Here is a 1,153,433-nt window from a genome sequence, read left to right as displayed (position 1 = left end):
TTCTCATTTTGGGTTCTTCCAGGGAAGCTTGGTAAACCACTGTATTGTATTATACCTGCTGTAGGTAACATGCCTGGACTTGCCCCTGCTGGCTCCGCCTGTGGCTCCTCCCCTCGGGCTCAGGTATAAAGGTGGCCAACCTCCGGCCCTGCCTTCAGTCTGGGGCCGGCTGCCAGCAGGTACCTTTAAGCTAATTAAAGCCACAGTTTCACTCTCAACTCATCTTCTGTCGTTACTGATGGTACATCACTTGGTTCCAGACCTCATTACAGCCTTGGTTTAAACATGGACAGATGAATTGAATTCCAGAGGTGAGGCGAGAGTAACTGCCCTTGACATCAAGGCAGCATTTGACAGAGTATGACATCAAGGAGCAAAAGCTAGCAAAACTGGAGTTAATGGGAATCAGGGGGAACGACCCAAATCCCTGGTTGCCTAAATTCCCCAAGTTGGTTTTTCCTGTAATGCTGTTGGCACAGGTGTATTGGGTGACAAGTGTCTGTGTTATGGCTTCCAATTGGAACTGTAAGTACCTCTTCAGGAGACACCAATAAAATAGAAAAGCCTTGTGTCAATGGCAGCTGAGCTGCATAGAATCTATAGACTCCCCACAGTGCAGGAGGCGGCCATTTGGCCCATCGAGTCTGCACCAACCCTCTGAAGGAGCACCCCACCCAGACCCACACCCAGCCCTATTCCCGTAACTCCACCTAACTTTGTTTGGACACTAAGGGGCAATTTAGCTTGGCCAATCCACTTAACTTGCATATCTTTGGACTGTGGGAGGAAACTCGCGCAGACACAGGGAGAAAGTGCAAACTGCACACAGACGGTCACCCAAGGCCGGAATTGAACCCAGGTCCCTGACACTGTGAGGCAGCAGTGCGAACCACTTTGCCAGTGTGCCGTCAGGAAGTAACATTAACAGAGTCAATATTGCACATTTGTCAACTTGTTGCAACAGACGTATAAGACGTTTGTGGATGTATGAAGAGGATTATATTAGCCCTGGTCCTCCAAGAATCCTCTGGCCTTCCCAAGCACCTCACTCAACATTTTCAGGCACATGCAAGTCCTGGGGAGTTGATTGTATTGCGTGCAAGGTCCAAACGGCATATAGGCTATTCCCTGGATTGGCTCTACCAACAGCTGCTGGGTCCCACAGAGCGTACAAGAATTAGGAGCAAGAAAAGGCCATTTGGCCCCTCGGGCCTGCTACACGTATCAATAAGATCTTGGCTGATCAGATTCAGGCATCAATTCCACTTTCCTTCTGTCCCCTATAGCTCTTGGCTCCCTTGTCAATCAAAAATCTGTTATATTCAGCCTTCAGTATATTCAATGACTCAGCCGTCACTACTCTCTGGGAAGAGAATTCCACAGAGTAACCACCAAGGGAAAATAAATGTCTTGTTCCCTCCCCCTCCCTTCTTCTCTGTCACGTCCACCCAGAATCTTATGTAGTGAGGAAGATTTAAACTAGGTTGGGAGGGAATAGGAATGCAAGGAGAAAAACAGGCAGCGGGAAGTAGAGGAGTATTAACTGAGAAGGAGGATACATCTGACAGTACTATCAAGGTAAATGAAATACTTGAAGAATTTGATAGAATTCTAGTAGTCAATAGTAAGTCATTAGATTGGGTCAGAATAAGGTGGAAGTAAAAAAGCCAAAAGCAGGGTTAATGTGCATATATGGGAATGTACATGGTATGGTTAATAAGATCGATGAACTAGAGGCACGGGTTGCCAAATGGAAAGGAATGATATTAGGTAAAGTCGCCATAGTGCCAGATGACCACAGGCTGCTTTCCCCTTTGAGAGGGGAGAGCTGACTGGTGGTGATTTAACCTGAGGATCACCACACACCTCAGGCGGGGGGAATAAGTTGAGATGGCAGGCCTTCGTGAATAACCTGGAATAATTATGTTATTCCTATAATGGAGACATGGCTTAAAGAAGGACAGGACTGGGTGTTAAATATTCCTGGATACAGGGTGTTTATGAGAGACAGGAAAGGAGAAAAAGGGATGGGGAATGGCAGTATTGATTAAAGATGGCATTGCAGTACTGGGCAGAGAGAGTGTTCCAAAATGGTCAAAGATGAATCTATTTAAAGGGAAGGAATTAAAAAGATGCAATAACTTAATGCTAGGCTGATCATTGACCACCAACTAAGGGAAGATATGTAGAGAAACAAATTTGTAAAGAAATTACAGAGAGGTGCAATTATCCAAATAAACTGGGATAGGAATAGTGCAAAGTGACAAGGAGGGGTGAGAGTTCCTGGAATGTATTCAAAATAGTTTTCTGCAGCAGGATGTTTCCAGTCCAACGAGTGGGCAGGCGCTGTTGGACCTGGTTCTGGGGATTGAGTTGACCCAAGTGGATCAAATCTTAGTGTGCGAGCATTGAAGGTTCTGTGACCATTGTATCATAAGGTTTAGGTTGGCCATGGAAAATGGATGTTCAAAAGGCATTTGATACAGTGCCATGCAACAGAGCTGTGAACAAAATTCTAGATCATGGAATAAAAGGGAAAGTAGGCACTTGGATAAGAAACTGGTTGAGTGACAGAAAAGAGTAGAGTAGTGATAAATGCTTGTTTTCCAGATTTGAGGGAGGTTTGTAGTGGAGTTCCCCAGGGGTCAGTTTTGGGACCCTTGTTCTTCCTGATATATATTAATGACCTAGACTGTGGTGTTAAAGACATATTTTCAAAATTTCCAGATGATACAAAGATTGGAAACATTGTTAAATGAGATTAGTCTTGAACTTCAGAAGGACATCAACCTGTTTTCGGATTGGGCGGACAAGTGGCAAATGCAGTTCAATGTAGAGAAGTGCAAGGTGGTTCATTTTGGCAGGAAGAATATGGAGAAACTCCAGAGGTGCAGGAACAGCGGGACCTTGGTGCATATGTACATAAATTATTGAAGATGGTAAAAGCAGGTTAAGAGCAGTTCATAATGCAAATAATATCTTACGACTTTATTAACAGGGGCATTGAGTACAAGACTACATGTTGAACTTGTATAAGACACTAGTTAGGCCTCATTTGGAGTACTGCATCCAGGGGCGGCACGCAGTGGTTAGCACTGGGTCTACAGTGCTGCGGACCCGGGTTCGAATCCTGGCTCTGGGTCACTGTCCGTGTGAAGTTTGCACATTCTCCCTGTGTCTGCAGGGGTTTCACCCCCACAACCCAAAGATGTGTAGGTTAGGTGGATTGGCCATGCTAAATTCCCCCTTAATTGGGAAAAAAAAAATTGGGTACTCTAAATGTATTTATTTATTTATTTTAAAAAGTACCGCATCCAGTTCTGGGCACCATACTTGAAGAAGGATGTGAAGGAATTGGAATACCACAAGGACTGTTGAAAGATCCATTTCCTTAGCAAGCCAGCAGCCGATATGCTTTAGAGCAGCTGCTGGAATCCCACAGCACAAGCCTTCTCTTTCCATATTATCATCACACTGCAACTTTGCTGTGATCATTAGGATTCCCTACCTCTTGTGGGTGCCTGATCTCTGGCCTTATTTCATCACTTTACAATTTAAAGGGGCATGAATGAGATCAGGTGTTACACACACCTGGTCAGCCCACAACAATGGCTAAGACATTGTTACTCATTTTAAAACTGTGCAGAAAGATTGATTTGTTCCAGGTGTGAGAATGTAAGAAATAGGACTTGGTTATTTTATAAACAAAAAAAATAAATAATAATATTTAAACATTTACTTCACAGTTCTAACACTAACAAATAACATGCAGTTCCTTAACATTAACACAGTCGGTTCCCATTAAACACCATTCTAAATAACACAGCGCTCTTTCCACTTATATAGACAGGCAAAGATGATTCTTGCATTTAGGAAGCAATCTTTCTTCTGTTGGGACAGCTTTCAGAATCCTTTTTCTCTGTTGCAGTTTTCAGAGCCTCGTCCATGGCTGCTTGCATCCTTCCCTCTGGCACAGATTTCAGTACCCTTTTCATGGCTGCTCATAGCTCCTTCCCGGTCTGTTCCAAATTGATTCTCTCTCTCTCTAAGGTCCACCCTGCAATTCAAACAAAGGTCCTCTTCTGGGATGTCCAGACTGGAACTCAACTGTAATGTGGGCTTGATTGCCCACTCCTGTTTACACAAAAGACCAGAGCTATTCCATTCATATGCACCTAGCCTTGCACTGATGGACAAATGAGTCATCAGACTCTATAATGGGATAATAGCTTGTCAAACAAGGTTGTCCCAAATGACAATGGATCTCAAGTGAATCACCTTATGCATTCCCTAAGGAGTTCAATTCTGACTGGCATCATGTGACTCAGCAAGGTGAGGGTGTATCTATTTGATTCTGCTGCCAGCAGTCTCCTCCCCCTCCCCCCCCCCACCCCACCCCCATCCCCAGTCTGTTTTAACCCCTAAATTGCCGGTTACATCTTGAACCTATTTCTGGACCCAATTTCCTAATATCTCCCTATCATGACACAGGTTTCCCAATCATTGCATTTAAACTTCCTATGCTGATTAAATTTTAATTCACCTTTCATACAAAATGCTGCTTTCAGTAAAATCGACCATAAAGTAGCTGGATTGTTGTCAACAGAGATACTATTGCCCTCGCTTGCTCCTGGCCTATATGTGACTGTCCAATGTGATTGTTATATGAAGTGGCCCAGAAAACCATTCAGCCAAGGCAGCAAAGGATTGATATTAAATGCTGGTCTTACACCCACAGCCCAGGAATTAAAATAAAGATAGGGCTCTCTGTGAGCTACCAGTTGTGATCTTGTCAGTTTTCGCAATGTAATTGTTAGCTGTCATGAGAGTCGGATCAACTTGGTTGTGATGCCTTCAATGGAAACTCAGGCTTCTGACATTACTGGCTGATCAGGCTCACAGGTGGAGGCTGGTCACTTAAGGAACCATATTTCAGCCTGTGTCAGTGCCTTGAGGAGAGTAAAATTGAAGAAAATGTACACCAACTATAACAAAAGCAGGCATCAAAAGGTCAAGATCAAAACGTTTACACACAACTATCCTTAAGGACCCATGCTAGTGAGGGGGATAGATTTCTGTGGGATTGTCAACTGTGTGATTGATTGGACAGCCAGTTCCACAGGTGGACTTCACAACTGGTTCTTAAGGCTCAAGATGAAAAATGTTCCTGACTGACCCACCTTCCAATGTCAAACACCCAGCTTCATGCGAGTGAATCCCAGATAAAGGAATGATTGTGGTAGGAGAAAAAGAATGTAATCCATACTTTCTGCATTTAATTCTGTTTCAAAGTTATTCATTTATTAAAAATTGTGAATTTTCAAAATTTACAACCCAAATTACAGCCTTCCGTCACATCTCATTCTGATGTTCATGGACCTTCCTGGGTAATAAGCGACAGCTGCATAAAACCATTTACATTTAGAAATATTAGGGAAAATATTAAAGGTACTATATAAATTCAGGTTACGAATACAAGTAATTCAAATTGTTAACCGTTGGGAAAATTCTCAGTGTGATAGGAAACCACAAAAATGGATTGCCGGCAAAATGACCTGATTGTAACTGAAAGCTATCTTAGATACAATTTTCCTATCATGCTTACCTGTGCCAATGTGGCCAAGCTTCTTCATTAAACATAACACAAATGAGGACAAGGGCAGAATCAGAGAAGCTCCCAATCTGTGGACAGAAGTCCTGCCTACTGTTAGTTCGGACTATATTAATTGGCATGAAACTCTGGAGGAGAGAGAGTTTCCAAAGGCGTCAGAGGTTTTGTTTGGTCTATTGCATGGCTTTTTAGGCAGGTTTAAGGCACAATTATGTCAAACATCTCGATGTAGTTGGAAAGTAGCTGACCATTAACTCCAAATTCATCCTATTATTAAATTAAACTTGATCCCTGGGTTTCTGGCCTCGTCAGGTTTTCAGGCCCATTTCAGCTTGCCCTTCTTTCTTCCTCCCTCCTCTTAGATTGAGATCCATGGTCCCTGGTCTTTGTGAAGCATTTCCTCTTGTGAATGTGATACATTCAATCCGTCAGTCTAGTATATCACAGGCTGTTTAGTTCCGACTTTTATAGTTACTACTCAATTTGGTAAAACATAACTAAAATCACTGCTGAAATTGAAGCAATGTATCCCAAATGATAAACTGAAATTAAATTGCTCAGGGAAATGTCAGCACAAAGTATGTGACATATGACGGCTTTTGCACTATGTTTATAGTTTCATGTCCATTGTTTATGGTGTTGTTATAATACCAAAAAAAGCCCTCAATAAAATGTTTATTAAAAAAAAGAAATAAAATGACAAAGAAGGACCAATAATGTCCTTATAAACCAATGGCATCCCTATGAATCTGCTTGGATTCACCAGTTAAGTATAGAACTGTTTTGTTTTTTAAAAAATATGTTTATACAAATTTTCCAACAACATTTTTAACAGACCCCCCCGCAATTACAAAAAGAAAGAAACACAAACACAACAGTCAAGAATTATACAAAACTTTTACATTGGGTTTCCCCATGTACAGTAACCCCCCCATATGGCATTCAAAGGTACCCGTAGGGAAGCCCCCCCCCCCTCGGGTTGCTGCTGCTGCTGACCTCCTCCTAACGCTCCGCGAGATAGTCTAGGAACGGTTGCCACCGCCTGAAGAACCCCTGCACAGACCCTCATAAGGCAAACTTTATCCTCTCCAGCTTAATGAACCCTGCCATGTCATTTATCCAGGCTTCCACACTGGGGGGCTTATTATCCTTCCATAATAGCAAGATCCTCCGCCGGGCTACCAGGGATGCAAAGGCCAGGATACCGGCCTCTTTCGCCTCCTGCACTCCCGGCTCGTCCGTTACCCCAAATAATGCCAACCCCCAACTCGGCCTGACCTGGACTTTCACCACCTTGGACATAGTCCTCACGAAACCCCTCCAAAACTCATCCAGTGCCGGGCACGACCAGAACATGTGGACATGATTCACCGGGCTTCCCGAGCACCTCCCACATCTATCCTCCACCCCAAAGAACCTGCTCAACCTCGTCCCTGGCATGTGCGCTCTGTGAATAACCTTGAATTGTATTAGGCCGAGCCTGGCGCAAGAGGAGGAAGAATTAACCCTACTCAGGGCATCAGCCCACAGACCCTCATCTATCTCCTCCCCAAGCTCCTCCTCCCACTTGCCCTTTAACTCCTCTACCGAGGCCTCCTCCTCTTCTTTGAGCTCCTGGTAGATCACCAAAACCCTGCCTTCTCCAACCCATACACCCGAAATCACCCTGTCCTGAGTCCCCTGTGCCGGGAGCAGCGGGAATTCCCTCACCTGCCGCCTCACAAACGCCCTCACTTGCATATACCTGAAAGCATTTCCCGGGGGTAACCCAAACTTCTCCTCCAGCGCCCCCAGGCTCGCAAACGTCCCATCTATAAACAGGTCCCCCATTCTTCTAATCCCTGCCCGATGCCAGCTCCGAAATCCCCCATCCATCCTTCCCGGGACGAACCGATGGTTCTCCCGAATCGGGGACCAAACCGAGGCTCCCACCTCGCCCCTGTGTCATCTCCACTGCCCCCAGATCTTCAACGTCGCCGCCACCACCGGACTCGTGGTATACCTTGTCGGTGAGAGCGGCAACGGTGCCGTCGCCAGCGCCCTCAGGCTCGTGCCCACACAGGACGCCATCTCCAACCTCTTCCATGTCGCCCCGTCTCCCTCTCCCTCCATTACCCGCTTACGAATCATCGCCACATTGGCAGCCCAATAATAGTCGCACAAATTCAGCAGAGCCAGCCCTCTGTCCCTGCTACGCTCCAGAAACACCCTCTTTACCCTCGGGGTCTTATTTGCCCACACGAAACCCATGATACCCCTACCTACCTGTTTGAAAAAGGCCTTGGGAATCATAATGGGAAGGCACTGGAACACAAAGAGAAACCTCGGGAGGACCATCATTTTAACCGACTGCACCCTGCCCGCTAGTGAGAGTGGCAGCACATCCCATCTTTTGAAATCCTCCTCCATCTGCTCCACCAACAACGTCAAATTGAGCCTGTGCAGGGCCCCCCCAACTCCCAGCCACCTGGATCCCTAAGTACCGAAAGCTCCTTTCCGCCCTCTTCAACGGCAGGTCGTCTATCCCCTTTCCCTGGTCCCCTGGATGCACCACAAAGAGCTCACTTTTCCCTACATTGAGCTTATACCCTGAGAAGTCCCCAAACTCCTTTAGGATCCGCATGACCTCCGCCATCCCCTCCACTGGATCTGCCACATACAGCAACAGGTCGTCCGCATACAGCGACACCCGATGTTCCTCTCCCCCTCGGACCAGTCCCCTCCATTTCCTGGACTCCCTTAGTGCCATGGCCAGAGGCTCAATTGCCAGTGCAAACAGCAAGGGGGACAGGGTGCACCCCTGCCTCGTCCCTCGGTACAGCCGAAAGTACTCCGACCTCCGCCAATTCGTAGCCACACCCGCCACCGGGACTCTATTTAGCAATCTGACCCAGCTGATGAACCCCTCCCCGAACCCAAACCTCCGCAGCACTTCCCAAAGATACTCCCACTCCACCCGGTCGAAGGCCTTCTCCGCGTCCATAGCTGCCACTACCTCCGCTTCCCCCTCCACCGAGGGCATCATAATCACATTGAGTGTTTAGCTGCCTGCTCTTTACAAATCCCATCTGGTCCTCATGAATCACCCCCGGGACACAGTCCTCAATTCTCGTGGCCAGTACTTTTGCCAGCAACTTAGATCCACATTGAAGAGCGAGATTGGTCTATACGACCAACACTGCAGTGGGTCCTTGCCCCGCTTCAGGATCAGAGAGATCATTGCCCCGGACATTGTCGGGGGCAAGGTCCCCCCCTCCCTTGCCTTATTGAAAGTCCTCACTAGCAACGGTCCTAGCAGGTCCACGTATTTCCTGTAAAACCCGACCAGGAACCCATCTGGCCCCGGGGCCATCCCCGCCTGCATGCTCCCCAATCCTTTAACGAGCTCCTCCAGCCCAATTGGCGCCCCTAAACCAGCCATCTCCTGCTCCGCCACCCTCAGGAACCTCAGCTGATCCAAAAATCGTCGCATCCCCTCTTCCCCCGCCTGGGGCTCAGATCTGTACAGATCCCCATAGAAGTCCCTGTAGCACCATCGATTACACACGAGGCGAGACATAAAGAACTTCAATCGAGGCTTTATTGAGCAGACTTGTTCAGACTCGTTCCCCAGCAGCTCAGTCACAGAATGCAGCTGCGGGGATTAACCCAGGTTCTTATACCCCGCCTATCTGGGTGGAGCCCAGTAGGCGGCGGATCCAATCGGGATCCAGCATGTGTCCTCCAATGGCTCCTCGGCATTCATGGTGTACCGTATTACCCTTAATACATACCACCACATTCTCCCCTTGTTAAAAAAGAACACGGCGGGGTGGTGAGTGGTACAGTGGTAGGGGGCTACAGGGTCGGTGCCTTAACTATTGAACTATATACAATCATGCCGCTTTTACTGGGCCACCGAATTAGTCACATTTTACCCAATTTGTAGTGTTAACTATTTACAACAATGCCGCTTTACTGGGCCACTGAATTATACACATTAAGTCGATTCGATGAGTCGAGATGGTGCTCTGGTCGCCCTTTCCGATCGTCTCAGCCCGGGTGGTGGTGGTGGTGGTGGCTCGGGTCCGGTCGACTCTGGGAGCATCGCGCTGTCCCCCTCTGTTTCCTCACCCCTGGATGGGCCTGGGAGGAGAACTGATCCCCCCGGGAAGGGGGTGGCTGTGGGGTGCACCGGCGGGAGTGAGGAGGAGGTGATTTGTGTTGGGGGGGGGGGGGGGGGGGGAGCTCCGGCGGGCGTCAGGTCCCGCAGAGAGACCGTGTCCTGTCGGCCGTCTGGGTACGCCACATAGGCGTACTGCGGGTTTGCGTGGAGTAGGTGTACCTTCTCCACCAGTGGGTCTGATTTGTGCGCCCGCACATGTTTCCGGAGCAGGATGGGTCCCGGGGCTGCCAGCCAGGTCGGAAGTGACGTTCCAGAAGCGGACCTCCTAGAGAAGACAAGGAGGCGGTCGTGAGGCGTTTGGTTAGTGGTGGTACACAGCAGGGACCGGATAGAATGAAGGGCATCCGGGAGTACTTCCTGCCAGCGGGAAGTTGGGAGACTCCTAGACCATAGGGCCAGTAGGACGGTCTTCCAGACCATTCCGTTCTCCCTCTCTACCTGCCCTTTCCCCCAGGGGTTGTAGCTGGTCGTCCTGCTCGAGGCTATGCCCTTACTGAGCAGGAATTGACGCAGCTCGTCACTCATGAAGGAGGACCCCCTGTCGCTATGGATGTAGGCGGGGAAACCGAACAGGGTAAAGATGGTGCCGAGGGCTTTAATGACCGTGGCCACGGTCATGTCGGGGCAGGGGATGGCGAAGGGGAAGCGGGAGTATGCGTCAACGACGTTAAGAAAGTACGTGTTGCGATCGGTGGAGGGGAGGGGGCCTTTGAAGCCCAAACTGAGGCGTTCAAAGGGACGGGAAGCCTTTATCAGGTGCGCTCTATCTGGCCTGAAAAATGCAGTTTGCATTCTGCGCAGATTTGGCAGTGCCTGGTGACTGTTCGGACGTCCTCGACGGAGTAAGGGAGGTTGCGGGCCTTTATGAAGTGGTAGAAACGAGTGACCCCCGGGTGGCAGAGGTCCTCGTGGAGGGCTTGGAGACGGTCCACTTGTGCATTGGCACAAGTGCCGCGAGATAGGGCATCAGACGGCTCATTCAGCTTTCCGGGACGGTACAAGATCTCATAATTGTAGGTGGAGAGTTTGATCCTCCACCGCAGGATCTTGTCGTTTGTTATCTTGCCCCGCTGTGCACTATCGAACATGAAGGCTACCGACCGTTGGTCAGTGAGGAGAGTGAATCTCCTACCGGCCAGGTAATGCCTCCAATGTCGCACAGCTTCCACTGTGGCTTGGGCCTCCTTTTCTACTGAGGAGTGGCGAATTTCTGAGGCGTGGAGGGTCCGGGAGACAAAGGCCACGGGTCTGCCCGCTTGGTTGAGCGTGGCCGCCAGAGCTACGTCGGACGCGTCGCTCTCGACTTGGAAGGGGAGGGACTCGTCGATGGCGTGCATCGTGGCCTTTGCAATATCCGCTTTGAAGCGGCTGAAGGCCTGGCGGGCCTCTGTCTACAGGGGAAAAGTAGTGGACTGGATTAGCGGGCGGGCCTTGTCTGCGTACTGGGGGACCCACTGGGTGTAATAAGAAAAGAAGCCCAGGCAGCGTTTCAGGGCTTTGGTACAGTGGGGGAGAGGGAACTCCATGAGGGGGCGCATGCGTTCGGGGTCAGGGCCTATCACTCCATTACGCACTACGTAGCCAAGGATGGCTAGACGGTCGGTGCTAAACACGCATTTTTCCTCGTTGTAGGGGAGGTTGAGGGCGTTAGCGGTCTGGAGGAATTTGCAGAGGTTGGCGTCGTGGTCCTGCTGGTCGTGGCCGCAGATGGTGACGTTGTCGAGGTACGGGAACGTGGCCCGTAAACCGTGCTGGTCGACCATTCAGTCCATCTCCCGTTGGAAGACCGAGACTCCGTTCGTGACGCCGAATGGAACCCTTAAGAAGTGGTATAGTCGCCCGTCTGCTTCGAAGGCAGTGTACTTGCGGTCACCGGGGCGAATGGGGAGCTGGTGGTAGGCGGACTTAAGGTCCACGGTGGAGAAGACCTTGTACTGTGCAATCCGATTGACCATGTCGGATATGCGGGGAAGAGGGTACGCATCTAGCTGTGTGTACCTGTTGATGGTCTGACTGTAGTCTACGACCATCCTTTGCTTCTCCCCTGTCTTCACTACTACCACCTGGGCTCTCCAGGGACTATTGCTGGCCTGGATTATGCCTTCCTTCAGCAGCCGCTGGACTTCGGACCTGATAAACGTCCGGTCCTGGGTGCTGTACCGTCTGCTCCTAGTGACGACGGGTTTGCAATCCGGGGTGAGGTTCGCAAACAGAGAGGGCGGTTCGACCTTGAGTGTCGCGAGGCCGCAGATCGTCAGTGGGGGTATAGGGCCGCCAAATCTGAATGTTAAGCTCTGGAGGTTGCATTGGAAGTCCAACCCCAGGAGGGTGGGAGCGCAGAGGTGGGGAAGGACATACAGCCAGTAATTTTTGAACTCTCTCCCCTGCACCGGTAGGTTTGCGATGCAGAACCCATTGATTTCAACGGAGTGGGACCCCGCCGCCAGGAAAATTGTTTGGGTGCTTGGCCGAATTACAAGGGAACAGCGTCTTACCGTGTCCGGGTGAATAAAACTCTCCGTGCTCCCCGAGTCGATCAAACACGGCGTCTCGTGCCCGTTCACCAGCACCTTTGTCGTTGTCGTCTGGAGCGTCCGGGGCCGCGACTGGTCGAGGGTCACCGATGCCAAACGTGGTTGGTGTATCAGATTGTTGTCTTCAGGCAGTGTGGAGCCGTCCACGCTGGGGTCCTTGCCTGTCAGCCAAGATGGCGGCGTCCATGGATCGCACGCGGTCGGGGGTGGGCAAAATGGCCGCTCCCATGAGTCGCACGCGGCCGGGGATGGACAAAATGGCCGCTCCCATGGATCGCACGCGGCCCATGGGTAGGAAGATGGCAGCGCCCGTCCCCCCCCTCGTGGTGTCCGGGGTCCAAAATGGTGGCGCCCGTTGGCCGCCCGTTGGTCGCTGGGGGGGGTTGAGCCCGTGGTCCCATTTGTTCCCCGGAGATAGCGGCGACCCCACGGGACTGGCACACCGTGGGGTCTGCGTAGTGCCCCTTTTTACCGCAGCTTTTGCAGGTGGCCGAGCGGGCCGGGCAGCGCTGGCGGGGGTGTTTTGGCTGCCTGCAAATACAGCAGCGGGGCCCCCCCGGGTGGTCTGGGATTCTGGCTGCGCACGTGTGTGGAGGGGTGGGGGTTGCCGGGGGGTCGGTCGCGGTGGGGGTCCACGGAGCCCAAGGGGCTGCAGCGCGGTCGGGGGCATAGGCGCGGGCGTTTTGGGAGGCCACGTCGAGGGAGGCTGCAAGGGCCCTTGCCTCTGTGAGTCCGAGAAGGTCTTTCTCTAAAAGTCTCTGGCGAATTTGCGACGATGCCAAACCTACTATGTAAGCGTCTCTGATCAGGAGGTCCGTATGTTCGTTCGCCGTAACCGCTGGGCAGTTGCAGTTTTGTCCCAGGATCGTTAGAGCATTGAAGAAATCGTCGAGCGATTCCCCGGGGATTTGTTGTCTCGTCGCGAGCTGGTAGCGTGCGTAGACCTGGTTGACGGGCTTTATGTAGATCTCCTTCAGCAAGTTGAGCGCCGCTGGGAATTCTTCCGCATCCTCGATGAGTGAGTAGATTTCGGGACTCACCCTGGAATGCAGGACCTGCATCTTCTGGTCTTCTGTTGGTCTGCCGGGGGCCGTTCGGAGGTATCCCTGTGGTGGTATGTATTAGGGGTCATGTGGGACTGTGAAGCCGTGATGCTATTGGCTGACAGATCCCAGGTCCTGGTTGGCTGTTGACTCCTGGCTCCGCCCTGAAGGCGGAGTATAAGAACCTGAGCTTCTCCCCGCCGCTTCATTCTGTTGCTGAACTGCTGGGGACAAGTCTCGCTTAATAAAGCCTCATCGACTTCATCACTACTCGTCTCTCTCGTAAGTCATTGTGCGCTACAATTTATTAAGCAAGCTTAAAGGACTATGGAGCTCCGGATCGCCCCGGAATGCCTGCGGATCAGCCCCCACGCAGCGAACTCGGCAGCAGTTTTTAAACACTGGCAAGCATGTTTTGAAGGCTACCTCCAAACGGCCCCCGGCCGGATCACAGAAGACCAGAAAATGCAGGTCCTGCATTCGAGGGTAAGCCCGGAAATTTACCCTCTCATAGAAGACGCAGAGGATTTCCCGACGGCGCTCGCATTACTGAAGAGCATCTACGTTCGCCCCCGTGAACCAGGTCTATGCGGGCTACCAACTCGCAATGAGACGGCAAAGTCCCGGAGAATCGCTTGAAGAATTCTACGCCGCGCTGCTAATTTTGGGAAGGGGCTGCAGCTGCCCGCCGGTGAACGCGATTGAACACACGGACATGCTAATTCGCGATGCTTTTGTGGCAGGTATGAACTCTCCCCAAATCCGCCAAAGACTTTTAGAAAGAGAGTGGTTAGGACTCTCAGAGGCACGGGCCATTGCAGCTTCCCTAGATGTGGCCTCGCAAAACGCCTGTGCCTACGGCCCCGACCGCGCGGCAGCCCCTTGGGCTCCGTGGACCCCCGTCGCGACAAAAACCCCCCCTCACAGGCTTGCGATGTTAAAGCGCCAGACCATCCCGGGGGGGCCCGCTGCTATTTCTGCGGGCAAGCGAAACACCCCCGGCAGCGCTGCCCGGCCCGCGCAGCTATTTGTAAAAGCTGCGGCAAGAAGGGCCATTACGAGCCCAGCATAGCCCAAACGCTCCCCAACCCCCCCAGCGCCCCATGTGCGACCCACGGGCGCCGCCATTTTAGGTCCCGGGCACCACGAGGGGAGGATGGGCACCGCCATCTTGTGACCCCCAGCCACGTGCGATTCATGGGGGCGGCCATTTTGTCCACCCCCGACCACGTGCGATCCATGGGGGCGGCCATTTTGTCCACCCCCGGCCACGTGCGATTCATGGACGCCGCCATCTTGGATGACAACAAAGGACCCCAGCATCGACGGCTCCACGGGGTCCGAAGAAGACGCCGCGACACTACGACCACGACTGGCTTCGGTGACTCTGGATCAATCACGGCCCCGGACGCTCCAGACGACGACAACAATGGTGCTGATCAATGGACACGAGACATCATGCTTAATCGACTCCGGGAGCACCGAAAGTTTCATTCACCCAGACACGGTAAGACGCTGTTTTCTGACCATCCATCCAAGTACGCAAAAGATTTCCCTAGCTGCAGGATCCCACTCCGTAGAGATCAAAGGGTTCTGCATTGCGAACCTAACGGTGCAAGGGAGGGAGTTTAAAAACTACAGGCTCTACATCCTCCCCCAACTCTGCGCGCCCACATTACTGGGATTAGATTTCCAGTGTAACCTGCAGAGCCTAACATTTCAATTCGGCGGCCCAATACCCCCACTCACTATCTGCGGCCTCGCAACTCTCAAGGTTGAACCGCCGTCCTTGTTTGCAAACCTCACCCCGGATTGCAAACCCATCGCCACTAGGAGCAGACGGTACAGCGCCCAGGACCGGATATTTATTCGGTCTGAAGTCCAGCGGTTGCTGAAGGAAGGCATAATCCAGGCCAGCAATAGTCCCTGGAGAGCCCAGGTGGTAGTAGTAAAGACCGGGGAGAAGCAAAGGATGGTCATAGACTATAGCCAGACCATTAACAGGTACACCCAGCTAGATGCGTACCCTCTCCCCCGCATATCCGACATGGTAAATCGGATTGCCCAGTATTAGGTTTTCTCCACCGTGGACCTCAAGTCCGCCTACCACCAGCTCCCCATCCGCCCAGGTGACCGCTAGTACACAGCCTTCGAGGCAGACGGGCGTCTATACCACTTCCTAAGGGTCCCATTTGGTGTCACGAACGGGGTCTCGGTCTTCCAACGGGAGATGGACCGAATGGTTGACCAGCACGGGTTGCAGGCCACGTTCCCGTATCTCGACAACGTAACCATCTGCGGCCACGATCAGCAGGACCACGACGCCAACCTCCAAAAATTCCTCCAGACCGCTAACGCCTTGAACCTCACATACAACGAGGAAAAGTGCGTTTTTAGCACAAACCGGTTGGCCATCCTGGGATACGTAGTGCGCAATGGGATAATAGGCCCCGACCCCGAACGCATGCGGCCCCTTATGGAATTTCCCCTCCCCCACTGCTCCAAAGCCCTGAAATGTTGCCTGGGGTTCTTTTCATATTACGCCCAGTGGGTCCCCCAGTATGCAGACAAGGCCCGCCCGCTAATACAGACCACTACCTTCCACCTGTCGACAGAGGCTCGCCAGGCCTTCAGCCGCATCAAAGCGGATATCGCAAAGGCCACGATGCGCGCCATCGACGAGTCCCTCCCCTTCCAGGTCGAGAGCGACGCATCCGACGTAGCTCTGGCGGCCACCCTTAACCAAGCGGGCAGACCAGTGGCCTTTTTCTCCAGAACCCTCCACGCCTCAGAAATCCGCCACTCCTCAGTGGAAAAGGAAGCCCAAGCCATAGTGGAAGCTGTGCGACATTGGAGGCATTACCTGGCCAGCAGGAGATTCACTCTCCTCACCGACCAACGGTCGGTTGTCTTCATGTTCGATAATGCACAGCGGGGCAAAATTAAAAATGACAAGATCTTAAGGTGGAGGATCGAGCTCTCCACCTTCAACTACGAGACCTTGTACCGTCCCGGAGAGTTGAACGAGCCGTCCGATGCCCTATCCCGCGGCACATGTGCCAACGCACAAATAGACCGCCTCCAAGCCCTCCACGAGGACCTCTGCCACCCGGGGGTCACTCGAATCTACCATTTCGTAAAGTCCCGCAACCTCCCCTACTCTGTGGAGGAGGTCCGTACAGTCACCAGGAACTGCCACATCTGTGCAGAGTGCAAACCGCACTTTTTCAGGCCGGATAGAGCGCACCTGATCAAGGCTTCCCGCCCCTTTGAACGCCTCAGTTTGGATTTCAAAGGGCCCCTCCCCTCCACCGACCCCAACGCATACTTCCTGAACATGGTGGACGAGTACTCTCGTTTCCCCTTCGCCATCCCCTGCCCCGACATGACAGCGGCCACAGTCATTAAAGCCCTTGGCACCATATTCACACTGTTCGGTTGCCCCGCATATATCCATAGCGACAGGGGGTCCTCTTTCATGAGTGATGAGCTGCGCCAGTTCCTGCTCAGCAAGGGCATAGCCTCGAGCAGGACGACCAGCTACAACCCCCGGGGGAACGGGCAGGTAGAGAGGGAGAACGGCACGGTCTGGAAGACTGTCCTGCTGGCCCTATGGTCCAGGGATCTCCCAGTTTCCCGGTGGCAGGAGGTACTCCCGGATGCTCTCCACTCCATCCAGTCGCTGCTGTGTACCACCACTAACCAAATGCCGCATGAGCGCCTCCTTGTCTTCCCCAGGAAGTCCTCCTCCGGAATGTCGCTGCCGACCTGGCTGGCGGCCCCAGGACCCATCTTGCTCCGGAAACATGTGCGGGCGCACAAGTCGGACCCGTTGGTCGAGAGGGTTCACCTTCTCCACGCGAACCCGCAGTACGCCTACGTGGCGTACCCCGACGGCCGACAGGACACGGCCTCCCTGCGAGACCTGGCGCACGCCGGCAACACACACACACCCCCCCGACACCGATCATCCCCTCCCTACCACCGGCGCACCCTGCGACCGCCCCCTTCCCGGGAGGATCGGTCCTCCTCCCGTGCCCGCCCAGGAGTGAAACAGGAACAAACACCGAAACGCTCCCGGAGACGACAACGCCTGAACAAGCACCTGCACCACCACCGGGGCTGAGGCGATCGACGAGGAAGACCAGACCGCCCGCTCGACTCGTGGCATCGGCGTGACACCAAGAATGTTGTTGGATTGTAACAAAAAACAATTTTTTTCTCTTACTAATATTGTAAATAGTTTCACAAACTTTGTACATAGCCCAGTGTAGGGCTAAAACTGTAGTAACATGCCCGCAATTTTCCTCCCAGGACCAGCCTTGTAAACCCCTACCAACATGCGAACCACCACCCCGCCGGGTTCCTTTTTAACAAGGGGTGAATGTGGTGGTATGTATTAGGGGTCATGTGGGACTGTGAAGCTGTGATGCTATTGGCTGACAGATCCCGGGTCCTGGTTGGCTGTTGACTCCTGGCTCCGCCCTGAAGGCGGAGTATAAGAACCTGAGCTTCTCCCCGCCGCTTCATTCTGTTGCTGAACTGCTGGGGACAAGTCTCGCTGAATAAAGCCTCATCGACTTCATCACTACTCGTCTCTCTCGTAAGTCATTGTGCGCTACAATCCCTCAAAGCATGCCAGCCAGTGCTTAAACGCCGATTTTGCGTTAGCTGCTTGGGGGCCGATTCGCAAGCACTCCGGGGCGATCCGGAGCTCCATATTCCTTTTTAAGTCTGCTCACTAAATTGTAGCACCATCGATTACACATGAGGCGAGACGTAAAGAACTTCAATCGAGGCTTTATTGAGCAGACTTGTTCAGACTCATTCCCCAGCAGCTCAGTCACAGAATGCAGCTGCGGGGATTAACCCAGGTTCTTATACCCCGCCTATCTGGGTGGAGCCCAGTAGGCGGCGGATCCAATCGGGATCCAGCATCTGTCCTCCAATGGCTCCTCGGCATTCATGGTGTACCGTATTACCCTTAATACATACCACCACCACAGTCCCTAAATACCTTGTTTATTCTCACCGCACTCTGCACCGCATTCCCCCCCGCTATCCTTAACTCCACCTATCTCCCTCGCTGCCTCCCTCTTACGAAGCTGGTGTGCCAGCATCCGGCCCGCCTTCTCCCCATACTCATACGTCGCCCCCTGTGCTTTCCTCCACTGTGCCTCTGCTTTCCCCGTGGTCAACAGGTCGAACTCCATCTGGAGGTTCCGCCACTCCCTGAGTAGTCCCTCCTCGGGGGCCCCGACATATCTCCTGTCCACCCTTAAGATCTCCCCCACCCTGCTCTCTCTCTTCTCCGTGGGCCCTGATGGAGATTAACTCTCCCCTGACCACCGACTTCAGCGCCTCACAGACTACACCCACCTGCACCTCCCCGTTGTCATTGGCCTCCAAATATCTTTCAATGCACCCCCGCACCTGCCGACACACCTCCTCATCCGCCAATAATCCCACATCTAGATGCCACAGCGGGCGCTGGTCCCTCTCCTCTCAACTCCAGCTCCACCCAGTGTGGGGCGTGGTCGGAGATGGCTATGGCCGAATACTCCGTTCCCTCCACTTTCGGGATTAGTGCCCTACTCAAAATTTTAAAATCTATCCGGGAGTAGGCTCTATGGACGTGGGGCCTGACAAACCTCCATGGACCCACTCCCCCCATCTGGTCCATAAACCCCCGAAGCACCTTGGCAGCAGCCGGCCTCTTACCCGTCCTGGACCTAGAGCGATCCAGTGCTGGGTCCAGCACCGTGTTGAAATCCCCCCCCCATTATCAAGCTTCCTACCTCCAGGTCCGGAATCCAATCCAGCATGCGTTTCATAAATCCGGCATCATCCCAGTTCGGGGCATATGCCTTTACCAGTACCACCCGCACACCGTGCAACCTACCGCTCACCATCACATATCGACCTCCATTATCCACTACAATATTCATTGCCTCAAACGACACCCGCTTCCCCACCAGTATTGCAGCCCCTCTGTTCTTCGCATCCAGCCCTATATGGAATACCTGTCCTACCCATCCCTTTCTCAGCCTAACCTGATCTGCCACCTTCAAATGTGTCTCCTGAAGCATGACCACGTCTGCCTTCAGTCCCTTTAAGTGCGCGAACACCCGGGCCCTCTTTACCGGCCCGTTCAGGCCCCTCACATTCCAAGTTATCAGCCGGATTGGGAGGCTGCTCTCCCCCCCCCCCTCCCCCGCCGACTAGCCATCTCCTTTTCTAGGCCAGCCACGTGCCCGCGCCTCCCGCACCCTCCAGTCCCCCAGACGGCAGACCCCCGCCCCGACCACCTCTCCTACTTCCAGCTCCCCTTTGGCCAATGCAGCAGCAACCCTATACCCCCCTCTTCCCCCGTTCCCCCCGCTAGATCCACATCTAGCCCTTTTGCTCCCCCATAACATTCCCGTAAGTCAGCTGACTCCTGCTGACCTCGGCCTCTCCTGCCATTCCATCGACCCCCTCCAGTGTGAGAATCCCCCCTCCCCCTCCCTGGCAGTCAGTGTGTGCTCCTCTCCAGCACCGCCCCCCCCCCCCGCCCCCCACCCCCATCCTTCCCCAGCGCGGGAAAAAGCCCGCGCTTTCCTGAGCCGGCCCCGCCCCCTCTGGCGCAGCTCCTTTTGCGACCTTACCTCAATTCCCCATCCCCGGGCCTCCACTCCCCCTCTTCCTTCATGGGGGTCTGCCCCTCCAACACCGACGCCCACACTCTCCCCATCAAATCCCTTCACCCATCCCCATCCAGCACCCAAACCAGAGGAACAGTCCCTAAACGTAATAAACACCATACACACAGCAAACATCCCCCCACAACAGACCCTCAGTTTGAGTCCAACTTTTCAGTTTGTATAAAGTTCCATGCCTCATCAGGCGTTTCGAAATAGTGGTGCCGATCCTGGAACGTGACCCACAATCGCGCTCGCTGCAGCATACTGAACTTCACCCCCTTCCGATGGAGCACCGCCTTAGCCCGATTGAAACCGGTTCTCTTCTTAGTCACCTCCGCACTCCAGTCCTGGTAGATTCAGATCTCCGTGTTCTCCCACCTGCTGCTCCGCTCTTTCTTGGCCCATCTCAGAACACACTCTCTGTCCATAAAGTGGTAAAACCTTACCACTACCGCCCTTGGTGGCTCGTTGGCCTTGGGTCTCCTTGCTAGGACCCGGCGAGCCCCATCTAGCTCCAGAGGCCCCGGGAAGGCTCCCGTGCCCATCAGCGAATTGAGCATCGTGCTCACATATGCCCCAGGATCGGGCCCCTCCACTCCTTCGGGGAGACCCAGTATCCAAAGATTCTTCCTCCTCGACCTATTCTCCAGGTCCACAAATCTTTCCGCCCACCTCTTGTGCAGCGCCTCATGCGCCTCCACCTTCACCGCCAGACCCAAGATCTCGTCCTCGTTCTCAGAGGCTTTTTGCCGCACCTCCCGGCTCGCCACCCCTTGGGCCTTCTGGGTTTCCACTAGCTTCTCAATTGCCACCTTCATTGGCGCCAGCATTCCGGTTTTCAGCTCCTCAAAGCAGCGTCTAAGAAACCCCTGCTGCTCCTGCGACCACTGCGCCTATGCTGCTTGGTCTCCACCCGCCGCCATCTTGTTTTTTCTCCCGCTCACTTTTTGCTGCTCCAAGATCACTTTTTTCACCCCTCCACTCCTGGTCCAATCCATATAATGTCGGGGGGGGGACCTTGCTGTCACCTTCCCACACTGGAAGCCGTCGAACAATTGCCATTGGGGCCCCTCTAGAGATTCCAAAAGTCAGTTCCCGGCGGGAGCTGCCGAACGTGCGGCCTACCTAGGCATAGCCGCAACCGGAAGTCCAAGTAGAGAACTGTTGATGGTCTTTCTGTGCTGCACGCCGCTTAGCTGGGAGACAAGTCGTCCCTTTGCTGCTGAATATCTATCTGCCATTTTGGTGAACCTGGAGCCGTGAATCCAGCTTCTCTGTCTTTTCACTTCATCTTTTTTATTCATTTCATCCACAGACTAGGACAAATGTAGACTAAAAGACAGGAATTGAATCGTTTTGGGGACTATTTAGCTCAACTTTATTTTCTGACGCTGAAAAAGCATTTTGTGAATCAATCCTGACAACATGCTCTTCAGCTTGTGGCTTTCACAAATGATTAAATCCAATTGTGTTTGATATTAGTGCAATATATTGCTTTCATTTCCCAAACATATTTTGTTACTGGACAAACAATTGCTATACTTTTGTACATTTTCACTTTTTTTTTTAAAAAGCACATTTTGCACCATACATGATTGAAAGGAAAATCGAGATAACATTTGGAATTTAGCTTGTTTCTGTACATTTTTTGCATAGAATTACATATAAACTGCAATTTGCAACAAATTATTCCACCTAACCAAGCTGTTTGGTCTTTATCTGTCCTTATCCCATATATCCACGCTGTTCCAATATTTCTTTATCCCTTTTCTGATCAACCACCTATCTAGCCTATTCCTACTCTTAAACAGTGACATGGGGCTGGTGTTTCCAGCAAGTCTCGGAACCCCAACGAGAGGGGTCCCAAGCCCACCCATGTCAGCGTACCCACTGGGTAACCCTCCAGGAGGAAACCTCCTCATTGAGCGCCTCTGCATTCACCATCCTATTAGGTCACTGGGAGGAATAATGAGGTTGGATGCCCAATTAAAGAGTTTTAGGAATGTGAAGCTAGCAGCCTGACTGGGAGAGTTTGTGCAGCTGGGATAGGTAGGCGAGCAAGAGGGTGGAGGAGGCAAACTTGGTTGTCTTCAAAAAAAAGTCGTCAAACAATTCATCAAACAAAGAGGCACGAATCTTGGTGGGCCGTCAAGATGGGTGTCGAATCAATCTGCGGGAGCAGTGGATGGACAGGACTGTGGCCTTTGATCTTGCCCTGTATCACAGCATTGAGCTGCTGGCTCAGATGGCAGCAAAACCGGTCGCCAGGAAATCACCTTGCTTAAGGGGAACGTACTAGCGCCCTCACAAAATGGGCCTTAATTACTCTAATTGGCTTCCCACCTCTGTGGAGCACTTAGCCGTCCCTAGTGGGGAGGTCTTGTGGCGAGTGGGTAGCGTCCCTGCCTCAGAGTTAGAAGCTCCGGGTTCAGGAATTGATGGCAAAGAAAGGTGCATTCATAATATGGCCAACAGGTTGAGTATCAACCTGCAAGATCTGTCGAACATATGCCAATGGCAGGTGGTAAGAGCAGGAGATATTCCTGGTAGGCCATGCTCGATGAGTGGCGCTCCTCAAGCCTCTGGTGACAGACTAGCAAGGAAAGGATTTACGGTGAGAATAGATGGAAATCACGAGGTGCAGGAAGAGAAACAGCTACCCCTAGTCTCAGACTACCCCTGGGAAAGTTCCCAAGAGACCAGAATATGTTGAAAAGCTGTCTCGACACAGCATCTTCCTTCTTTCCCCACTCCCCCTTGCCTCCAACCCGGTCACCACAGGCCAGGAAAAAAAAGTTCACCCCATGGTCTCTGCCGTAATCATTTGGTCTGGTGGTGTATTCCACAGAAGTTTTTTTAAAATAAATAGATTTTACAGCGCAGAAGGAGGCCATTTGGCCCATTGAGTCTGCAGCGACCCTTGAAAAGAGCACCCTACTTCATGCTTTTGTATCTCGGTTCATGCTTTTGTATCTCGGTTTTTGTGTGTTTTTTGTCTTTTTTCTCTTCATGTCTCTTTTTCGCTTGTGCGTTCGAGTTTTGTTGGAAAAAGAGAATGTTAGAATGGTTCGGATATGGGGGTGTTTTTCGGGGAATTTTTGCGATCTCTTTCTGCGTTCAGATAGGAATGGTTGACAGTGCCTGCTGTTCCTGTTTCGTTTTGTATGACTTAAATTGCACTATTGTTGTGGTTAGGGGTAAGCTCGAGGGGGAGAGAGTAGTCCTGGTCAATGTATATGCCCCTAATTGGGATGACGTAGATTTTGTTAAGAGGTTGCTGGGGAAGGTCCCCGACTTGGACTCATGCAAACTGATCATGGGTTCTTGATCCTGGCCTGGACCAGGATCAAGAAAAGAGCACCCTACTTAAGCCCACACCTCCACTCTATCTCCGTAACCCCACCTAACCTTTTTTAGACACTGAAGGGCAATTTAGCATGGCCAATCCACCTAACCTGCACACCATAATAATAATAATCTTTTTATTGTCACAAGTAGGCTTATATTAACACTGCAACATCTTTGGACTGTGGGAGGAAACCCACGCCGACACGGGGAGAACATGCAGACCCCGCACAGACAGTGACCCAAGCCATGAATCGAACCTGGGACCCTGGAGCTGTGAAGGAACAGTGCTAACCACTGTGCTACCATGTTTCTCCTTTGTTCTGTCCTAGATACCTCACATTCAATTGTGTTCTGTATCTATGGTCCCTCAATCTGGATTCTTCAACCACTGGAGACAAAGAGCCTCGATTTTACCCCTCGTTTTCTGGATTACCAATCGACATAAGCAGCCGAAAGGCAAAATATCATGACAGACATAACCATAGTTAACATGTTACCATACCAAACAAAGTACAAAACTATGACAATAATTATGAAAAAATGAAGGAGGCTCACTAACCTCAAAACGCAAGGGAGATCAAAATGCAGTTCACAGATTTCTTTGCACAATATAGAGTTGCAGGCTATGTCGTAGCATTCTTCCAAACCAGCCTTCTCCTGACTCTTCCAAAAAGGTATGGTTGGCAAGCAGAATGGGTAACGTCCAACGGAACCTGGAGCTTACACAGCATTAAATCCGAGGACTTTTAAAATCCCCAATAAAACATGCTCTTTGACAATTAAAAGCACTTTGGCCTAACCCAAAGATATGAAAGACACCTATAAGATGCAAGTTCTTAATTTTATTTCTTTAATCTATCTATCTATCTCTCTATATATACACACACACTCACTCGTACAACTAAGCTGCCCCACAGAACAAGAACAATTGGAAAAAGAAAAGAAAAGCTTGCATTTATAAAGCACTTTTCATTGTTTCAGGGTGTCCCAAAACACTTTGCAGCCAACAAGATATTTTTGAACTGTAGCACAGCTGACAATGGTTTCAACTGGAAGCAGAGACAAACTGGGGAGATTATTTTCTGTTCAACCCGATTGTGAAAACCCACATTTGAGACACCTGCTGTGCAGGTCGGACCCTGGAAATCTCTCCGACTCAACTGAACCCGAATTAAACTGACCTCAGAGCATGCAGTTCCCAGCTTACTCGTAACTGTACCAACAACTTCAATGCGTCCTGAAAGTACAGTGCAGCAATTTCACAAAGGTACGCACGCAATTTTCAAAACTTTTCAATAATGAACTGACGCCACACGACTATCTTTCACTGGGCAGGAACCCAATCTCCTAAATCATTAGATTTATTATTCGGCAAATACTTGCCCGTTTGGCAGATCAATGAAGATACAAGTATGAGTTTCCATATGGATGCCTCATTATTAGACCTCTTCAGATATGCTACCTCACCATTATAATCAACAAAACATGAGAAATAAAAACACTTCATATCCATCTCCTTCCCAATGTGTGCTAAATTGAAAACAAACTCTGAATGGCTTGATGTTAAGTAGTCGTTCAATATTTGCCTTTTTGGGGGTGGCAAGTTACATTCCAAATACCAGCCTCCAATACAAAGGGAAAACTTCAGTGGAAAAGGCATTCTTCAACATATTTCACTGTTTATTCTCAAACTTCAGAACCCAGTTTGTTTGCTATGCATGTGAAGTCAAATACAATCTCCAGTGTGCAGATACACTACCGTTCGGAGTTCATCAGGCCTGTCCTGCAGGAGTAAAATGATGAAGTGAAAGATTTACACCTTATGCACCATGTTCTTTGAACTCCTTAGCTTTGAACATGATTTATCCCTGCCATATTAGGTTATCAAATGAATGGGCAGACAATCATTTGTCTTCTGTCTTTCACTTATTTAGCATGAAAGACATGACAGCAAATGATCTAACATAAAACCTGTCCTTAAACAAGAAAGTGGACAGTTCTTGGCATATTAGAAAACTCAACTTGAATAATTAGACCTCAAAAGAAAGTAAAAGGTTTAATCCTATTTGCTAGTGTAGCCACAGGCTGTTTATTTTCATTTCAAAGCAATGGCCTGGAATTTCGATTTTGAGGGCTCCCGTCTGGGGGAATCAGGGTTGGAGCCCCCTGAAAATGGTAAGGCAGGACTCACCGCCTCAATCCTACCGAGAGTGTGGTTGACACTTTGAAGTCAATTGTAACTCCAACTAACTTACTGATCGAGAAATTCAACGGATTGCGTTCAACACTAGTTTTACACCCCATCCAATATTACTCTCTAATGGGCAGGCTAGATTAATATTGCTCTCTCTCTAATCCCAAGGGTCCACCACTGGGCAGTAGAATTGCCTGCCTAAGTTGGGCGATAAGCTTTTAAAGATGGTGACATACATTCAAACCCAATTGTCATTTTAGGACTTACTTGATGGAGTAAGAAATGGTGTTCTCACTATACTTGCTGTTTGGCAAGCCGTTTACTTAAAGAATAACAGATTTCCAAGAGTGACTACATCACAGAAACCTGATTTCACAGTCCCAGTAATGGAGAGCACGATTTTCACGCATTGCAGAATATTAATAAATGAATGGTGTTATAGTTTCATAAAACAACTTTATTAAAAAGCAATTTCTTGACAGTTGAGTGAACTTACACAATCAATAATCAGTACAGAATGAGATTTTCATTCCCTCTGTACCAAGTCACCACACAGTCAGTATAGAATGAAAAGCACTTAACAGATTTCAGGAGTGACATATGATCAATTTCCCTTTGAGTTACAAAGTGCACAATCTCTACACCTCAATTACTAAATGTTGGGGGGCACAGCGACACAGTGGCTAGCACTGTTGCTTCAAAGCGCCAGGGACCCGGGTTTGATTCCCGGCTTGGGTCATTGTCTGTGCAGAGTCTGCATGTTCTCTTCGTGTCTGCGTGGGTTTCCGCCGTGTGCTCCGGTTTCCTCCCACAAGTTCCGAATGACGTGCTTGTTAGGTGAATTGACATTCTGAATTCTCCCTCAGTGTACCTGGACAGGTGCTGGAGTCTGGTGACTCCGGGATTTTCACAGTAACTTCATTGCAGTGTTAATGTAAGCCTACTTGTGACACGAATAAAGATTATTGTGTATATATTTATAAATAAGAGATAAATTAGATGGATGTTCACAAGTATGTTCACAAGGGTTCCCTGTAATTCAGAAGAACAATGCATTAGCTCAACAGATCTATCATGTGAATTGAGCAGAAACCTAGTACACAATAGGCAAAGACTAGTAAGAGTTCAATATATAGTTATACCAGACCAGCCCCCAACTTTTGTTAGGATACTGGATGGGAACCCCAAGCAATTTGTTTAATTTGTAAAACTGAGGAAAGGATACTTTACCCCAGGAGTGATGACTCTGACCAATAGGTATCTTTTATGTTCAAACAAACTTTAACTTAAACAGAATTAAGCACATTATCAAAGAAATAGCTTTATAATTGACAGTTAAACAGTTCTAAAAATAAAGGAAAACTTACTATCGACACCCACCACTAATTCCAATTAAGCAACCAATACAGTTCAAATGCCACTAATAAAGTTAATAAAACAGGTCAGGGGCAGTTCGATGGCACAGTGGTTAGCACTGCTGCCTCACAGCACCAAGGACCCAGGTTCGACCCCGGCCCACTGTCCATGTGGAGTTTGCACATTCTCCCAGTGTTTGCGTGGGTTTAGCCCCTACAACGCAAAGATGTGCCAGGTAGGTGGATTGGCCACACTAAATTGCCCCTTAATTGGAAAAAATGAATTGGGTACTCTAAATTTGTTTAAAAACAGGTTACTTGCTATCTGAGCAGATCTTTGCAGAGAGAAATCCTTTTCAAGGAACAATCTGAAAATACTCTTAGCTTGTCAGACACTTCTGCTTAAACTAACAGCATTTAGCAAAACTGCAAACGAACCTGGCTCTTCCCATCAATTACATCATCTGTATCCCACTAAATTCCATGACCTGCTCAGCTAGGACTAAACACTACTCCCTCATAAATTATCTACTTTCCAGGGAAGCTCCAGCAAGCATAACAATATCCCATTAGCCACCTCTCTGTAAACCACTTCTTTGTAAACAAGTAAACGGTTTGAAGCAACGGTGACTTCAATTTTATGACACCTTGATTAGAGCTTTAGTAGGGACACCGCATTTGAAACCAGGGTTTTTAATAACTTTACTGCCACAAACAGACCTTAACCCAGGCTTTTAATAACATTACTGCAACAGATATAAAATACAATACATATAACAATTTATTACATTCATCACAATCTGTACATTGTGTAATAAATTACCTGCTCTCCCTTTTCACAAGAATAGAATTAATATACCAGATCTGATAGGTGGCCTTTTCCAAGTTGCTGATGCTGAAAATGTGCTTGTATGATAATGGCGCAAGGCAGATAAGAACAGGACGAGGCTGTGCTGTCATCAAGTATTCCATTGATGATCAATATCTAGGCTTAAATATGGTCACATTGTAAAAAAATGTAGTGCGTATGGGTTGACATTCATGGGTCCACAGCCCAACAAGGAAGAAATACTGGCAGGAAAAAAGTTAGAAAACGAAAACAAGAAAGTAAAATAACTTTGCCTACCAAAGGAAACCATTGCAAGAAATCGAGCATACAACATTGGTTCTATTGCATCCATTACAAAATAATGGAAGAATCTTTGCAAATGTGTTGATACTAAAGGATAAAAATAGGGAAATACTGGATGATATAGTGATTTAAGTTAATGTTCTTTCATTTCTGATCTGGATTCAAATCCAGTTGAGACTGATGCGCATTTTCCTCTGTGGAGTGCTTGATATGGACAGTGGGGAAAAATATTCAGTTCTTAGTTGTTCATTATTCATAGAATCATATTGAACAGAAGGAAGTCAATCAATCCATCACTCGTGCGGCGACACTTTGAAAAAAAGTCAGCCAGTTAGTTCCTATGCCCTGCTCTTTCCCCATATCTCTGCAATATTTTCCCTTTTCAATATCCATGGAATTTTTACTATGGAATTTTTTGGCAGATGATAATAACTCACCTCCTAATAAGATTTCCCTTCACTTCCCCTCCAATACTTTTGCCAATTCTTCTCAATTTTTTGTTCTCCCAATATTGTCCTAATAATATGCATAGCTTCTGGCAGAGAAGATGCTAGCACCAAATATGAACAGGATGAAGACAGCTCAGTTGTGGCTTCCCTCCAATTTCCCAACTGTTTTCAGTCACCGTGGAACAGTGATTAGCATTGCTGCCTCACCGTGCTACAGACCCGGGTTCAATTCCGGCCTTAGGCGTCTTGTGTGGACAGCCTTGGATGCCTATGTGGAGTTTGCACATTCTACCCGCGTTTGCGTGGGTTTGCTCCAGTTCCCACAGTCGAAAGATATGCATATTAAGTGGGGGTTGCAAGGATTGGGTGGGTGAAGTGGGCCCAGGTAGGGTGCTCTTTTGGAAGGCCAGTGCACACTTGATGGGCCAAATGGCCTCCTTTTACACTGTCGGGATGTTATGATTGGTTCATGGTTGCTCATTGAAGCTGGGACCAAAGTGGAGCAAAATCAACTCGCCAAAAAAGCTTGTATGAAATAAAAAGCTCATACAATAAAGATTGATAAAGAAAACCCTATTCTCAGTATATCCCTTTCTTCCTGACAGTATGCTTTCTTGCTGGGCATACAAATCAACCCACTGACTCTTTGTTGCAAGTACCCAACTATCATACGGGAGGAGATAATGCAGCTGCAACCAATCCATCTTCACCCAACTTTCCCACATGCTCACAATTCAGCAGGAGTCATCAGATTGCAATATCAGGAGAGGAAAGCCAGACCAATTCATCATCTCCTTAGCCCAGGGGTGTTGATATAGTCAAGAGATCCAGGTCCAGCTTGAAACTGGGCAGTGTATTTGACACTGAACCATCTGGAAGTTAATTATAATTATTTTTAATAGATTCACATCCATCATTTCTTTTACATCACACTCACTATTATCAGACTGCAATTTTGCTTGTGGTAACTCCATTTGTCACTATTCCACTGCTGTTTTAGCTCTCGCAATCTGTGATGAAAGTAATTCGGTCACTGTGCATATTGCCCAACTGCAGAATCTTTTAAGATAAATCAGTGTGCATGAGTAACTGATTGATGATTCTTTACTTGCATCATGAGTTTTTATTATCTACCAACAGTTGTTAAATCTTTCCTCACCTACTGTTGGATACCTCAGACTTTCTTGTTACCAGACACCCTGACAGTTCTCTGGGATAAGGTTTCTCTTTCTGCAGATGATGGTGTAGGAGGAAAAAAAAGGCAATATAGAAATGAAGTAAAGCAGTGAATTTTCCTCAGCTTGCTAATTTTGTCTCGAACGAGAGGTCATAGCCTTAGGTTTTAGGTAGCAAATTTTAAAAACGGAGGAGGAGGAGAAAGTACTTCTCCCAAAGGGTTGAGTCTGTGGAATTCGCTACCCCAGAGGGCGGTGGATGCTGGGGCAGTGAGTAAATTTAAAGAGGAGTTACACAGATTTTTAATTGGTAATGGATGGATTGAAGAGTTATAGAGACTGAGCAGGACGGTGGAGATAAGACCATAATGAGATCAGCTATGATCGAATGGTGGAGCAGACTCGATTGGCCAAATGGACTAATCCTACTTCTATATCTTATGACTTATGAACTTACATAGGGGCTGCAATTTCACATGCGCATCTACGTTTTTTGCAAGATTTATTAGAGGAAAATATATTGCATGTGATGCAATGGGACAAAAACAGAGTCCCGTTTCGTAGGTGTTGAGTGTAATGTTTCTCGGCGCTAGACCCCGCTATGCTACGGCACTTTACCGTTTTTTTTTGGGCCTCTGTTGGGAATGCACCAGAGGCCGTACTTGCATGCGCCCCAATCTTCACCCCCCCCCCCCCCCCACACCCCCACCCCCACTGCAGCTAACTTACCTCTTCCGTGGTCCTCCAGCCCCCTCATCCCACCTCTTATGGGGAAGACACCCCTGGCCCGACCCCAGGCACGGTCAAGTGTGGCATATCAAGGGTGCCCAGGTAGCAGTGCCAAGGTGCCAGGATGGCAGTGGAAATACCGAGAGCCCGATCACTCGGGGTCTCTAATGGCCTGGGGGACCCCCTGGGGCTAGGGGGCTCCCCGCCGGTGCCATTACACCTGGTACCTTGGCACTGCCACATTTGTGTGGGCCAGTACTAAATGGTGCCCTGCGAAGGTCTCCCAGACGCGGCTCTTATGTCCTGGGCGCCGGAAGAATCAGGCGCATCCCAGTGAGGGCTAGATATAGCTCGCAATATCTCAAGATTCCAATGAATCTCACGAGACATTGAGAGCCACGAATCTCATGAGATTCAACGGCCTCGTCGCATCACCAAGTCAGGTCCGACGAGGCCGGTAAATCACAGCCATTACAAGATCTAAAGATGCAACAAACAAACATACAATAGCACAGCAATAGCACAGTATGGTAGAGATTCTCCATGTGGTGAATTGCTGATCACAGCTAAACCATGGAGATTAGGTACATGATGGAAGAACAGAGGGTCACTCAAACTGGGATAGTTCCCACATTGTGCACCTTCCATCTAAACATTAGATTTGGTGAAGATGTCGGAGTAGATCACAATGTCCTTCAATTTCATATAGCTATTCGAGCCCTTCCATTTCACTTCATTCTCTGCTACAAAGGAAGATGCAATTCAGTTGTGCAACTTTACATTGAGATATTTATATATTTGCATAATCTATAAAAGATGTTTGAACAAGTATACTTGTGTTATTTAAGAACTTACAGACAAGAACAAGATGGACAAGGTTTAACAAAAGCACCTTGGGCTTAGAGTGTGGCATGTGAGGGAGAGGTCACTTATTAGGTAGCTCCAACCAGGATCCCTGATTTTTAGGTCTTTTTGCCTAATATTCAGGAGATTTTTGCAGGAAAGCACTCTGGATCCATACTACAGGGTTCCCCACAAAACACATGGCAAAAATGAAGGGGAAAGGAAGCAAGAAACCAACAGTTCTTTGGGGCAGCACGGTAGCAGTGGTTAGCACAGTTGTTTCACATCTCCAGGGTCCCAGGTTCGATTCCCACTTGTGTCACAGTCTGTGCGGCGTCTGCACGTTCTCCCCATGCCTGCGTGGGTTTCCTCCGGGTGCTCCGGTTCCCTCCCACAGTCTAAAGATGTGCAGGTTAGGTGGATTGGCCATGATAAATTGCAGTCAGTGTCCAAAAAAATAAAAGGATAGGTGGGGTTACTGGGATAGGTTGGAGGTGTGGTCTTGGAGGTGTGGGCTTAAGTGGGGTGCTCTTTCCAAGGGCTGGTACAGACTTGATGGGCCAAATGGCCTCCTTCTGCACTGTAAATTCTACGATTTGGAGACTTTGCGCAGTTCCACAGCAGAGAAAATGGTGACAGCAGCATTGCCCACAACAGCCGCCCCGATAACAGCAGACATACTGTGGAAGTTGATGTCGGAGAGCCTGCGAAATTGATCGAGGAAGGGCTGGAACCATCCGGGTGAAACTTGATAAGACCATCGAGGCAGTAAAGAAGCATGGCGAGGAACTAGAGGGTGTCGAGAAGGCACTGACGATGCAAGGTGAGCAGCTTGCGCCCTGTTTCCGCCTCCCCGACCCCCACCCCCGATTCAGACGCTTGGAAGTGAGGGCTTAAGTGGGTCGGTGCAGACCCGATGGGCCAAATGGCCTCCTTCTGCACTGTATGTTCTATGCTTCAGCAGAAGCCTTGGATAACTGAGCCACCTCGGGCGATCATCATTCAGTTCCACAGCTTTGGGTAGAAGGAGAGGGTCCTAAAATCGGTAGGAAGGAAACTAGTGGACATAAGCAGGTTTGGAATGTTGTCCACTCCCCTTCTCCAGCCCCCAAACCAAAGGTAATTATACTTATGGATGCCAAGAAAGCATTCAGCAGGGTGAAGTGGGGGTACTTTTTTGAGGTGCTTGGGAGAGTTGGATTTGGGATTGGCTGCTGTATAAACCCCCGAAGGCCCGAGGTGTATACACTAATGTGTTGAGTTCAGGGTATTTTCCACTGAATAGGAGTACAAGGCATGGGTGCTCATTGTCGCTGCTCCTACTAACAATAGAACCTTTAGCTATAGCGCTGAGGCAAATGGAGGAGGGAGAGAGCAAAGGGTGTCTCAACATGCAGATGACCAGCTCTTGTACATTACGGATCCAGTCTCCTTTACGGACAAAATAATGAAACTACTGCAGAGCTTTGTCTCCTTTTCGGGCTGAACGCAGAGAAATGTGAGAGTATTTTCTAGTTAAACATAGAACATAGAACATAGAAAATACAGCACAGAACAGGCCCTTCGGCCCACGATGTTGTGCCGAACGTTTGTCCTAGATTAATCATAGATTATCATTGAATTTACAGTGCAGAAGGAGGCCATTCGGCCCTTCGAGTCTGCACCGGTCCTCGGAAAGAGCACCCCACCCAAACTCAACACCTTCACCCAACACCAAGGGCAATTTGGACATTAAGGGCAATTTATCATTGGCCAATTCACCTAACCCGCACATCTTTGGATTGTGGGAGGAAACCGGAGCACCCGGAGGAAACCCACGCAGACACGGGGAGGACGTGCAGACTCCGCACAGTCAGTGACCCAAGCCGGAATCGAACCTGGCACCCTGGAGCTGTGAAGCAATTGTGCTATCCACAATGCTACCGTGCTGCCTTTGAGAGGGGAGCCAATCTGGGGGCACTGCCTTTTTGTCTTGACAGAGATAGCTTCTGGTACCTGGGTATCCAAGTGACCCATAACTGGTCCATGCTTCATAGATTAAATTGTACAAGTCTAGCAAGTAGGATGAGGTCCGGTTAACAGAGGTGGGATGTCCTTCTGCAGTTCCTGATGAACAGGGTCCAAACGATTAAGATGAATATTCTACCCAGGTTCCTATTTCTGTTCCAATGACTCCCCGTTTTCTTTGTCCAGCCCATTTTGCCACGGTGAACAAGTTGGTGACTTCTTTTAAGGTCACCAAAAATTTGTATGGTGTACTTTCAGATGGACCAGCAGTCTGGGCACCTGTCGTTACCCTATTTTCTCCTTTATTATTGGGCAGCCAATGTTGAGAAGGTGCTGGGGGAGTCAGACTCCATATGGCAGGGAATGGAGACAAGTTCGTGTAAGGGTTTGAGTTTCCGGGTTTTGGTTACGGATTCGCTCCAGTTCTCCCCAGCATTGTATTCCTGGAACCTAGTAGTTCTCTACTTTAAGGATATGGAGGCAGTTTAGGCAGCATTACAAGCTGAACACCATGGCATTGCTGGGCTCCATATGCGGTGACCATTGGTTTGTGTTGTCGGGTTGGATGCGACGTTGAAGTCATGGGAAAGGGCGTCATGTGGCACAATGGTTAGCACTGGGACTGCAGCGCTGAGGACCAGGGTTTGAATCCTGGCCCTGGGTTACTGTCCTTGGGGAGTTTGCACATTCTCCCCATGTCTGCGTGGGTTTCACCCCCATAACCCAAAGATGTGCAGGTTAGGTGGATTGGCCACGCTAAATTGCTCCTTAATTGGAAAACAAATAATAATAATTGGGTCCTCTTTAAAAAAAATTTTTAGAAATTAGGCTGGGATGTGTGGATTCTTTTGATGAAATGGAGCACAGGTGTATGCGGTGCTCTTGTGGGCCTGCTAATCACACCTGCATGTTCTAGTCGTGTCCAATGATGGTAAGCTTTTGGGTCTCCTTCAGCACCATGTCAGCGATTCTTAACATTGATCTGGAGCCTTGTCCATTGGTGGCCATTTTCGGGATGTTTGACTCACCAGGGACACAGACTGGGGTGAAGGCAGATGTTCTTGCCTTTGCCTCATTGATAGCCTGGAGGGGAGTTCTGGTGGTATGGAGATCTTCCGTAATTTTTGTTGGACTGGTGGGAGTTAAGATCAGTTGGGTTTTTAAAAAAAATATTATGACACTATGTCAGAACTACTTTCTGCGCTGTTTGAAGTTGGTGTGTTTGTTATCAATGAAATTTTTAAAATAAAAATATATATTTTAAAAAGCACATTACTAATTTATTTTAAAATTGGCACAAGTCTTTGAAACAGGTGCATTCTTATTTACTGAAGGGGGACTTTGGAAAAGCATAAATTTAATTACTTGGACTCAAGTTATGTAGCCAAAAGGAACCTTTGAACCTACAAAGAGGCAGCATTAATCACATATCATTCTAAATTGGTTGTAAATGACTAGTGCCTCTGGGTCTCTAGTGTGCCATTTTTCCTTTGGTGCAATGAATTTGACGCAGAAATGGCTTCATTTGTTCTTTGATTGTGGAAAATACATCAAGATAAATGACCTTGCCTGATGCTTAGGCACAAAGTTGTGATTGTCTTAATTAGTGCAGAGCTGCTGAAAATAGCAGGTTTACACAATATTGCAAAATTAAGTATTAGGAAATGGATCGACTGTCTACAACACATTGATGGATCAGTTTGAAATAAGAGTTTATAGAGCTCTGAAGTGCACCAGATGTTGCTGTTAATCCATATAGCACAAAGTCCGCATTAATCCTTACCTAAAGAGCTTCAAATGATGTACAACAGAGATATGTAGCCAAAGGCCACAGTCCATTTTCATTATGCTACGGGGGCACTGCCTTCATGTTTGACACATTTCTTCTTGTTTGGGAAAAAGGAAAATCCTCTGTATAAGAAAATGTATTCACTGTATACATGGATTTACAAGTAGAAATATCTCCAGAATACTGCAGGTCTCGATTATCAACCTCAATTCAGTGTGAGAAACAACCCTTGATTCAGAGTCTCAGTTCTTACAAGTCTCAGTTCTTACAATCTAATTTGCTACCTTTTCTAGAAGAGCGTCGTGCAGTACTTTGTTAAAGGTTTTCTGAATGTCCAAGAATGCTGCATTGATTGCATTTACCAGCCCCTGCTGAAGGAATACCATCAGGTTTCCTTAAGCACCTTCTTCCTTTCTGAAATCTGCGTTGCCAGTCTCTATCTACTTTCTTTTCATCTGGATATTTTCAAACATAATCTTTGATTAAATATTCCAGCATTTGTACTCCCACACATGAAGATTAACTAACCTGTATTTATCTAGATTAGCTTCCCCCCTCCTTTTAATAAATATGTATTGCTTTGGTCTCCCTCCCAGACCTGTCACACACAGCCCCTCTCCATATAACCCCAAAAGAGAATTTGTAAAAAAAAACATTAGCTTTAGACACCTCTCCTCACAGGGACCCCACCTCCTTTAATCATTCTATTTGTAAAATACATCACTGATCTTTGATATTCTCTTCTTTTTTTTCCTTGCGTTCTGCTCGAGTTGCGTGAGGAAGGACATCTTTTATGTATTCCAATCCCTACTCTGTCACAATCAATGTTGAAATAATTAAAATCTCTGAAATGTATTTTCTTATTCCTAATTTGTCGCCTTATCTGTCTAGAGATGTTGTATTCCATTTACCTCCCATAATACAACACCATTAATATATTAATCCCAGTTTTACTTTGGATCTTTAACCAATGTATTCTACAGCATGTATTCTTTTTACTAAAACTGCTCCACTTCCTCATTTCTTTCCTGTTCCCTTCCTCTCGGCCTGAAGAGGGTGTTGGTGACCATGGGCTGCCATTGGATTGGTTCACGATTACACTTAGTACACGTACTGCAGTGGTTTACTGTTGCCTTATGTCGTTACCACCTGCCATCATGTGTACTGCAAGGATTTACAGGCTGCTAATCAATCTCATGGCAATGTTATGAATGCACATTCTGTGAACATCAAGTCCTGGAGTGGGACTTCCCAGAGCTTCTTTTTTTTTGTTAAATCCATTTGGCTTCCTTTTTTTAAAAAAATTATTTACGGGATGTAGGTTTAGCTGGTTAGGCCAGCAGTATCTGCTGCTCGTCATTCTAGATGGTTGTGGGTTTGGAAGGTGTTGCCTAAGGAACCTTGGCGAGTTCCTGCAGTGCATCTTGTAAATGGTGCACACAAAGCTGGTGTTCTTGCGGATCAGATGGCGAGTTACTCGCCGTAGGATTCCTAGCCTTTGACCTGCTCTGTTAGCCACAGTTAATATATGGCTAGTCCAGTTCAGTTTCTGATCAATAGTAACCCACCAGGATGTTGATAGTGGGGAATTCAGCGATGGTAATGCCATTGGATGTCCAGGGGCAATGGTTAGATCCTCTCTTGTAGGAGATGGTCATTGTCAGGAACTTGTGTAGCACAATGTTATTTGCCACTTCTCAGCCCAAGCCTGGATATTGTCCAGGTCTTACTGCATTTGGACATGGACTGCTTCATTATCTGAGGAACTGCAAATGCTGCATGCATCCCCAATTCTGACCTTATTGTTGAAGCAGCTGAAGATGGTTGGACCTTGGACACTAACCAGAGGAACTCCTGCAGTGATGTCCTGGAGCCGAGATGATTAACCTCCAACCACCACAGCCATCTTCCTTTGTACCAGGTACGACTCCAACCAGCAGAGAGTTTTTCCCCCGATTCCCATTGACCTGAGGCCCTCTTGATGCCATACTCGGTCAAATACTGCCTTGATATTAAGGGCAGTCACCCTCACTGGCATTCAGCTCTTTTGTCCATGTTTGAGCCAAGGCTGTAATGAGGTCCGGAGCCAAGTGACCCTGGCAGAACCCAAACTGGGCATCCGTGAGCAGGTTATTACTGAGTAAGTGCCACTTGATAGCACTGTTGTGACTTCTTCCATCACTTTGCTGATGGAGAGTAGACAGTTAGGGTGGTAATTGGCTGGGTTGGATTTGTTCACTTGAGAGTCAACCACATTGCTGTGGGTACGGAGTCCCATGTAGGCCAGACCAGGTAAAGATGTCTGGTTTCGTTCCCTAAAAGGACATCAGTGAACCAGATGGGTTTTTATGACAGTTGACAATGGTTCCATGGTCATCATTAGACTTTTAGTTTCAGATATTTTATTGAGTTAAATTCCACCACCTACTGTGGTGGGATTCAAACACAGGTCTCCAGACCATTACCCTGGGTCACTGGATTACTCGTCCAGCAACAATACCACTACTCCACTGCCTCCCCTCCAGCCCAGATGTAGGGACACTACCACTGTGCCACCAGACCTCCACTCCTATTCCGTCTTCCTTACAATATAACCCAATGTTTATTTTCCACTCCTGAACAACCTGCAGACACTTCAACTACCATCAGTTTGTGTGTCATCACCTCCAATATGCCTACTCAGGAAGAGTATTTGAGGACCTGGATCTCAAACCAGAAATTAAGGGAATGGCTTATTGGACAGCAGTGATCTCTGCACTCCTATATACTTTGCAGACTTGTACAGCCTACAGCAGGCAACTGAAAAGTACCACAAACAATGCTTTTGCAACTTCCTCAAAATCCAGTGGCAGGTAAGGCAGTCCAACAGCAGCATCCCAAGCTAATATGCCTGGCATTGAGTCGCTAATCACTTACTATGAGTTCTGCTGGAAGGGCATGTCATTTGTGTGGCTAAGACCCGACTCCTGAAGCAACTGCTCTGCTGGGAACTTGGTCACCAGGAGATTCCCAGGATGACAATAGAAACGGTTTATGAATGTCCTCAAACCACTTAAAATATCCCCTCTGACTCGTCAGAATCCCTGTCCATTAGGTTAGGCCAGATAGACTTTAGATTCAATATCAGAAAAATAAAATCACAAAGTTTAGTTTATCTGTATTTTCATAAATCATGTAAACACATATCTCCAGTGAAAATCAGTTTAGTTACTGATATGAATTAAACCTCAGGATTGAATCTCAGAATCCGCAAAGAAAATCATGGAGGAGAGAATACTGATCGCCGTAAACAATAATCTATAAGCAGCTCAGTACTGCATTACACTGCCCCGTGACCTGCGACTAGAACAGCAGCAAACCTGCGATGGGCAATACTTGAATAAGATTGCTTTGTTTCTTTGAATTTATTATTCATTAACCTGACTTTACATCAGGCCAGTTTGTTAATTCAATTAAAAGATGCTCCCTGTGGTGAAAATGTTTGTTACCTCCGCTGCTGGAGGTGGGCAGAGAATGTTTTTGCTCCTCTTTGTTAATTTGTTTGTCTGTAAACAGTAGATCTCAAAAACGAATGGATAATTTTAAAATGAAACTTTGTACTCAGTAGTGCATGACCCAAAAAGGACAGATTAGCTTTTGGCCAAGAAAGGGATCCAGATTTTCTTTCCCAATGGATCCCTCTAATTAGGGGATAGGGCAAAGTGACTTGTGGATTGTTTTGGTTAGAATGTTGCTTGTAGATGAAATTTGTCACTGCTTTCAAAGTGTGAGCAGAATTTTCTGAGCAGGTTGCAGGCTGTGGATCAGCCTGAAGACGCCATGTGAGATGGAAGCTCGGAATGACAAGATTTATTTTTTCAGTGTTCTTGCAGACCATCAACCAGACAGGGAAAAATCTCAAGAGCTGCATATTGTAATAATGTAGAGTTAGCACAGCATGGATGGGGGGGGGGGGGGGGGGGGGGGGGCTGCCCTCTTCATTTGTCCCAGGTGAAATTATTTGTATATTTGATCTGAAAATTAGTTTAGTAACTCATTGAATGGACCTGAAAAATGTTAGCAACCAGTATACTGTCTTTAATTCCAAACCATTCGTGTACGTATTGTCACAATGTTGTGTTAACTCAGATTGCACAAAATACTGTTTCATTCAATGAAAGAGAGAAAATCAGTTACTTCCAAGAAGTTATAATTTTACTGCATGCAGAGTGAAAGTGAGCCTGAGAGAAGAGCTTAGGGGTTCTTTTGCAAACTAGGGTCTGAACAGATTGGAAAGAATAACAAAATGTATGGCTTAGCCACTGATAGGAAACAGGGCTTCACATGGAGAAAGTAACAAAGCTTCTGAAACCAATACAAATACGGTAGTAATAAGAAGAGGGCACCCAGTGGAGCATATACCTTCCCCGTGCCGCGTTAACTCTGTTATTACAATTACGTAGCTCCCCCTGGAGGCTTTTCCCTTCCTGGTTGATGCTCTGTAACTACAAAGTTGAAAAAAGAAAACTTTTTATTAAGAGCTTCCATCTCACCGAGGAGACTTCAGGCCAATCCATATCCAACAACCTGTGCTGAAAACTCTGCTCACATTTTGAGGTTGTGTCAAATATCAACACTGCAGCTGAGACAATCAACAACATTCTAATTAAAATAACCCATAACATCCTAAAGAAAAGTAAATGTGTTTAATCTCCCAATGTTAGTGGATCTTTTAAAAAGAATCTTCACAAAAATCAGATCTTTCTCAGGCCATACCCAGTGTACCAAGTTGTTGAAATCCATCGATTAATTTTCGAGATATTTACAGATCAGCCTCAAAGTTCAATCTCCTTCCCTGCAGTACCAACACTTGAAATGCAAAGAGGAGAGTGGGAGACACTGGAAAATCTTTATAACAAGTTGTATTTACATCACGCCTTTAACCAGGTTAAAAAGTCCCAAGATGCTTTGCATAGCAGGAATGTGAAGCACAAATAAAAGACACTCAAAGTCATAGAATCCCTACAATGCAGAAGGAGGCCAATCGACCCATTGAGTCTGCACCAACCCTTTGAATGAGCACTATGCTCGTTTACAAGTGTCCACCCCACCCTATCCCCGTAATCCTATAACCTAACCTGCACAGCCTTGGAAGGGGCAATTTAACACGGCCAATCCATCTACCCTGCACATCTTTGGCCTGTGGGAGGAAACCGAAGCACCCGGAGAAAACCCATGCAGGCACAGGGAGAAAGTGGAACTCAACACTGGCAGTCACCCAAGGCCGGAATTGAACCTGGGTTCCTGGCTCTGCGAAGCTGCAGTGCTAACCACTGTCACTCCAAGGCCTTCAATTTGAAATCAGAATCATATCCCAAAGTTGTACTTTTCTGGGCATTTTCGAGAGCAACCACTGCCAGTCTGAAAATTGTGTCCCTTTAATAAATAAATAATCTTTTTTGTCACAAGTAGGTTTACATTAACACTGCAATGAAGTTACTGTGAAAAGTCACCACATTCCGGCGCCTCTTCGGGTACACCGAGGGAGAATTCAGAATTCTCAGCTGGTACAGGAATTGAACCCGCGCTGCTGGCCTAGTTCTGCATTACAAACCAGCTGTTTAACCCACTGAGCTAAACCAGCCCTCACTCAAGTGCTTAACACTCAACAAAAACTGGCCATAGCACGTTTCACAGAAGCACCTCGAGGTTAAAGGGGGGGGGGGGGGGGAAAGAGTGAGTAGTAGAGTGCCGTAGAATTAGGGACTGATATGTTTTCATTACATTAGAAAAATGAATTTCTGGCAGCATCAGTTCTTCCTCAAACAAACCCTCATGGAATAGAAACGTCACTTTCAATTGGCTTTAGACTTCCACATCATATGCATTGTCCCATCACAGATATTACTTTTAGGAGTGGCAGGGTTTTTTGTGTACCTTTCAGTGCCGAGTAATTCTATCCTACTTTTTAGAAGATGTCAACATATTTGCAATGCCCTGCTTTCAATGGGGAGCTATTGTCTGTGATACATTGAGCTTATTCCAAAAATATTATAGTAAAAGATATTGCCTCGGGTCATAATTTGAAAGATAAAACAGCACAGCTGGGGGGGTTCCTGTAAGGTGCGTTTGTTGCATTAAAGAGATGAGCTTTTGTGGTGTGTGCAGTCTGAACTTTATCAGCAATCATAGTTACATCATGCTTTTGCGTTACTTGGATTGATTACCATTTTAGGAAGGCAAATAGAACAAGATTCGCTGGTTTGGGCTCTATTTTGTTTTAAATTGTTCGCATGATTTTATTGCAATTGCGAAAAATCTCATTCATGTCATAGTGGTATTTTAGTCAATCCACATGGATTTATTAAAACTACACATCCATACAAGGCCAGCATCATCACATGATACATTCATCAGCTAACCCACTGAACTGGAACAAAATGAAACAAGCCAACCCGTCCCACCAGAATGCAATAGCCAATCAAACACACACTCTGCCACAACCACCCAGCAGTTGTTGAGACCGGAATCCTGTTCAAGTACCCTAGACCACAACTTGTGTGCACATACAATTTTATTGTAACTAAAGCGGCACTTCATCGAAAGATATATTAGGATAGCGAGAAACTAGAATACACAACAAAATATTGCTTAGAATTGTATTCTGGGGCAGCACAGTGGCTCAGTGGTTAAAATTGAATTCAACCCACTGGCACGTGTTTTACACTACACGTGAAGACCTTTAGTTAATTACCTTAGTTTATTGAGTAACTGGTGATTGTATTTACAGATTTTTTTTTGGGGGGGGGGGGGATTTATGAAGTCTATGAAAAAGCCCGCAGCACACGTGCATCTACTCAGTGGAGATGTGGATTGAAGTCTCCACGATTTCCGCTCAGGGTTGTGCAATCTCATTAAGCTGCATTGAATGAGAAGGTGTGCATAAATTATAGGTTCGTTTGTGCCCGGCTTGGTTGGAGTTCAAATTGAAAAAGGAAGCCTGCACTGTGTTGAAGTGCATTAAACACCAATTAATCCACACACTGGCCATTCGCTGCATGAATAATACTGTCGAAAGTCTGACTGCAATTGAAGATTAATAATTGTGGCATGTACATGCGTCTCACAACATCATCACTCCGCGCTATTCAGGATCGCCTTGTAACCGAGGTGTTAATGTTCCTATTAAAGTAGTTTCTTGTCTCGATTGGTGCTACACGATTAATTTGACGAAAACAATGATGGAACATGTCTGCTGGAGCGACTGACTTTCCAGTGTTTATAAATGTCCCGTCATCTGCAGCTAGATACATGTCATTCCAATGGCTTAGATATAATGGATTGATCTAGAGAGATATGGCGACGTGATAATGCCGCAGAGTGTAAATCTGTTATAATGTTGTACTCTCAGCACAGAGCTTTGAATAGGAGTGCATAATAGAAATACAGGAATAGGGAGCGGGTGGGGGGTAGTACGGATTTGAATCCCAAATTCCCAACCTGACTTCCTATTGCACGAAACTCTTCACCAGGAGTACTAATTTTTAAAAACCTATTCCCAAATTGACAGAGCACTGTTTGGTTCATCGAGCTGGTGTAATTCATATCCATCCCACTACATTCTCTGTTTACATAACACACTTATGTGATTAACGTTTGCACTTTCATTTCAAATATAATGTTATTGGTACACTCACTCCACAGTCATTTTTGATGTTTAGGTTTCTGATCGATCGTTCACCTTTTCACCCCAATGTTTTTTTTTTGCAGGTTTCTGCCTCATGTCTGCACTTTTGAAATCATATTCGCTTTCCACGTGACTTAGTCTAGCCTTCCTCCTAACTCTAAAGTTACAGGGCATCAGGGTTAGTTTAGTTAATCTGGGTTGGTTTTGTTAATCTGGGTATTTCTATGACCATTATCTTAACCCCCTGTGTTTTACAAAGTGTGGATTACGGTTGAACGAAAGATGCAATTATCTGATTGGCTCTACCGTTGATTACTGCTTAATTAGTTGATCCAGAGCATCGGCTCTCTTTTTTGCCTTGGTCAGATGATTTTTCTCTTTCAGTGCAACATAATCCAATGGAGCTGACGATAAAACGGAATTGGCCTGTAGTATATGAACAAAGATGACGTTAAAGTGGCACCTACCTGATGGTCTGGAGATTCTTCCATTGTGTCTTTTACCCACTTTCTGGTAAAGCACAGGGGAATTCCTCACAGTGCCCACGGAGTGATTTAATTGAATGCACGTTTTTATGTTGTGAATCAATGCCGTTAAACTCAAGGTTAAAATTGTCCAGATTCATTTCAGTTTGTATTATTAAAGGCGGCAGCAGCAAATAAGGCTTCAATCTGACACGTGTCCCAATTCCATATATTTAAAAACAATAGATGGAATATCTTCATCCCCCCCCCCGCGGTGTTTATGTCACGTACTAATTGCAGTTGTGTGGGGATAGGCAGCTTTCCTTGTCTTACAACAAAACTACTCCAAGCCCACCATCAGGGACGTAAGAATGGCCAGAAGATTCTGCAATTTCCCCCACCCTCTATGGGGTAGTGTGAAGCAGAATCTAAGCATCTCTCCACAGCAGGAACGCCGCTTCAGCGTCTCCCAAGTAGAATATTCGAACTCTAATATGCAATTTCCTGTATTCTTAATTAGGGCAGAAGAAATCTCAAAGTATGATACTCCAAGTGTGACCAACATGCCAGTTTACATGAAGATGTGAGATAATCCATTCTGTTCTGCACGCCGCGCCATGCCGTTCAATCAAAAGGGGTGGAGTAGAGGCTAAATTAATTAGAATGTACTGTTTATGGCCATGGATGGAATATACTGTTCACTCCTCCTCGCTACTCTCTAGCCTCCTTAAACTTCACTGGTCAGAGCTGGTATATAATCCATTCTTTCAGTAGTTTAGCCTCAGAGGCTCTCTCAACAGGACTAATCGTTGCCATAGCACTCTAGCACTGAGCAGGACTGTATCCCCACAGCTTTAGTTTGCTTAGAAAATTCCAAGGTGATTGTTTCTTGCAGCACAGTGCATGCCACACCTGTTGCCGTCTAGTCAATGTGCTAACTGGAGGCCCACTGCTTTCTGTCATTGAGTTCTTGCATCAGCTTTCTCACATTTAATAACCTTCGTCCGCCACAATGTGACAATTCATTCTGCAGCATCTTTTATTGATGTGCTCTTTAACATCTTATTTTATTGCAAAGTTAAAAATTGATCCAGCTTGTAAAATATTGCTGCACAAAATTGTGCAATAATCTAAAGAACTGGGAAGTGTAATTAGCACTAATATTAATTCCCTGGAACAGTGAGAAATACCGACAAGGGGGAAAAAAAACGTCAATAGTTCCATCTCTTGGCCCCTTATCCGGATTCTCTGGGCGACGGTGTCGATTAATACCAACAACATGCCAAGGTTATGCCAGATAATTTTTTTTTTTTGGGGGGGGGGGGATGAATGTTCGAGCTTTAACATTCAGAAACACGAACTTTAACCCGCGAATGTCTGGGTGATGAAAATAAAACGGACATCGTAAATGTTCTGCCTGGACTCCTGACAGGAAAAACAAACAAAGCTTCTTCGTACAAGAATGCTGTCTGGGTGACTGACTGAAACCTCCACAGAGTCTGAAACCTAATCCTTCTGCCTATCTTTCCTCAGACTGTTTATTTTGATTTTTTTTTGAAACATCTATAAATTATTAGCTCTTATTATGTGCCTTCCTGTATTTGAGAAAATATCTGAATCACCAAAGTTGACAAAAAGTACCATAAGTGTTTGCTTAAATGCATCAGGTGTGTACTTTCTGGGGAATTTAAAATTGCAGAGAACAGCCAGGATCGTTTTCAATTCGTTTATGTTTGATAATACCTTTATTAGTGGTACCGGCCTTTCAGTGGAAATTGATAGTAGTGAAGGTACAATATTTCCCATTTTGTCATAACGTATGCTGAATTAGGTGGTCTTTCCTGGATTAGCTCTGCTTCATGGTCCAAGACAATGAATTTCCCAACAGGGATTTCATTACATGGCAAGGAACAGCGGAAATCCCTGGGCCTCCGGATGAAGGGATAAACCATGATGTAGATGTATCCATTGCCTAGTTATCTGCTGCTGTAAGTCCGTGACCTTGTGGTGCTTTACGTGGTTTGTTGTGACTGGCATCTGCTGGCTGATTCTCCCTTTATCTTCCATCTGCTGTTTCCCCACCACTGTCCCGTGTCACTTCCAATTTAGCTACATTAATTTCACATCAAGACTAGTGAGCAAAGTCCATTACAAATTTTCAAGGTACTTATAGAAGACTAAGTTACATCAACACTGTCAAGACTTGAATTTTTAGCTCTGGTGCATATTAAGCTAACAGGCTGTGGAGAAAAATGTGTGATAAAGAATAACATGCAAGAGGAGTAACAGAGAACTGAAGTGACGCTTAATCATTCTTACCAGCCCGGTGAGGAGTTTCAGCCAATTTTCACTGTCCAACAAATTGAAACTGTGTTTGTTGCATCATGCCAACTTCATGACTGGAGTTCACACTACAACTTAGTGGCAGCATTGCACTTATCCTCCTTCCTGGGCCAATGTGCTTGTATCCATGCGTCATTCAGTCTGGAAAATTAAGTTAATACTCCAGAAGAATTCCTGTATAATTCCTCTGTTTCAAATGAAATATCAAACTCTGTTAGCTTTCCAATCTGGAATGCTCGGAACCATGTCATTTCTGGATTTTGCAATGATGCTAGAATACCTAACTGCAAATGTGTGAACTGGAAAACATTACAGGAATAAACATTTATTGAACCTAATACAGTGATAAAACATCATAAAGTGATAATACAAACTATTGCGTATTCATGTTTGTTCCTAGTTGGAACAAGGTCACTTTAAGAGTCTGATCATGTGACGTTTTGAATATATCATTTGCGGTTTGCATGGGCAAGTTTATCCTACAGCTTGTAGAGTAAACACTTTTCCAATAAAGCTCTTATAAAGCTGGCAGACTCCTGGAGAAGTAAAACAAAATATAGAAAAATTGTTGATCCATACACGGACATCTGAAAAGAATTAAAAAGCTAAAAACTTTGCTGCACTAAAGCTGGTGACGGAGGTGTGCCAAACATCAGTGGTAGCCATCGAAGGAATCAAAATTTAAATATAGATTTGAGAGGAAATAACTTAAGAGGAAGCTTGCCACGTGCTCTGCCCAGAAAGATCTGGAACAGTACAGGGAGCACTGTGAGTAGCAAGTACCCTGCAACAATATTTTCAAACTTGGGGTGTTCAAAAGCTCGGAAGGAAACAGGCTGAGCTCAGGGGTACTTTGTTTGAAAAAGGAAGCAAAGTAGTGGTAAAGATCTAATGGCACATTGTGCTTATGCAAGCCCCTTCCATTGTACAAATGGCGGGAATTTGTTGTGCCATGGGAATCAAGTGAATATAAAACTGTGCCAGATATTATAGTCCCAACTTTCCTGAGTACAATGTGTGGGGGTGTGGGGGTGGGGGGTGGGGGTGGGGGGGGGGGGGGGCATTCAACCTCCTGTGATGCCTGGTGCAGTCAGAAATAACAGGCTCAAAAACCTTCATAAGATTGTGGATGTATCGCAGGGCCACTTCTCATCTTGGTCATTGCCAAGAGGTTCAGGTTCCATAATCGTAACCAACAAGGGAAATCAAACACACAGTTTGTAGCTACTTTGAAGAAATTAGCTGAATACTGTGAATTTGGTGATGTCTTGAGCGACACTACTAGAGACAGACTAGTGTGTGGGTTAAGAAGCGAAGCTCTCCAAAAAAGGCTGTTAACAGAAAGAAACCGAAACCTAAAGAGAGCTTTAGAAATTGCGATCTCTATGGTATTAGCAGCTAAGGAAGCCCAATAATTAAGTTCAAACACTAGAATCCATAAAATGTCATCTGAGACCTGAACACAGACACAGGTTCGAAATTGCCACTGATGTGCAAAAACTGGGCATGCAGCAACAGACTGCTGGTGCAAAGATAGAAAATGCAGGAATTGTCGTAAAAAGGAGCACATCGAACGTGCATTTTAGGGAAAGACAACAACTGTAAAAAGCAAGAACCAAGTGTATCAAATGGAAAACCAAATAGAGGGGAAAGGATCCATATGTTAGACGTTTTAATTGCTGTGAAATGAAGAGTCTAAAGTTCTTGTTCCTTTTCACTAAACACCATTTATTTCACTTCCACAGCCTCTGCACAAAACTCTTAACAACACACCACCTGACAAAGGCCACCTGAAGCCCCTTTACATATCAGTGTCAATTAATGGATACTTAACATAAATGAGACAACTAATTGCAATGTCTCTTAACCCATTACTTAACAGTCCCCCCTTCCTTGGAGAAAAAAAAACAATTAGGTGAAAACAACATTTCAAGAAACTCAAAAACACACACATGATGTCCCCCCCTTTTGTTTTTTTTTGTTTGGACGAGAAAGAAAAAAAAAACAGTCACAGAAACAAGCGCCCTTCATTAACAATATCCAAAAGTTTCTGTGAACTCGCCCCCCTCTTCGTAAAACAGTCTGACAGTTGATAGCTCCTGTCAACCCATTTAATTTTTATTTCCCCTCTGTCCAACATCTGCTTCAAACTTGCGATGTCTATCCGTAACCTCTTTTCATTGACACTTTTTGTAGAGTGCACATTTTCCCACAGGGATTTATTGTCAATGAGACAGTCAATAGGTATATTACCCAAATCCCCTAACCCCAAAATTTCTGTCAATATCATACTTATAAAAAGCCATATCCACTGCCTCTACAAGGCATAACGTCTCAGCAGCCAAAGTGCTTTTTACCACTCTCCTTATTGTCTTTGTTTCCCATACAAGTGGGCAACATTTACCATTGTTCCCCAAAAGGAAAATTATAAAACCTCCTGCGCTTGAAACCCCATCACATAAATTTGCGTAGGACTCATTACTATAAACTATGAGTTTCAAGTGCTTAAGGTCATCTAAAACCGGGAACTTCAAAACACACTCCTGCATTTTTAGTTTGGCCAATGCTTTATTTGCTCTTATTATGTCTTCCACTTTGGGATCATTCATTTTTGTACTCAACTCTAAGACATTAAAACTCACGTCCGGTCTAGTCTGTCGACCTAACCAGTTCAGTTGCCCAATTAAACTTCGCAGCTGCTCTTTTTCTATCTTTGAAAACATTACGTCTTTTTGTGAAACTCGGCCACGACTAATTGTTATTGGGGTGATGCTTTCCAAATAAGATTGCTGACGTAAAGTTGCCCCTAACTTAGTCTGTCCAATTTCCAGTCCAATATATTTAAATGCACCCGGAAGCCTGACTTCCAACCCTGAATTCTTTCCTCAAACCAGAGATTACAATAGCTTCAAAATCACTAGTCCCACCCCACAAAAAATCATCGACATGCATCATAAAAATGCCAGAAAGAATTTCTTTATAGTGCCAGTAAAACATTGCAGGATCTGCTTTCAACTGGCAACAGCCTAACTTTTAACAAAACTGACCTTACCGAAAAATACCAGACTCTAGATGCATCATTTAATCCATATACACATTTGTTCAACTTCCAGAGTACCCCTTCTGTGTTAGCTGCTTCTTTAGGAGGACGGAGAAAAATGTCTCTCTGGAGCTGATGCCCCTGCAAAAAGGCAGCTTTTATATCTATAGATTTGCATTCCCATGCCTTTGTGGCTAATAGAGCCAAAAAGATCTTTAAAATAACCTTTCCTGCTGTAGGTGAATCTACCCTTAAATCCTGATCTTCTAAGTTTTCTTCAAATCACCTTGCCACGAGCCTGGCCTTTGCCTTATAAGTTCCATCCGGAAGAACCTTTTCCGTGCAAATCCATCTGTGGGATAGAGCTCTTTGTCCCCTATCCGGTACTTCCGTGTATACCCCAAATTCACTCCAACTATGCAATTCTTGCTGTTTAGCTTCTTTAATAACTTTTTCATCTAATTTATTTGAAGCCACCAAAATCTCACGTGCATGTGGGCTTCTACTCCTATTAGTATTCGTACTCTTACTCATGTTCCGCGATCTTGACAAACTACGTCCCCAATCATATCAACCAATGTTTATACTTTCCAGTGGCCTTCCCTGCTCTACTAATAACAGTTGCATCCTTCCATTGACTAGACACTTCAGGCAAGTATGTGACTTTTGTACCAACTTTTGGCAGTTGCCCTTTCGGAAAAATGGCCTGTTTTAATTCACCAGAAGTGTTGTGTTCCTCCACAGAAACCCTGTCTATATCAGTTAATTGGTCCTCATAGTTCTGTAACACATGTGTACCAGATGACTCTGGTTCCTCGTCATGTCTGTCTGCGCTGTCCAAATTAGAACATTTGTAATCTGTACCCATTATCCTTGATGAATGGACCCTAACAGTTTGATTACCATGTTGCAAAATAATTGTTTTGCCATCTATGCCTATGATCTTCCCTGGGCCTTTCCATTCATTAGAATTGTCTCTCTTATAGTATACCATGTCTCCTTGCTGAAAAACGGCATCTGATGGCCATACGGTATGTCTTAAAGCTCTGCGAATTCTTTCAGAGACTTATGCTTCCAAAAAACCTTTTCTACTGTTATGTAATGCATTTAAATGTTCAGCAAAACCAGAGCTAATTGTAGACCCCTCCCAAGCTGGAGGCTTGTCATCCAAAATGGTCGGAATTTTAGGATTTCTACCAAACACTAATTGATAAGGACTACAGCCCCCAACCATCTGCAATGAATTCTTTGCATGTACTGCCCATGCTACAGCTGAATTTAGCCTGCAATTTGGTCGATCTGCCAAAATCTTCCGAAGCATGTCATCGATGACAGCATGATTTCTTTCACAGACACCATTACTAAATGGGCTTTTTGCAGCCGTATTCATGTTTTCACACATATCCCTAAACTCATCATTAGCAAATTCTCCCCCATTGTCCGTAAGGAATTTTGCCGGGGGACCCATTCCTGTCCCTATCCATTTTTTCACGTTTTGATCCAGAATTACTCTCTTCCTTACTTCGTACAATTGTTGATTGACTAAATCTGGTTGCTAAATCTACAAAATGCAAAATAAATATATTATTTGCTTTATCCCAGATCTTAAGGTCCATGGCCACAATGTCGTTAAAATCCCTGGCCAAAGGTAGGGTTACTATCGGTCGTGCTGGTGTCCTTCTGTACTTCCTACAAACTTCACAGCAGTCACTAACCTGTTCTATCAGTTTAGTATAGTCGTCATCCCTTACCCCTGCATCCTTTAATAAATTTTTCAGCCTCCGAGGAGACGGATGTGCAAATTGCCTATGCAGTTTTAATACCACAAGCTTTTTATCAGCTAAAGTCCCATTTTCAACAGCCATTAACACATCCTTAACCACTCTACTTGAAAAATTATTTGTCAGTAATGGAATAGAATAGTGCCCCGACTGTGTAAATTGTAAGTCCACCGTCTTTCCAAAAACTGTTGCCTTATCCTGTTCCATATCCAGTTTCATGTGTGCTTTCTTCATCGATGGTCTGCTCAGAAGCAAAGGTATCTCACTTGATACAACATCTGTGCTAATGAAATGATTCACTCCGGCAATATTGCAAGGGATCACCACTCTTTTCAGCGACTTCAGAGTATTATCATTCCCAAACCTGAAACTTGTGGAACTTTCAAATTCCTTAACCTTGTTACGATTTTCAGCATTCAAAGAGTCCAGGTAACATTTTAACCAGTCAATTCCACACACAGTAGATGTGCAGCCACTGTCCAATACAGCACAGTTGAAGGATTCTGCAACCAACACCCTCATTACCGGCATAAAACTACTTGTCAATAGGACAATGCCTTCTTTCTGGTCACTATCTTTTTCCTCTTCTGACTCTTCCGTGTCATGTGTCGCTTCAAACACTCTATCATAATGAGTTGGACAGTTGAAATCATAATGGTATTGAGAGTCACATCGATTTATCATGCCCCGTGCATTTCTGGGGTTCATCTTCCTATTGTAAGTTCTAACTGGGTTTCTGTCTTCATAATTTCCTTGTCTCGGTCTCCGTCTATAGTCTTGAGCCCTGTTCGTAGCTATACGATTTTGCCATCCTGTTACTAGTGTATCTTCCATATTCTGCCTTATTGCAGGCTGACCTGTTTGGGTCATCAGAGCCATCGGAATCGAATGGTCCCCCAGAAACTTTTGTAAAGCTTTTGTCATCTGTTCGAATAAGGTATCCTTATCAGTAAACTGAACTCCTGTCAAAACCAGGAGTCTATCCATGTTGCTCACTCTAGCACAGTCAAGTAATTTAAAGGCCAACACAGACTGTGGAAATTCCAGATTGTGTTTCTGCAGCCTTTTATATAGTCTGCCAAATTCCATTATATAGTCTTCCATGGAGAAATCCTCCATTTTTCGGAACTTATCAAAATCCGACCATGCTTCATACGCACTTAACAAGTCATCTTTCTTATAAATCTTATCCATATAATGTAATAAAGTCTCCAGACCTTCTTCTGAGTCTAACTCTTCAATTCCAGCTCAGAAAGCACTTTGTTTCGGATTTTACTGCCATATGGTAGAGAAAGAGCCAATGCCATACCTTGTTTGCTCTTTCCTAAAACAGTTACTTTAGTCCACATAACCACTGCACTTCTCCATTGGTCGTACGATTCCCTTTCAGAAAATAAGGGAGGATAGTCATATCCAGCCATCTTTATCCTGGGTTCAGCAATGTATCTTTTTTTTTTTCCTTCTCACTTACTCCTTGGTTTGATCAGGAAAAGTTGTATCTTTCAAACCTGCATATTTGCACAGCAACCATCCTCTGCTACCATTGTTAGACATTTTAGTTGCTGTGAAATGAAGAGTCTAAAGTTCTTGTTCCTTTTCACCAGACACCATTTATTTCACTTCCACGGCCTCTGCACAAAACTCTGAACAACACACCACCTGACAGAGGCCACCTGAAGCCCCTTTACATATCAGTGTCAATTAATGGATACTTAACATAAATGAGACAACTAATTATAATGTCTCTTAACCCATTACTTAACACCACATAATACAAAAAGGGCATGAAAAAGGACCAGAGTCACAGTCTGATGATGAACTGTCATTAAACACACTGCCCATTGTCGGGCGTAACAAAGTATTACTGGATCACTTCTTTACTGGACGGACAACTGTGAAAATGGAGGTGGACACTGGAGCAGCAGTTTTGTTGGTGCCAGAAACTATTTACCAAGAGAAACTATGACATATTGCCTTAACACCCTCAAAGATTAACACTGTTGCTTCACAGCTCGAGACCCAGATTCAATTCCCGGCTTGGGTCACTATCTGTGCGGAGTCTGCACATTCTCCCGTGTCTGCATGGGTTACCTCCAGGTGCTCCAGTTTCCTCCCACAAATTCTGAAAGACGTGCCTGTTAGGTGAATTGGACATTCTGAATTATCCCTCTGTGTACCCGAACGGGCGCTGTAGTGTTGCGATGAGGGGATTTTCACAGTAACTTCATTGTAATGTTAATGTAAGCCTACTTGTGACACTAATAAAGATTAAATGAAAAGATCATTCTAAAAACCTATGCTGGGAAAGTGGTTCAGTTGAGGGGATGTATTGATGTAAATGTGCAGCTAAACAGACAGGCCACAGACTTGTCCCTGCACTTGTCCAGCCCTAATAGGGAGAAACTGGCTAGAGAAAATCAAGCTAAACTGGGCTGAGGTGAATCTCATGTCAGAGTCAGAAGCAGTCTACCGAAGATTTGAAAGAAATATGCCATTGTCTTTAATGGAGAGCTGGGAAACATGAAAGAAATCTCAGTCAAGCTGAAGATTAAGGACAAAAGCCAAGGAAGGTGTTTAAAAGCTAGGTCAGTGCCATACATCATCAGGTCCTTGAACCTGTTAATGTACGTGGTTGGGCCATGCTGATAGTACCCGGGATGAGGAATGACAATTCAGTGCAAATATGTGGCGATTTAATTTGTTGTGAAACTAGATCCCATTTATCTGGAGATAAGCTCATAAAGGTCATCAAGATCCTTGAACAAAGCAAAAATGAACTATGCACAAATACAGAAGAAAACTCTAGGCATCATTTTTGGAATAATTATTTTTTACCAATACCTATATTGAAGGAAATTTACTTTACTAATGGATTATCAACCACTGACAATGATACTTGGGCCGCACACCGGTATTTCATCTCTAGCAGTGAGCCGGATGCAGAGATGGACATTACTGTTGTCTGCACATAAGTGATAAAATACTGTTCATCAAATCTCCATGGGAACACTGATGGCTTCTCCCGATTATTTTTGTCTATTGAGTCATCAATTAATAATTCGAGTGGTGGTATTTTCTATTTAGAAGAAGTTGATAAAACTCCTGCAACCACAGGACAAGTTAAGAAGTGTACCAGAAAGGATCCACTCTTGTCAGAAGTTATGGACATGGTACTTTGTGGCAAGAGAGCGGGAGCAAACCCGGAGTTGAAGCCATATGTTACCTGAAGACTCTAACTATCCGCACAGGCTGGTTGTCTCCTCTGGGCAATGAGAGTCACCATTGCACCATTGTTAAGAAAACTTGTCATAAACCAACTTCATGAAGGTCATTGTGGGATAGTAAGAATGAAGGAGATAGCCAGTAGCTACTTTTGGTGGCCAGGGCTTGTTAGTGAAATCAAGGAGAAGGTTGGTCTGTGTTCGACTTGCGTAAAAGTTCGAAACCTGCCACCACTAGTGCCATTACACCCATGCGAATGGCCAGAAAGGCCTTGGAAAAGAGTTCATGTAGTTATGCCAGACCATTCGAAGAATGAATGTTTTTCATTGTGATAGACATGCATTCAAAATGGCCTTACGTCACCATTATGAAGAATACGTCCTCCGAGAGAACAATGGAAAGACTGGGTGAGCTTTTTGCAAGATTCGGTTATCCTGAACAACACGTTAATGGGCTCCAGTTCATTTTGCAAGAATTCACAAATTATCCAAAGGAGAACAGAATCCAACACATCCAATCTGCTCCTTATCAACCTGCCACAAATGGGCTGGCTGAAAGGTTTGTTCTAACAATGAAGCATCCATTGAAGGTAATCCGTGAGCAAGGATTATTGTCAAAATTACCAAGCTAATTCCTGATGACAGGAATATAAAAAATTCGACAACCCAAAGTTCTCCGGCATTACTCACGGTAAAACATCAGTTATGCACAGCATTTGATTTGCTGAAGCCAGCTAAGACGAGAGAAATTGTTGAAAGGAAACAGCAAAGTCGGTTTTGCAACATGAGAACAGAGCTAAATGCTGTATTTTTCAGAAAGGTCAGGAAGCATTCACAAGGAACAAGTGAGAAATGGATACCTGCAATCATCTTGGCACAGCCAAGAGCGGTCTCCAACACAGTTCAAACTGGGAACGATGTAATGTGGAGGAAACATGCTGACCAACTTTTCGCAACTAGAACTAGTTTGCTAGAGACACAGTCAACCGACAGTCTGCAACCTCCGAACATTATGTCAGTTCCGGTTGAAACTGTTACGGACGACATACTAACTAAACCATAAACACCAGAGGTTGGAGACATAGTGAAAAAGCAAACACTTGAGCTTTGATGGCAACCACACAGAAATCAACATCCTCCAAAACGTAATTTATTGTTTAAACAGGCAGTCTATCCTAACAGCCAGTGGAGTAAACACCTTTCCAATAAAGCTCTTGTTTATTTTTACCTTTGTGGTCTGGAAGCCTACCCTTTAAAAATACCACACAAATTGCTTTACCTATCCAGATAGTCCAAATGTCCTGTACTATTGATATTGAGGGTCTTCTCAAAATAATTTGTACACCACTTGATGTTACTGAACAATAGATTTCTAACTGGCGAGGTTACATGATAACAATGAGGCCCTGACAATTGGAATGTTTTGCTTTATAGATACATAGATACATAGAAGATAGGAGCAAGAGGAGGCCTTTTGGCCCTTCGAGCCTGCTCCGCCATTCGTCACGATCATGGCTGATCATCCAACTCAATAGCCTAATCCTGCTTTCTCCCCATAGCCTTTGATCCCATTCTCCCCAAGTGCTATATCTAGCCACCTCTTGAATATATTCAAAGTTTTAGCATCAACTACTTCCTGTGGTAATGAATTCCACAGGCTCACCACTCTTTGTGTGAAGAAATGTCTCCTTATCTCTGTCCGAAATGGTTTACCCTGAATCCTCAGAACCTCTGGTTCTGGAAACACCCATCATTGGTAACATCTTCCCTGCATCTACCCTGTCTAGTCCTGTTAGAATGTTATAAGTCTCTCTGAGATCCCCCCTCATTCTTCTGAACTCCAGCGAGAACAATCCCAACCTAGTCAATCTCTCCTCATATGACAATCCCCCCATCCCTGGAATCAGTCTGGTAAACCTTCGCTGCACTCCCTCGAGAACAAGAACATCCTTCCTCAGAGAAGGAGACCAAAACTGCACATAATACTCCAAGTGTGGCCTCACCAAGGCACTGTACAATTGCAGCAACACATCCTTCCTTCTATACTCAAAACCTCTTGCAATGAAGGCCAACATACCATTTGCCTTCTTTACCGCCTGCTGCACTTGCATGCTTACCTTCAGTGACTGGTGCACAAGGACACCCAGGTCCCGCTGCATACTCCCCCCTCCCAATTTACAACCATTCATGTAGTAATCTGCCTTCCTGTTTTTGCTTCCAAAATGAATAACCTCACACTTATCCAAATTATATTGCATCTGCCATTGGTTTGCCCACTCGCCCAACCTGTCCAGACCTTGCTGTAGGATCCCTGCATCCTCGTCACAATTCACCCTTCCACTTAATTTGGTATCATCTGCAAACTTTGAGATGTCACATTTTGTTCCCTCGTCCAAATCATTAATATATATTGTGAATAGCTGGGATCCCTGTGTTACCCCAATGGTTACTGACTGCCAATTTGAAAAGGACCCATTAATCCCTACTCTTTGTTTCCTCTCTGCCAACCAGTTTTTGCACAATAAGCTCTTATGATGGACTTTGTCAAACGCCTTCTGAAAGTCTAAATATACCACATTGACTGGCTCCCTCTTGTCGATTGTACTGGTTACCTCTTCAAAGAATTCCAACAGATTTGTCAAGCATGATTTTCCCTTCATAAATCCATGCTGACTCTGACTGATCCTGCCACTGCTTTCTAAATGTTCCGCTATAAAGTCCTTGATAATGGATTCAAGCATTTTCCCCACGACCGATGTTAGGTTTACTGGTCTATAATTCCCTGCTTTCTCTCTACCTCCCTTTTTGAATATCGGAGTGACGTGAGCTACCCTCCAATCTGCAGGGACAAAAGGACAAAGAACAAAGAAATGTACAGCACAGGAACAGGCCCTTCGGCCCTCCAAGCCCGTGCCGACCATGCTGCCCGACTAAACTACAATCTTCTACACTTCCTGGGTCCGTATCCTTCTATTCCCATCCTATTAATATATTTGTCAAGATGCCCCTTAAATGTCCCTATCGTCCCTGCTTCCACTACCTCCTCCGGTAGCGAGTTCCAGGCACCCACTACCCTCTGCATAAAAAACTTGCCTCGTACATCTACTAAAGAGTTCCAGAGTCTATAGAATCCTGGAAGATGACCACCAATGCATCCACTATTTCCAGAGCAACCTCCTTAAGCACTGTGGGATGCAGATTCTCAGGCCCTGGTGATTTATCTGCCATCAATCCCATCAGTTTTCCCAGCACCATTTCTCTACTAATGTTGATCTCCCTCAGCTCTTCCCAAGTTCTTTCTTGGGGATAAATACGTTTGATATTAATTAATTTGTGTAAAATAAATTAATAATGTGCACTATTTATTTCTGCACTGACAGAATACTTAAAATAAGCAAAATATTCTTCATTCTAATCTATTATGTTTTTAACATCCATCATTCAAGGTGGTATTCAGAGTTGAGAGCTACATAGAGTCTTCAAAACAGGACATTAGAAAAGTACTGACAGGTAGAAAAGTCCTAGAAAAACAGTACATCACCACTTCCCCAATGCCTATCTGTATTTTTCCCAGAGAAAAACATGGGGGGCGCGATTCTACGAGCCTCATGCCGGGCCGGAGAATCGCCGCAATTGCGCCACGGTGCCCCAACGCCGGCGGGTGATTCTCCGAAGTGCGGGGAATCGGCGGCATTTGCGCCGGCTTACTGGTGTCGGAGCGGCTGCAGGCTGCCAGAATTGGCGGGGCCGCCGATTCTCCAGCCCAGATGGGCCGAGCGGCCGCTCTGACACGACAGAGTCCCGCCAGCGCCGTTCGCGCTGGTCGCTACAGGCGGGAACTCTGCGGGAACGCTCGGGGGGCGGCCTGTGGGGGGGAGGCTCGTTCACCGGGGGGTGGCCTCCGATGGGGTCTGGCCCACGATCGGGGCCCACCGATCGGCAGGCCGGCCTCTCCCCCCCGGGCCTATTTCCTGGCATGGCCGGCCCCTGAACACTGACCCCATGTTGGGTCGGGGCCGGCGCGCGTAAGACGTTCCCCACGCATGCGCAGGATGGGGCGGCCCAACTGCACATGCGCGTGTTGGCGCGGCGCCCATGTGGCACCACGTAAGGTGGCTGGAGCCGTGCTGGCTCCCTGTTGGGGCCAGAATAGGTTGTGCCCGGGCCCTGCCTATTGCCACTTGGCCTCAATATCGGAGAATCGCGCCCGGGATCTTTTACGACATCCAGCTTAGGCAGCAGACAAGACTTTAGTTCAACATTTCATCTGAGAGATGCCACATCCAAAACTGCAGCATTTCCTCAATATTGCACTGGGTGTCAATTTAGATTTTTTTTTTACACTCAAAGCCTCTGTCATAGGACTTCAACGCATAACCTTCTGACTCAGCAGTAAGAGTTCCACCAATTGGGGCATGCCAAACAATGCTTCAACGCAAGCTCCTGTGCAGGATAATTTATACTGATATGGTGTAAACTGAGAAACTAAGATGAAGGAGCACAAGACTGAGAACGGAGTGCTAGCTTGGGGTTTGGAGCACCTGAGGTGACGTCAGGATTCAAAGATGATGTGGAGCAAGTTGAAGCAGCTGATTGGGTGAGTACGGTTGGCAAATTGTTACTACCTTTATCACTTATAGTTTGTAAGGTCTATATTTTGTGGTTTATACTTTGTAAGGATTATGCTCCGCAGTAACAAGGACAAGGGATGAAGAGCCCAAGGGTAATTGATAATATGTGATATTAAGTATTTTTAAAAATGTTTAATTTAAAGAGGTAATTTATGGAGAGCTTAAAGCCGTAGGGTGCTCTTCCTGCACTATGTGGGAAGCAGGGAGCATGCCCAGTACACAGGGCCAGCATGTGTGCAAGAAGTGTCTCAGCTGCAGCTCATGGAAGGCCGACTTTCATAGCTGGAGCGGTGGCAGTGGAGCATCCGTGAGGTGGAGTGTATCATGGCTAACGCATATAGAGAGATAGTCACTCCGCAGGCCAAGACTCCACAGGCAGGAAGGGAATGGGTGACCACTAGGCAGAGCAGGAGGACTAGGCAGGGAGTGCAGGAATCGCCTACGGCCATTCCTCTGAAAAACAGATACACCGCTTTGGATACTGTCGGGGGAACGGCCTCTCAGAGGAAAGCAGCAACAGGCAAATTTGTTGCACAACTGTTGGCACTGCTGCACAGGGGAAGGGAAAAATGTGGAAATGCAGTAGTGAGAGGATATTCAAATGTACGGAGAATAGATAAGCATTTCTGTGGCTGCAAACAAGACTTCAGGATGGTATGTTGCCTCCCTCGGGTCAAGGATGTTTCAGAGCAGCTACAGGACATTCTGGAGGTGGAGGGTGAACAGCCAATGGTTGTGGTATACATTGGTATAAACAACATGGGTAAAAAGAGGATGAGGTCCTGAAAGCAGAATATAGGGAGATAGAATTAAGTTCAAAAGTAGGACCTCAAAGGTAGCGATCTCAGCATTACTACCAGTGCCATGTGCTGGTCAGAGCAGAAATAACAGGATATATCAGATGAATATGTGGCTGGAGAGATGGTGCATGGGAAGGGTTTTAGATTATGGGACATTGGGGCCAGTTCTGGGGGAGTTAGGACCACTACAAACTGGATGGTTTACATCTGGGCATGACCAGGACTGATGTCCGAGGAGGATTGTTTGTTAGAGTGTTTGGGGAGGGTTTAAACCAAAATGGCCATGGAATGGGAACCTATGGAAGGAGTCAGAGGAGGGGGACACATACACCAGAAAAAAAGACAAAAAGGGGAATAGGAAAAGTGACAGGCAGAGAAATCAAGAGCCAAAATCAAAAAGGACCATTGTGGAAATTAATGATAACAGGACAAGGAATGCTAAAAAGACAAGCCTCAAGGTTTTGTATCTTAATTCGAGGAGCATTTGCAATAAAATGGATGAATTAATCGTGCAAAAAATTGTTAATTGTGATGATATAGTCAGGATTATGGAGACATGTTGCAGGGTGACCAGGGATTGGAAATTTTTGTGAGGGCCACGAAGAATCCAGCACGAGTTTTAAGGATACAAAGAAATAACATTTATTTACAACAACATATATATACAGCAGCAGCAACTTCGCTTGCTGCTCACTCCTTCCTGCTGGTTCCAAACTGGCCAGCTTTATTGATACAGGGAGTCTGCTAATGTTTTCTCCACCCCCCTCATTGGGGAGCTCATACTCCCACAGGATTGTGGGATTGTCATTAGTCCCCAGCCAATGGTATGCAGGCAGGTTATACCATCCCTCCCCCCCCCAAAGTCCAAGGAATCCACCGAAGACCCTGGCGAAGATGGGCGTCGGACTCATTTTTCCGCAGGCCGGACACCATTTGCACAAGGTGCTGGATCGGACGGCGTGTAACGAGACGGAGACCGGCGCTTCCGTGATGAATGGCGTAACGGTTGTACATCCATGGCCCGTGGGCCCGAGGATTCCCCCTCTGATGCGTCCTGTGTCTCCATCTCGGAGTCAGAGTCTGCTGCCTCCGTCATCTCAGCGTCTCTATCTCCACGCGGTTCTGTAACGACCTGCGCAGGCTTCGAGTGAGGCACCAGTGGAAGATTGTGAGGACTACTTTCCATTGTCTCTGGTCTCTGTGGCTGTAGAAATGGGTTCCGGGGGCGGGGAATCTTTGGAAGGGATAGTCTTCTGGACCGAACGTGGTCTACATGTTTGTGCTGGAGATGACCCTGGGCTTGCACCTGGTAAGATATAGGGCCCGTTTGGCGAAAGATTACACCAGGAACCCATTGGGCACCACCAGCAAAATTCCGAACGTACACTGGGTCACCGGGCGCAAACTGCTGAATCGGCCGATGCCGAGAAAAACCCTGTCCCTGCCGTTCTTGTGTGCGGCGTACTTTTGCGCCAATGTCCGGGAAAACCATGCTAAGGTGAGTGCGAAGTCTCCAGCCCATTAGGAGCTACCCCAGTCACCGCATGGGGGGTGGTCCTATACGAAAACAAAAAGTGAGCCAGTCTCGTGTCCATCGACCCGGAAGACTGCTTCTTTAGGCCCTGTTTGAATGTCTGCACATCACGCTCCGCCAACCCATTTGAAGCCGGGTGGTAAGGGGCAGTGCGGATATGACGTATGCCGTTCATCTTCATGAACCTCGCAAACTCCTCACTTGTGAATGGAGTGCCGTTATCCGTGACCAGTACCTCGGGGAGGCTATGCGTACTAAAAGACAAACACATCTTCTCAATTGTTGCGCAGGACGTTGTGCCTAGCATCTTATGCACCTCCAGCCATTTAGACTGGGCGTCGATTAATAAAAGGAACGTGGATCCTTGAAAAGGGCCTGCGAAATCCACATGCAAGCACGCCCAAGGCCGCCCTGGCCATTCCCAGTGATATAGGGGCGCGGCCGGCAGAAACTTCTAATGCTCCTGGCAAATGGAGCAGTTTTGGGCCACCTTCTCAATGTCGGTGTCAAGGCCTGACCATCAGACATAACTCCGGGCCAACATTTTCATTTTGGTCACAGCTGGATGCCCATTGTGCAAGTCTCTTAGTATCAGCTCCTGTCCTTTTTCCGGGACAATCACACGCGCCCCCCACAAGAGGATGCCGTCTTCCACGCTGAATTCTGACAGCTTGGAGGAAAATGTCTGCAACTCGCCTGGGAGCTGTCTATGCTGCCCACCATACAGGACTATGTGCCGAACCTTTGACAGGACTGGCTCCGTCTGGGTCCACTCACGGATCTGTGATGCCATGACAGGCAAGGTGTCCATAAAATATAGGGTTGCAACCACCTCACCAGTCGTGGGGGTCGAATGGGGCCAGTCGATAAAGGCAATCGGCTCAGTGCGTCAGCATTTGCTATCTGAGTTCCTGGTTTGTGCTCCAGAGAATATTCTTATGCAGCGAGCAACAAAGCCCAGCGCTGGATCCGTGTGGAAGCAATTGGCGGTATTGGCTTATCCTCTCTGAAAAGTCCCAGCAGAGGCTTATGATCAGTCACGATAGTGAAGTGGCGGCCATACACGTACTGGTGGAAACGTTTCACCGCAAGACCACCGCCAGGCCCTCCTTCTCGATCTGCGCGTACTTTTTTTCCGCTGCAGTCAATGTGCGGGAGGCGAAAGCTATCGGCCGCTCGGCCCCGTTCTCCATCTTGTGGGACAGGACGGCCCCAATACCATACGGGGGTGCATCACATGTGACGAGCAAAGGCTTTCCAGGATCATAGTGGGTTAGTAACCCAGACATCGACAATTGTTGTTTTACCCGCCGGAAAGCGATTTCTTGCAGCTGACCCCAAACCCAGGTGTGATTTTTCTTTAGCAGAAGGTGCACGGGGCCAGCGTAGTTGCCAGATTGGGGAGGAACTTCCCGTAATAGTTTACGAGGCCGAGAAAAGAACGAAGATGCGAAGTGTCAGTCGGGGCGGGGGCCTGTTGAATCGCGCGCACCTTCTCTGCGAAGGGGTGCAAACCTTCGCGGTCCACCCGATAACCCAGGTAGACTACTTCCTTCGCCTGAAAAACGCACTTTGTGCGACGTAAACGGACTCCAGCCTCCGAAAAGTGTCTAAGGACAGCCTCTAGTTTTTCCAAATGTTCCTGCTCCGATGTCCCTGTGTGGTGATACACCACTGTACCTCCCTACCATTGTACATAGTATATAATAGTTGTGCGTAACGTGGCCCTGTAATACTGTGTATTGTACTGTAACTCTGCAGAGGTTCGGTCACTGGTAGGTAACCCGACCTGGCCACGGAGAGCTCCGCCTTAGCCACTCCCCCGGGAGTCAGTATAAGAACCTCTTCTGGGACAGGCCCCATTCTGTCTGGGGTCGTCTGTGTCGGGTAAGCCTCCCATGTAGTATATTAAAGCCTGAGTTAAAGTCTCACATGTCTTTGTGGTTCTTGACGCTTAGCGCATCACCCTGTGATCAAAACGTCATCTAAGTAGACAGCGACACGCGGTAAACCTCTCAAAATGCCCTCCATAATGCGTTGAAAAATAGCGCAGGCAGAGGATACTCCAAAGGGCAAACATGTATATTCATACAGGCCCCGGTGTGTATTAATCGTTACATATGGTCGGGAGGCAGGGTCCAGCTCCAACTGTAGGTAGGCGTGACTCATATCTAATTTTGTGAATGCGAGTCCGCCTGCAAGCTTCGTGTAGAGATCCTCTATGCGAGGCATTGGATATCGGTCGACTCGGGAAGCCCATATTCACTGTAAGTTTATAGTCGCCGCACAATCGAACTGTGGCATCTGGCTTCATTACAGGTACAATTGGTGCTGCCCAGTCAGCAAAACGGACAGGCCTGATAATACCCGAAGTCTCCAAACGAGTAAGCTCCCCTTCTACCTTCTCGAGCAAGGCGTAAGGCACCGGGCGCGCCCGGAAATAGCGCAGCGTGGCTCCTGGTTCGACTTGGATACAGGCTCTGGCCCCTTTTATTTTCCCCAAACCGGGATGGAATACATCTGGGTATCGTCCGAGCACCTCAGTCAACCCTCGAGAAACTGTTTGGTGGATGTGCTGCCACTGCAACCGCAAATGGCGCAACCAGTCCCAACCCAACAGGCTGGGCCCATGGTCGCGCACCACGATAAGTGGGAAACGCCCCTCCTGGCGTTCATAAACAACAGGGGTCATCATAGTTCCTGCAATGTCCAATGGTTCCCCCGTGTAGGTGGCCAACCTGGCCTGTGTGTCGGTTAATTTAAGGGTCTGTATACCCTGCTTGATGCGGCCGAATGTCCTCTGGGCGATCACGGAGACCGCTGCGCCAGTGTCCAACTCCATCTCAAGCGGGTGACCATTGACCCGTACTGTCACCTTAATGGGGGCCACACGGGGAGCTGCCACACAATGCAGCTGCATGCAGTCGTCCTCCGTCTCCACGTCCTCAGGAGTAGTCACCGCAGGTTCATCCACACGGAAGGTACGGCCCCTGGGCTGGTCCCAGTTTCGGTCGGAACAACGGCACCTCTGGCGCCCCCAGGACCGGCGTCCGCGACGGGGTCAGCGCCTACAAGTCTGACACGGACATGGCTCCTCATCCATTTGTTCTGGAGAAGGCTCCCTTCGGGGAGGAATATCCGACGGCCACTGGCGTCGATCCAGAAGTCGCCTCGCCCAAGGTACCCGCAGGAGTGCGGGGGGATGTTTTCGGACGGAAGGGGTTGCACCCCAAGGTATGCACCTCCATTCCCTGTAGCTCCTGCTCTCCTCGTTCTGCGCTCTCGCGGAACAATACTATTTGAATAGCCTGGATAGAAAGTCGGCAAGGGATTCTCCTGGGGTCCTCTCAGTGGTATTAAACCGGTAACATTGGACTATCGTGGACGGGGTTGGGTTAAAATGTTGCCCCACTAAATTCACAAGTTCATCAAACGTTTTGGTGTCCGGTGCAGCTGGGTACATAAGGCTCCTAATAACCCCAAACATATGCGGGCCGCAGTAGGTGAGCAATATGATCACCTGGCACTCGTTTTCGGTGATATTGTTTGCCCGGAAATAGTAACGCATCCGTTTTCCGTACTGGTTCCAGCTTTCCAGCGCAGCATCAAAAACATCCAAACGTCTGTACAGAGGCATGGTATAACAGAAAACAACTTCCAATCTATATCCAACAAAAATCCAGGGAGGTGGCTTCAGCAGTGTAGACAGCTATTCACTTTAACCCTCGTCGCCAGTTTTGTGAGGGCCACGAAGAAGCCAGCACGAGTTTTAAGGATACAAAGAAAAAATATTTATTTACAATAACATATGTATACAGCAGCAGCAACTTCACTTGCTGCTCACTCCTTCCTGCTGGTTCCAAACTGGCCAGCTTTATTTATACAGGGAGTTTGCTAATGATTTCTCCACCCCCCTCATTGGGGAAGCTCATACTCCCACAGGGTTGTGGGATTGTCATTAGTCCCCAGCCAATGGTTAGCAGGCAGGTTATAACAGAAATGAACACCCAGGTTTGGGTGTATTCAGCATTAAGGAACGACCGATGACAAGGAGAAGGCGGTGGAGTTGCATTGCTGGTTAAAGAGGAAACTAGCGCAATAGTAAGGAAGGATATTAGCCTCAACAATATGGAATCTGTATGGGTAGAGCTGAGAAACATCAAGGAGCAAAGACCATTAGTGGGGGTTGTATATAGACCCCTAAATTGCAGTATTTATGTTGGAAAAGGCATTAAACATGAAATTAGAGAAGCGTGCAATAAAGAAACATTAGTAATTTAATTTGCATATAGATTGGGCAAATAATTAGTAACAATACTGTGGAGAAGGAATATCTGGAGTGTATACAAGATGGTTTTCTGGACCAATACGTTGAGGAATCAATTAGAGCACAAGCCATCATTGGCAATCTAGTTGTGGGAGGCCCTTTGGGGATGAACGACCATAATATGATAGAATTATCATCAAGGTGTAGAGTGACATAGGGTGTGATTTAACCAAAACATTTCTGAGTGTGATTTTGGGCGCATTTGTCAGAGTGTTTCTCGACGACTGCAATGGCAGGATCGCAGCCTATGTTTAATGGCACTTAGCGCTGGAAATGAGCCCCCATGAGCATCTCGCCATTACTGGCTGTCACGCAGTCTAATTCACAAGACTTGCGCCTCACTGTTCAGAGGGAGCTGCTTTTAAACGTTCCCTCACCACTCACTCCCAGTCAGCACACAAGCATAGCAGTGCACAGACCTGCCCATTGCTTTGGGGATGTCGGCCTGGCCAGGCTACTCGCTGCCATCGATGCGAGGGGGTAGGAGAATCAGCAGCAGGGTTACCAGTACCGCCTGGGAGGCAGTGGCAGCGGCTGTCAGTGCGGGCAGCATGACCAGGAGGACCACCGTACAATATCAGAAGAAGATCAATGATATCCACCGAGCTGCAAGGGTAAGTTACCACCTCTCTCCTGGTGTCAGTTCTGCCTGCCACCCCTCAAATTCTGATCCCCCTCCCCCGCACACCCCCCCCCCCCCCACCCCCCACCCCCCTGCAAATCACTGGCTGACATCTCACACCCTCCCCACATCCGATCTTCGTGCTTGCTCCTCAGAACCCACCGGCACCCACCAGCACAACCCCTTCCTGTCTATGTGCGGTGCCCACACATGGCACCTATTGTAGACCCCCCTTGACCCATCAAGAGTGCGGCTCACAAAGCCCTCTCTTTGTCCCCGCAGGGGAAGATAGCCCAGAGTAAGCGACAATGAGCCAAGAATGGGGGTCGAGTAGCACCGACTGAGGGTCGGGTACCAGAGATCCGAGTCCTTACACACCATGAGGAATGGGCCCTGGAAATCGCAGGGTTGACCGTGGAGAGAACAATCACCAGCAGAGAGGTTGGCCTGTGCTGCAGAGGTCAGGATCCACTACCCCTTCACCTAGATGACCTGTCTCAAGTGAGCCAAAATGATCAGTCTCATGTCAGACAAAATGATCCTACCCTCTCACTGACCACATGTCCATTGTCTCGCAGGATCTCCACCTGATGGGGCCGGGTCATCCAAAGTTATTCCCCCTTCCTACCACCCATGAGACCACCTCGGACGAGAACTCTGAGGAGATCACCATTGAGGCATCACAGCTACCACCCTCACCCTCCACCAGCACAGAGACACACATCTCGGTGGGTGACATTAGTGGACAGGTTTCTGGGGCACAATCTGGTGAGCACCACACGGTTGCTGATGCACATCAGGTGGAGGCAGGAACATACAAGGGAGTCAGCAGTCAGAGGCCTGCTGGATCCCAGACCTCAACTGGGTCCCTGTCATATGCCGAGCCTCTGGACCAGGTTCTCGCAGAGCTGATGCATATGATAGGAAACAGCCAGGACATTCAGGAGGGGATGTCAGCGACATTCCAGTGAGTCCAAAAGGCTACTGGTGCAGGTGATGATGCTGACAATGTGTGACACAAAGATTAACATTGCTAGAGTGGTGCCCGCAGTGGAAAACCTGGAGCATGACATCCGCATCTTGAGTGGTAGTGTCCAAGGGATGACTCTGTCTGTGATGACCATGGCTGAGGGCCTCGACATCATGTCCCAGTCATCGAGGGGCATTTCCCAGATGTAGGGGGGACATTGCCGAGGCACTGCAGAGCGAGGTCCAGTCCCTGTGGAGCATCGCTGAGGGTGTCGAAACCGTGGTGCAGACATTAGGGAGCCACCAAGAGTGGCAGAACCAGAAGACTCTGAGGCCTCTGGAGTTCATTCCAGCTGATCCTCCATCCCAAAGAGATCCCCAGGGCCCCATGGGCACCATCAGGGAGGAGGAAGCGCTGGAAGCCAATCCAGAACCTGCCACCAAGGAGACAACGGCAGTCTCCAATTCTACTGAAACCCCCCCCCACCTCCTGATACTGGCGCATCTCAAGAGGATCAGGCAGAACAGGATGGCATGGCAATGTTAGTGCCACCGGTACGTCAGCTGGGGCCTCCCGGCTCCAGAGGACGTCCGCCAAGGGCATCAAAGGCCACAGAGCGCAGAAAGCAGCAAGCTACCACCACCTCTGATGTGCATCCTGCGGACACACTTAGATGTAGCAGTAAACCATGGAAGCCCAAAATGAGGATCACTGAGTGGGCACTGGGGTTGGGGCACTATCTGTAGCCAGAGGGAATGGCAAACATGTTACACCGGATACATGTAAAGTCTCTGTCAAGTTAATCTTCACAGCGGGCCTGCCTGCACCCCCATCCCCAGTCTCCCTACCCCCCTGCAAAACACATTGGTTCAAGATCAAATGCCCAGTGCCCTTGAGCTGCATGCTGGGTAGTGGAAATGGCTGCTGACCTCCTCACTTCCCCTCAGCAGCCATTGCGCCAGCTTCATGTGTTTAAAAAGGAGTAATAAATACCGCCCATTGGGTGTCGCTTAATTCCTCGGAGGCCGTTGCATTTGACTCAATCTCGCTAATGATATATAAATAAATACAAATGAGGGTTAATATTCTCGCCATATTTGGACATGATCCAGAACTCGCCATCGGGACCGGGTTGGTTAGATAGTAAACTGATTTGCGCTCGGCGCAAATCTCGATTTTGGCCTTTCCCGCCATTTAACTGGCGCGCCAAGATCCCTGTCAGGTGCAATGCGGTGGTTAAATCGCACCTGTATTTGGTTTTGAGGCTAGGGTCCTGAATCTAAATAAGGAAATGACAATGGTATGAGGCATGAGTTGGCTATAATGGATTGGGGAACATAGGGCTTACTCCTCCTCCTATTTTCTATGTTTCTGTGAATGGCTAAAGCTCATCAGAGCAATGGCAAAACAATTGAGTGGAGATTATTATGTCATTGGATTGTAAGAACGGCTAAAGAGGGTTTAGAGAGGATTTATGAGGATGTTGCCAAGAAAAGGGAATTTTAGCTATGAGGAAAATTAGATTGACTGTGGTTATTTTCTTTGGAACAAAGGAAACCTTGGAAGATTTACTCGCGATGAAGAAAATTCAGTGGCCTAGGTAGAGTGGGTAGATGGGGCCGATTTTCCTCAGCAGAAAACTAACCAAGAGGCATCATTTAAGTCAGTGACTGAATGATTAGAGGGAGTGGAGGAGAATTTATGTTCACCCATAGGTTGGTGGGATCTGAATTCCATTGCTGTCTGGGTGATAGAGGCAGAAACCCTCATTGCATTTAAAACCAATTGGATTATGGATTTGAAGTGCTGTAATCCCCAGGGCTCTGGGCCAAGATCTGGAAAGTGAAATTCGGCGAGCTAGCTCTCTGCCAGCTGGCACAGATTGAGTGGGCTGAATGGCCTCCTGCTGTGCCATGGATCTTCTGTACCTAAGAACAGTTCTGGAATCCAGGCTACAAATTGATTTGATGCATTCAGATTGATGCACGATCAATTGCACAAAGACTAAAGTTGGGTACAACTGCGGCTTTATTACAGTCAGATGCGTGGCCTCCTGCTGCAGCTGGCGAAATGGCAGGGCACTGGAGGTCACGCATATTTATACAGTTCTCCTTGGGTGGAGCCAGCCGGCAGGAGCTACCGGCGAACCTGTAGTGCAGGTCCTACCTGACATCTCCTATTACAGTGGATCACCACATTCACCCCCTGTTAAAAATGAGTCCGGCGGGGGTGACGTGAAACTATATACAATTAGTGGAATTATGTACAGTGGTAAGGAAAGAAAAGTCCATATTGACGGTCCGGAGCCTGTCAAAGATTCAGCCGGTCCGGTGCTTTGGTGCTTCGTTGGGATTGGCGTAATGGTGGCGGCGAAGTCGGTGCTGGCGGTGGAGCCGATGGCGGTAGTGGCAGTGATGATGCTGGCCAGTCATCGGGGAACTCCGGGAGTGTGCAGAAGTCCTCTTCGTCCTCTTGTGCGGAAAAGGGGAGGGGGGTCGGTGGTCTGGTGGGGTCAATATTGGCGGCGCGGTGGGAGGTGGGGGGGGGGGCGCATTGGTGGGGGTGTGTGTTGGGGTGGAACCTGACGGTGCCAGGTCCCTGAGTGAGACAGTATCTTGGCGGCCGTCGGGGAACTCAACGTAGGCATATTGAGGGTTGGCGTGGAGCAGGTGAACCCTGTCCACCAAGGGGTCCGCCTTGTGGAGTCGGATGTGCCTACGGAGAAGGACCGGTCCTGGAGCAGCGAGCCAAGTCGGGAGTGACACACCGGATGTGGACTTCCTGGGGAAGGTAAAAACACGTTCATGGGGTGTGTTATTAGTGGCGGTGCACAATAGTGACCGGATGGAGTGCAGAGCATCAGGGAGGACCTCCTGCCAGCGAGAGGCTAGGAGGTTCCTGGACCGTAGGGCCAGCTGGACGGACCTCCAAACCGTCCCATTCTCCCGCTCTACTTGCCCGTTTCCCCGGGGGTTGTAGCTGGTCGTCCTGCTGGAGGCTATACCCCTGCTGAGCAGGAACTGACGCAGCTCATCGCTCATGAATGAGGATCCCCTGACACTGTGGATGTAGGCGGGGAAACTGAACAGAGCGAAGATGGTGCTGAGGGCCTTGATGACGGTGGCAGACGTCATATCGGGGCATGGGATGGAGAAGGGGAATCTGGAGTACTCATCGACCACACTGAGAATATGCGTGTTACGGTCGGTGGAGGGGTGGAGCCCTTTGAAATCCACGCTGAGGCGTTCTAAGGGGCGGGAGTCCTCCACCAGGCGCGCACGGTCTGGCCGGTAGAAGTGCGGCTTGTACTCCGCACAGACCTGGCAGTCCCTGGTGACTGTCCTTCCTTCCTCGACGGAGTGGGGCAGATTGCGAGCTTTGACCAGATGGTACAATCGGGTGACCCCCGGGTGACAAAGGCTATCCTGTAGGGCCCGGAGTTGGTCCACTTGTGCGCTGGCACATGTACCTCGGGAGAGGGCGTCTGGGGGCTCGTTGAGTTTACCGGGGCAATACAAGATCTCGTAATTATAGGTGGACAGCTCGATTCTCCACCGCGAGGTTTTATCATTTTTGATCTTGCCCCGCTGTGTGTTATTGAACATGAAGGCTACCGACCATTGGTCCATAAGGAGAGTGAATCTCTTATCGACTAGGTAATGCCTCCAATGCCACACAGCTTCAACGATAGCTTGAGCCTCCTTCTCGACTGATGAGTGTTGAACTTCAGAGGCATGAAGGGTGCGGGAAAAGAATGCCACGGGTCTGCCTGCCTGGTTTAGGGTGGCGGCAAGGGCGACGTCTGAAGTGTCGCTTTCTACTTGGAAAGGCAGTGACTCGTCCACTGCGCGCATCCTGGCCTTGGCGATGTCTGCTCTGATGCGGGCGAAAGCATGTTGTGCCTCGGCCGCTAGGGGGAATTGGGTGGACTGAATGAGTGGGCGTGCCTTGTCGCATGGTTTGGGACCCACTGAGCGTAGTAGGAAAAGAACCCCAGGCAGTGTTTGAGGGCCTTTGGGCAGTGGGGGAGGGGGAAGGTCCATGAGGGGGGCGCATGCGCTCGGGGTCGGGCCCTCCCCTTCCAAGTCGAGAGCGACGCGTCCGACGTAGCTCTGGCGGCCACTGTAGCACCATCGATCACACACGAGGCGAGACGTAAAGAACTTCAATCGAGGCTTTATTGAGCAGACTTGTTCAGACTCGTTCTGGATTAAACCCAGGTTCTTATACCCCGCCTATCTGGGTGGAGCCCAGTAGGCGGCGGATCCAATCGGGATCCAGCATCTGTCCTCCAATAGCTCCTCGGCATTCATGGTGTACCGTATTACCCCTAATACATACCACCACATTCTCCCCTTGTTAAAAAAGAACCTGGCGGGGTGGTGGATGGTATGGTGGTGGGGTTTACAGGGTCGGTACCTTAACCATTGAACTATATACAATCATGCCGCTTTTACTGGGCCACCGAATTATTCACATTTTACCCGATTTGCAGCGTTAACTATTTACAACAATGCCGCTTTACTGGGCCACTGAATTATATACATCTTAAGTCGATTCGATGAGTCGAGATGGTGCTCTGGTCGCCCTTTCCGATCGTCTCAGCCCGGGTGGTGGTGGTGGTGCTGGCTCAGGTCCGGTCGACTCTGGGAGCATCGCACTGTCCCCTTCTGTTTCCTTACTCCTGGAGGGCCTGGGAGGAGGACCGATCCCCCCGGGAAGGGGGTGGCTGTGGGGTGCACCGGCGGGAGTGAGGGCAAGATGATTTGTGTTGGGGGGGGGGTGTGGGGAGCTCAGGCGGGCGCCAGGTCCCGCAGAGAGACCGTGTCCTGTCGGCCGTCTGAGTACGCCACGTAGGCGTACTGCGGGTTTGCGTGGAGTAGATGTACCTTTTCCACCAGCGGGTCTGATTTGTGCGCCCGCACATGTTTCCGGAGCAGGATGGGTCGCGGGGCCGCCAGCCAGGTCGGAAGTGACGTTCCAGAAGCGGACCTCCTCGAGAAGACAAGGAGGCGGTCGTGGGGCGTTTGGTTAGTGGTGGTACACAGCAGGGACCGGATAGAGTGAAGGGCATCCGGGAGGACTTCCTTCCAGCGGGAAGTTGGTAGACTCCTAGACCGTCGGGCCAGTAGGACGGTCTTCCAGACCATTCCGTTCTCCCTCTCTACCTGCCCGTTCCCCCGGGGGTTGTAGCTGGTCGTCCTGCTCGAGGCTATGCCCTTGCTGAGCAGGAATTGACGCAGCTCGTCACTCATGAAGGAGGACTCCCTGTCGCTATGGATGTAGGCGGGGAAACCGAACAGGGTAAAGATGGTGTCGAGGGCTTTAATGACCGTGGCCGCGGTCATGTCGGGGCAGGGGATGGCGAAGGGGAAGCGGGAGTATTCGTCAATGACGTTAAGAAAGTACGTGTTGCGATCGGTGGAGGGGAGGGGGCCTTTGAAATCCAAACTGAGGCATTCAAAGGGACGGGAAGCCTTTATCAGGTGCGCTCTATCTGGCCTGAAAAAATGCGGTTTGCATTCTGCGCAGATTTGGCAGTTACTGGTGACTGTTCGGACGTCCTCGACGGAGTAAGGGAGGTTGCGGGCCTTTATGAAGTGGTAGAAACGAGTGACCCCCGGGTGGCAGAGGTCCTCGTGGAGGGCTTGGAGATGGTCCACTTGTGCGTTGGCACAAGTGCCGCGAGATAGGGCATCGGACGGCTCGTTCAGCTTTCCGGGACGGTACAACATCTCATAATTGTGGAGAGTTCGATCCTCCACCGCAGGATCTTGTCGTTTTTTATCTTGCCCCGCTGTGCACTATCGAACATGAAGGCTACCGACCGTTGGTCAGTGAGGAGGGTGAATCTCCTACAGGCCAGGTAATGCCCCCAATGTCGCACAGCTTCCACTATGGCTTGGGCCTCCTTTTCTACTGAGGAGTGGCAAATTTCTGAAGCGTGTAGGGTCCGGGAGAAAAAGGCCACGGGTCTGCCTGCTTGGTTGAGCGTGGCCGCCAGAGCTACGTCGGACGCGTCGTTCTTGACTTGGAAGGGGAGGGACTCATCGATGGCGCGCATCGTGGCCTTTGCGATATCCGTTTTGATGCGGCTGAAGGCCTGGCGGGCCTCTGTCGACAGGGGAAAAGTAGTGGACTGGATTAGTGGGCGGGCCTTGTCTGCGTACTGGGGGACCCACTGGGCGTAATAAGAAAAGAAGCCCAGGCAGCGTTTCAGGGCTTTGGTACAGTGGGGGAGAGGGAACTCCATGAGGGGGCGGATGAGTTCGGGGTTGGGGCCTATCACTCCATTACGCACTACGTAGCCAAGGATGGCTAGACGGTCGGTGCTAAACACGCATTTTTCCTCGTTGTAGGTGAGGTTGAGGGCGTTAGCGGTCTGGAGGAATTTGCGGAGGTTGGCGTTGTGGTCCTGCTGGTCGTGGCCGCAGATGGTGACGTTGTCGAGGTACGGGAACGTGGCCCGTAAACCGTGCTGGTCGACCATTCGGTCCATCTCTCGTTGGAAGACCGAGACTCCGTTCGTGTCGCCGAATGGAACCCTTAAGAAGTGGTATAGCCGCCCGTCTGCTTCGAAGGCAGTGTACTTGCGGTCACCGGGGCGAATGGGGAGCTGGTGGTAGGCGGACTTAAGGTCCACGGTGGAGAAGACCTTGTACTATGCAATCCGATTGACCATGTCGGATATGCGGGGAAGAGGGTACGCATCTAGCTGTGTGTACCTGTTAATGGTCTGACTGTAGTCTACGACCATCCTTTGCTTCTCCCCTGTCTTCACTACTACCACCTGGGCTCTCCAGGGACTATTGCTGGCCTGGATTATGCCTTCCTTCAGCAGCTGCTGGACTTCGGACCTGATAAACGTCCGGTCCTGGGTGCTGTACCGTCTGCTCCTAGTGGCGACGGGTTTGCAATCCGGGGTGAGGTTCGCAAACAGAGAGGGCGGTTCGACCTTGAGTGTCGCGAGGCCGCAGATAGTCAGTGGGGGTATAGGGCCGCCAAATTTGAATGTTAAGCTCTGGAGGTTGCATTGGAAGTCCAACCCCAGGAGGGTGGGAGCGCAGAGGTGGGGAAGGACGTACAGCTGGTAATTTTTGAACTCTCTCCCCTGCACCGTTAGGCTTGCGATGCAGAACCCTTTGATTTCAACGGAGTGGGACCCTGCTGCCAGGAAAATTTTTTGGGTGCTTGGCCGAATTACAAGGGAACAGCGTCTTACCATGTCCGGGTGAATAAAACTCTCCGTGCTCCCCGAGTCGATCAAACACGGCGTCTCGTGGCCGTTCACCAGCACCTTTGTCGTCGTCTGGAGCGTCCGAGGCCGCGACTGGTCGAGGGTCACCGATGCCAAACGTGGTTGGTGTATCAGATCGTTGTCTTCAGGCAGTGTGGAGCCGTCCACGCTGGGGTCCTTGCCTGTCAGCCAAGATGGCGGCGTCCATGGATCGCACGCGGTCGGGGGTGGACAAAATGGCCGCTCCCATGAGTCGCACGTGGCCGGGGGTGGACAAAATGGCTGCTCCCATGGATCGCACGCGGCCTGTGGGTAGGAAGATGGCGGCGCCCGTCCCCCCCTCGTGGTGTCCGGGGTCCAAAATGGCAGCGCCCGTTGGCCGCCCGTGGGTCGCTGGGGGGGTTGAGTCCGTGGTCCCATTTGTTCCCCGGAGATAGCGGCGACCCCACGGGACTGGCACACCGCTGTGTAGTGCCCCTTTTTACCGCAGCTTTTGCAGGTGGCCGAGCGGGCCGGGCAGCGCTGGCGGGGGTGTTTTGACTGCCCGCAAAAGTAGCAGCGAGGGCCCCCCGGGTGGTCTGGGATTCTGGCTGCACACATTTGTGGAGGGGTTGGGGTTGCCGGGGGGTCGGTCGCGGCGGGGGTCCACGGAGCCCAAGGGGCTGCAGCGCGGTCGGGGGCATAGGCGCGGGCGTTTTGGGAGGCCACGTCGAGGGAGGCTGCAAGGGCCCGTACCTCTGTGAGTCCGAGAGAGTCTTTCTCTAAAAGTCTCTGGTGAATTTGCGACGATGCCATACCTGCTACGTAAGCGTCTCTGATCAGGAGGTCCGTATGTTCGTTCGCCGTAACCGCTGGGCAGTTGCAGTTTCGTCCCAGGATCGTTAGAGCATTGAAGAAATCGTCTAGTGATTCCCCGGGGATTTGTCATCTCGTCGTGAGCTGGTAGCGTGCGTAGATCTGATGACGGGCTTAATGTAGATCTCCTTCAGCAAGTTGAGCGCCGCTGGGAATTCTTCCGTGTCCTCGATGAGTGAGTAAATTTCGGGACTCACCCTGGAATGCAGGACCTGCATCTTCTGGTCTTCTGTTGGTCTGCCGGGGGCTGTTCAGACGTATCCCTCAAAGCACACCAGCCAGTGTTTAAACGCCGATGTTGCGTTAGCTGCTTGGGGGCCGATTCGCAGGCACTCCGGGGCGATCCAGAACTCCATATTCCTTTTTACGTCTGCTCAATAAATTGTAGCACCATCAATCACACACGAGGCGAGACGTAAAGAACTTAAATCGAGGCTTTATTGAGCAGACTTGTTCAGACTCGTTCCCCCAGCAGCTCAGTCACAGAATGTAGCTGCGGGGATTAAACCCAGGTTCTTATACCCCGCCTATCTGGGTGGAGCCCAGTAGGCGGTGGATCCAATCGGGATCCAGCATCTGTCCTCCAATAGCTCCTCGGCATTCATGGTGTACCGTATGACCCTTAATACATACCACCACAGACTACATAGCCGAGAATGGCTAACCGGGTCGTGCTGAACACACACTTCTCTTTGTTGTAGGTCAGGTTGAGAAGGGTGGCAGTGCAGAGGAATTTATCGAGGTTGGCATCGTGGTCCTGCTGGTCATGGCCGCAGATGGTGATATTATCTAAGTACGGAAAGGTGGCCCGCAAACCATACTGGTCGACCATTCGGTCCATCTCTTTTTGGAAGACTGAGACCCCATCTGTGACACCGAAAGGGACCCTAAGGAAGTGGTAGAGGCGACCGTCCGCCTCGAAGGCAGTGTATGGCCGGTCCGACTTCTGGATGGGGAGCTGGTGGTAGGCGGATTTCAGGTCAATTGTTGAGAAGACCTGGTACTGCGCAATCTGATTGACCATATCAGATATGCGTGGGAGGGGGTACGCGTCGAGCTGCGGGTAGCCATCGGATGTTTCGGGTGGCGAGCGGGTGCGGTTCCGATGTCGAGATGTTCAGGGACCCTCTGGGGAACAAGATGGCGGTGCCCATGGTGCGCTTATTGCGGGGTCGGGACAAGATGGTGGTGCCCATGGTGCGCACATTGCGGGGTCGGGACAAGATGGCGGCGCCCATGGTGCGTACATTGCGGGGTCGGGACAAGATGGTCCATTGGTCGCACATGGACCTGGGAGGAGAAGATGGCGGCTCCCATTGTGCATCTGGTGTGGGGGAGGGGGCGATAGCGGGTGCGATCGCAGCGACTGCACGGGCCTGGCACAGAGCCGCGAAGTGGCCCTTTTTACTGCAGGCTTTACAAACTGCAGTGCGGGCCGGGCAGTGTTGGCGGGGGTCATTCTGCTGACTGCACTAGTAGCAGCGGGGACCCCCGGGGTGCGCGGATCGACGTGCGGCGCAGGCGTATTGCGAAGGCAGGGCCCCGGCTGAGGAGGTCGTCGGCAAGGTCCAGGAGAGGTAGGAAGGGGTAGAAGGGTGGGCAGCGCGGCGGGAGAAGTACGATTGTACGTTATGGAGAGCGCCAAGGTTTTTGTCTCCGCCAGTTCGAGCGTGGCCCCTTCGTTCTCGGATGCGGTCCGACGCAATCCCAGTCACGAAGGCATCGCGCATGAGGAGATTCGAGTGTTCGGTGGCCGTGACGGCCTGACAGTCACAGTCCCGGACAAGTGGAATTAGGGCCCGCCAGAAGTCTTCGATGGACTCACCAGGTAGTTGCGAGTGGGTGGCAAGTACATGCCTGGCGAAGAGCATGTTCGCCTTCTGTGGGTAGTGTTCTTTGAGGAGTTCCATTGCTTTTGTGTAAGTCGTGGCATCTTGGATCAACGGGAACACGCTGGAGCTCAGTCTGGAGTACAGGACGTTTATCTTCTGAGCCTCCGTTGGCGCGGGGTCCGCCGCGTTGATGTAAGCCTCGAAACATGCTAGCCAGTGAGCAAGGTCTTTCCTTGCGTCGGGCGAGTGAGGATCCAGCTGCAGGCAATCGGGCTTAATTCGGATACCCATTCTGGGGAAAATCTGACTGTAATAAATTGATGCACGATCAATTGCACAAAGACTAAGGTTGGGTACAACTGTGGCTTTATTACAGTCAGATGTGTGGCCTCCTGCTGCAGCTTGCAAAATGGCAGGGCACTGGAGGTCATGCATATTTATGCAGTTCTACCTGGACGGAGCCAGCTGGCAGGAGCTACCGGCGAACCTGTAGTGCAGGTCCTACCTTACATCTCCTATTACAGTGGATCACCACACAGATATTAAAAGTAATGATTGTAATTAATAACTACTGGACACACATGCTCTTCCACCTCTGCCATTTTCCCCACAGATGGCTGCTCACTTGCTCTCTGTAATCCAAGTAGATACTTTGCATATGTGCATATAAGAGCTTGCGTTTACATAGCACCTTTCACAACCTCTAGACTTCACAAAGCATTTCACAGCCAATGAAGAACAGTCACTGTTTAGTATGCAAAAAATGTGCAGCAAGATCCAACATAAAGCAAATGGAGATTACCCATTATATTGATGGCAATTGAAGGAAAATGTTAGTCAGGATATGGGATACCTCTGCATGAACAGAATGTAGGGCCTCAGACTGAAAACTCATCTGAAAGATGCCACCATCAATAATGTGGTACTCCTTCAGGATTGTAGTGTAGTATCAGCCTAGATTTCAACTCATGGTGTGAGGCTTGACCATGTAGCCTTCTGAGTAATAGACAAGAGTGCTACTATTGGGCCAAGCTGACATATATATATATATTTTTCTCACAAAATCACAAGTATTATTACATTATAATTTACTATAATTAGCAGTTACTAATGTTACAGCACCATTCTCCCCGTGTTTGCGTGGGTTTCATCCCCACAACCCAAAAAATAATTGGGTCCACTAAATTTTTTTTAAAAACTATTGTTACAGCACATTCTGCATTTTAAAGTACATTCAGCATAAATATTGTACCGGATTAATTACAAATCGAGCAAAGTATTAGAGCAACATATTGGGAAGCATCAAACATTTGTCTAGATGGACCTAGAGTGACAATGTTGCACCCCTAACAATGTAACCCATACACATTGATGCCATTCCTGTTTGTAATTAATATGCAATAGCATATTTCACTATGTTTAATGTTGTATGAAAACTGAGAATCATACTAACGTTAACACAGCTGACAGAACTCTCAAACCATTTCCCAGTAAGTAAATGGTAATAGATATTATCAGACACCAGATATTATCTAATTATAGCCTCACCAGTAGACTTGAATCTGGATTAGGAAATCAGCAACCTTGTAAGGAAATAAGGGGAGATTGTTATGCCACTTTAATTGTGATTTTGATGAAGGAAAAGAATGTCCTTGAACCCAGACCTCTAATTGAATTGATGCATTCAGAAGTTAAAAGCAGCGAGCACAATGATTGGTGTTTCAGTGATACCCATCTACGCACAATGAATTCTATGGTAGAAAGCAGTTTTACATCCTACAACTCCCTACACAGTTTCCCAGTTTCTGCTGGGCCATCTGCAGAGTCACATAGAGGAGTCAAGGTAATTCTCTAAAGAGAGGAAGAGAAAACTAACTGTGTTTCTCTGGTTTCCCCACACGTTCTTCTTGTGCGCCTCCTAGGCGTGGTGTGGACAGACTGTAACACTACCAGCAAATTGGATCGCCTGTGAGTAGATTACTTCCCAAATACCAGTTTTATTTTCAGAGTAATCACGCCTCCGATGATATTTTTGGATAATGTCAGCTCTTCTGCTTAACTTAATGAATGGAGGGACAGCACGGTGGCACAGTGGTTAGCACTGCTGTCTTACGGCACCGAGGTCCCAGGTTCGATCCCGGCTCTAGGTCACTGTCCGAGTGGAGTTTGCACATTCTCCCCGTGTTTGTGTGGGTCTCACACCCACAACCCAAAGATGTGCAGGGTAGGTGGATTGGCCACGCTAAATTGCCCCTTAATTGGAAAAAATGAATTGGGTACTCTAAATTTATTTTTTTTAAACTTATCGAATGGAGACAAATGAGGTTCCACAGTGGAGCATTGAAACGCAATTATTTTAACCGTGGCATTTAAAGAAACTACATGGGGTTGACGTTTAGTAGAGACTTAACTTTCATTGCACTTACTCTGAAAGTTCCATTTTAAAATTATGGACCAGAGAACCTGCTTGGCAGGCAACATCATTAACTCTAACCTATTTCTGGATAAGTGTGAAGTTGCTTGAAATGCTGGAATTTTCTCTTACTATTAACTAGAATAAGAATCACAAAATATTCCACCATTTTCAACAGTGAGTTCACAAAACCCTGAACTGCGAGACACAAGTTGATTAATTTCATTGTTAAAGAGTGCATTAGGGCATAAAGACACTAATAGCAAAGTTGACAAATACTTTCAGGCAAGTGGAGTGCTGGTTTTAATAGGACATTGTGCATTGACATGATTAATTAGATGTCTTTTTTTAACCTTCTTGTTATAGAATAAAGGGGGCTTTCTTTTTTATTATTTGGTTTTGTTTAACGTGTTTGGGGAGGGCACAAGTTCTGTGTGACTTAAAAGTATTTTGTGATCTTATCTGTCTTAACTAAATAAAGTTGGCTTTACATTCTGAGGTGGCTGCATTTCAAATTAGCATTCATCAATTTGCTTTGCTGTCAGTATAAACAGCAGGTTTTACTCTGATTATTTATTTATGTTATATGGCCTTCTAATGCTTTCTACGTAACTTGTGAACTTTTGAAGTCATTTCCAAAACCAAGGTTGTTGATGGTGCCATGACTACTTGCTTGAGAGTGCAATTGTGCAAGTATTTGCAGGGTGTGTGAGGCGGAAAACAAACCAAAGCTTCATTGTGTGCACACTGTTAGGCCATTCTGATTCAGTCTCTAACAAATTCCTATCTATATTTTTATAATACTAAGATACGGCTATTTAGCCAAATCTATGCAGTGCACAAAATGAAAACTAAACTTTACATGATTCCATGTGAGTTAATGCACAAGTCATATTCACCTTTCATTTGGAGTTGGCAATATATATCTTGGATATGGCTGTTGGGATGTGAGATTTTAACTAAATGTGTATTTTTTTTTCGAAAATATTTTATTGTGGCCTTTATAATTTTAACACTTTTCAACAATAAATTCCAACAGAGCACACAGCGAAATAACCATCATTCTCCCCAAACACAAACCTCAACCAACATGGCTTATAAAAACACACCACCAGCCCTTCCTGTCCCTCCAGCCACTAGTTTTCCTATCCTTATTCGTCACTTCCATGCCTCCCCTTTTCCCCCCATTCCCCCCATCCCCTCCCCCCTCCCCCTGCTAACAGACTAATTTTTCTCGAAGAAGTCAATGAACGGCTGCCACCTCCAAAATCCCCCAGAAATCCCGCCATGTCACTAACACAAACCCCCGACTTCGGGGGCTCCGAGTCCCTCCATCCCAGTAGAATACGTCTCCGGGCCGCCAGCGAAGCAAAGGCCAAAAGGTCTGCATCTCTCTCCCCCCCCCCCCCCGCCCTCCCAGGCTCCCAGGTTTTCCGATACTCCAAAGATCGCCACCACTGGACTCGGAGCCACCCTCCCTTGCAGGACCTCTGACATGATGTCCGCAAATCCCTGCCATAAGCCTGTCAGCTTTGGACACTCCCAGAATATGTGTATATGATTCACAGGACGTCCCCAACATCGCCCACACCTGTCCTCCACCTCCTCAAAGAACCTGCTCATCCGGGCCACAGTCATATGAGCCCTGTGGACCACCTTGAATTGGATCAGGCTGAGCCTGGCACACGACGAGTACTCATTAACTCTCCGCAGGGCCTCCTCCCATAACCCAGCCTCCAACTCCCCCCCAACTCTTCTTCCCACTTTCTCTTCACCTCCCCTATTGGGGCTCCCTTCCACTACATCAGCTCCTTATAAATCTCCGATACCTTCCCCTCCCCAACTCCTGTTCTCGACATCGTCTTAAACTGTAGCCCCCTTTGCGGGAGGCTTAGACAGCTCAAGACCTGCCTGGGAACAAAATCTCTCACTTGCAGGTGCCGGAACCCATTCCCACCTGGCAACCCAACCTCCTCCTCCAGCTCCTCCAAACTCAGAAAACGCTCAACAATAAATTGATCCCCAAATCTCTAAATCCCTGCCCGCTCGGAACCCTCCCCCCACCCCCAGCCCCCACCCCCCAGCCACCCACCCCCATAGCGAACCAATGATTATCGCATATCGGTACCCACACCGATGCCCTCTCCAAACCCTGTGCTGCCGCCATTGCCCCCACACCCTCAGGGCTGCCACTACTATCGGGCTTGTGGAGTACCAAGCCGGCGAGAACCGCAGAGGTGCCATTAACAATGCCTTCAAACGCGTGCCCTTACAGGATACCGCCTCCACTCACTCCCAGACGGACCCCTCCACCACTACCCACTTCCTGACCATCAATATATTCGCCGCCCAGTAATAGTTACTGAAGTTCGGAAGAGCCAGCCTCCACTCCCCATGCTCCCGCTCCAGCAGCAACTTCCTCACCCATGGGATTTTTAAATTAGTATGTTTTGACCGAAAGGGCAGCACGGTAGCATAGTGGTTAGCACAGATGCATCACAGCTCCAGGGTACCAGGTTCGATTCCCGGCTAGGTCACTGTGCGGAGTCTGCATGTTCACCCCATGTCTGCGTGGGTTTCCTCCGGGTGTTCCGGTTTCCTCCCACAGTCCAAAGATGTGCTGGTTAGGTGGATTGGCCATGCTAAATTGCCCTGAGTGTCAAAAAGGTTAAGTGGGGGTTACTGGGTTATGGGATAGGGTGAATACATGGGCTTGAGCAGGGTGTTCTTTGCAAGGGCCGGTGCAGACTCGATGGACCGAATGGCCTCCTTCTGCACTGTAAATTCTATGATTCTATGACTCCACATGTAGCCAGACAGACAAAATACAACAAGGTTTATTCCACTACTCCACAATACAATACTCTCTCCCTCTCCAGTCCCCCTCAGGGTCTTCTATATCCTGCTGGGGCTCCTCCAATTTGGAGGAAGCTCCACCCCCGAATCACCTGGGGAGTTCATATTGCAAGGTGTAGGAAGGGAATCTCATACAATGAAGTTCAAGCTCCTTGGGGGTCGTAACAGAATACAAACTTTATCATTACTCTTTTGCAGCATGGTGGCACTGTTGCTAATTGTGTTCTCCCTCAATTTGGCTCTGTTTAGTTACGTTTGCTCAAGAGTCGGCAGGTATCTTTCGATACCGCCACAAGGTTCAAAACCGAATACTGCTCAAAGACTCGATACACCAGTTAGTAAGTTCAAAAGCAATGCTCATTTATTTACACACAGTCAAATATACTCATGCATAAAACTCTACAAACTAAACTATCACTACTGCTAAAGCCTATACTTAGCTTCGGGTGCCCACTCAGTCAGAGGATCAATGGCCTTTGCTCGGTTCTGAGGCTGCTGGGTTAAGCTGTTTACAGGATAGCAATTAGGAGCATCTATCTCGTAGCGTGCATTGACTTGGAACTTACTTGGTCTGGAGCAGCTTTGGCAGGTCTCTCCTTGCTGAGAGCCAAGGCCAAGAGAGCGATTCTCTCTTGGGGAATCCTTTTTATACCCAAAAGGGCTTCGCGTGCTTTTGGGTGGGCCTTGAACTTGGCCCCAATTAATTGGGCCGTTTCCCAATCGTTCTTATCGATTTTCCTCCAATAGAGGGGTGGGTTCCCTGGGCGTGTCCTAGGTGGCCGTTGGTCTGCTTTGTTTTAGTCTCCTCTGGCGCGGGGTGTCTGTCTTAGCATTGTTTACCTAAATGTTACCCTTTTGTCCCCGGAGATGGCTCATTAGTATGTAGATGATTCTGCAGTCTTGGCCTTGTCTGGGAGCTATAGCTCCGATCAACAGACAAACCTTGCACCTGCTTGCTTTCTTAGTATTGTCTATTTTCCCTGCATTCTTTGCAAAGTGTCCATTTTGTAATCGGGACGTGGCCATCCCAGATGGCTACAGCTCAGTGGTTAGCACCGCTGCCTCTCAGCACTGGGGACCCAGGTTCAATTCTGACCTTGGGTGACTGTCTGTGTGGAGTTTGCATGTTCTCCTCATCTGTGGATTTCCTCCGGGTGCTCCGGTTTCTTCCCACAATCCAAAGATGTGTAGGTTAGGTGGTTTGGCCACTCTGAATTACCTCTTACTGTCTAAAGGTTAAGTGGGGTTATGGGAATAGGGCGGGGCAGTGGGCCTAGGAAGGATGCTCTTTCAGAGGGTAACATAGTAACATAGAACATACAGTGCAGAAGGAGGCCATTCGGCCAATCGAGTCTGCACCGACCCACTTAAGCTCTCACTATCCCCGTAACCCACTAACATCTCCGAACCTTTTTGGTCACTAAGGGCAATAACCCACCTAACCTGCACATCTTTGGACTGTGGGAAGAAACCGGAGCACCCGGAGGAAACCCAGGCAGGCACTGGGAGAACGTGCAGACTCCGCACAGACAGTGACCCAGCAGGGATTCGAACCTGGGACCCTGGCACAGTGAAGCCACAGCGCTATCCACATGTGCTGCCGTAGATGCAGACTAGATGTGCCCAATGGCCTCCTTCTGCACTGTAGGGATTCTATGATTACAATTGTGGTCTTCCCCATTTCAAAGTCTCAAAATATTAAAAGATGTGCTGGTTAGGTGGATTGGCTATGCTAAATTGCCCTTAGTGCCCCAAAAGGTTAGGTGGGGTTACTGGGTTACAGGGATAGCGTGGAGGTGTGGGTTTTAGTAGGGTGCTCTTTCAAGGGGCTGGGTGCAGACCCGATGGGCCGAATGGCCTCTTTCTGCTCTGTAAATTCTATAATTCTATTATTCTATCAGCTGCTCCACTAATATGTACATAGGAATTAATAATGACTTCTTGAACATGTATAGGGCCTGGTACGAATGAGTTATTTTTAAAAAAAAACAATTTAGGGTAACCAATTAATTTTTTCCAATTAAGGGGCAATTTAGTTTGGCCAATCCACCTAACCTGCACATAAGACCATAAGACCATACGACATAGGAGCGGAAGTAAGGCCATTCGGCCCATCGAGTCCACTCCGCCATTCAATCATGGCTGATTTAAACTCCATTTACCCGCTCTCTCTCCATAGCCCTTAATTCCTCGAGAAATCAAGAATTTATCAACTTCTGTCTGAAAGACACTCAACGTCCCGGCCTCCACCGCCCTCTGTGGCAATGAATTCCACAGACCCACCACTCTCTGGCTGAAGAAATTTCTCCTCATCTCTGTTCTAACGTGACTCCCTTTTATTCTAAGGCTGTGCCCCCGGGTCCTAGTCTCCCCTGCTAATGGAAACAACTTCCCTACATCCACCCTATCTAAGCCATTCATTATCTTGTAAGTTTCTATTAGATCTCCCCTCAACCTCCTAAACTCCAATGAATATAATCCCAGGATCCTCAGACGTTCATCGTATGTTAGGCCTACCATTCCTGGGATCATCCGTGTGAATCTCCGCTGGACCCGCTCCAGTGCCAGTATGTCCTTCCTGAGGTGTGGGGCCCAAAATTGCTCACAGTATTCTAAATGGGGCCTAACTAATGCTTTATAATGCTTCAGAAGTACATCCCTGCTTTTATATTCCAAGCCTCTTGAGATGAATGACAACATTGCATTTGCTTTCTTAATTACGGACTCAACCTGCAAGTTTACCTTTAGAGAATCCTGGACTAGGACTCCCAAGTCCCTTTGCACTTCAGCATTATGAATTTTGTCACCGTTTAGAAAATAGTCCATGCCTCTATTCTTTTTTCCAAAGTGCAAGACCTCGCACTTGCCCATGTTGAATTTCATCAGCCATTTCTTGGACCACTCTCCTAAACTGTCTAAATCTTTCTGCAGCCTCCCCACCTCCTCCATACTACCAGCCCCTCCACCTATCTTTGTATCATCGGCAAACTTAGCCAGAATGCCCCCAGTCCCGTCATCTAGATCGTTAATATATATAAAGAGAACAGCTGTGGCCCCAACACTGAACCCTGCGGGACACCACTCGTCACCGGTTGCCATTCCGAAAAAGAACCTTTTATCCCAACTCTCTGCCTTCTGCCTGACAGCCAATCATCAATCCATGTTAGTACCTTGCCTCGAATACCATGGGCCCTTATTTTACTCAGCAGTCTCCCGTGAGGCACCTTATCAAAGGCCTTTTGGAAGTCAAGATAGATAACATCCATTGGCTCTCCTTGGTCTAACCTATTTGTTATCTCTTCAAAGAACTCTAACAGGTTTGTCAGGCACGACCTCCCCTTACTAAATCCATGCTGACTTGTCCTAATCTGACCCTGCACTTCCAAGAATTTAGAAATCTCATCCTTAACAATGGATTCTAGAATCTTGCCAACAACCGAGGTTCGGCTAATTGGCCTATAATTTTCCATTTTTTTCCTTGTTCCCTTCTTGAACAGGGGGGTTACAACAGCGATTTTCCAATCCTCTGGGACTTTCCCGGACTCCAGTGACTTTTGAAAGATCATAACTAACGCCTCCACTATTTCTTCAGCTTTCTCCTTTAGAACTCTAGGATGTAGTCCATCTGGGCCCGGAGATTTATCAATTTTTAGACCTTTTAGTTTCTCTAGCACTTTCTCCTTTGTGATGGCTACCATATTCAACTCTGCCCCCTGACTCTCCGGAATTGGTGGGATATTACTCATGTCTTCTACTGTGAAGACTGACGCAAAGTACTTATTTAGTTCCTCAGCTATTTCCTTGTCTCCCATCACAAAATTACCAGCGTCATTTTGGAGCGGCCCAATGTCAACTTTTGCCTCCCGTTTATTTTTAATGTATTTAAAGAAACTTTTACTAACATTCCTAATGTTACTGGCTAGCCTACCTTCATATTTGATCCTCTCTTTTCTTATTTCTCTCTTTGTTATCCTTTGTTTGTTTTTGTAGCCTTCCCAATCTTCTGACTTCCCACTACTCTTTGCCACATTATAGGCTTTCTCTTTTGCTTTGATGCATTCCCTAACTTTCTTTGTCAGCCATGGCTGCCTAATCCCCCCTCTGATAGCCTTTCTTTTCTTTGGGATGAACCTCTGCACTGTGTCCTCAATTACTCCCAGAAACTCCTGCCATTGCTGTTCTACTGTCTTTCCCACTAGGCTCTGCTCCCAGTCGATTTTCGTCAGTTCCTCCCTCATGCCCCTGTAGTTACCTTTATTTAACTGTAACATCTTTACATCTGATTCTACCTTCTTTCTTTCAAATTGGAGATTGAATTCTACCATATTATGATCACTGCCTCCTAAGTGCTCCCTTACTTTAAGATCTTTAATCAAGTCTGGCTCATTACATAACACTAAGTCCAGAATGGCCTGTTCCCTCGTGGGCTCCATCACAAGCTGTTCCAAAAAGCCCTCCTGTAAACATTCAATGAATTCCCTTTCCTTGGGTCCACTGGCAGCATTATTTACCCAGTCCACCTGCATATTGAAGTCCCCCATGATCACTGTGACCTTGCCTTTCTGACATGCACTTTCTATTTCGTGGTGCATTTTGTGCCCCCGGTCCTGACCACTGTTAGGAGGCCTGTACATAACTCCCATTATGGTTTTTTTGCCTTTGTGGTTCCTCAACTCTACCCACACAGACTCCACATCATCTGACCCTATGTCATTTAGTGCTATTGATTTAATTTCATTCCTAATTAACAAGGCAACCCCGCCCCCTCTGCCCACCTCCCTGTCTTTTCGATAGGTTGTGAATCCCTGGATGTTTAAATGCCAGTCCTGAACCCCCTGCAACCATGTCTCTGTGATGCCTACCACATCAGACCTGCCAGTCACAATCTGGGCCACAAGCTCATCTACCTTGTTCCGTACACTGCGCGCATTTAAATATAGCACCTTTAATTCTCTATTGACCGTCCCTTTTTGTTTTCTTAGTGTGGTGGACCTTGGTTTACTGAGCCTTTCCATACACTGTGTCATATTTTGTGGGATGGGGCCTATCGTAACCTCTCCTGAGTTTTGTCTTTTCGTGCTTTTTTGTATTCCTAAGCAGCTACGCTTCCCACTGATTACTTCACCTCTTGGTTCCCTGACTTTCCCTTCCCCCCCAATCTTTAGTTTAAAGTCCTATTGACCACCCTATTTATTCTTTTCGCCAGAATACTGGTCCCAGCTCGGTTCAGGTGGAGACCATCCCAACGGTATAGGTCCCCCCTGTCCCAAAACTGATGCCAGTGTCCCATGAAAAGGAACCCCTCTTTCCCACACCACTCTTTCAGCCACGTGTTAACTTCCCTTATTCTTGCCTCCCTATGCCAATTTGCACGTGGCTCGGGCAGTAATCCGGAGATTATGACCCTTGAGGACCTGTTTTTTAATTTGAATCCAGTATCCTTTCAAGCCGGTCAGAGATGTGCCGCACCCTAGCACCAGGCAGGCAACATACCATGCGGGACTCTTTATCCTGCTCACAAAGGATACTATCTATCTCCTTGATAATAGACTCCCCTACAACTATAACTTGCCTATTTACTCCCTCCCCTTGAATGGCCTGCTGAACCATGGTGCCTTGGTCAGCTGACTCATCCTTCCTGCAGCCCTGTTCGCCATCCACACAGGGAGCAAGTGCCTCATACCTGTTGGACAGAGTCAAGGGCTGAGGCTCCTGAGTTCCTGACTGCTGGTTCCCTTTACCTGCCTGACTTGCAGTCACACCCTGCTGTCCCTGGCCACTGGCAGGATTTAAACTACTTACTCTGACAGGTGTGACTGCCTCCTGAAACACAGTGTCCAGGTAAGTCTCCCCCTCCCGGATGTGCCTCAGTGTTTGAAGCTCAGACTCCAGCTCATCAACTCTGAGCCGGAGCTCTTCGAGCAGCCAACGCTTACTGCAGATGTGGTCGCTGCAGCTCGCAATGGGATCTGCCAGCTCCCACATCAAGCAGCTCAAGCACATCACCTGACCAGCCATCACTAATTAATTAATTAGTTTAATTTAAGTTTATGAGTTTAGCTGTGTTTTTTTTTAAATTTGGGGCAGATTTGCTATCAACCACTCAGATCACAGCTTCCCTCTGACGTCACTTTTGGGGAAAAAACTGGAAAACAGGAAGTTTCCGTTAGGTTTTTATACTCACAGAGACTGCTCCTCCTCCTCCGAACGGCTCCCGAAAGAAAGAGAGAGAACAAAACAGTAGGGAAAAAGCACCTTCTCCCACTCTTCACTGAATTACCTGACTGCACCAAATTACCAAATTCTCACTCGGTCTGTATCTCTCTCACTCAGGCTGTGTCTCCTTGACCTGCGCAATGCTTACTAATGTGCGCTTTCTGTCTGTCTTTTATACAGACTTTAGGATTACTCACACTAAAACTTTAAAGAGAAGAAAACAATGTGTACCTTTGTGCCCCTTAACAGGCCTCAGGTGACTGCCAGATAACTGCCTCTCAGCAATTAGGGTGGGGGCAGCTTCAGCCAATCAGACACTAATCTACACTGCACTTTTAACTGAAAAACAGCAAAATTAGATAGACCACTTACCTTTCCTGGTTACCTCACTGCACCAAATTACCAAATTCTCACTCGGTCTGTATCTCTCTCACTCAGGCTGTGTGTCCTTGACCTGCGAAACCCACGCAAACACGGGGAGAATGTGCAAACTCCACACGGACAGTGACCCAGAGCTGGGATCGAACCTGGGACCTTGGCGCCGTGAGGGAACAGGGCTAACCCACTGCGCCACCATGCTGCCCTACAAATGAGTTATTAACTTTTACATTCTATACACTGAAAATTCGCTTCAATTAAATAATCAGCAGATATTTATGCAATCAATTTAGAAGGCTGTAAACCAATGAAAGAGTCATAAACCACAAGAACTAAGGTTAGGTGGATTCTGAATGCTGATTGAAGCTCAAAGTAGTTCCTCTGTTAGAGTTGATCATGACATTGCATCTGAAGGATAACCGCTTTGTGTTGCATGCATGCACTTTCGTCAGCAACTTGGTCAGTTCACTTGTCATTCTTACCAGTTGAAATTAAGAGAATTAATTGACAACTGATAAGTTAAACAACTAGTGGATGATTCACCCCCAGATACTTTCAGACTCAAAGGTGGCTCTAGGTGCCCAAGATGATCCTTGAATTTACACTGGAACACACAAAATGGGAGCAGGGGTAGACCATACACCCTCTCTAGCCTGCCACACCATTCACTCAGATCATAAACTTTTACATTAACTTGACTTTCCCACCCTGTTGATTATCTGTTGATTCCTTCAGTGGTCAAAAAGCAATTAAGCTGACTTCCGGGTGCGGCGATGACCAGCTAAGTCGCACGTTTCGGCAATTAGGAGCCCCAACGGCAATTTTAACGGCTAAAAACGCTGTGCGGTAAACCAGAAGGGAATTCCCCCTGGATACGGATGGAAAAAGGAGGGGAAAGTGGCCGGATTGCAGTGGATCCCTTAGAGCAGCGGCAAGGAAGGCAAGCAAAAACCAAGATGGCGTCGGAAGGTGGCAGTTTAACATGGGGCCCTGGACAACAAGAGTTCTTGAAATGCTGTGTGGAAGAACTCAAAAAGGAAATGAAGAAAGAGCTGTTGGCCCCGATATTACAGGCGATCGAAGGGCTAAAGGATGAGCAAAAGACCCAGGAGCGGGAGCTTCGGGTCGTGAAGGCAAAGGCTGCCGAGAATGAGGACGACATACAGGGCCTGGTGGTGAAGACGGAGATGCACGAGGCACACCATAAACGATGTGTGGAAAGACTGGAGGTGCTGGAGAACAACGCGAGGAGGAATAACTTAAGGATTCTTGGTCTTCCTGAAGGTGCGGAGGGAGCGGACGTCGGGGCATATGTGAGCACGATGCTGCACTCGTTAATGGGAGCGGAGGCCCCGGCGGGCCCGCTGGAGGTGGAGGGAGCATACCGAGTGATGGCGCGAGGACCGAGAGCAGGAGAAATTCCTAGAGCCATAGTGGTGAGATTCCTCCGTTTTAAGGACAGAGAGATGGTCCTTAGATGGGCAAAAAAAACTCGGAGCAGTAAGTGGGAGAACGCGGTGATCTGCGTATACCAAGACTGGAGTGCGGAGGTGGCGAGAAGGAGGGCGAGCTTTAATCGGGCCAAGGCGGTGCTTCACAAAAAGAAGATAAAATTCGGAATGCTGCAACCGGCAAGACTGTGGGTCACATACCAAGGGAGGCACCACAACTTTGAGACGGCGGATGAGGCGTGGACTTTTATTGTGGAAGAAAAATTGGAATGATCGGGTTATTAAAAAGAACCTTTGAAACAAAGTGGTGGGGCGAGTATGGGGGGCGAAGAGGGGGTAAAAAGGGGGGAAAGAGGAGTTTTATGTTATTAATCCTGCGATGTGGTAACTTTTCTCTCTTCCACAGGTGGTGGTGGGGGGAGGAAAGGAGGTGGAGGAGATGGGGCGTTGGCCATTGGGGCGGGGCCAAGGGGGAAGCACGGGCTTGGTTCCCGCGCTATGATAATCATGGCGGGAATAGGGAAGCAGGAAGGAGGGGGCGTCGCACGGTGCGAGCCGAGGTCACAGGGAGAAGCCGAGGTCGGCCAGAGTTTGCTGACTTCTGGGAGCAACATGGGGGGTGTAACTACGCTAGTGGGGGGTCTAGCGGGGGGGGGGGGGAGGGGGGAATTATTGGGTTGCTGCTGCTGGGGAGAGGGGGGAGCTGGTATGGGGTGGGGTGGGCGGGGGGGCACCGCCTGGGGGGGACACAGCTGCGTGGGAACCGGGGGAGGAGCTGGAAAAAGGGGATGGCTAATCGACAAGGGGGGGGTAAAAAGCCCCCCAACCCGGCTGATCACGTGGAATGTGAGAGGGCTGAACGGGCCGATAAAAAGGGCAAGGGTACTCGCACACCTTAAGAAACTTAAGGCAGACGTGGTTATGTTACAGGAGACGCACTTGAAACTGATAGACCAGGTTAGACTACGCAAAGGATGGGTGGGGCAGGTGTTTCATTCGGGGCTAGATGCGAAAAACAGGGGGGTGGCTATATTAGTGGGGAAGCGGGTAATGTTTGAGGCAAAGACTATAGTGGCGGATAGCGGGGGCAGATACGTGATGGTGAGTGGCAAATTACAGGGGGAGACGGTGGTTTTGGTAAACGTATATGCCCCGAACTGGGATGATGCCAATTTTATGAGGCGTATGCTAGGACGCATCCCGGACCTAGAGGTGGGAAAGTTGGTAATGGGGGGAGATTTCAATACGGTGTTGGAACCAGGGCTGGACAGGTCGAGGTCCAGGACTGGAAGGAGGCCGGCAGCAGCCAAGGTGCTTAAAGATTTTATGGAGCAGATGGGAGGAGTAGACCCGTGGAGATTTAGCAGACCTAGGAGTAAGGAGTTTTCGTTTTTCTCCTATATCCACAAAGTCTATTCGCGAATAGACTTTTTCGTTTTGGGAAGGGCGTTGATCCCGAAGGTGAGGGGAACGGAGTATACGGCTATAGCCATTTCGGATCACGCTCCACACTGGGTGGACTTGGAGATAGGGGAGGAAACAGAAGGGCGCCCACCCTGGAGAATGGACATGGGACTAATGGCAGATGAGGGTGTGTGTCTAAGGGTGAGGGGGTGCATTGAAAAGTACTTGGAACTCAATGATAATGGGGAGGTCCAGGTGGGAGTGGTCTGGGAGGCGCTGAAGGCAGTGGTTAGAGGGGAGCTGATATCAATAAGGGCACATAAAGGAAAGCAGGAGAGTAGGGAACGGGAGGGGTTGCTGCAAGAACTTCTGAGGGTGGACAGGCAATATGCGGAGGCACCGGAGGAGGGACTGTACAGGGAGAGGCAAAGGCTTCATGTAGAATTTGACTTGCTGACAACGGGTACTGCAGAGGCACAGTGGAGGAATGCACAGGGGGTACAGTACGAATATGGGGAGAAGACGAGCAGGTTACTGGCCCACCAATTGAGGAATAGGGGAGCAGCGAGGGAAATAGGGGGAGTGAGGGATGAGGAAGGAGAGATGGAGCGGGGAGCAGAGAGAGTGAATGGAGTGTTCAAGGCATTTTATAAAAGATTATACGAAGCTCAACCCCCGGATGGGAGGGAGAGAATGATGGGCTTTCTGGACCAGCTGGAATTTCCTAAGGTGGAGGAGCAGGAGAGGGTGGGACTGGGAGCACAGATCGAAATAGAGCAAGTAGTGAAAGGAATTAGGAGCATGCAGGCGGGGAAGGCTCCGGGACCGGATGGATTTCCAGTTGAATTTTATAGGAAATATGTGGACTTGCTCGCCCCGCTACTGATGAGGACCTTTAATGAGGCAAAGGAAAGGGGACAGCTGCCCCCGACTATGTCTGAGGCAACGATATCGCTTCTCCTAAAGAAGGAAAAGGACCCACTGCAATGCGGGTCCTATAGACCTATTTCCCTCCTAAATGTAGACGCTAAGATTCTGGCCAAGGTAATGGCAATGAGGATAGAGGACTGTGTCCCGGGGGTGGTCCACGAGGACCAAACTGGGTTTGTGAAGGGGAGACAGCTGAATACGAATATACGGAGGCTGCTAGGGGTAATGATGATGCCCCCACCAGAGGGGGAAGCGGAGATAGTGGTGGCGATGGATGCCGAGAAAGCATTTGATAGAGTGGAGTGGGATTATTTGTGGGAGGTGCTGAGGAGATTTGGTTTTGGAGATGAGTATGTTAGATGGGTACAGCTGTTGTATAGGGCCCCGATGGCGAGTGTGGTCACGAATGGATGGGGATCTGCATACTTTCGGCTCCATAGAGGGACAAGGCAGGGATGCCCTCTGTCCCCATTATTGTTTGCACTGGCGATTGAGCCCCTGGCAATAGCATTGAGGGGTTACAGGAAGTGGAGGGGAGTATTCAGAGGAGGAGAAGAACACCGGATATCTCTGTATGCGGATGATTTGTTGTTATATGTAGCGGACCCGGCGGAGGGGATGCCAGAGACACTTCGGGAGTTTGGAGAATTTTCAGGATATAAACTGAACATGGGGAAAAGTGAATTGTTTGTGGTGCATCCAGGGGAGCAGAGCAGAGAAATAGAGGATTTACCGTTGAGGAAGATAACGAGGGACTTTCGTTACTTGAGGATCCAGATAGCCAAGAATTGGGGTACATTGCATAGGTTAAATTTAACGGTTGGTGGAACAAATGGAGGAGGACTTCAAGAGATGGGACATGGTGTCCCTGTCATTGGCAGGGAGGGTGCAGGCGGTTAAAATGGTAGTCCTCCCGAGATTCCTCTTTGTGTTTCAGTGCCTCCCGGTGGTGATCACGAAGGCTTTTTTCAAAAGGATTGAAAAGAGTATCATGAGTTTTGTGTGGGCCGGGAAGACCCCGAGAGTGAGGAAGGGATTTTTACAGCGTAGTAGGGATAGGGGGGGGGGGGGCTGGCACTACCGAGCCTAAGTGAGTACTACTGGGCCGCCAATATCTCAATGGTGAGTAAGTGGATGGGAGAAGAGGAGGGTGCGGCGTGGAAGAGACTGGAGAGGGGGTCCTGTAGGGGGACTAGCCTACAAGCTATGGTGACGGCCCCATTGCCGTTCTCACCGAAGAAATACACCACAAGCCTGGTGGTGGTGGCTACTTTGAAAATTTGGGGACAGTGGAGACGGCATAGGGGAAAGACGGGAGCCTTGGTGGGGTCCCCGATAAGAAATAATCATAGGTTTGCCCCGGGGAGAATGGATGGGGGATTTGGAATATGGCAAAGAGCAGGAGTAACACAATTGAAAGATCTGTTTGTGGATGAGAAGTTTGCAAGTCTGGGAGCGCTGACCGAGAAATATGGGTTGCCCCAAGGGAATGCATTCCGGTATATGCAACTAAGGGCTTTTGCGAGGCAACAGGTGAGGGAATTCCCACAGCTCCCGACGCAGGAGGTGCAGGACAGAGTGATCTCAAAGACATGGGTGGGGGACGGTAAGGTGTCAGATATATATAGGGAAATGAGGGACGAGGGGGAGATTATGGTGGATGAGCTGAAAGGGAAATGGGAAGAAGAGCTGGGGGAGGAGATTGAGGAGGGGCTGTGGGCGGATGCCCTAAGTAGGGTAAACTCATCGTCCTCGTGTGCCAGGCTAAGCCTGATACAATTTAAGGTGTTACACAGGGCGCATATGACTGGAGCACGGCTCAGTAAATTTTTGGGGGTGGAAGATAGGTGTGCGAGATGCTCGAGAAGCCGAGCAAATCACACCCACATGTTCTGGTTATGTCCGGCACTACAGGGGTTTTGGGTGGGGGTGACAAAGGTGCTTTCGAAAGTAGTGGGGGTCCGGGTCGAACCAAGCTGGGGGTTGGCTATATTTGGGGTTGCAGAAGAGCCGGGAGTGCAGGAGGCGAGAGAGGCTGATGTTTTGGCCTTTGCGTCCCTAGTAGCCCGGCGCAGGATACTGTTGATGTGGAAGGAAGCCAAGCCCCCGGGGGTGGAGACCTGGATAAATGACATGGCAGGGTTTATAAAGCTGGAACGGATTAAGTTCGTCCTAAGGGGATCGGCTCAAGGGTTCACCAGGCGGTGGCAACCGTTCGTTGAATACCTCACAGAAAGATAGAGGGAATGGAAAAGAAGAAGGCAGCAGCAGCAGCCCGGGGGGGGGGGGGGGGGGGGGGCGGGGGGAGGAACCAGAAGGACTCTCAGGTCCGTTAATATATTTAATATATATGTATAATCTGTATAGGTTGTTGCTATAGTTAATTGTATATTGGACTGTCAAATCATATTTTTGGAGAGTGTTTATCTGAGACAAGGCAGTTGCCATTTAGAGTTAGTTTTCGTTTTTTGTTAGATATTATTTATTTTTTGTTTATGAAACAGGCCATTGTTATTTATACTGTTATATTACTGTGTAAAGGATACATAATGTACTGTGATGGTTGGCCAAAAATTTTCAATAAAATTATTTTTTAAAAAAAAGCAATTAAGCTGACTTCTGGTAGCGGCCAAGACCTGCTAGGTCACGCGAACGGCAGCTCCCGCCGGGATCAGTGTTTCGGGCCGCTAAAGGAGTGCCGGCAGCAGTTAACAGGAGGGACCGGCGTGGGAACAGACGTGGGAGAGCCCCCCACCCCGCTGGTGGATGGAGAGGATCAGGAGCGGAGCCGGCAGACGCGCGACCCCGGGGAAGAAGGTCGAGAAGGTCCAGGAGGACAAAATGGCGGCCGGAGAGGATCGGGAGGTGTGGACCCAGTGGGCCAGAGAGCAGCAGGAGCGCCTGAAAAACTGCTTCATGGAGCTGAAAACGGATGCTGGCCTCCATGGAGAGAATTGTGGTGACCCAGAAGGCGCAGGAGGAGATCAAGGAGGTGAGGAGGAAGGTGGCGGCGAACGAGGACGAGGTCTTGGGCCTGCCTGGCGGTGAAAGTGGAGGCGCACGAGGCGCTCCATAAGAGATGGCAGGAGAGGCTGGATGACCTTGAGTACAGGTCTCGGAGCCACAATCTGCAGATCCTGGGCCTTCCTGAAGGAGCGGACGCGAGCACGTACGTGGCCACAATGTTGGGGACGCTGATGGGTGCGGGGGCCTTTCCGCGGCCTTTGGAGCTGGATGGGACGCACAGGGTCCTCGCCTGAAAGCCGAGGGTAAACGAGCCACCGAGGGCGATGGTGATACGGTTTCAGCGCTTGGCAGACCGGGAATGAGTCCTGCAGTGGGCGAAGAAAGGGCAGAGCAGTAAGTGGGAGAACGGCAAGATCCGAATTTACCAAGACCTGGGAACTGAGCTGGCGAGGAGGCGTGCAGGTTTTAACCAGGCAAAGGCGGTCCTCCACGGTAAAGGGGTGAAGTTTGGGCTCCTGCACCCGGCGAGACTGTGGGTAACATACCAGGACAGGCACCACTATTTTTATACCCCAGACGAGGCGTGGTCATTCATCAGGCAGGAGGAGCTGGACCTGAACTAAGGGACTGTTGTATGGTGGTGAAATGTGCCGGTGGGGAGGGATCAAGGGGAGGACGGCGGGTAAAGCATAAGTTTATGGGCATGTCTGCCCTAGTTTGGTTGGGGGTTCTGTTGTTTTGCTTGTTTTCCAGGTGTTTTGTTTTCCAGGTGTGCGGTGCTAGGGGGTGGGAAATGCCCGGGACGGGCAGTCCGACGACGGGGAGGCCCCAGGTGGCACTTGCCCCTCTACCCTGCGGGGGAGGGGGGTAGGGTGGCCCGAAGGAGGCAACAAGTTAAGGGTTGGTACATAGAGGCGGGAGCGGCCAAGGTCAGCATGGGTGAGCTGACTCACGGAAGCACAATGGGGGGGAAACCAGAGCTAAGCAGATGCTTGGCAGGGGAGGAGGGGGGGTTTGAGGGGGGGGGGATGGGGTGCTGCTTTGCTGACCAGGGGAGCCAGGTGAGGGGTATGGATGGAGAGTCGGGTGAGGGGGCCGCCGTGGGGAGAGCTGAAGGAGGGAGGCGGGGGCACGCGGTTGGCCGAAAAAGGGAGAAGGCTTGTCGGCAGGATGGGGGTTGGTTACCCCCCCGACCAGGCTGATCACGTGGAACGTGAGGGACCTGAATGGGCCGGTCAAGCGGTCCCGCGTGTTCTCGCTTTTAAAGGGGTTGAAGGCGGACGTGGCCATGTTGCAAGAGACGCACTTAAAGCTCGAGGACCAGATGAGGCTAAGGGAAGGATGGGTGGGACAGGTGTTTCACTCAGGGTTAGACTCAAAGGTCAGAGGAGTGGCTATTTTGGTCAGTAAACGAGTGGGATTTCAGGCGGGGAGCATCGTGGCAGATAAGGGGGGCAGGTATATAATGGTGAGTGGCAAGCTGCAGGGGGCCCGGGTGGTGTTAGTGAATGTATATGCCCCGAACTGGGACGATGCGGACTATATGAGGCGCGTGTTGGGTAGGATCCCGGACTTGGAGATAAGTCACCTGATTATGGGATGGGACTTTAATACGGTCTTGGATCCGAGCTTGGATCGTTCCAAGTCTGTTGCTAACTTTCTCCTTGGTTCAATTGCTCTGTTTTATTACCTTTGCTCTTGAGTCGCCAGATATCTTTATGATACCGCCACGAGGTTCAAGTCCGAGTAATGATCAATAACCCAATACACCGATTAGTAAGATTCAAATCAAAGCACATTTATTAGACACAGTAATCGCTACTCATGCACAAATTCTACGTCTAAGCTACTTCTACAACTAACAGGCCTATACTTAACTTCGGACTGGCCCACCAGGTTGAAGTGTTGGGTACTCTGAGACACAGATGAACATGGCTACGAATGGTACAACGCAGTTTTATTTCATTTAACTATTGACATAGTAAACTCTGGTACTCAGCACATGGTGACTGTTTGTGTGGCTGGCAATGAGGTCTGTGCCCTGAGCCGTCTCCTGCTGGACTGCCCAGGAAGTGTCGTGTTCCTTGTTTTGTACTGTGTATGAAATGAAATGAAAAATTAATGAAATGAAATGAAAATTGCTTATTGTCACAAGTAGGCTTCAAATGAAGTTACTGTGAAAAGCCCCTAGTCGACACATTCCGGCGCCTGTTCGGGGAGGCTGTTACGGGAATTGAACTGTGCTGCAGGCCTGCCTTGGTCTGCTTTCAAAGCCATCTATCTGACAGGATAACAGAAAGGAAGAGCTCAGTCATGTGCTTCTATCTAGGGGTCCTCCATTACTCTGGACAAGGATCTGGAGGAGGAGATGAGGCCCAGCAGAGAAAGATGGGCAGGAAAATGAAGAGGACTCTCAGCAGGAGAATCTATCCACCCAGGCCCTTCAGAGAGCACAGGTCTTAAACCCATGCTGCCGTGAGAACCCCTCATTTAAATTCAAAAGTGTTTGGGAACAGGAAGGGATTCTATTTCCTCAATGTGCAGCTCATGTGTGACTATTGTCGTGTTGGATGTTCTACTATACAGACGAACCAACACGGTTGCAGATGGTACAACTGTTTTATTACTATCAATAACAACATCTGTAAACATATGACTGTGGTTCATTCTTTACCCTTTAACTTGTGGACCCAGCCCTAACACTATCTTAGAGAGGCACTCAGCACATGGTGTATGTCTGAGTGGCTTGCTGTGAGCTCTGTGCCCTGAGCTGTCTCCTGCTGGAATCAGCGGGAACTGTGGTGTTCCCTGTTTTATAGTGTGTGTGCTCTTGCTTGTGATTGGCTGTGATGTTGCGTGTGTGTTGATTGGTCCGTTGATCTGTCCATCAGTGTGTATGTGTGTTTGCACCATGATGTTTATCTGAATATCATGACAACTATAAGCTCATAAGGCGTAGGAGCAGAAGTAGGCCATTTGAACGATTGTGTCTGCTCTGCAATTCAATGAGATCTTGACTGGTCTGATATGATAATCCTCAACTTCACTTTCCTACCTTATCCCCGTAACCCATGGTGATTAAAAGTCTTTCCATCTCAGCCTTGAATACATGACCAAGCCGCTACAGCACTCTGCAGTAAAGAATTCCACAGATACCCTGCCCTCTGAGAGAAGAAATTCCTCCTTATCTGGCCACATATGCGGATGAATATCTGCTACCAGGGAACTGCTACCATGTGTTTACAACGAGGCATCGTCTGTCCCACAGATCTTTGAGTCCCAGTGCAGTGTGGCTATTAGGTGACAAGGGTTATCCTCAATTTCAAGATTCATGACTCCTCTAAGAAAGCTTTGGACATCAGCTTAGCGCTCGTTTTGTGAGAGCCATTCAGCCGCCAGAAAGGTAATTGAGCAGGCAATTGGGGTCCTCCATCAGAAGTTTGGATGCCTTGACCAGTCAGGAGATGCCCTGCAACACTCAGCCAAGGTGATGTGTCCAGACTTATGGTGACTTTCTGCATGCTCCACAATATGATGTCAGTGAGAGATCAGCCATTAGCACCAGCGAATGTTGCAGAAAGAAGAGGATGAGGAGGACGGAGACAAAGGAAATACCAGGAGTTTCCAGATTAGCCTGTGTCTGGATGCTCATCACCATTTATTGGAAGGGAATTGTGGGAGACATCTGCCATATGCCTTACTTTCCACAAGTGAGGATGCATCAGGAAATCTGTTTTCTGCACTATATGCTTTTCAACCCTTCCTCATGAAGAACGCACAAAAAAAGGCCACTTCCACCACTTCTCAACGACCATAATCACTCTTTATCTGCACTAAAAGCAAACAATGGCGACATCACACAACTAAGAAATATTAATCTATTGCCCCTTAGTGGCTATACAAAAAGTGTTGTTGCCTACTTTAGTGCTTTGATGAAGAGTAACACCAGTGCAGTAGCAGGCGAGGTGGATAACTGCTGCAGTATGGTAGTTCTTTCTTGGCTTCCATTTCCTCTGAGAACAAGGTGGATTTTGCTGCTGGGACATAGCTGGAAGGGTTAGTGCATGCGATTAGTACAAGTAGGGCGGCACAGTAGCACAGTGGTTAGCACAGTTGCTTCACAGCTCCAGGGGTCCCAGGTTCGATTCCCGGCTTGGATCACTATCTGTGCGGAGTTTGCATGTTCTCCCCGTGCCTGCGTGGGTTTCCTCCGGGTGCTCCGGTTTCCTCCCACAGTCCAAAACTGTGCAGGTTAGGTGGATTGGCCACGCTAAATTGTCCTTAGGTTAGATGGGATTACCGGGTTACCGGGGATAGGGTTGACGTGTGGGCTTAAGTAGGGTGCTCTTTCCAGGAGCCAGTGCAGACTCGATGGGCCGACTGGCCTCCTTCTGCACTGTAAATTCTATGATTCTACGAAGAGAATGTGTGGGACAAGACCGTACGAAGTTTGTCAATGATGATAATGTGGAGAGATTAAGAATCAGGAACAGGGAAACAGGAGTGGCCACATACCTCTTGCAAATATTCCCCCTGCTCTGTCCTGGGCCACAGCATCTCCCTCTCCCCCTCCTTATCACAGCCGCCGTGCCTCCTCTAGGAGAGTGATATCATGCAGGCATGCTTCTCCTCCTGTCGTGTTATTCACCCTGGGGTAACACGGACTGCAACAGGATGCAGATGAACGGTAAAGCATACACCAAACGTAGGCATTGGTTCAATACGATTTATTGAACTTCTGTAACAATGCACACAGCTGGCTGTGGGTTGACACTCTACTACTCTAAGTGTACTAACTCTAACTTACTAGACCAGGCTAGCTCTGATCCACGTGTAAAAGATGCTGACTGATATATACACCCTGACTGTCACTACAGTTGTCACCAGTGGAAAGAGGGGGAGTGCTGATGCCTTGCGTGTTTTATAGTTGGAAGCTCCCCTTTGGTGTTCTGTCTGGTGATTGGTTGTGTTCTGTCCTGTATGTTGATTGGCTAACTTGGGTGCCTGTCACTGCCTGTCTTTACCTCATGATGTGCATGGGTGCATATTATGACATTCCCCCCTTTTTAAAAATATTTGTCGGTTGCTTAGAGCATATACAACATATTTACAGAGATAACTATTTACAGCAAATGGCGAGTGAATGCATATGTACATGTAAGGTGTCTAGCGTGCAGAAAAAGAACAATATGTACAAAGGAAATATTTATAAGTCCAATCTCTGGGGCTGGCGTCGGATCCCTTTCGACCGCCTGAGAGGTGGAGGTGGGGACGACGGCGCCTTGACAGGCGGGATTGCAGCCAGATTGGTGGCCTCGTGGAGCGAGGTGTCCAGAAAAGGCATAACGACAGCTGGGAACATGAGATCTGGTGGTGGGCAGGCAAGTTTGTGCAGTGCCCTTCTGTTGCACCTGACAATGGATCCACCAGCCATGTGAACAATGAACGACCTGGGAGCAGTCTGTCGAACAACAATAGCTGGAGCTAGTGAGTCGCACATTTGGTGGCTCTCACTCCGGCTGGCTTTTTGGACTTGGTTTCCCGACTTTTCGGAACTTTTGAGCGCTAGAAAGGACGGCCACAAAGTTGCTGATTGAAATGTGCGGAGCTGTATAGAAACAAAGAAGAGCAGAAAGCAGCGAAAGCAGGAAAAGAAGGGGCAGAGACAAAGTGGTGTGGGAGCTGACCGAGGACCAAAGATGGCTGACGTACGGACCGCGGACCAGACGATCCAAGCAGTGCTGGACAATATGCTGCAGGTCATAAAAGGAAGTTTTGAAGATATGAAGCAGGATAACTTAGAACCGCTGCAGAAAGCAGTGGAGCAAGTGAACCAAAGGCTACAGGCCCAGGATAAAAAGGTCAAGGAGCTGGAGCAAGCGGTGGAGGAACAGGCGGACACACAAACGATCGCGGCAAGAGAGATAGATGGGTTGAAGGAACGACAGAGAAGGCTGCTTGACAGAATTGAAGACCTGGAAAACAGCCCGCAGACAAAATTTGAGAATTAGTGGCCTCCCAGAGAGGGCCGAAGGAGCGGACGCCACGACGTTTGTGGCAGACCTGTTGCAGCAGCTGATGGGGGCTAACTCCTTTCCGCGACCGCAGGAGCTGGACGGGGCACACAGGGTGCATGTGAGGCAGCCGCGACTGGGGGGCCCCCGCCGACCAGTGGTGGTCAGGTTCCACAGGTTCACAGACAAGGAGCAGATCCTTCAGTGGGCAAAGAGTACAAAGAGCTGTACATGGAACAACATGGTCCTGCGCATTTACCAAGACCTAAGTCAGGAGGTGGCCAGGCGGCGAGTAGCCTTTAAAAGAATTAAAGAGATTTTGTTCAAAAAGCACGTGAAATTCGGTCTGCTTTTCCTGGCGATGCGTTGGGTAACGCACCAGAGCCAGCATTCCCACTTTATGGACCCCGATGAGGCGATGGAGTTCGCAAAGGATCAGGGACTGGTGCCGAACTGAGGGCCCACGGACCAAAGTCAGAGTCTGAGTATTATTGTCTGTGGGACTTCTAGTTTTCTTGGACGTACTTTATATTTTTTGTTGCTTCACAGGTACTTTGTAGTTGCTTTTTTCCATTTTTGCTGCCTATGGGTACAATGGACGAGGGGGGGACGGGTGCCCCCTCTCTCTTTTGGGTTGTTTTTTTGCTTTTTCTTTTGTTTTTCTCATTTTGGAGCTTCCAACGTAACAGAAATTTGGCCGGGAAGCAATGGGGGTTAAAGGTATTGGATGTAGGGGGGGGTGACGCGTGTTTTTATTATTGATGCGCAGAGAGGGGTGATCGGTATCACTCATCTGTTTACACAACTGGAACAGCATTACAGCTGGAGCGGTCTTGGGTCTTTGTTTGATTGTCCTTGTTTTTTTGTTTGAACTCCCTTACTGCAGGGAGACTGCTCGAGCAGGACACATCAGGGGTTGTGGGTGTGATAGGTGGGGGGGATGAGCTTGGGGAACAATGGGAGCGAGACAAGTGGGCGCCAGAGAGATGAGTCACCGGGATAGCGGGAAGCTAGTCAAGGGAGTCAGGTGGGGGGGGGGGGTGCATACAGCCAGTATATGGCAGGGGTTGGGTTACAGAGGGGTGTTGTTGCGAGGGGGGGGGAGCAGAGTGGCAGCCCTGCAGATCTGGGGCCAGTGGAGGAAGCAGGTAGGGGAGGTGGGAGCATCGGTCCGGTCTCCAATATGCGACAACCACCGATTCGCCCCTGGGAGTATGGACGGTGGATTCCGAGCGTGGCGGCGGGCAGAGGTGGGAAGGATGGGCGATATGTTCTTCGGGGGGAGCTTCTCCAGCATGAGGGCCTTGGAGGAGAAATTCGGACTAGTCCGAGGGAATGACTTTCGGTCCTTGCAAGCGCGTGACTTCATACGTAGACAGGTCCCATCCTTCCCACGCCTCCCACCAAACGTGATCCAGGACAGAGTAGTGTCTAGGGGAGAGGTAAGAGAGGGAAAGTCTCGGATATTTACTGTGAACTTATGAAAGGGGAGGAGTCCCAGACAGAGGAACTGAAGCTCAAGTGGGAGGAGGAACTCGGCGAGGAGATGGAGGAAGGGGTATGGGCGGAAGCCCTGAATAGGGTAAATTCAACTGCAACATGTGCTAGGTTCAGCCTGATTTAGTTCAAGGTCGTCCACCGGGCCCACATGACGGTGGCCCAGATGAGTACATTTTTTGGGGTGGAAGATAAATGCACTAGGTGTGCGGGAGGGCCAGCGAATCACGTTCACATGTTCTGGGCATGCCCAAAACTTAGGAGATACTGGGAGGGATTTGCGGACGTCATGTCCCAGGTACTGAAAACTAGGGTGGTGGCAATTCTTGGGGTCTCGGAAGACCCAGGAGGAGAGGAAGGCAGACGTCTTGGCCTTTGCTTCCCTGGTAGCCCGCCGACGTGTACTGCTGGCATGGAGGGGCTCAAAGCCCCCAAAGACCGAAGCATGGCTCTCGGACATGTTGAGCTTTTTAGGGCTGGAAAAAATTAAGTTCACCTTAAGAGGATCTGTATTAGGGTTCACCCGAAGGTGGCAATCATTCATCGACTTCTTCGCGGGGAATTAAATGTCAGCAAGGGTGGGGGGGGGCGGGTAGGGGGGTAGATTAGAGTAGAATATGAGGGATAAATAGGCGGGTACTGTTTATGAGAGAGGAGTGGTCTTTTGCACCATGTTTCTGCTTTGTGTTGGTATTTGCACAGTACTGTACTGTAACTGTTTACAATGCCAAAAATACCTCAATAAAATTGTTTATTTAAAAAAAACAATAGCTGGAGCTGACCAGCCTCCACCAGGCAACTTGATGCGAACAGCATCTTCCGGAGATAGCACAGGCAAATCAGCAGCATGAGCATCGTATGTCAGCTTTTGCCGGTTTCTGAGTTGCTGCACCTTTTGCAGCACTGGGAGGTGATCCAGGTCAGGTAAATGAATGGCCGGAACAGTCGTCCGCAGGTCACGATTCACAAGGAGTTGTGCCGGAGACATACCGGTGGACAGAGGGGTTGCCCTGTACGCCAGGAGCGCAAGGTTAAAGTCAGAAGCTGAGTCCGCAGCCTTGCAGAGCAGTTGCTTCACGATCTGGATCCCTTTTTCGGCCTTCCCATTAGATTGCGGGTAATGCGAGCTCGAGGTAATGTGCTTGAACTGGTATAGCTTCGTGAAGTTGGACCACTCTTGGCTGTAGAAGCAGGGACCGTTGTCGCTCATGACCGTGAGCGGAATGCCATGCCTGGCAAATGTCACCTTGCAGGCCTTGATGACAGTCCTTGATGTGAGGTCGCACAGTTTCACCACTTCGGGGTAACCCAAGAAGTAGTCAATTATAAGCACGAAGCCCATTGGCGTGAAAAAGGTTGATTTCCACCTTAGACCACGAAGAGGTCGCAATCTCTTGTTGCTGGAGTGTTTCTTTGGGCTAAGCAGGCTGGAAACACTGGCAAGTCGGACAATTGAGGACCATGTTGGATATGTCCTCGTTGGTGCCTGCCCTGCGTCTGGATTTCTCGATACCTCATGGATCTGTTTGAGCACTGTTAAGATCTAGAGGCTGCGAGGAATAACGATACGCTCCAGCTTGAGAAGGATCCCTTCGACAACAGTTAGGTCATCCTTAACATTAAAGAACTGGGGGCATTGCCCTTTCTGCCAACCATTTGCAAGGTGATGTATGACCCACTGCAGAAGAGGGTCCATGGCGGTCTCTTCTCGAATGTTGATGACTCTTTCGTCTGAGGCCGGGAGGTTGCTGGCACACAGTTGCACCTGTGCCTCAATTTGGCGGATGAAGTTGACCTGTTCACAGGGCGAGGTGATGGCGCGAGACAGGGCATCCGCAATGATTAGCTCCTTGCCCGGTGTGTAAACCAATTCGAAATCATACCTGCGGAGTCAAAGGAGAATGCGCTGAAGCCTGGGTGTCATGTCATTCAAGTCCTTGTGAATGATATGGACTAGGGGTCTGTGGTCAGTCTCTACTGTGAAGGTTGGTAGACCGTAGACGTAATCATGGAACTTTACAATACCGGTGAGGAGGCCCAGGCACTCTTGAGCATACACTATCTGAGCATACCTCTGCTCAGTGGGAGTCATGGCCCTGGATGCATAGGCCACTGGAGCCCAGGATGAGGAGTCATCCTCTGGAGGAACACCGCACCAATGCCGTCCTGGCTGGCGTCTGTGGAGATTTGTGTCTCCCGCTCTGGGTCAAAAAACGCGAGTACCGGAGCAGTGGTGAGCTTTGCCTTTAACTCGAGCCACTCTGCTTGATGTGTGGGTAGCCACTGAAAGACAATGGACTTCTTCACCAGATGCCTGAGAGCCGTGGTGTGTGATGCGAGGTTAGGAATGAACTTTCCCAAGCAGTTAACCATACCCAGGAAGCGGAGTACCGCCTTTTTGTCTTCCGGGGTCTTCATGGTGTTGATGGCCTTGACTTTGTCCGAGTCCAGTTGCACGCCCTGCTGGGATATTTGATCACCCAAAAACTTGATTGATGACATGCCAAAGGAGCATTTGGCCTTGTTCAACTTGAGGCCGTTGGCATGTATGCGTCTAAAGACTTGTTGGAGATGAGATATGTGTTCCTCTGGGGTCGTGGACCATAAAATGACGTCATCAACATAAACCCGCACACCCTCAATGCCATCCAGCATCTGTTCCATGATCCTGTGAAAGATTTCAGAGGCTGAAACAATACCAAACGGCATGCAGTTGTAACAGTACCTTCCGAAAGGTGTATTACATGTGCAGAGCTTCCTGCTGGACTCGTCCAGTTGTATCTGCCAGAAGCCACGCGATGCATCTAGCTTAGTGAAGGATTTGGTGTGTGCCATCTCACTGGTTAGCTCCTCCCGCTTCGGGATCGGGTAGTGTTCCCGCATTATGTTTTGGTTAAGATCCTTGGGATCTATACATATGCGCAGTTCTCCAGAGGGTTCCTTCACACAGACCATCGAGCTAACCCAGTCAGTCAGTTCCGTCACTTTAGAGATTATACCCTGGCCTTGGAGCTCCAGCAACTGTGCCTTTAAACGTTCCTTCAGAGGAGCCAGCACCCAGTGTGGTGCGTGGATCACAGGCGTGGCATCAGGCCGGAGTAAGATTTTATAGCGGTACGGCAGCGTGCCCATCCCACTGAACACAACCGGGTATTGTGACAGGATTTTGTCAATGTCAGCCTGAAGATTCATATTGGCAGTGGACATGGCATGTATGCACTGGACGAGATTAAGAAGCTTGCACGCATGGGCAATGTTGGTCTCTTTCGTTGGCTCTGAATATGGCGGTCAATATGGTCGCCTTCCTTAATTCTAATTACATTTGCTCTAGAGTCGCCAGGTATCTTTCGATACCACCACAAGGTTCAAACCAAATACTGATCAAAGACTCGATACACCAGTTAGTTAGTTCAAAGTCAATGCTTATTTATTTACACACACAGTTAAATATAATCATGCACAAAACTCTACAGCCTAAACTATCACTACTGCTAAAGCCTATACTTAGCTTTGGGCGCCCACTCAGTCAGAGGAACAATGACCGTTGTTCGGTTCTGAAGCTGCTGGGGTCGAACTGGTAAAGGGGAACAGCTAAGGTCGTCTGTCTGGTAGCGTGCGTTGACCTTGGACTTACTTGCTTCTGGTGCAGCTGGTGGACAGGTCTCTCCTCGGTGAGAGCCGGAGCCAAGAGAACGATTCTCTCTTGGGGGCTCCTTCTTATACCCAAAGGGGCTTTGCGCTCTTTTGGGCGGGCCTTGAACTTGGCCCCAATCAATTGGGCCGTTTCTTGATCATTCATATTGATCTCATCCAATAAAGGGGTGGGTGCCCTGATGGCTGGGCGTGTCCTAGGTGGCCGTTGGCCTGCTTTGTTTTAGAATCATAGAATCATAGAATTTACAGTGCAGAAGGAGGCCATTCGGCCCATCGAGTCTTCACCGGCTCTTGGAAAGAGCACCCTACCCAAGGTCAACACCTCCACCCTAACCCCATAACCCAGTAACCCCACCCAACACTAAGGGCAATTTTTGGACACTATGGGCAATTTAGCATGGCCAATCCACCTAACCTGCACATCTTTGGACTGTGGGAGGAAACTGGAGCACCCGGAGGAAACCCACGCACACACGGGGAGGATGTGCAGACTCCGCACAGACAGTGACCCAAGCCGGAATCGAACCTGGGACCCTGGAGCTATGAAGCATTTGTGCTATCCACAATGCTACCGTGCCGCCCAAAAATGATAATCGCTTAATGTCACAAGTAGGCTTCAATGAAGTTACTGTGAAAAGCCCATGGTCACCACATTCCGGCACCTGTTCGTGAGGCCGGTACGGGAATTGAACCTGCGCTGCTGGCCTTGTTCTGCATTACAAACCAGCTGTTTAGCCCACTGTGCTAAACCAGTCCCAGTTCTCAACAGTTTTGGAGACCCAGTTTTGGTCTCCTCTGGCGCCGGGGTGTCTGCCTTAGTATCGGTTACTCAAATGTTACTCTTTTGTTCCCGGAGATGACCATTACTATGCTAATGGGCCTACAGTTTTGGTCTTGTCTGGGAGCTGCGGCTCCAATATACAGACAAACCCTGAACCTGCTTGTTTTCTCAGTATTGTCCATTTTCCCTGCAATCTTTGCAAAGTGTCCATTTTGTAATCGGGAAGTGTCATCCCAGATGGCTACTTACCCTCCTTGTGATCCTCAACGTGAAGCGTGAAGGATCACATTACCGCGTCGTCTTCATTCTCTGACCAAGCTGGACACCCATAAGCACTTTGCGGGCTCTACACTGCCCAATCCGATGAATCGCAATTTTTTACCTAAAATCATTTTACATACATACATCATTATAAAACTCTACGGGGCGCTATGACATTCAGGCATGCATTACAAAATAAAAAACTGGAACCTCTAACTATCCTCAATGAACTATCCTCACTCAAATAATCCAAAATAATCTACAACATTTTAAACTGTACAAATAGCAGCAACACACGTTCTCTGGCTTGGCAGTCAAGCACAGAGGTTTACATTTCTTTATTGAACAAACAAAACACACACAAAAAAAACGGATGCACTTTAATTCACTTAAGGGGGTTGGGGGGTTTGTTGGAGTCCGAAGATAGGGGATCTAAATGTGTATACCGGAGTGCGAGAGCGGGAGACTCTCCTTCGTCATTTTCTGAGTCTAAATGTCCACTGCAGAGTATCGCCAGTACTAAGAGTGCTTCTTGGATGTAAGATAGTGAATACCAGGTAATAAACTTGTCACACCAGGGCGGGGTGTCGGTAACTGTCTCGAGGTTAACTATCTCGGGGTACAGTGTATGGCAGGGGTGGGAATCATTCACGGCCTGTGTGGTAGGGGTCAGGGGGGTAGCATCCATGCGCAACTGAAGGGATCCCGCTAAGATCCAGGTGAAAAGCATGAAGGGTGTCTTCATCTTTCCTTTGGTCGGTCTTCTTCTTTTTCTTCCTCTGGGGTTCCTGAGGTTCCTGAATTCTATGGATACAAGCATAATATCTGTTATTATCTTGCTTAAGATCTTGTATGTCTGTCTGTCTGTCCTTTGTTGTCAATTACCCATTATGATTGGTCACCATCTGTGACTCCCTCATTTTCTTTTTAAAACCGAATATTTGGACAAGACATCCGAGAAAAATACTGACACAGTGCGAGCCATCTCGCAGCCTATGTGATCTGCCATCCCAGTGTTTGAGGATGTAAAAAGCATACGGAAGCAACCTAAGGGTCGCCAGAAACAAACAAAAGAATTTCGAACTGAAAGTGCCAAAATGGGGTGTGTATGGGCCACGGTGGGTAAGAAATGGGTGGAATCCCTGGGTAGGACGGTGATCAGTGCCGTTTGTGCTCTACCCGAGCGTAGCTGACTAGAGGGGGGTCCTCAGGCAGGGCGGGAACCAGTGCCATTTCTCCACTGCCTGAGCGACCGGCAAAAAAGGGTAAGAATGTGGTCGTCGTGGGGGCTGCCTCTCGTGATTACCTTCAAATCAGGGGACTAGTTATGATTGGTGTCTGCCGACAAACTAGTTCCTCTGAACGGTTGTCTGTCGACAAACTTGTTCCATTAACAGCCATTGGGCATGAAAGGGTAGTGCTGCCTGCATCAAGACGTGTCGTGGGGCCATGAAACTTTTAAATTCACAAACAACATTTAACATGTATATTAAACGAACAAACATACGACAAACATGGTGAAGGTTCCATCAGAAAGGACACCGTATCTCTCCATCGGTTCCTTTTTACCATCATCTGGACACCTCATTGCTCAGCAGTGAACAGAGTCGCAAAGGGATTTGTTTGGTGGGAGTCAGACTCTATGTCATCATCTTCTCCCGGCTGCCATACTCTTGACTGGAGTAGTTTGGCTAAAGCTGCTTGGGGCGAATTGGGGTCCATCTCATCATACAGGATGAGCCTGACTGAATTGTCTCGGTGCCAGAATCGTGTGTCGAGGTTGGAGCTACTAGGTTTTAATCGGTAATCGTCGGGCGGTGGGTCTGGGTCAGGGGCTTTGATGTACGTGATTTTGAAGGGGTCACTGGAACCATGCTCGGATTCGCTGGGAGTGGGGCCTGGTGCAGGGGTGTAATCATAACGTGGTGTGCTGTGGCAGTCGTCATTGCCATCGCTATCACTGTTGCTGTCGCTGCTGGTTGAAGGAAGGGAGAGGAGGAGTCGTGCCTCTGGGGGTGGAGTTGAAGATGTGTCTGAGGACGGGCTGGACTGGCTGGGGGAGGGTAGGAATGCATCATCTCTGGGCGGGGCGTGCTCGTCTGCTGCTGCGAGCGAGATGTGGTGTGCATGGTTGTTTTGCGAGCCACAAGCCATAAGCTGGTTTATGTGAAACCACGCAGACTTGCCGTTGGGATATGTGATCTTGTATACCGAGGGGCTGACTTTGTCCGAAATGGAGTACGGTCCGGAAAGTTTGGGGAAAAGGAATGAACTGGGGTTGTATAGGGAAAGCATCACTTGCTGCCCTACCACAAACTCGGTGGCGTGTACCGTTTTATCGAAACAAGCTTTGCTTTGTTTCCTCCTGGTCCCAAGTCTCACAGCTGCTGCGAGCTGGGCTGCCTTTATATTCTCAATAAGCTGCTGTACAGCATTTTCATGCATGACTGCGGGGCTGGCTAAATCCAGTCCTAATAAAAACTCTGTCCCTTTCATGGGGCGTCCAGTCATGAGGGTGTGGGGGGTGTATCCTGTGGACATGGATACCGTGTTTCTTATGAACATCAGTGCAAAGGGGAGAACTGAGTCCCAGGTGCTGTTGTTCTGTTGCATCATTTTCCTGAGAGTGGCTTTTAGAGTTCTGTTCATCCTCTCTACAATGCCGCTTGACTGGGGGTGATATGCTATGTGAAAATTCTGCCTAATTCCGAAAATTGTGAGGACGTTTTTCATTACCCGTCCTGTAAAACGGGAGCCTTGATCGGACTCTATACTGCGTGGGAGGCCCCATCTTGTGAAGATGTGCTGTGTTAGGATTTTAGCTGTTGTTTTGGCTGTATTCGTTCTGGATGGAAAAGCTTCCACACATTTTGTGAAGGTGTCGATGACCACCAACACATACTTAAAACCATTTCTGCAGGAGGGTAGGGGTCCTATGTAATCTATCTGCAAATTCGTCCAGGGGCCGTTAACGGGGTGGGTGTGACTAAGCTGAGCCTTTCTTGCATATCTGTCCGGATTGTTCTGGGCACAGATCAAGCAATTTTCAATGTAATGGGTTACATCGGCTTTTAAATCAGGCCACCAGCAGAGAGGTCTGAGGTGGCTCAAGGTGGGCTCAATGCCTTGGTGTCCATGATTGTCAGGTAACTGACAAATAATCTAGTTCCCGTCCTGGCTGGGAACTACATAAATGCCGTCTTTCAAAATCACACCGTCATGTGTGGTTGTTGCGTTCTTAAACTTATCGTCCAGGGCTGGGAAGGGTCCTTTTAAAACTTCCCTGAGCTTTTCATCTTCCTTTTGGGCTTTCGCTAGATCCTGAATGTTGGTCTGTGAGACCTGAACCGCGTGTGCTGGGGTGCTCTCACGGAGGGGGGGGGGGGGGGGGTTCCAAAAGTAACCATGTCTGGACCCTGCCTTCGCTAGGGCGTCTGCTTTAATGTTACCAGGGGGGGAAGAATGGTGATGACTGCAAACTTTAATAATGCCGTATTTCCTGGGCGAGATTCTCCACTCCCACGCCGGTTGGGAGAATCGCCTGGGCCGCCAAAATTTCCCGGGACGCCGGCCTGACGCCCTCCCGCGATTCTCTCAAGCAGCGGGTACGGCCCGGTCGAGTTCCGCGGGCCGGAGAATCGCCGGAGACACCCAAAATGGCGATTCTCCGGCACCCCCGCTATTCTCAGGCCCGGATGGGCCAAGCGGCCAGGTCAAAACGGCGGGTTCCCCCCGGCGCCGTCCACACCTGGTCGCTGCCGTCGGGAACAGCGCGTGAACGCTGGGGGGGGGTGGCCTGTGGGCGTGCGAGGGGGGATCCTGCACCGGGGGGTACCTCAAATGTGGGGTGGCCCGCGATCGGTGCCCACCGATCGTCGGGCCGTCCTCTCTGAAGGACCTCCTTCCTTCCGCGGCCCTGCAAGATCCGTCCGCCATCTTCTTGGGGGGCAGACTTAGAGAGGACGGCAACCACGCATGCGCGGGTGATGCCAGTTATGCGGCGCCGCCTTTACGCGGCGACAAGGCCTGGCGCGTGTAGATGACGCGACCCCGATCCTAGCCCATTGTCGGGGCCTGAATTGTTCGGGATCGGGGCCGTTTCGCGCCGTTGTGAACCTCGACAGCGTTCACGACGGCGTGGGCAGTTCGGCGCGGGAGTGGAGAATCCCGCCCCCTATCTTTAGCTGTCTCTAGGATATGCTGGAGTAATGGGGCTGAGGGTAGGGGCTTTCCGTCTGTGGAAACGAATCCTCTAGTTTCCCACAGGGGTAGGAATTCCGTTAAACTGTTACAGACATATAAACTGTCCAAATACTGTCTGCTGGGGTCGGAAACGAGTCAGGGTGGTCTACAATATGCGCTATGGCTGCCAGTTCTGCTGCCTGCGAGCCTAGATGTCCTGGCAACTTTAATGAAATCTCATCTATTTCATGGTTCCTGCCATTCCCAAGCTGCCTGTTTCTTGAGAAGGTCGATAGGGGCGCTGCTTTTGTGGCAAAACTGTCAATGTGGTTTCTGCAGTAGCCAACCAGTCCTAATAATGACCGGAGGGCTGTTACATTATGGGGAAGGGGCAATTTGACGATCGAGTCAATTCTCTTTTGCTCGATCTCGCGTTTACCATGTGTGATTACTGTACCCAAGTAAATCACTTTTTCCTGCAAAATCTGGGCCTTCTTGGGGTTGACTTTACATCCAATCTGTTTTAACAGTCCTAGGGGTTCGGCGTGAAGTGAAATGTGCTCTCCCTTTGTGTCTGTCTGTAGTAGCAAGTCATCTACAAACTGGACCAATCGGGTTGGGAAAATTTTGCTAGTCCATTTGCCAGCTGTCGGTGAAAAATGGGGGGGGGGGGGGAGTTGTGGAAGCCTTGTGGAAGGCACGTCCACGTGTATTGTTGTCCTTGGAATATAAATGCTAATTTGTATTGACACACTTTATCCAATGGAATGGACCAAAAGCCGTTGCTAATGTCCAAAACCGAAAAGAATTTTGACCTCGGGACACGTGGCTACGGTGGGGGCTGCTACTGGGGTTACTTTGTTCAGTTCCCGGTAATCAATGGTCAGTCGCCATGATCCATCGGGTTTCCTGACGGGCCAAATTGGTGCGTTATTCGTGGAGGCTACTGATCGGAGTATGCCTTGATCAAGCAGACTCTCTATTTCTTTGGAGATCTCTCCCTCTGCTTCTTGGGGAAAACCGTAATGCTTTTGGAGTCTGGGGTCGAGACCTGTAATGTTCACTCAGCCAGCGATCTTGCCACAGTGGTGCTTGTGCTGTGCAAATGCTGCTTTGTGTTGCTGCAGGACTTCCCTAACCTGTTTGTCCTGACTAATGGCTCGAGGGTCGAACCAGAAGTCTCCTACTGCGCTGATTCTGTTTGCATACTTTCCAACTGTGAGCGTGGCTGCCTTTGCCATTCTCCGTATAAATTTATTTACCGGATCAAATGAGAGGTTGTGGGAGCTCATAAAGTCGATTCCTAGGATGTGTTCAGCTGTCTGGGGTAGATCGACCAAAACTACGGGGTGTTTAGTCGTAATGTTCCCCATTTGTATCGCTACAGGGGCTGTGATGTGTCCTTGTTGTAAATGACCTGTAAAGCCGCTGAGTGTGATGGTGTCTGTTGTGGGCCACGTGTCTCGTTGAAACAGCGTGGAGGAATTGTGCGTGGTGCGGGACCCTCCTGTGTCCCAAAGAAATTCTACGGGGTGTCCCCAGACTTTGCCTGCTACTACCGGTCTACCGGACTTGTCCCAAAGGGTGTCGCAGACCCAAGTTGGGGAGCCCGAACACCGTCAGTTGGTGCCGTTCATGTCTGCGTTTTCTGAACGGGCGCTAACGCTATGGATTGGCTTTGCCCTGTTCTTATTTAGGGTGCCCGTCTGTTGGTTTCTCAGCTGCTTTTGGGGCGTGTTGCACTCTCGTGCATAGTGTCCTAATTGTCCACAATTGTAGCATTCCTGGGATTTAGGTTGTGGTGGGCTGTTCCTGCCCTCATTTACCCATGCGGGGTTCTGGTGCTTCCTAACTGGATGCATGTCTGCCTGCTCTTCCTCTGGTTTTGCAAATGCGGTTTTGCCTTGGACGGATTGTTCCCACGCGCGGAGCAATCTTTTCAAAACCCATTTCTTGTTGTGGGCCTCGTCTGAGGGGTCGTAATTTGCGCAAGCTCTCTGTCCTGCCTCTGTCGCTTGAGAGTCTAGGATTCAAGTCCATTTGGCCATATTATCCACGGACAAATGGGCGCGGGCTAACTCTCCAAATACTGCTGTGAAATGTATCCACAAGCATCCAGCAAACGCTGTGGGGTGCTCTGTTTTCTTTTGCCTACACTTGTTTAGGCCTTCTACGGGGTCTCCTCTGTTATAGCCGATCGCATCCAGGATCTCTGTGTGTATTTCTTGGAGTGTGCCTCCTCCTACATTCTGTGGGTCGGGAAGGGCTGCCACGACTGAAGGGTCGAGGCTTAATACTGTGAGCTTCACTTGCTCCTTTTCCTCCAGGCTGTACATGGTAGCCTGCTGTTTAACTCTAGCGAAAAACTGGTGGGGGTCTGATGTGGGAAGGAACGGTGTAATTTTCCCACATGCGTCCCGTAATTGGGTCACGGTTAACGGGGTTGTATATAGGAAATCTGCGTTTCCTTCTGCTGCGGCCCTGCGGTGTGTGGTCACAGGATTCATGGGGGTGTGTTCTGCCTGTTCAGTCAGGGGTTGGGGTGCTTTCCTTTTCTGGGGTTTTTCCTGTGTACATGTCCCATGTACATATCTATGGGCAGTCTTGTTCAATTCCTGCCAATCGGGGCCGTTTTCCTGGTCTAACTGGGGTCCAAACGTACTTTGAAACCCATTCTGGACAGAAAGCAGAGATTGCAATTCTGCGATTTGCTTCCGGCGTGATCTACGGAGCCCTGCCTTTGTTCCGTCGTGAAAGTGTGGAGCGCTCGTAGGGCTGCTTTTAAATCATTGCACTGTTTCTGCAATTGCTCTACCTGTTGCTCGGTTTCTTGTCTTACCAACACCGTGCGTTGCGTGTCCTGGTAGGCCTTATCGTACTGGGTCTGAAAACTACCCAAATGGGCGCGACAAAACTGGTGTGCCCCCTTGGCATCATCCACCTCTCTGTCCCTCGCTGCTAAGGGTTCTCTTAACTCCTTATTCTCCTTCTCAAATTCGCTCACATCTCCCTCACTATTTCTGTCTCTCTCCTCAATCTCTCTACAGAGCGTCCTAACGACCTCCTCTGTGCCTCGCAATTGTGCCAAGCAGGACACGATTGCCACCGGCTTGCGAGCTTTCCCCAAGCTCTTCTTATGAATCTCTGACAGGTTCTCCCACCAAGTATGTCCTGCACTCCCATGTCCTACACTACAATGACTGTTTCGTCATTGGCGCAGAATTCACTCCAAAGAATTCCTTTCTTTTTGAGATTTTTCCTGATCTCTTCTTCCCATACGGGACACTGTCGTACTCTACTGGTCGCTGCAACCTCGAATTCTTGGGGGTTCATAAGGCGTTCCATTGCCTTCATTGCCATTTTCTTTCTATCTCTGGAGTCTCTACTGAATTTGGAACAGGGGGTTGATAAAGTGGTGATGTAAACACGGGTACGGCTTACGCTATTTTCCGGCCTACAAATCTCCCGACAGTTTTACGCAACAAAATCTCTCAGGTTTACCTTATATCCCTGTTAGTACGCATGCATTAACACACTTCCGAATCTCGGAGGTTTGATCAGTATCATTCTCACACTTGTGGTTTTTCGGTTTCCAATTGGATTCCAATTCAAATTTGGGTTCTGTCGGAGTGACTAGGCCACTTCTAGGTCGAGTCCCACCAGTATCGCCAATAAATGTTGCTCTCTTTCGTTGGCTCTGAATATGACGGTCAATATGGTCGCCTTCCTTAATTCTAATTACGTTTGCTCTAGAGTCGCCAGGTATCTTTCGATACCGCCACAAGGTTCGAAACCGAATACTGTTCAAAGACTCGATACACTAGTTAGTTAGTTCAAAGTCAATGCTTATTTATTTACACACACAGTTAAATATAATCATGCACAGAACTCTACAGACTAAACTATCACTACTGCTAAAGCCATTTAGCTTTGGGCGCCCACTCAGTCAGAGGAACAATGGCCGTTGTTCGGTTCTGAGGCTGCTGGGGTCGAACTGGTAAAGGGGAACAGCTAAGGTCGTCTGTCTGGTAGCGTGCGTTGACCTTGGACTTACTTGCTTCTGGTGCAGCTGGTGGACAGGTCTCTCCTCGGTGAGAGCCAGGTCCAAGAGAACGATTCTCTCTTGGGGGCTCCTTCTTATACCCAAGGGGCTTTGCGCTCTTTTGGGCGGGCCTTGAACTTAGCCCCATCAATTGGGCCGTTTCTTGATCATTCATATTGATCTCGTCCAATAAAGGGGTGGGTGCCCTGATAGCTGGGCATGTCCTAGGTGGCCGTTGGCCTGCTTTGTTTCGGTCTCCTCTGGCGTCGGGGTGTCTGCCTTAGTATCGGTTACTCAAATGTTACTCTTTTGTTCCCGGAGATGGTCCATTAGTATGCTAATGGGCCTACAGTTTTGGTCTTGTCTGCGAGCTGCGGCTCCAACATACAGACAAACCCTGAACCTGCTTGTTTTCTCAGTATTGTCCATTTTCCCTGCAATCTTTGCAAAGTGTCCATTTTGTAATCGGGAAGTGACCATCCCAGAGGGTTACAGCACCAAGCAGGGAAGCCTTGTCAGGCTTGACGATTTCGAATCACAGTGTGGCTTTGATGGCCTTGTTGGAGACATGCAGGTGACAAGACCCTAACGCAGTAATGGCATTGCCATTATAATCAAGCAGCTGGCAGGCCGGCGGAAGAATTTTTGGCTGCCTTTGGATGCAAGCATGATCTGCTTGAGATATGAGATTGGCTGGATCACCAGTGTCCAGCTTGAACCGGATGCTGCATTGGTTGACTTGTACGACAGCACGCTATTCGTCCGCAGAATTCATGCTGAGGATGGGTAGGCGCGTTGCTGAATTTGAGGAGGCCTTGTCATACGTGGTAATGTTGCCCACACGATACGGGGACTCCAGGCAGTCATCCTCTGAATCCGTGGTGTTACCAGGTTCCGAATCCAGCAGCCCTTGCTGCACACTTCGAACTTGTTTGCGTTGGAACTGGGATCGCTGGCCCTCGATCGGAGGTGCAGACCTGCACAAGGCTGCATAATGGCTAGGCATCCCACAATTTAAACATCGCCTGCCTCTTGCAGGGCATTGGTGCTTTAAGTGGGCGGTGCAGCAGTTCGGGCACGTCATGATGTTGACGTCGTAACGCTCCATGCGCCGTCGCACATGCGCAGTGCGGTCAGCCGCCGCTCGCACCTATGCAGTGTGGTCTTCGGCCGCTTCGTTCTCCCGTCTGTGGTGCGCATGCGTGGGACCCTGGAAAAAGCACGCGAAATGGTCGCCTTCATCGATGCTAAGGCGTTGCATTCGGGCGATGGTCCCTCTGCCTCATGGGAAACAAGTTGGTCCTGTTCTGCCGATTTAAGGCGGGAGTAGCGACTTTTCGCCTGTTATTGCACTTTACACGTCTCGATGGCTACTGGCAGGGTCATGTTTTTTATTTTCAGGAGCTGCTCCCGCAGGGCGTGGAGTGGACCCCAAACACGATCTGATCCCTGATGAGGGAATCAGTGGTGTCACTGTAGTTGCAGGATTGCGCTAATATGCGGAGATGAGTTAGAAAGGATTGGAAAGGACTTCCGGGTGCGGCGATGACCAGCTAAGTCGCACGTTTCGGCACCTCTCGTTGAAACGGACTTTTGGGCTCTTATTAAGAGCCCCAACGGCAATTTTTAACGGCCAAAATCATTGTGCGGTGAAATAGGAGGGAATCCCCCCGTATAAATATGGATAAAGGAGAGGATAGCGGCCGGACTGCAGTGGATCCACTGGAGCAGCGGCAAGGAAGGGAAGCTCAAAGCAAGATGGCGTTGGAAGGTGGCTGTTCGGTATGGGGCCCGGAGCAACAAGAGTTCCTGCGGCGCTGTGTGGAAGAGCTGAAGAAGGAGGTGTTGGCCCCGATGCTACAGGCGATTGAAGGGCTAAAGGAGGCACAGAGGACCCAGGAGTTGGAGCTTCGGGTCGTGAAGGCAAAGGCTGCGGAGAATGAGAATGAAATACAGGGCCTGGTGGTAAAGACAGAGACGCACGAGGCACAGCACAAAAGCTGTGTGGAGAGGTTGGAAGCCTTGGAGAATAACTCGAGGAGGAAGAATTTAAGAGTCTTGGGTCTTCCCGAAGGCATAGAGGGGGTGGACGTCAGGGCATATGTGAGCACGATGCTTCACTCGCTAATGGGATCGGAGGCCCCGACGTGCCCTTTGGAGGTGGAGGGAGCTTACCGAGTTCTGGCGCGAAGACCAAAGGCAGGAGAAATACCTCGAGCCATAGTGGTGAGGTTTTACCGCTACAATGACAGAGAGATGGTTCTAAGATGGGTGAAGAAAACTCGGAGCTGCAGGTGGGAGAACGCGGTGATCCGCGTGTACCAGGATTGGAGTGCGGAGGTGGCGAGAAGGAGGGCAAGTTTCAACCGGGCCAAGGCGGTGCTCCACAAAAAGGTTAAATTTGGAATGTTGCAGCCGGCGAGACTGTGGGTCACACACCAAGGGAAGCACCACTACTTTGAGACGGCAGAAGAGGCGTGGACATTCATTGTGGACGAGAAGCTGGAATAGTCTGGCGAGAGAAAAGAAAGGATTGGAAAGGCTCATCCTTACTCTGAAGGTGTTGCAGGAAGACAGAGCGCTCAAAGCTCTCGTTCGTTTCGACTTCACAGTGACTGTCGAATTTGGCTAACACGGTCTGGAACTTGGTCTTGTCCTCGCCGTCGGCAAAAGTGAGCGGATTGAAGATTTGGATGGCCTGGTCCCCCGCAGTCGATAGGAGCAGCATGATTTTCCTGGCATCAGATGCATCCTCGAGGCCCGAGGCCTCAATGTATAGATTGAATTTCTGCTTGAAGACCCGCCAGTTGGCGCTGAGACTTCTGGAGGTCCGGAGCTGTGGAGGGGCCTGGATCTTCTCCATGCTGCTGGAAGGCACTTGCTGGTCGTCACTGAACCACCCAAGGTAAATTACTTAGATGAAGTAGACTCCTGGTATCATGTTGTGTTATTCACCCTGGGGTAACACGGACTGCAACAGGATGCAGATAAACTGTAAAGCATACACTAAACGTAGGCGTTGGTTCAATACGATTTATTGAACTTCTGAAACAATGCACACAGCTGGCTGTGGGCTGACACTCTACTACTCTAAGTGTACTAACTCTAACTTACCAGACCAGGCTAGCTCTGATCCACGTGTAGAAGGTGCTGACTGATATATACACCCTGACTGTCACTACAGTTGTCACCAGTGGAAAGAGGCGGAGTGCTGATGCCTCGTATGTTTTATTGTTGGAAAACCCCCTCTGGTGTTCTGTCTGGTGATTGTTTGTGTTCTGTCCTGTATGTTGATTGGCTAACCTGGGTGTCTGTCGCTGTCTGTTTTTACCTCATGATGTGAATGGGTGCAAATTATGACACCTCCGAGAGTCACGTCCTGTTGTCTGTTAAATGCTATATCCTCCTTGAAGGGAAAGTGCGGTGATTGTGAATAAATGTATTGGCAGGTGTGGCAGAGCTTCACGTACGCCTCCTTCAAACTGGTTTATTACATTCGCTGCTCCCAACGTGGTCTACTCTACATTGGAGAGACTAAACACAGACTGAGTGACCACTTTGCTGAATTTTTGGTCAGTCCGCAAGCAGGACCCAGACCTTCCTGTTGCTTGCCATTTTAACTCACCGCCCTGCTCTCATGTCTACATGTCTGCTGCAGTGTTCCAGTGAAGCCCAACAAAATCTGGAGGAACAACACATCCTCTTCCGATTAGGCACGTTGCAGCCTCCTGGACTTAACATTGAGTTCAACAAATTCAGATTGTGAACTCCCTCCATATTCATGCCATTTTTATTTCTATCAATTTAGTTTAATTTCTTCCATCGATCTGTTTTTCCCTCACCATTGACTCCCCTTCCCCCAACCCCACTTGGGCCATCTGTTCCCTGTTCCAAGTTGTCTTTTGGCACACTGCCATTAACACTTTCTGATCCCTTAATGTGCCATCAGCACCCTTCTTAGTCATTATCACCAATTTACATACCCTTTATCTTTTTGTCCATGACATCTTTGTCACGGCACGGTAGCACAGAGGATAGCACTGTTGCTTCATAGCACCAGTGTCCCAGTTTAATTCCCGCTTGGTCACTGTCTGTGTGGAGTCTGCACGTTCTCCCTGTGTCTGCATGGGTTTCTCAGGGTGCTCCGGTTTCCTCCCACAAGTCCCGAAAGACGTGCTATTAGGTGAATTGAACATTCTGAATTCTCCCTCTGTGTACCTGAACAGGCGCCGGAATGTGGCGACTAGGGGCTTTTCACAGTAACTTCATTGCAGTGTTAATGTAAGCCTACTTGTGACAATAATAAAGATTATTATTATTCTCCACCTGTCGCTGGCACTCTATCCAGCCCCACTTCTTCAAGCCACCACCACCCCCCTTCCCCACAACAGTATAAATCTCATCCTATTCCCAGTTCTCTCTAGCTTTGACAAAGAGCTGTCCAGACTCTCTCTACAGATGCGGTCAGACCTGTTGAGATTGTCCAGCATTTTTTGTTTTTGTTTCAGATTCCAGCAACTCAGCAACTTTCCTTTATCATATTGTATTGGCAGTTATGTTTATGCATTTGTACATATTTGAAGTCTCACGGTTGAAGATGTGAATGGTACCCATGAAGGTGTGGGGTGTAGGAATATCAATGTATGGTTAGATGGTGAGTGAAATGTATTGAGGTTGTGATACTGGTGGTGGTGTAGTTAATTGAAATGTGTGTGATGGGATCTTACCTTGCCGACTCATGTTGCGTCATTACATTTCTTGCAAGGATAGAGTCATGTCCTGGTGCCAGGGCTCCTGGCTGTTAGCTCCCAGCAATATCCTCCCACATTAGCCATCTCTGAGGCCTCCTTCCTCCAGTGGGACCCTTTGGACATTCTACGCCAAGGCCTCCAATGCTGTATTCAAGAACTTGGATGCTCACAGAAGCAGAACAGACACAAGGGGACTGAAAAACCTGGCCAAGACCAATAAACCCAAATATTCCGATCTTGAGTGCTGACAAAGATTCTCCAGCATGTCTTCTAGATCGGCCCAAAGTGGTGTTGCTTGAATGTATTTTAGGTCATGACATTGTATGCTCACAAACCAACAAAAAAAAAACTTTTCAAGAGAATACTCCTTTGAAAATACTGCTTAATGGTCTTGTCCTAAACTTCAGCATTGGCACCACCAAAGGCTAATTCTTGTAATAAATATAAAAGCTCAACGTACCAAGGTAAGACATGTTCTTGTCCGTAACAATTCTATGATTTGTTTTTAATAGATCCTGTAGAATAATATTTTGGTTCCATTGCTGGAGGATCTTTCACACATTTAACTTTTCCATGTATAATCGCCACCCTAGCTTGAGATTATGTTGCCTTTCCTTCACCATCACTGGTTCGAAAGCCTGGAATCCTCTTCTCACAACACTGTGGGTGTACTTGCACCAGATGGACCGTGGCAGTTGAAGAAGACAGTTCATGAGCACCTTCACAAAGGGCAATTAGGAATGGGCAATAAATGATGGCCTAGCCACTGAGGCTCCAATCCCTTGAAAGAATGAGAAAATAAATAAATAATGCTGTGAGTTTCATCGTAAGTCTGTTTATAGTGTAATAATCTTGTTTGGTGGCCTGTGAGCTTTTCATTACGGTCCTGGTTGATAAATCAACTAAATGAAACCCGTCCAAATGTGGGAATGGTCGCACAGGTGTTACTCATTAGTCAGCCCAATACATATAGTGTGTTCATTTTTTTTATGTTCCACAGAGCGGAATGATAGGATATAAGGTCGCAACTTCCGATGTGTTAAGCTTCCCATCTCACTTGAGTCATTTGTGAATGTGCTTCCCCACAGAATGGAAAATTCTAGGGAGGGGAGATAAATCTTGGGCAATCTTGCGTACTTTCAAGCTGCAGGGGATTGACAAGGATTAAGAACAACTGACATGCTGACCACATCCTGGACAAGTTGTGTGATGCAAATGGATCTAAAGCAGAAGAAAATGTCTAAAATGGGGTTTGGAGATGAAGAAAAGAAGGGTTTTCTGGTACTCCTTAGGACAACTTTAGTTTTGAACGAATCTTTCCTGTACAATCATTTTGAAACTGAAAGATCAGCACAGAATATGAGTGGCGTTTGCAAATATATGAAAGAGCGCAAAGTTCAGTCTTACTTGTAGTTATGAGGCATAGATATTCCACACCTTGTGTTATGTAGTTTTGATGGTTCATAATTCATTACTGTAACATTAAAATGATGGCCGTGTTTCCTGAATTTTCAATTTAATAATTCACAAATTATGTCCGACAATATTTTTTGAAGGTGAAGTAAAATTAGAGTTACATAAAGCCTCATTTTATTAGACTGAATTTTAATGATGCTGCACAGATCATAGAAAGATGAGTATGGAAGAGACAGGCTGCAAGATCAGGGCTCATTTCTGCCAATCAAGCGCATTCAATCTGTCTATTACCATATCTGTCTTTTCATGGATCTGTGGAATTTATAATTATCTCAGGAGCTTTACAACAGGAAAAGGGTTGTGGCTAAAAACAAACTAAATGCTGAGGGGTTCTACATTCAGCAGCGATGGGAATGGGAAACTAAAGAGTAGTAGTTTCTGCTTGTTGTCCTGTCTCAATAGAAAATGTTGCATCCATAGACCACACCAAAATCCTTTCTTCCCTTTTTCCTTTCTTTGAAATCTTTTGCTGAACACTGTCTGAAAGGAGGACAAGCATGTAAATTATGCCAGACATTTTGTGAGCTCACATTTTCAGTACTGGAGGTGCACACATCACTGACTGACTAAAAAGGAACGAAGGGGTAAGAAAAAGGAAACCTAGCAAGGTCAGTAATCTTTCTGAAGAGAGCCAGATTGCTTCAAAGCCAGATTTGCTGGCTGCGATTTTTGTTTTTTTGTCTGTTAGCTGGGCCAGACGTGGTGGGCAGGGAATGCTCACACATCAGTGAGTAGCTGAGAAATATTGGAGAGAACAAAGTGCTTCTAACAGCAGTCGTCATGAAAATGAAATCAAAGAACGTGTTTTGATCGTGATTTGTTCTAAAAGGTTCTTTACTTACCAACAAAAAGACCTAGTATCTACAAATCCCATTACCTCTACGCAGTGTTGTGATTTCTCTGACCAATGGCTAAAATAGCCAATTTGCATAGTGTGTAAATGTTAGTTGGTATTATTGCTAAAATAATGCTTCCTGCACATCTCATTGCAACTATTATCCCCATCAAAAATAAACACTTTTCAGTGCGTCAGTTGATGCTTAGTTTTACAGTATTTCTTTGCATTAGCATTGTTTACATGACATGCACGTAGGGCAATTGTAAATATATGTGTTAGACATCAAGAGATACACTTATAACAAAATATGTGTTAAAGTGCAGGGAGATGTACAGTCTTTGATGCTGACCTGCTTCTTCTGGAGTCCTGCAGTTTGGGGTCAGTACGCATGAGTTTTCAGCTGCTTCTATTTTTCTTTATTAATCACTTCAAGTTTTAAATTAGTTTTTTTTTCTGATGTCATAGCTCTTTATTACCTGTTTAAAATTACGTTTATTGTAATTATCATTGGAGCATTAGAAACCACTGCCAGGATTAATAGTCTTCCGGACATTTCAGTGAAAATTTGTAAAGTTGCACTTCCATTTTACATTAGCACATATTGTCCCATCGACCTCAATTAAAAGTGACAAACAGAGAATGTCAGTATCAATGAATGTTTACACTTTGACATTTTCCTTGCCTTTTTCCATAAGTTGCATTTTTGAGGCATTTGCTTCTTTCTTTCTGTTCTGAAACTCCCTCCCGCCTCCTGTATCCGTACACAATTAACATTTGCAAAATATATAATATATATGTTAAAGTGAACTATTAATTTGGACTGACAGCTCAAAGCCCTTCAGAGTAAGAAAGTACATGGAGAAACAATTTAACCCATCATAAAAACATCATAACATAATCCTTTATGAGCTACCCATGATGTTATGCCAAACGTTCAGAACATGTGCCAAAAGCAGTACTGTGAGATTATTTTAATTCAAATGAAATGCTTCTTCATTGCATAATTATTTGTATTGCTTCCTTAATAGCCTAGAGGATGCTTTTGCGGGGCAAACTATCATAAAATAAGAACTAAATAAATGAGATTTTTTTAATGACTTCCTTAGGTGCTGTTTGAGTGCTTTCCAGTAGCACCACAGGACTTCTTTCTACAGCGTTGGACCTTTGCCAGTATGACAATCAGCAACTGAACAGACTCTTCTGTTGGAGATTATTTCTAGAGTTTCTTTTTTATTAGGGAACGGGGGTTATTTCTAAACTGAAACAGGATGTCCTGCTGATGTCTCAGGCTGTGAAAGGCTCCATTTTTTTTCAGCTGTGCCGGCTCTGTAAAATGGCTTAGTTTAATCCTGCGTACGAGTACACCGCAGCCGCAGATTTCTTTTATAACGTAGATGAATGCAGCCTGGCATTATGGATGAGCTTTTGTAGCTGAACTCCGAGCCACTTACAGCAATAACTTCATGCTCCTTCGGAAAGAATAACTTCACTGGCTCCAAGTGGCCACTGAGCCTCCAGGGGAAACATTTATTCCGCGATGGTGAATGTCTCGTCTGCCCTCTTATCACGGCTACAAAAAAAAACATTTTATGTGAAATGAATAGGCAAAGATGAGTTGCTGTTTGGTTTCTCCGGAGCTGGAGATAGTGAATTGAGAAAGGGGGGGTGTATGTGGTGGAGGCTAACGTCTCATTAAGTCATTGCATTGTAGAGTTCCTCAGACAGACGAACTACTTTTAACCCCACAATGTCGGCATGCAGCTGTAAAGGTGAGACCCATGCAGGCGATAGACTTCTCCCTGACTGCCGCCAAACATCACTTGTGATTGAGGAGCTGTCGGGAGGCCGACTTGCTGCAGGGGGCGCCTGACATGCAATTGTACTTTTTGCACAGTGCTTTGGGGCGAGTGACCGAGCTGAGAACTGATGCAGCTCTCTGCAGTTTGCAAACAATGGGGTGGACGTGAGTGACAAGCAGCCCCAGGACCCGACTCTGTCAGTGTCTGCGTTACTGACGGCAGTACTGTAGTGGACTGACCCATACAGAATCTCATCATCATTGGAATCCAAACTCTGACACTTCTTCAGAGACCGCTTATTTTATGACGTGCTTTGAGCCAAGAAAGGGAACGCTACCACTAAAAGTCCGGAAAGTTCGCCCGAGCACAGTTTGGGTTAATAAGTCTACAACAGCAGTGGCTCTGTACAAATTATGTGAATATACAGTGGATGGCTTCTTGCTTTCAACCCCCTCACCCAATCTGCCTTCCCCAACTGCTAATGTACAGAATGTGCCGATGAACATAACGGGGGTGTCATCTGTTTAGGAGTGTGTTCAATAAATCAAAATCCTAGTATCCTGCATACATGATTTCCTTCCCAATACGCCCTTACCTTCCTCTGCCTTCACGACCTGAGTATTTTCTCCCGCCTGCTGTATTGGTGGTGGTGGGGTGCAAACAAATCAGCGAACCAACTTTCAGAGAAACACCCCAACGCCCAAGTGGCTTTTCTAAACACAGCCCAGTGGATGGCATTAGTACAGGGGGCAAATGTTAGGAGGAGGCGGATAGACCATTAGTGGCCTAATGTCTCATCAGTCAGCAGTCTATAGTCACACAGTGCAACTCAACATCAACAGCAGGTGACTCCACGCACAAGGTCATGGAAGGTGTAAAAAAGAGCTCGATGTAAAAAGGTCGTCTGTATATAGCCAAAAATTAGTAACATTTTATCTGGCATTCAGAACATATCAGGGTTCTGCTGAAAGTGCCAGTCTCTTAGTCATCACATTTAAAATTACAATGATATAGCAATCCCAGGGAAACTGTGACAGTTTATTTTGGTACCATTTATAGTTCTTTCTCTGTACATCAACATGAAAACATATTTAGCTGTAATTCAGATGTATATTGAGATCACACACTAGCCACTACATGATCAGAGTGACATTGCTGCCTTGAGGCCCAGTGCTGCAAGAATCCACGTGATTTATACTCTTTTTAACAAATTGCGCTGCGTCTACTATTTTTAATAATACGATATGAATTCTCGCCCAGGATCACCTCAGTAGTTCAAGATGTGCTACATACAGTAACACTGATCAAATAAAGCAGTGACCAGCTTGCTAGCCAGGCTGAACTAGGCTCAGATGGAGGTACGCCTACTCCTGATTGTTAAGATTGCGAGTTCAAGGACCGAAACACATATAGGCTTATCCCCCAGTGCAGTACTGAGGGAGCACTGTATTGCAGTGTAGGAGGTATTTGTATTTTGGAAGAAATATTAAACTAAGGCCCCTATTTGGGTGGACAGAAGGACTTCCATCACTATTTGATGAATAGGCAGTTGTCCTGGACAAGATTCATATGAAAAACTGCCTGTATATAAATTTTAAAAATAGAGAAAAATAATAGCTTATTGTCACAAGTAGGCGTCAATGAAGTTACTGTGAAAAGCCCCTAGTCGCCATATTCCAGCGCCTGTTCGGGGAGGCCAGTACGGGAATTGAACACGCGCTGCTGGCATTGTTCTGCATTACAAGCCAGCTGTTTAGCCCACTGTCCTAAACCAGCCCCTGTATGAGAATAACTACACTTCAAAAAGTAATTCATAGGCAGTGAAGGGCATTCTGAATCAGTGAAAAATACTATATAAATGCATAATGCTCTTTGAGGAGCTGGAACAGACTCAATGGGCCGAACAGCTTCCTTCTGTGCTGTACTAGTCTACGATTAGTCTACGATTTGGGGCAGCACGGTAGCATTGTGGATAGCACAATTGCTTCACAGCTCCAGGGTCCCAGGTTCGATTCTGGCTTGGGTCACTGTCTGTGCGGAGTCTGCACGTCCTCCCCGTGTGTGCGTGGGTTTCCTCCGGGTGCTCCGGTTTCCTCCCACAGTCCAAAGATGTGCAGGTTAGGTGGATTGGCCGTGATGAATTGCTCTTAGTGTCCAAAATTGCCCTTAGTGTTGGGTGGGGTTGCTGGGTTGTGGGGATAGGGTGTAGGTGTTTGACCTTGGGTAGGGTGCTCTTTCCAGGAGCCAGTGCAGACTCGATGGGCCGGGTGGCCTCCTTCTGCACTGTAAATTCTATGATAATCTATGATTCAGTCGTTTCTTTCAAGCTGCTGTTATCTGTTAGGCTGTTCAAAAATGTTCAAATTCATAAAAACTATAGACACCACTGCATGCAACTTTGAATATACCAGCACTGCATTTGACATGTCTGGGCCAGAGGATCTGAACTTCCCTCTCTAAACTGTCTCCATCGCCTGCTCTCAGACACTCCTTAAAACCAAGGTCTCCTGCCCTAATATCTCTTTATGTGGTTCACTATCCCATTTTGACAGTGAATGTTGGACGTTTTACAATATTAATAGTGTTATATAAATGCAATCTTTTGCTGTTAATAGTATAATGCTCAATTCTATGGCATGACTGTATTATGTCATCCACTAGCATGTGATTTACTGAATGTAACACACTCCTATCTGCATTTTAATCTATATGGTTAATTTTCATAACGCACCCTCTTTGTGCGACATCTTGGCAGATGACTACATATATAAAATGAGGGGAAGCATGTTTACAATTTCCTGATATGCATGGCCAGGTGGGCGAGGTTCCCCACTTCTAGCAAGCACTTGGAAAAGTGATCTGTTTGTAAAACACAGCATTTTCTACTCATCCTGCATCTTGGAGAGAAAAAAAACAAAACAAGGATAAGTAACAATTAATGGAAAAATTTCACATTTTGCAAGGTCACTGTTCATGTCTATTGGGAGGTGCTGAAAAGGATCCCGAATTTAAGCACACTTATTTAGACAGCCTTTTGGAAAGTAAATTCATGATTATGTATTGTCTTTCATGACCTCTGCACATTCCAAACACTTTACAGCTAATGACGTTCTTCTGAAGTGTAGCCACTGTTGTGATGTAGGAACCAAGGCAATCTTTCTGCACACAGGTCCCACACACAGCGATGTGACAATGACCAACACTGTGTCAGGGCGTCAACCTAGATTTTTGTGTTGAAGCTTTTTATCTGGGACATTTCCAAGATCCCTGCATGGCGGCTGATTTAGAGCCACTCGTTGTGATCCAATCGCTAGCTAGAGTGTTGCAATATTTTAAAGCACTTATTGGTCATTTATAAAAGCACTTTAAGAAAGTTTTACTCACATGTTCATGCTTATTTACAAAACCTCTCCAAGATGTCTGGTCCGCCTCAAGGTTAATCTAAAGAAAAAAAATGTTGCACTGTTTTAGTCTCGTTTGAAAAATGGGAAAACATATTGGTGACAATCTACATCCTTTAGACATCATAGCGGTAATGCCGGGCTCTTCATATGCACACTGTTCGATATAATATATTCCGCAATCAGGTTTGGTTTACCTTCGGAATAGCAGGAGGCATTAAGCAGAGACTGACGGCGGCCGTGTCCCACTACTCTCTTGAAAGAAGTCAGGAAGAAAATTTAAAAGGGATTAACTTTCCGCGAGTAAATCTATAAATCCAAACTGTGGGTTAATGCTGGACATAAATTCATACATTACATTATGACACAGTTTCAAATTTGGAATGTTGGACAGGCGTGCTAAACCCGATTATAACCGCATGTCATTCCTGGCACCACATTGGCACATCTGCTGCTCGCTAGTCAACAGGACAGCTGTTACCTTTCTCCATTTCAAACTGTTTTGGAAAAAAAACTTCAGTCCTGAGATGAAAGTCCACCAGCTTTACGGATTGCGTTCTCGGCGTATTACATTTGACAATTTTCTATTACTGATGAATAAATCTACTGATGTGTTGGCTGACAGACAACTGCATGCAGCTATTTGCATTGGTTTATGTCCTGGCTCACAAGAAATGCCCCGTTTAGCTTGGCTGTCTGTTGTAAGAGACAAATAAACTCCTTCAATTTGATCACGCCCCAAAGTAAAAAAGGGTGCTCATCTATCACAGTTTACAGCACATTTAAATCTGTTCAGCGTCAAACCTTCCTGGCCTGTTAAAAGCAGCAGAATGTTGCCTGGAACCATTCTGATTAAGTTTGAAATGACAGCCACTTGTATAATAAGTTATTGAAAGCAAAGTTACTTTGCAGACAGGACAGCTGTGTCACTGCCTATCAGCATGGACATTTCCAGCAGTGCCGATTAACGTGTGTTCAGTACTTCTGCTCTGCACTTAGTTTCAATGCAATTGGAAGGATTTCGCTCAACATCCTTCAACATATAGCTTTAGACCCATTCCAGTTTTAGCAGTCGAAAAACATCTCGGTGACCAAGCATGTCCAGGTCACTGTACATCGGTATAACATGGTGGAATGTAGTTTGTGCAGGGGAATTGGGATTGGAGGAGACACCTGCTGCAATTGTCCAAAACATCATATACATGCCGCACAGCTAAGGGGGCAATTGTTACGCGAGTGCACCAGCTTTACATTCCACATATAGGATCTAAATTGTACAGCCCTCAAAACTGAGTGCAGGGTGTGTGATCCATGATTACTTCATTCCTAGTTGACGTAATGTAAACAGCACAGCATCTTTCCATTAACTGCTCATTAATATGGATTTCATGTGCAGCCACCACCAACTGTGCTATTGGTTAGCTGTACACCACCAAGGCAGGCCTAAAATCAATACTTTCCAGCACTATTTAAAGCTAGTTTGCACTGCTTAATGCCAGCCTCCACAACATAACTTGTAGTTGCAGCAGGTGCTGGGAAACCTTTGTGAACTGAGTTTGACCTTGGAAAGAAGAATGGCCTACCATGGGAGACATTGGGCACTCAGAGTGGTGTTAGATCCTGCGACACGGGTCCCCTCCCTCACCTGTGTTGTGCAGGAAGCCCTGTGTCGCTTCCGTCTGATTAAGGTCCCTAACCCCACCCTTGCGGCCCAATCAGAGGCCGCAACTCTCCAATGCTGGCAGCAACAGCTGTTGTCAGTAATGCACTGTGGCTTACCCAGACGGCCAGTGCTGGATCCTCGGACACAGGCGAGTGGATGGGATGGGTGCAGCGATATGGTCGCTGTCAAGGGGTTGGAAGGAAATTGGATAATAACAATAATCATCATCTTTATTGTCACAAGTAAGCTTACATTAATACTCCAATGAAGTTACTGTGAAAAGCCCCTAATCGCCACACTCCGGCGTCTGTTCAGTTACACAGGGAGAATTCATAATGTCCAAATTACCTCACAGCACGTCTTTCGGGACTTGTGGGAGGAAACCGGAGGACCTGGAGGAAACCCATGCAGACACAGGGAGAATGTGCAGACTCCGCACAGACAGTGGCCCAAGCCGGGAATCGAACCTGGGACCCTGGCGCGGTGAAGCAACTGTGCTAACCAATGTGCTACCATGCTGTCCATAGATGCAAGAGCACGGGGTGACATTCAGGAGCCCTCCCCGTTCCTGAAACTGGCTCCCTCACTCGGGTATTAGATGCCTTTCAATGAGGGACACCCATACGAGGCCACAGTCAAATCAGGGATGCTGGATGGCATTCAGAAGTCATGAGTGACTCGTGTAAGTCCCATTGAATCCCTGAGTTATCACTAAATTCCCGTGGGCTCAGGAAAAATTGCCTTTATTGACATCCCACCACAAATGGGCAGCATTCTCGTGTCGGGCCCTTCCCACCTACAATTAAAATTGAGGACAGTTTTCCTGACACTGGGAATTGTCGGAGTATACTCCTGCCTGGTTCCTCTGGCACCCCTGCCATCATGCCTGCTCTGGCAGTCTCCATTAAATTCAGCCCCCACTTCTTTTCAAGGCTTCCCCTTGGTAGAGGGTCAGGCAGTAGAGGACGACCAAGAAAACAATGAAGATGAAGACACACTGTCACTTGATTTCACACTTGGAACCACCAGTTCAGATACTGCGCAGATCTTACAGGATAGCACAGAGGCAGGATTTGCACACAATGAAACACCGATGTACTGCATGGGGAAAAGGTAGCACAGGTTCCAGTTCACCAGAGGGTGAGATCACACACGAGTTGCATTTCAGAGGACTCAGATGAGGAATTGGATGGGCCAGGCGACAGAAAAAAAAATAATGCAGAGTTTTAAGACCCACGTCAGCTAACACTGCAGAACAAGTAGCTGCCACCAAAGGTCTAAGTACAGCAATGGAAACTCAGGCTAAGTCACAAAAGTTCAGTTTGCTGTGGTGCAAGCTTAAACTTCTGTCATCATTGCTGTAGATACCAGTATTCCAGCAATCTATGCTCCAACAGGTGATAAGGATCACTGAGTTTGCTGCATCAGGATAGTAGCATTGGTTTCATGGAACGTAAAGCTGCTATGCTTTTACAAAATAAAACATTCCTACGCTCATCCCTGCCACTCCACCAGTGCCCCTGCTATTACCGGTCAGTCATTCAGCCCGAACTGGGTCGGCCCATACTAAGCTGGTGCAGTCTAGATCCACAGCTGCTTGAGTGAGTCCTTTCAGTCCATCTGCAGTCTGTAAATCTTCTGTAAATCATCAACCTTCCACAAACCATGCTGCAGCCATTGGGGTAGCCATGTGTAGGAGCAGCACAAACTCTGGTAAAAGGAACATGAAAGTGAGGCACGAAGGGAATGCACAAGGATGAGTTTAAGTTTGTACACAATATGGCCTGATTTAATTTCTACATTTGGTTTGGAATGTTTATTTTGTGTGGAATTTTCCTTTTGTATTGTGGCTAAGTGAAGAATGTGCTGCTTAGCGACAGTGGGGAGGTATCACAACATGGGGGATTGGCGGGGTTCATGTCCCTGCTGTTCAATTCAGCAGATCTAACAGCATCTGTGGAGAGAGAAGGGAGCTAACATTTCGAGTCTGGATGACTTTGACAAAGAGCCATCCAGACTCAAAATGTTAGCTCTCTTCTCTCTCAACGCAGCAGGTGCCTAAGTAACTGCCTCCCTTCCACAGCCTCCTTTCCTCTGTTCCTTCTCCTCAGCTTCTCGACTGCTAGGTGGTGGCAAGGAGAGTTCCCTCCTGATGGCAAAGTGTTGTAGCATCCAGTAAACCACCACACATCTTTTTTTTTTTTTAGAAAATATTTTATTGAAGCATTTGTAATTTTCACAATTTAACATATTGACATATCTAAAACAACCGCGCGCGCTGACGCACAAATAAATCCCCCTGGAAGAACAAACAATAAGCCACATCCCCCACTTCTCCCGCCCTGTCCCCAATTTCCCATATACCAAGTTCAGTGTCCTTATCTAACATTGCCATGCCTCCTGTTTCTTTCCTTCCCCCCCCCCGCTTTTCCCCCTTCCCCGCCATACTGCTGACATTCAATTTTTGTTGAAGAAATCGATGAAAGGCTGCCGACTCTGGGCGAATCCCAGAATTGATCCTCTCAGAGCAAACTTGATTTTTTTTCTCCAGACTGAGAAACCCTACCATATCGCTGACCCACACTCCTAACTTCGGGGCTCCGAATCCCTCCATCTCAGCAAGATCTGTCTCCGGGCCACCAGGGAGGAGGCGGCCAGGATATCGGCCTCCCTCCCCCCTTTTGCTCCCGGATCATCCGACACCCAAATATTGCCAGTTCTGGACTCGGAGTTACCCTACCTTCCAGGACTTCTGACATAATATCTGCAAATCCCTGCCAGAATTCCCTCAGTTTCAGACATGCACAAAACAGATGAACATAGTTGGTCGGGCTACCCCCACACCGCCCACATCTGTCCTTCACCTACTCGAAGAACCTACTCATCCGGGCTACCGTCATGTGGGCCCTGTGGACCACCTTGAACTGAATCAAGCTGAGTCTAGCACAGGACGAGGATGCATTTACCCTTTTCAATGCTTTTTCCCACAGTTCAGTTTCCAGCTCCCCTCCTAGCTCCTCTTCCCACTTCCTCTTCACCTCTCTGATAGGGGCGCCTTCCCACTCTATCAATTCCCTGTATATCTCCGAAACCTTCCCACCTCCAACTCCTGTTTTTGACAGCACTTTATCCTGTCGTCCCCTCAGGGGCGGCGAGGAAAGCTTGGGCCCTGTCTCCGTACAAAGTCCTGCACTTGAAGGTGTCAAAACCCATTCCCACCCGGCAAATCAAACTCCTCTTCTAATGTCTCCAAGGTCGGAAAGCTCTTCTGGATGAATAGAACCCCAAACCTCTCAATCCTTGCCTGCTGCCATACCTTAAAGCCCCCATCCAGCCCACACATCTTGAGACCTGTCTGTGAGTACCCCAAGGCTCCTCCTGAGTGATAAAGTGGCAAAATAGTTGCCTCAGCACACCAAAGATGTTTTTTCACATTTCACAGTGCAGCGCGGTTCCTGGTGCATGTCTGCTGTGCACGTGTGCATGTAGGGCACACTGGAGTCACAAGCCATGTTGTCAGCATACAGCTCTTGCCACCCAGTCGCCAATCCTTTAGTTAGCTGTGGTGGTTAAAAGCAGCTGGCATAGTGGGCTGCCTGCTGCCTGGATGCCTTTGGTAATGATTGGCCGCATGCTCTGGAAATTAAATACCTTTTGGTTCTGGTACACAGCATAGTTGACAAGTGATGCATGTGAAGCAATGTGCACATAGTCAGTACACCCTGAATCATGGGGAAGCCTGAAATCCTTGCAAATTCTTGGGTTTGCTGCCCCTGCTTGTCTCTGCGAAGCAAGAATGAAACATAGTTATCCATCCATCATATGAGCCTCACTGTCTTCCCTTATACAACCCTGAAAGGTAAAGTGCGAGATGTTACTAATATCTCCAACATCAGCCTTGAAGGAACCAGACACATAAAAGTCCATTGCACAATCACCTTCACACTGACAGGCATGCCCTTTTCAGAGGTTGAAGCTGTGACTGCAGCAGCTGGCAGATTGCAGTGACAGCATCCTTAGTGAAGCCTGGATGAGTTAAATATTGGTTGTCACTGAGGCTAAAGTATGAGAATGGCTCCTTGAACACCTGGGTGGATATGGCCTCATCCTGAGAGGCTCTCTACCTCCTCCCTCTTCCAGTAGTACAATCTACTATCCAGTCATGCTCAATACCAAGGGGTGTCGAAGAATCCAGCCAAATTTGGGAGCAATCAGTTTGTACAGAAACCCTAAAGTCGAGAAAATATACTTCCACACCTGTCACACAACCATGGAAATCAACAAAGCAAGCATAATTATAGCAACAAATCATCCAGAAACAAACCTGGAACCAATTGATGACCCCTTTAAATGGTACCTCTGGTAGGGTGCTAGGGCTGAGGGCATTGACTGCAGCGTGGAGCTACAAAATGGCAGTACTGGTGTCAAATCAGTGTATCTGCTCATTGGCATCATGATCTGCCCGATCTGCATATGTCTTGGGGCCATTCACTATGCACTTGTTAATGCCTCTACCAATATGGTTTGCAGTGTGCTTCCCATCAGAAATGAGAGCATGTGCCGCATACACCATTTTTCTCTTTCACAATGCATTGCATTGTGTATCTTACGCATGATTTTATACATTTCTGCAGCCTTCAAGTGAGTGGGTTGATTTCAAGGCAGTAGATCAATACCAGGCATGAACATACAAATTAGGTGCAGGAGTAGGCCAGTCAGCCCCTCAAATAAAAATACAAAATACGGTGTTAAGTAATGGGTTAAGAGACATTGCAATCAGTTGTCTCATTTATGTTAAGTATCCATTAATTGACACTGATATGTAAAGGGACTTCAGGTGGCCTCTGTCAGGTGATGTATAGTTGGAGTTTTGTGCAAAGGCTGTTGGAATGAAATAAATGTGGGTTTGTGAAAAAGGAACAGAACTTTAGACTCTTCATATCACAGCAACTAAAACGTCTAACATATTGGACAATCTCAGCAGGCTTGACAGCATCTATGGAGAGAGAACGGAGCTAATGTTTCGATCTGGATGACTCTGTCAAAGAGTCAGCCTCTCGAGCCTGGTTCAGTATTTGATAAGGTCATGGCTGTACTGATTTTGGTCTCTACCTTCCCACCTATCACCTTTGATTCTCTTGTCTGTCAAGAATCTATCTGACTCAGCCTTGAACATATTCAATGGCCCTGCCATGATCTTATTGAATGGTGGTGCAATTTCAAGGAGCGAATGGCCTACTCCTGCTTCTATTTCTTATGCTCTTATCTTATGCCTCCACTGTTCTCTGAGGAAGACAATTTCACAGGCTAAGGACTCTCCAAGAGAAAACCTTTCTCCTCATCTCTGTCTTAAATGAGAGACCACTTATTTTTGAACTGTGTCTCCTGGTGCTAGTCTATCCAAAAGGGGGAAACATCCTTTTAAAATCCGCCTTGTCAAGTCGCCTCTTGCTCTGATATGGTTAAATAATATCACCTCTCATTCTGCTACTTCAATGGATTCAGGCTCAATCTGTCCAACATTTCCTGATCGGGCAACCACTTCATCCCAGGAATCAGTCAAGTGAATCTTTTCTGCACTGCTTTCAGGCAAGTATGTCCTTTCTCATAATAAGGAGACCAAAGTTGTACACTGTGCTCTAGGAAAGGTTTCACCGACCGAAAGAGAAATCATCTTGATTCTTCCTGCCAAAGTGGATCAGTTTACATTTTGCCACATTATACTCCATCTGACAAGAACATGCACATTTTGGTTGAAAGCCTCATCTTGCCACACCATAAAATGTTATCCTGAATGCTGCAACTACAATTTTATTGCTGCAGCTGAATTTGCACCAAGTGCTATTCTGGTAGAATGCCATTTTGGGTATACCATGGGTGGAATTTTACCTTTTTCTTTGCAGCGTGGCAGCAGGCAGCAAAAGCTGTGTTGGGGCCAACAGCTTTCTCCAGCATATTGTCAGGAATATAGTGCAAAAAGTTTAAAAGGGTCAGGTCCCATGACATAATGCTGGCGGCTCTGCCATCGAGTTATTTTTTTAAAGATGGGGAGCCATTTAAAAGGCCACCCCAGCGCACAGAAGTTAAAATGGACCCCGCCCAACATCTCCACCACACAATTCAGGGGCAGTGGTCTCTCATGACCCTCTCCTCCATGAGTGATGCAACCACCTGAGGCTCCTCCAGTCTGCCTACCAGGTGCCCGTCGTGGGAGACCAGTCGTAATTCACGCCATCATGCCCTCACGCTGATGCGAATGGATTTATCTATTTAGTCATTCATTTTCACAAGAGGGTGTAGACACCGGATAATGACATTCAAATATCTTGTAATGGGGTTCCCGATATTGAACATCAGGATTCCCGTTACATCGCTAACAGGGGGGGCGGGGGGGGGGGGGGATCGCGGCAAGACCTCCCACCGCGTAATATGCGATTTGGACTTCCCATGAGATTTTCCGCTCCCGTCACCAAACTCATCCCAGAAGAACGGGACTGGAAAATCTCGGCCTACGTTTTTTCGGGCATTATGCATTATGAAAACTATTTTTCTGTAATGGCACACTAATGATTAAGGAGAAGCATTTAAAATAATACCATTTAACCAATCTTCCAATTTATCATACATTTTACAAAGTTTTTTTTGAAAAGTTCTCCAGAGGATGAGGAAATCGTTGAAATGCACAGAGATAAGAAATAATCTGAACCAAATCTGCCTTTACACGGTTCGTGAAAATTAATGACCCATCTCAATGGGAGCATTGCAGTATTACTGGCTGTCAATGTCAAAACAATTAAGCAGAGAAATTTCAAGACATGCGTCAAAATGATAAATCTGTTACTTAACTGAATAGAATTTTACATCTCTCTGAACCTTTTTATTGTTTACTTTGCAATAACATTTTATTGCTTTTTGATATATTAAATATAAAGGCAAAACAGATGTGGAGCGAAACTAGAAGACTGAAGATGTATACAATGCTGCATAAGCTGCAAACCAGTTCTTGCAGACCTTAGGTTTTACCTAATCCCTCTATTTGTGGATAACTTATTTAAACAGTAATGTTACAGTTTTAAGAAATGATATTTAGCCCTGCAGCAGAACCTGAAATGTAGACACTCTTGACAAGATTAAGGTTATGGAAGAAAACAGAAAGAGCATAATCAAAGATCGATTTAAAATATTTGTCATTAGGATTTTTTGCAACAGTGGACTGCCGCAGCTTTTAAATGAATACGACTTCATTGTTTCTTTTAAATGAATGAAGAATGAAGATTTCCAGAAGTTATTTTTAACAAAGTGTATTCTGGATAATATGTGAGATGTATTAGTAAAGATGTAGATTTGGTAACAACCGACCAATGGACATTTTCTATTTACCATTTATAACACTACCGATATCTAGGAAAGTGTAATAATGTCCAATTCTTGTAGTTTTTTTACTCTGACTGTTTATACTATACTGTCAGGTTGTGAGACCCTGAAAGTACTTTGATAAACGGCACCATTTTTGAAATAGATTCGTAAAAGTTTTATTACCTAATTTGTAAGTTTCTATATATTTCTTCATTATACCTCCTGCTGTTTCCTCTCAGGACACCTAGGTAGACACAGTGAATGATTCAAAAACTCCTGTCAAAACTATTAGTGTTAAATCAATTCTTTCAGAAGTCAAATTAAACAAAGGGTTTGCTTTGATTCTAAGGTTGTGGGGCTAGGCTGCCATCAACTCTCTCAAATACGTTTTCCTAACCTACTTGGCGTCTTGCACTAGGCCAATGCACGAAACTGCAGAGAAACTACCAATGCAAAATAAATCTCTCACCATCTGGCACATTTACTGTTGACAATCTTTGCATCTTCCCTGAGCTTGCACCAATCTAATTGACCCTTCAGGCATTTAGGGGAGCAGATGGAAAAGCTGATCCAATTCCAATAGTATAGAACAGAGTTTCTCAAACATTTCGAGCCACGGAACCCCTGGTGACCTTCCCGAGACCATCAGAGAACCTCAAACATTCTCGTAATGTTGACGCCCTTTTTTTGCCACGTAATAGGTGTGAATACAGAAATCAAATGTAAACAAGTCTTTTCTAGCTACATCTACACATATATTAGGAATTGGGAAGAGGCACACAGTCACAAATACATTCGCTAGCTCATAATAACCCCTGACCAAACCACCCTCCCATGGTCCCTTAACATTAACCCTTGGAAGTTGTACCCACTTTATGAGTGGGTAATATGGTCATAATTTAAAAGTTCTATAATCGAAAAAATACTTAAGATTTCCCTTTTGTAATTTAGTGAAGCTGAAAAGCTGATTTTCACAACAAACACATACTCACACTCATCTCGGTCCCTCTCACACACACTCACATCTCCCACATACACACACACCTCTCTCACACACACTCACTCCCCTCTGCCTCATATGCACACTAACCCCCTTCTCTCACACACACACACACACACTCTTCCCCCCTCTCTTTCACACACATATGCACCTCCGCCTCTGCTCTCTCACACGCACCCACTAGAGGCCCAAAGCCCCCACCCCACACTCTCATACATTCCTCTCCGAGGCTTGGAACCACATCCCCTCTCACGCATGCCTCTCGGAGGCCCTGAACAATCTCCCCCCCCCCCCCCCTCCCCCCCCCACCGCTCCCTCTTAATGCCCCCCCTCGTGCCTCTCTGAGGCCCAGAGTCCCCCACCACACTCTCTCTGATGAGCCCCTCCGAGGCCAGGAAGCACCGCCCCTGCCTCCTGATCTCTCACATCTCTCACCACAGGCTCCATTCTCAGGATCAATCCTTGCTGTTGGCCATGAACTTTTCTGTCTACAAACAGCAAGATGAAATAAATCAAATGGACCAATCAGAGAAATGCCTCTTGCATCAAGAGATGCTGACGCAGCCAGTGGATCAAGAAGCCTTGCTCTGATTGGCATATTTCGTTGCTGTAATTATTTTTGAAATTGGTCAGTTTCTCCTTTCAAACTAGCATTTGCCAGTCACATGGCAGCTTCCAGCTGCACAGACCCCCTGGGGACCCTTCATGGACGTCAACCCAGGAGCCCCTGGTATAGAATAATTGCAGCATAAAAGATTTCAAAGTCAGGAAATATTTGTAAAATGTTTTACTCTGGAGTCAAGTTCAAATTTACTCTAAAGCATGAATATGTTACATTTCATGTCATTGGTGATACATCAGACTAGGCAAATGGGAGTTATAAAATTGTCCAAAGATCCATATCACCTCTTCCAGCCCATTTCGCAGTGTTTGTTCCGTGGCTGATCGTTTACGTTGGCCTAATGTGCTCCCACATAAAATGTGTAAGAAATTCATTTTAATATTAAAGGTAAGGTAAATTCGCCATTGTCCGAGATGACCATAGGCTGTTTTCCCCTTTGAGGGGGAGAGCGGACTGGTGGTGATTTAACTTGAGGATCATCACACCTCAGGCTAGGGGCAAGGTCGAAAAGGTCGGTACAGAAATTGAACCCGTGTGCTGCTGGCCTTGCTCTGCATCACCAACCAGCTATCGAGCCAAGTGAGCTAAACTGCCCCAAATTTGAATATTATACAGTAATACAAGTGCAAGTAAAATTTCCCTATCTTCAGGTGGGAAATATGCTGTGTGAATAATAAAGATCAGACAAAATCAGAAATCAATAGTTTCAAAGAGGACCAGCTGGACTCCCAAAGTCCGGAAGATTTCTGAGAGTTCCACAGTCACTGCTACACCTTTTCAGGATGTTTACTGCAGTTCCTCACAACAACAAAAAGTGTTGGTGCTCAGACATGTGAATCTCAAGGTTCTGCAACTGAGGAAGCATGCCAGCTACTCTACTAGCCAGAAGGTTTCTGCTTCTCCCCTTTCACCACCACATGTTTCTGCTCACTTGTATTATATGACCCACTCAATGCACTCTCATCGCATGATGAACCCAAATCTCCATGACAGATATTGCTGTGTTGCCCCTGGCTGCGGGTGAAATAGTTGACAAAGGTCCTGTGAGCTACAGGGTAAATTGTGTTGTTCCTGACACTATTTCAGACAATGCTAATTTAGCTAGAGTGTGTCATGTCATTGTGCAGGAATGAATGAATGAATCATGCACAATTGAATAAGTGAATGAACAAGTGGAGAAAGAATAAAGGCCAACTTCAGGTAGTTTCATCCTGGCCCAGTACCTTTCTGTTTTAAACTGTCTCGGGATAGCAGCTTCACTCATAGAAATTGAATCTAAGATGAACTTAATGTAATTGTTCAAGATTATAATTGACTAGTGATGGTACCAAGCCAATTGATTTGACTACAAACATCTTGTTAGATTTGTTCAAATATATGTTTGATTGACAACTTTCTTTTCATTTTAACAGAACACTATTTAAATCTGTCACTTGGATTGGGGACATTCTCAAGTTACTTATCAACATATCTCAGTTAAATTGGCGATTTTATCTGAATTGTGTAAAAAAAAAGGATAATCAGATCAAGTAACTGCCAGAGACTGAAAGAAAAAAAAAAATAACTGCACTGTCAGAATCCACCTTGTATCACAGCAGTTGTGATCCTGAATTATTTTTCTGATGCATGGGGATATTGAAATAGAAATAGCTAATGTCAATTACCAGTTAGTAAATGTGTTTGGCAGCTAAAGCATGGCAAGGTTTAGTGTCTTCAGAAGACAGCAGATTACAAGTAGGATTTTATTGAAGCTTGGGATAAAATTACCAGCTGAAACAAACTGGCCAGGATTCCCTGTTAGTTCTTTGGGCAAACTACAAACCTACCTTGATGTCTGTGATCTAAAATATTCTTTCCAGGGTATAGTGAGCAATTGCACCGATAAAAGAGATACCGAATTAAAACATATGTACAGTAAAAAAAAAGTTAATAGTCATGAAAATGAGACTGTGGGACATGTTTTGCATGTTTCATCACAACATCTTCTGATCAGTTGAAAAATGGTTCCAGCTTTTTTCTCAGTTGAAATAAAATGGAGGTCTGGTTAATGTGTTTGCTTCACTTGTATAACCAGCTCAAATTCTCTCCCAACTTCAGCAGCAAATCTGAAATTAATGTCTCCTTCCAGGACTCTCATATATTCTAGGATGGCACTTCTGTCAGTAGTGACAGAGTGAAAGGTTTGCACGGGCAGTTTGAATGCGGATGTTGAAATGATAATGAAATTAGGAAGTGAATGTATGACTTTAGAATGGAAGCAAAATAAGTCTGCATCATCTGGTCCAAATAATCCCCGCTTCCAAACACATTTCACCAGCAAATTATACTTGGCCTTGATTCCCCTTGTGCAACACCACAGGAACATGACATTTCTATTACTTACCTGTTGATATTGGATAGTTCCACTGACCACATCATGGGTTCACTCTTAGGTATGTCTTATATAGTCACAAAAGGTTGCTGGTAGATATGTGGATGAGGAGAATCACAGAATCCCTACCATGCAGAAGAATGCTATTCAGCCCATTGAGTCTGCACCAACCCTCTGAAAGAACACCCAATCTAAGCCCACTCCCTCATCCTATCCATGTAACCCCACCTAACCCATACATCTTTGGACACTAAGGGGAATTGAACACAGCCAATCCACCTAACCTGCACATCGTTGGACTGTGGGAGGAAATGCACGCAGACACAGGGAGATCCTGCAAACTCCACACAGCCAGCCACCCAAGATCAGAATCGAACCCGGGTCCCTGGCGCTGTGAGGCAGCGGCGCTAACCATTGTGCCACCATGCCATTAGGAAGTTAGAAAGAAAGTTAGGAAGAAATTACCTTGCATTTAGGGTGCAGTTATAGTGCAATTTGCATGCCTTAAATAAAGTGGTCTTAGTTTCTTTGAGGGGATATGTCACTTAATTTGAAGTTTATACTGGTTGCTGTTTAATTCCAGTCTGGTGTGAAGCTGAATTTCAAAGAGATCCAAGGCTGTCTGCTGGCATACTTCAGAACCTTTAAAATTGTGAACAATTTTGTTTTGTTAAGGGGGAACAGATGCTGCTACCCTTGTCTCTTAACATTTAAAAAAATAGCCACAGAGAGAGATGTCAAATGATGGACATGCAGAGTTCTTCTGTAATAGTCAGTAGGATTCAGATCACACTCTGATAAAACAGCCCGGAAGGCTGGTTGGTTAGGCATAATCACCTAATGCATTAAATGTAGAATTAAATGAAATTTTGGGAAAGAGGCAAACTGATTCCTCATTCAACTGTGTATGGTAAGTTGTAAAGCAAGAGAAAAATATATTCTGACTAGGTCCTGTATGAAAAATTCTGATAGATTCTCCATACAAATCAAAATGACAAAGAAAGCTCGGTACATTTAATGGGCTTTTCCCATCTTAAATTCTTATATTGTCAGATAACTCTTGACATTCATTGGATCAATCCACAGGAAATGAGAATGCAATTTCTGAAATATCTAATTTTCAATAAAATATTAACTCTTGAACACTGGATTTTACTGAAGGACCCGAGCTCTCAACATTCCCAAAGGTCAGGGGCTTGAAGGACATAGAAAAAACAACAAAAGCATTAAGTTTATGATTGTTCTCAGGGCAATGGGAGAAACACTAACCCTGTCAAGGTAAGTGAGCCTGTGCAGTAATGGTTCTTTTATGATTTAAAGGTTTAGCACAACTAAAATAAAAGCTTTTGCCACAAAAAGGGTAGAAACAAAAATCTGTTTCATGCATTTTGGAATTTCAGTAACATTCAGAAGTCTGCTAATAGCATCTTTCTCTAATTCTCCAAGACTAAGCCATCTTGCTGCACTTACCACTCTTGAGACCACCCACACTGATGTACATACAAAAACCACATGTGTAAGGAATGTCTGCTGTTAATGGAAATCAATATCAGCATTACAACCCTATTATACGCACAGGCTGGCTCTCAGACAAGATCACTTGTTTCATCTTTTGGGTACCTTTGCTTAGTTTTATGTGGTTGCATATAAACACAATTTACTGTGCTGGTTTACTTATCAGATGTAGCTTGATTCCAACAAAGAATAATGTCTGTTTGAAACCTAATATCAATTATTTGTCAATTCATTTAACTACTTTCTGACATATTGATTGTAGATGAGAATATACTATACCGTGTAATCTAATACATCTAATTTATGAGAAGGTACAGACAACACAAACACAATGATAATATACCAGAAAGTTCTCTTACTTGTCCTCGACTTGGTTACATTAATATTTAGGTTGCTATCCTTCCTTATAAAGTGAAGTCAACAATTATCTGCCACAGTAACGTGTTCTCACTTCAAGAAACAAACCTGGATTTACCTCAGAAATTTTGTTTCAAATATTGGTCAAAATTCTCCAAAACAACGACTGAGGATACGATTTAACCAATTGGGAACAAAGTCCAATAGGGAGCGAGTTTATACGCGTGTTTCCCGACGCTCGCAGAGCCGAGAAACACAAGACTATACAGCACGACTCACATTGTATAAGGGGCCTCAGTGGGGAATGCCTGGCCGGGGGCGCACATAACCCATTTAGTGCACTGAGGAGCTCTGCTTGCAGGATCTCCCCAGTGTAGCAAGAGATTGGAACACCATTTTTAAATGGCAGCTTGATCTCAGAGGCCTCTGAATTGATTCCCGACAGCACCCCCCCCCCCCCCCCCCCCCCCCAGCCCAATCACGCATGTGCAAAAATTACCAGCTTGGCATAGCCAACCTGGCACCCTTGACAGCTGGCAACCAGGTGGCACTGCCAGGGTGCCTAGGTGGCATCAGCAGCACCACGGCACCATCTTGGCCAAAGGGCATTGGTGGGGGCCTCCAATCCCCTGGGAGACCCCTACGAGTGCCGTTCCGTCTGGTCTCCGAGGCGAAAGAGATGAATTTCAAAGCCTCAGGTACTTCAGGAATCTGATCATTAGAGTGAGACGAGGTCTCGCTCTAATATGCAGTTTTGCCAAAAGGTGATCCCGTCCACAATGGGCGGGATTTACATCACAGCGTAGGATCTTGCGATGTGTTGTGCGCCGGGTAGATCCTGGGTGCGGTGTCTCCCGGCTTTTATTGGCCACAATGCACCATGGTGAGCTGCTTTTTGGGCACAGCATGGCCCTTGCATCGGGCCCCAAGTGTCATTTGGCTGAGAAATTAGGCGCAAATCATGTCGGTCGTTCTGATGTGATTCACATTTTGATTTTCCCACATTTGGAGGGGGCTGATTTGCACCAGCACTGAGAGGGGTGGGGCTTAAACACACCAACAACCCAGTTTCACAGAGAAAGTGCACCCTGGTCTCAAAGTGATAGATCAAGCCCCCCTTTCCCCTCCATCACTGGCATCAGGGCTTCAGTCCCCTCACCAGATATTCTCGCCAGCATCAATCCATCCAAGGATCACTTGGGGCCCTTCCAATGGGTCTCCCTTCATGGCCCCCACTGGTATTAGTGGCCAGCCCAATTCTCCCAGGTGAGCGATACCCCATGGGGTCATCAAATGCCCCCCTATTCAGACCCCACCCCCTTTCAGCCCCCCAGCAGTGCTAACCTGACACTGTGCCATGGAACCGTAGCAGCGCCAACCTGACACCCTGGCAGTGCGAATTTTGGACTGCCAATTCGGCAGTCAGGTTGGCACTGCAATGCCATGTCCCCAAACCCCCCCAGTGTAGTCATCACATCTGGTCTCTGGTGGTGGGGACAGGCAGTGATTTCTGCCGGCCTCATGCTGCATGGGCCTGTGGGAGAATACCGGTAGCCGTCAGAATCCGATTTGAAACTGACCCAGCATATTTAAATATGTGAATCTGATTTACGCCCAGCGAGTGTATGAACCAAATTACGTCTGCTGCAGTGGGCCAGAAGCACTGCGCATTGATTGGCGCCTGGCACAAACTCCGGTTAGGGGCTCTCCTGCTACTCTCCCGCCATTAACAGGACTTGCGCAGTGTGCAACACGGCTGTTGAATCGCCCCCATTAAGTAATGCAGGCCAACTACTTCCTTCAAATAAGTTACAATTTTGGTTTTATAATGAAACTGAAGGGTATTTATTATATCCTTTTTTGCCCTCCAACTTGCATCAGGACTCGGAGTGCCTGCAGAACTATGTTCAGTGTGGAACATTGTGGTGTTTCTGGTCCTCAGGTCAATGTGGATCTTTCAATCCTCATCATGCAGGCTAGGGACAAGAGTAGCACATTGATGTTTCTCTCTCCCCACTACTGTCACTGCTACCAGGAGATGGGTGAAATAAGCCAAAAACTCATGTAAACCTTTATATTCTGCTGACACTGACATGATACAGAGAAGAAACCCATGGCAGAGTTGTGATTTAAGCTGGAAATGGACGAAGGGTTTACAATGGTAAATTGGTTCCAGAGTAAAGTCTGTTCCATATTTTTTGTGGTGTAAATATATATGCCATATATTTCCATTGTGACTACTTGCAGGATCTGAATCTAATGCTATTTTAATATTTAGAAATAGGATCAAACCAAAAAATTACTCCAAGTCCATTACTCAAAACATGTAGCATGTCATGATGATTAATGCTTTTAAATTGTAAACAGGACCACCCTTGGGAGCTGGTTTAATGCCAGGTTCACTAACTTAGCAGTAGAATTTCTATTAATCCCCTCTGTTAAATATTCAATGCTAGTCTTGTATTTAATTCATTCCCCTTGCTACTCCTTATTGTCTCTGACCTTCTTAACAACGCAATTATTATTTGAACAGTGAGGAATTGTTATGCAATATGAATAGTTACTGCATTTGTACACATCTGTACAATAGAAACAGTAGATTAGGACTGTGAAAAAACCTTTCTAGATGTCAATTTTGCTGTGGTAGAAGTCTCAGTTTTTAAACAAGTGTAGTTTCAAAATCATTTTCCTTCCCATTGGTTAAGTTTGTTCTCTCTCAATCTTCATTTTGTAATTCATCAGGGTTTTGACTGTCAAAGCCGAGCACACGAACAATTGTAAACATCTCCAGGATTGCTGCCAATGCCATACTGCATCGACAGAAGAGGGTGCTCAAGTACAATTCCTAAGGAACCCTAACTGATCTTCCCTTTTGCTTGGTGCTGTGTCCAACCACTCAATGTGGGCAGTCTTACCATCCAGTAGCAGCCAAAATATTGAGCCTAGTACACATCTGGAGCACCAGGCATCGATGCCACACAATATCATACCATCCAACCACCGAAAACTGCAAACATTTTGAAAAACAACTTGTAGAAGATGTACATTAATTTGCAAATGATGGCTATTGACAACATTCATTCAGTTCAATAAACACATCTCTGGAAACAATTTGTGGAATTTCTGCATGTGCCCATGTACAATGGTTTATATTTAAAAACATCTCAAAATAAATAGTTTCAGAGTGCTTAACTCTAAAAGTATTTCAAATTTTATTCCTATTTAATCATACTAGAGGCAACTTATTTTCCGGTTTAGTAACATTTTTTTGGGGGGGTTTGGGGACATTAGCAATAAATATAATGTGGGTTTTGCCCATCAGCTGCTGTAACATTAGCAGATAAATCATGGCAAACCCTGCACATCACTACAACAGGAAACATTGGATGCATTTTTATACTAGGTTTACACCAATGGATCTAAAACAAGACTAAGATGTAGGAGAAGTAGGCCATTCAGCCCAGCGTGTCTGCTCTGCCATTCAATGAGATAATGACTGATTTGATATTATCCTTGACTCCACTTTCTCGCCTTACTCCCTTGTCTTCTAAACCCCAATGAGTACAGGCTCATGTTCCTGGAATGTATTCAGTACTGTAAATGCCTCCACCTTCCATGAATAATGTAAGAAATGGTCATATATTATATTTTTTGCAGTAATGTTAATCAAACCTGGGTTAAGTGCACACAAACATTATGCATGCTAAAGCTGTGATTAAGGCATTGTAAAAGTGAGGTAATCATTGATTCTGCAGGTGAAGTTTCCTGATAATGGAGTATTATTTACATTTAAAGGACAATTAGGGTGTAGATAATTTATGTGGGGCATTGCATTTGGCTCTGGCTAAACAGGTCATGGGAAACAGATGGGAGGAGACAGAAGAATATCTTATGATTTGGGTACACATGATGTAATTAAGGGGGGAGCCAGTTCTGTCTGAAAGAGCTAGTTTTCCCGAGAATTTAAATCTGAACAGAGGTATTTCTGTTTTGGTCCTGAAAGATTCTCTCTCCAAAGATTCTGTACAGAGAGAAGCAACTAGGAACCTGTTTGTTAACTTAATTCATGAGTAATACTTGGGCTGTATTGGTTTGATTAATTAGAATATAGTGGTAGGTTTAGGAAGTAAGTTGAAGTTGCACTTTTACTTAAGTAATGTTGTAACTGCAAACTGTAATGCTATTTCACAGTTGGTGATATGGTTAATCCGTGTTTAAATTCAAGTTTGTTCCAACATAAAATATACCAATGGGTCAGTGTCATCATTCCTGTGGTACACTAATATTTTCTCACAGTTTTAAAAATTGCAAATAGTTGGGTTCTCGTCTGTGATCCCATCACTTCATCATACTGTTGCTAACTTTGGTTGGCTCTTAATTTGTTGCTCGTTGTGTCTTTACTTAATTTGCTCTGTTTCTATAACCTTTGCTCTAGAGTCACCAGGTATATTTATGATACCGCCACGAGGTTCAAGTTCAAGTGCTGATCAATAACTCAATACACCAATTAGTAAGATTCAAATCAAAACATTTATTATACACAGTCAATCACTACTCATGCATAAAACTCTACTGACTAGACTATCTCTAACACTAAAAGGCCTATACTTAGTTTTGTAAGGGCCACGAAGAATCCAGCACGAGTTTTAAGGATACAAAGTAATAACATTTATTTACTATAACATATATACATAACAGTAACTTCCCTTGCTACATACTCCTTCCTGCTGGTTCCTGAACTGGCCAGCTTTATTTATACTAGGAGTTTACTGGTGGTTTCTCCGCCCCCCTCATTGGGGAAGCTCATATTCCCACAGGATTGTGGGATAGTTATTAGTCCCCAGCCAATGGTAAGTAGGCAGGTTATAACATCCCTCCCCCCCAAGATCCAAGGAATCCACCGAAGACCCTGGCGAAGGAGGGCGTCGGACTCGTTTGGCCGCAGGCCGGACACCATTTGCACGCGGCGCTGGATCAGGCGGCGTGTAACGAGACGGAGACCGGCGCTTTCGTGATGAACTGCGCAACGGTTGTACATCCACGGCCCGTGGACCTGAGGATTCCCCCTCTGATGCATCCTGTGTCTCCATCTCGGAGTCAGAGTCTGCTGCCTCCATCATGTCAGCGTCTCTGTCTCCATTTGGTCCCGTAACGACCTGCGCAGGCTTCGAGTAAGGCACCAGTGGAAGATTGTGAGGACTACCTTCCCTTGTCTCTGTGAAATGTCAGTCGGGGCGGGGGCATGTTGAATTGTTTTCACCTTCTCTGCGACGGGGTGCAGACCCTCGCGGTCCACCCAATAACCTAGGTAGGCTACTTCCTTTGCCTGAAATACGCACTTTGTGCGACGTAAATGGACTCCAGCCTCCGAAAGGCGTCTAAGGACAGCCTCCAGATTTTCCAAATGTTCCTGCTCCGACGTGCCTGTAATCAAAACGTCATCTAGGTAGACAGCCACACGTGGTAAACCTCTCAAAATGCCCTCCATAACACGTTGTAAAATTGCGCAGGCAGAGGATACTCCAAAGGGCAACCGTGTATATTCATACAGGCCCCGGTGTGTATTAATCGTTGCATATGGTCGGGAGGCAGGGTCCAGCTCCAACTGCAGGTAGGCGTGACTCATATCTAATTTTGTGAACGAGAGTCCACCTGCGAGTTTCGCGTAGAGATCCTCTATGCGAGGCATTGGATATCGGTCGAGTCGGGAAACCGTATTCACTGTAAGTTTATAGTCGCCACACAAGCGAACTGTGGCATCTGGCTTCATTACAGGTACAATTGGTGCTGCCCAGTCAGCAAAACGGACGGCCTGATAATACCCAAACTCTCCAAACGAGTGAGCTCCCCTTCTACCTTCTCGAGCAAGGCGTAGGGCACTGGGCGCGCCCGGAAATAGCGCGGCGTGGCTCCTGGTTCAACTTGGATACGGGCTACGGCCCCTTTTATTTTCCCCAAACCAGGCTGGAATACATCTGGGTATTGTCCTTGCACCTCAGTCAACCCTTCAGAAACTGTTTGGAGGATGTGCTGCCATTGCAACCGCAAATGGCGCAACCAGTCCCGACCAAACAGGCTGGGCCCATGGCCGCGCACCACGATAAGTGGGAAACGCCCCTCCTGGCGTCCATAGACAACAGGGGTCATTGTAGTTCCTGCAATGTCCAGTGGTTCCCCCATGTAGGTGGCCAACCTGGCCTGTGAGTCGGTTAATGTAAGCGTCTGTATACCCTGCTTGATGCGGTCAAATGTCCTCTGGGCGATCACGGAGACCGCTGCGCCAGTATCCAACTCCATCTCAAGCGGGTGGCCATTGACCCGTACTGTCACCTTAATGGGGGCCACACGGGGAGCTGCCACACAATGCAGCTGCAGGCAGTCGTCCTCCGTCTCCACGTCCTCAGGAGTAGTCGCCGCAGGTTCATCCACATGGAAGGTACGGCCTCTGGGCTGGTCTCAGTTCCGGCCCCTGGGCTGGCCCCAGTTTCGGTCGGAACGACGACGCCTCTGGCATCCCCAGGACCGCCGTCCGCGATGGGGTCGGCGCCTACAAGTCTGACACGGACATGGCTCCTCATCCATTGGCTCTGGAGAAGGCTCCCTTCGGGGAGGAATGTCCAACGGCCACTGGCGTCGGTCCGGACGTTGCCGCGCCCAAGGTACCGCAGGAGTGCGGTGGGACGTTTTCGGACGGAATGGGTTGCGCCCCAAGGCATGCACTTCCATTCCCTGTAGCTCCTGTACTCCTCGCTCTGCGCTCTCTCGGGACAATACTATTTGAATGGCCTGTTGAAAAGTCAATGTTGGCTCCGCTAACAACTTTCTCTGGGTGGCCGCATTGTTAATACCGCAAACCAAACGGTCGCGTAACATTTCTGACAAGGTCTCACCATAGTCACAGTACTCCGCAATCCTGCGTAGCCTGGATAGAAAATCGACAAGAGATTCTCCAGGGGTCCTCTCAGCGGTATTAAACCGGTAACGCTGGACTATCGTGGACGGGGTTGGGTTAAAGTGTTGCCCCACTATCTTCACAAGTTCATCAAACGTTTTGGTGTCCGGCGCAGCTGGGCCCCTAATCACCCCAAACGTATGCGGGCCACAGGCGGTGAGCAATATGACCACCTGGCGCTCGTTTTCGGTGATATTGTTTGCCCGGAAATAGTAACGCATCCGTTGTGTGTACTGGTTCCAGCTTTCCAGCGCAGCATCAAAAACATCCAAACATCCGTACAGAGGCATGGTATAATAGAAAACAACTTCCAACCTGTATCCAACAAAAATCCAGTGAGGTGGCTTCAGCAGTGTAGACAGCTATTCACTTTTACCCTCGTCGCCAGTTTTGTAAGGGCCCCGAAGAATCCAGCACGAGTTTTCAGGATACAAAGTAATAACATTTATTTACTATAACATATATACATAACAGTAGCAGTAACTTACCTTGCTACATACACCTTCCTGTTGGTTCCTGAACTGGCCAGCTTTATTTATACTAGGAGTTCACTGGTGGTTTCTCCGCCCCCCTCATTGGCGAAGCTCATACTCCCACAGGATTGTGGGACAGTCATTAGTCCCCAGCCAATGGTAAGTAGGCAGGTTATAACACTTAGCTTGGAATTGGCCCACCAGGTCAGGGGAACAAATGTCCTTACGCTCGATTCTGAGTCTGCAGATTCAAAAGCTGGTATGGACTGGTAGCTAGCAGCGCCCATCTCGTAGCGAGCATTGACTGGAGACTTGGTTGATGCGGCAGCTAGGCAGGTCGCTGTCAAGGGTTGTTTCGAGCTGCTGAGTGACCCTGCCAAGAAGGACGAATTAAACTTGGGGACTCTACTTTATAGTCCCCAGGGGCTTCGCGCCGTTCGGGGCGGACCCCATATCTGGTTCCAAGTGATTGGACTAGGTTCCGATCACTTGGATCGATTTCTCCAATACTGGAGCTGTTCCCTGATCGCTGGGCGGTCCCTGAGTGTCTGTTGGCCTTCCTTTGTCTTGGCTCCTGCTGGCGCCGAGGAGTCTGGCTTGACCATATTTACCTTAAATGTTTCAATTGTTCCCGGGGATCGCTCATTAATATGCAGATTGCTGTTGGTTTCAGTGCTGTCTGGGTTTCTGCAAGTTCTGATGCACAGGAAACTTTGCACCTGCTAGTTTTTCCTGGCTTGACTGAATTTCCCTGCATTCTTTGCGTATCTCCATTTTAAGTCGGGAAGTGGCCAACCCAGGTGGCTACACACCCTCCTTGTGATCCCTAATGCGAAGCGTAAAGGATCACATAACTGCGTCGTCTTCACTTCCTGACCCAGCGAGCACTCTTCCATGGCCTCTACACTGACCATAACTATGTAAGAAATTTTTAACTGACAATTCTAAGTGGCGCTATGTTACAACAGGGACATGCATTACAACATAAAAAACAGAACCTCTAACTATCTTCCATAAACTACTCTCACTTAAACATCCAATCATACTAACTTCCTAACAATACAAAAATAATGGCAGCATTCACATTTTCCTCTTGCTTGGCAGTCAAGCTCAGAGTTGTACAATCTCTCAGTTGTCTTTATTCACAAAATGACGCCGAACGAATGTCCTTTATTGTAGATCAAGGGGTTCGGGGGCCTGGTGAAAACCGAAAATAGGGGATCTCATCCTGTATACCGGGGTGCGAGAGCGGTAGGCTCTCCTTCGCCATTTTCTCATGCGGATAGTCTGCACGATGCTGCAGAATATCGCCAATGCTAAAAGGGATTCAATTACGTATGAAAGGGAGTACCATGTTATAAACGTATCACACCATGGTGGTGCGTTGTTACTTGTCACTGGGTTCTGGGTGCTATGGGGAAGTGAATCATTGACGGCCGGGGGGTTTGGGGGCAGGGGGTTCGCATTCACGCGTAACCGAATAAAAATTACAATAACGAAAAACACGTATGACGTCTTCATTGTTCTCTTCTTTCTTCTCTTCTCTTCCTTTTCATCTCTTCTCTCTTCCTGGAGCTTCTGGAATTCTGCGGATCAAGCATAGTTTCTGTTACTATCTTGTTTAATATCTTTGTACATTAGCATGTCTGTCTTTTAGTGCCAATTGCCCTTTATAATTGGTCACCATGTGTGCCTCACTCAATTAAAAAAAAAAAGAATATTTGGACTAGACATCTAGGAGAATACTTCCGTACTGCGAGCCGTCTCGCAGCCTGCGTGATTTACCATCCCAGTGTTTGAGGATGTAAATAGCATAGGGAAGCAACCATAGGTTGCCAAAGCCAAACAAAAGAATTTTGAACGTAATCGAGCCAAAATGGGGTGCGTATGGGCCGCGGCGGGTAAGATTTGGATGGAATCCCCGGGGAGGACGGTGATCAATGCCGTATGTGCTCTACCCGAGCGTAGTTGACCAGAGGGGGGACCTCAGGCAGGGCGGGGATCAATGCCGTTTCTCCACTGCCTGAGCAACCGGCAAGAACGGGTAAGAATGAGGTCGTCGTGGGGGCTGCCTCTCGAATTAGGAGAGCAACTATGAGTCGTTTTTTGTCGACAGACTAGTTCCTCTGAATTGTTGTCTGGGGACAAACTTGTTCCATTAACCGCCAGGGTGCGTTAAAGGAGTGGTGACGTGGGTCGGTGAAAACATTTCAAGTTTACACACAACACTTAACATTGACACTGACGAACAAACATACAACAAACATGGTGCACGTTCCATCAGAATACAGGACATCGTAAATCACATTTGGACTGGGATGTAACTAGCATATGGAGGCAGTTTAGTGTGCCCGAAGAAGAGAGGAAGGAGGAGCGAAACAAAAATGAAGTGGCATTGCTGAGATATCGCTGCCATGAGAAGTGGTGGGTAAGCACTCACAGTTTGCATGGGGCAGCTGGGACGTTGTAGCTGCTGTGGGTGGTGTTCTCTTTCATATCTGGGGGTGAGTCTAGCTGGTGGTGGGGGTCTCCTGCAATCTCGGGCGAAGTGCCCTGGCTGCCGATAGTTGTAACATGACCCCTGGGGCACGTAAGGTGGAGCAGGCTCTCTGGGGTATTGCTCCCTTGGGTATGGTTCCCTGGGTGGGGGGTCGGGGCTGTTGGTGCCGTTGCTGGTTCGGGGGGCATTGGTGGGCTGATTCCGTTGCTGTTTCAGGGGAGCTTGACATTCTCGTGCGTAATGTCCTAGCTGTCTACAATTGTAACACTCTTGTGGTTTCTGTGGGGGGTTGTTCATGCCTTCGTTCACCCATGCAGGGCTCTGGTGCGCTTTAACTGCTTGAATATCTGCCTCTGCCTGCTGTTCTTCGGGTTTTCTAATCGCGGGTTTGTTTTGGACAGATTGCTCCCAGGTGCGGGACAACCTTTCTAAAACCCACTTTTCATTGTGCGCTTCTTCTGAGGCGTCATAATTGGTACAAGCTTTTTGTCCTGCCTCTGTGGTATGGGAGATAAGGGTGCGGGTCCATTTGGCCATGGGCTAACTCTCCGAAAACTGCTGTAAAATGGATCCACAGGCGTCCAGCAAACGCTGTGGGGTGTTCTGTTTACTTCTGCCTGCACTTATTCAGGCCTTCTACTGGGTCACCTCTGTTATAACCAATCGCGTCTAGGATCGCCGTGTGCATCTCTGCAAGGGTGCCTCCTCCTACATTCTGCGGGTCGGGAAGGTTTGCTACGTCAGAAGGGTCCAAGCTTAAAACTGTGAGCTTCACTTCCTCACGCTCATCCAGGCTGTACATGGTCGCCTGCTGCTTCACTCTAGCAAAGAAGTGGTGGAGGTCTGAGGTGGGGAGGAACGGTGTGATCTTTTTGCACGCGTCCCGTAATTGGGTCACGGTTAAGGGGGTGGTGTAAAGGAATTCCGCATCTCCTTCCGATTGACTGTACGGTGGGTGGTTACTGGATTCATGAGTGCCTGATCTATCTGCTCTGTGGGGGGTTGGGGTGCTTTTCTCCTTTGGGGCTTTCCTTGCGCACATGTTCCCTGTACATATCTATGTGCGGTTTTGTTTAGTTCTTGCCAATCAGGGCCGTCTTCTTCATCTAATTGCGATCCAAAGGTGCTTTGAAACCCATTTTGCACTGAAAGCAAAGACTGCAGTTCCGCAATCTGTTTCCGGCATTTTGCGTGATCCACTGAGCTTTGTCTGTGCTCCGTGGTGACAGCATGGAGTGTTCTTAACGCTGCTTTTAGATCACAGCACTGCCTTTGCAATGCCTCTACCTGTTTCTCTGTCTCTTCTCTTACCAGGACTGCATGTTGCGTGTCTTGATGGCCTTATCGTATTGGGTTTGGAAGCTGCTCAGATGCGCTAGACAAGACTTGTGTGCCCGCTTGGCATCATCCACCTCTCCGTCATTTGCTGCCACCTTCCTTCTTAAATCTATATTCTCTCTCTCAATCTCACTAACATCGACCTTGCTCATTCAATGTCTCTCTTCTATCTCTTTGCAGAGCGTCCAAATGACCTCCTCTGTGCCTCGCAATTGTGCCAGACAGGACACAATTGCCATCGGCTTGCGAGCTTTCCCTAAGCTTTTCTTATGGATCTCTGACAGGTTCTCCCACCAAGTATGTCCTATACTCCCGGGACCTGTTTCCTCATTATCACAGAATTCACTCCAAAGGGGCTATCCTTTCCCTTTGAGATATTTTCTGATCTCTTCTTCCCAAACGGGAGACTGTCCTGCTCTGCTGCTGGTCGCTTCGACCTCAAATTCCTGGGGTTTCATAAGGCGTTCCATTGCCTTCATTGCCATTTTCCTATCGGAATGCTGATTTAAAATTTGGAACGAGGGGTACTAAGGCGGTGCTGTAAACATGGGTACGGCGTTCGCTATTTTCCGGAATACAAACTCCCGACAGTTTTTCGCAACAAAAATCTATCAATTTTACCTTGTAGCCCTGTTAGTTACGCATGCATTAACACACTTCCGAATTATGAGGATTGATCAGAACTGCTTGAACACTTGTAGTTTTTCTGTTCCCAATTGGATTCTCAATTCAAATTTTGGGTTCTCCTGGAGTGGTTAGGCCACTACTAAATCGGTTCCCATCAGGATGTCGCCAGTAAAGGTTGCTAAATTTGCTTGGCTCTTAATTTGTTGCTCGTTGTGTCTTTACTTAATGTGCTCTGTTTCTATAACATTTGCTCTAGAGTCGCCAGGTATCTTTATGATACCGCCACGAGGTTCAAGTTCAAGTGCTGATCAATAACTCAATGCACCAGTTAGTAAGTTTCAAATCAAAACACATTTATTATACACAGTCAATCACTACTCATGCATAAAACTCTACTTACTAGGCTATCTCTAACACTAAAAGGCCTATACTTAGCTTCGGAACTGGCCCACCAGGTCAGGGGAACAAATGGCCTTTCGTTCGATTCGGAGTCTGCAGGATTCAAAAGCTGGCATAGACTGGTAGCTAGGAGCGCCTGTTTCGTAGCATGCGTTGACTGGAGACTTACTTGGTTGATGCGGCAGCTAGGCAGGTCACTGTCAAGGGTTGATTCGAGTTGCTGAGTGACCCTGCCAAGAAGGATGAATTGAACTTGGGGACTCTACTTTATAGTCCCCAGGGGCTTCGCGCCGTTCGGGGCGGACTCCGTATCTGGACCGATTTCTCCAATACTGGAGTTGTTCTCTGATTGCTGAGCGGTCCCTGAGTGTCCGTTGACCTTCCTTTGTCTTGGCTCCTGCTGGCGCCGAGGAGTCTGGCTTCGCCTTATTTACCTTAAAAATGTTTCAATTGTTCCCGGGGATCGCTCATTAATATGCAGATGGCTTTTGGTTTCCGTACTGTCTGGGTTTCTGCAAGTTCTAATACACAAGAAACTTTGCACCTGCTAGTTTTTCCTGGTTTGACTGAATTTCCCTGCATTCTTTGCGGATCTCCATTTTAAGACAGGAAGTGGCCAATCCAGGTGGCTACAATACCCACTTCTGGCCATTGATTTTACACTTTCATCGATTACCAAAGTTATGATCTAATGTTTGGAACTTGGGTTTTAAATTCCATTCAAATTATTGAATGAAAGGATTCAACCTGATACAAGTTGGGATACTTTCAACCTAGTTTGCAGTAAACATGGGTCCATAGCAATAATTCAGCATTTCATTGTCATCAAAATAGGAATCATACTCAGAAAGACCATAGGATGGTTAGTGTGGGGAATGGAAAGCTGAAGCAATTGTGCTGTATCAAATGCTGGGGCAGAGAAAAGAAGTTTCATTCTGCCTGTTACAAATGGTGATACAGGGCACCTAAATTTGAAAGTGTTCCATTATCCAGCTTTGAAAGTCCTCACCCTCACAAAAACCCCTTTCAAGCGCAAGCAGATTTGTACATAGTTGGAAGATTTTGATGGCGTAACTACAGTAAAATCCTAATGAGTTGAATCCCAGGGGATCCACCCATAAATTTGTGTTAAGCGAAACATTGTGAAAGTCGAGGAGGCCCAATTCCTGCATGAATGCATCATTGTGTAACCCAATGTTGTCTAGCTCAAAAACAAAAGATTCAAATGGCAAATGAAAACATGGCAAAACAGTAATTGTGTGGAAAAAGTCTTTATTCAATTTGTTCACACCTTGCCATGGCCTGCCTTTGAAAAAGGAGTGGGCCGGAGACAAGAACATTCTCTGCTCAGGTGGTCTTGAACCACATAAGCAGCGCTTCTTCAAAGTCAGGACAGTCAGCTCTCATCCTCGGCCTTCCTGAAGAGAATGCCTGCTTGTCAAACTGTTCCAAGATGTTCGCCTTGGATGGTGGAATCTCCCACTCATTCGAGATGTCCACTTACCATTTTATATCACGGTATTCCCCTTGCTGCATCACCTTCACTTTCTCTCTGATCGACACTTTTAACTTTCTCACATGGGTTGGCTACATTTGAAGGTTTTGCGCATCCTTTCATAGGAAGTTGTGATGTCAAATGATGACTTTCCCAGCATTCCATGGTCTCACACTGTGTGGTCTAGCTCTGCTCTGATTGATTGGTACAGTCATATGACAAGCCTAGACAAATATGGTTAACCAAGAGTTAGCAGTGTGGGATTTTGGCTTATGGGCTTTGTATTCTCCAAGTGAGATTTGGAACATTAGGCCATTTAGCCTTTCGAGTCTGCTCTGCCATTCAATACGATCATGGCTGATCTGGTTGACGTCTGAACTCCACTTTCCTAACTGCCCCCTTATAACCTTTGACTCCCCTGTCTCTCAAAAATCTGTCTAACTCAGCTTTGAATAAGTTCAGTGACCCAGCCTTTGTTACGTTCTGGGGAAGACAATTCCACATACTAAGAACCCTCAAGAGAAAACATTTCTCCCCATCTCAGCCTTAAAGGGGAAAGACCTCTTATTAAACTATGTCCCCGAGTTCTAGTTACCCCACAAGTGGACACATCCTCCCGTTACCTACCCTATCAAATCCCCTCAGGATCTTACGTGTTTCAGTAAGTTCACCTCTCATTCTTCTAAACTCCAATGAGTATAGGGCTAAACTTTCTTCAGGCAGGTGAATCTTCTCTGAATTGCTTCAATGCAATTGCAGTTTCCACCCCCTCCCCCCAAATAACGAGACCAAAACACTGCTCAGTATTCAAGATGTGGTTTGAGCAATCACCCACACAGCTGCAGCTTAATGGTTGACTGCTTTGACATAACTGTAAATTAGCGTAATCCGAGTTTGACTCATTGTGATTTTACTATATTTGCAGTTTTTGGGAAACTGGGAATCAACAATCCACTGTTTTAAGCGCGAGGGAATTGCTAAAGCTAAACGTGAAATTCCTGGTTTATTGACAGGGCGAACACAGAGGATCGTTATTGGCACCTTGGCCAAAACTTCAATAAGAGTCTGATTCTGTGTCTGCCTCTGATCAGACAGAAAACTACCCAATTACCTACATACATTGAAAAGACTCAGATTTCTGATCCATGGTGTAAAAGGAATCCTTGCAGAGAGCAGTGAAGAGAACCTGTGCAGAAGCCATGCCCCCTTTTTGCAGAACCTGCTGCTATATTCTGGTAAGTGTTTTAATGTCCCCAAACTATGAGCAGACATGTGAGCGAATGGTGAGTTTACATTTGTATAGGGTGGTAGGTGTGCAGCTGGGTGAGTGGGTAGGTTGGGGGTTATTTGGGTTGAGAAGGGTTGTCAGGTTGCAGCTTGTGTTATGGATGCCTGCTCAGTTCTCAACAGTGGCTAAGAGACAGGGGTGTCCCCTGTCCCCGTTGTTGTTTGCCCTGGCAATTGAGCCATTGGCCTTTGCGCTCAGGACTTTGGTTGATTGGAGGGGGCTGGTGCGCAGACGGGAGGAGCACCAGGTCTCTCTCTACGCGGATGACCTGCGGTTGTATATTTCGGACCCTCTAGAGGGGATGGGGGAGGTCATGCGGATCCTGGGGGACTTCGGGATTTTCCCGGGGTATAAATTGAACGTGGGGAAGAGTGAGCTGTTCGTGGTCCACGGTAGGGGCCAGGAGGAGAGACTGAGGGAGCTCCCGCTCAGGATAGTGGAGAGGAGCTTTCGGTACTTGGGGATACAAGTGGCCAGGAACTGGGATGCCCTGCACAGGCTCAACTTAACGTGGGCAGTGGAGCAGATGGAGGGAGAGTTTAAAAGGTGGGATATGCTCCCACTTTCCTTGGTGGGACAGGTGCAGACTGTGAAGATGACGGTTCTCCCCAGGTTCCTCTCCATATTTCAGTGCCTTCCCATTTTCATCCCCAATACCAAGGCTGGTATAGGGCAGGTATTAGGAGGATGGGGGACCTGTTTATAGACAGGACATTCCCTAGCATGCAGGTGCTGGAGGAGAAGTTCGGTCAACCCCCGGGGAATGCGTTCAGGTACCTCCAGGTTCGGGACTTTCTTAGAAAACAGGTGGGGCCATTTCCGCTGCTGCCCCCGCGTAGGATCCAGGACAGGGTGTTGTCCGGCATCTGGGTAGGGGAGGGGAAGGTGTCGGACATATATCAGGAGCTGCAGGAGGTGGAGGAAGCCTCAGTGGAGGAGTTGAAGGGCAAGTGGGAGGAGGAGCTGGGTGAGGGCCTGTGGGCCGACGCCCTGGGCAGGGTGAACTGCTCCTCATCATGTGCCAGGCTCAGTTTAATTCAGTTTAAGGTGGTGCATCGGGCGCATATAAAGGCAGCAAGAATGAGTACGGTTTTTGGGGTGGAGGACAGGTGCCCGAGATGTGCAGGGAGTCTGGCGAACCATGCCCATATGTTTTGGGCATGCCTGGCGCTTAAAGAATTCTAGCAGGGGTTTGCGAGGGTGATGTCTAGGATTTTGGACACTCTGGTGAAGGCGAGTCCAACAGTAGCGGTATTTGGAGTGTCAGAGGATCCGGGAGTGCAGAAAGCGAAAGAGGCCGAGGTACTGGCCTTTGCCTCCCTGGTAGCCCGGATCCGGACAGATCTTGCTAATGTGGAGGGACTCGAAACCCCCGAGCGTGGAGACCTGGGTTAGTGATATGGGGGGGTTTATCCGCCTCGAGCGAATAAAGTTCGCCTCGAGAGGGTCCTTGATGGGGTTCTCCCAGCGGTGGCAACCTTTCCTTGACTTTCTAGGGGAGCAGTAAGTGTCAGCAGCAGCAGCATCCTGGGGGAGGGGGGGGGTGTTCAGGTGGGGGTACTGTTGATATAATGTGAGTTAGGCATGGAGACAAAACGCACCTTGTTCTGTTTTTAAAAAAAATTCTTTTGTGTAAGTAGTTTCACTGTAAGCTTTGGGATATGTTTGTTATTTTTTATTACTATCTGTATTTCTATTTTTGTTATGTAAAAACGCTCATTGGAAAAACATTAATAAAACATTTATTTTTAAAAAAGCAGTGGCTAAGAGACCAGAAATAAGTTAAGGCGGTGTGAAAAGATTGATTTGTTCCAGAAGTGATCATATGGAATATGGATTGGTCATTTTAGAAACAAACTTTATCAAAACAAAAAGAATATTTGAATTTTTAAATTTCAACCCTACCAATAACAGATTACATGTAGTTTCTTAACCGTAATACATGAGTTCCCATTAAACATCACTTCAAATGAACATACAGTTCTCATTCCACGTACAGCGGCAGGCAAAGATGATGCTTGCTCGAAGCAATTTTCTTCTGTTGGACCCGTTCCTTTAGAAGCCTTTTTGAAAGCCCGTCTCTCGGACAGGTTTTCATGACACATCTCGGTGGCTTTTCAAATCCTTCTGCTCTCCTGTTCAAAACAGGCTTCTTTCTCTCTCTCACTGAGCTCCTCCCAACCCCTCAAACAAAGATTATCTCCCAGGGTGCCCAGGCTTGAACCCATTACTGTTATCTTGGCTGTTTGATTTCCCACTCCTGTTTATACAAAAGACCAGAGTCATGCTAACCTCCCATGGCCATCAGACTCTGTAATGGGCTAACAGCTGGTGAGACAGGAGTGTCCCGAAGGACAATGGATTGCAACCGAACCACCCTTGCTGAACAGGGGCATCCTGTGTATTCCCATTAATGAGTTTAAGTTTGAATGGGACAATGTAACTTAGGTCAGGTGTGGGCATATCCCTCTGACTCCATGCTAGCAATTTTTCTCTCAGTCTGTTTTACACACCTAAATTGCCTGCTACATACTCAATCCCATTTCTGGACCCAATTTTCAAACATCTCCTTCTTGTTCTTTTGTAATTTTAAGAGTACCCAATTCATTTTATCCAATTAAGGGGCAATTTAGCGTGTTCAATCCACCTGCCTTGCAAATGTTTGTGTTGTGGGGCCGAAACTCATGCAAACTCCACATGGACAGTGACCCAGAGCCGGGATCGAACCTGGGACCTCGGCGCCGTGAGCCTGCAGTGCTAACCACTGAGCCACTGTGCTGCCCTAACATCTCCCTCTTGTAATAAACAAAGAACAAAACAGCACAGGAACAGGCCCTTCGGCCCTCCAAGCTGGCACCGATCATGTGTCCTATCTAGACCAACCGCCTGTATCCTTCTGTACCCCATCTGTTCATGTGCCTATCCAGATAAGTCTTAAAGGTCGCTAACATATCTGCTCAACCACCTCACTTGGCAGTGCACTCCAGGCCACCACCACCCTCTGTGTAAAAACCTTCCCCCGCACATCTCCACTGAACCTTTCCCCCCCCTCACCTTGAACTTGTGCCCCCTTGTAATTGTCATTTCTGCGCTGGGGAAAAGTCTCCAACTGTTCACCCTATCCATACCCCTAATAACTTTATAAACTTCTATCAGGTCGCCCCTCAGCCTCCGTCTCTCTAGGGAGAACAATCCCAGTTTATTCAATCTCTCCTCATAGCTAATACCCTCCATACCAGGCAACATCCTGGTAAACCTTTTCTGTACTCTCTCCAAAGCCTCCATGTCCTTCTGGTAGTGCAGTGACCAGAACTGGACACAGTAGTCCAAATGTGACCTAACCAACGTTCTATATAATTGTAGCATAATTTTCGAGCTTTTATACTCGATACCTCGTCCTATGAAGGCAAGCATGTCATATGCTTTCTTTACCACCATTTTCACCGGTGCTGCCACTTTTAAGGATCTGTGGACCTGCACGCCCAGATCTCTGTGTCTCTATGCTCCTGATGGTTCTGCCATTTGTTTTATAGCTCTCACCTGAATTGGATCTACCAAAATGCATTTGCCCGGGTTAAATTCCATCTTCCATTTCTCTGCCCAAGTTTGCTGCCTATCTATACCCTGTTGTATTCTCTGACATTCACTATCTGCAACTCCTGCAGTCTTAGTATCATCCGCAAACTTGCTAATCAGATCCACTACGTTTTTTTCCAAGTCATTTATATATATTACAAAGAGCAGAGGTCCCAGAACTGATCCCTGCAGAACACTACTAGTTACAGACCTCCATTCAGAAAAACATTCTTCCACTGCTACCTCTGTCTTCTAAGGCCAAGCCCGTTCTGGATCCATCCAGATAGTTCACCCCTGACCCCATGTGATCTAATCTTTTGCACAGGCCTGCCATGAGGGACCTTATCAAATGCTTTACTAAAGTCCATATAGACAACATCCACAGCCTTTCCCTCGTCAATCATTTTTGTCACCTCCTCAAAAAACACAATCAAATTAGTGAGACATGACCTCGTACAAAACTATGCGGTCTATCGCTAATAAGACCATTCACTTCCAAATCTGCACAGATCCTATCTTCGAGAATCTTTTCCAACAACTTCACTATCACTGACGTCAAGCCCACCCACTGGCCTATAATTACCTGGATTATCCTTGAAACCGTTCTTAAATAACGTTACAACATTGGCTATCCTCCAATCCTGTGGGATCTCACCTGTGGCCAATGAGGATACAAAGATTTCTGTCAGAGTCCTCGTGATTTCATCTCTTGCCTCCCTCAGTAATCTGGGATAGATCTATCTGACCCTGGGGATTTGTCAACCTTAATGCTTTTTAACACACCTAACACGTCCTCCCTCGTAATAACAACCTTTTCTAAAGTTTACACATCCATCGGAGACACCACCAATCAGTATGTCCCTCCCCTTTGTGAAAACCGATGCAAATACTCAGGAAGAAACTCACCTACTTCCTCTGGTTCTATACACAATTTCCCTCCTTTTTCCTTGAGTGGGCCAACTCCTTCTCTAGCTACCCTCTTGTTCCTAGTAAAAACGCCTTGGGATTCTCCTTCATCCTGTCTTCTAAGGAAATTTGTGACACCTTTTTGCCCCCCTAACTCCTTGCTTGTGCTCTTTTCTACTTTCCTTGTATCCCTCTAGTGTTTTATATGTTTTTAGTTGTCTGTACCTCACATATGCATCTTTTTTGTTTTTGACAATATTCTCAATTTCCCTGGTTCCCGAATCCTGCCCTTCCTGTCCTTCCTTTTTACTGGCACATGTGTGTCCTGCACTCCCATCGACTGTTCCTTAAAAGACTCCCACATGCCAAATGTGGAATTACCCTGAAACACCCTCTCCCAAATAACAGCCTCCAAATCCTGCCTAATCTGGTCGTAGTTAGCCTTCCACTAGTTTAGCACCTTAACCCTAGGACAACACTCATCCTTGTCCATGAGTATCCGAAAGCTTACGGAATTGTGGCCACATGTTCTCTCACTATAACGCCAGACTCATTCCCTAGTACTAGGTCCAATATTGCATTCCCTCCAGTCGGACTATCCACATATTGTTCCAACAAATCTTCCTGGACACACTTAACAAATTCCTCATTATCCAGACCCCTAGCCCCAAGGGGTTTCCAGTCAATATGAGGAAAATTAAAGTCTCCCACTACAACAACCCTATTATTTCTACATCCATCTAGAATCTGCTTAAATATCTGTTCCTCTACTTCCCCTGGGCTGCTAGGAGGCCTGCAGAACACCTCCATCATAGTGACTGCCCCCTTCCTGTTTCTGAGCTCTGCCCACAGTGCCTCGTTACTTGATTTTTCCATGGTGTCCGCCCTCTGTACAGCTGTAATTTGTTCCCTAACCAGTATTGCAATGCCCCCACCTCTTTTACCTTCCTCACTGTCTCGTCTAAAACACCTATATCCTGGAATATTTAGCTCCCAGTCCTGTCCCTTTTTTAACCAAGTCTCCATTACAGCAACCACATCCAAGTTCCGTGTGTGAATCAAGGCTTTAAGTTCATCTGTCTTACCTTTTACGCTCCGTGCATTGAAGCAGAGACATTCCGGACCTCCAGTCCCACTGAATTCAACCTCCCCAACCTACCCTTCATCTTAGCGAGCCTGACCCTGGTACAATGCTCATCCCCAGTCTCTACACTTGCTGGCTTACTGTTCTGATTCCCACCCCCATGTCAAATTAGTTTATACCCACCCGAACTATATGAGCAAACCTCTCAGCCAGGATATTGGTGCCCCTCCAAGTTAAGGTTTAACCCATCCTTCTTGTACAGGCCCCATCTTCCCTGGAAGACATCCCAGTGATCCAAAAAACTGAAGCCCTCCCCCCTTCAGCAGTTCTTTAGCCATGTGTTCAACTGCACCATATCCCTGTTGCTAGCTTCGCTAGAACGTGGAGCGGGGAGCAATCCTGAGATTACTACCCTAGAGGTCCTGCTTTTAATTTTCTGCCTAGCTCCTTAAATTACCATTGCAGGACCTCGCTACTCTTTCTACCTGTGGCATTCGTACCAATGTGGACGATGACCACTGTCTGATTTCCCTGCCGTTTTAGGATGCTTTGTACCCGCTCAGAGACATCCAGGACCCTGGAACCAGGGAGGCAAACTGCCATCCTGGAGTCCTTTTTGCGGCCACAGAAGCACCTACCTGTATCCCTGACTATTGAATCCCCTACCATTATTGCTTTTCTACGTTTTGTACCCCTCGTCTGTGCAGTAGGGCATGTCATGGTGCCTTCGCTCTGGCCACTGCTGCTGCTGTCTCCTGATGGACACTGAAACTATTTCCTTAGTAATTTTATATTGTCTGTCTTTCTTGCAGGATTGTAGACTATCAAAGCAAAATATTGAGGATCTGACACTGAAATACAAACATAACATGCTAGAAATACTCAGCAAGGTCTGATGACACCTATGGCGAGAGGAAGTGTTTTAAAAAAATTCTTTCATGGTGTTTAGGCATTGCTGGCTGGGCTAGCATTTATTGCCCATCCCGAATTGCCTTGAACAGAGTGGCTTGTGAAACCATTTCAGAATTTAAGAATCAACCACCACATTGCTGTGGATCTGGAGTCATATGTAGGCCAGACCAGGTTAAGACAGCAGATTTCAAGGGCATTAATGAACCAGATGGGTTTTTACGACAATCGACATTGGTTTCATGGCCACCCTTAGATTTCAAAATTTTTATTGAATTCAAATGGCACCATCTGCTAGGGTGGAATTTAAACCTGGGTCTGTGGATTATTGGTCCAATTACAATACCATTACACCACTACCTCCCAACATGTCAAACCTGTGGTCTCAATTGGTTCTGATGAAAGGTCACAGGCCTGAAATGTTAACTCTTTCTTCCAAGGCAGATATTGGCATCAAATGGCATGGCACCATCTGAGATCTGGCCATTGGCACCAACTGGATCGAACAACCACCAGAAGAGACATTCACTCTGGTGGTGCTCTTCACACCTACATCTATCATACTGCGGATTGCAATGCTGATCACTCACTTGGCCGTAGCTGGCTAAGAACAAAGAAATGTACAGCACAGGAACAGGCCCTTCGGCCCTCCAAGCCCGTGCCGACCATGCTGCCCGACTAAACTACAATCTTCTACACTTCCTGGGTCCATATCCCTCTATTCCCATCCTATTCATGTATTTGTCAAGATGCCCCTTAAATGTCACTATCGTCCCTGCTTCCACCACCTCCTCCGGTAGCGAGTTCCAGGCACCCACTACCCTCTGCGTAAAAAACTTGCCTCATACATCTACTCTAAACCTTGCCCCTCTCACCTTAAACCTATGCCCCCTAGTAATTGACCCCTCTACCCTGGGAAAAAGCCTCTGACTATCCACTCTGTCTATGCCCCTCATAATTTTGTAGACCTCTATCAGGTCTCCCCTCAACCTCCTTCGTTCCAGTGAGAACAAACCGAGTTTATTCAACCGCTCCTCATTGCTAATGCCTTCCATACCAGGCAACATTCTGGTAAATCTCTTCTGCACCCTCTCTAAAGCCTCCACATCCTTCTGGTAGTGTGGCAACCAGAATTGAACACTATACTCCAAGTGTGGCCTAACTAAGGTTCTATACAGCTGCAACATGACTTGCCAATTCTTATACTCAATGCCCCGGCCAATGAAGGCAAGCATGCCGTATGCCTTCTTGACTACCTTCTCCACCTGTGTTGCCCCTTTCAATGACCTGTGGACCTGTACTCCTAGATCTCTTTGACTTTCAATACTCTTGAGGGTTCTACCATTCACTATATTCCCTACCTGCATTAGACCTTCCAAAATGCATTACCTCACATTTGTCCGGATTAAACTCCATCTGCCATCTCTCCGCCCAATTGCTGCTCCAACCGAACCATGTGGTCTGTGAGGAGCTCCAGTTGGGTGCACTTTCTGCAGATGAAGCCATCCGGGAGGCTGGAAGCCTCCCGGACCTGCCACATCTCACAGTCAGAGCACTGCACCCCTCTAACTGACATTGCGTCAATTAATTAAAATTAAAATTAAAAAACAATAAAAACATTTTTTAATATATATATTTTATTTAATTTCAAAGTTACTGTTAACTATATGTTTCCTAGCACTAGATTTCTAATAGAAATGCGAAAGCTAAATATAGTACTCTCCGATCTCTGGCTTAGATACCTCTCTAAATTATAATTATCCTAAGGTGCAACCATGAAAAATACTCCGAACACATGGGGATGCGATCTTCCACCCTTGTTACACTCATGCTCAAGCGAAAGGGTGAATAGCAGGAGGGGCCAAAAACGGGAACCGTGCCAGGCGGCAAACAGTTTGTGATGCAATCGGCCCACTCCCCTAGGCGGGAGCGTGGCAAGCAACCAATTATCACCATTTAAGCCCCATTTCTGCACAATTAACGAGAGCCACCCCATATCCAACAGCCTCCCATCATTCAGCAGCCTCCCCAGCAAGTACTCACGCTGGCACTGATTAGTGTTCCTTTTTAATACTGTGAACCTGCCAGAAGGGCTTCTGTGGGGAGCCGAGGAGGTGAGTAGTCATCTTTGCTCACAGGCAAAGAGCCCGGGGCTGCTAAGCTTGCTGCCCCTGTGCTCGGTGGGGGATGGGAGAACCTCAGTTGGGGGTGGGGGAACAATCCGAGTGGTGGGCCACCATGGCAGGGTGGGCGACTGGAGGGCAACCGCTAGGTGCACCAACATGCTGGTGGTGGAGGGTGGGGATGACAGCTGTGCCGCCATTATAACAGTAGCACCTTCGGAGTTCCCTCAGACGTGTCCTCCTCGGAATCGGAGGGTGCCACCCGGAATTTGGGCCGGCGCCGCTGCCTGGTGGACCTGCAGGAGTATGGCCATGTGGTCAGTGGGAGAGATGGGTCAGTCAGTAAGACAATCACTACTCACGTTTGACAGGTTCTCCGGGTGGATCCTCACCTCTACAGCGTCTGCTAGCCTCCGTGCTGGTGACCGCCCTGTCCGCAGCCACACCAGTCACCTCCAGGGCCAGCTCCTCGAAGGAGGCGAGGATTCTCAAGTCCGGCACACCACTGCCGGTCTGGGCCTTCTCTCGCCGATAATGAGACAGCTTTTCCTGAGGAGGCACAGAGAGGGCATCACTAGCCACACGCGTGGTTCACAGTTGTGGGGGGTGGGGGTGCGAAGAGAGGGTTGGGGTGGAGGGAGTGCTGAAGGGGGAGGGGGGTTGAGAGTCGCCCACGGGTGGGATGCTCCCTTGGAAGGGGGGGGGGGGGTGGACATTGGTGTCTACTCATTCATGCTGCCCGGTGTAGGTTGTTGACCTTCGCCCGACTCTGGAGGCCAGTCCTCCTGGTCACACTGCCAAAGTTGACTGTCGCCGCTACCTCACCCCAGGTAGCGCTGGCTGCCCTTGGCTCACCCTCCGGGTCCCTCAGGGGAACAGGACATCTCTCCTGGCCTCCACCGTGTCCAGAAGCCTCCCCAGATCAGCATACCCGAACCTTGGGACTGCGTTCCTCGGCGCCATTGTTTTTTAAAAATAAATTTAGAGTACCCAATTCATTCTTTCCAATTAAGGGGCAATTTAGCATGGCCAATCCACCTAGCCTGCACTTCTTTGGGTGGTGGGGGTGAAATCCACGCAAACACGGGGAGAATGTGCAAACCCCACACGGCCAGTGACCCACGGCCGGGATTGAACCTGGGACCTCGGCGCCATGAGGCAACAGGGCTAACCCACTGCGCCACCGTGCTGCCCCTCGGCACCATTGTTGCGAGCTGGCTAAGCAAGTGCAGCTTAAGTGCTGCTCGACGTTGTTAGCGGGGGGCTGGCGAGTCCGGTCCCAGCGAATCTGCTAGCGAGCCGGCATTCGGGGCAAGAAGCCTTTGAGGCCTCATTAAGTGGACTAATTAACGTTGAATAGCATTGCCAGCGTCGCTGGGCAGGATGCTGGGAAACCCGCGGACAATTCCCCATCGCTAGCACGCTTAGAAATGTTTCTGGAGAATGGTACCCAAGGTATTCCATACATCAACATTCTAGACATGAGGGATGATAACAAATGTCAGGCATTCCCAAAAGCCCTGGGGCGTACCCTTCCACCGGAGGGCTCATCAGATAAAGCTGATAAGCACAGAAACCTCTGCGATCAATCAGCTGCAAAGCTGTGGTAACTACGTTCGGCCAAAGAAGAAAAAAGGAACAAAGATTGATTTCAGACTCACTTTGCAGAAAGTACTGCTGTCATTGAATCTAAGGTTGCAGTTCACCTGGCTTACAACCTGTAAGCATGTGACAAGCTCGCACTGGGCAAGGACGTTGTGCAGAAGACAAGGTGCTGTGCGAACAAGTATTCTATCCATTTATGTGAAAAATGCAAACTGTTAAAATCAATGGCAACCATCACGCTATGTATGAAGAATTATGTAAAATATTACTTTAGAACTTCATTGGCTCGACATATGTATTAAACATTTTGAAAAGAACACAAAGGACGCTGCTGATACAACACTGCTGCTGTCAGCCAAAGGACACAAGTTGCTTATGTAGAGCTCGGATCCAGCTTTTGGGTTAAAAAAAGATCCTGGATTATTGGGGAGAGAGCGGAGAGAGAGCGAGAGCACATGAGCAACATCCTTACCCACCATCTCTGAAACCTCTCTCAAAGTTGAGCTGTTTTGTGATTTGAAAGACCCACCAGAAGACCTCATTGTTGTAAACCAAGAGTTCTTAAAAGGAGAATTTTGAGTAAACACCACGGTTTTCATCAAGAAACGCCCAAAACCAGCAGCTACTGTGGATGGGTCCCTTCAGCTGTTATCAAGCCTCCGACACTGTGAATATATTTTTTCCATGACTTTACATGTAGCTTGGTTGAGTTTTTAAGAATTCTGATATTCTGCAGCATTTTATTTCTTTGCCATACCTGGAGAAGGAGGGCGAGTTATTGCCTAACATCCCAATCAGACCGTGATGCCTGGACACTGTGGGAAGCAAGACCATGGATGCAGCAGCAACAGTTAACAGCCAGGGACTGGGAGGTGAGGCAATAACATCCAAACACCTGTCGAGGAGTGCCGAACATCAACAGGAAGGGGTTTCATTCCCTGAACGTCCAGCTCATGTGCGACGACCACATGAAGATCATGCGCCGCATGTGCACGCTTCCCGGGAAGTGTGCATGACAGCTACATCTTGGGACAGTCGGACATCCCCAGCCTATTAGAGGTCCATCCCAGAATTACCAGCTGGCTCTTGGGGAATAAGCGGTACCCGCTGAGGATCTGGCCAATGACTCCAATCCGGAGGTCGGACCGATGCAAAGACCTGGTACAACGAGGCCCATGCAGCCACCCAGCTGTCATTGAGCAATGCATCAGACTCCTCAAAACGCAGCCCCGTGCCTCAGCCGCTCTGGTGGTGCACTGCGATACCCCCCTCAGACGGTTGCCCGCTTTGTGGTGGTCTCCTGCACCCTCCACAACCTGGCACAGCAATGTGCTGGGGTGATGTGCTGGAGTTGGGAGGAGGGAAACATGCGACTACCTGAGAGGAGGCGACGATGAGGCGCTGGACCAGGAGGGGCTCGAAGATTAGCTCAGGGAGGACCCACGGGACCAGCCAGCGGATAGAGGACAGGTGACAGGCGTCAACGGAGAGAGTCCGGCAAGCCCGAAGAGGAGGCCCTCATCCTGACCTGCTTCACATAGGACGTGGCTCTGCCCCCCACCACCCTGTTCCACCCTCCCAGGGTCTGTGTGACATCACCCAAGGGTGACGTGACTGCATCGGCATCGTCAACGGTGGGGTGGGAGGGGGGTGGTGATGATAACCCGCTGAGAGCGGAGCACCGGTGCTCCTCAATCTATGCTTTAGTCTGGTTCCTGGCTGGGCTAGGAGATTCAGGGTCAGCTTGCTTTGCAGAAGTGCCAGAGGCATCATATTTCTTGGGTGCAACGATTTTTAATGCTGTATATTTGTGTTCCCAACTGCCCCTAGCCCCTGATGGTGCTGGCCCACTCTTCCCACTCCTCCCGACACCCCCAGTGCCCTCTCTGTGATCCTCGGACTGCTTAGCCTTCTGTGCTCAACCGCTGCATCTAGGAGTGTCCCCAGGATGCACAGAGCTGGAGGCAGCCTGTCGCTTACCATGTCCCGTGACCTTCGATGCCCCTGCTTGACGTCGCCTGGGGGCCCTGGGGCTGGAGGACCATGGCCCACTTGCCAGCGGCACATGTTTTGCCGTTGCCACTCCATAGAGTGGCTCCACGTTGGCACTGAGCACCCCTCCTCCCGGTCAGCACCCATAGGGTTCTGGGGGTTACCTCGGGATGGAGGGGCAGCCAGATTGAGCCCCAGCTGCACCATGTTACCATGATGTTGATGCCCTTGGTGATGCTCCTCAGTGACTGGGACAGGCTCTGGAGCGCCTCGGCAATGCCCACCCGTGACTGGACATGCTCCACAGAACTTCAGAAAGGTCCACCTTGGACTGGGACATGTGAATTGGACATGCTACCGAAGCCCTCAGCTATGGCTGTTGCTGATTGAGCCAAGCCTTGAAGACCATCACTCATGCTGCTGATGCTGTGCACCAGGCTCTCCACTGCAGTCGCTACCCGAGCAGTGTTGGCCTTGGTTCCATGCATTGCCAGCGCTATTTCCTGCGCTCATAGCCGATTGGAGGAGTCCCAGAGGCTATGGACCTGCTGGAGTGTCGCTGACATCCCCCTCCGAATATCACGTCCTCACTCAATCGACTGCATCAGCTCCGGTTGACCTGGTCTAGAGGCTCAGCATTCGACTGGGACCCAGCTGGGTCCTGGGGTCCAACAGACCTCCCGACTGCTGTCTCACCTGGGTATTCGTGCCTCCACCTAATGTACATCAACAGCAGTGTGGTGCTCACCAGAATGTGCCCAGAAGTCTGACCAGGATTGTCACCCACCGAGGTGTGTATCGCTGCGCTGGTGGTCATTTACGGCATGAAGCCCATGGGGCCTCGTTAAGTGGACCAATTAACGTTTGATACTGGAGATGGCCTCGCCGGGTCGAGCTTCGGAAAGCCTGTGGCAGTTCCCGCTCACTACTACACTTAGAAATGTTTCCATTAATTTGGGGGCAATGGAGATGGCATAGGGGAAAGACGGGAGCCTCGGTGTGGTCCCCGATAAGAAATAACCATAGGTTTGCTCCGGGGAGAATGGATGGTGGATTTGGAACATGGCAAAGAGCAGGAGTAACACAATTGAGAGATCTGTTTGTAGATGGGACGTTTGCAAGTCTGGGAGCACTGACCGAAAAATATGGGTTGCCCCAAGGGAACGCATTCCGGTATATGCAACTGAGGGCTTTTACGAGGCAACAGGTGAGGGAATTCCCGCAGCTCCCGACGCAGGAGGTGCAGGACAGAGTGATCTCAAAGACATGGGTGGGGGACGGTAAGGTGTCAGACATATATAGGGAGATGAGAGACGAGGGGGAGATTATGGTAGACGAGCTGAAAGGGAAATGGGAAGAAGAGCTGGGGGAGGAGATTGAGGAGGGGCTGTGGGCTGATGCCCTAAGTAGGGTAAACTCATCGTCCTCGTGTGCCAGGCTAAGCCTGATACAATTTAAGGTGTTACACAGGGCGCATATGACTGGAACACGGATTAGCAAATTTTTTGGAGTAGAGGATAGGTGTGCAAGATGCTCGAAAAGCCCAGCGAATCACACCCACACGTTCTGGTCATGTCCGGCACTACAGGGGTTTTGGGTGGGGGTGACAAAGGTGCTTTCGAAGGTAGTGGGGGTCCAGGTCGAACCAAGCTGGGGGTTGGCTATATTTGGGGTTGCAGAAGAGCCAGGAGTGCAGGAGGCGAGAGAGGCTGATGCTTTGGCCTTTGCGTCCCTAGTAGCCCGGCGCAGGATACTGTTGATGTGGAAGGAAGCCAAGCCCCCGGGGGTGGAGACCTGGATAAATGACATGGCAGGGTTTATAAAGCTGGAACGGATTAAGTTCGTCCTAAGGGGATCGGCTCAAGGGTTCACCAGGCGGTGGCAACCGTTCGTCGAATACCTCACAGAAAGATAGAGGGAATGGAAAAGAAGAAGACAGCAGCAGCAGCCCGAGGGGGGGGGGGGGGGGGGGGGGAGGGGGTGGCAGGAACCAGAGGGATTCTCAGGGATGTTAATATATAAGTATAATATGTATAGGTTGTTGTTATAGATAATTGTATATTGGACTGTTAAATATTCTCCAAAAATATGTTTTATCTGGGACAAGGCAGTTGCCATTTAGTTTTGTTTATATATTATTTATTTCTTGTTTATAAAACTGGCCATTGTTATTTATATTGTTATATTACTGTGTAAAGGCTACACAATGTACTGTGATGATTGGCCAAAAATTTTCAATAAAATATTTTTTTTAAAAAAGAAATGTTTCCATTAAATCGTGTCCTTAGTCATTTTTTGGGGGGCCTTGAGGAATTTCTCACCAGTCCTGCCCACACAGAACTTTTTTCCTCGGTGGGGAGCTGAACCTGCTGGTGAGACCGGCTCCGTAGAGATCAAGGCGCCATTTTGAAAAGCGAGCTGGAGGTTACCCATTTCTCCCCACCCATGGACAATGCCACCATTTCCACCCCCACCCCCACCCTTTAGGATGCCCCTTCACACACCCAGCTCTTTCAAGTGTATGTACCCACTCCGACCCTCATTAGTGCCAGCCAGGCAGTGGCCCTGACACCTGGGCAGCACCGGATTGACTGCCATGGCTCCTGGGTACTGCCCTACCCTTAACCACCCGGGAGGCTGCAATGGCCGGAGACCCCAGAATGGACATCTCATCAAGCCTCCGCTTGTGGAGCCCAGTACTTATTGGTGCCAGGTCGAAGCCTCCCAGTGCAGCCAGTGACTCCCGGGCCCAAAGAGGGCATGATTCCTGTTGCACCAGCCGCCGCGGGTCGGATGACTCCGATTTGGGCCTCTCCCGCAATGCTCCCAGTGCAACAAGGTCGGTGCTGTGTGCAACACTTCGGAAAAATAGCTCCTATGATCTTTTCCCATGTCAGCTTTGAGAAAAGTGCAGCAAGCAACTCAGAAAAGCATTTCATACTGAGCAGGACTGGCCAGATATTGTAGAACAGGCCATCCTCCTAAAATTCCCCATCTCATACATCCTTGGATGGTAAACATGCACAGCACCATTCCATTTGATGGCTCCTCCTCTGACAATTTTGAAATCAAGGAGGCGGTGAAACATGGCTGCATCTTATCCCTTGTTCTATTTTGGTTTTGTTCCCCCTCTATCCCACTGATCAATATTTTTCCTGCAAACATGGGAGGAACATACCTCCACACAATAAAACTGGAAACTCCACCACACAAGAAAACTGGAAGCTCCTCATTAGGGGCTGGTTTAGCATAGTGGGCCAAACAGCTGACTTGTACTACAGAACAATGCCAGCAACACGGGTTCAATTCCTGTACCAGCCTCCCCGAACAGGCGCCGGAATTTAGCGACTAGAGGCTTTTCAAAGTAACTTCATTGAAGCCTACTTGTGACAATAAGCAATTATTATTATCCTATCAAGACTGAAAACCAAGATAGAAATGCGGCATGTTGTGATCAGGGGACTCCTACATGCTGATGATGCTGCACTAGTGTCCAGACAGAAGACCAGCCTTTCGTGGAGCCTGGTCCCAAACTTGTGTTATATTCTCCCTCACTACCAGTGTCAAGAAAACTGTTGTTACGGGACATCATGAGTCTGTGTTCAGATTGAACAACACACAACTGGACGTCAGAACATTCTGCTACCTTGGATGTATAGCAACAGGCAACAGTCACTTGACCAAGAACTCGGCCCATGCATTGGAAAGACACAAACAAAACTTGGCTGCCTTACAAAACAGGCACAGACTCACAGGACCAAGGTGGTCATCTCAGGCACGCGTCCTCGGCACATTGCTGTATGGCAGTGAAGCCTGGTCAATTGACACCTACCAAGGAATAAGGCTTAATAATAAAACCTCAGTCACTAGTCTTTGGAACTCTCTTCCGCTGTGGAAGCAGAGTCATTGTACATTTTTAAGGCAAAGTTCAATAGGGTTATCGATAAGGAAGTGGGTGAAAGGTTATCAAGGCGTGAATGTTGAGTTGAAGTTACAATCTGATCAGTCATGATAACATTGCAGCACAAGATTGAGCGGTTGGGTGGCATACGCCTGCTCATTTGTCTGTTCCTAACTACAATGTCCAGTGTCTACGATGCATCTGTGGCATCATATGGAAGTCACCAATGAAGCAGACCTTTTGAAAGCAAACATACCAAGCAAATGCAACTAAAAAAGGCTTCACTGGCTTGAGCACATGCGCAGAATGGAAGATGGCTGCATCCCCAAGGAAATGCTGAAGGGGGATCTAGCCTGTAACAAAAGACCAGCAAAGAACCCAAAACATCAAATATCAATCAAAATATCGATCAAAACTCCAATTCAAGGATGATGTCAGAAACACACAGGAAAGCCCTCAACATCAAACATGATCAGTGGGAAACTATAGCTGATGATTGTTGTGAATGACCTCATAAGCTGTGGGGAGGGATTTGTCACCACAACATGTGGTTGCAGATGTTTTGTTACCTGTCTGGTAGGTAACATGTGCTACTCAAACCTTGGTTAGTGGTGAGGTAGTCTGAATCCCAATGAAGAAGATTCAAACTCTTCCAGTAGTAACAAAAGGTTTATTGAGTAACTACAACAATATTTACACGAGTTCTTTACTTTAACTTTGATACTTACTATGGTAACTATACGTAACTCCATTGGCCATCTAAACTAGTCTGTTGTTGCTATGATCACCGTGCACCCAAGAAAGAAAGAGAGACACAATGTAGCTGCCTTTTATACCCGTTGGTCCGGCCCTCTAAGTGATCATGTGGTACTACTGATTACACATTAACCCCTTGTGTACATGCACACAGAGATCACTACAGCAGAAGCTCCAAAGCTGATGCTAGTCCTGCAAACCTGGACCAGGGCCAGCACCCTGGACCCCACCAGACGCAACCACCTACCTTCCACAAGGTCAGACTTCTCCCATCGGATCACAAGATCCAGCCGCAGCCGCCGACCGAGGAAGCGAGGAAAACGTGGTGGTCTGCAGGTTAGACTGAAGCAACGCGGTTTCAAGACCCCTCTCCCAAACTCCCCAGCATGCTCCTGGCAAATGTCCAAGCAATCAAAAACAAGCTGGATTAACTTAACGCAGACTTCCCTCTCAGAGGGAAGTAAGAGACTGTGTGCTCTGTTTCAGAGACATGGCTCACCCCCGCCTCACCAAACTGTGCCATACAACCTGAAGGCTTCTCAATTCACCGGGCGGACCGCACCGCGTCATCAACTCCACCTGGTGCTTGGATGTGGCGACCTTGGCGACCTACTGCTCCCCGGACCTGGAATACCTGACCGTGAAGTGCCGCCCATATTATCTTCCACGTGAGTTCACTTCATCCATTATCACAGCGGTCTACATCCCACCCCAGGCAGAAGCGAGGAAGGCGCTAGACGAACTGTACGCAGTTATATACAACTACGAAACAGAACACCCTGAGACCGTGTTCAACATGGCCGGAGACTTCAACAAGGCCAACCTCAAGAGTGTACTGCCAAAATTCTACCAGCACATCTCCTGTCCCACCAGGGGTGACAACACTCTTGACCACTGCTACTCAAAATTCAAGGGCGCCTACCGTTCCATCCCCCGCCCGCACTTTGGGAAATCAGACCATAAGACAGTGCTCCTTCTCCCGGCATACAAACAGAAACTCAAGTGGGAGAATCCAGCAGAGAAGGTTGTGCAGTGCTGGTCCGAGGAAACAGAAGGAGTTACGTGACTGCTTAGAGACAGTGGACTGGTCCATATTTAAGAACTCAGCGACCAACTTAAATGAGTATGCCTCCACCGTCACAGACTTCATCAGCAAATGTGTGGATGACTGCGTGCCAAAGCAGTACGTACGTTCCCCAACCGGAAACCATGGCTCAATCGCGAGATTGACTCCCTACTGAAGGACAGATCTGAGGCGTTCAAGTCAGACGATCCTGACCTATACAAGAAATCCAGGTACGACCTCCGCAAAGCCATCCGAGATGCCAAGAGAGAATATCAAACCAAGCTAGTCACAGACAGACTCTCGGCAGTTGTGGCAAGGACTAAACAACATAACGGGCTACAAAGCGAAGTCGAGCAGTGTCTCCGGCAGCAGCGCACCCCTCCCCGAAGAACTCAATGCCTATTATGCTCGGTTCGAGCAGGTAACCAACAATCTACTGTCGAGTGCCCCAGCAGCCCATAACTCAGACATACCCACCATCACAGCTTCCGAAGTCAGATCGGCCTTCCAGAAAGTGAACCCTCGGAAGGCGACAGGCCCGGACAGGATCCCTGGTCGTGCACTCAGAGCCTGCACGGACCAGCTGGCAGAGATGTTCGCGGACATCTTTAACCTGTCCCTACTCCACTCCGAGGTCCCCACCTGCTTCAAGAAGACCACCATCATACCGGTGCCAAAGAAGAACCAGGCAACGTGCCTCAATGATACCATCCGGTGGCCCTGACTTCAGTCGTAATGAAGTGCTTCGAGAGGTTGATCATGAAACGTATCACGTTCATACTCCCAGAACGTCTTGATCCACTGCAATTCGCATACTGTCGCAACCAGTCCATAGCAGACGCCATTTCCCTGGCCCTACACTCGTCCCTAGAGCATCTCGACACCAAGGACTCTTACATCAGACTTCTTTTTTATGGACTACAGCTCCGCCTTCAACACCATAATCCCAGCCAAGCTCATATCAAAGCTCCAGAACCTAGGACTTGGCTCCCCACTCTGCAAATGGTATCCTCTATTTTCTGGCCAACAGACCACAACCAGTAAGAATGAACAACAACACCTCCTCCACAATAGTCCTCAATACCAGGGCCCCACAAGGCTGCGTACATAGTCCCTACTCTACTCCCTGTACACACACGACTGCGTGGCAAAATTTGGTTCCAACTTAATCTATAAGTTTGCTGACGATACGACCATAGTGGGCCGGATCTCGAATAACGACGAATCAGAATACAGGAGTGAGATTGAGAACCTTGTGGAGTGGTGCAGCGATAACAATCTCTCCCTCAATGCCAGCAAAACTTAAGAACTGGTAATTGACTTCAGGAAGCAAAGTACTGTACACACCCCTGTCAGCATCAACGGGGCCGAGGTGGAGATGGTTCGCAGTTTCAAATTCCTAGGGGTGCACATCTCCAAAAATCTGTCCTGGTGCACCCACGTCGACACGACCACCAAGAAAGCACAACAGCGCCTATACTTCCTCAGGAAACTAAGGGAATTCGGCATGTCCACATGAACTCTTACCAACTTTTACAGCTGCACCATAGAAAACATCCTATCTGGCTACATCACAGCCTGGTATAGCAACTGCTCAGCCCAGGACCGCAAGAAACTTCAGAGTCGTGAACACCGCCCAGTCCATCACACGAACCTGCCTCCCATCCATTGACTCCATCTACACCTCCCGCTGCTTGGGGAAAGTGGGCAGCATAATCAAAGACCCCTCGCACCCGGCTTACTCACTCGTCCAACTTCTTCCATCGGGCAGGAGATACAGAAGTCGGAGAACACGCACGGACAGACTCAAAAACAGCTTCTTCCCCACTGTTACCAGATTCCTAAATGACCCACTTATGGACTGACCTCATTAACACCTGTATGCTTAATCCGATGCCGGTCCTTATATAGTTACATTGCATATCTTGTGTTGCCCTATTATGTATTTTCTTTAAATCCCTTTTCTTCTCATGCACTTAATGATCTGTTGAGCTGCTCGCAGAAAAATACTTTTTTACTGTACCTCGGTACACGTGACAATAAACAAAATCCAGACATGGTGTCAAGCAGAGATCATCCCACAACACCAGCAAGGAACAACTTTGTGTGGCACTTGTGGCAGACTTTGCCTTTCCAGAATCAATTAGCTCAGCCACCAAAAGAAGCGAAGCAGATGATCTCATCTGACCTCACCAGAGATCTGAGGCTACATTCCCACCATTTCACAGATGGAAGGATGTCAAATCAATCTGGGAGTGGAATTTTAACCCACAATCTTTTGACTCAAAGCCAAGACCGCTTCCAAATGAGTCATGGCAGACACACAAAGAACTAAAAGCAAATTACCGCGGATGCTGGAATCTGAAACAAACACAGAAAATACTGGACAATCTCAATGTCTGACAGCGTCTGGGGAGAGAGAAGCTAGACTCGAAACGTTAGCTCCCTTTTTGTTCCACAGATGCAGTCAGACCTGCTGAGATTGTCCAGTATTTTCTGTTTGTGACAAAGAATTATCCCAGGCACCACCTGTGGTTTGAGGAGGAGAAATTATCTGTGGCTGAGCGTCAGGGCAGTGTTGGTCTCCCAGTTCCAGCGTCAAGAAAATCTCTCCTTGTGGTCGCAGAGGAACTTAGGAGTGGGAGGGAAAAGTCCAGTTGTCATGGTGTCCTTGGATAGCAACAACATAGGTAAGACTAAGAAAGAGGTTTTGCTTTAGACGTGTGAGCAGCTGGGGTGAAATTAAGCAGAACCACAAAAGGTATTAATCGCTGGATCATTACCTGAGCTACAAGCAAATTCTTAGAAGGGAAAAGTCATCTTCAGCTGCCCTTTTATTTGAGGATGCATGTACTCAGGGTTGTGAATTTCTGCCACGGGTCTTTATGGGACTTAACAGGCAGACTCGATCCACAGATCCTTTTTTTGTTTAAAAAAAGTATTTTTATACAAATTTTAACATTTGAAAAACATTACAACACAAAATAAACCCAATCCACCTCCCCTCCCCGCACCCTAACAGTCTACAGTAGCTAGTTAGCCAAAACGCAGAATAAACAAACCTCATCTCTTGTGGAACCCTCATTCGCCCCCATAGGGCAAATTCCATCTTCTCTAAATGCAGGAACTCCATTAGATCCCCCAGCCACACAAAGGCACAGGGTGGATTTGACCCACAGATAGTTGGGCACATGGAGCAGGATGTCCCATGAGGCAGTGGGACTGGAGTGCAGGATTTGCTTCCTTTTCCTTCCTTCTTTGCTGCTACTCCATCTCATCATTAAGTCATTTGGACTCAAAAGCATGAAGCAGCTCGATAGACTCGGTCTCCTTCCAGCGATCTCCTTTCAGTTATCAATGTTAATATTGCTGTGCTTCAAGGAAGTTTCTTTGCCCTCTATTTGAACAGTGGCCATTTGAGAGTTGGGAAAACAGGATCTGAAAGGTGGTTTCCAACCACCCAGTGTCTCGTCTGTCAGAATTGATTTTGCAGGAAATTTGCCTGAATGCTATGGGGGCTCCATATCAGAGGTTTAGAAATTTAATGAGAAAGGACAAAAGAGGAAGAATAAAGGGAATGACAACCAGAGTATAATACAGAAAAACAAAACATCCAAATAAGAGTGCACCAGCAAAAAGGGTCAGAGTAGGGAAAATGGTAAAAAGACAAAAGTAAAGGCTCTTTATCTGAATGCAGGCAGCATTGGTAGCAAGATGGGATGGATTTATAGGACACACAGAAATAATGAGAATTATACAATAGCCCATTGCAGTGAAATAATTGCGAAGTGGCGATGGTTGGGAACTGAGTATTCAAAAGGTATTCGGAAGGATAAGGAGAAAATAAAAAGGAGGTCGGGTAACTCTGGAGGAGATCAGCACAGTAGAGAGAAATGATCTTGCCTTGGAAGATCAAGATATAGAGAAATAATATGGATTGAGCCAAGAAATAGCAAGGGGAAGTTGTCACCGGTAGGAGTAGCTGCACTGTAGGACACAGTATACATCAAGAAATGTTGGTAACTTGTAAGAAAGCTCCTGTAATTGTGTTTCACTTCATAGCGTATGAATGCAATTGGCAAAGGTAGCTGTGGGGATGAGCCCATAGGGTGCACACAGGTTTTTTTTAAAACAACAATACATTCTGGAACCAACAAGCGAGCAGACTATTTTCATGTGTAAGGAGACAAGATGAAATCAGGGTTTCACAGTAAAGGATCCTCCAGGCAAGAGTGATCATAACATGAACTTGGGTCTGAAACTAATGTTTTAAATTTAAATAAAGGCAATTGCAAAGGTATGACAATAGCGTTGGCTACAGTGGACTGGGGAACTGGGTTAAAAAGGTAAGGCAGTATATAAGCATACATTTAAGGAGATATTTCATAACGCAAAAAGACATTTTCCATGAAGAAAGACTACATGCAGAATGTGCCACCCGTGGATAACTAAGTTATGATATCAAATTGAAAGAAAAGGCATACAATGCTGTGAAGATTAGTGTTGGCCCAAAGACTTGGAATTTTATTTTTAGTCTCCCTCTGCTACTTTCTAAAAAGTGAAATTAGAATGTGAGAGAGTGAACTAGTAAGAAAAACAAACAGTAAGAGCTTCTACTAGTACATGAAAAAAAAAGTGTGTCGCTCAACTGAACAGTGGTCCCTAGTCACTGGCATTTCCCTGTTTGCCATCATTAATTCCCCAGTCTCATCCTCTTTGGTGAAGTATTTTGTATCTATTTTCATGGTGGAATACACAAAGGTATCACAAGAATAGTAGAACATCAAGGAGCAAAAGGGAGGGAGGAACTTAAAATAATCATCACTGGAGAAAATCAAATGAGGTTAAAGGGTGACAAGTCCCTGGATCTAATGTGGTCTCTTCCTGCATTAAAAAGAAAAAAAGGTATGCAATAATTACCTAATGCTGAGAGCTGCAAAAGACTGGAATGAGCCTGTACATGGATATCTAAATGGATTTGCTTTCGATTTCACACAAGATAATGCATTCCCAGCTCATAAATACTCCCTGCTGCTAAAATGGGCTGGTCATTGCCACAAAATAGAAATCAGTAATCAATTAAACATGTTGCTGAAAATTGGTATTGATTTTATATGTGGAGGTTTGGCATTTGCACACATACAGTTCCTCAATAATTCCCAAGCACAACGACATTTACGGTTATGAACATTTCCCAAATGCAGGGGGAGTTGAAGGGGCAGGTGTGCCATGGGTAAGACCTGTCCAGACCATTAAAGATTAAAAAGTGCATGGTTGTTTCTGGTGGATGAACAACTCACCCTCGGGAAGAATCTAAATAGTAAATCAAATGCAAGTGCTCATATCGGCTCCCATTTACTTTTGCTGGTTGACTCCAGAGCCATAAAATTAATCTGCTTTATTGGAAGAGTTTCAGAGTCTGATACAATGGTGTTTGCATTGTAGAAATGATACTCAAATTCAGAAAATGAAGTTGAAATACTCTGTTGGAGTAATTGGCAGGAATCCAGTAATTCTTACTAATTGTAACAGAAACATTATTGCCACATGTCTAAGGATGGCTCCAACTTTTAATTCAGGTCTCAGTCCATTACAGCGACTTGTTGAAAGGCTGAGTTGCAGAGCTACCACAAAGAAATTACTCGCAGATTTAGAAGAAAACTTTGGCACGATCCTTGTAAAACTGTTGCATCTCTTCCTCGGTATACAAGCATCCATCGTGTCCAGAGTAATAATCTAAAGCTGGCAAGATATAAAGTGAGATCCAGAAAGTAACGTAATACTATGTCTGCTGTGAGGGTCACAACATGAGTTAACAGGCCTTGTAACAGTTTCAGTATCATTCATTAAACCGAGCAATAGCATGGTCTTTCACTCATGATCACAGTGCCTAAACTGCAAACAATTATAAAGGGCTTCCTGACTCGCCATATTGTGGGTGCTATTTTATGAATAGACCGGAAAAAGTGTTGGATGCAGCACATGTGGAATTTTACATTTAATATTTGAAAATACACTGTATGCAGCTACTTTAAGGGAAAATGTCATAACCTAATAGCCCCAGGCATAACTGTCATGTTATCTAAACAAAGATACCACCAAGAAACAGTACTGTAAGAATATTAGAAAAGTACACAGGTGTTAATTATTTAAAAAAGGATTTATTTTGTTCTCGAATACAAAAGGTTGATGGAAAAGCTAATGCAAAGAAAAATGTTGTAGGAGTGTGACACACTTGTTCTAATTAAATATTGTGGCATACTCAACATTGCAGCAAATTGGGATTCAAGCTCAAAAAGCTAGGTCAAACTTTATATACATGGCTTATGCAACAAAAAATATTAGACTGGTGTCCCATGTTTATACAATACAATGGATGGTTATATATGGATTTATTACCATCTTTGTTTTATTACAAAATAACACTTGGTGATTTAAACCATAAATTTCCACTACCGTGTATTTTTCCTTCAAAGTAGTACAATCAGAAAAAAATCTTTATTTCCTAATCCATGGAGTATAGAATCTTGCGAAAATACCAACAGCTTTCACTGCATTGTACTTTTCAACATCTTATTGTATGAACTATATGCAAATGAAGAATGACTAGATGAATCACAAGGCAGATTCTCTTTCAAATTTAATAAAATATTTTGGAAAGTTTTGAGTTGTACCACAAAATTTAGCCACAACAATCAAAATGGATCAAGCAACTACATTAAATTAAAGGGACTCAAAGTACCAAGTTAAACTTCTGAAGACTGCTGGAGCATATTTTCCTAGAACGAACAGTCTTGGTTTCACCACTGACACGACCAAATGAAAGAGTAATGGCAATTGAAAACAAACACATCACGTACATGAAATGAAACAATTTTCTTTTCCCTCAAAAAAAAAGTCTGATTTTTCTGATATGAATTGCACATTAAAAGTATACAACAAGGTAACATTTCAAGTAATGGACACAATGACTTATCTGAACCTCGTTATCAATGGAAAGTACACTTGTTCTGCTGGAAGCAGTTTCAGAACCTTCAGTAATAAAAAAAGTATTAAAATTCATCCCATCTTTGGACTGAAAGTAATAGTCAAGGTCTCCTGGAAAAAGATGCCATCGAAACATGATTTTACTGCAACATACTTGCGAAAGATAGATCTATTTTTAAGAAATATAACTTTACTATCCAAAGGTTGGACCGATAAGCACGCACATTTTGCCAGATGGTAAAGGTGGCAAAAAACCGATTTGGCAGTGAAGGGTTTATTTCAAATAAATAATTAATCCCAAATTAAGAATTTTCTACAACAAACTTACAGAAAATTGGGAACAGAATATTTTAGACAATCTCACTTTTTAAAAAATTAAATAAGTTTGATATGCCATAAACCTTAAACTAGTGATCAACCAACCTAGCATATATCAGTTTTCTCTGCACTTTGCCAGCGAGTTCTGAATCTTCAGATGTATTTACCCTTCAACAAGTCCATAGAGGTGAGCAACTTGGAGGTGCACACCGGTTTATATCAGGAAACCGAATAAGAACACAAGAATCTGAAGGAAGGCCAATGTAGGTAAAAACATATTTATGTCTGCGCCTGTAGGCAACTAGCATTGTATTTAACAAAAATAAAGCTGTGGAATACTTTAAAAGGGCAAGAAAAATTACACCACAAATCCTTTGTTCCCTGTAAAAGGTTTGAATCAAATCTGAAAGAAACAAAAAATCTCTGCTTAATAGCATGATTGTGCAGACAACATTCCTCCCAGTACAAGTACAGATCTGATAATTTGCATTGGTCGATCACTAATTAAAACACATCAAAGCTGGTAATGTTTCTGAGAACAGTGCACAGTAATAGATTTTAAACACTACAGTTCAATTACTAAGGCTAGAACATTTGTGTAGTTACATAGTGTCCCTATGATCGCAGCTAGTTTACAAAGGAAATCAAAAAACTGGAGATGAATTCACCAGATATCTGGTGACCGATTCCTACTGCATTCGTAAGCCTTGGTCATAAACGTGACCAGAGTGCTCAATGTCTGGTAGTGTTCCAAAGATCCAAGTTATTTTTCATGAATGGACTTTTTCAATAAATAGATAGATCAGTTACATACTAAGGCAGTGTTGCACATGCATCATTCGCCATGTGGACGTGGACACCACAAAGATACACATTACCACAGAGATTCATAAAGAGCAAATATCCAGGGGGTGGGAGGTAAAGGAGGTGATGAATCTCACAGGTCCAACACTTCCAGAACATTCCTCAGGCTGATAAGGATCTGTTGAATCTCTTGGCAATTTCCCCCAGCAACACGTTCAGGGGAGAGAAGCTTGACTGGCTGTAAAAGAACTGCTGTAAGTAGCTTTATAGGGCTTGATGTAATGGTTGCATCGCTAAAAGTTCAATTCTCCAGCTCGTAGCCGGGGATCAGTGTCCTCATGATGTTCCTGAAGTCTCCAGATAACTCTGTAGTTTTCGGACTGTGGTTTTATCCAGTGAGCAAAGGTCAAAGTCAAATGTTGTATTTGTGATATGAAAATGTCCAGTTTCTTCTATTAGGTTAACAATCTGAAGACAGAGAAGCAACAAATTAGCTGACTATGTATTATTTATTTATGATATAGCTGCAAATGTCAGCTTCAATCAAGGAACCTTTGGTATCAATAGTACATCTGCATGTAGACACAATACTATTACTTCTTTGCTCGTTCTGAGCACAACCAGAAACCAATCTAACTTTACTTCCAAAACTGCCCCCGTGGGGTTTGCATATTCTCCCAGTGTCTGCGCGGGTCTTACCCCCATAACCCAAAAAGATGTGCAGAGTAGGTCACGCTAAATTGACCCTTTATTGGAAATAAAGGAATTGTATACATCAAAAAACTTTACTTCCAAAATTGTTTTTTCTCATTATTTCTCCTAAATTTAAGCATTTTCTTTCTTCGGTTGTATTGTTCGTCTCGACATCCCAAATACTTGTTTAACGTCCACTTTGTCCATTTATTCACTTGCATGGACAGTATGTCAATACAAATTACCATGAGAGGATCGATACCAAGCCCTCCCTTGCCTCACCCACTGTTGCCATTTTTAAAAAAAATAATCAGATGGGAACACAATGTTTACATCAGTATGTTATTGGCTAGGATCCCTTGAAAGTGAAATCTAAATTGGTGCAAAATTGAATCTGCACAAAATGATGTTTAATACAATGCTATTCTGTTCACAGTCAGCACACTCTTAGCCACTATCTAGTGACTAAACAGCTAGCCATACACTGACTACATAGAACTTAAACTTACAGCCAAAAACTGGCCTTTGAGCTTGACAAGCATTCTCTCACTATGTGCTTCATCACTCCCAAACAAATCCTTCTATTCCGTTCACCCTCGTGCACTTATCGAGCTTCTCCCACATCTATTCCAGGTGGTAGCCATTTCCAACATAGCAGAAGGCAAGACTTTAATCAATCTTCACAATTTTGGAACAGATTCATATGATACAAGGGCTAACTATATAAATGCCCAGTATAATGGGGAGCAGAGTTATAATAGCTCATTGGTAAATCACAATTTTGCCTGATTACACACAATTTTCTATTCAACGTCATTCCTACAATCATCCCCACTAAACTGTGGCACCCTGGAAGGTCCCTACAACTACAACCTGCATCTTCTGGTTTATGGACTTCCTATCTAGAGGAATAAGCATTCTGATGTCTGTTGGACTGTCCAATCGATATTGTTAATCAACAGTGGGTATATCACATTCGGCCCATCGAGTCTGCACTGGCCCTTTGAAAGAGCACCCTACCGAACCCCACACCTCCACCCTATCCCCACAACTCCACCCTATCCCTGTAACCCCACCTTACCTTATTTGGACACTTTAGGGCAATTTAGCACAACCAATCCACCTACTCTGTACATCTTTGGACTGTGGGAGGAAACCGGAGCACCCGGAGGAAACCCACGCAGACACGGGGAGAACGTGCAGACTCCGCACAGACAGTGACCCAAGCCGGGATTCTAACCTGGGACCCTGGAGCTGTGAAGCCACAGTGCTAACCACTGTGCTGCCATGCTGCCCTTAACTCGTTTCTTTAAATCAGAAATATATCTGCCTCCTTCTAGAAACCATTTAATGACTCAGACTCCACCACTATGGAGCAGCGAGTTCCACAAATTCACCACCCTCTGCGAGAAGTAGTGCCTCCTCATCTCAGTTCTAAATCTACCGCCTCTCAACCTATAGGGACATGGGATAGTGTGTGGGAAGATGGAGATAGATCAGGTGCGATCTTAATGAATGCCGGATAGTCTCGAGGGGCCTAATGGCCTATTCCTGCTCCTGTTTTTTATATTGACAGAAAAATGGGACTAAATGTTGTGACAACAGGAAGTGCAGGGACGTCCGGTGGGGTGGGCGAGCAGGGCGGCCGCAAAAAAAAAGAGCTCCCGCGATTCGTGGCGATTTCGGGGAAATCCCAGAGTCTTCACGCGCCCCGACTGTCGTCGGCCTTTGGGGCCGCCACGAGCAGCCAGCGAGGCCGGTTTAAAAACCGGCGAAGAACCCCGCGCGGGTGTCGGGCGGCGGGGGCTGAGGCGCCGGGCCCCGCAGGTCAGAGCACTGGGGGCGGAGCTACGAGGAGGTCGAGATGGCAGGCCCGAGGCCAGGGCATCATGTAGGGAGGGTGCTCCACGTCGGATGGCTCCCACCTAGGAAGAAGAAAGAAGGTTGAAGCCTGGTCCCAGGTGAATGCAGAGGAGAAAGAAAAAAAAGAATTTAAGGAAGTTTGGTAAAAGCTTTTTTTTCAAAAAGGAATGCCAGATTGATGAAGGGCAGGAGGGTGAAGGGGGAGAGAGGAGAAAGGAAAGAAGATGAAAAAATAAAAAAACAATAAGCCGCTAAAGGATGCGAAAAGCAGCGTCGAAGAAAGGAGGAAACGCGGGTTCGCCGCCAAAGGAGAAGACGAGCAAAAGTGTTGACAGGATGGCGGAAGCCAAACTGCAAGGCGGGGCCGCACTACTTACGGTGGAGAGGAGACCGAGGTGATGGTGGTGGAGCTGGAAAAACATTTGGTGAGGCACATGGAGGTCCTGAGGAAAGAGATGGCGGTTGCGTTGAGGTCATTGTTGGAGGAGGCAATCGGCCCGATGAGGGTGGAGGTGGCAAAGGTATCGGCCGAGGTGAGATGGCAGGGCGAGAAGATGAAGGAGGTGGAGGAGGCCGTGACACGACACAGCGACCAGGTCACCTCGATGGGGGACGAGCTGCGGAGGCTGGTGGAGGTTAACAGAGGACTCCGAGCAAAGCTGGAAGACTTGGAAAAGCGCTCAAGGCGGCACAATTTGAGAATTGTGGGCTTGCCCGAAGGGACAGAGGGCCCAAGGCCAACGCAATACTTCGCTAAGGAGTTGGCGGAGCTGATGGGGGAGGGTGAAAGCCCCACCCTGTACGAGCTAGACCGAGCTCATCGGTCATTAAGGCCGAAGCCCAAAGTGAACGAGCTGTCAAGGGCAGTAATTATTTGCTTCCATAAGTTTTGCATGAAGGAGAAAGTATTAAGCTGGGCGAAACAGGAGCGTGAGGTGCTGTGGGATGGTACTGCGGTTCGGATCTACCAGGACTGGACGGTGGAGTTGGCAAAAAGACGAGTGGCGTTTGGGCGAGTGATGGCGGCTTTGTACAAGAATGGGGTGCGATTTGGTGTGGTGTACCCGGCAAAGTTGAGAGTAACATATAACGCCAAAGACTTTTATTTTGAGAAAGCGGAGGCGGCTGAGGCGTTCGTGAGGGCAGAAGGCTTAGGACAGACGTGAAGAGCGGAACTGGAAGAGAGACTGTGGACTGTGTTTGAGCGGCTGGACAATGTACAAATGTTACAACTTTCTTTTTACTGATTTGTATTGAAATTTACTTCTCTTTGCATTGTTACAGAGTTCAAGTTAATGGCGTTCTGTGTTGCGATGGTTAAATGTTATGTTAGTGAATTGTAGGGGTTGGATTGTTGGGTTTGTTTTGGTGTTTCTTTCTCTGGGACTGGGTGGAAGGGGGCCAAGGTCTTGGCGGGGGGAGCCACCCGCGCTAGCTAACTAAAGTCAGTTAGTGAACGGGGGTGAGGTGAGAGGAGGACTGCGGACGTTGGAGCCTGGATAGCAGGCTTCAATGGGCCTACGAGGCGAGCAAGAGGGGGTGGAGGGATGGATGTTGGGGGATGTTTTTGTAGGGGGGCTTCTTGGGAGGGGGGGTGGGGTTCGATGTTAACAATGGACAGGGGCGGGTCAGGCTTATGGGGCAGGGTCCCGGGGGTATGATGATGGTGGATAAGAAAGGTGGGGGGGGGGGTGAGAGACCCCCAGTAAGGATAATCACGTGGAACATGAGGGCGCTAGGAGGTCCGGTCAAGAGGTCAAGGGTGCTTGCACATCTTAAAAGTTTGAAAGCCGATGTAGCAATGCTGCAGGAGACTCACTTGAGGGTGAAGGACTAGGTGAAACTTAAAAGGGGCTGGGTTAGCCAAGTATTTCACTCTGGATTTGATGGAAGGGCTCGAGGGGTAGCTGTGCTGGTCAGCAAAAGGGCACGCTTCCAGATGGAGAAGGTGGTGGCAGATCAGGGGGGTAGATATGTGATTGTGACAGGGGCACTGGAAGGGAGATTAGTGGCGCTGTTAAGTGTATACGGCCCCAATTGGGACGATGTGGGATTCGCGAGGAAGGTGTTTGGGGCTATCCCCGATTTGGACACGCATGAGCTGATTGTGGGGGGGGGGGGACTGGAACTTGGTGCAGGAGCCAAGGTTGGACAGATCACGGCTGCGCTCGCTGGTCCCATCAAGTGGGGGGGGGGCGCGAAGGCGCTGGCTGGGCTAATGGTGGAAATGGAAGGGGTGGACCCTTGGTGATTCCTGCACCCAAGGGAACAGGAGTATTCGTTTTTCTCAGCGATCCACAAGGTATACTCGCGGATCGATTTTTTTGTGGTGGGGAAGGCTGGAGTCAAGGGGTCGGAATACTCTGCAATTGCAGTGTCAGATCACGCTCCACATTGGGTGGATATGGTGCTGGAGAAGGGGGCAGCGCAGTGACCGGGGTGGAAACTGGAAGTGGGGCTTTTGGGGAACCAAGTGTTCTGTGAGAAAATTGAAAAGATAATCAAGGAATATGTAGGTTCAATTGTACGGGTGAGGTGTCGAAGTCAGTCGTCTGGGAGGCTCTAAAGGCGGTGGTGAGAGGGGAGGTAATTTTGTTTAAGGCCAGGGTGGATAAAGAGGAGAGGTTGGAGCGGCAGAGGGTAATAGATGAGATGTTGGAGGTAGATAGGAGGTATGCAGAGGATGGGGACCTGGCGAAGCTGGAAATGAGGAAGGAACTACAGACGAGCTTCGATCAACTGTCCACCAGGAAGGCGGTGCGCCAACTGAGGCGAGCAAGGGGTGCAGTTTATGAACATGGAGTATGTTAGCAGGTCAGCTCCAGAGGGAGGCAGCGGCAAGGGAAATTCTTCAGGTGAAGGATAGGGCAGGGAAGTTGGTGGTGGCCCCAGTGCTGATTAACAAGGTTTTGAGGAGTTTTATGAGAGATTGTACAAGTCAGAGCCACTCGGGGGAGACCGTGAGATGCAGGAATTTCTAGATGGGTTGGAGTACCCGAGGCTAGGGGAGGGGGACAGGGCTACATTAGAAGGAGCAATAGTGGAGCAGGAGATAAAGGATGCGATTGGGAGGATGCAGTCAGGGAAGGTGACAGGGCCGGATGGGTTTCCGGTGGAATATTATTAAAAAATTCAGGGATAGGTTGGCACCCCTGATGGTGGGGATGTTTGAAGAGGCAATAGGGAAGGGGGTGTTGCCGCAAACCTTGGGGCAGGCATCGATTTCCCTGTTACTAAAAAAAGATAAGGATCCGACGGAGTGTGGGTCGTATCGGCCCATATCACTTCTGAATGTGGACGTAAATGTGTTGGCGAAGGTACTGGCGGGTAGGCTGGAGGAGTGCCTTCCGAAGGTGATAGGGGAGGATCAGACGGGGTTCGTGAAAGGGAGGCAACTGTTTTTAAACATTAGGAGGGTTTTGAACGTTGTTATGGCACCGGCGGAAAGAAAGGAAACAGAGGTAGTTGTGGCATTGGATGCCGAGAAGGCGTTTGATCGGGTAGAATGGGGGTACCTGATGGCAGTGCTGGAGCGGTTTGGCATTGGACCAAGGTTTGTGAACTGGGTAAAGCTGTTATATAAGGAACCGAAGGCGAGTGTCCGCACAAATAATATCAGTTCGAGATACCTTTCTCTCCACCGTGGGATGAGACAGGGATGTCCTATGTCCCCCCTACTGTTTGCATTTGTGATTGAGCTGTTGGCCATCGCATTGAGAAGTTTGGGAGCATGGAAAGGAATAGTGCGGGGGTATAGAGCATAGGGTGTCCTTATATGCCGATGACTTGCTGCTGTACGTGTCGGAACCGAGTGCGTCGATAGGATGAATATTGGAGCTACTGCGGGTATTTGGGTCTTTCTCGGGGTACAAGTTGAACCTGGACAAGAGTGAGTACTTTGTGGTGTCTCGGCCGGGGGTGGGGGCAGGGGTGGGGGGGGCTGCCATTCCGTAGAGCAGGGACTCATTTTAGGTATCTGGGGGTGCAGGTTGCCCGGGAGTGGGGGAGGCTTTGCAGGTACAACATCACTAGTTTGGTGGGGAGAGTGAAAGCCGATCTGGCAAGGTGGGATGGCCTTCCTCTGTCACTGGCGGGTCGGGTACAGGCGGTTAAAATGAACGTGTTGCCGCAATTCCGGTTTATCTTTCAATGCCTACCGATTTTCCTGCCAAAGTCTTTTTTCAGGGAGATTGAGGGAAGGATTACCTCATTCATATGGGGAGGGAAGGTGGCCAGAGTGAGAAAAGTGCTGCTACAGAGGGGAAGGCAGGCAGGGGGTTTGGGTCTCCCGAACCTGTTGTACTACTACTGGGCGGCGAACGTGGAGAAAGTGCGGAGCAGAGTCAGAGGGGTTGATTCTCAGTGGGTCAGAATGGAGGAGAGTTTGTGTAGGGGGTCGGGGCTGAAGGAACTTGCGCCGCTCCCGATAGCTCTGGGGAAATATTCAGTGAGTCCGGTAATAATAGCTTCATTGAAAACCTGCAGGCAGTTTCGCCAACACTTCGGGTTGGGTTTAGGGTCAAGGGAAATGCCAATTCGGGGGAACCACAGATTTAAGCCAGGGAGGTGGGATGGAAATTTTCGGAAATGGGAAGAGAAGGGGATTAAGACGCTAAAAGATTTGTTTCTTCGGGGTCAGTTTGCAGGATTGAGGGAGCTGGAAGCGAAGTATGGGCTAGAGCAGGGAGAAGAGTTTAGGGACATGCAGGTTCAGGATTTTGCAAGGAAGGAGATACAGAGCTTCCCAGAGGAACCGGCCTCCACATTGCTGAAGGAGGTGTTGACAACAAGGGGACTGGAAAAGGGGGTAGTGTCAGCTTTGTACGGAGCTATTTTGGAAGAGGATAAGGCACCATTGGAAGGGATCAAAGCAAAGTGGGAGGAAGAGCTGGGAGCGGTTATAGAGGAGGGGGTCTGGTATGAGGTGCTCCGGAGAGTGAATGCCTCCACCTCATGTGCGAGGTTGGGACTGATACAGCTGAAGGTGGTATATAGAGCGCGCCTCACTAGGGCAAGGATGAGCCGATTTTTTGAACCTGTTGGAATACTTGACCCTTGGGAAGGTCAAGTTCGAACTGAGGGGAAGCTCGGAGGGGTTCTACAAGTCATGGGCACTATTTATTATGCACTTTCAAGAATTGGATAACATCGAACATTAGTTGGGGGTGGGGGCTGTGTAGATTAAGGGTGACTACGGGTAATCCCTGATTCCTTTTTGTCATTTGTTTATGTAAACATGCGGGCTGATGTTTGGGGGTTGGTGGGTGGATGGGATCGTTTTTATTATGGGGATTGACATATCTTGCTGATTATTGTTTATTGTTGATGGGTGTAAATGTGGGAGAAAATGTGAAAAAGGAGAATAAAAATATTTTAAAAAACAAAACAAAACAGGAAGTGCAGCTTAAAGACAGGAAGTGTCTACACCAGACGCTTAATAATAGGAAAGTGACATTGGTTTCCTCAGGTCTCGACTGCGGAAGACAATGGGATCCTCCTCTACAACGGAGACAATGACCACATAGCAGTTGAACTCTATCAGGGTCTCGTGCGGGTCAGCTACGACCCAGGGAGTTACCCAAGCTCCGCTATCTACAGGTAATGGGAAGCAGGGCCCCACGGTTTTGGTCTAACCTGCCGTCGACCGGGACCATTCAATCTGCTCCTTTTTTTCTCCAGTAACCTCGCTCCCATTCTCTCCATCTCTCCCTCGCTAGCTGTCCTTTCCGCATCGTAATCTAGTGTCCGTTCTGCGTGGGTGAGGCCGGGCAGTGAGCACTGGAGGTCAGGAGAGGCGTCCCGGTTCCTCCCCGCCAGCTGCTGATTCACTGCTGCCTTCAGAAGGAAGGTCCCACATTGCACAGCAAAGATGGCGGATGGAGAGTTGCTGAAGGCACTTTCCACACCCTCTCCATGTCCCAAAACACTTTACAGCCGAGTTCTTTATAACGTGCAAATACTGATGTAAAGTAGGAAACTGAGTGGCCAATTTACACACAGCAAGCTCTTTGGAATGTTAGCTAAAGGATGCGGGTCTTGGGGTACAGTAGGGAACGCCCCTCCCTCTGAATCAGAAGCTCTGGATTCAAGTCGCACTCTGGACTGGTTGTCCATGGACAGTGTGTCCATAATGTGGCCGAATCTTTCCATTATGTCCATGGCCCCTTGTAAGAACAGGAAGTTTCTTGATCAGCCAGAACAGGACCACAGATAGGCAGAGTCACCAACACCCTCATGACGAGAGAGAATTAAAGGATAAATATTGGCCACACCTCTGACAGTCTAGCATTCCCTCAGCGAGCACCTCTGACAGTCTAGCACTCCCTCAGTGATATGTACCACTTGGACTGGGTGTTGGAACTAAAATGTTCCAGCTTCAATTCCAATAAGGGAAATAGTGAGGCCTCAGTGCCTGAGATGCAACTGGAGAATATTCCATACTATTTGCTCAAGATTTGTACCTTGAACAGCTCAGGAGGAATTATCTGCCACAACTTCGTACAGAAAATGAGATAGGTTAGGTTTAGAATTCTGTTACAGATCACAGTCTTTTGTTGTTACCTTCTCAGCTTTAATGGCTTCAAAGTCAGTCACTCACACTTTAGTTATAACACCGGCACCTTACTTTTATGAGAATTGACTCATTATTTTGTATCTATTTATAAAAAAAAGCACAACTCAAAGACAGTCATTCCGTGCGATCTGGACTCAATAACAGTGTCTGTTCAAACTAACAGCTGGTAAGTTACCAACAGGTGAAGCAAGATTTCGTGCTAATTGCCGAGAAGTTTTATTTCATAGTTGGTGAATATAAAAAGCAACAATTATTAACAGATTTACTTGGTTTAAATTGGTAAAACTGATCTTGATCTAATGAGAGAACATTAGCATGAAATGAAAATGAAAATCGCTTATTGTCACAAGTAGGCTTCAAATGAAGTTGCTGTGAAAAGCCCCTTGTCGCCACATTCCGGCGCCTGTTCGGGGAGGCTGGTACGGGAATTGAACCGTGTTGCTGGCCTGCCTTGGTCTGCTTTCAAAGCCAGCGATTTAGCCCTGTGCTAAACAGCCCCGAGCCTGGGTAGTATTGTTACGGAACTAGCGATCCAGAGGCCTGAACTAATATTCCAGATGCACAAAATCTGGGGGAATTCAAAATCAATTGATTCGTAATGCTGGAATAAAAAGCTAGTTTTAGTAATAATAATGAAGTAATAGGATTGTTGTAAAAATCCATTTGGTTTATTCAGAGAAGGAAATCTGCCTTCCTTACACATGTCTGGAGGCATGCAGCAAAGTGGTTGACTCTTAACTGCCTTCTGAAATGGCCTAGCACAACGCTCAGTTGTACCAGCAATGTCAAAGAAGAATAAAGAAGAACAAACAACCCTTCATTGACCTTGATACCAGAAACAACAAAGGCCCACCCAACCCAGTCAGCTCTGCAAAGTTCTCATCACTAACATCTGGGGACTTAGTGCCAAACTTGGGAAAGATGTTACCCAGGACTAGTCAAGCAACAGCCCACCCTAGTCATACTCCTCAAATAATACTGAAAACCCAATGTCCTCCATCTCTATACCTGGGTATGCATTGTCTCACTGGCAGAACAGACCCACCAGTGGGTGGTGGCACAGTGGTATACAGTAAAGTTTTCACCATTGACTGCAGATCCCATGAAGTTACATAGAAGCAGGCCAGACCATGAACAAGAAAACCTCCTGCTGCTTATCTATTTGGGCAGCACGGTAACATAGTGGCTAGCACAGTTGCTTCACAGCTCCAGGGTCCCAGGTTTGATTCCCAGATTGGGTCACTGTCATGCAGAGTCTGCATGTTCATCTCGTGCCTGCGTGGGTTTCCTCCAGGTTCTCTGGTTTCCTCCCACAGTCCAAAGATCTGCGAGTTAGGTGGACTGGTCATGCTAAATTGCCCTTAGTGTCCAAAAAGGTTAAGTTGGGTTACAGGGATAGGGTGGAGGTGTGGGCTTTAGTAGGGTGCTCTTTCCAAGGGCCGGTGCAGACTCGATGGACCGAATGGCTTCCTTCTGCACTGTAAATTCTATGATTCCATGAAACTGCTCACCTTCAGCTGATGAATCAAACCACTACAGAAAAGATGGATAAAATGCAGGGACTACCTGACATCAATTTAGGCATCAAAGCAACAAAGCCACACACTTCCCAGTGGCCTGAGCAAAGTTCTCCATGTTGAACACCACCTGGAAGAACTACTGAAGATAGCAAGGGCATAAAATTAATTCTCTTACTCGGAGTACAATGTCCATCACTAAGTCTGGCTCAGTAGGACCATTACTGACTGTGGTGGCTGAGGCCTGAAGGAACTGATAATCAGTCTGGGCCTGTGACAGGTGATGAGAACACGAAAGAGAACAAAACTACTTGATCTCGCCCTCAATTTATTGATTCACAACAGTATTGGTGGGAATGACCATTGCATGGCCCTGTGGAGACAAAGTCCTGATTTCACATGGAGGATACCCTCTATTTTGTCGTGTGGCACTACTACCACACTAAACAAGATAGATTCAGACAGAAATAAAAACAGAAAATGCTGGATAAGCAGGTCTGGCAGCATCAGTGGAGAGAGAAATAGAGTTAATGTTTCGAGCTTATGGGACTTCTTCAGAGCTCCGAGTCGGGGGCTAGCATTGCTGCCTCACAGCGTCAGGGACACAAGTTCAATTCTGGCCTAGAGTGACACAGTCTGTGTGGAGTTTGTGATGTTCTCCATGTGTCTGCTGGTTTCCTCCTAGGGTTCTGGTTTCCTTCCACAGTCCAAAGATGTGCAGGTCAGGTGGATTGGCCATGCTAAATTGTCCCCGAGTGTCCAAAGATGTGTATGTATGGTGGGGTTATGGGAATAGGAGGAGGGAGTGGCCTAAGTAGGGTGCTCTCAGAGAGGGTCGGTGCAGACTCTATAGGCCGAAGGCTCCCTCCTGCACTGTAGGAATTCGAAACATTTCAATCCATCAATGATGGCAGAACCCAGAAGTTAAGTGTAAAAGATGAGGTTGCAGTAGTTGCAACCATGCTCAGCAGAAGTGCTGAGTAAAATATCCATCTTAGCTCCTCCTGAGGTTCCCAACACAGATGCCAGTTTTCAGCCAATTCAATTCACTCCACCATTGTCAAGAAATGGCAGAACACACTGGATGCAATAAAGACTACCGACCTGACTAGAAAGAGTGAAGAGATTTACGAGGATGCTACCAGGACTTGATGGTCTGAGTTATAAGGAGAGGCTGGATAGGCTGGGATTTTATTTCCCCGGAGCGTAGGAGGCTTAGGGGTGATCTTATGGAGGTCTATAAAATAATGAGGAGCATAGATAAGGTAGAGAGTCAACATCATTTTCCAAAGGTAGAGTCGTCTAGAACTAGAGGGCACAGGTTTAAGGTGAGAGGGGAGATATACAAGAGACCAGAGAGGAAATTTCTTCACACAGAAGATGGTGAACATCTGGAACAGGCTGCCAGAGGCAGTGGCAAAGACGGGTACAATTTTGTCCTTTAAAAAGCAGTTAGACAGTTACATGGGCAGGGTGGGTATAGAGGGATATGGGCCAAATGCTGGCAAGTGGGACTAGCTTAGTGATAGAAATTGGGCGGCATGGACCAGCTGGTCCGAAGGCCCTGTTTCCATGCTGTAAACATTTATGACTCTTATCTATGACAGCATCCAGGATCCACCCTCTGAAAGAGAGTCACAACTGCAAACAGCTTAGTTGCAATTAATACTTCACTGGTTAGGGGATTCCTACAGTTTAACCTTCGTGTTTGCATGTCTACAGCCATGATTCAGGGAAAAGCATCAGTAAATGCTTCAATTCAGTTGGTATAAAAACCTGGCAAGCCACTAATAATTAATCAAGTCAAACGGAGTTGCTGGAATGAAATCATTAGGAAATCGCAACTTGAAAATAAGACATAGTATTCCACTGAAGAAAATACTTTCCTTTTTAAAATAAAATATCTACGCACTGTACAAGACAGTTCGAATGTACAATTTACATGTTCCCCTTTCGTCAGCTTTCCCCCATGCCCTTGCCCCCCCATCCCAACCCTTTTTTGTTGTTCGCCGTCAATCTTGGGCCCTTTCTTCTGTCGTAAATGCTGTAGGCTCTCTTTCATTTTGTATTTGTTACTGTTGCCCCACTTTGTTCCTATCTGTTCTGTGTAATCCTGTCAGCCCTCATTGGCCCCATCACCCCCTTCCCTTCCTATGCACAATTGGCCTCGAAGAGATCTTGGAACAGGCTGATGAATAGCACTCACGCTTTGTGGAAGCCCTCGTCCGACCCTCGGGTGGTGTATTTGATCTTCTCCAGTTGGAGAAATTCCGACAGGTGTGCCAGTCAGTCTGCAGCTGTGGGTGGTGCTGCTGATCGCCAGCCGAGCAGGAATCTCCGGTGTGCAATTAAGGAAGCAAGAGCATCGGCCCTCTTCCCCAACCCCAAAGACTACCATTCTCGGGCATGGCTCTAGCCTCATCCCCACAACCTTGGACATCACCTCGAAGGCGGTTGTCCAGACCCGACAAGCCTGGAGCAGGCCCAGAACATGTGGGCGTGGTTGGCAGGGCCTCCCTGGCACCGTTGACCGTTGTCCTCCACCTCCGGGTAGAACCTGCTCATTCAGGTTCTTAGGTGTGCTCTGCGCACCACTTTGAACTGCAATAAGCTTAGCCTTGCGCAGGAGGTGGTGGCCCTGCTCAGTGCTTTGCGCCAAAGTCCCCATCCTACTTCCGTCCATCCTACTTCCGTCCCTAGTTCATTTTCCCATTTGTGTCTTGCTGGGTGTTCTCGCCCTTTCTAACAGTCGTCCGTAAAGGTCCCCACAGTTCCCCTTCTCCACACTGTTCGTGTCCAGCAGTTCCTCCAGCAGTGAAAAATACTTTCCTTTTCACCCACTGTAGCTCCATCGCATTTAGAGAAGTAATACAAGAAGGAAATGGATATAACATTAGAAGAACAGAAAGCAACGAGGCTGGAAAAGGAAAGACAGGTTGTGAGATACAAGATTTGAGACACAACTGTTCTTTGTAATGTTCCTCATTAAACTCTCAGTTGGAATTCCAGGAATGCAAAAAGAATTTTTAGAATCAGTAATATTCATACATGGGATAAAGATAATGTGCTAATCAGTCAAAAACCTGACTAAAAAAAATATTCTTACCTGTTGGAGTATGTGCCTTTCACGAAGTGTCATTAGCCTTCTATGAAGCTCAACCAACTCATCCAGATATGCCTAAAGATAGATGGCCATATGCAAAATTACTATTGTGTTAACTTAAAAAAAAAAATGCATAACCTTATTTAAATATAAAATATTGCTCAAGAACTTTGAAAACATGGTCTTGCATGCCAGTTACACTCATGAGAGATTAACATTTGGTGAAAGTTCATATTTGATATACAAAAGTATTTTACATTAGCTGCAATGTTACTAATGGCCATCATTTTGTGATCTACGTATATAAAAGTGATTAAGATTTTTTTTCTTAGAATTATAGAATCCCTATAGTGCAGAAGGCGGCCATTTGGACCATGAAGTCTGCATCGACCTTCCAAAAGAGCACCCTACCTCGCTCTATCCCTGTAACCCCACATAACTGTTGGACACCAAGGGGCAATTTAGCATGGCCAATCCACTTAACTTGCACATCTTTGGATTGTGGGAGGAAACCGGAGCACCCGGAGAAAACCCAAGAAAAAGAAGTGGTGCACCTTTTGTCAACTTAAGTTCCCCTGCATCACATGTGCATTTGGCTTTTCGTTTTCTGCTTTTGTCCCGGTTGTCTGTGGGGTTGCTTATTGGCAAAGCTGGTCAGATCTGTGATTTGTGACTCTATAATCACCCAACTGTTCCATTGCAGGGGTGATAATAGAACATGTGAAAGATAAACATTATTTTTAAAATTACATTTTTCCTACCAATTCATGGATATTTTCATATTGGTGAATCAACAAAAGTGAATAATCTCTCAAAAGCTTTTCTACAATCAGAATTTTCCATTTCTTTGCACCAAAATGAGTCCAGCACAATGCACGCTGACACCACTGCAGCAATTCCTATTAATTTGCCACATCTGATTTTCAGCGCAAAAAATCCCAGAGAATTCATGTTATTTCCACCTCTTCTAATTTTAAATTCCGGTGCAAGCTATGTCACGTCTGCCGCATTTTCCAGAGGGGGCTGGAAGCAATGCAATAGTTCGGTTCAGCTTCACCGCGACTCATACAGAATCTCAAATGTCACGTTCATCAACCAAGCAATGCGAGTCCCTGCTTGATTTCTTCTGAAATAGCGATATTTCATACAAATTATGATTTTTAACAATTGGTTTCTTTGAGAAATTAATAATCCAAGTGGACTGTGGGAAACCTTGGACTCTATGAACCTTGATTTCAGAGTTCCACAGAAAAGTAGTTGCTGTTTTGTATAAATCCTGGGAAACATGAAGAAACTGGCTCAAGGGTAGAAAATGACGAATGCAATGCCTCAAGGGTCGGTGCTGGGACATGATACCATTTTAAATTTACATCAGATTACTTGGATTCAGAAACTACACGTCAAGGAATCGAATACTAAAATCTACAAGGGAATTGAAATTGTAAGAGACCACTCAATCAGAAATTTCAGAATTATTTGGACAAATGGGCAGACAAGGTTTAATGCATGCATTTGTGAAGTGCTTTGCGCAAGAAAAAAAAATTAATAAAATGAGCACTTTATTGAAAAAGCCAAGAATGAAGTAGAAAATGGCCGAGGAATCTGGATAGCTCCAACAGTAACTATGTCCAACCAATGCTCGGGTAGCATTCACATCATCAAAGAGTGACCAATTCATAAAGAGGAAGTGCTCTGGTCAGATTGCAGCTTCCAAACTGCACATAGTTCTGATCAAGGTGCAATGGAAGAAAGAGCGACCGGATGATTCTGTGTTCACGGTCTGAATTCTGTGGAAATACTGGAGGAATAGAAAACTATTAGGGATAGAGAAAACGTTAAACTGGAATATCATGTTAAATTAACTGACTGGGTAAAGCAAGACGATAATAGTACAAACTAGTAAAAGGGGAATTTTTGCATTGACTCTCAGAAACTTCTACAGATGTGCCATAGAGAGCATCCTATCCAGCTGCATCACAGCTTGGTATGTCAACTGCTCGGCCTAAGATCGCAAGAAACTGCAGTGTGGGGTGAACTCAGCCCAACGCATGACACAAGCTTGCCACCCTCACACTGATTCTGTCTACACTTCTCGCTGCCTCAGGAAGGCAGACAGCATTATCAGAGACCCCTCCCACCCAGGCTTTGCCTTCTTCCAGACCTTCCATCAGGCAGAAGTCTGAAGACCCGCACATCCAGACATAGGAACAGTTTCTTCCCCACAGCTAATCGACTCCTCAACAACTCCCCCTCGGACTGATCTGTTCCCTGTAAGAACACTAGTCACAATGCCCTATGCTGCTCTTGCTCATGTATTTGCTTTGTTTGGCCCCTTGTTCCGCACTGTAACCAAACACAGTTTGTCGATGAACCATTTGTCAATGTACTCTGTCGATTATTCTTTTTTACTATGTACATACGGTGTACATTCCCTCGGCCGCAGAAAAATACTTTTCTCTGTACTTCAGTACATGTGACAATAAATCAAATCAAATTTTAAGACAATTAGAAAGAATTGTTCTGCACACAAAGAATGATAGAACATGCAAAATAGACAACTGATGGAGTCGTGAAAGCAAGCATCATGGAATCATTAAACAAAGGTGGACATTATAATAGAGAGAAGTGCCAAGATCACTTCAAAATGATCACTCAAGTAAAGCCAAGTAATCTTCATCCCTTAAAATCTTCTAGTCAAGTTTTTCTCCTCCTATACGTTCCCTTCAGTAATTAGTTTGTTTATTTATGCTAAAACTAGAACATGAACAACAGGTTTTAAATAAAATAAATGTAAAACACTATACTGAAAGTAGATCTTTCATTCATATTTGTTTAGCAACACTTTAGCAAGGGTGGTACAGTCCTGGCAACTAACTGGATAAGTCAACTTTGATCGGATGTCAAAGTACATCCCAAGAACTGTGTGTTATTCACCCTGGGGTAACATGGACTGCAACAGGATGCAGATGAACTGTAAAGCATACACCAAATGTAGGCGTTGGTTCAATACGATTTATTGGACTTCTGTAACAATGCATACAGCTGGCTGTGGGTTGACACTCTACTACTCTAAGGAAACTAACTCTAACTTACTAGACCAGGCTAGCTCTGATCCACGCGTAGAAGGTGCTGACTGATATATACACCCTGACTGTCACTACAGTTGTCACCAGTGGAAAGAGGCGGAGTGCTGATGCCTCGTATGTTTTATTGTTGGAAGCCCCCCTCTGGTGTTCTGTCTGGTGATTGGTTGTGTTCTGTCCTGTATGTTGATTGGCTAACCTGGGTGTCTGTCACTGCCTGTTTTTACCTCATGATGTGCATGGGTGCATATCATGACCTCCCCTCTTTATTAAAAAAATTTGTCGGTTGCTTAGAGCATATGACATATTTACAGATATAACTATTTACAGCAAATGGCGAGTGAATGCATATGTACATGTAAGGTGTCTAGCGTGCAGATACAGAGCAATATGTACAAAGGAAATATTTATAAGTCCAATCTCTGGGGCTGGCGTTGGATCCCTTTCGACCGCCTGAGAGGTGGAGGTGGGGACAACGGCGCCTTGACAGGCGAGATTGCAGCCAGATTGGTGGCCTCGTGGAGCGAGGTGTCCGGAAAAGGCATAACGACAGCTGGGAAAGTGAGATCCGGTGGTGGGCAGGCAAGTTTGCGTAGTACCCTTCTGTTGCACCTGACAATGGATCCATCAGCCATGCGAACCACGAACGACCTGGGAGCAGCCTGTCGAACAACAACAGCTGGAGCTGACCAACCTCCACCAAGCAACTTGATGCGAACAGCATCTTCCGGAGAGAGCACAGGAAAATCAGTAGCATGAGCATCGTATGTCAGCTTTTGCCGGTTTCGGAGTTGCTGCACCTTTTGCAGCACTGGGAGGTGATCCAGGTCAGGTAAATGAATGGCCGGAACAGTCGCCCGCAGGTCACGATTCACAAGGAGTTGTGCCGGAGACATACCGGTGGACAGAGGGGTTGCCCTGTACGCCAGGAGCGCAAGGTTAAAGTCAGAAGCTGAGTCCGCAGCCTTGCAGAGCAGTTGCTTCACGATCTGGATCCCTTTTTCGGCCTTCCCATTAGATTGCGGGTAATGCGGGCTCGAGGTAATGTGCTTGAACTGGTATAGCTTCGCGAAGTTGGACCACTCTTGGCTGTAGAAGCAGGGGCCGTTGTCGCTCATGACCGTGAGCGGAATGCCATGTCTGGCAAATGTCACCTTGCAGGCCTTGATGACAGTCCTTGACGTGAGGTTGGACAGTTGCACCACTTCGGGGTAACTCGAGAAGTAGTCAATTATAAGCATGTAGTCACGCCCATTGGCGTGAAAAAGGTCGATTCCCACCTTAGACCACGGAGAGGTCACGATCTCATGTTGCTGGAGTGTTTCTTTTGCCGAGCAGGCTGAAAACACTGGCAAATTGCACAATTGAGGACCATGTTGGATATGTCCTCGTTGATGCCAGGCTAATAGACAGCCTGCCGGGCCCTGCGCCTGCATTTCCCGATACCGAGGTGTCCCTCGTGGATCTGTTTGAGGACTCATCTCTGGAGGCTGTGAGGAATAACGATACGATCCATCTCGAGGAGGATCCCCTCGACAATGTCATCCTTGACATGAAAGAACTGGGGGCATTGCCCTTTCTGCCAACCAGTTGCAAGGTGATGTATGACCAACTGCAAAAGAGGGTCTTTGGCAGTCTCTTCTCGAATGTTGACGGCTCGCTCGTCTGAGGCCGGGAGGTTGCTGGCACGCAGATGCACCTGTGCCTCAATTTGGCGGATGAAGTTGACCTGTTCACAGGGCGAGGTGATGGCACAAGACAGGGCATCCGCAATGATTAGCTCCTTGCCCGGTGTGTAAACCAATTCGAAATCATACCTGCGGAGTCAAAGGAGAATGCGCTGAAGCCTGGGTGTCATGTCATTCAAGTCCTTGTGAATGATATGGACTAGGGGTCTGTGGTCAGTCGCTACTGTGAAGGTTGGTAGACCGTAGACGTAATCATGGAACTTTACAATACCGGTAAGGAAGCCCAGGCACTCTTTCTCGATCTGAGCATACCTCTGCTCAGTGGGAGTCATGGCCCTGGACACTGTAGCCACCTGGGTTGGCCACTTCCCGACTTAAAATGGAGATCCGCAAAGACTACAGGGAAATTCAGCCAAGCCAGGAAAAACTAGCAAGTGTAAAGTCTCCTGTGTATTAGTACTTGCAGAAGCCCAGACAGCACTGAAACTCTCAGCCATCTGCATACTAATGAGCGATCCCTGGGAACAATTGAAACATGTAAGGTGAATAAGCCTCGGCGCCAGCAGGAGCCAAGATAAAGGAAGGCCAACGGACACCTAGGGACCGCCCAGCGATCAGGGAACGGCTCCAGTATTGGAGAAATCGATCCAAGTGATCGGAACGTAGTCCAATCACTTGGAACCAGGTACGGGGTCCACCCAAAGGGGCGGGAGGCCCCTGGGGACTATAAAATAGAGCCCCCAAGTTCAAATCGTCCTTCTTGGCAGGGTCACTTAGCAGCGAACCAACCCTCGACAGTGAACTGCCTAAGCTGCCGCATCAACCAATAAGTCTCCAGTCAACGCACGCTACGAGATAGGCGCTCCTAGCTACCAGTCCATACCAGCTTTTGAATCCTGCAGGCTCAGAATCGAACGAAAGGCCATTTGTTCCCCTGACCTGGTGGGCCAGTTCCAAGCTAAGTATAGGCATTTTAGTGTTAGAGATAGTCTAGTAAGTAGAGTTTTATGCATGAGTAGTGATTGACTGTGTATAATAAATGTGTTTTGATTTGAATCTTACTAATTGGTGTGTCGAGTTATTGATCAGTACTTGAACTTGAACCTCGTGGCGGTATCATAAAGATACCTGGCGACTCTAGAGCAAAGGTTATAGAAACAGAGCAAATTAAGCAAAGATACAATGGGCAACATTTAAGAGTCAACCAAAAGTTAGCAACAACACATAGGCCACTGGAGCCCAGGACGAGGAGTCATCCTTCTGGAGGAGCACCGCACCAATGCCGTCCTGGCTGGCGTCCGTGGAGATTTTTGTCTCCCGCTCTGGGTCAAAAAACGCTAGTACCGGAGCAGTGGTGAGCTTTGCCTTTATTTAGCTCGAGCCACTCTGCTTGATGTGTGGGTAGCCACTGAAAGGCAGTGGACTTCTACACTAGATGCCTGAGAGCCGTAGTGTGTGATGAGAGGTTGGGAATGAACTTTCCCAAGAAGTTAACCATAACCAGGAAGTGGAGTACCGCCTTTTTGTCTTCCGGGGTCTTCATGGTGTTGATGGCCTTGACTTTGTCCGAGTTCGGTTGCACGCCCTGCTGGGATATTTGATCACCCAAAAACTTGATTGATGACATGCCAAAGGAGCATTTGGCCTTGTTCACCTCGAGGCTGTTGGCATGTATGCGTCTAAAGACTTGTTGGAGATGAGATGGGTGTTCCTCTGGGGTCGTGGACCATAAAATGACGTCATCAACATAAACCCGCACATCCTCAATGCCATCCAGCATCTGTTCCATAATCCTGTGAAAGATTTCAGAGGCTGAAACCAAACGGCATGCGGTTGAAACAGCACCTTCCAAAAGGTGTATTAAACGTGCAGAGCTTCCTGCTGGACTTGTCCAGTTGTATCTGCCAGAAGCCACGCGATGCATCTAGCTTAGTGAAGAATTTGGCATATGCCATCTCACTGGTTAGCTCCTCCCGCTTCGAGATCGCGTAGTGTTCCCGCATTATGTTTCGGTTAAGATCCTTGGGATCTATACAAATGCGCAGTTCTCCAGAGGGCTTCTTTACACAGACCATAGAGCTGACCCAATCAGTCGGTTCCGTCACTTTAGAGATTATACCCTGGCCTTGGAGCTACAGCAACTGTGCCTTTAAACGGTCCTTCAGAGGAGCCAGCACCCAGCGTGGTGCATGGATCACAGGTGTGGCATCAGGCCGGAGTAAGATTTTATAGTGGTACGGCAGCGTGCCCATCCCACTGAACACATCCGGGTATTGTGACAGGATTTTGTCAATGTCAGCCTGAAGATTCATATTGGCAGTGGACATGGCATGTATGCACTGGACGAGATTGAGTAGCTTACATGCATGGGCAACAAGCAGGGAAGCCTTGTCGGGCTTGACAATTTCGAATCTTAGTGTGGCTTGGATGGCCTTGTTGGAGGCATGCAGCTGACAAGACCCGAACTCAGTAATGGCATTGCCATTATAATCAAGCAGCTGGCAGGCCGGCAGAAGAATTTTTGGCTGCCTTTGGATGCGAGCAAGATCTGCTTCAGATACGAGATTGGCTGAAGCACCAGTGTCCAGCTTGAACCGGACGCTGCATTGGTTGACTTGTACGACAGCACGCCATTTGTCCTCAGAATCCACGTTGAGGATGGGTAGGAGTGTTGCTGAATTTGAGGAGGCCTTGTCAGACATGGTAATGATGCTCACATGATATGGGGACTCCAGGCAGTCGTCCTCTGGATCCGTGGTGTTACCAGGTTCCGAATCCAGCAGCCCTTGCTGCACACTTCAAACGCGTTTGCGTTGGAACTGGGATCGCTGGCCCACGATCGGAGGTGCAGACCTGCACAAGGCTGCATAATGGCCAGGCTTCCCACAATTTAAACATTGCCTGCCTCTTGCAGGGCATTGCCGCTTTAATTGGGCGGTACCACAGTTCGGGCACGTCACGACGTTGCCGTCCTAACGCTCCGTGTGTCGTTGCACATGCGCAGTGCGGTCAGCCGCCGCTCGCACCTGTGCAGTGTGGTCTTCGGCCGCTTCGTTCTCCCCTCTGTGGTGCGCATGCGTGGGACCCCAGGAAAAGTGCGCAAAATGGCCGCCTTCATCTATGCTAAGGCGCCGCATTCGGGCGATGGCCTCTCTGCCTCATGGGAAGCAAGTTGGTCCTGTTCTGCCGATTTAAGGCGGGAGTAGCGACTTTTCGCCTGTTCATGCACTTTACACGTCTCGATGGCTACTGGTAGGGTTGTGTTTTTTTATTTTTAGGAGTTGCTCCCGCAGTGCGTCGGAGTGGACCCCCAAACACAATCTGATCACTGATGAGGGAATCAGCAGTGTCACCATAGTTGCAGGATTGCGCTAATATGCAGAGATAAGTTAGAAAGGATTGGAAAGGCTCATCGTTACCCTGAAGGCGTTGCTGGAAGACATAGCGCTCAAAGCTCTCGTTCCTTTCGACTTCACGGTGACTGTCGAATTTGGCTAACACGGTCTGGAACTTGGTCTTGTCCTCGTCGTCTGCAAAAGTGAGCGAATTGAAGAATTGGATGGCCTGGTGCCCCGCAGTCGATAGGAGCAGCATGATTTTTCTGGCATCAGACGCATCCTCGAGGCCCGAGGCCTCAACGTATAGACTGAATTTCTGCTTGAAGACCCGCCAGTTGGCGCCGAGATTTCCGGAGATCCGGAGCTGTGGAGGGGCCTGGATCTTCTCCATGCCGCTGGACGGCACTTGCTGGTCGTCACTGAACCACCCAAGGTAAATTACTTAGATGAAGTAGACTCATGGTATCATGTTGTGTTATTCACCCTGGGGTAACACGGACTGCAGCAGGGTGCAGATGAACGGTAAAGCATACACCAAATGTAGGCGTTGGTTCAATCCAATTTATTGAACTTCTGTAACAATGCACACAGCTGGCTGTGGGTTGACACTCTACTACTCTAAGGAAACTAACTCTAACTTAGTAGACCAGGCTAGCTCTGATCTACATGTAGAAGGTGCTGACTGATATATACACCCGAACTGTCACTACAGTTGTCAACAATGGAAAGAGGCGGAGTGCTGATGCCTCGTGTGTTTTATAGTTGGAAGCCCCCCTCTGGTGTTCTGTCTGGTGATTGGTTGTGTTCTGTCACTGCCTGTTTTTACCTCATGATGTGCATGGGTGCATATTATGACAAGAACCACTGCCAACTTACATTTGTAAAATTCATGATGCATGATAGTTGGGCCTCAAAGTTGTCCAGGAGGGAGCATTGGCATCGGTAGAAACATGCTGCAAAGAAGGAGTCTAAAAGAGGCTTTTAAAGATCAGAAGTCATTTATTAAGGAACAAGGATTTTATAGCCTGGTCCAGAATGTGGGGGTGAAATAGTTTGATGTCCTGCTACTAAAGGTATAGTTGACGGGAAGATGGAGGAGTGGAGGAACAAAATATAATCGACCGCAGCTGGAAGAGTACAGCGTGTGGACAATGATGGAGCACTTACTGGAGGTGATTCAAGGGTGAGGAAGAGGAGAACTCTTATGTCAGTGCACAGAGGTAGACAGCCAAAACAATTATATAGATAGAGTGACAGAGATAGACAGCCAAAACAATTATATAGATAGAGAGATAGACGGAGGTAGACAGTCAAAATTATTATATAGACAGAGAGAGAGATAGCCAAAACAATTATAGAGATAGACAGCCAAAACAGTTATATAGGTAGAGATAGGCAGCCAAAACAATAATATAGAGAGATAGGCAGCCAAAACAATTATATAGATAGGGAGATAGACAGGGAGGTAGACAGTCAAAACTATTATATAGACAGAGAGAGAGATAGCCAAAACAATTATAGAGATAGACAGCCAAAACAATTATATAGGTCGAGATAGGCAGCAAAAATAATTATATAGATAGAGTGATAGACAACCAAAACAATCATGTAGATAGAGAGACAGACAGTCAAAACAATTATATAGATAGGGAGATAGACAGGGAGGTAGACAGTCAAAACTATTATATAGACAGAGAGATAGCCAAAACAATTATAGAGATAGACAGCCAAAACAATTATATAGGTAAAGATAGGCAGCAAAAATAATTACATAGATAGAGAGATAGACAACCAAAAACTTTGATAGATAGGATGCAAATTGCTCACTTTCTGTAACTATTGATGTTGGTCCAATACACTTTTCTTGATGGCCATCAACCGCCGAGTACAAATAAATATAATTTCTTCACTCAGTCCAGCAATAAATTTACTTGATATGGCATCCTCAAGTTGATATACCAACTGAAACAACCAACCAGTTAGATTATGTATAGGGCTATGCGTACGAGAATCTCAATAATTTACAAGACTGTGAGGGAAGACGACTAAACCACAGGAGTGATAACATTGACCAAGTATCTTTTATGCTGAAACAAATTTTAATTTAAACACAGAATCAACCACATTAGCAACACAGTAATGGCCTTACAATTAACAGTTAAAACAGTTCTTAAATAAAAGGGGGGAAAAAGAACTTTAACTATCTACACCGGCCACTGATAAATGAAGTTATCAATCAAAGTTACTTGCTCCACTGTGAAGGCCTTCGACCCTTCAGGAACAGTCTGAAAGTCTTTCTTGTCAGACTCAAATTCGATGGCAAACTGCAAAACTATAGCCAGACCTGGCTCCTCCCATTAATTTCATCATCTACATCCCAAGCACAAGGCCTTCTGGAGTCTCCTCCCTCTACAATGTCCAAAGACCTGCTGAGCTAGGACTAGTCTCCTCCCTTTATGATGTCCAAAGACCTGCTACTAGTCTCCTCCCTCTATGATGTCCCAAGGCCTGCTTAGCGAGGACTAAATACAATCCCTCAAATTATTTACACCCCAGGGAACCTGCTACAACAATACCACATTAGCTATCGAGATGTAAGCAGATAAATGGTTAAAATGAATGATTATCTCACCTTTATGGCCCCTTAATCATAGCTTTAGCAGACATACTGCATGTATTTGTACCCAGGGTTTCTAATAACACTACTGCAACAAAATATAAAATACATAGAACAATTTCCTCCATTCACACGGTTACAAAGCTACAATATAGTGGGCCTCAAAAATTAAAACTATAGAAGAATGTGCATACTGTATCTCTTGTACCTCAAGAAAAATGCAACTCAAATTGACTGATTGGGTAGTACAGTTAATCAAGTACATGGTACTTGAACCTAGGTTCCAGATGTTGAAATGAAGCCCAGCCATTTGCAACGAGGGTATAAAGTAGATGTCTCCAGTGACATAACCATTAAGCATGGCGTCGTTTTGCTTGAACAACATTTTCAAAATTCAACAATTGAGAAACATCGGAGTGGTCAGGAAATTATACTTTTATTGGTTCAGTGGCACAACTTCTTGCTCATGCAGATTGATCTTAGCATACAACAGTAGTTGGAATGGATGAGCATATATAAGACCTTCTTTGTCAGATGAGTGAAAGGTGTCAAAGCAAAAGGTTAAGATTCCCTCAATTGTCAGCTATCTTCCCATGGCTGTTAGTCTAAACATAATCTAAAGCAGTGTTCTATGGAATCAAATCTGTTCTTAAAATTCCACACACTTGGGACTTCCGGTGGTGACATGGAGAAGACTAGTTGCACACGAGGTGGCTCCCACCTGATAACATGTATTTAAGCCCTTGTCGCCTGATCTTTAACGATTCTGTCTGGGGGGCAGGTTGCCGGCCACATTGGCGCAGACATCGATTTATTTGATTTTAAAGAAAGATAAGGATCCAACAGAGTGTGGGTCGTATCATCCTATTTCTTACTGAATGCAGCTGCGAAGTTGCTGGCGAAGGTTTTGGCAATGAGCTCGGAGCCCTACCTTCCAGAGGTTATAATTGAAGAACAGACTGGGTTTGTCAAGGGCAAGCAGCTGTCGGCCAATATTTGGCAACTGTTGAATGTTATTTTGACTTCGTCTCCAGCCAGAGGTAATTATTTCAGTGGATGCTGAAAAGGCGTTTGATAGGGATGGGTGGGATATCAATTTGAGATCCTTGGAAGGTTTGGTTTTGGAACTAGATTCATATCTTGGATCCAGATTTTATAAAGCGCCCCTACTGCGAGTGTTCATATGAGTCCCTTGAGTTAGAAATATTCTCAGCCTAAGAGAGGTATGAGGCAGGGTGTGTCCATTGTTCCCGCTATTGTTTGCCTTGGCAGTTGATCCTTTGGCCATAGCATTGAGGTCATCTATGAGGTGGAGGGGGATAGAGTGGGGGACGGGGAGAAGAAGGCGGGTAGGGTCTCTCTGTACACGGATGATTTGTTGTTGCTCTATGTGACAGACCCCGGACCTGCTCTCCCGTGTAGAGGAGATAATGAAGCTGCTTAAGAGTTTTGGCTTCTTCTCGGGATATAAATGGAACCTGAGAAAAAGATAATGCTTTCAGGTGAATTTCCCAGGGAGGAGAGCTGATCTGTGGAGGTTGCCTTTTCGCCTGGCCAGGTCCAGCTTCAGTTATCTGGGAATCCAAGTGGCCAATGATTGGGCCTTGCTACAGAAACTAAATTTTGCAGGCTTGGTATATGGGGTGAAGTGGAAGTGGGATCACCTCCCACTGTCCCTGGCAGACAGGGTCCAGTCAGTAAAGATGAATACTCTCCCAAGGTTTCTATTTTTGTTTCAGTGTCTCCCAGTTTTCCTTCCCCAATCTTCCTTTGAGAAAGTCAATAAAACAATATATTTTGTTTGGGTGGGCAAGACCCCACAGATTTTCAGAGTGTTTTTGCAGAGGGTAAACAAGGGATTTAGCGTACTCCAAAGAGGGGGTCTAGTGTAGTCCAATCTGTTATTTTATTGTTGGCCAGTGACTATTGAGACGGTGCGAGGGCGGTTTAAGGGTACTGAGTCCATGTGAGGGTGGGTGGAGAGGAGTACCTGTAGAGGCACTAGTTTGACGGCCTTGGTTACAGTTCCTCTTCAGTTTTCCCCTGCAAAGGGGACTTCAAGTCCTGTTGCTGTGGCCACTCAAAATATGAAGATAGTTTAGACAATATTTCAAGCTGGGTGCTATGTCACTGTTAGCCCCATTCTGTGATAACCATCTCTTGTTTCAGTGGCCTTGGACTCCTCGTTTTGGATGTTTTTGGGGGGTGGAGGAGAGATTGGAGCGGTTCAGGGACATGTTTATACTGCTCCTTTTTCACATTTTCTCCCAAATTTACACCCAATAAACAATAATCAATAACGAATGTAATGTCAATCCCCATAACAACGATCCCATCCTACCACCAAACCCCAGACGTTAGCCCGCATTTTAACATAAACAAATGACAAAAAGGAATCAGGAATCGCCCATAGTCACCATTAACACATACAACAGCACTTCCCCCCCCCCGCAAATAATGTTCGATGTGATCCAATTCTCGAAAGTGCAGAATGAATAATGCCCATGAATTGTAGAACTCCTCCCTCCTTCCCTTCAGTTCAAATTTGACCTTTTCAAACGTCAAGAATTCCAGCAGGTCCCCCCGACACGTCAGGGCACCTCTCCACCCTAACAGGATCCGCCTTCAGGCGATCAACGAGGTGAAGGCTACATCTGCCTCCGCGCCAGTTTCCAACCCCGGCTGGTCCGACACCCTGAACATGGCCTCCCGAGGGCCCGGGTCCAGTTTCACGTGCACCATTTTAGAGATTACCCTACGCACCTCCTTCCAGTAATCCTCCAGCTTTGGACAGGACCAAAACATATGAACGTGGTTTGCGGGGCACCCCCCCCCGCAACATTCACACACATCTTCTACCCCCTCAAAGAGCCGGCTCATCCTCACCCTTGTAAGGTGCACTCTATACATCACCTTCAGCTGCATCAGCCCCAACCTCGCACATGAGGTGGAGGCGTTCACCCTCCAGAGCACCTCACCCTAGAACCCCTCCTCCATCCCCTCCCCCAACTCTTCCTCCCACTTTGCCTTGATCCCTTCTAGCAGTGCGTTCTCCTCCTCCAAAATAGCTTATAAACGGAATTTATACAATTTCTGATCTTTGGTGAAGCCAAGAAGGAAGCTATTATTGAGAACTAAATTAGCATGCAACATTCCTTTGCTCTGCATTTCTGCGCTGCACTATGCCAACTCTCTAGCCCCTATTCCCAAATAAAGGCGATTGCACAGTATCCAAATCCTGAATTCTGGGAAGATAGTAAAATTGAATGCCATTCACTTTAACCCACCAAAAAAAGTATTTCTCAGAATATAAAATAGAATTAGATATGCTTGCATCCAAAGCATAATTGTCAGCGATTGCACCAATAAGGCCACTGCAGCTCACCCCTAGGTAGAATGGAAAAAGGTCATCTTTTGAAATCAAGCTTATGATGTACCACAGGGAAGGTGTAAAAGGAAAGAAAAGAAAATCCCATGGAGATGAGGAACTCCAGAAACTCCACAAGTCTGCCACAAGTGCCAGGTATGAAACTTCCCGTGCAAGGAGATCGGTTTCTTCCCTTCGTGCCCCCCTCCCTCATTGGTGGACGAAGTTCTTTCAGCAGCAAGTGTAGGGAAGAGAGGGAGGGGTGTCATAGATCTATGGTCAGCTGATGTCGACTATCAGGCCCTGTTGGATGAAATTAAAAGTGGGAGGAGGATTTGGGGCAGGAACTTGAGAATGGGGAGTGGGGACTTCCGGGTGCGGCGATGACCAGCTAAGTCGCACGTTTCGGCAGCTCCCGGTGGAACGGACTTTTGGGCTCTTGACAGGAGCCCCAACGGCAATTTTAACGGCAAAAAACACCGTGCGGTAAACCAGAAGGGAATTCCCCCTGGACACGGATGGAAAAAGGAGAGGAAAGTGGCCGGATTGCAGCGGATCCTTTGGAACAGCGGCAAGGAAGGCAAGCTAAAACCAAGATGGCGTCGGAAGGTGGCAGTTTCATATGGGGCCCTGAACAACAAGAGTTCTTGAAATGCTGCGTGGAGGAGATAAAAAAGGAAATGAAGAAAGAACTGTTGGCCCCGATACTACACGCGATCGATGGGCTAAAGGAGGAACAAAAGACCCAGGAGCAGGAGCTTCGGGTCGTGAAGGCGAAAGCAGCCGAGAATGAGGACGATATACAGGGCCTGGTGGTGAAGACGGAGATACAGGAGGCACATCAGAAACGATGTGTGGAGAGGTTGGAGGCACTGGAAAACAACGCAAGGAGGAACAACCTGAGGATTCTTGGTCTTCCTGAAGGTGTGGAGGGGGCGGACGTCGGGGCATATGTGAGCACGATGCTGCACTCGTTAATGGGAGCGGAGGCCCCGACGGGTCCGTTGGAGGTGGAGGGAGCGTACCGAGTTATGGCGCGAGGATCGAGAGCAGGAGAAACTCCCAGAGCCATAGTGGTGAGATTCCTCCGTTTCAAGGATAGAGAAATGGTCCTTAGATGGGCGAAGAAAACTCGGTGCAGAAAATGGGAGAACGCGGTGATCCGCGTTTATCAAGACTGGAGTGCGGAGGTGGCGAGAAGGAGGGCGAGCTTTAATCGGGCCAAGGCGGTGCTTCATAAAAGGAAGATAAAATTTGGAATGCTGCAACCGGCAAGACTGTGGGTCACATATCAAGGGAGGCACCACTACTTTGAGACGGCGGATGAAGCGTGGACTTTTATTGTAGAAGAAAAACTGGAATGAGTGGATTATTAAAAAGAACGTTTGGACAAAGTGGTGGGACGAATGTGGGGGGCGAAGAGGGGTTTTATGTTCTAATCCTGCGGTATGGTAACTTTTCTCTCTCCCACAGGTGGTGATGGGGGGAGGTGGGGAGGAAGAGGAGATGGGGCGTTGGCCATGGGGGGGCGGGGCCAAGGGAGAAGCGCGGGCTTGGTTCCCGCGCTATGATAATTATGGCGGGAATAGAGAAGCAGGAAGGAGGGGGCGTCGCACGGTGCGAGCCGTGGTCACGGGGGGAAGCCGAGGTCAGCCAGAGTTTGCTGACTTCTGGGAGCAACATGGGGGGAGTAATTACGCTAGCGGGGGGTCTAGCGGGGGGGGGGGGGGGGACGGGAGAGGATGGGCGGGGGGGCACCGCCTGGTGGAGATACAGCTGCGTGGGAACTGGGTGAGAAGCTGGAAAAAGATGATGGCTAATCGGCAAGGGGGGGGGGGGGGGGTGGGAAGCCCCCCAACTCGGCTGATCACGTGGAACGTGAGAGGGCTCAACGGGCCGATAAAGAGGGCACGGGTACTCGCACACCTTAAGAAACTTAAAGCAGATGTGGTTATGTTACAGGAAACGCACCTGAAACTGATAGACCAGGTTAGGCTGCGCAAAGGATGGGTGGGGCAGGTGTTCCATTCGGGGCTGGATGCGAAAAACAGGGGGGTGGCTATATTAGTGGGGAAGCGGGTAATGTTCGAGGCAAAGACTATAGTGGCGGATAACGGGGCAGATACGTGATGGTGAGTGGCAAACTACAGGGAGAGATGGTGGTTTTGGTAAACGTGTATGCCCCGAACTGGGATGATGCCAATTTTATGAGGCGAATGCTAGGACGCATTCCGGACCTAGAGACGGGAAAGCTGATAATGGGGGGAGACTTTAACACGGTGTTGGAACCAGGGCTGGATAGGTCGAAGTCCAGGACTGGTAGGAGGCCGGCAGCAGCTAAGGTGCTTAAAGATTTTATGGAGCAGATGGGAGGGGTGGACCCGTGGAGATTCAGTAGACCTAGGAGTAAGGAGTTCTCGTTTTTCTCCTATGTCCATAAAGTCTATTCGCGCATAGACTTTTTTGTGCTGGGTAGGGCATTGATCCCGAAGGTGAGGGGAACGGAATATACGGCTATAGCCATTTCGGATCATGCCCCACACTGGGTGGACTTGGAGATAGGGGAGGAAGCAGGAGGGCGCCCACCCTGGAGAATGGACATGGGACTAATGGCGGATGAGGGGGTGTGTCTAAGGGTGAGGGGATGTATTGAAAAATATTTGGAACTCAATGACAATGGGGAGGTCCAGGTGGGAGTGGTCTGGGAGGCGTTGAAGGCGGTGGTTAGGGGGGAGCTGATATCAATAAGGGCACATAAAGGGAAGCAGGAGAGTAAGGAACGGGAGCGGTTGCTGCAAGAACTTTTGAGGGTGGACAGACAATATGCGGAAGCACCGGAGGAGGGATTGTACAGGGAAAGGCAAAGGCTGCATGTGGAATTTGACTTGCTGACTACAGGCACTGCAGAGGCACAATGGAGGAAGGCGCAGGGTGTACAGTATGAATATGGGGAGAAGGCGAGCAGATTGCTGGCACACCAATTGAGGAAAAGGGGAGCAGCGAGGGAAATAGGGGGAGTGAGGGACGAGGAAGGAGAGATGGAGCGGGGAGCGGAGAGAGTGAATGAAGTGTTCAAGACATTTTATAAAAAATTATATGAAGCTCAACCCCCGGATGGGAGGGAGAGAATGATGGACTTTTTGGATCGGCTGGAAATTCCCAAGGTGAAAGAGCAGGAAAGGGTGGGACTGGGAGCACAGATCGAGGTAGAAGAAGTGGTGAAAGGAATTAGGAATATGCAGACGGGAAAGGCCCCGGGACCGGACGGATTCCCAGTTGAATTCTACAGAAAATATTTGGACTTGCTCGCCCCGGTACTGACGAGGACCTTTAACGAGGCAAAGGAAAGGGGACAACTGCCCCCGACTATGTCTGAAGCAACAATATCGCTTCTCTTAAAGAAGGAAAAGGACCCGCTACAATGCGGGTCCTACAGACCAATTTCCCTCCTAAATGTGGATGCCAAGGTCCTGGCCAAGGTAATGGCAATGAGAATAGAGGAATGTGTCCCGGGGGTGGTTCACGAGGACCAAACTGGGTTTGTGAAGGGGAGACAGCTGAACACGAATATACGGAGGCTGTTAGGGGTAATGATGATGGCCCCACCAGAGGGTGAAACGGAGATAGTAGTGGCGATGGATGCCGAGAAAGCATTCGATAGAGTGGAATGGGATTATTTGTGGGAGGTGTTGAGGAGATTTGGTTTTGGAGAGGGGTATGTTAGATGGGTGCAGCTATTGTATAGGGCCCCAGTGGCGAGTGTGGTCATGAATGGACGGGGATCGGCATATTTTCGGCTCCATAGAGGGACAAGGCAGGGATGTCCTCTGTCCCCATTACTGTTTGCACTGGCGATTGAGCCCCTGGCGATAGCGCTGAGGGGTTCCAAGAGATGGAGGGGAGTACTTAGGGGAGGAGAGGAACACCGGGTATCTTTGTATGCGGATGATTTGCTACTATATGTGGCGGATCCGGCGGAGGGGATGCCAGAAATAATGCGGATACTTGGGGAGTTTGGGGATTTCTCAGGGTATAAATTGAACATGGGGAAGAGTGAGCTGTTTGTGGTGCATCCAGGGGAGCAGAGTAGAGAAATAGAGGACCTACCGTTGAGGAAGGTAACAAGAGACTTTCGTTACCTGGGGAATCCAGATAGCTAAGAATTGGGGCACATTGCACAGGCTAAATTTAACGCGGTTGGTGGAACAGATGGAGGGTGATTTCAAGAGATGGGATATGGTAGCCCTGTCAATGGCAGGGAGGGTGCAGGCGGTTAAGATGGTGGTCCTCCCGAGATTCCTCTTTGTGTTTCAGTGCCTCCCGGTGGTGATCACGAAGGCTTTTTTTTAAAAAAAGGATAGAAAAGAGCATCATGGGTTTTGTTTGGGCCGGGAAGACTCCGAGAGTGAGGAAGGGATTCTTACAGCGCAGTAGGGATAGGGGGGGGCTGGCACTACCGAGCCTAAGTGAGTACTATTGGGCCACTAATATTTCAATGGTGAGTAAGTGGATGGGAGAGGAGGAGGGAGCGGCGTGGAAGAGATTAGAGAGGGCGTCCTGTAGGGGGACTAGCCTGCAGGCTATGGTGACAGCCCCATTGCCGTTCTCACCGAGGAACTACACCACAAGCCCGGTGGTGATAGCTACACTGAAGATTTGGGGACAGTGGAGATGACATAGGGGAAAGACTGGAGCATTGGGGGGGTCCCCGATAAGAAACAACCATAGGTTTGCCCCGGGGGGAATGGATGGGGGATATGGAATGTGGCAAAGAGCAGGAATAACGCAACTGAAAGATCTATTTGTGGATGGGAAGTTCGCGAGTCTGGGAGCGCTGACCGATAAATACGGGTTGCCCCAAGGGAATGCATTCAGGTATATGCAATTGAGGGCTTTTGCGAGGCAACAGGTGAGGGAATTTCCGCAGCTCCCGACACAAGAGGTGCAGGACAGAGTGATCTCAAAGAAATGGGTGGGGGATGGTAAGGTGTCAGATATATATAGGGAAATGAGGGACGAAGGGGAGACTATAGTGGATGAACTAAAAGGGAAATGGGAAGAAGAGCTAGGGGAGGAGATCGAGGAGGGGCTGTGGGCAGATGCCCTAAGCAGGGTAAACTCGTCGTCCTCGTGTGCCAGGCTAAGCCTAATTCAGTTTAAGGTATTACACAGGGCACATATGACTGGAACACGGATCAGTAAATTTTTTGGGGTGGAGGATAGGTGTGCGAGGTGCGCGAAGCCCAGCGAATCATACCCATATGTTTTGGTCATGCCCGGCACTACAGGGGTTTTGGATGGGGGTGACACAGGCGCTTTCAAAAGTAGTAGGAGTCCGGGTCGAACCAAGCTGGGGGTTGGCTATATTTAGGGTTGCACAAGAGCCGGGAGTGCAGGAGGCGAGAGAGGCCGATGTTTTGGCCTTTGCGTCCCTAGTAGCCCGGCGCAGGATATTGTTAATGTGGAAAGAAGCCAAGCCCCCGGGGGTGGAGACCTGGATAAATGACATGGCGGGGTTCATAAAGCTAGAGCGGATTAAGTTCGTCCTAAGGGGGTCGGCTCAAGGGTTCACCAGGCGGTGGCAACCGTTCGTCGAATATCTTGCGGATAGATAGATGGGGGGAAAAAAGAAGGCAGCAGCAGCAGCCCAGGATTTGGGGATGGGGGGGGGGGGGGGGGGTGTAGCTTGTGACAAGGCAGTTGCCAATTAGGGCTAGTTTTCATTTTTGTTATTTAATATTTATTTATTTCTTGTTTTTTGTTTATATAAAATAGGTCATTGTTATCTGTGTTGTTATAATGTTGTGTAAAGGACGCACAATGTACTGTGTTGGTCGACCAAAAATTTTCAATAAAATATTTATTTAAAAAAAGAGAATGGGGAGTGGAACGTGACTCTATATACAGTCAACTCTACCTCTTTGTGCGTGAGACTCAGCTTGAGACAATTCAAGGTGGTGCATAGGGCGCATTTGACCAGGGCCTGAATGTGTGTTTTTTGAAGGTGTAGGGGATAGGTGCGAGTGGTACTCTGTCCATCACACATACATTCTGGTCCTGCCCTAGGCTCATGAACTTTTGGGTCTCCTTCTTCATCATCACGTCAGAAATTCTTGGGGTTGACTTGGAGCCATGCCCTTTGGGGCTATTTTTGGGATCTCAAACTTGCTGGAGTTAGACAGGGGCGAAGGCAGATGCTCTTGCCTTTGCTTCCTTATATCCTGCAGGCGAATCTTGTTTGGCTGGAGGTTGTCGTCCCTGCCTAGTGCAGCAGCCTGGCTCGACAGCCTGATGGGATTTTTACACTTTGCAAAAATCAAGTACCTAATAAGGTCAGCTGAAAGGTTCTACCTCGGATGGCAACCCTTTATTTCCTTTTTCAGAGAGTTGGTCACCATCAAATTCAATTTTTTTTTAAAAACACGCTACATCCCAAATTCCCAGTCAAGAGGCTCCCTGATTCCATGTTAACATCGTGAATGACGCTTTTGGCCATGTACGGTTCTAACCTTGGTTCTATTAGAATGTCCAGGACATTGTTTGAACCAGCAATGTGGGTCAAGGCACCTGCAACTCCATAAAATGTATTTCTCTGCCGGGTCAAAGAACCTGCAACTCCATAAAATGTATTTCTCTGCAAGCAAATGCCTTTCTTACATGGTATAAGTCAGATATATTTTAGAAAAATATTGTTCCCTTATTCTGGGGTAGGCGTTGAAACATATACACTTACACAAGAGCCTACTGAATACCAGCTCGAGCAGATCTCTTTGGGCAAGAGCATGCCTTGACCAATGCTACTAAAGCAGTCCTTCTGTGGTGGTGAACTGCAGGTTTTGACTGCTAACTGGATGCTGAAGAATAACTTTCAGCAAGTGAAATTATTTTGCATAAAATCATCATTTTCAGCTTTTGCTACAAGGTGAGGGTGACTGGCATGGGCCTGTTGAGGCAAGTGGTCTGTTTCTGTGTTGTAAGTTGTCTTTATGTAACTATGTCAACAGAAATAGCAAGAAACTTCAGAAACGTCAGAACAAAGATGGCTTCAGAGGCACTAACTGTCTCATTCGGAAATTCAAGAATTTTCCATTGGTACAACAGCTGCTGTCAACGGAAAGAAAGGAGAGATGGGGCTGATCCACAGGTGGAACTTGTGAGCTTGGATAGAAAATCTTGACACAAGAAATTTGAAAATGTTTTAAACTCCTAGACTGTTTCTCCCTCAGTGACTTTTCCCCACTGGACGTTTTGAGGTACTTGCATGATGAAGAAATAAGGCAGGACAAACGTACCAGTATCAGAACTTGCCCATGCTCTATAGCTCTACTTTGAGTGGCACACAATAGAACATATGTACACATACACTACGCTGATGGAACTTCTGTAATATGCTGCTGTATGAAAGAACTTCAAGAAAGCATGAAACACAGCTTACCTGGTCATATTCACCATTCTTTATTGTTTTCTCAGGTTTGCTTTGCTTTAATGGGCTTTTGACTTCTAACACCTGTTATAACAGAGGCGTAAAGACTTCAGCTACAAAGATCCTCAGTGCTATTCACTTTTGTCTGTACTCGGGTTCAGTAAAAATGGCTATATTAGAAAGTACTGGTCTTAAGATTTCCACCCACCCCAACTTTGAGTAACTTCCAGAAATTCCCCATCCCATTCCTACACTTTCCTCTTTATGGGGATCATCATCCAAGACTTTTCCATATCTCCATCTATGCTGTCAACAAGACCCTATTAAGCTCCCTCTTCCCAGAAATGGGCCACTTCATTTTTTAGTTTCTCTTCCAATTGCTTGGCTACGAACCAACATATTTTACAGTTTCAATGTCAATTTAAGACATTGATGTGATTGGGATCACTGGCTAGTTCTCTGCATAGAAGGTAAAATATGCAATTGCTATAGTTACAGGAGGACGTCCCAATTTTATTCAATATCTAAAATTTCAGACATGGGTAGAAACCTTAAATTACCTGGAAGTATTTTCTGGACTTGACCATGCTTGAATTTAATGAAAAGTATTGCCCGATGAAAAATATTGCCTGATGTAATGTTATGTGTGTTATCTGTCAATATTCAGTCTTTTCTAATGAACCATTAGGAAATGCACTGTAAAGATTCAGTCCAGTCAAAAATATTATGTAAAAGATCATACATTATTACTTAAAAATCTGTTGGTTTTCATTGTGCAAGTGGAACACCAGCCAAGAGAACTTTAGAAATTGTATCAATGTCTTTTAAGATTTACTTCTTGCTCATCAATGGTTCAAACATTTGCCTAAATAAATAAACTTACTGACAAAGGGGAAAAGTGCAGTTGCTGCTCTGTCCTATAGACAGAAGTTACTTTTGTGCTAATGCATGTGGGGCACAGTGGTTAACCCACTGTTAGCATCGTCGACAAATAGATGCAGACAAGGCCAAACAAAACCTAACCTTCCACGAGCACTACTACCAACATTTAGAAGTTAAAGGTCATTCAGTTACACAAGCCCACGAGTCTACCATTCTTTCCCCCTTTTTAGAAAAGCTTACTTTGGAAGAAACAAGACTGGACGACTATTACCCTGGAGCTTACTACCTGAATTCAACAGAGAAATGGACATCTTCTACCAGAAATATACCCTTTACCAAGAACCAATTCATGGAAATATTGCTTACATAGTCCAGCAGAAATCATTTTTCGGTTTCACAATGGTTTTCTGTACAGAGTCAGAATCAGTTAAAAATGAAAGGGGGAGGCAGGAAATTTAAAGTTATCTGCTGTAGAAAATGCCAAAATAGCTATAATATTGCTCTTATAAATATTAATTGGGCCCCACATGTATTCATTAAAATTTAGATCATTCATCACAGGTCATAGAAGATGGCTTACATAATCTCAGAAGTGTGTTCAGAATATGCAATAGTGGCTATAGTTGAAAGCACCCATCTTAAATGCTATCATTTTGCAAATAAACACCATCCTAGGTAGTGCATTGAATCTAAACATGCTGAGGGCACAAGGTGACTCAACAAAATTATTGAATCTAGGTATTATCTGCAATGTTCAATGTAGATATTATCATGGTGCACCCAATTTGTCTTATTTGAGCACATTTACCGGGATCAGCTTTTCGAGACCAAGAAGTTAACAGAAGAGCTCAACAGGCCAGGTTATGGTAAGGCTTGAAAATAATTTCTAGTTCAAAGACCACTTGTCTTTTCCTGCAATCAGCTCGCAGTGAGGCAACTCGTATTTATAAGTTCAGCTCTGAATTCCGACATTTAATGCCAAACGACGCAACCAAACTATTACACTAGTTTACCAAGTGAAACATTTCCCTTGAATTTCATAACTGTATAGTTTGATTTTCATTGTTCATTCTTATTTGGATTTAGTATATACAATAGAATACTTGACTGCATTTCAAAATGAAGCATAGAAAAGTGTTGAACCATGAGAAGACAGCTTTCGAGTGATCAAAAGCAAAAGAATTTCACATAAAAAACCGCAAACGTGTTAAGATACTCGCACAGCAAGACAGTTCGAAGGGACAAGTTAGTTCTAAAAACCATTCCGGAACTGAATTCGCTCAAACAAAATCAATTTGGAACATAGGAAGATAGGAACAGGAGTAGGCTATTCACCCCATTGAGCCATTTAATATGATGAAATGAAAATGAAATGAAAATCGCTTATCGTCACAAGTAGGCTTCAATTAAGTTACTGTGAAAAGCCCCTAGTCGCCACATTCCGGTGCCTGTTCGGGGTGGCTGTTACGGGAATTGAACCGTGCTGCTGGCCTGCCTTGGGCTGCTTTCAAAGCTAGTGATTTAGCCCTGTGCTAAAAAGCCCATGGCTAATCAGGCACTTCAATGCCTTCTACCCACACGATCCCCATAACCCTTCACGTTATTGTTAATCAGAAATCCATCAATCTCTACCTTAAACATACTCAATGACTGAGTTTCTACAGTCCTCCAAAGATTCACAGGCTTCCGTGTAAAGAAATTTTGCCCCATCTCGGTCCTAATTGGATTCCCCCTTATTCTGAAATCGCAATGGCAGGCTGTGGCTAATGGGGCACTGCAAGTCCCTAGTCTGGCACCTGTTCGCGGAGGCCGGTACGGGAATTGAACCCGCACTGCTGGCCTCGTCTGCATTACAAGCCAGCTGTTTAGCCCACTGTGCTAAACCAGCCCTATCTGCCATGCTCCTGCCCATTCACCAAGTCTGTTTGGATCTTCCTGTAGCTGCTTTACATCTTCCTCACAATACACATTGCTGCAGAACTTGGAAATATTACATTTGGTTCCCACATTCAAATCATTGATCTATATTGTGAACAGCTGAGGTTCAACTGCTGATCCTTGAGGTGCCCCATTAACCACAGCCTGCCAATGCGAAAACATCACCTTTTATTCCTATCCTGTTTTCTGCTCGTTAGTCAATCCTTAATCCATGCCATTATAGTGCTTCTATCCCATATGCTTTTATTTTGCTACTCAACCTATTGTGGAGGACTTTATCAAAAGCCTTCTGAAACTCCAAACACTGTCCATTGATGCTCCTTTATCAATTTTGTTCGTAACACCCCTACACACTCCAACAAGTTTGTCAAACATCATTTCCCATTTGTAAATCCATGCTGACTATGTCCAATCAGATCATGATTATCCAAGTATCCATTTATCACATCCTTTATGATAAATTCTAGCATGGAATATAACTTCATGGATGCAAATGGCAAGTCATCACACCAACTAAAAACAGAGGTACAGGCTAATGAACAAGTTAAGATTGAAATATGACTGGCAGGGGTGGTGGACTGGACGATCACAATCTCAGATCATGCTCCGCACCGAGTTGACCTGCAGGTTAGTAAAGACAGTAACCAGCGCCCGCACTGGAGGTTAGATATGGGACTTTTGGCTGATGAAGGGGTGTGCGAGCGGCTGAGGAAATGTATTCAGAACTACCTGCAGGTCAACGACACGGGGGAAATTTCAGCAGCGATGGTCTGGGAAGCACTGAAGGCGGTGGTCAGAGGGGAGCTGATCTCGATACGGGCCCATAGGGAGAAGGTGGACAGGGCAGAGACAGACCGACTGGTTAAGGAGATACTACAGGTCGACAGGAGGTATGCAGAGACCCCAAAGGCAGGGCTTTTAAGGGAACGGCGGAGGCTGGTTTGTTAACCACAGGGAGGGCGGTGGAGCAGCTGAGAAAGGCGAGGGGCGCGATCTGTGAGCATGGAGAGTAGGCCAGCAGAACGCTTGCACAGCAGCTTAGAAAGAGGGAGGCAGCCACGGAGATAGGGAAAGTAAACGATGGAGATGGGAACCTGGTTGGAGATTCAGCAGGGATGAATAAGGAGTTTAGGGATTGCTACAGTAGGCTGTATAGGTCGGAACCCCCTACGGGGCCGGAGGGGATTAGGCACCTCTTGGGGGGACTGAATTTCCCAAAGGTGGACGGGGAGCTGGTAGAAGGGCTGGGGGCTCCTGATCGGGTTGGAAGAGATAGTGGAGGGTCTGAAGGCCTTACAGGCGGGTAAAGCCCCGAGGCTGGATGGGTACCCAGTAGAGTTTATATTAAAAGTTCTCTGGGATATTGGGGCCGGTGTTGATGAGGATGTTCAATGAGGCAAGGGAAAGAGGGGTGCTGCCCCCGACGATGTCACAGGCCACGATTTCGCTGATTCTGAAGTGGGACAAGAACCCGGAGCTGTGTGGATCCTACAGGCCGATATCCCTGTTGAATGTGGATGCCAAACTGATGGCCAAAGTTTTGTCCTCCAGGATTGAGGATTGTGTTCTGGACGTTATTAGGGAGGACGAGATGGGGTTTGTTAAGGATAGGCAGTTGGTGGCCAATGTAAGAAGGTTGTTAAATGTGATCATGATGCCCTCAGAAGGTAGGGGTGTGGAGGTAGTGATCGCAATGGATGCAGAAAAGGCTTTAGATCGGGTAGAATGGGATTATCTGTGTGAGGTACTGGGATGGTTCGGATTTGGGCGGGGCTTTATTGACTGGGTCAGGTTGCTGTATCAGGCTCCTGTGGCAAGTGTACAGAAGAATAGGACAACATCGGACTATTTTAGGCTGCATCGGGGGACGAGACAGGGATGCCCCCTCTCCCCAGTGTTGTTCGCGCTAGCTATAGAGGCGTTGGCAATTGCTCGGAGAGTCTCAAGGAGCTGGAAGGAGCCGGTCCCCGGGAGGAGGGGGGGGGGGTTATGTAGACAACCTGCTTCTGTATGTATCGGACCCATCAGAGGGGATGGAAGAAATCATGAGAATTCTAGGGGAATTTGGCCGGTTTTCGGGGTATAAGCTAAATATGGGGAAAAGTGAGATGATTGCGGTACAGGAGAGGCGATTGGGGGAGCTGCCATATAGATTAGTAGGCGCGGGAATGGGACCGGCTGCATAAATTAACTCTGGCCTGGCTAGTAGACCAAATGAAGGACGATTTTTGGAGATGAGACGCGCTCCCGTTGTCATTAGCTGGGAGGGTGCAAACGGTGAAGATGATGGTCCTACTGAGATTCCGGTTCGTGTTTCAATGTCTCCCCATCTTTATTCCACGGTCCTTTTTTAAACGGGTCAACAAAGTGATCTCTGGCTTTGTTTGGGCGGGCAAGACTCCACGGGTAAGGAAGGTAATGCTTGAGCGGAGTCGGGGAGAGGGCGGGCTGGTGCTGCCAAATTTTAGTAACTATTAGTGGGCGGCTAATATAGCCATGATCAGGAAGTGGGTGGTGGGGGAGGGGGTCGGCATGGGAGCATATGGAGGCGGCTTCATGCAAGGGCACCAGTTTGGGGGCGTTGGTAATTGCACCTCTGCCATTCCCGCCGGCACGGTACTCTACCAGTCCAGTGGTGGTGGCGACCCCGAGAGTCTGGGGGCAATGGAGGAGACATGTGGGAGCAGAGGGAGCATCGGTCTGGTCCCCAATCTGTAATAATCACCGGTTTGCACCGGGATGTATGGATGGGGGGTTCCGGATATGGCGGAGAGCAGGGATTGAGAGGATGGGGGATATGTTTATAGAGGGGAGCTCTCCGAGTATGAGGGCGCTGGAGGAGAAGTTTGGATTGGCGAGGGGAAACAAATTCAGTTATCTGCAGGTGCGGGACTTCCTATGTAAACAGGTGTCAACCTTCCCGCTCCTACCGCTAAGGGAGATTCAGGACAGGGTAGTTTCCAGAGGGTCGGTAGGAGAAGGGAGAGTCTCGGACATTTACAAGGAAGTTATGGGGTCAGAGGAGACGCAGACCGAGGAGCTGAAGCGCAAGTGGGAGGAGGAGCTGGGAGGAGAGATAGAGGATGGTCTATGGGCGGACGCTTTGAGTAGAGTCAACGCATCCGCAACATGTGCCAGGCGCAGCCTGATACAATTTAAGGTTGTTCACCGGGCTCACATGACACTGGCCTGGATGAGCAGATTCTTTGGAGTGGAAGACAGGTGCACAAAATGTGCGGGAGGACCAGCGAACCATGTCCACATGTTCTGGGCATGTCCGAAGCTTAGGGGATTTTGGCAGGGGTTTGCAGATGTCATGTCCACGGTGTTAATAACAAGGGTGGCGCTGAGTCCAGAGGTGGCGATTTTTGGAGTGTCGGAAGACCCGGGAATCCAGGAGGAGAAAGAAGCAGACGTTCTGGCCTTTGCTTCCCTGGTAGCCCGGAGACGGATACTATTAGCATGGAAGGACTCAAAGCCTCCGAAGTTGGAGACCTGGCTATCGGACATGGCTAGATTTCGCTGTTTGGAGAAAATCAAGTTTGCCTCGAGAGGGTCACTGTTTGGATTCGCCTGGAGGTAGCAACCGTTCGTCGACTTCTTCGCGGAAAATTAATCATCAGCAGAAGGGGGAGGGTGGGGGTTTAGTTTAGCTTCGAGTAGGGGGTTAATAAAGGTGGGACATGTAAGGGAGGGAGACGGCTTTTGCACTATGTTTATAGTTTCATGTACAATGTTTATTGTGTTGTTATAATACAAAAAATATCTCAATAAACTGTTTATTAAAAAAAAAAGATTGAAATATGAAGAATATATTTAGAGATGGCACCCTCCATGATCCAAATGGATAGGACAAAAATATTTTCTCACTCCTGCTCACAACCATCTTGTTCGGACCAAGGAGAAGATATTTCTTTGCAAGGAGAGGGAGAAGAAGAATAACCACACAATGAGTCATCACAATCTCCGAGGAGCCTATTGTAGAGAAGTCATTGCTGCCAATCTGGGACAGGTGTTATTTTTATGTCAAATCTACAACTTGAATTTATATAGCTCCTTTAAAGTAGGAAAACACCCCCCGAGGTGTTTGACAGACACACTCCAATAAAAACAACCTCACAGTCAAAGGGTGACTAAAAACCTGTCCAGAAGAGTTGGGTTTCAAAGAAGTTCAGAAGTGGAAAGGAAAGAGATGGAGCAGCTTAAAGAGAGAAATCCATAGCAGGAACACAGACTGGTACAGGCATAACAACCAATATTGGGATGAAGGATGGAGAAATATGCAAAAGGTAGAGTCAGGCGAAGAAAGTTATCGGAGGGAGATTCCAGGGTTGGACATATAGAAAAGCAAGATCACAAAAATGATTTTAACTTTTGCAGATGAGAATTTTAAAACTGCGCACTGAGGGACCTGGAACCAATGTCAGTCAGCAAGCACAGGGCAGGTAGGTGAACAGGCTTAGGGGCAGAATATGTCATGGCAGCAGACTTTTCAATGAGCTGAAGTTTTTAGAGCATGAGATTGGAAGCTATCTAGGCAAGTGAGTGCTTTTGGCAAAAGAGTGCAAGGTCCATCAGTGCTTGATATAGTCCAGTCTGATAGCTGGCTAAGCGTGTTGTGTGCCTGATAATGCTCAAATCTGCATCCTTGAACTTGAGCAAGACAAGGACTATTCCAGTGACACGTGCAAGTACAAAGAGAGTAAAACGTTTCACTATGCCATCCAAGTAAAAGAGAAGGGGTGATTGAGCAGACCAACAGCAACAAGGAGGCCACAAAGGTTAGGTAGTAGATAATTTAAAAGTGTAATTGTAAGTGACTTGGGCGGGAACATGTTTCCATTTGCCGATGTAGAATCAACTGGAGTTAGAGGGTGGGGATGTGGGTGGTGAGGGGGAGAGAGGCCACATGAGATGGCTGTGAAAAAGAGTGAACACAAAAAGACTTTGAGAGAGAACGGGAATTTTAAAAATTGGGGCAGGGAGAAGGCGAGAGAGATTAAGATTGAAATCGCAGGGATAAGTCACTGCTTAGTACAGAGGCTGGAGGAGGAAATTTCAAGGAGAAACCTCGGATGGAACAAAGGAGCATTTTTAAACAAGGTGAAAACACGTGAGATTCTAGAAAGTGCCAAAGTAGTGGGAAAGGGAAAAAGAATTTGGAATTTGATACGAATCATACCACCAAGACAGTTCAGACAAGTTCGGTCGGCAGTTGAAAGTATAACCAGGCTTCAGCAAGGTGGTTAGCACTACTGCCTCACAGCGCCAGGGACCCGGATTCAATTCCGGTCTTGGGTGACTGTGTGGAGTTTGCACTTTCTCTATGTGGATTTCCTCGGGGAGCTCCGGTTTCCTCCCACAGTCCAAAGATGTGCAGGTTAGGTGGATTGGCCATGATAAATTGCCACTTAGTGCCTAAAGATGTATAGGTTAGGTGAGGTTAAGTGGGGCTACGGGGATACGGTGGGGGAATGGGCCTAGGTAGGGTCCGAGGTCGGTACAGACTCAATGGGCCTTCTGCACTGCAGAGATTCTAACCGGCATTATAAATATTAATTTACTCACAGGATGACCAACAGTACTGAATAAGATACAAATTGATGAATTAATGCAGTATGAACTGATAAATGATCAGAATGCAATGACTTAGATTGATAGCATGTCAAGAGGAATATAATTTAACAATATGAAATTTCAGAGACCTTGATTTTAACAGAGGTTTTAGGTTAGGTTTTCTTGAAATGACTTGCGCATAAATGCCTGCAGTTCATTGCATTGCTTTCTCTTATACCTGGTTATTGCTGTTGTTGGCTTTTAGTATTGGAGGTGCTTCACTTCTGGGTGGGGTAGAACTGCTACTGTTCTCACTGTCACTTCCATCACTCAAACTCATTCTGTAATAAAGAAAAGCACAAAGTTTAGGCACAAATAAAAGGTTGGGGCAGGAAAATCTCATAGCAAGTGGTCACGCGGGCACTGGTTAGTACTCCTTTTTAAAAACATGAAGCTGGCGGAAGGGCTGCTGCGGTGACCCGAGGAGGTGAATAGCCATCTTCGATCCTGGGCAATGAGCCTGGGGGAGATGGGTGGCTCAGCGTCCGCGGGTCCACCATGCCAACCGCTGGATTGTGTCGATCCCAGCCCCAGCCTGTCTGCCTACCAACCACCCATAACTCCCACTGACCACGGAGGCTTCTTGGTCCTGCAGCTGAATGCTATTGCTAATATGGAATTGGCAATTGTAGTTAAGTGAGCACTTCACCCATCCCAAATCTCCCATGGGTAGGCGTGCCATGTAGCATGTGGGGGTTATGGCTTAGCAACTCAATCAAACCTGGAGACCGGGACACTATGCCTGAACACTGTGGGAGGCAACATCTGAACACCCAGGGGCTGGGTCCCAGCACCAGGGAGGGGACCAGTGGCCATTCCAGGTAACATTACGTGTGGGAGTCTGGGGTAGTGGTCCAGTGACTTTGCGGCCTGGGGTGCGTGGGCAGGGCGTGCTGGGTGGGGGGGACGGGACGGGACTGGAGGGTTTCAGGGTGGAAGACACCATTGGTTTTTAGTCCCTCACCCTCTCCAATTCCTTAGTTATTAAATGGTATGGATGATATCTTGGACCCTGCAAAAGCTGCCCTGTGGTGCTGGCAGGCTAGGTGGCCATATGCTGGAGCAACAGGACTGGAAAAAACAAGTTATAATAAGGATTAAGGAGGCAGCTGGTCAGGACATTATTTGGAATCATTGTTTAATTCACTGTGAGGCATTACGGGGATAGGGTGGAGGCGGGGCTTAAGTAGGGTGCATTTTCCAAGCACCGGTGCAGATTCTATGGGCCGAATGGCCTCCTTCTGCACTATAAATTCTATGATTCTATGAAGGCTGGGACAGCAGTGTCGACAGAGGCTCGAGGCGGTGGCCCATGTGTAGAGGCCCGTACCATAACCCGAGGACCCGGCCGACCATCAGGCCAGGGAGGAACCCAGAGATGGAGGCCTGCGATGGCCCAGGGTGTACAGGTGCTGGGCGTTCAAACAGAAGACGGATAGCGTGTGCCGGAGGAAGCTCCGTCTCGACAAGGAAGCAGTGCGGTACCTGTGCCATGTCCTCACAGACCTGGCACCACGTGGAAGAGGCAGATACCCGCACCTGATGGCTGTCAAGTTCACCACAGCTCTGAACATCTACGCCTCCGGATAATTCCAGAGCTCGAGCGGGGACCTGTGTGACATCTCAAGCTACAGTCCACCAAGTGCATCCGTGAGGTCAGGGATGCCCTGTTTGCCCAGGCAGTGAACTATATAAACATCGACATGGATCGGGCCCAAAAGGATGCTCGGGCAGCAGGGTTCTCCGCCAGACGGATGCCCCATGTAGGGGTAATAGATGGCACACGTCACCTTGTGCTCACCGGGAGGTCTGGGAGCGCCCGACATCAAGAGGAAGGGTTTCCACTCCCTGAACACCTCAACTATTGTGCGACCATATGACGATCATGCACATGTGCACGCTTCCCAGGGAGTGTGCATAACAGCTACATTTTGGGGCAGTCAGACAGCAGCAGCCTCGTGGAGGACCACCGCAGGATGGCCGTTTGACTCTTGGGGGGATAAGGGGTACCCGTTGAGGACCTGGCTAATGACTCCAGTATGGAGGCTGGTGACCGATGCAGAGACCCGCTACAATGAGGCCCATGCAGCCATCCGAGCTGTCACTGAGCGGAGATAAGGAAAGGACAGGAGGAAAGAAGAAAAGCAGGAAAGGAAGCAAGGAAAGAAAGGAGGAAGGAGAGAGAGAGAGAGAGAGAGAGAGAGAGAGAGAGAGAGAGAGAGAGAGAGAGAGAGAGAGAGAGAGAGAGAGAGAGAGAGAGAGAGAGAGAGAGAGAGAGAGAGAGAGAGAGAGAGAGGGAGGAAGTCAATGATTTTTATTAATTAACATGTGCCCTCCAACTGCCCAATCCTCTGATGACGTTTTCCCTCTTCCCCACCCCTCCCAGACTCTCTCCCCCGTGCCCTCAACCGTGCGTCCCCAGGATGTACATCAGCGATGGAGGCAGCCTGCTGCCTACCACAACCTGTGGCCTTCAATGCCCCTGGTGGACGTCCTTTGGGGCCGGAGGGCCCCAGCGCACTTGATGGCAGCACATGCCCCGCCGTCCCACCCTGTACCGGGTGCTGATCCAAGATGTGCCATTGTCAGTGGGGTGGGTATTGGGAGAGCAGGTGGCTGCTGTCGCCAGGGTGGCTCCATGTTGGCACCAAGCACACCCTCCTCCCGGTCGGTGCCCATAGGGTCCTGGGGATCACCCCGGGACAGAGGGGCAACTAGATCGAGCCTCAGCTGCCGCTGTGTCATTGGGTTCTGACAGCCCTGGCGGCTCCCCAACGTTTGCAGCACAATGTTGATATCCTTGCGATGCTGCTCAGTGACTAGGACGTGCTCTGGAGGGCCCTGGCAATGCCCACTTGCGACTGGGACACATCTCCCAGTGACCGGTACATGCTCTGCAGCGCCTCGGCTATGCCCATCCGAAACTAGACATGCCTCGCATCGCCTCTTCAAAGTCCGTCTAGTACTGGGTCACATCCCCCAGCGACTGGCACACACTGTCAAAGCACTCAAGTCATGGTGGTCACCAACTGAGCCACACCTTGGGCACCTCCACTCATGCCGCCGATGGCGTGCACCAGGCTTTCCACTGTGGTTGCCACCCTAGCAGTGTTGGCCTTGATGCCATGCATTGCAGTCGCCATCTCCTGTGCCTGTAGCCTCTGGGACTCCTCCAATAGGTTATGGACCCGCTGGAGGGTCGCTGACATCCCCCTCGGAATGTCACACCCACACCCTATCGTCCGCATCAGCTTCGGGTAAACCTGGTTCAGAGGCTGAGCATCTAACTGGGACCCAGCTGGATCCAACAGACCTCCGACTGCTGTCTCACCTGGACATTCCTGTCTCCACTTGATGTGCAACTGCAACTTTGTGGTGCTCACCAGAATGTGCCACAGAAGCTTGTCCACTATTGTTGCCCATCAAGGTGTGCTTCTCTGTGCTGGTGGAGGGTGGGGGGGGGGGATGACCCATCTACGGTGGCTCTCCCCCGAGATGTTCTCATGGGAGACGGGAACCACCCCGGATGGGCCAACGCCTATTGGATGGAGATCCTGCTGGAGAATGAACATGCGGCCAATGGTAGGGCTGGGTCAGTCAGTATGGCATTAATTAGTCACGTGTGACAGGTCATCCGAGTGGGATCCGTGGATCCTCAACTCTGCGCCGTACGCCAACTTCTACATTGGTGACAGATTTGTACTCGGTCACTCTCGTAACCTCCAGGGTCTGGTCCTCTTACGGGGTGAGGACTCTGATGTCCGGTGCCCTACCGCCTGTCTGGGACCTCTCCCGTCTGCTGTGGGTCAACTTCTCTTGCAGGGTCACAGGGGACATCGTTGGCTGCACGTATCGTTCATCGCAGGGGTGGGGGCTGAGGAGTTGGCCAGTATGAGTGAGACCCCAGGGGGTAACAGGGCATCCCCTTTGGCCTCGACTGCGTCCAATAATCTGTCCAGGTTGGCATCCCCGAATCATAGGGTTGGTCTTCTCGGAGGCATGGCTGCGAGCGGAGTGGGGTTGGCTGTGCAGGATCAGTTTAAGTGTTGCTCTCCCCCAGTGCAGGGCTGGCGAGCGCAGTCCCGAGAATCAGCCAGCGAGACCGTCATTTGCGGCATGAAGCCAGAGGGGCCTCGTTAGGTGGACCAATTAACGCAGTTCCTGCTCACTATCACACTTAGAAATGTTTTGGTTAAATCGTGCCCCTTTGGAATCAAACGCTTCAAGTATTTTCTCATCTTGAATTAAAGGGCTTTAGGATCATGTGAGCAGACTCACTCATCAACCTTCCATCTTTTCAGAAAACAGACTGCTTTTTTGGCCTGTAGCTCTTCGGTGGCCATTCAAGTTTGACAACTAAGCCCACACTGTGCAATAGTATTGAAGTCATCTCAAAAAGTGAAGCAAAGAAATTTTCAGTATGAAAGAACTTTCTAAATGAAAGAAAGACAGAATATTCCAGAATGCTGGAAATCGGAAATTAAAAATTAGAACATGCTGCAAGGTGGTCTGGCAGCATTTGTGGAGAGAAATAGAGTTAATGTGCTGGGTCACAATGACCCTTCAGTTCTGATGAACCTGAAACATTAACTCCTGTTTCTATCCGCAGATGCTGTTTGACTTTGTTTGAATTGGATCTAATCCAATTTGCAGAATCACAGAACTGTTACGGCGCAGAAGTAGCCATTTGGCCCATCGTGTCTGCACCGGCTCTCCAAATGAGCATCATGGATTAGTACCATTCTTCTGCCATTCCCCATACACTGCGCATTGTTTCTGTTCAACTAAACATCAATGCCCTCCCGAATGCCTCGATTGAACTTGCCTCCACCACACTTGCAGGCAATGCATTCCAGACCCGAACTACTCATTATTGTGAAAAAGATTTTTCTCACATTTATTTCTTTTGCAAATCGCTTTACATTTGTGTCCTCCCGTTCCTGGTCCTTTTACAAACGCAAAGTATCTCATCTACTCTGTCTAGCCCTCTTCATGATTTTGAACATCACTATCAAATCTCCTCAGCCCTTTTCGCTCCAAAGGGAACCGTTCGCAACCTCTCTCCTATCTATCCTCATAACTGAAGTTTCTCATCCCTGGAATCATTCTTGTAAACCTTTCCTGCGTTCTCTCAACGCGTTCACATCCTTCCTATAGTGTGCCGCCCAGAACTGTACACAATACTCCAGCTGAGGTCTACCTAGGGTCTTGTACAAATTCAGCATAATCTCCTCTGGGAGGGAGGCAACAAATAATACACACATATGCATAAGTTAATAGAGCACTTGAAATGTAAATAGTAACATATGCCTAAATGCAACAGGTTTTACACCAAAACTAGCAGTCTAGGATTGTTCAATCGAAATTTAGCCACATGGGAAAGCTTGAGTAAATGCAACAAGAGGTTAACAGATTAGACAAAAATCTATTCAGGCAGAGAAAAGTTAGATGCAGCAATGTGACTAAGAATTGTATTGTCTATTCCGTCTATATTTATGTAGCAATTTTATTAACAGGGGACCTTGTTAGGTGGACCAATTAACGTTTTATTAACAAACCTACAAACGATACCCCATAGTTCTCCTTTGAGATTTTCCTATTTTCTATTCATGTACTTTAAGCTAACTCTCTTGGAATCATCCTCATTGATAGCTCCTCAGAAGAAAATGCAGAATTAACAGGCTTTGCTGTCTGGTACTGTAGTTGCCCATTTCGGAGCAGTCAATGGCAACCTTACAAACGACTAGTTCTACATTTAGTTTTCGGGGTAATTATGAAAAGGTCTATACTCGATATTTACGTATATGGACACCACAGTAAAAAGAATTATAATCAAACGTTTTAAACATTATTGCATCACTCCAAGTGTTGAAAAGTTATTTCAGTCACCTCTCAAGCTACAATGTAGAAAAGAACATGACAGCAAACAATGTGGAGACTCCATGTCTTTTACACGAGCAGAACTTAATGCAATAGCAGCATATACTAAAAATCTAGCTTCTGATTATTTTATTTGGATAAGAAATTCTATGAACCTGCCTTCATCTCACAGTATATGCATGGAATAGAATACAACCACACATGTAATACTGCCGTATCATTTTATAACTGGTATTAAAAAAGCCAAGTTCAAGAACATTCTTGCAAGCTCGCCATCCTGACTTGGAAATGTGTCACCGTTCCTTCACTGTCAAAATGTTTGAACTCCCTCTCTAACAGCACTGTAGGTGTACCACACCACATGGACTGCAACGGTCCAAGGTCGAAGCTCCCAACCACCTCTCAAGGGCAATTAGGGATGGGCAACAATTGCTGGTCTAGCCAGCGCCGTCCACATCTCGTAAACATTAATTTTAAAATAGCGAAAAAGTGTTAAACAAACACAACCCATGGAGCAATAATACGCAGCACCACTCACCACACTTTGCACATGTTCTTTAATTAAACACCTGGATCAGGCTTTCTTTAAACTAAAACATGTATAGATATTCACTTTGACAGTTACCACTGAACAAAATAATAAAATGCACTCGGCTTAATTACTAGAAATAATTAACTTTTAAGCAACATTGAAGTTTCACAAGACACTTACGAGCACGATCTACCCGAATGTTCCAGTTCCGTAGCGAGCACATTTAGACGGGTGTTTCCGCGTGTTCAAAGTGCCGAGAAACACCACACTATCGAACACCCAATTGGTAACTATGGGGCCTCAGTGGGGATAATTCCAACAAGGCCGCACTTAGTCCTGTTTTCTGCACTGAGGAGCTCCAGGTGCCAGGGTGGCAGTGCCAAGGTTCTCGGGCTGCCCAGAGTGCAAGAGCCTGGGGACCGCTGATCCCCTGGGAGACCCCCCCCAATGAGTGCTGTTCTGTGTGCACCCCATTTGTGGAGACCAGGACTGAGCGGCACTCACCCATGATCTCCAAGGCAAGGGGTGTTAGATCCCATTGCCTTCGATAGATTATGGATGTGCATATTAGAATGAGACTAGATGTCTCACTCCAATATGCAGATTTGCTAAAAAGTGATTCACACCGTTAATTTTCTCAATAACTCATGCACAAAACATAATTAAAGCTTTCAGCACAAATTAACATATGAACACAGTTGATGCAAGAAAATTAGATATTTATTTATTTGCTTTTAATTAGCTCATTGCAATACTAACCTTCTTCCGCAATGAGTATTTAATGATCTCTCTACATCAGACAGGGTTCTGTTCTCATCTTCATCTGACTCATTGCCTTCAGAATGGAGGTCTTCCATTATAGATCTCAATGGACCTGTTCAAAAACAAAGGCAAGGAACTTCACAGAATTGTTACAACGCAAGGAGCCATTTGGATGCTGGCAGTTGGACTCCAGGAGAAGCCGAGACTATTTTACGATAGGAGGTATTACATTACAATCATATTCAGTCCTTACACATTCCCACATATACATTTTCCACAGGGTCAACCTTTCGAAATTAAGAACAGAGATGTTGGTCAATTTGTTCTTCCTTTTTTTTGTTATTTATTCTTCCATGGGATTTGGACATCACTGGTAAGGCCAGCATTTGTTACCCATCCTTAATTGCTCTTGAACTGCATGGCCTACCGCATCACTTTGAAGGATAGTTAAGAGTGAACCACATTGCTGTGGATCTGGAGTCACCTGTAGGCCAGGTAAGGATGGCAGATTTCCTTCCCTAAAGGGCATTAGTGAATCAGATGAGTTTTTATGACAATTGACAATGGTTCCATGGTCAATATTATTGAGACTAGCTTTACAATTAATTGAATTTAAATTCCACCAGCTACCATGGTGGGATTTGACCCCTCACCCCCAGAGCACTGGTCTGGGCCCCTGGATTACCAGTCTGGTGACATTACCAGAACACCATCTTCCCCCTTCCTCTACCATGGTTCATCAAGCCAAGAGGCACAAATACACCTGCAGCCCTTATTCCAGTTAATTCAGCACAGAGTGGGGAATTGAACATGGTTTTAACCTTTGCACTGCACTTGGAAACACTTAACCCATGAGTGAAACCTGGAAATTTGAAAAAAAATGAAACTACAACGATAATTCTCAAGTTTACTGCATGACTGGGCAGCATGGTGGCACAGTGAGTAGCACTGCTGCCTCACGGTGCCGAGGTCCCAGGTTCGATCCCGGCTCTGGGTCACTGTCCGTGTGGAGTTTGCACAGTCTCCCCGTGTTTGCGTGGGTTTCACCCCCACAACCCAAAGATGTGCAAGATAGGTGGATTGGCTACACTAAATTGCCCCTTAATTAGAAAAAAATAATTGGGTACTCTAAATTTATATTAAAAAAAGGTTTACTGCATGACACATCATACAATTAATCGCTTAGATACACAACATGAATTTGTTCCATACCAGCTATTCCTTTCAGATAGAATTTTAAAAAGTCAGCCTGATTGTGATTAACCGATAAACAAATATATGAAAATTTGGAATTCTTGAAATAATTAGTAATTTTATGCACATTCACTGCAGTTCAAGCAACAAAACATCATGATCAATTTCAGTGCCCAATGAGTTGTTTTGTTTCTTTTCTCATCTCTTCCCAGCAGTAGTGGAGGATTAAGGCGGCTAAACAACAGGACAGATTTGCACAGGCCCATCTCTAGGCACAGAAGATAAATTTGGTTAGAAGAGAGTTTAGAATGGAATCCAAATATTAACAGACAACAAGAATTTTTGATTCACATCTTGTTTCAATTCTGAGTTACATTGATCATACTGGTAGCACGCAGAGTCAAACACTGTTGATTTAACATATATAAGCAATTGAACAGGTACTACAGGCAAGTTTACAAAAATGTTGCACTGGGATAGTAGTCTATGGTGACATCCTTCAGATGAGGCATTAATGGCCATCACAGGTTCCTTGGCACTATTCAGAAACAGGGAGATCTCAGTCCTGGCCTAAACAACCAAAATAGACCACCTTATTAATGAGAGTGTGTGTTTTCAAATGGGAATATTTCCAAATGAAGCTCATCATAAAAAGAGTGCAAACATTGGGAAATAGGTGCAGAGGGAGATGGAAGCACTGTTTATTTTCCCTTTAAACTTGTAGCGGTTCATAAAAGTTCACGGCAATGCACACTGAATATATTGGGCAGTGTTTTGGTGCATAGCGCAAGTCAATGTGCAAAAAAAACTGAGCTAAAAAAAATGTCAAAAGTATCAACTTGGGAGAAGCAGAGGTCTACCTAGACTGCATGTGGAAGTTTGTGGACAGCAAAATTGTCCCGAACAAACATGGTAGATGTCTCCATTTATAATCTCACCAGCTCAGTGTCAGAGCTGGAGTGCAAGTTGGATGCTCTGACAGAAAGGAGAAGTATCTGCCCAATTTGTTCCAGACCTTTGTCACACCTTAGAGAGATGCAGGATAAAAATTAGATAAGAGTGTGCAGAGAAAGAAAAGCCTAGGTGGATAGGAAACAAGGCTCCAAAGAAACTGATCCTAACCAACAGTACAATGTTCTTGGTATCTTGAGGATAAAGGTTAAAATTATAGGAACAAGTATAACATGGACTACGACACCCTGAAGCTTTGCTAACTTGGTCGATGTTTAATGTGGCATTTGTAGGGGATTCAAAAATTAGGGGACAAATTACATCTTCTGTCAGCATATTTGAGAGCTTCACATTGTATGGTGACTACGTTGTGCCAACAGGTAGAAACAATGTAGGCAAGGACTGTTGTTCTTGCATAAACAGCAGTTACAAAGTAATTCTTCATATGTAAAGCAATTTAAGGTATTTTGCAACATAAAACGGCATATAAATAAATGCTAATTTTAAAACCAAATCTCCTAGTGGCTGATAAACAGATATTCAAATAAGCCACAATTGCGCATTTACATTAAAAATGCCCAGTTTAATAAAAACTGGGAGCAGCTGGTGTTACTCCTTCCCTCATGCGCCATATATTATGCCTAATTTACTATATGCCATTACTGCGACTGTTCACCGACTGTTAAATATTGGCATAACTTAAATTTAAAAGTGAAATAACATTTTACCTCAAACAATGCAATGTAGTGAGGAAGGACATATATCATTTGCTAATTTTGTATAGAACCTGGAGAATGACACCTGGTTACAGAACAAGTGACTCTCACGAAGTTCAAGTATGATTGAACCCAACTTGTCCAATTCATTTTGTTACAATTCTATTCTGCCATGCGCTCCTCTTATCCACCTAATTTCCCTGTAAAATTCCATGCAGAGCAGCCCAAGTTGTACTGCCCAAACACTTTCCCCTTATTCCGTGAAGTCTTCTTTCATAGACTTTAAACTATTTGCCTGTGTGGGCCACCGTAACCAGATACTTATTAAAATTTAAACATTCTGTGCAATCGTTGAAGGAGAATTCATAAAAAAATTGAAACTGTCAAGTGGAGCCAAACTAATGTGAAAACGGTGCCTCCTTAAAGAGTGGGGAATCAGCTCAGCAGTAGGACACTTGCTTTAATTGAGAGATTTAAGATTCACTCCATAGCGCATGTAAATAGGGACATTCAGTTAGTATCACAGGAGCACATGATCACTGCCACCAGCTTTCTGATGAGATGTGCTGAATTTTAAAAAAACATTGAAGAGTGAGAAGTCCTTCTGATAAGCTGGCCAGTATTCATCTCAACCAATAACCAGCAAAGAAAATCAGAACAATTGGCCATTTTTGTCATTTGCTTCTTGCTCAACGGATATCTGCAAATTGGTTCCCACATTTGACAAGGATTAGTGAAGTTTTGAAAAACAGCTAAAGAACTGCCCAATTTAGTCCTAAGCGCTAGCCTTTTTCCCCATAACTGCAAATTCTCAAGGACACATCCAATTGTCCTGTAAATTTCTGAAGGAATTTGATTCCACTATCCTTTTATCAATTGTTCAATATTATGTCAAACATCTGAAAAAAAATAGAACATAGAACATACAGTGCAGAAGGAGGCCATTCGGCCCATCGAGTCTGCACCGACCCACTTAAGCCCTCACCTTCCACCCTATCCCCGTAACCCAATAACCCCTCCTAACCTTTTTGGTCACTCAGGGCAATTTATCATGGCCAATCCACCTAACCTGCACGTCTTTGGACTGGGGGAGGAAACCGGAGCACCCAGAGGAAACCCACGCAGACACGGGGAGAACGTGCAGACTCCGCACAGACAGTGACCCAGCTGGGAATCGAACTTGGGACCCTGGCGCTGTGAAGCCACAGTGCTAGCCACTTGTGCTACCGTGCTTCCCAATTCTCTCCCATTTCCCCCTCATACTTTTTCCAATTAATTTGAATGTGATGTACGACTACCTACCCACTTGGCAGAGAACAGTTTCTCCATACTTGTTCTAACAAAACCTCTCAATATTGAATATCTCCATTAGGTCTCTCTTTTACATGCTCTCATATTTTTAAAAATAAATTTATGTACCCAATTCATTTTCCCCCCCACAATTAAGGGGCAATTTAGCGTGACCAATCCACCTAGCCTGCACATCTTTGGGTTGTAGGGGCAAAACCCATGCAAACACGGGGAGAATGTGCAAACTCCACATGGACAGTGACCCAGAGCCGAGATCGAACCTGGGACCTTGGCGCCGTGAGGCTAACCCACTGCGCCACACTCACATGCTCTCATTTAAAGAGAACTATTTCATTTTCTCAAATCTCTCCACAACTCTGGTATAATTCTGGCAGATTCCTCTGTACACTCTTCAAGGCCTGGTCATTCTCCTGATGTGTAATGTCGAGAAACACAATATTCCAGCTGAGGCCTTTTCAGTGATTTGTGTAGGTTTAGCACAAATTTGTCTCAATTATTTGCAAAGCACTTCAGGTAATGCAGATGTAAAATTCAGTATAGAAGCAAAAAACCTTAATTCCAGGACAGAAAAAGACTAGTACATGATTTACTGGCTGCATCGAAGCAAAGCATTAATGTGTGAGGAATACTACAGTTAAGAATGATTTAAATGCAATAAGCTGGGGTTGGCAAAAGGGGAAATGAGGAGGAAAACTAGACCCAGATCAAAAAGTGGAAGACATGCAACAGGCAGGTACAAATATTGAAGAGGTACACAAGACGGGAAATGAGGAGACTAAATGAGCCAAATACAAAAAAAATGGTGACAAACACTTTGGGACACACCAAGAACACGAAAGGCATAGAGGCACGAGAAGAAAGATGCCCAAAACGAAAACTGCTGTGGTAATACGGACATATGGCTGATCCTAGAGAATGGCAACGTAAACAACGAGCAGTACAGTGCTCAGGAAAAAGAAGAGTAAGGAGCGAAAGAGGTGCTTTGGGCACTTTTAAACTCTGGTACTCTTGAAAAAGGATCCTGGAAGTTACAGAATTAACCACATTTTCTGGACATCCTCAGTGCTAAAAAGACAAATTGATATTCACGCCATGCCTCGACTTGCTCCAGAGGTGTCTCTTTGACAATGGAATCAGGGAAAATATAAAATGCTTCAACAAAATATGAAAGCGACAGAACAATGACAGATGAAATTGCTAAGTACCATACACAGATCACACTGAGCACAGTGTTCAGTTCTGGTAATACACTGAAGCCCTGGTGCCAACCGAACGACCAAGACTGTTGTCCCTTTATTTAAGAAGGGTAGCAAGGATAATCCAGGGAACTACAGGCCAGTGAGTCTTACGTCAGTGGTAGGGAAATTACTGGAGAGAATTCTTCGAGAAAGGATCTACTCACATTTGGAAGCAAATGGACATATTAGCGAGAGGCAGCATGTTTTTGTGAAGGGGAGGTTGTGTCTCACTAACTTGTAGAGTTTTTCAAAGAGGTCACAAAGATGATTGATGCAGGTAGGGCAGTGGATGTTGTCTATATGGACTTCAGTAAGGCCTTTGACAAGGTCCCTCATGGTAGACTAGTACAAAAGGTGAAGTCACACAGGATCAGGGGTGAGCTGGCAAGGTGGATACAGAACTGGCTAGGTCATAGAAGGCAGAGAGTAGCAATGGAAGGATGCTTTTCTAATTGGAGGGCTGTGACTAGTGGTGTTCTGCAGGGATCAGTGCTGGGACCTTTGCTGTTCGTAGTATGTATAAATGATTTGGGGGAAAATGTAACTGGTCTGAATAGTAAGTTTGCAGACGACACAAAGGTTAATGGAATTGCAGATAGCAGGACTGTCAAGAGGATACAGCAGGATTTAGATAGTTTTGAGACTTGGGCGGAGAGATGGCAGATGGAGTTTAATCCAGACAAATGTGAGGTAATGCATTTTGGAAGGTCTAATGCAGGTAGGGAATATACAGTGAATGGTAGAAGCCTCAAGAGTATTGACAGTCAGAGAGATCTAGGTGTACAGGTCCACAGGTCGCTGAAAGGGGCAACACAGGTGGAGAAGGTAGTCAAGAAGGCATACAGCATGCTTGCCTTCATTGGCCGGGGCATTGAGTATAAGAATTAGCAAGCCATGTTGTAGCTGTATAGAACCTTAGTTAGGCCACACTTGGGAGTATAGTGTTCAATTCTGGTCGCCATACAATCAGAAGGATGTGGAGGCTTTAGAGAGGGTGCAGAAGAGATTTACCAGGATGTTGCCTGGTATGGAGGGCATTAGCGATGAGGAGCGGTTGAATAAACTCGGTTTGTTCTCACTGGAACGAAGGAGGTTGAGGGGAGACCTGATAGAGGTCTACAAAACTATGAGGGGCATAGACAGAGTGGATAGTTAGAGGCTTTTCTCCAGGGTAGAGGGGTCAATTACTAGGGGGCATAGGTTTAAGGTGCGAGGGGCAAGGTTTAGAGGAGATGTACGAGGCATGTTTTCTACACAGAGGGTAGTGGGTGCCTGGAACTCGCTGCCGGAGGAGGGGGTGGAAGCAGGGACAATAGTGACATTTAAGGGGCATCTTGACAAATACATGAATAGGATGGGAATAGAGGGATATGGACGCAGGATGTGCAGAAGTTTTTAGTTTAGACAGGCAGCATGGTCGGCACAGGCTTAGAGGGCCGAAAGGCCTGTTCCTGTGCTGTACTTTTCTTTGTTCTTTGACTAACTTACTGCATTAGAGGACTTGAGGACGGAGGGGAAAACTGTGAAAGTGAATTTTTTGCTCTCGAGTTAACATTAAAAAAAAAAAATTCTTTATTCTCCTCCTTTTTCACATCTTCTCCCAAATTTACACCCACCAACAATAAACAATAATCATTAACAAATATGTCAATACCCATATCAATAACAACGATCCCATCCTCCCACCAAACCCAAAACATTCACCCACATGTTCACATAAACAAATGACAAAATGGAATCAGGAATCACCCATAGCCACTATTAACACACACAGCCCCCTCCCCCCAACCCTCCCACCCACCCCCCAACTAATGTTCGATGTTATCCAGTTCTTGAAAGCGCATAATGAATAATGCCCATGAATTTAGAACCCTTCTATCCTTCCCCTCAGTTCAAAACTTAACCTCCTCAAGAGTCAAGAATTCCAACAGATCCCCCCCGCCACGCCAGGGCACAGGGTGGAGAGGTTGCTCTCCAACCCATCAGGATCTGTCTTCGGGTGATCAACGAGGTGAAGGCTACAACATCTGCCTCCGCACCCGTTTCCAACCCTGGCTGGTCCGACACCCCGAATATGGCCTCCAGGGGGCCGGGGTCCAGTTTCACGTGCACCACTTTAGAAATGATCCGAAAAACCTCCTTCCAGTAATCCTCTAGCTTTGGACAGGACCAAAACATATGAACGTGATTAGCAGGGCCACCCCCGGCAACGTTCTCACACATCTTCTACTCTTTCAAAGAATCGGCTCATCCTCACCCTCGAGGTGTGCTCTGTATACCACCTTCAGCTGGATCAGCCCCAATCTTGCGCACGAGGTGGAGGCATTCACTCTCCGGAGCACCTCACACCAGAACCCCTCCTCCATATCCTCTCCCAACTCTTACTCCCACTTTGCTTTGATCCCTTCCAGTGGTGCCCTCTCCTCTTCCAAAATTGCTCCGTAAACCGCTGACAGTACCCCCTTCTCCAGTCCCCCTGTCGTCAGCACCTCCTCCAGCAATGTGGAGGCTGGCTCCTCCGGGAAGCTCTGGATCTCCTTCCTGGCAAAATCTCGAACCTGCATGCATCTAAACATTTCCCCCTGCTCCAGCCCATACTTCGCTTCCAGCTCCTTCAATCCTGCAAACTGACCCCTAAGAAACAACTCTTTCAGTGTCTTAATCCCCTTCTCCTCCCATTTCCGAAAATTTCCATCCCACCTCCCTGGCTTAAATCTGTGGTTCCCCCGAATCTGCATTTCCCTTGACCCTGCCCCCAACCCAAAATGTTGGCGAAACTGCGTCCAACTTCTCAATGAAGCCATTATTACCGGACTCCCCGAGTACTTCCCTGGGGCTATCGGGAGCGGCGCTGTTACTCGTGCTTTCAATCCCGACCCCCTGCACAAACTCTCCTCCATTCTGACCCACTGGGAATCAACCCCTCTTACCCAGTTCCGCACCTTCTCCACATTCGCCGCCCAGTAGTAATACATCAGGTTCGGAAGACCCAAACCCCCTGCCTGCCTTCCCCTCTGTAGTAGCACCTTTCTAACTCAGGCCACCTTCTCTCCCCATACGAATGACGTAATCCTTCCCTCAATCTATCGGAAAAAAGCATTAGGCAGGAAAATCGGCTGGCATTGAAAAATAACAGAAATCGTGGCAACACGTTCATTTTAACTGCCTGTACCTGACCCGCCACTGACAGAGGGAGACTATCCCACCTTGCCAGTTCCGCTTTCACTCTCCCCACCAAACTAGAAATGTTGTACCTGCGGAGACCCCCCCCTCCCCACTCCCGGGCAACCGGCACCCCCAGGTACCTGAAGCGAGTCCCTGCCCTGCGGAATGGCATCCCTGCCCCCACACCCGGCCGAGATACCACAAAATACTCACTCTCGTCTAGATTCAGCTTGTACCCAGAGAAAGACCCAAATACTCGAAGCAGCTCCAATATTCCCCCTATCGACACACTCGGCTCTGACAGGTATAACAGCAAGTCATCGGCATATAACGACACCCTATTCTCTACCCCCCCCCCCCCCCCCCCCCCCCACCGCACTATTCCTTTCCATACCCCCGAACTTCTTAATGGGATGGCCAACGGCTCAATCGCGAGTGCAAACAGCAGGGGGGGACATGGGACATCCCTGCCTAGTCCCACGGTGGAGAGAAAAGTATCTCGAGCTGATGTTGTTTGTGCGGACACTCGCCCTCGGCACCTTGTATAGTAGCTTTACCCAATTCACAAATTTTGGTCCAATCCCAAACCGCTCAAGAACTGCCATCAAGTATCACCATTCTACCCGGTCGAACGACTTCTCAGCGTCCAGTGCCACAACCACCTCTGTTTCCTTCCCCTCTGCCGGTGTCATAACGACGTTCAATACCGTTCTAATGTTTGAAAAGAGCTGCCTCCCTCTCACAAACCTTGCTGATCTTCACCTATCAGCTTCGGGAGGCACTCCTCCAGCCTACCCGCCAGTACCTTCGCCAATACTTTTGTGTCCACATTCAGAAGCGATATAGGCCTATACGACCCACACTCCGTCGGATCCTCATCTTTTTTTAGCAACAGGGAAATCGATGCCTGCCCCAAAGTTTGTGCCAACACCCCCTTCCCTATCGCCTCTTCAAACATCCCCACCATCAGGGGTGCCAACCTATCCCTGAATTTTTTATAATATTCCACCGGAAACCCATCCGGCCCTGCCACCTTCCCCGACTGCATCCTCCCAATCGCATCCTTTATCTCCTGCTCCACTATTGCTCCTTCTAATGTAGCCCTGTCCCCCTCCCCTAACCTCGGTACTCCAACCCATCTAGAAATTCCTGCATCTCACAATCTCCCCCAGGTGGCTCTGACCTGTACAACCTCTCAAAATTCCTCAAAAACCTTGTTAATCAGATCTGGAGCCGCCACCAAATTCCCTGCCCTATCCCTCACCTGAACAATTTTCCTTGCCGCTGCTTCCCTCTGGAGCTAACCTGCTAACATACTTATCTCCATGTTCGTAAACTGCACCCCTTGCTCGTCTCAGTTGGCGCACCGCCTTCCTGGTAGATAGTTGGTCAAAGTTGTTCCTTCCTCTTTTCCAGCTTTGTTGGGTCCCCATCTTTTGCATAATTCCTATCTACCTCCAACATCCCATCTATTACTCTCTGCCGCTCCAACCTCTCCTCTTTGTCCACCCTGGCCTTAAACAAAATCACCTCCCTCCTCACCAGTGCCTTTAGAGCCTCCCAGACGACTGCCTTCGACACCTCACCCATACAGTTGAAACCTACATATTCCTTAATTATCTTTTCAATTTTCTCACAGAACACTTGGTCCCCCAAAAGTCCCACATCTAACTTCCACCCCGGCCTCTGCGCTACCCCCTTCCCCAGCACCATATCCACCCAATGCGGAGCATGATCTGACACTACAATTGCACAGTATTCCGACCCCTTAACCACAGCCAGCAAAGCCTTCCCCACCACGAAAAAGTCGATCAGCGAATATACTTTTTGGACTGCTGAGAAAAACGAATACTCCCGTTCCCTCGGGTGCAGAAATCTCCAAGGGTCCACCCCTCCCATTTCCACCATTAGCCCAGCCAACGCCTTCGCCCCCCAATGGGACCAGCGAGCGTGGCCGTGACCTGTCCAACCTTGGCTCCTGCACCAAGTTCCAGTCCCCCCCCCCATTGTCAGTTTGTGTGTGTCCAAGTCGGGAATGGCCCCAAACACGTACTTTGTGAATCTCACATCGTCCCAATTGGGGCCGTATACACTTAACAGCACCATTACCCTCCCCTTCAGCACCCTTGTCACAATCACATATCTACCCTCCTGATCTGCCACCACCTTCGCCCTTGAATCAACATAAGTGACATCAGGAGGCATAGATGATATATACATTGACTATTTTAAATCTTTTTACCTTGTCTGTTGTTCTGAGATGGAGTAAAACTTGAATTGGAATTTGAACTGGAACTGGAACCAGCAGGACTTGGCTGTTGAGACTTTAACAACATAAAAATAAGGCAGAGTTAATGTTGTTGCAGTAGCTACCTAAACATTTAGTCAAAATAGCTACCAATTAAAGCTATCCTGAAAACAGATTTGTCTGCCGGAAATGCCAGCGTGTACATTATTTTTCAGGTTCCATATGTTAAAACATTTGCAAAACTAAGCTAAATCTGTTCAGATTTCTCTCTCTCAATTTAAAACATGAGGCAGCAAAACATCAAGTTCCGGAGCTGAGAGATAATAGGCAGAGAGTTTAGAGTTTAGAATCAAGTTCTGACTTAATGGATGTGAATATCTTTGTACCTAGGAATACTTAAGAGCAATTTTGTCATGGTTTATATTCCAGGTAGAAATCTTAAGTCAGCTGTCCATTCCAATTATTAACCAGTCTCTTCATTTTTCATGTACTTCCTGCACTTGTCTAGTCTCATTTTGTATTTCAGAAGTTTATAATTTATTGCTTTTCCCATTTAGTTTTTGTGAAGTCTTTACTCCAGCAGTTAACAATTGCTGCCAGAATCCCAAAAATAAGATTAAACAACTTTGGTCACTCAATGTGGTTCTACATTGCTCTTTTGCTTTGCCAATTGTAAGTATCGATTAAAATCAATAACCGAATTCTGCATGCAATTCATTCTTGATAAATTAATTTAATTGTCATTAGTACAGGATGATCTTTGTATAAGCCTTTAAAAGTAACCCATTTAGAAATAATGGTTATAATAACAATGTAACAGAAAACAAATTAAATACATAGAGATCTTGGGGAGGGAAAAAAGCCTTCTGAAAAAGAAATACAAGAATTCTCCAACTTAGTGCATCAGATCCTGGGACTACTCTCGTGTTTCCCTGACCTTCACTGAAAGCAACTTCCTGACCCTTGTCACTGTACATGTCAATTTGTACCCACAGACATTTTGTTTTTGAACACAGTATCAGGTATTCCCAGCAGTTCTCCCTCTGTTACCGAGGTCAGTCTTGGAAATACCACTATGAAAACTGGACGATTAGATAAGCTCTGTTCCAGGAGGAAGAAAATTACTCTGCATGGATAACTGAGTCACGTTAAAAATGTGAGTTTTATGGCATTGAAACCAAAGCCGTGATCCAAAACCACTTGCGTGCAAGACATCTTTGCTGAGCTTAACAGTTGCTTCTGCTCATAAATCAAGCAATTGTACCATCCTAATGAGGAACGTGATTTACAACCTGTAATTGCTTCACCCCCACAAGCCACCCACCCCCCACCAGAAACAAATCAGCCAAGTCTGCTAGGGTAATAAGGATGGCTGGGAAAAGGAGTGGGGGGGGGGGGGGGGAAACAGACGGAAGAAAGGCAAAACATGTCAAGACAAACATTTTCACTGCTCATAAGCAGCAAGAGCACTAAATATAGGAACCATGCAATAGCAACTTTTCAAATTGCACATAATTCCAAGTAATTTGTCACTTTCAAAATAACAGTCAAGAGCAAATAAGTGAATTTTTGGAAATATGTTGGCTTTGGGTGAAGAGTATATGACCCATAACTGGCCACTTAACCATAGAGATGAGTTTTCTCCTTACTCCACTGGCCTTTTCCGTAGTATCAACTGGCCATAGCAAATGGTGAATATGGCACAAGAAAACATACTTGTCGTCGACCATTGACACCGTGGAAACTCCCAAATCCCTTTTACTTGGTACGCACATTATTGGAGTAGGCAGAGCAGCCGAAATGCATAATGCGAGAAAACTCTCAAACGCATTCAGTTTTTGGTAATTCAAGAGGGTCAAGATGGAATGCAAAATCTTTCATAACAATAATCTTAATTGTCACAAGTAGGCTTACATTAACACTGCAATGAAGTTACTATGAAAATCACCTAGTCGCCACACTCCGGCACTTGTTCGGGTACAGAGGGAGAATTCAGAATGTCCAATTCACCTAACAAGCATATCTTTCTGGACTTGTGGGAGGAAACCGGAGCACCCAGAGGAAACCCACGCAGACACGGGGAGAACGTGCAAGACTCCGCACAGACAGTGGCCCAAACCGAGAATCGAACATGGGTCCCTGGCGCTGTGAAGCAACAGTACTAATCACTGTGATACCTTGCCGACCCTTGCATTGATCTCAATTAATCCTCTGTTCACTTGACATTTGTGCCTTAATTGCATTGCTGAGAGCTCTCGTGCCTCTTCTGCTTTCTTCCTCCAAGAAATGTGTTTTTCTCCAGGAATCTCCTTGATCTATACATGGAAGTCAATGTGCCCACCTTTTGGTTCATGTTAATGTATAAATTGTCCTTTTAGCCTCACTGCCATTACCATTGTGTACATCTCCATATTTGTTCCAAATGCCCCTTTGCTCTGCTTTCTCCAGGGGTCTCCTTACTGCACATCGAGACTGTTAGTCTCTAAATCATTGCATCCTTAATGTTCTGATTTTTTTCCTCTATTGGTTAACCAGTTTCTCTTTTTGTCTCTCTAACTTCATTGTTCCCATAGTTTGTCACTCAACTTCTTTCTGTGCCCATGATTTCTCTCAACAGCTTGCATCTTTAGAGTCTTTAAGAACAATTGAATCTGGAGGTGGACAAATGCATTTATCAGGGATTCAGCAGAGATGGCTGAGGTATGGGCAGAGGCTGCCAATGTTAACAGTGGAAGTCCGCAGTCTGCATGCGATTAAGTCAAAACCTTAGGACGAAATTCTCCCCATTTTGGAACCAAGTCCTGTGGTGGGGTGCAGGAATTTGGAGCCTTTCTCCAATGTGCAGGCCTGCAGGAAAACATGGCAAATCCTCTGGCGAGATCTCATTAATTATGCGCCTGGATGTTTTGAATCGTATTCCATGGTGGGGCAGACCTGATGGCTGCCATCCTATCCTGAAGCCATTTTGAAATGGCACCAACATCACTGATCCATTGTTGAAAAAATAAATGGACCTCCTGAGAAAGAAGATGGTTCTCTAGGAACATTGAGACTGTACCATCTCCAGGACAACAAATCCGGACTGTCTATTTGCAGGTGTTGCCCCGACTAACTGCTGTGGTGTCCCAGGGTCCAATTTTGCAGGCAGCCTCCCTCCCAAACTCTGGAAACAGCCACAGGTATTATTCAGGCGAGTCCAGACATCTGCATGCCACATTCTTCCCCCAAAGTGTTTTGCAGTGATCTATTTTCTGCTGGCATCATGGGAGAATCTGGTATGGTAAACCTGGGTGCCTTTAGCATACACATAGAAGTTGCCCATATGTCTTTACAGGATGTTGTCAAGGGACAACACGCCCATTAAGACAAGGAGGCTACAGGGAGATCCTTCAAAACTTGAGCTAATGGCGAGGGAAGGAGGAAAAGTCATTACTGGATTACACCAACAAACAGATAAAAACGGAATCACACAGCAGCATCCACAATGATCCAAACCAAACAGAAGAGGATGATTTGCTGCTCTATGTTTAAGGCTGCAGGCCATCACAGCTATAGTCAAAAATGTCTACATGACTTTGGTCAGGAGCATTCTGGTCAGTGAGAGGAGTGGAGTCAAGAAATTCAAATAGAAATTAGTGAGAACTATGGGCATGGATTTGGGAGGTGACAACACACTTAAAGACTTGAGGAAAGGAAGGTTGGAAATGGTGGAGGTGTGTAAGGGTAGGAAAGTAGATGTTCAGTTTAAAAGATGATGATTACGTTGCAAAGAGGGAAATGCCTGGTGGGAAGGTACCATTTTTAATAATCAGCTGGCATAGGGGTCAGAAAGAGAAATTGCAGTTTCATGAGAATGGAGTCAAGGGGCGAGTTGCTCAGTCACCTGGGCAAAATGGGTTCAGAGAAGAAGGTGGGAACGAAACTCGACTAATGGGATTCATGACATGGTAGCAGACGGTGGCCTGGCGACCAGATGGGCGAGTTCAAGGTGGTCAAAACCAACCCTTGGCCCCATCTCCAAACTACCTTTCCTCTCACATTTTGTCACCTCCCCTCCTGGGATTCCACCATTACAGTTTGGAAATGGCTCTTATCCAAGGTCACATATGACATCCTGTGTGACTATAACAAACATAGACTTTCTGGACCTGGTCTTCTGGACCGGTCTGCAGCCTTTGACATTGGTGCCATCGCCCTCCACCAACATCCAGCTGGGGGAGTCTGCAACTCGAATGGTCCCATTCTTATGTATCTATCATAGCCAGAGAACTGGCAATGCCCTCCCTTCCTAGTCCTGCAGTTGAGTCTGGCATCCAAGGATCTATTCTTGGATGCCTCTTATTTCTCATTTACATATTGTGCTCCAGCATCATCATTGAAAAGCACTTTGGTTTTTGCATCTATGCTGATGACACCCAGCTCTAACTCACTCTTGCTGTCTCTAATTTGTCAGACTGCTTATTTGACATTCAGTAATGGATGAGCAGAAATGTAATTGAAGACTGAAGCCATTGCCTGTGGTCCTCGCCACAAACTCCACACATTCATCATGGATTGCATTACTGGTCCTGACAAACGTTTGAGGCTGAACCAAACAATGTCATATTTGACCATGAGATGAACACTCAACCACAAACCTGCACTAAGTCTGCCCAGTCCCATCTTTGTAACATCACCCCTTTATGACCCGCTTCTGCTCACTTGTTGAAGAAATTCTCATCCACTCCTTTGTTATGTAAAGACTGGACTCTTCTAACACACACTTGGCCAAGATCATGTTCCTCATTCTCATGCCTTCTCCCCATACCAGTTTATTGACCAAGAATCCCCTATTAATCTAGAATGCCAGATTTGTGCTCGAGGTGCTGTTACTTAGAGCTACAGACCAAGAGCTGGACAGTGGACTCACATTAAATACCCCAAGTACTCACACTAAGTACCCTGAGTCACATTAAATACCATCCAGTCATCACCCATGCTGACTAACCATCAGTGGCTCCTGGTCAAACATAACTTTGTGTGTGTGTGTGTGTGTGTGTGTGTGTGTGTGTGTGTGTGTGTGGGGGGGGGGGAAGAAGAAAGTGATCCGGCCGGTCCCACCATGACGAACCCCACTCCCAGTATTCCGGTGGCAGTGAGTGTATTTAATGGGAAATCCCCATAATCAGAAGATCCAGCTGCTGGCCAACGACAGACCACCTACCCCTGCCGAGAAACACACAACTGGGAGGGTGCTGCAAACACCCCCCCCCCCCCCAACTTTGTTTCCAAATCCCTCCCTCGCCTTGTCCCTCCCTATCACTCTCCTCTAGTCTCACATGCTTCGGAGGATATCTGTGATTCTTTAATCCCTCCCCAAATCTCTCCGCCTCTCCACCATTTGAGTCATGCATTGGACTTCTCAGCCATGCCAGAACCCACTGAATCAGAGTCGAAGCAGGTCATTCTCGATCCTGAGGGACTACCTATAAAAAGGCACACAAGTCTGTGTCACTTAATCCTTAAGTGATGTTGGGGTTGCTTTACTGGGAATGATAAGCTGATAATTAAAGGATTCATCCTAGGCAACTTCAAATATACTAGTAACAAAAAGTCTGGTGTGTTGGATTTAGAAAATACTCTATGATTACTAAACAATAATCCAATTTGGGACTCAGACAATGAACAGCAATAAAAATCTAAACCTTTGGATACAAAGACTCTCTAATTCTGCAAAGTGATGTGAGCCTCATGGAATAACTGCTCTTTTGGATTTTCATTAAATAAAATTATAACTCTTACTGTAACAAAACGCAGTGCTTGGAAATTGAAAATGGTTCATTATATAGTATTATAGATGTTACTGGGTATATAGTAAGTTACATAAATTCAGTAAAAGTTAGTATTGGAAAAGTGTAATAAAGTTAAGGCATCAAGTTAAGGTAGTCAATTAAAAATGTACTTCATCCTAAAGTCATCCAGTAACTATCACTCATGTCACTTGCTTGCAAAAATCCAAATCGTCAGTGCCCGTCTTTTGTCAAACCCACTTTGAACAGCTGGAAAATGGAATGTCTATTAACCTCAAAAATACACTTATTTGGTAGTAATTGGTATAAATTGGGAGAAGTGGTATTAAATCAATTTTATGTATAAATAACCAATTTAGATCCAGTAAGGTATGCCCAAAGGAGGGAGAATGACAAAATAAGCAAGCAACTATTTTGGTTGCAGTTAGCAAATCATGGTTGAAGTCTCCAAGATGGAGTAATTTTGGCCAATTTACTTAAATAAAATGAAAATGAAAAACCTAGATGGATGGATCAGATCTTTCTCTCATTAATGTTTCTTATTTCCTGCTCAATGAAATTAAATCACCTATACCAATTATCATTAAGGACAGGTCATATTCCCAATGGAGAGATTTTTTAAAAAGTATCAGTGAAAGCAACTCTTGTGCCAAACATACACCAAAAATGATAAACGGTGCATAACAGCAAAATGTTGCCTGCTAGGAGTTCAGAAGGCATTCTGTTCAGGAGTACAAAGCTGTCCTGTTAGTCCTAGATGTTAAAAAAAGATGGCCATTCTACTGGCTTTGACACCTCTAGAAAGCAGAGGCAATCTTCAGCACTAAATGTGTTTCTTGACAGTTTTACAATCTGTTATCTCAAAGACTGTGGTATTTATGGCATCATTCAGTTGGGGCATTTGACCACTTACCCTGTGGTCACTAATCACAGAGTGGATAGTTCATGGACCAGAATTAGCGTGAAGGCATCCTGCAACAAAGAAGGGCTCATTTCCCTCCCCCAAAAATAAATAAACGTTAGGATAGACCCTTGACAGCGGAAACGGTGTCTTCTTCCTGTTTTACTGATTTTCTGGTCCCAGACAAACTAATGAGACTTGCAGCGAGATGTACTCATTTATGCACAGGCCCACTGGAAGATTTATAGCTTTGCAAGGCATTCTTTTTCCTATTGCTCTCCTGCTGATTCAAAGGAAACCATGCTTCATCTTCATATCCACTTTACAAAGTCTTTTATGTGTAGGGATCACAGCATATTACTGCTGCACGGTTGCCACAATTCCAAAAATATTAAGAAAAAGGAAGCAAACATTTTATGTAACGTCATGCTTCATAATGTACACACAAGAAAATCTAGCCAACTATATGAACATTTTAAAATATTAATACACCAGTTCCTCCATTTATTATTTTTTCAGTTTTTCTTTAGGACTAACTAGTGGACTTATATTCATTTGGTTGTGATCAGCAGTTTACAAACTTGGTTTTCCTTTTGAAAAACATTTGAGCAATCGGGAAGGGGAATGAGTGTGGGGTGGTAGAGGAGAAGGCGGCGGGAGGGGATAATTTATGCCACACCTGTAAATGCCAATGTCTTCTCGCTAAACCAGTTGAAAGATCTTTCATTTTATAACCATACAGCTTTTGACATCAAGGGTGGATTGTGCCCTTGGGATGATCAAAAGCTACCACAAAGCACAATAGTGCTAAAGCTAGACCATTACAAGCATCTGACCATTGTGAAAGGATGAGGATACTTACTGAAGCCTAAAAAAACCAACTAGGGTGGTAAACCATTGTTAAGTCTATGGACTTCTGGGAGAATGGGATGTACTTTGATGTCTTTTTAATGCAATTTACAGGCTGTTTGTCTGTCTGGGTGTCCAGCTGACAGTAAACACATGGTCAAGCATCTTCAATAAATCACAGTCCTCGAACACATGCTCTGGCTAGCCAGTCACCACTAAGAAACTCATAAAAGCAGAACCCAACACGTACACTCTTCTTGGATCTCATTTCTTTAAAAGAAATTTAAAGAGAGTTTGGTCTTGCTTTTACTTTTCTTTCATTTTAAAACCCACAAAAGCATTGCATCAATGGACACAGTTTCAATTGTATTGATATTAATATTAATACACCTTAATATAATTAAGTAGGTCCAAGTTTATCAAGACTAGACATTTCCCAGCAATACATCTAAATTAACATGACTATTCAAAAACTCCAAGATACCTATATAGTAATCTTGTTATGTGAACAACAATGATGATATTGGGACTTTGGGCTTCATGTTAAAATGCAACCATCAGAACAGTGACAATTCTGGCCAGTAATTCTGTCCTAATTGCTCTGGTCAAATGACTTTCTTACATCTCTGCATCTTACAGGATACAAAGTCAAAATTAACAAACCTCGAGAGATGTGGATAGAAATAATCAATTTCCCTCATCATAAAGTAGCAAATAATATGGAACAGACACCAGTGAAGGCTGCTCAGCTCAAATCAATAGCTCCCTTCAGAGGAAATAAAATGGTGAAATATATGGCCAGGAACAGGAAACAATAGGAACATAATTATTTCCTATGCTGCTGCTTAGTGGTGGGGGTGGGGAAGAGAGTGGAAAACAACAGGAAGATATGCTTATTATTGGCAGGTCAGAATAGAAGAGGGGAAACATGAAGATAAATGAATACTTTAGCCTTGCTCAATAATAATCCAAACCACTAGAAATTGTTTATGTACAACTTTACTTCCAAGAGAACCTTGAGATCCATCTCATGAACGAGTAGATGTATCCCATAAACGGACTTATGAGCCAAACTGCCTGTACATGTTCAATGTCCTAATCTTTCATATCTCAAGGCTATTTTTAAACACCTTTAAGTTGTACACAGATAATCTTGTGTTAAAAAGTTAGGGCAGTAAAAGCTGTGCAACAAAAGAAAATGGGGGAGAAAGGCCATAAAACTCTAGGATTGGAGAGGCTGTGACGAGTGGTGTTCCGCAGGGATCAGTGCTAGGACCTTTGCTGTTCGTAGTATGTATAATGAAAAAAGAAAATCGCTTATTGTCACAAGTAGGCTTCAAATGAAGTTACTGTGAAAAGCTCCTAGTCGCCACATTCCGGCGCCTGTTCGGGGAGGCTGGTACGTGAATTGATCCCGCGCTGCTGGCCTGCCATGGTCTGCTTTCAAAGCCAGCTATTTAGCCCTGATTTGGAGGAAAATGTAACTGGTATGATTAGTAAGTTTGCGGACGACACAAAGGTTGGTGGAATTGCAGACAGCGATGAGGACGGTCAGAGGATACAGCAGGATTTAGATCATTTGGAGACTTGGGTGGAGAGATGGCAGATGGAGTTTAATCAGGACAAATGTGAGGTAATGCATTTTCAAAGGTCTAATACAGGTAGGGAATATACAGTGAATGCTAGAACCCGCAAGAGTATTGACAGTCAGAGATCTAGGTGTACAGGTCCACAGGCCACTGAAAGGGGCAACACAGATGGAGAAGGTAGTCAAGAAGGCATACGGCTTGCTTGCCTTCATTGGTCGGGGCATTGAGTATAAAAATTAGCAAGTCATGTTGCAGCTTAGTTAGGCCACACTTGGGAGTATAGTGTTCAATTCTGGTTGCCACACTATCAGAAGGATGTGGAGGCTTTAGAACGGGTGCAGAAGAGATTTACCAGGATGTTTCCTGGTATGGAGGGCAATAGCTATGAGGAGAGGTTGAATAAACTCGGTTTGTTCTCGCTGGAATGAAGGAGGTGGAGGGGCGACCTGATAGAAGTCTACAAAATTGAGGGGCATAGACAGAGTGGATAATCAGAGGCGTTTTCCCAGGGTTGAGGGGTCAATTACTAGGGGGCATAGGTTTAAGGTGCGAGGGGCAATGTTTAGAGGAGAGGTACGAGGCAAGTTTTTTTTAATACACAGAGGGTAGTGGGTGACTGGAAGTCGCTACCGGAGGAGGAGGTGGAAGCAGGGGTAATAGTGACATTTAAGGGGCATCTTGACAAACACATGAATAGAGGGATCCGGACCCCGGAAGTGTAGAAGATTTTAGTTTAGACCGGCAGCATGGTTGGCGCAGGCCTGGAGGGCCGAAGGGCCTGTTCCTGTGCTGTACTTTTCTTTGTTCTTTGATTCTCAATTGTCATATTTAGTGAGATTAGAGGTTGAAACAGCAATTGAAAAGATGATTAGGATTCTCCAGTGAATATAAAAACAATGAAATAGAAATTACAATTTTAAAATGAGTAATTTTCTAGTCATAGATCAAATATTGCATTTAATGCTAGATGACCCTTATAAGCAAGGATGTTAAGAGTCATGGAAAGAATACAACTGAGAGTCACAAGAACAATATCAGGACGATAGGTTGCTCCATAGACCCAGAGAATAGTGATTGTCCATGGGAACAGCGAAGATTTAAATGTTGTAAGCACCGTTCAATAGTAAAAAATAATTTTTTGCCAGTTGAAGAAACAAGGCGGCAAATGTTCACGATTAAATAAAAGAATGAGGAAAATTAGAAAGTTATTTTTCAACAGAGTTATTAGATCATGAATTGCTTTAAAATATTGAGCTATTGAAGCAAAGACTAAGGGATTAAACATGTACAATAGTGCTGGGAAAGGGTGCGAAAAATGATCTGACTGGATCATTCTAGTCAAGAGCGAACAGTGGCAGACAATAGTCAACTCTATGCAGTTACTCCTATGGGCAGAAATTTCAATGTCAGCGGGAATGTGAAACAGATTGTAATGGTTTTCAACTATTATATACCCTGTCCTATTTTCCCTTCCATTAACTTTGACACGCTATCATCCAACCTTCAACCAAAGTTGAAAGTTTAACCGTATGATTCCATATTGACCATCAACATCGATCCCAAGAATTCCAAAGCTACCCACCAGCTCAGTAAATTAAGCAAAAACAATGACCACCCTCACAAATCCACTCAAACGAGTGTAACGCACAAAAATTAAGATTCTAAATAGAATGTACATTTCCTCCATAGAAACATTAACCTTCAAATTAACGTTGCTGAATCATGCAACTTATTACAGATAGTACACATTCACTTTCATATGAGGGTTTGAACCCCCCCAGTCACACAGGCGAAAAGATGTGGGGAACATAGGCCTTTGAGTCAAAGCTTCTCCAAATCAAGTTATTAGGTATACAACAGTTGTGCAGCGATAATTCTCCCCATCTTGAAGGGGAAGTTGGCAACATTTGCCATGTGGAATTTATCTGTTACGTTCTTAGACAAATTGGGCAGAAATCTTACTTGCATTTAATCTGTTACTAACCAATAGAGTTCACCTACTTGAATTAGAAAAAAAAAAAGTTTTGACATTTAAAATATATTTTCAATGAACAGATCACACGATTCTGGAACCAAAATGCAAAACTGTTACTACAATAAGTTTTATTTTGCCCAGTTATATCAAGCTTAAGGACTGAACTTTCTCAGCACATAGATCATTAGAAGTTTCTTATTAAAAAAATATATATTTATTCAAATTTTTCAACAGATTTTCAACAAACCCCCCCCGCCCCAACAAAAAAAAAAGAACACAACAATCAAAAATTATACATTGGATTTCCCCCATATACAATAACCCCCATATGACATTTAAAAGCACCAATAGGGAAGCCCCCCCCCCCCAAACGCCCCCCCAAAAGAACCCCCCCCCTCCCCCCACCCCGGAGCTGCTGCTGCTGACCTCCTCCTAACGCTCCGCGAGATAGTCTAGGAACGGTTGCCACCGGCCGAGGAACCCCTGCACAGACCCTCGCAAGGCAAACTTTATCCTCTCCAGCTTGATGAACCCTGCCATGTCACTGATCCAAACTTCCACACTAGGGGGCTTCGCATCTTTCCATAAAAGCAATATCCTCCGCCGGGCTACCAGGGACGCAAAGGCCAGAATACCGGCCTCTTTAGTCCTCGCAAAACCCTTCCAAAACCCATCCAGTGCCGGGCACGACCAGAACATATGGACGTGATTTGCCGGGCTTCCCAAGCACCTCCCACATCTGTCCTCCACCCCAAAGAACCTACTCAACCTCACCCCTGTCATATGCGCTCTGTGAGTAACTTTGAACTGTATTAGGCGGAGGCTGGCGCAAGAGGAGGAAGAATTAACCCAACTCAGGGCATCAGCCCACAGACCCTCATCTATCTCCTCCCCCAGCTCCTCCTCCCACTTGCCCTTTAGCTCCTCTACCGAAACCTCCTCTTCCTTCAGCTCCTGGTAAATAGTCGAAACTTTGCCTTCTCCAACCCATACACCCAAAACCACCGTCCTGAATCCCCTGTGCCGGGAGCAGCGGGAATTCCCTCACCTGCCGCCTCACAAACGCCCTCACTTGCATGTACCTTAAAGCGTTTCCCAGGGGTAACCCAAAAGTCTCCTCCAGCGCCCCTAGGCTCGCAAACGTCCCATCCATGAACAGGTCCCCCATTCTTCTAATCCCTGCCCGATGCCAGCTCCGAAACCCCCCCATCCATCCTTCCCGGGACAAACTGATGATTCTCCCGAATCGGGGACCAAACCGAGGCTCCCACCTCGCCTGTGTTGCCTCCACTGCCCCCAGATCTTCAACGTTGCCGCCATCACCGTCCTCGTGGTGTACCTTGTCGGCGAGAGCGGCAGCGTTGCCGTCACCAGCACCCTCAGGCTCATGCCCACACAGGACGCCATCTCTAACCTCTTCCACGCCGCCCCCTCTCCCTCCATTACCCACTTACAGATCATCGCTACATTGGCTGCCCAATAATAGCCGCACAAATTCGGCAGCGCCAGCCCCCCCCCCTGTCCCTGCTACGCTCCAGAAACCTACCCTTCACCCTCGGGGTCTTATTCGCCCACACAAAACCCATGATGCTCCTACTTACCCGTTTGAAAAAGGCCTTGGGGATCATAATGGGAAGGCACTGGAACACAAAGAGAAACCTCGGGAGGACCGTCATTTTGACCGACTGCACCCTACCTGCTAGTGAGTGGCAGCATATCCCATCTTTTAAAATCCTCCTCCATCTGGTCCACCAACCGCGTCAATTTGAGCATATGCAGGGACCCCCAGCTCCTAGGATCCCTAGGTACCGAAAGCTCCTTTCCGCCCTCTTCAGCGGTAGCTCATCTATCCCCCTTCCTTGGTCCCCTGAATGCACCACAAAGTGCTCACTCTTCCCTACGATGAGTTTATACCCCGAAAAGTCCCCAAACTCCCTGAGGATCCGCATGACCTCCGCCATCCCCTCCACTGGATCTGCCACATACAGCAACAGGTCGTCAGCATACAATGACACCCGGTGTTCCTCTCTCACACCCCCCCCCCCCCCCCCCCCCCCCCCCGGAGCAGTCCCCTCCATTTCCTGGACTCCCTTAGTGCCATGGCCAAAGGCTCGATTGCCAATGCAAACACGGGGGACAGGGGGCACCCCGCCTCGTCCCTCGGTACAGCCGAAAGTACTCCGACCGCCGCCGATTCGTATCCACACTCACCACCGGGGCTCTATATAGCAATCTGACCCAGCTGATGAACCCCTCCCCGAACCCAAACCTCCGCAACACTTCCCAAAGACAAAGGCCTTCTCCGCGTCCATAGCTGCCACTAACTCCGCTTCCCCCCTCCACCGGGGGCATCATAATCACATTGGAGGAGCCTCCGCACATTTGTATTTAATTGCTTACCCTTCACAAATCCCGTCTGGTCCTCATGAATCACCTCCGGGACACAGTCCTCAATTCTCGTACCCAGCAACTTAGCATCAACATTGAGGAGCGAGATCGGTCTATACGACCCACATTGCAGTGGATCCTTGTCCCGCTTCAGGATCAAAGAAATCAGCGCCCTAGACATTGTCGGGGGCAAGGTCCCCCCCCCCTCCCTCGCCTTAATCATTAGAAATTTCTCACCCACTGAAAATATTTTCTGCTCAATTTTGTAATGCAACATTAAAAATGTTTGACAGTAGGAAGCATTATATGAATAAGATGAATTATACTTTTAAAACATGGACACAATAAAGTAATCAAAAAACAAAGTCGGTATCTGCAGCCTGAGGGGCTGGGTTGTTCAGGGAGGGAGTGGAGAAAAGAAAGGAGGAAAAAGCAGTGATTTTGGTTTTCACACAGACTGCACTATTATTCTACTTGCACCATAAAGCTATAAATCTGCAGCAACTTCTACTAATAAAACTGTCACCGTCCTGTGTGAAGGTTTTTCTTGCTGAACTTTATAATGTGTGTGCATTTGTTAGGAAATCCAGATTTTGTAATTGAAATCATTCTTGAATCTAGTCAGGCTTCACCCACAGTTAAGAGTTAATAGAATTCGACTGTAAGCTTGGAGCAGACATTTTAGGCCAAGTAGGTTTTCAGTATTACCACCCCCACCTTGGTACATAGATTGCTCATGTCAGCAGGAACATAAACAGGAAATAATCAGAACCCTGCAATTATCAATTTCCTGAAACAAACAAAAGGAAAACAAAAGGGCACAATAAACATGGCACTCTGGTGGCCGTGTGAGTTTCCTGCCGACAAAAGGCACATTAATCGCTAACTGGATCATAAAAGTTTGCACCTGCAGGACACTGTTTGAAGTCAGTAAAAATACAAGCTTCATTCATCATGACAAAAAAAAGTTACTTTTCTTAAAAGAACTTTTAAGCAGCAATATGGTTGTTGAATCAATACATTTTATAAATTTGTTTTTCAAATAAACTTATCACAACTCAAACCAGCACCGATTTGAGCACTTCCAATTCATCTTGGGTGCCATCCTTCACATGTGCATCCATTACAAAAAGGTATTGGGCCCATTACATACCACAAATTGAATGCAAGGGGAATCGTCAAACAAAACACAGCCAACTAATTTGGTTTTGAAAGGCAGAGTAAAGGATACACAAGAACGATGTATCTTTTGGGATATGCTGAGCCCAGCCAAGTTGCCAACTCTGCATCACTCTGGTCATGCAACACAATTGCCAACGTGTGTGTGTGTGACTGGCTCAGCAGCATCCAAATATCAATTTGCGTATTTAATATCGCAAAGAGCCAGATGAGATGGTAACATCAGCAAAGAGCCAGATGAGATAGTTTGCCAGATAGATTGCCAAGCTAATTCAGATTGAAAGTTGGAAATGGAATTAATTCAACTATAAACAAGTAATCAACATGAATCATGTTTGGTTACAAATGCTCGACAAAAAGGAACACCGATATTAAAGACCATTGGCAGTGTCAGCACAAGAATTTTGCGATGAACATTTCTTAATTGTTACTATTTCCTTAGAAACGCCAAAAATGGAGTAAAAGTGGTTCAGTGACACAAATCCTTACACAATGGTATATAGTTCACAACCAGTGTCTGCTCAGGGCTTTTGTTTTAGGATGTACAACGCTTCATTAAGTATGCAGCAAGAGTCCTATAATCAGTTCGCAAACAGGCAACATAATTTTGAGTTGATAGTTATCGAGCTTTCATGGCAATTAAGAACTGTTGCACTAAAACATTAAAATGAAGAACACATAGAAAGATTTGCAATGTCAATTTCTTTCACTTTACTCCGATAAGATTATAGTGCTTGGTTATGTTGCTTGGTTGGAAATAAATTTCAAGAAGTCAAAACATAGAAATTGAAATTAGAGCATATTAAATGGCTCTATTTAATATGTTAAATGGATATTTAGAATTTCACATGACTTGTATACAAATTACTTCCAATTTAATTGAATCAGAAGATTTTAATTCTGATCAAACACTTGTAATTTCTCCTATGTAATAATTTTCTCAACTAGTGAAATAGGACTGAGGAAAGTAAGCTTGCAAAAGGGAAATTTAATAATACTTTGCAATACCACTTAGAATGGTGTTCTTAGGTCAACGTAAATGCTTAAGTGCATGTCTAATAAATCCAAAGTAAGGAATATAAATGGTGTACAAATTAAATCAAAGCATGGGTTTTTGAAATGAAAATTTAGGTATTTCCACATCCTAGATTCATAGGTGCTATTTCACATTCTGAGAGTTCGACAATGCACAACTGGAAAATATTGCACAAGATGTTTTAGAAATAAAGCAAATGTTAAGATTAGTCTGTGCAGTCTTCTCCTCTTGCCAACCGGATCAGAGAATCAAACACAGGAGGTAGTCATTCTACCCATCGAGTCCATCTCAGCTCTTTCAAAGAGCAATTCAGTTAGTCTCACTCTCCTGCTCTCTCCCATATCCTTGCATAGTTTCTCCCTTCAACCATTTATCCAACACCCCGTTGAATCTGTATCAACCACCCTACCAGGCAGAGCATTACAAATCCTAACCACCTGTTGCATAAAATGTGTTTCCTCACATCACCTGCCACCTTTGCCAATCACCTTAAATCTGTGTACTCTGGTTACCAACACCTTCAACCACTGGATGCAGGTTGCTCAATTTACTTGTGTAAATCTTTCATGATTTTAAACGTTTCTATCAAACCTCTAGCAAAGTTTATTGCTGCTGAAATGACGTTACATCCTGTAGCAAGTTGACTTCATTCCTACCAAAGAAATACAACAAATTCCTGCTGTTCAATACATTTTTGTTCCTGTTCAATCAAATATTACCAGAAAGCACATCAATTTACATAGAACATTGCTTTTAAAATGCATCCATTTACCTGAGAGCATTGTTGTATGTAAGCCATTCAAAATTGTTTGTCAATTGATTCTACCAGAACATACGAGTGTCAATAGATTTAAAGGATAAAATAGATCAATGCTCACTTGTAAGATGTTAACAGCATTGAAATATACGTCTCCCTTCAACATTTCCAACTTTATGAGATTGGCAACTTGGAAGTACAAGACAGTCATTTGAAAATTTTGAATGCTGCCAGAAGACCCGCTTAATTTTCTCTGGTGCACAACTATCAGAAAGGACCCAAAAAAGAGTGCTTACTTTAGGAGTTTTAATATCAAAAAGAACTTAAGCTATAAAATTAAATGAGATTGAATAGAAAGACCAATTACTTATGTAAGTTTCCTTTCATAAACATCATAAATGTCACCCATACATGAGTAATTTAGAAAATGTAAGCTCTTGGCAATAGCAAACATAGCACTGGGGTAAATCGGTGAAGTCAATCAGCAACTGTCTGCTGCAAAGCTAGAACACCCATTTTCTTCAGAACGAATATTAGAAAATCTCAATTTATTCATCAACTGGCTGCAGAAGATTAGTTAAAGAGTTAAAGAATCAGAAGTGTTTCAGGCATTCACAATGTTGGAAGCCCAACCACAGCCTTAAAATGCTGCATTCCTGCCTTCACAGCTGCTGTAAATTAAATATCCTGCAGACTTAACAGCACTAAAATTGTTGTTTCCATGTAGTCAGCGATGTAAAGATGTGACATTGTAGTTTATTCCCCTTAATTCAAGTGATCGGAATTACTTTAAGAATCAAATTTTCACCTCTATGCTATGTTGCTCAACTGTTCAAAATTTTCGTACTCAAAAATGATTGAAGCACCAAGAGCAGACTACTACTACTCTTGTCTTTCAAGCTAACTTTATTGCAAGAAACATGGGCAGTCCTGCTGTAAAAAGAATGTTTTCCTTCCAAAAGATCTAGGGGGTGATGGGGGAGGGGAGGGGCGCAGAGCGGATTCTGCTTGCTGTTGTTAACAGCAAGGGCAATAAAGCTGGTAGAATACTGGGAGATTAGATGAAGCCACCAGTTCTTTTTCTTACATTATATCCCATTTTCTATTTTCAAACTTTTCTGTCCAAGAAGAAAGCAGTAGCTTCTGACAAATTAAAGTACCGTATGTGCAAGAGGCAACTGTCTTTCTGGAGGGAAAGCGATCAGGCAAGAATGAGTTCACTTGCCAAGTTGAATCTAAAGAAACGATAGAACTGCTAAACGTTTTTACACAATACTAGTTTAGCATGGATTCGGCTGCAAATGTTACATTAATTGGTTGCTAGAATTGGTGGGCGAGGATTATCTAGGAGCACCATGCGCCACAAAGTACCCCCAACTCCCCCAAAAGGACTGACAATCAGAGCTTCTGAGACAAGTTAATTGTGCTGATCTCACTGGCACTTAACAGCAATGTACTCACAGGCTTTTTAAACAAAGGATCAGTACACTACTTAGTCATCTATTTCCTCCTCCTGGGAAATTGAAAGATGAGTTTGTATGTAGATGGTTCCTTTTACAAAAAGGAATTTTTAAACGTGCAGGTTTTGAAATGCAGAATTAAACAAATTTGTGGCTGTGTCTTGATTTCAGATTTCAAAACTCAACAAATTATTCGGTTCGAATGCCACAGCTCTGAATGAGATTTTCTAAATGCAAAAATGGCCATATGTATTACATTGTATAAACTAACTGTTGTGGTTAATTTCCTACAGTTTTCCCACTCGCCAAAGCTGGATAAATGTCTTCAGCTATTGTTTGATGAGTTGAAATGACTAATTCATGAGGCATGCCAGATTAACATTATTATAGGCCACTGCAGATTGGCCAGATTCCCAGCAGCAAGGCTTTTTACAGAATTAAAATCAACAAGCATATAACAAATAATTAGTGTTAAATATCTGTCGACTTTAAAAGCAAAAGCAGCACTGACCCACTGAACAACCACTGAAGCCTTGATCACCTCAAATACGGGGAAGTTTCTTCAACACCGCTCACACATGTGGAAATATAGGAAAATAGTCACTTCACTTTTAATCTCAAAATGGTTTTGTCCTTGCTATGTATAACGCTCATGAAAACATTTCATTATTGCTGCTTTAAACTCCTTTTCTATGTAATCAATACATTGAGAGAATCAGTGATTGCAGTGTCTTTCTCCAATTTACTCTCTCAGGACCTCCTTCATCCCTTTCCTTCTGTAACCTTCATGTATTCATAACTCAAACATGACAATTAAATCACAATGTCCTTTAATTTCTTTGATCTTTTATGTCTTTTCAACCGTGGCAGTATCCTGCATTAAGAGTCTTGGTTCCTCACCTTGGCTTCTTAATGAAAGAAAACATTATTTTCGTAACAAGTTACTTGCTGAGGAAAATTATGGCAAGGCTTCCATTTTAGGTTTCACGTATTATCTGCATTCTGTACAAACCTTGCGTACAAGCATATTTAGCTGAGCGCAGGATTAGGGTTTTATAGATAAAATGTTAAAAACTAAACTCCAAGTTCTGAAAATAAGTCACAAAGTGTGGTTAGAATCCAACTTGCAGGTATGACAAAATTAATTCTCATTAAAGCAAACAGATGTGAAAATAATTCCCAGTTCAATGCATCAAAAATGCACAATCCCCATCAAAAGGAATGATTCAGAGGAGAGAAATTGTCTCAAATCTGATGCTTTTTTTAAACCACATGATTACGGAGGTGACAAATTAATTTGACACATACTGACTATCCATAGGACTGTGCTTCGGACCACATGCTTAACAGTCCTGTTTTGAATAGGGATGAAAATCAATCAAGTTTGGTGCCAACACAAAAGTGAATACACCACTGCTTACAGAGGTCCAAATGGCATACATGGTTAGATCTCGGTGTCCCAATCTTTGAAAAGAACACAATGTTTAATACGTGGACAGTCAACATCTGGAAAAAAATATTTTTTTTATTTCTCCATTTGGAGGTGGAACTTGACTGGGGGATGGAAGAGAAATGCAAAGAAATCCAAATCTCAAAGAGGTCAAATTTCTAGCAGAAACAAGCTTCAGCATTATCCTATTCAGGCATTCAGGAAAATTGCGATTCACCATCAAGTTAGTTATCTATGAATTAAAAAGTGTTTAAAAAAATTTTTTTTAAGAACAATTCATAATAATTTGGCTTAAAAATTGCAGTTCAAAGTGTTCCTGCCAACCATGCAAGGGTCAACTAGAATTCAAAATATGAGAAAATGCAGACATATTTAGTATTTGAACATCTGAACTATAACCATGTACAATTGCATACTGTACACAGAAACCCCATCTTTGTAGTCCCCTGCTGGTTACAACATTCATCTTAGACAGTGTGTAGTATTGTTAAATTGTGACACCAGAGAAGAGAAACTAGTATTACATGAATATCATTCATGATCGTATGCAGGGAAAACCTGCACCATTCTCTTAAGAAACCCCCTAAAAGAAATTCACAAGTGTGCGCGCACACACATCTGAAATAAACTATAAACTACAGTAATAACAAGTCAGCCATAAACTGGCTATAACAAATCAGCCATGAGAAATTAAAGGGCTGAGAGGGGTAGAAAAGCATAAAGGTTTAGATATTAGAATTTGCATTAGAATATAACACAATATGAATATGATGGACAGAGTTAGATGATGCAGAAAAGCATTACACAAAACAAAATGTTCTTCAAAACATTGATGTTGGAAACAAGTTAATGAAATTATACAGTGGTTAGGTTTTTCCAGCCCCCTCCTCTCTTCTCTGGCAGCGGAGGTAGCTCGTCATTGGCTGCTGCTGGGATCTTCCGGTTTCACCGAAGTCGATGGCAATTTGTGCTGCTTGCTGACAGGAAATCGTCCGCGCGCAGGGGGAGTGGGGAACCCCGTCAGTGAGTTTAACCAATTTAAGCACAAAATTCAATTTTTAAATGGGACAATTGGTGTAACTTTACAAAAGCCTTGCCACAAACAAATAAACTGGCTAATTACTAAAAATAATTCAAACTACTCTAACCCAGGCTAGTGCAAGTTAGTCCAAGCCAAGTAGAGTAGTAACTGTTGATCAGAAACAAAATGTACTCATGGCATTTTGTTCTTGCTGCAACGTCCCATTAACAGAGGACACACAGTACTTCAACAAATGCACAGTGCTTTTGAAATTTACTATGCCAGTTACAGGAAGTATACAGCAATTCCAGGACTCTCCTAAACCTGGCTTGAATACTTAGTCTGGCCTGTTACAGAAACTCTCATTCTAATTGCAAAGAACATCAGCTAACTGTGCCCTGGTAAGATGTTACAAAGCTTTAACGACCAACCCAAACTATCATATAACCTAAAAATATTAGCCCAAAGATTGCAGCCAGCAGCAAAGTTTAAGGAAAAGTTTTGCTACAGAGTTTAAGGAAAACATTGTTGAGGCGAGAACTTCATTCCCTCTTGAGGTACAGTGGATTGCAGCATTCATCAATGAGGATTCTCTGCATAGAACTGTCCAAGCAGTAAATCACATTAAAGAATCGCCAACAGTCAACCAGGAAGTGAAAAGCACCAAAATCAAATTGCCTCTCCAAATCGATTGATTGATTTATTGTCACATGTACCGAAGTAGTGAAAAATATGTTTCTGCGGCCAAGGGAACGTACACAGTAGACAAAAAACTATAATCGACAAATAGTGATTGGCTACAGTGCAGAACAAGGGCCAAACAAAGCAAATACATGAGCAAGAGCAGCATAGGCTGTTGTGAATAGTGTTCTTACAGGGAACAGATCAGTCAAAGGGAAAGTTGTTGAGGAGTCTAGTAGCTGTGGGGCAAAATAAAGATTGGGACTTGCAAATGAGTTGAAGATAGATGTGGAGGCTTCAATTTTTAAAAAAAGCATAATTGAGACCACTTCACAGATATAAAATCATTCTTGCAGAGCCAGATCATTGCTGAGCAACAACTATTACTGAGATCGCTGTTAAAATTCTAGTTACGCCTATTGAAATAAACAAACTGTTTCTGGAATATCAACTGATTTCACCAATTGCTAGCTTTGGGACGAGGATGGAGGACTTGTGAATGCAGCAGTGAGAGACAGGCGGCAATATCAAATCTGTGCTCCAGAAGCTGTGGTCACTGTCAAGAGGGGTAAATAAATGCTAAGAGTTTGTTGTCAAAGTTGCCACATAACCCGGGCCAATACAATCAGCCTGGAAGACCTCCATTCACTCAAACACAAGATGCCAAGAGGGTCCCAAAAATCAACATCAGTTTTACTTTTCCTAATGACTATGCAAAAACCTCAGCACCGCTCTGTAGAGGCAATCATAAATTTTTGTTACATTCTGTAAACGCAGAGTGAAAACAGAAGCAAGCTCAGCTGGAACTGATATTTATTATCCATGAACAACAGGACCACTTACACGAGTCACCAAAAGATAGAATGGGTGGCCAGTCAAGTTTCACATTGACAATGGAAACTGGCCACCCATCTCTCAGGTCATAGGCTATGAATGTAGAAGATAATGGTAAGAGTAGCAGATGGAAGGCAGAGGTAGAAGAAATTGAAAAAAAGTTAGTTAAAGATAGAAAGACAACAGTTGTGCTGTTGAAAAACCCTGCATCACAGATGGAACTTGGTGCCCCAAATCTGATACTTAAAACACTTGGTTCTTATTTGTAGATAACTTTTGAAGTTAATGTTATTCCATGAACAGGCTGAATTTTGAGACCATCTGTCAATGCGGTCTGAAGGAACAAATGCAGTCAAGGGAAATAATAATTTTGAAGTTTTTTCCCATGGCACGGAATCACACATCACTCGTGCACAACTTAACTCTGGCATGATATTACCAGTTGTTCAATCTCAAGACCAATTTAGCATGTTCACACCATCCACTTCTTCCTGGCTTTCAGAAGCTGAACATCTGGATCTGCATTCAAAATCATTTTAGCAGATGTTGTAACATATTACTATATTGACTTACCAAATATTAAGATTAATGATTAAGCAAGTTTATTCATTTGGCATAAATGCAACCTAGAAAATATTTGTTTAGTGACATCAAGAAAGTTTGAGAAATGTTATTTCTTTATATCTCCTCATATTTTATTTTTCTTTGCCCTTTTTAGATCCTCCTTGCCACACTTCCAACTACAGGTAGAAAAAAAGACAGGCTTTGGTGCCAGAAATGTGAAGAAAGTAGTCGAATTTGATTTTTCCCCCCCCATTTAAAAAATAATTCAATGGCTCCCCAGTGACTCAGCTAAAAGCAGACATTCACCTGATGAAAAGGGCAATGTCCCTGGTAAATATTTTTGTTTGTGCACAGCCTGTTCATTCGAAGGTGCTACCTTTGAATTATTTTTCATAGCTTCTTAAAGGGGACAACTAGGGAGCAGTCTGCATGATGCCTTCCAGGTTGCTATGCAGTCCTGCAGCTTACAAAGAACTGAGAGGTGGGGACTAAGGACTAAGTGGTGCGGGTGGGGACAACGTGTGAAATAGTGGGCAAGCTCTACAAATCCAGGGAACAATGCAACACCCAAAAGGCACTGGTTTGGTGCACCCATTTTGGACAACTGGAAAAATATGCAACAACAGAATTGACATCTTAAACCTGCCCCACTTCATTGCATCATAAATGACGAAGATTCATGGTTGCATCAAAAAGGAACAAAATTCTGAATACGAAAAGCATTCAGTGTGAAGTAATTCATGGATTTGCATAAATTTTCAGTTTTCAAAATATCAAACTGCACTAGATTGTAGCCTTCGCACGTGTGCAAATTTACACTTGGTAAACAATTTCTGTGCAAGTTTCGAGAAGCAAACACTTGAGTTAGCAGTACTAGATCATATTTTCTCAAAATAAAAATTATACTCCTGTGTTTTTCTTCTAAAACAAAATTTCAAAAATTGTTAGCACTTGGCAGATATAATTATATTTGTACTCTGTTGCTCTCCAAGTAGCCTAGTTCTTCCTTTTGCTTTTCACATGTGTAGCTTGTTTATTTTCGCAGCACACACGAGAATGTCAATTTGTGGGATATGGCTTATTCATTTCAACACTACCTTCATTCGCTGCACTGAAAAGTAAACGTAGACTTTCAGTTCAGGTTAGCACTCCTTATGGCCCACAAGCTGTGCTCTTCAAAATGCACTTACCTATGGGTCCTGTTACTCCTGCCTTCCTTCGGCTACTGCATTCTGAGATCTGGGAATCCATTTTCCCAGTACTAAATTCAAATGACCATCAGTATCTGAGGAAATGAAGCCTCATTTAAAAATTACAGGCCATGGTCTCCACATCGAGTTACTCTGATGCCTCTAACCTTAAAGGAGCAGGCACATTCACAATGGGCTGTGGCCAGGTTTTCAGATAATTAACTATTTTGCCGCACTTCCAATCATCAACCCCGCCAAGCCCCCTGTGGAAAGGAGGAGCGGGATAAGGCAGGGTTAGCCATCTCCCTCCCATCCAATGTTTTGAGCAGGGAGTTGGGGGGGCAGGGCATGAGGGGGAAATTAAACTCTTTGTTACCCCCCCCGCCCCCAAAAGGTGATTGGTTACTTTGGAGAGCTGCAGAGTTCGATGTTGAGTCGAATAGGACTCTTCTTGAGGACAGTTGCTGTCAGTCCTGCTGAATATTTACAGCACGTTTTTTATTTGAGACTTCCAGCATCCACAAAATAGTGCCTTTCTGTTTGATTACTTTGCTCTATGTGCACGATCTTCACTTCACAGCATGGATTGACAATTCATTATAATATGTGGGTTAATACTTTGGTCAACAAAAGAACACAATGTTCCTGAATTCAATTAATGGAAATGTACAGTTGCTGAACAGATAAAATATTTCACCCACTGACTTTTATCCAGGCACCATGCCACTTTGGCAAGTGACTATTATAATAGACAAGGGTTGCGAGGATTGGAGTTGCACGGTTTGTCAGAGAAACGTTACTGAAATTTGTCCATCAGCAAGATATCAATATCCAACCTTATATTCAGAAACAGTGCAAAAATCACGTGCAACATACTTCTTTAGATCATTTAGTACTTTCTGGCTTTAGATCTGGTAATTTGCTGAAAATGCAACTCTACTAGCAATGCACAAAGCTTGTACAACTCCCTTAATGAGAATGAAGGCATGATAGGTAGGCTAAGTTTTACAGAACAGAAGGTAGAACATCTTTTGATCCTTCTCAAATATCAAAGTGTAACATCACATTGCATGGTTTTAACTCCCTCCATCTGAAGCAGGTCTTGCATTTCTCAACATTCAGACAAATCCAGTCGCTTGCTTTTTCCCTCCTACTTTCCAGTCATTTCATCCGTATGGTTGATAAATTTGGGGTGGCAGACAGCTCCCTAGGCAACAGGGCCCACAACATATTTCATAGAATCCCTATAGTGAAGTAGGAGGCCATTCAGTTCATCGAGTCCAAACCGATCCAACAAACGAGGGTCCCACTCCCCCGTCCTATCCCCGCAGCCTAACCTGCACATCCCTGGACACGAACGGGCAATTTTGCATGGCCAATCCAATTAACGTACACATCTTTGGACTGTGGGAGGAAACCAGAGCATCCAATTAATAAAATTCAACAAAGGTAAAGAAAAACTGAAGGATACAATGTTCAAAATACACTGGGGCAGAGGATGAATCTGTCCTCCAAAGCCCCCCCAAATGCCCAGGAAAATTCTATCACAGGGGTAATCAGGGAAAAGAGACCCCTGTATGTGGAAGTGACAGAACCAGTGAGGTGCTACTCAATCTGGTTCTATTCCACGCTTGCTCACTCTTGAGCTTATCAGCAACAACCTCAGGAAAGAAAATAGTGGAGGAGCAGTAGGAAGATGAGTGGTGGTGACGCAGCCAGAGGCCTCATACCCGGCAGTGAGAAAGGCTGCAAGGGAGCGCTTGCTGCCGTGGGGCAGGCTGACTACCTGCCGGGGCCAGGGAAGAGAGGCTACAAGGGAACGGTTGCATTCACGGGTGGGGTAGTCACAGAACACTTTCTCCATTTCCAGATGTAGTGAGTAGGTCTCAGCACTGCTGAGAATGGGCGGAAATATTCCACATCTCGACATGTCTATTTCCATTGATGACTAAGCCTCAATCCGTTAACTTTGATTGGAGTTGTGGATCACTCATGTAATGCCAGGAAAGGTTTTTCTTGTCTGTCACATTTGCCAGGTAAACTAAATAAGGACATGTATTATGTTATGTAAAGCAGCTAAATATCTTCTTTATGGAATCTGTATTATTTTCCTTTTCTCTACATAATGAATGATTTCCATTTTTAGAATGGCTTTTAGGGTCTTGACTCTACAGTCAATGAAATACTTTGGTAGTGATGAAGGAAATGTAAGGAGTAAATTACCCATTCATTTAAGGGAGTCGAGGACCAGGGAACATAATCTAAAAATTAGAACCAGGGGCGAAATTCTCCGGAAACGGCGCGATGTCCACCGACTGGCGCCCAAAACGGCGCAAATCAGACGGGCATCGCGCCGCCCCAAAGGTGCGGAATGCTCCGCATCTTTGGGGGCCGAGCCCCAACCTTGAGGGGCTAGGTCGGCGCCGGACGAATTTCCGCCCCGCCAGCTGGCGGAAAAGGCCTTTGGTGCCCCGCCAGCTGGCGCGGAAATGACATCTCCAGGCGGCGCATGCGCGGGAGCATCAGCGGCCACTGACGGCATTCCCGCGCATGCGCTATGGAGTCTCTTCCGCCTCCGCCGTGGTGGAGACCGTGGCGAAGGCGGAAGGGAAAGAGTGTCCCCACGGCACAGGCCCGCCCGCGGATCGGTGGGCCCCGATCGCGGGCCAGGCCACCGTGGGGGCACCCCCCGGGGCTAGATCATCCCGCTCCCCCCCCAGGACCCCGGAGCCCGCCCGCGCCACCTTGTCCCGCCGGTAAGGTAGGTGGTTTAATTTACGCCGGCGGGACAGGCATTTTAGCGGCGGGACTTCGGCCCACCTGGGCCGGAGAATCGAGCGGGGGGGGGGGGGGGCGCCAACCAGCGCGGCGTGATTCCCGCCCCGCCGAATATCCGGTGCCAGAGACTTTGGCAACCGGCGGGGGCGGGATTCACGCCAGCCCCCGGCGATTCTCCAACCCGGCGGGGGGTCGGAGAATCTCGCCCCAGATCTTTCAGGAGTGAGGTGGCATAAGTTTGGAACTCTCTTCTGTTGATCTACTGATGCTAAGTAAGTATGAATGCCACATCAATTGTTGAATTTAAAACAGAGATTGAGATTGGAGGTGCACTAAATAGGATAGTAACTGCCTGGTTAAAATCTTCCAACTTTCTGGATATGAAAAGGCATTCACTGTGATCTTATCAGTCTGTGGAAGACATGCTTCGGCTGGTTTGTGCATGTGCGCATACAGAAGCGTGTCAGCTATTTTGAGAAAAACCTTTATTGTTAGCTTATGCCTGTTGACTTCTTGTCCAATTTAAATACAAGGGGCGGGATTATCCCGCAAATCGGCAGGGCGGGCCATACCGGCGCCAAAGAGTGCCGTGAACCACTACGGCGTCATGCCGCCCAGAAGTTGCAGAATCCTCCGCACTTCCGGGGGCGAGGCCGGCGCTGGAGTGGTTGACGCTGCGCAGAACCGCTGGCGTGATTCCTGCGCATGTGTAGGGGGTTTCGTCTCCGCGCCGGCCATCGCGTAGCCTTACAGAGGCCGGCGCGGAGGGAAATAGGGCCCCCACGGCACAAACCCGCCCGCAGATCGGTGACCCGCCCGCAGATCGGTGTCACGTCCCCACCCCCCCTACTCTCCCCCCCCTCCTCCTCCTCCTTCCCCCCCCCCTCTCCTTCTCCTTCCCCCCCCCTTCCTCCTTTCTCTCCCCCCTTCCCTTTTCTCCCCCCCTCTCCTCCTCCTTTCTTTCCCCCCTCCTCTCCTCCTCCCCCCCCCTCCTCCTCCTTTCTCCCCCCCCCCTCTCCTCCTCCTTTCTTCCCCCCCCCCTCCTCCTTTCTCCCCCCCCCCTCTCCTCCTCCTTTCTCCCCCCCCCCCTCTCCTCCTCCTTTCTCCCCCCCCCCCCAGTGGCCGATCTCTCTCTCTCTTCCTTTTCCTTCCTTCCCAGAGGACCCACTAGCTGCCCTTCTAGCCAGGTCCCGCTGGTATGGACCTTGTCTAAGCCACGCCGCAAACGGGTGGCCGCTCGGCCCATTGGGGCCCGGAGAATCGCCAGGGGTGCCGCTGCCAACGGCCCCCGACGAGCGCTGCGCATTCCCCATCCACGCCCAACAAAATGGCGCCGGAGAATCCAGCAGCCGGCGTCGGAACGGCAGGTTACACGCCTCCCCCCGCCGATTCTCCGACCCGGCCCCCGGGGGGGGGGGGGGGTGTCGGAGGATCCCAACCAAGGTGTCTAGGAAAATAAATACTTTCCTTGTGCATTCCAGCTTTAAGTTCAAAGAAGAGGTGATGAATCATAGAATTCAGACCAATCACAAAATTGTTATGGCGGAGAAGGCGGCCATTTGGCCCATTGAAGATACTGTTGCATTGTTCTATTCTGCTTCTGTGCAAGTCTAACACAACACAAATACAGATGGCAATGTTACTATGTGATGGCATCACCTAATTAACAGTAGAAATACTCCAAATTAAAAAGTGGAAACTTGAATCATGTGACTTCCTTCAGGCACAGGTGATGCAAGGAGCCTGTAACTGGCCAGGATAACAATAGTATAATTCAAGAAACTCCAAGTACAGCCCTTAAATTATTTTCAACCCTAAAAGGAAATTGCTGCCAATTTTCTGGCACTACACTGAAAATATTTGTTTGGCAGTAGAGTTAAAAGTACTGCTGAAAGACACATGCTGTCGAAGATTTTCATCTTGCATTCATCAGAACAATTCACAAGAATATGAAATTGTAAAAGGTACAACAATTTCTACTGCACAAGAAGAGTGTGCGTTGATTGGTTAGCAATTGTACTCCAACTGGCAGTGTTGCCATGGAGAATGCCCCAGAGAAACTATTGACAATTAACCGCAAAGCTTTGTTTAAATTCCAACTAGGAAAGTTGACTTGAAATGGTCAAATGAACCAGCGATATTATCTATATGGATTCCAATAAAGCCTTTGATAAGGTGTGACATGGCAGACTGCCAGAAAAGTGTGATCTTATGGGACACAGGGAAAGGTGGCAGATTGGATCCAAAGTTGGTTCAATGGCAGGAAACAAAGGGTAATGATTGATGGATGATTTTTGCAAATGGTAAACATTTTCCAGTGGTGTTCCACAGGGCTCAGTGTTGGGGCATTGCTGTTGATCATGTATATTAATGATTTAGAATTAAATGTGAGTGGGAAATTTGCAGATGACGGGGAAATTAGCCATGTAGTTGATAGTCAAGAAGATAACTGTCGACTCCAGAAATATATTGAGTGAGTAGAGAAGTGGCAAATGGAATTCAATATGGAAAAAAAGTGTTGAGGTATGCATTTAGGGAGGGCATAAAATGCAAGGGAATACTCAATACGGAAGATATTGAGAGGGGTTGAGGAAATTTGAGGCATGAGAGTACATGTCCACAGCTCTTTTAAGGTGGACAAGGTGGTCAAGAAAGCATATGGAATACTTTCCTTTAATGGGTGAGGTACGGAATATAAAAGTCAGGATATAATGACGCAACTGTATAAAACGCTGGTTAGGACACATCTGGAGTTGAGTCTTTGGAACTCTCTTCCCCAGATAGCAGTGGAGGCAGCGTCAGTGAACATTTTTAAGGCAGAATTAGATATTCTTGACAAACAAGGGAGTCAATGGTTATTGGGGGGAGGTGGGAAAATGGCATTGAGGCTGCAATCAGATCAGACATGACCTTACTTAATGGCAGAACAGGCTCGAGGGGTTGAATGGTCTACTCCTGCAGTAAATTCGTTATGTTTGCAAAATGTAATATTTTGAGTGAAACATACCCTTCTCTCAAATATGAATTGACCTGTACATCTTCAGTATTTTCAGTTTTCATTTCACAGCAAAAAGGGTCTTATTTCTCACAGCCATGGAGACAGAGGAGACCGAGACACAAACAATCACCAATTTAATTTGACGTGGTTGGTGGAGCAGATGGAGGAGGATTTCAAAAGATGGGATGTGCTGCCACTCTCTCTAGCGGGCAGGGTACAGTCGGTTAAAATGATGGTCCTCCCGAGGTTTCTCTTTGTGTTCCAGTGCCTTCCCATTGTGATTACCAAGACCTTTTTCAAACTGGTAAGTAGGAGCATCATGGGTTTCGTGTGGGCAAACAAGGCCCCCGAGGGTAAAGAGGGTGTTTCTGGAGCATAGCAGGGACAGGGAGGGCTGGCGCTGCTGAATCTGTGTGGCTACTATTGGGCAGCCAACTTGGCGATGATCCGTAAGTGAGTGATAGAGGGAGAGGGGGCGGCGTGGAAGAGGTTGGAGATGGCGTCCTGCAGGGGCACGAGCCTGAGGGCGTTGGTGACGGCACCGCTGCCGCTCTCGCCGACAAGGTACACCACGAGTCCGGTGGTGGCGGCAACGTTGAAGATCTGGGGGCAGTGGAGACGGCATAGGGGCGAGATGGGAGCCTCGGTTTGGTCCCCGATTTCGGGAGAATCATCAGTGCGTCCCGGGAGGGATGGATGGGGGGTTTCAGAGCTGGCATCAAGCAGGGATCAGAAGAACGGGGGACCTGTTTATAGATGGGACGTTTGCGAGCCTAGGGGCGCTGGAGGAGAAGTTTGGGTTACCCCCGGGAAATGCGTTCAGATATATGCAAGTGAGGGCGCTTTGTGAGATGGCAGGTGAGGGAATTCCCGTTGCTCCCGGCACAGAGGATTCAGGACAGGGTGATTTCGGGTGTATGGGTCGGAGAGGGAAAGGTCTCGGCGATCTATCAAGAGAGGAAAGAAGAGGAGGTTTCGGTAGAGGAGCTAAAGGGCAAGTGGGAGGAGGAGCTTGGGGAGGAGATTGATGAGGGTCTGTGGGCTGATGCCCTGAGTAGGGTTAATTCTTCCTCCTCGTGCGTCAGGCTCAGCCTAATACAATTCAAGGTTGTTCACAGAGCGCATATGACAGGGGCAAGGATGAGTAGGTTCTTTGGGGTGGAGAACAGATGTGGGAGGTGCTCGGGGAGTCCGGCAAATCACGTCCACATGTTCTGGTCGTGCCCGACACTGGAGGGGTTTTGGAGGGGTCTTGCGAAGACTATGTCCAAGGTGGTGAAAGTCCTGGTCAAGCTGAGTTGGGGGTTGGCATTATTTGGGGTAACGGACGAGCCAGGAGGCGAAAGAGGCCGGTATCCTGGCCTTTGCATCCCTGGTAGCCCGGCGGAGGATCTTGTTATTATGGAAGGACGCGAAGCCCCCCAGTGTGGAAGACTGGATAAATGACATGGCAGAGTTCATTAAGCTGGAGAGGATAAAGTCTCTTTCGGGGGGGGGGGGTATTTGGGCGGTTGGGGGTGTTCCCCAAGGGTACTCTTGAATGTCATATGGGGGGGGGGGGTGAATATATGCAGGAGAAAGCCAATGTATAAGTAGTTTATTATTTTTGATTGTTGTGTGTGTGTTCTTTCTTCTTTTTGTTATGGGGGGGGGGGGGGGGGTGGCTTGTTTGTTAAAAAAAAATTTGAATAAGCATTTTTTAAAAAACAAACAATCACCAATTTGACTGAGAATGTTAGCAACAAATTTTTAAAAACCCAAAATGTTTGCTCCAGTTCATGCAGTTCCAACAGCTAGTCAGCAAATTTTACATGACCAGAAAATGACTCATTTCATGGCATTATGTACACACATGGAAGCAGCAGGGGCGAGAGATGAGAAAGAGCCACAAAATTACATTGCTAGTCACTTGCTGTGAATGTGATCATGTATAACGTCCAATTTTGTTAAATTCTGAACTCAAAAATTTGCCAATTAATCTTTCTGCATTTTTGACAAATCCTTTTATATTTAATTGAAAGGTAATAAAATTCATTTTATTGAAGGAAAGGTAAAGTGAACATTTTGACTTTGAAGAAGGAAGCAAAATAGAGACTGCAACTAAACACCTTGTATAGGATCATGCACATGAACTTCAGTTTTCCTTCTCTCCCATAAACGTTGAAGGAGTTGGATTAATAGGGATTTAGGAACGGTCCAAGTTCAATGATGTATCAATTCGTATATATGATCTTTACTGTAATTGCAGTGCCCTTTGAAGATTGTAGTCACTGTCTCAAAATCAGCTTAGATTTCAAGGAATAAAATTTCTTATGTCACCATTTTAAGAGAGAAAATCTCTGCCTTATATCGCACACCCCAGCACCATTGTTAAAATTACGTTTTAGTATTTCCACTTACCTCAGATTTAGGAGACATATCATCTAATGCAGAGTCATTTGGGTCTACAAAGTCTTCAAATGGTGGTAAACTAGGCTTCTTTTTCTCTATCACCTCATTTTCCACTTTGACCTTTCCTGCCTTAGCATGCGATTTGTCCTTAATTGGTTTCTTTTCAGAAGGGGAAGCACTGGAAATGCTTTTGAACAAAAATTCAGAGCTGCTTTTCTTTTTTTTCTTAACTACAAGTTCATCAGAGTCCACATTCGGAGGCCTCTTAGTCGGAGCCTTAACGTCCTGTTGAATGCCTCCCGGCCCACTTACTGTGTTGTTTTCCAATGATTTTGGCTCTTTTGACATGGGTTTTGGTTCCTTAAATGCTGTCTTAGGAACAGTTTTCTCATCTTTTAGTGGCTTGTTTTCTTTGGGTTTCTTCGAGAACTCTTTGGAAGTTTTATTGTGTTCCCTGGAAGGTTCTTTGAAGGCACTTTTGTGCTCTTTCGAGTCTTTAGGTGGTTTGTCTTTGTGCTCTTTCGTGGATTTGTGGGGCTTGGAGGAGCTGTTACTGTTGCTGCTCTTATTTGGGTCCTGGAAGATTGGGGTGAGGGGGTGGGGGGGGGGGGGGTGAAAGGGGAGGAGAGAGGGGGGAAAAACAGCATTATAAACCTAAATATGACAATGCTTCTTGTGGAACATATGCATACAGTATATGAATAGCAGGACAGAAACAAGGGTAACACACTGCTGCAGTACGTACGAGGCAAAAAATTATAATTTTGTTCACACTTGCTGTCAAATGTTGCACATAAATAATGGTCACTTGGGAAAGGTAGTGAAGGATGCTTAGCATCCATAGAATAGTGCCCCATTAGATGTGTCTTCAGGTGTACAGAGGCACTTAACAGGAGAACCCCGCCCCCGCATTGATTTAGTCAATTTTCCAGCATTTTTAACAATTTCTATTCAGATACATTCTTCACATTTCAGTTTTAAAAGTGACATTAATGCAATTGTGTAGCACTGCTAAAGTGGACCAGCTGAACTGTTTGTCCAAAGGTTGATCATATGGAGAATCAGGAAAAGAATGGGGAAAGGTTCCCTTTTCAATTTAAGGTTTGCTCCTTTTTTATGCCTGCTGTACGAAAGGAAGCTTAACGTTTAATTAGGTTAACACCAACATGCACCATATATTAAAATATTTAGAAATAAAATTAAATTTGTTGCTGTAACTGATTGGATGCTAGACCATCTAATACTCTTCTCATAAAAAAAGTGTGGCCGAAATTCACATCTGTTCAAAAAACATTTTTTAATCTAGTTTCCCAGGAACACCATACCACCACCCTGCCTCAAATTCTAAAGCTTCTAAATGTTGGTGACACCAATGAATAGTAACCTCTGGCAATAAACCACCAGACTTCAGACCACACACATGGAAATGCAGTTTTTGTACAGGGCTAGTATTTCTAATAAAAAAATCAAAGGCTGCAATTACATCATATTAATGGATTTTTAAAAATGTTATTGAAACGAATGTGCCAAAATATATTTTAAACATATTTTTAAGAATATAACTGGATAGAAAAGCTTTAATAAAAAAAAGACAAGCAGTCACTTCAAACCCTTGTGGTTTGAAAAGGCTTGATTTTTGAAGAAGTTAAGAGTTTTCCATTACACTGATTTTCTGCAATATTGAAGCATACATTTTGAATGAAAGGGCACAGAACAAATTGCAAACACATGAAGTACCACCTTAAAATGTGGTCACATTTAAATGGGGAAAGAAAACCTGTTCCAAGTATTTTGTAGACCAAGTCTATACTTCTGTACTATTATTTGCAAGATTTTCCTGGAAACTGGCAAACGGCAGGTGGGGAAAGCGGTGCTGAGCCCACCGAAGGCAATATGGCACTTAGTAGTGCCAAAGAGTTTCATCCATGGGCTATATGTCGTATCACTGCCAGGAAAAAAAATTAAAATTATTCTAGTAGTTATGTTGCAGTAAGTGATTGGATGCTGATTTGCCCACCCTGCCATCATCTCAGCGCTACAATCATCAGAGACTCCACATTTAAAGGTTGCCCCAGCCACACTTTGTAGGTCGCCAGGAGGTGATGGCTGTCAAGAAATCCACCCCAGAGTTTTCAGACAGCTCCCTGGAGAGACACTCGGATGCAATAGAGGCCTGATGTGATGTCCTTTACCTATACACAGGAGGGATTTTTAAAAAATCAACTAGCAAGGTCACCAGCCAGCATTGGGCTGAGTGGCTGCAGCAGTGGTTAGCGCTAACGCCTTGCAGAGGGGGACAGGCATCCAGTGCAGGATGAGGATGAATGATCCCCTCCATTCTGCCAGGGTAAGTCATTCTTTACATCATTCTCAAATCACACAGACAGACCCATCACACATGCACAGGTATCTCACTCACTGCCAGCTCAAGGGATACCACCATTCACTCATCTTTCATTCCCCTGTGGGTCGTGTTCTTAACACCTCACTGCTCCGGCTCACCTTCCACAGATGCCAGGCATTCTCATCTACCCTGGCACATGTCCTGCTTACACTCTCTCCATCTATATTCACACAATAAAGGTTGGCACACAAGAGATTGATCCCAGATGGACAGAGGGCTGCCAGAACGGAAGGTCCTCACTGACTTAGAGGACAGAGCCATCCAGCTTGCTGGGGAGGATGCCCACCCCTCTTGTGCTGATGGTCGAGGTCAGCAGCAATAAATCAAATGAGGATCAAGGACTGCATCAACCATCAGACAACAATGCTGAGAGTCATCTCCTGTTTCTAAAGGCCACTGCCGTGCACCAATGACCTCTCCTTATCTGTCGCAGTCACATCTGGGAATCAGCCCAGAACCAACCAGCCATGTCCTCGATTCCAGCCGAGAGCAGTGCAGGGAGGAATTCACAGACCCCCAACACTGAACACAGCGTTCACCCACACCCTCCACTAGAGAGACACACCTCAGTGGGACTAAGATTTAGAGCAGCCTCAGGGTCAGTGATCATATCACATTTCCAGCTCCATAGCAGGTAGAGTCGGGGATATTGCAGGGTGCCAGCAAAGATGATTGCTGGAGGCCAGAAATCTGCAGAGTTCCAGTCTGATGATGAGCCTCTGCGCTTGGTCATGCCTCAGTTGCTGGAGCTCCAAAGGCAAACCCAGGAAAATCAGGATGGGATGTCTGGTAAACTCCTTGGATTGAAAAGCTGCATGGAGGAGTCCGTCTGCCGGATGTTGGAGGTGATTGTGCTGATACTCCAATGCAACAATGTCAACACAGCTAGAAGTGGCAGCTGCCATGGAGACTTTGGCCACGACTGTGCCCTGCACTGCTGCAGGTCATGCACTTGCTGGTATCCACGAGTGCCACTGCCAGAGATCAGCAGGGCTTCTTAAGTTCACTCCTGCTGCCATTCTATTCCAAGGAAGAAACCAGGGGCCCCTAAACACCTTGGGAGTGCATAGCCCAGGGACTTCCACCCAGGAAACTCGGACTATCCATCCCATCTGACGCCTCTCTTCCCGTGACCAACAGCTCCAAACACACAGGCAATGTACAGGATATGGAGAAGTGGGGATGAGGGGTTCAGGGGTTTGTTTGTGGAAGGTAGGTTTGCGAGTCTATAGGAAATGGAGGAGAAATTTCAACTCCCGAGGGCGAGCGCATTCAGGTATTTGCACATGAGGAACTTTATTCGTAAAGTGTTGTCCTCGTTCCCCATTTGCAGAGACCCACACTGATAGATCGGGGCTGCGATGGGGCAAGGGAAGATCTCCGATATATAGGAGTGTTTGCTGGAGATGGGGAAATTATCAATGGAAGAGGTGAGGGGGAAAGTGGGTTTAGAGCTGGGCCTAGGGCTAGAGGGAGGGGTGTGGAGTAAGATCCTGCATAGGGCGAACGTTACCTCCTGCTGCACTAGGTTGAGCATGATACAAGTTAAAGTGGTACATAGTGTGCACTTAGCGAAGGCGCGTGTGGGTGGATTCTTCCCCGAGGTAGAGGACAGGTGTGAGCGTTGTTCAGGGGGGGGGGGGGGGGGGGGGGGGGAGACTACAAAGGACTCGCATATGTTCTGGCCCTGCCCCAGGTTAGTTGGGTTCTGGATCTCATATTTTGAAATCATGTCGGAGATTGTTGGGATCAAACTAGAGCCATGTCCACTGATGGCGATCTTTGGGGTGTCAGACTCCCCGGAGCATCTGGAGGTGGGGGAAGAGAGGTTGACGTCTTTGCCTCCTTGGTGGCTCGGAGACGAGTCCTGTTTGGACGGAGGTCGACGGTGCCACCCAAGGCCTCGCCATGGTTGAGTGACCTGGTAGAATTCCAGCCATTGGAAAATATTAAATATACCCAGAGAGGGTCGGAAGAATGGTTCGATTCCAGGTGGATGCCGTTTATCACTTTCTTTAAGGACCAGTTCGTGGCCAACAGTTTGGGGGGGATGGGTCGGGAGGGTTAGATGGGGAGGGGATAAGAGAGGGGGAATAGTGGGGCTGAGGGGGGATAGTAGATTTAGGGTTATTGCTGTTACTTCGTTAAAATAAAACTGAAAGTTGATATGATATAGTTAAGAGTTTGTATGTAAGAATTTGATAATGTTTGGAATAAAATATATTTAAAAACAAAACAAAGTTCCTTTTGAAAAGCTCTCCTCTTTTCCCCTTCCTTTTCTGGCATTTATAATTCTTTTATTTGTAACTGAATTTTAGCTAATTCAATTGTCTTTTCTCAGAGAACGTGGTCAATCTGACAACCTTTACAGAGATTGTGGTCATTCTGACAAGCCGTCCGGAGAACGGGGTCAATCCAACCCTTGCAGAGAACGGGGTCAAATCAGACAACCCTTGTGGAGAAGGTGGTCATTCTGCCAACCCTTGCGGAGAACATGGTCATTCTTACAACCCTTGCAGAGAACGTGGTCTATCTGACAACCCTTGCGGAGAACGTGATCTATCGGACAACTTTGCGCTGTACGTGGTCTATCTTTTTTTTAATAAACACTTTATGGAGGTATTTTTGGTACAGTAACAACAACAAAATAAAAAATATACATGAAACCATAAACATTGTGCAAAAGCCATTTACCTCTCGTACAGGTCCCTCCCTTATTGACCCCCTATTCTAATTTAAACTCCCCCCCCCCCCCCACCCAGTCTGCTGACGATTAATTTCCCGCAAAGAAGTTGACAAATGGCCGCCACCTCCGGGTGAACCCTAACAGTGACCCTCTGAAGGCGAACTTGATTTTCTCCAAACAGAGAAAGCTACGCAAGCCCGATAGCCAGGTCTCTGACTTTGGGGGCTTTGAGTCCCTCCATGCTAATAGTATCCGTCTCCGGGCTACCAGGGAAGCAAAGGCCAGATCGTCCGCCTCTTTCTCCTCCTGGATTCCCGGGTCTTCTGACACCCTGAAAATTCCCACATCTGGACTCAGCACCACCCTTGTTTTTCACACCGTGGACATGACGTCCGCAAACCCCTGCCAAACTCCCCTAAGCTTTGGACATGTCCAAAACATGTGGACATGGTTCGCCGGTCCTCCCGCACATTTTGCACACCTGTCCTCCACCCCAAAGAATCTGCTCATCTGGGCCACTGTCATGTGAGCCCAGTGAACGACCTTAAATTGTATCAGGCTGAGCCTGGCACATGTTGCGGACGCGTTGACTCTACTCAAAGCGTCCACCCATAGACCATCCTTTATCTCTCCTCCCAGCTCCTCCTCCCACTTGCGCTTCAGCTCCTCGGTCTGCGTCTCCTCTGACCCTATAAGCTCCTTATAAATGTCCGAGAAGCTCCCTTCTCCTACCCACCCTCTGGAAACTACCCTGTCCTGAATCCTCCGGAGTGGTTGAAGCGGAAGGTTGACACCGGTTTACGAAGGAAGTCCCGCACCTGCAGATACCCGAATTGGTTTCCCCTCGCCAACCCAAACTTTTCCTCCAACGCCCTCATACTTGGAAAGCTCCCCTCTTATGAACATATCCCCCATCCTCTCAATCCTCGCTCTCCGCCATAACCGGAACCCCCCCATCCATACTCCCGGGGCAAACAGGTGATTATCACAGATTAGGGCTCAGACCGATGCTCCCACTGCTCCCACATGCCGCCTCCACTGGCCCCAAACTCTCAGGGCCGCCAGAATGTGGTCTATCTGACAACCCTTGCGGAGAACGTGGTCTATCTAACAACCCTTGCGGAGAACGGGGTCGATCAGACAACCCTTGCGAAGAACGTGGCCATTCTGACAACCCTTGTGGAGAACGTAGTCTATCGGACAACCCTTGCGGAGAACGTGGTCTATCAGACAACCCTTGTGGAGACCGTGTGTCTATTTGACAACCCTTGTGGAGAACGCAGTCTATTTGACAACCCTTGCGGAGAACGTGGTCTATCGGACAACCCTTGTGGAGAACGCAGTCAATCAGACAACCCTTGCGGAGAACGTGGTCTATCGGACAACCCTTGTGGAGAACGTGGTCTATCGGACAACCCTTGCGGAGAACGTGGTCTGTTTGACAATCCTTGTGGAGACCTTGGTCTATTTGACAACCATTGCGGAGAACGTGGTCTATCGGACAACCCTTGCAATTTTAGTGTTTTGCTATACTTTCAATGGTCTCAGCTTTCCTTACCTCTGCAGGTACTGCCAGTTTCAATTTATCTCCCAATTCAGTTAACTGCAGCACGGTAGCCTTGTGGATAGCACAATTGCTTCACAGCTCCAGGGTCCCAGGTTCGATTCTGGCTTGGGTCACTGTCTGTGCGGAGTCTGCACATCCTCCCAGTGTGTGCGTGGCTTTCCTCCGGGTGCTCCGGTTTCCTCCCACAGTCCAAAGATGTGCGGGTTAGGTGGATTGGCCATGATAAATTGCCCTTAGTGTCCAAAATTGCCCTTAGTGTTGGGTGGGGTTACTGGGTTACAGGGATAGGGTGGCGGTGTTGACCTTGGGTAGGGTGCTCTTTCCAAGAGCCGGTGCAGACTCGATGGGCTGAATGGCCTCCTTCTGCTCTGTAAATTCTATGATAATCTATGAAACTGACTTTTGGTTACTTTCTGTAACCAGTCAAAGTTGCATCTTCCATCCTTCGGAAAGTCTGAACAATTTCCAACACCACTTTGGATTCTAATCTGTACAATATACCTCACAGTAACTCTAATTAATTTGCGCAGTACCTCAGTACCCCACTTACTCATCTAAAATTATAGAATTCCTACAGTACAGAAGGAGGCAATTTGACCCATCGACTTTGCACCAACGACTTTGCACCCTACCTAGGCCCTCTCCCCCAACCTATTCCTATAACCCAATAACCTCACGTAACCTTTTGGACACAAAGGGGCAATTTATCATGGCCAATCCACCTAACCTGCACAACTTTGGAGCACCCGGGTTGAGATGCATGCAGACATGGAGAACATAGAAACTCCACACAGACAATCACCCAAGGCCGAATCGAACCTGGGTCTCTGGTGCTGTGAGGCAGCAGTGCTAACCACAGTGCCTCCTCGCCATCCAAAGGATTCACAGATCTGGGATTTCACAACAAATCCCAGAACTAAGCTTTACTATTCAGCATCCAGTAACTTGCTTTCCATGTTTCATAACATCCCAACAAATTATTACTAATCGGCATCCCATAAATCTTCCTCCACGTTTTGAAATTCCACCTCAAAAGATTCCAATTGATGTTACAACTAGATGGGAAGATCCCAGATGAAATCCTAGTTCAAAAGATCATAACTTAAAAAACGTGGAGGAACAGAGTCACAGGACCGATAATTAGTTTTAACACCAAGAAAAAACATCAAACATTAAAAGTTGGATTATTATACAATGCGCCTTCACTTCCCCCTTAGAATAGCACAGATTACAAATTACATTTTAAGCTACAATGGTCTCATTAGCAAGTAAAATCATAATATTTTCAGAATTCATTTAGTTAGATCTTGCATTATATTTGTTGCACAGAAACAAGACCATTCAGCCCAACAAGGCTTTACCCGTTTTACTCCGCACAAGCCTCCTCTCATCCCTCAACTAACACCCACCAATGTAAATTTGTATCTCATTCTCCTTCAATGTTTATCCAGCTTCCTATCAAATACATCTACATTATTTGCCTCAGCTACTCTTGCGGCAGGGAATTCCATATTCGAAGCCACACTTGCAGTAAAAGCGGCAGTAAGGCGGCACGGTAGCACAGTGGTTAGCACAGTCGCTTCACAGTTCCAGGGGCCCAGGTTCGATTCCCGGCTTGGGTCACTGTCTGTCTAGAGTCAGTACGTTCGCTCAGTGTTGGCGTGGGTTTCCTCCGGGTGCTCCGGATTCCTCCCACAGTCTAAAGATGTGCAAGTTAGGTGGATAGGCCATGCTAAATTGCCCATAGCGTCCAAAAAAAGGTAAGGTGGGGTTACTGGGTTACGGGGATAGGGTGGAGGTGTGGTCTTAGGTAGGGTGCCCTTTCCAAGGGCCGGTGGAGACTCGATGGGCCGATTGGCCTCCTTCAGCACTGTAAATTCTATGATTCTATGATAAAGACGTTTCTCCCAACTTCCATAAGTTCTGTTCAGACTACCTTGCCTTTATGGCTCCTACTTCTGATCATGGAATCTCTACAGTGCAGAAGGCCACTCGGCCCATCGAGTCTGCACCAACATTCCGAAAGAGCACCCTACCTTGCCCCAATCCCCACCCAGTGCCCATAACCCCACCTAACCTTTGGACACCAAGGGGCAATTTAACATGGTCAACCCAGCTAACCTGCACATCGCTGGACTGTGGGAGGAAACCGGTGCACCTGGAGGAAACCCATGCAGACACGGGAGAGAAAATGCAAACTCCACACAGACAGGTCGAAATCGAACCCAGGTCCCCTGGCATAGTCAGGGAGCAGTGCTAACCACTGTGACGCCCACATCTCCTGCCGCAAGTTAAACAGTTTCATTATGCCCTCCCCATACAAACCTCTCAGATCTTAAAGACCGCTATTAGATTATCCTACTGTCTTCTCTTTTTGAAAGCCCATTTAATCCTTCTTGATTAGGCATGGCCTCTGGCAACATTCGAATAAATATCTGGCTGTTAAATCTAGGTAAGGAATGAATGTTCTGGAAGGTGAGCCCATTTAGGCACATTACCCATCCGCCTCTCTAGAATAAGTTTTCATTATTTGGGGTCAGGGTGGCCCACAATTGGACCTAAGTTCACAAATTGAATTCTTCAAGCCTGATCAATAATGTTAAAAAGGATCTACAAAGGTGGAACAACCTTTCTCTAACTTTGGCAGGCAGGATTAAAACAATAAAAATTAACATACTCCTTGGATTTTTTTTTTTTTCTTTTTGTGCCTCTCCATTTTCTTGTCCAGGTCCTTTTTTATTAAGATTAATAAATTGATATCTACCTAAGAATCCCAGAATCCAGTGTTCTAGTCGAAAGGGATAGACAGACAGAGGGCTTGGCCCTCCCAAACTTATTGTTTTATTAGGCCACTAATATCCCAAAAAAATTGTATAATGGATCATTGATCCCGGTTCAATCTGGGGCCAAATGGAAGCTCGTTCTTGCACTACATCCACTTGTTTTGCCACCTCCCGCTGCCTTGGGAAAGCGGGCAGTATAATCAAAGACTCCTCACACCCGGGTTATTCTCTCTTCCAACTGCTTCCATCGGGCGGAAGATATAGAAGTTTGAGAACACGCACCAATAGATTCAAAAACAACTTCTTCCCGCATTTACCAGACTCCTGAATGTCTCTCTTATGGACAGAACTGATTTTTCTACACATCTTCTCTACAGTTGTAGCACTTCACCCGCTGTCAATGTATTTTCATTATGTATTTATTGTCTATTCCATTTTTGTTTCCATGTATGGACCGATTTGCCTGGACTACACACAGAACAATACTTTTCTCTGTACCTCGGTACACGTGACAATAAATTTAAATCTAAAATTTAGTTACTGCACCATTGCCCTTTTCTCCCAGTAGATTTTCCTCGAACCCGGTGGTCTCCTCTCAGAATCTGGAAACAGTTCCTACAACATTTTAAACTCATTTCGTGGTCTTCATGGCCCTTATTTAAAACAATCACCTTTTCTTACCTTCTGGACTGGACTCAACCTTCAACTCGTAGAAATTGAAGGGACTTGAACATTTTGGTGACCCGTTTGTGGAGGGGAGATTTGCCAGCTTTTTCTTAGCAGACAAATTTGAGCGACCCAACTCTGGTCTTTCACGCTTTCAAGATTGTGATTTCTCTCGTACAGCTTTCCCTTCCTGTCTTCTGGCTCCTGCTGCCAGATTGCTGAAAAGGGTTCCACCCTCAACGCAGCTGGGCAGGGGGGTCTAACTCAGACCTATACGGCCACATTCTCTCGTCTGATCCCTCCCCACTAAACGGGAGTGGGTGAAATGGGAGTGAACTGGCCCTTTACTCACTAGCGAGGCTTGGAGAGAGGCTCTTTGCAGGATCAACTCCACGTCCTCATGTGCCCAGTTAAGCTTAATTCAGGTCAAAGTTGCTACATTGGACGCACTTGACCAAGACAAGGATGAGTGGGGCTTTTATGAATGTTGAGAATAGATGCGATCACTGTTCGCTTTCCCCAAATTATATTACACATGCTTTGGTCCTTCCCCAGACTCGCCAGCTTCTGGGCTTCCTTTTCTAGCACCATGGTTGAGATTCTCCATTTGGATTATTCCCATAACGGCTGGTTGCCATTACTCTTGGGTAGAGGCGGACGTTATCGCCTATGCCTCACTGATAGCCCAAAGGCTCACTGTTCGACTGGAGGTCTTCAGTTCCGCCTAGTACCGTCAGCTGTTAAGGGATTTAGGTAGTGTTTAAGTTATTTACCTTTTCTTTGCTTTGTGTGTATTAGTTGCATTCTTTTGTTGGTTATTTGCTAATGTAAAATCTTACTAAAAACCGACTTTAAAACAAAAGAAATGCCAGATTTCTGAAAAGGGTTCCATCCTCAGCGCAGCTGGGCAGGGGGTCTATCTCAGACCTATATGGCCACATTCTCTCGTCTGGTCCCTCCCCACTAAACGGGAGTGGGTGAAATGGGAGTGAACTGGCTGCAAAAGCATTTCCTTTATACATGAGGAAAAGTAGCATACTTGGACTGTGACTTGTTATATTTCAGTTTAAGCAATGAGATTTAGCATAAACTTTACGTCCACAGACGCAAGAAGTGGGAATGAACCATCTACCCCATAAATGGAGTTCCACCTAAGCCAGCAGACACATGGGAACATCACCGCCTGGAGGTTCTCCTCCAAGCTACTTATCATCCGATTTGGAAATATATTGTCGATCCTTCACTGTCGCTGGGTCAAAATCCTGGAACTCCTCCCAACAGCACTGTGGGTGTACTTATGAGGCAGGGACTGCAGCGGCGGCTCACCACCAGCCTCAAGGTCAATTAGCGATGGGCAATAAATACTGGCCCAGCCAGCGACACCCACAAATCATAAAATTTACAGTGCAGAAGGAGGCCATTTGGCCCATCGAGTCTGTACCGGCCCTTACAAAGAGCACCCTACTCAAGCCCACGTATCTACCCTATCCCTGTAACCTCCACTTACTTTACGTAAAGAAGTAAATCAAAATATAACTTCTGTTCAGGTTGATATCTGTTAAATCATTGCCATTTGGAACATAAGTAATGCTGTTCTGTAGTTTAATGACAGTATTTTAACCTTGGCCATGAGCTTAGCTCAGTGGTAGGGACTCTTACCTGTCAGAAGACTGTGCGTTCAATATCCACACCAGGGCACAAATTTAGCTTGATGCTTCACTGCAATATTACAAATGCACTGCAATGTCACAGGTGCCATCTTTCCCTAACATATTAAAATCAAAATCCATCTACTTGTTCAAATGGCCATTAAAATATTTCATAGTACTTTTTCTGCATAAGAGATGGCAATTCTTTCAAAGCCCTGGTTAACATTCATTCCTCAACCAACACCCCCAAAACTAAATTAACCAATCAACTGAAGATGGAGTCAGCACGGCTGACAAATCAGTTAGAGTTCGTTGAGGATGTAACAGGGAAGTTAGACAAAGGAGAACCAGTGGACGTGATTTATTTAGATTTCCAGAAGGCCTTTGACAAGGTGCCGCGTAGGAGACTGTTAAATAAGTTAAGAGCCCATGGTGTTAAGGGTAAGATCCTGGCATGGATAGAGGATTGGCTGACTGGCAGTGAGTGGGCATAAAGGGGTCTTTTTCAAGATGGCAGCCGGTGACTGGTGGTGTACCTCAGGGGTCGGTGCTGGAACCACAACTTTTTACAATATACATTAATGATCTGGAAGAAGGAACTGTAGGCACTGTTGCTAAGTTTGCAGATGATACAAAGATCTGTAGAGGGGCTGGTAGTTTTGATGAAGCAGGCGGGCTGCAGAAGGACTTGGACAGGCTAGGAGAGTGGGCAAAAAAGTGGCAGATGGAATACAATGTAGAAAAGTGGGGGGTTATGCACTTTGGAAGGAGAAATGGAGACATAGACTATTTTCTAAATGGGAAGATGCTCAGGAAATCAGAAGCACAAAGGGACTTGGGAGTCCTTGTTCACATTCTCTTAAGGTTAATGTGCAGGTTCAGTCGGCAGTTAGGGAGGCAAATGCAATGTTAGCTTTCATGTCGAGAGGGCTAGAATCCAAGATCAGGGATGTACTTCTGAGGCAATACAAGGCTTTGGTCAGACCCCATTTGGAGTATTGGGAGCAGTTTTGGGCCCCATATCCAAGGAAGGATGTGCTGGTCTTGGAAAGGGTCTACGGGAGGTTCACAAGAATGATCCCTGGAATGAAGAGCTTGTCGTATGAGAAACGGTTGAGGACTCTGGGTCTGTACACATTGGAGTTTAGAAGGATGAGGGGGGATCTTATCGAAACTTGCAGGATACTGCGTGGCCTGGATAGAGTGAACGTGGAGAGGATGTTTCCACATGTAGGAAAAACTAGAAGCAGAGGACACCATCTCAGACTAAAGGGACGATCCTTTAAAACAGAGATGAGGAGGAATTTCTTCAGCCAGAGGGTGGTGAATCTGTGGAACACTTTGCCGCAGAAGGATGTGGAGGCCAAATCACTGACTGTCTTTAAGACAGAGATAGATAGGTTTTTGATCAATAAGGGGATCAGGGGTTATGGGGAGGAGGCAGGAGAATGGGGATGAGAAAATATCAGCTGTGATTAGATGGCGGAGCTGATTCAATGGGCGAGTGGCCCAACTCTGCTTCTATGTCTTATGGTCTAACTGTATTCTTTTTTCGTTTTCTGGGACCTTACAGAGCAAAACGTGATGGCATATTTTGTCTGCAAACGACAGAACGTTTGAAAGTTAGTGCGAAGCTCTTTGGGATGTCTTAGGGAGATTTTTTAAACAGGGTCAACCTCATGCACTTGATATTTTCAGTATTAGTTCAAAATAACACCAACTTATTAATGAGCCAAAATAAAAATTTAACTGAGATGAAAGTATCTAAAACGAAGGGCACATGGTCAGAATGAGCAAGAGACGTTCAACCCTCTTCTACGGACAAAATTCAAATCATCTCATGCTCCATTGAGCTGCATTAGAATTGGGCAGGTTGCTGTAGTAGCAGGGCATCTAATGTGATCTGCTGTTAGACCCTGACCCAGCATCCTTCAGCTCAAAATGTTTTACCCACAAAGTGCTCACTGATGACAGCAGAACAAGGGAAAGAGAGAGAGAATGTGGACTTCATTGGACACAGCAACAGGGTATCTCCTTGACCAATGCCTATTGAAAGGTACAGGAAGAGTAGTTATGACGGTGCAATGAACATCCAATCATTCTGCTACTCTACAACCCCATTCATTTTCAAGCTTCTTGAGGATAGTGGGGGAAAGCAAAAGATGTGCATTTGCACTACTACTGTTCCAGAACCCTAATATAGTGTGTGTGTAACCAATGCTAAGAATTCAAACCAATACATAAGAAGTACATCACTCGCATCAGATCCTTGGTCTTTTTGAAAACATATATGTTGCTTTGCCTTTTGTTCTAATGAGTTAACTATATTTTAAATTTGACTGTTTGGATTGCCTGGTAATTATCTGCACGCACATCTTCAAAGAATGATTCCTCACAAAGATAAGCCCATTTCATTCAGTGAAAAGCAGGCGTACATATTCATTTATCATATTGCTGGAGCTTCCGAAGCTCCAATATTTCAACTGAAAATAACATACCCCTCCTGCTTTCAACAATTTTTGACGGAATTCCTCAGTTGGATTGTTGAAGGTGAGTTTTTCACATCGTAGGTGATTTACAGGTGGATGTCCCTCAAGGTGCAGGAATAAGTCATAATCAAAGCGTACCTTCTTGGGCTCTTCCTGAGGAAAAATATGTAGAACTATTAGTTTTGAAGATGCAATCTCACCAGAATATTTTTGGCTTCACGACAGTTTACATTTTCTCAAGAGCTCTTTCAGCAACAATACCTCAATTGGTCAAAATGGTCACTCAACTGGGTCAAAGCTATAAAACAGTTTATTTAAACAAATCCAAAAACTTGATAATCAGGAGATTTATGCTGCTCGTGACTGTAGTATTATTTAGAGGACTGTATCCCAAGTACTCATGGTGCTGCAAAGAGGAAAGCTACAGAAAAATTGATTGACAAATCAATACAGCAGAACATTAATGCAACAATATCCTGGGCCACAGTTTTACTCCTGGGACAATAGGGTATGGGCATGATCTTTTAAATGCAAAATCTCAATTCTTTTAGACCATGGCCTTAGCATCTTAAAGTGTTCAAATGAAGCACAAAGCAAACTTGAAGAACAGTACCTCATCTTCTGATTAGACACCTTAAAGCCTTCGGGACTCAATGCAGCGTTCAACAATTTCAGATCTTAACTTCTCCCCCTATTATGTTGGGTTCACTTGTCTTTTTTCTTTTAAGCTTTCAGACAGCAGTTCTGCAACATTCCGTCTTTCCACCTCCTCTAATCACATCTTTTATTTCTTTACTTGTTCCACTACTACTCACTTTAGCTTGCGACACTAGTCCATTTGCCATTTCATCTTTGCTTTTCACCCTATCACACACCTTCCCTTGCGTAAAAACCCTCCCCCCTTCCATTTGCTTTAACCCCATTACATTTATAACTTTTCCTAGCTCTGTAGAAAGTTCATTAACCTGAAACACTAAACCTTTCTCTCCATAGATGCTTCTAGACCTGCCGAATATTTTCAGCATTTTCTGTTGTTAGCTAATAATTCTATCCCAAAAGATCAAAATATAGGTAGGAGGCAAACTAGCAGTGAATGGATGCTTTTCTGACTGGAGAAGTATGCAGTGGCATCTCTCAACAATCAGTATGGCTACTTTTCATATTATATGCAAATTTTCTGGAACTTGGGCATCGGGAGTAAGTACACTTTTGAAGTCTGTGGATGATACAAAACCTATCAATATAATAAATAATAAGCATGATAGTCGCAGGGTTCAGTGGGACATAAACTGGTGAAAGGGGGCAAATACATGGCAGATGCAATTTAATGTGTCTAAATGTGAAGTGATGCACTTAAGAAACAACATGAAGAGGCAGTACAATTTAAATGATGCTATTTTGAACAGGGGGACAGATTTCACTCATCTTTGAAGATGGCAAGGCAAATTGATAGCTAGTTAAGCGTGTGGGATACATAGCTATGTAAATAGGGGGACTGATCAAAAAGAAACCTAAACGCTTACAAATCTTTGGAGAGATCATGCCCAAACCCCAATCTTTGGTTAAGCCTCAGCTGGGGTATTATAACACACTTAAGCAAGGATGTCAAACGCCCTGGAAAGTTTACAGAGAAGACTTACCAGGATGATATCAGCGATCAGGGACTTACTTCAGTTATGTGGGGAGATTGCAGAAAATAGGATTGTTTTCCTCAAAGCAGAAAGTTAAGGGGACACTCAATAGAGGTATTCAAAACTTGGGGATTTTGACAGAGCAAATAGGGAGAAACTAATTCCTCCGGCAAGTGAGTGGATAACTAGAGATCATAGATTTAAAACAATTAGCAAAACAAAAAATAAAAAAGGGGACATTCAAATTCCGCTCCTCATGCCCCCAAACTCCAAAGAGGGTTAAGACCTGAAATGCATTACCTGGAAAGGATAATGAGAGTCAAGATACCACAAGAATTTTCAGACGGCAATTGGTCATGTAATTGAAGAGGGCTACTTTGCAGAGTCATTGGAAAAAGAGCTGGCTCAGGCATGAGGCAGAATACTCTCCTTTTGTATTGAGAGATATAGAAATGGAATTGAAAAGTGAGAAAACGGGAAAATTCTGCAACCTTTAGCCACAGTCTATTTCCCGTTCAATTTTAGTTTTACCAGGCTATTTTATTGGAGAGTATCTCCCCAAAATTAGGTGTGCATTGCCACTTTTGGAGAAGTGGAGAGGGCGGGGAAGAATAGTTGGTGGTGGGAAAGAAAATGCTTCAATATTTTTATTTTTTATTTTTATAAAAGGCCTGCTCCAAACACTTGCACAGGCTATTGCCTCCTGCAGTTTTCATATTTGACCAGTCAATTAGAATCATAGAATTTACAGTGCAAAAGGAGGCCATTCGTCCCATCGAGCCTGCACCAGCCCTTGGAAAGAGCACCCCACCCCAACTCCACACCTCCTCCTCATCCACATAACCCAGAAACCCCACTCAACCTTTTTGGGCACCAAGGAAAATAAACTTGGTGAGTTAGGGTACAAGCTGCAGTGTTTCAAATGAACTTCAACTTAATGAAGGATGACTATTGGAAGTCTAGCCAGGAGTGTATTGGAATATACAATCTAGGGGTAACAAAGGCACAAATGGGGATTTTGGCAGGAGAGCAGTGGCAGGGTTGGAGTCAATCTCAGATATCAAGTGGCCTTACAAATGAGTGCGAAGGTCTCCTCACAATCAAATACAGTGCCATGGTTGCAAAGAATCTGGTATCCAGGTATGCTTCCTAATTCAGATATTGCTGTATTAAACATTTAGACCATCCCAAGTGTAACAATTGTAAAATCCACTGCGGTCGTCTCCCAATCCTTCGGTTAGTACTTGTTGCAGATGTTTTGGTCTGATAACCAAATCCAGAGCTGAACACAGCAACAAGACTTCTGGCTCCATTAGAAACGGAACAAACATGCTCATCTAACAGCTACACAATGAAAGTAAATTCAGCCATTAATTATTTACCCCAATGAGTCAGATTTTAAAAAAAGGTTTATTTGATCATTTTGTTTTTCTATTCCTCCCCACTGAAACACTCCCTTGAAATGTATCTCCTTTGAAATGGAAACAAACACAATGATGTTATCAAACAGTGGAAAATGCTGAATATGGATGTCACAAGTATAGAATTCCTACAGCACAGAAGGAGGCCATTCGAGTCTGCACTGACCCCCTGAAAGAGCACCCTAACTAAGCCCACTCCCCTGCCTTATCCCCATAACAAAATGTCACCTGCACATCTTTGGACTGTGGGATGAAACTGGAGGACCTGGTGGAAACCCACGCAGACACGGGGAGAAAGAGCAAACTCCACAGTCACTCAAGGCTGGAATTGAACCCGTCCCTGGTGCTGACCACCTTGCTACCCATTTAGTAAATTACTGAAAAATGCACTATTAATGCCTGTTTTTAACAGTTTGTAAACATGGTGCATTAGCTGTTTTGCCAGACATTCCACGGTGCTAAGTAACTGTTTCAAAATAATTTCCTCCCTCCCCCAACCACTGGGGGCTTACTCCCCTTTTAAAACTATTTAGCTGAGCATCAAACTAAATGTGTTCAACCAATTCTGGTTAGGGTGAATGAAAGGGTTAAATTCTGTTACCAGTTAAAAACTTATGCAAATCACATTTCGGCATACAATCCAACTTCATAACCTCTGCTGCAGTGCACACTTAAAAAAAAAGCAGCTGTAAACTTTAATCCTGCTTTTATTCCAACTGCAGGCTAAGAGTGCATACTAAAATGTCACATGATAGCTTCTTTACCTTGTTTTTGAAATACACTTCAATCGGCATTATAAAACCAGCGTATCCTGACTCCTCCACTTTGTATGGTGGATCCTTGCACACTGCACTCAAAAAAGAAAGAGATTATGAAATAGTTCAGAACAGAAAATACTCACCCAGAGGTATAGGTAATAACCTGCAATAGAGTGGAAGTTTAAGTAAAATATATACTGAGGTGATACCAAAACAAGTAACTTTTCCCAAAACACAAATCATGCCCAGGGCAAAAAGAAAACTCAACACAACATGGAAAATAGAAATGTGAAAATTCACCCCAAATTTCTTTTCTAAATTCTTTTACCAGAATGTTGCCTGGTATGGAGGGCATAAGCTATGAGGAGCGATTGAATAAACTCGGTTTGTTCTCACTGGAACGAAGGAGGTTGAGGGGCGACCTGATAGAGGTATACAAAATTATGAGGGGCATAGACAGAGTGGATAGTCAGAGGCTTTTCCCCAGGGTAGAGGGGTCAATTACTAGGGGGCATAGGTTTAAGGTGAGAGGGGCAAAGTTTAGAGTAGATGTACGAGGCAAGTTTTTTATGCAGAGGGTAGTGGGTGCCTGGAACTCACTACCGGAGGAGGTAGTGGAAGCAGAGACGATAGGGACATTTAAGGGGCATCTTGACAAATATATGAATAGGATGGGAATAGAAGGATACGGACCCAGGAAGTGTAGAAGATTGTAGTTTAGTCGGGCAGTATGGTCGGCACGGGCTTGGAGGGCCGAAGGGCCTGTTCCTGTGCTGTACATTTCTTTGTTCTTTGTTCTTCTCGACATCAAGCTTTTTACAAATGGCAAGTTCAAATGCCACATTTTTCCCCAGAGAAGGACTACAATAATGTCCAACATTTGGGATGAAGAGGACAGATGAAATGGGATCTTTTGCAATGCTGCAGCAAGCCTCAACTGGAACTTACAACAAAACATGTAGAACCTGTCCTTTTAACTAGAGTATGTCAAATAGAAGCCAATAGAATCATTAATGTACCAAGTAAATTCCCCATCATTCACCAAGTGTAAAATTCTCAATAAATATGATTTGGCCATCACGAAGGAAAATAGATGTTCTAAACAAACATTGTTAACTTACTGCCAGATTATATCCAAAGGCAGCAGTACAATAGACTTGATTTACTGACTTGTTAGATTTGTTCCAGTTTACATGGCAAAGCTGAATGAATTATTGGTTGGACTTGGGTACAGACATTTACAGATTGGAAACAAAAAAGCCTAACCCGAGCATAAAATTCCTCAGCACTATCAGTTGTATGCTTTCAGAATTAAACTGTACTGGTTGTAGTTGCAGTGTCATGCGAGAATACCTTTAAATGGGTGTTTATCAGTGATGTCAGAGTGTGGGTGGAGCTGGGCTGTCAGTCAGCTTTTTACTTTCGCTTTAGGCTGTTTGCATGCAGGGTGTGTTTTAGTTTAGTTTTCAGTGTTGGAGCTGAAGCCAGACAGAGCAGGTGTACTGTTGATCTCTCTGCCATGAAAAGACTAACTCTTGAATTTTATGTTTTCAGTAGTGAATGTAAACCTGATGTGCTTCAGTTAAAAGGTGTTTCTTTTGTCTTCTGGATGTTGTTTGGGAAGTTATGAAGGATTACTTAGTGTTGTATTCTTTGAGGGTTGTATTTGAATTGATGGTTGCTAAGATGCTCACTGTATGTTTTAAAAAGGTTAACTGGAGTTCATAGAATAAACATTGTTTTGCTTTAAAAAATACTTTTCCATTTCTGCTGTACCACACCTGTAGAGTGGGCTGTGTGCTCCCCTTCCCACAATCTATTAAAAGTTGTGGATCAGGTGAACTCCATGATACACTTTGGGGTTCTCTAAATCCTGGCCCATAACAGCAGATACAAGCCATTTCAAGTCAAATTAAATCAAAATGCTAGAAATATATTGCATGTCAGCAACATCTGTAAAAAGTTAACATTTGACAAAAGGTGCTCAAAACCATGAATGGTTTTGATAGAATAAATAAGAAGAAACTATTTCCAGTGGCAGAAGGGTCAGTAACCAGAGGTCACAGATAGACAAAAGTACCAGGGATGATGTGAGGAAATGTTAATTTAAAAAAGATAAAACAGAGTAAGTTGTAGTGATCTGGAATGTCTGCAAGGGTGGTGGAAGGAAATTCAACAACAATCTTCAAAGGGGAATTGGGGAAGTGGGGAAGTACTTATATGGGAAACAGTGCACAGGACTGCGGGAGTGAGACTAAGTGTATAGCTCTACCAAAAGAACTGGCAGGGGCACAATGGGCTTAGGGGCTTGTGAACATCAATGACAGCATTCTGTATTTATTTCAAACTTCAAGAATGTTCTTTTTTAAATTTAATACAGCGTCAACCTTCAGAATGTATACTACTGGCAGGGAGCCTCGTCCACGTGGTAGACCTTTTGGGACAATGATGCATTTGTAAAACTGGCCCTAAAAGTTGTTTTTCCTCCATTAACACTGACAATATTCAGTACTTTATTGGCTGCAAAGGCCTCGAGCCATTGAGTTGCGAAAGGTGTTATAAAAATTTAAGTTTCTTAAAAAAAAAAGTGGTACAGGAAGTTGGAGCTACCACACCTCCTACCCAATCATCATCATTCAGACATATCTTAATTGGGGGTTTCTGCCTTTACAGGAGGTGGTTTACGGAAACAGAAACAACATTTGGTGGTGACCCGAAATTAATCTATTAAGATTCAAATGACCAGACCAGATTTCAGACTGAGAAATGCATGGTATCACCTATATTTTAAGTACACATTTATTTGGCACCTGTCTCCATTAGTTTGATTGCCTTATTACTCTCCAAACCTAACTCCACCACTTCTTTGCTCCTTTCCACCATGGACTGAAATGATTTTACTCTATTAATAGCTTCCACATCAGTTTTCTTACTGTACTAAAATTAAATATATGAAAGTGCAAGAACAGTCTTCAAAACATCATGAAAATTAAGTAAAGGTAATGAAGCTATTGGTGGGGTAGTTATAATTGACGGGTGAATTGCTGAATATTGAGTTTAGCCCTTTAGTAGACTCCATAGATTATAGACTAGGTTTAATATATTCTTGTTAAATTTTGATGCTGTAACCTGACACAAAGCATAAAGATTTGAAGTGAAATTTGGGTGTAAAAGCCTAAACTGACACCAAAACCAAGTGGAATAAAGTACCAGGGATCAGTGTTGGGACCAGTAAAGTTTTTATTTCAAATCAATGACTTGGACTCAAGAACTCAATACAAATAGTCTTGCCAAAATAGCAGGGCCAGTGAATAGACAGCTCAAATATTGCAGAATAAATTGGGCAAAATATATGCAAGTGGACAGAACGTTGAAAGATTAAAGTTAATTCAAACAGATGTCAAGTACTGGAAGGACAATAGGCAATACATATCCTAATTCAAAGTATTGGAATGCTTCAAGCTAAAGTTGAAAGAAATTATGCGAGTTTTAGCAGACTGGTCGTGCAAAGTATCTAACAAAAAAACAAAACAGCACTTTGAAGGTCTTAGTATATTGACAAATAAAACCACCATACTTTAGTCAGACTATAACTTGCGTATGGTGTCCAGTTCTGGTCACCAGTCACAAAGGTGCCACAAGGCTCATCAAGAAAGACTAGAGAAATTGTACTTCCCCAATCTTAAAGGTGACATTCATGGGATACTTCAGTAACATAAAAACAGGAGTCCTACCACCAACAGCCCCTCATGTGCGCACTGCCATTCAATGCAAAGGTGGCTGATCTGTGACCCAAATATGTATACCTGCCTTTGTCCGCAAAACGATTGATCATAGAATTTACAGTGCAGAAGGAGGCCGTTCGGCCCATCAAGTCTGCACCGGCCCTTGGATGTAGCACCCTTCTTAAGCCCACACCTCCACCCTAAACCCGTAACTCCATCTAACCTTTATGGACACTAAGGGCAATTTAGCATGGTCACTCCACCTAACCTGCACGTCTTTGGACTGTGGGAGGAAACCAGAGCAACCGGAGGAAACCCACACAGACACGGGGAGAACATGCAGACTCCGCACAGACAGTGACCCAAGCCTGGAATGGAACCTGGGACCCTAGAGCTGTGAAGCAATTGTGCGAACCACTGTGCTACCGTGATTGATTGATTTTCTTTTTAAAAACCAAACCAAGCTTCAATTTAAAATTTAACAACTGGTCGTGCAGTTTTTAATTTCACTGATGAAATGTCTGGCTGCAATTTTTAGAATGCCCCCAAAACTTATGCGCCCCAGCCATCAGAATTAGGTGTATGCGGCCTTCTAAATTCCAGGAAATATTGTACAGAGTTTGTATCATCTCTCCTCGTAATGCAAGCCTCAGAGTCCAGGCCATCATTCTGGTCAATCCACAATTCACTCTTTCCACAGTCAAGTTGGCATGCCCACAATTGCTCGCAGTATGCCAAGTGTATGTTCCAACCAGAGCTTTGAAGAGCTGAAGCACATGTTCTAACCCCTTGTATTGTAAATATGAAATTAGGAATCTTTAGTTAAAATTTCAGGGCCCACAGATCTTTTTGGACTCAATGTTTCTGGATTGTCACCATTTAGAAAGTATCCTCTTCAAATGAAGATGCATTTGCTGATGCAGAAATCAATTTGCTAGTTTTGTGCGTTCACTTAACCAGCCAAGCGGTACCCATACAGCGACATATGTGGCCCAAACCTTCAACATCACAGCAGTGACATTGCCTGGGCACACATTCTTTGCTGTACTATCGCCAGTACCTTCAACCACTTGATTCACTCCACAGCTCAAATTGGCTGGTGGCTGGCATTCCGGATGCTGGGCACTTCAGTTGGAGACAAAAGATGGATCATCCATTCAGCACTTCAGGCTGAAGACGATTGCAAATGTTTCAGTCTTGTATTTTGCACCGACTTGTTCGGCTCCCCCAACCCACCACCGCCCGTCCTGAAAGGTTTAGGAGCCTCCACCTCCTGTTAGTTGTAGATATTCCTGGACAATTAACAATGGGATGCAGCAGAATATTGGCTGTTGGATTGCTTTGCTTTCTCGCTCCAGATGCTCCCACTGTTTAGAATGCATGTAGTCCTGTTCTGTTGCTTCACCAGGTTGGTAGCTGGTTTTTAGGTGCCTGGTCCTGCTTCTGGTGTGCTCTCCTGCACTCTTTAAACTGACTAGGGATTGATCTCTGGCAATGGTGCAGCGAGTGTTATGCCAGGCCAGGACATTACCGAGGTGGTTGAATACAACACTGCTGCTGGTGGGGTGGCTCACAACGCCTCTGGGTCAGTTTTGAGCTGCCAGACAAGTTCAGAATCTAGCCCATTCAGCATGGTGGCAGTGCCACACAACATGGAGGATGCCCTTCATCTCTACAGCACTGTGGTGGTTATTCAACGGTCAAGAACAGATGCACCTGCAACAACTAGATTAGTGAGGAAGAGGTGAGGCAGGTTTCTCCCAATTCTTGTTCTTACGTCAACATCTGCTGCAGCCCCAGTACAACATGTATGTCTATCAGGACTCCCGCCAATAGTGGTGCTTCTAAACCACTCTTGGCAATGGACATGAAAAATCCCCACCAACACCCACAATATATTCTGTGTTCGTGCTACTCTTCTACTTCTTCCAAAAGGTGATTCGTCAGCTAAGGGAGGGCGGTAGGTGTTAATCAGCAGGAAACTTCCTTGTCCTCGTTTGACACAATGCCATGAAACTCAAAAAGGTCTGAAATCAATTTTGAGGACTCCGAGTCACCCCCTCCCTCGTGTGCCGCCAACTCCATTGGACAAACCCAGTGATGGTGACAGGAGAGTATGGAAATTCAGTGCAACTTATGATTCAGTGAGAGAGTACGGCTATGTCAGGCTGTTGTTTAGACTTGTGCGCCAGCTCTCCCCAATTTTGGCAAAAGCTCCCAGATGCTAATATGGATGGCTCTGCGGGGTTGATTGGATTGGATTTTCCAGTACCTTGGACTATGCTAGGTGGTTTGTCCAGTTTCATTCTTATTCGATTTCCCAGTGGCATTCTGTTGCAAGTGAGTAGCTTGTTAGAATATTTCAGAGTGCAGTTAAAAGTCAACCACATTTCTGGAGTCCCACGAGGGCCAGACTGGGCAAGGACACTAGATTCTCTTCCCAAAGTACATTTGTAAACCAGATGGTTTTTTACGACAATCAACAATGGTTTCATGGTCATCATGGAGACTGCCTTCTTAATCCATATTAATTAAAGTTAAATTCCATCAGCTGCTGTGGTAGGATTTGAACTTGGTAACTGGAACATTTGCTGGGCCCTTTGGATTACTAGTTTGGTAATAATGTCACTGTTCGCAGAAATGTTATATCTGCTTCCTGCACTGGTAACCATCATCGTCGTTGATAAGATTTTCTCCCACACAGCTTTGTAATATCTGAAAAGAATTTGGAGTCAAGAACGTCACAAGGACAATACATAAGTGATCGCGTGACAGAAGTGGCTCAACAAATTTAAAAACCAGACAGTACATCAAGTTGCAAAAATTCTGACTTTCTGGCTGGTGTGATCAATTTATTTGAATCAAAGTTAAACAATCAAATCATTTTGTTAAGAGCACCATGATTTTTATAGATGAAAACCCCCGAGTCTCTTCAGTTAGTCACTTAGAGATGTTCAATTAAAACAGCTGTACCAGTATTTATGTGCTGCTGACAGCAAGTACTTAGACTTGCCAAAATTCCCCTAGCCTACATTTTAAGGCAAGATTTTAAACTGTTTGCAGAAGTGGGTTGAGTTGTCCAACTACAAATTTCCTTTTAAATGAGGACTCATGTGCTATTGCTTCAAGTCGTGTCTGACTTTATGTGCCTAAATATTACAGTTTCCCAAGAGAATACCACAATCAGTACAAATCATAACAATTATCCTCCAAAAACCAACCTCATATTGAAACACTGCAGGTTTTGCTTTGAAGTTTCCCCAATACAAGTTTTAAAAATATATATCAGACGGCGAATGTTATATGTTGAAGCGCCATTGCACAGGTTCAATTCCCAAACCGGCCTCCCCGAACATGCGCCAGAATGTGGCGACGAGGGCCTTTTCACAGTAACTTCATTGAAGCCTACTTGTGACAATAAGTGATTATTATTGCTATAAAATACAGCACTGGAGGCCATTCAACCCATTGAGTCTACCCCAGTTCATTTGAAGAGAAAACACCTACTGTGCAAATACATTTTCTTGCATTGTCTGGTTCTTCTGCCAGTCACCTTGAATGTGTGTCCTCTGGTTACTGATCCTTCCCACTATAATTTTTCTTTATAAAATATCATGAGAGGCTTTAGATAGGGTAAATACATTTCTATCATATCTTCCAACCACATTTCTATCATATATCTTCCAACCTATCTTGCTGTTGAAATGACAAATTTCCATGTCAAGGTTACTTCATAGCTACCATGCAAATGCAGCAACTTCATGCCATTCAAAGTTGAGGCAGACGGCATGATGCTGCATTGCAAAACTAAAGACAGAGTGCATCCCAATTCAGATGCAACATTTGGATATTCACATTTAACCTATAAAGATGCAATTTGTGCATAAATAAAGCATCAACTGCTTTATTTGCTGTCAACCATTACATTCACCGGAGGAAGGAGCAGCGCTCCGAAAGCTAGTGACTTTGAAACAAACCTGTTGGACTTTAACCTGGTGTTGTAAGACTTCGTACGGAACCATTACATTGACAGCAAACACTGACTGACCAATTAGTGTAATAACACAAAGTGCATTCACTGACCTATGTCAAGAACTTGGTTCTACAAATATCATTCCTGCTAAGATGCAACAAATGATGAGGTTCTAATGGCAATATAACACTACTTTTCCCAATGAACAAATTCCATCAATTCAACTTGCTGGCAAGAACCAAAATGACCAGCTGCAGGCATTTACTGACACGCAGGACTATATGGAAACTCTGAAAGCAAGTGGAGACCATCATAAGGTCAATGCTCAATACAAGATGCATACAGAAACTTAAATATCTTCAAGCTAGGTGCAGATATTGCACTGTTCAGTTATTGCTGAAAGGAATAGTCAAATCACGGAGCCTAGTCAGATAGCTTGGTGCAAAAAAAAAAAACCTGAATGAAATCCATGGACATTACTGACCGTCTTGGTACTTATTTCTTCACTAATGTGATTGCAGGCAATGGTGGCAAGGCTGCATTGCAATAGTTTGCACAATTGGACAAGTTGCAATGTAAATTCAGGAGTGTATTATAAATAAACAATCTCATGTGGTCCAGGCTCAGTCAACAGAACATAAATTGCAGGGTCCTTTACTTGAAGCATGTTTTATGAAATAACTGTTTCATCAATAATTTGGCAACTTTTGCGGATATTGTTCTCATGACACGATAGGATTTAATCTCCTAATCTCAGGATTTAAACTCTTAATCTCTGGGTTGTTAATCGAGTAACGTAACCACTGCATTACCATACCAAAGAGTGCATAAATGTCAGAAGACGTCCTCTCCCCCACCCCCTCGCGCAAGCACTGAATGCAACTGGCTATAGGGGTACTGATGAAACATATAGCCAAATTGGACTCTTTGATCTTTGCCCATTAGCTAGTTAAGATCAGCCTGGTGTGAACAAATGGGATGGTGGCACAAGGTTCCACATTTGGAAGAATGATGAGGCTTAAAAGCCAATAGGAAAAAATAATATTGATTCATTACAACAGTTTAAGTAGCAGTGAACGTACCACTTATAAACTGAACCATAATTGGCCTCATTACTTTTAAGCTTTCATTGGTCAAGAGATTTCTCGATCACCGCTCCAAAATTCGAATGCTTAAAGACACCTCCAGTTTCTGAGTTTGGAGTTGAAAGCAAGTATCGGGTCATCCGAAGGCACCTGAAATGGAATGTGCATAAACTAAATCACATACGTTATTATTTTATATTTTTTAACATACAGATCAATACGCATAGTTTTGGAATCTAGTTAGGCTGAAGCAAATAAAGAGGGCCCGGAAATATACCATTGCCTTCAGTGAAGCTTCACATAGACAGTATATGGTGCCAACAATATCTGACTGCTCATTGGTGTTGTCAGATTTTCTTCCCACTGCACTTTTAAGCCTCAGCCAAAGTTCAATTTTTCCGTGTGTAGACCAAAAAGTGCGTAACTCGATGTCAATTTAACTGAAATTACCTCCATGTTATTGCCATTAACTTCATAATGATGGAATCCCTACAGTGCAGAATCTCTACAATGCAGGAGGCCATTCGGCCCATTGAGTCTGCACCAACCCTCTGAAAGAGCACCCTACCTGGGCCCACTCTCCCGGTCTATTCCCATAACTGTCGACACGAGGGGAATTTTGCATGGTCAATTCACCTGACCTGCACATCTTTGGACTGTGGGCGGAAACAGGACCACCTGGAGGAAACCCACATAGACACGGGGAGAACGTGCGAAACTTCGCACAGTCACCCAAGGTCGGAATCGAACCTGGGTCCCCGGTGCTGTGAGGCAGCAGTGCTAACCACTGTGCCACCGTGCTGCCCACAACGTAACTGAAATGGCACAATGGACACTATTTTATTTTTCCTCCTGCGGCTTTTCTCTGAGAAGTAATAACCTTCTACGCTGCAGGTAAACTGATGGAAGAGTTGCGGTGATGCTCACTAATGTTTGCTCTGTACAGATGGATTGGATTTTACAGGGTGCCACAGTATCTGCACCATCTTTTTAAAAAGAAACCACTGGGACTGCCCTGCAGCAATTTAAATTTAGTACAGCAACTCGTATCACAAAACAAAATATGACAATTTGGTAACAGCAATGCCCCATAATGAAATGAAATGAAATGAAAATCGCTTATTGTCACAAGTAGGCTTCAAATGAAGTTACTGTGAAAAGCCCCTAGTCGCCACATTCTGGCACCTGTTCGGGGAGGCTGGTACAGGAATCGAACCATGCTGCTGGCTTGCCTTGGTCTGCTTTAAAAGCCAGCGATTTTGCCCAGTGTGCTAAACCAGCTAAATCAACTGACAGGCAAGCTTTCCAATTTGTGCTCAGCAATTTCACAGCCAATGATGCACAAACGAATGTCATGCGTACATATTTCCTCTTTTGCTAACAACAAAATTCAAGAGAAGTTCTCCATATGGCTGCTAAGAATACTATGATCCCAAGTGTGCCAACTTCTGTCCCCTTCACTTCTGTCCTCTTTTCATGAAGTTAGCATAATAACGTTCCATCACTAATTTTAAAAAAAAGAACAATCTGTTTGGACTTCTAATTGGAAACACAACTAGCATCTTTAATGTTGTGTGTTCAAACTCGACTTGGGAAAAAAACAACCATATGTACAGTCTTTTTTTCCATGTTATTCAAGTTCAACATCATCATGGTTGGAATTGGAACACGTCCACCAGTTCTGGATTCATCAGTAGAATGTCAAGGTCTCCCCAGGCCAACTGAAAACAGGGAGAGCTTTTTCCCTTTTACTCCAATGAGCTTTCATCTCAATTCTGGAAAACAGCCTTCCCCAGCACTACTGCGAAATGAAACTGGCTTAGATCCATTCCACAAGAAAGGCACCAGTTCCTAAAGAATTCTTGCTGCACATCATTGTGACATCAATTAGCGATTAGACAGATTGCTGCAAACTGATTAGACTTCTGAGCCACACTTTCCAGAAAGAGAAACTTTCTTGCTGGATACAAACACAAAGGCGAAAAGGTGAAGGCGATTGTAACCCAGTCATTTTACAAACTTGGCTGACAAATAGATGCAAGATCATAATGGGAATAATTCAAGACTGCCAAACAAGCAGGCCATGCATATTCAAAAGCATATTCTCAGAAATTCAATAGTCAACACATAGATATCTAGGTGAAATGCCATGATATGACTTAAATTTTAATTGGCCGAATTTTGGGACTTCAGCTTTTTTGCTCGAGATTCTGTTCCAAAAACAGCACAATCTTCAAATCCTTTTTGCATGAGATTCTGTTCCAAAATCAGCATAATCTTAAAAATCCTTTTTGTAACTGCCACTGGTCATCAGGAAAGTCTGCATTTCTTTCGCACAGATTGGAATGTATTTGGAAAACATTTTTAAAAACTAGAGGCTATTTTTTCACTATCCTCCTCAACAGTTCACAAAACTCCTTGGCCAGGATTCGCCGACCCTCCGCGCCGCAATCGCACTCGGCACGGGGCTGAGAATTGGACCCGTGACGCCTTCGCACTTTGCTCCTGCGACTGGAGAACCGCCACCAGTCACGCGGTCGACGCGCCCCTGTGGCGATTCACCGCGAACGACCGGCTGAGTTCCCACCAGCGTGGTTCACGTATGGGGCCATCCGGCAGGAGCTCGGAGTTGCGGGTGCGGTGGCCTTCCTGGCGGGGAGCGGGGGGATCCGTCACCGAGGGGAGGATGGCCAGGCCCGCAATCGGAGGCCACCGATCGGCGAGCAGGATACTTCTTCGGCGACGGCCCACTTTGTGGGCCCACCATGTCACATGGGGCCGGCACCTCAGGCAGCCGCCGCACGCATGCATGGACCCACGGCCGGAAGTGCAGGGCCCTGCATCGGCAGCTGGAACTGCGTGGAGCACTCCGGGGCCCTGCAAGCCCCCTTAAAAATGGAGAATCACCCCGGACTCTCTAGAAAAAGCTGTTTTCTCGCAGGCATGTGGACATCGCCCCATTATTGGAGAAGCCCCATTATTGGAGAATCCCGCCCCATATTCTTAAATTATGCCTGTGCGGCCAACTCTAGATCATTTGTATTTAGCCGTTTTCTTGATCGACATTTAAAGGACTGTGTTTGTTCTTGGAAATTCTCTTCCTTTTTAAAAATTCATTCAGAAAACCAAAAATTGTTCAGGATAATTAAGAGTACAACTGGATAATTACGAGAAAAACTGAAAGAGACCAATTATTCTTAAATTCGATGATATCATGTCACCCTCTTGCGAAGATCTTGACTCACTTGTAATTTCCGCTTATTTACTGAAAAATTTAAATGGCATTTCCATCAATACCACTTAATTTGATATTATGAAAGGGTGTTCATGTGAGCATAAGCCAACATTAATGATTTGTTATTAAAAAGTTGCAGTACAGCCAGTGCAAAAGATGGTACAATACAACCTCCTGGACATGATTTACTGCATTCAGACAATGCAACTTCAGTTTCCAATACACATAATAACTAGTTTTGAGTTGACCCCCAAACTACTTCACATTTGACACAAAGTAGCAACATAAATGGAAAGTTACATTTTTGGCTTGATAAAATGGAACTCGCAACGTGGTTAGGCAAATTCCATATAAACTTCATGCTACCAGTGGAACTTTCCTGAAGAAGATTCACAAAATTAATTTAAAAGCTTACACAGAAGGTATGGTCTCACTTTCTCCTGCAGTTGCACATAGAAATTAAACATGTGAATCAAACTTAGGTTTATTTAGAAATGAGTACTTTCCAATTTGGGGTGCCTTCCCTTCATATCCATTCTGGTGGTGCGAGTAGTAAGGAGCAAGTACTCAGAGCTCCCATCTAAAGTGGGTGATGGTTGTAACAGTTCCAGAGACTTGGGAGTCAATCCAGAGTCACTGGCCCCAGGAAGTTCTCTACTTGCTCAAAATGGAGAGCTGCAAAGACATTTTCAAATAAATAATTCAGGTTCACAGTGGACGGCCTACTGTCTGTTCAGAGGCCAGAAATTCTGAAAACATAAAAATCGCAAGGGTAGAAGCAAACTGAGCATTCAGAAAAATGCCAGTCCCCATCTGTGAAGACAGCAGTGAAAACCTCTTCGTAGCTGGGTTTTGGCATCGGAAGGCAACAGCTGCATTTTATTTACTTTGCAGCCTCACAACCGCCTTTTAGGCAGCCAGCAACAACAGTGCTGAAAAGGTGAAGGGAGATTATTTTGGAGCAAAGATCCAAGGATCACAAACAGTACTGAAAAGTAAAATAAGCATTTGTTCAACAGTAAAGCAGTTGTGAGAAAAGATTAACATGTGGGCTCGCAGCCAGCAGTAATCATTAAAGTACCATTATTTACACCTCCCCAGGGAGGGCTCTGGCATAATATACACACAAGTATATGATGGTGCACAGACAGACAGTGAGTGACACAAAGGATGACCAATGAACATACAGAACACAGCAGCCAATCACCAGACAGGACACGGCCACTATGTAACCAGGGGACACTAGTTTTCCCGCTCTCTTGGGATGCAGCCTCTGAGACAGTCAGAGCCTGTGAGCAACAACTAGAACATCCACGATGTGGTAGTAAGATAGTCTGGTCAGATTAGCCTCAGGTCTCCAGTCAACTCAGCATAGTGTCAACCCACAGTTCAAGCATGTTTAATAGTTGAGAGTTTAATAAAATAAAGTTGCATTTCTTGAAGTGTTGGAAGCCTGTCTCTCTCTCTGCTACAGTAAACACAGTCCTAGCAGACCCAGCTTACCCAACAAATCATGGTACCAGTGAGTTGTTTGAGTTTGACGGACCCACCTCGAGATAGTCTGCCTTTGACCAGCGATCAGCCATCCGGTAACATGGACAGCGTCTGCCCTCCCCCGCCGCTCCGCATCGCCGGCAACCTTGGTGCGAACTGGAAGTTTTTTAAGCAGATGTTTTGGCTGGATCTTGAAGCCATCGACCTTGAGGCCGCATCGGATAGCAGAAAAATTGCCCTCTTCCTCTCTACAGCTTGGGACCACGCCATCCACATTTTTAACTCCCTCACCTTGGCTGAAGGTGAGGACAAGACAAAGTTCAAAACGGTCCTGAAGTTCGACAGCCACTGTGACATGGAAGTCAACGAGAGCTTTGAACGCTGTGTTCCAGCAGAGACTTCAGGGTAAGGATGAACCTTTTCAGTCCTTCCTAACCCATCTCCGTATCCTCGCGCAATCCTGCAACTACGGCTCCACTACCGACTCCATGATCCGCGACCAGATCGTTTTCGGGGTCCATTCCAATCCCCTTCGCCAGCAACTCCTCAAAGTTAAGCAACTCACCCTCACCATCGCCACCAAAACCTGCATCCTACATGAGCACGCTAATGACCGGTACTCCCATATCAAGGTGGCAGAGGCGGCACGGCAAGGCCCCCACGATGCGGAGCGGGTGCAGGTTGTAGAACAGCTCCAGGGCCCGAGTCTGGATGAGGGCAGCCATTTCGCGCGCTTTTCCAGGGCTCCTGCGTGTGCTCACAACGACCGAGGGGACGGCGAGGCCAAGGATCTAAAAAGGCCAAGGATCGAACTGCGCATGTGCGCACATCTTTCGACGGCACCGCGCATGCGTGGTGGCGCACGGAACGTCCTGACGTCGGCATCATGGCATGCAACTGTGGCTCCGCCCACTTAAAGCAGCAATGTCCCACAAAATCTCGACGCTGTCTCCAGCGTGGCAAGCTTGGCCGCTACGCAGCCCTGTGCAGATCTGCTCAACTGCCCACCACACAGCGATCCCAGCCGCAGCACAGGAACATCCGGTCAGTGCAGCAACCCGTTGCAGACTCAGACTCCGACATGGTTCCAGATCCCGACACAGAGGATCTCACATCCCCATTCCGGGTGGGCATCATCACCAAGCATACGATGCTTTCCAAAACAAAGGCTAATCCACTCCCAGTGCTGAGCATCGATCTGGACGACGAGTGGTGTGCCACCCTTACGGTCAACGAATCTCGCATACGCTTCAGGCTGGATACCGTGCGCTTCAGCGAACCTCATTTCGAAGTCTGACCTCGATACCATCCATGTCAAGCCGAGCATTCTTCTATTGGCCTGCCAGCTTATCGACTACAATGGCAATGCCATTGCTGCCAGTGGCTCATGTCAGCTTGAGGTTTCTCATTGTTCCTCAAGAGCCAACTGCGTTTTGTAATTGTAGCATCCAACAAAGCTTCCTTGCTTGGTGCTCAGGCCTGCAAAATCCTGAATCTTGTGCAGCGGGTTCACTCCATGTCGCCCGCTGAGGCATCAGCCTCGCCAGATGCCAACTTTCAAACCCAATTAGATGACATCATAGCACAATACCACAGCGTCTTCGAGGGTATGGGCACTCTCCCCTACACATACAAGATACTTCTGAAACCGAATGCCACACCCGTGGTTCATGCACCGCTTCGGGTGCCTCAAGCAGCAGCTGCAAGACCTCCAGGACCAGGGCGTCACTTCTAAGGTCAAGTAACCTACGGACTGGGTTAGCTCCATGGTTTGTGTCAAAAAACCATCAGGGGAACTTTGCATTTGTATCGACCCCAAAGATTTGAATCGTAACATCATGAGGGAACACTACCCCATCCCTAAGCGAGAAGAGCTCACTAGCGAAATGGCTCACGCCAAGTTATTTACAAAGCTGGATGCCTCCAAGGGGTTTTGGCAGATACAGCTAGATGCATGCAGTTGAAAGCTCTGCACTTTTAACACCCCATTTGGTCGTTACTGTTACAACCGGATGCCCTTTGGCATCATCTCCGCCTCGGAGGTGTTCCACTGGGGAGGGCATCGAGAGGGTGCGAATGTACGTCGATGACATCATGGTCTGGTCCACAACTCCTCAGGAACACATCGATCGCCTCAAGCGAGTGTTCGATACAATCCACGAGCATGGCCTCTGACTCAACAGAGCCCAAGTGCTCGTTCGGCCAAGCAGGAATAAAGTTCCTCGCCGACCATATTACGCAGTTCGGTGTGCAGCCAGACGCAGATAAGGCGTCAGGGATCAATGCTATGAAGACACCAGAGGACAGGAAGGCGGTCCTCCACTTCCTAGGGATGGTCAACTTCCTTGGGACGTTTATCCCCAACCTTGCATCTCACAACTCAGCTCTCCGCAATCTTGTGAAAAAAACACCGGCTTCAAGTGGCTCCCCGCTCATGAGCGAGAGTGGCGTGAGCTCAGGGCGAAACTCACCAAGGCCCCGGTCCTGGCGTTTTTCGACCCTGCCAAGGGGATGATGTTCTCCACCGACGCGAGCCAGGCTGGCATTGGGGCTGTGCTCCTGCAGTGCAACAAATCCTTTTCCTGGGCCCCAGTCACAGATGTATCTAGAGCCATGACCTCTACTGAGCAGCGATATGCTCAAATCGAGAAAGAGTGCTTGGGCCGCCTCACGGGGATTGACAAATTCCATGATTACGTGTATGAACTCCAAGTTTACGGTCGAAACGGACCCCAGGCCACTGGTTCACATCATACAGAAGGAGCTCAACGATATGACGCCACACCTACAGCGTATCCTCCTCAAACTCCGACGCTATGATTTTGACCTGGTCTACACCCCGGGCAAGGAGCTTATTGTGGCCGATGCACTCTGTCGCTCCATCACCACGCCGTGCGAGCAGTCGGACTTAGTCTGCCAGATCGACGCCCAGGGTCGCGCAGATTTGTCAAGAGACGGCCAGGGATCCTTTACTCCAACGGGTCATGCGCCATCTCACAGATGGTTGGCAGAAGGGCCAGTGCCCACAGTTCCACAATATAAAAGATGACCTGGCAGTGGTCGATGGCATACCAATGAAACTGGACAGGATAGTAATACCACAGAGTATGCGAGAGCTCGTCCTCGGCCAACTCCACGACGGTCACCTGGGGGAAGTGTTGCTGGCGAACCCGAGAGGCAGTATATTGGCCTGGCATCAATGATGACATCGCAAAAGTAGACATTGGGCCGCTCCAAAATGACCCTGGTAATCTAGTGATGGGAGACAAGGAAATAGCTGAGGAACTAAATAAGTACTTTGCATCAGTCTTCACAGTAGAAGACACGAGTAATATCCCAACAATTCCGGAGAGTCAGGGGACAGAGTTGAATATGGTAGCCATCACAAAGGAGAAAGTGCTAGAGAAACTAAGAGGTCTAAAACTTGATAAATCCCTGGGCCCAGATGGACTACATCCTAGAGTTCTGAAGGAGCTAGCTGAAGAAATAGTGGAGGCGTTAGTTATGATCTTTCAAAAGTCACTGGAGTCAGGGAAAGTCCCAGCGGATTGGAAAATCGCTGTTGTAACCCCCCTGTTCAAGAAGGGAACAAGGAAAAAGATGGAAAATTATAGGCCAATTAGCCTAACCTCAGTTGTTGGCAAGATTCTAGAATCCATTGTTAAGGATGAGATTTCTAAATTCTTGGAAGTGCAGGGTCGGATTAGGACAAGTCAGCATGGATTTAGTAAGGGGAGGTCGTGCCTGACAAACCTGTTAGAGTTCTTTGAAGAGATAACAAATAGGTTAGACCAAGGAGAGCCAATGGATGTTATCTATCTTGACTTCCAAAAGGCCTTTGATAAGGTGCCTCACGGGAGACTGCTGAGTAAAATAAGGGCCCATGGTATTCGAGGCAAGGTACTAACATGGATTGATGATTGGCTGTCAGGGAGAAGGCAGAGAGTTGGGATAAAAGGTTCTTTTTCGGAATGGCAACCGGTGACGAGTGGTGTCCCGCAGGGTTCAGTGTTGGGGCCACAGCTGTTCTCTTTATATATTCAGCAGCACCATTCCATGCTGGGTGATGTGGCAATATTTATACAGCGGATTTTTAAAATTGAACCATCTTTCACCATGGATTAACAGAAATTAATCTAAGACAATTTACTCCTGGTAAACTTTTTCACCTTCTTGGGTTCCTCCTCTGCCTTGTACAGCATGTAAAGCAGAGAAGAAAGCCATTTCACTAAACCTATCTAGAAATATAGCTTCAAATCATCCCTGATCAGATTCTCAATTCTGCAATTTCTTTTGAGACTCCTTCTGAAAGGCCATCTTTAAACTATTCAAACCTGATCAGGTGCGGACTGACACTCCAGTAATTATGCTCCCATCCAAGCCTCCTCTCACACTACTTAATTTAGGGTTAATCATATAGCATTTCATCTTAAACTCAACCTTCAATTTATGTTGATGGAACAAAATTCCACCATTCTGCTTCCAATTCTCCGCTCCCAGCCATGATTTATTTTAACTTTATGCTCAACTCTTTATTATGGTTTCAAACGAACATTAATTTTGAATAACTCATCTCACAGACCGTTACATTACTCCCAAGACACATATTTAATTTAGCCATGGTGCAATCACAATTACAAATTGGAGCTGCTCATTACTGCATTGATTCAATTTAATTCCCATGATGCCATTCTTTTCACTGCAATAACACACATTAGTCCATCATTCTATATTAATCCAAAAAAGTTCCAATATAACAAGTTATGTTCCTGTCCCTGCGATTCTCGCCCAGTTCATTCTGAAAGGAGAGTTGGCAGTATACCATTAAAATTTCAAAAACTTGGACTTCCGGGTGCGGCGATGACCAGCTAAGTCGCACGTTTCGGCAGCTCCCGGTGGAACGGACTTTTGGGCTCTTAATAGGAGCCCCAGCGGCAATTTTAACGGCTAAAAACACTGTGCGGTAAACCAGAAGGGAATCCCCCCAGACACGTATGGAAAAGGGAGAGGAAAGCGGACGGATTGCAGAGGATCCTCTAGAGCAGCGGCAAGGAAGGCAAGCTTAAAGCAAGATGGCGTTGGAAGGTGGCCGTTTGGTCTGGGGCCCGGACCAACAAGAGTTCCTGCGGCGCTGTGTGGAAGAACTGAAAAAGGGGAAGAAGGAGCTGCTGGCCCCGATATTACAGGCGATTGAAGGGCTAAAGGAGGAGCAAAAGACCCAGGGGCAGGAGCTTCGGGTCGTGAAGGCAAAGGCTGCTGAAAATGAAGACGAAATACAGGGCCTGGTGCTGAAGACAGAGATGCACGAGGCACAGCACAAAAGGTGTGTGGAAAGGCTGGAGGTGCTGGAGAATAATTTGAGTAGGAAGAATTTAAGGGTTCTGGGTCTTCCCGAAGGCACAGAGGGGGCGGACGTCGGGGCATATGTGAGCACGATGCTTCACTCGCTAATGGGATCGGAGGCCCCGGTGGGCCCTTATCGAGTTATGGCGCGAAGACCGAGGGCTGGAGAAATACCCCGAGCTATAATGGTGAGGTTTCTCCGCTATAATGACAGAGAGACGGTCCTCAGATGGGCGAAGAAAACTCGGAGCTGTAGGTGGGAGAACGCGGTGATCCGCGTATACCAGGATTGGAGTGCGGAGGTGGCGAGAAGGAGGGCAAGTTTTAATCGGGCTAAGGCGGTGCTCCACAAAAAGGTCAAATTCGGAATGTTGCAGCCGGCAAGACTGTGGGTCACACAACACGGGAAGGACCACTACTTTGAGACGGCAGAAGAGGCGTGGACATTTATTGTGGACGAGAAGCTGGAATAGGCGGGAGAGAAAAAGAACGTTTGGGACAAAGTGGTGGGGTGATTATGTGGGGTGAGGGGGGGGGGAAAAAGGGAGAGGGAATGATTTTTCAAGTTGTTAATATTGCGACCCTGTAACTTTTCTCTCTTCCCCATGTTGTGGGGGGGGGGGATGAGGAACTGTGGGCGCCGGTTATTAGGGGCGGGGCCAAGTGGGAAACGCGGGCTTTGTTCCCGCGCTATGGTAATTATGGCGGGAACAGGGACGCAGGAAGGAGGGGGCCTCGCACAGTGGGGCCCGAGGACAAGGGGGGAAGCCGAGGTCAGCCAGAGTTTGCTGACTTCTGGGAGCAACATGGGGGGTGCAACTACGCTAGAAAGGGATCTAGCGGAGGGGGGGGGGGGTGAACTGGGTTGCTGCTGCTAAGGGGAAGGGGGTGCTGGTGTGGGGTGGGGTGGTCGAGGCGGGAGGGCGCCGTCGGGGGGATATACGGGTACGTGGGAACCGGGTGAGGAGCTGGGTTAAAAAAGGGGATGGCTAGTCAACAAGGGGGGGGGTAAAGAGCCCCCAAACCCGGCTGATCACGTGGAACGTGAGAGGGCTGAACGGGCCGATTAAAAGGGCACGGGTACTCGCACACCTAAAAGAAATTAAAGGCAGATGTGGTTATGCTTCAGGAGACGCATCTGAAACTGACAGACCAAGTCAGACTACGTAAAGGATGGGTGGGACAGGTGTTTCATTCGGGTTTAGATGCGAAGAACAGGGTGGTGGCTATTTTAGTGGGGAAACGGGTAATGTTTGAGGCAAAGACCATAGTGGCGGATAGTGGGTGTAGATACGTGATGGTGAGTGGCAGATTGCAAGGGTTCTGGTGAGCGTATATGCCCCGAACTGGGATGATGCAAATTTTATGAGGCGTATGTTGGGACGTATCCCGGACCTGGAGGCGGGAAAGTTGGTAATGGAGGGAGACTTTAATACGGTGCTGAACCCAGGGCTGGACTGATCGAGGTCCAGGACCGGGAGGAGGCCGGCAGCGGCTAGGGTGCTCAAGGACGTCATGGAGCAGATGGGAGGAGTAGACCCCTGGAGATTTAGAAGGCCTAGGAGGAAGGAGTTCTCGTTTTTCTCCTATGTCCACAAAGTATACTCACGGATAGACTTTTTTGTTTTGGGAAGGGCACTGATTCCGAAGGTGACAGGGACGGACTACACGGCCATAGCGATCTCGGACCACGCTCCACATTGGGTGGACCTGGAGGTAGGAGAGGAAAAAGAACAGCGCCCACTCTGGAGAATGGATATGGGCCTGTTGGCGGATGAGGGGGTATGTTTAAGGGTGAGGGGGTGTATTGAAAGGTGCTTGGAGCTGAATTACAATGGGGAGGTTCAGGTGGGAGTGGTCTGGGAGGCGTTGAAGGCAGTGGTTAGAGGGGAACGGATATCCATCAGGGCACATAAGGGAAAGCAGGAGGGTAAGGAAAGGGAGCGGTTGCTGAAAGAACTTTTGAGGGCGGACAGGCAATATGCGGAGGCACCGGAGGAGGGACTGTACAGGGAAAGACAAAGGCTACACGTAGAATTTGACCTGTTGACCACAGGTAATGCAGAGGTACAATGGAGGAGGGCACAGGGTGTACAGTATGAATATGGAGAGAAGGCGAATCGGTTACTGGCCCACCAACTGAGGAAGAGGGGAGCAGCGAGGGAGATAGGGGGGTGAGAGACGAGGAGGGAGAGATGGAACGGGGAGCGGAGAGAGTGAACGGGGTGTTCAAGGCATTCTATGAAAGGTTATATAAGGCTCAGCCCCCGGAAGGGAAGGAGAGAATGATGTGTTTCTTGGATCAGCTGGAACTCCCCAAGGTGGAGGAGCAGGAGAGGGCGGGACTGGGAGCACAGATTGAGATGGAGGAGGTAGTGAAAGAGATTGGGAGCATGCAGGCGGGGAAGGCCCCGGGACCAGACGGATTCCCGGTGGAATTTTATAGGAAGTATATGGACTTGCTGGCCCCACTTTTGACGAGAACCTTTAATCAGGCTAGGGAAAGGGGGCAGCTGCCCCCGACCATGTCGGAGGCAACGATATCGCTCCTTTTAAAGAAGGAAAAAGACCCGCTGCAATGCGGGTCCTACAGGCCCATTTCCCTTTTAAATGTAGATGCTAAGATTCTGGCCACGGTGATGGCGACGAGGATAGAGGACTGTGTCCCGGGGGTGGTCCATGAGGACCAAACTGGGTTCGTGAAGGGGAGACAGCTGAACACGAACATACGGAGGTTGCTGGGGGTAATGATGATGCCCCCGCCAGAGGGGGAGGCGGAGATAGTGGTGGCGATGGATGCCAAGAAAGCATTCGACAGAGTGGAGTGGGATTATCTGTGGGAGGTGCTGAGGTGATTTTGGAGAAGGGTTTATCGGATGGGTACAACTGCTGTATAGGGCCCCGGTGGCGAGTGTGGTCACGAATAGACAGAGGTCTGATTACTTCCGTCTTCATAGGGGGACGAGGCAGGGGTGTCCCCTGTCTCCGTTACTGTTTGCATTGGCGATTGAGCCCCTGGCCATAGCACTGAGGGGTTCCAGGAAGTGGAGGGGAGTGCTTAGGGGAGGAGAAGAACACTGGGTATCTTTGTATGCAGATGATTTATTGCTGTATGTTGCGGACCCAGTGGAGGGATGCCAGAGATAATGCAGATACTTAGGGAGTTTGGGGATTTTTCGGGGTACAAATTGAACATGGGGAAAAGTGAGTTGTTTGTGGTGCATCCGGGGGAGCAGAGCAGGGGAATAGATGATTTACCGCTGAGGAAGGTAACAAGAGATTTCCGGTACTTAGGGATTCAGATAGCCAGGAATTGGGGAACCTTACACCGGCTTAATTTAACACAATTGGTGGAACAGATGGAGGAGGATTTCAAGAGATGGGACATGGTGTCCCTGTCACTGGCAGGTAGGGTGCAGGCGGTTAAAATGGTAGTCCTCCCGAGATTCCTCTTTGTGTTTCAGTGCCTCCCGGTGATGGTCACGAAGGCTTTTTTCAAGAGAATTGAGAAAGGTGTTATGAGTTTCGTGTGGGCCGGGAAGACCCCGAGAGTGAGGAGGGGGTTCTTGCAGCGTAGTAGGGATAGGGGGGGGGCTGGCACTACCGAGCCTAAGTGATTATTACTGGGCCGCCAATATCTCAATGGTGTGTAAGTGGATGGGAGAAGGGGAGGGAGCGGCGTGGAAGAGATTGGAGATGGCGTCCTGCAAGGGGACCAGCCTACAAGCAATGGTGACGGCGCCATTGCCGTTCTCCCCGAAGAAATACACCACAAGCCCAGTGGTGGTGGCAACATTAAAAATTTGGGGGCAGTGGAGACGGCATAAGGGAAGGACGGGAGCCTCGGTGCGGTCCCCGATAAGAAATAACCATAGGTTTGTCCCGGGGAGAATGGATTGGGGATTTGGAGCACGGCAAAGAGCTGGGGTAGTGCAACTGAGAGATCTGTTCGTAGATGGGACGTTTGCGAGTCTGGGAGCGCTGACGGAAAAATATGGGTTGCCCCAAGGGAATGCATTTCGGTATAGGCAACTGAGGGCTTTTGCGAGGCAACAGGTGAGGGAATTCCCGCAGCTCCCGACGCAGGAGGTGCAGGATAGAGTGATCTCAGAGACATGGGTGGGGGATGGTAGGGTGTCGGATATATACAGGGAAATGAGGGACGAGGGGGAGATGAGCTGAAAGGGAAATGGGAAGAAGAGCTGGGGGAAGAGATTGAGGAGGGGCTGTGGGCTGATGCCCTACGTAGGGTAAACTCGTTGTCCTCGTGTGCCAGGCTAAGCCTGATACAATTCAAGGTTCTACACAGAGCGCATATGACTGGAGCACGGCTCAGTAAATTTTTCGGGGTAGAGGATAGGTGTGGGAGATGCTCGAGAAGCCCAGCGAACCACACCCACATGTTCTGGTCATGTCCGGCACTACAGGGGTTCTGGGTGGGGGTGACGAAGGTGCTTTCGAAGGTAGTGGGGGTCCGGGTCGAGCCAAGCTGGGGGTTGGCTATATTCGGGGTCGCAGAAGAGCCGGGAGTACAGGAGGCGAGAGAGGCTGATGTTTTGTCCTTTGCGTCCCTAGTAGCCCGGCGAAGGATATTGCTTATGTGGAAGGAAGCCAAACCAAACCCCCGGGCGTGGAGACCTGGATAAATGACATGGTAGGGTTTATAAAACTAGAACGGATAAAGTTTGCATTAAGGGGTTCAGCTCAAGGGTTCACCAGGCGCTGGCAACCATTCATTGACTACCTCACAGAATGATAGAGGGAATGGGTAGGCAACAGCAGCAACCCAGGGGGAGGAAGGGGGGGGGGGAAGAGGAGGACTCGGGCGGGGTTTCAGGGATGTCTCTGTACATGTATAGATATTTGTACTAGGTAATGTATATTGGACTGTTGGATTGTATTTTTGGAGAGTAATTATTTTTGATAAGGCAGTTGCCATTTAGTTTTTTGTTTATATATTATTTATTTGTTAAAACTGGCCACTGTTATTTATATTGCTATATTGTTGTTAAAAAGGAAAAACTTTGTACTGTTATGTTTGGCCAAAAAATTTGAATAAAATATATATTTTTTTAAATAATAAAATTCAAAAACTTAACAGATTGGATAGGCTGAACGACTTCGGATAGGCTGAACGACCTCCTACTGCACCGTACTGTGATTCCAGACGATAATATAGATCTACCACCCTCTGTGCGCAACAAGTCAGATGAATCCAACATGGAGATTGAGGAGAATGGTTAAAAATAAAGCTGCTAAATGTCTGTATGTCTATTTGCATTACAAGGAAAAAGAATGGGCATGTATTTCTTTGAAGAATCATAATGAAAGACAATTAGAAACACAAACTGAAAGCAGAACACTGAATCAATCCTGAGGCAACTCGTATCCTTATAAAACCAGAGACTGGTGAAAACTGCCAGAATAGTTTTATAACTTATATGATTTTGTAATGCCTCCTGCCCAAACAGCCCCCATGACTCTATGGTTACATTCACAGACTATAAAATGCATCGCTTTGCAGGAAAGCACACAACACTCCTTCACTTCCCTGTACAGTCAGTATATACGGTGACTACTTTGATAGTTTTATCAGGCTGGCAAAAGCACCCTCTTTTTTCAAGAGATATAGTGTAAAGAATGCAAGTGTGACAACAAACTAAGCTGCCTCAGTACTTTTTAAAACCCACATTGGAGGAATGCAAGTCCACACCTGATCAGGATGGAATAGTTTAAAGACGGTCTTCCAGAAGTGGTCTAAAAACTGCAGAATTGAGAAACAGATCAGGAGCAATTTGAAGCTGTATTACTAGATGGTTATTGAAGTGATGTACCTTCAGAATATCAATATGGAACAGTTTAATGACATCCTTTACTTTATATTAATACTCATACCACTCATTTACTTTACTTTCCACATCACATTCCAAAGTATGTTGAAGTTCTAGCGTTCAGTGTTCTTGCGAATAGGATAAATAGGTTGGTCGCAAGGACTTTAAACTAGCAAGTTGGGAGGGGGGGGGAAGGGAAGTGTAAAGCTATGGACAGTATAATGGTTAATGGAGATCAAGGCAGCAGGTTACGTGACAGGTTATGTAGAGGTATGGGTTCAAAGACAAGGAAAATTAGGAGAAAGGGCAAGAGGAAAAATAAATTGCGAAAAGTTACTGATCAAGGTGTTAGGATTCATAACAAAGACATAAAAAACAGCATGTGTACTTTACCCGAATGCTCGTAGTATACGAAGTAAGGTAAATGAGTTGATGGCGCAAATCATCGTGAATGACTGTGATTTAGTGGCCATTACTGAAACATGGTTAAAAGATGGTCACGACTGGTAGTTAAATATCCAAGGGTATCAGACTATAGGAAAGGATAGAATGGACGGTAAGGGCGGTGGTGTAGCTTTGTTGTTTAAGGATGGCATCCGGGCAATAGTAAGGGATGATATTGGTGCTATGGAGGACAAGGTTGAATCAATTTGTGTGGAAATCAGGAATAGTAAGGCGAAAAGGTCACTGATAGGAGTAGTCTATAGGCCACACAAATAGTAACAGGATGGTAGGGCAGGCAATAAGCAAAGAAATAACGGATGCATGTAGAAATGGTACAGCGGTTATCATGGGAGATTTTAATCTGCATATCGATTGGTTTAACCAGGTTGGTAAAGGCAGCCTTGAGGAGGAGTTTATAGAATGTGCCCGGGATAATTTCCTGGAACAGTATGTAATGGAACCTACAAGGGAACAAGCGGTCCTAGATCTGGTCCTGTGTAATGAGGCAGGATTGATTAATGATCTCATAGTTCGGGATTCTCTTGGAAGGAGGGACCACAATATAGTGGAATTTAAAATACAGTTGGAGGATGACAAGGTAAAATAAAACACTAGTGTTTTGTGCTTAAACAAAGGCGATTACAATGGGATGAGAGAAGAGCTAGCTAAGGTAGACTGGGAGCAAAGACTTCATGGTGACGCAGTTGAGGAACAGTGGAGAACCTTCCGAGCGATCTTTCACAGTGTTCAGAAAAGGTTCATACCGACAAAAAAGACGGTAGAAAGGGGAAAAAATCGACCGTGGATATCTAAGGAGGTGAGGAAGAGTATCAAATTGAAGGAAAAAACATACAAAGTGGCAAAAATTAGTGGGAGACTAGAGGACTGGGAAGTCTTTAGGGGACAACAGAAAGCTACTAAAAAAGCCATAAAGAAGAGTAAGGTAGACTATGAAAGTAAACTGGCTCAGAACATAAAAGCAGATAGTAAAAGCTTCTACAAATATATAAGACAAAAAAGAGTGGCTAAGGTAAATATTGGCCCTTTGGAAGATGAGAAGGGAGATTTAATAATAGGAGACGGGGAAATGGCTGAGGAGCTGAACAGGTTCTTTGGGTCAGTCTTCACAGTGGAGGACACAAATAACATGCCAGTGACTGATGGAAATAAGGATATGATAGGTGAGGACCTGGAGATGATTGTAATCACCAAGGAGGCAGTATTGGGCAAACTAATGGGGCTAAAGGTAGACAAGTCTCCTGGCCCTGATGGGATGCATCCCAGAGTGTTAAAAGAGATGGCGAGGGAAATTGTAAATGCACTAGTGATAATTTATCAAAATTCACTAGACTCTGGGGTGGTCCCAGAGGATTGGAAAGTACCAAACGTGACACCACTGTTTAAAAAAAAGGAGGTCGGCAGAAAGCGGGTAATTATAGGCCGGTAAGCTTAACTTCGGTTGTAGGGAAAATGCTGGAATCTATCATTAAGGAGGAAATAGTGGGGCACCTGGAGGGAAATTGTCCCATTGGGAAGACGCAGCATGGGTTCACAAAGGGTAGGTCATGTCTGACTAATTTGGTAGAATTTTTTGAGGAAGTTACCAGTGCAATAGATAATGGGGAGCCAATGGATGTGGTATATCTGGATTTCCAGAAAGCTTTTGACAAGGTGCCACACAAAAGGTTGCTGCATAAACTAAAGATGCATGGCATTGAGGGTAAAGTGCTAGAATGGGTAGAGGATTGGTTAACTAACAGAAAGCAGAGAGTGGGGATAAATGGGTGTTTCTCTGGTTGGCAACCTGTAACTAGTGGGGTCCCTCAGGGATCAGTGTTGGGCCCGCAGTTGTTCACAATTTACATAGACGATTTGGAGTTGGGGGCCAAGTGCAATGTGTCAAAGTTTGCAGACGACACTAAGATGAGTGGTAAAGCAAAAAGTGCAGAGGATACCGGAAGTCTGCAGAAGGATTTGGATAGGTTAGGTGAATGGGCTAGGGTCTGGCAGATGGAATTAAATGTTGCCAAGTGTGAGGCTATCCATTTTGGGAGGAATAACAGCAGAATGGATTATTATTTAAACAGTAAGATGTTAAAACATGCTGCTGTGCAGAGGGACCTGGGTGTGCTGGTGCACAAGTCGCAAAAAGTTGGTGTGCAGGTGCTTTAAGAAGGTGATTAAGAAGGCTAATCGAGTTTTGTCTTTCATTGCTAGAGTGATGGAGTTCAAGACTAGTGAGGTTATGCTGCAATTGTATAGGGTGTTGGTGAGGCTGCATCTGGAGTATTGTGTTCAGTTTTGGTCTCCTTACCCGAGAAAGGACATATTGGCACTGGAGGGAGTGCAGAGGAGATTCACTAGGTTGATCCCAGAGTTGAGGGGATTAGATTATGACGAGAGGTTGAGTAGACTGGGACTGTACTCATTGGAGTTTAGAAGGATGCGGGGGGATCTTATTGAGACACATAAAATTATGAAGGGCATAGATAGGATAGATGCGGGCAGGTTGTTTTCACTGGCCGGGGAAAGCAGAACTAGGGGGCATAGCCTCAAAATAAGGGGAGGTAGATTTAGGACAGAGTGTAGGAGGAACTTCTTCACCCAAAGGGTTGTGAATCACTGGAATTCCTTGCCCAGTGAAGCAGTTGAGGCTCCTTCTTTAAACGTTTTTAAGAAAAAGATAGATGCCGTTCTAAAGGATAAAGGGATTCGGAGATATGGTGTACGGGCCGGAGAGTGGAGCTGAGTCCACAAAGATCAGCCATGATCTCATTAAATGGTGGAGCAGGCTCGAGGGGCCAGATGGCCTACTCCTGTTCCTAGTTCTTATGTTCTTATGTAAGTTGGAAATGGCACCTGGTGATACATAAATTAAAGGAATCAACTTGTCATTCTGCAACAAAGGCGGCTTTCTGTTAGACTTGGTGACAGAGCACAAAACGTCTCATTTTCCTTAATTAAGTGAAAGGACCCTGGTTTCTTTCCGATATTAGTCAGCTGAATGGGGCTGCACTTGATTCCAGGAGCACGTGATCCACTTTTACCTATTGAATTGTAGCCCAAGCATTTCCAGTAATGGCCTCTCTTCCCATCTTTATACTGTCATTTCTGGAAACCAATACCCGCCCCGAGGCAAGGATCCATCTGCTCCTTCTGTACATACTGTCCCTTAGTGGCCTCATCTAAAGGCATGGGGTGTGATTTAATGGAAAACTTTGTAAATGGGGTTGCGAACCAGAAATGCTGCGCACTCCACGATGCTAAGCCGTGAGAGTCCGTTAACCGCTATAAAATATTAATTGGCCCACTTAACAAGGCCCCACAGGATTTACGCCTCAAATCAAGGTTCACAGATTGATTTGCCCAGGACAGTGTTCGCCAGCCCTCCACTAACAAATGACAGCAGCAGTTAAACTGCTCGTGCATAGCCAACCCCACTCCATTCGCAGGTATGCCGGACCCCTAACACTTTCCTTCCCGCACCACCCTCCCCACCATATGGCGCAACCCCCAAAGTCCCCTCCCACAGCCCCTCCCCCACAAGTAACCACACGTACGACTACCAATGACGTGTGGTCGTGGTCTCTCCTCTCCTCTCTCTCGCTCCCCCCCCCCCAGCCTAGGGCGATTCCCCACCCCAGCTTCCCATGAGAACACCTCAGGAGAGCAGCCCCAGGGATGCCGCCATAAAAGCCGCGACACAGCGGTCATCCCCACCCCTCCACCAGTGCAGAGACACATGCACCAGTGGGCAAGGGCAGTGGCCAGGCTTCTGGGGCACATTCTGATGAGCACCACACATTTGCTGATGCACATCAGGGGGAGGCAGGAATGCCCAGGTGAGACAGCAGTCGGGGGTCCCAAGTGAGATACTGAAACTCTGGACCAGATCTTCCCGGAGCTAATGCAGACGATAGGGTGTGGCGGTGATTTTCAGAGGGGAATGTCAGCGATCTTCCAACAGGTCCATAGCTGATTGGCGAAGTCCCAGATGCAGGAGATGGCACTAGCATAGCATGTCCCAGTCACTGAGGAGCATCACCGAGGGGGTTGACACCAAGGTGTAGATATTGGGGAGCCGCCAGAACCAGTTGACGGAGGGGCAGCCCGGAATCAAACCAGATTTGACATGTCCTCCATCTTTACTTCACCGCTACCACTTTCAGCCCCTCAAATTCCCCCATGTTGTCCATCAACAATTAATAATTTCTAGAGGAGCTATCATTTCTTCCAGTTACACGGTCTACAGCCCTGCCACAAACTCACTACCGCTTCCATTCCACTCCCCTACTATCACTGTTTCAGGTTCATCGAGAATACTTGCCACCTTGGGCTCCCAACCCCATATTCACCATATCACTTGCATCCCCTGAACACAGCCCATCTGCTTTACGAAACAGTCTTCCTTGCATTAGTCATCCCTTACTCAATTGTCCGAACATAAACAAAGAAATTACTGGAAAAACCCAGCAGGTCTGGCAGCATTCAAGGAAATTAAGACTCACATTAGACTCATGTTAACTCAATTTCTCTTTCCATTTCAGCTCATCCCCAACTCTGCTGCTCTCAGCCAAACACACACACAAGATCACCCTCACCGTGACCTACACTGGCTCCCAGTCTCTCTATTTCCAGCTTAAAACGGTCCTTTCCATGTTGAAAACGCTCCCCAGCTCTGTAACCTTACAGAACAATGCAATTCCGAGCCAACATTTCATTCCTCTAACTCTGGCCACATGTGCACCCCTCACTCAGCGTCCCAAGGCAGCCATGCCTTCAGCCATCCAGACTGTAAGCTTTAAAATTTCTGAATCAAACCTCTATACTCAGTTCTTCTTGAAACCACCTCTATGACCAAACCTTTAGTCATCACTACAAATATCTTCGATCCAGTGTTTAGTTAAATGATCACAATCATTTGTTTTTTCTCTTAAAACAAAAGGGAGTAAATTAATCTCAGTGCATTTCAACTCCAGGTTTGCCATTTTGAGAAGTCTTCAATGTAATTGGGTGCTTACATTGCTTAATGAGATCCAGATTATATGGAGATCCACTGGACTTACGCTAGATTGAAATTAATGTCAGGAAAGGCAATCCACAGCACAGAACTTGCTAGATATCGGTCAGTAGCTTGGAGGTCGGTAGTGAGCACCTTCACAGGCCATATGGTATGATCATAGCTGAGGTTAAGGGGACAGGGTGGAGGTGTGGGCTTAGCTAGGGTGCACTTTCCAAGGGCCGGTGCAGACTCAATGGGCTGAATGGCCTTCTTCTGCACTGTAAATTCTATGATTCTATGATCATCTCCAAAACACTTGTCGTTCTATAGCCTCAAACTATACCCCTTTGATGGGAAGATTCACAATTATCACACAGCCTTTGTTTTATCCTGCTGTATATAGTTAAATGTGCAAATCATTTGCAGAACTTTTAGTAACCACCACTTGGAATCTTAAATGGTCAGATCAAAAGAACTAAAAACATGGGCCATGATCTAGCGGGCGCGCCGCACCCGATACAGTAACACTCCTCTGACAGGGCCATGGTGTCCAAATGGCATCACACCCATGGAGGGGATTGGGTCGGGGGTGCCCTGCCCTTGAGACAGGATGTGAGCTAGAGGACCCCCTAAAATCAGTAAGTTGGGGTGTTGGGAGGAGGTGGGGGGGAATCTAGAGATCAGGCCGCTATTTAAAATTGGTGCCCCGATCTCTTCCTGCACTGGCAAGCAAGAGGAAATGGGACTAAGTATGGCCTCGATGGGGCGTTCCTTGCTTAGCCCCAGAAATGAGTCCTGTTTAATAGGAGTGTTGTGCTCAGTGCTGCCAGTGCTCGGAAACACCTGGCTAAACACGCCCGACACAGGATTCTCTCTTACATCGCACCCTGTTTTAAATGGTCCCAATTTTTCCATACACAAAGTTATACTTTTCAATTTGTACAAGATACTAAACAATTATAAAGGTGCGCTCTTGGCACATGGATGGTAGGTAGGATGTTGTGGGACAAAGCAATAAGGGTGGCAGGTTATTAATCAAGTCAGTCCATTGTCAAGTTGGATATCAAACTTTAGTTCCAGTTTTTATTTTAATCTGTAAATGCAATTCAAATTCTCAAAACTGTAATGGTGTGATTTGAACTCTGGTTACTAGTTCAGTAATTCAGCCGCTATGTTACCAAACTCACCCCTTCAGGTACTATTCTCCTTATCCTTCAAATCTGCCAGCATCATTCTGCTTCTCAACCACAAATTCTATTTCCCAGGCACCGATCCATCTCTCTGGCAACGGAGAGAGTCCAAATTAGAGTACTTGAACCTCAATTCAAGGATTAGCTTCCAACCAGATATTCATGATATCCCCAAGGCCATACATTTGCATTCCTTACCATCCCCCAATTCTGCCCCTACCTCAGTTCACCTGATGCTGAAACCCTCACTCAGGCCTATGTTTCAGTGGACTCCTGGCCAGGTGCCAATCTACTATATTCCCCATAAGCTCTTTTGCTGGTGTCCCAATTGGTCTTGTTCAATCATCTGCTTTAGTAATACCATGATTTCAAATTCTCTTCCTTGCTTTCAAATCCTTCACAGCTCCAGGTCCCAGGTTCGATTCCTGGCATGGGTCAATGCCTGTGTGGAGTCTGCACGTTATCCCCGTGGCTGCGTGAGTTTCCTCTGGGTGCTCCGGTGTCCTCCCACAGTCCAACGATGTGCAGGTTAGGTGGATTGGCCATGCTAAATTGCCCTTAAGTGTCCAAAAAGGTTAAGTGGGGTTACTGGGATAGGGTGGAGGTGTGGGCTTGAGTAGGGTGCTCGTTCCAAGAGCCGGTGCAGAATGGCCTCCTTCTGCACTGTAAATTCTACGACCCCTCCATGTGAGTCATCTCCTGTAGTCCTGCACCCCTCAGGTATCCACATTCCTCCAATGCTGACTTCTTGAGCATCTCAATTTCAATCATTCCACCATTGCTGATTGTGCTTTCAGCTGGCAAGGCCTTCGGAAATGCCCTACTTAAACTGCTCTGCCTCGCTTTTGTCCTCCAAGAAACACCTTAAGCCCGACCTCAGAGTAAGCCTTTGGTCATCTCTCCTCTAACATTTCCCTCCATGACTGGCTAATTTTATACAGTAACGCTCCTCTGAAGCACCTTGGGATTTTTCTAGGTTAAAGATGCAATACGAATACAAGTTACCATGCCTCTAATTATAGATTTAGCATTGAAGTACCACAGAACAAAACTGAACAATTCAGCACTTAAGAAATAATATTTTCACAAGGTTACAGTTAAGAAAGCAGTCATTTAGTCAAGTCCCTATTTAAAATTACTATCTGAGTGTAGATAACATGAATTTTAATAACCTTAAATATGTAGTAGGCAACTGTTGACGAGAAATACATCTCCCTTACAATTTCAAAGAGAAATATAGCTAACTAAATGTATGAGGCAATGATACATTGATGGTGCAATGCGGCAAATATTGAAAGCGCATGCAGTTGTTTTTAAACTCACTATTGCAAAGTGTACATGGTATTACCAACTACAAATACAAAAACATTTGTATACCAACACAAACCGAGATAAGTTTAATTGTGGCTGGTCAGGGATTTCAGAATTGCAGTACTAGAAGACCTGTTAGGATATATGGAACTGAACAAGCAATTGCGTTATTCAGTTGCTGACATTTTTTTGCCTCTTGGTTTAGAAGGTTAGGAGCTCAAGCCTCATCACGGCCATGAGGCCATAATCATGGTAGTAAAGTACTGGCCAATGCTGCATTAGCAGAGGTATTGTCTTCAGAACAGGTGTGAAACAGAGGTCATTGCTGGCTGTGCAGGTCAACATAAAAATGCCTACCTGGGGTATTCAAAGAGTAATAGGGAGTTCAGTATCCTGGACAACATTCCAACCAATCACCACCATTTGTTCAGCTATTCATTTGCAGTTTGAGGAGGCTTGTAGCATTGGCTGCAATAATTCAAAAGCAATTCAGTGCCTTCAAAGTGACCTGAGGACATAAGTGTGAATTCTTCTCCTTTTTACAAGAGTACCTTTGGGTAAGATTATGGAGGGGGCAGGTGATGATGATGGAAAAACATAATGCCACTGTAGATCAATTTAAATAAGCACTGCACACTCAAACAGGTGTGGTAGAGATTTTTTTCCCAAAACAAACTTTACAGCACGAGTCATCTTTTCATGCTTAAATATTAAACCAGAAATCTGCCTTTTAGGCAGACAGAATCAAGAGTCCCTTGTGCTTGTGGATATATTAGTGGAACAATGGAAAACAGCAATTTTTTAAAAATTAATTTAGAGTACCCAATTAAGCAGCAATTTAGCGTGCCCAATCCACCAAAACCTGCACATCTTTGGTGGTGTGGGGATGAAACCTACATAAAACTCGGACCGAAGGTGCAAACTACACACTGACAGTGACCCAGAGCCAGGATTGAACCTCGGACCTCGGCGCTGTGAGGCAGAAGTGCTAATCACTGTGCCACCTGGAAAACAGCAGTATAATCATCTTTCACCAAGCCTGAAGACCTCTCGTCTTCCCACACCGCCAAACTCAGAAAAGGAAGCGATGAACATTTTTGAAGTTTCAACTTGCAAAAAAAAAATCAACCACACCTTTCCAATATTTTGTCCTTTGTCAAAATTGAGCCAGAGCAATACAAGATCATCTTCCTGCATTAAATGTGGTGCAGTCTTTGTAAACTGAAAAATGTATACAAATAAAAACAGCCATGAGGAAGTGTGTGGGGACCAAGACCTCACCCTGTATATTTTTTATAAAATAGATGTAGATATCATCATGGTTATTTCTAAAATTTTAGAACTGGACAGAACTTTTAGAATGGCTGAATTTGTGTCTCTTTGTGACCCCGGAGGTATTTCTGAAGAGACACCCACTACGATGCAGCCCAGACAGAGAAATAAGAGAACTATGCAAAGGCCATCTCCATTGCATGCCAACCAGATTCATCTGGTGGGATAGAGGACTCGGCAACCTGCTTTTCAATCATTAATGGGTGGGGTAACTGCCCATTTTGGAGACCCAGACAAGGGATAGCTTCCTTGTCAAAGGGTGGACAGGTGCGAATCATGTAACATGAAGCTAGCTGTGGAACCGGAAATTACACCTTGAGGATCTACAAAGCTCAGTCTGTCACTAATCTACAAGCAGCCTCAAAGTGGCATGGTAGCATTGTGGCTTCACAGCTCCAGGGTCCCAAGTTCAATTCCCAGCTTTGGTCACTGTCTATGCAGAGTCTACATGCGTCTGCGTGGGTTTCCTCCCATAGCCCAAAGATGTGAAAATTAGGTGGATTGGCCATGCTAAATTGCCCTTAGTGTCCAAAAAGGTTAGGTGGGGTTAATGGGTTACGGGGATAATGTGGAGGTGTGGGCTCGAGTAGGGTGCTCTTTCCAAAGGCCGGTGCAGACTTGATGGGCTGAATGACCTCCTTCTGCACTGTAAATTCTGATTCTATGAAAAGGGGCCCAGATAGAATACCTGGCTCCATCTACAGCACTTCTGTTGTGATCTGTGTGCCATTGTCCAGAAGACTAATTTCTCTCTGCTTGCCTATCATGTGAAGTAAACGCCACTGGAAAAGTAAATTATACAACTGCAGTTTTGAGCCCAAGAACCTCACAGAAGGAATGTTTCATTGGACTTCGACCCCGAGTGAAATTTTCAGTTGTGGTATCGGCACTGTAAATCTTTCTTTTCTTGATCGTTCTTGTGCTGTACGAGTGCACAGGGATCTACCTTGCAACCCTCCTCCCACATTTCAGTGTGTGCAAGTAAACTAACCCTAGTTCGCCCTTTGCTTTGAGGTTATTAATTGGAGGTTAGATCACACAAAAACGGACGATTGGGAAAGGTCACTGAAGCAGTAAACAAATCAAGACACCTTTCTGTTTATGGACGGGTTGAAAGAGGAGAAATAGGGGCCTTTTAAATTAACCCCTTCCTGTCCGTAACAATTGGATCAAAGTACGAACATACCTTTTGTTGTGTTGTGGCTTGCAGCCAGCTCTATATCATTATTTTGGGACAAAGATATCACTCGTTTAAAGTCACAATCACTTGCAAATACAAAAACAAAACCATCTGCCTTTATGAAATGAGCAAATATACCATGCAGCGACACAGTAATCAAGATCAAGCAAATCCTAGCTTCAATCCCTGCTCCAAACGAGCTGATGACAACCAGTTTGGCAGCAGAATTGGTATTTGGCCTCAGTATCCCCATATTTGGTAGAAAAAAGGAAAACCAGTCAGGAGTCCACTTGTGTTATTCCAGCATCCAAAGTGGAAACCATTATCTGATACGATGAGGCACATGCGCTCTGTCTCATCAGGGCTTCAAATGGATTTTATAATTGCAGAACAACATCGTCTAGTAGCAAATGAAAACATAGTATTTCAATCCATTTAAGGAGTCAGACAGGAAAATCAGAGAAAAGGACAGCAAATCAGTGTCAAAACGCTGCATTTGCCACTATGACCTGGATGTATTGGATGAGCAGTTAGGAGTTTAATAGCTGCCATGGCACCATTTAAACATGGTAATTTAAGTTTTCCACCTCCCCCATAATACATCCGAGAGTATGTTTCCACTTTTTTTTGGTTGCACTCCATTCAGATGTCAGTGCTTTGGTGAATTCAATTCGTAAATTTGCGTGCAAATGAAGTACAATGTTGGCATTTAACTAGTCTGTTTTATTGGACAAACTGAATAAATGCATTAGGTTGCTGTCGTGCCAAGTTCAAAGCTTTACTCCAAATTTAAAAGGATAGGTAAATGGGCAGTGTTTTTTTAAATAAGACACTTCAATACCAATAATTTAGAAAGGGGCAAGTCATTTTAAACCCAAATTGAATCCCAACACTTTGTTGAAAATTCAATCCTCAAAGCAAATAAATAGAAGATGCTGAAAGCAAAAAAGTTTGAATAGTTCTCATTACAGGTGGTTTTAATTGCTCTCATTATAGATCAATGTGCCAAAATAATAACATATTTATGCCCCCTACCCCCAAAAAGCATTCATGCCGTCTTCAAGGATATCTTCCCCAAATTTTGCTGGAGATCACAAAACCCCTTTGCTTAAAATGTGAATGGTCAAGTGTGAATGGTCCACTGTGAAAAACTAAAACACTACAAAAAAATACTAGTCGTTCTAATGACCTTCATTCCCAATTTATTCAGGTGACGTTACTCATCAGTCTGCAAGTCAAAACTAATAACCAATTCTTTTCCCTTCTAATCAGGTCTCAATGGCGTTCATTGTATGGGAGAGCTCAGTCCAAATTTGCTAGATCTACCGAAATTCTTCTAAATACACTGAATGGAAAGAAAGGGAGGGGGGAGAATTTCAGCTGGCCAACAGTTTAACGGACAGAGTTTACTTGAGATTCTATCAGCCAGAACTGTGCCTCCCGCTTGAAGGCAGATTATATTCATTATAAATGGCTTGTGTGTCACTTAAACCCTTTACAAGCACATCTACGTCAATCTGGTATAATGGATGTAATCCAAAGATTAATTTTTAAAACTCTGCTGGATTATTGCAGACCTTAATTCTAGGCACAAGAGGAAAATTCAAAAATATATTTTATGGAAATTAAAACTAATTTTGAAGCTCAACATAGTAACCCAGGTCACAATAATAACCATCAAGTTACAGAGTGAAGCACATTCATAGGTTTGTAGAAAACCCAACTATGGAAAGCTTGATGACCACATTTCAAAAGTATTTAATTGACAGTGACGTTTTTGAGATGTCTCGAGTTCTCCACGGCCATCATGTGAATGAAAATCTTTACTTGCTGTACCTCTATTCCATCTGTACACGTCCACACTCATTAGAATTGATTTCCATTGTCATCCGATTTCACATCTACCAAGAGGTCAAACAAGATTTTTTATTTGGTCTGTGAAGGTTCCCCTCATACTGCATTGTAGCATCAGCATAGACTTGGATGTTCTCTGGAATGGGACTTGGAACACAACATTTTCTAAGTCCGAGGCAAGAGTGCAACCACTGTGCCAAAGTTGCTGCCTGTTTTAAAATAGTTGCTGATAAAACTGATGTCTCCTCCAGACGGAATTTGATTGTTGTCATCGTAGACCAACTGTACTTTAATTCAGATCAGATACGCTCAAAACAACCCAAGAGGAACACAGGTGAGATTGTTTCTTCATATCAAATATATAAGATACATTAACACAAGGCAAAACTAAGGAGAAGGTATTGGGCTGAAGGTGGATAAATCACCCGGACCGGATGGACTACACCCCAGGGTTCTGCAGGAGATAGTGGAGGCATTGGTGGTGATCTTTCAGGAATCACTGGAGGCAGGGAAGGTCCTATAGGATTGGAAAATGGCTAATGCAATATCCCAAGAAGGGAGGGAGGCAGAAGACAGGAAATTATAAGCCAGTCCTCCGTTGTTGATAAGACTTTTGAGTCTATTATTATGGATGAGATTGCATTATTATGGATGAGATCGCAGAGTACTTAGAAGTGCATGGTAAAATAGGACTGATCTGCAAGATAGGAGATATGGCTCAAACAAGTTGTGGAATGCCCTCATCTTGCACAAAGTAGAGGAGTTAATTCAACAGGAAAATCTGAAAGTGCGACAAATACAAACTTAAGGGACTTACTTTCCAAATTTGGATTTTCATAGAATCCCGACAGTGCAGTAGGCCATTCAGACCACCAGGTCTGCACCGACCCTCCTAAAGAGCACCCTACCTAGGCCCACTCCCCTGCCCTATCCCTGTAACCACACCTAGACTTTGGACAGTAAGGGGCAATTTAGCATGGTCAATCCAGCTAACCATCTGCTCCTCAATTCAAAACTGGGCATCCAGCTGCATTATAAACTTGGCTCAACATAGAATCCATTCATCAATGGAAAGATCATTTAGTTACACAAATGGATGACCATTAAATATAAAAGTTTGTATTTTAACAATGTTTACCGATGTTGCCACCAGAACAGGTCTGGGATTATTACCGATGTCATAGATCATAGAATTTACAGTGCAGAAGGAGGCCATTCAGCCCATCGAGTCTGCACCGGCTCTTGGAAAGAGCACCCTACCCAAGGTCAACACCTCCACCCTATCCCCATAACCCAGTAACCCCACCCAATACTAAGGGCAACTTTGGACACTAAGGGCAATTTATCAAGGCCAATCCACTTAGTCCAAAGATGTGCAGGTTGTGGGAGGAAACCGGAGGACCCGGAGGAAACCCACGCACACACGGGGAGGATGTGCAGACTCCGCACAGACAGTGACCCAAGCCGGAATCGAACCTGGGACCCTGGAGCTGTGAAGCAATTGTGCTATCCACAATGCTACCGTCATGCCCCAGTATATTACAGCCGATGCTATTAAAATGGCAAATCATGTGACTGTTGGCTTTGCCACATCTCAAGTGAATACCCAATTTAATATGGACCTTCACAGCCATTCAGGGAACTTACACATTTTGTTAAGGATAGGCCAACACAAATGAACCTTCCAGATTTATGTAATTCAGTGTCCTTCCATGAAGCCAAATCAAAAAGGGTATTTTCAGATTGAATGGGACATTCAAGAACAAAGAGACCTACTGTCTAATATCTTCATTTGGTGTTAAACCACCAAGCAGGTTGTGAACGTAGCATAACAACATCACCCCTCGTTTGGAAAAAGACTTCAACTGGTAGGAAGTCACATGGTGAGACAGCCATTTCTTTGCTTTTAAAAATCAGCTTGAGAGTTGATCGCAGCAGTTCCACCAAAGCCATTGAACCGATACTTCAGTGGTCAGAGAATCAGACCACAAATTTGCTGCAAGTCACCAAGAAGCCCTGTAATTAACAGCAATACCTTCAAGACTCCTCCAACCTATTCCAAACTCCTAGAAATTGGACAAGGAACCTCACAGCTTGTTGAGAAACCAGAGTGTAAAACCCTGAATTCAACTTAACTCAATGACTGCAAGCCCCCCCACATGGGAGACCAGAGTTCATGAATCAGAAACTGAAATAGCTATAATCTGTAAAAGTGCATTACCCTATCTGTGTGGGAACAAGTGAGTGAAAGGTTGGGTTTAATTTGGGGTGGGATGGTGGCATAGTGGTTAGCGCTGCTGCCTCAGTGCCAGGGATCCAGGTTAGATTCCAGGCTTGGGGCCTTTGTTGAATTTGCACATTCTCGCCATGTCTGCATGGGTTTCCTCCGGGTGCTCCGGTTTCCTCCCAAGATGTTCAGATAGGTGGATTGGCCATGCTAAATTTCCCTTTAGTTTCCAAAAAGTTAGTTGGGGTCTTGGTGATAAGAGCGGGAGAGGGGGGGCTGGGGAGGGTGTTCTTTCGGAGGGTGGGCCTCCTTCTGCATTGTATGAGTTCTATGATTCCAAGTGTGGGAAAATAAATAACCTGCTTTGCCTTAAACTCAAAAGCTTGCTGCTCACTTTTTTTTTTTAAATGGTGATTTACAGGCAGTACAAAAAAGATTGGTGTCACAGACAGAATGCAAGGTACAGAAATCAGAACACCTAGGTTAATTCCTGAAAAACATGCGCTATTTAGCAACTGGCTAGCATTTTACTGCTTATATTACAAATGTTAAGCTGGCTGCCCAAGTAAATACAGGTGTCACCAACTTCCAAAGAAAATACTCATCAGATTCCACAACCACCAGCCACCTTGGCTTTGACAATCCAAAAAAAAAAAAAAAAAAAAATTTCACTTCACAATATCCTACAATAATCATATCACCATCAATAGAAAGGCTACTTAATTCTGTTACATACTTCAACCTCTTGAATCATCAATTGCAACGTTAGTGGTTTAGAATTCCAGAATCACAATTCATAATTGACACCACATTCGTGAAATCTCCACTGCTTAGTAACATTCCATTATACAGTCTTCATTAAAAAACATTAATGATTGCAATCAACTCAATTCTACTTCCTTACCGAGTGATTTAATTTCCTGTGCAATATTGTTAATTCTTTGAAAAGTCGGTTCCGAAATTTTCTTCCTTTGAAAAGTCAGCTTAGATCATTTTTTTATTATACAGGTTCTAATTTTAAGATGAACACAACAGAATAATTCATGGATTTGACGACTATTCAAAATATTTTAAAAAACAATCTCTTAATATCCAGATCATGACAGGTTAAATGCTAACACATCTGAATGGACTACAACTTCCCAAATGATATATTAACTCAAGGTGCACAACTGAAACAATGGACTCTGTTAAAATACACAAGGGATGTTACAGCAAGTCATTAAGCATCAGTTTTTGTGGAAAATGGGCACGTGAACACAAGTCTCCTCCCCATCATGGTTGTACTTTTTTTTTTAATGTCCAAGACATCAGTATACCCTTTTGGGTCATAGCCCAGACGGAAAGCTAACATTTACACAACCTTGCAGACAACTTCACTGATCACTAAACTGGCTCATAATCCAAGGGGTCTGTGTAAACCTGTCACCAGTTTCACACAACACTCCTGTGTCTCAGCATTTGCTTTAGTTTAAGCCGGAATGCAATTAATGGTGATGAGCCGCAGGTTTGAATTGTACCAAAGATTTAGCTTTTTAAAAAGTACCAGGAGGTCTTTCAAATTATACCACATGGAAATCTCATTTACAGAAGAAAAAAGGCTTTGCCTCTCCATATGGCTGAGTGTGCGGCCATTATAAAGCAGACATCGGACCCAATTTAACAAAAATATTTTGAAGTGTCATTTTGGGTGCAATTGGCGGGGTGTTTCTTGATGGCCACATTGGCGAGATTGCAGCTCACATTTAACGGCATTGTGTGCTGGAAATGAGCCCCCATGAGCTTCTCGTCATTACTGGCTGTCTCGCCATCTGATTCACCACATTTGCGCTTCCGTGTCTTGCCACCGACGAGGTAGCTGCTTTTAAGCGCTCCCTCACCACTCACCCTCAGTCAACAAACAAGCATGTCAGTGTGCAGATCTGCTCCATGCTTTGTTGAGGCTAACCTGGCCAGGCTTCTTGATGGCATCAATGTGAGACCGGACATCTGGTTTCCCCGAGGGGGTTGGAGGACCAGCAGCAGGGTCACCAATATTGCCTCGAAGGCAGTGGCTGTCAGTGTGGGCAGCATGATCAGGAGGACCGCCGTACAATGTCAGAAGACTACCAATGACCTCCACCATGCTGCAAGGGTAAATTACCACCTCACTCCTGGCATCAGTTCTGCCTGCCATCCCCCAAATTCCCAAACCCCACCCTCCCACACTTCACTAGCTGACACCTCGCACACTCCCACATCCGATCTTCGTGCTCATTTCTTAGAAGCCACTGACACCCACCGGCACAACCCTGGTGTCCAGGTGCAATACTCACATGCGCCATCTGCTATAGACCCTCCTTTAGCCATCAAGTATGCAGCTAATAATAAACAAGAAAGGGCCAAAATGGGGGGGGGGGGGGGGGGGGCGGAAACAGAGAACCAGAGTCCACATTCACTATGAGCAATGGACTTGGGAATCGCAGGGTTGACCAAAGAGACAGCAGTCACCAACTCGAGGTTGGCCTGCGCCACAGAGGTGCCCCTTCACCCAGATGACCCGTCTCAAGTGAGCAGTTCATGTCAGACAAAATGATCCTTCCCCCCACTGACCGATGTCCATTTTCTCGCATGATCTCCACCTGATGGGGCCGGACCATGCGGAGTCATTCACCCCCTTGCCAGTCAAGAGACCACCTCGGAGGAGAGCACCATCGAGGTGTCACAGCTATCACCTGCACCCTCTACCAGCGTAGAGACACAGCTTGGTGGGTGCCATAATCTAGTGAGCACCACACAGTTGCGGTTGCACATCACATGGAGGCAGGAAAATCCAAGGCAGTCAGAGATCTGCTGGTTCCCAGGACTCAGCTGAGTCCCAGCCAGATGCTGAGCCCCTGGACAAGGCCCAGAGCTGATGCAGATGATAGGACAAAGCTGTGAGATTCAAGGGAGGATTACAGTGACACTCGGGTACAGGAGAGGATGCGAACAATGTGTGGCTCTGAGGTCAACACTGCTGGGGTGGCGACTACAGCGGAAAACCTGAAACATGATGTCTGCGTCTTGAGTGGTGGTGCCCAAGACATGGCTCAGTTTGTGACCACCATGGCTGAGGGCCTAGTCATGTTCCAGTCACAGAGGAACATGTCCCAGACACAGGTGGACATTGCCGAGGCACTACAGAGCATGGCCCAGACACTTGAGAATAGTCAGAGGGTATTGACGCCATGGTGCAGACAAGGGGGAGCCGTCAGGACTGGCAGAACCAGGTGACCGAGAGGTCTCTGAAGCTCACTCCAGCTGCTCCTCGTTCCCATGGAGACCCCCAGGTACCAGTGAGAAGGGAGTGCTGGAGGCCTGCCACCAAGGAGACGACAGCGGTCTCTAATTCTTCCAAATCCCCCTTCCCCAACTGACACCAGTGCATCTCAAAGGCAGTGGGCAGAACAGGGTGGCAACACCAGCGACACAAGTTGGCTGGGGCCAGCCCCCAACCTCAGGCCCCCAGAGGACATCTGCCAATGGTATCAAAGGCCACAGGAGGTGCAAAGCAACAGGCTGCCCCACCTGCGATGTGCATCCTGGGTACTCACCGAGCCATGGCAGTAGACAACAAACTATTAAGAGAGAGGATCACTGAGTGGGCACCGGATGTGTGTGTGTGTGGGGGGGGGGGGGGGGTCATTTGCTTGTTATTTCTCCTTCCCCACTCTGCCTCTTTGCTGCCCACCTGTTTCCTCCATTTCTCTCAATTGCCGTCACCTCTCCTTCATCCCCAGCAACCGGATCACCTCCTGGCGTCGGCTCCTTGCCCGCTTTCCAGAGCCGCCCGTCAGCCTCCGCACGCCGGTGGCATTGGTGTTTCTCCTGCGGTCACCAGCTGCCTTCCTCTGGCCACCTCCTCCCGGCTCCTACTTCTTGTGGAGCCGGCCCGGGCTCTTCATCTTGGCTCTGTGGCCGTTCACCGCTGCTCCAGGCCGGCCCCCCAACCCCCCAGGCTTTGTGGGTGGGGCGGCGGTGGCAGGGTGGCTCTGGTCCTCCAGCTGCTTCCCATTCAAATACTAACCAGGCCCGAGTCTGCTTAGCTTCCGAGATCAGGAGCTTTCAGACTAGTATGGGTAGGGGGAATGGAAATGCCAAATATGCAAAGTTAAAACATGTTACACCTGATACACGTGAAGCCTCTGTTGCATTAATCTTCCCAGCGGGCCTGCCTGAACCCCCACCCCCTGCTCACCCCACCCCAGTGCACAGTGGCCCAATATCAGCAGCCTCCTGATTCAGAGTCCATTCAGTGGATGGGTGCGAGTGTCAGCAGATTAGGAGTCAGCAGAAAGACAGGAATCAGACGTGGCATAAACAGAGGAGCACCAAAGCTAACCTCTCAGATTATCACTGTCCTGCCTTGTACATTGACCGACTGACAGTGCCGACACAGGCGCATCACCCTGGGGTGATGCTATACAGACCCTTGAAGGGTGGAACATGGATGATTTTCACAGTACCTTAATTGCAGTGTTAATGTAAGCCTACTTGTGAGAATAATTAAAGATTAACACTGCAATAAAGTTACTGTGAAAAACCCCTAGTCACCACACGCCGGCACCTGTTCGGGTACACAGACAGAGAATTCAGAATATCCAATTCACATAACAGGCACGTCTTTGGGACTTCTGGGAGAAACCCGGAGTGCCCGGAGGAAATTCACACAGACACGGGGAGAACGTGCGGACTCCACACAGACAGCAACCCAAGCCTGGAATCGAACCAAAACCCTGGCGCTGCGAAGCAACAATGCTAACCACTGTGCTACATGCTGCACAACCTCTAGATATTAAATAACAAACAAGCAACAGTACAATTAATTTACCAGCATCCAAATCATCTAGTCACTCCCCCTCCTCTCTCTCTCTCTTTCCGCCCGCCCATATCCCCGCAGTGTAAAGTTGCTCACAGATGAGCAAAATACACTGGAGAAGTCACACCGACACAGCAGGCTGGAAGAGCGAGAGTACACACCCTCCCCAACACTGGCAGTGGCTCTGAACCACAGGCCACAGAAGCAAAAGGGTCTGCAGCAAACAAGCCCACGGCCTCTCGACATTAAACAGCAACAGTACAAGAGCAAGCACGCGGCTTCCAAACATTGAACATAAACAAGCAACAGTACCAAAAGGCCCCTCGACCCCCCCCCCCCCTCCAAAGAGATGGATCAAGCGGACAGGTCACTGAGGAAGAGGCCAAAAGGCGGGGGAGCAGCCAAGGGCAATGGTGGTACAATTGCATAGTTATCTGGACAAGAAGAATCTGCTGTGGGCAAAGGAGGTGAGGAAGTGCATCTGGGAAGGTAATGTGATTCCAGGGTCTGGCCGAGCAGCTGGTGAAGCACCAAACTGGGTTCAACAGGGTCAAAGCTGTACTGTTCAACAAAGGAGTGAAATTTCAGGTGCTATATCCTGCCCGGTTGTGGGTCACATACCAGGGCTCGCCAGGTTGAATGTTGTATCATATTTGATATCATGTTGATTATTGGGGTTGTGGATATAAGTGGGAATGTGGAGGAGCAGGTACGAGGGATTGAGTCTGTTTGTGGGAAGGCACGGTAGCACAGTGGTTAGCGCTACTGCTTCACAGCGCCAGGGTCCCAGGTTTGATTCCCGGCTTGGGTCAGTGTGTCGAGTCTCCACATTCTCCCCATGCCTGCATAATTTGCATGGCCACCAAACCTGAAACAGTAAACAATGACCAGCACAATAAGCCACCAACAATCTTCAAGTCACTCAGTTGAATCAGCCACTACTCTTCCCTTTTGTCAGCACTGGCAGTGGTTGAATATCACTCTTGTCCCTTCCTCACTCCAGTCAACAGAAGCAAAAGAGGCGGCAGCAAAGTTTCCAAGACACATTTTCCAAGTGGCAGCAACAGCCATCAGATCACTCTTTTCTCCACCACCTGCCCCCCACCCTTCCAGGTGACAGAAAAAGAGACAGCAGCAGACAGACCCACAGCCTGCAGGTAGCTGCAGTAGCATGCAAGTCACTCCTCCTCTCCCCCCCCACACCCCACTCTGGCAACTCAGAGTAGCAGACTCAAGACAAAAACATTTACGCGAAAGCCACACTAACACATAGCACAGAAGAGTGAGAAAGCACCTCTTCCTCTCCTTCAGACTGGTAGTAGGCCCACCTACAGCCTCCCATTTCCTTATTGCACACCACGGAAGAAGAGGCAGTAGCAAAAAAAAAAACAAAAAAAACAAAAAAAAACTAGGCCTGTAGGCATTGTGCAGCCAAAGCAGAAGCAGTCAGTTTACACACCCACTTGAGAATACGTTTTTTAATTAAACGGTCTACAGTAACAAAGATTTGAAAATCAACTACGCAACATTCCGCATATCACACCAACCGTCAAACCAACAAGATGTCACCGCTCCACATTGGTACCAAAGCAAAGCTATATCAGCTCATCTTCACAAGAAAAAAGACAAACACATAGTATCAACCCTCAAGTTTCCTCAAAAGAAATGGGAGGACAAACACGAGAATGTGCCAGAATGTCCAGAACCCTGTCACAGAAATGATCCATCGTCCATCAATGTGCAACCCATTCCATGGTGCCACCCTCCGTCCAGGAGCCACAGCCGTGCAGACCCACCCACAAGGCCCAACCCCACCCGAACCAAATCCTGGCGTCCATACATTCCACTGGCGCTCAAGGTGCAGTTGAACATCTTGCCCGAGTATTCAAACCACGGGGACATGCCAGCCACATGCAGCACTCACCATACCGGCAACAAATGCATCAGCAATTCGCAAAAGTATCTGAATAGCACCAGCAGGTAGCCCACCTGGAACAATGCCACGCACCAGGTCCCACAGCAGCCCCCTGCTTCAAACCAGATTGCTCCCTGGGCAGACACATCCTCCCAAGCCCAGTGCTCCAGGAACCACGCATCTTGCCATATGCCACCCATCTGTCTACTCTCAATTAGTAGTGATGGAAGAAGGAGTCATCAACGGTGCTAGCATTTACTTAGCAATGTCTTGCTCACCGACACTCAGTTTGGGTTCTGCCAGAGTCAGTCACTCAGTTCCTGATCTCATTACAGCCTTGGTTCAAACATAGGCAAAAGAGCTGAACTCCAGGGGAAAGAGAAAGAGAGAAGAAAGAATGACTGCCCTCGTCATTAAAAGGTAGCATTTGACGAGTGTGGCATTGAGGCATTAAGAACTGGAGTCAAATGGGCATCAGGGTGAAAACGGTCCACTGGTTGGAGTCATACTCAGCACAATGGAAAGTGGTTGTAGTTGTTGGAGGTCAATCATCTCAGTCCAGGACATCACTGCAGGAGCTCTTCAGGGGTGTCCTGAACCCAACCATCTTCAGCTGCAGAGAGAAGGGAGCCGGAGGCTTTGCGGATGAGGATGGGTGCAGGCTCTTGCAAGTGGTCGGGGTTGCGGGCACTGGCAACGGCAGCACTCCAGTTTCCCCAGAGAAATATTTGGGGATTTCGGTGAGGTGATGGCCACGTTGAAAATATGGAGGCAATTCCGGCAGCACTTTAGATTGGGGGCAGGGTTGAAGTTGAAACCGATCCGAGGGAAGCATGGGTTTGAGCCAGCGAATATGGGTGATGGGTTTCAGGGATGAGAGGAGCAAGGGATGATGAAAAACAAGGACCTATTTCTAGAAGGGTGGTTTGTAAGTTTGGAGGAGTTGAGGAAAAAGTCTGGGGACCCGCCGAGGGAGGTTTTCAGGTATATTCAGGTGGAGGATTGCACAACAAAGGTTTTCCGACTTCTCCGGTGGCACCACCCTCGTTGTCGGTAATGGGTCATCTGAACAATCTATTTTGGAGGAGGATATGGTGTCACCGGAGGGGGTTAAGGCCAACTGGGAGGAGGAGCGGGGGGGTTGATACAGGGGTTGATACAGAGGCTGGGGTTGATACAGCTAAAGGTAGTAAAAAGAGCATACCTGAAGAAGTCGAGGATAAGCCTGAAGGTTTGGAGGATACTTGTGAATGGTGTGGGAGGGGCCCGGACACATGTTCTGGATCTACCCCAACTTGGAGAACTTCTGGAGGTCGTTCTTCAGCACCATGTCGGCTGTCTTACACGTGGATTTGGAGCCCAGTCCACTCTGAGGGCCATATTTTGGGTGTCAGACATGCTGGAGCTGCAGACTGAAGCAGGGGCAGGTGTTCTAGCCTTTGCCTCGCTGATGGTTCGCAGGCGGGTCCTGTTGGGGTAGAGTTGTTCCACCCTGGGCTTGGTGTGGCTGGAGGGTCTAATGGAGTTTTTGTATCTGGAAAATAGTTTTTAAATCTTGCTGGGGGGGGGGGGGGGGGGGGGGGGGGGGGGGAGGAGACGACAAGCGAGGAAGTCCAGAAGAGAACAGATGGTGTTTGTTTGTACTGCATTTAAAGGAGCTGGTTACCATCAGCTGCTAAGGGGGATATGGGGGGGGGGGGGGGGCTGTTTGTATTGTTCTTTGTTTGCTATGTTGTGTTTAAAATGTTAAAATATCAAAAACTTGAATAACATTTTTTTTTTAAATAGTGGTCTAACAAGCAACACCCATACCCCATGAATGAATGCAAGTCAGCTCACCCTCCGCCAGTCAAACTACTGGCCAGCTGAGCAGTTTATGGCCCATTCTTAGAATCAACAAGTTGCAGAGGGGAGCCGTTTCATGCAGACAGCTCACTGGCAGTAATCAAAATCAGTCTGCATCCAAAAACATGTTGGGCATCCCGATGCAGACTTCAAGGTGGTTATGGGGCTATGTCACCAAATTTACACCCGTTTTAGATGGAAGTTGAATTCCCTCCACCATGTTAAGACTACTCCTCTTCTTGTTCAAATCCTTAAAATTAACCAAAAAATTTTTAAAAATCACATACCTTGGTAGGTGCTTCCCTTGCCACATTACAGCATCATAGCCTTACCAGAGCCATGTACTGAACATGTATATAAATACCATGATGTTACATGCAAGTAGTGTGAGACGTGATCTCTTGCATCATATAAATACAAATGTGCACTTCAGTTTCAACACTGAAGATGCCAAACTTATACTATATAGGACATGTACCACTGGGATTTTGCCTGAAGCTGTATGGGAACTAAAAGACAAATTGCATTACGAAACTATGACCCTGCTGTGTCTTCAAATAATTAGGTAGAGGCCTGGTGTCTGAAGAATGCATACTATTTGAAGAATGAAGTGATCCTGGAAGGTAAAAGTTGTTTCATGATTTTGCATCCTTCACACCCTGCACTGCAGGGAGAGGAAACACCAGCTGTTGAGAGGAACGTGGCAAAGGTAGGTAGATAGGTCATAGATTACAAATCACATCTAGACAGTAATGTTCACTGAATGACTGAAAATGGTGTATTTTATCAATTGGAATTCAGTTGAGAAATTCTGAAGAAGTCATAAAATGGCGGTTGTAATCCAAAATCGACATCCAGTTACTTCCTGCAAGACGGCAGAGTGAAGAATATACATGATCTATTTGGCTCTTCATTCTTTTGTTGCTATCTTACTGTGGATTTTTCCGCAAGAAACCAAAAATTCTGAGACCGATTAAAACATTTCTGCGGAAGCATCTATATAGTGGAAAAGGAGTTCCAGTTCTGACTTCTGCTAAAGTAGAATAAACTGCCTGCCTCATTATACAAATTCCTATCTCTTTTTATAGAACAACAAGAAATATACTCAAAATTAGTGGTACAACCATTATCTCGAAAACAATGAACATGAATGTAAAATATTGCATGGCAGTATTGTTAGGATTTCTTGGTTTGTATGAAATTGGTCAATGGCTATTTCGCCAATAATGAAAAACTTGTAGCTGCAACACAAACCCAAATAAAACAAGGATGTAAACCAATATGTAAGAATTTTGGAAGATACAAGTCCCTGTGAGGTTTTAAAACATGCACATTTTTCATGGGGACACTCCGATGGATGACACTAAAAAAGGGTCTCCAAGGTCATCTTTCAATAACCCGTGTGGGTTATCAATTAATCAAAATGTCTTTAAATCCATTTGATATTTGACCCTACCAACATGCCTCTGTATAACTTGGAAACATCAGAGGTCAAAAAAGATGTATGAAACACTTCATTCTAAAAGTGAAAATGACAGTTGTCTGTCTGAAGAGAACTTGTCTCTTTAGAAGCACAAACTCGGAAACCAGTCCTGATCTTTCACTTGGGGTGGACTCATTTGATTGGCATTCCATGATGCCCAACTGGCATGGGTCGATTTCATGTATTGTACTCGAATATAATGTCAAAAAATTGTTTAGGCACTCATTATGGGTGCACTTTGCGAATCCTTTGGCAAGTGACAGCACCGTGTCTAAAAAAAGAAACCTTTTATTCAACACAAAGTTGCAGCAATTGAGACTGGATTATTGCATTTTTCGTCGTATTTAAAGCTGTTGGCAGATGTTGGTATTGGCACTTACTTTATGGGTGTATTACATGGGTCAGTGCCATACAGTAAACACATGCCAGCTGGGACAAAGTCTGATAAAATTCAGCTTGGTGCTTTGCATTCAACTGCTCATTTGTTTTTGTCTGCTTCATTTGTTCTCTACATCATTTTGGAGCACAGGGATTAGTCATTGGTATTGTGATATGACCCCCAAAAATAAAGCACAGTATTTCTTTTATGCTTTTCTGCAATAGGACAGCCTCGGATTTCCTAGATAAATGGAAACTGGAATCGTATCAGTTTCCTAAAAACGTGAAAGAACCACATCAGCTTGGAAAGAAAATCTAGCATAACGTAACTGCATGTGCACTTTTAAATGCACTGTTTCTCCACAATCTTTGAAGCTAAACTGTACTCTCAATGTGATCTGGATGCTGAAGGATAGTTCCCCAAGCCAATTATTGTGACAGGGTGGGAACCTACTCAAATGGCAATTCTGGATTTCTTGGGGCGCCCCACACAGAATTGAAATTACTCAATTATCATCAAGCATTGGTGTTATGTGCGGTGTCCCCTACAATCAAGATCTGCCTATATAGAGCCACAGAAGTGGTATATTTACCAGTTTATAGCATTTGCTCTGGTTTTCTCCCACAGTCGAAAGATGTGCAAGTTAGGTGGATTGGCCATGCCAGGGTTACAGGGATAGGGTGGGGGAGTGGTCCTGGGTAGAGTGCTCTTTTGGAGGGACAGTGTAGCTTCAATGGGCCTCCATTGAACAGACTTACTACAGAAATCTTTCAGAACATTGGTCTGCCTTAGAGTAGCTGTGTATCTTCTGCAATAGAGTAGCTGTGTATCTACCAATCTCATAATAAGTGGTAGGGCTACAGGACCAACATACTCCTTTTTCCATTAGACTCAAAAGAAGCTTCGATATTCAAAAAGATTACATTTTCTGAACTTGAGAAACAGCAATGCACATGACAACTGCCAATGTTACAAACTGAAATTGTCCACTACACCAAACTTCTCAACTTTTATCTTCATTTACCTCCAGTCCACAGTGTGTATTCACATTAAGTTGCCCAAGGCCAATAAAGCTGCGGCAACTGCAGTCAACACAACTGCATAATATTTGTTGTTTCCCCTGATATCAGAGTGCAAGTCAAAAAGCATCACTTTTATTTATGTAATATTTACAATATGGTTTGTGGGAGCAGAATGAGCCTGATGGCCCCAATGGGTCAAGCTTATTTTCCATCAGGTGACAGGCTCCCAACAATAACTAATGTCACCTCAGTTGGGGAAAAAAACAGTTGCAGCCATTTGAAAAACAAACTGCTTTACCCAGAAAAATCTGCAATCAATTTCATTAGCTAAATTGACACTTTAAATGAAGTCTCTCCACATGGGCAGGAAGCTGAAAAACAATAAGGGTGGTAAATCTCAAATGATGCCTGAACAATTCTCCAACCCTTTTACTGTCTTCCTCATTACTATCTGAAACCAGACAGTAGGTCAGGCAGCCCAAGCTGGGATATCATGAAGCTGTGTATTCACCGATGATTGTAAGGTATCCATTTATGTGAATGGGAACCTACTCAAATGGCAATTCTGGAGTGAAGGGATACTTGGTCCTTGCTTCGATGCTCAGGAAGCAGGATATGTAGTTCCAAGCAAGTCTACTAACCTCAATTTAGAAGACATGTTATATTGTGCAGACACAAATTACCACATAAATGCACTACATAGTCCATTCCATCATCAGGTGATACAAAATGGTGTACACCATCCAGAACCTAATCCAAGCCGTGATTACATGGCAGTAAGATATTTTTCCTCGACTGCAAAAAATAAATACTTTGAACAAAACCAGTGTTCATTTTTATGCAGCACTTCACAATCGTTGTTGGATTACAATGCCACTGGCTTACATCCAAAAGTCAAACCATTCCAGTTCCGAAAATATGTAGTATGAGTATTCAGAGAGTGTAAATGAGGATCATAATGATCCTTCAAACTATTGAACTTACAAGTAATTTAACTTTGCTCGAGGAAGTTTCTTTGATCAGTTTTGAAGTGTTTTACTTTAATCCGGTTACTGCACGTTTGAAGTTGTATAATTTTCTTGTAAAAAAAAAGTAAAAAAACTTGTATCTTGGAAAATTCCACATCCCAGAACCTTTATTTCATAAATAGCACCTATGCACAATTTGATATCCAGATAAATCTGTATTCTAAACATAACATTTACTTAGACCAGTTGAGTTTGTGTCCTCGTGCATTCTCTCAATTGGGATCATCTGGCCTACTGAGAGAGAGAGAGAGAGAGAGAGAACCATTTCCCCTCCTCTTGGGATTCACTTACTGCCTTGTAGCTGTCCTGGTTTACAACTCCTAGGTTCCATGATTTTAAAAATCTGAGTGACTGGTGTGAAGGGAGAGGGGTCGGTGGAGGGCAGTTTTAAACATGGTCACTCAATGAAACAGTAGTCTGGAATTTTAAATATGGATGTCAACCCCAGATTTCAGAGCTTCAAAACTTCTCTGCATCTTTAACCAAAGTTTCAAATCTTTAGCTAAGTGTTTAACCACGGGCAATGCAAGAGAGAACAGGACTGTATGAAAAAAAAAACTTTATATAGGCAAGCATTAAAAATGTACTGAAAAGGGAAAACCTTTAAACAGCACTGAATATTTACTCCCATTCTTCAGCACAAAATGAAAAATAATATACACAATGAAATCTGGATACTATTAACCGAAACAGGTTTGAAAGATGCCATTCATAATAAAATATCAGCACTAAATATGTATCATTCTAATAGTACTGGCAGGAACTTTATTAAGTTGAAGTCCACTGGTTTTGATTAGAGCTGACATTTACATCCAAGCTTAAATGGTTTCAATCTGCCTACAGGATGTGGGCATTTTTAAGATGGACTCACTGTATCTGAATCAAGGGTGTTTGAAATATTTATACTTCAAACCGGTTTGTCCACTTAAAATCAGTGTAAAAACCAAGTCACCAGATGTCAAGGGGGTTCCTCAAGCTCATACTGCTGTGCCTGAAGCTTTTGTTACATTACAAAAGCGAGCAACATTTTCTGTAACATTATTTCTTTTGCTAATTTGATAGATCTTCTGGAAATTAGGTCAGAAGCTCCGAAAGAGAGCATCAAAAACCTGTAGAATGATTCTCTGCAATCCACCCCATAATTACACAGAAAAGTTTTTAAATGATTGGGTTCACCGAACACACGTTTTTTTAAAAAAGTCATGATTTCTTCTTACCAAGAGTATCAGAGCATATAATTACAAGTGCAATGCAGTCAGATTTCTCAAGCTCGTGACCACATGGGAACTGCTAGTTAATTTTTCAGTAATTTAATCCCACAGCCTACAGTTAAATTCGAAAGATGCGAATCTCTACATCAAGTAGAAGGGAGGTTAGTTTTTGACTTCGCATTCCCCAACGCAGAAAAACTTAGCTCACCGGGAACATATTGGATATGCAGCCACTTGTGTGCATGACTTGCTGACCACAATGGTTGGAAAATCATGAGACTATGTGCCCGATTTTCTTTGCACCCACTTCCAGCAGGCAATGTTTTCACTCTGCAGCACAAAGTCAGAAAATTACTCTTGTATGTTAATTATATTCCAATTTCATGAAGCATTCAAGTCAGAACATTTGTTGGCTGTTTGCACTGCAAAGTTGTTCTTGAAAAAAACAGAACAAACTTTATACAAGCCTGCAGTAAATGTAGCTTGTTAAGCTTTTTCACCAGAAATAAAAAGTTAGGAATCAATGCTTGTATTTCAAATAAAATTTTTATAGAAAGTTAAAAGCAGAAGTTGCTCTTCGGGTCATGTATTTATTTCCCAGTGCAAAACAGCCATATACCAATAGAGACCCAATCAGCATAATACACTGAGATAGGAGTATGGTGCTGCAATTGGAAAATTTGAACTTGTCGTGTGGAGGCGTCCTAACAGGTCCATTTCCTCAAACTGAATTTAAATTCTTGTCCAAGTTCATGTGTGGAAGGATCACAAAGATAAAGGTACTGGAAAGTAGTCTGCAATGTGGAACTACATTTGACATTTGCACTTTCAACAGATAAATAAAAGTTAAGGAAAAGAGGAAATGCTGTTGGGGTGGGTGGGTGCGGTGGGGAGTTGTTGAAACAACAAGTGTTAAGGGGTTACAATGTGACATAACATTTTCCATTTAATCCCTGCATTAACATCTAGCAAGTGTGCAGGAAATGTCCAATTTTCATTGTACGTGATCATTATTAAACCTCAAGTTAAAAGGTTTAAATTGGATATTTCATATGCATTCACGGAGTACAAATTATTAACCGGATTTGAATGCTGATGCAGTCGGACAGCGGAATTGACTCAGGGTGTGAACCAAACACCAAAGAAAATTCATCAAGTTGATAAATGAGCATTAAGATAAATCAAAGATCACTAAAACTGATTTCAGCAACTGCATAAAACTGCAAGAAAACCATTCACGGCACCCTATGCTGCTCTTGCTCATGTATTGGTTTTGTTTGGCCCCTTGTTCCGCACTGTAACCAATCGGTGTTTGTCGATGTACCATTTGTCAATGCTCTTTGTTGATTATTCTTTTTGTCTACTATGTACGTACTGTGCACGTTCCCTCGGCCGCAGAAAAATACTTTTCACTGTACTTCAGTACATGTGACAATAAATCAAATCAAACTGAATTACAGTGCAGAAGGAGGCCATTCGGCCCATCTAGTCTGCACCGACCCTCTGAAAGAGCACACTATCTAGGAGTATCCCCGCATCCCCACCTAGGGGCAATTTAACCTACACATCGTTGAATTGTGGGAGGAAGCCGGAGCACCCGGAGGAAACCCACGTGGACACGGGATCCACACAGACAATCACCCAAGTCCGGAATCGAATCCGGGACCCTGGCCTTCTGAGGCAGCAGTGCTAACCACTGTGCCACCATACCGCCCACTATTAGTTAAAATTAAATCCCACTTCTAGACACCATTAGCACGAAAGAAAATATGGTTGGTGTTGAAAATTTACTTTCGACACAAGGCTATATTTTTCGTTGTACAAGTTACCCTGTAACCTCATTTTCCATGAATGCAGCATCATTGGCACTTACACCACGTGTCCAGCTAAGATTGGTCATAAAGCCCATTTGCAGTAGTCACTCGAGGTTAACCAGAGACAGGTTGAACTAAGTGGTTTTAGTAAAAAGTAAATCAAACTAGATCATCTGTTCTCTTCGAATTCTAACTAACGTGTGTTTCTAGCTTTTACTGTCTATTAATGAACAGATTTATTTAATTGTAAAAATAAATCAAATAGAACTCTGATGTTCATCTAATTGATGGTTACAGGTTAAAATCATTTCAGTGAAAAAATTAACAGAGACCCTTCTCCAATTAAAATGATCACTAACATGGTCTAACCTACCATCCTGGGTTTCTCTCCTCTTCAAGGCACTAACTTACATGAGGATACGATTCCACCAGTGCCAGCAGCTCTCCCATCATCAACCAAGAATCCTTTTGTCACAAGTAAATTTGAGACTGACCTGATGACTACACAATGCACTCTATAATGGAGAAGGAATGGGCTGATCTGTATCCCACTCCCCATACTGAAATCAGTCAGCCGCACTCAGATCAAAGATCAGATCATAAACCTTCCTCATCTGTGCAGCTCACTACTCCATCACATTAAATTCTAGTCAAGTCCCCCCACCAATATCTGTATTGGTACTAAACCCAAAAGGCAATTTAGAAAGCTAAAGCCATTCTACTGGAGTAACTTTAAAAAAACATATTAAATTTGCACCACTGCAAACTTTGATGTCAAGACCCAACATTAAATTAATTTCAGGCAATTTATTATCGCGCCTTGACACCAAAGGTTTGCAGTGGTGCAAATTCAATGGACACTAGACATGCAGTGCGAATGGAGTCCGACAAGAATAGGGATAGTTCAATCTGAATCCTTGTGAAGCAAGTCACAATACAACATTTGTAGAACCTGGTACTGAGAATATTCCCCAAAAATGTTTTCAACTACATGTGCAATGGTGTACAAGAAGAAGCTTTACCTTCCTGCTAGCTGTGCTACACTGAACAGGAAAGGCTCCATGTTAATGCAAAAGGGACTCATCCCATTTCCTTTATATTGTGAGGAGAAGAGGAAAACATCAAACCTGAAAAATTGTGCAATAAAATGTGTCGCTGAATGAAGTGATGTATCAACGGCAATATTAAATCAGGTCATCACAGCTGGAACAGGCATCAGCATTATTTCTCCCACCTGCATGGATCATTAATTTAAATTTCAAAAGACAAGTGTTTACCCTCACCAGTTTTTAAAACTGGAGGTCTATTAAGAGAAAACATCAATTTACATTCAGGATATATAGGAGAGGTACGGCCTAGTACAAAAATGGAGTGTAGTTAAAAAGTAATGCAGATCAGCAAGTCCCAGGTTTGCACTTAGTTCTCAGAAGACAACAGAGCAGGTTCTGGAGCTAGATTAGTGTATTGGGTTAGTGAGAAACATTGAAAGAAAACATACCCGTAACGTGGTGACTGGCATGTGACTACTACTGGATGATTGTGCAAGGAGAGAAATGTGCAAGGAGAGAAAGAGGATTGGCTGTGATGGTCTCAACTGCTGAATACTCTGCCAACTGAGCGGGTAAAATAAATTGCATTCTCATCAGGGGGACAGAAAACTAAAGTCATCAGGCAATACAAAATCCAGCCTCATTCTTGTAATGTCAGTTCTGCAGAGGTTGTCACTCTGAAAATCAGGACACCTGTCTAAAGCAAGTTTGTTGCTGCTTTAACAGGTTTCCAGGGTATTCATCTGCCAGTGTGTAAAAACAAACAGGAATACCACCCCCAGTAGGGAGTTGAAAAGATCATAGAGTTGAGACTGAAAAAAACTGCTGGTCCTTGGTAGTTAACAATTTGTTACTTCCCATTTGGTTAAATGTATGTCAGCAAGATTGATATTTTGAATGATCAGATGTGTCTAAAGACAAGCCTAAAATTCAGTCTCCCGAGGTCTGAACAACACAACTAGTGTTGAAAAAGTTGTACATTAACAAGTTGTATTGTTTGCACTTCTATTCGGCAATTTAAAAAAATACATTGCCTGGCTTAACAAATGCCATTTGAAAAATTAGAATTCCATTTGTTTTACCTCTGGTGAACAAAACACAAAAAACACGGCTGGGAACCAAAGAACAAACACAATCATGCAATTCAAACACTGGCACAACTTTGCTGCCATTTGAATCCAACCGGTAATGCATTTAAAATGATTTTTGAACTAAAAAAAAAAAAGCAAAGAAAATTATCCTAGAATAGTTGCTGTAGAATACAAAACATTATCTTGAAGCAGTTATAAATTGCCCTTGATCACAACACAATGGAGTAAGGATACCTGGGATAATGTACATTCTATTCTGATAACAGCGAGTTTTAGCAAGTGGCTTCGGGCAGTGTTGTTCAAACTTTTTTTCCAGGGACCCATTTTTACCAACTGATCAACCTTCGCGACCCACGCCGGCCGACCTTCGCGACCCACCATTTTCTCTTACCTTTAATGAGAGAGGTGAGCCTGCTTGGTCCTCACAATCTCACTCCAATCAGGTTCACAGGAGGAGAGGGCTCTGCACATAAATCGGGTGCAGGATTCAGACGGCTTTGTGCCATCTTCATCTTTGTGAGGACGGAAAATCCAATCTCGTTGTGAAGGACAAAAGCAGCAAAATGCTCATTTTACTTAGTTCCAGATACTCCTTGGAGGCACTACTCCAGAATGCTGCCAGTTTCATTGACTTATGCTGTGTTTTTAATGTGCTGTCAATGCTGAGGTGCAGAAGTTCAGTCAGCTTCATTTGGAGTCAGGCTTGCCAGTCCATTGACAGTTTCCTTACTAATGCTGTTTTCTTCGATGTGTCGTAGCAGTATGGGGAACATGTAGTAATTTTGGCTTTGCACTTGCAATTGCCAAACTTTCAATTACTTTTGGAAAGCTGCAATTTCTTCACAATGCCAAAAGCAATCATCATCTTTCCCTTGCAATTTGCGGTTCAGTTCATTTAGAATTGAAAAGATGTCCGCAAGATAAGACATAGTTAGTATCCAGGTTTATCAGCAAACAAATCAATTTTGCGAGGAGGAAAGTGTGGATTTCATACCTCAGTTCGTAAACTCTTGAGCAGCTCCTCTGTTGACTGAGTAACTCTTCAAGCGGATGAAGTCCACCGTCATTGGGATTGACTGGTCACTGTTTTGATTCAATGCTTAATGTAGTCTAAAAGGTCAGCAAAAAAACTTATAGCTAACCTTCAGTACACAGAGGGCGACGATGTGATGATTCTCCATGGCTTTCATTATATCCCTTGACAAACGTTCAGTTCTGTCCATGATTAAACCATGAGGAACATATACTCTCTCCAGATCATTTGAGTAATATTTAGGGATGCAAAACAGATAGAGGTCATGGCCTTGTTCATCATCTGTGATCATCTCGCAGTCAGCTGCCGCCATGCCACGATCGCATTTTGACTCCAGGTTCAGATCCCAACACTCCCGGGCCGCAAGCGCACTGATGAGCGGGCCACATGTGCAGTGCGCCCGCATTTTTATAAGCTGGTTGCGTCCACCATTTTTAGAGCTGCTGGCAGCCAGCATTGTTACAAGCTGGCTGCTGTGTGTGAATTCCCGTGATTGGGAACACTGCAATGGCTGGCTCCGTGACCCTCCTGACACCCGTCCGCGAGTCGCGGCCCCCACTTGAAAAATGCCTGGCTTAAAGTGCTCAAGTGTGAACAGTTGGTCAAAAATAGGTAGCTAGAGTCTGCAATTAAATCGGCATATTTTGCATGGTGCAAGTAGTTAAAATAAAATCCACACCAGTAGCAGCCTAACTCAGAATTCAGATTGCAATTGAACTCTCAGCAACAGTAAAGTTCAACATTTGCAAGTCGTGTGTCTTTCCCCACCACCACCCCCCCTCACCACCCCCACTACTGCACCCATCCAGTCCCCCGTACATGCCCCCCCCCAAAAAAATCTCCCAACCTTCTTGCACCCACCCCAGTTCCACAATCCTGTCCCTCTACCCCCCAACCTTTCAAAAAACAATCTCTCCAATGAAGTTGCTTACAGGAAGAACCTGCATTCCTCACAAAAGCAGAGTTTCTCATTTAAAAAAAAGCTCAGCCTCTTGAGGGACGATATAAACTTTAGCAATGCAATTTTAGCGATTTGACAATGCAGGCATTGGTAATTGGAAAAAATAAATAGGCACCTGGTAGAGAAGCAGAAAGCAAAGTCCAGTGCATACATGTGCAGGATTTCACTGCTGACAACGAGGTTCAGCTAACAGGACGATTCCAATTCTAAAACACAAGGTCACACACTGTGGAAACACAGCTGGTAACCGCAACCTGACAACTATTTGGAAAATTGAGATTACATCTTACAAAGGACTAACTGAAACTCAAAAAAACATTTAATAATATAATAATCTTTATTAGTGTCACAAGTAGGCTTACATTAACACTGCAATGAAGTTACTGTGAAAATCCCCTTTAAAAAGCCAACAGGTCTTACAGGATGTAGCCATTGGTATCAAACAACCAGTCATGCAATTTATTTGCTGTCGTGACATGGTAACGGTTCTATTTCCCACTACAACATTATGCCACATAAAATCCAAGTCAAAGAAAATATTACTCCAAGCTCATTGCAGCTTCGAGGTAATAGTTTTCTATCAACATATAAAAATCAGAAACCATTTTGTCATTTGAGACGACTGCCTCAATGAGCTGTGACTTTTGTTCTCCAGATGTTCACTGTCCTACAAACAAGATAGAAATGTTGCAAGAATAAGTTTTTGCAGCAGCTCATGATTTGAGGAAGTGACCCAGCAGCAGACAGCCTTATTAACTATGCTTCAATAAACTACTTCCTGAGAAGTCCTTTCATTGAGAAAACCATATAAGAATTTGCATTTATGGTGCAGTTCCTGTTTACACGTACTTTCCAGCTCCCTTAGCTTTCCCATTTCTTTTTTTTTGTTTCTTGCTAGCAGCACCAACCTGTCACTTCAAAGCCATCCTTTGTGCTCCACCTATAGAAGTTAGGTATGATTTCTGGCAAGTCATAAAACAATTACTGCCAAATTCTTGGATTCTCTTTGATTTCTGGGCTTGCCTTAAGGTTCAAAGCAATTGGTGAGCTCTAACCTCAACATGCGATGCTGGGCATACCAATTCTTCAACGTGTTTTTGACAGATTTAAAGATAAATTCTTCTTCAAATTACTATACTTGAGGATTTGAGGAAAGGCATAAGGATACTCAGGATATGAAGGATTAGTAATTGTGTCTAGCATTCAGAAAGTTCCAAAATATAAACAAACCTGCATTCCCAATATGTAAAGTGATTTAATTTTAAAATTAAAAAGCTTACGTGTGCAAGTTGTGAACTTTTCCAACAAAGAATTTGAAGATCCTTTCACTTTCAGCCAAAAGTTACAATTATTTGAAACTAAAATCACAATAACAGTTAGTTCGAGTTTTGAAAAACATACAGGTAATTATTATATAACAAAACCACAGATCATACACATATGCTGCACATTATAAATAATGAAAATCCATTGCCAGAATACTCAACTTAAAAAAGAAACAACTTTAGGCCGTAAGCTATTCAAGGATCAGCTAGATGTGGACACAATTCTAAAATTGCTCAGTACAGCAAACTATACTGCATTATTTCAACTATTTAGGTTAACTTGCCCCCATGTAAACCAGGATGTAGTTGTTGTCTAATCTAAACCGGTTATTGCTGCGGGGAGGAGGGATAGAGAGAAACAAATTAAAATGGAGCAGCACAAATGCTGGCCACAAACCAGTTCCATTTTATTTTTGTAGCTGCATCACTAAAAAAAAATTGAATTCTTGAAATTCTGTATATTGGAGGACCCACATAAGCAAGTAACTTTAAAATTGTATGCGCATACACATCTGCGCTAGTTGGAAGGCAGAATTAACGAGAAAAAAGCTGCCATATAGATCCAGTAAAAACTCAATTTTAGCATTCCAACTAAATCAATTCAAACTGCTCCGGTTATTTTTGCTTTGGAACAACTGTCGTCATTGCTATAATGTAGAAAATACGACAGACAATGTGCACTCAGCAAGGTCCCACCAACAGCATGTGGTAATAACCAGATAATCTGTTTTTTGAGACCTTGAGTATTTGAACCAAACAAAGTAACAATGCAGAAACCAGTTTCTCCTTGATGTAAGTGCAAAAGTTTATCATGGAGAATTCCTTCAGATGAACTACCATGTTTCACGTACTTTCCAAAAGGATTATTATTATTATTATTTTTAAACTTGCATTTCCAAAGCCCTTTTCATTGCCTTTGAATATCCTGCAATGCTATACAATTATTTTTCTAGAACAAACACAGCAACTATAGCAGGATTCCACAATAATCACCAGATAACAGGGAATGGTGGTAGACAACTCACTGGGCTGCATAAATATCTCCATCCTCAATGATGGAGAGCCCAGCACATCAGTGCAAAAGCGGAGGCTGAGCATTTGCAGCAGCCTTTAGACATAAGTACAGAGTGGATGGTCCATCCTGTCCTCTTTCCAACATCAGATCCAGTCTTCAGCCAAATTAATTCACTCCAGGTGATATCAAGGAACTGTTGGAGGCACTGGATACAACAAAGAATGTCCCGACAACATTCCAGCAATAGAACTTTCCAAGTCCCTGGACAAGCTGTTCCAGTACAGCCATAACACTGGCAATGTCCTGTTGACAAGAAACTGGCCAAATCCAATCCAGGAAATTATCACCCCATCAGTCTACTCCATCAGAAGGCATCATGCTCATCAATAACCTGCTCAGTGTCACTCAGTTTGGGTTCTGCCAGGTTCGCTCAGCTCCTGACCTCATTATAGCCTTCGATCAAACAAGAACTGAACTCCAGAGGCGAGGTAAGAGTGGCTGCCCTGGACATCAAGGCAGCATTTGATAGAGTATAACATCAAGGAGCCCTAGCAACATGCCAATGGGAACCAGGAGAAAACTCTCCGAAGGGTTGGAGTCAGACCTGGAACAAAAGGCAGCTAGTTGTGGTTGCTGGAAGTCAAACATCTCAGTTCCAGGACATCACCACTGGAGTTTCTCAGGGTAGTCCGGTAGGCCCTGCCATCTTCAGCTGCTTCAATTACCTTTCTTTCATCATAAGAGCAGAAGTGGGGATTTTTGCTGATAATTACATAATGTTTGGCACATTTGCAACTCCTCAAGACACTGAGGCTGTCCGTGCCCATTTGCAGCAAGATATGGTCAATATCCAGGCTTGGGCTGACATGGGGTAAGTTACATTTGTGCAACACAAGTTCTAGGCAATGCCCATCTCCTACAAGAGAGAATCTAATCATCTCCTCTCGACATTCAATGGCATTACCATCGCTGAATCCCCACTATCAAAATTTTCAGGGTTACCATGGACCAGAAACTGAACTGGACCAACCATACAAATACTGTGGCGACAAGTGCACGTCAGAGTCGAGTAATTGACCTCCTGACTCCCCAAAGTCTGTCCACCATCTACAAGGCACAAGTCAGGAGTGTAGTGGAATACTGTCCACTTACTTGGATGAGTGCAGCTCCAACAGCACTCATGAAGCTCGACAACATATAGGACAAAGCAACACGCTTGATTGGCAACCCTTCCACAAACATTCAGTCCCTCCACCACTGACACACAGTGGCAGCCATGTGTACCATCTACAAGATGCACTGCAAGAACTCAACAAGGCTCCTTCGGCAACACCTCTCAAACCCCGACCGCTACCATCTAGAAGGACAAGGATGACAGACACATGGGAACACCACCTGGAAGTTCCCTCAACCACACACCATCTTGGCTAGAAAATACATCGCCATCCGATTAGTGTGCTAGGTCACAATCCTGGAACTCCCTTCCTAACATCACTGTGGGTACACAGACACCACATGGACTGCAGTGTTTCACGAAGGCAGCTCCAGCCTCTCAAGGGCAATTAGTGATGGGCAATAAATTCTGGGCTAGCCAGCTAAGCCCACATCCCATGAATTATTTGTTTTTAAATGACTAATCAATTAAATCAGTTTTAGTGGGGCTGCTGTAGAACAATGTTGGCCTGGGCACGGAAAAATTTACATTCATTTGCATAGGCAGATATGACCTCAGCATCAAATGCAGCCAAAAGAAAAGGTGGCAATGATAATAGTATTCCTCTGAAGTAACGATTTGTATATGTACATGTTTTGAAACGGAATTTGAACCTGCAACTTCCTAATTCACATGCAAGAGTGCCATCAGCTAAGTCAAGCTTTTCCTTCATGCCAGTCATAAAAACTGATAAGTTGCTGACGAACAAAAAGTCAAAGACGACAATTTCCTCCACAAATAAAGGACACCGCCATTGCAAGATACTCAAGTATATTCAAATTGGACAAAATAAATACTTCAAATTATATAACATTTTAACCTCAGATCGATTACATCCATTCAATGTCATTCCAGAGAATCAAGGTGCCCAAATGCGGACAGTATGAACCTGAGCTTCCAATTGCCTGTGTCATTTTAATTCTACACCTCGCTCTCATGGTGACCTCCCTGCAAGGAACAGTACTCATCTTCTCAATTGGCTGCCCTTTAAGCCTTTACCTGAAATGTTAACATTGTCGATGTTACCTGACCTGCTGAATATTCTCAATATTTTATTTCATTTCATCCGGCTTATTCACTCTTCCAACTTCTTCCATCGGGCAGGTGATAAAACGCCTGAGAACATGCTCGAACAGATTCAAAACCAGCTTCTTCCCACTGTTACCAGATTCCTAAACAAACCTCTTATGGATTAATCTGATCTCTCTACACATCTTCTCTACTTAGTAGTACTATACTCCTGTATGCTTCACCCAATGCCAGTGTATGTAGTTACATTGTGTATTTTATGTTTGCCCGATTTATTTTCTTTTCGGAGTGATCTGTCTGAACTGCACGCAGAATACTTTTCACTGTACCTCGGTACCATGTGGCAATAAACAAATTCAATCCAAGCCTCGTTTCACAAATACAACATTCAGGAAGAAACGTTGTCCAACTCTTATCACAGTTTTGCTTTCTGAACTGATCAAGAGTTATTCCATCAACTACCCTTCCTGAAAGTTGGTTCAATTTGTTGATCATTGTGAAAGAATTTAAAATGTACCTTTCACTGAATTTAACTTGTGCCACCTCACATTTATCATAGACTGACTGATTGCAGCACAGAAGGAGGCTATTTGACCATGTGTCCATGCCACTCCCCTACCATTTCCCTGCTGCCCTGCATTTTTTTTTTTTTTAAATTAGATAATTATCCAATTCCCTTTTTTGAAAGCCACGATTGAATCTGCCTCCAGACTACACGCAGGCAGCACATTCCACATCACCACTTGCTACATAAAATTGTCTTTTTTTTGCCATTCACCTTAAAATCAGAGCCCTCTGGTCCCCAACGCAACAGTTCCTCCTTTATTCTGTCCAAGCCACTCATATCTGAACACCTCTAGCAATCTCCTCTCCTCTTCTCCAAGGAGAACAACCCAAGCTTAGCCAATATATCGCCATAACTGAAGTCCAAACTATTCTCTTAAAATCTTTGCTGCACCCTCTTTAAAGCCTTCACATTCTTCCGAAATGTGGTGTGCAGATTTGGGCACAATACTCTGGTTGAGGCCAAACCAGTGACTGCCAAAGGTTCAGGATAAGCTCTTTGTTTTTGCACTCTGTGACCTTAGCCCAGGATTCCATATTCTCAACCTGTCCTGTCACCTTCAATGATTTGTCCATGTTTACCACGCCCCACCCCCGCTTTCGAATGATCTCTACTTTATACCACTTCTCCTCATTCTCCATGGAAAACGTATCTGTTCACACTTCTCTGCATTAAATTTCGTCTGCCACATGTGCAGCTATTCCATCATCCTGGAAGTCAATTCAGTCAATCATCTTGCTTGGTGCACAACACATCCACAACTTTTGAATTTGTGCCCTAAACACCCAAGTCTTGGTCATTTGCATAAACTCAAGAAAAGCTGCAGTCCGAGCACAGATCTTGGAGAGTCTCACTGTATACCTTCTTCCAGTCAGAAATAAAAACAAATTGTTCACCACTCGTTGATTCTCGTTACTCAGCCAAATTTGTATATAATGTTGCCACTTTCCCTTTTATACCATGGGCTTCAACTTTAATCTAGTCAGCAAAGTCAAAATCCTCTAGTTAAAAACAACTTGCCCAAAACAAATCTGTGTTGGCTTTCTTTAATTAGTCCATATTTGCCCAAGCGAATATCAATTTTGTTAAGGAGGGGATTGAAGGAGTTTAGTTGTTCACAAAATGCTCAGTGACAGAACCAAAAGCTGGTAGGGGTAAATATGGCTACGTTTATAGCAACAGGACAGACGGAGAGTTTAAGAACAGTATGTTCACCTACTCTCCTAGCCAGCAGGTAACCCTCAAAATTGTTTTTCTCATTGATTTTTGTCAAAAATTGGCAGCCAGGGTCATGTCCCGGGTGCTGAAAACAAGGGTGGTGATGAGTCCAGGGGCAGCAATTTTGGGGGTTTCGGAAGACCCGGGAGTCCAGGGGAAGAAAGAGGCAGGTGCTCTGGCCTTTGCTTCCCTAATAGCCCGGCAGCGAATACTGCTGGGATGGAGGAACTCAAAACCCCCGAAGACCGAACTATGGTTTTCGGACATGTCAGGTTTGCTGGGTATGGAAAAAATTAAGTTCGCCTTGAGGGGATCTGTACTGGGGTTCACCCGAAGGTGGCAACCATTCATCGACTTTTTCGTGGGAGAGTGAACGTCAGCAAGGGCGGGGGGGGGGGATTAGAGTAGAATAGGAGGGACAAATGGGCAGGTAGTGTCTAGGGGAGAGGAGCGGGCATGTGCAGTATGGTTGGATTGAAGTATTGGTTTTATATTGATGCTTGCACATTTCTGTTATCTGTAACTGTTTACAATGCCAAAAAATACCTCAATAAAATTGTTTGTTAAAAAAAAAATTGGCAGCCAGATTTGCCACATTTTTCTTTGTGTCGTCACTCTTATAGAAAGTAGCTCATTGGTTGCCAAGTGCTTCGAACATCATGGTTTTTACCATACACATGTAAAGTCTACTTCTACAAAATGCTCAATCATGTTTCAAGGATAGATGGAAATGGAGGGGGGAGGTGAATGGAAAACATAAAAGAATGGCAAATAAAAATTAGGGGAGATGAGTGAATGTGTAACCAAAACAAAAAGCTCAGGCAAAGGGATTTATGAGGAAGAGTTTCAAATTTTGGGGCTCGATGGCTCGGTAAATCATAAATCATGTTGGTTAGTTACAACAGCCTTGGTTAGTCTCCGAATAATATGATGAACAGTTTTGAAAAAACTTTGAACTAAGTGATGCTCAGAAAAGCAAGTGTTACACACACAGGAGTTTAAACTTCCAGACTTCTTATTTAGTGAAATCCAGAGATCAAATAACCTTAAAAGTTAACTGTCGCAATAGAAGGGCTCCAGAGAAATGTCTTTCATCAGAATGAAAAGTCACAATTATGCATGTTCCTGAAGTTCGAAGGACACTCGAGTCGGTAACAGAGGTCACCAGGGAAGGGGTCTGCACAGTTCCTGGGTATTAATTATTGTGACCGTGAATGGCAGCTTGTGGCCAGCAGGTTCAGAGGCTACCTACTGGACAATGCCCTTTAACATCGGGTAAAATGCCCTTTAACATCAGGCATCAAAATGTTTGATTAAAAGTGCACATCTCCTTAGAAAACCAAGCACATATAAATTCCTTAAAGTTAAATTCTCCCTTTAATAATGTAAAAAGAATGGTGGAGAGGGAACGATTAAAGAGTTCTTTTTGAAAATAGAATTCTGTTCCTTTTCCACATGCAATCGCGCTAAGCGATTAGCAGGTTTTGCTAGACATTTTCTCCAATTTTTGGAATGCTCAATTAAATTTTAGCCAAATCCCATGCATTAGCAAAGCATTTTAGATACATTTATATGAAAACTATCAACTATGGAATACACTGCCATCTAGTTGTAATATAACTTTCAAGAGAGGAGGCAAAATCCTGAATTAAGTAAGAGCCGAAGTTTAGCATGAAGGTAGTCTCTCCCCAACTAATATATTTTGCTGATTTAACAGCAAGAAGGGGGGGGGGGGGGGGCAGGGGATATGCGGATAACAGTAGCCATCATTTTCTCCATTACCACATTATGACAACATAGGAAAGATGACATACATAGCCAGTACAGGATAATGTCTGGGAAGCTACCAAAACATCAAATTCATGCTTACCCAGGGCTGCTCGAGTAGTCTTTTGGCAGGTAGTCTTTTGTTTCTTTGTGTCCTATTAATATATTTCTTCAGTTTCAGTGTGAACACGCCAACAATCAAGTTCAATTTGCAATGCATCCACACCCTCTGTTCTCAGTGTTGCTTTATGGCACCCTAAAAACAGCCTCGATATAAAAATTGGCTTCTAATCAGTTGGCTGCTGTCTATAGCTCAGTCACACACCAAAGCCTTTTAATTACACTCAAACAGCATATCCAGGTGGACTGCTGCCTCAACGGTGCTGAGGACCCAGGTTATTGTCCGTGTGGAGTTTGTACATTCTCCTGGTGTCCCCGAGTAGAAACATTACATGGCATATGACGTCTGGTGAACATCCAGGTTTCCTCGGCCACCCTAGTATTGTGCATACGTCTCACCCCCACAGGCCACCCTAGTATTGTGCATACGTCTCACCCCCACAACCCAAATATGTGCAGGGTAGGTGGATTGGCCACATTAAATTGTCTCTGAATTGGAAAAATAACAAAAACAGCATATCCTAAAGCCTCTGTCTGGAGTTTAAAAATATGACAAAGGGGCAGTTATGGACAAGGCTAACAAGTGTAAAAGGAACTGGAGGAGATGTAAAGTTGAAGATTATTTTGCCATTGCTAAATTTCCGACACAAATCAGTGATAAGTGCAAGAATTTCAATGCTGCAGGCTGCATTTTGTTTTAAGTGTATGTGCACAGAGAAGGATTTACTTTGCATCTGGGTGCATGATGCTTAATCTGGGCACGCTTGGATGCTAGCAAAGGGAAAATGTTCCATTTACAGCTGGAATTCCTCACAAGGATGAGTCGAAACATTACATGGCATATGACGTCTGGTGAACATCCAGGTTTCCTCGGCCACCCTAGTATTAGTGTAAAAAGGAGGCAAGAGGAGGATAGTAATTTAAAAGAGAAGCATTAACACTGCGTGTCCCTTCTGACTTACTTCAAAACCCAATTAAGTACGCTTAGGCAAAAGCACAAATCATGGAAATCTAGAATGAAACCAGAAAATGCTGAGAACACTCAGCAAACATCAGCATATCAGTTGAGCTTGTTAACTATAGGGCCTTCATCAAAATGGGTCCACACATTAATTGTAGACTTGACATGTTGTTTCGGGCATTTTGTTTTAAATATTTTTAACCTGCCAAAAATAGCACACACACACTCCTTGATTGAGATGTAGGAGAAAGGATTCATTCCTCAAGATTCAAGTAGACAGTGATACACACAAAAAAACCTTTTACGAGGTCTCTGGAAAGCACAGTGGGACACAAAGAAAATCATCAATGTTTTTACTAATCTGAGCCTGCAATACCCTTTGTTACAGGAATACATGAGTTCGAAGAGTGTACATGTCCGCCCAAGAAACATCAGCAAAATTACAACGCTTATTATTCCTACCAATTTTCTGCCAGCAACACTGGACCAACTCTCCAGCTGAGATACAAATACAACTTCAATGTCTTCATCCTCTTCCCAATCATAAATCGGAACCTTTTACAGCCTCGGAACATGGTTATTTCCATTTAAAAAACAACTGTGCCTCTAGTCCCCAAGGTACAAACCTAAAAAGCATCAAAATTCATCCAACAAAAATGCCAATTGACTTGTGTACTTCAGCATTTTGTTTCTCGGAATTTGCAGTTCAATGAACAAAACAACCTAAGACACTCCTAAAAACATTACCTACAATCATTGTTAAAGAAAAAAAAAACACTATTGTACTTGTCAGATAGCTTCTACCGCTAAAGGAATACATGCTAAAGTCACACAAAAAGGTATCCTCAGGTTTCATCTTAATAATCAGATGCACTTTCAGACCATAATGCCATGAACCAATGATGCGATATAATTCAATTGCTCAGCACTGGATGTACAATGAAGACAAACCCAATTCGTAAAAATTACAGAACAGTAATACAAACTTTTGAAGTATTAAACATTTGGCAGCTTAAGATCTGAAGCTTATCAGCTCTCAACTTCAGTCAGAAAAAAAAGTGAAGAAACTAATTTTACACATGTAAAAAGTTATTTTAAGCAATGAATACACTGGTGATTATTTTTTTTTTTTAAAAAGCATTTTCCCAGATTTTGCCACCTGAAATGGAAGAGGACATCAAATGATTATTTCTTAAATACCAGCTGGACTTTCCTAAATACATAGGTACTCCTCACAAGGGGACTTAGTAACTACACGGATTGTTACATTTACCAGACTTAAATTCCAGAAAGTTAGTGGTACAAGGGACAATACAGGTCTTTCAGACAAGATGCTAAATAAAATACTGTCTGCCCATTTAGGTGAAAATATTCCTGTGGCCCTATTCAAGGACAGCAGAGGAGTTCTCCTAGTGTTATCCCTCAATCGGCACCATCAAAACAGATTATCGCATTAAGAAAATGTGGCAGTCAATGAATCCTCCTCTTCAAAATTAATTTGTTAACTGAGCAGCACTTCAGTGCATCTGGGTGACATCAGCAGTGCTAGTTTCTTTTTCCTACAGATGATATTTTACATTCAAGTGTTTTATTCAAGTTACAGCACTAATATTATCAACAGTTCCAGCTGTCTGAAGTGCAACATATGAAGTGACTTCAAATTATTTGAAATTTACAAGAGTACTTTGGAGTTCTGTGGATGGCAATTCTTTGTACAAACTAGCCCATTTTAGCAAAATTGATAGGGTTAACAAACAGTGGGTTTATAAACTGTAAAGCGTGGATCTTCAATACTGTTTTATGATGCAGACGTCCCAAGATCGACATCTTTCCCCTTCCTAGCAGAGCTGAAAATGTTTCCCCCAACTTCAAATTCCCCATCCTACACAACCAGCAGTTTTCTCCCCATTTTCCCATAGCAGTGCATCACCTTCTCTACAGATTATATGATCTTGCATTCAATCTTCTTGCTCCCAATCACCCATTTCTATTTCCTTCAATTAGATTAGTGCCAAGGGAGCTTCCCTCCGAGTCAGTCTCACTCTCCTCTACAAATCTCTTCAGGGCTGTACCCCATCGTAGTTCTGCAAGTTATGTTCCTGCTATCATCTTTCCTCCCCTGCTTTCTTTTGAATTCATACGCCTTGGAGCTCCTTCCCCAAAGCCATTTATCTTACCACTTCCTATCTCACTTTTCAAAGCCTTCTCAAAACCTACCAACTGCTTGATTTGGTCCCAGGTACGTGAAGTGCACCCTGGGCCTACAAAAAAAAAGTATTCCACAAAATAAAAGTTATTGCAAAGCCAGACATCTACTGTGTATTTTTTAATTACTACCACAAGCTGCATATGTAATTGGTTAACAGACAAATTGCTTTTCCTGTCACTTTCAATTTTATAGGTTTGAAGACAGCAACTCGGCTCACTTTACGTGACAAAATTATATCAGGTGTTATTTATCAACGTATACAACACCAGAGGTCCTTTGACAAGTTCAAAAGGAGTTAAGTTACCATAACAAACAAGAGTGAATGTAGAGCTATCCGTCTCAGATTTACTATGCTTTTGTATGCCTCTGAAGACAGACCTCAGAATCAATTGATAATTAATCAAGCATGGTTACAATCCAATTTAACTAACATGGGATGTTAAGTACCACATTTCATAAACGGATGGGTGAATGAATGAGTGAACAAATGAATGAATATCACAGGCCCTCTGACCTTTCTGATGCCTTGAATCATGACAAAGTTTTCCGTTCATCATAAAGTATCTACACGTAGGAATTGAGAAGCATGTGATTTTACCTATACAATGAGTCAAGTAGTTGATACCAGAAAAGGAAGCATTCCCTATTGAGTTACAATAATGATCTGACTGAGTTGCAAGTTTATACACCCATCCCATTCAACCCAAAAATCTTCAGCATGACACGTCAAAAATCTATTTTTTGATTTTTCAGAGCCACTGCCTTCTCCCTTCAGGGACTGAAGTTGACCAAACATGGAGCAGATCTTGAAAGGAAAACATTACATTAATTTTCTTAGATTGGCCTAGTGACATTCCTATCTGTCCGCCCTGCCTCTCTCCCCCCCCCCCCCCCCCCCCCACAACTCACCCCCAGGTCAAATGATCCCCCCAAATTAGCGAACAATTGTACAATAGGAAAAGTGGGGTTTAAGAACTGGTTAGGAGGGTGGTGAAAACAGATACTTCAAAAATAAAACTGGACGGGCAGAAATAAACTTGCAGGTTTACGGGATAGAGGGTGGGAATGGGATTGACTGGATTGCTCTTCAGAACGCAGCATGACCAAAAGGCCCCCTTTTGCGCCCTCGAGGCTCTTTAAAGCACCTTAAATAAAACGAACAGGATCAAACTGAATTCAGGAGACACTGTATAACTTAAGTATGCCCTCCCTTCCACTCAAAACGTGCACCAACGTTTGATGGAAGTTGCTAGGGAACGTGTTAAAACGCTTATTTGTGGTCAAAGGTAGACCTGACATGTAATGGGGGGGGGGGGGGCTGGAAAGAGTGGCGCTGTTCCTGATGGGCGGTTCCCCCTCAAATCCTGATTCACATTGAGCCCCAGTCTCCTTATCGCTGCAACACAGTAGCAACCAGCCAACGCTGCGCATCTCCCCACAAACCCAAAACGCCTGGAACAACAGCGAATACGTCAGTTAAGACATTTCTCGGACGCTCCAACATATTTTCTTGCTCTCACATATTGCATAAGCTAAACTCTGGGCTTGTTGTGCACTGGCATTAACCTTAATTCACAAGAATATGACCAACCCAACAGTTGAGTACCTGGCAATCTCAGTTCAGAAGACTTGACAGAACAGGGAGCAACTATTATTTTAGGGCATGTAAAGTTCTGGGAATATTTCGGACACTTCCCCGTGACTGTTGTGCAAAATGACAGCTTTACCTGTTCGAGTCGGATTCAGAGGCTAGATTCAAAACTTTAAGTACCCCCCCCCCCCCCAACACACACACAAAGGTATTTCCAATTTACCTACAAATGTCTTGTATTTTACATGTACGCCAATAACCTGAAGTTGGGGTTTGCAGACAAGTGTTATATTAAACGCAGTTTCATCGCGCTTGTTTGTCACTACCGCACTTGTTTCCAACCGCAAGTGGGTGTTTAAGGTACAGAAGTTGAGGAACCAAACGCAGACTGTGAATGGTTGTTGCCTGCACTGGTCTAAAAATCGGCGATGAAAGCAATTCCCTACGATTAACGGAACAAATGCCCAGTTATAATCCTCGCTGTCTACACGCAGGATCACTGAACTGACCAACAGCACACGTGTGAAGTAACGACCTCAAAACACGCCAACTTGGAAAAACTGTTTCAGTACTTTATGTAATCTCAATCTAGTGCATCCAGCAAAACACAAAGCAGCATCTCAAAATGTTAAAACAGGGTCTATTTGAAATATTGTTACTGCCAGTTTAGTGAGAGGCTAGAGTACCCGAGTGTATGAAGCTCAGTGTAGAGATTGTATCGCTACATTGAATAACAAACACACCAATATTTAAACATTGTTGCACAAGCTTATGGCAAATGCCTTCCTGCTGTTGTTTCATAAACCCACCCACTCCCAGCGGACTCTTTGAAGACACCTGAGTTTAAAATGAACGCAAAAAAAAAAGGTTATGACCCGCAGGAGCAAGACTCCACAGAAAATACAACCGGGTCTTGAAACCAAAATAAATACATTTCTTTTTTTTGTGTGCGCGATTGTCGTTGAATTCTTTTCTTACCCCGCTTAGGTCTGGGGAAGCTGTCGTGCAAGTGAAAAACGACTTTCTCCACAAAGTGCTGAATATTGCTGTGCTCCGGACCCCTGACAAAGACCATCCAGTCGTGGGTGAAACCTTCCACCGTGGGTTTTTTCCGAACCTGGGCCCGATGGCCTAACTCCAGTTTAACCTGAACAGCGGCACACTGAAAGGGAGAGAGAGAGCACGTTAAACATGAAGCTAGGAGCCTGGGTGCCGGGAGCCGGAGGGGGAGGGAGAGGGAGAGAGGCAGCGGACGACAGGAGCAGCGAAAGGCGCCAGGGCTCCTCCGAGCCTCCCTCCCCTGGACTGGACTAAAGACTGTGGACACCATAGGGGGAAGCTGGCGGCTTACTGCAATCCACAGGCATGTGGCAACAATAAAAAAACAACTCTGGGCAAATATATTTATAAAACACCCTGTCAGCTTCGGGCCACTCAACAGCAGAGATGTGGGGCTTATTTTTTTGAGGGTTACTTACCGAGGCGGCCATCCTCAGAGAGAGAGAGAGGGAGGGAGGGACAGGCCTCAGAGGCAGTTGATGCAAAGTGGAGAGTTGCTGTTGGTGTTTGGTGTGAAAGTACAGACGGAGCCCCCGCCGATGGCGGACATTGTATTTACACTCTCTCACTCACTCTCTATATGTGTGTGTGTCTCTGTCTCTTATTACTGACTGTGGGAGAGCACAAGCCGCCCCGAGCATGCGCGTCGGTCCCCCCTCCTCTCTCTCTCTCTCTCAGACAGGCTGAGCACCTTCAATGCTGGATACAATCAGCTCTCCCACTGAGTTAGAGAGCGAGCCTACTTCACAGATACAGGGTTAAATCAACCCCACATCCACACAGTCAATGCATAGGTTACCCGCCTCCCCTCACACACACATACACCAAACAGACAAGGCACATTGAGAAGCAGACGCATATTTATTGTTATTGCCGCGAAAGATTCAACTAACTGCACGGACAGAAAGGCAGCTGGAAGAGAAAATAAACCTTCGCTGACAACTGAAAGGACCAGTAAACGACATTTGCTGAGGGATAAGAAGATTTGGGGTTGGGGTTGGGTGGGAGGGAGGGAGGGGGGGTGGCAGCACAGGAAAGGTGTGGTTACTTTATAGAGAATGATCAAATACACAGCAAAGCCTCTTGTGAAAAGGAACATGTGCCTGGTATGTGATAAAGTCACGCCGTGTGCTTGGTATTTACGCAACAGTGATACCAGGAATGTGAATAGCTGGGGGGAGGAGGTGAGGTGGGGTTTGTGACGAGAAACCCCAGAAAGAAACGAATCCCTTTCTTTATCCCCGTTGCCTTTTCTGGCCATTTATTGGTCTTGGAGCACATGCCGTCCACAGGATGGGAAAAGCGGTGCGCTGCAAGTTACACACATCACTGCCGTTCCTCAGCCCACAGGGGGCGGCAAGTGGACGGTGTGGCAGCACCAGAGGACGCAACGTCTGGAGCAGCAGAGAATAAAGCAGAAACCATGCGGTTTTTTTTCGATGGGTGGGCAATGATTTTCAACCTGTCAACAGACGAAAGATTAAAATGAATTTTAACGTGAATTAATACAGTGCATTTCCCGATGAACGCTCTTGCAAATACAGGAGAGATAAATCTGCCAGATGAAAGGGAGAGCTGACAAATCTTTGGAGCAAGGGGACATCCAGGCACTATTCTCACAGCGAGTCGCTGAGTCTGAACAGAAACCTTCCAAATGTCAACAAAATACTTTCGGGTCATTAAAAGCGGCGTTTACAAGGTTGTTCATTAGCTTGTCTCAGAAAACCATTTTGACACTGGAACAAAACTCAGCAACAAGGCTTACCACAGCACCATTTGATTGAAACACATTCGGTCAGATATGATGGGCTAAATTTACTTCAGAATTTGTAAAACAGCAGACCGGCGAGCAAATTCGGAGACTATCTATTTACGTGTGTTTATTCTCTCCCTCCATCAGGTGGCACGAATATAGTTTATTTATTTCTACCCTCTATGTTTATACTGGTGTTCATTGACTGAAATGGGGAGAAGTGCCGCTGTGCAACACTCTTCACCGTCCGGGCCCTTACACATTTGTAAATTCTCATTAACCTCTGCCGCTTGCTTCCTGCACGCCTGAAATGAGATTTATAAACTGAGTCTGCTATTCATCCGAATACTAAACACGATGCATCCTTTCAAACATTTCCCTCATTGGTCGCACTGGCTACACCAACCAACCGGCCGCTATTCTGCGCATAAACCAACGCTTCCGGTCTGTGCACTGGATACATTTATTGGGCGCGTCAATGAATGGGCAACTACTGAATACAGTCTAACTCGGGCAACAATTCTTCAACATAACATTCTGCATTCGCCATCGTGGCTTGAATCGACTTTTAATAACTTTGTAACAAATTTTTCTTTTGATTAGTGATACACCATCAATAATAGACGACCAGTCATAAAGGTAACTGAGGCTTTAATACACAAAAGAGCAAGCCTCCTGCCTCTGGACCCGAACTGGGTCCGGAGGCGGAGACTTGCCACTTTTATACAGAAGCCTGAGGGGAGGAGCCACAGTGATGCGCTATCAATTATGACGAGATGAGAGTAGAATGTAATCGAGGCTTTATTACACAGAGATGTATAGCCCCCTACAGCAGTTTACGAAATGGCTGCTGTTCGGAGAGAGCACACATTTATACTCCGCCTCCTGGGTGGAGCCAGCAGCCAGGGATCTACCTCCGTACCTGTAGTACAGGAGCCTTCCCGTAATACCCATATATACAACAGTGGTGACTACCACATTCACCCCCTGTTAAAAATGAGTCCAGCGGGGGTGGTTGATGCACAATCAATTACTCTCGAGACAAGGTGAGTCATAACTAATAGGTTTTAATCTGCTAGAACTGTTCCCCAGCAGCTTCGATACAAAAAGTGAAGGCTGCTGGGGCTGCATCGGTTCTTATACTCTGCCTCTCAGGGCGGAGCTATGTACATCAGCCAATGGTAGACTCCTGGGTCTAGCCAATGGTCATCCACCTCTCAGGTACCGCAATACCTGGTAGAACCACAGTGGTGGAAAACTATCTACATACAGATTGGTTTAAAAATTACAGAGAAGGTTACAAATTTAGGCAATCGGGTGCCTTGATCTGTCGTCGAGAGCGCCGCAGTGCTGGTGGGGACTCAGGCGTCGGCTTGGTCTTTGTTGACTGCGGGAGCGTGTCGAAATTCTATTCATCCCCGGGTGGGAGCAAGGGGAGGTCGGATTGTCCTGGAGCGGGGGCTGCGGTGGCGTGCGCCGGGGGAGGTGAGGGTGGCGCCGGGGCAGTGGGGGGGGGTGGGGAGCCAGCTGGTGCCAGATCCCTGAGGGAGACTGTGTCTTGGCGGCCGTCGGGGTACGCTAAGTGGGTTCACATGGAGTAGCTGTACTATCTCAACCAATGGGTCCGCCTTGTGGAGCCGCACGTGCGTGCGGAGGAGAACGGGTCCTGGAGCTGCCAGCCACGTTGGGAGCGAAACCCCGGAGGTGGACTTCCTGGGGAAGGCAAAGAGACGTACATGAGGGGTTTTGTTGGTAGCGGTGCACAGGAGAGACCGACTGGAGTGAAGTGCATCGGGGAGGACCTCCTGCCAGTGGGAGGCCGGGAGATTTCTCTTGCTCCACCTGCCCGTTTCCCCTGGGGTTGTAGCTGGCCGTCCTGCTCGAGGCAATGCCCCTGTTGAGCAGGTACTGGCGCAGCTCCTCGCTCATAAATGAAGATCCCCGGTCACCGTGGACGTAGGCGGGGAAACCGAATAGAGCGAAGATGGTGTTGAGGGCTTTGATGACGGTGGCAGATGTCATATCGGGGCATGGGACCGCGAAGGGGAATTGGGAATCCTCGTCAACCACTTTAAGAAAGTACGTGTTGCGGTCGGTGGAGGGGAGGGGCCCTTTGAAGTCCACGCTGAGGCGTTCATAGGGGAGGGAGGCCTTCACCAGGCGCGCACGGTCTGGCCGGTAGAAGTGTGGTTTACACTCCGCGCAGACCTGGCAGTCTCTGGTGATAGCCCTGACTTCCTCGATGGAGTAGGGCAGATTGCGGGCCTTAATGAAGTGGTAAAAGCGGGTGACTCCCGGGTGACAGAGATCGTCGTGCAGGGTCCGGAGTCGGTCCACTTGTGCGCTGGCACATGTACCTCGGGACAGGGCATCGGGGGGCCCGTTGAGCTTACCGGGGCGATACAAAACCTTGTATTTGTAGGTGGAGAGTTTGATCCTCCACCTCAAGATTTTATCGTTTTTGATCTTACCCCGCTGTGTGTTGTTAAACATGAAGGCAACTGACCGTTGGTCAGTGAGGAGAGTGAATCTCCTGCCGGCCAGGTAATGCCTCCAATGTCGCACAGCTTCAACCATCGCTTGGGCCTCCTTTTCGACGGAGGAGTGCCGAATTTCGGAGTCATGGAGGGTGCGGGAAAAGAATGCCATGGGCTTGCCTGCCTGGTTGAGGGTGGCGGCCAGAGCGATGTCTGATGCATCGCTCTCGACTTGGAAGGGGAGCGTTTCATCGACCGCGTGCATCGCGGCCTTGGCGATGTCGGCTTTGATGCGGTTGAAGGCCTGGTGAGCCTCGGCCGTCTGTGGGAAAGCGGTGGATTGAATGAGTGGGCGGGCCTTGTCCACGTAGTTTGGGACCCACTGGGCGTAATACGAAAAGAACCCCAGGCATCGTTTGAGGTCCTTGGGGCAGTGGGGGAGGGGGAGTTCCATGAGGGGGCGCATGCGATGGCGGTCGGGCCCTAGAACTCCGCTCTGAACCACATAGCCGAAGAATGGCTAATTGGTTCGTGCTGAACACACACTTCTCCTTGTTGTAAGTTAGGTTGAGGAGTGTGGCGGTGTGGTGAAATTTGGAAAGGTTAGCGTCATGGTCCTGCTAGTCGTGGCCGCAGATGGTGATGTTGTCCAGGTATGGAAAATGGCCCACAGCTCCTACCGGTCAACCATTCGGTCCATCTCCCGTTGGAAGACCGAGACCCCGTTGGTGACGCCGAAGGGAACCCTAAGGAAATGGTAAAGGTGACCGTCTGCTTCAAACGCAGTTTATGCGCGGTCCGCCTTACGGATGGGGAGCTGCTGGTAGGCAGATTTCAGGTCCACTGTCAAGACGACCCGGTACTGTGCAGTCTGATTGACCATATCAGATATGCGTGGGAGGGGGTATGCGTCGAGCTGCGTGTACCGATTGATGGTCTGACTGTATTCAACGACCATCCTGCTTTTCTCCCCAGTTTTCACCACTACCACTTGGGCTCTCCAGGGGCTGTTTCTGGCCTCGATGATACCTTCCCGCAGCAGCCGCTGGACCTCAGACCTGATGAAGGTCCTGTCCTGGGCGCTGTACCGTCTGCTCCTGGTGGTGACGGGTTTGCAATCCGGGGTGAGGTTTGCAAAAAGCGAAGGTGGGTCGACCTTAAGGGTCACGAGGCCGCAAAGTAAAGGGTGGTAGGGACCCGCCACATTTCAGGGTTAGGCTCTGGAGGTTGCATTGGAAGTCCAGGCCGAGTAGCAAGGGAGCGCAGAGGTTGGGTAGGACGTAGAGCCGAAAGCCGCTGAACTCTACAACCTGCACGGTGAGGGTGGCGATGCAGTACCCCCGGATTGCCACGGAGTGGGATCCGGAGGCTAGGGAGATTCTTTGGTTAGAGGGGAGTACCGCGAGGGAGCAGCGCCTTACCGTATCGGGGTGGATGAACCTCTCAGTGCTCCCGGATCCAGAAGGCAGGATATCTCGTGCCCGTCGACCGTCACCTTTGTCGAAGCGGTCGCAAAGTTGTGCGGTCGAGTTGGGTCAATCGTGACCGAGGCAAGACGCAGCTGGTCGTCGGCGTTTGCAAGCGATGAGCGGCCCGATGAGGTGCCCGACGGGCAGGGGTCCTGAGGCGGGTAAGGTGGCGGCGCCCACGGGCTGCACATGTCCTGGGGCAGACAAGATGGCGGTGCCCATTGGTTCTGAGGCAAGCAAGATGGCGACGCCTATGGGCCGCATGTGTTGAGAGTGGAGCAAGATGGCGGCGCCCACGGGTCGCACGTGGTGTGAGGAGAGGAAGATGGCAGTGCCCACTGGCCGTACGTGGGGGGTGCCGGGACAATAGCGGCGATTGACCGGACCTGGCACACTGCAGCGAAATGTCCCTTCTTGCCACAGGCCTTGCAGAGTGCGCTCCCCGCCGGGCAGCGCTGCCAGGGGTGTTTTGTCTGTCCGCAGAAGTAGCACTTGGGTCCCCCAGGGTTGGTTGGTTGCCGCGCGGTGCAGGCGTGGGGTTGGCTGAGGGCGGTCGCTGATGGGGTCCACGATGGAGTGGCCGCTGGTGGGGTCCACGATGCACAGGAAGGGTGGGCCATGCGGTCGGGGGCATAAGCCTGTACGTTGTATGAGGCGACCGTGAGCGAGAACGCTAGTTTCTTGGTCGCCGCGAGGTCAAGCCTGGCCCCTTCTAAGAGTTGCTGGCGGATGTAGTCAGACCCTATGCCCGTAACAAACGCGTCTTTCATTAGCAGGTTCGAATGTTCAGTGGCTGAAACGGCCTGGCAGTCACAGTCTTTCACCAGGGTGAGCAGGGCACGCCAGAAATCTTCCACAGACTCACCGGGAAGTTGGTGCCGCATGGACAGGAGGTGCCTGCCGTAGATCTTGTTGGTCTGCTGAGCGTAATTCTCCTTCAGTAGTGCCATGGCCTCTGCGTAGGTAGGCGCGTCCTGGACGAGTGGAAAAATGTTGGAGCTCAGCCGCGTGTGCAGAATCTGGAGCTTCTGTGCTTCTGAGATTGGGTCTGACGCAGACCCGATGTATGCTTCAAAGCAAGCGAGCCAATGTTGGAAGTCCTTTTTGGCGTTGTCTGCTTGAGAATACAGCTGCAGGCGATCTGGCTTGATGCGGCGGTCCATCTCTGAAAAATCTCTGTATAATAAATTGGTGCGCTATCGATTACGACGAGACGAGAGTAGAATGTAATCGAGGCTTTATTACACAGAGATGTGTGGCTTCCTATAGCAGCTGACGAAATGGCTGCTGTTCGGAGAGCACACACATTTATACTCCGCCTCCTGGGCGGAGCCAGCAGGCAGGGATCTACCCCCGTACCTGTAGTACAGGGGCCTTACCGTAATACCCATATATACAATAGTGATGACTACCACACACAGGCGGAGCCAGCCTGGACAAGCCCAGGCATGTACAATGCAGCACAGTGAATATAAGACAATAACATGGTTTACCACAATTGGTGAACTTTTTTTTTCTTCTTCTTCTTCTTCTTCTGCCCGCAACATCCTTAGCCGCTCGCAGACAGAGACGATAAAGCGAAGAACATTTATATAACGCCTGTCCGCATGACCTCCCAAAGCACTTAACAACCAATGAACTACTTCTGATGCGAAGCGCTTTGCAGGCAAAGGAAGCAGCCAATTTGACCCAGCAAAGTCCCATGAACAACAGCAGAATGAATGATCAGTTAATCTCGTCTTGTCATGGGGGATGCCAGCTCGGTAAGTATTTTGCTGCTGTCTGATTAGCTGAATCCCCTGCCCTTCATAAAACGGTGCCATGGGATCTTTTATCTCTACCTGGGTAGGTCGACAGCACCTCCAGCTGGAGTGTCAGTTTCTTTCATAGATCCCCAACAGTGCAGAAGCAGGCCATTCGGCCCATCGAGTCTGCACTGACCCTCCAAAAGTGCACCCTACCTAGGCCTGCTCCCCCACCATGCCCCTGCAACCCCATAACCCTTTTAGACACTGAGGGGCAATTTAGCCATGCCAATCCACCTAACCTGCACATGTTTGGACTGTGGGAGGAAACCGGAGGAAACCCACGTGGACACTGACTCCATCTACACCTCCCAGTGCCTGGGGAAAGCAGGCAGCATGATCAAAGACCCCTCCCACCCGGCCTACTCACTCTTCCAACTTCTTCCATCAGGCAGGAGGTACAAAAGTCCGAGAACATGCACAAACAGACTCAAAAACAGCTTCTTCCCGTTGTTACGGCACTCTTATGGACTGACCTGATTAATACCTCACTGTATGCTTCACCCGATGCCGGTGTCTATGTATTTACATTGTGTACCTTGTGTTGCCCTATCATATATTTTCGTTTCATTTTATTTTATTTTCATGTTCTAAATGATCTGTTTGAGCTGCTCGCAAAAAATACTTTTTATTGTATCTCGGTACACGTGACAATAAACAAATCCATAAAACGTGCAAACTCCACACAGATAGTCACCCAAGGTTGGAATTGAACCCAGGTCGCTGATGCTGTGAGGCAGCAGTGCTAACCACTGTGCTACCCGAAAGGTGCTGCCTATAGTTCTTTTGGCAATCACTTTAAATCTGGTTACCAACCAATACTTCTGCCACTGAACACAAATTCTCTTTAATGTACCAAAGCCATTCAAGATTTTGAACATTTGTCAGGTCTCCTCTTACCATGCTCTGCTCTGAAGAAAGCACTCCCAGCCTCTCCAGTGTCTCCATGCAAATGGAGTCCCTCATCCTTGGTACCATTCTAGTAAATCTGTCCTGCACCCTCTTTGAGGCTTTGTCATTCTTCCTGAGGCCTGGTGTCCAAAACTGATGCAATATTCTAGCTGAAATAAAAACAGAAAATGCTGGAAAACTCATCAGGTCAGCAGCACCTGTGGAGAGAGGAACAGTGTTAATGTTTTGAGACAGTTTGATTTTTCAGAGATGAAGGGTTAAGCAGCATGTTTTATTAAGGTTTAGAATATCTTTGTCGCTTTTGTATTCTACTGTTCTATTTATAAAGCCAAGGATCCCATATGTCCATATGTTTTTTCACAACTTTCTTAACTTCACCTCCCACATTGAAGAATTTGTGTGTACATACACCCAGATGTCTCCTGTACCAGCATTCGTTTCCAAGTTGCACCACTTAGTTCATATTACCTCTCATGAATTGACAGTTTATTTTTTGAAACTGTGACACACACAAGACATCAATCCATGAAAAAAATTATTATAAAATTTTTTTTTTTAGCTTACCCAATTCTATTTTCTTTCCAATTCAGGGACAACTTAACATGGCCAATCCACCTAACCTGCACATCTTTGGGTTGTGGTGGTGGGACCCACGCAAGCACGGGGAGAATGTACAAATTCTACACGGACAGTGACCTGGGGCCGGGATAGAACCCAGGTCCTCAGCGCCATGACATGAAAAAAATGATCACCATTAGCAGACCATCGCCACTGCTGACTGCAGTTATCAGTAATCTCTAAACCTGGACATGTTGCACACAGTTTGATATCTTTCAGCTGCACCATCTGCAAACCATTCGAACTAGCTATATTTATATGGTTGCGACATTTGAAATCTTTTTGTGTAATATTAGAATATTGTTTGAAATTGGGTGTACTACCAAGGGGACCCAGGATATTCATGCCAATAGGGAAATCCTCCATGGAAGAAGTCATAGAGGAAGATGATTGTGTTTGCCAGATGTCTTTCATTGCAACCCCACGGCACCACTAGCAGAATCCTTAAGAGTTGCATGAAACCTTTTTCAATGGCTTCGTCAATGTCTGTCCCTCTTTCATGAATATAATAGAGATGCTCCCTGATAATTTCACTGTGTGCAGCTCCATTCACAACTTTTTTGATAATGAATCAGCCCATGTCTGCCTCTGGTAGACCCTGGGCAACATCTAGACTTGACCTGATAAATGACAGGTAGCATTTGAGTCACATTGGCGTTGGACAGAGACCATCTTTAACAAGAGAAGAACCACTTCCCTTTTCCATCACTGGCACCACCATCACTGAGCAGTCCCCATCAATATGCTGGAAATCACAATGAACCACAGGCTTAGCTGGACCAGATCAACAATGCAATGGCTACAAGACCAGGCCAGAGGCTGAGTACTCTGTGCATAACAGCTCAGCTCCTGACCGCTCAACCATCATTTGCAAGGCTCATGTCAAGAATTTGGCAGAATACTCACCACTCCCCAAGATAGGTGCAATTGCATGAATGCTCAAGGAACTTGTCACCTTCCAGAACAAAACATAATCGACAACAAAGCATAATCGGTAACCTTGGCATGGACACAATATTTACCTCTAAACCACTGCCACACTGTAGCTGAAGCATGTCTTATCCACAGGCTACATTTCAGTAACTCACCAAGCTAATCTCAATATCACCTCCCAGACTTCCAGCTCTACGTCTGAGGAGGAGAGCAGCAATATCATGGGAACGCAAGCACCCTCCTGACATGGACGCATAACAGCATTTATTAATCATTGATTGGTCAATATACCAGAATTCTATATGGAAAGCCTGAAGGAGAATGCCTACCAGGATTTCAGGGCAGCTAGGGATGGAAACCAATGTAACCTTTCCAGCATTGCCTATAATCCTCAGAGAACAATTTAAAAAATATATGTAACTGAAATTCTTGTTTCCGTGTAGGAAGAAGAAATTAGCCTTGTTGCACAAAATTACATTGTTATTTCAGATGTTTTATTTGTGCTTACAGGTGCATTATTTTTACAGAAATAGATTGGTTATTGCAATTTAAACTGGAAATTTAAACAAATTTGGTTAGATCTGCCCTCAGAAACATCAGGATTGGGAAAATGCTGGGAGTGGAATTTATGTTCATGCAAAGTTGCTTAACTATGGAATTGCGACTTCCGGGTGCGGCTATGCAGAGCTAGGTCGCATATTCGGTAGCTCCCGCTTGGAACAGACTTTTGGGCTCGTTACAGGGCCCCCACGGCATTTGTTTGACATTTCCCGGTGTGGGAAGAAGACTGCAACATTCCCCTGACAGTGTCCCCCAGGAATGGTATGTCCCTTGGTTACCAAACCCGGCAGAAACAGTAAAAGATTTGGCTGTAACTGCAGAGGAGCGAGGGGCCTCTTCCAGCATGCAGGCGGGGGAAAGGCAAGCTTAAAGCTGCAAGCTGACTTGGGGGCCTGTATTAAAGGTGAATTCTAGCAGCAGAGGGAACAACTGTGAAAAGATCTACCAAGGCCATTGAAGAAGCGGGGACGAGGCTTCCAGTGGCGGCCATAGAGGAGTAGGTCGCGCATTCGGCAGCTCCCGTCTGGAACGGACTCTCAGACCTTTTTCAGGAGTTTCCACAGACTTTTTGGGGCAGATTGGTGAAGCGAACACTGCGAAAAGGATTCCCCCTCGAGACTTCCGGTTGCGGCTATGCGGAGCTAAGTCGCACATTCGGCGGCTCCCCCAAAAACGGACTTTTGGGCTCTTTTCAGGGCCCCCAAGGGCACCTTTTCAATGTTTCCCGGTGTGGAAAGGAGTTAATAATAGCTCCCCGTCAGTATATGGCTTTAACTAGGAGCGGGGCGACAGAAGAAGGGAGGGAAGGACAAAATGGCGGCGGGCGGAGACCAGGCAGCGTGGAGGCAATGGGCGGAGGAGCAACAGGGGGGTATCCAGCGCTGCCTCAGAGAGATTAAAACGGACCTGCTAGAGCCGATGAAGGCTTCTATTGATAAGCTGCTGGAGACACAGACGGCCCAGGGGGTGGCGATCCGAGAGGCTCGACAAACGATCTCTGACAATGAGGACACGATCTTAGGCCTGGCGGTAAAGATGGAGGTGCACGAGGCGCTCCACAAGAGATGGCAGGAGCGGTTCGAGGAGATGGAGAATCGGTCGAGGCGGAAGAATCTGCGGATTCTGGGTCTCCCGGAGGGGCTGGAGGGGCCGGACGTGAGGGCCTATGTGGTCACCATGTTGAACTCGCTGATGGGAGGGGGGTCCTTCCAGGGGCCCCTGAAGCTGGAAGGGGCCCATAGAGTGTTGGCGAGGAGGCCCAAGGCTAACGAGCCTCCACGGGCAGTGCTGGTGCGGTTCCATCGGTTCGTCGATCGGGAGTGTGTGCTCAGGTGGGCCAAGTAGGAGAGGAGCAGCAGGTGGGAGAACGCGGAGGTTCGGATATATCAGGACTGGAGTGCGGAGGTGGCGAAGAGGAGGGCCGGGTACAATCGAGCGAAGGCGGTGCTGCACAGGAAGGGGGTGAAGTTTGGCATGTTGCAGCCTACAAGGACCGGCATCATTATTTTGAGTCTCCGGAGGAGGCGTGGGCCTTTGTTCAGGCCGAGAAGCTGGACACAGACTGAGGTTCGGGATGGGCGATTGAGGACTGCGGTGGATATGTTATGCCTATTTTTGGTTCGGGGGGGGGGGGGGGGGGGCGTGGGGGGGCCTTTGCATTGTTTTGGGTTTCTTTTTCTCTGTGTTTTTCTCTTTCGGGATGGGGAGGGTGGATGGGGCAGGTTAGGCACTGTTTTGGTTGGTGGCGGGGCCTAGTAGGTGGAGAGCGCGGGCTTTTTTCCCGCACCGAAGACTGGGGGGGGGCGGGGGCCGGGGCGGGAAAGCAAAGATTGTTTCCCATGCTTAGAATGGAGGGGGCGAGCCTGTGGATGGGGAGCGGGAGAGGAGGGTGTGCCACACAATGGGAGGAGTCGAAGGGGAGGCGGGAGTGGCCGTGGTCAGCAGGAGTCAGCTGACTTGCGGAAGTGCAATGGGGGGAGTAAACCGGGGGGGGGGGGGGGGGGGGGGGATTGAGTTGCTGCTGCTAAGGTCAAGGAGGAGCTGGAGCGAGTGAGGGGGGGAGGTCGAGACAGGGGTATGCTGCTGTGGGGAACGGGCCGGGTGTGGGGTGCGGGCGCGTGGCTGGCCGAGGAGGGGTCATGGCTAGTCGGCGGGGGAGGGGGGGCGGGTAGCGCCCTGATTCGGCTGATAACCTGGAATGTAAGCGACCGAATGGGCCGGTTAAGCTGGCCCGCTTGTTCGCGCACCTGAAGGGGCTCAAGGCGGATGTGATTATGCTCCAGGAGACACACCTGAAGGTGGCAGACCAGGTAAGACTGAGGAAAGGGTGGGTAGGTCAGGTGTTTCACTCGGGGTTAGATGCCAAAAATCGAGGGGTGTCGATCTTGGTGGGAAAGAAGGTGTCATTCAAGGCACTGATAGCGAGTAGGGCGCTGATAGCGAGAGTAGAGGATACCGAGTATTCAGCAATAGCCATTTCGGACCACGCCCCGCTTTGGGTGGACTTGGAGATGGGGGAGGAGAGGGACCAGCGCCCGCTGTGGCGCTTGGAGGTGGGGCTGTTGGTGGACGAGGACGTGAGCGAGCGGGTCCGAGGAAGTATAGAGAGGTACTTGGAGACCAACGACAACGGGGAGGTCCGAGTGGAGATGGTATGGGAGGCACTGAAGGCGGTGGTGAGGGGAGAGCTCTTCTCCATTAGGGCCCACAAGGAGCGGAGGGAGCGGGGGGAGAGGGAGAGGCTGGTGGGGGAGATGTTGAGGGTAGACAGGAGGTATGCAGAAGAGCCTGAGGAAGGATTATTGAGTAAGAGGCGCAGCCTCCAGGCCAAATTCGACCTGGTGACCACCAGGAAGGCGGAGGTGCAGTGGAGGAAGGCCCAGGGGGTGGTCTACGAGTATGGGGAAAAGGCAAGCCGGATGCTGGCGCATCAGCTTCGGAAGCGGGATGCAGCTAGGGAGATCGGGGGAGTTAAGGACAAGGGAGGGAGCGTGGTGCGGAGTGGGGTTGGCATCAATGGGGTCTTTAGGGACTTCTACGAGAAATTGTACCGATCCGAGCCCCCACGGGAGTAGGGAGGGATGGGCCGTTTCCTGGACCAATTGAGGTTTCCAAAGGTGGAAGAGGGACTGGTGGCGGGACTGGGGGCCCCGATTGGGCTGGAGGAGCTGATCAAAGGGATAGGAAGCATGCAGGCGGGGAAGGCACCGGGGCCGGACGTTTTCCCAGTCGAGTTCTATAAAAAATATATGGACCTGTTGGGCCCGCTGTTAGTTAGGACCTTTAATGAGGCAAGGGAGAGGGGGGCTTTACCCCCGACGATGTCCCGGGCACTGATCTCCTTGATCCTGAAGCGGGACAAGGATCCCCTGCAATGTGGGTCTTACAGACCGATTTCCTTGCTAAATGTAGATGCCAAGGTGCTGGCGAAGGTCTTAGCCACGAGGATTGAGGATTGTGTGCCACAGATCATCCATGAAGACCAGACGGGGTTTGTGAAGGGGAGACAGTTGAACACGAATGTGCGGAGGCTTTTGAACGTTATCATGATGCCGGTGAGGGAGGGGGAGGCGGAGATAGTAGTGACGATGGACGCTGAGAAAGCCTTCGATAGGGTAGAGTGGGGGTACCTGTGGGAGGTGCTGAAGAGGTTCGGGTTTGTTGAGGGGTTTGTCAGGTGGGTTAGGCTGTTGTATGAGGTCCCGATGGCGAGTGTGGCCACGAATAGGAGGAGGTCCGAGTACTTTCGGTTGCACCGAGGGACGAGACAGGGGTGTCCCCTGTCCCGCCTGCTCTTCGCACTGGCGATTGAACCCCTGGCTATGGCACTGAGAGAGTCGAGGAACTGGAGGGGGTTGGTGCGGGGTGGGGAGGAGCATAGGGTGTCGCTTTATGCGGACGACCTGCTGCTGAATGTGGCGGACCCGGTGGGAGGAATGCCAGAGTTAATGAGGATCCTTAGGGAATTCGGGGACTTTTTGGGGTACAAGCTCAATATGGGGAAGAGCAAGCTGTTCGTAGTTCAGCTAGGGGACCAGGAGAGGGGTTTGGCGAGCTCCCACTAAAAAGGGTGGATAGGAGCTTCAGATATTTGGGGGTCCAGGTGGCCAGGAGCTGGGGGGCCCTGCATAGGCTTAACTTTACAAGGCTGGTGGAGCAAATGTGGGAGGGGTTCAAGAGGCGGGACGCATTGCCGCTGTCCTTGGCGGGTAGGGTGCAGTCAATCAAAATGACGGTGCTCCCAAGGTTTTTGTTCCTGTTCCAGTGCCTCCCCGTGTTTATCCCGAAGGCTTTTTTCAGGCGGGTTAACAGGAGTATAATGGGGTTTGTGTGGGCGCGAGGGACTCCGAGGGTGAGAAGGGTGTTCCTGGAGCGGAGTAGAGATAAGGGGGGGGGGCTGGCGCTGCCCAACCTCTGTGGGTACTACTGGGCCGCCAATGCGACGATGGTGCGCAAGTGGGTGATGGAGGGGGACCGGGCTGCATGGATGAGGCTGGAGATGGCATCCTGTGTGGGTACGAATCTGGGGGCGCTGGCAACGGCGCCGCTGCCGCTCCCTCCAAGGAGGTATACCACAAGCCTGGTGGTGGTGGCGGCCCTCAAAATTTGGGGGCAGTGGAGGTGGCATAGGGGGGAAGTTGGGACCTCAGCGTGGACCCCATTACGGGGGAACCACCGGTTTGCCCCAGGAAGAACAGGTGGAGGGTTTTCGGGGTGGCACAGGGCAGGGATACAAATGTTGGGGGACCTGTTTGTGGACGGGAAGTTTGTGAGCTTGGGTGAGCTGGAGGAGAAGTACGGGCTCCCCCCGGGGAACACCTTCAGGTACTTACAGGTAAGGGCGTTTGCCAGACGGCAGGTGGTGGAATTCCCGCAGCTACTGCCACACACATTACAGGACAGGGTGCTCTCGGGGGGGTTTGTGGGAGTGGGGAAGATCTCGGAAACTTACCAGGTGATGCAGGAGGAGGAGGAGGCCTCGATGGTGGAGTTGAAAGGTAAGTGGGAGGAGAAGTTGGGAGAGGAGATCGAAGAGGGGACGTGGGCAGATGCCTTATTAGGGAGGGTGAATTCTTCCTCTTCGTGCGCAAGTCTCAGCCTCATACAGTTTCAGGTGCTGCACAAGGCACACATGACCGGGACAAGGATGAGCCGGTTCTTTGGGGGTGAGGACAGGCGTGTTAGGTGTTCAGGGAGCCCAGCAAATCACACCCATATGTTCTGGGCATGCCCAGCGCTGGAGGAATTTTGGAAGGTCGTAGCGAGGACGGTGTCGAGGGTGGTAGGATCCAGGGTCAGACCGGGCTGGGGGCTCGCAATATTTGGGGTGGCAGAGGAGCCGGGAGTGCAGGAGGCGAAAGAGGCTGGAATTCTGGCCTTTGCGTCCCTGGTAGCCCGGCGAAGGATTCTCCTTCAGTGGAAAGATGCAAGGCCCCCAAGCGTGGAATCCTGGATCAGCGATATGGCAGGGTTCATTAAATTGGAGAGGGTGAAATTTGCCTTGAGAGGGTCGGTACAAGGGTTCTTTAGGCGGTGGCAACCGTTCTTAGACTTTCTGGCAGAACGATAGACATTGGTCAATGGCAGCAGCAGCTCGGGGGGGGGGGGGTTTACTTTATTTTTGTTTATGTTATTTACACTGGAGGGTTTGAGGGGGTGTATACACCTGTTGTGTTAAGTCAGGGTGTTAATGTTCATTTATTATTTATGTATGGGGGGTGGGTTTGGGGGGTTGCTTTTTTAGATTGTGTTTTGTACTTAACCCTGTTGGGTTCTTTTTTCTTTCTCATTTTGTTATTGATATTTTATGAAACCTTTAATAAAAATTATTTTTTTTGAAAAAAACTATGGAATTGCAATTAGTTTTAACAGATAGATGTAGATTACATTTTCAAATTCTGAAAAATAATATCTTTATTTAATTTTTTTGTCTTTTTAATTATTCTGAGGGCAGATATGGAATTGGTACATGGAGTGTAAGGTCTTTTCTAAACAACATCAACAGTGTTTCTTCAGCACTATAAGTGCAGCCTCTACTGCAAGTTGACACTTTCACTTCCTACATCCGACACCCTGAGATGGATCGTTAATTATTGTGGCAATTTTGTGGCATGGATTTGTGTCCAAATTAGAGTGAACCGCCTAAAACTCATTACACATTGCATTCTTATACCTGTATGGTGGTGTCAGATCCAAGTTCCAGAACACTGCAGCAACTAGTCACTCCAAACTATAAATTGTAAATGTAATCATAAAATAGGTGAAACATCAAAAATAAGCTGTTCAACGTGATGGGGTTGATGTGTTGCTGTGCTTGTAGCATTTTCTGCTTAGTTCAGTGCTGGATGATAGCACCTCAGAGCTCAGTTTATGTTTTTGCAGCTGTGTTTACATCACAGGGATGTTCTTAATGTGGCTGCCAGAGATACATTTTTGTTATGAAGGTCACAAAGCTTTTGAATTCATGTTGGAGTCCTGGACAGAAATGGAACAGTAAGGGTGTGGGTGGATAGATCAAGACCAAATGATACGAGCAAAGCAGAGTCTACCAGTAAGAAATGTTGAGCAATATGACAGAATGGGGAAAACTGCATTGAAACAGGATTGCAAACTTGGCAGAGTCTTGTTATCAATTCACACTGGATTTAGTTTTGCACACTAATTCTCTCTGTCTTACAATTATCTCCACATTTATAAGTACACTCATAGCTGTTAATTTGCAAAGTATTTTAATAATGTACTTGAACCTTTCCAGGTAGATATGTGAAAGGAGTATTTTAATAATCTTTTAAATATAACAAAATGAAACTGATTATTGACAATATTTGTGGATGAATGCCTAATATGCTGAAGTAACATTATTCTATGCATTATTTTGGTTGGCAGAGGAATGTCACATAAACATATTAAATGTTTCACAAATAATTTCTCGGATAATATCCTCTATTATACAGGATATATTTAAAATAACGTACTTACATTTCAGAAATACTTTACATTCAACACATCTCTTTTAAAATTAAATGATTATTAGATGGTAGAAAGTCAGTTGAAGGCTTCAGAGTTCAATAGAGAAAGTCAGAAATATGGAACCAGAAGACTAAGACAGAAATATATGACAAGTACTGAATAGACACCAATATAAAATGCTCAATAAATTGGGAGGGTGGGCGGGGGGGATAAAGAAAGCAAGTGCTAAATTTAAAGGAGAAAATTAATTTTAGGATTATTCCATATCGATTTAATCTAATTAAAATTGCTGTTCATTTACAAATAGCTCTTTATGCAGCAAATGTTTAAGTTCAAATTAAAACTATGCTGAAAAATCAAGCAATCTCACGGGATAGGGTGGAGACCTGGGCTTAAGTGGGGTGCTCTTTCCAAGGGCCGATGAAGACTTGATGGGCCAAATGGCCTCCTTCTGCACTGTAAATTCTATGATTCTATTATCTGAACCAACGCTTTAGATAATCAGGTAAAATGTAGAAGGTTTGGATCAATTGTTCCATATCATTTCAGTCTTCGCATCATCTGCCGATTGGAATTTTGACATTGTCAAGACTTCGGAGTGACTCTCAGATGATATTTTGAATTCTGAACTTATTGGCAAGGAACTGCAAGGAAAGACCGAAAGTGAAACCTAGAAGAACATATGGCAAATAAATGGAAGGAGTCAGTTACAGATGTTTAGAAAAAGAAAGAAGTGTAGGAGTTTTAGAAAAGACAGATTGTAAACAGCATGGAGAACTGAAAAAGCTTCCAGGGGTAGTGTTAGAACTTTGTGGAGAAGAGAATTTGCCAAAAATATCAAAAGGAAACAAAAAATACAGAACTGATAAACAGCAATGTTTATTGTTGAACCAATGTAAGGCAGGAAAATAGATAAATAGTGGTAAATATTTTCTCCACAAACTAAAACATTTGTGTGTCAAAAAAAGAGAGTTTAAGCTAATAATAACAGTTCTGCTGCCAGTAATTAGAGATAAAAATGAGCATAATTCTTTGAAAATTGCTGAGAAAAAGTGGAATAATTTGAAATGCAGACTCAGTACTTGTATTTGTTTCAGCTAGAAATAGGTATAATTTAAAAAACATGATTTACCTTTGAAAATTTTTCGTAAGTAAATGGAGGAAGGCGTTTGTGAGTCTTACTCACAGTTGTAACTTGTGCCGTGATTATTATACAAATAGTCATTTGAAAGTAAAGAACTTGAGTACTGCTGAAAAAAAGAGCATGCTGTTGAAGCTTGTTGTCTCACACGCATCAGGCCAGATGCAAGGTTGCTAAATTTCAAAGGAAGTAACAATTCATATTGCATGAGAAAAGGATGCTGATTGGTTGGCAAGTCGACTTTGATTGGTCATGGTGCTGCCATGAAGAATGCACCATTGAACCATTGCTCCCCCATGCTACTGTTAATTTTAAAAATGTGCAATGCCTGGACATGCTCCTTCTGCCGACAGAAGGTCTCTGCATATAAATATATATGTTCCATCTTGTATTCAAATTCACCTTTGGAATTGAGCCATTGAACAAGCTCCCTTTCCTAGCCATGCGAGTTAAGAAATCTGCTAATTCATTCTCTATGACTCTCTACTCAGAGGTGGATTCACAGGTTCTGGGGTCCTGTGTTCAGCCTCATGTTCGTGGAACCCCCATCCTGGGATCTGAAGGTTGAAGCCCACCCCTCGCGCACACTCTCTCGTCCGCTCTCCCCTCACAAACACTCTCTCTTCCCCGTCCCTCGAACACACTCTCTCTTTCCTCCACCCATCGCGCACACTCTCCCCTCCCTTGCACACATTCTCTCTTCCCCCTTCCTCGCTCACACTCTCTCTTCCCCATCCCTCGCTCAGACTCTCTCTTCCTCCCACCCATCGCACACACTCCCCCCACCCATCTCACACACTCTCACTTCCCCCCCACCCATTGCACACACTCTCTCTTCCCCCCACCACTCACACTCTCTCTTCCCCCCTTCATACACTCTCTTTCCCCCTACCCTCACACAAAATTTCTATTCTCTCACCGCTCATACACACTCTCTCTTCCCCAACTCCAGCATAAACTCCCTCGTTTTCCCTCCCCCTCCCCTTGCACATACTCTCTCTTCCTCTACCCCTTGCACACACTCTCTTCCCCCCCACCTATCACATGCACTCTGTCTTAAGCCCTCCCTCTCCCCTCACACACACACACTCTCTTCCTTCACCTCTCAAACACACTCTCTCTTCCCCACATCCCTAGCACACAGTCTCTCTTCTCTACTCCTTGGACATATTCTCTCTTCCCCACATCACTTGCACACACTCTCTCTTTCCTCCACCCATCGCACACATTCTCCCCTCCCTTGCACACATTCTCTCTTCCCCCACCCCTCACACACACACTCTCTTCCCCACCCCTCACACACACTCTCTCTTCCCCCACCCCTCTCACACACACTCTCTCTTCCCCCACCCCTCACACACACACACTCTCTTCCCCACCCTTCACACACACACTCTTTCTCCCCACCCCTCACACACACTCTCTCTTCCCCCACCCCTCACACACACACTCTCTTCCCCACCCTTCACACACACACTCTCTCTCTCCCCACCCCTCACACACACACTCTCTCTCTCCCCACCCCTCTGGTGCACGATCAATGACCACTAAAGCGAGGTTGTAGTCCAATTGAAGGCTTTAATAAGCTAGATGTTTCCCTCAGCAGCTCAGGTACAGAAAGAAGGCTGCTAGGGAGGCACGGGCTCTTATACCCCGCCTCGCAGGGCGGTGCTACCATACAGCTTGACCAATAGGAAACATACAATATCTACCAATGGTGTTCCAGCATTACCAGGTACCGTAATACCTCTACACAGACTACCACACCCTCACTCACACACTCTCACTTCCCCCACCCCTCACACACAATCTCTCTTCGCCCACCCCTCACACACAATCTCTCTTCGCCCACCCCTCACACACTCTCTCTTCCCCCACCTCTCACACACACTCTCTCTTCCCCCACCCCGTACACACACTCTCTCCCCACCCCACAAACACACTCTCTCTCTCCCCACCCCCACACACACCCTCTCTCTCCCCACCCCTCTCACACACTCTCTCTCTCCCTACCCCTCACACACACTCTCTCTCTCTCCACACCCCTCACACACACTCTCTCTCTCCCTACCCCTCACACACATTCTCTCTCTCCCCACCCCTCACACATACACACTCTCTCTCTCTCCCCACCCCTCACACACACTCTCTCTTCCCCCACCCCTCACACACACTCTCTCTCCCCACCCCTCACACACACCCTCTCTCCCCACCCCTCACACACACTCTCTCTCTCTCCCCACCCCTCACACACTCTCTCTCTCCCCACCCCTCACACACTCTCTCTCTCCCCACCCCTCACACACACTCTCTTTCCCCACCCTCACACACACTCTCTCTCCCCACCCCTCACACACACTCTCTCTCTCCCCACCCCTCACACACACTCTCTCTTTCCCCACCCCTCACACACATTTGCTCTCTCCCCACCCCTCACACACTCTCTCTCTCCCCACCCCTCACACACACTCTCTCTTTCCCCACCCCTCACACACACTCTCTCTCTCTCCCCACCCCTCACACACTCTCTCTCTCCCCACCCCTCAGACACTCTATCTCTCCCCACCCCTCACACACACTCTCTCTTTCCCCACCCCTCACACACATCCTCTCTCTCCCCACCACTCACACACCCTCTCTCCCCACCCCTCACACACTCTCTCTCTCCCCACCACTCACACACACCCTCTCTCTCCCTACCCCTCACACACACTCTCTCTCTCCCCACCCCTCGCGCACCCTCTCTCTCCCCACCCCTCACACACATCCTCTCTCTCCACACCACTCACACACTCTCTCCCTTTCCCCACCACTCACACACTCTCTCTCTTTCCCCACCCCTCACACACATCCTCTCTCTCCACACCACTCACACACTCTCTCTCTTTCCCCACCACTCACACACTCTCTCTCTTTCCACACCCCTCACACACACACACTCTCTTCTCCCACCATGACACGCACTCCCTCTCTCCCCACCCCTCACACACACTCCCTCTCCCCACCTCTCTCACATACTCTCTCTCCCCACCCCTCGCATACCCTCTCTCTCCCCACCCCTTGCACACCCTGTCTCTCCCCACCCCTCGCACATGCTCTCTCTTCCTCCCATTCCTCTCTCACACTCGTTCTCTCTCCCTGCCACCACCAATGGTGTAGTTGGAAATTTTGAAGAGCAGGAGCTCTAAGAAAATGCGTTGGCCATATAATTTCTCAATCTTATATTAAATTGTTGACGAATGTATTAATCATTTGAGTCCTCAAATATCAGTAAAATTATGCTTTTTACGTGAAAAGTATTAGTGCAGGCTTCATTTCATGTCGCACCATGAATAGACACATTGGTGTTTAGAGTTGCTTGGAATTCATTATGCAACAGTTGAATTTGAATTCAAGCCTATTAAAACATGAATTAGAGAGCTCCACTTACTTATGGAACAAAACTGGGTTAATAGAGTTACGACAGAACAAGCCCAAGGGGCTGAATGGCCTACTCTTGTTCATATGTTCCTTTCTTGATATCAATGAATTGGGGATTGGCATTTGTGTGAAAACATTCATGCATGAAGCCCTTTCTCCAGTCAATTCAAATCCAGATTTCCAAGCACAATTAGTCAGCTAAATTAAAGGCTAACGTCGTCCCTTTCTGATTGTCTCCAGCATTTGAGGTGAAATGCTATCAGGTCCAGCAAACTGAGAAATCGTTAATGCTTCAAACCAAACTAAGGCCATTTATGGCATTGTTATAACCTGCCTACTTACCATTGGCTGGGGACTAATGACTATCCCACAATCCTGTGGGAGTATGAGCTTCCCCAATGAGGGGGGCGGAGAAACCATTAGTAAACTCCTAGTATAAATAAAGCTGGCCAGTTCAGGAACCGAGAGGGAGTATGTAGCAAGGGAAGTTACTGCTACTGTTATGTATGTATGTTATTGTAAATAAATGTTATTACTTTGTATCCTTAAAACTCGTGCTGGATTCTTCGTGGCCCTCACAAAGCTGGCGACGAAGGTTAAAGTGAATAGCTGTCTACACTGCTGAAGCCACCTCACTGGATTTTTGTTGGATACAGGTTGGAAATTGTTTTCTATTATACCATGCCTCTGTACGGACGTTTGGATGTTTTTGATGCTGCGCTGGAAAGCTGGAACCAGTACACACAACGGATGCATTACTATTTCCGGGCAAACAATATCACTGAAAACGAGCGCCAGGTGGTCATATTGCTCACCGCCTGCGGCCCGCATACGTTTGGGGTGATTAGGAGCCTTACGTATCCAGCTGCGCCGGACACCAAAACATTTGATGAACTTGTGAAGATAGTGGGGCAACATTTTAATCCAACCCCATCCACGATAGTCCAGCGTTACCGGTTTAATACCGCTGAGAGGACCCCTGGAGAATCCCTTGCCGATTTTCTATCCAGGCTACGCAGGATTGCGGAGTACTGTGACGATGGTGAGACTTTGTCAGAAATGTTAGGCGACCGTTTGGTTTGCGGTATTAACAATGCAGCAACCCAGAGAAAGTTGTTAGCGGAGACAACATTGACTTTTCAACATGCCATTCAAATAGTATTGTCCCGAGAGAGCGCAGAACGAGGAGTACAGGAGCTACAGGGAATGGAAGTGCATGCCTTGGGCGCAACCCCTTCCTTCTGAAAACGTCCCCCCGCACCCCTGCGGTACCTTGGTTGAGGCAACGTCCGGACCGACGACAGTGGCCGTCGGACATTCCTCCCCGAAGGGAGCCTTCTCCAGAGCCAATGGATGAGGAGCCATGTCCGTGTCAGACTTGTAGGCGCCGACCCCGTCATGGACGGCGGTCCTGGGGGCGCCAGAGGCGCCGTCATTCTGACGAAACTGGGATCAGCCCAGGGGCCGTAACTGGGACCAGCCCAGGGGCCGTACCTTCCATGTGGATGAACCTGCGGCGACTACTCCTGAGGACGTGGAGACGGAGGACGACTGCCTGCAGCTGCATTGTGTGGCAGCTCCCCGTGTGGCCCCCATTAAGGTGACAGTACGGGTCAATGGCCACTCGCTTGAGATGGAGTTGGATACTGGCGCAGCGGTCTCCGTGATCGCCCAGAGGACATTCAACCGCATCAAGCAGGGTATACAGACCCTTACATTAACCGACTCACAGGCCAGGTTGGCCACCTACACGGGGGAACCACTGGACATTGCAGGAACTACAATGACCCCTGTTGTTTATGGACGCCAGGAGGGGCGTTTCCCACTTATCGTGGTGCGCGGCCATGGGCCCAGCCTGTTGGGTCGGGACTGGTTGCGCCATTTGCGGTTGCAATGGCAGCACATCCTCCAAACAGTTTCTGAAGGGTTGACTGAGGTGCTAGGACGATACCCAGATGTATTCCTGGTTTGGGGAAATAAAAGGGGCCGTAGCCCGTATCCAAGTCGAACCAGGTGCCACGCCGCGCTATTTCCGGGCGCGCCCAGTGCCTTACGCCTTGCTCGAGAAGGTAGAAGGGGAGCTCACTCGTTTGGAGAGTTTGGGTATTATCAGGCCCGTCCGCTTTGCTGACTGGGCAGCACCAATTGTACCTGTAATGAAGCCAGATGCCACAGTTCGCTTGTGTGGCGACTATAAACTTACAGTGAATACGGTTTCTCCACTCGACCGATATCCAATGCCTCGCATAGAGGATCTCTACGCGAAACCTGCAGGTGGACTCTCGTTCACAAAATTAGATATGAGTCACGCCTACCTGCAGTTGGAGCTGGACCTTGCCTCCCGATCATATGTAACGATTAATACACACCGGGGCCTGTATGAATATACACGGTTGCCCTTTGGAGTATCCTCTGCCTGCGCAATTTTTCAACGTGTTATGGAGGGCATTTTGAGAGGTTTACCACGTGTGGCTGTCTACCTAGATGACGTTTTGATTACAGGGATGTCGGAGCAGGAACATTTGGAAAATCTGGAGGCTGTCCTTAGACGCCTTTCTGAGGCTGGAGTCCGTTTACGTCGCACAAAGTGCATATTTCAGGCAAAGGAAGTAGTCTACCTAGGTTATCGGGTGGACCGCAAAGGTTTGCACCCCGTCGCAGAGAAGGTGCGTGCAATTCAACATGCCCCCGCCCCGACTGACACTTCGCATCTTCGTTCTTTTCTCGGTCTCGTAAACTATTATGGGAAGTTCCTCCCCAATCTGGCAACTACGCTGGCCCCTTTGCACCTTCTGCTAAAGAAAAATCACACATGGGTTTGGGGTCAGCCGCAAGAAACCGCTTTCCGGCGGGTAAAGCAACAATTGTCGTCGTCTGGGTTACTAACTCACTATGATCCTGGAAAGCCTTTGCTCGTCACATGTGATGCATCCCCGTATGGTATTGGGGCCGACCTGTCCCACAAGATGGAGAACGGGGCCGAGCGACCGATAGCTTTCGCCACCCGCACATTGACTGCAGCGGAGAAAACGTACGCGCAGATCGAGAAGGAGGGCCTGGCAGTGGTTTTTGCGGTGAAACGCTTCCACCAGTACGTGTATGGCCGCCATTTCACTATCGTGACTGATCATAAGCCTCTGCTGGGACTTTTCAGAGAGGATAAGCCAATACCGCCCATTGCTTCTGCACGGATCCAGCGCTGGGCTTTGTTGCTTGCTGCATACGAGTATTCTCTGGAGCACAAACCAGGTACGCAGATAGCAAATGCCGACGCACTGAGCCGATTGCCTTTATCGACCGGCCCCATGTCGACCCCCACGACCGGTGAGGTGGTTGCAACCCTAAATTTTATGGACACCTTGCCTGTCACGGCATCACAGATCCGTGAGTGGACCCAGATGGAGCCAGTCCTGTCAAAGGTTTGGCACATAGTGCTGTATGGTGGGCAGCATAGACAGCTCCCAGGCGAGTTGCGGGCATTTTCCTCCAAGCTGTCAGAATTCAGCGTGGGAGACGCTATCCTCTTGTGGGGGACGCGTGTGATTGTCATGGGAAAAGGCCAGGAGCTGATACTAACAGACTTGCACAATGGGCATCCAGGCGTGACCAAAATGAAAATGTTGGCCCGGAGTTATGTCTGGTGGCCAGGCCTCGACACCGACATTGAGAAGGTGGCCCAAAACTGCTCCATTTGCCAGGAGCATCAGAAGCTTCCGCCGGCCGCGCCCCTACATCACTGGGAATGGCCAGGGCGGCCTTGGGCACGCTTGCATGCAGATTTCGCAGGCCCTTTTCAAGGATCCATGTTTCTTCTACTAATTGACGCCCAGTCTAAATGGCTAGAGGTGCATAAGGTGCAGGGGACAACGTCCTGCGCAACTGAAAAGATGCGTTTATCGTTTCGTACGCATGGCCTACCCGAGGTGCTGGTCACGGATAACGGCACTCCATTCACGAGTGAGGAGTTTTCGAGGTTCACGAAGATGAACGGCATCCGCCATATCCGCACTGCCCCTTACCACCCGGCTTCAAATGGGTTGGCAGAGCGCGCAGTGCAGACATTCAAAAGAGGCCTAAAGAAGCAGTCTTCCGGATCAATGGACACGAGACTGGCTCGCCTTTTGTTTACGTACAGGACCACCCCCCATGCAGTGACTGGGGTAGCTCCCGCAGAACTCCTAATGGGCCGGAGACTTCGCACCCGCCTTAGTATAGTTTTCCCGGACATTGGCGCAAAAGTACGCCGCACACAAGAATGGCAGGGACAGGGATTTTCTCGGCATCGGCCGATTCGGCAGTTTGCGCCGGTTACCCAGTATTCGTTCGGAATTTTGCTGGTGGTGCCCAATGGGTTCCTGGTGTAATCTTTCGCCAAACGGGCCCTATATCTTACCAGGTGCAAGCCCAGGGTCATCTCCAGCGAAAACATGTAGACCACATTCGGTTCAGAAGACTATCCCCTCAAAAGATTCCCCACCCCCGGAGCTCATTTCTACAGCCACAGAGACCAGAGACAATGGAAGGTAGTCCTCACAATCTTCCACTGGTGCCTCACTCGAAGCCTGCGCAGGTCGTTATGGGACCGAATGGAGATAGAGATGCTGACATGACGGAGGCAGCAGACTCTGACTCCGAGATGGAGACACAGGATGCATCAGAGGGGGAATCCTCGGGTCCACGGGCCGTGGATGTACAACCGCGCCGTTCATCACGGAAGGGCGGGTCTCCGTCTCGTTACACGCCGCCTGATCTAGCGCCGTGTGCAAATGGTGTCCGGCCTACGGCCAAACGAGTCTGACGCCCTCCTTCGCCAGGGTCTTCGGTGGATTCCTTGGACTTTCGGGGGGAGGGATTTTTGTGGCCCTCACAAAAGGCATTTTCTTTCTGAGAGCCAATATTTATAGCAATTGTATCTACCATTCTATCATCTTCATTGGTGAAAATTAATACAAAACATAGAAATTTACATATCCAACTCCTCGGGCGAAATTCTCCGTTATCGGCGCAAAGTCCGCCGAACGGCGCAAATCCGACCTGCATCACGCCGCCAAAAACGTCGCAAAGTCTCCGGCCCAAAATGGGCTAGCAGCGACGTGACGGGATCCGCGCTTGTTCACGTGGTTGACGCAGTGCAGCGTCATACACGCCGCACGGCGTGACAGCTCATAAGGACGCGCTGCTCCCCCCCACCCGACCGGAACACCCGACTGGATGGCCGGCCGCCGCTCAGCCCCGAGGTTCCAGTCACGGGATGTGGAGGCGCTCCTGGACGCAGTAGAGCAGAGGAGGGAAGCCCTGTATCCCGGGCACGGCCGCAGAGTTGCCCCACGCCACAGCCGGCGTCTGCGGAGGGAGGTGGCAGAGGCCCTGACACCATGGACAGGCACCCAGTGCCACAAGAAGGTGAACGACCTCGTCAGAGCAGGCAGGGTGAGCCTCCCCCCCCCCCCTCCCACTGCCCGATATACATATCTCCCCCCCCTCCCCCATATCCCCCCCCTCCCCCATATACCCCATATCCCCCCCTCCCCCATATCCCGCCCTCCCCCATATCCCCAAGTGAATCCAGCCCTAACCTTAACCTCTGCAATACATGCTCAACCGATGGCGTGCATTCATATACCTGTCTAACACTGTTGCCTTTTACCCCTGCCACTACCCCCCACAGGAGAAGCGCGCACACAACAATAGGGAGCATGTGAGGACTGGAGGAGGCCCCGCTGATGAGAGGCCACTGACCGAACACGAGGAAAGGGCCCTGGAACTGGCTGGCGGACCTGACGACCGGGAGGTTGCTGATGCAGAGGTCGGGGGCGTACTAGCAAGTGAGCCACCGACAGCCCGTCTCCATATCCCCCCTCCCCTATATCCCCCTCCCCCATATCACCTGATCACTGCCTGCGTGTCTAACCATGCATGTTTCATTGTGTATCGCAGGACCAAACGTCCAGGCACCCATCCCCGCAGATGCAGACCGTCCCGCAGGATGCCCCTCAGAGGCCACGGGAGACGGAGAGACCCGGACCCTCCGGTATGCGACGCCCACAGGATGCCCCTCGGAGGCCACGGGAGACGGAGAGACCCGGACCCTCCGGCATGCGACGCCCGCAGGATGCCCCTCGCACACAACGGGAGACGGAGAGACCCGGACCCTCCAGCATGCGACGCCCGCAGGATGCCCCTCGCACACCACGGGAGACGGAGAGACCCGGACCCTCCGGCATGCGACGCCCGCAGGATGTCCCTTGGAGACCACGGGAGACGGAGAGACCTGGAGCAACAGGGAGACGACGCCCCCGTCTCGTGCGGGTGCGACGACGCAGGCGTGTGCCACCCAGCGATGAGAGGGGCAGCCACAGGCCCCCGCCACAGCCGAGCCAGGACACCACTACCCAGGACACCACTACCCAGGACACCCCTACCCGGGACAGCACTACCCAGGAAGACAAAATACCGGACAGTGACACAGAGTGGATGGGTGGAGACGAACCACCACCCCAAAGTGCCATGGACTCAGAGTGGGACGAAGAGCATGACACAACGCCACTGCTGTCACCAACACCCTCCACCATCGCAGAAACACTCACCTCGGTTGGGCACTTTAGTGATGAGGCCACTGGTGCGCACAACATAGCCGTATAGCAGGTGGAGGTAGGAGCAGCAGAGGGGCCGGGTGGTCGGAGGGCAGCCCAGCCCAAGCGAATATCTGCCGCCCAGATGGATCCCGGGTTCCTGGAGTTACCACACCCACCCATAGATCCGATGCAACCACCGACCCGGAGACAAGCGAAGAGGGTGACGGCCGGCTTGCGGCGGCTGCAGTCGCAGGTGGAGGAGTCCACCCGCGTCCAGGAGCTGGGAGTGGTGACGGTCATGCGTGCCATCCAGGCCGACACCGCACGGGTGGCGTCCGCGGTGGAGGCAATGGGTGCGACGGTGTCAGACATGGGGAACGGTTTGCGAGGCCTGGGGCTTTCCGTGCAGGCGGCGTCTGTGGCCCAGGACATGGCTGCTCTCTCACAGGAGGCCATGAGCCAGTGCCAGCGCCAGATGGCAGAGGCGCTCAACGCCATGGCCCAGTCTCAGCAGGCCATGGCCCAGTCTCAGCAGGCCATATCCCAGTCTCTTCAGGCCATCGCTGAGGGCATCGGCGCCATTGGCCATGTGCGAGCCGGCGTCGCACAGTCACAGACAGGGTTTGCCAACCCCCTGGGCTCCATAGCTGCAAACCTGCAGACCCCTGTCGATACCAGCACGGGCCTCCAGGACTGGCAGCGCCAGATGTCGGGGGCGCGTCGGATGGCCAGTCCGTTCGCATCCCGCACCCATGTAGAGGCCTGGGGGCCATCGGGCACCCCGAGGGAGGAGGAGGTGCTGTGGTCCGTCCCGGGTCCCCCTGTAGGGGAGGTCCCGGAACACCGTGACACCTCGCAGCCCCCCCCCCCCCTCCGTCCCAGGTGCATCGGGTGGGCAATGGGCAGGACAGGCTGGCAGCTCGCCATCCCAGTCGCCCGGGCCGCAGCCTGGCCCATCTAGGCCAGGACGCCCCAGGAAACGGCCGCCAAAGGGATCCCGTGTCAGAGGGCAGGAATCACAGGAGTCCACCTCCAGTTCTGCTGTACCGTCTGGGGAACCACGTAGACGTAGTCAAAGGGCCCGTAAGACCAAACAATTAGACACTGAGTAAGTTGGCACGGGTGCAGGGCACAGATGAGTTTTAGGGGCTAGGGCATGTGCATGAACTCCTTTGGTTATTAAAGTCAATGTTACACCTACAGAAGCTGCCTTTGTGCTCTGTCCAAAGCGTGCGGGGGTGTCATGTACGTTGAGCGCAAGTGTGTGTGTGTGAGGGGTGGTCTTACCTCAGCCCCAGGTGAGTCTGCCCCCTTCCCCCTGGGCCGCCATCAACATCCCCCGGGCAGAGGACGGGACCGTGCGCTGCAGTGTCACAGCCGCATGCAGGGATGGTCTGGGTGGATGGTGGTACTGTGGCCATGGGTCAGGCATAGTCCAACGATGTGGAGCCAGGAGCTCATCGCAGGGCGGGTTGTCATCATCCTCCATGGCCTGCAATAGACACGCGTCCACCGGCAACTGTGTGAGCCCGGCCGTTGTGCCGCAGGTGGATCGGCAATGGGGGAGGTGGTGTGCATGCGGGTGGGGTGGGTGGGGTTGGGGAGGGGGGTGAAGGTGCTGGGTGGGTGGGGTTGGGGAGGGGGGTGAGGGTGCTGGGTGGGTGGATGGGTGGGGGGTGTGGGTGGTCGGCTGTTGCCATGGTGTGCGGTCTGTGGCCATACTACCCGATTCCCACGCCCATCTAGCCAGTGAAGCGGGCGGCTATCAGCCTGACCCGTGCCCGCTGGGCCAGCCGGTAACGGTGGACAGCCACCCGCCTGTGTCTAGCCCATCTGCCCTGACCATTGCCCCCATCCCCCTCATCTGGGGAGGACTGCGCCTCTTCCTGCTGCTCCTCCTCTCCGCCCTCCTCTGCCTGCGGCACATCGCCCCTCTGCTGGGCTATGTTGTGCAGGACGCAGCACACCACAATGATGCGGCCGACCCTATCTGACCGATACTGGAGGGCGCCCCCAGAGAGGTCCAGGCACCTGAAACGCATCTTCAGCACGCCAAAGCACCTCTCTATCATTCCCCTTGTCGCTACATAGGCATCATTGTAGCGGTTCTCCGCCTCATTGCGTGGCCTCCGTACAGGCGTCATCAGCCACGATCGCAATGGGTAGCCCCTGTCGCCCAGCAACCAGCCCCTCAGCCGGGGATGGCGTCCCTCGTACATGCCGGTGATGGATGACCGCGACAACACGTATGAGTCATGTACACTGCCCGGGTAACGGGCGCAGACGTGCAGGATCATCATGCGGTGGTCGCAGACCACCTGTATGTTCATCGAATAGGTCCCCTTCCTATTGGTGAACACGGCCCTGTTATCTGCAGGTGGCCGCACGGCGACGTGCATCCCATCAATCGCGCCCTGGACCATGGGGAACCCGGCCACGGCAGAGAAGCCCACGGCCCGGGCATCTTGGCTGGCCCGGTCCACAGGGAAGTGGATGTAGCGGTGCGCCATGGCATATAGGGCATCTGTCACTGCCCGGATGCACCAGTGCACCGATGTCTGCGGTATGCCGGACAGGTCCCCACTCGGTGCCTGGAATGACCCCGTTGCATAAAAATTCAGGGCCACCGTAACCTTGACGGACACGGGGAGAGGGTGTCCCCCGCCAGTGCCACGCGGTGACAGGTGTGCCAGCAGGTGGCAGATGTGTGCCACGGTTTCCCGCCTCATCCGGAGTCTCCTCCTGCATTCCCGGTCCGTGAGGTCCTGGTATGACTGCCGGGGCCGGTACACACGGGGTGCCCTCGGGTGCCTCCGTTGAGTGGGGCGGCGACGACCTCCTCCCCCTCCTCGTCCTGTCGGTCAGGTGTCCCTCCAGCCTGGGCGGCTGCCGCCTGCCCCTCTGCGGCAGCCAGCGCCGCCTCTCTGGCACGCTCCTCCTCCTCCTCATCCAGGGCAACATAGACATTAGCGGCTGCCGCCATGGCGGCCAACATCGCTGGCTGATCGGAAAACATGACGGCCTGGTTGGGGGGGGGGGGGGGGGGGGGAAATGACGACATGTCATCATTGCCCGTATCCCCTCCTCCCCCCAGCCAGGTGGCATGGACCGCACGGGTCCAACTGTTGGAGGCTGGCACCTGGCCAGGTGGACCAGCTCACTTGCCCTCACACCCCCCCCTCCCCGGCACGGACCCCATCCTCCTCTCCGGCACGGACCCCCCCCATCCTCCTCCCCGGCACGGAACCCCGATCCCCCTCCCCGGCACGGACCCCATCCTCCTCCACGGCACGGACCCCTCCATCCCCCTCCCCGGCACGGACCCCGTCCCCCCATCCCCCTCCCCGGCACGGACCCCCCCATTCTCCTCCCCGGCATGGACCCCGTCCCCCCATCCCCCTCCCCGGCACGGACCCCCCCATCCCCCTCCCCGGCACGGACCCCCCCATCCTCCTCCCCGGCACGTACCCCATCCTCCTCCCCGGCACGGACCCGGTCCCCCCATCCTCCACCCCGGCACAGACCCCGTGCCCCCATCCCCCTCCCCGGCACGGACCCCGTGCCCCCATCCCCCTCCCCGGCACGGACACCGTCCCCCCATCCCCCTCCCCGGCACGGACACCGTCCCCCCCATCCCCCTCCCCAGCACGGACCCCCCATCCCCCTCCCCGGCACGGACCTCCCCGGCACGGACCCCCCCATCCTCCTGCCCGGCACGGATCCCATCCTCTTCCCCGGCACGGACCCCGTCCCCCCATCCCCCTCCCCGGCACGAACCCCCCCATCCTCCTCCCCGGCACGGACCCCCCCATCCTCCTCCCGGCACGGACCCCCCCATCCTCCTCCCCGGCACGGACCCCATCCTCCTCCCCGGCACGGACCCCGTCCCACCATCCCCCTCCCCGGCACGGACCCCGTCCCACCATCCCCCTCCCCGGCACGGACCCCCCATCCTCCTCCCTGGCACGGACCCCCCCATCCTCCTCCCCGGCACGGACCCCCCCCATTCCCCTCCCCGGCACGGACCCCCCATCCTCCTCCCCGGCCCTCCCCGGCACTGACCCCCCACTCCCGGCACTCCCCCCAGGCCGTCACCCACCTCCACGCTGGTCGGCGTAAACCTGGAGCACAGGTTGACGCCGATTAAAAGGAGGTTTGATTTACGTCGACGTGACCCGTCATCACGTCGACGGGACTTCGGCCCATCCGTAAGGGAGAATATCGGCAGGCCCAAAATCCGCTGCCTTGCGCCCACCCGTGCCATTCTCCGACGTCTGCGGCGCCATTAACGCCCCGCCAACTTTTCTCCCTTCGGAGACTTCGGCGGGTGGCGGGGGCGGAATTCACGGCGGCCAACAGCCATTCTCCGACCCGCTGGGGTGTCGGAGAATGACGCCCCTCAATCCTCACCACCATGCTGAATTTTTCAAAGGTCCTATGTGTTTTTTCTGGTCACTAACAGAATTCATAATGCTTTACTATGGGAATGCCACCTGATCAATTTTTTTAATGATGCATTTTTGGCATTCAAATGTGGCTTTAGATAACTTCAACTAACAAAGAACAAAGAACAAAGAAATGTACAGCACAGGAACAGGCCCTTCGGCCCTCCAAGCCCGTGCCGACCATACTGCCCGACTAAACTACAATCTTCTACACTTCCTGGGTCCATATCCTTCTATTCCCATCCTATTCATATATTTGTCAAGATGCCCCTTAAATGTCCCTATCGTCCCTGCTTCCACTACCTCCTCCGGTAGTGAGTTCCAGGCACCAACTACCCTCTGCGTAAAAAACTTGCCTCGTACATCTACTCTAAACCTTGCCCCTCTCACCTTAAACCTATGCCCCCTAGTAATTGACCCCTCTACCCTGGGGAAAAGCCTCTGACTATCCACTCTGTCTATGCCCCTCATAATTTTGTATACCTCTATCAGGTCGCCCCTCAACCTCCTTCGTTCCAGTGAGAACAAACCGAGTTTATTCAATCGCTCCTCATAGCTTATGCCCTCCATACCAGGCAACATTCTGGTAAATCTCTTCTGCACCCTCTCTAAAGCCTCCACATCCTTCTGGTAGTGTGGCGACCAGAATTGAACACTATACTCCAAGTGTGGCCTAACTAAGGTTCTATACAGCTGCAACATGACTTGCCAATTCTTATACTTAATGCCCCGGCCAATGAAGGCAAGCATGCCGTATGCCTTCTTGACTACCTTCTCCACCTGTGTTGCCCCTTTCAATGACCTGTGGACCTGTACTCCTAGATCTCTTTGACTTTCAATATTTTTTAAGATACCCACACCTCGTCTTTTTGGATCACAATGTGACCCAGGCTATCTACACCCCCTTCTCCAGACTCAACATCTACCAATTCCTTCTCTTTGGTGAATACTGATGCAAAGTATTCATTCAGTACCTCGCCCATTTCCTCTGGCTCCACACATAGATTCCCTTGCCTATCCTTCAGTGGGCCAACCCTTTCCCTGGCTACCCTCTTGCTTTTTATGTACGTGTAAAAAGCCTTGGGATTTTCCTTAACCCTATTTGCCAATGACTTTTCATGACCCCTTCTAGCCCTCCTGACTCCTTGCTTAAGTTCCTTCCTACTTTCCTTATATGCCACACAGGCTTCGTCTGTTCCCAGCCTTTTAGCCCTGACAAATGCCTCCTTTTTCTTTTTGACGAGGCCTACAATATCACTCGTCATCCAAGGTTCCCGAAAATTGCCGTATTTATCTTTCTTCCTCACAGGAACATGCCTGTCCTGTATTCCTTTCAACTGACACTTGAAAGCCTCCCACATGTCAGATGTTGATTTGCCCTCAAACATCCGCCCCCAATCTATGTTCTTCAGTTCCCGCCTAATATTGTTATAATTAGCCTTCCCCCAATTTAGCACATTCATCCTCGGACCACTCTTATCCTTGTCCACCAGTACTTTAAAACTTACTGAATTGTGGTCACTGTTACCGAAATGCTCCCCTACTGAAACATCTACCACCTGGCCGGGCTCATTCCCCAATACCAGGTCCAGTACCGCCCCTTCCCTAGTTGGACTGTTTACATATTGTTTTAAGAAGCCCTCCTGGATGCTCCTTACAAACTCCGCCCCGTCTAAGCCCCTGGCACTAAGTGAGTCCCAGTCAATATTGGGGAAGTTGAAGTCTCCCATCACCACAACCCTGTTGTTTTTACTCTTTTCCAAAATCTGTCTACCTATCTGCTCCTCTATCTCCCGCTGGCTGTTGGGAGGCCTGTAGTATACCCCCAACATTGTGACTGCACCCTTCTTATTCCTGATCTCTACCCATATAGCCTCACTGCCCTCTGAGGTGTCCTCTCGCAGTATAGCTGTGATATTCTCCCGAACAAGTAGCGCAACTCCGCCTCCCCTTTTACATCCCCCTCTATCCCGCCTGAAACATCTAAATCCTGGAACGTTTAGCTGCCAATCCTGCCCTTCCCTCAACCAGGTCTCTGTAATGGCAACAACATCATAGTTCCAAGTAGTAATCCAAGCTCTAAGTTCATCTGCCTTACCCGTAATGCTCCTTGCATTAAAATATATGCACTTCAGGCCACCAGACCCGCTGTGTTCAGCAACTTCTCCCCGTCTGCTCTGCCTCAGAGCCACACTGTCCCTATTCCCTAGTTCTCCCTCAATGCTCTCACTTTCTGACCTATTGCTCCCGTGCCCACCCCCCTGCCATACTAGTTTAAACCCTCCCGTGTGACACTAGCAAACCTCGCGGCCAGGATATTTATGCCTCTCCGGTTTAGATGCAACCCGTCCATCTTATACAGGTCACACCTGCCCCGGAAGAGCTCCCAGTGGTCCAGATAACGGAAACCCTCCCTCCTACACCAGCTGTTTAGCCACGTGTTTAGCTGCTCTATCTTCCTATTTCTAGCCTCACTGGCACGTGGCACAGGGAGTGATCCCGACATTACAACCCTCGAGGTCCTGTCTTTTAACTTTCTGCCTAGCTCCCTGAACTCCTGCTGCAGGACCTCATGCCCCTTCCTGCCTATGTCGTTAGTACCAATATGTACAACGACCTCTGCCTGTTTGCCCTCCCCCTTCAGGATTCCCTCTACCCGTTCGGAGACATCCTGGACCCTGGCACCAGGGAGGCAACATACCATCCTGGAGTCTCTTTCACGTCCACAGAAGCGCCTATCTGTGCCCCTGACTATAGAGTCCCCTATTACTATTACTCTTCTGCGCTTTGACCCTCCCTTCTGAACATCAGAGCCAGCCGTGGTGCCATTGCTCTGGCTGCTGCTGTTTTCCCCTGATAGGCTATCCCCCCCGACAGTATCCAAAGGGGTATATCTGTTCGAGAGGGGGACAACCACAGGGGATTCCTGCACTGACTGCCTGCCCTTTCTGGTGGTCACCCATTTCTCTGCCTGCACCTTGGGTGTGACCACATTTACATAACTGCGATCTATGACGCTTTCCGCCACCTGCATGCTCCTAAGTGCATCCAATTGCTGCTCCAACCGAACCATGTGGTCTGTGAGGAGCTGCAGTTGGGTGCACTTTCTGCGTAAAGGCGGCGCCGCATAGATGACGCGGCCGGCGCCACATAACTGGCATCACCCGCGCATGCGAGGGTTGGCCTGCGCCAACTCGCGCATGCGTGGTTGCCGTCCTCTCTGAGACCGCCCCGCAAGAAGATGGCGGACGGATCTTGTGGGGCCGCGGAAGGAAGGAGGTCCTCCTTCAGAGAGGACGGCCCGACGATCGGTGGGCACCGATCGCGGGCCATGCCACATTTGAGGTACCCCCCAGTGCAGGATCCCCCCTCCCACCCCCGCAGGCCACCCCCCCAGCGTTCCCGCGCTGTTCCCGACGGCAGCGACCAGGTGTGGACAGCGCCGTGGGGAACCCGCCGTTTTGGCCTGGCCGCTCGGCCCATCCGGGCCTTAGAATAGCAGGGGTGCCGGAGAATCGCCATTTTGGGTGTCTCTGCCGATTCTCCGGCCTGCGGCCTGCGGTACTCGACGGGGCCGTTCCCGCCATTGGGAGAATTGCGGGAGGGCGTCGGACCGGCGTCCCGGGAAATTTTGGCGGCCCAGGCGATTCTCCCAACCGGCGCGGGAGTGGAGAATCTCACCCATCTTCTCTCCCCCGGTGAGTTGTGGTGCACTCCTGTGCATGCCGATTGCCTCCAGTAGCCAACTGCATCACAATTCCAGGTGGCATCTCACCGAGTGAAGGCTACTTTCAGGATTAGCTCTTTCCTGAGGGAGCCTGGATACAGACAGACAAACAGGTCACACACACACACACACACTCAATCTCTTAATCACACACAATCAATGTTTTCTTACTGGGAAATGACGGGGGGTGGTGAGGGGGGGATGGGGAGATGAACAAAGGAGAATGGGGTAAAGGAAGGAGGAATGGGTGGGAGAAGGAGGGGGAATGGGGTGAAGGAAGGAGGATGGGGGTGAAGGAAGAGGACATGGGTCGGTTCAGGAGGGGGGATTGGGCTGAAAGAATGAGTTTCGGGTGAAGGGGAATGGGGGGTGTTGGAGGGGGATAGGGAGTGAAGGAAGGGGGGATGAGATAGAGGGGGCTGAAAACATGCAATCCTGGTTCCTGCTGCTGTGGCCTGGTATTTACAGGTATACACCTTAAATTTCAGCCCCACCCACATGACAGCTGTTCCTGCTCGCGTACTCTCTGATTCAAACTCCCAAATGCTGGGCGCCGACCACCGCTGAGTTCCCAGGAGGTGGTTTGGCACAGCGGGCTAAACAGCTGGCTTGCAATGCAGAACGATGCCAGCAGCGTGGGTTCAATTCCCGTACTGGCCTACCCGAACAGGCGCCGGAATGTGGTGACTAGGGGCTTTTCACAGTAACTTCATTGAAGCCTACTTGTGACAATAAGCAATTATTATTGTTATCAGGCACGGTAGTCTTGGTCTCGTCCTGATTCCAGATTCAGAGGAGCACCCGGCAGCAGTCCTTAAGTAACTGAGAGTGTGCCTCAACCAGAAGGTGTCCCCTCAGCCACATTGAAAAACTGAAATTAAAAAACAAAAAATATCAGCATTTCTGAGGTAGAGGGGAGGGGCTGGGGTTGAGGCTTTCTAGAGAGTGGTCTTTGGCTGTACCCATGGCCAGACTGTAAGCGTTCCAGGAGTGCCAGTATGGTGGCCTGCCCCCAGGTAGCTGACCACCTCGCCTTCCCATTGCGTTTGGAAACTGAAGACTGGTTGGAAAGTTCAATCGGCTTCCTGAATTCATCTTTAGCAAGGTTTTCATTGTGCCTACCCTGTAGCATTGGAAGCCTTCCCAGGGCCCAAACTTGTATCTGCCAAAATAGTTGGCCTCTATTCCCATATTCTGTGGAGGGTGGGGGGGTGCTGGCTTTGAATGTAAGTTGTCATTATTTATGCAGACCTTTAACACCAAATATCAGCAAAGCACTAACTACAGGAAGCTTACTGCTGAACCAAACTTTGTTGTTATAAATGTCAGTTTTTTTGTGTAGGATATTAAGTTCGAAATCTTGTAATTACTTAAGAAATGGATGCTGTAGTATGAAGGGGTGAAAAGAATGCCGGATGGACAGGAGTTTCCTTCTGAATGGCAAGAGCTATGATAGATTGAATAATCTTGGTGTGTTTATGTCCTGATTGATTACACGATCAATACTCTTCATTGCCGAGTTCTTGAACTCAATTGTGTCACTGTAAGAAGGTGCTGTGCAGCGGCTAAATGATTCCCTCAGAGGAAGAAAAATGACAGGAATGTCATGTTCTGGCTTTATTGTGTGTCTGTTTCAAGCTACATCATTATGGCATCAGCAAAAGCTTACTATTAGGAAGGCTATACATCCTCTTGGCCAGATAACTGCAATCTTTCGAGATCTGGGGATAAGAACAATAGAAAACTGAGAAGGCAATGACGCATCTTCTATCAATGAAGCAACATCATTATTTCCTTCACTGTTACAATAACATTGAAGCGTAGACTGGAAGAAAACAAAGTAGTGTTTAGCTACCGCACTTCATGTTTCACCGTAAGGTTATACATTGGTCTGCTTTGCTAAGTTGTAAGAAGAGCACTTTAACATTTTTGAAACATCTAAGATTTTTTGTTTGCAGACATATATCCTATATATTTTGCCTTCTTAGTCTTCTTTTAATAGTTAGGGACATAAGGATCAAGAGTAGACTATACAGCCGTTCAAGCCGAAGTTTCCATTCAATTTGATTGTAGTTGATATTTATCTTAACTCCATGTACCCACTTTGGTTCCATAACCCTGAATACCCTTGCCTAACAAAAATCTATCTATCTAGTTGAGACTAAAACATTGTATGTTTTCAAGAAGCAATTAGATATAGCACTCGTGGTGAAGGGGATCAAAGGATATGGGGGGAAGGTGGGATTAGGCTACTGAGTTAGATGATCAGTCATGATCATAATGAATGGCGGAGCAGGCTAAAAGGGCCGAATGGCCTCCCCTTCTCATGTTTTGTATGTTTCTATGTATCTCAATTCCACCAAGCTACGCATTCCCAGCATCCAAGAAGGTCAGGTGGCAGCCATGCTTAGTCCTGTCAATTACACTCCCGGCAAGCCACTGGAGAGCAAACAGGTCGAGAACTTTCATTCAGTTTTCTTTGAACAATCAGGGGGAGACTTCGATTTTGTATGTTATATTCCCAAGATGTTGAGATGAAAAACTCAGTGGAGCTGGGGATACTGTGTTCCACACTGCAGGCTCATGAAACGCAAAAGTACCTAGATCACAAACAAGACCAAATTGCAAGTATTTATCTTGTTGCTTCATTTTCTTAATTTATTTATAATATGTTTTGATCAATTAATAAAATAGTGGCTATCTGCCATCCATCCAGTTTCTTTTCAGTAAATATTACTTCATCATGTGATAAATAACTTTTGATTTTTAAGAAGAGAATTGAAATGTGAAGATTGTCAGTGCTGGAGAATGTGTCGTTTTCAATTTGGGCACCAATGTGGCCACAGCTGGCTGCGCAGGAACTACTCCCCCTCCACTCATTCCCCACTCCAGCTCTGTATTAATCATCACTCAGCAAATGCGAGCACCCAGAATTTAAATACACGCGCATGGGAACGAGCAGCACAGACCACTGGAAAAGGCCACGCCAACACGGGGCACAGCGGAAGGAGAGGGAACCCCCCCCCCCCAACGAACCAGCATCTGTAGCGTGCTCCGCAGGAAAACACAAAAACAGCAGGACTATAACAAGGACACTAGCTGCACCCCAAAGACAAAATTGAGACAAAAAACAAAAACAATACAAAACCACCAGCTGCCAAGTCGATACATGGCAGCCGGTTTCCCCCCCCCCCTCCCTCCACCCCTGCTCCCCCCGCCTCCGCGGCCCAAACAGACACATATCAGCGGAAGGCGCCAATGTGTGTGCATGAAAGCATGTGTGTGAACATCAGTACATGCATATCGGTAAGAGTGCGCATGCTAAAGAGTATATACATGAATGACTGCATGTGCAGTTAAGAGTGCACATACGTGAGACTGAGCAGTACAGACCACTGGAAAAGGTGACGCTGAAACAGGGCACAGCGGAGAAGGAGAGAGAACACCCACCCCTTCTCCAACACTGGTAATGTGCCTGGGGACTAGGCCATAGAAGTGAGAGGGGTCGCAGCAGACAAGCACACAGCTGCCAGACCAAAAAAAAGGCAACCCACTGCCAAAGGTGCAAAAACGACCCCCCTACCCCCCATCTCTACAGTGGACCCGCATCAGTGGAAAGCCGTTTGGTGAGCCAGCCACTGAAAGGTCGCACCGACATGGAGCATAGCAGAGGAGGAAGAGAAAGCGTAAACCACCTCTCCCTCTCCAGCACTGGCAGCGCCTCGTTCCAACGACTCCCAGGACACAGTGGCAGGAGGGGCTGCAACGGCGAAAAGAATAAACCACAGTTACATAGTACCCATCATATAATTTCACTCCCACAAACATAGACCAAACTCCGAACAAAAGGAAAACTAGGAACACCAGAGATCTGCATGGTTCCCATAATGGGAGCAGCAGATGGCTACTGAACATTAAATGTCACCAGTCGTCCATTAAAATGTCTCGGCACAACCTCTGGGCTGTGCAGTCGAGCCAGGCCACTGCCCCGCCTCTCCTGCAGCATCTGATCTTCCATCATCACCCTGTCCGAGGACCGGGCCATAGGAACACAGGGGGCATTAATAGGTGACCCACAAGTCCAGAATAGAATACATAGTCAACACACAACACAGACCTTTAAAACATCCACAAACTGCTTGAGCAAGTCCTCCTACATCCTTAGCCCGGTGGCAGGCCCGCCAAAACCCTCTCCCACCACACTCCAAGTAGAAGAGACCGAAAGGCAACTACCTTCTTTCTTCCTTCCCTTCATCCAGAAAGCAGCAAGTAAGCCCAAGGGGAAGAAGCAGCAGGCAAGCAGAAAAGGCAGCAGTATACAGCAAACAAACTCTCAGCAACACCAGCCTCCAGGCATTTGCAGCAAGCAGCGAGCTGGGAAGTGCTCTCACAACTAACAAGGCCAATTCCTTATTGCAATAGCCTAAAACTGTGAAGCTTGAAGCTGCTCACTGTCAAAAGGAGTTAAAGTGATCTTCAGGATAGGAGCAAAGGCAGGGCTGTCTTGGAGCAGTCTGGTAATGCAGGAAGGCAGCAGCTGTAGTTGGCCCTGTTTTTTTCCTTTTTTAAAAATAAATTTAGAGTACCCAATTTTTTTTTCCCAATTAAGGGGCAATTTAGCGTGGCCAATCCACCTCGCCTGCACATCTTTGGGTTGTGGGGGTGAAACCCACACAGACACGGGAAGACTGTGCAAACTCCTCACGGACAGTGACCCATGACTGGGATCGAACCTGGGACCTCGGTGCCGTAAACACCAGTGCAAACCACTGCGCTGCCGTTTCACCCTATATTTGCCCCTTTAATGGGTATCCACAAAATTTAAAGATGGCTTGAAGGCCTCACACATGAAAAGCCCCTTCATGCCCCCACTCAGGGGCGACTCTTAACCTGGAATACGTCAATCCCCCCCGACCAAGCCATACTCTCCTGAGAAACCCCTCCCCCCACCCGTCCGCGCACTGGGGCAGCAACTCCAGTGTGCCTGAGCTGCATGCCAGAACATGGAAATAGCTACTCACCTCCTCAGTTCCCCCAGCAGCCATTGCGCAGCTTCACGTTTTTGAAAAGGAAAGCGATGCCCGCATGATTTCTTGCTGTTAATTCCCTGCAGGCCATTACATTCCACTTCAATCGCGTTAATGAAATGGAAATTCCTGCAAATTGGCATTAATAATACGCTTGCCATATTTGGAACTCTCCATTGGGAGCTGCCGGTTAGATGCAAACTGATTCACGCTGGGCTTGAATCTCGATTTTGGCCTTTCCTGCTATTTAACCAATGCGCTCAGATCCGCTCTGGGCGCAATGCAATGGTTAAATCGCACCCATAGTTATACTTCCAGACTACAATTGTTTTTTAAAATAAATTTGGCGTACCCAATTATTTTTTTCCAATTAAGGGGCAATTTCATGTAGCAAATCCACATAATCTGCACACCTTTTGAGTTGTGGGGGTGAAGCCCATGCAGACACAAAGAGAATGTGCAAACTCCACACAGAAAGTGACCCAGGGCTGGGATCGAACCTGGGTCCTCAGCACTATAGGCAGCAGTGCTAACCACTTTGCCACCATGCCGCCCCTAGATTACAATTGTGTGTTAACCAGTTCTTGCAACTTACTTTAAAAAATACATTGTTTTATAAGAAATCAATCATTGGGTTAATTGAAAGAAGTCTGGTTAAAGTTTCATTTATTTGGGATCTGTCTGTGCGGAGTCTGCACCTTCTCCCCGTGTCTACGTCGGTTTCCTCCCACAGTCCAAAGACATGCAGGTTAGGTAGATTTGGCCATGATAAATTGCCCTTAGTGACCAAAAAGGTTAGGAAGGGTTATTGGGTTACGGGGATAGGGTGGAAGTGAAGGCTTAAGTAGACGATGGGCCGAATGGCCTCCTTCTGCACTGCATGTTCTATGTTAACAGCAGTAAAGGTACATAATTGGCCATTTTGGTGTGTGAATTAAACTTAATAGTGTGGCCTGTGGAATAGTGGGGTTAGATAGACTGCGCCCTCCTTCCATCCTACTTGTAATACTGTACATATCTATATCCATGTGTTCCTCCAAGTTATAATTCGGGGCAGCACGGTAGCCTTGTGGATAGCACAATTGCTTCACAGCTCCAGGGTCCCAGGTTCGATTCCCGGCTTGGGTCACTGTCTGTGCGGAGTCTGCACATCCTCCCCGTGTGTGCGTGGGTTTCCTCTGGGTGCTCCGGTTTCCTCCCACAGTCCAAAGATGTGCAGGTTAGGTGGATTGGCCATGGTAAATTGCCCTTAGCGTCCAAAATTGCCCTTAGTGGGGTTACTGAGTTATGGGGATGGGGTGGCAGTGTTGACCTTGGGTAGGGTGCTCTTTCCAAGAGCCGGTGCAGACTCGATGGGCCGAATGGCCTCCTTCTGCACTGTAAATTCTATGATTAAAAAAAAGAATTCCTTGCAAAATGTCCGTCTTTGGCATCACATCTCCTTTTGTTATGCCCCTGTGAAATGGCTCGGTATGTTTCTCCATGTTAACAAACTCTATACAAATGCAAGTTCTTTGTTCTCCTCCACTGCTTCTTCTGTTTCAACTGCCTTTGTTTAGTTTAATGCCTATATGATCCAATGCAGTCAGTGAATTTGCAGCAATTACTTATACGACGAGGGGCTTTTCACAGTAACATTGCAGTGTTAATGTGAGCCTACTTGTGACAATAAAGTTTATTATTATTGTTATTCCCAGAATGAACGTTCGACTTATTTAATTACTTTCTGTCTGCGTTATGCGCCTGCAAGGGGGCAGCACGGTAGCATTGCGGATAGCACAATTGCTTCACAGCTCCAGGGTCCCAGGTTCGATTCCGGCTTGGGTCACTGTTTGTGCGGAGTCTGCACATCCTCCCCGTGTGTGCGTGGGTTTCCTCCGGGTGCTCCGGTTTCCTCCCACAGTCCAAAGATGTGCAGGTTAGGTGGATTGGCCATGATAAATTGCCCTTAGTGTCCACAATTGCCCTTAGTGTTGGGTGGGATTGCTGGGTTATGGGGATAGGGTGGAGGTGTTGACCTTGGGTAGGGTGCTCTTTCAGAGAGCCGGTGCAGACTCGATGGGCTGAATGGCCTCCTTCTGCACTGTAAATTCTATGATATGGCTCTATGTAATTATTTTATTATAGAACCTAATCGTCCTGCAAAGAGGAATGCCACACAGCCCTTCAAATTTGCACTAGTTATTTTGAAGAGGAACCTAGTTTGTACTACTCGTATGTTCCTTTCCCATAGCCTGCAATTGTTTCTCCTTTATGTTTTTATTTAATTCTCCTTTTGAAGTCTACTATTGAAAATATATCCAACGCAGTCAGTGTTGACTAAATCCTAACCAGTTGTTGCAGATGGGTTTTTCCTCTTGTCACATCCAGTACTGTTACTAGTCGCCTTAAATCTGTGATCTCTGGTTATCAACTCTTCGGCTGTTGGAAGTTGTGTCTCTTTATTTGCACTATAGCGAAATCCTTCATGGTTTCTATCAAACTCCCTCTTAGGCCTCTCAGCTTAAAGGAGAACAACCGCAATAATTGTAATTGCACATCACTAGAACCATCTGAGTAAATTTATTTTGTACCCTTTCTACATCCCATGGAAGTCTACTATTAGATTCCTTATTGTTTTCCACACTTCCAAGTTTTGTCATCTACAAATTTCAAGATTGTGTCCAATGCCAACACTTCCAAGTCATTAATAAATATGAAAGATAGCAGTGGTCTGAGTAGTGAACTCTGGGGATCTCCACTTTACACCTTCCTCTAGTCTACAGAACAGTTATTCACCATTAACGTTTTGTCTCACGTAGACAATTTTGTCTCCATGCTGCTAATGACTCTTTTATCCCATGGTCTTCAACTTTGCTAACACGAGTATATGGGTGTCCTGGTAAATGGATCACAAAATGCAGGTGCAGAAAATGACTAGGAAGGCAAATGGAATGTTGTTTCATACAAGGGAAATGAAACTCAAAAGTCTGAACGTTTTTCTACAGTTGTACAGGGCTTTGGTGAGACCACATCTGGAGTACTGTGTCCAGATTTGGACTCCTTATGCAAGAAAAGATATAGGGTGGGATTCTTTGTCCCGGGACACCCGAATCATGTTCCCTGATGGGACAGAGAATTGTGTGGGGGGGGAAAGAAAATCGGGATTGATACTGGGCGACGACCCAATGCTCCGACCCCCGGAATCGAGGACCACACCACACGCCAGTGGGAGCATGTAAGTGACTGCAAATGGGTCTTAATGGGCCATTTGCATCCATTTAGCAAGCCTAGCACCCTATGCTCCGCCACTCCATGATTCCCCAGTCCCTGCGGCTAGGAATCACATGGGCGTGGATCATTTGTGGCCTCTACCACCAGGGCCCTTGCATGGTGGACCTCAAAGTACAATTAAATGAAATGAAAATCGTTTATTGTCACAAGTAGGCTTCAAATGAAGTTACGTGAAAAGCCCCTCGTCGCCACATTCCGGCGCCTGTTCGGGGAGGCTGGTACGGGAATTGAACCATGCTGCTGGCCTGCCTTGGTCTGCTTTAAAAGCCAGATATTTAGCCCAGTGTGCTAAACCAGCCCCTACAAGGAGTTACCCCCTTGGCCCATTGTAAGATCCACCACGCCAGGGCCATGCTGGTAGAGACGATCCAAGCCCAAAGGAGGGCCACCAAATATTGACCACATTAAAGAGAGGTAATTGCAGTGCAATCATACACTTGGGTGATTGGAATGCACTTAGTGTTTGGAATGCACTTACAACATGTGTCAATGTTTGTAAATATTGGGGTTTCACCTCATAGGCTACTGAACCATAAAGAGAGATGAATGAATCAAAGCTGCAAATGGTTTGTAGAAGCAGTCAATCACAGACCACTACTGGAAAACTATGAATGGTTGGCAGCTCATGGATCTGTGAGGACCAGATGCCGGTCACAGCTGCTCTCCTTCCGGGAATGGACTCATGGAGCTTCAAGGTAAATGTTACAGATGTAATTCTTCTCATCGACCCGTCTGGATTGGTCTCTAGCTTCCAGACAAGGGTCTCTTTTCCGGGGTTGTTTTTTGGGGGGGGACCGTGGGGGCTCCCTTTAGGCAGGGGGTCTCTGCGGAAGGTCCATCTATTACAGGGGTCCCTGTAAGGGGGGTCTCCCTTTTACAGGGGTCCCTGGGGGGGTCTCTCTTTACAGGCATCCCTGGTGGGTTTCTCTACTACAGGGGTCCGTGTGTGGGGCCTCGCTATTACTGGTGTCCCCCCCCCCCCCCCCCCCCCCCGGGTCGGGGAGCACTGGTTAAGTCACTCCTGTACTTGGGGTGGGGAGGGCACCCAGGAATTCCGGGTGTGTAGGGCTGCTGTAAGGTGCAGGTGGGGAGTGGGGGGGGTTCAGGCCTGATTTGTGTTGTGGGGAGAATGGCCTTCTGTGGGGCCTCGCTATTGGGCCACCTGCTCAAAGTGGTGACCCAATAGCAGGAATTCATAAATTTTGGCAAGGAACACTGAATAGCTTGCCGGTTGGCACTCCTGGTGGGATCGTAATCCGGTTGCAATTCACCTCTGATGGGAGAACATGGTCTCCCAAGCGGAGAATCTCACCCACAATTGCATTACAAACAGTTTGGAAGGGCGACACAGTGGTTGGCGCTGCTGACTACGGCGCTGAGGACCCAGGTTTGAATGCCGGCCCTGGGTCACTGTTCGTGTGGAGTTCGCACATTCTCCTCATGTCTGCGTTGATTTCACCCCCACAACCCAAAGATGTGTAGGTTAGGTGGATTGGCCATGCTAAATTGCCCCTTAATTGGAAAGAAAATAATTGGGTACTCTTTTAAAAAAAAAGTAAAGAAACAGTTCAGAGAAGGTTCACTCGACTGATCCCTGGAATGAAGTGTTGGACCTATACCCACTGGAGTTTAATCTATCGAGTTGTAAGCTTATTGAGACGTATAAGAGCCTGAGGTGACTTGACAGCTCGGATGCTGATAGGATATTTCCCCTTGTGGGAGAGACTAGAACTAGGGGACCCAGCTTGGAAATAAGGGATCTCCCATTTAAGAAGGGGATGAGAATTTTTTTTCTTTCAGATGATTTTGGGTCTGTGGAGTTATCTTCCCCAGAGAACAGTGGAGGAAGGGTCTAAAATATTTTTAAGGTTGAATTATAAAGGTTCTTGATTGACAAGACTGTCAAAGGTTATAGGAGGTAGACAGGAAAGTAGAGTTGAAAATAGACGCCACAATCAGCGCAGCCATGATCATGCAAAAAGATGGAGTAGGCTTAAGGGGCTGAATGGCCTCTTCGTTGATCGTAATTTGTTGTTCAAATGTTTGTATGTGGTGATTTACAAATTCCTTTCAGAAATCACATGTACATCAATTGCACTTCTATTCTTTTGGTTATCTCCACAAAAAACCTCAACAAACACAATTTTCCATCAATAAATCCATTCTAGCTCTTCTTTATTGGTCCATGTTGGTCTGACTGGCTGTTACTTTTCTTCAGGTGATTGTTTCTAGAAGATGCCCTGCCGTCAACATTAAATTGACTGACCCATCATTCCCAGGTTTATCCTTCTGCCTTTTTTTTTTGAAAAGGATATAACACTTGTAATTCTCTGGTCCTTTGGTACCACTTCTGTACCTCAGGGGTATCCGATGATTTCCACAGCAATCGACAATGCATCCCACTTACGGGTGACTTACCAGTATTAAGGACTGCCATCCTTCTATGAGTTCCTCTTTATCTATTTTTAATCTGATCCAGAATCCTGGCAACCTCATTTACCACAGATTTAATAAAGTTGTCTTCTTTAGCAAACATTGAAGACTCATTGTAAAGTTCCAGGCGAGTGACCACATGGAAGCGAGGACTGTTAGAAAAGCTCTATTTATTTAACTCACTCGATACCACTCCTACTCTCCGAAGGGTCTCCAACGTCTGGCCCACACTCGGGCTGAGGTAGTTATGTCCCATGAGGCCCTTGGCTTAAGGGTGCAGCTCCACCCCCTAACACCTTGTGAAGCCTGTGGATACTGTAAGTTTGTTGGAGCTTCTCAGTAGTGGCTCATGACGTTGTCATGGACATGCATGGACATCCATCCAGTTTGAATAGGCATCCAATTTAAGTAAATACATGGCTGCTTTGAAAGGTCCTGTGAAATCCACGTGGAGTGGACTACTGGCTAATCCCAACCTTGTCGCTAGTGTAAAGTCCAGGCGAGCGACCACATGGAAGCGATGACTGTTAGAAAAACTTTATTTAACTCACTCAATACAACTCCTACTCCCTGAAGGGTCACCTGGGCCCAGCCCACACTCAGGCCCGGGTATTTATGTCCTCTGGCCAGGTTATAACACTCATTTAGTACCTCGGCAAAGCCTGCTGCCTCCACCAATAAATCTCCATTTTTGTCCAAATCAGCCCATCACTCTCCTGGCCCTTGTATTATTTTTAATATACCAATAGAAGACCTTTACTGTTCATTGCCAACCTATTCCTGTACTGTCTCTTTCCCTCAATTTCCCTTTTCACTTGTCCTTTTGCCTTCTTATATTCTAAATGTCATTATCAAGCTGACTTTTCTCTCTTACTCCTGTGTATCATTCCTTTGTTCTGTTGGTCATCAGTTGTAGAGTCTTAAGCTTTTGGTCCTACTCTGTCCCCAAAGTCTCCAATTGATGCCTTCTTTACAACAGTTTTAAAGCCTTTTCAACTGTCCTTCCATTTTTGCTCATTGCACATTTCTTTGCTATGAAACATCTTGGGATATTTTGCACGTTAAAGATGCAACATTAATGTTGTCGTTCTTAGAAAGAATTGCAAATACAGAAACTCTCCACATTATATATACCATCAGAAGTAGTATGAGTTAAGTTTAAAACATATTTATTTTTTGTCAATCTGTGAAAACATATTAAATATCAAACAAAACAAATTGACTGATGCCAAAATATACACATCCTTGTTCCAAAACAGTCATAACATTATAATCATGTTGTGTGGTGGGGATTTGTATTCCTGGCAATTTCTCAGTCACTTTCCCTACAATTGGTGGAGACCCAGCTGGCATATCAGTAGCAAAAGACTTCCTCCTATGGGACATAGGAGCAGATAGAAACCAGGCCACAACATCACAAGAGGAAGCCAGATGATACTGCTTCTCCTTCAGAGAAGAAACAGTCAAAGCAAGGACAAGATGTCCGTCAAGCAGATGTATGGCCCAACATTTATACGGAAAGTATATCCGCGGAAGGATGAAACTGTAATTGGAAGAGGAAAGAGAATTCTAAAGTATCAGAATGGACAAGTGTGAATCCAGCCTTCATGAAACAGCTTTAGAATATGCTAATGAATGAGTGTGACCAGACACAGCTAATGCAAAGGGTGCGAGACACTCAGGTATAACTAGAAAAACTATATGTTTCAACTAAATTTCAATTTTCTCTCTGAGGCTGGCTAGTGGTGTTGGACATTGAAAAATTCACACTGAAACAATAGGACATCCCTTTCTGAGGTTGTGGTTGGGGCAGATTGTTGAGATGTAATACTGAATGTTTTTCACAAAATTCTCATTCAAAACCGTTACAAGCTATAATTCCTTGGACAAAGATCAGAAAATATTGGAATTATGGTTCATCTCCTTATTTCTTAGTGTTACACCACTCTTTCGTGTAACCATTTTAAAGTATTTTCAAAGTAAAAACCTTGTAATAGAGGAAGTAATCAATTGGCATGATACTAATGCAAAATTTAAAGGGTGCGATTCTCCCAAAACATTTCCAAGTTAATTTGTGGCGAGTTTTTCAGGGAGTAGTTCTCCACCATTATTCAATGATACTTAGTCACTTTTTTGGGCCCTGGGGAGTTTTTCACCGGTTTAGCCCACACTTAGAATTTTTTTTAGCACTGGGGAGCGGAACTCAGAGATCAGGCCGCCATTTTAAAAGGAAAAGGAAACCCCAATCTCAAAGTGAGCTACACCCCCACCCATGGGCAATGTTACCCTCCCCCCCCACACAAATGGATAGTACCTCACACCCCCATAGTGAGGACACCTCGCTATGGGGTCCCTAGGGCCCCCCTCTTCAGGTTTTGCCAAGACCCCTTACAGCACCCCCTCCCTTCCAGAACCCCCACCCTTCACCCCCCCCAACCTTTGGAGGCCCCTACTTACCTGCCCTCCACTCACTCTCCCACCCTTCAAACATCCACTCCACCCACATTTCATGGGTATGGCCTTCCTCAGTCCCTGACCCTTGCAGCCCCACCCTGGCAATCGGGCACCCTTGCACTGCCACTCTGGCAGTGCTCCTGCCAGCTTGGCAGTGTCATCGAGGCACCTTGGCAGTGCCAGGGTGCCAGCTGGGCAGCTCCAAGGTGCCCGTATTACAGGAGGAGGGCCAGGGAGCCACCCTGCACTTACCCTGACCACACAGGAGTATCCGAGTGCCCTGGATGACTTGCCGGTGCTGTGCCACCCTGTTCCACCTACTGACCCTGAGATGTGCCGTTGTCAGCAGCGGGCAATCAGGAAAGCTGGTGACTGCTCTTGTTTCCCTCTAATGAGGCTCCGGATGGGCCTCCAGCACCCTCACCTCCCAGTCAGTGCCCATAGGGCCCTGGGGGCCACCTAGGGATGGAGAGGCAGCTGCAGTGTGCTCCAGAGGTCTCTGCGTGATCTGACTCTGCCAGCACTGGCGGCTCCCCATTGTCTGCACCGTGGTGTCGATGCCCTCAGCAAATACCCCTCTGTGACTGGGCCACGCTCTGCATTGCCTTGCCAATGTCCACCTCTGTCTGGGACACATTCTTCTGTGATTGGGACATGCTCTGGAGCGCCTCAGCAAAGCCCACCTGCGACTGGGACATGCTCTGCAGTGCCAAGGCAAGGTCCACCTGAGACTGGGACACGGTCCTCAGTAACTGGGACATGCACCGGAGCACCTTGGCAATGCCCACCCGAGGCTGGGATATTCTCCGCAACGCCTCAGTCCATCTGCATCAGGAATATGCCCCCCGCGACCAGGACATGCAGTCCAGGCCCTGAGCCATGGCTGTAACTGACTGGATGGGCTGGCACCAGTGGATGGAGATCCTGCAGGAGAATGGACATGTGGTCAGTGAGAGGGATGGATCATTATTCTGTCATGAACAACACATTAGTGATGGGTCATCTGGTTGGAGGCGGTTAATACTCACCTCTGTGGTGCAGGCCAAGCTTGATGTTGGAGACAGTTCTGTCCTCGGCCACCTTTGTGACCTCCAGGGCCCGTTACTTGTAGAGGATGAGGATTCTGATGTCCAGCAAACCAACGGCTGTTTGAGCCCTTTCCCATCTATTATGTGATGCACGATCAATTGTACAAAGACTCAGATTGGGTACAACTGTGGCTTTATTGCAGTAAGATGCGTGGCCTCCTACAGCAGCTAGCAAAATGGCAGCTGAATGGAGGACACGCATATTTATACTCCTCCTCCTGGGCGGAACCAGCAGGCAGGGGCTACCGGCGAACCTGTAATACAAGTCCTACCTTACATCTCCTAATACAGGTGTACAGTGGTTCGCCACATTCACCCCCTGGTAAAAATGAGTCCGGCGGGGGTGGTGTAGAACTATATACAGTATTGAAAATTATGTACAGCGTTTTATTGAAGGGAAGTGAGAAAAAAAATATCCTCTTGAAAGTCCGGTGCCAGTTAGAGATTCAACCGGTCTGGTGCCTTGACGTTCCGCTGGGAATGACGTAACGATGGCAGCGATGTCGATGATGGCGACGTCGGTGTCGGCCTGATGTTGGATGACTCCGGGAGCATGCCAAAATCCTCTTCGTCCTCTTGCGTGGGCAGGGGAAGGAGGGATGGTCCTGGTGGGGTTAATGTTGGAAGCTCCGGGGAAGGGGAGGATGACGCCTGGATGGGGAAGTGTGTGGGTGGAACGTGCTGGTGCTAGGTCCCCGAGGGAGACAGTATCTTGGCGGCCGTCGGGGTACGCCACATAGGCATACTGGGAGTTGGCATGGAGCAAGTGTACCCTATTGACCAACGTGTCTACGGAGCAGGACCGGTCCTGGAGCTGCGAGCCAAGTCGGGAGCGACACCCCGGATGTGGACTTCCGGGGGAAGGTAAAGAGATGTTCATGTGGTGTGTTATTTGTAGCGGTGCACAGTAGTGACCGGATGGAGTGTAGTGCATCAGGGAGGACCTCCTGCCAGCGAGAGGCTGGGAGGCTCCTGGACCGTAAGGCCAGCTGGACGGCCCTCCAAACCGTCCCATTCTCCCGTCCTACTTGCCCGTTTCCCCGGGGGTTGTAGCTGGTCGTTCTGCTGGAGGCAATGCCCCAGCTAAGCAGGAACTGACGCAGCTCATCACTCATGAATGAGGATCCCCTGTCGCAGTGGATGTAGGCGGGGAACCGAACAGAGCGAAGATGGTGCCGAGGGCCTTGATGACAGTGGCAGACGTCATATCGGGGGCATGGGATGGCGAAGGGGAATCTGTCAGTGAGGAGAGTAAATCTCCTGCTGGCCAGGTAATGCCTCCAATGCCGCACAGTTTCAACGATAGCTTGGGCCTCTTTTTCGACGGACGAGTGCTGAATTTCTGAAGCATGAAGGGTGCGGGAAAAGAATGCCATGGGTCTGCCTGCCTGATTGAGGGTGGCGGCAAGGGCGACAACTGATGCGTCGTTTTCTACTTGGAAGGGCAGGTCTCATCTACTGCATGCATCCCGGCCTTGGCTATGTCTGCTCTGATACGGGCGAAGGCCTATTTTGCCTTGGCCGTAAGGGGAAACTGGGTGGACTGTATGAGTGGGCGGGCCTTGTCCGCATAGTTTGGGACCCACTGAGCGTAGTACGAAAAGAACCCCATGCAGCATTTGAGGGCCTTGGGGCAGTGGGGGAGGGGAAGCCCCATGAGGGGGCGCACGCGATCGGGATCGGGCCCCAGAACTCCGTTCTGGACCACATAGCTGAGGATGGCTTAGCGGGTCATGCTGAATATACATTTCTCCTTATTATAAGTAAGATTGAGGAGAGTGGCGGTGCGGCGGAATTTAGCAAGGTTGGCATCGTGGTCCTGCTGATCATGGCCGCAGATGGTGACATTGTCTAGGTACGGAAATGTGGCCCGCAAACCGTACCAGCCGACCATTCGATCCATCTCCCTTTGAAGATCGAGACCCCGTTAGTGATGCCAAAGGGAACCCTAAGAAAGTGATAGAGACGACCGTCTGCCTCAAAGGCAGTGTATGGACGGTCCGATTTATGGATGGGGAGCTGGTGGTAGGCGGATTTTAGGTCAATCGTTGAGAAGACCCGGTACTGCGCAATCTGATTGACCATATCAGTTATGCGTGGGAGTGGGTACACGTCGAGCTGCGTGTACCGATTGATGGTCTGGCTATAGTCCACGACCATTCTATGCGTCTTCCCAGTTTAAACGACTACCACTTGAGCTCTCCAGGGGCTGTTGCTGGCCTTGATGATACCCTCCCGAAGCAGCCGCTGGACTTCGGACCAGATGAATGTCTTGTCCTGGGTGCTGTACCGTCTGCTCCTGGTGGCAATGGGTTTGCAATCCGAAGTTAGATTGGCAAAGAGGGAGGGGGGGTCGACCTTTAAGGTCGCGAGGCCGCACACAGTGAGGGGTGGTAGGGGTCCACCGAATTTGAGGGTGAGGCTCTGGAGATTGCACTGGAAATCCAGGCCTAGTAATAGTGCAGCAAAGAGATTAGGAAGGACATAGAGGCGGAAGCCGCTGAATTCTACGCCCTGGACCGTGAGAGTGACCGTGCAGAACCCTCGGATCGGGACGGAATGGGATCCGGAGGCCAGGGAGATCCTTTGATTGGTGGGGTGGACCGCGAGGGAGCAGCGCCTGACGAATGTGATATAAAATAGTTACTTTAGAGATACTAGTTAATGTAATGTAGAAATAAGCCACTTTGATTCTGGCAGATAGAGACAAAGGGATTGAGACCGCATGGAAAAAGCAGGAAGAGGTGTGTCTATGAGAGTGATGCTGCATTGATAGGGGCCAGAGAAAGGGATTGGAAGTGAGCCAATCAGAATAGATCAAACAGGTCAGGAGGGATATAGGCTGACCTATGGGCGTCGAGTATGTGAAACTTGATACCATTTGAATTGATTTGCAGAGATCCCTTTGTCTCTTTGTTCATTCGCTTTCTGGAGTGTAGGAGACTGGATGTCTCTTATGTTTCTGTAAGATGAATCAAGCTTGCAAGCTAAATAAATAACTTCTTTTTACGTGCAAATCCATCTCAACTTTTATTGAGGCCAGACTGACGGAGAAAGAAATTTGGGAATCAACATTTGGTGCCGAAAACCGGGATTTCTCAGGGCGATCCTGATCCAACTGCGAAATCAGAATTAGACTGATTATGAACAGGAGGATGGGGAACAAAGGGCCCTCAATGTAGAACTGGAAAACGACCGCGCATTGATTGTTCCCCTCTTCTTATCGTCTGATTAGTCTGGTCACTCGCGGTTGGCACAGAAAGACCGCCTCGACGAAATCACAGGTCAGTCTGGGGATCAGCATTTTAATTGATGGGACTTTATTTGTGAGTTAATTCGGCTGGGGTAGGCTGTATTGTTGATGTAACATTTAAAATATAAATGGTTCAACTTTATTTGTGAGTTAATTCGGCTGGGGTAGGCTGTATTGTTGATGTAACATTTAAAATATAAATGGTTCAACTTTATTTGTGAGTTAATTCGGCTGGGGTAGGCTGTATTGTTGATGTAACATTTAAAATATAAATGGTTCAACTTTATTTGTGAGTTAATTCGGTTGGGTTACGTTATGAGAGGTAGATGTAACATTTGAAATTGAAAATGGTTCACCTCTATATGTCTGTGTATTAAAAATATAGTTGATTAAGCTAAAATTGTCTCCTTGGACTGTATTGGCGAAAAACGCAGTTCCGAGGGCTAGTTGAGATTGTGGGGAATGCTGCATATTGGTTGAAGCAGAAGTCTCTCAAAGGGTTAACAGCAGCAGGCAAAGTCATGCCAGACAGTGCTTCTCACTCAGGCCTTGAGATAACAGCGCCAGTCGCTAGTGTAATCGGATACCTTTCCTTTGAGTCAGTGAACTCCAGCAAAGTTACGTTTTGAATTAATTAAAGGAAACCAGTGGGTTTCTCCACCTCTTTGATAAAAGTTATTATTTTCGAAAGCAATTGATTGAACTTGCCAGAATCTTAAGTTTTACTTACTTGAAATAAGGTTTATCTCATTTTATCTGGAGATTAATAGAAACTTAAAGAAGATCATGGACACCATTTTAAAAAGTGTCAATCTGGAGATGATAGTTGATTTTGCTAATACTTATGTGTATGTAAAAGAAAAAAACTTGTTAAAAGAAAAATTGTTAAGATAAAGAAATAATTAAGTTGTAAATGTTATACAAGTTTGTGTTAAGCAAATTGTAAATTTAGTTCTGAGTTGAGATCAGAGCTAAGCTTGCAAGTTGCAGTAATTCAATTTGAATTTTCAAACATTTTTAAGTTTAAAAAAAAAGGAGCAAATAGAGAAAAGAAGGACACAGATGTTGAATGCGTTGAATAGCACATTTCAAAGGCCCATAAATCTTTCTGTTATCTTAGACCTAAAACCTAGGAAGACTGAAGAGCCAGAGGAATTTCTGGAGCGTTTTAATGAAATCTACCGGGGGCAGTCAGGCGATTTGCTGTATCAAAATGGTCAGAATTCCCCTCAATACTGTGCTATGTTAATGCATTGCCTACCACCTTCTGTGGTTACTGCTGTGAAATGTAATAACATGAATTGGACAGAGAACAACCCTTCCCAGATGGCAAGGGCAGTCAGATTTTACTGGAAGGAGGGTGTAGGCCAAGAAGGAGGCTCAGTTACAAAGGTTAAGACTGAGTATGTAATGAAAAAGGATGATCTGCGACCCCAACAAGCGGCAGAAATGGTAGTTTACCAGCAGGAGCCCCAATATAGTGACTTTGGGTGGGTGGATCAGCGAAGAGGAGGATGAGACAACAGTGCTATATTTCTATCACCCCCCAGTGGTGGACGTTAGACGTTGAACAGTCACTGCATCACGTTACCCTGGCCTATGACAGAACTGGACGAAACAGGGAGTTGGAGGACAAATACCGGCCATTACTTGAGACCGAATGGCCAGTCAAGGTTACAGCCACAGTCACGGGAAAAGAAGGTACAGCCGATTTTGTTACAATATCATCACATTTATGGCCACAGTCAGCTTCGGTAAGCCCTCATATTACACGTCAGGTCCATGACCAGTACCATGCCAGGGATATGGGGCGAATGGTCAGGAGGGCAGTGGATCATTCAGATCCAACAGACTACGCACTTTAAGTCATGCCGGACGGCACTACCATAAAATATTTTGAGGTCCCTGAAACGATTAACACTCGATTGCAGCATCACAGGGGACATGATGTGCTGGAATATGTCAATCCACAGGTCTGGGCGGAATACCCATCATAAGTGGGAAAGACGAATGTTACACCTATTAAGGTGATGATTAAGGATCATGTAAAGCTACCTTCCATTCGACAATACCCCCTGAAATCTCAAGCTGCTCCATCAATAGATAAATTAATTCAAGAGCTGTTGAAACAGGGTATTTTGGTCCCTTGCCAATCAGAATGTAACACCCCCATACTTGCTGTGCCTAAACCAGCCAAAATGGGACAAAATGGCGGCGCCCATGGGCCGCACGTTGCTGGAGCTGGACAAGATGGCGGCACCCATGGGCTGCACGTGGACTGAGGGGGGCTAGATGGCGGCGCCCACTGGCTGGTCGCGGCCCCGGGGGGTGAAGATGGCGGTGCCCACTGGCCGCGCGTGGCCCCGGGAGGTGAAGATTGTGGTGATGTGCATCACTGTAAATACATGTAAGCTAGACAGACACTAGAGGGAGCACCAGAAACATCACACACACACACACTCAACCAATAGATAAGTTAGATGGGAGGCGACCAATGGACATTCACGATACACAAGGAGGTGACACGACCTCAGGGGGGCATTACGCCAACTCATACATAAAGGACACCACACACATGATCAGCCCCCTTCGGCCAGTGGAGACAGTCAGTGAGGAGAGGCACAGGGTTGATTCATTACCACACCCACCATGTGGAAGACAGCAGCTGGTTAGTCAGTTTAGGTAGCTACAATAGGATTAGCAGTAGTGTCGAACTCAAGTTATAAAAGTGTACATAGTGTAAATAAATGAGTTGAAGTTATTTACACGTCTCGACCTTCCTTGACAAATGCAACACAAGGAAGCCGCTTATGTTACAAAGGAAACATAACAAAACATGGTACCAGTAGTGAACTGCTTAAATCCAGATAGCCATACCTCAGCATAAAGTGACAACCAGCAATACCCAGGCAAGATGTACGACCACCTGGTTCTGCAGCCGCTCCAGTGCCACGGCGATCTCGTCGAAAACTGGCAGCGATTACGGCAAACGTTTGAACTCTTCATGGTGACAGCCGAACTTAAAGACCTGGCCGATGATGAAAAAATAGAGTTTCTCCTCACCATCGCTGGTGCAAGAGCAGAAGAAATCTTTTAAAAATTCAAGTTCTCCAAGGGGCAAAACAAGTACGACTTCCAGGCAGTCCTGGACAAATTCGCCAAATACTGTGAGGAAAACACACTCCAATCGGCAAGGAAAGGTAAGAAAAGCGCAGGTACTCACCTCGAGGCTGGAATCCCGGACCAGAGAGCGATTTGTTGGGTCGAGTTTGGCGGCCATCTTGCTAAAGGGATTACACTAGCGCAGTTGCGCGAGAAGTGCGCAGAACTGGAAGGTTAGTTTGCGCATGCGCGAGACGCCGTGCATGCACAATCAAGAAAACGGCCAACGGTAAAGGAACAGCGATCTGCGCATGCGCAATCGCTTCATACATGCTACGTCACGCGCGTCATGACGTCAGAGGCCCCAGACCGCACCAATTTAAAGGGGAAACGTCCTAAATCCAATTTAAAGGGGAAACGTCCCAAATCAAAGAAAAAATCTTTTAAAGCTGTAAAACAACCTTCCTTCACCTGGAATGACAGCACAATGCCTCAAATTGAACCAGGAAATGAATTTAACCTCCGAAGAACCCTGCAACAAGCAGGTACCTATGCACAAACCGATGATTCCGACCTCGAATACTTCGATACCGACCTTTACATTTTTTCTGGACCTCGCGAGCCCAATGACAGCTCCATGGTCCTAGACAACTACGACCCGGACGAACCTTTCGTGTTGCACATTGGCAACCCTCACATTGAATCCGACACAGATGCGGATTCATTTTTCGGATTTGAGGATCTTCAACCCAGCAGATATGACGTCCCAACTCATCAGTGCAGGATGATGATGCAGCCTGAAATTAAGAGACAGAAAGCGGTACAAGCCCACAGAGAGCGGCCTGCTGCCACACAGAGCGTGGTCCACGCCCCGCTCAGGGTTCCCAACTCTACGAAAGAAGACATGCAAGACTCCACACCGCAGTCCTTGCAGGAACAAGACGTGACTCCAGTGTCACAAGACTCCACAGCAAGCTTGTGGACAGACTCCACAATTGCAGAATCGCAAGACTCCGATGCGCAGTCCTTGCAGGAACAAGACCATGAGGGTCTAGCAACCTCCTCTGACCAACTAGCGGCAGACAATGCAAGTCTGCCATGCTCACGTAAACAGCAAGAAGGCTATAACAGTCTACCATGCTCCACTGCACAGCAGGACGACCATGACGGTCTATCATGCTACAATGAAGGGCACAACGCTGATGACTGTTCAAGCCCAAATGAAGACAAGCCAAAGGAATCGCCTCTTCCAAGCCCGAAGAAAAAAGGATTATGCGCTGACCTTCAGGATCATTCTAGCCGAAGAGATATTAATAATGCTGCACAGTCACAGAAGGATGCTGAGGACTTGCTAAAGAAATTGCTTGTATGTCTAACTTGCAAGGAGCAGACTGAAAATTGCCATTGCTTTAGTACGGATCGAAAAAATGGACAAGACATTGATCCTCATTTAATGGAAATATCACAACCTGAATCATATCTACAGCAGGGACAACTGTCTCCCTTCAACACAAAACCGCAAAGTCCCAACTACAGAGACCAGCAGTTAGTCAGTAATGATTCTTCAACCCCTGATGGGAATATTAATCGCATTGAACCTCTGCACACTCCACTGATAAATGAGCAGAACATTGGAGCAAGAATCCTGAGGACACCGACATCGAGTAGCCAGATAAAGCACTTAAAACCCGCAGCAGTTTCAAGTGAACCAATTGTGCTTTCCAGTGATGGTGAAGATGCAGATAAGGTCGACCCGATTATCCATTGTACCACATTAACTTCAGAGATTAAGCATTTATGTCTGGGGAGTAGAATGTGGGCAATTGAGAACAGTAAAAGAGAGACAGTAAAAGAGCAAAATCAGAGCCAGAGACTATGAAGGGATGTACATTAGAAAAGGATGCATATGAAGTAACTGAGAAGAAAATTGAAACGGACTGTTCTTTGGAAACTAGTACAATGACGAAAGAAACATTGGATCTAACATTTGATGCCCGACATATGGGAGAAATTGAGGGAAATGAACAAGGTTCTGTAATATCTGGGGGAAGATTTAAAATTCCAAAGAAGAAAAGCCCAAATGAAGGACAACGGCAAGACAATGACAGTCCACCCACATTGTTTGCACCACCAGATGAAAACTCTGACAATTTACCCAACCCTAGTGAACAGCAAGCAGCTACTGAGGATCTACCCACTGTATGTGAAACAAGTGACGACAGCATCCCACTTCCCATGCAAAAGGTGCAAAGTGACAGACCTCAGCTACTGCGCACAGAGGCACTCGTCGATCACTGTGAGACCACTGGTGACTCCGGTGACACCACACTACTTCCACCCTCAATTGCTCGAACCTCTCCACGAGTCAATGCATTCCTGCATGTTCCGACTCCAGACGTGCAGCTTCAAGAAATCTCAGCTGACTCCAGTGAACCTGCCAAGACTCCGGACGGGGAGCATCAACAAAAAACAGACCAGACTCCAGATGGGGAGCAACCAAATGCCGACTCTGATTCACGTAAACCAGACTTTACTCCAGACAGGCAGTGTCGCAACCTCAGTGATGGCACGCTCAGGGTGACAGCAGATGCCACAATGACAGGAGACGGATCACGTGACAATCACACTGGGTCAGCAATAACAAGCAGCAGCTACAGTCCAAGAGGAATACACCAATTTTCACCACAGCTATGTCCACACATTTGTTCCACACCGACAGTGCGGCCAATGACAGCTCATGCTGGACAAACCCAGTATTCAAGCCTGCAGCAGCCAGCAGTCTATGCAGCATATTCTCAAACAGGCCAGTACTACGGATTGCCCACTAATGGAATCAAGACCTAAGGAGGACTACCGCAAGCGCAATCTGCACTACAGACTGGATGCCTTAGTTACAGCCCAGGATTTGCTGCACCACAGCCTGGCCAGACAGCATATTCCTATCAGATGCAAGGTTCTAGTTTCACACCATCACCAGACATTGATGCGAGCAGCAATTCTGTCTCCAAATCGACATGCTTCAATGCTTCTCAGCAGAATCACCCTTCCAGCACAGCATGTGAACAGAACCAGTATGCACAGTCTCATCCGACTTCAACATCTGGCACATCCATGACCTCGAATGATACTGTTGATGGTACCTCTTCAATGTCAATGACCTATCAACTACAAGATGCCATCCGACAGCACCACCACAAACATAAAAAGAAAAAAAGAAAAAGACTCCAAAGAGAACAGCGCAATGATTCGACCACTTCTTGGTTCCTGTTGATGGCGTTCATAACCAAGAGAGACATTTGACCATGATGATTGATGGTTTATAGACTCACATGAATGATTTGGACTTATTGTTTAATCACCGTTCCCATGACTTGTATATACCTTACCTTCTCTACCTGTTCTTTGTTCAGTTTTTAAACAGAAAATATGAACATATAAAAAGGGGAGGATGTGGTGATGTGCATCACTGTAAACACATGTAAGCTAGACAGACACTAGAGGGAGCACCAGAAATATCACACACACACACTCAACCAATAGATAAGTTAGATGGGAGGCGACCAATGGACATTCACGATACACAAGGAGGTGACACGACCACAGGGGGGCATTACACCAACTCATACATAAAGGACACCACACACATGATCAGCCCCCTTCGGCCAGTGGAGACAGTCAGTGAGGAGAGGCACAGGGTTGCTTCATTACCACACCCACCATGTGGAAGACAGCAGCTGGTTAGTCAGTTTAGGTAGCTACAATAGGATTAGCAGTAGTGTCGAACTCAAGTTATAAAAGTGTACATAGTGTAAATAAATGAGTTGAAGTTATTTACACATCTCGACCTTCCTTGACAAATGCAACACAAGGAAGCCGCTTATGTTACAAAGGAAACATAACAAAACAAAGATGGCGGCGCCCTCCGGCTGCGTGTGGTCCGGGGGGGTGAAGATGATGGCGCCCATTGTCCATGTGTCAGGGGTGAGGGGGCGATAGCGGCGACTGTGCGGGCCTGGCACACTGCGGCGAAGTGGCCCTTTTTGCTGCAAGCCTTGCAAATGGCAGTGTGAGCTGGGCAGCGTTGGCGAGGGTGCTTCTGCTGGCCGCAGAAGTAGCATCGGGGACCCTCGGGGTGCGTGGATTAGCGGGTGTATTGGCTGGGTAAGGCCCGGCTGGGGCGGCCGTTTGCGGGGTCCACGAGGGATAGGAGGGGTGGGCCGCACGGCAGGAGGGCTAGGCCTGAACATTACATGAGGTGACCGTCATGGAGAGCGCTAGTTTTTTTGTCTCTGCTAGGTCGAGCATGGCCCCTTCAAGCAGTCTTTGTCGGATGGGGTCCGACCCAATCCCTGTTACAAAAGCATCGCGCATGAGGAGATTAGAATGTTCGATGGCCGTAATGGCCTGACAGTCACAGTCCTTGACGAGTGGGATTAGGGCCCGCCAGAAGTCTTCAATGGACTCACCAGAGCGAGTGGCGAGTACGTGCCTGGTGAAGAGTGTGTTCGCTTTCTGCGTGTAGTTCTCTTTGAGGAGCGCCATGGCTTCCGCGTAGGTCGGGGCGTCCTTGATCAGTGGAAACACACTTGAGCTCAACCTGGAGTACAGGACCTATATCTTCTGAGCATCCGTCGGTGGGATGTTCGCTGAGTTTATGTAAGCCTCGAAGCAAGCTAGCCAGTGATTAAAGTCTTTCATGGCATCGGTAGATTGCGGATCCAGCTGCAGGCGATCTGGTTTGATTCGGATGTCCATCTTGTAGAGATCTTACTGCAACAAATTGATGCACGATCAATTGTACAAAGACTCAGATTGGGTACAACTGTGGCTTTATTGCAGTAAGATGCGTGGCCTCCTACAGCAGCTGGCGAAATGGCAGCTGAATGGGGGACATGCATATTTATACTCCTCTTCCTGGGCGGAGCCAGCAGGCAGGGGCTACCGGCGAACCTGTAGTACAGCTCCTACCTTACATCCCCTAATACAGTGTACAGTGGTTCACCACATTATGGGACAACTTTTCTTGCGGGGTTAGAGAGAGCGCATTGTGAACTGCATGCTTCTTACCTTGTGGCGGGGGGAGCGGGGGCATGGCGGGGGACAAGCATGGGCACCGCTGCTAATAATGGGCTGGGTGCGCTGGTGGGTGCCAGGGTGTGCTGGGGCACAGGCGCGGTATTGTGCTGGAGGGGTGCAGTCCCAAACTGGAGGTCATGGGGAGCAGCTGGGGGGGGGGGGGGTTGGCAGGCGATACAGGTGCCAGAGGGCCAATGCCAACATACCCGTGTGGCCGTATGGAGGTCGTTGAGCTTCTTGCGGCACTGGGTGGTGGTCCTCCTGGTGACGATACTCGTGCTGACGGCTGCCGCCATAGCCTCCCAGGCAGCACAGGCTGCCCTGTGGCTGACCTTCCGTCCCCTCGGGGAACAGGGTATTCCATCTGGACTTCGCCGCGTCCATGAGTCTGGCAGGTCGGCATCTCCGAATCGTGGAGCTGGTCTGTGCGGTGACATGGATGTGTGGGGTTTGCTCTGTGGGATCGGTTTAAGTGTTGCTCCCCCTCATCAGAGGGGAGCTGCTGAATGCGGTCCCCCAAATCAGCTGGCGGCACAGTCATTTCCTACATGAAGCCCGTGGGGCATCATTACTGACCCTAATTGGCATTAGATACTGGTAGCGGTCTCGCCAGGTCGGCCATCGGGAAGCACCCAGCAATTCTCGCTTTTAGAAATGTTTCCGTTGGATCATGCCCGTTAACTGTTTCTCTCCACAGATGCTGCCAGACCTGCTGAGTTTATCCAGCATTTTCTATTTTTATTATGCATGGAATATCCTTTGTTTCCGATACATTGAACGTTCAGCTCAACCTTTTTTTTGTATTAACCCTTTAATGTCTTTGCACATGACATTTGCGTGAAAACATGATTAACCTGTTGTCTTCTATTGTCCTGAGGAGGGGTGGGGGAGAGGCCGGGCTGGAGGTGAACATTAACCTCTGCAGCAGGAGCGAAAGCTATAGAAATGCGTGCCAGGATGAATTGTGACATTTGCATTGAACCCCAGTCTCTGCAGCGAGAGTGACTGGAGAATGCCTGCCTGAGAAAGCTGCTGCCCAGGACAGAGGCCGTTAATCACGTCAAAGCTAGCTGGTGGATGGGGGGGCGCTGCGGCTGCGCAGTGGGTGCGGCGGAGAGCAGCGAATGAATTGGGCATCCGAGTTCCGGGTAAAGTATTCTGGAACGTTGCAGCGCGTTCCATTCGAATTCTCAGTTGTTGCAGTTTCAGTGCGTGGAATTCTAATACATCAGGCCCGGGCTTTAATGGGATGCGCGGTCTGTCGCCCTGGGACGGTTGCACCCAGTGTTTAATACCAGTCCGTGGCTTCCACACACAGAGAGAGGCCTCACTGTACAACGTGCAGAAGGAACCAGACACTGAAGGGATCCGGCTCTGTTATCCCTCTGAGAACTGTGACTTTTGGATCTCTGGGCCTGGTACATTACTAACGCCCCAGAATTTCAATCTCCGGGTTGTCTTTTTTTTAAAAAGAGTCTGCCACCAATAGGCACAGAGGAATGTGAGCTTGGATTAGTCACCTCTCCAGTTCAAAAACTCAACCAAACTTGTTTCAGCGTAATGGTCATTTCTGGTTAAGGATCTGCAGTTTACGGTTGTAATTTCTGAGCGCACGAAGTCTAATTTATTGTGGTTGAAAGACTTTAAGCTTCTTCAGAATAGGACTCGTGGGTTGGAATAATACATTAGCATAGGCAGAGGATTAATAAGGATAGAAAATATAAAGGAGTTACTTTTAGGTTGACAGTCACCTGTTATTCGTGGGATGCTTCAAGAATTTGAGCTTAACTTTATAATCTATGTTAACAAGTTAGATGGCATGACTGGGTAACTTATCCAAGGTTGTTAATCATAGAATTCCTGCAGTGCATGAAGGAGGCCATTCGGCCCATTGAGTCTGCTGCACCGACCCTGTGAAAAGCACTGCACCCTGGCCCACTTCCCCACCCTATCCCCGCAACCCTACCCAACCTGCACATCTCTGGATGCTAAAGGGCAATTTAGCATGGAAATCCACCTAACCTGCACATCTTTAGACTGTGGGATGAAACTGGAGCACCCAGAGGAACCCCATGCAGACACAAGGAAAATGACGATTCACAGTTAGGTGGGAAAGTAAGCTGTGAAAAAGATACAATGTCTGCAAAGAGACATATTAAACAAGGAGGCAAGAAGGTGGCAGATGGAGTGCAATGACGTTGGTATGAAGAATCAAAACAGAATCTTTTTAAAATGGGGATTTGAGTGTTCATGTGTGTTGCATGTACAAGTTAACATGCAGGTACAATTCGGAAATCCAATGGTATGTTGGCCTTTATTACGAGGTGGTTGGAGGACAAGAATAGACAAGAACGGCAGAGCTTTGGTGAGACCACACCTTGAGTACCGTATACAGTTTAGGCCTATGTCAAAGGAAAGATATGTTTGCTGTACAGATGAGGGGGATGTCCTATGAGGGACGTCTGAGTAGAATGTACTTGCACGTCTCGAATTTGGAAGAATGAGATCTCATTGAAACACAAGATTTGAAGAGGGCTCGACAGGGTAGCTGCTGAAAGACCGTTTCACCTGGTTGGAGAGACCGGGGTTGGGGGGAGGTGCTGGGGAGCATAGCCTCAGACAAAACTAACTTTAGGATTGAGATGAGAAGAAATTTCTTCACTCCAAGGGTTGTACATCTTTGGAATCCTCAATGGACTGTGTAAGCTAAGTTTTGAGTATGTTGAAGGCTAAGAGAGACAGGTTTTTGGACACTTGAAGGAAACAAGGATCGTGAAGATCTGGGAGGGAAACGAGTTGAGGGAGATGAGTAGCCATGAGTAGACTTGAAGAGCTGTATTGACTCCTGCTTCCATTTCTTATGGTCTTAATAAACACAACTTAGTTTGTTAGATTTTATTTTCATAATAAGGTCATGTCTCAGGAAGTTTGCACTGGAGTTATTGTTAAAATGGAACACCATCAAGCTTCTAATGGACAACAGACTGCATCCTTAACACTTGTTTTCAGAGAGTGATGTCAATGACACATTGATGTGTTTGTAAATACTGGAGAAACTACATGGTTATTGAAGTTCAATTCATAAACTTTAGCAATGTGGAGAAGAAAGTCTCTTCAAAATAGATAGCTATTGGAAAATATAGACCTGGTATATCTTAAGGTTGACGTGCAGATTAATTCAAGCAACTGTTCATGTGTATGCTAGTGTTGGTAAAATCTTCAGTAATGAGGTATCATTGCCTCACCCAGTTGTATGCTTGCCAAATGAGGCGATTGGATAGCGAGGGAACCAACTTGGTGCAGATAACAACAACTTGTATCTAAAATGCCTTTATGTAAGAAAACCTCCAAAGACCTTTACAAGCATTATTAAACAACGTTTGACAATGAACCAAATAGGTGTGGGGCCAGACGACCAAATGTTTAATGAGCATCCTAATATAGGATCAAGAAGTGGACAATTTGGGGAGGAAATTTCAGAGATCAGTACCTTGGCAGCCAATGGTTGCACAATTAAAATTGAGAATGCTGAAGAGGGTAGAATTGGTGGAACGCAGAGATCCCAGAGGCCGTGTAGGCGAGAGGGACACCAAATCTTCCCTTTTGTAGGAAATGCCAAGACCATAGAGTAATTTGAAAAGAAGAATGAAAAACTGAAAATCAGGGTTGATTAACTGTGAGTCGGTGTAGATCAGTGAGGAAAGGGGAGATGGGTGAATGGCATTAGGTATGAGTTAGGTCACAGGCAGCAGAGCTTTAACTGGCAGGTTTGGAAAGGGTAGAATGTGGGTTGCTGGTCAGCGATGCATTATAATAGCCTCAAGTTTTGACATAACAAACACATGGGTGAGGGGTTCCAGCAGCACTTGAGCTGAGAAAAGACTGCAGCCGATATTGTTACATTGTTAGATCATTAATCTGTGGTATTTGTGCATTATTTAGTTTGACAGCTGGTGCGGTAGCTTAATTCAAGGAACTGTTTACTGATTAAATGCTGTTGTATTGCTCGTGCCTAACCCACTTAATTTGGTCTGTGATTTGACTTTAAAACTTAGATCAGATCAGTTGGTTTGATTTCCCCCTCCACCATCTTATGGCTCTGGTGCTGCCATTTCTGCTGGTTACTGCAAATATGGGATGCTATGTGGTCAGGGCTGTCCTGGTGTTCTGTACTTAAGAGGAAGATGAGGCTGAAGCATTTGTAACCATCTTCAGCCCAAGGTGTCGAGTGAATTATCCATCTTGGCCTCCTCTGCAGGTCCCCAGCATCAAGAGATGTCAATTTGATTCTTTCAAGTGATATCAAGAAATGGCTGAAGGTACTGGATACTGCAAACGCTTATGGGCCCTGACAACACCCTGATAATAGTACTGAAGACCGCATGCCCAACCAAGCTGTTCCAGTACAGCTAAAACATTGGCATGCACCAGATATGTGGTTACATGTTGAATAATTACTTTGCCTCAGTATTTGCAGTAGAAAAGGAGGCTAGCTTGCCGGAAGACCCGAGGACATTGATAGTGGATTAGGCGCCGAGACTAAATAAAATAAACATCAATAATGAGGAATTTAATGGAACTGAAGAGTGACAAATCCCAATTGGCCAGATTAGATTTGCCCTGCTTTTGGGGATGGGCCATTCATGGACAAATTTAGGAACATAGGAACCTAAAATTCCTAGATTTTTAGGTCACCAGGTGGACTACAGTGGTTCAAGAAGGTGACACACCACCACCTTCTCGACAGCAATTAGGGATGGACGACAAATGTTGGCCTTGCGAGCTATTCCCCCGAAACCATGAGAGAATTTAAAACATTGTTTTTCACTGGTTATTAAGATGCTACTGCAGTGCGAATGGGGTCATCAGGAAGTTTGATTATTTTCAGGGGTTTCCGGTGGATACACACTGGGGAAGGGCAGGTGCAGTAGGGACATACGGAGGGGAATTATTAAATATGGTGATGAAATTTGAAGGGATCTCTGCTCATAAAAAAAATCTCTCAATGGGGCCCAAGCTGCTCTCAGGGCAGAGTGAGGATTCTTTATGTGGCTTAGTGCCAAATTTTGTTTGTTAGTGCTGCAGTGAAGCTCTTGGGGTGTTTTACTATGATAAAGGCACTATATAAATGCAACTTACTGTTAGATATAACATCACAAGCTAGATCATGAGTCCAGTGTGGCAAATTTACATAAACAGTTTCCAAAATGTGTACAGAAGGATTTGTAATGGAAAAATAAACATCAGGACAGAATATTTGACTTTAAAAGTTAGAGTTGCATCACAAAGAACAAAGAAAAGTACAGCACAGGAACAGGCTCTTCGGCCCTTCAAGCCTGTGCCGACCATGCTGCCCGTCTAAACTAAAATCTTCCGCACCTCCGAGGTCCGTATCCCTCTATTCCCATCCTATTCATGTATTTGTCAAGATGTCCCTTAAATGTCACTATCGTCCCTGCTTCCACCACCGCCTCCGGCAGCGAGTTCCAGGCACCCACTACCCTCTGTGGAGAAAACTTGCCTCGTACATCTCTAAACCTTGCCCCTCGCACCTTAAACCTATGCCCCCTAGTAATTGACCCTTCTACCCGGGGAAAAAGCCTCTGACTATCCACTCTGTCTATGCCCTCATAATTTTGTAGACCTCCATCAGGTCGCCCCTCAACCTCTGTCGTTCCAGTGAAAACAAACCGAGTTTATTCAACCTCTCCTCATAGCTAATGCCCTCCATACGAGGCAACATCCTGGTAAATCTCTTCTGCACTCTCTTTAAAGCCTCCACATCCTTCTGGTAGTGTGGCGACCAGAATTGAACACTACTCCCAAGTGTGGCCTAACTAAGGTTCTATACAGCTGCAACATGACGTGCCAATTTTTATACTCAATGCCTCGGCCAATGAAGGCAAGCATGCCGTATGCCTGCTTGACTACCTTCTCCACCTGTGTTGCCCCTTTCAGTGACCTGTGGACCTGTACACCTAGATCTCTCTGACTGTCAATACTCTTGAGGGTTCTACCATTCACTGTTATTCCCTCCCTGCATTCGACCTTCCAAAATGCATTACCTCACATTTGTCCGGGTTAAACTCCATCTGCCATCTCTCCGCCCAAGTCTCCAAACAATCTAAATCCTGCTGTATCCTCCGACAGACCTCATCGATATCTGCAATTCCACTAACCTTTATGTCATCTGCAAACTTACGAATCAGACCAGTTACATTTTCCCCCAAATCATTTATATATACTACAAACAGCAACGGTCCCAGCACTGATCCCTGCCGAACACCACTTGTCACAGCCCACCAATCAGAAAAGCACCCTTCCATTGCTACTCTCTGCCTTCTATGACCTAGCCAGTTCTGTATCCATCTTGCCAGCTCACCTCTGATCCTGTGTGACTTCACCTTTTGTACCAGTCTGCCATGTGGGACCTTGTCAAAGGCCTTACTGAAGTCCATATAGACAACATCCACTGCCCGACCTGCATCAGTCATCTTTGTGACCTCCTCGGAAAACTCTTATCAAGTTAGTGAGACACGACCTCCCCTTTACAAAACCGTGCTGCCTCTCACTAATACGTCCATTTGCTTCCAAATGGGAGTAGATCCTGTCTCGAAGAATTCTCTCCAGTAATTTCCCTACCACTGACGTAAGGCTCACCGGCCTGTAGTTCCCTGGATTATCCTTGCTACCCTTCTTAAATAAAGAAACAACATTGGCTATTCTCCAGTCCTCTGGGACATTTGGTGTCCCCCAAGGATATATCCTTAACCCCCTCCTATTTCTCATCTACGTGGCCCCACTTGGCGACATCATCTGAAGACATAGCTAGTTTTCACATACACACTGACGACACCGAGCTCGACCTCACTACCTCCTCTCTTGACGACTCTAAACTTGCTAAGTGATCAGGTTGCTTTCCTGACATGCAGTGATAGGTGAGCAGAAACTTATTCCAGTTAATTATTGGGAAGACTGAAGCCATTGTTTTTGGGTCCCCACCCCAAACTCTCTTCCCTTACTGCTAACTCCATCCCGCTCCTTGGCAGCAGTCTGAGATAAAGCCAGTCTGTTCGCAACCTCAATGTTCCAATCTTACATCCTGAGATGAGCTTCTGACCTCATTTGCACCATCGTCAAAACTGTCTATTTCCAACTCTGTAACACCGCTTGACCTCGCCTCTGTCTTAGCCCATTGCTGCTGAGGGCCTTATTTGTGCCTTTGTTACCTCCTAGATGTGACTATTCCAATGCATTCCCGGCTGATTTCCTGCATTCTACCACATCACAATAAAACTCCCCACCCGGAAACCCGAGGTGATTTAAAACTCTGCTGCCTATGGGCTGGATTCTCCGTCGGCGGGATGCTCCGTTTTGCTGGCAGCCCGGGTGTTTCCCGAGGGCGTGTGGCTGCCCCACAATGGGAAACCCCATTGACCGGCGGGCATAATGGAGCATCCTGCCGGTGTGCTGAAACAGAAAGTGGCGGGGCGGAGAATCTAGCCCCATGTCTTAGCTCCACCACTTTTTAAACCTCTTGTTTTCTCTTTAAAACCTTCCTCTTTGACCAAGTTTTTGGTCATATGCCCTAATATGTGGTTCAGTGTCAATGCTTCTTTGAGACTGACTGGATTGCTCCACAGAGAGCTGGCATGCAATCGATGGGCTAAGTGGCTGCTTCCAGAGCCCTGAGGACTCTATGTTTGTGACTGATGTGCTTGAGGATGCTTTACAACCTTAAAACATTATAGGTTGTTGTAGTTAAAAGATGATTTTTGGAAGTTTAGAGGATAGAAAACGGTATTCAAGTAAGATGTTTGGTCCAACGTTTGCTGAGAAAATAACAATAAGATCACGGTTTGTACAATTACTGCCGTATATTTAAAAAAACCATTGGGCGCGATTCTCCGACCCCCCACCGGGTCGGAGAATCGCCGGGGGCTGGCATGAATCCCGCCCCCGACGTGTCCTGAATTCTCCGCCACCAGAGATTCGGTGGGGGTGGGAATCGCGCCGCGCTGGTCGGCGGGAATCGCGCCGGTCGGCGGGCCCACCCCTGGCGATTCTCCAGCCCACGGTGGGCCGAAGTCCCGCCACTGTCAACCCTCGCCAGCCGGCGTGGATTAAACCACACACCTTACCGGTGGGACAAGGCGGCGTGGGCAGGCTCTGGGGTCCTGGGGGGGGGCGCGGGGCGATCCGGCCCCGGGGGGTGCCCCCACGGTGGCCTGGCCCGCGATCGGGGCCCACCGATCCGCGGGCGGGCCTGTGCCGTGGGGGCACTCTTTTTCTTCCGCCTTCGGCATGGTCTTCACTGTGGCGGAGGCGGAAGAGACCCCCTCCCCTGCGCATGCGCGGGGATGCCGAGAGCGGCCGCTGACGCTCCCGCGCATGCGTCGCCCGGCGAAGACCTTTCGGCGCCGGCTGGCGTGGCGCCAAAGGCCTATCCCGCCAGCCGGCGGAGCGGAAATCACTCTGGCGCCGGCCTAGCCCCTCAAGATGAGGGCTTCTCCGCACCTTTGGGGCGGCCTGACGCCGGAGTGGTTCCCACCACTCCATTACGCCGGAACCCCCCACCCCGCCGGGTAGCGGAGAATCCTGCCCATTGTTAGTGGTGAGGAAGAAATAATCTGCGAGTGTGATTTGTCACAAGTTGTCGGATGATTTATGCTTCTGAAGGAACTCGCCATTAATCCCCCGAATCCCAAGAAATTGGTGCATTTGCGCTGTTAATATGAACGAATCTTACCTCCAACATTTAGGGGGCGATTCTCCAAAATGGAGACCAAGTGTTAACGCGACGGCGCAAAACGGGCCAGGGTACGACCGATTCTGTTCTCCACAGGCCAGCACGGCGCTAAGCGGTTCACGCCGCTCCAGCCTCCCTTCCCGGCGCCAAATGGGTGCCGCACCAACCTGCGCATGCGCGGGGGACTTCTTCAGCACGCCGGCCCGACTCAACATGGCGTCGGTGTTCCGGGGCTGGCCGCGCAACAAAGTAGGCCTGGGGGGGGGGGGAGAGGCCGGCCCGCCGGTCAAGGATCGCTTTTCCCTGCCCCACAGGCTGCCCCCACGACCCTTCGCGCAGAGTTCCCGCCGGCAGCGACCAGGGGTGAACGGCTCCGGCGGGACTCTGTCGTATCCGCGCGGCCGCTCGGCCCATCCGGGCCGGAGAATCGGCGGCCCCGCCGATTCCAGCGGCCTGCGGCCAGCGACGTGTCAAACGTGCCGGCATAAATGGCGCCAATTCTCCGCACCTCGGAGAATCGCGCGCCGGCGTCGTGGCGCGGTTGTGGCGATTCTCCGGCCCGGAGTGGGGCTCGGAGAATTGCCCCCGTAGTGTTGGTAACTCATGTAAGGAGCGTGTAAATGATATGATTTATGGTCTTCATGTGAAACTCCACCAGGGGACAGTTGAAACTGGAATTTCATTCCTGTAGCTGGGAAATTGTTACCAGAGATTCTAACATTTTTTGTTAAAGTATTTATTTCAAAACAAATCTTAGTTTTACTTATTGTCTCATTTCTGTCACTTTCTTAATCCAGTCTTTTTTGCCCCGTCTCTTATTTCTCTTTCTATATCTAGTCCCCTATTCCTTCAACACTTAATTTGTTTCTCAATCCTTATGTTTCACTGGTTACAGATATGGACAATTGGATCTGAGGTTCATGATATCCCAGATGCCCTGTTGACCTTGCTATTGACAGATTCGCTTTTCCAGCAATTTATGGTGCAACAGTATAATCAGAAGGTGAGGCAACAAATTTAATTCCTGCACTCGGAGATGCAGCTTCAGCAATATGTGGGCCAATATGTCCAAGTATTTTTCTTTGTATTTTAATAGTATAAACAACTAGAGTTTGTTGGGGAGTGGGTATATTTTCTGCTGCTAGATTTTCTAGACATTGAGCAGCATGTATATAATTGATTCACTTTGAGCTGTATTGCTGTTGTATTGTGGATTTTGAATTACAGTATTTGTACATAGCATATACTATAATTTCATTCATTGTCTATCTTCTGGACTATTAACAGTTAAATAGTTAAACCCTGTTCAGCCTTTAGGGCTGATATGTCTTTGTTGCTTTTAAATCATTGATGTAACATTTGTAAATAATGTAAATAATTTTGATATGTCCCACTGGAATCTTGAAGCTCAAAGTAGTAGTTTTGATGAAACTGGACTTTGTTCAATACAGGGTGCATCTTGCACCAAGCTTGCAACTGTTATCTGGGGTGAAATTCTCCGATATCGGCGTGATGTCCTCCGACTGGCACCCAAAACGGCGCAAATCAGTCGGGCATCGCGCCGCCCCAAAGGTGCGGAATGCTCCCCAACTTTGTGGGCCGAGCCCCAACCTTAAGGGGCTACGCCCGCGCCGGACGAATTTCCGCACCGCCAGCTGGCGGAAAAGGCCTTTGGTGCCCCGCCAGCTGGCGCGGAAATGACATCCCCGGGCGGCGCATGCGCGGGAGCGTTAGTGGCCGCTGACGGTATTCATGCGCAGTGGAGGGAGTCTCTTCCGCCTCCGCCGTGGTGGAGACCGTGGCAAAGGCGGAAGGGAAAGAGTGCCCCCACGGCACAGGCCCGCCCGCGGATCGGTGGGCCCCGATCGCGGGCCAGGCCACCGTGGGGGCACCCCCCGGGGCCAGATCGCCCCGCGCCACCCCCAGGACCCCGGAGCCCGCCCGCGCCGCCTTGTCCCGCCGGTAAGGTAGGTGGTTTAATCTACGCCGGCGGGACAAGCATTTTAGCAGCGGGGCTTCGGCCCATCCTGGCTGGAGAATCGCGGGTGGGGGTCCGCCAACCGGCGCGGCGCGATTCCCGCCCCGCCGAATATCCGGTGCCGGAGAATTCGGCAACCGGCGGGGGCGGGAATCGCGCCCCTGGTCTGTTTTGGCAACGGAAAACAGCTGTGTCGGAAAAGAATTGATAAATATTCATTTGTAGGGGCGCGCTGCAAATATTGTAATGGGTCAGCACAGTTTCCTGTCACCTTTGGGATCTGGATTTTAGCATAACCCAGATGATGGCATAAGAATCTCTTCTCAGCTGCTGAATGAATTTCAAACAAGATCCATTCAGTTGGTCCATTCAACTCAACTCATGCTGAGGACATGGCCTGAAGTTAAATCTCCCTACCCAAATTGGCAGCCTCACTCAGGATAAAGAAGACTGATCGAAGAAATAAAGATGACATATAGGCTCATGAGAAGGATTAAAGCATGATTTTGGCCAAAGTAAATAAAGCTTTACTTTGTATCGGACCCAGTGTGGCCATTTATGCGTTATTGGAACTGCTAGTGGTCTATTTATTTATACTATAGGGTACTGAAGTTAGTTTAGCTAGTTATAAATCATCCTTCGATCTTTTGGTATGTGATATCTTAACCCTTGATGATGTTGCTCCTTATAGTTGCCTCCAAGCTTTTGTTACTTGATTAAAATCACACCAAAAGTTAAATTTTTAAAAAGAATTTTTAGTTACTACACAGGAGGACTGAAAGTGACTCCCTGACACAAGTGCAAAAAGTCGACTGTGCAACACTTTTAGGAACTTGCTTTACAAATGTTCCATTATTTCCAGAATTGTGTTCTCCATGCCAACAACATTCTGCAAATAATTCATTGACCTAACCTATTAAACAAATGCAGTTCTCCAATTCAGTGTTTCCCTCCCAAAGAAAAGCTTTCTTTGCATGTACCTCTCTTTCTACGCAATTTGAGAGTCTGTCTATGTGAACACCTTACATTCTATGCGAACATCTTACATTTTAAGTTCTATAATATTCATAGATTAACAAAAGGACAGTGTTCTTCAAGGACAAATTGACAGGGTAATTTTAATGATATTTCTATATATGAACAGTTAGTTACGTGCTTAAATTAAATTATTTACTCCTATAAAGTAGTGACAAATCTTGAAGCCCCATTTATCATTGAAAAAAAAAGTTATTCTGTATATTGCACGAGTCATTATGCAGAGAGAGTTGCTTCATGACTTTCTGATTCCTGATAGGACTTCAGTGATGTTTGAGATTTCTGAAAAATAAATATTTTCTTCTCTTCCAATTTAAATTCTTAAACTCGTGTGTGTCGCAGAATATAGTAAATCATTTGAATTAATTTAGTTAATCTTTTGAATTATGACAAGAGGATAATCATTCCAAATTAAGTATGTTAGGGGCCAGGGTTTAGAGAACACCAAAGTATATCATAGAGTTCACCTGACCCATAACTGTTTATATATTCAGGTTATGAGGAGCACAAGGATGTTACTCAACAGAGGCCTGAAACACTTTTGAACAAAAACAAAGTTTATTCTACGAATTCAGTTAACATTTCTATAAACACACACTGTAAGCATAAATATCCCACACAGCTACAGTTCTCGCTCTCTATATATAAAACCTTTAATAACTTCCCTTTCTGCTGTTTCAACTTGATAACAACATCCAATAAAACCAGAAAAACCCTTTTACCAAAACAGTAGGTCTCAATTCTTTCCCTAAAACAGGTGTCACTGTTAAATTATCAAGTGATCTGGACACCTTTTAACATGCAGAGAGAGAGAGAAGAGAAGCCTTCTTTGTCTGAATCCAGCTTCCAACTGTAAACCGAAAGTAAAACTCAGAGTCACAGCCAGCTTGCAGCTCAAAACGAAAGTAAAAGCCAGCACCACAGCCCAGCTCCATCACACAATGACATCACTGAAGCCATGTGATAAACACACATTTCTTAAAGGGACACTCCCTTGACAAGTAACAATAATAATCTTCATTGTCATAAGTAGGCTTACATTAACGTTGCAATGAAGTTACTGTGAAAAGCCCCGAGTCGCCACATTCGGGTACACAGAAGGAGAATTCGGAATGTCAAAATGACAGTTGCTAACTTTTGGTTGGCTCTTAATTCGTAATTTGCTCTGTTTGTTTAACCTTTGCTCTAGAGTCGCCATGTATCTTTATGATACCGCCACGAGGTTCAAGTTCAAGTAATGATCAATAACTTAACACACCAATTAGTAAGATTCAAATCAAAACACATTTATTAGACACAGTAAATCACTACTCATGCATAAACTCTACTTTCTAGACTATTCCTGTCACTAAAAGGCCTATACGTAGCTTCGGAATTGGCCCACCAGCTCAGGGGAGCAAATGGCCTTTCGTTCAGGTCCTGAGTCTGCAGGATTCACAAGCTGGTATGGACTTGTAGCTAGGAGCGCCTATCTCGTAGTGAGCGTTGACTGGAGACTTACTTGGTTGATGTGGCCGCTTGGGCAGTTCACTCTCGGGTTGATTCGCGTTGTTGAGTGACCCTGCCAAGAAGACCGAATTGAACTTGGGGACTCTATTTTATAGTCCCCAGGGGCTTCCCGCCCCATTGGGCGGACCCCGTATCTGGTTCCAAGTGATTGGACTATGTTCCGATCACTTGGATCGATTTCTCCAATACTGAAGTTGTTCCCTGATCGCTGGGCGGTCCCTGAGTGTCCGTTGGCCTTCCTTTGTCTTGGCTCCTGCTGGCGCCGAGGAGTCTGGCTTGGCTTTATTCACCTTGAGTGTTGCAATTGTGCCTTGGAATTGCTCATTACTATGCAGATGGCTGCTGGTTTCAGTGCTGTCTGGTTTTTGCAAGTTTCAATACACATGATTTCTGCACATGCTCAATTTTGCCTGTGTTGGCTGAATTTCCCTTCAGTCTTTGCGGTTCTCCATTTTAAGTCGGGAAGTGGCCAACCCAGGTGGCTACATGATCTACGTCTTTCGGGACTTGTGGGAGGAAACCGGAGCACCCGGAGGAAACCCACGCAGACACGGGGAGAACGTGCAGATTCCGCCCAGACAGTGACCCAAGTCGGGAATCGAACCTGGGACCCTGGCGCTATGAAGCCATAGTGCTAACTAGTATGCTATCGTGCTGCCCAGAAGAGTTCGCAGAATCACTGAATAATACAGTGCAGACGATGCCTTTCGGCCCATCGAGTCCGCACTTATGCATGAAAGACAGCTGACCTGCCTACCAAATCCCATTTACCAGCACTTGGCCAATGGCCTTGAAAGTTATGACGTGCCAAGTGCTCATCCAGGTCCTTTTTAAAGGATGTGAGCAACCCGCCTCTACCACCTTCCCAGGCAGTGCATTCCAGACCGTCACCAACCTCACCAAAGTTCGATACAATTCCAACATTATCTCCCTGCTTTTGTAATTTATGCCTCAATTGGGTGCAGTGCTCTGACTGTGAGATGTGGCAGGTCCGGGAGGCTTCCAGCGTCCCGGATGGCTTCATCTGCAGAAAGTGCACCCAACTGGAGCTCCTCACAGACCGCATGGTTCGGTTGGAGCAGCAATTGGATGCACTTCGGAGCATGCAGGTGGCGGAAAGCGTCATAGATCGCAGTTATGTAAATGTGGTCACACCCAAGGTGCAGGCAGAGAAATGGGTGACCACCAGAAAGGGCAGGCAGTCAGTGCAGGAATCCCCTGTGGTTGTCCCCCTCTCGAACAGGTATACCCCTTTGGATACTGTCGGGGGGGATAGCCTATCAGGGGAAAACAGCAGCAGCCAGAGCAGTGGCACCACGGCTGGCTCTGATGTTCAGAAGGGAGGGTCAAAGCGCAGAAGAGCAATAGTAATAGGGGACTCTATAGTCAGGGGCACAGATAGGCGCTTCTGTGGACGTGAAAGAGACTCCAGGATGGTATGTTGCCTCCCTAGTGCCAGGGTCCAGGATGTCTCCGAACAGGTAGAGGGCATCCTGAAGGGGGAGGGCAAACAGGCAGAGGTCGTTGTACATATTGGTACTAACGACATAGGCAGGAAGGGGCATGAGGTCCTGCAGCAGGAGTTCAGGGAGCTAGGCAGAAAGTTAAAAGACAGGACCTCGAGGGTTGTAATCTCGGGATTCCTCCCTGTGCCACGTGCCAGTGAGGCTAGGAATAGGAAGATAGAGCAGCTAAACACGTGGCTAAACAGCTGGTGTAGGAGGGAGGGTTTCCGTTATCTGGACCACTGGGTGCTCTTCCGGGGCAGGTCTGACCTGTATAAGAAGGACGGGTTGCATCTAAACCGGAGAGGCATAAATATCCTGGCCGCGAGGTTTGCTAGTGTCATCTGCCTTACCCGTAATACTTCTTGCATTAAAACATATGCACTTCAGGCCACCAGACCCGCTGCGTTCAGCAACTTCTCCCTGTCTGCTCTGCCTCAGAGCCACACTGTCCCTATTCCCTAGTTCTCCCTCAATGCTCTCACCTTCTGACCTATTGCTCCCGTGCCCACCCCCCTGCCATACTAGTTTAAACCCTCCCGTGTGACACTAGCAAACCTCGCGGCCAGGATATTTATGCCTCTCCGGTTTAGATGCAACCCGTCCTTCTTATACAGGTCACACCTGCCCCGGAAGAGCACCCAGTGGTCCAGATAACGGAAACCCTCCCTCCTACACCAGCTGTTTAGCCACGTGTTTAGCTGCTCTATCTTCCTATTTCTAGCCTCACTGGCACGTGGCACAGGGAGTAATCCCGAGATTACAACCCTCGAGGTCCTGTCTTTTAACTTTCTGCCTAGCTCCCTGAACTCCTGCTGCAGGACCTCATGCCCCTTCCTGCCTATGTCGTTAGTACCAATATGTACAACGACCTCTGCCTGTTTGCCCTCCCCCTTCAGGATGCCCTCTACCCGTTCGGAGACATCCTGGACCCTGGCACCAGGAAGGCAACACACCATCCTGGAGTCTCTTTCACGTCCACAGAACTTGTCACTTGATAGCAGCACTGAGCTGCTATCTGTTATGGTTTGGTGAATGCTGCACTTGTAGTCGGTTCAGCTAGAGAGCAGGAACTTTATGTAAAATCCAAACGAAAATGACGAGTAGATTGGCTGTGGTAATGGGACCAAAAGAAATTCAAAGATGCCAGGAGTTGACTGCAACACTAAAGCTGGTTCGACCATGTTGCGTTCTCAAAAGATTCGTCCATGTTTTTTGAAGTAGAAAAAACACTTCATAATTTCTGCACATCTTAAATAGATCCTTGGAAATACATGTGAATGGAGCATGCACAAGATACAAGTGATTAAGTTAGCTATGTAAAGAGAGAAGTTTTGTGCAAGTATTCAAGAAGATAAAATCAAATACCTTCAATTGGATCTATTTAGAGAGTAACTTGGAGAGAACCACACTTTTTTCAGTAAGAAATATAACAGACTACTGTGTGCATAACTAGGCTGCGGGAAAGATAATTGGTCAGCTGGTGAAAACATAGAAATTGGACTTGATAAACATGCATAAATTTCAAGTTTAAAAGGAGAAAATAAAGCACTCAGGCAAGATTCTCTGTATGTGGGATATTTGTTACGACCTTGTCCAAGTGCCTCTATCCTCTTCAAACAAAATAGCCAAGCTTTGTTGCAGATTGGATGAGGTAACCATCATGACAATAATCAGATTTAGTCATTCAATACTGACTGTGTCAGAAATAAACCCATCTCATGATGCACATTTAGTGTAGACACACAATCATTTTTTCTAGAAGTCGCATTTTATTTGATTTCTATTTGTGAGAGAGACATGAAGGTTGCTATCTTGAGTATATTAGATCATCTTCTGTATTGCTCGAATGAGAGCGTATGCAAATTGTGGTAAATTTTTTGTCTGACGTTTTCTTTGTACCAGTGCAATTGTTCATGATGACTGTACATTAACATTCAACCACCGGACATACACTGTTACAAATGCTATTGCTCAGTGTGTACAGAGCAGACTTTAGCAGCCTTCCCACGGCCGGTTTTCCCATGGTGGAGGTGGCTCGCCATCATGACCTTCCTGTCTCGCCGAAGTCAGTGGCGATTTATACACCTTGTCCATGCCCCGTGACGGATGTTGACTTCGGCAGGGCCGGATGATCCCGCCAGACAGAAGGGCTGAAGAATTCTGCCCATAGACTTTTCAGAACAGAAATTGGCCATTTACCCCACTAGGCGTATGCCAGTATTTATACTCCACACAAGCCGCCTCCTATTTGACTTAATCTCACCCTTTCAATATGTCTAATCTCGGTTTTCCTCTGACAGCGAATTTGGATATGGATAGTCAATGATGGCCCATCCTCAAAATAATAACAGTCAGTGAGATGACGATGCTGTTGATGTTCAGGGGAAGGTAGTGATGATTATTATGTGATACTCCTGTTGTCTGCCACTTGTTAGCCCAAGTCTAGATTTAGACCAACAAGAGTTGTTTCATTATTTGCATTTAAACAATGTTTTCCTGTCAATTCTCCATTCAAAGAAAACCAATTATCTTTTTCCCTATGTAGGAATACAAAGCCTTATTACCTTACCGACTGGATTTGGTTACCGAGTTAGGATCCAGTTACTCCTCAACTTTGTGTCTGGAAATATAGCAAACAAAAATAATAAACGGTGACCTGTCGCATGAGGCTGGATTTTAGAGAGTGCCGCGATTTCAGCCACTCCCCTCCCTCACCCCCTCAGCTTGAAGGTGAGTGGTGGCCGGCGGATGGGGGGAGGGGGTTAGAGCCCAGGATCCCGACAGCTGCTCTGCATCAGTTTAACAGTGGTGGTGGTGGTGGGGGGATGCCCTTGTGGGAGGAGCCTGCAATGGACTCAGCGGCCCCTCAAAGGACATCAGTTGGACCTCCTGTGCCCCATGGCCTTCCCCTGCCATGGGCCAAATGCAGGCAGCTGTGGGATGAAGCCTTAAGTGGCTGTTAATTGGCTACATAATGGCATCAATAGGCCCAAGGGCGAGCTGACCACCAGATGCCTCCCTCTGCCCCTTTAAACTTCAGAAAGGCCCGGCATGTAGGTGGTGGGAAGGCCACCCACTGGATTTTACATGTCTGCCCCACCTTCAAAGCTGTTGGTGGGGGATTGTAAAATTCAGCCTATGTGCATGTTTATCCATTGATTCCAGACCTTTTCGGTGATTCTTTCTGGAGCATCTGATCCTTTGTGGTCTGTTGGCATTCTTACTGTCTCGCTTCCAACGTCACCTTTTATTATTTTTGTCATTTTTGTCACATGAAAACAACTGAAGTTTTGCGCCAACTTCTGTTAACTGCCTTTTAGGAAGAATGTGAGGGCCTTTGAGAGGCTGCAGACATTTACCAGAATGGATCCAGGGATGAGGGATTTTAGCAACAAGGAATTGGAGAAGCTGGGATTGTTCTTCTTGGAGCAAAGGAGATTGAAGAGAGATTTGATGGAGTTGTGCAAGATTATGACAGGTTTAGATGAGGTAGACCAGGGTTTCACAAACCTTTCAAGCTGCAGAATCCCATGTGACCTCCTGAGGGCATTGGGGAATCCCAAACAGTCCCAAAATGTCTGGGAACCCCAAACAGTCCCTTTTTGCCACGGGATGGGTGCGAACACAGAAATCAAATGTAAACAAGTCTTTCTAGCTCTATCTGTGCATATATTAATTTGGTAATAATTTAAACGTTATCTAATTAAAAATATAGAATTATCATTTTTAATGGGAGGAATGATGCTGGAGAGCTATGATTCTAATATCGGACACATGCATGTTTCCCTCCTTTCCTCACACACACATACACGTCTCTCTCACATTCACAGCCACTGGTCTTCCACATTCACACACACATGCACATCTCCCTCTCTCTTTCACACACACACACACACACACACACACCTGTCTCTCATTCACACACACCCGCATGTCTCGCTCACGTTCACACATACCCGCATGTCTCTCTCAGTCACATACACCCGTGTGTCTCTCATATATTCATACACCCCCACATGCCTCTCTCACATTCACACACACACACCCGCATGAGCAAGGCCTCCTGGAGCACTGGATTCTGATAGGCCTATCAGCAGGCAGTGCTTTAAGATGCCTTGCTCTGATCGGCCAATTTGTTTACTCTAATTCTTATTAAATTTTACACGTTCGAACCTCACGTTCAGGTGAGGCGCAAGGTTGAGAAGGCAGGGCCTTCATGAATAATCTCAGCAGGTACGGGAATTGAACCCGGCTGTTGGCGTCCCTCCACATCAGCAAACCAGCCGTCCTGCCAACTGAGCTAACCGACCCCCCCAGTGACTCAGTACTCAGAATATAGTTAAAGAGCTGCTAAATCTCCTAAAATATTTGATGTAGAGAAAATCATTGTCCTGACATGAAAGTGCACACGGCCCTACAGGAGATGTCGGTTGCGAGTAATACAGAAGTTAAGTCGATATTTTACATATCAATGGCCGTCTGTTTTGCAAATAGAAGTGCTGAAGGAAAATAATGGACTCCTAATTGATGGAAAACAGACCAGGTACTGAACATGAAGCTAATTAAAAGGGAGAACTAGGTGGGCACAGTGGCCTTTGTTTCTTCCTATTAATTATGTTTCAAACTAAGCTCTTTCCCGTATAATTGCGGCTTTCCTTAAAACCAATGGAATTTAGATGATTCTGCATTGAACTTTATCTAAAGGTTGAATGCCAGCCACCAAATACAATTCTGCATCGATCTCATGTAATCAGAGTCCCTCAGTAACTCCACAAGCTTTTTTACAGAATTATTTCCATCTTGTTAGTTTTTGTTAGCTCTGCTTTGCTGACATGAATTCCGATTTCCATCTTGGCAAATATTAACTGCAAGCGTATTGATATTATATTTTGGAAGCAGAAAAGACAGCTTGAAATTGTGTAATAACAGCGATGATTAAATTCTGACCAGGATGTTGAATTTGGCTCCATTGCCCAGCCACTCTATCTCGTGTTTTATAATAAATATTAAAACAATCTTCATTGTTTCAGTCAGTCAGTAAGTACCTGCAGCAATCATTTTGCTTCCCTCTAGAAAAGTGAATTGACTGAATTTTTGCATTGCATAAAGTGATCTGTTACCTTGCCAGAATAATGTCATTACAGCCCAAGACCGTAAGAAATGACCGAGAGTCGTGAACACAGCCCAATCCATCATGCGAACCAGTCTCCCATCCATTGGCTCTATCTACACCTCCCGCTGCCTTGGGAAAGCGGGCAGCATAATAGAAGACCCCTCACTTCCAAACTGTTCAATCGGGCAGGAAATACAAAAGTCTGAGAACACGGACTAACAGGTTCAAAACCAGCTTCTTCCCTGTTACCAGACTCCTGAATGACCCTCTTATGAACTGAGCTGATCTCTCCACGCATCTTCTCTATTGAGTAGTACAACACTCCTTATGCTTCACCCGAGGCCTGTGTCTATGTATTTCCAGTGTGTCTTTACATTGTGTATATCCTATGTTTTTTCATGTGTGGAACGATCTGTCCGGACTGTACACTGAACAATACTTTTCACTGTACCTCGGTGCACGTGACAATAAATCAAATCCAAATAACTCACTTGTTGCGCCTTGGTGGGCAAGATATCTGCAGAATCAACTTCATGTCCCAGGGGCCAGTGAATGCCCTTGGAGTTATCTTTGTCACATTGCGAGGTCAGAATTGCTGTAAGCATACGGGTGAGGCAATTGGCACTTGCATTATTTGTGCAAATCACATCATCATGCAAGTCGTATGTGAAGTTATATGCCAATACCAAACATCGTGTCAAAGTTGTATTGCTCCATCGTTAGCTCTGCGAAAACAGCTCTCCACAGATGCTGCCAGACCTGTTGAGCTTATCCACCATTTTTTGTTTTTATTTCGGGTTTCCAGCAGCTACGATATTTTGCTTTTATCTTGCTGTTTGCCTAGCCACCATTGAAATGCACTGAATGGTGTGACGTTGCTGTTCTTACAGGTAGATAGGAAGCAACCTTGCCGCAGAAAGTCATCATTTCAATAACAAGAAGGCTTGGAGGAGAGTTCAGAGAAATGTATAAAATTGTGAAAGGTTTAGATGTTTAAATAAAGAGGAATTGTATGTAGTGGCTGAAGGGTCAATAACCAGTGGCCACAGATTGAAGGTGATTGCCCAAAAAAACAGATGATGCGAAAAGCATTTCAATGCAACAAGTGGTTAGGATTTGGAATGCACTACTTAATAGGAATGACAGCGAATGCGTTCATTAGTAGCTTTCAAAAGGAAGTTGAATAAAAGCGTCAAGGAGAAATTGTATAAAATACGTACATAAATTATTCCCCCAATATATAACTTTTGAAAAAATACTTCTGGACCTGGATAAAAGGTCAAAATAAGAATTGTCCTTTGAGGGAAGGGAATTTTTTTTAAGATGGCATTTTCTACATCTGTCAAATTCAGATAGGTTGTTGCATGCAATTTCATTCTCATTGCACCAGATACAGTACCAGTGAGGTAAAAGCTACTGACAGAGTGGACACTGCTGTGATAAAGGTGTATCTATGGTTTAACTTATTTTACCAATGACTTTACCGTTTAGATTTTGTTTGGTTCCAGCAATAATATAGTATAATTGTGCTGTTTTTATTTCCTCAAATTCATGGAAGTAACCTTTGTTCCTGTAACACATCATACCTTTCTTTGGTGTTATGTTGTCACCTTCCAGTATGACGTGGGAAGTATATATGTTCATGCGTATGTTTACACAAGCATCCAGAGTTCCACAGCACACATCGCTGTACTACAATCTGCACCAAACCAAAAATGTATCAGGCCACAGCACATGATGTGATCTGAGCAATACATCCAACGAAGCTCTAGCATTTGAGTCGATAAGTGTGATTATTTCCAACTTCAGGGAACCACAATACACAACAGCTGGCATCTGAGAGATCATTCCTGAATGTTCAGTTATGTAGTGCTTTAATTCAGTTCCTCACAGAATGAAAGCACAGCACAAATTTGGAATGGAATAATTTTTGAGAATCTGTGAAAGAAATGTGCAATACTTGAGTACACAGGCCCACGGGTAACACTATACTGAGACTCTGCAACATGTCAGATTTTAATCTGCGACTCCTTATCGATTGTTAACATCTGTTTAGTATATTTCTGTGCTTTGCATAAAGGGCATGGGACAGATTTTCTCCTATTTAACCAGGAAAACAGTCAGTACCAAACAATTCTGATCAAGGATCCTCTTCAAAATGTCAATCTATCTTTCTCCCTCTGCTCGTTCTGGTTTTTCAGGGTAGCTGTATGCTTGCAGCATTTTCTTATGAAACACAATGTTGAGTTGTTTTTTCTAATCACAACTAAGTTATTGCATTTATGGTCCTACCTTGCCACTTATAGTCTTTGGAAAGCTAATTGATCTTATCCCAAGCTGTGAAGCACAGTTTTACAGAAGTTTATCTTTTACAATCATTTTATGGCTCATTTGTGTCTTATTGGCTGGCTTTGAGTGTGAGGGAGAGTGAAAGTTTCAAAGACAAAGTTGGATTAGACCATGGATTGAGACAGAATCACTTCCTCTGATTGTTATCGATGTTCTAATTCAGTCAGTGAGACAAGGGGCGGGATTCTCCATCCCGCCGCACCGTATTTCTGGTGCGGCACGCTGTCTGGATTCTCCGTTTCGCCGGCTAGTCAATGGGGTTTCCCTTTGTGGGGCTTCCCTATGCCGTCGGGAAACCCCCGGGCTGCCGGCAAAACGGAGAATCCCGACGGCAGAGAGTCCAGCCCAAGAAGTGCTATGGCTAATGCTCTTTGCAGATTACGTAAACTATGGGCAGCATGGTGGCACAGTGGTTAGCAGCCTCACAGTTAGCAGGTATGCCTCACAGCTCCAGGGACCTGGGTTCATTTCCGGCCTCAGATGACTGCCTGTCTGGAGTTTGCACTTTCTCGCCCTGTCTGTGTGGGTTTCCTCTAGGTGCTCCGGTTTCCTCCCACAGTCCAAAGATCTGCAGGTTAGGTGGATTGACCATGCTAAATTGCTCCTTAATGTCCAAAAGGTTAGGTGAGGTTGTGGGGATAGGGTGGAGGCGTGGGTTGAAGTAGAGTGCTCTTTCTAAGACTCGATGGGCCGAATGGCCTCCTTCTGCACTGTAAATTCTATTATTCTATGTGGTGGGGATGACGAGAACATGACTGAGTATGTGGAGAAACGCACTGGAAGACATGAGGATAAAGATCAGGAGACCAGAAACCCAATATATGGATTATCAGTTTGAGACTAAGGAAGATGATCAGAGTGAAGGTGTAGCGGTTAAGGATGAAGACCTGAAGAAAGTGAGCAGCTTTAATTACCAGGGTCAGTGATAGCAGAGGATGGGAGCATGGGAATGGAAATTCAGCAATGGAGTACCTCTGGTGATTAGAAGAAGTACAGTAAAATGTTGTGTGAATAATAAAAAAAAATACCATTGATCTTGAAAGAAAGTATCGATATGACATTGGCGAGTGGGCCTTGTTATACAGTCCAGAAACTTGCACAACATCAACAAGAGAGGAACAATGATTGGATGCTATTCAGATGCAGATGCTGAAATGGATGTGTGGAGCAATGAGAAAAGGTCAGAAACCAGTGTACAAGGGGTCATAGAATCATAGAATTTACAGTGCAGAAGGAGGCCATTTGACCCATCGAGTCTGCACTGGCCCTTGGAAAGAGCATCCCACCTAAGCCCACACCTCAACCCTATTCCTGTAATCCAGTAAACCCTCCTAAACGTTTTGGACACTAAGGGCAATTTAGCATGGTCAATCCGCCTAACCCTGCACATCTTTGGACTGTGGGAGGAAACCGGAGCCCCCGAAGGAAACCCACGCAGACACGGGGAGAACGTGCAAACTCCGCACAGACAGTGACCCAAGCCGGGAATCGAACCTGGGACCCTGGAGCTGTGAAGCAACTGTGCTAACCACTGTACTACCGTGTCCCTCAGCGGTCAGTGAAGATTGTGGAAGCATTGAAAAAAGCCGAGAAGAGACTGAAATGATCTGGTCATTTGTTGTGGAGAGCGAGGACATGTACTGAGCTGAGTGAGGAGATGGGAATGCCATGAGTAAGGAGAAGTGAAAGCGCTCAGACCAGTTGGAAATATGCGGTGGTGAGAGACGTGAAAGCAGGATTGGAAGAAGACTGGGTGAAAGATGAAGTGGAGAACTGTGACCACCCAGCACTGTGGCAAGCCAATTATAATGGGAAAGACAGAGAGAAGAAGACGAGAGCTGTCCTTTGAATTTGTGCACAAACGTTAATTTTTCTGTTCGTAGAGGTCAGATGCACTGAAGCCCGGCTCACCACCATTTTCTCAAGGGAAATTCAAGATGGGAAATAAATGCTGGCCTTTCCAGCAATGCTTCCATCCCAAGAATGGTAACTTTTTCATTAACATTCTTTATACAATGGCAACAGCATTTACATACTGCCTAGAACATAGAAGAGCATCCCAAGGGACTATATAGAAGCATAACCTGAAAACTTAAAAAAAATATTTGTGAGGTGCTCCGGAGGGTAAATGCCTCAACGTAGTTCATGAGTTTGAGGCTGATACAGCTGAAGGTGGTGTATAGGGCGCACCTCACAAAGGCGAGGATGAGCTGACTCTTTGAAGGGGTAGACGATGTTTCTGAACGTTGCGGGGTGTCCCCGCAAACCACGTTCATATGTTGTGGTCCTGCCCAAAGCTGGAGGGGTATTGGAGGGAGGTGTTCAGGGTAGAAGTTGGTACCTGTGAGGCTTGAGCCGGGTCCTCTGGAGGACATATTCGGGGTATCGAATCGGCCGGGGTTGGAAGCGGGTGCGGAGGCAGATGTTTTAGCCTTCGCCTCGCTGATTGCCCTAAGGCAGATCCTGTTGTGGTCCTGCCCAAAGCTGGAAGGGTATTGGAGGGAGGTGTTCAGGGTAGAAGTTGGTACCTGTGAGGCTTGAGCCGGGTCCTCTGGAGGCCATGTTCGGAGTATCGAATCGGCCGGGGTTGGAAGCGGGTGCGGAGGCAGATGTTTTAGCCTTCGCCTCGCTGATTGCCCTAAGGCAGATCCTGTTGGGGTGCAGGTCAGTTTCTCCACCCTGTGCCCGGGAGTGGCAGGGGGAATCTGTTGGAGGTTTTAACACTTGAGAAGGTGAAGTTTGAGTTGAGGGGAAGGATGGAAGGGTCCTACAATTCATGGGCTTTGTTTATTATGCACTTTCAAGAATTGGATGACATCGAATATTAGGGGGGTTGGGGTGGGGTGGGATGAATGAGGGGGTTGAGCTCTGTATGCTGTTGGTGATTATGTATGGGTGGATGGTGGAATCCTGAATCCTTTTCTTTGATGTTTGTAGTTAAAATGTTGAGGGTTGTTTGCGGGTTGGTGGGACGGAGGAATTGTTGGCCAGGGGATTGACATTGTATTTATTACCGTTGATTGTCGGTGGGTGTAAATTTGGATGAAAATGTGAAAAAGGAGAAGAAATATATATATTTTTTAAGTGTTGAAACTGAAGCGCACATCTCTCTCCTCCCCCCCCCCCCCCCCCCAGCAAGATTCAAAGACTCCTTTTCCAGATACAAAAGCTCCATTAGACCCTCCAGCCACCCCCCCCCCCCCCAACCAAGATTCAAAGACTCCTTTTCCAGATACAAAAACTCCATTAGACCCTCCAGCCACACCAAGGCACAGGGTCGAGAATCTCTAGCCCAACAGGACCCGCCTGTGAGTGATCAGCAAAGCAAAGGCTAAAGAATCTGCCCCAGCTACGGTCTGCAGCTCCGGCAAGTCCGACACCTGAAATATGGCCCCCAGGGGACTGGGCTCCAAATCCACGTGTAAGACTGCCGACATGATGCTGAAGAATGACCTCCAAAATTTCTCCAACTTAGGGCAGGCCCAGAACATGTGCACATGATTGACCGGGCCCCTCCCACACCATTCACAAGTATCCTCCACATCTTCAACAGGTTCATCCTCGACTTCTTCAGGTACGCTCTATTTACTACCTTTAGCTGTATCAGCCCCAGCCTCGCACAGGACGTTGAAGCAGACACCATCCGTAGCACCTCACACCACAACCTCTCCAGCGTCAACCTTAGCTCCTCCTCTCACTTGGCCTTAACCTTCTCCAGGGACGTCATATACTCCTCCAAAATAGATCGTCGCGATGACAACGAGGGTGTTGCCACCGGAGAGTCGGAAAACCTTTTTCGTGCAATCCTCCACCTAAATATACCTTAAAACCTCCCACGATTCCTGAATCTTTTTCTTTGATGTTTGTGTTTAAAATGTTGAGGATTGTTTGGGGGTTGGTGGGAGGGAGGAATTGTTGGCCAGGGGATTGTTGACATTGTATTTGTTACCGTTGACTGTTTGTTGGTGGGTATAAATTTGGATGAAAATGGGAGAAAGGAGGAAAATAAAAATATTTATAAAAAGAAAATTATTTCATGAAATGTGAACGTCGCTGTCCTGGTCAGCATTTATTGCACTCTCCAAAAGGGTACTTGACCATTTCCAAAGACCATCTGCTGGCTTTACAGTTTTGCACAAAGTCATAACTTACACCAGTTGGGTTCTGGAAAACTCAACAGCGAAAATCACTTCAGCCTACAGTCAAGCTGCATTTTTAAATGTGCCATGTGTGAAATCCATCTCACTCCACAAAAATCCGGACCTTGTATTCTCAAATTACCTTGTTTACACTACTAGTAGAGGAGAGCAGAATTTAACATTTCAATGCCAGACTAAGTGTGCATATGCAAATTACATCAGAGCAATTGGTTGCTGTAAAGCTGACTTTCAACTTTCTCAATCTGACCATTGACCTTCCGTGATGTCAATGGGGTGTTCTGTGTAAGCCAAACCAAAATGGCAGCCATTAGTGAATATAGCATTTTGCTGGGACTTTATCTCCACCTACCATAGGTGAAGTAGCTGTGCTGTTTGTGCCCCAGCTGGCAATAATGTAAGTGGAGTTGGAGACTGATAGGCATCAACATATAGGTACCTCAAGTCTTTTTTTTTGTCTGAAGGCTTGCTTCTAAGTTGATTTAGAAGCCCCAAGGAATGATCAGTGCAAAGGCACATGCCTACTAGTTTCAGTGAGCGTCATGACACTTGGCAAGATGTGGGTGTTTCTGTTTCCCTTCTACTTGAGTATATAGTGTGCAGTTATATATTGTAACAACCAAGTTTTCATGTAGTAAAACTTCACAAGAGCACCATTGAACATAATTTGACTCTCAGCTACATAAAGGGAATTTTCTTTATTAGTTCATGGGGTGTGGGCATCGCTGGCTAGGCCAGCATTTATTGCCCATCCCTGACGGCATTTAAGAGTCAACCACATTGCTGTGGGTCTGGAGTCACGTGGGCTAGACCAGGTAAGGATGGCAGATTTCCTTCCCTAAAGGACATTAGTGAACCAGATGAGTTTTAACGATAATGGTTTCATGGTCGTCATTAGACTTTTAATTCCAGTTTTTATTGAATTCAAATTCTATCATCCGCCCTGGTGGGATTTGAACCAGGGTCCCAAGAGCATTACCCTGGGTCTCTGGATTATTCTCTGGCTCTCTCTCTCTCGTTCTTTCTCTCTCTCAACTTGAGTCTTTCAGAGCATTTTGAAGAGTTAAGGAAAGGTAACAAGGCAGAGAATTTCAGAGCTTTGAACAAGGATGAGAATTTGAAAATTGAGGGGTTGCTTAACTTGAAGTGACTGTGAGTCAGTGAGCACAGTACCAGTCTGTTGGCAATCTTGGTGCCATATTTGACCCTGAGAAGAGCTTCCAACGTCATATCTTCACCATCACTATGATTGCCTATATGGATTTCCACAATGTTGTCTGACTCATTTGGTACTGAAACCCTCAATGCTTTTATTACCTCCAGACTTGACTGTTCTAACCTAATCCTGGCCAGTCTTCCGTAGACTTGACCTCATCAAATCTCTGGTGCTTGTAAGCTTACTTCCATCAAGCTCCACTCACCCATCATCCCTGTGCTCACTCACTACATTGGCTCCTGTCTAAACAAAGCCTTAATTTAAAATTTCTCATCCTTTTTTCCAATGGCCTCGCCCCTTCCTATCTTTGTAAATTCCTACAGATTTATAACTCCCAGATATCAGCCTTGCTCTAATTCTTGCTTCTTAGACTTAGTCAATTTCAATCACTTCACCATTGACAGTTCAGCAGCTGAAGCCGAAGTATACCCTTGTACCTCTCGATCTCTTTACCCCCCCCCCCCCCCCCCCCTTTCTGACACTGCTTGAAACCTCGCTCTTGGAACAAGCTTTTGGCCTTTATATCCTCCCATGTGCTTTGCTAATAAACTTTGTTTGAAGACACTCTTGTGAGGCACCTTGGAGCGTTTCTAATGGGTCGCCCATTTAAGATGGAGCAATTTATTTTCTGAAGGTTTGACAGTATTTGTTATTCTCTACCCCAGGGACCTATGAAGGCTGAATCATTCAAGACGTATATATGTGTGGTTGAGTTAGGCACATTGTTGAACTGCAGAGGAGTGGAGGGTTATGGGAACCGTGGGATAATGGGAGTCGAAGCCGAGATCAAATCGGCCATGATCTTATTGAATGTCAGAGCAGACTTGAAGAGTCATAAACCTTACTTTGCTCCTGTTGCTTATGTTCTTATTTACTATGGTACTGTCTCATGCTGGTTGTTGAAAGGGAGCAAAGGTTATCTGGAGGAATGTCACTTGAACAAGAGATGGAGAAGTTTAAAAAAAAATGAGACCTGGTGGGCTAACTGCCTTCACATTCACTTGCGAATCCTGTTTGATGGCATTGACTGTTGAAATAACTAGTAATGAGTAAAGTCTTCCAACAACATTGTCTTAGAAATGTAGTATTAACAGTTTGTCTTTCTATTTTATAGGTCTCCCTTGAAAAATGAAGTAATAATTTGTAGCAACAATGTCAGAGGATTTGAAGAGAAGATTTGAATTCCAAAATTCAGCAATCCAGTCACAGGTAAGACACCTCACCATTTTGAAAATTACATTTAAAAAATAAATTTAGATTCTTAGGTGATCATTGCAGATTTAATATGATTATTTTTGTACAGGCAGTGGGACATCTGGTTGCTGCTGTGTTAAAAGACAAGGGGCTGTCATCTCTGATCAACTATTCTTCAGATCAGGTTAGTGTTCAATACTTTGCTCAAGGTGGCCCAAGGCAATTTATCACAGTAGCATTCAATATATTTTTGAAACTCTTGAATTACAAATGGCAAACCTGCTCTTTGCGACCTGGTTGCTATTGCATTGTTGTTGGATGTTGTTAGGTCTGGTAACCCTTCTGTGGATTTAAAACAATTAGATTTGACCGTAAGTATTTGATAGCCTTTACAATAGCAATCGCTCTTTAATGAGCTTGAAATATGATGCCAAACCTTCTGAGGTCATAACGTGGAAACCTGTACAAGCTTTGTTTTGAAATGTATGTGTTTCGTTCATGTTGACAGATCTGAATGACATATTAGTGACTGAGGCATTAAAAAAATGAATGTTAATGATGATAATGCTATGCAGCAGGGATTATGTCTGAAACTATATGCAGTAGAATCTTTCTTTTTCTTTAAAAAATTTTTTTTTTTTTAAATTCTCCTTTTTCACATTTTCTCCCACATTTACACCCATCAACAATAAACAATAATCAGCAAGATATGTCAGTCCCCATAATAACAACAATGATCCCATCTACCCACCAACCCCCGAACCTCAACCCGCATGTTTACATAAACAAATGGCAAAAAGGAATCAGGGATTACCCGTAGTCACCCTTAATCTACACCGCTCCCCACCCCCCACTTCTCCTTCACACTGTACCTACGGAAGCACAGAGTCACTGCCCTTGGCGGCTCACGCGCCTTTGGTACAGGCCTCCACGACCGATGAGCCCGATCCAGTTCATATCGGGAGGGATCCTCCCCCTCCTCCAATAGTTTTGCCAGCATCGCGGCAAAATACTCAGTCGGCTTCGGTCCTTCAACTCCTTCGGGCAGCCCCACGATCCTCAAATTCTGTCGCCTGGATCTGTTTTCCAGATCTTCCATTTTTCCTCGCAGATCCTTGTTAGTGTCCATCACCTTCCGCATCTCCTTCCCCATCGAGGCAGGTTGATCACCGTGCTGCAATAACGTCTCCTCCACTTCCTTCAGCGCCTCTCCTTGCTCTTGCACCTCCGCCACTGCGCTCGCCACCGCCGTCATTACCGGGGAAACCGCCTCCTACACCAGCGCACTCAAAACCTCCCTCATCTCCTTCCTCACCGTCTCCATGCATTTCGCAATCTGCGCCAACTGCTTTTCGAATTCCGCAGCCATCACCTTAGTTATTTCTTCAGCCGTAAGCACTGCGGCCTCCCCTGGTGCTCCAGCCTCCATTTTCTTTGTTGACCCCGCGGTGACCTTTCCACACCCCAGCGGACTTTCAGCCGCTTTTTTCCCGGCCGTTTTTTTGGTGTTTTTTGACATCATTCTTCTCTGTGCGCTGTCTCCCGACTTTTACTGCCGTTGCTGGCCTGAGGACCGGGCGTTACTCCCCGTCAATGCCGTTCCTGAACGGGAGCCCTCCAACACGCGGCTGCCTCCCGCCCGCCGTCACCGGAAGTCTCGAATCTTTCTTTTTCAAAGGCATTTATTCAAGCATTTTCATAAAAATCAAACCAAAGTGGAAGCAAAATGGTACAACATTAGAAATAACCAAACCCCCCCCCCCGTTCCCTACTCCCGCCCCCTTCCCTTTTGCTGATTCCTCAATCGCCATTCAAGAAGTTGAACGGCTTCCAACTCTGAGCGAACCATCAACCGACCCCCTCAGGATGAACTTGACCTTCTCCAGCCTCAGGAATCCTGCCAGGTCACTCACCCACACCCCTGCTGTTGGCGGCTCCGAGTCCCTCCATCTAAGTAAAATCCGTCTCCGGGTTATCAGGGAGGCAAAGGCTAAAACGTCGGCTCTCTCGCCTCCTGGTACTTTAAATTGAATGAGGCTATGCCCACGATCAGACCTCCACCTCCCCACCCAGCTCCTCCGCCCACATCCGCTTTATATCCCCCACAGCGCCCTCTCCCAATCCATCAGCTCCTTCCCCTCCTCTATCTCCTCCTTCGACAGCACCTTGTCTTGCAACCCCAAGGGCTGTAAACCCGGAAAGGATGGTACCCCTCTCTTCACAAAATCCCAATCCTGCAGGTACATGGAACATAGAACATAGAACAGTACAGCACAGTACAGGCCCTTCGGCCCACGATGTTGTGCCGACCATTTATCCTCATCTAAGATCAATCTAACCTACACCCCTTCAATTTGCTGCTGTCCATGTGCCGGTCCAAGAGTCGCTTAAATGCCCTTAATGTCTTAAATGTACCTGAAGCCGTTCCCCCTGGGAGACTCATACTCCTCCTCCAGGTCCTCCAATTTTACGAAGCTGTGCCCTACAAACAGGTCACCGACTCGCTCAATCCCTGCCTGCCACCAACCCGAAACCTCGGATCCTGCCGCCCCTGTGCAAACCTATGATTATCACGGATCGGTGCCACACCGAGGCACCCTCCAGCCCCAAATACTGCCTCCACACCCTCGAGGCTCACGGAGTGTATGGCTGGCGGGAATGGCAGAGGCGCTGTGAACAATGCCCTTAAACTCATTCCCCTCCAGGAAACTGTCTCCACGGACCCCCCACCCCTGCTCCAAAAAATCTTTTGACCCGTGGGGTCTACCCCGCCCATACAAACCCAGAGATCAGCAGCTTATCCTTTTTTAAAGAACACCTTCGGAACAAAGATTGGGGGATTCTGAAATACAAACAAGAACCTTGGCAGCACCATCATCTTAACTGTCTGCACCTGTCCCGCCAACTACAATGGCAGCATGTCCCACCTCTTGAAGTCCCCTTTCACCTCCTCCACCAACAGAGTCAAATTTAACTTGTGCAACTGCGCACAGCCCCACATCACCTGAATCCCCTAAAACTCACCCCCACCTCGCTCAGCCCGATTGGGGCCCCCAATCTCTGCACCAACTCCTCATCCACCTTGGGAAACTCCAACCCATCCAGGAACCGTCTGCCTCATACAATCTCCTGTAAAAAAAACCTTGAATACTCCATTCACCAACACTGGTCTAGCATCACCGCTCAAATCCCGTCCTTTATTCTGCCAATCTCCCTGCCTCTGCCAATCTCCCTGACTCCTCCTGCTTCCTCAGCTGATGGGCCAGCATCCTACTCACCTTCTCACCATACCCATATCATGCCCCTCTAGCCCTCCACAGCTGCCTCTCTGCCTTCCCCGTGGACACTAATCCGAATTCCATCTGGTATGTCCAGAACCAGGGGTCACAGTCTGAGGATTCAGGGTAACCCATTTCGGACAGAGATAAAGAGACATTTCTTCACACAAAGTGTGGTGAGCCTGTGGAATTCATTACCACAGGAAGTAGTTGATGCTAAAACTTTGAATATATTCAAGAGGCGGCTGGATATAACACTTGGGGAGAATGGGATCAAAGGCTGTGGGGAGAAAGCAGGATTAGGCTATTGAGTTGGATGATCAGCCGTGATCGTGATAAATGGCAGACCAGGCTCGAAGGGCCAAAAGGCCTCCTTCTGCTCCTATCTTCTATGTATCTATGTAACAATAATATTTATTAGTGTCACAAGTAGGTTTACATTAACACTGCAATGAAGTTACTGTGAAAATCCCCTCGTCGCCACACTACGGCGCCTGTTAGGGTACACTGAGGGAGAATTCAGAATGTCCAAATCACCTAACAAGCATGTCTTTCGGGACTTGTGGGAGAAAAACCCACGCAGACACGGGGAGAAGGTGCAGACTCCGCACAGACAGTGACCCAAGCTGGGAATTGAACCTGGGACCCTGGCACGGTGAAGCAACAGTGCTAACCACTGTGCTACCGTAAAGGATACAATTCTGAAGGGGATACATGAGTAGAGGGACCAAGGTGCATATGTGCCTAATTCATTGAAAGTGACAGGACAGGTTGAGAGTTCTGTTAATAAAGCACACACTGTGTCCTCGGCTTTATTAATAGGGGCATGGAGCACAAAAGCAAGGGCGTTTTGTAAAGCTTGTATAAAGCATTGGTTCCGTCTCAGCTGGAGTATTGCGTCCAGTTCTGGGAGCCATACTATTTTAAAAATAAATTTAGAATACCCAATTAATTTTTACCAATTAAGGGGCAATTTAGCGTGGCCAATGCACCTACCTTGCACATCTTCGGTGATGTGTTGGGTGCTTTGGATCCGTGGAACACATACAGGCTACTAACACTTAAAATAGAACAACACTATTTTATTAAGCTAGAAACTGTTGAACATACTTTCACTGTGGGTTAACATGATGTTAGATTAAACTAAAGACCTATGCCTATCCTAACCAGTCTATGCACTCAGCACATGGTGAAGATCTGTGCTGTAAGCTGTAAGCTCTGTCCTTCTGAGAGTCTGCATCCCGAATGAGTGGGAAAACTGATGCCCTCTGTCTTTATAGTGTGTGTGCTCTAACTGATGAATGGCTGCGGTGTTGTGTGTTGATTGGTCTTGCTGTGTGTCCATAAGTGTGTGTGTCTGCACCATGATATACTGGTGTATATTATGACATCCCCCTCTTTTATAAAAAAATGTATGTGTGTGGCAATAAATAATGTGTGGTAGTAATGTTCCGAACTACGGGTGGGGTGCGAAGACATATTTACAGGACTATGTACATGAGAACTAAGCTATTTACATGGGAAGGTGCCTGGTACAGAGAAGCAGTATGCAACTAGAGTAACGAGATCAACACTATATACAAACCAGGGAAACTATCAAACAAAGCAATGAAACAATTCAGAGAGTCCATAAATTCGAAAAGTTCATAAATTAAGTCTCTGAGGTGGGCGACGAATTCTGGTTGACCGCCTCAAGGGTGGGTCGAGAGCCGCCGGTTCAGGAGCGGGCTGGACTGCGTCAAAGTCAGGGGGAGGCAGAGTGACAGGGAGCTCTGCATAGTCCGTGGCAGGGTCAGCAGGAGGGCGTGGCGACACTGGAGGATCACGTGGCGAGCGTGGAGCGAGACGAAGGGCGCGTCGATTGCAGCGCAGAATAGAGCCATCCGGTAGACGAACCAGGAACGAGCGGGGGGCCACCTGCCGAAGGACAACAGCGGTTGCAGACCAGCCACCATCCGGAAGATGGACGCGGACGTTGTCATCTGGAGCACGGGAGTCATGAGCCGCCTTGTGATGTGCACGAGACAGCTGCATCCGGCGACGGACCGGAACGTGGTCGAGGTCTGGGACATGGATGGCCGGCACCGTTGTCCTCTGGGTGCGACTCATGAGTAATTGGGCTGGCGACAGGCCAGCGGACAGTGGGTTGGAGCAATAGGCCAGCAAGGTGAGGTAGAAATCAGACCCAGCATCGGCAGCCTTGCATAGGAGCCGTTTGACGATATGTACTCCCGTCTCTGCTTTGCAGTTGGATTGGGGGTACAGGGGACTGGACGTCACATGGGCAAAATTGTACCGCCTGGCAAAGTTGGACCATTCTTGGCTGGCGAAGCAGGGGCCATTGTCCGACATAACCGTGAGCAGGATGCCGTGTCGAGCAAAGGTTTCTTTACATGCATGAATGACTGCAGACGAGGTGAGGTCGTGCAACCGTATCACCTCCGGGTAATTCGAAAAGTAGTCCACGATCAGGACATAGTCTCTACCCAGCGCGTGGAACAGGTCGATGCCCACCTTGGTCCATGGTGACGTGACCAACTCATGGGTCTGCAGGGCCTCACGTGGTTGGGCCGGCTGGAAGCGCTCACAAGTGGGGCAGTTGAGCATTGTGTTGGCTATGTCCTCATTAATGCTGGGCCAGCACACTGCCTCTCGGGCCCGTCGACGGCACTTTTCCACGCCAAGGTGGCCCTCGTGTAGTTGTTCCAGGACTAGCTGGCGCATGCTGTGCAGGATGACAATGCGGTCCAGTTTTAGAAGAACCCCGATCATCTCTGACATTATAGATTTGAGGGCATTGGCCCTTGAGCCACCTGTCCGTTAGGTGGCGCGTGACTCGCTGTGGCAAGGAGTCAGCCACCGTCTTGCGGCGAATTTGGATGAGGCGTTCATCCGTGGCAGGTAGATTGGAGGCCGCGAATGCCACATGGGCGTCAACCTGGCAGACAAATCCCGCTGGGTCACATGGAGTGTTGACTGCCCTGGAGAGAGCGTCAGCAATGATGAGGACCTTGCCTAGGGTGTATACCAGCTGGAAGTCGTATTGCCGGAGCTTGAGAAGAATATGCTGGAGGCGAGGCGTCATGTCGTTCAAGTCTTTCTGTATTATATTGACCAGCGGGCGATGGTCGGTCTCGATGGTGAATTGTGGAAGTCCGTAGACATAATCGTGAAATTTAACAACACCGGTCAGAAGGCCCAGGCACTCCTTTTCTATCTGCGCATAGCACTGCTCCATGGGGGTCATCGCATGTGACGCATATGCAAAGGGGGCCCATGATGAGGCCTCATCACGTTGAAGGAGCACTGCCCCAATGCCGGATTGACTGGCATCGGTCAAAATTTTGGTCTCCTTTGCTCGATCAAAGAAGGCTAAGACCGGGGCCGTGGTCAGTTTTGCCTTGAGTTCCCTCCATTCGCGCTCGTGGGCAGGGAGCCATTGGAAGTCTGTCGTCTTCCTGACCAGGTTCCTGAGAGCCGTGGTATGAGAGGCGAGGTTAGGGATGAATTTCCCTAAAAAATTGACCATGCCCAGAAATCGGAGGACTGCCATCTTGTCCTCTGGTGTTTTCATAGCTGTGATGGCAGCTACCTTGTCCGCATCCGGCTGCACACTCGATTGGGAGATGTGGCCCCGAGGAACTTGAGTTTTGTCTGACCAAAAGAGCATTTGGCCCTGTTGAGGCGGAGGCCATGCTCATGTATACGTCTGAATACGCGCTGGAGGCGACTAACATGCTCCTGTGGGGTGGTGGACCAGAGGATTATGTCATCGACATAGACGCGAACACCTTCAATACCTTCCATCATTTGTTCCATAATCCTATGGAACACTTCTGATGTAGAGATGATCCCAAACGGCATCCTGTTGTAACAATATCTTCCAAAGGGGGTGTTAAACGTGCAGAGTTTCTTACTGGATTTATCGAGCTCGATTTGCCAGAATCCTTTTGAGGCGTCGAGTTTGGTAAAGAGCTTGGCGCGAGTCATCTCACACGTGAGTTCTTCGCGCTTGGGAATTGGATAATGCTCTCTCATAATATTGCGATTTAGATCCTTGGGATCAATGCAAATTCTCAATTTGCTGGAAGGCTTTTTTACACATACCATGGAACTGGTATGTCGGTTCAGTGACTTTGGAAATCACTTCTTGGTTCTGGAGGGCCCGCAGCTGCTGCTTGAGGCGGTCCTTAAGGGGTGCTAGGACCCTGCGAGGTGCATGCACCATAGGCGTGGCATGCGGTTTTAATAAAATCTTGTAGGGGTGCGGGAGCGTGCCCATGCCCTCGAAGACGTCATGTTACTGGTTGATAATGGCATTGAGCTGCGCCCTGAAGTCAGTGTCCTGAAAGGCAGATGCGTCAGCAGGAGAGAGAGAGTGAACTTTCTGAACTAGGTTCAACAGCTTGCATGCCTGCGCGCCAATCATGGAGGCTTTCGAGGAGCCCACGATTTCAAATGGAAGGATGGCTTTGCGTGACCTGTGCGTCACTTCAAGTTGGCATGAGCCGCTGGCAGCAATGGCATTGCCATTCTCATCTAATAGCTGGCAGGCTGATGGTAGGATGGCTGGTTTGACACGAAGGCTTTGGAGGTCAGACCGTGCAATGAGATTGGCGGTGGTACCGGTGTCCAGGCGGAATTGTATTTGGGACCGGTTGATTGTAAGGGTGGCACACCACTCATCGTCCGGATCGATGCTGTATACCGATAGAAGCTGGATTCTTTGCTCCGGGGACACCCTCTTTTTTGTAATGATACCGACTGGAAAAGGCGACTTCGGGTCCTTGGTGTTAATATCAGGTAGCAGGTCCGAGTCGGGCTTGGTGACCGTGGGTTGAATGGCCCGGACATTCCTGCGAGGCTGGCTGGAGCGACGAGAGTTGGCAGGCTGATCTGATCTGCATTAAGCAGCATAGTGGCCAAGTTTGCCACATCGCAGGCATCACGGGATTTGGCAGGACAGTGCCGCTTTAAGTGGGCGGAGCCACAGTTGCCGCACGTTGTAGTGTCAGTACGTTCGCTGCGCCACCGTGCATGCGCGGTGCGGTCGTACGTGGTGCGCGCCTGCGCAGTACGTTCGTCGACATCGCCGTTCCCTCGTTCGGTGCGCACAAGCGAAGGAGTCCGCAAAAAGCGCGTGAAATGGCCGCCCTCATCCAGGCTGAGGCCCTGGAGTTGCTCGATTGCTTGGACCCGTTCTGCCTCGTGGGGACCTTACCGCGCCGTTTCAGCCGCTTGGATGTGGGAATACCGACTAGTGGCGTGTTCATGTAGCACGCAGGTCTCGATGGCGGTCGCTAGGGTGAGCTGTTTTACCTTGAGGAGCTGCTGGCATAGGGGTCCGACTGAACACCGAAAATGATCTGGTTGCGTATCATGGAGTCGGAGGTGGACCCGTAATTACAGGACTGCGCAAGGATGCGGAGATGGGTGAGAAAAGACTGGAAAGGTTCATCCTTACCCTGCAAACGCTGTTGGAATACATAGCGCTCAAAACTTTCATTCACCTTGATGTCGCAGTGACTGTCAAACTTAAGGAGGACAGTCTTGAATTTTGATTTATCTTCACCATCAGCAAAGGTGAGAGAATTGAAAATGTGGATGGCATGGTCCCCGGCCGTGGATAGGAAGAGAGCGATCTTCCTGGTGTGTGAGGCAGCTTCCCGTTCTGTGGCTTAAAGGAAGCGTTGTTTGAATATCTTCCAGTTGGCCCCTAGGTTACCGGTGATGCGGAGCGGCGGCGGCGGGCGGACGCTGTCCATTTTGCAGGATGGCTGTATGCTGGTGGAAGGCAGATCACTTTCAGGGAGGTCTAAGAAGTTCTAACATCCCTCAACTACTGGTACCATGATGTGTTGGGTGCTTTGGATTCGTGGAACACATACAGGCTACCAACACTTAAAATAGAACAACACTATTTTGTTAAGCTATAAACTGTTGAACATACTTTCACTGTGGGTTAACACGATGTTCGCTTAAACTAAAGACCTATGCCTATCCTAACCAGTCTATGCACTCAGCACATGGTGAAGATCTGTGCTGTAAGCTCTGTCCTTCTGAGAGGCTGCATCCCGAATGAGCGGGAAATCTGATGCCCTCTGTCTTTATAGTGAGTGTGCTCTAACTGGTGATTGGCTGCGGTGTTGTGTGTGTTGATTGGTCTTGCTGTGTGTCCATCAGTGTGTGTGACTGCACCATGATATACTGGTGTATATTATGATATTTGGGTTGTGGGGGTGAAACCCACGCAAACACGGTTCAAATGTGCAAACTCCCCACGGACAGCGACCCAGAGCCGGGATCGAACCTGGGACCTCGGCGCCGTGAGACTGCAGGGCTAACCACTGAGCTACCGTGCTGCCCCTGGGAGCCATACTTAAGACATGAAACATTATAGAGAGTGCAGAAATGATTCATAAGAATAGTTCCAGGGATAAGGAACTTCAGTCACATGAATAGATGGGAGAAGTGGGGACTGTTTTCCTTGGAGAAGAGAAGATTAGGAGTTGACTTAATTGAGGTATTCAAAACCAAGTGGATAAGATGTGGGATGAGCTGTCTGGGTGTGCAGGAGGTAGGTTCAATCAAGGCATTCAAGAGGGACTTGGATTATTATCTGAAAAGGAAGACTGTGCTGGGTGATGGGGAGAAGGCGGGGGAGTGGCACGAGGTGAATTGATCAATTGGAGAGAGGGCGCAGACACGGCAGGCCTCCTGTGCAGTAACTATTTCTGGGATTCTGTGAACTCTTAACTGTTAGTGGCTGTTGAGTTCACAGAAGTGGCCACTCAGGAAGCCTAAGAAACAAAAGATTTATTTACAGAAGGGACTACCCGTGCCCAGCCCACAACCGCCTCTATTTGGGCATTATTGCGCTCAACCGTGACCAGCGGCCACGAGACAAAAACGATGGGGTGAGCCTTAACATCGCTCATCTGATGTGACAATACGGCATCGGCGTTTCAAGTGACCAAAAGGTGTTTTGCGATGTCAAAGTGAGTCAGCAGCTGAGAAGAAGTCAGCTTCCTTTTGACCTCCGTTTGTCCCCATGCCCATACCTGGTTCTTTTTGAGGAGACTCTGCAGGGGGCCAAACAGTAACAAGGCCTGGGATGAATTTCCCATGGTAATTGGCGAGACCTAAGAACGAACAGAGTTCTGTCGCTCTTCCCGGCATGGGGGCCTGCCGGATGGCCCGCACTCTGTCTTCAACCGAGTGGAGGACCTCCCCATCCATGTGGTAACCCAGAGAGGTCACCTTGCGAAGGTGAAAAATGCATTTCTCTTTTGAAGGCAAATGCTAGATTCCTAAAGCGACGGAGCACCTCATCTAGGTTATCGAGGTGGTCCTGTTCAGATGTTCTTGTGATCAGCAAGTCGTCCAGGTAAACCGCTACATGTGGTTGGCCCCACAAAATGTTCTCTGTCACAAGCTGGAAAATGGCGCAGGCTGACGATGCACCGAAAGTCAATCTGCTGTACTTGTACAACCCCCGATGTGTGTTCACGTTATGTATTTACGAAACTCCGGGTCCAACATCAACTGGAACTACATGTGGCCCATGTTGAGTTTGGTGAATGAGTGATCCCAGGCAACTTGGAGTGAAGGTCGTCGATCCATTGGACACCAGTCCAGCTTGGAGGCCCTATTCACCATCATTTTATAGTTCCTGCAGAGGCAGGCAGTTCCTTCGGGTTTCATTACAGGGACGACTGGCGCTGCCCAATCCACAAACTTCACCGGACGGATGATCCCAAGCCTTCAAGGCACCTGAGCTCTGCTTCCACATTAGGCAAAAGTGCGTAAGGAACTGCATGAGCATGCAAATATCCTGGTTGTGCCGTAAGGTCCACATGGATATTCGCCATGGCCCCGCGGACCGTCCCCAGCCTGCGCTTAAAAACTTTGGGGTACTTTGCCAATACTGCGTTGAGACTACCCGAGCTCATTTGGAAAACCTGCTGCCAGCCTGCAGCTCTATTTGATCCTCGTCTCCAGCACTGAGTTCACAGAAGTGGCCACACAGGAAACGTAGGGAACGAAAGATTTATTTACAGAAGAACAAAGTCTCTATATACAGTGGTCCCAGAAGGGACTACCTGCGCCCAGCCCACACCCGTGCCGGGATTTTTATGTTCCCGTTTACGCTCCTGTTGATGAAGATGCTCTGCCCTCTCACCGGGAATGCTCGTATTCCAGAGATCAGGGGGAGCCTAATCGTCCGGGCCCCGTGGGTCTTGTGTCGGTTACAACAGTGGCAAACAGTGAAAATTCTGGAATACAGAATATCTGATCAGAGAAGAAACAAATTCACTTGCTGTCTTTCCAGAACTGTAAGGTCTTCAGTAAATCTCTTCATATGACTGAAAAACTGAATTTTAAAAAAGAGAGAAGAATGCGAATACGTCAGTCTGGGATGGTGACTCCTGTCACAAAGATAGTTGATGGAATAAATGGGCAGCACAATTGAAGCTTGAAACTTGTGAAAATTGGTAGTTGATAGACAATGACCAATTTAGCGAGGAAATGAAAAAGCACAAAAAGAACATGACCTTGAAGTAGCTAAGTAAGGCATTAAGAAAAGACACTAAAATGACACAGACGTCAAAAGCTACTGGGGCTGGTTTAGCACAAGGCTGAAGAGCTGGCTTTTTTCAATTCCCGTACCAGCCTCCCCGAACAGGCGCCGGAATGTGGAGACTAGGGACTTTTCACAGTAACTTCATTTGAAGCCTACTTGTGACAATAAGCAATTTTCATTTCATTTAATTTTTTCATTTCAGCGATGACACCAAAATGGAAGTGTGCAAGCTGTAAAAGGGATAAGAGACATGGAGAAGAAAATGGGGGTGACTCCAAAAGTCAAAAGTCTAAAGTGATTACATTTAATGTTCAAACCAAATCGTGCAAGAGAAAAATCAATATATTTGCTCAGACTTGGATTGTGCTTGCTGAGGAGCTCAAACTGAAAAAACTGGAGTAGGAAAAGTGAGCGAGATGAAGTTCAGTAGGATGGGGATGTTTGGCAAAACAATGATCCAATCTGCATTCCCTGTCCCATTGTAGAGGAGAAGAAACAATGCTTTTCACTGTATACTAATACACGTGACAATAATAAATCAAATCAAATGACATCATGAGCAATGAGTTCATAGAGCTGGTTTAGCTCAGTGGACTAGACAGCTGGTTTGTGATGCAGAACAAGGCCAGCAGCTTGGGGTTCAATTCTCGTACCAGCTTACCTGAACAAGTGCCAGAATGTGGCGACTAGGGCCTTTTCACAGTAACTTCATATTTTTGACAATAAATGATTATTATTATTGTACTGGATTAGAAAAGGTACATGTAAATAACTGTCTCCCCGAACTGGAGCATCTATAATCTCTATTATCTTTATTATTGTCACAAGTAGTCTTACATTAACACTGCAATGTTACTGTGAAAATCTCCTAGTCGCCACACTCCAGCTCCTGTTTGAGTACACAGGGAGAATTCAGAATGTCCAATTCACCCAACAAGCACGTCTTTCGGGATTTGTGGGAGGAAACAGGAGCACCCGGAGGAAACCCACGCAGACACGGAGAGAATGTGCAGACTCCACACAGACAGTGACCCAAGCGGGAATCGAACCTGGGACCCTGGTGCTGTGAAGCAACAGTGCTAACCATTGTGCTACTGTGCCGCCCATATCTAGAGACCTGGGCCGTATACGGAAGAGTTGAACACTCTGGTGCTGCCTCTGCTGTAATCACAATCATTCCAAACAGAGAATATTTGTGTAAAAATATACTGGCATTGAAAAAAATGACAATTTAAACCAATTTTGTAATGTTCTCTACTAGTTTGTTGTGGGCTCCTGATATTTGCACTGGAGTTAGAAATGTGATTCAATTTGGCTGTATTTCTCTGTTTCCCAGGCTTCCTTTCAGTTAGGTTAACTCTTTTGATTTTATCTTTTTGGCTTGTCTAATTAAAATTTGTTAGTCTTCCTTTAATGCAGAGGAGTATATTGTAGTACCACTACAGAGACAAGATTTGTCTCTGGTGAGTATCCGCTTCCTGCCATCAATTGTAGTGTATGTATGTATGTATGCGTGCATGCCCCGTGTGTCTTTAGATTGGTTGTGATCTTTTCCTTTTCTGTTTCTACGAAGTAGCTGATCAAAAATTCAAGACAGAGTGGGGGTGAGCTGGGGTGTGAAAAAGCCCACCTACTATTAGTTTTACATCAATTTGAATGAATGGAGAGCAATGGAAGTGGGTTAAATCCAGTCAAATTTCGGTCTTGGTTCAATGGTAGTGCACTCAGTCAGAAGATTGTGGGTTCAATCCCCACTCTGGAGATTTGAGTAAACAATCCAGATTAATACTGGAGTGCAATATATATTTTTTTTTAAAATATTTTTTATTGAAATTTTTTTCGATCAAAATTTTTTCCCTTTACAGATCAAACATAACAGTAAAGAAAGTTTAACAATAAACAAATGGCTAATCAACATGGTAATCTAATCATTTAACATAAACTAAAACGTCCACCCCCCCCCCCTTCCCCCCTGGGTTGCTGCTGCTGGTCATCTGTCTTCCCTCTAACGTTCCCCTAGGTAGTCGAGGAATGGCTGCCACTGCCTGGTGAACCCTTGAGCCGATCCTCTCAGGGCAAACTTTATCCGCTCCAGTTTTATGAACCCCGCCATATCGTTTACCCAGGCCTCCAATCCGGGGGGTTTCGCCTCCTTCCACATGAGTAGAATCCTACGCCGGGCTACTAGGGACGCAAAGGCCACAACATCGGCCTCTTTCGCCTCCTGCACTCCCGGCTCATCCGCAACTCCAAATAGAGCTAGCCCCCAGCCTGGTTTGACCCGGGCCTTCACCACCTTAGAAATCACTCCCTTCCAATACCCCTCCAGTGCCGGGCACGGCCAAAACATATGTGCGTGGTTTGCCGGGCTTCCGCCGCACCTCCCACACTTGTCCTCCACTCCAAAGAACCTGCTCAGTCTTGCTCCCGTTATGTGTGCTCTATGTAGCACCTTGAATTGAATCAGGCTAAGCCTGGCGCACGAGGTAGAGGAATTTACCCTGCTTAGGGTATCAGCCCACATACCCTCCTCTATCTCCTCCCCTAGCTCTTCTTCCCACTTTCCTTTTAATTCGCCCACCAACTCCCCCCCCCCCCTCTTCCCTCATCTCTCGGTATATCTCTGACACCTTGCCCTCCCCGACCCACACCCCCTAAAGCACTCTGTCCTGAATCCCCTGTACCGGGAGCAGCGGAAATTCCCTCACCTGTTGTCTTGTGAACGCCCTCACCTGCATATATCTAAGGAAGTTTCCCCGGGGCAACTTATACTTTTCCTCCAATGCTCCCAAGCTCGCAAACGTCCCATCTATAAATAAATCTCCCACCCTCATAATTCCCAACTGGTGCCAGCTCTGAAATCCTCCATCCATTCTTCCTGGGGCAAACCTATGGTTGTTCCTGATTGGGGACCCCACCAACGCTCCCCGCACACCTCTCTGTCGCCTCCATTGTCCCCAGATATTCAATGTTGCCGCCACCACCGGGTTCGTGGTAAACCTTTTTGGTGAGAGCGGTAGCGGCGCCGTCACCAGCGCCTCTAAGCTCGTCCCTTTACAGGACTTTCTCTCCAGTCTTTTCCACGCCGCTCCCTCTCCCTCCATCATCCATTTACGAATCATCACCACATTGGCGGCCCAATGGTAGTCGCCCAAATTCGGTAGCGCCAATCCTCCTCTGTCCCTGCTACGTTGTAGGAACCCCCCTCCTTACCCTCGGGACTTTCCCTGCCCACACGAAGCTCGTGATGCTCCTGTCTATTTTTTAAAAAAAGGTCTTGGTGATTAGTATAGGAGACATTGAAATACAAATATGAACCTCGGGAGGACCATCATCTTAATTGCTTGCACCCTGCCCGCCAGCGATAGAGGCTGCATGTCCCACCTCTTGAAGCCCTCCTCCATTTGTTCTACCAATCGTGTCAGATTAAGTCTGTGCAAGGTTCCCCAGCTCCTAGCGATCTGAATCCCCAGGTATCGGAAGTTTCTTTCCACTTTCCTTCGAGGCAGGCCTTCTATCTCTCTACTCTGGTCCCCTGGGTGTATCACGAATAGTTCACTCTTCCCCATGTTAAGCCTATATCCCGAGAACTCTCCGAACTCCCTCAACATCCGCATAACCTCTATCATCCCCCCTGCTGGGTCCGACACATACAACAGTAGGTCATCCGCGTATAGCGAGACTCGGCCCAGGATCTCGTCCTCATTATCTGTCACCTTCTGCTCCACCACGCGGAGCTCTGTCTCCTGGGTCCTTTGTGCCTCCTTGAGCCCCTCAATTGCCTGTAGCATCGGGGTCAGCACCTCCCTCTTTAGTAGCTCCACACACCGTCTCAGAAATTCGTCTTGCTCGGGCCCCCATGTCGCCTGGGCTTTCTCCGCCGCCATCTTGTGTCTTCTCCCTTTCTGTCCCTTTCGTTGACGATTCCTCGCGCTGCAGCCGCCGCCGCCGATATTTTCCTCTTTCGTTGGGGGGGGGACTCCCTAATCACTCACCCCACACTGGGTTGCGTCGCCCCAAAATTTTCCGTTGGGGCTCTTAAAAGAGCCCGAAGGTCCGTTGGAGCTGGAGCCGCCGAATCGTGCGGCTAGCAGGGCATCGCCGCAACCGGAAGTCGCAATATTTTTTTTAAGTGTCACTTGGTTGGACTTGCTGCATTTCATTCAGGTGGGACACTAAACCGAGAGCCTACCTGCCTATTTAGGCATGTGTAAAAGATCATGTGGGATGATTTGAACGCACAAGAGAGTTTTGCTGGTTTCCTGGCCCCTACTTCAACTTGCATAACGAAAACCTATTACCTGGCCATTATTTAATATCCATTTGTGGAATCTTCTTGTATGCAAATTGTGCTTCACTCTGACAACAGTGACCACATGACCAAAGTACTTCATCCCTGTGGAGTGCATGAGGACGTCCTGAGTTTGAGAAAGGCATTATATAAACGCCAATATTCTCTTATCCACAATCAACTCGTTCCTCTTTCCTGATAATTGAACCCCATTCTTCAAATAAAAAGGTTAACTTTTGCCAACAGAATAAAAGTGCTTAATTTGTACTGTCAGGCTACAAGAAAGCGGAATAATTTCTGTTTGACATTAAGATGGAAGTGTGTGGGGCACAACATTCTTCGATTATCTAACTCTGACTGTTTTTCTTCCTTGTTGGTAGTCGTTTTGTTCCTTTGCAAACTACCTCCTATGCAAATAGATATGAAATTTTAAAATTAAATGCAAAGAAATGCTGGAGCATTGTGCTGTCCAAATCTTGACATAGAAGCATCATTCCAGTGGATGGACGTTTATACTTTTCTTTATTTATGATTTAACAATTTTATGATTTGATAGGAAACTCATGTTCTGATGCAGCTCATCAATATCTTGGGGCCGGTGGGGGTGAGCTATATCATTATCATGGTCGAGGCACAATCCCAGCACAGGTGGCATAATGGCCCTGGAAGAGTGTTTGGAAAAAGGAGTCAGATAGTCTCAATATTCAATAATTTCCTGAAAAAAGGGCCACTTGCTCGATTGGCCTGTCTGGTCCCTGCTGCCTGGCCCCTCAAACCCTCTGGACTGAGATGGTCGCGGTTGTAAGACCAAAATTCATTGGAAGATGAAGTGGGAGGTCTGAATTCCTCGACAACCTTATTTAAATAGCCATATTGGGTTTGCACAAGTACACAGGTGTGGGCAGGCGCTCAAAAGTCTAGTCCTGTAAAGGGGCTGAAACCTCGTATCTCAGATCTCTGCCCCCTTTTACCTGACATTTTGCATCTTGGGTACAGGTATTTTGTTGAAAAAGGTCAGAATAAATCAGTCCCACAAATGTTTTGTGAAATTATTTGGTTCCCCAAGATAATTAGAGAAGATGGAATACTTTTGAAAATGAAATGAATCACGAACAGAGTTTCTGAGCACTCTCTGAAAATCTGACAAAGTTTATGTTTATGATTTTACTTTACAGGAAGTTGTTAATGTTAACTAAGTGAGCAAGATTAATGAAACTTTGAGGGCATTCTCAATTTCCTAGCTTATCTGATGGAAGTGTTTAGCTAGTATGCTGCAGTGATAAGCCAGGCATTTTAATTGACCATTGTGATATAGTTCTTATCATTATTTTTTTCCCCAGAGCCCTGCATTGAACTTGTTGTGGGAGAAGTGCTGCAGTGACAACGTGGTGGTTCGGACGGCCTGCTGTGAGGCATTGGTTGCACTTGTTGCACAGAACCATGCTGATTTTAATTATGTGCTCAATGGAATTTTGAAACTAATTCCCTCTGCCAGGTACCAGAAATCATTAAGCGAGCTTTGCGTACCATTTTCATTGGAGCGAGACATTTCAATTGCTTCCGCGGATAATATCCTTTGTCATAGCATTGCATTTGACTGTAAAAGCTGATAATCCACGTAAATCCACATACAGGACTGATGTGAGTTTGGGCAGGCGCTCGGTCTATTGTGTGCCATGCAAAAAAGCTGTGGACAAGGATAACGTTTGGAAGAGCATGGGATGCTTGTAGTTTCTCCAACTCACTATTATCAGTTTTAACTAGATTTAGAGAGAGGACCGCCTCTAGAGCTTGGGGGATTGACACTTGTCAACCTGGCTTGAAGTCATTTTTGTGTTTTTTCTTTGTATATTGCTGATGGATTGGAAATGACTGAGAAATGTACATCCTGTTGACTTTGCTGTTGACGGTAGAACCTTTAAAGAATGCCTCAGACTTAGGGACAGGCTGGATGCTCCAGCGTGGCCTAGCTGCGGCTACGTGCACCTGACTACCTGGGGAGCTCTGGGTTCTCTCCTGCAGTGAAAATGTTTGTGGGGTAAAACTTGAACAGTATTTTTTTGAAATACTGAGCTATTGTCCATGGACTAGCCTTTTTTAAGGATGTTATGGCCAAAGTGCCAAAATTCAACTTTTCCAGTCACGTGTCCAAAGCTGTTACTATATCTACTGATCAAAGTTGTTTCTTTCCTCTGAATCAGCTGCACATTTAGCTTATTTGCAGCATTGTTACTTCAGAGCTAAGTGCACAGCCAAAGGTAATGGAGGCAAAATAGTCATCCCTCCAGCACGCATCCTCCGATAACTTGCATTGTCTGAATGTCTTTATTTCCAATTCCTTACCGAGTAGTTCATTCCAAGTGTTTATTGAGCTTTCAAATTAAAAAAAAAAAAAATGCCCTCCCACTGATTCACTTGTCATCATCTACTGACCGGACTTTCAAAATAAAACTCTGAATTTGCCTTTTTGATGCTGTTTGAGAATATACTTTATTGAAGTCACCCTTATTTTATTGCAAACTCCTCTCAATTCTAAGCTTTGCGAATATCTTCACTTCAGTCTCGCCTAGATTACACATCATATGTGTAGACTTCCCAGTATATGTCTACAAAACCAAGGATTATGTACAATATTCCAAGTAGAATATTCGGCTGTTCTGTTCCTTCTCTTGGAGCTGGCTGTTGTTGAGTATAAAAAGGCCAGTTTATACTTAAAACTGAGCTGGCAGTGTAAGGTCAAATCTACAAGCAAAAGCAACTATGTATTCTAAGAAGGATTAGGTTTGCTGCTCTTGAATCCTGACACGCAATAATTAATATTTCAAAACAATGATTGCTTTGGGCAATATATTAAAATTGAGGTTAAATTCACACCTCCGAGAGTCTGGGCACATTATTTTCTTTAGTTTTCATTTTTTCTGTGCATCAAAGTGAGGGATGACAGTGCCGGAGAATGGAATTCACCCCATTTCAGCCATCTAGACCCTGATATATATGGGGTGAGAGCAGGGCGTACGGCAGCACAGTGGATAGCACTGTGGCTTCACAGCGCCAGGGTCCCAAATTCGAATTCCCTGCTGGGTCACTGTCTGTGCGGAGTCAGCACATTCTCACCGTGTCTGCGTGGGTTTCCTCCGGGTGCTCCGGTTTCCGCCTACAGTCCAACGATTGGATTAGACATGCTAAATTGCCCTTAGCGTCCAAAAAGGTTAGATGGGGTTATTGGATTACGGGGATAGGGTGGAAGTGAGGGCTTAAAGTGGGTCGGTGCAGACCCGGTGGGCCGAATGGCCTCCTTCTGCACTATATGTTCTATGTTAGTGGCAAGAAAACCTGCCAGTCATGAGAAGGCATAATGTTTGGGGGGAGAGAGTTGCAGCAGTAGGGTTTGCTTCAGGGGCAGGGGGAAGCATTCCTGCTCCACCTCACCCATAGGCAGTATTGGAAAAGCAATGTGGCAGCTGCCAACTCCCATCAGCTGCTGGGTTTTCCAACCACTGGGGAAAACTTGACTAACAGCCGGCAAATTCAAATGGTTGCCAAGATCTAACGAATCGAGCCTTATTTGAATACGATTGTTACCTACCAGCCTTCCCGGAGCAGCTTCTCAATTGCTCCTAAATCCGTGGCAATTAAGTATCAGTAGGTATCAGAAACACATGCAAACATACTTTTTAAAAATGTAAACTCGCTCCCCACCCTGTACCCCTGAATGTGGGGGGATTGAAATTCTCCTCTAGCATCATGTTCCCATATCCGATATAGCTCGTGGCTGCAGGGTAAAATAATAAAGCTCTCTATTTTGGTCTGGCAATGTATTCAGACATAATTTCAGAACGTCATCCCCTACTCCATCAATGTGACACTTCTTTCCTTTCCTTTAACAAGGCAGCAGCACGGGTTCAATTCCCGTACCAGCCTCCCCGAACAGGCGCCGGAATGTGGCAACTCGGGGCTTTTCACAGTAACTTCATTGAAGCCTACTTGTGACAATAAGAGATTATTATTATTATTATTATTTACTGGATATTCCTGTGCCCTGCCTCAGTGATATGTGCCAATTTATGCCAAATTAGGGAGAGCTTTTATAATGCAGGCCCGTGTCCACTACCAGTTGATCAATTGATTTATGACACAATTCACTTCACAGAGGATCCTTGCAACTGCCAGATAGACTCTTATCTCTCTGTGCTGATTTGGATCCCAAATTCAGGAAGTGAATAACTACGGTATAATTTAGTCCCCAGAAATAGACTTCCACCTTACTTGGGGAAATGTGATGAAGATCTTCGCAATATTCAATGTCTAAAGATGTGCCACACTTCTTGGAGTACCATCACAAGCTACTCTTGCTAATAACTTTTTAAAGAGTATCTTTTCGGAACTTCCGGTTGCGGCAAGGATGAGCTAGCCGCACGTTTCGGCAGCTCCAGCTCCGACGGACCTTCGGGCTCTTTTAAGAGCTCCAACGGGGACTTTGCCGGCCGAAAAACCCGGTGGGAGGTGCGTGGGAAAGGAGTCCCCCCCCGAACGACGGAGGAAAAACCGGCGGCGGCGGCTGCAGCCCGAAGAATCTGCAACCAGAAGGTCAGAGGGAGTGGAACAAAATAGCGGGGGAGGGATCGCAGGTGACATGGGGGCCTGAGCAGGACGAGGTTGTGAGATGGTGCGTGGATCTGCTGAAGAAGGAGGTAATGACCCCGATGTTACAGGCAATTGAGGGGCTTAAAGAGACTTTAAAGACCCAGGAGACTGAGCTTCGCGTGATGGAGCAGAAGGTATCAGGTATTGAGGACGAGGTCCTGGGCCTGGTGGTTAAGACTCAGACGCACGAGGCACTTCATAAAAAGTGTGCTGACAGGATTGAGGCCCTTGAAAATGGAGCGCGAAGGAAGAACCTTAGGATACTAGGTCTCCCTGAGGGTGTGGAAGGAGTGGACTGTGGAGCGTACGCAAGTAAGATGCTGAGCTCACTGATGGGTGCTGAGTCGCCTGCGGTCCCCATGGAGGTGGAATGGGCAAATCGGATCCCGGCGAGAAGACCAAAAGCGGGAGAACTTTTGCTGCAGGGAATTGTTATTGTTATTGTTTTTGTTAATGTTATGGTGAAAGTGAATCGAGAAGTAAACAGGGAAGGGGGGGGACACTGGGGAAATGTGGGCGCCGGTGAGGGGGGAAAGGCGGGACATAGTCGAAGAATAGGGAAGGGGAGGGGGAGGGGAAAGGGAGCTGCGCCATAAGAGGCGGGTTAGGTAAAGGGATGTTCCCGCGCCAGAACGAATAAGGCGGGAAAACAGGCGCAAGGCAGATGGGAGTTCCCTCACACCAGGGGGGCCGAGGAGTGAGCAGGAGTAGCCGGGGTCAGTTGAAGTCAGCTGACTTACGGAAGTGATATGGGGGGAGCAATCAAGCTAGATAGGGATCTAGCGGGGAGGGGGGAGGGGGGGGGGGGGCAGGGGACAACTGGGTTGCTGCTGCGGAAATCCAAAAGGAAATGGCTAAAGAGTGGGTGGTCGGGGGCGGAGTGCGACGCTGGGGGAGTGAGCGGGAGCGCGGAGGCGGGATATGGGACTGGCCTAGAGAAGGTAATGGCTAGTCGACATGGGAGGGGGGCAGGTAGCCCCCCAGTGAGGCTGATCACGTGGAACGTGAGAGGCCTGAATGGACCGATAAAAAGGGCCCGAGCGCTCGCGCATTTGAAAGGACTAAGGGCAGACGTGGTTATGCTCCAAGAGACGCACCTAAAGGTGGCGGACCAAGTTAGGCTAAGGAAAGGATGGGTGGGACAGGTGTTCCACTCAGGACTGGACGCAAAGAACAGAGGGGTGGCCATTTTGGTGGGGAAACGGGTAGCATTTGAAGCAAAGAACATTGTAGCAGACAGTGGAGGTAGATATGTAATGGTGAGTGGTAGGCTGGAGGGAATGGAGGTCGTGTTGGTTAATGTGTATGCCCCAAAGTGGGACGATGCGGGGTTCATGAGACGGATGCTGGGGCGTATTCCGGACCTGGAGGCAGGAAATTTGATTTTAGGAGGGGACTTCAACACGGTGCTGGACCCGGGGCTAGATAGAGCCAGCTCAAGGACCGGAAGAAGGCCGGCAGCGGCCAAGGTACTTAAGGGGTTTATGGACCAAATGGGGGGGAGTGGATCCATGGCGATTTCTTAGACCCAGGGCGAGGGAGTATTCCTTCTTCTCCCATGTTCATAAAGTGTACTCCCGGATAGATTTTTTGTTTTAGGAAGGTCGTTGATCTCTAGGGTGGAAGAAGCTGAATACTCAGCCGTAGCGGTTTCGGACCATGCCCCACATTGGGTGGACTTGGAAGTAGGAGAGGACAGGGAGCAGAGAACACTCTGGCAATTAGATGTGGGACTGATGGCGGATGAGGGAGTGTGTGCAAGAGTGAGGGGGTGTATTGAGAGATACCTGGAGGTCAATGACGACGGCGAGGTCCCTGTGGGAGTGGTCTGGGAAGCACTAAAAGCGGTGGTCAGAGGAGAGCTGATTTCTATTGGGGCCTACAAAAGGAAAACAGAGGCCAAGGAAAGGGATAGACTACTGGGGGAGATTTTAAGGGTGGACAGGGAATTTGCAGAGACCCCGGAGGAGGAGCTGTACAGGGAGAGGAGACGACTCCAGACCGAGTTTGACCTTCTGACCACCAGAAAGGCGGAGGTACTGTGGAGGAAGGCACAGGGGAGGAGGTATGAATATGGGGAAAAGGCTAGTCGCCTGTTGGCGCACCAACTGCGAAAGAGGGCAGCAGCGAGGGAGATAGGAGGAATTAGGGATGAAAGGGGAGACACTGAGCGAAGGGCAGGAAAGATAAACGAGGTGTTTAAGTCCTTTTATGAGGAACTGTATAGGTCTCAGCCCCCAGAGGGAGAGGAGGGGATGCGGCAGTTCCTGGACCAATTGAGGTTCCCGAAAGTGGAGGAGCAGGAGGTGGAAGGCCTGGGGGCACCGATTGAGGTGGACGAGGTTATTAAGGGACTGGGAAGCATGCAAGCAGGGAAGGCCCCGGGGCCGGACGGGTTCCCGGTGGAATACTACAGAAAATATGTGGACTTGTTGGCCCCGTTGTTGGCGAGGACGTTCAATGAGGCCAGGGAAGGGGGGACTCTAACCCCGACGATGTCGGAGGCGACGATATCGCTAATTTTGAAGAGGGACAAAGATCCGTTGCAGTGAGGGTCCTATAGATCTATTTCACTATTGAACGTGGACGCCAAATTGCTGGCAAAGGTGCTGGCATCGAGATAGAGGACTGTGTCCCGGGGGTGGTGCACGAAGACCAGACTGGGTTCGTAAAAGGGAGACAACTGAATGTTAACGTGCGACGACTATTAGGGGTGATAATGATGCCCTCAGTGGAGGGGGAGGCAGAGATAGTGGCGGCAATGGACGCAGAGAAGGCATTTGATAGGGTGGAGTGGGAGTATTTATGGGAAGTGTTAAGGAGGTTTGGGTTTGGGAACGGGTTTATTCGCTGGGTTAGGCTACTTTATGGGGCACCAACGGCAAGCGTAGTTACAGGTCGACATAGATCGGAGTATTTCCGATTACATAGGGGAACAAGACGGGGATGCCCGCTGTCTCCATTGTTGTTTGCATTGGCAATTGAACCTCTGGCCATGGCGTTGAGAGACTCCAGGAAATGGAGAGGGGTGACTAGAGGGGGAGAAGAACACCGAGTCTCGTTATACGCGGATGACCTATTGTTATACGTGTCGGACCCAGCGGGGGGATGATAGAGGTTATGCGAATTCTGAGGAGGTTCGGGGAATTTTCGGGGTATAGGTTAAATATGGGGAAGAGCGAACTATTTGTGATACATCCAGGGGACCAGAGTAGAGAGATAGAAGGCTTACCGCTGAGGAAAGTGGAAAGAAACTTCCGATACCTGGGGATTGAGATCGCTAGGAGCTGCGGAACCTTGCACAGACTTAATCTGACACGGCTGGTAGAACAAATGGAGGAGGACTTCAAGAGGTGGGACATGCAGCCTTTATCGCTGGCGGGCAGAGTGCAAGCAATTAAGATGATGGTCCTCCCGAGGTTCTTATTTGTATTCCAATGTCTCCCTATTTTAATCACCAGGACCTTTTTTAATAAAATAGACAGGAGCATTACGAGCTGTGTGTGGGCAGGGAAAGTTCCGAGAGTAAGGAGAGGGTTCCTTCAGCGCAGTAGGGACAGAGGAGGACTGGCACTACCGAACTTGGGAGATTATTATTGGGCCGCCAATGTGGCAATGGTGCGTAGATGGATGATGGAGGGTGAGGGAGCGGCGTGGAAAAGGCTGGAGAGAAGGTCCTGTAAAGGGACGAGTCTAGAGGCGCTGGTGACTGCACCGCTACCGCTCTCACCTAAAAAGTACACCACGAACCCGGTGGTGGCGGCAACACTGAACATATGGGGACAGTGGAGGCGACAGAGAGGGGTGCGGGGAGCCCTGGTGGGATCCCCTATCAGGAACAACCATAGGTTCGCCCCAGGAAGAATGGATGGAGGATTTCAGAGCTGGCACCAGTTGGGAATTAGGAAGGTGGGAGATTTATTCGTAGATGGGACTTTTGCGAGCTTGGGAGCATTGGAGGAAAAGTATAAGTTACCCCGGGGAAATTTCTTGAGATATATGCAGGTGAGGGCGTTTACTAGACAACAGGTGAGGGAATTTCCGTTGCTCCCGACACAGGGGATACAGGACAGGGTGCTTTCAGGGGTGTGGGTCGGAGAGGGCAAGGTGTCAGAGATTTACAGAGAGATGAGGGAAGAGGGGGAGGAGTCGGTGGGAGAACTAAAAGGAAAGTGGGAAGAAGAATTAGGGGAGGAGATAGAAGAGGGTATGTGGGCTGATGCCCTCAGCAGGGTAAACTCCTCTTCCTCATGCGCCAGCCTTAGCCTGATTCAATTTAAGGTGCTACATAGAGCACACATAACGGGAGCAAGATTGAGCAGGTTCTTTGGAGTGGAGGACAAATGTGGGAGGTGTGGCGGGAGCCTGGCAAACCACGCACATATGTTTTGGGCGTGTCCGGCACTGGAAGGATATTGGAAGGGAGTGACGGGAGTGATCTCGCAGGTGGTGAATGCCCGGGTCAAACCTAGCTGGGGGCTAGCTATATTTGGAGTTGCGGAAGAGCCGGGAGTGCAGGAGGCGAAAGAGGCCGATGTCGTGGCCTTTGCGTCCCTCGTAGCCCGGCGCAGGATCCTACTCATGTGGAAGGAGGCGAAACCCCCCGGACTGGAGGCCTGGGTAAACGATATGGCGGGGTTTATTAAACTGGAGCAGATAAAGTTTGCCCTGAGAGGATCGGCTCAAGGGTTCACCAGGCGGTGGCAGCCAATTCTCGACTACCTAGGGGAACGTTAGAGGGAAGACAGATGACCAGCAGCAGCAACCCGGGGGGGGGGGGGAGAGGAGGTTTAGTTGAGTATAGGTCAATAGAGAATGAGGTTTTGTTACTTGCGTATTATTATTATTATTATTATTATTATTGTTAAAAAGTTAAAAATTTCTGTTTTGTTATTGTTATCGTTTCGTTTGTTTTGTAAGCGGGAAAAATGTTGTTCAGGGAAAAAAATTTCAATAAAATAAATTTTTTTTAAAAGAGTATCTTTTCCAATCTCTTTTCTGTCAATAAAATCTTGATGTGAAGATACCGGTGTTGGACTGGGGTGAGCACAGTACGAAGTCTTACAACAAGTCTTAAAGTCCAACAGGTTTGTTTCGAATCACTAGCTTTCGGAACACTGCTCCTTCCTCAGGTGAATGGAGAGGTGGGTTCCAGAAACATTTATATAGATAAAGTCATCGCTAGTGATTCGAAACAAACCTGTTGGACTTTAACCTGGTGTTCTAAGGTTTCTTACAATAAAATCTTGGGTCAATTTCCCTTGAATGTAATTCCTTTATTTTCAATTTTTAATTATTTTCTTCTTTGTTCCTGAACCCTTACACTACATTGAAATGTAATTATCTTCATAAATAAAGCAGTGCTATTGCTGTTTGGTTCATCTAACAGCAATGTTAAAACTTACTTGAAGATCACTGGGAGAATTTGGTGAGTCAAGTTTTTTTTTGATAATCATTACTGCAGAAAGTACCCTCAGCAGGACATTTTGGTCCCAAATTACACCATTGTAAATAATGAAAGCAATATCATTGAGCTTTTTCAAAGCAGTTAAAAATCCAGTATTGTTTCCTTAAACCCTGGGAAAATACTGATTGTAATCAGAAGGTCAGTGTTCTCCACTCGTGCCTTCCAATTACATAGACCCCCCAGTCTCAAATTAAAAATTTTAATTTCATTTTTGGGGTGTAATGTTCCGGATGCTAATTTTGCTTCAACAATGTTATACATGGGGTAATGCCAATTTTCTTTTGCAGTAATGTCCAAGGTTTGATTAGAAGTATTGGTAAATTGCTACAGATGCAAGCACAGGGAACTGAACAAAGTAAAAAAACGATGTACTCATGCCCCTATGCCATCAGGTAAGTCTTTGGAATACAAAATCTTATTTACATTATTTTGATGCCTTGGTGAGATCTATAGCCTTGAATACATCAACTGTTACAAAATAATTAAATCCCCACATTGCTCAGGATCTGAATTCAGCATAAATTGATGGGATACATTTTTTCCAGCCTGCTATATATTATGTATAAAATATATATACATCAACTTGGATCAATCTTAGACACTGTCAATCCAATTCCCACCTCACAAAACTGCCTACAAACCTGATGGTGAGTGAATGTATATTTTAATTTTGCTGGGGAAATAGCCATAATACCGCTCAACAGGTTAATTTAATTTCCAGGGCAGTAATAGTGCTTCCACAGACAGTTGTGACATAGGAACGTAAGAACCAGGAACATGATTAAGAGTGCCACAACCTTCCTGTTTCCTCAAACTCCATGTTTTCTTTTTCTTTTTCATTTATCCGATTCTTTTTTGGAAGTGATTATTGAATCTGTTTCCACCACCCTTTTCAGCAAGTGTATTCCAGATGACTACTCAGCAGTGGTTAGCACTGCTGCCTCACATCGCCAGGGACCCGGGTTCGATTCCGAGCTCGGGTGACTGTCTGTGTGGTGTTTGCACTTTCTCCCCGTATCGGCGTGGGTTTCTTCCGGGTGCTCCGGTTTCCTCCCACTGTCCAAAGATGTGCAGGTTAGGTGGATTGGCCATGATAAATTGGCCCTAGGTGGGGTCATGGGATGGTGTGGGGTTATGGACCTAGGTAGATGTTGTTTCAGAGGGCTGGTGCAGACTCGATGGGCCGAATGGCTTCCTTCTACACTGCAGGGCTTCTATGATGATTCTATAAACTTGCTGTGCCATTTTTCTTCCTCGTGTAGCCTCTGGTTCTTCTGTCAGTTTCTTTAAATCTTTGTCCTCGTGTGAGCGACTCTTTTTCCACTGGAGCTACTTTCTTCTTTTCTCTAACAAAACTGTTCAGAATTTTCAGCAACTCTGCCAAGTCTCCCATTAACAGTTCGAAGACTGAGGATGGATATGCTGGGCGACCAGTGGCAGGAACATGGAGGCAGGTGGTTGCTAATTTGAGCCTCCATCAAATCCCTACAGTGCAGAAGAAGGCCATTCGGCCCATAGAGTCTGCACTGACCCTTCAAAAGAGAACCCTACCTAGGTCCACTCCCACGCCCCATTCCCATAACTCCGCCCATTTATTCTGGCCAATCCACCTAACCTGTGTATATTTGGATTGTGGGAGGAAACCGGAACACATGGAGGAAACCCACACAGACACGGGAAAACGTGCAAACCCTACACAATCACCCGAGGCCTGAATCAAACGCGGGTCACTGGTGCTGTGAGGCATCAGTGCTAACCACTGTGCTGCCATGCTGCCGAGACCATATGCTGAAAACTCCCCTCAATTGAAAAATAAAACTTTTATCATATCTCCTCCAAGATTGGAATTTTCTGAAGTAAATAAACTTGGAGCCTTCCCTCATAATTTATAGCTTAATGATTTGATGTCATCCTGGTTGCCCCCATCATCGCCAGATCCGCTCTACAGCCTTGATATCCATCATTGAATGGTTACCAGTACGCCAAAGCATGAATGTACAAGAGACTTTATCTAGCTGAAGTATAATTCCCTTTGTCCTGTACTCAATCGTCTCAGAAATACCACCTCCTAGCCAGGAGCTGGGGGGCCCTACACAAACTGAATCTGACGAGGTTGGTGGACCAAATGGAGGTGGACTTCAAAAGATGGGACATGTTGCCGCTCTCGTTGGCGGGTAGAGTGCAGTCGGTAGAAATGGTGGTCCTTCCGAGGTTTTTGTTTGTGTTCCAGTGTCTCCCCAAGAGATTGCTTGAGGGGACGGATGAGTGGGGGATAACATGGAGGGTGGGGGAAACTGGCACGAATGGGCGTGAGCCAGTGTATAAAGCTATGTAAATATATCACCTTACCATGTATATATCTTGCTCAGGGCGATTTTGTGTTATTTTGTTACGGGGGGGGTTTATTGTTTGTAAGGGGAAAAAATTGTTTTGTTTTGTTAAAAAACTTTAATAAATATATTTAAAAAAAAAAAAGAAATACCACCTCCTCTCTCTTCTCGATGACAACCTCATGAATAGAAATTACCATACATTTCTGGTTTCTACATTTGCAGAGTCTCTGTATTTGGCATAGATTTTGAACTGTTACAATATAATGAAGAAATCCAGCCAATATGTGCTGCGCCAGTACAATACTGTCATTTGTTGATTAAGTTTTATAGGTCCTAATATGATTGCATATTTGCATACACAAATTCTATAGGTGGCATGAGAAGTTGATAAAGTGACTTTAAGGACCATACAGGATCCTTATAATAATAATAATCGCTTATTGTCACAAGTAGGCTTCAATGAAGTGACTGTGAAAAGCCCATAGTCGCCACATTCCGGCGCCTGTTCGGGAGGCAGGTATGTGAATTGAACCCGCGCTGCTGGCCTTATTCTGCATTACAAGCCAGCCGTTTAGCCAACTGTGCAAAACCAGCCCTATGCTAAACCAACCCCATGGCTTTATAAGTAGAAGCCAAGCGCTGAATCCTGTCACAGCTGGCTGTGTGGATGGTGGGGGTAATGATGCAGATGTTGGGAAAGCTGAAAGTTCAGTTTCCCCCACATTTATGCTGTGGATTTGTGCCTTGTAGTCAGCCTAATTTACAGGCTTGGCTTCCAGACGGGGAGAAAGTACTCTGGTGCCAGGTTGCAACTGCAGGTCAATTGCTTGGACGTTGGAACTGATGGTAGGGGAGCTTGAAGGGAGAAAGGGAAAAAATGCACTTGCATTCTCCCCAAAACTGCCCTTATTATCCTTTGGCCCCTGGTTCCCGAATGTCTTGGGAATTCCCTAAACTGGATTAAACCTGAAACAGATTAAATCAAAGGCTGCCAACATTATTAAAATATTGAATTGGCCAACCTGGCTCCTGGGGCACGTTGGCTGCCTGCCAGCCTGCTCAACCCAGAAGAGGGCAAGTTGACGTTTGGCTTGAGATTTCTGATGTTTTGGCTACTTGCCCGATCTGAAAATTCCAACTTTTGGAGGTTAAGATTTAGCTCTTAGAGTACAGAAAAAATGAAGTTTTGCTGAACCTTTAAGATGCACTGGGGCTGCCTGGTGGCACAATGGTTACCACTGCTACCTGACGGTGCCAGGGATTTGGGTTCAGTTCCGGCCTTAGATGACTGTGTTGCACTTTCTCCCCATGTCTGCGTGGGTTTCTTCCGGATGCTTCAGTTTCCTCCCGCAATCCAAAGATGTGGAGGTTAGCTAAATTGCCCCTTAGTGTCCAGGGATGTGCAGGTTAGAGGCTGCCAGCTGAGGCTTCAGCATCACCGGACGCCTTACAGGGGTAGGGCGGGTGAGTGGGCCGAGGTAGGGTGCTCTTTCAGAGAGTCGGTGCAGACTCAATGGGCCGAATGGCATCCTTCTGCACTGTAGGAATTCTATGGTTAGACATTAGCTGGTACATTGTGCCCAATTCCAATTATTGTGTCATTTTCTGAAAGGTGCGAAAGACCTTGGAAAGAGCATGAGGCGATTCACTTAACTGGAATGGTACCAAGTATGAGAGACTTCAATTACACACAGTGATCAGGGGAAACTGCCAATATTCTCAGAGGAAGTTTAATAGAGGTGCTCCAAATCAGGAATGGTTTTGAGAGAGTAAATAAAGAAAAGCATTCTACTGGCAGGAGAGTCAGTACCAGATTAAGATTATTGGTAAAAGAACCACAATGGCTTGGGGGATGATGGGGGAGGCAGGAGTGGTGGGGATGGTGCTGGGAACTGGAGATGAGGAGAAATAGTTTGTTCAGATCGGGACTGCCTGTCTGACAGAACTTTGGAAGCAAATTCGGTGACATCTTTCAAAATGAAATTATTTATGTAAATTAGAGAGGAAAGATTTGCTGGTTTTCTGGAAAAAGAGCAGGGAAGTAGGACACATTGGACAGCACCCTGTGTTGGTAAAGGCACAATGGACTAAATTGCTTCCTTCTATGCTGTAGGATTCCATGATATTTATAACATGTGAGGTCTGCATTATTCAGCATTATTGACATTTTTTGAGGGCAGATCATTGGATTGCCAGGCACATTTTGGATTTGACAGGTAAATCTTGGATTACACGAGATGCAAGTGACCAGATGGTGAACACTAGAACTTCCAGAACCAGTTGTTGCTAATATTCAGCTTGAGAGCTTTTTAGATTTAATTTTGATGAATTAGTTACAGCAATTCAAGGACCATTTTATTTTTAAAGAAAGAAATGCACCAGCAAACTATTATAAAGCATATAATTGCACATGTATAAATTATTAAATGTCCCGATTGATGTAATGTCATGTGTTGAACAGCCAAAAAAAAAAAGTTTTTTGTTCTAATCATTTATTCTAACAGAAACATACACCAGGAGTTGTGACCAAAGGCTTTGGCTGTTTCGTGAAACTGTACTTCCTTTTGTGCATCAGTAGCTGTATTATAAATAATGCTCGAACCCCATTGATGATTATTTATTGTGGGACCCGTGAACATAAATCAAATTCAGTCTCCTAAGAAGCTTTGGCGATCCTAACCAGAGGTTAAGGTGAACTGGAGGTTAAGCACACCCTTCAACTTGCATTTAGTGCATCATGATGGTGCTGTTTTGTGTCAGCACCCTGATCTTATTAGTCTAAAGGATGTGACCCTGGACAGCGTTTAAGAAAATTGGATGCCCAATGTTAATTCCTCTCGCTTCCCCATCAACACTCCCCCCACCCCCCCCCAACCCATTGTCGTCCCCTCAACCCCATGGTCTCTGCAAAACTTTGTGATCAGGCACAAATCTGACTTGGCCGTTGATCTCTGCTGGTGCCAGGGTAAATTTGTACACAACATATCCTGGAATACCCAGGAGTGCATCTGATTCTTCTTTCTTTTAGCTCAAGTCATCTCCTCGGACAGTTAAATGTTAGGATTCCAAATCCCTTGAGAGATTTGAAAGTGTGAATATCCACGTGTCACTTTTCCGTTATTGCATTTCAATGCTGCCATTCTGCATTCCATGTTTTTAAAATAAGATGTTTCCATTAGAAGAATGGACTGCCTTAATTCTGTGTAATTTTGCCCATGATATTTCCAGTTAGAATTGCACAAATTAGCATTTCTTGTTTTAAAGTATCTGGCAGGAACAGATTGAAATGGTCTCCGCCTAAAATTCAGTACATTTTGTTTTACATCGGCTCGCCTCAGTTTATGAAAAAAATAATGGTTTTACTGCAGAATGTGTGTTGAAGTGTTGTCTTGGGTTAAAAAAAAACCTCCAGTTAAAACAAGTTCGAGGACCTATTCACAATGCTAAAACAATTTGGCCTGATTAAATTAATGGCCAATGAAGCAGAGAAATTGAGAGATTAAAAATGTGGAGCATAGTTGTGGACCATTACATGGCTGAGATGGATTATCAGGTAGATATATGGTAACTAGATATGCAGAGTCCAAATTTATCTCTTAGCATGTGCCACAATCTATTTTAATTAATTATCAGCATTGTTAAGAGTTTGGCTTTAGTTGTTGCCAGACAGACCCTTTCTGTGACAACAGTAAGTAAAGTAGCTTTGTTGCCTGCTGTTGGTATGATTTATGCATGAAGGTGCATATGTCAATTTCTTTGACACTTGCATGTATCGGGGCTTTGAACGAAATTTGCAAAATTGAAATAGACAATAAATTCAAACAGCAACACAGTTGTTGTTGCAACTGCATGAGGTTTATAAGGTTAATAGTTTCCTGACTAGCTTTAAATTTGGGGCAAATAATAACAATCTTTATTACTGTCACAAGTCGGCTTACATTAACACTGCAACAAAGTTACTGTGAAAAGCTCCTGCTCGCCACACTCCGGCACCTGTTCGAGTACACAGAGGGAGAATTCAGAATGTCCAAATTACAAGCACGTCTTTCGGGACATGTGGAAGGAAACCGGAGCACCCAGAGGAAACCCGCGCAGACACAGGGAGAATGTGCAGACACCGCACAGACAGTGACCCAAACCGGGAATCGAACCTGGGATCCTGGCGCTGTGAAGCAACAGTGCTAATCACTGTGCTACCGTGCTGCCCACAGATAAAGAGAGTCCTGTGACCTGAAGTCTGCCTGACTTGTGTGAAATCGAAGGAAGGCTCATATTGTTTTACTGATAGAGTGCAAGGTTTTCTACGCTTGACGACAATGGCAGCAGTCTTTGAATTTACCATGAGTCTTCTCTTGAGTCTCCCAAAGTCCCAGAAAGGTGAATTGATTTGTTGCCGCAAAGAGAAAAAGTATGGAGGTGCCCACACTCTAGATTCTTGGAAAACACGATGCAAGGTTTATTAAGGGTGTTACTTATACCATCTAGATGGTGATCTGCTCAAAGCCCATCGTGACTATGCATCATGTGAAGCAGAACCCACAGGAATGTAATGACAGACACATGCCATCCCTCCCCCTGTACTTCATTAGTGCATGATATTGGACCTGTCTGCGAGGATCGTAGCTGGTACCAATTTCCCTTAGTGGTGTAATTCCTAACACTCTCACTCCCTGATTGAATACTCGTCTTTTAGAGATTTTTCCCCTCCTAACAATTTGTGCTTGTTGTTGTCATGTAACAATCTTTGAAATATCAGGTGGAGTTAATAAATCAAACAGTGTTCACAGGTTTGTCTTACACAACAGCATTACCAGTGACCGTTGCATGGTAGCATGTATGGTGTTCCGGTAAGATGTTAGGAATTTGTTTGTTCTTCTTGATAATGTCCCCTGGTCCTTCGATGCTTTGACAGAATGCTTTAATGAGTGCACAAAATGTTCAGCCAATCCATTTGTTGCTGGATTCTATGGAGTTGACTTGATATGGTGTACACCGCTTCCTTTCAAGTAGTCCTCTAATTCCTTTGAAGTAAACTGCGCACCAATGTCATTGATATTCTGCTCCTGTGTTCCAAATCTTGTGACTATCTTGTCCAGTTTTTCAGTGGTCTACTCAGTCATTATCGCGACTCCTGGCCATTTCAAGTGCACATCCAAAATCACTAAGAACATGTGACCCTCCAGTGGACCAGCATAATCAATGTGTATTCTCTGCCATGGCTGTTTCGGCCATTCCCACGGATGTAATGGTTGTAATGTTGGAGTATTCCTTGGTCCTGCACAGGATTGGCATTGCCCAACCCTCTCTTCAATTTCAGCATCCAACCCCGGCCACTAAAAATAACTAATTCCTTCACCCGCACCATACCAGGATGTCCCTCATGCAGCTGGTCAAGGTCCCTACAATGCAAGCACAGAGGAATAATCAGATTCCGCATAATCGAACTCCATTCTGCACTGTCAACTCAAGTCTTCATGTGATGTCGGGCTTGAGGAAGGATCTTTCCGATGAACATCTGACAGCGTTCCTTTTTGGACCAAGTCCATCTCATTCCCCATCACTGCATTGGTTCTTGTATATCTTTAAACTTGAGAAGAAGTCACAGGTACACTATCCACGAGCGAGAGAAACATAATGTTCTTCAGGGTCATGTTCGACTTGCAACTGCAATCATGATGAAGCATCAGCATTTGCATGCTGCTTGGACTTACAATACTGGATATTGTAAGTGTGCGCTGACAATATCAATCTCCACCTTTGCAATCTGTTAGCTGCCGAAAAAGGTATACCTTTAAACGGCCCGAGGATTGTAGTCGCGGGTCGATGATATGACAGAAGGGTAAAATGACGGCCATAAAAGTAATGTTGGAACATTCTTACACCGAAAATAATGCTCAAAGCTTCTTTTTCTAGCTGAATTCAATTCTGAGCTAGTAAGAGAGTGCAAAGCCAATGCTATCAGTCGTTCCTCTCCTGAAGGCAAAATGTATGAGACGAGTGCACCAACCTTATAGTTTGAGGCACCATAAGTTAATTGTATTGGGTGGCACGGTAGCGCAGTGATTAGCACTGTTGCTTCACAGCGCCAGGGACCCGGGTTCGATTCCCTGCTTGGGTCACTTTCTGTTCAGAGTCTGCACATTTTCCCTGTGTCTGCAAGGGTTTCCTCCAGGTGCTCCAATTTCCTCCCACTCGTCCCGAAAGACGCGCGGTTAGGTAATTTGGACATTCTGAATTCTCCCTCAGTGTGCCCGAACAGGCGCCGGAGTGTGGAGACCAGAGGATTTTTGCAGTAACTTCATTCCAATTTTAAAGTAAGCCTACTTGTGACACTAATAAATGTTATTATTAACTTCATTTTTGGATTATAATGAACCAACAGCTCTGACTTCAGTATAGCTTCTTTCACTTCATTATGCATTCTTACTTTCTTCTGACCAGTGCCATGCCTGTTGACACATAGCAACTTGTGTAAAGGCTTCAATCGTGTTGCTAAATTCGGCACAGATTTACCATCATGATTGATGAATCCGAAAAATGACCTTAATTGTGTCATGTTTTGAGGACATGGTGCTTCTAAAATTGCTGACATTTTCTTTGGTTCTTTGTGTAAACCATCCTTGTTAATGATACGATCAAGGTAATTTATGGATTCTTCAAAAAGTCACACTTTTCCTTCTTAACTTCCTGTTGCGGCTCTGTAACCACTTCAGGTTAGCTTCTAAATTCTCCAAGTGTGCCTGTTCACTCAAATCGGTGATGAGTATTTCATCTAAATAATATTGCACTCCATTCAATCCACTTGGAATTTAATCAATGGATTTTTGAAAAGGAGCAGGCACAAATGTTATTCTAAAAGGAAATCTTGTGTAATGAAACTGACCTTTGTGCGTCATGATGGTTGAGGTAGTGGCTGTGAGTCAGTAGTCACATTCATCTGCAAATATGCCTGTGAAAGATCAATTTTACTGAATTTCTGTCCCGCAAACAAGACTTCAATCAGCACTGGATAACCATCTATGCCCAAAACGGGGTTAATAGTAGTTTTAAGATCTCCACAAATTCTCACTGGGTCATCCCGTTTTAATACAGGAACGATTGGTGTCGCTCAATCACTTGTAGCAACAGGATCAATTACTCTTGTGCTTGGTAATCTTTCCAGTTCTTCTTCAACTTTAGGCTTGATGGCGTATGGTACAATTCTAGCTTTGGTGCATCTATTGTTCAGAAGTTGTTGCAGGTTGCTCATTGAATTCACTGATTGATTGACTTTCCCAGTTAAGCCTAATTTTAGCCAACCATGCTGTGCCAAATGAAGCAGGAAAGTTTCCAGGGACAACATCAAGAGGCAACTTCGCCATCTGCCCATTTGCTTCTACTTTCAGCATAGCGCATACTTTTAATGGTACGACCTCTTCAGGGTCCGTTCTTAGGATCACATTTGATGGTTTTTAAAGGCAAATGCCTCAGCTTTTGAAGATAAATTGTCTCGGGTATTAGCGATACTGTTGCACCTGTAACCACTTCTATTTTAATTTCATGTTGTTCAAATTTTGGATATGCCCAAAAGCGTTGTTGATCGCCCTGCAATGGTAAAACATCTAGCTTTAGCCCTAGCAGTAGCTCGGTTCCACTATCTTTTGATTGATTTTGAGTTTCATCAACTAATTTGTCAATATGACTAGATTGCTTACTTATTTTGTTCTTCTTGCACTTTCTTGGTGTAGAAGAGGTTTTCTGAGCCATGCATGTTTTGGCATTGTGGCCTCCCTTACTGTAGTTCTTGCAAGTATTCAACTTACTCCAGCATTCCCCCAGTAAGTGTCCAACCTGTGTTCAATGGTGACATGGTTGCACTTTTCAGCCTTGTTCCTTGAGGTATCCATTTGTGGGTCTTTGCTCCAACCCCTAACTGCAAAGCTTCTCTCGTGACAAGCTCCATAGATATGGCAACTTTCACAGCAGCTTTTGGAGTTAAATCAGTTCCAGTAAACAACTTCCTCTGAATTGCTTCACTGCACAACCCAAATATCAGCCTGTCTCGAAGAGTGTAATGATATTCACAATATCTAGTGTCATGTGAGAGTACCTTTAAGAAATGGATGTTTATCAAATGGCTGTAGTGGATGTACCTTTAAGAAATGGGGGTTTATCAAATAGCTGCAGTGATGTCAGTGTGTGTGTGGAGCTGAGCTGTGACTCTGCTTTTACTTTGAGCAAAAAGCTGGTGCCTGTGTATTTTAGTTTCGTTTTCAGAGTGGAGAGCTGCAGTGAAAGCAATCAGATGTGTATGGATATCTCTACAAGTAAAGAATGTTCATTTGGGTGATTTCAAAGTAATACCTGTTGCTGTAGAGAATTTAAACCTGCTGTCTTTCTGTAAAAAGGGTATTTTGGACTTATGGATGTTGTTAGGAAAGTTATGAAGGGTTACTTGTAGAATATTGTATCTGTGGAGATTATTGATGTTGATATTTCTTAAGATGTTTACTGTGTGTTTATAAAGTGTTAACTAGATTCATAAATAAACATGGTTTTGTTTTAAAAGTACTTTAGATCTGTGTTGCATCACACCTGTAGAGTGGACCCTTATGCTCCCCATAACCGAAATCTATTAAACGTTGTGGGTCAGGTGAATTCCATGATATACTTTGGTGTTCTCTAAACCCTGGCCCATAACACTAGGTAATCTCCCGAAAGACACTATCAACTGAAAAATGGTTGCACCTTCTTTCTGACTAGGGCGGTGGAATTGGAGCCTTTCTGCAATCAGTAACGGTTTCGGAGATAAATGTTCCTGTAAAATTTTCACTAATTCACTGATGGACTTGCCTTCTGGTTTTGCTGGCTGAACAAGATTCTGTAGTAGCATAAACGTTTTACGGCCAAGTGAGCTGAGAAATGTTGCAATCTTTAGGTCCTCCTGCCACTGTTGGATCCCGGATCCTTGGTCTGCAGTTCTTCCCTTCCGTCTGTGTTGGAAAGTAGGGCACAAAGAATCCCTTAAACAAGCAATGAGGGATTATTTCCCTTTTATGTCTGAGTATTTTGACTTTTCTACTGAGAAATGAGCCGTGCAGAGTCGACAGACTTCGAAATCCCCGCTCCCTGCAGCCTGTGCAGCTTCACCGCGTGCATGGTCCCAGCAGCCAAGAGCCCACTCACTTCAATGCAAGTAAGCCTTCCCCAACTGTCGGTCTTCTTACTCACAGTTGCTGTCGAAAACCTTTGTTTAACCTTCGCATCGGTGGCAGTGCTTCACCCGACGTCTGTGTGTGTGCAAGTCTGATCCCAAGAATCTTTCATTGTTCCCAATGCTGTCCCACAGTTACTCAATGAAAATCTTCTTTCCAGCTGTTTTTCTACCTTAGTCCTCAGCACCAATTTTCTCTCCTGTTGTATTTCTTTGTTGCTGCAAAGAGAAAAGGTACAGAGGTGCCCACACTCTGGCTTCTTGCAAAACACGGCAAGAGGTTTCTGAAGGGTGTTGCTCAATACAATCAAGATCGTGCTCAAAGCCCGCACATATACTCTGCTGATGTCACTACACATCATGTGACACAGAACCAGCAAGAATGTATTCCCAAATACATAACAGGTAATAACTATAAAAGGGGAATGTTCTTTTTTGAAGTTTCAAATATAAATTGCCTACCGAAAAAATGTTTACTCTATAGTGCTTTTTGCCGTTTGTTACCATAAAAGTTTTAAAATGTGAAATCTTGCGATGTCATTCTTTCAGCTATCAACTGGAAGTTTGAATTACTTTTAAACGTTCTCCGCTCCTACAGAGAGTAACATTATGTTGTGTGAAATAGATGTACACTCATTCAGAACCATCTCAAATGTGCAGTATAATGCATTGTTAGTGAACAGAACAAAATATTATAGTGTCAATAGTTTAGTGCTTGTGTTACTGATTGTCTTTAAAATCATTCAGTGAAGTGGAGGTCCAAGCATCTGCTTTTGTTTCCTGTGCTTCCAGCAGTGCTCATTCTCTGAAAACCCGTGGATGGAGGCTGTGTCCACAGTTGCATAAAATATGATGTCTGACTTATGAATTTTCTTCTGTAGCTTCTTTCAGAAAGAACGTCATTAATAAAAATTAGATTAAGTGTTGACTGGTTCTGTTATTTTCAGTAACTGCCTTGATGTGCTCTGCTGGGTTGTTACTACCTCACCATGAGTTTCTAAATGTTAAAGGCTTTGCTGCAACCTAAAATGATTATTGTATTGGACCAAAGTATTCATTATTTTATAACTGAACTCTTTTGTTGACCTGATAAGGTTGAGAGGTGAGAACTAATATGGAGACATAGTGTGTAAGGTTAGCTATTGATTTTAGCTTACAGTGTAATCAAGTTCAACATTTCTCTTGTTAGTGTCTCCTCCTTTAATTAAAAACCCTACCATTTCTCAGAAGACACTGTTTGAAGCATCATTAAGGTCCTGTCAGACAGAAGCATTCAATCTAAGCTGTAATGACTTTATCCTGTGGATAAATGAGAGGAAAGCAAATTGCCCCTTTGTATTAAATAGTCCTAAGAGACATAACAGCAAATGGCCTGACTGAGGTTAGACCAATAGTGTCCTCCTTATCCCTTTCATCTGGACTATTTGCTGTTTTTTTTTAAACCTGTTATCTTCTGATGCTTTGCTTGGAATTAGTCTTTAATAGGCGTGAGGTTGACAGGTGTATTCATTATCTGTCCGGTAATATGAAAGATGCGTGCAATTGTTGATGTGGAAATTTTGGATTTTGATGAGGGAAGTAGTATTATGGATTTCTACAGTTTTATTCCATGACTCAAATGATTAAAAACAAGCCTGCCGTGTTTTACGTTATGTGGATAGGAACAGGTTAACGTTAAGCATGGCCAGTAGATGGGTTTTGTAGTTACTGAAGCAATTCTTTTAGAAGTTCATGCCTCATTTCATGCATCACTTCAACCCTGTCAATGCAGTGTATGTTAACTTGTATTTGACCGGTGAAAGGGCAAGGTTAACTTATCTCACAAAGGTACTCTTTGCCAACAAATGATATTGTTCAAGCAGTCACCTTAACTGTGTGCCTGACAAATTACACGCAATGACATTAGATAGGTTTCTGCTGCTTAATGTGACAAATCTCCATGGGAACCTCTCTGAGGACAGAGATGGTCAGGCAGATTGTAACTGGTCACTCTGTCATACAAAGTGACAAATTCTCGATGAACATGACCTTTTGAACTTTGTATTGTTGACCTTTTGGAAGCCTTTGGGTATCTTTGAATCTTGGGATATATCCTTTATCTTGGGCATGTTGATATCAAGGTTTTGAAATTAAATCTTATCAAATTCCTTGGTGATGCATTCTTGTTTTTCACTATATTGTACAGTATCACTCCCACTGGATGATTTGATTTCAACTCCAAATATTAACTGTCAGTTGTTCAGCAAGCAGAATACTGGTTTCTTATTTGGAATGGTGTAGTTCAAATCTGCGATTTGTTATTGAAACGTGGCCACCCTCTGGCTGAGTGTCATCAACTCCAACCAGTGTTTTAAACAGAACTTTGTTTGCTGAGCGAAGTGCTTGGCCCATTTCAGGATTTCTCAATCAGTTTTATATTAATAGGAATCTGGATGGTGTGGAGTTACTTTCACAGCATAGCGTATTCAAAGAAGGTGTAAAAATAGGCCGTGAAGATAAGCGCACAGGGGAGGAAGGAACAGCAGGTTGGTGGGAGGAGGCTAATGTAGAGCTTAAATCCTGGTATAGACCTGTTGGGCAAAATTGCCTGTTTCTGTGCTCTAAATACTTCATAAGAGATTTCTCCATCTCCCAACCTAAATTGATTGACTCCTTAAGTTGATACTATGACTCCCAGAGCTAGACTCTCTAGCCAGAGGAAATAGCTTCTCATCATCAGCACTTGCTTGTTAATGTTCTGTGTGTTTCCAATCTTGTGTACAAGACTGCCCAGATTCTTCTGCATACCAACATTTCATAGCCCCATATCTTTTAAAAATCCTTCTTTTCTATTCTTCCAACCAAAGTGGATAATTTGACTTGTCCCCGTGTTGTGCCCCATCCAACCTTTTGCCCACTCACTTTACTGGTCTGTCATGTCCCCTTAGAATATTTGTAAGTTTCAGTGAGGTCACTTATCATTCCTCGCAACTCCAGACAAGATCGGCCCATTCTACAAAATCTCTCCTCATAGACCAACCCGACCGGTGGATGGATTTTGGGGGAGGATCTGATCTCGATGGAAGGGGTGAAGGCCACATGGGAGGAGGAGCTGCGGCCTAAATTGGAGGAGGAGGTGTGGAGTGAGAAAAGGATCATTTCCAGTAAAGGTGATGACGAGCCACTGGATGTCTGAATCGTCCATCGAACAAACTTTCGTACCTGGAGGTACCCAAATGAGTCCAAGCCCATGTGCCTGAATTTCTCCATCAGTTCCTTCAGGCTGGCAAACTGCCCTTCCTGGAATAAATGACCCACTCTTTCTAGCCCCTTCCCATTCCACCCCCTAAATGCGGCACCCAACGTTCCCAGTTCGAACAAATGGTTGATACAGATGGGGGCCCACCTTGACATTGACCCCAGGTTGACAGAGCTGCCTCCATATTTTTAAAGAGGAGACATCCACCAGGATCCACAAGTACTTTGCCGGAGCAAATGGCAGAGACACCATCACCAATGCCCCCAAGCTGGACCCTCTACAAGACTCAGACTCCATCTGCACCCAGGTAGATCCAGGGTCTCCACGCGACCACAGCACCTTCTCCGCGTTGGCAGTCCAGTAATAAAACATCAAATTAAGTGGCGCAAGATTGACTGTCTATCCCTCTACAAGGCACCCCTCCAAATCTTCAGGGTTTTCCCAGCCCAGATGAAACCTGATATAAGCTGTTCAACTCCACGGAAAAATGATTTGGGTAGAAATACCGTAAGGCACTGAAATAAGAAGAAGAATCTTGGCAAGATGTTCATCTTGGTGGATTGAACCCGGCCTGCCAAGGACAATGGAAGGCTGTTCCATCTTTGCATGCCAGCCTTGACCCTACTCGCGAGGCTGGTATAATTCAATTTACAGAGCTGCGCCCAATCCTGAGACACGTGGACTCCGAAATACCGAAAGCTAGTCTCAGCCAGCGGAAGGGTATACCTTCCAGACTGGCTCTGCTCCCTGAAGTGGTGATCAAAAAATACTCACTCTTCCCTAAATTGAACTTGTATCCAGAGAAGGAGCAAAATGTTCTTCAATATACTCATTATGTCCCCCATAACTGGCCCAGATCCCTCACGTATAGCAGAAGGCCACCGCATACAAGACACCCTGTATTTCCCTCCCACCCCTTTTTTTAATAAATGTTTTTTATTGGGTTTTTGAACAAAGTATATTTACAGTTATGCACACAGAATAAAATTTATCTATATAGAAGAGAAGAAAACTAAAGAAAAGATTATCTGGTGCACTAGCTCAACAACAGCAACTCTGTACAGTTAGCAATATCATTTTTAACACATAAGTAGGCACTTGTTTGTGGGGGGGTGGAACTGGGGAGGTGTATATACATTTGGGTGCCGGAGAAACAATTACATTGGTTATGTCCAATACAGAGAGGGCAATACGAGAATGGATCTGGTGTTGTTGTTGTTACTTGCTTCTCCCGGATGGTTTTCGCTGCTGTTGTCGTCTCACGTTCACCTCCGCTTCGGCCGTTCATCCCGTCTTTTGCCCGTATTTTCCTTGCTCTCCGTTCCTGTGTTTGCTAAGTTTGTTATCGTTTCCTGTACTCTCCTTCCGACTATCATTCCCTTGACCCCGCCTCCCCTCTATTTTTCCCTGTCTCCTTCATCTTGCCTCTTTTCGCCGCTCTCCCCCCTTTCACCCTTCCCCCCCTCCCCTTCTCCTGTGGTTTGCCTTTCTTTTCTCTTAGGTTTAGCTGTTCTCTTCCCCCCCCCCCCAACCCGGTCTAATGAAAATCGCTTATTGTCACAAGTCGGCTTCAAATTAAGTTACTGTGAAAAGCCCCTAGTTCGCCACATTCCGGCGCCTGTTCGGGGAGGCTGGTACGGGAATTAAATCGTGCTGCTGGCCTGCCTTGGCCTGCTTCAAAAGCCAGCTCTTTAGCCCTGTGCTAAACCAGCCCTTATCCCTCCCTCTCACGCCTTGGCTACTTTCCCCTGATTCTTGGCTACCTGGCTATTCTTCTGCTTGTTTGTTGGCTACAAACAGGTCCCGGAACAATTGGGTGAATGGCTCTCACGTTCTGTGGGAGCCGTCGTCTGACCCTCGGATGGCGAATTTGATTTTCTCCATTTGGAGAGATTCTGAGATGTCGGACAGCCAGTCAGCAGCTTTGGGTGTTACTGCTGACTGCCAACCGAACAGGATTCCACGGCGGGCGATCAGGGAGGCAAAGGCAAGAGCGTCCGCCCTCCTCCCCATGAATAGATCTGGCTGGTCTGATACCCCGAAGACCGCGCATGGCTCCACCCTCACCCCCACCCACTTTGGACATTGCCTCAAAGAAGGCTGTCCAGTACCCCGCAAGTCTGGAGCAAGACCAGAACATGTGGGCGTGGTTGGCCGGGCCTCCTTGGCACGGTTCACATCTATCCTCCACCTCCGGGAAGAACCTACTCATTTGGGTTCTTGTTAAGTGGACTCTATGTACCACTTTTAGTTGCGTCAGGTTGAGCCTTGCGCATGTGGAGGTGGAGTTGACCGAATGCAGTGCTTCGCTCCAGAGTTCCCATCCTATTTCAATCCCCATGTCTTCCTCCCATTTCTTTCTTGTTGCGTCCAGTACGGTGTCGGCCCTTTCTACCAGTCGCTCATACGTGTCGCTACAGTTTCCATTGTTGCTAACTTTTTGTTGGTTCAATTGGCTCTGTTTTATAACCTTTGCTCTCGAGTCGCCAGGTATCTTTATGATACCGCCACGAGGTTCAAGTTCAAGTAATGATCAATAACTCAATACACCAATTAGTAAGATTCAAATCAAAGCATGTTTATTATACACCGTAATCGCTACTCATGCATAAAGTCTACTTCTAAGCTACTTCTACAACTAACAGGCCTATACTTAGCTTCGGACTGGCCCACCAGGTCAGGGGAACAAATGGCCTTTCGTTCGGGTTCTGAGTCTGCGGGATTCAAAGTTGGTACGGACTGGTAGCTAGGAGCACCTATCTCGTAGCGAGCGTTGACTTAAGACTTACTGGATCTCGGTGGCAGCTGAACTGGTCACTGTTAAGGGTTGGTTCGCGTTGCTGAGTGACCTAGTCAAGAAGAACGATTTGAACTTGGGGGCTTAACTTTAAAGTCCCCAGGGGCTTCCTGCCTTTCGGGGCGGACCCTGTACCTGGTTCCAAGTGATTGGACTTTGTTCCAATCGCTTGGTTCGATTTCTCCAATACTGGAGCGGTTCCCTGATCGATGGGTGGTCTTGAGGTGTCCGTTAACCTCTTTTGTGTTGGCTCCTGCTGGCGCCGAGGAGTCGGGCTTGGCTTTGTTTATCCCAAATATTTCGATTGTACCCGGGGATCGCTCATTAGTATGTAGATGGCTGCTACATTATTATGCAGGTGGCTGCTTGTATCGATGCTGTCTGGGCTTTTGCAGAGTTTAATACACAGTAAACTTGCACCTGCTAGTTTCTGCCTCTGTTGGCTGAATTTCCCTGCAGCCTTTGCTGTTCTCCATTTTACATCGGGAGTTGGCCAACCCAGGTGGCTACACACCCTCCTTGTGATCCTAACGCGAAGCGTGAAGGATCACATAACTGCGTTGTTTTCCATTCCCTGACCTGGCGAGCATTCTTCTATGGCTTCTACACTGACCATAACTATGCAAAAAAATTTTAACTGACAATTCTGAGGGGCGCTATGTCAAACAGGGACATGCATTACAAAACAAGAAAGTTGGAACCTCTAACTATCCTGAATAAACTACACTCACTCAAACATTCCATCACGCTAACTTCCTAAACCATACAAACAAAATCATAGCAGTATTATACACATTTTTCTGGCTTGGCAGTCATATAGAACATAGAACATAGAACAATACAGCGCAGTACAGGCCCTTCGGCCCACGATGTTGCACCGAAACAAAAGCCATCTAACCTACACTATGCCATTATCATCCATATGTTTATCCAATAAACTTTTAAATGCCCTCAATGTTGGCGAGTTCACTACTGTAGCAGGTAGGGCATTCCACGGCCTCACTACTCTTTGCGTAAAGAACCTACCTCTGACCTCTGTCCTATATCTATTACCCCTCAGTTTAAAGTTATGTCCCCTCGTGCCAGCCATATCCATCCGCGGGAGAAGGCTCTCACTGTCCACCCTATCCAACCCCCTGATCATTTTGTATGCCTCTATTAAGTCTCCTCTTAACCTTCTTCTCTCCAACGAAAACAACCTCAAGTCCATCAGCCTTTCCTCATAAGATTTTCCCTCCATACCAGGCAACATCCTGGTAAATCTCCTCTGCACCCGCTCCAAAGTCTCCACGTCCTTCCTATAATGCGGTGACCAGAACTGTACGCAATACTCCAAATGCGGCCGTACCAGAGTTCTGTACAGCTGCAACATGACCTCCCGACTCCGGAACTCAATCCCTCTACCAATAAAGGCCAACACTCCATAGGCCTTCTTCACAACCCTATCAACCTGGGTGGCAACTTTCAGGGATCTATGTACATGGACACCTAGATCCCTCTACTCATCGACACTTTCAAGAACTTTACCATTAGCCAAATATTCCGCATTCCTGTTATTCCTTCCAAAGTGAATCACCTCACACTTCTCTACATTAAACTCCATTTGCCACCTCTCAGCCCAGCTCTGCAGCTTATCTATATCCCTCTGTAACCTGCTACATCCTTCCACACTATCGACAACACCACCGACTTTAGTATCGTCTGCAAATTTACTCACCCACCCTTCTGCGCCTTCCTCTAGGTCATTGATAAAAATGACAAACAGCAACGGCCCCAGAACAGATCCTTGTGGTACTCCACTTGTGACTGTACTCCATTCTGAACATTTCCCACCAACCACCACCCTCTGTCTTCTTTCAGCTAGCCAATTTCTGATCCACATCTCTAAATCACCCTCAATCCCCAGCCTCCGTATTTTTTGCAATAGCCTACCGTGGGGAACCTTATCAAACGCTTTGCTGAAATCCATATACACCACATCAACTGCTCTACCCTCGTCTACCTGTTCAGTCACCTTCTCAAAGAACTCAATAAGGTTTGTGAGGCATGACCTACCCTTCACAAAGCCATGCTGACTATCCCTGATCATATTATTCCTATCTAGATGATTATAAATCTTGTCTCTTATAATCCCCTCCAAGACTTTACCCACTACAGACGTGAGGCTCACCGGTCTATAGTTGCCGGGGTTGTCTCTGCTCCCCTTTTTGAACAAAGGGACCACATTTGCTGTCCTCCAGTCCTCTGGCACTATTCCTGTAGCCAATGATGACATAAAAATCAAAGCCAAAGGTCCAGCAATCTCTTCCCTGGCCTCCCAGAGAATCCTAGGATAAATCCCATCAGGTCCCGGGGACTTATCTATTTTCAGCCTGTCCAGAATTGCCAACACCTCTTCCCTACGTACCTCAATGCCATCTATTCTATTAGCCTGGGGCTCAGCATTCTCCTCCACAACATTATCTTTTTCCTGAGTGAATACTGACGAAAAATATTCATTTAGTATCTCGCCTATCTCTTCAGACTCCACACACAATTTCCCATCCCTGTCCTTGACTGGTCCTACTCTTTCCCTAGTCATTCGCTTATTCCTGACATACCTATAGAAAGCTTTTGGGTTTTCCTTGATCCTTCCTGTCAAATGCTTCTCATGTCCCCTCCTTGCTCGTCTTAGCTCTCTCTTTAGATCCTTCCTCGCTACCTTGTAACTATCCATCGCCCCAACCGAAACTTCACACTTCATCTTCACATAGGCCTCCTTCTTCCTCTTAACAAGAGATTCCACTTCCTTGGTAAACCACGGTTCCCTCGCTCGACGCCTTCCTCCCTGTCTGACCGGTACGTACTTATCAAGAACACGCAGTAGCTGATCCTTGAACAAGCCCCACTTATCCAGTGTGCCCAACACTTGCAGCCTACTTCTCCACCTTATCCCCCCCAAGTCACGTCTAATGGCATCATAATTACCCTTCCCCCAGCTATAACTCTTGCCCTTCGGTGTATACTTATCCCTTTCCATCATTAACGTAAACGTCACCGAATTGTGGTCACTGTCCCCAAAGTGCTCTCCTACCTCCAAATCCAACACTTGGCCTGGTTCATTACCCAAAACCAAATCCAACGTGGCCTCGCCTCTTGTTGGCCTGTCAACATATTGTTTCAGGAAACCCTCCTGCACACACTGTACAAAAAACGACCCATCTATTGTACTCGAACTATATCTTTTCCAGTCAATATTTGGAAAGTTAAAGTCTCCCATAATAACTACCCTGTTACTTTCGCTCTTATCCAGAATCATCTTCGCCATCCTTTCCTCTACATCCCTAGAACTATTAGGAGGCCTATAAAAAACTCCCAACAGGGTGACCTCTCCTTTCCTGTTTCTAACTTCAGCCCATACTACCTCGGAAGAAGAGTCCCCATCTAGCATCCTCTCCGCCACCGTAATACTGCTCTTGACTAGCAGCGCCACACCTCCCCCTCTTTTGCCTCCTTCTCTGAGCTTACTAAAACACCTAAACCCCGGAACCTGCAACATCCATTCCTGTCCCTGCTCTATCCATGTCTCCGAAATGGCCACAACATCGAAGTCCCAGGTACCAACCCATGCTGCCAGTTCCCCTACCTTGTTTCGTATACTCCTGGCATTGAAGTAGACACACTTCAAACCACCTACCTGAACACTGGCCCCCTCCTGCGACGTCAAATCTGTGCTCCTGACCTCTATACTCTCATTCTCCCTTACCCTAAAACTACAATCCAGGTTCCCATGCCCCTGCTGCATGAGTTTAAACCCCCCCAAAGAGCACTAACAAATCTCCCCCCCAGGATATTTGTGCCCCTCAGGTTCAGATGTAGACCATCCTGTCTGTAGAGGTCCCACCTTCCCCAGAAAGAGCCCCAGTTATCCAGAAATCTGAATCCCTCCCGCCTGCACCATCCCTGTAGCCACGTGTTTAAATGCTCTCTCTCCCTATTCCTCATCTCACTATCACGTGGCACGGGCAACAACCCAGAGATAACAACTCTGTTTGTTCTAGTTCTGAGCTTCCATCCTAGCTCCCTGAAAGCCTGCCTGACATCCTTGTCCCCTTTCCTACCTATGTCGTTAGTGCCAATGTGGACCACGACTTGGGGCTGCTCCCCCTCCCCCCTAAGGACCCGGAAAACACGATCCGAGACATCACGTACCCTTGCACCTGGGAGGCAACATACCAAACGTGAGTCTCTCACGCTCCCACAAAATCTCCTATCTGTGATTCAAGCTCAGGATTGTACAATTACTCATGAACGTTTCTTTATTTACAACAAATCGCAAACGAATGCTCTTTATTATAGATCGCGGGAGTCGGGATCTGGTCATATCCGAAAATAGGGGATCTTATCCTATATACCGGGGTGCAAGTGCGGTAGGCTCTCCTTCTCCATTTTCTCAGACGAATAGTCTGCACGATGCAGCAGAGTATCGCCAATACTAGTAGGGATTCTATCAAGTAGGACAGGGAGTACCTGGTTATAAACCTGTCACACCAAGATGGTGTGGTGTCGCTTGCGACTGGGCTCTGGGTACTGTGGGTAAGTGAATCATTAACGGCTGGGGGAGTTGAGGTCAGGGGGTTCGCGTTCGCGCGCAACCAAATGTCCATTAGGATTATGAGCCACGCGGAGGATGTCCTCATGGTTCTTCTTCTCTCTTTTCTTTTCTCTTCTCTGGTCCTGGAGCTTCTGGAGTTCTGTGGGATCAAGCATAGTGTCTGTTACTATCTTGGTTTAATATCTCGTATGATAGCCTGTCTGTCCTTTAGTGCCAATTACTCCCTTTATAATTGGTCACTATGTGTATCCCTCATTTTTTTCTCCAAAAACCGAATTTGAGGACAAGACACACTTACAAATACTGAACCAGTGCGAGCCATCTCGCAGGCTGTGCGATTTACCATCCAAATGTTTGAGGATGTAAACAGCGTAAGGTTGGCAACCTAAGGGTTACCTGAAAACAAAACAAAACTTTTTGAACAAAACTTGCCGAAGTGAGGTGCGTATGGGTCGCGACGGGTAAGATTTGGATGGAGTCCCCGGGTAGGACGGCGACCAATGCCGTGTGTGCTCTACCCGAGCGTAGCTGACCAAAGGCAGGGTTCCCGGGCAGGGCGGGTCCCAATGCCGTTTCTCCACCGCCTGACAAACCGACAAGAACGGGCAAGAAATGGAGTCATCGTGGGGGGGTTGCCGTATTGGTTCTTCCTTCGAACCAGAAGGGCAGTTACGAACGGGGGTCTGTGTATCTGTCGACAGACGAGTTCCGCTGAACTGGCGTCTGGGACATTAACAAGTCTCTGCGGACAAGTTCTCAGAGGTTTCGGCCGAAAAGGCGTGGGGCTGCGGGGAAAAGTTTTTCCGGTCTAACATACCACATGTAACAAAACACTACAAACAACATCAAACATGCTGCAGGTTCCATCAGAAAGGACACCGTTTCTCCCAAGCGGTTCCTTTTAAAACATCATGTGGACACCTCAGTTATCGGTTGCGAACAGGGTCGCAAAGGGGTTCTCGTTCTGGGAGTCAGACTCAAAGTCATCATCGTCTCCCGGGTGCCAAACTCTCGAGTGTATCAGGGCTGATAGGGCTGCATGGTTTGATTTTGGATCGCTCTCGTTGTTCCGGACGAGTCTGTACGAATTATCTCTGTGCCAATAGGTGATGTCTAGTTCTGTGGGGACGGAGTCGGGATCAACATTGTCGGTCGGTGGTCGGTGGTGGGGTTTGTTTAGGAAAGTGATCGTGAAGGGATCACTCGAATCGTGGCCAGATTCGATGGGTGTGGGGCCTGTTGCATGGGGATAGTAGGGAGGCGTGCTGTGGCTTTTGTCTGAGTCACAGTCGCTGCTGCTGCAGTCTGTGGGCGTTCCGGGGCGAAGTCTGTAGTTCGGGGGTGGAGTCGGGGTTGAGTCCGTGGCTGGGCTGGACCTGTTGGGGGAGGGTAGGGTTACGTTGGCTGTGGGCGGCGCGTGGTCTGCTACGTCGAGCATGACGTGGTGTGCGTGGTTAGACTGTGTTCCATATGCCTTCAGCTGGTTGATATGGAACCACGCAGTCTTTCCATTGGGGTACTTTATCTTGTAGACGGAAGGGCTTACTTTGTCCGCAGTGGAGTACGGACCCGAATACTTAGTTGACAGGAATGTGCTGGGGTTGTATACGGAGAGCATGACTTGCAGTCGGCGTGCTGTTGCCCCTTGCTCGGGGCCCCTTATTTCAACCCTAGCTGCTGGTTTTCCAGCCCGACTTCCTCGACAAACTTGTTTGCTTCGGCAGGGGCTTTGAAGAAGTACTCTCTGTCTTGGTATGTGACCCAGAGTTTCGCTGGGCACAGCATACCAAAACACACGTTGCTCTTGTGAAGAGCTGCTTTTGCTGTATTGAATTTGGCCCGTCTCCTGGCTAGGTCTGCCCCAATGTCCTCGTAAACTCTAATGAGGTGCCCTTCCCATTTGCATATTCTGTTTTCCCTGGCCCAGCGCAGGATTGTTTCCCTGTCTTGGTACCGGTGCAGTTTAGCTATAACGGCCCTCAGGTGGTCCCCTGCCTTGGGCTTCGGGCGCAGCGACCGGTGTGCTCTGTCCATTTTGGGTGGTTTGGGGAAAGTTTTCCTCCCCACTAAGGTGCCCAGCATCTCGGCCACTTATGCCGTGGATTTCTACCCTCGATCCCCTCTGGTCGGCCCACTATCCTGACATTTTGCCTTCTCGAGCGGTTTTCCTGATCGTCCACTCTGCCCTTCAGGCTCCCCTGCATTCTGAGCAGTCTCGCCACCTCCTTCTCCAGGGCTGTGATCTGTTCACTCTTGTCAGTCGCGGCCTTTTCCAGCTCCTTAATGGCCGCCTCTTGGGCTTCCAATCCGGCCGGTTTGCACACTTCGCTGCAAGTTTTTTTGGTGGGGAATGGGACGCGACTATGTTCCCCCTTCCGGAGCTCCGTTGCCCGCGACCGCTCTCCCGCCCACTCCTAACTATCCCTCTCCATTTGTTTGAGGTCCTCGGTGCAATAGCCAGTGGCTTGATTGCCAAAGTGATCAAGACGGGAGACATAGGACACCCCTGGCTCATCCCCCTAAGCACCCGAAAAGACCCCAAATTCATGAGTCAGTACGGACGCTGGCAGAAGGAGCCTTGTACAACAAACGCACCGATGATATGAACCAGGGCCCAGCCCAAACTTCTCCAAAGCCACAAAAGGTACCTCCACTCAACCTTATTGAGCGCTTTTTCTGAATCGATTATCTCCGGTTCCGGCCCAGCCACTGGGGTGAGAATCACATTAAGCAGTCGCCTCACTTTGGTTGACAAATTTCGGCCTTTCATAAATCCCGGCTGATCCTCTCCAACTACCTCCCGGAGACCGGGTTCCAACCTCAACGCCAGGATCTTGGCCAAAAGCTTTGTGTCTACATTAAGCATTGAAATTGGGTGATAGGACCCGCATTCTGTGGGATCCTTATCCTTTTTCAGGAGAAGGGAAATAGCTGCCTGCCCAAGCGTCTCAGGGAGAGAATCCCATGCTGGAGAATCATTAAACATTCCCATCAATAATGGAACCAACTGATCCCCAAACTTCTTGTTGAATTCCACCGGGGCCTCATCCGGCCAGGTGCCTTTCCTGTCCGCACCTTTCCTAATGATCTTTGAACCTCCTCCAACCCCAGCGGTGCCTCAAGCTCCTTCTGCAATTCCTCCCCCACCCTGGGGAACTCCAGACCCTCTTAAAAGCTCTACCATTCCCAGCTCGTCTTCTAGTGGCTCCGACCTATAAAGTTTGAACACTCAAGATGCCCCATTCACCTTGACTGAGGCGGAAACCAGCCTACTCTCTGAATCCCTAACCTGAATGATATCCCTAGCAGCCTCCTGCCAACTGGTGAACCAAGAGTTGGCCTTCTAGCTGGCCTTCTCTCCATACTCATATTACACCCCCCCCCCCTCAAACGCACTTCCTGCCTCTTGCCTTCTCCATGAATGCAGCCAGCAACTTCGCCATCCCCGAAGGGGCCAATGACTTCGGCAGCAGTGCTAACCACTGCGCCACTGTGCCACCCAAACAAGTGCAATCTCTCTTTTTACCGAAAACTCTCCAGTCCAGCCAGCATCCTGGTAACCTCCTCTGCACCCTTTCCAGTGCTATCACATCCCTCCTACAATGTGGATTCCGTAACTGCACACAATACTCTAGCTGTGGCCTAACCAATGTTCTATATAGTTCCAGCATAACCTCCCTGCTCTTAAACTCCATGCCTCGGCTAATAAAGGCAGGTATACCATATATCTTAATCACTTTATCCACCTGCCCTGCTACCTTAAGGGACTGTTGTACATGTGTACCAAGGTCCCTCTGATCTTCGGTGCTTTCCAGGGTCCTGCCGTTTACCCTGTATTCCCTTGCCTTGTTTGTCCTGCACAAGTGCATCATTTCACTCTTATCCGGATTGAATTCCATTCACCTTTGATCAGCCCATCTAACCAGCCTGTCTGTATCCCCCTACAATTTGAGGCGATCTTCTTCACTATTTACCACCCCACCACCCACCGATTTTCATATCATCTGCGAACTTACTGATCAACCATCCTACATTCAAGCCTAAATCATTTATCTAAATCACAAACAGCAAGGGCCCCAACACTGATCCCTGCGGGACCCCACTGGACCCAAGCTTCCAGTTAGAAAAGCACCCCATGACCATCACCCTCTGCTTCCTGCCACTGAGCCAATTCTGGACAGTTAATCATGGGCAGTCATTCAGTGTAGTGGCTGAGGGAAGGAAGGAGGGGAGATAAAGTTTGGGGTGGGATGAAGGGCATTAGAGACGAGTAAAAGAAAGTGCAGGGCTTGAAGAAGGGGAAAATGGAGAGCTGGAGAAGTAAGGGGAGATGCTAAAGTGATCAGGGTTGCATCACCATTGGAATACAGGTAGAGCTGGGGTACAGAAGATGAAAAGTATACCCATACTAGGTACATTCACTTAAGTGAAATCTGTTGCTGCATGTGATCGTCTCTCCATGAAAATAAAATCTTCCTATGGGGCTTCATCTTGAAATATTGTGATTGATGAGGAAGGTGATCCCACAAGATGTATGGCCGGGGGTCATATCCTTTTCAGCAGTTCAATACAAATGAGTGGCATGTGAGCCCACTAATGAGGGCAGTTCAGAGTCAGCTATGTTTTGATAGGATTTGAATCATGTATAGGCCAGACCAGTTAAGGATGTTGGGTTTCCCTCCCTGAAGAATGTTATTGAACAAGTTGTATTCTTACATTAATCCAGCAAATTTATTGCCATTTTTACTGATGTCTGTTTTTTATATAATTTTTATAAACACCTGAATTCTATTCTCAAACTGCAATGGTGGGATTTGAACGTGTGTTCTCTGGAGTATTAGTCCTGGCTTCTGGACTACCCATCCAGTAACATAATCATAACCAGCTTATCTTAGTTTTCATGTCCACAGTAAAGTTGTGAATCACAAGGGCCTTGTGTGAGACTAAACTAGAATTAAATTGAGAGTGGGTCATGATTGTTCATCTACTGGCAGAGTCAAAGGAGGAAGTGGCGGATAGAATGAATGGGATGGGTAGAAGGTTCTCAAAGTCGGAATGATGGGCAGGAAGGTCCCAAAGCGAGAGGACAATGGGTCATTCAGGGTTGCTTCTGACAAGGAGGCCCAAATGGGTGCCTTGGTAATCACATCAACAAATCTTTCTGCCTCTCTCCACCTTCTCCAAAGTGTGCAAGGTTACTGAAGTCTGGGCTGGTGGCAGTACGTAAGAAGGCAGATGGGTAATTACTCGCTTAAGAGAAATAAAAGGAAGAGGGGCAGTGGGTATATAAAAGGTGGAATGAGAAAAATATCAACATCCAGTTGCCTGTTATCTTGCTCTGGAAATGCACCTCTTCGAACAGTCAGAGCTAGTGCTGAAGTAGAGAGCAAGGATCATTCGCTAATGTGCTAAACTTCACCTTTATGGGACTCGACGCTCCATAATGCTCGCCTTGCACAACTTGCTGTGACCATCAATCAAGGAATGAACAATTTAATTAGCTACACTAGGCATGATTCCTTGTGCTCACAAGCCATAAATTTAGGTATCGAAGGTGAGAGTTTTACTCATTCTACTTTATTGTTTCCAACACGTCATTATTGGCATTAAACCCTGCCACCCCATCCCATTACAATGTAACATGCAGTGCAGCAGAGAGACAATTATTGAGGGCAGTGTAAACAAACTATTATAGCACGGCTATCCTGCTTACGCTCCATTTCAGTAATGCACACATTGATTCTGCTGCATGTATGGATTCAATGCAATTAAACATTGCAAAAAGCTACACCTAATTATGTAATATTTCTCAAGTGCCATATTTAACTGTATTTTAGATAATGTGAAAACATGTGCAAGAATAAATAAATTGAGGCGGAAGGAATATGTTGGCAATGGTTTTGATACGGAAGAAAATACTGAGTTATGTCTTCTCTCTGCTCATCTCCTGTTTGATCTAGAAATAATTGATTCGGTGCTATTTAGAGTTGATCATTCTTATTCAGAAACAAGTTTATGAACCCGCATACAATATAAATATATTGTAAAGGCAACTTTAATGAGGAACATTTATTGAAATTAAGCCAAGCAGAGTTGACCGACTTACTGTATTCGTTGTATACATTTGTTTATAGTTTAAATAAAACGATCTGACTGCAAGTTTATTTTTATTTTAACACCGTCATTACTGAGAAGGTTTGACAAGATAATGAAGTACTTCTTCTGCTAATATCATGTTTTTTGTGCAGGAGCCCGCCACATCCTTATATCTTTGTATTGGAGAACAAACCTGACAGCTGGCCATTCCTACTCCAGCAAATATCGGCTATTTTTCAACAGCCTGCAGAGAGGTAAACATGTTCAATTGCAATACATCCATTATCAATAGTAACCTTTCTTTAATAGATGTCATTGGTATTAGAGCAGTTTCATTAGTTAAAGGTAAACTATGTTTTAAGGGTTGTCAGGTTGCACACCAATGTAGTCTACAAATGTGCAATGTCAAAGAGTGGTGGAATGTAGGGATGTGTCTGATTCTTGCTGGGCTCCGGAGTTTCCCCTTTGCTGAGCAAGTTGTTGAGTGCTGAGCGGTACCTGTCAGGAGGGAAAGGTAGAACTTCATCTTGGACCTGGCTCATTTTGGGTGGCATGGTGGCCCAGTGGTTAGCACTGCTGCCTCACCGCACCAGGGACCCGGGTTCAATTCCGGCCTTGAGTCACTTGTCTGTGTGGAGTTTGCACATCCTCCCCAAGTCTACGTGGTTTTCTTCTGGGTGCTTCAGTTTCCTCCCATAGTCCAAAGATGTGCAGGTTAGTTGGATTGGCTATGCTAAATGGCCCCTTTGTGTCCAAAAAGATAAAGATGTGTAGGTTAGGTTAAGGGGTTACTGGGATAGGGAAGGGGAGCAAGCTTGGGTGGAGTGCTCTTTTAGAGAGTTGGTGCAGACTTGATGGGCCGAATGGTCTCCTGCTCTAGGGATTCTATGATTCTATTCTATGATTCTAACAATTGATTACAATGTGTAATTCTCAGAGCTACTGGACATGATAGTTGCTTGTCTTCTTGTGGAGCAACATTGAGTGTTGCACAGGAGGAATATAGTAAATTAGAAATTTGCATACAGATAAAAAAAAAATTTAAATGTCGATCGAATGGTATTGCTTAAATTGTAGACCTATTTAATAGTACAAGTTTCTTTGTTTCTCAAAGACTAAATGCATCCATTGTGACAATGATGGCACCGTTTTTCAAATATCTGTACTGTGAACCACACTGCCTGCGTGAGAACACTGAGCTTCGTCTTAGTCTCCTTAAGATTGTACTGCAGACCCAATCCGGAGAGGAAAAGAATGCACCTACTCTTTTTGTCCAGCAAGCTCTCCAACTCTTCTTTGACCTCGTTCCACACTTGCAGGTAAGACACATAGAACCCATAGAGTGCCGAAGGAGGCCATTCGACCTATCAAGTCTGCATCCACACTCCGAAAGAGCACTCTATATAGGTGCACTCCATCGCCCTTTTCCCGTAACCCCACGCATTGATCATGGCCAGTCCACCTAACCTGCTCATCCCTGGACACTAAGGGGCAATTTAGCATGGCCAATCCACCTAACCTGTACACTGGACTGTGGGAAGAAACCGGAGACACAAGCAGTTGAAAACATCTATTCCTTAAAATGAAAGAAGTACTGAAATGATTGAATTTTTGGAAGCAGCATTTCCAAACTAAGACAGGCAGAGTATTCACATGTCTACTCTCAAGTTATGTCGTTTTAAAAATAAATAAATTTATAGTACCCAATTTTTTTTCCAATTGAGGGGCACATCCTTGAGTTGTGGGGGTGAGACCCACGCAGACACTGGGAGAATGTGCAAACTCCACATGGACAGTGACCCGGAGCTGGGATCAAACCCGGGTCCTCAGCGCCATGAGGCAGCATGCTAACCACTGCACCGTCCGTGCCGCCCCTATATTGTTTTCGGAAACGTCAGTATAATTCTAATGTTTTGCTTATGATCTCTGTAGCGGCCAATGTAGTTTGTTTCTGGAATCTGAAAACCAAGGTTTTTATGAAAAGAATGAAGCCACAGAGTCACAGTTTGAAACAAAAATATTTTGGTGACTTACACACTGCTGTTAATGTTCTGCTGGAATAAAGTTAACCGTGTGGACAGTTACTATCGGCCACACTCTAGAATAGAGCTTCTTGGACAATACCGTTCTAAACATGGCAGGAGTTTGACTTATTTTGTGTTCACAACTGATTGTTCTTTCTGAAATCTATCCTATCCTCGCCTTAAATTGTTTCCCCCTTTTTTTATTTTGGCTGCACATTTGTTTAACTGACTCAGCATTTAAAATTGTGAACTCCATTATTTCATGGAGCACAGGATAATAACCACTCGTATTGGCTCTTAACGGAATTCAAATCCATGCCCTTTGCTATCCCAATGAAACTATTAAGGCACATTATGACTCTTTCTAGTGCCTAAGCACCATCTTATCTGTTGAGACATATTAAGCTGGAAGACCGCAGCCAACGCAGTTTCTGACTGAGCTATTGTAGCTCACGTGGCAAAAAAAAAAATCATCCTTCAAGAGTATAAAAATGCATCCATCATCCTGTTATCCCAGTTTTGAGAATACTGGCCAAGCCAGGTGCCTGTTAGGATCTGGTTTGATAGACCATAATCGTTTAAAGAATATCATACGTGGAAGAATCAAGGGTAAGAAAATAAGTGACAGGACTCCCAAGATTAAATGCTGAAAGAGTCTCTACAAACTTGAACTAGCTTTGAACAAACCTGGTCGGCAAGATGAGTGGTGTGACACGGAGATTAGTGCTAGGCCCTCAACCGTTTACAATTTATATGAATGACTTGGATGAAGAGATCGAAGATATGGTTGCTAATTTTGCTGATGATACAAAGCCTGGTAAGAAAGTAGGTTGTCAAGAGGGCATAAGGAGGCTAAAAAGAGACATGGGTTAAGTGAGTGGACAAAGATCTGGCAAATGTGGGAAAATATGAAATTGTCCATTTTGACAGGAAGAATGAAAAAGAAGTATGTTATATAAATGGTGAGAGATTGCAGACAGCTCCGAGGTGCAGAGGGATCTGTGTGTCCTGGTGCATGGATTGTGAAAGATTAGTATGCAGGAACAGCAAGTAATTAGGAAAGCAAATAAATTTTTATTGTGAGGGAAATGGAATAGAAATATAGGGAGGTTGTGCTTCAGTTGTACAGGGCATTGGCGAGACCACATCTGGAGAATTGTCTACAGTATTGGTCTCCTTATTTAAAGAAGGATGAAAATGTGTTGAAAGAAGATCTGAGAAGGTTTACTAGACTAATACCTGGAACGGACGGGTTGTCTTTGAGGACAGGTTTGTATCGGCTAGAGGTCAGAAGGGTAAGAGGTGACTTAATGGAAACTTATAAGATTCTGCGGAGTCTTGACAGGATGGATGTGGAAAGGAAGTTTCCTCTTGCGGGAGAATCTAGAACTCGCGGTCACTGTTTAAAAATATGGGGTTACTCATTTGAGACAGAAATGAGGAGAATTGTTTTCTCTGGTATGACTTTGAAATTCTCTTCCTCAAAAGGTGGTGGAAGTAGAGTCTTTGAATATTTTTGAGGCAGTTCTGAGTGGATTCTAGATGAGCAAGGGGGTGAAAGGTTATCGGAGTTAGGTGGGATGCAGTTTTGATGTTACAATTGGACCAACCATGATCTTACTAACTGGCCTTAGTCCTGCTCCTAGTTTTTCTTTTCGTATGTATGCAGACGTGAGCAATAATGACTAAATAGTTACACTGAGCAACCAAGGCAATAGGCATGATTTAACCACTGCATTGCGCCAGCCGTGGATCTGGGCGTGACAGTTAAATAGTGGGACCAAAATAAAGATTCGCTCCAGGTGCGAATCAGTTTGCTATCTAACCGGCCCACTTCCGATGGCAAATTCTGAATCACGTCCAAATATGGCAAGCATATCATTGACCGCAATTTGCAATAACTTCCATCTCATTCGCGAGATTGAAGTCGAATGTAGTGGCCTCCTAGGAATTAACCAGCTCCCCAGCGAGAAATCACACCGGTGTCGTTTAGTACTCCTTTTCAAAAAGGTGAAGTTGGCACAACGGCAACTGAGGGGAACTGAGGAGGTGAGTAGCCATTTCTATTTTCTGGTATGCAGTTCAAAGGCACTGGACCTGCTGCCACAGTGTAAGGGGGTGAGCCACCCCTCAGGGTTGTTGAGTTTGGGTGGGAGGGCTGAAGCGTTCTAGTTTTGAGGTCACCCCTGGACCTGGGGTGGGGGGGGGGGTATTTTTCATATGTGAGGCCTTCAAGCCATCGTTAAATATTGTGGATACCCATAACAGGGGCAACTACAGCTGCTGCCTGTCTGTCCTACCAAACACTTGCAGGACAGAGTCCTGTTCTTGGTTATGTGCTGAAGGTTACTTTAACTCCCTTGGACCGGGAGCAGCTCGAGCTTCACAGTTGAAGGCTATTGCTAATAAGGGATTGACCCTTTTAGTTGTGGGAGCACTTCACAGCTGCAGGTTGTGTTTGCTGCTTGCTCATTCATGTGGCTGCAAATGCCTGGAGGCTGCGGTTGCTGTTTCCTTCCTATTCTGTTGCTGGAAAGAAGGACACTTTTTTCTAAGATACCTGGCTCCTTGAACCGCGGGCTCAGGGGGGACGTTTGAGTACAGCAGGCAATCCAGTTTGAAGCAATAAGACGCTGCAGGACCTGGTGTGTGACATTGATCCAAATGGGCCTACTGCTAATTCCATTGAAGAAATGCTTTTGCAGATTGCTGATGCTTTTGTTGCTGGTGCGGTGAGTGCTGCATGTAACTGGCACATCACCGCGGGTTAAACACACTGGAAGTCGAGGATGTTCAACTGCACCTTGGGCGTCAGTGGAATATGTGGATGCCAGGATTTGGTTCCGGTGAGATTGGGCCATCTGCACAGCTGTGGCTCCTGGACGGAGAATGGCACTGATATGTGGATGAAGTCACGTTTATGACAAAGCTCTGGACATGATAATACATTCTCAGGCTTGGCCGCTGTTTCTGTTGAGGAACCTGCTGTGATACTGTGTGCTTATTTTTTTTTGCGGAAATGAGCTGATATAGCTTTGTATTGGAACCAATATGGAATGGTGACGTTTCCTTGTTGTTTAATGGTTAGTGTGATGTGTGGAATGTTACGGAGTTGATTTTCAAATCTTTGTTACTGGTGATTATTTCATAAACAAATTCTTCAATTCCTGATAGATACCAAAATGGATGGTGGAGTCGGTCCCGCAGAGGGCCCCCTTGTGGTGCTGATGGCAGCCTAGCCGGCCAGGCGCCGGAGAAGGCAGCAATGTCAAAGCAGGCTAGAGGTGGCACCCCGTGTGCAGTGGACCGCTGAATGCCCGGCCGCCCATCAGGCTGAGGACGAACTCAGAGGGGGACACAAGTGAACGCCCAAGGTTTACAGGCGTCGTTGGTCTTTCGAGGACATGACGGACAGCATGTGCCACAGGAGACTCCATCTCAACTAAGAAATAGTGCGGCACCTGTGCTACGTCCTCTTGGTCTTGGCACCCTGTGGAGGAGAAGGACACCCGCTCCCAGTGGTCAAGAAGGTCACTGCGGCCCTGAATGTCTATGCCACCAGTTAATTCCAGGGCCTGAGCGGGGACCTGTGTGGTATTTCACAAGCAAAACCCACAGGTGAATTCACGGATGCCCTGTATGCCTGGGCAGCTGACTATATCAACATTGAGCTGCGCCAAGCTCACCGTAATGCCCGACTGCAGGATTCTCCGCCGTCGCCAGTATGCCCCAGGTCCAGGGGGTAATTGATGGCATGTGTGCCAGCTTGCGGAGTGGAGCATCAGGGAGTGCCCTTCATTTACAGAAAGGGGTTCCACTCCCTGAATGTTCAACTGTGTGCGACCACCACCTCCGGATCATGCATGTGCGTGCACACTTCCCAGGGAGCATGCATGACAACTGTATTCTGGGACACTTGGAGATCCTCAACGTCTTCGACACCCATCCCAGGATGACGGGTTGCCTCTTGGGGGATAAGGGGTACTCGCCAAATGATACCAGTGCTGAGGCCAGAGACCCGATATTACAAGGCCCTGTTTCCACCCGTGCTGTCATTGACTGGTGTATCGGACTGTTCATGATGCATTTCCGATGATTGGACCTCTGTGGTGTGCAGTACGTCTCCAGAGGGTCTCCCCCCGACTACCGTGATCCACCCTCCAAAGGTCTGTGTTACATCACCCGAGAATGATGGGCCTGTATCGGCACTGTCAGTGAGTCACTCTGCAAGGCAGGAGAGTGATGATAACTCGCTGTGAGGAAAGCTCTGGCGCTACTCAGTTTATTCCAAAGTCTGACTCCTGTCTTTCTGCTGACAGCGCGCTCACACCCATCCTCAAAACGGGGTCTGCATCGGGATCATTTGATCCCGGACCAGTGTGCCCGGAGGGTGGCGGGAGTGGAGGGAAACAAGAGTTAGAGGCAAGCCTGTTGCGAAGATTAACGTGACAGAGGCTTCACACGTATCAGGTGTAACATTTTTTAATAGTGAACGTTTGACATTTCCATTCCCCCTAGCTACAGTCAACCCCCCCCCCCCCCGCCGCGCCTCAAAGTGCCCACTCAGTGATCCTCAATTTTCTTGATCTCGCGGGTCTACTACTAGGCCTAGGTGTGTCCCCAGGATGAATGTTGGAGGTGGAGGCAACCTGCTGCTTTCCACGCCCCCTGTGGCCTTTGATGCCCTAGTTGGATGCCCTCTGGAGGGCCTGGAGCCTGAGGGCCCCAGCTGATTTAGCGGTGACACTGGCATCGCCGTGCCACCCTGTTCTGCCTACTGCCCTTGAGATATGCCGGCGTCGGGAGGGGGGGGGGGGATTCAGAAGAACTGGAGACCAATGTCGTCTTGTTGGTGGCAGGCATCTCGTTGCCTCCAATGCTCCCTCCTCCCTGACAGTGCCTGCCCGGCCCTGGGGGACTCCATGGGATAGGGGGGCAACTGGAGAAATCTCCTGAAGCCTCTGTGCCACCTGGCTCCGCCAGTCCTCCCCATTGTCTGCACTGCTCTTCAGTGCCTCGGCAATGTCCACCTGTGTCTGTGACAGGTCCCTCATCGACTGAGTCATTTTTGGCACGAAGTGATGCTAAATGTGGGCTGCGATTTCACCAACATTGACGCTGAGAAACACCCTGCCAATCATGCGCAAAATGTCACATAGGAGTTTTTCCATTAAATCCTGCTGGTGCAGGAATTGAACCCGCGCTGCTGGCCTTGTTCTGCATCACAAACCAGCTGTCTAGCCCACTGAGCTAAACCAGCCTTGTTCCTCTTGACCATCTTTCTTGAGCTTCCACTACAGCAAATGCAAGTTGCCTGTTTCTGGATTGTATCCAAGTGTCTGGCATGTTATTAAATAGCGCTTCATAGAATTCCTACAGAGTAGAAGGAGGCCATTCGGCCCATCAAGTCTGCACCAACCCTCTGAAAGAGCACACTAGCTGGACTCACTCCCCCCGACCAGCTGAGAATTCTGAATTCTCCCTCTGTGTACACCAGTCACTGAAAACAATCATTCAGGTGCAGCAAGCAGTTAGGAAGGCAGATAGAATGTTGGTCTTCATTGCAAGGGGACTAGAGTGCAAGGATGTCCTACTGCAAGGGCCTTGGTGAGACCACACCTGGAATATTGTGTGCAGTTTTGGCCTCCTGACCTGGGAAAGGATATAGTTGCGATTGAGCGACCACTAATTCCCGGATGGCAGGATTGTCGTGTGAGGAGAGATTGAGTTGACTGGGCCTGTATTCACTGGAATTTAGAAGAACTAGAGGGGGTCTAATTGAAATGTATAAAACTGACAAGAGCTGGACAGATTGTATGTTGTTTCCTCTGGCAAGGTGGGTCTGGAATAATGGGTCACATTCTCAGGCCATTTACGACTGAGATGAGGAGAAATTCTGTCTGTTAGAGGGTGGTGAACCTCTGGAATTCTCCATCACATAACGCTGTGGAGGCCGAATCACTGCGTATGCGAAGGAAGGAAATAGATTTCTTGACCGTAATGGTGTTGAGGGGTATGGGGAGAGTGCTGGAGTATGGTGTTGAGAGAGAGGATCAGCCAAGATCATGTTGAATGGCGGACACTCCTCCTATTTTCTATGGAATTGGTTCTTCATTACCTCGTTATAAAGGACCAGAAATATCAGTTGTAGTTTGTGACTCCTGAGCATATGACACTGCTGCATTCCTAACCTTGTCCATTCCTTTTCGTTCTTGGAACTAGTGTAGACTTTTTGTGTCATTGGCGTATAACTGCAGATACAAAAGGGGCAATGGCTGTATTTTGGTTGGGGAGGGAGGGATCATATGGGTTTCCGTAAATGTTACATTTCCCATATTAAGGACATCTCAACTAATACGACTGATGTAAAACAAGAGCAGTCCTATTTCAAGCATTTGGGCGAAGCTGTTGAGACAGATTGATGGCTGCTATCATTTGCAGTAAAGTTAGATGAAAACAATATGGTGCAGATATTTCTGCTCCTGCAATTGTTGAATTGTGTTTACAGGACAATCGGGCAGAGAGGAGTGCAGGTTGATATGGGAGCTTGTCTGATTATTCTTCTGTTTAAAAGCGTGAATGAAAGATTGAACGAGCTCTTTCAGGAGAATATCCGCCCTTCTGGTTGATTTCCCACTTTTTGTGTGCATAGGCAGTCCAATAGCACCAGCGAGGAAAAAGGGAAACCTTTTCCTCCATGTAGCTACCTGAAAGGAGAGAAATACTCAACAAGAATCAGGGATGTAATGACAACCTGTTCAGAGCCAAGTCTCTAGATCACAAAGAATTCTTCAATAATAGAACATAGAACATTACAGCGCAGTACAGGCCCTTCGGCCCTCGATGTTGCGCCGACCTGTGAAACCACTCTAAAGCCCATCTACACTATTCCCTTATCGTCCATATGTCTATCCAATGACCATTTGAATGCCCTTAGTGTTGACGAGTCCACTACTGTTGCAGGCAGGGCATTCCACGCCCTGACTACTCTCTGAGTAAAGAACCTACCTCTGAAATCTGTCCTATATCTATCTCCCCTCAATTTAAAGGTATGTCCCCTCGTGCTAGACATCACCATCCGAGGAAAAAGGCTCTCACAGTCCATCCTATCAAATCCTCTGATCATCTTGCATGCCTCAATTAAGTCACCTCTTAACCTTCTTCTCTCTAACGAAAACAGCCTCAAGTCCCTCAGCCTTTCCTCATAAGATCTTCCCTTCATACCAGGCAACATTCTGGTAAATCTCCTCTGCACCCTTTCCAATGCTTCCACATCCTTCCTATAATGCGACGACCAGAATTGCATGCAATACTCCAAATGTGGCCGCACCAGAGTTTTGTACAGCTGCAACATGACCTCATGGCTCCGAAACTCAATCCCTCTGCCAATAAAAGCTAACACCGTACGCCTTCTTAACAACCCTCTCAACCTGGGTGGCAACTTTCAGGGATCTATGTACATGGACACCGAGATCTCTCTGCTCATCCACATTGCCAAAAATCTTACCATTAGCCCAGTACTCTGTCTTCCTGTTATTCCTTCCAAAATGAATCACCTCACACTTTTCTGCATTACACTCCATTTGCCACCTCTCAGCCCAGCTCTGCAGCTTATCTATGTCCCTCTGCAACTTGTAACATCCTTCTGCACTGTCCACAACTCCACCGACTTTAGTGTCATCTGCAAATTTACTCACCCATCCTTCTACGCCCTCCTCCAGGTCATTTATAAAAATGACAAACAGCAGTGGCCCCAAAACAGATCCTTGTGGCACACCACTAGTAACTGGACTCCAGTCTGAACATTTCCCATCAACGACCACCCTTTGTCTTCTTCCAGCTAGGCAATTTCTGATCCAAACTGCTAAATGACCCTGAATCCCATGCCTCTGTATTTTCTGCAGTAGCCTACCGTGGGGAGTCTTATTAACGCTTTACTGAAATCCATACACACTACATCAACTGCTTTACCCTCATCCACCTGTTTGGTCACCTTCTCAAAGAACTCAATAAGGTTTGTGAGGCACGACCCACCCTTCACAAAACCGTGTTGACTATCTCTAATCAAATTATTCCCTTCCAGATAATTATACATCCTATCTCTTATAAACCTTTCCAAGATTTTTCTCACAACAGAAGTAAGGCTCACTGGTCTATAGTTACCGGGGTTGTCTCTACTCCCCTTCTTGAACAAGGGGACAACATTTGCTATCCTCCAATCTTCTGGCACTATTCCTGTGGACAAAGATGACTTAAAGATCAAAGCCAAAGGTTCAGCAATTTTCTCCCTAGCTTCCCAGAGAATCCTAGGATAAATCCCATCCAGCCCAGGGGACTTATCTATTTTGACACTTTCCAGAATTGCTAACACCTCCTCCTTATGAACCTCAAGCCCTTCTAGTCTAGTAGCCTGAATCTCAGTATTCTCCTCGACATCATTGTCTTTTTCCTGTGTGAAAACTGACGAAAAATATTAATTTAATACCTCTCCTATCTCCTCTGACTCCAAGCACAACTTCCTGCTACTGTCCTTGACTGGCCCTACTCTTACCCTCGTCATCCGTTTATTCCTGACATATCTATAGAAAGCTTTAGGGTTATCCTTGATCCTACCTGCCAAAGACTTCTCATGTCCCCTCCTGGCTCTTCTTAGCTCTCTCTTTAGGTCCTTCCTAGCTAACTTGTAACTCTCGAGCGCCCTAACTGAACCTTCATGTCTCATCTTTACATAAGCCTCCTTCCTCTTGACAAGTGTTTCGACTGCTTTAGTAAACCACGGTTCCCTTGCTCGACCACTTCCTCCCTGCCAGATGTGTACATATTTACCAAGGACACGCAGTAGCTGTTCCTTGAACAAGCTCCACATTTCCATTGTGCCCATCCCCTGCAGTTTTCCTCTCCATCCAATGCATCCTAAGTCTTGCCTCATCGCATCATAATTGCCTTTCCCCCAGATATAACTCGTGCCCTGCGCTATATACCTATCCCTTTCCATCACTAAAGTAAACGCAATGGAATTGTGGTCACTATCACCAAAGTGCTCACCTACCTCCAAATCTAACACCTGTCCTAGTTCATTACCCAGTACCAAATCCAATATGGCCTCGCCTCTCGTTGGCCTATCTACATACTGTATCAGGAAACCTTCCTGCACACATTGGACAAAAACAGACCCATCTAAAGTACTCGAACTTATAGCGTTTCCAGTCAATATTTGGAAAGTTAAAGTCCCCCATACCAACTACCCTGTTGCTTTCGCTCCTATCCAGAATCATCTTTGCAATCTTTTCCTCTACATCTCTGGAACTTTTCGGAGGCCTATAGAAAACCCCTAACAGGGTGACCTCTCCTTTCCTGTTTCTAACCTCAGCCCATACTACCTCAGTAGACGAGTCCTCATCAAACGTCCTTTCTGCCACCGTAATACTGTCCTTGACTAACAATGCCACCCCTCCCCCTCTTTTACCACCTTCCCTGAGCTTACTGAAATATCTAAACCCCGGCACCTGCAACAACCATTCCTGTCCCTACTCTATCCATGTCTCCGAATAATCTATTGAAACTATTAATAATTGTCAGAATGGTTTCCATGATAACTGGTGTATTAATTATTCATATAAATTTATATTGTACTACCTACATTAAACACAGGATTATGTTATTGAAACATCCAGTGAATTACAATCTGTATCTGGGACAATTTGGAAAAATGGGCTCAGATTCCGTTTGTATTTTTGTTCATTCATTCTCAGGATATGAGTGGTTTTGGTAGTTGCCCAAATAAACTTTTTTTTCATTTGTTCATGGGATATGGGCATCACTGGCTGGGCCAGCATTTATTGCATTTAACAGGCAACCACATTGCTGTGGATCTGGAGTCACATATAGGCCAGACTAGGTAAGGAGGACACGTTTCCTTCGTGAACCAGATGGGTTTTTACCGCAGTGGTTTCATGGTCACGATTAGACTTTTAATTCCAGATTTTAAAAAATTGATTTCAAAGTGCACCATCTGCTGTGGTGGGATTCGAACCTGGGCCCCCAGAGCATTAACCTCGGTCTCTGGATTACTAGGCCAGCGACAATACCACAATGCCACTGCTTCCCCATAATGGTCTGATACAACTGAGAATCAAGCATTGTGCTCTGAGAGTGTGTAAAGTAAATGAGAGCTTGGAGAAAGAAAGAGATGTTGCTAAGTAATCAGAGGCGACTTTTCGGGGAAGAGACCTTTTTGTATTTTTATAGTTTAAATTAACCCAGGATAGAAGGACATTAGCAGTGAGAGGGGGGACCATCTCTTACCGCTTTGCGAAAAGAAAAAACATGCAATGGAGTAAGGGGCAAGGAAGCCATTATCAGAAATCTAAAGAACAACTAATTAAGCCAACTAGAGGATGAAGATACGTTTCCAGGAAGCCTGAAGTTAAAGGAATTGAGGGAACTGGAACAGGGTACTGTTTATTAAAGTTACAGACAGAGCTGAGAAGCCAGAGATATCTGAGGTAATTATAAAGTTTGTGACAGCTTACTACTGCCTGTGAAACAATTGTGCAGTAAGTAGTGGCTGGATCCCTGAGAGTTTGCATGGAAGTTTGAATGCAAGTGGCTATTCAAGACAAAAGAATTACTGAAAGGGGAGTTGGAAAACCTGGTGGATCCTTGCTGAAAACAGACGAGGGAAAGCATTGTTTGAAAGAAGTTACCAAAGCATGCATTTTTGAGTGGAGTTTGGAATCACTTGTGTGAAAGCCAGAGCCCAGTGAGACAAGTTGGCTCAGGGTGTAAAACACATCTGGGGGAATTTAAAGAGAAATCCATAGAAGGTCACTTGGGTGGAATCTGCCACTTGGTTTCAGAATGGAGTATGTCTGACCACAGTCAGCCTGTGGGTTTAAAGGGACTGGGTGTCTATCAAAAGCATTATAGCATAACATATATTTTGTAACCAATGTTATCCGTAAAATCTGTGTACATTTGTCAAGATAAGTGGGAGGGAAGGAGTATTGTATTATGGCCAAGTCTTTCATGTTTCATAAATACTTTTTTTGTTAAAAGCTAATTGGTAGCACTGAAACTCTGTTCATCCATGTTTTCTAAAAGAAAAAGGAAAGGTTACGGTTTTTTGAGCCAGGGTTCAATTTTGTGATCTTCCTGTCCAGGGAAGCATCAACTGGGATCATAGCAGAGGGTCATACTGCTGAACAGGACTTGGAGCAAGTCAGTATTTGGGAAATAAAGTTTTGGATGAGTACAAATTCATGTAGGGTGGATAATGGAAGATGGGCCAGGAGAGCATTTGAATGGGCCAGTGCAGAGATAATAAAGCTGAGACTTTGAGCAGCAGGTGACCTGAGGTAGACTTGGAATTAGGAGATGTTACAAAGGTAGAATTGGGGTGCCATGGCCAGTGAAAGCATATCCTGTTCATAACCTCAAACATGGACTATGTTCACATTTATTTTTATTTGTTCATGGGATGTGAGCATCACAGGCTGTGTCACAGGCCCAGCCCTAATTACCCTTGAGGGGCAGTTAAGAATCAACCACTTTGCTGTGGATCTGGAGTCACATATAGGCCAAACCTGGTAAGGATGACAGATTTTCTTCCCCAAAGGACACTAATGAACCAGATGGATTTTTATGACAATCGATAATTGGTTACACAGTTATCACCAGACTTTTAATGAGTTTTAATTTTACCATCTGAAATGGCGGGATTTGAACCTGGGACTCCAGAGCAGTACTCTGGGTCTCTGGATTACTAGTCCAGTGACAATACCACTAGGCCACCGCCTCCCCCTGTATGGAAGCTTCTGGGATTGTTTTGTTTACATTTTGAAAATGCCCATTTTTAGGCTGCAAAGATTGGCTGCCAATAGGTCACCTGACTCTGACTGTGGATTCCAGACAACACTGCCACACCATCTTGACAGTACAAAAGGAAATTCCAAATTAAGAAGTGTGAATACCGGACTTCCGGTGGTGACAAGTAGAAGAAGGGTGCACATAAGGTAGCTCCCGCCATGGTCTTTGTTTTTTGAACTTTTTCACCCGACGTCCGGGGATTTTGGTTATCAAAAGCGGCCCATCGGAAGCGATAAGGAATTTGTTGGCAAATTTATGTTGAAAATATGTGAAGTTGGTTGATGGTGAGAAGATTACAGAGGGTAATCTTTCCACAGAACCAGTAAGCTCGCGAAGCCCAGGAGGAGGGAAGGCAGCGAACCTCACCTTGAGTGTGGCTGACTGAGGTGATGACGCAGGAGTTTGAAAAATGGTTTGCAAAGCATTTTGAGGAGCAGGGCAGGGTGATGATGGAAACGCTTAAATGGTCATTGAGGAGACACTTGGCCTGATTCGGGAGAAGCTGTAAAAACTTTGGGGTTGCTGAAGGAGCATGGAGAGGCGCTGATGGGTGTGGAGGCGGCCTTGTGGTTGAATTGCCTCATTGAAAGCTGAGATGTTGCTGGCGGAGGCGAGGAACAAGGTTCTGAGGGCAAAGATGGATGATTTGGAGGACCGGTCGAGTCGGCAGAACTTCAGAATCTTGGGTTACTGGAAGGGTTGGAGGGCCCAAAGCCGACTGAGCGCCTCTCTCAGTTGTTTTTCAAGCTTTTTGGAGAGGCGGGCGATTGTCCCCTCCAGAGTTGGATTTGATCCTCCAGAGTTGGATTTGATCCACCGAGTACTCTGGTGGATGCCTCGGGCGAATCAGCTGATTCTTGAACTCCACAGCTTCCAGGCAAAAGAGCGGGTTCTTCAATGGGCCAAAGTGAATCGAGACTTTAGATGGGAAGGAAGCATTGTTAGGATATACCAAGATGTCAGAGTGGAGCTGGCGAAGCAGAGTGCAGCTTTTAATAAGGTGACGTCAACTCTATTCAGGAGTGGAGTCACGTTTGGAGTGACTTTGAGAGTGGCAAAGTTGAGAGTGACTTTTCAGTCAAAAGATAATTTCTTCAAAGGAGGCAGAGGCGTTTGTCAAGGAGCGTGGACTTGGACTTGATTAAATGGACTAGATTGAGACTTTAATGGGGTTGGCTTGAAATGTATTGTATTTTGTATCTGAAGTATATTTGGGATTGAAGGAGCTAAGGTTATTGGGGGTAGTGATAGGGTAGTATTATGGTAGATATCTGGCCCTGGGGACTTTGAGTATTGTAAGGATGTTGGGCATTGGTAACTCTTCCGTAACTGGAACGGATTGGGGAGTGTAATTTTTTTTCTTTGTTCTTTGAACATACACCATGGGTGGGGTTCCTTTGCTAGCTGTAAAGTTTCAGCTAGTGAACGGGAATGATGTGGTGGGGGTGGGATGCGGGGACCTGAAAGTGGAGAAGGCACGAACTGCGCATATGCAGCCATTCTGCGCCTGACGCATACACAGAGACTGCCAAGGCCCGCTGGGAACTATAGTTCCCAAACTCCAACATCTGATCTCCGATTTAAAGTTAAGGTTTTCCTCCTTTTCTTGGGTTTGTTACAATAAAAAATTAGTGTTCATCATTAAAAAAAGACCCAATACTGAAAGCGCATTTTTAAAAAAATGAAAATCGCTTATTGTCACATGCAGGCTTCAAATGAAGTTACTGTGAAAAGCCCCTGGTCGCCACATTCCGGCGTCTGTTCGAGGAGGCGGGTACGGGAAACAGCTAAGTATTGAAACTGTGAAGACAGATTTTTTTAAAACTTGCAGTCACAGGCAGACAATTGTTTTATTTTTTTAATTTTATAGGACAGGGGATTTAAATAACTTGACAACTTTCTAGTTGTACATATCTTATCTGTGCTTCATGAGCACTTACATCTCCACCATAAAGTTGTGGAACCAACACTGCAGGTTAAGGCCATTCCTGGTGCGATAAACACGTCTGCTTGTCCTGTGCAATGAGTTTAAATGGCCCAGCCGATTCCTAATTTGTTCTGTATGCTTCACCCTCCATCCCCTTCACCCACCAATGAAAATAGGATCTCCCAGAAATGGGGTTAAACTCCGGATCTCAGACCCGTCTGGTATTTCCAAAGATCTGCAGTCTCCACAACTCCTCGAAAATCCGGCTCTGTCTTTTCCCACCACATGATTTAACTTTAATTCACCCTCTTTCTAAGTTGTTACTCTGTTCCTTTCTTGATCCTTAAATCTCATTGGTCCTGCCTTTCACTAAAAATTCTTGATGGCCCATTGCTATTGCTGAGCTATTGTCAACTCGCATATCTAGTGAGTAATGCTGCAAAAAATGTTTGACCTGAAGGGTGTAGGGAAAGGTCTAACTAATAGCATATGCAGGAGATGCTTTCTTCCAGAAACATCTTTTTAAAAAAATATATATATATCTATTAAGAGTTTTAACACAATTTTTCACCCTTACAAACAAACCCCCCCCGTAACAAAAAGAAAGAAAGCGCACATAGCAAGACATGAACATGGTAAATCGATATGATACAGAGCTTTGTACGTTGGATTCCTCTCGTACATGTCAGTTTTCCAGATCCTTCATGTATTTTCTTGCTCAAATACCCCCCAAACAAGCCCCCCCCCCCCCCCCCACGCAAGACCCCCCCCCTCCCCCCCCGGGCTGCTGCTGACCTACCTTCATCTAACACTCCGCGAGATAGTCTAGGAACGGTTGCCACCGCCTGTAGAACCCCTGCGCAGACCCTCTCAAGGCAAACTTTATCCTCTCCAATTTGATAAACCCTGCCATATCATTTATCCAGGCCTCCAAGCTGGGGGGCTTCGCCTCCTTCCACATTAGCAAGATCCTTCGCCGGGCTACTAGGGACGCAAAGGCCAGAATGCCGGCCTCTTTCTTCCAGAAACATCTGGCCCACTGTGGTGAATTAGTAAATGAAGGTTAAAAGACATCCATGACAAGCAATTGTCCTATTGTTATCAATTGTGCAAGTTTCAGATCTTAAATTAGTTTCTTGTACTTAATCTTCTGAACACTGGATGATTCATGTTAAATACCATTGTATGTGTAGAATTTATAGAGAGCTGGATAGACCGCTCTTGCATATTTACCATCTGAGATTTTTGAGGCAGATTTTCAGATCCATTGCATGGACTGTAATCTAATGAATCAGCTGAGAAATGCCCCTGAGAAAACCTGGCTGATTTTCCATTAAATTAGAATTGGTTACTTCAGTTGTTATGCATTCCAAATGATTAATTATATTGTATTTTTGTCTGCTTTTGTTCCTCATGATCACTTTATTTGTAAATAAATCAGGACATTAATTTAGCCTGCTGGAAGTGATCTGGTTTATAAATGTTTGAATTGCAGCAGAGAGTAAAGGAGTTAGGTCTTATTTTGTAAAAGACATGGTTTGTTTACAGAGACTTTAATCTCGCTGTGAGAAAAAGATTTTAGGCTGAGTCCAAATTATAGCACACCAGCTTGCACATGGTTGTTAGTTGCATTGTTCACCAGTGTTCCTGAAATAAAAGCCAGTAAGATTTGCGTGTAGATGGAGGTTCACAACCAGTCGGCGTCCGAAAGTACTTTGTAGCCACTGAAATATCATTGAAGTGTTGTCACTGTTGTAAAGTAGGAAACATAGCAGCCAATTTGCTCCCAGCAAACTCCCATAAAGAGCATTGTGATAATGACCTGATTATCTGTCTTTCTGATGTTGACTGTGGAAAAATCTTGTCCAGGACCCTGGGGATAACTCCCCCTTCTCTTCTTCAAAATGGTGGAATGGGAATCTTTTACATCCACTCAGACAGGCAGATGGGGCCTCGGTTTAACATCTCATCCAAAAGACAGCACCTCTGACAGTGCAGAAGCCTCTCTGTACGGCACTGGAGAGTCAACCTTCATTTGTGTGTCCAGGTCCTGGAGTGGGCCAGCATTTATTGCCCACCCCCAATTGCCCTTGGGAATGGTGTGTTAAGGTGCCACCTTCAACTACTTCAGCCCATGTGGTAAGTACATCCACAGGACTTTTCTGCAGCAGTTTGATACAAGAGTGGCTTGCTAGGCCATTTGAGAGGGCAGTTAAGAATCAACCACAGTGCTGTGGGCAGGTCAGTCCAGGTATGGACAACAGATTTCTTCCCCTAAAGGACAGGGTGAACAAGATGAGTGTTAAGATTATCCAGTAATTTCATGATGATTATTAATGATCGTATTATTCCAGTTTTATTACTCATTTGAATTTAAATTCCCCAGTTGTCATGGTGGGATTTGAACTCCTGTCCCTGTCCAGGCCTCTGAATTACTCATGTAGAAACAGCATCAAAAGCACTGTTGTATTTCTGTTTCTTTCCCAACAGGTAACGACGTTGCCACAAGTTACAGAAGCTTCCATCTTTCTCCAAGAGTTATCACTCGCTTTTCTTCACCACGCTCAGTTTTGGAAATCTGAACTAGCTCAGCTGTCTCTGCAACTGCTGTGTATTTGTGAATTTAGTTTGAAAATCACAGGAGAATTCTCCTCCCTTATTCATCAAGTTCATATGATTGCCAGCAATGTTCCTGAGGTAAGCAGTGCAGGTTTTGAATGTACAAGTCTTAATCGTAAATGAAATTTGTCCTGACACATTATTGTAAAATGTACAAAGAATGTTCTTTCCCTCCATCACCATTATATCTTCTAGGTTAGAAAAATGGAAAGGCAACATATCCTCAATTTTATGAATATTATATCAATTATGCTGCTCTGTCACGCCTCTTCCAGAGCATTAATGCATCTTGCCGTTGAATTAATGCTGATAAACATCTTGGGCTTTACCATTGAGTAACAACATCCTCACAAATCCATCGTGCCTCACAAAGTTTGCATTAAAGTTTAGAAACTGGTGGAAACGCTCAGCTGGTCTGGCAGGATCACTGGAGAGAGAATCGCTAATGCTTTGCGTCTGTGACCTTTCAACAGAATTAGAGGAAGTTTTTATTTCAGATTTCCAGCATCGGAGTCTTTTGCTACTGGTTTCCTTTAAAATTTATCTGTGTGCAGTTTTTTCCAGTTCACAAATCTTTAATATTTTCTTGCGTAGCTGCGTGCACACATTGTTTGCCCAGAAAAGGCCTGCGCAGTACCTGTCAGCTTGATGAGTTGTGTGTGTCACATCAGAGGTAGTACTTTACTCACAATATAATGTAATTTTTATACTTATTCAATTACAATATTACTTCCTTCACAGGGATCACAATGAAAGAATTAGGGCTGCCAGGAATTCGGTTTACTTCAATTGGCATTTCAACTGTCAGGTCATTTTGCACTATGTACATGTCACATATGGAGCCCACTGGCTTCAAAAGCCCTGGGACATTAATATCTTGCAGTCTCCTGCTGCCAGACCACCAACTTCTTGTATTCTGGAAAGCAAAATGCTTGCCTCTCCAAGCCCTTGGCTCCAAAACAAATGACTTTAATTAGAGAAGGGGTACTGGTTGTGAATTGAAATGCACTTTAAAAAGAAAATCAAATTTAATGCTCCTTATCGGTTGACATTCATAAAACAATTGTTGGCTGGCCTCCAACCTTCAGATCTCTTTAACTTGCTTCTTGTTTCCTTAAGGCTTTGTGAAGTCTATGAATTTGCTTTCCCCTGTGCCAATAAGTTCTCTTGTGTGCTGTTATCTGTAGAAGCATCACTGGATGTTGAAAAATTTAGTAGGGTCTTTCATGCCAAATAGTTGATGTGCTCAGAAAAGTTGCACAAGCATAAATCTACTTGTTTTCTAGGTATGCAATGTGAATTCTTGAATTAGAATGCATGGCTTTTCAACTGTTGGGCAAGATATTTGCAAATTATATACATAGCGCGCCTTAATGATAGGATAGAATTTTTCTAACTTAGTCATCTTCTTTCTGTCAGGCAGATTGCTAGTGAACCTCATGGGTGAAGAGTAGTGTTTTATAAAGATTGTTATCACAGGTGAATGGATAGGAAAGGACTCAAATTTACAATTAAAGAATTTTAAAACACACGAGCAACAATATTCTTATGTCTGAGCTACAGTCAGTTTAAAAAAAAATACCCACTGGCTAATGAAGGATCTTTGCGAATATTTGCAATGAAGGAAACTTTATCGGGTTGAGATCTATTTATTTTTGTGTATCATTGTATTACGATCCCAGACTAGACCCCAACAGTGGCAAGTATACTGGACCGAAACCCCAATATTTTAGTTTACTTTGCAAGAGTGTGCAGAGAGAGACATTTTTGAAAAAGCTTTGGAGAGGAGAATTGATGGCTAATCCAGCCAGCCTTATTTTAACCACAAGTAAAAGCCGGTTTCTCTCCCAGTAAAACAGTTTAATTAATAGTAATAATATTTTAAAGCAGAGCAGACTTGTCTGAGGACAAGGAAGTAGCTGAAACAAGCCAGTTGGAACAGCCAGAGTCTGCAGGGGTTCTAACCGGAGCCAAGTCTGTTCTGCAAAGCAAGTATTACTCTCTGCCATATTAATTTTAAAAATGGATTGCGAGCTGTAGTTTCGCTCCAGGAGTGATTGCATGAAAACATAGGGATTTGATATTTTAAAACAAAACTTTATTACGAGTACAATATTACACTCTAACTTCACACCTGATCATTTTTTTTTTTAAATTTAGAGTACCCAATTATTTTTTTCTCCAATTAAGGGGAAATTAGCATGGCCAATCCACCTAACCCGCACATCTTTGGGTTGTGGGGCTGAAACCCACGCAGACATGGGCAGAATGTGCAAACTCCACACGGACAGTGACCCAGGGCTGGGATTCGAACCCGGCCCTCAGCGCCGCAGTCCAAGTGCTAACCACTGCGCCGCATGCCGCCCAATTAACACCCTATAATAACAGCTTACAATGACCCCTTAACCACGCCGACTCAATTGCCCATTAAACAACAAGAAAAGAAACTTGCAGCTCGCAATCCATTTTTAAATTAACATGGCAGAGAGTAATACTTTGCAGAACAGATTTGGTTCCGGTTAGAACCCCTGCAGACTCTGGCTGGGGCTCTTCAAACAGCTGTTCCAACTGGCTTGTTTCAGCTACTTCCTTGTCCTCAGACATGTCTGCTCTGCCTTAAAATATTATTACCATTCATTAAACTATTCTACTGGGAGAGAAACCTGCTTTTACTTGTGGTCAAAATAAGGCTGGCTGGATCAGCCATCAACTCTCCTCTCCAAAGCTTTTTCAAAAGTGTCTCTCTCTGCATCGCTCCAACCAGCACTGACACCATCTCCCCAAGCGGTAAACAAATTAACTTTTCAGGGACTGAAAACACATTAACTCCCGAAGGACTGTCCCCGGTCAAACCACAGTGCATTAGCCCACACTGAAAAACAGATTCCTCTGGTCAATTTCACCTTTTGGCTCCTGAAAGCGCCCAGGCCCTGCAAAACAGAATCCTTTTTTCAAAAACCGGTTAACTGCAGTCAATCACACTCAAACTAACCCCAGGCGTTTTAACCTTTTAATTGTCCAATATATTTATAAATCAATTTTCCGAAAATCCTCCATTCGTCACACATTGTCACACATTGTATGTTCAAAATATAAGAGGTTTTCATTTGGCTTATGGTTACTAATCGTTAGTCAAATATTTTTTTGCCGTAATTCCGATACTCTGAATGTTCTCCCGACTTGGTGCATTGCAATCATCTTTGTCATAATAGTTTGAGTTCTGTTGCAGTATGATGCACAAAATCAGTAAAATCTAAAAGTTTTGTTTTTAATTGATCTGTTGGTAGAGTATTCCTGCTGAAGAGATGCTTGTTGGATTGAGTTTACTTCTGCTGCAGACTCCTGTGTGTCAGCAAGCGCCCATCTTGAATCTTGGTAAGCTTGAAATTAATATTACAAAACACACTGTTATGATCCCAGTTGATGTTATAGCTGGAGAGGAAGATTCCTGTGTGAAACCCTGACTCAAGAGACTGTAACTTTCACTTTTCTAAAACGTGGAGCAACAGAATCACAGGAGGACTGCTAATTAGCATTAACAACAAGGAAAAAACATTTGCGAAGCATGAAAAAGTTGGATTATAATACAATATTTCTTTATTCTCTCTCCCGCCCCCCCCTCCCTTAGTTTAACAATTACACACAGGTTTTAAGATTAACACCGATTACTAAGGCTACAAACCTATTAAGAGACAACAGTCTCAATAACACAACTTCCCTTTAAACGCATAACATGGCTGTGGTCAAATATACTCTCCATTCTGAATCTTAGGTGAATGTTTGTGGAGTTCTCATCAGAATCCCTCCCCAGCCCATTGTCTCCTGAGAGTTTCCAAACTCCACTCCAAAATTTAAAATCTTTAACAATAATGCTTTCCATTGGTGGTTTGCATTCCAAAATACAATCCAGGTTTTCCAAATTACTCTTTTAAACAAAGCTTCCACCCTACTTTTAACACTGAATCCAGTATCCAGATTTTACACTACCTCATTTAGGATTTCTTTGTCTTGACTGCTGTACAAACTGTCCACAATTACTTCAACTCTCGATTCCCAGATTCTTTTTAAAATGGCATCCCCCTTTTGATTTACCTCTGAAGTCTGTTTTCCTACTTCAAATCTGTTTACTGCAATTGTTTCTTTCACTCAAAATACTTGATTTACTCTTCCTTGCATTCTTCTGAACAATAGCTTGGTCTCAGTCATCTTAAGACCTCCTATCTGTCTCAATTCCCTGGTTATCTGGACAGTTACTGGTTACTTGGAAAGCCTGCCCCTTTGCAGCTCCTGTCCTGTCCAGTGTGTCTTCTGGCATAGTTGAGGGATGTTCACTCATCGGTGCCCTGTCTTCAACTGCAATTTCACCAACTGAAACTGAAAAAGCTATTCTATCTCGAAAGGGCCTTCAGTTTCTGAGCAATGCCCACATACTTCTGGCTATTTACTCTTCACACTGTAGTCCTCTCTAAGCACAATAGAAACTTAATTGGAACTTAACCAACCCCCTTACAAAAAACACCGTTATCCAGCATGAATCTAACTATAGGTTTTACTCTTCCAGGCACACAAATAGTAAATTAAACCCATTAAAAATATATATTCTAATGGTTACCAAAACAGATATAAATCCCTTAAAACTACCTTTGTTTTCCGAACACCTCCCCCTTTGAAATAAATAAATCTTCATAATCTTGAAGATTTCTTTACACTGGTGTAACATCTACTTTACACAAACTTAATATGATAAATATCTATTCACATAACTTATTATATCATGAAAGTAGTTTTCTTACTGCATCATATTGTATAATTATAATGATTTGACAAAAACAATAACTTCAATTGCATCATCAGAATCTATACGTGGTAACATTCTCATAACTCAAGTCTTGTTTTCTGTTTCTTCTGATTTCCACCTTTCAACTCAGAAAAGAATGTTGCATTAAGGTCGACAGTGCAATTGTTATTTTCGTGACATAGGCAGAGTTGCATTTTGAAATGCACTTTCCGTATTCACAATTTGATTTAACACAGTCAAACTAAAGGGAGAGATTGTTGAACTTCAAAACAAAAAGGAAGAAATGAAGGGAAAGATGGATGGTATGGAGCGTTGCAATTCAAAAGTTAATCCTGTGAATAAAAACTCATTATCGAATAATGGTACAGTTGAGCAAAGAACTGATCCAAGTAGTATTACCGATGTATTTAAGACAATAATGGACACGCAGAAAATAACTGAACTGCATGCAAAATTGGAAATTACAAATTGTCAACTACAAGTACTGAAATTGCCAAGTGATTTTTCTGAGTCAATGGCCAGAGACACTGATTTAAAAATGCTTGTCGGTGATACTACACAAGATGCAGGAGTTGGGTGGAAAGCAAGTGAACAGTTTGCCAAAGACCATTCGAACTCCACTGAGAACTGGGCTGAGATAGTTCAGAACTTGTGCTAAAAGGTAGAAGGGTTCAAACGACCGATGAAACTTCAGAGGGAGATAGTGATTGACGTAACTCAAACAGAATTGAAAAGAACTCATTTGAAACGGGATTGGGAGAAACAACAAGACCACAAAGTTCAAAGAGCAAACAAAGCAAGAATACAAAACCAAATTTTGAGTAATCACAAGAAGCATCTTAACAATTTTCTTGAAACAGCTACAAGAGAATTTGACAAGAGAAGAAAGGAGATATTAATGCACAAAAGATCCCCGGTCAAATATTCCGCTTTCCCAGCCTGATTCTTATTTGGTCTCAGCAGTTCTGTTTTTCATTCGTTAACTCCTCTTTCGTGCGTGAAAGTTGATTTTTTTTTTCTGTGTTCATCAGATTTTCCTTCAATTGCTTGTTATCTGCAATATGTGCCTCATTTTTCACCATAGTAGTTTTCAATAGTTTGTTCAGAGCACCATGATCAACGCCCAAGTTCTAATCCAGTTTTCCTCACATTACTATCTCCACAGGCCAAATCGTTACTTAAGATGAAATGCATGCCTCCAATTGGTAATTTAGGAACAATTCCCACTGTAACAATTCCATTTACAAGATTACTTCTCAAACTAACTTTACACAAAAAACGGTTATCCGTTCCTTAATATCCCCTATTAATACTTTTTCCTTCAGAAAACTTACTGGAATACAAATTGTATCAACAGCCACCATCAATGATTGATGTATCTCTCAAAAATGTAATTTGTTTACTTTGGTGGAGGAGTAAGGGAAAACATCTCCCTTTGAAACAAAATATCTCAAACCTCCAATAGCCTGACTTCCTTCATCTGTACTCAAATAATTAATTGAACTACCCTCAGAACTATCCCCCTTTCACATAGATTCTGAAAGGCATGTTTCACCTATACCACTGCTGCAGTTTCGCCTGAGGAAGGAGCAGTGCTCTGAAAGCTAATGATTCGAAACAAACCGGTTAGACTTTAACCTGGTGTTGTAAGACTTCTTACTGTTTTAACAGCCATTTCTTTTTCAGATGCTTCCTCTTCTACATCTGCAACCAGCTTTCCATTTAATTTCCAACAATTTGCCATCATGTGTTCCGCTTTGTTACAATGGAAACATTTCGGCTTCCGAATGGCACTTCCCCCTCAGCACCTTCCTTTTGGATCTGAGGTGAAATTTCTTGACCATTCCCTACTGTTCCATCTCTTTCTTGGCTATTTGTTTTCTTTTCTTCCTACTTTCTGTCCTTCTCATGTTTAAAAGGATGACAAAAAAAAGGTGTGGTTCCATGGAGCAGTTCATACTCATCAGCTAATTGCAGTTTTAAAGTTTTGTTCCTGAACCTGCGTTCCGATCTTTAAATTCTTCCAAAAGAATTACCCCTTTCTGAGTGATTCATATGTCCTTTAATATCCATACCCAATGATTAAAATTAGTTTGGTTCAGATTCTCAAATCCAAATGTGTTTGTCCAGGCTGTTTTCTTGCATTTTGAAATTCCTGCTTATATGCCTCAGGAACCAACTCAAATGCACTACATCGTAATCAACAGATACGTCTTCAGCCAATTATGCATACACCTCACTATCTTGACCTTCAAATCTACTTTGTAAATTTGGACATTCCATCTGTTTAGCTACCTTTTCAAAAGAAATGAAGAATGTTTCCACATTCTTTTCCTCAAATTTTGGAAGTGTTTGTGTAAATTTAAACATTTCCTGACGAGATTCAAAGCTAGAACTACGTCCTTCCTCATCGTGCTTTAGTGTCTCTGCTTTAAGTTCCAGCATTTTAAGTTGAAATTTTTTCTTATTTCCTTTTCCTTGTCTTCCCTTGCTAATCTTTCCATTTCTACGTAAAGCTTCCTCAATTCAATTTCCTTTTGAAAACCTCTCTCTCTTCTCTTTCCCTTTTTGCTTTTCGTGCATCTGTAGCTCAAGGTTTTTCATTTCTATTTATTTTTTGTTTTCTTTTTCCTGCATTTCTAATCGTTTGATTTATCTTTTTCTTTTTTTTAATAAACTTAGAGTACCCAATTCATTTTTTTTCCAATTTAAGGGCAATTTAGCATAGCCAATCCACCTACCCTGCACATCTTTGGGTTGTGGGGGCGAAACCCACGCAAACACGGGGAGAATGTGCAAACTCCACACGGACAGTGACCCAGAGCCGGGATCGAACCTGGGACCTCGGCGCCGTGAGGCAGCAATGCTAACCACTGCGCCACCGTGCTGCCCCATCGTTTGATTTATAATTGAATTTTAGCTAATTCAATTGCCTCCCTTTTCGAAGCACTTGGTGTATCTGACAACCTTTGCAATTTTAAATATTTTGCTATGCTTTCAAAGTTCTCGGCTTTCCTTACCCCTGCAGGAAATCCAAACTCCAATTTATCCGCCAATTTAATATGTTGCTGCTTGTTTACTTTCTGTGAAGCAGTCAGTTACATCTTCCAGCTTTAGGAAAGTCTCAGCAATTTCCAATGCCATTTTGGATTCCAACCCATAGAATATACCTCATTGTAACTCCAGTTCCTATGTACAATAGCTCAGTATCCCCTTTTACGAATTTACAGATCCCACCATTTAACAATAAATTCCAGACCAAGTTTTACAGTTCAGAATCCAGTAACTTGCCACGTTTCAAAATTTCCCAACAACTTATTACTAATCAGCATCCAATAACCCATTCTCCACATCTTGAAATGCCGCGAGAGCACCCATGTTGTTATGATCCCAGTTGATGTTGTAACTGGGCGGAAAGATCCCACAATGGAACCCTGGCTTAAAGACCGTAACTTTTACATTTGTTATAGGACGTGGAAGAACAGAATCACAGGATCACTAATTAGTTTTAACAACAAGGAAATACATTTATTCAGCATGAAAAAGTTGGATTTTGGTACAATACTCAGTTACTTCCCCTTACCTTAACAATTACACCCAGATTTTAAGATTAACGTGGATTACTAAGCATATCTTAAACTCCAACAATCTCAATAACACAACTTCCTTTAAGCACACAAGATGGCTATGGTCAAATACACTCTCCGCTCTGAATATTAAGTTATGTCTGTGGATTTCCCCTCAGAATCCAAACGGATGATTGGCCTCGGAGAGTTTCCAAACTCAACTCCCAAAAAACACACTTTAAAATCTTCTTCACAATAATGCTTTCCATTGGTGATTTGCAATCCGAAATCCAGTCCAGGTGTTCCAAATTACTCTTTCACCACCCCCCCAAACTTACAAACTCCTTTATCCAGCATGAATATCAACATGGAATACTGTGTTCAGTTCTGGTCACCCTATTATAGGAAGGATATTGTTAAACTAGAAAGAGTGCAGAAGAGATTTATGAGGATGCTACCAGGACTTGATGGTTATAAGGAGAGGCTGGATAGGCTGGGCTTTTTTCCCTGGAGTGTAGGAGGCTTAGGGATGATCTTATAGAGGTCTGCAAAATAATGAGGAGCATCAATAAGGTAGATAGTCAACATCTTTTCCAAAAGGTTGAGGAGTCTAGAACTAGAGGGCACAGGTTTAAGGTGAGAAGAGAGAGATACAAAAGAGACCAGAGGGACAGTTTCTTCACACAGAGGGTGGTGAGCATCTGGAACGGGCTGCCAGAGGCAACGGTAGAGGCGGGTACAATTTTGTCCTTTAAAAAGCAGTTAGACAGTTACATGGGCAGGGTGGGTATAGACTGATATGGGCCAAATGCAGGCAAGTGGAGCGAGCTTAGTGATTGAAATTGGGCGGCACGGACAAGCTGGGCCAATGGGCCTGTTTCCATGCTGCATGACTCTATAAATCTAACCATAGGTTTTAACCTTCCAGGCACAGAACATTAAATTAGACTCCCTTAAAACTATGCCTTATTTCTACTTAGAACTACCTTTATTTTCCTAACAACACTTTCATATGAGGAAGACACAAATTATTTTGAGGCCACATATTTATCCACAAAATGTTGAGCAAAATGATTGCTGAAATAATAACATGATTTTTCTTCTGTCGTTATTCTTGTAGATTGGGTTGTTTGCGGATATTGCTTTATGCTGACTGAGATTAAATAAAAACTGAAATGTTTCTGGAGTTGAACGGGTTTCCAAAAGCGTAGTATGTTCACATGAAAATACTGTTGATACGGAAAACCTGAAATGAAAACAGTAATTGCTGGAAATACTGAGAAGTCTGGTAGCACCTGTGTAGAGAGTAACAGAGTTATTGGCGAGATTCAACCACATCGCCGTGCCCGACTCGGGCCAAGGCCTCTCGCGAGATTTGCGACGCTCGAAACGTCTCGCAAGATTCAATGGGATCTCTCGAGGCGTCGCTCTTCCTGGGCGAGATCCAGATCTGGATATTTAAATGAGCTCAGCTCATTTAAATATACATTCACTGGATTCACCTCACCAGGGCCGCTTAGTACTGGTCCACACAAACATGGACCAGGCATACCAGCACCTGTGGGAATCTCCCTGGGTGTTTGGGAACAGGGTGGCACCCTGCCATTTCCCCTGGCACCTGGGCATCCTGGAACTGCCAGCCCGTCACCCTGGCACTGCCACATGGGCACTCTGACAGTGCCAGAGACCGGGCCCGTCCACGGGGGGGCCTTGCCAGGTATGGGAGGGGAGATTCCCAGGGGGCCTCCCCAAAGTTGGGTGGGTGAGGGCGGTCACAGAAATGGAGGGGCGGGGGGAGAAATATCGGGGCTGCCGGATAAAATGGCGCCTCAATCTCCTTCTAAGTGTGACCTCGGTGGATAGAATCTCCCCGAGGCCAAGCCGCTGGATCACAACCAAGGGAAAGATCATCGACCTGAAATGTTAAGTGTATTTCTTCCCTAAAAATGTTAAGCAGGTTTGTTTTATTAATTCTTTGCTGTGGAATCCAGAACACAAAACCATAGTCGCACAGGGCAGCACGGTAGCACAGTGGTTAGCACTGTTGCTTCACAGCGCTCAGGACCCGGGTTCAATTTCCGGCTTGGGTCACTGTCTGAACAAAGTCTGCACATTCTCCCCGTGTATGCGTGGGTTTCCTCCGGGTGGTCCGGTTTCCACCCACAAGTACTGAAAGATGTGCTTGTTAGGTGAATTAGACATTCTAAATTCTCCCTCAGTGTACCCGAACAGGCGCCGGAGTTGGCGCTCGGGGATTTTCACAGTAACTTCATTGCAGTGTTAATGTAAGCTTACTTGTGTCCCCAATAAATCTTATTAGATTAATAAGAATAAATGGTCAGCCATTGAAAACCGAGATAAAGAGAAACGTCATCACTGTTGCCAAAAAAAGAGATGATTTTGAAGCTTATTATCTTGCACTCATTAGGACAGATGCAAGACTGCCAAATTTCAAAGGGAGAACAGTTTATACTGGATGTGAAAAATGTGCTGGTTGGTTGGCAAGTTGACTCTGATTGTGGTGTTGCTCGGAGAATTCACCAGGGAACTCATGTTTCCCCCATGTTTTGTTTGAATTTAAAAAACATGCAATTTCTCGACTTGTTCTGTTTGCCTGCAGAGGACAGGTCCTCGCATACGAATATATGTAACATCTAATAAGCACAATTGAGTCACATTGCAAGCCTGATTGATGATCTTAAATTGGTTGTTAGTGTAATTTTTGCCATGCCCAGGAATGTTCAACAAATGCTATCCAATCGTGGAATTACATTTAATGTGAGATGTGGCATCATGTGGTGGCATTGCAAGGCCTCAAGGTCAAGCCCAACATACATATATTTTGCAAGTTGGACAAAGGGACTGGAATAGTCATCCTTAACAAGCACGGCTATATTGACAAAATGCATGCCATTCCTAGTGACGGGTCTAAATTCACATCCATTGAACCCACCGCCAAGCACGACCATACAGGCCTACTCGTGAGCACGTCACAAAAACGTTTGGTAGACTTGTAAAAGGAACAAGCTGCCTTGTGGCATATATGAAGGGATTTGGCCTCATGGTTCACTGTGTTTTTTAAAAAAAAGTGTTTTTATTGGGTTTTCACATCTTATACTTCACAACTCATATGTAACCGCACAAAAAGGGAAATAAACAAAAAAATTGCAATCAGAAATCAGCACATATAATTACAGGCAATTATCTTCCCTCCCGCTGTGGCCGTGGACCCCTTTCGTTGGCATACATCTGTTATAACCCCCTGTGTGGCCAGATCACCCGTCTACAGGTGTCTATTTATAGTTTAATCTGGGCTTCAGCTTTCCCTCGGACCATCCCCTGTGACTTTGCCCCTTGTCTCTCTTGTTTTCTTTGTGTTGGAACAAGTTGGTGAAGGCTTCCATGTCTTGTGGAAGCCCTCTTCCAACCCCCGGATGGCAAATTTTATTTTCTCCAGCGTGGGAAATTTGACCATGTCGGACAGCCAGTCTGCAGCTTTGAGTGGTGCTGCCGATTGCCAGCCGAGCAGGACTTTCCGGCGGATGGTCAGGGAAAGAAAGTCTGGGGCATTGGCTGCCCTCCCCATGAAGAATTCTGGCAGATCAAGACCCCAAAGACCGTCACTTTTGGGCATGGTTCCACCCTCACTTCCACAATCCTGGACATCGCCTCAGAAAAGGTTGTCCAGTGGCCGACAAGTCTTGGGCAAGCCCAGAACATGTGGGTGTGGTTGGCTAGGCCTCCCTGGCACTGTTAACATTTGTCCTCCACCTTTGGGAAGAACCTACTAATTTGGGTTCTGGTTAGATGAGCTCTGTGCACCACCTTTAGCTGCATTCGGCTCAGCCCTGCGCATGTGGAGGTGAAGTTCGCCCTGTGTAGTGCTTTGATCCAGAGTCCTGCCCCTACTTCTATGTCTAGTTCTGCCTCCCATTATTCCCTTGCCTCATCCAGGGCGAGTGCAGTCCTCCAACAATCGCCCGTACAGTTTCCCCTCTGCACGTTGCCAGCGTCCAGCTGTTCCTCGATTAGCGAATGTCTTGGTATCTGGAGGTACGTCGATTTTTCCTTACGGAGGACGTTTTTGACCTGTATGCGTCTCAGTTTGTTTCCTTGGGGTAATTGGAACCTCTCCATGAGTTCCTCCAGGGTTACTACTGTGTCGTTTGTGTACATGTCCCCAACCATCAGTGCCTCCTCGTTCTGTCTCCACCTTTTAAAGGTGGTGTCCATTATTGTGGGAATAAATCTTTGGTTCTTGCAGATGGGGGCCATAGTAGACAGCTCATTTTTCTTCCGGTTGAGTCTGTAGTCCGAGAATGCTCTGATCTTTAGATGTTTCATTATTCCTTCCATGCGTCCTAGCGTGTTACCCCCCCCTTCATCTTTTGTCCTGAGTCTGCAGCCCTTGCATGTTCCCCCCCATCCCAGTTTTCCCCCCGTTGGTTACCCCCCTTAGAGTGTTGCCTGCCCTGGAAAGTCACCAGAGCTTGGCGGAGTACAGCATCCCCGTCCCACACATTGTTCTTATAAAGCGTCTCCTTGGCTTTTTCAGTTCCACCCGGCGCTGGGCCAGGTCTGCAGAATTTTTCATAATAAAACAGTAGTAACAACAATAACAAAACAAAATAGAGTGAACATTAACATAGTGCAAAGAGAGAATATACAATAACAATTAAATAGACATTACCCCACGCGACTCAGTCTTCCCACACCATCCCAATGAAGCTCCCCCCCCCCCCACCTCCCTATGGGTTGCTGCTGCTGACATTTTAATTTTCCTCGAGAAAGTCGATGAACGGCTGCCACCTCCGAGAGACCCCTAGCGTAGACCCTCTTAAGGCAAACTTTATTTTCTCGAGGCTGAGAAACCCAGCCATGTCGTTAACCCAAGTCTCTACACTCGGGGGGGGGGGGGGGGGGGGGCTTCGAGTCCCTCCACATTAATAAAATCCGTATCAGGGCTACTCGGGAGGCAAAGGCCAAGACGTCGGCCTCTTTCGCCCCCAGAACTCCCGGATCTTCTGACACTCCAGAGATCGCTATCTCTGCACTCGGCACCACCCATGTGTTAAGTACCTTGGACATTGCCCTCGCGAACCCCTGCCAGAGCTCTCTAAGCTCTGGGCATGCCCAAAACATGTGGACATGGTTTGCTGGGCTGCCCTTGCACCTCGTACACCTGTCTTATACCGCAAAAAACTTGCTCATTCTCGCTGCCGTCATGTGTGCCCGGTGGACCACCTTAAATTGAATTAGACTGAGCCTGGCACACGATGAGGAGGAATTAACCCTGCCCAGGACCTCTGCCCACAGACCCGCTTCCAACTCCTCACCTAGCTCCTCCTCCCATTTGCCCTTGAGCTCCTCCACCGGGGTTTCCTCCGCCTCCAGTAGTTCCTGGTAGATATCTGTCACCTTCCCCTCCCCCACCCAGGTGCCGGAGACCACTCTGTCCTGTATCCTCAGTGGCGGCAGCGTCGGAAAGGCCACTACCTGTTTTTTCAGGAAGGCTCGTACTTGCAGATATTTAAAGGCATTTCCTGGTGGCAGATTAAATCTGTCCTCTAGCGCGTTCAAACTGGGAAAGTTTTGTCTAAGAACAGATCCCCCATCCTTCTGATGCCTGCCCTCTGCCAGCTCTGGAACCCACCATCCATCTTACCGTCGACAAACCTGTGGTTGTTGCATATCGGGGTCCAGACTGACTCCACCTTCTTGTACCTCCTCCACTGTCCCCAAATCCGCAGTGTTGCCATCACCACCGGACTTGTGGAGTAGCGGGTCGGCGAGAACGGCAAAGGAGCTCCCAGACAAGTACCTTTACATGACGCCGCCTCCAGCCGCTCCCACGCCGCCTCCACCCCCCCCCCCAAATCGGCCACTTCCTAATCATGGCTATATTGGCCTCCCAGTAGTAGTTGCGAAAGTTTGGCAGTGCCAAGCCCCCTCCCCCTGGCTGCGCTCCAACAGCAATCTCCTTACTCGCGGGGTCTTATTCGCCCACACAAAGCCCGAAATGATCCTACTCACCCGCTTAAAAAAGGCCTTAGGACTGAAGATGGGGAGGCACTGAAAGACAAACAAAAATCTGGGGAGGACCGTCATTTTCACAGTCTGTACCCTCCCTGCCAGTGACAGCGGGAGCATGTCCCACCTTTTAAAGTCCCCTTCCATTTGCTCAAACAACCGGCTCAGGTTGAGCCTGTGCAGGGCATCCCATTTCCTGGCCACCAGTGTACCCAGGTGACGAAAACTTTTCTCTACCATCCTGAGTGGCAGCTCTTTCAGTCTCTTCTCCTGCCCCTTGACCTGGATCACGAACAACTCGCTCTTTCTTTCCGTCTTTTCTAACGCTGCTTGCAGGGTGACCAACCCCTCGGCTACAGCAACTTTCACCGTTGTCATCATTTCCAGTTTGATAGCATCCTTGAGCTCTTGGGGTTCCTAAGTTAGGAATTTCCTCCAGTCGATCACTGGGAGGTGTCCCAGCATATGGTCCGGAAGTTCTTTCTGCTCAGGTGTGGTTCGGACCTCGTCGCTTTGCGTGTTTGCCGGTGCCTCGGCCTTTCTCTCCTGGCTCTTGCTACCTTTGCCATCTCTTCGGCTCCTACAGATGTTGCTGCTTGGCATCCTTGTGGTGGTGTTGGAGCTGGGTGAGGGGTTTCTCCCCAATTTAGCGGCTGTTTTGGGTTAGTGCCTAAATTTGAGTTTCCAGGTGGATAGCCATCTTTCTTGCTTCCGTTCAGCATATTCCTGTCACTGGAAATCCCGTTCACTATGTGTTTGATGCTCCACTGCACCCTATCTTATCTATGACTGATTCTGCACAACAGGAATTGGCCAAATGTTTGGATGGGTTGCTGAAAACAGTTCTGAGTGAGTTTTCTACATACATGGTGAAGGATGCCTTCCGTTTCAGGAGGATGAATATATGTGACCTGTATGTCAATAGCAATGGCGTTCGATGTGTGTATTCAGTCTTACTGGCCTATTCACTAATGTGCCGCCCAAGGAAGCCATGGACATCTGAGTCATACCACTTTATTATGGGAATCTCGATGCGCTGCCATTTTTTGAATCGGTATTCATTGCACTTAAGGCAGCACGGTGGCATAGTGATTAGCACTGCTGCCTCACAGCGTCAGGTATCTGGCCTTGGGTGATGTTGTGTTTGGTCCTTTGTACTTCACGAGGGAACTCACCAACACTTTGACTTGTCCAATTCAGAATCTTTTATTGAGTCTCGTGTGGTAAGATAGCAATCTGATACAGAGCACGTTATCATGGAGTCTGCTAACTACTCCTCTGGAACTTGCAGTTGTACTGACCATTCACTTGTATGTCTTATTACCCTCACAATCTTCTTCTGAAGATGGACGGATGTGTCTCCCTTTATAGCGGGGTCACAGGTCTGGAGGCCGCGTGGCGTGTCTGTAATGCCACCTGCTGGTTGGAGGTCGCACATCTTCCGACTGTGATATAGCCCATAGACATATCACCACAGGTGTCTGTCTGTGCAGAGTTTGCACTTTCTCCCCGGGCCAGTGTGGGTTTCTTCTGGGTGCTCCAGTTCCCTCCCACAATCAAAAGATGTGCGGGTTAGTATTGGTCATGCTGAATTGTCCCTTAGTGTCCAGGATGTGTAGGTTAGGTTACGGGGTTATTGGAATAGGGTGGGATGAATGGGGGGTGGGTCGTGGACCTGGATGAGGTGCTCTTTCGAAGGGTCGTTGCAGACACAGTGGGCCGAATGACCTCCTTCTGCACTGTCAGGATTCTATGATTCTTTAAGAACTTAGCAATTTGCGCAGTTGAGTTTAGCTTTGAGGACACTATGCATGCCCAAATCAATAACTTTGCCGCAGGATCCCCTCTAGGCCCAGCACTCGGGTTTTCATTGGTTTCCACAAGAAACCTGTTTTCAATGAATTGAGCCCTAACCTTGCATATTTCCGTCATGTAGTTGACACATTTTGCTTTGTTTGAATCCACAGCTGCATGCAAGAATTTCCTTCCACACCTTTGAGCTCCTCATCCGCACTCAAATTCATCTTTTGAAATGAAGCAGCCTAATGAGCTCCCTTTCCTCAACATGTTGGAGAAATCTTCTCATGGGCTCTTGACCATTGGCTACCACAAGCTTACCTACACTGGCTAATATATGTGTTGAGATGTGCTGTTGAAAGTGTGATGAGATGGGTAGAAATTGGCCTGGAAAGAAGAACTGCAATAAAATAAAATCTTCTGCACCACAACAGCAGGAGAGAAGTTCCAAGTTGTGGTGGAAACCAAATAGACTTTGTCGTGTTATGTACTCTGGGATAACACAGGCTGCAACTGGATGCAGCTTTAACCAAAAGATACTCCAGACCTTGAATTTAGTTCAATCTGATTTATTGAACCAGTAGCACAGTTAGCACAGTTCTCTATGAGTTCGACCCTCTGCTAACCTAAGTGTGGTTACTCTGTCTGACTGAACCAGACTAGCTCTTTGCCATGTGCTGGAGGTGTGATACTGTACATACACCCTGACTCACTCTGTAGATGTTCATCAGTGGAAAGAGGCGGAGTGTGAGTGCCTCGTGCCTTTTATAGTGAGATACCACCCCTGAGTGTCCTGCCTGCACATTGGTCATGTCCTGTTCTCTGTGTTCATTAGCTGCCTGTCTGTGCCTGTCTGTATATCATTATCTGCATGTCTGCATATCATGACAGACTTGAAACTGCGGATGACCTCGAAATATAAGATATTTCTTCAGCTATTCAGAGGAGATTGACTTGCCCTCTCCAGGCTGCCCCCTTCCAATTCTGATCCTGGAACTTTGTTTCTCTCTCCACAGATGCTGTCGGACCTGCTAAGTATTTTCAGCAAGCAGTTCATGTGAGAGCAAGCATTAATTTTATTTTCCATTATAATCTTGAATTCATCAACAAAAATTCCCGCTTGCTCTCAAGTAAGAAAACCGCTTTGTTGATTGCTTCATGTGTTTTTGGTATGTAAACCAAAGAGTGAAACCGTGGGTCAGCATGCCCTAATGCTAAATACGAGAGAGAGAGAGAGACTTAATCCTGTGCAGCTCAAGAGAAGTATTCATAATCATATTTGGCTTCCTTTCTCATTTTGTGGCAGTTAGAGATACACCAGACAGTATTACTTCGATCATATTCGGGAATGGTGAAGAATATTTGACACTTGGGCCTATATATCTGGCTAAATGCATGATGGAAGCATGGAGGATATCAGTGCCCGTGACGCTTCGGCGAGGAGGGATATCTGCAAATGGGAGTATAAAATCAGTAAACCAGAATTTATTGACAAGATAAAAATGATCATTACTGAATATCAACACTTAGGGCGGGATTCTCCTGCCACGTTCGCCCGGCGACCGGAGAATCCCGCCCGAGGCCATTGCCGGCGTCCCGCCCGTGGCGTTCTTATGGTGGGTGGGGCAGAACAATCCAGCCCTTAGTTATATTCGAATATTTTCTATTCCAATGCAATGTATTGAAACTTCGTAGGCCACTTTGTATGTCGTCAATCCACTTATGCGATCTGAGTAACGTTCTATGTTAGTTGCTTGATTCAGTTGTTTGATTCAGCAAAGTCCTTAATTACAAAGTTACGTTTGTCCAAGTCTGTGAGGGGGAAAAATATATTTGTGGTGTACCACTCATGCATTGCAGTAAATGAGACTCATTAAATGGTAATAGTCCATTTGCCTACAAAAAACAAAACCCATACAAGTGCATACACATAAAATATTGTAATTGCCTTTTTTTTTTAACATCAAAAATTCCAGGCAATGTCCTTCATTAAAAACTCTGTTGCTTAGACGGCAAAGACCAAACCTGAATGAAATACTTCAGGCTGATGCCTCCTATATTTCCCTTGACAATTTAATTAGGCAGAAACATTTTCTGAATGGTAGTTTGTTATCTGTAACCACAACCCAAAACCTTTTGAAATTTAGATTGCAAACCTGCAGGAAAATTGCTTTCCTGTGAAGGATGAACAGTGGGGTGGGGGTGTAATTCAAATTGAACTTTTCATGTTTTAGATAGATCAGTACAAAACATGGCATACTTTATATTTTACAGGTCTTGGGGCCTAATGATCCTGATTTTTAAAAAGCTGGACCTCTTCCAAATTACCCCTCAGATATGAAATGCGGACTTTTCTTGTCATTCTCAAAAAACAAGCCTTTTTAAGTATCACTTGGTTAAACTTCCTCAGGAGATTGTTTAATAAAACCCACTGGTGCAATCTGTTTTTTTGACAATTTTTGATGAACAAAAGTGGATTATTAAAAATTAATTCATGGGATGTGGGCATTGCTGGTTATGCCAGCATTTATTACCCATCCCTAATTGCCCTGGAGAATGTGGTGGTGAGTGGCCATCTTGAACCACTGCAGTCCCTGAGGTGTAGGTACCCCACTGTGCTGTTGGGGAGGGAGTTCTTGGATTTTGACCTAGCGACAGTGAAGGAACAGCGATATATTTCCAAGTCAGGGTGGTGAGTGACTTGGAGCGGCCATTCAAGGTGGTAATGTTCCCATGTATCTGCTGACTGTCTTTTTAGATGGAGGTGGTCGTGGGTTTGAATGATGCTAAAGAGCCTTGGTGAGTTTCAGTAGTGCATCTTGTATATGGTACACACGATTGCCACTGTTCGTCGGTAGTCGAGGGAGTGAATGTTTGGAAGGGATGCTAATCAAGCTGGCTACTTTGTCCTGGATGGTGTTGAGCTGCTTGAGTGTTGTTGGAGCGGCACTCACCAAGACAAGTGAACAGTATTCTATCACACTCGTGACTTGTGCCTTGTAGATGATGGACAGGCTTTGTGGAGCCAAGAGGTGAGTTGCTCTCCTCAGGATTCCCAGCCTCTGACCTGCTCTTGTTGCCTCAGTATTTATATGGCTAGTCCAATTCAGTTTCTGGTCAATGGTAACCCCAAGAATGTTGATAATGGGGGATTCAGCAATGGTAATGCCATTGAATGTCAAGGGGAGATGGTTAGATTTTCTCTCGTTGGAGATGGTCATTGCCTGGCACTTGTGTGGCACAAATGTTAGTTGCCACTTGTCAGCCGAAGTCTGGATATTGCCTTGCTGCATTTGGACAAGAATTTTTTCAATATCTGAGGAGTCGTGAATGGTGTTGAACATTGGCAGTCATCAGTAAAATCCCCACTTAATGTTGTTTCACAGTGCCAGGGACCCGGGTTCGATTCCTGGCTTGGGTCACTGTCTGTGCGGAGTCTGCACATTCTCCCCGTGTCTGCGTGGGTTTCCTCTGGGTGCTCCGGTTTCCTCCCACAAGTCCCAGAAGATGTGCTTGTTTGGTGAATTGGACATTCTGAATTCTCCCTCAATGTACACGGACAGATGCCGGAATGTGGCGACGAGGGGATTTTCACAGTAACTTCATTGCAGTGTTGTCTACTTGTGACACTAATAAAGATTATTATTATGATTATTCTGACTTTATGATGGATGGAAAAACATTGATGATGCCACTGAAGATTGGGTCCAGGACACTATCTCAATGGAGGCCTGCAGTGATGTTCTGGAATTGAGATGATTTATCCCCAACAATCACAATCTTTGCGCTAGGTATGACTACAACCAGTGGAGGTGTTTTCCTCCTGATTCCCATTGACTCCGGTTTTACAAGGGCTCCTTGATGCCACACTTGGTCAAATATGCCCTGATGTCAAGAATGGCCACTTTGACCTCGCTTCTGGAATTCAGCTTTATGTGACCATGTTTGTAATGAGGTCAGGAGCTGAGTGGCACTGGGGGAATCCAAACTGCGCGTGAGTGAGCGGGACTGTTGCTAAGCAAATGCTGTTTGATAGCACTGTTAATGACTCTTTACACCACTTTGCTGATGATCGAGAGTAGGCTGATGGGGTGGTAAATGGTCGGGTTGGATTTGTCCTGCATTTTATTTGTGTACAGGACATACCTGGGCAGTTTTCCACATTGCTGAGTAGTTGACAATGTTATAGCTGTACTCGAATGGCTTGGCTAAGGGTTCTTGTTTATGATATAGAAGCTCTGTGTTAATGAACGGCCTGTGTTAATGAACAAAACTGTTAAGGGAACTGCTGGATTCTCTTTCAGACTTTATCAGAAAGCTTGCCTGAAGATTTTGCCACTCAAATTGGAATTAGAAAGAGTGAGCTGGGTTGAGTATTGAGTCTAACAAAAATAAAAAGGTTAAAATTAAGCAATAGGTTCAAAATTTAGTTTTGTGTTTATCCTTTTTGTTGTTTTAGCGCTGGGTTATTATATGCACTTTTAAAATGTGAGACCTGAGCCTCCTAGTTTGTTTATTTTCTCCTACTCATGAAATGTTAATTCCCTCCCCAAACTCCAAATGTCAGATTTCTTAACCTGTCTTTCCCTTACTGTGCCCCTAACCCGTGTGTCCGAATTATAGAATCGACATGATACATCAGAATTCATCAGAATTCAGTGAACATGCTCAATACAATTGTGCAAATGCTGATTTGATCTGGGTTATTCTACAGAAGGTTAATATGCCACGTATTCCATGTAACATTTTGAATTTTGCACAAAATAAAAGAGCTTTGTTCATTAGATATTACACTGTCCCTCTTAAATGTATTGGAATCTAGTAGGCTTCACGGAGACCTTGTGTAAAAAAACTGTTTGACAGATAAACCTCTTTGTTAACACAATGAAGGACAGTTGTACTAAGTTTTAAGAATAATAGATGATTATGTTGAAAGTATCATGCCTACACTAATAAGAATGAATAGGATACAACAAAGGATTTCTCATTACAACTTTTATTACTTAAAGGTATGTCATTACATTGAAATCAAGGCTGTCCAATTTCGTCTTAGCAATCAAACTTCAAAGCTAAGGCAATTTAGAAATGTTTGTGCTTTGCATTCTTATTTGTCTTGTTTGATTGTTGTATGTCTGGAAGTTTGAAAAGGACGGTTCTTAGCACTATTGGTTCATTTGTGGTCAGACCAAATTCTGTTATCATAAGTAGCTGGATGTATATGAAAATTAATGGGAGTATAGAGTAAAACTTTCTGTGTGGCCCCAACTCTACTCCCAAAGGCTGTGTGGTTGACAGAGCGACTTTGCAATGAACAGTTGCTTTTGAAAAAGAAAATCTGCATGTGGCTGTGTGGGAAAGCTCCCTTTTCATTGTGATCACTGCTAGCTCACCCATGTTAAAAACTCATCTACAGGTACTGATTATAACCATGTAACTTCATAATCGTGATTCTGGTATTGCCACCAATCTGAATAAAACTTCAATGTGAGTAAAGAAAATTGAAACCTACTACTGTCAATATAGTTTTATTGAATGCCACACTAGTCACAAATAAACTTCATGATTGACAGTAACATTTTTTGCACTGTCCAGGATAAATTAGTTTAACAATGGTCTCACCTCCTGCACTTTGGAGGCTTTTTCCTCGGTTCCTGTGCTTGTTCATGATTTTCTGTGCAAAATAAAATGTAACTCTTTCTAATCTTGACAGCACTGAAGATCCTGTCTGTGCCACCTGTGCTCAATTTACACAAGGCAGCCCTGACCCTGGTGATGCCATTACTGCAGATAGCATCTTCTACAGCGGTTATGAATTGTACATCAGATGCAGAGGTTGCGCCAGTCAACCAGCAACTGGCTGTGAAACTCCTCGATGTTATACAGAATAAGGAAGTGAAAGACTTTGCTCACGGACAGAAGGTGAGGAAGAGAAGATGATTCCTGTGACATTTTGATTTATAAAATACTGGAATGAGTAAAGACTATGGGCGGAATTCTCCAACCCCCTGCCGACCGCGTGAATCGGCGGCATCGGCGCCGGCGTGGTTGGCGTGGTGCCGGTCGGGGTATGCGCCGACTCTCCGGCCGAGGCAGGCGCGTCGATTCTCCGGCCCGGCTGGGCCGAGTGCCATCATCAAAAAGTTGAGTCCCGCTGGCGCCGTTCTAACATCCTCTGAGCCGGCAGGACCTCGGCGTTGAAGGGTCCGGGGGCGGCCTGTGGGTGGGAGGGGGGGTCCGACCCCGGGGGGGGGGGGCCTCCGTAGTGACCTGGCCCGCGATTGGAGCCCACCTATCGGCGGGCCGGCCTCCTTTCCTCTGCGCTGGCTCCTGTAGCCCTGCCTCATTTGGCGTCGGGGCCAGCGCAGGGAAGAAGGCCACTGCACATGTGCTAGTTGCCGCCGGCCCAACTGCGCATGCGCGGACCCTGTGGCGCCGGTTTCAGGCCGGGATCAGCAGCTGGAGCGGCGTAGGCTGCTCCAGCGCCGTGCTAACCCCCTGTGGGCCACAGAATGGGGTCCCGGAACGGGCACCGATGCCAGAGTAAAACACTCCCGTTTTTACTCCGGCGTCAGCACTTAACCGCCCGATGGGAGAATCCCGCCCGTTATTTTATCTGAAGGAAACTCATCCATTATTTAATTGATATTTTTGTTTTAACAACACCAACTTGTGAAGCACCTTGGGAAAAGAGTGGTACAAAAAATACCTTGATAGGAAGCTATCTAAAGAGACATTCGGGAAAATGACCAAAAACTTTTTCAAAGAGATAGGTTTTAAATAACATCCTACTAGAAGAAAGAGAGAGTGTTCGAGAAAAGGCGCGGTTTAAGGAAGGAATTCCAGAATTTCGGGCCTTGGAGCTGGAATCAAGACATTGTATGTTTAATATGATTTAGACATCTAAACTTAGTTGGAAAAGCCTGAGCTCTCACATTGAGAACAATTAACAAGACTGTGGTTACAAATTTTACATTTAATATACGCGCAACGTTTAAAGGAATATTTAAATTTTACATTTCTCACCAAAAGTCAAGTTGCTTCATATTCAATTAATTGTTTTAATCTACTGTGATTGTTATGTAAGTGAACTTTCATCACAATAAAATCTGACAACATAAATGCAATAAAATAGAAGACAGGTTTAGATAAAGGATCTGGATCGGCGCAGGCTGGGAGGGCCGAAGGGCCTGTTCCTGTGCTGTAATTTTCTTTGTTTTTTGTTCTTAAATAAGCAGGTTATTTGTTTTGAAAAGGGGAGGTGAGGGATGAATGTTGGCTTGGACACCAGGAGAATTACCTTCTTTTTGAATACAGTATAGTACACCAGACCATGTAGCTAGTGCCCTGTACTTCACTGAATTTTCAGCCTAGATTAAATACCCTGGGGTCCTGGAGGGGCAAATCCTCATTTTGGGAGAGGGGAGTTTCCAGGTACCGTTGCCTTCGAAAACAATTTAGTTGCATGTCAGTCAACCTTCGGTGAAATTTGGTTGATAAGATCGTTGCTGGAGATTTAATTTGGAGGAGGCCCATGGCAGGGACAATGTAAACCTAAATTCAGAAAAGATTCTCATCAGGTTGGAATTTTTTGTCAATTTAATGTTTGTTAAATTTGGAAGAAAGGTCCTCTTTCTTCATTCTCACTTACCAGCTCTTTTTGATAATATGCTACCAAGTGTCAACAATTATGGACAATAATTGTTCTTTGATAGTTTTCTGTTACATGTATAGGTGCTATAACCATGTTTTTCCCCCCCCTCCCCAATTTAGGCTTCTTGTGAACTTGTCTTTCCCATAACCAATTGGTATAAAACTGTCTTTGCAACTTGGAAACTCTTGGATGGTTTCAGTGTGGATGTTAATGCTGCTTCTGTTTGGCTGTCTTCTATCAAATCAACACTGGCTCTAAATGACAAAGTTCCCGAACACATTACTCTTCTGATTGCCTGTGTAATTTTAAAAGAGGATGGAGAGTGCCTTCGCAGGGCTTTGGATACTGTGACCGAATTGGCTAAAGCTGATCCTTCTCAGGTAACAATTCTGCTGTCGCCAAACATATTCGAAGAATGTTAGCAAAGAGCAGTTTTACAAGACAGTGATTCCACTAATGCAACTGGTTAGTCAAAAAGTGAATGTTGGGTGAAATACTTTACACCTTAGAATCCATAGAATCCCTACAGTGCAGGAGGAGACCATTCGGCCCATCTAGTTTGTACCGACTCTCCGAAAGAGCCCTCTACCCAGGCCCACTCCCCTGCCCAATCCCTGCAACCCCCTGCATTGATCATGGCTAGCCCACCTAACACACACATCTTTTGGCACAAAGAGGCAACTTAATATGGCCATTCCACCTAACTTGCACACATTTGGACTGTGGGAGGAAAGCAGAGCACCCGGAGGAACCCATTTAGACATAGAGAGAACGTGCAAACTCCACACAGACAGTCACCCAAGGCCAGAATCAAACCTGGGTCCATGACCCTGTGAGGCAGCAGTGGAACCATTCAGTACATTGCTGTCCCGTTGCTACCAGGAATCACGCTTATATTTGTACCTTGAATGAACAAAGAAAAATTACAGCACAGGAACAGGCCCTTCGGCCCTCCAAGCCTACGCCGATTCAGATCCATAATCTAAAACTGTCGCCTATTTTCTAATGATCTGTATCCCTCTGCTCCCTGCCCATTCATGTATCTGTCTAGATACATCTTAAATGACGCAATCGTGCCCGCCTCTACCACCTCCGCCGGCAATGCGTTCCAGACACCCACCACCCTCTGCATAAAGAACATTCCACGGATATCTCCCATAAACTTTTCCCCTCTCACCTTGAACTCGTGAACCCTAGTAATTGAGTCCCCCACTCTGGGGGAAAAAACTTCTTGCTTTCCACCCTGTGTATACCTCTCATGATTTTGTAGACCTCAGTGAGGTCCCCCCTCAACCTCCGTCTTTCTAATGAAAATAATCCCAATCTACTCGACCTCTCTTCATAGCTAGCGCCCTCCATACCAGGCAACATCCTGGTGAACCTCCTCTGCACCTTCTCCAAAGCATCCACATCCTTTTGTAATGTGGCGACCAGAACTGTACGCAGTATTCCAAATGTGGCCGAACCAAAGTCTTATACAACTGTAACATGACCTACCAACTCTTGTACTCAGTGCCCCTTCCGATGAAGGAAAGCATGCCGTATGCCTTCTTGACCACTCTATCGACCTGCGCAGCCACCTTCAGGGTACAATGGACCTGAACACCCAGATCTCTCTGTACATCAATTTTCCCCAGGGCTTTTTCATTTACCGTATAGTTCGCTCTTGAATTGGATCTTCCAAAATGCATCACCTCGCATTTGCCCTGATTGAACTCCATCTGCCATTTCTCCGCCCAACTTTCCAATCTATCTATATTCTGCTGTATTCCCTGACAGTCCCCTTCACTATCTGCTACTCCAGCAATCTTAGTGTCATCTGCAAACTTGCTAATCAGACCACCTATACCGTCCTCCAGATCATTTATGTATATCACAAACAACAGTGGTCTGAGCACGGATTCCTGTGGAACACCACTAGTCACCTTTCTCCATTTTGAGACACTCTCTTCCACTACTACTCTCTGTCTCCTGTTGCCCAGCCAGTTCTTCATCCATCTAGCTAGTACATCCTGGACCCCATGAGAGTTCACTTTCTCCATCAGCCTACCATGGGGAACCTTATCAAATGCCTTACTGAAGTCCATGTGTATGACATCTACAGCCGTTCCCTCATCAATCAACTTTGTCACTTCCTCAAAGAATTCTATTAAGTTGGTAAGACATGACTTTCCCTGCACAAAACCATGTTGCCTATCACTGATAAGCCCATTTTCTTCCAAATGGGAAAAGATCCTATCCCTCAGTATCTTCTCCAGCAGCTTCCCTACCACTGATGTCATGCTCACCGGTCTATAATTACATGGATTATCCCTGCTACCCTTCTTCAACAAAGGGACAACATTAACAATTCTCCAGTCCTCCGGTACCTCACCCGTGTTCAAGGATGCTGCCAAGATATCTGTTAAAGCCCCAGCTATTTCCCCTCTCACTTCCCTCAGTAACCTGGGATAGATCCCATCCGGACCTGGGGACTTGTCCACCTTAATGCCTTTTAGAATACCCAACACATCCTCCCTCCTTATGCCGACTGGACCTAGAGTAATCAAACATATATCCCTAACCTCAACATCCGTCATGTCCCTCTCCTCGGTGAATACCGATGCAAAGTACTCGTTAAGAATCTCACCCATTTTCTCTGACTCCATGCATAACTTTCCTCCTTTGTCCTTGAGTGGGCCAACCCTTTCTCTACTTACCCTCTTGCCCCTTATATATGAATAAAATACTTTGGGATTTTCCTTAACCCTGTTTGCTAAAGATATTTCATGACCCCTTTTAGCTCTATTGATTCCTCGTTTCAGATTGGTCCTACATTCCCGATATTCTTCCAAAGCTTTGTCTGTCTTCAGTCGCCTAGACCTTATGTATGCTTCCTTTTTCCTCTTACCTAGTCTCTCAATTCTCTTACCTAGTCTCACAATTTCACCTGTCATTCATTGTTCCCTAATCTTTGCATTTCTATCCCTCATTTTCACAGGGACATGTCAACCTCCCTTTATAAGCCTCCCACATATCAAATGTGGATTTGCCTTCAAACAGCTGCTCCCAATCCACATTCCCCAGCTCCTGCCGAATTTTGGTATAGTTGGCCTTCCCCCAATTTAGCACTCTTCCTCTCGGACCACTCTCGTCTTTGTCCATGAGTATTCTAAAACTTACGGAATTGTGATCACTATTCCCAAAGTAATCCCCGACTGAAACTTCAACACCTGGCCGGGCTCACTCCCCAACACCTGGCCGGGCTCACTCCCCAACACCAGGTCCAGTATGGCCCCTTCCCGAGTTGGACTATTTACATACTGCTCTAGAAAACTCTCCTGGATGCTCCTTACAAATTCTGCTCCATCTAGACCTCTGACAGTAAGTGTATCCCAGTCAATGTTGGGAAAATTAAAATCTCCTATCACCACCACCCTGTTGCTCCTACATCTTTCCATAATCTGTTTACATATTTGTACCTCTATCTCGCGCTCGCTGTTGGGAGGTCTTTAGTACAACCCCAACATTGTTACCGCACCCTTCCTATTTATGAGCTCTGCCCATATCGCCTCACTGCTCGAGTCCTCCATAGTGCCCTCCTTCAGCACAGCTGTGATTTCCTCTCTGACCAGTAATGCAACTCCTCCACCCCTTTTACCTCCCTCTCTATCCCGCCTGAAGCATCGATATCCTGGGATATTTAGTTGCCAATCATGCCCTTCCCTCAACCTAGTCTCAGTAATAGCAATAACATCATACTCCCAGGTACTAATCCAAACCCTAAGTTCATCTGCCTTACCTACTACACTTCTTGCATTAAAACAAATGCGCCTCAGACCACCAGTCCCTTTACGTTCATCATCTGCTCCCTACCTACTCTTCCCCTTAGTCACAATGACCTCATGATCTAGTTGCTTACAGGCTTTAGTTACTCCCTCCTTACTGTCCACTAACCTCCTCATTTGGTTCCCATCCCCCTGCCACATTAGTTTAAACCATCCCCAACAGCGTTAGCAAAAGCACCCTCAAGGACATTGGTTCCAGTCCGGCCCAGGTGTAGACCGGCCAATTTGTAGTAGTCCCACCTCCCCCAGAACCGGTCCCAAAAATCTGAACCCCTCCCTCCTGCACCACCTCTCAAGCCACGCATTCATCCTGCCTATTCTTTCATTTCTACTCTGACTACCACGTGGCACTGATAGCAATCCTGAGATTACTACCTCTGAGGTCCGACTTTTTAACTTGGCTCCTAACTCCCTAAATTCTGCTTGTAGGACCTCATCCCGTTTTTTACCTATATCATTGGTGCCTACATGCACCACGACAACTGGCTGTTCACCCTCCCCCTTCAGAATGTTCTGCAGCCGATTTGAAACATCCCTGACCCGTGCACCTGGGCGGCAACTTACCATTCGGGAGTCTCGTTTCCGACCACAGAACCGCCTATCTACTCCCCTTACAATTGAATCCCCTATGTCTCTAGCCCTTCCACTCTTTTTCCCGCCCTTCTGTACAGCAGAGCCAGAGCCACGGTGCCATGAACCTGGCTACTGCTGCCTTCCCCTGGTGTGTCATCTCCCCCAACAGTATCCAAAGCGGTATACCTGTTTTGGAGGGAGATGACCGCAGGAGACACCTGCACTGCCTTCCTGCTTTTTCTCTGCTTTTTGGTCACCCATTCCCTTTCTCCATCAGCAATCCTAATATGTGATGTGACCAATTCGCTAAACGTGCTACCCACGACCTCCTCAGCATCGCGGATGCTCCAAAGTGAGTCCATCCGCAGCTCCAGAGCTGTCATGCGGTCTAACAAGAGCTGCAGCTGGATACACTTCCCGCACGTGAAGGAGCCAGGGACATCAGCCACGTCCCTGAGCTCCCACATTGAGCAAGAGGAGCATAACACGAGTTAAGGAGTTATTCACTTTAGCAATGCCTGAAATATGAAATATTTCTGCTTCAAATACTGGCACTGGTTATTCAAGCTGACTATTAGGAAATTTGATTTCTGCCTTCAATTAGTGTAGTTTTTTTTTAAATGAGTGAAATAAGTAATTTACCTACTTCGTACTGAGTCATTTGAATCATTGTTTTGGAGAAGAAGCAATTTCAACTGTTCTAATTTATTAGTTGTGTGCTGAAGTGAGTAAAATTATTCAATGAATAATTGTTTATGTACAGTAAGTAATCTGATAGTTCCATTCCTTTTCATTTGCAGGTACCACATCTCATTTCTGTTTTGATGTTTAAATTGGGAAGACCACTGGAACCTACCCTGCAAATGACTATTCTTTACACACTTCCTGCTCTGGGCACACACAAGGTTTGTGTTAAGAAGTAACATTCATCTCATTAATGAAAATACTTGCTTACTTGCAGGATAAATAAACAAAATGTATATTCAGTTAGGATTCATAAATGAAGTGGAATTAAATGATTGTAAACTGTGACCCATTTCAGACATTGGAGGTCAAAAGGTGGATTGAGTATCTTCAGACAAGAATTGTACATACATAACTAAAAAGTTGACTTCTAACTCTTGTCTTAACTTCTGATATTAGGTTTGTGTTGCTCAGATAATTCGTGCCTTACAAATGCTGTGGAAAACAACAAAACTTAAAGCCGTATCTCTGCGCCTTATGACAATTCTATGGGAAAATCAGGTGAGGAAACTTTGCCAGGTCAACACTCAAAGTTAGAAAACTGATGAAAAAAGTTAAGCACACATGCAGTGTGGACTTTCAGCAGTATGCAATGTGCAGCAAAAGCCCAAAGTGAAGACTGGCCATTTTGTAAATAGAGAATTGAAATCCATGGCTCTCAGTCTATTGTGAACATTGTACAGTGAGCAGAATTGACCAGATGTTTAAATGATCAAATTGTTGAGTGTTTTATGTTGCTTGATTTGGATAATGAGTTGCATAAATTATTTTGAATGGGCTCTTTATATAATCCAGTGTTTTCATTCAGTAAAACTTTTTTTCCAAATTGTACTGTCTTGCATTTAAGTGTGGGTACTCCATTTTCTATGAATTTAGACCGAAGTTTACAACACTCTAGTGTTGCAGCCTGTTGTTTTGGTGAATTGCTAACATTTTGTGTTTCTGTGAATGCAACGAGTCAGGCTGTAGAGCTCCTCATGTACATCATCCTCTCCTGAGCTGCAAGGTTAAAAAGTCAAAATGTTCTATCACCATTTGAAAATTATACAGTGGCTGGTATCTTGCAAACCTAATATGTTCCAACACCGATCAAAATATAGTTTTCTGTTAATATTTATGAGAATAATGTTTCTTCTGCCCGGAGTTTTTTTTCATTAATGTATGGCATCGACCAAGAATGTTCAACTTTGAAGTTTTATGTATTCTGTATTTCCAAGTGCTATTTCGTTAATTATTTGTGCAGAGTCCTTTGCAACTACAATTTCATTTTGCTCACTTCTTAGGACCGTGTCTATCCAGAGCTACAGAAGTTCATGGCATTAGTTGATGTGCCATCGATGTCACTTGCTAAGGAAGATCAATGGGAACAGATGATAGCCAAAGCAGCATCAATCAGGGACATATGCAAAAAGAGGTGAGCATGCTCTCTATTGTGAGACGGAATATTGTATATTGCTGAAAAAAGGGCCATGTTGTTCAAGCTTTTCATCTTGCACTCATCACGACAAACACAAGAATGCCAAATTTCAAACGACAATTTATACTGCAGAAGAAAAGGGCAGCACGGTAGCATTGTGCATAGCACAATTGCTTCACAGCTCCAGGGTCCCAGGTTCGATTCCTGCTTGGGTCACTGTCTGTGCGGAGTCTGCACATCCTCCCCGTGTGTGCGTGGGTTTCCTCCGGGTGCTCCGGTTTCCTCCCACAGTCCAAAGATGTGCAGGTTAGGTGGATTGGCCATGATAAATTGCCCTTAGTGTCCAAAATTGACCTTAGTGTTGGGTGGGGTTGCTGGGTTGCGGGGATAGGGTGGAGGTGTTGACCTTGGGTGGGGTGCTCTTTCCAAGAGCCGGTGCAGACTCGATGGGCCGAATGGCCTCCGTCTGCACTGTAAATTCTATGATTGGTTGACAAGTCAAATCTGACACCTTCTGAGACTGGCTTTCACGGAAATATACAGTTGCCTGCAAGGATTTCTTTACTCTCCTTGATGCAATTCTACTTTTGAGTTGGTGCAATCTAATGCATTCCCTTTATTTGATGTACTAATGAGAAATCCGCTTATTGGTTCTCTACTTCTCTCACGAGTCAATAAATATATTCGGATTTGTATAGTTCCACAAACTATAAGACTGGTCTTTTTCAGCAATCTTGTGAAAAGGACCCTCACCATTTGCTCACTTTGCAAGTTCGATGCAGAACAGAGCATATCAAAGTTATTCTGAGAGATAATTGGATTGGATTTTGTTTATTGTCACGTGTACCGAGGTACAGTGAAAAGTATTGTTCTGCGAGCAACTCAACAGATCATTAAGTACATGAAAATAAAATAAAAAGAAAATACATAATAGGGAAACACAAGGTACACAATGTAGCTACATAACACCGGCATCGGGTGAAGCATACAGGAATGCAGTATTAATCAGGTCAGTCCATAAGAGGGTCGTTTAGGAGTCTGGTAGCAGCGGGGAAGAAGCTGTTTTTGAGTCTGTTCATGTGTGTTCTCAGACTTTTGTATCTCCTGCCCGATGGAAGAAGTTGGACGAGTGAGTAAGCCGGGTGGGAGGGATCTTTGATTATGCTGCCCACTTTCCTCAGGCAGCAGGAGGTGTAGATGGAGTCAATGGATGGGAGGCAGGTTCGTGTGATGGACTCGGCGGAGTCCACGACTCTCTGAAGTTTCTTGCGGTCTTGGGCCGAGCAGTTGCCAAACCAGGCTGTGATGCAGCCAGATAGGATGCTTTATATGGTGCATCTGTAAAAGTTGGTAAGAGTAAATGTGGACATGCCGAATTTCCTTAGTTTCCTGAGGTAGCATGGTTATCTTGGTCAGTTTATTGGTTGTGAGCATTGTGCAAACTTGTAAAAGGCTGCCACCTTTGGACCTGAACCGTGCCTGGTCTATCTCAAATTACTCTGGAAAGGCAAAGTATCTAACAATGTACACAAAAGGTTGAGCATGCCATTTCGCGCTGCTGCTTCGCAGTGGCCACTGGAGTGAAATTTTGCACAATTAGGGTGCTGCCGTTAGCCCAAGAAAACGCTCTGCTTACCAAACAATTGAGCAATGCCATGTATGAATTTAAGTATTTGTACAATGCCAGGTCTATCGGCTCATGCATTCCAGTGATTGGTTATCGAATAAAATAGCATTTTTACCTGGCAGTGCATCATAGTGCAGACCCTAAGCAAGGCTGGCTACTGTTCGATGTGATTGCATCATTGGGCAGCATGTTCAGTTAACCCTGTAATGTGGCTCATTTACAGTTGATTGTAGTGACTTGTATTCATATGCAAGGACTTAGACCATAAGACCATAAGACATAGGAGTGGAAGTAAGGCCATTCGGCCCATCGAATCCACTCCACCATTCAATCATGGCCGATTTCAACTCCATTTACCCGCTCTCTCTCCATAGCCCTTAATTCCTCGAGAAATCAAGAATTTATCAACTTCTGTCTTAAAGACACTCAACGTCCCGGCCTCCACCACCCTCTGTGGCAATGAATTCCACAGACCCACCACTCTCTGGCTGAAGAAATTTCTCCTCATCTCTGTTCTAAAGTGACTCCCTTTTATTCTAAGGCTGTGCCCCCGGGTCCTAGTCTCCCCTGCTAATGGAAACAACTTCCCTACATCCACCCTGTCTAAGCCATTCATTATCTTGTAAGTTTCTATTAGATCTCCCCTCAACCTCCTAAATTCCAATGAATATAATCCCAGGATCCTCAGACGTTCATCGTATGTTAGGCCGACCATTCCTGGGATCATCCGTGTGATTCTCCGCTGGACCCGCTCCAGTGCCAGTATGTCCTTCCTGAGGTGTGGGGCCCAAAATTGCTCACAGTATTGTAAATGGGGCCTAACTAATGCTTTATAAAGCTTCAGAAGTACATCCCTGCTTTTATATTCCAAGCCTCTTGAGATGAATGACAACATTGCATTTGCTTTCTTAATTACGGACTCAACCTGCAAGTTTACCTTTGAGAATCCTGGACTAGGACTCCCAAGTCCCTTTGCACTTCAGCATTATGAATTTTGTCACCGTTTAGAAAATAGTCCATGCCTCTATTCTTTTTTCCAAAGTGCAAGACCTCGCATTTGCCCACGTTGAATTTCATCAGCCATTTCTTGGACCACTCTCCTAAACTGTCTAAATCTTTCTGCAGCCTCCCCACCTCCTCCATACTACCTGCCCCTCCACCTATCTTTGTATCATCGGCAAACTTAGCCAGAATGCCCCCAGTCCCTTCATCTAGATCGTTAATATATAAAGAGAACAGCTGTGGCCCCAACACTGAACCCTGCGGGACACCACTCGTCACCGGTTGCCATTCCGAAAAAGAACCTTTTATCCCAACTCTCTGCCTTCTGCCTGACAGCCAAACGTCAATCCATGTTAGTACCTTGCCTCGAATACCATGGGCCCTTATTTTACTCAGCAGTCTCCCGTGAGGCACCTTATCAAAGGCCTTTTGGAAGTCAAGATAGATAACATCCATTGGCTCTCCTTGGTCTAACCTATTTGTTATCTCTTCAAAGAACTCTAACAGGTTTGTCAGGCACGACCTCCCCTTACTAAATCCATGCTGACATGTCCTAATCCGACCCTGCACTTCCAAGAATTTAGAAATCTCATCCTTAACAATGGATTCTAGAATCTTGCCAACAACCGAGGTTAGGCTAATTGGCCTATAATTTTTCATCTTTTTCCTTGTTCCCTTCTTGAACAGGTGGGTTACAACAGCGATTTTCCAATCCGCTGGGACTTTCCCTGACTCCAGTGACTTTTGAAAGATCATAACTAACGCCTCCACTATTTCTTCAGCTATCTCCTTTAGAACTCTAGGATGTAGTCCATCTGGGCCCAGAGATTTATCAATTTTTAGACCTCTTAGTTTCTCTAGCATTTTCTCCTTTGTGATGGCTACCATATTCAACTCTGCCCCCTGACTTTCCGGAATTGTTGGGATATTACTCATGTCTTCTACTGTGAAGACTGACGCAAAGTACTTATTTAGTTCCTCAGCTATTTCCTCGTCTCCCATCACAAAATTACCAGCGTCATTTTGGAGCGGCCCAATGTCAACTTTTGCCTCCTGTTTGTTTTCAATGTATTTAAATAAACTTTTACTATCATTCCTCATGTTACTGGCTAGCCTACCTTCATAATTGATCCTCTCTTTCCTTATTTCTCTCTTTGTTATCCTCTGTTTGTTTTTGTAGCCTTCCCAATCTTCTGACTTCCCACTACTCTTTGCCACATTATAGGCTTTCTCTTTTGCTTTGATGCATTCCCTAACTTCCTTTGTCAGCCATGGCTGCCTAATCCCCCCTCTGATAGCCTTTCTTTTCTTTGGGATGAACCTCTGTACTGTGTCCTCAATTACTCCCAGAAACTCCTGCCATTGCTGTTCTACTGTCTTTCCCACTAGGCTCTGCTCCCAGTCGATTTTCGTCAGTTCCTCCCTCATGCCCCTGTAGTTACCTTTATTTAACTGTAACACCTTGACATCTGATTCTACCTTCTTTCTTTCGAATTGGAGATTGAATTCTACCATATTATGATCACTGCCTCCTAAGTGCTCCCTTACTTTAAGATCTTTACTCAAGTCTGGCTCATTACATAACACTAAGTCCAGAATGGCCTGTTCCCTCGTGGGCTCCATCACAAGCTGTTCTAAAAAGCCCTCCTGTAAACATTCAATGAATTCCCTTTCCTTGGGTCCACTGGCAGCATTATTTACCCAGTCCACCTGCATATTGAAGTCCCCCATGATCACTGTGACCTTGCCTTTCTGACATGCACTTTCTATTTTGTGGTGCATTTTGTGCCCCCCGGTCCTGACCACAGTTAGGAGGCCTGTACATAACTCCCATTATGGTTTTTTTGCCTTTGTGGTTCCTCAACTCTACCCACACAGACTCCACATCATCTGACCCTATGTCGTTTAGTGCTATTGATTTAATTTCATTCCTAATTAACAAGGCAACCCCGCCCCCTCTGCTCACCTCTCTGTCTTTTCGATAGGTTGTGAATCCCTGGATGTTTAAATGCCAGTCCTGAACCCCCTGCAACCATGTCTCTGTGATGCCTACCACATCAGACCTGCCAGTCACAATCTGGGCCACAAGCTCATCTACCTTGTTCCGTACACTGCGCGCATTTAAATATAGCACCTTTAATTCTCTATTGACCGTCCTTTTTTGTTTTCTTAGTGTGGTGGACCTTGGTTTACTGAGCCTTTCCATACACTGTTATATTTTGTGGGATGGGGACTATCGTAACCTCTCCTGAGGTTTGTCTTTTCGTGTTTTTTTGTATTCCTAAGCAGCTACGCTCCCCGCTGATTACGTCACCTCTTGGTTCCCTGACTTTCCCTTCCCCCCCCAATCTTTAGTTTAAAGTCCTATTGACCACCCTATTTACTCTTTTCGCCAGAACACTGGTCCCAGCTCGGTTCAGCTGGAGAACATCCCAACGGTATAGGTCCCCCCGTCCCAAAACTGATGCCAGTGTCCCATGAAAAGGAACCCCTCTTTCCCACACCACTCTTTCAGCCACGTGTTAACTTCCCTTATTCTTGCCTCCCTATGTCAATTTGCACGTGGCTCGGGCAGTAATCCGGAGATTATGACCCTTGAGGACGTGTTTTTTAATTTTGAATCCTAGCGCTTTATAATCTCTAAACAGGTCCTCTTTCCTAGACTTGCCTATGTTGTTGGTACCGACATGGACCACAACAACTGGATCCTCCCCCTCCCTCTCCAGTATCCTTTCAAGCCGGTCAGAGATGTCCCGCACCCTAGCATCGGGCAGGCAACATACCATGCGGGACTCTTTATCCTGCTCACAAAGGATACTATCTATCCCCCTGATAATAGAATCCCCTACAACTACAACTTGCCTATTTACTCCCTCCCCTTGAATGGCCTGCTGAACCATGGTGCCTTGGTCAGCTGACTCATCCTTCCTGCAGCCCTGTTCGCCATCCACTCAGGGAGCAAGTGCCTCATACCTGTTGGACAGAGTCAAGGGCTGAGGCTCCTGAGTTCCTGACTGCTGGTTCCCTTTACCTGCCTGACTTGCAGTCACACCCTGCTGTCCCTGGCCACTGGCAGGATTTAAACTACTTACTCTGACAGGTGTGACTGCCTCCTGAAACACAGTGTCCAGGTAAGTCTCCCCCTCCCGATGTGCCTCAGTGTTTGAAGCTCAGACTCCAGCTAATCAACACTGAGCCGGAGCTCTTCGAGCAGCCAACACTTGCTGCAGATGTGGTCGCTGCAGCTCGCAATGGGATCTGCCAGCTCCCACACCAAGCAGCTCAAGCACATCACCTGACCAGCCATCACTAATTAATTAATTAGTTTAATTTAAGTTTACCAGTTTAGCTGTGTTTTTTTTTAAATTTTAAATTTGGGGCAGATTTGCTACCAACCAATCAGATCACAGCTTCCCTCTGACGTCACTTTTGGGGAAAAAACTGGAAAACAGGAAGTTACTGTTCGGTTTTTATAATCACAGAGACTGCTCCTCCTCCTCCGAACGGCTCCCGAAATTAGGCCCGAAGAAAGAGAGAGAACAAAACAGTAGGGAAAAAGCACCTTCTCCCACTCTTCCCCGAATTATCTCACTGCACCAAATTACCAAATTCTCACTCTGTCTGTGTCTCACTCACTCAGGTTGTGTCTCCTTGACCAGCACAATGCTTACTAAGTGCGCTTTCTGTCTGTCTTTTATACAGACTTTAGGATGACTCACACTAAAACTTCAAAGAGAAGAAAACAATGTGTACCTTTGTGCCCCTTAACAGGCCTCAGGTGACTGCCAGATAACTGCCTCTCAGCAATTAGGGTGGGGGCAGCTTCAGCCAATCAGACACTAATCTACACTGCACTTTTAACTGAAAAACAGCAAAATTAGATAGACCACTTACCTTTCCTGGTTACCTCACTGCACCAAACTACCAAATTCTCACTCTGCCTGTGACTCACTCAGGCTGTGTCTCCTTGACCTGCGTAATGCTTACAATGACTTGTTCTCTGAAAACAAGCCTTACACCTTTCTTTTAAATTACCTGGAAGCATGGGGAGTGTACAGCTCCCCTTTGGTCAAGGTGTTGCCATGGAGAAAGCAATCAGAGTTGACTTGCTAACCAAATCATACTCTTTTCTCCTGCAGCGTAAACTGTCGTGATTGTTTGAAATTTGGCATTTTTGCATTTATCCTGATGAGTGCAAAAATGAAAAGCTTTGGCAACAAGTCTCTCTTTTCAGCAAGATTCAAGTTCTGTGCTGGCAACCAATTGTTATTATTGTATATGTTCTTGTGCTCGAGTCTCGAATATTTGTGTAGAAGAATTTTGATATAGAGTGGAGATGGTTCATGGATGCGAACTTAAGAAATAGGAGCTGGAGAAGAAACATGGTTACTCGCGCCTGCTCTGTCATTCCAGATAACCACTCCTCAATCCCACTTGCCTACCTACACTCAAAATCCCTTGGAGAACAAAAACCTGCCTATCTCAGCGTTAAATATGCTGCCTCTAGGGTAGAGAATTCCAAAGATTCATAATTCCCTGAATGAAAACAACTGTTTCTCATCTCTGTCCTTAATGATGACACGTGGTTCAAGGCTCCCAATCAGGGGAAAAGTCCCCTGTGTCAACCCTGTCAAGCCCACTTCTGAATTTTGTAATTTTCAATGAGATCACCTCTCATTCTTCTAAATTCTAGCGGATACAGACCCAGCTTACACAGCCTGTTTTTATAGAACAATCCCGGGCAGCACGGTGGCGCAGTGGTTAGCACTGCTGCCTAATGGCACCAAAGTCCCAGGTTCGATCCCGGCTCTGGGCCATTGTCCATGTGGAGTTTGCACATTCTCCTGGTGTTTGCGTGGGTTTTGCCCCCACAACCCAAAGATGTGCAGGGTAGGTGGATTGGCCACGCTAAATTGCCCCTTAATTGAAAAAAATGAATTGGGTACTCTTAAATTTAAAAAAAAATCATAGGACAACCTCGTCATCCCAGGAACCAATCTGTGTGAAGCTATTTTCTCCTCTATTTTATCTAGTAAGCTTTTTAATTTGAAGGAATTAATCAGCTCAGCATCACTTGAATTTTTTTTCTTTCTGAGAATTTGTCCAGTGCTTCATAAGGGAAAAGTTTATTTGAATTTCACTTGAGGCTTCTTAAATTTGAACAGCTATTTGATCACAGTTGATGTAAAATAATCTGTACGCCTAGATCATGTCAATCCTCAGTTCAGTATTTTCTCTCAAATGGAAATAAGTTCAGTTCTTCATTCTGTATTTGCCAAGCAACAGAGGATGATGGTATTTGCACATTGTCGACGAATCATAGGCTGTACATGCATGTCCTGATGTTGTCATCAGGTTGCACATACGCTGCAGCCCATGTGGTCTCCTGCTGTCACGTTGTGTGAAACCCCATGGTGCAACTTTGTCTTTTTTCCATCTGAAGGTTCCTTATTCCTTGTTTTGTTGTCATAGAATTTACAGTGCAGAAGGAGGCCATTCGGCCCGTCGAGTCTGCACCGGCTCTTGGAAAGAGCACCCTACCCAAGGTCAACACCGCCACCCTATCCCCATAACCCTGTAACCCCACCCAACATTAAGGGCAATTTTGGACACTAAGGGCAATTTACCACGGCCAATCCACCTAACCTGCACATCTTTGGACTGTGGGAGGAAACCGGAGCACCCGGAGGAAACTCACACACACACGGGGAGAACGTGCAGACTCCGCACAGACAGCGACCCAAGCCGGAATCGAACCTGGGACCCTGGAGCTGTGAAGCAATTGTGCTAACCACAATGCTACCGTGCTGCCAAAGTTTGGGACATAGTATCCAACCCTTCTACGGGAGTAGGTTAGATTGGAGAAGTACCTCAGATAGAACTGTCTGTGATCTGAAATGCACCAGCCTAGTCTTCATAGGCAGTTTTCATAAGAGTTTAAACTTAATAGCCAATAAGGTTTCTCAGTCAGTTGTCCTTCCCAGAACAGCGATTGAAAAGCAGGTCGCTGGTCGATTCAGAAGGAGAATTACTGAAAGATGAGCAGGTTTAATGGATAAATCCAAATAGGAGCTAAAATATTATGTTAGATATTTTAATGCCCTTTTACATTCCCTTTTACATATTTTTTGTTTGTACTTTGGTAGATCTTACCAGCACGGAGCTGATATGTTGGCAGCAATCTACAAGGTATTGAATGAATGCACAAGACCAGACCAGGCTACACCTACAGTTCTTGCACTTCAGGGCCTGCATGCGTTATGTCAAGCTGAGGTAGGTTTGGTAATTCATGGTGGGAAGCTGCTTAAATTTTGCTCGATAAGCTATCCTATTTTACACTGAAGTTGGAGATAAGGAGCACATGGAATTTACTCTGAAGGTTGTAGGTTTTTTTTAAGTAATGTCATCCAGAAGTGAGCATTCATTGACAGTTAATTTTCACCGTGTTTAAACTGGATGGCACTGCCTGGTGGCAGTGGGAGTTCAAGGGTACCACCCTGCCCAGAGCCCACCACCCGGGAGTCTCTGATGGTGTGGACAGCACAGTGGCAAACATTGTTGCCTCACAGCGCCAGGGACCCGAGTTCAATTCCAGTCTTGGGTGACTATCTGTGAGGAATTTGCACTTTCTCCCTCTGTCTGCGTGGGGTTTCTCTGGGTTCTCCGGTTTCCTCCCACAGTCCCAAAAATGTGCAGGTTAGGTGATCATGCTAAATTGCCCCTGAGTGTCCAAAGGTTAGTTGGGGTTAGTTCTGGAGATAGAGCTGGGGTTTGAGCCTCGGAAAGGTGCTCTTTTGGAGGGTCGGTGTAGACTCGATAGGCCAAATGGCCTCCTCTGCATTGTATGGATTCTGTGATAAACTGATTTGAAGGTTAGCTTGGCACAGTTGGTCTGAGATGAAGTGTTAGGTAAGTGAACAAGATTTGTTTTAATATTTTTATTCTTGTAAATGTATGAAACATGGACTGAAATACTGTCTGCAAATCACTCTGAAGGCATTACTTCCCCTTTCAGTGTGGCCATGTGCACTTCTTTCAGGCATGTCCTTTTCAAGATTGGACCTTGAACATCTTCCTTTTGCGTTATTTTCAATCATTGTGCTAAACAGCACAGAGTTGCTTCCATTCTAGTGTTGGTTCAAGATCAACAGTCACCGAGTATGCAGAGAACCTTGGGTGCAATGTAACGGGAAAAAACAACCCAGTTTTGGGCACTGAGAATGGCTCCGCTATCAAACGGGACTCTTTTTTTGGCCTCGGCGAGGAACACTCCACGGAGTCCGCACTTACCTTAGTTTCCTACACTGACAAGATCAGGGAACCATTTTTAAATGCAGCCCCGATCACCCCGATCTCTGGACCCTCCATCATGGCCTTGGACCCTTCCAACGCTCCAACTTACCTGTTGATAGATCTGTACTTTGGTTAATATATCTTGTGTGTCATCGCACTATATATTACTTGACAGAACTTAAAACTGAGCTTCATGCGTGAAGTAAACTGTAGCTTTATTCAATATTTCAGTGCGGTGACATGTAAATATAACAAAATACAGATCCATCACCTGTTAAGGGGTCCTCAACCAATAGCCAGTAAGGACAGAGCAGTCCCGGGCCTGATCCCTGGCAGTGCCAACCTGGTGCCCAGTCCCTGCCATCTTGGCAATACCAAGATGCCAGGTTGGCAGTGCCAATGTGCCCAAGTGGCAGTGGGAGTGCCAGAGTTCCACCCTGCCCAGAGTCCAACCACCCGGGGGCCTCCAATGGTTTGGGAGACCCCCCTCAGGTGCCGTTCCACCTGGTCCAGGTTTGTGTGGACCAGTGCTTAACAGCACCATGGCGATGTCTCCCAGGCGCAGGCGTTCGATCCCGGACCTTGGAAGAATACGGCGCAGACATCTTTAAGCGAGTCTAACTGCTCACTTAAATATGCAACTGTGGATCCCACTCGGTGAGGGCGAGATCCAGATCACATCGTCTCGCGAGATCTCGTTATATTTTGTGAGGCGTCACAAATCTCGCGAGATCTAACGGCCTTGTCACGTCAGAAGTCGGGCGCGCCGAGACCGTTCGATTAAGCCCTTAGTCTTTAAACTTTCTGCATCAGTTTGTGCTTGTAAGAACTGATTTTAAAATAAAAATGGTCACTTCTCCCCTTCCTCAGAAGCTACCGTTACTCATGGTACACAGATATGTAAGAGGAGCTCAGTAATGATGGCCATTTTGACTTTCTTCTCTTCCAATGGATAAGTAGGTTGCATTTGCAGTTCAAATGCTTCAGTTGCATTGAGAATAAATAGAATCCCACTCATTGTATTTTGCAAGTCATTGGAGTTTAATTCTTAGGTTTTGCTACGATTTTAAATCTTAGGTGAAAACACTCCACACTCGAAATGAAAAAAGCTTCTCATTTAACGTCAAGGACACGCATTTAGTCAGTTATTTATTTGAGTTCACGGTGTGGATTTTAATTGAATACGTATAGGAATATCAGAAACCATAAATTCAACACATCTAACATGGTGAGAAAAATGAAGTATTTTGTCTAGCTTTGATTTGGTTGCTGGTCCTTTAAATTCAGTCACCGCACATAAGCAGTTCAAAATCTGGCTGTGGTGATTTACGAACAAACTTATCCCGATACAGAATTACAAATTGCAAGCAAAATAATTCCGAATGAAATACCACTCAACTTAAAAAAAAAATTTTGCTCCAACTTTTGTGGGTCCTTTTAATGACCCACTAACCTCCCAAGTCTCCCTCCCCAATACTTACTTTATTTCTATCGTTTCTCCTCTGTTTTTGCTCTGCATTCACTTAATTTGAACTGCTTACATCCCTTACGTTCCTGTTCATCTCGCCAACATCTCGTGCGTACACCACCAGCACATTCTTTGGAATTCTCTCAGTTTTCTGCTGAAGTTTTCCGAGGAAAAGAATTTCTTCCAAATAATCAGAGAAAGCTTTATGAAGCATTTAGAAGTGAATGATAGCAGTTGCAGATTAAAGTGTTGGACCGCAAACATCTTGCTGAAGTTGTCCATTTCTTTCTGCCCTCCAGGTAGTTGATATTCGTTCGACATGGTACGCTTTGTCCCCAAAGCTCAGCTGTGACACACGACCCCTGGTTGTCAAAACCCTGACTGAAGTATTTGCTCTGGTTCCTTCGTTAAATGTGAAGTCCACGGAATATGAGGTAAATTGTATTAGCCAATGTGAGAGACGATCCAGGATATGCACAGGAATGGAATAGAAGAGACAAATGCTGAATACCACTCAAAAATAAACCATGACTACAGAACATTCAAAGTAGCAAAAAGCAAATTTAGGATTGATAACAAGGATTTCTTAACCCAAGGAATATGCAGCACATTGAATGGGTAGAGTAATGGGAGCAAATGTCTGAGAATAATTTAAAGATGCTGTAATAAGGGCACTATGGTTTCCGAATGAATATTCTAACACGCTTCTGGACGCGTAACGATTTAAAACCATGAAGATGATTTCCCTCTCAGAGAGATGGCAAGTGTAATTTTGCTCAGTACAGTTATAGAAATTCCTCAGGCCTTCTTGCTACTAAAACTGCATTTCAACATTGTGTTTAACTGGATACCAAATGAAGCATTTGATACTAGATTCATTTATGAAGGAGCTGGATGAATGCCCAGCCAGTACCAGAAAGCAACTTGTTTTAGGATGCATGTATTATGTAGTATGCAAGGTGATCTCAGTATGCTGGAGATTTGCTTGATTTATTGTTTGGTGGGTGCGGAATGAGTTGGACAGGAATATTGCCCAACCTTTCCTTGAGATTTAATGGATTGAATCTCGCCCATGATGGAGTGGTTTGTAAATGGACAATGGAAGCGCAAGCTTGATAAAATTAGCGTTGCATGCTCAGTGCTATTTGTTCTTAAAAGTCTACACATAACCTGATGCTCCAAGTTTCACATTGCACTTCTGTTTGTGCAGCCCTGTCCCAGGCCCAGCAGCTCATCTGTTACTGAAACTCCCACGCATGCACTTGTTACCCTTGGGCTGTTTCAAACACTCCTGGCTGGTGTCCCACATTCTAACCTTCACAAACTTGATGGCATCCAAACCTCTGCTATCCGTGTCCTTAGTTGCACCAAGCCCCATTCAACTATCACTCCTGTGTTAATTGCATATTAATCGTTTTTAGTTCTATGTAAGTGGGAGGCATTAATTAGGTTTCAGTTGGGCACATATGAAGAGATAAGTAGTGGAACTGTGTGGTGTGGTTGACTTACAATACATGTGTGTATAATGTTTTACGTTGTAATTAAGTGTAGGACTGAGTAGAGATTGGCTTCAGTGTCATCCTTCACCAACCAGCTTTCGGAATAGGACACCCTTTGCTTGCTGACTTACATTGGGTCCTGGTTAAGCAGAGCCTTCATTTTAAAATTCTTATCCTGATTTTCAAACCTTTCCATGGCCTCGCTTCTCCCCATCTCTGTAATCTCCAGTCCCCCAACCCTCTAAGAAATTCACACTCATCTAATTCTGGCCTCTTGAGCATTTCCTATTTTAATAGCTCCATCTCAGGTGGCAGTGCCTTCAGCTGCTAGGCCCCAAGTTCTGGAATTCCTTTCCTAAACCTCTCTACCTAGCCCTTTTCACTCAAAACTCGTTAAAACCAATCCCTTTGACCAAGGTTTTGATCATCTGCCCTAATAGTGCCATATATAGCTTCATGTCTAATTTTGCTTCATAATAATATTCTTATGGAGGACTTTAGAATGTTTGATTATATAGAATGAAATATATCAATGTTAGTTATTATTGTATCTAGAATTTGAAATCTGTCAGCAACCACTTTCCGAACCACAATTGCTGCAGAATACACAGGAAATCTCCAACCTATCAGTTGGCACTTTGATCAACTTCGCAGTGGCTGCAGTTAGATAATGTGACATTTTTATCCATATTACTGTTAAAGAACAAATGGACTGCAAATTGATATCTTCAATTTGATCTGAGTGCAGTTGTTACCTAATGCATTGTCTGAGGGCACTTTCTTCCGAGAGACATTTTGAGTGAAGTTTTGACCGGTCACCACCGTGCGCTTTCTGCTCCTGAGTGTGTTGACCCAAACTCGGGTAAGGTTCCAGGGTTCAGAACTCCCTCTGAAACCTTGCCCAAGCTTGCATTGGATGATGGGTGACAACACAGCTTGATCCGCGCAGACATGCGCCTTCTGGTACGGTGCAGAGACCAGCTGTAAATTTTAAAGCTTTATCTGGGTAACATATTCGTTGGAAAATTTATGTTTGATATTTTGCTAAGTTATTGAGAAAAAATTGGACATGCACTGTTTGTTTTAAGCTCGCTAAAAGACTATTTAATATTGCGGTGGATATGTTTGACTGCCTCTTTTCAGTAGGGTAATGGAAAGTTAAGAGGATTCTTGACATTGTACCAGTCTGCTTGCTTGTGTCCTGAATGCTTTGACTGTTGAGAATTTGTTTTGAATGCCCATTGTTGGTTTGTTATAAATGTAATCAAAACCTGATGTTTTTGGATTGTTCTACACTTCTAGATTACAATTATTTATGAGGGTTTTTTTGTTTTCTCTACAGCAATTCAGAGCGCAAGTTATAAGCATATTGTGGAGCCACACCCAGAGTAAGGTATAATTAACTCGCGTCCTGCTGACGACATAGGAACTCGTCAGTGTAGCAGATGTGTCTTGCATGTGTATTTTAAGGATTAACATTTTGTCAGGAAGTTGCCCGGTATTAGATTGTTATTGATCAGTCCGTGACTAATTCAGATGCTCTGTACTTGACACCTAATTTTATATCTGCACTAGTTCACAGGACTCACCCCAAGTCATTGCACCCTACCTTGTCATCTTTCCCATTTGAACACTGGTGCGTAACCTAACTTAGAGATAGTTGTTTGACAAATCATTGGGAATAACTGTAAGGAAGAAAATGAACATCCTCCAGATGCAGAATTATGTTGCATTAGAAATAGAACATGAAACAGAGTGTCAAATTATTCAATTCTCAAACTGCCAGGGTGTGATTTTAAATTGACGTTCCTAGATTAATAGCCCTGGCCCCTGGACTACTGCTCCATTAACATTACTACAGTGCTACTGTATCCATCTGAGTGATCATATATGATTTTAAAATTGTTTCATGACAATTTTCATGTGAAGCATTTAGAATTTATGTGAACATACTTTTTATTATAGTATTTTAAAATTGATACAGTATGAAAGAATTCTTAATGTAATAAATACAGGGTGTAATCAGATTTGACAATGAGCTACTGTTTTCTGAATGGTATTCAAAAAGGAACTCCTTTTGCCCCTTGTAGAACTCACTGATAGCCTGCTCTGCATACAAGGCACTCTCGGTATTCACCTCTGAGGAATATACAATTCTTCACCTGCCCGAACAGGTAAGCGTTCGACAAACGTGTAGTATTTCTCTTCATTTGGCCTTTTTGTCCATTTTTCCTATCAACTTATATATTGTTAGAATTTGATAACTATATATTGGTCAGGATTGTGTGGTCACCAGCTAAGGACTGGCACTGGCCACTGACCTCGAAGGAAACTGCCTACCAAGGTTTAGTTGGATCAGTAGCATCAACATCCCTTTTTACGACATCAGTATCATTTTGGCGTCACCTGTAGGGATTTCTACATCCAGAAATCAAGCAGGATGAGCAGACAATTAGATTGAAGAATTCTCCCAGACAGCAAAAGGGTAAGTTAAAAGCAATGAATACCTTTCCATTTTTAATCATTTTACAGGGAAGATTGGGACATAAACATGAAATTAAGGCAGAAGCTATGAACTTAAAAGACATTGGGCGTCATTCTCCGACCCCCTGCCGGATCGGAGACTCGCCGGGGGCTGGCATGAATCCCGCCCCCGCTGGTTGCCGAAGTCTCCGGCACCGGATATTCGGCAGGGGCGGGAATCGGGCCGCGCCGGTTGGCGGGGCCCCCCCACTGGATTCTCCGGCCCGGATGGACCGAAGTCCTGCCGATAAATTGCCTGTCCCGCCGGCGTGGATTAAACCACCTTTTGAACGGCGGGACAAGGCGGCGTGGGTGGGCTCCGGGGTCCTGGGGGGGGGGGCGCGGGGCGATCTGGCCCCGGGGGGTGCCCCCACGGTGGCCTGGCCCGCGATCGGGGCCCACCGATCTGCGGGCGGGCCTGTGCCGTGGGGGCACTCTTTCCCTTCCGCCTCCGCCACGATCTCCACCATGGCGGAGGCGGAAGAGACTCCCTCCACTGCGCATGCGTGGGAAACTGTCAGCGGCCGCTGACGCTCCCGCGCATGCGCCGCCCCGAGATGTAATTTCCGCGCCAGCTGGCGGGGCAACAAACGCCATTTCCGCCAGCTGGCGGGGCGGAAATTCCTCCGGCGTCGGCCTAGCCCCTCAATGTTGGGGCTCGGCCCCCAAAGTTGCGGAGCATTCCGCACCTTTGGGGCGGCGCGATGCCCGTCTGATTGGCGCCGTTTTGGGCGCCAGTCGGCGGACATCGCGCCGTTTCGGGAGAATTTCGCCCATTATTTTAATCATCATAATTTTTACTTACAATGGAATAGAGAAAATGACACTCAAGATTTCTAATATTAGTTCTTCCAGGCCAAATGGATTGTTCAACAGTAATCATGGTGTCCCACACTGTTAAAAAGCTAAGTTATATCTAATTCAACAAGGCATAAATTGTTCAGTGAGAATATTGCGTAAAATGTTGCAAATCACTGATTTCTCTGCCGATTGCACGTCTGAAGAGTGACTCTGTGGAGGAGCAGGCGGTTTCTGAACGAACCTTCCTAATTTCCCCATTTACATGTGCATATGCGAATGCCAGGCATTACTGTCAGTTTTAGGCAGCTGATAGTTTTGCCATCATTACAAACACAGACTCTGGGCAATTCATAGAGTCATGGATGTTTACAGCATGGGTCCTTTGGCCCAACTTTTCCAGTTTCTATCACTAAGCTATTCCCACTTGCCCGCATTGTGTGGGTTAATCAGTTGGCTCACAGCTTTTGAGGTTGATATGACCAGGTGAGGAGGGGTGAACTGGCTCTCTTCTCATCAAACTCCTCGGTTGGTCACAACAAAGGTTTAAGTTTCATTTTCATGAGGATATTCCATTTCCAAATCAGAATGTAAGAATGCATTTAACTATTTAACTGTGAGCAATAAAGAGCCAACCGAAGAAAGAGCAAATTTATTAACTACTAATCCAGAGGGGAAAAATAATGAAAACGTGCTATCATGTACACCGGTATCAGAAATAAGAGAAGTTAAGGGTCTAAATTTTTTAAAGTTAAAAGATTATATGGTTTAGCGTCCTTTGATTATCCTTCAAGCGTAGATTTTTAAATGTTGCAACCAAGCTGGTTTAGTGAATGTGGTCAGATTTAGAAGATGTTGTAACTATTACTAGATCTTGGTTCGTTGGTAAATTATTTGTAAAGTTGGCTTCCGAACCATGTAATAGGCTTGTTTCAAAAGAGAGGCAGAAGGAGAGCAGCAGCCATTAGCTTATTTCCTCTGCTTTCTTATAATCTCCCTCTATAGTGACTGGCAGTCTTGCCCTGAGGTACTTCACCCATTGTATATTTCCATGAGGTTTTGGGTGTGTCTGCCTGTGGCAGCCATTGTTTCAAAATCTAGCACCCTTGCATTTTAATGTCTCTTCCTCAGGCAGCGACGAGCTCCGATGAGTCTCTGAATTATGCCCCTCTCTCCATACTCTGCTGAGGATCATTTGTTTGCTTTATCGCCTTTCCCTTGGAAGGTGGCCATGTATATTCAAGTAGTTTGTTCTGTCTCATATAAAATGGCAAAATTTCCAGTCAGTTGAAAAGCCGTAATTTCAAAAATAAAGGGTCATAAAAAGACCACGGCATCGTCAGTCTCTTCAGCTACATGTAACACTGTTCTTAGTGGGCAAAAACCACAGTGAAATATTATTCTAATTGGGAATAATGCAACTCCTTTAGGATGGCTGGTATGGGATGAAAGAAAGAATTTACTTATTCATTCATAGGGTTTGGATCTTGTTGGCAAAGCCAACATTTATTGACAATCCCTAATTGCTCTTGAGAAGGTGGTGGTGAGCCTCCTTCATGAATCAGTAAAGTTGATCCGGTGTAGCTTCACCCACCTTTTGCCCCAGCTACAGTGAAGGAACGGTGATATATTCGCAAATTAGGATCAATTCGGAGGTGAACTTGAAGGTTACGGTACTCCCATATGTCTAGTGCCATTTTTCCTCTAGGTGGTAACGGTCACAGGTCTATAGGATTCTGTCAAAGGAATCTTGGCAAGTTACTACAGTATATCCTTCATAATACACACTGCTGCTACTGTGCACCAGAGTTGGAGGAAGTGAATGTTTAAGGTGGTGGATGGACAACCAATCAGGAGGACTGTTTTATCCTGGATGATGTCGAACTTCTTTACAGTTGGAACAGAACTCATTCAGGGAAGTTGAGAGTATTCCCTCGCATGACTGAATTTTACCTTGTCGGCAGATAGGCTTTGGGAGTCCAGAGATGAATCATTTATTGCAGCATGTGTGGCCTTTGACTTGCTTTTGTAGCTGCAGTATTTATGCAGCTGGTCCATTTAAGTTTCTGGAAAATGACAACTCCCAATATGTTGATAGTGTTGGCAATGATGGTAATGCTATTTAATATCAAAGAGAGGTGCTTAGAAATTGTCGGGTTGGAGATGGTCACGCCTATCAGCCCAAGCCTGAATGTTGTCCTGCTCTTGTTAAATGCAGGCTTGGGCTATTTTATTACTTGAGGAGTTACAAATGGTACTGAATATCATGCAATCATTGGCAAACATCGCCACATCTGATTTTATGATGGAGGAAAAGTTGGGCCCACGACACTGCCCTGAGGAATTCCTACAGTGATGTCCTGGGGCTGTGATGATTGGTCTCTAACAACCACAAATATCTTCCTTTTGTTCTAGTGTTACTCCAACCCGTGGAGACTTTTCCCTCTGATCCCCCTGACTTTACTTTTGTCAGAGCCCCGGGGCGGCACGGTAGCACAGTGGTTAGCACTGTTGCTTCAAAGCGCCAGGGTCCCAGGTTCGATTCCCACTTGGGTCACTGTATGTGCGGAGTCTGCACGTTCTCCCTGTGTCTCCGTGGGTTTCCTCCGGGTGCTCCGGTTTCCTCCCACAGTCCAAAGATGTGGTGGAAAGCTATTCAACCTTGCTTGGGCATAACAGCTGGAACTTTTGTGATGCGTGTGTTAATTTCAGCGGCAAGTGACAGATTGGTGGTAACTGTGGCGTCCAGATATGTGAAGCAATCAACAATCTTGAACAAAAGGAGCTGCCTGGCAGTATTGGGAAAACTCGCACGTTGTTATCTCTGGGGAGCCACTGATGACTACCTGTTGCACAGACCAAATTTAAAGAGAGCTACACAAAGGCCATTGTTATTTCATAACCCAGGCTGGCCAACAGGAGTTTGCTCGACTGCTAAGACAAAGGACTCCACAACCTTCCTTTCGATTCATAATGGTTGAGACATTTAAGAATCTTGGGGACCCAGACGAGAGATACGCATCCTTGTCAAAGACGGTGTGGAGAGGTGTGAGTTATGTGACATGGGCATCTGCCTTGCTGAACTGCAAAGCTCAATCTACAAGACTGATTTATCTTTGCACACCTATCTCATTGAGTGAAGTCAACACCACTGGAAAAGTGAATTACACAGCATTGATTTTCAGTCCACCAGCACCTGTGAAGGAGTACCTCACTGGATTTTGATTCCGGACTCTGGAACACACGTGAAACAATATTTATTTCCTCTGCTGCACTATAAATCTTTCTTTTCTCCGCCCCGCTCTTCACTATCTAAAGGTGAGGGGGACGTTGAAAACCCTGTTTTCATGTTTTGAGTATGTGCAAATAAATTAACCCTTTGAATTCATCCTATCTCGAGTTTGCTGTGGAGTTACATAGAAAATTGGATCACACTAAATCTGAGGGGTTGGGAAATACTTAGAAAGAGGGAAGCAATCAAAACACCTTCCTGTTTATAGGCGGGTGGTTTAAGGAGAAATTAGTGGTGAAATTAAAACCCCTCCTGCCCGTAACAGTGCAAATGTCATTGGCTTAGCAATGAGCGTATGCTGATTCACCTGAGTTGGTAACCTTGTCCTTTCCAGAGATGTTGAGGATATGGGTGAGGCAGCAAAGGTGGAAAATATTCAGCCTTTTGTTCTGCCTAGCATACGTTGTCCAGGTCTCTCCCCTGCAGAGGAGTGTACTGAGGACCAGGATTGGTTCACTCACAGTTTGGTATTCTCCATCAGGTTACTCTTGTTCCACATTCTCTTACTCAGCTTGGATGTAACAACTTCAGCTTTTGTGACGCATGTGCTGAATTCAGCGACAAGAGACAGATTCCTGGTGATTGTGGAACCCAGACATATGAACCTCTATCAACAACTTGCAGGGCCAAATTGCTAATGCTGATAGATGGTGGTATAGAAACATCCTAGACCATAGCTTTTGTTTTCCTGATGTTGATTGTTAAACCAAACCATTTTCCATTGCAGGTGTTCCTCAGAATGGAATGTCAGTGTGGCACTGTGATGAGGACTTGATGCACTTTTGTCTTGAACTCTGATGCACAAGGTTCAACAGCTTTCCATCTGTTCTGATGTGTCAGGCGACACCTTCTGTAGGTAGCCTGAAGACTTATGACTGCAGCAAAGAGAGGAATCTCCGAAGAGTATCAATGCTAAACACAACCCTGTTTGACCCTACTGTGGATCTCAAAGGGCTCTGATTTGCCCTGTCATTTCTGACCTTACCCATCATGTTGTCTTGAAAAGAGAAGATCACATTGGCAGCTTCTGTGGGCAGTCAATTTTCTCCAGCATCTAAAACAGACCGCCCGTCTCTGCTCACATGTTTGAATAGCTTGGTGAGATCTATGAAGACGATATGTAGTGGTCTCCTTTGTTCACGGCATTTCCCTTGCAGCTGCCGGACTGAGAAGGTCATGTCAATTGTAGATCTTCCAGTTCTGAATCCACACTGGGATTCAGGATAGATGTGTTCAGCCAAGATCTGCAATCTGTTAACGAGGACAACACAGGCAAATAAATGCTTTTCTCATGATGATCAGTGGGGTGATGCCTTGATAGTTGCTGCAATCACTGTGGTTGCCTTTATTCTTATACAAGGTCATGGAGGCTGGTTTAGCTCACTTGGCCATACAGCTGGTTCATGATGCAGTGCAAGGCCAGCAGCTTGGGTTCAATTCCCGTACAGGCTAAGGTTATTCATAAAGGCCCCGCTTCTCATCATTGCCCCTCGCCCGAGGTGTGGTGATCATCAGGTTAACAGGTTAAACCCACTGTTTATTGTTGTCAGTGATGACAATCTTCCCCCCCCTTTGTTTTCAATGGAGCCATTTGCTTTTCTGATAAACAGGTTGCCTTTTTGATCTCTTTATATCTGCCCCAAGGAATCTTGCAGTCTGTTGGATTTTACTTTGAGCGGCTCTTAGGGGATGCAGATTATTCTCGCTTGGGTCTCTTTTATAATGAATAAGTGGACTGCTTGGCTTCACTGACAGATTCTATCACAGTGATATTAGCCTCGAGCCTTCCCCCGACAGATGAACGTGTAATGCTTTTCATTGTGATCCACTCTTGGTGAGTCTGGAATATTACAGGGTTGTCATGTCAGTGTTCAGCCTATCAAGGGGAGGCAGTGGTGTAGTTGTATTGTCACTGCACTAGTAATTCAGAGACCCCGGGTGATGCTCTGGGAACCAGAGCTTGAATCCCACCTTGTCAGATGTTAAAACATGAATTCAATAAAAATCTGGAATTAAAAGCCTGATGATCGTCGATTGTCGTAAAAACCCAACTGGTTCACAAACATGCTTTAGGGAAGGAAATCTGCCATTCTTCCCTCATCTGGCCTACAAGTAACTCCAGGCCCACAACAATGTGGTTTACTCTGAAGTGCCCTCCGAAATGGCCTGGCAAGGTACTCAGTTGAAGGACAATTAGGGATGGGCAATAAATGCCGCCACAGCCAGTGAAGGCCACATCCAATTAATTTTTCAAAAATGTCCATGTTGATCGCAGCAAGTTGCCTGCCAGTCCCATGCTTGCCAAGCGAAGGGTTGGCCTCTTCTCTCTTTCTTGCTTGTCCAGGGGGATACAATAGCCCCTCCCACCATTGGAGACAGCACATAGCACCCGTTCTCCATCAATGAAATAGGGCATATCACTCGTAACTGCTGTCTCCGATGTTGTGTTAACACTCTGCCACAAATCTGAAGTGTCCTCCCCAGGGCACAAACTGGGCTCGACAGACCTTGGGCTGCCCAGATGTTAGGGTCTCCCTCTTGGCTGTCATGATTTAAGTCCAAAGAAATGCAAAGCAGAATTTTGGCACCTGCTTTGTTGCAGGATTTGCCAGAATTATTACATATTTAGGTCTCAGTCTGTCTTTTGAACAAACATACTGGTTGTGTGGTCAATACAAGAAACATACTCGCAGCTGGTGGTTTATTAATAAAGATAGCAACATTCTGCACTGTCAGAATTCTATGTCCAGGGCACTTCACCTGTACAGGAAGTGTAATCAACTGCGGAAGCATAAACTCTGGGCTTCACAGCTTGAGCAGCACTTGGTGTCATTGCAATGTGTGTGAGGTTAAGAGCAGTGTGGCTTGCACATGTACAGATGTGGTCACCCTGCAGCTTAAAGTCATAGTCAGAAGGTTTTACAGCACAGAAAGAGGCCCCTTGGCCCATCATGACAGTGCCAGCCATCAAGCACCCTATCTACTCTCATCTCATTTACCTGTACTTGGTCCATAGCCTTGTATGCTATGACGTTTCAGGCGTGCAAATGCTTCATTAATGTTGAGGGTTCTTCTGCCACCCTTTCAGGCAATCAATTCCAGATTCCCACCACCCTCTGAGTGAAAAGGTTTTTTGTCAGATCCCCTCCAAATCTCCTGCCCCTTACCGTAAACTTGTACCCCCTAGTTATCAACCTCTCTACTAAGGGGAAAAGCTTCTTCCTGTCTACCCGTGTAATTTTGTACACCTCAATTTGGTCCCTCCTCAGTCTTCTCTGTTCTAAGGAAAACAACCCCAGCCTAATCAGTCTCTCTTCATAACTGAAATGCTCCTGTCCAGGCAACATCTTGATGAATCTCCTCTGCACCCTTTCTCTTCTTATCACATCTTTCCGATAGTGTGGCAACCAGAACTACATATAGTACTCTAGCTGCGGCCCAACGAGCATTTGATACAGCTCCACCATAGGATGTGAAGGGAGAAAGGTAAGAGTAGCCACCAGGCAGTCAGAAAGGAGCAGGCAGGTAGTGCAGATGTCCACTGAGTGCATCTCACTTCTGCAACCAGTATTGAGTTCTGAACCTGATGAAAGTGATCGTTCAGCTGGAGAGCGCAGGCCAGAGCCAAGTCCATGGCATCTTGGCTTGCTTACATGTACAAGGAGGCATGAGAAAGATTGGAGAAGTAACAGCAATGGGCGAACAGATGGGCATTTTACAGATGCCTATTTAAGATGTTTGCCAAAAGAAGCAATAAATGAGCAAACGCTTTCTAATGCAGCGATCTGGAATGCACTGCCTGAGAGTATGGTGGAGGCAAATTCAAACGTGCCTTTCAAAAGAGAATTGGATTATCGTCTGAAGCGGAAAAATGCGCACGGCTACAGGAAAAAGACAGGGGAGTCTGACTAGTTGAATCGCTCTTGCAGAGAGTTGGCATAGCCATGATGAGACAAATGGCTTCCTTCTGTACAGTAATATTATGGATTGAAAAAAGGAACCTCGTGTATGTAACCATTTGGATTCTTGGAAGTAGATTGACCAGCTGTTTCACAATAGTTTTCTTTGGAAGAATTCAGAAATGGTGTGACACGGCATAACAGCATATTCGAAGGTTGTTGACAAACAGAAATGAGGGAGTTAAGGTAAATGGGTGATAGAACCTCTCTGCCGTTCTGGTAGCAGCTGTGGGGAGAGAAACAGAGTTAATGTTTCAGGTCAATTACCTGTCATCAGGGTCAATGGATATTACTCAAACTTTTGAAGCATTGGAGGATGTGCACGCCAGGGTTCAGTTTTCCGTGTGTGTGTTTGTATATTGTGAAGTAAATAAGTGACGTGAGTATAATTGACTGGAATGACCGGGAGGCCAAGAAGTTCAGATACTTAACTCTGAAAGTGCGAGCGGAGCTAGAAGAAGCCACCAAAAAGGTAAGTAGAATTTTGGCTTTTCTAAATATAGATATCGTATTGAAGAATTAAAAAAAAAAAAATTGTATGCAATCAAAATCTCAGTCAGGCCACAGATGTTGCTCTGTGTACTAGGTGAGAAGAAGTTAGCAATTAAAAGAGAGTGAAGAGAGGAGTTAGGAAAACATTCTTCGCACTCAGGGTTTTTAGGACATGAGGATTTTATCACCAAGGGTTGTTGAGGTGGAGAACATTGGACCTCTTAGGAGAAAAGTAGGGAAATATTTGAAGCAAAGAAACATGCAAAGTCAGAGGAAACGAGCAGGACAATAGGATTAGTCTTGGGTTGCTCTGATGAAAAGATGAGGTTTTGTATCTAACTCCTTATAAAGGGCGATGTGAATCATGTCTTCGAAAGGGAGGGGACACCGCTTCCCTCAGCCGTCAGGCACCAGAGTTTGTTGCATGTCGAGAGCTTCTACGTTCAAATTTGGTGCCCTCTCACTGAGCCCCACACACTCGCGAGGATCAGCACTAGAGTGTACCAGGTGGCACAGCAAGATCATGTCCTGTGTATCTTCAAATCCAGAGACATAAGCAGCTCTGCTGTTTGTAGTGCGTTACTTTACAAATGCTACATTTAATACTGGGAACCGTTGTCAGAGTGCTGCTTGAGGGTATTGCAGGTAAATGCATACAATTGTAATAAATTCTCCCGTTGACAAATGTTGCATTTTAAAATGAGATGTGGTGACCTATTGATTTTAATGTCACATGTTCTTTTTAAAAATAAATCTTGAGCACCCAATTATTTTTTTTTCCAATTTAGGGGAAATTTAGCGTGGCCAATCCACCTACCCTGCACACCTTTTTGGGTTGTGGGGGTGAGATCCACGCAGACACGGGGAGAATGTACAAACTCCACACTGACAGTGACCTGTGGCCGGGATCGAACCGGGGTCCTCGGCTCCGTGAGGCAGCAGTGCTAACCACTGCGCCACCGTGCTGCCCCAATATGTTACATGTTCAAGAAAGGTTTGTATTTAAAGCCCAATTGTCAAACTCGAGATAAAACCATAGAAAGGCAAGGCAAATATATTGTTGCTCTACTTTGTAACACTTGGAGGAAATGCACGCACAGTCCACATTGTCGAAACATTGGCTCACTTGAAGGAAAAGAAAAGCTCAGGGAGAGTACTTGTTCAAAGTACTCTTCTTTTGTGTTTGACATAGAAAACATATTTACTTGCAAGGTTTTTGTTTTATATTTTTGTAAAAACTAAAAATAACCTTTATTGTCACAAGTAGGTTATCATTAACATTGCAATGAAGTTACTGTGAAAGTCCCCCAGTTGCCACATTCCAGTGCCTGTACGGGTACACAGAGGGAGAATTTAGAATGTCCAAATTACCTAACAGCACGTCTTTCGGGACTTGAGGGAGGAAACCGGAGCACCCGGAAGAAACCCACACAGACATGGGGAGAACGTGCAGATTCCGTACAGACGGTGACCCAAACCGGAATCGAACCTGGGACCCTGGAGCTGCGAAGCAACGGTGCTAACCACTGTGCTACCGGGCTGCTGTGACTGCTCTTGTGGCAGTTTTTAGGAGACAGCTGAAGCGGCCCAGAACAGCTCAGTTAAATCCTGTTATTCACCGTCCCTATCCCCAGCACACCGCACCCCCCTACCCTCCCCACCAATCCCTCCTGTCGTGTTGGGTGTTCTGGTTTACAAACAAGGGGCCCATGACGAGGCGTCATCTCGTTGCAGGAGCACCGCCCCTATGCCAGATTGGCTAGTGTCCATTGATATTTTCGTCTCCCTTGCAGGTTCGAAAAACGCCAATACTGGGGCGGTGGTCAGCTTGACCTTGAGCTCCTCCCATTCACGTTGGTGGGCGGGAAGCCACTGGAAGTCCGTCGTCTTCCTAACTAGGTTGCGGAGAGCCGTGCTGTGGGAAGCGAGGTTAGCGATGAACTTTCCTAGGAAGTTGACCATTCCTAAGAACCGGAGCAACGCCTTCTTATCCGCCGGCTTCTGCATGGCCGTGATGGCTGCCACCTTGTCCGCATCCGGCCGCACACCCAGCTGGGAGAGTCTCCTAAAAACTAGAGTTCGGTCTGGCCGAAAGAACATTTGGCTCTGTTGAGGCGAAGGCTTTGGTACCGTATTCGCTTAAAAACGCGTTGGAAGCGACTGATATGCTCCTGCGGGGTGGTGGACCAGATGATGATGTTGTCCACATAGACGCGCACACCCTCGATGCCCTCCATCATCTGCTCCATGATGCGGTGGAACACTTCAGATGCTGATATGATTCCAAATGGCATTCTATTGTAGCAGTACCTGCCAAATGGGGTGTTGAAAGTACACAGCTTTCTGCTGGACTTGTCCAATTGAATCTGCCAGAAGCCCTTTGATGCATCCAGCTTGGTGAATATGTTGGCTCGGCCATCTCGCCAGTGATCTCATGCTTGGGGATAGGGTAATGCTCCCGCATGATGTTACGATTTAAATCCTTCTGATCGATACAGATCCGGAGCTCGCCGGAAGGCTTCTTGACGCACACCATGGAACTGACCCAGTCGGTTGGTTCCGTCACTCTGGAAAGCACTCCTTGGTCCTGGAGGTCCTGCAGCTGCTGCTTGAGGCGGTCCTTGAGGGGTGCTGGGATTCTGCGAGGTGCATGCACCACAGGCGTGGCGTCCTGTTTGAGCAGGATTTTGTATGTGTAGGGAAGTGTGCCCATGCCTTCGAAGACATCTCGGTGTTGAGTGATGATGGCACTTAGTTGCGCCCTGAAGTCCGCATCTTGAAAGTCAGACGTATCCTCTGGAGAGAGGGAATGTACGAGGTTGAGGAGCTTGCATGCCTGTGCGACTAGCAGGGAGTCCTTTGAGGAGCCCACGATCTCGAAGGGTAGGGGCTGTTTAGCACAGGGCTAAATCGCTGGCTTTGAAAGCAGACCAAGGCAGGCCAGCAGCACGTTTCAATTCCTGTAACAGCCCCCCCCCCCCCCCCCCGAACAGGTGCCGGAATGTGGCGACTAGGGGCTTTTCACAGTAACTTCATTTGAAGCCTACTTGTGACAATAAGCGGTTTTCAGTTTTCAGAAGGGTAGGGTGGCTTTTCGCGAGTTGTGCGTCATCTTGAGTTGGCATGACCCGGTGGCGGGGATGACGTTACCATTATAGTCGACCAGTTGGCAATTGGATGGAAGAATTGTTGGTTTGACCCCCAGGTTTTGAAATGCTGACCATGCGAGGAGATTGGCGGAAGCACCAGTGTCCAGACGGAATCTGATCTGGGATCGGTTGACCGTCAGGGTGACACACCACTCGTCGTCCGGATCAATGCTGTGTACCAACAGCGGCTGTGCTTTCGATTCGGGGACAGCCTGTTCTTGGTTATGACAGCGACTCGAAAAGGCTCAATGTCCTCGGTGTCACTGGTCTGCATGAAGTCAGGATTGGACTCGGTGAAGGTGGGTTGGATTGCCCGAACATTCCTGCGAGGCTGGTTAAATCGTTGCGAGTTGGCAGGCTGGGCTGCTCGACAGCAGGCAGCATAGTGGCCAAGCCTGCCACAGCGTAGGCACTGTCGCGATTTTGCAGGGCATTGCCCCTTTAAGTGGGCGGAGCCACAGTTGCCGCACGTCATGTATCATGGAGTCGGAGGTGGGCCCGTAGCTGCAGGATTGCGCGAGGATGCGGAGGTGTGTTAAATTGGATTGGAAAGGCTCGCCCTTACCCTGCAAGCGCTGCTGGAACAGGTACCTTTCGAAGTTTTCGTTGATTTCAACACTGAAGTGTGTGTCGAATTTGAGGAGCACCGCCTTGTACTTGGTCTTGTCCTCGTCGTCCGCAAATTTCAGGGAGTTAAAGATGTGGATGGCATGTTGCCCAGCCGTGGAGAGAAGAAGGGCTATCTTCCTGGTGTCCGATGCATTCTCCCTGTCCGTGGCCTCGAGGAAGAGCTGGATGCGCTGTTTAAATATCTTCCAATTTACCCCGAGATTGCCAGCGATGCGGAGCGGCGGCGACGGGATGATGTTCTCCATGCTGTAGGATGCCGGAATGCTGAGAAGTTGCAGGTAGGTCTCACAAGTGCTAGATTGCAGCCACTCCTTGTACCATGTCGTGTTGGGTGTTCTGGTTTACAAACAAGCCAACAATGCTGGAAGTGGTATAACGCTATTTTATTAACTGTTCAACTCTGCTAACATACTGTAAACGTCGGTATAAGCAATACCAGCTTAACTGTGGACCCTTTCCTATCACTAGCTATGGTGAGGCACTCAGCACATGGTGAATGTCTGTGATGAAGGCTGTGAGCTCTGTGCTCTGAGCTGGCTGCTGCTAGAATGAGCGGGAACTCTCCTGTCCCCTGTCTTTGTAGTGCTTGTGCTTCACTGGTGATTGGCTGCGGTGTTATGCATGCTGGTTGGTCCTACTGCATGTCCATCAGTGTGTGTATGTGATTGCACCATAATGTACTGATGTATATTATGACACCTCCGGAACAATAAACCTCCTTGTGGGACCTCACAGCAACTTGGCTTGGTGGTAGGGCAAACTAGAATTGAAACGCAGAGGACCCTTCCAATTTTCCATACCCAGCACTTTTATGCTCTGCCACCATGTGCTAAGTGTGGTAAACCACGTTATTGCATGATATGTATGGTACTGTATTGTACATGCCTGGGCTTGTCCAGGCTGGCTCCGCCTGTAGCTCCTCCCCTCCGGCTTCTGTATAAAAGTTGCAAGTCTCCGCCTCTGGACCCAGTTCGGGTCCAGTGGCAGGAAGTTTGCTGTTTAGTATATTAAAGCCTCAGTCACGTTCATCACTTGTCGTGTGTTATTGATGGTGTATCAATTTAATACACTAAACTCCTCGATGAACTCATCACTCAAGCCTGATCACTTGGAGCTGGACCCACAAGCAGCCAACGCTACAGAGACTTTTGAACACTGGCTAAGCTGCTTCGAGGCCTCCCTCGCATCCTTCAATGAAGACCTTACAGACCTCCAGAAGAAGCAGGTCCTCCACGCACGGGTGACCCAAGGGTCTTTCCCCTCATCAGGGACGCCCCCTCGTATGCGGACTAGATAACGCTGCTAAAAGGGCAATAGGTGAAATCTGTTAACCAGGCATATGTCAGGCGCCTCCTCGCCATGAGACGGCAACGCTCTGGGGAATCACTCGCAGAATTCCTGCGTGCCCTGCGCATCCTCTGCCGGAACTGCGACTGTCGGGCGATATCGGCTACCCAGCACGCGGAGCTGCTGATCAGGGATGCTTATGTCGCGGGCATGAACTCTAACTATATCCGCCAGCGACTACTAGAAGGGAAGACACTCAGTCTCCCAGAGACAGTACAACTCTCCAGCTCACTGGAGGTGGCCTCCCAGAACATGGGGGCCTACACCTCCGACCGCGCGGCACCCTCGTGGGCGCAGCCATCAGCCAACCCGCGTGTGACGCAAGCCTGTGCCGCGCAGCTGCCCGCCAACGCCGGAGGCCCGAAGTGCTACTTCTGCGGCCAGAGTAATCACCCACGACAACGCTGCCCGGTACGGAACGCAACTTGTAACGGCTGTGGGAGGAAGGGCCATTTTTGAAAAGCCTGCCAGGCCCCAGCTTCCCCTAAATCATCTAGGCCCAGAAGCGCTGCCTGCTGCCTGTCGGAGCCACCCCTAACTGCTGTGTCACCCGCCACATGCGACCCGTGGGCGCCGCCACCTTGGATGCCATCTTGCACCTCATCCACCACGTGCGATCCACGGGGGCCGCCATCTTGGGACCACTTCGCAGCCTCCCGGGAGCCCAGCTCACACGACTGTACACTGGCCGCCGCTACCTCCGACCGCCTTCCGACACTCGCCTCCGTCACGCTCGACCAGTCCCGGCCGCGCCACCTCGCGAAGTCCACGATGATCGTCTGGATCAACAGGCACGAGACGGCCTGCCTTTTCGACTCTGGGAGCACAGACAGCTTCATACACCCAGATACGGTAAGGCGCTGCTCCCTCCCCATCCTACCCATGACACAGAAAATCTCCCTGGCTTCCGGATCAGACGCAGTAGAAATCCGGGGGTACTGTGTCGCGACCCTCACTGTGCAAGGCGTAGAGTACACCAACTTTAGGCTCTACGTCCTCCCCCAACTCTGCGCTGCCCTATTACTGGGGCTCGACTTCCAGTGCCATCTCCAGAGCCTTACTTTAAAGTTCGGCGGCCCCCTGCCCTCCCTCACCGTCTGTAGCCTCGTGACCCTTAAGGTCGCCCCATCCTCCCTCTTCGCAACCTCACCCTGGACTGTAAGCCCGTCGCTACCAGGAGCAGACGCTACAGTGCCCAGGACAGGGCCTTTATCAGGTCGGAGGTCCAGCGACTCCTGCGAGAGGGGATCATTGAGGCTAGTAACAGTCCCTGGAGAGCCCAAGTGGTGGTCATCAAGACTGGGGAGAAGCACCAGATGGTCATCAATTATAGCCAGACCATCAACCGGTACACGCAGCTCGATGCGTACCCCCTCCCCCGCATATCTGACATGGTCAATCAGAATGCGCAGGATCGAGTCTTCTCTGCAGTCGACTTGAAGTCTGCGTACCACCAGCTCCCTATCCGCCCGGAGGACCGCCAATACACTGCCTTTGAGTCAGATGGCCGACTCTATCACTTCCTCAGGGTTCCCTTCGGCGTCACCAACGGGGTCTCGGTCTTCCAAAGGGAAATGGACCGAATGGTTGACCAGTACGGGCTGCGGGCCACGTTCCCGTACCTAGACAACGTCCCCATCTGCGGCCGTGACCAGCAAGACCATTACGAGAACCTCCGGCGCTTCCTCCACACCGCTAAACTCCTGAACCTAACTTACAATAGAGAGAAATGCATCTTCTGCACAACCCGCCTGGCCATCCTCGTCTACGTCGTGGAAAACAGAGTCCTAGGGCCCGACCCCGACCGCATGCGCCCCATCCTGGAACTCCCCTTCCCCCACTGCCCCAAGGCCCTGAAGAGATGCGTGGGGTTCTTCTCTTACTATGCCCAATGGGTCCCCAATTCTGCGGACAAGGCCCGTCCACTGATCAAATCCACCATTTTTCCCCTGGTGGCTGAGGCCTGACTGGCCTTCAATCGCAGCAAAGCAGATATTGCCAAAGTTGTGATGCACGCTGTGGATGAGTCCATCCCTTTCCAAGTGGAGAGCGATGCATCGGACTTTGCTCTGGCCGCTACACTCAACCAGGCGGGCAGGCCCGTGGCTTTCTTCTCCCGTATCCTCCAGAGCTCGAAAATTCGACACTCCTCCGTCGAAAAGGAAGCCCAAGCCATCGTAGAAGCTGTGAGACATTGGAGGCATTACCTGGCCTGCAGGCGATTCACTCTCCTCACTGATCAACGGTCGGTTGCCTTCATGTTCAATAACACACAGCGGGGCAAGATTAAGAATGACAAGATCCTGAGGTGGAGGATCGAGCTCTCCACGTACAGCTATGATATCTTGTATCGACCCGGGAAGCTCAATGAGTCCCAGATGCCCTCTCCCGCGGTACATGTGCCAGCGCACAAGTAGACCGACTTCGGGCCCTCCACAATGACCTCTATCCCCAGGGGTCACCCGGTTTTTCCACTTCATCAAGGCCCGCAACTTGCCTTACTCCATCGAGGAGGTCAGGTCCGTGAACAGGGACTGCCAGGTCTGCGCGGAGTGCAAACCGCACTTCTATCGGTCAAACAGAGCACATGTGGTAAAGGCCCCCTGCCCCTTTGAGCGCCTCAGCATGGACTTCAAAGGACCCCTCCCCTCCACTGACCATAACATGTACTTCCTCACATCATCGAGGGTCGTAGGGCCTGTTCTGTGCTGTACTGTTTTCTGTTCTATCGTTGACGAGTACTCTAGATTGCCCTTCGCCATCCCCTCTGCCTCCGTTATCAAGTCCCTGCACAGTCTTTTCATCCTGTTCGGGTTCCTCGCCCACATCCACAGTGATTGGGCCTCCTCTTTTATGAGCGACGAGTTGCGTCAGTTCCTGCTTAGCAAGGGCATCACCTCCAGCAGGACGACCAGCTATAACCCCCGGGGAAACGGACAGGTGGAGAGGGAGAACGCGATGGTCTGGAAAGCCGTCCTCCTGGCCCTACGGTCGAAAGGTCTCCCAGTCTCCCGCTGGCAGGAGGTCTTCCCCGATGTGCTTCACTCCATCCGGTCGCTCCTATGTATAGTCACTAATGAAACACCCCATGAACGTATGTTTGCTTACCCAGGAAGTCCACCTCCGAGGTCTCGCTTCCGTCCTGGCTGACAGTCCCGGGGCTAGTCCTTCTCCGCAAGCATGCGAGGAGCGATAAAACCGACCCCCTCGTCGAGAAGGCCCTGCTGCTCCATGCAAACCCCCAATATGCCTAAGTGACACACCAGGACGGGCGGAAGGACACGGTCTCCCTTCGGGATTTAGCTCCTGCAGGCTCCCCGGCGACCATCACCACCACCCCCCATCGTACACTGTCTTCCCCCACCTCCACCCACCTCCCTGACGAACTGACACCCGCAGGCCCACCGGCGACAAGCACCACCACATCCACCCATACACTCCCCCCCCCCCCCCCCCCCCCCTCGCCGACTCAACATCTGGGTGAAGAAGAAGACGACACGCTCCCGGACGCGCAGATCTCGACGCCGGCACCCACTCCACAGCCGGGACTGAGGCGGCCACGGCGGAAGGTCAAGGCCCCACGACAGACTTGACCTTTAAGACCACCACCCCCGCCGGACTTTTTTTTTTTTTAAAACAGGGGGTGAATGTGGTAAACCATGTTATTGCATGATCTGTATGGTACTGTATTGTACATACCTGGGCTTGTCCAGGCTGGCTCTGCCTGTGGCTCCTCCCCTCAGGCTTCTGTATAAAAGTGGCAAGTCTCCGCCTCCTGACCCAGTTTGGGTCCAGAGGCAGGAGGCTTCCTGTTTAGTGTATTAAAGCCTCAGTCACGTTCATCACTCGTCGTGTGTTATTGATGGTGCATCACTAAGACAAAAAGTGAATTATTGTGGCATGCCAATGTGTTACCAAGTTGCATATATCCGGTTGAAAAATTTTGGGTGTCACAATCATTCTTTCCTGAATATAACCTGTCACAAAGGAACAATTGTCATTTTACTGGTATCATTACTATTGAGACTAAAAGATTTATTTTTTTCTTTGCTTACGATCCCCCCCTGAGTAGACACTGAGTGGCATTTTCCGTGGTTGGAGAGTCTATAATAATCTTTATTGTCACAAGTCGGCTTACTTTAACACTGCAACAAAGCCACTGTGAAAAGCCCCCAGTCGCCACACTCCAGCGCCTGTTCGGGTACACAGAGGGAGAATTCAGAATGTCCAATTCACCGAACAGCGCGTCTTTCGGGATTTGTGGGAGGAAACCGGAGCACCCGGAGGAAAACCACGCAGACACTGGGAGAACGTGCAGACTCCGCACAGACAGTGACCCAATCCAGGAATTGAACCTGGGATCCTGGCGCTGTTAAGCAATAGTGCTACCCACTGTGCTACCGTGCTACCTAGAACATGGGGCCACAGTCTCAGCGTAAGGGTCAATTATGTCGGACTGACATGAGGGGAAATGTCTTCATTCAGAGGGTTGTGAATCTTTAGAATTCTATACCTCTCAAGGTTGTGGATTTTCTATTGTTGAATATATTCAGGACTGAAAGAGACGGATCTTTGATCCAGATATGCAACGCTTGCGGGAAAGTGGAATTAGGCCAGACAATCAGCCATGATCTTTTTGAATGGCGGAGCAAGCTCGGAGGATGCTTTGGACTACTCCTATTTCTTATGTTCTCAATCAACCTATTTATAGCGGAGTTCATGTTCTGTCTTGATCAAGTATCAGTATTGTGCTTAGCTGGCCCCTGAACAATTAGATCAAATTGTCCCTAGAGGCCTGCATTCTGAAAATAACTCTGGTTGTTAACAAAGCTGTAGAAGGACGATAAGCAGTCGCAATGACTCGCAATTATCAAGGAAAAGGTAAATGATTCAACTTATTTTCAGTTCTGCAGTTAGAGATGCCTCATTGTGCACTTTTCCTTGGTCTATCCTTGTTTATGAGCTACAATTAAATATTTCCAAAAACATCGTTGCTCGTTCTGAATTCACATTTGTTTAGTTGAAGATTTACAAGTTCATCTGGACCTGGCTGAATTCATTTAAGTAATCCTGTACTTCTGCATCAATGCACTTTGTAGTGATTATAAATAACCTGAATCAGCCTGCTGGCAAAGAATTGCAAATCTTCAAGTTTCAGTTATTAGGAACAACAGTGATTCCCTCATTTTAGTTAATAAATATAGTCCAATTTGATGCATGTCTTCTTCAAAAACAGACGCAATTTCATTTACCCTGGTACCTCTTCTGGGAAGACAATTTGAGGCAACCAATAAATCTTGCATCATTGTTCAGTCAATATAATGTCCACTCCCTCAAAGAGTCGGCTCGTCCTCGCCCTCGTGAGGTGCACAGCCTTCAGCTGCATCAGCCCCAGCCTCGCGCACAAGGTTGAGGTGTTCACCCTCTGGAGCATCTCACACTGCAGACCTTCTTTCATTACCTCCCCCAACTCTTCCTCCTACCTGGCTTTAAACCCTTCCATGGATACCCCGTCCTCCCCAGAATCCTCCTGTAAATCGCCGACACCACCCCCTTCCCCGTTCCCCCTGCCGTCAGTACCTCTTCCAACAATGAGGGGGCTGGCGCTATTGGGAAGCTCTGAACCTCCTTCCTAGCAAAGTCCCGGAGGTGCAGCTACCTAAATCCTTTCCCTTGCTCCAGTCCATATTTCTCCCCCAACACTTCCAGCCTCGCAAAACGTCCTCCCAGGAACAGGTTTTAATACCCTGATGCCCTCTCCTCCCATCTTCCAATCCTCCCGTCCAGTTTTCCTGCCTCAAATCTATGGTTCCTCATAATGGGCATCTCTCCTGACTCCGCCCCCAGCTTAAAGTGCTGCCTCAACTGCCTCCAAATCTTCAGCGTTGCCACCACCACCGGACTCCCAGAGTATTTACCTGGGGCCATTGGGAGCGGCGCTGTTGCCAATGCCCTCAACCCCGACCCCCTGCACAGACCCTCCTCCATTCTAACCCACTGCCCCCCCCCCCCTCCCCTCTCGCCCAACCCAACTCCTCACCTTCTTGGCATTCACCGCCAAATAGTAATGTAATAAACTTGGGAGGCCGAAACCCCCTACCTGGTGCCCTCTCTGCAGAACTACCTTCCTAATCCTGGCTACTTCCCCCAAATAAATGAGGTGATCAGTTTATCCACTTCCTTAAAAAACACTTTGGCAAAAAGACCGGCAGGAACTGGAATAAAAACAAAAATCGCGGCAGCACATTCATTTTAATCACCTGCACCTGACCTGCCAGTGACAGAGGGAGGCTATCCCTCCTTGCCAAATCCACTTTCACCCTCCCCACCAAGCTAGCAAAATCGTACCTACGGAGCACCCCCCCCCCCCCCCCCCCCCCCCCCAAGTCCCGCGCCACCTGCAGCCCCAAATATCTAAATTGGGTTGCCGCCCTGCAGAATGGCAGCCCTCCCACCCGCACCCCCGGCCGGGACGCCACAAAGTATTCACTCTTTTACAGGTTTAATTTATACCCTGAAAAGGACCAAAAAATTCGGAGAAGCTCCATTGTATCCCCCAATCATCTGCGTACACGTACATAGACACCCTACGATTGTCGTTCCCCCCCCCCCCCCACCGTAATATTCCCTTCCGCAACCCCGATCTTCTCAGAGCAATGACCAAAGGCTCTATCGCTAATGCAATAACAGAGGGGACATCTGCCTGGTCCCCCGGTGCAGAGCAATGTACCCTGAACTCATATTGTTAGTGTAGATACTCGCCCTTGGTTCCTTATATAATAGCCGTACTCACTATGCGAATCTAGGCCCGATCCCAACGTCTGAAAAACCGCAATCAAATACCCCATTCTACTCTATCAAATGCCTTTTCCACGTCCAGCTCAACCACCACCTCTGCCTCCTTTCCCTCAACCAGCTTCATGATTACATTTGGTACCCTCCTAATTTTTGAGAATAGCGGCCTTCCTTTCACGAATCCCATCTGGTCTTCCCCTATCCCCTTCGGGAGGCACCCCTCCAAGCTAGCCGTTAGTACTTTCGCCAATATCTTTGCATCCACATTCGGTAGCAAAATAAGCCTGTACGACCCACACTCCGTCAGGTCCTTATCTTTCTTTAACAACAAGGATATTGAGGCCTGCCCCAATGTTTGTGGTAGCACCCCTTCCCCTATTGCCTCCTTAAACATCCCCACCATCAACGGCGCCAAGTTATCATTAAATTTCTTACAATACTCCACTGGGAACCCATCTGGCCCTGCCACCTTCCCCGATTGCATCCTCCTTTACCTCCTGTTCCCCTACTGGCCTCTCCAGTGTGGTTCTATCTTCCTCCCCCAACCTCTGGTACTTCAAACCGTCCAGAACTCCCGCATCCCCTGATTCTCACCCGGTGGATCCGGCCTATACAAATTTTCATAGAACTCCTCAAACACCCTATTAATCAGGTCCGGGGCCACCACCAATTTCCCCATCCTATCCCACACCTGGACAATTTCCCTCGCCGCCGCCTCCCTCCTAAGTTGGCCTGCCAACTTGTGCCCCACCTTCCCATTCTCATAAATCGCTCCCCTCGCCCGCGAACCACCTTCCCCATGGACAACCGATTAAAACTAGCCTGTACCTCCCTCCTTCTGTCTAGAAGTGCTGGATCTGCATCCCCTGCGTACCTCCTGTCCATCTCCAACATCTCATCTATCAGCCTTTGATGCTCTTCTGTCTCCTCTTTATCCACCTTAGATATCATCTCCCCCCTCACCACTGATTTCAGGGCCTCCCATACCACCGCGTGCGATACTTCCCACATATTCCTCAATCACCCTCCCGATCTTCTCACAAAAACTTTGGTTCCCCAGCAAACCCACGTCCAATCTCCATCCTGGTCTCTGCACTGCCCCCTTCTCCAAGACCAAGTTGACGTGATCCGGAATTGCTATCGCCGAATACTCTGATCCCCTAACCACAGCCAACAGCGCCTTCCCTACTACAATAAAGTCTATCCTCGATTAAACCTTGTGAACCAGAGAGAAAAACGAGTACTCCCACTCCCTCGGGTGCAAGAACCTCCACAGGTCCACCCCTCCCGTTTCCCTCCCAGTCAGCGTCTTGGCCCCGCCGTCTGGGCAAGCAAGCACGGCTGTCACCTTTCCAATCTTGGCTTCTGCACCAAGTTCCAGTCCCCTCTCATTATTAGCTCGTGCGAATCTAGGTCAGGAATGACCCCAAACACCTTCCTCACAAAGCCTGCATCATCCATGTTAGGTCCATACACACTTGTCAACGCCACCGACCTCCTCTCCAATGCCCCTGTTACTATCACATATCTACACCCCCTGGTCCGCCACCACCTTCTCCATCTGTAACCTCACTTTCTAACCAAAACTGCTGCCCCCTGCACCCTACTGTCGAACCCTGAATGAAACACTTGGCTTACCCAGCCCTTCCTGAGCCTCACCTGATCCTTCACCCTCAAATGAGTCTCCTGTAACATGATCACATTGGCCTTTAAGCTTTTTGGGTGCGCAAACACCCTCGCCCTCTTTACTGGCCCTCCAACCCCCTCACTTTCCACGTAACTAACCTGACCGTGGATCTCTCACCCCCCGCCCTCCTAGCCACCATCATCATAACTCCAGGCCCTGCCCAGTGGGCTTGGCCCACCCCGTCTCATTGTTGCCATCAAACTCCCCCACTCCCATAATCCCCCCATCCACTTCCTCTTGACAACACCTCATCCAGTATCGAACCCCTCCCACCCCTTCCCTTTTCACACCTCTAGGCCCATCAAAACCTGTTCAACCATGCTCCAATGTCCGCAGCCCGTCCCACACCACACCTCTGTTCACTAGCTGACCTAAGCTTGCTAGTGTGGAGACCCCCGCCCAGGCCCCACTCCCCTCCAATCCACTCCCCCCATCGAGTCCTCGGAAAACAACAAGGAAATACATAACCCCTTCAAATAAACAAATCCAGTGCATACACACAAACCCCAGAAAACCGTTGTTACAAAACATCCTCACTCTTACCTCCCAAATAGACAACTTTACCCCATTTAACCCATATAACAACATGAAATATATACAATCTTCCATACCCCTACCCTTGATCCAAGACCAGTACTCAGTCCAGTTTCTCACTTCTGCCCCAGTCCTTTTGCCTTCACAAACCCCTCCGCCGCTTCCACCTTCTCGAAATAAAAGCGACAAGGCTTCCTCCATTCCCTTCATTTTCTCACCCTGCTCCCGCACCTCAGCCAAAGTCCTCGACACCGCCGCCTTCATTGGGGCAATCGCCTCCTCCACCACCACCTTCAGCGCCACCATCATCTCCTTCGTCATCACCTCCATGTGTTTTGCAAACTGTTTCTCAAGTTTCAAAGCCATCACCTCGGTCTTCTTTTCTGCCGCGAACAGTGCGGCCCCGCCCAGTTGCCGAGCTGACCTTTTTGCTCGATAGCGAACCTTCACTTGCTCCCTTCTTCACGACTACTTTCTTTTAGCTTTTCGACATCCCCCTCCTTCCTTATGTCTTCCTGCACTTGTCAGAAAATTGCCCTTGGAACGGGCATTAAATTCTAAACAATTAAGCCTCGAGCAGGAGCCATCCAACATGCGACTTCCTTCTCCAAGTTGCCACCGGAAGTCAACTCTGCCTTTTTATTGATTCATAAATTTTGCAGTTGAGTATCTCACGTTTGGGACATCGCAGGCGTCAGCACATCCGAAGTGTAATAGGCTAACCTCGTCCTGGGCGAGCCACCTTCTTGATCATGGTTTCACCCCTGAATCACAGGATGTGGATGTCAGTGGCAAGGCCGGTATTTGTGTCATGTGCCTTGTTGACTTTGAGACGGTGATGGTGACTCACCTCCTGAAGCACTGCAGTTGAAGGATCTCTGAAAGAGCTTGCCTGGTATGGTTCCATGATATTGGTGCAGCAATGATAAAGGAATGATGAGATAATTCCACACCATCCTGACTTGCAGCTTTCCATTGCGGGTGAGTTACTTGCCACCGAATTGCCAACCTCTGACTTGCTGTTGTAGCCACAGTATTTATGTGGCTAGTCCTGTTCAGTTTTTTTAAATATGGGGAATAATGGAATGGCAGAGAAATTGAACAAATGTTTTGTGACTTACAGTTATGCTGTTTTTCTAAGTGCATTTTAAAAATGTCTTAAATGATAGATTCCACAATTTTTAGTATGACTGATGTGAGCCTAATTATCCTATTGTTCCCAGTTTTCTCTATCCCTCCTTTCCTGAATAACACTGTTACATTTACTAACTTCCAATCTGCTGGGACATTTTCAGATTCTATTGAATTTTGGAAAACCGTAGCTAGCACATCTGGTCAGTGCAGGTATTCCTTTTAGAGCCCTAGGAAGCAGACAAACATGGGCCGAACGTTTCGGGGATTTTTTGGACTTTAGCCACTTGACCTTCTGCAGTACCCCATGCCTGCGTGGGTTTCCTTCGGGTACTGCGGTTTCCTCCCACAGTCCAAAGATGTGCAGGTTAGGTGGATTAGCCATGCTAAATTGCCCCTTAGTGTCCAGGGATGTGAAGGTTAGGTTAAGGGGTTATTGGAAAGTGGTTTTGGATGGAGTGCTCTTTCAGAGGGTTGCTGCAGACTCGATGGGCCGAATGGTTTCCTTCTGCATTGTAGGGATTCTATGATTCTATGACCTTGTTTTTTCCCTCACAGAACACACTGTTCTCATGCTGGTTCATAGCGCCCTGGCTACTGTTTTTTTTCCCTCCCTCATCTGTTTGTTAACTGGATCTTGGACTGCCAAACTTGTGATGGTGGTGGTCGGGGCAATCACAGACAAAAACTGGCACCGTACGCTCCTGCTGAACATCAGTATAAACCTTATGAACGCTAAAGTTGATGGAACCGCAGTAACTTGAAGATCAAGTGCATAGCCTTTTGAAGTGGTATTTGAACAAGATTATTATCATTGTGGTGACTGTTTGGAAAACAGGTAATGGCCATGCTCCATGACAATGATTTGTTATTTAATGAATGATGGAGGAAGATGATGATTTGGTTTCTGCCACCTTCACAAGGCTATCGTAATTCCTGAAAGCAGCATCGAAGGAAGTTGTTTCTGTGTCATGTAGTTGAGAAATGGGTTCTTTCCGAAGTGATAGGTTTTGTTTCAGCTGATGCCAGATTATGGACTTCCATGTAAACTTTCAGGATCATTAGATTCCTTTATCAGGCTGTGCAAAAAGTCTGAAAAAGACACCAAAGTGACTGAGTGATAAAAACACCTCAATGGTAGGCAATTAGTTATTTGTGTGGGTTCCAGTTTAAAATGACCAGTGATAAATGATCAACAATTTGTCATGCAATCAGACTTGCTGGCCTCCCTTGTTGTCTCAATTGTTTCATGTGAATAGATGACAAATGTATCTCTTAGGAAACAAACACTTACCAAACTAAGGCTCTGAACCTACTAAAATTAAAATATTGGAATTGTGATTGCAGTCAGGGGTTTCATTGTGTCTTAGCTTCCCAAATTGTTGATGCTGCTGGCTAATCAAACTAAGAAATACAGGTAAAGACAGAAGAAAATGCTGCAGTGTTATTTTAAAAAGTGTTTTATGGCGATTTGCAAGTTACCGAAGCGATCATTGAAATTGATCAATAAATTTTGGATTTAAAATAGTGAATTGCATGCTTGCTTACTTGGAATGAGGACAAATAGATAGATTTTTCTTTGTTTCCTAATGTTAGTATGTTCATAATGTGCGTTTATTTTCTACTACTGAACAGAGCAGTGTACCCCAGAAATTAGGGCAAATATTTTATGGCCCCCCAGGCGGGTTCTAGTCGGGGGTGGAGGGGGAGGTGAGTTGCGCCCAACGCCAGTCCACCTTTGAGTCAGTTGTGGCTGTTAAGCCATTTAAGAGCTTCCTTCGTGCAGCACGGTGGCACAGTGATTGGCACTGCTGCCTCACAGCGCCAGGGACGTGGGTTCGATTCCAGCCTCGGGTCACTGTCTGTGTGGAGTTTGCACTTTCACCCCGTGTCTGCCTGGGTTTCCTCCGGGTGCTCAGGTTTCCTCTCACAGTCCAAAGATTTGCAGGTTAGGTGGATTGGTCATGATAAATTGGCCCTTCGTGTCCAAAAGGTTAGGTGGGGTTACTGGGTTACGGGGATAGGGTGAAGGTGTGAGCTTACGTAGGGTGCTCTTTCAAAGGGCTGTTGCATATTCGATGGGCTGAATGGCCTCCTTTTGCACTGTAAATTCTATGATTCTGTTGCCACTGGTATTTTACCTGAGGCAGGGAGGCCCCATGCCACTTGGCAAGGCCGCTAAGTAAACCCTGGCAACCTGTCTGTGGGCTTAGGTGAATTTTCCTTCCTTTGTCCAATGGAGGGCCCCATGGCACTGCCCAGCAGAAAGGGTCGCTCTTGATTGAAGCTATCCTCTCTTTCCCCGGCTTCCCGATTGCCTGACTGGCCCTAGCCTGGCTGCCCCACTGAACTATTAAGTTTGTCCTCCAGCAACACGCCTGCGTGGGAAATGTGGTTAGCCCTAGCAGTGGCCCGATGGTACAGCTGAGACTAGAGAGCTTCCATCCATCTAATTGCCTGACAGCTGTTGGAGGTGGACATCCTCCCTCGTGGGGTTGGAGGCCAAGACCTCAAGCAGTTAACTCCCTCACGCCCGTAAAATCCAGTTGTGGCTTTTTGGTAGGTAAGGTGGGTTCACCCCTGACATTTCAGCCAGTGGGCAGGGTATCACTGAACAAAGTGCAGCCCAAATGCAACACAGATGGAGCTTTCCTTCAACTCTACTTCCATTGATTTAAACTGCCAGCTTTTTTCTTACTTTTACCATGAAGACGTTTCTTCCTTCAGATCCAGGACATAAGTCACTTGTTGATTCATTTGCCTGACCTTCCACTCTGCAGCAAAGAAATATTTGATGTTGTTAGAAATGAGGTCTGAAAATACCATCATTTTGGGGGGAGGTGAGGGTATTTCCAAGTGTAGGGGTCTCAAATTTGGGGTATGAGTGGAATCTGTCAGAATTCTAACTGTTGTAAATTTCAAGCTAAATTCTGGTGGAATTAGCTTTTGGCAGAAGATGTGATTGGGCCAAAAGTGGTCCATACAAGCAGATGAAGATTCAGTGGAACATATTCATGGTATGTGTAATTTTGGTTTATTACCCAACTTCAGTTGTCCTGCGTAAGTGGCAGTGGGAATCGTCAACAGCAAATGCCTTGTGCAGCCACTTGAGAGTGCAGTTGAATGGGGATCGGGATAACATGGAGGCCAAACTGGATCAGGGCTGCATGTTTCCTTCTCTAACAGGATATTCGTGAACCAGTTGGGTTTTTACAGTAATCCAGCAACTTCAAGATCATTCAGTGAGGACCAACGTTGGCCTCTCGGGAATTTCAGCACTCTTAATGGAATTGCATCTGACTCAAAGCTATAGGAAAGAAAGTAGGAAGTGGTCGAGTTCACAAAAAGGTGTTTTAGGAAGTTGAGAACATAGGAATATAGGACTTTGGAGCAAGAGTAAGCCATTCAGCCCTTTGTGTCTATTCTGCTATTCCGTAATTTCATGACTGGTCTGGTTGAGGTCTCAACTCTACCTTTCAGTTCACACACGCACACGCACACACAACCTTTAACTCCCTTGTCCATCAAAGATCTGCCTGACTGTACCTTGAATAAATTCAATGACCCAGCTTCACTACTTTCTGGCTAAGAGAGTTCCACATACTAATGGCCCTCAGAGAAAAGTTCTCCTCACCTCAGTCTTTGAAGAGAGACCGCTTATTCTCAAATTGTATCACATAGTTCTGGTATCTCACTCTCTCTCTGTCCAACAGTTTTTCATAAGATGAGCCCCTCATCCCAGGAATGAGTCAGATGAATCTTCTCTGCACTGATCCTAATGTAGTTATATCCTTTTTCAAATAAGGAAACAAAAACTGCACACCCTAATCCGGATGGGGTCTCACTAATGCCTTGTATAGTTGCAGTAAAACTTATCGACTTTAATATTCCATTCCCCGTGCAATAAACATCAACATTCCATTTGCCTTCCTAATCACTTGCTATACCTGTGTATTAGCTTTCTGTGACTCATGCACTAGGACACTCAGATTCCCCTCTATTTAAATAGTACGTTGCTGGCTTAGCACATTTGGCAAAATAGCTGGCTTGCAATGCAGAACAATGCCAGCAGCGCGGGTTCAATTCCCGTACCAGCCTCCCCGAACGGGCACCGGAATGTGGCGACTAGGGGCGTTTCGCAGTAAGTTAATTGAAACCTACTTGTGACAATAAGTGATTATTATTATTATTATTCCATTCTTCCTGCCGAAGTGAACAAGTTAACATTTTCCCACGTCATGCTCCATCTGCCAATTTTTTGTCTACTCGCTTAACTTATCTATATCCCTTTGCAGACTCTTTGCCTTCTCTTGACAGCTTGCTTTCCTACCCATCTTTGTGTCATCGGCAAATGTAATTACCATATATTCGGTCCCTTCATCCAAATCATTGGTTTAGATTGTAAATAGTTGAACACCCAGCACTGATCCCTGTGGCACTCCATGAGTCCAACCCAAAAATTATCCATTTATCCCTACTCTCTGTTTCCTGTTAACTACCCAATCCTTTATCCATGCTAATATGTTATCCCCTACACCTAGTAATATCTGTAATGTGACAACTTATCAAATGTCTTTTGGAAATCCAAGTATACCACATCTATAGATTCCCTTTTATACCTCTTGCTTGTTTCTCCCTCAAAAAACTCTAACGTTGGTTAAACACAATTTCTCCTTTCACAAAGCCATATTGACTCTGCCTGATCATATTATGATTTTCCTGCTATAACCTTTAATAGTGGATTTGAGCAGTTTCCCTAGTGACGGACGTGAGGCTAACTGGCCTGTAGTTTCCTGCTTTCTGTCTCCCATGTTCTCTGAATAAAGGTGTTACATGAGCTAATTTCCAATCCCCTGGGTCCTTCCAGCATCAAAGGCATTTTGGAAGATTGCAATCAATGCGTTGTCTCTCATGCACGCAATTAACTTATTTCCAGGCCACCTTTGCCAATCTGATTCTTCCAATCTGTGAGCATGTTAAAGTCACCTATGATCATTGCAGTATTTTCTTTGCACGCCCCATTTATTTCTTCCTGTAAATAACTACTGTTAGGAGGCCTATAAACTACTCCCACAAGTGACCTCCTGCTTTTCCTATTTGTTGTCTCTACCCAATGATTCTACATCTTGCTCTTTTGAGCTAAGGTTATCTCTCGCTACTGTCATAGAATTTACAGCGCAGAAGGAGGCCATTCGGCCCATCGAGTCTGCACCTGCTCTTCGAAAGAGCACCCTACCCAAGGTCAACACCGCCACCCCATCCCCATAACCCAGTAACCCCACCCAACACTAAGGGCAATTTTGGACACTAAGGGCAATTTACCATGGCCAATCCACCTAACCTGCACATCTTTGGACTGTGGAAGGAAACCGGAGCACCCGGAGGAAACCCACGCACACACGGGGAGGATGTGCAGACTCCGCACAGTCCTAATGGCATCCTTGATTAAGAGAACAACCCAACCACCTTTTCCGAGCTTCCAATCTTTTCAAAATATCCATAACCATCAGTATTCGAGGAAAGGTTTAGGGAAGCAGTTAATTCAACTTGGCTGCTCTGGTGAGGATGTGAAAGAAAAAAGAAAACTTGCTTTTATATGATGCCATTCATGACCTCAGAATGACCCAAAGCACTTTACAGTGACTGAAATACTTTTGAAATGTAATCACTATTGTAATGTAGGATAATATTGCACCTAATTTGCAATGTGTTCTCGCATTAAGTCTCTGCCTCCTCTTCAGATATGTTGTGTTATTGCTGACCACTATAGAGTGCATTTAACTCCCATTCTTTTCCACGTTTTCTATAAGTTTTAAGTTAGCTGACCTTGTCATTTATGGTGGCTTTTCGGCAAGCTAAAATTTCACCATGTCTCCCTTCCAGTGGTGCAATATCCTCACTGTGGTCTTTTTGGGCCCACGTTATCTCTTTGAAGTGATCCCACCTTAAGGTGACTGAAAAGTTAGACCTGACATTTCCAAATATATTTTTAGCAAGTACCCAAGAAATATCAGTCTCTGAGGCAAGGCAGTGAATACACAAGCTCCAGAAACAACCTTTGGCCTATTAATGCGGCTTTTGTGTTCTTTAAACATTATCTTTATATTTTATTTTTAATTGGCGCCCTCCTTTCTTCATTGCTTGGATGACCTATGGTGATTAAAGATGAAAAAAAGTATTTGTGGAAATTTTTGATCAAGTTGCCATGTAGAAAGTCAGAAATATACATGTCTATATAGTCAAATTATAATTTGAAAAGGAGTGGAAGATTGATAATGTAAGAATGTTGTATTTTCTTCCTAGGTAAGGCCAGAAAGAAAAAATGACTATGAAGATGATGAGATGGAAATGAATGTGGAAGGGGAAGAAGAAGAGAAGGAAGAAGATCTTTCGGTCCCAGGTGCATCTTACATGAAGCTGCTTTTAATGACTCCGCTTCCCGTGTTCTCTGGTATGTTCTTTGACCGCTGACTATTCCATTTAAAAATTAAACAGCAACATTTATTTGTAGCAGAAAAAACATTTTTAAAAAAGGTATAAAATATTGATTCTGGAAGATAATCTTCAAGGCTTCTGAACATTAGCATGGGGTGGCACGGTGGCACAGCGCCAGGAACCCAGGTTCGATTCCGACCTCGGGCGACTGTTGGTGTGGCGTTTGCACTTTCTCCCCATGTCTGCGTGGGTTTCTATAGCCTGAATGGCCTCCTTCTGCACTGTAGGGATTCCATTATTAGCACCAATAACATGCCACAGTTTGCACTATTATTGTTGTATTCATGCTTGTGTTGGAGTTTTGTCATTGCAGGGACAATGCATCTTATTGCCCCAAGGAGTGAAAATTTTGCTAATCTGCCACTTATAATAATAATAATTCTAATAATCTTTATTGTCACAAGTAGGCTTACATTAACACTGCAATGAAGTTACTAAGAAAAGCCCCTAGTCGCCTCATTCTTGCACCTGTTCGGGTACACAGAGGGAGAATTCAGAATGTCTAAATTACCTAACAGCAAGTCTTTCGGGACCTGTGGGAGGAAACCAGAGCACCCAGAGGAAACCCACACAGACACAGGGAGAACGTGCAGACTCTACAGAGACAGTGACCCAAGCCGGGAATCGAACCTGGGACCCTGGAGCTGTGAAGCCACAGTGTTACCCACTGTGCTACTGTGCTGCCACTTTAGGATATCCTCATGCATAGACAAAAGATTGCATTTAAGAGGATTCAGGTGATGTCCATGACCTTTGTAATGGCCCAGAACCCTTCCAAAAATGATTCTACGAGTACTAGAAAGCGTGGGAGAGATGCTAGTCTCGTTTCAGCCTCGCCACTAATCTTAACCCCAGGGGAGGTGGAATCTATAGAGGATTAGAATACAAAGGTGTTGTATCTTGCTACAGCTATATAAAGCCCTGGTTACACCACACCTGGAGCATTTTATTCAGTTCCAGGCACCACACCTTAGGAAGAATGTATTGGTCTGTGAAGGAGTTAAGTGTCTTAACAGAAGCTTCTACTCAGCCTGACAGCAGTTGGCAAAGCTGCTGTTCAACTTAAAAACTTTTAGCAAACTCCTAAACCTATATCAAACTACAAAACTACAGACAGACCTGGCTCCTCCCATTAATTACATCATCTTTATCCCACTATGATGTTCTATCACTTATTTAGCTAGGTCTATATACAATACTTCAGAATTTACCTACTCTCCAGGGAATCTCCAGCAATCATAACAATGTTACATTAGGCATCTCTCTGCAAGCAAGTAAACGGTTAAAATTAATCATTAATACACCTTTCACAACCTCTTAATTACAGCTTTAGCAGACACCGAGTCTGGATACCTTAATCTAGATTCTTTAATAATATTACTGCAAAAAATATGTACCTTAACCGAGGCTTTAGCATTACTGCCACAATGTAAAATAAAATATTTATACCAATTTCTTACTTTCATCGTCTGGTTCAATGCATGTGTAGTTATTAGGCTGTGAGAGACCCAAGATTGCGTATCAATTTTGAAACGTGAAGATTATCCTCAGTTAGTGTGAAGGTTGACCTAAAGCTCAAAGAGCACCTTTAAGTTTTCATTTGAGATCCCTCCTCTCACAGGACCCAGATTTCAGTTTTTTTCTGTTTTTTAAACTTAGGGTAATGATCAGTGTAAATTGCCTTTTTTACGAAATACATATTCTGTTCAAATGCCTATTATTGTAAGTGATTTTACAACAAATAAATGGGTTTACAGGACAAGCTAATGTCTGAGGATGAAATAGGTAAAGCCAAGGTGTCAGATATATATGGGGAGCTGATAGAGAGGGAGGGTGCCCCGGTGGAGGAGGTCCGGCACAAGTGGGGCAAGGTGTTGGGAGGGACGATGCAAGCTGGGGTGTGGAGTTGAGGCACTGCGGAGGATAAACTCTTCTTTGCCATGTGCAAGACTGAGTCTCATACAGTTTAAGGTGGTACAAAGGGCTCATATGATGGGGTCGAGGATGAGTCCGTTTTTTCCAGGGGTGGAAGATAGGTGTGGGGGGTGTGCAGGGAGTCCAGCGAACCATGTCCATATGTTTTGAGCATATGTTCCGAAGATGGAGGGCTTCTGGAAAGAGTTTGCAAATGTAATGTTGTCGATTTTGGGGGTTGAGGTGGTACCAAGCCAGTGGGTGGCGGTATTTGGGGTGTCGGAGGATCTGGGAGTGCAGGTGGGGAGAGAGGCTGATGTGGTAGCCTTTGCCTCCATGATAGAGGCGGATCTTGCTGTGCTGGCGGGACTCGGAGTCGCTGAAAGTGGGGGCATGGGTGAGTGACTTGGCAGAGTTCCTCCACCTAGAAAAATTCAAGTTCGCCTTAAGAGGGTTGGAGGACGGATTCTCCACAAGGTGGAGGCTGTTCGTTGACTTCTTTAAGGGACATCAACACGTCAGTGTGGGGCGGTCGGGTGGCGGAGTTCTTTGTGTTTTGCTTAGGTTTTGGTAGGGGAGGGTGCTGGGTGTAAAAGGAGGGGGTAGAGGGGGCGGTATGGGGGAATAGTGTTAATTGTGTATGGTTTACTGTTGCTGTTGTTTGCTCATTTCTGTTCTGTATATATTTGAAAATACCTCCAATAAAATAGTTTTAAAAAGCAAGTAAATGGTTTGGCTGATTTACACTCACGGATCTGCCAATCTTTGTACCTTTCTTCTTAATGATCTGACAGTAATACGCAAGAAGTTACTTTTCACATCCTTGGGTCTGAACTTCTGGTTTTAAGTCTTGATCTTAGTTTGCTTTAATTTTGAATGAAGTTTGTGACTAAAGCTGCTCTGGAAGGCAGAGTGCAGTCATTCTTTTCTGTGTCTAATACAGGGTGGTGTGTCCTGAGGCGAGTGTTGACAACATAGTAATTAATCACTGAGGAGCAAAGAGTTAAAAGCATTTGTCTCTTCAATGGACCATCTGACATTGCTTACTGGTAGCTTCCTGAATAAAGGTTTAGGCAGAGGTGAACCCGAAGTCAAGATAACACATGGGAGCAATTGTCTTGACCATGCTATTTAAATTTGAACTTGCAGTTACTAATTTTGTCCATCGTGACAGCCAGAAGTAGTAATCCTTTGACCTTTTCCTTGCAGCTTTTGAAGAGTTTTTGTCATCCCTTGTGACCCAAGAATTAACTGTGATGCCCCGTGGGGTGTATTATTCAGCACTCCGAGGCGGAACGGTGCGCTCTGACCAAGGGAAGACTGTAGCAGGGATTCCAAACTTTATGCTCAAGACGTATGAGAAGAACAAACAACCTGGACTGAAGTCTGGCCTGGCAGGTGAATTAGTGATCAATCTTTTTGACAAAGTGTTTGGGCAGTGCTGTTCCCTTATCTGTATTCCCAGAAGTTTCACAAATCAAACCAGTTTAATCATTGCAGTGCCATTTTACATATGTCAATGTAATCCAATAAAAACTGCAACTGATAATAGAGAGTTGCTCTCTAAAACTAGATAAAGCTGCATCTATCCCTCTCATTCCCATTGCACCTGCTGCAGAAGTCACCGATCTATCTGAAAGTGTAGGGGATGAGTGTTTGAAAAAAGAGTGCTTGAAAAATACATTTCATACCTCTGGGATTCTTGTGACAGCATAGGATATTTGACTTATAATTTTGCATTTTGGTTTAATAGAATTGTTAAGTCCCCACGTTTCTGTAAGGTGGAAGTTGCCTACCATTAGTTTTTGGGAGGATTCCACAAATCACATCTCACTTGAATCTCTCTATAAGGTATGGATGAAAACATAACTGTGAAGGTGATTGAAGGCCCTGCATTGTTTTAATAGCCTTGTATTGATTGATTTGTATACTTTTTAAAAATACACTGTGTAAAAAGATTTCTAATTTATTTCACCTTCACAGAGGTAAGCTGTTGTTAACATTCTGCAGGACAAAACCACCTGGAAACACTATCCTATTAAGAAATTTACCTTTAACTAATCTTGCATTGCTCTGCAAAGTACACTTAAAAATGAATTGAATACTTTGGATTCTTCCAAGTGGTGAAATCATAAGATACTTGCCTACATTATTGTTCATTGAAGACCATCTCTGACTGACTCATTCATTGCAATGTGTTACTGCCTGTAAGGATGCCCATGCCTAATTTCCCCAAGACACATGAACACCCTCAAGTTAGATAGAAGTTCAATTGTTAGCAATTAACAACCGCTATTTACGCTTATAATAGCACCTTTAGCAAAATTAGACCTTCCAAGACACTTCATCGGAACATTATGAACAAATCATGACAACGAACCACAAAAGGTGATAGAAATGCTAATGTTAAGGTGTGTCTTAAAGGAGAAAGGTAGAGAGGCAGAGAAGGGATTCCTGAGCTGAGGCTCAAGGTCACTGAAGACACAGCCACTAATGGTGAAGCAATTAAAATAATGGATGCACGACAGGCCAGAATTCGTGAGCATCGATATCTCAGAAAGTTGTGGGGCTGGAGGATATTACACGATGATGCCATGGAGAGATTTGAAACAATGATGAGAATTTTAATACGTTGACGTTGCGTGACTGGGTGCCCATATAGCTCAGCACATGCGGGATTGATGGGTAAACAGGACTTTGTATGAGTGAAGACACAGACAGCAATGTTTTGAATGACTTCACGTTTACAGGGGAGTAGGGAGGGCAGGTGGGGGAGAATGTGATAGATCAGCCAGGAATGCATTGGAGTAGCCAAGTCTAGAGGACACAGAGGCAGGAGTGAGGGCTTCAGCAGCAAATGGGCTGAGACAAGGGAAAAGACCGGCGATGTTATGGAGGTCTAGATAGGTGGTCTTAGTGATGGTGCAAATATGTAATTGGAAGCTCGTCTTGGGGTCAACTACGGCAGCTGATGTTTGTCTCAGCCGGTTGCTGGGGAGAGCGATGGAGTCAGTAGCTAGGGAATCGAGTTTGGAGCGGGGACTGAAAGCAGTGGCTTCAAATTTCCCACTATTGAATTGGAGGAAATGTGTACTCCATCCCTTACTGGATGTTGGGTAAACAGTTAGACAACTTAGTAACAGTGGAGGAGTTGTGCGAGGTGGCGGTGAGGTGGAGTTGGGTGTCATCAGTGTACAATTGAAAATTTAAAGTTATGCTTTCAGATGATGTCATCATGGGCAGCATGGAGATGAGAAGTGGGAGAGGGTCAAAAATAGATCCTTGCAGGATACCCGAGGTAACAGTGCAGGAGCAGGAAGAGAAGCTATCACAAGTGATTCTCTGGATGCAATTAGATAAATAAGAATGGTACGAGGTCAGTGCAGTCCCACCTAGCCGGGTGACATTGGAAGAGGCTGGTGGCACGTGAAGAGTTGCAGACAGGCCAAGGAGGAAACATTTATGTTTATCACAGCCACATAGAATGTCCTTTCTAGCTTTGACAAGAACTGTTGCGATATTTTGACAGGGTCAAAAACCTGACTGGAAGAATTCAAACAGCAAGTTCTGGGAAAGGTGGGTGAAGATTTGGGAGGCGACAATGCATTTAAAGACTTTGGAGAGGCAAGGGAGGTTAGAAATGGGGTAGTGGCTTGCGATGTCAGTGAAGTCAAGTGTTGCTCTTTTGATGAAAGAAGTGATGATGTCTGATTTAAAGAAGGGCGGAACAGCAGCTGAAGGGAGTGAACAATATGGTCTCATAGGGAATAGGAGGGGATGCTGGGTGGTCAGCAATTAATAGGAATAGTTTAAAGAGAGCAGTTCGGTCTCGTGGCAAGATGATCGCAAAGGAGATCTCCAGGGAGATGGTCCAGAAACTAGAGAGTGATACAAGTTCAGTGCTAGGGCCAGGGGGGAGCTTTGAAGTAAATGTTACCCTGTGACTAGTAGAAGGAAGGAATGCAGCAGAAGTAGCTGTTGGAATGGTCTCAATCTTCGTGACGAAGAAATCCATGAGCTATTTGTACTTATGGTTGAAGGTGAGGGTGGAGGAGGAGGGGATGGGGATTCAAAAAGACAGCTTGCAGTAGGGGGAAGAAGCCAGGGGTTATCTTTGCATCCAGGATTATCCTGGAACAGTGAGTAGTTTCAGCAAATGGGAACAGGACCCAGTAGCATTTTACATGCTCCAGACAGATCTGGCATTGAACGGTTAAACCAACTGTCCACATTTTTTCAAGTTTGCTTCCCAAGGACTTAAAGGAATGAAGGTGAGGGATGTACCGGGGGAATGGCCTGGTTGCGAGAGAGAGTAATGATTTTATTGAGGACTGGTCATCAAGGTGGAGGTGAGGGTGCAGTTTAGTAAAGCAGCAGCTGCAGAAATGAAAAGTTAGCAGGCTTGATAGTATGTGTGAAAATTAATAGAAAGACAAGTCCCAGAGAGCTAGCAGGCAACTAATGTTATTACTATATTCAGAAAGGGAGATGGAACAATTCCAGAATACTATTTGCTAACTAGCTTAGTGTCAGTGTTAGTAAAGACAGTGGAATAGAAAAATATCTAGAAGCTGAAAATAAATCAACATGAATTTCAAAAGAGAATTTCAGACATGACGAACCATTGTGAATTATTTGAAGTGTAACAGAGAATAGACAATGATAATGCAGTGGATGTGGCATATATGGACTTTCATTCAGAATGTATGACATAGACTCATGCCAATCAGAGCATGTGGAGTCAGAGGACAAGCACAGAATACATGGCTAATTGTCTATGAAACAGAAAACATATAGTAGGTTCATATATTAATATATATTAAAATTACTACTGAAACTGCTGGAAAATAGCAAGTGGTGTTACAGAGGGATTGATGCAGGGACAACTGGTGTTGCTCACCATTTGCATGAGTGATACGGACTTGGGAATCACATGCCTGGTAACAAAATATGTGAGTGATTCTAAATGGGTTGAGGGTATAGTTAATGCTGAGGAAGATTGCAACAAAATACAAGACACCATTAGCAAACTTGCAGCGTGGATGTATAAATGACATTAATTTCAGTAGAGATAAAGGTGAGTTGTTGCATTCTGGCAGGAGGAATAAGGAGGCCACATTCTCCTTGGAAAATAAGAGCCTATATGGGGTAAAGGTGCAAAGTGATTGCAATGTCTACAAATCGGGAAACGTAGTGATGCAGGCTAAGAAAGCCATGATCAGACTAGACAAGGGTTTCATTTCTCGGGAAATGGAATTCAAAGGCAGAGAAATTATGTTAGACCTTATGGAACCTTGGTTAGAATACAGTTAGAATACTGTGTGCATTTTTGTATATCATAAAGAGGATATAGAAGCATTGGAAAAAGTGTATAAAAGAGTCACAAGGATGAGACTGAAATAAGAGAGTGTGACTATCGGAAAAGATTGCAGAGACTTGGGACCCTTTTCTCTAAAAAAGAGAAGATTGAGAGTGAATTCTCCAACATCATGAACGAGTTCATTGGTAGGCGAGGAGAGGATGTTTCCGTTTGTATGGGAGTCCACAACTTGGGCTATGAATACAAGATGGCTACTAATAAGTTCAACAAGAATTCAAAAGAATGCTGCGCATGCGGAATTTGCTACCATGCAGAGTGGTTGAGGCAAATAACATAGCTGTTTATAAGCAAAAGTTGGGTTAAGTACATACGGGAGAAAGGAACAGAAAAATATGTTGATAGTAAATTGGGAGTATGTGTATGATCATGAGCATTGGCATAACTCTGATTGGGCCAAATAACCTGTTTTAATATCATAATTTTATAAAGGATTCACATAGTACTTATTGTCAGCTATTGAAAGCTTATCCCAAAATGTTTTGATATAACTTAGTTCCAGGCTGTCACACCAACCCAACCAAGACCACTCCAGTAGGATATGACCCCAGTATTGGAATAGGCATGGGTGGATCCGAGGGTACCTTGTGCAAAGTGAGTGTTGACTGCCTTTCTCCGAGTCACCAGAGGTCTATGGCTACTTTGCATTATCTTCCACAAGGAGAACAAGTTACTTCAGGCTATGATGGAGTGATGTAGTACTGATTCAGCAAGCATATCTCATTCATTGAGAACTATGTAAGGATTCGCTCTCAGTGATTATTGAACACAAGGATCAAGAAAGGATGCTGTAATTGTCCCAGTGGACACTTCTGGAGGTTATAGTTTTTCAGGTTTCTAATCATCAATTTCTGACCTAATGTAGTTACATCACATCAACAGTAATTGTGCGTGAATTAATTTGAGGCTCTATCTCATGTTCAGGCTTATAGGCTGTTATTATATCCCCATTGCCTCTGTGGATTTTTATTTCAGACCCTTGCTCGCCCACTTGTTATCTTTCATATACAGAAAACATATTGCCAGCTCCCATTAAGGAAGAAAACTCAACTTTCCAGAGAGGTATAAACATTGAGAGATAAGGAGGCTCCCCCACCTACTCCTCACATTTTAAGCACGTTGAGTAAAGCTTCCGCAGTTAATTTAGCCATATTGAAGTTCCATTAATTTTAGGAATTAAGTGTAGGTTAATGCAGTTAACTTTCAGGAAACTGGTGAAGTTCTGGTTGAATCAGCCATGGATTTGTTTGATAAGAGGTCAGGATAGTCAGTATTATGCCAATTCAGTAGACTGGATTTTGCAGTTAATAAAGGAAGAGCACTTGCCTTTTCTTATGCGTACAACTGCTTACATTCATTTTGTGGACGTTTGAGTGACAACTTACTGTAATTGAGCATTTAATACACTTGGCACACTCTGCAGGTGATCAGGGACCTGGGTGAACAGGGCAAGCAACAATGTACCCCGACAACTTTAAAAAAGTTTATACAGGGTCTGAACCAGGAAGTGTAAGTTACAATAATTGATTCAGTATAAAATTGAGAGAGAAAACGATAGGACCAAGGAGAGATGAAAGAGATAGGAGTTTTTTTTTGAAAAAAATAATTTTCTTTAAATCTCCAACAATAATTTAAATCTGAAGGAATGCAACTGCAAACGTTTTGAATATTAGATTTTCATTGCCCGAACGGTTTGGCGTGCAGTTAAAACTTAGTTATATTTGAATGGATAGGTCCTAATCTTTTCTCATGTGTTAATTGGGTATCTATTGTACAGAAAAGTCACACCCTTACATATACTTTAATGTCAAGGTTTTTGTCAGATGAGGTACTGTCAGAGTGAAGCTTGTGGAGGAGCAGGGCAAATTGAGCAGTAACTTCCAGCATCTACTCCACATGTGCAGATGCCAAAAGGAGGTTGCTGTTCAATTATGCTCCTTAATAACAGTGAGAGCTGTAACTTCAAGGTTATTCCTCCCACAAAGTCCAGGTCAGTTAAGAATATCAGGTTTGACGTTTAGGCCTGGCTGAAAAAGTTAATGGAGCAGCTAGCTGTTTTCTGGCAACCAAGAGCACAGAGCTTCTAAAAGCATCATGAACTCTTGGCATATGTTTCTGGCATATTCCAGACAATAAAAAGCAAGATATTCTCTGAACATCCCTAACATTAATTTCTTAAAGAGTCCGAGTTTCCATTTTTTAATTTTCAGTGTTAATATTTTTTTACCTAGAAGGTTGAACAAAGAATGGGAAGATGATTATAGTGAAAAAGTAGCAGCATTCTCAGTGCCTATCTCTGGATTTCCAGTTTATACCTCTTGCGATGAAGATCTTTGTAATTCACTGATAGCTTCCCATTATTCAGCTCATTAAGGTGCAATGTTGTTGCAGCTTACGTTATATTATGTCTCCCTGAAAATTAATCATCCAGTTAAAGCTGTTACTGTTTTTTTGCAGCTGGTTTATTGCTGTGCTATGATCTACACATTCAGATAGATAAAGATGGAAAGCCTATTAATCGCTTTCTTGTGAGTCGAGGACGTAACTACCAGCAGATGCTTGCAGCCCTTATCCACGAGGTAGGTTTTTCATGTCATTCGTGAAATATATTCAAAAAACATTTTGTGTTTGCACAGAATTGCACCTGATTGAGTGTAATTTTAATAGGCAATTTCTTATTGGCCAATAGAACAATCTGGAACTGTTTTCTGTACGTCAGAGTTCCTACAGTTTGGCTTGATGTGTGGTCAGTTATACTTCCCCAATAGCAGGTAGTTGTGGAAACACTTGGGAGTCCAGACTGGGACGAAGGCCTGGATCCCAGAAAGCAGCACATTTGAACCAAATATTATGGCCATAATTATTGCAAGGATGGGACCTCCTCCGGTATCCTGTCTGCAATGACCTGGTCGCGATTCTTTGCTGGGGCGGGCAGGGCCTTGAAGGACCACCTCTGCATGTCTTGCCCAAAACCTTCAATCTGTGTCTTTGTAACACAAGCTAATTAGAACAGCTTTTCTTTGTATACCTTATCTAAATCTGTCATAATCTTGTATACCTCAATCAAATTGCCAATCAACCAAACCACTTTGCTCCAAAGAGAACAATGCCAACCTAACCTCGTAGCTAAAATTCCTCATCACTGCAGACATTCTGGCAAATCTCCCCCGAAACCCACAAGGGCCCTCCGGTCCTTCCTAAAGTGTGGTGACCAGAACTGGATATAATATTCTACCTGTTACCTTACCAGAACTCTAGAAAGATTCAGCCTAACTTTCCTGCTTTTGTACTCAACAACTGTATTCATAAAGTCTCAGATACCATTTGCTTTACTAATTACCCTTTCAGTGTATGTGGCCACCTTCAAAAATCTGGACACCATGAACCCCAAGTCCCTGCCCTGTGCTATCAAATCTATATTACTTCTCCCTATCCTTATGTAAGGGGTCCTCCTGTTGATTCCCTTATTCCTATTTCTTTTATTTTGTTTTTATTGTTTTTGTTCCATGCATCGTTAATGGAGACATATCTTTAAGTCGAGCAGAGGAAGTAAGGAACTCAAAGTGTCAAAATAGTGTACTGTGTAATAAAGTTTTGTATTTTTGGCAGAAGAACCTGGACTTTATGACACCCAAGAGACTAGAAGGGTTTGTTTTGTTTGGTTGTCTTGCATTCACTGATTGGCCAGGGACAGTATTCTGCCCGGCAACCGACAGCAAGTGATTCCTGTCAGGTGAGGGTTTTCGGAGAGAACCCAGGGGAAGCCATTGGATTCCCAAGGCGGAAGCAGCTCTTTCTCTGCTCTGCTGCCTACTGTCTGAAGGCAGAAACTTCTAGACGCTGAAAGAAGAAGCTGCCACTCTCTCAAATGCTGGCTGCCTGCTTTTTCTGTGAGTCTACAGGGAAAACCATTACAAGCTGAAAGAAAAGATAACATCCATCTGACAGCCTAGACTGAAGAAGAAACTAACTGGAAGAGGCCCATCTGAAACAAAGAATCATCCTTGTATTTTCATAATTATTTTACACCCCTCTTTCCCCTCTGTTTGTCTATGCGTGTGTAGAGGGTGGGGCAAGTAAAAAGGGAATGAGTGTTCGAGATTAGATAGAAGGTAAGCAGTTATATTTGTTGCCTATTACATTATAGTTACTGTTAAAAATAAAAAGTGAATTGTGTTTAATTTTATAAACCTGACGACTGTAGATATTGGGCAGCCAAAGACCTCTGCTATTTTAAAATAAAAGTTCATTTCAACCATGTTGTGATTCTGAGTCAAGTGGCGCTGGAATTGACTGCATTGGCCTAGGGTGTTGTAATGAAAGTACTTAATAAATGTTCCAGCCTTACATTGCGCCTCTAAGCCTGTATCACCCTCTTAGTCCAAAATGTTGTAGCCTTACCCCGCGCCTCTAAGCCTATATCACCCTCTTAGTCTCTAATATGACGCACCCAGCTCCTACCCTCTTACTATTGACAAGCTGGTTGAAGATTTTTGTTTTCCTTTTGTGTTAACAGCAACTCTATTCTTCCTCACGTGGCTCTGAAGTAATCTTTCGAAAGGTGAAGAGATGAGGGCCGGTGGGGAAGATGGGGATAGTCCATGCCATAGTGCATAAGCGAATGGTTGAAGAAACCAATGCATTCACCTGTGAAATAACAAATTAATGGTTTTGATCAGCATTGTCTGCAATACTTCAAAAGTGCGGGCTTTATGATGTATTCAATCTCGATGAAGCAGGACGTTAGTGGGAACTTCTTCAGAGGGTTACTTTGGTGGGACATCCTCTGGGAGCAGTATGAACAGATCTGAGAAGCTTTCCCTTTTCATTCATAAAAATGAGTGGCCAAAATGTTTCAGAAATATTCCACATTTTCCTGAATAATTGGAGGAGGGAGATTTTTTTAAAAATGATACTAATTGTCACTTCTGTTGGCATTCTTGGAATTTTTGTTAACTTCATAAAGAGATTCTGTGACAATTAAAACGGTGAAGGTTGGAATCAAGATGTGAATATTTTCTACATTATCAAAAAGTACAATTGTGTGCATGATAATTGATGATTATTGTCTGGTCAATCTTTTAGGTGCCTATCCAACCTTCTGAGTGGCATAAATCGATGTTGCTGTCCCAGGCATGGCTAGGATTTATGGGAAGAACATACCAGGCAGTTCTGCAGGTAAATGTACAAGTTAGAATTCTTGTGACTGCAATAGTTTCCTACCCCATTCCAAAATGAAAACTTAATAATCATGGCCAATAACTCTACATCTTAAATTTTGCAAACTATTTTTGCAGATTGAATACTTTTTCAGAAGAATGAGAGTACACGTTTCTTACAGAACTTGAGAGCAATGGATATAGGAAGGGTGTTTCCCAGGGGACAAAGTCTCAGAATAAGGGCAGGCCATTTAACACTGAGATGAAGAGGAATTTTTTCACTCCGAGTGTGGAGTCTTTGGGATACTCTACCCCAAAAGGCTGTGGAGACTCCGTAATTGAGCATGTTCAAGACAGAGATGAATAGTTATCTAGATAGTAAAGACATCAAGGGGTATGGGGTTCGTGCAAGAAAATGGCATTGAGTTAGAAGATCAGCCAGTATCTAGTTGAATGGCAGAGCAAGCTCAAGGAGCCAAATGGCCTACCACTACTCCTGTTTCCTCAGTTTCGATGTCCTTTAGAGCAGTCCTTCAAACAGTATCTCAATTTATTCAGTATGATGCTGTTCATTTTGCAATGTTCATGTTAAGCTTGATGAGACTTTCAAGTCATAGTTTCCAATATGTGTGAAGGGCATGTTTTGTAACATTGCCTGGACACTCCAGGTATCTATTTTTGGAGTGTTCTGATTTGGCAGTGCGCAGATAGTGCGCTGACTTCCCCAGCATTTCCAATTTTGTACTGTCATCTACTTAGATGAAAAAAAAAAGTACTTAGAGTGAGGGCAGCACGGTGGCGCAGTGGTTAGCACTGCTGCCTCACGGCACCGAGGACCCGGGTTCGATCCCGGCCCCGGGGCACTGTCCGTGTGGAGTTTGCAAATCCTCCCCGTGTCTGCATGAGTCTCACCCCACAACCCAAAGATGTGCAGGGTAGGTGGATTGGCCACGCTAAATTGCCCCTTAATTGGATACTTTAAATTCATTAAAAGAAAGAGTACTTGGAGTGGGCTTCCGATGACGTCATGGAAGAGCAAGACGCACGAAAAGTGGCTCCTGGCGGGGGCCTTGTTTTCGATCCCATTTACCCTTTTTCTGGGCGGTTTTGATGCCCAAAAGCCCTTCGTCTGTTTAGAGAACATTTTTTCTCAGCAGAGGCATGTCGAAATTGTCAATGAAGAAGCTCAGTTCGAGAAAGACTGAGGAGGGTAGCCCTGAGAAGTTGTAGGAGGAAAGATGGCCGCTGCACTCATTACATTAGACAAGTTGGTCATTGCCAACTGGAGCTGGAGAAATTTGGTAAACAGATGGATCGGCAGTTCGAGCGGCAGGGCAAGGAGGAAAGTTTGAGCCCTATTCGTGAACAATTGGTGAAGACCTCGAATGTGGTAAAAATACAAGGCGCGACGTTGAACTGGGTGAAGGAGGCCTTGACGCAGCACGAGGACCAGCTTGCCGTGTTGGAAGCAGAATTACTGCTGGTGGCGGAGGACAACAAAGGCCTCAGGTTGAAAGTGGAGGATCAGAACAGGTCAAGGCAGTTCAACCTCAGGTTGGCAGGGGGAATGAAGGGCTCAAAGCCGACTTGGGGATGTTTTCACGGCTGGTGGGCGGAGATGAGGTGTTCGACCCTCCGGGGTTGGACAGAGCTCATCGTGCTCTCAAGCAAAAGCAAAGGTTGAATGAGCCTCTGCGAGCGGTGATTATCTGCGACCATAATTATCAAAAGAAGGAGAAGGTCTTGGAGTGGTCCAAGAGGATCCGGAGCATTGACTGGGATGGGCACATGGTGCGAAGGCGGTGCTTTACAGTAAGGGTGTGCGGTTTGGGGTGGTGTGCCCAGCAAGGCACGGTGACACAATGGTTAGCACTGCTGCTTCACAGCTCCAGAGTCCCGGGTTTAATTCCGGCCTTGGGTGACTGTCTGTAGGAGCTTGTACTTTGTCCCCGTGTCTGCGTGGGTTTCCTCCGGGTGCTCCAGTTCCCTCCCACAGTCCAAAGATTACATGGATTGGCCATGCTAAATTGCCGCTTATTGTCCAAAAGAAAAAGTCATGATGTGGAGATGCTGGCGTTCGACTGGGGTGAGCCAGAGGAAGGAGCAGTGCTCCGAAAGCTAGTGTTTGAAATAAACCTGTTGGACTTTAACCTGGTGTTGCAAGACTTCTTACTGTGCAAAGAAAAAGGTTAGGTTGGGTTACGGGGATACGGTGGAGGTCTGGGCTTAAGTAGGGTGCTCTTTTCAAGGGCCAGTGCAGAATCAATGGGCCGAATGGCCTCCTTCTGCATTACAATTATTCGATGATTCTAAGGCTGCGGGTCACCATTGGCTCAAAAGATTATTTGTTTGACACCAAGGAGCAGTCAGAGGCCTTCATCAGAGGGAGGAAATTGGAGCCGGTGTGAAGAGGACTGTTTGGGACTCTGTGTATGAAGGGAGGGGTGTTTGTGCAATGTATGTATGTATGTATGCTCTTGTGTGTTATAGATCTGGCTCTGTTGAGGTGGGGGCAATAATGATAAAATAAGGGGTTTGTTGGGTTTGTTTTGGAAGGGAAAGAGGTCTGTAAATGTTGTGAGGGTTTGGGCATATTGGTGGGCAGTGTGGGCCAGGAGGGATGGGGTGGTGGGTGTTGTTTTTGAGGGGTCCCTACTGGGGGCCACTTCGCTGGCGATGAGGAGCAGGGTGGCTTGCGAATGGGAGTGGAGTGGGGGAGAGGCTGTGACCTGTTGGGCTATGATGGATGGGGTGCAATGGGCCTGGCTGTTTGTTTATGTGGTGGGGGATTGGGGCGGGGCATGTGGCACCAGGCAGTCTGCGGGCCCAGGGGGCGGGGGGTGGGGGGAGAGAGAGATCCAGGAATTTGGGTAGGAACATTGAATCACAATGCTGATGGTTGACTTGAGAGGGGAGGGGGGGGTGAGAGACACCTGACAGGGTGATCACCTGGCTCGTATGTTGGCTGCCATTCTAGAGGTAGATACGCAACAGCTGATTTTTGGGGGGTGGGGAAATTTTAATTGCATTCTGGACCCAAGTCGGATCACTCCAGACTGAGATCGCTGTTCCTTTTGGGGATAGCAAAGTGTTGGCCGCATTCATGGAGGAGACACACATTAAATCTATTTCCAGAAACATTTTAGATCAATTTGTTTCTAATTTTAATGGTTGCAGTAGTTTAATCATGTTTTCAACTTTGAAATATTAATTATCAAGCCTTGGACCATTTTTGTGACTAGAATTTGGAGCCTGGTGCAATTACAGGAATAAATTGTGCATCAGTGGGGCTGCAGTCAGATTGGACCTCCAGGGTACTCTTTCAGTTAAGCACAGAATTTTTGTTAAAACCTAATTTATGTGGACTTCTGGCATGGCTTCTTTTTCAGTACTCTGATGAAAATTGTCCTTCATGGTTTTACTCAAAGGCTGCAGTCATTCTCTCTTTCAGTGTAAAAACTCAAAGGGAAATTTCTTAAAACCGGACAGAGAAAGTCCAACTCTTTTTCTGTTCGATTGACATGTTTGTAGATGATTAACACAGCGAGTGGTTTGGGTCTGGAATGCACTGCCCGGAGCCGCACTGGAGGTAGGTTCAATCGAGGGATTCGAGAGGGCATTCGATGATGATTTCAATCGAAAAAAGTGTGCAAGGGCATGGGCAAACAGGCAGGAAAATGGCAGAAAGTCACGATGCTCATTTGGATAGCTGGTGCAGACAGGATGGGCCGAATTGCTTCCTTCTGCATTGTAACAATTCTGTGATTAAAGGTGAGATTGGTGGTACTTCAGCATAGAATTGGGCTTTGTGTGATAGGGTGATTAGGGCCTGTGCACCATTTTTAAGTGGAATTAACGCAGAACCTCTACATTTTCATTGTTTCCCAGAAGAAATGTGGAGTGCCAAACAGAAGACTGGAGAGAAGTTTGTCATGATATGCAAACATGCAACCAATGAACACTCAGAATAGGACACAACCAATGGGCAGTCAGGACACTCAGAGATGGCATCACCACAAGGGGCATGACATAAACACTATAAAAGGGATGAGGCACTCACCCTGCCTCTTTCCACAGATAGACATCAAGAGAGTTAGACAGTGTTGATCAGCAGCATCACACCCCAGCACGTGGCTTAGAGCAAGCTGATACAGTTGGACTGAGTTACTACAGTTAGATTAGCAGAGAGTCAAACTCATTTGAGAACTGTGTTAATAGTTCAATTAATACGTTGAACTCATTTCAGAGTCTGGAGCATCCTTTAGTTAAGACTGCATCAAGTAGCAGCCTGTGTTATCTGAAGCAGCATAACATAAAGTTACTTTGCACCATAGTAAAATACCTTTACATTACAGAAAATCAGGCAGGTTTTGCCACAAAATAATTGACACCAACTTTCATCATAGAGCAGGGAAAATAGAACACAGATCTTGATATGAAATCATACATCAACGATCAGGTATATGGCTGCATAACATACGAGACATGAAGTTGCAAGTGATCGGTGAATGATTTGTTTCAGGATGATACTACACTGGGACCTGTATCACATTCTATTTATATTCCGTCATAATTTGGGCAGAAAGGTAACTATGAATGAAGGGGAAAAGAAATATTGAGGACTTTTTTTTGCTAACATGTGCCACACCCTAAATAGAATTACTGGTAATCATGCTTGACGATTTACTTAGCATGTTGCCAACCATGGGACCTGGGTATTTGAGGTTGTCATTGAAGTGTTCAAATTCATTTTATGGTTTCTTGGTCTTGCCCGACTGCTTTTGTAGTTCATTTTTGTATTTTCCAATCTGGTGACTGAGATTAGACTCCGAAGGAGAGTTAGTAGGAGTGATCTGAAAATCGTATTGTGGTACTGCTCACAGCAGTGAAAATGTGTTCAGCTTGTCTGTGAACGGTAGCCCTTGTGTAATTAAGGAGCTATACAGTGCACCGAACATTCTCCAGTTTCTTTATTTGTGCTTGCTTTGCTTATTTTAATGGTTTCAGTCCATTTCGATGAATTGGGAGAAAACGGTTCAGTAAATTTAGGTCTGATACTGCTTCCTTGTACAGATTTTCGCTTCCACATACACCCTAAGGCTTGCTTAATTTCAGTTTGCAGAATATGTATTTGTACAGTCCTCTGTACACTTTAATTAGCAATTATTTCAATTATTTTAAGGACCTTTTGATTCAGTTGATTGATTAAAAACATTTGAGACATATTCAGGTGTATCCTCATTTTCCCATCTCCTCAAGGTGTTGACTGCTTTCTGGGGGTTTGATTCCACAGTTGCCAGTCATCCTCTTGGTGGCTCCCCCAATAATCGCTGTTCATATTTGAGCCTTGACAAGGCCAATGGGCTGCGTAAATACAGCAGTCCTGACCCAAAGACTGCATGTATTTTCAGCAAGGTTCCTGGGCAATGATGAGGTTCCTGCTATATGTTCCCTTCTTTACCATAGGAGCACGGTGAGCAATTGTAGCATTGCTGCTGATGCTGAAATCAGTTATCTCAATACCTGCCAGATGCTGATTTCCGGATAATCCTAATCTTATTAAACTGTGTGGACAGTTCTGCTTTTTCTGTAGCTGTTTCCAGGAACACACAGCAGACTTACTTTTGGGATGGTTTAGCCACCTGAGTTCTTTTCTTAATTTTCTGTTTTTATAATATACATATCACCTGTTGACTGTTTTCATGTGAGACGAGATGTGATAACACTTTCTCATTCCAGTGGATAGTAATTAAAAGTACAGGGTGTGGCTTGTGAAACTAAATTCATCAATACTCCTAACTTGTATTTATATAGCATCATTATCACAGTAACACGTTCTAAGGAGCATGATCAAACAGAATTTGACACCAAACTACTTTGAGGAGACAATTGGAGAGCTGGCCAACTGCTTGCTCAGAGGTCAGTTTTAAAGAGCCTCTTAAAGGGGGAAAGAGAATAGGTTGTTGGAGTGAGTTAGTGGGGCATTTCCAGGCATGTGGAAGTAGGCAATCTTGGCGATGGACAAGACATGAAGCTAGAAACTCAGTTTAGGATCAGGCCGGAGGCCAAGGTTGCGGCACAATTCACCATGATTTTGTGATGTTTTGTTAAATTGTTGTCAAATCTTTCAGAGAACTAAATAAATGTTTTCTTGATTACTCTGAATTACAGCAATTCATTTCTTTGAAATATTTGTGATTTGAAACACTCTTGAAAATCTATACATTCAATGCCAATATAACCTTTAAAAAATAAAAACACTTAGTATCAGTTTTTAATGCAGCAGCTTCATGTGAATGAAGTTTAAGTATGTCAAACTTGCAGATAACAACCATTTTAAAAGTGATAAGATTGCATGGAATCAAACTTTAATGCAAAGAAGCTTTGGATTAGGCATCACTTTTACAGACTTGCTCTGAAAAGCCCAATAATTCATCTTAGAAATAATGAGTAATATTTTTTGGTCCACCATTTTACCACAGACTGATTGAGTGCTCTTGTCTGCCAGTGTACTATTATATTTTCTTGACTGAAACATCATGGAATCCAGGTGTTTTCGTGAGGGGAAGTGCATTAGAACGACTGTGAGTGCCAAAGAGTCAAAGCTGTTAGGTTTCATTTAACTCTAACTCATGATTCTCCTGAACCCGTCCTTTCACAAACGAGTCTGGTGGGGTATGTAGCTTTGCTTGTCAGCTTCGTCTCTGAGAGACAGTGGGGCGTGATTTAATAGAAAAGTTTCTAAGTGTGGTAGCGAGCCAGAACTGCTGCGAGTTTCCTGACACTTGACCCGGCGAGGCTGGCACAAGCGCTCAGCTCTCAGCGGGTTATCATCAACCTCCTCCCTTCAATAGTGACCCAGTGACAGTGCCGAAACAGTCCCATCACCCTGGAGTGATGTTACCCAAACCCTGGGAGGGTGGAAACAGGGTGGTGGGGGTAGATGGGTGAGGGGCAAAGGAGGGAAGAGGGAGGGTGCAATGACGGACAAGGCCACGTCCTATGTGAAGTAGGCGAGGGTGAGGGCCTCCCTGGACACTCACCGTTGCCTCTTGTCCTCCATCCTCTGGCTGGTCCTGCGGACCCTCCAACTTCTCCTGGCCTGGTGCCTCCTCGGAGGCGGTCACATGTTCTGCTCCCTCCGCCTCCAGCACGTCGCCCCGCTGCTGTGCCAGGTTGTGGAGGGTACAGCAGACCACCACAAAGCAGGCGACCCTCTGGGGGTGTACTGCAGTCTTCTACCAGAGCGGTCGAGGCATCGGAACCGCATTTTGAGGTGTACGATGCACCGCTCAGTGACAGCTCGGGTGGCGGTGGGCTTCGTGTATTGGGTCTCTGCATCGGTTTCCCGCCTCCTTACTGATGTCAATAGCCAGGTCCTCAGCGGGTACCCCTTATCCCCCAAGGATTCATCGGCCATCCTGGGTTGGTCCTTGAACAGGCCGGTGATGTCTGACTGCCCCAGGATGTAGCTGTTGCATACACTCCCAGGGAAGCATGCACACACGTGCATGATCTCCATCTGGGTGTCGCACACGAGCTGGATGTTCAGGGAGTGAAACCGCTTCCTGTTGATGTAGGGCTCTCCCTGATGGCTTAGTGTGCATAAGGCAACATGCGTATCATCTATTACTTCCTGGACCTGTGGCATCCCTGCGATGGCGGAGAATTCTGCTGCACGGGTATCTTGTTGGGCCTGGTCAATTTCAAAGTTTATTTAGTTTGCTGCCCGGGCAAACAGAGCATCTGTGACCTCGTGGATGCACTTGTGGGCTGTAACTTGTGGGATGCCTCACAGGTCCCCGCTCGAACCCTGCAGTGATCCTGTAGCTTTAAAGTTCAGGGCTGCAGTGTCCTTGACGGCCACCAGGAGCTGCTATCTTCCTCCTCCACGTGATGCCCCACCCCCACACATGCACATTTCCTGCCATCCAACAAGCCCAGCCCAAGCACTCTCAGCCGCGGTGGGGGCCCCTGGTCACTGAACCCCACATCCTGTACCCCGACACACGCACGTAATGGCACCTGGACCGGCGCTGCTCCCCTCACCGATGCACACACCCACCCTCTGGTTGCGGACATGTCCCCGGTGCTGGGGCCCAGCCCCTGGGTGTTCAGATGTTGGCTGCTGCGTCCGTGGTGTTGCCACCTGCGGTGTTCAGCCACCGTGTCCAGGCATCACGGTCTGATTGGGATAATCACCAATAAGCAATAATCGCCACATGCTACATGGCCCGCCTACCCACAGGAACCCACTTCGGGTATGTGAAGTGCTCACTTAACCATGATTGCCAATTCCCTATTAGCAATAGCCTTCAGTCGCACGTGCAGAGGCCTCCACAGTCGGTGGGAGTTATGGGTGGTTGGTGGGACAGACGAGCAGGGGCAGGGGTTGCCCCCGTAATGGGTACACATGATCCAGGAGGTGCAGTGACCCCCCCCACTCACCAAGCCCAGGTATGATTCGTCCACCAATGGCAGCCCACCCTGACCGAGCTCCGAGCTGCTGCCCCCCCCCCCCCCCCCCCCCCCTCCCGCGCACACCGGGGCAGGGGCAGCAACCCCAGTGCCTGCGGGCTGGTTGCCTGTGAGAGAAGATGGCTACTCACCTCCTCTGATCCCCGCAGCAGCAATTCCGTCAGCTGCACGTTTTTTTTAAAGTTGTACTAATCGGCAGTCGTGTGACCACTTGCTGGGGAAGCGGCTAGATCATGGGAGGCCATTAGATAGGGGCTCTCTGCCGTTAATTGTATGATGATTGGCCTTAAGTGGTGACTATTGGTTTCTCACCACGCCACAGCAGGATCCTGATTTTGCCAACGGTAGCTGGAAGGTGAGATCACAAACCGATCGACACCTGGGTGGTTCTCGATTTTGGCCTCTCCCGCAATCTAACGGCTGCGTCGTGCTCTGGCTCAAGCACGAAGCAGCCATTAAATCACTCCCCGTGTTGGAGAATTGTCATTCTAGGTTCCAGACCTGAATTGTCATTGGAACTATCCCAGGGTATTTTGTATAGTGCTTGCTCAGTTATACTCAGAATAGCTGTGGCAGAACCCCTTATTCACCTCTGTGTTGCCAATTACATCTATTGGCACAGCCTAATAAGCAGGTTGGCTTCCCTACTTCCAGCTAGTGAAATGGCACATGTCGACGAGGGGAGGGTATTCGGAGATTGCCACATGCCGGTTTCCTTTTTCAACAGTTGCTTGCTTTTAAATTTAGTCTGCCTCTCTCGGTGTCAACTGATGTACTGTTTCCTCCTGTCTGCAATCACTGATTGCTAATAGTTTCATTGTGGGATGATGTCGTTGATTGATGTCTTTGTCTATAGGGGAGACAGGCAGAACTGGAGATGCAGCAGAAGCATGGGAAAGATGATCCTGAGGAACTGCAGTACAAAAAATTTATATCCTGGCTCTGGTAAGAAGGATTTAAAAGCACATTTACATCTATCTTAGTTTTCAGTATTAAACAGCAACACCCATATTTTCCATCTAATTGCAGTTAGTTGCATTGCATTGCATTACATTGCAGTTTGACTTGTTGTAGAATTCCCCAAAATAATACTCCCTGAAACCTAATTCTTTCCATCATTTTAGAACAAACTGGTGAATAAGGAAATGCTATTTTGCATGATCCGCCAGGTTCTGTGGGAGAGAATAGTTCTGAGTCTCCCATCATCCAAATTAGAACATTTATGTTTACTATGAATTTTCAAACACCTGGGACCATTTAGTTGTCAGGCATGTCCTTTACCTTTGGTTTTTCAGAGGATTTCATGTCTGTCATTCGCAACATTTCTCAAAAAGACTCGAGTGGAGCTTTCTGTTTTGTGCTGAATTGTCCCTCAGTGTAAAATATGAGAAGACAACCCACTAAATGAGATGTTTTCAAATGTTAGCATGTGAGAAATCAGAACTTCTGCTGCTTTGGAGATCACCATCACCCCAAAATCAGCTTAATGGAATGGTAAACGTAGTGGTGTTGCGAATAGAAAGAGCAGATCATTTCAATTTCATTTCTGGCAGTTCAAGAAGTAACCACCTGGTTAATGAATAGAAATGATCGTAACCCTGTTGCTTCTCTTCAACAGGGTCAGGGACCTGCTGACTGATGTAGTTAAATCAGCTTCAAAGTAAGTGGTACTTGCGTTATTTAGTCACTGCTGCACTCTAATGGATTGTTCTGTTCTTTTGCATATCTCCTAATGTAAATCCCCTTTACACAGAGCACTCAGTTACTTGTGAAACAGAGAATTTTGTAAAGGTGGGATGACGCCAAGAAAACCCCCTTCTAAAAAAACCACATCAAGTGGTTTCAAGGAATAGTCTTTAAATGTCACACTCTTTCTTCTCAGTTTCTAATTTGCCTACTTGGATTTTTTTTGTAGTTTCTTTGAAATAGATGGGGATAGGAGGCATTGGCTTGAGAAATATAATGATCCCGACCGTAGGACATAATTATAAAAAAAAAAATTCTATGAAAGGGTTTTCATAAAATATCAATAACAAAATGAAAAGAAACCCAACAGGGTTAAGTACAAAACACAGTCCAGAAAAACAACCCTCCATACCCCCCTCCCCCTGTACATAAATAATAAATTAACATTAACACCCCGACTTAACACAACAAGTATATACAACCCCTCAGACCCTCCAGTATAAATAACAAAAACAAAAAAGTAAAATGACCCCCACCCTCCCGCCCTCCCCGCCCACCCCTGAGTTGCTGCTGCCATTGACCAATGTCTACCACTCTGCCAGGAAGTCTAAGAACGGTTGCCACCGCCTAAAGAACCCTTGTACCGCCCTCTCAAGGCGAATTTCACCCTCTCCAACTTAATAAACCCCACCATATCATTGATCCAGGATTCCACGCTTGGGGGACTCTCATCCTTCCACTGAAGAAGAATCCTTCGCCGGGCTACCAGGGACGCAAACGCCAGAATTCCGGCCTCTTTCGCCTCCTGCACTCCCGGCTCTTCTGCCACCCCAAATATTGCGAGACCCCAGCCCGGCTTGACCCTGGATCCTACCACCCTCGACACCATCCTTGCTACGCCCTTCCAAAATTCCTCCAGCGCTGGGCATGCCCAGAACATATGGGTGTGGTTTGCTGGGCTCCCTGAGCACCTAACACACCTGTCCTCACCACCACAAAACCGACTCATCCTTGTCCCGGTCATGTGTGCCCTGTGCAGCACCTTAAATTGTATGAGGATGAGCCTCGCGCACGATGAGGAAGATTTCACCCTCCCCAGGGTGTCTACCCACGTCCCTTCCTCAATTTCCTCTCCCAACCCCTCCTCCCATTTACCTTTCAACTCCACCACCGAGGCCTCCTCCTCCTCCTGCATCACCTGGTAAGTTTCCGAGATATTCCCCACTTCCACCACCTCCCCCCGCCGAGAGCACCCTGTCCTGTACTGTGTGTGGTCGTAGCCGCGGGAATTCCGCCACCTGCCGTCTGGCAAACGCCCTTACCTGTAAGTACCTGAAGGTGTTCCCCGGGAGGAGCCCGTACTTCTCCTCCAGCTCACCCAGGCTTGCGAACTTCCCGTCCCAAACAGGTCTCCCAACCTTCGTATCCCTGCCCTGTGCCACCCCGCAAACCCTCCACCTGTTCTTCCTGGGGCGAACCGGTGGTTTCCCCCGTAATGGGGTCCCTGCCGAGGCCCCCCCCCCACCCCCCCCGGTGCACCTCCACTGCCCCCAAATTTTGAGGGCAGCCATCACCGGGCTCGTGGTATACCTCCTTGGAGGGAGCGGCAGCGGCGCTGCTGCCAGCGCCCCCAGACTCGTACCCACACAAAATGCCGTCTCCAGCCTCTTCCATGCGGCCCCCTCCCCCTCCATCACCCACTTGCGCACCATCGTCGCATTGGCGGCCCAGTAGTATCCACAGAGGTTGGGCAGCGCCAGTCCCCCCCTATTTCTACTCCGCTCCAGGAACACCCTTCTCACCCTCGGAGTCCCTCCCGCCCACACAAACCCCATTATACTCCTGTTAACCCGCCTGAAAAAAGCCTTTGGGATAAACATGGGGAGGCACTGGAACAGGAACAAAAACCTTGGGAGCACTGTCATTTTGATTGACTGCACCCTGCCCGCAAAGGACAGCGGTTGCCGTCCCACCTCTTGAACTCCTCCTCCATTTGCTCCACCAGCCTTGTAAAATTAAGCCTATGCAGGGCCCCCCAGCTCCTGGCCACCTGGACTCCCAGATACCTGAAGCTCCTCTCCGCCTTTTTTAGTGGGAGCTCGCCAATCCCCCTCTCCTGGCCCCCTGGATGAACTACGAACAGCTTGCTCTTCCCCATGTTGAGCTTGTACCCCGAAAAGTCCCTGAATTCCCTAAGAAATCCTCATTACCTCCGGCATTCCTCCCAGCGGGTCCGCCACATACAGCAGCAGGTCGTCTGCATAAAGTGACACCCTATGCTCCTCCCCACCCCGCGCCAACCCCCTCCAGTTCCTTGACTCCCTCAGTGCCCTAGCCAGGGGTTCAATCACCAATGCGAAGAGCAGGGGGGACAGGGGACACCCATGTCTCGTCCCTCAGTGCAACCGAAAGTACTCGGACCTCCTCCTGTTTGTGGCCACACTCTCCATCGGGACCTCATACAACAGCCTAACCCACCTGACAAACCCCCCTCCAAACCCAAACCTCTTCAGCACCTCCCACAGGTGCCCCCACTCTACCCTATCGAAGGCTTTCTCAGTGTCCATCGCCACCACTATCTCCGCCTCCCCCTCCCTCGTCAGCATCATGATAACGTTCAAAAGCCTCCGCACATTTGCGTTCAACTGCCTCCCCTTCACAAACCCCGTCTGGCCTTCATGGGTGATCTGCGGAACACAATCCTCAATCCTCGTGGCTAAGACCTTCGCCAGCACCTTGGCATCTACATTTAGCAAGGAAACCGGTCTGTCAGACCCACATTGCAGGGGGTCCTTGTCCCGCTTCAGGATCAAGGAGATCAGTGCCCGGGACATCGTCGGGGGCAAGGCCCCCCCTCCCTTGCCTCATTGAAGGCCCTAACTAACAGCGGGCCCAACAGGTCCATATATATTTTATAGAATTCGACCTGGAAACCATCCGGCCCCAGCGCCTTCCCCGCCTGCATGCTTCCTATCCCTTTGATCAGCTCCTCCAGCCCAATCGGGGCCCCCAATCCCGCCACCAGTCCCTCTTCCACCTTTGGAAACCTCAATTGGTCCAGGAAGCGGCCCGTCCCTCCCTCCTCCCGTGGGGGCTCGGATCGGTACAATTCCTCGTAGAAGTCCCTGAAGACCCCATTGATGCCAGCTGCACTCTGCACCACACTCCATCCCCTGTCCTTAACTCCCCCGATCTCCCTAGCTGCGTCCCGCTTCCGAAGCTGATGTGCCAGCATCCGGCTTGTCTTTTCCCCATACTCGTAAATCGCCCCCTGGGCCTTCCTCCACTGCACCTCCGCCTTCCTGGTGGTCACCAGGTCGAATTCGGCCTGGAGGCTACGCGTCTTCCTCAACAATTCTTCTTCGGGCTCCTCCGCATACCTCCTGTCTACCCTCACCATCTCCCCCACCAGCCTCTCCCTCTCCCCCCGCTCCCTCCACTCCTTGTGGGCCCTAATGGAGATCAGCTCTCCCCTCACCACCGCCTTCAGTGCCTCCTATACCATCCCCACTCGGACCTCCCCGTTGTCGTTGGTCTCCAGGTACCTCTCTATACTTCCTCAGACCCGCTCGCTCACCTCCTCGTCCGCCAACAGCCCCACCTCCAAGCGCCACAGCGGGCGCTGGTCCCTTTCCTCCCCCATCTCCAAGTCCACCCAATGCGGGGCCTGGTCCGAAATGGCTATTGCCGAATACTCAGTATCCTCTACTCTCGCTATCAACGCCCTACTCAAGATGAAAAAGTCGATTCGGGAATAAGCCTTATGGACATGTGAGAAGAATGAAAATTCCCTAGCCCCGGCCTTGCAAATCTCCAAGGGTCCACCCCTCCCATCTGGTCCATAAACCCCCTCAGCACTCTAGCCGCCGCCGGCTTCCTACCCGCCCTAGACCTGGAGCGATCCAGTGCCGGGTCCAGCACTGTGTTGAAGTCTCCCCCCATTATCGGGCCCCCCACTTCCAAGTCTGGGACCCGACCCAACATACGCCGTATAAAACCCGCATCGTTCCAGTTCGGGGCATACGCATTGACCAGTACCACCCTCTCTCCCTGCAACTTACACTTACCATTATGTACCTGCCGCCATTATCTGCCACAATGCTCGACGCCTCAAACGACACCTTCTTTCCCACCAAGATCGCCACCCCTCGATTTTTGGCATCCAGCCCCGAGTGAAACACATGACCTACCCGCCCTTTCCTCAGTCTTACCTGGTCTGCCACCTTCAGGTGTGTCTCCTGAAGCATAACCACATCCGCCTTGAGCCCCTTCAGGTGCGCAAACACGCGTGCCCGCTTAACCGGCCCATTCAGTCCCCTTACATTTCAGGATATCAGCCGGATCAGGGGGCTACTCGCCCCCCCCCCCCCTCCCCCGCCGACTAGCCATGACCCCTCCTCGGCCAGCCACGCGCCCGCACCCGACCCATTCCCCACAGCGGCATACCCCTGTCTCGCCCCCCCCCCCCTACTCGCTCCAGCTCCTCCTTGACCATAGCAGCAGCAACCCCCCCCCCCCCCCCGGGCTAGGACCCACCATAGCTGATTTACTCCCCCCATTGCACTTCCGCAAGTCAGCTGACTCATGCTGACCCCGGCCACTCCCGCCTCTCCTTCGAGCCTCCCATTGTGTGGCACACCCTCCTCTCCCGTCCCCATCCATAGGCTCTCCCCCTCCCCCTTCTGTTCTAAGCGCGGGAAACAACCCTCGCTTCCCCGCCCCCTCCAGTCTTCAGCGCGGGAAAAAGCCCGTGCTTTTCACCTACCAGACCCCGCCACCTCTGACGCAGCTCCTTTTACAGGCCCGGTCCCCTCACCCTTGACTCGGGCCTCCCCTTCCCCCGCAGGGCCCCATCTCATCTCCAAGAGCCCCCCCCAACCAACCCAACCAAAACAGTGCCCAACCCGCCCCAGCCACCCTCACCGACCCAAAAGAGAAAAAACACAAAGAAAAAGAAACCCGGAGCAATACAAAGGCCCTCCCTCAAAACAAAAATAAACATAGCATATCAACCGCAGTCCCCAATCGCCCGTCCCGACCCTCAATCTGTGTCCAACCTCTCGGCCTGAACAAAGGCCCACGCCTCCTCCGGAGACTCAAAATAATGGTCCCGGTCCTTGTAGGTAACCCACAGTCGCGCCGGCTGCAACATGCCAAACTTCACCCCCTTCCTGTGCAGCACCGCCTTCGCTCGATTGTACCCGGCCCTCCTCTTCGCCGCCTCCGCACTCAGTCTTGATATATCCGAACCTCCGCATTCTCCCACCTGCTGCTCCTCTCCTTCTTGGCCCACCTGAGCACATACTCCCGATCGACGAACCGATGGAACCTCACCAGCACCGCCCGCGGAGGCTCGTTAGCCTTGGGCCTCCTCGCCAGCACTCTATGGGCCCCCTCCAGCTCCAGGGGCCCCTGGAAGGACCCCGCTCCCATCAGCGAGTTCAACATGGTGACCACATAGGCCCCCACATCCGGCCCCTCTATCCCCTCCGGGAGGCCCAGAATCCGCAGATTCTTCCGCCTCGACCGATTCTCCATCTCCTCGAACCGCTCCTGCCATTTCTTGTGGAGCGCCTCGTGTGCCTCCACCTTTACCGCCAGGCCTAAGAACTCGTCCTCATTGTCAGAGATCTTTTGTCGAGCCTCTCGGATCGCCACTCCCTGGGCCGTCTGTGTCTCCAGTAGCTTATCAATAGAAGCCTTCATCGGCTCTAGCAGGTCCGTTTTAATCTCTCTGAAGCAGCGCTGGATACCCTCCTGCTGCTCTTTCGCCCACTGCATCCACACTGCTTGGTCTCCGCCCGCCGCCATTTTGTCCTTCTTCCCTCGCACCTTCTTCGGCTCCACCACCACCTTTTTTGCCGCCCCGCTCCTAGTTGAAGCCATATACTGACGGGGAGCTGTTGTAGACTCCTTCCCACACCGGGAAACGTCGAAAAAGTGCCGTTGGGGGCCCTGAAAAGAGCCCAAAAGTCAGTTTTTGCGGGAGCCGCCAAATGTGCGACTTAGCTCCGCATAGCCGCAACCGGAAGTCCAGTAGGACATAATTAATTGCACACTTGGAAATATATGATCACTGGAGCACATTTTGACTAAATAATTACTCAAAAATATTGGTCCTTTGAAATTTAGGAGTACTTTAACTGTCAGTTATGGGTAGGCAGTAACGCAGTGATAACATCACTGGGCTAGTATTTGAGACGTCTAGGTTCAAATCCAACCAAAGCATCTGATGAAATTTAAATTTAATTAATAAATATCGGGACTTAAAAGCTCATCTAATGGGGACCGCGAAACCATTGTTGATCGTCGTAAAAATGCGTCTGGTTCAACTATTGTTCTTTAGGGAAAGAAATCTGCCTGCCTTTACCTGGCTTGTCCTTCATGACTCTAGACCCACAATAATATGGTTGACTCTTAAATTCCCTCCGAAATCTATCAAAAGAAATGAAATCAGACGGACTATTCAGCATCGACCTAGACATCAAAAACAATGGCACGTCAGCCATATCAACCCTGCAAAACCCTCCTTATTAACATGTGGGGGGCTGTACCAAAATTGGGAGAGCTGTCCCATAGACCAGTCAAGCAACAGCCTGTCATAGTCGTACTCACCGAATCATAGGTTAGGATGTCTCAGACACCACCAACACCATCCCTAGAAATGTTCTGTCCCGCCAACAGATCAGATCTACCAGAGGGGGCAGCACAATGGTGTACAGTCAGGAAGGAGTTGCCCTAGGAGTCCTCAATATTGACTTTGGACCCCATGAAGTCTCATGGCATCAGGCCAAACATGAGCAAGGAAACCTCCTGCTGATTACCACCAACTTTTGTGTGTCCCCACCACCCACCCCCAGCTGATGAATGTGTTCTCTATGTTGAATACCATTTGGAGGAAACATTGAGGCTGTCAAGGGCACAGAATGTACTCTGGTTGGGCAATTTCAATGTCCATCACCAAGAGTGACCTGGCAACACTACTGCTGACTGAACTGGATGAGTCCTAAAGGACAGAGCTGCTAGCCTCAGTCTGCAGCAGGTGGTAAGGGAACCAAACAGAGTGAAAAACCTACTTGACCTCATCCTCACCAATTTACCAGTCACAGCTGAATCAGTCTATACAGTATCGGTAGGAGTGACCACTGCACAGTTCTCATGGAGAGAAAGTTTCATCTGCACATTGAGGATGCCCTCCATTGTGTCGTGTGGCACTACCACCATGCTAAATGGGATACATTACGAACAGATCAAGCCGCTCAATAATGGGAATCCATGAGGCCCTGTGGTTGATCATCAGCAGAGAAATTGTATGCAGCAACAATTTGCAAACTCATGGCCCAGCATATCCCCCACTCTACCATTACCATCAAGCTGTGGGATCAACCCTGGTTCAATGAAGGGTACAGGAGGGCATGCCAGGAGCTGCACGGGCACACCTAAATAATGAGGTCTCAACCTGCTGAAGCTATAACAGGACTAGTGTTCAATTCTGGTCGCCACACTACCAGAAGGATGTGGAGGCTTTAGAGAGGGTGCAGAAGAGATTTACCAGAATGTTGCCTGGTATGGAGGGCATTAGCTATGAGGACCGGTTGAATAAACTCGGTTTGTTCTCACTCGAACGGAGGTTGAGGGGCAACCTGATAGAGGTCTACAAAATTCTGAGGGGCATAGACAGAGTGGATAGTCAGAGGCTTTTCCACAGGGTAGTGGGGTCAATTACTAGGGGGCATAGGTTTAAGGTGCAAGGAGCAAGGTTTGGAGGAGGTGTACGAGGCAAGTTTTTTACGCAGAGGGTAGTGGGTGCCTGGAACTCGCTACCGGAGGAGGTGGTGGAAGCAGGGACGATAGTGACATTTAAGGGGCATCTTGACAAATACATGAATAGGATGGGAATAGAGGGATACGGACCCAGGAAGTGTAGAAGATTGTAGTTTAGTCGGGCAGCATGGTCGGCACGGGCTTGGAGGGCCGAAGGGCCTGTTCCTGTGCTGTACATTTCTTTGTTCTTTGACTACTTGAATGCCAAACAGGAGAAGCAGCATGCAATAAGCAAAGCTAAGCAATCCCACAACTAACGGACCAGATCTAAGCTCTGCCGTGCTGACACATGCAATCATGAATGGTGGTGCATCACAAATATTCTCATTCTCACTGATGGGGGGAGGCCCATCACACCCAACAGCCCTGAAGCATTTTCAACAATCTTCAGCCAGAAGCGCCGACTGGATGATCCATCTCTCCCTCTTCTGGAGGCTCCCAGCATCACAGATGCCAATCTTCAGCCAATTTGATTCACTCCCATGTGGCGCTGGGTGTTACAAACGCAATGAGCTCTGACAACATTCCGTAATGGTACTGAAGACGTGTGCTCCACACCTAGCTGTGCCCTAGCCAAGCTGTTCCAGTACAGCTACAGCACGAGAATCTACCCGACAATGTGGAAAATTGCCCAAGCAAATCCAATCCGACCAATTACTACTCTTGACCATCAGCAAAGTGACAGAAGGTGTCGTTGACAAGAGTTATCAAGTAGCACTAATCACTTTCTCACTAACCCTTGGTTTGGGTTCTGCTCGGGTCACAGTATTTGTATGGCTGGTCCAGTACATATAAATGTACTGCAATGACCTCATTGCAACCTTAGTCCAAACATGGACAAAAGAGCTGAACTCAAAGAGGTGAGGTGAGACAGACTGCTCTTGATATCAAGGCAGCATTTAAATGAGTGTGGCATCACAGATTCCTTGCAAACCAGAAGTTAACTGGGATCCGGGGCAAAGCTCTGCGCTGGTTGGAATCATACCTGGCACAAAGGAAAATGGTTGTGGTTGTTGGACGTCAGACATCTCAGTTCCAGGACATCGATGCAGGAGTTCCTCACGGTGATTTTGTCACCCCAACCATCTTCAGCTGCTTCATCAATGACCATCACTGTACCATTCGGTCAGAAATGAGGATGTTCGCTAATGATTGCATAATGTTCAGTATCATTCACAACTTCTCCGATATAGAAGCAGTTTGTGTCCATATACAGAGAGATATTTTGATTTGATTTGATTTTTGTCACATGTACCGAAGTACAGTGAAAAGTATTTTTCTGCGGACGAGAGAACATACACAGTGCGTACATAGTAGACAGAGTACATTGACAAATGGTACATCGACAAGCAGTGATTGGTTATAGTGCAGAACAAGGGGCCAAACAAAGCAAATACATGAGCAAGAGCAGCATAGGGCGTCGTGAATAGTGTTCTTACAGGGAACAGATCAGTCCGAGGGGGCGTCGTTGAGGAGTCTAGTAGCTGCGGGGAAGAAGCTGTTCCTATGTCTGGATGTGCGGGTCATCAGACTTCTGTACCTTCTGCCTGATGGAAGGATCTGGAAGAAGGCAAAGCCTGGATGGGAGAGGTCTCTGATAATGCTGTCTGCCTTCCTGAGGCAGCGGGAGGTGTAGACAGAATCAATGAGAGGGTGACAAGCTTTTGTGATGCGTTGGACTGAGTTCGCCACACTCTGCAGAGTGAAGTGGCAAGTATCATTTGCGCAACACAAGGCAGGCAATAACCATCTCCAACAAGGGAGAATCTAACCATCTTCTCTTGGCAATCAATCGCTGAATCCTCCACTAATCAACATTCTTGGCTTACTATTGACCAGGAACTGTACTGGACCAGCCATATAAATACTGGAGCTGCAAGGGGAGGCCAGAGGCTGGATATTCGGCAGCTAGTAACTCACCTCCTGATTCCGTATGCCTGTCCACCATGAACTAAGTACAAATCAGGACAGCACGGTGGCGCAGTGGTAGCACTGCAGTCTCACAGCACCGAGGTACCAGGTTTGATCCCGGCTCTGGGTCACTGTCCGTGTTTGTGTGGGTTTCGCCCCCAGAACCCAAAGATGTGCAAGTGTCTTCTTGCCTGGGTGAGTGCAGCTTCAACAACACTCAAGAAGCTTGACACCATTTAGGACAAAGAGGCCCGCTTGATTGACACCCCATTCACCACGTTTAATCTTCAATCCCTCCACCACCAACACACTGTGGCAGTAGTATGTACTGCATATTGCAGCTACTCACCAAGGCTCCTTTGACAGCACGGTCGAACCCCACAAGCGCCGCAGATACATGGGAACACCAACCCCTGCAAGTTTCCCTCCAAGTAACAGACCATCCTGACTTGGAAATTTATTGCCATTTCTGCACTGTCACTGGATCAAAATCGTGGAACCTCCTTGCTAACCGCACTGAGGGTGTACCTACACCACAGAGACTGCAGTAGCTCAAGAAGGCAGTGCACCAGCACCTTCTAAAGGGCAATTAAGGATTGGGAATGAATGCTGGCCTAGCCAACGACACCCACATCCCATGGACAAATGAAAAAAAAGCTCTGATATGTGGGTGGATACCTAAATTTGTGTACTTCTACCTGGAGTAACTCTTGTCAACATCGACAAACCCAGTTCAGTTATCCCATGGGCCATGGTATGGATGGTTTTCTCTACTTTATATGAACAATGTGTCTTAAACCGAGTCCTTGACTGCAAAGATAGCTATTCCTATGCTCTCTGAATGTTTGAATTTCAGAACATTCTGTTCAGTGGATTCATAGCCATTGGGGACTTAATGGAAACTATCTGCATTTAGTTCATATAGGACCCTTGAAGGTTTTGCAGGGAAGTTATTTGTATGGCAGAATACAGATCAAGGTGAAAGATGACTGCGCTAACTAACTGCAGCACACAGTCCCCAGAGTGGTTATTTAATAGTGGGAATCAATCTATTCTTTTTCATGATGACTGTGATGGTTTTTGCAGTTTGTATTTTTGTTGCTGTAGGATGGTTAGCAGCTTTGAGAAACAAATTTGTGCATTTCCTGTTGATCTTCTGTTTGGTTAACAGGGACAGTCCTGTTGTGCAGGGAAATTCCATCCTCGCTTTGACTGGACTTGCTGTGACAGTGGCCAAATATGAGAACAGCCTGCCGTCAGAAGCAAATGATGTACCCGAAGTAGGTTCATGCCATGGTCTACTTTGTTAATTATTTTCATTTTCTTCTGCACGTGCCAGCTGCCAATGTTTTGGGACAGATTATGCTTGTGTTTTGTGGCAAAAACAGTGCATTTGACACTTCTCGGCCTCTTCGTCCATGTCACCTAAATCCTAATGAGCGTACAAATATAACTGTGGGTCGTCATGTTAATAGCGAGACAGGCTTGAGTAAAAGTGGATTGAGGGTGCGAGCTGTAGTACGGTGCAAATCCTGTTTCTTTGTGTTGACACACAATGAAACCATTCTGATGAAGGTTGCCATGTTTTCCATTGATCTGACAGGAGAAAGGCTTCAAATTTCTTGCACAAAAACTTTGATAAATGTCTTGTGTTTTAACATAGAAAATAGGAGCAGGAGGAGGCCATTTGGCCATCCAATCCTGCTCGGCCATTCATTATGATCAAGGCTGATCATCCAACACAGTAACCTGTTCCCTCTTTTCCCTCTACCAGTTGACACCTTTAGCCCCAAGAGCTATATCGAATTCCTGCTTGAAAACATATAACAATTAGGCCTCAACTGCTTCCTGTAGTAGTGAATTCCACAGGCTTACCACTCTGGGTGAAATGATTTCTCCTCTTCTCAGACCTAAAAGGTTACCCCGTATCCTTAGACCATGACCCCTGGTTCTGGACACCCCCCACCATTTGGGAACATCTTTCCTGCATCTACTCTGCCTAGTCCTGTTAGAATTTTATAGGTTTCTATAAGATCCCTCCCTTCATTCTTCTGAACTCCACCTAATATAATCCTAACTTTCCTCAATCTTTCCTCATATGTCAGTCCCACCATTCCAGGATTCAGTCTTATAAACCTTCTCTGTATCCTCTCTATAGCAAGAACATTTAACCTCGGATCAGGAGACCAAAACTGCAAGCACTATTCCAGGTGTGGCCTCACCGAGGCCCTGTATAATTGCAGCAAGACATCCCTACTCCTGTAATCGACTCTTCTCGCTATACCATTTTCCTTCTTTACCGCCTGCTGTACATGCATGCTTACCTTCAGCGACTGATGTATGAGGACACCCAGGTCTCGTTCCACATTCCCCTCTCCTAATTTATGGCTATTCCTATAATCTGCTTTTCTGTTTTTGCTACCAAAGTGAATAACCTAATATTTATCCACATTACACTGCATCTGCCATACATTTCCCCACTCACTCAGCTTGTCCAAATCACACTGAAGTATCCTCCTTACAGCTCACCCTCCCACCCAGCATTGTGTCATTCACAAATTTGGAGGAATTACATTTATTTCCCTCATCTAATTCATTAGTGTATGTTGTTAATAGCTGGAGTCCTCGCACCGATCCCGGTGGTACCTCACTAGTCACTTCCTACCATTCGGAAAAGGACCCGTTTATTTGTACTCTTTGTTTCTTGTCTGCCAAACAGTTTCCTATCCATCACAAGACACTATCCCTAATTCCATGCCCTTTAATTTTATACGTGAATCTCTTATGTGGAGCTTTGTCGAGAGCCTTCTGAACGTCCAAATAAATGATATCCACTGGCTGCCCCTCACTAACTCTACTAGTTACATCCTTGAAGAATTTCAGTAGATTTGTCAAGCATGATTTCCCTTTCGTAAATCCATGCTGACTCTGTCTGACTCTACCACTGTTTTCCAAGTGCTCTGCTATAAAATCTTGTATAATGGACCCTAGAATTTTCCCCATTATCAACACCAGACTGACTGGCCTATAATTCTTAGTTTTCTCTTTACCTTCCTTTTTAAACGGTTACATTAGCTATTCTCCAACCTGTCTGAACAATTTCAGAATTTCTAGGATCTTGGAAGATGACCACCAATGCATTTACTATGTCCAGGGCAACTTCCTGAAGTAAATGTTTTCTCAAACTGCTGTACACACTCCACTGATACAGTCAGAAAGATGCAAAGAAATGGGACAAGAGACATGGATATTGTACTTTTTTTTATTATCCATTGATCACACTCTAATTTCTTATCTATGCAGATTGGGGCTGATATTTTGCCAACAGAGCACTGGATAGCAATGGTGGTGGAAACGCTGTTGAGCATCGTTGACAGTCACTATCGTCCAAAGGGGCGGATCTTCCCATGGTTCCAACATGTAAGTACCATTTCTTGGACAGACAGTAAAGCATTTGCAGAACCAGGACAAGGGTTATGTAACATTTTTATGACTTGATTAAAATTTTAGCGCAAAATAATAGAAATTCGTTTCTATCGGTGAACAGAAGGCAAGAGATCAAAATCTGAACTCTTGAAAGCACATAATTTAAGACCCAGTCACGCCTAATATTAGATCTTTCAGTGTGGAAGCAGGTACAAGTCTTCACGACATGCAGGTGAGAGAATTCCTTTTCCAACATGGTTCCTCTTGTGGGTGAGTCCAGAACTAGGGGGCGCTGTTTTAAAAATGAGGAGTTGCCCATTTAGGACCGAGATGAGGAGAAATGTTTTCTCGGAGGGTTGTGCGACTTTGGAACTCTGCCTCAGAAGGCGGTGGAAGTGGGATCAGTGAATATTTTTAAGGCGGAGGTAGAGAGATTCTTAGATCTCAGCTGAACCCATTGGTGCCGCTGAATCAAGTTGTGTGCTGGCAGAGGAATCTTTCCCTCCTGGACTTTGGAACATCTTTTTGTGCGGGAGCAAGAGTAATTCAGATGCTGGAAATTTAAACCGCAGAGCTTTCTTAAAAATCTTGGATGATAATTTCTCAACTTTAACATCAGGGTGGCTTCCCTTTAAATGTGGACACTGTTCCTGCTCGAGTTCCTGATGTCAGAACCACCCCCCCCGGGTCACTGACTGTGTGGAGTTTGCACAGCTCCGCCATCCTCTGCATGGGTCTCACCCCCACAACCCAAAGATGTGCAGGGTAGATGAACTGGCCATGCTAAATTGCCCCTTAATTGGAAAAAAATTAATTGGGTACTCTAAATTTATTTTAAAAAAGAACCACCAACCCACCATGTGATCCAACGGCAAGCCCACATCACCTGTCTTCATGAACTTGCCGTCATGTAATGGGATTCATGGACACATGCCAGTTCCCCAATGACTTCTGGGCTCACTGGTGGTTGGAATGATGGTAGGACGTAATCCAACCATTGTTGGTTCCAGTTCCCTGTTGTATTTTAGCCACTGTGAAGATTACTATCCAGCTGTTTACTCATTTTTGACAACAATTTATTTCATTTTATTTTTAACTAACCTTTCTAGAAGCCTGTCCTATAACTCTCATTAATTCTCAGGCCATTTATATGTCTTCCCTTGGTCTGGTCTGTCTGACGATCTTCTTTCCTGCCTAGCTTATATTTAGGCTTGTTTCATTTGTTGTAGCTTGCTGCTCAATGCCACACACCACTCCACACCATCAACTTTACTGCTGGACACTGGTTGTGTTCCTGTGGGGATGAAGCCACCTATTGGAACAGCTCCTTCCAGTCATAGTACTGGTCTCAGTGTCCTATGAGAAGGAACCCTTTTTTTCTCATACCAGCCCATTAGCATGTTCATTCTCTTGATCTGCCTGTCTTTATGCTATTTTGCATGTGATCTGATCAATAATCCAGATGTTTAGCTATTGAGGTCTTTCTTTCCTTAAGTTAGTTCCTAACGTTTGACTCTTTCACTTTACCCTCCTCCATGCATCTATTTATTTCATTTGACCACAACAGTTGAATTTACCCCCTCCCTTTCCAAGCTCCTTTTTACCTGCCTCATGAGAGCTGTATGGAAATGTATCTGGTTGGGCATTTCTACTTCCCAACTGAGAGCTTAATTTAGCAATTTGCAATTTAACACGTCCACAGTTTAAACCACTTGGCAGTTCCTCAGAACATGGAAAACTCTGGTTCACCTTTCCTTGGGAATGGCGTTATTACACTGAAAGCCTTGCTGTAGATCAGCGTGATGTTGACTGGGTGGTGTTTTGTGCTCACCTTGTGTCTTTATCAAGGTCAGTTCCCAGTTTTTTGGAGGATTTAAAATTGAACTGATCTACCTCATAATTTGAACTGAAACATGATTTCCATTACGTAGTTGTTCACATCCCAATTAAGTAAGTTTTTCACAGAAGGATATGGAGGCATTTTCAATGGAGAATAAAGACATGGCACCTCATTACATCCGAGGGCATTCCAATGTCTGACTTTCTGAACTGTAGACATTGTTGTCAGTTAAGCAGATGCGGCAGTAAGTAAATGAAATAAATTACCAGATAACCTGCTGTCAGTGTTATTGATTGAGGGAAGAATGTTGTCCAAGATACCACAACAATTATGTAATGTCTTTCGCGTAATAAATGTCCCCAGAGGGCTTCACAGGAAGATTAGAGAGAATTCCAGCGCTTGGGGCCGATTCAACTGAAGGCACGGCCACCATGGTGGAGTAGTCAACATCAGGTAACCTTAAGAGGTCAAAATTAGATGCGTTTAGAGATCTCGGGGGTGTTAGGACCTGGAGTAGGTTTTGAGGGGCAAGGCCATGGAGGGATTTCAAAACAAGGATGAGAATTTTGAAATTGATGTGTTACTTAGCCAGGAGCCAATGTAGGTCAGTGAGCACAGAGATTATGAAGTGTTTTTTTAATAGAATCATGAAATCTTTTAGGTTTCCCTGAGCAGGGGAAAAGGCTATGGTTTAACTGATCATCCAAATGACACCCACCTCTGATAATACAGATCTTCTTTAGCAATGCACTGGACTGTCAGCCCGCATCATAGAGCCATAGAATTCCTACAGTGCAGAAGGAGGCCATTTGGCCCATCCAGTCTGCACCGACCCTCTGAAAGAGTATCCAATCTAGGCCCACTCTCCCACCCTATCCCCCCAAACCCACCTAAACTGCACATCTTTAGACACCAAGGGACAAGTTAGCATGGCTAATCCACCTAACCTGCACGCTTTTGGACAGTGGGGGGAAATCGAAGCACCCGGAGGAAACCCATGCAGACACTGGGAGAATGTGCAAACTCCACACAGGCAGTCACTGGAATCGAACCCGGGTCCGTGACGCTATGAGGCAGCAGTGCTAACCACCATGTCAGGTTTTGACTCGAAGATGTAAAAGTGCTGCTAACTGAGCTAAACTGATACATTTTGTGTAGTATGAGGGGACATGGCCACTCTTGTGCATCTCCTTCACAGTAAAGGTCTTGCTTCCTGAGTCTCACATTAATCAAATGTTGATTCTTGTTCCAAATAACTTCAGGAAGGAGAATTAGTGTTACATATAGTAATGTTTGGTTAAGGGGAGAGGTCCAAAAATTAGCAGTTTAGGTATATAGGCCATGCTAAATTGCCCGTTAGTAACCAAAGGATGGACAAGTGGGCCAAGGTAGGGTGCAGTTTCGGAGGGTCGGTGCAGGCTCGATGGGCTGAATGATTCCCTTCTGCACTGTAGGGACTTTATGGATTCTATGGAGCAGGGCCATGGAATTAGTTTTGGATTGCTGTAGCAAAGAGCCAGCACAAAGGTATAAATGGTCTTCTGTTCCATAAACCTCTTTGGTTCTGTGTTCAGAGGGTTATTCATGAAGGCCCTAGCTTCTCAACCTTGCCCCTCGCCTGAGGTGTGTGGTGATGGTCAGGGTAAATCACCACCAGTCAGCTCTCCCCCTCAAAGGGGAAAGCAGCCCATGGTCATTTGGGACGATGGCAATGATACCTTTACAACAACAACTTTTATTTACATAATTCCTTTCATGCGGAAAAGCACCCAAAGACTCTGCACAGAGGCATAATTAATTGAAAATGATTGCCGAGCCCGAGGAGGGGAGCTCAGTGGAATATTGGAGGGAGCAGTCTTCGATGTGTGGGTCACTAATATTGATTTATGACTTTCACAGAAATCCTACTCTGGCGAGAACACAGCCAGTGCCATCGCGCGCTCCTGTGCTGCTACTGCATTGACGCTTCTTGTACCTGTTTTCATCACATCTCGCAAAGAGAGCATCGAGGAGGTCCTTGGCATTCTTGTTGCAGGTTTACCAGGAAAACCAAATGCTGACCCGTCCCAAGCTGTTCAGTTTCACATGGGATTAGCCACAGGAATGTTCCTATCCCATTTATATGAGGAAAGAATGAGGTAACTATTGAAGAAATATATTCCCTGTTTCAAGCATTCACGAGAATGTACAATGTTTCACAACTTGGCACTGGTTGGCCGAGAATTTTGTTGTGCAATAGGACTGATTGTAAATGAAGATGTTCTTTTCCATCTTACTCCTATCACAGCCTATTAACAGGCTGTGTTGGTCTGTTCAAATCTTCTGCCACAGGTGAGTAGCAGCATTCTACTTTGGACATGCCTCATTCTGCTTCGTACCCCAATTTTAAATAGACCCAGCAGAGAACTTTTTAAAATTAACTCATGGGATTTGACAGTGTCTGTAGATTGAGCCTTTGGTTCAGATCTGGTATGTCTCTCTTGTGGGGACCATGAATTCGATTCAATTTGAATTAGTTTTTTGGAGCAGGCGAGGAGCTGGATTAGGGGTCCGCCCCTGACCCACACTCTGAGCCCTGGCTTGGTAACTCAGAAAAGGAAAAACATTTTTAAAAATAAAAAAAAAGATTTGTTTCTTCGGGGTCGGTTTGCAGGATTGAGGGAGCTGGAAGCGAAGTATGGGCTAGAGCAGGGAGAAGTGTTTAGGTACATGCAGGTTCGGGATTTTGCCAGGAAGGAGATACAGAGCTTCCCAGAGGAACCGGCCTCCACATTGCTGGAGGAGGTGTTGACGACAAGGGGACTGGAAAAGGGGGTAGTGTCAGCTTTGTACGGAGCTATTATGGAAGAGGATAAGGCATCATTGGAAGGGATCAAAGCAAAGTGGGAGGAAGAGCTGGGAGCAGTTATAGAGGAGGGGGTCTGGTATGAGGTGCTCCGGAGAGTGAATGCCTCCACCTCGTGTGCGAGGTTGGGGCCGATACAGCTGAAGGTGGTATATAGAGCGCACCTCACGAGGGCGAGGATGAGCCGATTTTTTTGAAGGAGTAGAGGATGTGTGTGAGCGTTGCGGGGGGGGGGGGGCGCTAATCACATTCATGTGTTTTGGTCCTGTCCAAAGCTAGGGGAGTACTGGAAGGAGGTGTTTAGGGTAATTTCCAAGGTGGTGCTTGTGAAACTGGACCCGGGTCCCCGGGAGGCCATATTCGGGGTGTCGGACCAGCCAGGGTTGGAAACGGGTGCGGAGGCAGATATCATAGCCTTCGCCTCGTTGATCGCCCAAAGGCGAATCCTGCTGGGATGGAGAGCAGCCTCTCCACCCAGTGCCCTGGCGTGGCGGGAGGACCTGTTGGAATACTTGACCCTTGAGAAGGTTAAGTTCGAACTGAGGGGAAGCTCGGAGGGGTTCTACAAGTCATGGGCACTATTTGTTATGCACTTTCAAGAACTGGATAACATCGAACATTAGTTGGGGGGGGCGGGGCTGTGTACATTAAGGTGACTATGGGTAATCCCTGATTCCTTTTTGTCATTTGTTTATGTAAACATGCGGGCTGATGTTTGGGGGTTGGTGGGTGGATGGGATCGTTATTGTTATGGGGATTGACATATCTTGTTGATTGTTGTTTATTGTTGATGGGTGTAAATGCGGGAGAAAATGTGAAAAAGGAGGAGATAAAAATATTTTTTTTAAAAAAGAAGGTTGAATTTACAATGACGGATTCGATTGAAGGCTTCTACCGTAGATTGCTGCCTTTCATTTTGCACTTTAAGGAATTGGTCACTGTTAGCGGTGGGTGGGGGCGATTGTTCAGTTGGGTTGTACTTCTGTTTTGTGAGGTTACGGTTACTGCTGTTGTTTGTAATTTTTGATATTGGTGTGGGTATACTTCTGATAGAAAAAATTAACAGTTCAATAAAAATACGAAAAAAAAGTATAACCAACGGCACTTGCTCAGCAATAATCTGCTCAAGGACGCTCAGTTCCGTCAAGGTCACTCAGCTCCCAACCGTATAACAGTCTTGGTTCAATCATGGACAAAAGAGCTGAATTCCATAGGTGAAGGTGACAGCCCTTGACATCAAGGCAGAATTTAACCGAATGTAGCATCAAGGAGCCCTAGCAAAAGTGGAGTCAATGTGAATCAGGAGACAAACTCTCCGCTATTTGGAGTCATACCTGGCACAAAGAAAGATGGTTGTGGTGGTTGAAGGTCAATCATCTCAGTTTCAGAACATCACTGCAGGAGATCCTTAGGTAATGTCCTCGGCCCAACCATCTTCAGCTGCTTCATCAATCACCTCTCTTCCGTCATAAGATCAGATGTGGGGATGTTCCCTGATGATTACCCAATGACCAGCACCAATTGTGACTTCTCAGATACTGCATCAGTCCATGTCCAAATGCAGCAAGACCTGGACAATATCAAGCTTGGACTGACAAATGGCAAGTTACATTTGCAACACAAAAGTGCCGGGCAATGACAATCACCAACAAGAGAGGATCTAACCATCGCCCCTTGACGTTCAATGCATTACCGTACTGAATCCCCCACCTTAAACATCCTGGGGATTACCATTGACCAGAAATTGAACTGGACTAGCCATATAAATACTGTGGCTCCAAGAGCAGGTCGGAGACTACGAATCCTGAGGCTGGTAACTCACCTCACTCCCCGTAGCCTGTCCACCACCTGGAAGGCACAAGTCAGGGGTGTGAATGCAGCTCCAACAATACTCAAGAAGCTTGACACCATCCAGGACAAAGTCCACTTGATTGACACCTGTCTACAAACATTAATTCCCCCTACCACTAACGAACAATGGCAGTAGTGTATACCATCTACAAGATGCACTGCAGGAATTCACCAAGATTCCTTAGACCACACTTTCCAAACTTATACCACTACCATCTAGAAGGACAAGAACAGCAAATACATGCAAATCCCACCACCTCGAATCTCCCCTCCAAGTTACCCACCTGATTGGGAGATGTATCGCCGTTCCTTCAATTCCGCTGGGCCAAAATCCTGAAACTACCTCCCTAACAGCACTGAGGGTGTAGCTACACCATATTGACTGCAGCGGTTCAAGAAGGCAGCTCACCACCATCTTCCCGAGGGCAATTAGGAATGCGCAATAAATGCTCTCCTAGCCAGCAAAGCCCACAGCCTGTAAATTAATTTTTGAAATAAAATCAAATGTTAACTCAAAACCAAAACAGCGATTCCTGCTTCAAGGGGTTAAAGTGAGGGATGAACCAAAGAAAGTTCATTTTTTTTATTATGATAGAATTCCAGATGAGAATCAGGAGAATTTTAGCTCCATCATCACTCAACGGGAGAGCTGAGACTTTAGCAATGGCAGTCTGATGTGGGAGTGAGAACCGCTTATCCATCCATGTGACCTTTGTGCCACAATTCACATGGAAAGATTTAATAAGTTCGACAGAGCTACTCCTTGGTGCTCTTTGAAGCCATTGTAATTTAAAATTCAAACATCATGCTTCACTTCAAGCAAACAGAAAGTGAAGGAAAAATCAGAGACACGTGACTGTTCTGGTAACTGTGCAAACGCAGATAAAATAAATCGTCAAAATTGTTGTGCTGAAAATCAGCTGGAAATTAACATCTTAAATACACACCATTTCTGTAATGGATTCCCCCCCATGGGGGTATTGCAGGCAAAATGTTCAATAATGCATGAATGTGTGGGAATTCTGCGTGCCACAGAAGTGATGTATGCAAGAGCAGCCATTTGGAATTAGAGCTCATGTTGAAGTATGAATGTATGAATGTTTTTATCCTTTTCTACCCTGTAAAATTTATATTAACTCATTCTAGGTTCTGAAGCGCAGCATGCATTATTTTAAACTGTTTCATGCTTGAATTTGCAGAACATATAAAATCAGTTTTTGAGCATGAGGTGATGGTATGCAAATTTGATGTCTTCTATCATCTTGTTTGGCAGTGATGTCGCGGGGCAGAAGATGAATTTGCTGCTCATGAAGTCCCTCGATGCTCTGGAGCAATGTTGCTTTGATACCACCTTGGAATACAAGTGCGGTTTGATTATCTTTCTGTTCATTTACCTTAAGGAATGGTTTTAGAATCAGGCAGTAATAATGATCTTATCAGCGAAACGATTCAGTTCTTTGCCAGCTAATTCAACGCGTTGAGTTTCTAGAACGTATAGATGAAGAAATCAAAATGTGGAAATCGCCAGTACAAGCCATGCAGTGCATTCTACAAATAAGTCCCTGATGTGCATGCACGTATTCCCTAATGTTAGAAAGTGGAAAATGTTTTATTAGGTGATAATCAGGCTGTACAATTTTACCTCTGGCAGGTGGTATTTATCAACAATTTGCTTGTTGGTGGTACTGAATTGTGTTTAAACATATTTCCTGCACTATAGTGGCCATTTAACTTGGCTGCCGCTGAACAAAGACATTTCAGGCAATGTCACTTGTTTTTTTAATTTAGAGTACCCAATTCATTTTTTCCAACTAAGGGGCAATTTAGCATAATTGAAGGTGCTTTTATTTTTCTGCCTCCATAGATAGTTCAGGCAATGCCCAATTGGGTCCCCCTCCACCAACAGCCCGTTTCCCTCCCTCCCCACCACCCTCCTTTCCCCTCTCTCCCCACCACCCCCTTCCTTTCCCTTCTGTTCGTACAGAGGCAAGAATATCTGGTCTCTCCAGCGTAAAGTTTAGTGCTTGTACCATTTGTTTTTTGTAGAAATGTGTTGTGAACTGTTTTAATGATCAGAGTATCCACCCCCCCCCCCCCCCCCCCCAATTCCCTCCCCATACGTTGGTACTGAGGGGAGGGTACCCTGTTTCTCCAACACAAAATTAGTGTTTGTACCGTTTGGTCTTGTATAGATTTGTTACTGTTTTAATAAAAAGATCAGGCCAATACACCTACCTTGTACAACTTTGGATTGTGGGGGCAAAACCCACGCAAACACAGGGAGAATGTGCAAACTCCACACGGACAGTGACCCAGAGCCGGAATCGAACGTGGCACCTCGACGCCGTGAGGCAGCAGTGCTAACCACTGTACCACCGTGATGCCCTAGGCAATATCACTTGTGCAGTGAGTAGATATTTTAATGTTTAAGAAAATAATTCAAAATACGATGTTCCTACATGATGCACATCTTGAACATTGTAGCACAGAATAGAGAATGTCAGCACACATTCAAGCTAACAGCTCAGGGATAAGAGATCAACCTTTCTCATTGCCTCACACCTGTTTCTGTCCCACCAAGTTTAAAAAGAGGAAAATTAGGTTGTGGATTAGTGACACAACTGAAAGAATCTGTTCCCCACCCTGCCACCCTGATTGTCCTTCTACTTGGATCTCCGGGACAACTCCATCACTCAGTTGTGGATGGAATGGTAGCTGTGGGAGTGCTGCAGATTTAGCTGCGAGCTAAGTATGAGCTATTTAGTTAAGAGATTCCAAACTCTTTGCTAACTATTGGATTACGACTGCTACATCATCAGCTCAGCATGTTGTGCGAACAGTTTGAAACCTGCAGAACCTTATATTTCAGAACATGGGTTCCCTGCTGGGTCACTGTCTGTGCGGAGTCTGCACGTTCCCCCCGTGTCTGCGTGGGTTTCCTCCGGGCACTCCGGTTTCCTCCCACAGTCCAAAGACGTGCAGGTTAGGTGGATTGACCGTGCTAAATTGCCTTTAGTGACCAAAAAAGGTTAGGAGGGGTTATTGCGTTACGGGGATAGGGTGGAAGGGAGGGCTTAAGTGGGTGGGTGCAGACTCGATGGGCCGAATGGCCTCCTTCTGCATTGTATGTTCTATGGACCTCATTTTGTTATTGAATATATTACATATCAGCCTTTTCACCTGTTGGTCCCTTTTCACTGAACTTAGTGCTGATGAGCAATACCTTGTTTACAGGGATTAATAAGGCTGAAAGCAGAATAGCTATTCCGTGTCCATGTTTAATGAGACTCTGGAGTGTGCATTTTGCTCCACTGCTCTGCTGCTCCACCCCCAGGATCCAGCTATGTTTTGCAAAACATTTGTGTAAAGTTACTTCATCATCATCTCTTTTGGGACCATAATTTAGAGTGACTACTTGCCAACATAAAACCATGAGAATGGGTGAATTAAATATGACGTTTCCTGAGTTTAATTTTATAGCCGGTCTATATTAACTTTTTTTTACTCGAAGGTGCAAGTTTGGAATAACCAATGTCAGCCATGCAGAGGTTGGAGAATAAACAGTCTCTGAGGCTCACTGATGATTCTCCTGATGCGTGTTGTTTTTTATTTTTACAGTACAGGATGTATCCTGGGAGTGGGACTGGTTCTGTCCCTAATGAGCCAAAGCAACCAAACAGAGTCCCGTGTTCATGTCTCTGTCACCCTTGGTAAACTCTGTAACAGCTTGGATGAAAGTGTGACTCAGAGCAGGGTATTGCAAGAGGTAGGATGGTTCAGGAGTAATCCTATTCACACATAGAATAAATAATCGTTTGAATTTACAGAAGCATGCATGCATTATCAGTATTGCAATTTAACTGAAACAACTAACTCTCTGACACGTAACAATTATACACAGGCCCAACATCCTGATCAGGTCCAGGATGGAGAAGAATTCTGTTCCTTTTACTGCCACAAGCCATTTTTCTGGTGCACGCATTCAGTTGATGGTGGGCAGGTGTTGAGTTGAGGGCTGACGGGTTGTTGAGTTGAGGTCTGGCGGGGTGTTGAGTTGAGGTCTGGCGGGGTGTTGAGTTGAGGGCTGACGGGTTGTTGAGTTGAGGTCTGGCGGGGTGTTGAGTTGAGGTCTGGCGGGGTGTTGAGTTGAGGTCTGGCGGGGTGTTGAGTTGAGGTCTGGCGGGGTGTTGAGTTGAGGTCTGGCGGGGTGTTGAGTTGAGGTCTGGCGGGTTGTTGAGTTGAGGACAGGCGGAGTGTTGAGTTGAGGGCTGGCGGGGGGTTGAGTTGAGGGCTGGCGGGGTGTTGAGTTGAGGGCTGACGGGTTGTTGAGTTGAGGTCTGGCGGGGTGTTGAGTTGAGGTCTGGCGGGGTGTTGAGTTGAGGTCTGGCGGGGTGTTGAGTTGAGGGCTGACGGGTTGTTGAGTTGAGGTCTGGCGGGGTGTTGAGTTGAGGTCTGGCGGGGTGTTGAGTTGAGGTCTGGCGGGGTGTTGAGTTGAGGTCTGGCGGGTTGTTGAGTTGAGGTCTGGCGGGGTGTTGAGTTGAGGTCTGGCGGGTTGTTGAGTTGAGGGCTGGCGGGGTGTTGAGTTGAGGACAGGCGGGGTGTTGAGTTGAGGGCTGGCGGGGGGTTGAGTTGAGGGCTGGCGGGGTGTTGAGTTGAGGACAGGCGGGGTGTTGAGTTGAGGGCTGGCGGGGTGTTGAGTTGAGGGCTGGCGGGGTGTTGAGTTGAGGTCTGACGGGTTGTTGAGTTGAGGGCTGGCGGGGTGTTGAGTTGAGGGCTGGCGGGGTGTTGAGTTGAGGGCTGGCGGGGTGTTGAGTTGAGGACAGGCGGGGTGTTGAGTTGAGGGCTGGCGGGGCGTTGAGTTGAGGGCTGACGGGTTGTTGAGTTGAGGGCTGGCGGGGTGTTGAGTTGAGGGCTGGCGGTTGTCGAGTTGACAGGCGGGGTGTTGAGTTGAGGGCTGGCGGGGTGTTGAGTTGAGGGCTAGCGGGGCGTTGAGTTGAGGGCTGACGGGTTGTTGAGTTGAGGGCTGGCGGGGTGTTGAGTTGAGGGCTGGCGGTTGTCGAGTTGACAGGCGGGGTGTTGAGTTGAGGGCTGGCGGGGTGTTGAGTTGAGTTGAGGGCTGGGCAGTGGGTCTGGTTGAGGGCTGGGGTGCGGGGCCTGTTGAGGGCTGGAATGTGGTCTGGTTGAGGGCTGGGGTGCGGGGCCTGTTGAGGGCTGGGGCGTGGGTCCAGTTGAGAGCTGGGGTGTGGGTCCAGTTGAGAGCTGGGGTGTGGGTCCAGTTGAGAGCTGGGGTGCAGGTCCAGTTGAGAGCTGGGGTGCAGGTCCAGTTGAGAGCTGGGGTGTGGGTCCAGTTGAGAGCTGGGGTGCAGGTCCAGTTGAGAGCTGGGGTGTGGGTCCAGTTGAGAGCTGGGGTGCAGGTCCAGTTGAGAGCTGGGGTGCAGGTCCAGTTGAGAGCTGGGGTGTGGGTCCAGTTGAGAGCTGGGGTGCAGGTCCAGTTGAGAGCTGGGGTGCAGGTCCAGTTGAGAGCTGGGGTGTGGGTCCAGTTGAGAGCTGGGGTGTGGGTCCAGTTGAGAGCTGGGGTGTGGGTCCAGTTGAGAGCTGGGGTGCGGGTCCGGTTGAGAGCTGGGGCATGGGTCCGGTTGAGAGCTGGGGCACGTATCCGGTTGAGAGCTGGGGCACGGAGCCTGTTGAGAGCTGGGGCACGGAGCCTGTTGAGGGCTGGGGCACGGAGCCTGTTGAGGGCTGGGGTGCGGGTCCAGTTGAGGGCTGGGGCACGTATCCGGTTGAGAGCTGGGGTGCGGGTCCGGTTGAGAGCTGGGGCACAGTCCTGTTGAGAGCTGGGGCACGGAGCCTGTTGAGAGCTGGGGCACGGAGCCTGTTGAGAGCTGGGGCACGGAGCCTGTTGAGAGCTGGGGCACGGAGCCTGTTGAGGGCTGGGGTGCGGGCCCAGTTGAGGGCTGGGGCACGGTGCCTGTTGAGGGCTGGGGCACGGAGCCTGTTGAGGGCTGGGGCACGTATCCGGTTGAGAGCTGGGGTGCGGGTCCGGCTGAGGGATGGGGCACAGTCCTGTTGAGAGCTGGGGCACGGAGCCTGTTGAGAGCTGGGGCACGGAGCTTGTTGAGAGCTGGGGTGCGGAGCCTGTTGAGGGCTGGAGTGCGGGTCCGGTTGAGAGCTGGGGTGTGGGTCCGGTTGAGAGCTGGGGTGTGGGTCCGGTTGAGAGCTGGAGTGCGGGTCCGGTTGAGAGCTGGGGTGCAGGTCCGGTTGAGAGCTGGGGCACGGAGCCAGTTGTGGGCTGGGGTGCGGGTCTGGTTGAGAGCTGGGGCACGGAGCCAGTTGAGAGCTGGGGCGTGGGTCCGGTTGAGAGCTGGGGTGTGGGTCCGGTTGAGAGCTGGGGCACGGGTCCGGTTGAGAGCTGGGGCACGGAGCCTGTTGAGGGCTGGAGTGCGGGTCCAGTTGAGAGCTGGGGTGTGGGTCCAGTTGAGAGCTGGGGCACGGAGCCTGTTGAGGGCTGGGGTGCGGGTCCAGTTGAGAGCTGGGGCACGGAGCCTGTTGAGGGCTGGAGTGCGGGTCCAGTTGAGAGCTGGGGTGTGGGTCCGGTTGAGAGCTGGGGTGCGGGTCCGGTTGAGAGCTGGGGTGCGGGTCCAGTTGAGAGCTGGGGTGTGGGTCCGGTTGAGAGCTGGGGCACGGGTCCGGTTGAGAGCTGGGGCACGGAGCCTGTTGAGGGCTGGGGTGCGGGTCCGGTTGAGAGCTGGAGTGCGGGTCCAGTTGAGAGCTGGGGCACGGAGCCTGTTGAGGGCTGGGGTGCGGGTCCGGTTGAGAGCTGGGGCACGGAGCCTGTTGAGAGCTGGGGCACGGAGCCTGTTGAGAGCTGGGGCACGGAGCCTGTTGAGGGCTGGGGTGCGGGTCCGGTTGAGAGCTGGGGTGTGGGTCCGGTTGAGAGCTGGGGCACGGAGCCTGTTGAGAGCTGGGGCACGGAGCCTGTTGAGGGCTGGGGTGCGGGTCCGGTTGAGAGCTGGGGTGCGGGTCCGGTTGAGAGCTGGGGCACCGCGCCTGTTGAGGGCTGGGGTGCGGGTCCAGTTGAGAGCTGGGGTGTGGGTCCGGTTGAGAGCTGGGGTGTGGGTCCAGTTGAGAGCTGGGGTGTGGGTCCGGTTGAGGGCTGGGGCACGGAGCCTGTTGAGAGCTGGGGTGTGGGTCCAGTTGAGAGCTGGGGTGTGGGTCCGGTTGAGAGCTGGGGCACGGAGCCTGTTGAGAGCTGGGGCACGGAGCCTGTTGAGGGCTGGGGTGCGGGTCCGGTTGAGAGCTGGGGTGCGGGTCCGGTTGAGAGCTGGGGCACCGCGCCTGTTGAGGGCTGGGGTGCGGGTCCAGTTGAGAGCTGGGGTGTGGGTCCGGTTGAGAGCTGGGGTGTGGGTCCAGTTGAGAGCTGGGGTGTGGGTCCGGTTGAGAGCTGGGGTGTGGGTCCGGTTGAGAGCTGGGGTGCGGGTCCGGTTGAGAGCTGGGGTGCGGGTCCGGTTGAGAGCTGGGGCACCGCGCCTGTTGAGGGCTGGGGTGCGGGTCCAGTTGAGAGCTGGGGCGTGGGTCCGGTTGAGAGCTGGGGTGTGGGTCCAGTTGAGAGCTGGGGTGTGGGTCCGGTTGAGAGCTGGGGCACGGGTCCGGTTGAGAGCTGGGGTGTGGGTCCGGTTGAGAGCTGGGGTGTGGGTCCGGTTGAGAGCTGGGGTGTGGGTCCGGTTGAGAGCTGGGGTGTGGGTCCGGTTGAGAGCTGGGGTGTGGGTCCGGTTGAGAGCTGGGGTGTGGGTCCGGTTGAGAGCTGGGGTGTGGGTCCGGTTGAGAGCTGGGGTGTGGGTCCGGTTGAGAGCTGGGGCGTGGGTCCGGTTGAGAGCTGGGGCACGGGTCCGGTTGAGAGCTGGGGCACGGGTCCGGTTGAGAGCTGGGGTGTGGGTCCGGTTGAGAGCTGGGGTGTGGGTCCGGTTGAGAGCTGGGGCGCGGGTCCGGTTGAGAGCTGGGTTGCGGGTCCGGTTGAGAGCTGGGGCAGGGAGCCTGTTGAGAGCTGGGGCACGGAGCCTGTTGAGAGCTGGGGCACGGAGCCTGTTGAGGGCTGGGGTGCGGGTCCAGTTGAGGGCTGGGGCACGGTGCCTGTTGAGGGCTGGGGCACGGAGCCTGTTGAGGGCTGGGGCACGTATCCGGTTGAGAGCTGGGGTGCGGGTCCGGCTGAGGGATGGGGCACAGTCCTGTTGAGAGCTGGGGCACGGAGCCTGTTGAGAGCTGGGGCACGGAGCTTGTTGAGAGCTGGGGCACGGAGCCTGTTGAGGGCTGGGGTGCGGAGCCTGTTGAGGGCTGGGGTGCGGAGCCTGTTGAGAGCTGGGGTGCGGGTCCGGTTGAGAGCTGGGGTGCGGGTCCGGTTGAGAGCTGGAGTGCGGGTCCAGTTGAGAGCTGGGGCACGGAGCCTGTTGAGGGCTGGGGTGCGGGTCCGGTTGAGAGCTGGGGCACGGAGCCTGTTGAGGGCTGGGGTGCGGGTCCGGTTGAGAGCTGGGGTGTGGGTCCGGTTGAGAGCTGGGGCACGGAGCCTGTTGAGGGCTGGGGTGCGGGTCCAGTTGAGAGCTGGGGTGTGGGTCCAGTTGAGAGCTGGGGTGTGGGTCCGGTTGAGGGCTGGGGCACGGAGCCTGTTGAGAGCTGGGGTGTGGGTCCGGTTGAGAGCTGGGGTGTGGGTCCGGTTGAGAGCTGGGGTGTGGGTCCGGTTGAGAGCTGGGGTGTGGGTCCGGTTGAGAGCTGGGGTGTGGGTCCAGTTGAGAGCTGGGGTGTGGGTCCGGTTGAGAGCTGGGGCACGGAGCCTGTTGAGAGCTGGGGTGTGGGTCCGGTTGAGAGCTGGGGTGTGGGTCCGGTTGAGAGCTGGGGTGTGGGTCCGGTTGAGAGCTGGGGTGTGGGTCCGGTTGAGAGCTGGGGTGTGGGTCCGGTTGAGGGCTGGGGTGTGGGTCCGGTTGAGAGCTGGGGTGTGGGTCCGGTTGAGAGCTGGGGTGTGGGTCCGGTTGAGAGCTGGGGTGTGGGTCCGGTTGAGAGCTGGGGTGTGGGTCCGGTTGAGAGCTGGGGTGTGGGTCCGGTTGAGAGCTGGGGTGTGGGTCCGGTTGAGAGCTGGGGTGTGGGTCCGGTTGAGAGCTGGGGTGTGGGTCCGGTTGAGAGCTGGGGCACGGGTCCGGTTGAGAGCTGGGGTGCGGGTCCGGTTGAGGGCTGGGGCGCGGGTCCGGTTGAGAGCTGGGGTGTGGGTCCGGTTGAGGGCTGGGGTGTGGGTCCGGTTGAGGGCTGGGGCGCGGGTCCGGTTGAGAGCTGGGGTGTGGGTCCTGTTGAGGGCTGAGGTGCGGGTCCGGTTGAGAGCTGGGGCGCGGGTCCGGTTGAGAGCTGGGGTGCGGGTCCGGTTGAGAGCTGGGGTGTGGGTCCGGTTGAGAGCTGGGGTGCAGGTCCAGTTGAGAGCTGGGGTGTGGGTCCGGTTGAGGGCTGGGGTGCGGGTCCGGTTGAGAGCTGGGGTGTGGGTCCGGTTGAGGGCTGGGGCGCGGGTCCGGTTGAGAGCTGGGGTGTGGGTCCGGTTGAGGGCTGGGGTGTGGGTCCGGTTGAGGGCTGGGGCGCGGGTCCGGTTGAGAGCTGGGGTGTGGGTCCTGTTGAGGGCTGAGGTGCGGGTCCGGTTGAGAGCTGGGGCGCGGGTCCGGTTGAGAGCTGGGGCGCGGGTCCGGTTGAGAGCTGGGGTGTGGGTCCGGTTGAGAGCTGGGGTGCGGGTCCGGTTGAGAGCTGGGGTGTGGGTCCGGTTGAGAGCTGGGGCACGGAGCCGGTTGAGAGCTGGGGCGCGGGTCCGGTTGAGAGCTGGGGTGCAGGTCCAGTTGAGAGCTGGGGTGTGGGTCCGGTTGAGAGCTGGGGTGTGGGTCCGGTTGAGAGCTGGGGCGCGGGTCCGGTTGAGAGCTGGGGTGCAGGTCCAGTTGAGAGCTGGGGTGTGGGTCCGGTTGAGGGCTGGGGTGCGGGTCCGGTTGAGAGCTGGGGTGTGGGTCCGGTTGAGAGCTGGAGTGCGGGTCCGGTTGAGAGCTGGGGTGTGGGTCCGGTTGAGAGCTGGGGTGCGGGTCTGGTTGAGAGCTGGGGCGCGGGTCCGGTTGAGAGCTGGGGCGCGGGTCCGGTTGAGAGCTGGGTTGCGGGTCCGGTTGAGAGCTGGGGCAGGGAGCCTGTTGAGAGCTGGGGCACGGAGCCTGTTGAGAGCTGGGGCACGGAGCCTGTTGAGAGCTGGGGCACCGCGCCTGTTGAGGGCTGGGGTGCAGGTCCAGTTGAGAGCTGGGGCACGGTGCCTGTTGACAGCTGGGGCACGGTGCCTGTTGACAGCTGGGGCACGGAGCCTGTTGAGAGCTGGGGCACGGTGCCTGTTGACAGCTGGGGTGCGGGTCCGGTTGAGGCCCCACTGCAGACAAAGGTCATTGACCCTGCATGAGTTCTCCAGTGTCTTGTCCTGGCATTGAAGATTTTCGGAACATATCTTTGATTGAAGAAGGGTCTCGGAGCAGTTTGCAGCTGTGCCTTTAGCTCGGCACCATTGGCTTTGTCGTGTCCGGTGGCTTCAGCCGTTTCTTGATATCACCTGAAGTGAACTGAATTGGCATCTGTGATGCTGGGGCTCTCAGAAGGTGGCCGCGATGGATCATCTTCTCGGCACTTCTGGCTCAAGCTGGTTGCAAATGCCTTGTCTTTTGCACGGATATGATTGGCCTGATCCTCCAGTTAGTTGTTTCATTGTCCACCACCATTCCATGACGGGATGTGGCAGGACTGCAGAGCTTAGATCTGAACCATTGGTTCTGGGATCGCTGAGCTCTATCTATTACTTGCTGCTTCTGCTGTTTGGCATGCAAGTAGTCCTGTGTTGTAGTTTCACCAGGTTGACACCTCAATGATAGGTGTGCCTGGTGCTGCTCCTGGTGTGATCTCCAGCACTCTTTGTTGAACTAGGGTTGATCCTCTGGCATTTTGGTAATGTTAGCATCCATACAGAGGGGGCACGCGGGGGTCAAGGGTTCAAGTCCCACCACGGCACTGCTGAAATTTAAATTCAAATCAGAAAATATGGAATTGAATGGTACTCTCAATAATGGTGACCATGATAAATTTCAGCTTTTGTTGTAAAAATCTATCTGGTTCACTAATGTCCTTTCAGGAAGGAAGTTCGCCATCCTTACCTGGTCTGGCCTACATGTGACGCCAGACCCACAGCAATGTGGTTGACTCTTAAATGCTCTCTGAAATGGTTCAGCAAGCCATACAGTTGAAGGGCAGATAGGAGCAAGCAACAAATGCTGGCATTGCAGCCTCGCCCAGTCCCATGAGAGAAGAAAGAAAAAAAGAGTGGGGAATATGCCAGGCCATGAAATTTCAGATTGTGGTTGAATACAATCCTGCTACTACACATGGATGCCCAGTTTTGAGGTAATAGAGCCAAAGAACAAAGAAAAGTACAGCACAGGAACAGGCCCTTCGGCCCTCCAAGCCTGCGCCGACCATGCTGCCCGTCTAAACTAAAATCTTCTACAGTTCCGGGGTCCGTATCCCTCTATTCCCATCCTATTCATGTATTTGTCAAGTTGCCCCTTAAGCGTCACTATCGTCCCTGCTTCCACCACCTCCTCCGGCAGCGAGTTCCAGGCACCCACTACCCTCTGTGTAAAAAAACTTACCTCGTACATCTCCTCTAAACCTTGCCCCTCGCACCTTAAACCTATGCCCCCTAGTAATTGACCCCTCTACCCTGGGAAAAGGTCTCTGACTATCCCCTCTGTCTATGCCCCTCATAATTTTGTAGACCTCTATCAGGTCGCCCTAAGATTCGGCAGGGCTAGGCCGCCCAATTGTTGCTCCCTCTGAAGCAACAATTTATGAATCCTAGTGACCCCACCAGCCCTTATAAACAGATCTAGATCTGTTCAAAATTGTTATATTCTCAATGTGCCACAAAGAGAAATGATATGGAGGTGCCACACACTTCCTTACAAAGGCGATGCAACGTTTATTAGGTTGCTCATACAAGCCAAGGTGGAGAACTGAAGCCCACGCAACCACTCAGCTCAGTCATTGCAGTTCATGTGACGTTCCATCAGTGGGGATGTATTACTTAAACACACAACACCCCCTCACCCTTTATCTCATTAGTACAAATGACAATTTTCTTCACATTAACAACAAACCCATTTATACATTAGATATTTTACTTTGCACCATATCTTTTTACATTTATGCAACTTAATAAGACAGTCTCTCAAATGTCTATTCCTTTTAAGTTGTACTTGACATTCTGGAACCTGACTACCCGAGACCCTTAAAGTGTCTTCTTTTTCTTAAGTATATGGTACTTCAAGTGAAGTTACTTCAGTATCTGTCTCCATAGGTATTGAAAATTCCTCCGAGACAGAGGCCGGAATTTCCCGGCTGTTCACACTGGCGGGATCCTCTGGTCCCACCGACGGCGCACTCCCGCCTCAGGTTTCCTGGAGACGAGGGGTGCATTCAACGGGGAAGTCCTGTTGACAACGACGGGACCAGAAGATCCCACTGGTGGATCGCCTCTGCGCCTGAAATACACGCAGCGACTTGCTCGGTAAATCCCGCCCAGGATCTGAATTTGGTCTCTGTTCAAAAGTATCACTTTTCAGATTTCCTGACGGAAATACTTCCTGGGAAGTTTCAGCAATTTCACTTTGAGAAGCTAGTAGTTGATCGGTATGATATCACCAAACTTGTTCATCATCCGTCTGCATGGTGTATAATCGTTGATCTGTTATTGCTGGGATAACAGCAGATACCCATTTCCCACTTGTAGCGTAGCTTCTTACTCACACTCATTCTCTGAGTGAATACATGTTTTTTCGAGTTTTGTTCTCCACTAACAGTCTGTGCTTGTTATTGTTGTTTGACAATTTCAGAAGTACCAGGTGGTCTCAAAAGGTCAAACTGTGTTCTTAGTTTTCTTTTGAAAAGCAGCATTGCTGGTGAACACTGTTGGTGCGCGTGCGGGGTTTCAGGATGACATCAAGAAGTTATTCACTCTTCTTGACAATATACCTTGGTCAGCTGCCTTGCTAGAACATTTAAGTGACTGTAGAAATTGCTTGGCCAATCTATTTGTTGAAGGACGGTATGGCGCTGACATTACGTGCTGTATACTGTTAGGAAACCCTGTATTAGTGCACAGGCAATTCCAGTCCCACAGACTCCGGAGTCCCAACACAAGTAATTTAACCAATAATTTGTTTAAAGTTTCTGAGATCTTTGGCCCTTAACTGCTCCGCTGACCAAATTTGTAAATGAAACACAACAAATGTTTATTTATAACAAAAATAGAGATAAGACATGCCACACTTATAATAGAACATAGGCCAGCTAATCAACTACCAGCCCCCCCGCCTTTTCCCGTCCCACTCTCTACCCAAACGCACACAAGACACACAGAGGGACAGAGGGAGGGAGAGGGGTAACAATAAAGAGGATTAATATGAAATGGAAGATATGTCCTTGCTTTGGATGTTGAAATCGTTGCAGCAGCAGGCTGTCCCCCCAGGTTGCGGAGTGATTCAAACTAGCAGTTGGATTGCTAGCAAAGGTCTCCTGGCAGAACTCCCAGGCGATAGGATTTCCTCTGGGGAGCCACTTTAACCTTTATTAACCTGGGTCTTCTCTCCAAAAGAACAGCCTCACGCCTATGTAATTCTTGCCAGTTTCCCACTCCGCCAGAATGACCAACAGCCGTTCTGAGATAGGAACAGGTTTTAAAGGCTTTTTAAGCAACTGACTCTGCCTGCAGCTGGATTTTTCTTGCAGTTTAATCTGGCTGAGTAGAGAGAAAAGTCTTTACTTTGGATCTTTAGACCAAATCCATCAGATGAGTGAGTGAAATAAGAGCTGTGACCCTGCGTTCAGCTGGTGGCTTGTCTGGACTTCCTTAAGATTTTTTTTGTCTCCCCTCAAACCACGTTCTCAGCCTGAGTTTTAATCTTACTTGCTTTCCAGTCTCACTAGAATGTCATCCAGCTTTACTGAGGAGAAAACAGAGTCTCCTATCGGGTGTCTGAAAGAGATTGATCCTTTCAGAAAGAGAGAAACCTGAAAGCGCCTCCTTCAGCCTGGAGTTCCAAACAAAAATAAAAACTGTAAACACAGTCTCACAGAGAAGGAACATTCCAGAAGCGGTCAGCACCAATCAGCATAGAATATCGGTTGAGCCCCGGCAATCTGAAACAGTCTGTTGGCCGACAGCCATTTCCATCATCACTGATGTCAGACCAAACAGCACATCCTGCTGTGCCTTGTTTTTTTTAAATTAGGGTGAAGAACATCTTAAAGGCATGGGTCGCATTAATTGTCCAGGTACAGAAATTGGAATAGCAGAAATTGAAATACCATTGTGCTGCTACCTCTGGTGGGTTTGTCCTGCTGTTAAGAGAGGGATTGTGACAGTGGTGTCTAGGACATAGTAAAGTATGATTCTGAGATTATGACTATGTTAGGCTGTTGCTTTATTCGTCAGCAGGACAGCCCTCTCAAATTTGACACAAGCCCTCAGACATTAGTAAGAACTTTGCAGTGTCGGCAGCGCTGGGTTTGCCATGGTCATGTCCAATGCCTAGGTCTTTGCGAGGTGGTCCGTCCGCTTTTCTTTCTTAGTGACCTTTCTGGAGTGGTTTGATACGACTGAGAGGCTTGCTCAGCCATTGCAGAGAGCATTGCTGTGGGACTGGAGTCACGTGTAGGCCAGATCAGGTAAGGACGGCATAGTTCTTCCCCTAAAGGACATTAGTCAATCAGATGGGTTCATGGTCACTATTACTGAGACAAGCTTTTTATTCCAGATTTATTAATTGAATTTAAATTCCACCAGTTGCCATGATGAGATTAAAACCTGTGTAACCAGCACATTACCACTATGCTACCATCCCTCTGTAAAGACGTTGGCCTGAGTTTTCAGGATGGCGAGCACTCTGCAGCCACCATCCTGGGAGTCAGCAGGGAATGTATCCTTTCTGACAGGCCTGCTGCCATTTTACGCGCAGAGCGTTGATTGGCCGGCAGCTCTCCAGCTTCGCCAGGCACAGAGCTGCAGTGGCTAAAAGAGGTACTGCAGCACTATGCCTGAGCCTAAGACCCAGGACCACATTTCAGGTAAAGTGCCAGTGGTCTTCGGGTGGGAAGGTAGGGATGGCCTGGGGGAATGTTGGTTTGCTGGGTGGAGGAAGGGCTGGAATTCCCAGGTCCCTGAAGGGAGGCTGACTCCGAAGGGTCTTCAGATTGACACCCACCCATTCTTGCCCGAGATCGAGACTGAAGACTTGAAAATTGAGGCTGGGCGGGACCAGGCCCTTAAGGGGCTGCAGGGCGGGGGAGGATGTAAAAGTCTGGCTGTTCTGTTTTTAACCGGAATATAGGGCTGCATTATTATCTTAGCAATAGCCTCTCTATTTATCCAAAGAGGAAATAGAACAATATTCTGTGTTGCACTATCGCTTCTTCCTCATTTACAGGCCATACCTTGGCAATATCATTCACAGGCATAGAATTAGCTTCTGCATGACCTCGCCACAGTCTTTGTGCTGTCAAATTATTTAATGTGTATGGGGCATTCCAGCAGCTTGCATTCCAGCCCTTTGACTTTTACCATGGGGGAAGGGCAAAAACATCAAATTCAGGTGGATATTGTCATCTATTCTGAAAGTTGTTTGTGATAAAGTTTCAGAAAACAACCATGTTGTGTTTAGAAATTGGTAAAGTACAGATCGAAGGGCAAAGAATTGAGGAGTTTGAAAATTTGTGAGACCAGTGTCGAGGTGGTTTAATAGTGGGCAGTTGACGGCTGGGTTTTGGGCATCCAAGTATGTGGAGAAACTGGGGGGGTGGAGCGGGGTGCCTTTTAGGAGCGTTGGGGGGGGGGGAGGGGGTGACACTTTACCCTGACCCCGTTCTGTCTTTTATCAGCCCTGAGTAATGGAGTAAGATTGATTTCTCCTTGTTAAATTCTAGCCACTTTTCAGTGGTCCAGTCTTCCCCTCTGCCTGGACATTCCCTCCATCAACATCCCCCCTCCATGTCCCGGGCATTTTCCAACAGATTCTCAAAGGGTCTCTGCGGATTTTCAGCATCAGAAAAATTAAGACCACTTTCCACTGAGTTTATATTTAGAATGTCAAAGCAATTTGCAGAAACAGTTAATTACACTGCTGTGCTCGTTACTTCACTCACAGCAATGAGTAAGGGAAGGTAAGCTTTCACATTGAAACTATTATTGACACCACCCAAATGCCAAGACCCCACCCCAGTCTGCTCGCCCCCACCCAAAGGTTGTCCTAACACAATGACGAGATTGTGCAGCAGACCATGACAAACCTTAACAACTGCTCTATTGATTACCACAGAGCTTATCCAAAGCAGTCCAGCCAGCAGACTCCGTAAAATGACAGCATGAATTTCATTGTATGCAAGCTGTTCACGTGTGTGAGTGTGTTGCTCACTGGAGTCATCAGCGGTGGGTCCCCTGAGAGCCATCCTTTGTGGCTCAAATGCAGCTGGTACACCATACTGTCTCAGAATGCAGACATTATGACTGCTGCCAGCTTACCAGGCACGAATCTGCATGATTTACTTCCTGTGGCTGTACACCAGCTAGACAGGGAATGCATCTCTTTGGGTCCTGATAGAACGGAGCCCACATATGTGCACACCCTACACTCTGAGGAAGCCTGCATCCCTAGAAAAGCCCTGTGCTCTCTCCACCTGAGAACGAACAATGAAATGTAGCAAGCTCTCTGAGAATCGAAAGCCTCAGGGACCTCCTTTTGCAACATTGGATGTTGCAAATATCTCCAGCTTCAGCCTTGATGCGATCATCAATTCACTCAAGACAAGAGTAAAGTCAACCGTGGCTTTAATCAACTTAGAACAGTGCCTGCCTGTGACTGGCACATACTGTGCGCCGCCTACAGGTCGACTGCTCTTTATACCCCACCTTCAAGGGGAGGAGCCATGGGCGGAGCCCATACATGTCCCAACATGTTTCCCTATGGATAATGCCGTACAATGGCCCACAGGTGTAGCCCACAAGGGCAACAATATAGCATAGATGCAAATACAAAGGCAAAGCATGGTACTGATACAATGGCAGATTATTGGTATAATACATTCACCACATTCATCCCCTGTTAAAAAAATGAAGTCCGGCGGGGGTGATGGGTTCATAGGTTCAGCCGGTCCGGCCACGGATTGTGCGCTGTGATCGCCGAAGCTCTGGCGTCGGTGCTGGCCCGGGTGTCGAGCTCATCCGTGCTGGCATCGGTAGTGAGGGCGCCGGTGCGGGCACAGACGTGGACTCCGGGAGCGTCTCTTTTGGAACTTCATTCCTGTGGACCGGTGAAGGGGGGATGGCGGGCGGGAGCCAAAGAGGGGCAGGGGCACTGATCATGATAGGTTGGGCGGGATATAGTGGAGGAGCGGTGGTGGTGGTGGTGGAAACGGCGGGCGCCAGGTCCCAAGGGAGACCGTATCTTGTCGGCCATCGGGCTGTTCGATATAAGCGTACTGGGGGCTTGAGTGTAGCAGCTGAACCCTCTCTACTAGAGGATCGGCCTTATGGCTCCTGACGTGTTTTCTGAGTAGGACTGTCTTCAGCGAGGATGGAAGGGAGGCCCCTGAGGTGGATTTCCTGGGGAAAACAAATAGGCGGCCATGAGGGGTCTCGTTTGTGGCCGTGCAAAGTAGGGACCTAATAGAGTTGAGCGCATCGCGGAGGACCTGCTGCCAATGAGAAACTGGGAAATTCCTGGGCCGCAGGGTCAGTAGGACGGTCTTCTAGACCGTCGCGTTCTCCCTCTCCACCTGCCCGTTTCCCCTGGGGTTATAACTGGTAGTCCTGCTCGAGGCAATGCCCTTACTGAGCAGGTACTGACGCAGTTCGTCGTTCATGAACGACGAGCCCCGGTCACTATGGACATAATTGGGGAAACCAAACAGGGTGAAGACACTATGTAGGGCTTTAATGACGGTGGACGTGGTCATATCGGGGCAAGGAATTGCAAAGGGGAAGCGGGAGGACTCATCAATAATATTGTGAAAATATGTATTGCGGTTATTAGAGGGGAGGGGACGTTTGAAATCGATACTGAGGCGCGCAAAGGGCCGGGGGTGCCTTTACCAGGTGGGCCTTATCTGGTCGATAGAAGTGCGGTTTACACTCCGCACAGATCTGGCAGTCCCTGGTCATGACTCTGACCTCGGGGGAGTAGGGCAGGTTGTGGACTTTGATGTAGTGGATAAGCCGGGTGACCCCCAGGTGGCAGAGGTCATCGTGGATAGCCCGTAGTCGGTCATCTTGCGCGCTGGCGCATGTGCCGTGGACAGGGCATCTGGGGGCTCGTTGAGCTTCCCAGGATGATATACTATATCGTAGTTATAGGTGGAGAGTTTGATCCTCCATCTCAAGATCTTATCGTTCTTGATTTTGCCCCGTTGCGTATTGTCGAACATGAAGGCTACCGATCATTGGTCGGTGACGAGGGTAAACCTCCTACCAGCGAGGTAGTGCCTCCAGTGCTGTATGGCTTCCACGATGGCTTGGGCTTCTTTTTCGACCGAGGAGTGTTGAATTTCAGAGGTGGTGAGGGTGCTCAAAAAAAACGCCACCAGTCTGCCTGCTTGATTGAGGGTAATGGCGAGAGCGACCTCTGATGCGTCGCTCTCCACCTGGAAGGGGACGGACTCGTCCACCGCGCACATCGCGGCTTTGGCGATGTCCGCCTTGATGCAGCTGAAGGCCTGGTGGGCCTCAGTTGCCAGTGGAAAGATGGTGGCCTTGATTAGTGGGCGCTTTGGCCGCGTAGTTGGGGACCCACTGGGCATAATATGAAAAGAACCCAAGGCACCTCTTCAGGGCCTTGGGGCAGCGAATGAGAGGAAGTTGCAGGAGGGGGCGCATACGGTCAGGGTCAGGCCCTAGGACCCCGTTCTCCACGACGTGGCCGAGGATGGCTAGTCTGGTCATGCGGAAAACGCATTTCTCCTTGTTGTAGGTGAGATTGAGGGTTTGGAGAAATCGGTGGAGGTTGGCGTCGTGGTCCTGCTGATAATGGCCGCAGATGGTGACATTGTCCAAGTACGGAAATGTGGCCCACAGCCCGTACTGGTCCACCATTCGGTCCATTGTTCTTTGGAACACCAAAACCCCGTTCGTGACGTCAAAGGGGACTCGGAGGAAGTGGAAAAGGCGGCCGTCTACTTCAAAAGCCGTGTAGTGGCGGTCCTCCGGGCGGATTGGGAGCTGGTGGTATGCAGACTTCAGATCCACCATGGAGAACACCCGGTAGTGTGCGATCTGGTTTACCATGTCTGCAATCCGGGGAAGGGGGAAGGGTTTATGGTTTGGCTGTAAGCAACAACCATCCGGAACTTTTCCCAGGTCTTGACGAACACCACCTGAGCTCTCCAGGGGCTATTGCTGGCCTCTATGGCTCCCTCCCGCAAGAGATGCTGGACCTCGGACCTGATAAAAGTCCTGTCCTGTATGCTATACCGCCTGCTTCTGGTGATGACTGGTTTGCAGTTGGCTGTGAGGTTTGCGGAGAGCGAGGGAGGGGCGACTTTTAGGGTCGCAAGGCTGCATATGGTGAGTGGGGGCAGGGGACCCCCGAACTTCAGGGTTAGGCTCCTGAGGTTGCATTGGAAATCTAGTCCCAATTGGAGAGGAGTGCAGAGGTCTGGGAGCACATATAATTTAAAGTTTGCGTACTTGGCGCCCCGTATTGCTAGGTTTGCGGTAGTGCACCCTTGGATTTGCACCGAGTGCATCCTAGAGGCGAGGGAGACGATTTGGTGCGCCGGGATAATTTGGAGCGATCAGCGTCTTACCATGTCCGGGTGAATGAAGATCTCGGTGCTCCCGGAGTCGAAGAGGCAAGGCATCTCGTGCCCGTTAACCTGGACGGTCATCATGGAGCTCCGGAGGTGCTTGGATCGCGACTGGTCCAGGGTGACCGTGCTGAGTTGTGGGTAGCTGACGTGGTCGGAGGTGCTGGGGCGGCCCCGCGATGGCTGCCCATGTTTATTTCATGCGCCGAGCGGCGTAGCAGATGGCGGCCAAGATGGTGGCCCCTGTTGGTCGAGCGTGGCGGGCGGTGAGGAAGATGGCGTCCAATGTCGCGGCCCCCATGGATCGCATGTGGCCGGCCGCGTGGGGGAGGATGGCCAAGGTGGCGGCCCCCGTGAGTCGCACGTGCTGTGAGGACTGGAAGATGGCTGCGCCCACAGATAGCACGAGGCTGATATGGGGGACGGAGTCGGCAGACATGCCTCCACGCTGCGGGGTCTGCAGGCCTGTGAGTCTGAGGATCGGGCCTGTGAGTTAGAGTTCTTAGACCTGGCCAGGCAGACTTTGGTGACGTGTCCCTTTTCTTCAACAGCTGCTGCAGTTCACGTTGCGGGCCGAGCAGTGCTGCCGGGGGTGTTGGGACTGGCCGCAGAAATAGCAGGGTAGCCCCCATGATGGGCGGGCGGCCGCGCGGCACAGACCTGGGGTAGTCTGTGATCGGGGATACACGAGGGGGTCGCGTGGTCTGCCCGGAATGCGGTAAAGCTCTGGAACGCTACTTCCAGAGTGGAGGCTGACTTTACCGTCTCATCCAGGTCCAGGGCCCCCTTTTCGAGTAGGCGCTGTCTCACGTAATTAGACCGGTCTCCCGCCACGTAGACGTCTCAGATGGCGAGTTCCATATGCTGAGTGGCCGTAACGGCCTGGTAATTGCAGTTGCGTGCGAGGGCTTTGAGGTCGCGTAGGTAGTCATCTAGCGACTCCCCGGGACGCTGACGGCGAGTGGGGAGGATGTGTCGCGCGTAGACCTCGTTCACTGGCTGCACATAGAGGCGTTCAAGCTTCGCGAGGGCATCGGTATAGGAGGAGGCCTCGTCGAGTTGAACAGAAATCCGATGGCTCACCCGTGCGTGGAGGAGGCTCAGCTTCTTTTCGTCAGTGACGAAAAGCGTGGAGGCGGCTGCGAGATAATCCTTGAAGCATTGAAGCCAGTGCGAAAACATTTCTTTCGCCTCCGCGGCCTGCGGATCGAGTTCCAGTCGGTCAGGTTTGAGGGCCGATTCCATAGTTGCATTTAAGTTGATGAAATTGATGCGACCATCAATTCACTCGAGACAAGAGTAAAAGTAAACAGTGGCTTTAATCAACTTGGAACAGTGCCTGCCTGCGACTGATGCAATACTGTGCGCAGCCTACAGGTCGACTGCACTTTATAGGGGAGGAGCCATGGGCAGAGCCCATACATGTCCCAACATGTTCCCCTATGGATAATGCCACACAATAGCCCATAGGTGGAGCCCACACGGGCAACAACATAGCATAGATGCAAATACAAAGGCAAAGCATGGTACTGATACAGTGGTGGATTATTGGTATAATACATTCACCACAAGCCTGGAAGGAGCCAGGTGCAGTTTGTTGCCGCGGCCACTTTCACAGCCGCTAGCAATGCCGTCCTTGACCTGCTCTGAGGTTGGAGTTGTGACTGCAGCGTCGGGCATAGTTCAGTGAGAATGTCCTCATTGAAGATGTTGTACACATTGTTCCTCACAAGGGTTTGGGAAGCAGAATTGCTTCCTGAAGATCCTGAGAAAATGTTGCTGCCTGAGGAGAGCTTTTCTCCCCTCACCTCCTCATCAAGAAGATGGCTACTGTTCATTCTCCAAGCCATGCTGTATTCCAAGTTGCCTGTTCGTGATGCCAAGTCTAGGAGCAACAGGTTACTGTAGAATTCTTGAAGTCAGCAAAAAGTTTTGACCACATCATTCCCTATAAATATTTGTTACTTAAAACCAGTATTAAAAGTGAAAAATACTTGTAGAATCAGAGCAGCAGCCAGAAGAAACAAATCTGCAACGGACTTGTCAGTAGTTAAGAGCCTATTACACATTGCTTATGGACGTTCCCTCCTGATGAATGCAGGTTTAGCTGTGTGAGGTTAAGAGAGGGCATTAGTTGGAGTGTTGAACTCCTGAATGGCATCATTGGTGTCATAGTCAGTCTGTATACATCTGACAGGCATTCGTTATGCTTGTGCCGATGCTCTTGTCAATATGGTGCCAAGTGCAGTTTGGCCACAAAATGTCATTTTGGAGATTTAATAAGAATAGTCACTTATTGTCACAAGTAGGCTTCAAATGAAGTTACTGTGAAAAGCCCCTAGTCGCCACATTCCGCCGTCTGTTCGGGGAGGCTGGTACGGGAATTGAACCCACACTGCTGGCCTTGTTCTGCTTTACAAGTCAGCTGTTTAGCCCACTGTGCTAAGCCAGCCCCTAAGAACACCCAGAATGCCCCAAAAACAAGTGCAATCAAACTCCATTTTGTCCTTTCAAACTGTCAGACCCAGGAGTACAAGAATGATCATTAGGATAAAATGATGGTTGATCCATTATAACTTTGCCATTTTTATTAATATGCCATCGGCACATTTAATTATGTCATGCTTTTATTACCTTGAGTGGTATGTTATTCCAAATGTTTATCGCTATTTAAGTAAAACAGTTTTTCTCCAATATGCTGATTTTCCACAAATTTCCTTATAATTCCTCTGAACCTATTTTCCAGGAATACCTTGATGCAATGTTTTGGATTTACTTCATTTATCTATGCTTTTCATACTTTATTTATGCTGTTCCAACATCTGCAGAAACAGCTATGAATTTAAAGAGAAATTCAAATTTCTAGTTATTAGAATGGAAAGGATTACACATCAAGATGTTAATGTTTTAAAATAACTTTTACAGTATCAACGAATAAATACACAAAAAGTAGGACAAATCCAACCCAGCCAATTGCTGCTTTATCAGTCTACTCTCAATCGTCAGTAAGGTGATGGAAGGGGGTCATCAATAGCGCTATCAAGCGGCACTTGTTTAGCAATAACCTGCTCACTGACGCTCAGTTTGGGTTCCGCCAGGGTCACTCAGCTCCTAACCTCATTACAGCCTTGGTTCAAACATGGGTGAGGGGTGAGGTGAGAGTGACTGCCCTTGACATCAAGGCAGCATTTGATCAAATACGGCATCAAGCAGCCCTAGCAAAGCTGGAGTCGTGGGGATGGGGGGGCTCTCAACTGGTTGGAGTCATACTTGGCACAAAGAAAGATGGCTGTGGTTGTTGGTTGGTCAGCCATCTCATTTCCAGGACATCACGGCAGGAGGTTCTCAGGGTAGTGTCCTAGACTCAAACATCTTCAGCTGCTTTATCAATGACCTTCCTATCAACATGAGGTCAGACATGGGGTTGTTCACTGATGATTACACAATATCCAGCACCATTTGCAACTCAGCCGACACTGAAGCAGTCCACATGCAAACGCAGCAAGACCTGGACAATAGCTAGGCTTGGGGTGGCAAGCAGCATTTGCGCTACACAATTGCCAGGCAATGACCATTTCCAATAACAGAGAATCAAACTATCGTCCCTGACATTCAATGGCGATCCCCAACTATCGACATCCTGGTGATTATCATTGACCAGCAACTGAACTAGCCACATCAATACTATGGCTACAAGAGCAGGTTAGAGGCGTTCGGAATCCTGCGCTGAGTAACTCCTGTCTGGACTCCCCAAAACCTCTTCGCCACCTACAAGGCACAAGTCAGGAGTTTGACGGAATTCACCTCACTTGCCTGGATAAGTGCAGCTTCAACAACACGCGAGGAGCTCGACACCATCCAGGACAAAGCAGCCCACTTGATTGGCACCCCTTCCACAAACATTCACTCCTTCTACCACCGACGTATAGTAGCAGCAGTGTTTCCGCTCTACAAGATCCACTGTAGGAACTCACCAAGGCTCCTGAGGCAGCACCTTCCAAACGCATGACCACTACCATCTAGAAGGACAAACACAGCAGATACATGGGAACACCGCCACCACCTGGGCGTTCCCCCCCCCCCCAAGTCGCTCACCATCTTGACTTGGAAATATATTGCCATTCCTCCACTGTCGCTGGGTCAAAATCATCGTATTCCCTCCTTAATAGCACTTTGGGTGTGGGTCTACTACATCACATTAATTCAATGATTCAAGAAAGCAGCTCACCACCACCTTCTCAAGGGCAATTAAGGATGAGCAACAAATGCTGGGTTGTAAAAATGAATGTTTAAAAATTATTAATTAAACATTATTTTCTTTTTGTAGGCAACATATACTTAAATATCAAACAGAATTTGTTCCTTTCTACTTTTACTGACACCAAAAACCCCAATGTTTTTTTTATTTGTTCATGGGATGTGGGCATCACTGGCTGTGCCAGCATTTATTGCCCATCCCTAATTGCCCTTAAGGGACAGCTAAGAATCAACCACATTGCTGTGGGTCTGGAATCACATCTCGGCCAGATCAGGTAAGGATGGCAGATTTCCTTCCTTAAAGGGCATTAGTGAACCAGATGGGTTTTTACAACATTCGACAGTGGTTTCATGGTCATCATTAGACTCTTATTTCCAGATTTTTATTGAATTCATATTTCACCATCTGCAGTCGTAATTTGAACTTGGAACCCCAGAGCAGTACTCTGGCTCTCTGGATTACTAGTCCAGTGACAATACCACTATGCCACCACCTTCCCTCAGTCATTTACTCAGTCATTTAAGGAGAAATTAACTTCTCCTGGAACTAGTTCAAAGTGTTTTACTTATGTTCTTTTCTAATATTTTCTACCTTGCGAATTTTCCCTGGGGATTCTCCCTATAGCCTCAACTCGGCGGACACTCCAGCCTTGTCTAAGCTCCTCACTAGCTAAGTTTTCAAACTGAGCACGATACGCTCAATGCACAAGAGAGTCTTTGTTTCTCCACTGAAGGTACAGGACTGGTCAACATCTATCTTCGTCCTATCCGACCTGCCAGTTGGCTGCTGATCACCCAAGACGAAACATGGCAACTATGCTCTGATCTGGGTGATCAGATGTCTCTGGGCTTTTAGGCAAACCTGTAATCTGATCTCAGTATAGTTTCCTCTACTCTCCTCTCAATTGCAATGGGTGTCACAGTAGCCCTGCATCCAAATCAAAATGGTAATTGTCTCTCTCCAGTTGTCACTGCTTTTCATCCCTGAAACAGATATAGGGCGGGATTCTTCGGCCGCGTCCGCCCGGCGACCTGAAATTCCCGCCCGAGGTCAATGGACTTTTACATGGTCCGCATCCCGTCCGGAGCGATCTTGCGCTGGGCGCAGTCGAAGAATCCAGCCCATAGGTTCCGGACCAGCTTTTTCCAGCTTGATGTCAATAACACCTGTTTGGGTTCTCGGAGACTCACAGTTTTCTCACTGGGGACTTGGGGTCCACTGTCATTATTCAAATTCAACATTCAGCACCTCCCTTTCAGTAACACAGTGTAACTCTGCTTATGATCTAATAACTGAATCATCCCGGATTACTGTCAGACAGACTGCAGTATAGGTCTCATAACTCTTTCAATTTAACATTTCAAAACTATGATAATCTTATCAACCAAAAATAATTGTCCTAAAGCACAGTAAACATATAAACCTCACACTTGTAACAAATAGGGATAATTCACCTTCATTTGCTACCAAACGCGCAGTAATTGGGAGGACTGGAGGTATTTAAAAAAAAATTTAAAAATTTATTGGCATTTTGCACTTATGATCCAAGCTCTGCAGAATAATAGAACCAACCATCATAATCAACAAAGTAACAATATCAGCACAGGCTGTCCCCACATCCATGGCGGTAGCCCCCGTTCTATCCTTTCCTTACTTTATTTACAAAGTGTATCTCATCATTTTTTTTTTAGAAGTGTTCTTATTGGGACTTTTAACATTTAGTGATATGGATTACGCACATTTTTACACATGTATGTACAACTGTTGCCAGGGCTGTTTACATTGTTCATAATTTATACATACATTAGTTTTGCTGGGGAGGGAGATCCTGTTTCCCCCCTCATGTTCTTGTGTGGGGGGGTGATTAGGCAGATCTGTTCAAACCTGGATCAACTGCTTGGCAGGTCGCTATGCCCACCATTATACCACCATCGCCGAACATTGCTTTGTCAAGTGACCGTTTAATTTTCCTCCATCTAAGCTAAGTAAATAAGCTGGCCGAAGTCCATGGACTACGCACTGATAGCTATGAATTTTATTTGTCGTACTCAATTGTCTGTATGAAGTAAGATAATCAGCAATAAAACAATGGTCATAATCTTCATCTTTTTCAGGTGTTGGCTTATTCAGTGGCGTGTGTGAGTGTTTCTGCCTTCAGTGCTGGTATCATACCAGCGGATGAAGCTGAAGAGATCATGAACAAGCTGCGGACCTTGGCAGAACAGAGCCAACAGGTCGGTGACCAGTCTGTGTTGAATTGTCCAAAGTTCTTGAATGCAACTTTATAGAAGAGTACTAAAGTTTTCAGACAATACTGGGTTTTCTCAGTCTCCTTCCTTTGCAGTTGGAGATCCAGGAGACACACCTACCCTCCCCCATTCCTCCACTGATCAGCCAAAAATAGTGTTCCATGGCCGCTGTCTTTAGAAAAGGAGGGGCGAAAAGCAGAAAAAAAACCCTAAATGGCACAGTCTTGGATGAACAGAGTGAATCGAGGGGATTTATAAATGCATTTGATCCCACCCTCAGGAGAATACAGTTTGACCATAGTGCAGTAAGCATACCCATTTCCGACAACACCTATCCTTATAGAAAAGCAAGATACCACAGTTGCTTGAAATTCTGGAAATACTCAGCAGGTCAAGCAACATCTGTGGAGAGAGATGGTCATTATTGACCCAAAATGTGAACTCCGTTTCTCTCTGCAGTTGTTGCCTGACCTGCTGAGTATTTCCAGCATATTCTGTTTCTGTTTCTATCCTCCTAGCTTGCCTGAGTGGCATTGCCAATTTGTACTAAGTTGTCGGCAATTTCAGGGCAGCATGGTAGCAAGGGCAACACGATAGCACTATGTTAGTGCTATGGCCCCAGGTTCGATTTCCGGCTTGGGTCACTGCCCGTGCGGAGTTGGCACGTTACCTCCGTGTCTGCGTGGGTTTCCTCTGGGTGTTCCGGTTTCCTCCCACAGTCCCGACAGACGTGCTATTAGGGCATCTTGACAAATATATGAATAGGATGGGAATAGAAGGATACGGACCCAGGAAGTGTAGAAGATTGTAGTTTAGTCGGGCAGTATGGTCGGCACGGGCTTGGAGGGCCGAAGGGCCTGTTCCTGTGCTGTACATTTCTTTGTTCTTTGTTCTTTGTAATTTGGAGATTCTGAATTTTCCCTCTGTGTACCGGAACAGGTGCCGGGATGTGGCGACTGGGGGATCTTCACTGTAACTTCATTGCAGTGTTAATGTCAGCCTACTTGTGACACTAAAGATTATTATTATGTCTTGTAGCCATATCCCAAAGGAACTGGGTTGAGGTAATCCAAAATTGGATCACCAGTGGGACTCTTACAGTTAGCACTAAAGACTTTCGGTGCATCAGTGTGAACTGGACACTCTGTCCCAAGTTTCTGATCTTTGATATTCTCTGATCAGAACGAATGATGACAAAAGACATTTCCAACATAATAGACTTGTTCCACATTAAGGTCTGCCATAGATAACATTTTGGGTTCCGTGGCTTTATTTGCACACATAACAGATGTTAATGTCTTACTTTTTATGGGAGTCAACTCTTCAAATCCTTCATCTCCATTTCTACAAAAGTAAACTGGGAGTTGGAACAATAATCCACCGTTATGACTTGAACCAAATATTTGAGTACTACTCCCGTTGTTACAAAGGTACAGCGAGCAAAAACTTAGGTGAAGCTTCATACAGAGCGTTAAACTGCTGCAGCGGATAAACATGCAGCACAGCGGTTATGATTCACTTAGTTTAATTACCGTTTTCTGTCATGATACAAAATAAAGTGCATGGCAGACTGCCCCGCATCAGTAGGTCACCTTAATTGACTTAAACATGGTGTCTTCCAGCTATGCCTCCCAACATTTCTGAGCCTGCTTAAAACTTGTGTATCCCTAAAACCAGATTGTTAACCTGTGAGGATTTGTCCACCATGTTTTTCTCCTCACAGAAAGTAGTGACTTTGTTTCTGAGCTCTTCCCTTTTCCACTAGAAATTGACTAGGGAGATGCTAATCAAACCTGGCACAGTATTTCCTCTTTTAAATTCGCTTCCAAAACTCAGTAGGAAGACGTGGTGTTTCATCACCCTTAGATGTAAATGTTTGTCGTTAGCTCCTGGCATGACATAATGACCCCCCTGTTGTTCCTGATTGTTCTCACTCAGAGTAGCTTTGTCTAACTTTAATACATTTTCTGTAAATGCTTGTATCCTGTGGCTTTTCTTTTTAAAGCTGTGTAAATCTGCTGGTTTTAAAACCCAGCCCTTAAGCAGCTCTTCTATTCCCAAATGCTTTTGGTGGGAAAATTGGTCATTTAAAAAAAAACATACATGACCAATTGCAGACATTGCACATTTCAACTCAAATCATGGCTATTTTCCATATAGGTCAGTCTACTAATGTGCGATAACATAAAGCTGATGTGTTTTAAAGTAAATGTGCCAACGGGTTTATTGGATACGTTTTATTCAGTTTAGCTTTGGGGTTAATGTGCCAACACGTTTTTGGATATATTTTATTCAGCCTGACTCGGAAGCATGATTCCGAGACTTGAGCACACAATCTTGGTTCAGACTTCATTTCCTCTTTACCTCCTTGTCAGAGGTTCCATTTGTGGATGAAGCATTAAACAGATAATCCATCTGTCTGTTCAGTTATACTCAGATATTCCAATGGCATTAATAATAATCTTTATTCGTGTCACAAGTAGGCTTACATTAACACTGCAATGACGTTACTGTGAAAATCCCCCAGTCGCCACACTCCGGCGCATGTTCGGGTGCACAAAGGGAGAATTCAGAATGTCCAATTCACCTAACAAGCACGTCTTTCGGGACCTGTGGGAGGAAACTGGAGCACTTGGAGGAAACCCACGAGGAGAACGTGCAAACTCCGCACAGACAGTGACCCAGGCCGGGAATCGAACCTGGGACCCTGGTGCTGCGAAGCAACAGTGCTAACCACTGTGCTATCGAAAAAGAGTGGTTACATTACTGCCCAATAGCACCAAAAATAAACCGATTAATCTCACCCACTGAGTCCTGCTACACTGCCACAATAGTAATAAAGTAATTAAATTCTAACAGTGTTGGACAGACGAGATGCAGGGAGGATGTTTTCCCTGGTTGGGGAATCTAGAACCAGAGGACAGTCTCAGGATACGGGGTAAACCATTTAGGACTGAGATGAGGAAACATTTCTTCACTCTAAGGGTCATGAATCTGTGGCATTCTCCAGAAAGCTGTGAAGGCCAAGTCACTGAATGCAGTCAAGAAACAGATAGATAACTTTTTAGATTTTAATGGCATCAAGGAGTTTGGGGAGAAAACAGAAATATGGCATTGAGATCGAGGACCAGCCATGATCCTATTGCATGGCGGAGTAGGCTCAAAAGGGTCAAGTGGCCTACTCCTTCTCCTGGTTTCTATCTATCGTTGTTTCAATTTATAATTCTGAAACCTTTTAAGACTTCCTGAGAATCTCTAATTGGACACTTTTTTAAAACAAAAGGTCTTTTTTTTCTTTCGGTGCACAGATTCTGATTGCCTGTTGGCATCCAGCGATGTGACGATTTTCATTAACAGGCCTCCGCAATGTGATTTCCTTGGTTGTCCTTTGGCCTCAAAGCTGAATGGAACCTGTTCTCTCTGTCCACACATACAACTGTTAACTATCCAGCAAAAGTCACTGGGGAATATTCAGAAGCAGGAACTCTGTTTTTTTAAATCTATGCTCCAGCTGAGTGATGCTGGTGTCAGTATTTGCATCCCTACTCCAGTCCTTGCTGTGACCAAAAAGCTCAACAGAGAACGGGACCTCCCTGCCCTATACAGCTTCACTGCACAGAAGGCATTGTTCGAGCTCTTAGTAAGAACAAAAAACAAAAGAAAAGTACAGCACATATATTTGTCAAGACTCCCCTTAAACGTCACTATCATACTTGCTTCCACCATCTCCTCCGGCAGCGAGTTCCAGGCACCCACTATCCTCTGTGTAAAAAATCTTCCCTCACACGTCTCCTCTAAACTTTGCCCCTACCACCTTCAAACTATGTCCCCATGTAATTGACTCTTCCACCCTGGGCAAAAGAACCTGACTATCCACTCTGTCCATGCCCCTCATAACTTTGTAGACTTCTAACTCCACCATTGGTCAGGTGTTTTTCTCGGCCTGACAACATGGTCGCACAAGTGCATTTAAACTAAGGACACCAAGGAGTTGAAAGAAAAATGAAGATTCGGGTTGTCTTATCTTCTAGTCTTATTATTCATATTCATGATTCACACATTGATAATGCACAACTAAGTGAAGTCATTCTTAGTTTTCTTCCCTGAGTTGGTGCCCACAAAGAGAAAAAATACAGCTTATTGTGGCAGTGAATATATTTAACTGTCATTTGTTAATGCCAGGAGATGTCAATGTTTAAAGCTGAAAGCGTGCAAGCCAGCTCGTGTAAACTGTGGGTTGATAAGAGTCGTAATAATTATTATTATCCATGTGGGTGGCCAGCTGAATAGTGTGCAGTTTTGATTCCTGATGCTTTCCATGATGGTAGGAAGGAAAAGAAATATCTTGCATGTGGAACTAGCTCTGCCAGACTGAGGCAATTCCAAGCATCACCAATATTAGAATAAAAGCTCGAGATTCTGCCTTTTGAATACAGAATTGTACAAGATTTCCTTTTCACTATTATATATTCACTTGGTGAGCAGGAAATGAGCAGTTATTCCATCAATTATCGTGACTAAATACTTCTCCCCACCTCCAAGCACACAGCTATGTAGTTTTTTTTGTGGAATACAAAAATATATAGGAAAAAATCCCAGGTCAATGGAGGGGAGAAAGACCTCTCTGGAAAATTCCTCTCCGAACCTTCAGACCAGAGCCAGAGTAAGTGATCACATGGTGCAAAACATAAGATTAACACCTTCTGTAAATGAGACTCTGGCAGGAATATGAATGCTTGTATTTAGGTAGCAGTATCAATACAAGCAATGTGAAGTCATTTACCGTGATCCTGTAGGGTAGGCCTGTAGCTTCTATATATGGAAACCTTGACATGTTTGATTCACAGTGTGAATGAAGAGCCTTTGTGGGAAATCTGTGTCATTGGGCCATGACATAGTTTGTATTAACATTGCTGTGTGGAAATTGGGAACATTTGTGGTAATGTGTGCTGCTAATATGTGCCTTCAATTGACCAGCCAGAGAGTGGGTCACTCCCAGCCATGTGGAAGTGTAGGAATCTAATTACAGAATAGAAAATAATTATTCCGAGAGGTTGTGATTCAACAGAGTTGTGAATTCTGCTTCTTTGTTAACTGGGCCAAGTCATCAAACACAAACACCCAGACATGGACATATCTTTGCACTGTGCCACTTTGAATATAGAATCACAGAGTCCCTGCAGTGCAGAAAGAGCCATTTGGCCTATCGAGTCTGCACCGACCCTCTGAAGGAGCACCCATGCCGAGGCCCACGCCCCCACCCTACCCCACCTAACCTGCAGATCCCTGGACACTAAAGTGCAATTTATCATGGCCAATCCACCTAACCTGCACATCTTTGGACTGTGGGAGGAAACTGGAGCACGCGGAGGAAACCCATGCAGACACGGTGAGAAAGTGCAGACTCCACAGAGACAGTGACCCAAGGCCGGAATTGAACTGGGTCCCTGGCACTATGATGCACCAGTGCTAACCACCATGCCGCTCCAATATTAAAGCTCTAAATTTGATTTTCTTTTATTCTCAGACTCCAGGTTTTGCCATGGCTCTTGGGAACTTGGCTCATGGCCTGGCGGTCTGTGGACACGGCAAGGCCGAAGACCTTAATAACCGACTACTTCCTGCGTGGATGAAGATTCTTCTCGCCGAGGTCGGAAGTTGTTTATAAACGTGATCTGCAATTCAATGAATTTATGCTAGTTCTACCTCTATTAAATATTCATGACGCTCCAATGCATTAAAAATAAGTTCGCAGTGAGGAGAATAGTAACAGATCTCAGGAGAATGTACATGTAATTTAATGTATGAAATTGTGTATTATGGTTGGAAGAAGGATAAGAGCCAATGTAAAGTAAATGGTACAATTTTAAAGAGGTGCAGAAACAGCAAGACCTATGTACACAAATCATTAGTGACGGCAGGTCAAGTTGAGACGGTTGTTTAACAAAAACATGCACGGTCCTTAGATTTATAAACAAACGCATATAGTGTAAAAGGCAAAGAAGTTATGCTAAACTTGTAAAGTGCTATTTAGGCCCCAGTTAGAGTATTGTTTCCAGGTCTGTACTTCACACTTTAAGAGGGATTTCAAAAACTTTAAAAGAGTGCAAAAGAGATTTATTATAATGACATCAGGGAAACGGGACTTCAGTTAGGTGGAAAGACGAGAGGAGCTGGGTTGTTCTACCTCAAACAGAGAGATTAATGGGAGATTGGAATCAAAATCAAGAAGGATTTTGTGGAGTAAATAGGTAGAAGCTATTTCCAGTGGCCAAAGAGTCTGTAAAAGAATTAGAGTTAAGATGGGAGAGAGATTATTTTGCACCGTGCGTAAGAGTGGTGTAAACAGATCGAATAATACCTTTGCAAAGACAGCTTAAAGGGAAAAATATTGCAGGTCTTTGAGAAAAGGGTAGGGGAATGGGCCGAATTGGATAACTCTTTCAAAGTGCTGACACTGGAACACTGGGCTAAATGATGCCTTCTGAGATTTTACAATATCTTTACATGTGGCAGGTCAGAGCTAAACTTTAGATACACTGCTTATGTATAAATAGAAGCCCTATTGTCTAAAGAAATAAACCTGTGTTAGCAGCTCTGGATATAATTTAAACCAGTTCGGTTCTTTGCATGTTGGCATACAAATCTAATAGACCAGCCTTCTGATTATGGTGTAGCAATAACGATCGGTTGATTCCTGAAGCATTGGGAGCAGAGAGTAGGTTGTTTTTAAAAAATGTATGTAGTTTTGGGAGCGTTGGGCAGGAGTGAGGGATCTGGGAGAAGTAGAGGTGGTCTTTAGGTTAGTTGAGGATTGTGAGGAGGGTCAGTGGTTTCGGGATAGGGCTGGTTAAAGATCTTGAGACTTGTAGTGGAGGTGTTGGGAACAGAGGTTTGAGCATTGGAAGTGCAGAGTTAATATATTTGACAGGAGTAGGCTTATCGGAATGGATTCTGAGACCCTTCCACCTTCTCCTCAGTCATAAAAACAATTAAGAAACCATGAACTGACTGTTAATTGATTAAAGCACCCATTATGTCTTTGGTGAGCTTGCTGACCACACACACCCATTTCGATAAGGTGAGTAATCTTTATAAGCTTTCCTGATGCTTAAGTGTGGCATCACAGGAAGTGTGCACAAAAGCATGACAGAAAGTATATGCTGACACAGTTTACAATGGGGGTGATTTTGAGCCCATGTTAGCCGTCCGCAGAATCGGCGGCATGGGCGGAAAATTCCACAACAATCCAGGAACGTGATTCTCACCATAGAGATCATGAGTCCTGATTTTCCTTGCCGTTTGCCGGTGAAGTCCGGAGGTTCACACCTTAATTTTAATATATTTACATCAATTTGAATCTTATCATCCTGCCACATGATTTCCCCCCTCACTAATAATGATAATCTTTATTAATGTCACAAGTAGGCTTACATTAACATTGCAATGAAGTTACTGTGAAAATCCCCTAGTCGCCACACTCCGCTGCCTGTTCGGGTACACTGAGCGATAATTCAGAATGTCCAATTCACCTAACAAGCATGTCTTTCAGGACTTGTGGGAGGAAATCGGAGCACCCAGAGGAAACCCACACAGAGACAGGAAGAACGTGCAGGCTCTGCACACACGGTGACCCAGGCCGGGAATCGAACCCGTGTCCCTGGCACTGTGAAACCACTGTGCTACCATGTACTAAATATGTTCTCCAGATTCAGAACAAGTTTGGCCTATGTAAGGCAGTCGAGGGGATCCCTCTGGGGGTGCAGAGATAAGTATAGTTCCCCGGGGGGAGGTGGGGGGGGAGGGGGGGGGGGGGAAGAGAGGCATGCCTGGGCAGTTCCCTAGTGCTGCCCCAGCACAGGTTGGCATTGCCAGATTGACACAGTGCCAACCTGGCTGTGCCAACACAGTCGACGGTGTAGGATGAGTACCGGTGATACTTCCATGCTGTTGGTGGGGGGGGGGGGGGGGGGGGGGGGGGGGGTGGAATGCTGGCGAGGATTGTTTGAGTGTGGGGTTGTTGGAATGCCAATGAGGCTGTAGTTCTGATCAGGGTGCCCTTTAAAGATGGCGCCCCTCTCTTCATGGGGAGGAGGCCCTTGCCTTTGCCTACCTAATCGCCCACCGGAGAATCCTGCACCACTCAAAATTGCAGACTGGCTGTCCGATCTATTGGAATTTCTCCAAGTGGAGAAAATTAAATTTGCCATCCGGGGGTTGGAGGAAGGCTTCCACAACACATGTGAGCCATTCACCCAGTTGTTCCAAGACCTGTTTGTAGTCAACAGCCAATAGGCCAAAGGAAGGGACAGGGTAGTAACGGTACAACAAAGAGAGAAGGTTGGGGGGAGGGGATACAAGGAGGCATGGAACCTCAACTACGCCTAACCAATAGCAAAATACACAACACCATGCCAATTCAACTGGAGCAGGACACGAGCAGACGAGGGAAGAAGGCACGCCAGATGGACAAAGGGGGGGGGGGGGGGTCAGGAGGAAAAGTGGGAGCAGGGGACCCAGCCAGAACCAAACGCCTACTGGAAAACGAAAAACAAGAAACTGTAACCATTGTAAATAACGTAAGACGACTGATGTAAATAACCGGTTGCTGTTAGGTAACATGGACATCCTGAATTCTCCCTCTGTATACCCGAACAGGCCCTGGAATGTGGTGACTAGGGGCTTTTCACAATAACTTCATTGCTGTGTTAATGTAAGCCTACTTGTGACAATAAAGATTATTATTTCTCTTTATCTTTCTTTTGTTTTCAAATGTCTGTCCATGCTTACCCTTGTGCTGTATACTACAAAAACCTCAATAAAAACATTTTTAAAAATAAAATAAATAAAGATGGCGCCCCGATCTCTCTGGAGCTGCTTTTCGGGATATTTAAGGGCCTGCCCCGCCAGAGTGGTGGCGTAACCTACTCTTTTTCTTCTCTCTAAGAAGCTCAATATCTGGAGAAAAAACTGGTCTATGCAACTGGAGAGTTACACACCAGTTTTCAGTCTGAGCCTGACACTTTACTAACTCTGGTCAGAATCCGCGCCAGTCTTTTTCACAATACCAGGGGATCTTCCATGGCATTGCTCATGATGAGCTGGAGGATATGTTGCTTTATCCCTCATAATCAGCAATATATTATCAGAGCTAATGGTTTGTGACTATTGAATAAGTGATTTTTAGTAGCATATTCTGTAGACGTACTGTTGGGGTAAGTATGTAATTTTATCTCTTACCTTCCAATGATCTAGAAGGAACGAGTTAAAAGTGAGTGGATATCCAATATAAAATAACTTCTTGACCTCTCACTGGATGGAGCCTGTCTTTAAATATAACCTGGTGTTCTCTTTCCTTTTCCGATGCACATGCTCCAACAGAGTGTTTGAAAGAGTACATTACCTGATGTTAATGGTGTAGTGATATCACAATAAAGTTTATAGTTTAAATCCTCCAATTGCCCCACACGCACGAGTACAATATTGACGGGTAGTCTATCCATTATGTCCTGAAGTCAGTTATTTTTTTACAGATTGATGACTTTGTTCTGTATAGCTCTATGATAACTATCAAAGCAGTTTAACTTATTTTTCTCATTTCCTTACATCTGTCAAAGGGTTGTCCCACAATGCATCGATTAGCTGCGGTAAATGGTCTTGTTGGTTTAGTGGGATCTGAAAGTTCTCTGATACAGGTATGCTTCATTGTTCTGAAATTACTTACCAGCGCAAAAAATGTTTGAAATGAACCATTCAGGAGCCTAAATAAGAAAATGAAATAAAGCCATTTTAGTAGTTTATTAGCAATAGAATACAATGTAATTATTTGGTAAATGGTGATGTGAAGTGGCTACACATCTCAAATAAATGTCCCGTCCTGTTTAAGGTATAGCTGGAGAGAATACATGGGGTGAACTTTAAGTGAGTGATGTGTCCATAACCTGTACAAGGAGCTTGGTCAGATTATAGGAGGGCAGGTGGGTGGAGAAATATGATGTCAAAATCATCTGATAAATGGGGGAAGAAGGAAGGAAAGTTCCTGTAAAATCAACCTCCAGATTAATGTGATAAATAAGCACACTAAGCATCTATTAGTGGGACATTCGTAATCTGGTCATGAGGTCCAAATATTATACCCGAGAAAGTTTGTTTGGGATAATATTCCTATGTTTGGACCCAGAAGAATGTTGGGGACTGAGGTGTCAGTGATCGGTTGGGTAGTGTTCTGCATAAAGCTAAAGTTAACAATTTCAAGACAAAACTGCCTGCTCTACAAAACTGCTCAACAGACAACACAAGGGAGCACCGATTAGATCAAGGTTGTTTTGGCTCGGCATAGCCCTTTTAGTTCATGTGTAAGTTCCCCACTCGGTTTATCTGAACCCTCTGCCAAATTCCAAGTACTCCCCAGGGTAGAGAGTTTGTTGTGACAATATTTGCCCAGTTTTCCAGAAGGTATAATGTAATTGAAAACAAAGTCCTCACTAGTTCTTTGTCAGTTGTCTGGCTCACACACAAGTTAAAAATGAAATATTTAGGGCTCAGAAGGAAACTCAGGTGCAACCTTTCCACCGATACTCCTCAAATCATTATGTAGCATTGCTGATCAATTGTATTTTGGTAAATATGGATTTAGAGATAGTATGAGTATAATATATATTGCTTTCAGACAAATTTTGAAGTACAGAAGCAGGCAGGTCAGATTTGATTGTTGCAGATTATTGCAAAGTTACACCTTCAGTACGATTAAAGTTGGAAATATGAAGCAATCTCTTAATGGTCCATGTTTTCTCCAGTAACCATTTTCACTAAGCTAATATGTTGGGACAGCGTTAGATGTGGTAGCTGTTTCACTTCTGACAAAGTGATGCCACATTAACATTTATTTTCAGATCTAAATTTTAAAAAAACAAATACCTTATTAAATATGAAACTATTTATCAAATGTATGAAATAAGTTAACAGATCTAGTTTGTGAAACAACAGCGCAGTAGAACCTCAAACACTGTGTTCGCTTGTCAAACTTTTGCCAGTCTCGATTGATCTCTGAATTTAACGCTGTCTAATCATCTACCCTTGGCTCTTTGGTGTGCAGCTGAAGTCAGAAACAATCCAGTCATCGCAGTTTCAATCCAAGATGAATGAAGTCATCAGAGCAATGACTCAGGTGAGTTTCAGATGCCTGCTAATTTATGATCTTAATATTGAACAGTCTGCGGAGTAGATTGAATTGTCACTGAATCATAGATAGTGTTTGTCTTTTAATGCCCTTTCTCCACTCCCCTACTGTGCGAGGCAGATTTGTTTGTTCTCTCTGTCTGTCTGTGAACATAGTTCTGTCAAATCAGTAACTTTAAGAAACCCCAATTTAAACCAACTTCACAAATTGGCACCATTCTGAATTGGCCCATTCACATGCGTGCACTTCACAGAGGGGTATGAGATGATTTCACCACAATAACTTGAACTAAAATTACTTCCTCTGCTGCTTCTCAAGTGTATCAGGCGAGACCTTGGAGCAATTTGTTACTACTTCAATACCTTGCAACCTTTTAATTACATTTTCCCCAAACTCGAAGTTGACATGAGATTTCATGTTATATTTTGTTGATGGGTTAATGGAGGATTCTTATTGCTGCTAGTGTCACCATCATAACTCGAACATTAACCTCCGTGTTTGCACAGATTTTAGAAATCCTTTTACTGAAGGCTGTTTTATCCATTTGCAAAAAATTGCTGCTTTAACGTTATTATTCCGTTTTAAAAAAATATATATTTTATTCAAGATTTTTGGCCAAACATAACAGTACGTAACAGTACGTACTGTTTATTTTACACAACAATAAAGCAATATAAATAACAGTGGCCAGTTTTCAACAAATAAATAAATAATATATAAACAAAAACAAAAATAAAACTGAATGGCAACTGCCTTGTCCAAAATAAATACTCTCCAAAAATACAATCCAACAATCCAATATATAATTACCTATAACAACTACCTATACATATTATACATATACAATAACATCTCTGAGAGTCCGTTCGATTTCCCCCCCCCCCCCTCCCCTCCCCCCTGGGTTGCTGCTGTATTCTACTTCTTTTCCATTCCCTCTATCTTTCTGTGAGGTAATCGACGAACGGTTGCCACCGCCTGGTGAACCCCTGAGCCGAACCCCTTAACACAAACTTAATCCGTTCTAACTTTATAAACCCTGCCATGTCGTTTATCCAGGTCTCCACACCAGGGGGTTTGGCTTCCTTCCACATTAACAATATTCTGCGCCGGGCTACTAGGGACGCAAAGGCCAACACGTCAGCCTCTCTCGCCTCCTGCACTCCCGGCTCTTCTGCAACCCCAAATATAGCCAACCCCCAGCTTGGTTCGACCCGGACCCCCACCACCTTCGAAAGCACCTTTGCCACCCCCACTCAGAACCCCTGTAGTGCCGGGCATGACCAGAACATGTGGGTGTGATTTGCTGGGCCTCTCGAGCATCTCGCACACCTATCCTCTACCCCAAAAAATTTACTGAGCCGTGCTCCAGTCATATGTAACACCTTAAATTGTATCAGGCTTAGCCTGGCACACGAGGACGATGAGTTTACCCTACGTAGCCCAAGTACCGGAAGTCCCTTGTTACCTTCCTCAACGGTAAATCCTCTATCTCTCTGCTCTGCTCCCCTGGATGCACCACAAACAACTCACTTTTCCCCATGTTCAGTTTGTACCCTGAAAAATCCCCAAACTCCCCAAGTATCCGCATTATCTCTGGCATCCCCTCCGCCGGGTCCGCCACATATAGCAACAAGTCATCCGCATACAGAGATACCCGGTGTTCTTCTCCCCCCCTGAGTACTCCCCTCCACTTCCTGGAACCCCTCAATGCTATGGCCAGGGGTTCAATCGCCAGTGCAAACAATAACGGGGACAGAGGTCATCCCTGCCTCGTCCCTCTATGGAGCCGAAAATAGTCAGACCCCTGTCCATTCGTGACCACGCTCGCCATCGGGGCCCTATATAGCAACTGTACCCACCTGATATACCCCTCCCCAAAACCAAATCTCCTCAGCACCTCCCACAAATAATCCCACTCCACTCTATCAAATGCTTTCTCGGCATCCATCGCCACCACTATCTCCGCTTCCCCCTCTGGTGGGGGCATCATCATTACCCCTAGCAGCCTCCATATATTTGTATTCAGCTGTCTCCCCTTCACAAAACCAGTTTGGTCCTCATGAACCACCCCCGGGATACAATCCTCTATCCTCATTGCCTTTACCTTGGCCAGAACCTTAGCGTCCACATTCAGGAGGGAAATGGGCCTGTAGGACCCGCATTGCAGCGGGTCTTTTTCCTTCTTTAGGAGGAGCGATATCGTTGCCTCTAACATAGTCGGGGGCAACTGCCCCCTTTCCCTCGCCTCATCTGTGCTCCCTGTCCCACCCTCTCCTGCTCCTCCACCTTGGGAAATTCCAGCTGATCCAGAAAGCACATCATTCTCTCCTTCCCATCCGGGGGCTGAGCTTCATATAATCTTTCGTAAAATGCCTTGAACACTCCATTCACTCTCTCCGCTCCCCGCTCCATCTCTCCCTCCTCATCTCTCACCCCCCCTATCTCCCTCGCTGCTCCCCTTTTCCTCAGTTGGTGGGCCAGCAACCTGCTCACCTTCTCCCCATATTCGTACTGTACACCCTGTGCCTTCCTCCATTGTGCTTCTGCATTACCCGTAGTCAACAAGTCAAATTCTACATGTAGCCTTTGCCTTTCTCTGTACAGTCCCTCCTCCGATGCCTCCGCATATTGTCTGTCCACCCTCAGAAGTTCTTTCAACAACCGCTCCCTTTCCCTACCCTCCTGCTTTCCTTTATGTGCCCTAATAGATATCAGCTCCCCTATAACCACTGCCTTCAGCGCCTCCCAGACCACTCCCATCTGTACCTCCCCATTATCATTGAGTTCCAAGTACCTTTCAATACACCCCCTCACCCTTAAGCACACCCCCAATAATCCCATGTCCATTCTCCAGGGTGGACGCTGTTGTTTTTCTTCCCCTATCTCCAGGTCCACCCAATGTGGAGCATGATCCGAAATGGCTATAGCCGTGTACTCCGTCCCCATCACCTTTGGGATCAGTGCCCTTCCCAGAACAAAAAAGTCTATCCGTGAATAAACTTTGTGGACATAGGAGAAAAACGAAAACTCCTTACTCCTAGGTCTACTAAATCTCCAGGGGTCTACTCCTCCCATCTGCTCCATAAAGTCCTTAAGCACCCTAGCTGCAGCCGGCCTCCTTCCGGTCCTGGACCTCGATCTGTCCAGCCCTGGGTCCAGCACCGTATTAAAATCTCCACCCATTATCAACTTCCCCACTTCTAGGTCCGGGATTCGTCCTAACATACGCCTCATAAAGTTGGCATCATCCCAGTTCGGGGCATACACGTTCACTAATACCACCGCCTCCCCTTGCAATTTACCACTCACCATCACGTATCTGCCCCCACTATCCGCCACTATAGTCTTTGCCTCAAACCTTACCCGCTTCCCCACTAGTATGGCCAGCCCCCTGTTTTTTGCGTCTAGCCCCGAATGAAACACCCATCCTTTGCGTCGTCTGACCTGGTCTATCAGCTTCAGATGCGTCTCCTGAAGCATAACCACATCTGCCTTAAGTTTCTTTAGGTGTGCGAGTACCCGTGCCCTCTTAATCGGCCCATTCAGCCCTCTCACATTCCACGTGATCAACCGGGTTGGGGGGCTCTTTACCCCCCCCCCCCCCTGACGACTAGCCATCTCCTTTTCCAATCCAGCTCCTCACCCGGTTCCCACGTAGCCGTATCTCCCCCAAGCGGCGCCCCCCCGCCCCGACCATCACCACCCCCCCCCCATACCAGCTCCCCCTTCTCCCCAGCAGCAGAAACCCAGTTAACCCCCTGCCCCCGCTAGATATTATTCCGTTTTTTTGATAGTTTGTGTTTCTTATTGCACATCAAATTTAGAAACTTTGTGGATGGGAATCAAAAAATAATTTCTAGCCAGCACCAACAATAAGGTTGGCGGTTAGATGCATGGCAAGCCAGATATTGGTAAAGCTCATTTTAACTCTTGTCCGACCAATGTCCCACTACTGCAACATTGTGATTTTATTTTAACCTCAGCCATCTTTATAGGCGCTTGCAGCGCGCTTACCAGCAGAATACTCATGCCCATTATAAATGATACTGAGTGGCACACTTTTTTTGTGTGTAGATTCCTTAATGCCAAGAGACAATATAAATCTACCCATCAATCTGAGCTGCAAATAAAACTGGAACCCAGTGAAGAGAAAGACCACTTCAACCATTCAGCTTTTCAGTAACTGGTGTTATGTGCAGGTTCTTATTTAACCCCTCGTTTTCAATGGTAAATTTATATCGTACTGCACCAGACATATTGAAATTATTGTGATTCCATCATTGCCTGCATTCTCGATTATCCAAGAGAACTTTCATAAGAAATGAGAGATCAACAAGACTTGAGGCTGCACATATTATTTTGGTTCTTCACTGGGCTCTGTAGCTCTGCACCAACCGGGACATCAACTGGTAGTCGAACAGTTCATCTGTCAGACGATCTTACATCTCAAAGTTTCTGCCACTGGTATATTTGTAGCTCCAGGCACTGGGAGATGGGAAACGAATACTTCACCAGCACCAGCCAAGACTGTAAGGCTGAGCTCAAAAGGCAACTTGCCGTTGCCTCTAGTGACCCTTTCAGCAACCTCCACCGCTCTGATTCCAATGGTGCTGTCATGTTTGAGTACAAAACCTGTCCTTTTAAATGGTGCTTGTGCAAGTGAGTGGAATCTGCTTACCAGCACAGGAACTCATTTATGCGGAAATCTCTTTATTGATTTCAAAGTTGAAAGCTGTGCAGCATTTATGTCAGTGCAGATTGCTAATCTGTGGTGGGGCTGGTGGCTGCAGTCACCACTGAGCATATGGTGGAGCCTGTGGGATAATTTGATCTTCTTGACAAGTGGGCTTATTACCGGAGGATGTAGGGAAAGTGCATTCACAATTCAGAGTGGAATCAGAAAATAAATTTGGGAGATTCTTAGTTATATATCAAATTCCATGACCAGTTTAGTATGGGCTCCACTCCATTGTGACTAGTAAACAAACTTCAAATGATAGGGACTAAATGGATTTCGAAATAACATACTCAATAGCTAGCGCAAATGTATTTTGCAAGCAGATGAAAAATCTGTGCGAAATTCCATTTGGGTTAATATATGTGTGCACGGGCAGCAAGGTGGCGCAGTGGTTAGCACTGCTGCCTCACGCCGCCAAGGTCCCAGGTTCGACCCCGGCTCTGGGTCACTGTCCGTGTGGAGTTTGCACATTCTCTCCATGTTTGCGTGGGATTCACCCCCACAAACCAAAGATGTGCAGGGTAGGTGGATTGGCCACGCTAAATTGGCAAAAATGAATTGGATACTCTAAATTTTTTTTTTTAAACTATGCGTGCCCTTTTCAAACTATTTGAATTCCTTTCAAGTTAATATCCAAACTTCCTGTCAACCCTTTTCGTGAGATCTGTATCAGTATTTCTAAATACAGTCAACCCCCACCTTTTGTGTCCCCTATCGCGAATTTGTTCACCCACTCACGCCTGTGTATCCAGTCACGGTTTGCGCCCCCGAAACGTCACTCATCCGTGATTAAAAATGTAACAATCCAGATGCCACCAGTTCACAATGACATTTAAACAGTATACCCCGTTGTAACAGGTGGCATATTCCACGTTTTTGAACCCGAGTTGCTGCTCCCCTGCCCTCCAACCATTATAATACTGCAACACAAACTAAACAGCACTCACGCAAGCAAACGTTTCATGTTTCTGCATGTGGTCCTAAAAGGTTGATAAAGGACTTCATAAAATTCTTCAGAAACCATTAAGAAACACTTCCTTTGTTCCTCGAAAAAAGCGCGCACTGTAAATGTCCCTTCATTATGTATGTGCAGTCTCCACGTGCACGTGGGTTGTTGTGATTTACAGTAGTCTAAATTTTTGCAATACAGTTACAAGACATTACAGGATTTTACTCAAAGATGTAAGTCAGCGGCAAGCAGAAAACTTCCCAGGAAGGTGATGACAAAAGTTATAATTCTAGATAAGACTGCGAACAGGTGCAAGTGTTTCTATGCTGGCCAGGGAATAGTCCATGAATGAATCCGCAGTTTGGTACTGGCAGTCTAAAGAAAGCATAAGGGTCAGTGTTTCTGGTAGTCGTGCTGCCAGATTAACCTTTGTGAGCAGGAAAGACCCTGGAGGAAATGGGGAAGCTACACAATGTGTGGATAGAGCACTGGCATCATTTAATGCTCTACTCATTTGAAACAAAGCCCCTGAATTGTATCAGAGCATAAAAAGTGGTATGGAGGGTAGTGCAGATGTCACCAGTGACAACGGAAGAAGTGCAGAAGATGCCTCTCCTTCTATTTCCAAAGAATTCTCAGTCAGCAAAGGATGGTTCTGTCGCTTTAATAAGTGCTTCGGGCTGCATAATGTAAAGTTGGTGCGAGGAGCTGCTTCAGCTGACCATGCAGCTGCAGGAATACACTGAGGAAAGAGGCTGCCAGGCAGAACAGGTCTTCAGCACAGGTGAAACTGGCCCGTTCTGGAAGAAGATGCCAAGTAGGATATACATTTCAAAAGAGGAAAAGACAGTTAAAGCAGCAAAGCACAGATTGACACTTCTGCAATGTGCCAATGTGGCTGGCTTTAAACGTAAACCTCTTCTGGTTCATCGGTCAGAAAACCCTCGAGCTTTCAAAGGAAAGAATAAATGTCATCTGCCAGCCTTTTGGAATGCTGTAACAGCAATGCCTGGGTTACAGCAGCAGCCTTGAAGACTGGTTTGCCACTTGCTTTCTGCCAAAGGTTTGCATTTATCTGAGGGAAAGTAACCTGTCTTTTCAAGGTCCTACTAATGCTCGATGATGCACCTGAGCGTGCACACACACTCTCGTTGAGCACCATCCAGACATTGAGATTGTTTTTGCCCTGCAAACATGACCTTGCTTATCCAACCAGTGGATCAGGAGGTCATTGTCTCATTTGAGGCTTATTACACTGGACATAGTTTCAGTCGCATCATTCATCCTCTGGAAGCAGAACCTTCAACCACAATCCCTAATTGTGGAAGCAATTCAACAACCTCGCAGCAATTTTAAAAAAAGATTTCAATTTTACGGGGTGTGGACTTCGCTGGTTAGGCCAGCATTTGTTGCCCATTCCTAATTGTCCTCGAGAAGGTGGTGGTGAGCTGCCTTCTTGAACCACTGAAGTCTATGTGATGTAGGTACATCCACTGTGCTGTTACGGAGGGAGTTCTATGATTTTGACCCAGTAACAGTGAAGGAACGGTGATATATTTCCAAGTCAGGATGGTGAGTGGCTTAAAGGGGAATTTCCAAGTGGCCGTATTCCCAGCCCTCATCCTTCTAGATGGTAGTGGTCATGGGTTTCGAAGCTATATCTCAGGAACCTTGGTGAGTTCTTGCAGTGCAACCTGTAAATGGTACACACTACTGATGCCGTGCTTCGATGGTGGAGGGAGTGAATGTTTGTTGAAGTGGAACGGGTGCCAGTCAAGCGGGCTGCTTTGTTCTGGATGGTGTCGAGCTTGTTGAGTGTTATTGGAGCTGCACTCATCCAGGAAAGTGGGGGGTGTTTCATTACACTCCTGACTTGTGCCTTGTAGATGGTGGACAGGCTTTGAAGAGTCAGGAGGTGAGTTATTCGCCGCAGGACTCCTAGCCTCTGACCTGCTCTTGTAGCCACAGTACTTATATGGCTAGTCCAGTTCAGTTTCTGGTCAATGGTAATCCCTAGGATGTCGATAGTGGGGGAGTCAGTGATGGTAATGCCATTGAATGTCAAGGATTGATGGTTTGATTGTTTCTTATTGGAGATGGTCATTGCCTGGCACTTGTGTGGTGCGAATGTAACTTGCCACTTGTCAGTCAATTCTGGATGTGGTCCAGGTTTTGCTGCATTTGCATGCGGACTGCTTCAGTGTCTGAGGAGTCGCGAATGGTACTGAACATTGTGCAATGATCAGCGAACATTCCCACATCTGACCTTAAGGAAGGTCATTGATTTTCTTTTATAAATTTAATGTACCCAATTTATTTTTCTAATTAAGGGGCAGTTTAGCGTGGTCAATCCACCTACCCTGCAGATCTTCGGGTTGTGGGGGTGAGACCCACACAAACATGCGAAGAATGCGTAAACTCCACATGGACAGTGACCCGGGGCCAGGATCGAACCTAGGTCCTCAGCATCATAAGGCAGCAGTGCTAACCACTGCACCACTGTGCTGTCCGGGAAGGATATTTATGAAGCAACTGAAAATGGTTGGGCCTCGAATACTACCCTGAGGAACTCCTGCAGTGAAGTCCTGGAGCTGAGATGATTGACCTCCAACTGCCACAACCATCTTACTTTGTGCTTGGTATGACTCCAACTAGCGGAGAATTTCCCCCTGATTCTCATTGACTCCAGTTTTGCGAGGGCTCCTTGTTAATGCTCGGTCAAATGCTACCTTGATGTCAAAAATGGTCAATATTGCTTGTTGGAGATTCGTAAATAAATCTGGTTTAAATTTCAGTCGACAAAACATGCTGGCACAGAATGCCCCATAGTTCTCCAAATGGCAATTTTCAGTCTGGACAAATTGTAGTTTACTGGAGTCCAACCTCTTCCCACATGGAGTGACGAGATATTGCTTTCCTGTAATGGCCAGGAAATTGCTTTTATGTGCTCAAGAATGACGTTGGCATATTCCTGGATGCATGTGTCTTGATTTTTGCCCTCTGGAAACTTGTCTGCTTTCTGAGCATTTGGTCGATGCGGACAGCTCTTTTTCCATTTGGTAGGAATATAAACCAATAAATATGAAAAAGGGATCAGCGTAGTTTCTGTGTTGAACAAAATATCTTGATGCCAAATGAAACTTATTATCTTGTGTCATCTTACTTGAATTCACGCCCATTTTATTTAAACCGCATGTGTAGCACTGATGGAACATGGCAACTTTGGAACATCGTATTGTAATATAACATCAAGCAGCTGTGAAACCAAATCTCTTACTGTGCAGGTCCTGCTTCTCCCTCACCTATTAGGACATTTGCAGATGCGCAACTTGTTCCCGAATGCTATGCCTCTCACATTAGCATCAATTATAATTGGCTAAGTAGGGTGTTACTTTACCACTATTTTCAGCCCTAATGATCCTGCAATTTGTTGTAGAAATCCAGAAAATCATTGGATTTTTGTAAGTTAATTAAAAATATTCAAATGAGCAACAACGTTATGAAGAAATAAAAACAGAAAATGCTGGGACTACTCAGTCGGTCAGGCAGCATCTATGGAGAGAAACCGAGTTAAGGTTTCAGGCTTATGACCCTCCATTGGAATGTTGCAGAGAAATCATTTTGAGTATCAGTTGTTCACTCAATCATCCAAAGCTAGGTACAATGATATATTCATGGCCAATACTTGCAGAAGGACATTGAAGGTATTGTGTTTTGGACCTGTGGTGCCTCCTGATGAGCATTTAGTGTCTCCTTGGATGCTGATCTGTTGTCATTTCCTGCTGAACTACTCATCAGTGGACTTCAAACATATCATGTAAAGCTCGGAATATCTTTGTTGAAATCTGAAAGAACTGAAATTGTTTTAGGCATTACACTTGCTCAGTTACATGGCTTGCCGTATTCTGTGTGCTTTTCTTTTACTTACCTGCCTATTTATATTTTGTCTTATCACAGATAATTAGCTTTTCTGGAGTAATTGGACTCCAGTCCAATGCTACCTGTGCTTTAGGACATCTTCACTTGACCAACATGTCGTCCAGTCAGAGTAGGACATCAGGTTAGTCATACGAATACAAATTGTGAAAAGGTGCAAACCGTATTGATTCTATAAGCGCAGCAATACCTGCAAATGTTTTATTTACCCATTTCAATTGTGAAGATTTTAAACAACAAGAACTTGCATTTATATAGCACCCATAAAGTTGCAAAACCAAGCCCAGGCACTGTGCAGGAGTGAATACCAATCAAATTTAACACTGAGCCACACAAGGAGAGGTGAGAACCCTAGTGTCACCAGCTTGGTCAAAGAGAAAGGGAATCTTAAAGGAAGAGAGACGGGCAGGGAGAATTATAGAGCTTCGGGCCTATGCTTGTGAAGCTGCAGCTGCCAATGATGGGGAAAAGGCCATAAATGGAGGAGTACACAGATTTTGGAGGAGTGTATGGATGGATGGAGGTGTTTGCAGAAGTAGGAAGGCATGAAGTTGTGAAGGTATTTGAAAACAAGGATGAGAACACAATAATTTAACATCATCCGACAAAGATTCCTGCACGTTTCAAAATTTTCCATGGGTATTTGTCTTCAATACATAAATTAACTTGTGTCTCGAGTGCATAGCATCCTTTAAAAGTCGTGCTTTTCCTTTAAAGTAGAAACACAGAGCTTGAGATCAAACTCTTGACAATTCTACTAAAGAAAGATGTGAATTATTTTTGTTGAGTCCCTGACAGCTCCGTGATAGCTCCGCTAAATTTCCAGAACTGACAGGCCATGAATAGAAGTCCAGAGGCACTCACATTAGGCATCTGTCATGATCCACAGTTGAGGGTGTGGGAACCACATGATGAGCTAAATATGAGTGTCAGTGTGGACATTTCATTTCTGTCTGTTTATTTTGAGCGTTGCATTTGACATTCATCATTGCTGCCATTTTACAGGGTTTCTTCTCAGTGGTTGATCTTAAAGGTTGCTTTATAACATTCTAATGCTGGACCATAGTAGGGTCGAGTCATTGGAAACAGAAGGTTCTACCAAAGGCCACAGCAGCTCACTTTTGTAAAGCAAAGTCACGGAAAAAATGTGATCAATATTGGTTTCGAAATAATAGTTAGAATAGAGGAGCAACAGCCAGCTCCTCTTCAGAATAACCCCATTTTGCTCACCTGAGGGGATGAGCAAAGGATCACCTTGGCTTAACATCTCATCCGAAACACAGCACCTCTGAGAGTGCAGCATTCCCTCTGTTAAACATTGATGTATCTGTCTGGATTAGGTGATCAAGTCTCTGGAGTGGAGTCTGAGCTCATGGCCTACTGACTCAGAGGTGAGAGAGGTACCACTGAGTCAAGATTTAGTATTGTATTAGTGGCTTTGTCGATGAGAGCTACTGCAGTCAGTTCCCAGACCGGGATTTCCCAGTCTGTCCCGCAGCAAGGGTTTTTATGGATGGGATGGAAAATATGATGGACCAACCAAAGGTTGCCGGTGGAGGTGGGATCTCATAGAAACAAGGAGCGGAATTCTTCGACCCCCCCGCCGGGTCGGAGAATCTCCGGGGGGCGGCGAAAAACCCACCCCGCCGCTCCAACGCTGGCTGCCGAATGCTCAGGCGCCGGTTTTCAGACGGGGGCGGGGATCACGCCACGCCGGTCGGGGGCCGTTGGCAGCGGCCCCCTCTGGCAATTCTCCGGGCCCCGATGGGCCGAGCGACCGTTGGTTTTTGGCCAATCCCGCCGGCGTGAAATGGACATGGTCCCACACGACGGGACCTGGCTGGTAGGCCGGTAGGTGCAGTCCTCGGGCGGGATCCGACCCCGGGGGGTCCGCCACGGTGGCCTGGCCCGCGATTGGGGCCCACCGATCAGCGAGCGGGCCTGTGACGTGGGGGCACTCCTTCCTGCTGCGCTGGCCTCTGTAGGGCTTCGCCATGGCCGGCACGGAGAAGACACCCCCCCCCCCCTGCGCATGCGCAAGAACACGCCGACCAGTCTGCGCATGCGTGGAACCACGCCGGCGGTTCTGCGCATGTGCTAACTCGCGCCGGCCCTTCGCGCCAACCCCTCTGGCGCCGGCCTAGCCCCCAGAGATGCAGAGGATTCCGCAACTTCCGGTTGGCCCGACGCCAGAGTGGTTCGCACCATTTCTTTACGCCGGCGCTGGGCCATCAGGGGATTCGGGAGAATCCCGCCCAAGCGGTCTGAGGATACAGGGTAGACCATTTAGAATTGAAATTAGGAGTGATTTCTTCACCCAAAGAGTGGTCGGCCTGTGGAATTCACTACCACAAAGCAGTTGAGGCCAAAACACTGTGTGCTGGATTTTCCGCTGCCCGTCAGCGGGGTTCCCGATGCAGCGTGGAGTCGGGTAAAAATAGGTTCCCGATGCAGCGTGGAGTCGGGTAAAAATAGGATTGGCGCCCAATGCCTCCGTCACCCCGCTGGCAGTGGAATTGGGGTTCTCGCTCTCTTGCCAGCGGGAGGATGCAAATGGGTCTTAATGACTCATTTGAATCCACTTAGCAGGCCAGGCACCATATTCTCTGGGTCTGCGTGATTCTCCCATCCTCTGGGCTGGGAACCACGTGGGGGTGGATTACTACTGATATTGCTCAGCGCAGCCCTGACATGGTGGACTTCATGGTGGACCAAAGGGATAACCGCTTAAGGGAGTTGCCCCCAAAGTCCATCCAAGAGCTACACTCCCTCCACAATGCCAGAGCTGCCCACCCCACTGAACCCCTCCCCCACAGCCCCTTATTTAGGGGGTCTCTGTGGGGGTCCCCCTATTTAGGGGTTTCTGTGGGGGCCTTCTATTTAGTGGGTCTCTGTTGGGTTCTCCCATGTTTAGAGTGACACTCTGCGTGGCGGGGGGGGGGTCTCTTTGGGGAGGAAAGCTCTGTGGGGGATCCCCTTATTTAGGGGTCTCTCAATGGAATCCCCCTATTTAGGCGGTCTCTCTGTGGGTCCCTTATTTAGGATTTGGGGGGTCTCCGGGGGTGGGGGTTTCTTTATTTAGGGGTCTCTGAGAGGTCCCTCTATTTAAGGGGTCTCTGTGGGGTGTCCCTGTATTTAAGGGTCTCTGGGAGGGTGGGTGGGTCACCCACGTACTTGGGAAATGGGGGGCTGTTTTAGCTCTTTCTGATGTTATAACATATTGCTGCAGGTTGCGATTGAGTGAATGTGTACCATGATTCCGCAAATAGTAAGCTTCTAGTCTTGGCTGCGAGGGGAGATTGAACTAAAACTTGGCCCAACAAGGATAGAGTGAAAATGGAGGACGCATCACGCCATCTAATTTTGCGCATCCCTTGTGACTCGACACTGAGTGAAATTGGCGGAGGACTGAAATTAATAGAAATGAAGACGAGTTCCTTTGAGAACTGAACAAATGGTTGGTTGCATCTAACAGGCTGATGAGAGCTGCAGTGTTCGCCATTGCAGCTCCCAGAGTGGGGGTGAGGGAAGAAAATGTTGAGTTATCTCTTCCTGCCATGACTGCAGCAACAATATCTACTGTACAAACTTGTACATGAGCTCATGCTCCTGCACTGCAGGATTTGATTGGGAAATGCTTTGTGCAATGGTGGCTGGAGTCTGGAAGATAGAAATGCAGGAAGAAGGAAGGGAATTTGATAAATTTGCAGACAACATTTTACAGAAAATCTTTGCAATCTTATGATTCTTACCTTTCTCCTCTTAAGAGTTAGAAACGTTTGTAATCAAACGGTATGCATTCAAGAAGAATAAAAGATTACTTTAAATCTCGCAACATCCATCCAGTCTTGACCTGGCCTATTTTGGACACCACCTGGATCAGCAAGCAGGACTGGAAGGAATTCTAAACGGTTTCACCTCATTCAGAGCCGTTCATTCATTACCGATGCCAAACCCACAAGGTCTTACTGGAGACCTGATGTGCCGATCTTGTGGAAGCCACAATGATAATTTGAATGTTAAGTATCTTCTACAATGTGCAAGGCTCTACAAATAGTTTTTTAAAAAATGTTTCAACCCAGGGCCTTGTTTTGAAAACGGTCACTTCTTGCCTCCCACCACTGCCCCCCCCCCCCTCCAACCACCCCACTTAGCATCTCCTTTGACAGTGACCTGCAGTACAGCATACACGCTGTGCATCAGTTGATGCCACATTTTTCAAGTGATTAAGCTACCAGGATGCTGAGACTACTTCCCCCGTTGCCAAGAGACTGAGCCGTACATTTTGCAAGCGTTTAGAGAGCAGACTATTGAAACTGAATATGACAGCAGGGTTTTACTTGTCAGCTAACATCAACTTTGAAATGTGTTCTCAGTGTTGTTTTCTTTTTGCCATCTATCTCTCATCTAATTGCAACTGATTTTTTTAAAAATCAAACTGCCGGTTCTTCGAGAACTGTTGTGTTGTGTCCAGCGGTTTTCAGATCGATCTAAGTAGTTTTGCACTTTTTTAAATTGCTTGGTTGGCTGGTTAGCAAAGCACTACGGATTGTTTGAGCGGTGCTTCACACTATTTGAAACCTGTGAGTGATGTGCTGACCAATAACACAAGGTGTCATTGTTTGTGGAGTTAATTTATGTGGTTCTTTACCTAATGAGATCAATCGTTTCTGCAGTGCCTCCAGATTTCGGCTATTTGCCAGAAAAGAGTGTCATCAGGTCTGCGACTGATTATATCATTGAAGCAGGGAAAAAAGGTATGATATTGAAAATATTTAATTGTATCAAATTTGTTTCCCTTTCAAAAAGAAAATTGCTGATTAACTTTCTCGGTGGTCAATTCTGATTGCACGATGCTCTTGGAACTGATCTGAGTTTGGGTCAAGATGATCTTTTTTTTATGATTATTGCACCCTGTTTCCCTTACATTTACCCACTGCTTCACAAGATGCCACATGATTGCGACGTTTTGTTGCAAACAAATGTCTTGACCAGCCGTCTCTGGAGGGTTACTTTGTTTAAACCTAAATCCTGATCTGTACTTTGAAGTACTCCATATCAATCATTGGTTCCATCATTTTCCTCACGACATAGAACATTATTTGATATGGGGTTATATGGTTTGAGCCTGCTTGAAGGTGGTATAACTTGACAGCTGAGGACCATCTCGGCACGTTGCACGGGTGTGAATTAAAGACTGGGTGTAAGATTGGACTAATTTCATTTTATTTAGAAATTCTTGACCGAGCACAGGATTTTGATGTGCCCTAGGTCTTGTTCGATTCTCAGATCTAGTAATCCTAACACATGAGAAAACGAGAACACTTGGCACAATTTTTTAAAAAAGTACTGCCCAGATGAATTCGGGCTTATCCAATTAGGCTCTAATTGACCTTTGACTGCTTTCTGAAATGGTATTGATTATATTTTTAAGAAAGCTTATGGTGGCGCATGTAACGGGGCAATTGAAACCTAGTATAATTGGCTTCAGTTGAAAGCGCACTAGGAAAGAAAGTGTGGCATTCTCGCAAGAATGTTCAATGGCTCAGACCACATATTCTACTCTGTAACTCTTCCTTTCATCCTTCTGAACCCAGTGGTGCCGTGACAGCCTCAGGCATTTTAATCTGAATGAACCATTGGCAATATCAAAATAATGCAATAAAAAACTGCAGATGCTGAAAATGTGAAATAAAAGCAAAAAAAACCTGCTGATGCTCAGTTATCAGGCACGAGTATGATGTAAGCAAATGAGTTATTGTTTTGGGTGTTTATTCTTTGTCAGAATCAAAAAAAATTCAAAGAACTTTGTTTTCCAATTCAGGGGCAATTTAACGTGGCCAATCCACCTACCCTGCACATTTTTGGGTTGTGGGGGTGAGAGCCACGCAGACACGGGGGAGAATGTGCAAACGCCACACGGACAGTGACCCAGGAGCAGGGATCGAAACCAGGTTCTCAGCGGCGTGAGGCAGCAGTGCTAACCACTGCACCACCATGCTCCCTATTTATCAGAATTAACAATGGGACATAGTGCTGGATAACTCATGAATAAATGAGAATCTGCAGACACATTCTCAATCTTTTCTTCCTTGATTTTAAATCAATTAAGCCATCCATTATTTTTGCTGAAATCAAGTGAACTGAATGTTGTGAAAATACCACAGTCATGGTTAGCTAATAATGCTAAAACTGCCCAGTAATCTGCTCAAGCTGCTACTAGAATGCAGTGGTCCAGTGTTGGTCACTGACCTGCATGTTGTAGCTGCAGTTCAGAGTAGAATCATGAAGCTGACCCCTTGAATCAGCGAACTGAGCTATGAGCACAGATCAATCTCTAAAGAAGGCAACTAAGGATGTGGAGATTTATATTAAAGTTTGATTATAATGGTGTAAAATTTGTAAACTTGAAGCATAAATGAATCAACACAAGGAGGCAAAGGTCCCAAACTAGTGAAGGGTAAAGAAGAATTTATTCTCACAAATCATAATCACCAGGAGACATAATATTGTGGATTCAAACCCCACTTTTGGACTTGAAACAAAATTGCGGCTGCAGCATTCGAGGTACGTTGCATTGTTGGAGATGCTGACCTTGTGTTGAACGGAGGCTGTGTTTCCAAGTCTTACTTGTTTTGGTGGTTCATCTGTAAATTAAGGATCTTAGGCACAATTTGAAGATGATAAGGGATTGTCTTGGCCAACATTCCTCCTTTTAAGCAGCACTTCTGAGACTAGGTTAATTGGCTGATTGTGAGTCGGAGAATATTGCTGTGCGTAAATCGGCGGCCACATTTACTCACATGGCAACAGTAATTATCTTGACAGTAATTAATTGTGAAGTGCATTTAATGATACTGGCTAGGGTGCAATATAAATATTTCACTGACCGTCTTAACTTAACCTGGGAATACATTTTCCACGGCATAGGGTGAAGGTGGAGACTTTCATATATACAGACATTGCACTTTTTTGAATTGAACAAAATACCTATTCCCTGGTGAATTCTCCATAGCGACAGCTTGACCAACCAGAGCCCACTTGCCAATCTATCCACATACTTTTCTCATGCTGTACAAATTGTTGTTCCCTTTAAAATTGGTAATCTTGCTTCTGTCTTGACGAGTGCAAGTCGAAAAACTTCAATAGCATGTCTCTTTTTTTGAGAAACATTCACGGTTAAAACCCTTATTCAGGATCCTATTGGGTGTTGGAGTGGGTGCTGTAGGCTTAGGGGCAGCACGGTAGCATTGTGGATAGCACAATTGCTTCACAGCTCCAGGGTCCCAGGTTCGATTCCGGCTTGGGTCACTGTCTGTGCGGAGTCTGCACGTCCTCCCCGTGTGTGCGTGGGTTTCCTCCGGGTGCTCCGGTTTCCTCCCACAGTCCAAAGATGTGCAGGTTAGGTGGATTGGCCATGATAAATTGCCCTTAGTGTCCAAAATTGCCCTTAGTGTTGGGTGGGGTTGCTGGGTTGTGGGGATAGGGTGGAGGTGTTGACCTTGGGTCGGGTGCTCTTTCTAGGAGCCGGTGCAGACTCGATGGGCCGGGTGGCCTCCTTCTGCACTGTAAATTCTATGATCTTTGGTCCGGATGATTTGAGATTACTTCCCTTATTTGTCTTGTGCCCTATAAGGAGAAGCCTGATAATTGGAACACCTTTGGGGCTCGACCTTTCTGTACTGCCTCAGCAGATTTGTTGTATCATCCAAAGGAGAAGGAAAGCCTAGGGGAGTACAAGGTATTCCCACCTCTGGCTAATTTACTCAATAAAGCCGCAGGTATCTGTGTACTTCATCAGTTATTGTGACTTCTTTCACTCCTGTGGAAACTCCCATTTCAGATCTGCTCTCACTCGCAGCTGATTCCGATCTGGATTACTGGGCAGAATGCCTGCTTTTCTGAACGGCTCCTTTCGCTCTCACAGCTGGAAGGCAGATCTTGAGATGAGTGTGTTGGGATACGACGGGGCCAATTGTCACATCCGTCGAGCGTGCCGTTTGAACAGGATCATGCACCGAAACTGTGAATGGCACCAACAGATCCCGGGTCGTTGCAATAGCTCCTGCCAGCACAACGTACAGCAAAAAACACCTGAGGTCAAGCACAACAATGCTCTGCCATGGCACCCCCAGATCTGATTCCAACTTGCCCAAAGCATTGACGTTTGTGCCTATCAGTGTAGCAAGTGAGAAAAATGTTTTTTAGCTTGACGAAAACGCTCCCTTGGGCTTTTCTTAAATGATGCATGCGCACTGTAAGTCAGGTATTTAAAAGGGTCTGATTGCCATTAACCCGTTTGCTGGGGCAATCCTATATATAAGTTTTAACAAGATGCCCTCGGAGTGGTTTTAACCCCTGTAAAAACTATTGCGCACCTGGGACTGAAAAGCAAGCATCCAAGTTAAATGAGGAGTATCTGCTACATGTTAAAATACTATTTGGTGTCTTGTACTATTTCTAATAGCATAAATGAACTCGGAATGAACTCGAAATCTGTCCGCCACTACAATCCACAGTAACACACCATGCTACCTCTACACTGTTTTCTTACATCTGGTTTTCTTCTTTGATTTGTAGGTCCTGAGAGAATTCCTCCCCAGTTAGTAAAGGTTTTGTTGGGGCCCATCGCTGGATGTGGGAACAGCTGTCAATATCCCCCTGTCAATTGGGCTTCCATACTTTCTCCACTTATGAGACTGAATTTTGGTAAGTCATATAGAGAAGGTGCAGCGATTGATTATAAGGCAGTGATGTAAATGGCCCATTATTATCCTAAGAGGTTATATGGCTATTTTCTCCCCTTTCGAAAGGATACTCAATGCCAATGGCCTACCAATAACTACTTTAGCCTTAAATAGTGGGGGAGATACCCAACAATTTCATTTATATTTGAAACTCAGTCTAAAATGTTTGGTTTTTCAGGGTCATACTCTTTTGTTGGCTTTCTAAGGCTGGGTACAGCAAACATATTTCTTCACCTGGTCTAATGTCCCAGCATTTTAATGCAGAGAGGAGATGGATGCTGGGACGATTACAAGGGGAGGATATGAAGTGAGGAATGTTACATTTCTGCAAAAATAATTTGTAAATGTGACAATGATATACCGCTCTCTGTTGGCCACCGAGTGGTGAATTCAGCCAGTGATTTTACACAAATATTATTGTTTATGGTGTTTCGTCCCCAAGTGCTCAACGGTAAGATTATTACATCATAAATTAGAATATTCCTTTAAACAACTCCTCGAACAAATTATTATTCAGAAAGCTCAGCTTATCAGCAAAGCCAAATCCCAACTAATTGATTAATCCATTGCCAGCTCTTATGGGTTCTGTCCTGGGGAGAAATAAAACCTGAAGTGGTGAAAGGTCCGGCACTCCAAGGTCAGGAGAGGTTAGCTTCTGTGTCAAAAGTGCTGGTTAGCCTTTCAAATTTGACACTGAAACCCCTCTTGTCAAATTAACTATCTGTGGGTACTCGGGCTTTGAGTTGATTTGTGCCTTGATAGTTCCTGCATGGTGAAAGAACATGGTCTCTTCAATGAGTGCGGGAGTAATTTTTCTGAAGTTATGGCAAGGATTGGAAGTACTGTATTGATGATTTATAATATCCAGCCCCCACTTCACCACCACTGCAGTGAAGTTATGTTATTTTAAACACCACCGTCCTGCAACGCAAGCCTTTATAAAAGGGCCAGAACTTGCTCCCTGTGCTAGCTGCACTGCTAAGCTGTTGAGAGTGCAGGAGTCATTGGTGAGAAATTGCACTTCACCAAAATGCCGTGGCCTCATCTTGCGTTAGCTGAGGAAACAAGTTTGGAAATGAAGATTTGTCAGTATCTTGTTCTAATTGTGCCCAGGGAAGCAGCTACAAATTGCACCAACCCTGCAGCCATTCCTGAAGTAAACAGTGCCATGCAGTGGTCAGGCTGTAACATGCCACCTTTAATACCGTTTTTCCCCCCCTTTACTGTAGGTGAAGACATTCAGCAGCACTGCATTGAAATTGCAGTTACCCAGGCTCAGACATCACAAAGTGCTGCAATGTTTTTAGGAATGTGGGTGGCACCACCATTAGTGCACAGCCTGAACGTATGTATTGATTTTTAATCCCTCGATGAAAGTTTGTTCTGTATTTTTACATCCTTAGTTCAGTCTATACAACATGAACATGGAAAATGTTGGTGATCACCTTAAATGAAAAGTCGCTTGTAGCTTTCCTTTCCTTGCATTGTAATTGCAGGGTTTATTAATGTGTTATAATAAGGCATTGCTCTTGTCAGCCAAAGCACTCCTGGAAAATAAAAATAACCCCCACTCTTTTTTGGACTGAAAGCCATCTTCTTGAATCCCTGTCCCTATTGGGCAGCACGGTAGCATAGTGGTTAGCACAATGGCTTTACAGTGCCAGGGTCCCAGGTTCGATTCCCGGCTTGGGTCACTGTCTGTGCGGAGTCTCCCCGTGTCTGCGTGGGTTTCCTCCCACAGTCCAAAGATGTGCAGGTTAGGTGGATTGGCCATACTGAATTGCCCTTCGTGTCCAAAAAAGGTAAGGTGGGGTTACGGGGATAGGGTGGAAATGTGGGGATAGGGTGGAGGTGTGGGCTTAGGTAGGGCGCTTTGACCAAGGGCCGGTGCAGACACGATGGGCCGAATGGCCTCCTTCTGCACTGTGGATTCTGTGATTTCCAATGCCCTCACCTTCAACAAGTGCGAGGAACTCATTGACCTCGTTATCACATTGATTGCAACTGGCGTTTCATCCAGCTCTGGCATTTTCCTCCAGCCCACTGGACCAAATTCATCTCAGTTTCCCCCCTGCCCGAGCATCGCTCCCCCATTTCTTTCCAGTTTCCCCTTATGCCAATGCTCACATGTCAAGTTTTGCTGTTGAGATATAGTACCTGTCTCCTTCAAATCTGTTGGCGTTACCCCTCTCCTCAAAAAAACAACCCTTGACTCCTCTGCCCTTGCAACCTACTGTCCCATCTCAATCTCCCTTTCCTCACCAAAGCCCTTGAAAGAATTGCTGCCCCCTCCTATTAAGTGTTCAGCTTCCCCGGTATGCCATGCCTCAATCTTTCCAATAATGCTTCCCCTTGGCAGAGTGTCAAAACGGCTCTTATCAAAATCACAAATGGTATTCTTTGTGACTGTGACAAAGGTAAACTTTGCCTCCTCGTCCTTCTCGGCTTGTCTGCAGGTTTTGACACAGTTGATCACACCATCCTCCTCCAGGTCCTTGCCAATGTCTTCCAGGTGGCTGGGACTGCACTTGCTTATTCTGTCTATTTGTAAGCAGACGATTATCTGCAATGGCTTCAATTCCCACCCCCACCCCCATATTTCGGATCTACATGCTTCCCTTAGAAACATAGGAACAGGACTCGGGAGCAGGAGTAGGCCAGTCAATCCTTTAAACCTGCTCCATCACTCAATAAGACCATGAATGGTCTGGTTGTGGCCTCAATTATTGGGGCTGGTTCAGCACAGTGTGCTAAACAGCTAGCTTGTAAAGCAGAACAATGCCAGCAGCGCGGGTTCAATTCCAGTACCAGCCTCCCCGAATAGGCGCCGGAATGTGGCGACGAGGGGCTTTTCACAGTAACTTCATTTGAAGCCTACTTGTGACAATAAGTGATTTTCATTTCAACTCTACTTTGTCTTCTGCCATCCATAACCCTTGACTCCCTTGTCTATCAAAAACCTGTCTAACTTTGTCTTGAATAAATTCAATGACCCAGTCTTTACTGCATTCTGGGAAGAGTATTTCACAGACTTATGACCCTTTAAGGGGAAAGAAATTCTGGTCATCTCTGTCTTAAAATGTAGACCTCTTATTCTTAAACTATGTACCCTAGTTCTAGTCTCTCCCACAAGTGGAAACATCCACCCAGTATCTACCCTATCAAACCCCCTCAGGTTCTTGTAAATGTGAATAAGACCATCTCTCATTCTTCTAAACCCCAATGGATGTAGGCCCAGCCTGTTCAATCTTTCTCACGATAAGCCTCCAGCTTATTCCAAGAATGAGTCAAGTCAACCATCTCTGAACTGCTTCTGACACAATTATACATTTATTTTCAATAAGAAGACCAAAACTGCACACAGGACACCAGTTGCGGTCTCACCGATGCCGTGAACAACTAGACAACATCACCTGAAAATAAAAACAATCTGCTGTCGAGTGCCTCAGCAGCCCATAACTCACCCATACCCACCATCACAGATTCCGAAGTCAGATCGGCCTTCCTGAAAGTGAACCCTCGGAAGGCAACGGCACGGATAGGATCGCTGGTCGTGCACTCAGAGCCTGAGCGGACCAGCTGGCAGAGGTGTTCGTGGACATCTTTAACCTGTCCCTCCTCCACTCCGAGGTCCCCACCTGCTTCAAGAAGACCACCATCATACCGGTGCTAAAGAAGAACCAGGCAACGTGCCTCAATGACTACCATCCGGTGGCCCTGACTTCAGTCATAATGAAGTGCTGTGCGAGGTTGGTCATGAAGCGCATCACCTCCATACTCCCAGAACCCCTTGTTCGACTGCAATTCGCATACCTCCGCAACCAGTCCACAGCAGACGCCATTTCGCTGGCCCTACACTCATCCCTAGAGCATCTCGACAACAAGGACTCCTACATCAGACTCCTATTTATTGACTACAGCTCCACCTTCAACACCATAATCCCAGCCAAGCTCATATCAAAGCTCCAAAACCTAGGACTTGGCTCCTCACTCTGCAACTGGATCCTCGACTTTCTGACCCACAGACCACAATCAGTAACAATGATCAACAACACCTCCTCCACAATAGTCCTCAATACCGGGGCCCCGCAAGACTGCATACTTAGCCCCCTACTGATACGACCATATGGGCCAGATCTCGAATAACGATGAGTCCGAATACAGGAGGGAAATAGAGAACCTAGTGGAGTGGTGCAGCGACAACAATCTCCCTCAACTCCAGCAAAACTAAAGAGCTGGTTATTGACTTCAGGAAGCAAAGTACTGTACACATCCCTGTCAGCATCAACGGGGCCGAGGTGGAGATGGTTAGCAGTTTAAGATTCCTAGGGGTGCACATCTCCAAAAATCTGTCCTGGTCCACCCACATTAACTCTTACCAACTTTTACAGATGCACCATAGAAAGCATCCTATCTGGCTGCATCACAGCCTTGATGGCAACTGCTCGGCCCAGGACCGCAAGAAACTTCAGAGAGTCGTGAACACAGCCCAGTCCATCACACGTACCTGCCTCCCATCCATTGTCTCCATCTACATCTCCCACTGCCTGGGGAAAGCGGGCAGCATAATGAAAGACCCCTCCCACCCGGCTTGCTCACTCTTCCAACTTCTTCCATCGGGCAGGAGATACGCACGAACACACACGAACAGACTCAAAAACAGCTTCTTCCCCGCTGCTACCAGACTCCTAAATGACCCCGCTTATGGACTGACCTCATTAACACTACGCCCCTGAATGCTTCATCCGATGCCAGTGCTTATGTAGTTACATTGAATACCTTGTGTTGCCCTATTATGTATTTTCTTTTATTCCCTTTTCTTTCCACGTACTTAATGATCTGTTAAGCTGCTCACAGAAAAATACTTTTCACTGTACCTCGGTACACGTGACAATAAACAACTCCAATCCAATCCAATCCAAAACAGTGCAGATTCGCTGATGATAGCTGGCTAGACACCCAGCTCTGTCTTGACCTCTCCTCAATTTCTAAATAATCTAACTGCTTGTCTGACATCCGAAATTGGACTCCACCCATGCTTCAACTCAGCTGTTTCAGGAACCATCACTGTTTGTTAGCTCGAGACTTGATTATTCTTTTGCACTCTTGGTGAGCTTCTCGCATCCATAAACTTGAGTACATCCAACACTCTGCTACCCATGTCTTTACTTGTGACAAGTCCTATTCATTCATCACCCCATATTCACCGACCTCTGCAAACTCCAGGTTAAGCAACACTTCAGTTCTAAAATTCTCATCTTTATTCCCAAATCTCTTCATGGCCTTGAACCCCTATTTCTGTGGTCTCCCCCATGGGTAATATCTGCATTCCTCTAAGTCCAGCCACTTGAACATCTCCGATTTTAATCATTTCACCATTGATGGCTGTGCCTCCAGCTGCCTAGGCCTGAAACTTTGGGCTTCCCTCTCCCCACCTCTCTGCCTCACTTGTTTCTCTTAAAATCTTCCTGAAAACTTCACCTCTTTGACCAAGCTTCACCTCTTTGACCAAGCTTTTGATCACCTGCCCTGAACTCTCCTTGCATGGCCTGGGTGTCAAATGTTGCTTTGTAATGGTCCTGGGACGTGCGTGGTGACGTTCTATTACCCTGAAGACACTACACAAATATAGGGTGTTGTTGCTCAAACGAAGGAAGCACTTTCTAGTTTCAGGCATCCACAATCTGCTTACGTGTGGCAGGGCCAGATACAATGAGGTCAATCTTTGTCTTTCTGTGTGGGTGGTCATCTGTTACAACTTATTGGATGGACTTTTACAGGCAGGGATCTGCTCCACTATGTTACTGCCCAAGAAGTCAAGGGGAAAATTGAACACACTATGGCCAAATCTAACATCGGAGGAACAGATTCTGTTTTCTATTTTGTTGCCCGATCATCTTTAAGATCTCTGACACAAATTAATCGGCTTCTGTCCTGCAGTGAGCAATTTGTGCTGTGGTTTGTGGCTGCGAATAACTGAGCTGAGTTTGACAAATTACTTATTCTTGTCTTGCTTTTCCATTAATTCTGATTCATTTGATTTCAGTTCAGTTTGTCGTCAGTTCTTTCATTCATTTCTCTCTCACTCTCTTTTTCTCACCCCTGTCATTTTCCTGCCTTCACCTTTCACTGCTAGTTCCCTTCAGCCTATATTTTACAATTCCAATTGGCAGCCATTTTCAGGCAGGAACTGTTTCTTCAATGCTAACCATTTGGATGTTGGTTTGATGCAAACACTACATTCCAGAAGTGATGGATGGTAGAGTTATGAAAGGTATAAACATTTATGTTCAAATACGTTTTGATTGTTTTCCTCCCCTTTGGTTATGATGGGGAGGCTGGTTAGCTAAGTTGGTTAGCATGTGGATCAGATTAATGCCAATGGCTTAGATTCCCCTTCCGGCTGAGGTAGACTTGGGACCTACCCCTGAGAGCGGATGGCAATGGCACCACTGACAAAAAGTCAAGAAAATGGCTCCGTATGAAGTGCCAACAGACAATGAACCAAGGAACTGGCCATCAGACAGGGCACACACGGACATATAATGCTTATATTTCTGGAGGTTTATTTTACTGCCTTTCCGTAACAAAACTAGAATTTGTATCATAATTCTGATCCTTTTCCATCAAGCAGATGCGAAACAAAGAGGTAGATTTTTGCCCCAGTGTAGATATTTTACTGTCGACCAGTGGAATGCGCCTGCTAGTCATCCAATAGTCCGGGTGAGAAGCCTGGTCCATTTTGGGGCAGGGCTTTTTTTACATTCAACTGCTGGTTGAATGCAATCAACTATATCAACATACCACCGCACCACCACCCCACGGGCACCCCACGCCACTTCAGGTCGTCACAATATCAGGCTCCCCGGCACGTTTCGAGCCAGAGTAAGATCAATGGGAGTGGAATCTTGGACAGAGAAGGGGGGCACCTCAGGTACAGCCATACCAGGCTTGTTTTGTGGGATCTCCAAGGAACTCTTTTCCTGCTCCTCCCAGCCCTGCAATATACAATTAAACACAATGATAGGCTGCTCTTCAGTTAGACCAACAGCTGATATTGGGTTCCGACTGTGTGGTGCCCAATCTGCTCGGTACTGTGCTGAAATAAGGTACCATAAGGCCCCAAATCACACAAAGGGCCATACTGCCTGATCTTTGCATAGATATTTCAGCTGCCTCCGGTAACCTGCGCAAAGCATACAGCAGGAAGCCGAACAGTAACATTCTCACCGGCTGTCACTGCTGGACGAAGGCCTCAATTTTTTTTTGACAGTTATTTCTGGTCTCTTATACTTTTCCTGGCACGATAAAGTCTCGGTAGCATATCAGTAACAAAATATGTTTGAAAAGAAAATAAAGATATTCATTTAAAATGCATGAAGGAGCTCTTTATGAACCAGAAAAGCTGAGCCACATTGTCTGCAGTCTCTCAATTAATTTTGCCAATTGCATTTTAACATGTCAGTGCCAAATCAGCAGCTTAGATAATAACAAAATTTGTCAAGAACCTAACCATTATTTATGGCTCACAGCCTTGCAGCAGAATGGTACGTTGTGTATTACAAGGTAGATCTCGACCATAGTTATAAAGCAATTAATCATTAGACTTGCGATGCAGAATTCCACATGAGATCTCCAAAGTGTACAAATCAATTTCAAACTCAAAGGTAAGCTCCTTCCCTCGGCCAGTAACATCTTCATGTCAAATCAAGTTTTATATTCTGTCCTTTTATTTTGCCTACAGTTGGAGACAAGAAAATACCTCTTTACGTCTCTTGCTTCCTGGATGAAACATGTGCCGGAAGATAAACTTCAGATTTTTGTTGAAGTCCTCGCAATCCAGTACTTTACAACAGAGATCAGGCAGAAAAGCCCAGAACTTTGTCATTCTGTTCTGCAAGGTCTGAATGAGACGATGAAGGTTCCAACTCAAGTACCGCACAGCTGGAGCCTCTTGTGCAAAAGTGTCGAGAAGATTTTTGAGATGCTTCCTAACGAAATCCAGGTACAGCTTTTTTGCAACAACGTTGGACCCAATTGGTACAGTGTGCCTGCCGCAAAAGAACACCTCAAGGTGCTTAATGAGATGATGAGAGGGATACCTATCAAAAGCGGAAATTCTGGGGGCAAGGTGAGGGGAAAATGAAGGCAGAGTCTGATGGATTTTCGGGGAGTTTTTGAAGGCAGAGGTAACGTTATCCAGGCAAAGTATTTATGTGGGGGTGGGGGAAAGAGTTCCAGTGTGCAGTTAATGCAACGACTGATCAATTTTCAGTGGTGGCGCAGCTGGCGTGATTCATCTGCAATTGGAGGAGCAGATTGCTGGAGATCATGTGATCAGAAAAGATGGCTTTGCTTGAGTGACGGAAGACCAGGGAAAGATTTGAAACTGAGAATGAAAATCTTTAAAAATTGACCTACTGAAGCACAGGGAGTCATTGGAGGTTGGCATGGGTCAGGGTGAGGACTGTACAGGATCTTCCACCTCAAAAAGTGCAGGCTGCAGAATTCAGAATTAACTGGTGTGTGGAGGTAGGAAGAAATTGATCCTCAAACTCGATCAGGGATGTACAGACTATCTAAGAGTTCAGTAAGATGTAAAAGATGGAAACAGAGTACATCAATGGTGAATATGTAGACATAAATGGAGAGATATTTGAGGATATATGTGAAGCAGTTATGAATGGAATTGATAAATGCTACCATAGACATGGATCACAGAAGAGACAAAATGATAAGATTTGAGGGATCAACAATATTAACAGTAGAGAGTGGGACTCATGAACCACAGTCAGATGGAATGATTGTAACATTGATTGAGGTATCTTCGTTCCTGTGGTTGGGGAAGAAGAACAAATAATGAGGGAGTTGAGTAATCAGTTGAGGAACAATACGTTCAAGGATTCTGTAGCAATGGATAGATTTGAGATAAGGCAGTGATCGTAGAAATGGATGGATTGATTCCTTAAGAAAGGCAGTGATTGCCACAGTTTTGAAAGGGGTGAGAATAGCCTTGAACTGGAAATTGGTTAGTCAAGAACTGGCTTGGAAGGAGTTGAGAGAGCAATTTTTATTTCATGAATTTGATGAAGACTGAGAAAGATAAATGGGAGAGGGGATGTATTTGCAGTGGGATGGGGTCATGAAGTAAAGGATAAGGGCTAAGTTGTAGGAAAAATTTTGCATGTTTATCTATTCATTCATGGGACATGGGTGTCAATGGCAAGGGCAGCATTTATTGACCTTGAGAAGATATGAATATGGGATTTAGGAGCAGGAGCAGGTCGGTCATTCCTTTGAGATTGCTCCATCCATCAGTAAGATCTTCCTTCCCCCCCCCCCCCCCCCCCACCTCACCAACCCCCATAACCCTAACTCCAACTCCCTTGTCTGTCAAAAATCTAACTTGCCGTGAATAAATTCAACAACCCAACCACCACTGCTTTCTGTAGAAATTAATTCCACAGACTAATGACCCTTTGAGAGAAAAGAATTCTCCTCATCTCCATCTTAAACAGTAGATCTCTTATTATTAAACTGTGTCCCCGATTCTAACTTCTTCCACAAAGGGAAACAGAGTTAATGTTTCAGATTGATGACCGTTATCTCCACAGATGCCACCTGACCTGCTGTGTATTCCCAGCATTTTCTGTTCTTATCTCTGGATTATTAGTTCAGTAGTTTAACAATGAGGCTCCTGTATCCTTTTTGTTCTTGGGGAGCTCCAGTCTTTGAGACTAACCTTCTATTTAAGAGTCAGACATTCAGTACTATTGATGAGAAATTCAGATGAAGGAGAAAGCTTTCTAAAACAGACCAAATCCAAGATGTAAAAGTATAGAAGAGAAGACGGGCTAAGTAAAGATTTATTGTTTAGGTGATGCAAAGCTTGTAATTTTAAAAGCTGTGGGTTGCGGATGGAAGGCAAGATGAGGGACAAAATTGTGCTTTTTAAGTTCTTGTGGATGAATCCTGGAAATCAAATGTTCTAGGACAGTCTGACTTATTTTCGTGGGATGGGACGGATCACACCAGCTTCTCTAAGTACAACAATGGAGTGTGTAGATCATAGAATTAACAGTGCAGAAGCAGGCCATTCAGCCCACCAAGTCTGCCCTTGGAAAGAGCACCCTACTTAAACCTGCACCTCCACTCTAACCCCGTGGGTAACCCAGTAACCCCACCTCACCTTTTTTGGAGGCTAAGGGCAATTTAGCATGGCCAATCCACCTAACCTGTGTTTGCATCCCATAACTCAGGCAGGGCAAGTGTAATGCAGAAGTACGTTTTATCCACTTCCACAATATTCTACATTGGTTTCAACCTTTAAAAAAACCCAACGATAACCAGGAGCACAGCTGTGAGCTGCCGTGTATATTGTTTGGAAGCGGGTTGTGAACCTGAGCAGTTAAATTAGTTCAGAGTGATGCTGCTCGATGGATGTGCACCACCTGTATATTATGCTACAGCTGGCAGCCACTTGCCTTTTCAGTTAGCTGTGGCTTCCTATGATTTTAATGAGGTTGATAATCTGTTTTATCATACAGGCATTCAATGTAGTTAGTACCTGTGCTGCAGAATTGGGAGGCACTTTACTTAACTGGATAATTTATTTTCTAAAATGGCATAAATAATAGGAGAGAAGGTAGCATTTTCTTTGTACTCATCTCAAATTTCTGCGTTTTAGACACTATTCACATATCATTCCTGCCATGCAGCTAGCTAATAGGACATATGGCGTAGCCTGATTCAACGCTCCTTTCGATACTTTTTATTTTTCTCCCTGTGCAGCATTCCTGGGCTCCGCCTCCAGATGGACTGGTTGAGATCAGGCATTTGGTGCATTGCCAAACACACAAACTTTCTGTTATTTAATCATGAATTTAATTATTTATTGATAATGTAACCACTTTGTTTCCCATGAATGGCTAGTTTTTTAATTCAAAAGCATAAATACAATTCCACATGTTACACAGACCTATCACCCTGTGTAATGAAACCATTGCAGCATTTTTTCCATATTATAAAGTGTAGTTCTTCTCCCAACTTTGCACTTTCCTGTTCCCAGTTTTGCTAGGTTATGATTGCTGCTTAGATACGCTGAGGCCAATGAAAGCGCTCCTGCTAACGTCCTGATTGTGATCAGCTAGCTTGATGCTGGCCAGCAGTCAAACCAGGTCTTTCGAGCTCAGGTACATGCAGAGCTATCTGGTTTTCTGTATGTTTTTAAGCTTTACTAAACGCATGACTCCTTGGCGCCATTGGTTTGGAGCAAGTGTCGATAGCAGAATTTGCAGTAGAGTGCCATAAATGCTGCCTGTAACAACAGTCTTACCCAATTCATTTAGCTTCTCCACTGAGGTCACCCTGTCCTCCAGCCAATTCCCCTCACATCATCAATTCTCATCTTTTAAATTAGGTTGGGTGGCACGGTGGCACAGTGGTTAGCACTGCTGCCTATGGCACTAAGGATCCGGATTCAATCCCGGCCCCGGGTCACTGTCTGTGTGGAGTTTGCACATTCTCCCCGTGTGTGCATGGGTTTCATCCCACAACCCAAAAATGTGCTGGTTGGGTGGATTGGCCACACTAAATTGCCCCTTAATTGGAAAAAAATAATTGGGTACTCTAAATTTTAAGAAAAAAAACTTATATTAAGTTGGTTATAATTTTATTGACAGAAAAGCAAATTGTATCAATCATAATTTTAATGAACATTTTAAGAAAGAGAATCACTTGGTTTGATGCTAATCACATTCATACATCCTTATTTCCTTTTCAGGTCACTGAGCTGAACTTTTATGTTGGGATTGCCAAGTGCCTTTCTGAACTAGGTGATAATGAGATAGACAGAATAACCCAGCCTACCAAGGTAATGCTGCTTTTGGAATACCTGTAAGTCATAACCTAAGAGCCAATGGCCAACGTGACCGTTCTATATTTTTCTATTTGGGTAGGTCTGAATTTATCTGTTAGTTGTGGAAGATGACAAGCATCATCTTTTTAATGCATCCCCAACAAGGGGTGGGAGGTGAATTTTAATGGGCAAAGGCAGATGGGCGCAGGTGCAGCCAGGGGGTGAAATTCCCCCCAAAATGGCATCTGTTTCAAACTGATTATCATCTGCTCACTTCCAAGTTTGGCCTGGGCAGGTTCCGAGGTGAACGGGTGACCCCCCTCCCTCACTCCCGATCGTGCATTAGTTGGGAGCTAAGTAAAATATTCACAGGGCTAACTAATTTACAATTTGACATTCTGACATTAATAGCTAATACGGGGGTTCCCAAGTGCTCTGCATCTCGCCTGGGGTCAGGAGGCGAGTGCACAGGGGGGAATGATTGCCAACTGAAAATGCCACTCTTAGAAGGCTTTGAATCTGAAATTGGCAGGTTTGTGGTTCATCACCAGTCTACTTCTGTCACCTGAAATCATGATATAGAATATATGACATACAAACAGGCTAACCTGCCTCGTCAGTCCTTGCCAGTGTTTATGCTCCATTCAAAGCTCCTCACTAACATCTTTTCTTATCTCAATGTATCGTTGTAACTATCTATTCCCTTCACCCTCATTTGCTTGTCTCCTTTCCCTTGAAATGCATCAACACTATTTGCTTCAGCCATTCCCTGTGATAGTGAATTTAACATTCTCACCGCTGTCTGGGTGAAAACATTTCTAAATTCCTTTTTGGATTTCTTGGTGACTATCTTATATTGGTGACCTCTGGTTAGCCTCTTCCCCTCAAGAGGAAATATTCTCTTTACATCAACTCTCTCATCAAAATCCTTTCATAATTTTAAAGACCTCTGCTCGCTCACCCCTTCGCCGCCTTTTTTCAAGAGAAAAATGAGCCTGCTAATCCTTTACTGATTATGTGTACTCTCACATTTCTGGTATCGGATATGTAAGTTCTCTCTGCACCTCGCCAGTGTCTCTATATTCTTTTTATACCAGAAGGACTCTGAATACTCCTGAATGTTATCTAACCAAGTGTCAATGCAGGCTTAGCGTAACTTCCCTTAGCCCTCTCGCAATAAAGCCAATTGGGTTGCCTTTTTTATGGCCTTGCTAACCTGTGGCATTACTCATAATGCTCGGTGTATTTGTACGCTTGAGACCATCTTGTCCCCCTACCCTTCCAAGACTTAAACCATGTAAGTAATAAACAAACTCCCTCTTCTTCCTACAAAAATGTGCAACCTCAAATTTATCTGTGCTGAACTTACTTTGCCAAGTTTGAATCAATTGCAACATTTTGGAGTTACCTTCAAGTGCCTTGGCGTTTACTCACCTGCAGCTCGACTTCCTTGCTGTCAGTCTTCACTACTGAATGTAAGTAATGTATGCAACAATAACCTGGACCTCTGAGAAGGAGCAACCACACCAACGGCAAGGTCAGCAGGAGCACCAGTGCCACCAACAGCAGCTATATGCTGCTGCACAGGACAGAGGGGATTGACCGAGAGCACGAGCTTGAAGGAGGCGGTACCATCAGCGCAGAGTATATGAGGCCAATGATGAGTTTCCTGAATGTGTCAGAGCACCATTCCCTTACGAGGCTCTGACTTTCACAGCAGACCAGTGTAGACCTCTGCAACCTCCTGGAACAATACCTCTGGCCAAGTGGGAAGTGGATGGAGAGCTGGTACAAGGACGTGATCAAAGGATAGCCGATACTGTGATTGATATTATGGGAGTACCAAGATGACAAATTCTTTTTAAAAAAATTTTTTTTTTTAAATTTAGAGTACCCAGTTATTTAGCGTGACCAATTCACCTACCCTACACATTGTTTTGGGTTGTTGGGGCGAGACCCAGACGCGACATGGAGATAAGGTGCAAACCCCACCCAGACAGTGACCCATGGCCGGGATCGAACCTGGGTCCTTGGTGGCGTGATTCAGCAGTGCTAACCACTGCACCACCGAGCCGCCCCTAACATGACAAATTCTAGGGGGTGACTGCGGATCTGGATTGAAGAGTTAGCATGGAGGGAAAGATTAAGGAACGAAAAGAGGGCAGTAAGGAGAGAGAGAATGATGAATCGAGATGGAGGTTAAAATCACCTCGGGCGAGAAGTCACTTGGTGCAGAAGCTTAGGGAGAAGATTATTGCCTATAACTCAATGAGAAAATTGGCACAGTATTGGGTGGGCGAGAGAGAATGAGGATTTTAAATGAGAAGTGAGAGTGTAGAATGAGGTGAGATACTTAAAGGAGAAGAAAGTGCCCAAAGATTAGGGAGACAGACCAAGATGTGTTTTGGTGATAACAGGCAGACCTCAATGATTGTGACTGTCTGGACGAGGCAAGTGGTGAGCAGTGTAGCTAGGAGGGAGTCTCCATTTTGGGCGAAGGTGTCATCATCCCTCGGGCAGGTTCCTATCAACGCCATGATACCGAGGCAATTATCCACAATATCATAGTTTGCAGCAGCTTTCTTCACTAACAAACAGATATTCTGGAGGCAGGTGGAGAGAAGGGCGATGATAGCTGTACCACCGAAAGAGCCCACAGGACCAGCACCGAGAAGGGGAGTTCGACAGGGAGGAGATTGGCAAGATCACCCACAGCCAGTGTGCTGGACAGGAAGGTCATTTCATAGAATTTACAGTGCAGAAGGAGGCCATTCGTCCCATCGAGTCTGCACCGGCTCTTTGAAAGAGCACCCTACCCAAGCCCACACCTCCACTCTATCCCCATAACCCAGCAACCCCATCCAACACTAAGGGCAAGAGAGTAGAATGGGGTTTTACCCATGAGGAGGCAGCAACAAACACGTTGATGGCCTCTTTGAAGAATGCCAAGAGATGATACCATTGGCCAATCTACGAGCGTCTAGCCTGGGACATGGCAGGAAAGCAGGAGGTTTGAGAAATATCGAGAGGCTGGGCTAGGAATTTGGTACGGCAGTCTACCTGAGACTGAAAATTGAAAGGGGACGTGAAAATAGAAGAAGAATGTGGGGACTAGAAGGGTCAGAAAGAAAGAAAATGAAAAGAGGGAGGAAAATAATAAAGTGGAAATGTAAGTGATGGGCTCGGCCCAGAGCAGCAGCCAAATTGTGCTTGCAAATGGTCACGGGGAAGCTCATGTTACATCTACAGGTCAGGTATCTTTCATTTGGATTTATATATTCTGGGAGGAGTCAGAGAATTAAGGGCAACAATAGGAGAAAGTCCAGAAATGAAGTCCTGTAGTGGGTTAAATTTTATGTCATGTGGAAACAGCGAGCAGCATTGACAAACAATTGACCACGTTCACCAGATTCAGAGGGCGATAGGCTTCGCTGCAGTGACTGGATTTCCACAGGTTCAGAGGATGGCTAATTATCTGCATGTGGCACCCTTCATAAATGGGAAAAGCTTTCACACTTGAGCACTTACAAGGTGATTGTGCATGTCTGTGCCCAGTATCCAGGGAGCTGTCACCACTCCTTCATTTTTCATCAGTCACATCTGCCACGGGTTTTCTGTCCTCCACACAGCCTCAGTGCCTGGTTCCTAGGAGACCAGGGCTACCCTCTGATGACCTAGCTGTTGACCACTGTGAAGAACCCCACCACTGACTCAGGAGAGATCTAACAGAAGCCACATCATCACCTGGGCAATATTGGAGCATGTGATTGGCTTGCTCAAGATGCGATTCAAGGCCGATCTGGAAGCGGCTGTCAGTGTGCGCCAGCAAGCATCTCCTGGACTGAGGTGGCCTTCTGTGCCCTTCACTACATGATTTTGCAGATAGGAGTGAAACTGCCACAGGAGGAAGCCTGATGTGCCCATGGCTTCAGCTGCTACACACCGAGCTGTCAGAGAATCCACCAACAGACCCATCCATGCATGCTTCACTTAACATTTGTGTCTGCAGTCATCTCAGAATTCCATCAGAAACACCCAACACAACATATTCCAACAGTCAACAAGCTCACCGACCCACTCATCTATCCTCCTCAAAGGCCGATCAGACCATTCACCTAAACATTATTGATCAGCGTGAATGGGCGATGGAACAAAGGAGAGGCCATGAGAATAAGGAGTTCACGTGAATTTGTGCATTAATTCAGATAAAGATCATCATTACTGCATTGATATTGAATCCCCTTGAGCAACTATCACTCCTATCTGGTAATATTCCTGTCGTTTCGGCAGCATAGAGGCAGGCTGCACGTTCCAAACATTCTGACATATGAGATGGGTTTTGCAGACTTGAGGACCCTGAAAAAGCCTGCCCCACCTGCTTCATCCTGTGTCAAGTGACAGTCAGAGTGTGCAGGCCCTTGGTTTGGGCCAGCTTGCACTTAGTGGCCTGTCATATTTAATTCTCCATGAGGGTAACCACTTTCCCCGTGGAGGTGGTCATCAGCACAGATGCCTGAGACATCATGGCACTCATGCTAGAGTTTGACTCCTCCGGTCTCTCCCCACTGTCTCTGGAAATGCTGACAGAAGTCCACAAGTTCCCTTTTCATGGATGACCCTGAAGACTCAGTACCTGCATCTCACCTGAGTGGAGATTGGGAGTATTCTAGACTCTCTGACTGGAATTCTCCAGTGCTGCACCTGTCTCCAGCACCTGCTCACATGTAATGTGTGTCTCATCATATGCCCTCCTATCTGTGATACACCGAGGTGTGTGTCTGGGCTGGTGGAGGATTAACAGTAATCATATAATGGTAGCTGTACCACCGAAAGAGCCCACGAATGCTCACCCTACTGAGAACTCTGGGCTGGACCCTCATCATCTCTGCTGCCAACCGTGAAGGACCTGTGTGAGGCGAAAGACATGAGTTTGTGCTGACGGTGAGAAAGGGCACAAACTCGATATAGTGCAGATCATGACACTTTGTCATTGCAATGGTCAAATCAGCTTAAATGACAGTTAAGAACATAGAACGTACAGTGCAGAAGGAGGCCATTCGGCCCATCGAGTCTGCACCGACCCACTTAAGCCCTCACTTCCACCCTATCCCCATAACCCAATAACCCTTCCTAACCTTTTTGGTCTCTAAGGGCAATTTAGGATGGCCAAACCGCCTAACCTGCACGTCTTTGGACTGTGGGAGGAAATTGGAGCACCCGGAGGAAACCCACGCAGACACGGGGAAAACGTGCAGACTCCGCACAGACAGTGACCCAGCGGCGATTCGAACCTGGGACCCTGGCGCTGTGAAGACACAATGCTATTCACTGTGCTACCGTGCTGCCCATTGCTTGGCATTACTTGAGTGCCAAGTAACACTGCATCAGCGAATGCACCTAGTCTGTGGGTCACCCTGATCTCGCCATCACATGTGCTCAATGTATGTGCCACCTTCACATTCTCCAGGGTACCCCTCCCAATGGAAAGGATGGCTATGGTTGGAGGCCCACCCCTGGTTCTCTGCCTCTCCCTGAAGTTGTGCATCCTCTTTTGCAATGAGGGAAAGCAGAGAGTTACAGGTGGGAGAGGTGGAATGAGTTTGAGGATGGAATGAGAACATTTGTAGAGGGTGACTGGGAGGGTTCGGTGTGAGGGGTAACCGTATAGGGGCGAGTGTTGGATGGAGGTATGTGTTGGAGGCTGGAGTGAAGAATGTGTGCTATAGCAAAGTGTGTCAGTTACAGCAGTGCTGTGCCCGGATGCTGGGGAGGTTACAGAGTGATGACTGCTGCCTGAGAGTTGGAGCTTGCCGACCTAATGAGGTTGTTAGACCTCTTCTGGCACTAGATCCAGGTCCGAGGCACCACAATACTGCTGCTTACAGCCTCTGCTATCTGCAGCCACATCTGCTTGGCTCTTTCCATTCTCAGGGAAGAATGCTTCTCTCCTGTTCCTCACTGCCTCCAGCATTCCCTCCAGGGATGTGTCTGGGAAGATTGGGATTAGTCTTCCTTCCGCTATGCAGCCTTTTGGTTCCTTTTCCAGCAAGATTTCCTGCAACCGTTTCAGACACTCGCCAGGGTCCCTTCAAATAGAGAGGGTTCTTTGACAGACCATGCATGACGATCCTGATCGGCCGGGAAAACATTTTTTAAAAATGTATTTTATTCCAAACTTATACAAAAGGTTACAAAACATAAACAATTCAGCGAACAAACTCCCCAACACGCAACTATACAGTTTGTACAAACTTTTCCCTTCACCCCCCACATCCCCCTGCGATGAACAGCTCCTCAAAACCAGCCACGCACATCCCTTGCCTCAAAGCCCTCTGCTGAACCCCTTAATTCGTACTTCACCTTTTCCAGCCGAATAAAGTCATATAAGTCCCCCAGCCAGGCCGCTAGCCCAGCAGCTGCTGTCCGCCACTCCAACCGAATTCTTCGCCGGGCAGTCAGAGAGGAGAAGGCCACAACATCGGCCTTCTTCCCCTCCATCAGCTCCGGCTTCTCCGACATCCCAAATATCACCACCAAAGGGTCCGGCTCCACCTCCTCCCCCACTATCCTTGCTAGCGCTGCGAACACTCCCGCCCAGAACCTCTCCAACTTTTCACAGCCCCAGAACAGATGCGTGTGATTTGCTGGTCCCTGCCCACACTTCTCACGCTCGTCTTCCACCCCCTGGAAGAACCCACTCATTCTTGCCCAAGTCATATGTACCCTGTGTACCACCTTGAATTGTATCAGGCTCATCCTTGCGCACGAGGAGGTCTCATTTATCCTTTGCAGTGCCTGACTCCATACTCCCCAGTTAACTCCTCTCCCAGCTCCCCTTCCCATTTTTCCTTAACCTTCACCACCTGCTCACCTCCCTGCTCTCTCAGCCACCCGTATATGTCTCCAATCCTGCCCTCCCCTTCCACATTCAGAAGCAGCAATAGCTCCAACAGGGTGTACCTCGGCAACCTGGGGAACTCTATCCAAACCTTCCGTGCAAAGTCTCTTACCTGCAGGTACCAAAACTCACTTCCTCTCGGGAGATCTTCCCTCTCCTTCATTTCTTCTATACTGTCAAACCCTTCTTCCAGGTACAGATCCCTCACGTTAACCAGACCCACTTCTCTCCACTTCGTATACATGCCGTCTATCCCCCGCAGCTCAAAACCATGGTTTTCGCACAATGGCGTTAACACCGACATCCCTTCTATCCTAAAGTGCCTCTCCTCAGCTGGTTCCAGACCCTTACCGTGGACTGCACCACTGGGCTGTCTTGAGTATTTCCTTGGTTCCTTTGGCAATGACGCCATCACAAGAGTCCTCAAGCTGGACCCCATGCAGGATTATTCCCCCATTCGAACCCATTCTGCCCCTTCTGCCCTTTCATTTCATTTCATTTTTTCATTTCTTCCCACCATTGCCTCGCCCGCTCCACGTTCGCCATCCAGTAATAATTTAGCACATTCGGCAATGCCAACCCTCCCTTCTGCCTCTGTCTCTGCAACAGGGTCCTCTTAACCCTTGGCACATTCCCGGCCCATACAAAGTCTGAAATAATCATATCCAGTTTTCAAAAGAAGGCCTTTGGTACAAAGATCGGAAGTGTCTGGAATATGAACTGGATCCTCGGCAGAACGTTCACCTGCATCGCTTGAACCCTCCCTGCCAGAGTCAAATGCAGTGTGCCCACCTCTTCAGCTCCTCCCTGACCTCCTGAACCAGCTTTGTTAGATTCCACTTGTGAAGCATCACCCATTGTGTACTCGTGTGGTAGTCTGTGTTAGAAGGATTACAGTACCTGGTAATGCCGGAATACCATTGGTGGAGAATGTACGGGTTCCCATTGGTTAAGCCTGTATGTTAGCTCCGCCCTGCAAGGCAGGGTATAAGAGCCCGTGCCGCCCCAGCAGCTTTTTTCTGTACCTGCGCTGCTGGGGGAAACATCTAGCGTATTAAAGCCTTCAATTGTCTCCAACCTCGCTTCTGGAGTTATTGATCATGCATCAATTTAATACACTAGTTTTAAAGAATGGAGCTCCGAATCAAGCCGGAGTGTCTGCAACCCAGCCCCCACGCGGCAAACTCAGCGGCAACCTTCAAGCAGTGGCTGGCGTGCTTCAACGGATATCTCGGGACGGCCGAAAGCACACCCACGGGAGAACAGAAACTACAAATTCTGCACTCGAGGGTAAGCCCAGAAATCTACACCCTCATCGAGGACGCGGACGAGTTCGATGCCGCAATGGAGCTGCTGAAAGGACATTATATTCGCCCTGTAAATCAGGTCTACGCCCGACATCTACTAACGTCGAGGCGACAAATCCCTGGGGAATCACTGGAAGAATTCTACCATGCGCTCCTGGTGTTGGGGAGAAACTGCAGCTGCACGTAAGTTTCAGCAATTGACCACACAGAACTTTTGATTCGGGACGTTTTCGTTGCAGGTATGCTGTCCTCCCAAATCCACCAGCGATTGCTGGAGAAGGAGACACTAGCCCTCAAGGAGGCACGGGCCCTTGCCGGCTCCCTGGATGTGGCCTCCCGAAACGCCCGCGATTACGTCCCCGACCACGCGGCAGCCCCCTGGGCAGTGTGGAACCCCCCCCCCCCCGCGGTCGACCCCGAGGCATCTCCCATCCCCCCACAAGCTTGTGCTGCGAGACGGCCTGGCAATCCCAGGAAGCCCTGCTGTTATTTTTGCGGGCAAGCCAAGCACCCCCAACAGCGCTGTCCGGCCCGTTCATCCATCTGCAAGGGATCTTCGTGGCGGTATGCCAGGCCCGGGCTGTCGCTGCGGTCTCCGGAGGCGAATACAGACCGCCACCCCAACCCTCACCACGGACCCCGTGCGGCCAGCAGGCGCCACCATCCTCCTCCTCCAGGGCCACGTGTGGCCTCCGGGCGCCGCCGCCTTGTCCCGCGGACGCCACGTGCGATGGATGGGCGCCGCCATTTTGTGTACTCCCAGCCATGTGCAACCAGTGGGCGCCGCCATCTTGGATGGACTCTCAGGACCCCAGTTCGGCTGACCACACACCGCCCGAAGAGAACATCCAACTGCTGCCACGATTAGCCTCGGTGACCCTGGGCCAGTCTCGGCCCCGAACACTCTCGACTGCTACGACAATGGTGCTTATCAATGGGCAAGAAACTTCCTGCCTAATCGACTTTGGGAGCACGGAGAGCTTCATACACCCCGACACGGTAAGGCGCTCTTCTCTCCTTGTCCACCCCGTTAATCGAAAAATCTCCCTGGCCTTCGGATCTCACTCAGTAGAGATCAAGGGGTTTTGTGTAGCTAACCTCATGGTCCAGGGAAGGGAGTTCAAAAACTACCGACTCCACATCCTTCCCCACCTCTGCGCAGCCACACTCCTAGGGTTGGACTTTCAGTGCAACCTCCTCGAGTCTAACTTTCAAATTCGGCTGCCCTATACCCCCCCTCACTATCTGCAGCCTCGCGACCCTCAAGTCGATCCGCCTTCCCTGTTTGCAAGCCTCAGCCCGGATTGCAAACCAGTCGCCACCAGGAGCAGATGGTACAGTGCCCAGGACCGGACCTTTATTAGGTCAGAGGTCCAACGGTTATTGAGGGACGGTGTAATTGAGGCTAGCAACAGACCCTGGAGAGCTCAAGTAGCGGTTGTAAAGACTGGGGCAAAGCAGAGGATGGTCATCGACTACAGTCAGACCATCAACGGGTTTATGCAGCTTGACGCATACCCTCTCCCCTGCATATCCGACCTGGTCAACAGATTTGCGCAATACAGGGTTTTTTCCACGGTGGATCTTAAGTCCGCCTACCACCAGCTCCCCATCCGCACTAGTGACCGCAAATACACTGCTTTCGAAGCAGATGGGCGGCTCTACCACTTATTAAGGGTTCCCTTCGGTGTCACTAATGGGGTCTTGGTCTTCCAACGAGAGATGGACCGAATGGTTGACCGGTATGTTTTACGGGCCACATTCCCGTACCTCGATAATGTCACCATCTGCGGCCACGACCAGCAGGACCACAACACCAACCTCCGAAAATTCCTCCAGACCGCAAAAATCCTTAACCTCGCGTATAACAAGGATAAATGCGTGTTCAGCACCGACCGCCGAGCCATCTCGGCTACGTAGTGCAAAATGGAGTTATAGGCCCCGACCCTGAACGCATGCGCCCCCTTATGGACTACCCCCTCCCGCACTGCTCCGAGGCCCTGAAGCGCTGCCTAGGTTTTTTTTCTTACTATGCCCAGTGGGTCCCCAACTATGCGGACAAGGCCCGTTCACTGATCCAATCCACAGTTTTTCCCCTGTCGATAGAGGCCCGCCAGGCCTTCAGCCGCATCAAAGCAGACATTGCAAAGGCCACGATGCATGCCATCAACGAGTCCCTCCCCTTCCAGGTCGAGAGCGACACGTCCGACGTAGCTCTGGCGGCCGCTCTCAACCAAGCGGGCAGACCCGTGGCCTTCTTCTCACGCACCCTCCACGCTCCCGAAATCCGCCATTCCTCAGTCGAAAAGGAGGCCCAGGCCATAGTAGAAGCTGTGCGAGATTGGAGGCATTACCTGGCCAGCAAGAGATTCACTCTCCTCACTGACCAACGGTCGGTTGCTTTCATGTTCGATAATGCACAGCGGGGCAAGATAAAAAACGACAAGATCTTGCGGTGGAGGATCAAACTCTCCACCTACAACTGTGAGATCTTGTATCATCCCGGGAAGCTAAACGAGCCCTACCCCGTGGCACATGTGGACCGCCTCCGAGCCCTCCACGAGGACCTCTGCCACCCGGGGATCACTCGATTTTTCCATTTCATCAAGACCCGCAACCTTCCCTACTCCCTCGAGGAGGTCAGGACAGCCACCAGGAATTGCCAAATCTGCACGGAGTGCAAGCCGCACTTCTACAGGCCAGAGAAAGCTCACCTGATAAAGGCTTCCCGTCCCTTTGAACGCCTCAGTATGGATTTCAAAGGCCCCCTCCCCTCCACCGACCGCAACGCGTACTTCCTGAACGTGATTGATGAGTACTCCCGGTTCCCATTCGCCATCCCCTGCCCCGACATGACTGCAACCACCGTCATAAAAGCCCTCCATAGTATCTTTACGCTGTTTGGTTTCCCCGCCTACATACACAGTGATAGGGGGTCCTCCTTCATGAGCGACGAACTGCGTCAATTCCTGCTCAGCAAGGGCATTGCCTCGAGCAGGATGACCAGTTACAACCCCCGGGGAAACGGATAGGTAGAGAGGGAGAACGGAACGGTCTGGAAGACCGTCATACTGGCCCTGCGGTCCAGGAATCTCCCAGTCTCCCGCTGGCAGGAAGTCCTCCCGGATGCCCTCCACTCCATCCGGTCACTGCTCTGTACCACGACCAACCAAACACCTCAAGAACGTCTCCTTATCTTCCCCAGGAAGTCCTCCTCTGGGACCTCGCTCCCAACCTGGCTGGCAGCTCACGGACCCATCCTGCTCCGAAAACACGTGCGGGCGCACAAATCGGACCCATTTGTCGAGAGGGTCCATCTCCTCCACGCTAACCCTCAGTACGTCTACATGGCGTACCCCGACGACCGACAGGATACGGTCTCCCTACGGGACCTGGTGCCCGCTGGATCCCCACATACACCCCCGCCACCAGTCGCACCCTCCCTCCCACCGTGGATCGGTTCGTCCACTGGCCCCGTCTAGGGGTGATGAAGCGGCCACAGAAGCCAAAACCACACTCCCAGAGTCACAGACGCCCGAACCTCCACCGGCATCACCACCAAAGCTACGACGATCGCAGAGGACGACCAGGGCCCCTAATCGACTAATTGCTTCATTTTGAAATGTACATGACTGTTGTAAATAGTTAAGATGTGATAAAGCGGAGGCATTACGGTACCTTCATAACTGTAACTTCTCCCACTTTACCACGTTGTAATACAAAACCACCACCCCCGCCGGATTCTTTTTTAACAGGGGGTGAATGTGGTAGTCTGTGTTAGAAGGATTACGGTACCTTGTAATGCCGGAATACCATTGGTGGAGAATGTACGTGTTCCCATTGGTTAAACCTGTTTGTTAGCTCCGCCCTGCAAGGTGGGGTATAAGAGCCCGTACCGCCCCAGCAGCTTTCTTCTGTACCTGCGCTGCTGGGGGAAACATCTAGCATATTAAAGCCTTCAATTGACTCCAACCTCGCTTCTGGAGTTATTGATCGTGCATCACCTCGCTACCTGTCTCTGGCCTGATTAAATGGCATCCCCCCCTAGATTGGCTCGTTGACCCAATTTGTTCACCGGGAACACTTCGCTTTTCCCTACATTTAACTTGTATCCCGAGAACGCCCCAAACTTCTCCAACAGGCCCATGATCCTCTCCATGCTCTCCAGCGGGTCCGAAACATAGTGTAGGTCGTCCACATATAGCGATACCCAATGCTCCCTTCGTTCCCTCGTAAACACAACCACCTAAGAGCCATTGCCAGAGGCTCTGTCGCCAGCGCAAACAACAGCAGTGATAGGGGTCACGCTTGCTTTGTTCCCCTGTTCTTTTCAAAGTTCCATGAACCCCTGTCGTTGGTCCGCACACTCGCCATCAGTGCCACGAATAACAGGCGCACCCATGCCACAAACTTCGGCCTAAACCCGAACCTTCCCAGGACCTCAAACAAGTACCGCCACTCCACCCGGCCAAATGCCTTCTATGCCTGCATGGACACCACTACCTCCGGTACCTGAGCTCTCAACGGGGTCATGATCATGTTTTTTTATTTTAGAAAATATTTTATTGAAGCATTTGTAATTTTCACAGTTTAACACATTAACATTTCTGAAACCTCCGCGCAAGCCGACACACGCAAAACACCTAAAAAACAAAGAAGCAGTAAAACACGTCCCCTACTATCCCCGCCCTACCTGTCCTTATCTAACATTGCCATGCCTCCGAGTCCCTCCATCCCAGCAAAATTCGTCTCCGGGCCACCAGGGAGGAGAAGGCCACGACATCGGCCTCCCTCCCCCCTTGGCCCCCAAATCTTCCGATACCCCAAATATTGCCAGTTCTGGACTCGGAGTTACCCTCCCTTCCAGGATTTCTGACATAGCGTCCGCAAATCCATGAGAATCCCCTCAATTTCAGACATGCCCAAAACATATGTACCTGGTTGGCCGGGCTACCCCCACACCGCCCACATCTATCCTTCACATCTTCAAAGACCTGCTCATCCAGGCTACCGTCATGTGGGCCCTGTGAACTACCCTGAACTGGATGTCATGATCATGTTTAACAGCCTCCTTATATTACTAGAGAACTGCCTGCCCTTTACGAAACCTATTTGGTCCTCCGCCACCAACGTAGTCAGCACTTTCACATCCGTTTTGAACAGCGGTGTGGGCCTATATGACCCACATTCCAACAGGTCCTTCCCCTTTTTTGGTACCAATGTGATCGTTGACTGCATCATCGTCTCTGGCAACTCCCGCTTCCTCAATGCCTCATTAAACGCCCCAAGAGATGCAGTGGTAGGTCCGTCGCAAACTCCTTATGGAATTCCATTGGACCCCGGAGCCATCCCCGACGTCATACCTCCTATTCTGTCCAATACCTCTAGCACCTGCCTCTTCTCTTCCTCCAACTGTGGAAACTCCACTTTGTCAAAGAACCGTCCCATGTCCCCCTCTTCACCCCCCCCCCCCCCCCCCCACCCCGGTCTGCCCTGTACAGCTCCTTATAGTAATGCCTAAACACCTTGGGCGCGATTCTCCGCTCCCGCGCCGGTTGGGAGAATCGCCTGGGTCGCCAAATTCTCCCGCAACGCCAGTCCGACGCCCTCCCGTGATTCACGGAAGCGGCCAGACCGGCACAATCGCGTTTTGCGCGGCGCGGTACAGTGAATCGCCCGAGACAGCCAAAGTGGCGATTCACCGGTACCCCCGCGATTCTCCGGCCCGGATGGGCCAAGCGGCCTGTCCAAAACGGCGGGTTCCCCCCGGCGCTGTCCACACCTAGTCGCTGCCGGCGGGAACAGTGCGGGAACCCTGGGGGGGGGATCCTGCACCGGGGGGGGCCTCAAATGGGGTCTGACCCGCGATTGGTGCCCACCAATCGTCGGGCCAGCCTCTCTGAAGGAGGACCTCCTTTCCCCGCAAGATCCATCCGACATCTTCTTGCGGGGCGGCCTCGGGGAGGACAGCAACCCCGCTCACAATCACATATCTCCCACCCAGGTCCCTCACTTCCTTCATGCTCACAAACACCGTTTTCTTGCACGTCAAAATTGTCACTCCCCCTGACTTTGAATCAAACACCGAGTGGAAAACCTGACCCACCCATCCCTTTCTCAGTCTAACCTGGTCCTTGACGCGGAGGTGCGGCTCCTGCAGAAAGACCACCTCCACGTCTTAGGTTTGCAACGACCTGAGATCGCTTCACTGGTCTGTTGAGCACTCGCACGTTCCATGTTACCAGCCCTATCGGGAGCTTACGCCTTCATTCCCTGCTACCATCCGCCATCCTCCCTTTTCAGCTCTACCCCCCATTAATTTCAGCCTGTATCTGGCTTATCCAAGATGGCCTCTTTCTCCACCCCGACCATGTTGTCTTCTCCAACCTCGCCGTGTCACATCACCATCTCTTCCCCTGTGGCCAACTCTCTCGGCCTTCTCCCCCACCTCATTTCCGTTCGCCAGCATTACCTGCCAGTGTGGCAACTCCTGCCCAAAGACTCCTCTTAGTGCCCCACCCCCACCCCTATTCCACCCTCGCCTCTGTATTCTGTGAAGAATGCTCACTGAGGACCGCACCCTCCCCCACCCAAACAAAGACGCATCTCAAACCACAAGTCACCTCCCCCAAAGACAAGAAAAAACAAAAAACATAGCCACAGGCAGCAGGAGGGGTTGGGGACAGCCGTCCCCTGACAAACCTTTCACCCCCGCTACCCTTTGTTGACCCAACAGAAAAAAGAAGGTGGCTCCCCTGCTCTAGACTTCTGCCTCAGAGACCTGTGCGCTCTGTCCACCTCCGGGGTCTTGTCCAGCACCCCCTCCACCATCAGCCCCGCCAGCATCCTCGAAATGTATCTCGTGGCACTCACACCTTCCACTCCTTCAGGCAGGCCAACTATTAGCAGATTCTGCCTTCTCGGCCTATTTTCCTGCTCCATCTTTGCTCTAAATGTCTTGCAACGATCTCCTGAGAGCTCCGCCTCCAGTGCCACCACCCGATCCCTGTGGTCCGACATCACCCTCTCAATCTCTTGGATCTGCGACCCCTGTGTCTCCAAGCATTTCTCCACCGAACCCTTCAGGGGTGCCGCAACCCCTTCAATGGCCTTCGAACGATCCACCTGCATCTCCTCCCTCTGCTGGCAGAAGTCTTCCTTTATGAAGGCCATCAACTGCTCCATCTGGGGCTTTCCGACTTGCACTGACCCTTCCCCCTCTGCCACCTTTCCAGTAGCTGCTGCGCCACAGATCTCTTCCAACTCCTTGGCCATGTCTTTCAACTTCTGCCAGGTTTGGTAACCAGCAGACATACCACTACTGGGGGGGACTTCTCCGACTTTCAGTCACACTTTTCCGTCAAAGTTACATCCTATTTCGGGTGAAAAGGCCTCTTTTCTATGCCTTCAAGCAGGAGCTGCCGTGTGTGCGACCACTCACACCAAGGCCGCCACCGGAAGTCAATTGGCCGGGAAAGCTGGTAGAATGCTGAATTAACAGTCACGGCAAAGCCCATTCCAGCAGCAATTGGCTTCCAGATTTGGTGCTGATCCCACTATTCCGGCCGGGACTGAGCGTGGTAAATACAGCCCATAATTGTGAAGATTATGATCCTTAACTGTTACATTTCTTCACTACTTCCTCAGTACTGTGTTGATAGGCCACAGCCTGTGGCCTATCCCTATTGAGAGCATTCAAACTCTCTTAAAATGCAATTTTATTATTTAAGAATTACATTATATAATGGAATGAAGTGTGACAGAATCTTTGTGTAGAATCTGACCAATTGAGAATGCTTAAAGTTAAGGATAAGTGCAGTCACAGCAATTATACTTTTGGTGTTAGTACAGAAATGCATAGCAGTTGTCACCAGGTTAATGCTTTGGATTAAGAGTGAGAATATTTTCAAAACAACAATTTTTTTTTCTGTTCCAACATTTACAGAGGTCCCATAATTTCCAGCGTCAGTGATTTTTATTTTCTCTTTCGGGGAGATGATGGTGTAGTGGTCATATAACGGACTATAATCATCTCCGTGATGTTGACCATGAAACCATTGCCGATTGTTGTAAAAACCCATCCAGTTCATTAATGTCCTTTAGGGAAGGAAATCTGGCCTACATGTGACTCCAGATCCACAGCAATGCGGCTGACTCTTAACCCCCTCCGAAATGGTGTGGCAAGCCACTTGGTTCAAAGGCAATTAGGAATGAGCAACAAATGCTGGCCTGGTCAGCGATGCCCACATCCCATAAAAGAATAAATCAAAAAATGAGTCCGCAGCCGCCACGCCAAGTGGAACCATGAGAGAACCACACCGGCGGGAACTCGGTCAGCTGCACTTGGAGAATCGCGGCGGGGGCCTCTTTCAATGGCCCCCGACCGGCGGCGCGTCGACCGCGCGTGCCCGATTGGCGGCAATTCTCCGGGGATGGGAGAATTGCGGGAGCGCGTCGGACCCGATCTCGGGTTTGACGTCAGTTTACCGCCCCTGCGTCGAACGCGATTTCGGCTCGGAGAATCCCACCCGCGTTTTTTTTAATCTGTAATTACATTAATTCCCCGGCTATTTTGGAAGTAATGGAATAACAATGAAGAAAATATTTTCAAAGAAAAAGAATCGGCAACATGAGATCCACAAAGAACCAAACCCAAAAAATCAGCTCCTGTTCGTTTGTTCACCATGATCTTTTGCAACTTTACTAAACGTCCAGTCAGATGCCATCTCTTCTTTCTTCCAATCACTGCCACGTTTTTCTAACCTGTAATTCGAGGTGTGCAAACCCTGACTACAGGTGGGGCGAAAGGGAATAAGTAACGATGAACAAAATGGGTAATTTGTCAAAGTTCAAGAAGATCTTTGTTCAGAAGTACACATCAAGTTACATTGTTAAAAATGGAGGCAAATGTAAGAGCGGGCCAAACCTGGCAGGATTCTTTGGACATGCGGCTGGCCAACCTGAAAAGGCAAGCGAAAAGCAAAGGAGCTTCCTCCCTGAGCATTTTGCACCGTCTCCAGTCTCGCACTCGCGATATTCTGTACGGCTCAATTCAGCACCATCTATGACAAACCTTTAACAGCTCCCTCCCATATACTTCAGATTCCCCAGAGTCCAATCCCACAGGATTTACTTATCTCTAACCTCATGACAATTGTCTGAAACAGGATTATACTGTCTGCTCTGTCTGTCACTATTCGCTGAAAATTTTCAGTTTTTCAAAACACTCTAACTCCTGTCCACCAGGATAATCTTTGTAACCCTCTTCTCTACCTTCCACCAACTTCCACTCGGGTTTTGTAGAGGAGGAAAGCAAAGTTCAGTGGTGGTAATTACATGCACCCAACCAATAAGATATGCATTTTTGAGACTGTAAATGAGAGTGGGTTGTCGTACATTGATGCAACTTGAGTTTTCACCCAAGGCAGGCTGCTACTGTGAACAAAATACATAAAGTAAAGTCACCATCGTCCCAGATGAGCCGAGGCTACTTTCCCCTTTGAGGGGGAGAACTAACTGGTGGTGTTTTAACCTGAGGATCACCACACCTCTGGCGAGGGGCAAGGTTAAGAAGATGGGGTCTGCATGAGTAACCTCAGCTGAACCCATTCAAAGAGATTGCAATAATTTAGCCGTGCATGGTATTTTAATAGATCACTGCTTTTAAGCAAGAATAATAGATATGAAATCATCATGACACAAAGGTGAGAGATATTGAGTGCTAATATGACTTTTGGTTTAGTTGACTCTCATTTAACTCATTAACTCTGACTGAAATTTGTTACAGAATACAATTGCAAAGGCCACCTTTATCAGAGCATATCTGGTTTCCCAGGGTCGAGTTCCTCTGCTGTGCTTTAATGACATTATCGCGACTGCAGTAGGCAGCAGTCAGTTGGGGACTGTCACCTGGATTATGTTGCAGAGTTTTTACCAGTCTCGACTTGTGAGCCATCAGAACACAGGTAAGCTGAGAGGAATGGAACAATGGGGGCTTGAAGACCTTGCTGTCTCGGGCAATATGAGTAAATAGCCTGTGATGCGTGGCTTTAAAGTTGTTCTGAAAAGCCAATATTAAAACTATTGCTTGATCTTCCTGAGGTAACTTATGAGGTAATTGTTACCACTGAGGACCTCACTGAGTGCTGATACATTCCAAATAAGCAGTTCCATTGCCTTTTTTAAGATGATGAAATATCTATGACATTTCAACTCCTTGTACCACATGGAAATTTTGTTTTTATGCGTTCTCGATTGTCTGCAAGAATTAATTTGCAGGGAACCACCCTGTTGGGTAGTCCTTTTACTGCTATTACACAGGAGGAGAACAGACATCTCAGAGGGTTATAGAGTTGGAGGAGGGTGTCCAGTTAGCGGGGTGGTGTGGAGGTGAAGGACGAATGGGGACTTGGTGTGAGTTAGGTACAGACTCTGAATAATCTTTAGTTTAGGGACAGTGAAAAACGGGAGTAAGACCAGGTGTGTGATGGAATAGTCAAGTCGAGAGGCAACAAACGTATGGGTCAGGTTTTCAGGAACAGTAAACTGAAGCAGGGACAAATCAGGTGGTGTCATGGAGCTAGAAATTTGCAGCCTTAGTGAAGCTGTAGATATATTGCTGGAAGCTCAGCTTGAAGTCCAATATAAGGTCAAGGTTACAAACCTCTATGCTTGCCTGCAGCCAGTTGCCAGGGGGAGAAGGATACGGTCAATGGCAAAGGATCAGAGTTTGTGACGGAGCAAAGAATGTGTGTGAGAGCGAGAGGGATATCAGACAGAGTTAATGTATGTGAGAGCGAGGGAAGTATCAGACAGGGTTAATGTGTGTGAGGCAGTTGAATATCAGACTATGTGTGATGTGAGGGAGGGGGAATATCAGACAGCATTAATCTGTGTGAGAGCAAGGGGAATAACCAACCTGGTTTGGGTATAAATAAGAGGAGGGAATATTAGATCGTTGTGTTTGTGAGGAAAAATATTAGACTGGGTTTGTAAGTTTGAGAGAAATGGGGATGGCCTACCATACAGGGTTTGTGTGTATGAGGGAGAGCAATATTTAGGCAGGTTTTATGTGTGTGAGGGAGAGCAATATTCAGACAGGGAGTGTCTGCGAGAGAGGCTAATATCAGACAGTGTCCTTGCCTGAGCGAGGGGAATATCTGTTAGGATTTGGGTGTGAGGAAGTGAAATACCTGACAGTGTGTATAAGAGAGAAGAATATCAGGCATGTTTGGTGTGCGAGGGAGAGAGGGGAGTATCAGGCAAGTTTTGTGTGTGTGGGAGGGAGGGGAGTATACCTAATAAATTTCCCTCTACAGTGTTTCATCAAACATTCAACGAGCAAGTACAACATGCGTTCGATCCAAAGTAAAGTTCCCTCTAACCACTGCCCCATCAAACAGTCCCAGGACCCTAACACCGGTTAGAGACACAAGAAAGCTCTCACAACCTTCCATCATCCAACAGTCCCAGGATATGAATAGAGGCAGTTTAATGCTCACTCTACATTGTCAACTCTAATACCCTCTGAGAAAGTACAGCATGGGTAAGATACAGAGTAAGGATACTTCTACATTGTCATCGTCAAACATTCTCTGCACGGTTACTGTAGCCAGCAGGAGAGCGTTGACGTCATTCGGGGCCGGGTTTTACACCATTTGGGGCGGACTGCCACATCACCAGAGGGCGGGGTGTGACTTGAGGGCCACACAAAGAGGGAGAGCACGGGAACCCCCAAAAGTGTAAGTCCACCTCTGCTTGTGAGCCCTAAATGTGTCAGCCAGTGGCCTGGGCTCTCCTGGCTGACTGGCTGTCAATACCTTGCCAGATCTCTAGGATGTGAGGTGTGCAGGAACTCCCAACCCAAGGCCTCAACCCCACCCTTGTTTGGGCAGGTGACAGGTTCACCACCCGAGGGCTGGCTGGAAGGTCTGATGTGACGTTATGACCCCAGGAAACCTCACCCTAATTTCTATCCCTTTTCCCTCGCTCTTACCAGAGTGGCAGTAGGCATATGTAAGATAGGTTGTGTATTTTTGTTCCCATTGTATCAGACCCTTGATAATAGTTAATTTCCAAGATCCAGCAGAGGGCAGTCACACCAATTATGGCTAATAATTATATGGAGTTCTATTCTAATTTGTGTAGCCTAGTATGTTGGTTTTGCATTATACCACAGCATGACATGTTGCCATAATTCCTCACACCAGGCGACTTCCGGTGACGGCGGGCGGGAGGCAGCCGGACATTGGAGGGCTCCCGTTCGGGAACGGCATTTTCGGGGAGTAACGCCCGGTCCTAGGGCCAGCGACGGCAGTAAAAGTCAGGAGATAGCGCAAGGAGAAGAAGGATGTCGAAAAACACCAAAAAAAACGGCCGGGAAAAAAGCGGCTGAAAGTCTGTTGGAGAGGGGAAAGGTCACCGCGGGGTCAACAAAGAAAATGGAGGCTGGAGCACCAGGGGAGGCCGCAGTGCTTACGGCTGAAGAACTAACTAAGGTGATGGCTGCGGAATTCCAAAAGCAGTTGGCGCAGATTGAGAAATGTATGGAGTTGGTGAGGAAGGAGATGAGGGAGGTTTTGAATGTGCTGGTGGAGGAGGCGGTTTCCCCGGTGAAGACGGCGGTGGCGAGCGCAGTGGCGGAGATGCAAGAGCAAGGGGGAGACGTTATTGCAGCACCGTGATCAACTTGCCTCGATGGGGAAGGAGATGCAGAAGGTGATGGACACGAATAAGAATCTGCGAGGAAAAATGGAAGATCTGGAAAACCGATCCAGGCGACAGAATTTGAGGGTCGTGGGGCTGCCCGTAGGAGTTGAAGGACCAAAGTCGACTGAGTATTTTGCCGCGATGCTGGCAAAACTACTGGGGGAGGGGGAGGACCCCTCCCGATATATGAACTGGATCGGGCTCATCGGTCGTGGAGGCCTGTACCAAAGGCGAGTGAGCCGCCAAGGGCAGTGACTCTGTGCTTCCGTAGGTACAGTGTGAAGGAGAAGGTCCTGAGCTGGGCCAAGCAGAAGCGGGTGGTGCAGTGGGCTGGAGCTGGTATACGTGTATACCAGGACTTTACGGTGGAGCTGGCGAGGAGGCGGGCTGCCTTCAACCGGCTGAAGAGGGCACTGTACATTGGCAAGGTGCAGTGCGGCATTGTATATCCAGCGAAGCTGAGGGTGACTTACAAGCTCAGGGACTTTTATTTTGGAACGGCGGAAGCAGCAGAGGAGTTTGCGAAGGCAGAAGGACTGGGGCAGAACTGACAAATTGAGGAGTGGTCATGTGCCGATGTAACCTCATGACTGTATTTACTTCTTTGTATCACTGCGCGCGGGTGTAGAGGCTAAAGGAGCCAATGTTGCATATATTTGGACAAGGGAAGGGACGGGACTTTCACTCGAAAGGAGGGCTCTTCGGGGTGTAGGTGGATATGCGGGGTTTGTGTGCTAAAAGGGGATCTTTGGGCTTTCCTAGGGCCGGGCAAGGGGGAAAGGGACCCGGGCTGGGGCCTCCACGCTGGCCGGTTTAAGTCGGCCAGTGAACGGGAGCGAGGTGTGGGGAGGGGCTGCGGCCATCGGAGCCTGACAGTTGGGGGGAGGGAACCGAGGTTGGGAGGAGGAGTTTTACAAGAGGCAGTGGACGGGAGGAGCTGGAGACTTGGGGGTGGGGGGGGGTTACAACGTTGGGGTATCATGTACGGTACTCTCTTAGAGGCTGGATGGCGTTGGTTTGGGGGGGGGTGGTGGAGAGCCGTGTAGGTTAAAGGTGACTATGGGTAAGCCCTGATTCCTTTTTGTCATTTGTTTATGTAAACATGCGGGTTGAGGTTTGGGGGTTGGTGGGCGGATGGGATCGTTGTTATTATGGGGATTGACATATCTTGTTGATTATTGTTTATTGTTGATGGGTGTAAATGTGGGAGAAAATGTGAAAAAGGAGGAGAATTAAAAAAAAATAATAATAATTCCTCACACCAAAATACCTGTTGTAATAGACAAATGACCATGGGCTCCACTCGGCCACCATCTCTCTGGCTACAGAGTGGCAGTGTCAAAGTCACAGATTCAAGTCACACACTCAACATTTTATTTGGACAATGAGGCCTGAGGAAGGAAGCCATGTCTCTCAATGGTTAATAAGTAGTGGCGATCATGATGAAGCAAAGTGACAAATATACCACTGACACTTTATTCTGCTTTTTGCTCAGGTGTAATAAAACGGATGGAATGGCTGTTGGAGCTGATGGGACACATCCGGAATGTTGCTCATGGGTCATCTCCCATGCAGAATGCAGACCCAAAAGAGGTATCGTTGTTGGGAGATTAGCTTTGTAAATTTGAAATGCTTTCTGTCCCAAGGAAATTCTGTATAAATTACTTGGAATACGGCAACACTTCCATTGTTTAGGAATCTTGATGTTAACCAGAGGACAGCAAGGTGATTAATGCCACTTGCAGTTTGTGCTAGAATATGTCCATTATGGACCTGCCAGAATATGTTGTAGTTGTAAAATTGAAAAGATTTATTTCTTTGTCCACTGTAGCTAAGAAACACAGTCATTTGTCAAACTCACAATATACAATACAAACTGATAAAATTGTGGAAACATGTGAGGCATATTCTGTAGCATGGCACATTGTGTCTGCAAGTTGTAAAGCATGTTTCTTACATCATTCAGTAAATACAAGTCTAGAATAGGCTAATATACAATTAATGTGGTCCTGAGATTGCCTTCAAACACGATTTAGTTAGCTCTCTCAAACAACTATTGTGCAATCACTAAATTAAGAGACAGCAGGTTGATTTTGTGTTTTAGTTTTGTTGTAAGCTGGTGGAACGAAAGATGAGCTGCAAATGTTATAAATCAAAAAGTGACAACTAAAATGCTGTCATGAGCAATCTTTGGCCCATGATGTCCAATAGCTTGTTATTTTTTTTTGAAGGCTGTGGATTTTCTGCTGAGCATTTATGCTGCTGCTGTTGCTGTGTGGAGTGACCACACGACACCATTGATGCTTGGTGTTCGAGCTAGCTGGCTGCCACGCATGGAAGAGAAAAGTTTCATCGACTGTGTGCAATCTCCGTTCGGCAGCAGTTCAGTGGATTCCCTGTCCGTACAACAATGTCTCCACTTTCTACCACAAAGCATTCTCTTATTACTGACTAAAGACCCATGGAAAGACCAAACGCAAAAGGTGAGTTAGTGCTCAGACATCGTAATGGATTTGGATTAGGGTTTATTGTCACCGAGGTACAGTGAAAAGTATTGTTCTGCATAGAGTCCAGACAGATCGTTACATAGATGAAAAAACATAGGACATACGATAGATACACAATGTAAATACATAGACGCTGACATCGGGTGCAGTATACGGAGTGTAGTACTACTCAGTAGAGAAGATGCATGGATAGATCAGTTCAGTCCATAAGAGGGTCGTTCAGGAATCTGGGAACAGTGGGGAGGGAAGAAGCTCTTTTTGAATCTGTTAGTGCACGTTCTCAGAATTTTGTAACTTCTGCCAGATGGAAGAGGTTGGAAGAGCGAATAACCCGGATGGGAGGGGTCTTGGATTATCCTGCCCGCTTTCCCAAGGCAGCGGGACGTGTAGCCAGAGTCAATTGATGGGAAGCGGGTTCACGTGATGGACAGGGCTGTGTTCATGACCCTCTTAAGGATTGAACCACTTAAGGACAGTGGGGGGAATCTATGTGTTGAATCAGAGGAAATGGGCGAGGTACCAAATGACATTTGCATCAATGTTCACCAAAGGGAGGGACTTTGTGGAAGGTGATTCTTGGGTAGAGTGTGTGGACAGTCTGGACAGTAAGGTAGATAAATCTCCTGGACCGGATTGGATTTACTCCAGAATAGGGAGGGAAGCAAGGGAGCAAATTCCTGGGGCCTTGACTGACATCTTTGTATCCTCATTCACTACAGGTGAGATCCCAGAGGATTGGAGAATAGCTAATGTGTTACCGCTGTTTAAGAAAGGTAGCAGGGATAATCCTGGAAACTATAGGCTGGTTAACCTCACGTCAGTAGTAGGTAAATTATTGGAGAAAATTCTCAGGGACAGGATATATACACATTTGGAAACAAGTGGGGCGCGATTCTCCGCTCCCGCGACTAAGTAACCACGCCGTCGTGAACGCCGTTGAGGTTCACGACGGCGTGAAACGGCCCCGATCTCGACCGATTCAGGGCCCGAAAATGGGCTAGGATCAGGGCCGCGAGAAACTCGGGGGGGGTGTCGCGAAAGCAGCGTCATCAGCGCGCGCCGGGCATTGGCGCCGCATAAAAGGCGTAACTGGCATCACCCGTGCATGCGTGGTTGCCGTCCTCCCCGAGGCCGCCCCGCAAGAAGATGTTGGATGGATCTTGTGGGGCGCTGAGGATTGGAGGTCCTCATTCAGAGAGGCCAGTCCGCCGATTGGATTTACTCCAGAATAGGGAGGGAAGCAAGGGAGCAAATTCCTGGCACCTGATCACAAAGACGGAGGTTGAGGGATGATCTGACAGAGGTCCGGAGCTGCTGGAGGGGAATGGGCCGATGTTATGGCCACCGTCCCTCTGATTGCCTGGCAATGGATACTTTCGAATTGGAGGGCGGCCGCACCATTATGGGTTGCGGCATAATTGGGAGACTTGTATGGGTTTCTCAGGTCGGAGGTGGGCTTCAAGGTACGTTTGAGGTCATTCATGGCTATATTTGAGGAGCTGTTTGGCTTGGGGGAAGGTGGTAAGGGGGTGCAGTAAATGGGGGAAAAATGTACAAACTATATACTCTGTTGGCTGTTCAGGTTATGTTACTATGTTGAATATATTTGGAATAAAATATATTTTTTTAAAAGAAAGATTTGGCTGCTAACCAATTTCTCACCCGCTGCATTTCCCCCACCCCTGTGCTGTTTCCCAGCATTAAGCTAGGAATTCTGTTTTAATTATTCAAGACGTTTAGACTGCAAATCCCTGTTGTATATTGGTATAATTTACTGCGTAAATGTACTACACATTTTACACCTGGCTCCTGACTCAGTATTGGGAAATCTATTTGTCGAAATATGCCCTTAAGAAAAGATTCATGACCACCTGGCTGTGGCCTGAAAACTAGTCGTAAGTTTATTGAAGCACTTATTGTGTTGTTTTTTCTGAAGGACGTTCCTCAAGGGTTGATGGGAAGTGAGGAAAAATAGAGCAGTGGGTTTGATGGAAAGGCAGGGAAGAGGCTTTAGGCAGGTGGTTCTGTGAAGATGTTCACACTGAACTTGGAGTCAGAGCTGGAAGGTTCGGTAAAGAAAGACAGAAGTTCTGCAACACTTAACTGGTAATCAAGCCGGGAATATTTAATCCAAAGTAAGTTTAATAAATAGTTATCCTTAATCATTAGACTTACAAGGAGTACAGCTCTGCACATAAAACTTGGAAGATAATACAGGGAGTATAAAATCATAGATTACAGAAACAATCCAAGAAAAATGCCTATTTTTGGTCTATTATTATTGGAAACCGGCAGCACATTTCTATGGGCCAGTGAATTTTGGAGCTCAAATCCCCTTTTACTGGGTCCCAAAAAATACTTTTCCACAGCTGACCTTTATATTTCCTTGGAAATAACTGAATAAATTCAACATTCATTGCTTCAGAATTGTAAAAATAAATGCTGATTATACACAATGAACTGAAAACTATTAAAAATAACTCCACAGAAATTGAGTACATGTTAGTTCATAAACAAAGTTGGTTGATGTATTATGATAATCTGAATCTTCCATTGAGTTTCGTATTTCTGTTTCCATTGCAGTTCATTGATTGGCTCTTTACCATAGTAGAAAGTCCGCATGAAGCATTATCATTGGATATGTTGAAAATGATCAAAGGTATTATTACTGCTTTTATCTAAAGTTTTATATATCCTTGATAGAACATTTGGTCTGGGGCGTTCTTAAATCATAGTCGACCGTTAATCCTTACATTTAATTTGCTTATTAGGCTAATATCATATTGGGGTCAGTTTCACCAGTGCTGTGTAGTATTATTGACTTTTTTTTTGTTCAAAGGATTGGCTCTTTTCTTGGATCCTGTTGCTGAGGGGCTGCTCTGGCAACGCTATTGTTGGAGAGCAGTCCTGTGACTCGGAACAGCTCCCCTGGCGATGGTTCGAGCTGTTTCACTGTCATAGCTTGGCTGTGGCTTTGGACCAGTCAGGACACAAAGAAAAAGTTGTCTTAACTGCAGGAGAGCAAGATTAAGTAAACTTGGGAAATGCTGATGTTCGTTAAATGTTATGGAAGCAGAACTGCTTTGTGTGACAAATGGTGAATATCTATGCTAGATTCTGATTCTACAATTTTAACTTAAGCAGGGTAAATTAAGTTTAAAGCATTTTCCTCAAGTAACCAAACTCGTAAAGGAATTCTTTGATGCAAAAACAAAAGGAGTAGTCAATATACAAGATTGTCTTGATGGGATTGTTGATCAAGTGAGGATGGGCTTAAATTTGGTTACACTTTGTAATGTTTATTGAAATTGTGTGTAACAAATTTTGATCCATATTTCACACGGGACGAAGGAAATGTCCTCTGTTTATGACCAAGACATGTCTCTCTTAATTTCTAACTTCTAACTATGTAACTTGAATTCCCTCAGTGTCCATTTTCATGTACATTTTAGCTATCATTTCAGATCTAAATGTCCACTGCTTTGATCTCTTTCTTTCTCCCATTACCTCTCTCTGACCATTTGTTCCAGTCATCCTTCTCCTCTCTTGTACATTTCTCCCTCAACTCATCACTACTGCTCTCCCGTCAAACTGGCCTACCAACACATTGTCCAGATTCCATAGAGCCAACCATCACTGCCTCCTCAAAAGCAGAAACCCTAACTTCCTTATCCTTCCTTGTCACCAATCTCTGAGAACAGTGTGCCAGCGTTGCCAACCATCTTGCTGTCCCATTCCATCGCAACTCACCCCACCCCCTTGGACTCTTCTGACTGATCTGGCGGCACGGTGGCACAGTGGTTAGCAGCTCCAGGGTCCCAGGTTCAAATCCGGCCTTGGGTGACTGTGTGGAGTTTGCACTTTCTCCCCGTGTCTGCGTAGGTTTCCTCCAGGTGCTCTGAGATTCCTTCCACAGTCCAAAGACATGCAGGTTAGGTGGATTGGCCAAATTGCTCCTTAGTGTCCATAAAGGTTAGGTGGGGTTATTAGCTTAAGGTGGACGTATGGGCTTGGGTAGGGTGCTCTTTACAAGGACCGGTGCAGACTCGATGGGCCAAATGGCTTCCTTCTGCACTGTAAATTCTATGATTCTATGGTCCACATTTCTTCCTTCAGAATGTCTGTTCACTCACAAAACAATGCTTTTGCCCTTCATTACTTGCCTGTGAATTATTATATTGACAATCTGTTTTTGATTGAAACTTAGCTCATTGGTATGAATGCCTTGCCGTATCGAAGGATCTACATCTGTCCCCAACAGTGACAGTGATGTCCTTATCACCAAGTCCCAGCTTGGACTCTTCCAGTTACTGCTGTGTTACCACCTTCCTTGAGTATCTCACCTTGTCTCAGCCTTCTCGCCTCCTTTAAATCCTCGTTGTCTGCTATTCAGGCCCCAGCCAGAATTCCTCTTTGAGATTTCCACCTGGACCTTTACACTGAGCGACTCAACATCCTTAGTGGTCCCCGTCTAAATCCCAGCTCACTTACTCTCTCTCCTCTGAATTCACTGTTCTCCAGACCGAGTCTACGTCTCTCTGTCCATGTAAGCCCACACACCCCCTCAACCTTAACCACTCCCACCATCTCTCTACTCCAATGGCCTTGGTCATTGGTATGACCATCTCAGACCATTTTCTTGGATCTCAACAATCGCACCCACCCTGCCCGCTTCCAAACCCGCTTCCTTCTGTGTCCATCTCAGGATAAAGTTCTCCTCCAAGTCACTTAAAATCACACTCACAAGCTTCCAACTGTCTGACCTTTCATCCTTTTTGTGGCACAATCATCTACAGCTCTCTCTTTGTTCAGCCATCCCTCTCCTCTGGCTTTGATGTACCCTGCTGGCCACCCAGCTTCCTTACTGGCCTCCTGTCATCTCTCTCCTCAGGTCTGCACTCCTCCCTTTCAAATCTGTCCTCATATCCCCCTCCTCAAAGAAAATCCATCCATGTGTCTTTGCAAACTACCACCCCATCTCCAACCTCCCTTTCCTCACACGTCCTTGGATGTGCTGTCACAGTTGAGATCCATGCCTATCTTTCCCACATCTCCAAGTTTGACTCTCTCCAGTTAGGCTACTATCCTGCTGCAGCATTGTAGCAACCCTAACCAAGTTACAGATGACATCCTCTGCAATTTTGACCATAGCACATGATCCCTGCCCATCCTTCTTGATCTGCCTGCAGCCTTTTGGTGTGGACGACCTTATCATCCTCCACTAATGTCTCTTCTCTGATATTCATCTTATTGGGACTGGCTATGTTTGGCTTAGCTGTTAACACTGTTTTTGTAGACCGAACATCTCCAGCAATAGCTTCTCTTCCCTGCCTTGTCACTTCCGGAGGTCATCAATGATCTTTTCTTGGCCCCCTTCCCATAGAGTCATGAGCTGGAATTTTCCGGCCATCTGATGGCGGCGGGATTCTCTGGTGCTGTCAGCAGCTTACCTGCGTCCGCGGGTTTCCCAGTGGCGTGAGGTGGCTTCAATGGGAATTCCCATTGACAGCAGCAGGAACAAAAGATTCCACCGCCAGCGAAACGCTCGCCGCCCTGCCTCCCGCTGCTGAGAAACACATGGCTGTGTTTACAGCACAGAAAGAGGGCCTTCGGCCCATCGTGTCTGCGTCGGCCATCAAGCACCTATCTATTCTAATCCCATTTTCCAGCACTTAGTCCGTAGCCTTGTATTCTATCGTGTTTCAAACGATCACCTAAATGCTTCTTAAATGCTCAGAGGGTTTCTGCCTCTACCATCTTTTCAGGCAGTGAGTTCCAGATTCCCATCACCCTTCTAAGTCTCTTGCACATTATCTTAAATCTATGTCCCCTGGTTATTGACCCTACTAAGGGGAAAAGATCTTGATTTACTAAGGGGAAAATTTCATTCCTCTCTACCCTATATATGTCCCTCATAATTTTATACACCTCAATAAGGTCCCCCTTCAGCACTAAAAAGAACAACCCCAGCCTACCCAGCCTCTCTTCACAGCTGAAACGCTCCACCCCATGAAATATCCTGGTCCTCTGCATCCTTTCCAATGCAATCACTTCCTTCCTATAGAGTGGTGACCAGAACTGCAAATAATACTCTAGCTGTGGCCTAAAGGGGTGTAAAGGTTTAGCACCGGGGTAAATCGCTGGCTTTGAAAGCAGACCAAGGCAGGGCAGCATGGTTCAATTCCCATACCAGCCTCCCCGAACAGGCGCCGGAATGTGGCGACTAGGGGCTTTTCACAGTAACTTCATTTGAAGCCTACTTGTGACAATAAGCGATTTGCATTTCATTTATAAGCATTTCATACAGCTCCAGCATTACCTCCCTGCTATTATACTCTATGCCTGGACTAATAAAAATATCCCATATGCCTTTTTAACTACCTAATGATAATAAAAATAATCTTTATTAGTGTCAGAAGTAGGCTTACATTAACACTACAATGAAGTTACTGTGAAAAGCCCCTTGTCGCCACATTCCGGTGCCTGTTCGGGACCACGGAAAGAGAATTCAGAATGTCCAAATTCCCTAAAAGCACGCCTTTTGGACTTGTGGGAAGAAACCGGAACACCCGGAGGAAACCCACGCAGACATAGGGAGAACGTGTAGACTCCGCCGGGAATCAAACCTGGGACCCTGGCGCTGCGAAGCAACAGTGCTAACCAGTGTGCTACCGTGCTGTCAATGCACCCCATGGTCCCTCTGGTCCTCTGTACACTCTAGGATCCTACTGTTCAGTGTGTATTTTCTTGCTTGTTAGTCCTACCAAGATGCATCACCTCACACATTTCAGGGTTAAATTCCATTTGCCGCTGTACTGCCCATCTGACCAGCCTGACTATTTCATCCTGTAATCTAAGGCATTCCTCCTCACTATTTGCCACACCACCAATATTTGTGTCATCTGCGAACTTAGTAATCATGCCCTCCACATTCCCATCTAGTTAATTTTAAATATATATATATATTCAAATTTTCAACAAAACACTCCAACCAGAAAAAAACAATAAAGCACAAAACAAGCAAAAATTATACATGAGATTTCCAACAAAATACAATAACCCCCATTTAACAAATAAACACACCAGTAAGGAAAACGCCCCACTCTAACCTAAACAAAACAGAAAAACCAAACGCTCCCCCCCGCCCTGGGTTGCTGCTGTTGACCTCCACCTAACGTTCTGCGAGAAAGTCTAGGTACGGTTGCCACTGCCTGGAGAACCCCTGCACAGACCCTCGCAAGGCAAACTTTATCCTTTCCAGTTTGATGAACCTTGTCATATCGTTAATCCAAGCTTCCACGCTTGGGGGCTTAGTATCCCTCCACATGAGTAGGATCCTCCGCCGGGCTACCAGGGACGCAAAGGCCAGAACACCGGCCTCTTTCGGCTCCTGCACTCCCGGCTCGTCCGCTATCCCAAATAATGCTATCCCCCAGCTCTGCTTGTCCCGGGTGTTCACCACTTTGGACATAGTCCTCGCAAAGCCCCTCCAGAACCCCTCCAGCGCCGGGCATGTCCAGAACATGTGGGCATGATTTGCTGGGCTCCCCGAGCACCTCACACACCTGTCCTCCACCCCAAAAAACCTACTCATCCTCGCCCCTGTCATATGCGCCCTATGGACAACTTTGAACTGTATTAAGCTGAGCCTGGCACAAGAGGAGGAAGAATTAACCCTACTCAGGGCATCAGCCCACAGATCTTCATCCAGCCCCTCCTCCCACCTACCCTTTAACTCTCCCACCGAGGCCTCCTCCGCCTCCTGCAGTTCCTGATAGATCGCCGAGACCTTGCCTTCTCCAACCCATACGCCTGAAATCACCCTGTCCTGAATCCTTTGTGCTGGGAGCAGCAGAAATTCCCTCACATGCCATCTCACAAATGCCCTCACTTGCATGTACCTAAAAGCATTCCCGGGAGAAAACCCAAATTTCGAATCTAGCGCCCCTAGGCTCGCAAAAGTCCCATCAATGGATAGGCCCCCATTCTCCCATCTAGTTAATTAATGTACACGACAAACAGCAAGGGGCCCAGCACCGATCCCTGTGGTACACCATTCCCCTTCTTCATTTACCTGCCCTTCCGTGGCTGAAATCATCCGCAAAGGGTCAGCTTCCTCGTCTAAGTTGACAACTTTCAGCTCTGCCTCTCCTTTCCCTGCCTCTGTGTACAAACCGTTTACCTGACAGTCAATTTTGGATGAGTAACAAATAACTAAACATTAACCCACTCCCGCATAACACATGAGCGCCAACCCAGGAAGAATAGATTGGAAAAGCGGAATCCTGCGGATGCTGGAAATCTGGAATCGACACAGAAAATTCTGGGGGACGGAGAGGGGGGGGAATTTAGAATGTTAGGCAACATCGGCGTAGAGACCGAAACAATGTTAACATCTGGGACTGCCCTGTCATCAGAACTGGGAACAGTTTGAGGGGCCGCCTCCTTGTAAAGAAAGGCATTTTTCTAAAAACAAGTATAAATATGAAAACAGCTGGGAGTTGTGCGGGGACAGCAGCAGGTGGAGGTCCCACCACTGTTGTTATGAGGAGGAGGATCCAGCATGGTGTCTTTGTGCAGCATACAGCTGCTACTTCATCAGGAATGAAGTAAAGCTGAATTAAAGTCAGGCTTTACATGTTTAACTTTCTGAAACATGAGATGGAGAATAAAATGCACTAGTCCATCATGGACCACACATCGTTAAATGAGCCGTACTCCACACTGGGTTTGAGTTTTGTGTCTTTGCATAATACTTGGAAGCAATGAAATTCAGTGTGTATTGAATTATTCAGCATGCCATTCACATTTCATGGTTACTCAAATGTTAACACTTTATACATTTGCTCCCAAGTCATTGCTAGATGCTGAAAGGGAGCAGCTGGTGATAAAACCAGTGAACCTCTCAGAATATTAATATGCTGCTCAAGACTACATGATGCCTCATAATTCCCTAGCCACGCTAAGGTGCCCACAGTACTGTAGCAGCAAGAACTGGCCGCATCAAGACTCGAGATGCACTGATAGCCCAAGTTCAGGGCGGTCGATACAGAGGAATAAACCAGATCGCCTGCGATGGTGCAAAAGCAAAATACTGCAGATGCTAGAAATCTGAAATATAAACAGAACATGCTGGAAATAGTCAGGCAGCCTCTGAGGAGAGAGACACAGTTGATCTTTCAGGTCGATTACGATTTCCTCCGAACTCTGCTTGCAGCAGCTGGTTTTGCATCTTTCAACGCACTTTTTTTTAAAAATCCACCCCGGGTAGACTCTCTTCAACAGATCCACTTCAGCTGGTTGGAGATCACCGACTGTCCTGCAGGTTTGTAGCTGGTTTGTAGCTGGTGGAAAGCTGACCTCAGCCAGTGACAAATAAACAGCTTTGTACGTGTGCCTTGAGCGTGCAGCCACTGAATCCCAGTACTCTTGCTTCACAGTGATGCCAATAAACTGCATAACAATGGTTTCCAAAACGCTGGCTGTATAATGAAACAGGAACATACTCGCCTCAAAATACTTTGTAAGCGAGTAGGCAAGAGATCAGTAGGAAGTACATTGATTATTTTCTGTCAGTACTAGGTCTTGGATTCCATTTGCCAAACGAGGTTTTAAGAGTTGAAGGGACACTAGACCAAGCCTCTTGGGACCAATGGTGACATTCTCTGTTTCTCTCCATAGATAGATGCTGCCTAACCTGCTGAGTATTTTTCTGTTTTAATATCTGACTCCTACAACTAACTTGATGACACTTCCTCACACGCCTCTCTCACACGCCGCTTCCTGTAAGGACTCCATTCCATTCTCCCAACTTCTCCATTTCCATCACGTCTGTTCAGGTGATGAAACCTTCGAAACTAGCATTTCTCTTTTGTTTTCTTTTTTCCTCAACTGAGGATCACCCCGCCCCCGCTCCCGATCTCACTATAGTTGATGAGGCGCTCAACCTCATCTGTTTATTTCACACAATTCTACTCTCACATTTTCCCCTCGCTCCCAGTACCATAATAAGGTTCCCCTTGTCCCCACCCTCCACCCTACCAGCACCCATATACAACAGATAATCCTCCACCATTGTCAAAGCTTTGACAACGGGTCATCCAGGCTCGAAACGTTAGCTCCATTCTCTCTCCACAGATGCTGTCAGACCTGCTGAGATTGTCCAATATTTTCTGTTTTTGTTTCAGATTCCAGCGTCCGCAGCAATTTGCTTTTACCCACAGTTCCTCAGCATGACTAACTACATCCATGTTTTGGATGAAATCAAAAAGCTAGTTTTTAAGCTTTTCTTTTTCAATATTATAGTTATCTCTTCACTCTTAGATAGACTTCGGGAGTCTCCAGAAGTGCCCTCTCCAAGACTTCCGGATTTCTTTTGCCACCATTTCTTTCCTTTTTTTTTGGACTGGTTTATTTTCCTTATCCTTTATGTCCTTCATACAATTAAAGCCTGTTAAGCTTCCTCCTAGATAAACTCTGTAACAAGGTCCATGCACCAGGTTTTCTTTATTGTTTTGCTCTGTCGTAAATTTTCATTATACCTCATACACTACCAGTATGACATCTTTGGAGGGAGGGGCAGAAATATGTCTTTCAGAATGCATCTTTCTCCCATTCCTGCCCCCTTCCCATTGGCCTCCGGGGACACACAAGCTGTATAAAGAATATATCCCTTATTAAAATAACAGTGAAAGCTCAAAATCGGGGTCAAACACCATCTGGCATTCTCTATGGTCATGCTTACACAAAGCATTTATGCACAATGGCATGAAATAATCAGTGCTGTTCGCTGCATTCCAATGTGAGCATATAAGCCTTCTGGTCAGATGCCAAGACCACCCGTATCATGTTGTGCCAGTGGAAATGAAGCATAGCGATGGAGAGAAGGTTCTTCATGTACAGAGCAGGTTTGATAGACTGGCAGTGTTCATTTGTTTTCTTCATCTTTGAACTCTTTGGTGAAGATATGCCTGTTACCTGTGCTAAAAATTCATCACATCCTGTCAGAAATCGGAAAGGGGAACCTCTCAGAACCATCGAAGTAAATAAATATGATTTAATGAGCTACATATCTGCAGTGACTGTAACTGGACATGTAGGCACACGACATGACAGGAAGTATGCTTTCAATAATCAGAGGCTGCTGTCATCAGACAGGGGTACATCAATTAATACTTTCAGTTTCTGCCCCAGAAGCTTTTGTATTTAATTCTGAGTTTTTAACCCCCCCCCCCCCCCCCACCCCCACCCCCACCCCCCCCCCCCACCACCCCCCCCCCCCCCCCCCCCCCCCCCACCACCACCACCCCCGGACATGTTATGACCCTTGTGTGTTTAACTGGGAAAATTAGGAGGCTGACTGCCGATTTCTCTGACCTGCAGTCCCGATCACCCCCTGCTGATACAGGTGATGGAAGATGTCTCTGTACTACTGAGTGTCATTTTTCTTTCCCCCTTTTTCCCCACTCCCAAACTGAAGAGATCCATGCTTAAAAGAGGATGAAAATAATCCAAACTCACCAGGGAGGAGGGGTCCATTTAACTGTTCAAACTTTTAACTTGCTGGCAATGCTGTACCGTCGGGAGCTTTTGGACTATCGGCAAGATTTTTTTTTTAGTGCCATTGGATCTTCTCTATAAGTTATGTGTTCGTTGGGGACTATGGGGCTCATTTTAACACAATCCACTGAGCAAGGCACAGGCAGTTGAGTTGGATGTTCATTTCCCAGGGCCAGGAAGGTAAATCATGGATGCTCGTGCTCCTCCTGATTCCAGGACCCATTCTCTCCCCCGCCCCTACCTCAAACTTGCATATCATTTTTTCCGCCCCCTTTCAAGATTCACCTATCAATTCACCAAATAATCACAGAAAGGTTCGAGGAAAATGATGTCGGCCATTGTTGGAAAATGGTTACAAATATTGTCCAATATATATGCAGCATGGGTCATTAATATTAAGGGCAGCAATGAGAGAATGCAGTATTAGTTTGTGTGTCCCACTGCAACTATTAGGGGAGGTCTCGTGGCGCAGTGGGTAGCGTCCTTGCCACTAAGCGATAAGCTCCGGGTTTGAGTCCCATTCTAGGAAGGTGCATTCTTAACGTGGCCGACATCAACCTGCAAAATCCTTCCAACACTGCAATGGCAGGCAGTAAGAGTGGAAAAGAGTCCTGATCATCTATGGTTGATGCAGACCAGTGCCCCCGAGTTGTAAACCCCTGGCAACAGGTTTAGCGACCTGTTCCAGGAAAAAAAGCTCACTGTGAAAACGGATGAAAATCTGTCTTGTGCACCACTAGGTGCGGGAAGAGAAACATCAACTGTGACTGTTAAACAAACCAGAGGGTGCAAAGTTTACCTTAACAGCATTAACAGCGCCAAAAGGTAGACCCATCCTCGCAGAACCCTGGGAGCCAACTGGATCGCAAAATTGCCCCCCCCTCCCAGCGACCCCTAAATCTCATCCAGGACCCCGCCAGACGCAACCACTTACCTTCCACAAGGTCAGACTTCTCCCATCAGATCCCAGTACCATCCAGAAGCAGCTGCTGACCGAGGAAGTGAGGGAAACGTAGCGGTCTGCAGGTGAGACTAGAACAACATGGATTCAAGTCTTCTCCGTCCAGCATACTCCTGGCAAATGTCCAAGCGATCGAAAACAAGCTGGACGAACTTAACACTAAACCTCCCTCTCAGAGCGATGTAAGAGACTGCCGTGTGCTTTGTTTCACAGAGACATGGCTCACTCCTGCCTCACCGGACTGGGCCATACAACCTGAGGGCTTCTCAGTACACTGAACCGCACGGCGTCATCGGGCAAAGTGAATGGTGGACGGATTTGCCTCCTCATCAACTCCTCCTGATGCTCGGGCGTGGCGACCCTGGCGAAATATTGCTCCCGAGACCTGGAATACCTGACTGTGAAGTGCCACCCATACTACCTCCCCTGTGAGTTCACGTCTGCCATCATGTGGTCTACATCCCACCCCAGGCGGAAGTGAAGAAGGCACTTGATGAATCGTACACCGCTATAACTAACAGTGAAACAAAACACTGGGAGGCCTTGTTCATTGTGGCCAGGGACTTCAATCAGGCTAACCTCAAGAGTGTACTGCCAAAATTCTACCAACACATCTCCTATCCCACCAGGGGTCCAACATCCTTAGCCACTGCTACACAAACATCAAGGGTGCCTACCGATCCATCTCCCGACCGCAATTCAGAAAAGCGCACAATAAGACGGTCCTCCTTCTCCCGGCATACAAGCAGAAACATAAGTTGGAGAATCCGGTTAAGAAGGTTCTGCAATGCTGGTCTGAGGCAACAGAAGAGTTCCTACGCGACTGCTTGGAGTCAGTGGACTGGTCCATATTCAAGAACTCAGCTGACAATCTAAATTAGTATTTCACCACCGTCACAGACTTCATCAGCAAGTGTGTAGAAGACTATGTGCCAAAGAAGGTAGTGCTTATGTTCCCCAACCAGAAACCATGGCTTAATCTGGAGATTATCTCCCTACTGAAGGCCAGGTCTGAGGTGTTCAAGACAGATGACCCTGACCTATACAATCCTAGCCAAACTCATATCAAAGCTCCAAAACCTAGGACTTGGTTCCTCCCTCTGCAACTGGATCCTCGACTTCCTGACTCATAGACCACAATCAGTGAGGATAAACCTCCTCCAGGATAGTCCTCAATACCAGGGCCCCAGAAGGCTGCCTACTTAGCCTTCTACTATACTCCCTATATACACACACATCTGTGTGGCAAAATTTGGCTCCAACTCTATCTACAAGTTTGTTAATGATACGACTGTAGTGGGTTGGATCTCGAACAATGAAGAATCAGAGTACAGGAGGGAGATTGAGAACCTAGTGGAGTGGTGTAACGACAACAATCTCTCCCTCAACGTCAGCAAAACTAAGGAGGTGGGCTGTGACTTCAGGAAGCCAAGTACCGTACACATCCCTGTCTCCATCAATGGTGCCGAGGTGGAGATAGTTGACAGCTTCAAATGCCTAGGTGTGCACATCACGAACAATCTGACCTGGTCTACCCACATTGACACTACGACCAAGAAAGCACAACAGCACCTATGCTTACTCACGAAACTAAGGAAATTCAGCATGTCCACATTGACTTTGACCAACTTTTACAGATGCACCACAGAAAGCATCCTATCTGGCTGCATCACAGCCTGGTATGGCAACTGCTCGGCCCAAAACCGTAAGAAACTACAGAGAGTTGTGAACACCGCCCAGTCCATCATGTGAACCTGCCTCCCATCCACTGACTCTAGCTACACCTCCCGCAGCCTTGGGAAAGCGGGCAGCATAATCAAAGGGCCCTCCCAACCGGATTATCCTCTTTTCCAACATTCTCCATCAGGCAGGAGATACAAAAGTCTGAGAACACACACTAACAGATTCAGAAACGGATACAAAAGTCTGAGAATGACCTCTTATGGACTGAACTGATCTCTTCACACATCTTCTCTTCTGAGTAGTACTACACTCCCGTATGCTTCACCCGATGCCTGTGTCTGTGTATTTACATTATGTGTTTATGTATGTCCTATATTTTTCATGTATTGAACTATCTGTCTGGGCTGTACACAGAACAATACTTTTTACTGTACCTCGGTACACGTGACAATAAATCAAATCCAAATTGTGTAAGATTGTGAACTTGGCAGGTAAATATCCCATTAGTTAATGAAAACAATGTGCAGATGATAACACTGATTTCAGTGGCTGCCTCATTAACATATTCTATGCATTGCACTTTAGACAGTAACATTAAGTTCATTAGCAAAATACTGCAAATGCTGGAAATCGGAAATAAACTGCAAACAAATGCTGGCAAGTCTCAGCGGGCCAGGCAGCAGCTGGGGGATAAACAGCTAACATTGTGGGCCGATGGCCTTTCATCCAATCTCCTTTCAAGTTATATTTGGGGGATATTTGCCACACTGGCAACCCAGGTTGCAAGAAAGCTTTTCAGATTTTGCTTTATGCCTTTCAACTACCTGTTGTACATCGAAAAGAAAGACCTTCTCCACGCTGCAGCTCACATTGTTGGAGGAGGGAGAGAGGGGTTATTCTCATTCGCATGCCAGAGCTCCTTCCTCCACCCCTGGACAGGAACGACCAACGAGGCAGCTCACCGACCCCGCCATGTGGCTGATGGGAGGGGGCCACATTGCTCTGAGAGTGGGAAGCCAGCCAAGTGGAGACACGGGCAGAAGGGTGGAAGATCTGCCGAAGTTATTTAATTGATCCATTATACAGAAACCCCACCTCCCCAAGCTCTGCCACCTGGCTTGGGGTCCCCATTCCAACCTTTGCTGCGCTCACAGCCTCCTCCTCACACTAGGCCCAGAAGATAAAGGCAGTGGGAGTAACCGTGGCCCCGGGAGCTGGACACTACCTTGGCTTTAGACTCCCACCCAGGGAGCCTCTCCTGTGCTTTGAACCCACTCCAGCTTTTCATGTTGTGCCTCTTCTCAAACCTGCACATTCCATGCTCTGCCTATTATAGTTCCGGGGTGTTTGACTTTCAGCTGCAGTTGGGACCGAGGCGGGGGTCAGCGCTTTTATGCGCACGTTGTAATATTTGGTGCAATGAACTCTCACTCACCTCAATCAGAATGAGAAATCTTGAGGCTGCATTGAGACTAACTTGGGTTCCGCCTGTGTGAGATACCCTGCAACAGCTTGAGAGGCTCCCAACCTCTGATGGGCTGTGCCCCCTCCTCCTCGACCCTTGTTGGCTGCACTGATGAGAACATAGCAGCATTGTATCCTGGAGTAAGTATATGGGTTAACACTTTGCCACCAGAAAAAAGGACGAACCCTCTGTCTGCCAGGCACCCAGCTTGTTGACCACATCCAAAGACCCAACAGAATACATTGACTCTGCTGTGTCAGTTCGCAATGTAGAGGGACGGCAGCACTTGGGAGTCTTTGAATTCTTGAGCAAAGAAATTGCGGCAGGAATATTTCTCCAGTAAAATGCAGTAAGTGAAGCTCCCTAATGCAAATTATACACATTAACTCAAACCTCGTTACTTACAGAATTGCAGACTCCAGGTATGATTGATGGGGCAGTGGTCCAATCATTTCCATTCTGACCGGGACTTTCATTGCCACTATATGGAACCTTTCATAATGGGCGGAGCAGCTGCCTGGAGAGGCATTGTGCTGGTAGAAAGTTGAAGCAGCACCCTCCCATTTTAACAGGCCAGAGGTCCTTCACAGGTCAAAGCGCTCAGGTAAAGAATGGCTACTTGGCAACAGGAGATTGGATGCTCTGCAGTCTGAAAGAGTTTGATCCTTCAGGGAGTGATGGTCACTACACAGTCCTCGCTTCCTCTTCCACTGTCCCCTACACCCCCCTCTCTCTCTCTCTTCCCCTCCCTCCCTATACTCTGTTCCCAAATCCCATTTGCATTTATCTGATTCTTGTTTCTCTCAGGCGCGGCATCTTTTCTTTCTCACTCTCTCTCTCACGGGCTCTCTCTCTCACTGTCTCTTTTTCTCATCTGTCTCTCACCCTCTCCGTCCCCTTTAATAGAAAATGCCAAGCTCGCTCTTCACCAACATGAAGTAGAACACTGAAGGAATATTAAATGTTCGGTTATTGTCTACTTCTTTGAACCACTGGGGTGTTTTTATTCTTAAAGGTCTTTTAAAGCTTGTTATATAATGGTACCCTTTATTGTCCATGTAACTGAATTAGTAACCTGAAGTGACCTTGATTGATTTACTTGCTAGTTTTTTCAGCACTATATTAAGAATTCGAGTCCACTATTGAAACTCACAGACATTCCCTCCATATATATGTACGACACAAAAATACCTGTTCTGATTCAACTGAAGTTTTGAACCAGATATGCATGTGCTGACAAATCGAATGGACATATTTGGTACCAACCATTAGATCCAATGTAGCATGTTCAGATTGAGAGTAAGGGCTCCATCTGGTTTGACTCAGTAATGAATTTGGAATTTGTCTATTCGAAAAGAACATTTGAGGCAAGAGGAAAAGATTAGACCTTGAATGCTGACGTTTATTTACTCAAAAAATCATCCTCGAGATTGTTGCCAAAAGTGAAAGCTTTGTGTCCAGTGTCCTAAATTTCCATTATCACCGTCATCTTTCATTGCCCTGGAGAAGTGGCTAAATGGCATTTCACTGTCAGGAGGATGAAATGTGAGTTTTGTATTCCGGTTTCTTGTCAGGAGTTGTTCCATAGTTCAATTCTTTCATAATCTTACGCTATAACATTTAGCCCCGTGCAAAATTACAACATCTTGAGGAGAAAAGCTGGAGGACCGGAGACAGATTGTCCTGGATCGGCGCTCTCGGTGCTCGGTCTGACTCTGGACAACAATGCGAATTCCAGCATTTACGACAATGAGCTCGGGCCGACTGGGCTCCTGTTTTGCACCTTGTGAAACCCTCTCTCCTGGGCTCTGTGTTTTACACCTCTCGCTTCACGTCCTGTTGAAGTCAACAGAGAGTAAAATCGGAATAGGCGCCTGGCCTGAACCCATCCATTTCCTATCTAGTGGGTTAGGTTAAAACTATCCCCATACTTGAATTATTGATGCAGCTCCTGGATCTTTTATAATGGGATGAATTGTTCGTTGTTTAATCAGGTGGTCATTTAGGAATTAGCTTCTGAATTCTAATAGAATGAAGCATTGTTAAAAACATTGCTCTCATTTCCCAGCAAGTATATCCTTACATACTGCCACACTGCACGTGTGTGTTTGTACAGAGAAAAATAATGAATAAAGGCCATGATTGTGAGGCAGTAATCAGATTGAGAAGCTCAGAAGATGATACAACCCAAAGTTTCCTGTCGATATTCCCTGTTACCTGTTGTTCATATTAAATTGAAGAGAAGGTAAATCTTTCTGTTATTTTGTCAGTTCTCCTATTAGATGTGACTATTGATGTGGATGCAAATTAAATGATGTGGATGCGATCTAAGGAACATTGGTGAGTTCCTGAAGTGCATCTTGTATATGATGCACAGTGCGTCGGTGGTGGGGGGAGTGAACATTTGTGCCAATCAATGCCAATCAAACGGGCGACTTTGTCCTGGATGGTGTCAAGCTTCTTGGGTGTTGTTGAAGCTGCACTCAGCCAGGCAAGCGGAGAGTATTCCATCACACCCCTGACTTGTGCTTTGTAGTTGGTGGACAGGCTTTGGGGAGACAGGAGGGGAGTTACTCACCGCAGGATTCCTAGCCTGTGACCTACTCTTGTAGCCACAGTATTTATATGGCTAGTCTAGTTCAGTTTCTGGTGAATGGTAACCCCCAGAATGTTCATATTGGGGGATTCAGTAATGGTAATGCCATTGATTATCAAGGACCTCCATGTTTTGAAACTCTCTTCCTGGTCATATCTCTTCCCCCATCCTCAAACCCCTCTTAAAGCAGGCTTCAAGCTTCCATATTTTTTTACTCCTACTCCTCCTTGGATTTGACTTCCTGCTGTGAGGTTCATTAGAATGTATTACTATATCTAGCTGGGGCCACATGGATGCTGAGCATCCTCCTGTACTTTAGCCCAGTGTCTGAGACCCAACCATCTTCAGCTGCTTCATCAATGACCTTGTTTCCATCTCCACTCTGTGACAAATGTGAGAAATTTTCAAGTTTGAAAGTTTATATTTAGCAATTTTGCTGTGATTGCAAAGGGAGTCATTGTTTTTTGCAATGTAACCTTTTGCGACAGGACAGAAGAATGTGGTGTGTTTTTGGATTGGGGTGGCGTAGTTAATGAGAGGGGCCAGGTTTGGTAATTGTTTCTGGAACACCAAGCTGGGCTGATATGGTTCAATTTGGTCACAAATAACTCCTGTGGGGTTGTTTTCCAAAGTAAGAATTTGGGTTCTCGTCCTGAATCCCATAACAAATAGGGATTCTGGTCTGGACCCATAACAACTCTTTTGGATGAGTGTAGCTCCAACAGCATTCAAGAAGCTTGATACCATCTAGAACAAAGCAGCCCACTTAATTGATAACGCTTCCACAACTTTCACTCCTTCTGCCACCAGTCCACAGTGGCAGAGTGTATACCATGCACTGTAGGAACTCACCAAGGCTCCTTAGGCAGCACCTTCCAACCCCATGGCCACTACCATCCAGAAGGAAAAAGGCCAGCACAAGAGAACACCACCACCTGGACGTTCCCCTCCAAGCCACAAACATCCTGGGCGGGATTCTCCGAAATGGAGGCAGAGTGTCCGCGCCGTCGTGAACACCATCGCGTTTCACGATGGCGCGAAACGGGCACGGGCACTACCGATTGGGACCAGCACGGCGCTGGAGCGGTTCACACCGCTCCGGCCTCCCTTCCCGGCACCAACTGGGCACCACGCCAACCCGCGCATGCGTGGGGGACTTCCTCAACACGCAACATGGCGCGGCTGCTAACAAAATAGGGCTGGAGAGGCCGGCCCGCCGATCGGTGGGCCCCGATCGGAGGCCCCCCCAGGTGAAGGAGCCCCCCTCTCCTCTCCCCCCCCACCCCCCCCACAGGCCGCCCCCTAACCCTGCGCGCAGAGTTCCCACCGGCTGCGAGCAGGTGTGGACGGTGCCGGCGGGACTCTGCCGTTTCCACGCGGTCGCTCGGCCCATCAAGGCCGGAGAATCTGCGGCCCGGCCGCGGACAGCGGCCTGCGACCAGCGCCGCACCAAACACGCCGGCGCTGTTGCGGCGATTCTCCGGCCTGGCGCGGGGCTCGGAGAATCCCGCCCCCGGACTTTGAAATATTCCTTCACTGTCACTGGGTCAAAATGCTATAATTCCCTCTCCACCTACACCACATGGACTGCAGCGGTTCAAGAAGGCAGTTCACCACTGTGATGAATGTATAAATGTTGATATATTGTATTATATGTATTTGGTGTAGTTAGGGTTAAAGTCCTGGATTAGTATGTGACTGCTGCAGTCATGGTTTTAAAAGTCCTGTTTGAAAGGCAGCTAGACATGAAGACAATGGGGCAATTAAAGCATCGTAAAAGTAAGAACATAATTCATTCCAGCCAGTTTACCAGTCTTCTTGCCGAAAGCATTTTTTATGATGGTGTGACGGGCAGGCAAGGTAACTAGGATTCAGAAAACATTGCTTCAGAGAGGGTGACAGTCAGGGGGTTTGGCTCTGCCAAATCTGATGTATTATTATTGGGTGGCAAACGCCTGGAACGTGCAGGGTTGGGTTGGGAGCCGGAGACAATTTGGGTGAGGATGGAGACAGGCTCTTGTCGGGGTTGTCGGCGTTGACAACGGTGCCACTCCCATTTGCCCCAGATAAATATTCAGGTAGTCTGGTGGTGGTGGCCACACTGATGATATGGAGACAGTTTTGGCAGCATTTTAAGTAAGGGCAGGGACGAAGTTGATGCCGATCCGAAAGAATCATTTGTTTGAGCCGGCGAGATTGGATCCTCGGCTTTGGGTCTGTGAGGAGAGGTGGGTGGTGGAAATGATTATTTCTGGAAGTGCGGTTCATAGAATTACAGTGCAGAAGGAAGTCATTCAGCCCATCAAATCTGCACTGGCCCTTGGAAAGAGTTGCCTACTTAAGCCAACGCCTCCATCCTATCAACGTATCCCAGTAACCCCACCTTACCTTTTTTGGACACTAAGGTTAATTTAGCTGACCAATCCACCTAACCTGCACATCTTTGATTCGCGAGCTTGGAGGGGTTGACGGAGATGTTTGGCGGAAGGAGGCCTTTAGATAGATACAGGTGCGGAATTTTGCAAGGAAGGTTTTCCCAACGTTTCCAGTGACACCGCCCTCCTCATTGTTGCAGGGGGTGTTACCAGTGATGGGTTGAAGGGAGTATGAACTATGGGATCTTTGGGAGGATTCTGGAGGAGGATACGGCGTCGTTGGAGGGGGTTAAGGCCAAGTGGAAGGAGGAGCTGCGAGGGGGCGCTGGAGAGGGAGATGTGGTGTGAGGTGCTGCAGTGGATGAATAGCTCAACCTCATGTGCGAAATTAGAGTTAATACAATTAAAGGGGGTGCATAGCGCGCACCTGACAAGGTCAGGATTGAGCCAGCTGTTTGAGGGGTAGAGGATGCTTGCGAGCGGAGTGGGAGGGGCCCGGCCAACCCTGCACATATGTTGCGGTCCGGTCTGAAGTTGGAGAAGTTTTGGGGCTCTTTCTTCAGCATCATGTCAGCAAACTTGGACTTGGAGCCCAGTCCCCTGGGAGCCATATTTGGGGTGTCGGACTTGCCAGAGCTGCAGACGGAGGCAGCTGTTTTAGCCTTTGCCTCACTCATTGCTTGCAGGCGGGTTATGTTGGGGTGAAGGTTAGATTCTCCACCCTGTGCTTCAGTGTGTATCTTGAGAAGGTTAAGCTCACCTTGGGGGTGGGGGCGGGGTGGGTGTTATTGAAGGATTCCACAGGAGATGGGGTCTGTTTATTCTTCATGTAAGAGTTGATCACTGTCAGCTGCTGAAGGGGGGGGTTATTTTTCAAGTCATATATGTATTAGTTGGTGGTGTGCGGATGGGAGTTCTTCTGTTATCTTTTCTACTTTTTGTTTTATGTATAAAATATTAAAAGCCGAATAAAAATATTTTCAATAAGTAAATGTACATTTTCTTGGATCGGGTGACAGAAGAGAAAGTTCCTATACTGAGATAGAATGAGATACTGGCACCGCTGCTAATTATGCTTCTGTCATTTAAGAAGATGTAATTTGAACAGATTAAATGATAACATTTTGTGATTACTTAAATATATATATATATAGCCAAATAATGGATTGTATAATGTCCTGGCTGTTTACTGAATAAACGGTAAACTTGGGTTGTCACTGAAATTGGTTATTTTGGCATATAATAAAATTAGGAATTAACAATACCAATTGTTTCAAATTGGGCATCACTGATCGGCCAGCATTTATTGCCCATTCCTAATTGCCTTTGAAAACAAACTATTGACTGTGATCATGGGACCAGTGAATGCCAGGATCTAATTGGTAACAGGACTGAAGATTTGGGGTATTTATTTCCAGTTCAGGCTATAAACGTCTAGGAAAACCAGTTAATGGTTCAATGAACTGCTTTTTAAAAATTTGGTTAATATCTGGGGCAGTATAGTGGTTAGCACTGCTGCCTCGCAGCTCCAGGGTCCTGGGTTCAATTCCGGCCTCCGGTGACTGTCTGTGTGGAGTTTGCACTTTCCCCCCACGTCTGTGTGGGCTTCCTCCGGGTGCTCCGGTTTCCTCCTACAGTCCAGAGAGGTGCAGGTTAGGTGAATTGGCCAAGCTAAATTGTCCCTTAGTGTCCAAAGGTTAGGTGGGGTTACAGGGATCGAGTGGAAGCGTAGGGTGCTCTTTGCAAGGGCCGGTACAGACCTATGAGCCAAATGGCCTCCTTCTGCACTGTAGATTGTATGATTCTATGATCTCATTAGGAGTGGCATTGAAGGCTGTGGTGATAAGTTCAGACGTCACTTAAGCTGATAACTGCCTGGAACATTGTCACTCAGTTGCTGCAACTGTGAAGTGGAGTTGGTTACAGTTGAGTAACATCGATCATGGTGTTACATTTACATACTGGAACTTGTACTTTGGAGTTCGTAGAAATTTCAGGGTTTCTTTGGGACTTTTATCGGTGTTTCTTCATCTGCTTTCAAAGGTTGAGTAATTAGTGATTAATGCCGCATGAGTATCCCATTCTGTGGCCTGGTTACAAATCCCGTTCGGACTACACACCACATAAGATCGGGAGAAAACTGGGTTTCCAATTGTCTTTCCCAAATTCATCAAAACATGCTGTTTTCTGGGGTAAATTGCTGGTTAGTGAACTTGGTCAACAAAGTACCAGTTATTGACTGTGTGGATGGAACTTACTGCTGGTTTTATTGGCACAGAAATCAAACCAGAGCAACTGCAGTAATAAACAAGTATTTATAATGTGTGATTTTGCACAATGTTTAACCAAGTATTTCAGCTCAGTTGGGTAACTCCCTAATAGAAATGCTGATGCATTTGCAAGAAACTGCAAAGTGACCGACTGGTATGTCAAATATATCTGGATGAAACAGGATTATACTTTATGAATATTATTATTTATAAATATTAAATTTAAATATTAATATATTTATCAATATATCAACAGTAATTAGCAATAATTACTGACTCCCATTGTTCTAGATAGAATTTATCAACTCACTATTTTGTAAAAATGTGGTTGGCAAACTGTAATTCTTTTTTAATTTTTAATATATTCATGCTCTTGTTACATTTTGTCAGATATTGAGAACTGTCTATTTTTGTGCTGATTAATTAACCCCGGTATCCGAAAGTGATCAAAATGGTCCAGCCGTACCTTGGGAGTTGGCTTTAGGTTAAATTGTGTCTTTTATCTTTATTGCAGTGTAACAAGTGTCCTCTTCTGTTTCTCGTAGCTACACTGCTGGCACTGAGATTTTTGCCTGAGTACAGGAAGAAAGCCATCTGGACTTGTGCATATGGATGGTAGTTGCCAAATATTTGACGACTAATCTGATCAGCATTAAGCAGGGACCTGATTTTGCGAGCAAGCTAAGACTCCATGGGTGGAAAGGAAAGGAAGTAGAGACGTGATAATGCACTCATGTGGCAAGAAGCCAGATGTATTCCAAAGCCTTGAAAGACGAGCTGTTTGCTACTAATAATGCATAAGTGGCCCTAGAGCTTGCATGTCTATCACATACCATCGCATATGTCGGGGATATCTTCTGCTATTTGTTTACAGAAGCAATTCACCTCCAACAGTGCTTAGAACGATGATGATATTATCGTGATTTGTTGTGTTTCTGAAGGCATCGCCAAAGTAGAAGGATTACATTTAAAAGCAGACAAATTTACCTCGTGGCTTGAAGTTTTGTTTCCTGTAAGAGCAGTGTCTGACCATTTTGTGCCAACATTTTGTTTGCTATGAAAGATGCGGCACTGCAAATCAGATCAATGAAATAAAAACATCCATTCATGTCCAGAGACTGTGAGTTTGAAGTTCTTGTGTGAATGTTGATTGAAACTATGATTAAAAGCTGCCTCGTGCTGAAACGTTCGGTGAACTGTACTGCTTCAGATTGTGTACCTCGACTGAATTTTGCAGTGTTCAGGTGGATGCTTCTTACTGTTACTGAGCGACAGCTGAAGTTTCTTATAAAAGGGATCAGTCGCCATGTAAATAGAAATGAAAACTGCCATGTTGATCAATTCAGACCAGCACCGTTATGCCATCGTCTATTTTACAGTGTGAAGTTGAGAAATGTTTCTGTTTTTGCTAAAGTTTATATTTAAATATTAATTGTGAGAGCTAAAATGTACAGTCTTAAAGGGTGGTCGAAACAGAATCACTATAATTGTTTTAATGGAATTGGGACTCAGGAATACAATACAGGAAAGAGCAGGGAATTGGGACTAATTGGTTGAGCTCTTTGACTAGCCCATTGGATCAAACGGCCTCCTATCCTCTGATTCCATAAATTTGTTATAAAATATGAAATTTGTTTCCGCAGCAATTAGGACTGCCTACCGATCACTCAAGTCCTCACTGATCTATGCTGGTCCCTTCATGTATCCCTCTGTAAGCTCCTCCAGTCCTGCAAATTCCCTAAACTCTCCCATTTCACTGACTCTGTCTAATTGTGCATCTGCCTCCCTTCACTCATGATTGGCAGCCGTGACTTCAGGTTCACCAAACCTAATGCTCTGGAATTCCTTCACTGTAGGTTCACCAGACTAATTCCCGGGATGGCAGGACTGACATATGAAGAAAGACTGGATCGACTGAGCTTGTACTCACTGGAGTTTAGAAGAATGAGAGGGGTTCTCGGGGAAACATGTAAAATCCTGATGGGACTGGACTGGCTAGATGTGGGAAGAATGTTCCTGATGTTGGGGACATCCAGAACTAGGGGTCACAGCCTAAGAATAAGGGGTAAACCATCCAGGACTGAGATGAGGAAGAACATCTTCTCTCAGAGAGTTGTGAAGTTGTGGAATTCTCTACCGCAGAAAGATGTTGGGGCCAGTTCGTTGGGTACATTCAAGACGGAGCTGGTCGTGGCCCTTGTGACTAAAGGGATCAAGTGTTATGGAGAGAAGGTGGGAGTGGGTTACTGAATTTGCATGATCATATTGAGTGGTGGTGCAGGCTTGGAGAGCCGAATGGCCTACTGCTGCACCTATTTTCTATGTATCACCCTGCCTCTTCATCGCTTGGGACCCTTCTCAAACCACCTCTTACTCACCTTTCAGTCATCCTTCCCGATATCTTCTTTATTGGTTCGAATTTATTTTTCTTTTTAAATTAAATTTCTGCAAAGCAATTTGATTCATTTTTATGCTAAACCTGCATTCACACAGTGCCTTTTGTTATTTCTGGTCTTTCATACTACCGAAGGTGCACTTGTAAAAACATAAATTTAGATGAGTGCATGTGGAAACATGGGCGAGATTCTCCGACCCCCCGCCGGGTCAGAGAATCGCCGGGGGCTGGCGTGAATCCTGCCCCCACCAGTTGCCAAATTCTCCGGCACCGGAGATTCGGCGGGGGCAGGAATCGCGCTGCACCGGTTGGCGGGCCCCCTCCCCCGCGATTCTCCGACCCAGATGGGCCGAAGTCCCGCTGCTAGAATGACTGTCCCGTCGGCATGGATTGAACCACCTACCTTACCGGCGGGACAAGGCAGCGCGGGCGGGCTCCGGGGTCCTGGGGGGGGCGCGGGGCGATCTGGCCCCAGGGGGTGCCCCCACGGCAGCCTGGCCCGCGATCGGGGCCCACCGATCCGCGGGCAGGTCTGTGCCGTGGGGGCACTCTTTTCCTTCCGCCTTCGCCACGGTCTCCACCATGGCAGCGACGGAAGAGACCCCCTCCACAGCGCATGCGCGGGGATGCCTTGAGCGGCCGCTAACGCTCCCGCGCATGCGCCGCCCAGCAATGTCATTTCCGCGCCAGCTGGCGGGGCACCAAAGGCCTTTTCTGCCAGCTGGCGGGGCGGAAATCAATCCGGCGCGGGCCTAGCCCCTCAAGGTGAGGGCTCGGCCCCCCCAAGATGCGGAGGATTCCGCACCTTTGGCGCGGCGCGATGCCGGACTGATTAGCGCCGTTTTTGGCGCCGGTCGGCGGACATCGCATCGATACTGGAGAATTTCGCTCCATGTCCTTGATCAGTGCATTGCACTTTAGTTTTTAAGAAATGAAAGAGGAGGGCTCAGACTTTTTAACATCATTTCAGTTGCACAAAAAATTTATTGGGATGTTGAAGTGGGCTTTCTTTCATCAAAGTCAAACTGGAGTTTACAAAATGAAGTATTGAAGCAGAAAATTCGGTTTCTTGGTATTTTTTTTGGGCACTCCACACATAGAGGTCCGAAATGGCATCCATGGCCAACACACGCACACGTTTGGTGCAAGTCACATCGGGCGCAGTGCTGGTGAGGGCGTTGGCTTCGACACAGTGTCCATCCCACGCCCAGTAGAATGGCATGATGATGTCAATTGGCATGTGGTTTGACACCATTGCTGCCATTTTAAGGTTTGGTGCACCAGCTAACATTTACCTCATCATTGCACATGCTAAACACGTGACCCACAGCAGGAAGGACACCATCTCCCACTTCGCCAGCAGAATGTAACAGGATCATAATTTACCTTCAGATTCAAAGCTGATTGACTTCCTCGGGCTGTTGCCATGATTGTACAAGCTTTTGGTGCATTCGAGAGTTCTTTTGAGTTGCTAAAGCCTGTAGTGAATGGTGTGGCTGATGCTGAAGGACTTGGCCCTGACATCAAGATTTTGGCATAAGCCAGTTATTCATAGATTTGGGTCAGCAGTCAACACTCCTTTTGGAATGTAGGACAGCCAAGGGAATGAGCAGAAGGCAAAAAGAGCAGGACAAGCTAGTAGAAGATGTGGAGGAAGGGGAGAAGGGGGTCTCAGCAGGAGGCCATATCTGCTCTTATTGATCAGGGGTTGAACCTCTGTGATAAAGCGTCTGCTCTTCACCAAGGACATTTGCACTGAAATCTGCCAGCTGTTGCAGCCACAATTGCAATCTCGAACAGGGTGAGAACTGTATGCCAGCAGCTGTGGTGCTGTAACGATATATGGCAGTGCATCTCGGTTTATTGTCCATGTTGTGTATGTGACCCTCTCTATTCAAAGAGAACGAATTACAAATCATTTTCTTTTCGCAGAAAGCAGCAGATTTGAGGGTGCAGGTTTGAGAGGATTGCAGACTTCCCCATGGCACAGGATTGACTATGCACATTCCTTTACGGGTGCTGCACATCAATTTTAAGATATACTGCAATCAAAGCGAAACAAGCAGATCAATGTCCTCCATCCTGCCAGCAGCCATGATGATGTCTTCTGCTTGTAAAAAATCTACAATAGAACCATGAGCACGGTAGCACAAGTGGATAGCACTGTGGCTTCACAGCGCCAGGGTCCAGGTTCGATTCCCCGCTGGGTCACTGTGTGGAGTCTGCACGTTCTCCCCCGTGTCTGCGTGGGTTTCCTCCGGGTGCTCCGGTTTCCTCCCACAGTCCAAAGACGTGCAGGTTAGGTGGATTGGCCATGATAAATTGCCCTTAGTGACCAAAAAGGTTAGGAGGGGTTATTGGGTTACGGGGTTAGGGTGGAAGTGAGGGCTTAATGGGTCGGTGCAGACTCGATGGGCCGAATGGCCTCCTTCTGCACTGTATGTTCTATGTTCACCATGACCAACAAAAAGGGAGACGAGTGACGAGGGCTAGCAGCAGATCACATGGCTACAATTCCAATGTGCAACCCACACACGTGGGCAACATGCATGTAATGAAAGCCATTTAGTCACGACAATCTTAGTAATCTGGTGGACAGATTGCTGCATTGCTGTGAGACCCTACTATCCATTTGTATACAGAGGTATCTGTAACCATAATAGCAGCAGTCTGACCTTGCATGCCAGAAATCCGAGCATCCACTGCGGCGCTAAGATGTTTGGTGGCTGCTCTTTGCTGCAATCAACGTTTCAGCGACCAGCAGAAATAAATAAGGAAGAACAAGATTTACATAGAAACATAGATGATAGGAGCAGAAGGAGGCCATTCAGCCCTTCAAGCCTGCTCTGCCATTCATCACGATCACGGCTGATCGTCCAACTCAATAGCCTAATCCTGCTTTCTCCCCATAACCCTTGATCCCATTCGCCTCAAGTGCCATATCTAGCCACCTCTTGAATGTATTCAATGTCTTAGCCTCAACTACTTCCTGTGGTAACGAACTCCACGGGCTCACCACTCTTTGGGTGAAGAAGTGTCTCCTCATCTCTGTCTTAAATGCTCTACCCCGAATCCTCAGACTGTGACCCCTGGTTCTAGACACACCCACCATCGGGAACATCCTCCCTGCATCCAACCTATCTAGTCCTGTTAGAATTTCATAAGTCTCTATGCGATCCCCCCTCATTCATCCGAACTCCAGCGAGACAATCCTAACCGAGTCAATCTCTCCTCACATGTCAGTCCCGCCATCCGCTGAAACAGTCTGGTAAACCTTCGCTGCGCACCATTGAGAGCAAGAACATCCTTCCTCAGAGAAGGAGACCAAAACTGCACACTATTCTAGATGTGGAAACAACCTAAGTTACACAGATCAAACATGGCTTAACAGGCTACTTTAGATAAACTGAAAGAAAAGGCCAAATAAAACTACCGCGGATGCTGGGGATCTGAAATAAAAATGAAATGCTGGGAAAACGCAGCAGTTCTGGCAGTATCTGTGGAGAGAGAAGAACAGTCCATGCTTCAAGTCCAATCTAACTTCTATGGTCCGAAGAGGACTCATTTTGGACTCAAAAGGTTAACCCCGTTTTTCTCAGACCAGCCGCAGCCAGACCTGCTGCATTGGTTTAGCACTTTCTGTTTCTGTTTAAGAAAAGGTCCTTTTGCATTATCCAACTGACTCAATCGAAATCCATGATACATGAAATATGGTACATTTTTACTTTTCACCATGTTTCTGGCAGATGATTAGCAAATCAAGCTTAAATCTTAAGACACTCGCAATTTCCAGCAGATTCACTTTTTCCTGCCGCACCAGGTCAAATCCTTCAATGTCCTTGTTCTTCTTGCTCTTTACAGCAATAGAGGCTGCTTCTTGCCACAGCAGCAAATACCTTTTGCCCCTCTGTCTTTACAAAACCAGTTGGCGCGTGTCCTTTGTTTCAATGTGTGAAACTGGTCACTTGAGCTTCAATAGATCTTGGTTATAGATCATGTGGGCTAGTCTCCAGTTAGAATTAGTACGATCACCATTCCAAGATATCCTGTTTTATCTTAAATTAAAATAGACTGTTTAAAACATAACCGTTTTATAAAATTGCATTCATTATGTAATGGAATTTCCAGTTCCCGACTGGAAAGGATGTGTCCCAAGCTCTGTGCAAAACACTATGCAAAGTTGGTCCTCGGCCATATGCACATTGTAGCCATCTGGGATGATCACTTACAACCAGGAACAGAGAAGGTCGCAAAGCATAGCGGGTAAAATGGACAATGCGAGATTCAGGCAGGCTCAGAGCCTGAAATGTATATTTGCAAGTGAGGAATCCAGACAGTATCAAAACCCCGACCGATTAGCATTTGATGGACCGATTAGCATTTGATGGCCCATCTCCGCCAGACAAAGGACTGGTACTTGAGCGACCGGTACAGTCCCAGACATTTTGGCGCCACTCCCTGTACGAGGGAAGCGTAAACAACAGGGTCAGTGACCGCTTGGGACACTCCCAGCCATCAAGGCACCTGCCCATTTATTGGTTCGAATCGAACATAGTAATCAGGGATCACCCAATTAGTGGGGTCCAAACTGAAGGACCACCCAAAAGAGCGTGGAAACCCCCAAGCATAAGAAGAGAGTCCACCGTTTTGGACCTGGCGCCCTGGCAACGACCATCTCCAATCACAGCACCACCAGAAGCAAGTCCAAGTTCAACGCCCGCTACCAGACGGATGAGCCCAGCTGAGCAGCAGTTACTTCTACAGACCCAGTAGATCCAGAATCGACCAACGGCCACTGTTCCTCTGACCTAAGCCGGGTGCCTGAAGTTAAGTACAGGTTGTCTTCGTCGATAGGTGTAGTTTAACTAGTAGTGTCTATGTTGCATGATTAATTGTGTGTGTAAATAAAGTACCCTTGATCTTGAACTAACTAACTGGTGTTTGGCTCTTTGATCGATAGCCGGTTGAACCTTGTGGTGGTATCATTTGATACCTAGCGACTCTGAGCATTAGAATATTGATATCCAAAGGAAGGAGGGCAACCTTGCTGACTGCCATATTTACAGTAGGTAGAGAAGGAACAACAACATGCTGCCAGATCTGTTGATTTTGTCCAGCACTTTATGTTTTTATTTCAGATATCCAGAATCCAGAGTGTTTTGCTTTTATCTTATTTATCTTGCCCAGGCCATGATGGCTGAACCATGCTTCATGGTCTATGTCCAATCTTACGTTGATATCCTCAGTAGGGAAAAATGTTCTGACATAGGGATTCTGATGATAACATTTATGAATCTCCTCATAGAACTGGCCTTTCATCTCTGTAGTGGAGCTCAGCACTGGAGCATAGATTCTCATGAGGCAAACTGGCCCTGTCTAAGTTGAGAGATGGATGGAGAGAGCATGTTCTAAACCATTTGTGGGAGATTCTATTACCAAGAGTAGTGAAGGTGCTTACAGCAAAGCCTGCACCTTGCTCACACATTTCATCGGAACTGTTTCCCCTGCAAATGTGAAATATCTTTCTTTATGATCCATTCTTGCCGAGCCTGGTCTCTTGTGTGGGGATACCATGCCAATCTTCTTTTTTTTAACAAACAATTTTATTGAGGTATTTTTTGGCATTGTAAACAGTTTCAGATAACAGAAATGTGCAAACATCAATATAAAACCAATACTTCAATAAAACCATACTGCACATGCCCGCTCCTCTCCCCTAGACACTACCCGCCTATTTATCCCTCCTACTCTACCCTAATCTCCCCCCTCCCTGAGTAGGTCCTCCCCCGGGGACCCCGCAGGCTCCTCGTCTATCCGGTGAATTTCCCTAACCAATCTGTCCATTTAACTCTGTCCGCCCAGACCCTGTGAGCCCAAATTGAGATCAGCTCCCCCCTCACTACTGCCTTCAGCGCCTCCCACAGGGTCGCTACTGAAACCTCCCCCGTGTCGTTCACCTGCAAGTAATTTTGCATACACTTCCGAAGTCTCTCACATATCCCCTCCTCCGACAACAGTCCTACGTCTAACCTCCATTGCGGGCGTTGGTAATTCGCCCCCCCCTGACCTGCAGGTTCCATGCCAATCTTCAACCTATCAAGTTCAATGTCGATCACAGCTGTCTTGCTCATGTTACTGAGCTGCTTTATGTTGTCTGTCTACGAGGCGCACATTCTCCTGGCCTTTCAGCTCGACAATCAAAGAGTTGACACTTTTTTTGTTGTTTGGTGTGATGGATTTTGTCTCGCTATTGAGCAGACTCCAATATCTCCGAGCACCCATTGATAATAATAATCTTCATTGTCACAAGTAGGCTTACATTAACACTGCAATGAAGTTACTGTGAAAATCCCCTAGTCGCCACACTCCGGCGCCTGTTCGGGTACACAGAGGGAGAATTCAGAATGTCCAATTCACCTAACAGTCTTTCGGGATTTGTGGGAGGAAACTGGAGCACCCAGAGGAAACCCACACAGACACAGGGAGAATGTGCAGACTCCACACAGGCAGTGACCCAAGCCGGGAAATGAACCTGGGACCCTGGAGCTGTGAAATGTCAGTGCTAACCATTGTGCTACCGTGCTGCCCCAACAGCCCCAGACCGTGGACAGTCAGTATCTTACCAGTTGGAGGTTACGTGACTTGGGAGGGATGTGGCTGACCCACTAGAACACAATAGTCCCTGCCACTATCAGAGACAGCCCATAGCACCCACTCTCCATCTAGCAAATTGGGGTTATCACACATTACTGCTGTTTTGTTAACACTGCAGCGAAACTGGAGTGCCCTCTCCCGGGCACACGCTGGGCAAAAGTTATGGAACCTTGGGCTGCTCAAATCTCAGGGTCTCCCTCTTGACTTTCCCGATTGAGTCTAAAGAAATGCAAAGCACAACGTTTAGCACCAGCTTTGTGCAGGAGTTTCCAGAAAGATGACACATTTAGGTGTCAGTCTGCCTTTGGGCTCAACCAGATAATTTCGTTCGCATGGGGGTGGGGCATGTCCATTTGGGGATGGTCCTCTGCACTGCATGCCTAGGGCCCAAATCTTGTCTGAATTCCTCTGAAACTTTCGCCTGGGGATGTGAGGGACCCAGTTTATGTGTGTCACCATGAGGCCATGCGGGTGAGGACTTGCTGATTGGGGGGGGGGGGGGGGGGGGGGAGGTTGTGAACCGACTGGTGAAACCTGCTCACTTAGCTGTCTTTTTCACACTGCTGCTAGCCAGCGGTGGGGCTGATAATGAGAAGTAAGCTAGCACACAAAAGCGGACAGCATGCTCACCTCTTCACCCACATACCAGAACCTCACATAGAACATTTGTTCCTATCCTGACTCAATCATCTGTGAAGAAGACAGCACAGAGTTGCATTAGGAACTAAGCAGTAATGACTCTCACTCTGCAGCATTGAGATTAGCACTGTCAAGCACAGTGCCCTGAATCACATTCTTTTAGAATACATTTGAGTTCACTCTTACTGAAAGGTGCAGAAAATTCGCAAGTATTCGCACTTGTTTTATGTCAAAGACACATATACTATTTGTTCAGTACAGTACAATGATGACGCTCTAAATTGACTTAAAAACATAGACTGAGTTCTGGTGGAGGCATGTAGGAGGAAGTCGCATGTTGGAGGGCTCCTGCTTGAGGCTTGATTTTTTAGAATTTAATGCCCGGTCCCAGGGCAATTGTTCGTTACATAAATGCAGGAAGACATAAGGAAGGAGGATGTCCAGAACCCAAAGGAAAGCCGCCGTGAAGAAGGGGGCGAGTGAAGGATCGCCATCGAGTGGAAGGGTCTGCTCAGCAACTAGAAGGTTGCCGGAGGCTGGGTCGCTGGGTGGGACCACACTGCTCACGCCAGAAAAGATTTCCGAGATAAGTAAGTTCCTTGAAACACAGTTTGCAAAGCACATGAAGGAGATGATGGCGACGCTGAAGGTGCTCGTGGAGAAGGCGATTGCCCCGGTGAAGGCGGCGGTGTCGAGGACGTCGGCCGAGGTGCAGGAGCAGGGTGAGAAACTGAAGGGAGTGGAGGAGGCCTTATCACAATAGAGTGATCAGCTCACCTCGGTAGGTGGGGAGCTGCAGAGGGTGGTGGAGGCCACAAGGGTCTGCGAGCCAAAGTGGGGGACCTGGAAAACAGCTAGGTGGCAGAATCTGAGGATCGTGGGCCTGCCCGAAGAGTAGCGGAGGGGGAAGACCCCTCCCAGTACGAACTGGACGGGCTCATAGGACGCGGAGGCCTAAACCAAAGGTGACTGAGCCGCCAAGGGCAGTAATTATTTGCTTCCACAGGTACCATGTGAAGGAGAAAGTCCTGAGTTGGGCGAAGCAGAAGAGGGAGGTGCAGTGGGCTGGAGCTTGTATATGCATGTACCAAGACTTAACCGTGGAGTTGGCGAGGAGGCAGGCGGCCTTCGGCTGAGTGATGATGGCACTGTACAATAGTGGTGTGCGGTTCAGTGCAGTGTACCAAGCTAAGTTGAGGGTGACTTACAACTCCAAAGACTTTTATTTCGAGACAGTGGAAGCAGCGGCGGCGTCTGTGAAGGCAGAAGGACTGGGGCAGAAATGAGAACTAGGACTGAGGATTGTTCTTGGACTGGGGGTGGGGGAGGGGGGGGGGGTGCGAGTTGTAGATTGTATGTAGCTCTATTTTTTTATCTCGTCGTTATATGTACTAAATGAGTGGAAGTTGCCTATTTGGACAAGGTAAGAGTTGGGATTTTCTTTTGCAATGATGGTTCTTTGGGGTTTGTGTGTTTACATTGGAGTTGTGTGTTGAAGGGGATTTCTTTGTTTTCCTGGGACCGGATCGGGGGGAGGGGATTGGAGGGGAGTGGGCAGGAGCCTCCAGTGGCTAGCACAAGCTGGCCAATGAACGGGGTTGTGGTGGGGGATGGGCTGCACCCATCAGAGCCTGGTAGAACAGGTTTTGATGGGTCTAGGAGGTGTGAAAAGTCAGGGGAGTGGATTGATACCAGGTGAGGTGTTTTCGAGAGAAAATGGATGGAGGAATTCTGGGGGGGGGGGGGGGGGGGGGGGTTCGATGGTAACAATGGGACAGGACGGGCCAAGCCCTGGAGTTATGATGATGGTGAATGGGGGGGTGAGACACCCCGGGTTAAGATAGTTACGTGGAATGTGAGGGGGTTTGTTCGAGGGATGTTTTCAGTGTCATTAAGGGGGTAGTGCTCGTGAACTTGGAACCAGGGCCCCTAGAAGCTTTTTCGGGGGGTCGGACCGGCTCGGGCGGCAGGTGGGTGCAGACGTTAGCCTTTGCCTCACTGTTTGCTCGGAGGCGGGTCCTTTTGGGGTGGAGGTTAGGTTCTCCATCCTGTGACACAGCTTGGCGGGGTAGGGCTGACTTGAATTTCTTTGACTCCTGGGAAGGTGAAATCTCAGCTGAAGGGGATGAAGGGTTTCACAATTCATGGGGGCTGTTTATAATGCACTTCCATGAATTGGTTGCCTTTGAACATTAGGGGGGGGGAGGTGCCGGCGGTATTGTTGTCTTTGGTTACATGGTTTATGGACTGATTGTTAATTTTTGTTTTTTACCTGGAATGTACGGGTGGATGTTTAGGTCTGTATATTGAGCGGTTTGTTATTGTATTTATTTTTGTTTGTTTTTACTTTGTTTGTTTATTGATGAAAATGTTGATAATGGGGAGAATAAAAAGATTTTTAAAAACATCGACTAGTTTCTTAAATAAATGTTTCTCTTGGGCATCTGCTGTTGAGGAAAACAGTACCGGGGTACAGAATATTTCTGCAGTGCATACTCAAGTAACTATGTCAGAATTCCTCCCATCCCCACTCCATAAAGGTACATGGAAAACATTTTAAAATATACATTAGCCCAGTTATTGGACATAATTGTAAGTTCTTTAATCACTCTCAGACGACCAAAGATTTCTCTATTTTGCCGAAACCCAAGAGCACCACCTACCTTTCTAGAGTGTTACTTCAATACTCCACAGCACCTCGCAAATGCTTGCTGTGCAGCATCCTTCACTGCATTTTGGAATTTTCTGATTGAACCCTAAAATACAATCTAAGTTAAATATATTCCACTGATTTATAAGAATACAAGGAAAGGTAGGGCAGTACATCAAGGGCATCAGAGAGGCGCAGTGGTTAGAACTGCTGTTTCACAACGCCAGGGACCCAGGTTTGATTCCTGCCTGTGTGGAGTTTGCACATTCCCCCAGTTTCTGCATGGGTTTCCTCCAGGTGCTCTGGTTTCCTCCCACAGTCCAAAGATGTGCAGGTGAGGTGGATTACCCATGCTAAATTAGTGTGCAAGTTAGGTAGAGTCATGGGGATGGGGTGCTCTTTCGGAGGGTCAGTGAGACTCAATGGGCCAAATGCTCTCCTTCTGCACTGTAGGGATTCTATGGAAGCCCAAGCCATCAGGAAACAATGCACATCATTAATTCAGACCACAAAATCCTGAAAGATGCAAAATAAATGCTAGTGGCCAATTCAAGTAATGCTCTTGGAAATTGCTCTCTGGCGGCATGGTAGCACAGTGGTTAGCACTGTTGCTTCACAGCTCCAGGGTTCCAGCTTCAATTCCCGGCTTTGGGTCACTGTCTGTGCGGTGTCTGCGTGGGTTTCCTCTGGATGCTCCGGTTTCCTCCCACAGTTACGGGGATAGGGTGGAGGTGTGGGCTTGGATGTTCTTTCCAAGGGCTGGTGCAGACTCGATGGGCCGAATGGGATCCTGCAGCACTGTAAATTCTATGATTCTATGACTCCCTGAGGCAATATAGCAAAGCTCCAGGAGTGGCCTGGAATTCCTCATCACAACTTCTGCTTTACACTGGCCGTTCTCCTTTCCCCTCAGGCACCTGCCAGGTTCCCATTTAAAGATCAGACACAGCATTCCCACCTTGAAATGAAATGGAAAATGAAAATCGCTCATTGTCCCAAGTATGCTTCAAATGAAGTTACTGTGAAAAGCCCCTAGTCGCCACATTCCCACGCCTGTTTGGGGAGGCTGGTACAGGAATTGAACCGTGCTGCCGGCCTGCCTTGGTCTGCTTTAAAAGCCAGCTCTTTAGCCCTGTGCTAAACCAGCCCCTTGGGTAGATTCGCAATATTCCGTTCGGCTAACATCACATTTTAGCTGGAGTTTGCTGTCAAGTGTTGACAGCAGCTTCTGGATTTCCATATTATTCTGCATAGGTGCGGGAGTCCCAAACTTGCTACCAGTTTCCATGAGTCTATGCTCTTCCTGAGGGTACCATGTATTGACTCCCACACATGGCTATCTCCATTACAATGATGATTTGACAAAGGTCCACTTTTACCCTGCTAGTCTTGCTGCAAAAGCACCCTGAAAAAGTGACATCTTGTTCATTAATGGCACATTCATTAATGGCATGTTAAGTTCATAGTTACTGCTAAATACCCTCACTGGTCCTGAAAAGCTGATTTATATTTGTGGAATGTCACATTTTTCCACGATAACAAATAATCCTACATTTTTAAAGACAGCTTTTGTAAAAATGTCTGTTTTCCTTTATTTCTTTTATTTTTATAAAATAAATTTAGAGTACCCAATTCAATTTTTCCAATTAAGGGGCAATTTAGCGTGGCCAATCCACCTACCCTGCACATCTTTGGGTTGTGGGGCGAAACCCACGCAAACACGGGGAGAATGGGAAAACACCACACGGACAGTGATGTTTGCCTTTATTTTAACTTTAACTTAATCAGACATACAAATGTTTATTTTGCTAACTGAACATTATATTTAAAAGTAAAGGGCTTCAAATGTTTTTAACTTCCCAGTTTGCTGCATGTAAACATTTCAATTTGATTGGTTGCTTACCCTGCGTGCTGACATCACTGCTGCTGCATTCCTGGAGGTTCCCTTTGACTTGGCTCCAGAGTTAAACTGCCAAGTGGAAGGGAGAATCTCCTAGAATACTTAGATTCACATCCTATCGTCTTGCATCATTGACATTGTCTATATATGTGTTTCTGGAGCCCACCTCTTCATTCACCTGAGGAAGGAGCAGCGCTCCGAAAGCTAGTTATTCAAAACAAACCTGTTGGACTTTAACCTGGTGTTGTAAGACTTCTAACTGTGCCCACCCCAGTCCAAAGCCTGCATCTCCACATCATTAGAAATAAGGTATAGCTTTAAGTGGGTTTAATTTAATGTTTCTGTGCCTGGAAGGGTAAAACCTATAATTAGATTCATACTGGACAAAGGTGTTTATTTGTGTAGGGGTGTGTTTCAATTCCAACTGTGATTCTATTGTGCTCAGAGAGGGTTGCGACATGAAGATTAAATAAAATGCATAGCAATTGGAGCCTTGTACAGTAGAGAAGTGTTTAAGTTTTAATTTTAGCTGAATTTGTGGACAGTTGAAGATAGGTAGTGAGGGAGAAGGCAGCTCTCACAGCTATGCTAAAAGCAGTCGGTTTAGAAGGCTAGAGGCACATCTCTCAATTTTGCTGGAAGAAAAGCCATACCATGGAGTAATGGTTAAGAAAATAAGTGCAGAGATCTGGGGCGAAATTCTCCGTTATCGGCGGAAAGTCCGCCAATCGGCGCAAAAACGGCGCAAATCCCACTTGCGTCACGTCAGAAAAATGGGTCGATAGTCTCAGGCCCGAAATGGGCTAGCAGCGACGTAACGGGATCCGCGCTTGCGCAGTGGTTCACGCCGCGCAGCATCATACGCGCTGCACGGCGTGACGGCTCATAAGGCCGCGCTGCTCCCCCCCACCCGACCGGTACACCCGACCGCAACACCCGACTGGATGGCTGGCCGTCGCTCAGCCCCGAGGTTCGAGTCACGCGATGTGGAGGCGCTCCTAGACGCGGTGGAGCAGAGGAGGGATGCCCTGTATCCCGGGCACGGCCGCAGAGTTGCCCCACGCCACAGCCGGCATCTGTGGAGGGAAGTGGCAGAGGCCGTCACCGCTGCGGCCCTGACACCACGGACAGGCACCCAGTGCCACAAGAAGGTGAACGACCTCGTCAGAGCAGGCTGGGTGAGCCTCCCCATATCCCCCCTCCCCCATATCCCCCCTCCCCCATATCCCCCCTCCCCCATATCCCCCCTCCCCCATATCCCCAAGTGAATCCAGCCCTAACCTTAACCTCTGCAATGCACGCGCAACCAATGGCGTGCATTCATATACCTGCCTAACACTGTTGTCTTTACCCCTGCCACCACCACCCCCCCCCCCACAGGAGAAGCGCGCACACAACAATAGGGAGCATGTGAGGACTGGAGGAGGGCCCGCTGATGAGAGGCCACTGACCGTACACGAGGAAAGGGCCCTGGAACTGGCTGGCGGACCTGAGGACCGGGAGGTTGCTGATGCAGAGGTCGGGGGCCCACCAGCAAGTGAGCCACCGACAGCCCGTCCCCATATCCCCCCTCCCCTATATCCCCCTCCCCCGTATCACCTGATCACTGCCTGATGTCTAACCATGCATGCTTCATTGTGTATCGCAGGACCAAACGTCCAGGCACCCATCCCCGCAGATGCACACCGCCCGCAGGATGCCCCTCGGAGACCACAGGAGACGGAGAGACCCGCACCCTCCAGCATGCGACGCCCGCAGGATGCCCCTCGGAGACCACGGGAGACGGTGAGTCCCGGACCCTCCAGCATGCGACGCCCGCAGGATGCCCCTCGGAGACCACGGGAGACGGAGAGACCCGGACCCTCCAGCATGCGACGCCCGCAGGATGCCCCTCGCACACCACGGGAGACGGAGAGACCCGGACCCTCCAGCATGCGACGCCCGCAGGATGCCCCTCGCACACCACGGGAGACGGAGAGACCTGGAGCAACAGGGAGACGACACCCCCGTCACGTGCGGGAGCGACCACCCAGCGATGAGGGGGCAGCCACAGGCCCCCGTCACATCCGAGCCAGGACACCACTACCCAGGACACCACTACCCAGGACACCCCTACCCGGGACACCCCTACCCGGGACACCCCTACCCGGGACAGCACTACCCGGGACAGCACTACCCAGGAAGACGAAATACCGGACAGGGACTCAGAGTGGATGGGTGGAGACGAACCCCCACCCCAAAGTGCCATGGACTCAGAGTGGGACGAAGAGCACGACACAACGCCACTGCTGTCACCAACACCCTCCACCAGCGCAGAAACACTCACCACGGTTGGGCACTTTAGTGATGAGGCGTCTGGTACACTCACTGGTGCGCAGAACACAGCCGTCCCGGTACAGCAGGTGGAGGTAGAAGCAGCAGAGGGACCGGGCGGTCGGAGGGCAGCCCAGGCCAAGCGAACATCTGCCGCCCAGATGGATCCCGGGTTCCTGCAGTTACCACACCCACACATAGATCCGATGCAACCACCGACCCGGAGACGAGCGAAGAGGGTGACGGGCGGCTTGCGGCGGCTGCGGTCGCAGGTGGAGGAGTCCACCCGCGTCCAGGAGCTGGGAGTGGTCCCGGTCATGCGTGCCACCCAGGCCGACACCGCACGGGTGGCGTCCGCGGTGGAGGCAATGGTTGCGACGGTGTCAGACATGGGGAACGGTTTGCGAGGCCTGGGGCCTTCCGTGCAGGCGGCGTCTGTGGCCCAGGAAATGGCTGCCCTCTCACAGGAGGCCATGAGCCAGTGCCAGCGCCAGATGGCAGAGGCGCTCAACGCCATAGCCCAGTCTCTGCAGGCCATGGCCCAGTCTCAGCAGGCCATCGCTGAGGGCATCGGCGCCAGTGGCCATGTGCGAGCCGGCGTCGCACTGTCACAGACAGGGTTTGCCAACACCCTGGGCTCCATGGCTGCAAACCTGCAGACCCCTGTTGATACCAGCACGGGCCTCCAGGACTGGCAGCGCCAGATGACGGGGGGGCGTCAGATGGCCAGTCCGTTCACATCCCCCACCCATGTAGAGGCCTGGGGGCCATCGGGCACCCCGAGGGAGGAGGAGGTGGTGTGGTCCGTCCCGGCTCCCTCTGTAGGGGAGGTCCCGGTACACCGCGACACCTCGGACTCCCCCCCCCCTTCCGTCCCAGGTGCATCGGGTGGGCAACGGGCAGGACAGGCTGGCAGCTCGCCATCCCAGTCGCCCGGGCCGCAGCCTGGCCCATCTAGGCCAGGACGCCCCAGGAAACGGCCGCCAAAGGGATCCAGTGTCAGAGGGCAGGAATCACAGGAGTCCACCTCCAGTTCTGCTGTACCGTCTGGGGAACCACGTAGATGTAGTCAAAGGGCCCGTAAGGCCAAACAATTAGACACTGAGTAAGTTGGCACGGGTGCAGGGCACAGATGAGTTTTAGGGGCTAGGGCACGTGCATGAACTCCTTTGGTTATTAAAGTCAATGTTACACCTACCGAGGCTGCCTTTGTGCTCTGTCCAAAGTGTGCGGGCGTGTCATGTACGTTGAGCGCAAGTGTGTGTGTGAGGGGTGGTCTTACCTCAGCCCCAGGTGAGTCTGCCCCCTTCCCCCTGGGCCGCCATCAACATCCCCCGGGCAGAGGACGGGACCGTGCGCTGCAGTGTCACAGCCGCATGCAGGGATGGTCCGGGTGGATGGTGGTACTGTGGCCATGGGTCAGACATAGTCCAACGATGTAGAGCCAGGAGCTCATCGCAGGTTGTCATCATCCTCCATGGCCTGCGATAGACACGCGTCCACCCGCAACTGTGTGAGCCCGGCCCGTTGTGCCGCCGGTGGATCGGCAATGGGGGGGGGGGGGGGTGGTGTGCATGCGGGTGGGGTGGGTGGGGTTGGGGAGGGCGGTGAGGGGTGCTGGATGGGTGGGGGGTGTGGGTGGTCGGCTGTTGCCATGGTGTGCGGTCTGTGGCCATACTACCCGATTTCCACGCCCATATAGTCAGTGAAGCGGGCGTCTATCAGTCTGTCCCGTGCCCGCTGGGCCAGCCGGTAACGGTGGACAGCCACCCGCCTGTGTCTACCCCGTCTGCCCTGACCATTGCCCCCATCCCCCTCATCTGGGGAGGACTGTGCCTCTTCCTGCTGCTCCTCCACTCCGCCCTCCTCTGCCTGCGGCACATCGCCCCTCTGCTGGGCTATGTTGTGCAGGACGCAGCACACCACAATGATGCGGCCGACCCTATCTGACCGATACTGGAGGGCGCCCCCAGAGAGGTCCAGGCACCTGAAACGCATCTTCAGCATGCCAAAGCACCTCTCGATCACTCCCCTTGTCGCTACATGGGCATCATTGTAGCGGTTCTCCGCCTCATTGCGTGGCCTCCGTATAGGCGTCATCAGCCACGATCGCAATGGGTAGCCCCTGTCGCCCAGCAACCAGCCCCTCAGCCGGGGATGGCGTCCCTCGTACATGCCGGGGATGGATGACCGCGACAACACGAATGAGTCGTGTACACTGCCTGGGTGACGGGCGCAGACGTGCAGGATCATCATGCGGTGGTCGCAGACCACCTGTACGATCATCGAATAGGTCCCCTTCCTATTAGTGAACACGGCCCTGTTATCTGCAGGTGGCCGCACGGCGACGTGCATCCCATCGATCGCGCCCTGGACCATGGGGAACCCGGCAACGGCAGAGAAGCCCACGGCCCGGGCATCTTGGCTGGCCCGGTCCACGGGGAAGCGGATGTAGCGGTGCGCCATGGCATAAAGGGCATCTGTCACTGCCCGGATGCACCGGTGCACCGATGTCTGCGATATGCCGGACAGGTCCCCAGTCGGTGCCTGGAATGATCCCGTTGCATAAAAGTTCAGGGCCACCGTAACCTTGACGGACACGGGGAGAGGGTGTCCCCCGCCAGTGCCACGCGGTGACAGGTGTGCCAGCAGGTGGCAGATGTGTGCCACGGTTTCCCGGCTCATCCGGAGTCTCCTCCTGCATTCCCGGTCCGTGAGGTCCTGGTCTGACTGCCGGGGCCGGTACACACGGGGCGCCCTCGGGTGCCTCCGTTGCCGTGGGGCCGCGACGTCCTCCTCCCCCTCCTCGTCCTGTCGGTCAGGTGTCCCTCCAGCCTGGGCGGCTGCCGCCTGCCCCTCTGCGGCAGCCTGCGCCGCCTCTCTGGCACACTCCTCCTCATCCAGGGCAACATAGACATGAGCGGCTGCCACCACGGCGGCCAACATCGCTGGATGATCTGAAAACATGACGGCCTGGTGGGGGGGGGGGGGGGAGGGGAACGACGACATGTCATCATTGCCCATATCCCCTCCTCCCCCCAGCCAGGTGGCATGGACCGCATGGGTCCAACTGTTGGAGGCTGGCACCTGGCCAGGTGGACCAACTCACTTGCCCTCCCATCACCCTCCTCGGCACGGACCCCCCCCCCCCAACCTCCACCCCAGCACGGACCCCCCCAACCCCCAACCTCCACCCCAGCACGGACCCCCCCCAACCCCCAACCTCCACCCCGGCACGGACCCCCCCCCAACCCCCAACCTCCACCCCAGCACGGACCCCCCCCCAACCTCCACCCCAGCACGGACCCCCCCCAACCCCCAACCTCCACCCCGGCACGGACCCCCTCCCGGCACTCCCCCGGAGCCCAGCCTACTCTACCACCCCCCCCCCCCCGCCGTACACACACAAGCCGAGACACACCTCTCCTCACGCAATCAGTCTGCGGCCACGCCATTTCCTGCCCAGAGCCAACCCCCCAGGCCGTCACTCACCTCCACGCTGGTCGGCGTGAGCCTGGAGCACCGGGTCACGCCGATGAAAAGGAGGTTTGATTCACGTCGACGTGAACGGTCATCACGTCGACGGGACTTCGGCCCATCCAGAAGGGAGAATATCGGCAGGCCGAAAATCGGCTGCCTTGCGCAGACCCGTGACATTCTCCGCGGCAGCGGCGCCATTAACGCCCCGCCGACTTTTCTCCCTTCGGAGACTTCGGCGGGGGCGGGGGCGGGATTCACGGCGGCCAACGGCCATTCTCCGACCCTCTGGGGGGTCGGAGAATGACGCCCCTGAAGAGCAGCTAGTTATGGAAACTAGAGAAATTAAGTTACAAGAAGTCTGTAATTAAGTGAACAGAGACCAAGATAGTGTTCAGAGAATTCAAGAGAAAACAAAGTGTTCCGAGTTAAAGGGACAATTGCAGTAACTAGATTTAAAATGGGACAGCAGACTTCAGAGGTAGATGGAATGTTTGATGTCATTTTAATACAGTCTGAGAATTGTGAGTTAAAGCAATTGTGAGCAGTTTACACAGCAGTCAAGACAAAGAAACTCTAAAGGAGTTGGTACATAATCCTGGACTGGATTCGCTGTTGAAAGTGGACTGAAAGCGTTGTTTAAAAGTGTCATTTGGAAAACTTATGAGAAGATTTTAAAGCGTATTTTTGGTAGTGAAACTTGGAAATTTTAGAGTAAATGTGTATTGTATTATCAGCCAATTTTTCCATGTTTAACAATTTTCTTTCGTATTGTTGAAACTAATTAGCGGTCATGTGACTCTGATCCTTCACGTTTTATATGAACAAAATAAATTGCTATCGTCTTTTGAGCCAGGGTTCCATTCTGGGGCTTTCCGGTCATGTCCTATTATGTCAACTGAGATCGTAACAGTATTTTATATATATATATATTATATATATATTATATATATATATATATATATATATGACAAACCTTTCCATAAAGTTCAATATTACAAGCAGGTTTTATTTACTGATTTCCATTTTATCATGGTTAAAAATCCAATACAATGTAACATAGAGTTACTGCTTTGAATAGACATTATAATGAAAATTACGATTGGCTAACACTAAACACACATTTGTGTTAGTATGTAGTGAAAATTAAGAAAAAAATAGCCAGAAACCTTCCATTGCCCTAAGCAATCTTACCCCTTTTAGATTTGTTTAACTGAATAGTTTTCATTGATGCACTATTGGACTTGTGCCAGAGGTTTATAATGGTGCACTATGAAAAACAATTAATGAAACTGTTTCACATTTAATTAAGGTATGATAGCTTAGAGCGTAAGGCCAGTTTGGTGCTTAACCTTGTATCTCCTGAGCACTTTTCTGGACCTAATTTAAATGTTACACCAGGGGGATTCACATCCCTACCCCCGCCCGCTCTGCTTCGCCTCCCCCATCTGTCCCCAACTAACCTTTCTAGATATTTAAATATCCAGCTATTAGAAGGGAACTGCTCTGTGTTCATGTATGAAGTCCGACTCAGAGAGCTCATGTCTCAACAAGACAGTTACATTTCTAGCCAAGAAGCCGCCAAGCAATGTAAATATAGTTCAACTAATTGGAGCCTCAACTGCAAATCTCCGCCTCAAGAACAGCAGTTGCAACTGCCCTGCAAGATCTGTATTTCTATCCTCGTGCTACCTTCTACCATGATAGCATGGGCCAGTTAAGTCTTGGAATTTCAGTTACCTCCAGCCCGACTCAAAATTAATCAATTAATCAAGGTGTGCTTTTTTAAGAATGAAGATTAATAGACCTTTTTCCCTGAATCGTTTCACTCCATCACTCCTGGCAAAGTGACACCTGGCATTCTATATCAATTGAGCCTCTTAAATTTTATGCAAGTCTGGACTTTAAACCTGCATTTTTGGCATGCAGGCATTCGAAAGAAGTTGGTTGTTTAACTATTTCAATTCTAATGGATACTAATCAGTCTGGAGAACAATGAAATCTGGATAAATTTACCAGGAAATGTTCAATGGAATGAAGCTAAATTATGCCAATGCTGAGTTAACCAATTGTAACTCGATCAAATACAGAGAGATACAGTTCAGATGTGCACTAATAAAATCCCTACCATTCAACTCACTGGAATCGAACGGTAATCCACATATGTTACATAAGCAACTATCACGGCTTACTTATAACGTTGAAAAATAAATCAACAATTTCTGCAACAGAAAGGCAACAGGCATTCCAAAGACAAGCCATTATGCTTATGGTGAGCAATGACTGTGCAGAGTTTTAAAACAACAAATCATTCCCATGCAATTCACAATTTTGGCAATTTATGTGAATTTAAGAAGATTTAATTTGCAAACTTCATGGGGTTGCTGTCGCCTTTAGATGTCGTTGTTAGAGTCAAAATGTCCCATTCTCAGGGTCTTAGTAGCGATTGACAGATTACTGAGGCTGACTGCTGGGGTTTGATTTTCCCTTTGGGAACCCAGGTAATGTCCGGGTCCCAGCCTTCGGGGTGGCATCGGTGTCACTGTCCCGATGCTCTCTTCAAATGTGAATATTTCATTGGGGCCTGCGGCAAACCCAGCCCACAATTGGACATGGCCGGGCGCTGGGAACTGCCAGTAAAGCACAGTCGTCAACAGAGAATTGGCGGACTCGCGTCCTCACTGAACAGAGACGTGGCCAAGGAGCAAAACTGTCAAGTAGTGCACCCGATCTCATACAAAACGCCCTGAATCCAGCTTCATTATAATAAATGACCAGCCCGCCTCCATTGAAAGGATCGGTTTCATCTCCCTTCCCTCAACTTAATGAAAACAGCCAGTGGGCAGGTTGGGTGGAGGTGGACCGATCCCTGTTCCAGATTTTTGGAATTTTTAACCTCTCGATCAAGCACCAACCCACACGTTTTGGGGGGAGTTTAAGATTCAGCCCATTTCCGCGCAGTACTGACGAGCAGTGATCATTGCAGTTACATTTAGTATGGTCGTGATCTGAAAGAGTTTCTGTGAGTTCCTCGGAGCAAGCTCAGACTCCAAATTTCCGGTGGCTTTTTCCAATCCTGGTGAACAACGCGGGCAGTGATTCGAATTTGTTAGTTTTGTTTTGATTTCATCGTGCATCTTCTTGTGTTCTGTTCTAGTTCTTCATAGAATTGGCAGCAGCTGCTGTACAGGCCTAAATTAAACAGGAAAAAGCAATTTTTAAAAAAGTTACAACAACTACGGTCGGGGAAAAGTGCATGAATGCGTTATCACTGCTGGTGTCCATTCAATGTACATATTTCGGAAGTTTGGAGACCTTCGACAGCCGAATTGCAGATAATTCTGCATTTTTATTGGTCTTAACAGTTATTTAACATTAACAGTTATTTACATATTAGATCCAGTCTTTTGCATTGTTTTCACAAGGTACTTTGTACATAGATACCTCAAAGATTTCAACTGGATGCAGAAAAGGTGGGAACTCCGTGGAACTTCCATGGGGGACGCCTGACACTATTCAAGTGCTGACCTGTTTCAGGCCTTCCATGGAACCAAGCCCCGCAGTGGAGCAGAAATTCCACCACCAGGAGTGATGGTGCCTGCTGCTGGAAACTCCAAAGTCCGGCTTGAGGATCATCACTGGATCCATGGACACAGGTGAGAAGGGTGGGGTCGAGGGTAGTGAGGAAGGAGGGAGGGCAGTGATCACAGGCAAAAGCAAGGGGTTGCCTTTCAGTGCCCCTCCCCGATGTTGGGTTCTTCAATTGAGGATTGACAACACAGGACCACCATAAGGCTGCAGGTAAATCAGACCAGGTCTGATGGGCGGCCTACATGACACACGGGAGAGCCATGCGAGTCACAGTTAATCCCTGAGAAACCACTAAATTCTGGTGTGCTCAGGGATAATTGCGCTCAATTGGTTCATTAATGAATTTGCCAGTGGGTGAAATTCCTGCGACAGGCCCTTCTTACCTCCAAATTAATTGAGGACAGTTTACCAGACACCAGTCTGGTTTAGACACCAGTTCACCAGACTAGGGGCTAGTTTAGCACAGTGCTAAATTGCTGGCTTTGAAAGCAGACCAAGACAGGCCAGCAGCACGGTTCAATTCCCGTACCAGCCTCCCTGAACAGGCGCCGGAATGTGGCGACCAGGGGCTTTTCACAGGAACTTCATTTGAAGCCTACTTGTGACAATAAGTGATTTTAATTTTCATTTTTTCACCAGGAATCCAATGTGAGTACATCTGCCTGACTCTCCCAGCAGTCCCCCCACCCCCTCATGCCTGCTCCAGCGGGCTCCATTAAATTCCATCCTTAATTATTTTTGCTGGGGCACACATCTTCGGAAAAATGCCTGAGTGATATTTTATTCAAAATGACGTGCACCATGTGTTTACTTCACCATAGTATATATTACTTAATTGTGAATGAAACACCTATCACCCAAAGTTTTACATTTAATTTACTTTCTTCCTTCTCCAGTTCTTTCCTCCGCGATCCCTGGTCAAGCCTCCCAGCAAAGACAGTGGACAAGAGAACTGCCCCTGCTCTTCTGCCGGTTCTGCTTTTGAGCCAACTGCTCTGAAGTGCATGAGGGCAGCACAAGGATGACTTAATTGGGTCAAAGCCCTCACCTCTAGGAAAGTGCCTGATTTCTGATCAGTTTTTGTTTCCTCCTGGTACACAGATCACAAGATAATTATGGATGCAGAAAGCTGTGTGACTCTTATCCGCCCAGAAACACCCACAAGATTAAGATCAGTAAACTCCCTTTCTGCAAAGGTGGAGTTGCCAACCTACATTCCATTAGACAATGTGCTTGAGTGCCATCATTCTATGCTTATGCCACCTCGAGCTATTGATTTACCTTCGTACATATTTTAAATCAGACGCAGGAAGAATTTCAACTTACCTAGAGCAAGTATCAGACAGTAGAGTTGCAGTACATATGGAAAATGTATTGGCACAGCAATAGGTCCAGGTAACTGAAAGGAATAGGTTCCCAGGATTTCAAAATATGGCAGTGACTGGTAAGTGGCAATTACTGGGGGATAAGAAAGAGTCTGTTAGTAACTTAAACACTGAAACCTTGATTGAGGCGACAGCGGATCGTACATGGCTTTGCTTCACTGATGGCTGCTGTGGTATTTGTGCACCACAGAACTTAGCACAACTTTAGGGCTTTTAATTTCCCAGTTTATTCTGACAACATAGAAATAAGAAATGTTCATTAGTGCATAGCTCGCTGATTTGGGAAACCCAATGTGTTGTAGCACAGAGTAGTCAGGTACAGGTTCATTCCTGCACTCTTGCACATGGTGAACGAATCTGTGTCATGTCTCTAGAGAAATACAAAGTAGAGGCTCAGTATTTCCCTACAGGGGAGCCCCCAGAAAAATCAGATAGAGAGCCACCCTGGGCTGGATGCAGTAATCTGATTTACAGCATTGAGCACAAGAAAGTTTAAAGGATTTGTGCAAATTCCATATCGCACATTATGGGTACTGAGCAACCACGTGTATTTAAAAATGCCTTTCACCTTTTAAGACTCCGATTCAGATCCTGGCCAGAGATAAAGGATGAAAGTCTTGTCACTCAGAGTCACAAATGAGTTGTGACAGACTCCACCCAGTTTCCAGTCAAAATAAATCCACACTACAAAACTGCTTTGAATGTACTGCTGAATATGACAAGTCTCATTTGACAGACCCAGACTGTGGAGAATTGAATTGTCATGCTTGTGTAGCTGAGGGCATGTCTCAGAAGCTAGGGTTGAAAAGCAATCATGTTGACAGGTCAGGGCAGCACAGCCGAATAAGTGGAAAGCCAAACCGCAAAGTAACACTGAAAATAGTCAGTGGATGTAAACGTAATGTAATAAAAATGTAACTTGTTCAATCTCATTTACTATCTTTTCTCTTCAGGTTGTCACCTCGCCCCCTGCCTGTATCTGTGATTAAGGAAGTCACACCATCAACATCATCTGCCATATCTTTTCTCAGATCAATTTGCTAGTTAGAAACCCAAAAGGAGCAGTATTGCAAAGTCTTCAAACTTTGTCATTTTTCCCACCAATGTCCCATTTGTCAAGCTTTATTGCAAATAGGTGCATTTGCGATTGTCATTCTTATCAGTGTGATAATATATCTTGCAGCTTGAGATTTGTTTCTTGTCCACACAGCAGACAAGCTGCTCAATAATGAGTCACACATTCCTGCTGCACCATTGAATTAACAACTCCATTTTTAACTGGGTTTGGATAGAGAAAGATACTATTAAAGACTTGATGGTTTACTCTTTCAAAACCCTGCCTGCATTTATTCAGTGTTCGTGCTTCTTCCTCCGCTTGCAGCACTGAGAAGCAGAGGGGCTTGTCTCACATTTTCAACTTTACCAGTATGGTCTCCACCCAACCCAGAGTTAAGCAATCTCTTGGGTGAGTCAAAAAAAAGACTTAAAACATGGGCAATTAAGAGAAAAAGGCATGGAAATTCTTCCTCAGCCCCCTCAGGCAATTGAATCTACTCCATGACACCGCCCTAGCCCTGAATAACAATACAAGACAATTCTTGTATGAGGCGGCCTCTGCCTTACCTGGAAACAGGTCCAGTTTAGAGGCATTCAGTGTTGATAGATTGTAGGGTGACCATTGCTATAGCTCAGGGATAGTGGACACCAGAGCAGCTGAAAACTAGACTGTGCAGTATAAAATGGGATGAATGGGTTGCCCTAATTCTGTACTCCGTTATTCCATCGCGAGCCTCCGTGCTCGGTAGCCGGCCACTTTTCAAGTTTGGTCCACGGAACCGGTGAGGTGAACTCATTGGTATTTGCGGGCCCGCAACACACTCTGGGGCTGCGTCTCTGTAGCAGGTGACCAAATATGCTGTGCCAGGCTGACTGAGATAGCACGAGCACAGGCCCCTGGCAGTGTGTCACTGTGGCAGCGCGATGGCACAGGGACAATCCTATTCAGGGCAGTGACCATTTGCATTGTGAGTAACACCAAAATAAAAATACCAGACATAAAGGGACCGGCCAATAGAAAACTGGACCGTCCTGTATAAAACTAGATGGATGGCCAGCCTACCAGATGAGCGGTCATCCTATTTTACAAGGCCACAGTTCTGTAGGAAAAGCTGAAACTCCTAACATCAAGGCTATTTCTATCCTTACATATTAAAACTGTGACCCCAGTCCTCAATTCACACAACTGGTCTACATAAATATTATCTAGTCTCTTCATTATCCTTTAAACTTCAATTAAATTAGCTCCAAGTCTATGCTTCTCTAACGTATGGAGTCACAGCCCTTTGGGCCTATTTGCATTTAAACTAGGAATTAATTTTGTGGCAGTCCTCTGCACCTTTTCCAAAGCTTCAATATTAATGATCATATGAGGAGACGGGAATTCAACACTATATTGTTTGAGGCTTATAACCAAGCCCTGGTAGTAAAGGCTTGAGAGCATGCCTCTAACCTACCCTCAGTGAGACAAGATCATTGTTGCAGAAAGATTATAGTGGGAGATAAAAGGGTGGGAAAAAAATAGAAGAAGATAATCGATAAAGAATTGAGAAGAGCACAAATAAATTCTGTGGAACATCATTACCGAGGTTTAAGAAAGGAGTGAGCAAACGTACCTTCTGTCACCATTATTGAAGGGGAAAGCGGAATCCAAAGGCAATGATGAATCCATGATAAAATCTGCAAATCAGTTCCAATGACTGACAACATGCGATATGGGTACCTGTAATTTATGATGGCGTTACAGTGTTAGAGACAGCTCATTTAATTACAAACTATCTGTAGTTTCAATTTCACAGAAAAAAAATATTGAGGTTTCGGGGTGGTTTTTGTATTAGGAAGCCATGCTGTCACCTAGTCTGAAATGCTGTTTACATATCATGGAATGAATACATGAGAGTTACTTATAAACAGTCATCAGATATATTACAGAGGGACCAGGATGCCCTTGTACATGAATCACAGATAGTCAGCATGCAGGTACAGCAAGTACTCAGGAAGGCAATGGAATGTTAGCCTTTATTGTAAGGGGGACAGTGTATAAGTGGGGAAGTCTTGTGACAACTGCACAGGGCATTGGTGAGAGCACACCGAGAGTATTGTGTACAGTCTTGGTCAACCTACTTAATGAGGGACATACTTGCATTAGAAGCAGTTCAGAGAAGGTTCACTAGGCTGATTCCTGGGATGAAGGGTTTGTCTTATGAAGAAAAGTTGGGCAGTTTTGGCCTACACTCATTGGGGTTTAAAAGAATGGGAGCTGATCTTATTGAAACATATGAGCCGGAACGTCCAGGCTTTGCAGCATTGGATTGGGGTGGGGGTAGGGGGTGGAGGTGGTATTCCAAAGATACACCGGGGAACTGCTCTCAGAACTTCACAGGTAAGGTTTGGATGGCAATTGCCAAGAAACGCATAACTCCCCTGCAGGCCTGTCCCATTCCCCACCCCAGCGCCAACCCGAACCCCTCCACAACCGAGATCCCAAACCTCCCAAGGTCCGACTTACCTGGTTTACGGCAGCTAGTGCTGTAAAAAAAAAAAGGGCATGTCCTCCTTCACTTTGACGGAGCTGGACTTCGACACTAGGCCTCAGGGCAAGCTGTGTTGGCTGGATCTCGCCCAGCTTGAGTTGAAAAGTTGGGCGAGACAGGCATGGATGGAATTTAATGTAAGTAATTGGGCACAAAGTTACGATCCGGCACTGATTGCCATTCCGAGGAAGTTACGACACGTTAGATTTTGAGGGGACTTGACATGATGGGGCGGCATGGTAGTTAACACTGCTGCCTCACAGCGCCAAGGACCTGGATTTAATTCTGACCTTGGATGACTGTGTGGAGTTGGTACATTTTCCCAGTGTCTGCATGGGATTCCTCCAGGTGCTCCAGTTTCCTCCCACAGTCCAAAGATGTACAAGTTAGGTGGCTTGGGCATACTAAATTGCCCCTTAGTGTCCAAACGCTAGATAGGGTTGTGGGGTTAGGGTGGGGGAATGGACCTAGGTAGGGTGCTCTTTTGGAGGATCGGTGCAGACTCAATAGGCCGAATGGCCTCCTTCTGCAATGTAGGGATTCTATTATAGATACTGAGAGGATGTTTCCACTTGTAAGGGAATGAAGAACTGGGTAGGGAACAGTTTCAAAATATGGAGCCTCTGATTTAAAATGGAGATGAGGAAGAATTGTATCTATCAGACAGTCATTAATGTTTAGAATTCTCTTCCATGGAGAGCAGTGGAGGCTGGGGCAATATATTCTAAGCAGAGTTAAACAGGGGCGGGATACTCCCATCCCACGGCAGAGTGTCCACGCCGTCGTAAACGGCGTCGCGTTTTATGATGTCGTGAACGGGCCTCTCCCACGACTAATTCTGGCCCCTACAGGGGCCAGCACGGCACTGTAGCAGTTTGCGCCGCTCCAGCTGCAGACCCCGGCGTGAACTGGGCTCCGCGGGATGCGCAGTTGCGCCGGCGCCAATGCGCGCATGCGCAGTGGCCTCCTTCGACGCGCCGTCCCCGACGCAGCATGGTGCAGGACTACGGGGGCTGGCGCATTGGAAAGGAGGCCCCCAGCCACAGAGGCCGGACCGCCGATCAGTGGGCCCCGATCGCGGGCCAGGCCACATCGGAGACCCGCCCCCCCCCCCCCCCCGGGGGGGCCGGACCCCCCCCTTGCCCCCCAAAGGCCGCCTCCCGACCCTTGCACGCCGAGGTTCCATCGGCCCAGAGCAGGTTAGAATGGCACCGGCGGGACTCGGCTCTTTTCTTACGGCCGCTCGGCCCATCCGGGCCAGAGAATCGGCGGGCCAACCGCGTAGAGCGGCCACGACCTGCACCGCGCCAACTTCGCCAGCACCAATGGCGCTCTGCGGAGAATCGTGTGCCGGCGTCATGGCGGCACAGGGTCAGAGAGTCCCGCCGATTTACAAAAGAACCCAGGATTTGGGGTGGGGTGGGGGAGGAGAGCATGGAGTGAGGGAAGACCATAATCAGATTAACCCTGATCTTACTGAATGGTGGAACAGGCTCAAAGGGCTGAATGACTGATTTCTTATGTTCTTACTTCTTTTCATCAGCCTGAACAGACTTTCAAAACTTTAAGTAAATTCGGCAGTGAGCTTAATGACACTCATCAATATTCATATGCAAATGGTAGAGTAACTTACAGCGAGGCACTGATACATGGTTCAATTGAAATAGCCATAAGTTGCCATTCAAGTTGCGTTGCTCCACCATTAGTTTCCTGACACCGGCATTTAGCTGTTTGCCACACATTTGGAACAACATGGGTGAGATTCTCCACTCCCGCGCCGGTTGGGAGAATCGCCTGGGCCGCCAAAATTTCCCAGGACGCTGGTCCGACGCCCTCCCGCGATTCTCCCAAGTGGCGGGAACGGCCCCGTCGGGTTCCGCGGGCCGCAGGCCGGAGAATCGCCGGAGCCACCCAAAATGGCGATTCTCCGGCACCCCCGCTATTCTCAGGCCCGGATGGGCCGAGCGACCAGGCCAAAACGGCGGGTTCCTCCCGGTGCCGTCCACACCTGGTCGCTGCCGTCGGGAACAGCGCGGTAACGCTGGGGTGGAGGTCCTGCACCAGGGGCTACCTCAAATGTGGCATGGCCCATGATCGGTGCCCACCGATCGTCGGGCTGTCCTCTCTGAAGGAGGACCTCCTTCCTTCCGCGGCCCCGCAAGATCCGTCCGCCATCTTCTTGCGGGGTGAGCTCAGAGAGGACGGCAACCACGCATGCGCGGCTGATGCCCGTTATGCGGCGCCGGCCGCGTCATCTATGCGGCGCCTTTACGCGGCGACAAGGCCTGGCACGTGTAGATGACGCGGCCCCCATCCTAGCCCATTGTCGGGGCCTGAATCGGTCGGGATCGGGGCCGTTTCACGCCATCATGAACCTCAACGGCGTTCACGATGGCGTGGGCTCTTCGGCGCGGGAGTGGAGAATCCCGCCCATGACTTTGCTGTATGTTTGTGGCAGATACGAATGAAATTCACTGCAGAAAGTTAAGTCTTGTCCATTTCATTCTAAATACACCTTTATCAGCATAACAGTGTTGTCAGTCAACCTCTCCAACTCTGAAAATTAACTCTTACAAGTATATTCCTTCTGCTTTTAGTTGTTGGTAAGTTTAAAAAAATGTAATTTTCTGATGTTTCCATTCTATCATTTTTTCTCTTTATCTACCTTTGCTTTCCCCTCTTATTTCCCTGTCTGTACCTGATTTGACATTGATTTTGCCAACGATGATTTATTCTTCTGCTGTTTATTTTCCACTCCCTCAATCTGATTGCTGAAGGAGATACGCAGTTCACTCAGGTCTCAGTTAGTTGGTTTTCTTCACCACCCCATCATCCACTTGTACAGTCAGCAGCTCGACACGCAAGAAAGGTAAAAATCTAAATGTGCAGATGCCGCTGGATGGGCTGCTACAGTAAATTATAGGACATTGTTTTAAACCTTAGCAAAATGTAAGTTTCCAGTTATTGCATTTTCTTGTCCTTGCCTGCATTCCTGCTCATTTCCCCCTTATCTTAAGCAGAACGGAGAGGTAATGCTTATCAGGAAAGGCAGAAAAGTCTGGGGCTCTTTTTCTCTCAAAAGGAAAGGCAGAAAGGCGACCTGATAGATTCTTTCAGGTTATGCAAGGGTTTGATGCAATAGCTGTTGGCAAGGGGCGCGATCTAATGGAAAGGTTTCGAAGTGCGGTAACGAGCAAGAATTGCCGGGTGCTTCCCAAAGCCGACTCGGCGAGCCCGCCACTGGTATCTGACGCCAATTAGGGCCGGTAATGATGCCCCACGGGCTTCAGGTTGGAAATGACTGTCCCACCAGCTGATTCGCTGGGTCCATGCCCGGCAGCTCCCGCTAACAAAGGGGAGCAGCTCTTAAACCAATCCCACAGAGCAAACCCCAGACAGTACGCACCCATGCCACCGTGCAGACCCGCTCCATTCAGGGATGCCAACCTGTCCCGACTGTTTGATGCAATGGAGTGCAGACAGGACGGGGAGTGCCACCAGGAGGACCTCCAGCCAGGGCCGCAAATGAGTTGTCATATGGTTTCGGGCAGCATGGTGGTGCAGTGGTTAGCACTGTTGCTTCACAGCTCCAGGGTCCCAGGTTCGATTCCGGCTTGGGTCACTGTCTGTGTGGAGTCTGCACGTTCTCCCCGTGTCTGCGTGGGTTTCCTCCGGGTACTCCGGTTTCCTCCCACAGTCCAAAGATGTGCAGGTTAGGTGAATAGGCCATGCTAAATTGCCCTTAGTGTTCAGGATAGGTGGGGTTACTAGGTTATGGGGATGGGGTGGAGGCATGGGCTTAAGTAGGGTGCTGTTTCCAAGGGCTGGTGCAGACTCGATGGGCCGAATGGCCTCCTTCTGCACTGTAAATTCTATGATACCAGCCCTCTGGCACTGGTCCCACCTGTCACCCCTGCTCCCCCGGTAACGCTGCGGTTGGCATTGTACCACCCACCCCAAACCCTCCAGCTCAATACCATGTCTGTATCCTTGCACCCACCAGCATCCCTACCCATTCCCAGCAGGGGCATCGCTGAGGGCGTTGACACCATGGTGCAGACATCTGCCCCCCCGCGCCCCTCCAAAGCATACCACATGCAGGTGATGGGTGTGAGCCCCCTGTCAGCAGACAGACAGGAGTCAGACTGCGGCATAGATTGAGGAACACCAGAACTCACCTCACAGCGGGTTATAATAATAATAACCTTTTTATTGTCACAAATATGAAGTTATTGTGAAAAGCCCCTAGTCGCCACATTCCGGTGCCTGTTCGGATAAGCTGGTACGAGAATTGAACCCACGCTCCTGGCCTTGTTCTGCATCACGAACCAGCTGTCTAGCCTACTGAACTAAACCAGCTCTGATCATCACCCTTCTGCGTTGCTTACTGATCCGCTGACAGTGCCAACACAGGCCCAGAATGATGTTCCACAGACTCTGGGAGGGTGTAACAAAGCGATTGGGGTGGTGGGGGAATGGTTGTGGGCAGGGGGTAGGGGAGGCAGAGGTGGTTGGGTGGGGTGGGGGGGTGATGACGGACGAAGCCACGTCCTATGAGAAGCAGCCGAGGTTGAGGGCCTCCCTGTTTCTCCGTGCAAGCCGGACCCTCGTCGCCGCTGTTCTCCATCCTCTGGCTGCTCCCGCAGGTCCTCCCCTTGCTTTTCCTCCAGCCCCCTCCTGGTCCAGCCCCTCCTGGTCAGGCTCTTCCTCAGATGAGGCCACATGTTCCTTCACCTCCAGTACATCGCCCCACTGCTGTGCCAGGCTGTGGAGGGCACAGCAGACCACAACAAAGTGGGTGACCCTCCATGGGGTGTACTGCTGTGCACCATCAGAGCGGTCAATGCATCTGATCCGCATTTTCAGCAGTCTGATGTACCGTTCAACGACAGCCCGGGTAGCGACATGAGCCGCCGTACAGCTGGGTATCCCTTATCCCCCAAGCGGTCATCCTGGGGTATCCCTCGAAGACATCGGGGATCTTCGACTGCCCCAGGATGTAGCTGTTGTGCACACTTCCTGGGAAGAGTTGAACGTTCAGGGAGTGTATCCCCTTCGTATTGATGAAGGGTGCTCCCAGACCACCCGGTGTGTGCAAAACGGGATGCATGCCATCTATTACCCCCTGGAACTGGGGCATTCCGGTGATGGCAGAGAATCCTGCTACCCAGGCATCTTGATGGGCCTGTCCAAGTCAAAGTTTATACAGTCAGCTGCCCAGGCAAACAGGCACTTCACGGATGCACTTTTGAGTTGTTGGTTGGGATATGCCACACAGGTCCCCGCTCGAGCCCTGGAATAAAACCAAGCATGAAGGTTCAGGGCTGTGGTGACCTTGACGGCCACAGGGAGCGGGTATCCTCCTCCATTTGGTGCCAAGTCCATAAGTACATAGGACTGGAACAGGGGCCGCACCATCTCCTTGTTCAGGTGGCGTCTTTTAAAAAAATTTTATTTATGGGACTCTGGATTACTAGTCCAGCGACAATACCACTGCGCTACTGCCATCCCACTATCTCCTGCGGCATGCTGTCTGACATCTTTTTTATTGTAACCCAAGTTTATTCTCTGCAAACAGTTACATGATATCAAAATAGCATGCAGTTGCCCTCTCGAATGAGTTCATCAAAAGCTCCAAGATAAAGACTCATTATCCCGTTCATGAAATGTGGAACGTACCAGACTGATATTCCAGTTGTTCTGAAAGTACTCTTATTGAAGAGTTAATTAATGGCGAGAGCTCTCAGCACTCAGTCCGCCCTGCCACCCACCCGGCTGTCCACTGTTGAATTGGGGGACCTTTTGCAAGTGTCCGATGAAGTGTACAGCTCCGAATGGCTAGGTAGTAGCTTTTTCCCCATTTGGCTCGTTAACCATTCGCAAACATATGGGCCAAATTTTCCAGCCGTTCGCTGGTGGCGGGACTGTCTGGGCCCACTGGCAGAGTACCCTCGCCCCGGGGGTTCCCCCGCGGCGTGAGGTGGCTTCAATGGGAAATCCCATTGACAGCAGCGGGAGCAGAGAATCCCACCGCCGGTGAACGGCGTGCCTCCAGCCGCCGAGGGACACGAGGCTGGGAGGCCGGAGAATCCCACCTGTGATTTTTTAAACTTATATGTGGGTCAAATGATTGTTTCATCAGCTCCTTTAATAACAGTTCACTTTTGTTAATTTCAAATTCACAGTTCTTTAACATCCATCTCAAATATCTTGCGCAACTACAGATCTGTATCTTTAACAGCATCAACATTACTAGCAGAAATTTCTGTATCTTGAACAGAATCAGCATTACGAACAGCAATTTCTGCATCTGGAACAGCATCAGCAATACTATCAGGCTGCTGTGCTCGGACATAAATAGTTGAAATTTTCAATCCTTCCTGACTGAGCTCTTCTTCTGTTGGTATTTTCATTGTCAACTCATCACCTTGTATTCGCTTTTCCTGGTCAGCCTCTGCTGGGTCTCCCTCTGCGAAGCACACCATACCAACGGGTCTTTTTGAACTGCTCCAACCAAATGCAAATCAAATTGCAGACTGGTCTGGTTCACGAAGGCTTCACTTCCGGTCTATATTTCAGCCCTGTCTATTTCTTTGTGGGCTTTGGTTGGCAATGGACTGAATATACCATAAGACTATAAGACATAGGAGCGGAAGTAAGGCCATTCGGCCCATCGAGTCCACTCCACCATTCAATCATGGCTGATTTCAACTCCATTTACCCGCTCTCTCTCCATAGCCCTTAATTCCTCGAGAAATCAAGAATTTATCAACTTCTGTCTTAAAAACACTCAACGTCCCGGCCTCCACCGCCCTCTGTGGCAATGAATTCCACAGACCCACCACTCTCTGGCTGAAGAAATTTATCCTCATCTCTGTTCTAAAGTGACTCCCTTTTATTGAAGGCTGTGCCCCCGGGTCCTATGATCCGATGTGTTCAGTGGAATGCAACCGCTGGTACTTAAAGATAAGGGTCACTGTCTATCTTTGATACTGGTGCAGGGTTAACAAACCCACCAATTGCAGGCCAGAACGCTACAGTTGCTCCAGTTACCAAGCCTCCAACAGCATCAATCCAGTTTGTGCAAGGAAATAAAATGCCCAGGGAAAACAACCCAAGCATAGGCCCCCCCACACATGCTGTGAATACTGAGTGCTACCTGTATAATTCCTCCCATGAAGGATGGCAGAACTGCCATCGAAGTACAAATTACACCAAACATCACGCATAGGCCGTGGCTGAGCCAGGTGCTCATCTTGCTTGACAAGTTGGGGAAAAAATGCACAACAAAGTCTTCATACGTTACAGTCGCCAGCGCATTAATGCTGGCAGCTACTGTGCTAAGTGTGCCACTATATACGCAGGCTACAAAATGTACAGGAAGCCCTGGGAAGTGCGACCATATATTCATAACAAAGTAGGGCATTAGCTGGTCTGGTGTTGATATGAACCCTGCAATCCAAGGATCACAGTTTACGTAAAACCCATACATAATCAGCCCACAGAACACGGCGCAGATATTGATCACCCAGAGTCCAAACGAGTTCAGTAACAGTGCTATTTTGGCATGTATTTCTGGTTTGCACGAAAGGCATCTTTGGATGATGGATTGATTCACTCCATAAATTCCTAACCAGGTAAACGTGCCTCCTACTACCAAGGTCCAAAATGTATGACGCCTCAAAGGATCTGTAGAAGAATCAAATATATTGAGTCTTTCGCCTTCCGCAGCTATCTTCATCACCTTGCTGCTTCCTCCTAAACTGATGGTTCCTTGGATAAGAACTATGAAAAATCCCCAAACCATCACACGCAGCTGGAACATGCCGGTCCACACCACTGCCTTCAAACCACCCAGGGTGCGGTAAAAGATGCAAACACTTCCTGTCGCAAACACTGAACCCCATAGATTAAAACCAGTCACTTGACTCAGTGCCAGTGCTGGTGCATAAATCACACACCTGTATAGAGAATGGTTTGCAGGATATATATAATAGTGTCAGCAAGAGGAACCACGTTACTGAACCTCAATTCCAAATACTCGGAGGTGCTGGCGATGCCGGAGCGGGAAAAAAACGGGCAGGTAGAGGTAGGCCGTGACGCCCACCACAAAGACGTAGGCGAAGGAGAAGAGGACGAAGACGGCACTGTTGCGGTAGACCTCGGCCGAGCCGTCCAGCGCGGTGATGGCCGACATGAAGCTGGTGGTGAGGGACAGGACCACCGGGAATTTGGGCATTTTGTTTGCGGTCCCTCCCTTCTCCTCCAGTCCCGAGCGTGACGGCCCAATTTCGTCTGACATCTTTTTGAACGACCAGCGACACCTGTACACTTTGGGCCGTTGCTGGCCACCCCTCTGGGTTCCTCCCTAGCCTGATGGGCGGTCGGGTCATGAGGGTATGGGGCGGGGCCCTGCACGTGAGGTTCCGCCTCGAGCCTCTGTCGATGCAGCTGCCATTGCCTTCTCCAGTGTCTGGCGGTCTGGCCTGGAGGCAGCACCATGAGGGCAGCTGCATGCGGGGTCCACAATATCATCCATCATGTGATATCTGGAAGGAGTTGGAGAGGGTGAGAGACTGACAATCAGTGACAGCTTCCACCTCGGGACCCTCGAATTCTCCAAGCCTCCCCACCTTTTCAAGGTGCCAACCAATGAGCCGGTTGTGCTGGCCGGCCTGCTTTGCACATGCACTCCCGTATTAGCATGGACAGGGCTCTGTCCCAGGGGTGTTCAGTTGGGTGGACAGGAAGCAGCTGAAGTTGCCCCCGGTATGGGTAGACACGATCCAGACACGTTGGACCCACAGGAGCTGGCCCCTCACCCCTAGCCCAGGGGCGACCCCCCCACCAATGGCGGCCGACCACTGTAGCCACCCGTGTTGGCCACTTCCCGACTTAAAATGGAGAACAGCAAAGGCTGAAGGGAAATTCAGCCAACACAGGCAAAAAACTAGCAGGTGCAAGTTTACTGTGTATTAGATTCTGCAGAAACCCAGAAAGCATTGATGCAAGCAGCCATCTGCATAGTAATGTAGCAGCCATCTACATAGTAATGAGCGATCCCCGGGAACAATCAAAACATTTTAAGGTAAACAAAGCCAAGCCAGACTCCTCGGCGCCAGCAGGAGCCAACACAAAAGAGGTTAACGGACACTTAAAGACCAACGATCAGGGAACTGCTCCAGCATTGGAGAAATCAAACCAAGTGATTGGAACGAAGTCCAATCACTTGAAACCAGGTACAGGGTCCGCCCCGAAGGGCGGGAAGACCCTGGGGACTATAAAGCAAAGCCCCCAAGTTCAAATCGTCCTTCTTGACAGGGTCACTCAGCAACGTGAAGCAACTCCTGAGAGTGAACTGTCCGGCGGCCTCCAAGAAAGTAAGTCTCAAGTCAACACTCGCTACGAGATAGGTGCTCCTAGTTACCAGTCCAGACCAGCTTTTGAATCCCGCAGACTCAGAACCCGAACGAAAGACCATTTGTTCCCCTGACCTGGTGGGCCAGTCTGAAGCTAAGTATAGGCCTGTTAGTTATAGAAATAGTCTAGAAAGTAGAGTTTATGCATGAGTAGCAATTTACTGTGTATAATAAATGTGTATTGATTTGAATCTTACTAATTGGTGTGTTGGTGTGTTGAGTTATTGATCATTACTTGAACTTGAACCTCGTGGCGGTATCATAAAGATACCTGGCGACTCTAGAGCCAAGGTTATAGAAACAGAGCAAAGGTTATAAAACAGAGCCAATTGAACCAACCAAAAGTTAGCAACACCACCCCCGAACCTGGTCTGTCCGTCCCCAGCCCCTGCTACCTCCAGTTCCCCCACTCGCTCCGAGCACTGAGGCAGCAGCACTGGTACCCCCTGGGCTGATTGCCCATTTCGATGATGGTTACTCACCTCCTCCGATCCCCACAGCAGCCATTGCGCTAGCTTCACGCTTTTAAATAGGTGTGCTTAAGGGCACCCATGTGACTGCTATCTGGGGAGCCGGTTAGATCACAGGAGAATGTGCGGTAGGGGGTCCTTTCCCATGAATGAGATGGAGCTTGGCCTTAATTGGTGATTATTTCTTTCTCGGCACACTGTGGCAGGATCCAGATATCACCAACGGGAGCGGGCCGGTTGGATTGGAAATCGATCGGCGTCCGGCGCAGTTCCCTATTTCGGCGTCTCCAGTGATCTAACAGGCGCGCACGTATTCACACTAGGCATGACGGAGAGACTTGCAGGAGAGACCAAAGTCAGGGACTGTGGGCTGAATTCTCTGCCATTTATTACTGGCAGCCCGGGGGTTTCCCGACAGTTTGGGGCTGCCCCACAATGGGAAATCTATTGACCAGCCGGCGAAACGGAGCATCCCGATGGCGTGCCGCACCAGAAATCTGGGGCTGGATTCTCCGCCTTCGGGATGCTCCATTTTGCCGGCAGCCCGGGGGTTTCCCGACAGTTTGGGGCTGCCCCACAGTGGGAAACCCCATTGACCAGCTGGCGAAATGGAGCATCCCGCCGGCGTGCTGAACCAGAAATCTGGCACGGCGGGAGGGAGAATCCAGTCCCTGGCAGCGGGACGGAGAAACCCACCCTGTAAATTTAAAGATAGTAACTAATAAATGAGAAACCCCTTGCTCAGAGAGGGTTCAGTATGTGGAACTTGTTACTACAAGGACTAGTTGAGCCAAATAGCACAGATGCATTTAAGGAGAAGCAAGATAGGGAGAAAAGAATAGCACAACATGTTGAAAGTCAGCAGGGCGAGGGTGGTGGCAGGAAAAGGATTATGCGGACGATAAACACTAGTGTAGACAAACTGAGCTGAATGGTTTATTTCTGTGCTGGAAACTTTAGGGTATAGTTCAATTGATGCCGGTTGTCCTCAAATTCCTTGACTAAATGTCTTCTAGCTGTTAATGTGCATAAGGACAGTCACAGATGGCACACCCACAGTGGTGACAGCGCAGAGAAAATTTTATTTAAAACGTTAGCTTCCAGGGCTGCTTCAGAATTCAAATGAAAGAGCAAAAATTCTAGAGTCTCATATAAATACGCAGAGAACTCTCAATATAGTATTCAGAGTTACGTGGTGATCCAAATGAGTACCACTCCCCGATACAGAAAAGAGTCATTCTCTAACATGCTCAATGATGCGTTACCTAACATTTGAGAAAATGTCTTTCTCAGAATCAGCATCACACAAAATTCATTTCATACTGACAAACATTATTATTGGCAAAGATAACATATGGACAGAAAAGCATCAACTATCATCACCTCACTAATGCACGTGTCACCAGGCGCTTTGGCAGAATGCATGCATGCATTCAGTATAAAATAAAATATCTCTTTGCAAGATAAGCATAAAAAACTAACATATTTGGACATGTGGTCATGTCAGCCTTGTAAAGTCACCACCTTTATCTCCACATAATTCTGTAACAGTGATCATTACCCAGTGCCTGTTGAAGATGTCAAAAGGCCAATGTTTAGTGTTAAGAGACAGTAAACGAAACATAGAAATACTTACAGCAGAGGAATTGCTTAAATCCCCACTACTGCAAATAGAGATGACAATTGTCAGGAAGCCCCAATCTCCATCCTCCACCCAGTCCCTCACAATCTCCACCCTCCCCTCAGTCCCTCACAATCTCCACCCTCCACTCAGTCCCTCACAAACTCCACCCTCCACTCAGTCCCTCACAATCTCCACCCTCCACACAGTCCCTCACAATCTCCACCCTCCACACAGTCCCTCACAATCTCCACCCTCCACTCAGTCCCTCACAATCTCCAACCTCCACCCAGACCCTCACAATCTCCAGCCTACAATCTCCAGCCTCCACCCAGTCCCTCACAATCTCCACCCTCCACCCAGTCCCTCACAAGCTCCACCCTCCACCCAGTCCTTCACAATCTCCACCCTCCACTCAGTCCCTCTCAATCTCCACCCTCCACCCAGTCCCTCACAATCTCCAGCCTCCACCCAGTCCCTCACAATCTCCACCCTCCACCCAGTCCCTCACAATCTCCACCCTCCACCCAGTCCCTCACAATCTCCATCCTCCACCCAGTCCCTCACAATCTCCAGCCTCCACCCAGTCCCTCACAATCTCCACCCACCACCCAGTCCCCCCCCCAATCCCCACCCTCCACAAAGTCCCTCCCAATCTCCACACTCTACCCAGTCCCTCACAATCTCCACCCTACACTCAGTCCCTCACAATCTCCACCCTCCACCCAGTCCCTCACAATCTCCACCCTCCACCCAGTCCCTCACAATCTCCACCCTCCACCCAGTCCCTCACAATCTCCACCCTCCACTCAGTCCCTCACAATCTCCACCCTCCACCCAGTCCCTCACAATCTCCACCCTCCACTCAGTCCCTCACAATCTCCACCCTCCACCCAGTCCCTCACAATCTCCACCCTCCACTCAGTCCCTCACAATCTCCACCCTCCACCCAGTCCCTCACAATCTCCAGCCTCCACCCAGTCCCTCACAATCTCTACCCTCCACTCAGTCCCTCCCAATCCCCAACCTCCACTCAGTAATTCCCAATCCCCACCCTCCACTCAGTCCCTCACAATCCCCACCCTCCACTCAGTCCCTCACAATCCCCACCCTCCACTCAGTCCCTCACAATCCCCACCCTCCACTCAGTCCCTCACAATCCCCACCCTCCACTCAGTCCCTCCCAATCCCCACCCTCCACCCAGTCCCTCACAATCCCCAATCTCCACTCAGTCCCTCCCAATCTCCACCCTCCACACAGTCCCTCACAATCTCCAACCTCCACCCAGTCCCTCCCAATCCCCACCCTCCACTCAGTCCTCACAATCCCCATCCTCCACCCAGTCCCTCACAATCTCCAACCTCCACCCAGACCCTCACAATCCCCACCCTCCACTCAGTCCCTCACAATCTCCACCCTCCTCTAAATCCCTCACAATCCCCATACTCCACCCAGTCCCTCACAATCATCACCCTCTACCCAGTACCTCACAACCTCCAGCCTCCACCCAGTCCCTCACAATCTTCACTCTCCACTCAGTCCCTCACAATCTTCACTCTCCACCCAGTCCCTCACAATCACCAGCCTCCACTCAGTCCCTCACAATCCCCAATCTCCACTCAGCCCCTCCCAATCTCCAACCTCCACTCAGTCCCTCAAAATCTCCAGCCTCCACCCAGTCTCTCCCATTCTCCACACTCCACTCAGTCCCTCCCAATCCCCAACCTCCACCCAGTCCCTCCCAATCCTCACCCTCCACTCAGTCACTCACAACCCACACCTCCACCCAGTCCCTCACAATCTCCACTCAGTCCCTCACAATCCCCAACCTTCACTCAGTCCCTCCCAATCCCCAACCTCCACCCAGTCCCTCCCAATCCCCACCCTCCACTCAGTCCCTCCCAATCCTCACCCTCCACTCAGTCCCTCACAATCCCCATCCTCAACCCAGTCCCTCACAATCTCCACTCAGTCCCTCACAATCCCCAGCCTCCACCCAGTCCCTCACAATCCCCACCCTCCACTCAGTCCCTCACAATCCCCACCCTCCACTCAGTCCCTCACAATCCCCATCCTCAACCCAGTCCCTCACAATCTCCACCCTCCACTCAGTCCCTCACAATTTCCACCCTCCACCCAGTCCCTCACAATCTCCACCCTCCACCCAGTCCCTCACAATCATCATAGATTATCATAGAATTTACAGTGCAGAAGGAGGCCATTCGGCCCAGCACCGGCTCTTGGAAAGAGCACCCTACCCAAGGTCAATACCGCCACCCTATCCCTGTAACCCAGTAACCCCACCCAACACTAAGGGCAATTTTGGACACTAAGGGCAATTTATCATGGCCAATCCACCTAACCCGCACATCTTTGGACTGTGGGAGGAACCCAAGCACCCGGAGGAAACCAGCGCACACACGGGGAGGATGTGCAGACTCCAGCCTCCACCCAGTCCCTCACAATCTCCAGCCTCCACCCAGTCCCTCACAATCTCCACCCTCCACCCTGTCCCCCCCCCAATCCCCAGCCTCCACAAAGTCCCTCCCAATCTCCACACTCTACCCAGTCCCTCACAATCTCCACCCTCCACTCAGTCCCTCACAATCCCCAATCTCCACTCAGCCCCTCCCAATCTCCAACCATCACTCAGTCCCTCCCAATCTCCAGCCTCCACCCAGTCCCTCACAATCTCTACCCTCCACTCAGTCCCTCACAATCTCTACCCTCCACTCAGTCCCTCCCAATCCCCACCCTCCACTCAGTCCCTCCCAATCCCCACCCTCCACCCAGTCCCTCACGATCCCCACCCTCCACTCAGTCCCTCACAATCCCCATCCTCCACCCAGTCCCTCCCAATCTCCAGCCTCCACCCAGTCCCTCCCAATCTCCACACTCCACTCAGTCCCTCCCAATCCCCAACCTCCACTCAGTCCCTCCCAATCCCCAACCTCCACTCAGTCCCTCACAATCCCCACCCTCCACTCAGTCCCTCACAATCCCCACCCTCCACTCAGTCCCTCACAATCCCCACCCTCCACTCAGTCCCTCCCAATCCCCACCCTCCACCCAGCCCCTCACAATCTCCAGCCTCCACTCAGTCCCACCTCAATCTCCAGCCTCCACCCAGTCCCTCGCAATCCCCACCCTCCACTCAGTCCCTCACAATCCCCACCCTCCACTCAGTCCCTCACAATCCCCACCCTCCACTCAGTCCCTCCCAATCCCCACCCTCCACCCAGTCCCTCACAATCCCCAACCTCCACCCAGTCCCTCCCAATCCCCACCCTCCACTCAGTCCCTCACAATCTCCAGCCTCCACCCAGTCCCTCACAATCTCCACCCTCCACTCAGTCCCTCACAGTCCCCAACCTCCACCCAGTCCCTCACAATCCTCACCCTCTACTCAGTCCCTCACAATCTCCAGCCTCCACCCAGTCCCTCACAATCTCCAGCCTCCACCCAGTCCCTCACAATCTCCACCCAGTCCCTCACAATCTCCACCCAGTCCCTCACAATCTTCACCCTCTACTCAGTCATTCACAATCTTCACCCTCCACTCAGTCCCTCACAATCCCCACCCTCCACTCAGTCCCTCCCAATCCCCAATCTCCACTCAGTCCCTCACAATCTCCACCATCCACTCAGTCCCTCACAATCTCCAGCCTCCACCCAGTCCCTCACAATCTCCACTATCCACTCAGTCCCTCACAATCTCCAGCCTCCACCCAGTCCCTCACAATCTCCACCATCCACTCAGTCCCTCACAATCTCCAGCCTCCACCCAGTCCCTCATAATCTCTACCCTCCACTCAGTGCCTCACAATCTCTACCCTCCACTTAGTCCCTCCCAATCCCCAACCTCCACCCAGTCCCTCACAATCTTCACTCTCCACCCAGTCCCTCACAATCTTCACTCTCCACCCAGTACCTCACAATCTTCACTCTCCACCCAGTACCTCACAATCTTCACTCTCCAACCAATCCCTCACAATCTCCACCCTCCACCCAGCCCCCCCCCCCAATCTCCAACCTCCACTCAGTCCCTCACAATCCCCAGCCTCCAGTCCCTCACAACCTCCACCCAGTCCTTCACAATCTCCACCCTCCACTCAGACCCTCACAATCTCCACCCTCCACCCAGTTCCCCCCTCAATCTCCACCCTCCATCCAGTCCCTCATGATCTCCAGCCTCCACCCCCCCCCCCGAACCTCCACCTAGTCCCCCCCCCCCCAATCTCCAGCCTCCTCCCAGTGCCCTCACAATCTCCAGCCTCCATCCACTCCCCTCCCAATCCTCAGCCTCCATCTTGTCCCCTTCCAATCTCCAACCTCCACCGCATCCCTCCCAATCCCCAGCCTCCACCCAGTCCTTCTCATTTACTGCTGGCATTTACTTTGCTGACTAACTTCAATATACAGTCAACTTCCTCCTTCCCTTTCCATTATCACGCACTTCTCTCCCCCTTATTGTCATCATGTCTCACCTTCCCTCTCCCCTTTATTTTAAATTATTTTCCCTTTCATTTCTCACCTACACTGCTATCCGTTCTTTATCTTCCTTTTCACTTCTACTTATTCTTGCCCCTCTGCTGTTATTGCCAGCCATTCACTGCCTTCCATCCTTGCCTCTGCTGTGAAGCAGTAATAGGGGCCTGTTCTGATGCTTCAGTCACCTGTCCTGTGAGGAGTGGAATTGAAGGGACAGAGGAGCAACTTCGGTGATTCTTCGCAGCAAAAGGTTGACTGGGTCCACGAGATGCTGAGTGTTATAATGTGAGGTATCAAAAGTTGACATGTTTGATCCGATTGTTATGAGATCAAATTGAGCCTAAATAAGGCCTAACTCTGAAGTTGTGCTTGATGAGCTTTTTTTCTGGAAGTTTATTTTGCTACACACTAAGATTTACAGAGGTTTCACTCAGTCGGCTATTGGTCAATCATACTCTCCAGTTACTTACTTGATTACATCCAGGGTGCTCCAGAGGGAAAACAAGGCCCAAACAACATTTTTGGACTGCATCTCCTCTTGACTGGTGATGACCACAAAAAGGATTATGTTCCTCTCTGTAACCTGAAAATATAAATCAGCAATATGGACGATAAATCTGTGAGCTTTCCACTCATGCTCACAGGTGAAGTTCACTCAAATGATCTGACAATTTGAAAAATAGCAATATTTTCCTCCCAGATTCTGCTATCTATTTATTGCATCTACTCCTTTACCTGCAAATGTACACTATTGATCAGAATGACTGAAATCTGAAGCTGTGGACACAGACCATGCGGGATTGTTTCTCTGTGACAGACCAGACCAGGTTAGGCGAAACTGATGTTCAACACTAATATAAAGAACCTGTGATAAACTTTTTACTTAGAGGAGCAGTTTTTAAAAAAAAATTAGTTTGATTGATCTGATTTCAGCAAAAAAAAATGTTCCAAACGAGCAGCCAGGCTTGGTAACCAGAGGGCACTGGTTTGAGATAATTGACAACAACACCAGATTGGAGGTTAGGAGACCTTTTTTTATGCAGCGAGTTGTTGTATCTGGATTGCAATCGCTAAAAGGAAGTTAGATTCAGGAGTGTCTTCCTTAAAAAAACAGTTTTCTGAACTGGGCAAGTGGAACTAATTGCATTGTTCTTTCGGAGGGTCAGCATGAACACCACGTCCTCTCTGCAGTGAGAGTATGATTGGACAATATTATGTGATGACTATAATGTATTGATTCTAATATTATGTTGATTTATTGTTATTATTTTATCGCTATTATATTGTATAATATTACAGGCGTGATCTACCGGCCATGTTGCGCTCTCGCTCGGGTGCAACGAGGCCATAGATCCTGGGAGAGGCCTCCATAAGGCTTCCCAGCAACGTTTGCATCCCTCGGGATGCACCCAAGTCCCTCGAGGCATTAAAATCAGAATCCCTTCCAAAGGGGACATGACCAAACGGTGCACGCATAAGTAGGGTTTAAACCTACTTAGGCAAGCCTGCCTGGATCTACCGGCCTCCCAGGAACGACCAGCCTCCCCAGCGAGACCACAGCTGGGCCCCATTCAGTACTGGTCCACACAAACATGGACGAGGCAGAACGACATGCGGGGGATTCTCCAAGTATATTGGAGGCCCTTGGGTGGTCAGGGATAGGGCAGGGTGGCTCCCTGGCCCTCCCCTGGAACTCAGACACTTTGGCATTGCTCAGCTGGCACCTTGGCACTGTCACCCTGACACTGCCAAGTTGCCTGGTGGCACTGCCTTGGTCAGGGCCCGGCGGGGCCATTCCTATGAAAGGTGGTGGAAGGGCGGTCTGAAGGACAGGGGGTTCCAGGGCAGGTGTGTAGGGGCCTCTGGGAGGTTGGGGGGATGGCCGTTGGTGGTCCTGGAGAGGAGGGGCCAGTAGCGGGTAGGGGGGGGGCGGAAATAGGGGAGCCCTCAGGGACTCCATAGCTGGGTGTCTTCACTTGGCAGGGGTGTGGGGTGACATTGCCCCTGGGTGTGGGATGTGGGGGACCCACAATCGCACTTCGGGATTGGAGCACCCTTTCAAAATGGCAGCCCGATCTCGGAGTTCAGTTCCCTAGTGCTGAAAAAATGTGTGGGCTGAACCGGAAAGAAACTCTCCAGGGATCAAAAAAGTGTCATTTGATAGCAGTGGGGAACTCACCGGCAGAGCCGGTGGACGACTCCCAGAAAAACCCACCACAAATGAACTTAGAAATGCTGCCGTTAAATTCCACCCTGTATATATACACATATATAGACAAAGTCAAAGGTGCAAGGCAATACTTTGATTGAGAGTCTTTGCAGGTAATTAAGTCTTGACAGATCCAGACGGAGCAACTGGAGAGAGGGATAATCACAGGTTAAAGAGGTGTGAATTGTCTCAAGGCAGGACAGTTGGTAGGATTTCGGAAGCCCAGGCCAGATGGTGGGGGGGTGAATGAAACGCGCCATGAATCCAAGGTCCTGATTGAGGCCGTACTCATGTTTCTGCTCGGCGATTCTGCGTAGTAGTGCATCCTGAAGGCCGCCTTGGAGAACGCTTACCCGAAGATCAGAGGCTGAATGCCCTTGACTGTTGAAATGTTCCCCAACTGTCAACTGGGACCTTGGATTCATGTCACATTACATTCACCCCCCACCATCTGGCCTGGGCTTGCAAAATCCTACCAACTGTCCTGGCTTGAGACAATTCACACCTCTTTAACCTGTGATTATCCCTCTCTCCAGTTGTTCCGTCTGGACCTGTAGACTTAATTACCTGCAAAGACTCACATTCAAAGTATCGTATTGCATCTTTGACTTTGTCTAGATCTACGTTTCTGGAACCCACCACTTCATTCACCTGAGGAAGGAGCTGCTCTCCGAAAGCTAGTAATTTAAAATAAACCTGTTGGACTTTAACCTGGTGTTGTAAGACTTCTATCTGAGGAATGTCAGACAACTGGATTTAATAAAGAAACAGAAATCACAAGTTCACACAGGGAAAGAAAGAGCTTGATTTGCTTTAGGTTATTAACCTTACCTGTAAGAATCGGGGAAGAAACGGGCTCTGTTCAATGCCAGAGAGTATGTGGATCAATTCCAGAACTGACAACAATTGGCAGCAACCCATCACAGCTCCTATGGAATGGTATGTGTCCACCAGGCTGTCTTCAATAAAACCACAAAAAATAAAATATTGTCATTTCCTAGTTCCAGCGATCAGATACAGTGAAAAGTAGCTGCTCTCACATTCCCCCAAGCACTTGGGTGCAGTCACATCGACACAAGTCTGGCAGCAGACTGACTGGCTTGCTTCCCTACAAAGGATTGGCATACAAGACAGAGGGTCCTGATTTGGCAACGGGTAAAATGTACAAAATGGCACGTATTATGACTTGGATTGTGCCGCAGATAACTTCCCAGTTCAGTGGGGTTAACCATTCTTTTAACCTACCAGATGTCTCACACTACCTTGTCCCTACCAATACGAAGTGGGAGCCAGGAATGCAACAATAAAGCCCTTGATGTCCTTTGAATAGGACCTTCATATCTCATGATCGTGGCACAATTAGATCTTCAATCCCTAACAGCTCCTTCAGCGTCACTGGGTTAAAATCCAGGAACTCCATTCCTAACCGCACTGTACCTATGCAGCGGGACTGCAGCGGTTCAAGATGACAGCACACCACTACCTTCTCAGGCGCAATTGGGGATGGACACCAAATGTTGGTCTAGCCAACGACACCCACATTCCGTGAACAAATTTGTAAAAACAGATATTTAAAAACAGGTGACATCTTCCGAGCTGTATTAATCTCAATTTCCTACACCAATCGGCTTTCATTCTTGATTTATTCAATAAATTGATGGCAACAGGAGATCCTCTCAGAACCCCTACACTGAAGCATTATGGTAGATAGAAACAATCTAAGATCAAATAAGCCTTTGAAATTTGGTCCCCATTCCTAGTTCACTGGGCACATCAATTCTGGAGACACCCATACCTCACCCAAATGGCATCATTGTTAAAGCCCTGATGGCATGACCAAAACCAACAATCAACCAACGCTGTGGGCCAGCATGGCAAGTGATAGTTACTGTTAGTATCAAAGACCTTGTCCAGAGACATTCAACTGTCCCAGCTGCTACCATGCAACGTATGTCCATGTGCTGCAGCAGATTTCCCTTCTTATTGTCAAATATTCAAACTTGCTTTTAGATGTGCTTCGAGTATCTGTACTTCAGCTGTTGATGTGTTTCCAAAGGACCCTCACTGAAGTGAAGTTGTATGTTCAGCAGTGAGAATGCAACTCATCCGATCCGAAAGTGCCGACAATTGATGCTGAACGCTAAAAGTGAAAGATTGTTCCATTCTCCAACACAATTACTCACACTGATTTTGTTTCATTGTAAAGGTATTTTCAGGAATTACGATGTGGAGATGCCGGCGTTGGACTGGGGTGAGCACAGTACGAAGTCTTACAACACCAGGTTAAAGTCCAACAGGTTTGTTTCGATGTCACTAGCTTTCGGAGCGCTGCTCCTTCCTCAGGTTCATGAATTACAACAGCCTCACTCTGAATTTTAACCAGAAGGAAAGGCTACGGCGTGTGGTGTGCATTTAATATACCTGCCGAATCAAAAGTAAACCATTTTAAGTATTTACCTTCAAATGATTCATCTGCTATTTCTGGTCACGGAGACCTGCCATTTTCAGGATGCTCCCTATCCCAAGGCAATCCCACTTATGCTTAGATTAATGTCGGAGAAAAGTTAATTCAGTGGTAGACACGAGAACCGGGGACCTTGATGAATGGTCGGGATGAACGGGAGTGAGAGCCGGGACCTTAGAAACAGCGCGGGAATTAGAAAAAGCGCGGGAGCTGCGAGGCAGAGGGGACCGTTTAAAAGGTCGCTGCCTGGGTGAGGTAAGTACTGATTAACCACTTCCTTACCTTGCAGGTCAGCTGTTTAGTTCGGGAGTGAGAGCCGGGACCTTAGCAACAGCGCGGGAATTTGAAAAAGCGCGGGAGCTGCGAGGCAGAGGGGACCGTTTAAAAGGTCGCTGCCTGGGTGAGGTAAGTACTGATTAACCACTTCCTTACCTTGCAGGTCAGCTGTTTAGTTCGGGAGTGAGAGCCGGGACCTTAGCAACAGCGCGGAATTTGAAAAAGCGCGGGAGCTGCGAGGCAGAGGGGACCGTTTAAAAGGTCGCTGCCTGGGTGAGGTAAGTACTGATTAACCACTTCCTTACCTTGCAGGTCAGCTGTTTAGTTCGGGAGTGAGAGCCGGGACCTTAGAAACAGCGCGGGAATTTGAAAAAGCGCGGGAGCTGCGAGGCAGAGGGGACCGTTTAAAAGGTCGCTGCCTGGGTGAGGTAAGTACTGATTAATCACTTCCTTACCTTGCAGGTCAGCTGTTTAGTTCGGGAGTGAGAGCCGGGACCTTAGCAACAGCGCGGGAATTTGAAAAAGCGCGGGAGCTGCGAGGCAGAGGGGACCGTTTAAAAGGTCGCTGCCTGGGTGAGGTAAGTACTGATTAACTTACTTACCTTGCAGGTCAGCTGTTTAGTTCGGGAGTGATAGCCGGGACCTTAGAAACAGCGCGGGAATTTGAAAAAGCGCGGGAGCTGCGAGGCAGAGGGGACGTGTATAAGGTCGCTGCCTGGGTGAGGTAAGTACTGATTAACAACTTACTTACCTTGCAGGCCAAGTCGATTTCAGCAGGAGCGGAGCAGGCTAGTCCATTTCAGCGGGGGCAGTGCGGAAGTGATTTCTGGGAGGTAAGTCTCTCCTTTAAATTTTTTTTTTTAAATTTTAGTGTTTAAGGTGGGAACAGGAAGTCGACCCGCGGACTTCTGGGAAGACCCTCACCAATAAATTCTGGTGGAGAGGAAACCCGAGACACTACACGTGTAGTGTCTCCCACCCGCCCTCCTCCTCTAACCTAATAATAAAACCCTTTGGTGTGAGGTAAGTACCATATTTTATTATTGTTATTAATATTTTTTTTTTAAATATAAAAAATTTAATTTAGTTGTTAGCCAGATCTTGGTAGAAAGTTAGAGGGATGGCAGGGAAGGGAGTGCAATGTTCCTCCTGCAGGATGTTTGAGGTGAGGGATGTCGTTAGTGTCCCTGCTGATTTTACCTGCAGGAAGTGCTGCCATCTCCAGCTCCTCCAAGACCGAGTTAGGGAACTGGAGCTGGAGTTGGAAGAACTTCGGATCATTCGGGAGGCAGAGGGGGTCATAGATAGCAGCTTCAGGGAATTAGTTACACCAAAGATTGGAGATAGATGGGTAACTGAAAGAGGGACTGGGAAAAAGCAGTCAGTGCAGGGATCCCCTGCGGTCGTTCCCCTGAGAAACAAGTATACCGCTTTGGATACTTGTGGGGGGGGGGACTTACCAGGGGTAAACCATGGGGTACGGGCCTCTGGCACGGAGTCTGTCCCTGTTGCTCAGAAGGGAAGGGGGGAGAGGAGCAGAGCATTAGTAATTGGGGACTCGATAGTCAGGGGCACAGATAGGAGATTTTGTGGGAGCGTGAGAGACTCACGTTTGGTATGTTGCCTCCCAGGTGCAAGGGTATGTGATGTCTCGGATCGTGTTTTCCGGGTCCTTAAGGGGGAGGGGGAGCAGCCCCAAGTCGTGGTCCACATTGGCACTAACGACATAGGTAGGAAAGGGGATAAGGATGTCAGGCAGGCTTTCAGGGAGCTAGGATGGAAGCTCAGAACTAGAACAAACAGAGTTGTTATCTCTGGGTTGTTGCCCGTGCCACGTGATAGTGAGATGAGGAATAGGGAGAGAGAGCAATTAAACACGTAGCTACAGGGATGGTGCAGGCGGGAGGGATTCAGATTTCTGGATAACTGGGGCTCTTTCTGGGGAAGGTGGGACCTCTACAGACAGGATGGTCTACATCTGAACCTGCGGGGCACAAATATCCTGGGGGGGAGATTTGTTAGTGCTCTTTGGGGGGGTTTAAACTAATGCAGCAGGGGCATGGGAACCTGGATTGTAGTTTTAGGGTAAGGGAGAATGAGAGTATAGAGGTCAGGAGCTCAGATTTGACGTCGCAGGAGGGGGCCAGTGTTCAGGTAGGTGGTTTGAAGTGTGTCTACTTCAATGCCAGGAGTATACGAAATACGGTAGGGGAACTGGCAGCATGGGTTGGTACCTGGGACTTCGATGTTGTGGCCATTTCGGAGACATGGATAGAGCAGGGACAGGAATGGATGTTGCAGGTTCCGGGGTTTAGGTGTTTTAGTAAGCTCAGAGAAGGAGGCAAAAGAGGGGGAGGTGTGGCGCTGCTAGTCAAGAGCAGTATTACGGTGGCGGAGAGGATGCTAGATGGGGACTCATCTTCCGAGGTAGTATGGGCTGAGATTAGAAACATGAAAGGAGAGGTCACACTGTTGGGAGTCTTCTATAGGCCTCCAAATAGTTCTAGGGATGTAGAGGAAAGGATGGCGAGGATGATCCTGGATAAGAGCGAAAGTAACAGGGTAGTTATTATGGGAGACTTTAACTTTCCAAATATTGACTGGAAAAGATATAGTTTGAGTACATTAGATGGGGCGTTTTTTGTACAGTGTGTGCAGGAGGGTTTCCTGACACAGTTTGTTGACAGGCCAACAAGAGGCGAGGCCACCTTGGATTTGGTTTTGGGTAATGAACCAGGCCAGGTGTTGGATTTGGAGGTAGGTGAGCACTTTGGGGACAGTGACCACAATTCGGTGACGTTTACGTTAATGATGGAAAGGGATAAGTATACACCGCAGGGCAAGAGTTATAGCTGGGGGAAGGGAAATTATGATGCCATTAGACGTGACTTGGGGGGGATAAGGTGGAGAAGTAGGCTGCAAGTGTTGGACACACTGGATAAGTGGAGCTTGTTCAAGGATCAGCTACTGCGTGTTCTTGATAAGTATGTACCGGTCAGGCAGGGAGGAAGGTGCCGAGCGAGGGAACCGTGGTTTACCAAAGAAGTGGAATCTCTTGTTAAGAGGAAGAAGGAGGCCTATGTGAAGATGAGGTGTGAAGTTTCAGTTGGGGCGATGGATAGTTACAAGGTAGCGAGGAAGGATCTAAAGAGAGAGCTAAGACGAGCAAGGAGGGGACATGAGAAGTATTTGGCAGGAAGGATCAAGGAAAACCCAAAATCTTTCTATAGGTATGTCAGGAATAAGCGAATGACTAGGGAAAGAGTAGGACCAGTCAAGGACAGGGATGGGAAGTTGTGTGTGGAGTCTGAAGAGATAGGAGAGATACTAAATGAATATTTTTCGTCAGTATTCACTCAGGAAAAAGATAATGTTGTGGAGGAGAATGCTGAGCTCCAGGTAAATAGATTAGATGGCATTGAGGTACGTAGGGAAGAGGTGTTGGCAATTCTGGACAGGCTGAAAATAGATAAGTCCCCGGGACCTGATGGGATTTATCCTAGGATTCTCTGGGAGGCCAGGGAAGAGATTGCTGGACCATTGGCTTTGATTTTTATGTCATCATTGGCTACAGGAATAGTGCCAGAAGACTGGAGGATAGCAAATGTGGTCCCTTTGTTCAAAAAGGGGAGCAGAGACAACCCCGGCAACTATAGACCGGTGAGCCTCACGTCTGTAGTGGGTAAAGTCTTGGAGGGGATTATAAGAGACAAGATTTATAATCATCTAGATAGGAATAATATGATCAGGGATAGTCAGCATGGCTTTGTGAAGGGTAGGTCATGCCTCACAAACCTTATCGAGTTCTTTGAGAAGGTGACTGAACAGGTAGACGAGGGTAGAGCAGTTGATGTGGTGTATATGGATTTCAGCAAAGCGTTTGATAAGGTTCCCCACGGTAGGCTATTGCAGAAAATACGGAGGCTGGGGATTGAGGTTGATTTAGAGATGTGGATCAGAAATTGGCTAGCTGAAAGAAGACAGAGGGTGGTGGTTGATGGGAAATGTTCAGAATGGAGTACAGTCACAAGTGGAGTACCACAAGGATCTGTTCTGGGGCCGTTGCTGTTTGTCATTTTTATCAATGACCTAGAGGAAGGCGCAGAAGGGTGGGTGAGTAAATTTGCAGACACTAAAGTCGGTGGTGTTGTCGATAGTGTGGAAGGAAGTAGCAGGTTACAGAGGGATATAGATAAGCTGCAGAGCTGGGCTGAGAGGTGGCAAATGGAGTTTAATGTAGAGAAGTGTGAGGTGATTCACTTTGGAAGGAATAACAGGAATGCGGAATATTTGGCTAATGGTAAAGTTCTTGGAAGTGTGGATGAGCAGAGGGATCTAGGTGTCCATGTACATAGATCCCTGAAAGTTGCCACCCAGGTTGATAGGGTGGTGAAGAAGGCCTATGGAGTGTTGGCCTTTATTGGTAGAGGGATTGAGTTCCGGAGTCAGGAGGTCATGTTGCAGCTGTACAGAACTCTGGTACGGCCGCATTTGGAGTATTGCGTACAGTTCTGGTCACCGCATTATAGGAAGGACGTGGAGGCTTTGGAGCGGGTGCAGAGGAGATTTACCAGGATGTTGCCTGGTATGGAGGGAAAATCTTATGAGGAAAGGCTGATGGACTTGAGGTTGTTTTCGTTGGAGAGAAGAAGGTTAAGAGGAGACTTAATAGAGGCATACAAAATGATCAGGGGGTTGGATAGGGTGGACAGTGAGAGCCTTCTCCCGCGGATGGATATGGCTGGCACGAGGGGACATAACTTTAAACTGAGGGGTAATAGATATAGGACAGAGGTCAGAGGTAGGTTCTTTACGCAAAGAGTAGTGAGGCCGTGGAATGCCCTACCTGCTACAGTAGTGAACTCGCCAACATTGAGGGCATTTAAAAGTTTATTGGATAAACATATGGATGATAATGGTATAGTGTAGGCTAGATGGCTTTTGTTTCGGTGCAACATCGTGGGCCGAAGGGCCTGTACTGCGTTGTATTGTTCTATGTTCTATGTCCCTTACACAAAAAGGGGGATTCAGTTCCAGGCGTTCCTTATGGGGCCCGGACGAAAAAATCTTTAGCATGTACCTTTGGGAATAGGAATCAGCATCTCCTGCCTTGGATCAGCAGCGAACAGCTGAAAGATCAGACCGGTTTCTCACTTCCATTTAAATTTAAGTGATGTCATCAGGCTGCTACTTGGAAAACTAATCAGGCTGCCGACTGCCTTTTATGGGAATGGCCTGATTTCAGGATGTTAAAATTTGAAGAACATGAATGGGGTTGAGTCATGATTGAGTAGCTTGGATACTTTAATCCCCATCCCACTGGATGGGAGGCAGAGGGTCAGGGGAGGAGGGATTAAAATTGAGGCCTCAGAGTCTGACAAGAGAGAACCCCCTCTGGTGCAAGTGGTTGGAGCGCAGTGCATCACAAAGCTGAAGGGTGCTCATTTCAGCCTCATGCATTGAGGGACCCACCATGCCAAGGAAATGCTCCAGCTCTGGGTGCAACTACTAATGAACTGATTGCTTTGGAATGGATAATTAGAAATACAGCAACTAAAGGCCTTAAAAAGCACTGGGAGAAAAACACCTTGGGCAGAATTATCCAGCAGAAACTGAGCATTCTGCTGGATAAGCACTCAGATCAGCACACCATCGCTATAGCCATGAATAGGATTCTTCAGTGGCTAGGCAAGAGCGGGACAAGACACCTGAAACTCCCTCCTGATGTCCCTTCTCCTCAAGAATTCAGGAAGGGCCCCTCAGGCACCAACAAGGAGAATGGGGAGCCTCCACCCAGAACTCTCCAAGGGTGTTGAACTGCTCCAAATCCCCTCCACCCCCAGTAACTCCAGCCACTCAGGCAAAGCAGGGTAAACCGGATCCATAGCAGGGGACCGTTATCAGGCCATGGGCCTCCAGAGGACGCCCTGTTTTCTGAGATTGGCGCGTGTCCTGTGGAGGCCCACGGCCTGATATCAGTTTCCTGCTGTTGATCAGGTTCACCCTCCTCAGTCTGAGTCAGCAGGCTGCCTCCACTTCTGCTGTGGATGTTGGGGATGTAAGAAGCTTAGCTGTAAGGTTAGAAAAACTAAGAAGTACTGAGAGTGCAATGGTGGCACAGGTGTTCACTAACTGTATATACTTTGCACAGGTGTAGAATATATTTTGCTTTTTGACTCAAAGTCTCAGGGAGTGAATGGATCTCTTAGGTGATGCAATGACAAGGTCATACCTGTGTAACAGATCAACTCCTCCAACCCTGTCCTCAAGTATTTCCCAATTTGGGTGTCTCACTCAATCTCAACTCAGTCACCCGCATGTGCACAGAAACTACATGAACAAAGCCAATGTAATGTTTGTCAAGTTTGGGTGTGGGTTACAGTTCAAGGAATAGTCAAGAACCGTAGCTGTTTATGGTGGCCTGCAGCATGATGTTGTGACCATATTCAGGGCTAAACATTACCCCTATAATAGTTCACACTCTCCACCTGCATGGTGCACAGCAATGAGTTTAGCTTGCACTTGCTGACTCTTGAAATTTCTGCCAGCCAGCTATGACCATGTGACGTTATAGGAGTTTGTCAATTGTGCGAGTGACTCAAAACACACCAGCTTCCAGGTACCTCGCATAAACCTGCATAATCGGTTTTCAGTGGTCACAGGTCAGCTGCACATTGAGATAGTGGGACCTTTTGCTCTTGATAAATCTTACTGGCTGCTGCCAATGAGCTCTCAAGGCCACATGTGTGTACGCCGATGGCATCCTGCACATGTAGGAAGCTGCAGCTTGCTGCACGTCTCATTGCTTTGGCAGCCTTACTGGCTTCATCGGGGAAAACTGGAATTGAAAAGGGCATCAGTGATCTGCCTTATGCATTTATGAGTGGAGGAATGCAATATTCCGCAGAGAGTCCCAGTGGAGGCCTGGAATGATCCTCTTCCGCATAGGGCAAGTGTGGTGTTCACCTTTTGAGCCACTGGCAATAGGTGGCCTCCCAGTCCCTGTGGCAAAAGCCTCCCGAATAATGTGGCACGTGTGAGTCATCACATCCTTTGACAACTGAAGGTAGCTTTGGCACGGTCTCTCACTCAACTCCATATATGGGAGGCGTCTTCAGAACATCATGTGTCACAACAAATGTCTCCATCCTCAGCTTCTGGGTCTTTATGAGGCCCCATTGGCCCATATTCGTCAAGGTAAGGCTGTTCCCTGGGGCCTGCCAGATGCCAACAGGCTCTTCTCCTCCTCAGTTGCATCAAAGCCATCAAGAAGGAAGCATTGCCTGCAGCCTGCATTCTGCACTTCTCTTTGTTCCTATGTAACTGGAGATGTCCCAGGAATTCAGCATCAGGAGCACTTTGCCACAATCCTAGATTCAGTGCTGCAAGCTCTTAATAACCTAACCAGGTCAGGGAAGGTGAATAGACTCACATATCCACCTACATTCTGATGTGCACGTTGTCACACCCCCTCACTTTACTCCATCACTTCACTTCTCACATCCAATGACGTTGCAAGCATAGCGATCCTTCTCTTTCCATGAACTTCCTCACATAACCATATTAATCCGCCACTGGAATTCACCCTGATCCTTACGTCAATTGATGTCTCTCCTTGATAGACCTCTTCACCAAAGGCATCCATCAGCTGAGCGCATGGCATTAAACTCACTTTCCTATATCACAGGAGAAAGAGCAGAGGACTCTAGAGAGGATAGATCTAAAGAGCAGGGGCATCCATAGATTTCACGGAGGAGAAAGCAATGGTGGTCATTGCTGTCCCTATTCATTGTGGATGGAGAGATGGGGACCTGCCAGTAACCTGATGTCAGAATCAAACATAATTCACACAATCAACTTACAGCTCAACAAGGGGCCCAATGACCCATTGTGACACTGCCACCAAAAGGAAGTTATACAGGTAAATCTCACATGTCATACAGCACTCAGTCATGTAGACTTGGTTTTAGCAGTCAGTGACATCTGATCATCTTCACCATGATACGTTGTAACACTCTTACCTTGCCAGTACTAATATTTTTTAATTTCCACTCGGACTTCCATGCATGCAACCGGCCTCCACGGACCTGCAAATGATGAATCTTCAAAGGGGATGATTTCTTCTCAGGGTCCACCATCACATGACTCCAGCTTACCATCCACCAGCTCAGATATTCACACGTTGGTGGGACCAGTTGATAGATAGTTGGACTGTTTGGCTTAGCAAGAGAACAGCAAAAGACATTCCACCTCTGAAGGCACTGCCTTCTTCATGCTCTACTCAGCTGCACACAAATGGTGTAACCTGCAGGCTACTGATGAAGAGGATATATCATTGAGGAAGAGCAGAAGATTCACAATGTACTGACAGGTATCCGAAGCACTATGTCCAGCATTGAAAAAGTTCACCTCAAGCATGAGTGGGTTGATGTCACAGGGCATTGTGACAACTGGCGTGATTCAGTGACAGCGTTACATCCGTCGCGGATCCGGGCGCAACGGGTGAATCGCACGAGGGTCCCAAATCGGGCTCCGCACAGGCCCAATGGCGAGTCACCCGATTCGCTCCGCCTGGCGCGGTCAAGATATCGTCCTCACTGGACGAGATCCAAATCTGCATATTTAAATGAACCATTCGGCTCATTCACAAGCCCCCGGGAGTCAACGGCCACGTCTGTGAGACCTTGCCAGGGTGCTGTTTAGCACCGGTTTCCCCAAATGTGGACCAGGCATAACGGTACCATGGGGGTGGGGGGGTGCACGTTCCCAGGGGCCTTGACAAAATTACGAAGGTATGGGGGCGGGTCCAAAAAGTGGGATGGGTGCTGAAAGGGGGGAGGTGTCATGTAGAGATCAGGGCTACCATTCAAAATGGTGCCCTGATCTCAGCAGGAAATCAACTAAAGTGTGGCCTCGGCGGCGAGAAGCTCCCTAAGGCCCAAAGATCCAGCAATGAGCCAATGTATAGCGGGGTGAATTTTTGCGCTGTAGCCGCCGAGAAACACCCTGCCAAACGCGCCCAAAAGCGGACGTTTAACTTTTATCCGCTAAATCACGTCCAAAGACGTCTTGCATGGATAGAACAGCCAACTGCATGGCACATCAAACAGGGCAATCAAATGAGTCTGTGCAGGCCAACCATGGCAGCGCAGATTCTTGAGCCTAATGTAGTGTCTGAAGCCTTATGTTTGAAGAGTGTATGAGAATACATTTGAATATCTGCTTTCAGTAAATGGCCTCTGCAGAAAGCAAACTCTGCAGGAAGCATCCCCAATATTCGATGTGAGAAAACCCTGCCCGAGCACATACAGGAAGAAAATCCTTACCTTCACCAAATGTTAAGAACCTGGCAGTTATGTTTGTAGATATCCAGGAGTATCCACAGAACTGTATCAGATTGTATGTGAAAAGGTACAAGGTCTTCAACTTATATCTGAGAAAAAGAAAACAAAACCAGTTTCAAGCTGCGTTTAAAATGGGCATTATTGACTCGCTTAGCAAAATCTAACTAGAGAATAGAGCAGTGAAGGTTAGGTGATGCTTCTTCATGCTGTCAGATAAAAATGAGGGCAATATAACATTTGAGGGCGTTAAATGATTCTTTCACAGTAATAAATGGTGCAAGGCTACGGCCCAGGTGCTGGAAAATGGGATTAAAATGAGCGGCTAGTTTCTTTATTCTGTTTTTGGCTGGCGGAGATATGATGGGCTGAATGGCCTCCTTCTGCACCGTTACCGGTCTATGGTTCTGATAAAAAAGACCTAAAAGCATTGATGTTGATTTCTCTTGATGTCTTTTTTAATTATCATTTACATTTTTGTCACTTTTTGGCCTCATGATAGGGACTGCCACCAAGCTTCAATTAAATGAATGGAATTGTTTCAGCCATTTATATACTCACAAATGCCACTTAAAACCGCATGCTTCTCTCTACAATTGTAATGGTCTTGACAATTTTCTAATACCCTCACTTTGGATCACTGACCTAATGAGTCAGCCAAAATTACTGACTGTACACATCTAACTAGAATCGGAGTGATCAAATGGTATTCCAGATTGTAATGTGAATTCCTGGGCACTTGGTTATAAATCCAAAGACTCCTTAAGTGGAGCAAATGGCTCATCCTTCAACTTCACATTATTTCCCCCTTTTTATAAGAATCCCAGAAACTAGAGGTCAGTCAATTGTAGGCTACTCTTGCAATAAATCTCCATACAGTTTGTGTCTGCGCTTTTAGTTGGCACCTGTTGTAGTTTCCATGGTGATAACAACAGACAGCAAATAACAATGAAAAAGTAAAAACCCAAAGGAATAAGAACAGTGCATTGAAGATATTGATGAGAATTGGAAGCCTGTCAAATTGTATCATGTTTTTCCTATTATGCTTAAAAAGTAAATAATCGACTTCCGGTGACGGCAGGCGGGAGGCGGCCGCACAATGGAGGGCTCCCGTTCGGCAACGGCATTTTTGGGGCTTTAAGCCCGGTCCCAGGGTCCGCGGTGGCGGCAGAAGCCGTATCAATATTCACTCAGGAAAAAGATAATGTTGTGGAGGAGAATGCTGAGCCCCAGGCTAATAGAATAGATGGCATTGAGGTACGTAGGGAAGAGGTGTTGGCAATTCTGGACAGGCTGAAAATAGATAAGTCCCCGGGACCGGATGGGATTTATCCTAGGATTCTCTGGGAGGCCAGGGAAGAGATTGCTGGACCTTTGGCTTTGATTTTTATGTCATCATTGGCTACAGGAATAGTGCCAGAGGACTGGAGGACAGCAAATGTGGTCCCTTTGTTCAAAAAGGGGAGCAGAGACAACCCCGGCAACTATAGACCGGTGAGCCTCACGTCTGTAGTGGGTAAAGTCTTGGAGGGGATTATAAGAGACAAGATTTATAATCATCTAGATAGGAATAATATGATCAGGGATAGTCAGCATGGCTTTGTAAAGGGTAGGTCATGCCTCACAAACCTTATTGAGTTCTTTGAGAAGGTGACTGAACAGGTAGACGAGGGTAGAGCAGTTGATGTGGTGTATATGGTTTTCAGCAAAGCGTTTGATAAGGTTCCCCACGGTAGGCTATTGCAAAAAATACGGAGGCTGGGGATTGAGGGTGATTTAGAGATGTGGATCAGAAATTGGCTAGCTGAAAGAAGACAGAGGGTGGTGGTTGATGGGAAATGTTCAGAATGGAGTACAGTCACAAGTGGAGTACCACAAGGATCTGTTCTGGGGCCGTTGCTGTTTGTCATTTTTATCAATGACCTAGAGGAAGGCGCAGAAGGGTGGGTGAGTAAATTTGCAGACGATACTAAAGTCGGTGGTGTTGTCGATAGTGTGGAAGGATGTAGCAGGTTACAGAGGGATATAGATAAGCTGCAGAGCTGGGCTGAGAGGTGGCAAATGGAGTTTAATGTAGAGGAGTGTGAGGTGATTCACTTTGGAAGGAATAACAGGAATGCGGAATATTTGGCTAATGGTAAAGTTCTTGAAAGTGTGGATGAGCAGAGGGATCTAGGTGTCCATGTACATAGATCCCTGAAAGTTGCCACCCAGGTTGATAGGGTTGTGAAGAAGGCCTATGGAGTGTTGGCCTTTATTGGTAGAGGGATTGAGTTCCGGAGTCGGGAGGTCATGTTGCAGCTGTACAGAACTCTGGTACGGCCGCATTTGGAGTATTGCGTACAGTTCTGGTCACCGCATTATAGGAAGGACGTGGAGGCTTTGGAGCGGGTGCAGAGGAGATTTACCAGGATGTTGCCTGGTATGGAGGGAAAATCTTATGAGGAAAGGCTGATGGACTTGAGGTTGTTTTCGTTGGAGAGAAGAAGGTTAAGAGGAGACTTAATAGAGGCATACAAAATGATCAGGGGGTTGGATAGGGTGGACAGTGAGAGCCTTCTCCCGCGGATGGATATGGCTGGCACGAGGGGACATAACTTTAAACTGAGGGGTAATAGATATAGGACAGAGGTCAGAGGTAGGTTCTTTATGCAAAGAGTAGTGAGGCCGTGGAATGCCCTACCTGCTACAGTAGTGAACTCGCCAACATTGAGGGCATTTAAAAGTTTATTGGATAAACATATGGATGATAATGGCATAGCGTAGGTTAGATGGCTTTTGTTTCGGTGCAACATCGTGGGCCGAAGGGCCTGTACTGCGCTGTATTGTTCTATGTTCTATGTTAAGCAGGGAGAAGGCACGGAGGAGGCACAGTGAAGACACAGGAGGAGAAAAAGAACAAAGAAAAATGTCGAGGGTGAGCAAGAAAACGGCCGGAAAAAAAACAGCTGGAGGTCAGTCGGGGAGTGGAAAGGTCACCGCGGGGTCACCAGGAAAAATGGAGGCTGGAGCACCAGGGAAGGCCGCACTGCTTACGGCTGAAGAAATAACTAAGGTGATGGCTGCGGAATTTGAAAAGCAGTTGGCGCAGATTGCGAGATGCATGGAGAAGGTGAGGAAGGAGATGAGGGAGGTTTGAGTGTGCTGGTGGAGGAGGCGGTTTCCCCGGTGAGGACGGAGGTGCGAGAGCAAGGGGAGGCGCTGAAGGATGGGGAGGAGACGTTATTGCATCACGGTGATCAACTTGCCTCGATGGGGAAAGAGATGCGGAAGGTGATGGATACTAACAAGGATCTGCAAGGAAAAATGGAAGACCTGGAAAACAGATCCAGGCGACAGAATTTGAGGATTGTGGGGCTGCCCGAAGGAGTTGAAGGACCGAAGCCGACTGAGTATTTTGCTGCGATGCTGGCAAAACTATTGGGGGAGGGGGAGGATCCCTCCCGATATGAACTGGATCGGGCTCATTGGTCGTGGAGGCCTGTACCAAAGGCGAGTGAGCCGCCAAGGGCAGTGACTCTGTGCTTCCATAGGTACAAGGTGAAGGAGAAGGTCCTGAGCTGGGCCAAGCAGAAGCGGGTGGTGCAGTGGGCTGGAGCTGGTATACGTGTATACCAGGACTTTACGGTGGAGCTGGCAAGGAGGCGGGCTGCCTTCAACCGGGTGAAGAGGGCACTGAACATTAGCAAGGTGCGGTGCGGCATTGTATGTCCAGCGAAGCTGAGGGTGACTTCAGGGACTTTTATTTTGGAACGGCGGAAGCAGTGGAGGAGTTTGCGAAAGCAGAAGGACTGTGACAGAACTGACAAATTGGGGAATGGACATGTGCCGATGTAACCTCATGATTGTATTTTCTTCTTTTTTGTATCACTGCGCGCGGGTGTAGAGATTAAAGGAGCCAATGTGGTATATATTTGGAAAAGGGAAGGGACGGGACTTTCACTCGAAATGAGAGTTCTTTGGGGTGTAGGTGGATATGCGGGTTTTGTGTGTTAAAAGGGGATCTTTGGGCTTTCCTAGGGCCGGGCAAGTGGGAAAGGGATCCGGGCGGGGGCCTCCACGTTGGCCGGTTTAAGCCGGCCAGTGAACGGGAGTGAGGTGGGGGAGGGGCTGCGGCCATCGGAGCCTGGCAGAACAGGGTCCGAGTGGTCTAGCCGGGGTGGAAAGTTGGGGGGAAGGACAGAGGTTGGGAGGAGGAGTTTTACAAGAGGCAGAGGCAGTGGACGGGAGGAGCTGGAGACCTGCGGTGGGGGGTGGGGTGGGGGGGGGGGGGGAACTGTGTAAGATTAAGGGTGACTACGGGTAATCCCGGATTCCTTTTTGTCATTTGTTTATGTAAACATGCGGGTTCAGGTTCGGGGGTTGGTGGGTAGATGGGATCGTTGTTATTATGGGGACTGACATATCTTGCTGATTATTGTTTATTGTTGATGGATGTAAATGTGGGAGAAAATGTGAAAAAGGAGAATAAAAAATGTTTTTTTTTTTTAAAGTAAATAATCAAAGTTTTAACAAAGGTTTTGTGAAACACATTTCCTATCAAGAAAAATAATTCCATTAAGTCAAATCACAATAAATCCCGTAATAGGTTTTTGATGATTCTCAATTGATGATTTGTATTATGCTTTGAGTTGTGCTTTGCTCAAATAGCAATGTGTTTTCATTGCATTCTAAGCTTTATTCAGGGGCTCTGTATGTCTAGAGTCCAATATTTGAAAATAGTTTTGATCTCTGACTGCCTAAAGGAGTCTGATTTTGACACACTTTCCCATCTGGAATATCATTCTCCTGCTAGGGCCTAAGAGGGTAATTATTTAATTCCTGTGCCACGTTTGGGTGAGCTCAAAGCTGCAAGTTGATTTCTTACAACTACATACCTGTGGCAGCATGAATACATTTCACAACAGTTCAAGTGGAAAATGAAAATTGATGCTTCTCTCAAAGAGTCACCATGGCACACCAGTCATTCATTTTTTGAGGCTGTAATTCAATTAGTAAACTTGCATATTATTTCGAGGTGTTGCAAAATGTACACTACACGACTTTCTAGTGACATGCGTACCCTAAACACGTTAGATCAAGCTAGATCTTAAAAGGAAAATTGAATGAGAAGTTAATGTTGCTTTTATGGAGTGAGTTCCCAGTGACAGTGGAGGAACAGCGATATATTTCCAAGTCAGGATGGTGGTTCATTTGGAGGAGAACCTGAAGTTGGTGGTGTTCCTATCCATCTGCTGCCCTTGTCCTACTGTGTGGTAGTGCTAGCGGGTTTGGAAGGTGCTGTTGAAGGAGTCTTGGTGAGTTGCTACAGTTCATCTTGTAAATGGATACAAACTGCTGCCACTGTGCGTTGGTGATGGAGGGAGCGAATGTTTAAGGTGGTGGCTGGAGTGCCAATCAAGCGAGCAGCTTTGTCCTGGATGGTGGTGAGCTTCTTAAATACTGTTGGAGCTGCACTCACCCAGACAAGTAGGCAGTATTCCATTACACTCCTGACATGTGCCTTGTAGATGGTGGACAGGTTTTGGCGAGTCAGGAGGGGAGTTACTTGCATTATTCACAGCCTCTGGCCTGCTCTTCTGGCCATAATATTTATGGGGTGGAACCTTGAGCTGCCAGGAGCAGGAAGCTTGGTGGGTGGGGGAACTTAATTTTTAAGGAGGCAAAGTCAGCTTCCTTTTTTCAAAAAAAAGTATTTTTATTGGCATTTCAATTTTACATCGGAAAACTTTTGCATCCGATATTTACATTTTATACATTTCTTACGTACATACAATCTTTCTTGGTATATCTTTTCGCCACCCCCCATTCCCCTCTCCCTACCTCCCCCTCCCTGGTATCCCACTCTTCCACTCTGGGTGTTCTATCACTAAGCTCCTGTTCTTCCCCCTCTTTTCCTCCCCCCCCCTTCCTTCTGTGGTTTTTGTTGCAGGCCTTGTGGGTTTGGGGAGCGGGAGCTTTCTGTCCCCTCTCCCCCCCCCCCCCCCCCCATGCATCTTTCTGTGGTTCCCCTAGGTTTCCTCCTCACTTCCCTTTTTGTACCTCTTAGTGTTGTGTTTTTGTCTGTTCTCTCCCACCTTTCCCTCTTCCCTCTTCCCCTAGTTGCTGTTGGTCCTGAACAGCTCTTGGAACAGGCCGACGAATTGTCCCCATGCTTTGAGGAAGCCTTCCTCCGACCCTGGTGTACTTGATCTTCTCCAGATGGAGAAATTCCGGCAGGTCCTCCAGCCAGTCTGCAGCTGTGGGTGGTGCTGCTGATCGGCAGCTGAGCAGCATTCTCTGGCGTGCGATTAGGGAAGCGAAAGCAAGGGCGTCGGCTATCTTCCCCATGTGTAACCCTGGCTGTTGTGATAGCCCAAAGACTGTCACTCTCGGGCATGGCTCTTCCTGATGGTGGGATTTAACTGAGGGATTAAGTTCTCAGAAGTTTGAAGGCAGCAAACATCAGGAAGTCCTTTTGCAAACATCAGCATTTCATGTGTGCTCATTAAAAGGCAGTTTCATCAGATTTTTTGTTTAGAAACATTTTAATGAGGCATTTATAATTTTAACATTTTAACATATTAACATTCTAAATAACAGAACGGTCCAACACACGCAAAGGCGCCACAGTAACATACCCAACTTCCCCTCGCCCTAACTCCTAGCTACCCATTTATTAGATTCCCTGCCCTTATTCTCCACTTCCATGCCTCTCCTTCCCCCACCAGCTCCCACCCCCACCCATTCTCCACCCCCCTCTTCTGCTGACGGTCGGTTTTCGATGAACGGCTGCCACCTCCGAGCGAACCCCTGTATTGAACCCTTTAAAGCGAGCTTAATCTTCACTAGCCTGAGAAACTCTGCCATGTCACTGACCCACATCCCTGACTTTGGAGGCTCCGAGTCTCTCCATCCCAGCAAAATCCGTCTCCAGACCACCAGGGAGGAAAGGGCCAAAACGTCAGCCTTTCTCCCTCCTGAGCTCCCGTATCTTCCGACACTCCAAATATTGCCACCTCTGGACTCGGAGTCACCATCCCTTCTAGGACCTTGACATTTAAAAAAATAAATTTAGAGTACCCAATTATTTTTTTCCAATTAAGGGGCAATTATGCGTGGCCAATCGACCAAACCTGCACATCTTTGGGTTGTGGGGGTGAAACCCACGCAGACATGGAGAGAATGTGCAAACTTCACATGGGCAGTGACCCAGGGCCGGGATTTGAACCCAGGTCCTCAGCGCCGTAATCCCAGTGCTAACTACTGCGCCACATGCCACCCTCAGGACCTCTGACATGACATCTGCGAATCACCGACAAAATCCCCACAGCTTCGGACATTCCCAAACCATATGTAGATGATTGGCTGGACTTCCCCTGCACCTCCCACAGCTGTCCTCCACCTCCCAAAAAACCTACTCATCCGGGCCACAGTCATATGAGCTCTGTGGACCACTTTGACCTGGATCAGGCTTAGCCTGGCACATGATGAGATTGCATTGATTCTTTTCAGGGTCTTCTCCCATAGCCTGACTTCCAACTCCCCTCTCAAAGCTTCGTTCCACTTCCTCTTTACCTTCCCACTCCATCAATTCCTTATATATTTACGACCCCCTCCCCTCCCCAGCCCCACTTTATCCTGTAGTCCACTTAGAGGGAGGCGAGGGAAGCTTGGAACCTGCCTTTGGACAAAGACCCGTACCTGCAAGTACCGAAATCCGTTCCCACCCGGTAACTCAAACTCCTCCTCTAGCTCTTCCAGGCTTAGGAAACCCTCCTCAATGAAGAGATCGCCAAATCTCTCAATCCCTGCCCGCCGCAACCTCCTAAAGCCCCTATCCAGCCCTCCTGGAGTGAACCGGTGATTGTCACAGATCGGTGATCACAGATCGCCCCCTCTGGTCTCATGTGCTGCCTCCATTGCCCCCAAACTCTCACGGCTGCCACTACCACTGGGCTTGTGGAGTACCGAGCTGGCGAGAACGGCAGACGTGCCATTACAGAGCCTCCAAACTCATGCCTTTACAAGATGCCGCCTCTACCCGCTCCCACACTGACCCCTCCCCCCCCCACTACCCACTTCCTAACCACTGAAATATGTACCCTCCCCGCTAATGACAGCGGGAGCACGTCCCACCTGCGGAAGTCCCCTTTATTTGCTCAATCACCCTGCCCAAATTTAGTTTATGAAGCTGACCTCAGTACCTTGCCACCTGAATCCCCAGATACCTAAAACTCCTTCCCACCCCTTTGAACGGCATCTCCCTCAGTCTCCTCTCCTGGCCCCTTGCCTGGATCGCGAAGACATCACTCTTGCTCATGTTTTGTTTGTAGCCTGAGAACCGGCCAAATTCCTCCAGTATTCCCATAATTCCTGCGATCCCCCCCCCAACGGGTCTGTTATATACAGGAGCAAACCGCCCGCATAGAGCGAGACCCTATGCTCCATCCCCCCCTCGCACTATCCCCCGCCTTCAATGTTCAATGCCCTCAGCGCCATTGCCAAAGGCTCTATGGCCAGGGCAAACAGTAGTGGGGAAAGTGGGCACCCCTGCCTTGTCCCCCTGCTCTGACTGGATCCGGTTTATCCTGACATTCGCCACTGGTGCCTGATATAGCAACCGGACCCAATCCACGAATCCCTGCCTGAACCCGAACCTTCCCAGGACATCCCACCGGTACCTCCACTCTATCCGATCAAAGGCCTTCTCTGCATCCATGGCCACCACCACCTCGACCTCGCGCCACTCTGCAGGCATCATTATCACATTTAGGAGCCCTTCTGGTCCTCCCCTATTACCTCCGGGACACAATCCTCTATGCGCACAGCCAAGATCTTTGCCAGCAATTTAGTATCCACATTCAACAGGGAGATCGGTCTACATGACCCACAACTCTCCGCATCCTTATCCCGCTTCAAAATAAGGGAGATCGATGCCTGCGATAACATTGGGGGGAGCACCCCCAGCTCCTTGCACTCATTAAAAGCCTTAGCAAACCAGAAAACGTTTTATAAAACTCAACCGGGTATCCTTCAGGTCCCAGGGCCTTACCCGATTGCATCGTCCCCAACCCGTGTATAGCCTCCCCAAGCCCAATTGGGGCTCCCCAACCCTCCACCAACTCCTCATCTATCCTCGGGAACTCCAGCTCCCCCAGGAATCGCTTCATACCCTCCTCCCCAGCTGAGGGTTCCCATTTATACAATCTACTGTAAAACTCCCGAAACACATCATTCACCCCCGCCGGATCCAAAACCAACTACCCCCTGTATCTTTTACTTTCCCAATCTCTCTCGCCGCCTCCTGTTTCCTCAGCTGGTGCACCAGCATCCTGCTGGCTTTTTCCCCATATTCATACACCGCCCCCTTCACCCTCCTCAGCTGTACCACTGCCTTACCTGTGGACAGAAGCCCAAATTCCAGCGGCAGTCTCCGATGCTCCTTCAGAAGCCCTTCATCCGGATACTCCGCATACCTCCTGTCCACCTGTAAAAGTTTACCTACCAGCCTGTCTAACTCTGCCCGCTCAGTCTTCTCCTTATGTGCCCGAATTGGGATGAGTTTCACCCTTATCACCACCTTCAGTGCCTCCCACACCATCCCCCCGCCGAAACCTCACCTGGTCATTGATCTTTATATATCCCTGATTGGCCTTCCTCACCCGCTTGCACACCTCCTCCTCCTCTAACAGCCCCACATCCAACCTCCATTGCGGCCGCTCGGCCTTTCCTTTGTTGACTTGCAGGCCTACCCATTGCGGGGCGTGGTCTGACACCACAATTGCTGAATATTCAGCAGCCACTACCTCAGCCAGCAGCGTTTTGTCCAACACAAAGCAGTCTATCTGGGAATATATCTTGTGCACATGGGAGCAGAATGAAAACTCCTTACTCCTTGGCATCCCAAATCTCTACAAATCCACCCCCTCCATAAACCCCACAGCTCCTTTGCCATAGCTGATACCTTCCCAGATCTGGAACTCGACCAGTTCAGCCTCGGATCCAGGACCGTGTTGAAATCTCCCCCCATTATCAGTCGATATGAATCCAGGTCTGGGATCTTCCCCAGCACCCGTATGACAATCTCAACATCGTCCCAATTTGGGGCATATATATTTACCAATACTACGGCCATTCCCTCCAACTTCCCACTAACCATAACATATCTACTCCCCGGGTCCGCCTCTATCTTCCCCACCTCGAATGCCACCCACTTATTAACCAAGATCGCCACCTCCCTCGTTTTAAAGTCCAATCCTGAATGAAACACCTGCCCAACCCACCCCTGCCTCAACCTAATCTGAGCCCCCACCTTCAAATGTGTCTGCTGCAACATGGCCACGTCCGCCTTCAGTTGCCTTAAGTGCGCGAACACACGGGCCCTTTTGATTGGCCCATTCAGTCCCCGAACGTTACATGTGACCCCCCCCGCTGATCAACCATAACCTCTCCTAGGTCAGTCTTCGGCCCATGAGTTTCATCAGGTTTAAGTGCACCTTTCAAATTAAGTTTTCTGCGATGGAAAATATGTGCCTTCAGATTCATGACTGCATATAATTGTGCACCTGCATGTAGCAGGTGAGATAATGTACTTGCTTGAGTTATTTCATTTGATCTATTGTCACATGTACCGAAGGTCAGTGAAAAGTACTTTTCTGCGGCCAAGGGAATGTACACAGTACGTACATAGAGGACAAAAAAAAAGAATAATCGAGAGAGTACATTGACAAATGGTACATTGACAAACAGTGATTGGTTACAGTGCGGAACAAAGGACCAAACAAAGCAAATACATGAGCAAGAGCAGCATAGGGCATCGTGAATATTGTTCTTACAGGGAACATATCAGTCCAAGGGGGAGTCGTTGAGGAGTTTAGTAGCTGTGGGGAAGAAGTTGTTCCTATGTCTGTATGTGCGGGTCTTCAGACTTCTGCATCTTCTGCCTGATGGAAGGGTCTGGAAGAAGGCAATGCCTGGGTGGGAGGGGTCTCTGATAATGCTGTCTGCCTTCCTGAGGCAGCGGGAAGTGTAAACAGAATCAATGTGCGGGTGGCAAGCATTGGCCATGCGATAAATTAGACTGAGTAGTCTCTGCTTTTTCCTTTTGAGGAGGATTGTTCTGGGACATGCCATGACTGAGGTCCAGTGGCTGCATTCAAAAGACAGTAGGGCAGAACTGTCTGAGGCAGCGAGGGAGGGAGGCTGACTGAGGCAGCTGGGGAGGGAGGCTGTCTGAGGCAGCGGGGGAGGGAGGCTGCCTGAGGCAGCGAGGGAGGGAGGCTGCCTGAGGCAGCGAGGGAGGGAGGCTGCCTGAGGCAGCGAGGGAGGGAGGCTGCCTGAGGCAGCGAGGGAGGGAGGCTGCCTGAGGCAGCGAGGGAGGGAGGCTGCCTGAGGCAGCGAGGGAGGGAGGCTGTCTGAGGCAGCGAGGGAGGGAGGCTGTCTGAGGCAGCGAGGGAGGGAGGCTGACTGAGGCAGCGAGGGAGGGAGGCTGACTGAGGCAGCGAGGGAGGGAGGCTGACTGAGGCAGCAAGGGAGGGAGGCTGACTGAGGCAGCGAGGGAGGGAGGCTGCCTGAGGCAGCGAGGGAGGGAGGCTGACTGAGGCAGCGAGGGAGGGAGGCTGACTGAGGCAGCGAGGGAGGGAGGCTGACTGAGGCAGCGAGGGAGGGAGGCTGACTGAGGCAGCGAGGGAGGGAGGCTGACTGAGGCAGCTAGGGAGGGAGGCTGACTGAGGCAGCGAGGGAGGGAGGCTGACTGAGGCAGCTAGGGAGGGAGGCTGACTGAGGCAGCGAGGGAGGGAGGCTGTCTGCGGTAGCGAGGGAGGGAGGCTGACTGAGGCAGCTGGGGAGGGAGGCTGACTGAGGCAGCGAGGGAGGGAGGCTGCCTGAGGCAGCGAGGGAGGGAGGCTGACTGAGGCAGCGAGGGAGGGAGGCTGACTGAGGCAGCGAGGGAGGGAGGCTGACTGAGGCAGCGAGGGAGGGAGGCTGACTGAGGCAGCAAGGGAGGGAGGCTGACTGAGGCAGCAAGGGAGGGAGGCTGACTGAGGCAGCGAGGGAGGGAGGCTGCCTGAGGCAGCGAGGGAGGGAGGCTGACTGAGGCAGCGAGGGAGGGAGGCTGACTGAGGCAGCGAGGGAGGGAGGCTGTCTGCGGCAGCGGGGGAGGGAGGCTGTCTAAGGCAGCTGGGGAGGGAGGCTGACTGAGGCAGCGGGGGAGGGAGGCTGACTGAGGCAGCGGGGGAGGGAGGCTGACTGAGGCAGCGAGGGAGGGAGGCTGACTGAGGCAGCGAGGGAGGGAGGCTGACTGAGGCAGCGAGGGAGGGAGGCTGACTGAGGCAGCGAGGGAGGGAGGCTGACTGAGGCAGCGAGGGAGGGAGGCTGACTGAGGCAGCGAGGGAGGGAGGCTGACTGAGGCAGCGAGGGAGGGACGCTGACTGAGGCAGCGAGGGAGGGAGGCTGACTGAGGCAGCGAGGGAGGGAGGCTGACTGAGGCAGCGAGGGAGGGAGGCTGACTGAGGCAGCGAGGGAGGGAGGCTGACTGAGGCAGCGAGGGAGGGAGGCTGACTGAGGCAGCGAGGGAGGGAGGCTGACTGAGGCAGCGAGGGAGGGAGGCTGACTGAGGCAGCGAGGGAGGGAGGCTGACTGAGGCAGCGAGGGAGGGAGGCTGACTGAGGCAGCGAGGGAGGGAGGCTGACTGAGGCAGCTAGGGAGGGAGGCTGACTGAGGCAGCGAGGGAGGGAGGCTGAGGCAGCGAGGGAGGGAGGCTGACTGAGACAGCGAGGGACGGAGGCTGACTGAGACAGCGAGGGACGGAGGCTGACTGAGGCAGCGAGGGAGGGAGGCTGACTGAGGCAGCGAGGGAGGGAGGCTGACTGAGGCAGCGGGGAGAGAGGCTGACTGAGGCAGCGAGGGAGGGAGGCTGACTGAGGCAGCGAGGGAGGGAGGCTGACTGAGACAGCGAGGGAGGGAGGCTGAGGCAGCGAGGGAGGGAGGCTGACTGAGGCAGCGAGGGAGGGAGGCTGACTGAGGCAGCGAGGGAGGGAGGCTGACTGAGGCAGCGAGGGAGGGAGGCTGACTGAGGCAGCGAGGGAGGGAGGCTGACTGAGGCAGCGAGGGAGGGAGGCTGACTGAGGCAGCTAGGGAGGGAGGCTGACTGAGGCAGCGAGGGAGGGAGGCTGAGGCAGCGAGGGAGGGAGGCTGAGGCAGCGAGGGAGGGAGGCTGAGGCAGCGAGGGAGGGAGGCTGACTGAGACAGCGAGGGACGGAGGCTGACTGAGGCAGCGAGGGAGGGAGGCTGACTGAGGCAGCGAGGGAGGGAGGCTGACTGAGGCAGCGGGGAGAGAGGCTGAGGCAGCGAGGGAGGGAGGCTGAGGCAGCGAGGGAGGGAGGCTGACTGAGACAGCGAGGGACGGAGGCTGACTGAGGCAGCGAGGGAGGGAGGCTGACTGAGGCAGCGAGGGAGGGAGGCTGACTGAGGCAGCGGGGAGAGAGGCTGAGGCAGCGAGGGAGGGAGGCTGACTGAGGCAGCGAGGGAGGGAGGCTGACTGAGACAGCGAGGGAGGGAGGCTGAGGCAGCGAGGGAGGGAGGCTGACTGAGGCAGCGAGGGAGGGAGGCTGACTGAGGCAGCGAGGGAGGGAGGCTGACTGAGGCAGCGAGGGAGGGAGGCTGACTGAGGCAGCGAGGGAGGGAGGCTGACTGAGGCAGCGAGGGAGGGAGGCTGACTGAGGCAGCGAGGGAGGGAGGCTGACTGAGGCAGCGAGGGAGGGAGGCTGTCTGAGGCAGCGAGGGAGGGAGGCTGTCTGAGGCAGCGAGGGAGGGAGGCTGTCTGAGGCAGCAAGGGAGGGAGGCTGACTGAGACAGCGAGGGAGGGAGGCTGCCAGAGGCAGCAAGGGAGGGAGGCTGACTGAGACAGCGAGGGAGGGAAGCTGACTGAGGGAGTAAGAGAGGAGGCAGCGAAGGAGGGAGGCTATTTGAGGAAGTGAGGGAGGCTGACGGGGACCATAACGTGTGTGGAGATTTTGATGGTTATAGACTCAATGATAAAGGAGGAAGGTTAAGTGTAACAGAGGGGAGAGGAAAGGATATGTTGGGAGGGACAAGGTGAATGGGGGTGGGAGATTGTGGGTGGCGGTAGGGGAGAAGGTAGTGATGTGGGTCTGTAATTTGACATGTACTATTTTTAAACTGTCTACCTGAAACACAGTCATTCCAAATTTGCATTCCTTCAAAGTGGGAGGAGGATTATTTTGAGTTAAACGTGAGCACAATTTGCCAATTAAAGGGGACACCTTGGAAATCCTAAATTAAGCAGGTGGGTAAGGTATGTTCTCATCTCTATGGTCAGCGCCCAAATACAGTAGTATTGCTGCCTAACCAATTCCTTGGGAGGCTAAAAATCCTGAAGGTAAATGAGGAGACCCTGAGTGGCCTGACTGAGCTTGGGGAGGTGATGGATGGACTGGGGACGATGCAATCGGGTAAGCCACGGGACCTGACAGATTGCCAGTGGAATTTTATAAGAAGTTCTCTGGGTTACTGGGGCCGCTCCTGGTTAAGGCTTTTAACGAGTCCCAGGAGCTGGGAGTACTCCCCCCCCCCCCCCCCCAACGTTATAACAGGCATCAATTTCTCGCATCCTGAAGCGAGACAAGGATCTGGAAAGCTGTGGATCGTACAGGCCAATCTCCCTCTTGAATGTAGATGCCAAATTATTGGGAAAGATCCTGGCCACTCGAATAGAGAATTGTGTCCCGGAGATAATTGGGGAGGATCAGACGGGATTTGTAAAGGGCAGGCACCTGACATCCAACATTAGACGGCTTCTTAAAGTAATTATGATGCCAGCGAAGGGGTGCGAGGCTGAAGTGGTAGTTGCCATGGACGCAGAGAAGGCTTTCGACCGGGTGGAGTGGAAATATCTATGGGATATTTTAGGCAGGTTTGGGCAGGGATTTGTGGAGTGGGTCCAGTTATTGTACCAAGTCCCGGTGCAAATGTAAGAACTAACCGAGTTCAGTCAGAATACTTGAGGCTGTGTCGGGGGACAAGGCAGGGATGCCCGCTCTCCCCATTACGGTTTGCCATGGCCATAGAACCCTTAGCAATGGCTCTGAATGGCAACAAATACCTGGCGGGGTGTGGTGGTGGTGGTGGGCAGGGGGGGGGGGGGGGGGGCGGGGACGGGGGACGGGGGGGGGGGGGGGGGGGGGACACACGACAGGGTCTCTCTCTATGCGGACGATTTGCTGCTTTATGTCACGGACCCTGTGCGAGGGATGACTGAAACCATGGCGGTATTAGGAGAATTTGGATGATTTGCAGGCTATAAGTTAAATATGGGAAAGAGCGAGATGTTTGTGATCCATGTAAGGAGGCTGAAGGAGCTACCTTTTAAAGTGGTTGGGAGGAGTTTTAGGTATCTGGGGATTCAAGTGGCCAAGGATTGGGGGCAGCTTCACAAGCTAAATTTGGGTAAAGCAGTGGATCAAATGAGAAGGGATTTTTGTAGATGGGACATGCTCCCACCGACGCTGGCGGGGAGGGTTCAGACGGTGAAGGTGACGGTCCTTCCGAGACTGCTTTTCTTTTTTCAATGTCTCCCGATTTTTGTCCCAAAGGCTTTTCTCAGAAGTATGAATGCGGCGATATCAAGGTTTATATGGTCAAGTAAAACTCCGAGTGTAAAGAGGGCACTCCTGGACCGGACCCGCGGAGAAGGGGGCTTCGCTCTCCCGAGCTTTATTAACTATTACTGGGCTGCCAACATATCGATGGTCAGGAAGTGGGTAGTGGGGGAAGCGTTGGTCTGGGTGCAGATGGAGGCAGCATCCTGCTAAGATGCAAGTCTGGAGGCTTTACTGACGGCGCCCCCTGCCATTTTCGCCAGCTTGGCACTCTACAAGTCCTGTGGTGGTGGCAGCCCTATGGGTGTGGGGGCAATGGAGGCAGCATATGAAATTGGAGGGGGCGTCAGTGTAGTCACCGATCTGTGACAATCACCGGTTTGTCCCGGGGGGGCTGGATAGGGGCTTGAAGATATGGCAGCGGGCTGGGATTGAGAGGTTTGGGGATCTATTCATCCAGGAGGGCTTTCCGACCTTGGAGATTTGGGGCAGCACGGTAGCCTTGTGGATAGCACAATTGCTTCACAGCTCCAGGGTCCCAGGTTCGATTCCAGCTTGGGTCACTGTCTGTGCGGAGTCTGCACATCCTCCCAGTGTGTGCGTGGGTTTCCTCCGGGTGCTCCGGTTTCCTCCCACAGTCCAAAGATGTGCAGGTTAGGTGGATTGGCCATGATAAATTGCCCTTATGTCCAAAATTGCCCTTAGTGTTGGGTGGGGTTGCTGGGTTATGGGGATAGGGTGGTGGTGTTGACCTTGGGTAGGGTGCTCTTTCCAAGAGCCGGTGCAGACTCGATGGGCCGAATGGCCTCCTTCTGCACTGTAAATTCTATGATATATTAGAGGAGGAATTTGATTTGCCGGGTGGGAACGGGTTTCGGTACCTTCAAGTGCTGGTCTTTGTATGGAGACAGGTCCCAAGCTTTCCTTCCCTCCCCCTGAGGGGACGTCAGGATAAGGTGCTGTCAAAAACAGGGGTTGGAGGTGGGAAGGTTTTGGAGATATGCAGGGAATTGTTAGAGTGGGAAGGGGCCCCTATCAGAGAGGTGAAGAGGAAGTGGGAAGAGGATTTCGGAGGGGAGCTGGAATCTGAACTGTGGGAATAAGCCTTGAAAAGGGTAAATGCATCCTCGACCTGTGCTAGACTCAGATTGATTCAGTTCAAGGTGGTCCACAGGGCCCACATAACGGTAGCCCGGATGAGTAGGTTCTTCGAGGAGGTGGAGGACAGGTGTGGGCGGTGTGGGGGTAGCCCGGCCAATCATGTTCATATGTTTTGGGCATGTCCGAAACGGAGGGAATTCTGGCAGGGATTTGCGGATGTTACGTCAGAAGTCCTGTAAGGTAGGGTAACTCCGAGTCCAGAACTGGCAATATTTGGGGTGTCGGAGGATCCGGGGCAAAGGGGGGGGAGAGGGAGGCCGATATCCTGGCCTCCTCCTCCCTGGTGGCCCGGAGACAGATCTTGCTGAGATGGAGGGGACTCCGAGCTCCCGAAATCAGGAGTGTGGGTCAGTGATATGGTAGGGTTTCTCAGTCTGGAGAAAATCAAGTTTGCTGAGAGGATCAATACAGGGATTCGCCCAGAGTCGGCAGCCGTTCATCGATTTCTTGATCAAAAACTGAACGTCAGCAGTAAGGCGGGAAAGGGGAAAAGGGGGGCAGAGGGGAAGAATACAGCAGGCATGGTAATGTTAAATAAGGACAGGGAACTTAGTGTACGGGTAATTGGGGATAGGGCGGGAGAAGTGGCATACATGGTTTATTGTTTGTTGTTATTTGAGGGGGTATTTTGTGCATCGACCCGTGCGGTTGTTTTAGAAATGTCAACATGTTAAATTGTGAAAATTACAAATGCTTCAATAAAATATTTTCTAAAAAAAAAAGTATTGCTGCCTAACCCACTGGTCTCAACTGAGATCCCAGCAAGGTTGGGAGAAAGAGGACTGGATGTGCTGAAGGAGAGTTCCTGCTGACCTGGGAAGGGTGGAATGGAGGGACTTGGCAGCCCTATGATCTCTGGTTGGGGGGGGGGGGTGGGGGGGCAGGGAGAAGATGCAGGGAACATGTAGGGAACTTGGATGTTGGAGAATTGTAGGGTTGGAATGATTTTGGAGTGAGGAAAGGTCATACTAGGAAGGTTATGGCCAAAGGCCTGAGGCTCAAGGGTAACTTTGGGAAGCTCAAGGATGATAGACTGAGTGCCAAGCATGATGGATGGCAGCTTAAGGGTTACAGAGGGTGGAATGTACGATTTTGCTGGGGATAAGCTTGAGGAACCTTGATAGGGGTCATGGCGGATAAGGGGGTGGGTGAAACTAATCTGAGGGCAAGTGAAAGGGTGACGGATTGAGGTACATAGGAATGAAGGAAAGCTCAATAGTGACTGAGGGGGATGAGAACCTATATAAGGATTCAGAGCAAGGGAATCAAGAACAAGAGAAAAAGACAGAAAGGAGAATAAGAAAAGTGATAGGCAGAGAGTTCAACGGCCTTAATCAGATAATGACCCTAAAAAATAGTAGAGGTGAGACAAGGAATGTTCAAAGGACTAGCCTTAGGATTTTGTACCTGAACACACGAGCATTAACCTGAACATTAGAAATAAAATGGATGAATTAGTTGTGCAGATAGATGTAAAAGGATATGATATTGTTGGGATTACTGAGACATGGGGCTGGATTCTCCGCACCCCAACGTCGAAATTGCGTTGGGCGACAGGGCGGGGAATCCAGTTTAACGCATAAAATCGGGACCGATGCCAGTTCCGCAATTCTCCGGCCCCCGAAAAGCGGCGTACTCCGCGCCGAGTATCCACCAGCTGCGACCATTGCTTGAGGCCTGCTATTCTCCGCCCCCGACCGGCCGAAGTCCTGACAGCGTCTTTCTAATGTGGTACCACCGTCCGTGATACCCGCATGGCGGCTGCGGACTCAGTCGGGGGCGAGCCAATCGGAGCACTATTTCCGTGGTCCAGGTCTGCGGTTTGAAACTGCCATGGAGTACGGCGCGGCTGCTGGAGGCCGCCACCGAGCGCATGCGCAGCCTCTGACCTGGACATGCGAGGGGCCGTATCGGCAGCTGGAGCGGTGAGCTCTACAGCACCTGCCTGCTAACCCCCTGCTAGGCTGTGAATCTGTGGCCTTTCGACACCAGTTTTTCTGGCCTAAAAGACCACAGTTTTAATGACGGCGTGGGGAACAGTCCCGAAAACGGAGAATCCAGTCCATGGTTCCAAGGTCACCAAGGATGGGAACTAACATTGAAGGCTATTCATTTTATTTAGGAAAGACAGACAGGAAGGAAATATGGAGTTGCATTGTTGATTAAAGAAGATATTGATACAATATCGAGGAAAGATATTAGTACAGATGATGTGGAATGTGTCGGCAAAAAACAATCGTCGAGATGGTATAAAGTTCACCAAACTGCAATGGTAATGTTGGGAATAGCATTAGACAGGAAATCAGAGATGCATGTGATAAAGGAACATCTGTAATTATGGGTGACTTTAATCTGCATATAAATTGGGTGACTCAAATTAGTCACAGTACAATAGAGGAGGAATTTCTGGAATGTATACGTGAGGGTTTCCTGGACCAGTATGTTGAGAAACCAACAAGGCAACAGGCTATCTTGGACCGGGTGTTGTGCAATGAGAAAGGATCAGTTGGCAATCGAGTTGGGAGAGAACCCATGGGGTTGAGTGACCATAATATGGCAGAATTCCTAATCAAGGTCAATAGTGACGTAATTAATTCTGAGACCAGGGTCCTGAACCTCAATAAAGGTAACTATGATGGTATGAGGCATGAGCTGGCTATGATGGACTGGGAAACATTACTGAAAGGAAGGACAGTAGACCAGGCAATGGCAGGCATTCAAGGAACAACTAGGTGAACTCTAAAAGTTGTTTATTCCTATTTGGCGCAAGAATAGAAAGGGAACTGTGACCAAACCATGGCTTACAAGGGAAATTAGAAATAGTATTAGATTCAAAGAAGGGGCATACAAATTAGCAAGAAAAAGCGATTGACCTAAGGATTGGAAAACAGTTTAAAATTTAGCAAAGGCAGAGCAAGGGATTGATTAAGAAGGGGAAAGTACAATTTGAAAGTAAACTAGCGGGGAACATAAAAACTGACTGTAAAGGTTTTTATTGGTATGTAAAGAGAAAAAGATTGATAAAAACTAATGTAGGCCCCTTACAGTCAGAAATGGGGGAATTCATAACTGGGAACAAAGAAATGGCTGAGGAACTAAATTTGTACTTTGCTTCTGTCTTCACAAAGAAAGACATGAATAATGTACCGGAAGTTGCGAGATGTTTTAGTGAGGAGCTGAAGGAAATTAGTATTAGTAAAGGTTTTGAGGAAATTAATGGGATTGAAGGCAGTCAAATCTCCAGGGCCAAATAACCTTCATCCCAGGGTACTTAAGGAAGTGGCCTTAGAATAGTAGATCCATTAGTGATCATTTTCCAAAATTCTTTGGACTCCAGAATGGTTCCTACAGATTGGAGGGTAGCAAATGTAACCCCGCTATTCAAAAAGGGTGGTAGAGAGAAAACAGGGAACTACCGTCGGTAGTAGGGAAGTTGCTGGAGCAAATTATCAAGGATTTCATGGCACAGCATTTGGAAAGCAGTGGTGTAATCAGACAGTCAGCATGGATTTACGAAAGGGTTTACTAGACGTCTTTGCAGATGTAACTGGTAGAGTTGACCAAGGAGAACCGGTGGATGTGGTTTATTGAAACTTTCAGAATGTTTTCGACAAGGTCTCACGTAGCAGATTAATATGTAAAGTTAAAGCATATAGGATTACGGGTAATGCCTTGAGATGGATAAAAAGCTGGTTGTATCTGAGGTCACCATTGCAGATATCAGAGCAGCCTTCTCGAAGGTCAACCCATGGAAAGCCACTGGCCCAGATGGGGCACCAGTACAAGCACTCAGATCTTGCGCAGATCAGCTGGCGGGGGTATTCGCAGACATCTTCAACCTCTCTTTATAACAATCAAAGGTCTCTATCTGCTTCAAGAAGACTACCACCATCCCTGTACCAAGTAAAAGCCAAGCAGCGTGCCTGAATGACCATCTTCAGTGGCACTGACACCCGTCATTATGAAGTGCTTCGAAAGGTCAGTCATGGCACGAATCAACTCCATCCTCCCGGATTGCCTTAATCCACTACAGTTCACCTACCACTGCAACAGGTCCACAGCAGACCCCATCTCCCTGGCCCTGCACTCAACCCTGGAACACCTAGATAATGAAGACACCTATGTCAGACTATTTATTGACTACAGCTCAGCCTTCAACACCATCATTCCTACGAAATTCATCTCCAAACTCCTTGGCCTCGGCTCCTCCCTCTGCGACTGGATCCTGAACTTTCTAACCCACACGCCACAATCAGTAAGGATAGGCAACAATACCCCCTCAATGATCATTTTCAACACCGGTGCCCCACAAGGCTGTGTCCTCAGCCGCCTACTATACTCCCTATACACCTATGACTGTGGCCAAATTCCTCACCAACTCGATTTTCAAATTTGCTGATGACACCACTGTGGGTCGGATTTCAAACAATGATGAGACAGAGTACAGAATGAGATAGAGAATCTGGTGAACTGGTGCGACGACAATAATCTCTCCCTCAATGTCAACAAAACTAAGGAGATTTTCATCAACTTCAGGAAGCGTAGTGGAGAACATGACCCTGTCTACATCAATGGGAATGAAGTAGAAAGGGTCGAGAGCTTCAAGTTTTTAGGTGTCTAGATCACCAACAACCTGTCCTGGTCCCCCCATGCTGACACTATAGTTAAGAAAGCCCATCAACGACTCTATTTTCTCAGAAGACTAAGGACGTTTGGCATGTCAGCTACGTCTCTCACCAACTTTTACAGATGCACCTAGAAAGCATTCTTTCTGGTTGTATCACAACGTTGCATGGATCCTGCTCTGCCCAAGACCGCAGGAAACTACAAATGGTTGTGAATGTAGCCCAATCCGTCACACAAACCAGCCTCCCATCCATTGACTCGGTCTACAATTTCCGCTGCCTCGGAAAGCAGCCAGCATAATTAAGGACCCCATGCACCCCGGACATACTCTCCTCCACCTTCTTCCGCCAGGATAAAGATATAAGGGGCAGCACGGTAGCACAAGTGGATAGCACTGTGGCTTCACAGCACCAGGGTCCCAGGTTCGATTCCCTGCTGGGTCACTGTCTGTGCGGAGTCTGCACGTTCTCCCAGTGTCTGCGTGAGTTTCCTCGGGGTGCTCCGGTTTCCTCCCACAGTCCAAAGACGTGCAGGTTAGGTGGTTTGGCCATGATAAATTGCCCTTAGTGACCAAAGAAAAGGTTAGGTGGGGTTATTGGGTTACAGGGATAGGGTGGAAGTGAGGGCTTAGGTGGGTCGGTACAGACTCGATTGGCCGAATGGCCTCCTTCTGCACTGTATGTTCTATGTTCGAAGTCACGTACCAACCGACTCAAGAACTGCTTCTTCCCTGCCAGCATCTGACTTTTGAATGGATCCACCTCATATTAAGTTAATCTTTTCTCTACATCCTAGCTATGACTGTAACATTACGTTCTGCAGTCTCTGCTTCTTTCCCTATGCACAGTGTGCGTTGTCTGTTATTACTACAGCTCAGCCCTTCAACACCATTATTCCTACGAAACACATCTCCAAACTCCGGGATGCAAGAAACAGTACTTTTCACTGTATACATGTGACAATAATAAATCAAATCAAATCAAAGGTTAGTATACAGGAAGCAAAAAGTTGGAATAAATGAGTCTTTTTCTGATTGGCATGCAGTGGGGTACCGCAGGGATCTGTGCTAGGACCCGAACCGTTCACATTATATATTAATGATTTGGACGAGGGAGGGGAACTAAATACATTGTCTCTAAATTTGCAGATAATACAAAGTTGGGTGGGAGGGTGAGCTGTGAGGAGGATGCAGAAATGCTTCAGCGGGATTTGGACAGACTGTGTGAGTGGGTACATGCATGGCAGATGCAGTATAATGCGGGTACATGTGTGATTATCTGCTTCAGTAGCAAAAATAGGACGGCAGATTATTATTTGAATGGGTGTAAATTGAGAGAGGTGGATACTCAGCGAGACTTTGGTGTCCTTGTGCATCAGTCCTGGAAAGTAAGTGCGCAGGCACAGTCGGTAGTAAAGAAGGCAAGTCGTATGTTGGCCTTCAAAGCGAGAGGATTTGAGTATAGGAATAGAGATGTTTTACAGAGAGCATTGATGAGATGTAGAGGGCATTGGTGAGGCTACTCCTGGAATATTGTGTGCAGTTTTGGTGACCTTATCTAAGGAAGGATGGTCTTGCTACGGAGGGAGCGCAGCAAAGGTTTACCAGGCTGATTCCTGATGGCGGGACTGTCATATCAGGAGAGACTATGTCGGCTAGGATTATATTCATTGAAGTTTAGAAGAGTGAGAGGGGATCACATAGAAACTTACTAAATTCTAATAGAATTAGACAGGGTAGATTCAGAAAGAATGTTCCCGGTGGCAGGGGAATGCATAACTAGCGGCCATAGTTTGAGGACAAGGGGTAAACCTTTTAGGACTGAGGTGAGGAGAAACATTTTTAGCCAGAGAGTGTAATGTTTTTTGTTTTATCGATGAGCATGGCTGCGAAGTGTAGTGTCTCACAAAGAACATCAAGCTATGTTTTTAACAAGGCTAATTTATTAACACTACAATTAATCAGATTTGAATTGCTTATTAAAATTTACAAGATTGCAGCTAATCTAAACTATGATTCTATCTACAGAGTTCCTGAAAGCACGACTACAGTCTATCCCACCTAATCACTTACTCCCCGAATCAAGGGTATCATGGGATCTATGTGTATGCTTTTGATCACCATCTTGTGGTTGGATGCAGTCACATTAAATTGTTAACCCTTCATTTAACATACAATACACATCTTGTCACATCTCCCTTTCTTTGAAGTTATTTGGAGACTTGTACAAACGTATTTACAGGACATGATTGTTGCTTATGATATACATGATTTCACAGTTATTGCCCAGAAGTTAACAACTTTTTAATGTCCACAAATTGAGTCTGTCCGGTTTCTTTTTTAGACGTGTTGAACTTCTCAGCTGTGTTTGTTCCAGTGCTGATGTCGGTGTATTTGCTGTTGGAACAACATCTTGCTGTTGTGCTGTAGGAGTGTCCTTCAGTGGCGTTATAGGTGAAAATGTGGGTTGAGTTGTCATCACCTGAAGAAGTGCTCTACGGCTTCTCCTTAAGATTGAACCCTCTTCCGTTACGACGATGTATGAATGTGGAGCTGCCTGGCGAATTACATGTGCCACGTTCGACCATCCACTCAGAAGCTGTACCCATACGGTATCCCCTTGCTCTAGCGCCGCTAGAGTCTTCGCTGTTCTGTCTTAGTTACGTTGCTGCTCGTTTGTTTTGCTTGATTTTTTGTATTGCATCGTTATTGTCAGGATTTGCTGTAGTTAGACATGGTAATGTGGTATGTATCTTTCGATTCATCGACAATTGTGGTGGTGAGTATCCTGTTGCAAGTGGTGTCATTCTGTAGCTTAACAAAGCTAAGTTTGGGTTGCTGTTGGAATCCCAAGCTTTTTTAAGTCATTTCTTGGCAATATATACTCCCTTCCCAGCCTTTCCATTGGACTGTGGATGAAGTGGGCTGGAGGTGACATGCTGAAAGTCGTACTGTTTGGAGATCTCTGTCCATTCGCTCCTATCAAAACACGGTCCATTGTCACTCATTACTTGAATGGGATGTCATGCCGAGCAAATATCTCCTTCGTAGCCTTGATGACTGCCTTCAAACTCGAGTTGGGTAGCTTGATTAACTCCAGATAGTTCAAAAAGAAGTTGATGATTAACAAATTTTCATTGCCTTGGAAGAAAAACAGACCAATGCCTACTTTCGACCATGGGGTCATGACGAGTTCAAGCATTGCAAATGCCTCCTTCTGTTGATGGGACTGGTTCTTCTGACACGTTTCACGTTGTGCAACGAGGTTGCCAATGTCATCATTGATTCCTGGCTAATACACGGACTCACGAGCTCTTCTTTTACATTTTTCCATCCCCAGATGGCCTTCACACGTCTTGCTGAGGATCACGTATCTTAAAGAAGTCGGTATCACAATAAGATTCTGCTTGCGCAGAAATCCATTTACACTGCTCATATGTTCCGGTAGTTGGAGCAAGTTCCTTTGGGCCAACCATCCCGCATGTATTTCAACACTCTTTGGATAGTTTCATCTTTGGCTGTTGCTTCTTTGATGAGCTTCAACGTTTCGTCAGAGACAGGTAGGTTTTCTTCAATCAGGTTGCTGAGCTTCAATGATCTGGACGATGTCTGTCGCCAATGGATCATCAGTTACATGCGATAGTGCATCAGCTACAACTATCTCCTTTCCTGGCATGTCGACTCGCTCAAAATCGTACCTTTGAAGTTTCAAAACCATTCTCTGTTGTCTTGGAGACATGTCATTCAAGGTTTTCTTAAGTGGAAATGAGAGGATGATGATCAGTTTTTACTGTGAATGTGGGTAATCCAAACATGTAGTTATGGAATTTGTCCATACCAATGAGTAGACCCAAACACTCCTATTCAATTTGCGCGTAGCACTGTTTGGTTGGTGTCATTGCTCTCGAAGCATTTGCAACTGGTTGCCATTGCCCTTCACTTGTCTGCTGTAACAGCACTGTGCCTATGCCGTTTTTGCTGGCATCTGTCAAAATTTTTGTATTACTCTTGGGATCGAAGAAGGGCAGAACAGGTGCTTTGGTGAGTGTTCTTTTCAGGTCAGACCACTCTCTATTGTGTTCCTCAGACCAAGTGAAAGTAATGGTTTTCGGACTAACTGTCAGTGCTGTGGTGCGTGATGCCAAGTTTGGGATGAATTTCCCCAAAATGTTGACACTCTAAGTACTGACTTTTTGTCTTTTGGACATGACATCCTGGTGATGGCTGCAACTCTTTCAGTGTCTGGCTGGATTACTTGAGCTGATAGTTGTTCACCCAAGAAAATTAGTCTGGCGATGCCAAATTGGCACTTGGCTCTGTTCAGTTTGAGACCAAACTTTTCAATTTGCTTCATGACTTGCAGAAGTCATGCGTTATGTTCTTCTTCATTTGATGACCAAATGATGATGTCATCAACATACACTCGTACACCTGCAATACCTTTGACCATCTGCTCCATAGCTTTTTCAGAAGCCGATATGATATCGAATGGCGCTCTACTGAAACAATTTCTTCCCTATGGTGTGTTGAACGTGCAGAGTTTCTTACTGGCATTGTCTAGCTTTAGTTGCCAAAACCCCCTGGATGCATCTAGCTTGGTAAAGATCTTGGCACCTGATATCTCATTGGTGATTTCCTCTCTCTTTGAAATCGGGTAGTATTCCCACTTGAGATTCTGATTCAGATCCTTTGGATCGATACAGATTCTCAGGTCACCGTTGGCTTTCTTCACACAAACCATAGAACTGACCCAGTCAGTTGGTTCTTCCACTTTGGTGATTGTCCCCAACTGCTGCATGTGCTCAAGTTCCACTTTTAAATGTTCCCGCAAAAGGAGCTGGAACCCTCCTAGGTGGATGAATTACTGATCTGGCATTCACTTTCAGCTGGATTTTATATTCAAATTGTAGTGTTCCCATACTATGAAAGATGTGAGGAAATTTAGAAATAATGGCCTCAATCTGATCATTGCAATTGGATGAAATCCTGTCCGAGCTGCAAATGCGTTTCACAAGCTGCAGAATCTCATGAATGAAGTGAAATTAAACATATATTTGCAAGTGTACTTCATATATACAAGGATTGGACACATGTGCCACCTTACAATTTATTAATTTTTATTTTCCCATCATTACACCTAGGTGCAGCCTGCTGTCTGCTTTGCCCCATTGCCCGAGATGACCTTGAAGGCTATCATCTGGTGATCTGAGGCCCAGAGGGCTCCGACCTGCTGTGGGTCTCCTGCACACGTGCAACTGCGTGCCCCTCAGCCTGACCTACTGGAGGCAATGGGGGTCACTGGTTGAGGGGACATTGAATGGCAGGACACCCTTGGAGGATTTTGTGATGAAGCCGTCAGCATGCCTGCCTAGCACTCCTCCCTGTCAGTTTGCAATGGTATCTCCCTGATCCCTTGAACAGAAGAGGCAGCAGGAGGGAAGTTGAGGTGCCTTGTCCTCCTCCCGCCTAGCCACTGCTCCATTGCACCCATGGCTAGAGTGATGGAGCGGAGGTCTGGATGCACATCCAGTAGACGCTGCATGTTCTGCTGGACCCGACTCTCCAAGGCGGTCACCACCCTTTCCATGGAGGCAGCCACGCACTCATATGCCAGAGCCATGACAGCAGTTCTCCACCTTTCACTCTGGTCTGATCATGGCCTCTGACATCGCTGCCTGACGTTCCCCTGCCTGCCTCTGTCTCTCCAACTGGTCTCTTATGGCCGAATTGGGCTCAGCATAGGCCTGATCTCCAGCAATCCCCCCTGATTGTCAGAGACCCTGCTGTCACTTCCTCCATCAACTGCGCGCATGTGTCAATGATGTGCTTACCAGACTCTGACCCCGGGCCTAACCTAAAAGACACACCCACCAAGGTGAATGTCTCTGAGCTGGTGGAGGGCGTAGGGGCTGCCATGATGATGCTTTCTCAAAATTCTGCAGCATCATCTCAGAGGTGGTGCCCAAGGTGGATTTGGAGCTGGGGGAAGGCTGTTCCCTTGTTTGTGACTTGCTGCAAGAACCCACAGTGAGAGCAAAAGGAAATAGCTGATGGCTACGCACAATCCCTTTCCTCGGCTATATTTCAGGCTGGGTAACCATTTGCCAACACCAGACTGGATCGCTGAGAAACTGCAGCCGCTCCGTCAGTCTGTGCTCTGCATCAGTCCTCCCCAGCAGGTTTCATGACCTTCTCCTCAGCTGGATTCAGGATTTGGATGTTGGCGACTCCTCCTCCAATCTTGGAATGCTCGTGTGTTTAATGAGCATTTTGCTCCCACAGACAGATGGATTCCAAGCTGCTTGCTTTGCAAATAATGCCCACGGTTTAATCCTCCACACGTCAGGGTACTCATAGATGCCGCGGCTGACGATGTGGCATAATAAATGGTGCATTCATAGGCTCGTATCATCCGAGACTGATCTGAAACAAAGTACAATGTCCTTAAATGCACGTAATCTCATCTCAATGAGCATGTGGGCCTCGGACAGCTCCTCAGCTCTCCCCAGTAGATACTTGACACCCACACTGTCCTGCAACTGGTACAACATTTAGAGCATGAAGTGGCACCCACACATTCAGTCCACATCTTCCTGCTGAGGACTGCAATCCAAACTGGATGTCTGACAATCCCCTGCACTCGCAAACTTACACTGCTCTTGCTACTACGCGCATTATTTTGCAGTGACCCTGGCAGAGCGTAGCAGCATGTTCATCCCCTTCCTGCACTGTACCCAGGTTCTGGAGTTGGCCCCATGGAGGCTAACTGTGTTGTGACTTTCATCCAGGCTGCCTTGGTCAGACAGGATGGCTTCCTGCTGCCACCCTGGGAAACAGGAGCTCCCACCTTTTCCAAACAGCCTGGAGAGCCTGCGGTGAGGCATCGCTGAACCGTGGGCCCCTCTTCCTTGTCTTCTGTGTGGCATCACTCCTGAACAGAAGTTAGCAGTTGAGGTTATCCAGGGGGGAATGGGGGTGGCGACGGGTAAGGACCAGTAAGTTTTACTGCAGTTGTTTACTCAGAAAGCCACGTTGATGCTCCTGGCTTGCAGAGAGTGAGTGCCTGTCCAGGGACCCTTTAAGTATCGTGGTGGGGCCATTGACTTCCTGGCTGCCCCACCACATTAATCGCTAAACTCCACACCAATGCACAGCTAATTAACGTGTTGCTCTCGAGCAGAAGCACTTCCTGTTCTGCCACCAACAACCTCACTGCCATTGAAGATTCCACCCTGTAAGGCTGGTCCAGTTCAGTTTCTGGTAAATGGGACCCCCTCCATTTATAAATAGAGGCATAGCGTACAAAGAGGAATCTTTATAAAATACTTGTTCGGCCCTCTCCTGGAATATTGTGTCCCACTTATGGCATCACATATGTTAGAAAGTGTGCGGAGAGTCTGCAGAAAAGATTTACAATGAATTAAGTTCTCGGTGCATTCTTTGAAAAAAAATCAAGAGGTTTGTCCTCAAACTCTCCATGCTTTGTCTTCAAATGTCTTTGAAGACTTGAGAGTTTTAAACTTTCATTTGACAGTTCTTCCCTGCATATAGCACACATGGGCTTTGCATCCTGATTTGCATTGGCACAATTAAAGCCATACCTCACGAAATCGTTTTTATACTGCTTTATTCTGATTTCATCTTAATGAGTTGTTCACCAGAGGCCCTTGAGCTTGGGATACTGCTCACATCAGCACTGCTTTGTCCTGACCTGGACTCTCCTGGGAAGCTCTCTCCAGCAGATTAAATTGAGAGATCCTGGCCTGTTTGTGTCTCTGGCCCCCTCTTCCGTATTACAAAATAATCCATCTTCAGTTCTTCATGCAGTCCTGTTGCTTGCTTGCTGGCAGCTGCAAAATGGAGGAATCTCCCCTCCATGATTTTGTGTCCAAAGCATGGATGTACAGGGCACGTGGCATCAGTGTTATGTGCTGGGCACATGACCTTCTCTCTGCCACTGCCACGTTGGAAAGACTCCATCATTCATATTTAAAGGCCAGTTGTGGCCGGACCCTGACATAATGGATCCCTGCAAAGTTCTAAAAATAAATAATCTGATTCATCGCTTTGAAGTTCCAGTGAGCTGTCAATCACAATGCTTTTAACAGGCAAATGAGTGTGAATTTCAGTGTGAACAATCCAGTTCAAAGCATAAAGTCTCCTAGGCATACACAGTGCCTTCAATGCTTCAAAAGGCAATGAAATTGACTATGTGAAAATGACGTAAAAGGTCTCCACCACTTTAATGGTATAATTTTCACCTTCATCTCACAGACCGTTAAACTTGGCATACTGACAGACTTTCTAAAGGGTTTAGGGGTACAGGTGGGATCATTTCACTTTATTATGAGAAAACTTTATTTCTTACATACTGATTTACTGGTTAGAGGGTTTAGGGTTGCAGATGAGAACATTATCACTTTTTTATTAGTGATGTGTATTTATGAGATAATGAGTGACTGTTTAAATTGTATAGGGGTATAGATGAGCACATTAGCACTATATTATGGGAAAACTTTAACTTTTACATCGTGAGTAACTGTTTTAAAGGCTGCAGATGGGGGGAGCAACCAAAGGATCCCCACCTCTCAGAAAGGGCCCCCAATCGGCATCCTGGGGCAATTGTTGGGAGGGTACTTACCACCTTGCCACCCCTCAGAATGCAAAGGCGCCAGGTTGGCACTGTGAAGGGGTGAGGCTGAAAGGGGTGGAATGAGGGGGGGGGGGGGGGGGAGGGGGGGCTGAAGGGGACCTGGGGGGTGAAGTGGGTTGAAAGCGGAGCATGGGAGGGGGCCAGAAGGGGGTTCTGAGGGTGGCCTTGCCAGCAACGAGGGTGGTGTGGTTTCCTGCCTGCGATCCAGGGTGTGTGTGCGGAGGGGGTGGGGCTCGATGGGACGAGTGGTCTAATTCTGCTCCTATGTCGTATGCTCTTATGGTATGGCTGCAGCAGCTAATGGAGACTGGAGCGCCCTTTAAAAAGGGCACTCCGATCTCGGGGCCTGTCCAAGAGGTTATGTCCCTCTCCTCTCAGTTGTAGTGCAGATTCTGGCATGCCATAGAATGGCACAGAAAATCTGATTTGAAATTGTTTTTTCCCCCAAGTACCAGGGAATGGCATGTTGGGGGCGCTCCTTGCGTCAGTGGAGACCAATCCCAATTCTCCACTGGCGGGAGCACTTAGACTCCTGAACGGAGAATCCTGGCCAATGTCAGAAAATACCAAAACTGTCATGTTTCTGAAGAATCATGTCCAAAATCTGACAACACACTGAATTCTAGCAAGACCAGCTAACGAGGCTATTTTCTTATCAGTACATCACACTAGCTGCAAGGATTACCTCTACAGTGCAGTGACGTTTACGCCTTAGACTTTCAGATCTTAATTTTTAAAGTTTTAGTTTCAAAAAGCAGCCATACTTCAGAATTTAGATATCAAATCAGTGCCAGTAGGCTTTTTAACTGGTTAATGATTCAATTCACTCAAAGGTACATAGACATGTGAAGGTTTGTTATTAGGCTCTTCACAAACGTACAAAATGTTATTCAATTAATCTATAGAGAGCTGAACATATTAGATAATTGGCCATAATTTGTATTCCTCACAACACTACTCCACATGGCCTGCAGTGGCTCAATACCACCTTCTCTAGGGCAACAGGGTGGACAATGCTGGCCTAGCCAGCGATGCTCACACCCCGCGAAGCTGGCAGGGTATCTAAAAGCCGTTATTTCGACTTCAATTACACACTGAGATTTGTAATTTTTTTGCATGGCAAATTGGAAACCATGGAAATGGCACCCGAGTGATCAGGGGTAAGCAATTTTGCATTTCCTTAACCAATAAGATAGGAGGGTTGATAGGGCAGCACGGTGACGCAGTGGGTTAGCCCTGCTGCCTCATGGTGCCAAGGTCCCAGGTTCGATCCGGGCTCTGGGTCACTGTCCGTGTGGAGTTTGCACATTCTCCTCCTGTTTGGGTGGGTTTCACTCCCACAACCCAAAGATGTGCATCAGACCAGCTTCCAAGGCGACTTTTTTATCAGTAGGTGGATTGGCCACGCTAAATTGCCCCTTAATTGGAAAAAATGAATAGGATACTATAAATTTTTTTTAAAAAGATTGGAGGATTGAGAAATGAATAGCGCAGTGACTGAGAAGGAAGGCAAGTTAGAGAGCGTGAATTCAAAGTAAAATCTGGTACACAAAGGAAATTAAAGAGAAAGACTGAATTACGATCAATAGAAAAAGAGTTGAATGGAAAAGGAAAATAAACATTTAAATGTTAGCTTTTGCAATTTTTAGATTTCTGACAACAATATAAACCTGAAAGAATGAGGTTCTAAATTTCTAATAGTAAATATCCAGGCCGCAAGTGTTGACGCCGGCCTCAAAACTGGCGCGAGCGACGCCGGCGTCAATGGGCCCCCAAGCCCAGTCATTCTCCCCGTCCTTGGGGGCTAGAACGGCGCTGGAGTGCTGTGTGCTGCTCCGGCGGCAAAAGCCAGCCCACCCCGGCCAGTGCGGGTCCGCGCATGCACGCCATGGGCAGTGTGGGTCAGTGTATGTGCGCCACGGCCATCTCCGCGCTGGCCCGCAGGCAACATGGCAGAGCCCTAGAGGAGCCTGGCGCGGAGGAACATAGGCCCCCCCCCCCCCCCGGAATTAGCGCACCCGCCTATCAGTTGTCCCGATCGTGGGCCTGGCCACCGTGGAGGCCCCACCCTGGAGTCGGCTCCCCCCGCACCCCCACCAGGATGGCCCCCGCAGCCGCGGTCCGTCGGGTAGGACCATTCGCAAACGACACCAGCTGGACTCGGCGGAACTTTACGGACACTCGGTCCGTCGAGCGCACAGAATTGCCGCGGGGGCCACTTTCAACGGCCCTTGACCGGTGCCGCAGCGACCGCACCAGGGCGATTGGCGCCGATTCTCCAGCCGGCGGAGAATCGTCAGAGCGGCGTGGCGGGATTTGCGCGCCTCCCGGCCGATTCTCCGACCCGACGCGGGCTCGGAGAATCCCGGCCCCAATATCAGAAGGGTAGATTGGCAGTAATTAACAGTTGTAACATTAATAACTGTGGTCAAAGTCCTGACACTCCCTTCCTGATGGCATTTATAGTCATCTACCCCACATGACCTGAAGTGGCTCAACAAGGGCATCATGGTAGCACAGTGGTTAACACAGTTTAAAAAAAAGATACGTTTAGAGTACTCAATTCATTTTTCCAATTAAGGGGCAAATTAGCGTGGTCAATCAACCTATCCTGCACATTTTTGGGTTGTGTGGGCAAAACCCATGCAAACACGGGGAGAATGCGCAAACTCCACACGGACAGTGACCCAGAGCCAGGATCGAACCTGGGACCTCAATGCCATGAGGCTGCAATGTTAACCACTGTGCTAGTGGTTAGCACAGTTACTTCACAGCTCCAGGGTGCCAGGTCGATTCCCACCACGGGTCATTGGCTGTGCAGAGTCTGCACGTTCTCCCAGTGTCTACATGGGTTTCCTCTGGGTGCTCCGGTTTCCTCCCACAGTCCAAAGATGTGCAGGCTAGGTGGATTGGCCATGCTAAATTGCCCTTAGTGACCAAAATGGTTAGGTGGGTTACAGGGAGGTAGGGTGCTCTTTCCAAGGGCTGGTGCAGTCTCGATGGGCCAAATGGCCTCCTTCTGCACTGTAAATTCTGTGAAGGTGGCTGACCACCATCTTCTCAAGGTCTGATGCGCAATAAATGTTGACCTAGCCAGTGATGCCCACATCTCCTAAAAGAATAAAGGGGGAAAAGGGTACTGGAAAGGAAGTGGCAAGACTTGTCTTTCTATGGCAACCTTAGTTTGTACCTCCATTCAATGCATTTTAATGGAGGAGCAGACAGCATGATGCTGCTTACACAAAGGTAATGGTGGAGCAGCCCAACATAGTCAGCAACTGCTGAATTTTTGAGTTCAACCAATGCATCTGCCCCTCGCTGCAGTTGCTGTATCATTTACACATAAATAACAGTGCACATTAACCTCTCCGCTGTCTCCACTAAATTCATGGAATGTATAGCTACTTCTCTTTTGAAATTCTATCCTTAACCTTTGAATCCCGCAACAAGTTGAGTAAGTGAAGTGTTACCATTTCTAGTGTTGTAAGTGGCTTAATTATACGTTCCAGTGCTCTGCAGGGTTAGATGTCAAAGGCCTTGGAAGGTACGCTTTTCAACAGCCTTGGAAAAAAAAAACTCTTCATGATTTATAAGATCAACTGATTTTTGCTTTCGACCAAATAATAGTCTCTGAAGGTAAGGTGACTAAAAACACTGGATATGCACTTGGGGTGCCACAACTTGCAAGGATGCAGACGAAGAGCCAGGAAGTGGCAATAGACTGGATATCCCTTTATCAGCAGGCAAGAACAGGATGGGATGCATGGCCTCCTTCTGTGCTGTGAATATTCCTATGTTTCTTTGGTAATCTCAAAGTAATTAGTGCCAGTGTTGACCACAGCAATTTTACAATTCAAGGGTTAAGTACTAATTATCTCATGTTGCGTTAGTGCTGTAGCTGACAGGAAAACTGTGAAACCTCAAGATTATACTTCTTTAAATTGTTAGTTCCTCTTTACCAGTCTATCAAAAATAAATATACAGTTAAGGGCAGCCAAGGAACACTGTACGGTGTGCACATTGTATTAAGAAAGGATACATTCTCCATTAAGATCCTGGTTTATGGTCAGAAGGGCAGAAATGAATTGCTTTCTTTTTCTTTATATAGTGTTCTGCTTTTCTAACAAAGTTTGAAATGGCACGTCTGAAGTATGACCAATTCAAAGCCTTTTCAAACTGTTGCTACCCACCAATTCGGAAGTGATGACCCAATAATCTGCGATGACCCAATAATCTGCCAGATTTTGTTTTGGCTTGCATCATTACATTATTTTCACATTATTTCAACTTGGCTCATATTTGCCTCTTTTCAAGTCTTTGAATCAAGTCGATAACAAGATTACATTAAAAAGAAAAAGATATTTTATTCCAAACATGCACAACATCTTGAGGTTGGCCTTGTTGAAGTCTCTGGCCACGATGAACAACGCCTCCAGGTGTTCTGTATACCTTCATCAAGGTATCGTACCTTGTGTTGCCCTATTATGTATTTTCTTTTATTCCCTTTTCTTTCCATGTACTTAGTGATCTGTTGAGCTGATCGCAGAAAATTACTTTTCACTGTACCTCGGTACACGTGACAATAAACAAATCCAATCCCATCCAATCCATCAACAGAATACACAGTCCATCAAAACATAGTCAGCAGTTTGTACAGTTTAATCCCTACTACCTCCTCGCAATGAACGGCTCCTCAAATAAGGTCATGAAATAAGGTCACTGGGCTAAATTGCTAGCTTTTAAAGCAGATCAAGGCAGGCCAGCAGCACGGTTCAATTCCCGTACCAGCCTCCCCGAACAGGCGCCGGAATGTGGCAACTAGGGGCTTTTCACAGTAACTTCATTTGAAGCCTACTTGTGACAATAAGCGATTTTCATTTCATTTCATTTCATTTCAAAGGCCTCCACCGCAACTCAAACTTAATCTTCTCCAGCCGGAAAAAGTCCTACAAGTCCCCAGCCAGGCTGCCACCCATGGAGGCATCTCCGACCTTCAATTTAAAAGGAAGAGGTTGAGTTCGCCTGCAGCATTGCCTCACACCAGAGTCCCCATCCTATTTCCCACCCCAACTCCTTCTTCCACTTAGACTTATCCTCACCACCTTTGACCCACCTGCTCGCCCAACCATCCGTATATGTCCCCAATCCTACCTTCCCCCAAATCATCATGGAACAGCAGTTACTCCAACAACATGTACTCCGGTGATTGGGGGAACGTCTGCCACTCCTTTCGCACAACATCCCTAAACTCGTTACCCCTTGGCAGCTCAAATCTCTCATGCACTCATTCAGCCCCACAAACATGCCCTCCGAGAACATACTCCTAACCCGCTCCAGCCCCACCTCCCTTAACTTCCCATATAACCAATCCATCCCCCTCCCCTGGGCTACCACACAGTGGTGTCAACACTGACATTTAATCCAACTTGAAATGCCTCCTCAACTAATTCCATATCCCGATAGTGGCCTGCACCACTTTAATTCACTCTTGGGATGTGAATATCTCTGGCAAAGCCATCATTTATTGCCCATCGCTAATTGCCTTTAAGAGGATAATGGTGGCAAGCAGTAAGCCCCTGCTGTCCATAGTGGGCAAATTTCTCCATCTCGTGACATTGCAAACGTGAACCGCGATCGGGTGGAGAATCATGCCATGATCCGGTCCCTCACTGGTGGCAATAACACGGCTTGTGCCTCGTACCGGCGGGGGCAAGCAAAACCAACATTAGCATGCATTTGTATGTGATTAGCGTGCTGGACAGTATGCTCCGCCCTTCCACGATGCTCTGCTCCTCTCAGACGGAACTCTCGTGGTCGTGAATTACTGCAAGTATTTACAAAGGTGGACTGACGCCATGGCCGCATAGGGGGGGTGGGGGGTTAAAAAACACTGAAAAGGCGTTGAAAACTGTCAGGCTTGCTGGGGGATAGCTGTCTGGGCCAGTAGCGGGTAGCGACTTGGTGCCAAGTCCATGGACTTGGGGTGTCCCCCTCGGGATCGGGGTGGCCTGGCTCAGACCACCATTGCTCCAGTCTGTCTTTTAACTGCACCCCTTTGGTGCTACTTACAGGCTCCTGGCTGCTCACATTGCTGAGTGCTGCCTGCGTCCTTTAATTGCTCAGAAGGCCTCTGGTCATCTGGGAGCCACCCAGGCCACCCCTCCAACCACTCTCATATCCCAGCTGTATCATCAAGGGCCAAGCTCAATCAGGAGCCTACCAGGTGTTGGCACTCCTCAGAAGCACTGCCCCATTGCAGAGGAAGCTGGGGATCAGCAGAGCTCACCCAAACAGGAGGTCACCTGCACTGCAGCCTTTGGAGCCCTCCTTGGTTCTCTTCCCATCTCAGAGCAGAGGACTCACCAGTGACCCTCACCCCTCTGGATCACCGGCTGCCTTCTCCTGGTGACACTGGCTGCCTCTGCCACCACCTCCCAGGCAGTGTTCAGGAGGGCAGGCTTGAGACTGCGGCCCACACTGGGAAAGAGGGTATCGCTCCGCTTTTCACTGACATGGAGCTGTGGGTCCACCTTGGACTCCCGACCTTGGGGGGCAGGTCTTCTTTGAGCCACCTTGGTGGCTGCAGTGAGTGCGTGATAAATGGAGTGCTGAAAAACAGCTCCAACTGCCAGGCTCTTTGGCCCTTACTCCATCCCCAGAGATTAGAATGCCTGCTGAGCCAGGAATTGCTTAGAATTCATGCCAGCAAAGTGCTGGCCCATTAGCATGTCCTGAATTGCTCCAGAAATAGCGCCTCCAACAGGAAGGTGAACTGCTCAGAATTCAGTCTCGATGTCAACACTTAGTCTCCCAAACGGAGAATTTCACCCAGATTTGCTGAAGTTTTTGTTTTGCACTCATCAGGACAATTCACAAGAATACCAAATGTAAAGAGAACAACCATTTATACTAGATGAGAAGAGAGTGCTGATTGGTTGGAAAGTGGACTCTGATTGGTAGAGGCCCTGCATTCCTTGGAGGATATACCAGTTGCTGTTGACTGACAGTTAAGTGTCAAGCATTGTTTGAAATTTAAACCATGCAGCTTGACTCTGATTGGTCAAGGCATTGTTCTGAGGAATGAACAAGCAAATGGCTGTCATTTATTTAAATCTGCAGTTGGGTGTAATAATTTCCTTGCATGACTTAATTGAATCCATTCTGTGCTCAAATTCAGCTTTGAAATGGAGCGGTCAAATTAGTTCCTTTTCTTGACAGACTAGATGAGAAATCTCCCAGGGTGTTCTCTACCATGGCCCATCACAGGCCTACCTTCACTGGTCAGATCATTTTGCGCTGTATACCACACAATTTTATGAACGGGATTAAGGTCATCACTTTCAGCCCTGAAAAGTGCTCAGTCCACCTCAGATTACGCTGGAAGGGCAAGGTATCTCAAATCATTGAGCAATAGGTGAAGCTAGTTGTTTCACATCAATACTATGCAAGTGGCATTCACCACTAACAGTATACTGTCATCAAGCCAAAAAGACTATAAGCAAAGACTATAAAGCCTATCGCACAAATGAGTAATGTGGTTTATGAATTTCAATGCCAGTATGATGCTAGGTACGTAGGCATACATCCCAAAGACTGGCGGATTGTATCAAACAACATGTCCCTTTCATTGTTTACAACAGGCAAGGTACAGACCATACCAACCAGGCGGTGCTTGCAAAACTCAAAACACAGTGCCCAACATTAGATGTGATCTGCGATTGGATAACACTTGCTAAATAATCCTCAGTGTCCTAAGAATTCCACTGACAACCAATTTAAGATTGTCAGTCAGGGTCACAATGTGGTGCATTTGCATGTAGCAGAATACACAGGGTCCTATTATTTGCAAACAGAAAACACAGAACATGCAGTGCAGAAAGAGGCCATTCAGCCCATCGAGTCTGCACTGACCCACCTAAGCCCTTCACTTCCACCCTATCCCCATAACCAATAACCCCTCCTAATCTTTTTGGATACTAAGGGCAATTTAGCATGGCCAATCCACCTAACCTGCACGTCTTTGGACTATGGGAGGAAACCAGAGCACCCAGAGGAAACCCACGCAGACACGGGAAGAATGTGCAGACTCTGCACAGACAGTGACCCAGTGGGAAATCAAACCTGGGACCCTGGCGCTGTGAAGCCACAGTGCTATCCACTTGTGCTACCGTGCTGCCCATGTACACACATTGCGCCTGTTTCAGCTAAACAAATTAATTGATAATCATTCGATGGTTCATTCCTCAAGACAATGCCTTGTTAATCCGAGTCAAGCTGCTGGTTTAAAATTTCAAATAATGCTTGGCAATTAACTGTCAGTCACCATCAACTGGTGCATTTCCCATAGCAAGGCCTCTACCAGAGTCGACGTGTCAACCAATCAGTACTCTCTTCTCAACAAGTATAAATTGTTGTTCCGTTTATGTAATAACCAGCAAGGGCCCACGGGATGGGAATGCTGGTCTTCCCCGTGCTCCTTGTGGAGCACGGCCTCCCCTGCAAGTGGCAGGGTATCTCAATTACCCAATGTATACAAGGTCAGCCAGTCAGGCACTGACCAGAGAGCCAAACCTGATAAGAATCTACCGGGTAGTGTATACGTCGTTTATGTAAATAAAACTTTGTTCATGTTTTACTCGATGTGGACTCCCCGTGTCCTTATTAAACTTTACATTTATTGTGCTGACGAGTGCAAGACAAGAAGCTTTCACAAAAATTCTCCTTTTACATCAATACCGAAGTTCTGTACTACCAAATGACTATTTACTCATATAGTGCTGTTAGGGAGTGAGTTCTAGGCAAAGAAGAGGGAATGACAATATATTTCCAAGTCAGGGTGGTGTGCCACTCAGAAAGAAGCTGCAGGTGGATGGCCTTCACATTTGCCCGCTACCATTGTCCTCCTAGGTAGTAGAAGTCCCATAAACTCCCAAGTATGGGAGTTGCTTTTAGGGAAACCTTGACGAATCGTTGCTTTATGTTCATCAAGATAATGTGACCATGATGCAAGATATATATTTCCCTAGTTTTGAAAAGAATTCACAAGTAGCAACCAAATATTTTCCACAAATTACTATTTTTTAAATGAACAAAATACATATTGTACTGATCAAAACTGATCCCATTAGTGGTAAAAACAAATTTTCTAAAAGGAAACACTAAGTGCTCCCAGTTCAGCTACAGTATGATTTACATGGAGAATAAAACTCCCTCTAGACAACTTCAATGGTTGACAAACATTTCCATTGTTGGTTATTTGAATAATAATAATAATCTTTATTATTGTCACAAGTAGGTTTACATTAACACTGCAATGAAGTTACTGTGAAAATCCCCTTGTCGCCACATTCTGGCGCCTGTTCGGGTACACAGACGGAGAATTCAGAATGTCCAAGTTACCTAACAGCACGTTTTTTGGAACTTGTGGGAGGAAACCGGAGCACCCGGAGGAAACCCACACAGACACGGGCAGGACGTGCAGATTCTGCACAGACAGTGACCCAAGCAGGGAATCGAAGCCAGGACCCTGGCGCTGTGAAGCAACAATGCTAACCACTGTACTCCCGTGCTGCCCGCTAAGTTAAGTAATAAGCACATTTATTCAATCCATATTTATGATTGCACCATAAATTTAAACAGAGGAAATCTTCCCCATGTAGGGGTACCTTTAACTTTTAGTGTTGGGCAAGAAACAGATGATAGTGAATCGGTCACCCATTTTACACTTTGCCTAAACTTTTTAATCGAATTCTGTAGAAAAGAAAATAAGGCGAGGTGTGACACAAATGATCAGTTTGCTCTTGGCTGTTTCCTGCTGAAAATAGAACTTCAAGTTACACAGGTCTCTCAAATCAATTTGGGCAAATGCAGCATTCCTATCATTGTTGCATTTCTCATTCCAGGGGCAATCTTTTTTGGCCTCTTTGAGGCAGTTGCTTCAACCATAAATGGTTTGAGAGTGGAGAAGCTATTTTACCTTGGGCCAAAGACGGAAAATGCTGGAAAATCGTAGCAGGTCCTACAGCAATCGTGGACCCGCTGTCAGACCTGCTGAGATTTTTCAGCATTTTTCTGTTTCTGTTTCAGATTACAGCATCCGCAGCAATTCTCTTCTTTTTACCGTGGATCCTGATAGCAACCACTTGCATTTTTATGTGGTGCTTTTACCATATCAAAACATCCCTATGCACTACCAGGAGCATTGTGAAACAAAGTTTTTAACTGTGTCACATGAAGGGATGATAGGATAGACTGAAGGTTTGGTCAAGGAAGTAGGTGTTGGGGAGTATCTTAAAAGGAGGAGAAAAATTTTGAGATGGAAAGGGGACGGGAGCAGGTCAAAGCCCAGGCACCTAAAGGCACAGCTGCCAAAAGTGAAACACTAAAATGACCTGTAATCATAAATATAGTGAGGAACATACTGTATTGGAAGAAACGGATTTGGTTTGCACCACATGTAATGTCAACTTTGAATGGTCATGTGATGTACTTTTATAAATGGTATGAATAAAGTTCATTTTTGGAGAAAAACTTTTACATTGTAAATCCGCAATCGGCCAGAATTGAACTGAATTTCAAAGGGTTATAGAGTTAGAGGATGTTGCAAGGATGGGGAGGGGTGAGATCAGAGAGGAGTATGGAAATAAGGATGCGAATTTAAAAAAGGAGATAGTGCACAATCAGCAACCACACAAAACCACACAATCAGCAACCAATGTTCATTAGTGAGCACAGGGTTGATGGGTAAATAGAATATGGTGTAAGTTAGCATGTGGGCAGCAGGGTTTTGAATGATCCTAAGTTTATGGATGGTGTAGGGCAGAAGGCTGTCAAATGAACAGTCGAGTCTAAAGGAAGCAAACAGCGGGGATTTGAGTTTCAGCAGCAGATGTGATGACGCCAGACGAGAGAATAGTGAAAGTAGGTGGCCTTGCTAAAGGGAGGATTCGGGATCGGGCTCAGCTTACAGTCAAATAGGACACCAAGGCTGCGAGCAGTTTGGTTTACCCTCAGTCATTGAACAAGCAAAAGGATGGAGGCAGTGGCTAGCCAACAGTATTTGTGATCGGAACTGAAGACATTGGGTTTCCATCTTCACAAAAGTTAAATGGAGGAAACTTTGCTTCATCAATGCTGGATGGAGAACAGGCAGTGTGACATATCAGACACAATGGATAGGTTAAGAGAAGTGGTGGTGAGCTAATGTTGGATGTCGTCAGTGTACATGTGAACGCTGACATTGTGCTTTTAGATGTTTTTTGCCGAGGGATAGCTTGTAGTTGAGGAACAGAAGAGGGGTCAAGTCAACGATAGATACTTTGGGGACACCGGAAATGACTCTGTGGGAGAAGGAAGGAAAGTATTGGAGATGAGTCTCTGGATATAACCGAATAGATCGGAATGGAACTAGGCCAGGGCAAGCCCACAGCTGGGTGATGGAGGAGAGCATTTGGAGGATGGTGTGGTCACCCAAGCCAAAGAGGGACAGTACCAGAGAATACTGAACAGGAAGGTCTACAGTCAGCAAGAATCGGTCTAGCTCTGCCTTAAAAATATTTCAAGGCTCTGCTTTCACCTCCTTTTGAGGAAGAGAGTTTCAAAGGCTCACAACCCCCTAAGGAAAACAATTTCTCCTCATCTTTGTCTTAAATGGTGACCCCCCTTATTGTTAAACAGCGACCCCTAATTCTAGATTCTCCCACAAGAGGAAGCATCCTTTCCACATCCATGGGTAAAGAATCCTCAGGATCTTATACGTTTCAATCAAGTCGTCTCTTATTCTTCAAAACTCTGGTGGATACAAGTTTAGCCTGTCCCACCTTTTCTCAAAAGACAACCCACCATTCCAGGTATTAGTCTAGTAAACCTTCTCTGAACTGCTTTTAATGCATTTATATTCTTCCTTAAATAAAGGAGACCAATACTGTACACAGTAACTCCAGATGTGGTCCGACCACATGTATTTTAACCATAACATAATGGCGAGGATGTTCTGATTTCTCAAGTGAAATTTTGACCAAATGTGACTTCTCATGCATGCCAGTCAAAATTGATCAGCAAATTGGACAAAATTCTAGGAAACCATTCGTAATTGGACTGAAGGAACATTCGTTGGCACGATATGAGGGGACGATGCGAATGAGGTGGCTCCCGCTGGAAAGCTGATATTTGCGACCCCTTTTCCTGTTCCTGGTACAGCGGATCATTTACCTTTCAGAAATGTTTTAAATTTAGCGGGAAAGAGTTCTCTCTCCTTTGCGATGCCCAAGGGAGGCAGTGTCAAGAAAGATTTGAGCTGAAACCCGTCAACTGATTCTGAAGCCTCTCAGGATTCAATTGGAGGTAAGATGGCAAAGGTAGTTTCTTTCCCTCCGACCACTCCACAATCGGCCGAGGCTCTCACCAGCATTTTGGCGAGTGGGCTTGATAAAAAAACATGTCAGTGGATCTTAAAAGATCAATTGAAGAGGCCTTGGCCTCCATTTGTTTGGTTCTTAAAACTACAAGCAAGTCTGTCGAAGCTCATGGAACTACATGGTGGAGGCTTTATTGGATCAGAGTGATCAGATCACCCCTCTGGAGTCCAATCTTGCTTGGGTGGTTGAAGTCAACAAATATTTAAAAACCAAACTGAATGACCTGAAGAACAGATCCAGGCGACAGAACATTTGTGTTGTGGGGTTACCGGAGGAAACTGAGGACCACACCCCTACTGAATATTTCTTGAGCATGTTTCATAAAATGGTTAATCAGGGTGTATTCACAACCCCCACAGGTTCTTTGATGTGCAAGGGAACATCATGATCTCAACTGGGAAGGCCACTCCATTAGACTGTACCAAGATTTGAGTGAGGATCTAGCAAAGAAAAGAGCCGCTTTTAATGGAGTGAAATCCATCTTATACAAAAATGGAGTCAAGTTCGGGATGGTCTATCCAGCTTGCCTCTGAGTAACGTTGGGAGAAAAAGATCACATTTTTGACATGCCGAGAGATGCCAACTCCTTTGTTCAAATGCACAAGTTGTGCACTGATTGATCTGTTTTATGAGTCTGTGGATGGGCACTTTGTACTTTCTGGATTCGGTCATGGATTTGCCTCTTAATTCGCTTGTTATACAAGCCTCTACGGCCAGCGTTCGTACGAACTCTCTACACTCAGATTACTTCCCATAAAATAGGGGCACTAGACAGGACTGCTCTCTTTCTCCACTTTTGTTTGCCTTAGCAATAGAGCCATTCTCTATAGAGTTGAGGGCCTCTAGTCAATAGAGTGGTATTAATCGTGATGGAGTAGAGCATCGGGATCTCTTTATGCAGATGCCCTACTTCTATATATTATGGACGCAACTCCCTCCATCGATGGCATAATGAAGACACTTAATACCTCCGGCTCCTTCTCTGGCTATAAATTTAATTTAGGCAAGAGCGAATGTTTTCCAGTTAATCCCCGGAATGCAAGCCCAATTAGATGCATTATCTTTCCACCTCTTACTACTTGGGGTTCTGGGTGGTCCACACCCGGGTTCACTTCACACAATGAATTATCGAGCCTGATCAATAATGTTAAAATGGAGCTACAGAGGTGGAACAATGAGATCTATCATTGGTGGGTAGGATTCAAATAATTAAAATGAACATACTTCCCAGGTTTTTATTTCTCTTTCAATATCTCCCCATTTTTCTGCCCAAATACTTTTCTGTTAAGGTTAACAAATTGATATTGATTTTTATTTGAGCGGATAAGAATCCCAGAATCTGGAGCGTTCTACTGCAAAGGGAGAGACAGACAAGGGGCTTGGCCCTCCCCAATTTATTGTTTTATTACCGGGCTGGTAATATTCAAAAACTGTGGTGGATCAGTGGCCCCGATCCTATTTGGGGCCAAATAGAGGCGACCCATGCGCTACATCTACTCTTCTTGCCACAGTCACTGCACTATTGCCCTTTCCTCCCACTAGATTTTCCTCAAACCAGTTGTGGCCTCCTTTCTCAGGATTTGGAAACAGCTTCGACAAACTTTTACGCTCCTTTCCCTGTCTTCACTGGCCCCTATTTGTAACAATCACCTTTTCTTGCCTTCTGGATTAGACCCAATATTTAAATCTTGGAAATCAAAGGAACTTGGACATTTTGGCAACCTGTTTGTGGAGGGGAGGTTTGCCAGTTTTAGGGAGCTGGCTGGCAAATGTGAGTTACCCAATTCTAGCCTTTTTTGTTATTTTCACGTTCATGATTTCTCTCGCATGGTTTTCCCTTTCATTCCTTTGATTCCACCTTCCCCCTTGTTGAAGATGATTTTATCCTTGGCTCAGCCTGGAAAGGGGTCTTCTGACCTATCTGGCCATATTTCCTCGTCGAATCCCTCCCCATTAAACGGGGATGGGCGAGATGGGAAAATGAGCTGTGTCCTATATTTTCTAGTGAGGCTTGGAGGGAGACCCTTTACAGGGTCAACTCTGTGTCTTCATGAGCCTAATTCAGTTTAAAGTGTTACACAGGGTGCACTTGACCAAGAATAGAATGAGTGTTTTTTTCCCCCAAATATTGAGGACAGATGTGATCGCGGTTTGCTTGCCCCAGCTAACCAAACGTATATGTTTTGGTCCTGCCCCAAACTCACCAGCTTCTGGGCTTTCTTTTTTAGTACTATGTCGGACATTTAAACCCATGTCCCCTGGTAGCCATATTTGGAGTTTTGGATTTACTGGGGTTTCACTCTGGGGTATAGGCGGACATTGTCACATTTACCTCACTGATACCCCGGAGGCGAATAGTGCTTGGGTTGCAGGTCTCCCATTCCGCCTGGTGCCTCTACCTGGTTAGGCGACTTAATGTCATTCCTACACTTAAAGAAAATCAAATTCACCATTAGGAGGTCGGTAGAGAGGTTTTATCTGAGATGGAACCATCTATTTCCTTTTTTAAGGATCTAGGCACTGTCAGCTGTTAGGGGGTTAGTTATAATGTTAAAGTTAATTATGTATTTTTGTTTTATATTTGCTTGTAATTTCTTGCACTCTTGCATTCTCGTTGGTTGTTTGGTATTTTGTTTTTATGTAAAACTTCAAGAAACCTAATTTTAAAAATAAGAAATTGGGGCGGCATGGTGGCATTGTGGTTAGTACTGATGCCTCACAGTGCCTCTAGCACTTGACCCCATACCCTTGAATGTTATGGCATTTCAAGGGCTCATCCACGTACGTTTTGAAGGTTGTGAGGTTTCCCGCCTCTACTACCTTGCCAGGCAGTGACTTCCAGACTCCGACAACGCTCAAATCCCCTCTAAACCTCCTGTCCCTCACCTTCAAATTATGCCCTCTCATTATTGATCGCCAACTAAGGGAAACAACTGCTTCCTATCCAGCCTGTCCAATCCCCTCAATCTTATAACCCTCAACCTCAGTCAGGTCCCCCCTCAGCCTTCTCAGCTCTAAGGAAAACAACTGAAACCTATTCACCCTCTCTTCATAGCTCAAGTGCTCCATCTTAGTCAACATCCTGGTGAATGTCCTCCACACCCTCTCCAGCACAATCACATCCTTCCGAAAGTGAAGCGACCAGAACGGCAGACAGTACTCCAGCTGTTGTCTAACCAAAGTTTTGTAAAGCTCCAACATAACCTCCCTGCTCATATAATGCCACGACTCAAAGCCAAATGTCCCGTATTAATCGGTCCTGTCGCCTTCAGGGATCTGTAGACAAGCACTCCAAGATGCCTCTATTCCTCTGAGCTTCCTTGTGTCCTGCCATTCACTGAGTTCTTGTCTTGTTACTCCTTCCAAAGTGCATCACCTCGCACAGGGGCTGGTTTAGCACAGTGGGTTAAATCTCTGGCTTGTAATACAGAACAATGCCAGCAGCGCGGGTTCAATTACCGTACCAGCCTCCCCGAACAGGCGCCGAAATGTGGCGACTAGGGGCTTTTCACAGTAATTTAATTGAAGCCTACTCGTGACAATAAGTGATAATTATTGACGGGCAGCACGGTAGTATTGTGGATAGCACAATTGCTTCACAGCTCCAGGGTCTCAGGTTCGATTCCCGGCTTCGGTCACTGTCTGTGCGGAGTCTGCACGTTCTCCCTGTGTGTACGTGGGTTTCCTCCGGGTGCTCCGGTTTCCTCCCACAGTCCAAAGATGTGCGGGTTAGGTGGATTGGCCATGCTAAATTGCCCATAGTGTCCAAAATTGCCTTTACTGTTGGGTGGGGTTACTGGGTTATGGGGACAGGGTGGAGATGTGGACCTTGGGTAGGGTGCCCTTTCCAAGAGCCGATGCAGACTCGATGGGCCGAATGGCCTCCTTCTGCACTGTAAATTCTATGAAACCTATCAAGGTTAAATTCCCCCTGCCACAGATCTGCCCATCTGACCGACCGTCCACATTTTTCTATAACCCAAGGACGTCTTCTTCACTATTTACCACCCTGCCAATCTTCGCATCATCCGCAAACTAACTTATCATCCCCCCACATTCTCATCTATATTGTTTATATACATCACAAACAATAATGGACCTAACACTGGTCCCTATGGTACGTCACTGGACATGTGCTTCTAGTCACACAAACAGCCTTCTACCACCACCCTCTGTCTCCTACCACTAAACCAGTTTCGGATCTAATTTGCCAAGTTATCCTGGATCCCATGTGCCTTTACCTTCTTCATCAGTCTCCCATGTGACCTTGTCAAAGACTTTGCTGAAATCCATATAAACCACATCAACTGCACTACCCTGATCTACACACCTGATCACCTCCTCAATCAAATTCGTTAAGGATGACCTCCCTTCGTCAAAGCCATGCTGACTATCTTTGATCAAACCTTGCCTCTCCAAGTCGAGATTAATTTTCGCCTTCAGAATTTTCTCCAATAGTTTCCCTAGTACTGAGGTGAGACTCACTGGTCTGTAATTTCTTTGTTTATCTCTACCATTCATCTTGAAAAGTGTAATCACTTTTGCTGTCCTCCAGTCCTCTGGCACCTCCCCTGTAAAGAGTTAATCGCCTGCTAATGCTCACATTCCAAGCATTGTCTGGCATCTTTGAATCTGTTTATATATATGTTTCTGGAACATACCTCTTCACTCACCTGAGGAAGGAGCAGCGCTCCGAAAGCTAGTGATATCGAAACAAACCTGTTGGTCTTTAACCTGGTGTTGTAAGACTTCTTACTGTGTACCTCCCCTGTGGCCAGAGAGGAAAATTTGGGTCAGAGTCTCTGAAATTTCCTCCCTTGCCTCTTACAGCAGCCTGGAATATAACTCATCCAGACCTGGGGATTTGTCCACTTTTAAGCATGCCAAAGCCCCTAATACAGCCTCAATCCCTGTGTCAAACTGTTCAAGAACCTCACAGTCACTCTCCTTGAATTCTGTACCAACATCCTCCTTTTCCCTGAGTAAAGACAGATGTGAAGTACTTGTTTAACCCCCTATCAATGTCCTCCGACTCCACACCCAGATTGCCCCCGTGGCCCCTCATGGGTACTATGCTTTCCCTGGTTATCCCCTTCCCCTTAATATACTTACAGAATATCTTGGGATTCTCCTTAATCCTACCCGCCAGTGCTTTTTCATGCCACCTCTTTGCTTTCCTCATGGCTTTCTTAAGTTCCCTCCTGCACATTCCATACTCCACTAAGGCCACTGCTGATTTGTTCCCTCTGCCAAAAGCCTCTGTTTTCTTTCTTATCCAGTCCTAAATATGAAGGCTTAAATGTGTATTGGGGCAAGGTGAGCAGACAAATGCTGACCCCGAAATGTTTGAGGATTGGCCCTCGCAGCCAGCCACACAGTGGATTTGCAGCAGAATAAAGCAGGACAATGTGAGTAATGTGAATGTGAACAGAATGAGAAAGTAGAATTAATTTGCATGACAAACACGATCAGACTAGGAGTACAACATTTGTTGCAGGATATATAATCAGGTGATCTTTTAGTGCTACATTATTGTCCTTTGAGCAAAATTGAGTCTCCATTAGGGTGAGCAGATTTTCAAAAGGCAAAACAGGGAAACAATGAAAAGTCTTGGGAAGGCAGGGTTCTGTGATAATTGACATGTTGGGAGGAGTCTGGGGGAGGGACATTTGATGAAATCTGCCAGAAGATTTCTGAACAGAGTTGGCAACCCTATATCCAATTATGGAAGGCAGGTTTCAGTTTCAGTAACATTCCTGCCTCATTTTCTCAGAAAACCTAAACCAAGGCTTTGTTTATCACAAGATGCCTGCCAGAATCCTCTCATCTGCTTTACATTTACTGCGCAAATGCATAACGGGAAGGCCAATCTTCATTTGATTTGTTTAATTTCATTTCCTCACTGGATTCTAACAATGGACATTTTCAGCTAGAAGGTGGATTTTAAATTTGTAAATGTGCCTCACGCCGGAGAGATTTTTCTTCCAGAGCAGCACGCAGGAAAGCACGCAATCTTTCAATGAGAAGCTTGGTTGAGGGTGCCACAAAACTGCCTGTCACCTTCCTCAACGCTGATTCGTGGTTTACTAATGGGTGTCGTCGGACTCCCCCCCCCCCCCCCCGTGTTGTCCCTTTTTGGCCAACCTCAGACTCTCTGCCCCCTTTTCCACACACACCCCTTCCCCCCTGGGTTGTGCGTCCCTGGCGTTCCTCCTTGTCTTTTGATTTTTTTTCCCCTCTCTAATCCTTCCAGTTCCCCCTCTACTGGCTGTTATCAGCCTCAAACAGGCTTTGGAACAGACCGACAAATTGCCCCCAAGCAGCAAGGAAGCCTTCCTCCGACGCTCGGATGGCGTATTTTATCTTCTCCAGATGGAGAAATTCCGAAAGGTCAGCTAGCCAGTCTGCAACTGTGGGTGGCGCTGCTGATCGCCAGCCGAGCAGGATTGTCCAGGGTGCGCCCTCTTCTCCATGTGTAGCCCTGACTGCTCTGGTACCCCGAAGTTTGCCACATTTACCATAAGACATAGGAGTGGAAGTAAGGCCATTTGGCCCATCGAGTCCACTCCACCATTCAATCATGGCTGATTTCAACTCCATTTACCCGCTCTCTCTCCATAGCCCTTAATTCCTTGAGAAATCAAGAATTTATCAACTTCTGTCTTAAAGACACTCAACGTCCCGGCCTCCACCGCCCTCTGTGGCAATGAATTCCACAGACCCACCACTCTCTGGCTGAAGAAATTTCTCCTCATCTCTGTTCTAAAGTGACTCCCTTTTATTCTAAGGCTGTGCCCCCGGGTCCTAGTCTCCCCTGCTAATGGAAACAACTTCCCTACATCCACCCTATCTAAGCCATTCATTATCTTGTAAGTTTCTATTAGGTCTCCCCTCAACCTCCTAAACTCCAATGAATATAATCCCAGGATCCTCAGACGTTCATTGTATGTTAGGCCTACCATTCCTGGGATCATCCGTGTGAATCTCCGCTGGACCCGCTCCAGTGCCAGTATGTCCTTCCTGAGGTGTGGGGCCCAAAATTGCTCACAGTATTCTAAATGGGGCCTAACCAATGCTTTATAAAGCTTCAGAAGTACATCCCTGCTTTTATATTCCAAGCCTCTTGAGATGAATGACAACATTGCATTTGCTTTCTTAATTACGGACTCAAACTGCAAGTTTACCTTTAGAGAATCCTGGACTAGGACTCCCAAGTCCCTTTGCACTTCAGCATTATGAATTTTGTCACCGTTTAGAAAATAGTCCATGCCTCTATTCTTTTTTCCAAAGTGCAAGACCTCGCACTTGCCCACGTTGAATTTCATCAGCCATTTCTTGGACCACTCTCCTAAACTGTCTAAATCTTTCTGCAGCCTCCCCACCTCCTCCGTACTACCTGCCCCTCCACCTATCTTCGTATCATCGGCAAACTTAGCCAGAATGCCCCCAGTCCCGTCATCTAGATCGTTAATATATAAAGAGAACAGCTGTGGCCCCAACACTGAACCCTGCGGGACACCACTCGTCACCGGTTGCCATTCCGAAAAAGAACCTTTTATCCCAACTCTCTGCCTTCTGCCTGACAGCCAATCGTCAATCCATGTTAGTACCTTGCCTCGAATACCAAGGGCCCTTATTTTACTCAGCAGTCTCCCGTGAGGCACCTTATCAAAGGCCTTTTGGAAGTCAAGATAGATAACATCCATTGGCTCTACTTGGTCTAACCTATTATCTCTTCAAAGAACTCTAACAGGTTTGTCAGGCACAACCTCCCCTTACTAAATCCATGCTGACTTGTCCTAATCTGACCCTGCACTTCCAAGAATTTAGAAATCTCATCCTTAACAATGGATTCTAGAATCTTGCCAACAACCGAGGTTAGGCTAATTGGCCTATAATTTTCCATCTTTTTCCTTGTTCCCTTCTTGAACAGGGGGGTTACAACAGCGATTTTCCAATCCTCTGGGACTTTCCCTGACTCCAGTGACTTTTGAAAGATCATAACTAATGCCTCCACTATTTCTTCAGCTATCTCCTTTAGAACCCAAGGATGTAGCCCATCTGGGACCGGAGATTTATCAATTTTTAGACCTCTTAGTTTCTCTAACACTTTCTCCTTTGTGATGGCTACCATATTCAACTCTGCCCCCTGACTCTCCTGAATTGTTGGGATATTACTCATGTCTTCTACTGTGAAGACTGACGCGAAGTACTTATTTAGTTCCTCAGCTATTTCCTTGTCTCCCATCACTAGATTACCAGCGTCATTTTGGAGCGGCCCAATGTCTACTTTTGCCTCCCGTTTGTTTTTAATGTATTTAAAGAAACTTTTACTATCATTCCTAATGTTAATGTCTAGCCTACTTTCATAATTGATCCTCTCTTTCCTTATTTCTCTCTTTGTTATCCTCTGTTTGTTTTTGTAGCCTTCCCAATCTTCTGACTTCCCACTACTCTTTACCACATTATAGGCTTTCTCTTTTGCTTTGATGCATTCCCTAACTTCCTTTGTCAGCCATGGCTACCTAATCCCCCCTCTGATAACCTTATCTTTTCTTTGGGATGAACCTCTGTACTGTGTCCTCAATTACTTCCAGAAACTCCTGCCAATCTGCAATCTGCTTCCTGCATTTCGCTTGATCTAATGAGCTTTGTCTGAGCTCCGTGGTAGCAGCATGGAGTGTCTTAACGCTGCTTTTAAATCGCTGCACTGCCTTCGCAATGCCTCGACCTGTTTCTCTGTCTCTTCTCTTACCAGGACTGCACGTTGCGTGTCCTGATAGGCCTTCTCATATTGGGTTTGGAAGCTGCTCAGATGCGCTAGACAAGTCTGGTGTGCCGCATTGGCATCATCCACCTCTCCGTCCTTTGCTGCCAACTTCGTTCTTAATTCTATATTCTCTCTCTCGATCTCGCTAACTTCGACCTTGCTCATTCGATGTCTCTCTTCTATCTCTTTGCGGAGCGTCCAAACGACCTCGTCTGTGCCTCGCAATTGTGCCAGACAGGACACGATTGCCATCGGCTTGCGAGCTTTCCCTAAGCTTTTCTTATGGATCTCTGACAGGTTCTCCCACCAAGTATGTCCTATATTCCCGGGTCCTGTTTCCTCATTATCACCGAATTCACTCCAAAGGGGCCATCCTTTCCCTTTGAGATATTTTCTGATCTCTTCTTCCCAAACGGGACACTGTCCTGCTCTGCTGCTGGTCGCTGCGACCTCGAATTCCTGGGGGTTCAGAAGGTGTTCCATTGCCTTCATTGCCATTTTTCCTATCGGAGTGCTCTCTTTTAAAATTTGGAACGAGGTGTACTAAGGCGGTGCTGTAAACATGGATACGGCGTTCGCTAATTTCCGGAATACAAACTCCCGACAGTTTTTCGCAACACACATCTATCAGTTTTACCTTATAGCCCTGTTAGTTATGCATGCATCAACACGCTCCCGAATTATAAGGATTGATCAGAACTGCTTGAACACTTGTGGTTTTTCTGTTCCCAATTGGATTCTCTATTCAAATTTTGGGTTCTCCCTTCCACATCTGGAAGCTGCAACCTTTCCAATAGAGTATACTTCAGCAGCCTGGGAAACCCTTTCCACACCTTCCGTGCGAAGTCCCTCACTTGTAAATACCTAAGTTCACTTCCCTTCGGGAGCTCTACCCTCTCCCGCAGCTCTTTCAGACTTGCAAACCTCTCCTCCAAATATAAATCCCTCGCCCTCACCAACCCCACCTCCTGTACATACCATCCGTCTCCCCCGGTTTGAAGCCCTGGTTCTCGCACAACAGTGTTAACACCGACTTCCTCTCCATCTAAAGAGTCTCCTCAGCGGGTTCCAGACTTTTATTGTGGGCTGTACAACCGGGCTGTCCATGTATCTCCTCGGTGCCAGCAGTAGCGGTGCCGCCACCATGGCCCTCAGGCTGGAGCCCCTACAAGACTCTTCCTCCATCCTAACCCATTCTAACCCCTCTCCTTCCCTCCACTGCCTCACTTTCTCCACATTCGCTGCCCAATAATAATGCAACATGTTCTAACGCCATCCCCCCTTTTGCCTCTGCCTCTGTAGCAGGGCCCTCTTTACCCTTGGCACCTTTCCCCGCCCATATAAACTCCGAAATGACTGCATCCAGCTTCTGGAAAAAGGCCTTCAGAGATAAAATGGGGAGTGTCTGAAATTCGAATAGGAACCTTGGCAAAACATTCATTTTCACCACTTGAACCCGCCATTCTCCCCACCACTAACTTAGCCAACACTTCACTTCTGTATTCAACAGTGATCTGGGCCTGTATGATCTACACTCTAGCGGGTCCTTCCTTTTCTTTGGCATTAGTGTAATCGTCACCTGTGTCATTGTCTCCGGCAGATTCCCCTTCTCCAGCGCCTCGCTAAATGCCCCCAGTAGATGTGCCGCAAACTTCTGATAAAACTCCGCTGAGTAATAAAGCCGGCCCCGGGGCCTTCCCAGACTTCATCCCTTTTATACTTTACATCATTTCTCTCAACCCTAAAGGCTCCTCTAGCACCTGCCTCCTCTCCTCATCCAGTCCTGGGAATTCTAGCCCGTCCAAAAACCGCCCCATATCCCCTTTCTCACCCCCCGGATCGGCCCTGTACATTTCCTCATAATACTCCCTAAACACCTCATTTATCCTCACCGGCTCCGACACTGCCTGCCCCTTCCCAGTCCGTACCCTCAGGATTTCTCTGGACACGGCCTGCCTCCGTAGCTGATGGGCTAGCATGTGACTCGCCTTCTCTCCATATTCATACTGTACCCCCCTCGCCCTCCATAGCTGCCCAACAACCCTTCCCGTCATCAGCCTATCAAACTGCCCCTGTACCTTCTTTCTCTTCGCCAATCCCTCCATAGTGGGGGCTTTCGAAAATCCCTGTCCACCTCGACTCTCTCGCCCAATAATCGTTCATACTCCTCTCTCCTCTTCCTAGCTCCATGGGCCTTGAACAAGAAAATCTCCCCCCGAACCACCTCCTTCAATGCCACCCAGAATATGACTGCCGATACCTCCCCACTTTGGTTCAACTCCACGTAATCCTTAATCACCAACCACACCTTATCGCAGAACACCCCGTCTGCTAAAAGCCTTGAGTGTAGTCTCCATCTCGGCCTATGTTCCTGCCTCGAGCTAAGTCGAACCTGCTGCCAGTGTGGCGCGTGGTCAGAGATTACAATTCCCGCGTATCCTGCTCCCACCACCCCCACCAACACCTCACGGATATCCACAAAAAAATTGACTCTGGAGTATACTTTGCACGTGCGAGAAGAAGGAGTACTCCCTCTCCTCCGGGTTCAGTCCACCATACCCATCCTTTCCATAAACGCTCCAAGCTCCTTCGCCACCCGCAGCCATCCAGTGACCCGGGGCTCGAACCTTAGCTCCAGCACACAATTAAAGCCCCTCCCATAATCAACTGATGTGTGGCCAAGGCCAGAATCGCTCCCAGCAACCCCCTCACAAACCCTACATTGCCCCAATGCGGTGCATATACGTTCACCAGCACCACCGGCGTCCCCTCGCCCTCCCAGGTCCTGCACTTCCTTGGCACTTACAAACTCCGTCCTTTTACTCAACAGAATGGCCACCCCCCCCGACTTGGAATCAAACCGAGTGAAATAATTGATGCACCCATCCCTTCCTCAACCTAACCTGATCCCTCACCCGGAGGTGCGTACCCTACAGAAAGACCACCCCGGCCTTACTTCTCAGGTGCGCAAAGGCCAGAGATCTCTTCACCGGCCCGCTCAGCCCCCACTCAATTGTCCGCCATCCTCCCCTACAGATTCTGTCCCCTATAATTTCCCCCTAAACCGTGTCCATCCAAATGGCCCCCTTCTCTGCCCATGACCACGCTTCTTCTCCAACCCTGCCATGTCGCATCTCCCTCCCCCTCCCACATCCCTCCCCAGTCCCCCTCCCCTATCCCCACCCTCTCTCAGCCAACCCTCATGACCATCTCTCCCACCTCACTTCCATTTACCAGAATTACCTGCCAGCGTGGCAGCTCTTACCTGATCAACCTATCTACCCCTCCCCCTACCCTTTCCTCTTTGATCTGTGTAAATGGCTCCCTGTGGACCTCCCCCTCTCCCACTGAAATAAAGACACATCCAAAACCACAGGTCACCTCCTCCAAAGAATAAACACCACCAAAGGCGGCAGGGGGGAGGGGGGTTTGCCCCCTTAGAAACTGATTACCCCTCAACAAATTGTCATCACAATAAAATCCCCCCCATCCGAGGAGAAAGAAAAGTCCCCCCCACCCTCCGATCCCCACACTACCTGCATCCTATGAACTTCGTTGTGCCAACTCGTCTGTCTCCCATCAAAGTTCAGTTCTCTCTCAGTTTATGCTCTTTAATAAAGTCATTGGCCTCCTATGGGGTTTCAAAATAGTACTCCTATGGGGTTTCAAAATAGTACTCCCAGCCTTCAAAAGTCACCCACAGATTCATTGGGTACAGCACCCCAAACCTGATCTGCCATCGATAGAGAGCCGCCTTGGCCCTGTTAAACCCAGCCGCCTTTTCGCCAGCTCCGCTCCAATATCCTGGTATATTTGGACGTTGTTCCCCTCCCATCTGCAGTTCCGTATCTCCCTGGCCCACCGTAGGGTCTTTTGCTTCTCCACAAACTTGTGAAGCCTTACAATCACCACCTGCGGCGGCTCCCCTGGTCAGACATCTCCATCTCCCATATCTGCGACCCCTGTGCCTCCAAGCACTTCACGACTCTCGACTTCAGTGGCCTTCAATCAGTCTTCCTGGATCTCCTTTCTTTATTAACGGAACTCCTTGGATAAATGCCATCAGCTGCTCCATCTGGGGTTTTCCAACATGCGATGGGGCTCCCCCCTCCGCCACCTTTCCAATTATTGCGGCGCCACAGGTCTCTTCCAATTCCTTGGCCAGGTCTTTAACCTTCCTCTGCCAGGTTTGATAACCAGTAGACATGCTACTCCCAGGGGGAAATTCTCCACACCTTCAACTATACCTACCCGTCAAAATTCTCATGTTTTGGGATAAAAAGAGCTCAAATCCACGCCTTGGAGTCAGAGCTGCCCTATGTGACCCCTCACTTCATGGCCACCATCGGGAGTCATAAATCGTTGTTAATAATGGACTCTAAAATCTTACCAATGACCAAAGTCAGGTTAACTGGTGGATACCCCTGTCAATCTTCCTTTTTCACCCAGAGGCTGATTCCTTCCCAGCTCGTGGAACTAATTTATAGGAATCCATGTTGGTATATTACTCCCATGACCTCCTATAAATCACCAGCAGTAACTTCTATAAATTAATCCCAGTCCCTCCTATAAATCAGTGCCTCCACCTTGGCCTCCAGCTTTCCCCCACTTTCACACACTCTCCCCCACTAACCTCCAACTCTCCCACACTAACCTCTGTGGTAGTCTCCACTAGCAGTATTATATGTATTACGGTAAGACACGTATAATAGAGGTACACGGGTAAATCCCTGCCTGCTGGCTCCGCCCACTAGGTGGCGTATAAATGTGTGTGCTCACCGGTGCTGCAGCCATTCTGGTGGCAGCTACAGGAGGCACAACATCTTTGCTCAATAAAGCCTCGATTATTCCACTACTCTCGTCTTTGTGGTAATTGATAGTGCATCAATTTATTGAGCAAAGATGTTTTAAACAATGGATCTTCACATCAAGCCTGATCGCCTGCAGCTGAGCCCTCAAGCAGCCAATGCTACGTTCGCTTTTGACCACTGGCTAGCCTGCTTCGAAAGCTACCTCCGACATCCGCTGAGGAACCCTCGGAGGCGCAGAAGCTCCAAGTCCTTTATTCACGGGTGAGCCCTGACATTTTTCCTCTCATCCGGGATGCGCCCACTTACTCCGAAGCGACGGAACTCCTGAAAAGGACATTACGTTCGGCCAGTCAACCAACTATAGGCCAGGCACCTCCTGTCCATGAGACAGCATCTCCCTGGTGAGTCTCTGGACGATTTCTGGCATGCCCTGCACATCCTGGGGAGGAACTGTGACTGCCAGGCAGTTTCGGCAGTCCAGCACACAGAACTTTTAATTCAAGATGCCTTAGTTATGGGCATGAGGTCTGCGTACGTCCACCAGCGCCTACTGGAAGGGGGTACGCTTGATCTTGCAGGAACTAGGCAGCTCGCGAACTCGTTAGAAGTGGCATCCCGTAACGTCCAGTTGTACACCCCCGATCGCGCAGCACCCTCGTGGGCATTGTGTGCCCCACCAGCTGCTGACTCCAGCTCACCGCAAGCCTGCGCCACACGGCAGCCAGCCAACCCTGGGGGCCCCCCCCTGGCAGCCGGCCAACCCTGGGGCCCCCCCCCCCCGGCAGCCAGCCAACCCTGGGGGGCCCCAAGTGCTACTTTTGGGGGCAGAACAAACACCCCCGGCAGCGCTGCCCGGCGCAAAGCGTGACCTGCAACGGATGTGGAAAGAAGGGACACTTTGTTTCTGTTTGCCAGGCCCGGTCGGTCGCCGCTGTTTCCAGGCCCGGCGTTCTTGCACCCCACACGTACGACCCAGGGGCGCCGCCATTTTCCTCCTCGCAAGCCACGTGCGGCCCGTGGGCGTCGCCAGCTTCTTCTCCGCAGGCCACATGCGGCCCGTGGGCGGCGCCATCTTTGATGCCGCCTGCCATGTGCGCCCCATGGGTGCTGCCATCTCCGCCGCCATTTTGGACGGCGCCTCAGGACCCCTGCTCGTCTGGCCGTTCATTGCCTGCCGCTACCTCCACCACCGCTGACCAGCCTGGGACCTCCCAGCATCTGCCGCAGCTCGCCTTGGATCAGTCCCAGCCCCGCAACCTCGCGACTGCAACAGCGACGGAGAAAATCGATGGGCACGAGACGACCTGCCTTTTTGACTCCGGGAGCACAGAGAGTTTCATCCACCGCACAACGGTAAGGCGCTGCTCCCTCGCGGTACACCCCGTTACTCAGAAAATCTCCCTGGCCTCCGGATCCCATTCCGTGGAAATCCGGGGGTACTGCACCGCGACCCTCACCGTCCAAGGCGTAGATATTAGCAACATCCGGCTCTACGTCCTCCCCCACCTCTGCGCTGCCCTGTTACTCGGCCTGGACTTCCAGTGCCACCTCCAAAGCTTAACCTTAAAATTTGGCGGATCCCTAACCCCCTCATCGTATGCGGCCTCACGACCCTTAAGGTCGATCCACCTTCCTTGTTTGCGAACCTCACCCCGGATTGCAAACCCATTGCCACCAGGAGCAGACGGTACAGTGCCCAGGACAGGACCTTCATCAGGTCGGAGGTCCAACGGCTTCTGTGGGAAGGGGTCCTTGAGGCCAGCAATAGCCCCTGGAGAGCTCAAGTGATAGTAGTAAAGACTGGGGAGAAGCACAGGATGGTCATTGACTGCAGTCAGATCATCAATCGGTACATGCAGCTCGACGCGTACCCCCTCCCACCGGTCAACCTCCCCCTTCAACCGCAGCAGGACAGACACCGCCAAGGCCACGATGCACGCGGTCGATGAATCCCTCCCCTTTCAGGTCGAACGTAGCTCTGGCCGCCACCCACAACCAGGCGGGCAGGCCCGTGGCCTTCTTCTCCCGTACCCTCCATGCCTCTGAAATTCGACACTCCTCTGTCGAAAAGGAGGCCCAAGCCATTGTGGAAGCTGTGCGACATTGGAGGCATTACCTGGCCGGCAGGAGATTCACTCTCCTCACTGACCAACAGTCGGTTGCCTTCATGTTCAATAACACACAGCGGGGCAAGATCAAAAACAACAAGATCTTGAGGTGGAGGATCGAGCTCCCCACCTATAATTACGAGATTTTGTATCCCCCGGGCAAGCTCAACGAGCCCCCTGACACCCTATCCCGAGGTACTTGTGCCAGCGCACAAGTGGACCGACCCCGGGCTCTTCACTATGACCTCTGCAACCCGGGGGTCACCCGGTTCTTCCATTTCATCAAGGCCCGCAACCTGCCCTACTCCATTGAGGAGGTCAGGACTGTCACCAGAGACTCCCAGGTCTGGGCGGAGTGCAAGCTGCACTTCTACCGGCTAGATCGAGTGCACCTGGTGAAGGCCTCCGGCCCCTTTGAGCGGCTCAGCATGGACTTCAAAGGGCCCCTCCCCTCCACCGACCGCAACACGTACTTTCTGAACATGGTCGATGAGTACGCCCAGTTCCCTTTCACCATCCCATGCTCCGATATAACGTCTGCCACGGTCATTAAAGCCCTCCACAGCATCTTCACGCTGTTCGGTTTCCCCACCTACGTCCATAGCGATCGGGGATCCTCTTTTATGAGTGATGAGGTGCGTCAGTTCCTGCTCAGCAAGGGCATCGCCTCGAGCAGGACGACCAGCTACAACGGGGAAACGGACAGGTAGAGAGGGAGAACGGGACGGTCTGGAAGGCCATCCTGCTGGCCCTGCGGTCTAAAAATCTCCCGGTCTCCCGCTGGATGGAGGTCCTCCCCAATGTGCTAAACTCCATCCGATCGCTCCTCTGCACCGCGGCTAACGAGACCCCTCATGAACATCTCTTTGCCTTCCCCAGGGGTCTCGCTCCCCACATGGCTGACAGTTCCTGGACCCATCCTCCTTCGCAAGCATGTGTGGACCCATAAGTCGGATCCTTTGGTCGAAAGGGTCCACCTCCTACATGCGAACCCGCAGTACACCTACGTGGCACACCCCGACGGGCGCCAGGACACAGTCTCCCTCCGGGATCTGGCATCCGCTGGATCCCCACCCATGGCCCCCGAACTGAATGCCCCCAGTCCCGTCATCGAGATTGTTAATATATAAAGAGAACAGCTGTGGCCCCAACACTGAAACAGGTTTGTCAGGCACGACCTCCCCTTACTAAATCCATGCTGACTTGTCCTAATCTGACCCTGCACTTCCAGGAATTTAGAAATCTCATCCTTAACAATGGATTCTAGAATCTTGCCAACAACCGAGGTTAGGCTAATTGGCCTATAATTTGCCATCTTTTTTCTTGTTTCCTTCTTGAACAGGGGGGTTACAACAGCGATTTTCCAATCCTCTGGGACTTTCCCGGACTCCAGTGACTTTTGAAAGATCATAACTAACGCCTCCACTATTTCTTCAGCTATCTCCTTTAGAACTCTAGGATGTAGCCCATCAGAGCCCGGAGATTTATCAATTTTGTGATGGCTACCATATTCAACTCTGCCCCCTGACTCTCTGGAATTGTTGGGATATTACTCATGTCTTCTACTGTGAAGACTGACGCAAAGTACGTATTTAGTTCCTCAGCTATTTCCTTGTCGCTGACTCTCCCCACACTGGCCTCCGACTCTCCCCACACTGGCCTCCGACTCTCCCCACACTGGCCTCCGACTCTCCCCACACTGGCCTCCGACTCTCCCCACACTGGCCTCCGACTCTCCCCACACTGGCCGCCGACTCTCCCCACACTGGCCGCCGACTCTCCCCACACTGGCCGCCGACTCTCCCCACACTGGCCGCCGACTCTCCCCACACTGGCCGCCGACTCTCCCCACACTGGCCGCCGACTCTCCCCACACTGGCCGCCGACTCTCCCCACACTGGCCGCCGACTCTCCCCACACTGGCCGCCGACTCTCCCCACACTGGCCGCCGACTCTCCCCACACTGGCCGCCGACTCTCCCCACACTGGCCGCCGACTCTCCCCACACTGGCCTCCGACTCTCCCCACACTGGCCGCCGACTCTCCCCACACTGGCCGCCGACTCTCCCCACACTGGCCTCCGACTCACCCCACACTGGCCTCCGACTCTCCCCACACTGGCCTCCGACTCTCCCCACACTGGCCTCCGACTCTCCCCACACTGGCCTCCGACTCTCCCCACACTGGCCTCCGACCCTCCCCACACTGGCCTCCGACCCTCCCCACACTGGCCTCCGACTCTCCCCACACTGGCCTCCGACTCTCCCCACACTGGCCTCCGACTCTCCCCACACTGGCCTCCGACTCTCCCCACACTGGTCTCAAGACTCTCCCTCACTGGTCTCAAGACTCTCCCTCACTGGTCTCAAGACTCTCCCTCACTGGTCTCAAGACTCTCCCTCACTGGTCTCAAGACTCTCCCTCACTGGTCTCAAGACTCTCCCTCACTGGTCTCAAGACTCTCCCTCACTGGTCTCACGACTCTCCCTCACTGGTCTCAAGACTCTCCCTCACTGGTCTCAAGACTCTCCCTCACTGGTCTCAAGACTCTCCCTCACTGGTCTCAAGACTCTCCCTCACTGGTCTCAAGACTCTCCCTCACTGGTCTCAGACTCTCCCCACACTGACCTCCGACTCTTCTCAGAAATGCTGATGGGGAATCTCTCATAAAGTTCGTGTAAAGAGGGAAAAGCTGCAATGATTGTGACACCAGGATGTTTCATGAAGAACCAGGCCTGTCCCAGCTGGAACGCCTGGCCAGTCGCCATGGTCACCATCTACCCGTACTTTAGATGGAAACTAAATCTCCTGTGACAATATTTGAAGCAGATCAGCGATTTGTCCCAATGACCAACATTCTTCCCCCAAAGCAGCATCACCTGAATCATCTCATTGCTGTTTGAGGTATCTCACAAAATTCCTTACATATTTAAAAAGATTTCACAAGTGAATGAGGCATCTGATTAAGTGCTGGACGGATCCAAATATTTCTCTCTTCCAGGTTTCTATGGTCTTTGGGCAGCACAGCGGTTAGCACTGTTGCTTCACAGCTTCAGGGTCCCGGGTTCGATACCCGGCCTGGGTCACTGTCTGTGCGGAGTCTGCGCGCTCTCCCCGTGTCTGCGTGGGTTTCCTCCGGGTGCTCCAGTTTACCCCACAAGTCCCGAAAGACGTGCTTGTTAGGTGAATTGGACATTCTGAATTCTCCTTCCGTGTACCCGAATGTGGCAACTCGGGGATTTTCACAATAACTTTGCTGCAGTGTTAATGTAAGCGAACTTGTGACACTAATAAAGATTATTATTTTATCCCCATTCCTGTGAAATTAGCATTTTTTAAAAATGTAAGCCTGAGTAGGGATCTTTCGTCAGCTCATCTGATCTGATTATGGGACTTAAACCGTTGCTCTCTTCACAGATGTTGCCTAACCTGCTGACAGCTGCCAACATTTTCTGTGTGTGTGTTTTTTTAAAGTTTCAGATTGCCAGCATGACTTGTAGTGTGTGTTTGGTTTTCACATGACTTTCTGCAAAATGATGAGCTTGCTTGCTGGGGAGCTCTTGAGTGCTGGCTGCCCTGCCGCCTCCTCGTTCCCCTGCATCTCTGCTCCTCTCCCTTTTCCTGATCTGGGCAGTCGCAGGAAACGTGTTACTGACATTTTCAAGAGCGTTTCCCCACCCCACTCCCCGTCCCGTCAGGGTTCCTCTGCCAAGATATAACAGCAAAAGTCGATGAGGTGGGATTCCGAGCCTCGGAGGGGAAGGGGTCAGAAGGACGTTGCTCATTTACCTGGCCCGGGGTGCTGCTTCCTTGGCCGGCGGGTGGTCCCCGGGCACTTCTTCTGCCCTGAGCTCGGGTTCCATGGCTGAGCTCTTCACTCAGGCTGCTGAGGAAGTTAGAGCCGCTCTCACTGCTCAGGAAGCCTGACGTCAGGGGCTCCCATGTATGGAAAGTGTCTTGTTTCTGGGACAAGAGTTGAGCAGCCAGCTTGCAGCGATTTCATGAGACGCGGCTGATTTATTTAAAAACACACACGCTCTCAGGAAATGACGGGAGAGCAACAAAAAAAAACCCTCGCAATTCATCCAATCCAGTGGGAAGATGGGTGATCTTTGCAAGCAACCCCCTGTCGCAAAACATTTGTTGATAAAGGTACGCAGTTAAAAAAAAAATTAAATACACTTCTTTAATGAAATGAAAATCGCTTATTGTCACAAGTAGACTTCAAATGAAGTTACTGTGAAAAGCCCCTAGACGCCACATTCCGGCGCCTGTTCGGGGAGGCTGGTACGGGGATTGAACCGGCTGCTGGCCTGCCTTGGTCTGCTTTAAAAGCCAGCGATTTAGCCCTGTGCTAAAAATAATTTATTAAAAACTAAAGCCTTGTATTGTGACAGAAAGTAAAACAGAGGAGAATTGCAAGGTAGATTCCGAGCTGAAACAACCTTAGCTGCTCAGACAAGCTCAAAGAACAACTGGCTCGATTTACTTCAGAGCAGTTCAGTGTCTTGACAAGGAGTGCGTGAAATGATGGCAGAGCTGTAGGGGCTTCCTTCTCCTTACTCCACTTACAGGCCGGTGTTTGGGGGTCTGCCGATAGCTGTGTCTCTCCTACAAGCCTCGGAATTTCGAAGGCCGGGGAATGCCGCACTGGGGCAACTCCGCAGGAGAGAGCGTCGAACCAGGCTCACCGTTTCTGTCTAACCGGTACCCTGATACTTATATCACACAGCTATCCCAGAACCACCACCAAGGCCTGGGTGATTCTCTCTCTTGTCGGTGGGACAAACTGCCACCCTGTACCTACTCCACTCGAGTAGTTCCCCAAGAGAGAGAAAAAGAGAGATCACACTGTTTATGCCTAACCAGTAGTCTCCCTTGAGTGAGCGTTTCGAGGCGTCCACATTACCCTCGATTCTCGACTCCGGAATTATGGTCGAGGGTAAAAGTTGTGACTTTGCTAGAGCGTGTCAGTGAGAGGGGAAAAAAAAGAACAAGACAGACTCCAAACGAGTTTCGAACTTACAATTTACTTAACAACACCAAAATCAACTTCTCCAATATCACATCACACATGAATAGAACTTATGCTTTAGCTGATTACTACAGGAGAAAAATACTAACGGACACAATAAAAATCTTCCTTTACACAATTTTACAGATGAGCACAAGATTACCGGAGTTTAAAACGCTACCCCACTCCCTTGCCTCTACTCCTATCTTAGTTCGGGAACTTCAACAAGTTGGCTGAGGATACTTACTAGGGGGCTCTGTCGTCTCCGGGTGCTTCCTTCCTTGGGTTGAAAAGGGGGTGCAGGCTGGTCTTCCCTCGTGTCACGATTCTACAAAACTAAAAAGCTCTCCCTTTTTCCCCACCAGCATGTCTCTTTTAAAAGTCAATTTCAAAAGGCTGACTCCGCCCCCTAAGCAATTTCAAGGACAATGGATTTCTGGACACTGGCAGTTTCGGTTTTGGCTGAAACTGCCTTACCCTGTTGCTTGTCGATTTCAATGTCCTGTTTAATGCTTGTCGGCCAATTTTAGCGAACTGTTAATGTTTGTCCGGAGCTTCCTGAACGACATCCCATTAACAGGTTGGGTCGTTTGTTTTCTGTTATGGCGCCGATTTGCGTGGCCATCGTCTCCCTGCTGGGCTGTTTTCTTCTCGTCTGCTGATCTCCATCTCCCTTTGTTCGTCAGGTGATTAGATCACCGGTGTGTCTGTGTCTCTGCTGCACCTGGATTCCTGTGGCTCGCACCTTTCCTGAGCCCAATCCACAGGCAGGTAAGGTTAGTCCTGCCGAGCCTTCTGGGAGGTTCTGTCAGCTAGCAGCCAGAGTTGGCCACTTTAAAATGTCAGGTTTCTCCTGAGTCCTTTTAAAAATATGAGGGATTGCCCTGAAACTTACAGAGCCGGATTATTGGGAGATTGTTTCAGTTTGGCCGTTTGGGGGAAGGACATGGGGGCAGACATTTGAAGAGAAGTGAAAACCGCCTGGACATTAAGAGAGGGGGTTTTCGTTTTCAGTGGAAGTATTGGGATGCTGCAATGCGCCGTTAGCTGCTTTCAACAGGGATCTCGACAGGTTCTTGACTCGAGGCAGAGTGACATCCTCTCCAAATTAAGTGGACTAACAGATTTATGGTCCACGTGATCCCCATCAATGTTTCCATTTACCTGAAGGGATCAGACAGGAATTTTCCAGAGCTTATTTTTCCCCTACTGGCCACATTTATTTCCCTTTTATTCCGGAGTTGAGAGGATTGGCTGATGAAGAGATACTGAGTAGACTGGGACTATACTCATTGGAATTCAGAAAAATGAGGGGAGATCTTATAGGAACATATGAAATTATGAAGGGCAGGGCATAGATAAATTAGAGGCAGGGAGGTTGTTTCCACTGGTGGGTGAAACTAGAACTAGGGGACATAGCCTCAAAACAATGGGGGCAGATTTAGGACTGAGTTGAGGAGGAACTTCTTCACCGAAAGGGTTGTAAATCTGTGGAATTCCCTGCCCAATGAAACAGTTGAGACTACCTCATTGAATATTTTTACAACAAAGATAGGTGTTTGAACAGTAAAGGAATTAAGTGTCATGATGAGCGGGCGGGCAAATGGAGCTGAGACCATAAAAAGATCAGCCATGATCTCATTGAATGGCAGAGCAGGCTCGAGGGGCCAGATGGCCTACTCCTGCTCCTAGTTCTTATGTTCTTAATTCTTATCTTGGAAGGTCCCAGGTGAGGGGGGTGGTTTGGGGCAGGAGGATGTAGGAGTGGTTCCCCAATGCATCTTGTGGTGTATCTCCCAGTTCCTCTGCTCTGGAGCTTGGAAGTTTGAGTTTAACCCACAGTAGCGTCAATGTGAACTCAATGTGCATTGTGCAGAGTAGCCCATTTTCCAGGGTTACATTGGGACTGTCTTGTGTTGGGTGTTCCGATACACAAACGAACCAACACGGTTGTAGATGGTACAACTCTGTTTTATTATTCTTGATAACACCTACTGTATACTTCTGGCTGTGGTTCGTACTTTACCAGTTAACCAGTGGACCCAGCCCTAGCAATATCTTAGAGAGGCACTCAGCACATGGTGTATGTCTGAGTGGCACGCTGTGAGCTCTGTGCTCTGAGCTATCTCCTGCTGGAATGAGCGGGAACTGTGGTGTTCCCTGTTTTATAGTGCGTGTGCTCTCACTGGTGATTGGTTGTGATGTTGCGTGTGTGTTGATTGGTCCGTCGATCTGTCCATCAGTGTGCGTGTGTGATTACACCATGATATGTTTATATGAATATCATGACATCACCCCTTTTCACAAGAATACGTGCCTATATGGTAATAAATATTGGTGTGTAGTGAGTGCAGCTGAATATGTGTGTGCAATATCTACAATATGTACATGAGGCTAAACTATATACATAGGAAGGTGTCAGGTGCAACATAGCAACGAGGTTGTACCACAAACAAAACAAGTGCAATCATCAAATATCGAAAGAGAACTCCTGGAACGACAAAAAGAGAACATTAACATTGTTGCATAACAATTCAGTGAGTCCAATGTGCAAACAGGCTCATAGGTCCAGCCTAGTAGGTGGGCGACAAATTCAGGTTGACCGCCTCAAGGGTGGGTCAGGATCCACCGGCTGAGGAATGGGCCTGGCCGCGGGCGATAGAGGAATAGGCATAGTGGCAGGAAGCTCCACGAAGTCGACATCAGGGACAGCAGGAGGGCGTGGCACCGGTGCATGATCACGTAGCGAGCGCGGAAGCAGCCGAAGGGCCCGCCGATTAGCCGGCGAATGGAGCCATCAGTCATGCGAACCAGGAACGAGCGGGGAGCCACGCGGCGGAGAACTTCAGAAGTTGCCAACCAGCCACCCTCTGGTAGGTGTATGCGGACGTTGTCTCCAGGCGCCAGGGCAGGAAGATCAGTTGCCCGAGTGTCATGTGCCACCTTCTGCTGAGCACGCTGCTGTCGCATCCTTTGCAGTAGTGGAGCATGGTCGGGTTTAGGACCATGAATGGATGGTACAGTGGTCCTAAGGGCACGACCCATCAACTGCTGGGCTGGTGAGAGGCCTGTGGACAGTGGGGCCGAGCGATAGGCCAGCAGGACTAAACAGAAGTCAGATCCGGCATCAGCAGCGATGCAGAGGAGCCGCTTCACGATATGGACGCCCTTTTCCGCCTTGCCATTTGACTGGGGATGCAGAGGGCTGGACGTCACGTGTGTGAAGCCATACGAAGCGGCAAAAGAAGACCATTCTTGGCTCGCAAAACAGGGCCCATTGTCCGACATGACGGTAAGCGGAATGCTGTGGCGAGCGAAGGTTTCTTTGCATGCTCTGATTGCAGCTGATGATGTCAAGTCGTGCAGGCGTATGACCTCCGGATAATTTGAAAAATAGTCAATTATCATGACGTAGTCCTTGCCGAGCGCATGAAAGAGGTCCACACCCACCTTCGCCCAGGGGGACGTTACCAACTCATGGGGCTGAAGTGTCTCAGGGGGTTGCGCCGGCTGAAACCTTTGGCAGGTGGGGCAGTTGAGCACCATGTTGGCGATGTCATCGCTGATGTCCGGCCAGTATACAGCTTCTCGGGCCCTCCGCCTGCACTTCTCAACCCCGAGATGGCCTTTGTGTAATTGTTTGAGGACCAGCCTGTGCATGCGGTCTGGAATCACAATCCGGTCCAACTTTAGGAGGACACCGTCAATGACGGCCAAGTCGTCCCGGACATTGTAGAATTGTGGGCACTGTCCTTTGAGCCACCCTTCCATCATGTGGCTCATCACACGTTGTAGAAGGGGGTCAGCCGCAGTCTCACGGCGAATACGGGCCAGACTTGCATCATTACCTGGCAGATTGGCCGATGTGAAGGCCACATGCGCTTCGACCTGACAGACGAACCCCCCCCGATTTGGGCGGTGTGCTCACTGCTCTGGACAGGGCATCCGCGATGATGAGGTCCTTTCCCGGGGTGTAGACCAGTTGGAAGTCGTACCTCCGGAGCTTGAGGAGAATGCGCTGAAGGCGAGGAGTCATCTCATTAAGGTCCTTTTGTATGATGCTGACCAGGGGGCGATGGTCGGTTTCCACGGTGAACTGAGGGAGACCATACACATAGTCGTGGAATTTATCTATGCTGGTTAACAAACCCAGGCACTCCTTCTCAATCTGCGCATAGCGCTGTTCTGTGGGGGTCATGGCCCGCGAGGCATAGGCGACCGGGTCCCATGATGCAGTGTTGTCCCGTTGCAGGAGTACCGCCCCAATGCCGGACTGGCTGGCATCAGTCGAGATCTTTGTATCTCGAGTAGTGTCGAAGAACGCCAATACCGGGGCGGTGGTGAGCTTGATCTTGAGCTCCTCCCATTCCTTCTGGTGTGCGGGCAGCCACTGGAACTCCGTAATCTTCTTCACCAAGTGGCGAAGAGCCGTTGTGTGGGAGGCAAGGTTGGGAATGAACTTCCCCAGGAAGTTGACCATCCCGAGAAAGCGTAGCACTGCCTTCTTGTCTGCCGGCTGCGGCATGGCTGTAATAGCTGTCACTTTGTCTGCATCCGGACGCACCCCTGACTGGGAAATGTGGTCCCCCAGAAACATTAGCTCAGTTTGGCCAAAAGAACACTTGGCTCGGTTGAGGCGCAGGCCGTGTTCTCGTATCCAAGCAAAGACGCGCTGGAGACGACTGATGTGCTCCTGTGGTGTGGTGGACCAGATGATGACGTCGTCAACATAGATGCGCATCCCTTCGATGCCCTCCATCATCTGTTCCATGATTCGGTGAAACACCTCGGATGCCGAGATGATGCCAAACGGCATTCTGTTGTAGCAGTACCTGCCAAAGGGAGTGTGGAAGGTGCACAGCTTCCTGCTGGACTTGTGGTGTTGGGTGTTCTGACACACAGATGAGCCAACACAGTTGCATATGGTACAACGCTTCTTTATTTAAACTTACTATTTACAGTTTGGTCTTTGCACTCTGCACGTGGGGGGTTCCCTGCTTGTGGTGTTTTAACAGCTCTTTCTTGTTCCCTTCTCCCCAGACCTACTGACCACCAGGTGTCATGCTCGTGCTTTTTATATGGTTGGTGTTCTTGTCTGTGATTGGTTGTGGTGTTGTGTACTCTGATTTGCCTGCGGGTGTGTCCATCATGATGTGTGTGTTTGAATATCATGACATCCCCCCTTTTTACAAAGATATGTGCCTACGTGGTGATAAATATGATCGTGTCGTGAGTGCATCTAGGAGTGTGTGTGTGTCGTGTGCAGCATGTGCATATGACGGAACTATGTACATGGGGCGATGTCGGGTGCGTCACATGAGCCAAGTTGTACCATAACATAACATAAATGCGAACGAGAGAAGAAGAAAAAAAAAAAAACTTGAACAGTTGTCCAGTCAGACGACCTCTGGAACGATAAACAACAACAGGTTATCATGTAAAATTGTGCAACTTGTTAAACATATGAACGGTATTATAAGTCCAGTCTAATGGGCTTGCGATGAGTTCGGGTTGACCGTCAGGGTGGCACACCACTCATCGGCTGGATTGATGGCATTGACCTTGTTGACATCTATGACGGAAACTCGGAAGGCATCCTGGTCATCTGCATCACTTAACTGGAAGTCTTGATGCGTGGGCTGGACGGTCCTGACTCGTCTGCGAGGTTGTCGAGGATGCGCCGGATCCATGGGTTGAGCCGAACGACAGTGGGCTGCGTAGTGGCCCATCGTGCCACATCTGTGGCACTGTCGGTTTTTTGCTGGACATTGCCCTTTTAAATGTAGAGCTCCACAATTGCCGCACGTCATGACGTCACGGCGTTCGTTGCGCCACTGCGCATGCGCAGTGCGATCTTGCGGTGGGCGCGCCTGCGCAGTGCGTCCCTCGTTGTGGCCGTTATTTTTGGCGCGCACCTGCGCGGGAGACCGCGAAAAGCGCGGGAAGCGGCCGCTGTCGTCCGGGCCGTGGGTCGGGAAGTAATCGACGGCCTGGATGCGTTCGACGTCGTGGGCGGCCTGGCTTGCCGATTCGACGGCTGGGGACCCCCTCCGTGCCAACTCGGACGCCTGAAATCGGGCAAAACGGCAGGTAGCATTTTCGTGGAGGACACAGGCTTCCACAGCAGACGCTAAGGTAAGGCTTTTCATTTTTAGAAGCTGCTGGCGTAGGCCACTAGAGGCAACGCCAAAAACAATCTGGTCCCTGATCATGGACTCTGTGGTGGTGCCGTAACCGCAGGACTGCGCTAGAATCCGGAGGTGCGTCAAAAAGGGTTGAAAAAGCTCCTCCTTACCTTGCAGGCGTTGCTGAAAGAGGTATCTTTCAAAACTTTCATTTACTTCAACTTGAAAGTGCTGGTCCAGCTTGAGGATGACCGTGTCATATTTGGCTTGGCTTTCGCCTTCTTCGAACACCAGTGAGTTGAAGACGTCGGTTGCGTGCGGACCTGCGTAGAAGAGGAGCATTGCAATCTTCGAGTCATCCGAGACATTCTGTTTTTCGGTGGCACGGATGTACAGGTCAAATCGCTGCCTGTAGAGCTTCCAGTTGGTACCTAGGTTCCCCGTGACTTGCATCGGCTGCGGTTTGCCGGTGTGGTCCATGTCCAGAATGGCAGGTTAGTAGGCAGGTATCGATCCACTCCTGTACCATGTGGTGTTGGGTGTTCTGACACACAGATGAGCCAACACAGTTGCATATGGTACAACGCTTCTTTATTTAAACTTACTATTTACAGTTTGGTCTTTGCACTCTGCACGTGGGGGGTTCCCTGCTTGTGGTGTTTTAACAGCTCTTTCTTGTTCCCTTCTCCCCAGACCTACTGACCACCAGGTGTCGTGCTCGTGCTTTTTATATGGTTGGTGTTCTTGTCTGTGATTGGTTGTGGTGTTGTGTACTCTGATTTGCCTGTGAGTGTGTCCATCATGATGTGTGTGTTTGAATATCATGACAGGACTGATCCAGTTAAATCTGCCAAAAACCCTTTGAGACATCAAGCTTTGTAAAAATTTTAGCCCGGGCCATTTCGCTCGTAATCTCTTCCCGTTTGGGTATGGGGTAGAGTTCCCTCATGATGTTATTGTTCAGGTATTTCGGGTCGATGCAGATCCGGAGTTCGCCAGAGGGCCTTTTTACGCACACCATGGAGCTGACCCATGGCATGGGCTCCGTGACCCGGGAAAGCACTCCTTGGTCCTGGAGATCCTGCAGCTGCTGCTTGAGGCGGTCCTTGAGTGGTGCTGGGACTCTACGAGGTGCGTGAATGACCGGGGTGGCATCCGGTTTGAGCCGTATTCTGTAAGTGTAGGGCAGTGTGCCCATGCCCTCGAAAGCCTCCTGGTTGTGGGCGAGGAGCGAGTGGAGCTGTGCCCTAAAGTCTGCATCCGGGAAATCGGACGTACCTTCTGGCGACAGAGTGTGTACCCGCTGAACGAGGTGGAGAACCTTGCACACCTGTGCACCTAGCAGGGAGACCATCGAGGATCCAACTATCTCAAAAATCAGTGTGGCTGTGTATGAATTGTGTGTAACCTCGAGCTGGCAGGATCCCATGGCCGGGATAACATTACCGTTGTAATCGACCAACTGACAATGGGATGGCCGAATCGGTGGTCTGACCTTCAAGGCGTAGAAGACTGACCATGCAATGAGATTGGCGGAGGCACCAGTGTCTAAACCGATTGATAATCGGTTGACCGTTAGGGTGGCACACCATTCATCACCCGGATTGACGCTGTGCACTGGCATCGGCTGGTGGGTCCTACTTCGGGACATCCGATTTCTGTCAATTACCAAAACGCGGAAGGCTTCCCGGTCGTCGGTATCACCAGTCTGTACGTCGTCAGGGTATGACTTGGTGTATGGACGCTGAATGGCCCGCACGTCCCTGCGAGGCCGGCGGAATTGGGGAGCGTTGGCAGGTTCAGCAGCTCGACAGCAGGCAGCGTAGTGGCCCATCCTGCCACAGCGGAGGCATTTTCGATGTTTCGCTGGACATTGCCGCTTTAAATGTGCGGATCCACAGTTGCCGCACGTCGTGACGTCATGGCGTTCGTTGCACCACCGCGCATGCGCAGTTCGGTCCTGCGTAGAGCACGCTTGCGCGTCACGTCCCTCTGCGTCAACGTGTCTTTTGGCGCGTACAAGCGCGGGAGGCCGCAGAAAGCGCGTGAAATGGCCGCCCTCATCCGGGCTGCGGGCCGGGAGGAACTAAATGGAGTGGACCCGCTCGGCCTCGTGGGATCCCTGCCGTACCGATTCGGCCACCTGGAATTGGGAGTACCGGCTGGTCGCGTTTTCGTGGAGGACGCAGGTTTCGATGGCGGTGGCTAGGGTGAGGCTCTTTATTTTGAGGAGTTGCTGGCGTAGGGTGCCCGAGGTGACCCCAAAAACTATCTGGTCCCGAATCATGGAATCGGAGGTGGCCTCATAGCCGCAGGACTCCGCGAGGATACGGAGGTGTGTCAAAAAGGATTGAAAAGGCTCATCCTTACCCTGCAGGCGCTGCTGGAAGAGGTACCTCTCGAAGCTCTCATTCATTTCGACGCTGAAGTCTTGTTCAAGTTTTAGAAGGACCGTCTTGTACTTCGTTTTGTCCTCGCCTTCCGCGAATGCCAGGGAGTTGTAGATGTGAATGGCGTGTTGCCCTGCTGTGGAGAGGAGGAGGGCGATCTTCCTGGTGTCTGATGCATTCTCCCTGTCTGTGGCTTCTAGGAAGAGCTGGAAGCGCTGTTTATACAGCTTCCAGTTGACGCCGAGGTTTCCAGCGATTTGGAGCAGCTGTGGCGGGCTGATGGTGTCCATGGCGCAGGATGGCAGATCTCTGAAGATGTGTAGGTAGGTCTCACAGTTGCTGGGTTCCAATCCTGGTACTATGCCGTGTTGGGTGTTCCGCTATACAAACGAACCAACACGGTTGTAGAAGGTACAACTCTGTTTTATTATTCTTGATAACATCTACTGTATACTTCTGGCTGTGGTTCGTACTTTACCAGTTAACCAGTGGACCCAGCCCTAGCAATATCTTAGAGAGGCACTCAGCACATGGTGTATGTCTGAGTGGCACGCTGTGAGCTCTGTGCTCTGAGCTATCTCCTGCTGGAATGAGCGGGAACTGTGGTGTTCCCTGTTTTATAGTGCGTGTGCTCTCACTGGTGATTGGCTGTGATGTTACGTGTGTGTTGATTGGTCCATCGATCTGACCATCAGTGTGTGTGTGTGATTGCACCATGATACGTTAATATGAATATCATGACAGCTCTGTCAGCAGGACTGATGGAATAGTTTCCTTTCTTGCAGTTTCTGATCAGTTTCTTCTAAAAATAATCTGGGGAAATGCTATCGGGCAAATTTCGAAAGCAATGTTCTGGTAATATTCTTTCAAATGTGTTATTTTAAAACAGACAGGCCAAATGCATTTGTTTATTTTCCCAACTTGGGAAAGTGAGAAAAAAATGATACTATCCTGGCTCCACACCAATTGTCGTCTTTGTTTTGTGATCTGTAAATTTAAGAAAGCTCACTGAATGGAAAAAATATCTGCTCCTGGTTCAATTTTGAAAAAGAATTCTCCAGTTGAATTTTGATATCAACTAATTATCACACCAGTGTTCATTGGCTGAGAAAATTGAATTGTTCATGTGTTAAAGTGGTTCTGTCAAGAGATAGAGCGGGCATGAAAAGAGGGCCGGAGAGAAGGGGGGGGGGGGGGGGGGGGAGTACAGAGAGCGGGTTTTTAATTCTAGTTTTTCTTCAATTGAATTTTGTAAACAAAGTCTCCCTGAAGGAAACAGATAAAAAGGAATGGCAGTAGGAAGAGGGCAGTAGAGAAGCAGATTGAGTATGTTGGGGTTTTAGCCACCTTGTGTCACCTATTCCTAATAGGAAGGGAGTGTGAGGGTTAGGAGCTATTTCAGTTACAGGTCCAGAGTTTGAGACAGGGGTTTAACTGGTCGTTGGAAGGGGGATAGGGAGGAGTGCACTTGGGAGTGAGAGGTTATTTTGAAGGGGATGGATTAGTGGAAAAAGAAAGAAACACAAAAGGAGGGAGTGTGTGGGCGAAGCACAAGTTAATGGGGAGCAAATGGAAAGGTTGCAACAGAGGGAGACAGTTTCCTCAAACATCGCACCCCAGAAACAGCCTCTAGCCATTGCTGCTCCTTTCCCTGCTATCCCATATCACAAAACCCAGCAGCTCTTGCCTTAAGGAAATAAATGAAATACAGAGAGGGATAGAAGAGAACAGTGAAAGAAGAGGAAGGTTAAGGAGAGAGGAACAAAAAAAGACAGCAACTTACTGGAACATAGGTGGAAGGGCAAGGAAAGCACCCAAACTCGGACAGCAAAACACTCAGCAGCTCTGGCAGCATTGTGTGAAGGGAGAACACAGCACAAAAGCATCCAAGGCTCTGTGGCATATCAAACCTGTACGATATGTGGCAACAAGTATCACAATCGTATTGAAGCAGCGCATGGTGCAGCATTGTCTACACAGGCAACTTAAATATGTTTGCACTTTCTGTAATAACCATTTTGAAATGTCTGTAATTTTCTTTTGATTGTTATGAAGCACCTCAGAGGGCAACATGATCAATGTCAGAAACCTGAATATCGTTGCACTATCTGTGATAGCCATTTTGTAATGTTTGTGATGTTTTGTTCAGATATTTTATGAATAAATTATACTTTTTTTAAAAATACAGAAGCAAAGACCGAAAAACAGCAACATGAAGACAGCAAAGACCGTCTTTCACTTAACGTGTGCAATGTTACAGAGAGAAACTTGTTGATGATTACGATAACAATGGCAATAGCTTGTATTTATATATTAATGTCGTAAGTTATCCCAAGGTGATCTCCAGATATGTAATTGGAAACAAAATTGATACAGAGCCACGTAAGCAGATGTTAGGACAGTGACCAAAGAACTAGGTCAAAGAGGTAGGTTTTGAGGAGCATCTTAGAGAGAGGTAAAGAGGTAGAGAGATTTTAAAGGAGGAATTCTAGAGGTGAGAGTCTAAACAGCTATAGGCACAGCAGCCAGTGGATCCCGGGATACATAGACATATAGAAGATAGGAGCAGGAGGAGGCCTTTTGGCCCTTTGAGCCTGCTCCACCATTCATCAAGATCATGGCTAATCATCCAACTCAATAGCCTAATCTTGCCTTCTCCCCATAGCCTTTGATCCCATTCTCCTCAAGTGCTATATTTAGCCGCCTCTTGAATATAGTCAATGTTTTTGCATCAACTACGTCCTGTGGTAATGAATTCCACAGGCTCACCACTCTTTGGGTGAAGAAATGTCTCCTTATATCTGTTCAAAATGGTTTACCCTGAATCCTCAGACTGTGACCCTTGGTTCTGGACACGCCATCATTGGTAACATCTTCCCTGCATCTACCCTGTCTCGTCCTGTTAGAATTTTATAAGTCTCTTTGAGATCCACCCTCATTCTTCTGAACTCCAGCGAGAACAATCCCAACCAAGTCAATCTTTCCTCATATGACTGTTCCGCCATCCCTGGAATAGTCTGGTAAACCTTTGCTGAACTCCCTCGAGAGCAAGAACATCCTTCCTCAGACAACGGAGACCAAAACTGCACACAATACTCCAGGTGTGGCCTCACCAAGGCCCTGTTTCATTGTAGCAACCCATCCCTGCTTCTATACTTGAAACCTCTCGCAATGAAGGCCAACATACCATTTGCCTTCTTTACCGCCTCTTGCACCTGCATGCTTACCTTCAGCGACTGGTGCACCAAGGACACCCAGGTACCGCTGCACACTCCCCTCTCCCAATTCACAACCATTCAGGTAGTAAGCTGCCTTCCAGTTTTTGCTTCCAAAGTGAATAACCTCACACTTATCCAAATTATATTGCATCTGCCATTGATTTGCCCACTCGCCCAACCTGTCCCGATCATGCTGAAGGATCCCTGCATCCTTGTCACAGTTCACCCTCCCACCCAACTTGGTATCGTCTGCAAACTTTGAGATGTTACATTTTGTTCCCTCATCCAAATCATTAATATATATTGTGAAAAGCTGGGGTCCCAGCACTGATCCCTGTGGTACCCCACAAGTTACTGCCTGCCAATTTGAAAAGGACACATTCATCCCTACTCTTTGTTTCCTCTCTGCCAACCAGTTTTCTGTCCACCTCAATACAATTCCCCCAACCCCAATGTGCTTTAATCTTGCACAATAATCTCTTATGTGGGACTTTGTCAAACTCCTTCTGAAAGTCCAAACATACCACATCAACTAGCTCCCCCTTGTCAACTGTACTGGTTACATCTTCAAAGAATTCCAACAGATTTGGCAAGCATGATTTTCCCTTCATAAATCCATGCTGACTCTGGCTGATCCTGCCACTGCTTTCTAAATGTTCCGCTATAAAGTCCTTGATAATGGATTCAAGAATTTTCTCCACTACTATGTGGGCAGCATGGTAGCATTGTGGTTAGCGCAATTGCTTCACAGCTCCAGGGTCCCAGGTTCGATTCCGGCTTGGGTCACTGTCTGTGCGGAGTCTGCACGTCTTCCCCGTGTGTACGTGGGTTTCCTCCGGGTGCTCCGGTTTCCTCCCACAGTCCAAAGATGTGCAGGTTAGGTGGATTGGCCATGATAAATTGCCCTTAGTGTCCAAAAAATTGCCCTTAGTGTTGGGTGGGGTTACTGGGTTATGGGAATAGGGTGGAGGTGTTGACCTTGGGTAGGGTGCTCTTTCCAAGAGCCGGTGCAGACTCGATGGGCCGAATGGCCTCCTTCTGCACTGTAAATTCTATGATAATTCTATGATGTTAGGCTTATTGGTCCATAATTCCCTTCTTTCTCTCTACCTCCCTTTTTGAATATTGGAGTGATGTGAGCTACCCTCCAATCTGCAGGGACTGTTCCAGAGTCTATAGAATCCCGGAAGATGACCACCAATGCATCACTATTTCCAGAGCCACCTCCTTAAGCACGCCGGGATGCGGATTCTCAGGCCTTGGGGATATATCCATTTTCAATCCCATCAATTTTCTCAGCACCATTTCTCTACTAATGTTGATCTCCCTCAGTTGTTCCCTCTCACTAAAACTTTCATTCTCCAACATTTCTGGTATCTGATTTGTGTCCTCTTTTGTAAAGACAGAACCAAAGTATGTATTCAATTGCTCAGCCATTTCTTTGTCCCTTATTATGCATTCCCCTGTTTCTCTCTGTAGGGGGCCTACATTTCTCTTTACCAATCTGTTTCTCTTCACTTACCTATAGAAATTCTTAGTGTCAGTCTTTATGTTCCCTGGAAGATTCCTTTCATACTGTACTTTCCCCTTCTTAATCAATCCCTTTGTCCTTCTTTGCTGAATTCTAATCTTCAGACCTATTATTTTTCTTGGCCAATCTGTATGCTTCTTCCTTGGATCGGATACAATTTCTAATTTCCTTTGAATGCCATGGATTGGCTCTCTTACCCCCTTTGCTTTTGTGCCATGCGTTCCCCCATGCGTTCCTTGAATGTTTGCCATTGCCTATCCACTGACGTCCCTTTAAGTAACTCTCCCCAATCTATCAAGGCCAACTCAGGTCTCAGATCTTCAGAATTCCCTTTATTAAGATTCAGCACCCTAGTCTCTGAATCAACTACTTCACTCTCCATCTCGATAAAAAATTCTATCATGTAGTGGTCGCTCATCCCCAAGGGGTCTCGTGCAGCCAGATTGGCAATGATTCCCTTCTCATTACTCAGTACCCAGTCTAAGATGGCCTGCTCTCTAGTTGAGTCCTCCACATATGTCAAGAAATGCAATCCGTATACACTCCAGGAATTCATCCTCTACGGCATTGTGGTTAATTTGATTTGCCCAATCTATGTGAAGATTAAAATCACCCATGATCACTGATATTCCCTTATTACTTGCACTCTAATTTTATTTGTAATGCCATTCCCAACCTCACCAATGCAGTTTGGGGGTCTGTATATAACACCCACTGATGTTTTTTGCCCCTTGGTATTTCTCAACTCTACCCACACAGACTCCACATTGTCAGGGCCACATTTCTCACTACTGTGTTAATTTCCTCTTTAACCTGTTCTTCCTAAATACTGAAAACCCTGGGACATTCAGTTCCCATCCTTGGTCAACCTCCGTAATCCCAATTATATCTTACCCATTTGTATCTATCCGCTCGATTAGTTCATCCACTTTATTGCAAATGCTCCATGCATTCAGGCACAGAGCCTATAAGTTTGCACAAGAAGCCTGAATTGGAGCAACGCAATGTTCTGGATGTGTTGTAGGGCTGGAGGTGTTTACAGAGATGGGGAGAGGCAAGTCTCTGGGATGAGAATTTTAAACTTGGGGTGCTGCTGGTCAGGGAGACAGTGTAGGTCAGTGAGGACAGTGAGTGAACTGGACTTGGTGTGAGTCAGTATGTGAGCAACAGAGCTACGGGCGAGTTAAAGTTTATGGAAGGTGGGAGACCAGTTAGGAGAGTATTGAAATAGTCAAATTGTTACTGGAGGTAACAAACGCATGGTTGAGGGTTGCAGCAGCAGATATGCTAAGGCAAGGATGACGCCTAAATAAACATGGAATATTTGTGTGACAATACTAAATGTTTTATGCTGCACATCATTAGTCATCTTCTACATAGCTCTGGGCATCAATGTCTGCTACAGCAAACACACACTGCAGACAGTTGATGCTGGATGTTACAGATGCTTGGATATTTCAGCACTTATTAGGCCGAGCAAGAAGACAGCGATGAAAGACTGTTCACAAATGGATGCCGTGAATAATGGGAATCTATTTGACAGGATAACCCCTTGAAATAATTATTTAACCCAAAGGCTTTTTTCAGAAAAATGAACGCGGCGATATCGGGTTTTGTGTGGGCGGGTAAAACCCCCAGAGTAAAGAAGACATTCCTGAGGTCGCGGAGAGGGGGTCTTTGCCCACCCGAGCTTTATTAACTATTACTGGGCGGCCAACTTATCGATGGTCAGGAAGTGGGTAGTGGGGGAGGGGTCGGTTTGGGAGCGAGTGGAGGCGGCATCCTGCAAGGGTAGGAGTTTGGAGCCTTTACTAATGGCGCCTCTGCCATTCTCGCCGGCTAAGTACTCTTCAAGCCCTGTGGTGGTGGTAGCCCTAAGGGTGTGGAGGCAATGGAGGCAGAACATGAGATTAGAGGGGGTCAGTGTGGTCACCGATTAGTGATAACCACCAGTTTGCCCCGGGGGGGCTGAATGGGGGCTTTAAGAGATGGCAGCGGGCAGGGATTGCGAGATTTGGGCACCTATTCATCCAGGAGGGCTTTCTGACCTTGGAGGCACTAGAGGAGGAGTTTGAGTTGCCGGATGGAAATGGGTTTCGATACCCTCAGGTACGGAGGCAGGTTCCAAGCTTTCCTCGCCTCCCTCTGATGAGACTACAGGGCAAGATGATGTCAAAAACAGGGATTGGAGAGGGGAGGGTTTCAGAGATATATATAGAGTTGATGGAGTGGGAAGGGGCCACTATCAGGGAGGTGAAGAGGAAATGGGCAGAGGAGCTAGGAGGAGAACTGGAAATTGAACTGTGGGAAAAAGCCTTGAAGAGAGTCAAATCAACCTCGTTGTGTGCCAGACTTAGCTTGATCCAGCTCAAGGTGGTCCACAGGGCCCACATGATGGCAGTCCGGATGACCAGGTTCTTTGAGGAGATGGAGGACAGATGTGGATGGTGTGGGGGTAGCCCGGCAAACCATGTACATATGTTTTGGGCATGTCCGAAATTGAGGGATTCTCAGGGATTTGCGGACGTTATGTCAGAAGTCCTGGAAGGGAGGGTAACACCGAGTCCAGAACTGGCAATATTTGGGGTGTCGGAAGATTCTTGGGCCATGGGGGGAGGGAGGCCGATGTCGTGGCCTTCTCCTCCCTGGTGGCCCGGAGACAAACTTTGCTGGGATGGAAGGACTCGGAGCCCCTGAAGTCAGGAGTGTGGGTCAGCGATATGGTTCTTTTATGTTTTTGCGTGTTTCGGCCCGCACAGTTGTTTAAGAAATGTTAATGTGTTAAACTGTGAAAATTACAAATGCTTCAATAAAATATTTTCTTAAAAAAAAGAAATAATTATATAAATGCATTGCAGGTCAGCATAAGTGATGCAGCATGCTGTATACTTAGTGGAATGACCTGCAGCCTTGAGAGTTGTACCTGGAAATGAGGCTTGTCATCCTTTTCATGGGTTGGATGTCTAATTCTCAGTGTGATCTTTTTATCTGTCTGCAGTGATCTTCGCAGAATTGTAAAAGTAAAGGAGACTGTTCAGCCCATTGTGACTGTGCTGTCCTTCTGAAGGAGCAATTTACTTAGTACACTCCCCTGCCTTCTCGCCCCCCACCCTGCACATTCTTCCTTTTCAGATAATGATCCAATTCCCTCTTGAAAACTTCAAGTGAAGCTGGCTCCACTGCACACTGCATTCCAGATCCTAACCTCTCACTGTGTAGATATTTTTCCTCATGTCACTATTGCTTCTTTTGCCAATCACTGTAAATCCACATCTCTTTATTCTTGACCCATTCATCAATGGGAACCACTTTTCCCTATCTACTCTGTCCAGACCCCTCATAATTTTGAATACCTATATCAAATCTCCTTTCAACCTTCCCTTTGCGAAGGAAAACAATCCCAATTTCTCCCTTGTTCCCTTTATTTTATATTGTCTCTCTGTATTCTTCCTACCAAACTGAATCACTTCACACTTTTCTGCATTAAATTTCATCTAAGCATTAAGCACCCATTCTACCAGCCTGTCTTTTAGGGGAGTCGGTGAGCTCAGTTGGCTGGATGGCTGGTTCATGAGTGACCCCAACAGCATGGGTTCAATCCCTGTACTGGCTGAGGCTATTTATGAATAGCATAGCCCCTCACCTGAGGTGTGGTGACCCTCCGGTTAAGTCAACTCTCAAAGCGAAGAGCAGTCTCCGGAACAGTGGCAACATTTAACTTACTTCCTTTTAACTCCTTTTGACATTCTGAACTATCCTCCTCACAGTTCACAATACTTCCAAGTTTTGTGTTGTCTGCAAATTTTGAAATTGAGCACTGTACTCCAAGGCCTAAGTTGTCAATATATCAGGAACAGCAGTGGTCCTGGGGAATCCGAAATAAACCTTCTCTCAGTCCGGAAACATCCATTAACCACTACTCTCCATTTTCTGTTTCTGCCAGTCAGGTTGCACAGTCAGGTTGCGAATGTTTGTTTTATTGAATGAGCTCTAACTTTGCTCACATGTCTGTTGTGCAGCACTCTTTGCTTTCTATTAATTAACCAATCCTCTATTCATGCTACTACTTTCCCCTTAATGCCATGCATCTTTATCTTATGTAGCAACCTTTTGTGTGGCACCTTGTCAAAAGCTTTCTGGAAATCCAGATATACCACATCCATTGGCTCCTCTTTATCTACCTCACTGGTAATGTCCTCAAAAAATTCCACTAAATTAGTTAGGCATGACCTGCCCTTTATGAACCCATGCTGCGTCTGCCCAATGGGACAATTTCCATCCAGATGCCTCGCTATTTCTTCCTTGATGATAGATTCCAGCAGCTTCCCTACTACCGAAGTTAAGCTAACTGGCCTATAATTACCCGCTTTCTGCCTACCTCCTTTTTTAAACAGTGGTGTCATGTTTGCTAATTTCCAATCCGCCAGGACCACCCCAGAGTCTAGTGAATTTTGGTAAATTATCACTAGTGCATTTGCATTTTCCCTAGCCATCTCTTTTAGCACTCTGGGATGCATTCCATCAGGGCCAGGAGACTTGTTTACCTTTAGCCTCATTATCATGCCCATCACTACCTCCTTAGTGATAACAATCATCTCAAGGTCCTCACCTGTCATAGCCTCATTTCCATCAGTCACTGGCATGTTATTTGTGTCTTCCATTGTGAAGACCAACCCAAAAAAACCTGTTCAGTTCCTCAGCCATTTCCTCATTTCCCATTATTAAATCTCCCTTCTCATCCTCTAAAGGACCAATATTGACCTTAGCCACTCTTTTTTGTTTTATATATTTGTAGAAACTTTTACTATCTGTTTTTATATTCTGAGCAAGTTTACTCTCATAATCTATCTTACTCTTCTTTATAGCTTTTTTAGTAGCTTTCTGTTGCCCCCTAAAGATTTCCCAGTCCTCTAGTCTCCCACTAATTTTTGCCACTTTGTATGCTTTTTCCTTCAATTTGATACTCTCCCTTATTTCCTTAGATATCCGCAGTCGATTTTCCCTCTTTCTACCATCCTTTTTGTTGGTATAAAGCTTTGCTGAGCATTGTGAAAAATCGCTTGGAAGGTTCTCCACTGTTCCTCAACTGTTTCACCATAAAGTCTTTGCTCCCAGTATACCTTAGCTAGCTCTCCGCTCATCCCATTGTAATCTCCTTTGTTTAAGCACAAAACACTAGTGTTTGATTTTACCTTCTCACCCTCCATATGTATTTTAAATTCGACCATATTGTGATCGCTCCTTCCGAGAGGATCCCTAACTATGAGATCATTAATCAATCCTGTCTCATTACACAGGACCAGATCTAGGACCGCTTGTTCCCTCGTAGGTTCCATTACATACTGTTCTAGGAAACTATCGCGGATACATTCTATAAACTCCTTCTCAAGGCTGCCTTGACCGACCTGGTTAAACCAATCGACATGTAGATTAAATTCCCCCATGATAACTGCTGTACCATTTCTACATGCATCTGTTATTTCTTTGTTTATTGCCTGCACCACCATAATGTTACTATTTGGTGTCCTATAGACTACTCCTATCAGTGACTTTTTCGCCTTACTATTCCTGATTTCCACCCAAAATGGATTCAACCTTATCCTCCACAGCACTGATGTCATCCCTTACTATTACCCGGATGTCATCCTTAAATAACAGAGCTACACCACCTCCCTTACCATCCACTCTGTCCTTCCGTATAGTTTGATTCATCTTGGATGAGCCACAGTTTTTCCAGACTGACCATCAGGAAGCCAAAGCCATCTTCTCTGCCACCCAACTTGCCATTGATTCCATCTCTCTCCTCAGCCATCCTCTCAGGCTGAACCAGACCGTTTGAAACTTTTGTGTCTTATTTGAATTGAACCGAGCTTCCAAACTCATATACTCTTCATCAGTAAAAGTGTTTACTTTCACCCAGTAATAGCGCTTGTCTCTGCCCTGCCTCGGCCCACGTGCTGCTGGAAAGCTCAGCCTTTCTTTGCCTTATCCACTTGTCTTTTCAAATGCTGTTTTGGCAAGCCTCCAATTATCCACCTTACATAACTTGCAGCCCCTCCAAACTCTTACAACCTGTAACCTATCTCACACTAAGTCCTATAGCTTCTGTCCTTGATGATTTTTTTATTGGTTTTTGGCTCCCCAATGCCTTAATTTCTCACTTCTCACTCATGCATTTAAATCCTTTAATATCCAAGTCCTTCCCTATCTCTGTAACCTACTCTAACCTTATTTCCTAATTCTCTGATTCTTTACTTTGGTGTGTTGTACAACCCACGCTCCCACGCCTGTTTTTCCCATGGGGTGGCTATTCCTTCAGCTGTGACGGTCCTATGATCTGGAATTTCTTTTACCCCCCACCTCTATTTAAGTCATTTTTTCAAACCATCTTGTTAACCAATCTACTTTCTTATTTTCTCCTCTTTTTGGCTTGGGATGTGAAGTGCATTGTTCAGGTCATTGGTAGGCTGATGATGGAATCTATGCCTTCTCTCAGCAGATGTAGACCCAACATGGCTTACTGGTAGCAAGGAAAGGAAGTTTCCTCCACTTCAAATGATGCATTTTTAAAAATTCATTTACGCAGGATGTAGGCATCGCTGGCTAGGCCAGCATTTATTGCCCATCCTTAGTTGTCGTCCCTAAGAAGGTGGTGATGAGCTGTCTTCTTGAACCACTGCAGTCCCGGAGATGTAGATACACCCACAGTGCTGTTAGGGAGGGAGCTTCAGGATTTTGACCGATTGACAGTGAAGAAACGGTGATATATTTCCAAGCCAGGATGGTGAGTGACTTGGAGTTGAATCTCAGGTGGTGGTAATCCCATGTGTCTCTTGTCCTTCGAGGTGGTAACAGCCATGAGTTTGGAAGGTGCTGCCTAAGGAGCTTTGATGCATCTGAAGTGCATCTTGTAGATGGCACACACCACTGTTTGCCAGTGGTGGAGGGAGTGAATGCTTGTGGAATGTTTCTGGTTTCTGGTCAAATGCATTTCCCTTCTTCCACTTGAATTCAACGTTGCAAAATTTCATAGCTATATTTGTTTAAATTCTCCGTCGTCGTTCGCGACTGGTATATTCCAATGCTGCTGAGAGTTTTGAAATACCAAATTTTTTATTCTCATTCACAACAGGTCCTGCCACGGACAAGCCTGGAGAATATTAGTAATGTTATGTAAATACACCTCTAGAAAGCTTGCTTAAAATGAAAATAACTTTGGTCTTCCCTTGTTAAATTCCCAGATTTTACATTGTATGGGTGAGATCTTCCAGCTGCTCACAACGGTGGAGCCTTCCAGTCCCGCCAGCAATGCACCACCGCCACGGGTCTTCCATGGGTGTGGGGTGGATTCAATGGGAAACCCACGTAGACACGAGGAGAACGTACAAACTCTGCACCGTCACCCAAGGCCGGAATTGACCCCATGTCCCTGTCGCTGTGAGGTAGTAGTGCTAACCATTGTGCCACCGTGCTGCCCTAATGGATAATAATATCATGTACAAGATACAGTTGTACCTCCTGCATTTTACCAATTTCACTTCAGTTATTGCAACTATATGTAGAGTACGTCCTCAAACCTACCACCTTTTAGATTTTAAGAATTGTACAATTTTATGTAATTGAAGTTCTGCCAATTCCATTGAATTGACTGTGAAAGATAATCTACATTTCACAAGGAAGTTAATTAATAATGAAAGATTAATAACCTGCAGTTGCTTTTACTGACTTTGCAAAACTTCATGAGTTCCTGTTTCTTCAATTTATTTACCATTTCCCAACTCTTTAATTGCTTTAAAAATCTTTCTCTAGAGCAGCACGGTGGCGCAGTGGTTTGCACTGCTGCCTCACGGCGCCAAGGTCCCAGGTTCGATCCCGGCTCTGGGTCACTGTCCGTGTGGAGTTTGCACATTCTCCCCGTGTTTGTGTGGGTTTCGCCCCCACAACCCAAAGATGTGCAGGGTAGGTGGATTGGCCACGCTAAATTGCCCCTTATTGGAAAAAATTAATTGAGTACTCTAAATTTATAGAAAAATAACTTTAAAATCTTTCTCATATCATCCATTGCATCTCAGTTTATCCACATGTCTTGACATCAAGATTACAAATTTTAACTTATAAAACATTACACAAGTTTACCACCTGTTATTGCACCTGAAATCAAAATTTGAATTTACACTGAAGGAGCCTATCAATATTTCTGAATCCATTCACAGAAAACATAGCTGTGCGTTCTTTTCTGCACCAGATAAGGGGAGGACTGAATGGGACATTCAGCAGAAGAAAGATCTCTCTTCATGTTATGAGGCATTGCTGCCTTATTTTAGCCTCTGTATCTAGGGTCTGTTTGCTCTGAAGTCTATTCTGAACTTTTCCAAAAGTTTTCAATAATTCAATAAAGTGTTTTAGCTCCACACCTGCTAGTAAATCAATAAAAATAGGAAATATACTTCTTGGCGAACCAACACTTCAATTATCTGGTGGCCCAAATCTTTCTCTGCTATCAACTTCAATCCGACTACCAGCTTAATCTTCTGGTCTCACTTTGGTCCTCTACTAAATTAGACTTCTATGTGCACCTATCCAACCACCTCCTTCTTTTATATATAGTTCCGTTTCTCTAACAACCGTACCTAAATCATCCAATCAAATCAACCTCATATCACATCAGGTCAGAATGAGCTTGCATTTATAGAGAGACATTTTTGACCTCAGCATGTCCCATATCCCAGAAGCAAAGAATCACTTTGAAGTGTTGTCACTAATTTAAAGTAGGAAGATGCTGCAGCCAGTGTGCACAGAGCAAGATCCCAAAATCAGCAATGAGATAAATCATCAGCTTTACTGACTTCTGCGATGTTGTTTGATGGATAAATCTTGGCAAGGCACTCTGTAAAACTCTTTGCTCTACTTGGGTCTATTCAGTCCACCAGAAGGGATACAAGTGACCTCAGTTGAATTTGTCATCCAAAAGAGGACAGACTGCATTTTGTGCGGACTGTCAGAGTTCTCACCCACTGGTTGGAGAACCAGTGGGGAACTCCCATCAGTTACGTGGGGTCGCCTAACAGAATCAAGTGTTCTTCAGGCATTTAAGTGGCCACCATGTGTCCTTCGCTATGACTGAGGTCCCCCATGCAGAAGGTCCCACCCACTGAGAGCTGCAAGCCAATCAGAGGCCAGCAACTCATTGTTGCCACTGGCACCAGCAGGGGTGGTGTGCTGGCTGCACTGGACCCAGCAGAGGTCCAGGATTATCATGGGACACCAGACCAAAAGGAAGGTGGGATAGGGGTTGTGAGGCTGTGGATTGTGGCAGTGCAGGGAGGTTTGTAGAAAAGGGAAGAGGATCAGCTTTCAGTGGCCCTTCCCTTTCCCAATGTTGGGTGCCCAAAGGGAACTCTCTCCAAGAAGGTCACTGAGCCACGTGGCTCTCATTAAGTCCCTGAGGTACCTGTCAATCTATATCATGACACCCTGAGCTAGTGCACGGTCAATGTCATCCCCACTTGACCTGGAGTCACAACACAGGTGAAATAAGATTTTATTTAAAATACCCAAGGTCCTTGGTTGAGCCCAGTAAGCTACAGTCACCCGGTTTGTAGCTTTAACACAAGTAACCTTCTATTACGTACAGTATTATAATTAAAAGGACAGAAAATGTATCTGACTATCTAATCCCCTTTCCCAATTCCCCTTCCTAACTACCCCCACTGTCTTTACACATACACACAGACAAACAATACAGATGGGAAATGGTGGAAAGGGAATAAAAAAATATTAATAAAATAAAAGGATAAGAATCTTTGATGCAATGACTTTGGTTCATGTCTTTCTGAAGTTCAGATTTTGTGTTGATACTTCTTCCTCCTAGGCTTGAGATGGTTTTCTCCGGCAAGGTTGTCTACTTTCTCTGCAGACTGAGCATCATTTCAGGTTTACAGCAAAGGATGTGCCAGGCACTCACTGCTTTCAGAACAATAAAGCAGTTCTTTCACTTCAGCAAGCAGGGGAGAGACGGACTTCCTTTCACTTCCAGGGTCTAAACATTTCTGCCCAGCTCTCTCAGAAAGCATCTTGCAGGAACCACCCACTGACCATTGTCAGGCGGAACACTGTCCCTGGCCAACCCCCCAGTTGCCAGCCAACCAATTGGTCCAAATCCCTCTAAACCTGGTTCCTAAGATCCACTTGGTGCCAAGGAGTCTGACTTCTCTTTTCCAGACACAAAGGCAGGAAACAGTGTCTGGACAAACAGGCTGCTTTAACTTTGAGTCTTCTGCTTAAAGGCACATTCCGATTATGAGTCCACAACCAAAATAATAAAATACCATAAAATAAATGGGAACAAAGAAAATAAACAGGAAGTACGCATGCACCACTGAATTGTCTCTCATTAAATAGCCTAATTGACATCCCGCCACCGGCAGACAGGAGTCCCGTGTCTGCCCTTTCTGCCCTCTGACTGAATCAGGGGAGTGTCATAATATACATCAGTACATTATGGTGCAATCACATACACACACTGATGGACATGCAGTAGGACCAACCAGCATACATAACACCGCAGCCAATCACCAGTGAGAGCACAAGCACTATAAAGACAGGGGACAGGAGAGTTCCCGCTCATTCTAGCAGCAGCCAGCTCAGAGCACAGAGCTCACAGCCTGCATCACAGACATTCACCATGTGCTGAGTGCCTCACCATAGCTAGTGATAGGAAAGGGTCCACAGTTAAGCTGGTATTGCTTATACCCACATTTACAGTATGTTAGCAGAGTTGAACAGTTAATAAAATAGCGTTACACCACTTCCAGCATTGTTGGCTTGTTTGTGAACCAGAACACCCAACACAACATGGTACAAGGAGTGGCCGCAATCTAGCACTTGTGAGACCTACCTGCAACTTCTCAGCATTCCAGCATCCTACAGCATGGAGAACATCAACCCATCGCCGCCGCTCTGCATCGCTGGCAATCTCGGGGTAAATTGGAAGATATTTAAACAGCGCTTCCAGCTCTTCCTTGAGTCCACGGTCAGGGAGAATGCATCGGACACCAGGATGATAGCCCTTCTTCTCTCCACGGCTGGGCAACATGCCATCCACATCTTTAACTCCCTGACATGCGCGGACGACGAGGACAAGACCAAGTACAAGACGGTGCCTCTCAAATTCGACACACACTTCAGTGTTGAAATCAACGAAAGCTTCGAAAGGTACCTGTTCCAGCAGCGCTTGCAAGGTAAGGACGAGCCTTTACAATCCTATTTAACACACCTCCGCATCCTCGTGCAATCCTGCGGCTACAGGCCCACCTCCGACTCCATGATACGCGACCAGATTGTTTTTGGGGTCATGTCGGACACCCTGCGTCAGCAGCTCCTTAAAGTTAAGCAACTAACCCGACTGCCATCGAGACCTGTGTCCTGCATGAGAATGCCTCCAGCCGGTACTCCTACATACAGGCAGCTGAAACGGCGCAGTAAGGGGCCCATGAGGCGGAACGGGTCCAAACGATCGAACACCTCCCGGGCCGCAGTCTGGAGGAGGGCAACCATTTCGCGTGCTTTCCGAGGCCTCCCGCGCTTGTACGCGCCAAACGAGGGGACGGTGACGTGGAGGAACGCGATGCGCAGGCCCGCACCACGCAAAACCGTACCATGCATGCGCGGTGGCGCAACGAACGCACTGACGTCACGACGTGCGGCAACTGTGGCTCCGCCCACTTAAAGCGACAATGCCCTGCAAAATCGCAACAGTGCCTACGCTGTGGCAGGCTTGGCCACTATGCTGCCTGCTGTCGAGCAGCCCAACCTGCCAACTCGCAATGATTTAACCAGCCTCGCAGGAATGTTTGGGCAATCCAACCCACCTTCACCGAGTCCGATCCTGACTTCATGCAGACCAGTGACACCGAGGACAGGGAGCCTTTTCGAGTCGCTGTCATAACCAAGAACAGGCTGTCCCCGAATCGAAAGCAGCAGCCGCTGTTGGTACACAGCATTGATCCGGACGGAGAGTGGTGTGCCACCCTGATGGTCAACCGATCCCCGATCAGATTCCGTCTGGACACTGGTGCTTCCGCCAATCTCCTCGCATGGTCAGCATTTCAAACCCTGGGGGTAAAACCAACAATTCTTCCATCCAATTGCCAACTGGTCGACTATAATGGTAACGTCATCCCCGCCACCGGGTCATGCCAACTTGAGGTGATGCACAACTCGCGAAAAGTCACCCTACCCTTCGAGATCGTGGGCTCCTCAAAGGACTCCCTGCTAGTCGCACAGGCGTGCAAGCTCCTCAACCTCGTGCAGCGCGTACATTCCCTCTCTCCAGAGGACATGTCTGACTTTCAAGATGCGGACTTCAGGGCGCAACTAAGTGCCATCATCACTCAACACCGAGATGTCTTCGAAGGCATGGGCACACTTCCCTACACATACAAAATCCTGCTCAAACAGAACGCCATGCCTGTTCATGCACCTCGCAGAGTCCCAGCACCCCTCAAGGACCGCCTCATGCAGCAGCTGCAGGACCTCCAGGACCAAGGAGTGCTCTCCAGAGTGACGGAACCAACCGACTGGGTCAGTTCCATGGTGTGCGTCAAGAAGCCTTCCGGCGAGCTCCGGATCTGTATCGACCCGAAGGATTTAAATCGTAACATCATGCGGGAGCATTAACCTATCCCCATGCGTGAGGAGATCACTGGCGAGATGGCTTGAGCCAACATATTCACCAAGCTGGATGCATCAAAGGGCTTCTGCCAGATTCAATTGGACAAGTCCAGCAGAAAGCTGTGTACTTTCAACACCCCATTTGGCAGGTACTGCTACAATAGAATGCCATTTGGAATCATATCAGCATCTGAAGTGTTCCACCGCATCATAGAACATAGAACATAGAACAATACAGCGCAGTACAGGCCCTTCGGCCCACGATGTTGCACCGAAACAAAAGCCATCTAAACTACACTATACCATTATCATCCATATGTTTATCCAATAAACTTTTAAATGCCCTCAATGTTGGCGAGTTCACTACTGTAGCAGGTAGGGCATTCCACGGCCTCACTACTCTTTGCGTAAAGAACCTACCTCTGACCTCTGTCCTATATCTATTACCCCTCAGTTTAAAGTTATGTCCCCTCGTGCCAGCCATTTCCATCCGCGGGAGAAGGCTCTCACTGTCCACCCTATCCAACCCCCTAATCATTTTGTATGCCTCTATTAAGTCTCCTCTTAACCTTCTTCTCTCCAACGAAAACAACCTCGAGTCCATCAGCCTTTCCTCATAAGATTTTCCCTCCATACCAGGCAACATCCTGGTAAATCTCCTCTGCACCCGCTCCAAAGCCTCCACGTCCTTCCTATAATGCGGTGACCAGAACTGTACGCAATACTCCAAATGCGGCCGTACCAGAGTTCTGTACAGCTGCAACATGACCTCCTGACTCCGGAACTCAATCCCTCTACCAATAAAGGCCAACACTCCATAGGCCTTCTTCACCACCCTATCAACCTGGGTGGCAGCTTTCAGGGATCTATGTACATGGACACCTAGATCCCTCTGCTCATCCACACTTTCAAGAACTTTTCCATTAGCCAAATATTCCACATTCCTGTTATTCCTTCCAAAGTGAATCACCTCACACTTCTCTACATTAAACTCCATTTGCCACCTCTCAGCCCAGCTCTGCAGCTTATCTATATCCCTCTGTAACCTGCTACTTCCTTCCATGATGGAGGGCATCGAGGGTGTGAGCGTCTATGTGGACAACATCATCATCTGGTCCACCACCCCGCAGGAGCATATCAGTCGCCTCCAACGCGTTTTTAAGCGAATATGGGACCAAGGTCTGCGCCTCAGCAGTGCCAAATGTTCTTTCGGCCAGACCGAACACAAGTTTTTAGGAGACCACATCTCCCGGTTGGGTGTGCGGCTGGATGCGGACAAGGTGGCAGCCATCACGGCCATGCAGAAGCCGGCGGATAAGAAGGCGTTGCTCCGGTTCTTAGGAATGGTCAACTTCCTGGAAAAGTTCATCCCTAACCTCGCTTCCCACACCACCGCTCTCCGCAACCTAGTTAGGAAGACAACGGACTTCCAGTGGCTTCCCGCCCACCAGCGTGAATGGGAGGAGCTCAAGATCAAGCTGACCACCGCCCCGGTATTGGCGTTTTTCGATCCTGCAAGGGAGACGAAAATATCAACGGATGCTAGCCAATCTGGCATAGGGGCAGTGCTCCTGCAACGAGATGACACCTCGTCATGGGCCCCTGTTGCCTATGCGTCACGGGCCATGACCCCCCCACAGAGCAACGCTATGCGCAAATCGAGAAGGAGTGCCTAGGCCTGTTGACCGGTGTCGACAAGTTCCATGACTACGTGTATGGCCTTCCCCAGTTCACTGTGGAGACTGACCATCGCCCGCTGGTCGGCATCATCCAAAAAGACCTCAATGACATGACCCCTCGCGTACAATGCATTCTGCTCAAGCTCCGGAGAAACGATTTCCAGCTTGTGTACACACCGGGTAAGGACCTGATCATAGCCGACGCTCTGTCCAAGGCAGTCACCACTCCGTCCGACCCAGAGGGGTTCGTTTGCCAAGTCGATGCCCATGTGGCATTCACGGCCGCCAATCTGCTGGCCACGGATGAACGCCTAACCCACATACGGCGTGAGACTGCAGCTGACCCCCTGCTACAACGTGTGATGCGCCACATGACTGACGGATGGCTCAAGGGACAATGCCCGCAGTTCTATAATATTTGAGACGATCTGGCAGTCGTTGATGGCGTCCTCCTGAAGCTGGACCGCATCGTGATCCCACACAGCATGCATCACCTGGTTTTAGAACAGCTGCACGAGGGCCATCTCGGTGTAGAGAAGTGCCGACGGAGGGCCCGAGAGGCTGTCTACTGGCCTGGCATAAATGAGGACATTGCCAACACTGTGCTCAATTGCCCCACCTGTCAGCGGTTCCAGCCGGCCCAACCACGGGAGACACTTCAGCCCCATGAGTTGGTCATGTCCCCTTGGTCTAAGGTAGGTGTGGACCTGTTCCATGCGCTCGGCAGGGACTATGTTCTCATAGTTGATTATTTTTCCAGCTATCCCGAGGTTGTACGCCTGCACGACATCACGTCATTGGCTGTTATCCGTGCCTGCAAAGAGACCTTTGCTCGTCACAGCATCCCACTCACTGTGATGTCGGACAATGGCCCCTGCTTCGCGAGCCAGGAATGGTCTAACTTTGCCAGCAGGTACAACTTTGTACAAGTGACGTCCAGTCCCCTGCACCCCCAGTCAAATGGCAAAGCAGAAAAGGGCATCCACATCGTAAAGTGGCTTCTCTGCAAGGCTGCTGATGCAGGATCCGACTTCTGCCTCGCCTTGCTGGCCTATCGCTCGGCTCCACTGTCCACGGGCCTGTCACCAGCCCAACTGCTGATGGGTCGCACCCTCAGGACCACTGTACCGTCCATTCACGTCCCGGACCTCGACCATGCTCCGGTCCTTCAGCGGATGCAACAGTCTCGTGCACAACACAAGGCGGCGCATGACGCTCGAGCGACTGATCTTCCTGCTCTGGCGCCAGGTGACAACGTCCGAATCCACCTTCCGGAGGGTGGTTGGTCAGCGACTGCTGTGGTTCTTCGGCGGTGGCTCCCCGCTCATTCCTGGTTCGTCTGACTGATGGCTCCATTCGCCGCTGCAATCGGCGTGCCCTTCGTCTGGTTCTACGCTCGCTACGCGATCCTCCACCGGTGCCACACCCTCCTGTTGTCCCCGACCTGGACAGTGTAGAGCTTCCGGATACTCTGCATCCTCCTCACTTGGCCGTGGCCCGGCCCGATCCGCAGCCGGTGGCTCCTGACCCACCCTTGAGGCGGTCAACCCGAATTCGTCGCCCACCTCAGAGACTTGATTTATGAGCCTTACAATGTTGGACTCAATGCTTTGTTCTTTCATCCTGTTTCTGCATTTCACTAGTTTGTTTATAGCATTCGTTGTTAGTTTTGTTGTTGGTGTAACACCTTGTTTTTCTTTTCTCTGCACCAGGCACCTTCCCGTGTATATAGACTAGCCTCATGTATATAGTTATGTAAATACTGCACACACATGGTCAGATACACTCATTACACATTATTTATTCTCACATAGGCACATGGGGCACGATTCCCCGTTCCCGCGCCGGTTGGGAGAATCGCCTGGCGCGCCATTTTATCCCTGCGACGCCGGTCTGACGCCCTCCCGCGATTCACCCAAGCGCGAGAACGGCCCCGTCGAGCTTTGCGCGGCGCAGGCCGGAGAATCACCCGGGACACCCAGAATGGCGATTCTCCGCTGCACCCGCTATTCTCCGGCCCGGATGGGCTGAGCGGCCTGCCCAAAACGACGGCTTCCCGCCGGCACCATCCGCACCTGGTCGCTGCTGGCGGGAACAGCGCGGGAACGCTGGGGGGGGGGGGGCAGCCTGTGGGGGGAGGGGGCGAGGGGGGTTCTTTCACCGGGGTAGGACTGAAAAGGGGTCTGGCCCGTTATCGGTGCCCACCGATCGGCGGGTCGGCCTCTCTGAAGGAGGACCTCCTTTCCCCGCAAGATCCATCCGACATCTTCTTGCGGGGCGGCCTCGGGGAGGACAGCAACCACGCATGTGCGGGTGACGCCAGTTACGCGCCGGATGACGTGGCGAATGCCCGGCGCGCGCTGACGACGCTGCTTTCGTGACACGCCCCCCCGGGTTTCTTGCGGCCCCGATCCTAGCCCATTTCCGGGCCCTGAATCGGTCGAGATCGGGGCCGTTTCGCGCCGTCGTGATCCTCGACGGCGTTCACGACGGCGTGGGCACTTAGTCGAGGGAGCGGAGAATCACGCCCATGTTCTTTGTAAAAAAGGGGGATGTCATTATATGCATCAGTACATTATGGTGCAATCACATACACACACTGATGGACATGCAGTAGGACCAACCAGCATACATAACACCGCAGCCAATCACCAGTGAGAGCACAAGCACGATAAAGACAGGGAACAGGAGAGTTCCCGCTCATTCTAGCAACAGCCAGCTCAGAGCACAGAGCTCACAGCCTGCATCACAGACATTCACCATGTGCTGAGTGCCTCACCATAGCTAGTGATAGGAAAGGGTCCACAGTTAAGCTGGTATTGCTTTTCCCCACGTTTACAGTATGTTAGCATAGTTGAACAGTTAATAAAATAGCGTTAATTTACTATTGTTGGCTTGTTTGTGAACCAGAACACCCAACACGACAGGGAGGTCCTCCTGCTGCCTGAAAGAGTGATGTAGAGCCTCTCCCATGATTAAATAGGCCCGGCTGCCATGTTTTCCACCACAATAGGCAGCATTAAATCTATACGGCTTGTCCAACAGTGCAACACTCCCTCAGTATTGCACTGCAGTGTTATCTACGGTTACTTTCTCAAGCCTTAGAGTTGGAGTTCAGTCCATCACCTTCTGACTCGGGACGGAGTCAGATCAATGTCTCACGACTGCACAAATTCAAGTGTTTAATCTGTATGTTGCCCTACTATAACTTGGTATCTAGAAGTATTTACAATGATCCAATGAGCAAGCTATTTTAGCTTCATCTTTAGGTTAGTCCACTCTTTTTTTTTAAACAAATTTTATTCAAACTTGTATCAAAGTAGGTTGCAGCAAATAAACACCCCGTGAAACATTCTTCCCAACAATCAACTATACAGTTTGTACAGATTTTTTCCTTTTTCAACCCCCCCCCTCCCCATCACCCCCCCCTTCCCCCCCCCCCCCCCCCCCCCCCACACTCCCCACCCCCCGCGATGAACAGCTCCTCAAACACGGTCACAAACATCCCCCACCTTTTTTCAAACTCCCCTGCTGAGCCCCTTAACTCATACTTTATCTTCTCTAACCGCAGGAAGTCATACAGGTCACCCAACCATGCTGCTACCCCTGGTGGCGATGTCGACTGCCACTCCAGCAAAATTTGTCGCCATGCAATCAGAGAGGCGAAGGCCAAAACATCGGCCTTCGTCCTCTCCATGAACTCCGGCTTCTCTGAAACCCCAAATATCGCCACCAAAGGGTCCGGGTCCATTCCCTCCTCCACTATCCTGGCTAAGACTGCGAACACTCCCGCCCAGAATCTTCCCAATTTTTCACAACCCCAAAACATGTGCGCATGATTCGCTGGCCCCCGCCCACACTTCTCACACTCATCTGCTACCCCCTGAAAGAACTCACTCATTCTCGCCCGAGTCATATGCACCCTGTGTACCACCTTAAACTGTATCAAGCTCATCCTTGCACAAGAGGAGATCTCGTTTACCCTTCGCAGTGCATACTCCCCAATTGATCTCTATTCCCAACTCCGCTTCCCATTTCTCCTTGATCTTCACCATCCGCTCGCCTCCCTGCTCCCCCAGCCACTTATATATATCCCCAATTCTTCCCTCCTCTTTCACATCCGGAAGCAGCAGTTGCTCCAGCGGGGTGTATCCCGGCAATCTAGGGAACCCATTCCAGATCTTTTGTGCGAAGTCCCTAACTGTAGATACCTGAACTCGCTACCTCTCGGCAGCTCTACCCTCTCCCTTAGCTCCTCCAGACTGGCGAACCCTTCCTCCAAACACAAATCCCTCACCTTGACCAGCCCCACTTCCCTCCACCTCCTGTATACACTATCCATCCCCCCCGGCTCAGAGCCTGAAAGAGAAACAAGAACCTCGGCAGAATATTCATTTTTACCACTTGGACCCTCCCCATCAATGATAAGTGCAGTGTATCCCACCTCTAAAGATCCTCCCTGGCCTCCTCCACCAGCTTCGTTAAGTTCCACTTATGGAGCCCTGTCCATTCCCTCAATACCTGAATTCCCAAGTACCTAAACCTATCCCTCGCTACCGTAAATGGCACCCCCCACTAAATTAGCTCGCTTTTCCCTACATTCAGCTTGTATCCCGAGAACCCTCCAAACCTCCCCAACAGGCCCATAATCCTTCCCATACTCTCCAACGGATCCGAAACATACAGCAAGAGGTCATCGGCACAGAGTGACACCCGATGCTCCCTCTGTCCCCTCATTATCCCCTGCCACTCTACCGACCCCTTGAGAGCCATCGCCAATGGCTCTATGCCCAGCATAAACAGGAGCAGCGTCAGCGGGCACCCCTGCCTCGTACCCCTGTGTAAGTCAAAGCTTTGTGAGCTCATATCATTCATTCTCACCCTCGCTCTTGGCGCCACATACAGCAAACGCACCCATGCCACAAATCTCGGCCCAAACCCAATCCGTCCCAAAACTTCGAACAAGTACTGCCACACCACCCGATCAAATGCTCTCTCCGCGTCCATGGACACCACCAGCTCCGGTACCAGAGCTCTCGACAGATTCATCACCACATTCAACAGCCGTCTTATATTACTCGCGAGCTGCCTGCCCTTCACGAAGCCTGTTTGACCTTCTGCAACCACCCCCAGGACACAATCCTCCATCCTCCCCGCCAACAATTTAGGCAATACTTTCACATCCGTGTTCAATAGTGATATGGGTCTATACGACCCACATTCCACCGGATCCTTCCCGTTTTGGGGGATTAGTGTGATTACCACGTGCTTCATCGTCTCCGGCAACTCCCCCTTCTCCAGTGCTTCATTAAACGCCCCCAACAGATGTGGTGCCAGGACCACCGCAAATTCCTTATAAAATTCTGCCGGGTACCCATCCGGCCCAGGGGCCTTCCCCGACTTCATACCCCTGATACAATCTAGCACCTCACTCAGTCCCAGGGGCTCCTCCAACGCCTGCCTCTTTGCTTCCTCCACCTGGGGAAATTCCAGCTCGTCCAGAAACCACCCCATGTCCCCCTCCTCTCCTCCTTGGTCTGCCTCATAAAACCCCTGGTAATATTCTCTAAATGCCTCATTTATCTTCCCTGGCTCGGATACCACATCCCCAGCCCAGATCTTCAATATTTCCCTGGATGCAGCCTGCCTCCGCAGCTGGTGCGCCAGCATGCGGCTCGCCTTCTCCCCATACTCGTATTGCACCCCTCTTGCCCTACGCAGTTGCCCTACCACCCTCCCCGTTCTCAGCCTGTCAAATTGCCCCTGCAACTTTTTCCTCCTCGCCAATCCCTCCATGGTGGGCATATTTGAATATTTCCTGTCCACCTCCACTATCTCACTCACGAGACGGTCATGTTCCACCCTCCTTTCCTTATTCGCACAAACCGTAAATGAGATAATTTCTCCCCGGACCACTGCCTTCAGTGCTTCCCAAAAGCTGCCCGCCGACACCTCCCCATTCTGATTGAACTCCACATAATCCGGAATCACCAACCGCACCTCATCACAAAAACCTTCATCTGCCAACAACCCCAAGTCAAACCTCCACCCCGGCCTCTGCTCTCGTCCCGTAATGAACCGAATATCCAGCCAGTGGGGTGCATGGTCCGAGATAACTATCCCCGCATACTCTGCCCCCTCCACCCCAACCAAAATCTCCCATCTCACTACAAAGTAATCAATCCTCGAATACACCTTATGGACGTGTGAAAAGAAGGAATACTCCCTTCCCCCTGGGTTCTGAGAGTGCCAGGGACCCACCATACCCATCCTCTCCATAAACCCCCCCAGCTCCCTTGCCATTTGTACCCTACCCATCGACCTGGGGCTCGATCTATCCACCCTCAGCTCCAGGACACAGTTAAAATCTCCTCCCATGATCAACTGGTACGTGGCCAAATCCGGGATTGCTGTCAGCAACCCCCTCATAAAACCCACATCATCCCAATTTGGGGCGTACACATTTACCAACACTATGCCCCTTCCAATACCCCACTCACAATCACATATCTCCCACCTGGATCCCTCACCGCCTTCGCACTCACAAATCCCATTTTTTTGCTCATTAAAATAGCCACACCCGTCGATTTCAAATCAAACCCCGAGTGAAAATTCTGCCCGACCCACCCCTTCCTTAACCTAACCTGGTCCTTCACACGGTGGTGTGTCTCCTGCAAAAAGACAACCCCCGCTTTCAAGCTCCTGAGGTGCGCGAACACCCGCAACCTTTTAACCGGCCCATTCAGTCCCCGGACATTCCACGTTAATAACCTTACCGGACGCTTGCACGTCCAATCCCCTCTACCGTCCATCATCTTCCCCACTTAACTCCTGCCCCTTTAATTCCACCTTGTGCCTAGCCCATCCCAGATGGCCCCTTTCTTCGCCCTTGACCATGTCATCTCTCACCCACTGCAGCATTGCATAAACCCGACCCCCCCGCTTTTCCCCTTCCCCTTCTTCCCCCCCCATTTCCCCTTTTCCCCCTCCCCCTGGCCATAGGTTAGTCCACTCTGACAAGATCCCCTAACATATCCCCCAATTATTTGGCGCACTCTTATTTATTCCATCATAATTAGAACATAGAACATAGACCATACAGTGTAGAAGGAGGCCATTCGACCCATCGGGTCTGCACCGACCCACTTAATCCCTCACTCCCACCCTATCTCCGTAACCCAATAACCCCTCCTAACCTTTTTGGTCACTCAGGGCAATTTATCATGGCCAATCCACCTAACCTGCACGTCTTTGGACCGTGGGAGGAAACCGGAGCACCCGGAGGAAACCCACGCAGACACGGGGAGAACGTGCAGACTCTGCACAGACAGTGACCCAGTGGGGAATCGAAACTGGGACCCTGGCGCTGTGAAGCCACAGTGCTATCCACTTGTGCTACCGTGCTGCCCTCATAATACATTTGTTTTCCCTACTGGGCACAAAACTGTTTCCATTTTGGCACGAACTGGCACAAAGGTTACGGCATTGACCATAAGGATAGCTAATGTGGAAAATGGTACTGAGAGGGTGTTGTTGAGGCACATTGTTGTATTAGAGTAGAGGGGACTTTCTCTGCTTGTCACTGAAAGTGTGCTCTAAAGCAAAACCTGACAGTTATGGACACCTTATGGACTGGCAGCAGCTGTCCTGGGTTGTGGTGATGGGAGACTTCAACTTCCCCAATGTTGACTGGGACTCACTTAGTGCCAGGGGCTTAGACGGGGCGGAGTTTGTAAGGAGCATCCAGGAGGGCTTCTTAAAACAATATGTAGACAGTCCAACTAGGGAAGGGGCGGTACTGGACCTGGTATTGGGGAATGAGCCCGGCCAGGTGGTAGATGTTTCAGTAGGGGAGCATTTCGGTAACAGTGACCACAATTCAGTAAGTTTTAAAGTACTGGTGGACAAGGATAAGAGTGGTCCTAGGATGAATGTGCTAAATTGGGAGAAGGCTAATTATAACAATATTAGGCGGGAACTGAAGAACATAGATTGGGGGCGGATGTTTGAGGGCAAATCAACATCTGACATGTGGGAGGATTTCAAGTGTCAGTTGAAAGGAATTCAGGACCGGCATGTTCCTGTGAGGAAGAAGGATAAATACGGCAATTTTCGGGAACCTTGGATAACGAGAGATATTGTAGGCCTCGTCAAAAAGAAAAAGGAGGCATTTATCAGGGCTAAAAGGCTGGGAACAGACGAAGCCTGCGTGGAATATAAGGAAAGTAGGAAGGAACTTAAGCAATGAGTCAGGAGGGCTAGAAGGGGTCACGAAAAGTCATTGGCAAATAGGGTTAAGGAAAATCCCAAGGCTTTTTACACGTACATAAAAAGCAAGAGGGTAGCCAGGGAAAGGGTTGGCCCACTGAAGGATAGGCAAGGGAATCTATGTGTGGAGCCAGAGGAAATGGGCGAGGTACTAAATGAATACTTTGCATCAGTATTCACCAAAGAGAAGAAATTGGTTTATGTTGAGTCTGGAGAAGGGTGTGTAGATAGCCTGGGTCACATTGAGATCCAAAAAGACGAGGTGTTGGGTGTCTTAAAAAATATTAAGGTAGATAAGGCCCCAGGGCCTGATGGGATCTACCCCAGAATACTGAAGGAGGCTGGAGAGGAAATTGCTGAAGCCTTGACAGAAATCTTTGGATTCTCACTGTCTTCAGCGGATGTCCCGGAGGACTGGAGAATAGCTAATGTTGTTCCTCTGTTTAAGAAGGGTAGCAAGGATAATCCAGTGAACTACAGGCCGGTGAGCCTTACTTCAGTGGTAGGGAAATTACTGGAGAGAATTCTTCGAGACAGGATCTACTCCCATTTGGAAGCAAATGGACGTATTAGTGAGAGGCAGCATGGTTTTGTGAAGGGGAGGTCGTGTCTCACTAACTTGAAAGAGTTTTTCGAGGAGGTCACTAAGATGATTGATGCAGGTAGGGCAGTGGATGTTGCCTATATGGACTCCAGTAAGGCCTTTGACAAGGTCCCTCATGGTAGACTAGTACAAAAGGTGAAGTCACACGGGATCAGGGGTGAGCTGGCAAGGTGGATACAGAACTGGCTAGGTCATAGAAGGCAGAGAGTAGAAATGGAAGGATGCTTTTCTAATTGGAGGGCTGTGACCAGTGGTGTTCCACAGGGATCAGTGCTGGGACCTTTGCTCTTTGTAGTATATATAAATGATTTGGAGGAAGATGTAACTGGTCTGATTAGTAAGTTTGCAGACAACACAAAGGTTGGTGGAATTGCGGATAGCGATGAGGACTGTCAGAGGATACAGCAGGATTTAGATTGTTTGGAGACTTGGGCGGAGAGATGGCAGATGGAGTTTAATCCGGACAAATGTGAGGTAATGCATTTTGGACGGTCTAATGCACGTAGGGAATATACAGTGAATGGTAGAACCCTCAAGAGTATTGAAAGTCAAAGAGATCTAGGAGTATAGGTCCACAGGTCATTGAAAGGGGCAACACAGGTGGAGAAGGTAGTCAAGAAGGCATACGGCATGCTTGCCTTCATTGGCCGGGGCATTGAGTATAAGAATTGGCAAGTCATGTTGCAGCTGTATAGAACCTTAGTTAGGCCACACTTGGAGTATAGTGTTCAATTCTGGTCGCCACACTACCAGAAGGATGTGGAGGCTTTAGAGAGGGTGCAGAAGAGATTTACCAGAATGTTGCCTGGTATGGAGGGCATTAGCTATGAGGAGCGGTTGAATAAACTCGGTTTGTCCTCACTGGAACGAAGGAGGTTGAGGGGAGACCTGATCGAGGTCTACAAAATTATGAGGGGCATAGACAGAGTGGATAGTCAGAGGCTTTTCCCCAGGGTAGAGGGGTCAATTACTAGGGGGCATAGGTTTAAGGTGAGAGGGGCAAGGTTTAGAGTAGATGTACGAGGCAAGTTTTTTACGCAGAGGGTAGTGGGTGCCTGGAACTCGCTACCGGAGGAGGTGGTGGAAGCAGGGACGATAGTGACATTTAAGGGGCATCTTGACAAATACATGAATAGGATGGGAATAGAGGGATACGGACCCAGGAAGTGTAGAAGATTGTAGTTTAGTCGGGCAGCATGGTCGGCACGGGCGTGGAGGGCCAAAGGGCCTGTTCCTGTGCTGTACATTTCTTTGTTCTTGTTCTTTGTCCTGTTTTTGCGGGTGTCCTTATTTTCAAATTCTCATTATTTTTTTTGATTCTTTCATGGGAGATGGTAATCGCTGTCAAAGCCTGCACTTGTTGTCCATCCCTAATTGCCCTTGAGGTGGTGGTGAGCCGCCAAAAAGTTCAGAAGAATGGGGAACTTTTAACCCAGCATCTGCAGTAACAGAGAAATCATGCAATCAGAGAAATCAGGCAAGCCTTTAGTTCCAGAGATGGAGTGGTTTCTCTACTGCTATGCGTGCTGGATAAAAAGGCCTCCATTCGACAAAAGCCATTGCTTTCACATAAACTGCTGCCACCTTGCATGAGGCCGCAAGAATTTGGTGGGCAAGGAGGCAAATTGCAATGGGAAACACCAGTGACCTTGGCTCAGTAGAAGTTCAAGGTACAGTTTAGCAACAGAAGGGGTCCTGTGTTTGAAGTTGTAAGCTGAATGTCGTTTGTAATTTGAGTGTTTGTGGTTTCAGGATTTAGATTTTAATATGTAAGTCATTGGCATCTCTCAATTGTGTCGACATTTTGCGAGTGTCTGTTTATACATGTTCACTTGCACTTGCCCGATGCTCACAATGCGTCATCACTGTGGAAAACATACATTCCATTCTCTGGCGCTGGCCTCTGTTAAACTGATGAGCAGGTTTTAAGAAAATATTCACTAATCACTGATAACTTTTTGAAAAGAGCTTGGGAAATACTCTTAAACACCAGACCATTCCTGAGATTACTGCATCATACAAACTGACAACTCAAGAAAAAAGATCTAACTATTTTACCTATCATGATATTGGATGTGCTTTTACTGTAACGATAAGCATTACTAGTGCATCATTTAAAATTTACAGTTTAAAACATATGGTATAATCAACAGCAAGCAGTATACTTTAACCACTGGATCATACTTCAAAATTAGTTCAAATATTTCCCTAGAATTAGCTGGTGCCGGTACAATTAAATCTGTTCAGAATCTTAATGGATAATAAATAGCTCCAGGAATTAAAGAATCATTACTTTTCTCTCCTGTCACTTCAAGAGAAAAACAAAACAGGAAATTATTTTGTGGCAGGAAAGCAAACTTGCTGATGCCATTGAAACTTAAACCTATAATTATGAGGAAGATTTGCACAGTAGCAATGGTTAGCACTGTTGCTTCACAGCTCCAGGGTCCCAGGTTCGATTCCCGGCTTGGGTCACTACCTGTGTGGAGTCTGCACGTTCTCCCTGTGTCTGCGTGGGTTTCGCCCGGGTGCTCCGGTTTCCTCCCACAAGGTAATGTGCTGTTAGGTAATTTGGTCATTCTGAATTCTCCCTCTGTGTACCCGAACAGGTGCAGAATGTGACGACTAGGAGCTTTTCACAGTAACTTCATTGCAGTGTTAATGTAAGCCTACTTGTGACAATAAAGATTATTATTATTAAGAAGAGATTCACGAAAATGGTTCTTGCGATGAGAAATTTCAATTACGTCTATACATTGGAGAAATTGGGACTGTAAGACCCCTGCTATTAGATAAGGGCAGGGATTTACTCTCATGGTGCCACTGGTAATCTTATCAGCATTGCCAGGCCAAGATCTGTATGCTCTTGAATGTTTTAACTCATCATTACTAGTCATATAGTAAAGCATTCACAACAGTTCACGTGTTCTTACATTGCTACATAAAAATTCCATTGTGAATGAGAATGTTTAAGTATCAGGGTGAAAGGTCTACAAGATTGTGAGGAGCATAGATAGAGTGGATGGGCAGGCACTCTTTCTCAGGGTGGAGGGGCCAGTTACCAGGTGACATAGGTTTTAAGGTCCGTGGGGTAAGGGTTAGAGGAGATGTGCGAGGCAGGTTTTTTTACGCAGAGGGTGGTGAGTGCCTGGAACGTGTTGTGGAAGCATATACATTAAAGGCGTTCAGAAGGCATCTTGACAAGCACATGGATAGAATGGGAACAGCGGGATACGGCACGAGGAAGTGCTGAGGGTTTTGGCCAAGGTTGGTATCATGACCTCTACAGGCTTGGAGGGCCAAAGGGCCAAGTCCTGTGCTGTATTCTTTGATGTATTTCTTTTAGACAGAGCAGTCAGAAACAAAGTCACATCCTTTTGTCAATAATGCACCAATCGTAAACATCCAAGAGAACATATTTTAACCCATCCTCGCAAATACTAAATACAAAGAACAAATGTTAAAAATACTTCCCATCAGTGTCAAAACAGAAAGAAAAACCTCCCACTAATATATAGATGTTCTGCTCACAGATATAGTTAATTAAATCAGTTTGAGTTTTTAAAAAATAAAGTGTAATTTTAAGAATTAAAAAAAAAAGAATCAGGGTGAAATTGATCTTTGTGGTAGCAAATCGGCAGCTAATTTTGCACCATGCCTGATTGTCGCCCCGCTGATTCCCATTGAATAATAGATCAAATTCTTGTTGGAAACACGTTTCCTAGTCTCACTCTTTACTTTTGTTAGGTTTGAAATTAATGGGAGAATTGCGGTGGTGTGATGTGAGGAGAAGACGCGCACAAGGTGCCTCCCGCTGCAAAACCAAACTTTTCCGGCACCAAGGGTTTTTGGGAAAAATCCTGGAATTTGGTTGGGTACATTTCTCTCATCTCTGCGATGCCCAAGGGGGGGAAAGCCAGAAATGAATTGGCCCAAATACAGTCGACAGACTCTGAAACCTCTCAGGAATCAACTCGAGGCAAGATTGCGGAGGCAACTTCTTCTCCAACCACGCCACTAACAGCCGAAGCACTCACCAAAGTCTTGCCGATTGAGTTCGAAAAATATCGGCAAAGCTTGTCAGCGGATTTTAAAAGATTAATTGAGGAGGCCTTGGCCCCCACCCGTACAGTTCTCGAGACCACCAGCAAGACCATCAAAACTCATGCAGCCACAGTCAAAGGCATGGAGACTGGATTGTCTGACCATAGTGATAGGATCACCTCCTTGGAGTCCGACCTTGCTTCTGTGATCAAATATAACAGAACATTAACACTAAACTGAATTACCTGGAGAATAGGTTCAGAAGACGGGCCGAGATCTAACCAAAAAAAAATCAATGTCCGCACCGGGAATGACCCCGCTATCTAACGGCACTCTATTGCTCTTTTGGGTACTGGTGGGGAACACCCTCATGAGGCCACACTTAACGTCATTTCCTGAACTGAGGAACTCCAACAAGCAGAGCTCCTCAGTGCAAGAAGAGATCGGGATGCCATTTTTAAATGCCGCCACAATCTCTCGACCCCCCGACACAACCCCTGGAACCCCTCCAAAGACCCAACTCACCTATAAGAGGGCTCTCACCGCCCCCTGTACCTCACCTCACATGGGCAGGGCACCCTGGGCCAGGTCAAAAAATGCCAACCTGGCACCTTGGCACTGCCAGCTGACACCCTGGCTGTGCCCCTGCCAGCCTGACAGTGCCACCTGGACACCCTTTGCAATGCCAGGCTGGCACCTGGGTGGCATGCCTGGATACCCAGGTGGGAAGTGCCAGGGTGGCACCAGCAATGCCAGCCTGGCTAGAGGCTGGCCACCCGGAAGCCTCCAATCACCTGGTAGACCCCCACAAGTGCCATTCCATCTGGCCCCCCCCCCCTTTGTGGAGGCCAGTGCTGAACAGCCCTCATCCAACATCCCCAAGGCAAAGGGGATAGATCCCAACGCCTCAGGTGCTTCAGGAAACTGCATATTGAAGTGAGACTAGCTGTCTCGCTCTAATATGCAGAATGTCCAAAAAGTGATCCCGTCCAAAATGTGCGGGGTTTACATTGCAGCGTCTCACAGTATTGCATTAGATCTCGCAAGGCATTGCGAGCCCGGTAGATCCCGGGAGTGTGGTCTCCCAGCTTATATCGGCCATGTTGTGCCATGACACGCTGTTTTACAGGCACAACGTGGCCATTCAATTGCTCCCACAATGTGTGCTTTATTTAATCGGTTATATGGCTCCGTGTATGGATACTTTGCATTTAATTTCTTTTCATGTCTGTTGTTTGGGTGTACTCTTAATGTCCTTCGTTATGTGAGAGATTCCTACTGTTCGTTCCTTGCAATAACCTATGTTTTCTTTTCTCCTTTTGTTATTATCATTTGGTGCAATTCTTGGTGTTGCAAGTTAAGTAAGCTTATACTTGGACAGCACGGTGGCACAGCGTTTAGCACTGCTGCCTCCCGGTGCTGAGGTACCAGGTTCGATCCCGGCTCTGGGTCACTGTCCGTGTGGAGTTTGCACATTCTCCCTGTGGTTGCGTGGGTTTTGCCCCCACAAACCAAAAAGATGTGCAGGGTAGGTGGATTGGCCATGCTAAATTGCCCCTTAATTGGAAAAAATGAACTCAAATTTTTTTTAAAAAGTAAGCTTTTACTCCCCAGTTAGGGGTCTCCCTGCTAACAAGGTATGTTAGTTAATGGGAGTGGTATTAAAAGGGTATTTTACAGCTCATAACAATAGTTTTTAAAATGAGCTTAGAGTTTGTGTTTAGTTTTGTTATTTGTAGGTTTTAGGTTAAGTTGTTTGCCATCCTTCCATTGGCGATGGTGCCCTTGGTTGGGGGAGGGAGGTGTGAGATGGGTTTTAACGTAAGTTTGAATTTGCTGAAGGTGTTTGCTGGTCTCTCTTTGTCGAGTCATCTGACTTGGCTCAGTGGCCACCTTGGGTGGATCTTCGTGCTTTGTCTTAGCTGTGACCCTTGTTTAATATCTCTCCTTGGGAATGGTTGACTCCGGTTTGAGGGGTGGTGGGATATCTCCAATCAGACTGATTACCTGGAATGTTAGGGATTTGAATGGCCCTGTAAAACGGTCGAGAGCATTCACTCATCTTAAGAGCCCAAACTCTGATCTTTTTTTGTTGTTGCTGGAAACCCATTTACGTATTAAAGATCAAACCAGGCTATGCAAAGGATGGGTTGGGCAAGTTTTTCACTATAGTTTCAATAGTAGGTCCAATTTGCCTCATCCCAGATTGTGGCTGACTCCAGTGGTCGATCTATAATTATTTGCTGCTCTCTTGTCAAATACCCTAGTCGTTCTGATCAACGTCTATGCTCCTAACTGGGATGATATGAATTTCATTAACTCTTTGTTGGCTTCCCTCACAACCTGTGTTCTGGACCCTAAATTGGATCACTCTAAACCCAAATCTTTGGTCCGGTCTGGGGTGGCCAGGGGCTGGCCATCTTTCATAGCATAGATGAGTTGGGTGGGGGAGGGGTAGACCCCTGGCGGTTTTTGCACCCGAACGACAAGGATGTGTTCTGGGCCAGGGTTTAGAGAACACCATGGAGTTCACCTGACCCACAACTGTTTATAGATTTTGGTTATGAGGAGCATAAGGGCCTACCTTTCAGGTGTTATTCAACAGAAGCCTAAAACACTTTTAAACAAAACATATTTTTTTCTACAAATTCAGTTAATATTTTATAAACACACACAATAAGCATTTTTATCAACTGCAAACATACATCCCCCACACAGCTACAGTTCTCTCTATACATATAACCCTCAATAACTTCCCTTTCAATTGTCTCAATTTGAAAACAATCCAAGACCAGAAAAACCCTTTTAACAAAACAGTAGGTTTGAATTCTTTACAGAAAACAGGTATCACTTTTAAATTATCAAGTGATCTGAGCACCTTTTAACATACAGAGAGAGAGAGACCAAAATAAACCTTCTATGTCTGAATCCAGCTTCCAACTGGCTAAACCAAAAAGTAAAACACAGAGCCACAAACAGCTACCAGCTCAAAAACGAAAGTAAAAACCTGAGCCATAGCCTAGCTCCACCCACACAATGACATCACCGAAGCCATTTGATAAGGCACACTTTTCTTAAAGGGACATTCACATGTCAGATGTGTCCTTGTTTTCTCACCTTCACCATGCGTTCTCCCGTTTTGACTTTTTCATTCTAGATAGTGCTCTCTTCCCATCGGTAGTGGCGGCTGAGAACACAGCAGTTATAGTTTCTGACCATGCCCACACTTTTGTTGATCAATTGGTGGAATCCGGACCCACCCAACACCCACCTGGGAGGTTGGATACTACTTTGCTGGCCGATCAACTATTTTGCGAGCGCCTGTCCTCCTCTAATGAGGACTACATCAAAAGAAATAATCTGACTCAATCACCTTTCCACATTGTGGGAGGCTCTTCAAGCCTGATAAACAATGTCAAAACAAACTTCCTTTATCTTTGACGGGTAGAATTCAAACAATAAAAATGAACACCCTCCCGAGAGTTTTCTTTTTCTTTCAATACCTCCCATTTTCCTGCCCAAATCCTTTTTCATTAATAAGAAGTCTTACAACACCAGGTTAAAGTCCAACAGGTTTGTTTCAAATCACTAGCTTTCGGAGCACTGCTCCTTCCTCAGGTGTTGTTATCATTCACCTGAGGAAGGGGCAGCGCTCCGAAAGCTCGTGATTTGAAACAAACCTGTTGGACTTTAACCTGGTGTTGCAAGACTTCTTACTGTGCTCACCCCAGTCCAACACCGGCATCACCACATCATGGCTTTTTCATTAAGATTAATACATTGATATCTGCCTCATCGTGATTCTATCTTCCTGCCGCTTGTCAATGGGATTTCCCATTGTAACCACCCTACGCCGCCGCAAAATCCGTTGGCTGGGATGAGCTGCCAGCAGGAAAAGCAAATAGCAATGACTGGGGAATTCCAGCAGGAATGAAGAAATCAACTGCTGGATTTCTGGTAGCGGCTATGTGGTGAGCAGTCGCACATGCGGTGGCTCCTGCCAGGGGACTTTGTGTTTGACCCTTTTTGCCCGGTTTCAGGGTGATGTTTTGGAGAAAATTGGTGTCATGCGATGGAAAAATATCGCCTCGTACAAATAATGCCTGGTAAATGTAACACAAGGCAGAGGCCCGGCAAGCGATTGTCGTCAGGCACAGAATTTCCTCGAGTCTCAGAAGGTGGGTAAATGGCAGCGGCTTCTGCTGTGTCATTCGCCCCTCAGTTATTTAGCTCCTTGACCAAAGATTTTAAAAAGCAGCAGCAGGTGGTCGCTGAGGATCTGGAGAGGCAATGACGGGGGGTTTGGCCCCAACTCGCCATGAACAAGATGGACCTGCGGATAGAGGTACAAGGGGCAATGATATAGAAGGTGGAGGTGGCGCTCTCTGACCAGAGTGATCAGACTGTGTCCCTGGAGGCAGAGATGGCGTTGCTGGCCGAGGAGATTGGAGTGCCAAAGTTGACGATCTGGAGGACTGCTTCAGACGGCAAAGCTTAAGAGTCGTTGGGCTGCCGGAGGGCCGGGAGAGCTCAATCTCCTCAAACTATGTGTTCAACATGTTCAGAAAGTTGGAGCGGGGTGGGGGGGGGGGGGGGGGGGGGGGGGGGGGGGAGGGGGGGGGGGAGGGGAAACGGGCGCTTGGGGATGTGCCTGGGCTTGCTGTTGGGTGGCCTTTCTGGGCAAAGTTGGAGTTTGTATATTGCACTGTTGGATTTTTGGGGGGGATGGGAGGTTAGGTGTTGATTTTCCTCTACTGTTCTGTACTAAAGTTCGGTTTGGGCAAGGGGGCTGATTGTTGATATACTGTTTCGTTGACTTTGATTTCTACCCTGTGCAGGGGCCACCCTGGCTAGTTGGCGAGAGCAGAGACGAGGAGATGTCTGCAGCTGGTTACCTTGGGCGTGGTTTTTTGTGCTTTTTGGCTTTTTGTTTCTGTGTGGTTTGAGTTTGGGGACAGGGAGGGGGGCTTTTGTTCTTCTGTTGGTTTTTTGTTTGGTTTTCAGGGTGGAGTGGAGAGGGCCCCGGTCCGGTTGATGACTTGGAATGTAAGGGGGGTTAAACGGCCCAGTAAAAAGGTCTCGGGTGTTTGTGCACCTGAGAAGTTTGAAGGCAGATGTTGTTTTCCTACAGGAGACCCATTTGAAAATCAAAGATCAAAAAAGGTTGCGGAAGGGATGGATGTGGCAGGTATATCACTCGGGTTTTGATTGTGAGGCGTCAGGGACCAATGTGGTGTTTAATAAGAAGGTGGCTTTTTCTGTGGTTAGTTTATTGGCAGACCCATGTGGGAGGTACGTAATCATCTGTGGGTCATTGGAGGTCACGCTGCTGGTGTTGGTCAATGTGTCTGCACCAAAGTAGGATGTCACGGCATTCATTGATAAGGTGCTGGCGTCTACTTCAGACCTTGATTCACATCAGTTAATAATGGGAGGGGGGGGGGGGGGGATCTCAATTGTGTTTTGGATCCTAGGTTGGATAGGTCGAGTCCCAAGTCTTTGAGTCCATCTGGGGTGGCAAAGGACTTATTGGTGTTCATGAAACAGATGGGGAAGGGGGAGGGGGAAGACCCGTGGAGGTTTAAGTTTCCGAGGGATAAGGAGTTTCCTTTCTCCCCCCCCCACATCCATGGGGTTTACTCCTGGATTGACTTCTTCATGGTGGGTAGTCACTTCACCCAGGGTGAGGCGAGCGGGGTACTCGGCGATCGTTATCCCGGATCATGTTCCGCATTTTGTGGACTTGATGTTGGAGCCGGGCTGTTCTGAACAACCCCAGTAGAGATTGAACACAGCTTTGCTCGTGGACAAGGGATTTTGCGAGTGTGTATCCTCTGCCATTGGGGAGTGTGTGGAGTTCAACAGGGATGAGGTGGTCTGCCTTCTGTGTTCTAGGAATCCCTGAAGGCAGTTATTAAGGGGGAGATAATCTCGTATAAGGCCATTTGGATAAATCTGGGAAGGTGGAGAGGCAGAGACTGGTGGGTGCCATTCTTGAGGTGGACTGCCAGTATACGAGCGCCCCAACACCGGAGTTATTGCTGGACAGAAAAAAATTGCAAACAGGTATCGAGTTGCTGTCAACGGGTAAGGCAGTGAGCCAACTGCGATGCTCGAGGGGGATATATTATCAGTATTGGGGAGAAGGCCAGTCGTCTGTTGGCTCACCAACTGAGGTAGCAGGCTGCCTTTGGGGAGATAGTGCAGGTCAGGGACTCGGGTGATGGGTTGGTTTCTGCCCCAGAGACGGTTAATGAGGTGTTTGAGGCCTTCTATCGTGGGTTGTATGAGTCAGAGCCCCTGGAGGAGGGTTCATTAATGAAGCAATTTTTAGATGGGTTGACCTTCCTGGAGGTGGAGCAGGTAGAGAAGGCAGAAGTTGGAGATGTTGAAAGAGCTGGAGGCGATTTTGAGTTGTATTCGGTCATTGCAGATGGGTAAAGCACCGGGTCTGGATGGGTTTCCAAGTGAACTTTACAAAGTTTGCTGGTCAGTTGGTCCCACTTTTGCTGGATATGTTTAAGATTCCATGTCCTGTGGGGCACAGGCATCAATCTCCTTGATCCTGAAGAAGGACAAGGATCCCATGGAATGTAGGTCGTATCAGCCTATTTTGTTGTTAAATGCTGATGCTAAGTTGTTGCCTAAACTGTTAGCAATGTGATTGGAGCCCTGCCTAGCTGGGGTGATCACGGAGGAGCAGACTGGATTTGTTCAGGGCCAACACTTGTCGGCCAATATTAAGAAGTTGTTAAATGTTGCGTTGCTGCCTTCCTTAGGAATCGAGCCAGAGGTGATTATTTTGATGGACGCGCAGAAGGAGTTCAATAGGGTTGAGTGGGGGAACCTTTTTGAAATCCTTGGGCTGTTTGGCTTTGGGCCAAAATTTATTTCATGGATTAGGCTTTTGTACAAGGCTTCACAGCGATTGTGCTTACTAATGTCCTGAGCTCGGGTTTTTTTTCAACTGAACAGGGGTACAAGGCAGGGGTGTCCATTCATAGAATCATAGAATCACTATAGTGCAGAAGGAGGCCATTCGGCCCATTGAATCTACACCGACCCTCTGAAAGAGCACCGTACCTAGGCCGGCACCCCCACCCTAAATCTGTAACCCAGTAACCCCACCGAACCTTTTGGAAACTAAGGGGCAATTTAGCATGGCCAATCCACCTCACTTACACATATTTGGACTGTGGAAGGAAACCGGAGCACCCGGAGGAAACCCAGGCTGACACGAGGAGAATGTGCAAACTCAAAACAGAAATCACCCAAGGCTGGAATTGAACCTGGGTCCCTGGCGCTGTTAGGCAGCAGTGCTAACCATTGTACCACCGTGCCGTTGTCTCTGCTTTTGTTGCGATTGAGCTGCTGGCCATTGCTTTGAGGTAATCTGCCATGGAGGGGGTTTGAGTGTGGAGGGAGGGTGCACAAAGTGTCCTTACATGTGGATGATTCATTACTATATATCATGGACCCACTCTCCAATGTGGGGGATATAATGGAGTTGGTCAAGAAGTTTGGCTCCTTTTTGGGATACAGGCTGAATCTGGGCAAGAGTGAATATTTTCCGGTGAACCTCCCAGGGAGGGGAGCTGTTCTGAGGAGGCTGCCATTTCATCCGTCCAAGACTAGCTTCTGGGTATCCGCGTGGCCCATGACTGGGCCATGCTCCATAAACTTTACTTTCCTAGTCTGGTGGATGGAGTGATGGCTGATTAGAAAAGTTAGGACGTCCCCCCTTTGACTTTGGCGGGAAGTGTACAGATGGTGAAGATGAATATTCTCCCGAGGTTTTTGTTTTTGTTTTTGTTCCAGTGTCTCCCCATATTTCTTCCCAAGGCTTTCTTTTGCAGGATTAGGTTGGCGCTACCTAATCTGTTGCCTTACTACTGGCTGGCAAATATTGATAAGGTGCAGGGTGGTTCAAGCATTCAGACTCGATATGGGGGTGAATGGAAGAGGTTTTATGCAAAGGGTGGAGTCCGAAAACCCTGGTTTCTGCACCACTCCCGATTTCCGTTACTAGATTCTCTTTGAGCCCAGTGGTGATAGCCACTTTGGAATTGATTTAGGCAACATTTTAAACTGGGTTCCATGTCATTGCTGATTCCAATTTACAGGAATGATAGGTTTGTGCCATCTGGCTTAGATTCATTGTTCAGGGCATGGGAGAGGGAGGGAATGGAGAGGTTTCGGGACATGTTTCTGGAGAGTAGGTTCGCCGGTCAAGGTGAGTAGTTAGAGAAGTTTCAGCTCCTGAGGAGAATGTATTCGGGTGCGTGATTTTGTTTTAGGCAAGGAGCTTCCTTCATTTCCCCTGGTACCATCGTCTTCGCTGAAGGACAGGGTGGTGGGACTTCCAGTGGGGACATGTAGGTGGAGGCCACATATTGTTGGCTCCTGCTAGCGGTTTTGATTTTTGGCCCTTTGCAGTTTTTGGGGAGAATTTGGTATGATTACTTGTGGGAATCAAGTAAAGCAATCAAGGAATGTCGCAAATCCAGAAAGAGAATCAGGGGAAAAAGGGGGCGAGCGAAAGTCCGCCAGCAGGTTCAGTGGGGAGTCCAGTAGGAGGAAAGATGGCGGTTGCAGGCTTGTTGATGCGGCCGTGCCCATTAAGGTGGATAAGCTGGTCGAAGTGATGGTGGGAGAGTTTGAGTGGTTGTTTTATAAGCACTTTGGCAAGCATCGCAAGGAGATGGTGACTTCGCTCAAGGGTGAAGGAGGCTTTGACAAAGACGTCAATGGAGGTGTGGGAGCAAGGGGAGGTGTTGAAGGGAGTGGAGGAGGCATTGTCGCAGCAGAGCGACCAGTTCATCTCTATGCGAGAAGAGCTGCGGAAGGTGGCGGAATGTAACAAAGGAGTGAGAGCCAAAGTGGAGGACCTGGAGAACAGGTCACAAAGGCAGAATCTAAGAATTGTCGGACTGCCTGAGAGGCTGGAGGGCCGGAAGCCGACAGAGTACTTTGTGTAGATGTTTGCCACGTTGATGGGGAGGAGGAGCACCCCTCCCTCTACGAGTTGGATAGGGCTCACCAGTCACTCCGGCTGAAGCCAAAGGCGAATGAACCACCAAGAGCTGTGGTAGTCTGCCTTCATAGTTACCAGGAGAAGGAAAAGGTGCTGAGACTGGCAAAGCTGAATCGAGAGGTGAGATGGGGAGGCGTTGGCATAAAGATATACCAGGATCTCACGGCAGAACTGCGAGAAGGCAGGCAGCCTTTGGTCGGGCGAAAGCGGTATTGTATAACAGCATTGTGAGGTTTGGGCTGGTCTACCTGCAAAGCTGAGGGTCACACACAGGTCCAAGGACTTCTGGTTTGGGACCACAGAGGAGGGGGAGGTATTCGTGAAAGCTGAAAGACTGGGACTGAAATGAGTTTGGACTTTGTTTGTGTTAATCTTTTTTCTATTGGCTTTTTTCTATTCTCCTTTCTCTTTTTTGTTTTTGTTTATTTTTTGTAAGCTTAGAGGGCTCTGGCAAGGGCCACCTCGCTCGCAAACGTTTGCTAGTGAACGGGAGCGAGGTGCTTGGCGGGCCCGCGGTCATTGGAACCTGCGTGGACAGGTTTCGATGGACCTGGGATGTGTGAATGGTGGGGGGATGGGGACGATAATGGGTGAGGTGGTTTTGAGAGGAAGTGGTTAGATTAATTCATAGATTATCATAGATTATCATAGAATTTACAGTGCAGAAGGAGGCCATTCGGCCCATCGAGTCTGCACTGGCTCTTGGAAAGAGCACCCTACCCAAGGTTAACACCTCCACCCTATCCCATAACCCAGTAACCCCACCCAACACTAAGGGCAATTTTGGACACTAAGGGCAATTTATCATGGCCAACCCACCTAACCTGCACATCTTTGGACTGTGGGAGGAAACCGGAGCACCCGGAGGAAACCCACGCACACCTGGAGAATTGCCGGGTCCGTGGCTGCCCATATGCACAGCGGCGGCCTGCAGCGGCCGCACCATGCAACATGGCGGTGGCCATTCGCGGACCCAGCCTGCAAAATAGTCCCCCCCCCTTCGGCCGGCTCGCGCACCCTGAACCGCCTCTCTACAGTACCCCCATACCCGAATCTGTTCACCCCTGTCCGTGGATCGGCCGTCCCCCAACTGTGGCAGCGCTGGACTGAGTCCGCAGCCGCCACGCTGAGTTTCCGACGGGTGAGACAACATGCGACGCCATAGAGAACGTAGCATCATGGGGCAGGCCTCAGGCAACGTATGGAGCCGTGGATACGGCGTGCGGCACCGCTTTTCAGGGAGCGGAGCATCATGAAAGCGGCGCCACCCCCGATTTTGCCGTCATCGGGGATTCTCCGCCCCGTCGCTGAATGAGAATTCGGTGTCGGGAATCGGAGAATCCCGCCCGCCATCTCACACAGGTTAGGTGGATTGGCCAAGCTAAATTGCCCTTCGTGTCCAAAAAGGTTCGGTGGGGTTACTGGGTTACGGGGATAAGGTGGAGGTGTGGGCTTAAGCAGGGTGCTCTTTCCAAGGGCCGGTGCAGACCCGATGGGCCGAATGGCCTCCTTCGACACTCTAAATTCTATGATTCTGTTCTATGATCTCTGCATCCTTTTATTCCCATGATGCTATTGCCAGCTCAGCGAGCAGAATAGGGGGCTGGATGCTCCGAGCCTCAGCGCTGAACACGATTTCTAGAGGAAAGTCCAGAGTGAAACACCAGCGTTTTGACGCTGGTGTGGGGACATAGCCCCATTTCTGGAGAACCCAGCCCAGGATGTTTGGTCTACTCCAGTTCCTATTTTCTATGTTGGTATGTTACAGCCACAAAATTTTAATTAGGTTGTGTTTCACAGATTGGAATAAGTACAAGTAACTCACACGTGACTAGATCTAAGAGAGATTTCTATTTCCTCACTGTCACATATGGATGACTGCCCAAACATCCAGGGGGAGAGGAATTCTCCAGATTGTTCACTGTAACCTTGAGGAATATCAGTGGAAACCCCAGAGAAATGAACCCAAGCTGTTTAGGCCGTGAGTGTATGAGGGCTCTGTGGACCCATCTGCAATGCTGCCAGCAGAGAGCAGCACTGACTATAAACACTGGCAGGATTGCTTACCTCAAAGTACGTGCTGCGATTGTATGTTGTTGACAAGTGATTTTCCAGATTCTGCTGTTGCAACATAAATTAATTTCAGTTATAGTAAAATAACAGTGTGGAGGACCTTAATGCACAGGACTGTGCCTTGGAATGTTGGTTTTCAAACTCAGGGTCGCGACCCGTGGGTGGGTCACAAGCAGGTTTTGTGGGGGGGGGGGGGGGGGGGGGGGTCGCGGTGCTCGGTCACGACGTTCCTGATCGTGGGATGAAAGCCAGACTGCCGTGACCAGCATTTAAAAAGGCCGGCCGCAACGTACTTTGGAGATTGCCGGCCACCCCGCGCATGTGTGCCGGATCAAGCAGTGCGCAGGCCCGGAGGCCAGCAGGGTGGACAGCCTCCTCCTGACATCAGCTCGCTGTCCAGGCCAGTATTTTTTCAGAAAACGACCAAGAGCGGCGGTAGAGAGCACGTCATGCACCCGTGCGCTGACATCACGTGTTCTAGGTGCGAGAGAGATTCCTCCATTTTGCAGCTGCCAGCAGTGCTGGTGTGAACTCCTGGGCAACCCATGAAGAACAACAGATGACATTATCAGAAATGTACCATTGAATAACAAAGCAAGTGAGATCGTGAGGATCAAGCAGGTCATCTGTCACACTAAAAGTAAGTGAAAATGGTGGGTCGACCAGCATGGGTCACAAAGTTCGGCCGGCATTGGTCGCGAAGGTCGGCCGGTCTGATATGGCAACACCAGTGCCTCCCGAGAGTCTGGGGCTCTACAAGTCCTGACCCTCCTGAGGATGCCCGCCAAGGGCATCTCAGGCAACAGGGCATGGAAGGCAGCAGGCCACCTCCACTTCTGATGTGTGTCCTGGAAATACAGTGAGATGTAGTGGGAGGGTTTGCAAGGCTAAGGAAGCACAGTGGGCGGCACGGTAGCACAGTGGTTAGCATGGTTGCTTCACAGCTCCAGGGTCCCAGGTTCGATTCTGGCTTGGGTCACTGTCTGTGTGGAGTTTGCACGTTCTCCCTGTGTCTGCGTGGGTTTCCTCTGGGTACTCCGGTTTTCTCCCATTGTCCAAAGGTGTGCAGGTTAGGTGGATTGGCCATGCTAAATTGCCCTTAGTGTGTGGTTACTGGGTTACGGTGATAGGGCGGAGGTATGGGCTTAAGTGGAGTGCACTTTCTAAGCGTCGGTGCAGACTCGATGGGCCGAATGGCCTCCTTCTACACTGTAAATTCTATGATTAAAGGGACCCAGATTGTACATTTGTGAAGTTAGGCACAGATAGCTGGGGGTCTTTATCAAATGTCGCAAATGCATATGTTACTGCATTAAACACTCTTATTCACAACCTTACGGTCTCCCTGCCATTAACCCTCCTCCCAGTGGGATAGCGCTTCACCCTATCGGGACACAGCTTTAATCACAGACCTTCAAGCTCAGGCAAACGGTTAGGCCCACTCAAAGAGAAAATAATATACTTCCTGAAAGGACTCAGGCATTCATCAGTGAGCCCTTGATCCCTTGATCCTCTTCCCTAATCCCCCTCTAGTGCTATGCAACAAAGTAATCTCAGGCTGAAACTCACTTGCACGTGAGCCAGGGAGTCAGCGTGCTGGCAACAGACAGGAGTCAGACATAAGCAATAGCTGAAGAGCATCACAGAGCTTTCCTCACTGTGAATCATCATCAACCTCCCGTATTTTTCGATCAGCAGGCACAAGGACTTCCCGGACACAGGTACTGATCGTACTGTCTCACTGGCGAGGCGGAGTCCCCTGCAGCACATGTTGTCCAACTGCTGCATGAAGGCCTCTCGGGTCCTGTATACCCTCAGTCTCCTTCTTCGCCTTCATCCCCCCTGTTCGGCTGCTGCTGCCTCCGGCCCTTCAGCCTGTCCTGTGGCCCCCAGGGTCTCCTGTGCTGGGTGTTCCCTGGGTGCCGCTCATTGCTGCTGGAGTCTGTTCTCCAGTGCTATAATTAGCAGAATTGCCAGCTCCACTGGCTCCGTACAGATCTGGATCAGTAAGATGCAAGGGTTGAGAGAGAGAGAGACAGGTTAGTGTTGCAGCTGTTTACCTCCAGTACCTCCCCTCACTCTTTGTCCTCCTGGCCCTGGGAGCAGCCAGTCTTACACCTTATCCAGTGGCTAACATTCACTCACATCTCAGGTGTCATAGAGTCACAGATGTTTACAGCATGGAAACAGGCCTTCGGCCCAGCTGGTCCATGCCGCCCAGTTTCTGTCACTAAGCTAGTCCCACTTACCTGCATTTGGCCCATATCCCTCTATACCCACCCTGCCCATGTAACTGTCTAACTGCTTTTTAAAAGACAAAATTGTACCCGCCTCTACCATTGCCTCTGGTAGCCCGTTCCAGAGGTTCACCATCCTCTGTGTTAAGAAATTTCCCCTCTGATCTCTTTCGTATCTCTCTCCTCTCACCTTAAACCTATGCCCTCTAGTTCTAGATTCCTCTACTTTTGGACAAGATGTCGACTATCTACCTTATCTATGCTCCTCATTATTTTATAATGTGGAGATGCCGGCGTTGGACTGGGGTGAGCACAGTAAGAAGTCTTACAACACCAGGTTAAAGTCCAACAGGTTTGTTTCGATATCACTAGCTTTCGGAGTGCTGCTCCTTCCTCAGGTGAATGAAGAGGTATGTTCCTGGAAACAAACCTGTTGGACTTTAACCTGGTGTTGTAAGACTTCTTACATTATTTTATAGACCTCTATAAGATCACCCCTAAGCCTCCTAAGCTCCAGGGAAAAAAATCCCACCTATCCAGCCTCTCCTCATAACTCAGACCATCAAGTCCTGGTAGTCCTTCTATCTCCATTGCTTGACCAGCCCAGGTCAATGCCCTCAACCCTTCAGGGTTGCCTCTGACCTCCTATATGGTTCTCCCGTCTCTTAACCTCTTCATCACAGGAAGTTCTGACAGGAGGCTTCATTGGTTGCCCATTCCTCATGGGCAGGGTCAACTGGACACTCCTGTCCACCTGGAGGGCTAATGGATCCTCTGTGGCAGGCGCTGGGATCTGGCACTTGTGCAGACACTGTCTCTCTCAATCCTGTGCACCCAAGCATTTATCAGTGAACCATGAGTTTTCACCCCTGTCCTTGACTTTGAGAATGTGGGCAGCTGACATTAATAAGAGTTAACTCACGACGGCCAAATAGTTTGACAAGTCTCAGGAATGTTAGAGGGCACAATTACTTTCTGCATCATGGATAGGTAAGACTAATAGGCATCATCTTACTCAGGTTGCATTGTCCCAAGATCATTGCTCAGGCCTCCACACTTAAGACTCCTGGGCAGCCATCAAATTTTAATGATTACCTCCCACCATCCCAAGGGCCCCAAACACCCCACCACTCCAGGCTGGGCAAGGTGTTGCCTTCTCTTTCGAGGACTCATCCACCCAGCCCCTTTAGTCTGCCTCCTTCAGTCACATTCCAGTGTTCCCCCAACCTCATGAGCCTTGAACTCACAGGCACCCCATGCCACTAACAGCTGACTGTTATATTATATTGCTACTCTTGGGAGCATGTTGTATTACTTGGTTAAAGTAATATCTGTTGTTACTGGTTGCAGATGATCATGAAGAATACACGAGTCATTGATGTAAAGTAAACTAATTTATTAAATAATGATGATAAAACTAATAAATGAGTTCGACACTCTACTGAACTAACTCCAGAAATAAAGTAATGAGAACTAACTGTACAAACTGTATCTGAACTACATGTGGTTGCTAGGTTGTGACCTATCTCTGCTACATGACTGCTATCTAACTACTCCTGCGTGGAAAAAAGACCAAGAGTCTTTGGGAGCTCAGTTTTTCGTGTGGTTTAGTGGTGCCCTCTAGTGGTAGTGTCACAGCTAAGCGTTGTGATTAACCCTTTAGTTACATGTCTGTACACATATCATTACACTGACTAACTCAGCACTCATTCAACTTTACAAACAACACAGGCAGCAGACTAACACAGTGCTCTAAAAATGTTTTTATTAAAAAAAAAAATTATTAAAGGTTTTCATAAAATATCAATAACAAAATGAGAAAGAAAAAAGAACCCAACAGGGTTAAGTACAAAACACAATCTAAAAAAGCAAACCCCCAAACCCCTCCCCCCCTGTACCGAAATAATAAATTAACATTAACACCCCGACTTAAGACAACAGGTGGATACAACCCCTCAGACACTTCCAGTGTAAATAACATAAACAAAAATAAAGTAAACCCCCCCCCCACCCCCCGAGCTGCTGCTGCCATTGACCAATGTCTATCGTTCTGCCAGAAAGTCTAAGAACGGTTGCCACCGCCTAAAGAACCCTTGTACCGACCCTCTCAAGGCGAATTCCACCCTCTCCAATTTAATGAACCCTGCCATATCGCTGATCCAGGATTCCACGGTTGGGGGCCTTGCATCTTTCCACTGAAGGAGAATCCTCCGCCGGGCTACCAGGGACGCAAAGGCCAGAATTCCAGCCTCTTTCGCCTCCTGCACTCCCGGCTCCTCTGCCACCCCAAATATTGCGAGCCCCCAGCCCGGTTTGACCCTGGATCCTACCACCCTCGACACCGTCCTCGCTACGCCCTTCCAAAATTCCTCCAGCGCTGGGCATGCCCAGAACATATGGGTGTGATTTGCTGGGCTCCCTGAGCACCTAACACACCTGTCCTCACCCCCAAAGAACCTGCTCATCCTTGTCCCGGTCATGTGTGCCCTGTGCAGCACCTTAAACTGTATGAGGCTGAGCCTCGCGCATGAAGAGGAAGAGTTCACCCTCCCTAGGGCATCTGCCCACGTCCCCTCTTCGATCTCCTCTCCCAACTCCTCCTCCCACTTACTTTTCAACTCCACCACCAAGGCCTCCTCCTCCTCCTGCATCACCTGGTAAGTTTCCGAGATCTTCCCCACTCCCCCCCCCCCCCCCCCCCCGAGAGCACTTTGTCCTGTACTGTGTGTGGCAGTAGCCGTGGGAATTCCACCACCTGCCGTCTGGCAAACGCCCTTACCTGTCCCGCTTCAGGATCAAGGAGATCAGTGCCCGGGACATCGTCGGGGGTAAAGCCCCCCCCTCCCTTGCCTCATTGAAGGTCCTAACTAACAGCGGGCCCAACAGGTCCATATATTTCTTATAGAACTCGACCGGGAAACTGTCCGGCCCCGGTGCCTTCCCCGCCTGCATGCTTCCTATCCCTTTGATCAGCTCCTCCAGCCCAATCGGGGCCCCCAGTTCCGCCACCAGAACCTCTTGCACCTTTGGAAACCTCAATTGGTCCAGGAAACAGCCCATCCCTCCCTTCTCCTGTGGGGGCTCGGATCGGTACAATTCCTCGTAGAAGTCCCTGAAGACCCCATTGATGCCAACCCCACTCCGCACCACGCTCCCTCCCCTGTCCTTAACTGCCCCGATCTCCCTAGCTGCGTCCCGCTTCCGAAGCTGATGCGCCAGCATCCGGCTTGCCTTTTCCCCATACTCGTAGACCACCCCCTGGGCCTTCCTCCACTGCACCTCCGCCTTCCTGGTGGTCACCAGGTCGAATTCGGCCTGGAGGCTGCGCCTCTTCCTCACCAATCCTTCCTCAGGTTCTTCCGCATACCTCCTGTCTACCCTCACCATCTCCCCCACCAGCCTCTCCCTCTCCCCCCGCTCCCTCCGCTCCTTGTGGGCCGTGATGGAGATCAGCTCTCCCCTCACCACCGCCTCAGTGCCTGCCATACCATCCCCACTCGGACCTCCCCGTTGTCGTTGGTCTCCAAGTACCTCTCTATACTTCCTCGGACCCGCTCTCTCACCTCCTTGTCCGCCAACAGCCCCACCTCCAAGCGCCACACGGGCGCTGGTCCCTCTCCTCCCCCATCTCCAAGTCCACCCAATGCGGGGTGTGGTCCAATATGGCTATTGCCGAATACTCGGTATCCTCTACTCTCGCTATCAGTGCCCTACTCAAAATGAAAAAGTCGATTCGAGAATAAGCTTTATGGACATGTGAGAAGAATGAAAATTCCCTAGCCCCCGGCCTTGCAAATCTCCATTTGGTCCATAAATCCCCTCAACACTCTAGCTGCCGCCAGCTTCCTACCCGTCTTAGACCTGGAGCGATCCAGTGCAGGATCCAACACCGTGTTAAAGTCTCCCCCCATTATCAGGCCCCCCACTTCCAAGTCTGGGATCCAACCCAACATCCGCCGCATAAAACCCGCATCGTCCCAGTTCGGAGCATACACATTGACCAGTACCACCCTCTCTCCCTGCAACTTACCATTATGTACCTACCGCCATTATCTGCCACAATGCTCGACGCCTCGAATAACACCTTCTTTCCCACCAAGATCGCCACCCCTCGATTTTTGGCATCTAGCCCCGAGTGAAACACCTGACCTACCCACCCTTTCCTCAGTCTTACCTGGTCTGCCACCTTCAGGTGTGTCTCCTGGAGCATAACCACATCCGCCTTGAGCCCCTTCAGGTACGCGGGCCCGCTTAACCGGCCCATTCAGTCCCCTTACATTCCAGGTTATCAGCCAGATCAGGGGGCTACCCGCCCCCCTCCCCCGCCGACAAGCCATGACCCCTCCTCGGCCAGCCACGCGCCCACACCCCACACCCGGCCCGTTCCCCACAGCGGCATACCCCCGTCTCGACCCACCCCACTTCTAAAAAATGTTTAAACGACACGGGCAGCAGGCTTCAGGCCAACACACACTAGCCATGACCCCCATCCCGGAGACCTCTGACTGATGCCCATCCACGCCCCTCCCCCCCCAATCCTGAGCCCCTCACTGAGTCCCCCCCATTTGCCCCGGTATTGGGCAGCGGGCTCTGTCCCCTTGTTGGACTCCCTGGTACTAGTTGGAGAGAGGGGTCTCACTTCTGTCCTCCCTCTTGGAGGTCATGGTGCCTGGTTCCCATTTTTGAAAACTGGTAGTAATTCGCGCCCGTGTGACATCTCGTCCGCTGGGTAGGAAGGTTCGATGAGGTCTGAACTTCCAACTTTAACCGCACTAAGTATATTTTAATGTGTTCAAGTTGATGCAAATCAGGTTTGCACCCCTTCTGATCACTTCATCGGGGGCGGGCCCGGGAACATCATTAACGTGACGAGGTTCACCACCTACAGAAGTATCCAGGAGGTAACCGAGTTGTTATAGAGGAGGAGAGAGGACATCATCCTCTTCTCCCTCTGACAGGAACAGTATGTTGAAAGCGCACCTTCCTCAGCACCCTGTCAAGATAGTGGAGTTCCCGAAAGTGCAGATTGCCAGTGACTGCACACGCTCAGCTCTGCAAGCCCCTCCATATCGACATGGCCCAATACCACAATTATTCAAGTTACCACCCTGAGAACATGCAAAATCTGTGTGGCCATACCAAGAAACCCAGCTCTGTGAATGCCCACTCTCCTGGCAGCACCCAGGATTCTTTGATCCTACAACAATTGGCATTTGCCACCATCTTCAGGACAGCCAGCAAGATGGCTGTACGGTGACAAGGGATACCTCCAATACTATTGGTTCATGATTCTCTCTGTCATTCCGCCACATAAGGTGAGAGAAACGAAAGCCCAGGAATGTCTCGCAACACCGTGGAGCAAAGCGTTGGCCTCTTCAAGCAGAGATTTTACCACAGAGATTATTTGCCGGTTTCTCTGCAGGATGCCCACGAGAAGGCGTCCATGTTTGTGGTAGTGTGCTGCGTTCTCCACAGCCTCACAACTGAGAGTCAGCTCCTTATCTCCTGGAATCCAGAGGCCATCTTGAGAGGAAGAGGAAGATGAGGAAGAGCTGGAGAAAGGAACAAGATGCGATGCTCCATGTGCAGTGGACAGGGTAAAGCAGATAGCAGAGATAGTGGCTCACAGAGCCCTCAGCATGGGCTAGTCCAGCGGTACTGCCATGAAGCTGGTCACCACTTCCATAATGTAAATGATAGGCTGCCAGTTCTATGCAATGCCCTCTCCGACAGTGGAACCTAACTCTTCCATTCTCCTCGCCAACCACTGCAGGCAGTCTTGCAGACCTGCCAATGGTCTTTATCTACACCATTGTTATGTTTCCTGCAGTCTGCCTTAACAAAGTCCTCATCCTAGGCCCGTGAAATAAAGCTTACCTGTGGCCCCACTTAATAGGGCATTACACAGATGCTGGCCCATCCCACTGTTCTTCATGCCCTCTGACTTACCACATGCAGATCCTGACTCTAAACTAGCCTCTAATGTTAATGCAGTGCCAGTATCTGAGCGGGTGGCTGTGTTAGGGAGAGTAAAGTTTTTTCCTTCAGAGCTACCATCCTCCTCTCACTCTGTGGCCTGAGGTCACATGGTGAGAGCAGCCAGCAGTTCATGACTACCTGAAAGCAGAAATGTTCCAGGGGTAAAGCAAGGGGAAGAAGAGGTTGAAAGGATAGCAGACGGTCCACAGACACTCCATCTGCAGTTGCCGTTTCATTGCAACTTTCAGTCAGGAGGAGGAGTAAGTGGAGAGGGTGCGTAAAGCAGAAGCTTACCATCATTCGGATGGTCACAGCACACCAGGTGCCACTGGCCTCAGTGTCCTTGATCCTGAGGACCATCTGTTCAAGGCCGATGAGGGGGTGGATTCTGATGTGTTGGGTGCTCTGCGCCAAGCAGGGAGGTTTTCGAGGAGCCCACGATTTCAAAGGGAAGGATGGCTTTGCGTGACCTGTGCGTCACTTCAAGTTGGCATGAGCCGCTGGCAGCAATGGCATTGCCATTATAATCTAATAGCTGGCAGGCAGGATGGCTGGTTTGACACAAAGGCTTTGGAGGTCAGACCGCGGAATGAGATTGGCGGAGGCACCGGTGTCCAGGCAGAATCGTATTTGGGACCACTTGACCGTAAGGGTGGCACACCACTCATCATCCGGATCGATGCTGTATACTGATAGAGGCTGGATTCTTTGCTTCAGGGACACCCTGTTTTTTGTAATGATGCCGACTCGAAAAGGCACCTTCGGGTCCTCGGTGGCAATATCGGGTAGCAGGTCCGAATCCGGCTCAGTGACCGTGGGTTGAATGGCCTGGACATTCCTGCGGGGCTGGCTGGAGCGACGAGAGTTGGCAGGCTGAGCTGATCTACATAAAGCAGCATAGTGGCCAAGTTTGCCACATCGCAGGCATCCTCGGGATTTGGCAGGACATTGCCACTTTAAGTGGGCGGAGCCACAGTTGCCACACGTCGGAGCGTCAGTACATTCGCTGCGCCACCGCACATGCGCGGTGCGGCCGTACATGGTGCGCACCTGCACAGTACGTTCGTCGATGTCGCCGTCCCCTCATTCAGTGCGCACAAGCGTGGGAGTCCGCGAAAAGCGCACAAAATGGCCGCCCTCATCCAGGCTGAGGCCCTGGAGTTGCTCGATTGCTTGGAGCCGTTCTGCCTCGTGGGGACCTTACCGCGCCGTTTCAGCCACTTGGATGTGGGAATACCGACTAGTGGTGTGTTCATGTAGCACGCAGGTCTCGATGGCAGTCGCTAGGGTGAGCTGCTTTACCTTGAGGAGCTGCTGGCGTAGGGGGTCCGACTGAACACCAAAAACGATCTGGTTGCGTATCATGGAGTCGGAGGTGGGCCTGTAATTACAGGACTGCGCAAGGATGCGGAGGTGGGTGAGAAAGGACTGGAAAGGTTCATCCTTACCCTGCAAACACTGTTGGAATACATAGCGCTCGAAACTTTCATCCACCTCGATGTCGCAGTGACTGTCAAACTTAAGGAGGACCGTCTTGAATTTTGATTTATCTTCATCATCAGCAAAGGTGAGAGAATTGAAAATGTGGATGGCATGGTCCCCGGCCGTGGATAGGAAGAGAGCAATCTTCCTGGTGTCTGAGGCAGCTTCCCAGTCTGTGGCTTCAAGGTAGAGCTGGAAGCGTTGTTTGAATATCTTCCAGTTGGGCCCTAGGTTACTGGTGATGCGGAGCGGTGGCAGCGGGCGGACGCTGTCCATTTTGCAGGATGGCTGTATGCTGGTGGAAGGCAGGTAGGTCTAAGAAGTTCTAACATCCCTCAACTACTGGTACCATGATGTGTTGGGTGCTCTGGATCCGTGGAACACATACAGGCCACCAACACTTAAAATAGTACAACACTATTTTATTAAGTTAGAAACTGTTGAACATACTTTCACTGTGGGTTAACACGATGTTAGATTAAACTAAAGACCTATGCCTGTCCGAACCAGTCTATGCACTCAGCACATGGTGAGGATCTGTGCTGTAAGCTGTAAGATCTGTCCTTCTGAGAGGCTGCATCCCGAATGAGCGGGAACTCTGATGCCCTCTGTCTATATAGTGAGTGTGCTCTAACTGGTGATTGGCTGTGGTGTTGTGTGTGTGTTGATTGGTCTTGTTGTGTGTCCATCAGTGTGTGTGTCTGCACCATGATATACTGGTGTATATTATGACAGATTCATTGTGGTCCTCTGTTGGCCATCTGGCTCTCCCTTTGTTTATGTGTGTGACCTTCTCCTGCACGTGAGAGGGCAATGTCATTAACTGTGTGCCTGTGTATTTGGCTGATATCACTGAATAGTGGAGATATGTGAAAGCAGTGAGGAGCGTGTGTGCAGCTGGTAGCATTGGTGAAAGTGGGTGAGGTGTAAGCAGAAAGGTGTTAGGTGTGGGTCCTAAGTGACAGGGTGAGTTGCTGGGCGAATGGTGGGGCTGTGGTGCACTGAACAGAGTGGATCGCTGTGCTGGGTCAGTGATATGATTTACAGGTGCATTCACTCACCTTGATCACCCGATGAGGCCATTTAGGTTTTCCCGAACTGCTGCTAAGTTCATGAGAAATGCTCTGAGCATTGACCACCTCATCACCTGCTTCCATTGATTTTAGAGGCTTAGTCTTGAGGGCTTCCTGCCCACGTACCAGAAACAAGCCTACTTCCTGGACTTGACCTCTGACACAGTGCAGCCAGGGTAGCAGCATTAAATTGGGGAGTTCTTTCCTTTTCCTGATGTGTCCTACATGTCCCAGAATGATTAAAACATTCTTTTCTACATAAGATTACAAAGAATATACATTACAGAAACAAACCATTCAACCAAACCAGCCCATGCCAGCATTTATGTTCCACACGAGTATCCTCTGATTTGTCCTTACCTAAATCTATCATTGTAACCATCTAACCCCTTGTCCTTCATAAACCTGTCTAGTTTCCTCTAGGTGGCGTACTGGTTATTAAGACAAGTTACATGAAGTATTGCAAGTGCCCCTGTTTCACTGCTTCTGAAGCAAAATCAATCCAAATATAGGAATGTGACATGCTAATGTCATTTTAAAATGACACATTGAAGCAATTAAGAAATATCTATATTGCTATTTTCTCATTGCGTTAATTTCTGATATTTTCCAAGTTTTAATTTGATAGTAGGTAAGGCTGTCCTTCAGTGGTATTGAAAGTGGGTTCAGGTAGTGCCTGGATGAAAGGCCCTACTACAACTTTCTACCACATCTGCTTTGTACACAGCAGTGCTTTAATAAGTCTTGCCTTTTTGCTTTTTTTTTACAGAACCTTTCCTCCATTTGTATGACATCACATATAGGGCGGCATGGTGGCACATTGGTTAGCTGCTGCCTCACAGCTCCAGGGTCCCGGGTTCAATTCCAGCCTTGGGTGACTGTGTGGAATTGCACTTTCTCCCCGTGTCCGTGTGGGTTTCCTCTGGGTCTGGTTTTCTCCCACAGGGTGCTCTTGCACCCTGCTTAAACACACATCTCTTGCTCAGTGCAGACTCAATGGGCCGAATTGCCTCCAGCACAGCTATCAAATGTGTCGCCCAACTAACAACCAGAATATTTGGTCAAAACAGCTATTTATTCAGGATAAGGCTGCTTCATAAATGATTAATCACCTTCAGTGCTGGCAAATGATTCACGCAAATCCAATCAGGACTAAAATTACCTGCAGTCATCTATGTAGGACCTCTTCACTGCAGGCTGGAGTTGATTTTCTAAGATTGTGCAGTGAAAAATGACCAAGAATGGCAAGGAACTACCCTTCCTCCACTGCTTCTTCTCACTCAGACTCTATATATCACCTTCTCTCTGTACTGCCTTGGGCAAATGTACTGATGTGGTACCAAAAGGACTGAATGATGCAAGGTGCTGTGATGTGTTCAGCTACTGGGGCGTGAATGTGCTTCCTCCGCTACACCATAGAAAAAGAAGAGACAACCTCTGTTACAGCTCTCAATGTTTTGTAATCTGAGCAAATATGAGTTCTTTGTACATGCAAAAATCCTAACATCAATTTTGTGTGCAGGCCCTGAGCACTTTTTTTAAAACCCTGGCCCATTATGGCAGGTGATGCACTCCTTCTTCTGTTTCCTTGCAGTTCTTTTTAACTTCACCCCCGATACAAAGCTTTATATTGTCTGACTTTAAGGACTTTCCAGAGTGGCACTTACACAATCTAGTGTAAGAACATTCCTGAGGGAGCTTTCTTTTTTTAAAAAAAATATATTTATTAAGAATTTTTAAACAAGATTTTCAACCATACAAACAACCCCCCCCCCTCCGCCCCCCCCCGTAACAAAAAGAAAAGAAAACTCGCATAGCAAGACATAAACATGGCAAGTCAATATGATACAGAACTTTGTACATTGGATTCCACCCGTACATATCAGTTTTCCGGATCATTTATGTATTTTCTTGCTCAGATGCCCCTCAGAAAAAAAAACCTTCCCCGTCCCTCCCTCTTCCCCCCCCAAGAGAGATGTCCCCCCCTCCTCGAGAGATGTCCCCCCCTCTTCTCCCCCCCCTCCTCGAGGGATGTCCCACCCTCCACTCCCCCCCTCCTCGAGGGATGTCCCCCCCTCATCTCCCCCCTCCCTCCCCTCCCCTCCTCTCCCCCTCCCCCTCCCCCCTCCCCTCCTCTCCCCCCTCCTCTCTCCCCCTCCTCTCCCCCCTCCTCTCCCCCTCCTCTCCTCCTCCTCCCCCTCCCATCCCCCATCCCCCCCTCCTCCTCTCCTCCCCCTCCCCTCCCCCTCCCCTCCCCCCTCCCCTTCCCACCCCCCTCCCCCCCCTCCCCCCTCCTCTCCCCTCCCCTCCCCCTCCTCTCCCCCTTCCTCTCCCCCTCTCCTCCCCCTCCCCTCCCCCTCCCACCCTCCTCCTCTCCCCCTCCCCCTCCTCCTCTCCTCTCCCCTCCCCCTCCCCTCCCCTCCCCCTCCTCTCCCCCTCCCCTCCCCCTCCCCCCTCTCCCCCTTTCCCCCTCCCACCCCCTCCCCCCCTCCCCCTCCCCTCTCCCCTCCCCCTCCCCCTCCTCTCCCCCTCCCCTCCCCTCTCCCTCCTCCCCTCCCCCCTCTCCACCTCTCCCTCTCCCCTCCCCTCCCCCACTCCCCCCTCTCCCCACCTCCCGTCCCCTCCCCCTCTCCCCTCCCTCCCCCTCCTCTCCCCCCTCTCCCCCCTCCCCCTCTCCCCCTCCCCTCCTCCCTCCCCCCTCCACCCTCGTCCCCCCTCCCTCCCCTCCCCTCCCCTCTCTCCCCTCCCCTCCCCCTCTCCTCCCTCTCCCCCCTCCCCTCCCCCTCCCCCTCCCACTCTGTGCCCCCCTCCCCTACCCCTCTCCCCCCTCCCATCCCCCTCACCCCCCTCCCCTCCCCCTCTCCCCCTCCCCCTCCCTCTCCACTCTCCCTCTCTCCCTCCCCCTCTCCTCTCCCCCTCTCCCCCCTCCCCTCCCTCCTCTCCCCCTCTCCCCCTCCCCTCCCCCTCCTCTCCCCCCTCCCCGTCCCCCTCTCCCCTCCCACCCCCTCCCCCTCTCCCCTCCCCCTCTCCCCCTCCCCTCCCCCTCTCCCCCTCCCCCTCCCCCTCCCCTCCCCTCCCCTCCCCCTCCCCCTCTCCCTCCTCCCCTCCCCCTCTCCCCCTCTCCTCCCCTCCCCTCCCCTCCCCTCCCCTCCCACCCTCCTCCTCTCTCCCCTCCCCCTCCTCCTCTCCCCCTCCCCCCCTCCCTCCCCTCCCCCTCCCCACCTCTCCCTCCTCCCCCCTCTCCCCCTCGCCCCTCCCTCCTCCTCTCCCCTCCCCTCTCTCCCCCTCCCCTCCCCCTCTCGCCCCTCCCTCCCCCTTCCCTCCCCCTCTCCCCCTCCCCCTCCCCTCTCCCCCTCCCCCTCCCCCTCTCCCCCTCCCCTCCCCTCCCCCTCTCCCCCCTCCCCCTCTCCCCCCTACCCTCCCCCTCTCCCCCTCCCCCTCCCTCTACCCCCTCCACTCCCCCTCGTCTCCTCCCCTCGCCCTCCTCCTCCTCTCCCTCTTCCCCCTCCCCTCCTCCCTCTCCCCCCTGCTCCCCTCCCCCTCCGCCCTGCCTCCCCTCTCCCCTCCCCTACCCTCTTCACCCTCACCCTCCCTCGCCCCCCTCACCCTCTCCCCCCTCCCCTCGTCACCCTCCCCTCCCTCTCACCCTCTCCCCTCCCCCGTCTCCCTCCCCCTCTCCCCCTCCCAAGCCCCGTCCTCTCCCCTCCTCTCTCCACCACCCCCCTGCCCCCTCTCCCCCCTCCATCCCCCTCCCCCCCTTCTCCCCCTTCCCTCCCCTCTCTCCCCCTCCCCTCTCCCCCTCCCCTCTCCCTTCCCCTCCCGCCCCCCTCTCCTCCCCATCTCCCCCTCCCTCCTCTCCCCCTCTCCCCCTTCCCTCCCCCTCTCCCTCCCCCTCTCCCCCCTCCGCGTCCCCCTCTCCCCCCTCCTCTCCCCCCTCCTCTCCCCCTCCTCCCCCTCCCATCCCCCTTCCCCCTCCTCCTCTCCCCCTCCCCTCCCCTCCCCCTCTCCCCCCTCTCCTCCCCCTCCCCACCCCTCCCCTCCCCTCCTCTCCCCTCTCCTCCCCCTCCTCTCCCCCTCCCCTCTCCCCCTCTCCTCCCCTCCCCTCCCCTCCCCCTCCCACCCTCCTCTCCCCCCTCCCCCTCCTCCTCTCCCCCTCCTCCCCTCACCTCCCCACCCCTCCTCTCCCCCCTCCCCCTCCCCCCTCCCTCCCCCTCTCCCCTCCCACCCCCCTCCCCCCCCTCCCCTCTCCCACCTCCCCTCCCCCTCCCTCCCCTCCCCCTCTCCCTCCTCCCCCCTCTCCCCCTCCCCCCTCCCCCCTCTCCCCCCTCCCCTCCCCTCACCCCCCTCTCGCCCCTCCCCTCCCCCTCTCCCCCTCCCCTCCCCCTCTCCCCCCTCCCTCCCCTCTCCCCCCTCCCTCCCCCTCTCCCCCCTCCCCTCCCCTCTCCCCCTCCCCTCCCCCTCCCCCTCCCCTCCCCTCCCACCACCCTCCCCCTCCCCTCCACATCCCCTCCCTCTCCCCCTCCCTCCCCCTCCCCCCTCTCCCCCTCCCCCCTCCCCTCCCCTCCCCCTCCCCTCCTCTGCCCCCCTCCCCTACCCCTCTCCCCCTCCATCCCCCCTCACCCCCCTCCCCTCCCCCCTCCCTCTCCACTCTCCCCCTCTCCCCCCTCCCCCTCTCCCCCTCCCTCCCCCTCTCCCCCCCTCCCCCCTCCCTCTCCACTCTCCCCTCTCCCCTCCCCCTCTCCCCCCTCCCCTCCCCTCCCCCTCTCCCCCCCTCCTCTACCCCCTCCCCTCCCCCTCTCCCCCCTCCCGTCCCCCTCTCCCCTCTCTCCCCCTACCCCTCTCCCCCTGTCCCCTGCCCCCCTTCGCCTCCCCCTCTCCCCCCTTCCTCAGCCCCCTCTCCTCCCTCCCCTCTCCCCTCACCCTCCCCTTTCCCCTCCCCTCCCCCTCTCCCCCTCCCCTACCCCTCCCCTCCTCTCCCCCTCTCCCCCTCCCCCTCTCCCCCTACCCTACCCCTCCCCCTCTCCCCTCCCCCTCTCCCCTCTCCCCCTCCCCCTCTCCCCCCCCTCTCCCTCCCGCCTCTCCCCCTCCCCTCCCCCTCTCCCCCTCACCCCCCCTCTCCCCTCTCCCCCCTCTCCCCCTCCCCCTCTCCCCCTCTCCCCCTCTCCCCCCCTCTCCCCCCTCCCTCCCCCCTCTCATCCTCCCCCTCCCCCTCTCCCCCCCTCCCTCCCCCTCCTCTCCCCTCCCCTCCCCCTCTCCCCCCCCTCCCCCTCTCCCCCCTCACCATCCCCCTCCCCCTCCCCCTCCCCTCCCTCTGCCACCCTCCTCTCCCCTCCCCCACTCCCCCTCCCCATCCCCTTTCCCCCCTCCCCCTCCCCTCCCCCTCCCCTCTCCCCCCCTCTCCGCTCCCCCTCTCTCCCTCCCCTCCCCTCCTCTCCCCCTCCCCTCTCCCCCCTCCCCTCCCCTTCCTCTCCCCCCTCCCCTCCCCCTCTCCCCCTCCCATCCCCCCTCCCCCCTCCCATCCTCCTCTCCCCCTCCCTCTCCCCCTCCCCCTCTCCCTCTCCCCTCTCCCCTCTTCCCCTCTCCCTCTCCCCCTCCCCTTTCCCCCTCCCCTCCCCTCTCCCCCTCCCATCCCCTCTCCCCCTCCCCTCCCCCTCCCCTCCCCCCTCTTCCCCCTCCCTCCCCTCCCCTCCTCTCCCCCTCACCCCCTCCCTCCCCCTCTCCCCCTCCCCTCCCCCTCTCCCCCCTCCCCCCTCCCCTCTCCTCACCCCCCTCCTCTCCCCCTCCCATCCCCCTTCTCCTCTCCCCCTCCCCTGCCCCACTCCCCCTCCCCCTCCCCTCCCCACCTCCCCTCCCCACCCCCCTCCCCTCCCCCTTCTCTCCCCTCCCCTCCCCCTCCTCTCCCCCTCTCCTCCCCTCCCCTCCCCCTCTCCCCCCTCCCCCTCCCCCTCCCCCCTCCTCTCCCCCTCCTCTCCCTCCCCTCCTCTCCCCCCTCACCCCCACCCCTCCCCCTCTCCCCCTCCCTCCCCCTCTCCCCCCTCCCCCTCCCCTCCCCCCCTCTCCCCCCTCTCCCCCCCTCCCCTTCCCCTCTCCCCCCTCTCCTCCCCCTCCCCTCCCCACCCCCCTCCCCTCCCCCTGTCCCCCCTCTCCTCCCCACCCCCCTCCCCTCCCCCCTCCTCTCCCCTCCCCTCCCCCTCCTCCCCCTCTCCTCCCCTCCCCTCCCCCTCCCACCCTCCTCCTCTCCCCTCCCCCTCCTCTCTCCCTCTCCCCCCATCCCCCCCCCTCCCCCCTCCCCTCCCCCTCCCGCACCTCTCCCCCTCCCCTCCCCCTTCTCTCCCCCTCCCCCTCTCCCCTCCCCCCTCTCCCCCTCCCCTCCCCCCTCTCCCCCTCCCCTCCCCTCTCCCCCTCCCCTCCCCCTCCCCTCCCCCTCTCCCCCTCCCCTCCCCCCTTCCCTCCCCCTCTCCCCCTCCCCCTCTATCCCCCTCCCCTCCCCTCCCCTCCCCCTCCTCCCCTCCCCTCCCCCTCCTCTCCCCTCCCCTCCCCTCCCCCTCTCCCCCTCCCCCTCCCCCTCTCCCCTCCCCTTCCCCTCCCTCCTCCTCTCCCCCTCCCCTCCCCCTCTCCCCCCTCCCCTCCCCCTCTCCCCCCTCCCCTCCCCCCTCCCAACCCCCTCTCCCCCTCCCCTCCCCCATCTCCCCCTACCCTCCCCCTCCTCTCCCCCTCTCACCCCTCCCCTCCATCCCCCTCTCTCCCCTCCCCCTCCCCCTCTCCCCCTCCCCACCCCCTCTCCCCCCTCCCCCTCCATCCCCCTCCCCTCCCCCTCCTCTCCCCCCTCCCCTCCCCCTCCTCTCACCCTCTCCCCCTCCCTCCCCCTCTCCCCCACCCCTCCGCCCCCCCTCCCCCCCTCCCCTCCCCTACCTCTCTTCACCCTCCCCTCCCCCTCTCCCCTCCCCCCTCTCCGCCCACCCTCTCCACCCTCCCCTCCCCCTCACCCTCTCCCCCACCCCTCTCCCCACCCCCTCCCCTCCCCTCCCCTCTCCCCCCTCCCCTCCCCCTCCTCTCCCCCCCTCCCCTCCCCCTCACCCCCACCCCCCCCTCTCCCCACCCCCCATCCCCCTCTCCCCCCTCCCATTCCCCTCCCCTCCCCCTCTCCCCCACCCCTTCTCCCCCCTCCCCTCACCGTCCCCCTCTCCCCCCTCCCCCTCTGCCCTCCCCCTCTCCCCCCTCCTCTCCCCCCTCCTCTCCCCCCTCCTCTCCCCCTCCTCCCCACCCACCCCCCTTTCCCCCCTCCTCCCCTCCCCCCTCCTCTCCCCTCTCACCCCTCCCCTCCCCCTCACCCCCTCCCATCCTCCTCTCCCCCCTCCCCTCCCCTCCCCCTCTCCCCCCTCCCCTCTCCCCTCCCCCTCCTCCCCTCCCCCTCTCCCCCCCCCTCCCCACCCCCCCTCCCCTCCTCCCCCTCCCCTCCCCCTCCTCTCCCCCTCTCCTCCCCTCCCCTCCCCCTCCCACCCTCCTCCTCTCCCCCTCCCCCCTCCTCCTCTCCCCCCTCCCCTCCCCCTCCCCCACCTCTCCCCCTCCCCTCCCCCCTCTCTCCCCCTCCCCCTCTCCCCCTCCCCCTCCCCCCCATTCTCCCCCTCCCCTCCCCCTCCCCCTCCTCTCCCCCTCCCCTCCCCTCCCCTCCCCCTTCCCTCCCCCTCTCCCCCCTCCCCCTCTATCCCCCTCCCCTCCCCCTCCCCTCCCCCCCTCCTCTCCCCCTCTCCTCCCCTCCCTCCCCCTCCTCTCCCCCTCCCCTCCCCTCCCCCTCTCCCCTCCCCCTCCCCCCTCTCCCCACCCCTTCCCCTCCCTCCTCCTCTCCCCCTCCCCCTCTCCCCTCCCCCTCTCACCCCTCCCCTCCCCTCCCCTCCCCCTCTCCCCCTCCCCTCCCCCATCTCCCCCTCCCCTCCCCCTCCTCTCCCCTCTCACCCCTCCCCCTCTCCCCTCCCATCCCCCTCTCCCCCATCCCCCTCTCCCCCCTCCCCCTCTCCCCCCTCCCTCCCCCTCTCCCCCCTCCCCCTCCCCTCCCCCTCCATCCCCCTCCCTCCCCCTCCTCTCCCCTCCTCCCCTCCCCCTCCTCTCCCCCCCTCCCCTCCCCCTCCTCTCCCCTCTCCCCCCTCCGCTCCCCCTCTCCCCCTCCCCTCCGCCCTCCCCCTCTCCCCTCCCCTACCCCTCTTCACCCTCCCCTCCCCCTCTCCCCCCTCCCCCCTCTCCCCCTCCCTCTCCCCCCTCCCCTCTCCCCCCTCCCCTCCCCCTCTCACCCTCTCCCCTCTCCCCCCCCTCTCCCCTCCCCTCCCCTCCCCTCTCCCCCTCCGCTCCCCCTCCTCTCCCCCCCTCCCCTCCCCCTCACCCCCTCCCCTCCCCCTCACCCCCTCCCCTCCCCCTCTCCCCCTCTCCCCATCCCCCTCTCCCCCCTCCCATCCCCCTCCCTCCCCCTCTCCCCCTCCCCTTCTCCCCCCTTCCCCTCCCCTCCCCTCTCCCCCTCCCCTCCCCCTTTCCCCTCCCCTCCCCCCCTCTCCCCCCTCCCCTCCCCCTCCCCTCCTCTCCCCCTCTCCCCCCTCCCCTCCCCCTCCCCCTCTCCCCCCTCCCCTCACCCTCCCCTCTCCCCTCCCCTCTCCCCTCCCCCTCTCCCCCTCCTCTCCCCCTCCTCCCCTCCCATCCCCCCTTCCCCCTCCACCCCACCCCCCTCCCCTTCCTCTCCCCTGCCCTCCCCCTCCTCTCCCCCTCCTCTCCCCCTCTCCTCCCCCTCCCCCTCCCCTCCCCTCCCCTCCCCCTTCTCTCCCCCTCCCCCTCTCCCCTCCCTCCCCCTCCCCTCTCCCCCCTCCCCCTCTCCCCCTCCCCTCCCCCTCCTCTCCCCCTCCCCTCCCCCTCCTCTCCCCCTCCCCTCCCCCTCTCCCCCCTCCCCCTCCCCTCCCCCTCTCCCCTCCCTCCCCCTCTCCCCCCTCCCCCTCCCCTCCCCCTCTCCCCCTTCCCTCCCCCTCTCCCCTCCCCCTCCCCCTCTCCTCCCCCTCTCCCCCTCTCCCCCCCTCTCCTCCCCCTCCTCTCCCCCTCTCACCCCTCCCCTCCCCCTCTCCCCCTCCCATCCCCCTCTCCCCCCTCCCCCTCCCATCCCCCTCTCCCCCTCCCATCCCCCTCTCCCCCCTCCCCTCCCCCTCTCCCCTCCCCCTCTCCCCTCCCCCTCCCCTCCCCCTCTCCCCCTCCCCCTCTCCCCCCTCCCCTCCCCCTCTCCACCCTCTCCCACCACCCATCCCCCTCTCCCCTCCGCCCTCCCCTCCCCCTCTCCCCCTCCCCTACCCCTCTTTACCCTCCCCTCCCCCTCTCCCCCTCCCCCCCCTCTCCACCCTCCCCTCCCCCTCTCACCCTCTCCCCTCCCCCCTCTCCCCTCCCCCCTCTCCCCTCCCCCTCTCCCCCTCCCCTCCCCCTCCTCTCCCCTCCCCCTCTCCCCCCCTCCCCTCCCCCTCTCCCCCCTCCCCTCCCCCTCTCCCCCCTCCCCTCCCCCTCTCCCCTCCCCCCTCCCATCCCCCTCTCCCCCCTCCCATCCCCCCTCCCCTCCCCCTCTCCCCCCTCCCCTTCTCCCCCCCTCCGCTTACCCTCCCCCTCTTCCCTCTCCCCTCCCCTCCCCTCTCCCCCTCCCCTCCCCTCCCCCCTCCCCTCCCCCTCTCCCCCTCCTCTCCCCCTCCCTCTCCACGCTCCCCTCCCCCTCTCCCTCTCCCCCTCCCCCTCTCCCCCTCTCCCCCCTCCCCTCCCTCCTCCCCTCCCCCTCCACCTCTCCCCCTCCCCTCCCCCTCTCCCATCCCCCCTCTCCCCCTCCCCTCCCCCTCTCCCCCCTCACCCCCTCCCCCTCTCCTCGAGAGATGTCCCCCTCCTCTCCCCCTCCTCGAGGGATGTCCCCCCCTCCTCTCCCCCCCTCCCCTCCCCTCTCCCCCCCTCCCCCCTCCTCTCCCCCCTCCTCGAGAGATGTCACCCCCTCCTCTCCCCCCCTCCTCGAGAGATGTCCCCCCCTCCCCTATGTCCCATCATATTCCTGTTATTCTTCCTCCATTTATTTACTCAATTACTCATTCACTTACCTGTCAACTTTCAGGATCTTTTGACAACTTTTCCCACAGAGAGTTTGAAGAAAAGTGGCCTTTGAATGTTGCATTTAAAGTAAAAGCAGACAAGTGAAAAAATGAACCTAGTGGTTAATACAAATGGTTTTCCACAAAGACTGAAAACAGTCCCTAATTTATTAAGCAAAACCCGAAAATGCTTGACAATCTCAGCAGGTCTGACAGCATCTATGGAGAGGGATCGGAGCTAACATTTAGAGTCTAGATTTTCAAAGCAGAGTAATTTATTACCTCATTCGAGTAATTGAAGGACATCTCATCCCAATTGTTTTGGGAAAAAGTTGGTCCAAGACCCTCAGAAATTGCTGGTATGTGTTGTGTTCCATTGAGGGGTATTAAAAAAATCAATAGGGCTGAATCTTATATTGACAAGCAGTGGAAAGGCTGGCAACAGTGGGCTTTGCCCTGGCTCTTTAACTCAGCCATGGCATTAGCACCCGTTTCCAGGTTTCCTGATCAATTATAGAGTGCAGGAGTGATGATGACCTGTGTTGTTTAAATGAAAGCTCTCTACTTAAAGGGGCCCTGGCAGAGACCAGACAGTTGCAGCAAACCTTGCTTGTGAAGGCTACTGGAGGCAAGGATATGAGGAACTTGCTAACACAGTAAATGATTAAAACAAAAGGATGGTATCGAGGCATTTAAGAGGATGCTAGAAAAGCATTTGAGGGAGATGGGAGATAGAGGGTTACAAGGGTAGGCTTAATAATAATATTAATCATAATAATCTTTATTGTTACAGGTAGGCTTACATTAACACTGCAATGAAGTTACTGTGAAAAGTCCCTAGTCGCCACATTCCGCTGCCTGTTCGGGTAAACTGAGGGAGAATTCAGAATGTCCAAATTACCTAACAGCACGTCTTTCAGGACTTGTGGGAGGAAACTGGAGCACCCGGAGGAAACCCACGCAGACACAGGGAGACAGTGACCCAAGCCGGGAATCAAATCTGGGACCCTGGTGCTGTGAAGCAACAGTGTTAACCACTGTGCTACCATGCCGCTTCGATGGAAATGAGGAGGAGGCTCGGTTGCAGCATAAACGCCTGCACTGACGCGTTAGGAAAATGGCATGTTTCTGTGCCGTATTCCCTATGTGATCCTCTATCAGACGTAGAGGAAATGCAATAGGTTTAGAATGCACGTATGTAAATGCAAACGCATGATAAATAAGGTCAGTGAGCAGCAGGTGCTAATAGCCAGTTAGGAATATTTAAAAAAAAATGTATTTTATTACAAACACGTATCAAAACAGGTTACAGCGAACAAACACCCCGGGAAACATGCTTCCCTACAATGAGTTATACAGTCTGTACAGATTTTCCCCCTTTTTCAGCCCCCCTCTCCCGCGATGAACAGCCCCTCAAACATGGTCACAAACATCCCCCACCTTTCCTGAAACACCCTTGAAGTGCCCCCATTCATACTTTATCTTCTCTAATCGCAGGAAGTCGTACAGGTCACACAACCAAGCCGCTGTCCCTGGTGGCGATGCCGACCGACACTCCAGCAAAATTCATCGCCGTGCAATCAGAGAGGTGAAGGCCAAGACATCGGCCTTACTCCTCTCCATGAGCTCCGGCTTCTCTGAAACCCCTAATATCGCCACCAAAGGGCCCGGGTCCACTCCCTCCTCCACTATCCTGGCTAAGACCGCGAACACCCCCGCCCAGAATCTTCCCAATTTTTCGCAACCTTAAAACATGTGCGCATGATTCGCTGGCCCCTGCCCACACCTCGCCACATAGGAATATGATGTCTGGGCAATAATGGGAACCTGGCTCCGAAATGGGCAGCACTGCGTACTCCATATTCCGGTGTAAGGTGTTCAGCAAAAATAGGGGAGGAAGGGTGGAAATCTTACTGTGCTGGAGAGAGAATGCCCTGGAGGATCAAAGATATTATTTATTTGGTCTGTAACCAGAGGACCACCTCCAGGCACAAAAATTGACCCTTAATGTCTGTGGGAACCTGCAGGTCCACTGGAAAATCCCTGTCGGCCTCTTTTAATTTTCCTTAAAGTGGCCCATTTAGCTGACACAAAAATGGCCCAGAGTTGAGCTGGAGCTGGAGAATTAGGACACTGGCTAGTCAGACTATTTTTAGCTCCTGCCCACTTCTATTCCTGGCCCTGGCTGCTGAATCCGGCTCAGTGGAGAATGCACCAGTTTGAAGAAAACTGATTGGGAGAAAAAACATATACACACATTGCACATGTTTCACTTGAAGTAAATATGTTACAGCCATTCTCTGGTTCATTCCCCAGGGCAATACCTTGAGTAATCAGATTCAACGTGCCTGGTTTGAATTTAAACAATGCTTGGCAGCTAACTGTCAGTCATCAGTTCACTGGTGCATTCTCCATGGCAGTGACTTTACCAATCAGAGTTGACTTGCCTACCAGTCAGCACTCTCTTCTCATTAAGTATAAACTGTTGTTCCCTTTAGATTTGGTATTCTTGCAAATATTCTGATGAGTGCAAGACAAAAATTTGACATGTGTCTTTTCTCAGCAATACACAAGTTCTGTACTACCAAACGGTTACTTCCAAAGTTCTTCATAGGGGGTCCGATAGTGTTTTACAGACAAAGTTCATGAAAGGTGCTATGTTAATGTCAAGGGCTGAACAATATGGAGAAGGTTTGGGGCAGGGCAGCTGGCTTACCCCTGAGAGTAAAGTCATCATCTAATTGATATGCTTCAGAGCCATAATGCATTGTGGATGGGCTTAACAAGGGCCAAGTGGGAAGACCCATCCTTGTCAGATGCCAACCAATACGATTGGCCAATGGCTCCTTCAGTCCTGGCAATGTCAAAGGCACATTAGTAGCCGCTGCCAGAATTGCAAGAAGATGCAGAAGACACAGGGCTCTGGGAAGTCAGTAAACCCAGGGCCATGGCCATGGAGGATTTTAGGTTGTTCAGGGAGGGGGCTGGGGGGGAATAGGGGGAGTTAGGTTAAAGCAGTGTTTTTCAAACTTTTTTTCCCGTGACCCACTTTTGCCAACCGGCTGAACTTTATGACCCGTGCCAGATAACCTTCGTGACAAATGCCACATTTGCTTATCTTTAATGCAAAAGGGGCGCCTGTTTGGTCCTCACGATCTCTCTTGAATCAGGTGCAGAGGAGAGGACAATGAACATTTCAGGTGCAGACTTCAGCCAATTCATTTGTGCCAACTTCATCTTTCACCAACCTTGCACATGTAGGTCTACATGTAGGTCCTCCTGAAGGACAAAATCATAGCTCAAGAAATCATCTTTATACTGCTTTAAGTTAAGATTCTTCTTTGTTGCCTGTTAACCAGAGGCCCTGTAGCTCTGCACAGAGCTAACACTAGCACTGCTCTGTCCTGCCCTGGACTCTCCTGCGCAGCTCTCTCCAGCAGATTCTGTTGTGAAATTCTGCCCAATAGGTAAACTGCCTATTTGAGTCTCTGGCCATCTCTTACTTTTAAGAAAACCATTCATCTTCACAGTTCACTTGCCAGCAGCTGGAAAATGGAAGCAACACTGAAGCCTGCATTCTCCATACATTATGCTCCCCTGCGCCAAAACCAGAATAAGCGATACGATTATCAGGGTTCATGTCATTTTACACCAAAGTTTGGTTTATATCACAAGAGGGGAGTCCTTCTCAGTAGAAACAGGGAATTAGTTTCAAAATGCAATCTCAGCTACTAAAATAAAATATAAAAAGTCGTAAATACAACTCCTGAGAATAACCACATCGACTGTAATTTCTGAGCCCGGCACTTAGTGCGCCCAGGTCTTTACCAAATACACTCCCTCAGCCCAGTAACCCCTACAATCAAATCACAAATCAGGAGCTGGGTCTCACCCCAAACAGGGGGTGGGAAGCTCAGTCAGGACCTATCTCGCAGATGAACTATTTGGCCCACCCAAGCCTAGTTTCCCCGGATAAATCAGCGCGAGGAGCTGCGGCAGGGGGATGGTGGGGGAGCAGCACACCGAGCCTCGGGTGCAGGTGCACCGGGAATCGGTTCCAAATTCTCAAAAGGGGGAGATCTAGCTCCTGCCCATGATGGTGGAGTGGTCTCGTCTCGCCCTCAGGCACTGAGTCTCACTACCCTGAGCACAAGGCACAAAACCTCCCGGACACCAGCCGACACTCAGACATTTCCACATAAACTGGGGGTGAGCCCCGAGCTGCGGACATTTATGTTTCTCTCTCCACCCCGCTGACCACCAACTATTGCTGCCTCTCTGACAGTTTTTCCAACTTGGCCGTCTGTGGTAAACCACTGTTGCACCTATATTAGGTGATGTACGGTAGGACCTGTACTACAGGTACGGCGGTAGTCCCTGCCTGCTGGCTCTGCTCAGTAGGCGGAGTATAAATATGTGTGTCCTCCATGCTGCAGCCATTTCGCCAGCTGCTGTGGGAGGCCACACATCTTAGAGCAATAAAGCCTCAGTTGTATTCAACTCTCGTCTTTGTCCAATTGATCGTGCATCAATTTATTGCTCTAAGATTTTCCGAAGGTGGACCTTCATATCAAGCCGGAACGCCTGCAGCTGGATCCGCAATCAAGCGACGCCAAAAAAGGACTTTCAGCACTGGCTAGCTTTTTCGAGGCGTACATCAGGTCTGCACCAGACCCTGTTCCAGAGGCTCAGAAAATACAGCTACTGTACTCAAGGTTGAGCTCCAACGTCTTTCCGCTGATCCAGGACGCGCCGAACTACGGCGAAGCCATGGCACTACTTAAAGAAAATTACGCTCAGCGGACGAACACGCTCTTCGCCAGACAGGTACTCGCCACTCGCTCTCAGCTCCCTGGTGAGTCCATAGAAGATTTCTGGCGGGCCCTAATCCCACTAGTCCGGGACTGTGAATGTCAGGCCGTTACGGCCACTGAACATTCTAACCTCCTTATGCGGGACGCTTTTGTTACGGGGATTGGGTCGGACCTCATACGCCAACGAATTTTAGAAGGGGCCACGCTCGAATTCGCAGAGACAAAGAAGCTAGCGCTCTCTATGATGGTCGCCTCGTGCAATATTCAGGCCTACGCCCCCAGCCGCGCAGCCCACCCCTCCTATGCATCGTGGACCCCACAGACGGCCGCCCCAGCGGGGGCCTTACCCAGCCAATATGCCTGCGTCACGCGCCAGCCAGCTAATCCCGATGGTCCCCGATGTTACTTTTGCGGCCAGCAAAAACACCCCCGCCAACGCTGCCCGGCCCGCACTACCCTTTGTAAGGCTTGCGGTAAGAAGGGGCACTTCGCCGCGGTGTGCCAGGCCCGCGCAGTCGCCCCCACCCCCCTCATTTACGCACAATAGGCGCCGCCAGCTTCACCCCCCCGGACCATGTGCGGCCAGTGGGCGCCGCCATCTTCTCCCCCTCAGACCAAACGTGGCCAATGGGTGCCGCCATCTTCCCCTCCACGCAACACGTGCGGCCCATGGGCGCCACCATCTTGTTCAACCCCCACCACGCGCGGCCCATTGGCGCCGCCATTTTGTCCTCCCCAAGATCTTCAGGCGCCGCCATCTTGTCTCCCCCATGGCACATGGACACCACCAGCGTTCCAGGACCCATGCTCCCCGGGCACCCCATCATCCGACACCAGCAACGACCAACCACGACTCACCTCAGTGACCACCGGCCAGTCTAGTCCGCACAACCTGGCCACCGCATCAACCAGTGTTAAAATCGCTGGACACATGACCTCTTGCCTGCTGGACTCCGGGAGCACCGAAAGCTTCAGCCACCCAGATAAGGTAAGGCGCTGCTCCCTCGCGGTACACCCCGCCAATCAAAGAATTTCCCTGGCCTCCGGATCCCATTCCGTGGCGATCCAGGGGTACTGTACAGTCACACTCATGGTCCAGGGCGTAGAATTCAGCGGTTTCCACCTCTATGTCCTCCCTAACCTTTGCGCTGCCCTACTACCCGGCCTGGACTTCCAGTGTAACCTCCAGAGCCTAACCCTCAAATTCGGCGGGCCCCTACCTCCCCTTACTGTGTGCGGCCTCGCGACCCTAAAGGTCGATCCAGCTTCCCTCTTCGCAAATCTAACCCCGGATTGCAAACCCGTCGCCACCAGGAGCAGACGGTACAGCATCCAGTACAGGACCTTTATCAGGTCCGAGGTCCAGCGGCTGCTGCGGGGCCAGCAACAGTCCCTGGAGAGCCCAAGTGGTAGTAGTTAAAACTGGGGAGAAACACAGAATGGTCGTGGACTACAGCCAGACCATCAATCGGTACACGCAGCTCGACGCGTACTCCCTCCCACGCATATCCGATATGGTCAATCAGATTGCACAGTACCTGGTCTTCTCAATGGTAGACCTCAAATCCGCCTACCACCAGCTCCCCATCCGTAAGGCAGACTGTCCATGTAGACAGTCGCCTCTATCACTTCCTCAGGGTCCCTTCGGCGTCACCAACAGGGTCTCGGTCTTCCAAAGGGAGATGGACCGAATGGTCGACCGGTATGGTTTGCGGGCCACCTTCCCGTACCTAGACAACGTCACCATCTGCGGCCGCGATCAGCAGGACCACGATGCCACCCTTGCCAAATTTCTCCACACCGCCACTCTCCTAAACCTCACCTACAACCAGGAGATTTTAACAGGGGGTGAATGTGGTAAACCACTGTTGCACCTATATTAGGTGATGTACGGTAGGATCTGTACTACAAGTACGGCGGTAGTCCCTGCCTGCTGGCTCCGCCCAATAGGCGGAGTATAAATACGTGTGTCCTCTGTGCAGCAAACATTTCGCCAGCTGCTGTGGGAGGCCACACATCTTAGAGCAATAAAGCCTCAGTTGTATTCAACTCTCGTCTTTGTCCAATTGATCGTGCATCACCGTCATTCTCAAAGTAAGATGGGCTCTCCTCCCGCGATCGGGACCACTGCAGGAATGGCGCGCCCGATCGTTCCACGACCCTGCTGTCACTCGCCCGCGACCCAACTGCGGGTTGCGACCCTTGACTTTGAAAAACCCTGGGTTAAAGGTAAAATGAAAGGCGATTCAATCTTAAAGAGGCTGCCACCCCACTCACCAAAGGGCACCCCGAAGATCGAACTTCCTCTTCCTTCCTGCCCTTTAAATGTTTCATTTTTTAAAAATCAAGCTACCTGGCTGCCCTCGCCAAACAGTTTATAGCATGGGCAGCATATTGATTGCATATTTGAACATGGTCGGTGGGCTACTGTCTTCCAGCTCCATTTTATAGGGGTGAGCTCATGGATGGGTGGGAAGGTGGTGGGGTGGGTATTCATGCTATATTAGGTGGCCCCCTGCCCGAAACACACCCAACAAAGATCTAATGCAGGCCCAAGTCTTTCCAGATTTACTGGGGTGCCCATCAGGAATTTGGCTGCACATCATACACTCCTTTACAAGCAGGTATTATGAGCGGTGCTTGCCCTGATTTCCAATATTTGCTCCTGGCTGTTACCACATCCTGGACTACTGCATGGTTAATTCCAGCCCCATTTTACCTGGAGTCGAAACACAATTAAAATTAACAAATTCATTCTTAGAAATTACCCTGAGCGGGATTCTCCCTTCTGGGGGCTAATTCCCCACGCCGGCGGAAAAACCGGCGCCAACCACTCCGGCGTCAACAGACCCTGAAAGTGAGGAATTCTCCAAATTTTCAGGGGCTAGGTTGATGCCGGAGGGGTTGGCGCCTCTCCAGCCGGCGCGAGTTTGCGCTTGCGCGGAACGGCCGGCGTGATCTCGCGCATGCGAGGACCGGCCGGCGTATTTCCGTGCATGCACAGTTTGGCCGGCGTATTTCCGCGCATGTGCGGGGGTTCTCTTCTCCGTGCCGGCCCCCCAGGCAATATGGCGGAGCCCTACAGGGGCCCTGCGCAGAGGAAAGAACGCCCCACGGAAACAGCCCGCCCACAGGATCGGTAGGCCCCAATCGCGGGTCAGGCCACCGTGGGGGCCCCCACTGGGGTTGGATCCCCCTGCGCGCCCCCCAGGACCGCTCCCGCACACTTACCTGCCAGGTCCTGCCGTGCATGAGGTGGTAAATTCACGCTGGGGGGACTGGGCCAAAACTGGATGGCCACTCAGCCCATCGGGGCCCGGAGAATCGCCGGGAGGACACGCTGTCAACGGTCCCCGACCGGCATGGTGGGAATCCCGCCGGCCCCCGAAAAATGGCACCGGAGAATAGGGCAGCCAGTATCGGAGCGACGGAGTGGGATTCTCGCGTCCCCCCGGGGATTCTCCAACCCAGCTGGGGGTCGGAGAATCCCGATCCCTATGTCTTTGGTCTCTGGCTGCCCAACAACTACAGTCACCAGGGGCGGGATTCTCCGATATCGGCGCGATGTCCGCCGACTGGCGCCAAAAACGGCGCGAATCAGTCCGGCATCGCGCCGCGCCAAAGGTGCGGAAGTCTCCGCATCTTGAGCGGCCGTGCCCTCACCTTGAGGGGCTAGGCCCGAGCCGGACTGATTTCCGCCCCGCCAGCTGGCGCAAAACTGACTTTGCCGGGCGGCGCATGCGCGGGAGCGTCAGCGGCCGCTCACGGCAACCCCGCACGTGCGCAGCGGAGGGGGTCTCTTCCGCCTCCGCCATGGTGGAGACCATGGCGAAGGCGGAAAGAAAAGAGTGTCCCCACGACACAGGCCCGCCCGCCGATCGGTGGGCCCCGATCGCGGGCCTGGCCAACGTGGGGGCACCCGGGGCCAGATCGCCCCGTGCCCCCCCCCCCCAGGAATCCGGATTCCGCCCGCGCCGCCATGTCCCGCCGTCCCAAAGGTGGTTCATTCCACGGCAGCTGGCGTGGGTTGACAGCGGCGTGACTTCGGCGTGACTTCGGCCCATTGCGGACCGGAGAATCGCCGGGGGATTCCCGCCGACCGGCGCGGCGTGATTCCTGCCCCCACCGAATCTCCGGTGGCGGAGAATTCGCGACACGGCGGGGGCGGGATTCACGCCGGCCCCCGGCGATTCTCCGACCCGGTGGGGGGTCGGAGAATCACGCCCCATGTTTGTAAATTTAAACACAAATCATTTTTATTAATAACAATAACTATGAGCAAATAGGCAGCAAAAAGGCTGGTTAACTATTATCTAATTCCTAACCCCCCTCTTTAACTGGCTCTCACCCTCTACAGACACCAGACAAACACAGAGGGGAGGAGTGCGAAGAAAAATAAAAAGCATAAAATACTTTGCTTCTGATGGATGTCTTCCAGTATATCTTTCTTCGGCCTTGGCCTTCAATTGGAGATCAGTAATGGTTTTCACTGCAGATTCATCAAAGTCTCAAAACATCTCTGCAGGTTCAGAAAACAGCAGTTAGGCAGCATTTCTGGAGAAAGAGTGTGTGAAAGAGAGAGAGAGAGAGACAGCAGCTCACAGCTTCTTCTCTCTGTGTCCAGGAACTGGGGCGGGATTCTCCGACCCCCCGCTGGTGTGAATCCCACCCCCACCAGTTGACGAATTCTCCGGCACCGGATATTCGGCGGGGGTGGGAATCGCGCTACACCGGTTGGCGGGCCCACCCCCGCGGTTCTCCGGCCCGCGATGGGCCGAAGTCCTGCTGCTGGAATGCCTGTCCCGCCGGCGAGAATCAAACCACCTCTCTTACCGCGGGACAAGGCGGCGCGGGCAGGCTCCGGAGTCCTGGGGGGGCGCGGGATGATCTGGCCCCGGGGGGTGCCCCCACGGTGGTCTGGCCCGCGATTGGGGCCCACCGATCCGCGGGCGGGCCTGTGCCGTGGGGGCACTCTTTTCCTTCCGCCTTCGCCACGGTCTCCACTATGGCGGAGGCGGAAGAGACCCCCTCCACTGCGCATGCGTGGGGATGCCGTGAGTGGCCGCTGACGCTCCCGCGCATGCGCCGCACGGCAAAGTAATTTCCGCGCCAGCTGGCGGGGCACCAAAGGCCTTTCCCGCCAGCTGGCGGGGTGGAAATCAGTCCGGCGCGGGCCTAGCTCCTCAAGGTGAGGGCTCGACCCCTTAAGATGCGGAGAATTCCGCACCTTTAGGGCGGCGCGATGGAATTGGATTTTGTTTATTGTCACGTGTCCCGAGGTACAGTGAAAAGTACTTTTCTGAAAGGGGTGATAGGTATCACTCATCTGTTTACACAACTGGAACAGCATTACAGCTGGAGCGGTCTTGGGTCTTTGTTTGATTGTCCTTGTTTTTTTGTTTGAACTCCCTTACTGCAGGGAGACTGCTCGAGCAGGACACATCAGGGGGATGGGTGTGGATGGGTGGGGGGATGAGCTCGGGGAACAATGGGAGCGAGACAAGTGGGCGCCGGAGGGATGAGTCACCGGGCTAGCGGGAAGCTAGTCAAGGGAGTCAGGTGGGGGGGGGGGGGGGGGGATGCATACAGCCAGTATATGGCAGGGGTCAGGTTACAGAGGGGTGTTGTTGTTAGGGAGGGAGGGGGGGGAAAGTTATTTTGCTGATATGGGAGGGATCTAAAGAAGGTAACAGAGTGGAGGTCGGGTGTGGGAGCTGTCAGGAAGTGAACTGGGAGGGGCACGGCACATGGGCTGGGGGTGGGCCCAAGAAGGGGACGGTTGATCGGCAAGGGGGGAGGGGGGCAGGTGCCCTCCAACCAGGCTGATCACCTGGATGTCAGAGGACTAAACGGGTCAGTCAAGTGGGCGCATGTGTTCGCGCATTTGCGGGCTCTACAGGCGGAAGTAATCATACTGCAGGAGACACATCTGCAAGTGACTGATCAGACCAGACTAAGGAAGGGCTGGATTAGCAGGTCTTCCACCCGGGCTTGGACTCTAAGTCCAGGGGGGTGGCAATCATGATCAATAAACGGGTTCAATTTGAGGCGGAGGGCACAATTGCAGACGGAGGTGGTAGATTTCTTATGGTCCGGGGTACGCTTGAGGGGGTGAGGGTAGTCCTGGTGAATGTAGATGCTCCAAATTAAGACGACGCTGACTTCATTAAAAGGGTGCTGGGGAAAATCCCAGACTTAGATTCACGCAAGCTGATCATGGGTGGGGACCTCAACACGGTCCTTGACCCCGGACTAGACAGGTCATGCTCCAGAACGGGTAGGCTCCCAGCGATGGCAACGGAACTGAGGGGGTTCATGGAGCAGATAGGGGGGTAGACCCATGGAGAGCCAGACGGCCGAGGGGAAGGGAATATTCGTTCTACTCGCATGTTCACAAAATATACTCTAGAATCGATTTTTTCGTCATGAGCAGGGACTGTGTAGGCGGGGTAAAAAATACGGAGCACTCGGCGATCACCATCTCGGATCATGCCCCACACTGGGTTGATCTGCAGGTCTGCAAAGGGAGCTACCAGCGCCCGCAATGGAGGTTGGACGTAGGATTGCTAGCGGAGGAGGGGGTGCGCGAGAAACTGCGGAAGTGCATGCAGGACTACCTGCAGGTTAATGACACAGAGGAAGTCTCAGCAGCGACCCTGTGGGAGGCGCTGAAGGCGGTGGTAAGGGGGGGAGCTGATTTCAATTCGGGCCCACAGAGATAGAACGGACAGAGCGGAGATGGACAGACTGGTCATGGAGATTCACCGGACAGACAGGGAATACGCAGAGGCCCGAGGGAGGACCTATTTAGAGATAGATGGAGACTGCAGGCCGAGCTGGGAGTGTTGTCCACGAGCAAGGCAGTGGAACTCCTCAGGAAGGCAAAGGGGGTGGTCTATGAGCATGGGGAGCTTGTAGAATGCTTGCGCAGCAACTCAGGAGGAAGGAGGCGGCCAGAGAAATAGGCAGGGTAGTGGACGGTATGGGGAACAGAGTGGATGACCCGTCAGGACTGAACAAGGTGTTTCGGGAGTTTTACAGCAAGCTCTATACCTCTGAACCCCCTGGGAAGCCGGGGGGGGGGGGGGGGGATGAAGCGTTTCTTAGACAGACTGACCTTCCCAAAAGTGGGAGCGGGTTGGTAGATGGACTGGGGGCCCCGATCAGAGCTGAGGAAGTACTGGGGGCCTTGAAGGCCATGCAGTCGGGTAAATCCCCGGGGCCGGATGGATACCCAGTGGAGTTCTACAAAATGTTCTCGGAGATTGTGGGGCCGGTGCTGACTAGGGTATTTAACGAGGTGAGGGACAGAGGGACGCTACCCCCCGATGATGTCACAGGCGACCATTTCGCTGATATTAAAATGGGATAAAGACCCGGAAGCGTGTGGGTCATACAGACCAACCTCCCTGATCAACATCAACGCCAAGCTCCTGGCTAAGGTCTTGCCGTTTAGAATTGAGGACTGTGTCCCGGAGGTGATCGGGGAAGACCAAACAGGGTTTGTGAAAGGTAGACAGCTGGTAGCCAACTTGAGAAGGCTACTCAATGTGATCATGATGCTTCCGGAGGGCAGAGAGGTAGAGGCAGTGGTGCCAATGGATGCTGAGAAGGTCTTTGACCAGGTGGAGTGGGACTATTTGTGGGAGGTGCTCGGGTGGTTTGAGTTCGGGGGAGGGCTTTGTTGACTGGGTTAGACTATTGTACCAGATCCCAAAAGTTAGCGTAAGGACGAATAGGACAACATCAGAGTACTTTAGACTACACCGGGGGACCAGACAGGGATGCCCACTCTCCCCGTTGCTGTTTGCATTGGCCATAGAGTCGCTGGCGATTGCCCTGAGAGCTGCGAGGGGGTGGAAGGGAATGATTAGGGGAGGGGTGGAACACAGGGTATCGCTGTACACGCACGACCTGCTCCTGTACGTATCGGACCCGCTGGCTGGGATGGACAGTATACTAGGAATATTGAAAGAATTTGGCAGGTTTTCAGGGTACAAACTGAACATGGCTAAGAGTGAGATTTTTGTAGTGCAGGCAAGGGGCCAGGAGAACAGGTTGAAGGGGCTGCCATTTAGGATGGTCGGAGAAAGTTTCCAATACTTAGGGATTCAGGTGGCACGAGACTGGAGCAGGCCGCATAAGTTAAATTGGACTAGAGTGGTGGAGCAAATGAAGAGCGAGTTCAGGAGATGGGATGCATTCCGCTATCACTTGCGGGGAGAGTGCAGACGATAAAGATGACAATCCTCCCAAGATTCCTGTTTATTTTTCAGTGCCTCCCGATTTTCATCCCGCGGTCCTTCTTCAAAAGGGTCAACAAGATTATTATGGGCTTTGTCTGGGCGGGGAAGTCCCTGTGGGTGAAGAAAGCGATGCTTGAGAGCAACCGTAGCGAGGGGGAGCTGGCGCTGCCGAACCTCAGCAACTACTACTGGGTGGCCAACATAGCCATGATAAGGAGTTGGATGGTGGGTACGGGGTCTATTTGGGGGTGAGTGGAGGCGGCTTCGTGCAGGGGCACCAGTTTGACAGCCCTGGTCACGGCCCCCCTTCCACTCCCGCCGGCCAGGTACTCCACCAGCCCGGTAGTGGTGGCAGCCCTGCAGATCTGGGGCCAGTGGAGGAAGCAGGTAGGAGAGGTGGGAGCATCGGTCCGGTCTCCAATATGCGACAACCACCGATTTGCCCCTGGGAGTGTGGACGGCGGATTCCGAGCGTGGCGGCGGTGGGAAGGATGGGCGATATGTTCTTGGGGGGGAGCTTCTCGAGCATGAGGGCCTTGGAGGAGAAAGTCGGACTAGTAAGAGGGAATGACTTTCGTTACTTGCAAGTGCGTGACTTCATACGTAAACAGGTCCCATCCTTCCCACGCCTCCCACCAAATGGGATCCAAGACAGAGTAGTGTCTAGGGGAGAGGTAGGAGAGGGGAAAGTCTCGGATATTTACTGTGATCTTATAAAAGGGGAGGAGTCCCAGACAGAGGAACTGAAGCTCAAGTGGGAGGAGGAATTCGGTGAGGAGATGGAGGAGGGGGTATGGGCGGAAGCTCTGAGTAGGATAAATTCAACTGCAACATGTGCTAGGCTCAGCCTGATTCAGTTCAAGGTCGTCCACCGGGCCCACATGACGGTGGGGTGGAGGACAAATGCGCTAGGTGTGCAGGAGGGCCAGCGAATCATGTCCACATGTTCTGGGCATGCCCAAAACTTAGGAGATACTGGGGGGGATTTGCAGATGTCATGTCCCAGGTACTGAAAACTAGGGTGGTGATGAGTCCAGTGGTGGCAATTTATGACATCTCGGAAGAACTGGGGGTCCAGGAGGAGAGGGCGGCCGATGTCTTGGCCTTTGCTTCCCTGGTAGCCCGCCGACGTGTACTGCTGGCATGGAGGGACTCAAAGCCCCCAAAGACCGAAGCATGGCTCTCGGACATGTTGAGCTTTTTAGGGCTGGAAAAAATTAAGTTCACCTTAAGAGGATCTGTATTCGGGTTCGCCCGAAGGTGGCAACCATTCATCGACTTCTTCGCGAAGATTAAAGGTCAGTGGGGGGGGGGTAGATTAGAGTAGAATAGGAGGGATAAATAGGCGGGTACTGTTTATGAGAGAGGAGTGGTCCTTTGCACTATGTTTCTGCTTTGTGTTGGTATTTGCACTGTACTGTACTGTAACTGTTTACAATGCCAAAAATACCTCAATAAAATTGTTTATTAAAAAAAAGAAAAGTATTTTTCTGTGAACAGCTGAACAGATCATTAAGTACATGAAAAGAAAAAGAATAAATGAAAATACATAATAGGGCAACACAAGGTACACAATGTAACTACATAACACCGGCAATGGGTGAAGCATACAGGGGTGTAGTGTTAATCAGGTCAATCCATAAGAGGGTCATTTCGGAGTCTGGTAACAGCAGGGAAGAAGCTGTTTTTGAGACTGTTTGTGCGTGTTCTCAGACTTCTGTATCTCCTGCCCGATGGGAGAAGTTGGAAGAGTGAGTAGGCCGGGTGGAAGGTGTCTTTGATTATGCTGCCCGCTTTCCCCAGGCAGCGGGAGGTGTAGATGCAGTCAATGGATGGGAGGCAGGTTTGTGTGATGGACTGGGCTGTGTTCACGACTCTCTGATGTTTCCTGCGGTCCTGGGCCGAGCAGTTGCCATACCGGGCTGTGATGCAGCCAGATAGGATGTTTTCTATGGTACATCTGTAAAAGTTGGTAAGAGTTAATGTGGACATGCCGAATTTCCTTAGTTTCCTGAGGAAGTATAGGCGCTGTTATGCTTTCTTGGTGGTAGCGTCGATGTGGGTGGACCAGGACAGAGTTTTGGAGATGTGTACCCCTAGGAATTTGAAGCTGCTAACCATCTCCACTGTGGATTGTTGGTTTCCTGCTAGAACCGAGCATAGAATGCATTGAGTTCATCGGGGAGGGGTGCGCTGCTGCTGAAGATACTGCTCGGCTTCGCTTTGTAGCCGGTTATGTTGTTTAGTCCTTGCCACAACCGCCGAGAGTCTGTAACACTAGCCTGTGACTCTAGCTTGGTCTGATATTCTCTCTTGGCATCTTGGATGGCTTTGCTGAGGTCGTACCTGGATTTGTTGTATAGGTCAGTGTCGTCTGCCTTGAACGCCTCAGACCTGTCTTTCAGTAGGGAGTCAATCTCGCGACTGAGCCATGGTTTCCGGTTGGGGAACGCACCCACTGCTTTCTTTGGCACGCAGTCGTCCACACATTTGCTGATGAAGTCTGTGACGGTGGTGGCATACTCATTTAAGTTGGTCGCTGAGTTCTTAAATATGGACCAGTCCACTGACTCCAAGCAGATACATAGGAGCTCTTCTGTTTCCTCGGACCAGCACTGCACAATCTTCTTAGCTGGATTCTCCCGCTTGAGTTTCGCTTGTATGCCGGGAGAAGGAGCACCGTCTTATGGTCTGATTTCCCAAAGTACGGTCGGGAGATGGAACGGTAGGCACCCTTGATTTTTGAGTAGCAGTGGTCAAGACTGTTGTCGCCCCTGAACGAACAGGGGATGTGCTGGTGGAATTTTGGCAGTATTCTCTTGAGGTTGGCCTTGTTGAAGTCCTCAGACACGTGAACAAGGCCTCCGAGTGTTCTGTTTCGTAATTGTTTATCACTGTGTACAGTTCGTCCAGCGCCTTCTTCACTTCTGCCTGGGGTGGGATGTAGACCGCTGTGATAATGGCTGAAGTGAACATGTGTGGAAAATAGTATGGGCGGCACTTCACAGTCAGGTATTCCAGATCCGGGGAGCAGTAGGTTGCCAGGGTCGCCACATCCAAGCACCAGGAGGAGTTGATGAGGAGGCAAACCCCACCACCCTTCGCTTTGCCTGATGATGCGGTACAGCCCGTCCGATGAATTGAGAAGCCTTCAGGTTGTATGGCACAGTCTGGTGAAGCGGGGGTGAGCCATGTCTCTGTGAAAAAGAGCACATAGCAGCCTCTTACTTCCCTCTGAGAGGTAAGTCTGGTGTTAAGTTCATCCAGCTTGTTTTCGATCGCTTGGACGTTTGCCAGGAATATGCTGGGGAGAGGAGTCTTGAAACCTCGTTGCTTCAGTCTCACCTGCAGACCGCCATGTTTCCCTCGCTTCCTCGGTCAGCAGCTGTGGCTGCATGGTCCCCGGTATTTGTCCATTAAATATCCTTAAAAGTATATTATGTCCATTAAATATCCATGGATCAAAAAACGAAAATGACAAAGTAAAAGAAATGGGAAATAAGGGATTCACCAGGAAGGGCCCTTACGCCAGATAAAGATAGACCTTTTAAGGTGAGGTGCAATGGACTGCCTGGGATTTTTTCAAATTCAAAGACGAAAGGGAAAGAACTGAAACAGAAACTGCTCAAAATATTTAACAGGACTTTCAGTAACTATGGCATGAGCATAGAAGTATCAAATGTGGGCCCTTCATTGAAACCTTTCTGACGTGGGCCCATGGCTGAAACCGTAGCTCTGTTACATAGAACATAAAACAGTACAGCACAGTACAGGCCCTTCGGCCCACGATGTTGTGCCGACCACATATCCTAATCTAATATCTCTGTTCTCTCCACAAGTTCAAAGGATGACTGACCTGCTAGGTTTATACAGCAATTTCTAAGTTTGTTTATTGAAGAAAGTTTTGAACCAGTCCCGAATTTCCATGAGTCAGTGTGAAAAGCGGTAGACAATCACTTCTTTGAAGAGATTTTCCATTGCTTGTCAGAGCTCGATGCATTACGCAGCCAGAGACTTGACTCCCCACTTCCAATGCAGTTTTATTTACAAAATCGACTGGAACTGGCTGTGAGAAATCGAATGCAAGTCTACAAAAGGTGCAGACAGAAGCAATAGAAAAGGATAGGTGTGTATGTGATTAAAACCCATAATAACATGATAGTACCTTAAGTTTTGTAACCTCCTGGCAATCATTAGGATAAGGAAACATTAATAGATAAGCCCTAATTGGCTTTAATACTAATGCCTGGATCATTTAGAAGAAAGTCATGGAATTCTAGGTGCATGTATTTGGTGACCTGTGTGTAATCACAGGAATCTGGCTGTGAAAAAGGAGTGAACAACAGAAGGATTGATGAATCAGAGAGTTTTGCAGAGCAGGACCATTTTAATGGGTGGCACGGCAGCACAGTGGCTAGCACTGTGGCTTCGCAGCGCGAGGATCCCTGGTTCGATTCCCGGCTTGGGTAACTGTCTGTGCAGAGTCTGCACGTTCTCCCTGTGTCTGCATGGGTTTCCCCCGGGTGCTCTGGTTTCCTCCCACAAGTCCCCAAAGACGTGCTGTTGGGTGAATTAGACAGTTGGAATTCTCCGTCACTGTACTCGAACAGGCGCCGGAGAGTGGCAACTAGGGGCTTTTCAGAGTAACTTCATTGCCGTGTTAATGTAAACCTATTGTGACACGAACAAAGATTATTAAAAAGATTATTATTAAATAGGCAGAGGAGTAGAATTGCTGGTCAAAGATATATCATGTAAAAGTCATGAAAATGATAGAAGGGAACAATGCAGACAATCTGGGTGATTGGTTTTGCCATTGAGTCTGTACCGGGGTGGCACGGCAGCACAGTGGTAAGCACAGTTGCTTCACAGCTCCAGGGTCCCAGGTTCGATTCCCGGCTTGGGTCACTGTCTGGTAGTCTGCACGTTCTCCCCGTGTGTGCCTGGGTTTCCTCCGGGTGCTCCGGTTTCCTCCCACAGTCTAAAGGTGTGCAGGTTAGGTGGACTGGCCATGCTAAATTGCCCTTAATGTCCAAAAAGGTTAGGTGGGGTGACTGGGTTATGCGGATAGGGTGGAGGTGTGGCCTTAGGTAGAGTGCACTTTCCAGGGGCTGGTGCAGACTGGTGGGCCAAGCGGCCTCCTTCTGCACTGTAAATTCTATGTCTATGTCTATTCAGGCTAATATCCTCACCTAATCTGCGTTAACTTTGGGAAGCCGATGTTGAATGTTAGCTGACAAAATTGTGCCATGTGCTTATTTTTTTTATTTAAAAAAAAAATATTTTATTGAAAATTTTTGGCCAACCATCACAGTACATTGTGTATCCTTTACACAGTAATATAACAATATAAATAACAATGGCCAGTTTTATAAACAAGAAATAAATAATATATAAACAAAAACAAAATCAAAACTAAATGGCAACTGCCTTGTCCCAGATAAATATTCTCCAAAAATATGTTTTAACAGTCCAATATACACTTATCTGTAACAACAACCTATACATATTATACTTATATATTAACATCCCTGAGAGTCCCTCTGGTTCCTCCCCCCCCCTCCCCCCCTGGGCTGCTGCTGCTGTCTTCTTCTTTTCCATTCCCTCTATCTTTATGTGAGGTATTCGACGAACGGTTGCCACCGCCTGGTGAACCCTTGAGCCGATCCCCTTAGGACGAACTTAATCCGTTCCAGCTTTATAAACCCTGCCATGTCATTTATCCAGGTCTCCACACCCGGGGGCTTGGCTTCGTTCCACATCAACAGTATCCTGCGCCGGGCTACTAGGGACGCAAAGGCCAAAACATCAGCCTCTCTCGCCTCCTGCACTCCGGGCTCTTCTGCTACCCCAAATATAGCCAACCCCCAGCTTGGTTCGACCTGGACCCCCACTACCTTCGAAAGCACCTTTGTCACCCCCACCCAAAACCCCTGTAGTGCCGGACATGACCAGAACATGTGGGTGTGATTCGCTGGGCTTTTCGAGCATCTCGCACACCTATCCTCTACTCCAAAAAATTTGCTAAGCCGTGTTCCAGTCATATGCGCCCTGTGTAACACCTTAAATTGTATCAGGCTTAGCCTGGCACACGAGGACGATGAGTTTACCCTACTCAGGGCATCAGCCCACAGCCCCTCCTCAATCTCCTCCCCCAGTTCTTCTTCCCATTTCCCTTTCAGCTCGTCTACTATAATCTCCCCCTCGTCTCTCATCTCCCTATATATGTCTGACACCTTACCGTCCCCCACCCATGTCTTTGAGATCACTCTGTCCTGCACCTCCTGCGTCGGGAGCTGCGGGAATTCCCTCACCTGTTGCCTCGTAAAAGCCCTCAGTTGCATATACCGGAATGCATTCCCTTGGGGCAACCCATATTTTTCGGTCAGCGCTCCCAGACTTGCAAACGTCTCATCTACAAACAGATCTCTCAATTGTGTTACCCCTGCTCTTTGCCATGTTCCAAATCCCCCATCCATTCTCCCCGGAGCAAACCTATGATTATTTCTTATCGGGGACCACACCGAGGCTCCCGTCTTTCCCCTATGCCGTCTCCATTGCCCCCAAATTTTCAGAGTAGCCACCACCACCGGGCTTGTGGTATATTTCTTCGGTGAGAACGGCAACGGCGCCGTCACCATGGCTTGTAGGCAAGTCCCCCTACAGGACGCCTTCCCCAATCTCTTCCACGCCGATCCCTCCTCTTCTCCCATCCACTTACATACCATTGAGATGTGGGCGGCCCAGTAGTACTCACTCAGGCTCGGTAGCGCCAGCCCCCCCTATCCCTACTACGCTGCAAAAATCCCTTCCTCACTCTCGGGGTCTTCCCGGCCCACACAAAACTCATGATACTCTTCTCAATCCTTTTGAAAAAAGCCTACTGTGATCACCACCGGGAGGCACTGAAACACAAAGAGGAATCTCGGGAGGACCACCATTTTAACCGCTTGTACCCTCCCTGCCAGTGACAGGGATACCATGTCCCATCTCTTGAAGTCCTCCTCCATCTGTTCCACCAACCGCGTTAAGTTTAACCTCTGCAATGTACCCCAATTCTTGGCTATCTGGATCCCCAAGTAGCGAAAGTCCCTTGTTACCTTCCTCAGCGGTAAGTTCTCTATTTCTCTGCTCTGCTCCCCTGGATGCACCACAAACAGCTCACTTTTCCCCATGTTCAGCTTATATCCTGAAAATTCTCCAAACTCCCCAAGTATCCGCATTATCTCTGGCATCCCCTCCGCCGGGTCCGCCACATACACCAATAAATCGTCCGCGTAAAGAGATACCCGGTGTTCCTCTCCTCCCCTGAGTACTCCCCTCCACTTCCTGGAACCCCTCAATGCTATTGCCAGGGGCTCAATCGCCAGTGCAAACAATAATGGGGACAGAGGACATCCCTGCCTCGTCCCTCTATGGAGCCGAAAATACGCAGACCCCCGTCCATTCGTGCCCACGCTCGCCATCGGGGCCCTATACAGCAGCTGTACCCATCTAATATACCCATCTCCAAAGCCAAATCTCCTCAACACCTCCCACAAATAATCCCACTCCACTCTATCAAATGCTTTCTCGGTATCCATCGCCACCACTATCTCCGCTTCCCCCTCTGGTGGGGGCATCATCATTACCCCTAGCAGCCTCCGTATATTCGTATTCAGCTGTCTCCCCTTCACAAACCCAGTTTGGTCCTCATGGACTACCCCCGGGACACAATCCTTTATCCTCATTGCCATTACCTTGGCCAGAATCTTAGCGTCTACATTTAGGAGGGAAATAGGTCTATAGGACCCACATTGCAGCGGGTCTTTATCCTTCTTTAGGAGAAGCGATATCGTTGCCTCCGACATAGTCGGGGGCAGCTGTTCCCTTTCCTTCGCCTCATTAAAGGTTCTCATCAGTATCGGGGCAAGCAAGTCCACATATTTCCTATAAAATTCGACTGGAATTCCATCCGGTCCCGGAGCCTTCCCCGCCTGCATACTCCTAATTCCTTTCACTACTTCCTCTATCTCGATCTGTGCTCCCAGTCCCACCCTCTCCTGCTCCTCCACCTTAGGAAATTCCAGCCGGTCCAGGAAGCACATCATTCTCTCCTTCCCATCCGGGGGCCGAGCTTCGTATAATCTTTTATAGAATGCCTTGAACACTCCATTCACTCTCTCCACTCCCCGCTCTATCTCTCCTTCCTCATCCCTCACTCCCCCTATTTCCCTCGCTGCTCCCCTTTTCCTCAATTGATGGGCCAGCAACCTGCTTGTCTTCTCCCCATACTCATACTGTACACCCTGTGCCTTCCTCCACTGTGGTTCTGCAGTACCCGTTGTCAGCAAGTCAAATTCTACGTGTAACCTTTGCCTTTCCCTGTACAGTCCCTCCTCCGGTGCCTCCGCATATTGCCTGTCCACCCTCAGAAGTTCTTGCAGCAACTGCTCCCGTTCCCTACTCTCCTGCTTTCCTTTATGTGCCCTTATTGATATCAGCTCCCCTCTAACCACTGCCTTCAGCGCCTCCCAGACCACTCCCACCTGGACCTCCCCGTTATCATTGAGTTCCAAGTATTTTTCAATGCACCCCCTCACCCTTAGACACACCCCTTCATCTGCCATTAGTCCCATGTCCATTCTCCAGGGTGGACGCCCTTCTGTTTCCTCCCCTATCTCCAAGTCTACCCAATGTGGAGCGTGATCCGAAATGGCTATAGCCGTATACTCCGTCCCCCTCACCTTCGGGATCAACGCCCTTCCCAAAACAAAAAAGTCTATTCGCGAATAAACTTTGTGGACATCGGAGAAAAACGAAAACTCCTTACTCCTAGGTCTGCTGAATCTCCACGGGTCTACTCCTCCCATCTGCTCCATAAAATCTTTAAGCACCTTGGCTGCAGCCGGCCTCCTTCCAGTCCTGGATCTCGACCTGTCCAGCCCTGGCTCCAGCACCGTATTAAAATCTCTCCCCATTACCAACTTTCCCACCTCTAGGTCCGGGATGCGTCCTAGCATGCGCCTCATAAAATTGGCATCATCCCAGTTCGGGGCATATACGTTTACCAAGACCACCGCCTCCCCCTGTAATCTGCCACTCACCATCACGTATCTGCCCCCGCTATCCGCCACTATGGTCTTTGCCTCAAACATTACCCGCTTCCCCACTAGTATAGCCACCCCCCTATTTTTCGCATCTAGCCCCGAATGAAACACCTGCCCCACCCATTCTTTGCGTAGTCTAACCTGGTCTATCAGTTTCAAAAGCGTCTCCTGTAACATAACCACATCTGCCTTAAGTTTTTTAAGGTGTGCGAGTACTCGTGCCCTCTTTATCGGCCCGTTCAGCCCTCTCAGCTGTGTCCCCCCCAGGCGGTGCCCCCCCGCCCACCCCACCCCATTCCGGCTCCCCCCTCTCCCCAGCAGCAGCAACCCAGTAACTCCCCCCTCCCACCCCCCCCCGCTAGATCCCCCACTAGAGTAGTTACACCCCCCATGTTGCTCCCAGAAGTCAGCAAACTCTGGCCGACCTCGGCTACCCCCCGTGACCTCGGCTCGCACCGTGCGACGCCCCCTCCTTCCTGCTTCCCTATTCCCGCCATGATTATCATAGCGCGGGAACCAAGCCCGCGCTTCTCCCTTGGCCCCGCCCCCAATGGCCAACGCCCCATCTCCTCCACTTCCCCTCCTCCCCCCATCACCACCTGTGGAAGAGAGAAAAGTTACCGCATCGCAGGATTAATAATGTAAAACTCATCTTTCCCCCCCTTTTTCCCCCCCTCTTCGCCCCCCATTCTCGCCCCACCACTTTGTTTCAAACGTTCTTTTTTAATAGCCCGCTTATTCTAGTTTTTCTTCCACAATGAAAGTCCACGCCTCATCCGCCGTCTCAAAGTAGTGGTGCCTCCCTTGATATGTGACCCACAGTCTTGCCGGTTGCAGCATTCCAAATTTTATCTTCTTTTTGTGAAGCACCGCCTTGGCCCGATTAAAGCTCGCCCTCCTTCTCGCCACCTCCGCACTCCAGTCTTGATATACGCGGATCACCGCGTTCTCCCACCTACTGCTCCGAGTTTTCTTTGCCCATCTAAGGACCATCTCTTTGTCCTTAAAACGGAGGAATCTCACCACTATGGCTCTAGGAATTTCTCCTGCTCTCGGTCCTTGCGCCATCACTCGGTATGCCCCCTCCAACTCCAGCGGACCCGCCGGGGCCTCCGCTCCCATTAACGAGTGCAGCATCGTGCTCACATATGCCCCAACGTCTGCTCCTTCTGCACCTTCAGGAAGACCAAGAATCCTTAAATTATTCCTCCTCGCGTTATTCTCCAGCACCTCCAGTCTTTCCACACATCGTTTATGGTGTGCCTTGTGCATCTCCGTCTTCACCACCAGGCCCTGTATATCGTCCTCGTTCTCCGCAGCCTTTGCCTTCACGACCCGAAGCTCCCGCTCCTGGGTCTTTTGCTCATCCTTTAGCCCTTCGATCGCCTGTAATATCGGGGCCAACAGCTCCTTCTTCATTTCCTTTTTAAGTTCTTCCACGCAACATTTCAAAAACTCTTGTTGTTCAGGGCCCCATGTTAAACTGCCACCTTCCGACGCCATCTTGGTTCTTGCTTGCCTTCCTTGCCGCTGCTCCAAAGGATCCACTGCAATCTGGCCACTTCCCTCTCCTTTTTCCATCCGTTTCCAGGGGGGATTCCCTTCTGGTTTACCGCACAGTGCTTCTAGCCGTTAAAATTGCCGTTGGGGCTCTTATTAAGAGCCCAAAAGTCCGTTCGACCGGGAGCTGCCGAAACGTGCGACTTAGCTGGTCATCGCCGCACCCGGAAGTCGTGCCATGTGCTTATTTGTAACGTGGTGGAACATTCACTCCCTTCACCACTGGCACACAGTAGGATCCTGTAGGATCTACTGTATCAACTTGTCAAGCGTCATTTCCATATCCATAGAACTCTATTCAGCCCATCATGTCTGCACCGGCCCTCTGAAAGAGCACTCTACCTAGGTCCACTCCCACGCCCTATTCCTGCAACCTTGTAACCCCACCTAATCTACACACCTTTGGGCAGTAAGGGGCAATTTTAGCATGACCAGTCCACATAACCTGCACATCTTTGGACTGTGGGAGGAAACCAGAGCACCCGGAGGAAACCCAGGGAGAATGTGCAGACTCCATGCAGCCAGTCACCCAAGGCCGGAATCGAACTCAGGTTCCTGATGTAGTGCGGCAGCAGTGCTGACCACTGTGCCACCTTGCCGCCTCTGACAGCACCTGTCAGCCCAAGACCTCCAGCACCTCGAGGGAGTGACAACAGTGTGAAACTTTGTACATCCAATTGGTGAATGAGGCGGGCCGAAGTCAATATTTTCTCAGTTTGAGATTTATTCACAAAGTGAATTCCAGCTGGTGCCAGGTCCCGGAGGGAAACTGTGACCTGGCACCCGTCGGGGTACGCCACGTAGGCATACTGTGGGTTCGCGTGCAGTAGTTGTACCCTTTCGACCAACGGATCCGCCTTGTGGATCCACACGTGTTTGCGGAGGAGGACGGGTGCAAGAGCTGCCAGCCATGTTGGGAGCGAAACCCCAGAGGTGGACTTCCTGGGGAAGGCAAGGAGACGTTCATGGGGGGGGTTTCATTAATCGCAGTGCAGAGTAGCGATCGAATGGAGTGGAGCACGTCGGGGAGGATCTCTTACGAGCGGGAGACCGGGAGATTTTTAGACCGCAGGGCCAGCAGGATGGCCTTCCAGACCGTCCCGTTCTCCCTCTCCACCTGCCCGTTTCCCCGGGGTTGTAGCTGGTCGTCCTGCTCAAGGCGATGCCCTTACTCAGCAGGAACTGACGCAGCTCATCACTCATAAAGGAGGATCCCTGGTCACTGTGGACGTAAGCAGGGAAACCGAACAGGGCGAAGATGCTGTTGAGCGCTTTAATGACCGTGGCAGACGTCATATCGGGGCATGGGATGGCGAAGGGGAATCGGGAGTACTCATCGACCACGTTCAGGAAGTATGTGGTTCGGTCGGTGGAGGGGAGGGGCCCTTTGAAGTCCATGCTGAGGCGTTCAAAGGGGCAGGAGGCCTTCACCAGGTCCGCTCGGTCTGGTCGGTAGAAGTGCGGTTTGCACTCCGCGCAGACCTGGCAGTCTCTGGTGACAGCCCTGACCTCCGCAATGGAGTAGGGCAGGTTGCAGGTCTTTATGAAGTGAAAGAACCGGGTGACCCCCGCATGGCAGAGGTCATAGTGGAGAGCCCAGAGTCGGTCCACTTGTGCACTGGCACATGTACCTTGGGATAGGGCATCGGGGGGCTCGTTGAGCTTCCCGGGGCGATACAAAATTTCGTAATTGTAGGTGGAAAGCTCGATCCTCCACCTCAAGATTTTATCGTTTTTGATCTTGCCCCGCTGCATATTGTTAAACATGAAGGCAACCGATCGTTGGTCAGTAAGGAGAGTGAATCTCCTGCCGACCAGGTAATGCCTCCAATGCCGCACAGCTCCACGATGGCTTGGCCCTCCTTTTCGACAGAGGAGTGCCGAATTTCGGAGGCATGGAGGGTGCGGGAAAAGAATGCCATGGGTCTGCCTGCCTGGTTGAGGGTGGTGGCCAGAGCGACGTCTGATGCATCGCTCTCGACCTGAAAAGGAAGTGACTCGTCGACCGCATGCATCGTGGCCTTGGCGATGTCTGCTTGATGCGGTTGAAGGCCTGGCAGGCCTCAGCCGTCAGGGAGAAAACTGTGGAGTGGATGAGTGGGCGGGCCTTGTCCGCATAGTTAGGGACCCACTGGGCATAATAGGAGAAAAACCCCAGGTATCGTTTCAGGGCCTTGGGGCAGTCGGGGAGGGGGAGTTCCATGAGGGGGCACGATGCTGTCGGGGTCGGGCGCTAGAACTCCATTTTCCACAACATAGTCAAGGATGGCTAAACAGTTGGTGCGGAACATGCACTTCTCCTTATTGTACGTGAGGTTAAGGAGTTTGTTGGTGTGGAAAATTTGAGAAGGTTAGCGTCGTGGTCCTGCTGGTCATGGCCGCAGATGGTGACATTATCTAGGTACGGGAAGGTGGCCCGCAGCCCATACCGGTCAACCATTCGGTCCATCTCACGTTGGAAGACCGAGACCCCGTTAGTGACGCCGAAAGGAACCCTAAGGAAATGGTAAAGGCAGCCGTCTGCTTCGAACGCAGTGTATTGGCGGTCCGCCCTGCAGATGGGGAGCTGGTGGTCGGCAGATTTAAGGTCCACTGTGGAAAAGACCCGGTACTGTGCAATCTGATTGACCATATCAGATATGCGTGGGAGGGGATACGCGTCGAGCTGCGTGTACCGATTGATGGTCTGACTGTAGTCAATGACCATCCTGTGCTTCTCCCCAGTCTCCCACTTGGGCTCTCAAGGGGCTGTTGCTGGCCTCAATGATATCTTCCCGCAGCAGCCGCTGGACCACCGACCTGATGAAGGTCCTGTCCTGGGCACTGTACCGTCTGCTCCTGGTGGTGATGGGTTTGCAATCCGGGGTGAGGTTTGCAAAAAGGGAAGGTGGATCGACCTTAATGGTCATGAGGCCGCATACGGTGAGGGGTGGTAGGGGTCCGCCGAATTTTAGAGTTAGGCTTTGGAGGTTGCACTGGAAGTCCAGGCCGAGTAACAGGGCAGCGCAGAGGTTAGGGAGGACATAGAGTCGGAAGTTGCTGAACTCTACGCCCTGGACGGTGAGGATGACGATGCAGTACCCCTGGATTTCCACAGAATGGGATCCGGAGGCCAGGGAGATTTTCTGGCTAACGGGGTGTACCGCGAGGGAGCAGCGCCTTACCGTAGAGGGGTGGATGAAGCTTTCCGTGCTCCCGGAGTCAGGAAGGCAGGAGGTCTTGTGCCCGTCGACTTTCACCGTCGTCGTCGCGGTTGCGAGGTTGTGAGGCCGGGACTGGTCGAGCATGATGGAGGCGAGCTGCGGCTGGTGTTGGTAGGCCCCGGGCTGGTCGGCGGCGGTGGCAGGCGATGAGCGGCCAGATGAAGTCCCCGACGAGCAGGGGTCCTGAGGCACCGTCCAAAATGGCGCTGAAGATGGCGGTGCTCACGGGGCGCGCATGGCGGGTGGCGTTAAAGCTGGCGGCGCCACGGGCCGCACGTGGTCTGCTGAGAAGAAGATGGCGGCACCCTTGGGCCGCATGTGGTCTGCGGGGAAGAAAATGACGGCACCCACGGGTCGCACATGGGGGGTGCAGGTACGCTGGGCCTAGAAACTACAACGATCGACCGGGCCTGGCACACAGCAGCAAAATGTCCCTTCTTTCCGCAGATCTTGCAGATTGCACTCCGCGCCGGGCAGCGCTGCCGGGGGTGTTTGGTCTGCCTGCAGAAATAGCACTTGGGCCCCCCGGGGTTGGCTGGCTGCCACGCGGCGCAGGCTTGGGGTGGGCTGGGGGCGATAGCTGGTGGGGCCCACGATGTCCATGAGGGCGCCGAGCCGTCGGGGGTGTACGACTGTACGTTACGGGAGGCTACCGTTCGCGAGTTCACGAGCTGCCTAGTCGCCGCGAGGTCGAGCATACCCCCTTCGAATAGGCGCTGGGGGATGTACGCCGACCCATGCCCGTAACAAAAGCGTCCCTGATTAAGAGTTCCGTATGCTCGACAGCCGAGACTGCCTGGCAATCACAGTTCCTCGCCAGGATGTGCAGGGCATGCCAGAAATCGTCTAATGATTCTCTGGGGAGTTGCTGTCTCGTGGACAGGAGGTGCCTGGCGTAGAGTTTGTTGATCGGCCGGATATAATGTCCTTTCAGAAGCTCCATTGCTTCAGTGTAAGTGGGCGCATCCCGGATAAGGGGAAAATTATCGGAGCTCACCCGTGAGTACAGGATCTGGAGCTTCTGTACGTCCGAGGGTTGTTCAGTCAATGATCTGAGGTAGCTTTCGAAGCAAGTTAGCCAGTGATTGAAGGCCGACGTGGCGTTGGCTGCTTGAGGGTGCAGCTGTAGGCGATCAGGCTTGATACGAAGTTCCATCGCTGGAATATCTCTGCTTAATAAATTGACGCACTATCAATTACGACGAGACGAGAGTAGAGAGTAATCAAGGCTTTATTAAGCTGAGATGTGTGGCCTCCTGCAGCTGCTACCAGAATGGAAGCAGCTCGGGTGTGCACACACATTTATACTCCGCCTACTGGGCGCAGCCAGCAGGCAGGGATTTACCCCCCTACCTATAGTACAGAAGCCTTACCGAATTACCTCTAATAATCATCATTTCAACTATTATACAATCAGTGGTGACTATCACAACACTGTTGGAACAACTGTTGCTTCCTGATGACCGGGGGAGGGCAGGATTGGAGATATATACGGCTGGTTTGGGGAGAAGTGCAGGTGGTGAGGATCAAGAATAAATGGGAGAAGGAGTTGGGGAGGGAAATAGGTTGGGGCCTGTGGTGTGAGGCGATTTGGCCGGTGAACTCTACCTCCTCCTGCGTGAGGATGAGCTTGATTCAGTTCAAGGTGGTGCATAGGGTACACATGACTTGGGTGAGAATGAGTGGGTTCTCCCAGGGAGTGACTGATGGGTGCAAGAAGTGTGGGTGGGGACCGGCGAATCATGTGCATTTGATCAGGGGCTGCGAGAAGCTGGAAAGATATTGGGAGACGGTGTTTGGAATGCTATGCAAGACAGTGAGGGTGGAGGCCAAGCCAAACCCAATGGTGACAATTTTTGGGAATTGCTGGAACCTCTGGAGGGAAGAGGGCCATCAGTGTGGCCTTCGCCTCTCTGATTGCTCGGCGAAGGATCCCGTTAAATTGGAGGTCGGACACGCTGCCGGGGGTGGTGACTTGGCTGGGGGATTTGTACAACTTTCTCCGGTTGGAGAAGATTAAGTTCGAGTTGAGGGGATCAGAGGAGGGCTTTGAGCTGGGTGGAGGCTGTACATGAAGTTATTTGAGGAGTTGTTCGTCGTGGAGAGGATGGGCTAAAAGGGGATAAATAATACAAACTGCGGATTGTGATTTATGGACTGTGTAATTTGTACTTTATTGATGTTACATGAGTTGAAATAAAATACCTTTAAAAAAAAAACGTTCTGCTCCTAACTCTACAACCACAGCCAGTGTCAATAAATGTCTCTTTTGAGCAAATAACTCACAAATAAGATAATTAGTTGACAACTCCTAAGGGCAGCGTAACAAAAGACAACACTTTAAAGTAACATTTTGGGGACTGATGATGCACTCCAGCTCATGTGGTGCTCACCAGTTGTGGAAGGCTTCAAACATAGAGGTTTGGCCAGAGTGTACCAGAGCGGATTTACCCAACTCGATGTGGCCCACCAAAGTGCTTTTCATTTGAAAAATACTATTAAATTGCTCAGCAAATAACAATTTGGTTCCTCCCTGCATTTGTTGTTGATTGGGCAGCACAGTAGCACAGTGGGTAGCACTGTTGCTTCACAGCTCCATGGTCCCAGGTTCTATTCTGGCTTGGGTCACTCTCTGTGTCTGTGCGGGGTCTGCACGTTCCCCTGTGCCTGCATGGGTTTCCTCCGGTTTCCTCCCACAAGTCCCCAAAAACGTGCTGTTAGGTAATTTGGACATTCTGAATTCTCCCTTTGTGTACCCGAACAGGCGCCAGAATGTGGCGACTAGGGGCTTCTCACAGTAACTTCATAGCAGTGTTGATGTAAGCCTACTTGTGACAATAAAGATTATTATTAGGTTCCCGAATGAGCCTTTCAGCAGCAAGTGCAGAGAGAAATCATCCTGTAATTGGATGAGCAGCAAAGTGTGGAAAGGTAAGTTGTGTGAAACAATCCGATAATTGACGACCTGCATCAGCGACTTTGATCTTGGAGATTTCCTTTTTTTCTCTAAGATTTGTTTCATGCTAGCATGGTTAATCCTTGATCTTTTTTCACCTACACCTTTTCTAAAGTGTATGTTATCCCACAAGGAAAGATTATCTATGTAGCATTCAATGGACAAACAGTTCTCAGTACACACCTTTTACGGAATTTTCCTAATATATTTGTCAAATAGAATCCCATACCCACTGCTTCCGCAACAGTCAGTGTTTTCACATCTAAAGTACTTTTAAAACCCCTTTTTATTTCTTTAGCTCCCCATGCTAAACGGGAAATTTTCCTTTCCTTCCACCAAAATAGTGGGCCTGATTTTCCTCGGGGGTGGCAATCAGCTATGGATTGTCACTCCACTCAGTTTTTCTTGAAATCCTGTCTCGTCCAACCTTCCAACTCAGGCTGGGCAAGATCTGGGCAGTACAACGCATCCCCGACGAACAACTCCTCAAATAGCATCATGAACAGCCACCACCCAGCTCCTCGGACCCCCTCAACTCAAACTCAATCCTCTCCAACTGGAAAAAGTTGTACAAATCCCCCAGCCAAGTCGCCATCCCCGACAGCATGTCCGACCTCCAATTTAACATCATTGAGCGCCAGTGAAGGGAAAGAAACCCTGCCATAAGCAGGTAAGCTAAAGGTCCATCAAAGTTTAAAGGTCCTTGACAGGCCAGGGGGATGGTAAGTGTATAAGCTAAATGGCTAGGGTTGTGGGTGGGGTGTCGAGGGTGGGGGGGGGCTGAAGCTTCAGGGGAGGGTGGGCAAATGTCAGGTTTTGCCAAGGAGTGGGGCCTTGGCAGGGAGTGGGGATCTGGGCCTCGATGGTGGGATGTTTGTCCCACCTCGGCATGTTGGGGGTGATGAGCCTCGAGGTTGGGGGAGGATGCAAGGCCTTGGGGGGGGCGGGATGTTGGGGGTCCGCCTTGGCCTGGGATGGGGTGAGAGTCGGGTCTTGTTGGGTGGATGGTGAAGGGGGAGGGGGTGAGAGTCAGATCTGGTGTGGGGGGGGTGGAGGAATCCCTGTGGAAGTGGGGATACCCCATGGGTTAGGAAGCTCCTATCAAGGGAGCATTTGAAGGGAGGTAGGGGAGTCCCATGGGGGGGGGGGGGTCAGGATGTGGTGTGCTGCAGGGAGTCTCCTGTGAGATCAGGGTTGTGAGGGGCAGGGAGAGGCGGGTGAGACAGGGGAGAGGGGGGAGAGGGGGAGGGGTAGTCCTCTGGGGCTCGGTGTGGGTCTGCTCAATAATTACCCAGAAGTTAGGAGAGGTTTTAATCCTTCAAACCTTTTCTGGGTAACCATCAACTGGTGCATTCCCCGTGGCAATGCCTTTACTAATCAGAGTCCTCTTGCCAACCAATCAGCTCTCTCTTTTCTCATATAGTACAGATTGTCCTTTTCCCCTTATACTGGTATTCTTGCGAAGTGTCTTGATGAGTGACAGATGTAAAGCTTTGACATGTTCTTCTTCCAGCAAAAATAGAGATATATATTCAGCAGGTAACAGGGGAGGTGTGGATGGGATAATAAAAGAAGGGTAATGTTGAATTTAAATTATATTGGATTGACTGGCTCCCTGCCTGATTTTCCTTTTCATAGACTTCAGTTAGGGAAACATCCCAAGGTGTCTCACAGAAGTGTAGTCAGATAGAAATCGACGGTGAGTCAAAGAAAGAGACATTAGGAGGAAGTGACTAAAAGTTTAGTCAGAGGTGGGGTGATAAGTAGGCTCAAATGAAAATAAAAAAGGCAAGAAGCAGAGATGTTTTCTGAAGGAATTCTACCATGTGGAGTTTAGACGGCTGGATGCACAGCCGCGAATGGTGGGTTACAGAGAGTCAGGGGAATCCAACCTCCTTGCGATCCCTTCTTCAATGACAAACATATGGGGGGGATCTCCACTCCATCCCGCTGCGCCAGATTTCTGTTGCGGCACGCCCCCAGGAGTCTCCGTCTCGCCAGCCAGCCAATGGGGTTTCCCATTGTAAGCGGCCTCATGCCTTCGGGAAATCCCCGGGCTGCTGGCGCAACGGAGAATCCCGACAGCAGAGAATCCAGCCCAAGATGCTTAAAACATTTTTTTAGAGTACCCAATAATTTTTTCCCAATTGAAGGACAATTTAACGTGGCCAATCCACCAACTTGCACATCTTTGGGTTGTGGGTGGTGAGACCCAAGCAAACACGGGGAGAACGTGCAAATTCCACACAGTGAGTGACCCGGAGCCGGGATCACACCTGGGTCCTCGGCGTTGTGAGGCAGCAGTGCTAACCACTGCGCCACCGTGCCACCCCTAAACATAAGATGCTGACGTTGGGACATTTTAAAAGCAAATTAATTTGAAATGATCCTGTCCACTGGCATGGGACTCCATTTTATGCAGTTAGATACTTGCATGCTTCCTTTAATGCAACAACAAATGATACAGCAAGATCTCATTTTTTTTAACCTTTTCTGATGAGGTTGCTTGAGAAAGATTTGAAAGGAGACAAGGAAAAGTGAGATGCAGTGGGGCTAGCTCAGGCTGTTCCAGAGCTTGCAACCCAGGCAGCTGAAGACAATGCTGGGGGGGAAAGAGGAGGGGGTGGTGATAATGCGCACCATTCTCTTCTTTCCACCGAAATAAAACAATCGGTTATTTTCATGCACCTCAAGCAAAGGGTTTCTCTTTATGTATAGTAGTTCAGTTTTCACATAAACACTTAAGCGGACATCAGCACCCTGTACTGTTCCTTGTGTGGTTGGGAAGTACCATTAACTATCAAGATCAAATTCTGACTCATGTCTGCAGCTCAAGACCTTTTTGCAGTCCTGGGAGTGCCAAAAGCTATCAAGATTAAATCTTGCTTCATGCGTATAGGCTTGAATCCTATTTGCAGTGCATGTACTGATTTGTTCCACTGTATTTTCCCTTCCCATGGCAGGTTGTGAAAAATTGCTGAAAATTCACGCTTTTCATCAGGTCGCCACAAGCTTTGTCAGTGACTGGAGAATTAAGAGGCTCTGCAATTATACTGTTCCACAGTGATGTCATGATGAACAGTGGGGGGGAACTTTCAACCACAGGGAGAAGGCTGTGTAAGTATTGGATCATCTGCCTGATACACATCCTGTCCGATTTTCCTTCTTTTTTTAAAAATGCATTTTATTTAAACTTGTATCAAAGTAGGTTGCAGCAAATACACACCCCGGGAAACATTCTTCCCAACAATCAACTATACAGTTTGTACAGATTTTTCTCCTTTTTCACCCCCCCCCACCCCACCTTCCCCATCAGCCACCACCCCCACCCCCCCTGCGACGAACAGCTCCTCAAACACGGTCACAAACATCCCCCACCTTTTCTCAAACTCCCCTGCTGAGCCCCTTAACTCATACTTTATCTTCTCTCACCGCAGGAAGTCTTACAGGTCACCCAACCAATTTTCTTTCTGATTAATAGATCGGATAACCAATGGTGCGCATGGCAAGCGGCATATCTAATGGGGGCAATCTTCAGCTCGCATTCGACGTCAGAGGGAACTGCGACGCGGGCAGAAATTCCAGAGAGAATCGGGAAATGTGACCAAGGGCAAGAACCTAATTTTAATGGATTTGAATATGTTTAGCCAACCCCCTCCCCCACAGGATCCCCCCTCACTGAATATTCACACCGTGCCAATGTGACGTCACGCCAGCAAGGTTTACAACAGCTTTATAAAAATGAAATTCAGCCACGGGCATCCCTCCAGGGATGCAAAGTATAACCCCGGGGTAGAGGGACATGCCCGGGCGCTGTCCATCAGCACAGGTTGGTACTATGCCAACATGGCAGTGCCAACCTGGTGGTGCCAATCTGGCAGTGCTGACCTGTTCCAAGGATTAGTGCAGGACAGGGCCGTTTGGGGAGCCACATGGAGGGGGGGGGGGGGGGGGGGGGGGGGGGGGGCTTCCGGTTGGGCTTGATTTGGACTTGGGGGTGATGTTCAGTTCAGATCAAGGCCCCCTTTAAAGATGGCATCCCGATCTCTGTGGTGCCAGCTCTATCAGGCCCCGCCCTGCCAGATTGAAGGCAAAAAGCCTGGCACTCATTCCTTTTCTTCCGAGAGGCTCAGGATCTGAAAAGAAAACTGGTCTGTGCAGCTGGGGAGCTGGTTTTCAGTCTGAGCCTCTATGGTAAGGTTCCACCGATTATCTGTCTTCTGGTTTGACTGCAGGGGACGTAGGCCCTTTCCATTGGCATGGGGGAATATCAAATCCTGCAATCCGTTTTTCTGGGAATACCATCAACATTTATGTGGGGGCTCCAGAAAATGGCAGTAAGCGGGATGGACTAAAAGGAAATTCTTCAGGGGGGGCTCAGGATTTTCCACCCTGTAAGCAGCAAGCATGGAGAAAATGACTACCAGCGACAGAAACAGATGAACGAACATGCTAGGCTGAACTTTTCCTTATTCTCTACCATGACAGAGCTTGAGTTGAAAGCTGAATTGTAAAGGAGAAATCCGCTGAAATTACAGCACTAAACACTCCTCTACTCTGATCTAACAGTGTATCTCAGAAGAAAAAAATACCTTTTTTCTAACGGAGAGATCCTTTTTCCATTTTTTGCAGTAGTTTTACTGAGTCACAGTTTCAATAATTACCAAATGAACAACAGTGCTGTAGGTCTGTGCCCCCTCGGAACTAGATTGAGATTGTGGGAGTTCCTTTCACAGAGGGTCTTGATGAGTGACAGATGAAAAGATTTTCTGATTTGTATTAGCAAAGGTGTGGGCGCGTAATGTAAACTACCTGTGATCACTGTTGTCTATAATTTATTGCTAAATGCCCATGGTAATGCACATTACCAGTGTGAATGCGAGCCAAGTGAGATGTCAATGCATGCATGAGTGGGAGGAAGAAATGAAAATATGAGTTTCTGTGCCAAATTTCTGCACTAATTAGGTGAAAATTGTCAACTAAATTGAATCCCATCTTCTTGATGCCAGGGAGCTAATAAAAGTGCTCATAGCAGCCATATCTCATTTATTAAAGTAAAATTGAATGAGTTGTCATAGAGTAATACAGCACAGAAACAGACACTTTGGCCCACCGTGGCCGGGACTCTCCAATCCCGCGGCCAAGTTCTGACGCCGGCGTGAAAAGTGGCGCCAACCACTCCCGCATCAACGGTCCCCGATAATGAGGAATGCTCCCCTCCCTAGGGGGCTAGGTTGGTGCCGGGGTGGTCCCCGCAGCTCCAGCCGGCACAGAACGGCCGGCGCGAGTTCACGCAAGCGCGCTACAGCCGGCGTGATTCCGCGCATGCGCGGAACGGCCGGCGTGATTCCGCGCATACGCGTGGGTTCCTGTCTCTGCGCCGGCCCCCGGGCAAGATGGCGGAGCCCTACAAGGGCCAGGCGCGGAGGAACATAGGCCCCGCCGCCCTGATCGCGGGCCAGGTCACCGTGGAGGCCCCCCACCCCCCAGGGTCGGATCCCCCTGCCCCCCCTCTCCAGGACGGCCCCCTTGTGGGACCTGAGTAACCCATGCTGGCGGGACTCGGTCGAACTCAGCGGCCACTCGGGCCGTCGGGGCCCGGAGAATCACCGGTGGGGTCACTGTCAACGGCCCCCGACCGGCGCGGTGGGAATCCCGGGGCGCCCGAGAATCGGCGCTGGAGAATTGGTAAGCTGGTGTCGGGGTGGCAGGCGGCAGGCCGCGGGGAGGAACATCCCGGCCCATGTTTATGCAACCATCAAATACCAATCTATACTAATCCGATTTACCAACACTTGGCCCATAGACTACTGAGCCTTGGCGATTTAAGTGCTCGACCAGATGCTTCTTAAATGTTGTGGGAGTACCTGATGATTAATTGCATCGTTAATATTCCTTTTCATAGGAATAAGTTGCTGCACAGAAGGTTACTTCACAAGGTTAGATCTCGTGTAATTTATTAGCTTGGATAGAAAACTGGCTGATGGACAGAAGACGCAGAGTTGGGATAAATGGGCCTTTTTCTGGATGACAAGATGTAACTAGTGGGATGCCACAGGGTTCAGTCCCTGGGCCCCAGCTATTTACAACCTATATAAACTACTTGGATACAGGGATACAGGGATAGAAGGTTCTATAGCCAAATTTGCAGATGACACATAATTAGGTGGGACAGTAAGTTGCAATGAGGAAATAAGAACCTTATAAATGGAGTTGGATAAGTTAGGGGAGGGGGCCAAAATGTGGCAGATGGAGTTTAACGTGGATAAATGTGAGGTCATGCATTTTGGTCGGGAAAATGGGAAGGCAACGTTTTATCTAAATGGGGAGAGACTTTAGGGTGCTCTGTTGCAGAGGGATCTGGGGATCCTTGTTCATGAGTCAGAGAAAGGTAGAATGCAGGTACAGCAGATAATAAAGAAAACAAATGCAAAGTTGGCATTTATAGCAAAAGGAATTGAGTATGAAGATAAGGGGCGGGATTCTCCGACCCCCTGCCGAATTATCCGGCGTCGGTTTCTCGGTGGGGTCGGGAATCGCGTCGCGCCGGTTGGGGGCTGTTGCCAGTGGCCCCCCACTGATTCTCCGCCCCACGATGGGCTGAGCGGCCGCCCGTTTTTGGCCGGTCCCGCCGGCGTAAAGCAAATCAGGTCTGTACCGGCGGGACCTGGCTCTGCGGGCGGCTTGCAGAGTCTTCGGGGGGGGGGGGGGGGGGCGCGCGCGCGCGGGGGGATTTTGCTCTGGGGGCTGCCCCACGGTGGCCTGGCCCGCGATCGGGGCCCACCGATCTGCATGCGGGCCTGTGCCGTGGCGGCACTCTTTCCCTCCGCGCCGGCTGCTGTCAACCTTCGCCATGGCTGGCGCAGAGAAGATTCCCCCTGTGCATGCGCTGGGATGACACCAGCACACGCTGGCGCTCTCGCGCATGCGCCAACTCACGCCGGCCAGCGGAGGCCCTTCGCTGCCAGTTGGCACAGGGCCAAGCCCTTCCGCGCCAGTTGGCGTGGCGCCAACCCCGTCGGCATCGGCCTAGCCCCTGAAGGTCCGGAGGATTCCGCACCTTCTGGGCTGCCCAACTCCGGAGTGGTTCACGCCACTCCTCGGCACCGGTACGGCCCACCCCGCCAGGTAGAGGAGTATCCGCCCAAGGAAGTATTGTTGCAACTATACAAATCATTGGTGAGACAGTTAAAATGACTGTCCTCCCGCGGTTTTTGTTTGTTTTTCAGAGCCTTCCAATTTTTGTCCCCAACGCGTTCTTTAAAAAAGTGAATGCAATGATCTCAGGATTTGTCTGGGCGAGTAAAACCCCGCGGGTGAAGAAGGTGCTGCTGGAGCGGGGGCGCGGGATGGACGGGGGTTGGCTCTTCCGAATTTTAGCAATTACTATTGGGCGGCAAATATTGCGATGGACAGGAAGTGGGTATGGGGAGGGGCCGATTTGGGAGCGGGTGCCCTCATGTAAAGACACGAGTTTGGGGGCACTGTTAACGGCACCTCTGACATTCTCACCGGTCAGATACTCCACAAACCCGGTTGTAGTGGCAGCCCTGAGGGTGTGGCACAGTGGATGCAGCATATGGAGTTGGAAGGGGCGTCGGTGTGGGCACCGATATGTGGCAACCACCGGTTCGCTCCGGGGGGGGGGGGGCTGGATGGGGGATTCCGGAGGTGGCAGCGGGCAGGGATCGAGAGATTTGGAGATCTTTTAATTGATGAGGGTTTCCCGAGTTTGGAGGAGTTTGAGTTGCCAACTGGGAATGGCTCCGGTATCTGCAAGTGAGGGATTTTGTGTGGAGGCAGGTCTCCACCTTCCCGCACCTGCTGCACCAGGGTCTACAAGATAAGGTGGTGTCGGGAACAGGTGTAGGAGAGGGGAATATTTCAGAGATCTATAAGGAACTGATGGAGTGGGAGGGAGCCCCGTTAGGGATGGTGAAGAGAAAATGGGAAGAAGAGTTGGGTGGGGAGTTGGAGGCCGGATTATGAGAGTAGGCCCTGAGACAAGTTAATGCATCCTCATCGTGCGCCAGCTCAGCCTGATACAATTTAAAGTGGTCCACAGGGCACATATCACTGTGACCCGGATGAGCAGGTTCTTTGAGGGGGTGGAGGACAGGTGTGGGCGCTTGCGGGGGGTCCTGCCAACGGCCAAATGTTTTGGGCATGTCCAAGGCTGAGGGGTTTCTGGCAGGGGTTTGCTGACGTCATGTCAGAGGTCTTAAAAGTGAGAGTGGTGCCGAGTCCAGAGTAGGTGATCTTTGGTGTCGGAAAATCTGGGAGCCCAGGGGGTGGGAGAGGTCACTGTCCTGGCCTTTGCCTCCCTGGTGGCCCGGAGACGGATCCTGCTAGGATGGAGGGACTCGGAGCCTCTGAAGTCGAGGGTATGGGTTAGCGACATGGCGGGTTTCTCAGATCGTTGCAGGGGTTTGCTCGGAGGTGGCAGCCGTTCATCGACTTCTTTGAGGAAACTTAAGCTATCAGCAGGGGGGGGGGGGGGAGGGGAGGCATGAGGGGGGGTGAGTAAAGGCAGGAGAAACAACGGAAGGGGGGCTGGGGAAGGTGGCACTGTCTGTGTAAGCCATGTTGGCTGGGGTCTGTTGCTGGGGGGTTTGTTGGTTATATTGTTTTGTTCTTGTTGAAATCTGATGTTTAAAATTGTTAAAATTATAAATGCCTCATTAAAATATGTTCTAAAAAAAAAATCCAGTAAGTTATTTTACTCATCTAACAATAATTAATAATTCATGCATGTCAGTTTAAAAAAAAAAAGATTTTCAGACATTGCTGGACTTTGATAAAATTCTACAGGAAAAAAATGCAGAACTTTGGACAGATGGAGACTCCATCCTTTCCGACACCGGAAGGCTTCACCTTCATCCAACAGGTTCCGTTGGAGGAGCGCGCACGAGGGCCAAAGGGACCAAAACCATTTCCTCCATTTTTGTCAGCAGCAAACAAGGTAAGAGAAAATGGTGGGTCGCGTAGGTCAGCCGGCGTGGGTTGCGAAGGTCAGCCGGGTTGGTTAAAATGGGTCCCCGGAAAAAAAGTTTGAAGAACACTGGCTTAGAGAAGATTTTTATCCATAAGCAACAGCCACATCAATGGCTGGTATATAGATATTAAAAGAACATTTAATATTACTTTGCAGAATCTTCAATATTGATTTTGTTTTTCAGAATGTCTACATTAATGGGGGCGTGAGTGAAGCATATACAGTGATACATCAACAAAGCTACTTTTACAGTAATCTTACTGTTCATCTCTTGGTTTTCCAGCACTAATTACAGCAATACCTTTGAAAACTTAATGATTAAAATACATGCTAGCTAACAACATTTTCCCTTTAATTTCCTAATCACTAACACTAATGAAATCATTGAATCAAAAAACCGAGCTGGTCCACCTTTTGTCTGGTGACCTAAAGCAACTCCGTGAACCGTGACAACTGATAGCCATTCCCAGTGTTGAACGGCAACATTTCATTGATATTCATTTTGAAGAAGGCATCAATATATCAATAGTGAGAATTTGTATCTGTATTTTAGAGAACGGCAGCCTGGTATTCTATTTTTTGCCAAAAGTGAATTAATAAACAATGAACAAAATCACAGAATCATGTCTTTCAGATATTAGTTAATTGGCTGGACGGCTGGTCTGTGAAGCGGAGCCATGCCCACAGCGTTGGTTTAATTCCCGTATTGGCTGAGTTATTCATGAAGGCCCTGCCTTCTCAACCTTTCCTCTGGCCTGAGGTGTGGCGATTCTCGGGTTAAATCACCACCAGTCAGCTCTCGCTCTCTCTCTCTCAAAAGGGAAGTGCAGCCTATGGTGCTCTGGGACTATGGGGTCTCAGTGACTAGTAAAAAATAGAGCAGTTAGTCACAGTTTATATACAATACTGATTCTTTAATGTTAATCAGCCGCCTAACCACACTGTTCCTCCTACACTTTGCAAAATGCCATTTCATTTTCCAACAACAATCCCTTCTTTCGCCTTTTTCTATTATGCGTGTTTTAGGAAGGGAGGATTGTTCAATCCCAACTTCAGTTCAAAGCTAATGTTCAGAGTAAGCTCGAAGGTCAGGTCATGGTGGTCCTTGGTGCCTGACAGTTTGGCACAACTGTAATTCCACATTTACTGACTCCTTGTTCTACCTCTGTGTCCTCAGGCATGGTGTGGCAAGTGACACATAGGGCAGGGGCAGAATTAGCATAATTCATTGGCTGGATTAGAGATAACACACTGGGAAAACAGATGTGAAACATTCACTTAATGGAGGCACAAGATTGCTGGGTTTTCATAGAATTTAGAATCATAGAACCTACAGTGCAGAAGGAGGCAACTCAGCCCATCCAGTCTGCACCGGCTCCCGGAAAGAGCACCCCACACCCCACCTAATCTAAGGGTAATTGATCATGGTCAATCCACCTAACCTGCACATCTTTGCACTGTGGGAGGAAACTGGAGCACCCGGAGGAAACCCACGCAGACATGGGGAGGTGCAAACTCCACACGGACAGTGACCCGGGGTCGGGATTGAACCCGGGTCCTCGGCGCACGAGGCAGCAGTGCTAACCATTACGCCATCGTGCTGCCCCTGGGTATTGATACTTTTTAAATTATCCAAATCAGAAACTGTTTTCCTCTGAATGTAACATGTAGTGGGTGAATTGTGTGAAGGACTGCTTCATTGGATGACTGGAGACTATTACTAAAAGATGCATTAAAAAAAATACTTGGTCTGGAGGAGCAGTATAGCTTCCTCACTGTCTTGGGAGGCTAAGGCTCTCACGGGAGGTTGTCGTTGGCATCTACTGTCTTCTGGAACAAGAGTTCCTTCCCAGTGGACCAGGTGATCATGCATTGCCAGAGGCCGTCAAGGTGAATGTGACTGGAGGACCAACCCTCTCACCTAGATTTTCTGCCTCTTTTCAAAATAGAGCACACTCTTCTGCATGAAGGGAAAACAGAGAATTCTGAGTTAGGAAATGGATTCTGTGGTGAGGAGGCAAGGACAGCATTTGTGGACGGTAATTGTGAAGCATGTGTGTGAGGTGACACAGTTATGAAGGTGAATGCGAGTGTTGGCTGATGACCAGATAGGAAGTTGAGGCTCTGGAGAGGGATCAGTGAATCCGCAAGAAGTGTTGTCCTGAGGATGTTGTGCAGGGGAATGCTGGGGAAAGTCAGAGTGTGTGGTTCGGCCATACCCATGTTATGCCGTCCTGAGGTCCTGGATGCCCACAGTATCTCCAAGTTAGATGGATCGCACTTCTGCTGCTCACTTACATGTTCACCTGCATGATTTGAATGGCTGGTCCCTTCCTCGTGTTCTTGGAATCCAAGTAAGAGTGAGAGACCGAAGGGGGGGGGGGGGGGGGGGGGGGGGGGGAGGAGGAGGAGGATTCCCTCCACTCCTGCGATTTCTGCAGCCTCAGGAATCCATCCCCAGTTCAGCCATTGTGATGCCTGATTAGTAATTCTTCCTTTGACAGATTTGCAGTGTCTTCCCACCCACGCTCCATGATTGGCTGAGAAACTCAAAGGTGGACACTAATCCCTGTGGATCAGTTAAAATCTTGCCCTTCTCTTTCAGCACTGGTTCCAGGGTTCAAATCCAGGGCAGGCTGATAGGATGAAAGTCTATTGCTAACTGATCATTTCTGCATTGAAATTAAAGGCCATGTTTACTATTAAATGGAATAATTCATGAGAGTTAATCCAATGAAGATGAATGGTTTAAAAGTGGAATCTTTGATTTTTACCAGTGCTAATTTCTAGATGTCCACACTAAATAATGACATCCCCTCTATTAATATGTGGTCACATTAGCCTTGTTACATGGTTACTTCACTAACACTCCCAAATCCTGAACAAATATTTCCTGAACATCATACAGTTTTGCTGTATTGCCCGCCTCCCTTGTCTGTATATTTTCCTGTAAGCAGACGTGTGTGAATAGCAATAAGTATGAAAGCAATTAAATTGTTTCTGGACTATCCTTTGAGCTATTCTGACTTGTGGGCAAACTGGAAAATGTTGAGTGAGTTATGAATTTCCTTTAGTCCAGTTTTCCTCTCTTTCTTTATTCTTCACTGCTGTTGCTTTATATTTCTTCGCATTTGTCTCTCTTGTGGCCACCTAAAATGGCCATCCACAAAGACTGATGGGAAATGTGGTCAGGCTTGGGACACAGACAAGCTGAAGTTTGTATATTTGCAAACGGCAGCCCAGACTTATACAGGGATCCACACCTGCTGAAGAAAGGTCTTCCCAGGACAATGGGTTCCAGATAGAAACTAACAATAAGTGGCAGACTCGAGGACGCCTATTTGCCTTATTTGGGAGGGCCTATGTGCCTTGGACACAAACAGCCATGGCCGACCTGGCCCCGTCCAGCCATCAAGGTGCCCACCCCTAATTGGCCAGGATCGATTAGGGTTAGTTGCTTCACCTCGTGGATATTCCAAATCACAGCTTTCTGCAAATTAACACTTGTTTGGATGAAAGTCCAACAATAATGAATAGTGAAATTTGTAGCAACAATATTAAACAGAAACTAAATCATATCTCTGCACTCCCCTCTCTGGCTCATTTTATATTGAATTCAGTGGGATGACCTGAATAGGTCCTTATCTCAGAACTCTTCTCCGCTCAGTTATTATCACTTTTACGTTGATGCTCCCTTAAGCCTAATGTGATGGAATTGAAATCCGCAGTCGGGCTGCACATTTAAGGGCAGCAATGAAGCGATTAAATTCTGAGCTGCTTTGATATGAATATTTCCATGTTCATGCTATCTGCAAGAACCATTTGTCATTATTTGAAACATTACTATTTTAAGTCAGAAGAAACAATAAAATCAAATTGTGCTAATAACATTTATTAATAGCATCTTCTCTTCTTAAGCAGCCTCTCTAGATTGAGGAAGACTTCCTCCCATTCCAGTTCAATGGATTCTGAGATGGCCAATAAGCCATGACAGATTGCTGAATGTAGAGCTGGTGGTCTTTGCAGAGTTGGGTAGGTGGGTTGTTTGGAGGTTTTTGTGCTCCTGCCAATGACTTTCAAAAAAAATAAATTTAGAGTACCCAATTCTTTTTTTACAGTTAAGGGGCAATTCAGCGTGGCCACTCCATGTACCCTGCGCATCTTTGGGGTGTGGGGGTGAGGCCCACACAGACACAGGGAGAATGTGCAAATTCCACACGGGCAGTGACCTGGGGCTGGGATTGAACCCAGATCCTCGGTGCCCCCTGCTTGACGACTCAATGCCTTTCCGAATGAGCCTTCTCCATTTCGGTTGGTCACAAACCAGGGTCTCCAATCAGTCAGCGGTTATGTTTGACCTCGTCAGGGATGCTTTGATGACATTCCCAAAGCATTTCCGCTATTTTGTCTGGGAGTCCCGTGCTGTGATTGAACTCAAAATAGAGCAGTTGCTTCAGGTGCCTGGTGTTAGGCATATAAATGACCTGTCCCATCCAATAGAGCTTGTTTTGAGTGATCAGTGCCCCGATACTGGGCAAGTTGACTTGGGAGAGGACACTGCTGTTGGACATCCTTTCTTGTCACTGGATCAGAGGATCTTCTGAAAGATCCAATTGTGTTACTTCTCCAGTGCTTTGAGATGCCTGTTATAGGTTGTGCAAATCTCTGAAGCATATCGGAGCACCAGGATCACTGCTGCCCAGTAAACTATCACCTTAATCTTGGGTTTGAGATTCCTCAGATAATCTTTTCATCAGTTGGCCAAAGGCCAAACTGACATAGTGGAGGTGATGATTGGATTGTTTATGTCTGCCGATGTTGTAAGGAGGCTCCCAAGAAAAAGTATGATTATCTATTCAACCACCCACCCCAACATGCATCATCAAACAGTCCCAAAAAAGTCTACTCTGTTCATTAAAAGTATAATAGATCTTTTTCTAAAAAGCATAGCCTGCAATTGACCAGACTTGTGTACTGCAGCTGGACTGTTCACAGACTGGCAAATGGTGACTTTGTAAGGCATCTCTTTGAACAGTAGGAAATAGAATGGTGACACATTTGGCTTCTTTTATTTTAAAGAAGTATTTGAAGTAAAGAAAGAATGGTTTGCATTGGCTATGAAGGTAAAATACTTCAGATCTGACCACGTTCAGTTAATCCTATTCACATTGATAATTTAGGAGTCCAGCCATAAGTATTTTGCTGAACTTTTAACACTGGCTTAACAAATGTCTTAACATGGTTCTTAAAGTGTGGTATAATGACAGCATAAATGGTACTTCTAACCAATGTAAATAATGAGTTTCTCCTTACAACCTTCAACACTTAGCTTGCTGGCTGTCTGCATTTGAGTATATGCTAGAAATCACTGATTACTAGGTGACATGTTAATGAAACCATGTTTACGGCTATGGTTATATGACTTAGTATAATTTCAGAGATGCTTCAAAAAGTCAGAAATTAGTGCATGAAGACTAAAAAAGCTACAGATGTGCTATGCATTCTAGGCCACTTTACTAATTAAAACAAATTGTACTGCAGTCTTTAAAAGGATGAACTCTAGCTTACTGTGGCATTAAACCTTTGGCGCCTCTTTTTCAGTCATGCGCATGCCAGATATGTAATTTAGTTATATATTTAAAATTAGCTAGCACTGTTTTAGGGTCTTTATACTCATTTAGGGGCACAGTCTTCAATAAATAAAAGACAAAGCCAAAAAATAAAAGTTACTATTTAATGAGATGCTGAAATGAATTCTCATGGTTAGGGTGTGAAGTTTAATAGCTCTTAACGAAAAACAATCCAAGGATAATATATTACAGAAATTGCTGTAACACAAGGAACTACAAGGGCACAAAGGATACAACGACATTCAATTTTATTTTGTATATGTAAAATTTCATCCCCCACCCATATTTTCAGAGAAAAATCTGGACAAAGATGAAGTTATGTCAATGGTCAGCAAGTTCTTGCACAGAGTGAAGATTGCATGTCTTGGTTGCAGTTAGACAGGAAAGATGGCAGTACGTAGGCATAGCAGGTTACAACCACAACTGCTATGCCAACATCTTGCCTTCCCTCAAGCTCTTAGCAAAAAGGTGTAGAACTGTGGTGTAACTCTAAAATCGGTTCAAAATGTAAGATTCCTCCAGCGGAGTAAGTCCTAATTTGATATGATGCTAATTCGATTTTTTTCAATTCATTATTATGTAATATTACCGCAAACAAGAATGATGAATAAATTATTGAAAGGTTAAGTATCCTGCAGATGATGCTTACCTGGCTGGAGAAAAAGACTCAAAACCTTGAAGAAAGGGAAACCGTGAGGGTGAGATAATCATGTGGGGGGAAAACAGGAAAAGTCGAATAGGAACACCAAGGAAAAGGTGAGTGGTATTAGCAATGATACTGGCAGTAGTGAAATGGCAAGGAACAATTATGCAGGAATGTGCACATAGCCATCTAACCTCAGTCAAGCGGTTGATACTTGGTGCTTTACAAGAGGATGCAATGTTGTCATTCCACTTCTATATAATTCTTTATGAGCTACCACATAATTCACAAACATGATAACAATATACAACTTCATTTTTTAAACTCCATTCACGGAATATGGGCATCAATGGCAAGGCCACCATTTATTTCTCATTTCTCCCCTTGAATTCAACTCTTTGCCAATAGTTCGACCAAGGCTGCAATGTGATGTGGATCTGAGTGGTCCTGGCAGAACACATAATGAGCGCCTGTGAGTATGTTATTACGAATAAGTCAATGACACCTCCCCTCACACTGCTGCTGATTGAAAGTAGACTGATGGGGGTGGTATTGTCCTGCTTTCTGTGGACCAGACATACCTGCCTATGTTTATACTTCATTGTGTAGGGTCCAGTGTTGTAGCTGCACCAGGACAGTTTGACTAGAGGAACTGTTGGTTGCGGAGACTTGAACACTGCAACAGAGATGTTGTCAGGGCCCAAGGCCTTTGCTATATCCAGTGCATTTCTTGATATTTGAATTGGTTGAAGACTGGCATCTACAGGGACGTCTGTAGGAAGTTGAAATGAATCCCCTTTCTAAATTAAAAACCATTATTAGGCATTTAATATAGAATGGTCTTGCATTTGCTTTGTAAAAATTAAGAATGCTAATTATGATGTAAGTTTAAAATTAATAAGATGCCTGCTAGTTCCAATAGTCGCAATAGCTCTTTAGCCCCATAGAGATCTAAATTGAAAATAAAGCATATTTAAACTTCTTGCAACAGAGCTCAAAATTTCACTACATGCTTTAAAATTACATGAAAAAAAACGATAATTTAATCAGATAGCTCTGATTTTGTCTCAACTGAAAAAGTGAAGTAGTACTGGATATCAATTTGCAGTGTGCATTCAACAATAGGTTAAGTGAATCGTGCGGGGACATGTATAGATAGGCACAGCCAATTTTCTATTCTGAAAGACCTGTCTAGTGTAAGATTTTGGATAATTGCGTAGCCCTTAAAATGGTTCCTTTTTAATTCCTAAGGCTATGGTTGACCTAGTCGATAGAAATTCGGCGTACGTTTACTTTCAGTTAAATTGAAAGCCCCGAACCGTTTTGTATTTGCGGTTGCTGTTTCAGCTTCGACTAAAACGGGGTTATTTCAATCATCGACAGACACGTTGACCCAATCACACACACAGACCGCAATCAATCATTTCTTGTCCAAAAATGAGGCAGAGGTTACTTTTGTCTAAAACCAAGCATAAGACGAGTCGCAATGCCTTTTCTCGTCAGCTTGCATCTTCCATGACTGTCTCGTGGAGACCACGAATTGGATTCCATTTGAATTTGAATTGCTTTTTGAAGCAAGCAGTGAGTTGCATAAAGAGCTTGCCCTGTCCACTCTGCGCATTGACTTTGTAACTTTAAGAATTTTTTTTTTAAGAAAGGTCCCGATTACAGTGATATCAGAAAGAAAGTTAAAAATGAGAAAAGGCACAGCGAAACACGCCAGAAAATCCTCCGTTATTATAGAAAATTTGTAACAGAAATAATTTCTAATTTTCTATAGATTCTCAATAAAGGATTGACTCTGATCGGCAAAGAAGCCACTCACTTGTTACACAGTGGCTACCTGGGACACAACAGGGGACGAGCCAGCAGGAAGGAAGCTTGTTGAATGCATTATATTGACTGTCTTTATAATGTATTTATAATGGAGCTGGATAGAATTCAGGTTTTGGTAGCTGCTCATGACTGGCAGTTTAAATGTACACTTAACCTGTCACCAGACCCTCGTAACGCGGACACTAAGTAATCATTGACGCGGTTAGACGCCGCTCATGTGTTTCCTCCAGACGGAACTTTTTCTTTCCGATATAGAGTGTAGAATTTCAGTATGGACTTATTCCGTGAAGTACACGATTGGAATCGCAGTCGCTGCTTCCCAAGAATTTCTCCATCGGTTTCATTGCCGTGCTCTTTGCTCAACGGTTCTGTATCCACTGGGACTGACTAAAGCCAGAATGGTCCAGCGAAACAGAAATAAAAAGACCCACAATTTGTTCGAACGGGAGGTATATAAACTGCTCGTTATTAGGCCGAGAAGGAACGGTCAGTGGTTTTGATACAGCACCACCGCCTCATTCATAAATTGACATGAGCACGGGAATGTGTCATTTCAAGCACTCCAAACGAATTCAACTCTGCAATGTGTACCGTGTTTAATGTATCGTTATTTGAAAAAAACGTGATTAATGCTCCGTTGCATTTTAACTCGTCGCAATAGCTTTCCAATTTCGGCCCTCTCCGACACATTTTCACAAAAAAAGCACAAGATGGCGATAATAAAATGTTTCTGTGCAAAACGCGGAACAAAGTATGGCTGTGTACAAATTGCCTGCTGCATTTCCCACACTGGTGGCTACGCTACAACATGCATGCTTAATTTACTGTGAAGGGCTTTATGAAGGGACTGTCTAGATTCAAGTTATTTCTCTAAAATTAATTCATAAAGCCACAACTGCGCAATCTGCGGTACAATACAACCATTTCTCACTGTGAGCACCTGCCACCCACTCCTCACTTGAATATTACACTCTTGAGGGCTGCCTGCTCTTTTTGAATAGATATAATTATATTGAAGTATTGCCTACGAGCCAGATGGGGGCAACCTATAGAACCACTGACTTTCTTTGTCAGCCTGGATCCATCTACCTCCTCCCAGTCACTCACCATCCTACTTGGAAATATATCACTGTTCCTTCACCGCCGCGGGGTCAAAATCCTGGAACACCCTGACAGCAGTGTGGGTGTACCTACGCCACCTGGATTGCAGCGGCTCAGCCCCACTTTCTCGAGGCAATTCGGGATGGTCAATGAATGCTGGCCCAGCCAGCAATGCACACATCCAGTGTTTTTTTTTGTATCCTGCTAAAATAGGCAGCAAGGGACTTAACAATCACAGAGACCAGTCCAGCTAACTTGCTGGAACATTTATTCTAACCTGATTTGTCTATGCGTGAACTTCAGAAACCCGCTGACGCCAAACACTGGGAACTGACTGGAGTTGTTCAAGTGAAAACAGCGACTAGTTTCATCTAGTTTTGTTTAAGGCGGCCACATAAATTACATTTAAAACCTCTCATTCAAACTCCAGCCACATTGTCCCGTCTCCATGGTAACCAGGTAAAGAGTAAGTCAGCTTGGCAGATCTCACTGCATCTGACAGCCTTTTATTAAAAAACGATTCTCGGTGCTTTCAAACTGAAGAGTCCTCTGAAACAATCTGTTGGTACAAAGTTACTTTTATACTGGTACTCCTTCTGACAAGCTGGGCGTAGAGACAGAATTAACTGGCCGGGTTGATGGGCTTCTTAGCCACGTGGTACCGAGTTTGCAACAACCGTGTTCTGATGAAAGTTTATCTGGACGTGAAGCATTAAACGTCCCCCTTTACAGATGCTCCCTGACCTGTCGAGTATTTCAGCATTTGTTGTTTTGATTTCCGATTCCTGTCATTTGCAGTATTTTACTTTTGCACTCGCTCCAAGACCGTTCGCTTACCTACTTAAAGGCCACCTCACATAGAATCAAGCTTCCAACTACTGAAGGGTATTAAGTCATGCTCTTGCATTGTGGGTTGGTAATGTAAAAGATGCAAAGGAGTTCAGTGTGGCTCGAGAATACTGGTGGAAGTGAGTATTATGGTTGTTTTCCTTTATCGACACTTGGTGACCCATTGTAGCCAGCCATGAGCGGGGAGAGGCGTGCGGTTGCCTCTGCATGGAGCTTCTAATGCAGATCTCCGTTGGGCACCATCTATTGAACAGACCACAATATGCACTGGCAGTATTTTCTTTCTTTCGTTATTTGTGCCAACCAACTGTCGTGCGTTCATTTGATGCATATTGGAACAAAAGAAACATCTTGTTCAGAAACTGGAAAAATGATAAACTGCAACACATTAATAAGGTTCTCTTGTGATCTTCAAGGTATTACTTGCAACCAATAAATTTCAATCTATTGCCCTCTTGTGTGCGCCCTATGATGGTCGAACGTGTTGTGAGGTTCAAATAGGTCTGGATATGTGACTAATTGTGAATTGTTTGCCAAAGTGTTTGGAGTGCCCCGTGGTGTAATTGATGGAATGCTCAGTATCTCTGAAGCAGTGCTTGTAGTTACTTGTAAAAGGCAATGTGGTAGCACAGGGCTTCTGCTGACAAATCTTATCACAGTTTTGATCAAACAATTCTTTGTGGGATCTTGGGGCACAAAGCACCCACAGCAATACTGTGAGAATTTATGAGAAATGTTCTTTTTGTGCCTGCGAGCTGTACAATAATTTGAGTTTTACTTCTGTTACTTTAACTGGATTTTAAAAATACGTTCGTTTCAATGTTGTCAAACTCAGCATTTTCCCTCGCTGTTATGCCAGCAACTCTGAATCCTGTTTGCCATAGTGATTTGGGATGCTAATTATTAAGCAAATAGAGATTGTTATGTACAATATTAAACACTTCATCTCATTTTAATGATATGGTTCCTTTGTGACAATTAAGTGATGTCTTGCTCCATACATCACAGTATGGGTTGAGCTAAGACTAACATTTAGCTTCATACATACAAGTGGATGCATTTTAATCAAGGTGATGATTTGCATTGCTGTGGACCCATCCCTAATCTCAAATAAATGAGGGTGTCTTTCGCTCTCTCTTTCTTTATTTCAGAAACAGAGTGGGCAAGACTCTCTTCTCGGACTGTAGCAGCTAGCTTTGGAGGAACGCAAATGGGCTGTTAGTATTGTGAAAGCTATGTACCGTTTATTCATCTATTTTATGGAAAATAAACCAATTTGTTGTATTGAAACTGTTAGCTCATCTTATATAAAGATAAGAGATTGCCTGCAGCACAGTAGCATAGTGGTTAGCACAGTTGCTTCGCAGCTCCAGGGTCCTAGGTTTGATTCCCGGCTGGGTCACTGTCTGTGCGGAGTCTACACATCCTCCCCGTGTGTGCGTGGGTTTCCTCCGGGTGCTCCGGTTTCCTCCCACAGTCCAAAGATGTGCGGGTTAGGTGGATTGGCAATGCGAAATTGCCCTTAGTGTCCAAAATGGTTAAGTGGGGGTTTTTGGGTTACAGGGATAGGGTAGATACATGGGCTTGAGTAGGGTGCTCTTTGTAAGGGCCGGTGCAGACTCGATGGGCCGAATGGCCTCCTTCTGCACTGTAAATTCTATGATTCTATGATATTTCAATTGCTTGTGAATGGAATGTGGAATCACAATGGGGGTCACTAAGTTATACTATCAACAAGGTACCACGCTAGCAGTTAAACTTCCATTCCAGATCACAGGAATGCAATGAAACGTCCAGTAACATTGAACACACGGTGAATGGTTGATGCAAAAAACCAGAAAGCTATTGTAGCCTTGATTAGTGAGGTTTACTACAAAGGATAACATTGCTTTGCTTCCTGTGAAATTATATCTTATCCTGGAGACTGCAATTTCTCCATTCCCTGCATCACTGTGGCAATGGAATTAAATGCCTGCTCAACATTTCTCATATATTCTACCACATTCTGCTGGAAGGAAGACCGAATGTTTATTGTTCATTCATGAGTTGTGGGTATCACTGGCAAGGACAGGTTATTGCCCATCTCTAATTCTCCTGGAGAAGGTGGTGGTGAGCTGCCTTCTTAACTACTCCAGTACACATGGTGTAGGTACACCCACAGTGCTGTTAGGGAGGGAAATCCAGAAATTTGAGCCAGGAACAGTGATAAAGATCCAAGTCAGGATGGTGCGTGACTTGGAAGGGAAATTGCAGGCAAGATTGCGTTGAGTTTCCTGAGTGTTGTTGGACTCATCCAGGCAAGTGGAGAGTATTCAGTCACACATCTGACTTGCACCTTGTAGATGATGAACAGGATTTTGGGAGTCAAGAGGTTTGATACTTGTTGCAAAATTCCCAGCCTCTGACTTGCTCTTCTCATCATATATGTGACTTGTCTGGTCCAGTTAAGGTTCTGGTCTATGGTAAGCCTTAGGATGCTGATGGTGGGATAATTCAACGATAGTAAGGCCATTGAATGTCAGACTGGTAGGTCCTTTCTTGTTGCAAATGGCTATTGCCACTTAATGTGTGTGGTGCAAATGTTACTTGCCACTTATCATGCCAATCCTGAATACTGCCCACAGCTTGTTGTTGCATGTGGACATGTACTGGTTCATTATCTGAAGAGTTATAAATGATGCTGAACATTATGCAATCATCAGCGCCATCCCCACTTCTGACCTCATGATGGAGGGAAGGACATTGATGAAGCAGCTGAAGATGGCTGGGCCTAGGACACTATGCTGAAGAACCTCTGAAATAATGTCCCAGGGGTGAGATGACCACCTCCAACAATCACAACCAGCTTCTTTTGTGATAGGTCTGACTCTAGCCAATGGAGGGTTTCCCCTGATTCCCACCGATTTAAATTTTACAAGGGCTCTTTGTTGCCACGCTTAGTCACATTTTGTCTTGATGTCAAGAGCAGTTACTCTCATCTCATGTCTCAAATTCAGCTGTTTGGTTCATGTTTAGAGTAGAATTTAATGAGGTCTGGAACTCAATGGTCCTGGTGGAACACAAAGTGAACATTAGTAAACCAGATATTTTTGAGTAAGTACTGCTTGATAGCACTATCAATGACACTTCCTTCACTTTGCTGATGATTTGGAGCAGTAAGTGGCTAGATTGGATTTGTCTTGATTTTTCTGGATGTATCCAAAATGTCCTATTTTGTTGTGTAGATGCCAGTATCATAGCTGCACTGGAACAGTTTGCCTAGAGATGTGAGTAGTTCTGGAGCAGATGTCTTCAGTGCTACAGCTGGGATGTTGTCAGGGCCCAAAGCCCTTGATGTTTCCAGTGCTCTCTGCCATATCTTGTTATCATCTGGAATTAACTGAAGTGGCTAAATGTTGACATCTTTGATAATAATGACCTCAAGAGGAAGCCAAGATTGATTATCCACTTGGCATGCCTGGCTGAAGATGGTTTAAACATTTCAGCCCTATCATTTGCACAGATGTGCTGGGCTCCTCCATCAATGATGATGGGGTCTTAAGCTGCTCCTTCAGCCATTCAGCCCATCGGGTCTGCACTGGCCCTTGGAAAGAGCACCCTACTTAAGCCCCACACCTCCACCCCATCCCCACAACCCAATAACCCCACCTAACCGTTTTGGACACCAAGGGCAATTTAGAATATTGCATCATCAGATTACTGACTTTAAGAGCTACAAAGGTTGGCTCCATAGCACCTCTGGTTTCAGAACTATGGAAGGCAGCAGAGGTAAGAACAGCACTGGTCCTGATACATTCTAGTGTGGCTTGTGTCACTAACCATGTTTAGAAGGGTGACAACGCAGGTATTCTGTGCATTCACCGGAATACTGCAGAGTGCGCAGACGGTGACATCCATCAGCATCAATCATTGAGTTTCCAACCCAACCTGCAATTTTGGGCTTTGCACATCCTGTTAACACCCTCTCTCCTCTCTTAAAGGTACATTGCTGAACATGCAGCCAACTGCATAAGGGACATTCCATCAGCCTTTTTTAAAAGCATCACTGTTCACTTTTAGTTGAGTTGTTTTTGATTTTCATTTGTTGTTACAGAGTTAGTGGAAGGAGGGTAGTGGTGTGTTGTTAGAGGAGTTGACAGAAACTCTTTCAATCACAATGTTGGAAGAAGTCACATGGATTTGAACAGCCTCTTGAGTAGTAAGCTTATTGCTAGTCAAGGGGGTTGTAGTGGCAGTTCCACCTGGGCTGCAGCATTACAGGGAGTAGGAGCAGAACCAGCAGAAACAAGACGTTGTTCACAGATACAAGAGGAGAGCTTACAAAAGAAGGCTCTACCTACCTAAGGTTTTCAGAGAGCACTTCTCTTACCTCCACCTCAGTCAGGAGTAGTGATTGTAGCAGTTATGCTTCACCAAGGAAATGTGCCACAATCTTGAGCTGGACCTGGAGGTGCAGAATAGGTTAAGGATGACACTGCCAGTGGCCCTCAATTTCTATTCCAGGCTGGAACCAGCAACATCAAAAGGATTTTTCAGTTCATCCTGCACGGCTGCATCTGGGTGGTCACTGAGGCTCTTTATACCAGAAGTGAGGACTTCATTGTCTTCTCATTAAGAAGAGAGAAGCTGATGGAAAGGGAATGTGGTTTTGAAAGGTAGCAGGATTTCTGATGATGCAGGGAGCCATCAATTTCTTGCATATGGATCTGTAGGCTCCACATCTCAATGGGGAAAAGTTCCATAGTCACAAACGGTTCCACTCCCTGAACATGCTGTTGGTGTGCGATCATGGCGAGACCATCGTCTTGTTGAATGTTGCTACCCTGGCAACAGTCACAATGCATTCATCCGGCCAATCAGCTATTTTTACCACCATTGAGCCACCAGGTTGAACCAGAGAGTGGCTCCTCTGTGACAAGGGCTACCTGCTCAACCTGGAGCTGATAACATCATCCACCACCCAAACACACTTGGACTATACTCCGAGAATGAACACCATGCAGAAACTTGGAACATTGTGGAGCAATATGTTTTGAAATAATCTGCTACTTACACCTTTCAGAGGAGCCCTCCAGTATTCACCAGAACATGTCTTACAATTTGTAGTGGTCCACTATATCCTAAACAACCTAGCAATCATGAGGTCCTTTGCCACCAAATCTTTAGCAGCCATTTTAGCAGGAGGAGAAAGATAACAAGGAGAAAGAGGGAGGCGTCAGACTCCGGCTCCCCAGAAAAATATCTCTGAGTACTGTTTCTGCCCACTTCCCAGCCTTCTGGCATGGAAGATCAGCGTCCTCATGTTCAAAGCCCTGAAACAAAAGATACCAGAAACCAACCATTCCATACCAACTTTTTCTAAATCACACTTAGAAAATTCCACAGATATTCAACTGTTCACCTTTGAGCTTTTCCTTGGTGCCTGTCCAGCAGGTGTCTTGGCCTGGCCTAATCATCATACTCAGTGATACCCCAGTGACTGTAACATGGTTGGGTGACGACTGCTGATTTTCAAAGCAGGGAGACTGCAGGTGGCCTTTCAAGATGCCCGTCAGGGCCTTGAGTGTCCGGGGCACATCCCCTCAACATGAGCAACAGCAGCCTGGCCTGGTTGGTTTTTAAAATCCATTTTCAGGATGTGGGCGATGGTGGTTAGGCCAACATTTATTGCCCATTCCTAGTTGCCCTTCAGAAGGTGGTGGTGAGCTGCCTTCTTGAACCACTGCAGTCCCTGAGATGTAGATACACCCACAGTGCTGTTGGGGAGGGAGTTCCAGGATTTTGACCCAGCAACAGTGAAAGAACGGCAAGATATTGGGGTGGGGAGTGACTTGGAGGGAAAGCCCCAGGTGGCGGAGTTCCCAGAAATCTGCTGCTCTTGTCTTTCCAGATGGTAGTACTCATGGATTTGGAAGGTGCTGCACAAGGAACCTTCGTGAGTTACTGCAGTTCATCTTGTAGATGGTACACATGGCTGCCACTGTTCATCAGTGGTGGAGGGATTGAATGTTTGTGGAAGGGGTAGCAATCAAGTAAGAGCTGCTTTGTCCTGGATGGTGTTGAACTTCTTGAGTGTTGTTGGGAGCTGCACTCATCCAGGCAAGTACACTCCTGACTTGTGCCTTGTAGAAAATGGACAGGCTTTGGTGGGGTCAAGAGGTTGAGTTACTCACCAAGGAATTCCTAGCCTTTGACCTGCTCTGGTAGCCACAGTATTAATATGGCTAGTCCAATTCAGTTTCTGTTCAGTGGTAACCTCCAGGATGTTGATTGTTGGGGATTCAGTGATGGTAATGCCACTGAATGTCAAGGTTGATGGGCTTGGCAGAGTAGCAATAATGGGAGCACGACTGTTGTTATTCTGTCAGAGGACAGAGTTTATGTTACACAGAGCTACTACCACTCCCCTGAGCAGCACTGAAGTGTTCCTGGTAATCTGCTGGAGCAGAGCTTACTGGATTGCTATGAGACCCTGCAAGCCCTTCTAATATTCCTGATGGTTACAGGCTGTGCCTCCATGGCACAAAAATGTCACTGAGACATTGGCTTCTGCCAATGTTGCATTGAAAGCTGAGTAATCAGCCATTAGATGCTGCATCATGGCTGAAACCAGACGTGCTAATGGAAGTGGCCAACACTTCACACTGGAAAGGATGGGCTCCAAATTCTTCATGACGCCCAGTGCCAACTTGGAGCTAAACTCCTCCAGGCTCCTTGACTGTGCCATGAAGCTCTTTGACAAGTCAGTCAATCCACTAAGCGTTTAGGTGTGAGTATGCCTGTACTCTGCCCCATCAAAGTCCTCATCAGAGTGCTTTGCAGCAAACTTGTTTGCAACCTTAGCTGATTGGAATTGGTGCTATCCCTCCCACCTGACCATGCTGCAGTTCAATTGTACCTGGTAATTCAGATCCAGGCTCTGTATTATCCTGTAAGTTATGTCAATTGCCAGTATCTGAGTTAAGATTGCATGTGTCAGATCAAGTAATAGTGGGTTTTTTCCCTCCAAGGTGTGCTTCTTTCTTACCCTTCATCATCATGCACCATTGGTTAGCCAAGCAGCAGACCTTCCATCTGTGAAAGTATAAATTCACAAGGGGAGGATTGAGGTGATTGAAGAGTGGTGGTGGCTGGAAAGCAAGACATGCATGGTTACACATTGTGTAGTGTGTGAGGTTTAGCTATAACATGTGAAGCTGCATTCGTTGACTTTGACCGTTCATGTGAGATCATTGAACTTTTTCTGGCACTGTAACCAAGTCCTTGGGGCCAAACTACTAACACTAGCTCTGTGGCTAGCTGCTCCGATTCCCTTCTAATGTTTGTCTGGAGATGAGCTTGTTCCTCCTTTCTACTTCATGCATTAAAGCCTCCAGTGTTCCGTTGGGGAATCTAAACACCTTCTGTTTAGCCTATTGCTCCATTTATCAGATTTCTTCCTACTCACAAACTCTATCTTATCTGTTTTTATCACCCATTGGAGAAAGAATGTACCTTCCCTTTAAAAGGTGTAGACTAGCTTTAAGAAATGCAGTTTACTTTTATTGGTGCTAGCTTTGCATGAACCTGCAGTCCCTGCTGAGCAGGAAGTCACTTTGTAGTAAATTTAACATTGGGCTGCACACAATACTGGAGATAAACAGGCAGCACAAAAGTTTTCATGCTGCCTGTATCACTTTCATAGTATGCAGGGTAATTGTGCATCTTGATCCATGTGCCCACTTGTTAGTCTGCATCCAATCTTTAGCCTGAGGTGGCTTTTTCTAAGTTACTGCTTAGTATTTGTTTAAGGTGATGAAACTTGATGCTTTGCTAAATGATACGTTTCCAAGGATTGCTGCAAACCTAATAATTCACCACAGTATGTGAAGAGAGCCGACAGAACATTATTAGTCTCTGTCTACTGGTTCTCGAATGTTCATTTACATGACCTATGAACTTTTTGAGCATAATCAATTTTTATAATGACAATGTATGTTAATACAGTAGATACAAGGTGGTCCTCCCCACCCCAACTTCCTGAATACTAGTGCCTCTATAATTATAAAGTTCAGAATTTAATTTTCATTTTCAGTCGACTGTTTCTCTGATTTATGTTGTTGTATGTAATTTTGGCCAAGTACATAAGAACAGCAGATATTCAGATGTTATACTCACACTTGGCGGTGAGTCAACCATTCATTTGTATTTAGGTGTGCAGCATTGAATAATTGACACTCTTTTTTCAGAAATTGATGACGCTCCCATTTAAAACCATCTCCCAAATATACTTTTCTTTTTAAAAAAGGAGTTTCCTCACCTTACCTTGGACGCCTATCCAGTATGCAGATTTTGTGGACTTCCTACTCGATCGTGTGGCACGGTGGTTAGCACTGCTGCCTCACAGCGCCAGAGACCCAGGTTCAATTCCAGCCTTGGGTGACAGTCTGTCTGGAGTTTGTACATTCTTCCTGTGTCTGCGTGGGTTTCATCCGGGTGCTCCGGTTTCCTCCCACAGTCCAAAGATGTGTAGGTTAGGTGGATTGGCTATGCTAAATTGCCCCTAGGTCGGGTTACAGAGATTGGGCGGGGGATTGGGCCAAAGTAGGGTGCTCCTTCAGAGTGTCGGAGCAGATACGATGGGCCATATGGTCTCCTTCTGCACAGTAAGGATTCTATGATTCTATGATCTACACGGAGCTCAAGTTGGCTCTATCTGTTATCTCAAGATCAGCATGATTGGTCATGAAGATATTCAGGTTATGAAGGGCAGAATGTGTGAGGTATCCAGGTCCTAATTAGTGAACCTCCCTACATAAAATCTTTTCTCAAATTTCCTCTCCAGAATAGATGGGAGAAGAATTGTTTTGCCATTTATATTGGGTTTAATGTGTTTTGTTAGAACTAGAATAAATAAAAAGCAGAAACTGGAGAAACTAGATGGTCTGCATAGCTGATGCAATATTTAATTGTCACCCATTTTCTGCTTACAAATGCTGACGTTTGTATTACAGGTGGATCCTCAGTAACTAGTTAATTCCTGTTAATGTTAGTGAATTTGCAAATTACAGAGGCCGCTGAAGCAAAATGGCTCCCTAAACCCTGTGAAATTTGTTGCACTCAATTTAAAGGCTCCTGACTGATAATCTGCTTTTTTTTAAAAACGGGGAGAATAAAAACGTTCCTTAAAAGTTAGCGTTGAAAATTCGAAATGTCTCCTCTTTGGAAAAAAAACACTTAATGAGAAAACTCCAGTTTTACTGGAGAAAAACTATATTTAAATTCTTAATGAAAATTGACCTCTACATCACTTTATGGATTGCATAGACAATCCGGTTTAAACAGAAAGCACCGCTCCCCCCTTGTACACTGAAGTCAGGGCGTGTGAATTAAAAAAAAGTCGCAGAATGCATAGCAAATTAATAGCAAAACAGAAAATAGAGAGAATATGATAAAAGGTTGTGGATGTGGACAGTGGGAAAGTGGCTTTCCATCGGGATTGCAGCTCGGAACGTTGATGGTTACAATTTACAGAAATGATTTGGACACGATGATTCGGAAGTTCAATCGAGCGCCTGGTGGGGTGTGCATAACTGATCCATTCACAGCCTCTCTTCGCAAATGCTGGCATTTTTATTGCAGTTGGATCCTCGATAACTAGGTCACATTTTGCGGATGATACTAAATTTGGCGGTATAGTTAGTATTGAGAAGAGTGTGGCAACATGCGAGGAGAGATTCGCAAACCTGCAGGATGGGCGTGTAAGCGACCGATGTATTTCAGTGAGTTTAAATGTGAGGTGGTGGGTTTCATTCTGGTAGGAAGAGTCTAAATGGGAAGAGGAGACAGGAGATCCACGGATAAACTGTACAAATCATCTCAAACTGCTGGCTAACACAGGCCTAAACAGTGGGAATACATTTCTAGAGGAATCGAATTCCAGAACAGGTAAATAAATAGAGTGGGAGGCGGTTCTAATGGAGCACAAACGCCGGGCGACATGTTGAACTCAGAGGCCTGTTTCTGTGCTGTACCTTCTTTGCACTTTCAAGACACAGAGGATGAAAAAGTACTGGAAAATTTGATTTGCCAACTTTACTAACATTATTAAGGTGTTTTTTTCATGGACCTGTAACGAGTGTTTTGGCTTTATAATCTGAAAGTAACAAACTCTGATCCAAAAGGTGAGCGCCAATCATTTCTGGGAATGGTTTAGTGAGAGCAAGGGACATGAATATGTTATTGTTGTGTGGCTGTGTGCCTATGATTTAAAATCCCCGAATGGAACACGCTTGGAATTACAACGCAATGCTTTAGACCAGATTGGACCTATTTCTAACCCCCCCCCCTCTCCCCCCCCCCCCCCCCCCCCACTCCGCTTCCAGATCTGACTTTGACCGATCGGTTCTCAGTTTACTATCTGCAGGATAGTAACAAGACAACATTCAAAGCTAAAACGGCGCGACCACCCCAATCATTTCCCAACTCGCTTTGCCAAGAGGCTCAGTAATCCGTCGTAGCCTCGCCACTATTTGCATTGATCTACACCGCGGGACAAAGAACTCAATCCTCAAAGGTGGTTCGAAATATATTTTCGTTCCCTTTCCATCTTCGTGTTCATATACAAAGCGGCGATTATACAAATTCATCGCACAGTCGATGGTGGAATCGTGTCCCAAACCCTGACTTGTGTTCTTGAAATTTGCCGCTTCCAACATAGTGAGCAATGTGACCTCGGTATAATCACAGATCGCACTGGTCATCTGAATCGCAATTAAACGGAGATGGGATCTATTTTAAATTGCAATTGAATGATCGACACTGGCATAAATGGGTTTACGAAATTCCGAAGTATTTATGTTAAGGTATTTCCTCACTGCCTTATTCAGTATCTCAGTTGACCTATGTACAGCCTTATACTGTTTGCTACCCAATTAGCCAAACTTCTATAGTATCTCTGTTACCCTATTATACAGCCTTATGCCGCATCTCTCTTACACTATTATCCACCCTTATTCAGTATCTCTGTTAACCTATTATCCAGCCCAATACAGTATCTCTCTTACCCGATAATCCAGCTTTATACCGTATCTCTGTTCCCCTATTTTCCAACCTTAAACAGTATCTCTGTTACCCTATTATACAGCCTTATTCAGTATCTGAAATCCTATAATCCAGCCTTGTACAGTAGCTCTGTTACCCTGTTATCCAACCTTAAACAGTATCTCCGTTAGCCTATTATACAGCCTTATTCAATATTTCTGTTACCCTATTATACAGCCTTATTCAGTATCTGAAATCCTATAATCCAGACTTATACCGTATCTGTTACCCTATTATCCAACCTTAAACAGTATCTCTGTTACCCTATTATACAGCCTTATTCAGTATCTCTGTTACCCTAGTTTACAGCCTTATGCTGTATCTCTGTTACCCTATTAGCCAGCCTTATATAATATCTCAGTTACCCTATTATCCAGCCTTACACAATATCTCAGTTACCTTATTGCTCAGCCTTATACAGTATCTCTGTCACGCTATAATCCTGTTTTATAGAGTATCTCTGTTACCCTATTATCCAGCCTTATAGAGAATCTGTTACCCTATTATCCAGCATCTGTTACCCTATTATCCAGCCTTACACAGTATCTCTGCTGTCTTAATATCCAGCATTATACAGTATCTCGGTTACCCTATTATCCAGCCTTATACAGTATCTGTTACCCTATTATCCAGCCTTATACAGTATCTGTTACCCTATTATCCAGCCTTATATAGTATCTGTTACCCTATTGTCCAGCCTTATACAGTATCTGTTACCCTATTATCCAGCCTTATACAGTATCTGTTACCCTATTATCCAGCCTTATATAGTATCTGTTACCCTATTGTCCAGCCTTATACAGTATCTGTTACCCTATTATCCAGCCTTATACAGTATCTGTTACCCTATTATCCAGCCTTATATAGTATCTGTTACCCTATTATCCAGCCTTATACAGTATCTCTCTTACCCTAGTATCCAGCCGTATACAGTATCTCTCTTACCCTAGTATCCAGCCTTATACAGTATCTCTATTACTCTATTATCCAGGACTAAACAGTATCTCTGGCAATCCATTATCCAGCCTTATACATTATTATGTTACTCTATTATCCATCCTTGTACAGTACCTCTGTTACCCTATTATCCAGTACTAAACAATCTCTCTGACAATCCATTATCCAACCTTATACATTATTCTATTACCCTAGTATCCAGCTTTCTCCAGTATCTCTGTTACCCTATTATCCAGTACTAAATAGTATCTCTGACAATTCATTATCCAGCATTATACATTATTCTGTTACCCTATTATCCAGGCGTGTACAGTACCTCTGTTACCCTATTATCCAGTACTAAACAGTCTCTCTGACAATCCATTATCAAGCCTTATACGGTATCATTGGTCACCCTATTATCCAACCTTATAAAATATCTCTGTTACCCTATTATCCAGCCTTGTACACTATCTGTCACCCCATTATCCTGTCCTGTACAGTATCTCTGTCACCCTATTATCCAGCATTATGCAGTATATCTGTTACCCATTATCCAGCCTTATATAGTGTCTCTGTCGCCCTATTAGCCAGCCCTATACAGTGTCGCTGCTATGCTATAATCCAATATTACACGGTATCTCTGTTACTCTATAATCCAGCATTATACAGTATCTCTGTTACCCTATTATCCAGTCTTATAGAGTATCTCTGTTACCCTACAATCCAGCCTTGCACAGTATCTCCAGTACCCTATTATCCAGCCTTATACAATATCTGTTACCCTATTATCCAGCCTTGTGCAGTATCTCTGTTACTCTATTATCCAGTCTTGTACAGTATCTCTGTTATCGTGTTATGCAGCCTTATACAGTATCTCTAATACCCTAGGATCCAGCCTTGTACAATATCTCTGTCACCCCATTATCCAGCCCTGTACAGTATCTCTGTTGTCCTATTATCCAGTATTAAACCGTATCTCTGTTACCCTATTATCTAGCCTTCTCCAATATCTCTGTTACCCTATTATCCAGCCTCATGCAGTATCTCTGTGAAAGACGTGCTTGTTAGGTGAATTGGACATTCTGAATTCTCCTTCCCTCCACCCGAATTGGTGCCAGAATGTGACGACTGTGGGATTTGCACAGTAACTTCATTACAGTGTTAATGTAAGCCTACTTGTGACATTAAAGATTATTATTATTAATCCAGCTTTATACAGTACCTCTGTTTTCCTTTTATCCAGCATCTGTTACCCCATAATCCAGCCTTATATAGTATCTCTGTTATCCTATTAGTAATAATAATCACTTATTGTCACAAGTAGGCTTCAATGAAGTTACTGTGAAAAGCTCCTAGTTGCCACATTCCAGCGCCTGTTCGGGGAGGCCAATATGGGAATTGAACCGGCGCTGCTGCTTTGTTCTTCATTACAAGCCAGCTGTTTAGCCCACTGTGCTAAACCAGCCCCTATATCTAGCCTTAAACAGTATCTGATACCCTATAATCCAGCTTTATACAGTATGCCTGTTGCCCTATTATCCATCCTTGCACTGTTTGTCTGTAACCCTATTATCCAGCCTTGTATAGTATCTCTGCCACCCTATTATCCAGCCTTATACAGTATCGCTGCTACGCTATAATCCAATATTACACGGTATCTCTGTTACCCTATAAGCCAGCATTATACAGTATATCATCCAGTCTATATTTCCATTACCCTATAATCCAGCCTTGTACAGATCTGTTACCCTATTATCCAGCATTGTACAGTATCTCTGTTACTCTATTATCCAGCCTTATACGGTATCTGTTACCCTATTATCCAGCGTTGTACAGAATCTCTGTTATCCTATTATACAGCCTTATATAATATCTCTGTTACATTATAATCCAGCCTTATACAGTATCTCTGTTACCCAATAATCCAGCTTCATACAGTGTGCCTGTTATCCTATTATCCATTCTTGTACTGTTTGTCTGTAACCCTATAATCCAGCCCTGTACAGTTTTTCTGTTACCCTATTACCCATCCTTGTACTGTTTGTCACCCCATTATCCTGCCTTGTACAGTAGCTCTGTCACCCTATTATCCAGCCTTATACAGTATATCTATTACCCTATTATCAAGCCTTGCACACTGCCTCTTTCACCCCATTATCCAACCTTATATAGTATCTCTGCCACCCTATTATCCAGCCTTATACAGTATCGCTGCTACCCTATAATCCAGCATTATATCGTATCTCTGTTACCCTATTATGCAGGCTTATACTGTATCTCTGTTATCCTATTTTCTTTCCTTGTACTGTTTGCCTGTAACCCCACTTCAAACTTGTATAGTATCTGTTACCCTATTCTCCAGGCGTATACAGAATCGCTGTTACCTATAATCCAGCTTTATACACTACCTCTGTTACCCTATTATGCAGCCTTACAGTACCTCTGTTACCCCATTATACACCTTATACAGTATCTGTTACCCTATTATGCAGCCTTACAGTACCTCAGTTTCCCCATTATACGCCACCTCTGTTACCCCATTATACAGCCTTATACAGTATCTCTGTTACTATTTCGCTTCATCTTATTTCACACTGACTCTCCGCCCTGCACTGTCATACCTGAATTGGATTCATTACCTTCTCCGGTTTGGGAGAATTTTGCGACGTGGGAAGTTCGAATCCCCTCGATTTAAATCCATCCCGCGAAAGCCCAGAAAGGATTGTGCCAGTCCCTTATCCAGAGAGCTGGCTCTTTCCACGCGGCCGGTCGCAGCTGCCAGGGAAGGAGGAGGGGAGCAGGGAGCGTCCCTTTGCACCTGCCTCGCAGGCTCCAGCCTCTTGGAAAGCGGACTCGTGTCAGTTCGAGTCAGTTTTCTGCCTGGATCTTGGAAAGTGGCCTGGAGATTGACGTCAGCGCAGGCAAACACTGCCCAGAAACGCGGGAGAGGAGCTCCCCCGCCCCCAAATAAAAAGAGAACAAGGTTAGAGCACAAGTAGACCATGCCCAACTAAACCGCCTCTCACAGCTCGTCCTGACCCAACACCTCCTCTAACATTAGGCAGCGTCGATTCACCCCAGCAGAGGTCACAGGCTAAATCCTGCCAATAAGACTCTTTGAAACACTTCACCCAGGACCTCATCGCTGCTGATCTGACTCCCAGCATTCTGCTCCAGCCTTGTAATTACAGCGTTAGCAATTGGAAATATTATACCACAGCAATTCTTGAAAAATAAGTTCAAACATTCGTTCTTTTTAAAAAAGTTTTGCTTCCTGAAAACTTCAAACGTTTTTTTTTTGAAGTTGCATCTTTCCATTTTACTCAATACTCTTTCCCAAAAAATAAATCAATAGACACAGTCCGATTTTACCGGCTTCCTGGAATTAAAATACAATTCTGTCATTACTTTTGAAGCCCATCATTCACAGAACCCCGCGTGGAATCCTTCCTGTTGCCCGCCCGCCTACATGACTCAAATAGCCCTTCTCGAAGCCGCACATGGGTTTTCTTAGCGACTGTGACTCTCAGAATGACCAACTGTCTTCTATATTCGAAGAGAATGTCTCTTATTTGGATTGTTTGTCCGGCTTTCCTAATTCCCGGGGTCTCTTGTCTCTGCCTCTTTTGTGTGCATGGACACTGTTGGCCAGCAGGGGGGGGGGGGGGACTTCCCGCCCGCTGTCATGCCCACCAGAAGCCCCTGATCCCGCTCCCACAGCTGAAGTGCCCCTTGTTTTATTTAACAGAAACCCATGTTGTCGATCCAGCTGCAGCATTCCACACGGCTGATCACACCATCCTCCTCCAACACTGAATGGAACTGGCCTTGCATGGCTCCATTCTCAACTAATGCCCGCCAGAGAACCACTTGCAAACAACTTCCCTTCCCGCCTCTACATAATTACCCATGGAGTCTATCTTTGCCCCCCCCCCCCTCTTCTTTTTCTCACCTACATCCTGCCCCAACAAGAACATCTGAAAGTATAGTATCACGGGTATTCTGTTACCTCTCTGTCTCTAAATCGTCAGAGTGCATCCAGCAATGAATGAACAGAAATTGCATTTTCTACAATCCACTCCACAAACCCTGTTCCCTGGCCTGACTCAACCCCCCCCCCCCCCCCCCAACCACGGCCACACACACACACATACTTTGGCAGCTGTCTGATATTGAACCAGACTTTTTGCAACCATTGTGTCATTTATTCATACTTGCAATGGAAGCAGTTCGGAGGACCATCATTCGGCCGATTCCTGGGATGCGGGATGTATAAGGAAAGGCTGGGCCTACACTCATTCGAGTTTGGGAGAAAGAGAGGTGGTCTGATTCTGGGGGAACTTGACAGGATAGAGGCTGAGAGGGTGTTTCCTCTCATTAGGGGGGAATCGAAAACCAGGGAGCACAGTTCAAAATAAGAGATCTCCTATTTAATATGGAGTTGGGGAAGATTTTATTTTCTCTGAGGATTGTTAGTGTTTGGATTTCTCTTCCCAGTGAACATGGGTCATTGTTGCTGACAACCTCATTCATGCCTTTGTTACCCTAGACTTGACTATTCAAACACACTGCTGCCAGCCATTCGAAGTTCCATCTGTTGGAAACTTCAGATAATCCAAAGCTCTGTTGGCCATGTCCTAACACTTTTTAAAAATATGATGTGGAGACGCTGACGTTGGACTGGGGTGAGCACAGTAAGAAGTCTTGCAACACCAGGTTAAAGTCCAACAGGTTTGTTTCAAATCACTGGCTTTTGGAGCACTGCTCCTTCATCAGGTGAATGATTCACCTGAGGAAGGAGCAGTGCTCCAAAAGCTAGTGATTTGAAACAAACCTGTTGGACTTTAACCTGGTGTTGTAAGACTTCTTACTGTTTTTTTAAATATTTAGAGTACCCAATTAATTTTGGCCAATTAAGGGGAAATATAGCGTGGACAATCGTCCTACCCTGCACACCTTTGGGTTGTGGGGGCGAAACCCACGCAAACTCAGGGAGGACGTGCAAACTCCACATGGACAACCCATGTCCTAACTTATACGACTCATTCACCCATCAATCCTGTGCTTGCTGACCCATGTTAATTTTCAACAAAGCAACATTCTGATTTCAACATGTAATAACTTGCATGGGACACAACCAGCTGATGATTGTTTCTCTGTGCTCATTGGTGCTCCATGCTCCACACTATGAGCGGAGTAGCTTATTCACTGATATAAAAATTCAGACAGGCTGGCCAGAAGTGAGAGGTGAGGTGTTTTTTTCTTTATTCATTCACATGATAAGGGTGTTGGCGGCTGGGCCAGCATTTATTGTCCACCATTGCTGTGGGCCTGGAGTCACATGTAGGCCAAATGAAAATGAAAATCGCTTATTTTCACAAGTAGGCTTCAAATGAAGTTACTGTGAAAAGCCCCTAGTCGCCACATTCTGGCACCTGTTCGGGGAGGCTGGTACAGGAATCGAACCGTGCTGCTGGCCTGCCTTAGTCTGCTTTAAAAGCCAGCGATTTAGCCCAGTGTACAAACCAGGTAAGCACTGCAGATTTCCTTCCCTAAAGGACATTAGTGAACCAGCTCGGTTTTTACAACAAACAATTCCAGATTTTTATAAAATTGAAATTCCACTATCTGCCCTAATGGGATTTGAATCTGGGTTCCCAAAGCATTCCCCTGGGTCTCTGGATTTTTAGTTCCATGACAATACCACTATGCCACCATCTCCCCTATCGGCCTATTGGACCTCGTATGGGTAATGTTGTTTGTGTTTTGTTATGCTCTTGACATAGCATAAGCTGCTTACTTGATGTGCACTTTGATAAAGGAAGGTTCAGTCTTTATTAAACTGTTAATGATTCTCCTACTTGGATTCAACTCTCCTGTTAATCCTGCTATAGCTACTCTGACTATCTAACCAATCTGCTACAATCCACGTGGTGGGTGTGATGTGTTTCAATCAACCCTGTCTGTACTCACTGAGTGTCTCCACTGGAAAGAGGAAGATCATGTGTGCTGTGTCCTTGTATATGGGTTGGTGTAATGCCTCCCTGTGGTAGTGTCACCTCTGTGTATGTCGTGACTGCCCATTGGTCGTGTCCTATATTACTGGCCTATTGGTTGAATGTCTGTGTCATGATGTCTCTGGTGCTCCCTTTAGTGTTTCTCTAGTCTAAGTGTATTTACATTAACCACTTGTGTACTTAGTGATGCATATCACCACAGTTTGCTGAATAAAAATACTTCTAAGGCTCTCGTCAAACTCCCCTTGCTTTACTAAACTGGCAACGAGGGTGAATTGGTGCTGTCGGCATGCTTCCCGTTTGGTTGAGTCATCTCCCTGAATTTTTTTGTTTGAGTGGACTATGGTATGGATTTCTTTGCTGTGCTGCTTTTTCAGAGCTTGCGTAGACATAGAATTTCATAGAATTTACAGTGCAGAAGGAGGCCATTCGGCCCATCGAGTCTGCACCGGCTCTTGGAAAGAGCACCCTACCCAAGGTCCACACCGCCACCCTATCCCCATAACCCAGTAACCCCACCCAACACTAAGGGCAATTTTGGACACTAAGGGCAATTTTGGACACTAAGGGCAATTTTGGACACTAAGGGCAATTTATCATGGCCAATCCACCTAACCTGCACATCTTTGGACTGTGGGAGGAAACCGGAGCACCCGGAGGAAACCCACGCACACACGGGGAGGATGTGCAGACTCCGCACAGACAGTGACCCAAGCCGGAATCGAACCTGGGACCCTGAAGCTGTGAAGCAATTGTGCTATCCACAATGCTACCGTGCTGCCCCACATGGAAGGCAAGAACCAGGCTGAAGCTTTGGTGCCGGCTTGTGGAGCACGTAGGCTCTGAGCAGTCCAGGGCCTGACGGTTCCGGCAGTATCTGATGCAGTATCGGATGCAGCCTCGTCTGACCGACTTCTGCTGAGGGTCATGCAACATTTCTGTCCGTTCCCGTCCTGCCGTCGTTTCACAATGTGATTTGCTGCGCAGAGTGGTCCACTATGGGGTCCATTCTCGAGTTTAATGCTGCCCTGTTGGAACTTTGTTTGGGTTATGCGTGCGATGTTGTGTTGCCTGGACAACCCTGCCCGGTTGGTCAGAGGGTTGAGCGAGAGTGATTTTACCTGAGAGCTGATGGTTGCCTGTGGCTGATAGTTGATGACTGGTGACACGGGTGGCGTGTAGACTGCCAACGTAGGCGCGGTGTGCAAGTGCGCACGTTGATGTTCCCCATTGCCATGGCGTTGGCTGGACAATCCGTAGGGAATGCTGGTCCTTTGGTGGCGTGTTAGGAACTCTGCTGTTTTTTTTTTAAACTGTGCGTCTCCTCACCATTGTCTTTTTTTGGAGTGTCTTCAAATGTCAGCGGGGGGCGTGTAACAACTTGCATGGGACACGTCCAGCTGGGGATGATTGTTTCCCTGTGCTCATTGGTGCTGCAAGCTCCCCACTAAGGGCAGGGTAGCTCTGATATAAAAGTTCAGCCAGTGTGGGGCTGACCAGAAAGGAGAGAGGGCCTGGTGAGGTCTACCGGGCCTCGTGTGGGTAATGTTGTTTGCTCAATAAAAATACTCTTGATGCAGCCGTTGGACTCCCCTCACTTTACTAAACAAAACTTTTAACCCTTTGTTTTCAACTACCTCTACAGCTGGTTAAAATGCTCCTTTGAATAAAAACAATCAATAAAATAAATGAATCAAAAGGGGTGACAGCACCTCGTGGGACACTGGAACACAAACAAAACATCAAAGGAAACTTGGTTAATCAAATAAAATGTTGTTCCTGGGGCTTGTGATGCAAACCAGCCCATCGGTCGTGAAAGGCCAGGGATACCCGGCCATAAACATAGCCACGGAAGAGATGAAGACAGTCAAGTTGGACAACCCCCTCAACCATCCACTTTCTGGACGTGTTAGTGACCACCTTGGCTAGACCCAGGGATTGTTTACTATATCTGCACTTCTGCAGCCTTCAACTGCCGAGGCCCCAAGCTCTGGAATTCCACACCTAAACATCTCCACCTCTCCCTCCTTTGACATTCCTTCAAACCTACCTATTTGGTGGAGCTTTTGGTCATCTTCCCTAATATCTCACTGTCAAATTTGTTTGGTAACACTACCGTGATATACTTTGGGATTTTTCTACTTTAAAGGCATCGTAAATGTTGTTGTTCTTGTCCCAAATGGAACTGTCAAAAGTGGTATCTGCAATGCTCAAGAACATCTTAATTGATCATAAGGAAGATTGTGGAAACGAGAGCGATAATGCTATATTGGCTATTTTCCCAGAAAGATAAATGACTTGGATGTATGGTAATTGCCAGCCCAAAGTGGCACTAGCCTGAGAATGCTGAGTGTATTTGGCCATGCATGCTGTTATTTGGACTTTTCAGTTTCCCGTTTATACCAATCCATATTTCTAGTATATATCAATCGTGTTTTTAGATTTGCCATCACATTTATTTCTGAATCTTTTAAACTTTAAAGTTAAAGAATGTACAATATTGCTGTTGTTTCTATAACCCCTCCCCATTTATAGAAAACTGCCCTGTATTGCAACTGGGCTATCAGCACTAGCAAAACCACGCCCTTTATTTCCTCGAATGCTTCTCCACATTCGTGTTACAATAATTGTTTATCGGTACCCTTTGCAGAGTTGTTTTTTCTTGAAATAATTGCCAGTTTTGACGGAGGAAAAAAATCGTCTTGCTTCCCTAAACTAACGTGTATGCGAGATAAGGGGATCTGACTGCGTTTCATTCTAATGTTTGGAGCTGAGACTGAGGATTCGCATGTTGGGGAATGGTAAGCATACCCCTACATCCATCTCTATGCTCTATTTCAACAGCCTTCTCTGACCACCATTTTTCAATAATTATGCCATCCAATTGGAACAAATTTTCTTTGCTGTTTAGGGCCACAACTGAACGTAGTCAGGGTGAGTTATTATTGCATGATTACAGATGGGGAAAATGCGCTTTGTTGCAAGCACCATCCTTTTGCTGTAATTAGCCATTCTCGAATTGCATATTCTCCAGAAGACTCACTGAAAACCGCTTTCACCACAAGACGCCACAACACAGCAGAGATGGCGAGACACACATGTGCTGTAACATTCATAACCTAGCACCATTTACTAACTGTAACCAGTTGATACTAAAACGGACTATACACATTTGTTTTCTCAACACATCTTAAAGTCCATAATGGCGAGAGAGCAGAAAGTAGCCTGACACCTCCATATAGTACTGAAGGAGTGCCACACTGTTAGAGGCGCCCGTCTTTCAACTGAGACATTGAGATGTGAGGTAAAACGTTTTCACCCAGAAGGTGGTGGGAATCTGGAACTCACTGCCGGAAAAGGGGGTAGAGGCGGGAACCCTCACAACAATTAAGAAATATTTCGATGAGCGCTTGAAACGCCATAGCATACAACCTACAGACCAAGAGCTGGAAGATGGGATGAGTAGATAGGTGCTTGCTGGCCTGCACAGACACGATGGGCCGGAGGGCATCCTTCCACACTGTAAAACTCCATTACTCTAAGACCCACCTGCTCCGTCAAGTCACTATTCAAAGAAGGTGTCCTGGTCAACATTATCTGACAACCCAGGCCGCTAAAACGGATTACCTGGCGATTATTTCACTGACATGCTCAAATTGCTGTCACGTTTTCTTACACGAGGTATCTGGTTACCCTCACCGGCTGTAGAGCAGCGCCCTGAGGTCGTGAAAGGAACTCCACAAATTCAAACCTTTGGTTATACTGACCCTGTTAAAACCATTCAACGGGAGAGGCGTGGCGGGCAGTGAACTGTGTGGAAGTGACAGGGGAGCGTGCAGAGAAATGTGTCTTCCCCTTGACAAATTTACACAGGTCTTGATGAAAAATACTGAATCAAAGGCGTGGAATTCAATAAATAAGGATTTGGGGTCGCTGGAAGGGGGTGGGCATTGTCTGCTCAAAGCAAGAGAGGTATGCCACCTGTAATACTCATGGCAGACTATAAGTCAATCAGGAAATCTTGGGACCCTTTGGGGAAAAAAAGGAATTGAAGCCTGACCGGCGCAAAGGTAACCACAGCACGTTACAGGCGGCGGATCAGTCAGGGAAATGTATCAGCTCTCCACCCGCACGGAGCAAGGTTTCCCCTTTTTGGAAATCTGTTTAAAAGTAAAAGGGACATTTTCAGAACAATGGAAACATTTAAAAAAACTCGGAGATGTAGGTCGTCCCTCAGAGTTATATAGGGACCCCTTGTTAATTTCAATGATATTTCAAGTGTTGTGCTCCCCGGTTTCCTGGTCAGTTTCCATTTTGCAGCCATATCTGGCCCTGGCTTGGAGGCAATGTCGTTTGTTTAAAAAAAAATGGTATTATCGATTCATGCAGGTTGACATGTGTTTGACCGCCCGCCTGGAGTCAGAAGCCGGCAAACCGGACAGCAAGCTGCCCACAAGGTACCAAACGAAGGCTGCGAAATCATACAGGGCACAACTTCAGTGCACAACCCCACGCCAACCCCATACAATACATAAACATGTCGGTACATATAGAATACTGACCTTCCTGCATGTCACAGCTCAATCCCAGTTAACTCTGAAATATTTTAACCGGCCTGGCCCTGTTTGCTTCAGCGGCGTTCCTTGACATTTTTATCTTTTGTAAACGCACACCAATATTTAATCTGTACCAACCTATTGGCATTTGTACGATTTCAGTCGGTCCCCTCGATAATTCGATCGGAACGACTCGACTTAAAAATGTTTTGTTTCCCCTTTCCCACCATTTATAGAAATAGCGATCATTTATTTTAATGTCCAGTGTGAAAGCGCTTGAGAGTGGGGGGGGGGGGGGGGGGGGGCTGTGGGTTCATTATTGTACACTTTATCATTCCTTGTAGTTGTAATTATTAATTTAATTATATTGCTGAAAAAGAGACGTGTTGAAGTTTTCCATCTTGCAGTCATCAGGACACTCCTCAGAATACCTTGTGTCCTGATAAGTGGAGGATGAAAAACTTCGACATACCTCTTTTAGATTTAGATTTATTGTCATGTGTACGGAGGTACAGTGAAAGGTATTGTTCAGAGTAGAGTCCAGTCAGATTTCTATACATGGAAAACATAGGACAAATGATAAAAACACAATGTAAATTCATAAACATAGACATCGGGTGAAACGTACGGAGTATAGCGCTACAACAGTACAGAGAGATCAGTTCAGTCCATAAGAAGGTCATTCAGGAGTCTGGTACAGCAAGGAACAAACTGTTTTTGAATCTGTTAGTGCATGTTATCAGACTTTTGTATCTTCTGCCCAATTGAAGAGTTTGGAAGAGAGAAAAACTCGGGCAGGAGGGGTCTTATGCTGCCTGCTTTCCCAAGGCAGCGAATGGTGTAAATGGAGTCAATGGATGGGAGGCAGGTTTGTGTGATGGACTGGGCGATGTAGTTTCTTATGATCTTGGGCCGAGCAGTTGCCATTCCAGGCTGTGATGCAGCCAGATAGGATGCTTTCTGTGGTGCATCTGTAAAATTTGCTAAGAGTCAATGTAGACATGCTGAATTTTCTTAGTTTCCTGAGGAAGTGTAAGAGCTGTTGTGCTTTCTTGACTGTAGCGTCAATGTGGGTGGATCAGGACAGATTGTTGATGATGTGCACACCCAGGAACTTGAAGCTGTCAGTCATGTCCACCTCGGCCCCAATGATGCAGACAGGGGTGTGTAAGATACTTCACTTCCTGAAGTCAATGACCAGATCCTTAATTTTGCTGACTTTGAGGGACAGATTGTTTTTGTTGCACCATGCCACTAGGTTTTCTATCTCCCTCCTGTACTCTGACTCATCATTGTTTGAGATCCGACCCACTACGTCATGTCATCAGAAAACCTGTAGATGGAGTTGGAGCCAGATTTTGCCACAGTCGTGTGTGTATAAGGAGTATAGTAGGGGGCTAAGTATGCAGCCTTGCGGGAGCCCGACATAGAGGACTTTTGTGGAGGAGATGCTGTTTATTCTTACTGGTTGTGGTATTGCCAATCGGCACCGGAGTGACCAATAAAGTTGCCAAATTAACTAGATATGGCAGTTAATAATGATAATATTGCTTTTCAGAGTCGCCAAGTATCAAATGATACCACCACAAGGCTTTACCAGATTTCGATCAAAGGACCAAACAACCAATTAGTCAGTTCAAGTTCAAAGATAGTTTATTTACACACAAGGATTACTTCGACATGCAACATTAAACACTACAAGTTAAACTACACCTAAAAACTACAATAACCTATACTTAACTTCAGGGCAACCGGCTCTTTGCAGAGAACAAGGCCTTTGTTCTCATCTTGCGTGGCTGGGTAGAAGAAGTGACTTCGTTTCTGCTGGGCTCATCCATCTGGTAGCGATCGTTGGTTTTGACCTTGTCTTCTGATCGTAATGCTACACTTGGTTTTAGCCGTAGGCCGGGACCAAGAGAGACCGAACACATGGCTGTGTCTTTTTTTATCCCTCTGGGATTTTGCGCTCTTTGGAGCGGTCCATTGCTTTGGACCCAATAATTTGACAGGCTTCAATCACTGCCTTCGATTTTGGCCAATAAAGGGGCGGATGCCTTGACGGCTAGGCATGTCCTGAGCGGTCATTGACCTTGGCTGTTTGGGCTTTCTTAGCAAAGGGAGTGGCGCTGGTTAGTCTGCATCTGTAATGGTTACCTGAGTACAGTCCTTTTGTTCTGGGGAAATGGGCCATTAGAATGCAAACGAGCTGAGGGTTTTGATTGCGTCTAGCTATCTGGGTTGCAAATACACACACAAGCACTGAGTGTGTCTGAGTCCTGGGTTGGCCATAATTTCCATGGTCCTTTGCAGGTGGCCATCTGAGGTGGCTACAGTGGTCTATGGTTCAGGAAGTCGAGGATCCAGTTGCAGAGGGAGGAGCCAAGTCCTGGGTTTTGGAGCTTTGATATGAGCTTGGCTGGGATTATGATGTTGAAGGCAGAGTGTAGTCAATGAATGGGAGTCTGATGTAGGACTTCTTGTTGTCAAGATGCTCCAGGGATGAGTATAGGGCCAGGGAGTTTCAGCAATACTCAGGTTCTGTACTATCAAACCACTATTTTCATTTTACTTAATGGATTTTCAGTATATTCAAGAAAGAGATGGATAGATTTTTGGTACTAAGAGAATCTATGGAAATGGGGGCTATTACAGGAGGCTTGAGTTGATTTGATTTAGTTGAATGAAGGAGCAATCTCCAAGGACCACATATCTACTCCTGTTCCTATTTCTTATGTTAGGGAATCAAATTCAAATCTTTCCCAGGAAGCTTAATTTCACTTTTGGACAATCCTGCTTTTTCTGTCATACGATACTTCGGGAGGGAATTTGCTCCTCTTAACTGCTGGCAGAATTTGACAGTGCTGTCAAATTTAGTAATTTATAACAAAGACATTGAGCCAACATGTATTGGAACAACGTATCTCGCAGCATGTTCAATCAGTTAGACTTTGTCTTGCATCCTTCAGCATTCCTGCCCACAAAGTAAGGACATGGGGATATGGGGAACACAGTGAAAGGATGAGTTAAACCTGATGGGGTTGGAATTTATGTAGAATTCACAGGCCTGAGTTAGACAGCCGGTTTCTTTGTTCTCAACTGCCAAGAATAAGGCTCAACCCACAGATCCTTCTGAATGCTTAGGAATTTTTCAAATTGGGTTTAGCGCCAGACTTGGGTTAAAGTGCAGTAAGTGTGACGTTGAAGCTGTTTGGGACTACAATGGATGACAATTAAGAGATATCAGGTTGCTTAGTTATTCTACAAGAGCACGCCGTGATCAGAATATGTACATTTTAATCAAAACCTAATATTGTATTTCCTAACATTCAGTCGTCACATGGTGACCTTTTTCTATCTGGATTAGGTCTACAACATAAGGCTGAAAATACTTGAACTTAGTGACTACCTGTGCATCTACTGGGTACAGTTGGCCAGTGCAGATTGTGGTAGAAAATTGATATCCAGGGTTTTTCTCTAGTTTAAGGTGAGGAGTAAGTGGTTTAGAGGGGACTTTAGGAAACATTTTTTCACCCAGAGGGCGGTGGAAATATGGAACACGCTGTGTGAGAGGGTGGTGGAGGCTGGTACACTCTCAACATTTTAAGAAGCATCTGGATGAGCACTTAAATAGCCAAGGTATCGTAGGCTATGGACCAAGTGCTGGTAAATAGGATTAGTATAGATTGGTATTCGATGGTCGACATAAACGCGGTGGGCCGAAGGGCCTGTTTCTGTGCTGTATCACTCTATGACTTTTACTTTAAAGTCTAGAGAGAAAACAGCTTTAACTCTCCAGAGATTCAATTTGCTGTTATCCTGTATGTAAGCCATGTGTGGCTAATTGGGAATCCAGATGTATCTAATTGAATTTTTCGATTAGCAAATGAATAATAGAGACTTCCATTGGGAATGTAATCTCAATATGAATTTTTCAAGGTGTACATATTGGCACTTTATTTTGTATATATGTTGCTAATGTGGTAAAATATAAATCAGTGGATGTGCATGTTTTTTTGATCATGGTTTACTTCCTTGGTTGCTTACACGATTGCAAACATTGACATCAGCACCATAATAACACCAATAATATTCAAAGAGGAACGATATTATCTATCGTGGTCAGCCCCTGGCAGCAGAGGTAAGTAAACCCAACAAATGAGGTTGCCTGAGTAATTTGTGAATGATTAAGTCACAAACAATTATACCATTACTTGCTTATCATATTTATCCTTTCAAGCAAGAGCTATTGGGGGAAAATTATTTTCCTCTCAAATGGACAAACAGTAAACTAAAAGGTTTCAGTGAGGGTTGAAAAAGCCAAGTATGGAATAAGTTATGATTAATGTCCTTTTTAGTTGGTTATGATTTTGGTCTCTCAAATTTTACTGAATTGAGATTATAAGCAGGAACATCCTTACATTTAAATAAGCTCCTGCTTATAGTTTATAATGTTTCCAGGTCTGAAAAACTTCCTAACTACTTCTGAAAAAAAAACTTTAGCCAGCACAATGGCATTACACTCGATACACTTTCTAATTCAGAATTCCCTGCTCCAGGAGTCTCGAACTGCTCACTTAAGTTTAGCAACTATCTCTGGAGTTTTACACCAATGACAGGTGGAAATGACCATGCAGTGCTGAAAAGCCATTATAAATGCAAATTGGCATCTGATTGGGTGGCACAAAATCAGTATGGGATTGAACAGGTGGAATGAGGATAAATAGAGTCTGACTCTTAGTGTGCCATTATTGGTTTGTGCCCAGTCTGCTATTTGAATTTTCATCGATCCTGAACACACCAAATATACTGGGTGTTTCAGGCTGGCACTTGGGTATATTTCAAATTGATTTTAATCCACAAAAATCATGTCCTAGTGCCAAAAAATTAATTCCAGTCCTCAACAATGACATTTACCCTCTGGCAGAATTCTTTAAATTAGTGATTAATGGTTTGGAAGTTATGTTTATTACTAATTAACAAGTTGCTTGTGCCTGTGCCTAAAAGGCTCTGCTCGGTATAAAGTCTGGAATTTGAAAGGAACAGAGTCACTGTCATATTCCTCTGAGCAGACGAGTTAATTTCTGAGTGCCACACAGCATCATCACTAATAATACATAGTACCATTGTTTTTAATAATTGGGCTTCCATTAATAGCAGTTGAAAGGAAAATATATTGACATGCTAGAACAATAAAAAGTGATCATTACAGCAAAAACAGGCAGCTTTTAGATCAAGTCAGGTTAAGGCCCCACGTTGCTGAAAAGAAACATTTGCATTTATAAAGTGCAATCATGACCACTGGATGTCTCAAAGTGCTTTACAGCCAATGAAGTACTTTGCCAGTATAATCTCTGCTGTAATATAGGAAAGAGGGCAGCCAAGTCTCATATGGTAAACTTCCCTGAACAGCATTGTGATCATGACCAAGTAATCTGTTTTGGTGATGGCTTTTGAAGGGTAAATATTGGCGAGGTGCAGGGATATTTCCCCTGCTCCTCTTCAAAATAATGCCATAGGATCAGTTCAGTGAAGGAATGGCGATATATATGCAAGTCAGGATGGTGAGTGACTGGGAGGGGAACCTTGTGTTCCCATGTATCTGCTGCCCTTGCCTTTCTGGAGGGTAGTGGCCATGGGTTTGGAAGGTACTGCCTAAGGAATCTTGGTGAGTTCCTGCAGTGCATCTTGTAGATGGTACACACTGTGCATCGGTGGTGGAGGGAGTAAATGTTTGTGGAAGAGGTGACAATCAAGCGGGCTGCTTTGTCCTAGATGGTGTCAAGCTTCTTGAGTGTTGTTGGAGCTGCACTCATCCAGGCAAGTGGGGAGTATTCCATCACATTCCTGACTTGTTTCTTGTAGATGGTGGACAGGCTTTGGGGAGTGAGGAGGTGAGTTACTCGCCACAGGATTCCTAGCCTCTGACCTGCTCTTGTAGCCACAGTATTAATTTGGCTAGTCCAGTTTAGTTTCTGATCAATTGTAACCTCCAGGATGTTGAGTGTGGGGGATTCAACAATGGTAATGCCATTGAATATCAAGGGGTGATTGTTTGATTCTCTCTTATTGGAGATGGTCATTGCCTGGTACTTATGTGGCACGAATGTTACTTGCCATTTGTCAGTCCAATCCTTGATATTGTCCAGGTCTTGCTGCATTTGCACGTGGACTGCTTCAGTATTTGAGGAGTCACGAATGGTGGCGAAGGTTGTACAATCATCAATGAATATCCCCCACATCTGACCTTTTGTTGGAAGGAAGGACATTGATGAAATAGCTGCAGATGGCTGCACCTAGGACATTAGCCTGAGGAACTTCTGCAGTGATGTCCTGGGACTGAGATAACTGAACTCTCTTCCTGTGTGCTAGGTATGACTGCAACCAATAGAGTGTTTTCCCCCTGAGTCCCATTGACTCCAGTTTTGCTAGGGCTCCTTGATACCATACATGATCAAATGCTGCCTTGATGTTAAGGGCAGGTCACTCTCACCTCACCTCTGGAGTTCAATCTTTTGTCCATGTTTAAACCAAGGCTGTAATGAGGTCAGGAGCTGAGTGACCTTGGCAGAACACCATATCTTTTTATTAAAACAGTACAAAATATATACAAGGCTAAATATTTCAAACACTAATTTTGTGTTGAAGAAACAGGGTACACTCCCCTCAGTACCAATGTACGGGGAGGGGGGGTGGATACACTGAGTATCAGTGAGCAGGTTATGCTAAGTAGGTGCAGCTTGATAGCACTGTTGATGACCCCTTCCATCACTTTACCGATGATGGAGAGTAGGACTGATAGGGCGATAATTGTCTGGGTCAGATCTGTCCTGCTTCTTGTGTACAGAACATACCTGGCCAATTTTCCATCTTACTGGGTAAATGCCAGTCTTGTAGCTGTACTGGCCAGCTCTGCAACAAGTTCTGAAGCACAAGCACTATTGCCGGAATATTGTTAAGGCCATATTCTTTGCAGTATCCAGTACTTTCAGCGGTTCCTTGATATCACATGGGGTGAATCGAATTGGCTGAAGACCGGCATCTGTGATGCTGGGACCTCTTGGAAGAGACGGATAAGAATCATCCACTCGGCACTTCTGGCTGAAGGTTATTGCTTCAGCCTTGTCCTTTGCACAGATATGCTGGGCTTCTCCATCATTGAGGATGGGGATATTGTGGAGCTTCCTCCTCCAATGAGCTGTTTTAATTGTCCACCATCATTCATGACTGGGTGTGGCAGGTCTGCTTAGATCTGATCCAGTGGTTGTGGGATCGCTTAGCTCTGTCTATTACTTGCTGCTTATATTGTTTGGCAGGCAAGTAGTCCTGTGTTGTAGCTTCACCAAATTGACACCTCATTTTTGGTATGCCTGGTGCTGCTCCTGGCATGCCCTCCTGCACTCTTCATTGAACCAGGGTTGATCCCCTTGCTTGGTGGTAATGGTCAAGTGGGGCATATGCTGGGTCATGAGGTGTACAGATTGTGGCAGAGTACAGTTCTGCTGCTGATGGCCCACAGCACCTCATGGATGCCCAATCTTGAGTTGCTAAATCTGTTCTGAATCTATCCCATTTAGAATGATGGTAGTACCACACAACAGGCTGGACGGTATCTTCAATGTGAAGACGGGACTTTGTTTGTGCGGTGGTCACTTCCTCCTGATACTGTCATGGACAGATGCATCTGCAGCTAGCAGGTTGGTGAGGACGAGGTCGAGTATGTTTTTCCTCTTGTTGGTTCCTCACCACCTGTTGCAGATCCACTCTAGCAGCTATGTCCTTTAGGACTTGGCCAGCTCGGTCAGGAGTGGTGCTACACTTGGTGATGGACATTAAAATCTCCCACCCAAAGTATATTCTGCGCCCTTGCTACCCTCAGTGCTTCCTCCAAGTATTCAAGACGGAAGATCACTAATTCATCAGCTGACGGCGGACGGTATGTGGTAATCAGCAGCAGGTTTCCTTGCCCATGTTTGATCTGGAACCATTAGACTTCATGGGGTCTGAAGTTGAGGACTCCCAGGGCAATACCCTTCTGACTGTGTACCAATAAGGTGGGGGGGGGGGGGGGTGCTGATGGCATGTCCATTTTGTTGAAGGAAGGATCTCTAATTAAAGAGAACACAGCATGGACCAGGAAGGCTCACCAGCGTTTGGTTTATAAAGCTACAGTAAGCTTAGTAAGGAGAGAAGACCTGGGAAGGCTGCTCCCTGGGCCTTCATATTCTTGCTTGGAGGTCCTGATGTGGGATCGTGGGTCGACATTGAAGTAAGCTCTCCCGTGGACAGGAGGAAGGGGACAATCTCTCCAGCTTAGCAAGTGCAGATGCAAGTGACTGAAGAAGTCAGAACAGCAGGAGTGTGGTCTCGCCAACCTGGAGACAGTGCAGCGAGTGAACCCTGGGAGAAAAACAGTAAGTGCTGGAAAATTTCGGCAGGTCTGGCAGCATTTGTGGAGAGGGAAGCAGCGTTAACGTTTCAAGCCTGCATGATGCTCCTTCGGAGAAGAGAACCCAAGGTGTCAGGAGAGTCTGACGGGTGGGTGGTATAATACTTTCAGCTGGCCAACCCCACACCTGACTTGCCCAGCATTCTTCTGAAAATCACTCCTCAGACGACCAAACCCTGCAGCTCACACTATCTCTCTCTCTCTCTCTCTCTCTCCACGCGCTTCAAATCCCCATCTGTGGAGCTAACGCTTGCATCCACCCGCATCTTCCTGCCTCTCATTAAAAAAAAAAATTTTAGAGTACCCAATTCATTTTTCCAATTAAGGGGCAATTTAGCATGGCCAATTCATCCACCCTGCACATTTTAAGGAGTGGGGCAAAACCCACGCGAGACACGGGAGAATGTGCAAACTCCACACGGACAGTGACCCAGAGCCAGGATCGAACCTGGGACCTCAGCGCCGTGAGACAGCAATGCTAACCAATGTGCCACCGTGCTGCCCTTTGCCTCTCATAAACATGCCTCACATCACCCTTTAAAATGGTTTATTTCCTTTCTTTTTACACAAGCCCTTATGAATACTGTTTACATCTCTGCAGAAGAGAGGCCACAACTTGGTGAGAGGCAGAGACTCGGGGGCTGGAGGAACATAGAACATAGAACAATACTCGCGCAGTACAGGCCCTTCGGCCCACGATGTTGCACCGAAACATAAACCATCTAACCTACACTATGCCATTATCATCCATATGTTTATCCAATAAACTTTTAAATGCCCTCAATGTTGGCGAGTTTCACTACTGTTGGGCTTGGTTGGCCTTTGACTAATAGCCACCTTATCAGCCATTGGTAATGCTAGTCCACTTTCCTGACTGGGAAAGAAGCCTGCTTCCAGGAGGCTGCAGGTGTCAGCAGTGACCCCCATTAAAAGCCGAGCCTCCTGAGGCACTGCTGCCCACGCCATGCTGAGAAAACTGATCCCCTGTCTCTAGATTCTGTGCTGAGGTCTTGCCACCTTCTTGTGTCTAACCTTCTGCCATGTATGGGACATACAGCTGAGGAGAAGATAGTTGCTGCTGGAGCAGTTGATAGCAATGTGCCCTCTGCTCTTGACGCTCGTCAGAGATGAAAGGTGGAACTGCACAAGCTGCTTCCGTGCTTCCGTGCATGCTGCAACAAAGTGCAACTGAAGGTGAGTAGAGCTAGACAAGCTCCTTCAAAAAGTTGACAATCACCTGCCAAGCATTTAAAAGTGTTATCTGAGAGAAGTGCTTTAAACAGTTGCATCTCAATGGTCAAGTTTGGAGCTCCTCGATATAACCGATCAAAGCCTTCCCAGCTTGTCAGTTTCATTGATGAAGCTCTTCCAGCTGTCCATTCACATTGGTGCACTCACCTTGGCAATCCTGGCAAGTTGCTGAAGAGAAACACGTCAGCTTTCAGTCAGAGCCTGACACTGTCAATGTCCCTGATGCCACCATCACCATCCTTGTGTATGTACTGCCCCACCGCCAGGTCAGACCCACCAGAGGTGGTGTCACAGTAGTTATATGGTGGAGATGGAGTTTCCCTGGCTGTCCTCAACAATGACTCCAAACCCCATGCAGCCTGATGTCATCAAGTCAAATATGGGCATGGAAACCTCCTGCTAATTACCAGTTATTGTCCACCCTTCAAATGATGAATCGGTATTCTGCCATGTTGAACATCAATTGGAAGAAGCAAGGTGGCAAGGACACAATGTACTCTGGGTAATGGACTCCAATGTCTATTACTAAGAATGACTCAGTAGCACTACCTCTGACGGAGCTGGCTGAGTCCAAAAGGACATATATATATTTTATATAGTCCTGAAGGGGCTAACGTAGATGCTAGACTGGGCCACCAGCAGTTGGTGAGGGAACAAACAAGAGACAAAAATCAAGAGACCTCATCCTCACCAATATACCTGTTGCCGATGCAGCTGTCCTTGGGATTATTGGGAGGAGTGACCATTGCACGGTTCTTGTGGAGATGAAATCCCATCTTTCCATTGAGGATACCTTCTATCTTGCTATGTGCTAACTGTGCTAAATGGCATAGATTTTGAACAGATCTAGCAACTCAAAACTGGGCATCCACAAGATGCTATGGGCCATCGGCATGTGATTGACAGAAACAAACGATCCCACAACCAACACATTAGATCTAAGCTTTGCTGTCTTGCCAAATGCAGTCCTGAATGACGATGGATAATGAAACAACTAAGAGGAGGCTCAAGAAATATCCCCATTCTCAATGATGGGGAAATCTCAGCGCATCCATGCAAAAGACAAGGCTGAAGCATTTGCAATCATAGAATAATAGAATTTACTGTGCAGAAGGAGGCCATTCGGCCCATCGAGTCTGCACTGGCCCTAACAAAGAGCACCCTACTCAAGCCCATGTATCTACCCTATCCCCATAACCCAGTAACCCCCAATTAACTGTTTTTTGGACACTAGGGGCAATTTAGCATGGACAATCCACCTAACCCGCATATCTTTGAACTGTGGGAGGAAACCGGAGCACCTGGAGGAAACCCACGCAGACATGCGAAGAACGTGCAGACTCTGCACAGCGACTCAGCCGGGAATCGAATCTGGGACCCTGGAGCTGTGAAGCAATTGTGCTAACCACTATGCTATCGTGCTGCCCATCATCTTCAGCAAGAGGTGCTGAGTGGATGATTCATCTTGGCTGCCTTGTGAGATCCCCAGCTTTGTAGTTATCAATTCTCAGCGAATTTGATTCACCACCCATATATCAAGAAACTGCTGAAGTCACTGAATTCTGCAAAATATAGCGAGCCTGGACCAGACCCCAACATTTGCTAGGATACTGGACAGAAACCCCAATACATTTTTTCTAATTTGTAAAACTGTGAGGGAAGGATACTTCGCTCCAGGAGTGACTCCATCTACAAATCGAGATATGGTATATAAAAACAAACTTTATTATTAACACAATATTAAACTACCTCAGCATCACAGCAATGTAGTTTATAATTACCAGTTGATCAATGCTTAACAATAAAAAGAAACATTTTAATTTTTAACTGATACCTTCTGTATCTCTAATCAAGAAAAACCCATCACTGGTCAAAAAACACTTTGAAATAAAGTTTTCAAACACAGGATTACTTGCCAATATTTGGAGAGAAACATCTTTTGAAAAATGACTTGAAGAGAGAGAGAGATGCTGTCAAATTAATACGGATCGCTAACAGCCTTCTGCAGAAGCTGTTTTTCAGTTCACAGCCAAAACTAAACAAACTCAAAACTGACTGCCTGCTACAATCCTGGCTCCTCCAATTAACTACATCATCTTTATCCCACACAAATCTCATAACCTAATTACTTAAGTTTAAACACAAAGGGCCTGATTCAGCCAATAAATTTCCAAGTGGCATTTTGGGCGGTTTTGCAGGGTGTTCCACGCTGGTCACATTGGCAAGATTGCAGCCTGTATTCGCCCGTACCTACTTTCAGAAATGAGCTCCCATATGAATCTTGCCATGCCTGGCTCCCTCGCCATTTGATTCGCCTGACTCCTGCCTTAGCTGCTCACTGCTAACGGGGATCTGCTTTTAAACACTGCCGAAGCACTCACACCCAGTCAAGACACTAGGATGACAGTGGGGAGATCTGCTCCTTGCTTTGAGGATACTGACCTGGCCAGGCTTTTTGACACCGTGGATGAGAGGTGGGGTACCCTGTTCCCCCAAGGGGGTTGGAGAACCAACAACAAGATCAGCAATGCCACCTGGGAGGCAGTGACAGCTGTAGTGAGTGGGGGCAGCACTCTGGAATGACCCGGTGGCATAAAGGATTAGTGCTGCAGTGACCTTCATGACCACCGGGAGAGGATTAGTCCTTCTCCTCCACGGAGTGCCATGACCACGAGGATGTGGCACAGGTGCCGCACTCTCTCTGCTGAGACGCAGTCTACCAGCTCTTGGATTGACGAACATGGCCTGTAGGTCTGTGGAATTCATTGCCACAGAGGGCGGTGGAGGTCGGGACGTTGAGTGTCTTTAAGACGGAAGTTGATAAATTCTTGATTTCTCGAGGAATTAAGGGCTATGGAGAGAGAGCGGGTAAATGGAGTTGAAATCAGCCATGATTGAATGGTGGAGTGGACACGATGGGCCGAATGGCCTTACTTCCGCTCCTATGTCTTATGGTCTACACATTGGCCTGGTGTTTGCCTTCTCTTCTGGGTCCCTCCTCAGCCTGATGGCTGGCTGGGTCTTCAGGCTGTGTGGTGGCCCCCTGCACATGTGCTGCCGCCTCTAGCCTGCGTTAGCTTGCTGCTGTCTTCGGCATCTGCCTGCCTTGGTTGCGACAAGCAGAGCAAGGGCAGGCTCCAAGGGCACCTGCAAACATCTTTGTTTTTGGAATGAATTGGAAAAGAGAGACCAACAATCAGTTATAGCTTCCATCCTGGTACCCTCTTGTAGGAGCGCTTACAAGGACTGAGTATTGAGCTAGCTTTTACGTGGGGTTCCTCCCTCTCAGTTACAGCTCAGCTAAACACAAAGACCTGCAGACACATCAACTCTTGTTAAGACGGCTTTATTTTTCCAAGCTTGGTCCACATAAGAGGGTGAGTGATTTGGATAAATGCCAAAACCACTCTGCTTGACACTGGTGCAGATGCCCCAATTATACAATGCCCCAAAAATCAATAGCCCACCCCAGTTGGACTTGATCCAATCCTTGGAGCTGTCAATTTGATAGTGACCAATGAAGGTTACTTTAAGCAACATAATGACTGTGGCCAACATATGATTTAACCCCATTCTGCCACCTGTTGTTTACCAGGATACTTTATCCGTTATGAAGTTGTTTCTCTGCCATCCCCAAGTTACTTATCGCAGCCAGTTCCTGCCCACCTCATTGTTCATCTAGGGGCAGAATGCTGAAGTTAGTCCCTGATGCTCGATCAATGACTCCAGAAGCGAGATTGGATGACAATTGAAGGCTTTATTGTACTAGATGTTTCCCCCAGCAGCGCAGGTACAGAATGCAGCTGCTAGGGAGACACAGACTCTTATACTCCGCCTTACTGGGCGGAACCAGTAGGCAGGCTTCACCAATGATCTTCCTGTCTCGGGTACCTCCCACATCAATGATCTTGCAGCCTCAACCTAGGTACAGTAATACCCCTAATACCGACTACCACAGTCCCTCTTTACATCATGGATTGTCTGAGATAAGATGTTGGGGCACTGATAAAAACTGTTTACTGAGCTGTTATTGCTGACCACACTATTATTGTCTGATACTGTTTGTCTTAAATACATGGGCAAGTTACCTAGCTTAATTCCCATCATGTATTGTGGCCACTGCTTTTAGCAGGAGTTTGAATACTTGTTACTGCTTTGTCCTAAAAATGCATATTTAATGGTTAATAATGATTGCTGGGTGTACTTTTTACAATTAATCGCAATCCTCAATAAACTAACTTATGTCGAACTATTCTAGTGTTATCCTAGCTATCCGGTTTTAAAGGGTCTCATTTCAGGACGCCCCCATCATCTCTAATCCCACAGGCCTCCACCACACTTACGATGACAGTCCCACTTTCTCAGAGTGCCATCGAGTGAGCCACATGCGTTGGAGTGGAAAACCTCCCCCTGCACCCTCACTCCCAGCCAGATCAGGAATTCCTAGACCCCAGACCTCTGTCAGCAACATTAGGGAGATCGTTCTCAGCTGTCCTCCACTCATCCAGACACTCGCCCTTTGGTTGCAAGAGGGCCCTCAAGTGGTGAAGCCTGCTCTTTAGTGTTTGGTTGTTGGCAGCTGCATCAATGGTGCTGATGCTCCTGTTCAAGCATCAAAGATTGCCAAGGCATCCAGTCCACTGATCATTCTCTCAGATATGGACTCCCAAGATGCTGCTGCATTTGATTTCAATCTTGTTAATGAGATTGAAATGAATGCAAATTAGGGTTAATACTCTACTCGGAACTCTCCATTGGGAGCGGGCCAGTTGAATCTCAAAATGGTTTGCGCCCAACGCAAATCTCGATTTTGACCTTTAACGCTATTCACCTGGTATGCCCAGATCCACACCAGGCACAACACGGCGGCTGAATCACGCCAAATGTCTCTAACTATCTACTCCCCAGAAATCCTAACACAATCCTATTAGGCCTCTCCTTGTAAACATAAGCATGGCTTGAAAGAATGATGACCTCACTCTTTTATTTATTTTTTTAAACTTAGAGTACCCAATTCATTTTTCCAATAAGGGGCAATTTAGAGTGGCCAATCCACCTAGCCTGCACATCTTTTGGGTTGTGGGGGCGAAACCCGCGCAAATACGGGGAGAATGTGCAAACTCCACACAGTCAGTGATCCAGAGCCGGGATCGAACCTGGGACCTTGGCGCCGTGAGGCAGCAATGCCAACCACTCCACCACCGAGCTGCCCGATGACCTCACTCTTATGATATCTTAATTGCTCCTTTTTGCTGCCACAAAGTCTGGCTGTCTTTCAAACCAGGATTCAAAAAAAAAAAAATGTTACTGCAGCAGATACAAACACAGACTAACTTGGGGTGGCAGAGTGCCAGGAACCCAGGTTCAATTCCAGCCTTGGGTGAACGTCCCTGTGGCGTTTACACTTTCTCCCCGTGTCTGCGTGGGTTTCCTCCAGGTGCTCCGGTTTCCTCCCACACTCCAAAGAGGTGCAGGTTAGGTGGATTGGCTATGATAAAATTGCCCCTCAGATCCAGGGATGTGTAGGTTATGTGGGGTAATTGTTTTACGGGGATAGAGCGGGGTGTGGAGGAAGGGTGCCCTTTCAGAGGATCAGTGCGGACACGATGGATCGTATGGCCTCCTTCTGCACTGTCGCTTTTCTATGGTTCTATAAATATTGTCAATACGTATTTTAAAACATAGCTGCACCAGATACATATAATATATATGCAGTCATCACAAAAGGCCATGGGTCTGATAACATTTGGCAATGGTACTGCAAACTTGTGCTGCAGTACTATCAACACCCCTCACCAAGGTATTCCAGAGCAGCTATAATATCTACCCAGCAATGCAGTAAATTGCCCAGAGACACAAAGTGTATCCAGCCAATTGCCACGCCATAAGTCTACTCTTGATCATCAACAAAGTAATGAAAAGGGTCATTAACAGTGCTATCAAGTGGAACTTCGTCAGCAAATAACCTGCTGACAGATGATCAGCATGGGTTCTGTCAGGGCCATTCAGATCCTGACCTCATTACAACCTTGGTCCAAATAAATAAATATGGACAAAAGAGCTGAACTCAAGAGGTGAGAGTGACTGACCTTGTCATCAAGGCAGCATTTGGCTGAGTGTGGCATCAAGGAACCCCAGAAAAACTGATGTCAATGGGACACGGGGGTTAAATTACCCACAGGTTGATGTTATACCCAGCACAAAGGAAGATGGTTGTGGTTGTTGAGGTCAATCATCTCCGTTCCAGGCTATCGCTGCAAGAGTTCCTCAGGGTTATAGTCTGTGCCCAGGGAACAATTTTCAGCTGCTTCATCAATGACATTCCTTCCATCATAAGGTCAGATATTGAGCTGTTTGCACAATGTTCAGCACAATTTCCAACTCCCCACACTCTGAACCAGTCCATGTCCATGTGCAGGAAGACTTTTTAAAAAAATTTAAAAAGTTTTTATTAAAGTTTTTGCAAAATATCAACAGCAAAATGTAAAAGGAACCCAATAGGCTTAAATACAAAACAAAACAAAACAACCCAGTGTCCCCCTCCCCCTATACATAGATAATAAATTAACTCCCGCCGAAACACATAGCAAATATATACACCCCCTCAGATCCCCTAGTATAGACAAACAAAAATAAAATAGCCCCCCCCCCCCGGTTTGCTGCTGCTGCTGACCATAGAACGAACGGTTGCCACCGCCTGAAAAATCCTTGCACCGATCCCCTTAAGGCAAATTTCACCCTCTCCAATTTAATAAACCCCGCCATATCGCTGATCCAGGATTCCACGCTTGGGGGCCTCGCATCCTTCCACTGAAGAAGAATCCTTCGCCGGGCTACCAGGGACGCAAAGGCCAGAATACCGGCCTCATTCGCCTCCTGCACTCCCGGCTCCTCTGCCACCCCAAATATTGCAAGCCCCCAGCCCGGTTTGACCCTGGATTTCTACCACACTCGACACCGTCCTCGCTACGCCCTTCCAAAATTCCTCCAGCATGCCCAGAACATATGGGTGTGGTTTGCTGGGCTCCCTGAGCACCTAACACACCTGTCCTCACCACCCTCCCCAAAAAAGGCTCATCCTTGTCCCGGTCATGTGTGCCCTGTGCAGCACCTTAAACTGTATGAGGCTGAGCCTCGCGCACAAAGAGGAAGAGTTCACCCTCCCCAGGGCATCTGCCCACGTCCCCTCCTCGATCTCCTCCCCCAACACCTCCTCCCACTTACCATTCAACCCCACCACCGAGGCCTCCTCATCCTCCTGCATCACCTGGTATGTTGCCAAAATCTTCCCCTCTCCAACCCACACCCCCGAGAGCACCCTGTCCTGTACCGCGCATGGCGGCAGCAGCGGGAATTCCACCACTTACCGTCTGGCAAACGCCTTTACCTGTAGATACCGAAAGGTGTTTCCCGGGGGGGAGCCCGTACTTCTCCTTCAGCTCACCCAGGCTCGCGAACTTCCCATCCACAAATAGGTCCCCCAACCTTCTTATCCCTGCCCTGTGCCACCCCGAAAACCCTCCATCTATTCTCCCTGCGACAAACCGGTGGTTCCCCCGTATCGGGGTCCACACCGAGGTCCCCCCTTCTCCCATGTGCCACCTCCATTGCCCCCAAATTTTGAGGGTAGCCACCACCACCGGGCTCGTGGTATACCTCATTGGAGGGAGCGGCAGCGGCGCCGTTGCCAGCGCCTCCAGACTCGTACCCTCACAAGACACCGTCTCCAGCCTCTTCCATGCCTCCCCCTCCATCACCCACTTGCACACCATCGCTGCATTGGCGGCCCAGTAGTACCCACAGAGGTTGGGCAGCGCCAGCCCCCCCGCCCCATCCCTACTCCGCTCCAGGAACACCCTTCTCACCCTCGGGGTCCCTCGCGCCCACACAAACCCCGTTATGCTCCTGTTGACCCGCCTAAAGAAGGCCTTAGGGATAAGAATGGGGAAGCACTGGAACAGGAACAAAAACCTTGGGAGCACCGTCATCTTAACTGACTGCACCCTACCTGCTAGGGACAGCGGCAACGCGTCCCACCTCTTAAACTCCTCCTCCATTTGCTCCACCAGCCTCGTGAAATTAAGTCTATGCAGGGCCCCCCAGCTCCTGGCCACCTGGACACCCAAATACTTGAAGCTCCTCTCTGCCCATTTTAGTGGAAGCTCGCCAATTCCCCTCTCCTTGTCCCCTGGGTGAACCACGAACAACTCACTCTTCCCCATGTTGAGCTTGTACCCTGAGAAATCCCCGAACTCCCAAAGGATCCTCATTACCTCCGGCATTCCCCCCACTGGTTCTGCCACAGAAAGCAGCAAGTCGTCCGCATAAAGCGACACCCGTTGGGCCTCCCCACCCCGCACCAGACCCCTCCAGTTCCTCGACTCCCTCAGTGCCATAGCCAGGGGTTCAATCACCAGTGCAAAGAGCAGGGGGGACAGGGGACACCCCAGCCTTATCCCTCGATGCAACCGGAAGTACTCAGACCTCCTCTTGTTCGTGGCCACACTCGCCATCGGGACCTCATACAACAGCCTAATCCACCTGACAAACCCCTCCCCAAACTTTCAATTCTTCGAGACAGGATCTACTCCCATTTGGAAGCAAATGGACGTATTAGTGAGAGGCAGCACGGTTTTGTGAAGGGGAGGTCGTGTCTCACTAACTTGATAGAGTTTTTCGAGGAGGTCACTAAGATGATTGATGCAGGTAGGGCAGTAGATGTTGTCTATATGGACTTCAGTAAGGCCTTTGACAAGGTCCCTCATGGTAGACTAGTACAAAAGGTGAAGTCACACGGGATCAGGGGTGAACTGGCAAGGTGGATACAGAACTGGCTAGGCCATAGAAGGCAGAGGGTAGCAATGGAGGGATGCTTTTCTAATTGGAGGGCTGTGACCAGTGGTGTTCCACAGGGATCAGTGCTGGGACCTTTGCTCTTTGTAGTATATATAAATGATTTGGAGGAAAATGTAACTGGTCTGATTAGTAAGTTTGCAGACGACACAAAGGTTGGTGGAATTGCGGATAGCGATGAGGACTGTCTGAGGATACAGCAGGATTTAGATTGTCTGGAGACTTGGGCGGAGAGATGGCAGATGGAGTTTAACCTGGACAAATGTGAGGTAATGCATTTTGGAAGGGCTAATGCAGGTAGGGAATATACGGTGAATGGTAGAACCCTCAAGAGTATTGAAAGTCAAAGAGATCTAGGAGTACAGGTCCACAGATCACTGAAAGGGGCTACACAGGTGGAGAAGGTAGTCAAGAAGGCATACGGCATGCTTGCCTTCATTGGCCGGGGCATTGAGTATAAGAATTGGCAAGTCATGTTGCAGCTGTATAGAACCTTAGTTAGGCCACACTTGGAGTATAGTGTTCAATTCTGGTCGCCACACTACCAGAAGGATGTGGAGGCTTTAGAGAGGGTGCAGAAGAGATTTACCAGAATGTTGCCTGGTATGGAGGGCATAAGCTATGAGGAGCGATTGAATAAACTCGGTTTGTTCTCACTGGAACGAAGGAGGTTGAGGGGCGACCTGATAGAGGTATACAAAATTATGAGGGGCATAGACAGAGTGGATAGTCAGAGGCTTTTCCCCAGGGTAGAGGGGTCAATTACTAGGGGGCATAGGTTTAAGGTGAGAGGGGCAAAGTTTAGAGTAGATGTACGAGGCAAGTTTTTTACGCAGAGGGTAGTGGGTGCCTGGAACTCACTACCGGAGGAGGTAGTGGAGGCAGGGACGATAGGGACATTTAAGGGGCATCTTGACAAATATATGAATAGGATGGGAATAGAAGGATACGGACACAGGAAGTGTAGAAGATTGTAGTTTAGTCGGGCAGTATGGTCGGCACGGGCTTGGAGGGCCGAAGGGCCTGTTCCTGTGCTGTACATTTCTTTGTTCTTTGTTCAAACCCAAACCTCTTCAGCACCTCCTACAGGTACCCCCACTCTACCCTATCGAAGGCTTTCTCAGCGTCCATCGCCGCCACTATCTCCGCCTCCCCCTCCCTCGCCGGCATCATAATAACGTTCAGGAGCCTCCGCACATTCACGTTCAACTGCCTCCCCTTCACGAACCCCATCTGGTCTTCGTCGATGACCTGCGGCACCCCATCCTCAATTCTCGTGGCTAAGACCTTCGCCAGCACCTTGGCATCTACATTTAACAACGAAATTGGCCTGTAAGACCCACACTGCAGGGGATCCTTGTCCCGCTTCAGGATCAAGGAGATCAGTGCCCGGGACATTGTTGGGGGCAAAGCCCCCCCCCCCTCCCTTGCCTCATTGAAGGTCCTAACCAGCAACGGACCCAACAGGTCCACATATTTTTTGTAAAATCTGACCGCGAAATCGTCCGGCCCCGGTGCCTTCCCCGCCTGCATGCTCCCTATCCCTTTGGCCAGCTCCTCCAGCCCAATCGGGGCCCCCAATCCCGCCACCAGTCCCTCCTTCACCTTCGGGAACCTCATTTGGTCCAGAATGCGGCCCATCCCGCCCTCCAGTGGGGGCTCGGACCGATACAGTTCCTCATAAAAGTCCCTGAAGACCCCATTGACGCCAACCCCACTCCGCACCACGCTCCCTCCCCTGTCCTTAACTCCCCCGATCTCCCTAGCTGCGTCCCGCTTCCGAAGCTGATGTGCCAGCATCCGACTTGACTTTTTCCCATATTCATAAACTGCCCCCTGGGCCTTCCTCTACTGCGCCTCCGCCTTCCTGGTGGTCAACAGGTCGAATCCAGCCTGGAGGCTATGCCTCTCCCTCAACAGTATCTCCTCCGGCACCTCCGTGTACCTCCTGTCTACCCTCACCATCTCCTCCACCAGCCTCTCCCACTCCCTCTGCTCTCTCCTCTCCTTGTGGGCCCTAATGGAGATCAGCTCTCCCCTAACCACCACCTCCCAGACCATCCCCACTCGGACCTCCCCGTTATCGTTGGCCTCCAGGTATCTCTCTATGCTTCCTCGGACCCACTCGCTCACCTCCTCGTCCGCCAACAGCCCCATCTCCAAGCGCCACAACAGGCGCTGGTCCCTCTCCTCCCCCAGCTCTAGGTCTACCCAATGCGGGGTGTGATCCGAAATGGCTATCACCGAGTACTCGGTATCCTCTACTCTCGCAATCAGCGCCCTGCTCATAACAAAAAAGTCGATTCGGGAATAGGCCTTATGAACGTGCGAGAAGAATGAAAATTCCCTAGCCCCGGCCTTGCAAATCCCCAAGGATCCACCCCTCCCACCTGGTCCATAAACCCCCTCAGCACTTTAGCCGCCGCCGGCTTCCTACCCGTCCTAGACCTGGAATGATCCAGTGCCGGATCCAACACCGTGTTAAAGCCCCCCCCCCCCCATTATCAGGCCCCCCACTTCCAAGTCTGGGATCCGACCCAACATGCGCCGCATAAAACCCGCATTGTCCCAGTTCGGGGCGTACACGTTGACCAGCACCATCCTCTCCCCTTGCAGCTTACCACTTACCATTACATACCTGTCGCCATTGTCTGTCACAATGCTCGATGCCTCGAACGCCACCCTCTTTCCCCCCCAAGATCACCACACCCCGATTTTTGGCATTGTGCAGGAAGACTTGTGGCGCGATTTGATGGCCTTGTCACGTCCGACCACGGGATGAGACCTATGAATCTCGTGAGAAGCCTCTTGCGACATTCATCACGTTCACTGGGCGAGATCCAGATCTGCATATTTAAATCAGTTACTATGCTCATTTAAATTTGTATGCGTTGGATTCTCTTTCCAGTCAGGACCTAACAGGGCAATCATTGAGGCCCCTTCATAGCCACCTTTCACCCCACCACTCTTCAGACCCCCCCACATACCCCCTTTAATGGGTCCTGACCCTTGGCAGTGTTGCCCTGACACCCGGAAAACCTGGCGCTACCGCTACCAGTCTGGAAATGTGAATTGACCACCATCTATATGTCACACATCAGAGTGTGATGGAATACTCTCCACTTGCCTGGGTGAATGTAGTTCCAACAGCCTTCACTGGACACAATCCAGGACAAAGTACACTGATGCAGTGGTAACAGTGAGTACCGTCTGCAAAATGCATTGCATCAACTCGCCAAGCCTCCTTCATAGCACCTTCCAAAGGTGCAACCTCTGCCACCCAGAAGGAAATGGGCAGCAGACTTATGGGCTGCATTTACTGGATGTGCTGGGCCCACCTCTCATAATGGTTGCTAAATCTCACAAGAGGCTGAAAATGGGATTTGCGGCTGTGAGAATTCAGTTCAGGATCTTCCCTGCCCTCCTTCCCTCCAAGAACGCGATCAGGTTCATGCCCGGTGTGAGCGGATTATCATATATTATCATGCATGCATAATCTCATTTGCGGGCTTGACGCCGTTACATCCACTCTCAACATCAGGCTTGAACCACCACCGGTTTTCAAAAATGAAAACCCATCGTGATGGCCATGTTAGGAAACACAGGTATGTCTAGGCCCCGGGTGATGGGGGACATGCCCAGGCAGTACTTTGACACTGCCCTCAACACCTGGCAGTGCCAACGTGATGCATGTGGGGGGGGGGGTGCTCTAATGCCTTGGGGGAGGGGGTGCGGTGGGATACGCAGATGCCATTGGGGATGGGGGAGTGCCCCAATACCTTTGTGGGGGTTTCCCCGCTGCTTGTAGGGAGGAGAAGTTGCCCTGATGTTTGGGTGGGGGGTTCTCCTTTGGGGGTTGCAGAGTCACCCCGATGCGTGTGGTGAGTGGCTTTGTCCTGATGCTTGTTGGTGTCCTTTGTGTCTGTAGGGGATGGGGGGAGTTTATTTTTTGCGCCGATCGGGGCCATCTTTTTAAAGATGACAGCCCCATCATCAGGCCCTGACCCGGCAGATTGACATCGCTAACCACGTCGCCAGATTCTCTGTTCACGGAGTGGCAGGGACTCTGAATGAAAGCATGGCTGTGCAGCTGGAGAGCTACACGCTGGTTTTCAGCCTGAAACTGATACTGACAAATTTCAGGATGCTTCCACCCATGGGAACACCACCCCTGCAAATTCCCATCCTAGCCACTTACCATTCTCACTTGGAGGTTTAGCGCTATTCTCCCACTGTTGCTAGGTCAAAATTCTGGAATTCCCTTCCTAACAGCACTGTGGGTGTACCTACTGATGCAACCATCAATTCACACGAAACCAGGAGTAGAAGTAAATTGTGGCTTTAATCAACTAGAACAGTGCCTGCCTGCGACTGATCTGTTAGTGGGAGCCACCTACAGGTTGACTGCTCTTATACCTCCACTCAAGCGGTGGAGCCAGGGGCGGAGCCCACACAGGCCCCAACATGCTACATCATAGGTAATACCTTACAATGGTCCATAGGTGGAGCCCACATGGGCATCAGCGCAATATAGATATGTACATGTGAATTGTTACAGCAATACATTCACCACACTACACCATATGAATAGTGGGCAGCACGGTAGCACAAGTGGATAGCACTGTGGCTTCACAGTGCCAGGGTCCCAGGTTCGATTCCCCGCTGGGTCACTGTCTGTGCGGAGTTTGCATGTTCTCGCCGTGACTGCGTGGGTTTCCTCCGGGTGCTCCGGTTTCCTCTCACAGTCCAAAGAAGTATAGGTTAGGTGGATTGGCCATGATAAATTGCCCGTAGTGTCCAAAAAGGTTTGGAGGGGTTATTGGGTTACGGGGATAGGGTGGAAATGAGGGCTTAAGAGGGTCGGTACAGACTCGATGGACCGAATGGCCTCCTTCTGCACTGTATGTTCTATGTAATCTATGTAATGAATTGCAGGGGTTCAGGAAGGTGGCTTGCCACCCACTTCTCAAGGGCAACTGGGGGTGGGGCAATAAATGCTCGCCGAGCAAGTGATGCCCACAACCCATGAATGAATAAAAACAAATACCGACAGGAGTGAAACTTCACAGTTTCAATTGTTAGATTTATGGGAAATAAAGGGTATGCTTTAAATTAGGATTATATATCACATCATTAACAAGGGCCTTATAGGATAAAGCAATTGCTCAAAATATGGCAAGATTCATGCTATTTATTGCACAAATCCTGCAATTGACTCTGAGTGGTTAAAGGTAAGATCTCATTTTTGTGAGGTTAAGAGAACAGTAGTACAAATCATCCAGCAATTTGTGGTGATTCACACACATACTATAATATTCTCTTACCGCAAAGTGGTTTTTTTTAAAAACACCAATAATGGCGAATGTGTCATTATTTTTCTGGGCTATTTTATCTTTGCCATAGGTTTTATCTTTCTTCCAATTTCAAAGGGCAATGCGGAGTGACTTCTCACTAGAAATATGGGTTTTGAATTTTTGCTCTATTGTTTTATTCCTGACATTAATTTGCAGCCAATGGTGTAACCCTCTGGGCTCTTCGGGTGTGTTTTGGCTCTCAGTTTCTTTGAGTCGCTCAGACACTCGTGACATTACCGAAATAACTTAGCAGCGAGGGAGCCAGGCAAGTCACTTAAGGACGTAAACATTTGCTTTAAATAATTGCTTCTTTTAAATTTTTTATCCTTTATCCTACAGAGTGTTTTTTATATTAAATATAAACATTGCTGAGTGTAATAATCCACAGGAGGCAGGGGTTCCATCACCGCACCAGTATTTATTTGCAATAACTTATATACAAGAGCAGCTCCAAACAGTGCTGCTAGCATTCCAGTCAACTTAAGACTGCCTCACAAAGCCTACACAGGTGCTTCTATGGGCCCCCTCAATGAGCTATCATTGAGGGAGCTCATACTCCAATTGGCTAACCAATAATGCCAATTGGAGGTCATTACACGCCCTCCCCCCCACCCCCCCCAAGGTCTGAGGAATTCCTGCCAGCTGGCATTCCTCTGAGCTTCTTTCTGCTCCTCCGACGTGGGTGGGGTGTACCTTCTAGGTGCCCGTCTTTTCCTTAACAATCTCCTTGGAAGTTGTACTTCCACCTCCTCGGGGAGAGGTGTCGCAGCGGCCTCGTTGAACGTGTCCATCTCCGACTCTGACTGGATGACGGGGTCTGGAGAAATTGCTCGGGGCTGGTGATCTTTCCCGTCTGAGCTATCTCAGCTTGAGGCGGTCCTGCTTCGACTGCCTCCAGGTGTGGTTCCGCTGCCCTTATTTGGTCTAGGTGTTTCTTCAGCAACTTACCTCCTATCAAAACTTTATATGATATGGGCCCTGTTTGGGACTCCACCGTGCCTTTGAGCCACGTTGGTCCATTCCCATAATTCTTGACCCAAACCGGTGCCCCCACCTGGAAATGTCTCTGCTGCCGACTATTATCATGCCCCCTGCATTGGACCTCCTGTTGTTTCTCCACTTTCTCCATAAAATTTGGGAAAAGGAGACTCAGCCTCGTTCGCAGCCGCCTTCCCATTAAGAGTTCAGCTGGCGGTATGCCCATTGTGGAATGCGGCGTGGTCCTGTAATCAAACAGCCAGCGGGAGAGCTTTGTGTCCATTGACGCTGCCGGTTGCTTCTTGAGTACCGCTTTTAGTGTCTGGACCGCTCTCTCTGCCAGGCCGTTGGATGGTAAGGGCCGTTTTGATGTGGCGGACTCCGTTTCCCTTTAGGAATTTTCCAACTTCCCCACTTGTTAATGCTGTTCCGTTGTCTGACCCCAATACCTCCGGAAGTCCATGTGTTGCAAACAAGGCCCTGAGCTTTTCAATTGTCGATGCTGTGCTTGCCGCGTTTACCCGGTGGACGTCCAACCATTTGGAGTGGGCGTCCACTATCACCAAAAACATTGAGCCCATGAAAGGGCCGGCGTGGTCAATATGCAGGCGGGTCCTCGGTCTGCCTGGCCATTCCCAGGGGTGCAATGGCGCAGCTGGTGGCACTCTTTGCCCCTGTTGGCACTCCTGGCACTGACGTACCAAGGCTGCTATGTCTGTGTCCAATCCTGGCCGCCAAACATAGCTTTGAACTAGCATCTTCATTTTAGACACCCCTGGGTGTCCGTGATGTAACTCGGTTAAGATTGCCCGACGGCCCTGAGCTGGGACTATTACCTGGGCTGCCCGACGGCCCTGATCTGGGACTATTACCTGGGCTCACCATAATAGGATACCATCTTCTACGGTTATTTGGTCCCTTCTGCTCCAGTATGGGTGCATCTGGGGCTCTGCTGGTCTCTCCAGTTCCCCTGTTAGCAGTAAATGCTTCATCTTGGCTAAAACTGGGTCTTTTTGCGTCCACAACCGAGTATGTTGTGCATCCACTGGTAGGGTGTCCAAAAAGTTTAGAGTCATTCCTGTCTCCTCTACTTTCGGTATTAGCGGCGGGGTGTCTGGGAGGGGAAGTCTGCTCAAAGCATCTGCATTTGCTACTCGCGTTCCCGGTCTGGCTCCAGAACGTATCTATACGCCGCCAGTAGCAACGCCCAACGTTGGATTCTAGCTGATGCAATCGGGGGTATTGACTTGTCTTCTTTTAATAACCCTAATAACGGCTTATGGTCCGTCATTATGGTGAACTTCCGCCCGTACAGATACTGGTGAAATTGTTTTACTGCAAATATCACCGCCAGTCCTTCCTTCTCGATTTGGGCGTACTTTCCCTCAGCCATCGCCAAGGTCCTTGAAGCATAGGCTATTGGCCGTTCTTCCCCATTCCTTCCTCTATGGGCTAAGACGGCTCCTACCCCGTAAGGTGATGCGTCACACGTGACCACAAACTCCTTCCTTGGGTCATAATGCTCTAGGACATTTTCGGATGACAGCTGTTCCTTAATGTCCCTAAATGCTCGGTTTTGGCGGGCGGACCATTTCCATTCTTGTCCCTTTTTTAGTAGCTGGTGGAGGGGTTCGAGGATGGACGCCCTATTTTCAATAAATTTGCCATAATAGGTTACCAATCGTAGAAATGATCGTAGCTCCTGGACCGTGGTGGGAGCTGGGGCTTTTTTTATTGCCCTTACTCGGTCTTTCAATGGGTGTAAGCGCGACTAGTCTACTTTATATCCCAGGTACGTCACTTGTGGGGCCAGAAAAACACATTTTTCTCTTTTCAGCCGTACGCCTGCCTTTGCGAAACGCCTGAGCACTTCCTCCAGGTTCCTTAAGTGTTCCCTGTTTGTCCTACCCGTGATTAAGATATCGTCCAAATAATTCGCCACCTGCGGTAGTCCCTGCAGAATATTGTCCATCGTACGCTGGAATATAGCGCAGGCTGATGACACTCCGAAGGGTAGCCTAGTATAACGAAAAAGTCCCTTCAGGGTGTTGATCGTAGCAAACGTCTGGGAGTCCTTGTCCAGTTTTAACTGCAGGTAGGCGTGGCTCATGTCCAGTTTCGTGAACAAAAGCCCACCTGCTAATTTGGCATATAGGTCATCTATTTTCGGGATCGGGTATTTGTCCAGCAGTGCGTATTTGTTTACCGTCTGTTTGAAATCTCCACAGAGACGTATCGAGCCGTCTGGCTTCAAAATTGGTACCACCGGCGCTGCCCATTCCGAGAACTGTACTGGTCTGATAATGCCGTCGCGCCGTAACTGTTCTATTTCGACATCTACTTTCTTCCTTAATGCAAAAGGTACCGGCCTGGCTTTACAAAATTTCGGCAGGGTTTCTGGGTCCACGTGCAAAGTTGCTTTGGCACCTATAATTTCCCCCAAACCTTCCTGGAAGACCTCCGGGTATTTTTGGAGTACTCCACTCAACTGCCCGCTTCCACTCTGGAAAATTTTCATCCAATCTAAGTTTAGGTCTTTCAGCCAGTTCCGTCCTATTAAGTTCGGTCCGGAGCCCTCTACTATCGTCAATGGTAATCTGAGCAATTGTTTGTCATATTTCACGGGTACATGAGTCTTGCCTAGAACTTCCAGCGGTTCCCCCATGTAGGTTTTAAGTTTTGTCGATGTTTTTGTTAGAGTTAGTGGCTGGAGTCCATCTATGATTTTTAAAAATGCTGCCACTCCCATTACTGATACGGCCGCACCCGTGTCTATTTCCATTATTGTCGGCCGACCGTTCACCCGTGGGGTAATCTGAATAGTTCTGCTTTCTTTGTCGCAATATTATATAACTGTTCCCCTTCGGAGGAGGATGGAGCATCTAGGTTGTGTACTTCCCCGCATCCCCACCTGCTATTCCTCTTTTGCCACCTCCTTCTAGGGTTTCTGTCGCTGTTACCCCACTCTGTCTGGTGCCAGAAATGGTCCTTCTCTGTTGGGGGAGCCTCAGCCAGTAGTTCCCTCTGTCTCCAGTTAGTCCTAGCAGACTTGAGGGCAGTTCTGGGGTTTTCCTTTGGCCCTCTGTTCCTCAGGGTTTTCCTGAGGGCGGCTATCTGGTAGCGGGACCCATTGCGGTAGTCCCTCTCCCAGGTATCAACCTCCATTGGCGTGCCCTGTAGTTCCTGCGCCCCACTTGCTGCCTTTTCTAGGGACAGTGCGAGCTGTAACGCCCGCCTGCAGTCTAGCTGCATTTCCACCAACAGGCGCTTCTGTATTTGGAGGTCATTTATGCCACACACTAACCAGTCCCGAAGCATTTCATTTAGCGTCAGGCCGAACTCACATTTTTCTGCCAGCCTTCTCAGGCGGGTCAAGAAATTCATGACTGACTCTCTGTCTTCCCGCTTCGTTATGTAGAATCTGTACCTACGCAAAATGAGGGGTGTTTTTGGGTCATAGTGCTCTTCCACCAATTTCGTTAATTCTTGGAAAGGTATCGTGTCCGGCGTATCGGGATACGTTAGACTACGTATAATGGCGAAGGCTGAGGGTCCGCACGCCGACAGCAGTATAACCTGTTTCCTTCCGTCCTTCTGAGTGCGGCAGCTGGTCTCCGCAAGGTTCTTTGTTTACCTCGTCGCCACTGTAATAATCCACAGGAGGCAGGGGTTCCGTCACCACACCAGTATTTATTTGCAATAACTCATATATAAGAGCAGCTCCGAACAGTGCTGCTAGCATTCCAGTCAACTTAAGACTGCCTCACAAAGCCTACACAGGTGCTTATATGGGCCCCCTCAATGAGTTATCATTGAGGGAGCTCATACTCCAATTGGCCAACCAAAAATGCCAATTGGAGGTCATTACACTGAGAAATAGATTTAACCAACTTATTTTGTGCCGTGCTTTGCATTTTATTTGAATTGGGATGTATTACTCACTAACATTACTCTTGGCTAAGGGTAGCATGAATACCCAAGAGGCTTGGGAAACAATGATGCAAAAGGTTGAACTCTGTAATTTGAATGCTCCGATGTCAGAACATTTTAATACTTTCCCCCTCCAGTGGTTATGTTTTAAACCAATAATTTGTTTACTGCACAAACGGAACTTAACTCAGTTACTACTGCAAGTGAGTCAACTTCATAACCAACCTGGAAGAAAATTTATGCATATCTATCAGATATTGATGTTGCTTGGCTCTCTGATAGATTAAGAATGTTAACAATCTACAGCCTTAGAATGTAACTAAGTGAATTTAAACCATCCAATTAGATCTAGAGGAAAAGGAGAGGCGAAAATAAAAAAAAATGGAAAGATTATATTCAGTTTCAGGAAAAACATTTGCACATTTATTCACTGAAACAAATTTAACAGGTACACTCACTGAAAAATTAATCTTGAGTATGGAATAGTTGGCACTAATTTGCGAGGGCATCTTTTGCTAAAATTGGGGAAGCGATGGAAAACACAACTGTTAATCTCTCTTTACTGGTCACGTGCTGACTAAAACATCTTGTTTCACCTGTATTGTATTCAGATTTTGCCTGTTTCTCTTTGAATGCTTTTGATGATGTATTGAAGGCGAATGAGAAAATTGGCTCTTGGCCAAATTGCAGCGGTGAGGTGAGCAGATTCAACTCTCAATAGATTTGCAAAGCGTACAAAGTGTGGTAAGGCTCAAATGTCTTTTAGTTTTGACATGGAAATGAGTGAAAAATGATGAGGCGTTATCCAGAATTCTGGAGATTTATCAGTTAAAAATGATTGAGAAGGATTTCCGGGTGCGGCTATGCAGAGCTAGGTCGCATATTCGGTAGCTCCCGCTTGGAACGGACTTTTGGGCTCTTTTGCAGGGCCCCCACGGCATTTGTTTGACATTTCCCGGTGTGGCAAGAGGACTGCAACACTCCCCTGACGGTGTCCCCCAGGAGTGTTGTGTCTTTTGGCTGCCAGGCCCGGCAGAAGCAGTGGAGGATTTGGTTGCAACAGGATAAACAGCATTTGCAGCAGTTTGCAGCATGCAAGCGGGGGAAGGGCAAGCTTAAAGCTGCAAACAGTCCTGAGGACCTTTATCAAAAGTGAATTCTAACAGCAGAGGGAACAACTGTGAAAAGATCTCACCAGGGCCACTGAAGAAGCGGGGACGAGGCTTCCGGTGGCGGCCATGGAGGAGTAGGTCACGCATTCGGCAGCTCCCATCTGGAACGGACACTTAGACCTTTTTCAGGAGTTTCCACGGACATTTTGGGGCAGATGGGTGAAGTGAACACTGCCAAAAGGATTCCCTCTCGAGACTTTTGGGCTCTTTTCAGGGCCCCCAAGGGCACTTTTTCAACGTTTCCCGGTGTGGGAAGGAGTTAATAATAGTTCCCCGTCAGTATATGGCTTTAACTAGGAGCAGGGTGACAAAAAAGATGGTGGTGGACCAGAAGAAGGGAGGGAAGAAGGACAAAATGGCGGCGGGCGGAGACCAGGCAGCGTGGAGGCAGTGGGCGGAGGAACAACAGGAGGGTATCCAGCGCGGCCTCAGAGAGATTAAAAAGGACCTGCTAGAGCCGATGAAGGCTTCTATTGATAAGCTGCTGGAGACACAGACGGCCCAGGGGGTGGCGATCCGAGAGGCTCAACAAAAGATCTCTGTCAATGAGGACAAGCTCTTAGTCCTGGCGGTAAAGGTGGAGGCGCACGAGGCGCTCCACAAGAAATGGCAGGAGCGGTTCGAGGAGATGGAGAATCGGTCGAGGCGGAAGAATCTGCGGATTCTGGGCCTCCCGGAGGGGCTGGAGGGGCCGGACGTGGGGGCCTATGTGGTCACCATGTTAAACTCGCTGATGGGAGCTGGATCCTTCCAGGGGCCCCTGGAGCTGGAAGGGGCCCATAGAGTGTTGGCGAGGAGGCCCAAGGCTAACGAGCCTCCGCAGGCGGTGCTGGTGCGGTTCCATCGGTTCGTCGATCGGGAGTGTGTGCTCAGGTGGGCCAAGAAGGAGAGGAGCAGCAGGTGGGAGAACGCGGAGGTTCGGATATATCAGGACTGGAGTGCGGAGGTGGCGAAGAGGAGGGCCGGGTATAATCGAGCGAAGGCGGTGCTGCACAGGAAGGGGGTGAAGTTTGGCATGTTGCAGCCGGCGCGATTGTGGGTTACCTACAAGGACCAGGACCATTATTTTGAGTCTCCGGAGGAGGCATGGGCCTTTGTTCAGGCCGAGAAGCTGGACACAGACCGAGGGTCGGGATGGGCGATTGAGGACTGCGGTGGATATGTTATGCCTATTTTTGGTTCGGGGGGGGGGGGCCTTTGCATTGTTTTGGGTTTCTTTTTCTCTGTGTTTTTCTCTTTCGGGTTGGGGAGGGTGGATGGGGCGGATTGGGCACTGTTTTGGTTGGTGGCGGGGCCTGGTAGGTGGAGAGCGCGGGATTTTTTTTCCCGCGCCGAAGACTGGGGGGGACAGGACCGGGGCGGGGAAGCGAGGATTGTTTCCCGCACTTAAAACGGAGGGGGAGAGCCTGTGAATGGGGAGTGGGAGAGGAGGGTGTGCCACACAATGGGAGGAGTCGAAGGGGAGGCGGGAGTGGCCGGGGTCAGCAGGAGTCAGCTGACTTGCGGAAGTGCAATGGGGGGAGTAAACCAGCTAGGATGGGTCCTAGTGCGGGGTGGGGGGGGGGGGGGGGGGGTGGGTGGGTGGGGAGGAATCGAGTTGCTGCTGCTAAGATCAAGGAGGAGCTGGAGCGAGTGGGGGGGGGGTCGAGACGGGGGTATGCCGCTGTGGAGAACGGGCCAGGTGTGGGGTGCGGGCGCGTGGCTGGCCGAGGAGGGGTCATGGCTAGTCGGCGGGGGAGGGGGGCGGGTAGCCCCCTGATCCGGCTGATAACCTGGAATGTAAGGGGACTGAATGGGCCGGTTAAGCGGGCCCGCGTGTTTGCGCACCTGAAGGGGCTCAAGGCGGATGTGGTTATGCTCCAGGAGACACACCTGAAGGTGGCAGACCAGGTAAGACTGAGGAAAGGGTGGGTAAGTCAGGTGTTTCACTCGGGGCGAGATGCCAAAAATCGAGGGGTGGCGATCTTGGTGGGAAAGAAGGTGTTATTCGAGGCGTCGAGCATTGTGGCAGATAATGGCGGTAGGTACATAATGGTAAGTGGTAAGTTGCAGGGAGCGAGGGTGGTACTGGTCAATGTGTATGCTCCGAACTGGGACGATGCGGGTTTTATGCGGCGGATGTTGGGTCGGATCCCAGACTTGGAAGTGGGGGGCCTGATAATGGGGGGAGACTTTAACACGGTGTTGGATCCTGCACTGGATCGCTCCAGGTCTAGGACGGGTAGGAAGCCGGCGGCGGCTACAGTATTGAGGGGATTTATGGACCAAATGGGAGGGGTGGACCCTTGGAGATTTGCAAGGCCGGGGGCTAGGGAATTTTCATTCTTCTCACATGTCCATAAGGTTTATTCTCGAATCGACTTTTTCATTTTGAGTAGGGCGCTGATAGCGAGAGTAGAGGATACCGAGCATTCAGCAATAGCCATTTCGGACCACGCCCCGCTTTGGGTGGACTTGGAGATGGGGGAGGAGAGGGACCAGCGTCCGCTGTGGCGCTTGGAGGTGGGGCTGTTGGCGGACGAGGAGGTGAGCGAGCGGGTCCGAGGAAGTATAGAGAGGTACTTGGAGACCAACGACAACGGGGAGGTCCGAGTGGGGATGGTATGGGAGGCACTGAAGGCGGTGGTGAGGGGAGAGCTGATCTCCATCAGGGCCCACAAGGAGCGGAGGGAGCGGGGGGAGAGGGAGAGGCTGGTAGGGGAGATGGTGAGGGTAGACAGGAGGTATGCGGAAGAACCTGAGGAAGGATTGTTGAGGAAGAGGCGCAGCCTCCAGGCCGAATTAGACCTGGTGACCACCAGGAAGGCGGAGGTGCAGTGGAGGAAGGCCCAGGGGGTGGTCTACGTGTATGGGGAAAAGGCAAGCCGGATGCTGGCGCATCAGCTTCGGAAGCGGGACGCAGCTAGGGAGATCGGGGGAGTTAAGGACAGGGGAGGGAGCGTGGTGCGGAGTGGGGTTGGCATCAATGGGGTCTTCAGGGACTTTTACGAGGAATTGTACCGATCCGAGCCCCCACGGGAGGAGGGAGGGATGGGCCGTTTCCTGGACCAATTGAGGTTTCCAAAGGTGGAAGAGGTACTGGTGGCGGGACTGGGGGCCCCGATTGGGCTGGAGGAGCTGATCAAAGGGATAGGAAGCATGCAGACGGGGAAGGCACCGGGGCCGGACGGTTTCCCGGTCGAGTTCTATAAAAAATATATGGACCTGTTGGGCCCGTTGTTAGTTAGAACCTTTAATGAGGCAAGGGAGGGGGGGGCTTTACCCCCGACGAAGTCCCGGGCACTGATCTCCTTGATCCTGAAGCGGGACAAGGATCCCCTGCAATGTGGGTCTTACAGACCGATTTCCTTGCTAAATGTAGATGCCAAGGTGCTGGCGAAGGTCTTAGCCACGAGGATTGAGGATTGTGTGCCGCAGATCATCCATGAAGACCAGATGGGGTTTGTGAAGGGGAGACACTTGAACGCGAATGTGCGGAGGCTTTTGAACGTTATCATGATGTGGGCGAGGGAGGGGGAGGCGGAGATAGTGGTGGCGATGGACGCTGAGAAAGCCTTCGATAGGGTAGAGTGGGGGTACCTGTGGGAGGTGCTGAAGAGGTTCGGGTTTGGGGAGGGGTTTGTCAGGTGGGTTAGGCTGTTGTACGAGGTCCCGATGGCGAGTGTGGCCACAAATAGGAGGAGGTCCGAGTACTTTTGGTTGCACCGAGGGACGAGACAGGGGTGTGACCTGTCCCCCCTGCTCTTCGCACTGGCGATTGAACCCCTGGCTATGGCACTGAGAGAGTCGAGGAACTGGAGGGGATTGGTGCGGGGTGGGGAGGAGCACAGGGTGTCGCTTTATGCGGATGACCTGCTGCTGTATGTGGCGGACCCGGTGGGAGGAATGCCAGAGGTAATGAGGATGCTTAAGGAATTCGGGGACTTTTCGGGGTACAAGCTCAGTATGGGGAAGAGCGAGCTGTTCGTAGTTCAGCTAGGGGACCAGGAGAGGGGGATTGGCGAGCTCCCACTAAAAAGGGCGGAGAGGAGTTTCTGATATTTGGGGGTCCAGGTGGCCAGGAGCTGGGGGGCCCCGCATAGGCTTAACTTTACAAGGCTGGTGGAGCAAATGGAGGAGGTGTTCAAGAGGTGGGACGCGTTGCCGCTGTCCCTGGCGGGTAGGGTGCAGTCAATCAAAATGACGGTGCTCCCAAGGTTTTTGTTCCTGTTCCAGTGCCTCCCCGTGTTTATCCCGAAGGCTTTTTTCAGGCGGGTTAACAGGAGTATAATGGGGTTTGTGTGGGCGCGAGGGACTCCGAGGGTGAGAAGGGTGTTCCTGGAGCGAAGTAGAGATAGGGGGGGGCTGGTGCTGCCCAACCTCTGTGGGTACTACTGGGCCGCCAATGCGACAATGGTGCGCAAGTGGGTGATGGAGGGGGAGGGGGCTGCATGGAAGAGGCTGGAGACGGCGTCCTGTGTGGGTACGAGTCTGGGGGCGCTGGCAACGGCGCCGTTGCCGCTCCCTCCAAGGAGGTATACCACGAGCCCGGTGGTGGTGGCGGCCCTCAAAATTTGGGAGCAGTGAAGGCGGCATAGGGGGGAAGTTGGGGCCTCGGTGTGGACCCCATTACGGGGGAACCACCGGTTCGCCCCAGGAAGAACAGGTGGAGGGTTTTCGGGGTGGCACAGGGCAGGCATACGAAAGTTAGGGGACCTGTTTGTGGACGGGAAGTTCGTGAGCTTGGGTGAGCTGGAGGAGAAGTACGGGCTCCCCCCGGGGAACACCTTCAGGTACTTACAGGTAAGGGCGTTTGCCAGACGGCAGGTGGTGGAATTCCCACGGCTACTGCCACACACAGTACAGGACAGGGTGCTCTCGGGGGGGTGGGTGGGATTGGGGAAGATCTCGGAAACTTACCAGGTGATGCAGGAGGAGGAGGAGGCCTCGGTGGTGGAGTTGAAAGGTACGTGGGAGGAGGAGTTGGGAGAGGAGATCGAAGAGGGGACGTGGGCAGATGCCCTAGGGAGGGTGAACTCTTCCTCTTCATGCGCGAGGCTCAGCCTCATACAGTTTAAGGTGCTGCACAGGGCACACATGACCGGGACAAGGATGAGCAGGTTCTTTGGTGGTGAGGACAGGTGTGTTAGGTGCTCAGGGAGCCCAGCCAGTCACACCCATATGTTCTGGGCATGCCCAGCGCTGGAGGAATTTTGGAAGGGCGTAGCGAGGACGGTGTCAAGGGTGGTAGGATCCAGGGTCAAACCGGGCTGGGGGCTCGCAATATTTGGGGTGGCAGAGGAGCCGGGAGTGCAGGAGGCGAAAGAGGCTGGAATTCTGGCCTTTGCGTCCCTGGTAGCCCGGCGGAGGATTCTCCTTCAGTGGAAGGATACGAGGCCCCCAAGTGTGGAATCCTGGATCAGCGATATGGCAGGGTTCATTAAATTGGAGAGGGTGAAATTCGCCTTGAGAGGGTCGGTACAAGGGTTCTTTAGGCGGTGGCAACCGTTCTTAGACTTTCTGGCAGAATGCTAGACATTGGTCAATGGCAGCAGCAGCTCGGGGGGTGGTGGGGGGGGGGTTACTTTATTTTTGTTTATGTTATTTACACTGGAAGGGTCTGAGGGGGTGTATACACCTGTTGTCTTAAGTCGGGGTGTTAATGTTAATTTATTATTTAGGTACGGGGGGGAGGGGTTTGGGGGGTTGCTTTTTTAGATTGTGTTTTGTACTTACCCCTGTTGGGTTCTTTTTTCTTTCTTATTTTGTTATTGATATTTTATGAAAATCTTTAATAAAAATTATTTTTAAAAAAAAATGATTGAGAAAAGCTTAATATGGATTCCTTGTACATCTGTCAACCAGTTAATCTGGAGGGATCGGTCTTTCATTCCTCTTGAAACCTATAGGATTTTATAAGCCCCGAATTGCGGTCACCTAACTGTGACTGCCTGAATTTATGGTGTTCTTCACTGTGGGCTTTGATCGTTCATCCAGGTTTCCCAAATCATACAGAACAGCTTTTCTGCCAACTGACTACTTTTGGTGGAAAATCCAGAATACCATTAATATAATTTTAATTCCCTGTGGTGCGGCAGCATATGTCATAATGTAATCCCTAAATTACCATATACTTGATGATTACCTGAATTTCATACAAACTTGAAATGAGCCTGTTTGTATTTTGGAGGGACTAACCAGGCCTCCAAAAGGTGCTACATGAGAAGACTCTGGGCACGATTCAGTGGACCTCCACTTTTCGGCACGTTTGGCGGGTGTTTCTTGGCAGCTGCAGCGCGAGATTCACTTCACTATTCATTGGCACTTTGCCGGTTTTTTGGGCTGCAGGGATTTCTCCTCGCTGAGGCTACACTTTAGCTGAGCAGGACTGGTTCCTCGCAGATCGAGGTGCCATTTTGAACGACAGCCCCGATCTCTAAAACCTCTGCTTTTCATGCCCCTCCCTTTGCTTTCTGCCTCCCTCCCCCCCTTCACCCACCTCTAATGGGCAAGGCCTTCCCAGGCCTGACCTCGGGCAGTGCCAACTTGGCATTGTGCCAGCCTGGCAGCCAGGTGATGCTGACTTTGTTTGTTAAAGCTTCTTTGCAATAAATAGTTTGCCGATGATACTAAGATTGCAGGAGTTGTGGATAGTGAAGAAGATTGTCAGAGAATACAACAGGATATAGATAGGCTGCAAAATTGGGCAGAGAAATGGCAGATGGAATTTAACCCGGACAAATGCGAGGTGATGCATTTTGGTAGATCCAATTCAGGTGGGAGTTATAAAATAAATGGCAGAACCATCAGGAGCATCGAGACACAGAGAGATCTGGGCGTGCATGTCCAAAGATCCTTAAAGGTGACAATGGTGGTAAAGAAAGCATATGGCATGCTTACCTTCATAGGATGGGGTATCGAGTATAAAAGCTCAAAAATTATGTTACAATTATATAGAACGTTGGTTAGGCCATATTTGGAATACTGTGTCCAATTCTGGTCATCGCACTACCAGAAGGACGTGGAGGCTTTGGAGAGGGTACAGAAAAGGTTTACCAGGATGTTGCCTGGTATGGAGAGTATTAGCTATGAGGAGAGATTGAATAAACTGGGGTTGTTCTCCCTAGAGAGACGGAGGCTGAGGGTCGACCTGATAGAAGTTTATAAAATTATTAAGGGTATAGATAGGGTGAACAGTTGGAGGCTTTTCCCCAGCGTGGAAATAATAATTACAAGGGGGCACAAGTTCAAGGTGAGGGGGGGAAAAGTTCAGTGGAGATGTGCAGGAGAGGGTGGTGGTGGCCTGGAATGCACTGCCAAGTGAGGTGGTTGAGGCAGTTAAGTTGGCGACCTTTAAGACTTATCTAGATAGGCACATGAACCAATGGGGTATAGAAGGATACAGGCGGTTGGTCGAGATAGGACACGTGATCGGCACAGGCTTGGAGGGCCGAAGGGCCTGTTGCTATGCTGTATTGTTCTTTGAAATGACTTTACAGACAGTTTCTTAATGTTATATCACCTTTGCTTCTACAGATCCCTTCTAATAATTTTGGAATATTGAAATAGTTGCCCTTTAAGAGATGTTGATGTCCATTGGCTTGGTCTGTTCTAACTTTTAAAGGGGTTGGTCTCCTGTAATAATGCATGGCCATCTCACTTCACCATATTTCATTACCACTGATCTGGCATCTTGATATCCAGATCAATGTAATATATAGTGATAGTGTGAGAGAGAAGTGTATGTATCATTTATATTTTTCTCGCACTATATATCTACCAACATTTGTGAGTTCTTGAGAATCATTTTAATTAAGTGTCACTTTGTTGCAAGTAAGGCAGCTTTACCATTTACCAGACTGACTCTAGGCCTAGTTTTGTGTTTCTTGGCCAAATCTGTATTTAACTTTTCCAATCCCCAAACTGTCAGTCTCACTCTCCCCAACCTTTGTTGCTTTGTGTCAGATTTCAGTTTCCCTTTTGTCAGACAATTGTGTCTGTGTTTTCCCCTGGCCTCAGCACCCAGTTGCCCTCCTTCCTGGGTGTTGCACCTGTAGCTCAGTTTGGCACTCCATTTGCCCTACTTCCCAGACCCATGTTGGGATGATTTCTGTAATGCCTCAGTAGTTAAAATAGAAGCTAATTAAACACAGTAGAGGAGCAATATAATTTAAAATAAATTGCAATCAAAATAATGCCTAAAAGATCCTGCCACCGCGTATCATCCTTGAAATGGATTATTATAATAATCTTTATTGCCACAGGTAGACTTACATTAACACTGCAATGAACTTACTGTGAAAATCCTCTAGTCGCCACACTCTGGCGCCTGTTCAGGTATATGGAGGGAGAATTCAGAATGTCAAATTAAGCTAACAAGCACGTCTTTTGGGACTTGTGGGAGGAAACCGGAGGGCCCGGAGACAACTCACGCAGGCAAAGGAGAACGTGCAGACTCTGAACAGACAGTGATCCTGGGTCCCTTGCGCTGTGAAGCAACAGTGCTAACCACTGGGCTACCATGCCGTCCTGAATGGAATAGGTGAAAGACGTTACAGTTGATAGTGTTGCATTTTATCTTAACACCTGAGTGTTAAGCATTATCTGGGCAAATACATTGAGAAAAATTCTGGAGGGAAGATTGTATGACTGTAACAGAATCTGACAGATTTTCCTACCTTTTTAAATGCATACAAGGAAAATTGCCTGTATTCTGTAATATGTTGGTCTGCCTCCCCATCCAATTGTTGTCCTTATAAAACGCTTTATCTCAGCTGATTGACAACTCCCACAATGCTTAAAGGTATACCGGGTGAGTGTTTCTTTTAATTAGAGATTAGTAATGTACGAATAACCTCAAAGGCCAGCAATTGCTAGCTGCAAGTTAATTCTCACTTCTTTGACACCTATTACGACACCCTTGGAGGCCACGGACCATGCTCCATAAGATTCCCTGCCTTTACCACAAGAGTATAAACTCCTCAGCTAATTTGGGGCAGGTTTTCCCCTTAACAAGTGGGGGGGGGCTCTCTCAGTATAAAAACCCTGACATGGGTGCAGGCCAGGGAGCCCTTCAGAGAGAGGAGTTGTTTGCTTTGTAATTATTGTGTATACTAAAATAAACCTTTGTCCACTCGTATCCTACATATCCTCCATGCAGTCCCACAATTAAAATTCATCTTCCTTCATGGTTGAATAAACCTGAAGTGCTCTAACCACAATGTTCACAAACATCAATCACTTCAAAAAGAGTTAAGTGCATTCCAATCACCCCTTCATGCTTGAGTGATTTTGAAGTGCTCAGCTGGAAATTGACAGAACACAACTCACTTTGAAGTGGTTGATGTTTGTAAACATTGTGGTTAGCGTGCTTCAAAGTTACTCAACCATGAAGGAAGACGAATGGAGAAAGGCTGACAGCTGTATGTGTCTGGAAGCTGTCAATCACAGCCCAGTGAGGGAAATGAATGAATAGCTTGCAGCCCAAGGATATGAGGGGTTTAAACACAGGTCACTGTTTTCTCTTTCCAGGAATTGACCCATGGTGCGTCATAAGACCATAAGATATAGGAGCAGAATATGGCCACTCTGCCCATCGAGTCTGCTCCGCCATTCAATCATGGCTGATATTTTCTCATCCCCTGATCCTGCCTTCTCCCCATAACCCCTGATCCCCTCTGTTTGAGCAAGCAGGTGTATGCCCAGGTGAGCATTATAACAATATTTTTTTTCACTGCCTCTGCCTGGAGTGTTGGTGCTGTCATTCTATGATGTCTGTCACAGTGATCTCATTGGGTGTCACTGCTGGCATTGCTTGGAGGGCCTGTTAGAGAAACTGAGTTTGGATGAGGAGATAACATTTTCTTGTGCGAGAGGGGTTACGGCTTTGAAGAGCAAAGTAATTTAATTTAGTGATTAGTGACAGTGATACTTCGATTACGGCCAAACTACCAGGGCCTAACTTCACCCGTACCCACTCTGTGCACCTATAACTGCTTAATCTTACGAGGCCCACCGCTACGTCTAGGTGGGTCCTCAGGATGCACATCAGAGGGGGAGGCCGCCTTCTGCCTTCTGCGCCCTGAAGCCTGAGATGCCCTTGGTGGTTGTCTTATGGAGATGGGACCTGGAGGGAACCGGCCGACATTTGGGTGTCATTGGCTTAACTGCATCACCTTGTTCTTCCTGCCTTTGCATCTCTAGCAGCTGTGGGAGGAACGTGTTCAGTGGCACGGCACCTGTCCTGGGATCAACCAGCTCTCCAACTGCCTGATCCCTGGGGTGTTTCTGTCTCCAACTGATGTACATCAGAAGCAATGTGGTGCTCACTAGATAGCGATCCTGATGCACGGTGGCATAGTGGTTAGCACTGCTGCATCATAGCACCAGGGACCCAGGTTCAATTTCAGCCTTGAGTGACTGTATGGAGTTTCCACGTTCTCCCTGTGTCTGCGTGGGTTTGCTCCGGTTTCCTCCCACAGTCCAAAGGTGTGTGGGTTAGGTGGATTGGCCATGCTAAATTGCACCCTTGTGTCCAAAGATGTGCATGTTAAGTGGGGCTACGGGGATAGGGTGGGGATGTGGGCCAAGGTAGGAGGCTCTTTCAGAGGGTCGGTACAGGCTTGATGGGCTGAATGGCCTCCTTCTGCACTGTTGGAATTCTAAGCCTGTCAGGTTCACCCACTGAAGCCTCTGCGATGGTGGATAGTGCGGGTGATAGCTGTGATGTATCTTTGGTGTCTTCCTCGGAGATTCCCTTCCAGCTGTTATTGAAGGTTGAAAGGGAGCTCTGCTAATGGAAAACCTGGGCTCATCAGCTGATATCCCTGCAAGGCAAGGGACATGGTTTTAGTAAATGGCAACGTCACGGGTTTGGGCACTTAAACACCTTACTTGAGGCAGGTCACCCGGATGAAGATGCATTGGCTCCTCACTTCCCTGCCGCAGGCCAATCTTGCTGTCAGTTCAGGCCTGCTTCTGGCCCTCCCCTTTGAACTGCATTGCTCTTTCCTCTCGGGAGTGAGAATGCGCAGCTTGGGAATGCCCCTGCCTGTTTTCTCCCTTTCATGCCTGTTATGGGTTCTCGTCTCCTACAGGAAACCAAAAGGGACATTCCCTGGCAGGTCAGAGGTCAAGGACAAATGTCATTCGTGGGCAAAGCGCTTATGAAAGGGATTTTGATGTGTAATACAGGGCGGTGGTTGCGGATGATGCTCAGAGGTCAGGTATTGGCCAGCAGTTATTCATAGAATTTGCAGTGAAGGAGGCCATTCGGCCCATCGAGTCTGCACCGGCACTTGGAAAGAGCACCCTACTTAAGCCCCACATGTCCACCTTATCCCCGTAACCCAGTAACTCCACCGAGCCTTTTGGACACGAGGGGGCAATTAGCATGGCCAATCCACCTAACCTGCACATCTTCGTGGGAGGAAACCGGAGCACCCGGAGGAAGCCCATTCAGACACGGGTAGAATGTGCAAACCCCACACAGACAGTCACCCGAGGCTGGAATTGAACCCGGGAACCTGCAGCTGGGAGACAGCAGTGCTAGCCACTGTGCCACCATGCCGCCCCTGAATCTGAATTCCACCAGCTACTGTGGTAGGATTTGAACCCATATCCTCCAAGCATTAACCTGAATAATCAGTCCAATGGCATGACCATTATGCCACTGCCTCCCCTTATTAATGAATTGAGTGAGGCCACTCTCACTTAAGACTCAAGCACATTGCTGTTGCTCTATTGTTCTAATAGAACGTTACTGAACCAGACGGGTTTTTACAACAAGCGACCATCATAGGTATGTCATGGCCACCAGAGACTAGCTTTATAATTCCAGATACATTAATTGAATTGAATTTGTACCAGCTGCCGTGGTGGCATTTGAACCCGTGTCCCCCCTGGAGCACTAGCCTGGCGACCTGTGAATTATTAACCCAGTGGCATACGACTACGCCAACGTCGCCCCGAGTGGCAGCAAGTGGTTTCCAGTTGACATCCTGAGGGTGACGGAAGGGATGAATGCCTAGGGGAGACAGGGAGCACTCACCCTTGCAGCTCGCTGGAGGTCATTTACCGTTTTGCGACATGAAACCCCTGTCCGTCTGGTCATTGTAGTGATCTCTATATATGCATGTACACAAGGGGTTAATGTGTAATCAGTAGCACCACATGATCACTAGAGGGCCGGACCAACGGGGGTATAAAAGGCAGCCACATTGGGGCTCTCTCTCCCTTTTGGGTGCACTGTGACCAGGGCAATAGCAGACTAGTTCAGATGGCTAGTGGAGTTACATATAGTTACCTTAGTTAGATCTTGTTAACCTTATCACCAGTAGCAAAGTTAAAGTAAAGAACTCATGTAAATATTGTTGTAGTTACTCAATAAACCTTTTGTTACTACTGGACAAGTTCGAATCTTCTTCATCGAGATTCTGAAGACCTCATCACGAACCAAGGTAACAAAACAGTCATGCTGCTCACACTAACTACTGCTACCACTGCCTCCCAGACAGGATTGGTCACGTTGCTCGGGGGGCACCCTGCCAACAAGTGGGTAGATGGTGGCCCGCTTCTCCTCCATTGCATCTAACAGGCTCGTCAGGGCCCCTCCGTGAATCCTGGCACAGGTCTGCATGTGGTCATCCTCCTGGCTTCACTCAAAGTGCGTGCTGAGGATCTGTTTAAAGCAGCAGCCCACCTGATACCAGTGCTCCGCTGACCCTCGGGTGGGTGAATCTGACATCTGGCGGCTCAGGCAGTGTTTCATGCGTGGAAAAATAAAATTGGCTAAGTGGCTCAAGATCACAATCCGGATCGTGCCAGCGCCGACTTTCGGACCGAAAATGAACACATTTTCCCAGAAAATTCTGCCCAGAGCTTCATAAATGAAATAACTCTCTCTGCAGATGCTGCCAGACGGGCTGGGTTTTTCCAGCATTTTCTGTTTATATTTCAGATTAGCAGCATCTGCAGTATTTTATTTTTATTTAAGTCCAATAGCATCATTCTTTTCAATGGTTTATTAGTGTTTGCTGTGCAACACGTGACTGAAATATTCCTCCTGTTCCATCATTTAGCAATCCTTGAGCTGAAATAGCTCCAGGCCATGTCAGAAACTTTGTGCATCAGTATATCACAAGGCATTAAACACTTAGTGACATGTGAATTATATTTATTAAAATTGAGGAACATCAGCAGGTGAGTCAGAGGCCATATGACACGATTGATTGATTGTAACTTTTCCATTCTTACATTGAAGATTGTCCTTTTCACTGAGAACCTGCGTGTGTTCATATTGGCATGGTCAGCTATTTAACCATTTCAATGTTAAACAGGTACATTCTTCACTGACAAGTCCCACAAATTCCCCTCTCGCCCCTGTCCTTGCATTGGCTCTTGGCCAAGCAATGTCGATTCTAAAATTCTCATTCTTGTTTTCAAATCTCTCCATGGCCTTGCCTCTCGCTCTCTCTGCAATCTCCTCCAGCCCCACAACCCTTTGAGATACCTGTGCTCCTCTAATTCTGGCTTCTTGCACATTCCCCACTATGATTGCTCCACTATTGGTGGCAGTGCCTTCAGTTGTCGGTGCTCCAAGCTCTGGAATTCCCTCCCTGGTCCTCTCTGCCTCTCTATCTTGCTTTTCTCCTTTAAGCTAGTTCTTAAAATGTACCTCTTTGACTAAGCTTTGGGTCATCTGACCTAATATCTCTTTATATGGTTTGGTGTCATACTTGGTTTTATAAAGATCCTGTGAGGCATCTTCGGTCATTTCATTACGTAAAAAATGCCTTGTAAATATACATTATTGGTGTTGTTATACATAGAAAATAGAAGCAGGAGGAGGCCATTCGGCCCTTTGAGCCTACTCCACGATTCATTATGATTATGGCTGATCATCAAGTTCAAGACCCTGATCCCACCTTCCCTCCATATCCCTTGATCTCTTTAGCCCCAAGAGCTATATCTAATTCCTCCTTGAAATGACATAGCGTTTTGGTCTCAATTACCTTCTGTGGTCGTGAATTCCACAGATTCACCGCTCCTTGGGTGAAGAAATTGCTCCTCACCTCAGTCCTAAAAGGTTTAGCTCTTATCCTCAAACTATGACCCCTAGTTCTGGACTCCCCCACCATCTGGACATTCTTTCTGAATCTACCCTGTCTAATCCTGTTAGAATTTTTAATAAGTTTCTCTGAGATCCCCTCTCATGTTTCTAAACTCCAATGACTATAATCCTAACCGACTTAATCTCTCCTCGTATGACAGTCCCGCCATCCCAGGAATCAGCCTGGTAAGCCTTCACTGCACTCCCTCCATAGCAAGAACATCCTTCCTCAGATAAAGACACCAAAACTGCACACAATAATCTAGGTGTGGCCTCACCAATGTCCTATACAATTGCAGTAAAAAATCTCTATTCATATACTCAAATCCTCTTGCTATGAAGGCCAACCTACCATTTGCCTTGTTTTACTGCCTGCGGTACTTGCGCGCTTACTTTCAGTCACTGATGCACGAGGACACCAAGGTCTCGCTGAGTATCCGCCTCTCTCAATTTACACCCATTCAAATAATAATCTGCCATCCTACTTTTTCTACCAAAGCAGATAACCTCACATTTATCGACATATACTGCATCTGCCATACATATATCCACTCACTCAGCCTGTCCAAGTACAGCAATAGCATCTCTGCATCCTCCTCACAGCTCACCCATCCACCCAATTTTGCATCATCTGCAAATTTGGAGATAATACATTTAGTTCCCTCGTCCAAATCATTAATACATAATGTGAACAGCTAGGGTCCTAGCACAGATCCCTGTGGTACCCCACTAGTCACTGCCTGCCAATCGGAAAAAGAACCATTTCTTCCAGCTTTTTCCTTCCTGTCTGCCAATCAGCTTCCTATCCATCTCAAAACATTATCTACAGTCCCTGCACTTTAGTTTTACATAGCAATCAGCTATGTGAGACCTTGTTGAAAGTCTTCTGAAAGTCTAAATAAACCACATCCACTGGTTCTCCCTGGGCAACTCTGCTGCTAGTTACATCTTCAAAGAATTCTAGTAGATTTGTCAAACATGATTTGCCTTTTGTAAATCCATGCTTACTTTGTCTGATTATACCACTGCTTTCCAATTGCTGTTGTTATGGGCCAGTGCTTAGAGAACCCCAAAGTGTATCATGGAGTTTACCTGACCCACAACTTTTACTAGATTGTGGTATGGGGAGCACACGGCCCACTCTACAGGTGTGGTACAGCAGAAATGGAAAAGTATTTTTTAAAAGCAAAACAATGTTTATTCTATGAACTCAAGTTAACCTTTTTAAAACATACAGTGAACATCTTAGCAACCATCAATTCAAATACAACCCCCAAAGAATACAACACTAAGTAATGCTTACACTGTCCTTTTAACATCCAGAAGACTTACAAAAAACATAACCTTTAACAGAAGCACATCAGGTTTGCATTCACTACTGAGAACATTTATAATTCTGAATTCACCAAATGATCAAGAGATAGTCTTTTCATGGCAGAGAGAACAACAGTACACCTGCTTTGTCTGGCTTCAGCTCCAACACTGAAAACAAAACCAAAAAGACACAGACACACCCAAGCTTTTCTCAAAGTGAAACTAAAAAACAGAGCCAGAGCTCAGCTCCACCAACACTATGACATCACTGCAGCAACATGAGCAGCCAAACATTTCTTAAACACTCATTTCTTAAAGGTACTCTCACATGACACTGTGCTATGAAATCCTTGATAATGAATTCTAGCAACTTCCCTATTACCAGCATTAGGTTCACTGGTCTATATTTCCCTGTTTTCTCTCTACCTCCCTTTTTGAATCATAGGGCTATATTAGCTACCCTCTAAACTGTAAGAACTATTCCAGAGTCCAAACAATTTTGGAAAATTACAACCAATGGATTTATTATTTCTCAGGCCACTTCCTTCAGTACTCTGTGATGAAGACTATTAGGCCCTGGAGATTTGTCCGCCTTCAATCCCGTTAATTTTCCTGAAACCATTTATTTACTAATACTAATTTCTTTCAACTCCTCACTGAACTTTGTGTTTCTCAGAACTTCCAGTACATTATTCATGTCTTCCTTAGTGAAGAAAGAAACAAAATACAAATTTATTACCTGAGCCATTTCTTTGTTCTCCGTTATGAATTCCCCTGTTTCTGACTGTAAGAGGCCTACATTAGTTTCTATCAATCTTTTTCTCTTTACATACTTATAGAAACTTTTACAGTCCGTTTTTATGATCCCCACTAGCTTACTTTCATAGTGTAGTTTCTCCTTCCTAATCAATCCCAATATTCAAACCATATTTCCAACCTGTGTTGAGTTGACTGATCTCAACAAAGTCTGTCGGACACTAGTATTGGCTTCCATGGCGATACTAAGAAGAGGAAGAGTAGATAGAATTCCCATTCTTGGTAACCATTCCACGATATTCTCGTCGGTGAACATCAGCTGAGGGCAGGATTGGGCTTCAAAGTTGAATATTGCCAACATTCACTGTCAATAGTGGCCACTTGGATGAGGTACCAGAAGATGTCCATGAAACTCTTTCCAGCAAGGAGTCAGTGGGGGTAATTTTAATTAGCTTTATGTCTCTCTGATTGATCATCATTGAATTCAATGGAATGCAAAAAATGGATGATGTGTAAAATGGGCAGCCAGCCCAAACTCACCCGTTTCCCATGCAGCAGGTTAGATTATAATTGGCCCCAAAACCGACAGGACAAAGGTAGGGAGAAAATTGGCAAAGAAAAGTTGGCAAGGAATAAAAAAAGACAAATTTAATAAGTCTGACTTCAAAAGCTTTAATAGCGGCTGGTATTTCGGACAATTATGTAGATCAAGTCTAGCTTTGCAGAAAATGCTTAGTGAGAAGAAGATTTGATCCAAAAACAAAACATTCTGTGTGACTTGTTCCAACAACACTGGTTGAATGAGTCCTTTCAAGTTTGAGAGATTCAGCACTGAATAATTTTAATTTGAGAAATGTATTACTTGTTTCAGTATGATAAGCAATCTGTACATACCCTGATATTCCACATCAATGAGTAACAGAAGGAAAAAAAATTACTTAAAAAAAAAATGCAAGGATCGAGTCTGATGTATTTTCTATTCACTAATGCACGTTTAACTGTGCTGATGTTTTGAACTATTTTTATTTGGAAATTAAACTTACCTGTTAAATATCAAAAACATGTCCAGGCTATTAAAATGGGTACTCCATTTATAACTTTGATTTATTACATTTCTTGATTCTTTGTTAGAGGAAGTCCAGTTAAATGTTCATTGTTCATACTTCATCTTGGCACGAGGTTGTAACATACTTTCTTTTAAAACGTCTGAATACAGAAATAAAACTATTGGTATTGTACATTGGATGTTAAGGTGAAACTTACATTAAATCCCAGTGATTAATTTAGGTTATCTAATATACTTACTGAAGTATGGTGCCCAGAATTGAATGCAATTATGCTCAGGCCTAATTTGTGTTTTATGAAGATTTAACATCATATTTGCCTTTGCATTCTATCCCACTATTAATAAAGCCAATGATCCCATAGCTTTTTGAGCAGCTTTCTTATTTCTGTAGCCCCTTTTAGATTAGTTTACATTGGAATGAATTCTCCACCTCCCCAGCCACGTGTTCCTCAATGGCAGCCCAACGCTGGCAGCGGGATTTTCCTTTCCCGCCGCCGGCCAATAGGATTTCCCATTGTAGCCACCCCAAGCCGCCAGGAAACCCACGGGTGCAGGTGCTCTGCCGGAGGATCGGAGAGTTCCGGCGACAGTGAATTCACCCCATTGTCGCGCCTCATTCTTCCTACGAAATGCATCACTTCACACTTCTCTGCATTTAACTACACCTACCATATGCCAGATCATTTCACCAATCTATGCCCTCCTGAAGTCTGTTACTACTTGTCTTGTTGTTCACTACATACTTGTGCTCCATACTTATAACATAGATGCAGGGATTGACTGGTAAGTAGCTTTTCTTTTCTTTTGTTTTCCCTCAGGTGTATCGTGCGGGGCGCTGAGATTGCTGAGTGAGTGCTTGCTGAGAAGGGGAATGAATAACAGGGAAGCTCTTTCTTTCTTCTTTTTTTATCTAGAGGGGATGGCAGGCAAGGTAGTACAATGTTCCTCCTGCAGAATGTTTGAGGTGAGGGACGCCGTCAGTGTCCCTGCTGATTTCATCTGTGGGATGTGCACCCATCTCCAGCTCCTCAGAAACCGCGTTAGGGAACTGGAGCTGGAGCTGGATGAACTTCGGATCATTCGGGAGGCAGAGGTGGTCATAGATAGAAGCTTCAGGGATGTAGTTACTCCGAAGAATAAAGATAGGGTGACAGTGAGAGGGGCTGGGAGGAAGCAGTCAGTACAGGGATCCCCTGTGGTCGTTCTCCTTAGTAACAAATATACCGCTCTGAATACTGTTGGGTGGTGGTGGGGGGACGGGGGGGTGGGGGGGGGACTTACCAGGGGTAAGCCATGGGGTACAGGTCTCTGGCACAGTCTGTCCCTGTTGCTCAGAAGGGAAGGGGGGAGAGGAGTAGAGCATTAGTCATTGGAGACTCCATAGTTAGGGGGATAGATAGGAGATTCTGTGGGAACGAGAGAGACTCGCGGTTGGTATGTTGCCTCCCAGGTGCCAGGGTGCGTGATGTCTCGAATCGTGTTTTTGGGATCCTTAAGGGAGAGGGGGAGCAGCCCCAAGTCATGGTCCACATAGGTACCAACGCCATAGGTAGGGAAAGGGATAGGGATGCAAAGTAGGAATTCAGGGAGCTGGGGTGGAAACTTAGATCTAGGACAAACAGAGTTATTATCTCTGGGTTTTTACCCGTGCCATGTGCTAGCGAGACGAGGAATAGGGAGAGAGAGGAGTTGAACACGTGGCTACAGGGATGGTGCAGGAGGGAGGGTTTCAGATTTCTGGATAATTGGGGCTCATTCTGGGGTTGGTGGGACCTCTACAAACGGGATGGTCTACACCTGGACCAGAGGGGTACCAATATCCTGGGGGGAAATTTGCTAATGCTCTTCGGGAGGTTTTAAACTAGTTCAGCAGGGGCTTGGGAACCTGAATTGTAGCTCCAGTATACAGGAGGTTGAGAGTAGTGAGGTCATGAGTAAGGTTACAAAGTTGCAGAAGTGTACCGGCAGGCAGGAAGGTGGTTTAAAGTGTGTCTTCTTCAATGCCAGGAGCATCCGGAATAAGGTGGGTGAACTTGCGGCATGGGTTGGTACCTGGGACTTCGATGTTGTGGCCATTTCGGAGACATGGATAGAGCAGGGACAGGAATGGTTGTTGCTGGTGCTGGGGTTTAGATATTTCAGTAAGTTCAGGGAAGGTGGTAAAAGAGGGGGAGGGGTGGCATTGTTCGTCAAGGACAGTATTATGGTGGCAGAAAGGACGTTTGATGAGGACCCGTCTACTGAGGTAGTATGGGCTGAGGTTAGAAACAGGAAAGGACAGGTCACCCTGTTAGGGGTTTTCTATAGGCCTCTGAAAAGTTCCAGAGATGTAGAGGAAAGGATTGAAAAGATGATTCTGGATAGGAGCGAAAGCAACAGGGTAGGTGTTATGGGGACTTCAACTTTCCAAATATTGATTGGAAATGCGATAGTTCGAGTACTTTAGATGGGTCCGTTTTTGTCCAATGTGTGCAGGAGGGTTTCCTGACACAATATGTAGATAGGCCAACGAGAGGCAAGGCCATATTGGATTTGGAACTGGGTAATGAACCAGGACAGGTGTTGGATTTGAAGGTAGGTGAGCACTTTGGTGATAGTGACCACAATTCGATTACGTTTACTTTAGTGATGGAAAGGGATAGGTATATATCGCAGGGCAAGAGTTATATCTGGGGGAAAGGCAATTATGATGCGATGAGGCAAGACTTAGGATGCATCGGATGGAGAGGAAAACTGCAGCGGTGGGCACAATGGAAATGTGGAGCTTGTTCAAGGAACAGCTACTGCGTGTCCTTGATACGTATGTACCTGTCAGGCAGGGAGGAAGTGGTCGAGCAAGGGAACCGTGGTTTACTAAGCAGTCGAAACACTTGTCAAGAGGAAGAAGGAGGCTTATGTAAAGATGAGACATGAAGGTTCAGTTAGGGCGCTCGAGAGTTACAAGTTAGCTAGGAATGACCTAAAGAGAGAGCTAAGAAGAGCCAGGAGGGGACATGAGAAATCTTATGCCGGTAGGATCAAGGATAACCCTAAAGCTTTCTATAGATATGTCAGGAATAAAAGAATGACTAGGGTAAGAGTAGGGCCAGTCATGGACAGTAGTGGGAAGTTGTGCGTGGAGTCCGAGGAGATAGGAGAGGTGCTAAATGAATATTTTTAGTCAGTATTCACACAGGAAAAAGACAATGCTGTCGAGGAGAATACTGAGATTCAGGCTACTAGACTAGAAGGGCTTGAGGTTCATAAGGAGGAGGTGTTAGCAATTCTGGAAAGTGTGAAAATACATAAGTCCCCTGGGCCGGATGAGATTTATCCTAGGATTCTCTGGGAAGCTAGGGAGGAGATTGCTTAGCCTTTGGCTTTGATCTTTGTGGTAGTACCAGGTATTGCGGTACCTAAGAGGTGGATGACCATTGGCTAAACCCAGGAGTCTACCATTGGCTGTTGTACATAGCTCCGCCCTGAGAGGCGGAGTATAAGAACCGGTGCCATCCCAGCAGACTTCACTTTCTGTATCGAAGCTGCTGGGGTAGAGTTCCAGCAGATTAAAGCCTTCAGTTATGGAATCACTTTGTCTTAAGAGTAATTGATTGCTCATCAATTTAATCTGCTATAACTTCAGTTGGAAGGATGGATCTCCGCATCAAACTGGAGTGCCTCCAGCTCAGCCCCCACGCGGATAACTCTGCTGCTATTTTTAAACACTGGCTGGCGTGCTTTAACGGCTACCTCGACACGGCCGTAGGCACCCCCACGGAAGGACAGAAGATGCGTCTCCTGCGCTCCCGGGTCAGCCCCGGGATCTACCCCCTTATCGAGGAGGCGTAGAACTATGCCGCCGCTATCGAACTGCTGGAAGGACATTACATCCGCCCGGCAAACCAGGTCTACGCTCGTCACCTGCTTGCGACTAGGCGGCAAAGCCCCGAGGAAACGTTGGAAGAGTTCTACCGGGCGCTACTGGTGCTGGGCCGAAACTGTGGCTGCCCGCAAGTTTCGGGGAGTGAGCACACGGAACATTTGATCAGGGATGCTTTCATGGCAGGTATGACCTCCCCCGATATCCGCCGAAGACTCCTAGAAAGGGACACTCTGGGACTTACAGAGGCACGGGCCCTGGCATGGTCCATGGACGTTGCCTATAAAAACACACTGTCCTTTGCACCCGATCGCGCGGCGGCCCCCTGTGCTGCGTGGCTCCCCGCAGCGGCAGCCCCTCAGACCTTCCCCCTGACCCCGCAAGCCTGCGTGGTGAGACGGCCCGCTAACGCCGCCGGACCCCGCTGTTTCTTCTGCGAGCAGGCGAATCATCCCCGGACGCACTGCCCGGCCCGCACCGCCACCTGCAAAGGGTGCGGCAGGAAGGGCCACTATGTGGGGGTCTGCCAGGCCCACGCCGTGGCCGCGGTCTCCAGCAGCTATGGGCCACCGCGGCAACCCTCCCTTCGGACCCCGACTGGCCAGCGCTGACCGCCCCCCCCCTCACCTATCCTAACGCCACGTGTGACCCACAGACGCGGCCATCTTGCCCCCCGGACCCCACACTGGACGGGTGGGCTCCGCCATTTTGTCCATCACCGATGCCATCTTCATCCTCAGACACCATGTGCGACCCATGGGTGACGCCATCTGGGATGGGGCCCCAGGCCCCCAGCTCGGTCGACTACCCGCTGCCCGATCAGAACTCGCAACTGCTTCATCTGGCCTCAGTAACACTGGACCAAATTCGACCTCGGACACTCGCAACGGCAACAACGACGGTCCTCATCAACGGCCACGAGACATCGTGCCTGATTGACTCTGGGAGCACGGAAAGCTTTGTTCACCCCGACACGGTAAGGCGCTGTTCACTTGTAACCCACCCTGTAAATCAAAGGATCTCCACGGCCTCCGGGTCACACTCGATGGAGATACAGGGGTTCTGCCTAGCGAACCTCACTGTCCAAGGCAGGAAATTCAAAAATTTCCGCCTGTACGTCCTGCCGCACCTCTGCGCGGCTACCCTCCTGGGGCAGGATTTCCAATGCCATTTGCAAAGCCTGACTTTTAAATTCGGCGGCCCTATACCTCCCTTTACTGGCTGCGGCCTCGTGTCCCTTAAGGTCGACCCGCCTTCCCTGTTTGCGAACCTCACCCCGGATTGCAAACCTGTCGCCACCAGGAGCAGACGGTACAGTGCCCAGGACCGGACTTTCATCAGGTCCGAGGTCCAAAGGTTGCTGGGGGAAGGGGTCATCGAAGCGAGCAACAGTCCCTGGAGAGCTCTGGTAGTGGTGGTAAAGACCAGGGAGAAGCATACAATGGTCATCGACTACAGCCAGACCATCAACAGGTTTACGCAGCTGGATGCGTACCCTCTCCCCCGTATAGCCGACCTGGGGAACAGGATTGCACAATACAAGGTTTTCTCCACGGTGGATCTCAAGTCCGCCTACCACCAGCTACCCCTCCGTAATAGTGACCGCAAGTACACTGCCTTCGAAGCAGATGGGCAGCTCTACCAATTTTTCAGAGTTCCCTTTGGTGTCACTAATGGGGTCTCGGTCTTCCAGCGAGAGATGGACCGAATGGTTGATCGGTATGGCTTACGCGCTACGTTCCCGTATCTGGATGTCACCATCTGCGGCCATGACCAGCAGGACCACGACACCAACCTCCGCAAATTCCTCCAGACCGCGAAAATCCTTAATCTGACCTACAATAAGGATAAATGCGTGTTTAGCACCGACCGTCTAGCCATTCTAGGCTACGTAGTGCGAAGTGGAGTCATAGGCCCCGACCCTGAGCGCATGCGCCCCCTCATGGAGTTCCTCCTCCCTCGCTGCCCCAAGGCTCTGAAGCGCTGCCTAGGGTTCTTCAGCTATTATGCACAGTGGGTCCCCAATTACGCAGACAAAGCCCGACCCCTGATCCAGTCCAGAACCTTCCCCCTGTCGACGGAGGCCCGCCAGGCCTTCAGCCGCATCAAGGCAGACATTGCTAAGGCCACGATGCGCGCCATCGACGAGTCCCTCCCCTTCCAGGACGAGAGCGATGCGTCCGACGTAGATCTGGCCGCCACCCTAAATCAAGCTGGCAGGCCTGTGGCTTTCTTCTCCCGTACCCTCCATGCTTCCGGAATTCACCATTCCTCGGTCGAAAAGGAGGCCCAGGCCATAGTAGAAGCTGTGCAACACTGGAGGCATTATCTGGCCGGCAGGAGATTCACTCTCCTCACGGACGAACGGTCGGTTGCCTTCATGTTCGATAATGCACAGCAGGGCAAGATTAAGAACGACAAGATCTTGCGGTGGAGGATCGAACTCTCCACCTTCAATTACGAGATCTTGTACCGTCCGGGGAAGCTAAACGAGCCTCCTGATGCCCTGTCACGCGGCACATGTGCCACCGCACAAGTGGACCGCCTCCGATCCCTCCACGAGGACGTCTGCCACCCGGGGGTCACTCACTTTTTCCATTTTATGAAGGCCCGCAACCTGCCCTACTCCATCGAGGAGGTCAGGACAGTCACCAGGAACTGCCAAATCTGCGCGGACTGCAAACCGCACTTCTACCGGCCAGAGAGGGCGCACGTGATAAAGGCTTCCCGTCCCTTTGAACGCCTCAGCATGGACTTCAAAGGCCCCCTCCCCTCCACCGACCGCAACACGTGCTTCCTTAACGTGATTGATGAATACTCCCAATTCCCATTCGCCATCCCCTGCCCAGACATGACCACCACAACCATCATCAAGGCCCTCCGGGGTATCTTTACACTGTTCGGTTTCCCCGCATATATACACAGCGATAGAGGATCCTCCTTTATGAGCGACGAACTGCATCAATTCCTGCTCAGCAAGGGCATCGCCTCGAGCAGGACGACAAGTTACAACCCCTGGGGAAACGGACAGGTAGAGAGGGAGAACGGAACGGTCTGGAAGACCGTCCTGCTGGCCCTACGATCCAGGAATCTCCCAGTCTCCCGCTGGCAGGAAGTCCTCCCGATGGCCCTCCACGCCATCCGGTCGCTGCTCTGTACAACCACAAATCAGACACCTCACGGACGCCTCCTTGTTTTCCCCAGGAAGTCCGCCTCCGGGACGTCGCTCCCAACCTGGCTAGCGACACCCGGACCCATCCTGCTTCGGAAACATGTGAGAGAGCACAAGTCGGAGCCGTTGGTCGAGAGGGTCCACCCGCTGCACGCCAACCCCCAGTACGCCTACGTAGCGTTCCCTGATGGCCGGCAGGACACAGTCTCCCTTCGGGACCTGGCGCCCGCGGGAGCCCCATGCGCACCCAAACCATTGACCCCACCCCCATCCTCCCCACAGCACCTAACTGGAGGGTCAGTACTCCCGCCGCTCCTGCCTAGGCCCGACCACACACGACGCCCCCGACAGGTGCTTTCCCCTCCCTGTCCACCTTTTGCCCCAACAGCGCCGCCTAGGGGTGACGAAGCTGCCAGGGAGGACGACATCACGCTCCCGGAGTCGCAACCGCCGGGACCCCCATCAGAATCACCGCCGCGGCCCAGACGCTCCAGAAGGATGACCAGGCCACCTGATCGACTGATTGCTGCACTATGAACACTTTGTAAATACCCTCGACATCACGGTACCTCCATACCTGGTCATACCATGCGAAACGCGACTATTAAAGCTGGCCCCCCACCACCCCCGCCGAGCTCTTTTTTAACAGGGGGTGAATGTGGTAGTACCAGGTATTGCGGTACCTAAGAGGTGGATGACCATTGGTTAGACCCAGGAGTCTACCATTGGCTGTTGTACATAGCTCCGCCCTGAGAGGCAGAGTATAAGAACCTGTGCCATCCCAGCAGCCTTCACTTTCTGTATCGAAGCTGCCGGGGAAGAGTTCTAGCAGATTAAAGCCTTCAGTTATGGAATCACTTTGTCTTGAGTGTAATTGATTGCGCATCAATCTTTAAGTCATCTTTGTCTACAGGAATAGTGCCAGAAGACTGGAGGATAGCAAATGTTGTCCCCTTGTTCAAGAAGGGGAGTAGAGACAACTCCGGTAACTATAGACCAGTGAGCCTTACTTCTGTTGTGGGCCAAATCTTAGAAAGGTTTATAAGAGATAGGATGTATGATCATCTGGAAAGGAATAATTTGATTAGAGATAGTCAACACAGTTTTGTGAAGGGTAGGTCGTGCCTCACAAACCTTATTGAGTTCTTTGAGAAGGTGACCAAACAGGTGGTTGAGGGTAAAGCAGTTGATGTGTTTTATATGGATTTTAGTAAAGCGTTTGATAAGCTTCCCCACGGTAGGCTACTGCAGAAAATATGGAGGCATGGGATTCAGGTTGATGGGAAATGTTCAGACTGGAGTCCAGTTACTAGTGGTGTACCACAAGGATCTGTTTTGGGGCCACTGCTGTTTGTCATTTTTATAAATGACCTGGAGGAGGGCGTAGGAGGATGGGTGAGTAAATTTGCAGATGACACGAAAGTCGGTGGAGTTGTGGACAGTGCGGAAGGATTTTACAAGTTACAGAGGGACATAGATAAGCTGCAGCGCTGGGCTGAGAGGTGGCAAATGGAGTTTAATGCAGAAAAGTGTGAGGTGAATCATTTTGGGAGGAATAACAGGAAGACAGAGTACTGGGCTAATGGTAAGATTCTTGGCAGTATGGATGAGCAGAGATCTCGGTGTCCATGTACATAGATCCCTGAAAGTTGCCACCCAGGTTGAGAGGGTTGTTAAGAAGGCGTACGGTGTGTTAGCTTTTATTGGTAGAGGGATTGAGTTTCGGAGCCATGAGGTCATGTTGCAGCTGTACAAAACTCTGGTGCGGCCGCATTTGGAGTATTGCGTGCAATTCTGGTCGCCGCATTATAGGAAGGATGTGGAAGCATTGGAAAGGGTGCAGAGGAGATTTACCAGAATGTTGCCTGGTATGGAGGGAAGATCTTATGAGGAAAGGCTGAGGGCCTTGAGCTTGTTTTCATTAGAGAGAAGAAGGTTAAGAGGTGACTTAATTGAGGCATACAAGATGATCAGAGGATTGGATAGGGTGGACAGTGAGAGCCTCTTTCCTTGGATGGTGATGTCTAGCATGAGGGGACATAGCTTTAAATTGAGGGGAGATAGATATAGGACAGATGTCAGAGGTAGGTTCTTTACTCAGAGAGTAGTAAGGGCGTGGAATGCCCTGCCTGCAACAGTAGTGGACTCGCCAACACTAAGGGCATTCAAATGGTCATTGGATAGACATATGGACGATAAGGGAATAGTGTAGATGGGCTTTAGAGTGGTTTCACAGGTTGGTGCAACATCGAGGGCCGAAGGGCCTGTACTGCGCTGTAATGTTCTATGTTCTATGTGATATAACCATTCTTGAATAATTGCTGCTGCATAACTACCTGAAAATATCTCGTGCTAATTAATTCTTCAGAGTCGCAACTGAACAATGAAAGTTAACTGCAGGACAGTTGAAATTTTGTTTCTAAATCATTCAAATGTGTGGATAAGTGAGAAGGGACATTACTTTCATGAAGAGATGAGTAAATGTTAGGATTGATTCCATTTTTTCAGTAAATTCATGCGATGTGGACTTCGCTGGCTAGGGCTGCTTTTATTGCCACATCCCTAATTGCCCTTGAGAAGATAGTGGTGAGCTGCCTTCTGGAAACACTGCTGCCCAAGTGGTGTAGGTACCTACAGTGCTCTATGAGAGGAAGTTCCAAGATTTTGACCCAGCGACAGTGAAGGAACAGCGATATATTTCCAAGTCAGAATGGTGAGTGACTTGGAGTGGTCCTTCCAGGTTGCGGTGTTCCCATGTTCCTGCTACCCCTGTCCTGTTAGATGGCAGCATTCATGGGTTTGAAAGGTGCTGTCTCAGGAGCCTTGGGGATTACCTGCAGTGCAAATTGTTGATGGCACACACTGCTACCATGTGCATTGGTGGTAGAGGGAGTGAATGTTTGTGAATGAGGTACTTTGTTCTGAATGGTCTCGAGCTTCTTGAGTGTTGTTGCAGCTGCACTTATTCAGATAAGTGGAGAGTATTCCATAGTACTCATGACTTGTGTCTTGTATTGAGGCTGTACTCATCCAAGCAAATGGAGAGTATTCTATCACACTCCTGACTTGTGGATGTTGGCCAAGCTTTTGGGAGTCAGGAGGTGTGTCACTCACTGCAGGATTCCTCGTGCCTGACCTGCTCTTGTAGGCACAGTATTTATGTGGCTAGTCCTGCTCAGTTTCTGGTCCATTGTACCCCCAGGGTGTTGACAGTGGGGGATTAAATTATGGTAATGCCATTGAATGTCAAGATGTGATGGTTAGATGCTCTCTTGTTGTAGATGCTCATTGCCTGACACTTTTTTGTGGCAGGGATTTTACTTGCCCTTTACCAACCCCCAAGCCTGTATATTGTCCCGGTCTTGCGGCATTTGGACATGGACTGGTTCAGGATGTGAGGAGTCGGTAATGGCATTGAACATTGTGCAATCATCAGTGAACATCCCCACTTCTGACATTATAATGGAAGGAAGCTCATTGATGAAACAGCTGAATCTGGTTGGGTGAAGGAAACTACCCTGAGGAACTCCTGCAGTGATGTCATGGAACTGAGACGATTGACCTCCAACAACCACAACCATCTTTCTTTGTGTTAGTTAGGACTCCAATTAGTGGAGAGTTCTGCCTTTGTTCATGTTTGAACCAAGGCTATAATGAGGTCAGGAGCTGAGTGACCTTGACAGAGCCCAAACTGAGTGTTAATGAAGAAATAATTCCTAAGCAGGTGCTGATTGAGAGCACTGTTGACCCCTTCCATCACTTTACTGATGATCAAGAATAGAATAATAGGGTGATAATTGGCTGGATTTGATTTTTCCTGCTTTTTGTGGACAAGACATACCTGGGCAAATTTTCACAATGCTGGTAGATGGCAGTGCTGTGGCTGTACTGGAAGAGTTTGACGCGGGGTGCGGCAAGTTCTGGAACACAAGCCTTTGGTACTATTACCTGAATATTATCATGGCCCTTATTACATCTTTTGATATGACATGAGATATGACATCTTTTGGATGCAATGTTAAGCCAAGGCCCCATCTGCTCTCCCAGGTGAATATAAAAAATCCCACAACCCTTTTTTGAAAATGAGCAGGAAAGCGGCACCAAATGTCCTAGCCAATCCTTCAATCAACATCACTAAAGAAAATAAATCTGGTCATTGTCATGTTGCTGTTTGTGGGCGCTTGCTGTACATAAATTGGTTTCAATGTCTCCTACATTACAACTGCGACTACACTTCAAAAAATACTTTCTTGTGTGTAAAGTGCTTAGGAAGTCCCAAGGTTATGGAAGGTGCTTTGTGCATGAATTCTTTCTTTACGTTTCCTTCACGATGAAGGTTCAATATGATTATGTGGGCATTCTATTGTGAATCAAATTTATTGAATGATTCTGATATCTTTCTCAAAATGCTGATAAATATTCACTGAAAATATGCTGGGAGGGTGTGGGGAGGGGGGGGGGAGAGAATGGGGGGGGGAAGAGAATGGGGGGGGAGAGATTGGGGGGGAGAGAATGGGGAGAGAGAGAGAATGGGGGGGAGAGAGAGAATGGGGGGGAAAGAGAGAATGGGGGGGAGAGAGGGAATGGGGGGAGAGAGAGAATGGGGGGGGAGAGAGAATGGGGGAGAGAGAATGGGGAGGGAGAGAATGGGGGGAGAGAATGGGGAGGTGGGGGGAGAGAAGGGAGGAGAGAATGGAGGGGGGAGAGAATGGGGGAGGGCCGGGGGTGGGGGGGGGGGGGGATGAGTTAATTTCAATCCCAGGTGTTGAATAACCCACTGGCAGCAAGCCTTTGTCTTAATGGGAGAATTCCCACCTCTGAGTGAGAAGGATTCAAACAATATTTCTTGGTGAATGGAGACTGGAACTTTTGGGTGACCTGTACGACTTCCTGTGATTAGATAAGATAAAGTATGAGTTTAGAGGCTCTTCAGGGGGGTTTGAGGAAAGGTGGGGGATGTTTGTGACCGTGTTTGAGGGTCTGTTCGTCGCGGGGGAGGGGGTGTGAAAAAGAGGACCAATCTGCGCAGACTGTATAGTTGATTGTAGGGAAGCATGTTTCCCGGGGTGTATGTTCGCTGTAACCAGTTTCGATACATGTTTGTAATAAAATACATTTTTTTTAAAAAGACTGGAATTTGGTTCTAAATTCTGACCTGACAACCAGAGCGATACCTTGTACATAGAATTTACATAGAATTTACAGTGCAGAAGGAGGCCATTCGGCCCATCGAGTCTGCACCGGCTCTTGGAAAGAGCACCCTACCCAAGGTCAACACCTCCACCCTATCCCCATAACCCAGTAACCCCATCCAACACTAAGGGCAATTTTGGACACTAAGGGCAATTTATCATGGCCAATCCACCTAACCTGCACATCTTTGGACTGTGGGAGGAAACCGGAGCACCCGGAGGAAACCCACGCACACACGGGGAGGATGTGCAGACTCCGCACAGACAGTGACCCAAGCCGGAATTGAACCTGGGACCCTGGAGCTGTGAAGCAATTGTGCTATCCACAATGCTACCGTGCTGCCCGGTGTGGCTATGAATACCTCTACCATACCTCTAATAGAATAAAGGCGGTTGCGGCCATAGAAGGAGCAATTGAGTTGCAGTGTTTCAACCTGTTAATTGATATTGTAAATCCTTCCACTGCTTCACGCTATTCTCCAAAGGAGGGCTGTGAAGATACAAAAACAACCATGACCCAATTCGCTGGATGCTGCTTAAAGATTACCAAGAAATTATATATTTTTTATTCCTATGACCCAGGATGAATATTTTGGCTCCCCTGGGCCTGCAAATAACTTCCAGTTGTTATTGACCTGTGCAAGATTACCGTGTCCCAGATCCTCCCCTATATTGTCTGCTCGTTGCCCACCATCTCCTCCACGGGACTGATCTCTCCCCATGTTGAGTCGGCCAATTTCTCACCCTTCAACAATCAGTAAGCTACAGTGGGGTGTCTATTTGGCACCCACAACAGTCAAATGAAGCCTGAACATGAAGAAAGTTCAGGCCCAGGCCTGATACTGATTTTGGGTGGTCAGTGTGGTTATTCCATTGACTTTCGTCTCTTTCGCGTGGAAGTGGAAGATCAGTCACTAAAATGCTCTGCGTTGTGTGTAATGTGTTCCAATTAAATTGTGAAGCAATTATCTATTATGTAATATTGCTGTGTAAATTATATATTAAAAAAGTTGTCAAGAGCTCTGATCAGAGCTACAAGCAAACCAACTTGGCATTGCCTACCAGCGGGCCAGCCATTCCAGGTTTCACATGCAATGTGATGGCCAAAAGAAAAGCTCATTCCTCTGCACTTGTCTCATGTTGCAGTTTTTAGAGGTTACAGCCTTTATCCCAATGTATGTTGAGTCATCACTGGACCCTCCACCCAACACCATTCTGACAGTCACTCAATAGATATGTGATCTGGTTGAACAGAACTAAAGCTCTTCGTGACTTATGAATGCAAAGCATTTCAAAACCTGCCTGCTACAACTCCGGGGAAGGGTGCAAACTTCTGCAGCTACTTAACTTGCAAATAATGGATCGTCAGTGAGTCAGTATGAGCTGATTATGTGAAGGCACGATTTTATGAAGCTTTGCTTCCAATATTTGTTGTAATCTTTTTACAAAGGGAAGCTGCCCAGATGCTCAGGTGCAAATATGATTAGAAATACCTTAGTCAGTTGTGCAAAAGAGGAGATAGTCATCTCTGTGGACCAGTCTTTTCAGGTCAGGCATTTCTCTTGTTGGAAATGGAAAATGACTACCCTGTTAGTCAGAGAATGAATAAAACCCCACAAATGAACATCTATCATTTTGAATATGAGCAGAAGGTGAAGATAGATAGAATTATACTTTCAAAAGGTGTAATTTTTAATATTATTATTTTTATTTGGTTGCTCGTTATATGTTCAATGAAATTGTTTATGTTGAACAATATATGGGACAGTGGTGAGGTATGATATTCTGCTTATGGTGTCAAGTATGGGGATAGTGGTGTAGTGGTAATGTAACTGGACTAATTACCTAGAGGTCTAGGCTCCAGGAACATGGGTTCACATTCCACTGCTGCAGTTGGTAGAATTTAAATTCACTTTTTAAAAAATGTCTGAAATTGAAAGCTAGTCCTAGTAATGGTGACAATAAAATTGTACTTGATTGTCATTAAAACTAATTTTACTGCATCCGTTAGAGAATGAAATCCTCTGGGGCCAGAGGGCACCTAGGTGGGGGACACTCAAAATACTCATGGCCCTAAGTTCACAGTGGGCTGTTAGCGACATGCACAGCTGCATAGCTGCCTTTCAGGCTGCGACAATGGTGATCCATGCCCATCCACCCTGACCCCACAGTCCACCTCCAGGCCACACATCACTACAAGCCCCCCCCCCCCCCCAACCTTGGCAGAAGTCCCCTAGCCAGCGGCACAACTGTTAGCAAACTATGGCAATGTTGGATACCTTCTGTACCCCTTCTCTCTCCCTCAGCAGCCAAGGCGCCTGTTTCATGATTTTTAAAAGCACAAGAGAACCGCGCTGTTGGGAACTTGGCCCATCGGAGGAGGAGAATTGCGGAGGCCCCGGAGAATACCGGAGCAGTTAATGATATGCAAACGATGTTTACTATACGTGCGTTCCAGACCACATTGATGCCACTGTCGAGGTTACGGAGAATTGCGATTTGGTGTCAAATCGACACCTGCCGCGGTTTTGGCGCCTGAACCTATTCTCCGCCAAATCTCATTTCCTGATTTCGGCGTCAGCCAGCAGAGAATCCCACCTCTTGATTTTAAAATTTGTATTCTAGTTTTTATATCCCTCCGTGGCCTTTCCCCTTTAAATCCAGGAATATACTCCAACTGCACAACCCTCCCAAGACATTTGCACTCCTCTAATTCTGGTCTCTTGTGCTTTCCCAATCATATATGCACCACCATTGGTGACCATGCCTTCAGTTTCTGGGCCTCTCCACCATTCTACCTTGCTTGCCTCATTTAAGACATTTCTGAAAGCTTAACAGCGCCAGGGTCCCAGGTTCAATTCCCGGCTTGGGCCACTGTCTGTGCAGAGTCTGCACGTTCTCCCTGTGTCTGTGTGGGTTTCCTCCGGGTGCTCCGGTTTCCTAGATAATTTGGACATTTGGAATTCTCCCTCAGTGTGGCGACTGAGGGATTTTCAGAGTAGCTTAATTGCAGTGTTAATGTAAGCCTACTTGTGACAATAAAGATTATTATTATTATTGACCAAGTTTCTGCTCATAGGACCTAATATCTCCTTATGTGGCACGGTGCCATACTTTGTTTTGTGAAGCATTGAGATGTTTCATTACATTGAAGGTGCTACATAAATGTCTTCTTCTCCTTAGGGCATTTCCTCATTTGGGATTAATGGTGATTTACTTCCACTCCTGTTCAGTAGGTTCTGAGATGGCTAATATGTTCAGTGCACAATCTGGAGACTTTCGTAGAATCATAGAATCGCTACAGTGCAGAAATAGGCCATTCGGCCCATCAAGTCTGCAACAACCCTCTGAAAGAGTACTCCACCCAAGCCCACGCCCCCACCCTATCCCAAAAATCCCTTAACCTAACCTACACATCTTTTTTGGACACTAATGGGCAGTTTAGCATGGTCCATTCACCTAACCTGCACATCTTTGGATTGTGGGAGGAAGCCGGAGCACCCAGAGAAAACCCACGCCGACACGGGGAGAATGTGAAAACTCCACACAGACAGTGACACAAGGCCAAATTTGAACCTGGATCTCTGGAGCTGTGAGGCCATTGTGCCACCATTCTGCCCAACTTTGCAGATGGTGCTTGAAGGATCGGGCAACTAGGTGCTAGAAGGTTTGTACGCGCTCTCCGATGCCTTGACTTCACTTCTGCACATTTCTGACAAAGCCTATCATGTGTTCAATGCCTCCCCAAATGAACCTTCTCCTTTTTGGTCAGTCACAAACCAGGGGCTCCCATGAGTCGGCGGCAATGTCTGATCCCTTCAGTGAAACTGAAGCATTTCTGCTGTCCTACTGCAGTACTGAGTTCCGAGTAGAATAGTTGCTTCTGGAACATGATGTCAGGCATATGAATAACATATCCCGCCCGCTGGAGTCGATTCGGAGTGATTCACACCTCGACGGGGCGCATGTTGGCTTGGGAGAAGATGCTGTTTTTGATCTTGCTTCTGAATTTGGAGGATCTTGCTGCTAGTGACATTTCCCAGTGCTTTGAAGTGTCTTCTCTAGGTTGTCCAAGTCTCTGAACCATATAAGGAGTGCGGAGATCACTGCTGCATGGTAAACCATGACCTTAGTCCCGGGTTTCGGATCCTGCCCCTCAAATATTGCTTTCCTCATTCAGCTGAACGCTCAGCTGGCACATCAGAGGTGATGATGGATTTTGTCACCTCTTATGTATTAATATTAATAATCTATATGAATGTCACAAGTAGACTTACATTAACACTGCAATGAAGTTACTGTGTAAATATGTTGTTGTTCGCAAAATTGTAAACTCAGTGGGAACATGCCCATATTTCTGGCAAAACAGTGTAAGTGGCCTAAGAGAAAAAATTTACAGTTGGTTAGAAATACTGATAAATCACCTGTATGAGTTCTCACTATTCCTCATTCACTTCTTTCTGCAGTACTGTATCTAAATATTATTGTCTGCCTCAGGGCTTTTCTCTGATGTCTTATTCCACACAGTATAACTCATAGAACTTAAAGCTTCATGTGTGTTTTTTCCCCCTTTCTTTTAACTTCCGAAGTTCAAAACTAGTGCAGAGGGTATTTGAACCCTTTTGTGATGAACAGTGTCAATGGATCAGCATTGTTCATCCTTTTCACAATCGTCAAAGGGTCACGAAATGAAAACAGAAAATCGAGCAACTAAACAAACATCGGTAAAGGAATGATGACTGCAAGCACCTAAAGGTGAATTTCAGCACTTGGGTTATAAAAGCACACAGTGATCCAGAAACAAGGCTTGTTAGAACAATAGTACCAGCTACTTACTGAAATGAAATCACTTACTGAAATCTAGATTAGCTTCATCTATTCCAGGAAGCTTTTATTTGTAACATCGAACGACTGACCAAAGATTAGTGGCTGGCACAGGTTTGCAAGGGGTGACAGAGGACTGTGTTACCCAGCTTCAAACATTGCCAACACTATCGCTCCCGGAGGCAGGAAACTGAATTCAAAGATCAATAGATCACTTGAAAATTTACTGTGTGGCTGTGGCAGAAAGAGCGAGTGATTGTCTGATTACTTCTTATCTTAAGCTCAAGCCGACTGCTGCAATTTACCTGTAGCTTGTTGAGTCCACAGTTCATCTGCCTTCAAAAGAAGGCCTGGCCGGCAGCTTTGCTAACGAATATCAGGATAAAGAGTCTAATCTTTCAGATGGGCGATAACTGTAAGATTGTACTCTTTGGACTTTAACCATGGTTACCACGGAACCAAATGTCAGACGAAACACCAGTGCTACACTGGAGATAAAAGTAAAGGTTCCTTTTGCTCAGCATTTGCTGATTTTGTACACAATCGGGGGCTAATTTTAACTTTGTGCGGAAGGGGTATGTTGGGGTCGATTTTATCCATTGGAGGGGGATAAACTCAGTCAGGTGTAAAGCTGCTGGCCAGCGTGATCAAATCACTTTCCCGCCAGGAAGCTAGGTTCAAATAACCCTTTGCACAATTTTAAATTTTCAGGTCAATTTAAACTTTTGACGCTGGTGCAAAATGACAGTAGCAGCTCGAATGCCCATTATAAATATAAAGGGGAAAATCACACCAGGTGCATGGATAGGCAATTGAATTACTGCACCCTTTAAACCCAGGGGCGTGTTGCTGCTGAATCAAGCTGAAACTCAGGCGCAATTAGAGATATTTTAAAAGACCTCTGGGATCTTTCTGCCAGAGCTGAATATTAAAATCAGACATCCCCTCCCCTCACCCTAACCCATAGTTGGCAAACATTCTGTGCCGTGAGCTCTATAGACCATGAATTAAGTGATTTCAGAGGTTGTGTGAAAGTAGCACAAGACAAATCACCGCAGAAAAAGGAAGAAAAAAAAATACTCAAACGGTATTGCAGTCCTGGGGTTTGGTTTTGCGCCTCTCTGGGATTGGAGGTGCTTCCCTGCTCCATCCCAAATCCCTGCATGTAGGCAATCTTTGCAGAGGTGAGATGGGTGCCGGGTGAGGGGTGGGGCGGTGACAGGGCTATCCACCTACATGTGCCAGGTAGCATTAAACCAATCAGCTCCTATGAGCTGAACAAATAGTTCATTCGTAGCCAGTTAAGGCCAATTAAAGGAGGCCGTTAGTTCATCTCCAGGTTTCCACACATGGTAGGGGCATGTTCATATGTCCAGAGCCAAATACCTGATGGGAGAGTGTGGTAATACCAGGTATTGCAGTACCTGAGAGGTGGATGACCATTGGCTAGACCCAGGAGTCTACCATTGGCTAATGTATATAGCTCCGCCCTGAGAGGCGGAGTATAAGAACCGGTGCCATCCCAGCTGCCTTCACTTTATGTATCGAAGCTGCTGGGAACAGTTCTAGCTGATTAAAGCCTATTAGTTATGACTCACCTTGTCTCGAGAGTAATTGATTGCGCATCAGAGGGCATACCCTGGGGCCATTAACTAGCTGCCCTGGGAAAAATCACATTGAGTGATAGTTTCCCATTCAATCCACATTTCAGACTCCTCATGACAGGGGTTTGAAAAATCCAACCCCACACTTGATCATTCCTATCAGAAAATGCAGATTTGCATCAGTTAGGGGCATGTTCCCGCTTAAAAAGATTTACCCTGAAAGATTAAAAGTCTTCTAACGTCCACTCTCCCCGTGCACACAGACTGGTCACCTTAATTGAGAATCAGAAAGGCACCAACCTCATAGAAGTATATCCCAGGATGGATGGACATTCTCAGAACAAACCGAAAGGAAATAAAAAGTCATTTCATCTCATTTAATCTGAAATTCCCAAGGTTTAATTGAATTTTCTTGTTGTTACCCCCCAGTGGTCTTTTACAAGCTCTCTAATTTCCCCTGAGTTTCAGCTTGATTCAACAGCAACTCAAGCCTGGGTTTAAAGGTTGTGGGTTTGAGAATACTGTTGGGATTGAACTGTGTAATCCAGGTTTACAGGTGCATTCGGTGCTGCGCAAGTGCTTCATTGGGAGAAGCAGTAAAGTACCAACTTGTCCTTCATTGTTACTCCATATGGGAATGCAATCAAGTGAGTGGCCAGGGGCCATCTGCAATGGATATCCTATAATCATATAATTTACAGTGAAGAAGGCCATTCGGCCCATCAAGTATGCACCGGCCCTTGGCAAGAGCACCCCACTCAAGCACACACCTCCTCCATCCCATTCCCATCCCCTTCAACTCAGCAACCCCAATTAACCATTTTGGACACTTAAGGGCAATTTAGCATAGCCAGCCCACCTAACCCTCACACGGGGAGAACGTGCTGACTCCACACAGACAGTGACCCAAGCCGGAAATCGAACCTGGGACCCTGGAGCTGTGAAGCAACTGTGCTAACCACTGTGCTGCCCCCAGTAGTAGTGAGTAGGGAGATTCCACTGAGTTTAATAGCCTGGCCTCATGAACATGCTGCTTGTCGAATTTCCAACCCTAATGACTGGCGAGTTGTCTGAAAACGGCTGGCTGACCGTTAAAACCAGGCGGCTGGAGGAAGCCGCCCAGAATTGTATCTCTGAGGAAAAGTACACTCTGTTACTGGATCTCCCTTTATGCATAATTATCAGTAGAGCTCTGAGGAAATCCCTGGTTTCCCATGAAGCAACAACTCGACATGTTCCAAAAGGTTTCACTGCGGAGAATGTAAAGCATTTAATAACTGCAGTTTTGCATCTAATTCGTTATACGTCTCGGGGTGGTTTTGCAGGATGTTAATGGCTTGAACACTGAAGTTACAGAGCGTGGTTCTGTTTGTAAATTCTACCCCAGCATTTAACTTTAACTTCCAGAAACCACATTCCATTTTTCTGTCTTAAGGCCATGTGGTGCACATAAGATGAGAAAGTGTGGCTGTGGCAGATTCTACAAGGCTTTTTCATCCCCCTTGTGTAACAGACTTCCTGCACAAGATAAATGAATGCAGGGAACCAAGCCAAAACTGCCATCGTCCGGAGAAGATGGGGCTTCTGGGTCGGCGCCAACTCTCAGACGGCTGCTGTTTGCCAAAAGGGAGGGAAATTATGCTGTGCCAAAACTGCTTTCTTGATCCCACAACATCACCAGTGATTTTCACACAAATATTAGATTTGCACAAATGTCTGGAAGGAGGTGTGTGGAGTAAGCCGTGCATCTGTACCGGGTGCTTTTAGACTGCAGGAGTCACAGCAAAGGGAGGCTGGCTCTGTTTGAAGCAGAAGGCCAGCCTCCAGTGGACCATGATTGGCATCGGCTGAGGCAGGACACCAGATAAACGCAATCAATCATGCCCCAAGAGTGCAAACGAGGAAATGTTTGTTAGCATCAGGAGGTGTGTGTAAGTAAACACTCCTATTTTAAAATTACATTACTAAAAATGTAAACATTTTTTCAGGATGCCAGAACTCCCCAAAAGCTGTTGTCATGCTGGAAAGGCAAATCTGCCAACAGCAATGGAATAAATAACCAGAGCAAATGTTTCAATTAGTACATGAGTGATAAATTTTGGTGAGAACACTAGAAACACCTCCTTGCTCGTGAAATAGTGCCAGGGGATATTTAACATGTGCCTGAAATGACAGACAGGTGCTCGGTTTAATGCATCTTCCAAAAGACAGCACCTTCAACAGTGGCAGCATTCTTTCGGTACTGGGCTGCACTTAAGTCTCAGTCTGGATATGCACTCAAATCTCTGGGATGCGACTTGAACCAATTAATCTTCTAGCTCAGAGATGAGAGCCTTACCTGTAAGACAAAGTGTAACTATGAAAGTGGCAGGAAGGCATGAAAGTTATAACCTTCCCTCATTTCTGGACAGTTTTTTTGTGAAACAAAATGTTAGAGATATACTCCTGGTGGCAACTAATAACTTCTACTGAAACCTGGTGGGAGGCATGGGGCATAGTGGCTAGCACTGCTGCATCACATCGTGGACTCTGGTTCAATTCTAGCCTTGGGTGACTGTCTGTGTGGAGTTTGCACATCCTCCCTGTATCTGCGAGGGTTTCCTCTGCGTGCTCCGGTTTCCCCCCACAGTCCAAAGTTGTGCAGATTAGGTGGATTGGCCATGCTAAAATTTCCCCTTCGTGTCATTAGATGCCCAGGTTAGTGGGGTTACAGGGATGGAATGAGGGAGTGGGCCTAGGGAGAGTGCTCTTTCAGAGGGTCAGTGCAGACTCAATGGGCTGAATGGCCTCCTTCTGCATTGTAGGGATTCTACTATTCTAAGATATTCAAGATTATGCTCGGAACCAACAAAACTGGCGGAAAGTGTATGACTGCTGGTTTACAAAGCCCTTGTGCAATGCGGGATGTGGATTGGCCATTTAACTGTGGTCTGTTGGCAGCTAGATTCTTGAGAAGCCATTAAAAAAATGTTCCGTGTCCTCTGCAGCCATTTCCCTCTTTCCACAGGAACAACGGTGTTTCCCCAGTAAACAGAGGATCTGCCATTTACTTGATGCTGCTGGCTAACTAATTTGGCCAAAATCCTCAGCAAAGGTGCAGAATGGGTGGAATTAACTGGCTGTTCACCCCGGCGGGATACTCCTTTCCCATCGATGGCGCACGGGTCTCCCGGCAATGAGGGGTGCAGTCAACGGGAAATCCAGAAAATCCATCCGGCGGTCCACCTCTGCTGCTGAAAACACGCGGTGGGTTGGTCTGAAATCCCAGGCGGGCTTCTCTGACCCCGGGCCGGATCGGAGAATCGCTGAGGGTGGGCGCGACTCGCCCGCCGATCCTCCGGTCACCGGATTTGGGCCGAGTGGCCGCTGAGATAGGCTGAGTCCCGCCGGCGGCGTTCACATGTGGTCCTACCCGGCGGGTCCAGGATATATATTAGAAGAAACTCCTTTACTCCAACAGTGGTAAATATTTGGGGAAAAACATTTCAAAAGTAGATACACAAAACAGCAGTAAGCAAGAATAGATTGAATCTGTTCTGGAAAGATCATGCACAAAGGAATGAACTTTGACGGGTCAAATGTTTCTTTCTGTCATCCTCAACGTTTTTGTTCTAGGGGTGGCATGGTAGCACATTGGTTACCACTGCTGCCTCGCAGCGCCAGGGATCCGCATTTGATTCCGACCTTGAGTGACTGTGTGGAATTTGTACATTCTCCCCGTGTCTGTGTGTGTTCCCTCTGGGAGCACCAGATTACTCCCACAGTTCAAAGATGTGCACGTTAGGTGGATTGGCCATGTTAAATTACTGTTTAGTGTCCAAAGGGTTAGGTGGAGATTGGATGGGGGTATGGACCTGGGTAATGTGCTCTTTCATTGGGTTGGTGCAGGCTCAATGGGCCGAGTGGCCTTCTTCTGCCCTGTAGAGATTCTATGATTCTACTCTTTGATTTTCACAGTCTGAACTCTCCTATGTGTAGAAGGATTTTTTTTACTGCATTCAGCCATTGGTTATCTCATAGAATGTGAACGATTCATGCACATAATGACCCAGATTTTGCAGTTGTGAACTGTCAATATTTGCGTCAATACTCTTCTGAAACAACTGGAACTGCAGCAAAATGCTGGGGATGCACAGATCAACACCAAACGCGTTCAATTGTGCTCTTGTCACGTGGTGCTGAGCTTCAGGCTTGCACTCCGAGCCCCTAGTGCCCCACACCCAGCTCACAAAGCTGGCCAATCACTGAAACCGGTCAGAGCTTCAACGGTCAAAATAAAAACTAAAACTTTTCCACTCCCACATCGCTGATAAAAACCCTGTAAAAATGTCACACCTTGTTCAATCAGTTGGAACTGAGCTTTTGTGTAATGATGCGATTGGTAAAATTTGACAAACAACAGCCCCGAAAAAAACATGCATTCTTAGATTGCCAGTACAGATCAATTAGTACAGTTTTTAAGCAATTTTTGCAAAATAAATTCAGACTTTTCTTTGGAGCATCTTGGCTTCTAACTCCACTCCCCATGTGTCTTAATTGTTTCAATGCAAAAGTGATTTTTATTTTAGTTCTTCTTGTTTCCTGTTTGGGCATCAGCCAAAATCCTTGATTGTTATTGTAGGTTTGGGCAACCTGAAGATCTCCCTGCAGCACCACATTGGGAATGGCCAGGTCAGAATTCTGCAAACGACGCTGTCCGACCTGCTGAGATTGTCCAGTATTTTCTGTTCTTGTCTGCAATCGTTTGCCATATCACTGCGGGGTGTTGAACAGTGAGATTCCCGCCGGAGAGGTCACTAGGTCTCTCAGCGAGACTAATTTGGTGGTCAGCGGCGAGCACCTTTGCTTTGTCCCTGACCACAAACTCCCCGGCCCAATTTCTGATACATGTACTGCAGCTGTCTTCTTCATTACCTGTCACGGTCTGCACACATTTACACTATCACTGATAGGTCATAAAATTTTATAGCAAGAATTGTTGTACAAGGTTGTTAAAAGATGTAATTAGGTTCATGAAAATGCTTTGAACAGGAGTTTGCTTCATTCGGAAATCGTTAACTGTAAACCACAGCAGGACCCTCTTACCAGAAGAAAAATAATGAATTAAGACATCTGGATAAATGATTTGCTAGTTCAGTGATCTGATCTGACTTGCTTATCCACCTGCAATTGAGAAAAAAGCATTCCGTTCCCACCACATCCTTCCTTCTTTTATCTCCACCTAGATGACTCAGGTAACAGATGTTTAATGTGTATGTGATTCCTATTAAATTACCAGTGGGGTTTTTTTTTGGGCAATATTTCTTTGCCAGGTCTCTCCCTTTCTCCGCCTCTCCCGAAAATAAATATTCTTGCTGCTGCATGGCAGTACAGTTGACAGTCTCCCTCTGACACCACACCCAAGTATTAGGTGCCAAGTGTGAATCTATACAGTGAAAGCTGACAGGCACTTTGACCGCTTGGCGTGCGCGCACACATCAAGCTACAACTTGAGCTAATTCCTGCAACCGTATCCCAGTGATGCTGATGTTATGTTTCAAATTCCTACTGCTTCCAAACAGAGAGCAGCTAACTCATCGTGAACACCAAACTCAGATCCACTGCCTCAGTGAACCCCAAACTCTGAGAAACTAACTCACAGTGAACCCCAAACTCAGAACAACTAACTCACAGTGAACCCCAAACTCAGAACAACTAACTCACAGTGAACCCCAAACTCAGATCCACTGCCTCAGTGAACCCCAAACTCAGAGAAACTAACTCACATTGAACCCCAAACTCAGAACAACTAACTCACAGTGAACCCCAAACTTAGAGCAGCTAACTCACAGTGAACCCCAAACTCAGATCCACTGCCTCAGTGAACCCCAAACTCTGAGAAACTAACTCACAGTGAACCCCAAACTTAGTGCAGCTAACTCACAGTGAACCCCAAACTCAGATCCACTGCCTCAGTGAACCCCAAACTCTGAGAAACTAACTCACATTGAACCCCAAACTCAGAACAACTAACTCACAGTGAACCCCAAACTCAGATCCACTGCCTCAGTGAACCCCAAACTCAGAGAAACTAACTCACATTGAACCCCAAACTCAGAACAACTAACTCACAGTGAACCCCAAACTCAGAGCAGCAAACTCATCATGAACCCCAAACTCAGAGCAACTAACTCACAATGAACACCAAACTCATAGCAGCTAACTTACGGTGAACCCCAAACTCAGAGCAACTAAATCACAGTGGACCCCAAACTCAGACGAACTAACTCACACTGAACCCCAAACTCAGAGCAACTAACTCACAGTGAACCTCAAACTCAGAGCAACTAACTGACAATGAACCCCAAACTGAGAGTAGCTACCCCACAGTGAACCCAAACTCAGAGCAGCTAATTCACACTGAACCCCAAATTAGGAGCAGCTAACTCACAGTAAACCCCAAACTAAGAGCAACTAACTGACGGTGATCCCCAAACTCAGAGCAGCTAATTTACTGCGAACCCAAAACTCTGAGCAGCTAACGCACTGTGAACCCCAAACTCAGAGCAACTCAGAGAACCCCAAACGCAGAGCAGCTGACTCACAGTGACCCCCAAACTCAGATCAACTAACTCACAGTGAACATCAAACTCAGAGCAGCAAACGCCCAGTGAACCCCAAACTCAGATCAACTAACTCACAGTGAACCCCAAACTCAGAGTAACTCACTCACAGTGAAGCCCAAACTCAGAGCAGCTAACTCACAGTGTACCCCAAACTCAGATCAACTAACTCACACTGAACCGCATAATCAGAGCAACTAACTCACATTGAGCCCCAAACTGAGACCAGCTACCTCACAGTGAACCCCAAACTCAGAGCAGCTAATTCACAGTGAACCCCAAACTCAGAGCAACTAACTCACAGTGAGCCCCAAACTCAGAGCAATTAACTCACAGTGAACCCCTAACTGAGAGCAACTAACTCACAGTGAACCCCAAACTCAGAGCAACTAACTCACAGTGAACCCGAAACTCAGAACAGCGAACTCACGGTGAACCCGAAACTCAGAGCAACTAACTCACAGTGACCATCAAACTCAGAGCAGTTGACTCACGGTGAACTTGAAACTAAGAGCAACTAACTCACAGTGAACCCCAAACTCAGAGCAACTAAATCACAGTGAACCACAAATTAGGAGCAGCTAACTCACAGTGAACACCAAATTCAGAGCAACTAACTGACGGTGATCTCCAAACTCAGAGCAGCTAACTCACTGTGAACCCAAAACTCCGAGCAGCAAACGCACTGTGAACCCCAAATTCAGAGCAACTCAGTGAACCCCAAACTCAGATCAACTAACTCATGTGAACACCAAACTCAGAGCAGCTAACTCACAGTGAACCCCAAACTCAGAGCAACTAACTCACAGTGAACCCCAAACTCAGAGCAACTAACTCAGAGTGAATCCCAAACTCAGAGCTGTTGACTCACGGTGAACTTGAAACATAGAGCAACTAACTCACAGTGAACCCCAAACTCAGAGCAACTAACTCACAGTGAACCCAAACTCAGAGCAACTAACTCAGTGAACCCCAAACTCAGAGCAACTAAAACACAGTGAACCGCAAATTAGGAGCAGCTGACTCACAGTGAACCCCAAACTCAGAGCAACTAACTGACGGTGATCCCCAAACTCAGAGCAGCTAACTCACTGTGAACCCAAAACTCCGAGCAGCTAACGCAATGTGAACCCCGAACTCAGAGCAACTCAGTGAACCCCCCACTCAGAGCAGCTAACTCACAGTGAACCCGAAACACAGGCGGTTAACTCACAGTTAACCCCAAACTCAGAGCAACTAACTCACAGTGAACCCCAAACTCAGAGCAACTAACTCACAGTGAACCCCAAACTCAGAGCCACTAAATCACAGTGAACCCCAAACTCATAGCAGCTAACTCACAGTGAACACCAAACTCAGAGCAACTCAGTGAACCCCATACTCAGAGCAACTAACACGCAGTGAACCCCAAACTCAGAGCAGCTAATTCACAGTGGACCCCAAACTCAGAACAACTAACTCAGTGAACCCCAAACTCAGAGCAACTAAATCACAGTGAACACCAAAATCCGAGCAACTAACCCACAGTGAACCCCAAACTCAGAGCAGCTAACTCACAGTGACACCCAAACTCAGAGCAACAAAATCACAGTGAACCGCAAATTAGGAGCTGCTAATTCACAGTGAACCCCAAACTCAGAGCAACTAACTGACGGCGATCCCCAAACTCAGAGCAGCTAACGCACTGTGAACCCCAAACTCAGAGCAACTAACTCACAGTGAACCCCAAACTCAGAGCAACTAACTCACAGTGAACCCCAAACTCAGAGCAACTAACTCACTGTGAACCCCAAACTCAGTGCAGCTAATTCACAGTGAACCCCAAACTCACAGTAACTCACTCACAGTGAAGCCCAAACTCAGAGCAACTGAATCACAGTGAACCCCACACTCAGAGCAACTAACTCACAGTGAACCCCTAATTCAGAGCAACTAACTCACAGTGAACCCCAAACTCAGAGCAACTAACTCACACACAACCCCAAACTTAGAGCAGCTAACTCACGGTGGACGCCAAATTCAGAGCAACTCAGTGAACCCCATACTCAGAGCAACTAACTCACCGTGAACCCCAAACTTAGAGCAGCTAACTCACGGTGTACGCCAAATTCAGAGCAACTCAGTGAACCCCAAACTCAGAGCAACTAACTCACCATGAACCCCAAACTCAGAGCAGCTAACTCACCGTGAACGCCAAATTCAGAGCAACTCAGTGAACCCCAAAGTCAGAGCAACTAACACGCAGTGAACCCCAAACTCAGAGCAGCTAACTCACAGCGGACCCCAAACTCAGAGTAACTCACTCACAGTGGAACCCAAACTCCGAGCAGCTAACTCACAGTGAACCCCAAATACAGAGCAGCTACCTCACACTGAACTCCAAACTCAGAGCAACTCAGTGAACCCCAAACTCAGAGAAACTAACTCACAGTGGACCCCAAACTCCGAGCAACTACCTCACAGTGAACCCCAAACTCAGAGTAACTCACTCACAGTGGAACCCAAACTCAGAGCAACTAACTAACAGCAAACACCAAACGCAGAGCAGCTGAATCACTGTGAACCCCAAACTCCGAGCAACTACCTCACAGTGAACCCCAAACTCAGAGTAACTCACTCACAGTGGAACCCAAACTCAGAGCAACTAACTCACAGCAAACACCAAACGCAGAGCAGCTGAATCACTGTGAACCCCAAACTCCGAGCAACTACCTCACAGTGAACCCCAAACTCAGAGTAACTCACTCACAGTGGAACCCAAACTCCGAGCAGCTAACTCACAGTGAACACCAAGCGCAGAGCAGCTGAATCACTGTGAACCCCAAACTCAGAGCAGCAAACTCACAGTGGACCCCAAACTCAGAGTAACTCACTCACAGTGGAACCCAAACTCCGAGCAGCTAACTCACAGTGAACCCCAAATACAGAGCAGCTACCTCACACTGAACCCCAAACTCAGAGCCACTAAATCACAGTGAACCCCAAACTCATAGCAGCTAACTCACAGTGAACACCAAACTCAGAGCAACTCAGTGAACCCCATACTCAGAGCAACTAACACGCAGTGAACCCCAAACTCAGAGCAGCTAATTCACAGTGGACCCCAAACTCAGAACAACTAACTCAGTGAACCCCAAACTCAGAGTAACTAAATCACAGTGAACACCAAAATCCGAGCAACTAACCCACAGTGAACCCCAAACTCAGAGCAGCTAACTCACAGTGACACCCAAACTCAGAGCAACAAAATCACAGTGAACCGCAAATTAGGAGCTGCTAATTCACAGTGAACCCCAAACTCAGAGCAACTAACTGACGGCGATCCCCAAACTCAGAGCAGCTAACGCACTGTGAACCCCAAACTCAGAGCAACTAACTCACAGTGAACCCCAAACTCAGAGCAACTAACTCACAGTGAACCCCAAACTCAGAGCAACTAACTCACTGTGAACCCCAAACTCAGTGCAGCTAATTCACAGTGAACCCCAAACTCACAGTAACTCACTCACAGTGAAGCCCAAACTCAGAGCAACTGAATCACAGTGAACCCCACACTCAGAGCAACTAACTCACAGTGAACCCCTAATTCAGAGCAACTAACTCACAGTGAACCCCAAACTCAGAGCAACTAACTCACACACAACCCCAAACTTAGAGCAGCTAACTCACGGTGTACGCCAAATTCAGAGCAACTCAGTGAACCCCATACTCAGAGCAACTAACTCACCGTGAACCCCAAACTTAGAGCAGCTAACTCACGGTGTACGCCAAATTCAGAGCAACTCAGTGAACCCCAAACTCAGAGCAACTAACTCACCATGAACCCCAAACTCAGAGCAGCTAACTCACCGTGAACGCCAAATTCAGAGCAACTCAGTGAACCCCAAAGTCAGAGCAACTAACACGCAGTGAACCCCAAACTCAGAGCAGCTAACTCACAGCGGACCCCAAACTCAGAGTAACTCACTCACAGTGGCCCCAAACTCCGAGCAACTACCTCACAGTGAACCCCAAACTCAGAGTAACTCACTCACAGTGGAACCCAAACTCAGAGCAACTAACTCACAGCAAACACCAAACGCAGAGCAGCTGAATCACTGTGAACCCCAAACTCCGAGCAACTACCTCACAGTGCACCCCAAACTCAGAGTAACTCACTCACAGTGGAACCCAAACTCAGAGCAACTAACTCACAGCAAACACCAAACGCAGAGCAGCTAAATCACTGTGAACCCCAAACTCAGAGCAGCAAACTCACAGTGGAACCCAAACTCAGAGTAACTCACTCACAGTGGATCCCAAACTCAGAGCAGCTAACTCACAGTGAACCCCAAACACAGAGCAACTACCTCACACTGAACCCCAAACTCAGAGCAACTCAGTGAAGCCCAAACTCAGAGAAACTAACTCACAGTGAACCCCAAACTCAGAGTAACTCACTCACAGTGGAACCCAAACTCAGAGTAGCTAACTCACAGTGAACCCCAAACTCCGAGCAGCTAACTCACAGTGAACCCCAAACAGAGAGCAACTACCTCACACTGAACCCCAAACTCAGAGCAACTAAATCAGAGTGAACACCAAACTCAGAGCTGCTAAATCACGGTGAATCCCGAACTCAGAGCAGCTAACTCACAGTGATCACCAAACTCAGAGCTGCTAACTCACAGTGAACCCCAAACTCAGAGCAGCTAACTCACAGTGAACCCCAAACTCAGAGCAACTGAAACACAGTGAACACCAAACTCAGAGCTGCTATCTCACAGTGAATCCCAAACTCAGAGCAAGTATCTCACACTGAACCCCAAACTCAGAGCAGCTAACTCACAGTGAACCCAAACCCAGAGCAACTAACTCAGTGAACCCCAAACTCAGAGCAACTAAATCACAGTGAACCGCAAATTAGGAGCAGCTAACTCACAGTGAACCTCAAACTCAGAGCAACTATCTGACTGTGATCCCCAAACTCAGAGCAGCTAACTCACTGTGAAGCCAAAACTCCAAGCAGCTAACGCACTGTGAACCCCAAACTCAGAGCAACTCAGTGAACCCAAAACACAGAGCAACTAACTCACTGCGTACCCCAAACTCAGAGCAACTAACTCACAGTGAACCCCAAACTCAGAGCAACTAACTCAGTGAACCCCAAACTCAGAGCAACTAAATCACAGTGAACACCAAACTCCTAGCAACTAACCCACAGTGAACCCCAAACTCAGAGCAGCTAACTCACAGTGACACCCAAACTCAGAGCAACTAACTCACAGTGAACTCCAAATTCAGAGCAGCTAATTCACAGTGAACCCAAACTCAGAGCAACTAAATCACAGTGAACCGCAAATTAGGAGCAGCTAACTCACAGTGAACCCCAAACTCAGAGCAACTAACTGACGGCGATCCCCAAACTCAGAGCCGCTAACGCACTGTGAACCCCAAACTCAGAGCAACTCAGTGAACCCCAAACTCCGAGCAGCTAACTCACAGTGAGCCCCAAACTCAGAGCAACTAACTCACAGTGAACCCCACACTCAGAGCAACTAACTCACAATGAACCCCAAACTCAGAGCAACTAACTCACACACAACCCCAAACTTAGAGCAGCTAACTCACGGTGTGCGCCAAATTCAGAGCACCTCAGTGACCCCCAAACTCAGAGCAACTAACTCACAGCGAACCCCAAACTCAGAGCAGCTAATTCACAGTGAACCCCAAACTCCGAGCAACTAACTCAGTGAACCCCAAACTCAGAGCAACTAAATCACAGTGAACCCCAAACTCAGAGCAACTGAATCACAGTGAACCCCAAATTCAGAGCAACTAACTCAGAGTGAAACCCAAACTCAGAGCAGCTGTCTCACGGTGAACCCCAAACTCTGAGCAACTAACTCATCGTGAACCTCAAACTCAGAGCAGCGAACTCATCGTGATCCCCAAACTTAGAGCAGTTAACTCACAGTGAACCCAAAACACAGGCAGGTAACTCACAGTGAACCCCAAATTCAGAGCAACTAACTCAGAGTGAAACCCAAACTCAGAGCAGCTGTCTCACAGTGAACCCCAAACTCTGAGCAACTAACTCATCGTGAACCTCAAACTCAGAGCAGCGAACTCATCGTGATCCCCAAACTTAGAGCAGTTAACTCACAGTGAACCCAAAACACAGGCAGGTAACTCACAGTGAACCCCGAACTCAGAGCAACTAACTCACAGTGATCCCCAAACTCAGAGCAACTAAATCACAGTGGAACCCAAACTCAGATCACCTAACTCACACTGAACCCCAAACTGAGAGCAACTAACTCACAGTGAACCCCAAACTGAGAGCAGCTACCTCACAGTGAACCCCAAACTCAGAGCAGCTAATTCACACTGAACCCCAAACTCAGAGCAACTTACTCACAGTGAACCCCAAACTCAGAGCAGCTAACTTACAGTGAACCCCAAACTCAGAACTACTAACTCACCGTGAACCCCAAACTCAGAACAGCTAACCCACAGTGAACCTGAAACTCAGAGCAACTAACTCACGGTGAACCCCAAACTCAGAGCAGCTAACTCACAGTGAACCCCAAACTCAGAGCAACTAACTGACGGCGATCCCCAAACTCAGAGCAGCTAACGCACTGTGAACCCCAAACTCAGAGCAACTCAGTGAACCCCAAACTCCGAGCAGCTAACTCACAGTGAACCCCAAACTCAGAGCAACTAACTCACAGTGAACCCCAAACTCCGAGCAGCTAACTCACAGTGAACCCCAAACTCAGAGCAACTAACTCACAGTGAACCCCAAACTCAGAGCAACTAACTCACTGTGAACCCCAAACTCAGTGCAGCTCATTCACAGTGAACCCCAAACTCACAGTAACTCACTCACAGTGAAGCCCAAACTCAGAGCAACTGAATCACAGTGAACCCCACACTCAGAGCAACTAACTCACAGTGAACCCCTAATTCAGAGCAACTAACTCACATACAACCCCAAACCTAGAGCAGCTAACTCACGGTGTACGCCAAATTCAGAGCACCTCAGTGACCCCCAAACTCAGAGCAACTAACTCACAGCGAACCCCAAACTCAGAGCAGCTAATTCACAGTGAACCCCAAACTCCGAGCAACTAACTCAGTGAACCGCAAACTCAGAGCAGCTAACTCACAGTGAACCCCAAACACAGAGCAACTACCTCACACTGAACCCCAAACTCAGAGCAACTCAGTGAACCCCAAACTCAGAGAAACTAACTCACAGTGGACCCCAAACTCAGAGCAACTACCTCACAGTGAACCCCAAACTCAGAGTAACTCACTCACAGTGGAACCCAAACTCAGAGCAACTAACTCACAGCAAACACCAAACGCAGAGCAGCTGAATCACTGTGAACCCCAAACTCCGAGCAACTACCTCACAGTGAACCCCAAACTCAGAGTAACTCACTCACAGTGGAACCCAAACTCAGAGCAACTAACTCACAGCAAACACCAAATGCAGAGCAGCTGAATCACTGTGGACCCCAAACTCTGAGCAACTACCTCAGTGAACCCCAAACTCAGAGTAACTCACTCACAGTGGAACCCAAACTCCGAGCAGCTAACTCACAGTGAACACCAAGCGCAGAGCAGCTGAATCACAGTGAACCCCAAACTCAGAGCAGCAAACTCACAGTGGACCCCAAACTCAGAGTAACTCACTCACAGTGGAACCCAAACTCAGAGCAACTAACTCACAGTGAACCCCAAACTCAGAGCAACTGAAACACAGTGAACACCAAACTCAGAGCTGCTAACTCACAGTGAACACCAAGCGCAGAGCAGCTGAATCACTGTGAACCCCAAACTCAGAGCAGCAAACTCACAGTGGAACCCAAACTCAGAGTAACTCACTCATAGTGGAACCCAAACTCAGAGCTGCTAACTCACAGTGAATGCCGAACTCAGAGCAGCTAACTCACAGTGATCACCAAACTCAGAGCTGCTAACTCACAGTGAACCCCAAACTCAGAGCAGCTAACTCACAGTGAACCCCAAACTCAGAGCAACTGAAACACAGTGAACACCAAACTCAGAGCTGCTATCTCACAGTGAATCCCAAACTCAGAGCAAGTATCTCACACTGAACCCCAAACTCAGAGCAGCTAACTCACAGTGAACCCAAACCCAGAGCAACTAACTCAGTGAACACCAAACTCAGAGCAACTAAATCACAGTGAACCGCAAATTAGGAGCAGCTAACTCACAGTGGCCCCAAACTCCGAGCAACTACCTCACAGTGAACCCCAAACTCAGAGTAACTCACTCACAGTGGAACCCAAACTCAGAGCAACTAACTCACAGCAAACACCAAACGCAGAGCAGCTGAATCACTGTGAACCCCAAACTCCGAGCAACTACCTCACAGTGAACCCCAAACTCAGAGTAACTCACTCACAGTGGAACCCAAACTCAGAGCAACTAACTCACAGAAAACACCAAACGCAGAGCAGCTGAATCACTGTGAACCCCAAACTCAGAGCAGCAAACTCACAGTGGAACCCAAACTCAGAGTAACTCACTCACAGTGGATCCCAAACTCAGAGCAGCTAACTCACAGTGAACCCCAAACACAGAGCAACTACCTCACACTGAACCCCAAACTCAGAGCAACTCAGTGAACCCCAAACTCAGAGAAACTAACTCACAGTGGACCCCAAACTCAGAGCAACTACCTCACAGTGAACCCCAAACTCAGAGTAACTCACTCACAGTGGAACCCAAACTCAGAGTAGCTAACTCACAGTGAACCCCAAACTCCGAGCAGCTAACTCACAGTGAACCCCAAACAGAGAGCAACTACCTCACACTGAACCCCAAACTCAGAGCAACTAAATCAGAGTGAACACCAAACTCAGAGCTGCTAAATCACGGTGAATCCCGAACTCAGAGCAGCTAACTCACAGTGATCACCAAACTCAGAGCTGCTAACTCACAGTGAACCCCAAACTCAGAGCAGCTAACTCACAGTGAACCCCAAACTCAGAGCAACTGAAACACAGTGAACCCCAAACTCAGAGCTGCTATCTCACAGTGAATCCCAAACTCAGAGTAACTCACTCACAGTGAAGCCCAAACTCAGAGCAACTGAATCACAGTGAACCCCACACTCAGAGCAACTAACTCACAATGAACCCCAAACTCAGAGCAACTAACTCACACACAACCCCAAACTTAGAGCAGCTAACTCACGGTGTACGCCAAATTCAGAGCACCTCAGTGACCCCCAAACTCAGAGCAACTAACTCACAGCGAACCCCAAACTCAGAGCAGCTAATTCACAGTGAACCCCAAACTCCGAGCAACTAACTCAGTGAACCCCAAACTCAGAGCAACTAAATCACAGTGAACCCCAAACTCAGAGCAACTGAATCACAGTGAACCCCAAATTCAGAGCAACTAACTCAGAGTGAAACCCAAACTCAGAGCAGCTGTCTCACAGTGAACCCCAAACTCTGAGCAACTAACTCATCGTGAACCTCAAACTCAGAGCAGCGAACTCATCGTGATCCCCAAACTTAGAGCAGTTAACTCACAGTGAACCCAAAACACAGGCAGGTAACTCACAGTGAACCCCGAACTCAGAGCAACTAACTCACAGTGATCCCCAAACTCAGAGCAACTAAATCACAGTGGAACCCAAACTCAGATCACCTAACTCACACTGAACCCCAAACTGAGAGCAACTAACTCACAGTGAACCCCAAACTGAGAGCAGCTACCTCACAGTGAACCCCAAACTCAGAGCAGCTAATTCACACTGAACCCCAAACTCAGAGCAACTTACTCACAGTGAACCCCAAACTCAGAGCAGCTAACTTACAGTGAACCCCAAACTCAGAACTACTAACTCACCGTGAACCCCAAACTCAGAACAGCTAACCCACAGTGAACCTGAAACTCAGAGCAACTAACTCACGGTGAACCCCAAACTCAGAGCAGCTAACTCACAGTGAACCCCAAACTCAGAGCAACTAACTGACGGCGATCCCCAAACTCAGAGCAGCTAACGCACTGTGAACCCCAAACTCAGAGCAACTCAGTGAACCCCAAACTCCGAGCAGCTAACTCACAGTGAACCCCAAACTCAGAGCAACTAACTCACAGTAACTCACTCACAGTGAAGCCCAAACTCAGAGCAACTGAATCACAGTGAACCCCACACTCAGAGCAACTAACTCACAGTGAACCCCTAATTCAGAGCAACTAACTCACATACAACCCCAAACTTAGAGCAGCTAACTCATGGTGTACGCCAAATTCAGAGCACCTCAGTGACCCCCAAACTCAGAGCAACTAACTCACAGCGAACCCCAAACTCAGAGCAGCTAATTCACAGTGAACCCCAAACTCTGAGCAACTAACTCAGTGAGCCCCAAACTCAGAGCAGCTAACTCACAGTGAACCCCAAACACAGAGCAACTACCTCACACTGAACCCCAAACTCAGAGCAACTCAGTGAACCCCAAACTCAGAGAAACTAACTCACAGTGGACCCCAAACTCAGAGCAACTACCTCACAGTGAACCCCAAACTCAGAGTAACTCACTCACAGTGGAACCCAAACTCAGAGTAGCTAACTCACAGTGAACCCCAAACTCTGAACAGCTTACTCACAGTGAACCCCAAACAGAGAGCAACTACCTCACACTGAACCCCAAACTCAGAGCAACTAAATCAGAGTGAACACCAAACTCAGAGCTGCTAAATCACGGTGAATCCCGAACTCAGAGCAGCTAACTCACAGTGATCACCAAACTCAGAGCTGCTAACTCACAGTGAACCCCAAACTCAGAGCAGCTAACTCACAGTGAACCCCAAACTCAGAGCAACTGAAACACAGTGAACACCAAACTCAGAGCTGCTATCTCACAGTGAATCCCAAACTCAGAGCAAATATCTCACACTGAACCCCAAACTCAGAGCAGCTAACTCACAGTGAACCCAAACCCAGAGCAACTAACTCAGTGAACCCCAAACTCAGAGCAACTAAATCACAGTGAACCGCAAATTAGGAGCAGCTAACTCACAGTGAACCTCAAACTCAGAGCAACTATCTGACTGTGATCCCCAAACTCAGAGCAGCTAACTCACTGTGAAGCCAAAACTCCAAGCAGCTAACGCACTGTGAACCCCAAACTCAGAGCAACTCAGTGAACCCCAAACACAGAGCAACTAACTCACTGCGTACCCCAAACTCAGAGCAACTAACTCACAGTGAACCCCAAACTCAGAGCAACTAACTCAGTGAACCCCAAACTCAGAGCAACTAAATCACAGTGAACACCAAACTCCTAGCAACTAACCCACAGTGAACCCCAATCTCAGAGCAGCTAACTCACAGTGACACCCAAACTCAGAGCAACTAACTCACAGTGAACTCCAAATTCAGAGCAGCTAATTCTCAGTGAACCCAAACTCAGAGCAACTAAATCACAGTGAACCGCAAATTAGGAGCAGCTAACTCACAGTGAACCCCAAACTCAGAGCAACTAACTGACGGCGATCCCCAAACTCAGAGCAGCTAACGCACTGTGAACTCCAAACTCAGAGCAACTCAGTGAACCCCAAACTCCGAGCAGCTAACTCACAGTGAGCCCCAAACTCAGAGCAACTAACTCACAGTGAAACCCAAACTCAGAGCAACTAACTCACTGTGAACCCCAAACTCAGTGCAGCTAATTCACAGTGAACCCCAAACTCACAGTAACTCACTCACAGTGAAGCCCAAACTCAGAGCAACTGAATCACAGTGAACCCAACACTCAGAGCAACTAACTCACAATGAACCCCAAACTCAGAGCAACTAACTCACATACAACCCCAAACTTAGAGCAGCTAACTCACGGTGTACGCCAAATTCAGAGCACCTCAGTGACCCCCAAACTCAGAGCAACTAACTCACAGCGAACCCCAAACTCAGAGCAGCTAATTCACAGTGAACCGCAAACTCCGAGCAACTAACTCAGTGAACCCCAAACGCAGAGCAACTAAATCACAGTGAACCCCAAACTCAGAGCAACTGAATCACAGTGAACCCCAAATTCAGAGCAACTAACTCAGAGTGAAACCCAAACTCAGAGCAGCTGTCTCACAGTGAACCCCAAACTCTGAGCAACTAACACATCGTGAACCTCAAACTCAGAGCAGCGAACTCATCGTGATCCCCAAACGTAGAGCAGTTAACTCACAGTGAACCCAAAACACAGGCAGGTAACTCACAGTGAACCCCGAACTCAGAGCAACTAACTCACAGTGATCCCCAAACTCAGAGCAACTAAATCACAGTGGAACCCAAACTCAGATCACCTAACTCACACTGAACCCCAAACTGAGAGCAACTAACTCACAGTGAACCCCAAACTGAGAGCAGCTACCTCACAGTGAACCCCAAACTCAGAGCAGCTAATTCACACTGAACCCCAAACTCAGAGCAACTTAATCACAGTGAACCCCAAACTCAGAGCAGCTAACTTACAGTGAACCCCAAACTCAGAACTACTAACTCACCGTGAACCCCAAACTCAGAACAGCTAACCCACAGTGAACCTGAAACTCAGAGCAACTAACTCATGGTGAACACCAAACTCACAGTAACTAACTCACAGTGAACCCCAGACTCAGAGCAACTAACTCACAGTGCACCCCAAACTCAGAGCAGCTAACTCACGGTGAACCCCAAACTCAGAGCAACTAACTCACAGTGAACCCCAAACTCAGAGCAGCTAACTCATCGTGAACCCCAAACTCAGAGCAGCTAACTCATCGACTGTATTCATCAACGGGTACGAGACGTCCTGCCTAATCGACTCTGGGAGCACGGAGAGCTTCATACACCCTGACACGGTAAGGCGCTGTTCTCTCCTCATCCACCCCGTTAATCAAAAAATCTCCCTGACCTCCGGTTCACACTCGGTGGAGATATAGGGGTTTTGTGTAGCGAACCTCACAGTCCAGGGAAGGGAGTTCAAAAATTTCCGTCTCTACGTCCTTCCCCACCTCTGCGCAGCTACACTCCTGTGTTTAGACTTCCAGTGAATCCTCCAAAGTCTAACCTTCAAATTCGGCGGCCCTATACCCCCCCTTACTGTCTGCGGCCTCGCGACCCTTAAGGTCGACCCGCCTTCCCTGTTTGCGAACCTCACCCCAGATTGCAAACCCGTCGCCACCAGGAGCAGACGGTACAGTGCCCAGGACCGGATTTTTATTGGCCTCTGTTTTCCTTTTGTGGGCCCCAATAGAAATCAGCTCTCCTCTGACCACCGCTTTTCGTGCTTCCCAGACCACTCCCACAGGGACCTCGCCGTCGTCAGTGACCTCCAGGTATCTCTCGATGCACCCCCTCACTCTTGCACACACTCCCTCATCTGCCATCAGTCCCACATCTAATCGCCAGAGTGTTCTCTGCTCCCTGTCCTCTCCTACTTCCAGGTCCACCCAATGTGGGGCATGATCCGAAACTGCTATGGCTGAGTATTCAGCTTCTTCCACCCTAGAGATCAACGACCTTCCTAAAACAAAAAAATCTATCCGGGAGTACACTTTATGGACGTGGGAGAAGAAGGAATACTCCCTAGCCCTGGGTCTAAGAAATCGCCATGGATCCACTCCCCCCATTTGGTCCATAAACCCCTTAAGTACCTTGGCCGCTGCCGGCCTTCTTCCAGTCCTTGAGCTGGATCTATCTAGCCCCGGGTCCAGCACCGTATTGAAGTCCCCTCCTAAAATCAAATTTCCTGCCTCCAGGTCCGGAATACGCCCCAGCATCCGTCACATGAACCCCGCATCGTCCCAATTTGGGGCATACACATTAACCAACACGACCTCCATTCCCTCCAGCCTACCACTCACCATTACATATCTATGTCCACTATCTGCTACGATGTTCTTTGCTTCAAATGCTACCCGTTTCCCAACCAAAATGGCCACCCCTCTGTTCTTTGCGTCCTGTCCTGATTGGAACACCTGTCCCACTCATCCTTTCCTTAGCCTAACTTGGTCCGCCACCTTTAGGTGCGTCTCTTGGAGCATAACCACGTCTGCCCTTAGTCCTTTCAAATGTGCGAGCACTCGGGCCCTTTTTATCGGTCCATTCAGGCCTCTCATGTTCCACGTGATCAGCCTCACTGGGGGGCTACCTGCCCCCCTCCCGTGTCGACTAGCCATTACCTTCTCTAGGCCAGTCCCATATCCTGCCTCCGCGCTCCCGCTCGCTCCCCAGCGTCGCATTCCGCCCCCGACCACCCTCTCTTTAGCCATTTCCTTTTGGATTTCCGCAGCAGCAACCCAGTTGTCCCCCCCCCGCTCCCCCGCTCGATCCCTATCTAGCTTGATTGCTCCCCCCATATCACTTCCATAAGTCAGCTGACTTCAACTGACCCCGGCTACTCCTGCTCGCTCCTCGGGCCCCCCGGTGTGAGGGAACTCCCATCCGCCTTGCGCCTGTTTTCCCGCCTTATTCTTTCTGGCGCGGGAACATCCCTTTACCTGATCCGCCTCTTATGGCGCAGCTCCCTTTCCCCTCCCCCTCTCCTTCCCCATTCTCTGACTATGTCCCGCCTCTCCCCCCTCACTGGCGCCCACATTTCCCCAGTGTCCCCCCCCTTTCCTGTTTACTTCTCGATTAACTTTCATCATCCCATTAACAAAAACAATAATAACAACAATAACAGTTCCCTGCAGCATCTATCCCTCAGTTCCGGTCCAGTTTCTCTTCATTGATGAAGGACCATGCTTCCTCCGCCGTCTCAAAATAATAGTGTCTCTCCTGATGCGTGACCCATAGTCTTGCCGGCTGCAGCATCCCAAACTTCACCTTCCTTTTGTGCAAAACCTCTTTGGCTCGGTTGAAGCTCGCCCTCCTTCTCGCCACCTCCGCACTCCAATCCTGGTAGATCCTTACCACCGCATTCTCCCATCTGCTACTCCGCACCTTTTTAGCCCATCTCAGGACCTCTTCTCTGTCCTTAAGGCGGTAGAATCGCACGATTATCGCCCTCGGTGGTTCTCCCGCTTTTGGTCTTCTCGCCGGGATCCGATTTGCCCACTCCACCTCCATGGGGCCCGCAGGGGCCTCAGCACCCATCAGTGAGCTCAGCATCTTACTTGTGTACGCTCCACAGTCCACTCCTTCCACACCCTCCGGGAGACCTAGTATCCTGAGGTTCTTCCTTCGCGCTCTATTTTCAAGGGCCTCAATCCTATCAGCACACTTTTTATGAAGTGCCTCGTGCGTCTGAGTCTTGACCGCCAGGACCAGGACCTTGTCCTCAATACCTGATACCTTCTGCTCCACCACGCGAAGTTCAGTCTCCTGGGTCTTTAAAGTCTCCTTAAGCCCCTCAATTGCCTGTAACAACAGGGTCATTACCTCCTTCTTCATCAGGTCCACGCACCGTCTCACCACCTCGTCCTGCTCAGGCCCCCATGTCACCTGTGGTTTCTCCGCCGCCATTTTGCTCCACTCCCTCTGACCTTCTGGCTACAGATCCTTCGGGCTGCAGCCGCCGCCGCCGGTTTTTCCCTCCGTCGTTCGGGGGGGACTCCCTTCCCTTGCGCCTCGCACCGGGTTTTACGACCGTCCAAGTCCCCGTTGGGGCTCTTAAAAGAGCCCGAAGTTCCGTCGGAGCTGGAGCCGCCGAAACGTGCGGCTAGCTCATCCCTGCCGCAACCGGAAGTCGGACGCCAGACTTCTTTTTAACAGGGTGTGAATGTGGTATTAGAGGTATTACGGTACCTGATTGACTGGAGCTTTCTATTGGTTAGGATGTATGGTAGCTCCACCCTGCTAGGTGGGGTATAAGAGCCCGTGCCGCCCCAGCAGCCTTCATTCTGTACTTGAGCTGCTGGGGGAAACATCTAGCTTATTAAAGCCTTCAGTTGGACTACAACCTTGCTTTAGTCGTCATTGATCATGCATCATGAGTATTTTAGGAACTTGTTTATATGTGCGCTACAGGGGGCAAATTCGCAGGGCTGGAGGAGTTGGAGGAATTATGAGTTGCCCAAGGGGAATGGCTTTAGGTTCCTGCAGATACGGGATTTCATGAGAGAGGCCATCCTTTCTGGGCCTGCAGGATAAGCCATTATCGGGGGATGCAATAGGGGAGTGGAAGGTGTTGGATATTTATAAGGAATTGATGGAGAAGGAGGGCGCTCGGCTGGAGGATATTAATCACAAGTGGGAGGAGGAGCTCGGTGGGGAGGTGCGGGCTGGGACGTGGGAAGAGGCCTTGCAGAGGGTGAACACGTCCTCATCGTGTGCGAGGTTAAGCCTCATCCAGTTTAAAGTGGTGCAGTGGGCCCACATGATGGTGGCCAGGATGAGCAGGCTTTTTTGCGGAGGTAGAAGATAGGTGTAGGCGGTGAGTGGGCATGTCCTAGACTGAGGGAGATCTGGCAGCGGTTCTCGGACGTGGTGTCCGAGTTACTGGGTGTGGGGGTGGTTTCGCAGGTGGAGGAGAAGATATTTGGTGTGTCGGAAGACCAGGAGACCAGAGGGAGAGAGAGGCCGATGTTTTGGCCTTTGCCTCCCTGATAACCCGGAGACGGAGTTTGTTAAGTTGGCGGTGTCATAGTATACATCTATGTATATAATGGAGTTTAGAAAGGCAGTGAGTGACACACAGGATGATCAGTAAGCAAACAGACCAGAGCAGCCAATCACCAGACAGGACACGACCACTATAAAGCCAGAGGGCACCAGTTTTCCCGCTCTCTCGGGACCCAGCCTCTGAGACAGTCAGAGTTAGTGAGCTGATCAGTGCAAACACCATGTGGTAGCTAGTAAGTCTGGTTAGGCTAGTATCAGGTCTCCAGTCAAGTCAGCATTGTGTCAACCCACAGTTGAACATGTATATTAGTTTAGATGTTAAATAAAATCGTGTTGCATCTTATCAAGTGTTGGAGGTCTGTCTCTCGCTACACTTCATCAAGTGCAGTCCACATCGACCCAGCCTACCCAACACATCAGGCGGATCTTGGAGCGGCCGAAGGCAGGGGTGTGGGGGAGCGACTTGACGGAATTCCTGAGGTTGGAGGAGGTCAAGTTCGCTCTGCGGGGGTCAGTAGAGGGGTTCACCTGGAGGTGGAAACCGTACATTGATTTTTTCAAAGAAGATTTGAGGGGTCAACAATGGGGAGGGAGACTTTGGAGGGATGTGTAAGGGGGTTAAAATGGGGAAGACGGGATGTGATGTGGTGGGGTGTTGGTATCGGGGGGGGCGGGGATCTGTGGTTATTTGTTTGGGTTGATGTGTTGTTCTTCTGACATTCTGTGTATAGATGTAAAAAGTGCTGAATAAAAATATTTTCAAAAAAAAGTTACACCAGGGCACCACAGTGGGATTTCAGAGTCTGCATGGGAGCTTTATTTTATTTTTTGCACTCTGCGACTGCACTCTGGCCAAAAAAATATTTTCATATTTTTTCCAAGTTGTTTTGTTGCCACCCTTGTCTCTGCACTATTGGATTTGAATTTGGATTTTGTTGATTGTCACGTGTACTGAGGACGTGACAAAGTATTTTTCTGCGAGCAGCTCAACAGATCATTAAGTACATGAAAAGAAAATACATAATAGGGCAACAGAGGTGCATCTGTGAAAGTTGGTAAGAGTTAATGTGGACACGCCGAATTTCCTTAGTCTCTTGAGGTAGTACAGGCGCTTTCTTGGTGGTAGCGTTGACGTGGGTGGACCAGGACAGATTTTTGGCGATGTGTACCCCTCGGAATTTGAAGCTGTTAACCATCTCCACCTCGGCCCCGTTGTTGTTGACAGGGGTGTGTACAGTACTTTGCTTCCTGAAGTCAATTACCAGCTCTTTAGTTTTGCTGGCATTGAGGGATAGATTGCTGTCGCTGCACCACTCCACTAAGTTCTCTAACTCCCTCCTGTATTCTGACTCGTCGTTATTCGAGATCCAGCCCATTATGGTCGTATCGTCAGCAAACTTGTAGATGGAGGTGGAACCAAATTTTGCCACACAGTCGTGTGTGTACAGGGAGTAGAGTAGGGAACTAAGTATGCAGCTTTGCGGGGACCCGGTATTGAGGACTATTGTGGAGGAGGTGACTATTGTGGTGACTATTCTTAAAAGGTTTTTCCCCACTTATTTTCTTCTCAGCTTCTGGAGCCTGGGGAATGGTTTCACAGGTGCCAGGCGCCCTCTGGTGTGAGAAAGGTAGCCTTTTCTGAACTTTGACAGTGGGTGTAGGTGATTACAGGACTATGGGAGGCATGGCAGCAGGAACAATGTTTTCCTCATCCACAATCATACACTTGCAACAGGATCACTGGATAATGACCAAGAGCTAGAATTGTCCCCTCCCTCACTTAGACCCCAAGGTCAATTGCCATGCCGCGGTGTGAACTCAAACACTGGTTGCAGCTATAGCTCCTCCCCGAACAGGCGCTGGAATGTGGCAACTAGGAGCTTTTCACAGTAACTTCATTGAAGCCTACTTGTGATAATAAGCTATTATTATTATTATTATTATCTGGGAACTTCTGATCTGGTACTTCAACTACTTACTGGATAATCTTCTGGATTGCTTCAAGGGAACTATAATTGCAATGATGTTTTCTATTTTATATCTAGGTTTGGACTGAATGACCATGATACTCAGATGATGCAAAAAGCATTGTCTTGAAGAAATATTGCTGTAGTACAGTAACAAAGTGGCCCTTCACACCCATTCTTCAATCTGCAATCTTTAAGTCGCAGATAGTGCCAAGACCGTTGCAGCAATTGGGCAGGCGCAATGTTCCAACCTTGTACAAATGCCTGGTGTAGCTAAAACCACCTTATTAAACTGTCATCTAAGTTGTATGTCATTTATGTGGTTACTAATCAGCACTGCGCTTTCAGTCCTGAGCATTGATACTGTCACATAGATTTTTTAAAGAAAATATATTACTGAGGCATTTATAATTTTAACAATTTTAAACATCAGATTTCAACAAGAATAAAACGCAACAATATACCCAACTATATATAGCACTCACCCCAGCCAACATGGCTTACATAAACAGTGCCATCTTCCCCAGCATCCCCCCCATAGGTTCTCCTGCCCTCACTCGTCTTTCCCATGACTCCCCTTCCCCACCCCTTTCAGCCCATTGCCCCCCTGCTGACAGCTTAATTTTTCTCAAAGAAGTCGATGAACCTGCCACCTCCCTGCAACGAACCCCTCAAGACAAATTAAATTTTCGAGAGTCTGAGAAACCCCGCCATTTTGGTAACCCACACTCTGAGTCCCTCCATCCTAGTAAGGTCCGTCTCCTGGCCACCAGGGAGGCAAAGGCCAGGACGTCGGCCTCTCTCACCCCCTGGGCTCCGGGTCTTCTGAAACACCAAAGATCAGCACCTCTAAACTCGGCACCACCCACGCTTTTAAGACCTCAGACATGATATCAGCAAATCCCTGCCAGAAACCCCTCAGCCTATGACATGCCCAAAACATATGAACGTGGTTTGCAGGACCCCCCCGCACAGCGCCCACATCTATTCTCCACCCCGTCAAAGAACCTGCTCATCCGGGCCAGTCATGTGTGCCCTGTGGACCACCTTGAATTGTATCAGATTGAGCCTGGTGCACGACGAGGATGCATTAACTCTCCTCAGGGTTTCCTCCCATAATCCAGCCCCCAACTCCACACCCAGCTCTTCTTCCTACTTTCTCTTCACCTCCCCTATTGGGGCTCCCTCCCACTCCATCAGTTCCTTATAGATCTCTGAGACCTTCCCCTCTCCTACTCCTCTCGACATCACCTTATCCTGCAGACCCTGGTGCGGCAGGTGCTGGAAGGTCGAGACCTGCCTCCGCACAAAATCCCTCACTTGCAGATACCGGAACCCATTCCCACCTGGCAACTCAAACTCCTCCTCCAGCTCCTCCAAGCTCGGGAAACTCTCATCAATAAGCTGATCCCCAAATCTCTTGATCCCCGCCCGCTACCACCTCCAAAACCCCCCATCAGACCCCCCTGGGCGAGACCCGGTGGTTATCACATATTAGTGGCCATACCGACGCCCCTCCAACCCCATGTGCTGTCTCCACTGTCCCCACACTCTCAGGGCTGTCATTACTACCGGGCTTGTGGAGTATCGAGTCGGCGAGAATGGCAGAAATGCCATTAACAATGCCCCCAAACTCGTGTCCTTACATGAGGCCGCCTCCACCTGCTCTCAAACTGACCCCTCCCCCACTACCCATTTCCTGACCATCGCAATATTCGCCGCCCAGTAGTAATTAATGAGAGTTGGAAGAGCCAGCCTCCCAACCCCCACTTCAGCAGTACCTTCTTCATCTGCGGGGATTTTCCGCCCGAACAAATCCCGAGATCACTGCATTCACTTTTTTGAGGAACGCTGTGGTAGTCGGTATTAGACGTATTACGGTGCCCTGTAATGCTGTAAGACCATTGGTGTATGGGGTACTGTTTTCATTGGTTAAGCCTGCCTGCTGGTTCCGCCCAATAAGGCGGAGTATAAGAGCCCGTGTCGCCCCAGCAGCTGCCTTCTGTACCTGCGCTGCTGGGGGAAACATCCAGTGCAATAAAGCCTTCAATTGTCTCCAAACCCGCTTCTGGAGTTATTGATCGAGCATCAATTTATTATAATAGATTTTAAAGGATGGAGCTCCGAATTAAGCCGGAGTGTCTGCAACTCAGCCCCCACGCGGCAAACTCAGCGGCAACCTTCAAGCACTGGCTGGCATGCTTCAATGGATATCTCAGGACGGCCACAATTACACCCACAAAGGACCAGAAAATACAAGTTCTGCACTCGAGGGTGAGCCCAGAGACCTACACTCTCATCGAGGACGCGGACGATTTCGAGGCCGCAATGAATCTGCTGAAAGGACACTATATTCGCCCTGTAAACCAGGTCTACGTCCGACATCTACTAGCGACGAGACGACAAATCCCTGGGGAATCGCTGGAGGAGTTGTACCTGCACTCCTGGTGTTGGGGAGGAACTGTAACTGCCCGCAAGTTTCGGCGAGCGACCACACAGAACTTTTCATCCGGGACGCATTTGTTGCAGGGAAGCTGTCCTCCCAAATCCGCCAGCGATTGCTGGAGAAAGATTCACTAGGCCTCAAGGAGGCACGGGCCCTTGCTAGCTCCCTGGATGTGGCCTCCCGAAATGCCCGTGCTTACATCCCTGACTGCGCGGCAGCCCCTTGGGCAGCGTGGAACCCCCCACCCCGCGACCGACTCCGATGCATCCCCCATCCCCCCACAAGCTTGTGCTGCGAAACTGCCAGGCAACCCCAGGGTGCCCGGCTGCTGTTTTTGCGGGCAAGCCAAGCACCCCTGACAGCGCTGTCCGGCCCGCTCATCCCTCTGCAAAGGATGTGGCAAAAAAGGCCACTTCGTGGCGATATGCCAGGCCCGGGCCCGGGCGGTCGCTGCGGTCTCTGGAGGCGAATCGGGACTGCCACCACAACCCTCTCCACGGGCCACGTGCGGCCAGCGGGCGCCACCATCCTCCTCCTCCAGGGCCACTTGTGGCCTCCTTGCGCTGCCATGTTGTCTCTCGGACACCACGTGGGATGGATGGGCGCCGCCATCTTGTGCACCCCCAGCCATGTGCGACCAGTGGGCGCCGCCATCTTGGCTGGACTCTCAGGACCCCGACTCGGATGACCACACACCACCCGAGGAGAACATCCAACTTCTGCCACGACTAGCCTCGGTGACCCTGGACCAGTCTCAGCCCTGAACACTCTCGACTGCAACGACGACCGTGCTCATCAATGGGCATGAAACAGCCTGTGTGATCGACTCTGGGAGCACAGAGAGCTTCATACACCCCAGCACGGTAAGGCACTGTTCTCTCCCCGTTCAGCCAGTTAACCAAAAAATCTCCCTGGCCTCCGGGTCTCATTCAGTGGAGATCAAGGGGTTCTGCATAGCGAACCTCACGGTCCAGGGAAGGGAGTTTAAGAATTACCGGCTCTACATCCTTCCCCACGTCTGCGCTGCCACACTCCTAGGATTAGATTTTCAATGCCACCTCCAAAGCTTAACCTTTAAATGCCGCGGCCATATAACCCCCCCCCCCCTCACTGTCTGCAGCCTCGCGACCCTGTTTGCGAACCTCACCCCGGATTGCAAGCCCGTTGCCACCAGGAGCAGACGGTACAGAGCCCAGGACCGGACCTTTATTAGGTCGGAGGTCCAATGATTACTGAGGGAAGATGTCATTGAGGCTAGCAACAGTCCCTGGCGAGTTCAAGTAGTGGTTGTAAAGACCGGGGAGAAGCATAGGATGGTCATCGATTATAGCCAGACCATCAACAGGTATACGCAGCTTGAAGGCTACCGACCGTTGGTCAGAGAGGAGAGTGAATCTCCTGATGGCCAGGTAATGCCTCCAATGCCGCACAGCTTCAACGATAGCTTGGGCCTCTTTTCAGACGGAGGAGTGCCGAATTTCAGAGGCATGAAGGGTGCGGGAAAAGAATGCCACAGGCCTGCCTGTCTGATTGAGCGTGGCGGCGAGGGCGATGTCTGATGCGTCGCTCTCCACTTGAAAGGGCAGCATCTCGTCGACTGCGTGCATCGCGGCCTTGGCGATATCGGCTCTAAAAGGTTGAAGGCATGTTGAGCCTCGGCCGTCAGGGGGAAAAGGGTGGACTGGATGAGTGGGCGGGCCTTGTCCGCGTAGTTTGGGACCCACTGGGTGTAGTATGAAAAGAACCCCAGGCAGCGTTTGAGGGACTTGGGGCAGTGGGGAAGGGGAGCTCCATGAGGGGGCTTATGCGGACGGGATCGGGGCCCAGAACCCCGGTCTGGACCACATAGCAGAGGATGGCTAAGCGGTTTGTGCTGAATACGCACTTCTCCTTGTTATAGGTGTGGTTTAGGAGAGTGGCGGTGTGGAGAAATTTGGCAAGGTTGGCATCGCAGTCCTGCTGATCGTGGCTGCAGATGGTGACATTGTCTAGGTACGGGAAGGTGGCCCGCAACCCGTACTGGTCGACCATTCGGTCCATCTCCCTTTGGAAGACCAAGACCCATTGGTGACGCCGAAGGGAACCCTGAGAAAATGGTAGAGGCGGCCATCTGCCTCGAAGGCAGTGTATGGGCGGTCCGCCTTACGGATGGGGAGCTGGTGGTAGGCGGATTTGAGGTCTACAGTTCAGAAGACCCGGTACTGTGCAATCTGATTGACCATATCAGATATACGTGGGAGGGGGTACTTGTCGAGCTGCGTGTACCTATTGACAGTCTGGCTGTAGTCCACGACCATTCTGTGTTTCGCCTCAGTATTCACCACTACCACTTGGGCTCTCCAGGGGCTGTTGCTGGCCTCGATGATGCCTTCCCGAAGCAGCCGCTGGACCTCGGACCAGATGAAGGTCCTGTCCTGGTTGCTGTACCGTCTGCTCCTGGTGGCGACGGGTTTGCAATCCGGGGTTAGGTTTGCGAATAGGGAAGGTGGGTCGACCTTTAGGGTCGCGAGGCCGCATACAGTATGGGGTGGTAGGAGCCCGCCGAATTTCAAGGTTAGGCTCTGGAGGTTACACTGGAAGTCCAGGCTGAGTAGCAGGGCAGCGCAGAGGTTGCGGAGGATGTAGAGGCGGAAGCCGCTGAATTCTACACCCTGGACTGTGAGTGTGACTATGCAGTACCCCCGGATCGCCACGGAGTGGGATCCGGAGGCCAGGGAGATTCTTTGATTGGCGGGGTGTACCGCAAGGGAGCAGCGCCTTACCGTATCTGAATGAAGTTTTCGGTGCTCCCGGAGTCCAGCAGGCAAGAGGTCTTGTGCCCATCGATCTTCACGCTTGTCAAGGCGGTGGCTAGATTGTGCGGGCGAGACTGGTCGATCGTGACCGAGGCGAGTCGTGGCTGGTCGTCGCTGGTGTCGAATGATGGGGTGCCCGGGGGGCACGGGCCCTGGAACAATGGTGGTGCAAATGTGCCGTGGGGAAGATAAGATGGTGGCGCCTGATGATCTTGGGGTGGACAAGATGGCGGCGCCCAGTCGTGGTTGTTGCATCGGGGCGTTTTCTTCAGACCCCGTGGAGCCGTCTATGCTGGGGTCCTTGGCTATCAGCCAAGATGGCGGCGTCCATGGATCGCACGCGGTCAGGGGCGGACAAAATAGCTGCGCCCATGGATCGCACGTGGCCGGGGGGGTCACAAGATGGCGGTGCCCATCCTCCCCGCGTGGCGTCCGGGACCCAAAATGTCGGCGCCCGCTAGCCGCACATGGATCGTTGTGGGGGTTGAGTCTGCTGTCCCCGTTCTCCCCCGGAGATTGCGGCGACCCCCCGGGACTGGCACACCGCTGAGTGGTGCCCCTTTTTACCGCAGCTTTTACAGATGGCCGAGTGGGCCGGGCAGCGCTGCCGGGGGTGTTTCGCCTGCCCTCAAAAATAGCAGCGGGGCCCACCCGGATAGTCTGGTACTCTGGCTGCGCAGGCTTGCGGAGCGGTGGGGGGTGCCGGGGAGTCGGTCGCAACGGGGGTCCACGGAGCCCAAGGGGCTGCCGCACGGTCGGGGCCGTAGGCACGGGCATTTTGTGAGGCCACATCGAGGGAGGCCGCAAGGGCCCGTGCCTCTGTGAGTCCTAACGAGTCTCTCTCTAACAGTCTCTGGCGAATTTGAGAAGAAGTCATACCTGCCACAAAAGCATCCCTGATTAGGAGCTCCGTATGTTCGTTTGCGCTCATCGACGGGCAGTTGCAGTTCCTTCCCAATATCAGCAGCGCGCTGTAGAACTCGTCCAGCGATTCTCCGGGGATTTGCCGTCTCATCGCGAGTTGGTGGCGTGCGTAGACTTGGTTTATGGGCCGAATGTAGGCCCCTTTCAGCATGGTGAGCGCGGTCGGGAAATCCTCCACGTCTTCGATGAACGTGTAGATCTCCAGGCTCACTCTGGAATGCAGGACCTGCATTTTCTGGTCTTCCGTGGTCCGGCCGGGGGCCGTCCGGAGGTATCCTTCGAAGCATGCTAGCCAGTGTTTAAATACGGCCGCTGAGTTTGCTGCATGGAGGCTGATTCGCAGACACTTCGGGGCGATCCGGAGCTCCATAGTTTTTTTAAGTCTGCTTAATAAATTGTGGCGCAACCAATTACTCACGAGTCGAGAAGTGATGAAGTCAATCGAGGCTTTATTAAGCAAGACTTGTTCCCCAGCAGCTCAGCTACAGAATGCGGCTGCTGGGAGAACCTGGGCTCTTATGCTCCGCCTTACTGGGTGGAGCCAGCAGGCAGCAGATCCAACCAGGACCCAGTGTCTGTCTACCAAAATCCTCTCGGCATCACAGGTACCATACTACCCCTAATACATACCACCACAAAAACCATTTAAAAATATATCAATTTCTGGTACTTTCATTGCCCTTTTGACTTCATCGAGCTTTGGAATGGAAATTGATTTACCTGGAAGCAATTTTTTAATAGACTCTGTCTCATTCATGAATGGACAATCTGCTTTCGACTCAAGTGTTTCAAAAATATTAGACTGGAACATCCCGTGATCCGGACGGACTTCACCCTAAGGTCTTGAAAGAAGTGGCTAATGAGATAGTTGATGCATTGGTTTTAATTTTCCAAAGTTCCCGAGGCTCAGGGAAGGTTCCACTAGATTGGAAAAGTAGAAAATGTATTTCCTTTATTCAAAACGGTAGGGAGACAGAAAGTAGGAAACTACAGGCTAGTTAGTCAAAGAGAAAATGTTAGAAGCCACTATTAAATATGTTATAGCAGAGTACTTGGAAATATTAACAGAAATCAGGCAGAGTGAAGATGGTTTTGTGAAAGGTTAATCATGTTTAACCGATTTATTGGATTTCTTTGAGGAGTCACATGTGCTGTAGATACAAGGGAATCGGTGAATGCACTGCACTTAGAATTCCAGAAGGCATTCGAGAAAGTGTGTAATGAAAAATTGGAAGAATATGACATTTGAAACATGAAAGTAACACTGAGAATGCCCGAGACTTTTAATGAAAGGGAAAAGTCCCACAAGGGGTTAAAAGCAGCAGCTTGATTGAAATGCAGACAGCTTCACAGATGGGGAGGAAAACAGATAGGAATAATTCATTCTGATTTACAAGTTAAAAAAGTCATTTGATCGACTTAAATTCTTAAGTTATATGAAAGGGAACAGTATTTCACAATTCTTTAAGCAATGAATTATTTTATTGAACAATTAAGAAAAACAGCCAGAATCTAAAGTTTAGAATAAGGAACAACTGTTAATTGTGAAAACTTGCTGACACCAGTAATAAGATGAGACAACTGATTTACAAATAAAGAAAACTAGAACGTGACAAGGTTACACTACAACATACACCATTTTGACGTTAAAAGCTTTTAGAAAATTGCCGAGCCAGATAAGGATAGTCAAAGGGGGTAACCTGAACATGACATTAGCTTAACCCAAAGATTACCCGGGTTGAGTCTGAAAGAATCATTAAAAAAAGACATAAATCTGAAAGAGTACTGACGAAGACACAGATAAATTTATCACATGTCAAGCAAAGTGAGCAAGTTCAAAGTAAGTAATGGCGAGCTGGTGGAATGAAGCCGCGCTGTTGGAAAGGCGCCACGCTTCTAACCGATAGAAACTAACCTTCAACTGTTCGGCTCAAACAGCAGAAGGGTGTCATTTGTAAAAGTCAGGCTGCACAAATTGCTATAGAAACTCTGAAAAGTGAGCAGAAAAGACAATCTTCCTCGGTGATGGGACAAGCAGCATCTGAAGATCGAGCAGCCCAGAGAATCGAACAGAAGACCAGAAGTTAAAGAAAACTGATTGTCAAGATAGACTTGAAAGTCTTACAACTGGTCCAAACAAGAAAAGATCTTTTTTACCTTTCTGTAAAAGTAGTTTTTATCTTTTTAACTTGAAAATAAAGTTAAGTTTAAATTGATAACCTGAAAGAGTGGTTATTATTATTATTAGAAAGTTTACTTTACTCTACTCAGCAAGCCGGACCAGTGTGTCAGCTACTAAGTGGTAAGTAGGTAAAATTCTTCTATGAAGATATGGGTTATGCCGGGGGATAACTTGAAACACTAGTTTGACCTGAATAGCACCCACCTAAGTCTGCATAGGAGTCAGGGAGTGAGAATCCCTGCTCACCATTTAGAATATCTTGACCCTTTTTTGGTATCGGGGGAATTCTAAGAATAGTGGTGAGGTTTCAATTCATGGCGCCCAATGTGTTAATTACGCCCAGTGGGTTGTTTTATGTTCTCCATGGCACCCAGGCCTAGAATATTAGAAGTTTCTAGGTGAAGCGAGGCTAGAATATTAGAAGTTTCTAGTTAAGCAGAGCGAGACTAGAATATTAGAAGTTTCTAGTTAAGCGGGTGGAGGTTAGAATATTAGAAGTTTCTGACCTACACAGGGAATAGAATATTAGAAGTTTCTAGTTCCCAAATAACGGTTAGAATATTAGAAGTTTCTCATCGGCACAGAGGCTAAAATATTGGAAGTTTTTAGTCTATGTGTAAGTCAAACTTTATTGGCCGAGTTTAGTTTGGAAAGTCATGTGTGATTGACTTAGAACGATATTCTGTGGATCGAGGGGACATAAAACTGAGTTGGGTGCGAGTGTTAGTAGACTAGAAGATACTAACCCTGAGTAAAAGTCTGCAGGACGGCTTAGTAACAAGTACCGAGTGTCCTGCATCCAGCACTGGTAGACGTAGGCCAAAAATAAATCCTCCTTGGAGTCAGGCAGATTGTGAGGGTAAAACCTGGAGAAATAGGGATGCCTAGAAACCTTTGGGGACCAATCAATTGACCCTTAACGAACACAGGAGGATAGTGCCTTAGGTACCCTTGCGATAAGTACCCACGACGGGTACTTATCCCTTAATTTCAGAGTCGACCTGAAAGGGACCGTCGGGAACAGAAAAACTAAAACAGTAAAAGATCTGCAAAATGGCAATTAGGGTAATACTCTTGCCCTGGAATACGGGCGAGAGAGATGGAGCAATGGAACAGGAATGGAAAAAATTTTAAAAAGCAAAAGATCTCTTGGGAGAAAACAATTTATCAGGAAGGAGACATATCATTCTTTGTTAGGGTACCTAAAGCCCTACAGAATAAAGATACGATCGGGATTCTTAAGGCATTGTGTAAATTTGCATTTGAGAAAAAAGCTGAATCACTAATTCTGTTCGGACCCAAGTAGAAGCAAGCAGCTGCTCAAGTGGGCAGGGTATGCTCTAGGCTGGTTAAAACTCTCGATCAGGAAAATATCAAAGAGATAACTCCGATTCCTAGTGAATACAAAAATAGACCAAAACTGGCGAAAGATTACAGAAAACAGTTGCAAAACAATGAAACGTTAGAAATGGAGGAGGATGAGGTGTCAGTTTTAGAATCAGATAGCACTGAGAAAACAGTAGGGCTGCAAACAAGTGCGCTACGTGAAAACAGAAGCGAAAAGTCCAAAGATGTGCGGGTTAGGTGAATTGGCCAATGATAAATTGCCCTTAATGTCCAAATTGCCCTTGGTGTTGGGTGGAGGTGTTGAGTTTGGGTAGGGTGCTCTTTCCAAGAGCTGGTGCAGACTCAAAGGGCCGAATGGCCTCCTTCTGCACTGTAAATTCAATGATAATCTATGATTAATCTAGGACAAAGGTTCGGCACAACATCGTGGGCCGAAGGGCCTGTTCTGTGCTGTATTTTCTATGTTCTATGTTCTATGTTTTAAAAGGAGCAGATGGAACTTTAAAAAATCTTACATCAAGGAGGAAAGCAAATACAATTAGTGGCAGGGGATTTTGTGAATGCCAAAGAGAATGTGCAGGTCAATCCTTCCAATAAAGAGGGGAAACTAGGAGCAGGAATATCGGGGGTATTAGCGCACAAGTTAAATCCGGAGCTGCAGCAGAAAATGGATGAGGAAATAGCAGAAAGAGGGGAGTTTAGAGAAGGGATAGCGAGAGCCACAGTCCTGGGCCACGGGATAAAGATTATACATGTAGTATCATTGGACAATTTCGGACAAGCGTATACTACAGCAGACGAGTCAGTGATAATTCAAACATCCTAAGACATAGCATGGGGAGAGATGTGGACATGACATTGTTAGGAGACGGAATATTCCGAAATAACTCAGGAGAATCACTGAGAGCAATAATGAGGGGGTGTGCGATATCGCCACCGGTTAGTACGGGTCAGATAATTAGGATTTGGAGACAGCACTGGCCACAAGTCCTTTTAGACACAGCAGGACAAAGGCAGCGGTTTGAACAGCACTTCAGCCAAGTACTATCACCCCTGGCAGAGATAGATGAAATACAGCCCAGTGTCCCAAATAACCAAGAGAACCAGAGTCCCTTTGAGGATTTTCCAGAAGGATACCAGTATCAATACCCAGATTTGGCACAGTTTAGAAAGGATAATTGGCCCAGTCAATCTAACTCACATAAAGAAAGAGCTTTCATAGATTATTTTAAACCACACGAAAGTGAGGAAGAACAAAGCATAGCTGGGATTGCTGCGCTCCCTTTATTGGAACATCATCCTCTTCAGCGAATGAGGAAAAAATGAAACCGAGAAAAAGAACAGGGAATAGAAGGAATTCAAAACCAGTGGACATAGGGGATTACAGCGATTTCTGGAAGCAGCAGCAGCCTCCCATATATCAACCAGTAAATGAGGAATTACCGTATTATATCTATAATCCGGTAGCGTAAAAAGTACACAGCAGAGATCAGGAAGGATGGAATAAAGAAGTCATATCTAGGGGACTTACGATAGAAGAAATATTAGGAGGAAGTCAACAAATTGACTCTACACAACTGCTGGGGTTACCATACGTAACTCCCAAAGTGAAAATTTGGCAAATAAGCAAAGGGTATGACACATTCGGGAGAGCCATGAATAGAGCGAGAAACAGGATAGAAACACAGGGCCAGATAACAGCAGCATTACGACCACAAGAAAGGATACAGAATCTCCCAAGACCCAGGATAGCTGCCCCTACTCAGGTAAACGGGGTAGATTTTACTCAAGGGAATGGGCAAATACCGATGGCGATGTCTAATGAATATGGGGGACCGGTGGAGGATTTTATGCATCATACCCCGTACTTTGAAGAAGTGCCAGTACAACGACAAATGAGTTTATCAGGGTGCAGGGAACCCGACAGGAGAGAAACCCCTCACAGCGCCCCTTTAAGAACGTTCTCTAGAGGTGAGAAAACAGTCCGGTCATTTACACCAGGTCCAGAGGAAGGACAGGGAGGTATGGTGCCGTATAAAATAGCAGCAGCAGTAATGAAGACAGCAGGCCCAAAGAAAGGTGGGGAGACACAAATTGAGTATTCACAGAGGGTGAAACAATTAGCAAGGAAAATAGGGGCGTCCGATGAATCGACGAAACTGATTGAGCTACATACCGTTGGAGACATAGTTACAGGGGAAGTGACTGATTTAATAGACGAATTGGATTTGGGGAATGAGAGAGCTAAGTTATTGAAATAAATCACAGATACAGCATATGCAGGGGAACACCTCACATCATATATTGATCAGATATATGAGATTACTAAAGCAGAGGGAGCTGAAGTGGTCAGATTCCGGAGGGAATTCCAAGTGGAAATAGGTTCTCTGCAATAGTGCTAACAGCTTCCAAAAGAGAGATTGGGAAGGAGCTGGTCAGATTTGATTTGGCCGGAAAGGCAATCCGGGATAAGCAAGCTAAAGGAGAACACAGACGAACAGCAGCTGCCCAGAATGACATTTCGAAGCATTCAAACCCGACCCCCTAATAGACAAATGTCTGATAGCGAGGGACAAAACTTAGCTCAATCATCAATGCGACAACCCAGATACAATCTACGGTCACAAGGACGACCCCCGCCACAAAACCCAAATTACTTACCAAGGAAGCAGTTTATGGCCCTCAGTCGGGAAGAAAGAGACAGGTTCATTGAGGATAGGAGAAGAGGAGCGGCTGATCGGAGGAGAATTGATCAAAGCAGATATCAACCACCGGAGAGGCATTCGGGATCCTCCAGAGGGGGATTCAGAGGTAGAGGCAGAGGAGGCCCCAGTGCAAATTGAACGGATGCGGCTTCTCCACTAAAACTGGCAATCCAAAATCAAACCACAGAAACTGAAAACGATGATTTAGAAGTAGAATATAGTGGAGAGAGATTTATAGTGGACACAGGGGCTGAAGTGTCAATGGTTGGGGAAAAAGCTGGAAATCCAACAGGAAAGGATTACATTATTGACGGAGTCTGAGGAAATAGAAATGTTAGACCCGAAGTGAGACTAGGCGAGTTACTTGCAGTATCAGGAAACGAGAATCTGATGGCAGGAAAAGATTTAATCAAGATAGATACCGGGAGGATTAGGGTACTGAAACCAATTGATAACATGGAGGAAATAAGGAAACAGAAGGAGAAAAGTATATTAAGTGACGAGGCATGGTGGAAGATGGAAGAGGTGTTAATGGGAGCAAACCTAGCAATAGGAAAGAATGACACAGGGTTAATCAGCACACAATTTCAACACACAATTCAAGGAGGCCAACACAGGCCCCAAAAGCAATATCCTTTGACCCGAGGTGCCAAATGCGAGCTGGAGATAACGATCAAGGAATTAGAAGTGCAGGGGATTATTCAAGAGGTCACATATGCCTCGACAAATAGCCCACTTCAAGCAGTCAGCAAGCCTGATGGTACATTTAGAATGGTAATGAATTACAAAGCGTTAAACAAGGTCACAAAAAAGGATAAATAGTATTTGATAAATCAACAAACTACATTGGAGAAGGTGGCAGGCAAAACTTACCTAATTTAGATTTAGCAAACGGATTCTGGAGTGTTCCATTAAACTCAGACAGCAGGGAGAAGACAGCATTTACCTTTGGCACTAAACATTACGTATACTGTAGACTGCCACAGGGATATGTTAATTCCCCAAATCACTTTCAGGCAATGATAAGGGAGCTGATTAAAGACGAGTTGGCCTTAGTATATATTGATGATGTATTCATTGGAGATGACGATCAGGGAACACATGTAGAGAGAGTGACCAAGATTATTAAAACACTTAGTGAAGCAGGGTTTAAAATAGGGTTAAAGAAATGCCAGATTGGCAGGAGCGAAGTTGACTATTTAGGTTATTGAGTATCAAAGGAAGGTAGGGAAACTAGTGTCGGGATGAGAGAGAAAGTTGCTGAGATCACAGCGCCCGTTTGGCGAAACGGGGTTCAGAAAATCATGGGAATTTGGGGGGATTTGAGGCCCATAGTGAAAGACTTTAGTCTTTATGCTAAACCCATTTATGAAACTTTGAGAGGGGCTTTTAGGTGGACCAGTGAAGCACAGATGGGTTTAGATCAGTTAAAAACAGCTGTAGCAACATCAGGGCCATTAGAGGAGAGACATGAAGAGGACGATTTGAGCATTAAATTAGATCTGTATGCAAACGGATATGGCATGGTGCTTGCTAATCATAGTAATCCGACACCTATCAAACATCTGACAGGAAATTGGTCAAGGGCTGAACAACATTTTTCAGACCTCGAGAAATGTCTAGCAGCCATAACAAAAAGAATAGCAGAAATTGAAAACTTGTCAGCTGAATTTTTGGTGTTGAAGGAGTTAACCAAGAGACAAGTTTGCCAGCAAGGCGCAAACACAGCACGATGGGAGAGATGGGAAACCATTCTCTTGAACCATGACTTAATGTTTGTTCATGACATCAAAAAGGGACAGAAACTCGATAAACCCGGTTAGCAAAACGGAGTTGGTAAATGCTTGGGTGTTATATACTGATGGTAGTAAAATCAAGGAGGACGGAGAGCAAGCCAGATGGGCATTCATTTTTAAAAATTCAGGAGACAAAGTGGTGGAGAAACAAGGAATTATTATCGGGTCAGCACAAACCGCCGAAGTTGAAGGAGTATTGCAAGAGTTAAAGGAGTGCCAGCAGAGACAGCTACAGGAAGCAACCATAGTAACCAACAGCTTTTTCGTATAGCAGGGCTTAGAGAAGGAACTGGTGTTCTGGAAACTTAATGGTTGGACGAACGGCAAATATAAACAACTGGAACAGAACGAGCAGTGGGAAAAGATAGATGAAATTTTGACAAATATGGATATCCAAACAATTCATCAGAAAGCACACACAAAAGGAACAGGAGAACTGTGCAAAGGCAACCAGGAAGTGGATGAGCTAGCCAGACTTTGAATGTTCATTCTGGGGAACACAACGGCCGAGCATCGAATAATCATCAGACAGATACATGAAGCTACAGGACATGGAGGTACCACTGTGGTGGCAAGAGAAATGGGAAAGATAGGAATTAGAATAGCATATTGGAGGAAACACTTAGCGGCAGTTAGACGGGATTGTGAACGATGTATGGCCTGTGGAGGCCAGAAAGGGAATAAAACTTATGGGAGTATGAAAACTGAGAAACCAATGGAGGAATGGTCATTGGATTATGCAGGACCACTTTTTCCTAGAAGCAGCAGAGGTAATCTGTACTTTTTGGTCAAAGCTGACAGTTGTAAGGGGGAAATTGACCTTAGACCCACCTACAAAGCAAATGGTGCCACTACCAGAAGGGTGTTAGCAGAAACGATGACCTCGAATCACTTAGAATGGACAATGCATTCACACTTCAGAAATAATACCGTTATTAACTTTTGTGCAGACAGGGGAATAACAATCAATTGGGCCGTGAAATATGCGCCTGAGAGTAATGGAATGGCTGAAAGATCTGTAAGAAAAGTTAAAGATTGGATAATTAAAAATCAAAATGACAAAAGTTGGGAAAGAGACATTGAGAGAATGGTGTTTGATCTTAATAGTAATCTTGGAACCTCTGTCTCCTGGGGACAAGAGGACCAGAGAGCATCAGGCAGTTACCAAGTAGGAGAGGAAGTGTGGGTGAAACTACCGACTACCACAGGAAAAGTAATCAGTGAGGCCGTGACAGGTAAAGACACGATCATAAAAGATTTGGGTAAACATACAGTTGAATTAGAGAGGCATGGCGCCTGGAGCGAAAGAAATTGTATCAGAACTAAAAAATCTGACCCAATTGAATAATAACAGAGGAATTATGATACTCCATAGGCAATCTATGGGCAGTGAGTGCTGGAACATAATCACTAAGGAATTAAACAGATGGAACAATAGATCAAGGGCGGTTATTAGTGGCCCTCAGTTTAAAATTATTCATTTTGAGCATCAGGAGACAACATGTCAAGGCTATGGGACGTTTTGTAGCCCAATTGTTTGGACAGGGAGTAGTCATATGAAGCCCAGGAGACTGTCAGATACTGGGTATTCGGGAGATTTGATAATGCATTTGCAACGACAGCGATGGGGAGATGTTGCAGCCCCCAGGGAGATTTGGGGCATTCAGTTTTGCCACGATTGTTTTGTGAAATATCAGGCAAATTTAATGATTGAAGTTTGCAGCTCTGCAATCTGCTTCCGGTACTTTGCGTGATCTAAGGTGCTCTGTCTTTGTTCTGTGGTGGCAGAGTGGAGTGCTCTTAATGCTGCTTTTAGATCGCTACACTGTCTCTGTAACGCTCCTACCTGTTTTTCTGTCTCTTCTCTTACCAGGACTGCACGTTGCGTGTTCTGATAGGCCTTTTCATATTGCGACTGGAAACTGCTTAAATGCACTAGACAAGACTGGTGAGCCCGTTTGGCGTCATCCACCTCTCCATCTTTTGCTGCCAGTTTCCTCCTTAATTCTAAATTCTCTTTTTCAACTTCGCTTACATCGACTTTACTCATCCGATGTATGCCCTCAACTTCTTTGCGGAGCGTCTTGATGACCTCCTCTGTGCCTCGCAATTGTGCCAAACAGGACACGATTGCCATCGGCTTGCGAGCTTTTCCCAAGCTCTTTTTGTGTATCGCTCAGGTTCTCCCACCAAGTATGCCCCATACTTCCGGGACCTGATTCCTCATTATCGCAGAAATCATTCCACAGGGGCCATCCTTTCCCCTTGAGATATTTCCGGATTTCCTCCTCCCAAATGGGACACTGTCCCACTCTACTGCTGCTGGTCGCTGCGACCGCAAATTCCTCAGGGTTCATGAGGTGCTGCATTGCCTGCATGGCCATCTTTCCTATCCGACTGCTTCTTCTTTAAAATTTGGAACAGGGGGCTAAGGCGGTGTTGTAAATGCGGGTACGGCTTTCGCTACTTTCCGAAAATACAAACTTTCAACAGTTTTGACGCAAAAAAAATCTATCAGTTTTACCTTATAGCCCTGTTAGTTATGCATGCATACACACACTTCCGAATTATGACTATTGATCAGAACTGCTTGAACACTTGTGGCTTTCTGTTTCCAATTGGGTTTCTAATTCAAATTCTTGGGTTCTCCCGGAGTGGTTTTCCACTTCTAGATCGGGTCCCACCAGAGTCGCCAAAATGTTGCTCGTTTTAGCCTTAGTTTAATTGCTCTTGTTCTATCACCTTTGCTCTTGAGTCGCTAGGTATCTTTCTGATACCGCCACGTGGTTCAAGTCCGAGTAATGATCAATAATCCAACACACTGCGTAGTAAGAGTTAAATCAACGCACATTTATTATATACAGTAATCAATACTTATACATTAATTCTACTTCTAAGCTACTTCCTACAACTAACAGGCCAATATTTAACTTTGGAAATTGCCCACCAGGTCAGGAAAACAAATGGCCTTTCGTATGGGTTCTGAGCCTGCGGGATTCAAAGCTGGTACAGGTCGATAGTCAGGAGTGCCTATCTCGTAGCGAGCATTGAAGTAAGACTTACTGTTTCTTGCGGCTGTTGTAGAGGGTCTTGAAGGGTGCGGAGAGGAGAACAAGGGTCGATTTGAACTTGGCCCCTATTCTTATAGTCCCCAGGGACTTCCCGCCTCTCGGGGCGGACCTTGTACCTGGTTCCAAGTGATTGGACTTGGTCCCAATCACTTGGTTTGATATTCTCCAATGCTGGAGCGATTCCTTGATCGATGGGCGGTTTCGAGGTGGTCATTCACCTCTCTTTGTGTAAGCTCCTGCTGGCGCCAAAAAGTCTGGGTTCGCCTTGTGTGTCTAATTTGTAGCATATTGTTCCCGGGGATTGCTAATTAGTATGCAGATGGCTGGTGTGTTGTTGTGTTGATGGCTGCAGGTATCGATTCTGTCTGGCCTCCCCAGAGGCGAATACACAGTTTTTCCTGCAGCTGCCTGTTTGAGTCCTGTTGGCTGATTTTCCCATCAGCCTCTTCCGTTTGCCATTTTAAATCGGGGTTTGGGCATTCTAATCGGGAGTTAGCCATTTTAAATGGCTACAGTAAACAGGCTGTAGAAGGGAAGGAATGTTTCGTTATGAGTTGTCAGGGGATTACTACATTTGCTAGTCTTGTGTGATGAAGCAGACTGGGACATTGCTGACTTGAAACCTGTTAGCAGCATTGATAGGACACATGATAGAGTTCAAATGTCGTGTTCCAAACTTACCTTTCATAAAAACCCTGTCATAATCAGAATTAAAGAAATTGAAGTGAAGGCAGTAGCAATATTCAAAATGTATTAGGGAAAGTTCCGACCAGATTGGACCACTGTGCGAGCGAAAGAAGAGGTGTTTGAGATTCTTCGAATCTCACTCAGGGGTGCAATGATAGAAGGAGGAGGCTTAACCGGCCTTAATTGTATGATGTATGTACATGAGAAAAAAACCACACCAGCAAAGAAAGAAAAAAGAAAAAGATGGTGGCAAAGGAAATCCGGAAGTCCTGGAGAGGGCACTTCTGGAATATCCAGACAAGAATAGAAAACACAAATTAAAAAAAAAAAAGAAATAGGGCCCTCTCCAACTATAACCTGTTCATTTGATTTTTCAGATGGAGAGAATGATACAGACCCATTTGTTTGGAAGGAGAAAAAGAACTACAATCAAGAGGAAGAATCAGGGTTGAAGAAGGAATGGAAGCAATTAGGACAAAGAGTAAAATAGATTGGCTAAAATGGGGGGGCAATGATATTAATGGGGATTACAGTAATTAGTTTGGGAGTATAAGTATGGCTAATTGCATGAGGGAAGTCAGGTGAAATAATGGGATATGGAAAAATAGATACCAGATTGAATCACAGAGAACACATAATAAAAATAAGAATAAACAAATGTTTAAATATAACGGAGGAAATCATTAATTTTCAGGACATTTAGGAGATAGGACTTAACAGCAGTATCTTAGAATCAAGAGAGAGCACCAGTAACAACATGTTCAGTAAAATGTGGGAAGCACTTACAAACAGTCTGGGATACATACTGAACCTATCAGACCGGTTGAAGATTTTTAAACAGTATGAGGGAAAAACCAATGATACTCAATGGGACCCCGAGAAAGGGCAAATTAAGATAGGAAATGCATTACAGAATAAAACCACTAGTAGGAGAATGAAACAAAATTGATGGAATAAATGCCTCAAACCACCAATAAAAGGAAGTTTATGTGAATTAAAATCCAATCTCACAGGTTGGAACATTAGTGATGTATGGGTGAATGGAGGAAGTATTGAGTTAACTAAAGTAAAGACAGGAAAAGAACAGGTAAAGGAAATAATGGACAGATTGGAAGGCTGGAATGAAATCACTATAATCAGGCATATAACGTTAATAGATTGGGGGACATGTTATGAGATAATAAACAAAGAAGAAATCACAACACAAATTAGTTCAGAAGATCCAAATTCATATGATAACAATAATAAGAATATAAAGAACAAAATGAGGATTTGGTGGACCAATTTAAAGGGACAATGGAAGAATGGATTGCATGACATGGCCTGTGTTCCCCTGTTTACACAAGGACCAGTGGGGCTGATAATAAGACCGGAGGACAAGAGCAAAGTAAAGATAGCACAAAACAATTCATTTCCATGGATACAATATAGAGAGGAATGGGGATTAGCAATTGATTGGGAGCAAACGACTTCAGGACAAACAGCAAGTATAGAAGGAATTATTGGCATACGAGGGGAAATACTCAGTAAATTAGGAATATTTTATAGTAAAAGATGGAACGTAGACATGGATATGGTTCAGGACATAGAAAAAAGGATGATGAGAAAAATAATGGAATTATGGCATGGTCGACAAAAGAAAGATGTTACTAACGGATGGAAGGGTTTGGCTACCCACCCAGAGGATGCTGAAGGAGAATGGATATTAGGTCCGTGTAAAGAACAATGTGTCAGTAGCAGTCTCTCAAAAAGGGCAACAACTTGCGATGCTTCTGAAAGAAAATACAACTGTACTGAGCAGTTACACAAAGGAAGAATGGAAAAATATCTAGTGAGACAAAGAGTAGCAGGAGGATTTAGTCAACTTGAGGCCTATGAAGAAAATATCGGTCAGCCTACAAGTTTATTGGATTTACTGAGGGAGAACTAATTGAGATATTAGAAAAACCAACAACATGGACACCTGAATATACATTGGTATTGGCAAAATGGTTTGGCGACTTCTTTATCAAAAACACATTAAAAATAGTGACACCGAGGACTTCCGGGTGCGGCGATGACCAGCTAAGTCGTACGTTTCGGCAGCTCCCGGTGGAACGGACTTTAGGGCTCTTGATAGGAGCCCCAACGGCAATTTTAACGGCTAAAAACACCGTGCGGTAAACCAGAAGGGTGCTCCCCCTGGACACGGATGGAAAAAGGAGAGGAAAGTGGCCGGATTGCAGCGGATCCTTTGGAACAACGGCAAGGAAGGCAAGCAGAAACCAAGATGGCGTCGGAAGGTGGCAGTCTCATATGGGGCCCTGAACAACAAGAGTTCTTGAAACGCTGCGTGGAGGAGATAAAAAAGGAAATGAAGAAAGAGTTGTTGGCCCCGATATTACAGGCGATTGAAGGGCTGAAAGAGGAACAAAAGACCCAGGAGCAGGAGCTTCGGGTCGTGAAGGCGAAAGCAGCAGAGAATGAGAACGATATACAGGGCCTGGTGGTGAAGTCGGAGATACAGGAGGCACACCAGAAACGATCTGTGGAGAGGTTGGAGGCACTGGAAAACAACGCAAGGAGGAACAACTTGAGGATTCTTGGCCTTCCTGAAGGTGTGGAGGGGGCGGACGTCGGGGCATATGTGAGCACGATGCTGCACTCGTTAATGGGAGCGGAGGCCCCGACGGGTCCGTTGGTGGTGGAGGGAGCATACCGAGTTATGGTGCGAGGATCGAGAGCAGGAGAAACTCCCAGAGCCATAGTGGTGAGATTCCTCCGTTTTAAGGATAGAGAAATGGTCCTTAGATGGGCGAAGAAAACTCGGTGTAGTAAATGGGAGAACGCAGTGATCCGCGTTTATCAAGATTGGAGTGCGGAGGTGGCGAGAAGGAGGGCGAGCTTTAATCGGGCCAAAGCGGTACTTCACAAAAAGAAGATAAAATTTGGAATGCTGCAACCGGCAAGACTGTGGGTCACATATCAAGGGAGGCACCACTACTTTGAGACGGCGGATGAAGCGTGGACTTTTATTGTAGAAGAAAAATTGGAATGAGTGGATTATGAAAATGAACGTTTGGACAAAGTGGTGGGGCGAATGGGGGGGGGCGAAGAGGGGTTTTATGTTTTAATCCTGCGGTATGGTAACTTTTCTCTCTCCCACAGGTGGTGATGGGGGGAGGTGGGGAGGGAGAGGAGATGGGGCGTTGGCCATGGGAGGCGGGGCCGAGGGAGAGGCGCGGGCTTGGTTCCCGCGCTAGGATAATTATGGCGGGAATAGAGAATCAGGAAGGAGGGGGCGTCGCACGGTGCGAGCCGTGATCACGGGGGAAAGCCGAGGTCAGCCAGAGTTTGCTGACTTCTGGGAGCAACATGGGGGGAGTAATTACGCTAGCGGGGGGTCTAGCGGGGGGGGGGGAGGGGGGAATTACTGGGTTGCTGCTGCTGGGGAAAGGGGGGAGTGGATACGGGAAAGAATGGGCGGGGGGGCACCGTCTGGGAGAGATACAGCTGTGTGGGAACTGGGTGAGAAGCTGGAAAAAGATGATGGCTAACCGGCAAGGGGGGGGGGAGGTGGGAAGCCCCCCAACTCGGCTGATCACGTGGAACGTGAGGGGGCTTAACGGGCCGATAAAGAGGGCACGAGTACTCGCACACCTTAAGAAACTTAAAGCAGATGTGGTTATGTTACAGGAAACGCACCTGAAACTGATAGACCAGGTTAGGCTGCGCAAAGGATGGGTGGGGCAGGTGTTCCATTCGGGGCTGGATGCGAAAAACAGGGGGGTGGCTATATTAGTGGGGAAGCGGGTAATGTTCGAGGCAAAGACTATAGTGGCGGATAACGGGGGCAGGTACGTGATGGTGAGGGCAAATTACAGGGAGAGATGGTGGTTTTGGTAAACGTGTATGCCCCGAACTGGGACGATGCCAACTTTATGAGGCGAATGCTAGGACGCATCCCGGACCTAGAGACGGGAAAGCTGATAATGGGGGGAGATTTTAACACGGTGTTGGAACCAAGGCTGGATAGGTCGAAGTCCAGGACTGGTAGGAGGCCGGCAGCAGCCAAGGTGCTTAAGGATTTTATGGAGCAGATGGGAGGGGTGGCCCCTTGGAGATTCAGTAGACCTAGGAGTAAGGAGTTCTCGTTTTTCTCCTGTGTCCATAAAGTCTATTCACGCATAGACTTTTTTATGTTGGGTAGGGCATTGATCCCGAGGGTGAGGGGAACGGAATATACGGCTATAGCCATTTCGGATCATGCCCCACACTGGGTAGACTTGGAGATAGGGGAGGAAACAAGAGGGCGCCCACCCTGGAGAATGGACATGGGACTAATGGCAGATGAGGGGGTGTGCCTAAGGGTGAGGGGATGCATTGAAAAGTACTTGGAACTCAATGACAATGGGGAGGTTCAGGTGGGAGTGGTCTGGGAGGCGTTGAAGGCGGTGGTGAGGGGGGAGCTGATATCAATAAGGACACATAAAGGGAAGCAGGAGAGTAAGGAACGGGAGCGGTTGCTGCAAGAACTTTTAAGGGTGGACAGACAATATGCGGAAGCACCGGAGGAGGGACTGTACAGGGAAAGGCAAAGGCTGCATGTGGAATTTGACTTGCTGACTACAGGCACTGCAGAGGCACAATGGAGGAAGGCGCAGGGTGTACAGTATGAATATGGAGAGAAGGCGAGCAGATTGCTGGCACACCAATTGAGGAAAAGGGGAGCAGCGAGGGAAATAGGGGGGGTGAGGGACGAGGAAGGAGAGACGGAGCGGGGAGCGGAGAGAGTGAATGAAGTGTTCAAGACATTTTATAAAAAATTGTATGAAGCTCAACCCCCGGATGGGAGGGAGAGAATGATGGATTTTTTGGATCGGCTGGAAATTCCCAAGGTGGAAGAGCAGGAAAGGGTGGGACTGGGAGCACAGATCACGGTAGAAGAAGTGGTGAAAGGAATTAGGAACATGCAGACGGGAAAGGCCCCGGGACCGGACGGATTCCCAGTTGAATTTTACAGAAAATATTTGGACTTGCTCGCCCCGCTACTGACGAGAACCTTTAACGAGGCAAAGGAAAGGGGACAACTGCCCCCGACTATGTCAGAAGCAACGATATCGCTTCTCTTAAAGAAGGAAAAGGATCCGCTACAATGCGGGTCCTACAGACCAATTTCCCTCCTAAATGTGGATGCCAAGGTCCTGGCCAAGGTAATGGCAATGAGAATAGAGGAATGTGTCCCGGGGGTGGTTCATGAGGACCAAACTGGGTTTGTGAAGGGGAGACAGCTGAACACGAATATACGGAGGCTGTTAGGGGTAATGATGATGGCCCCACCAGAGGGTGAAACGGAGATAGTAGTGGCGATGGATGCCGAGAAAGCATTCGATAGAGTGGAATGGGATTATCTGTGGGAGGTGTTGAGGAGATTTGGGTTTGGAGAGGGGTATGTTAGATGGGTGCAGCTGTTGTATAGGGCCCCAGTGGCGAGTGTGGTCACGAATGGACGGCGATTGGCATATTTTCGGCTCCATAGAGGGACAAGGCAGGGATGTCCTCTGTCCCCATTACTGTTTGCACTGGCGATTGAGCCCCTGGCGATAGCGCTGAGAGGTTCCAGGAGATGGAGGGGAATACTTAGGGGAGGAGAAGAACACTGGGTATCTTTATATGCGGATGATCTGCTACTATATGTGGCGGATCCAGCGGAGGGGATGCCAGAAATAATGCGGATACTTGGGGAGTTTGGGGATTTTTCAGGGTATAAATTGAACATGGGGAAGAGTGAGCTGTTTGTGGTGCATCCAGGGGAGCAGAGTAGAGAAATAGAAGACCTACCGTTGAGGAAGGTAACAAGAGATTTTCGTTACCTGGGGATCCAGATAGCTAAGAATTGGGGCACATTGCACAGGCTAAATTTGACGCGGTTGGTGGAACAGATGGAGGAAGATTTCAAGAGATGGGATATGGTAGCATTGTCAATGGCAGGGAGGGTGCAGGCGGTTAAGATGGTGGTCCTCCCGAGATTCCTCTTTGTGTTTCAGTGCCTCCCGGTGGTGATCACGAAGGCGTTTTTCAAAAGGATAGAAAAGAGTATCATGGGTTTTGTTTGGGCCGGGAAGACTCCGAGAGTGAGGAAGGGATTCTTACAGCGTAGTAGGGATAGGGGGGGGCTGGCACTACCGAGCCTAAGTGAGTATTATTGGGCCGCTAATATTTCAATGGTGAGTAAGTGGATGGGAGAGGAGGAAGGAGCGGCGTGGAAGAGATTAGAGAGGGCGTCCTGTAGGGGGACCAGCCTGCAGGCTATGGTGACAGCCCCATTGCCGTTCTCACCAAGGAACTATACCACGAGTCCGGTGGTGGTAGCTACACTGAAGATTTGGGGACAGTGGAGACGACATAGGGGAAAGACCGGAGCATTGGGGGGGTCCCCGATAAGAAACAACCATAGGTTTGCCCCGGGGGGAATGGATGGGGGATATGGAATGTGGCAAAGAGCAGGAATAACGCAATTGAAAGATCTATTTGTGGATGGGAAGTTCGCGAGTCTGGGAGCGCTGACTGAGAAATATGGGTTGCCCCAAGGGAACGCATTTAGGTACATGCAATTGAGGGCTTTTGCGAGGCAACAGGTGAGGGAATTCCCGCAGCTCCCGACACAAGAGGTGCAGGACAGAGTCATCTCAAAGAAATGGGTGGGGGATGGTAAGCTGTCGGATATATATAGGGAAATGAGGGATGAAGGGGAGACTATGATGGACGAACTAAAAGGGAAATGGGAAGAAGAGCTAGGGGAGGAGATTGAGGAGGGGCTGTGGGCAGATGCCCTAAACAGGGTAAACTCGTCGTCCTCGTGCGCCAGGCTAAGCCTGATTCAGTTTAAGGTATTACACAGGGCACATATGACTGGAACACGGCTCAGTAAATTTTTTGGGGTGGAGGATAGGTGTGCGAGGTGCTCGAGAAGCCCAGCGAATCATACCCATATGTTCTGGTCATGCCCGGCACTACGGGGGTTTTGGATGGGGGTGACAAAGGTGCTTTCGAAAGTAGTAGGAGTCCGGGTCGAACCAAGCTGGGGGTTGGCTATATTTGGGGTTGCACAAGAGCCGGGAGTGCAGGAGGCGAGAGAGGCCTATGTTTTGGCCTTTGCGTCCCTAGTAGCCCGGCGCAGGATATTGCTAATGTGGAAAGAAGCCAAGCTCCCGGGGGTGGAGACCTGGATAAATGATATGGCGGGGTTCATAAAGTTAGAGCGGATTAAGTTCGTCCTAAGGGGGTCGGCTCAAGGGTTCACCAGGCGGTGGCAACCGTTCGTCGAATATCTTGCGGAAAGATAGATAGGGGAAAAAAGAAGGCAGCAGCAGCAGCACAGGACTTGGGGGGGGGGGGGGGGGGTGGGGGGGGTATAGCCTGTGACAAGGCAGTTGCCAATTAGGGCTAGTTTTCATTTTTGTTATTTAATATTTATTTATTTGTTGTTTTTTGTTTGTATAAAAAAGGTCATTATTATCTGTATTGTTATAATGTTGTGTAAAGGATGCACAATGTACTGTGTTGGTTGACCAAAAATTTTCAATAAAATATTTATTAAAAAAAAAATAGTGACACCATTAAGGGTGAGACTAATAAGAGCGAGATATCACTGGAACAGGGAAATTAAAATTGCATCAAGAGCTGTGATCTCAGGGTATAGGGCTGTTGTTCCAATACCTTGGGTAAAGACCAAGACAGGATATAAATTTATAGGAAAATTCAGTAAATGGAGGGAACCGAAGAAGGAGATTAAATTTGAACGGTGTTCATGGGGAGATATGATTAAAATAAAAGACAACTGAGAAGGGAATCGCGGAGAACCCAGTGTCAAAGAATGGTAAAACGCCAAACAATGAAGGAGAAGGACCAACTGCCAATAAGGAAGAGTTGGGTGGGTCAGATGCACCAATCGTGTTGTGGGATGAGGGTTAGGGAGGAAGTCATTCTACCGAACAAGGGGACAGCATTCACAGGTACAAAGACAGTTACGGACCCAGGGTGGGGGTTGTGGGGTGAGCAGGGTGAGTGGTATATCATGGTTAGTGGTGCTCTGGCAGGAGCACCAGTGATGCTCGTGAACGTGTAACTTGTATGCACCAAACTGGGACGACAGAATTCGCAAAGAAAACCATGGCAGAAATCTCTGACATAGATAGACACCTACTCATCATGTTGGGGGGGAATTTAACTACGTACAGGACCAAAAGCAGACAGATCCAGCCCCAAATCGGGGAAACTAATGAATATGGCAATGGAGCTGAACACCTTTTAAAAATGTTTTAAAAATAAATTTAGTGTACCCAATTCAGTTGTTTCCAATTAAAGGGCAATTTAGCGTCTTCAATCCACCTATCCTGCACATCTTTGGGTAGTGGGGGCGAAACCCACGCAAACACGGGGAGGATGTGCAAACCCCACACAAACAGTGACTCAGAGACGGGATCAAACCTGGGACCTCGGCGCCGTGAGGCAGACAGGCTAACCCACTGCGCCACCGTGCTGCCCCTGGAGCTGAACACCTTTAAGGAGCAGATGGGGGCAGTGGACCCATGGAGGAATTTTCCTTTGTCTCCCAGGTCCACAGGGCTACTTGAGGATGGACTTTGTACTGGGGAAATGGGTGCTTCGAGGGGTAGTGGGAGCGGAATACTCCTCGATGATAATTTCCGACCACTCTCCATGCTTCATGGATGGAAGGTTGGAGACAGGCCGGGCTCAACGCCCCCCATGGACACGGCTCTCCTTTCTGATAAGGCAGGTATGTAACCAACAACCAGAATGGGGAGGTCTCACCCTCCAGATTCTGGGAGGTGGTGAAGGCAGTGATAAGGGGAGAAATTATCCCATTCAAGGCGTGCAAAGACAGGGAGGAGAGGGCGGCCAGGCAACAACTGGCTGACTCCATACTGGAGGTGGATCGATAGTACTCCACGGCCCCAACCGTGGGACTGTTGGTGGAGAGGAAAAAATTGCAAATGGACTTCGATCTGCTATCCACCTGGAAAGCAGTCAACCAGCTCCGCCAGACACAAGGGACTTTTTATGAGCATGGAGGCAAAGCCAGCCGCCTACTGGCTCACCAGCTGGGGAAGCAGGCAGCCACAAGGGAAATAAAGGCAGAAGCAGCAAGCTAGTTGTTGAGTCAGAAAATATCAACAAAGCCTTCGCAACTTTCTACCGAGGGCTGTACAATGGTTTGGAAACTGCTATACAGTGCTCTCATGGCAAGCATATGGACAAACATTACTAGCTCTAGATACCTCCGGCTGCACAAGGCACGAGGAAGGGATGCCCGCTATCCCAGCTATTGTTTGTTCTGGCAATCGAGCCACTTGGGATCGCCCTCAGAGCGGCGAAGGGGTGGAGAGGTATCCAAAGGGGAGACAGAGAGCACAGAGTCTCACTCTATGCAGATGACTTGCTCCTCTACATTTTAGCCCGAAGACCAGCATGGAAGAGATAATGAAACTCCTAAAGGAGTTTGGAGCCTTCTCAGGTTACAAACTTAACCTGAGTAAGAGTGAAATCTTCCCTGTGAACCCACAGGGGAGAGGATCAGAGTTGGGGAGACTGCCGTTCAAACTGACCAAAGCCCATCATCTGGGGATCTAAATAGCCCACGACTGGATACAGGTCCACAGTGGAACCAGACAAATCTGGTGGAGGAAGTAACAGGGACCTGCAGGGGTGGGGCCCACTCCCACTCTCCCTGGCGGGGAGAGTGCAGACGATCAAGGTGAAAGTGCTGCCCAGGTTCTTCTTCCTGTTCAGATCCCCCCTGATTTTCATGCCAAGGCCTTTTTCACCGCAGTCGCTAAACTAATCATGGCATTTATGTGTGTGTGTGTGTGGGGGGGGGGGGGGGGGGGGGGGGGGTGCCTCAGGATAAACCGGGCAGCCACCACAGAAAACGTACAGGGGTGGGTCAAGGAACTGGAAGCAGAGTGGGTTAGAATGGAGGCGGGTTCCTGCACAGGGACCTCCCTCCAAACATTGCCCACACCTGCACTCCCATCCCCTCAGCCAGATACTCAAAACCTCCAGAGGTAGTGGCCACACTTTGAATGTGGAACCAAATGCGACAGCATTTCAGACTGACCGAGATGTTCCGCATGCCCCCCCACCTGTAAAATGGGGGTTCACCTTCGCAACAATGGACATCTCCTTCAAAAGGTGGAGTCAGGACGAGGGGATGCTGATGGTTAGGGACGTGTACATGGACAGTGGAGCAGCAACCCTCGGAGAAATCACGACAAGTTCCAACTCCCGAAAGGGAATGAATTAAGGTACATACAGATCAAAATCTGCAAGGAAACATTGACATTCCCCCAGATACCAGGACCCTCATTATTAGACAGACTACTGAACATGTGCAAACTAGGGGATAGGAACTGTGGGGACATGTATGGGCGACTGTTCGAGTAAGTACGCTACAAGACCAGAGAGAAATGGGAGGAAGAACTAGGCAGGGAAATAGGGGGAGGACTCTGGAACGAAGCACTGTACACTTCACCTCCCTGCAGGGCTGAGCCTAACGCCGCTAAAGGTGGTGCATTGGGCGCACCTGACCAGAACTAAGATGAGTGGGTCCTTCCCAAAGTGTAAACAGTGCCAGGGAGACCCGACCAACCACTCCCACATATGCTGCTCTGCCCCAGACTTGTAGGGTGCTGGACATCCTTCTTTGAGACTATGTCTAGGTTTGTGGGAGTGAGAGTGGAGCCATACCCACTAGTGGAGGTCTTTGGGGTATCAGAACAGCCAGAGCTCTTCATGGTGAGGGGCTCTTGCACCAAAGGCTCTTGCTCAGCCGCTGATCAGCAGCACCAGCCAAGGCTGCAGACAGCCTGTCCAACCTGACAGAATTTCTCAGGCTAGAGAAAACAAAGTATGTCAACTGAGGATTGGAAGAAGGCTTCCACAAAACATGGAGGCTATTCACCAAACTGTTCCAAGACTTGTTCATAACCACCACCCAATAAAACGGATGGTGTGGGAGCGGGGGGGGGGGGGGGGAACTGGGACAAGGCAGGAAAAATAGAAGGAGGGGAGGGGAGGAGGGGGAATGTATGCACCAACGGGAAACACAGGACAGGTAGAGGAGGAGAGAACTGCGCGGGACAAAAGGGTAGCAAGAGAAAGAGTGCACTGTGCTGACATGCTGCACCACAGCTCCTCTCTCCCCCCCCCCCACCCCCCCCACACAACCCCCACCTCCAGCACAGCTAAATGTCAGGAGGCAACCAAGGAGGGCGGCAGACCGCACAGCAGCAACAGCTGATCACGGGGGGTGGGGGGGGGGGGACCCCCCCAAACAGGGCAGGAAGCCTCCATGCAGCAACACAAAAGCACCCTCCCAGGGGAGCACAGCCAACTACTGGTCTCCCACACGGTCAAGGGGGCACCGTCTGGCCTAGCAGGTGCTCAATAACAAACTTTTCTCTTTTCTTTTTTCTGTTTGTTTGCAAATTATTTTCTGGACAAACACTGGTTGTAAATTCTTATTGGTACATGTTTCAATTTTGCCTTGTCGTGTAAAATATGATATGAAATGTGAAAACACTAATAAAAATATATTTAAAAAAAACTTTCAACAACTTTTAGAAAGCATTGATTTCTTCACAGCGCCGAAAGCAACCATCATCCTTCCCTTTCATCTTGAGGTTCAGTTCATTTAGAATTGAAAAGGTGTCTGCGAGGTAAGACAGAGTTAGCATCCAGGTTTCATCAACAAAGGAATCAGCCATAGCGGGTGTTTTCTCGAGGAGGAAAACGTGGATTTGATACCTCCGTTCGTAACCTCTGACAAGCATTCGACCCCTTGACAGCCAACGTACTTCTGTGTGGAACAGTAAATGTGTGTGCTCGGCCCTGATATCTCAAAGTGTCAAAAAGCCTGGTATTGAGTGCGCTGCGTTTAAATAAATTCATAACTTTCACAATTCCTTTTAACACCACTTCAAGATCAGATGGAATTCCTTTCGATGCCAATGCCTCACAGTGAATAAAACAATGATTACAAACAATGTCCTGACCAGCTGCCTCCTTAATCCTTATTGTAACTCCGCTGTTTTTCCCAGTCATGTTGGCTGCTCCATCGCTTGTGATTCCTCTGCAATTAAACCAGTCGAGTCCACACTTTCCAACCACGTAACCATTCAATGCTTCATAAATCTCTCCACCATTCTGTTTGCTGGCAATGTCAGGCAGTGCAGCAAAGTCTTAACAAATATAGTGTGACAAACATACCTAACCTAACTAGCAAGGTTGGAACTTCTGGGGCGGTATTGTCCGTCGGCTGACGCCGGAATCGGGAAACAGGATTGGGCGGACAATCGGTTTTGACGCCAAAATCGTGGTGGGTGAGTGTTTCTGCAAATCGCAATTCTCCGGTGCCTTGACAGGGGGGTCAATGCGTTCCACTCCACACGTACAGTAAACACCCGTGTCATATCATTAGCAGGCCTAACCTGGTATTCTTCGGGACTACACGGTCTCAGCCTCCACCGGGGCGAATTCCCGACGGCGAGGTTGACTTGTGCTTTTAAAAATCGTGAAACAGATGCTGTGGCTGCTGAGGGAGAGAGAGGGGGTACGGAAAGAATCCAACATTGCCATAGTTTGCTGACAGTTGTGCCGCTGGCTGGGGAGCTTCTGTCAGGGCCAGGGGAGGAGTAGTGGTGGGAGGGGGAGGTGGCCAGGAGGTGGGCTGTGGGGTCAAGGTGGAGGGCACGGAACACAATTGCCACGGCCTACAAGGCAGCCATGCAGCTGTGCATGCCGCTGACTGCCCACTGTGAACTTAGGACCTCATGTCGTCTGGGTGACCCCCAGCCCATCCCCCTAGGTGGCCTCTGGCCCTAGCCGACACATTAGCGGGACGGGCATGGTCCAGCGCAACCAATGCCATCTTGTTGGCTGGTATAAGTGTGTGTGGGTAGTGAAGTGTGTATATACGGCTACAGCTTGTCAGCCTCCTGAATGTCAATCGCCAATCTGGCAAATCCCATACCGTTTCTCATTGGAATCGATTGTGTTCCACGTGGTGCAGGTGCTAGCCACTCAACTATCGTTGAATTGGTCAAGGTGCAGCACCAGTTTTGCTGTCATGGAAGTCCGCAAATCTTGCCTTGGCGTCAACACTCATTCTCAGGAACGGAGAATTCTGCTGCTGTACTCTCATCCATTTGTACTGAGTACTCCTGTGCTGATTTTAAGCAAGAAATAAGATGAGCTTCTAAATACTCAGCAAATTCACAAATTTGTCGAGCCACTGTGTTATCACTAACTAGGATGCATTTCACTTTTCAGCTAACCTCTCATCTATGTACGAACTA

The 1,153,433-nt window shown here is 47.6% G+C and overlaps 4 protein-coding genes and 1 long non-coding RNA gene across 12 annotated transcripts; 2 read left to right on the top strand and 3 right to left on the bottom strand.

The window, feature by feature from the left end:
* Window positions 1–181,706: 181,706 nt before the first annotated feature.
* On the bottom strand, window positions 181,707–368,875 carry mllt3 (MLLT3 super elongation complex subunit). Of its 3 annotated transcripts, none has more exons than XM_072516933.1 (11): window positions 368,646–368,875; window positions 368,146–368,329; window positions 295,264–295,346; window positions 291,457–291,600; window positions 277,213–277,779; window positions 245,368–245,449; window positions 234,548–234,662; window positions 227,555–227,657; window positions 218,953–219,024; window positions 197,428–197,499; window positions 181,707–184,142 (listed from the first exon to the last, which is right to left on the bottom strand). In XM_072516933.1, exons 1-11 carry the CDS (start codon window positions 368,655–368,657, stop codon window positions 184,011–184,013), a joined length of 1,566 nt encoding a protein of 521 aa, XP_072373034.1. In that variant the 5' UTR covers window positions 368,658–368,875; the 3' UTR covers window positions 181,707–184,010. The 3 variants fall into 3 exon arrangements, with proteins under 3 accessions (XP_072373034.1, XP_072373036.1, XP_072373035.1); XM_072516935.1 differs by lacking the exon at window positions 368,646–368,875 and adding an exon at window positions 304,038–304,190 and having other exon boundaries at window positions 368,146–368,259; XM_072516934.1 differs by lacking the exon at window positions 218,953–219,024 and having other exon boundaries at window positions 368,646–368,873.
* Window positions 368,876–431,814: 62,939 nt separating this feature from the next.
* On the top strand, window positions 431,815–766,179 carry focad (focadhesin). 5 transcript variants are annotated; one of them, XR_011949158.1, is made up of 46 exons: window positions 431,815–431,885; window positions 440,382–440,489; window positions 459,466–459,560; window positions 459,655–459,729; window positions 477,039–477,193; window positions 486,097–486,201; window positions 514,213–514,314; window positions 515,175–515,379; window positions 532,370–532,576; window positions 535,786–535,873; window positions 554,400–554,608; window positions 556,460–556,720; window positions 561,541–561,645; window positions 561,884–561,985; window positions 562,768–562,898; window positions 571,677–571,807; window positions 574,595–574,725; window positions 577,133–577,183; window positions 577,881–577,964; window positions 608,431–608,578; window positions 611,746–611,934; window positions 618,371–618,492; window positions 620,999–621,091; window positions 630,407–630,495; window positions 631,169–631,210; window positions 642,143–642,251; window positions 644,275–644,391; window positions 648,137–648,375; window positions 652,207–652,296; window positions 654,552–654,699; window positions 677,196–677,315; window positions 682,858–682,980; window positions 686,948–687,025; window positions 688,426–688,497; window positions 698,154–698,256; window positions 702,809–702,889; window positions 706,713–706,841; window positions 708,109–708,224; window positions 714,624–714,884; window positions 718,662–718,751; window positions 736,729–736,906; window positions 741,145–741,242; window positions 741,881–742,132; window positions 744,740–744,815; window positions 758,232–758,428; window positions 765,611–766,179. XR_011949158.1 is itself a non-coding variant. In XM_072516932.1 (46 exons), the coding sequence occupies exons 3-45, from the start codon at window positions 459,504–459,506 to the stop codon at window positions 760,133–760,135; spliced, it is 5,403 nt and encodes a 1,800-aa protein (XP_072373033.1). In that variant the 5' UTR covers window positions 431,815–431,885; window positions 440,382–440,489; window positions 459,466–459,503; the 3' UTR covers window positions 760,136–760,164; window positions 765,611–766,179. The 5 variants fall into 5 exon arrangements, 3 of the variants coding, with proteins under 3 accessions (XP_072373033.1, XP_072373032.1, XP_072373031.1); XR_011949159.1 differs by lacking the exon at window positions 765,611–766,179 and adding an exon at window positions 760,095–760,164; XM_072516932.1 differs by lacking the exon at window positions 758,232–758,428 and adding an exon at window positions 760,095–760,164.
* Window positions 766,180–786,081: 19,902 nt separating this feature from the next.
* Window positions 786,082–1,023,358, bottom strand: hacd4 (3-hydroxyacyl-CoA dehydratase 4). 2 transcript variants are annotated; one of them, XM_072516929.1, is made up of 7 exons: window positions 1,023,184–1,023,358; window positions 823,937–824,043; window positions 812,702–812,829; window positions 810,132–810,244; window positions 792,742–792,848; window positions 790,011–790,142; window positions 786,082–788,285 (listed from the first exon to the last, which is right to left on the bottom strand). In XM_072516929.1, exons 1-7 carry the CDS (start codon window positions 1,023,243–1,023,245, stop codon window positions 788,203–788,205), a joined length of 732 nt encoding a protein of 243 aa, XP_072373030.1. In that variant the 5' UTR covers window positions 1,023,246–1,023,358; the 3' UTR covers window positions 786,082–788,202. The 2 variants fall into 2 exon arrangements, with proteins under 2 accessions (XP_072373030.1, XP_072373029.1); XM_072516928.1 differs by lacking the exon at window positions 1,023,184–1,023,358 and adding an exon at window positions 885,883–886,122.
* LOC140429936 (sodium-coupled monocarboxylate transporter 2-like) lies at window positions 800,620–801,961 on the bottom strand. The gene is given in 4 exon segments (XM_072517528.1): window positions 800,620–800,790; window positions 800,792–801,618; window positions 801,621–801,726; window positions 801,728–801,961. Coding segments are annotated over 4 exon segments (1,338 nt in total).
* Window positions 940,292–999,063, top strand: LOC140430054 (uncharacterized). Its single transcript, XR_011949303.1, has 4 exons — window positions 940,292–940,466; window positions 992,433–992,586; window positions 998,281–998,431; window positions 998,649–999,063. It is a non-coding gene; the product is annotated as an uncharacterized lncRNA (long non-coding RNA).
* Window positions 1,023,359–1,153,433: the final 130,075 nt, after the last annotated feature.

This window comes from Scyliorhinus torazame, chromosome 9, assembly GCF_047496885.1.
Source record: "Scyliorhinus torazame isolate Kashiwa2021f chromosome 9, sScyTor2.1, whole genome shotgun sequence".
Lineage (NCBI taxonomy): Eukaryota > Metazoa > Chordata > Chondrichthyes > Carcharhiniformes > Scyliorhinidae > Scyliorhinus > Scyliorhinus torazame.
The sequence above is the reverse complement of the archived record's forward strand: the minus strand, read 5'-3'. Positions and strand labels throughout refer to the sequence as shown.

Bases quoted from the DNA above. Each gene is read 5' to 3' on its own strand.
- mllt3 (XM_072516933.1), bottom strand. The intron at 295,347-368,145 runs GTAAGAAAAGAA...TTTTGAGTGCAG, and splicing joins CTTCCCCAGACCTAAGCGGG to TGTGCAAGGATCCACCATAC. The intron at 184,143-197,427 runs GTAAGAATATTT...CTCTGTCTTCAG, and splicing joins AAAGGCACATACTCCAACAG to ATTGTTAACCTAATAGAAGA.
- focad (XM_072516930.1), top strand. From the start codon at position 459,504: ATGTCAGAGGATTTGAAGAGAAGATTTGAATTCCAAAATTCAGCAATC. The intron at 577,965-608,430 runs GTAAGCGTTCGA...TTTTCTTCCTAG, and splicing joins TTCTTCACCTGCCCGAACAG to GTAAGGCCAGAAAGAAAAAA. The intron at 708,225-714,623 runs GTATGTATTGAT...TTTTGCCTACAG, and splicing joins CATTAGTGCACAGCCTGAAC to TTGGAGACAAGAAAATACCT.
- hacd4 (XM_072516928.1), bottom strand. From the start codon at position 885,956: ATGGAACCCGAGCTCAGGGCAGAAGAAGTGCCCGGGGACCACCCGCCG. The intron at 824,044-885,882 runs GTAAATGAGCAA...TCTTTTTCTCAG, and splicing joins GAAGCAGCACCCCGGGCCAG to ATATAAGTTGAAGACCTTGT. The intron at 792,849-810,131 runs GTAAGTAACTGG...CATAAATTACAG, and splicing joins AGCACCCTGGATGTAATCAA to GTACCCATATCGCATGTTGT.